Raw genomic sequence first — 1,139,723 nt, 5'->3', positions numbered from 1 at the left:
TCCTTGGCAAGCAGTCAGCTGAGTCGCATGTTGAGGGCTTGGCCCCTACCTTCTGCGCCTGCCTGAGCTCAGCCCACACATCCCCAAGCCACCTGTGAAGTGAGGACATCAGCTGGGAGCTGACAGGGCAGGTGGGCGGATGGAGGCCGCCCAGTTCCTGTCAGGCCTGCCAAGGTTAACTGTCCTGCCATTCCACTTAACTAGGCACCCTGTGCCCGCACAAGTGGACCCCTGGTCTCGTGACTGAATCGGCCTGGGCACAGAGTGGATGAATGAGGGCACACGGCATCCCTGAGCCCTTTCCTGGCTCCCTTATTTGGGCTTCCTGCAAACAGCAAGGATCAGCCCAAGCCTTCACCTCAATTAAACAGCCCCTCTTCAGCCCCCACGCCAGTGCACACGCTCCCGCAGCCCCAGCCCACACGTGCGTTTATTGTCTCTGCTGTCCACACTTCTCCTTTTATGGTTCCTCCAATCCCAGTCCTAAAGCTGGTCTGATTTTGTTCAGAGCCCGACGCACAGCACTGAAGCCCACGCCGGGCTTCCTGCCGCAGGTCAGTGGTGGTGAGGAGGGGCCATCCATCCCTGGGCGCCCTTGGGGGTACTTCTGGGTGCCCACCGTGCTGCGACCCCCTAGAAGGCCCAGAAAAGTCAAAGAGCCAGCAGTGGGAGGCAGGGGAAGGAGGCAGGGTGGGTGGTCCAGAGGTGGGCCATCTGGGCGCCATCCTTTCCCAGTGGCCTGAGCCCAGGCAGATACACAGGCCCTGCTGAGCTCAGGTGCCTCACCTGTAAACTGGGCTTGAGGAGCCTGCCGTGCTCTGAGGGGCCACTGGAGGGTGAAATGAGCTCCTAATGCATCAGTTACGTGTTTCTGAGAGTGGCGGGTGCATGTAGCCCCCAGGGCCACCATCCTCACGGTCTCCCGCCCCTCCTCCACTCACTGGCTGAGGGCTCCTGGGCAGGTGTCTCTCCCTCTCTGAGTGTCAGTGTTTTCATCTATAAAGATGGACATGAGGTTGTGTCCTGATCAGTGCCAGGCATTTAGTAAATGGATGCTCAGTGAATAGGTTTCCCCTTTCCTGAAGGTGCTGATGGTCTAGGGAGGACCAGTGTCCAGGGATGACCTCGTAAGTCAGACTGGGTCAGGAGAGGGTTGGAGAGGGTTTCATACGCCATTTCTGGCATCTCTGGGAAATTGCACCCCAGCTAGCATCAGTGGATACTCAACCCGCTTTCCATCTGTGCTCCCAAAACTAAGGTTGATTATTATGATCCCAATATGTTGCTTATACTTTTGAAAAGTTTGAATGCCCCATGGATGTAAGAGTTGAACCATAAAGAAGGCTGAGCACTGAAGAACTGATGCTTTTGAATGGTGGTGTTGGAGAAGACTCTTGAGAGTCCCTTGGACAGCAAGGAGATCAAACCAGTCAATCCTAAAGGAAATCAACCCTAAATATTCATTGGAAGGACTGATGCTCAAGCTCCAATACTGTGGCCTCCTGATGGGAAGAATCGACTCATCAGAAAAGACTCTGATGCGGGAGAAGATTGAAGACAGGAGGGAAAGGGGACGACAGAGGATGAGATGGTTGGATGGCATCACTGGCTCAATGGACAGGAGTTTGAGCAAACTCCAGGAGATGAAGAAAGACAAGGAAGCCTCAGTTTAGTTCAGTTCAGTCGCTCAGTCGTGTCTGACTCTTTGCGACCCTATGAATCACAGCACGCCAGGCCTCCCTGTCCATCACCAACTTCCGGAGTTCACCCAGACTCACGTCCATCGAGTCAGTGATGCCATCCAGCCATCTCATCCTCTGTTGTCCCCTTCTCCTCCTGCCCCCAATCCCTCCTAGCATCAGAGTCTTTTCCAATGAGTCCACTCTTCACATGAGGTGGCCAAAGTACTGGAGTTTCAGCTTCAGCATCATTCCTTCCAAAGAAATCCCGGGGCTGATCTCCTTCAGAATGGACTGGTTGGATCTCCTTGCAGTCCAAGGGACTCTGAAGTCTTCTCCAACACCACAGTTCAGAAGCATCAATTCTTCAGTGCTCAGCCTTCTTCACAGTCCAACTCTCACATCCATACATGACCACAGGAAAAACCATAGCCTTGACTAGACGAACCTTTGTTGGCAAAGTAATGTCTCTGCTTTTGAATATGCTATCTACATTGGTCATAACTTTCCTTCCAAGGAGTAAGTGTCTTTTAATTTCATGGCTGCAGTCACCATCTGCAGTGAAGCCTGGCATGCTACAATCCATGGGGTTGCAAAGAGTTGGACACAACTGAGCAACTGAACAACAATTCCTTAACTAACATGTTTGTAGTGGGATAATTAGAAACCACAGATACACAAAAAGATGGAAACCCCAAACCACCAAGCAACCAGAGATGAGCAGTTCACGTCTTGGTGATAGCCATCCGTATTTTCTTTTTTAAAATGCGGAAGAGGGATCACCTTTTCCCCCCACAATCACATTTTGATTAAACACCCTCCAGTCTGGCTTCTCACCACCTGCAGCCACTGACCCACCCTCGCCCAGGTCACCAGTAACCTCCGTGTGATCCATTTCTGTGGTCACGTGACTAATTCCTTGAGCCCCTATTTCAAATCTGTCCACTCTTCTAAGTAGCACTGCAGTAAACATCCTTACTGCTAACACTGGCCACGTATCTCATTTATACACAAACCAATTCTTACATTAGCCCCTCCCCAAATGTGCAGCACCCAAAAGAGACGGCAGTGGCAGAGATTACATCTACCCTCCCCCACTTAGGGGAGCCGTAGCTCAGGGAAGCCCCACCCAGGACCTGGTGTAACCCCCGGGCCCCCTAAAAATAAAGGGTGGGGGCAGCAGAGCACAGTGGGAAGCCCACCCCAAGAGATGGGATGCTCCTGGTCCTGAAGGGACCAGGAAAGTGGCCCCAGCCACACGTGGGGACTGAGCGCTTGAAACATGTCTGGTTGGAGCTGAAACACCCTATGAAGTACCCGCCGTATTCTGAATAATTCATAGCAGAAAGCATTAAATATCTTGATAATTTTATGTTAATTGCAGGATGATGTATTTTTGAATACAGTGGTTAAAATATTTGAAAAATCAATTCCACCTGTCCCCTCTTACGTCTTTTTGAATATGGCTACTAGAACATTTTAAATTACATATGTGGCTTGAATTCCATGTCTGTTGGACACCAGCCTAAACATCTCCCTTTTCACATACACAAAATATGTGTCTCCCCCAAGGAGCTCTGCCTTGCCCGTCTTGCTTCATTTGCTCTCACAGCCCTGGAAGGTGAAAATTCCTCCTCCTCATCTCACAGATAAAAACGTACCTCCTGGTGAGATGGGAGACTAGCCGGAGATCATGGCATCTGGGGCAGGGGCAAGCATGATCCAGAACCAGACCTCTGGCCACCGTCAGGGCGTGTCCCGTCCTCCCCAGGGAGTCTGCCTGCCTGGTCTCCAAACCCAGGTCTGCCAAGGCCTGCCATGACCCTGCCTGGAGTCCTGCTCAGCACGCCTCCCCTCCACCCCTGCCCTCCCCTCACTGCCCCAGGAGAGCAGGCTGGGGGAGGGCGGGCAGCTGCCCCTTGCCAGCCGGGTCCTGTCCCCATCAGGGTGACTGTTGACAGGACCACGTCCCAGCAGATGATGGATGCTTGTCCTCTCCCACAAGTCCTCAGACCTCAGAGCCAGAGGTGGCCCTGACAGGTCTTTTCTCAGTAAATCACTGCATTTATTTAGCCCTTAAGGGACTGTGTACAGAGCCCACTGGGCTGTGGAGGTGGCCACGTCCACACCCTCCTGGACAGCCATCCATGCAGGACAGACTGCCCCCTCCACCGGAGGTGACCTAAGAACAATCTGGTTCAAATCTCCACCTTTTGCCATTTCTTCAAGTTTCAGAAGCACCTTTTCCGTCTTAGTTAGTTACGGTTCCGACAGTACATTTTACATGACTTGTAGCTAATTAAGATAGTGAAGAGCACCAGCTGGGGCGGTGGGGGTGGGGGGGCGGTCCTCAAAGTCAGGATGCCTCTTATGGCTCCTGTCCCCCACTTTCTGGGTGTGAGCTAACAGCCACTCTTAACAGAATGCCACTGTGAGCTGGGCACTGGGCTTGCAATAGCCGTTCAACTAGGATTCGGATGCCTTGTTCTCTCAATAGGGAAACTGAGCCAGGAGGAGTGTCATGATGCCAGGAGATGGGGGAGGGGGCCGCTGCCTGCCAAGGGTCTTCCATAGAGAGCTGCCCGTGCAACAACGTGGGGGACACCCCAGCCCCACACAGTCCACACTGGGATCGTTATGCAGACCAAGAAGGCAGAACGGTGCCTCTGGAAAGATGCTGTTCATATAAGGCTGAGCTGTGTTTCCCAGGTGGTTCACTGGTGAAAGAATTTGCCTGCCAGAGACACAGGTTAGATCCCTGACCCAGGGGGATCCCACACGCCCTGGAGTACTGAGCCTGTGTTCTAGAGCCCGTGCTCCTCAACAAGAGAAGCCACTGCAAAGAGAAGCCTACACACCACAACCAGAGAGTAGCCTGCACTCGCTGCAACTAGAGAAAAGCCTGCAAGCAGCAGCGAAGACCCAGCACAGCCAAAATAAATAAGTTAAATTATGTACACATAAAATAAGGCTGAACTAGAGAAACTGGCAAAAAGTTGGGGGGAAAATGTAAATAGTGGCAGATTTTATTTTCTTGGGCTCCAAAATCACGGCGGACAATGACTACAGCCATGAAATTAAAAGACGCTTGCTCTTTGGACAACAAGCCATGACAAACCTAGACAGTGAGTTAAAAAGCAGAGACCAGACTTTGCCAACAAAAGTCCTCAAAGTCAGAGCTATGGTTTTTCCAGTAGTCCTGCACGGATGTGAGAGTTTGACCATAAAGAAGGCTGAGTGCTAAAGAATTGATGCTTTTGAACTGTGGTGTTGGAGAAGACTCTTGAGAGTCCCTTAGACTGCAAGGAGATCAAACCAGTCAATCCTCAAGGAAATCAACCCTGCATATTCATTGGAAGGACTGATGCTGAAGCTCCAATACTTTATCCACATCATGTGAAGAGCCAACTCACTGGACAAGACCCTGACACTGGGAAAGACTAAGGGCAAGAGGAGAAGGAGCAACAGAGGATGAGATGGTTTGATAACATCACCGACTCAATGGACATGAGTTTGAGCAAACTCCAGGAGATAGTGAAGGACAGGGAAGCCTGGTGTACTGCAGTCCATGGGGTCGCAAAGAGCTGGACATGACTGAGCAACTGAACAACAGCCACAAGAGAAACTGGAACACCCCTACACTTCTGGTGGATACACAAAATGGTGCTGCAGCTGTGGAAAACTGTCTGGCAACTCCTCAAAAAGTTAAACATGGAGTCACCATAGGACCCAGCACTCCACCCCTGGGTGTGTACCTGAAGGACTGATTACAGGCACTCCAGATGTTCACAGTAGGCAGCAGTGTCCAGAACAGGCAAAAGCTAGAAACAACCCCAGTGTCCAGCCACAGACAGACATGGTCTGTCCATTCAGTGGACTATTACTCAGCCATACAATGGAAGGCAGTGCTGATACGGGCTACAACGTGGATGACCCTTGAAAGGGTTATACTGAATGAAAGAAGCCAGACCCAGGAGAATCGTAATACATGTTGTGCAATTCCATTTAAATGGAATGTCCTCAGAAAAGGCAAATGTGTACAGACAGAGAGGAGATGAGGGGTTACCAGAGGTCTCTCTCCTTTTGCCTCTTCTGGGGACGTTCGGGGAGGGGGTTGGGGGTGAAGATGGTGACCAGTGGATCCGGGATTCCCTCTTGGGGTGATGAAGGTATTCTAGAATTAGATAGAGGCCGTGAGTTTGTAACATCACAAATGTACCAAATGCCATGGATGTGTATGCTTTAAGGGGTTCGTTTGATGGTATGTTAATTCCACCTCAGTATTAAAAACAATAAAAAATAAGCCTGGGCAAGGAGAGAAGCAGATAGCCAGGGCTGTGGAGCCACAGGATTTCTCTGTGCTGTGGAGCAGGGGCTCAGCAGCACCCACCAGGCACTCGCGTTGTTCATGTTTCAGGCAAGACTGAGTCCTCCAATGCCCCAAGCCCCATCAGGCCAAAGAATGCTGAGTGATGGGTGGGTTGGTCAGCCTTGGGGGCTGGGGGAGTGGGGAGGGGGCAGTGGGCAGGTCACCATCAGCTCCACATGTCCACCCCCTAAGGACAGACTCCAGAAGCCCTCTGGGGACCATTTGCTTTTTAAAAGGGACAGGCTTCTTATCAAAAGCTCCTTTCAACCCCAGGTGAGAGTTTGCAAGTCTGCTTGCCCTTCCACCCCACCCCCCACCCCTACTCCCCCATGGAGCAAATCCCCCCAGGCAGCGAAGATTGAAAACCAAACCGAGTTGGGGGTGGGGGTGTTGCAGCCTGAACTCCCCAGAACCTGAATGCCCCAGATGCTCTCCCTTGGAGGGACTCGTGGCTAATCCAGCTCCCTCCCTCGGGAGACCAGGCTCAGGAGGGTGTTTCAGAACCAAACTAGAGAAACCCTGGACAACAACAAAGAAAGAAAGTTAAAGGTGTCACTGCTCAGCGCCGTCCAAGGTGTTTGCACACACTGTCAGGAGACTTGGGTGAACAAACGTGCAGCCTTCTTCCTATGGGATGTTGGTTAGTTCACAGGGGCAGCTAGACGTGTCCACACGCTTTGGTCCATGACTCCTCTACTGGGAGATTATTGCAGGAGGTGAATGGGGAGGTTCACGAGGACTTACATCTAAGCATCTCTGTCCACAGCAGTGTTTATAAAGATGAGTACTCAGGAGCAGCCTCATTCCCCTGAGGAGGGGATGGGGTCAGTAAACACACAATGAGCTCCAAGGCTGACATTAACCCCACGTCCTCACCGTGTGTCTGTCCTGGCTTTTCCGTCCACTGGCAGAATCATTGTCCCCTCTGGACTTTGCCTTCTTCACAACACGGTTTGTTTTTCCGATTTTAAAATACGTGAGTTCCCAAGGATATTGAAAGAAATGAAAATATCTGATGATAAAATAGTAATGAGAGAACAACGGGATGTAAAATTATATAATAATTCAAGCTGTATTCTACAGACAGAAGGACAGAGACATAAAATACGGCAAAAGATACAAAGCAGTGAATCCCAGGATGGCAAGATTATAGTTAATAAATCACTCCTTAAGCACTTACATTTTTCATATAGTTTCTATAACAAATATTTTGTTTTATAACAAACATGTTATAATACTTAGTTTTCAAAAGAAATAAATGCGAGTTTGCTTTTGTTTTTTTAATGTTTTTTATTGTGGTAAAAATCACATAATATAAAACATACTAGTTTAGCCATATTTAACTGGACAGCTCTGTGGCACCAAGTACCTTCACTTTATTGTGAAACCCTCACCATCATCCATCTCCCAGATTTTTCACCTTCCTAAACTGAAACTCTGTCCCCATTAAACACTAACTCCCCAGCCCCCCAGCCCCAGCCCCAGCTCCACCCGGGCATCTACCAACCTACTTTCTTAACCCTGTGAATTTGTCTGCTCTAGGTATTTTGCATAAGTGGAATCAGACAGTATTTGTCTTCACCTAGTGCATGTTGGAATGCATCTTCAAGGTTTACATTCATACATGTCCTTGTACGTTCATTTTTAAGTCCCTGCCCACCGTGAACTAAAACGACTGTGGAGGAGCACGCAGGAGGGGCGTGTGTGTGTGCAGTCTCTGCCCTGGGACGCCCCGCTTGCAGGGCCATCCTCCCAGGAGGCAGGTATGGGCTGTGGAAACTCTGGTTCTGTGGGTCAGGAGTGCTAAGTGGCCCTGCCGTTTGCCAGACCTTCTCCGGAGCAGAGGCTCCCATGTGAGATAGAGGTCAACACCCACTCTCTAAGGAATCCTTTCAGGGTTCCCGGGGGAGGGCCCACTTGGTCCGCACCAGGCCCCAGAACAATGGAGGGTGTGAGGCTGTTTATTGTTCAAAGTCAGCGGAATTAGCAGAGACTTCAGCTCACTCAATACCTAAGATCCAGCCACCCTCCAGAAACCCAGCCTTCTCCAAGTGACACAAATTGTTCTCAAATCTCTTATTAGCGATGCTCTTAACTGTTGAAAGATCACAGGCCATGGGGCAGACAAAGCCCAGAGACTGCAGAGGGCAGCGGTGGCAGCTTCCAGAACAGGCAGCCTCACAGGCTGCGGCTGGGGGGTGGGGCGGGTGGTTCCCCGGGCGTCTGGGGAGGACGTACAGCTCGGCCAATTGTGCTGAGACGCACGGGACGCCGCAAGCTGGACAGCTGACCGGCCTTGCCTTCCCTTGCCCTACGGTGGGGAGCACTCAGCCCATTTTATAGACTTTTTAAAAAAAATTATTTTATTCAAGTATAGCTGATTTACAGTGTGTGAATTTCTGTGTATAGCAAAGGGATTCAGTTATATATATATATATATATATAATACTCTGTTTCATATTTCCCATTATGGTTTATCACAGAATATTGAATATAGTTCCCTGGGCTCTACAATAGGAACTTGTTGTTTATCCATCATGAAATAGTTTGCGTCTGCTAATCCCAAGCTTCCAGTCCTTCCCTCCTCTACCCTCTTCCCTCTTGGCAACCACAAGTCCCATTTTACAGATTTTTTTAAAGGGAGTTCAGAAAGATGACAAAGCTCTGAAAAAAGCATCACCCATTCATCCTTCAGCTTCTCAGGTGTCTCAGTGGTAAAGAATCCTTCTGCCAATGCAGGAGACGCGAGTTCAATCCTTGAGTGGAGAAGATCCCCTGGAGAAGGAAATGGCAGCCCACTCCAGTATTCTCGCCTGGAAAAATCCCATGGACAGAGGAGACTGGTAGGCTACAGTTCTTGGGGTCGCAAAGACCACTCGGCCACGACGTGACTGAATAACTGAGCACAATGCATTCATCCACCTATTTAAAGATACTTGCTGCAGTTGTATGCGTTGGGCACTATTCTAGGTGCTGAGGATATGATGTCAAACCCAATAGACAAAAATAGTTGACGTCAAGGAGCTTACATTTTCTGGGTGAGTGCAAACTCAAGACATGATGTCAGGCGGTGTTGAGTAAGAGGCAGGAAGGAGGTGAGGGTCAGAGGTGGAGAGCTGAGGGGACGGCTCAGCAGACATGGTGTGTGCGCCTCTCGCATCCCTCTTGTGTGTGAATTTTGTGGGTGGGCTGCATCGGTGTTGTTTTCTGGTGGTGACTCTCTATAGCTGTGCCGGCTGTCTAAGAAAAAATTATTTTTGACCAAAACCCAATAATAATAATAACTCCCACCTCTTAGGTACCTGGAGAAACTGGGGAAGCTGAGGGTTAACAGCCCTTCAGGCTGACCATCTGGGATCAGAGATCAGCTCCAAGTGTGACCTTATTTAAATTTCATAACTGCTCTGTGCCTCAGTATCTGCATCTGAAAAATGGGTTCACAGTGGTGCCTCTCTCCTCTGGTTGGTGTGAGAAGATGTTTATAGACAGGAGTCCCGCCTGTGCCTTTTGCTTTTTGTTGTGATGACTTTGGAAGGCTGTGGAAAGCTCTGGGCTGCTCTTTCATGAACATGGAGCGTTGCCTTATGTAATCCTCCCAGAGCTGAGATTTCCTGATTGACGGGACCCAGAAGGTGTGGGGGATTCCTCCTTTGGATTTGCAGAGAGGTGGGATCCAACTCTTGGACTCCAGGGCTGCTGGCAGCTCAGCTCCACAGGAACCACCGTGTGTCTGTCCCCCTGCCGTCTCGTAGAGAAACCAGAGCTCAGAGTCCTCCCTGTCCAGGGGTCAGAATGTCAGAGGTTCCCTGAGCCAGCCAGGGGTCCTGCTACATGTTCAAGCCTGCCCCACTTTCCTTGTGCCTCAGCCTCAAGGTTTGTTCCAGCAAAGACCGGCTTGGTATTTCCAGAAAACATTCTTCTCTTCCTTAAGAACAGAGCCCAGTTTATCACAAACCAGAAACTCAGGGGTCAGGCCCTGGAAAGTATGGAGGAGGGGATTGGTGGTCTTACTTTTGGTGGTGGAAGGGAGTGGAGGCAGCACACCCATAGGACCGCTCTTGCTTTATGGGAGAGAAAACTGGGCTTGAGAAAGGAAAAGTGACTCAGACTCAGACAGAGCGGCAGGGCTGGCTGGGGCTGCGTCTCAGAAATTCTCCTAAATAACAGAGTTCCATCTTGCAACTTGGTATTGCCCGCCTGGCTCCCCAGCCCTGCCCACCTGTGGAGCCAGACCACCTGGGTTCACATCTGACCTCGCTGCCTCACTTATCCAATCTGTAAAATGGACACAAAAGTGATGCCTGTATGGCAGGGTCATTGCCACAGCGAACTGAATGAAGCCACGTGAGGTTTCCCAAACAGTGCCTGACTTGCTAGATATTCTGTGTTAACGTTCATTAATGGTTGTTGTTCAGTCGCTAAGCCGTGTCTGATTCTTTGCAACCCTGTGGACTGCAACATGCCGGGCTCCCCTGTCCTTCACTATCTCCCTGAGTTTCTGCAAATTCATGTACATTGAGTCAGTAATGGACTGCAATTTACAAGGCAGTGAGGGGCAGTGAGACATCAGAATTACTTCAAACAAATAACTGGAACGTATGTTTCAAAGTCATCAAGACTTGATCATTTTTTTAAGAAGATTTTAGAAGTTTTGTCAGAACTGTTTTCAGAAGACATTTTTGTATTCTGTTTTCTCAATGCGTTTACTAAGAAAGAGAAAACTGTGTGCTGAGACCAGGGATTCTTGTGCAAGTCAGGGTCTCGGTTCAGAAACTGTTCAGAGCTGTCCAGTTCATTCTCTTGGTTTTGCCAGTGGGGTGGGGTGGACAGAGAGGCCGAGGGGTGGGGGTGGGGCACACAGGTTCACGAGGGAGGGGCTCCTTCACGGTCCTTCAGGCAGACTACCTCAGGGGACCGAGCAGAGCCAGAGCACGCAGAGCTCCCCTTGCATCTGCCCCACCAGGCCTCAACCCAAGTGTCTGACCGATGGAGGTGATGCTTCTGTATAGACGAGGTGGCCCCTGGACCACCGCAGGCTTTCACCCAATGCAGGTGCGGACTTAGGACAGACAAACCTCTGAAGTCCCCAGCATGCCAAGTGCATGAAGGAAGTTAAAGTGTATAAATTGAGGCTCAGATCAGGGGACCACCTGGGAGCAGGTAGAACGTGCTGAAGCCGGATTCCACGCCCGGCACAACCCCCTCCGAGTCTCTGGGGCGGGGTCGGGCATCTGTACCATTGGAGCTCTCGGGGACCAAAAAGGACAGGCAGGGCTGGGACCCGCCGGGCCGGGGGGATGGGAGGTAGAGGTGGGACGAGCAGGAGACAGAGTCTCTGGGGCAGACGTGAGCCAAATGGTGAAGGGGAGAAAGATGCGAGACCCCTGCCGCCTTCCCCCACCTCCGCTTCCCCCGGCCTCTCTCATCTCCACCTCCTGCCCACCCCACTTATCTCCTGATTCTCAGCTGCTGCTCCGCAGATCTCCGCGGCTTTCTCCTCCTGTCCATCTGTCCCCCCTCCCCCACCATTCTCCTCTCTCCTCCTGTGGAGCCGGTCCTGCGATATCACCTCCTTCCTGGCCTTCGGTCCAGGCTTTGATGCCGGAGGTGTAAGGTTGCTGCAGCCTCAGAGGGAATGGGAACTAGGCTCCTGAGGAGTTGCTCTTACTGGATCACCGAAGCAGCAGCAGCGTGGGAGGCTTTGCTAAAGCAGCAAGTGCCTGGAATCCCCCTCCTTAGGGCATGTGAGACACAGGCGGCCTTGCCTGCCCCACCGGGGCTTCCAGGCCATGCTGAGAACCTCCGTCCCAGGGCATGTTTGGCTGGACCCTCTGTCCAAGCTGGACAAGGACCTAGGAGGTTCAGTGCAGTCCCACTGGGCTGCAGGATGCACGGTGATTTGAAGAGTCTGCCAAGAAGTGGGGCAACAATGCCTGCCCAAGAGTGACGGAGGTGACATGGGGAGGCCCCCCGGGAGCTGCAGGGGCCATGGGTCTGTCCCCGTCCCCCCTAGTGCTTCCCGGGTCACACGCAGGACGCGGACACTTGCTGCCCGCACCGCTGGCCGGCACTGCTCCACAGGAAGGAACCAGGCTGGGTATTGAAGTGGGCACGAGCCGGAAGGCACACTGCTCATTGTCTGTGTTGGGAAAGGGGAGACAATTTCCCAGCAAGAGCCTGGGGTAGATGAGGTCTTAGGGGGGGAATCTGAGGAGCTTGGGTCACTTGGAGACGAGATGTGGCTGAAATGCAGGAGATAAAGCAGAGCGGGGCTGTTGGTCCCTGAGTCTGGGTGCTGAGTCAGTTGACAGCAAAAACAAAGTGAATAAAATTCCCGACCTGTATTTTCAAAGCACCTTTCAATCCCCTCTCCTGTGGGCTGGATGCTCTAAGCCCACTTTGTTTTCTTACTTATTTTCTTCTTATTATTATTTTACTTATTTGTGTTTCTCCACTGTGTCGAATGGCATGTGGGATCTTAGTCTGCCGATAAGGGATCAAACCCGAGTCCCCTGCAGTGAAATCAGAGTTTTAACCACTGCGCCACCAGGGAAGTCCCTCTGAGACCACATTTAGGGGTGAAGCAAGAAAAGCCCTTAGTGATTCCAGGACCCGAGTTCACATGCACGCTGTGCAGCCACTTTCTCACGTCTGCTCCGAGCTGCCTCTCACGGGTCCCTGGAAGGGCTTTAGGAGGACACGGTGACCCTTAAGCGGTGCAAAGAGTCGCAGTGCTGGGATATGCCCCAGCCTTTTCACAGAAGGAGAAAACGGGGCCCAGAAATAAAGACGGGCTCCTGGTCATGCAGATAGTGGGGGCACAGGCCCCATCGCCACCTCCCTGACCCCCCGAGAGACCCCCGAACCCCGGCTCCCAGGTGGCGGGCACACACACATACACACACACACACACACACACACACCTCTGGCAGTGGGAATGCACAAATGCCTGAGACACCACCGGGTGTGCGGAAGGGGTGGGATCTTATATTCCAAATGATTTTTTTTTCTTTTGAATGTAGACATCTGGCGTCCTATAAATAAAATTGAAAATGTAAATATTGTAAAACTCATTAGAGAGTGGTTTTCAGTTTGCTGAGAGCATGGGTCAGCTGCGACCCCACTGTGCCGTGGTGGGAAAGCCACCCCACACGCCGGCGTTCCAGCACCACACGTCGTCCCGGTATCCCCCGGCTGGCCAAGCGGAGCTGAGTCTGACGAATAAACATTAAAACGTGGGTCGGTTGTCTCCTATTTATTAACTCGCATTAACAGTTTTCAGGAACTACGTAAAAACCTTTCTGCTTTCATTTCATACACAGGGAAAAAAAAATACATCATGAAGGGAGAATATCACATTTTCTGTCGTAAGAACACGGGTTTCGGTGCGCACCGGTCGAGCCCCAAGACGTGCACTCAGCCAGATTCCTAATATCAGGTTTACAGCACTCTTCAAAAGACGTTTTCTGTCCGAGACACATTAAACAAGCTTTATTTAATAACGCTCGATTTGACTTATCCAATTTAAACATTTGCTCTGATCAGCGACCATTTGATCCTGCCTTCGTTTCAGGCAGCAGAATAATTTCTCTGGGTTATTTTTCTTTGGTGCAAGGTTGATCCTGGAGGCAGAATAACTTCTCTCAAATTCTCTGTGTTTCTCTAATTCGTGCTGCGAGTGGAAAGGGATAGAGCCATAAAAAGCCTGTGCTGAAGGCTGCTTTTATAATGTTTACGTTGCTCGTCCTCACGTCTGTCTGGCTAAAGACAGGCGATATCATTTAAAAGACCCCTCCTAGCCCGATAATTAGGAGAGACCTTTTTCTTAACTTAGAGCATCAGAACATGAAGAAATTCTCAACTTGGCGATCTTTGTGGGAATATATTTTGCCATCTGCCATCTACTTGCCCCTACTCAGGGATTTTTTTAACAGTGGAGTGTAGCAACCGAATGGTTATCCATTAAAAGTCAAAGAATTTAAGACAGTGAGGGGGGAGAGAGTTTAATATCTTAATTCACTCTGTTTTAAAAGAGGAAATGCTGCTTTGATTCTACTGTCTCAGGGGTTATTTCATATAGCTCTTTAGATTACTGCTATTACTCCTGTTATGATTTTACTATCATGATATTAAAGCACAAACCATCTTTTTTTAGGGTTCATCTTTGCATGCCGCCCTTTACAAATATCCAGCTGGAAGCCGGTAGCCCCGACTCCCGCCTGTAGGTATGGTAAAGTCATTCATAAGGACAGAAACCTCTGCCAGCTCCACTCCCCCAGAGCAGCGCAGGGTAAGTTGGCCAGCAGGGAGGGTGGGAGCCCCCCTGGCCGTTATCTGAGTGACCTCCGGGCAGGCATCTGCTCCTAGGCCGGGAGGGGGGTCTTTGTCGGTGAAAGGAGCGTTTGCAGGGCCGGCCAGCGCCTGGTTTATGGACCCGGCCGGTGGGAGGGTGCACCCCGCCCAGCCTGCATCCAGGCCTGAAGTGTTTACCCCTGGGGTGATTTACATCACCCAGGTGTTCTTTCGGGAAACATCTCAGCTCCGAGCTGACACGGTGATTGCCCTGGAGTTGCAGACTTCGGCATTCTTCTGTTCATAACGTCTGGGGGCCAAAGAGATTTTTAAAAACAGAAAGTCCTGGCCCAGAGTGGTTCGTGTCCTGGGGTGTTCACAGAGGAGGGCCGAGGGACGTCTGAGCCCGGTGCCCCTCGCCCTTCCCCAGGTAGAGGAAATTCCCGTCGCCCAAACTGCGGCCCTCCCCACCCTCCTGCAGACCCCTGTCCTCCGCAGGCTGCTCTGGCCTTTCTGTAGCTGCGGACACTCCGCGTCAGGCTTCCCCACTGCTGTTGGCATCCCGGGGCTCCCCAAACCAGAAGTGCTCTCCTCAGCCAAGATGCGGGAAGATGTGGGTCTCTGGGAACACAGACGTGTCCTGGAGAAAGACCGGGGCTGGTGTGCATTTGTTCCACGCGGATCCACCTCTGCTGGTGCTGACGTTTTGAAGACTCGTTCCGTAGGCACTCCTTTCACACCAGAAGCCTTTTCTGTGCTTGCTGCTCACATTTTGAGGCAGGTGGTGCCATCGCCGTTTTGACCTGTGTTTGCACTGAGGGTTCCTAACGCCTGTACCGGGGTAGCCTCGAGCCGTCCTAACACCAAATTAAAATAAGCCCCGAGGAATCAAGATTTTGTTTGTTTGTCAAAAGCACATATTTAAAATGTTGTTTTATCGAACCCATCCCACCCCTATTTTGAAAGAGTTGGGACATATATTACATGTCCGTTTTTACACTTGTATCCATTATTTCTCCAGCCATTGCTGATAACTGATGAGGAAGAAAATAAGTGCATTTCTGCCACATGGAAATACATATTTGCGTAGGAGACAGACAAGGACAATTATAGGGAAATTGAGAATGCTTCTTGTCTTTTTGTTTTCATTTTTACAAATACCTCTTTCACTGCTCTGGAGAATGCTCAGTTGATTGATTCTTAGAGCTGGTCTCAATTCAGCTATTTCTCTCTCTCCTTGACGACGTGTCTCCCAAACCCATCATTTTGCCTCTTTATACAACCTGCAGATAGAAAGCATTTGGTCAAATGCTGGGGGCCATCAGATCTGGGTTAGCAAGTGATAGAATTCCTTCTGCTCTGACCTCTGTGTTTAAAAGAGTCTTTTCAGCCAGTGATTTGAGTACTAACAAATTCATAGAAGCACTCACATTTCTATCTGTACCCCTTTCTTCCAAATTATAGATATGTAAACCTCCCCAACATAGAAAAAGATCACTGATTTGCTTTGCTAAACTGGGAGATATTTTCACCACCAGCAACTGTTTAAAATTCCCACCCCTGGAGTGAGGGGGAAAAAAAAAATCCATCAATAAAACGAACTTTGATTTCCAAATGTCAGGCTAAATGACCACGGACCCGCTTGGGAAAAGGTTGTTCTCTGTGACTGCTCACAGCCTAATATTGAGAACAGTAGAAAATATCACACTGATCATAAGAAAAAGAGCCAATGTGTAAAAGAACTAATTTTGCCGTCGCTATGGACCTCTTAATGGTGTGCATTTGTGAATCTCTGGTGTGAATCCAAGATGCCTCAACACACGCCTGTTTGTGAATGTGGGCACATGAAAAGACGCGTGTCCACAGTCTGTTTCAACAAACTGCCTGAGAATGCTGAATTCTACCCACTCTGCAGGGCACCAATGCCACGGGTCACTAAACTACCAAACTCATTTATTTTAAACTCCGCTGGAACAGCTCCCCCAAAGCAGGTGACTATCAAAAGATTTTTTTTTTTTAATTCTAAATAACAAGAGAGATAAAAGTGAATGTCATTCTATGAGGTCTGAACGTTAAAATGTTAAGAGAGAGTTAACCAGGGTCTGGTAAATGGCTAAACAGATTAGTAGCCTTACTTTTTAACATATAAACATCTGAAACCCGTTTCCTGTTTAAGAAGAAGGGGAAAAAAAAAAAAGTCTAGGTGGATGACCTCGGGCACTTTTTTTTGATTAACAAATGTGAATTGTACATCAGGGTGGAAAAAAAAAAATGGCCCACGCTTGGTGGTCTTTCTCCAGTCTGTATACGGCAGAGAGAGGAAAAATACAAAAATAAACGTTACCTTCTCACTTTCCGGGTGGGCAATGCCATTTCTGCAGTGGCGTCCAGGGCTCTGGCAAATGTTAAGGCTGTCACTGCGGACGGAATCCCTGTGGTCTGCGAGCCTCCGGAGAGTCCGAAGAAAAACATTCTCCGCATACTTGCTGGCGGGTCCTATCTCCAGGCCCTGGCCCGGCCCTGCAGGCTCGTGTCACCGGGCCCGCTGCTGGGACACACTCATCTGACCCCACGCCTCCCTCGCGGCCAGACCTGCAGCGGGGTGCCAGCCGGACCGGTTCACTGCCGCAACCCAGAGGACACACGAAGTGGAGTCAAGCCTCCGGGACCAAGCGCCAGCTGCAGTCTGTTCAGCCGAAAAGAGCTTAGCGGTTCTGACACATTCTGACAAGATACATTTTATAGGGTTTGTGCTAAAATTTGATATTGGAAGTGGGGATTCCAATTTTATGTCTCGGATAATAACAATAGCAGCTGGGACCTTTAAGAAATGTGTGTATTCCTCCCATTAAGAGTCACATAATAAAAACTATTTATGTCAAACACCTTATAAGGGAAAGATTTAGCCTGAATGTCAATATAACATATAATACGTTTTTATATTCAGATTAAAAAAAAATCTGGGAAAAAAAATCCATTATCAATGTTAACTATTAGTTTTGACCTAGACCTGTGGATATGTGGTGGTTTTAAAAATCTAAAGTTGGCATCTTCTTGCTTTAATTTGCAAAGTCATTGAAGCACCTCTTTTTGGTATTATTTCTGTATATATTAGAAGAAAAAAAAAAACAACAACAAATGCTGATACATCTTTTTTTCCTTCAAGTCCTTCTGATGAAAAGACACAAAAGAAGGACACAGTTTCATGTGGCTTGATTTGATTTTGATCATTTCCAAGCCTGCAATAAAAAGAGTCTCAGGCCCTTACTCATCGGTGCTGTTTTTCTTCTCGGAGAGCAGCCGTGGCTTCGGGTCCAGGCTTGGCGGCCCGAGCTCTCCTCATTCTACTGGACAAATGGGGCAGCAGCTCAGATGGACTTCTTCCTCGGGAAAGGAATCTTGACATCTCGGCTCAAGGCAACATCTGCAGCCAGATTTCAAAGGGACTTCCACTCGACTCTGGCCTCCCTGGGGTCATCACACCGACGTGCTCACAGGGGAATGAGCCTACTGCCAAACCGACCAGGATTCTCGCCGGGACCGGTCACTTAGAAATGGCTGCGCGGCCCTGCTAGGCCGGCTTGTTAGGAAACCCCAGCTTCCTTCTTATCTCGTCTGCTTAGACGAAGAGCAGAACCTGACTGGGATGAGAAGAGAACCCCAATTAGCAAAGCCAAGAGACGGCCATCTGTCCTGCACCCACATGCCTGGGTCAAGTCCGCGTGGTTTTTTTTGACTCATGGACTCGTGTGACCGCGGGTTAATGAGAAAAGCCCATGGCGGCGGGAACCATCATCCAGGCTCGCTGAGCCCCTACCCTGGCCCCCAGTGCCTCCTTGACAGGATGGCACCCCTGTCCATGGAAGGATGAAGAGCCCACGGGAACCAAGGCAGAACCCCCTGCTCCTCAGGTCCTGTTGGAACCAGCTGACACCAGCCTAAACTCGGCCAAATGCCAGCTGAATTTCTTTTGTTATTAAGTCACAATTTGAATGTAACAGCCCCTGAGTGAACACAATCTTAAAAAGTAATTTCCTACAAAGCCTTTCCCTTCTCTTTGTCAGAAAGTTGCTTCAGCCTAAATAGAAGCTATTTCCCTTTTCTTTTTAAAGGAGAGGGTCACCAGGTGTCCCCTGGGGTCCTCTGCCAGCTTCACCCTCCAGTACCAGCACTTATAAAGGCCATCGCCCCTGGGTCAGTGGCCATATTCCACGCGCTGATTTTATGTTGGCTTCACGGCTGCTATCAGAGAGAAGTGTGCTCCCAGCCAGGACTGCAAGGGCGTCTGAAGACACGGTGAACATTTGAAATTAAAAACGTGCAAGTCCAGAGGATGCTGCAGACACTCGGAACACCAGCTTCACCCACCTCGTCTCCCATCTTCTCAGTGACCCTCACGGTGGCCATCATCACCCACACGTGACACAGGGATGTGGAGAGGCAGGAAGATGGGTACCCAGGGAAGCTCGGCAGTGCTCAGGGATGCCTGGTCACAGCCAGCCTTTGTAGGGACCTGTTAGATGCTAAACATCTTCCCTGCAGTCTTTCGGCTTCAGGGAAAAGTTTACTTGACCCCCCTCTGTAACCCCAGGGGCTTCCCAGGTGGCACTGATGGAAAGAACCCAGGTGCCAATGCAGGTAACAGGAGACACGGGTTTGATCCCTGGGTGGGGAACATCCCCTGGTGGAGGGCATGGCAACCCACTCCAATATTCTGGAAAATCCCATGGACAGAGGAGCTTGGCGGGCTGCAGTCCATGGGGTCACAGAGTCGGACATGACTGAAGCAACTTAGCACCCATGCACGTCACTGCAGGAGGCAGGCTTTCTTATTGCCTGCATCTCCTAGAAGAGGAAACTGAGACAGAGAGGTCAGTCCATCTCTGAAGACCAGAGTGCTGGAAAGTGACAGAGGCATCCCGCAGAGCCCAGGCTGCAGCCCCTGAGCTGTCACATCAGGTCCAGTGTCAGCTGTGAAAGCCCAGGTCACAAGCTAGCCCGTCACCTGGGCAAGTGGCTTCACCAGCTGGAGCCTCAGTTTGCTCACCTGTGAAGTGGGGCTGGAATGGGCCCCACCTTGGGGAGCTGTTTCAGGCTCACACGAAACAGTCCAGGAAAAGTGCACAGCACGTCGGAGGCGCCGCACAGTCACCGCGTGCAGACCTGGGGGGTGGGGTCTCAGCCCAAGGCCTGTTCTATTTTCTCTGAGTGGCTGCGGGCTACACGGCTTGTGTCAGGGACCCATCTGGGAAGCTGGGCCACGTCCTCAAATACCAGGAGAGCAACGTGGCCGGGGGGCAGGCAGCATGGTTCCCACATCAGCCAGGCCTCAGCTGGGCAGTCCAGGTCTGCCCCATGGAAGAGCTGGCCGGCAGCAGGTGCCCTGGGGTACAAGGAAGGATGTGCAGGGCCCCGTCCTCACTGGGGGCAGCACATGACATTATCATGAGACAGCACGAGAGACCCACAGGCCCCCTGCCCGCTCACCAGCCTTTTGCTGCCCCGGCTACACTCTGGCTTCTATTGAATCTGTTTGGATGGTCAACCCTCCCCCCAGAGGCCCCTTCCTTCTCCACCCTCTTCAGACACATTAACGGCCGCACAGAGAGCCCCAGGAACAATAAACAGCCTCACATCCCGAAGCTGGCTGTGCTGGAGGCCTGGGGGCTTCCCAACACTGGCTGGGCAGCATGGCTCTCAGAGGCTTGGGGGGTCCAGCAGAGCCAGTTGAGAGCCCGCTTCTGCCTCTGACGAGCTGTGTTTGTTCAGGCAAGTAGCTTGCCCTCTCGGGATCCCACTTTCCCTGATTGCACGAGGGCAGCAGGGATGGGCAAAATGTTGGCTTGCAATAAATAATCAATTGCTGTTTTGCTGTTCAACTCAGACCATGAAAGGAAAACACCCGAATGGATTGAGAGCAGTAGATTTTTTTTTTAATGGGATGCCACCCCCTCACATGAGAGGCTAGAAAAAGAGTAGACCGTAAGACCCCAGGGACTGGCTCAGCAGTATACCAGGAAATCCCACCATCAGGAAACGTGGGTTTGGTTTTTTTTTTTTATTTGCTGCTTAGCTGCAGCACATGGAATCTTCCTTGCAGTGTCTGGGATCTTTCACTGTGGCACAGGGCTCAGAACTTGCAGCATACAGGTTTAGTTAAGCCCCTTGGCATGTGGTTTCTTAGTTCTCTGACCAGGGATTGAACCCACATCCCCTGCATTGGATGGAAGAGTCTTAACCACTGGACCACCAGGGAAGTCCCTGGTTTGCTTTTTGCCACTCAGCTTCTGTGCCACCCTGGGCATATTACTTACCAAGTCTGGTCTCCTTTCCCCATCTGTAAATGATGATCCATAAGGTTGCCTCCTACCTTCTTCCTTTAACTACCAACTTAAATCTTCCGCCTCCAAGAAATCACCTTAATAAACACACTATTCTTCAAGGAGCTAGAATGTTCTTAAAGTACCCACACACATATATGATTAAAATGATAGCAACATTTTCAAATACAAAAATCTTAAAATAATAGAGTGGTGGGGTTGTGCGTGGTTTGTTTTTCTGTAATTTGTTGTTGTTGTTCAGTCGCTCAGTCATGTCTGACTCTTTGCAACGCCATGGACTGTAGCCTGCCAGGTTCCTCTGTCCCTGGAATTCTCCAGGCAAGAATACTGGAGTGGGTTGCCATTTCCTCCTTCAGAGGATCTTCCCAGACCAGTGATCGAACCTGTGCCTCCTGCATTGGCAGGTGGATTCTTTATCACTGAGCCACCAAAGTCTTGTATCTTCTTAACTTTTTCTGTGGATTTCTTCCTAAATACATATAGCTGTGACCGACCCCCTCGACCCCCAAACATAGTCCTGTGGAAATGCCCCTGGACCTTTGCCTCCAAAGTGAAAGGGCCACAGACTTTTACTGTGGGAAGTGGACTTCATGGGAAAAGACTTTTTTTTTTTTAATTATCATGAGTTCTTCGGAGACATTAGCTTTCATATTAAGGGATTTATTTACAGAAACTATGGGGAGAACATTTCTGTTGATTAAGAACATATGTTAAAAAAAAAAGAGAGAGAAAGGAAGAAAAAAGAAAAAGCACAGATTGTCACATCAGTATAAGACAATCCTGGAAGCGTAGTATCTCTTAAACCCACACCTGTGAGTCGTGGAGGGAGGTGGGCTGAGCTAAACCACAGATGTCAGGGCCGCACCTGGGGACTCCTCTCATCCAGGGCCCTTGTGTGCAGTGCGCACACGAGCCTGGGGGTCTGGCTGAAGTGCAGGTTCAGATGAGCAGGTCTGGATGGTACTGAGCTGGTCCCTCATCAGCCAGCACCCAGGGATGCCCAAGTCACCTGGGTCAGTCTGTGAACCACTCAGGGTGGCCAGGTTTAGAGCAGACCGACCGTGGGCTTCACCTGCTTGGTGGGAGTCGCTACCCAAGCTCCTCCGTTGGGAGCAAGAGTTCTCGATCTGGACCACACTTTAGAGTCACCAGGGGAGAATCTGAAAAATCCAGTGCCTAGGCTGCACCCTAGACTAATTAACTCAGAATCCTTGGGGGTGTGGCCCAGGCATCAGGTTGCTTTCAAAGCACCCAAGCACCCCAATGTGCAGCTGGCTCTGAGGATGGCTAGTTTAGACACTGCCTCCCTCAAGGCTGGGGAGGAGGGAGTGGAAGATGGATTGGTGATGTCTGTCAGGGGGGCGGGAGCGGAGGGAGCGGAAGATCGATTGGTGGTATCTGCCAGGATGCCAGCATGGTGGAGGAGGATGAGGGACTTAGCATCCCTCAGGGCTAGGCGCCAGGTCTGCAGACTCTTGCCTACAGAGCCCAGCTTTTATTCCAGGATGACACACAGGCAGAGGTCCCTGTCCGAAGTACACTCCTCAGGACGTAGTGTTCAGGCTTCTGGTGCATTACTTGGCTATGATCGGTTAGGCAGGATTGAACATTGACCTTCTGGGTCAGCCATGGTGGAAGGGGGCAGGTTGCATGAGCAGGAGGCCATGAGAGGTTGAGCCATGACTTGAATGTCACCTCAAAGACAGGTTGGGGAATGGGGTACATTCACGTGATCCCCACTCTTAGGGATCCTGGAAGTTTGCCAGGAAGGATAAAGACCCCAGTGGGTTGCCCAGATCCCAGTCAGGCCATCCAGATCAAGAACGTGATTGAGGAATTTGGTGTTTCTCCATATGCACTGAGGGTAGGGTTGGAATAGAGGCCATCGCTGGGGAGGGTTTAGGCTGAGAAGGGGCAGGTCTTCTGGCTGGGGGCCCTGGGTGCTGGTGTATACCTTGTATTGAGGTGTACACTCATGTAAAACCATCAAGCTATAAATTTAAGACTTGTACACTTTCTGTACCTCCCTGGATATAAGTTAGTGAAAGTGGCTCATTCGTGTCTGACTCCTTGCGTCCCCATGGACTGAACAGTCCATGGAATTCTCTAGGCCAGAATACTGGAGTGGGTAGCCTTTCCCCTCTCCAGGGGATATTCCCAGCCCAGGCATCGAACCCAGGTCTCCCGCATTGCAGGTGGATTGTTTACCAGCTGAGCCACAGGGGAAGCCCAAGAATCCTGGAGTGGGGAGCCTATCCCTTCTCCAGCAGATCTTCTTGACCCAGGAATTGAACCAGGGTCTCCTGCATTGCAAGCGGATTCTTTACCAACTTATCAGGGAAGCCCTATGGATGTAAGTTAAACACCAAGAAAAAAGGAAAAGAAATTAAAGGCAAGAAATGTAAATCTATACAATAAGTAAAATGTTCCAAAAGAATGTAGAAACACACAAATAGAAGTGATTTTTTTTAAACTTTTTATTTTATATTGGAGTATAGCCAATTAACAGTGTTGTGAGAGTTTCAGGTAGACAACAAAGGGACTCAGCATAGGTACACATGTATCCATCTAGACTACTACATAACTTTGAGCAGATAAAAAAGACAATTACAAACAAGCCAGTAGATGGGGGAAGCAGGGAAACATGACAAAAAATTGTAACAAATCTGAGGCTCAATGAACAGAAAAGAAAATGAACCAGTTAACCAAATCACATTAAATATACTAATTGTAAATATAATCACAGCCCTTAGTTAGCACTTTGCTGAATTTCCTTACCTCCTTTTTCATGATTGAGTACTACTTTTTTGTTGAATTTCATAAAGGCATGGGGATAGCACCATAATCTTTTCAGGGTTTGTCTCAATCTGCTCTGGGCTGGATTCAAGTGTTGAAATTAATCAGGTGATCCTTGAGGACTTGGAGGGAATATTTTTAAGGATCTGAGATCTCAGAGGTCTTGAGCAAGGAGAATCCATGCAATAGCCAGGATGGATTAAGCCAAAGCCTGAACAAGGCTTACAAAGATGTAACTGAAAACAAAATCAATACTAAACTGTAAAGTGGAAGTGACATGGCAGCTTTTCCTCCTCCTTTCGATGTATCAAATATCAAATCCATCTTTGAAAAGATAAGAACTGTTTTTTGGAGAAGGGGACTGGAGGAGCCTGTTTTTCCAGGTGAGCTGAGTATGGTTTGCATGGGGATGTGGTGTGTGGGTGATGATGGGGCTGAGACGAGACCCTGGTTTTGGAGAAGTGAAGGAGTTTGGACACTATTGTTATAGGCCAGACACTCCAGTGCACATGTCTGTGATCAGAAAGAGACAGAGCAAAGGGGATGTGTCAGGTGTGGCAAGGAGTTGTGGGACACTCCCTAGAGAAGCAGGCACACTTACAGGGTCCTGGGAGTCTGGATAGTGGAGGGCAGAGAATTCAGGGTTCCTCAGAGAGGAGTCTGGAGAAGGAAATGGCAATCCACTCCAGTATTCTTGCCTGGGAAATCCCATGCACCAAGGAGTGTGGCAGGCTATAGTCCATGGGGTCACACGAGTTGGACACAACTGAGCAACTAAGCTACCACCACCACCAGAAAGGGGTGGCACAGGTAATGTGCCTGGCTCACCTGTTCTCACTGGCATGTTTTTCTGGGGAACATATCACTTTCATTCACCGTGAGTTGTGACTTACAAAATTCCCTCCCCAAGAGGGACAGAAAAGCAGTGACAGAAATTTATACCAAGGTGTAAATGACTACCTGCAGGCTCCCTTCCCCAAACCAGGATTGATGAAGAGATTTGGGAAACCCAAAGTGGGCTGGAGAGGGGACAGAGGAGGACTCTCCAAAGCAGGAAGGGTGGGGCCAGGTCACATCACCACTCACTTTGAAGGGACAGCCCTTATAAGGAGCACAAGGGAAACTCCAGGTCAGTGTTGGTTCTCACCATTAGCATGGAAGATGTGGGTGAATTTATGCATCACTATAGTTTCTGAGGGGCTTCCCTGGGGGCTCAGTGGTAAAGAATCTGCTTGCCAATGCAGGAAATGTGGGCTAGATCCCTGGATCAGGACGATCCCCTGGAGAAAGAAATAACAACCCACTCCAGTATTCTTGCCTGGGAAATCCCATGGACAGAGGAGCCATGGGGTTGCCAAAGAGTCAGACACAACTGAGCGACTAAACAGCAAATTTCTGAGTCCCATTCAGCTGCGTGCAGAGTCAGTGTCAGAAGACCGTGAGTCTCATGCATGTGGCCCACAGGGAGAAACGCTGCCCTGTGAGCACTGGTCCTGGGAGGGGGTGACCCAAGAGCCCAGCCCTGAGGGGAAAATCCTGAAAGGGAGAGGGGGCCCCTCCTCCAGCCGCATTTACTCCTGGGTCACCCAGGACAAGAGTAAATGAAATGAGCAAAGTGACAGGGGCTAGAATTGCTGTAACTGACTGTGGGAGCAGGAGCCCCACCAACAACCCAGGAATCCACTCTGACCTACCCCTTACCCCTCCCTGAAGCGGACAGCCAGGGTGTCTGCTCCAATTAAGCATTCCGGAGCAGAGGAAGTAACCACAGGACAGGTTTGGGGACCCACTGGACCCACTTGGGGACAGGACTGAGCTAAGACTCCACTGATGCCCTGAAAGGACCAGTAGACGCAGTGCCATGGCGAGCCTTGGCATCAGCATCTGTGCCCCGGACTCCCCAGGTATCTGATTGTCTCCTTCCTCCACGTGGTCACCTTGGCGGTCGGCTGTTCTTCCCCACCCACCCTCGCCCCTCCAAGATCTTCTCACATGGCAGCCAGTGTGGTGTGCCACTCCCCAGATGTTGGCAATCATCCTCTTGCTTAAAATCCTTCATGGAGGGGAGGTCACGCATATAGGGCTCCAGTTGTGGGGTCTTGGCCCCGCACTGACTTCAGTTGTCCCTTGGCTTGTGGCCGCCTCCCTCCAGCCTCTGCCTCCACACCACCTCTCCTCGTCTTTCTCTTCTGTCTCTTATAAGGACACCCATCCTTGGACTGAAGGCCCACCCAGGCCTGCTTCAGGATGAGCTCAGCGGGAGACCCTGAGCCTAATTACATGCACAGAGAGAAGAGTCAAGATGGCAGAATAGAAGGACATGGAGCCCAGCTCCTGCCAAAGATACAGCCAAAATACATCCCCACATGGAAGAGTTCCTGGAGAATACCTCACTGGACGCTGGCAGAGGATACCAGCCACCCCGAGGTGCAAGAAAGAGCTCCACGTAACCAGCTAGGATGAAAGCAAAAAGAGAAAAAGGAATCGGGATGGGACCTGCACCCCCAGGAGGAAGCTGGAAAGGAGAAAAGATCCCCCCACATGGGGAGCCCCTTCTCGGGCAGGGACCTTAGCGGGGACAGAGGGGGAGCCTAGGAGGCTCGGAGTTCGCAGCGGCCGGTTGGTGGCAGCCAGAACAGAGAGAGAGAGTCACGCCACCTCTCTGTGGTCCCCAGCCCAAGACTTGAGGCTGATGGTACCTGCGGGGATGGGCACTGAAACTCAGGCTTCCGAGGACTGACCTGCGGAGAGAACTGGGGTTAGAGACAGCCTGAAAAGGGCCAGACTGTGATGCTGAAACCATACAACTCAGACTGGGACTGGAACCCAGGGGCTGGGAGTCGAAACCACTGTCTTCATTGAAATTGCACACCTGATCTGAGGACTTCATGAAGCTCTGGTTCTATATGTGTCCCCACAGAAGGAATTCAGTGAGAAACTAAGTGATAGGTAAGAAGTAGATTTATTTAGAGAGATACACACTTCCCAGACAAAACGTGGGCCGTCTCAGAAGGTGAGGGAGTCCCTGAAATACAGGGAGGTTAGCTTCTATAGGCTGGGTGATTTCACAGGCTAGTGAGTGGGGGGACTATTCCAACTGTTTTGGGAAGTGCGTATGCTTGTGTGCTCAGTCATGTCCGACTCTTTGCAGCCCCATGGACTGTAGCCCACCAGGCTCCTCTGTCCATGGGATTTTCCAGGCAAGAATACTGGAGTGGGTTGAAAGGGGTGGGGATTTCCAGAAATTAGGCCACCAGCTACTCTTTGGTTTTTGCTGGTTGGCCTCGGAACTGTAGGTGTGTCATTTAGCCGATGTGTTACAAGGAATGTATAATGAGGCTCAGGGTCCCCTGGAAGGCAAATCTTCCCCCATCTTGGCCCTAGTAGGTTTCAGATTTTGTCATGCTCTCAATGACTGTCATTCTTTTGAAGGTTGTGCCCTGCCCCACTTCCCCCATGTCTCAGTACCAGCCACATCTAGGGGTGTTTGCAGAGGAAGCCTGGACACCATAGAAGCCAAGTGCCCTTACTAACCAGCTTGGCTTGCAAAGGGAGGGGCAGGACCACCATTAGCAGCCTAGCTTTTGGCATTCTCATGGCGGGTGGGCACCACCATTGAAACCCCACTGTTAACGTGCATACATGGGAAAGGAGTGATGGGGGTAACCTTCCAGTTTGGAAAAATAAAAAGTCTAAAGCCCTGTGCACGCCTGGCCTCTTTGCCCAGCCTCAAGCAGTACCGGGCCTCATCTGGTTCACAGTCCGGTATTGTGCTGTGTTAGTCGCTCAGTCATGTCCGACTCTTTGTGACTCCATGAACTGCAGCCCACCAGGCTCCTCTTGTCCATGTGATTCTCCAGGCAAGAATACTGGAGTGGGTTGCCATGCCCTGTTCCAGGGGATCTTCTCCACCCAGGGATAGAAGCCAGGTCTCCCACATTGCAGGTGGATTCTTTACCGTCTGAGCCACCGGAGGCAGGTGTGGAGGGAGAGACATGGGGACGGGGTCCTGGGGGCAAAAAGCATCTGTGGGAATAGGCACCAAGCATCTAGGGGTTAGACAGGGTGTCCAGAGCTAGTCTACACAGCGCCTCTGCAGGAATTCTCCAGATGGTGCCCGTCCTGGGCTGACCCAACCCTTGCCAGGGTGAGCAGCTGGGTGACTGTGTTGGGTGGAAGCGCCCCCTCTGCTGGGCAGGGAGCAGACCCCACAACTGCTCACAGCAGCCCCGAGATGTGGGGACAGGAAGTGCCAGGATCAGTGGGGCTGTCTCTGGGTGGGGTTCCACACAGAGCACCCACTTTCTTCTGTCCACCCCCAACCCAGAGTTTGGACCACAGTGGTCCTTTGCAAAAACAGCTGCGATAGTGAAGCCCCGTCTTTCCAGCGGGAGCGGCGGCTCCCCATTGCTTTATGTCATAGCAGTGCTATTTCCTTTTATTATAAATAGGAATTTCACTCAAAGGGGTGCAGCCTAATACCCCTGGCCGCTTTGTACTTTAATCAGAGCTTTCCTGCCGAAAAATGTTTATCTTCCAGCAAAGAGGTGCTAATTTTATCTTGCAAGAGTGGGTATCTGCTTACGTCCCTTCTACCTTCGAGAAAGATAACCCCAAACGCATTATGTCATCTAAATACAGCATCCTTGGAGATCAAAGGGTAATGTACACATCTGCCAAGGTTGATGGAGCGGCCATTGGCGGGCCCTTCCGCCCGGCTGCGTGTGCTCCATTGATAGACGCACTTTGCCATTTCTATGAAAGAAACTCCCAGGCGCTCTGTTTGTGCCAGTTGATTTCGGCGATATTGGGACGTTTTGAAATGAGACTCCAAAATAGATATGCCCTACTCACCCCTCTATGTAAGCCCGCGCCGCAGGAAATGGCACAAGTTCAAATTTTTGTGATGGAAGCAACTCAGGACCAGATAAGACATATGTCCCTGAGAGGGACATTTTCATGTTTAAAATAGAGTCAGAATGATCCATAGCCCAGATCCACCTGAGTGTGTTTGCCTTTCGACTCCAGTCCTCCTCCTGATCTCAGTTCAGTGTTTTTCATTTTCTTGGATCCCAGTGCATTATAAAAGAACACATCCCAACATACACACACACTTGAAATAAAAGCTCATAAGACAAGATGTAATCTTACGCTATGCACTGCACTGACATGTCTTGTCCATTCCCATCTACCTCTCATCCTTTGCTTCTCAAAGTGTGGTCCCTGGACCAGCAGCATGAGCATCATCTGGGTTAGAAATTCAGAATCAAGGGCCCTGCCCCCGGCTGCACAGTGACCATGTTTGAGAAGCACTGGTCTAGCCTATTCATTTTTTTGAAGCTTTAAATTTTTTAATAACTTCGTTGCAACTCACTAAAAGGACTCCCCACTCACCCGCACTTCCTAATCTGGGATTTGACAAACCTGCTTCGGGGCTCTGGAACCAGGGTACCGAGGGCTTCAGGCAGCTCTATTGTGAGGAGAAATCAATATGTCCTACACCTCTGCCCTGGCGGTCGCTTTCCGCAGACGCCCTCCCAGCCTCCAGACTAGAGGGGATGATCTCAAAGTCTATCCCCCCCTTCCACGCCCCCATTGCTGCCTCCTTCTCCGGCTTCTCCTGGGAGACCCTACCACCCTCGCACACCCCCAGAGGTCCCCCGTATGCTCAGAAAGACGAAGATTTCCCACTCAATGTGTTTCAGAGGCTTTGTCACAACTTGGAGTTTAAGCCCCTGTGTTCTGTGGAGTTTGCAAAGAGTTCTAAAGCTTAGGGGGAGCTGCATAGAGAGTGGCCTACCACAGGCAAGGAGCCTGGCCACTTGGGCCACTTACTATGACCTCGTCTCCCTGGATCCCTCATCGTTAAGGGTCCTCTCAGAGCCCTCAGACCCAGGAGGGCTTCTGGGGCAGGACTGCTGGTGGGTGACGTGGGATGAAGGAGGACGAGAGGGAAGGAAGCATCAGATATCGTGGGGAAAGGCTGAATCCCGCCTCCTGGATTTAGAGTTGAGAATAAAACCGAAAGTCCTGGAAGCTCCTCAGACACCCTCGCAGGGAAGGGTGATTGTCTCCCTCAGCTCAGGATGGCTTGCTGTTGTTGTTCAGTTGCTCAGTCGTGTCCGACTCTGCAACCCCATGGACTGCAGCACGCCAGGCTTCCCTGTCCATCACCAACTCCCCGAGCTTGCTCAAACTCATGTCCACTGAGTCGGTGATGCCATCCAACCGACTCATCCTCTACCATCACCTTTTCCTTCTGCCTTCAGTCTTTCCTAGCATCAGGGTCTTTCCAATGAGTTGGCTCTTTGCATCAGGTGGCCAAAGGACTGGAAGGATTAACAGGGTAGAATGACAGTATAAAGGCATACAGCGTCAGGATGTACAGAGCACCTTGACCTGGCCAGGCTGGGGCAGCAGGGCAGCTGGCTTCTCTTACAGAGTGGATCCATCCTCGTGCTGTAAAAATGCACTGCCTCACACAATTTTATCCTTTTTTAAAAAAAATTTTCAGGGCCTCACTCAGTGGTCCAGTGGTTAAGACTTTGACTTCCAGTGCAAGGGATGCGGGCTCAGTCCCTGGTCAGGGTGCTAAGATCCCACATGCCTGATGGCCAAAACCCAAAATACAGAACAGGGGCAATATTGTAAGAAGTTCAATAAAGACTTTTAAAATGGTCCATGTCAAAAACAAAAAAAAAATCTAAAAAAAAAAACCTTTTTTTTAATAAAATAAAATTTCAAAAATAACCTCCATCCTGGAAAATAGACAAAAGCCCAAAGAAACAACAAAACTCACCTGTATTTTCCTTATAGTGAGAAAACTTTGCTGGATATCCTAAAGACCTTCCAGCATCCTTGCCATCGAGAATCCCATGGACAGAGAAGCCTGGAGGGCTACAGTCCTTGGGGTCACACAGAGTCGGACCCGACTAAGAGACTAACACTTTCACTTTTTTTTCACACAGACATAAATCTGTGTACACAGAGGAGCTGCTGCCTTGCATGGTTTATAAACATAGATGGTGTAATACCAAACACATTCGGGAACCCCCCCTTTTCTCCCAACAATATCTTAGAAGTGCTTTTGTTTTTCAGATTTTTGCCCATATTGCACAGCGGCATGTGGGGTCTTAATTCCCTGACCAGGGGTTTAACCAGTGCCCACTGCATTGGAAGGCAGAGTCTTAAACACTGGATTGCCAAGGAAGTCCAAAATCTTTTTTTTTTAATTGCAGTATAGCTGATTTACAATATTATATTAATATCAGGTGTGCAGCAGAGCGATTTGATATTTTTTACAGATCATACTCCATTAACAGTTATTACAGGACAATGGCTGTAAGTCCTCACGCTGCACAGTCTGTCTTGGCTGTTCACCTCGTTTATACACAGTAGTTCGTGCCTCTTCATCCCCTGCCCCTCGTTTTCCCCTCCCCGCTTCCCTCTTCCCAGAGGTAACCATTGGTTTGTTCTATGCATCAGTGAGTCTGGTTCCCTTCTGCACGTACATTCACTTGTACTGTTTTTTAGGTTCCACATAGAAGTCTTTCCACGTCCTCTGTGTTTTGGCCTCGTTGTTTAAGCCAGTGCTCAGTCTTTCGTATGGTTTTCAAACGCCACAGTTTGCTTTGCCATGTCCATATCCATCGTCATTTCAGTTACTTTCCGTATCTTCTTATAACAAACATGTTTGCCTGAACATCCCCAGACCTACCCCTCTGTTCTTACGTGGGTATTTCTTCACCAAAACTGAGTTCTAAGAAGTGCAGTGTCTAGGTTGTCAGATGTGTGGGTTTGCAGTTTGAGTAGATCCTATCAATCACTTTTGTAAAAAACAGCAGTCTGTGGACCCGTGGTGGCTAAGCTTACTCCCCATCCTCTTCCCAGTGCTGGCCATGGCCAGTCTCTGCATTATGACTAACATGTGAACTAATAGCAATATCCTGTTATTTTAATTAGTTTTTTTATTAAAAAAAAAACTTATTTATGTGACCGTGCTGGGTCTTAGTCACAGAATGTGGCATCTTCTGGTCACGGCATGTGGGATCTACTTCCCTGACCAGGGATGGAACCCAGGCCTCTACACTGGGAGCTCGGAGTCTTAGCTGCTGGTCCACCAGAGAGATTGCTGTATCCTGTTAATGTAACTGGCGAGTTTCTGCTCCCTGGTGTGTTTGGACATCTTTTCACACCTGGCATTTGCGCTCTTCTTTCAGGGGCTGCCTCTCCTTGTCCTTTGAACGGTTCTTCTTGGACGTCCTGTAGGTGAGTGTTCATCTTCTTTTAACCTGATCTCTAAGAATGCGTTGAATATTTTGGATGTTAGTTGTTCTTTAGTTGTACTTTATATTTTGCAAGTATTTTTTCCCAGTGGTCGCTTGGATTTTCAGTTTGTTTATGGTGTTGATTGTTAAACAGATTTTTTTACTTGGTTTGCTTTTGCATTTATACTTTTAAGAAAACGTTCTCTATCTTCCGAGTCTTCTACATTTATTCCTAATAGTTTTATGGTGTAAGTTTTTGGTTTTGTTTTTTTGTTTGTTTTTTTGCTTTTGCACTTTTGCCAATTGTCCTGATGCCATTTATTGAGTGGTGGGTCCTTTTCACCATGTACTGAAATATCTTTGTTGTCATCGTGTGAGAAATGCCCATACATATGTATGGGCTGCTGAACACCCTGTTCTGTGGGTTGATCTTTTTTTTTTTTTTCCCATATGTTTTCATGGCAATAATTGCTAGGCTCCACTATGGTCAAAAAATATGTTTTGTATCGTTTCAACCTTTTTAACTTTACTGAGACTTGCTTTATGATCCAGAAGAGTGGAAGGGCAGATTTTTCTGTAAAGGGGGGGATTGCAAACAATTTAGGGTTTGCAAGGCAGGTAGCGTCTCTGTTGTGTATTCTTTGTGGTTTTGCTTAGTTTTATTTGGGACAGCCCTTTAAAAGTATAAAAACCATGCTTAGGTCATGGACTCTGCAAACACAAGCCATGAGCCACAGTGGCCCAGCAGGTGGTTGGCCAGCCTTGGTTGGCCCTCTGTGTGCTCAGGAGAAGCGGTGGGCTCTGCTGTTGTTGGGCAGCACGTTCTGTCAATGTCCCTCAGGTCGAGCTGGTTTATAGAGTGCAAGTCTTCTATACCTGTCATGATCGTTGTGTTTGCTTGTTTTTTTGACCATTGAGAGCATCTCCACTGTATTTGTGGATTGGACTCTCTCTCCCATTTGGTTTTTGTCTCCTGCATTTTGAAGGTTAAGTACTTACTCCATCGCTTGGCCTCATGAAGAATGGTTACATCGAACTGGTTTGTTGAATTAGTAACTAAAATGTAATCGATGTCTTTGCTGCTAGAAGTTTTACCAATAACTCTCTCAGATTCTAAGCTGTGAAACCCAGTTTTCAGTTTGCAATTCTTCCAGAATCCAATGGTGAGGATATTCTGATGGGTCCTCAGGTTTCTCATGTGTAAAATGTAAATAATAAGGCTCCTTGGTTGGTTGGGAAGATTAATTGGGATGATCCATGTGGAGGTTAGTAAAAGTAGGTGCTTGGTGCATTTTAGCTATTAGGATTAGAGGATTACTATTCTTTCCTAAGTACTAGAGGCAAACACAAGAAAGCTTTTGCCTGGCACATGGCTGTGGTTGACCAAGATAGATGGGGAGCAAGTTGGGAGCAGTCGCTGACCAGACTTCAATCACATGGCATGGATTGTATTCTGACTCCCAAGTTTGCAAATGGTATCCCTCCCATTCTCTCTGATAACCACAAAAGATAAAGCCCACTCACCCAATATCCACTCCTATAGTCTCCAAAATGTTAAATCCTAGACTTTGTCATGAATGCAAATAATTATGAGAACCACAGCGAAAACAGTGTTGTGGGGAGAGGTGCATGGATGGTAGAGTCAACAGACTTGAGCACAAATCCTGACTTCAGTGCTTACTGGGTGTATCAGTTAGCTTTTGACATGAGAGTGCTGCATAACAAACCACCACAGAACCTCAGCATCATGAGAATGCTAAGTATGTATTGCTTGTACATCTGGAATGAGCTGGGGTTCAGCTGGGCAGCTCTGCTGATCTTGGCTGGATTCACTCGTGTTCTGGGATCGGCAGTGGGGCTGATCTATGCTGACTGTTCCTGGGACAAAGAGGGCGGCCACTCAGCTGTACTTGTTTCTCATCTCCAGCAGGCCAGCTCGAGCATGTCCTTGTGGCCATGGCAACATCGCCAGAGAGCACGTCCCAGTGTGGGGCCACTTATTAAACCCCCTTCCCTCAGGGTGATCAACACTAGTCACGCAGCTGAGGCCAAAGTCCAGGGGTGGAGCCTGTTGCCCTGCCCATGGAGTCAGAGCTCTCCCCAGTTACAAGGCAAATGCAAAAATGTAGGCAGGGGTGAAGGACTGCCACGGGCCATCTGCCACCCCAGGTGTGTGATATCTCAGGCCCAGTTTGTTCATCTGTGACTGGGGGACCGTTCTCTATCTCACCTATCTGGTGAGAGGTTTAGATTAGAGAGAGTGTCAAGGGCAGATAGTATAGGACCTGATGCAAAAGAGATGTCCGACTGGGGGCAGCCCTTCCTTTATTAATGATAATGATTGATGAATAATGATGATTGTGGATTCACATTCCACAGCTGAGGACCTAGCTTTCCCTATTCTTCCTTCCTAAAGAGAACAGATCAGTCTCTGTGTTCTGTATGTCCTGCAGTGTGAAGCTTCGCCTTTTGTTTTTAATAGTACTTTTTAAAGAGCAAATGTTTTTAGGTTTGAATTTTATCCATTTCTTTGGTTAGTGCATCTTCTATCATGTCTAAGAAAACCTTACTTCATGAAGATATATTTCTTTTACTTTTTTTTTTAGAAGTTTTATAGTTTTAGCTCTTGTGTTTAGATCTTTGGTAGATTTAAAATTAATTTTTGTATATGGTGTGAGGTAGGGGTTGGAGTTCATTTTTTCCCTACATGACTATCTGGTTGCTCTGTGCATTCCTTATTGGCTAAGTGTTGAATTCTATCAAATGCTTCTTCCATACCACATCACACATTGAAATACTAACAAGCATGAATTGCAGAAATAGATTGATAATAACCACCAGGACTATGAACGGGAATGGAAAGAGGACTCATTCCTTTGGGTTGGTTTACTACCTCCATAGCTAGAGGCATGTGACAGACAGCCACATGCAAATCTTCCTCTCCTCCCAGATAATCACCTTTCCAGCCTCTTACTGCCAGAAGTGAGCACATGACCCAGTTTGGGCCAATGGCCCATGAGAGAAAGTATGCTGTGAGACTCCTGGAAAAGAGGTTTTCTCCCCAGTGAAAGGAGAGAGGTCACTAGTCCATCTCCCAGCCTTTGGAGGAAGTCCTATGAGGACGTGATGTTTAAGGAAACCCCTGCCGCCTTGCGACAATGCTGGGAAGGCCACGAGAACTTCAGAGATGCTGAGCATTTACTGGGAAACTCATTCCATCACAGGGCACTGAACCCAGACTTCCTATTTGGGGAGATAATTTACTTCTTTATGATGTGTGCCTCATTAGTTGATATTTTATTTTGTATAAACCATATAGGCTCCTCCCCCAACCCCCAATCCCAGTCCAGTCTAGAATGAATATTTTCTAGCAAGTCCACTAGGTATTTTCATCATCCAATTCTCTCCAAACATGGAAATGGAGGAGATGCTGATTCTATAAGGTGTAGAGTCCTGGGATGGGACCTATGGGCACAGAGGAGACAGCGCTAGGCCTGGAAGGTCCAAGGCTGGGTTCTCACACTGCTGGCCTCCCCAGCACCTCTGGGCTTCCTTCGTTCTCTCCTGTCCAAATCACCTTCTCTTGATATAGCCTTCCTTCCACCTGAAATACTCCCCTTGACCTCCGCCCTTCCCGTTGTCTGGCAGGCCTTCCTCATCCTTCAGGCTTCAGTTTAATGATTACTTTCTCAGGGGGTCCCTCCCAGACCCTCCCAGACTCTCTCTTAGCACTCTGAACGTTCACTTGTGGCAGTGATCCCAATTGAAATCAAGTGTGTGATTTGCTGTAATCTGTCTCTTTCACCTGTCTGTAAACTCCCTGAGGATGGGGGTCAGAGCTGCCCCTGGGGCCTCATGCTCAGCACCTACCTCGTACAGTGCCTGGCATCTTAGAAGCATTCAGCACACATCTCTGATTGATTGATGGGAGGGTGAATGGATGGGTGTATGGAAGGACTGATGGGTGGATGGATTTGTGAATGGATGATGGATGGATGGATTGGTGGATGGGTGGATGGATGGACTGGTGGTTAGATGAACTGAATGGCACTCCCACAACTTACCAGATCGAAAGCAAGTTACTTCCCCTTTCTTGGCTGTAGTTTTCTCATCTGTCGTATAATGAGCCTGGACTAGATGGAATCTAAGACTCTCTCCACTGCCAGTTCTTCATCAAATTGAATCCAGATGCTCGGATGTGGCTTTCCTTTCAGAATTGGCCCTCCCCCCATCTATCCATTTACTTTACCACTGCTGGTGACCCTGAAGTTGTCCCAGAAGCTCATTCCATGTAAGCATCCCACTGAGGGCAGCTGGAGCTGGTGACCTTAACCACCCCAAGATGCTGGTGTGGTGGTTTCCAGGCTTGGGAAGGCTTCAGTGTCTGGTGGTTTCTCCCAGATGCCAGGTCCCAGTTCCCTTGTCTAGTGGTGGGCAGGCAGACATTTCGGTGGGCTGGCAGCAGCTGGTGGAGATGTGCCTTCATTTCAGCCCATCTGTTCAGCGTCACACGCATGGAGAGTAAGAAGAGTCCTCTTTTCAGATTAAAGATCGGAACCAGCGCAGTGTCCTGCAGTGCCCACTCTGGGCTTTTACATCTGTGTAGTGGGTGCAGCAGGGGCTCCAGCCTGGGCACGTGGAAAGTTATCCTAGAAACCCATAGCATCCACACTGATGTCTTAAATCTCTTTATCACAACACACACTGGAATCAAGGCGACGACACGTCCCATCACTTGTACTTTTCTTTCCACCTACCTCCCCTGCTCCGGCAGGAATCATGGTCAGAGGGGATCGTTTATTGAGCCCCACAGTGCCAGGAGCAGTGCTGAGGCCATTTCCTGCTTTCTCTCAAATCCTCACAATAGTTCTCACTGTGCATTCTCACCCTCATTGGGTAGATGGGGTAACTGAGCATCAGAGGTGCCCCCAGACCTTCCCAGGGCCACAAGGCTTTACACGGTGGGTCTGAGATTCGAACCCAGCTCCAGACCTCTGAGGCTGTGTGTGTGCTCTGTCCAGGGGGCACCCATGGCGGCCCCACCCATAGGGGATCAGAAGGTGGAATCAGAGCCAACACCCCGGCTGCCTCCCCTCGCCTGTGCTGACGCCCTGCGGTGACGCGAGTGAGGCAGACAAGCCGTGAGACCGGCAGTGGGGATCCCTCTGGGCTCGTGGCTGCTCCACTGACCCACCACCTGTGGCCAGTTCTGTGGGATGGTCACACATCTCTTTCAAACGAAGATGATGACCTGTTGTTGGTGAGTTTTTTTAATATATTCATGCATTTATTTGGCTGTGTTGAGTCTTAGTTGCATAGCACGGGATCTTTCCTTGCAGTGCATCATGACCTTTCTAGCTGTGGCACACAGGCTTAGTTACCCTGTGGCGTGAAACATCCTAGTTCCCCAACCAGGGCTCGAACCCACGTCCCCTGTATCACAAGGCAGATTCTTAACCACTGGGCCATCAGGGGAGTCCCAGTGTTTTTAAGAAGTGAAAAGAGGGTGTTTCATAGGAAGGGATTCAGGGGCAGGGAATGTGTAAATAGAATGCTTAGAGCTGCTGCAATACCTTGGGCCGGAGACAGTCTCCAAGATGCTACCTTGGAGCATTGATGGAGATCAGCTACCTGCTACCTCCATCCCTCTTGACCTGTGAGAAGAGTCACCTCCCAGGTTTACCTTCTATTAGTCTTGAGTGAGTTACTTGCAGCTGACAGCATTCCAAACTAGTACACATTCTAAACCACAAACCACCTTTCAGACGCCCAATGCCTTCGAAGACTGTCCAGGGGAAGATCCAATTCCTTAGCCCCCATTACACAAACGTCTGAACTCTTCCCCCCACCCCTGCCAACCATCTCAGGCAAGCCACCCGGTGCACTCTGCCTCTCCATGACAAAGCCCCACAGCAAATTCCATCTCATCCATCGTCAAGGGCTCCTTAGCCACTGTCTGTTCTCTAGCCACATTCCAAATTACAAACAACAGAAAAAAAAAATCATAGAGAGAGCTGGCCTCCCCACATCTCCAACTCCACAAACACAATCAGATGATGGGAGGCAAAAATCAAACAGCCTGGCGTTCCATCTGCATCGCGAATCTGCAGTCCAGATTCTCCCGGGTAGCAGCGCATGCCTCCCGCCACCACATCATTACCCAACCCTGCCATTAGGGATGGCAAACCCGTACTTACAATCAAAATGAACGTAATATGGAACCAGGAGGCAGCTCAGTTCCAGGAACAGCGGCGGAGCCCGCCCGTCCCCTGCCGGCCCCTCCAGCTCCTGCCATCGGCAGCCCCGGTTCTGTGCTCAGCAGACATCCACCCTGACGTCAGGACCTACACTGCCATCCCTTCCATGTCCGCCTCCTGCCTCCTGCCCCAGGAGAAGCCATCTCTTCGCCATGCATTTTCCTCATCTCTCACTCTGATCTCTGCCTTTCTGATCAGACATCCTCTAACTTCGGTGGGACCGCAGTGCAGAGTCAAGATCCCTGGGGCCGAAGCTTTTATATTTTACAGCAGCAGTATGCGTTGTTGGGCCTGGTGCAGGGGAAGAGGGCAAGCATCTTCTATTTGGCTTGGCGGGGTGTAAATCAAGCCACCAGCCTAGAGGACAAGGTGGCCATGTGTAGCCAGCCCTTCATGATGTGTGTGTCCATTGGCCCAGCAAGTCCACCTTCAGTGATGTCCTTTAAGGAAAAATCAGAGCTTACACACAAATGTGTGTGCATGGACCCCAAAATAAAGCATTATTTTTATAGCAAAGCACTAGATATTCAATAACATGGAACTGTTAAAACATTAAATGATAAAGATAAGAAAGAGAGGCTAATACGACCGACATCATCTAAGCACCCATGGATGAACAACACAGTACACCTCTCACAAGAATGCCCTGGGTAATGAGCTCTTCTTTGCTGCTCACTACGTTCAGGGTGCCATTGTAAGTACCTTGGAACTTCCCTAGTGGTCCAGTGGTTGAGAATCTGCCTGCTAACCCAGTGGACACTGATTTGATCCCTGATCTGAGAAGATCCCACAGGAGCAGCCAAGCCCATACACAGCAACTACTGAAGCCCTCGCACCTAGAGCCTGTTCTCTGCAACAAGAGAAGCCACTGCAATGGGAAGTCTGTGCACCACAGTGAAGAGTAATTATTAATTAACTGATTTAAAAAATAAGTGCCTCAATATCCAAGTAACACATTCTAAGTACAAGCATTCATTCCCTCAGTTATCACAGCAGCCATGTGGGGTTGGAGGACAAGCGGGAATAAGCAAGCAGACCAACACGATGGGCCTTGCACAGCATGATAAAGCCCCCCTCTCCACAGGAGGCCCAAGGAAGGGCGGGAAGCAGGAAGCTGTGCATGGATGTGGGTGTGCGTTCATGTGGAGGTGTAGATACAGGCACGGGTCTGGAGTGCATGTGGGCGTGAAGTCTGCCAGGCCCCTGACTTCCAGGAGGGCGTATTGTACCTTGGGATCCCATCCCTCCCACCCACCCACCTCCTTACCCTGGCCATGGCGACTGCATCAGGGCTTACCACAGTCCATAGGAAAAGCAATTCACAAGCTGGCCAGCAGTCTCTAACCTCAAAAATGTTCAAAAGCTCTTTTGATTCTTTCAAAATCCAGGGAATTTGAACTTAAAAACATGGAAGGAGTTTTCTGGCAATGGTGGAGCTGGAACATAGAGGGACGATGGGGAAGGTGCTAAGGAGGCCACCGTGTCACTGTCCAGGGGCCAGGCATATACCTTCACAGATGCTGGGAGGCGGGCTGGCAGGGTTAGAAAGAACAAAGGCCATGGGGCTGTGCAGAATGAAACCTCAGAGATGCAAAAGAAAGTGGAGGAGAGAGACAGAAATACAGAGAGAAGAAACTAACTCCACTGAGACCTCCCTGGTTCAGGCATTCTGGATCTGAGCTCATTAAATCCTAACAATGGCTCTCTAAACAAACAAAACAAAAATGGCAAGTACCTTTCAGTGTCTATTTTATTAATTGTCCCATTATTTTGTGAACCACAGAAGCCCATTGCAAAGCAATTTGTAAGTTGCCATCCATTATACAATGCACCCTGATTTCAGAGATGCTAAAAAGTGGGGCAATGAGCATCTTAGAATAGATAGATTTTGAAGTTGGCTACTACTCTCCTCTTACTCTCTCTATGGCAGACATTACTAATCCATCATGGCACTGTTTCCCACCAGTTCTATATGTGGTCTCCACCAGTCATGCCAGGAGCCACCACTTGGTCTAAGTAGCAAGTTGAAACAAGACCAATTTGTTCACCCTGGTCAGGGCCTAGGTTTCTTAAGTGAGATAACAAGGGAACAATTCCCACAGTGTGGTGGGAAACCCTGGGACAAAGCACTACTTCCTGTCCTAGAAAAACAAGACGATGATTTAGACAGGCCACCTAGAAAATCATTTCTCAACTATGCCCATTTAAAATCGCCCTCCACTTAATCTGTCTCTTCCCTTCCCAGGGAGATCTTTCCAACAAGCTCTCATGGGTGACCATCCAACATCTTGGGTTTGCTTCTCAAATAGCACACAGAACTCAGATAATTTTAGCAAGAGCTCATGCTCTCCTAGCTGTTAGCAGTGGAGAATTAAGAATGCGCGCACACACACACACACACATACTCAGCCATCCGTCAGGCGGCGTCAGTCTTCTCTGAGGTTTTCCATTACAGCTCATTTCATCTTCTGCTGGCAAAGAGATACTGGCAGTAGCCTCCGGGCTCAGAAAAGCTTCTGGAAGAAAGACTTAAGAGACAGGGTGCTCGCTGAACATGGTCTCCCCTTCATGTTCCTGCCCCAAACGTCCACGTGGGGCAGGTGGTGGTCCACGGCACCACCATCACGGCAGGTCCACGTGATGGAGCTGGTGGTGGGTGGAAGGGGCACATCACTTCTGGAGTTAGGCTTGGGAGAACTGGCCCATGACCTTCCTAAGGACAGGACCAGCCACAGACTCCTTGTGAGTGAGAAATAAGTCTTGGTTGAGCAAAGCCAGTGAGATCTAGGGTTACTTGTTACACAGCACATCTGGCCTATCTTGACGAATACACAAGAGGAGATTCCTTTCTCTTGCTGAGACTTTTAGTAATGTGGGGCAATAGCAGCTTGGTTTTCCTCCTGGAAAATGGCCTGGCCTCTAATTGCATGGAGTGCCTTCTAGGAGGGAACACTCAAGTGTGAAGGCAGAAACTTCCAATGTCTGAAGACCCAGACTCAGAAGTTATATAGTGGCACTGGAACCACATTGTGTGGGTCAAAAGAAATCATGAAACCCCTATTTCCTTGCAGGACACCCGGCATTTTTTTTAATGTTTCATTTTATCTATTTACTTATTCTTGGCTGCACTGTTGCTGTGCACGGGCTTTCTCTCATTGCAGCAAGCAGGGGCTACTCTCTAATTGCATTGCATGAGCTCCTGAGTGCAGGCTCAGTAGTTGTGACACACAGGATTAGTTGGATCTCGGCATGTGGGATCTTCCCAGACCAGGGATGGAACCCATGTCCCCTGCATTGGCAGGTGGGTTCCTAACCACTGGACCACCAGGGAAGCCCCACACAAGCGTTTTTGACACTGGGAGTCTGGATGTGGGCTTCACTTCCTTTGTGCTGCTGCTCTGCTTCTGTCACACAGCTCCACCCTGGAGTCACCTGGACTGGTCCCTTCCCACTGTGAGAAGGGACGCGATTGTCCTGAGCCCCTCTCTGTTTTGCCTTCAGTCTGGCTCTTACCACCACAACTGACAAGTCTCCTAAAACTGGTCATTATGTAGACTCTGTACCCTGATAGGCCACTTTGGCTACATGTTTCACATGCTTCTTTCTCTTCCTTTTCTCTCTTTTATTCTTGAAAAAAAAAAGGAGAGCGCTTGACCTTGAAAATGCAAGACACTTCACCAGTACCGACAGTTTGTCTCCGTCAACCAGTTAGCACTGGGATGGCATTCCCGAGGGAATGTGAAATGGAGTGTGTGAAGTGGTTAAACTAAACCGTGAGCCTGGGAGCCAGCCCCTCAGGGCGTCTTCTCAGCTCGGTGCATCTGTGTGGTCCTTGGGCGGGGGGGGGGGGGGGGGGGGGGGGGGGGGCACTCTTTGCACCCCACCCCCGCCTCTATTTCCCAGCGGAAGTATAAATATCAATGTCCTCTCCTGCTTGAGGCTCTTCTCTCCCTGAAACTCAAATGTTGAACTAAAAATATGTGTTCAAATGTGAAGATGAAACCGCAGAAAGTCATATCGCATAGGATAACGGATCCTCTCTTCCTCTGTGTGCATGGTGTAGAGTCCCAGGAATCTACACTGAGAGCTGGACACCCAAGGTTCTAATCCAGCCTGGAGATGAGCTAGCGAGCACCAGGCTCTGCACAAGTAATGTCATCACACATGCACACACACACACACTCTCACCCCTGGGCCCCAGTTTTGCATGAGCAGAAAGAAGAATGCTGGCCCAGATGAGTGGCCCCCAGCCCTGGTGGCACAGTAAAGTCATTGGGGGAGTTTTTTTTTTTTAATGTTGATGCCCACACCTCACCACGGACCCATTACATCCGCATTTCTGGGTGTAGAGCCTGAGCCCTGGAATTTAAAAAATTCCTTAAGTGATTCCTAGTGTGCAGCCAGGATTAGGGAGCTCTGAATTGTGTTCATGGCTTCAAAACTATTTTTAATCAGAGACTTATTTTCCTTAAACAAAACTTACGCCAGAGGCCCCGTGTGTGGAGCAGGCACACATGGGGCTATTCAGCTGGAGCAGCAAAGAGGCCCCGAAGTTTTGCCCACTGGCCTCTCCTCCCTTCATCTTCTCTCCCTGAAACCAGCCCCTGGGACCCCCAGGACCTTCAGAAGACCTTCCGGGCCGTGGAGCCCAAGAGGGTTGGTAAACACAGTTTACAAACTGCTGGAGAGTACACAACCTCCAAGACTGTTTAAAGAACTGAAGTTCTGAAATCACGTGAGAACACTCAGCATCTGGAGCTCTATCTGGGTCATAAATATCCTCACAAATCTATGTGCTTGATGAAACCTAGTTTCCGCCCTATTTCGTGTCTGGTTGTGGAGCCAGGGACCACACCGGACAACGGTGAGGAAATTCCACCAGCTGCTGACTCCTCTGGTGCTGCTCCCGCCAGCCATAGGGCCGCCAGGTCCATTTCTCCCCACGACAGAGAGGAAAGGGTCCACAGTCTGCACGGTGCTTGGGTAAGGAATGGCTCCATCAGAAAGGTCCCCGGAACCATGCAGCTGGGGCTAAGGAGGGAAGTTTATTCCTGTTACACAGGAAGTGCGGGTAATGCATCCTCCAGACTCAATGGTAAGCACTGTTGTTGAAATCAGACCCCAACCAGGAAGCCCCAGTTCTAGCCCTGAAGTATTTAACTTCCCTTGGCTGTGCAAGATCAGAAAGTACAAAAGTGCCAATACAGTCTAAAGGAACAGGGTCAGATTGCCCTTCCACCCCCCATGGGTGTCAGGTGGCACCTGGAGGAATGAGAACATGGAGCCCTTCCTGGGGTCGCATGAAAAGTCAGACAAGGCTGAGGTGATGGAGGCATCTGCCCCACTGGCAACACTTCAGGGGCCACCAAAAAACTCAGTGAGCAAGATTAAAAATCTTTTAATGCAATTAAAAAAAAAAATCAGGGCTATTTTTAAAAATAGGGCTTCCTTGATAGCTCAGTTAGTACGGAATCTTCCTGCAATTCGGGAGACCTGGGTTCAATCCCTGGGTTGGGAAGATCCCCTGGAGAAAGGAAAGGCTACCCACTCCAGTATTCTGGCCTGGAGAATACCATGGACTATATAGCCCATGGGGTCACAAAGAGTCGGACACAGCTGAGTGACTTTCACTTCACTTTTTAAATCAAGATTAATGAAAACAATTCCATGATGAACTATGAAATTAAAATGGAAGATCAGTATTCCTGATTTTTCTTATTGCCACAGGCTCCAGTGGAGCTCAGCTTGGTCCTACAGTCCTTTGGAAGGAAGCAAAGAAAGCCTCATTTAGCCTGTTACTCATGATGATTCTTCTGAGAGTAAACCAAAGCAACAGCATCCTCTCCACCGGCACTTCCATCATCACCATCATCTCCGTCATCCAACAGTTAGGATGCTGAGAACCTGCCATGGTCTAGACATTTCATCACTGTCATCTGCATTTCATTTTCACAACCATCCTGAGAAGAGGTTTATTACCATTTTACAGATGAAGAAACTGAGGCCTCAAGTGGAGAGTAATTTATGCAAGTGTGAGAGAAGGGAATGTGGAGGCTATAGAAAACCATCTGCAGAACTCAGCCCAGGGGTAAGTCTCTGGGGAAAAGAGTCATCCTGGCCATAGTTTTCCCCAGGTCCTCAGCCAGGAGTAACATTTGTACCACCAAGGCTCACTGCACGGCATTGACAACAGTCATTTCTAATTGCGCTTATGTGACTTATAGGAAACAGGGTATAGCATCTACACTCGGTGATGCCCGGGGTCAGTCACTCTACTTTGCAAGTCAGTTTGCTCAGCTGTAAACTGGAGACAGGCCTGACTAACCTCCACGCGTCTCAAAACATTAAGGAGTCGATTCCCTAGTCGTCCACCCACTCTTTGGCTGCCCCTAGCCTTGTGGGCATGTCCCCTCCCTCTGACTGTGAGGTTGCATCTGGAATTACCTTGGACCTTGCCCCAGGAAGGGATGCGATGGCCACCACAGCTGTCGGTTTCATCTTTAGTCTCTTGTTGCTTTTAGGTGATCTTTAGGAAGCCCCGTGGTAGAGAAGACCTCCCTGCCTTGACCTTAGCAGTCTCTATTCTGGGGGGCTCACCAGGCAGACAGCTCCCATGAATGTTGATTCAAGAAGCCAAGTTTCTGACTCAAACTCCTGCCTGCTACATTTGTTTTAAGCTCAGCCTCAGAGCAATTCCACACACCTCCTCCTGTGGACCCCTGCAGAAGGGACCCTACCAGGTGGCGGAGGTCCAGGCATAGGAGTGACGGAGAGCAGAGTCCGGAGCTCAGCCAAGGGACCCTTGTCATCATAAGAGACAGGGGACAAAGACATAGAGAGGGAGAGGCCACTGCAGTGGCGGGGAGAGGGGTTCTCCCCGCTTGGATCCTCCCCAAACGCACTTTATTGTATTCTTTGAAGAATTTCCAGGAATCTGGTTAACAGTCCTATTGCCTTGTAGCTTGGATGTATACAAAAACAAGTGGTCTTAAAATGAACAGCATCAGTGACTGTTAACTCGGTGCAGAGCTGCAGTGCTGGGGAGCTGAGCCCTGTGCTCATGGAGAATGTTTCAGTTGCAGGTATCAGAACCCATCTGGAGAGTGTAGGGTGGGTGTGATAGGGTAGGTGGGTGGCAGTGCCCATTCTTACCAGTACCCGTGTTGTCCCCTCCTCCTGGGCACACAGCAGGACTGCGTTTTCTAGAAGTCTTTGCAGTTAGAAGCCATCCATGGCTTGCGGACAGGAGGGATTTTCCCCTCGCTCGAGGATCAACTGCGCCTCCATGCTACCCTTGCCTGCAGGGACCCAGCGGGGCCAGAGTCCCAGAAGCAGGTACTGTTCCCTCTGCCTGGGATCAGCCTTTCCTCCCAGTCTGCCCAGCAAATTCCTTGGCATCCTCAGGGCTCAGTTCAACTGTCATCTCCTCCTTGAAGTCCTCCCTGATCCCTCAGGGAGGAAAAGCCACTCCCACAAGTCTTCATGCAACCCGGACTGCTGCACCCTTGGCCACCTTAGCAATTTACCACACACTGGGCAGCTAAAGAGGGCTTCCGTGGTGGCTCAGACAGTAAAGAACTTGCCTGCAATGCAGGAGACCTAGGTTCGATCCCTGGGTTGGGAAGATCCCTTGGAGAAGGAAAGGGCAGCTAAAAGCAAGAGAAATGTATTCCCTCCTAGTTCAGGAGGGCAGAAGTCCAAAACCAAGGTTTTGGCCGGGGCAGGCAATACTGGAGGCTCAAGGGACAGTGTCTCCCACGCCCTTCTAGCGCCATGCTGCTGGCCACCCGTAATGTCCCCCGGCTGCGTCCTTCTGGTCTCTGCCTCCAGAGCCCCGGGGCCTCCCTGTGCATCTCTTTCTGTTTGTCCTTCTCTGCCTCTTAGGAAGGCTCTCTTACGGAACTTACAGCCCACCCTACTGCAGCACTAACGTGTATGGATGCTCACCTTAAACACATTGGCAAAGATGCTATTTCTTTTTTTAAAAAAATTATTTATATACTTATTATTTATTTTTGGCTGTGCTGGGTCTTTGCTGCTGCATATGGACTTTCTCTAGTTGCGCTGAGTAGGGGCTACTCTCTCGTGGTTTGTGGGCTTCTCACGGCAGCAGCTTCTCTTGTTGCAGAGCACGGGCTCTGTGCACTCGGGCTTCAGTAGTTGCGGCTCTTGCGGTCTAGAGCGCGGGCTCAGGAGTTGTGGCACATGGGCTTAGTTACTCCGTAGCACATGGAACCCTCCCAGATCAGGGGTCTAACCTGTGTCTCCTGCATTGGCAGGTGGATTCTTTACCACTGAGCCACCAGGGAAGCCCCACAGATGCTATTTCTGAGTAAATCACACCTTCTCTTGTTTGTTCACCCTCTGGAAGGGCGTGGGTTGGTAGGGGGCAGCTAACACAGCACACACACCTTATACTACCGTTCTCCCCTTGTGATCCTTGCATCTGCCTCAGGTGACTGCCAGGCTGTGCCAACTTCGCTCTGTAAACTCGGCCTCTTGCCTGGAGCCCCAGGAGAACATCTGTTAACTCAGTGATGGATGAACAATCAGAGCATCTCCCCTCTGTAGGCACCATCTGGAAAGCTTCCCAGCTGTGACCTCTCCCGTCTCAAACACCCTGCCGAGTTCCCCATCCCGAGGAGTCTAGGAGGAACAGAGAGAAAATTAAGTTGTTCCACGGCCGTGTGGTGTCCTTTACTTTTGTTGGGTTCCAGAAGCTCTCAAGGCCAGCAGCCAGGATGATTTAGGGAGTTCAGGGCCCTGCCGCAGAGGAGCGCGAGGGGGGCGCTGGGGTCTGCGCTCTTCTGTGTGGGTGGAGAGGCCTGCACTGAACCTCTTCCAGGATGCGGATGGAGGGCAGAAGCTGGGTGACTTTTTACGAGTGTTTGTTCCAGCTGTTGGTTGGCGAGTTGGTTTCTGGAGCAGCTGGAACCAGGCAGTGGGGCCTCCAATTCCAACCTGCTTTGCAGCCTGCTCTGTATTTACCAAGAAATGACATAGTCTAGGAGTTGGATCATCCCTCCCAAACCCCAAGGGCCCCTGGCACGATGATGCCCAGCCGGTTGGCTCTTAGCCCCCAGTGCCCCAAGGACCTCAGCTCACCCACCCCCTAAGGTCTGCAGGTTCTTTATGAGGGCCTGCAGGGATGACAGCCAGGCCTCTCTATTCTATTCTAGTTCCCTCTTGATCCAATTTGCTGCCCAGGACTGTCTCCAGGGTCACAAAGTTGAGAGGTAGGATATTCCCTTTGCTCTCCACTGTGCAGAAACCAGAGCCCCTTCCTTAGCATCCTGTGTCACCCAGGGATCTAGACCCATCCAACTCATTGGGCCACCAGTGTTTGGCCCCTGTCCCCAGATTGCTGGGGAAAAAAGGAAATGGCAGGAAGGCATTTTCCTTAGAAGAAAAAACACAGAAAGGGAAAAGCCGCTCTGTCGTGTCTGACTCTTTGCAACCCCATGGACTATACAATCCATGGAATTCTCTAGGCCAGAACACTGGAATGGGAAGCCTTTCCTGTCTCCAGGGGATCTTCCCAAACCAGGGATCGAACCCAGGTCTCCTGCATTGCAGGTGGAATCTTTACCAACTGAGCTACCAGGGAAGCCTAAAGATGCAGAAGCTGCACAGCTATTTCCACTCTTGTTCTGAAGGTGTGAACTTGGTCCCAGACCCACACCCAGCTGCGGGGGAGGATGCAGATGTGTGGTCAGGGGCCTGATTAAAACCCAGGGGGCTTTATTAACACAGGCAGACCTTGGTTTACTGCGCTTTGCTTTATTGTGCTTCCAAGACAGCTTTACAAATTGAAGGTTTGTGGCTACCCTGCTTCGAGCATGTCTATGGGTGCCGTTTTTCCAACAGAATTTGCTCACTTCGTGACTCTGTGTCATGTTCTGATAATTCTTGCAATATTTCTAACTTTTTCATTATTGTTATATTTGTTATGGTGATCCATGATCTGTGATCTTAGATGTTACTACTGTAATTGTCTGGGGCACCACAAACCACAGCCCTATAAGAGAACAAACTTAATCAACAGATCACATGTGTTCTGACTACTCCACGGACCAGCCGTTCCCCATCTCTCCCTCTCCTTGGGCCCCCCTAGTCCCTGAGACATAATATTGAAATTAGGCCAATTAATAACCTTGCAACAGCCTCTGTTCAAGTGAAAGGAAGAGTCGTACGTCTCTCATTTTAAATCCAAAGCTGGAGGTGATAAAGCTTCATGAGGAAGACGTATCAAAAGCCAAGACAGGTCAAAAGCTGGGCCTCTCACACCAAAACAAACCTCTCACACCAAGCCAAGTCGTGAGTGCAATGGAAAAGTTCCTGAAAGAAATTAAATGGCTGCTCCAGTGAACACATGGATGATAAGAAAGTGAACAGCCTTACTGCTGATACAGAGATAGTTTGAGTGGTCTGGATAGAAGATTAGACCAGCCATACTAATGCAGAGCAAGGCCCCTACTCTCTCCAATTCTGCAAAGGCTGAGAGAGGTGAAGAAACTGCAGAAGGAAAGTGTGAAGCAGCAGAGATGGTTCATGAGACTGAAAGAAAGAAGCTGCCTCCTGAGCAGATAGTGGTTCCTCTGATGGCAAAATGGATTGAAAACCATCTGGAAAGGAGTCACCAGTCTAGATGCCATTAAGAACAGTCATGATTCTTGGGGAAAGGTCAAAACATCAACATACGCAAGAGTTTGGAAGGTGATCCCAGCCCTCACGGATGACTTTGAAAGGTTCAAGAGTTCAGCAGAGGAAGTAACTGTAGGTGTGGGGGGGAAAGCAAGAGAACTACAGTTAGAATCGGAGTTTGAAGATGTGGCTGACTTGATGCAACATCGCGATAAGACTTTCACGGATAAGGAGGTGTTTCTTATGGATGAGCAAGAAAAGTGGTTTCCTGAGATAGGATCTACTCCTGGTGAAGATGCTATGAAGATTATTGAAATGACAGTGAAGGATTTAGAATATCACATAATCTTAGAGACTAAAGCAGAGACAGGCTTTGAGAGAACTGACTCCAGTTTTGAAAGAAGTTCTACAGTGGATCAAATGCTATCACACAGTATTGCCTGATACAGAGAAATCACTTGTGGAAGGAAAAGTCAATCCAAGAGTCAATCCATGTCTCATTTTAAGAAGCTGCACAGTCACCCCACCCTTTTAAGTATCCACCACTTTGATCAGTCATCAGCTATCAACATGCAGGCAAGACCTCCCACCAGCAAAAAAAATGTTATGACTTACTAAAGGCTCAGAGGATGGTTAGCATATTTTAGCAATAAAGTATTTTTTAATTGAGGTAAGCACATTTTTTAGATATAATGTTATTGCATCCTCAACAGTGCAATAGTGTAGCGTAAACATACTTTTACGTGCACTGGGAAACCAAAAAATGTGTGTGACTCACTTCATTGCCCTGTCACTTTATTGCCATGGTCTGGAATCAAACCTGCAGTATCTCGGAGGCACTCCTGTTGAGGAAGGCAGGAAGGAGGATTCAGAAGGGCAGTGAGTGTGGCCCACAGCAGACACTACAACACACCCACCTACCAGCAGGGAGTGCTTGTGGTGATGGGACCCAGGGCTGCCACGTGACATGGGACGATGGGTACTGTACACTGCAACCTTGGGCTCGCCTCTTGCTGGTTCTGGAAGGGGAAAGGACATCTGTATCCATCTTAAGGGTCGCTGAAGGAATGCCCCAAATTAGGTCAGAACAGGTGACCTCCTGCTGCAATAGAAGGTTATAGTTTGCAGCACACTATACAATTTGGAAAGAAGTATCAAGTTTTAAATATACAAGTTCTTTGATCTAGCATTTAAATTTCTAAGAATTTATTTGACAGCTCTATTCACAATAAAAGGCAAAGACCTACATAAAAACACATTCATTGCAACATTATTTGTAATAGCCAAATGCTAGGTATAACCCACACATCCAATAATAGGGGACTGGGTCTAATAAATTATGGTATATCCACAAAGGGGAATAGTATACAGCCATCAAAATGAATAAATGGTATTTATGTGTACTGATGTCAATCTTCAAGATTATATATGTAATATTGTAACAGTATTGTAAGTGTAATTAAGAGGCCAGACAGAGGCGAGGGCAAATAACCTATCTCCATGTGTGTGGTTGGGTGTGGGGGCAGAGGCCAGCATGTAGGAGGCATATGTGAATAGTGTGGCTGTCATGCAAGGAGCTGGCAATGCTGGTGGACTCCAGGTAGAGATACAGAGTCTGAAAGGGGAGGAAGAATTTCTCCCAATGTCTGCTCCTCTTTGCACACATTGATTTTTGTGGCTGTGTGAATAAATCATTTCTTTTCATTTAAAAAGACAGATGAGGGATTCCCTGGTGGTCCAGTGGTTTAGAATTCACCTGCCAATGCAGAGGTGTCACTGGGCTACTAAGCCCATGCAGCACAACTGCTGAGCCTGAGCTCCAGAGCCCATGCTCTTGGACAAGAGAAGCCACCGCAGTGAGAAGCCCGCACACCGCCACTGGAGAGTAGCCCCCTGCCTACCGCAACTAGAGAAAGCCATGTGCAGCAACAAAGAGCCCGTGAACCACAGCAAATGCCCATTGCAGCCCAAAATAAATAGAAATAAAAGACAAATAAATAAATAGTAAGTAACTGGGGTTTAAAGATTTATGGGGGCGAAACCTTCCATTTCAGCTGTGACCCTCCCTGCTAGGATTGACTTAACCCCTCACCCGCTGGTCTCACCCGAGCCCATCCCCGGCCAGGACAAGCGCTCGGCTCTGGAACCCATCATGGCGATTCTCCTGTTTACAGAACCTGAATCCAGCCGCCCGACAGAAACTTCCCAGATCGCCGGGCAGGTTTCCCTCCCGGCAGCAATTTTTACTGCTGTGCTGTCGTAATTGCAGTGTTTACTGGGTCTCCACAGTCAAATTAGATCTATTCTGTCCAGAAAACAGATATTTCAAAGACTTGTCAGGACATGAAACACTCTCTACACAGTGATCCCACGTGTGTTAAAGACAACAATATAGGCAACAAAAGCAAACCTAGAAACATAAACCAACTGAAACAAAATATGAAAACTGGTATATTTGGAATTACATGTGCCAAGGTGCCCCTATGGCTTATTTTTAAGTGGTAGGATGCTGTTTTCTGTTTTATTTGGGGGGTGGGGAGGGCTATCTGTCAGTCTTAATTTTTTTCAGTGTGATCAGATACCAATAAAATGTCGTATGAAGGGAGTTCCCTGGCAGTCCAGGGGTTAAGACTTCCTCTGATAATGCAGGAGGTGTGGGTTTGATCCCTGGTCAAGGAACTAAGATCCCACATGCCTTGGAGCCAAAAAACCAAACCATAAAACAGAAGCAATATTGTAACAAATTCAATAAAGACTTTTAAAATGGTCCACATTTTAAAAATCTTTAAAAACAATATGGAAAACAAGGTCTCATACTTGTTAACAGCTTTATTGAGATTAATTCACATATCAAAAATCCATGCATTTAAAATGTATAATTCAAATGTTTCTAATACATTCAGTGGTTTGTATAACCATCACCTGAGTTGATTTTGGAACATTTTCATCACCTCGGAAAGAAACCCCACACCCTCAGACATCACTGCCAATTTCCTCATAACCCTATGCAATCACTAATCTAATTTGCATCTAAGCATGTGCCTGTTCTGGACACTTCACATGATGGCTTTTTGTGACCAGCTTCCCTTAGCAAACTGTCTTCAAGTTTCACTGTGCTGTGGTATGAATCAGAACTCCAACCCTTTTTTATTATCATACAATATTCTATTTATTAGATATAACACTAATTTTTTTTAAATCTCCACATTTTAACCATTATGGTGAAAATAACCATTCACCATAATGTATTTGCCCAGAGCCTCTCAGTTTCCATAAAGATTGCACAACTACATGTGTATCACCAGATCCTCTACTTGGCGGAGGTGGGGAGGGGGTCACAGCCTGTCAGGACCCCCACCCCAGTGCTCCCCTCGCTGTGAGGTTTGCCACACAGCAGCTCATTTTCCCCTTTGGCTGTGACTTCTGGTCCAGGCAAGTCGAGGGACCAGACAGGAAAGGAATTCGAGCTGGGGAGAAAATATCTTTAATAAACATCAGACATTTGTGGGGGTCTCGCTCTCCACTGAACCCATCCCTATGCTGTAGCACTCCATCTTTGGGAGGGAAGATGGGAAGGAAGGAGGACCCCACGGAACATTTGTTTGTGGGCTCATAGAAACAGTCACAGCCAATGAGACAGGGCAGTCAGGCAACAGCACTCAGTTAGTATCTGATGAATGAATGGATGGGTGGATGGGTGAGTGACTTTGTCTTGCTGACTAGAAACACCAGGAAGGCAGAGATGAGACCCTGGTCATTCCCATGAGCCCAACCCAATCCCCTGCACGTAGTAGGTGTTCAAGTGCCTGCAGTCTGTGACATCATCGTAAGTCACAGTCATTTCTCTTAGAGTTTTGAACTTTTCCCCTCTTCGTTGGATTTCTCTCTCTCTCTCTCTTTTTTTTTTTTTTTTTTTTTTTTTGCTAAAACCCTTTACTTTGTAAAGGATCACATGGTGATGATACAAGCCAAGCCTGGACTATCTGTTTAATCTTCTTTCCCCTAAATATTAGCTCAGTGGGGAAAGGAGCCTAACCTCTCTGTATATTTTTCTCTGTATATACTTTTGGCCAGAAGGCTGGAAAAACCAGGACTCAAGCAGGATGCCTAGAGATTCTGAGAAAAGATGGGGAGAAGCCGCCTGCCAGAAGGAGGAAGAGGGGGTGTCAGGAGTGTGGGAACAGATGTGACATGTCTTTTCTGGACAGGCCCTGTCCGAGGACTTGCCTGTCTTACGTGTAAGCTCTTGTCAATGACAAGCCACTTGCACCTCCCTGACCCCGAGGGGAGGACAGTTTCCATCTGGGCAGCTGCTTGGGCCAACCCTGGGCAGGCTGGGGGTGCCCACCACAGAGCCTGAAAAAAGCAAGCTGGAGCCTGTGTTCCAGACCCTGCTGCAGTGAACATATGGGGCTGGACTGTGCTGCTCATTGCATGACTCACCCATTTACCAAAGATCACTGCATTATACTCTCAAACTGCATGGGTTTTATGGTGTGTCATTGACAAATCCATAAAGCTATTAAAAAAGTAACACATGCTCACTGGAAAAACCTACATATTTTAGTATACATATACATACATGCAGAGGTGTGTATTATATATCTACACATACACAGGTACTTATCTATCTATACATATGAAAAATGAACATGTTCATTGCTCATTCGTGTCTGACTCTTTGCAACCCCATGGACTATAGCCTGCCAGGTTCCTCTGTCTGTGGAATTCTCCAGACAAGAAGAGAGAAATGGTTAGCCATTTTTCTCTCCAGGGAATCTTCCTGACCTGAGGATCGAACCCAGTTCTCCAGAATTACAGGCAGATTCTTTGCTGTCTAAGTCACCAGGGAAGCCTGTACAGAAATACCCATGTGTATAACATGTGTACATATTTATGTAGACACACAAATGTGCCTGCATACATATGTGCACATAGATATATGTACATAAACAGCTGACCATATGAAGAAGAAATGTCCTCTCTAGTGGAGAGAGCCCAGTCTGAAAGGCAGGAGACCCCCTTGTATTAACATTATAGACATGGCTCTGCTAGCAACATGTGGAGTGACCCCGAGGAGAAGTCACTCTCTCTCTCTGGACCACACCAGTCTCTCTTTTCTTGTTCTCCCTAAAAATCACGGCTCAGCCGCCAGAGTGACCCTCTGAACACATCAGTCCTCCCATCAAAACCTGCTGACGGTTTCCCACCCCTCTCAGAGCAGAAGCCGCTGTTCCCATGACAATCCTTACAAGTCCTGCCAAGGTCCCGGAGGGCACAGGCCAGTGGAAACTTTCCTGGAACGGTGGAATGTTCTAGATATGCAACAGGGCAGCCACTGGCCACGTGTGGCTGCTGAGCACTTGGAATGCAGTTTGTGTGGCTGAGGGGTCAATCTCTAGCTCGATTTTACTGTCCCTGCGTCCTCTCTTCCCCAGTCACACTAGGTCCTCACTGCTCCACCAGCTCTCCAGCCCAGTCCTGCCCCAGGGCCTTTGCATCAGCCATCCGCTCTGGACACAGTCCTTGTTGATTTCATTTCTTGTTCATTCTCCATCTCCTCCCTCCAGAATCTTAGTTCCATGGGAGCAGGGACTCCATCTGTTCAGTGCATTCGTGCCTCCCAAGCTTCTAGAATAGCACTTGGCACACAGCAAGAGCTCAACGACATTTGTTGAATAAAGACTTGAATGATGACCCCTGATCTGAGTTTGCTTGTAGAGGAGGACAGTCTGGTCACTCCCTGTGCTATGTCCAACCTCCCTGGCGCTTCCGGGCTCCCAGGATCCAGAGCCCCTCACTCTCTCTCATCCAAGCAGATGGAAGGCTTTGGGCTAAAACAGCAACCACTGTTCCCAGGCAACCTGGCTTTGTTAGACGCACACGGACCACTTTTGAGCAGCAGTGATAAGCTGGCAGGTGGGGGCGGGGAGGGGCTCAGCCTAGAGAGGGCAAGCCAGCCAGCTCTGCTCGGGTGGGTGAGTCCCTGCAGGGGTCACCCCCGGCCTGCCCCCTTGCCCACGCTTTGTAGACACCCTTCCAAGTTGAGTGAGGAGCTGGGATGGGTAACATGGGTTGTTGGGGACCTTCCAGACAAATGTGCTCCCCCACCCGCCTTCCATGTGTCTCCTGAGTGGAAAGTCATGGGTTTGGATTCCCACAAACACTCAAAGCCAAGGTCCTGCAGACCGTGCCCTGTGGTGTGTGCTTCCTGGTCTGTATCACTGTTGTTTAGCCGCTCAGTCTTGTGTGACTCTTTGCGACGGCATTGACTGTAGCCCACCAGGCTCCTCTTGTCCATGAGATTTCCAGGCAAGAATACTGGAGTGGGTAGCCATTTCCTCCTCCAGGGGGTCTTCCCGGCCTGGGGATTGAGCCCGTGTCTCCTGCATGGGCAGGTGGATTCTTTACCGCCGAGCCACCCAGGAAGCCCTTCCTGGTCCAGAGGCTGTTCTTTGTTAATTTCACCCTTTGAAAGTCTCCGAGAACTGAATGCTCCCAGGATACAGATGTGTCCTGGACTCCGTCCCCTCTAGAAATTCCGTTTTGTTTTTCCTTTGCTCTGGAGCGTTTATCCACATAACGATACCCAGATCTCCCAAAGTCTGGGGAAGGCTGTTGGTTTCCTGGCTGCTATATCCCGTCATCCCAAGCTCACTGGTGCTCTGACGACGTGTAAACGCAAGGCCGCTCTGCTCGCTGGGGCAGCACTTTCGTCTTGGGGCCAAACTCACTCTGTAAATGGTAGAGAGGCGTTTCGATTTCTCTTCTGCCCAGCTGACAGTGGGTTTACAGTTTATAATCTGGCCTTTGTAAAAGCATTTGTCAGCCTGGATATTTCATTCTAAGCCCGACCACCCATGCAGAGGGACAGGCAGGAAGTGGCCCTTCATTTGCACCAACAGTCAACTTGGAGGTTGGCTGCAGAATCAGAGAACCCAGTCGCACGGGGGGACTTTTTTGGCATTATCTACCTCGCATCTCGGCGGCGAAAGCAGCCCTTGTTTATACGAAGCGATCCCCGCATGCTAAATTTGGAAATTCTACGTATTTCTCTAATCCTCCAGGCCCCAGGCAGGTCGGGGCCTCCTCTAAGAAACTGCCCCACTTACCCGCGTCCCTCGGTCTCCGGCCCAACCGCCCAGCGCGACAGGGAAGGCCTGGGGTGAGGAGGCTCGGGGCAGCCCGGCCCACTCCAGCACGGAACTGAACACTTCTCCCGCCAGCCAAGGAGGCGCTCCGAGGCCGGCTGGCAGTTTTATTTTTAAGTGTCTGTGTACACATGTATATAATACGGCTCCCTCCGGGCCGGCCCAGCCTGATCTTTGGCAGAATCTCAGGGCTCCAGTCCACGGGAGTGGACCAGGGACGAGGGGGAGGCCTGTGCAAAGGCAGCCTGAATCGATAAGGAGCCTCAGTAGCCCAGGCTGGCATGATAGCAGGGAAGGAATGCAATATAATAAGGAACACTCACATTTTATCTCTGTTCTTGAAGACGTTTGCGAGGGAGGAAATAACACCATTTTGGGCAACAGATAAAGGAGATGGAGCTGTGATGGTTCATCTGCAGAGCTCACAGCTCTCCCGCTCCACGCCCCGCTCCCCCACACCCAGCCCCCATCCTCTACCTGCTTGAAAATGCTGGAATTTGGCTTTGAGCCTTCTTGCTGCTGCTGCAACATCTTATCACATACCAGCCACCTCCCCAAGGCTCCAGCCTCCCTCTCAGCCTCCCTCTAAGGCTTCCTCCCATCACAGCTCACACCTCCAGCAGTCTGAGATCTGAGACTGCACCTTATCACCTGCAGAAAAGCAAGGACAAGCTGGCCGATGGGTACCCAGATGCAACAAGACCAAGGCAGAGCTCCAGGCGGCCTCCTGACCGTCACTCCTTGCTCTGAAACTGAGGCTACTTCTTTGCCAAAACAGGCATGTCCCAGGCCCTAGCGCCCACCCAGGGACAGAAGGAAGAAGTCACTCCTGTGTTTGGAGTGCAGGCTACGTGCCAGCGACTGACTGACGACGGGTCATCTCATCCCGTCTCAGGGTGGGTGTCTCCCAGGCAGAGCCTGAGACAAGGGTTCTCACACAAATGGATGAGCTGGGGACAACTCCAGGAGACAGCAGCAGGGAGGGAGGAGGAAGACAGGGAAGGGAAGGCGCCAGTGACTCAGTTTCAGGCCACCGGAGCATAAGCCCCTCTGGGGAGCTCCGTGGAGGAGTGTGGACACATACCCCAGGGTTACCCACTTCCCAGAGGGGACAGCGAGCTTGGGCAGCCACCCACTCGCTCCCAGCATCAAGAGCTGCTTCCATGTGGTGCCCTCCTCTGAGCCTGTGCCCACCCTGGATATGCGGGCACAGCCCATTCTCATAGCCAGACAGAGCCCTTGGGCCGAGCAGCACAGGGCAGGCAGTTAGAAGCCAGACTGGAATTTTCCAAAACAGCCAGAGTAAGGGATGCAGACAGGCAGAGAGAGCTTAAGGTCACTCACCTGAAAAGGAACAGAAATGAAGGCCACATCCTGGGGGTCTCACACTCTTAGCCAATGCCCCATGGCCCCAGCTCTCAGATGTGAAGCCTGGCTGGCTTGGCATAGAGCCCTCTCCCCAATCCAGCCTTGGTTTCTATTTGGGGCTTCCCTGGTGGCTCAGACGGGAAAGAATCTGCCTGCAATGCAGGAGACCCAGGTTTGACCCCCTGGGGAAGGGAATGGCAACCCACTCCAGTATTCTTGCCTGGAGAATCCCATGGGCAGACGAGACTGGCAGGCTACAGTCCATGGGGTTACAAAGAGTCGGACACGCCTTATTAATTCAGATGACTGTCCATGAAATCTTTCTGGCTTCTTATCAGGAACATATACTTTATTTGGATAGGTCTTTCATATGCTATGTTGCAAATACTCCAAAGGTTAATGTTACCCTTTAAGTGGCCGTAACCCAATTCTGTTGGGACTAGCTAAGCTATAACCAGATTCAACAGATGTTTATGGCAAAACATATTTTCTCCTCTAAGAAATAAAATTAAGAGTCTAAAAGATAGGAGAGTTGTGAAGACTAGTTTTTACTGAAAGGCTATGTGGATATTGGTTTGGCCTGAACATATACTCAGGTCGATGTGTGTGGAATGCCTCCTGATCCCCTAGAACACTGATGACCTAATGCAACCACTTATCTAAAAAAACAGTCCAACCCAGAGTGAAGTCTAGCGTCAGCAGTAACAGTATTACAGCCTGGGGTGAAGCTACTTGTAGAGAAGTGGATATAAAAGTGGTTCATGCTCATTTATCCAGCGGAACAGGATGGTCTTATACTATTGTTTGTTTTTACAGATATTTACAGATAATTTTAAGAGGCACAACATTCCTCTTATCTGAGGATCAATTTAGCTCACTGATTTTGCTGAAGGTCACGTAGAGGCGGCACGTGACCTAGAGATACCTGTGTAGTGGTTTGTCAATTTTTTTCATGTTACAGCAATTATTCATAAGAAGTCTTTTTTTAAGATTATTGGGTTTTTTTCATTTTTTTGGCTGTGCTGGGTCTTCATTGCTGCGAGGGCTCTTCTGTAGTTGCTGCGAGCAGGGGTTACTCTCCAGGTGCAGTTCGTAGGCTACTCATTGGGGTGGCTTCTCTTGTTGCGGAGCATAGGCTCTGGAGCACGGGCTCAGTAGCTGCAGCTCACATGCTTTGCTGCCTTGAGGCATGTGGGATCTTCCTGGACCGAGGATTGAAATGGCATCTCCTGCATTGGTGGACGGGTTCTTTACCTCTGAGCCGACAGGGAAACCCTGATTATTATTTTTAATATTTATGTATTTATTTGGCCGGGCCAGGTCTTAGTTGTGGCACATGGGATCTTCAGTTGTGGCATGTAAACTTAGTTGCAGCATGTGGGATCTAGTTCCCCAACCAGTGATCAGACCTGGGCCCCCTCCCTGCACTGGGAGCACAGAGTCCTAGTCACTGGACCCCTAGGGAGGTCCCCCTGTGAAGTCTTATGTAGAACTTCAAGATGTGAGATAGAGAAACATGAAGCTGTTTTGATAGAAATCGGGTAAGGGGTTCTAGTTGAAACCTCTATTTCCCATCCCCACCCCACCCGACCCAACCATGGTGCTTGCTCATATACATCCATGCAACCCCAAGGACTGGGGAAAAAAAAAAAAAAGCATGTAAAACACTAATTAAAGGCCAAATCCAACAATGAAATATGAGAAAAGTAAAGGACAAGCAAGGTTAACACATTAAAGCGGTAGTTTCTATAAAAATCCCCCAGTCAAGAATGTGTTAAGTCATTTGCGTAACACAACAAAGCAAGTCTGAAGACGGGCTCAAATCAGAATTCAGCTTTCTTGATTCTGGGCCGCCCTCTAGAGCCGCAGACAAACCAGAATACTCAGTAGAGATTCCAGAAGGGTCCTGCCGTAGCAGTCAGGCTGAAGGGACCCTAGAGTAAAGGCTAACAAAGATTAAAAACAAGCCTCAAAAGGATCAAGCTGGTTTTCAAGTAACTTAACCTCCTGCCAAAATAAATTTCAACCCTCTTTAGTGGAAGACAACCAAATCCAACAACTCAATAAATAACAAGCACTTGTAATGTTTGGTGTCCAATCAAAAATGACTAGACCCATGACAAGCAGTAAAATGTGACCTATAACTAGGATAAAAATCAGTCAAAAGAAACAGAGCCCAAAGTGACAGGAATGTCAGAATTAGCAGGGAAGAGCTATGAATAGATTTTACAGATATGCTCAAGGATTTAAAGAAAAACATAAACATAATGAAGAAAGAATTGGAAGATATGAAAAAGAACCAAGTGAGATATTACAAACTGAAAATACTGCATCTAAAATGAGTGTTTCACTGCAGAGAAGATTTATCATGGCAGAAATAATAGACGCTTTCAAACTGTGGTGCTGGAGAAGACTCTTGAGAGTCCCTTGGACTGCAAGGAGATCAAACCAGTCAATCCTAAAGGAAATCAACCCTAGATATTCACTGAAAGGACTTTTGCTGAAGCTCCAACCTTTGGCCACCTGATGTGAAGAGCCAACTCATTGGAAAACACCCTGATGCTGGGAAAGATGGAAGGCAAAAGGAGAAGGGGATGACAGAGGATGAGCTGGTTGGATGGCAACACTGAATCAATGGACGTGAGTTTGAGCAAACTCCAGGGGACAGTGGAGGACAGGGAAGCCTGGTATGCTGCAGTCCATGGGAAAAGAGTCAGAGATGACTTAGCCAACTGAACAGAAACAGCAATCCCTGTGGAAGAAGTCAATGAACTTGTAGGCACAGCAACGGGAGTCGTAGAAACCGAAACACGGTTGCTTGGGACAATATCAGCCTAAAGTGCATGTAATTGGAGTCTTAGAGGAGACAGAGAAAGGAGTGGAAAAATAATTGAAGAGATAATGGCCAAAATCTTTCCAAATTTGCTGCAAACTATAACCCGCTAATTCAAGAAGATCACTGGAATTCAAGCGGGATCAACACAAAGAAAAAACACCAAGGCTGATCATGATGAAATTGCTGGAAAACAGTGATAAAGAGTAAAATTTAAAAGCCAGAACAGAAAAAAAGACACACAATTCAAGGAACGAACGAACATAAAACTCCCCAGAGATGTCTCATTAGGAAAGGCAGCCATCGCAGCTGCGAAGCTGATGAATAAGGAGCCGGCTGAGTTAGGAAAGTTCCCTTAAGTGTCCGGCTGGAACGGCATTCATTCCACCCTGCAGTGATCTACTTTGGCACAGTATGTGCCCGGCAGCTGTCTCTCTACTCACCAGGTTGAATCCCCGCTGTAGACAAGATCATTTCTCACCAACCCAAACCTCCACGGAAAGACTGTATCTCTCCACTCCACCGCTTGACCCTGAGCTCTGCGCTGCAGCTTGCTCGGACTAAGGCATTCGTAGACAGCTTACTCACAGTCTCGATGAGACCTTGCACACCTGAGTTTTCCCCCTGACAGTCTTGTCTTTGACCTTGAGAAGGACGGGCCCCATGGCAGCTTGTGGAGCCTAGCTCAGCCAGCCCTCAGCCAGTCTCAGCCAGACCTCTTCATGCCTATTGCGTGGGCCCCTTTAACTCATTTTGAAATAGGTCTGAGCATTCACTCTGTTGGCCAGGTATGTGTAACCCCAAGCAAACCACTTAACTACTCTGGGTCTCAATTTTCCTCTTCTGTAAAACAGACATATCAGATGGGATCATTGGTTCCAATATTTTCTCCACAAAAGGCCTCTTTTATTGTTTTTCCATTCAAAACACATTTGGGGGAAGTTTTCTGTTACATGAAGAAAATGACTCTGTTGAATTATAATTGATTAATATAAATGAGAAAATCAAATTCATGTATAGCTAAGAGTAAAATGGGTGGAAAGACATGAAGTAGTATCCCATTTAGGGTATTTGATTAGCACAAGCAAAAATAATCACAAGGTAGGTTACCGTTTGCATCGTGTTGTTCAGTCTCTAAGTCGTGGCCTGCAGCACAGTATCCATGGAATCTTGTAAAATATTGAAATGATCCCCAGATCCCTTCAAGACCGCTTCCCAGGGACCTGTGTCAGGGATTCTCCCAGACTTTTACACCTACAACTTTTCTGCTCAATGGTGTTTGCAGAGAGGGTCATGCCTTCTCCAGAAGCAAAGGGGTGTTCTTAGCAGGCAGATCTTCCCATGACCACGTGGCTTCATTGCCTCTTTCTGGACCAGCACACACGCATTCCCCTGACACACTGACCATTCTCCACGCTCGGGACAACCAGCTAGTCCACGAGGTTGTATTTTCTTTGTTGTCATTAGTTTGCTTTTCAGATTTTGGCTGCCAGCTTTCCCTTGTCCTTGACTCTCTCAGTTCTTCTGATTCTCATTTCTCGGCCCAATGTTTGACCCACTGCCCCCCGCCACAGCTGTCTGTGTGGGTCCTGTTGAAGGCAGACCCTGAGCCTCAAGTGCCCCTGGTTTCTCTGAGAGGTGACCCCTGGCAGCACAGTGAGGGCACGGGAAAGTGAGTCAGGGCAGGGCGGCATTAGCGGGAGGGCTACTGTTGGATGTTGGAGAAGGCAATGGCACCCCACTCCAGTACTCTTGCCTGGAAAATCCCATGGACGGAGGAGCCTGGTAGGCTGCAGTCCATGGGGTTGCTAGGAGTTGGACACGACTGAGCGACTTCACTTTCACTTCTCACTTTAATGCACTGGAGAAGGAAATGGCAACCCATTCCAGTGTTCTTGCATGGCGAATCCCAGGGATGGAGGAGCCTGGTGGGCTGCCATCTCTGGGGTCGCACAGAGTCGGACACAACTGAAGCGACTTAGCAGCAGCCACTGTTGGATGTAACAGGGGTTCAGTGCTGCGGGGTCCTCTCTAATGAATGTGCTTCACGGTTGTCCCACTAAAGGATGGGGGATCTGGTTGTTTACCCACCAAATCCCACCCTTACTCACTCGAGGACTGCCCCTGGAGGCATTAAGTCGGGGCATGGCTAGGCTGCCATACGTGTGAGCTGACACAGTCCCCATGGCACTGGGGGACGCTGTCGGAGAGGAGAGGAGAGGAGAGGTGCGGAGGCACACGGCCCGGCCAGCAAGCTGGAGGTGGCCTTCAGGGTGAGCTGCGGACGGCACCCCAGCAACACTGCCACCAGGCCGTGGGCACTGCCAGAGCCTGAGCCCCGCGCTTCGTGGGCATCACGTGGCTGGCCTCCTTGCTGATTCTGTTTGGCAGGTTTTACTCTTGCTCCCATTTCACAGATGAAGACAGCAAGGCTTCGAGAGGTTGTATGGTCACCTGGCTTGTGACCAACACAAGCCGGATTAGACACCCACCTGACTCCAGCCTGGTGAGCAGCAGGCCACTCCTCCTTCCACTGACCCGTGACTCCAGAGATTCCACGAGCTCTGACCACTGGCACATCTCAGTCCCACTGCCCCTCTTGGCTCACGAGCGGACAGACGCCCACCACCCTCACCCCGCAGCTCTGGAGAGTTCCACAAGCCTACCCCCTCCAGGCCCCAGTGGAGGACAGACCCCTGCCATCCGTGGCCGTGTGGCCTTGCAGATGAGCACAATTAGAAGGCAGAGCACGGCAGTGTCGGGAAACACGGTTCTTTAGAGGTTGCCACAAGAGGTTTGTCGAGAATACCAGCCTCATGTGACCAGTGCCCGGGGAGCGAGGCAGGCGACCGCCATGCCTCCCGGGTCAGCGCCAGTTCCTCCTCCAACCGCATTTAAGAAAAGGCTTGCAGAAGAACAAAGAGCCGGCGGGCTGGACGACCGGCTGATCCTGGCCTGGCTGGTTAGGGTGATTCCAGGACAGACACTGATTAAGCTGCTTATGGTTTTGGCTCTGAACCCACAGAGCTCAAGGCAAAAGAAGAATGATCTGAGAGCCAGGCCCACGCGGAACCTTCAAACAGGGCTCAGAAGGCTGTGGCCAAGCCCGCCCAGCCCCCACGCCATCTGTCCCTGCCGCCCGGGAGCCTCCGGCTCAGTGATGCCGTGGGAGACGGGAGGACTCAGGGGGAGAGGGGCAGGCAGCAGGATCTGGGGTCACACTGCTGTCCTGTCACCAACTAGCCTGTTTCCCAGGGCTCCCATAGCAAAGTCCCCCGAACTGCCTGGCTTGAAAGATACAAAGCTCTGCTGCCACAGCTCTCGAGTCCACAGGTTCAAAATCGAGGTGTGGGCGGGGCAGAAGCCTCTTCAGCAGCCTCTGAAGGCTCCAGGGGACAGTCCCCCCTGCGTCTTCCCAGCTTCCGGGGATATGAGCCGTCCTTGTGTCCTTGGTGAGCTGCACCCCTCCAACCTTTGCCTCCATCTTCTCATGCCATTTATCTCTGTGCCCCAAATCCCCTCTTCTTATAAGCATGCTGATTATTGGATTAGGCCCCAGCCCAGCCCAGCAAGACCTCACCTCAACTGTGTCTTCTCACACCCTCTTTCCAAATAAAATCACCTTTCGGGGGTTAGGACTTGAGCGTGTATTTGGGGTTCGCTCAAAGACACACAGCGGCCCCTTAGCATAAGCCTCCTAACCATCTTTCCCAGCACAGGCCATTCAGAATGCGTTCAGAGGACCAGTGCCAGGCTGGGCAGAAACTTCACAGTGGTATGACATGGCTGTGGCATGTGCTATTACCGAACTATCTTTGGTGAAGGTCTAGGTCTTTATGTTTCCAATTTTTCAGGGTTGGAACCATAGCCATGCTGGGCTGGTGCTTGCTGTTCAGGGAGATGAATCTGCTGAATGTGTTGATGTGGTGCTGTGTGTGTCACTCATACACACACACGCAGACACACACAGACACACACAGACACACAAACACATATACACACACCCACAGACACACACACACATACACGGGGTGTCCCACTCTGAGACCAACCCTGGTGATCTTACACCAAGCCCCGTCCCTCTGATAGACAGGTCTTTGCCTCTTCAACCAGCAGTAACTCTTCAGAGCCCTGCATCCTGGTTCTGCCAACAGAACCCACCCCTTGGCTTAAGAACTAAAATTTACGGACACTACTATAGCTTCCCGGGTGGGCTTTGCTCTTGAATTGTCCTAAATAGGCTCACGCACGCCTGCCTGCTTTTACTGCACATGGTTGTCTCTATTAATAACGTACAGTTGAGTTTGACCCGTTTCTCAACTTCATATAAATAGCAGCGTCCCGGCGTCTCCTTCTTGTCTTGCTCTTCTCAGCGTCACCTGAAGGAAATTCGCCCGTGTGGATGTGTGCAGCTAAAAATTCATTCACATTTTACTGCTGTGCAATATTCTGTCCTGTGAGCAGATTACAGTTGATTTTTTTTCAGTCACGGGGCAGTGAGGTTGTGACCACTTGTTTGCCGTTACCAATTGCCCTGCTCTTGTGGCTCAGATGGTAAAAAATCTGCCTGCAATGCAGGAGATGCTAGTTCGATCCCTGGATCGGGAAGATCCCCTGGAGAAGGGAATGGCAACCCACTCCAGTACTCATGCCTGGAGAATTGCATGGACAGAGGAGCCTGGCGGACTACAGCCTATGGGGTTGCAGAGTCAGACACGACTGAGCAGCTTTCACTTTCACCATCCTTGGCAACTAGCTTCCTTGCACACATTTAGGGGATTTTCTCTAGGAAGTGGTCCTCAAACCAGTAGCAGCATCAGCTGCGAACTTATCAGAAATGCACGTTCCTGGGCTCCACCCCAGACCCACTGAGTCACTGCGAGTGGGAGGAGTGAGTGAGAGGATGACCCCTCCCCAAACATCAACTCAGCCTGAAAGGATTTCTGAACCTAGCGGGTGGTGCGGTGGGGTACATCAACAGAAACTCACCCAGGTGAACAAACCAGTTAAAAATGGGCGAATGATCTGATATTTCTCCCATGAAGATTCACAAATGGCCACTGTGCACATGGAAAGATGATGAACATCATCAGTCATTAGAGAAACACAAATCAAGACCACAATGAAGTATTAATAATGCTCAACACCCCCTAGAATGGCTCAGATCAAAAAGACAGATCATAAGTGTCGCAGAAGATGGGGAGAACTTGGAGCCCTCATACACTTCTGGTGGGAGAGCGAAGTGGTACAGCCACTTTAGACAACAGTCCGGCAGCCCCTCAAAAGCTTGAACATGGAGTCTCCCTATTACCTGACAATTCCACTCTTAAGGTACGTGCCCAGGAGAAGTGAAAACAGGTTCACACAGACACGTGTCAACAGATGTTCATGGCAGTGTTATTTAGAATCGCCAAAAGCAGAAACCACCCAGAGGTCCATCAGCCGACGCACTGGATAAAACAAATGGAATATTACTCAGTCATAAACAGGAATGGAGTTCTGACACACGCTACTGTGTAGACGAATCTTGGAATCCTTATGCTGAGTGAAAGAATCCCAGCACAAAAGACTGTCACACAGTGTTTGATACCATTTATATGAAATATCCAAAATAGTAAGTCCACAGAGACAGAAAGCCCATTGGTGGTTACCTGGGAACGGGAGGCAGGTAACCTCCCAACAAAGCAGGACTGCTAGTGAGTGTGGAATTTCTTTTTGAGGTGAGGAAAATATTCTAAAACTAATTGGAGAGGTGGCTGCAGAACTCGGTGTATATACTGAAAACCATTGAATTATACACGAGAGAGATGAATTATATGGTGTGTGAGTTATACCTTAGTAAAGACATTCACACATACAGAGCAAGCATATCAGAAATGTTCATGACCTGCCCTCTATGTGGGGGGAAGACTGGAGAACAGGAGAATTTTGTGGCATATTCAGGACACAGTCCCTAAGTCAGACACTGGACCCTAGTCTCCCCACCATGTAGGAGTCGTATCAACCCAGATGAGGGCCTCTGCTTCTCTGCCCTTGGTTTGTGCTCCTTTGCCAAATAGATGCTAACAGAGCCTCATTCCAAATGCGAGCACAGGTACCACAGGGCCCTTGCACGTTCTGGGTCTGCTTCTGTGCTACCATGCACCCTCTACTGTTGCCCGCCACAGGCCAAGGGCTGCTCAGGACCCAGGGAGAGCCACACCCCAGGGGTTACAGCCTGGAAAATCCCAAGTTGGAATGGAGTGGGCGGCAAACCCTGGCCATAAGGCATTTGAAATGAGGTTGAAAGAAGGCCCAGACCCTATGAATGGGTTTGTTCCTCATACAGACTGACTTCACACTTCAGATCAGAGACAGTGAGAGAGATCCTTCTAAGCTCAGAGACAATCTCCACAGAGAAAAGTGACAAAAGACAGGGGACACTTTGCTCCAACTTCAAAAGGCTGCATCTGAGCGGGGCCTGGTGCTACCAGGGTCTCCTCTCCATCCCCCACCTCTGCTTGGAGGAAAAAAAAAATCCTTGGACGGGATCCATCTTTAACTCACTTGCTGTGTCTGAGGTCCAGACACACGCTGTTTGGACAGCCTGTTTCGGTGGGTGGTCAGGCCAGGGGCCCCGCACACAGAGTTTACAGAGGGTCCTGGCACAAATGAACTGTTGACGACCAATTGGAAGGGCTCAGTGAAATCACAACATGTGAAATATGGAAAGGGGGGTGGAACGGGGAGAAAAAAGGAAAGAAAGGCCCATTTGGAAGGGATTCAAACAAGCACAATAAGGCAAGGCCCAGGAGTCTGGCCATCAGACACATGTGCCCCCCGCGAGAACCGGCCCCCCTCTTCCTGCCCCGCCAACACACACCGCCTTTTAAGAAAATTTCATAGATTTAAATAGTTTTTCTGCATCAAATACAAGAAACAGACCGACATTTTCTCATCCCCTGTTATGTGGCAGGCTAATATTTGGCCATTTACGCTCCATTGGAGACCATTTCTGGGAGAACGCGGCCCTCTCCAGGTTGGTGGCCGCCCGCCCGGCCACCCGCACCCACCTTGACCACCGGTGCCGGGCTGAGGTCTGAGCAAGGGGGCTGCCCCTCCGCTGGTTTGGGGAACAAAGGGCTGAAAGGGGGGTCGGCTTCCGACCTGTCGAATTGAGGCACCCCGGGCCAGCCCTGACGTCAGGGAGCGGGGAGATGTGGGAAGGTCCCCTTTGTGGACCCGAGTGCCGAGCAGCCATCAGGGTGGGCAGTTGATCAGAGTGTAAACTCTAGAATTTGCCCACAGTGGCCTCAGGCTCCTCTTGTTTCAAGAGCTGGAGCATCATGGGGGATCTGAAGACCCCAGGACTGCCTCCCCTGAAATCCCCTGGTGCCATGCCCTGCTGTTCTTGCAAGGGTTTTTGCTCTTTGCTCTTTATTCTTAGTTTCCCCTGGATCCAAAAACAATCTACTGCTTCGTTTTGCACTCTTAAAGAGGTTTTAAAAGCATCTTTATTGACGTCTCCTTCTGAAATGTTTCAGTGTTGCTCCACATCCGTTTTCAAAGTTTGTGGATGTGGGTACACAGCGTCCCTCAGACGGACGCCTCTGCCTTCCCTGCTGTGAACAGGGCACACGCCACCCACTCTGCTCTTATGAAAGCAGCTGCAATTTCTGGGATGGGTCTTCCATCCACACCAATGAATACAGACAGGCGTTTGCAAGAATTTCCCCAGAATATGGGATCCGTGCATCCTGGGGCTGCTTATCTTCAATTTCACCAGTGATTGCCAAACGCCGTCTAACGCAAGTGCCCTGAACTGTGTTCTGACCACAGCAGATGCCCTGCCGGCCACTCCTGATGAAACCTAGGCTCCACACGCCTCTAAGCTGAAGCGTTGTCATGCTGTTCGTTTTTTCCCAGCTACTGGTGGCGATCTGTGTATGTTTTGTTTCATCTTCTCTGAATCACCTGCTCACGTTGTGGCATGCTCTTCTCTTGGGTTGTCTTTTACTATTTATAGATATGTTTGTAAATAGTTCACCAGTTGGATAATTACAATACGGACAGACCCCAGTGCCTATGGTACGTGGAGTACTGTTTTAAGTACACCTGAGATGTCATTACTCATAACCCGTGACAATTCATAGATGAGGAAGTGGACGGGGTGTAGCCAACTGGGAGGTGAACGACTAGTTACCTAGAGTCCTTACTTCTGGTCTGTGGCTTCCCCTGACCACTTGAGGAGAATCTGGGTTTTAATTTTAATATGAGCAGATATGCTGAACTCCTTTGAGGTCTGTGGTATTTGTGTATCATTTGTGAAAGCTGTCCTATCTCCAAGGCCACAAAGATATCCCCCAATAGTTCCTGCTTAGAGTGGGAACATTTGCCTTCCACATTTAGATGTATGTCTAATTTTGTTTTCATAGACAGATAATTCTATTTATTTTATATTTATTTATATTTAATTTAAAATTTTTATTTATTTTATATTACTTTATGTTTATTTACTATTCTATTTTTAATCTTATTCATTTATGTCATATTTTGTTTTTAGGTTTTTTTTTTTTAGTTTAGCTTTATTTTTTATTTGATTTGATTTCTTAAATAAACACCTACCCTGACTTTGGGGACCCATTCATCAAATTTTGTGACTTGATAAGCCAGATGCCTGATACACTAGGACTCTGCTGAAGGGCTTGGAGGTGGTGTGGGAATGGCTGGAACAGTCATTAGATGGTGTTCTGGTCATAAAAACATTGAGAACCCCTGATCTGCAACCAAAGTTTATTGCCTTTGGGATTATCTGGAGGAAAGAAGGTTACAATCGCACAACATTTTTTAGGTGTCCTCTGGCCCTGTTTATAGATCAATCCTGCATCCACTTGGCAACTGCCTGGGTCTGTGGGACACCCGGGTCTGCAGGCCCAGGGTCTCCAACGTAGAACTCAGGCTGTGCAGGAGGGAGCCGTGTCAAGAACTGCTGGGTTACTCCCACTCACCCTTCATCCCCCCTCTGCCTAGAAGCAGCCTTTGCCCAGGGACCCCCCGCTGGAATGCAGAGGCAAAGTGGATTCCCAAGCTGGTGCTCCCTCTCTGCTCCAGAACTTCTCAGCATGACATGTCCCCACCCTGGGGACAAGTGAATGATTCATGAGGTGTGTAGACAGTACCTGATTGTCTCCATAGTTACCTATTTATTTCAGCCTGAACTGGGGAAAGTATACTCACACTTCAGCTCATCACACAGCTTAGGTGAAGCCGGTGGGCCGGGTATGGTCCGTTCCATGCACATGCATGGAGCCACCCTCCTGGGTCAAAGCCCAGGCTGGCTGTGTGGTCTCAGACCCTGGGCCACTTCCTTGCCCCCACCCCCAGAGTGACACGGGACCGTCCGGTCTCCATCTCAGCTGGCTGCTGCAGACTTTAAATGCCGAGAGCTGAAGAATGTCAGGAGCTGTGCGTGGTACCAAGCAGGCGTGCAGTTACATGTGAAGCATCGGTGAAGATGTCTAAAGTGACCACTTAAAGACACCGCTGTCTGAAACACTTTAAATAAGACTATTTTAAGTATTTTCTCTTTAAGGGAAAACAGCACTAGCTTTCTGTGGATGAGGAGATGACGGCCCTGTCATACCCTCCATCCCCCATGACACTCGGTGCTTTCAAAGCAGGGTTGTCCTGTCCTGGCTAGGCTTGAGTTCCAGGGGGAGCTCTCGGGGCGCCCAATGCCTGGGCCCCCCACCTCAGACCACTCAAAGCAAGGTGCGGCCTGGGCATCAGGAAGCTGCAGATCCCCCAAGACGGCAACTCACAGCACATCCGGGAATCACTGTGTCTGAGCACTTGCCCTCCCCGGGTCAGGAGGACCTGGGCGCCCAGGTAGCCAAGTGCAGCGTGGTGGGGAGGGCAAGGACGTCTTGTCGGGGGTGACTGTCACTGCAGATAGGACAGTGGGCCATGCCGAGCAGTAGGGTTAGAGGGCCAGCACCTCGGCAGTGGGCGGGGTGGGGGGGCACTCTGGGAGCCCAGAGGCCGTGGTGGACGCTGCACCAGCCTGAGGGGTGACCGGGAGCCATATATTTAAATTGAGGTAAAGTTCACAGAACCTAAAGTTAATCATTTAAAAACGAACGATTCAGTGGCCTTTAGTGCATTCATGACGCTATGTGACCATCCCCTCCATCGCATTCCAGAACCTTTTCTCACCCCAAAAGGACATCTTAGCAGCCCATCCCATGCCTTTCTGCTCCGCCCCCAGCCCCTGGCAGTGGGTAATCTAGCCTCCATGGATTATGTATTCTGGATATTTCACATAAATGAAGTCACATGATACCAGTCTTCTTCATCTGGCTTTGCTCACCCAACACAATGTTTTCAAGGTTCTCGTGTCGGGGCATGTGTCAGCCCTTCATTCCTCTTCATGGCTGAGTGGCCTCCCACCTTGTGGATGGACCACATTTTGTCTGTCTGTCGATCCAGAGGATGGACAGTTGGGTGGGTTCCACCTCTCGGCTCTTGTGAATGGTGTGCTCCTGTGAACACATGTGTACAGGTTCTGTGCAGACCTGTATTCACACTTCTCTTGGGCAGACGCTAGGAGTGGAATTGCCAGGTCACGTGGTCAGTCTAGGTTTACCCTTTGGAGGCCCGCACACCACTCCCCAGCCATCTGGAACAGTGGTGGGTGGGTGGCCATGTCCTTGCTTCCTTCTGGTGGGGGTGTCTGGGCAGGAAAATGGGGCCATCAGAAACTTCCCTCCCGGGAGCATCTTTGGGGAAGACAGCTGAGCCTAGAGCCTCCAACCCCCTGTGACTGAGAGAACTGGGGGAGCTCTCCCTCCCACTCACCGCCCTCCCCCCATCAGTTCTTTCAGAGGACCTCGGTGAGGCTGCTCCTCATTACGGACGCTGTGCTGGGTGCAGCACGGGACCCTCTGAGGAAAAGATCCTACTAGTCAAGGTGCTGAGGGGTGTGCAGAGCACCAGGGAGTAAGCAGGCACAGCTGGGTTGCCCGGGGAAGGCTGGAGCACTGGTGACTGGGGGAGCATCCCAGGAAGGCTTCCTGGAGGAAGGGGCTGTCCTCTGCCCTCTCCCTCCCCACTCCCAACACCCAGCACCAGCCTGGCATCTAGTCTTCCCAACTCTCCTCCACACACACATAAAGGCCTTTCTATCTCTTTTGTGTGGACTGGACTAGATCACCTATGAGCCTGAGCATCTTTCTTCTCTTCCTCAAGAGAATGTGGAAATCCCTCCAGCCAGATACACATCTAAGTATCCAAACCAGCACTATCCAAACCCAAGTGGGGGGGTGGAGGAGGGGACGGGGAGGAAGAGAGAGAAGAAGGCAGACAGGGTCGGGGAGAAGCTGGTTTCTAGTCTGTCTCAAACACCAGCTTTAATTACACATAGGGGCCGGCAAAGAAAAATATGAACCCCACAGGGGTCATGACCTCAGAGTATGTCCTTAAAAATACAGAGGGGCTTCCCAGTTTGCTGCTCCTGGAAGGGCAGTATTTTCATGCTCTCCCTTCACTAAAATCTGGTGATGGCTGTCAGCCAAAAAAGCCATGCCACCTTGACCCTTTGCTTTGAACATTAAAACAGGTTCCTGGCTGGAGTTTGTGGTTAGAGAGGAGATGCTCACCCCCTGTGAGTGGTCCAGCTCCACGCCCCCATCACCCCAGATGCCCCTTCTGTTCAGAGAAGAACTGAAGAGTCTCCTTTAAAAGGAGAGAGGCAGAGAGGTGAGCAGGCAGAGTGAAGCATACTGGCACTTTCCAACATTTAAAATGAGGGTGTTGTGTATTTTCTTATCAGGAAACACGGGCCAGGTTAGGGGTCTCACTCCCCGATGGGTGGTTTCCTTGGCAACAAAATTGTCCGTGACTGCCAGGCAGCTGAGCAACTTCATCAGGTCCCCACATTGTTTGCGCCTCTTTAATCAACCAATCTTTTTTCTTTTTTTTAATTTCAACCATTTTTTAATGGAAAATATTTTCCAAAACGACTTGCACATTTCTCAGAGGGTTTAGACATATTTTGAATTTCTCGGGATGCCTGGGGGCCACTGCTGTGGGCCTGGACCACTGGGCTGGGCTCCATTTATTTCACCCTCCTATGCCAGGGAGGCTGGGGTCACTGGGGATTCACCGGGAGATGAAACAGACAAGCTCCCCGCCCACCAGGCACCAACCTCCACAAGAGGACCAGCGAGAAGCACAAATCACGCAACGCTGGTGTCGGGAGGCGCTGAGTGCTCTGAAACCAGAGAAGATGCACGTGCTGAGAGGTGGGCCCCATTCCTCAGAGATACGGGGCATTTGCCTCTGTGCTCAGCTGTCCCTGCCGTCTAGTCCTTGCGTGATCATGGCGATGGTGGTCTGTCTGACTCTTTGTGACCCCATGGACTGTAGCCCGCCAGGCTCCTCTGTCATAGGATTTTCCAGGCAAGAATACTGGAGTGGGTGACCATTTCCATCTCTAGGGATCTTCCCCACCCAGGAGTTGAACCCTCATCTCCTGAATTCCTGGAGGTCTTCTGTCTACGGTGCAATGCATGATCACGTTGATTATTCGTTTATGCTATCTTTCTTTCTCCTACTGCTTTTGTCCTCGAATGGGAATTTCTGAACAAGCCAGAGAAACGGCAGGAAGTCTGGTTCACTAAAGCGCTCCCCCAGGCCGCTGCCCCATCACTGGTCACAGGCCGCAGACCTCCTTTGCTTATCTGGCTGCCATGTCAGTGAGCATTAGAGCTGAAAGGAGAGAGGACCTCTGAGTGGGAAGTAGCCAGTGCTAAAAGACGGCAGCTGCGCTCTTAACCCATCACGATGGCTCCAAAGTTCTTAAATTCACCTTCAGATACTTGCCTGAATTCAGAGGCAAACCTCCTGGCTGTTAAGGCTGTTTCTGCTGTGATCTCAGTCAGGTCTTTCTGGATTAACCAGGAACCATAAGAACTAGAAGAATGGTGGTGAGAGAGGAGTGCTTTCATGGCAAAAGCAACACAGTCCCTGAGGATCTACCCCACCCATGCTGGAACCACTGTCCCCACGGGGACAGGGCGGCCCTGTGACCACAGGGCCTGAGGCCCCACTGTGTGCTGGGCAAGGCCTGAGGCCCCACTGTGTGCTGGGCACTGGAGGCAGCTATCCTGCCACAACCAGGGGGCCTCTCGCCCGTGCCTGGAGCAGGGCAGCCTGGGCGGAGAGGCCAGTGGGTCTCCAGATCTCAGTGTGGACCAGCTATTAACCTGGCCTTCCATCCGCATGTTTCTGTCTCTGTGTACAAGTGCGTGCTCAGTCATGTCCGACTGTTGGTGATCCCATGGACTGTAGCCTGCCAGGCTGCTCTATCCACGGATCTCTCCAGGCAAGAATACTGGAGTGGGTTGCCATGCCCTTCTCCAGGGGGTCTTTTCAACCCAGGGATCAAACCCGAAGTCTCTTGCATCTCCTGCATTGGCAGGTGAATTCTTTTATCACTGCACCACCTGGACTTTCCTGGTTTTCTAAAGTGGAGGTTAAAATAGCCTTTGTTTCATCAAAACGTTGAGAGGAGTGAATGAGTTCATCCGTGTGAAATACTTGGGGGAATACAGTAACAGATGACTGTTGCTCCCGTTGTCACTGTTACTGCTCAGCTGGGGAGGTTTGTGATCTAGCATATGGTTACAACTCTAAGGGCCTGCAGCAGATGGCTCCATACAGTGCCTGGCGTATCAAGAAATATCCACAATGAATAAATCTCCAACGGGTGTCACTCTGCCACCCCTCAGAATCCCCTGGTGACCTTGAAAACTCCCGATCCTCCGGGTAAATGTTGATTGTTGTTATTCAGTGGCTAAGTCATGTCTGACTCTCTATAACTCCATGGACTGCAGCACGCCAGGCTTCCCTGTCCATCACCATCTCCTGGAGGTTGCTCAAAATCATGTCCATTGAGTCAGTGATGACATCCAACCATCTCATCCTTTGTCGCCCCCTTCTCCTCCCGCCTTCAATCTTTCCCAGCATCAGGGTCTTTTCCAATGAGTCAGTTATTTGCAACAGGTGGCCAAAGTATTGGAGTTTCAGCTTCAACATCAGTCCTTCCAATGAATATTCAGGACTGATTTCCTTTAGGATGGATTGGTTGGATCTCCTTGCAGTCCAAGGGATTCTCAAGAGCCTTCTCCAACTCCTTAGTTCAAAAGCATCAATTCTTTGGCACTCAGCCTTCTTTATGGTCCAACTCTCACATGACTACTTGAAAAACCATAGCTTTGACTATACAGACCTTTGTTGGCAAAGTGACGCCTCTGCTTTCAAACATGCTGTCTAGGTTTGTCATAGCTTTTCTTCCAAGGATCAAGCATCTTATAATTTCATGGCTGCAGTCACCGTCTGCAGTGATTAATGTTAAATATTCACCAGAATCTCACTTCACCAGAATCTCAGGGGTGAGATCCAGACAGCAGGAGATGGCACAGCTCCCAGGACATCTCATCATGCAGCCCAGAGGGGTCTCGTATTGACCTGAAGCCCAGGTTCTCAGTGAGGGTCCCCAAACTTGTAGCACTTCACCTGGGAGCTTGCTGGGAATGCAGCTTCTTTGGCCCCCACAGGCCTCCTGAATTAGACATGCTGGGAGTGGGGGTCCTTCACAATGTGGATTATTGATGAGAACACAGTGATCCCCTCCACCTCAGAAGCTCCTGGGTCACGGGAATTGCAGAGGGAGGTTCCCTCAGGGCTGTGGGCCTCACCAGCCCCTGAGGCAGCGGCTTCTCCTCCTACCCCCCCATATCTCTTGTTCCCCAGTCCCCAGCCCCAGGCACCTTCCCCCGACACTCCCCCGCACCCCAAGCCCGCAGCCTCTTCACAGCTCACCAGGAAGCGGCCTATCATGGCCATTTTTCTCCTGTCTGGGCTCTGCCATGTGGCTGATACAGGCGGCCTCCGCTTGTGGAGTCTCCACAGATAATTAGATCCAGATGCGGCCTCATTAGGCCGGCGGAGGCAGCAGGGCCTGGGCCCGGGGGCACTCCCCACTGTTCGGAGGCACGTCTGTCGGGGAGAGGGGCCCGAGGCCTCCCAGTCCCCGAGGCTGGAGGATGCGGGCAGACAGGAGCACCTGCTGAGGAGGAGGGCACAGGTGTGCAGGGCTGTCGTGGGGCCGGCGGGAGCACCTTCTTGGGAAGAGGTCTTCCCACCAGCCCTTCCTCCAAGCCCATGGACCCAACTGTCCCTAAAGTCACCAGGGGGACTGTCCCACAGGTCCCCAGAGGGCGTTAGGCTGAGAGGCTCCTCTGCTGGACTTGAAAGCCAGACTTGGACCTGCAAAGGTCGTGTTCCCTCCTGCAGGCCTTGTCAGAAATGAGAGGGTGTGTGTTTTTCTCTACCTTAGAACCTTCTAGATTAGTCGTTCTCAAACTGTATTGCTATCAAAATCACCTGGAGGGAGGGTGTGCTAATACACACATTGCCAGACCCCATGCCCAGCATCTCTGACGCAGGACTGGGCTGGGAACCACCAGCTACATTTCCAGCAGGTTCCCAGGTGATGCCGATATTGCTGGTGCAGAGACCTCACTGAGACTCTGATCTTTGTTAACACAGGGTCTCCAAGTCTGCTGACATAGAAATCCCCTGGGAAGGCTTCAGTCTCTCGCAACCATCCACCCTCTATCCCGGAAAGTAGGAGAGGGTGGATAGTGGGGTGCCTCATTGATCCCTCCCCTCAGAGGGGAGGCAGATGAGCAGCACTGAGGACAGAGGGAAACCCAATGGTCAGCAGCCTCCTGAGATGCCCTGGGACGCTCTCGGTGGGCCTTAGAAACCCCATTTTGCAGATGAGAACACTGAGGCTCAGCAAGTTCCAGGACTTATTTGGGGTCTCTGCTAGTCAGGCACTGCCCGATACCAAATTGATGCTGTTTCCATGAAGCCCTGTGGCCTCTCTAAGGGGTTAGGGTAAGGGATATATTTACCCCAAAAAAATATTTCTGCAATACACTTGGTCACAAAATGTTCATAACAACCTTAATCCTAAGAGCCCCAGACTGGAGACAACCCAGTGTCCATCTGCAGGTGAGAGGGGACCACATGTGGTTCTTTATGGCATGAAGAACTGCTCAGCAGTCACGTGGATGAAGTGCACGCACACAGATACACACACACCGACACACACACTCACACACACACACACACCTGTGGGTGAATCCCCACACACCACCCAGCAGAAGAACCCAGAAAGGAAGGGGCACTTTCAGAGCAGCAAAGCCACTTTGAAGTGACTGAAGGCAGACCATGGCCACCCAAGGCCAGCAGGTGGAGAGGGTGGATGGTAGGGAGCTGGAGCACTTTCTAGGAGGGTGATGCTCCATGTCTTATGGGGGTGGTTACAGGAGTGTGTTGTTTTTCTAGTCACTAAGTCGTGTCCAGCTGTTGCATCCCCATGGACTGTAGCTCACCAGGCTCCTCTGTCCACAGGATTTCCAGGCAAGAATACTGGAGTGGGTAGCCATTTCCTTCTCCAGGGGATCTTCCAGGCCCAGGGATCAAACCCACGTCACTTGCATTGCAAGCAGATTCTTTACTGGTGAGCCATCTAGAGAGCCCACAGGGGCTTGTACCTGCATCAAAATTCATCAGGCTGCACGCTTGTTCAGCTTGAGTCTTGAACAACACAGGTTGGAGACCCTCCACATAGTCAGAATCTAAAGTATAACTTCCAGTTGTTCCCCCGTATCCATGACCCCACTGTATCCAAAACTCTGCATCTGCAGATTCAACCAGCCCGGTTTGTGCAGGGCTGTGGTGTTCACAGTGGAAATGACCCGTGTCTCAGTGGACACTTGCAGCTGAACGTGTGAATGTGCAGGCAGCTACCCAGCTTCACGGACAATCGTTCGAGTTCTCTACTCCACACCCTGGGAGTTCCCTGGTAGACTTTTTGTCCCTCGTGGCCAATGCCACACCTTACACACAGCAGGCTTTGAGTAAAGACCAGTAGGATAAGATGGTCTGGATAAGATTTAGTGGATAAGATGGAGTCCCAAAGAGGTTAAAATTTCCTGGAAGTCGGCAAACCAGTAGATGGAAGGGATGGGGTTTGAACCCAGGAAGCCTGGCATCAGTGACCCTGATCTTCACAGTCACATGATTCTGCCTCTAGCTAGCCTTCCAACCAGCCATCTGTCCATCAGATGTCCTTCCAACCAGCCTGCTGCCTCCTGTCCATCCACTCACCCAACCCTCCAGCCATCTGTCCACTCAACCATCCTTCCATCCAAACATCCACCCACTGAGCCATTCAACCAGCTCAACCAGCCAGCCATCATCCATCCAAACAGAGAGTACTTGTTGGGCGCCAGCTGTGTGCCAAGTCCTGAGGACGTGACAGAGAGCAAGCAACACAAAGTCCTCACTCTCCCGGAAGCTCCAGTCCACAAGAGGACACCAACATGAAAGAAGACCGTGGAGGGTTGGGGAGTGGTGAGCCAGAGTGGGCGGGGACACAGCTGCTGGGCAGTGAGTGGAACTGACCCCACCTGGAGGGAGCTGTCCTTGCACATGGAAGCCAGAGCTTGGGCTGGAGGGCCTGAGAGTTTGCTCTGAAGTCCTGCCCCACGGGGGCTGCCCCAGGAGCAACATTGTGCAATCACGCAGCTTGTCCACAAACCTTTCTCTCTGTTTGGAAACATCCACACCCACACCAGGGGCTGTCACGCCATCCTCTGAATGTCAGAGCCTCCCACTCACTGAGGCTTCCTGGGCTGTGGAACTCTCCCCCTCCTGGCTCACTTGTCCCGGGCTCCAGACCTCAAGCCCCTCCCTGTGCTGATGACAACCGGTGTCAGTGACTTGTTCAGATAACCCCCCGTCCTGCTAATATGCTAGTGACCATCACCCCATTAGAGTAGCAGCAGGTTACAACCCAGGAAGAAGGCCCTGCTTCAGAAGGGCTCGATGGGGGTGTATCATTTCAGGCACCAGACTGGACAGTCACCCCTGTTCCAGGGACCAGCCTCTCCATGTCCTTCCAGGAACTATCCTTCCCATGCTCACTCTACGGGACTCGGGTGGTAGACGACACCCATCCCTGCCCCCATTTGAGGGGCAAACACAGGACCCGGACAACCCAAGTCACAGTGATTGGCTGAAGATGTCACATGACCAGCCAGTAAGCATCAACCCCAGGGTGTTGCCAGGACAACAGAATGGAGAACGATCTCCATGTTTATATCACTAAACTGGCAGAGTGTAATTGGAGCTGCAGGAGACCAGGAAATAAGCTCTGTAAATGAAAACAGGCTAGAGCAAAGGAGAACCTGGAGGACGGAGCAAGGCAGACGACCACAGCATTCAAGTGCCTGGATCCAGCTGTGCCTGAACCCCAGGGACCGGGTCCTTGTATCATGCAATGAGCCTTACAGACTTTTTTGTTTTAAACTGAAATGCGAAGTGAGTCTGTCACTTAAAACTGAGAAAGTCTTGACACAGGAAGAGTCAAACAGGAGCACACAGGGTCAGCCCCATAGAAACACAGCAAGCAGATAGAGTCTGGACACCCCTCCCTTTGAGAGCCTTCCCCAACTCCACCCTCTTCCCCCCCGGGTGCGTGCAAACTGCCTCCAGGAAGGTCTGGAGGCACCATTCCAGAGCCAGGTGTTTTGCCCCTGCCAGGCCCCGCATCCTCATCTGTCACGGCTGGGTGAGGGCAGCAACCTTGCCCCCGGGCCCTGCCCCGCTCTGGCCACCGCAGTGACTGTGCGGGTCTCTCTTCAGGCCTCGCACCTTCTCAATGAAGCTGGGTGTGTGTCATTATCATTTGAAACGAGTGAAATTAGGCAGTGGGTACACACAGATCAGCTTCTTCTTCCAACGTCAAGGAGAGGAGGGGCAGGGGCTGGGAGAGGGAGACCCTGGAAGGACATGACTAAAGTGTTAAAGGTGAATTATTTCTGAGTGACAGGGTTTCAGATGATTTTAATTCCTTATATCTTTTTAAAAGTTATTTGTTTATTTTTGGCTGTGCTGGGTCTCCGTTGCTGTGAGGGCTTTTCTCTAGTTGCGCCAAGCAGGGGCTATTCTAGTTGGTGTGCGCAGGCTTCTCATGGCAGAAGAGTCTCTTGTTGCGGAGCACCGGCTCTAGGCGTGCAGACTTCAGTAGCTGCGGCTCCCAGGCTCCAGAGCACAGGCTCAGTAGTTGGGCACACGGACTTAGTTGCTCTGTGACGCGTGGGATCTTCCTAGACCAGGGGTTGAACCCTGTCTCCTGTACTGGCAGGTGGATCCTTTACAACTGAGCCACCAGGGAAGCCCCTTCTTATGCCTTTTTGTTTAGCATTCTCTTTAGGGATATCACAAAGGTGTATCCCTCTTTTAATCAGAGCTAAAATAAATTTCATTTTAAAGGAATTAAACCCAGAAATATCCTAGACTTCAAAGTTGGCAGGAGGGAAGAAGTTGGCCGCTGACATAATAGAACCAAGGTGGAGGGGATTTTCCTCGAGAGGAACACTTAATTGTTGGCGTTCTCGTTGTCCTTTGGAATTTCGTTCTGCTGTACTTGATCTAAAATGGCAGTGAACAGGAGGTTTTCTTGCTAAGACTGTAAAAAAGTAGGCTGCTAAAGCCCGGTGCAGCCTGGGCGACAGAAATAGACAAGCCCCCTCTACCTGCACACCCCAAATAAGATGGTCAGAGTTTTCCAGTGATAAGCTCTTCTGATACGGAAGGAAAGTGTATGTTAGTGGCTCAGTCATGTCCAACTCTTTGCAACCCCATGAATTGGGGCCTGCCAGGCTCCTCTGTCCGTGGGATTTTTCCAGGCAAGAATGCTGGAGTGGATAGCCACTCCCTTCTCCAGGGGATCTTCCCAACCCCGGGACTGAACCCACATCTCCCGCATGGGCAGGCAGATTCTTTACCACTGAGCTGCCAGGGAAGCCTCCCGACCAGCTGGGAAGCTACCAAACAACTGAGTCTGGTCCCTCACCCCCAACTTCAAGTCCTTGTACCAGGGACCCTGTCCTGAGGGAAGGCTGCTATGTGTGGGTCCCCCTCTATCCTCACCTAGAAGGCTACCCACGTTCCAGGATGGCTGTGGGAACCCAAGGTGGGCAGAGATCCTCCTGGTGGGAGTGTGCCCTCCAGAGGAGGCAGGGGAGGGGCTGGCGAGGTCCAGAGCCCACCCCAAGGCCACACGTGATTGCCAGGCTATTTTTAACTGATACCAATCTGCACCAGGGCCTCGGCCTGGCAGGCCCCTCCTCCCGGGGGGCACTTCTGCAGGCCAGGGATGGGGATACTGCTCTGGCCCAATCACAGTTTCTGGGATTGAGTCGTCTTTCTCTAAATAAGTAAATTAGCTCTAATACCCTTATTTGCTATCAACCTTATAAACCTAATGCAAACCAGATGGGCCTCGCTTCCCGAGCCCCCACGCCGTGTGGCCCAGCCTCCTCGGGTCTGCCCGTGGCTAACCAGCTTCCTTGGCCCCCACACCCCTCCCTCCTCGTTCCCACGTTAACAGCCCCTCCCTAAGAAAAAAGCTTTTGAATTACTGCCGGTGTGAGAGGCTTCCTGGGGTCCTCCCAGAGCCCCCTGGGAAGCAGGCACAGGAACCAGAGATGACTCATTTTCAGGGTCAGCCCAGCGGCACCTTCTGTTCTTCTATCTCATACTTTATTATTTTGTAGTAAAAACGCATTGACGATTTTTCTTCCTTATTGCCAAAGAAGTGCTTTCATTTTTGAAAGAGGCACAAAAAGAAGAAAATCCAAAATCGCCTCTAATCTCTCCAAAGAGATAGTTAACATTCTGGGAGACAGCCATGAACGTCTGGAGACATTCATCCAGAGCAGAGGTCGGCATTTTTTTTTTTTTTCTATAAGAGGCCAGATAGTGAATATCCAGGGCTTTGTGGCTCTTTCTGGCTTCCCAGATAGCTCAGTTGGTGTGGTTCTTACTGTCCCTGCTGCAGCTGCTAAACTCTGCTGGTATAGTGCGAAAACAGCCATAGGCACCATGCCAAGGAATGGATGGGCTATGTACCAATAAAACTTTATTTACAAAAAGACCCCACAGGCAAGCAGGCTTTGGGCCACCTTGAGCCCAGGAGCCGTAACTAGCTGACTGACCCCTCATCCAAAGCAGTGCTGTAGAATAGAAACAAAGTGGGAACCACATGGTAACTTAGTGTTTCCCAGAAGTCCCTATTAGAAAGAGTAAGAAGCAGGTGAACTCTGTGTGCATAATATATTTTACTTAACCTAAAATAGACAGAACGGGCTTCCTGGCCAGCTCAGTGGTAAAGAATCCACCTGCCAGTGCAGGAGACACAGGTTTGATTCCTGGGTCAGGAAGATCCCCTGGAGAAGGCAGTGACTACCCACTCCGGTATTCTTACCTGGGAAATCCCGTGGACAGAAAAGCCTGGCGGGCTACAGTCCATGAGGTTACAAGAGTCAGATACAACTGAGTGACTAAACAGCAGCAGTATAGACAAAATACTATTTTGATGTGAAACATGATTCTGAAAACCTATCGATGAAATGTTTTACATTTTTGGGTACCAAGTCTTCAAAATCCAGACCTTATTTTATACTGATAGCACATTTCAATTTGGAATAGTCTCATTTCAGATGCCCAAGAGCCAGGTGCGGCCAGAAGCCACTGTTCTGGGGTGTGAGTCCTTACCACACTTCACCTCCCATGCTGTCTTACAAGGCAGCATCCTCCACCCTGCGTACCTGGTCACCATCAGCTACTTAACCTCTCTCTGTTCTAGTTCCCTCATCCATCAAGTGAATACCATACGTGCATATCTCATAATGTGGGTGTAAGGACTGAATGAAAAGATGCTTAAAAGTCTAGCCTTAGGTCTTGTGAACAATAGACGATCAATAAGTGTAAACTTCTAGGTTGGCTGTGGGCATGAAGGCAAAGCCAGAGAAAAAACTGGTTCTTGTTGGTATTCTCCTTGTCCTCAACACCAAGACTGCTTTAGAAAAGAGCCATTCGGGGCTTCCCTGCTGGCTCATTGGTAAAGAACCCATGTGCTAGTGAAGGAGACACAAGTTCAGTCCCTGATCCAGGAAGATCCCACATGCCATGCAGCAACTAAGTCCACACACCACAACTATTGAGCCCAGGAACCGCAACTGCTAGAGCTTGTGATACACACACACACACACACACACACACACACACACACACAAAGCCACCACAATGAGAAGTTTGAGCACCGCAATGAAGAGTGACCCCCCAACTGGACCACTCACCTAAATGGAAGACGTACAGCTATAAAGTTCCCAGGAAAAAACCCAGATGATAAAATCTACATCACCACGCATTTGGCAACGAGTGCTTAGATCTGGCACCAAAAGCACAACCTATCAAAGAAGAAAATGAACACATTGTCTCACATCAAAGTTAAAAGCATTTACTTTGTAAAAGTAAAGAAAACATTAACAGAATGAAAAGATAAGCAATAGACTTGGAGAAAATATTTGAAATCATGTATCTGGTAAAAAGGTGTCCGGAATATATAAAGAACTCTTAAAACTCAACAATAAGCAAACCAACCAACCAAATAAAAATAGGCCAAAGATCTAAACAGTCACTTAACTTCAGCAAAGAAGATATATGGATGGCAAATAAGCATATGGAAAAGTGTTCTGCATCATATGTCATTAAGGAAACACAAATAAAAACCTAAAGAGAGGGACTTGCCCAGTGGTCTGGTGGTTAAGACTTCACCTTCCAATGCAGAGTGTTCAGGTTCGATCCTTGGTCAGAGAGCTAAGATCCCACATGCCTCTTGGCCAAAAAAAAAAAAAACAAAAAACATAAAACAGAAGCAATATTGTAACAAATTCAATAAAGACTTTTTAAATGGGCCACATTAAAAAAAAAAACTTAAAAAAAAAAACCTACAGAGATATCATAACATGCCTCTCAGGACAACTAAAATCCCAGAAGCTGATGGGAATTCCCATTCCCTGATGGTGCCACAAAATGGCACAGTTGCCTTATAGACAGTTTGGTGTTTTTCTATACAGTTAAACATATACTCATTATTATTGCTCAGGCTCTAAGTTGTATCCAACTCTTTGCTACCCCATGGACTGCAGTACACCAGGCTCCTCTGTCCTCCATTATGTCCCGGAGTTTGGTCAAATTCATGTCCACTGAGTCAGTGATGCTATCTAACCCTCTCATCCTCTGCTGCCCCATTCTCCTTTTGCCTTCACTCTTTCCCAGTGTCTGGGTTTTTTCCAGTGAGTCGGTCAGCTCTTCGCATCAGGTGGCCAAAGTATCAGCACTTCAGCTTCAACATCAGTCCTTCCAATGAATATTCAGGGTTGATTTCCTTTAAGAACACTCATTATACACTCTAGCAGCCCTACTCCTGGGATTCATGCTTTTACCATGTGGGTTTGTCAACTAAATGCCAGGGCCATGAGGCAGGAGCCCCCAAGCAACGGGAGTTTGAGTTTCCTGAGCCCCTCGCCCACCTGCGTGGACCTCACACCTCGCCCCTGCAGCTCAGTCCTGTTCTCTTTGTGGAGTCCTCTTATCTGTACTCTTTCTCCTAGATTTATGACATGTAACCCACTCGTCCTTAGGCTTCCCTAGTGGCTCAGATGGTAAAGAATCTGCCTGCGATGCGGAAGACCTGGGTTTGATCCCTTGGTTGGAAAGCTTCCCCTGGAGGAGGGGATGGCAACCCATTCCAGTACTCTCGCCTGGAGAATCCCCATGGACAGAGGAGCCTGGCTGGCTCCTCTGGGGTTGCAAAAAGTCAGACACCATTGAGCAACTACGCACATACAGCACCCATCCTGAAACTTCCCACCCAGACACCCCTCTGGCGAGCGTTATCAGCGCCGCACACGGGCTTCAAAGTCATCTTGACCTGGGCTTCTCAGAACCTCGCTGCTCCAGACCTCACGTGACCCACGGGGAGGTGAGGAGAAAGCCGGCAATTTGCTCAGACTTATCAGACCACAAACTGGTTTTTTCCCACCGAGACTTTCATGGGATTTGAAGGTGGGGAGATGGGCCCTCACAGAGCTCCCCAGCAGTCTTCCAGACAGGTCTTGTTATCAGCCCCATTGTGCAGATAAGGAAGTCGAGACCTGCAGAAGTTAGAGCCTTTGTTTGCTCAAGGCCACAAGTGTGTAAAAATGTGCTGGATTCTGACCCAGGCAGCCAAGCTCCACAGCCCACCCAGGGTCTGGCCCACCTGCCCTTGGGGGTCCCGTCCCAGCCCTACAGGGAGCTTTCAGCCACCCGGACCCCTCCCACCCTTGGCTGCCCCATCCCCCCCGTCCCCATTGCTCTCAGACTGTACCCCCACTTTCCTGGATGCCAGCACCCCAGAACCCAAAGCTTGGCCTTCTGCCCCGACAGGGGCTACAATGGCCAATACCTGCCCTGCGGTCCTCAGGGGCCGGATGCTCCAAGAAGCTGACCTGATGTCAAGCTTGGTGGGGGCCTCTCTGGGAAAGTGAGTCAGAGTTGGGTCCCCCAGCAGAAGGGCCAGAGCTTCCACTCCCAGCAGCATCCCTGGAGGAAGGCCCAGGGCCACAGGCAGGCTCGGCGCAGGAGGCCAGCTTCCAGGCCATGGCCGGATTTATGCTTATCACGTCTGTGGGCAGCTTGGCCTCCAGGTTTGCTCCAGGCCTCAGAGCTTTCCTGAGCTCCTGGCAGCCTCTTGTGTCCTAGTAAGATGGGCCACCCAAGGCCATGCCCTTATCTGGGGCCCAGCCCTCTCCCTGGGCCTCAGGCTCCCCAGGGAGTCGCTTCTACCCAAACCCACAAGAACCCTTGGCAGCTCCCCTCTCGGGAGCCTGCCCACCTGGGAATTTAACGTTTGCCTCCCTCTGGGTAAAAAAAGACCCCCATCAAATTTATTCTAGAAATACACCATCCTGCGGGGGAACCAAAAGAGGGAGTGGGAACAGAGCTCCTGACGGAGATGGAATTCTCCAGACAGAGAAAAGGTGGAAGTGAGTAAGTAGTTATCAGCTTCCTCAACTGCGGAACGGGGCTAAGGTGGTTCTTATCTGGGAGGGTAACTTGTGAAGACAGACGAGGCCATAAACACACCGCTGCTAGAGGAAAAAGGGCACAGGGTTACTCTACACTGGTCATCGTGGTAACTGTTACTGCTTCAATAATGACCTTCATAACAACAGCAACTCTTGAGACTCCCTTGGACTGCAAGAAGATCCAACCAGTCAATCCTAAAGGCAATCAACCCTGAATATTCATTGGAAGGACTGATGCTGAAGCTCCAATCATTTGGCCACCTGATGCGAAGAGCCGACTCATTGGAAAAGACCCTGATGCTGGAAAAGACTGAGGGCAGGGGGAGAAGGGGACGACAGAGGATGAGATGGTTGGATGGCGTCATCGACTCAGTGGATGTGTTTGAGCAAATTGCGGGAGATGGTGAAGGACAGGGAAGCCTGGCGTGCTGCAGTCCATGGGTTTGCAAAGAGTCAGACACAACTGAGTGACTGAACAATGACAGCAGCAGCGTAATAACCACAACACACGGACATCACAGCCGCACTGTACACAGCGCTGGACCCTCTCCTGCTCCATCCCGCTCCTGCTCCATGGGGACGAATGAAGACCCGCAGTTTCCAGTGCGGAAACCAAGACTCCTGACCGTGAACTTGAGCCGCTGCCCACACACCCCTCCCACCCCAGCCCTCGGCTCCCATGGCTGCCTCTCGACTCTTACACAGTTTTGCCAGGTTGGGGAGGAGGAGTTCAGAAGAAGTCCAGACCTCCCCACCCAGACATCCATGTACATCCTATGGGAGGCAAGGAGGAACTCCAGTGGACTCAGTCAGTTTCCCCGCATGTGGCTCCTGCATGGGGTGCTGCCTGGCCCCAGGCGGTGGCCCAGATGCCCAGACTCAGCTACCTCCATCATGACGGACCAAGAGGGTTGTTGTGAGGGCTAAGAGTTTGGATAAAGAGCACTGAGCCCATGAGGTGGGTTCATAGCCTCTAACACTCTCTGTCCAACCCCCAGAACCTTGCAGGTGGGGCGTTTTTTGAAGAAAGGGTCTTTAAGGCAGTAATTAAGTCAAGGATCTCGAGGTGAGACCATCCTGGAGTGCCTGCCTGGATCCTGGATCCCATGACAGGTGTCCTGATAAGAGGGGAGGAGAGGGGGGTGTGGGACAGACCAGCAGGGAGAGATCACCTGAGGATGGAGGCAGAGACTGGAGTGATGCGGCCACAAGCCAAGGACACCCGGGGTCATGGGTGCTGGAAGGACCCTCCCCTGACTTCACACCTCTTCCTTCCAGAGCTGAGCAAGGACTCCTTTCTGTCGTCGTGAGCACCCCAGGCCTAAGCCCCCTGGTTTTGTTACAGCAGCTCAGGCTGCTCCAGCACGTGGCTCACATTTGGTAAGGGGCAGCTGTCCTCCCATCAGCAGGCACCTGCATGCCCCACCCCCGGCCTGGCACCCGGGATGCAGCAGTGATGGAGACATGTAAGATCACAGGGTCTCGAGATCCTCGTCAGCCAGGAAGAGACCAGAAGCACACCTGGGCTCCCATCACCCACCCCACTAAAAACCTGCAGTCCTCACACCCCCAGAAGCGAACCAGAACCAGGCTACCGGGGCCAGCGACGTTGCCTCTGGGGCCTCAGCTTCCTTGTCTGTAAAATGGGCTTATTAGGAGCTCTTCACCGGCAAACACCTGCACGTCGGATATTATTATATCATCTGCATTAAATCGTGGAGGTGGACACCACAGTCTATTCAAGTTAGGGACACCCTGATTCCAAGCGAAGAGTCCACTGGCTTCTTCCTTACAGAGAAAAACCATATCAGTCCTCATGCACGTGAACCCTGAGATCCCAGAGAAGTGAGTTCAGTCAGGGCTGGCCCAGGAGCAGCCGAGTCCTCCAGCGGCCACCTCCCCCAGGCCCGGTAGGGACTTAATCCATCCCACATGCAGCCCTGGCAGGCGCTGACCTTTGCCCATTAACCCCGAGCCCCGCTGCCCTGGCAGAGAACTACCGTCTGTCCCCGATAACCTCCCCAACATAATTCAGCCGGCCTCACGCAGGCTGCAGAGATGGGCCGATAACACCGCCCGTTCTGGGGTCAAATTAGCGGGGCACAGCTGACAGCCCTCACTGCCTGTAAAAAACAAGAGCCCGTATCGCCGGCTTTAGGAAGTTACTGCCATGCTTTCTTCTCCCTAGAAACCCAGAGGAAACAGTATCAGGCCAGCAAGGCTGGGAGGACATGCCGTCCCCACAGACAGCGGCCGGGCCACCCCAGAGAAGTCTTTCGCACACCCCTGAGCCGCCTTTGGCTAACAAAGAGCAGTGTGGTGCTGGCCTCGGTCAGTTTTCTCAAATAAAGCTGTAAAATGGGCCCAGGGTCCTAAGGGAGAGCCCCAGGGCCCAAGGCCACAGCCAGCTTCCCCAGGGAGAGTGTGAGGCCCTGATGCTCTCACATGAAGGCAGGTGGGCAGGCAGGTGGGCGCAACATTGCAGGGGTCCAGGAGCTCAGCTGGGCAGGGCCCCCTAGAAGGGGAGCAGGGCCCACCCCTGAGGGCTCAGAGTCAGCAGGCCTGGGTCCAAGCCCAGCCCCCACACCCACCTGAGCGTGAGCAGCCTTGGAGAAGTCACATGGCCTCTTGGCCTCAGTCTTCTCATCTGTCAAGTGGGGGTAATGGGTGCGGGTTGGAGACTGGTGCTCCTGGAAGATCTAAGTGCAGAAGCTAATGGTTCAGTCAAGAGCATCTCCTGCTCCTTCAGGCCTTGAGGTCGCGTCACCCCGATAGCTCCTCACTGGGCAGGCAGGTAAGCCAGGACATGGCCCCACAAGTCCAGCTGGCCCCCAGGCTTCAGGCCTGGATCCCTGCGGATGATGCTGCTGGAGCAAGTCCCCCACCCCATCCCTGCCCGACTCCCCTATCCGGGACCCCTTCTCACCTGTGAACTCGGAGGGGGAGGGCTATCCCAGTGTCCCCGCCACTACCCCAGGCAGGCTGCCAGGACTGCTACCCACACAGCAGGTGTGGTCCAGCACAGCGCCCACCTCCCATCCTGCGGGGCTCTGTGAGCGGAAGCCCCTATCCCGTGGCCGAGCCCTTGAAAAGCAGAGTCAGGACTTGATACCTAGATGTGGAGAGCACAGAATATATACCTGGAATTATCAACATGGCTTTGGACTGGGTAGCAGGTCACGTCTGGGAGAACTTGATGGGAAAAGCAAGATGGCCTTGAACCGCTAACTGAAACGTGGAAGTCGAGGGTGGCTGGCGAGGACTCGGGAGGGGGCAGGTGTGGGGGACCCAGGGGAGGCAGCAGTCTGAGAGAAGACCCGCGTCCCTGAGCAGGCTATGCCCACCCTGCCCCTCGTGCCCTCTGAGCCTGGGAAAGCAGCAGAGGGAAAAGGGAAGGAAGGAGGAAAGGGGTCGCAGGAGCCCAGGTGCTGTGCAGAACCACATCAGGGAGGTCTGGGCCACGGAACCGCAGTGGCAGGAGCTGCCGGAGGAAGCCATGCTGGGCTCAAAAACAGAGGGAAGAGGCCGCTTTCTCTGAGCCGCTTTGCCGGACTGGACTGATCAGTTTAGAGACTCTCAGAGCAGGGTCCCTGGACCAGCAGCTGCAGCATCACCAGAAAGCTCGCTGGAAATGTGGAGTCTCAGGCCCCACCCCAAGCCCTTCAAATCAGAGATTCTGAGAGGCGGCCAGCCTGCCAGCGTCAATAATGTGAGGGGTTTTCTGTTTCTATGGACATCTCCAGCTTGTTTGGAAACAGCAAAAAATACATGCTCTTATGCACACATAGTAATATATGCACATATATTGTATATACTTATACATAAATATAGACATGTATAGGAATATATATAGTTATAAATCCTGGGTTCGTAAGATTACTTGATAGAGATGTTCTCTTTTACAGCAGTTGAACTTGTGAGTGGCCTTTTTAAAAAATATTTATTTATGTGTTTATGTATTTAGTTGGCTGAGCGGGTCTTGGTTGTGGCACGTGGGATTTTCCGTCTTTGTTTCAGCATGCAGGATCTTTAGCTGTGGCACGTGGCCTCTAGTTCCCTGATCAGCGATGGAACCTGGGCTTCCTGTATTGGAAGTGCAGAGTCTTAGCCACTGGACCACCAGGGAAGTCCCGTGAGTGGTCCTTACAAAAATGCTGAGAAGCCATGTTATTTCTCAGCCTCTGCGTGTTCTTTTAGCCTTGATGTTAAGAATGTTTTTCTGAAATGTAAAATAATGTACAGAAAAGTTTGTTAACTATGAGTGCACGGATCAACGAATCCTCTTAAAGTGACCCCGTCGTGTACGCAGCCCCCCGGACCATGAGAAAGAAGGTGACCTGCCGACCCCCAATCCCCCCACAGCCCCTCCCCGTCACTGTTCCCTGCCCCAGGACCCATGATTCTTTAACAGCCTCGTTTTGGCCCTCCCACTGTATCTCATTCAAACAAGAAATGTATAATCAACACTCTGATTCTACCCATATGACTTGTTAGACGATGAGGCAACATCATCTACTTACATTTATTGGTAAAGACTCCAGCCCCTGCTTTGCTGGGCACCCTCCATCACTGTAACCTGGGGTCCCTGCTCTCACAGTCCCTCTCCCCCTCTGGCCTGTGCTCTCCACTCCCAGAGCCCCTACCTCGTTTGCTTGGGAGCCACCGTCGTGGGTGGAAGAGGACGAGAGTCAGGGTTCAGACCCCATCCCCACGCTCTGCAGCTGGGGGACTCAGTGTGTCACAACAGCCTCAGTCTCCTCATCTGTAAAATGGGCGTCTTGATAGGCCCTCCCTTGCAGGTGGCTGTGAAGGTCAACTCTGTGGGCAGCCCAGCCCCTGCGGAGAGGACGCTGGCGCCGGCCCTGGGGTTGGAGCTCCAGCTCCCTGACTGTACCATGGGCCTGGCAAGAACCCCTCTTACAGGGTCGGGGGAAGAATGACGTCTGTGAAAGGTCTGGCATGTAGGGAAAGACTCTTGCTGCCCCAATGTGTTATTTATGTTATTATTATCATCATCTACCTGGCTCAGGAGGGCCACCTCCTCGAGGCAGGTGGAGGTCACGCAGAGGGCAGCAGGGGAGGCCTGGACCCCCCCACGTCCCCCCTCCATGTGGGAGATAAAGTCTATCAGGGACCATCTGGGCTGGGATGTGTCAGTCGTAACCTGTAGGAGAGCAAATGTGTCATCAGCCAGAGGCCAGCTCCCCGGGGCTGCAGATAACCCAGAGACCCTCATGGACGGCGCTCACCCACAGAGAAGCAGGGAGGCACCCCCCGCTCGGGGCGCCCCATATAGAGCCCTGCCCTCCCCCACTCCCACCTACCCGCCTTCAGCTGGCCTCCGCCCGGCACCAGGAGACACACAAAGACACTCGTGTGATGAGTGAGCCGGAGAGGTGCTGGGTCCCCTTGGCCACTTGGCACACTATAAATCACCACCCTCTGATAAAGCCCAGCTTTCCTCCACCCAGGACCCCAGGCCTGGGAATTCCACCTGCCTTTTGAGATCCACTGAGTGTGTGACCCAGCAACCCCATACACTTTGGAGAGCGACTTGTTCTCCAAAGCCAGGAAGCAAGGGTGTGTGTCAAGTTACTTAAGAGGCAAAAATACAGGAGTCTTACAATAATGGTGATGATTATCATCTCTCCCGTTGTCTCAAAGGGCTAATCTGCCAACCTTCGGTTTAAAAAATGATATTGATTTGTTTTGTAATTCCAAACATCATCCGAGTCCGCAGAGGAGCTGGAAGCCGGGCAGCAGGAATGTTTATGTTGCCGGGCAGACAAGCACCGCCGCCACTGTGGACAACATAGCCTCGCCAAGGCCCGGAGGTGACCGGGCAGGTGAACCTGGGGACGGGCTCATGAGCAGGGGGCGGAGGGAGGAGCCGGGTCTCAGACCTGCTCTGAGGACAGCTGCTGCCCATGTGACTAATGGACCTACATGCAGGCTCCAGGCCAGATAAACGCATCCCCTGGCCAGGCCATTTTTCCTCCGCTATCTCCTGTTGAGGCCACGCTAACACCCCGTCAGCTGCCTCTGATGGATGGGCTCAGGGGGCCCAGCCCACCCCTCGTGCCGACCCTCGGGGAAGCTTGGCAGAAGCAGCCTGCTAATCTTCAAGACTGGTTCTCTTTGGGGGTAAACACCCCCAGACTAGAGATTCTCACAGTCTACAGACACCTATGCACACACACGTGTGCACGCACACATGTCCACACACACACACACACACACACACGCTGCTGTGCTCGGTCAGTCAACTTGTAAAGCTTGAAACTCAGCAAGCTCAGTTCCTAGGAACTTGTCTGAGTTCACAACCCCAGACACTCAGCTCCTTATTAACCCTCTGTGAGTCTATATAGGGGTTGCACTCAAGTTCCCAAGGGACTTCCCCTGTGGCTCAGACGGTTAAGAATCTGCTTGCAGTGCGACAGACCTAGGTTCGATCCCTGAGTCAGAAAGATCTCCTGGAGAAGGGAGTGGCAACCCACTCCAGTACTCTTGCCTGGAGAATCCCATGGACAGAGGAGCCTGGAGGGCTACAGTCCAGGGGGTCGCACAGAGTCAGACATGGCTGAACAACTCACACACTTTCAAGGTGCCCACAGAAGGAGTTGGGATGAGGAGGCTAGCTGACCACCACTTCCCAGGAAAGCCACACCAGCCTGTCCACTTGCCTGCCAACTCAGACCCCAGTGTTTCCTGGGAAAAGCCAGCCAACAGTCCCTGTGCCCCTTAATCCTCAGACAGCCAGAAACAGTACAGCGATCCTGAAGCCTCGTGCCAAACACTCCACCTTCAAGCCATAAACTTCCTGTCAAGCAAAATAGAATGAGCTGCATGGGCTCCAGTTACAAAATGGACGTGGAAGCATCACGTGGCCACTCCAGATAAACAGTGGGCTCCCCAACCGCCCCGGCCGCTCCGCGTTCCATCCATGCCCATTGCAAACCCCACCCCTCGCCCCAGCCGCCTCCGGGGAAATGACAAACACCGGATGGAACCAGTGGGACCCCGGAGGCCGGATGCCCACCATCCAGGACTGTTTATGCAGAGGCCGTCCTGGAAGAAAAATGTGAGAATGCCTTTTCAGAACATGGTGGTGAGCGAGGCCCATCCGGGTGCCAGGGAAGCCACACAATAGGGGCGAGTGCGTAGCGGAAGGACAGGGTTGGGCACGGCCGCCCTGGGGATGGAGTGGCCCCTGCCCTCCGCTTTCGGTCCAGGTTCTACAGAAGGCGCTGGGTCCCGTTCTCCAACTGGTACTCCGTGTTGACCTCCCTCGACCCGGCAATTCATGGGAGCCAAATCCATCATCCCGCTGATTGGCCAGGAAAACACTGAGTTCTGGGCAATGGACACTCAGGTGGACACGCGGTTCCCTTGTGAGAGTCATTTGTACAAGTCCTTGTACCAATACAAGGTACCAAAACAAGTCTGGAAGCAGGTTTTTTATTATTATTTCAGTTCAGAGACTACTTGTTCATTCACAGGCAGGTGAATTTCTCCAAAAAAAGCCCAGTTTGCCTGAGCTCTTGGCCACATCGGCTGCTCAGATGATGCTCCTCACCCTTTCGTAAGGAGGAATCTGGATACACACGGGTCCTCAGGGATCTGCAAGAGAACCAGGCTCCTCGGCAGCATCACCCTCATTAGTCTCCTATCTCACCAAGAACTGAATTTCTTGAGACAGCAGCCCAGAAAAAAAGCCAGTCAATCGATGCTTATGAAAGCTCCATGCACAAGGTGCTACTGGTTAAGACTGACCAATCCCAGAGGCAAGCGCTGGTTGCTCCTTGGACTGAGAAATCTCACCTTGGATTTCCAGAAGACTAGCTTTGGGGGCTCCTCAGATACCGTGTTTCAAGTAAGGGCTCTGCCTTCCTATTGATCGTAGCTCTGTGATTGTGGCCACATGAACTTGCCCCTCTCTGCCTGGGTCTTCTCTGCAAAATGGAGATAACAATCATGTTTACCCCTCGCCAGCGGCCGGTTGTGGGAGCCGAATGAGAAGATGCTCGTAAAACTCACAGCCTTGCTCTCGACCCCACAGATCCGCATTGGACAGAGGTGGGGTCGGGCTGCATCTCACAGACCCCAGCCTCACAAGTCTATCTCTCTCCCTCACAGGAGTCCAAGCTCTGCTCCGCAAAGCCCACAGCGGGCAGAGCTCCCTCCATCCTGCTCTCCCCCACCTCGCATGTCCTCATCCGCTGGGTCCACAAAGGGACACAGCACATCCAGAACCACACCATCCCATCTCAGCCCGCCGGCCAGCACCGTTCACATGACCACATCCACTGCAAGGCAGGTTAGAAAGGGGGGTCTCTATTTGGGACCATCATTTCCCTCGCTTGAATTTGGGAGTGCTATTCTTCAGGGAAAGGGAAGATGGATATCAGGGGCCTGCAGACAGTCTACTCAGTCTATGAGATAAGTATTGTTGTCCCCATTTTACAGATGAAGATGCCGAGGCTCAGAGAGATAAAGGGCACTGCCCCAAAACACACAGCTTCTTACATCCGAGCCTCACCCATGGGGCTGCACCGCCCCCTAAGCAGTGGTCACAAGGGGCCTGTTTTCTCCACACTAACTCATGAGTCTCGGTGAACAAACAGGGCGGTCATCTGGGAGCAAGGGGAGGTTTGCAGGCCGGCCTCCATATGTCACTAGGCCTCCCAGGAAGAGACCGCAACTGCCCAGGGTGGCAGGGCGGCCTCGGGAATGCGGCTGCTCCAAGGCGGCCCAGGAGGCCCTCTCCACACGGGCCGGTTGTTTTTGGAGTCTCCAGGGATTAAGAGAGCAGAGAGGGAGCCTTTCCTGAGGAGCTGAGGGTCCTCCACCCTACTCCAGCCCAAGCGCTGTCCTCCCCAAGCCTCGCTGGGCAGCGTCTGGTGGGGCAGCAGGGGCAGGGAAGGGGCAACCCTGGACCCCTGCTCCTCTCTGAGCTGACGTGGCCGGCGGCTCATCACTTCACCCACTGGGCCCATGGCCAGGCGCCCCGCGCGCATCATTAACTCTCGAGGACTGGCAGCAGCCCCACGTGGCTGCACCGCCACCATGCCTTCCCCAGCAAGAAATGACTCCGGTGGCCCTGGAGGGGCTTGGAAGCCAGGTCGCCAGGCACCTGTCTACCGGCCTCATCCCACACGGAGCCACCGTCTTCTTCATTGAGGGCAAGCTCAGTGGCCACACAGCTCCAGGCGCCCTTCCCTGTAAAGGCTTTTACACGGGTGTTCTGGAGCCACCCCGTGAACAGGTCTCAGGAAATTGAAGAGATTCATGTTCTGTGGCCACGCTGGGTGTTCAGCCCGGACAACCTGCGTGCAGACTGTGATCCTGGCCTTCCTGGCTGTGCTTCCCATTGAGACAGCCCCCCACCCCCACTCCACGGCCTCAGTCTTCTCGTCTGTGACCTGGGGATGTGAGTGACCATTGGGCGGGGCTGCTGGAAGAAAGCTGTCTCTTCAGTGCTGGCAGTGGTGGGCACTGGCATCTTTGTCTTTCTCTTGAGCTTTCCTTTACATTTGAAACGAGATCAAAGCTTAAAATAATTAAATGCACGGAAGGAGAGATGGAGGTAGATCTACAGATTAAGGAAACCTCAGTGTCACCCTTGACCCTTGAGATTTAAAGCCTGGTGCTTGCCCCCCGAGAAGCTGGTCTGGGACACAAATAGCCGCAACCCAGGGAGAGGGGGCGGGGGTGGCTCGGCACCAGCCCTGAGCCCAGACGGCCCTTGCGCGAGGCTGCAGAGGAGGCCTGGCTCCTTGAAACCAAACAGCGCCTGTTGCAAGAACATCACTTCCCCCCGTGAGGAGACCGAACCTCAGGGGGGCCAGGGTTATGGGTCACCCCCTCCTCGGTGGAGGCTAGGATCCACCCGCTGTGGGCTCAGTCCTGAGCCCCTGTTCCCAGGGGAATCAAGGGGCCAGGCGGTGGTGTCTGAGCTGCCTGCCGACACTCACGGAGACCGACGTAGCCGGGGCAGGTGGGGCGGGGGCCGCGGTGTGGGACTTGCCCAAGGCGTCCATCCCAGGGGAGACGGAGCAGAGGTCTGCATCCACCAGCCCCGACCTGTCCCAGGCTCGGGGCGCCCTTTCTGGTCTGCCTGTGGCCAGGCCTTCTCTGAAGCCTCAGGCTGACTCCAGGTACACGGGGAGGAGGCCAGAGGTTCATCAGGAGGCTGGAGGGCCAAGGGGTGGACACAGGGCAGCCCTGCGTGTGGCCGCGTGTCTGCTCCTGGCGCACTCGCCCTTTCTGTGTCCCTCCCTTCGCCACACTCTCCTAAGTCTTAGTATCTTTGATGATAAGAAAAGAGCAACAGAAGTCATTGTGAATTCTTACAAAAACACAAGAACTGTTTGCCTCAAATTTCTCCCCAGGAGAGTCGGCTCGCAGTGGGGGTGCTTGGGCACAGCTTCCTTCCAACCAGGTCCTGCCTCTGGCCTCCCGCCCCCCCGCCACCGCCCTGCCTCCCCAGACACCTGTGGCCCATCGGGTGACACGTCATTGTGTATTTGAACAAGCAGCGGTGTCCATCAGCAGCCTGAGGCCACCACTGCCCGGCTGTGATGACCCGGTCCTGACCAGGCCCCTTTTAGACAGAAATTCCTCACTTGCTGATGGTCAGGATTGGACTGACCCCCACATGGGAGTTTCCCTTTTCGATTCTGGGATGTTGAAATGATTAAACATCGCCTGGGGTGGGGTGTGGGGCATCCATGGTGAGTGAGGGTCTGTACCGCTTGGGGGCTGGGGGTCTCCACACAGAGAAACGAGTCCCTTCTCCTCCCAGGCCCCAGCCAACCTGGGGACAGGCGACAGAGAGAACAAGGCATCAGGCCAACCCAGAGAATTCCAAACCAGCTCATGGGAAACCACTTGTGCCTTTTCTCCCGACACAGAACCAGGGTCATCCCCTGATCAGAATAAATTGAGAGCCAGTTCCCTGGAACTCTGTGTCTCAGGGGATGGAGGCTGAACCCGAAACCCTGCAGGAACCAGTCATGCCACGTGACCTCGGGCAACTGACTTAAATTCTCTGCCTTCGTTTCATCCTCTGAAAAAAAAATGGAGACAATGAAATCGGCTACTGATACAAATTTTTAGAACAGCTGATCTTGTGACTGTCATCAAATAACAGGGCAAGGCCAGTAAGTGGGGCCATGGTGGCTGTGGTGGGGATTTGATGAGTTGCAGTGTTTGGAGAACTCAGAAGTTGGCTTGACACAGAGCTTGGCCCTCAAGTAGTTATTATTATTAGCGCCACGGTCACTGTGAGGCAGACTGTGGTGGAGGAGAAAGACTACTGGCTTTGGAGACTGAGAAATCTGTGGGCTCAGCCGCTTGCTGTGTCTTTAGGAGAATCGCCTAACCTCTCTGCTCTTAGTTCTTCATCCATACCTTTGTTTTGTTTTGGGGGCAGATATGAACTCCGGGAGTTGGTGATGGACAGGGAGGCCTGGTGTGCTGCGATTCATGGGGTCGCAAGGAGTCAGACACAACTGAGTGACTGAACTGAAGATAATGCAGCATTTTTAAAAATGTATAGCATGGATGTTTGGGTGGTAACATGATTTTAGGTGATGAGTGGGCAGACTTTTTTATTTTAATGGTAAATGTATTTCTTTTCATGCTTATTAGGAGAAAATGCAGAATTAAGTACCAAACCCATCCTTTTTCAGGAATCGTTACTGGGACCGAGACTCCTTTTACATATGCTTGAATGTCTTCTATACTGAATCTATTTATAGAAAACTATTAGTAAAAAGTACAGGGGGCACCAAACACACAGCAGGAGTGGGGGAGGCCGTGCCTGGGTGAAGGTAGGCTCGTGCTCTGCGTAGCCCCTGGAGCGCCAGCATCCCCGCGGCTGCGGCTGCACCTCTCCGCTTCTCACCCGCACGGGGCATTGCTCCACCCTGCTGCCGAGGGGCGCGTGGGAGCTCCTCACTTCCCATCCAGCACCTCGGGGGCACAGCACTGAGGGTCCCCAGGGGGCTGAGCCCCGGCTGCCCGCACACTTCCTAACGACCTTTTCAGCATCCCTTGGCCTGTGGCCCCTTCTCCATCTTTGCTCAGCAAGGTAACATCTTCAAGTCTCTCTTCTATCTTTCAAGGACCCTTATGATTGTACTGGACCTCCTCAGATAATCTAAGATAATCTCTCTATCTTCTTGTCTTTTTTGTTTAAATATTTTATTGAAGTGTGGTTGATTTACACTGTTGTGTTAACTTCTGTCCAGCAAAGTGACTCAGCTATACATATATATTCCTTTTCATATTCTTTTCCATTCTGGTTTATCACAGGGTATTGAGTACAGTCTCCTGTGCTCTATAGCAGTACCTTGTTTATCCATTCTATATGCAATAATTTACATCTACTAACCCCGAACTCTCACTCCATGCTTCCCCCAACTGCCTCCCCCATGGCAACCAGAAGTCTGTTGTCCGTCCGTGCGTCTGTTTCTGTTTCATAAATGTGTCTATTTGTGTTGTGTTTTGGATTCCATGTATAAGTGAGACTGTGTTTGTCTTTCTCTTTCTGACTTATTTCATTTAGTATGATAATGTCTGGGTCCATCCGTGTTGCTGCAAATGGCATTTTTTCACTTTTTATGGCTGAGTGGTACTCCGTCGTCTGTCTGTCCTACATCATCTCTATCCGTTCCTCCGGTAATAGACATTCAGGCGGTCTCCCTGTCTTAGCAACTATAAGTACTGCTGCTATGAACACAGTAGTGCATGTATGTCTTCCAATTATAGTTTTGTCTGGATGTATGCCCAGGAGTGGGATTGCTGGATCATATGGTAGTTCTAGTTTTTTAAGGAGCCTCCATACTGTTCTCCATAGTGGCTGCATCAATTTACATTCCCACCAAGAGTACAAGGGGGCTTCCCTTTTCTCCACACCTTTTCCAGCATTTGTTTTTTGTAGACTTTTTTTTTTAATTTTATTTTATTTTTAAACTTTACATAACTGTATTAGTTTTGCCAAATATCAAAATGATTTTAATGGTGGCCATTCTGACCAGTGTGAGATGGTACCTCATTGTAGTTTTGATTTGCATTTTTCTAATAATTAGCCATGTTGAGTATCTTCTCGTGTGCTTTTGGCCATCTGCATGTCTTTGGGGACCATTATCCTGCCAGCCACAGGATTCCTGGATCACACTCCCCCCAAAAGCTATCTGCTCCCAAATCCTTATCTCAGGCAATGCTTCTGGGGACCCAACCCCCACCCCGAGACAAAGCACACCACCACTCAGCCTCAAGGGTCCCCTGTCCTGTGCTCTTGGGAGACCATGTGAGACTTCTGCATGTGGAATTGACATCACACTCTATGACTCCCTCTCGGAGCCAAACACACCCACTGGAAGCCACTTTCCCAGAAACTCTTGAGTTTCAGCTGCAGGAATATGAAGTTTTATTTCAAAGTTACCCTGATGGCCTGTTTACCTAAAAGAAAGACCCTAAACAATATTGACTGCTTTCCCCCAAACTTCTCAGAGCCCCTGTCTCCAGTAGCAGCATTAAGTCCAGTAGGTCCCCGAGCCCTTGGCAGTCAGGCATGTATTTGGGACAGAACAGATTCCCTGCTCAGCTGAGGTGGGGAAACAATAGGAAACGGGGTCCTTGTTGTGAGAAGGGAAGATTTTTTTCCCCAAGCTCTGGACTTGGGAGTGGAGTCTGGTTGCCCCGGCTTTAAAACCCAGCTCTTCTCCTTCTTAGCAAAGAGAAACTTCATTTCCCCAAGCCTCCATTTTCCCACCTGTAAAATGGGGTGATAACATTCACCCAGCTCCAGGGGTGATATTCAGAGTGTCTAGCAGCTCACACAGAACAGGCATCAAAGATTCCAAGCAGGGCCAGGCATAAACAACCTATACGGGAAGCCAGCACCGTGAGCAGAGCACCCGCCTCGCCCATGCCAGGACCTTCTTGAGGACGTGATGAGAGCTCGGGCAATGCAGCGTGTCCTCCAGCAGCGGGGCCACAATGACCTGCCCTCATCCTACCAAGGCCATCAGGTCACATCGCTATGCTGAGGACAAGTTCCTCCACTGGAGGCAAATTAAGCCTTTCCTAAAGCAAGTCCTAGCAACCACAGGGAGGCCAGACCTTGCTGACCATGCCGGGACCAGGCAGCAGAGGCCGCTACGCTCGAGGGAAAGCAGAGTCAGGTCCCAGCTCCACCACGTCTGGACTTTATCTTGAAAATCAGGACACGTCTCACTTAGGCTTGCCCCAAATTGCTCAATGCACACATCAGATCTTGGCATCGGCTGTCTGGACAGAGGGCCATGTGGAGAGGAGTCTCTGAAGCCAGGGTCCGGGGTGGGGATGGGGTGTGCGTGCAGGGCAGTTGCTCCCCTACTCCTCAAAGGGCAGCTGGCTGGGCTCCAAAGGTGGGGGAGACTCGGGGACAGTGTGACCTGGAGCTCGGCGAGGCCAACATCTGCAGATCCTGTCCAAGCCGCAGCCAGAGCCCAGCTGTCCTATTCTGTCCTGTTACCTATTAGGGGACACAAACCCTGCAGAGACCCGGCCTGGCTTTGGAAACCCAATGTGGGTGATTCCTACACCCTGAGTCACGCCGGGAAGAAAGCCTTGGTGGGCCACGTTGCACAGGGCGGGTTCCTGTTTCCCATTTGTCTTTCCACATTCTCATCCTGTTTTGGGCCTGCGGTAAGGTGGGGTACGGAGACAGGGCAGGCCCTCACCTTGGGGATCCTGGCAGGGAAAATGACGGATGGGACACGTGCCACCCCTGCTGGCCTCATGGGAGTCATCCCCGGGGGATGGGGGAGGCAGGGAACCTCCCCTGCAGGCAGCTTGGGAGGAGGGGTTGGGGCTCAGAGCCCACCCTGCGGCTCCATCCCTAAGTTCCTCAGAGAGGTCAGCCACGGAGTCACACACAGCCACAAACAATTTGCGTGCAGAACCCTTTATATATATTATCACATATGATTTTATTCAGTCTTCACAGTACACCCGCAGCAGAAGCCAAGGCCCAGAGAGGTTATGTAACTCACCCAAGGACACACAGCCAGCAAGTAGTGGAGCCTGGACTTGCCATCTGGCCCAGGAGATGCTAAAGCCCCCAGGACACACAGAGGGGGTGGAGCTGTAGACACACCGTGCGTCCTCTTTGAGGAGCTCAGTGGACGATGTGTCTCAGGCAGAGGCACATCAGAAGTGCATCAGACAGAGAGACCAGAGTGTGGTCGTTCACAGGAGACGCTGTTTGCTCAAAAGCAAGGGCTTTTTGAGGGAAATGAGATCCTGGGACCAGGAGATCCCGACGCCAGGGCCAGGCCCTCTGACCACGGATCCCCCAGCTGAAAGCCCGTGCTCTGGTTCCCAGTCTAAGTGAATGCCGGCCGGCACCGTCCCTTTCAGGGCTCGAAACATCCAACTGCCGGCGCCAAGGTCTCCACACTGCGTGGTGCCGCCCCTCATCATGCTTGTCCGTTTGGAAATCAGGTCTCTGCTGAGGTGGTCAGTTACAATGAGGTTGTGCTAGGTGAGACTGAGCACTAAATGCATTGACTGCCATCCTGATGCGAAGGCCGCATGAAGACACCACGGTGGGGGCCTGGGGTGGGGGTGGTGGAGAAGCCACGTGAGGATGGAGGCAGAGGTCAGGGTGGTGCAGCCACAGCCAAGTGACGCCCGGGGGAGAGCTGGCAGCCTCGCAAAGCTGTGAGCCAGGCCAGGAGGGCCTCCTCCTAGAGCCATCAGAGCGACCCTGTGACACAGATTGCAGACTCCCGGCCTCCAGCTTGTGACAGCAGCCTGAGCACAGGTAAACTTGAGGCGTTAACAGCCCTCAGAGCAGCCCTCAGCCGACGACACGTGAGAGCCGATGAGTAGATATGGGCCCCTCACCCCATGGGTGGGACGGTCCACTTCCTAAAGCCGTAGTGGGAAGCATCTTTACCACTCACTCCTATTGGTGAGAGCTAGTCACGTGACCCCTGTGATGCAGAGAAGTCTGGGAAATGTAGTCCCTGGCCAGGCATGCCGCCTAAGGAGCTCTATGGAAAGGGGGGCAGTTTTTGGAAGAAGACGACTAGCCATGGATACATAATAAGTATTTGCTTGATTAATTAACTAGTGTATTAACTAATGAATGAGCAAACAAACCAGTTGGAAAGGCCCATTTCATAAATGGAGGCTGGACACTGAACTGCCTTGTGTGTGCGTGCTAAGTCACTGCAGTCGTGTCTGCCTCTTTGCAACCCCACGGACTATCGCCCTCCAGGCTCGTCTGTCCATGGGATCCTCCAAGCAAGGATACCTCAGAGGGGTGCCATGCCATGCTGAGCTGCCTCCCGACGGTTTGCAACCCCACAGACTACCACATGCCAGGCTCCTCTGTCCATGGGATTCTCCAAGCAAGGATACTGCAGTGGGGTGCCACGCCTTGCTGAGCTGCCTCAAGGACCCTCAGATCGAACATTCTGGGCCACAGATCTGGAAGAGAGCCTGACGTGGGCCCCGTCAGCCCCCTGCCTTCTTCCCTCCCTACACCAGGTGCTTCACCCACTGGCAGGGCCTTCCAGGGGTCCCGGAGGCCAGCCCGCCTGCCGCTGCCTTTCCCATGTGGAGAAGTAGGCCCAGGGTGGCGTGGGGACAGGCCAGGGTCACGAGGAGAGTTTGTCAGTGAGGAGCCAGGCCCCTGGCTGCCTGACCCCAGGCCAGTGCCTGGGCCACTCAATAGCCGCTGGACCCTCATTGTTCAGCTAATTACTGCAAGTCCAGGCCTGTGCAGCGTCTGTGTGGGGACGCTGTGTAAACATTTCCTCTTAGGCAGCGCAGGAAATGAAGGGATGATGAGGTCAAGTGACTTAACTGGGCCCCTGCCGCCCTGCCCATCATCTCAGCCCCCACCCGAGCATGCCTGCGGCCCTTCCCAGGGCTTCTGAGTCAGGTCAGAGGGACAGCCAAGGGGCTGTGGGCCCTCCATCACCTCCTGAGCCTGGACCGGGGAACCCTGGGGTTGAACCCTGCCCTGCACTTCCTGGCTGGGTGCTCTTGGGAAAGTTGCTCAACCTCTCTGAGCTCTCATTTCCTTCTCTGCCAAGTCCCTTCCTCCCTCATGGAGTTGTGAGGATCGAATGACACCATGTGGGCAAAGCATTTGGCACAGGCCCTGACAGTGGGTTCTCACTCTTTTCCTAATTTCTAAGCTCTTTTGAAAAGATTAGTCACTGAACTCTAGACTTTAAAATAGGTAATTGTGTGAATTTCACTATAAATGTGAAATTTATATTTATATTTCATTTCAAATAAATGTGACTTTCACCCCAATTTAAAAAGATTATGTTTTAGATTTTTTCTCCACTGTCCCACCATCACATACATACTTATACACACTCAAAACTCACACATCCACATACTCTCTCTCTCATTCAATTGTTATCACTTTGGGAACTCACAACACCCCTGTAGAGGTATACACCCATCCTGGGTAAACTGAGGCTCAGAGAAACAAGCCACTGGAGGTCACCGTCCAGTTAGTGGCAGGGCCAAGAGCCAGCCTCAGTTCCACTCCAGAGCTGGAAATAAACACTGACTGCAGATCCACCCAGGTCTGCCCCGAGTCTCACACAATCCAGGCATTTATGAAGTGCCTCCAAGGCCTGCCCTATCCCAGGCACTGGGCTTAGAGCCCTCCCCTCCCTACGGACCTTTGTGTTCAAAGGAACTTCAAGATGAGTCAATCTGGCACCCCATTTAAAGAAAAGGAAACAGACCAGAGAGGTTAAGTGACTAGCCCAAGGTCACACAGCTAATTAGTACCAGACCAGACACACAGCTGAGGCTTCCTGTTCCCCCACCCTCTCCCTGGCCAGGGCAGCCCATGGCCTTGCTGCAGACATCTCCTGGGGAATTCTGCTCCAAAGACAGAGCCCTGCGGCTGTGACGCAGACAGGCAGGCAGGCCGGCAATGATGGGCTGCAGCAGACCCGACGGACTTTGAGAAGTCTTGAGATAACAAGCTCCACTCCTGGCTCCTCAGAATCTGAGAGCCATGCCACAGGTCTCTGTGTGTCCTAAAAAGAGAAGAGTCACTTTGAAGCTTAGGAGGAGACAGTTTCCCAAGTGCCTGTGTATCAGATCAAGTCATTCTCCCCCTCATGTGGACTGTGGGATTTTTGAAAAAAATATTTCCCATTAAACTTAAAAATAAGTTCAAAGAGAAAAAAAGAAACAAGCCCTTCTGAGCAAGGCAAGGATCTCAAGCTGTCAGGAGTTGGCTGCCCTCTGCTGGACAAAAGGGGCACGGCCACTTCATAATCAGCCCTTCGACACCCCCGTTAGCCTGGATCTGACATGAGGGTAGCTGTGCTTGTCACACGTGGGCTTGCCTTCTCTCCGTAACTAACAGCGACTCAAGAGATCAGAAAGGCGTTCAGTGCATGATCTGTGCTGTTCACTCACTCATCCGTTCACCCGGCCACACATTTTGATTGACCGGCTACTGTCTGTTGAGCCACATCCTGGGATGCTCTACAGAGCCAACGCATTCCAGAGGGGACCACAGATGACAAGCATATTAAAAACTAACAGACAAAGCAAATTAACAACAGGAAAAAAAAAAAAGCCAAGTGGCTGTAAATGCTGTGACGTTAAATCACAGAAGCAAGTAAGGGGCCGTGGGGGCCTCACGGAGCACAGACTGAATGCAGTGAGGAGTGGAGTCACGTGGGGGGAGCAGCAGTCCCAGCAGAGGGCACAGCCAGAGCGAATGTGGGGCGGACAGAGCGCGTCTGCCTGGTCAGAGGAGAGTAAGGGGCTGGCTGGCTGGATGAGGGATGGAGAAGGCGGGGACACAGAGGATGGGGCCATTGCCCACAGCTCCCCTGACATCTGAATCAGAGTGGTGCAAACTTGTGTCCTCTGTCCAGACCATGGACAAAGGAAGCAGGGGCTCTTTGCACTAGGGAGACCCCCCAAGGACTGCTCCTTGGAGGAGCTTGGGGGTGAGAGCAGGCCTGCACATGTCTCCTTCAGCAGGGAGTCCCAGGGCCCCCCGCTCAGGAATGAGGCAAACCTGGAAAAGAACCTGATATGTAGCCTTCCCCCCACTCATGGGGAAGGGGTTGGGGGCACCACTCACGTCAGGAAGAGCCAGCTAGATTCTAAACCTCAGCACAGGATGGATTGGGGCTGGTTTCCCTGTGGTCTGCGTCCCGCCACACCCCCCCAGGGAGGGGGCCCCTGTGGCAGCCAGGGCACCCAGAGGCTGAGCGGTGGAGTGGGGATGAGCGGTGGAGTGGGGAGGGCCTCAGCAGGAGGCTACAGGCCCACTGCGCTGAGCACAGGCGCCTGTGTCCCACGCTCGGCTTCCTCTCAGGAAGGGGCCTGCCTCCCTCCAGCTCGGGTCACGATGATGAATGGAGGGCAGCTGACCCCTGGCCCCAGGGTCAGGCACCCACGTGTACCCACGGCCAGGCAGCACCTGAGCAGCCCGCAGGTGGGCACCTGGTCCCTGTGAGTGGTGGCGGGGAGGGCAGGGTTCCGCCCCATTCCTTCCTCCTCCCCAGAGCTGCCTTCCCTTGAGGCAAAGCAAAGAGTGGCCCCGGCCGGGGGTCATCCACATAGCCGAGGCCAGAGGGAAATTCAGAGTCTCAGGCCCACCCACCCTCTGAACGTGCTCACCCCCGTGGTCCCAGTGCACTGGGCAGGTGAGACCAGCCTGTGCCCTGCCAGCCTCTCCTGGCTCCTGTGTCATCCTCACTGAGGGCTCCAGGCAGCCCACGAGAGTCAGCTCTGGGCGATGCCAGGTGCCCATCCATCCACCCTGCCGAGGCCCGGATACTCCAGCGCCAGGGCCCACCCCACCCCCCGCCCTCTCCCTGCCACCAGCACCCAGGCCTTCCAGGCAGCCCCAGAAGGCAGCAGGGCTGCCACGCCAGCTCACAGCCGCCAGCGCTTCCCAGCAGGCCCGAGGTGAAAGCGCTCCTCAAGCACTGACATGTGAATGTCCGGAAGGAAGAGGTGCCAGCTATGCCGGGACACCCTGGCTCCACCGCCTCAGGGTCCAGGCAGCCCCAGGGCCAGCCCGGCACAAGGGCACTCACCAAGTGGCTGAAAGGTTGTGGGAACAAGGTGTGGCCATGACACGCAGGGTATGTGAGGGCCTGGCTGAAATCGTGTGCTGGCTTTGGGACCCCCGAGGTGCAGCCTGCGGACCCCAGGGCAAGAAGCGGGCAGTCAGCCCCCGGCCAGGCCTGTGGTCAGCCAGCAACTCAGCTGGAGACTGCTCCCACAGGCTGAGCCCTCAGCACGTGCAGGCACTTGCCTTGAGGGTTATCTGCCCTCAGATGAGTCTTTCAAACGTTGATTATGAAATTTTTCAAATTGAGAAAATGAATAATAAAAGTGAATGGTTCCCATATATCCACAACTTCGACTCAACAATTACAATCTTTTTGCCTAATCCTCTTCTCATCTGAGGGTTGGAGAGGTGTGTTGAGCGTTTTAGATTGTCTGGCGGACAGCAGGACCCTTTCACCCTAAATACCGCTGCATGCATCGCCAGAAAGCCATCCTTCCACATGCTCACCATGCCATCTGCTCACCTAGCAAAGTTAGCATCCATCTTCTAACACCGTCGGGTACCCAGCCCACTTCCAGATTTCGCCCAGTTGCCCCCAGCATGTCCTCCAGGGCTGGCTTTTTAACCAGGACCCAGTCGAGAATGACAAGCCATGATTGGTAGTTCCAACATCTTGTGACTCTGGATCAGTATCCCCCACTCACTCCAACATTACCCTGCCATGGACTGTCAAGCTCTGCCGTGTGACTCACCCTCTGGAGCCCCGGCGGGGTCAGGCAGAGGCTGGTTATCGCCAAAATTGCTGCTGTCCTGGCTTCTTCTTTCCTTCTGATTGCTTCACCCCTTCCTGGTTTCTCCCAGAGTCTGTTTCTAGCAAATCCAATATATGACAGTCAGTTGATTACCTTCCTGATTAGCATGCTTAGAAATCTTATAAATCAATGCAGCTGCTCCCCAGGGAGAAATAAGTTATATTTACATAAATGTGCATACAGTTCTGGGTCCCCCAGAAGTCTACTGCGCCTGCCTTGAGACCCTGAAACCCAGGTGAAGATCTGCTGCCCATGTGTGTGTTTGTGTGAGTGTGTGCATGTGTGTGTGTGTGTGTGTGTGTGTGTGTGTCCAGTGGAGGGGGATGGGCAGGACAGGAGCCTGCATCTGGATATCAGCCACCCACCAGCAGGCTGAGTGGCCTTGGGCAATTTTTTTCCCTTCTCTCTGCTCAGTTTCCTCGCTGCAGAAGTGGGTATGACACCACCACAGTCTCAGATTCTCACGGCAACCTGTTATAATAATCCATATAAAGCCCTTAGCACAGTGCCTGAACTCCTGGCAAGAACAGTATAAATGCTGACACCGTTATTGTTGTTATTCTACTGTTAGCTGCTCACATCGGTACTGACTTGCTTGTTATTAAGATAATTAAACGTACCAAACCATTTGGTGGCGGTTCAGTGGTGTCCAACTCTTGAGACCCCATGAACTGTAGCCTGCCAGGCTCCTCTGTCCCTGGGATTCTCCAGGCAAGAATACTGGAGTGGGTTGCCATTTCCTTCTCCAGGGGATCTTCCTGACCCAGGAATCGAACCCAAGTCTCCTGCATTGCAGGCAGATTCTTTACCTACCATCCGAGCTATTGAGGGAAGCCTAACCACTGAGAGGCCATTTAGAAAGGTCTGACTCACTCCCAGGATCCAGGTCTTTGAAATCGTATGTAGTAGCTACTTTCTGCCTTCGATCTCAATTAAATCTGAAGACAGGTCTGTGAGGGGTGATGCTCCCAGCCAAGGACACCCAGGTGCAGAGCGGGCGGCAGGGGCCCTGCCCCAGGTCGCGCACTAGCAGGACTGACGTGGGCTGGTTCGGGACCTGCCGTGACCAGGGAGACCCCCAGGTGTCACTTCCAGCGTGTGCTATTTCTCTGGAAAGACTCCTGGAGGACCGGAAATCTGGACCTGTTGTCTTAACCGCCACGTCTTCTGCTGTTCATCAACCTTGGAAAGCAGCTGCGAAAACTCCGTTTCCGCCTCGCGGGTCCCCATGAGCTGGGGAAAGTGCAGCGCTGTCAGTGGTTCACAGCCTTCACCCTTTCCTCTCCTTTCCAATTCAGGAACTGAGTCTAGTTCCTTTCTTCGCAAACGCGGGTGAGAGAGGAAGCAGTTTCTGCCCCCACCGCAGCCTGTGCAGGCAGAAACGTGGGTGGGCTGCTGGTTTCCTGCCTGCCCTTTGCCCCCTGATTCTCCCCTCAACCCCACCCGGCCCATCCTTCAGGAACCAACGGGCTGCCTCCAGCCACAAATTCCTGCCGTTCCTGCCAGGCAGCCCACCTGGATTTCAACCACTCACCAGACAAGAACTGTGGTGCTGGAGAAGACTCTTGACCGTCCCTTGGACTGCAGGGAGATCAAACCAGTCAATCCTAAAGGAAATCAGTGCTGAATATTCATTGGAAGGACTGATGCTGAAGCTGAAGCTCCAATATACTTTGGCCACCTAATTCGAAGAGCTGACTCATTGGGAAAAAAAAAAAAAAAAAAAACCTGTTGCTGGGAAAGATTGAGGGCAGGAGGAGAAGAGGATGACAGAGGGTGAGATGGTTGGATGGCATCACTGACTCAATGGGCATGAGTTTGAACAAACTCCAGGAGATGATGAAGGACAGGGAAGCCTGGTGTGCTGCAGTCCATGGGGTCGCAAAGAGTCAGACATGACTGAGTGACTAAGCAACAGCTAGACAAGAACAGGCAAGGATGGCCAAGGTTGGCAGAGGGATCTCCTTTGAGATAAAAGGACGAGCTTCCTTCACCAATGACACAGCCATCTGTCCATCCCCTCCAGGCAGCCACCAACCACACTGGGGTCCCCACTGCTCAGCGGGGAAATACCTGGAGCAGAACAAAGGAACTAAGCCACCCACAGTGGCATCAATAAAACCAGAACGACACTACTGTGATGGACTTACTGGACCAGGCTCTCCTCTTGTGTCCCACCACCTAGAATCTAGTCTAAGACCTTGCCTCGTCCAATGCTTGCATCGCCAAGAAGATGTCATCCGACTTGCCTGCTTCCAGGAGTGGGGAGCTCATTCCTTTCCAGGGATGGGAAGTTCATTCCCCATGATGAGATGAAGCTGGCCTCCTGCCTCCTCCTCCATGGAATCTTTAGAGCCAGCCCCACAATCGAGCCTCATTACAGCCCAAGAGACACCTGAATACAGCTGGCATCAGCTGAATACAGCTGAACACAACACCCTTTAGTTCCTTTACCCTTTCTCTGGTTTCATCCCCATCAGACCCCCTCTCCCTGGACGCAGACGCCAACACTGACTGAAGGCGTCCTTCATGCCGGGACATCCTCTGAGTCTGCACAACAAGACGGCCGCACTGACACTATTCTCATCCCTCTGTCACAGATGACTTAGGGATCTTCCAGAGCATCTATAAAAGAGCTGTGAGCGTGAAAAGGTGGAGTGAACGTCTTACGAACTGATGTGGAATGTTCTTCTGGACATGACGTACATGTGGCGTGTCTGCCTAGAGAGCTTTACAACTCATGTCCATTGAGTCAGCGATGCCATCCAACCATCTCATCCTCTGTCGTCCCCTTCTCCTCCTGCCTTCAATCTTTCCCAGCATCAGGGTCTTTTCCAATGAGTCGGCTCTTCCCATCAGGTGGCCAAAGTATTAGAGCTTCAGCTTAAGCATCAGTCCTTCCAATGAATATTCAGGGTTGAACTCCTTTAGAATAAGTTGTAAAGATCTTTAGGGAGGGGCTTAGGGAATGGAGGGGACAGGTCCTTTTCACCCTCTGTCCTTTTTCACTGTTCGAAATTATGTTTACCCTATGTAATTATCGCCTCCTTGAAATGGTTTTCCAAATAGAAAAATAGCAACCTCAGGAGTGGGGAAACCATGGAATAGTCTTCTGTCCCCTACAGGGAGACAGGGTTGGGGGTGGTCTAATATCTATTTGAAAGGAGAGGAGAGGAAAGAGGATCGCCTTTGGGAAAACTTTAGCCAAATTTGATCACATAGCAGGCATCACGTGTTGTGCAGGGAGAACACTGGGATGAGCTAGAAAAGGGCCAGAGATCCGTTGTGCAGATCTTCCCACTTGGCCAGTGCGGTAGAGTTCCGGTGGACACATGACTTACCAAAATCACACCCTTTCCTGCTGACCATGGCAGCCATCGCTCAGACACCAGCAGAAGATGAGGGAAGTTTCCCATTGGAGAGAGCGCTCTGGCCCTTGGCCACTAGCTCCACCCCGGCCAGGCGAGGTCCCTGGGCAGTGCCCCGACCAACACTGCAGGAATGACCTGGACCAGGTGGTGTTTGCTGGGGAGTGTGGCTCCAGGCCTGGCCTGCCTCCCAGCCCTGCCAGGCAGAGGGGCCTCACACCCGTGGGCCTCCCACCAGCTCAAATATTTCTCCCCGCGGGTGCCAGATCCCTCCCCCGCACACCTCCACTCACAGGCCCTCTAGAAGAGCAGACCCTGCAGGCTTTCACCACCTTGTCTCAGAGAGACCTCAGGTGGGGAGCCAAGAGGAAAAAGGCTGAGTGGGTCCTGAAATTCATCATCAAGGACATCTCACACACTGATAGGGTGTTGGGCTGCAGAACTGGCCCCCATCCACAGCCTTAACCTCCTGCTCTGAACTCAACCAGGGAAGCCATTTGATAAGCAAAAAGACAGCTCTGAGGATGTTTAGCTCAGCATGGTTATGTCAGCAAATAATGGGAAACAGCCTCAGTGTCCCCTAGGCAGGCCCAGGTGATATAAAGGAGGGTAGAGTCACAGGACACAGCGCTTCCACTGCCATTAAAGTGTGGGTATGGCAGTGCTTCTGTGGGTGTGGAAGTATGTTTTCCAGATGCTGTTAAACGGAAAAAGGAAGTTACAAAATAGTGAATGTCACATGACTCTGATTTTGTAAAGCACTACATACATATGCACGACCTATGTACAAGTGCCTGCAGGGTCATTTGGGCTATAGGCCAAAATACTCGCAGTATAATTTCCAAAGGGTGGGATTACAGGTCGTGTTTGTGTGTTTTAAATTTCAGCTAATCTGTGCATTCTATTTTTTTATGAAATGATAAGTGTTCTTGAACTTTTATATTTATTTATTACTATATTATGTTATTTATTTCTATATTATGTTATTTATTTTATATATATATATATATATTTTTTTTTTTTTTTAAATTTGGCTGCTCCAGATCGTAGTTGCAGCACACAGGATCTTTTGTAGTAGCCTGCGAACTCTTGGTTGCAGCATGTGGGATCTAGTTCCCTGACCAGGGGTGGAACCCAGGCCCCCCTGCATTGGGAGTACAGAGTCTTAACCGCTGGACCAGCAGGGAAGCCCCTTGAGCTCTTTAAAGGTATAATTTGTGTACAATGAAAAGCACCCATTTCAAGTCTATGTTTCAACAGATTTCAAAAAATTTATGCCACCCAGGTAAATACTGTCACAAACAAGGCATATTTACAGGACATCCCATCATCACCCCCAGAAAGTTCTCTCGAGCCCCTCTTCAGGCAGTCCTTGCCCCTCCCCCAATCCTGGCCCAAACAACCATTGATCCACTTTCTGTTACATTAGATTTGTTCTTTTCCAGAGTTTCGTGTTAGGGGAATCATACCGTATACCTTCTCTTCTGTATATGCCCTCTTTCACCAGCATCTTTTTAAAATTCACTTTACATGCATCAGTCGGGTTTTCCTCCCTTTTGAAACTGAGTAGTATTCCACTGCATGGATATGCCATCCTTTACTTATCCATTGACCTCTTCATGGGCATTTGAACTGTTTCCGGTTCAGGGTTACAATTACAGAGTTGTTGCGAGCATTGTTGTTCAAGTATTTCAGCGGTCCTGTGTTTTCATTTCTCTGGGGCAAAGGAATAGGAGTGGCATCACTGGGTCATGTGGGAAATGTATGTTTGGTTCTACAAGACATTAGGACATTGTTTTCCATAGTCATCATATAACTGCACATGCCTGTCAGCAACTGAAGTTCTAGTGGTTCCAGTCTTTGCCAGCAGTTGGTATTGTTAGCGACCCTAATGGATATGCATCCCGTTGTGATTTGCATTTGCATTTCTCTGATAATTGGTGGGGTTGAACATCTTTACTATGTTTACTGACTCTTCACATGTTTTTTTTGTGCAGCAGTTTCACACACCCCTAGCAATTCTTCCATTTTTTTCATGGTGTTGTTGGCTTCTTATTATTCAATGTAAGAGGTTCGGAGTTGGGCTCGTTTGTTTTTTTCCTTTATCAAGGACTGAATACAAGTCCTTCATCAAATATACTAATCATGAATACCTTCTCCCAGTCAGTGACTGGAATAGGCTTTTTTGTTTCCTAACTGGTATCTTTTTAAAAGATATTTATTTATTTATTTGGCAGTGCCAGATCTCAGTTGTGATACGCAGGATCTTTTTTTTTTTTAGTTGCAGCATGTGACCCCCTTAGTTGGGGGTTCAGGACCTTTACATGCCACACGTATCGGCATGTAGAATCTTTACTTGCACGTGCAGACTCTTAGGTGCAGCACATGTGATCTAGTTCCTTGACCAGGGATCGAACCCAGGCCCCCTGCATTGGGAGCAAGGAGTCTTAGCCACTGGACCACCAGGGAAGTCCCTTTAAATGGTATCTTTTGAGGAAGATAAGTTTAAATTTTTTATTAAGTTCAATTATCGCTTTTTCTTTTATGGTGTATGCTTTTTGTGCTTTATCTAAGGGATCTTTGACTATCCCACGGTTATAAAGATACTCTATGTTTTCTTCTTGAAGTTTTATAGTTGTGGCTTTTATATGTAGTTCTATGCTCTGTTTCAGCTTAATTTCATAAGTGGTGTGAGATATGTTCAAGGTGCATTTTTTTCCCTTAATTTACACTGTTCAGAATCACAGCTCGTGGCCACAAGTTGCTGCTGTGCACTTAAGATGTGGTTAATCTGAACTGAGATATGCTTTAAGCATAAAATATGCATCAGATTTCGAAGACTTGGGACGAAAAAAATTATGAGATGTCAGTGTCAAAGTGACAGTGTTTTGGATAGATTGGATTAAGTAAAATAACATTATTAATGCTAATTTCACTTGTTTCCTTTTACTTTTTTAATATGACTGCCAAGACCTTAAAATTAACGATGTAACTTGCATTATATTTTCTAAAAGAGTACAAACTCTCTGTGCGTGTATATATATATTTATATTAATTTATTTTATTTATTTGGCTGTGTTGGGTCTTAGCTGTGGCACACAGGATCTCCTATCTTCTTTGCAGCCTGCAGGATCTTTAATTGCAGCATGTGGGATCTAGTTCCCCGAATAGGGATTGAACCTGGGCTCACTCCATTGGGAGCACAGATTCTTAGCCACTGGGAAGTAGCTTAGCCACCAGGAAAACCCCTGCATTGGATTTCTAATGGGCAGCCCTGGTCCACGTGGTTATCCATTCAGTATAGTTTGTTGAAAAATCCATCCTTCCCTTGATGTCCACTGTTGTGGAGACTCAGCTGGCCACATGGGTGTGGATCAGTGAGAGGGCGCTTTTCTGCTCCCTTGGTCTACAGGAGTCCTCACGCCATTACCACGCTGTCCCAAATATTGTTGCTTTGTAGTGCGGTTTGAAATCAGGTCACACACTCCTTCCAATTTTATCCTTGTTCTCCAAAACTGTTTTTGATATCTTAAGCCCTTTCCATTTCTGTGTATAGGTTTTGGAGTCAACTTGTCAATTTCTTTTTTTTTTTTTTAAGGCTGTTGGGATTTTTTTTATTAAGATGGCATTAAATCTATAGATCAATTTGGGGGAAATTGTCTTCTAAATACAGTGACTCTTTTGATCCATAAACATGGTGTATTACTCCTTTTATATAGGTCTTCCTTAATTTCTCTCAGCAATACTTTATGGTGTAATTTTTCCTTAAATGTGTTATGATTTTGATATTATTTTAAATGGTATCTTAAATTTTTTCTCTTCTGATTATCAATGACTGCTATGTAAAAACACAACTAAACTAATTTTGGTAAATTGACATGGTAAATTGCTCCCTTACTGCATTCACTTAATACTTCCACAGTAGTCATTGTAGACACCCCAGGATTTTCTGTGTCTACAACGATGCCATCTCTAAAAACAGTCTGAATTCTTGAAGTGTTTTTCTTTTTTGGGTATATCAAAACAGCCATATGGTCTTTCTCTTTTCTTCTGTTAATGTGGTTATTTCATATGTTTAACCAACTTTGCTCTCCTGGAGTGAACTAGTTGATCACAGAAGTGCTGGGCTCAGCACAGACACTGAGCGCTCTTTCGTGGACTCATCAAGGCTGGGTCCCGGCCCTGATCCTTTCATCTTAGAGCCCAGGACCCTGGGCACCAGTGAAGGGCAGGACTCCCCAAGGCAGGGTGGAACTGAGATTGCTCTGCATGGGTCTCTTAACAGACCCCTTCTGCATGCTAGGCTGGGAACGCCCCAGGGCGATTCTCCACTGCGGGGAGAAAGACTGAGCACCTGTGCCTTCAATTGCTTGGTGGAGCTGCCCGGGTCAGACGTCACTTGGGTCAGAATGGCTGGCCTGTCCCCATTGCTTTACCCTCAGTTTCCAGCATTAGTTCAATGGGGGCTTCAGCTTCGTGGATACACACTCCCTCTACACGAGTGGGTGGTCCAACGCCGATTGGCCGAAAGCCTCACGCAGTTGAGTGTCTGATCAGTTATGCTTTGCGGTAATTCTTGGGCAGAGAGGCACCTTGATGCTTCAAGTCACTGCCAAGGTCACCCTCCCACAGCCCTGTGGGAAAGGGAGCCTGTGAAGGCCCGAGACCGTGAAGGGCCCACCGGTCCAGCCCGACCACAGGAGCTCCAGCCCTGTGCCTGTCATCGGGCCCATTTAATCCCCAGAAAACTCCACCCTCGGGAGCGCCCTCGGCAGCACGGAGGACGTAAAGCGTGATTAATTGCCGCGGAAGCGCGTCCTTGTGTATCCTACACCGCCTTGGGGAGCAATCCCTCAGTGTCAGCGCCGGCCCAGGAGAGGTGGCGGGGGCGGGGGGCATGGGAAGAGGGACGCGGACCGCCGTGTGCGCCCTGCCCGGGGACCCTCCCCAGGACCGCGGCCAACCTCCTCGGGCCAGGAAGATGTCTGGCCGCAGAGTCCTAGGAGGGAGCTCCGGGGACCCTGTGTGACCGGGCCCCTGGGCCCAGGGGAGCAGCGCTGGCCCTTCCTCACTTCCTGCCCTCTGGCCCGGCTGCCCCGGTTTTATTAGAACCAGTTGCAGATGAGTTTCCTAGAAACAAAGCGGCTGATCTCACCGGCCTCTCCCTGAGCAGAGGAAACGCGGAGCCCAGAGCCTCAGCCCTGGGCTCAGAGCCGGTCCAGACCACCTGTGGGCCCTCGCAGCCCCCCCAGGGGTCACCACCAAGGAGGGGAAACTGAGGCACAGAGAGGCTGAATGCCCGGCCCCAGGCCCCACAGCTGCATAGAGCCGGTGCCCCTCAGGCCCTCTGTGGCGTTGCTGTTGGCATCAGCGGGCCCGGGCCTGCCCCCAAGATCCGGCACCTTGGTGTCCTGTCCCACTGTCCTCCCAGAGGGAGGAAGGGGCCCAGGGATCCAGCAGCCCCAGCACCCATGCTCCTCTGGACTTGGGGTTCCCCTTCAAGGGGACAGGGAGAGGAAGAGCCAGCCCCTCACAGGGGTTCCTCGCTTTTCCAGTGAGGGGAAGGTGCCCCTGGGGCTCAGGGCTCGCTCCCCACTGGGCTCTGTGCTGCCCGCTCCCCGGGCTTTAGCTCCTGTGGTCCTAACAGCTTGCATTACCTTCGGGGCACAGACAGAGGACAGGGGCCTGAAAGGTCTGGGGATCCGAGCTGCAGGAGGCAGGGCCAGGACTGAGGCTGGTGGTCCGAGGCCTCACCCTGACCTCCCACGAGGAGTGCGGACACCTCCCCACAAACAGCACCCCGGCACCAAAAAATAGTGGGGTCTCGGTGAGGCCTCAGCACAGCCAGACTCGCCCACAGGGCTGAAGGCTCCAAAGCAAGCGTCCCCCCCAAAACTGGTAAGAAGTGCACAGCCTTTTCCAACCCTGACTCAGAGCCACCCCGAGTCACGTCCTCCGCAACCTCTGCTCCAAGGCCACCAAGCCGACTGCCCAGGTTCAAGGGAAGGAGACAGAGTCACCTCCAGGCGGGAGGCGGGCTGGAGGAGGCGTGGACATGTTGTGAATCCACTACAGACGAGCATGTGTATCATCTCCGTCCTGCAGATGACAGAGGCACAGAGATGTCAAGTGAGCGGCCCAGGGTCACACAGCTGCTTTGTTACAGGTTTTGAAACCAAGAGAGTCTGCCCTTGACTACCTCACTGTGCTCCAATGTCAGGGGTTCGTGTTTTACTGACATTCCTACCCAGAACCCAGGCCAAATTCCTAGTTCTAATTAGAGCTATATGTTGAATCCTCAATTTCCGGTCCACTAACATTTTCCAAGTCCCACCCCCACCCCCCGCCCCAGGCCCTGGGTTAACCCGTGGTGACGCTAATGAGGACATAGTCCCTGCACTCACGGAGCTCCTGGCCAGGCAGAGAGATGGACTCGTCCCCATCAAACTGCCACCACACACAGCTGGCTTCATGGGCCGGAGAGGAAAGGGACACTGATGCCGGGGACCTGACGTGACAGGCTTAGAGCAGGCTTCCTCAGCCTCAGCCTGGGGGGAGACATTTGGGGCTGTCTCGTGTCAGCTATCTCAGTGGTAGAGAATCCCCCTCCAGTGCAGGAGATGCAGGAGACATGGGTTCAACCCCTGGGTCGGAAAAATCCCCTGGAGGAGGAGATGGCAACCCACTCCGGTATTCTTGCCAGGAGAATCCCCTGGACAGAGGAGCCTGGCAGGCTACAGTCCACGGGGTCGCAAAGAACTGGACACAACTAAATGACCAATTTAGGATATTCAGCAGCGTTGTAGCTTTGACCAGTAACACACAGGCTGTCATCTTGTGACAGCCAGAGACAGCTCCGGTTAGTGCCAAAGGGTCCCTGGGATCAAAGCTACTTGTAGCCAAGAACCACTGGCTGAGGGGAAGGAGTGGGCTCTTTTCCAGGTGGAAAATAAACAAAGGGCATTCCGGGTGGAAGAAAGGAAGCAAAGTAAATACGGGCAGCTTCAAGGAAGGACCTGAAAAGTAAGGCTTCATCGCAAGATAGGAAGCCAGAAAGAGGAACTCAAAGTGAGACTGGGAGAGCCTTGGATGTCTTGTCAGGAAATTTGGACTTTATCTTGTAGGCAGTGGAAGATTATTAAGCACGGGAGTGACACGATACAGCTCACTATTTGAAAAGATCACACCTCCCTCATGGGCCACTGGCTAAGATTCTGAGCTCCCAGTGCAGGGGGTCTAAGTTCAATCCCTGGTCAAGGAACTAGAGCCCATGTGCCACAACTTAGAGTTTGCAGGCCGCAGTTAAGACCTGATGCAGCCAAATAAATAAATAAAAATTTAAAAAATAAAAAGATGACTTCACCAGAAATGTGGAGGCAAGGACTGATGTTAGGAGGCTTCTGCAATGGTCCAAGTCAGATAATACATGCACACGCACAGATAGGAGCGTCACCCTACAGCAATGTGTGCCCGGGGTCCTTCCTGTGGGCACAGTGCTCATTGTGTGGGTTCGATGGTCATTGTATGGGTTCGGTGGTCATTGCCATGGGCTAAGTGGTCATTGTGTGGGCTCGATCATCATTGTGTGGGCTCAGAGGTCATTGTTTGGGCTTGGTGGTCATTGTGTGGGCTCGGTGGTCATTGCCATTGGCTCAGGGGTCATCACATGGGCCAATAAGGTTTTGAGATTCATCTGCACCATTGCCCACTTTGATCCTGGCATCCATCTCTCCTGCTGCAGAGTAGCTTCCATCATCTGATGGTCCCACAGTTGGCACATCCATCCTTCACCCATGGACCCTTGGGTTATTCCCAGTGTGGGGCTGTGACCCATGAAGCCACCGTGGTCATCTCTGTAGGTGTCTCTTGGTGGCCGACATGCTCGGTCTCTTGGGGCTGCATCCAGGAGGGGACTAGGGAACCGATTCGCTGCACCCCTGTGTGACTCCGGGCCCCGCAGGCAGGCGTGTCGGCCTGGCCGCTCTGCACCTCCTCCAGTCCTCCATCCTCTGCGGTGGGAGCTGTGTGTCTCGTGACTTCGTCTCATTTCTCTGTGAGGGGTGATGCCCAGGAGGTGTTTCTTCTCTTCTCCAGCCATTCAGGGCCTGCACCTGGTTTTTACCCAGCTGTCTGTCTTTTTCTTATTGATTTGTGGGATGCTGAGAGTTCTTTATATCTAATGTGTTTTCTGGGTGTGAGTCCTTGATCAGATATGTGTATTTGGAATATTTTCTTCCAGTCTGTGACTTTCCAGTTTCTTAATGGCATCTTCTGATGAGCAGAGGCTTCCCTGGTGGCTCAGACGGTAAAGAACCCGCCTGCAATTCAGGAGAGGCAGGTTCAATCTCTGGGTTAGGAAGATCCCTTGGAGAAGGGAATGGCAACCAATTCCAGTATTCTTGCTTGGAGAATTCCATGGACAGAGGAGCCTGGCGGGCTACAGTCCATGGGGCCACAAAGAGTCAGACATGACTAAGCGACTACCACTTTCACTTTCTTTGATGAACAGAAGTCTTTAACCTTGACGAGGTCCATTGTCACAACCTTGTCTTGTAGGATCGCCTTGTCTGGGTCGAGTTTAAGAAAGCTTTGCCTGCTCCAAGGTCCTCAGTGCCCATGAGTGTGCATGTCTTGTGCCCTATTCCTTCAACCCCAGCCCTGAGGCCGCCCTTGTTGCACCCCGCCCTCAACACAGTGCCTGGCACACCATGGGGGCTCCCCCAGATGTGTGGCTGCGGGAGTTACTAGGTTCCCCCTCACCCCCGCCTCCTGCCTGCCTCTTGATAAGGAAGGACGTAGCCCTTTGATGGAGCTCTCAGTTCAGAAGGCGAGACGGCAGAGAGGCCCCAACTCCCTGTGATAACTGCCTGACAGCGTCCCCAGGGAGCCCGCCTGGCCACAGCCCCGGACTCAGCATCTTCTCAGCCTGGCCTGGACCCCAGGCTGTCCCCCGAAGGGAAGATGAAAGCTGGACTCCACTTCAGAGGCAGGGACTCCACTGGGTCCCAGGGTGAGTGAGCACAGAGATAACTGTGGGCTGACAGTCGGGTCACTTGAAGCCCTAGCTCCTCAGGCTTGTGGAAGACTTGCCAGACCCGCGCATCCTGGGATCCTGGTCGAATTAGAAGTCCCTAGTTTAGAGGACACAGCGTGCATAAAACTCACCCAGGCAGTCAGAAACCTGAAGAGGCACCGTGAGAGATTTCTAACCTCCCACATGGCAGGCGGGAGCTCGTGTTGGTGCAAGGACTTTGGAAATCCGGTTGACAGCATCTGCTGCAGCCGAGCCCAAGTGTGATTCCCATGTCGTGTCGTGTGTATCCACAGCCCTGCACCCACGTCTTCACCACAGTAACAGAGCCCCAAACCAGGACCCAAACCCTGTCCACAGTGGGACTGGGGACAATTTGGAGGAAATGAACTTGCTATTGGTACTCACAACAACACAGATGCCTCTCGCCAACACAGTGCTGAGAGAGGAAGTATTCTGTGAATCTGTCATAGGGTGAATTTCAAGATCAGATGATCTGTGCTGTTGAGGGCAGGGGGTGCAGAAGGGGGGTCTGGGGGCTTCGGAGGCTGCTCTGGTTCTGAGTTTTGACACGGGTGCTGCGCCTCAACTGTGCTCAGTTGGTGGGGACTCAGTGAGAGGTCCGTTATCGACTGTGAATTTCCCCACGTGTCTGTTACACAGCAGTGAGAGGGGCTCTTTTTTAAATTAAATTATAGTTGGTCTACAGGGATGTGTTAGTTTCAAGTGTACAGCAAAGTGACTCAGTTGTATATCCATACATATTCTATTCCACATCATTTCCCATTGGTTTTTATCACAGGACACTGAATAGAGTTCCCTGTGTTATACAATAGGACTTTGTTGTTTATCAGTTTCTATATTAGCAGTAGTTTGCATCTGCTAATCCCAAACTCCTAATTTATCTCTTCCCCCGTCCCTTTTCCCCTTTGGGAACCATACGTTTCCATCTCTATGGGTCTATTTCTGTTTGTAAATTAGTTCATTTGTATCATTCTTTTAGATTCCACATAGGAGTGATATGATATTTGTCTTTCTCCGTGTGACTTGTTTCACTTAGTATAATCGTCTCTAGTTACACCCGTGTTAGTGCGAGTGGCATTTGTTCGTTCTCTTTCGTGGTGAGTAGTGTTCCACGGTGTATACGTCCCACATCCTCTCCATCCGTCCCTCTGTCGATGGACATTTGGTCTGCTTCCCTGTCCTGGCTGTTGGGAATAGTCCTGCTGTGGACACTGGGGTGCATGCACCTTTCTCGAGTACGGTTTTCTCGGGATGCGTGCCCAGGAGTGGGCTTGCTGGAGCATATGGTGGTTTTCGTTTTTAAGGAACCTCCATATCGTTTTCCCTTGTGGCTGCACCGGTCCACATTTGGAAGGGGTGCTCTTTTTATAAGGGGAGGGTTGTCTTGGCATCAGAAGAACCTGGGCTTGCACCTGGAACCACGCCCCCTCCCTCGGCAGGTAACTGTGGCCCTCAGCCCTCGAGTCCTCCCCCATGAGACAGCGGGCAGCGCCGCCACCCCTTGCCTTGCAGTCAGTATACTGAGGAGGGAGATTGCCCTGCAGGTCTGGGCTGAACCACGGAAACTTCATCTGAACATGAGGAAGCCAGTGCCTGCCGAAAGGAATAAAAATGAAAGAAAAGTTACGTTATTTGACAGGGTCCCTGAGTTTTATTCAAGGACTGAGAAATACAGATTGAAACAAGGAGTCGCAGAACAAAGTCTTGCAGTACGAGGAACAGATTTGCCTTTCAAGCCAGAGACAGGCTATTTATTTGAACAAGAACTTGCACAGGTCTCTTTTCATCCCCATTGGAGCATATTTTATGTCGCCAAGAATTTCATGGCTATTAAAAGCTGCAAAGAAGAAAACCTTTTAAGACTGTCTGTAGCACAGGATGCCCAGGCTTCCCCAGCCCTGAGGATGGCAAGGCTTCAGAAGCACTTTGAAAGTCGATGGTCCTCAGAATCTACTGAGATTGTGCCTGCTCCCCGACCTGGGACCCAGAAACACCATTTCTGGGTGTCCTCTCACCACAGGGGGTTGTGTGCTCGCCAAAAGACATGTACTAGAATGTTCGAGACTGCCCTATCCAAATGTCCATCGAAGATAAATCAGACAAGTGAGTGAGGACACAGTCTCTCCATCAAATAGTATACGGCAGTGAACATGGAAAATCAACAGTGACATACTCACAAATGAAGCCAGACACAGAATTCGATTTGATCATGAAACCCAAAATGAAACAAAGTGCTCTGCGGCGGTGGAGGTTGATCCTGGAACAGGGTGGTCATGGGAATGGAGTCAAGGGGGCTTCAGGGTCGAATCACGTTCTGAGCCTTCACGTGGGTGCTGGCATCACAGGCGTGCACATGCGACCATCGCTCAGAGTTGTTCTCACGATGCTGTGCTTTTCTGCATGGGCATTCTACTTCAGTAAAGAATTAGTAAAAGTTTAAAGCACATTTTTAAAATATGGCCTGGCTACACCTTGGGTGCAGAGTTGGAAAATCACCCTGAGTATCTTCCTGAAGGACCCCTTGCCGGGGAGCAAGTGCAGCCAGGCTCACACCCGACCACACCCGGGGAAATGCATGCCCATGACTTCTACTCCCTGCTTCCCTGACCCCGACCCGGGTCCTCTGAATGCCAGCTCTGAGAAGGAGTGCTCCCGGAAGACTTCTGGGTCCAGGCTGAGACAGGAGGCTGAGTCTAGAGCCAGGAGCAAGTGCTCCTGCAAGACTGGAGGACAGGAGGAAGACAGTGGTCATTCCATAGCACGTCCTCCTGGTTGTTTGTCCGACGCTCATCTTGATGCTGCTGGAGGGAGATTTTGCAAGTATAAGTCCCTAGGAGTTTGCTTTAAATCAATCTAAAGGGAGCTCATCTTGAGTGGGCCTGGATTAATCAGCAGGAGGGTCTTTACAAAAGGAAGTCGACTTTCCCTGAAGGAGAGATTCCCAAGAGCCACAGGGTCATCAGTGTCCTCGCTTATCTCTGAATCCTCTTTCCACAAGTCTGCCGCCTGGGGGCAGCTTTGCCCGAGCCTGCCAGACCCAGCCTGCTCCCCATCTTCCCTTCCTGGTGCCTGCCCTGCGGACCTTGATCATGCTCATCCCCCACAGGGGTGTGGACCACAGCCCGTGCTCAATCTAGCCAGCCAGCCATCTCTGTCTGTCTGTCTCCCTGCCCCCATCCATCTAGATAACTACATCCATGGTGATCTGCCCCCATCTGTACAGCCAAGTCATATGTACATCTTTATATCTCCTCCTGCCTCTGCTCCTCTGGTCCAGCCCGGATGCAGGTGCCTCGGTTCCCCCACCCAGCAGATGCTTGCTGGAGTGTGAGGTTCGGCACACACAGTTCCCCCCACCACTGATTAGGTCGTGATTCTTGGCAGGTTGCTTCACCTCTGTGTCTCAGCCTTCTCATCTGTAAACTGGGGATAATGAGAAAGTACACTCCTCCCAGGGTTCCGGTGAGAATTAAGTACATTAGCACATTTAGAGTACATAGACAAATGCTTGCACTTAACAGGTACTGCACATAATAAGTATTAGCTGTTATTTCCCACAAAATTGAACTGAGAAGAGTATCCATTACCTGCTGTGTGTCGGAGTGGGGGCTGGGCTAGATCCGCATTCCCTAAGTTTAGGTCAACAATATTTTTACCGTTATCTGTATGCCGCTTGTATTTTTGTTTGTCTGTTTGTTTACTTAACATACTTATTTTAATCAACTTCTTTGTAACTTGCAATTTTATTGAGAAGGAAACCATGCATCACCGAGATAAAAGGGGAATCAGCCTCACTTTCCATAAATGGAGGGCACGATTCTCCATGAAAATCAGCACAGCTCCGCCACCCCATTCTACTAACCCCAAACCCTAAGGCTCTGAACAGCACATCATTATTTGGGGGGTTGTTTGGTTTCGTTTCGAAAATTTAGTGCCATACCTGACCTGATCTGACTTGCGGCTCTTCAGTCTATTTGTGCTATTCCACTTAGCACAAAAATCATGTTTCATTGGAGAAACAGAAATAGCAAAGAAATGGCCACTGAAGGTGATAAATAAGTCACCATATAAGCACCGTATTGCCCATCTGAAAAAAACCCAAGGGAGCAAGGATTTCAAGATACATCTGGCTAAAACTTTTGACGAAGAGGAGGCACTGAAGAACCGTGGGTTGTACAAATGCAGTTGCAAGGGAGTGGATGGTCCTGTGTCCACGCCGCTGTGATGGGAAGGTGCCGAGCCCCACTGTCTGGCCGAGCTTCAGATGCAGGTGTCGGCTGGCCTGGGCGTCCCAGCTGGCAGGTGACGGCGACCTCCCTCCAGTACGACAGCCGAACGGCCCACACGGTGGCACCAGGCCGAAGCTGCCTCTCTCCTGACCTCGCCCAGAAGCCACACGGCCTCGTTCCTGCAGACAGTCTCCGTCAACTGGACAGAGAGACTGCCCAGACTCCAGGGGTGGTAGATGGAGCCCATCCGACAATGGGCTGGGAATCAGAGAAGGTGGACCGTATTTTATAGGCGTTAGTGCTGCCTGAATTTCTACAAGCAGCTACCTGAATTTGTACTTCTTTCCTGATTGAAACAGAAGGCATCTGCTTTGTGTTTTCCCTGCAGCATGGGCAGAGAGTCCAGAGATTTCAGTTCTGTCATCTACTGAGGATCCCAGGCTGGTGACTCACTGGGCCTCAAGGGCGATGCTCCCCACTTTGACCAATGGGCAATGGAGCCCATTTCCTGTAACTTTGACAATTCCGTCACGTCTCCCCCCCGCCACCCCGCCCCCAGCGACAGTTATGCCTCCACTGGATGCTGGAGTGCCCGCAGGAGGCAGAGACCCCCACGGAACCCCCTACCATGCTACGCCGGCCTGGTGACCCTGGGCCCCGCCCAGGCCCCTTCCTTCCCCACTCCACCCCCAGGTCCCCGCAGACCCCTGCATGCTGGGAAGTCCAAAAGCCTCCAGCATCCTCATCCTTCCTCCCGGTGCCAAACAAGGGCCCAGGGGAAGAGAAGAGCCTCAAGGCCAGGGGAAGATGGTCATCCAGGCGAGTGGAGGCCAGTGGTCCCTCCGAGACTCTGTAAGGACCGTGCTGGGCAAAACATCGTCGGAGTTCTAGGTGGTTTCCATGGCTCGGAACTTATAACCTAATTTTCTGTTTTCCCATGTAGAGAAAACGCCCTGGCTCCCAGCCAGCCCCTGACCAGCAGCTTCTAATTATCCACGTGTGGAGGAGAAAGGCAGGGTGGAGACTGAGAAGAGTGTGCTGGATCGTGGGGATCGAGGGCAGGAAGCCCAGAAACTTCCCTCCTTTCCAGGCCACCGGGAAGCCTGGCCGGGGAGGGCGGGCCAGTGTGGGGAGGCCTGGACATTTTCACAGAGGTCTCAGCTCCCTGGTTCCTGTGACCCAGAAGTACAGCCCTTTAGGTCAGGGGGCCCCAGCACCCCGAAGGATGGTCTACTGGCCGATGCACCAGCTGCTATAAAAAATGGGCCCAGAAACTTCAGGGGCATCGCACACTTCTCACGCTGGACGTAATCCAGAGGCAAGTCTGCGCGGTGCACCACCCCACACCCGTGTTCAGGGACCCAGGCCTCTTCCACCTGTGGCTGTGGGTCCCCAGGCGGGTCGGTTTCTTCTCTTGGATCCTCCTTTTCCCACCGGCAAACGGGGAGGGGGAGAAGGGGGAGAAGGAAGATGGTTCTTGACCCTCCTCCTTCCCTGTGAATTTGTTCCTCATCCCGCAGACCTTCCTTCCAGACTCTTAGGTGGCTCCAGGAAACAGCAGGTGCTAACTCCATTAAGCATCGAGGCTACAGGCAAGTGCTCTTCAATATCAAATGCTCTGCACCTGTGTTCTCTTCCCGTTGAGAAATCTTGGCGTTCAACTTCAGGCAAATCAGGAAAGGTTCTGTTGTGCGGTCCACAACCGGCCCAGAGTGCCCAGCGACTCGTTTGTAAATTCCATCAGCCTCCTGGCCCTCAAGTGGGGATAACGTGAGCTAGTCCTCTGCCCAACCAGTGGGAAGGAATCGAGGTCATCGTATTTGGGAGTTTTGAAAGCCCCACCCTCTCAGTCTCCCTCCAGTAACCCAAATCCACTGGTGCAGCCCAACCTCCTCAATTTGGTATTGGGAACTTGAGGGTCTGATGGACCTGGGGCTTTCCCAAGGTCACAGAGCCCTGTTATTGATCAAAATCAAAGCAGCAGATAAGTTCAGACCTCCAGTTTGGCCATCTAGACCAGCACTGCCCCCACCCCCAAATGTAATGTAAGCCACATGTAGAATTTTAAACCTTCTAGTTGCCTTATTTTAAAAAGTAAAAAAAGGCGGGGAGGGAATAGGTATTAATTTTAATAAAATATATTCTTTAACCCAATATACAGTCCATGGAATTCTCAAAGCCAGAATACTGGAGTGGGTAGCCTTTCCCTTCTCCAGGGGATCTTCCCAACCCAGGGATCGAACCCAGGTCTCCCGCATTGCAGGCAGATTCTTTACCAGCTGAGCACATGGGAAGCCCAATAGTGTATATTCTTTACCCCAATATACCCAGAACACCAACATGTAGTGAGTGTACAAAGCATGACTGCATTCTGTATTGCACACTAAGTCTTCAGAGCCCAGTGAGTATTTTACACTGGTGTGTGCGTGCGTGCTCAGTCGTGTCTGACTCTTCACAACCCCTCAGCCAAGCTCCTCTGTCCTTGGAATGTCTCAGGCAAGAATACTGGAGCGGGTTGCCATTTCCTACTCCAGGGGATCTTCCAGAGCCAGGGACGGAACCCACGTCTCCTCCGGTGGCAGGCAGATTCGTGACCATAGGCACCACGTGGGAAGCCCCATGCTACAAAACCAAGTGCAGCTTCACACTTCCACATCTTAACTCAGAGGGTAAATTTTCACCGAGAATACTTGTTCCATGTTTACAGTTCATAAAACTTATCGTTGAAAAGGTAGATTCACACGCCAAGTGGATGCAAACAACCTTGAGAGTTTTCTTAATCCCTGGAGTATCCATTTTCAAGTTGAAATGAATGAAAATTAACCACAATTGAGAATGCAGCTCATGGGTCACCAGGGTCGCTTCCCCAGTGCCAAGAGGTCACACCAGGCTCGTAAAGACATATCCAAAGGCGCTCTGGAACTCCGGCCAGATCTGCGGTGACCCCAGGACCCTTCATTACAAGGAAATCTGTGAGAATGACTGTTTCCCCAGAAAGATGCCTTGGTGCTGGGAACGCAACAGAGGCTCTGAGACAACACATTACTCTTGTTTTTCTGAGGTCATGCCTCTGGTTTCCCAGGACTCCTGTCTGATCCACGGCAGCATTGCACCCACAGCGGGAGGGCAGCCTGAATCTCTGGCAGGAGGGGCCCAGCAGAGCCCGGGGCTGCCCTGGACGAGGCCCTGATGTGGGTGCCTGTGGATGGGGAGGACTGTGGGTGAGCCGCGTGGCTCTGGAGCAGAGCCGACATCCTGAGGCCCTGAAGGCCCACAGGCCACGTGAGCAGGGAAAGGCCGGATTCCGTGACAGGCGCTCAGAGGGCAGGCTTTGGGTCAGCCGCCATGTGAGTTTTCTGGGGCTGTGGCCCAGGTACCACTGTGGGGGGGCAGAAGTCTGAGATCAGGGTGTCCTCGGGGCTGGTTGCCTTCCAGAGGCTGCAGGAGGGTCCTTCCTGCCTCTTCCAGCTTCTGGAGTCATTGGGAATCCTCGGCTTGTAGACCTCTGCCTCTGTCGTGACATGGCTGTCTTCCCTGTGTGTGTCTGTGTCCAGATGTCCCTCTTCTTATAAGGACAATGGTTTTTCCAGTAGTCATGTATGGATGTCTGAGTTGGACCATAAAGAAGGCTGAGCGCCGTAGAACTGATGCTTTTGAACTGTGCTATTGGAGAAGACTCTTGAGAGTCCTTTGGACTATAAGGAGATTCAACCAGTCCATCCTAAAGGAAACCAACCCTGAATATTCACTGGAAGGACTGATGCTGAAGCTGAAACTCCAATACTTTGGCCACCTGATGCGAAGAGCTGACTCATTGGAAAAGACCCTGAGGCTAGTAAAGATTGAAGGCAGGAGGAGAAGGGGATGACAGAGGATAAGATGGTTGGATGGCATCACCGAGTCATTGGACATGGATTTGAGCAACCTCCGGGAGATGGTAAAGGACAGGGAAGCCTGGCATGCTGTAGTTCATGAGGTCACAAAGAGTCGGACACGACTTAGTGACTGAACAACTATAGCCTGGATTTAGGGCCACCTGAATTCTTCTGAGCTCATCCTTTCTAAAAATATTTGTTTACCGTGTATTAATTTGGCTGCCCGGGTCTTAGTAGCGGCACTCAGGATCTTTAGTTGCAGCCCCTGGGATCCTAGCTCCCTGACCAGGGATGGAACCCGAGCTCCCTGCACTGGGAGCAGAGAGTTTTAGCCACTGGAGCACCAGGCAAGTCCCCTGAACTCATCTTAACTTGATCACATCTCTGAAGACCACGGTCCCTGAGAGACTGCATTCACAGGCACCAGGGATTAAGACTTGAATATGTCTTCTGGGGGGACTCGAGCCACAACAGACCTTCACAATCATCTGTTCACTGACCATGATCTGCCCCAAGACATTGATGTCCTCAGGATCTCCATTTCACAGATGGGAAATGGAGTCCTAGGGCTGTGGGGACATTGCCCAGCTTGTCGCTGGCATCCTAGGACCTGCAGCTGGCCCTTCCCCAGAGCCCATGCTCGCAGGCACTTCCTGGGCCTCCGGCTCTTCCAGCTGAGAAACTAGGACACTTGTTTCGCAAAACAACTTGTAAAACCAGGGCAGGCTCCAGCCTCCCCCGCCAAATGACCCAGGAGGACAATTCTGATTGATTCCGAATGCTTGCCCAGGGACTGTCCAGGAGTCTGGAAAAGGCAACCCGATATTTCTCTGCTCCTTCCAGCTCGGCAAACTGGACCACAACATGGGAAACGCCAGACTCAACATGCGAGCGTGAAGTTTTCCTCTAACGAGCTGGCGCGGGCAGTCGAGGATGGCTTGGCTCCCTCCTGCCGAGGGACATTCCCCGCTCCGGGCCCCCTTCCCTGGCCTTAACTCGTGGCATCTAGCTAGCCCAAGTGGCACAGAGGACAGGCAGGCCTTGAGATTACCCTGAGGAACGAGCCATGCCGGGGCAGGCGAGTTGGAAACCACACAGGCACAGCACCGTCGAGGGAGGCAAGAGAAACGGGAGAGTTCTGGAAATGTCCATAGGGTCCCTCCTCAAACCTGGCCAGACAAGCTCTGGGGCTGGTGATGGTGCCAGCAGGGGCTGTCAGGAGAAACCCAGCTGCCAGCTCCTCCTCTCCCAGCAGAGAGGTTGGCCCAGGGCACAGGCTGCTCTGCCAGGATGGGTCCCCCACCCCCACCCCGCCAACCCTGGACGATTCCTCCCGGGAATCAGGAGAGCTTTGAAGCCTCTCCCCAGGTGTCAGCAGGAGGGAGGCTCCTCCAAGCGCACACAGAGCTCCAGTTTGGGGGAAGTCAAGGCTTTGATCCCAGGCCTGCGTCTGCTGCTGGAGCCTGACCGTCTCCCTGCCTCTCATTAGGGATCCCCATGCAGCCAGCGTGTAGGACAAGCCTGGCATTCTCCATCTGACCTAATAAAGCCTCGCTGAATTGCGTCGGCTCTCGTTCCTGAAGAAATGAGGCCTCTCCAATTACTCCCATAAGAAAAGGCCTCTTAGAAAAACACCAAGTGCAAGCAAGGCCGGCCCTTCTAACATCCCAGGTGCCTTCTGCAAACAGACCCAGAGTGTAGCCAGGTGGAGTGGAGGGAACCAGGAGGCGGGGGCCCTGGAGCCTCTCAGGGCAACACTTCCCTCCCTCAGGATAGGGGGCTCTTGTCTCGCAAATAGGCAGGTGAAATTGAGCATTAAGGGAAAATTGGCCTGGCCAGGTCAGGGTGGAGGCAGAAAGCACTTGGCTTTGGTAGGAAATGTAGCGAAGAACGAGAGAGAGAGAGAGAGAGAGAGAAAGGCTTTCACGAGGTATGGGTTTCCCTGAGTTAGTGGTGGATCGAAGCCCTGTGGGACTTGGCCTGAGGTTGTCCAGTCCGGGTTTGGAAAACAGGGTGGGGCTGATTTAGCTGCTCCTCAGAAACCTTCCCTTCCTTCCCCACCCCACCTCCCCACCACCACTTTCTTCCCGCCTCCCCTGCCCCTCTAAGGAGGGAGAAAGCTACGCCTTCCCACAAGGGGCTTTAGAAAGCACAGGGAAGCGTCCCCCCAGCCCCGGGAAGCTGACTCCTGGTCTGCAGGGGGTTTGAGGGGGTGGGGTGGGCAGCGCTCTAGGGAAAGGAGAAAAAGGGAAAGAGATGGGCCTGGGCAGTGTGGAAGCTGGGCTGGGATGCCATTTTAGAACAGGCATCAGTTGTCCCCCCAGAGAGTAGCATGGACTCAGTGACCCTTCAGAGCTGCCCCAACTGAGCAAAAGTCCCATGCCTTTAAACCCCCACATCGGTCAGCTGGATGGGAGTTGCCCCCACGCAGTCAGAAACTATAAAATTATGCAAAGCCAGTGTACGCACTGGTCTAAGAATTAGCTTAGGGATGCAATTACACATCAAATTTTATTAAGCAGCATATTTTATTTATTTAGTTTTGGCTGGGCTGGGTCTTTATTGCTGCACATGGGCTGTCTCTAGTTGTGGCAAGTAGGGGCTACTCTTCATTGCAGTGGCTTCTCTTGTTGCAGAGCAGAGACTCTAGGCACATGGGCTTCAGTAATTGTGGCACACGGGCTTAGTTGCCCCATAGCCTGTAGGAACTTCCCAGACTAGAAATTGAACCCATGTACCCTGCATTGGCAGATGGATTCTTAATCCACTGGACCATCAGGGAAACCTCAAACAGTATATGTTTTAATGAGTTTATTTTCATAATTTGGGGGTTTGTGTATATGTTTTAATATTTATTTATTTGGCTGCTCCAGGTCCTCTTGTGGCATGTGGGATCTAGGGATCAAACCCCAGCCCTCAGCACTGGGAGCATGGATCTTAGCCACTGGAACACCAGGGAAGTCCTGCGGCTTGTATTTTCAAGATGGAGGCTCAGTTGACTGAACTTTCAGTTCATCTTAAGCAGATTCACTTGTTCTGTATATAGCATACTTGCCACCACGCTGCATCCATAGCAGGCATCACTAATCAATCACCCACGGCAGGCATCACTAACCAATCATAGGGCACATCAGTCTCCCTCTAATTCATAAGCACACTTCCTGTCCCTTCCCCTGGCTGCGGTTGTTGTTCAGTTGCTAAGTCCTGCCTGACTCTTTGTGACTCCATGGACTGCAGCACGCCAGGCTTCCTTGTCCTCTACTGTCTCCTGGAATTTGCTCAAAGTCATATCCACTGAGTTAGTGATGCTATCCAACCCCCTCATCCTCTGTCGCCTCCTTCTCCTGCCCTCAATCTTTCCCAGCATCAAGGTCTTTTCCAGTGAGTCAGCTCTTCACATCAGGTGACCCAAGTATTGGAGTGTCAGCATCTGTCCTTCCAATGAATCCAGGAATGGGCACGAAATCCATTTGGAGTCTATGAGACATGACAGGGAGCTTGCTAGAGGCTTCTGGGAAAGAAGAAGCCTCCCCTAAAAATGAGCTCTTTCTCCTTGTAAATTGATAGTGTTTAGGTGTGATGCCTGGAACTCCTGCAACTCTTTTGCAACCTAGAGGGAGGTCAGCTTGAGCTACACTAATGAGCTAATACTGCAGAAATAAAGAAATTGGATCCTGGTAATACCATCCAGTGCTAAACCAAATGCTATCCCCATCTCCAGAACATTCCTTACATGAATCAACAAATCAAATCCTCTATTATGTCAGTCAATACTACTGAACTCAACTCCTGCTTCCCACTTCTCTGACTTGGCCCCTTGTTTGAGTCACTTAGCCTCATGGTCTTGGGATCCATAGGTTCCAGCAACAGCATCAGTGTTCCTCACTATGGGCCCTGTACAACTCACATCACCAACTTGAGCCTCCATTTCTTCAGACCAAGAATGTGGTTTTAAAGGAAAGATTCCTCTGGATCGGCTGTTAGCAGTTACTTCTCCTTTGACACAGGCGGAGCCTGCGCCCTGGCAGCTGACAGTCACAAGGAAAATGGATGTCCTTCAAACCCCAGACAAAGCATTGGACCAAGGGTCAGGGCCCCACATGGCTGGCTCTTTCTGGAACAGATGAGTATATTTTTTCAACAAATACCAATACAGCACTTACTCATTGCCAGATTCTTTTCTACACTCTTTGAAAATATTAACTTGTGCATCATCAGTGACTCTATGAAATGGGTGCTGTGACTATACCCATTTACAGGGGAGAACACCAAGGCCCAGGGAGGTTAAGTGACTTGCCTGAGGTCACAGACCCAGTGGGTGGGGGAGCCTGGGTTTGAACTTCAGAGCCTGGTGGCTCCAGAGTTGGAATGTTTAGTCACCCTTTCATGTCTGAATAATCACGTGTTTGCTGTGTGTAGGCGCCAATCATGAACTGTCTCATCTGATTTCCCCAGCAGCCCCATAAAATGTGTCATGACTTTGATATTGTAACGGCACTATCTCTATTTCGCAGAGAAATAAAATGGCACAGTCATGGGTGAATGAATGAGGGGGTGAGTGAACATCCATGAGCCGGACCTGCCAGTGACCTTGGCCTGAGCCCCGTGCTCCCGGCTGACAGTGGACTCAGGAAGTCCCCGTTACCCGGGGCATGCCCTGGGGACCCAGAGCTTCATTCTGTCTGCGATCCCTGAGAGCAGGCCTGGGCCCTGAGTTCCCAGTAGCTTCAAAGGGAGCCGAGCCATCGAGCTCCCAGGGGGGCCACAGGCAGCGGGAAAGCCGGCCTGGCCCCACCGCCAGATGTCAGAAGCGCAAGGCGGCTTTGGTCTCGGGCCCTGGGCTGATGGAACCAGGGCAGTGTGGAGCCAGGCCCTTCTGGGAACCCTGCGCTGGCATTTCCTTGTTGTGTCAACTCCACCGAAGGGCCCCGGAAACCACATGCAGAACAAAGTCTCCAGGCACTGTCTGGAAGGCGAGAGGATTAGAGAGGGGAAGGGGAAAGTGCCGCGGGGCCAGCCTTCCGGGGCCTGGGAACTTCTGCCTCCCGGGAGATGTCAGCTCCGCCAGGAAGTCCCAGGGACCTCGCCTGAGTCCCCGCCTCAGCTGCGGGAGCCACCCACCTGGGTGCCGAGCTCGGGTTTGTCGGCCAGGTGTGCTGGCCAGGTGTGTCTCAGCCATCCTCAGGCCCCGCCCCCGGGGTAAGGACCCTCACTGTCCCCGTTTTACAAATGGAATCAACAAGGCTGAGGACAGTGAGCAGCTGGCAGGTGATGAGGGTGGTTTGGAAAAGCCCGTTTCATTCCCAGGGCCAAGCCTGGGAAGTTTGTTTGTTCCTCTGTTTGCTTGTTTTCTTGGATTGAACTGAGTGAGATGAGTGTTAAGCCAGCTTTTTGACTCTCCTCTTAGAAAGAAAGTGAAGTCGCTCAGTCGTGTCCGACTCTTTGCAACCCCATGGACTGTAGCCCACCAGGCTCCTCCATCCATGGAATTTTCCAGGCAAGAGTACTAGAGTGGGTCGCCGTTTCCTTCTCCAGGGGATCTTCCTGATCCAGGTATTGACCCGGGTCTCCCGCATTGTAGGCAGACGCTTTATTGTCTGAGCCACCAGGGAATCCCCTGTTTTCACGGATGATACGGTTCAAAAATGAGGATGTGGAGATGGTACTGCCTGAGTGCCCGCATCCCTTATCCACGAGGAAGGGGAGGCTCCGCTCTGGAGCCCACCGGGACATGCCTGGAGGGCTGGGAGGAGGACTCGTGGGGACTGTGAAGCGAGGCCACACACAGGGCCACCCGGGGTTGGCATGCAGGAGGGCAGGTGGGAGTGACCAGAGCGAGTGACGGGGCACGTGGAGGTGGGGGTCCTGCAGGGCCAGCCCTCTGCTTGGGGTGCGACCCAGGTCCTGGACATCCTGCCCAGCCGGCGACCTGCTGGAGGCCCTGGGAGGGGGCCTGACCTTGGGATGAGGAGCGGGGTTCCTGCAGGGAAGGGACCCCCCCGGGCCAGCACACGCAGGCTTACACACGTGCACCCACCGCCCAGGATCCCCCCACGGTTCCAGGTAGGACAGGAGGGATTGAGAGGGTCCAGTCCCAACAAGGAGCCCCTCCCCACTCCCGGCACAGGGGGGGCTGTGTCCCCTGGTCTCTGCGCTCTCCCCACTCGTCCCCTTCTCCTCCACGTGTCCCCCTGACATTTCTGCGGGTGGGTTTCTTCACAGCCCTGTGCGTGCCTCTGTCTCCCCTCTGGCCTCTCATCCCCTCTGGCTCCACGGCCTCCTCCCTGAGTCTCCCTCCGCCTTGGCTCACTGTGTATTTATTTCTCTTTCTGTGTCTCTCTCCCTCCCCTCCCTCCCTCTCTCTCCTCCATCCCTCTCCCCATCCAGGAGTCTCTCCTGTGGACATTTCAGGGCCAATCCTCTAAAGAGGCCCACAGCTGAGCCCCCAGGAGTCCTGCTGAGGCCACATCCCTGGAACCAGGAGCAGCCAAGAGGCAGGAGTGGACCCCGGATGGGCAGCTTCTCTGGGCAGTGCCGGGAGGCAGGCCGTGGTGAACCCAGCTGGGCACCGCTCCAGCCGTCCTTCACAGCAGGGCTGGGGGCTCCTGTCTGGAGGGGTTTCCATCTTATCAGCAGCGCCTCCCCCATGCCGGGGGCTCCCGGGAGTGCCTTCTCTCGAGCTCCCCTGGAATGTGTGGAGGGACCCGCTAAGCTCTCCTGGAGATAAACCCTCTCAGGGGGTTGGGGGAACAGAGTTTTCAAAGGGAGACATCCCCAAGCCTGCTCCTCTTCGCCATGCGCGGCCCTGGTCCACTTACAAACCCTGAACCTCCTTGGGGGGAAGGGCTGAGACCTCCAGGTCTCTGGTGGGTGCTGGACGGGACCTCTGACAGGTCCGGTCTGCCCCCGGAGGTGGGGGTGGCAAAGCCTCCACCCAGCCTCAGGGTCCACCGTAAGAAAAGAGGTGAGCGGTTCCTGACCGAGGGCCAGGGGCCCAGGTGGGGAGAGAGACAGTGAGAGATGGTCAGAGAAGAGAGACACAGAGAGAACTCTGCCAGAGACCAGTGGTGAAGCAGAAAAGACAGAGATGGGGGAGGGCGGAGAGAGGCCCTAGGCAGCCCTCAAGAGCCTAGAAGGTAGAACGCGGGTGCAGGCGTGGGGGGCGGGGATGGGGCCACGCCCACTGCGCTTGGCCACGCCCACTGCGCTTGTTCGCCTGGGGAGCACACGGAGAGGCAAGGCAGTTGTGCCCACGCAGCCCAGCTTCAGACCCCCGCGTCAGCCCCTCACCGGCTGTGCGGCCTGCAGGAGGTGATTCAGCCTCTCTGAGCCTTTGTTTCCTTATTCCAGAAAACAGGGATAGTCGTCCACACCCTGGGGCTGTTGCGAGGGCTCTGTGAGTTCGTTTGTGCAAAGCGATGAAGAGCCTGCTTGGGGTACCCCCTGCCAGGCTGCCATGAGGTCCCTGGCATTCCTGCCTGAGCCGGGTCAGGAAACGTCAGGTCTTCCCTACTGACCATGGGTGAGGCATCGGCCTTCCAGTGTGGGGGACACGAGGCTTAGATCCCTGGTTGGGGAACTAAGATGCCACGTGCCGTGGAGCAGCTAAGCCCACGTTCCTCAACTACCGCGCCTAAGCGCTCTGGAGCCCGTGTGCCGCAGCTAAGACCCAGCGCAGCCCAAGAAATAAATAAATATTAGAAGAATTTGCCTCATCAGGAAACCGAATTGAGAGGCATTCTATAAAAGAAGTGGCCTGTGCTCTGTCAAGGGCAACTTATTGGGACGATTGGTGAGACCGGGATGGGGCCCGAGGCCCAGATGGCAGGGCTGGGTCGCTGTCGGCCTCTGCAGGTGTGGCTCTTCAGGGGGTCGTCCTGTGTGGGACACAAAGGCTGACAGACACAGAGCGTGGTGTGGGGGTGGGAGACAGCTGACAAAGGCCGGTTCTCCACACGGGCAGCTCTTCTGTAAGTCTGAGGTTACTTCGATTTTTTTTTTTTAATACATGGAGAAAGTAAAAATAATAAAATTGGATCTGAAACAAGGAACAATAACAGGAAAACCTCAAGAGAGATTAACAAATGGTCAGGACCTGTGGGCACTGCTTGTAAATGATCGGAAGGCCTGGAAGCAGCCTGTTCCCCCCAAGTTGGAGTCTGTATTTTAGGGCTCAGCCCCAGTCAGTCCCCCCACCCCTGCATTTGGGGAGTGTTGGTGTCCTAGGAAGAAATCAGGCTGTATTGTCAGATAGATGTGCCCAAAACCCAGCTCTGCTTTCTAGCTGGGCAGCCTTAGGCCACTGGCTCACCCTCTCTGAGCCTCAGATTCCTCATAAGTGACCACTGACGGCTCCCCTGCAGTGACTGTAATTAAATGAGACCAGCAGTCAAAACGCAATAGAAAGGTGGCTCCAGGGAAGGGTCTTTTCTCATCAGTTCTCCAAGACCAGGGCTCATGTCCCTCTTTTGCTGTCTCAGCCACAGATCTGGAGGCCAGCAGGCTCAGGGGCCAAACACAGGCCACCTCCTGGCCAGATCAGTTGCCTCTGGAGCCACTGAGCTCCATTCAAGGCCTGGGAGAAATGGAGCCATAAACGCCCCCGCCCGCCCTTCCTGTCACTGGAGATCAAACCGTTATCAGAATCAAAGCCGGCCCACTGATGGATGAGCCCGGGGACAGGGCCCAGGCCGCCAGCCCCCTCCTGGTCGTGGAGTTCAGAGCCCGCCAGCACCTTGCCAGGAGCCCCGGCATAGTTTAACTGGGGCCAGAACACCTTCTGCCCCTTGTCGCCCCTCAGGAAAGCTGCTTATCTCCCTCTGCGGGGAGGAGGGTGCGGAGGTGTTAGCAGGCCGGCCAGATGACGAGCCCGCGCCGACAGGGAGGCCTGGCTGGCGGCCGGCCCCTCTCCCCCGACAGGCCTGGAGCCCCAGGTGGCTCTCCAAACCTGGGGAGCCCTGAGATTAAGACACGGCCGCAGCCAACAGATCTGCCACAGCCCTTTATTTCGGGAGGCTTGGCAGGAGAGAGACCAGGGGCGGGGTCACCCTGGCACCCTCTGGACTCTTGGCCTCCCAGGGGAAAGGAAGACATAATACCCAGGGGTCAGAAGATTCCAGAAGGGCCTGGCCGAAGTGAGAGCTGACGCCAGCCCCCACCTCAGGGGACCCCAAAGGAATTCACGGAGCTGTCAGAGATGCAATCATGACCACGTCAGCACCCTGGAAGCTTCAGATAGAACCTTGAGAAGAAAGGAATGCAGTTGCTGCTGTTGGAAGCATCAGAAGAAGTCTGGGTTGCCCAGCTCATGGCCACCTGACTCCCGCTGGGTGACTCCAGCTGTAAAATAAGGAGGAGTGAGAGGTCATGCTTCCAGCTGTCCTGGTGTGGACGACGTGAGCCAGTGAGGTCGGTTTTAGCAGTGCCTGCCAGTCCCCAGTGTATTATTATTATTAGGAACTGGCTGTGACATAACATGGAATGAAAATTCAAGTGACAATGAGTGGGGCCTGGAAATACATCAGTATGTCGGCAGTGAACCTGAGTGTGCAACAGAAGCTTTAATGTCTTTTCCAAGGCCTCCTTAATAAACCTGTGTTCCCTTGTAACTGTGAAAGCTACAGCTGCTAAGTTCTGTAAGAGGCGCCCACATGGGCAGGGCCCACGCAGGGTGGCTGGCCCCTGCGTGCTCCTTCTTGGAGAAATCGCAAGCTGCCCAGGGTCACACTGGCCGGTCTCGCCGGGTGCTCCAGGTATCTACAGCCGGTGTAAACGCCTATCACTGTGCGCAGGGAATTAGATGATGGTAACCTTGCTGCCTCTGTGTATGAGCCATTTCCCAGCTTTACCTGTGGCATCTGGTCTGAAAAGCATGCTGTCCGTGTGCTCCAAGGCAGAGTTCTGCCTGGCAGGGCCACCAGCCTCGCCGGCCCTATCGGCCACAACTGGCCCCACCAACTCCACCAACCCCACCAAATCAGCCCCGCCGCCCTGCATGCCAGCTGTCTGCTCTGGGTCTGCATGGCTCCAAGTGAAAAATTTGCTTTCAGCTTCATCACCCCGCAGCTTAGCAATGAATGAATGAATGAGTGGGAACATTGTTAGGTAGGATGGCATGAGGAGGGCAAGCTCGGGCATGCAGGAAAGACTGATTTTCATCACTCTTAGAACTAGAAAGCCAGGAATTAGAGGCAGAACAGGCAAGTGAAGGGACCTTGGAGGCAGAGGGGCCTGGGTTCAAATCTGGCCTCCATCCCCCACTAACTGTGCAGCCCCCCGACAAAGTGTCTAATTCTGGGAGTCTTTGGGTTTTCCTATGGAAAACTGGTTAACAATTTATCCACATGGGTTTTTCATGAGGGTTAAATAAGATGATATATGAATCACTAAGACATAGTAAATGTTCGCTAGACGTAGTTGTGACGATAAGGTAAGGAATATCGACAGCCCCCTCCCCGACCCCACCAGGCCAGGCCAGCAGCTCTTGACACCAGCTCCCATCACAATCATCTGGGGAGGTTTTAACACCACAAGTGCCAGACCCTGAGCTCCTTGGATAAATGGCTGATTCCAAGCTGGGCAGGGAAGCCGGGGTGAGCCTGGAACTAACTAGTCCTTAGGGGAGTGTGTTCAGGGCCGAGCGCCTACAGGAGAAGTGTTTATGGGGCTCTCTGTGTGCATCACCTTCTCCATCCTTGCTCTAGCCCTACTGGTGGGAACTATTCCAATATCCATCTCATGAGGTTCAGAGTGAAACAGCTTACCCAGAGCCCACAGAAGAATGTGGCAGAACCAGGATTTGAATACAGAAATGCATAACTCAAAAGCCCAGTTTTTCTACTAACCCGGGGAGATTCCATCCTTGTTTTCCCTGGGGGGGTGGGGGAGTGTCTTTGCAGGAATCTTTAGCTGGAGCACCGTCATCCCTAAAATACCTTAGCATAAGTATCTGCTTCACAATTCCAAAATATCCACAATGTGTCTGTGTGTTTCAGGAGCCTGGTCCTCTTGGCTGTGTGTCGTTGGGGTGGTTGCATCCCCTCTCTGGCTGGGCTAGAAGCACCTCTAGACCCAGTCACCTCTGGTGCTGCACCTGGGAGAACCAAAGCTGAGCCCAGGAGTGTGGACTGCAAGAGCTGCCATCCCAGGCGTCCAAGGGTCCCACCTCCACGGAAGGCAAGGAGTCCCTCAGGCTGTGCGAGCCTGGTGTTCAACAGCGACACCCTGTGGCCAGCGCCGGAGCAGCAGCTCTAACGCGCGGGGCGTCAAGCCTGTCCACCTGCTGTCCACAGGCAGCCTGACCCCCACCTTGCACCAGGAACGCTCCAAAGCTCTTGGTCACCAGGGAGGCAGGGCCTGTAAGAGGTGATCCACCAGGCCTGGAGCAAATAAGGACAAGTTGAACATGAGCAATTACTTTTTTGAAGCATCATGTGCTCATATTTGACCTCCAAACTGGGAGAAGCCGGGGGAAGCTGAGGGCAAATGACTTCTATGTCATCACAGCCCCCATGATGGCTTTGTGGGAAGGCCAGCACGAGGTCTGTAATATCTAACATCTGTCAATGAGAAAAGGGTATTTGAATTGCAAACATTTGATGAACGCCAAAATTCCAAGGGTGGGCAGGGAGGTGGGTCGGCTTCTGGGGGCCACTTGCCCAGCACCAACTCTGACCGCTTCCTCTTACTCTTCTGTGTGCGTGAGTTCCCCAGAGGGTCTTTCCTCGCCTGACCCTGCCGTGTTCTCACATTGTTCTGTTTTTCTGACAACAGCTGGTCGCCAAGGAAACCACTGCGGAGACCATAGTCAGACCCGTGTCTTCCCTGCAGGGAAATTCAGCCCTTACTCATCTCTCCATCCACAGCCGCCTCTTGGCGTGACCTCGGAAGGCGCTGCCAAACCCCAAGCGAGGAGTCCCCTCCCTCCCGCCGGGACCTTTCCCCAGGGGGCTGAAAGAAGGAAGCAGGGCTGGGATGAGAAAGCCTGGGGCAGCAGAGCCAGCCTGGCCCTAGAACCCTGTCATCGGCCCATCCTTGTTTCAGTGTACACGAGTTACCGGAGTGTAACACACAGTATACAAAACAGGAAAAGCACCCTTCACATCTCCCGCTCCCTTCCCCCTGCGCCCCGAAAGGTGACCACTCTCCTGACTTCTAACAGCAGACCTTTGCTCCGCCTGCTGCTGCACTTGACATCTTAATACTTAGAATCACACAGTGTCTGCTGCTTGGAGTCGGGGCCGTGTCTTGAACACTGTGTGGCTGGAAGCCTCAGGCGGCCTGGCACACGCACACAGCCTAGGGCTTACGCTGTCACAGGCACCGGGGGCGGTCCCCAGCTCTGTCTGAAAGGAGCGGCGTTGCTGTGAGCTAGCCTGTCTGTGTCTTTGGGTGAACCTCTGTTTATGCATCTCTTGAGCATCCATCCAGGATGCGAGGTGCTGGGCACGGGAGGATGGCTGCAGTAGCCATGGCCAACAGCGTTCCCAAACGCCGGTCGCAAATGGCACTCCCACCACCGTTCCTATCCTTGCCAGCACTTGGCATCGCCTGCCCTTTGCTTTGTGGCCATTTTCCGCTTCTTTTGTGTTCGGGATAGGGATCCTGAGGCCAAGGAGATGGCCACTCTCAGGGTCCCAGGAGCAGAGGCGCTGGCCCCCACCTGGAGCTAGCTCTCCTGTCCTGCCAGAGGCACCCGTTCAGTTTCCATGTTGAGTCTCATCCAATGAAACCATCCTTGAAGTCAAGGCAGGCTTTCCACTGAGCAATAACAAGGAATACAATAATGACTTGCATTTGTTGGACCCTGACTGAGCGCCAGGACCCCGTCAGAGCTCTGCCTGCATCGCCTCTCATGGTCCACATGTGACCTCAGGACAGAGACACTTCTTTCTGTCCCTGTGGTAGAGGTGGGGAGCCCAGAGAGGCAGAATAACTCTCCTGAGAGCACACAGCTGGCGAATGGGAGAGCTGGGACTCAAAGCCTCGTCCTCTGCCTCTGGAGCCCAGTTCGTTGGCCCGTCTGGTGGGGCACTGGGAGCTGAGGCACTCTCCCAGGTTTCTTTCTTTCTGGGCTCAGCCTTAATAGGGAGTGTTTGTCTTTTCAGAATCTGCTAATCTGAAAAGTACATTTTTCCAAAGATTAGGTAGCCAAGTAAACCTTTCCAAAGCTGCGTGCTTTGCAGGTCTCTTGACTGACATGTTAAGTTCCACAGCGAATCCGCACGTGTTCGCCACATGTGCACATGTGTGTCCTCGCCTCTCGTTTCATCCCGGGTCTCTCTGCACCGCGTCCGAGTGTACAGGCCAAGGGTCGCCTGCCTGCAGGGGTCTGAGGCCACGCAGCCTGTCCCCTCCATCTACGAGGCCTTTCTCCCCCCATCCACTCATTCCTTCACTGACCCACATGTTGTGTTTCAGCCCCATACGCCCAGTCCCAGGACACAGTGTGAAGTTCTGGCACAGCCAGTCTCTGTTCTTACACAAGGCAGAGCCAGCACCGTGATGGGGACATTCGGGGCGCTGAGAGTGTGGCCACATCCGCTCACGGAAGACAGAGGCTTGGAGAAGGAAGCTGAGACCTACAGGGTGGGAAGGAGGAGCTGGGAAGGATGTCCCCAGCACAGGGAGGACAGGCGCAGAGGCAGCTGGTCAGGCAGCAGCTTGGAGCTGCCTCCAGGAGGCGTTGTTTCTAATACGCTTGTTTAATACACTAATGCGAGAGGTATGTGCGTCAACCAGGTCGTGTCCGACTCTTGGTGACCCCCTGGACTGTAGCCCACCAGGCTCCTCTGTCCATGGGATTCTCCAGGCAAGAATCCTGGAGTGGGTTGCCATTTCCTTCTGCAGGGGATCTTCCCGACCCAGGGATCAAACCCCAGGTCTCCTGCACTGGAGGTGGATTCTTTACCACCTGAGCCACCAGGGAAGCCCAGTACTCTAATTAGCATGCAAACTTAATATGCTAATTCACCGTGCTTAGTTTATGTGCTAATTTAGAGTGCCAGTCTGCACTCTGAGCCTCCACGAGCATTTCCCAAACTCTTCAGCCAAGGAAGACAATTCCCCAATGATAAAACCTTAAAATTCACAAAACACCCTTTTCCTGTACTGTATCCTTTGATCTTTTAACTCCTCTGGCCTCTGCACTGGCCTCCCCTGGGAGCCGATTAGAAGTACAAAGTCTCAGGCCCCAGCCCAGACCAACTCCATTAGGACTCTCATCTTATCAAGATCCTAAGTGACCCGTATGCGTATGAGAGTCCAGAAGCATGGCTGCCCTCAGAGTCCAGGAAGAAGTTTGTTGTACTCATTTCACAGAGAGGAGATGGAGGGCCGGAAGGACCGAGTCCACAGTTAATAAGTAACTGGTGGCTTCAAATCTTGTTCCTCCCTCTCCGATCCACCCTGCTACTCTTATGCAGTGAGAGCACAGAGGCCCAGAGAGGGCACATGCCTTGTCCAAGGCCACACAGCAAGGCTAGCAACCCAAGTTGTCAGACTCCACAGGCATCCTGGTGTTCTCCCTAACCTCAAATGACCCGGGAGCTGCGGTTCCCAGTGTGGTCAACGTCATCCTGCATGCTAGTTAGGATGCATATTTCTAGGCCCTCCCCAGAGCTGCTGAATCCAAACCCCTGAGGACAAGGCCCCGGAATCTGCATTTTAGCAAGCTCTTCTGTTTCTTAGGCTCACTTGGGAAATTGCTGAGGACCTTGAGGGAACACCATGCAATTCTCAGATTATCCACTAGAGGGAGCCCGCACCCCAGAGACACAGCCTTTCCGCGCCCTGAGCCCCCAAGGAGCAGTTTCCTGTGTTTTTCTCCTGGTGGATCCACTGTGGTTACTGTTTAGGGAAGAGCCTCAGGTCACACCAGTCAAGAGGTTCAGAGAAGGGAGCATTTTTGTTAACACAGGAGACAGGAACCCTGAGTTGATCTCATGCCATCCATCTGGACCCTCACATCTAAGCCTGTCGCAGGTGGATTCGTGGATGGCCTCAGCAGCGTCCTTCAACTTCTGAGTGTCAGCTTCCTCCTCTGCAGAGCAGGGCTGTCAGACCCAAATGTCCTGAGTCCTCAAATCGAGCCTCGATATTTTACAAGGCATCTGTTAATGTCTGCAGAAAGTTAGGAAACAGAAGGCATGTTGTCATACAGACATTCACAGGTTGTTTTTGGAAGGTTCTGACATGAATGCATGTGCTTTTCCACGCAGCTCCATGAATCACAGGCTCTCCAGTCACAGAATGTGATAGGAAGTTGTTGTGCTTGGATGTAAGGGCTGGAGCTGTGGCAGCCACCTTGGGCCGCTGCAGGGAGATGTTTGTCTGCCCTCCTGAGACCATGGTTGCTCATGACTGCAGCACAGATGCAGAACATTTTCAGCACAAGTGAGTTCTACTGAACAGCAGCTTGAATAATACATACAGGTTTTTTAATGGGGATAGTTAATTAACACTGCAGCTTTAAGTTCAGAAGCTTTTTTCCCCTGTCTGTCCTCACAAGAACCCTGTCAGATCTAGATCAATATATTGTTATTTTCCATTTTAATGAGGAAACTGGGGCTCAAAGAGAGCCTTGCCCAAGGATGTATGGTGTGTATGTGCGTGTGTTAGTCGCTCAGCCTGGACTGTATCCCACCGGGCTCCTCTGTCCATGGGATTCTCCAGGCAAGAATACTGGAGTGGGTAGCCATTCCCTTCTCCAGGGCATCTTCCCAGCCCAGGGATTGAACCCGGGTCTCCTGCATTGCAGGCAGATTCTTTTCCGTCTGAGCCACCAGGGCAGCTAGGATGCATGGTTGGAAACAGCAAAGCCAGGTTGGAAGCCTGATCTTCTGGCTTCTCATTTTAAGGTCATTTGCCACCGCTCCTCCAGCCTGAACCTTTCACAGTGACACTTTCCTCATCACCTCGATGAGGCACTCCTCAGAAGGAGTTTCAGAGTTTTACAATTGCTGCCCTTCCCGTGGATGAAGTAGAAAGTACTAGAATTCAGGGAGCAACTCTGCTTATTTCTGAGAACAACACCCAGCAAGTCCACGGCCCTGGAACCGTTTCTGAAGATGCCAGGACTGAGGTTCTCTCAAAAGAACAAGTATCTTATGGCAAAACTGTCATCAGATCTCCCCTGAAATACAGCTTTGCTCTCTCTGAGCAGAAGTGAAGGGCAATCGGGAATACGGTCAGAGGCCCGTGGTGCTCCCTACTGATCTAATCATCATCGGGGCTAGGAACTGGACTCCAAAAATGACTGTACCCCACCCACCCTCAAAAATGAGCATTCCTAAGAAGCTCATTACTTTTCCTCCTGCATGAACCCTGCCCCAACAGCCCCTGTAAACTCTTCATTTGAGACTGTACACAGCTGACCTGGAAAGGAAGAAAGCCAAAAAGCCAGGAACCCTGACCACGGCTTTGTGATGCTGCTGAGATTAGTGATGGTGGTGACGACGGTGGTGGTTAATGATAGAAATCACAGCCTTGCTGGTACTTGCAACATACCAGCCCCTGAACCGCCTGTTGGCCACCTTACTACTTTTTCCTCGCCCCGCCCCAGGCTCTGAGGAGCATCAGCTCGTAAACTCTGGTTGCTTCCATGAGCTGGGACTCACAGCATTCCCCACGAGTGTGTGTGGTGGAGAAAGCATGGGTTCAAATCCTTGTCTGCTGCTTCCTGGGCATGTGACCGTGGGAGTAACTTCCCCCCTCAGTTTCCGCATCAGTAAAATGGGGGCAGCACAGTCCCTACCTTAGCGGGCAACTGGAGCAGTTACACAGGGCCCTGGGCGCAAACAGCTGAGACAGGAGCACCGAGCAGGTGCCCCAGAGCCTGTTTCCCTGCCCACGCTGCACACAGGCTCTTGGGCGCTCGTGCTCGCCCTTGGGATTGTAGGGACGCCTACTATGGGAACTTGCCGACAACTTCCACGTGTCCCAAACTTTGATGACATAACAGTCACCCACCCCCAGAGCTTTGAAAACATCAACTACCTGGTCCACGCCCCAGGAGAGAGAGATGAGAGAAATTAATTTAATCAAATATTTTATTTAACCCAAATAAAAGCCAGATGCTATCACTTTTGCACGCAAATCCAGAATTGAAGAGTCGCCGGTGAGGGACATTCCGCTTGTTTCCGGTCCCAAATCTGTGACCTCTGCTGAGTGTTTCACATGCAAGTCCATCTCGATTCACACTCTTCTGTCTCCGGTGGCTCGCGGCTTCCACTCTGCACACCCACCTGGCAAGAAGGGATGTCCCCACTTTACAGATGAGGAAACTGAGACTCAGAGGGTGAAGGGACCAGCCCAGGCCACGCAGCTGTGGTGACTCAAAGCCCGGTGTCCTGGCCACAACCAGGTGCCCCCCACCACTGCACATGACCCCATCCAGGTGGTTCCTGGCTCCCCTGTCCCACCCCAGACCATGGGAGAGGAGCAGCAGAGAGCACACAGGGGCTAAACCCCCAGACTGGGCCTGCGGGGTCCACACACATCCTCGGATCCAACCCCTTTATGGGGGTGATTTCACCATTGTCCACACTCACCTTCCAGCTGCACTCTTTTGGCGGGGTGGGACTTGGGGCTCTTTGCATCTTGCTCAGCACAGTGCCCAGGGCCCCACAGGGCACAGGTGAGACCCCCAGAAACCAGAGTTTGTCATCAGGAACCCCTGAGGGTAGCCGATCCATAGGGAAGAAACGTCCAGGGGGCATGCCACACCAGAAACCCTCTCTGGTCCTGAGAGACCCTAAGAGGTGTGCTCAGCCCCCCTGCCCACTGCTTGGTTCTGCTCCCATCGAGGGTTTGGCGGGGGTCTGTCCCTGCTGCTGGAGTGGAGGCTGTGGAAGTGAGGCTCTGGGTCTATTTCACCTCCTGCTGCATCCCCACGCTGGGGGCCTGGCAATCCACAGCTCCCTCCGCAGACGTTTGTTGAAGGAACCCACTCATCACCTCCCAGTTCCAAGGGACCTGGAAAGCTTCCTGCAGCTTCTAAGGACTCCACGCTTAGAATGGGGAATAGAGGGGCCCTGGAAGAATCTGACCCCACAGCTCCAAGGGGAGACGCCCCCACATCTCTTCTGCCATCAGATGAACGGGGTTCGTTTCTATTTGTTCAGGCGAGGTGATGCAATGGGCTACCTGAGCCAACTCAGAGGGCCAGGGGACCTTTAGTGATGGCAACGCTTGGTCAGGGACTTCGCACAGTAACTAAGCATTGGGGAAATAGACCTAATTTCCCACCAGGGCGGATCCCGGCTAGAGGGAAGCACGCTGGAGCAAGCAGCATCTCAGCATGTCATAGACGCGTGGCCTCTGTAAGGGCTTCCCTGGTGGTTCAGCGGTAAAGAATCCGCCTGCAATGCAGGAGACCCGGGTTCAACCCCTTGTGGGGAAGATCCCCTGGAGATGGGAATGGCAACCCACTCCAATATTCTCACCTGGAGAATCCCATGGACAGAAGAGCCTGGAGGGCTACAGTCTATGGGGTTGCAGAGTTGGACACGACTGGCCTCCGTAAGCCTCTGGCTCTAAACTTCATCCCATCTTGGAGGACCTGCATTCCCTGGGTGGGTGGGTTTCCCTTTCCATCACCTCTGCAGCCTCCCATGTCACCCGAGAGCCAGGGTCCCACAGGCAGTTTCCTAAGAAAACCCTTTGAAGCCCTGGCATCACACTTAAAATCTCAGAAGTATGTTCAGAAATAGATGCTGGATAGAAAAAGAGGGAGCGGACTTGTGGTGTCAAGGGACGGGGGCGGGGGGAGGAGGGATGGACTGGGAATTTAAGGCTGGTAGATACAAACTATCGCAGACAGAATAGAGACACAAAAAGGTCCTACTGTAGAGCACAGGGGACTATATACAGTGTCCTGGGATAAACCAGAATGGAAAAGTAATATTCAAGAAAAAAGAATATATATGTGCGTATGACTGAGTCACTTTGCTGTACAGTAGAGATTGGCACATTGTAAACTAACTGCACTTCGATTTAAAAACTAAAATTAAAGAGAAATCGGTGCTGGAGAGTATTTGTGGCCCCGGGCAGAAGGGGAGCGGCCCAGGTGTTCTCCGAGAAAAGGACGTTTCGCAACCACTCGCCCAGCAGAGCCCACACCCCAAACCCAAGCACATTTAAACCAACTTCTTATATAACTCAGTTCACTCTTCCTCATCCTTGTGGTTGGAGTTTTCTAGAACCCACCACCAACCTTCTGGCTCATCTTCTGGTTTTGATGTGCTGCTCTCGGCCTCTGAAGGGGGAAATGGTCCGGAGACCTGAGGTCTTGTTCTGTTTTGCTCTTTTTGATCTTTAGTCATGATGGTGGGTGGCCGTGCTCCGTCCGAACGCTCCCTGGAGGGAGACCTGGGCCCAGCTGTTCCAGGGAGGGAGCGCAGACCCTGAGAAAAGGGAAGTAGGAGAAGCTCCAGGATGCGAATCGAGACTTCCGTGGAGTTTGGGGAAGCCAGAAGGCCCTCCTTGCACTGTTCTGATTCTCTCTGCCGTTCGCTGTGCTCAGCATGGCCCTTAAGTCTGAGCTCGATGCTCTCGTGTGTTTCAACACACTGATTCTTAAGGCTGCCTACTGTGCGACTCTGACTGTGATATTCTGGCAAACTAGGGAGACTGTAAAAAGATCAGCAGTTGCCAGGGGGCCAGGCCCACCCGGATAAGCCAGCATCATCTCGCTAGCTGGAGGTCCTTAACCCTGATTGCATCTGCAAAAACCCCTTTTGCCGCATTTGCTTTTGTTGTTCAGTAGCTAAGTCGTGTCCAACTCTTTGCAGCCACATGGACTGTAGCCCACCAGGCTCCTCTCTATCCGTGGGATTTCCCAGGCAAGAATACTGGAGTTGGTTGCCCTTTCCTTCTCCAGAGGAATCTTCCCGACCCAGGTTTCAAACCCGCGCCTCCTGCATTGCAGGCAGATTCTTTACCACTGAGCCACCTGGAGAGCCATAATGTAGCATATTTACCAATACTAGGGGAAATGGGTTGAACGCTTTGGGAAGGGGGTTCATCCTGCCTACCGCAGCATCTCTTCCTGTAAATAACTCGTACATAAACGTTCCCAGAAACCTTGTCATCTCCAGAAACTGGAACCAGCACCCACATGGAGGTAGATAAAGAGTGAGTAGTATATCTATACAATGCCATGCTCCTCTGCAAGCTACAGAATGAATTCTTGATACCTGCTGCAACGTAGCTGAACCTTAAAGTAATTATACTGCGTGGGAGAAGACAGCCTCCCCCTAAAAGCCATTCAAACTATGTCATTCCATTTGGATAAAATGCTAGAAAATGAAAACTCATCTCTAGCAGCAGGAAGTACCTGCCACGGGACCAGGGTGGGATGTGTCAGGGAAGAGCAGGTGGGAGGGACAGCAGAAGGGTCTGGCTAAACCTTGGGGTGATGGGTCTGTTCACTGTCTTGGGGGCGATGGTGGTGAAGCATCCATGTGCCAGATGTGAAAGCGCTGAAACCAGGTGGTAGCTATTCAGGTGATCACTGGATGTCAACTTCTCCAAACACTTGACAGTTCTCATTAAAAAAAAGAAAAAAAAGGTGGGTCGGGGTGAGAATCCAAGCTTTGGAGTCAAACCTGCAATCAAGTCTGATTCAAGTCGTATCCTAGCTGTGTGAGCTTGGGCAAGTGATGGGGTGAAATAGGCCTAATCACCCATGAGCGGGGGCTTCCCCGGTGGCTCAGCTGGTAAAGAATCTGCTTGCAGTGCAGGAGATGCAGGTTCGATCCCCAGGTCAGAAAGGTTCTCTGGAGAAGGGAATGCCTACCCACTCCAGTATTCTCACCTGGAGAATCCCAGGAAAGAGCAGCCTGCTGGGCTACAGTCCATGTAGTCACAGAAGAGTCGGACACGACTGAGCGACTAACACACACCCATTAGCAGAAGTCACTGGACTGTGAGCATGAAATCAGATCAGTGCACAGGCTTAGCAGGAACCTGGGATGCAGCGAAGGTTCCCTGAAGGTACCTGTCACTATTAATTCTTATCTGAGAGACATGGAAACCGATTTACAAAACTCGGGAGACTTAACTGAGGTCCCACGGCTCCTGCCAGGTCTGGGTCTGGCCGTGAAGAGCTACCTCTCTGGATGCCTACCACACTTCTTAGAACTCTGAAGTAAATAGTTTATGCAAATACGGCCAAGCCACCCCACCTGAGATGAGGTCCTCGGTCTGGCCAACAAAGGAAGCCAGGCCCAGCACCCAGAGGTATTTTTAACAGGGTGGAGATGTGCGCTTTGCATATTTTGCCTTCTTGGCAGCTTGTGGTTCAAGGTCCCAACCAAAACTAAATGTGTTTACTTGTTTGTTTAGACAGGTAAGATCTCACAGTCTCACATCCCACAGTCAGAACGCCTTCTCTAAACTGGAGACAAAGGCTTTCCTTAAAACACTCATTTGGTTACTCAGTTTGTGCTGAAGCCTTTATCCTCCAGGTCGCATGAGGGTTGGCCTGGAGTGTACTGCAAAGCCCCCATGTATAGGCCCTCGAGACGTGTGAGCCGGACAGAAGCCTGGTTCTGCCGGCTCGAAGTCTCTGAGTTTCTAAGTGAGAGGGCGTTCTGGGGAAGCAGGGATATACGGTGGGCGGTTCTAGCCCTCTCAATTTCTGGAGATGTTGCCGCTTGATTTGTTAAGCGGTTTTGTTAAAGGGAGCCTGAATGTAACTGCAGAGAGGAGGAAGTTGAAAGGTGATAGCTACAAAGAGGAAAACAGACTCTGGGGGATTGCGTTTCTCTTTTACTTGTCTCCTAACACTCTGACCTACCCACTTACCTAGAACGCTATTCCTATGGCTACGAACGCTGAGGGCTCTGAGCAGAGGACCTGCTGGGCTCAAAGCTGTGCTCCTGAGATCATAAGGAGCCATGTGGGCTGCTGTGGAGTTTGCAGAAGACAGAGCCAGGGAAGGGACGGGGTCTGAATGGAGACGTTGGATTGAAAGAAGGGGTGGGAAGCACAAGGTAGCCATCAGTTTGGGGAGCCAGGGAGAAGTTGGCAATGACTCTGGGTAATGGGGAAATGAGTTGGCACCACTAAGAACAGAAACAAAAAAATCCAGAGGGCGGGGATGCTGACTTCACCTTGGGGATGAAAGGTGACAGTTTTCATAATTTAAAAAAAGGGAAAAAAAGGTGGGTGGGGGTGAGAATCCAAGCTTTGGAGTCAAACCTGCAGGGGTGGTCAGTCTGATTCAAGTTGTATCTTAGCTGTGTGAGCTTGGGCAAGTGGTGGCGTGAAATGGGCCTAATCACCCATGAGCGGGGGCTTCCTGCTGGCTTAGACGGTAAAGAATCTGCTTGCAATGCAGGAGATGCAGGTTCGATCCCCAGGTCAGGAAGGTCCTCTGGAGAAGGGAATGGCTACCCACTCCAGTCTTCTTTTCCATTTATTTTGACTGCACTGTGCAGCATGCGAGATCTTAGTTGCCCAACCTGGGGTCGAACTGTCGCCCCCTGTATTGGGAGCACAGAGTCTTAACCACTGGCCTGCCAGGGAAGTCCCCACCCTGGGGGGATTTTCATTCTTGCAAACGGAAGAACACACAGGTGGAAATTTCCATCAGGCAGTAGAAACTATAAGCAGCCAAAGGAGAGGTCAAGCTGGGTGGAGCCAATGAGCCCAGGAGGTGAGGCCTATCAAGTCGATGTCACTGATGCCTGAGTTCAGGGATCAGCTCTGGGGGAGACGCCTGGCCTATGGTGTTCACCAGTCCCCGTGCGGTATCGCACCCAGCACAGCCTATTCCTCTCTGCCCGTGACGCCACGGACAGGAGCTGAGCTGATGCTCACAGCGGTTCTCTCCAGCCTGGCCGGCTCCCCGACACCTCCTCCAGCTCCCAGGGCTGGGGCAGAGCCGGCACACCGCCCCCCACCCACCCCCCACAGCCCACACTGGAGGACGACCTTCTGGTTTTCATCTGCCCAGATGGGAGGCAGGCTTGGTCTCTCTGAAGACAGGGGAGCTGGGCCTCACAGGAGGTGGTGTCTGCATCCCGATCTCTACCTGCCAGCCGCAGCACCAGTGGCCCCTGCGGTTTCACTCGGGAGGCCTGCAGCGGCCGGTGACTTCAAATGGGAGGGCTGGCGCTCATCCCATTCCCCCAGAGGCGCATCACACCTCCAGACCCACGGCGCTGGGAGTCGCTGCCCACAGACATTGGAGGCAGAGCTGAGATTCCTCACCAGGAGGCAGAGGAGTTCTGAAATGAGAACTCCAGGGAGAAGTGACATGCGAGGGCCCCACGGGGGCTCGAACCGATTCCCGTAATTTCCTTCTTCCCTCCTTCTTTCCCTTCTGTCTCTCCCCTCTCCCCTGCACATCCCTCTGATATGTATTCAACTCTTTCTGTGGACATTCACAACCGTGGCAAAGAGACCGGCATCTCTGCTCCCCGGGCAGAAGGCCCACTTTGGCGGGGGCAGGGGGGCACCACGCGCTCTTTTCACTGCGTTTTAAAGTAGGGACATCATTTACATGCCATGGTACTCGCCCTTTGCAGCAGCCGTCCTGCAGTCTTTAGCTCATTCACCGTCTTGGTGTGTTTTAAGATCTGGCAAGCCTTCTGTTGCGAGGTCCAGCCCTTCCTGGGGTCACTGCTGTGGAGAGTTCCTCCAAGTGTCAGAGGGAGATGGAGATCGCCCTGACCCCAGAGCTCGGACGCTGGACTCCGCAGACAGCTCACAGGAGATGCCCTCACGTGGCAGCTGTCATTACGCCTCACTCAGGGGCGGGCCCTGGGCGGCGTGGGGACCGCAGGAAGGGAGCAGCCAGACCCCGCCGTCCAGAGGCTCGCAGCCCTTGGGGTGCTCGCTAGTAACTGCTGGAGAGAAGGCAGGGAACAGCTTCCTAAGGACTGCGGGCCTTCAGGGGTGCCTGTCCCACACTCTGTGTTCATGGCTCTCACCCACCCTCTGTTTTTCGCACTTCTAAAGACAGGTGTTTACGTTACTGATCAGGGCAGGGTTGGGAATGCCGCCCCCTGCGTGGGAAGTTGAGGACAGGTGCTTGGTTGGGAGAGCTGCCTGGGGAGACGGGGTGATGTGGGGGTGTCGGGCAGTCAGGACTTCGTTCCAAAATCCCGGCCCTTCCTCCTGTGGCCTCTGCAGAATGGACAGTGCTGGTTTCTCGTCCCACCAGGACTCAGACGTCACCTGTCCTGGCTCTGCCATTCATTACAGGACACTGGACCAGGGCGTCTCTCCAAGTTCCCTGTCTCCCCATGCGATGTAGAGACAGCGGTCGCGGGCATCACATGGGTGGCTCACTGCCTCCCTCCCCAGCTGCACCTGGCTCCCAGGGAGAAGTCAGGGGGTCTGGATGTGATTGCAGCTGTTTCTGCACCGGGGAGCCACTGTGAGGTCGTGGGAGCGGTCCTCGGGTCGTTCTTTCTCACCATGGTGCTCCTCTCTCACCAAAGCCTTGTTTTCCTCCTCTGTAAAGTGGGGGCCATAAGAGTACCCGTCATGTAGGATTGGGGGAGAGTGAAGACATGCAGGGGATGTCTTAGCACCGTGCCTGAAGCCGGACCAGGTCTTTCCCCTTTCTGTGCTACGTGTCCTAGAACTCGCTCCAAACAGCTGCTCCCGTGCGTGCGTGTTCCAGACTTAAGGAGGGACCCCATCTCTCCTCACCCACATCCTGATATTATGCACATTGACCCACCCTCCGGCAGAAAGGCCTGGAAGCCGGCATCTCATGGAAAAGCAGTTTACAGGATTCAACAGTTAAACGCTTGCTCCCGAACAACCATCCAAGGCCAAGAGCCATTCACGAAATGATATTAATACATAACCCAGCCTTGAGTGACAAGGTGAAGGTCGGGAAAACACGGGCTGATGGAGCTGGTAGGTCTGAGCACAGACCTTCCTTGCAGGTGGTGCAGGGCACACACGCCCGTGAACACGAGGGCGGCGGGTGCTCCTGAGCGTGGACAGCCCCATGCCTGCCGTGACCTGCGGGGGCTGTGGTGACAGCGACGAAGCAGTTTTCCTGGGACGTTTCCCACACACGGGCCCGGGTTACGCAAGCCTCTGGCCTCCTGGACGCTTCCCTCGGTTCAGTGACCGTCTGGACACCCAGCGCATACACTCTCTGCTCACACGCTCTCTGCTCACTCTCTCTCCTCCTCCTGGGTCCATCTGTCCTTCAAAGTAAACTCCAAACCTACAGGGAAGACTTGTCTGATTTTCCCTTTTGTGTTTTTTGTTTCTCTTTTCCTTTCTCTATTTGGCTGCACTGGGTCCTAGTTGAGGCACATGGGATCTTTAGTTTTGGCGTGCAGCATCTTTAGTTGGGGCACGCGGGCTCTAGTTCCCTGACTGGGGATGGAACCTGGGCCCCTGCGTTGGGAGCATGGAGCCTTGGCCAATGGACCACCAGGGAAGTCCCTGCCCGTTTTTCCTTGGGAGAGAGTCGGTGATGGCCCCTCGCTGTCGTGGGGTCGGGAAGCTCCAAGCTGGGCTTCGTGTCCAGTGTCTTGACTTCCCCTGAGCTGCTTCTCCATTCTGCTTCAGGAACCCACAGCCCTCCTCTCTTCCCCCAGAATCCCTAACTCAGGCGTCCTCAGACCTCAGCTCACAATTTCTCCTTCTCACGTGCAGCTTCAAATGCTTGCACAACGCCTGCCCCTTGGCCCTGCTGGGGCCCCCGGTCCACTGGGCACCTCATTCCTCTCCGTCCACCCCTCCTGCCCTGCTCAATTCCATATCCAGGGGCCCATGATTCATAGCCACACTGTCAGAGTGCAGCCCCCAGGGCGCTGGAGAGAACTCTCATCTTGCAGGGTCATCGACGAGTTCTTGTTGATCCGGCATTTTTTCTAGTTTAACCACTGTCTGTGGTGGCGGGATAGAGGGGATGGGTGACATACAAGCCAACCCCACTTCCTCTGGAAAAATCAGATCAGAAATAACACTTTCTCTTTAAGAATGATGCACAGCTTCTGAGCAGTTCAGTGTGAGGCAGCGAGAATAAAGACCACAGAGAAGATTTTCAGAATTCACTTGTTTCCTTTTTGCCTTTATAGGTGTGAATCCCACCTAGAGAAGGAAGAATTCTGCTGGTGTGAATAAATGTGACCGGTTCCTTTGCTTACGGATGTTTTAAAAATCTTTTATGGCCTTTTGCTTGTCTAAGAGCCTTGGAAGCATGTTGGATGATTAGATGAGTCACAAATTAATTATGGTGAAATGCACTCTTTTCATATTTTTATTCAAATTTTATTTCTTTAATTAACTTTTATTGGAATACAGTTGCTTTACCACGCTGTGTTAGTTTCTACTGCACGCAAAAGATGGGGTATATATACAGACAGTGGAGTATTGTTGTTGTTGTTCAGTCGCCTGGTCACATCCGACTCTTTGCCACCCCATGGACTGCAGCACGCCAGGCTTCCCCATCCCTCACCATCTCCCAAAGTTGGCCCAAGTTCATGCGCATTGCATCGGTGATGGCATCCAACCATCTCATCGGTGGAATATTATTCGGCCATAAAAAGGGGAAACATTGGGTCACTTGTTAAGATGCAGATGGACCCAGAAATGAACTCTTTCAGATGGCATCATTTGATGTTCAGGACCTGGGGGTGAGCTCCAAGGCCTCCCACAGTGTGACATGCCCTCAGAGCCTGGGCCACCACCATGTAAGCTCCCGGTGTGAAGGGAGCTAATTAAGGTGTAATTAGCATGCTTTTCCAGAGAAGGCAATGGCACCCCACTCCAGTACTCTTGCCTGGAAAATCCCATGGACGGAGGGGCCTGGTAGGCTGCAGTCCATGGGGTCACTAGCAGTCGGACATGACTGAGCGACTTCACTTTCACTTTTCGCCTTCATGCATTGGAGAAGGAAATGGCAACCCACTCCAGTGTTCTTGCCTGGAGAATCCCAGGGACGGGGAGCCTGGTGGGCTGCCGTCTATGGGGTCGCACAGAGTCGGATACGACTGAAGCGACTTAGCAGCAGCAGCAGCATGCTTTTACACTTGATTTAGTTTTCCTAAAATCCAAACACAGTTTGACGTTTTCTGCTATTCGGAGGTGATCGGTCCCCTAAAGTAACAGAGGAAGACAAAGCAAAGACGAGACACGTTGCTGTCTGCTCTGGGGTCCTTAGGCATCATTTGACGACCCCCTCTGCCTAGAAATGAGAAAACTGAGGCCCACAGCACCCAGTGAATGACAGAGTCCCAAACACCCTCAGCAGTTCTTAATCCCAGTCTGAGGTATAACCTGAGATCCAGGTAATCCCCCTGTACAAACCCAGCTTCCCCTCGCCTTGCAGGCAGGCAGAGGACCCTTGTCTCCAGGCTCCAGCCTCATCCCAGCTGTTGAAGCAGACCCCTGAGCATCCGTTTCGTTTCTCCCTATAGCATCTCGCTCATGGTGTAAAATTAGCTCAGTCATGAGTTTCAGGAACAAATACCTGCAGCCCCTTCAGTGGCAAGAAAAAGAAACCAGTGGGGACTTTCCTCTCTCCTGCTGCCAGGGCTGGGCCCTGCGGTGCAGGGGTGCAGGGGAAGCTCAGGAAGGGGGGGCCCCCACTGTTCACCTTCGATGCCCAGAAGGCAGAGGAAAGGTCTGGGCCTTGTCCCGTCTCACTCCCTCCCGACCCTGGGCAGCTCCTCACCACCCTGAGCACAAAACCTAGTGTCTCTGGGTTTTCTTGTAAACCTGCTGTCACTTTACCAGGCCCATACTCCTGAGCATCTATGGAAGGGCGACTCACGTACAGAAAAGTGCACACACCGTACGCTCGATGCGTTTGCACACGCATGTAACAGCAGCACGGGAGAAAGTGGTCCATTATCATCCCCCAGCAGTAACCCCGTCCTAGCCTCCAATAACAGAGAACCGTCTTGCCTGGTTCTGAACCCTGCGACTTGAAATCACAGCATGCAAACTGCTACATTTCTGGTTTATTTTACTGAATATTCTGTCTGGGCAAAACTCCACACGGTGTCATGTGTGTAGATCATCCCTTCCCATCGCTCTATTCTCTTCTGTGTAAATGCACTGCAATTCTTAAGGTCACACGACAGGACATTCTCGTTTAGTAGGTTTTAAAAAAAAAAGCAGCCAAACCGTTGGCAGCTCCCTGTGATGCCCTTTAGTATTTATCTGCTCACTTATTTCTGGTAAATCCATGGCTTTGTAATGTGCTCTCATTCCGTTTTGTTTTGTTTTTTAAACTTGGCAGGGTTTTTGGTTTTGTTTTATTGGAGTATAGTTGCTTTACAATGTTGTGTTGGTTTCTGCTGTACAACAAAGTGCATCAGCCACACATACACACGTATCCCCTCTTTTCTGCATTTCCTTCCCATTTGGTCACCACAGGGCACTGAGTCCCCCCCGCTACACAGTAGGTAAGAACCTACTCGTTAGTTGCCGATTTTATCCGTAATGTCAATAGTGCATCTATGTCAATCCCGATCTCCCAATTCATTGGCGTTTTGTTTTTAAATTCCCCGGTGCTGCTGTCTGGGGTCCAGTCTGCCCTGCACGCACGCCCTCCATGTGGCCCACCCACCCCGATGGGCTTCGGGAGGCCCCCCGCCCCTGCATGTGCCGTGAACATCCTCACTCATGACACCTGATGGGCCCGGGTGGAAGTTCCTTGGGGACCTTGGAGTGGAACTGCAGGATCGTCGGTATATTCTCTGTAAGAATCTTCTATCCCGTGCACGTGCTGTAGCGGGCCCAGCAGCCCCAAAGGCAGAGTGTGGACCCAGCGGTGAGCGAACGTCCTCTGGTTCCAGGGAGGGGAAGGGCGCGAAGTGGGGACCAGCCAGCAGGGGGTGCTGCTTCCCTGGGGATCCCAGAGGCCCAGGGGTCCCGGGTATTGGGAGAGGTGGCCCCACGGCTGCTGGTCCAGCGGTCCCCGTGCTGGCTCAGTGACCCCAGGCACCATCTGCGGTGCCTGAATCTCAGGGGCATCCATCAGCAGGGCCGGGGCTGGGAGTTACAAGAGTGTGCTGGGCAGAAAGGGCCCCCGCATCTCACATACCAGGGGTCCTCCTCGGCTGTCACCTGCTCATCAGGGAGAGAGAGCAGAGGACAGGGAGAGACCCTGGGGACCCACCCCTGCGCCACAGGGGTCAAGACCCAAGCTCCCAGCCAGCAGCCTCCAGACCTTGTGCTGAGGCCTAGGCCTCTGTGGCCCAGCCCTATTGGACATCTGGACTTATGAATTGCAAAGGAAGACCAAAAATGAAAACAAAAGAGAAAGTTGAACAAATATTGCCAGCGGAGGCCAGCAGCTAAGTGTCTCCAGGCCCAGGGCACAGCTGACCCTTATCCAACATGATAAGCGTTGATAACACTTGAGCCTTGGGCTTCATCTCAAGCCCGAGCATATGCCCTGGAGACCGGAAAGCCTTCTTGTCTCTGCTCCTTCTCCCACAGAGACTAATCCCTTCATTCATCCGTCCTTTCCCCACTCAGAATCTTCTGGATACCTGCTGTGTGCTGGGCGGGGTGTCAGCCCGGAGACTGAACGGCCACATGGCTGGGCGGTGCCCCACTCGCGAGGCGTCTGCGTCTCAGACCCGTCCAGGTCTCCATGCCCACCGTCACAGCGTTTAGAGAAGACACCCACTGTAGAATGGTCAACTTCTGTCTGTTTCTGCAAAGCCATTTTGGCATTTCCGGGTTTTGTTTGTCTTGTCTTGTTGCCACTACATGCCATCTTCTATTTTTTTTTTTATTTTTAAAACTTTTGACTTGTATTGGGGTATAACTGATTAACAATGTTGTTATAATTTCAGGTGAACAGCAAATGGACTCGGCCATATATATACATGGATCCATTCTCCCCCAAACTCCCCTCCCATCCAGGCTGCCACATCGCTTTGAGCAGAGTTCCGTGTGCTGTGCAGTAGCTCCTTGTAGGTTATCCATTTTAAATACAGCAGTGTGTACATGTCAATCCCAAACTCCCTAACTATTCCTTCCCCCTCCCCCAGCAACCACGAGATTGTTCTCTAAGTCTGTGAGTCTCCTTCTGTTTTGTAAGTTCATTTGTACCAGTTCCTTTCACATTCCACATATGAGGGATATCATACGATATTTCTCCTTCTCTGTCTGACTTAGTTCACTCCGTGTGACAATTTCTAGGTCCCTGCATGTGGCTGCAAATGGCATTCTTGCATTCTTTTTAATGGCTGAGTAGTACTCCACTGTATATACTTACCACATCTTCTTTATCAATTCCTTTGTCGATAGGTCATTTCTGTGTCTCGGCCATTGTAAACAGTGCTGCGATGAACATTGGGGTGCGTGTATCCTTTTGGATCTTGTTTTGCTTTGGCATCTCTTTGGCATTTCTTTCAACGTGTCCCTGAACGAGACCAGCCGCAGGCCCTCCGGGGATAGGCCGCTTGCCTGCTTTCACAAACCTGCCCACACTGTGTTTCTAAAGCAACCGCTCGTTGGTATGTGAATCCTCGGGTGGATGTGAGCTCACCGTCTCCACGACCATGGGCAGAGCCCTTCTGTCCTGAACACAGCATGTTTATCCACTTAGAAGAATCCCCACGCCACAGATGAGGAAGGCAAGTCACAGGGGAGCCAGAATGCTCTTTCAAGGGCACCTCAGGAACCCATGCAGGAAGGGGAACAGCCCAGGGCATTGGGGCCTAAGCCCCTCGAACCCTGTACTCTGCTCCACGGGACTCGCACATCCCAGAGGTCAGACCAGAGCCCCCACCCACACCAGTCCGCCTCATAGGTGATGGGCATCTGGTGTGCGGGAGAAGGTTCTAGAAATGAGGACATCCTCCAGCCGACTCCAGGATGGCTCCCGGGAGGGCAATGTCCTTGGTCTCACGGCTGTTCAAGCTAGAGCAGGACAGTGTTCACCAGAAACATGGTGGTTTTATGACAGGGCCCTCTCTCGTAAAAGCGTTTGCTTGACTTTCCTTTTCACTTTCTTTTTCTTTGAGTTTTCTCTTTTTTTAATTCCTCATCTTGTGTTTGTTGGTTTGTTTTCTTTTCCCTCCAGCGTTGTGTTTTTCCTGTGCTTTCTAGGTTTTCTGCATCAAGCCTGCGTAATGTTTGAAAATAAAAGTTACTTTATGCCAGTAGAGAAATAAATGCTTGCTGCCTCTAAGCCACAGGTCAAAGGAAAAAGAAACTACTGGAGTGATTCAAGCCAACGGTCAAGGTCACTTGGTTGTGTCATCTTCTCTGCATACTTCCTAGGCAGACATGGCCCCAAACAAACTTCTTTGAAAACTTTTCTCCACGTCAGGGTGAAAATGAGACCCAGGGTGGGGATGCTGAGGGGCAGTCAGGGTGCTGGTGTTACAGCCGAGGAAGTGAGAACCAGAGAGGTTCAGAGCTGCTCCCGCGGCCACACAGCTGACTCCCGAGAAGCAGACCCTAAAGCAAACCTCTCTTTGTTCAGAGGAATGAGGGTCTGTCTCAGCTCCATCAGCCCTACTAAGACCAAGTGGCCTCAGAAAGACCATTTCCTCTGCCCAGATCTGTTTCCCCTTCAGCAAATGAGAGGGCCAGTCAAGAGAGAAACCACTGCTGAGTTGTGTTGCAGGCCGGGCATCTGCCTGTGCAAGAGCTTTGTCGTTGTTGTTGTTATTTAGTCGCTCTGTTGTGTCCGACTCTTTGCAACCCCCTGGACTGTAGCCCGCCAGGCTCCTCTGTCCATGGGATTCTCCAGGCAAGAATCCTGGAGGGGTTGCCATTTCCTTCTCCAGGGGATCTTCCCGACCCAGGGATCAAACTCGCATCTCCTGCATTGGCAGGCAGATTCTTTACCACTGAGCCACCAGGGAAGCCCATAAGAGCTTCACCTGTACCGTTCTCACTAGATCCCTGTGCAAACAGGTAAACTGAAGCAGAAGGCGATTAAATCCCACCAGAGACGATGTCTCAGCTATGAGCAAGATCGGGCTTTGAACCAACGCAGGGCTTCTGACACCAGAACCAGAGACCCGCTCTTCCCGCAGTCTGCTCCCGGCAGGTATTAGCCGCCCTGCTGGTTCCCTGTCCTGCTCCAGGATTCCCCTCAACAGAAAGAATTAGGTCCCAGGACGTGTCCAGTGTGAGTGGACATTCACGCGGCAGCTCCACCCACACCAGGGCAGGTATTTGCCCCGAGATGCTGCTCTTGACTTCCTATAAGTGAAGTGTTGGGGCAAACTGGCTTCCCTGATGTTCGAGAGGGCAGAAGAAGAGGACAAAGTGGGACCAGTACAGAAGCCTCAGATCTGAACATGTGAGCCTTTATTTGCCCATCTTCACAATGGGCTGACGGGGCTGATAACCGCCGTCAGTCCCCAGTCAGGGCACAGCTTGGAGCACCACTGCCTATCCTCTGAGGAGGTGATGGTCCCACCCCCCTGCAGGGATCACTTCCTATGTGCTGCTCGGCCCAAGCCTGGTGGGGCGGAAGCTGCCACTTTGCCCCCACATCACTAATGTGGACACCAAGGCGCTGAGACAACTGCTAGGTCCCATGGCTAGAAAGTTGGGGGGCTGGCAGATGAGCTCCACAGTGGAGTCCCCCTAGGCTTAGGGCTGCCACTCCGCAGACCTCCCCCAACAGCGGACACCATTATCCCCACCTGGATCCCCCCGAGCCAGGCCACACGTGGTCCTGTCCCCACCGCGCTGTGATGCAGGCGAAAGGCCCAGAAGGGGCAGTGGTGAGAGCTCAGGGAGCAAGGACTCCGTCCTTCATCCTGGGCCAGGAGGGGGCGGGGGCAGGGGCCCCGCGGGCGGCTGGGCCAGGCGCCCACGTGGCCAGCGCAGGCACAGCCCCACTCCGCGTGGGAGGAAGCATGGCTGGGCTGGGTTGGCTCCCGGGTGGCACAGCCAGACACCAGGAAGGAAAGCCGCGTGCCCTGCTGCCCTTCCGGCGGGCAGGAAGCCCTGGCCAGTGAGGAGCAGGGCTGCAAGGACAGGCGTCCCCCATGAGTCCTGGAGCTGGGGGCCTCAGCGAGACACCCTGGAGCAGAGACAGAGGGACCAGGCCCTAGAGACAGGGGACGACTATTTCATCCACACTCGCGCAGTTCCTAGCCGGGGGCCTCGGAGCCCAACAATGCCCACCACCGCAGCCATGCGGGCCTCCCTCGGGAACATCGGTGCAGTCACGGCCTGCTGAGGGCCCCCTGCAAGGTCGCCAGATGGCTTCCCAGCCTCCGGAGGGCCCGGGAGTAACGGAAGGGTGCCCTGCTGAGGCCACACTGCCCAGGCGGTTCGGGCTGGCACTCGAGGTCATGGAGTGGAGTTTTCAGGCGTCGGCCCTGGAACCAGCCTTCCTCCCACCCTGCGCCAATGCTGTGTGACCTCAGGAAAACGACTCCACCTCTCTGGGCTTCAGTTCTGCTCCACTCAATGGGACAAAAACTAGTTCTTATCTCATAGGCTTGTAATTTCTATGGACTGGTGCAATGATGTGCTTATTAGAACAGAGCCTGGCACCTAGTAAGGGCTCAGTCAGTTCCTTATCTACTACTACTATCTGTCCCCTGGCGGACCACAGCAGCCCAGGGTCTGTGCTGGGGCCCGGCAGACGGCTCTTCTGACTGTCTTTGAAGAAGAGGGCGCCAGGGCAGCCTGAGACCCCGGGGCCTCAAGGAGGGCTGTGGAGCCACTCGCTGGTGCACACACGGGCAAGCAAGGCCACGCAGGCCTACACATGCATGCACGCACACGCACAGAGGCAGGGTCACACATGCACCCCAGCAGCGGCCTCTCCTCACCCTCCGTGGGAGCCGGGCAGGGCGGGCAGAGGGCCCGGGGCCCAGGCAGAGCCCTATTGCTCAATGCCAGGACCACGCTGGGTCTCAACCGTCAGGGACCCGCCGTCAGCGCCCGAGGGGCCTTGCAGCCAGGCCTCTGTGGGCCACAGGCTTTTAATACTTTTAGAGAAGTTGGGTTTGTGCCGAGTTCCTCTGCCTCAGATTCTTCCTGGAGAGGGCGTGTTCCCGCCCCACTCAGGTCTCGGCCCAGAGCTGCAGGGGCTGAGGAGTCTCCGAGGCCACCACGCTGCCCGGTCACCCTCCTGCCTCCACGGGAGCAGCCGGGCCAGGCCCCCCAGCACCCCCGAGACCTCAAGCTCAGACCAAGCCCTCCAGAGTCACTGCATTTTCTTCCTGCCCTCCAACCCCAGCTTCTGGTTTTCTTTTCTTTTTTTTTTTTTGTCCCCTTTGCATTTTTTTTTTAATGCGAAAGATCCGGGTCTGACCAGCTGTGAGCCAAGAGGGACATTCATTTCACCCTTTGCGAGGAAGGCACCTCCCCCTCTGGTCAGGAAGAGGCAGTGGAGTTTGGGCACCTGGGGGCCATTTTCCTCTGTTCTGTCTGCTCAGACAGACATCTGGGCAAAAGTCACTTTTCCAGTCTCCCGCTCGGTCAGAGTTCAAAGCCAGCTCCCAGCCAGGCTGAGCACGGGGCCATTTCCAGCTCAGCGCGGCCAGAACACGGCCTCATGCAGCCGTCTCGGGGGTTGAGGGGTGCTGTGGGCTGGGGGTCGGTCGGCCCCATGGTGCCCCATGCCACACTGGCAGCTGGCATCATGGTGAGTCTGGCCCTGCTCCGAGGTGGCACTCAGTTACAAAGCAGGAGATTCGGCTTGTAAAGTCACTCATCGATTCGGCTGCTGTTGCTGCCATAACGTATGACCACAAATTTAGCAGCTCACAATAGCGCCGACCTGTTATCCGAGTTCTGGGAATCGGAAGTCTGGCGTAGGTCTCATGGGCTGAAGTCGAGGTATTGGCTGGGCTTTGCTCCTTCCAGAGGCTCCAGAGGGGAATCTGTTTCCTGGCCTTCTCCAGCTTCTAGAGGCACTGCTTCCCTTGGCTCATGTCCCCCTCCTCCACCTTCAAATCCAGCAGCATGGCAGCTGCCAGTCTTTTGACTCTTCTTCTGTCCTCACATCTTTCCATGACTCTGACCCTCCTGTCTCCCTCCTTGTGGTTACCTGGAGCCACCCGGATCGTCCAGAAGAATCTCACATCAAGGTTCTCACATCAAAGTCACATCATGTCTGCAAAGTCCCTTTTGCCATAGCAGGCAACACATTCTGGGGGTGTGAGGGGAGTCATTATTCTGCCAATCACACTAACTCTGGGCAACTTACTAGACACAACAATGATGACGAAGTTGATATTGATGATGGTGATGATAAAGATGGTGCTATGATGATGAAGATGGTGATGTTGATAAAGATGGTGCTATGATGATGAAGATGGTGATAATGGCGATGATGGTGGTGATGGTGGTGATATGGTAACTAGCCCTATGGAATTGTTGGGAGGATTAAATTGATTCATATTTACAGTTCACACAGAGATTAAGAATTTGCAGTTCAGTCTCCATCTTTCCCAGCAGGAGAGGTCTGTACGCAGAGCTGAGTGGAGGGCTGGGCTGGGGAAGAGGGATCGAACCCAGTAGAGGGCTGGGGGTGCAGATCTCTAGGACCAGCTTAAGACATCCAAGAGATAAGCTCTAAATTCAGGGGTGCACTCAAGCGTGGCCATCGGAGTCCTCGCTAAGTAACAAATCATGACTGTGTCTATTTTTACCTTATCTTCATCATTCCCAGTGGCGAAAGAGCTGTGAGAATTGAGGAAGTGGCGGTGGACCTCTTTTTTTCTTCTTAATCAAAGTGCAAAGCTTTCCTTTAAGATTCCAGCTTTCCAGCGGGTGTACTGAGCAGCCAGAAGGGCAGGCGGAGGTGTCAGCTGCTCAAGAGGGAATCCTCTGCCATCCCTCATAACTCAAGGCCTGGTCCCCCTGGGGCCGACATCGGGGTGGCCCTGGGAGCCGTGTGTTGTGACATCTCCAGGGTGGGTAGGGCCAGTGCCTCGGCGCCACGCTGGTTTTGAAGGTTGCCCTTGAAAAGTCTCTCTCAGGGTCCTTTCATAATGTGGCTCGGCACATTCCCACAAACCGTTACAAAGTATTTTAGGCGACACATTTCTATAACTGTAATGCTTTTTAAAACATTTTTTTTTCAGTTTTGCCCTTTTGCAAAATAACTGTGTTTATAGTGATTCGGAAGCTCTTTCTTCTCAGAATTATTCTCGGCCAGAATGGCTCTAGCATCTGACACGACAGGGAAGCCGAGATGGGGGCACATCTCCTCCACATCTAGCCAGGGTCCTGCTGTGGAGACTTGGCCCAGAGCAGCGAACGCCAGTGCCTGGGCCCCAGAATCTTCATGCTGAGTATCCAACAGGGAAACTCACGCGTGCTCTCCTCTGTAACAGGAAAAGCCATCCCCATTGAAAGCAACCAAGGAAACAAGACCTCACGGTGGTGTCTGGCCAACAGGAATCCCAGACGTAGGGCTGGGCCAACTGGCCACCTTCAGCTATACATCTTTGTGGGAAAAAAAAAAAAAAGCGAACATCCTCCACACACAATATCTGGACATCGCAGGGTGCAGGCAATGCATTCAGTATAATCCTATTATAAAAACCACACTTTAAAAAAAAAAAGAGGGGAGAGGGAACTTCCCTGGTGGTCCAGTGGTTAAGACTCCACACTTCCAATGCAGGGGGACATGCATTCCCACCCCTGGTTGGGCACTAAGATCTCATATGCCTGTCAGTGCCACTAAAAAGTAAAGTTAAAAAAAATAAAACCACACACATTCACATGTATACATGTGCACTGGCCTAGCAGAGCAATAGCATCACTTACCTCTCTTTGGAGATTTGGGGATAACGGATTGCTTCCATTTTTTGCTTTTCTACTTTTCTCCACTGTGTAAATTTTGGGGCAGAATGCATATATTCCTTGTGTGTGCCTCATACATTTGTATATATTTTCCCTTTTTTAAAAAAAGTGGTTAAAAAAAAAAAGTGGTTAAGGGAAAATACCATCATCCACCAAGTACACGCAAGACATGAAATTGGATGTTGAATGTCGGACAAAAGGGAGACGTGGCAATAAACGCCGTCATTACCATTTTACTTAATTGAGTGTTTACTACGTGCCCAGCACTGTTCTAACCACTTTGCACACAGGATCTCCTTTGATCCTGAAGCAGCTCTTTGAGGCAGAAGCTAGTATTCTTCCCTCTGCAGGGGAGAAATGAAAGTTAACTCAGAGTTAAGCCATTCAGCTGAAGTCCCCCATGTGGACCTCAGTCCGCTGGACCAGGTTTGAACAAACTCAGGAGCCTCCGGTCTGAACACGATGTCTCGGCACCGTGTGGCAGGGAAAGAAGCGAAGAACAGGGGGCACGGATGGGGGACGGGAGCTGAGATGCAGGAGACGAAGGTGTGAGGCTGGGGCCGTGCTGAGCCAGGAGGGGTCTTGTACTTGCAGACAGCTGGAGGGAAGGAAGCCCAGAGGAGGAGGAGCTGGTTTTGTTTTTGGCTGGGAGGCCTCTGTTGCTGCACGCAGGCTTTTCTCTAGTCGTGGTGAATGGGGCTCATCTCTAGTTTCCAAGCTCGGGCTGCTCCTTATGGTGGCTTCTCTTGTTGCAGCTCTAGAGCTCAGGCCAGTAATTGTGGAACATGGGTCTCGTTGTCCTGAGGCATGTGGATCTCCCTGGACCAGGAATTGAACCCTTGTCACCTGCTTTGGCAAACAGATTCTTAAGCCCTGGCCCACCAGGGAGGTCCGAGAAGCAGCTCTTAAGCTCTGCAAAACGTTTTGATGAAGCGGAAGTCGGGGTGGGGGTGAGTTGGATTGTTTATCCAGAGGTGCCTTTGACAACCTTGCTTTGAGATTCTTCAGTTTTTATGGCATATTCCCATTTTTCTTAAAAACACTGCTGTTGTTCATCTGTTTACACTTCACTGGTCCATCCGTGGATGCCAGACCGACGAGGCTCAGGAGAAAGCTCCTTAAGCCTCAGTACTTGGTGATACGGCCACACAGGAAAGCCAGACCCGGGAAAATGCACGCTGGACTCAGCATCATCCGGAAATTGGATCTCAAGCCACAGAGTGTTGGAAAGAGCGTTTTAAAGTGAAGTTTGCATAGCGTGCATCTCATGGGAGCATCGTTCCCAGAGTTATTTAGAGACAGTGAATGGGGGGAGGAGGACTTACAGGAGCAGGTTCTTAACACACAATCGGTTTGAGGACATTTCATTCCATGTCATTGGTTTTCTGCATGATTTTGTCTTTCCAACTGCAGTGGAGCAGTCAGGCTGCTTTTGAGGAACTTAACTGTATGGGCAGCAAGAGATTACACCACTGAGTTTTCAAGGGCAATAGATTGGGTGTTCAAGACTGGGCTGCCACATACAGTGGTGAGGTTTGTGGACTGCACAAAGCACCTGGCTTTCAAGTGGCACTAAAAGTAACAAGGTGTGTGCTACCCTGTCTGAAGCAAGGGGCTCCTTTTTCTTTGCACAAAAGGAATGGCAGTCTCTTTGCCAAGCCCTAGGCCTGCAGGTTTGCATCAGCCCAGAGGGCTGCCTGGCTTCCTTGATAGCTCAGTTGATAAAGAATCCACCTGCAATGCAGGAGCCCTGGTTCGATTCCTGGGTTGGGATCAAACTACTGCACAATTGCTAGCAAAGTAATGCTCAAAATTCTCCAAGCCAGGCTTCAACAGTACGTGAAATGTGAACTTCCAGATATTCAAGCTGGATTTAGAAAAAGCAGAGGAACCAGAGATCAAATTGCCAACATCCGTTGGATCATAGAAAAAGCAAGAGAGTTCCAGAAAAACATCTACTTCTGCTTTATTGACTACACTAAAGCCTTTGACTGTGTGGATCACAGCAAACTGTGAAAAATTCTTAAAGAGATGGGAATATCAGACCACCTGACCTGCCTCCTGAGAAATCTGTATGCAGGTAAAGAAGCAATAGTTAGAAATGGACATGGAACAACAGACTGGTTCCAAATAGGGAAAGGAGTACATCAAGGCTGTATATTGTCACCCTGCTTATTTAACTTATATGCAGAGTACATCATGAGAAACGCTGGGCTGGATGAAGCACAAGCTGGAATCAAGATTGCTGAGAGAAGTATCAATAACCTCAGATATGCAGATGGCACCACCCTTATGGCAGAAAGCAAAGAAAAACTAAAGAGCCTCTTGATGAAAGTAAAAGATAAGAGTGAAAAAGTTGGCTTAAAGCTCAACATTCAGAAAACTAAGATCATGGCATCTTGTCCCATTACTTCATGGCAAATAGATGGGGAAACAATGGAAACAATGAGAGACTTTATTTTGGGGGGCTCCATAATCACTGCTGGCTCAGGGCTTCCCTGGTGGCTCAGAGACCTGGGTTCGATCCTTGGGTTCGATCCCTGGGTCGGGAAGATTCCCTGGAGAAGGAAATGGCAACCCACTCCAGTATTCTTGCCTGGAGAATCCCATGGATGGAGGAGCCTGGTGGGCTACAGTCCATAGGGTTGCAAAGAATTGGCGGACACAACTGAGCGACTTCACTTTCATAATCACTGCGGATTGGGACTGCAGCCATGAAATTAAAAGACGCTTGCTCCTTGGAAGAAAAGTTATGACCAACCTAGACAGCATATTAAAGCAGAGACATTACTCTGCCAACAAAGGTCCGTCTAGTCAAAGCTATGGTTTTTCCAGTAGTCATGTATGGATGTGAGAGCTGAACTATAAAGAAAGCTGAGCACCAAAGAATTGATACTTTTGAACTATGGTGTTGGAGAAGACTCCCTTGGACTGCAAGGAGATCCAACCAGTCCATCCTAAAGGAAATCCATGAATATTCATTGGAAGGACCGATGCTGAAGCTGAAACTCCAATACTTTGGCCACCTGATGCAAAGAACTGACTCATTTGAGAAGACCCTAATGCTGGAAAAGATTGAAAGTGGGAGGAGAAGGGGACAACAGAGGATGAGATGGTTGGATGGCATCACTGATTCAATGGACATGAGTTTGAGTAATTCTGGGAGTTGGTGATGGACAGGGAGGCCTGGCATGCTGCAGTCCATGGGGTTGCAAAGAGTTAGACGTGACTAAGCGACTGAACTGAACTGAACTGAGCCCACAGGAAAGTGCCATATAGGCCAGCTGGCCTTGACTCTGGACTCGGGGAGCTCAGGGTGTGAGGCCAGGAGCAAGGCCGGCCTAGCTGGGCTCTTTTGTTTTGAAGTCAAAAGGAGGAAGAGAAGCCCCAGGTGTGGGCTGATGGAGGGAAAAAAGGAGGCACTTTCATGAGTTCAGCTCACAGGGGTATGAAACTTTCATGAGGTTTTCACCTTGAGGTTGGCCTCGAGCTCTCTGTTAAACGTTAACCAACACCATGGCAAAGGCAGGGGGAGCTTCACTTCAAACCACACCACAGTCTTCACTTGTCCAGGGCGTGGGGGTGGGGTTAGGGACCGTCCTGCATGGGCCAGACTTGTGGTCTCCCACTGGCAGGGTTGTATTTAAACAGCCCTCATGCCTGCCTGCCTGAAATCTTCTCATCAGGAACTGGTCAATCCTAAAACACCGGCCAGGAGCCCTCTGTAGTTGCTTTTTTTATTATTATTATTTATTTCTTTTGGCTGCACCGGGTCTTAGTTGCAGCATGCACAGTTTTTAGTTTCGACATGTGAACTCTTGGTTGTGGCACGTGGGAGCTAGTTTCCTGATCAGGGATGGAACGTGGGTGCCCCACATTGGGAGTGTGGAATCTTAGCCAATGGACTACGAGGGAAGTCCTCCTGCAATTGCTTTAAAGGTTTTGCTCTGTTGATTTAAATCCCATGAGGTTCAGTGGTGAGGCCAGACCCCTGAGGACAGCAGGGCATTCCGTGAGGGAGAGGAGGTCATGGTGGAAGGGATGGGGGGCCGGGAGAGCAGAGAGAGAGGAGGCTGTCCAGCCCTGTGATCTCAGCTCCACAGGTCTCCTTGGTTTATGGCATCTCCTTGCCCTGGCCGCTGCCCCATGCCAGGACCTAGCCAGGGCTGGAAAGGGGAATCGAAGGCAGGGTCCCTGTCCTCAAGGGGCTTCGTCTCTAACATCAGGATGCTGCGTCAACCACTCCACTCAGCACTGTAGCTGCGTCATCTCGTTAATTCTAACGTTAATCCCCAGAGGCAGGGGCCCATTTCACAAAGGAAGAAACAGAGGCTCCGAGAGGGGAAGCGACTTAGCTGAGCTCACACAACCGGGACCGTCTGGCTCCAATGCCAGAACGCTTCCCGACTCGATTAGGGTGTGGAGAGTGTCTACTGAAATGGACAGAATGATCGTAACCATAGCAACCACAGTAGCTAGAGTAGTCGTGGTGATAGTGATCATAATATAATCCTAGAACTAGGAGTCACAGTAGGGAGGAGGCACTTAGCACGCGCTGGGGGCCTTGCTACGTGTTTTCACATACTAATTCATTTAATCCTCATGACACTATGTGGTCGGCACCAGCCTTGTCCCCATTGTACAGATAAAGAAACTGAGGTCCGAGCACACTAAGTAATGCACCCAAGGTCACCCAAGCCTCAAAGCTCAGATGTGGACCCAGGAGGTAAAGGGTCCTGTCGACTTTTTTTTAAACACACGACACGAGAGCTGCAGGTCACATTTTATTTGGGGCAAAATGAGGACTGCAGCCGGGAGACAGTGCCTCAGAGAGCTCTGAGAGACCGCTCCCAAGAGGGCAGGGAGGAAGTTCCGTATATATGTGATTTTGGTGAAGCGTGAATACATGCAATCAAGCAAGCATTTTTCTAGAAGTTTTCTGCTTGTCACCAGAAACAGTCGTCATTATGAAGGACTTTAGTGCTTTTCTTGATATGAGGAGACTCAAGAAATGAGCTCGTAAAACCAGCTCCTGAGAATATCTAAGCATCTGAAGGCCTGTCCTGACAGTTTTCCTGGAGCACAGAGTGCTTCAATTCTGCTCTCCGCCCTGAACCCCTTTCAGCGGGTGTTCAAAGTCAGCAGCTGCAGCCGCACATGATTTAATTCTCAGAGAGGTAGATGGCAAGTGCCACTTTGTTGCTGACAGTCCTAACGATGCCCACGCCTATGGGAGGAACACAAGACCTGCTTTCTTGAGGCCTGTGGGTGGCAGTGCTGGTAGCCGTGTGGGGGATCAGACCGTCCATGTGGCCACCCGCCACTGGCTGGGCACCATTCAAGTCTAGAGCATCAGCCCTTGGGAAAGTGAGGAACCTCAAGGAGAGGAAAAGGCACTGGGAAGGAGATGCACGGGCCAAGGAGTGAAGAGAGTGCTGATGGGTGGATGTCTCAGGTGGGCAGGGGTCAGGGCAGTCTCCCCAGGAGGGACACCTCGGCAGAGATCTATAGCCCCAGGGATCCAGGAAAGGAGCGTCCCAGGCCAAGGAAAGAGCCTGAGCAAACATCTGAGAAGGAAGAAGCCCACAAAGTCCCTCCCTTGTCACAGCCCTGGACAGGGAAACTTTTTCTATTAAAACTTTTTGAAAGCTATTACAAAAACACACCAAAAATAAAAGCCTTGTTCATAATCTTGCCACTTCTAAGGCAGTGAAAATCCCCTCTTCTGTCCTGTTCCCCAGTCAAACTGGGAGGACTAATTGGCAGAGGAAGCATGCCCATCAAAGAGCACAAAACCATATGCATCAACTCAACATGTCCCAGTGGCCTCTGTTTTCGTCACCCTCTTGAAGGCATGTTGAAGGAAAGTTACATGGCTCAAAATAGCCTGGAGTTAAAACTCCCCTCCAGGTCTTCCCCACCATTCTGTGCAAAACAAAGAACTCTCTCACCCAAAGAAAAAAAAATGGACATTAAGGTTGATTTCACCCAGCTCCCAGCTGGTCCAGCCTATGGCTGATCTCCAGAATTCCTTGCCCCAGCCATTTAAGAGATAACTACTCCGAACAACCTTGGAGAAGAACAGGCCCCCTTAAGACAGTAGCTTTCCACATATATGCCTATATATACTTACTCTTTTCTTGGGTTAGTGCAGCAGCTCACTAATCTGACTGCTGCCCCTTCTCGCCTCATTAAAGGTGATCTGTTCCTGTAAAGTGCCGGTCTCATTCTTTTTCCGAACCTCGCCTTCTCTAACTCCCTTACCCTACACATGTGACTGTCTTTTCCTCAGAAGCTCTCAGCTAGCCCAGGTCTGGCAGCCCAACAAGCTGCCGTGGCCTGAGCACTCTTAAAGCAAGAACGTTAGAACTGTGCATAAACCCAGGTTAATAGGCTCTGAGCAAGCCTGGAGGTCCCTCATCTTGACCAGAGCCAGGACTGGAAAACCTGGTCTTTGGGTCACATATGTGGACCTGACGATTTCTGTCCTCATTCTGGTTCTCGCGGCCACTTTCTGAGGGCTGGAATTTTTTGACATCTGATTTCTAGATTCACAGATTGTGATAGTGACCAGTGAGCCCAATAAGAGAAAGAACACAGCTGCTGGAGCCAAAAGGAATCAGAGTAACTCAGACCCAACCTCTCAACAAATGGGGCAAAAGACCCCAAGTGACCCTCAGAAAGACTCAGGATGCCAGGACCCCCCTCCAGCCAGGGAGTCACAGCCTAAATTCACGGGAAACAGCCCCTGACATCTTTCAGAACAAGTGGAAACAGGGTGACCCTCCCAGGAAGAGAGTCAGTTCTCAGGCCTATTTTCAGCACATCAGGGGACCAGATTCCAACCACAAAGGTAAATGAAAAACCAAAAGCAATGAAGTGATCTAGCCAGAGAAAGCCACCTTTGGACTGCAGAAAGTTTCATATTTTAGGTAATTTCTTAAAAGAGCAAAACTAATTACGGGCCTTCCCCTCTCCCAGAAGTGTGAAGTGTGACATCTTTTCTCATATTGTTATCTTTAGTCCTCTCTCTCTCTCCTCTCTCTCTCCTCCCTCCTAAATAACCATTATGATACGCTTAACACCAAATGCTTTCTGGTACCTCTTTCTTGTTGTAAAACTCCATTAAATCTCGCTCATTCATTCTGCAAAAACTGTCTTGATACTTTATTCTGATTCCATCTACATCATATTGCAAACATCAACTCCCAATGGATTGCTGTTGAATATGTAATTGGAATTCAGACATAGCTTTTAAAGATGTTGTTTCTGAATCTTATTCTTTTTTCTTTTTTGCTTCTGTAAGGAAGGCATCTCCTTAAGAATCTTCCACAGTTTGTTGTGATCCATACAGTCAAGGCTTTGGTATAGTCAATAGAGCAAAAGTAGATGTTTTTCTGCAACTCTCTTGCTTTTTCGATGATGCAGCAGATGTTGGCAATTTGATCTCTGGTTCCTCTGCCTTTTCTAAATCCAGCTTGAACATCTGGAAGTTCATAGTTCATGTACTATTGAAGCCTGGCTTGGCGAATTTTGAGAATTACTTTGCTAGAGTGTGAGATGAGTGCAATTGTGCAGTAGTTTGACCATTCTTTGGCATTGCCTTTCTTTGGGATTGGAATGAAAACTGACCTTTTCCAGTCCTGTGGCCACTGCTGAGTTTTCCAAATTTGCTAGCATATAGAGTGCAGCACTTTCACAGCATCATCTCTCAGGATTTGAAATAGCTCAACTGGAATGGAATTCCATCACCTCCACTAGCTTTGTTCACAGTGATGCTTTCTAAGGCCCACTTGACTTCACATTCCAGGATGTCTGGCTCTAGGTCAGTGATCACACCATCGTGATTATCTGGGTCATGAAGATCTTTTTTGTACAGTTCTTCTGTGTATTCTTGCCACCTCTTCTTAATATCTTCTGCTTCTGTTAGGTCCATACCATTTCTGTCCTTTATCGAGCCCATCTTTGCATGAAATGTTCCTTTGGTATCTCTGATTTTCTTGAAGAGATCCCTAGTCTTTCCCAATCTATTGTTTTCCTCTATTTCTTTGTATTGATCACTGAGAAAGGCTTTCTTATCTTTCCTTTTATTCTTTGTAAGTCTGCATTCAAATGGGTATATCTTTCCTTTTCTCTTTTGCCTTTAGCTTCTCTTCTTTCCTCAGCTATTTGTAAGGCCTCCTCAGATGACCATTTTGCCTTTTTGCATTTTTTTTTCTTGGGGATGATCTTGATCCCTGTCTCCTGTACAATGTCACGAACCTCCGTCCATAGTTCTTCAGGCTCTCTATCAGATCTAGTCCCTTGAATCTATTTCTCACTTCCACTGTATAATCATAAGGGGTTTGATTTAGGTCATACCTGAATGGTCTGGTGGTTTTCCCTACTTTCTTCAACTTAAGTCTGAATTTGTGTGCATCACAACAAACTGTGGAAGATTCTTAATGAGATGGGAATACCAGACCACCTGACCTGCCTCTTGAGAAATCTGTATGCAGGTCAAAAAGCAACAGTTAGAAATGGACATGGAACAACAGACTGGTTCCAAATTGGGAAAGGAGTATATCAAAGCTGTATATTGCCACCCTGCTTATTTAACTTATATGCAGAGTACATCATGAGAAATGCTGGGCTGGATGAAGCACAAGCTGGAATCAAGATTGCCAGGAGAAATAGCAATAATCTCAGAGACGCAGATGACACCACCCTTATGGCAGAAAGTGAAGAACTGAAGAACCTCTTGATGAAAGTGAAAGAGGAGAGTGAAAAAGTTGGCTTAAAACTCAACATTCAGAAAACTAAGATCATGGCATCCGGTCCCATCACTTCATGGCAAATAGATGAGGAAACAATGGAAACAATGAGAGACTTTATTTTGGGGGGGGCCCAAAATCACTGCAGATGGTGACTGCAGCCATGAAATTAAAAGACGCTTGCTCCTTGGAAGAAAAGTTATGGCCAACCTAGACATTAAAAAACAGAGACATTACTTTGCCAACAAAGGTCCATATAGTCAAAGCTATGGTTTTTCCAGTAGTCATGTATGAATGTGAGAGTTGCACTATAAAGAAAGCCAAGCACCGGAGGATTGATGCTTTTGAACTTGGTGTTGGAGAAGACTCTTGAGAGTCCCTTGGACTGCAAGGAGATCCAACCAGTCCATCCTAAAGGAAATCAGTCCTGAGTGTTCATTGGAAGGACTGATGCTGAAGCTGAAACTCCAATACTTTGGCCACCTGATGCGAAGAACTGACTCATTGGAAAAGACCCTGATGCTGGGAAAGAGTGAAGGCAGGAGGAGAAGGGGACGACAGTGGATGAGATGGTTGGATGGCATCACTGACTCATGGACATGAGTTTGAGTAGGCGCCTGGAGTTGGTGATGGACCGGGAAGCCTGGTGTGCTGCAGTCCGTGTGGTCACAAAGATTCGGACACGACTGAGTGACTGAACTGATCTGCAGGGAGGCAGGCTTATTTATTTGTATTCACGCACAGGTACAGACTGGCTCTATAATCTAATTCAACTTGGATTTTATTTTTGTAATTTATTTATTTTTAATTGAAGGATAATTGCTTTACAACATGGAGTTGGTTTCTACCACACATCAACATGAATCAGCCGCAGGTGTAGGTAGGCCCCCTCCCTCTTGAACTTTCATCCCAGCCCTGTAGGTTGTCCCAGAACCCGGGTTTGAGTTCCCTGAGTCATACAGTGAATTCCCACTGGCTGGCTGTTTTACATACGGTAATGTGTATGTTTCCATGCTGCTCTCTCCATTCTCCATTGGCCCCACTCTCTCCTTCCCCCGCCCCTCCCCAGGCCCATAAGTCTGTTCTCATGTCTGCATCTCCACTGCTCCCCTGCAAATAGGTTCATCAGCGCCATCTTTCTAGATTCCATATATACATGTGTTAATGTATGATATTTGTCTTTCTCTTTTTGATTTACTTCAGTCTATACATGTTTGTAGAGCTGATATTGGCAGTGGCAGCATAACAGACCCTGCCCCAGGGTGAGATTAAGGCTATGATGAGTCTCGAGTCATCATGAGGTCCCTGGAACCACCTGCCTGTCACCCCAGTGTCTTTTTTCCCCTCTGACGTATCTGCTTTCAATCTTTCATGCATCATGGGAGCAGTCAACCTCAGGAACCATCTTTTTTTTTTCAAGACCCACTCAGAACTTCCCACATAATTCCCCATCAAGTACGCCTTTGCTGCTGCTCAAAGTGTGGTCTGCAACTGGTACTGTGGGGTCCCCAGGGGCTGGGGAAAAACGCAGCCTCAGGCCCCGCCCACCATCACTTCTTGCTGCTGTTCACTCATCCATTTGCCCCACATGGTGTTTTGAACCCTTGCAACTCTCAAAGTGCCTGCCTGCCTCCTGGAGAGAGTAAAAAGTGTAAGATGGGGTGCTTGCTTCAGGGGTGACTCCCCAGGGGAGGGCCGAGCACCCAGCCTTGAAACCAGTACTGGCTACCCCGCTAACACCCGGCTGCGTGCCACACGTCAGGAGCAAAGGTACGGTGTCTTTAGCTTCTGGACCTCTGTAACCCAGAGGTGTGATGCCTCTGGTTTTGATAGAAGAGAAGGCAGACACCTATGTGATGTGACGTCACCTCTTCGAGGAAGACTGTCAGTGTCCAGCCCCTCAAGACAAGATCTGGCCACGACGCCTGAAGTCCAACTGCACATTGGCATCATCTGCGGTAACTGTTTGAAACGTGGAGGCCCAGGCCCCTCCCCTCATAGCAGAATCAGGAAATCTGGGCTGGGGCCCCAGCAGTTCCCAGGGGGACCTCTGCACACACCACGCTCCCAGTGTCCCCAGGTTGCGTGTGCTCTGTCCCCTGCGGAGATGGCTCACCCCGCCCCCACCCCATCCACCGGGTCAGATAAAGCTCACTGATGTCCCGCAGCACCCGGCTCTCAGCTCTTGGCGTGATTTCCTACTTCTCCGCCTGCCCCACTGGACTGCAGGCTCCCGGAGGTGGGGAGCCATGTGTCTGCCGTGTGTCGCCAATGCCCGGCACACAGTCAGGTCTCACTAAGTGTGTGTGCCATCGACCCACCAGCCCAGGTGGGATTGTAAGAACTTTGTCCCCACCTACTGTTCTCCACAGCCTCGCCCAGCCCCAAGTCCTCCACGCCAGGGCCCTAGCCCCTTTGCTCCTGTCAGCCCACAGTTGGCACCACTGGACCCCTTTGCAGGGCCGGCCTCACCCGGGGCCTCCAGGGTCTCAGCAGCAGCACCTGGGCTGTCCTTCAGGTTGACCTTGGGCAGCTGAGCTTCCGTCTCCCTTGTTCTTGAGCCTTTTCTCCCCATCTCATGCTCCAGTTAATGGTGACCTGCATCTCTCTCTCTCTCGCTTTTTACCTCTCATCCCCTTGTCTGGGTCTGTGATTTCTTCTTCCTGATCCCCAAAGCACAACTGTTCTCTGATGACCTAGAATCCTACACCTGCTATCAGGGCCTCCTACACTGCCCAGAGCCACCTGCACAGATGTTGGGGCTCCCGTCTTCCCAGCCTCCTTCCAGCTTTGCTCTGACTGTCAGGACCCTCTTCCCTGCTCCTTTGCTGGCTGTATGTTGGCCTGTGATGACCACCCCCAACCTACCCCTCACAGACTCTGACCTCCAAGCCTAGGTTTCCCCTGCTCTTCACCATCACAGCTATGCCATGGTCCCCCACTCTTATACTTGATAAACCTATCCTTAATATTTTTTTTGGAAGAGACCCTAATTCTGGGAAAGATTGAAGGCAGGAGGAGAAGGGGGCAACAGAGGATGAGATGGTTGGATGGCATCACCAACTCAATGGACATGAATTTGAGCAAACTCGGGGAAGCCTGGCGTGCTTCAGTCCATGGAGTTGCAAAGAGCTGGACACGACTGAATGACGGAACAACAACAGTCCTTAATATCCCATTCTTTTTCATTGATTTTATTGATGTCTAGTTGATTTACAATATTGTGTTAATTTCTTCTGTATAGCAAAGTGACTCATATATACATATATACGTTCTTCTTCATATTCTTTTCCATTATGGGTAATCGCAAGATATTGAATACAGTTCCCTGTGCTCTACAGTGGGACCTTGTTGTTTATCCATTCTGCATGTAATAGTTTGCCTCTGCTAAACTCCATCCCTCCCCCTGCCTCCCACTTGGCAACCACAAGTCCTTCTCTATGCCTGTGAGTCTGTTTCTGTTTTATAGACAAGTTCATTTGTGTTGTGTTTAGATTTTACATATGTGTGATATCGTGTGACATTGGTCTTTGTCTGACTTCATGTAATAATCTCTAGGTCCATCCAAGTTGCTACAAATGGCATTATTTCACTGTTTTATGGCTGAGTAATATTCCACTGTATATATGTACCACATCTTCTTTATCCATTCCTCTGTTGGTGGACATCTAGGTTCTTTCCGTGTCTTGGCTGTCGTGAATAGCCCAGCTATGAACATAGGGGTGCATGTATCTTTTTTAATTTTGCTTTGTCTGGCTTACTATGGCATTCTTAAGTATCCTATTCTTAAATATCACACACTTTAGCTCAACAAATATTTGTCAATGGGTGAGAAGATGGATGGTTGAATGGAGGTGGGTTGGATGGATAGATGGATGCTTAAAAGAGAGGAGGAAGATGGAGGATGGATCAACAGACAGGTGCACTGACAGATGGATAGATGAATGGTTGGACAGATGGAGTAGTGGATGGATAGAGAGAGAAATACAGTAAGTCGGTTGAACTATCTCAAACCTGAATGTCCAACACGTGCAGCAGAGATGACTGGATCAGCTCAGAGAGACATCTAGAAAAGTCACCGGTGTGCTGAGACCACAGTCTACAAAGCAAGAGGGAGATGGCCCTGCTCGCATAGCCCTCTGAGTTCAGAGTGCTTGGCCCCAACCTTCAATGGGAGCCGGATGGACAGGCCACAGACAAACTGACCATACCCCTGGTCATAGCCAACGCTTCCCTTGCAGGTCAACCTCACTGCTGGGCTGGCTCCTTATCTATAAAATAGGATGTCATTCCCTGAACCTGTGTGTGGTACTTTCCTAGGGGCTGCTGTCACAAGATACCTCCAACCCACTGCCTTACACTAGCAGAAGTGTATTCCCTCCCAGTTCTGGAAACCAGGAGCCAGGAATCCGTGTCAAGGCCAAAATTCAGGGTCATCACAGCCGTGCTTCCTCTGGCGGCTCCAGGGAGAACCCATTTCCTCACCCTTTCCAGCGTCCCGTGGCTGCTGTCTTTTCTTGGCTTGTGGCCCTGTTACTCAATCTTTGACCACATGGCTTATACTCTTCTCTGTGTGAAATCTCCTGCTGCCTCTGTCTTAGGACACTCGTGATCACATTAGGGCCCGCCCAGCTCTTCCAGCATAATCCCCTCATCTCAAGATGCTTAGCTTGGCCACATCTGTAAAGTCCTGTTTGGACCAAGTAAGGGAACATTCGGAGGTTCCCAGGATTAGGAATTAGGACATGGTCTTCGGAGGCCATTGTCCAGGCTGCCATACCATCCCATAGGATACACACTCACTGCTCCATACGTATCAGCTGTCTCGATAGTAACAATTATCTAGCACCACACTGACCATCTGAGAAGTGGGAAAAAAAAATATTGTTCTCCTCTCTGAGTCTAGAAAAGAGAATCGTGACTGTCTCACGCGTTTGTTTGGAAAACACAAACATCTGCTGTTTGTCTGACTGAGGGCCACCCCCCACCGTTTTGTGGCCACAGTCACTGCGGTCACTTCCCCCAGAGGGTCAGTCAACAGAGAGTACTGAGAAAGCTGCTTGGGGGAACTGTTTGTTGCCCCAGAGCTTGAGGACCGGGCAAAGCAGAAGGCAGCCAGCCATGGCGGGATTATTCAGAGTCAAGAGAACCTGACCCAGCAAACGCTCAGGAGAAACGGAACCCACTTCCAAGTGAGCTGCTGGACGCCAGAGAGACCGCAGCTCGTGCCAAGACCCCGGAGCCTTCCCAGGACACGGCCCTTGAGATGCAGATTAGAATGCCATCTGGTTTCTGCCCTATGTCTGACCTGAAAAAAAAAAAAAAAAAAAAAAAAAAAAACCACTTTGAGAGATGGACGTGGGGGCAGAGAAAAGGATAAGGAACACTTCTGGGAAAATTGCATGTGTTTTTCCCTGTATTTTATTTGTCACTTTAGAGCAACTTCATTAACTCCTCCCAGGCTGGAAGAAATTCACTTCTTTTCAGATTCAAATTAATCCCAATGATGGATGCGTCACGCAAATTTTAATAGGGGCTGGATATTAAAGATGATATTGTCTTTTTAAATTTTTATTGAAATATAGTTGATTTACAATGTTGTGTTAGTTTCAGATGTACAGCAAAATGATTCAAAAATATATTCATTATATATTATATATATAATGTATATATATGTGTGTGTATATGTGCCCAGTCACTTCAGTCGTGTCTGATTCTTTGAAACCCCATGGACTGTAGACTGCCAGGTTCCTCTGTCCATGGGATTCTCCCAGCAAATATACTGGAGTGGGTTGCCATTTCCTTCTCCAGGGGATCAAACCCATGTCACCTGCATTGCAGGCGGATTCTTTAACGTCTGAGCCACCTGTGAAGCTCATATATATACATATGTACCTATAGGTATATATGTATGTGTATATATATAGGTACATATATACATATACATGTGATGGGCTTCCCTGGTGGCTCAGATGGTAAAGAATCCGCCTGCAATGCAGGAGACCTGGGTTCAACCCCTGGGTTGGGATCTCCTTCTGAAGGAGGGCATGGCAACCCACACCAGTGTTCTTGCCTAGAGAATCCCCACAGGCAGAGGAGCCTGGTGGGCTACAGTCCATAGGATCTCAAAGAGTTGTACATAACTGAGAGACTAAGCACACACACACACACACACACACGCACACACATATATTCTTTTTAAGATCCTTTTCCATTATACGTTATTACAAGATATTGAGTGTAGTTCCTTGCTCTGTACACTAGGTCCTTGTTGGTTATATGTTTTATATATACTGTAGTAATATGCTAATCCCAAACTCCTAGTTTATCCCTCCCCCCGTTTCCCTTAGGTTCATTTTCTATGCCTGTGAGTCTATTTCTGCTTGATAAGTAAGTTCATTTGTGTCATTTTCATATTCTACCTATAAGCAATATCATATTTGTCTTTCTCCGTCTGACTTCACTTAGTGTGACAATCTCTAGGCCCATCTGTTTGCTGCAAGTGGTGTTATTTCGTTCTCTTTTACGGCTGAGTAATATTTCATTGTGTGTGCACACCACATCCTCTTTATCCAGTCATCTGTCTGTGGACACTTAGCTTGCTTCCATGTCCTGGCTACTTTAAATAGTGCTGCAGTGAACATTGTGTGTGCATATATCTTTTTGAATTATAGTTTTCTCTGAATATATGCCCAGGAATGGGATTGCAGGAACATATGCTAGCTCTGTTTTCAGTTTTTTAAGGAATCTCCATACTGCACCAACTGACATTCCTATCAACAAAGTAAGAGGGGTCCTCTTTCTCCATATTGTCTTTGCCATTCATCATTTGCAGACTTTTTTGATGGTGGCCATTCTGGCCCATATGAAGTGGCACCTCATTGTAGGTTTGATTTGCATAAAGAATGTTTCTTTGGTGCGATGCTAGCACTGGGATTCTGGAGGGGAAGCCTAACATATTCGTGTGCGGTCTGTGAACACACCTTCAAGTTTTCTTTCAAACAGATCCACAGATACATAAACACAGCCCTCTGAAGCAAATATGGCACAAGGGTAACAGCTGTTGAGTGTGAGTGGTGGGGAAACACTGGTGTCCACCACTCTCAACTCCTCTGCATGTCTGAAAAGTCTTCATAACACCAAGTTGTGGGGTGGAGAAAGAAAAGACGGTTAAAGGAAACAAAGAGTTCCACTGAATATTGTTCAAGGCCCAGCTGGATGGGCTGGGGCACCATTTAAGGTTGAAAGGAAACCTTCAGAGACCGGAGGCTCCTAGGAACAAAGATATAAAATCTGGGCTTCTGGGGCAAGGAATAAAAGAAGGAGATGGGACAGGGAGAGGATGCAGTGGTGAGGCGCTTTCCTGGTGTAAGGACATTGGCGGAACCGAAGCCAGAGCACCAGTGGGGCCGTGGGGAACTGCGCAGCACTGTCAAATCCCTGGGTGTAGCTCAGGGCATCAGATGCCAGCCAAGGACTGTGGTAAAGGTCAGTCAGTAGCAGGAAACGGGGTGGGTTCTGAGAGTTTGAAATGCAGCTGCTCTGAGTCTGCTGTGTTGGGGGAGTTTGCTCTGTCCCTTTTAACACAGACGAAAAGGGAGACCTGGATTTCCAGGGGGAAAAGCTCCACCAGGATCCTGCAATCATGGGCTTTTAGTCTGTAGTAGACATCGAGGCTGACACACTCAGCCTTCCTCCACCCCGCCCCCCACTCTCCATCTTTACTACTACTACGTCGCTTCAGTCATGCCCAACTCTGTGCAACCCCATAGATGGCAGCCCACCAGGCTTCCCCGTCCCTGGGATTCTCCAGGCAAGAACACTGGAGTGGGTTGCCATTTCCTTCTCCAATGCAGGAAACTGAAAAGTGAAAGTGAAGTCATTCAGTCGTGTCTGACTCTAGCAACCCCATGGACTGCAGCCTACCAGACTCCTCCACCCATGGGATTTTCTAGGCAAAAGTACTGGAATGGGGTGCCATTGCCTTCTCCACTCTCCATCTTTAGTCTAACCCAATCATCAGTCCCTCCAGAGTGATTGGCTCAGGACGGGACATGTGACCAGTTCTGGCCAATGAACTGGAAGACAGTGACAGCCAGGGGCCTTCTGGGAGAATCTCCTGACTTCCAGGAGAGCACCACGGGAGAGATGGTCTCTCTTCTTCCGTGATGCCTGGAACCATGGCCGCCATCTTGTAACCAGCATGAGGACAAAGCCAACGTCATGGTGGGCAAGACAGGGTGACAGGAAGGACCTGGCTCCTTGAGGACACCTCTGGGCCATGGACCAGCCAAGCCTGAACCTCCCTGTAACTTCCTGTTACGTGACATCATACATATCCTTATTCTGGAATTCTGTCAACTTCCATGCCTGTTCCTGATACAAGACCAGGAAGCTGAAGCTGTGCTGGTGTGCATGGTGCTTTTGCCCGAGTCAGGGAAGCCATACCTTCCCCAGCCTGTGGGGTGGGCTACAGTTGGCTTTCAACCCAAACTGGCCCCCGACTCCAGGAACCCCCACACAGCGGACAGCCCACACAGTGGTCACAGAGAACATCTGGCAAAGTCCCCAGGCCCCCCCTGCCAGACTGGTACACCTGCAGAGACCGAGAGCTCCCTCCCTCCATTCCAGATAATTCTGGCCTCAGAGAAGTTCAGGTGGGGGCGGGGGTGCCAAGGGCTGAATGCAACCCCCCTCCACCCCAGCTCAGTCCGCCCTTCGTGTGTGCTTTGTTTTGAACAATTCACATTTCCTCGAGTCTTACAAAGTGCTATTTCAGTGCAACTTCAAGCCCCACCCCACTTCCTTTCCAACCAGAGTGACCCCTGCATAGCTCTAATGGAAACCCTGGAGCCAACGAGGCTCGGGCCTGAGCACCTCCGACCGTGCTCCCCCTCGCGTCTACCCCACCCGGCCTGGGGCCGCTGCCCGCTCTCGGCTCAGCTGTGGACCTGACAGTGGGTGGATACAAGTTTCCCATGAAAGGTCCTCAGCCCCATGCAGATGTTTCCAGGGAGGATCCAAGCCTGCTCTGCTGGCCTCCCCCGGGATTTGGGCCCCCTGACCCCGGAAGTGAGAAGGCACGGATGGGGCAGGACCAGGGGAGGTGAGGCCAGACGGAGTTCAAGGGCCAGGATAGTACTTTGGTCTTGACTCCTGGGGTTTCAAGCGAGAGGTGGCCAGGCCCTTGACTTCTGTTTCTCACTTGAAGAGGAGACGGTTCCGCCTCCTCTCTCGACACGAAGCGAATCCCCTGGTGGGGCACGCTGGTTGGGAAGATCCTGCCCAGGCTTCTGGAAGATGCGGGTGTGGCCGGGGCGGTGGAGATGGGGTGGGGAGCCAACCAGAACGATACAGCTGCTTTAGCAAGCACAGGCACCGGCCACCTTCTCCAACCATAAACCTTTGCTGTCCTTTAACCCATTCCAGGAGCCAGGACACCGTAAAGATGCAGCTTTGTGCAGTAGTCAAAGATAGGAGTTTGGAGTCAGTTGGGTACAAGCTCGGCTTGTTGTCAGCTGTGTGACTTTCGGCAAGTGACTTCACCTCTCTGGTCCTGTCTACGAAACAGGATAACAGTAGCTCCCTCCTGGGGCTTTTGGCAGAACTTATTATGCACAGAGCATTTGACACACTCCCTGGCACATAGGAAGCATCAGTAAACATGTCTGGTTATTGGTAAGAGTTCTCAGCACTTCACAGTTTGCAAAGCACTTTCATGACTGTTCTCTCATCAAGCTGAAGAACTGTTGCTTTGGCTTAAAAGGCAAAGTAGCCCGTCCTGAGCCAGGGGTTCAGATGACTCCCAGCCTCATTTCCCTCGCCCACCCGTTTCCTGCAGCCTCCACAGCCACTGACCCCACAACACAGCACCCCAGGCTGAGTTTCAGTGTTGATTCTAACTCGCCAGATGACTGGAAGCCAATCACTTCTTCCCCTTTCTGTTCCCAGTTTCTCCATCTGCAAAGTCAAAAGCTGGATCGACCCCAGAGTCCCGTTTCCTTCCACCTACTGAGATATCTGCTAGACATCTGCCCTAATTGTGTTTTGAATATTTATTATGTGCCCTTCTCTGTCCCAGACACTATTATTCCATCAACATATGATTTCTAACCTTCACAGCAAACCCTGGGAGGTGAGCCATTTTATCCCCATTGCACAGATGGGGAAACCGAGGCTTGAAGAGGGGAAAGGACTTGCCAGTGTGAGTGGGGTAGAGATGGGATTTGAACCTAGGTTGGTCAGATTGAAAACCCAACCTTTAGTCATAAGATTGCCTCCAGTTCAATCCCTCCACAGACCCATGAGGTTCTTGGTAAATGACCAGACTTCCCCTTGGTCGACCACCTTGGAACTCGGTGGTACTGGTGAGACCAGGAAGACCAGAATCCTGGATGGGGGAGCCCTCTGGGTACCCATCCTCTGATGTGGCATGAACATCCCCAGTGCACCTGTGCCGTGCCCGTCCTGGGCCAGGTGTGCAGTTATGAGCAGACCAGAGGTGCCGAAAGTCACCAGGCAGCGGCTGAGGCACGTAATCAGAACCTGGGAAAGTCCAGCAGGCTCTAGCCATGTCTTACTTTCCATCACACCCTCCGTGAGTCCCTCCTCAAGGCCGTGAGCACACCAGAGCCCCACCCCAAACACACATAACCCCCCAGGAGCATCCGCAAATGCCTCACTCACTCCCACGGTGCCTGGAGTAAACGGCAAGGAGTCTGTTCAGCAAATACTGTCTCTATTAGCTCGTGAATAAATGAGTCCGCAGAGGAGGGAATTCGTGGGTCTCGCGCTTGAATCTAGAGCTTGTTTCTTGTACATTGTGTAGTTGTAGAGTCCCTGGTGTCATTTTATTCACAACATCTGTATTCGCTGCTTAGATCCTGGGACTCTGTGTGGGGACAAAGAACTCACCTGCCTGCAGGATGGGAGCTGGGTTCTATTGGTGGCTTCATGACTAATTCCCCGAGGGATGTGTAAACAATTTTCCCATCTCTCCAGCCTCTCTAGACCTAAGATTTTAGTATTCCACAGAGAAATCTGGGTTCTGACCCTCAAGGTCTTTAGGGAGCCGCTCCCACCAGCAGCTCCCACCCTGCCCTTGAGTGCCAACTGTGTGTGTCTCTCCCCAGCTCCGTGCTTAGAGATATCACACCAGGAGCTTAAGGGTTACACCGTGGACATTGACAAAGGCCCTTTATGCTTCCCTGAAGAACCTGTTAAATCTCTACCAGCTTGTCACTTTAAAAGGCCCAGATATCTTATAAGCATTTGGTCTGATCTTTAAAATTACTGTGCGTTTTGCAATAACGTCACAAAACATTGTTTTTCATTTTAATGAATCACTTTTAAATGTTTTTTATTTGGCTGTGCGAGTCTTAGTTGCGGCACTGAGGTTCTTGGATCTTTGTTGCATCACGCGGGCTCTTTAGTCACTATGCAAACTTCAGTTGCAGCACACGGGATCTAGTTCTCTGACCTGGGAATGGAACCCAGGCCCCCTGCATTGGGAGCAGTCTTAGCCACTGGACCACCAGGAAGTCCCCATGAATCATTTTGAATGACCAGTTATATTCCTTTATCCCCTCCCCCTAATAGTCTATTGAAACACAGTCTGCCATGTGTGTCCTGGGTCTTGATACATCTGCCAGCCACTGGATTTTCCAGCTTAAAAAGCAGAGTACTGGGGAGGGGATGATGAGTGGGTGGGGCAGAGAGGATTTTTAGGGCAGTAAAACTGTATGTGATGCTCTGACGGTGGATACATGTCACTGTGTGTTTGACCAAGCCCATGGAATATACGAGATCAAGATTGAACCCAAACTTAGACCATAGGATTTGGATGCCAACCATGCGTCAGTGTAGGTTCATCAAGTGCACAGAATGCACCACCCCAGTGGGACATGGGGATGGCTGGGGGTCACTGTGGGGGCTGTGGTAAGGCAGGGGTATGTGGGAACCCTCTGTACTTTCCACTCAATCTTGCTCTGAACCCGCTCGAAAAATAAAGCCAATTTTCTAAAAAATCAAAATTCAAAAGGAAAAAGCCTCGGGGCATTGCCTGATTTCTAAGTGTCCTTCCAGATCTAAGAGTCCCTAGGGTCTTGTCTCCTTTAATGAGCACCAGTGAAAGTAGGATTTCCTCCTATCGGTTGTGGGGGATGCGCCACGGTGCTCACAGGTGCCGGCCCACCACCATCAGATGTCTTTCCCCGTGTGGTCAGAGTTTGGGGAAGATGAGCAAGGGGAGGCTCGCTTCTTCCAAGGCTGTGGTTTCTCCAAGTACCGTTAGCTGCCTGCCTGGGCATCACCTGCTGAGTTTATCAAAACGCAGATCCCCAGGCCCTGGTGGTGGTGGTGGTGGTGGTTGTTTAGTCGCTGAGTCATGTCTGACTCTTTGCAACTCCATGGACTGTATAGTCCACCAGACTCCTCTGTCCACAGAACTCTCCGGGCAAGAATACTGGAGTGGGTTGCCATTTCCTTCTCCAGATCTTCCCCACCCAGGGATCGAACCCACAACTCCTGCATTGGCAGGCGGGTTCTTTATCACTGAACCACCAGGGAAGCCTCCGCAGGCCCTACTGAGACCTGTTTTGAGGATAAGCCTGGGAATAAGCAGTTCTCTGCTTGCAGAGGACCAGTGCACAAGCTGGAGATCCAGGCAAGCCAGGCGGAGTCACCCCAGGCATGGCAGGACGGCCGGTGTGTGCACCTCAGCTAATGGAGAAGGGCCACCTCCTGACCCAGGCAGCCCCGGGGCCACACCCACCTCCACCACCTACCTTGTAAATGTCCCCCTCTCTGAGCCCCTGTGTCCTCAACTGAAAAGTGGGGCTGGGGGACTCCCTCCCCAGAGTCGTGGGGAGAATTAAACTGGACACCCATGATCAGAAAGCAACTTGGCACAGGTGAGCCCTTCAAATGCGGGTGTGCTCCTGGGGACACACCACCCGGCCCCCCAGGATGGAGATAGAGTGATGCCCCAGACACCACCCTCATGACACATGCCATCAGCAGGAGGGTGCCAGCCGAGGTCATGTCACATGGTGACAGGTGCCCCCAGGAAAATAAAGCCAGACCACGCCAGGGAAAGTGAGCCCTCTCTCAGAAGGTGACATCTGAGCAGACTCCAGGACAAAGGAAAGGAAAAGCCACATGAAGGACTTGGAGAAATGTCCAGGGAGCAGCCGTGCAAAGGTCCTGAGGCAGGACCACGAATAACACGTTTGAGGACAGCAAGGAGCCACGTGCGGCCACAGAGGGGTGGGGGCAGTGAGGGGGAGACTTGGAGAAGTGACCGGGGACTGGATCACATCGGCCACCCAGTAACGCCACTCCTGGACATCATCTAAGAGAACAATTAGCAAAACCACACACCCACGGGCATTTGCAGTATCCTCCCTAAGGATCACAAGCTTCCAAACTACCTGCCTGGCCACCTACATGGGGGCAGTTTCAGAGGGTGACATACCAGCCTGGTAGGTGCTCCCCAAACTCCCCAGACAGTTGTGAAGATTGTAGCAACGAGGACAGTGTGCATGATATAATATGCTTTAAAAAAAAAATCACATTTCAAAATACATACTTGCACCAGAATGAGACCGGGGGCTGAGAGGTTAGCGGTGGGCGTGCGGGGGTGGAGTGGAAAACAGTTCTGATTTCCTTTTTCAAATTTTATATAATGCGGTTGCTGTATTATTTTTATAAATAAGGGGAAAAATGTGTTCAAACCAAACCAGTGGTGGGGTGAGGAGAGGGAACGGAAAGGCTGGTTTCCCTTCCTCATGATACCAACCCCCCCCAACACCGATGTTTCGGGTTTTCTCATATCCATCATGTCTAGGACCCAGCCAGCCCAGGGAGTGCAGCGCTCAGCCCCCAAAGGGCCGCGTGGATTCTTAGGAGCAGGAGAATCCTGCCCTACACTCCAAGAAGCAAAGCATCCAAAATGATGTCCAAAGCACCACTAGGTGTTAGTCCAGAGCAGGCGTAGGCGGGCAGGGAGGGTGTTCTTACAGGACAGCTGGGAAAACCGCGCCCCCAAATACCCACTGGCTTCTGCCTTACGTCCTGCTGTCTGAGACACATGTGGTCACCACGTGATGGAGGCTGACCTCCTCTCCCTCACAGCCGCGTTCAAGGCAAGGCCAGCCCCAGCTCCGGCTGAGCTCCGGGCTCACTGCCTCTGGCCCAGGGAGTTAAACAGCCTGTCGGCCCTCTCGGGCCACCAGTCCCCAGGCTTGCAGGCAGACCAGAGGCTGCAATGCCCCATGTGCCTGCACGCCGCCCTCGCAAGAGCCGAGAGGCCCAGAAGGACTCAGAAAACCGAGCCCTGCTCCTGCTGCTGCTTCTGTCCCCTCTCCCAGGCTGCCCTCCCCCTCCTCCCCAGGGGAAAGCCAGCCTGCTGGTTGCTGTTTTTCAGATTCCCAAATCCAGGGAGGCAGTTGGGGCACTGTTAACAGCCCCCAGGGTGGATCAGTGTCTGGGAATCCTGAGCTTCCACCTTTAAGTATTTGCTTTCTGGCTCCTGACAGAATATTGCTTTGTGTTGCTTTTTATTTCTGGGTCTTTGTTGCCACGGGTGGACTTTCTCTAGTTGCGGTAAGCAGGACCTTCTCTAGCTGTGGTGCACGGGTTTCTCATGGCGGTGGCTTCTCTGGCTTCAGAGCACAGACTCTAGGGTACTCGGGCTTCCATAGTTGCCCGAGTACAGTGCTGTGCTCAGTAGCTGTGGCACGTTGGCTTAGTTGCTCCACGGCACATGGGATCTTTCTGGACCAGGGATCAAACTCATGTCCCCTGCATTGGCAGGTGGATTCTTAACCACTGGAACACCAAGGAGTGGGAACTCCTGCCAGAATCTCTAGAGGGGAGGCAGGGCCGCAGGAGAGGAGTCCAGGGGAGCAAGTAGAGGGGAGGCGGGAGTGGGAATCTGTGAGACGGGTTGGGAGCCTGTGCGGCCCCTGACGGGCAGCCCTGCCCCAGGAGTCGGGTCTCACTTCACCACTCCCTCTCCAGGTGGCCTGGGTGGGCAGGATTCCGGGGGACCCAGTGTCCTTACCAACACACACAGGTCCATCAGTCTGTCTTTAAAGGGCCTTCGGGCCCTGAGCTCCTGCCCCGCATGGTGTTGTCCCAATTCCTTCCACGTCAGGCCAACACATCACCTTTGGCAGAATCACCGCCTCACTGTGACCTTGTTTCTAATTCCAGCGGCTCCCTCCAGATCGCACCACCATCCCAATGACTATGGACTCCGTAGCTTTCACTCTCAAACCCACCCCAAGGGGACCCACAGACGGAAAACCCGTCATCAAATACGCTTCTACTGCGTGATTCTCCAGAACTAAACCTGCAGGGCTCCGAGGACCCCTCCAGGTGAGGTCCAGAGTCTGAATGGTTTCGTATTTTTATAACCCTCCCAGCTGCTCCCGACTCAACACGCGATGGGTCCGATTCGATGAACAGAAACTGTCTGGGAAGGGTGTGGCGGGGTGTCTGGTTGAAGCCCATCTGTGCGACGAGGAGCTGGGAGAGGGGTGGGGAGCGAGGGCCCCCCTCCATGTCGTGTGTGGCTTCTGCAGCTGCCCCGGCCGCAGGGGTGAGATGAGCCTCGGTGTCTAGGGGACAGTGATGCGGAAGTCCGTAGCCCAAGGCAGGCCTGCAGAGGCTGGAGAGAGGACGCCAGGCTCTGGCCTCCGCACGAGGGGCCCAGGGGTCCCGTGGGAGCCCTCACTTGCCATGTGGCCACGCAACCAATCTGAGCCTCCGGATCCCCATCTCTGTTATGAGGACCAGGTGAACAGGGAATGGCACCCAGTGGGTCCCCTAGGCGGGTCCCACCCCCGTTCCCAGGGCCTGCGGGTGCTTCAGATCACACGACAAAGGGGAATAACTGTTGACAACGAGTTAACACAAGTTAATCAGCTGATTTAAAGACAGAGAAATTATTCCAGAGTGACCAAGGGGGTGTCCATTGTCACCGTAAAGGTCCTTAGACGTGGAACAGGCAGGTCAAGGAGGGAGTCAAGGTGCGAGGAGAAGAACTCCACAGGTAGAGGGACCCGGGGCCTCTCGGATCTGGAACAGGCTAAAGGGGGCTACTCCCCAGCACCTCTTTACCCCAAGAGCGTGTCAGCCCTCACCTTGCTCGGCTTGGAGCTGTGGGGCGTGGCCACCCTCTGCATGGGAACACTAGGCCAGGAGGGTGCCAGGAAGAGCCTGCTGTGGGAGAGGGCTTTGGGCAGGCAGTTTGGGGAGGGTCTGAGGATGGAGGTTCACCCTGGACTGGCACTGTGGGAGAGGGGGCTGTAATGGATAGAGAAGCAGCAGCTCCTTGTTTGAGCCAAGCAGAGACAAGGTTTGCTGGTGCGGGGGTGACCTGCCTCACTTTATCAGGACCTTATGTGAGGCTGGGGTGCTCTCAGGTGGCTTATGCCCATCAGGAGGCAACACAGCCCGGCTGGGAGCCAGGCCAGGACCCGGGTGTCAGGGGGGCCTTTTGCTTCCTCCAGAGTACTCTGAGACACCATGATCTGTAGCCCGCCATGTTTCTCTGTCCATGGGATTTCCCAGGCAAGAATACTGGAGTGGGTTGCCATTCCCTTCTCCAGGAGAAATCTCCCTGACCCAGGGATCAAAGCCGGATCTCCTGCATTGCAGGCAGATTCTCTACCATATGAGCCACCAGGGAAGCCTCAACAAGAGTGAACCTTTTTCAAATACTCTATGATTCTTGCATTTCACATTGGCCTCCTCTCTGGGCATGGCTCCGGATGGGGTCTTGAACTCTTCCTGGCTCCACACCACAGCTGGTCCATCTGCAGAACTGAGCCCTGTTTCCCAGGGCATTTTCCATGTAACACTAGTTTCACCAGAGTGGTGGAATAAAAGGGTACCCTGGACTACTGAGTTTGGAAAGCACCAAGTTCCTTGCTGCAGGACTTCTCAGTGCCTTTAAGATGCACCTGTGTGTTGTGGGATGCCTGGAAAAAAACCAGGGTACTCTCAAAACTTGTTTGGATAGAAAACTCTTGGGGGTTTTGTTTGGGTTTTTTTCAAGGTGCAGTGACCTATGGAATAGAGTTTATAAAGTGCTGAAATAAAGGAGGTCTAAAAACTGATGTCCACCCAGGAGGCTGTGGGCTCCTGGGGAGCTGAGGACACCGACAAGGGGTCCCCATCCCGCTGTTTCTCACACACACATATGTGACCCCTGGTCAGATGGACTGGAAGCTGCTGTGATTAATTAAGGACAAATCTGTTGGCTGAAGCATGTATCAGAATTCAGCACCTCATTGGGTACTGGTGGGGGTTCCCAGTGTGTGGAGATGTAACGTGAAGCCCCCTAAGAGCCCCGGGTGGTCTGCTCTCACCCCGATGTCCTGGAGGCCTCGGGTGACTCTCCAGCCGAGCTGCTTCCCTGTGCAGGCTTCACCCTTGCCACTCCCTCCGTGGGGATGCCCCCAGCTCCACCTTGCCCATAGCAGCTGCCCTCCCTGCCTCTCGGCCAGGCCAGGGCCCTGCTGCATTCTCCAGCTTCCCTTCCCCCATTCTTCTCCAGCATCTTCCACACTGGGATCTGCATGGATTCCTCTGTCCTCTGGTGGTGTCTGTTTTGTTCTATCGCAGCCACCAGGCTTGGTCCACAGTAGATGCTCAGTAACCACGTGTTGAGTGGATAAATGAATGGCCTCTGCAAGGGGTTTTAACACTGAAAAGGCTCTCTGAGACTCAAAACCTGTGGATGCCACCGATCAAAAGGATTAATTCAAGTAGTAGCAGTTAAAAAATACATATGCGTGCATGCTCGGACACTTCAGTCGTGTCCAACTGTTTGCGACCCCACAGACTGTAGCCCACCAGGCTCCTCTGTCCATGGGATTTCCCAGGCAAGAATACTGGAGTGGGTTGCCATGCCCTTCTCCAGGGGATCTTCCTCACCCAGGGATCAAACCCGAGTCTCTTATGCCTCCCACATTGGCAGGCATATTCTTTACCACTAGCGCCACCTGGGCAGCCCTAAGTACATAGGTGAGGCGTGGCAGCCAAGGAGTGTGGGGCTGCCTGGGGGAGGGAGCAATGAACTCGTTCTAAAATGGACTGTGGCGACGGTTGCACAACCTGGGATACTCAAGGCCATGAAACGGCGCACTTGGCGGTGAGTGGATTGTACGCCAGTGACTCATATCTCAAAGCCGTTACAGAGAAGAGCTGAATCTGGGTGAGAAAGTAGTAGAGTGTTCTTTGTACTATACCTAAAGCTCTTCTGTACACTTCAGATTGTTCCCCCACCAAAAGATAATCTTCTGAATGGCTGTATCACGTTCCTCTGTCTGGAGAGAGCAGGGCTTTAGGGTGCCCCCCCCCACCTCCTTCAACAGGCACTGACTGCATCAGGCTGTGCCTCTCATGTCACTGTGAAGAGGACTCTAGGTGGGTTCATTTGCTCCATCCTCAGCACCTCCCTGGGACCTAGACCTTATTCGCTGACCCATCGTGCAGATGAGAAAACTGAGGCCCCTGAGGAGAATAGCTGGGGAAATTGCCAGCACCCAGTAATGAGAGGAGGAAGACCCTGACCCAGGACGTCTAACCAAAGAGTCTGGACTCCTGCCTCCTGGGCCGCTGAATGCAGGGTGGGTGTCAGTTACAGGCTGTGGGCCCAGAGACCAGCCCTGTGAAACATTAGGCGGGCTGCTGTTTTTTCCAAGAGGGTCTAATTTGGTCTCTGGCACATGTCTTGCCCACAGCACCTGGGCTGCCTCTGACCAGAGGGGCCACAGAAACCTCAGGAGCCCGTGTCGCAAGAGCGCAGCCCTGCCACACAGCCATGCCAGCAGCTGCCCAGGAAGACACCGCCGCGGGTGGCCGGGCACAGGTGTCGCCAGGGGTCAGGCCGCCCCAGCAATGCTTGGCGGGGATGCCAGACCTCCCCCGGGGACCCTCCATGACCCCCCACCAGCCGGGGGGTGAGGTCCTGAAACCAAGCCTCCCCGACCAGTTCCCCTTCCAAGGGCCTCGAAACATGGGACTTCCACCCAGGGCTCCTTTCGGGGAGTCGCTTGTTCCTTCGGGCAGGACGTGGAGCGCTGGATTCAGGAAGTCACAGGGCGCCTACTTCGCGTTTTCGCTTTTCTTATCAGAAAGGTGCGTGACTAATCCCAGGAGCCGGGCACCTTGGTGCTGTGGAACTACCGTGGTGTTTGGGGTCCTTGAAACTCCGTTTGTTTCTCACGTATGCACATCAAGGTAGGGGCCTGAGCCGAAACGAAATTCATAATGAGAAGAGCCGAAATAGAAAGGAGAAGAGTGGGAGACGCCCCGGGAGCCAGTCACACGCTCCAAGCCTAAGCCACCACCAGGGTCTCTGCACGGATGGGCACCCCACTTCCAGTGGCCTGGCTGAAAATCAGCATCATCCCAGCAATAGCCGGCTCCTGAGCCCCCAGAAATCTGGGCTCCACCAATGGGCCGCTGCCTGACACACATAATCACTCTTCTCCTCCAAGCCTCAGTTTCCACATCTGAAAAATGGGCGACAGTAACATCCACCCACTGGGTTGCAGAAGACCAAATCGACATGCCCATAAATTGGTACTATTAATTCTAACTGCTTATAATTGCGATTTATTCTATCCGACAGTGTGATCCAGCTCCAACTGTTCCACCCCCTCGTGCTCTAGACATCATGCTGAGAGTTGTCCCCTGTCCTTACACGACCATTAGAGCAATCTGGTGAGGAGGGCTCATTATTCCTAATTTTAGCAACTTACAACCAGAGGCATATTAATACGTCTTTCATTACCTGAACGTTATTGACCCAGAGTGTGTCAATATTCCCTTACATAACAAATTGCTGGCCACAGGCGTAAAGTTTCTACAAAATTTTCCTGGGCAAAAATGTGTGAAAGTGAGGAAACTGAGGTTATTAGCACTATGTGGCCTGTTCAGAGTGGATTGAGATTTGGGGCCTTAAACAACTTGTTGTTCAGTCACTCAGTTGTGTCCGACTCTTTGCAACCCCATGGGCTGCAGTATACCAGGCTTCCGTGTTCTTCACCATCTCCCGGAGCTTGCTCAAATTCCTGTCCATTGAGTCAGTGATGCCATCCAACCATCTCATCCTCTGTCGCCTCCTTCTCCTCCTGCCCTCAATCTTTCCCAGCATCAGGGCAATTTAGGATCCTCTTTAAGAGAAAGAAAACAATAAACGAACTGAATTTTTAAATTTTTAAATAAAAAGAATCCAAAATTCAGCACCCAGTCCAGTAAAGAACCCATGCAAAAAAAAAAAAAAAAAGGAGCACTAACATGTCAGCTTCATGAGCCCTGTGGCACCTTTGGCACTGAATCAGCATCCCCCAAGGCTGAACAAGCCCAGACCTGGGCCTCAACCTCCTCCTCGTGCAAGGAAAATGCATGTCACCCTGGGCCCTGCAGGAGGCATAAGGAAGGGGTGCTGATGGAAGGCCGGCATGGAGCCATGGAGGTGCTGAGGGAACCAGAGGGCAGGGAGAGGCTGAGAGCGAGACACGTGGGAGGGAGGCGGGGAGGAGGTGGCCAGACACGTGGATGAGGGGCAGCCAGGAGCGTGAGCCATAGAGTGTGCTGCTGCCACTGATGGTTAAGCAGGGTGGGACCCGGCCACTGGCCCCCTAAGAGCCCCTAGGTCATTCTCTGTAGCTTGTGTGTGGATGATGAAGCAGAGCAGGCAACCTGGAGACCAGTTGGGAGGCTGTCATGATTCAATTATAACTAATGTAAATAGCTGCCTGGACCAGGGGCCACCATACTGGACAGCACAGCACCAAGGCATCATGGGGTTCAGGCTAGGGACTTGAGATGGCATCAGATGTGTGTGGCTCATGGCCAGATGTTGGCAGGAAAAGTTACCCCACTAGGGTAGTAGTCCAAGCAAGAGATGGTGGGGGCCTAGAGGGAGCCAGGTGCGAAGGGTGGCACTCAGGTTTTTAGACTCTGCAGCTGTCCTTAACTGAGAAGCCAGGAGGGGAAGCAAGCTTTGGGGGTGAGAGCTGTGGTTGATGGGCTTCCCAGATGGCTCAGCAGTAAAGAACCTGCCTGCCAGTGCAGGAGATGCCAAGAGATGCAAGTTTGAGTCCTGGATTGGGAAAAGCCCCTGGAGGAGGAAATGGCGACGCAATCCAGTATTCTTGCCTGGGAAATCCCATGGACTGAGGAACTTGGCGGGCTATAGTCCATAGGTCACAAAGAGTCGGACACAACTGAGTGACTGAGCACACACAGCAGTGGTTGATATAAGGAACTCAGGTTAAGACAATTTGAGTTTGAGGTGATGGTGGGCCATCTTGGCAGAGAAATCAAGGAGGGGTTCATTAGACAGTTAGGGAATCGATCACACTGGTGCTGAAGATGTGGATTTGGAAGTCATCAGCCAAGGGTGGTGGATGTGAGCCGGTGATGGTACAACCCTAAGAGGTGGCAAATGAAGTAACGAATACCCACCAGGACACTTCAATTACAACAGCAGCCACCGGGCTTGCGTTTCCTTGACAGATGCCCATCAGGATAGCAACAGCCATGTGTGTCAAGCTCTGTCACTACCAAGCCGGCACTCTGTGTGAATTACACATCCCTGCTGCCCCACTGTGTGTTCAGGGCTGAGGTTGCCACTACATGGGAGGAAGCTTCTCTCTTCACACACTAGAATCAGGATTTAAAAATAAAGAAAAATAAACCTTGGTTCAAAATTAGCACAGGACTCGCTACAAAGAACACAAGACACGGCTTCCTGTATGTTTTTTTCTTCAGTTTTTTTTAAGACTTCCAGAAAAGTTTCCTCTGCAAAGCTGAGACCAAAAGGGTAAAAAATGCAAATGTGATGGTCCAACTTGAACCATCATCTGTATGCACCCGGCCCAGCACAGTCACATAGAGACTAAAGAGAGAGGTGTCTGAGTCCTAAAGTCTGCAAACAGGAGCTGCCTGGAATTATGTGGGGCTGTGGGAGGGCTTCCCTGGTCACTCACTGGTAAAGAATCTGCCTGCCAAAGCAGGTGACATGGATTCGATCCCTAGGTCAGGAAGGAGAAGGAAATGGCAACTCACTCCAGTATTCTTGCCTGGGAAATCCCTTGGACAGAGGAGCCTGATGTGCTACAGTCCACAGGGTCGCAAAGAGTCAGACACACGACTTGGCAACTAAACACCAATCAAGACTGTGGGCTCCTTTGGGGCAGAGGCAACTCCTTTAACTATGTGTCCCAAGTCTGTCCTCATGTTTGGCTTAGTAGATGGATAACGGATGGATGGAAGGTGGACAGGTCGGTGGTGGCCCATTGAATGAACAAACTGTAGTCCTAAAAACTCCATTACTTGATGGCCGACAAGCCCCAGTCAATCCCCTTCCACCCTCTCCACTCTGACACTAGTCATTGGCCCAGCTGAACCATCGTTTCCCTTTTCTCGTAGCCAGTCAACACAGATGCAATATGGAGGGGACACCCACCCACCAAGCTGAAGTGGATATTCATTCATCCCTGACTTGGGTCACTCTGCCTCCAGAGCCTGGCAGCTGCCAGAGAAGCAACGCTTTCTGCAGAGGTGAGGAGAAAATGCTAGTCCTCAGTTCCCAGCCTCTCTTGCAGCTGGGCAAAGCCACATGACCCAGGCTCACCAATCAAACGCTAGTCCTCACTTCCCAGCCTTCCTTGCAGGTGGAGGCAGTGGGTAGTGGTGGAAGACATGTGACCCAGGCTCACCAATCAGACACTAGTACCCACTTCCCAGCCTCCCTTGCCAGTGGGAAGCAGGTGGCAGACATGTGACCCAGGCTCACCAATCAGACACTATTACTCACTTCCCAACCTCCCTTGCAGGTGGGGGTGGTGGGGTGGTGGCAGACATGTGACCCAAGTTCACCAATCAGATGCTATCCCTCACTTCCCAGTCTCCCTTGATTGGGTAGCTCCACAGGCAGACGCTCCCACCAGGTGAGTCTTACTTGGCTACCTGGCTGTGAAAAGTGAAGCAGCGGATGGCTTCCTAGCCTCCTGCCACTTATTCCACCCTTCTGGTGTCCTGTCAGCAAACTCTTTTCTGGCATAACTAACCCTAACTTGACGGCAGTTGGCATCTGCTGTTTACAACTAACGTTTGCACCTGGTTCCCACCTGTAGGGACTCATACAAGGTGGCTCTACCCTCAGAGAGCCCGGGACCTGGACCCAAAGGGCTGCAATGTCATCCTTGGAGGAGGAGAGGAGCACCGCCGCCCCATGCGGCCTGCTCCAGCCACCCCCAGGAGGACGGGGAAAGGAGAGCCTTGCTATATTGCTGGCTGTAATCAGCCGCCATGAGACCCACCCCGAGCACCAGGGAGGACTGGAAAGGGAGGCCTGTCCGCAGAGGTGTGACTACCCAGGGGGTGAGCACGTGTGTCAGTGGCAGAGAAGGAGCTACAGGTAAGTGGAGTGAAGGCTCGCGGTGTTCTGTCATGACGAAGCTTCTGCCTGTGCCTTACTTTGCCAGTGAGGCTTCATTTATGTTGTGGTCCGTGCACAGGTCTGGCCCGGCTGATCACAAACTCAGTTCATCTCTGTTTTTATAGAAGGGGAACAAAGGGATGGGGTAGAAATCTCGCTGTCGTCTGCTGATTAGGTGTAGTGTGCCTACTTACTTAAACGGAGAAGGAAAAGAACAGGATAACCTTGTATAAGACATAAAGGGATAAGACATGCTGCCGCGGAAGGCTCGAAAATTCTGCAACATTTGCACCATGGCAGGAAGGGTGATAAGGGTCTGGTGTGATCTGCTCCTGCGTTCTGAGGCCCTTCAGGCTTATCTTGTTCTTTTGTCCTCTGGGCACCACAGCTTACACGCTGTGAAATGGGCAGCAGAATAGAGGCCATTCTTTCCACTGAGCAAGGGGAGGGAGGTCCAGAGCCGTGATTTCTGTGAATGACCAGGTGGCGCCAAGAGCAGGCCACCAGCAGAGTCCCTGTGCTTTTCTAACAGGTAAGGGAAGGGAGGTCATGAAGAGACGAGGAAGAGGAGCCAGAGCCGTCATTGAGGTCCTACAGTTTAGGAGGCTTTGGGCAGCACGGAGCTGAAAACTCCAGGTTCAAGGGACTATCTGCCCTTGAAAACAAAAAATAACTAGGCTGAGGCAGCCTGAGGCTGGCACTCCTCTGCCACACCCCCATCCAGGTGTCAGGGTCACCTGCAGGCTGGCAGTAAGGTGGCGGTGGCGGTTCCATACGTGCCCAGGAGAGAGGGACCTGCCCTCTCATAGGAGGAGACTGCCAAGAAGCCCCTGCAGGAATTGTGCTCATGGCCACCGCCGTCACTCAGCCCCCAGCTCCTTCCTGAACCCTCACTGTCAGAACCACTGTCTTAGGAGTCAGAAATTCCAGCTGGCTCTGAGAACGGGACCCCTCTCCCTGAATCAGGCAGAGGAGGAGATGCCTGGATAAAACCTGGGCTCAGTGAACAGGGAGGGCGTGGGGAGAGGGACATCAGCCCTCAGACAGCCATGTCCCATCGCTGACCACCCTCGAGGCACGCTCTGGTCTGTCAGCCAGACCTGGGCGGTTTCCTCGATCTGTTTCTTCATCTGGGTATTGGGAACGGTGCTCCCGTAAGGTTGCCGACGAGATGACAGATTCTCAGCGGCTGTGCGTTCCTTTCACTATTATGAAGATGCTTTGTTGTCTCCTGGTTTCCCTACACTCTAAATGCTCCTCTAGGCCTCTGGTCACTGGTGTCCTTCGTGAGCCAAAGCCTGGCAGGTTGTTTCCTCCAGACTCATGGAGCTCGCTCCCACCTGGGCCACAAGGAAGTGCACTTTGGTCCCCATTAAGCAAGACTCAGGAACATTGGCTCCACCTGATAAACAGTTCAAACAGAGGCAGAGCATGAGGGTCAACTCTGGAACATCTCAGTTGCTTCAGAACGTACTGCTCCTCAGCTCACACATTCATTCATTTGGTTGTTCATTCAACAGACATGCCCTGAGTGCTGACTACATGCTGGGGAGTAAATTGGACACCTTGAACACTCAGCTGCTAGGCTGTCTTTTTTCTTTAATTGGTAGAAAATTGTTTTACAAATGTCGTGTTGGTTTCTGCCATACAACAATATGAATCAGTTTTATATGTATCTCTTCCCTCTTGAGCCTCCTTGCTCCCACATCCCATCCCACCCCTTTAGGTCATCACAGAGAGCCAGGCTGGGCTCCCTGTGTTACATAACAACTTCCCACTATCCATCTGTTTTACACATGATAGTGTATATATGTTGATGCTGCTTTCTCCATTTGTCCCACTCTCCCCCTCCCACACTGTGTGCACAAGTCCATTCTCTATACTTGCATCTCCATTCCATTCCTGCAAATAGGTTCATCAGAACCATCTTTCTCAATTCATCCCACCCTCACCTTCCCCTGCTGAGTCCACAAGTTCCTTCTCTACTAGGTTCATCAGTACCATTGTTCTAGATTCCATATACATGTGCTGATGTACTTGTTTTTCTTTTTCTGATTTACTTCAGTCTGTATAACAGGCTCTAGGTTCATCCACTTCACTACAACTGACTCAAATTTGTTCCTTTTTATGGCTGAGTAGTACTCCATTGTATGTATGTACATCTTCTTTATACATTTGTCTGTCATTGGACATCGAGGTTGCTTCCACATCCTGGCTGTTGTAAATATTTCTGCAGTGAATGTTGGGCTACATGTTTCATGCGTCTTACAGTCTTGTGGTTTTCTCAGGGTATATACCCAGTAGTGGGATTGCTGGGCCATATGGTAGATTTACTCCTCGTATTTTAAGGAATCTCCATACTGTTGTCCATAGTGGCTGTATCCGTTTACATTCCCACCAAGAGTTCAGGAGTGTTTCCTTTTCTTCACGTCCTCTCAAGCATTTATTGTTTGTAGATTTTTTTGATGATGGACATTCTGACCCATGTGAGGTGACATCTCATTGCAGTTTTGATTGGTGTTTCTCTAATAATGAGCAGTGTTGAGCATCTTTTCATGTGTTTCTTGGCCATCTGGGTGTCCTCTTTGGAGAAATGTCTGTTCAGGTCTGCCCATTTTTTGATTTGGTTGTTTCTCTGATATTGTAGGTTGAGTCTTTGTGGGAAGAACAGGCTTTTTTTTTTTTTTTTTTTTTTAATACCTTTGGCATTTTTGAAGCATTCCTGTCTTGAAATGAAACAGAAATTGTCTCATTTAGAAAATAATTCCTTTCCTCCCACACACCCTGAGACAAGGTGTCAGATGATGTTCAGATTTTCCAAGTACAAATCACCTTTAGGTCAAAGCCCAGTAACTCAGTGGAAGTAAAGGGAAATTTCTTAGGGCTGTGCTCATAGTGGTTTTAAATGGAAACATCTTGACTGTGACAGCATCATGGTTTAATTTCACACTAGAGAAAGGAAGAGCCGCTGTTAACCTCAAAACGAGGAAGACCATAATAGTCACCAAAAGAGAAAACAACAACAGCAAAAAAACCCCCAATCCTCTAAACCAGAAGCCCCTGGTCGCAGGCTGGCCTGGAAACATGTCAGGAATTTTTCCAAGAACAGACACCTGGAGGCTGACCCACCTCTCCTCACCCCCGGATGGCTGAGAGCTCGGCTTTCGGAGAACATAGGCTGAGTGGGAATGGGGCACGGGGAAATGCCAGTGAAGACGCTGGCAGAAGCGAGTCAGGAGGAAGTGGCTTTGTGAGTTGTCAACCTCACAGCAGGCCGAGCAGCAGAAACTGAACCATGCCGCGTACAGAGCTATTTTCAACCTTGGGGTTTTCACCCCCTGTCCCCACCGTTCTGGGCAATGTAGCTCCCGTATGATACGGTCAGAGCCATGGACTCGGGACGGAAGACAAGGCAGGCCTGAGAAGCAGAGGCAGCAGGGTTCCCCCAGTGGCGCCTCCCCACCGTGGAACCTTGGGCACCTGAGACCCACACCCCAGGCCTCTGCTTCCTCCCCTGCTCACGAGGGACCTGAACCAGTGTCCTCCTGCTGTGACACATGACCCCAAACTTAGCAGCTTAAAACAATACACACTGGGACTGCCCTGGTGTTCCACTGGCTAAGACTCCAGACTTCCAATGCAGGGGGGTGGGTTCGATCCCTGGTCAGGGAACTAGATCCCACATGCCACAACTAAGACCTGGCACAGCCAAACAAGTAAGTAAATAAGTACAAACACACAAACACACACACACACACGCACACACATTCTCTCATAGTTCTGGAGGGCAAGAGTCTGACACGGGCTCACCAGGCTAAAATGAAGGTATCTGCTGGGCTGGCTCCTCTTGGAGGCTGCAGGGAGAGCTTGTCTCCCTCCCTTTTCCAGCTTCTAGAGGCGCCACTGTCTGTGGTTCCATCTTCTGAGCCAAAAGGTGGCATCTTCTAGTCTCTGACTCTGACCCTCCCACCTACCCCTTTGAAGGACCCTTGTGATGACATGGGGGACACCCGGGGAATCCATGACTATCTCCCCACCTGGAGGTCTGTAATGTGTTCACATCTGCAAAGTCTTTTTGGCCACGAAGGTCCCTAGGACATGGACATGTCACATCTTCCCTCCTACCATGGGTTCCTTCCCTCTTGAACTTTCTAAGGCCGGGTAAGAGCTGCATCCTCCATGAAACCTGCCGTCAGTTACAGCAGTGGCCGATGTTCACGCAGGCCCTCCTCCCCGCCCCCTGGTTCCCGAGATGCCCCATGTAGTCCACAGCAGCCCCCTAGAGTGAGGCCTGTCCGCATTCATGCAGAGATGAGCAGCAGAGCTGGGAACTGTGCCCCCTCCTGCCAGAGCGTGAGCTGTCGACCACGTCTGTGACTGTCGCCTCGTGTCACCTTGTTGAATCAACAGGAATCAGAGGTTCAGAGAACAAACTCAGCCCTGGGACTCATTGCTGGTGGGAATCAGAACACGCAGCCACTTTGGAAGACAGGTGGACGACTTTCACACAAAGCCAGTCATAGACTTGACCATGTGATCCCCCAGCTAGTCTTCTAGGTGTTCACCCAGAGAAGCTGAGAGTGGGTGTCTACACAGACACCTGTGTGAAGGTGCCGTAGCAGGTCTACTGATAACTGCCGGGCAGGACTAGAGCTGGCGCAGGCGGGAGACGGGGGCAGACAGGGGTCACTGAGGTGCCGCCATTGACATCACAGTGCCATCTGAGCTCCTGACTTAGGATGGAGTCCAGGGAGAGAGGCCCACACCTGTCACCTGGTGACGGACGCAGCCGCCTCTGACACCCTCTGGCTCAGCATCCCCACCCTTGCTGGTTCCCACACCCCACGCTCATGTGCCCTGACCTCTGGCCTTGACCATGCCCTCTCCCCACTCACCATCCTGACCCCTCTGTGTTCACTATGGCCGGGACAAAGCCCTCCATCCATCTCTCCTGTGCTCCAAGAGTGGATAAGCGGACCTCCTGGCGAGGGGCATCTCTCCATCTAGCTACTAGTCCACACCACTGTCAGGGTTTCCTTTTCCTAGACGGTGAGCTGGAGGTGTCGAGGTGGGGGTGAGGGGGCCAACCAGTGACGTTCCCAGCTGGCCCCAGGTCCTAGTGCCGAACCTGGGCTTCCAGGGCCCTCAGTGGACCGCTGGACAGCAGCTGGGTCCCTTCTCTGATCCAGCAGCCCCACACCATCTTAGGGCTTCCTGGACGCACCCCAGCTCCTGCACGCTTGGCCCGATGTAGTGACAGGCAGGTTCCCAAAAGCCCTGCTCTGAGAACCTGGGTGCGCCCTTCATCTCATCTCCACGGCAACCCTGGGAGAAGGGTGATTATGATCAAATCCACTCTGCAAGTGAGGCGCTGAGGCTCAGAAAAGCCTGTGACTCGCACACCCTTGGAGCCAGAAGGCATCAGGGCCGGGTCCATATTCACCTTGGTGCGTCCCGCGCCCTAGCCATTGGCCTCTGATGGCGCCCGTCGTCCGTCTGGGCAGTCCGTCTAACCCGCAAACCCGGCATGGGGCGCCGCACTGAGGCTCTGCCCCCCAGGCCTCGAGGCCCCGCCCTCAGCTCACCAGCCCCGCCCCTATCACCCACGCGCATGTCCCAGGCCCACCCCGCTGTTTTCCACCGTCCTTCCCTCGCTCCCCCTGACAGGCCCCTCTGCTTTGTTCAAACTCAAGGCGTGGTCTAGGAGTCATGTGTTTCTGTGGAAACTCAGCTGCCTCGCCTGATACAGGGGCCTGTGACGTGGGCAGCAGACGAATTGGGGCTGCGGTTAAAGCCAGAGAGGGGGATGGTGGGAGGCCGAGCTTGGAGCCAACTGGATCCCTCGGTCCAGGGGGCCGACAACGGGTAGATGTGCTGAGGGGCCTAGGGCTGGGGCCCGGAGCCATGAAGACCTGGGAGAGGAGCCAGGATAAAGGCTAGAGCGGGCAAGTGTCCCTGGCGGTGCCTCCACACCCCGCGTGGCACCTGCATCATTGGTGGCTTCAGACCTCCCGTTGGTGTCGCCACCGTTGGCATCTACCCAGGGCCCACCAGGGTGAGCAAGGGGCTGAGGAGATGTTTCGCATCCTTGATATCCCACCTGGCCCAGACACTCAGAGCCACTGCCAGGCCCACAGATCAGGTGCGGGTGCCCATGCAGAAACCGGGAGAAAAGACAGCTTGCAAAAATGGGCAAGAGCTCAGATTAACGGCCCCTCACAAAGCAGCTGCCTGATAGTAAGACGACGAGCAGCCCAGTGCCAGGAGCCTCAGAAAGGTGCCAGGTGACAGCAAGTGGAGATGTCAGGGCACCACCCAACTGTCCATGACATGAATGACTGGCAGTGCTAAGCTTTGGTGGGGACACAGCTTTGGGAACCCTCACACCCAGCAGGAGGGCGGCCAAGCACGCCCACATCACAGGAATCTGAGAGGGCCTGCGTACCACACCCGCGTGCAGGACCACCGAGGACGGCCCCAGACTGGGAACAGCCCAGTGCCCCGGCGGTGGGAGAAGGGCACAGTCATGACACCATCACTCACGGATGCAATGCCACCTCGGCAAGGAGCGCTCGACAGTGGGTGACACTCCCCATGTGATGCTGGGTGAGTGAAGCCAGGCCTGGAAGTTTGATCTCCGGGTCTATTGTGGAACATCCCCAAAGAGGCATATGTTGAGAGATGATGGGAGAAGAAGCATACGGAAAGGCAGGGATGCAGTTACCCTGGAAGTCAGGACCATGCTGTCGTTCCACCCCTGTCCCCACAGGGAGAGGAGGGTGCTGACCAGCACCAGGAAGGCCTGGCCCAGCCATGAGGGCACATCTCCCCACATGCTCTGCAGCCTCCAAGGCCCTTCGACAAGACACATCACTGTAGCTTTGCACCCATTTGCTAGATGAGAAAACTGAGGGTCAGACATGGCTGAGCACCCCTAGGCTGTCGCAGGGATCCTGGGGGCGGTCAGCAATGACCTCTGGTGCCAGCATGTCCTCAGGCCTGAAGAGGAGGGAAGTGATCCCAGCTTACTTCACAATCAGGAAATGAAAGGCACAATTGAGAGAATCACCTTGAGTTTCGGGCTGGCCAAATCCTACACCCTCGGTCAACACTTCCAGAAAGCAGACTCGTGTTGAGTAAAGCTTGCAGCTTGGCTGAGCCAGGCAGGAGCGCTGTCTGGAGTCCTCTGTTCCTCCCCTGGCCACACAAAGGCCCTGGTTTGCCTATAGAGACCCTCAAATGGGCCCCCATCCCCCCCCAACACTGAGCCCAGGCCCCAGCCAAGGTGCCAGTCCACAGGCCACCCTGTCCTCCTCCTCTGTCGGGGGTCCGCTGAGCCCCTGCAGTCACCCTCTGTCTCCATCCTCAGAGCCCAGGGCGGAGTCCCACCCTGCACGACACACAGTGCCTTAGGTCTAGGTGGTGCATGTCCATGTGAGGTCCTGCGGGGCCGTGTTTGCTCCTTCATCAGGAACTGTCTTCTGAGCACGTACTGTAGGCTGGAGATTTAATAGTGCACACGACAGCCGTGGTCCCTCCTTCCTGGACACTCATGCCATCTCCTTCTGGGGCCCCACGGGCTGAGCTCGGCTAGAGGACAGAGGGCAGGGAGCCTGTTAGTGTCCACGGCAGTCAGCCTTCCAGAGAGCAAGTGGGGTGGACACCGGGGCCCGTCCAGCACGACAAGCTCAGAACACTGTGTCCACGCGGGTCCTCACGCGGACCTGCACCACCTCCGTGGATGGGCCCTTTGGGAAGATCTCTCAGCTCCTCCTGTTCGATGCCACATCCACTAAGCAGTGTCCCCAGTTGCTGCCTACGCCATCTGCCCGTGAATCCTCACTTGGTGAATCCTCACAACAACCTCAACAATGAGATCAGGGCAATAAATCCTCACGCGTCTGAGTGAAGTAGGAACAGTAGGTAATTTATAGCCAAGGACACCAAAATTCAGAGAAGGGAAGCCATCACCCCAGTGTCTCACAGCTAGTTGGCAACAGAGTCAGGCTTTGAACCCGGGTCTAACTGACCTCCCGGCCATGTTAGAGCTCGGGAGGAATTCAGGCACCGTTCCCAGCCTGTTTCCCCCTTTCCCTTTCTCCTCTGTGAACTCCACCCCAACTCTCCTCAAGGAAGGGCTGCTTTTGGACAACTGAGCCTGCCGCCCAGCAGTCAGCCCCCAGGGCTCCCTGCTCTGTCCTGTGGCCCCGGCTGGCCCCATGATGCAACAGCCCCCACCAGCCTTGCAGTTGAAACATTCTGAAATGTACAGTAGACCCGGCCATCTGCTTCCTCCATGCACTGCCTTCTGCTCCGTCGGGACCCGGAGCAAACGTGCAGGGACGCCAAAGCAACAGTCACTTTATTTCTGGGCTCAGGATTTCTAACTGGCCTGATTGCTCAATGCGTGTTTTGGACGGAGGAGCAGGGAGGTCAGGAGGGAGGCCCTACAGACGCAGCAGGAGGGGAAATGCTGATGGAGAGATAGCATCTCGGTCTGCTAAGTGCACTGTGATTTTTTTCCCCCAAAAGCTCTTTCAGAAAACAGTCAGACTCCCTTCCTCTTGTGTTTCCCCGAGAGATTTTTATTTTCAAGATTCTCTGTTCTTTTTTTTTTTTTTTTTTTTTTTTTTTTAAATTTTATTTTATTTTTAAACTTTACATAACTGTATTAGATTTGCCAAATATCAAAATGAATCCGCCACAGGTATTCTTTTTAACACGCTTTTCGTGCATGCTCAGTTGCTCTGTCGTGTCCGATACTTTGTGACCCCATGGACTGCAGCCCACCAGGCTCCTCTGCCCGTAGAATTTCCCAGGCAAGAATACTGGAATGGGTTGCCATTTCCTTCTCCAGGGGATCATCCCCCACCCAGGAATCGAACCTATGTCTGTCGAGTCTCTTGTGTCTCCTGCTTTGGCAGGTGGATTCTTTACCACTGAGCCACCTGGGAAGACCCTAACACACCCTGGTCCTTACAGTGTAATACAAAGGTGAAGGAGGGGACACCTATAGGTACCGGACACTTCACATGTGTATATGTGACCCTTAAAGAGCCAGGAACAATAAGGCTCAGTCTCAGAAATGTCACTCCACATTAGCTCACCTGCCCTGGTTTCGTGGATTGAGAACCATGAGGTCGACCTGTGCCCTGAAAGGTGGCACCCTCATCATACAAGAAAGGGCTACATTCAAAAGAAGGTACACAAGCCTGTCATGCTCCCACATTGGAGTGAGGAAGAATCTACCTGCCTGGAATTCAAGGAGCCAGGGCTTCCAGGTCAAGGGCAGATTTAAAACAAAAACAAACAACAGGTGGGCGAGCAGCAAAGGAGAAGGTACTTCTGGGCTCCGAGTACAGTGGCCTGTTCCTTGACACTCCTGTCATCAGGAGGTGGAATTCTGCCCACTCCCCTGAATCCAGACAACCTCGTGACCACTTTAACCAAGAGAGGTGGCAGGAGTGATGCTAAAGGGTATCTGAGGCTGGGTCATAAGCAGCCCTTCAGCTTCCTCTGTGTCCCCTGGGCCCCCTGGGGCCGCCATGCTGTGAGGAAGCCCAAGCCACCCACGGAGACCACATTCAAGCGGCCAGTCCTGGCTGTGCCCAGCCTCCAGCGCTCCCCACCACACACAGAACGTGGGTGAAAAGCCTCCGAATGCTGCCCACAGCTTTCCAGCTCTTCCCAACTAAGACCCCAGATGCTACGGATACCATCATACCCTGTCTCAATCCTGACCCACAGAATCTGTGAGCGAAAGAAAATGTTCCTGGTACCAACAAGTCTGAGGGTCATCTGTTACACTTAGACACGTGGAGCCAGCCCCACCCTGGATAGATGCCATCTAGTCTGAAGGCAACCCAGCCAGAACAGGAAAGAAGACACGCTTTCCTCTCAGCGCCCGAGATCTTCAACCAGGGCAAGGCACTGCACCCCAGAGGCTCAGCCAGGTGTGACATCAGGGCAAATAAACAGAAGAAATACTGGATTGCGTGAGTTTCTCACCGCGAGAGTGAGCTTTTGAAACCCCAGCGTACAGTGCTCATGTCCCAGAGGAACATGCTGCCTGGGAGTGGGTCAAGGCACTTGCAGCTGCTCTCCCACTCTTGGAAAAAGAAGCAGACTTTCCACTGAGAAACCAGCTCCCCAACTCTCAGCCCACTGGGCTGTTAAAACTAGTCATTGGTTATGGATCAGTCTTTAGCGAGAATTTCTGGAGATCTCTGAGTAGTCAAGTTTGCAGAGGTCTCTGAGAGGTCAAGTGTCTAGAGGCCTCTGAGTAGTCGGCCTGTGACACTTTCTATCATGGAGAGTCTGAATCACTCACACAAACGGTGGCCTCCTGGTTCCCATAGTCATTTCCTGGTAGAGGGCAACTGTCCCCGGGGCACACAGCCATGCCTGCCCAGGCTGTGCCTTTCAGGAGGACTCTCCCAGGTGTCCCTGGGCCAGCTGACCCTGTGGACGCTCATCCCACAGGCCATTGTTTTAAACCATCTGGACGTTACAAAGGAAAATAAACATTTTGCATCCCAGAGGGATTTTGCAAGTTGGTATACTAAGTGGCAATCACAAAGCAGTTGTTGAAATGTCCTAATTCTGCTAATGTCTTTAAAACAAAAAGAGTGAAGGTTACCGGTTTTCCAGAACATCTCATCAGCTCTTTCCCACGAGCTGCCTTTCCAGATTCCAGAAGCTAACCATACAGAGGGGCCAACATCTCAAAACTTAGTTCACATAAAGGACCTTAGCAACATGGTCTCAAAGCTCTGGTTTATACTGAAGCACCTTGTCCTGGAGTCCTGGCTCCAGCTCCCCGCCTCACCCACTGAGGTTGCTGCAAGGCTTAGCAGGAAACGTTTGTCCGCTGCACCAGGGTCTTGAACTTGCAAGAGAAGCAGACCTTATATGTGTCCACATCTGGCCCTAAATCCACTGGACAAAAAAGGGCTCACTTGTAAAAACAATCTTGAGCTGCCACGTGTGGGGACCTTGCGGCCCACTTCTGACCAAGCCAGCAACTCTCCTACCCACTGCCTTTCCCCGCTGTCGGCCAGCTGAAGCAGTGCACGGCTGGCTGTCCCCCCAGGTCAGCCAGGCACGGCCCGTGCCCCCATCGCCTCATCTGTGAGCTGAGGGAAGAGCCATCGCATCCCACCGGGTCACCCATGCTGGAGGGTGAAGGCCCAGGACCTTGGCAGTGTCTCCCATAGCTTGTCTCAGCCCTGCAATCCGTCTATCTGTCCTGGGTGGTTCAGTGGGCATGCCCATGAAGCCATCTCCATGACAGCTGGACTGGGCCCCCCATGTCCCCTCTGTGTTCCAGGACCAGCATGGTGCACATCTGCGAATGGGATGAGGCACCCCCATCATGCGTGGTTCTCTGACAGATCATTTCCAGCAGCTTCTGGATGCTTCTCAGGCCAGCCTCCTCCCTTCTCCACACGCTGCCCACTTGCCAGTCAGCTCACAGAAAGCCAAGCATGAAAAAACTCTCAAGTTTTATAAAAACATCACATGCCTCCATATTTTCTCCAAGAAGTTCTATAGGATCTTCAGGTCTCCAGCTGTTGTTGCCATTTACTCAGTCATGTCTGACTCTGACCCCGTGGACTGTAGCCCACCAGACTCCTCTGTTCGTGTAATTTTCTAGGCAAGAATACTGGAGGAGGTTGCCACTTCCTTCTCCAGGGGATCTTCCCAACCCAGGGATCAAACCCACAGCCCCTGCCACATCTCCTGCATTGGCAGGCAGGTTCTTTACTGCTGAGCCACCAAGGAAGCCCACATGTCTCCAGACCTTTCTGCTATTGTTCTGAGGATGAGTAAAGAAAAAAAAGCAAAATATCCTTAAAATCACAGTGCAAAATCGTTTTGCAATTCCCCTTTAAAGAACCTAGAATCTGGTGAAAATGATAGAAGAGTTGACAATGACTTAAAAAAACAAAAACAGAACTCACATCAGCTTTAAAAAAAACAGCACTTTATTTTAATAAAGAGTAAGAGAGATCAGTCATGGGTCATGGTGGAGAGTTCTGACAAAACGTGGTCCAGTGGAGAAGGGAATGGCAAACTACTTTAGTATTCCTGCCTTGAGAACCCCTTGAACAGTATGAAAAGGAAAAAAGATAGGACACTGAAAGATGAACCCCCCAGGTCGGTAGGTGCCCAATATGCTACTGGAGATCAGTAGAGAAATAACTCCGGAAAAAATGAAGAGACAGAATCAAAGCAAAAACAACACCCAGTTGTGGATGGGACTGGTGATGGAAGTAAAGTCTGATGCTGTAAAGAGCAATATTGCATAGGAACCTGGAATGTTGGGTCCATGAATCAAGGCAAATTGAAAGTGATCAAACAGGAGATGGCAAGGGTGAACGTCGACATTCTAGGGATTAGCAAACTAAGATAGACTGAGATGGGTGAATTTAACTCAGATGACCATTATATCTACTACTGTGGGCAGGAATCCCTTAGAAGAAATGGAGTAGCCATTATAGTCAACAAAAGAGTCTGAAATGTATTACTTAGATGCAATCTCAAAAATGACAGAATGATCTCTGTTCATTTCCAAGGCAAACCATTCAATATCACAGTAATCCAAGTCTATGCTCCAACCAGTAAAGCTGAAGAAGCTGAAGTTGAACGGTTCTATGAAGACCTACAAGACCTTTTAGAACTAACACCCCAAAAAGTCCTTTTCATTATAGGGGACTGGAATGCAACAGTAGGGAGTCAAGAAATACCTGGAGTAACGGGAAAATTTGGCCTTGGAATACAGAATGAAGCAGGGCAAAGGCTAAGAGAGTTTTGCCAAGAGAACGCACTGGTCATAGCAAACACCCTCTTCCAACAACACAAGAGAAGACTCTACACATGGACATCACCATATGGTCGACACTGAAATCAGACTGATTATATTCTTTGCAGCCAAAGATGGAGAAGCTCTATACAGTCAGCAAGAACAAGACCAGGAGCTGACTGTGGCTCAGATCATAAACTCCATATTGCCAAATTCAGACTTAAATTGAAGAAAGTAGGGAAACCCACTAGACCATTCAGGTATGACCTAAATCAAATCCCTTACAACTATACAGTGGAAGTGACAAATAGATTCAAGGGATTAGATCTGATAGAGTGCCTGAAGAACTATGGACGGAGGTTTTTGTTCACGTCCTTCTTGTACAGGAGGCAGTGATCAAGACCATCCCCAATAAAAAGAAATGCAAAAAGGCAAAATGGTTGTCTGATGAGGCCTTAAAAATAGTTGAGAAAAGAAGAGAAGTTAAAGGCAAAGGAGAAAAGCAAAGATATACGCATTTGAATGCAGAGTTCCAAAGAAGAGCAAGGAGAGATAAGAAAGCCTTCCTCAGTGATCAATACAAAGAAATAGAGGAAAACAATAGAATGGGAAAGACTTGAGATCTCTTCAAGAAAATTAGAGACACCAAGGGAACATTTCATGCAAAGATGAGCACAATAAAAGACAGAAATGGTATGGACCTAACAGAAGCAGAAGATATTAAGAAGAAGTGGCAAGAATACACAGAAGAACTATACAAAAAAGATCTTCACGACTCAGATAACCACAATGGTGTGATCACTCACCTAGAGCCAGACATCCTGGAATGCGAAATCAAGTGGGCCTTAGGAAGCATCACTATGAACAAAGCTAGTGGAGGTGATGGAATTCCAGTTGAGCTATTTCAAATCCTAAAAGATGATGTTGTTAAATTGCTGCACTCAATATGCCAACAAATTTGGAAAACTCAGCAGTGGCCACAGGACTAGAAAAGGTCAGTTTTCATTCCAATCTCAAAGAAAGACAATGCCAAAGAATGTTTAAATTACTGCACAATTGCACTCATCTCACATGCTAGCAAAGTAATGCTCAAAATTCTCCAACCCAGACTTAAACAGTACGTGAACGTGAACTTCCAGATGTTCAAGCTGGATTCAGAAAAGGCAAAAAAACCAGAGATCAAATTGGATCATCGAAAAAGCAAGAGAGTTCCAGAAAAACATCTACTTCTGCTTTATTGACTATGCCAAAGCCTTTGTGTGGATCACAACAAACTCGGGAAAATTCTTAAACAGATGAGAATATCAGACCACCTGATCTGCCTCCTCAGAAATCTGTATGCAAGTCAAGAAGCAACAGTTAGAACTGGACATGGGACAACAGACTGGTTCCAAATATGGAAAGGAGTACGTCAAGGCTATATATTGTCACCCTGCTTATTTAACTTATATGCAGTGTGCATCATGAGAAATGCTGGGCTGGATGAAGCACAAGATGGAATCAAGATTGCTGGGAGAAATATCAATAACCTCAGATATGCAGATGACACCACCCTTATGGCAGAAAGTGAAGAGGAACTAAAAAGCCTCTTGATGAAAGTGAAAGAGGACAGTGAAAAAGTTGGCTTAAAACTCGGCATTCAGAAAACATAGATCATGGCATCCAGTCCCATCACTTCATGGGAAATAGATGGGGAAACAGTGACAGACTTTATTTAGGGGGGCTCCAAAAACACTGCAGATGGTGACTGCAGCCATGAAATTAAAAGACTCTACTCCTTGGAAGGAAAGTTATGACCAACCTAGATAGCGTATTGAAAAGCAGAGACATTACTTTGCCAACAAAGGTCCATCTAGTCAAGGCTATGGTTTTTCCAGTGGTCATGTATGGATGTGAGAGTTGGACTGTGAAGAAAGCTGAGCACCGAAGAATTGATGCTTTTGAACTGTGGTGTTGGAGAAGACTCTTGAGAGTCCCTTGAGACAGCAAGGAGATCCAACCAGTCCATCCTAAAGGAAATCAGTCCTGAATATTCATTGGAAGAACTGATGCTGAAGCTGAAACTCCAATACTTTGGCCACCTTATATGTAGAACTGACTCATTTGAAAAGACCCTGATGCTGGGAAAGATTGAAGGCGGAAGGAGAAGGGGACGACAGATGATGAGATGGTTGGATGGCATCACCGACTCAATGGACGTGAGTTTGAGTAAACTCTGAAAGTGGGTGATGGACAGAGAGGCCTGGCGTGCTGCAGTCCACGGGGTTGCAAGGAGTCGGACATGACTGAGTGACTGAAGTGAACTGAAAAGAGATTAGTAAACTTTTTAACGAAATCAAAAATAGTTTTTCAGCATATTAAAGATGTGTGCTTTGACAGTCATTGGAGCAAAGTCTAAAACCTATTTTTATCTGACTAAACTTCAGAAAACAGGTCTATTATCCTTAAAAATGGAGTTCTGGCTTTGTTGGCCCAACTAGAGAAGCCAGTCCTCCCAGGGTTGTTCTGTGGGCTCATGTGAATTTCAGCACATCCAGAACCTGCATTAAGTCTCGCTCACACCACACCTCCCTCACCCCCACACAATGGCCACAGGAAGGATTAACAGGCATTCCCTGGCTTTCAGATTTTAAATCAGAGACTCCTACAGTTGCAAGCCCACTAGGTTGGCTGAGCTGGAGCAGTCCTATCCCCCAGCCCCAGTTGCTCTCACTTCTCAAAGGCAGGGTTGCCTTTTCCTCCTGAGATTCTCACTCAGTGAGGGGACCCAGGCTGGGAGAAAAAGAGTAGAGAGAGTAGAGAGAAAATTCTCCTCCCCACCCAGGAGAGTGAATGAGAAGCCAAGACCCTCACCAGCGCCCCTCCCCAAACTGCCTGGTGTCTACCCCGACTGTGGGATTGACTCTGCCCTGGAGACCCATAGTACACACCGTGTCTGTCCAGTCCTGACTACACCAATCCAGCAAAATAGTGTTAGCTTTCTTAGGAAAATTGTTCACATGCTTATTTCTGTACATTTTATAATTATTATTAGAGCACAGTTGACTTACAATGGCATATTAGTGTCAGGAGTACAGCAAAATGCTTCAGGAATATAATATTCACTCTTTTCCAGATTTTTTTCTCACATGGGTTATCACACAATATTGAGTATAGCTCCCTGTGCTATAGAGTAGGTCCTTATTAGTTCTATATTTTATATGTATATTTTATAAGGTCTTCCCTGTAGCTCAAATGGTAAAGAATCTGCCTGCGGTGCAGCAGACCCGGGTTGGATTCCTGGGTCAGGAAGATCCCCTGGAGAAGGAAATGGCAACCCACTCCAGTATTCTGGCCTGGGAAATCCCATGGACAGAGGAGCCCGGCGGGCTACAGTCCATAGGGTTGCAACGAGTCAGACACGACTGAGCGATTAACACGCCACAGTGTGTATATGTTAATCCCAATCTCCTAATGTATCACTTTTCTGTTGTTTCTCCTTTGGTAACCAAATCTTTGATTTTTATATCTGTGAGTCTGATTGAATTTCATTGTTGCTGCTGTTCAGTCACTTAGTCACGTATAACTCTTTGAGACCCCATGGACGGCAGCACAGCAGGTTTCCTGTCCTTCACTATCTCCCAGAGTTTGCTTAAACTCATGTCCATTGAGTCAATTATGCAACCTTCGTGTCCTCTGTTGCCCCTTCTCTTCTTGCCCTCAATCTTGTCCAGCACCAGGGTCTTTTCCAATGAGTCAGTTCTTCGCATCAGGTGGCCAAAGTATTGGAGCTTCAGTTTCAGCATTGGAGCTTCCAGTGAATATTCAGGGTTGATTTTGCTTAGGATTGACTGGTTTGATCTCCTTGCACTCCAAGGGGCTCTCGAGTCTTCTCCAGAACAGTTTGAAGCATCAGTTCTTTGGCACTCAGTCTTCTTTATGGTCAAACTCTCACATCCATAGATGACTACTGGAAAAATCATTGCTTTGACTGGGCGGGCCTTTGTTGGCAAAGTAATGTCTCTGCTTTTTAATATGCTGTCTAGGTTTGTCAGAGCTTTTCTTCCAAGAAGCAAGCATCTTTTAGTTTCATTCATGGCTGCAGTCACCATCTGCAGTGTTATGGAGTCCAAGAAAAGAAAGTCTCTCACTGTTTCCATTGTTTCCCTGTCTATTTGCCATGAAGTGATGAGACTGGATGCCGTGATCTTAGTTTTTTGAATGTTGAGTTTTAAGCCAGCTTTTTGACTCTCCTCTTTCACTTTCATCAAGAGGCTCTTTAGTTCCTCTTCACTTTCTACCATAAGGGTGGTGTCATCTGCATATATCTGAGGTTATTGATATTTCTCCCAGCAATCTTGATTCCAGCTTGTGATTCATCCATCCTGGCATTTTACATGATGTACTCTGCATGTAAGTTAAATAAGCAGGATGAAAATATACAGCCTTGACATACTCCTTTCCCAATTTTGAACCAGTCCATTGTTCCATGTCCACTTACAACTGTTGCTTCTTGATCTGCATACAGGTTTCTCAGGAAGCAGGTAAGGTGGTCTGGTATTCCCATTTCTTTCAGAATTTCCCACAGTTTGTTGTGATCCACACAGTCAAAGGCTTTAGCGTAGTCAATGAAGCAGAAGTAGATGTTCTTTTGGAATTTCCTTGCTTTTTCTATCATCCAACAGATGTTGGCAATTTGATCTCTGATTTCTCTGCCTTTTCTAAATCCAGCTTGTACATATGAAAGCTCTTGGTTCACATATTGTTGAAGCCTAGCTTGAAGGATTTTGAGCGTTGCCTTGCTAGCATGTAAAATGAGCCCAATTGCACAGTAGTTTGAATGTTCTTTTGCATTGCCCTTCTTTGAAATTGAAATGAAAACTGATCTTTTTCAGTCCTGTGGCCACTGATGAGTTTTCCAAATTTACTGGCATATTGAGTGCAGCACTTCCACAGCATCATCTTTTAGAATTTGAAATGGCTCATCTGGAATTCCATCACCTCCACTAACTTTATTCATAGTAAGGCTTCCTAAGGCCCACTTGACTTCATATCCCACCATGTCTGGCTCTAGGTGAGTGACCACACCATTGTGGCTATCTGGTTCATTAAGACCTTTTTGTATAGTTCTTCTGTATATTCTGGCCACCTCTTCTTAATCTCTTCTCCTTCTGTTGACATTTCTATCCTTTATAGAATCTATTTTGTATTAAATGTTTCCTTGGTATCTCTAATTTCCTTGAAGGGATCTCTAGGCTTTCCTATTCTATTGTTTTCCTCTATTTATTTGCATTGTTCACTTAAGAAGGCTTTCTTATTTCTCCTTGCTATTATCTGGAACTCTAAATTCAGATGGGTATATCTTTGCTTTTCTCCTTTGCCTTTCACTTTTCTTCTTTTCTCAATTATTTGTAAGTGCTCCTCAGAAAACCATTTTGCCTTCTTGCATTTCTTTTTCTTGCAATGGTTTTGGTCACCAGCTCCTGTACAATAGTGCAAACCTCCATCCATAGTTCTTCAGGCACTCTGTCTACCAGATGTAGTCCCTTGAATCTATTCATCACCTCTACTGTATAATCAGAATGTGGTCCACTGGGGAAGAGAATGGCAAACCACTTCAGTATTCTTGCCTTGAGAACCCCATGAACAGTATGAAAAGGCAAAATGATAGGATACTGAAAGAGGAACTCCCCAGGTCAGTAGGTGCCCAGTATGCTACTGGAGATCCATGGAGAAATAACTCCAGAAAGAATGAAGAGCTAGAACCAAAGCAAAAATAATACCCAGCTGTGGATGTGACTGGTGATAGAAGCAAGGTCTGATGCTGTAAAGAGCAATATTGCATAGGAACCTGGAATGTTAGGTCCATGAATCAAGGCAAATTGGAAGTGGTCAAACAGGAGATGGCAAGAGTGAACATCGACATTCTAGGAATCAGTGAACTAAAATGGACTGGAATGGGTAAATTTAACTCAGATGACCATTATATCTACTACTGTGGGCAGGAATCCCTTAGAAGAAATGGAGTAGCCATCATGGTCAACAAAAGAGTCCGAAATGCAGTACTTGGATGCAATCTCAAAAATGACAGAATGATCTCTGTTTGTTTCCAAGGCAAACCATTCAATATCACAGTAATCCAAGTCTGTGCCCCAACCAGTAATGCTGAAGAAGCTGAAGTTGAATGGTTCTATGAAGACCTACAAGACCTTTTAGAACTAACACCCAAAAAAGATGTCCTTTTCATTATAGGGGACTGGAATGCAAAAGTAGGAAGTCAAGAAACACCTGGAGTAACAGGCAAATTTGGCCTTGGAGTACAGAATGAAGCAGGACAAAGGCTAAGAGAGTTTTGCCAAGAGAACACACTGGTCATAGCAAACACCCTCTTCCAACAACACAAGAGAAGACTCTACACATGGACATCACCAGATGGTCAACACTGAAATCAGACTGATTATATTCCTTGCAGCCAAAGATGGAGAAGCTCTCTACAGTCAGCAAAAACAAGACCAGGAGCTAACTGTAGCTCAGATCATGAGCTCCTTATTGCCAAATTCAGACAAATTGAAGAAAGTAGGGAAAACCACTAGACCATTCAGGTATGACCTAAATCAAATCCCTTATGATTATACAGTGGAAGTGAGAAATAGATTAAAGGGACTAGATCTAATAGATAGAGTGCCTGATAAACTATGGACTGAAGTTCATGACATTGTACAGGAGACAGGGATCAAGACCATCCCCATGGAAAAGAAATGCAAAAAAGCAAAATGTCTGTCTGGGGAGCCCTTACAAATAGCTATGAAAAGAAGAGAAGTGAAAAGCAAAGGAGAAAAGGAAAGATATAAGCATCTGAATGCAGAGTTCCAAAGAATAGCAAGAAGAGATAAGAAAGCCTTCCTCAGCAATCAATGCAAAGAAATAGAGGAAAACAACAGAGTGGGAAAGACTAGAGATCTCTTCAAGAAAATTAGAGATACCAAGGGAATATTTCATGCAAAGATGGGCTCGATAAAGGACAGAAATGGTATGGACCTAACAGAAGCAGAAGATATTAAGAAGAGGTGGCAAGAATAGACAGAAGAACTGTACAAAAAAGATCTTCATGACCAAGATAATCACGATGGTATGATCACTTATCTAGAGCCAGACATCCTGGAATGTGAAGTCAAGTGGACGTTAGAAAACATCACTACGAACAAAGCTAGTGGAGGTGATAGAATTCCAGTTAAGCTATTTCAATCCTGAAAGATGATGCTGTTAAAGGGCTGCACTCAATATGCCAACAAATTTGGAAAACTCAGCAGTGGCCACAGGACTAGAAAAGGTCAGTTTTCATTCCAATCCCAAAGAAAGGCAATGCCAAAGAATGGCAATGCAAAGAATGCACAGTTGCACTCATCTCACAGGCTAGTAAAGTAATGCTCAAAATTCTCCAAGCCAGGCTTCAGCAACACATGAACCGTGAACTTCTAGATGTTCAAGCTGGTTTTAGAAAAGGCAGGGGAACCAGAGATCAAATTGCCAACATCCGCTGGATCATGGAAAAAGCAAGAGAGTTCCAGAAAAACATCTATTTCTGCTTTATTGACTATGCCAAAGCCTTTGACTGTGTGGATCACAATAAACTGTGGAAAATGCTTCAACAGATGGGAATACCAGACCACCTGACCTGCCTCTTGAGAAACCTATGTGCAGCTCAGGAGGCAACAGTTAGAAATGGACATGGAACAACAGACTGGTTCCAAATAGGAAAAGGAGTACGTCAAGGCTGTATATTGTCACCCTGCTTATTTAACTTATATGCAGAGTACATCATGAGAAACGCTGGGCTGGAAGAAGCACAAGCTGGAATCAAGATTGCCAGGAGAAATATCAATAACCTCAGATATGCAGATGACACCACCCTTATGGCAGAAAGTGAAGAGGAACTAAAAAGCCTCTTGATGAAAGTGAAAGAAGAGAGTGGAAAAGTCGGCTTAAAGCTCAACATTCAGAAAACTAAGATCATAGCATCTGGTCCCATCACTTCATGGGAAATAGATGGGGAAACAGTGTCAGACTTTATTTTGGGGGGCTCCAAAATCACTGCAGATGGTGACTGCAGCCATGAAATTAAAAGACGCTTACTCCTTGGAAGGAAAGTTATCACCAACCTAGATAGCATATTCAAAAGCAGAGATACTACTTTGCCAACAAAGGTCCGTCTAGTCAAGGCTATGGTGTTTCCAGTGGTCATGTATGGATGTGAGAGTTGGACTGTGAAGAAAGCTGAGCACCAAAGAATTGATGCTTTTGAACTGTGGTGTTGGAGAAGACTCTTGAGAGTCCCTTGGACTGCAAGGAGATCCAACCAGTCCATCCTAAAGGAGATCAGCCCTGGGATTTCTTTGGAAGGAATGATGCTAAAGCTGAAACTCCAGTACTTTGGCCACCTCATGCGAAGAGTTGACTCATTGGAAAAGACTCTGATGCTGGGAGGGATTGGGGGCAGGAGGAAAACGGGATGACAGAGGATGAGATGGCTGGATGGCATCACTGACTTGATGGACATGAGTTTGAGTGAACTCCGGGAGTTGGTGAATGACAGGGAGGCCTGGCATGCTGCGATTCTTGGGGTCGCAAAGAGTCGGACATGACTGAGTGACGGAACTGAACTGAACTGAGTGGCCTAGTGGTTTTCCCTTTTTTCAATTTGAGCCTCAATTTTGTAATAAGGAGCTGATCATCTGAGCCACAGTCAGCTCCAAGTCTTGTTTTTCCTGACTCTTTAGAAGTTCTCCATCTTTGGCTGCAAAGAATACAGTCTGATCTCAGTATTGACCATCTGGTGATGTCCAAATGTAGAATTGTTTCTTGTGTTGTTGGAAGATGGTGTTTGCTATGACCAGTGCATTCTCTTGGCAAAACTCTGTTAGCCTTTGCCCTGCTTCATTTTGTACTCCCAGGCCAAACTTACCTGTTACTCCATTTATTTCTTGACTTTCTAATTTGTCATTCCAGTCCTTTATGATGAAAAGGACATCTTTTTTGGTTAGTTCTAGGAGGTCTTGTAGATCTTCATAGAACCATTCAACTTCAGTTTCTTTGGCATTAGTGGTTCAGGCACAGACTTGGATTACTGTGATATTGAATGGTTTGCCTTGGAAACAAACAGAATCATTCCGTCATTTTTGAGATTGCACCCAAGTACTGCATTTAGGATCACAACAAACTCTGTGGATCACAACAAACTGTGGAAAATTCTTAAAGAGATGGGAATACCAGACCACCTGACTTGCCTCCTCAATCTGTACGCAGGTCAGAAAGGAACAGTTAGAACTGGACATGGAACAACAGACTGGTTCCAAATATGCAAAGGAGTACATCAAGACTATATATTGTCACCCATATGCAGAGTACATCATGAGAAACACCGGGCTGGATGAATTGCAAGCTGAAATCAAGATTGCTGGGAGAAATATCAATAGCCTCAGATACATGGATGACACCACCCTTATGGCAGAAAGTGAAGAGGAACTAAAGAACCTCTTGATGCAAGTGAAAGAGGAGAGTGAAAAAGTTGGCCTAAAACTCAACATTCAGAAAACTAAGATCATGGCATCCAGTCCCATCACTTCATGGCAAATAGATGGGGAAACAATGGATACAGAGAGAAACTTTATTTTTGGGGGCTCCAAAATCACTGCAGATGGTGACTGCAGCCATGAAATTAAAAGATGCTTGCTCCTTGGAAGAAAAGTTATGACCAACCTAGACATCATATTAAAAAGAAAGATGTTACTTTGCCAACAAAGGTCCACCTAGTCAAAGCTATGGTTTTTCCATTAGTCATGTATGCATGTGACAGTTGGACTATAAAGAAAGTGGAGCACCAAAGAATTGATGCTTTTGAACTGTGGTGTTGGAGAAGACTCTTGAGAGTCTCTTGGACTGCAAGGAGATCCAACCAGTCCATCCTAAAGGAGATCAGTCCTGAATATTCATTGGAAGAACAGATGCTGAAGCTGAAACTCCAATACTTTGGCCACCTGATGTGAAGAACTGACTCATTTGAAAAGACCCTGATGCTGGGAAAGATTGAAGGCGGGAGGAGAAGGGGACAACAGACGATGAGATGGTTGGATGGCATCACCGACTCAATGGACATGAATTTGAGTAAACTCTGAGAGTTGGTGATGGACAGGGAGGCATGGCGTGCTGCAGTCCATGGGGTCGCAAAGAGTCGGACACGACTGAGTGACTGAACTGAACTGAACTGCATTTCAGACTCGTTTGTTGACTATTGGGCTACTCCATTCCTTCTAAGGGATTCTTTCCCACAGTAGTAGATACAATGGTCATCTGAATTAAATTCACCCATTCCAGTCCATTTTAGTTCACTGATTCCTAAAATGTCAATGTTCACTCTTGCCATCTCCTGTTTGACTACTTCCAATTTTCCTTGATTCGTGGACCTAACATTCCAGGTTCTTATGCAATATTGTTCTTTACAGCATCAGATTTTACTTCCTTCACCAGTCACACCCACAGCTGGGTGTCCTTTCCACTTTGGCTTATCCTCTTCATTCTTTCTGGAGCTATTTATCTGCTTTCCCCCTGTAGCATACTGGACACCTACCGACCTGGGGGGCTCATCTTTTTGTGTCATATCTTTTTGACCTTTCATACTGTTCATGGGGTTCTCAAGGCAAGAATACTGAAGTGGTTTGCCATTCCCTTCTCCAGTGGACCACGTTTTGTCAGGCCCTGACTAGCAGGGCATGCCCTTCAGCTGCTCCATGTAGCTGGATGACATGACCGGCACCCTGGTTGTCCCACTGCTGGTCCTCACTGAGTGTATACACCTTCATCAAGCTGTTGGATGTTGGTCAACATACTGCCCAGGGGTCAAGGCAGAGGCCCTGCTGGAGTTGCAGGGAAGGGGGTCTGGGGAAGGCTGGAGCCAATGTTGGAGGACGCCCAGGAGCAGAGGGCACCCCAGCCTCATGGCTGCTGCTGGCCACCCTGGGGCCAATCTGCCCAGTTTCTTAAGATAGGTTCATTTGTGCCATATTTTAGGCTCCAGATATAAGTGATATCATGATATTTGTTTTTCTCTGACTTACTTCACTTAGTATGATCATCTCTAGGTCTATTCATGTTGCCACAAATGGCATCATTTCATTCTTTCTTATGGCTGTAATATTCCACTGTGTGTGTATACCACGTCTTCTTTCTCCATTCCTCTGTCGATGGACACTTAGGTTGCTTCCATGTCTTGGCTGTTGTGAATAGTGCTGCAGTGAATATAGGGGTGCATGTTGCTTTTCAACTTATAGTTTTGTCTGGATATATGCCCAGGACTGAGATTGCTGGGTCACATGGTGACTCTATTTTTAGTATTTTAAGGAGCCTCCATACTGTTCTCCATAGTGGCTGCACCAACATACATGTCCATCAACAGTGTAGGAGGGTTCCCTTGTCTCCACAGCCTCTCCAGCATTTATTGTTTGCATACTTATTGTTGATGGCCTTTCTGACTGGTGTGAGGTGATACTTAATTGTGGCTTTGATTTGCACTTCTCTAATAATTAGTGATCCAGTGGATGTTGGCAATTTGATCTCTGGTTCCTCTGCCTTTTCTAAATCCAGCTTAAACATCTGGAAGTTCTCAGTTCATGTATTCTTGAAGCCTCGCTTGGAGAATTTTGAGCATTACTTTACTAGTGTGTGAGATGAGTGCAATTGTGCGGTAGTTTGAGCATTCTTTGGCATTGCCTTTCTTTGGGATTGGAATGAAAACTGACCTTTTCCAACATCCTCTGGATCATCAAAAAAGCAAGAGAGTTCCAGAAAAACATCTGTTTCTGCTTTATTGACTATGCCAAAGCCTTTGGCTGTGTGGATCACAATAAACTGTGGGAAATTCTGAAAGAGATGGGAATACCAGACCACCTGACATGCCTCTTGAGAAACCTATATGCAGGTCAGGAGGCAACAGTTAGAAATGGACATGGAACAACAGACTGGTTTCAAATAGGAAAAGGAGTACATCAAGGCTGTATATTGTCACCCTGCTTATTTAACTTATATGCAGAGTACATCATGAGAAACGCTGGGCTGGAAGAAGCACAAGCTGGAATCAAGATTGCCAGGAGAAATATCAATAACCTCAGATATGCAGATGACACCACCCTTATGGCAGAAAGTGAAGAGGAACTAAAAAGCCTCTTGATGAAAGTGAAAGAAGAGAGTGGAAAAGTTGGCTTAAAGCTCAACATTCAGAAAACTAAGATCATGGCATCTGGTCCCATCACTTCATGGGAAATAGATGGGGAAACAGTGTCAGACTTTATTTTGGGGGGCTCCAAAATCACTGCAGATGGTGACTGCAGCCATGAAATTAAAAGACGCTTACTCCTTGGAAGGAAAGTTATGACCAACCTAGATAGCATATTCAAAAGCAGAGATACTACTTTGCCAACAAAGGTCCGTCTAGTCAAGGCTATGGTTTTTCCAGTGGTCATGTAGGGATGTGAGAGTTGGACTGTGAAGAAAGCTGAGTGCCAAAGAAATTGATGCTTTTGAACTGTGGTGTTGGAGAAGACTTTTGAAGAGTCCCTTGGACTACAAGGAGATCCAACCAGTCCATGCTAAAGGAAATCAGTCCTGGGTGTTCACTGGAAGGACTGATGCTGAAGCTGAAACCAATACTTTGGCTACCTCATGCGAAGAGTTGACTCATTGGAAAAGACCCTGATGCTGGGAGGGGTTGGGGGCAGGAGGAGGAGGGGACGACAGAGGATAGATGGCTGGATGGCATCATCAGCTTGATGGACGTGAGTCTGAGTGAACTCCGGGAGTTGGTGATGGACAGGGAGGCCTGGCGTGCTGATTCATGGGGTCGCAGAGTCAGACACGACTGAGCGACTGAACTGAACTGAATAATTAGTGATGTTGAACACTTTTTCATGTGCTTTTTGGCCATATGTCTTTGGAGTAATGTCTATTTAGATCTTCTCTCCTTTTTCTGATTGGGGTTTTGTGGTTGTCGCTTTTCTGATACTGGGCTGCAAGAGCTCTTTGTAAATTTTGGAGATTAATCCCATGTCAGTCACTTCATTTGCAAACATTTTCTCCCACTTTGTGGGCTGTCCTTTCGCTGTTTATGGTTTCCTTCACTCTGCAAAAGCTTTTAAGTTTAATTAGGTCCCATTTATTTTTGTTTTTATTTTCATAAATCTAGGTGGATCAACAAAGATACTGCTGTGATTTATCTGAGTGTGTTACACCTGTTTTCCTCCAGTTTTATGGTGTGTGGTCTTACATGTAGGCCTTTGATCCATTTTGAGTTTTTGTGTATGCTGTTAGAGAGTACTCTGCTTTCACGCTCTTACATGGAGCCGTCCAGTTTCCCCAGCCCCAATTACTTGAAGAGACTGCCTTTTCTCCAGTGTATATTCTTGCCTCCTTTGCCACAGATTAGTTACCCTAAGTACCTGGGGGGCCTATCTCTGGACTGTCTATCCTGTTCCACCCTGTACTTCTTTTTGTACCAAGACCATATTGATTTCATTACCGTAGCTCTGTATCGATGGTACAGTCACAAGTGAGGGAGCCAGATTCCTCGGGCTGTTTTTCTCTGGGAGGTGGCAGGGAGGTTCAATAGGGAGGGGACATATGTGTACCTATGACTGATTCATGTTGATGGATGGCAGAAACCAATATTGATTTGGGTTTGGGGGATATTTTGTGTTTCCATACAAATTTTAAAATGTTTTGTTCTAGTTCTGTGAAGAGTGCCATTGGTTATCGAACGCTTTCGAATCACGAAGGTGACTAAGTGGTTGCAGAGGCGTGTGCCATCCTGTGCAGAGGAAGCCATGAGCCAAGCAGGCCGCTGTCCTCGGGCTTCTGCCTGGCTTCTCGTGAGTGTCACAATTGAGGGTGGACACACGGACACACTTCTGGGGAGTAGAGGCATGTTCTTTGCTAGCAATAGGGTAAGTTCTCCCAGGACTAAAACTGGGACGTCTCCACTGAAATTATACTGTGTTGAAGGGCAGAATTTGATGTGTAGTGGGGTTATCGTAAAAAGTTTCGTGTGTTTTACCACAATTTTTATTTTTTACTAGTATATAGTTTTCTTTTTTATAATGTATTTTTAACTGGAGGATAATTACAATGTTGTATTGGTTTCTGCCATCCAGCAACATGAATCAGCCCCAGGTATACATATGTCCCCACCCTCTTAAACCTCCGTCCCACCTCCCACCTCTCCAGCTGGTCACAGAGCAGGGGATTTGAGCTTTGTGTCGAAAAGCAAACTCCCATATGTAAAATAGATAGCTAGTGGGAATTTTTTTTAACTTATTAGCCAGTGGGACCTTTTCTTAAAATTTTGCTTGATTTTATTAAAAAGTATAGCTGACTGGCATGTTTTTAATTTTTGCTATACAACACAGCGATTCAGTTATATTTCTTCATGTTGAATATAGTTCGTGTTATACAGTGGGACCTCGTTTATATATTCTGTATCCAAGTTTCCGTCCGCTAACCCCAAACTCCATCCCTCCCTCATCACTGCCACCTTGGCAGCCACAAGTCAGTGTGTCTGAGTCTCTTTCTGCTTTGGTGACAAGTTCGTGTCATATTTTAGATTTCAATGTAAGTGGTATCATATGGTATTTATCTTTCTCTAACTGTACTTAGTGCAATAATCTCTAGGCCTATCCATGTTGCTGCAAATGGCCTTATTTCCTTCCTTTTCTATGACTCATGTCCCACTGTGTGTGCATATATAAATGCATACATATATATATCTCATCACAGCTTCTTGTCCACGCATCTCATGGTGGACACTTAGGTTGCTGCCATGTCCTGGCTGTTGTGAATACTGCGCTGAGTATAGGGGTACAGGGATCTTTGCAAAGTATAGCTTTGTTTGCATACGTGCCCAGGAGTGCGACTGCAGGATGCTGAAAGCCCTGTTTTTAGTGTTTTAAGGAACCTCTGCACTGTTCTCCACAGTGGCTGCCCCAGTGGACGTTCCCAACAGTGTAGGAGGGTTCCCTTCTCTCCACGCTGAGCAGGGTCATCTTTGACCCCCAAGGAGCACTAGGGCCAGAGGACCAGTGTCGTGGTGAAAAGCAGACACATCCCATCCAACGTCCCCGAGCCGCCCTCACACATCCCACACCCCCGGCCCATGAATGGCGTGACTGAATCAAAGGCACAATCAAAAAGTCTATTCCATCCAGTTATTTTTGAACCTGGGGTTTATATTCTTGCCCACTTTATATATAAAAGATTCAAGACAGTTTACAATAGGACCATTAATTTAAAAAAGATAATGAAAAGTACAAATATTTTAAAAATAGGTCAAACCATTGAAAAGGAAAGAGTTGTATGTTGGATGATTTAATTACAGAAATGAAAAATAAATTCAGCTCTAAGTTTCCTGGCAACAAGGGCCCAAGAGGGAAGTTTTCATCATCTGAAGATGGAGACACCAGCTCACCTGGCAGGGAGATACGTGCCTGACACCAAATTCTAGGACGAACACGCCTTCTTCCGAAGAGCCAGGAGTTCTGCTTTCACTTATGAAAGGCGGGCTGGTATCCAAGTGTTTTTAAATCTTATCAACATGCTTAAAGGTAAGGAGACACTTCACTGAATCAAGCCCGTGGAATCCTAACTCTAGCTCTAACCAAAGATAAAAACAAAAGTGGTCTTCTGCTTTTCCAGAATTGCTTTCCTGGAAACAGCTACCTGCTAGTAAAACTGAATGCCAGTCTCTGGAAACATCAGGTAGCCCCAAATGCTGAAAGAGTCATAGCAACTAACGATGATCAGAGAGAAACGCAGGAAAGAATGTCCTAACCGCAGGACACAGCTCAGCCTCCAGAGCATCTGCTTGAGTTTCGATGCTTCTACCTGAGTGACAGAAGTGGGCACGGTGCTGTTCCCCGTCGGGTCCTCAGGATGCCCTTACTGAACGAAGAGCAGGGTGAAGCCCTCCACCCCCGGCAGGGGCCTCCACATCTGATGGTAATTGTAATAATGAGATTCTAGCTGTTGGGGGTGGGTGGGTGGCAGTGCCCTGGAGACTTAAACTGTGATCTGTTGGTTTTCTCTGAAGAAAGGTCTCTGGTGGGAGGCACAGATCTCTGGAAACATCCGGAAGACCTGGTCTGGTGGGGGCTCCTCGGGGGCCTGCATCAAGGATCCGGGGCCGCAGCCCTTCCCCGCTTCTTCCACCAGCTGCCGGACATATAGCTGCTCCACCTGGGACATCAGCGGACAGGTCAGAGACGAAGCAGGGGAGGGGGGCTCTCTGTGCACCTGGTACAGAGCTGTCACCCAGAACCTTCGGGACCCCCAGAGAGCACGCCACACCCTCCCAGCAGTGTCCCAGGCTGGTGAGCCGGGGCCCACAATTCCACCCGTGGGGTTCACTTCTGACTAGAGCTCACCAGGGCTGGCAAAACCCTCATCTATCGCCTAGACCTTAAGAAAACTGAACTGGGAGACTTTCTGAAAAGGTGGTTTCGAGTTTTAAAAAAAACTGAGTGGAAACCATGTAGATTTTGAGAGTCCTAGAACCTGAGAATTTAGTTCAGAGGTGAAGAGGATCCTCTTGCCCACTTAGGGTCTCACCCATGCTTGCTCACACGTGAGTCCCTGTCCCTGTGGCCTGGGCCCACCCTGCTCTCACCTGGACAAGGATGAGCTTGGAGCGCAGTGGGGTTGTGTCCGGAAACTCCTCTCCGAAGCATAGCACCACTCTGCTGTCGGGCAGCCGGCTCTGGCTGTTGTAGAACTGCTGCAGCTCTGTGGATGGAGCAGGGGGTCGGGGGAGGTAAGGGGGTTTGGTGAAGCCCGGCCACCCACCCCCTTGGCTAGATGGAGTCAGGGCTCTTGCACCTACGCCCGCCCACCCTTCCAGGTCCCTTCTCTAGGAAGCCCCCTAGGAGGTGTCTGGCGGCGGCTGCTGCTGCTACAGAGAGAGGATCAGGGTTCTGGGAACTGGCAGGAGCCTCAGGACCAGAGTGAGTGATCCTCCGGCCTGAGCTTCCAGGGGGAGGTCCCGCAGTGGGAGCCTAACCACCCACCTCACAGGCAGCAGCAGCCCCAGGCAGCGCTCCCATGCTGCGTGTACAAGGTCAGCATGTCTCACAATGTGGACACAGCCCCTGGGGGCCTTGTTGCCAAGATGTGGATTCTGACCCCACTGGCCGGAGGTGGGGCCTGAGACTGTTCCTCCCAGCTCCCCGGCAAGGGGACAGCCCACAGCAGCGGGCGAGGCTCTCAGTGCTGTGACTCCCTCAGCGGTGCCCCCTCCAAACGGAGGGGTCAGGAAGGAGGGGCCCGGATGGCTCGGGGAGAACCGGCAGGGCTCAAAGGCAGGGGCACCCCAGCCCAGGCCCCTCAGCAGGCCACCCCTGGACGCAGACAGGAGGGAGGCGTGTGGGCACTGACCTCGGAAGAACTGGCTGGTGTCGAAGACCCTGACCACCTCGTCGCGCTCCAGCTTGTTGGGCCGGTCGCGGGCGGGCGCGGCGTTCCCGCTGTAGAACACACGGCCCTGGCACAGCCGCTTGACCAGCACGCCCTGCCTGCTGCTGTGCAGGAGGACACCGCGCTCCAGGTGCCCAAACAGCTTCCGCGTCACCTGCCGCTGCCGCTCGCTGGGGATGGCGTCGGCCGGTGGGAAGCGCACCAGCTCCAGGCCCTCGGGCCCATACAGCTTCCCGCCCAGCGGGCCAGGCTGACCCAGCGACAGGCGGCAGCCCTCGGAGCACGTGGTGGTGGTCTGGCCCACCAGCTTGCCCCCGTAGTAGAAGCTGATGACCATCTGGGAGAAGGCTGTGGGGAGACGGGGATGGTCAGGGGGCGGGGCGGGGCGGGGGGCACCATCCCTGCTGTGCCCACCTGTCCCGAGTCTGCCTTCCCAGGAGGATGGGAGGGGCTGGCCCTCTGCACCTGGGGCCTCCTCACTTTCTGGGGAACTTCATGCACCCCTTCTAAAAATAACATTTTTATAAGCGTGAATAAATACCAAGCATCACCAAGGAAGCCAGTGAGTCAAAGTAGTAATATTTACTGTGGTACCCCCCACCCCACTTCTGTCTCTCAACTGCTGTAATTTACAAGTCACAGCTGAGGGTCAACTGTGTTCATTTCTTAGGAAAACAGCTCCACCCCACAGGCACCGCTACAGCACTGATAAACCACAGCATGCAATGCTGGACTACAACGTGTGCACGTGTATATACATACATATAAATGTGCCTATGTACGTACACACACACAGTACTGCCCACATTCATAATGGAAGGAAACGCTGGATATGATTTCCAGGTTAGGGAAAGCAAAGATGTAATGTGTTTCCTGAAAAATTCCCAGTTGCTTTGGGGTTGCCTGAATTTCCAATTAAAAATCTCAAACCTTTCATCCAAACCTATTCTTGGGAAGAAGTCTGAAAAGTACTCAATTTAAGGCAATGTTTCCCAAAACGTGCCACACATAAGATTACCATGGGGGGAGGAGTGGAGACAGCATTTAATGAAAAGGTTATCCCACTTTCCACACACTCTCAGTGTCTAGTCACCTCAGGAAGAACACCCCAGTGCGATGCTGATGAGTCTTAACAATGCCGCCCACCTCCCTCAGACCAGACAGAGGCCGTGAGCCATGGGGGCGGACGGCGCAGGGTCTGGGCTCCCCTGAACCTGCTGTGGCCTCGCCTTCCTACTGAGAGCAAGCACAACTGGTTCTGTTTTACAGGCAACGATGGATGGTCTCCACTTAAGTTTAAATTGTAAAAGTGAGATTGACTGACAAAAAACGCAGGACATTGATAGTAGTCTAGGCAACACCCTGATGTGAGAACCGATGGCAAAGGTGGGGCCTCAAGTGACTAAGGTTGGGGCACCTCTGCGGTGGGAGTGAACAGAGCATCAGATCCTAGGGACCACCCCTTCCCCAGAGGGACCCGTATTGTAATAGGCCTCAGTAACTCCCAGCATCTGCTACAACCACACACACACTACCGATGGGCCTGGGGCCCCAGCCCCGCCAAGGGCCACCTGTGGAGCCACACCAGCCGTGGATGGCCCAACTCCACTGCGTCCCCGAATGTATGCGATGTTCCAACTACCTGCCCCACTGGCGGGGGTGGCCCCGCAGGCGGCCAGCTGCCAGGCCCGGGTGGACCCTCGCGCTGGGCTCTGCGCAAGGAACCTGCTCAGGTGGAGGCTGCCTGCTGCAGCCGCAGGCGCCATCTTCTCCCACAGTGCAGCTCAGCGGTCCCGGCGCACACACTGTTGGGGTCTTTGGGTGCCCTGGTCCACCTCATTTACTTGACTTTCGGGAAACTGAGCCCCTGGGGCTCTGCGCCTGTGTCCCCAGCCCACGTCTCATCCCCTCCCCCCGCGCCTCGTCTGCACACCCAACACTCCCTCCCCTCCAGAGCAGTGCCGACCTTTGTCCCAAGTGAACAGAACACTCCCGCTCAACTGTCACCACTCTGCCCCTTGGCCTTGTCATCACCGAGGCCTTATCTCTCACCAGCGCCTCTGACCGTGTGAACGTCTGCCGCACAGGTGCTCCGGAGAGGCCGGGGCAGGGGCGAGGGGGTGGGGAACCCAGGAGGGCCTGAGCAAGGACATGCACCCACCTCAGCCCTGCAGAAGGGGCCCCGAGGAGAAGCGCCTCAGCACGGCCCCCGAGGAGCCCACCACAGCCCTGCCCTGCTCCTGGAGGACGGCCCTGCTGGGGGACAGTCTGACCACGGCAGTGGCGCAAAGACGCCAGGAGCAAGGACCCTGGGACCCGGCCACCTGATGCGGGGGCCCAGCCAGGGGTTGGGGCAGGGGGTCCCCTGCTCCGTGCCTCAGTCTCCCCGTCAGCAAAGTGGAGACGACAGCCCCGCCAGGTGGCTGAGGGCCATGGGAGTGTGTCTGCCTGGCATGAGTGAGCACCGTGTCAGCGGTGGCTCCATGAACTGGGATGACACGGAGCTGAGAGCCGAATCCCGTCACAGCCCCACTCTCAGCTGTGCCAGGTGCCGTGCCCCGGCCTCGCTGAGTCCTTGCACCCACCCGAGGACGAGGCCATCACACCAGCCTCCAGGCGGGGGACGCGTGCACAAGGTGACGGGCTAGCCCTGACCACACAACTGCTAGGTGGGGACCTGGCCCCAGCCCTCCCCGGCAGGCTGCCCCACGTCCACGGCGCCGTCCGCTCCAGATGTCGCCGTGACCCCGGCCACCACACGGACATAGCGCACGCCAGCACACAGGCACATGTGGACCGCCGGCGGCAAGGGCCCTGAACACACATGCGCTGCCCACGTTTTGTATGGAAGGTTTCACACAGAAACCCAGATGCCGAGTCTCTAGAAAATGTGGGGGAGGTGAGCCCAGCTGTGTCTGTGTCCACAGGGCCGCCCAGAGATGGGGGCCCCCACTCCCCACTGCACCCTCCCGCCTCGCTCGCTGCCTCCTCCCTGCAGGGATGAGGACAGGGGACCCTTGACGACCTGTTTACCCAGCGGGGTGTGTGTGTGAACCGAGCAGAGGGACCGAAGTCCACCACCTCCGCAGGAGCGGCGGTCGACTTTCCTCGCTGGGCCATGGCCGCGGGTCTCCCCACGTGCTGGACGGCTCCGGCACCACCCAGGGCTCTTCGTCCCCAGGCTGTCTTCTCACCCCCAGGCCTCCAGCCCTGTGCCTGTGACTCCCTGGCCCAGAAAGCACCAGTTAGCAGGCTACCCTGGACGCTGCCTCTGGTGGGCACAGATGCCCAGGTCTGAACCCTGAACCCTGCTTCCCTGGCTGTGGGACCCCGGCAGAGGACTGAACCTCTAAGCCTAGTTCCTCTTGTGAGGCTGAGTCCTGACCACCCCCAGCTCACAGGCTGCTGGTAACAGCGATGAGCTCTAAGGCCGGGGTAGTTTCCCCTATCCTGCCTGGGGAGACCCAGCTCCACCTCCCCCCAGTACCCGTCTGGTGAGGGCCATGGTCGAGACATGGCCCACCGAGCCCCGTTCCCTCTGCTGCACCGGGAAGCCCAAGACCCACAGCCCTGATGTCCCGTGGTCCGTCTGGATGAGCCAGGCTGCTCGCTTCTCACAGAGCCGGGCAGCTGCTGGGGAAGACAGCGCCTTCCTCCGCCCTGAAGATGCCACCACCGAGCCTGAGTGTGAATCCAAGAGGCCACAGTCCACACCCCCAGCAAAACTAGACCACCACGCGGCACAAGCCACCTCTGCTGCGGGGATGGGAGCAGACAGGGCGGCCCGGGGCCGCAGCCCGCTGGGGGACCTGGGGTCTCCGAGCCTGTGCCAGGGTAGCAGCAGCGGCACCTGCCTAGAGGTGGCACAGTGATGAGCGGCGTGGATCCGGCACCCAGCTGGAAACGCGTGCAGTGACATCCGCCACCGCCATTACCAGAGTCATCGTCATAAGCTCAGGTGTGGAGACGGTATGGCAGTAAAGCAGGCTGACATCAGCGATGGGGCCCGCAAGCTGCAGTAACGCCACACCAGCCCTCACGGCACCGCTGGGGGGCTGTCACGGCTGTTCCTACTTCACGGAGGAGGAGCCTGAGGCGCCGACGCTTCGCTCCGTCCCCCTGGGCTCACCGAGTCCCCACACCCATCCTCCTGCAGGATCTCACCTGTCGGGAGCTCTGTGGCTCCGTCTGTGGGTCTAACCCAAGAACAGGCCCCGAGAGGCCAGTCGCTCACACCCCAACAGTGAGGAGGAGGAGGAGCTGGGCTCCCCACCTCCAACACCAGATCGCGCTCATTCACAACCCTCGGGGCACCCACTGATCCTGAGAGCTCTGTCTTAAAAGAACGCGCTGCTCCATCCCCCCAAGCCCCCACCCTGTCCTGAGCCCGAGCCCCCCTACCTGAGTGGTGGGCATCATAGGCGCTGTACCCTGGCACCAGTGGCAGGCCTGTCGAAAAAAGAAAGCAGCGTCAGAGGCAGCCCCGCGTTCCTCCCGATTTCTCTAAAGGCCCCGCGCGCTCCCCAGGCCCTGCCATAGGCCTCCACCATGCTGTGTTCTCCCCTCCGGCACAGCGACCATGTTTCAGAAAACCGGACCTCAACCTGACCGGCGTGGAGGAGACTTCCGCTGTCCTGTGGGACTGTGGACCGGTGACACTGTGGGGCCACACTTCCTTCCCACCCGGGGGGCTCTGCTCCTGAAACCACCGCTGGACTGTGGCCCCCACCCCAGCTTGATCTCTGAAGGGAGCCCAGGGCTCAAGGGTTCCCCGGGTGTGTTGCTGTGGCTCAGGGACTCAGGGCAACACCAGGCCCCGAAGCCTGGCTACCTCTGAGGCCGCTGGGCCAGCGGTCACTTCCTGGTCTACCACAGGGGACGGGGGACAGAAAGGTGAGGGAGGAAGCAGAGCAGCCCGTTCCCGGGTGAGGAGGGTCGTTTCAAGGAGCAGGACGGGGCATCAGGAGCTAATGAGAGGGCAGAGACCTCAGTCCATCCTCACGACCCCGGGAGCGGGTCCTGGTGTCTCCACTTTATATCCAGTAAAAGGGGGCTCGAGGCAGGCACGCAGCTTCTGGCACAGGCTTCAAATCCAGGCTCCGTGCTCCCTCCGTCTCAGACACGCTAGGTCATCCCTGACTCCGAGGCCTCAGTGTCACAGAGGCTGACCTACAGCCCCCGTGGCCTCCTGCCCCTCCGCCCACTCTCGCCAGGAGCCCAGTGGGGAGCGCCACCTCCAACACAAAGGACACACTGCCTTCAGGGGACAGTGGCAAGCGGGGCCTAGCTGTGGCCGGGCTCTGCCTGTGGGGTCAAAAGCCACCACAGTTCGCTGGGCGCAGTCACCCTCAGGAAAACAGGAATCAGGGCTGCCCTGCTGCCCGCCCACCCCCAGCAGCAAGGCATGAAGACCGACGGCCATCAGGGCACATCTGCCCCACAGTGCGGGGCTCCTGCCCTCACCTGCGCTGGGCTGCTGCACCCACCAGTCCGGGAGGAGCTGGCTCCGGCAGGCCTCGGGCGGCGAGGGGCTCCTCTTCACCATCCCCATGTAGTCATCCCCGGGAGGCTGCAAGAGGAGAGGGCGGCCGTCACTGGGCTTCCAGTCTTAACTAGACCCATTCCATCACCTCCGTCACACGAGAGGAAGGGGAGACCCAAGATGATAAACCCACCAGGCTGAGCGATCACAGCACGTGACCGAACCACCAGCCTCTGCGGGGCCCTCACCTGTTCTCTGGCCTTTTACAGGGAACTGCCTGCTGAAGCACCCATGAGCCCAGTCACCCGGCTGCCCTGACGCCCTGGGGGAGCCCGCAGCGATGCTGGGCGGTCTGCCACACTCCAGCCCCCCCCAGAGACGTGATGGCTGTCACCTCCAGGGAGGAGGGCAGCCCAGAGGAGGCTACACTCAGCTACCTGCATCCTCTGCCTTCAAGCTTCTCCAGAAGGTTCTGTCACTGCCCTGCGGATTCTGAGAACTGCTAGAGCACCTACACCACCTTCTACACAAGCTGCGTGGGATTACTTTAGCTAGGCAGTGTCAGCCTTGCAATGGCCACAGAAAGAGAGCTAAGGAGCTAAGGTAGCTATAATCAGTATTCAAAACCATGTGTTTTGCCTAAGGAGACCCTGGGAAGCCTTTCCTTACAGCCTGTGAACTGTGAGCTTACAGACGATTCTAATAAGCCTGGTTAGACAGCTCTCCAGCTCCTTGAGGACTAGGAGCGGCACCCACAGGACAGGCACCAAGCCGCGTGAGGGCTGGTGTGTAATCCGTGTCATGAACCCAGCCCCCAGCAGCAAGGGAAGTTTATGGGTTTTCTTCCACTGCAGCCTGCCTAAAAAAGGCCAGGTGATACATAGTGCCATCCAAAATGTTCAAAACCTGACAAGTCTAGGGCTGAGGGAACTCGATGGATGCAGAGGCAGCTGGGCCCCAGCCCTCGGGACAAGGGACGGAATGCGAGGTGCAGGCGCTGACAAGTGGGCGAGGCCAGGCCCTCCTGTCCCATCCTGGCAGGCGTGGCAGCCTGAGGCCCCCGGTGCCCCAGGCGAGGCACCGCTGTCCCCCCGACACCCTGGACACGCCGCACCGCTCACCTCCTTGATCAGCTCGTCGATCTCAGAGCGCCCACACTCCATCTCCATAGCCTCGCTCACACAGCCCGGGGCCGCCACACCTAATTTGCCTAGGGAAAAACGGACAAGCGCGTGACAGAGGGCGCCGAGGCGTCACAGCCACCACCAAGGCCACAGGCGGCGGTTTTCTAAGGCTAGGTTGAAGGAAACAGAAGTCAGTGTGTCTTCTCTGGTTTGGGAAAGGCCGCGCGCTGGTCTTCCCATGCTGCACCAGTCATCTAACCAGCAGGGTGGAGGAGCAGCTGGCCGCTGCTGTGCCCAGCGCCCCAAGGGCCGAGGCAGGGCTTCGGTCTCTTCCTTCTGTCTGCCGAGATCTCAAGTGAGCTCATATTCGCTTTGCTCCACACCCAGCAGGGCTCACAGTTACAAGCTTGGGCATCTGAAGACACGCAAAGATTTCCTGGCAAATGTGTGTGCAGGCTGGAGTCTTTTTTTAAAGTCAATGGGCAGGAAATCCCTTTCTGGCCTTTCCAAATATACACATGTGCATCTGTGTGCACACACGCTGAGCACCATAGGCTCAAGGGTGCCCAGGCTGGAACCCGCCCGCAGCAGGGACCGTCCACAGGCGCACCAGTGTTCCCATGACAACCACTCTGGACCGGGCTAGTTTCTCCCTCCATCACCAGGCCGCTTCCTGGGCCAGAAACTCGCCTCGTTATACCTGTCCAATGTATTATGACCAACAAACACTGGTTTGCTGGATTTCATCACTCCTCGTCATCTGGAGAATCAACCCACCGCTTCACCCAGGCTGAACTTTTTTGATTCCATTTTGACAGATTCGGGAATTCACTTGGAAGCTGCTGACAGGGGAAGCAGGGGGCAGGTGGGGCACCCCCAGGGCAGCCAGGAGAGTGCGCCCACCTGGACATTATGCAAATGCATGGCTCCCCGGCCCCTGAGAACCCTGCTTCTGTAACATCCACCCTGCAGGTGATGCTGGCTGCGCTCTGGGCTATAAACACACCAGGGTCACCTGCCCGGTCGAGCCTGGCTGACCCTGGGGGCGGGAGATTAGAGCAACTTCCCTATTCCTTCAAGTCACAGTTTGCTCCGTGCTGATGAGAAATGATACAAAAATGATAAGTAAGCTGGGAAGAGAGTCTCCCAGTCTTCGCTGAGAGGCGTCCCCCTGAGGGGAGGCCAGCAGATCCCCCAGGGGAAGGTCAGTCTGTCTGACTTACTGCTGATTATCGATCAGAGTTCAGACTCTGTAGAGCTGGGTGTTAATTTACAGACAACTAAGCTACAAATGATCAGCAGAAGAGATCCCCCCAACCACGCCCGGCAGGATAGGCCGCTTCGGCTCAGCCTCCTGCCACCGACCGTGGGCCACAGCAACACGTGTTGTCCCGCGAGACCTCTGACCACGCAGGCGCCCTCATTAACTGGCTCAGCACCTCTTTGACCCAGGCTCACCACATACTGGGTTGGCCAAAAAGTTCGTTTGGGCTTTTCCATAGGATCTTGTGGGGAAACCCAAAAAAACTTTTTGCTCAACCCGGTGTTTGTGACAGTCCCAATTTTTAACTTTGCAAAAACTACATGTCAACATCATTTTCAACCTCCCTGCAGTGCTAAGAGCTCCCTCAAAAATTCTGAATTTCTGCCCAGCCCTAGGCAGTTTGAAGGTTCAACTTCTTCCCAGCTGGCATGACTAGACAACTAAGTTAAGTGGCTAAGGACAAAAGGATGCTGTGCCAAGACTAACTGCAACATCAGAGGCTAAGAAAATCAGGATTAGAAGATTTTAAACCCGGGATGGTAATGAGGCTTCATCCCGCTGGGCCGGCTCTGACCTGGAGCGGCCACAGAGCACAGCACCGTGAAAACGACTGAGGCCAGACCAGAAAGCCACACCAGATGGATTAGTGATGTCTGCCCAGAGCAGTGCGTGGGAAGCAGGACCGTGTTCCGACGTGGCTTCGGTTATTCTGCTGTAATCGCCTCACAGTTGCTTTCCTGGGGATTTACAGCGGGAGGAGACTGTGGGAATTATCACATCCTGCAGTTCCCAATTGGCCATCAGGACCCAGCATCTAGAAGCCTATCCAGTCTCCAGCCCTGAAGCCAGCAGTGTGCCACATGCAAACTCACTCCAGAACCTTGCTGGAGTGAATCACATATCAGCCGTCCCTTCTCTGTCCACCTTCCTCTCTCCTAGACCGCTCTGCGGGCTGCTGGGAAACAGAAGGGATCCCTCATCCACACCATTGGGGGAGCCTAGCTCCCATCCAGGCTGGTTGCTGGGCCCCAGGGAGGCCCCAGCACATGCTCCTGGTCCTATGGTCAGCAGGCCCCTCACCAGCGGCTGCCCCATCTCCCCACCACCTCTCACCCACCATGAGGCTGCCCCATCTCCCCACCACCTCTCACCCACCATGAGGCTGCCCCACTCCCCACCGCCTCTCACCCACCATGAGGCTGCCCCATCTCCCCACCGCCTCTCACCCACCATGAGGCTGCCCCATCAGTCGGCAGATGGTGGGTGAGGTCAGTGGAAAGAGACCCTGGCCTCTGCTGACACAAGAGAGAGAGCTATTTGTTTAGCTGGAACCCGTGGGCGGCCACTCGGATCCCAGACCCAGGTGGTCTCTGTCGGGCTGAGTGCCCATAAAGAAAGCACACTTACATTTCTGCTCCTCCTCGGGGACGATGCGGTAAACTTTATATGGCTCAGAGATGTCCAGCTGGGACCGGTCTGTCACTTCCTCAAAATCTGGGCTCTTGTTCAAAGCACAGCGTAGCCTCGTCTTCCACGTGGCTGGCTCAGCCTTGTCCCCTTCCTTAAACTTCCCTTTAAAAACGGCCCAGGCCTGAAGGAAGACAAGAAACACATGAAACATGCAGCTGGCCCCGGGACGGCATACCCAGGACCACAGGCAGGACCTGCTCTGCCCAGCCCCCCAGAAGTCCTCCTGAGCCAGTCACGCTCAGCCGAGGAATTTCAGGGCTCAGAGACCCCCGTCGGACCACTCACTTTGACAGAAGTGAGAAGACACACACACACACACGCGCACACACACACGCAGTGTGGCTCTGCCTCCCGCACAGAAGTGAGCAGAGAGACACACACACACATGCACCACAGCTCTGCCTCCCGCACAGAAGTGAGGAGAGAGACACACACACACATACGCACACACAGCGTGGCTCTGCCTCCTGCACAGAAGTGAGGAGACACACACACGCACACACACGCAGCATGGCTCTGCTCCCGCACAGAAGTGAGGAGAGAGACACACACACACGCACACACGCACACGCAGCATGGCTCTGCCTCCTGCACAGAAGTGAGGAGAGAGAGACACACACACACACGCAGCGTGGCTCTGCCTCCCGCACAGAAGTGAGGAGAGAGACACACACACACATGCAGCGTGGCTCTGCCTCCTGCACAGAAGCAAGGAGACACACACACACACACGCAGCGTGGCTCTGCCTCCTGCACAGAAGTGAGGAGAGAGACATACACACACACACACGTAGCGTGGCTCTGCCTCCTGCACAGAAGTGAGGAGAGAGACACACACACACACAGCGTGGCTCTGCCTCCTGCACAGAAGTGAGGAGAGAGACACGCACACACGCAGCGTGGCTCTGCCTCCTGCACAGAAGCGAGGAGACACACGCACACGCACATACACGCAGCATGGCTCTGCCTCCTGCACAGAAGTGAGGAGAGAGAGACACACACACACACACGCAGCGTGGCTCTGCCTCCCGCACAGAAGTGAGGAGAGAGACACGCACACACGCAGCGTGGCTCTGCCTCCCGCACAGAAGTGAGGAGAGACACACACACACGCAGCGTGGCTCTGCCTCCCACACAGAAGTGAGGAGAGAGACACACACACACGCAGCGTGGCTCTGCCTCCTGCACAGAAGCAAGGAGAGAGACATACACACACACACACACACACACACAGCGTGGCTCTGCCTCCTGCACAGAAGTGAGGAGAGAGACATACACACACACACGCAGCCTGGCTCTGCCTCCTGCACAGAAGTGAGGAGACACACACACACACAGCATGGCTCTGCTCCCTCACAGAAGTGAGGAGACACACACACGCACACACACGCAGTGTGGCTCTGCCTCCCGCACAGAAGTGAGGAGAGAGGCACACGCACACGCACGCGCACACAGCGTGGCTCTGCCTCCTGCACAGAAGTGAGGAGACACACACACGCAGCATGGCTCTGCTCCCGCACAGAAGTGAGGAAAGACACACACGCACACACACACACGCACATACACACACGCAGCGTGGCTCTGCCTCCCGCACAGAAGTGAGGAGACACACATACATGCACACACAACGTGGCTCTGCCTCCTGCACAGAAGTGAGGAGACACACACACGCGCACACACGCAGCATGGCTCTGCTCCCGCACAGAAGTGAGGACAGAGACACACACACACGCGCGCATACACACACACACGCAGAGTGGCTCTGCCTCCTGCACAGAAGTGAGAAGAGAGACACACACGCACACACACGCACACGCAGCGTGGCTCTGCCTCCCGCATACCCTCTCCCAGACCCAAGGAACCCAAGGTTAAGGGCACAGAGAGGAAGCTGCAGCTGCCTGGAGTTCCACTAGAATGTTCAAAACAAAAAAGAATTTAGTTGCTTTTTCAAATCACCCTGGAGCTCAAACTGAGCCTGAAAAGGGAACATCTGCAAAAAGTCTGAATGTGCCCTGCTACTTGTGACAGAAATGCGGTTCTGCATTTTGGCCTTCGGTCTAAACCTCCCTGCCCCCTCTCCCCCTCCACTCCCCAGGGTACTGTTTAAGATGCAAAGAAGTGTTTTCCCTCTCTGTGGGTTTCTTCACAGCTCTGTCTTCTGACCTCTCCAAACCTCAGAATCTCAACTGAGACCAGAAAGTTGAAGCTGGAAACTTTAAGTCAAAATGTAAACTGGAGCAGTATTAAAAAAATAAAATAAATAACGTGGATGGGCAAGTTTTCAGATCTCAAAATTGGAATACAGACACAGACTGGGAGCTCACTACTGTCAGGTCAAAATAACACTTGCGTCAGGCCAAGTCAGACATCCTTCCCGCTGAAGGGACAGATCGAGGACTCTCAGCCCCAACTCAGGAGAAACGCAATCCTGAGAGCTCGCTCTCCCAAGGTGATCTGGTCTGGAAACCAGCTATTCTGACTTCCAAGGAATTTCAAGCCAGCAAGCAGCAGGTGTTTCCGACCTCAATGCACACCCAGTACCCGGGGAAACTCGTTCCCATGCGGATTCCAGGGCCTGCCCCTCCAGAGTCTCCCTGGCTGTGTGGGTTACCTCTGGGAACCTGCACCTTTAGCCAGCGTCCCAGGGATTCTGACTTAGGCTGCTAGGAGGCCACGCTTCTGGAAACCCCTTAACACCCCTGAGTCACATCCTCATTTAAAACAGTCTTAGATTTTTCCCTGGTGGTCAGCGCCTGCACTGTCTCCCTGCTGATGCCCTGAGGGCGGGGTCTGCAGCCCCGCCCCAGGGGGAGAGACCGAAGGAGCACCCCGCATCCTGCTAGAGAGCGTGAGTAGTCCCTCCCTCCTCTCAGAGACATAGGACTCCCCTCTAGAAGCCTCTGTGAAAGTAAACGGTTTCCAATCCTTTTAGTTTATTAACTGCATCACAATGCACTGATTTTTTTTTTTCATGGAAATTGAAGAGTAAACTCTGTACATGCTGAACAGTAACTTCAAATTCATACTATGTCACATCTGAGTTTCTCCACCTGGTACTCCTGACACTGGGTCACTCTTCATGGTGGCGTGTCCTGGGCTTGTGGGGCCGTCCCACAGCACCCCTGGCCTCCTCCATGACAGTAGCAGCCCTGCTCCCCGCTGTGACACCCAAACGTCTCCAGATACTGCCGAGTGTCCCCCAGGGAAATAACATCATGCCTCACAGACGGCCTCATTTGAGAACCACTGAGCCGGTTAATCCACATCACAAATGGGGCTGGAAAAGCGTGGATTTGGGGGCCATATCAGGACAGCAGCAGAGCCTGCCGGGCACTGCAGTGGGCGCTCACCCCCATGGAAAATCCAGGACACCCACGGAGCAAAGCAGGGGCCCCCGAGCCAGGACAAGCACTGGGCTGGCATCAGATGCCAGCCTGTCCTGAGCCCTCTCTGCCTGGAAAATGCCACCCACCTCAGCTGGGTGACCTCTCAGGACACAAGACAGAACAGTGATCTGAGGCCCGACAACAGCCACGCAGTGGCTCAGAACTGCGGTCTGTGGAGCCGAGGTCTCCTCCCTGTGCTGCTCTGTGCTCATCAGCAGCCAGCGCTAAACCCAGCACCACCAGTCCCCCCAGTTTAACACACTGTCTCAGAGAACAGATGTGTGGGTGCCAAGGGGGACCAGACAGAGCGGGTGACTGGAAGGCTGGGCTGAGCAGACGCGAACTACAACAGACAGGATGAATGAACAACAAGGTCCTCCCGTAGAGCACAGGGAACTCTACTCAACACCTGAGATAAGCCTTAACGGGAGAGAATATGAAGAAGAATTATATACACACATAACTTAGTCACTTTGCTGTACAGTAGAAAGGGACAGAACATTGTGAATCAACTACACTTCAGTAAGACTTAAAAGAAAAACAAGATCATTGTCTCGTCTCATCTTGTGCTTTAAAAATCAAATGTGATTTTTTTTTTTTTTCTCGAAGGCCTACTGAATTTGAAACACCTGCTACTACATAGGTTCTAACTTATTCAGGCCTGTCACAAAGCCTGGTCAATGGCAGAAGAATTAGTGAATCACAACCCTCAGTTCTGGACATGAGAATTTGAGCAAACTCCAGGAGATGGTAAAGGACATGGAAGCCTAGCATGCTGCAGTCCACAGGGTCACCAAGACTCAGACGTTACTGAGCGACTCAACAACAACAACCCCCAGTTAACCAGATCTTCCCTCTCAACTTTATGAAAAGGAGGCAAAAATACTTTCTTAAAAATAAGTATGACCTGCTACCAGGGCCTCATCGGTACAGTCAGGGATGGTGGAAAATGAGCTGATGTTGTTCACTCTCCTGTCTCTGGTCCACACCACGAGGCTGACCTCAGAACAACACCTGGAGACAATGAGGGATCCTCTGGTATAAGTGGCTTCTTATGACCTGTGACTAAGGCCAGAATGCAGGCTCATTTTTTCTCTTAACTCATAATAAATGTTTGAAACAAAGGGTTTTCTACTTAAGCAGAAAACTCCCAGGATGGCTCAAGGCCTGACTGTTGGCATCTTCCAACAGCAAAGTTCTGCTCGTGGACCTGGCAGAGAAGGCCCCTCAGAGGATGAACTGAACACAAGTCGGGGATGGGCCAGACAGGTCCCTCCACCGTCTTGCACCCACCAGCCTGGGCTATCACCCTCCAGGGGGCCACCCAACTCTGGGTGGGCATCCGGCTCCCTCCCGCCCCCATTCCTGCTGAGATTGTAGACTCATCTCAGATTGCCACACTGAGCGACTGCGTAATCAACGGAAACATTGGGAATCTTACACATTTTTCTCAACGCTGTTGAAACGGCCATGAAGAGCATTGCATAAGATGTATAAATCTGGGGCTCGATTTCATTACCCCCCAGAGCAGAGCTCACGCAGGGAGCAGGGGGAAGGCAGAGGCCTGCATCCCTGCAAGAAGCCACAAGCAGGACTATGCAGCCGCTGGTCCCAGCCCCACTGGCCTCCCGAGGTGGTCTGACTGATGGTCAGCCAGCAACTGTGCCCTCAGCGCCCCATGCCTTCACTTCAACCTGCTTGTCCTGGTCTCGGTCAGCTCCTAGCGGGGTTCTCAATGGAGAGGGAGAGTGTGCCCGCTGGGGGAGCACCTGGCAATGCCAGGGGCCTGTCTGGCTGTCATGGTGGGGAGGGGATGCCACTGGCATCTGGCCGGCAAAGGCCAGGGTGCTGCTGACACCCTTAGGTGCACAAGACAGACCCACACAAGCAACGAACTAGCCCCAGGTGCCCACAGTGCCAAAGCCCTGGCTCGTAGCCATCTGTGATTCAGAACTCCCACTGGACTGGCTGGACCAGGGACAGTGGGCAGTATTAAAATTCAGACAGAGCCATTCCCAAGGATGCTCACTGTGACACCGAAGCCAAAACCTTCTCTGAGAAAAGCGCCCACAACACGACCAAGAAGACTGGAGGCAGGAGCAGTGCCCAGGCTCCCAACCTGGGTCCCCTGGGAAGAACCGACAGAGGTCCACACCGCAAGGGGCCCTGAAGGTAGCGCAGAATGCCCACATGAGCCCACTTTTCTTGGAGAGACCAGCAACTGGCATCAGACCACCAAAGAGCTCTGAGCTGGAAGAGAACCGCTAAGACGCACAGCACCCCCCGCAGACACCAAGCGGAGCCGTGAAGGACTGAAATGCCTCCTGAGCCCGCGATGACCACTGGTGCTCTGCTCTGGGCCCGAGGCATGATCTCTTATTTTGGTTGTGTCGGGACACTCATTCCCGGGAAGAGTCCAGGGCTGCCCTGGGGTCCTACAGGCCCTTGCTCCCGTCACTCACGCCCATGGGGGTCTGGCTCTAGCCCTCCCCGCTCCTCTACACTCACTCACCCTCCCCTCCCAGACTGCCCCAAATGTCCACAATCACACATGGCAGCAGTCTGTAACCTGGATTTCGAGTTGGATCAGCTATAAGTCTGTTTGCAAACAGGGAGGCCTGGGCGCACCTTGGCCTGGGCTCCAAATCTCCTGGGGTTGGGGGAGAATGGAGCCCGCACTTCTGGAGCTTCAGAGAAGCCCACGGGTGACCCTGACAACCTGGCTGGGCTACAGAGCTGGGCAGCCCCGGCTCCCAGCTCCTCTGCCTGGGTCTAGTGACGGATACGGCCGGGGGTTGGGAGTCTGGATTCAAATGCTGGCTCCATCACCTAGGAGCAGGGAAGCCTTGGACAAGTCACTCCTCCTCGTGGAGCCTGCACAGAGCAAGGACAGGAACAGCACCCAGTGCACAGGAGTATGTGAGGGGAAACAGCACGTGAGCCACGCCCAGAGCTGGGCGGAGGCTCAGCGCGGTGCCGCCGTCACGACTCGCGCAATGGAACTGGCCAGCAGGTCGCTCCAGGCTCAGGGCAACAGACCATTCTCAAGGGAAGTGGGCTATTCTTAGATATTTGCTGCAGGTTCAGGACACCCACATGACCTGCCCCCGAAGTCATGACAGATGGTGTCTCTCATCTAAGCTGACCCTCCACTGCCAAGCAGAAGTAGAAACTATGAAACAACGAAGAATTAAACCTTTCCTAGAACTGTAAGTGGAATTTAGGTGGCAGACCACGGGGGAAAGGTCTTAGTCTGAAAGAAGTACGTTCCCTCTGAGTTTGCTAATCCTCATGCAAAAGTTTCCCTGGTGGCTCAATCAGTAAAGAACCCGCCTGCAGTTCAGGAGAGCCAGGTTCAATCCCCGGGTCAGGAAGCCCCTGGAGCGAGGAACAGCAACCCACTCCAGCATTCCTGCCTGGGAAATCTCACGGACGGAGAAGCCTGGTGGGCTACAGTCCATGGGGTCACAAGAGTCAGACAGGACTTGAGCGACTAAATCACCATGCAAAGGCAATGGCAGCGCAGAAGAAAGTGCCCTTGGTTTCTTATAGGAAAATGCCAGCTATAGAGAACTGACCTTGTAAGAGGTTAAATCATACAACAGACATGGAGGCACCTACTACTGTGTTTTTTCTGAGACATGTTCAGCACTCAATCAGTATTTGTTTTAAGAAACTGGAGCGGGACTTCCTTTGTGGTCCAATGGTTGAGAATCTGCCTTGCAATTAGAGGGACGTGGGTTCGATCCCTGGTCGGGGAACTAAGACCTAGCCTGCTGCAGGGGCAAAAAAGTCTGCAGGCCATGACCAGAGTCGGTGTGCCACAATCAAAGGCCTTGCCTGCCACAACTAAGACCTGATGCAGCCAAATAAATATCTTTAAAAAAAAAAAAAAACTGGATTCATTTTCAAGGGAAGAAGAGACATCAATCGCTCGACAGCTCTGCAGGGCCCCTGGGGACCGGGTCTCTACCTTGAAGATAGAGGCATCCACTTCCTGGTTGTAGTCCTGCTTGCCGGCATGTTTCCAGGGGATCCGGAACATGGTCTTCTCGTCGTTCTCCCAGATCAGCCCCGGGTACATGGTGCTGTCGATCTGCTCAATCAGCCACTGCCGCAGCCGTCGGCCGCCGTTCCGGTCACACATCCTTGGGAAGAGAAAACACATCCTGTGAAACTTACACAGTCTCATTATTCGCAGCACTCCAGGTACTCAACTGCCAGAAGCTGCTAACAGGAAAGTCAGAGGATCTCAACACAGGTGGGGCTCGGGGAAACCCAGGGATCCAGGAACTCGGGCCACGTGTGAGGAGAAGACAACGCACCTGCGTCCAGGACCTCCGACCCCAGCGGAAACCGAAAGCTCCCTGGGAAGTCTGCAGCCACGGAAGTCTGCAGCCACGCCTTGGCCAGACGTGGGCCCAAGCAAAGAGCTGGCTGAGCTCGCCCCAGCTCTCACCCTGCTCTGTTTCATGCAAACAGCTGCACCTGAGGGCATCACTCATCACTCCATTTTTAGCACACAGTGGGGGAAATCACTTTCACCTTTTCAGGCTCCCTCAGCGAGCAGTCCATCATTCTGAGAGCCAATTCTATTCCTTAATGCTCGGCTGGAACATCATATGTGAGCAAATGTGACATTTGTGCTCTTGGAGAAAGAGGAGAAGTCCACAAGGCTGTCTGTCCCATCTAGAATGCCCTTCACAGCTGCTCTGGGAATGGGACAGGGCTGGGGTCCCATTTGAGTCCCACCACCTGTCAGCTGGGTGACCCCGGATCGTCACCAACGCTGATGCACGAGGGTAACCTCAGGCACCTGGCGTCACTGTGGTGAGGACTCAGAGGACCTGTGGACAGCAGCCCACACAGCACCTGGACCTTAGAAGAGTGTCACTGAATAGGACATGTTGTATTACTGTCCCAACTTTCTTTCCTGGAACTCATGACCAACAGGAGCCTCGCAATCAGGGTGCCCAGAGACGTGGCGGGGGAGGAAGATTCCTGCAGAGTGGGCAGCTTCCTGATGGCACAGAGAGAGAGCAGCCCTGCTGTGCAGACTCACAGCCCACAGTTACAAGAACAGGCTGGAAATCCCCCAGGCTGTTGGACAGACGCCCACCCAAAAAAAAAAAAAAAGCCCAGCATTTCAATTCTTCCGATTAAAATGTGACCTCTTTGGGCCAAACAGTTTGAAACAATCAGCAGTGACAAGACATACTGTCCCTAAGAACATGGTCACATCCAGAGCCACTCCAGCCCATAAAGCAAGAAACGTGTGTTTTGGACACTCCAGCCACCCTGCAGGTGGCTCTGAGGTTGGAGACTGGGTCCCGGGCAGGAGGGGGTACAGGCCGGTGAGCGCCACCTGAAGTCTTTTCATCCAGTAACTCCAGCTTCCTGCTTGTGGATTTACAGGAGTGAAGCGAGCGACGTGGGAAGCGGACTTCAATTCTGAAACTCTAGACCCCAGAGAAGGCTCTTCTCTAACTAGACCTCAGGAAAGCCACTTGGCCACCTCTCTCTCTGAAGCTCTCCTCATCTGCAGAGACAATGGATCTCAAAGTCCCAGAATTTGAGTACAGCCCCTGGCACTTGTAAGCAAAAAGGGAGAGACTTGGGAGGGACACCTGGTGGGAGAAACAAAAGGCCACCACCGCGTACCCCAGAAAATAACCTAGCCAGGCAGAGGTTCCCCAGAGTTTTCCCAGAAGAGAGACAGAACAGCTCCCCTAACCATAGGAAGGAACTGGGTGAAGGGCGAGAGGGGCCCGAACATGAGAGAAGGCAGGGGTCTGTCTTAACTCGCTAATCTCTCGATTAAATGAGATGGTCCCGCTTGGCAGCATTTTGCTCACTTCCTTAGTACAAAGTTCAAAACTGGAGTCCATGCTCCAGGAGTCTCCTGAAATAAAACGCAAAGCTTTTGTTTGGGCAGGCATTTTTCTAGAGAGTGGCGCAACACCTTCCCATCAGGATTTCTAATGGATCCATAACCCCCAAAACTGTTAAGAACAAACTCGTGGTGATTTAGAAGAAAAAGAAAAAAGAAAGTAAAGAGAATGGCATTGAGAGGAAGAGTGAGTCATAGAACATCAAATACTCTAGAAATCATCTAATCCAGCTCCCCTTCCTTCAAAGGAGGAAAAACTGAGGCCCAGGCCCCCAGACACCCCAGCAGGGTCTGGTTTCACTCACCTGGAGGCAAAAAAACCACGGTTACAAGTGAGAGCCTCAGCACATGGACAGCTCATCTCAATCGTCACTGACATACCCCACCCCCGCCCCCAGATTAGAGCCCTGCATTCAAAGCCTCTTACAGTGTGATCCATAACGATTTACTGAACACGAACCAATTAATTCCACCAAATGCCGAGCGGGGAAACATTTATAGGCGCAGTCACATGTTGATGACTTCCTCTTCCTTGATTTTTAGGTAATAATTCTCTTTACGGGCCAAGTCCTATCTGAAGCTAATCTGCATCTCTGCAAATCAGCCAGAGGCCAGGCTTCCCAAGCGGGAGGTGATAAAAGGCTGCCCTCGGCCCACCCCACGTGGACTCCAGGAAGGGTCTGGAGGTGGGACAGGTGCAGAACACTCGCCTTCCCCATGCCTCTCAGGGCGCCTGGTCTTTGGCCCTGGATGCCAGGAAGACCAAAACCATGAAAGCCATTTCTCCTTCTAGCCCCAATCTTGCTGAAATGCCTGTGTGCGCGCGTGTGTAGTCACTCGGTTGTGTCCTACTCTTTGTGACCCCATGGACTGTTGTCCACCAGGTTCCTCTGTCCATGAGATTCTCCAGGCAAGAAAACTGGAGTGGCTTACCATCCCTTGTCCATGGGATCTTCCCCACCCAGGGATCGAACACTGCAGATCTCCAGCACTGCAGGCAGATTCTTTACCATCTGAGCCACCGGGAAAGCCCACTGAAATGCCTGTACTGGAGTGGGGTGCCATTGCCTTCTCCGACTGAAATGCCTACGCTCCTGCAGTTCAGGTGGGAACCTGACAAAATCCAAAAGAACTGTCTCCAAAAAGGCTGGCTCCTAATTTGGGTTTCAAAAAAAGTGTTACATCCCTCATAAATTTGGGAGATGGGGGGTAGCTGAAAACTCTGGAAAATTCAGTTTCTAGCTTCCATTCACGCTCTGAGCAAGGAGCACTCCTCACCTTAGAGAACCTGCCCTTTGCCCTGCAGCTCAAGTTACACCACAGAGCTCTCTCAGCTGTGACCCCTTAGCAGACTTTCTTGCTAGGAACGACTGGGATACGATGGAAGCAAAAGACCTCCAGCCGCACTCAGACATCTTAAGTGTCATCAATCAGAATTTAAAAACTCCTGTCCGCCCCGCTTCACACTCTAACCCCACTTGCGCGGCTGCTCGGGGCGGGGGGCAGTTTCACTGTCAGAACTCCAGCCCTGTTTCAAGAGCAGGATTTGAGCGGGAAAAGGAGCAAGTCTTATGATAATGGGTCAATATTCCCCCTCTCTGTATGCGCCATTCTAAAGTTTTCCAAATAAAACCAAATTTTAAGAAAAACGGGGTTATTTTAAAGCGCCGGCCAATCTCTGGAAGCAGCCGCACCTGGACGGTCAGTTTGTATTCGGGAGAAAACAGGCCGCGAGAGCACGGGCGCCGCCTCGCCGCCAGGTGCCGTCCGCGCCCCGTGCCCGCCATCCACCTGCGCCGCCGGCCATGCTCCAGACCTCTGGCCTCCCCGGCCGCCGTCCGCGCCCCGCGCCCGCCACCCACTTGCGCCGCCGGCCGCTCTCCCGCGCCTCCCGGCCGCCCGCTGCCGTCGATGCCCCGGGCCCCGCTCCCGACCCCCGGTCCCCGTGCCCGCCGCCCGCCCACGCCCCACGGCCGCCGGCCGCACCCCCAGCCCGGAGCCCGCCAGCCCCGGGCCCCCAGCAGGCAGCCCACCTGCTCCGCGGGCCGCAGCCCAGCCCGGAGTCCGCCAGCGGCGCCGACCCCGTCCGCGCCCCGGGTGCCCCTGCACGCAGCCCACCTGCGCCACGGGCTGCCGCCGCCGCCCGCGTTCCCACGTTCGCCGCTGAGCTCCGAAGATGCGCTTCTGCCCGCGGCGCCCGCGCAGATTTAAGGCCGGGGGCGGGCCCGGCGTGCGGAGCGACGGCCGCGACGGCCAACAGGCGCTGGAGGGCGGGACGGGCCGCCCCCGGGGCGCGGCGCGGCGCGGCGCGCCGGGCCCGCCTTCTTCGAAGCGCTCGGCTTTCCGAGAAATCACTTTGCGCGGAGGCGTCGGCGGCCCCTGGTCCTGTCGTCTTCCGCGGTTCGCTCCGGGGGTCCCGGCAGCGTCCGCAGAAATTCCCGAGGGCCGCGGGGGCGTCCGCCGGCCCAGGTCAAGGTCAGGGCGGGTGGTGGGTACCAGATGGCGGAAGTCAAGCCAGTTAGGACAGAGGCGGGAAGGCAGATGGCGGAGGTTAGGACTGTGGGGGGATGGAGGAAGGGTGTCAAACGGCGAGGTAGAGGCCGAAGTGGAGGTCAGATAGCGCAGGTCAAGGCTGGAGTGGCGGGGGTCAGAGGTCAGTGCTGCAGACGGCCAGTGGGCGCCCCAGAGCCCCCACCCTGGCCGGGTTATCTCAGCCAGTGTGGCCAGAGCGCCTGGGGCTGCGTGGGAGGATCGCCCCCATCCTGACGAAGCCCCTCGGAAGGTGTCCAGACAGTCATGACTGTCCACCTGAGATGTGGTTGAGGAAAGAACCAGCGACTTACAGATCCGGTCCTAGAGACCCAGTCACTTGCAATTCACTGGAGGTGTCAGAAAAGGAAAAAAAAAAAAAAAAAGCCAGCTGAAGGCATGTCTGAAACCACTGCCTTTGAACATCGGAAGTAAAAGCGGCAGTGTCTAGCTGTTAATGCTACAATGTCCGATTAGGGAAAAGTTTTCATCATAAATTCTTTCCCCCAGAAAAGATCGGTCAAGAAGGGTCCCTTGCATGTCTCTCCTGCGTGTCAGCTAGCACTTGTAAATATGGCGGGGGGGCGGGGGGGGGGGGACCGAAATAAGAAAGTTCTGGAAACAAAATGAAAAAAGAGGTATTTTTCAGTGTTCTGTCCTGGGGTAGCCTTAGAATAGAGAAAATGAGCTTTTCATTGACTTTTGCACCACATTGACCAGTGATACACAAGCAGCAGTGTTCACTGGGCTATTTTATTCATGAGGCTTTTTAAAAACCTATGAAAAGATTTGGGACTGAAAAAGAAATTTTATTAGCCCCAAAATGCAAGAAAAAAAAATACACTGCAAATTTGAAGTGAATAAATGTTCAAAGAAAGATTCCCGAAATATAACATGTCAACTTCATAATTTATCTGTTGATAAACATGTCATTATTATTTGAAAACCACGTGTAAGAATTTCCTAACACCATGATTCCCAGGAAGTCATAGCAATCATAAATTAAATGAGTTCCCCATTGCCAAACAATTTCCAGTGAAAACTATTTTAAAGCTTCAATTGTTTAACACTATTTACTGCTGCTAAGTCGCTTCAGTCGTGTCCGACTCTGTGCGACCCCATGGACTGAAGCCTACCAGGCTTCTCCGTCCATGGGATTCTCCACGCAAGAACACTGGAGTGGGTTGCCATTTCCTTCTCCATTAACACTATTTAATGTGGGAGTATTCTAATATGTTTGTTATGATGTGGGATGAGTGTCCAGAACTCAGAGCACCTAGGACCTTAGAAGTTCTTACAACATCCTGTATGTGTGTTTATACTCACATCTTTTCACAAATGTGTCCCTTAAGCCTACCCAGGCTTACTTACCTATAAATGCTGTTCACTGCACAATGACGTGTGATCAAATTTCAGCTGAACACTGCACTTAAAAAGAGTGACAAATATAGAGAAGTTGGTGGAAGGGTCCCAGCCTATATTATTGGCAGTAGGTGTCACTATATACATGACAGGAATTGTTCACAGTGCACAGGCTTGCATCAAAGCTGCTCCCGAAACCCCGTATTTTCAGTGTGGTAATTCCTCGCTGCTAGGAACAATTGCTGGGCTTCCCTAGTGTCTCAGACAGTAAAGACTCACCTGCAATGCGGGAGATCTGGGTTCGATCTCTGGGTTGGGAAGATCTCCTGGAGGAGGGCATGGCAACCCACTTCAGTCTTCTTGCCTGGAGAACCCCCGTTGTCAGAGGAGCCTGGCAGGCTACAGTCCATGGGGTGGCAAAGAGTCGGACATGACTGAGCAACTAAGCACCTGAACAATTACTAACCTTATCTGCTTAGTTCTGCTCTTATTTAATGAGCACTTATTGAGCAACTGTTATGCACTAGACGTGGTGCTAAGGAAGGAGACCCACAAAGCATTCCTTCACCGTAGATCACCTCCAGCGTCTCCCAGTCATGGTCAAGTTCACCCTGATCTCCATAGCAACCTACCTGCCTTCCTGCCTCCATCACGTGTCCCTGTTGATCCTACTCTCTGCTCCCCCAGCTTAAGCCTTTCTGTCTACACTGGCTTCCCCGTGGCTGCCATGGCAGGTCCAGACACTCATCCTGGCATCTAAAAACTGTGCTCTTCCAACCTTCTCTCTCCCCAGCATCCAGCAGGAGCCCCTTCGGGAGACAGCAGCCTGTCACTGCGCCTAGAAAGGCAGGATCTGGAGTCAAGCCCCTGTCAAGTCTGAGCTTGCTGACTCACTAAATGTGTGGCCTTGAGCAAATGACTTGACCTTCCTAAACCTTAGTTTCCTCATCCGTGTAGTGGTATTGATGATATTACTATGTTAAATGATATGAGATTGTCTACTGGACTATTTTTCGATCTAAGGAAAGGATAGTTTCCTAGGCTAGAACCTAATCATTCCTGCCTCTAGGATTAGTGGGATCCAGTGGGCTAGGGTGGGTCGGGGAGGTTGGCCAGATGAGGGAGAGAGCTGGGAGCTGGGAGAGAGGTTTTCCATTTGTGAGTGCCTGCCTTCCTTGCACATTTCCCAAGCCTAAGTGCAGGAAGGGGGTTCAGGAGAGCTCTGAAGTGTGTTTGCTGAGAGGACAGGTGTCAGTGCTCCTGAGAAAACCAAAGTCACCAAGAGCAGGGTTCTGACTGCCCTGGAAATCTTCAGGACAAGGGAGGTGCTTGGCGTGGCACCACAACCGTGCCCATGTGCCCTCTTCCACACTCAAGCCCCTGTGATTATACATCCCATCCGCACAGTCCAGCACCTGCTCCCCACATTAAGGTCAGCTGATTAGCAACCTTGATTTCATCAGCAACCGTGCTCCCCTTTGCCCTGCAAGGTGACATATTCCCAGGCCCCAAAGGTTAGGGTGTGGGTGTCTCTGGGGCCACTGTTCTGCCAGCCACCCTGCCCTTAAGATCCACGTCAGGTCATCTGTTTCCTACCTTAGCCTTCAGTGACTCTCATTTTAAAAACACGAGTCACCACTTTCTGACATAACTTGGGACTTAGTGCATACATTCCTGAATTATTTCATTTCACTGAATGCTGCTTTAGATAAAGGGTAAAATCTTATTCTGGTTCAGTATCCCTGCTTAGCACAGCACTGAATGAGGGGCACCTTAAGTAGGAAGGGTAAGTTCATTGCAAGATCTCAGGGGAACAGCAGGAAAGGAGCAAGAAGCATAGCCATAGTCTCTGTGCTCCTGGACGAGCTGGGGGTCTCCAAGAACACGTCTAGGATCAGTGATTCACTGGGAGGAGGTGGGCACTCAGCACGGAGCTGTCATCACAGCTGACCTATTACAGCAAGAGGATGCAGAGCAAGGTCAGCCCAGGGGCCGGGAGGTGGGTGGTGAAGTCCGGGGGACCAGCCGCCAGCGTCCTCTCCAGTAGAGTCGCACAGGACATGCTCAACTCCCCCAGAAGCGAGCCGAGGGGGCACGTGCACAGTGCTGCCCAGCAGGGACACATCAGAGTCAGCGCCCAGGGTTTTTACTGGGAGGCCAGTCCCACGAGCACCCTCTGCCCGACACCCACCCTCACCCCAGACTCGCAGGAGGACAGCAGGCACCCAGTACTGGCCCCGCTGTCTGTACACATGGTTTAGGACAGGGAGCCACTTGCCACTCGTGGGGGGTGGGGGGGACCCTCCCCAGGTCCAAGCTCCCAGATGCCAGCCGAGGGCCCACCTTGGAAGCAGGCTTTCTGGGGACCCCTGTCTTGGGCCTCTGTGTTAACTCTTCTGCACATACTCCTAATCCTGAGGAGGACTTGACATGCAAACCTGCCGCACACTCTCCGGAGGCGACGCACCCCTTGGCAGTGCCGCCGCAGCTGTTCCCTCCTCCACCAGCCCCTTCTCTCGCCAGCTCTGCAGCGCCTGCTGGCTCCCGGCTCTGTCAGCCACGTGGATCTCAACAGGTCTCAGGTTTTCCCCTCTTCAGTTTGTCTCCAGTGTCTTCCAAGTACAGCTCAACACAGGAAACACAGATTTGGGGTATTCTTCCTGACTGCATATTTCCACAAGACACTAACATTAAAAGATGACTCTAATGAACTTGATCCCCTTCGACATATCAGGTTGACTCTAAGTTGAATTTTCTGCTTTAGAACACAGTGGCACAACGCAACGATGGCCTTCCTACAAGAAGGGTGGCACCAAATCAGACAAATGATCGTTCACTACGAGAGATGGCATTACTGCTGGAACTGTGAACGGGCAGACCAAAGGACACCGGACGGACAGGTCCAAGACACAGGAAGTGTGAGAGGTCTATCAGGCAACAGATAAGAGAGGCTTTGGTAAATATCCGTGTGATGGTGTCAGGGCAGCTGGTAGGCTGGGAATTCAGAGCAGATGAAACAGGATGTTTGCAGAGAAATAAACTCACAGTCAAGAAAAGAGTTGGGCAGAGATTTCTAAACAGGACAGAGAATGTACTGACCAGAAAAGAATAGCTAGATAGATTGGACTTCATTATAATTAAGAGCTTGTGTTCAATGAAAGACAGCATGCAGATTAGCAGAGGCAAGCCAAGGCCGGGAGGAAAAGACACTAATATTTCCAAGAAAAAGCTTATACCCAGACATACAAAGAAATGCTATGAATCAATAAGAAGAAAGTTTCCATCCTGAATTCTCAGGCAGAGGCTGTTTACTGCGTGGATCTTTGCATATGATTTAACTTAGAAAATGCAATAGGGACCGTAGCTATTACAGGATTGCACTTTGCTCAGTCATATTTGAATAGCTGCAGTGTTTAATTATCCACTTGGTCGTTATGGAAGAATTCTCAGCTGTAATTGGTGGTTGCGCCAGAATAGTATATTGCCTGTACACTTCTCTCTCCAGTGGACTTTTTATGGACCAAGTTTTAATAGTTTTGAGCCTGGGCAAGCAATTACACTTTTTAAAAGACATGTGATTGAACTGCACAAAGTTGATCTGTTTTGAGAGATCCTTAATGTCCTTGAAGTGGTTTTCGTGGGTATAAAACAAATGGTAAATTTGAATTGGTCCCTCTTGTAAGAGTTTTGAAATCAAGTCTGCTGAACAAAGTTATGCCCTTGCTCTAATTTTATATACTTGTGTCTATCAATAAATATTGTGATACCTGAATTTATAAAGAAAATAGATTGAATAGCCACTACACTAACCAAATAGCCAAGAAGCACATGAAAATACGATCAAAAAGATTAGTCAGGAAAACGCAAATTAAAAATAACAAGATACCACTACGTAACCACCAAAATGGCTAAAATTTAAAAGATTAGAACTTTCCTACACAGGTGGTGGCTAGTGGTAAAGAATCCACCTGCCAGTGCAGGAGCCCTAAGAAACAATGGTTTGATCCCTGCATCAGGGAGACCCCTTGGAGAAGGGCATGGCAACCCACTCCAGTATTCTTGCTTGGAGAATCCCATGGACAGAGGAGCCTGGCGGGCTACAGTCCATGGGGTTGCAAAGAGTTGGACACGACTGCAGTGAATTAGCATGCATGCACACTGCTGGTGGGAATGAAAACTAGTACAATCACTTTGGAAAATGTCTATCCTAAGCCCAAGAGGAAGGAGGATGTGAGGTACACTAAAGACACATACATGGAACTTAATTTTAGCTTTATTCCTAGTAAGTCCAAATAGCAATCAGCTGGAGACCAGGTAAGCTGACCGTGGTATATTCTACAAAGAAAGGCTACATAACAATTAGAACAAAGCATTGATCACGACACTCGGCAGCAAAGATGAAACTCACAGACATTATGCTGGATGCAAGAAGCCAGGGCAAAAAATACTTTATACAAAGTTCAAAAACAGGCAAAACTAAGATGACAGAGGTCAGACAGGTCACTTCTGGGCGGGAGAGGAGGGTTGAATGGGAATTGACTGGGATGAGCCACCAGGGAGCCTTTCTGGGGCTGGAACATTCCACATGTTGCTCTGGGGGTGGGAGGTGGTGCACATATGGGAAATTCATCCCACTGTACAACTATGGTTTGTACAAAACACGAACACACTGGCAACTGACAACTTTAAGGCAAATGACGAAGATGTTGACTCGAGCAAAGATTCCTGATACACCTTCGCTAGGTCAGGAGCCAAGCCCCAATTCCACACATGGGCAGCCCTGGGCCCCCAGGTGCTAGAAGGTACATGATTCATCCAGGAAAACTAAGGCGTACTTGAAAGCTGGCAGTTTATCCCGGCAGATAAGGAAAAGAATCATTTGTTAGTTTATCCAACATAGAAAAATGGCTACTGTGTATTGGGCAATTAAACATACAGAGTGTGTGTGTGTGTGTAAACGCGCACATGCGCCCATGCATATATGGGTATGTGCACAAATGGTCCGATTTTTCATACAAGAGGCTATTCTCCAGTAAAAGTGGGATTTCTTCACGGTGGAGAATCAGAGCTGACTGAAGTGCCTTGGGAAGTGAAATACTCAGAAACTGGGTAAAACCTGCCTGCTCTGAAGATGAGACCTTTACTCCCACTTGCTTAGGTGTAGTTTCTCTTTTAACTGAGTCAGTCGCTTTATTTGTTCAAGGTGGATTTATGGTAATTCATAGTTGCTAGGGTTTCCCTGATAGCTCAGTTGGTAAAGAATTTGCCTGCAATGCAGAAGACTCCGGTTTGATTCCTGGGTTGGGAAGATCTGCTGGAGAAGGGATAGGCTACCCACTCCAGTATTCTTGGGCTTCCCTAGTGGCTCAGCTGGGTAAAGAATCTGCCTGCAACGTGGGAGACCTGGGTTCAATCCCTGGGTTAGGAAGATCCCTCAGAGAAAGGAAAGGCTACCCACTCCAGTATTCTGGCCTGGAGAATTCCATGGACTGTATAGACCATGGGGTTGCAAAGAGTCGGACACGACTGAGTGACTTTCTCATTCACTTTATAGCTGCTAATACTGCCCTGATCTATTTCTTTACTCTGAAAGCATAATCTGAGATAAGTCTATGTTTGTTTATATCCTGAAATTCATCACTTTAAAAGGCACTGTGCATTAATTTATTGAATGTTTTATCAAATTCCCACTATGTGTTATGTATCTAATTCATAACCAAACTCCAAGGTGGGAGGGGGATCAAAGCATATACAACTGTAATGTAAAAAGAATTATGTTAAGCCTTTGATAACTTTTTTGCCTCTCAAATGTAAATTTTATTCACATTAATTACTAGCAAAAGAGATTGAAACCATCATGGAAAATAACAGCTCTTCAAAGTAAAAAGATATTAAGCATAAGGAGTTTAAGCAAGTTCCAGGAGATGGTGAAGGACATGGAAGCCTGGCATGCTGCAGTCCATGGGCTCACAAAGAGATGGACATGACTGAACAACTGAACAACAAAGCATAGTTCAAAAGTATCTATTGTTGTGATGTATGTCGGAGGGTGTTTTGCCTATGTTCTCCTCTAGGAGTTTTATAGTTTCTGGTCTTACATTTAGATCTTTAATCCATTTTGAGTTTATTTTTGTGTATGGTGTTAGAAGTGTTCTAGTTTCATTCTTTTACAAGTGGTTGACCAGTTTTCCCAGCACCACTTGTTAAAGATATTGTCTTTAATCTATTGTATATTCTTGCCTCCTTTGTCAAAGACAAGGTGTCCATAGGTGCGTGGGTTTATCTCTGGGCTTTCTATTTTGTTCCATTGATCTATATTTCTGTCTTTGTGCCAGTACCATACTGTCTTGATGACTGTGGCTTTGTAGTAGAGCCTGAAGTCAGGCAGGTTGATTCCTCCAGTTCCATTCTTCTTTCTCAAGATTGCTTTGGCTATTTGAGGGTTTTTGTATTTCCATACAAATCGTGAAATTATTTGTTCTAGCTCTGTGAAAAATACTATTGGTAGCTTGATAGGGATTGCATTGAATCTATAGATTGCTTTGGGTAGTATACTCATTTTCACTATATTGATTCTTCTGATCCATGAACATGGTATATTTCTCCATCTATTAGTGTCCTCTTTGATTTCTTTCACCAGTGTTTTATAGTTTTCTATATATAGGTCTTTAGTTTCTTTAGGTAGATATATTCCTAAATATTTTATTCTTTTTGTTGCAATGGTGAACGGAATTGTTTCCTTAATTTTTCTTTCTATTTTCTCATTATTAGTGTATAGGAATGCAAGGGATTTCTATGTGTTGATTTTATATCCTGCAACTTTATTATATTCATTGATTAGCTCTAGTAATTTTCTGGTGGAGTCTTTAGGGTCTTCTATGTAGAGGATCATGTCATCTGCAAACAGTGAGAGTTTTACTTCTTCTTTTCCAATTTGGATTCCTTTTATTTCTTTTTCTGCTCTGATTGCTGTGGCCAAAGCTTCCAAAACTTTGTTGAATAGTAGTGGTGAGAGTGGGGCATACACACCGAGGAAACCAGAATTGAAAGAGACACGTGTACCCCAGTGTTCATTGCAGCACTGTTTATAATAGCCAGGACATGGAAGCAACCTGGATGTGCATCAGCAGATGAATGGATAAGAAAGCTGTGGTACATATACACAATGGAGTATTACTCAGCCATTAAAAAGAATACATTTGAATCAGTTCTAATGAGGTGGATGAAACTTGAGCCTATTATACAGAGTGAAGTAAGGCAGAAAGAAAAACACCAATACAGTATACTAACGCATATATATGGAATTTAGAAAGATGGTAAAGATAACCCTGTATGCGAGACAGCAAAAGAGACACACATGTATAGAACAGTCTTTTGGACTCTGTGGGAGAGGGAGAGGGTGGGATGATTTGGGAGAATGGCATTGAAACATGTATAATATCATTTAAGAAATGAATCGCCAGTCCAGGTTTGATGCAGGATACAGGATGCTTGGGGCTGGTGCACTGGGATGACCCAGAGGGATGGTATGGGGAGGGAGGTGGGAGGGGGGTTCAGGATGGGGAACACGTGTACACCCGTGGAGGATTCATGTTGATGTATGGCAAAACTAATACAATATTGTAAAGTAATTAGCCTCCAATTAAAATAAATAAATTTAAATTAAAAAAAAAAGAAAATGGAAAAAAAAAGGAAAAAAAAGTATCTATTGTTGTTTAGTCACTCATATGTGTCTGACTCTGAAATCCCATGGACTGTAGCCCACCAGGATGTATTAATCAAATTCGGGTTATTGCCAGGAGACACTAGTTTACAAAAAACATATTTTTTTTTTTTTGGCCGTACTTTGCACCTTGTGGAATCTTAGTTCCCCAACCAGGAATTCAACCCAGGCCCTTGGCAGTGAAAGTGTGAGTGCTAGCCACTGGATTGTAGGGAATTCTAAGATTACCAAAAATATAAATTCTGACTTGCAGCACGTTGTTGCTGTTTTAGTCACTAACTCGTGTCGGACCCTTTGCAATCCCATGGACAGGAGCCTGGTGGGCTACAGACTGTATGTATCCCATGATTAAAGCACAGCTTATTATTATTAAGTTGTTGTTGTGCTATTTTTACAGTCTGTAGCCCACCAGGCTCCTCTGTCCATGGAATTCTCCAGGCAAGAATACCAGAGTGGGTAGCCATTTCCTCCTTCATGGAATCTTCCCGACCCAGGGATCGAACCCACATTTCCTGCATTGACAGGCCGATTCTTTACTGTTGAGCCTACAGAAAAGCCCGACTTGCAGCATATATGAGTGTTTTTCAATTTTAATCTGCATATGTAACATGGGGCACTTAGTACATTTGGGGTAAATGTATAATTGTTAGTTGCTCAGTCATGTCCAACTTTGCAACCCCATGGACTGTAGCCCACCAGGCTCCTCAGTCCATGGGTATCTCCAGGCAAAAATACTGATGTGGGTTGCCATGCCCTCCTCCAGGGGATCTTCCCAACCCAGGGATTGAATCCACAACTCTTATGTCTCCTGCATTGGCAGGTGAGTTCTTTATCACTAGCCCCACCTGAGAACCCAAATAATCCGGATGAGCTAATCCATATCCATCTCCAGGTGAGCCTCCCACACACATAACAAATAGATCTCCAATAAATGTCTGGCTTAGTCACAGAGGAAAAAAAAAAACCAGCATAAAAACGATTTACCTCGAAACAAGAATCACAAATTCCGGGAATTCTAAGAAACTTTTAAAATAGTGCACTAGAACTCTATCCTATGCGGTTTCTAAGGGACGAGACTGAAGACTGTAATGGGCTTTATTTGTAAACAATCTTAACTTCAGACTTATGTGCCATGTGTGGCATTTCAGGCTTATGTGGCATGTGGCAATTGTGTGTTGGTGGGCAGAATTCCTCCCGTGTTCCCTTAGTCCACTTGATACTGAGCTGTGCTTTAGTCATCTTTCTAAAAATGGCACAAAGTGGAGAGGTGAGGACCCACTCTCCCTGGAAGCATGAAAGGCCAAGTGCTTGGTCACCTGCGAGTGATTTCTGCAAAACATGTTCCTGGGTTACTCGGGAGAGTGCACTGCTTAGCCCACACGGCCCAGTCCCTTTAAGATTCTGTGATTCCAGTTCCACTTCTCTGTCACCTACTGGGTCTTTGGTAAATAACTCTTGAACAGAGGCAGTTAAACTCATTCCAGGCCGTGATTTCTTTCACTGACATCACATGGTCAGCTGTGATGTTCCCATAACCCACTATGGAGGAAGGATGCAGAGAAGAGATCAACGGTGGCACCGGGTCTCCAGGCCAAGGCAAGAAGCGAGACCCTTTTGTTCTTAGAACTGTGTTGCAGAACTCAGCAGAGAAGGCGAGGGGGAAGGACTAGTTAGCTGTGCAGACCTGGGTGAGACTGGCCATAGCAACGTCGTCCTGCAGCTGCTGTCCCTTCTACAAAATACTTGATCTCAAATTGTCTCATCTGGCTCTCGTAACAACCTGGAGGCGGGACACGTACGACTGTCACCATTTGACAGATGGGGAAACCGAGGCCCAGGGAAGCTGAAGCCTCTCAACATCAGGCTTTCAAGCTGCTCTGCTCAGGGGATGGAGGTGCAGCTGAGGCAGAGGTGTCTCCTCTCACACCTGTCTCCTCCTCTGGAAAGTTAAAGGGCTAAGCTAGACAGGTGCTTTGGTTTCTTTTAGACCTAAACGCCTCATTTCTCCAGGCAGGACTGTGCCAAACCAGAAAATGAAACAACTGGGAAGTCTTGGTGGGAGAGGCACTGGGGAGAGGATGCCAACAGTCAAAATTTCTTTACAAGTTAGTCATTTCCTCCAGGACATCCTTCTTGTTCTGACCTCTTCATCTTCACCTCTGTCACCCACTCATGCCAAAGTATGCGTCATCACCTGCAAGTCCAGCTAGAGATGAGTGCAAATAACACTTCTTTCATGTCCTGGTCCCAGGACGAGGATAAAAGTCATATTCATATGAGGGTGAGTTTCCATGAGGGTCACGTATGTTCACACCAAGCCTTGGAGGTGTTCAGTTCTCTTTCCTCAGTCAGCTCCAGTTCTTTGGGGTGCCCTTAGGGCCGCCAAGAGTTTGGGACCCTCCTTTTGTAGAATAATAGCCAGAGACTCTCTTTCAGATTTGTCTGTTTCATCCCAAGATGCAGGATTCCAGATGCTGCTTCCAACCCCTGAAACCCCCCACAGTGAACAGGCAGAGTTACTCTTTCAAGCTACACAAGTCAGATTTCTTTTCCCTAAAGACTACTCTTATGCTGTTATTTCCTCATTTGTTACTTGCATTAGATTATTGTTTCTACATTTAAATTTCCCTGAACAATACTATGGTATGAATGCTTGTGTCCTCCCAAAATCCATACGTTGAAATCTAATGCCCAGTGCAATGGTTTTAGGAGGTGGGGACTTTGGGAGGTGATTAGGCAAGAGGGTGGAGCCCTTATGAATGGGATCGGCGCCCTCATACAGGGCAGACCATTTGCCCTCCCCACGATGTGGAGGTCACAGCTAGAAGGCACCATCTACGAACAAGAAATCACCCTGTTAACGGATGTTACGAAAGAAAACATGACTGAATAGAGACTATGCCATGTTTATGGATTAGAAAATACATACCATAGGCAAAAGCCAAGACAAGCTGGAAGGACAATATGGAGGACTTACCCTCCCAGATGTCCAGTCTTATCATAAATGTGTTGGAACTAAGAGAATATGATAGTGACACAGGTTAGAGCCTGAAACTAGTGAATCCTCAGGATCAATCCAGTAACTGTCTCCCTGTATATATAACTCGGTGTGTGATAAAGGGAGCCTTAGAAATCAATGGAGAAGGACGGAAAAAGAAAATGAAAGTGTCAGTTGCTCAGTCATGTCCAACTCTCTGCAACCCACCAGGCTCCTCTGTCCATGGGATTCTCTAAGCAAGAATACTGGAATGGGTTGCCATTCCCTTCTCCAGGGGATTTTCCCGACCCAGGGATAGAACCTGGGTCTCCCACATTGCAGGTAAATTCTTTACTATCTGAGCCAGCAAGGAAGCCCAAAGAAAGGCAGGCTTACTAATAAATGGTGGAAGGACACTGACTATCTGTAGGGAAGTAAAAGAAAATTAGTTTTCATGTTGCACAACAAATATCCAACAAAATTTAGGCAGGTTAAAGGTCTAATTATAAAAGGCAACCTATAAAAACCCTTAGAAGAAGATGTACGGAAATAACTTCATAGCCTCAGAGTAGGGAGGATTTTTCAGACCAGACACAAAGAAGCACAAACCATACAGGAAATAAATAATATATTTAGGTTTTCTACACCACCAAAAAAGAAAAAGTGAATAAGACCACAGCCTGGAAGATATGTGCAACAAAGAATACAGAGACTTTTAGCCAGAAAGTGTAAGAATTCCGATGAAATAGGTGGGGGAGAGGTGGGGGGGGGGGGTGGGCAAGCAAACACTAAAAGAAAAATATTCAAAAGCTATAAGTAAAATATAGAATTACCATGTGACTCAGCAATTCTACTCCTAGGTGTGACCCAGCAATTCCACTCCTAGAAATGAAAACATACGTCCATACAAGACCTTATACACAAAAGTTCACAGCAGCCATCACCCGTGATAACCAAAAAAGTAGAAACAAACAAACTAAACACCCATTACCTGATTACTAAACAAAATGTGTCACATCCTTACAGCGGACTATTATTGAATCTTGAAAGCATCATGCTAAGTAAAAGAATCAGCTACAGAGGACCACATACTATATGATTCCCTCTCTATGATATCTCCAGAACGAACACATCTATAGAGACAGGAAGTGGACTGGTGGCTGGCAGGGGAGTTTGGAGGAGCGAGGGTAAGGGTTTCCTTTTACTCATGCCGTAAACTGATTGAGGTGGTGTTTGCACAATTCTGTGAATACACTAAAAGCCACTGAATCGCACACTTTAAATGGGTGAATCGTATCTCAGAAAAGCTGTGAATTATATCTCAAAAAAGCTGTTCTTGGGGATCCCAGGTGGCTCAGTGGTAAAGAATCTGCTAGTCAATGCAGGAGTTGCAGGAGATGTGGGTTAGATTCCTGGGTGAGGAAGATCCCCTGGAGAAGGAAATGGCAACCTACTCCAATACTCTTGCTGGGATAATCCCGTGGACAGAGGAGCGAGCCATGCAGGCTACAGTCCATGGGGTCACAAAGAGTTGGACGCAACTGACGCAACTCAGCATGCATGCACACAAAGCTATTCTTAAATATTTCTTATCTAAATGGATAATTCACAGAAGAGAAAAATCCAATACACACTTGAAAGATGGTCATTTGCAACACTAATGAGGAAAAGGCAAGTGAAACAATGAGGCAGAATTTCATGCTCATCGTACCAGCAAAAATCTCAAAGACTAGCAGGGCCAAGCATGGACAAGAGAGTAGAGAAACATGGAGCTTCAAACACGCTGCTGGAGGGAAGTTGATGTCCCCTCATCAAAAAACTCTGGGGATGTCGAAAAAGGGTGAAGATGCTCACACTCTCCAAGGCAACAATCCCGCTTGCAGACCGAGACCCTGGAGAGAGCCTCACACGGAAGTTCCAGAAGACACAGCAAAAGGATCTGGGGCAAAGTCTGCTACCCTGAAACGTGGGGACACAGATGTCAGTTCAGCAGTGGGCAGGTAAGCTGTGGCGTGGGAATACGGGAGAGTATGACCCCACAGGTCCCATGACAAATCTCACAAATATAATCTTGAATTAAAACCACAAGTTGCAGACTAAGCATACCCACTATCATGTCATTTATATAAAGTTTGAAAGTATGCACAACAGAACTATGTGCTGTGTATGGAATCGTACATACATGAAAATAAAATTAATCTCCTCTAAATTCGTGTGAGTTGCTCCTTCTGAGAGGGAAGAAGTAAGATGAGCTCCTGAGTGTCCAGCCAGGCCAGGCTGGATCTATTACAGTTTGTGCAATAAAAACAGGCTGGTGTGGGTATCATGTCATGTGAAGACGAGTCAAATTGGGGGTGGGTGATTACTGAGTTGTTCTCTTCTATATCTTTCGAATCTTCAACATTTTTGATAAAAAGCATTGGTATCCATTGCCATCCTAAAGGAAATCAGTCCTGAATTTTCATTTGACGGACTGATGCTGAAGCTGAAACTCCAATACTTTGGCCACCTGATGTGAAGAACTGACTCTTTGAAAGAACAGGTCTTTGAAAAGACCCTGATGCTGGGAAAGATTGAAGGCGGGAGGAGAAGGGGGCAGCAGAGGATGAGATGGTTGGATGGCATCACCGACTCAATGGACACAAGTTTGAGTGAGCTCCAGGAGATGGTGATGATCAGGGAAGCCTGGAGTGCCGCAGTCCATGGGGTTGCAAGGAGTCAGACACGACTGAGCGACTGAACTGAACTGATCTATTGCTACCCTGCAATGTTCCCATGAATACATATGTGTTAATGTGGAGACCCCCAGGCAGCTCCCTGTGGTGGGTGGTGTCCAGAGAGACCAGAAGCCTGGCTGCCAAAGACCAGGGTCCTGATGTGGTGGGGTGAGGGGTCGGGAGAGTGGAAATCGGGAACTCAGCAGTCAGAACAATGGATACCGGGCGCCCCGGCAGGTAGACCTCAGGTAGGATTGGGTCTGGGAGCAACCACCAGTGGCCAGCAGGGCTTCAGCTAAAAGCAGAAATCAGAAAAAGGACACATCCAAAGATGAGCACCAGACAGAACAAGAGAGAGGCAGGCGAGAATCCGTGTGCTCACAGTGAAACACAGAGGATGAGGAGAGGGTTCTGGGCCTAGGACCACTGTTCGGAAAATGTACACACGCAGCGTATGCTGAGTAACCAGGAAGGATGGGCAAGAGGAACCACGTCTCCTCTCTCAGGAAGCCTGGGACCTCTGCCTGGGGAGGATGGGCCAGGTGCACAGATCACGGTAATTCAAAGCAAAGTGTTCATGTAGTCGGAGGGCTCTGCGTGGGGCGCGAGAGACAAAGAGAGAATGCTGCAGTGAGGTGGAGGCCACCATCACCCAGCAGGACCCGATGAGGCCTTCCCAGAACAGACACCTGCTGCATCCTCCGCTGCCTTTTGTCTGTAGAAAAACTTCAGTCAAGGCATAAATTTAATCAGAGAAGTGATAAAATGCGGGAAGAAAGGAAAACAGTCAAGCAAGATAAAAATACTTTAGCCATTAAACAAAGTTCAGTTCAGTTGCTCAGTCGTGTCCGACTCTTTGCGACCCCATGAATCGCAGCACACCAGGCCTCCCTGTCCATCACCAACTCCCAGAGTTTACCCAAACTCATGTCCATCGAGTTGGTGATGCCATCCAGCCATCTCATCCTCTGTCATCCCCTTCTCCTCCTGCCCTCAATCTCTCCCAGCATCAGGGTCTTTTCCAATGAGTCAGCTCTTTGCATGAGGTGGCCAAAGTACTGGAGTTTCAGCTTCAGCATCAGTCCTTCCAGTGAACACCCAAGACTGATCTCCTTTAGGATGGACTGGTTGGATCTCCTTGCAGTCCAAGGGACTCTCAAGAGTCTTCTCCAACACCACAGTTCAAAAGCATCAATTCTTTGGTGCTCAGCTTTCTTCACAGTCCAACTGTCACATCCATACATGACCACTGGAAAAACCATAACCTTGACTAGGTGGACCTTTGTTGGCAAAGTAATGTCTCTGCTTTTTAACATGCTGTCTAGGTTGGTCATAACTTTCCTTCCAAGGAGTAAGCGTCGTTTTAATTTCATGGCTGCAGTCACCATCTGCAGTGATTTTGGAGCCCAAAAAAATAAAGTCTGGGCGAGGGAGGTGGGAGGGGGATTCAGGATGGGGAACACGTGTACAACCTGTGACGGATTCATGCTGATGTATGGCGAAGCCAATACAATATTGTAAAGTAATTAGCCTCCAATTAAAATAAATAAATTTAAATTAAAAAAATAAATAAATAAATTTAGCATATGTTATTTGAAAGAAAAAAATAAATAAAGTCTGACACTGTTTCCCCATCTATTTCCCATGAAGTGATGGGACCAGATGCCATGATCTTAGTTTTCTGAATGTTGAGCTTTAAGCCAACTTTTTCAGTCTCCTCTTTCACTTTCATCAAGAGGCTTTTTAGTTCCTCTTCACTTTCTGCCATAAGGGTGGTGTCATCTGCATATCTGAGGTTATTGATATTTCTCCTGGCAATCTTGATTCTTCAGGGACAACAGATAATATTCCAAGCCATGTCCTTTGAGCTGTTGAGCAGGCACTGAAACCCCCACCAGGTGGGAGAAGTCAACTGCAAGCTGCCCACAAGCACCTCAGATGGGCAGGAAGCACCTTAGATGGGTTGAGAAGCATGTCAGATGGGTTGGAAGCAGAAGGCTGATGATGCTGACGCCCCATTACCTCACCACCAGCCAATCAGAAGCGTGTCCACGAGCTGACCATGCCCTGCTCCTTGACTCCGGGTGGGACACAGTCTTGAGGGCATTTGCCTGCTGTGGCCAGCTTTGCCTGGCAAATTTCTACTTCGCCCAACTCTGTCTCTGAGATTTCATCCAGCACAGGTGAACAAAGGCCAAATCTCAGCAACAATATCAACAAAGTTCCTCCCCAGGCTGCTTGCCCAGCTTCCTGACCATCAGGGAAGGCAGACAGCTGCCCAGCAGCATCCCGCCCTAATGAACACACGCAGAAACTAAGAAGCAGCGAGGCCCCAAGAATCAACCAACCGGGAGCAGAGAAGGAGGAAACCCAGATTCTCCAATGTGAAGGAAGGGGGCTTACTCCCTGAACGGAATTCACCCCTAGTTGGAACATTCAAGAAAGGCTTCCTGGGGGAAGCAGCATTTGGTGAAAAAGGCTTTTCACAGGTGGAGGAAGAGAAGACCAAAGCAGGAGAGATTCGTGCCAGGGACCCCTGGGGTGGGGGTGCGGAGATGGGATGGAAAGCCCAGTTTCATTCTTGGAACCAACGGTGCCTCCTGCGTGTAAGAGCAGTGTCATCACAAACACGCTGAGTGTGCCAGGGGCAGGTGTGTCCCCGTGGGTGGTGTCCAGGTGACGGCTTGGAGAGAAAGAGGCTCACTGGGGAGGGGTCGGAGGCTGTGCTGGGTCGACTCCTGAGCGGGTCTGGACATGGGCGAGGAGTCCCTTAGGAAGGTCCCCACAACGGATCACAGGGAGTCTCTGAGGTGTCTCCACGTCGGGTCATTGATAGGATGAAAGGGTGCCTTGTGTCACTGAGAAGAGTTTTCTGTGGGCGCTGGGTCTCCCTGATCATGACCCTGGGGCTTTCCAGGGTGGCAGTTCTCCTTCCTGGACTCCCTCCTCCCACCCTTGTCTTGTCCCAAACACAACACACTCCGTGCAGAAAACATTAATTTTTCATATCCTCAATTTTTTAAATGTGATTTTAATTCTGTGTCCCTTAATAAACACTACGCAAATCCCATATTCAGAAAAAGTTTACAACTATCTGCCTCTGCAATAGCCAAACGTCCCAACACCACTCCGGTCCACCTTGTGAATGTACTAAAATCCACTCAACTGCACACTTTGAAATGGTGTATTTTTATGACATGTGGAATCTAACTCAATAAAAAGAAATGAAGAGAAACTAGCATAAAACAGCTGTCGTGGGTCTGCGAATGGAAGCGTTTCAAGCTGAGTATAACGGTCGATTTTTAGCTACTGTGCTATTTCAAAAAAATTATAAGTGAACATTCAAACTAAAATCGCCAAAATTTTATTCTACCTAAGCTGTCGAGCGACATGGTTTTCACCCAAGATTTCCCACTTCTCTCTTCTGGTTTTGACTGGAGGAAATTTAAAAATTATGTCATCCCGAGGCATTGAGGTTGCCCGTCTGCTCTCTGTGTAGATATCATCAGGAAAGAGCGATGGAGGAAGAAGAGAAGGGCAAACACAAGAAGCCTCGGGGCAGAGGGGGTGGTCAGGCAGCCTTGAGGGGGTGACGCTTAAGGTGGGACCTGAGAGAAGTCAGGTGGCTTCTGAAGTCGGGCGGGTGAGAGTGGTCTGGAAACGACAAGGCTCCCAGTCACCTTGGATCCAGTGGATGGGGGCTGCCAGTGTCTCAGGAGAAGTGGCAGGGAATGTGGGTGTTGAACTTGAGACTGAACTACGTGAAACCAACCACTGTCCCAGGCCCCGCGGGAGTTTCCTCCTCCCAAAAGCATTCAGGAAGTTTCACGCCATCGGAAGGATGGGGGTTTTGACTCATGTCCACTCAGTGCTTTCCCGATTAGATAATTTGGGGGAGTTTAAAAAAAAAAGGTCAGTCCTCACCATAACTTAATCCTGTTCAGAAGCTCTTTAACGAAGGGGTTCGGGTGGAAGGAGGTGGTAAACGGAAAGAATTGTTATTTTCAAATTGCAAGACAAAAATGCAGACAAGCTACAGCAGCAAAAACCAGGAAACTGAAATTTTGTCAAGAAAAATTTGGAATCCTTTAGGAAGGTGGGGAGACCGCTTAGCCCTTCTTTGTGCCGGGGGCTCCCTTGTGAGTTCAATGGTGATTGCTCCAGATAGATGGCCACGTGCTAAGCCCTAGGGCCTGGGAATGTGACCTGACTGGAAAAGGGGCCTTTGCAAATAAAATTAAGTTAAGAATCTCGAGGTGAGGTCATCCTGGATTTAGGGTGTCCTTATAAAAAGAGAGGACTCGGCCACATGCAGAGGGAAGCAGAGATGGGAGTGAGGCAGCCACAAGACAAAGACCACCAGGGCGGCCAGTGGCCACCAGAAAGCAAGCACAGAAAGCACAGAGTACATTCCCCTTCACAGCCGGCCAACACCTTGACTTCTGTGAAAGTGAGCTGTGAAAAAACACACTCTGTTGTCTTAAACCTGCCCCCCCACCCCCGCAACCTTTTAGCAATTCAATACAGCATCCACAGGAATGGTGAGGCTTAATGTGCCCCTTGTCAAGAAGGTTTCTGAAATGTGAATATAATGAAATGCACAGGATTGGGGAAACAAAAACAAAAACAGTTGTACTGAAGTACACATCTCTCTCTGATAACGGAAGACACCCCGGGAACCCTGATAACTGGTGACTACCATGAATCAGAAACACTTCAGAATAGCCACTTGGCCAGGGGAGGGGTCACCTGTCACTGGCGGCTGTGTATGAATTCCGCCATAAACACAGCGGGGGCCCGAGGCTTCCTCCCCAGGACATTCAGACTAAAATGCAATGCCAAGCTTCAGTGCCAATGTGAAACACCGAACAATGGCTTTGAACAGGCATAAAGGGATACAAACCATTTCTGTCAAAAATCGTCTATTGAACTTCCTAGTGAACGCCACTAGAGCGCTGCACACCTTTACCTCTGGGAATGGGTGCACAGTTGACTCGTCAAGGGGCCCAGGTGGCCTCCAACACAGGATCTGCTCAAGTCCAGGCTGTGCCCAGAGCACATGTGCATGGCCTGCTGTGGATCAGGGTTCCTCACCCTGAAATGGGATCCAATATTCATAACCAGGTGGGAAAAAGGATTGTGATGACCAGCTTCTCAACAAATACTGTTTTGCATTCAAAATATTCAAGATACTCTTGCCCTAAAATCACCACCGCATTCAGAAACCCCAAAAGAGCAACAGTGTCAGCATCAAATCACAGTGTCCCCTGGTCTGTGTACTCAGCAGGAAGACTGATCACCAGTTGGCTGTGGTCAAACCCTTGGGAAGATGGTTAGCTTGGAGAAAAAGAGAGAACTCTCAGAAACAATCACCAGAATCAGCACGACATCAAACTACAGATGCCTCGGCCCCTGCAGCACTTCCCCTTCCCCTCCTCCAGGGAGCCGCAGCCTCAGAACACCCCGTAAACCTTACTGTGACATCCAGACAGGTAGTGGGAGGGCCTGCCACACACTGAGCCTCACTTGTAGTAACAGGGTGAACAGAACCCAAAACTAGCCCGCAAGGTTTCCCATCCCGATCCCTGGATTATGAAGGGATGAGACACCACACCCTGACTTTGTTCTTTTATGGGGCAGAAGGAGTTCGGCAGGTGTAATTAAGGTTACTCATCTGTTGACCTTGAGTGAATCGAAAGGGAGATGATCTGGGTGAGCCTAATCAAATCACACGCGCCCTTAAAAGGCAGAGAATTTTCTCCAGCTGGTGGCAAAAGGGGAAGTCAAAGGGTCAAAGCATGAAGGGGCCCTGTGGAAAGCATGAGAAGGGATGTACATGGCATCTGGGAGCAGAGACTGGTCCCGGATGACCTCCAGCAAGGAAACAGAGACCCTCAGTCCTACAGCCACAAGGACCCAAAGTCTGCCAACAAACTGGGTGAGCTTTCCCCAGCTGAGCCTCCAGATGAGAATGCAGCCCAATTGACACCTTGGCTGCAGCCCGTGAGACCCTGAGCAGAGAACACAGTTGGGTCCCTATGAACTTCCAACCTGCAGAATCAAGATGACAAATGGGTGTTGTTGAAAGTGACTAAGTTTGTGGCAACTTGTTATCCAGCAGTAGGAAACAGACACAAGTAACATTCCATCAGGAGCAGCCAGCTGCTTGACCAGCTGCTGCTGCTAAGTCGCTTCAGTCATGTCCGACTCTGTGTGACCCCAGAGATGGCAGCCCACCAGGCTTCCCTGTCCCTGGGACTCTCCAGGAAAGAACACTGGAGTGGGTTGCCATTTCCTTCTCCAAAACCAGCTAGAACAGCTCAATTCACATAGGGAGGATGCAGCAAGGAGTCCACACAACACCTGTTACTGATGGTCCCATCTACTCCTTCTCCATCCAACAGGGCAGCCACCAGCCACATGTGGACACCACATATTTGAAACATAACTGGTATACAATATACCAGATTTTGGAGACTCAGTATAAGAAAAAAGAATGTAAACTATCTCTTTAACACCTTTTATATTGATTACATGTAGCATTGATAATATTATGATTCTACTGGGATAAAGGAATCTCTATTATTAATGTTGCTGTTGTTTAGTCAATAAGTCATGTCCAGCTGTTTGCAACCTCATGGACTGCAGCATGCCAGGCTTCCCTGTCCTTCACTATTTCCCAGAGTTTGCTCAAACTTATGTCCATTGAATGGATGGTCCAGTGATGCCATCCAGCCATTTCATCCTCTGTTGATCCCCTTCTCCTCCTGTCTTCAATCTTTCCCAGCATCAGGGTCTTTTCAAATGAGTCAGTTCTTCGCATCAGGCAGCCAAAGTATTTGAGCTTCAGCTTCAGCATCAGTCTTTCCAATGAATATTCAGGGTTGATTTCCTTTAAGATTGACTGGTTTGATCTCCTTGCTGTCCAAGGACTCTCCAGAGTCTTCTCCAGCACCCTAGTTTGAAAGCATCAATTCTTCAGCACTCAGCCTTCTTTATGGTCCAACTCTAATATACATACATGACTACTGGAAAAACCATAGCCTTGACTAGATGGACTTTTGTTGGTGAAGTGAAGTGTCTGCTTTTTAAAACACTGTATAGGTTTGTCAGAGCTTCTCTTCAAAGGAGCAAGTGTCTTTTAATTTCATGGCTGCAGTCAAAATCCACAGTGATTTTGGAGCCCAGGAAAATAAAATCTGTCACTGTTTCCATTTTTCCCTCAGTATATGCCATGAAGTGATGGGACTGTATGCCATAGTTTTTTGAATGTTGAGTTTTAAGCCAGCTTTTTCCTTCTCCTCTTTCACCTTCATCAAGAGGCACTCTAGTTCCTCTTCACTTTCTGCCATTAGAGTAGTATCATCTGCATATCCAAGATTGTTGATATTTCTCTGAGCAATCTTGATTCCAGCTTGCAAATTATCCAACCTAGCATTTCGCATCATGTACTCTGCATATAAGTTAAATAAGCAGGGTGACAATATATAGCCTTGATGTTATATTAACATTGATTTCACCTATTTCTTTTTAGTTTTTAAATGTGACTTCTAGAAAATGTTAAATTAGGCCTATGGGCCACCTCATATTTCCACTGGACAGAGCTGATCTAGGTATTATCTCCTGTAATTTTCCTAGCTCCCCTGTGGGGTGGGTGCTACCCAGTGGTCCAGAGGAGAAAACTGAGACTTTACAGAGTAAATTGATCAACATCAGAGGGTGAGGGAGTGAACAAGAGATGGGAACCAGGTTCGCCAGAGCCCAAATCCCACTCTCTCCCAGGTTGGCAGATGACCCTCTCAAATGACTGCAAAGGCCTGCATTCTCAACAGAGGCTGCTTGTGCCTTAAATCAAACAAACGGCTGCAGATGGGGACAAAGCCACAAGCAGATCAGCTTAGGGAAGTATTTTGGGGTGGGGGGAGACTTTTCACCACCCTTCAAATTTTACTCTAAGAACTCACTCTGATAAGCCCAAGGAAAAAGATCTTAGAAATGAGAAATGAAGCAGTCATTAGGGAAATTTGGGGGTTCTTGGTCTCCTTTTCTGTGATATCCAAGGACATGTTATAAGAAAAAAAGGTTTAGGGAATTCCCTGGTGATCTGGTGATTAGGACTCCACAATTTCACTGCCAAGGGCACACGTTTGATCCTTAGTTGGGGAACTAAGATCCCACAGGCTGAGCAGCACAGCTAAAAATGACTTTTTAAATTAAAAACAAAAGTTAAGAAGGGTTATTAAATGTCCATTGCCAGATGAATAGATAATGAAGATGTAGTGCATATATACAATGGAATACTACTCAGCAATTAAAAAAAAAGAATGGAATAATGCCATTTGCAGCATGGATGCAACTAGAGATTATCATACTAAGTGAAGTAAGACAGAAAGACAAATATCATCTGATATCACTTTTACGTGGAATCTAAAATATGGCACAAACGAGCCTATCTACAAAAGAGAAACAGACTCACAGACATAAGAGAACAGACTTGTGGTTTTCAAAGGAGAGGGAGGTAGGAGACAGAAGGACTCGTAGTTTGGGACTAGCAAATACAAGCTCTTATATTGATATATAGGATGGATAAACAAAAAGCTCCTACTATAGAGCACTGCTGCTGCTGCTGCTGCTAAGTCGCTTCAGTCGTGTCCGACTCTGTGCGACCCCATAGACCAGAATGGAATAGAATGTATACGTATAACCGAATCACTTTGCTGTATAGCAGAAGCTAACACAGCACAGTAAATCAACCATTGTGGGTGTGTTAGTTGCTCAGTCTTGTCCAACTCTTGTCCATGCGATCTCATGGACAGTAGCCCCCTAGATTCCTCTGTTCATGGAGTTCTCCAGGCAAGAACACTGGAGTGGGTAGCCATTTCCTTCTCCAAGGGATCTTCCCGATCCAGGGATCAAACTGGGTCTTCTGCATTGCAGGCAGATTCTTTACCACCTGACCCACCAGGGAAGCCCAAGTCAACCACACTTCAATTGCACAGAAGAAAGAAAAGAGAGGTTATGGTCCATCTTTATAAATGCCTTTCATAAGCCCTAGCATTTCAATTACTAATACATGGGTAAATGTGTTGGTTATTTTGATGTAAGTTCCACCCAATATCCTTTCAATTACGCAAAACAAGTCTGCAGAGGAGCCAGCCCATTGGGCTCGTCCCGCTATGGACACAGTCTGGGAAAAGAACAGGCAGTGGTGGCCTGTGCCCAGCAGGACACAATCCCTCCACCTTCCTGAAGGCCAGCCCCTCAAGGGATCGGGGGCCAGGGTCACCCTTGACACCAGGAGAAACTGAGGGCTACTTTAGGAAGTGGCAGCTTACAGAGGTGGCTCAGTCCCTCATAATCACTCACTGTTTATCTGTTTTCAGTCTATCTGTTGATTTTAGTAATATTGTACGCTGCTAGTGTCCCATTTCAATTCATATTCAATTTGCGCTCCTTCGTAGCAAATGTTGATCACTTACAATTCAGTGATCATTGTATCAAGGATGCTGAGCTATAAATTCCTTTCTTAGAAAAGCTGTTACTGTAATTGCCATGCCTATCATCAAGGACTCAAAGATCTGCCAGGCATGCCACCTCCCAGGAGGCCTCCTGGAATTGTCCTTGGGGTGGAGGTCGGGGGAGGTGGGATGCTATTGGTAGGGGGATCTCCAGGGTCATGTTTTGAAATTTGCTGTAGACTTGTTTTTGCTAATAACATGTGATACTCTTGGTTACTTCTCAAAAAATCTTGCTTCAAAGATGCTGACCTTGCTCACATGGACTGTGGCTCCAGCAAGGAACTAGGGTCCTTCCTGCACATCCCAGGATAGGCTGAGCATGACCCGGGAGACTGTGCTTCCTTCTGAGTCACACGACCACGTCGGGGTGACTGTGGGTCGGGAAAGACAAACACCCAACTCAAGCCCCAAGAGCTCCACAAGCTGATCATCATTTACATTGGAGATGAACTGAAATTCTTTGTTTACAAAATTATGGCTCTGCCCTTGAGCCTTTGTATATTTTAATTTTTATCAAGGGTTTTAACCTGCTGGCATATGGGCTAACTTTGGGTGCATTAACCTGAGTCTATCCTCAGCTTAGAATTAGAAGGGGATGCTGGGATCCCCTAGATCCCCTCCTTCCCCCAGTGGTCCACTGATTACCTGATTTGTACACATATATTCCTAGCAGCAAGATTCCTAGTAACCAAAAGGCTGAAACAATCCAAATGTTCACTGACAGACAAAGGAATAAACAAACGCAGCCTGTCCATACAACTATTAGTCTTAAAAAGGAAGGAAATGCTGATACACGCTACATCATGGATGAGCCATAAGGACACTGTGCTAAATGAAAGGAAGCAGACACAGAAGGACAAATACTGTGGGATTTTGCTTACATGAGGTATAATCAATAGGCAAATGTATAGGGACCGAGAGCAGGGCCTGGGGGAGGAAGTAGGAGGAGTCGGTGTTTAATAGGTAGCGTTTCAGTTTGGGAAGATGAGAAAGTCCTGGAGGTAGATGGTGGTGATGGTTGTACAACAGCGTAAATGTACTTGATGCCACTCAACTGCACGCATAAAAGTAGCTAAAATGATATGCTGTATGTTATGTATATTTTACTACAATTTTCTAAATTTTAATACTTCAGCAACAAGAAAACAGATCAGATGTTATCTTCAACTGATAAACATTAACCTCATGAGAATGAAAACTTTCCAATTCTGAAATACTGAATCAGTAGCTAGCCAGGGAATGCAGCATTGTGGGAAAAAAAAATGAAATTGCTATTTTCTTGAACTTGAGTAGGAGAAAAACATGGGATACAAATACATATTTTGGATGTAAAAATATATTTTAAAATATGTGTAAAATTTTTTGAGGAGTTGAAAGAGAATATAAAGGTCAATTTCCATGTGAGTCTGTAAACTGCTTGTTTTCACTTTCTAGTTCTTTTGTTTGCCTGTTCTTCACTATGGATCTCACCTAGGGCTGCTGCTGCTAAGTCATTCAGTCGTGTCTGACTCTGTGACCCCAGAGATGGCAGCCCACCAGGCTCCCCCGTCCCTGGGATTCTCCAGGCAAGAACACTGGAGTGGGTTGCCATTTCCTTCTCCAATGCATGAAAGTGAAAAGTGAAAGTGAAGTCGCTCAGTTGTGTCTGACTCCTAGCGACCCCAGGGACTGCAGCCTACCAGGCTCCTCCGTCCATGGGATTTTCCAAGCAAGAATACTGGAGTGGGGTGCCATTTCCTTCTCTGGTGCATGAAAAGAGAAAAGTGAAAGTGAAGTCGCTCAGTCGTGCCCGGCTCTTAGCGACCCCATGGACTGCAGCCTACCAGGCTCCTCCGTCCATGGGATTTTCCAGGCAAGAGTACTGGAGTGGGGTGCCATTGCCTCTCCTTAGGGCAGTCCCCTACTAAAATGGTTTTATTTTTTTATAAAGATACTTCTAGGAAATGTCCACACTGTAGAAAAGCATAGGAAAAAAATTAAAATTCCCCCAAGTTAAATCACAAATCCCTAGCTATTCTAAAGGTTGGAGGTAGGTATTAGTTGGATAGATTAGTAGGATAGACAAATGATTGATAGATGGGTGGATAAATAGATAGATAATGGATAGATGATGGAGTGATGATGATAAACAGATAAAATTTACATAAATAGAATCATTACATTTATTTTCTCAGAAAAACACTGTATAGATCATTCCATGTTAAGGTATATATATCTATCTTCAGAATATATGATGATAAAATTCACCAAGAAGATGAAACAATCTAAATGTGTAGGCACCTAGCAACAGAGAATCAAAATAAGTGAAAAAATAAATTGAAATGAAAGGAGAAATAGTCAGATTCTACAATTATACTTTTAGGGAATTCCCTGGCAGTCCACTGGTTAGGACTTGGCATTCTCCCTGCCGGAGCCCAGGTTCGCCAATTCCTGCTTGGGGAACTAAGATCACAAAAGCTGTGTGGCACAACAAAAATAAATAAATTATATTTGGAGACAGGAATATAAAAGAGCTGAACAGCACAGTAACCAACTTAACCAACACTTACAGAACAGCCCATTCAACAAGAGAAAACTCTAAAGATGGACCATTGGCCTCAGCCACACAACAAACCTTAACAAATTTAGAATAACTGAAATCATACAAAGTAGGTTCTCTGACCACAGTAGAATTAAACTACAAATTAATGACAAAAAAAAAAAAAAATACTGAGAACCCTCCCCACAGAAAAAATATGTAGAAATTAAACACACACCTAAATAATCCCTGGGTCAAAAAGTAAGTCACAAGGGAAATTATAAAATGTTTGGAATGGAATAAAAATGAAAATACAAAATATCAAAATCTGCAGGATGCCAGTAAAGCAGTGCTTAGAGGAAAGAATAGAGACATCAGATGCTTATATTAGAAAAGAAGGTAGTTTTCAAATAAGTAATCTAAGCCTTTACCTTAAGAAATGAGGAAAAAAGAAGAGCAAATTAAACCCAAACCAAGCAAAATGAGAGAAGAAATAAATACAGGAACAAATGTGAATTAAATTAAAAAAGAAAAACAGAAGATGAAATCAATAAAACCAAAAGTTGGTTCTTTGAAAAGATCAAGAAAGTTGAGAAACCTCTAGCCAGACTGACCAAGAAAAAATTAGGAAAGACAAACATCCCCAAAATAAGGAATACCATATTATCTCAGTGATATCAGACAAAGAACAAAGTAATACTATAAACAACTCTATAAGCAATTTGACAACTTGGATGGACTTGACCAATTCCTTACAGACTATCAAAACTCACTCAAGAAGTAGATATTCTAACCAGTCCTGTATTTAAAGAAATCGAATTTGTATTTTTAAAAAAATCTTCCAAGAAAGAAATCCCAAGCCCTTTTCCAAACATTTAGTAAAGGAATAATACAAATTCTACAGTCTTTTCCAGAAAACCAAAAGATGGGAAAATTCCCAATTCATTCTGTGCAGCCCAAACCAGAGGAATAATACACAAGGAAGGTAAACAATAGCCCAATATCCCACATGAATGTAGGCACAAAAGCCTCATTGAAACAGTAGCAAATCTCAGCCATTCATGAGCAAAACACATCAATACCAATAGAATCTAGTCTGGAATTCTAGGCTAGATCAACATGAGAAAATCAAGCAATTAGCAGATTAAAGAATAAAAACCACAGCAGTATCTGGATAGATACACAAAATGCATTTGACTAAATTTAACATCCACTCATGACATTAAAAAAAAAACAAAAAAAAAAAAACCTCTCTCAGCAAATTAAGAATACAGGGAAACTTCTCTAACCTGATAAGGACAGCTAACATTATACTTAATGTTAAAAAAAACAGAATGCTTTCCCCCTAAATTCAGGAATAAATTCAAGCCAGTCCACCCTCTCCCTACAGAACTGAAAACATGTCTTTCCAAAAATCTGTACACAAAACGTACAGCTTTGGCTTTGCTCATAATTTCTCAAAAACAAAAATATAGAAATCCTTCAGTGGACGATTAGATAACGAAATTGTGATGTGTTTCCACATAGTGGTATAGTATACGGTACATTCCCACTTGACAGAATGTTGTTGCTTAGCTGCTAAGTTGTGTCCGACTCCTTTGAGACCCCATGGACAGAAGTCTGCCAGGCTCCTCTGTCCATGGAATTTCCCAGGTAAGAATGTTAGAGTGGGTTGTCCAACCAGAGGTCCATGGTTGCCTTGGATTAGGGACAGAGGGGGAGTTCAGACTATAAAGGGGCAACCTGAAGATTGTGGGGTGGGGGGCGCACTGTCTCCTGGTCTGGGGGTGGCTGCAGAGCCTCACATAGTTATTAAAACATAAAGACCTGTATCTCAAAAAAAGTGAAACTTACCATATGCGTGCGTGTGTGCCAAGTCGCTTTAGGCATGTCTGACTCTGTGATTCTATGGACTGTAGCCCCCTAGGTTCCTCTGTCCTTGGGATTCTCCATGCCCTCCTCCAGGGAATCTTCCCAGCCCAGGTCTCCTGAATCTCCTGCATTGGCAGGTGGGCTCTTTACCACTAGCGCCACCCGGGAAGCCTGAAACTTAGTATATGAAAACTTTTAAATACATCTTGTAGAAGCTAGAAACACACATACACATACACACACGCGTCTATTTTCTAGCCATCCTCCCAGCTGCATTCTTACAGATAAACTTTAGATTAATTGTGGGTTTTTTTTTTAAGCTCAAAAATAATTTGCTTTGAACTGTACTGAATTACAGCTAACTCATGAGAAACGGACATATTTTCAACAGTAGATCTTTCTATCCAAGAACATCTGTATCATTTTTTACACTCTTTCACAGAGTCTTCAATCTTTTTCACTTTGGAGCCTACACATTTTTATGACAATTTTCCTAGGTTTTTAATGCATTTTGTTGTTACTGTGAATGAAATGATTTTTTTACATGACGATCCCTAAATGATCATTATGGGTTTAAAAGGAAAATATAGGTTTCTGAATAGCTATTTTATAACTGGCCGCCTCAACTGACCTTCTAGTTGGTATTAATTTCAGTTATTAATTAATATGATGACACATATGCTTGCGTCACCCACAAACAGTGGCTGCTCTTGGCCACCATGTCTATGCCTGACTTCCCTTTTCTCACTGTGATGACTAACGCTTCGAAAACAATGTCAAGTAATTCCACTTTTATTTTCTAAGTTCCACCCGCAAGGAGGAGGCCAAGCAGCTCTCCAGCCTCTTGCGCTCCAGCATCACTTTTCTAAACTCAAAAACAAAAGAGCGGAGCCTGTATACACATCTCTGTCTTGCTCACAACGTTCCAGTCATTAAAAACTAACGACTTGGCAACACTGGAAGTGTTGAAGGAAGAAGGCAGGTCATTGCTCCCTCACCACCCCAGCCAGCCGCCGTCCGCTGTGTGCGCCCATCCTGTGTAACTGGCACTCAGTGGTCGTCAGAACATAGGAAGTGTCAGTTCAGAGGTTGAAAGCACTTCCTGGATTCTGCACACAGACTCCTAGACCCAGACGGGCATGTGTGCACATTCCCACCTCCCCATCAGAAACGGTGGTGAAAGAGTGGAGCGCGGAAAACACCAGGGTGGCAGCTCTTCTGAGGACCATGGTGAGATGACAGGAGGGGGAGGAGCCGGGCGTGGAGGCACCCAGAGGGAGACAGAGCTGGAGAGGAAGAGGGTAGCTGGCATGGCCGTGCCACCAGGCTGGACCGGCCCATCTAGAGACTGGAAAGCCTGAGAGAACTGTCCCTGCCCTGGTCACTGGCTGTCTGGGTGACGTGAACAACTCCCCTTAGTAAAGAGAGCAAACTGAATTTCCGAGGACACGTTCAGCTCCGAGTTCACGTATCTGTTCCCTAGGGGAAGCGAGGCACCCGGGATGAGGGCTGGGCTGTCAGCAAGCAATCCCAGGTGTTTCCAGACCATGAGGTCATCCACGCTTTGTGTTGGAAAGGACCGGATGACTGACCTAACATAATTCCCCCCACTTCAGGAATCCCCTCTTGAACACCCTTGACATCCCGAGACTGATTCTGACCCTGTGTCCTTCCCAGGGGTCTAAATGGCAGTTTTCAGATTCTGGTATAGGAACAATGCCAGTCTGAGACAGTCTTCATCATTGGCAGCTCAAATATCCTTTCTTTCATGAATGATAACACTGCCATATGGTAGGTAGTTTTTAAAGTACCTTATTACAAAATCAAGACATCAACTCCCCAACACACCCAGATTTTCCTTCCAACTAGTAAATTCCATGGACAGAGGAGCCTGGTGGGCTGCAGTCCATGGGGTCGCTAAGAGTCGGACACGACTGAGCGACTTCTCTTTCACTTTTCACTTTCATGTATTGAAGAAGGAAATGGCAACACACTCCAGTGTTCTTGCCTGGAGAATCCCAGGGATGGGGGAGCCTGGTGGGCTACTGTCTATGGGATCGCACAGAGTCGGACACGACTGAAGCGACTTAGCAACAGCAGCAGTAGTGTTTGAAAGAATCCACCTTCAATGTGGGAGACCTGGGTTTGATCCCTGGATTGGGAAGATGCCCTGGAGAAGGGAAAGGCTTCACTCCAGTATTCTGGCCTGGAGAATTCCAGGGGTCACAAAGAATCAGACTTGACTGAGCAACTTTCACTTTCATTTTCAGTGTTTGAAACACAAGAGAGTAAGAAGCCTTCAGTTCAGTTCAGTTCAGTTGCTCAGTCGTGTCTGACTCTTTGGGACCCCATGAATCGCAGCACGCCAGGCCTCCCTGTCCATCACCAACTCCCAGAGTTCACCCAGACTCACGTCCATCGAGTCAGTGATGCCATCCAGCCATCTCATCCTCTGTTGTCCCCTTCTCCTCCCGCCCCCAATCCCTCCCAGCATCAGAGTCTTTTCCAATAAGTCAACTCTTCGCATGAGGTGGCCAAAGTACTGGAATTTCAGCTTTAGCATCATTCCTTCCAAAGAACACCCAGGACTGATCTCCTTCAGAATGGACTGGTTGGATCTCCTTGCAGCTCAAGGGACTCTCAAGAGTCTTCTCCAACACCACAGTTCAAAAGCATCAATTCTTCGGCACTCAGCTTTCTTCACAGTTAGACGTGGCCAATTGATTTTCTACCAGTTAAAGGTAGAAAAGTGCCAAGGCAATTTAAAAAAGAAACAATAATCTCTTTAACTACTGGTAGTCCCAATAGCTGAACAACTGGGCACTCATATAAGAAAAAAAAAAAGAACAATGACTCATATCATATGCAAAAATGAACTCAAAATAAATCTGAGATATAAATGTAAGAGCTAAAACTATAAAACTTCTAGAAGAAAACATAAGGTCACATAAGTGACCTTGGGTTGGGCAAAGATTTCTTAAACAGGACACAAAAAAGTACAAACTAAAAAGGAAATATTTGATAAATTGGACTTAATCAAAAATTGTTAAGTTTTGCTCTTAAGTGACGCTGTTAAGAAAATGAAAAGCCAAACCATAAAAAACAGTTGCAAAACATATACCTGACAAAAGACTCGTATTTAGAATATAAAGAACTCTTGCAACTCAATAATAAGAAAACAAACAACTGAGTTTTAAAAAAAAACAGTCAAATGATCTCAACAGACGTTTCAACAAAGAAGATAAATAGATGGCAAATAAGCAAGCGAAAACATCATTGGTCATCGGGGAAATACAAATTAAAACCACAAATTAAAGTGATACCCCTATATGTTCATTCAGTTAGTTCAGTCACTCAGTCGTGTCCAACTCCTTGTGACCCCATGAACCGCAGCAGCCAGGCCTCCCTGCCCATCACCAACTCCCAGAATTTACCCAGACTCATGTCCATTGTGTCGGTGATGTCATCCAACCATCTCATCCTCCGTCATCCCCTTCTCCTCCTGCCCTCAATCTTTCCCAGCATCAGGGTCTTTTCCAATGAGTCAGTTCTTCACATCAGGTGGCCAAAGTATTGGAGTTTCAGCTTCAACATCAGTCCTTCTTCCAGTGAACACCCAAGAGTAATCTCCTTTAGGATGGACTGGTTGGATCTCCTTGCAGTCCAAGGGACTCTCAAGAGTCTTCTCCAACACCACAGTTCAAAAGCATCAATTCTTCAGTGCTCAGCTTTCTTTATAGTCCAACTCTCACATCCATACATGACCACTGGAAACACCATAGCCTTGACTAGATGGACGTTTGTTGGCAAAGTAATGTCTCTGCTTTTTAATATGCTGTCTAGGTTGATCATAACTTTCCTTCCAAGGAGGAAGTGTCTTTTAATTTCATGGCTGCAGTCACCATCTGCAGTGATTTTGGACCCAAAAAAAAATAAAGTCTGACACTGTTTCCCCATCTATTTCCCATGAAGTGATGGGACCAGATGCCACAATCTTTGTTTTCTGAATGTTGAGCTGTAAGGCAACTTTTTCACTCTCCTCTTTCACTTTCATTAAGAGGCTCTTTAGTTCTTCACTTAGGGCCATAAGGGTGATATCATCTGCATCTCTGAGGTTATTGATATTTCTCCCATAAATCTTGATTCCAGCTTGTGCTTCACCCAGCCCTGCATTTCTCATGATGTACTCTGCATATAAGTTAAATAAGCAGGGTAACAATATAGCCTTGACATACTCCTTTTCCTATTTGGAACCAGTCTGTTGTTCCATGTCCAGTTCTCACTGTTGCTTCCTGACCTGCATACAGATTTCTCAAGAGGCAGGCCAGGTGGTCTGGTATTTCCACCTCTTTCAGAATTTTCCACAGTTTATTGTGATCCACACAGTCAAAGTCTTTGGCGTAGTCAATAAAGCAGAAATAGATGTTTTTCTGGAACTCTCTTGCTTTTTCGATGATCCAATGGATGTTGGCAACTTGCTCACTGGGAGAGTTAAAATTAAAACACTAACAGCACCAAGTGCTGGCGCAGCTGTGGAGCAATGGGAGCTTTCTGCACTGCTGGAGGGATGTGAAATGGTACAGCCGCTTTGGCAAACATAAACCTATCACGTGACCCATAATTCCACTCATAGGTATTTGCCACAAACACAGAAAAACGTATGCTCACATTAATATCTGTAAACAAATGTGTGTAGTAGCATCACTCAAGGCTCCAGAAATTGGAAACAACCCAAGTGTCCATGAACTGGTGAATGGATAAACATACTGGGTGTGTCCGGGTCATGGGGTATCACACCCTGTTGCAGATGAATTGTAAGAGTGTGACATCAAGTTTAAAAAGCCAAATGTGAAGACTACCTACTGTAAGATTCCATGTACGTCCAATTATCTTAAAAGACCAAACCACAGCTCAGCCGGTAAAGAATCCGCCTGCAATTCAGAAGACCCCAGTTTGATTCTTGGGTTGGGAAGACCCACTGGACAAGGGATAAGCTACCCACTCCAGCGTTCTTGGGCTTCCCTGGTGGCTCAGCTGGTAGAGAATCCGCCTGTAATGTGGGAGCCCTGGGTTCTCTCCCTGGGTTGGGAAGGGAAGGGTACCCACTCCAGTCCTCTGGCCTGGAGAATCCCACGGACTGTATAGTCCATGGGGTCGCAAGGAGTCGGATGTGACCAAGCAACTTTCACTTTCACAGTGAGAGAGCAGGGAGAGGAAGGAGGAGACTGGCTACAGGAGATGAGGGAACTCCGGGGACGATGGGAATGTTTTATCTCGTCACTGCAGGGGTTACATGCCCGTACACATTTGTCAAAACTCATCAGATTGTACACTTAACACTGGTGAGTTGCACTGTACGTAAATTACACACCAGCAGAGCTGAACCCCCAGAGCGCCCCGAGTCCATGATCAAGAACAAGTCCAGAGCAGCAGTCACAACAGTGGGGAAGTAAGACTTCAGTTTCGTTCTGCCAGAGGATTCCTCTAAATCTAGGTGAGTGAAAGCAAAACACCGCAGACTTTCAGGCTTGCCCTGACGCCTCCCCACACTGGGCCCCTCGCCCAGCTGCATGGCTCTCCGGGCACGTGGCCCAAGACTCTTGGTTTCTCTTCTTTTTAGACAACTTTGACCTCGTGCCCAGAGGGGTTTTGGTTCTCAGCTGCCCTGTCAGCGTGGACTTTCCATGTTGCATTCCCCAGTCGACATCCCAGTCCGGGTCATCTGAAAGTGCTCATCCTCACCCTTGCCCTTCATTTTCTGCGACACTTGGGGAACATTTGCACCAAGGGCGATCCTGAAGAGAAGGTTCTGCAGGAGAGGATAGGCGGTCCTGGGATCCACCTGGAAAGGCATGAGTCAGACAAGGCAGAGAGGTCTTCTAGCCCTCTGGGCCCACCTCCAAGACAGCCTGTACAGGGCTGAGCCTTCAAAGGGAAGGTCCTGGCCATCCTGCATGGCAAGGGTCCCAAGGAGAGGACAGTGGCTTCTAGGATGACCAAGCATGGCCCCTCGAGCAGTGCTGGCCCCGCTGGGAGCAGCCTCAACCTGTCTGGTAGGCCATCACCCAAATTTCCTCACCCTGGTTAGGGGTAGGGGGGGACGCCTTTCAGCTTAAGGACACCGACCCCTGCCTGTCAGTGCCCAGGCCTGCGTGCAGTCTGAAGGGCAAAAGCCCACAGCACCAGAAATTCCTAGGAAGGGCTTTCCGTAACCCATCTTCAAGCATCAGAGTAACAGGATTCAAGAGAAACTGATGTGAAAGGAAACTGACTGGTCGGGCACCACTTCCCATCAGCGGGACGACCACAGCAGGAAGCGGGGGAGTCCCTGGGGCCGCCTGAGGTGCAGACGTGGCCTATAAAAGGCACCCAGAATACACCTGTCAGGAGTCGCCCACTGCAAAGACAGAAACCTGGCCTTCAACGCTCCTGGCCCCTGGGTTTTCTTCCCACTGCCTGGCTCAGGGGCAAATTCAAGCCAGGCTGGGTCATAATTCCCAGGCGTGAATGAGAAATAACTTGTGAGCTGGTTAAATGTCATCTATAACTGTGTTCTGGTGTCAGCTGATCTCTCACAACCAGCATGTGAGTTTCCTGAGGATTTACACTTCTGTGCCCCCCACCTGTTGGTCATGGTGGCCGCTCAAGTTTGAAAATGATGGTGACGGTTGAAGTTGGCCCTCCGGGTGACCTTTCCGTGGTAAGCTCTCTGTTCAGACAACAGTCCCTAGTAGGCGCATCAGGCCCGGGGCTCCCCTCCTGCCACGTGTTCATGAGATCAAAGTTAAGAGCTGGGATTTCCCTGATGGTCCAGTGGCTCAGACTCCAAGCTCCCAAAGCAGGGGGCCCGGGTTCAATCCCTGGTCAGAGAACTAGATTCCCCATCTCAAAACTAAGATCAAAGATTCCACTTTGCCACAACTAAGACCTGGCAGAGACAAATAAATAAAAATAAAATTTGTTTTTAAAATCACAGAATTAAGGGCATCCTTGGAGGGAAGTCCACCAGGTCTACCTGGCTCTGAAGTGTGCGTCCTGCTGCTCCAGGTGTCCGTGAGTGCCACTCCCACCTCTGGACCTGCCCTCCGTCTGCAGTGGGAGAGCCTGCCTCCTCTGTACACACAGAGTGTCACGCACTTGGCCAACACCAAGCCTGGCTAAACGCCACCCTTTCTCCACACCTGCGCCCCGTGGCGGGGCACGGCTGGAGGAGAGCACGCATCAGCTGGCCGCCTCCCTTTGGTCCCGACTTTTGTCCTCAGTGCGGCTTTCTACTGCTGGACCCGTCTCTCTCTCCTGCTCCCCCCAGAAACCATCGCATACTTTCTCCTCAGTCTCCAGCACCCCCTTGATCTCGCTCCTATTTCACTGAGAAAAAAATGTAAGCAACCAGAAGAGAAAGAGACAGGAGCCAACGTCTTCCTTTAATCAGGGTCTTTGTGGAGTGTTTACTCCCCAGAGCCCAGCTTCCCAGGTCTGGCACTGCCCACAGCCCCAGGCCACTTAAGGAGGCCGTGGTGCCTACCTATGTGTGCCCTGACACTGGCTGGAAGCCCTGGGGTTACAGTGCTGGTTTGGGGTTCATCCTCCCCTATTGCACAAACACATAGCTTGCAAGAGGACAGGAGCAGACCAAAGGAGGAAATTTCAATTCGAAGATCATTCAACCCGCATCCCTTTCTCAGTCCTGGGAACAGAACTGTGCACAAGACAGAGCTTCCAGAACAGTGGGAGAGACAGCGCTGAAACATACGCACACAGAAATCACCATGTGTGCAGATCCTGTGAAGGGAGTGGGGAGGGCGGGGTGCAGTGACGGCACAGAGAAGAGATGTGCTAAGAGTCTTGAAATGGGGGGTACCTGCCTCATCCAAGCGTGTCTAGTGTCAGCACGAGTGTCAGGACTGAGAGAGTCAGAGTCAGGGAAAGGGATGTGATGACCGAAACCGAGACAGAAAGGAAGAGAAATTTGAAGCTGCTATGCTGCCGACATTAAAGAGGAGGACAGGGTCCCCAAGCCAAGGAATGTGGGAGACTCTGGAAGGTGGAAAAGGCAAGGACACGGCCCTCCTCTGGAGCCCCAGGGAGGAGCACAGCCCTGCAACACCGGATGTCAGCCCAGGGAGACCCGCGCCAGACGGCTGACTCCAGGACTGTGGGGAAACAAGTCTGCATGCGTTTTAAAGTTGAGGCAGAGGAAACATACCACCTTATATTGGTTTCAAGGACGCAGTGCAAGGATTCAATATCTGTATATACTGCAGAATGATCACCACAGTAGGTCTAACATCTGTCACCAGATGGAATTACAGAGTTTTCTTCTTGTGATGAGAACCTTTAAGGTCTGCTCTCTTAGCAACTTTCAAACATGTGCGGTTTTGTTAACTAGAGTCACCGTACCATACGTCATATCCCCAGCACTTAAATTTGTCTTGTTTTAGGCCACTGAGTTGGTGGTGATTTGTTTTAGCAGTGAGAGGAAACTACATGATCTTCAATGTCTCCTGCTAATATCTATTCCTTGAATAATGAAAAAACAAAAACAGCAATTCAGGTAATATGACAAGGCAGCAGGCATCCATGACGGCTACGTCGCTTCAGCCGTGTCTGACTGCGTGCGGCAGTACTGGCTGCAGCCCTCCAGGCTTCTCCGCCCATGGGGTCCTCCAGGAAGGAACACTGGAGTGGCTTGCCCTGCCCTCCTCCAGGGGGTCTTCCTGACCCAGGGAACGAACCCACGTCTCTTACGTCTCCTGTACTGGCAGGCAGGTTCTTTACCACTAGCACTACCTAGGAAGCCCCAAGACAACGTGTCAGTTCAGTTCAGTCGCTTAGTCGTGCCCGACTGTTTGTGACCCCATGGACTGCAGCACACCACACCTCCCTGTCCATCACCAACTCCCAGAGTTCACCCAAACTCACGTCCATCGAGTCAGTGATGCCATCCAAACATCTCATCCTCTGTCGTCCCCTTCTCCTCCCGCCCTCAATCTTTCCCAGCATCAGGGTCTTTTCCAACGAGTCAGTTCTTCACATCAGGTGGCCAAAGTATTGGAGTTTCAGCTTCAGCATCAGTCCTTCCATTGAATATTCAGGATTGATTTCCTTTAGGATGGACTGGTTGGATCTCCTTGTAGTCCAAGGGACTCTCAAGAGTCTTCTCCAACACCACAGTTCAAAAGCATCAATTCTTCAGTGCTCAGCTTTCTTTATAGTGCAACTCTCACATCCATACATGACCACTGGAAACACCACAGCCTTGACTAGACGAACCTTTGTTGGCAAAGTAACGTCTCTGCTTTTTAATATACTGTCTAGATTGGCCATAACTTTCCTTCCAAGGAGGAAGCGTCTTTTAATTTCATGGCTGCAGTCACCATCTGCAGTGATTTTGGAGCCCCCAAAAATAAAGTCTGCCACTGTTACCACTGTTTTCCCATCTATTTCCCATGAAGTGATGGGACCAGATGCCATGATCTTAGTTTTCTGAATGTTGAGCTTTAAGCCACCTTTTCAGTCTCCTCTTTCACTTTCATTAAGAGGCTCTTTAGTTCTTCTTTGCTCTCTGCCATAACGGTGGTGTCATCTGCATATCTGAGGTTATTGATATTTCTCCCGGCAATCTTGATTCCAGCTTGTGCTTCATCCAGCCCAGCGTTTCTCATGATGTACTCTGCATATAAGTTAAATAAGCAGGGTGACAATATACAGCCTTGACGTACTCCTTTCCCTATTTGGAACCAGTCTGTTGTTCCATGTCCAGTTCTAACTGTTGCTTTCTGATTTCTCAAGAAGCAGGTCAGGTGGTCTGGTATTCCCATCTCTTTCAGAATTTTCCACAGTTTATTGTGATCCACACAGTCAAAGGCTTTGGCATAGTCAATAAAGGAGACATAGATGTTTTTCTGGAACTCTCTTGCTTTTTTGATGATCCAGCAGATGTTGGCAATTTGATCTCTGGTTCCTCTGCCTTTTCTAAATTCAGGTTGAACATCTGGAAGCTCACGGTTCAAGTATTGTTGAACCCTGGCTTGGAGAATTTTGAGCATTACTTTACTAGCGTGTGAGATGAGTGCAATTGTGTGGTAGTTTGAGCTTTCTCTGGGAATGGAATGAAAACTGACCTTTTCCAGTCCTGTGGCCACTGCTGAGTTTTCCAAATTTGCTGGCATATTGAGTGCAGCACTTTCACAGCATCATCTTTTAGGATTTGAAAGAGCTCAACTGGAATTCCATCACCTCCACTAGCTTTGTTTGTAGTGATGCTTTCTAAGACCCACTCAACTTCACATTCCAGGATGTTTGGCTCTAGGTGAGTGATCATACCAAGGCAACGTGTACTAGTCATCAAATCAAATGTATACCTGGTAAGCACATCAACAGTTGAGAGGCTTTCTAACTCCTGGAAAGAACTCAGCAAGAATTGTCTTGGGCTGCTGAGAACAGCTTCTCAAACAAAGACTCTCCTGCCCCCAAAGTGAGACACCTTGTGTTCATTATGTTCAATAGCCCCTCACAGAAAGATGGAGCCTGGGGGACAGTCAGGTGCTCGAGTGTAACAGCTCTGGTTTAGCAGGCATCACCCTTGACGTCTCCTGGAATTGTTACTTCATCACTGATTCTGCAGGCCACTCACCCTGAGGAGTGCTATGCACAGTCAACAGCAGGAAGCAAGTCAACTTAACCACGAAAGAGTTTGAGGTCCTATGACCTTCTAGCCAGGCCCTGCACAGATCCGAGTCTGTCACGCAGCACACTGAGCGCATAGCCTGCCTGCAGCACACCAGCTGTGTGCTCCTGCCCCAAAGTCCCTTTGAACTGCCCTGAGCCTGTGTCCTCCTTTGCAAATGGCAGAGAGACGTTTCCAACTCAAAGAGCTGTTGTGGGAGGCTTCCCTGGGGGTTCAGTGATTAAGAATCTGCCTTGCAGTGCAGGGGACGTGGGTTCAATCCCTGGTCAGGGAACTAAGATCCCACGTGCCACAACCAAGCCTCCGCATCACAGCTACAAAGTCTGTGCGCCTCAACTACAGCGTCTGCTCCCTGGAGCCCACGGGCCACAACTAGAGGGACCGCGCACTGCAACAAAAGGTCCTATGTGCTACAAATAGGGCCTGACACAGCAGAATAAATAAGTAAATTAAAAAGAGAGAGAGAGAAAGCTGCCGTGAAGATGAAATGAGACACGAGAAGCAGCTGACGCCCAGTAGGCAGTGAGGCTAGCAGTTGTCATCTGCATCCATACTTTGACACAGAAGAAGCGGAGGGGAGAGAAGGGTGGTCGGAAGTGAAGGAAAGAAAGGCAAAGGATTTCGGTCATGCCTATAACTTAAATCATTAGGACTTTTTTTGGGGTGGGGGCACACTGCATGGCTTGTGAGATCTTAGTTCCCCAACCAGAGATTGAACCAGGGCCCTCGGCAGTTAGAGTGGGGAGTCCTAACCACTGGACTGCCAGAGAATTCAGATAATTAGTCCTTTTAAGGGCAGCTGGGCTGGATGCAAACTCCACGAAGTTCAGAGGTCTGACTGATGGGGAAATTGGAGGAAGCCCTCACTTGATTTATATGGACAAGCACGAACACTGAAATGAGTGGCTAATACAAGATGTCAGCGGTGGCTGCACATTCCTCAGGCATAACCCAGGGACCCTGGGCTCCCCATTGTGTGAAAGGGTAGTTTTAAGAGCCGCAGCCCTCTCAGAACTGCTCCCCCAGGTGATTCTGAGATGCACTCGGGTTTGAGAACAACTGCTCCAGGTAAAGTATTTTATTGCTTCCATGAGAGCAGTGCTCCCCAAGATAGGATCCAAGATCTTTCAATTGCTAGTTCCATAAACATGCATCTGAACTTGTACAATTAACATTGATGAATTACAGGAGGTTGAATGAATTATAGGAGGTCAAATCAGTCAACCCTAAAGGAAATCAACCCTGAATATTCATTGGAAGGACTGGTGCTGAAGCTGAAACTCCAATACTTTGGCCACCTAATGTGAAGAACTGACTCATTGGAAAAGACCCTGATGCTGGGAAAGACTGAGGTCAGGAGGATTAGGGGGTGACAGAGGATAAGATGGTTGAATGGTATCACTGAGTCAATGCACATGAGTTTGAGCAAACTCCAGGAGATGGTGAAGGACAGAGAAACCTGGAGTGCTGCAGTCCAAAGGGTCACAAAGAGTCGAACACATTTAGGAACTGAACAACAAAGGAGATAGATGGAAAAGAAATTGACATTTGACAGAATTTTCCAAAATAATTTTGTGAACAAACAGAAATGGAGCAGCAGTCCGGGTCACTGGGACCTCCCAGTGGTTGGGTCATTCTATTTTTTCCTTGTCCTTCCCCAAACTCTTAACTTCCTCATTGCAGCCCTCATTGAGTTGACCTCTCACTCCAGGCTCATTTCCAGAAGTGTTTAGACTCTCTGCTCTGAAAGTCTCTTTCTCTAAAGGCAGTATTTCATGATCCCTCAGATCCTGACTTTCCCTGACTGCACAAGGGGATCCACAGAAACCCTAAGTGTCTTCTGATACCGTGTGACTACCAAATAGCAGCTGCCATTGACAGCGTGAAGCCCCCCTCACCCCACCTAAACTCATGCCTGTTGTGAAATCAAGGGTGTAGAGGGATGTTCAGAAAATAGCTTCTTCCTTCCTGTGGCCAATTTCATGTAGACATGTCAGAATTGCAGGGGGAAAATGAGAGGTTAAAAAAATACACTGGATTTGCTGAAAAAGTTATTTCTTGTAAAAGTTTCTCCCTTCCATTTAGGGACGACATGAACAAGCAGATTACTCTGTTTCCTTAATCTGCGAAGGTAGAGAAAAACCCAGTTCAGCAAGGGCTCTGTGCCTAAGCCAGCCACCGTCTCCAGCTGTAGGGTGAAAATAACATTGAGGGTCCATCAAACCAAACCCCAGTGGGTTCTGTTTGAACATTTCTGCAGTCAGTCAGTAAGTTCAGTCACTCAGTCATGTCTGACTCTTTGCAACCCCATGGCCTGCAGCACGGCAAGCCTCCCTGTCCATCACCAACTCCCAGAGTTTACCCAACTCATGTCCATTGAGTTGGTGATACCATCCAACCATCTCATCCTCTGTCGTCCTCTTTTCCTCCCACCCTCAATCTTTCCCAACATCAGGATCTTTTCAAATGGGTCAGCTCTTCGTATCAGGTGGCCAAAGTATTGGAGCCTCAGCTTCAACATAAGTCCTTCCAGGGAATATTCAGGGTTGATTTCCCTTAGGATGGACTGGTTGGATCTCCTTGCAGTCCAAGGGACTCTCAAGAGTCTTCTCCAACACCACAGTTCAAAAGCATCAATTCTTCAGCGCTCAGCTTTCTTTATAGTCCAACTCTCACATCCATACATGACCACTGGAAAAACCATAGCCTTGACTAGATGGACCTTTGTTGGCAACGTAATGTCTTGGGGAATTTTGAGCATTACTTTACTAGTGTGTGAGATGAGTGCAATTGTGTGGTAGTTTGAGCATGCTTTGGCATTTGAACATTTCTTATGACCTCAAAAATAAGTTATGGAATGGGGTCCCTGCAGAACCAGGCTGAGACGTGGGTAGATCTTGTATTCAGTTACTCCATTCCTGCCTACAGCCTTTAAAAGGTCTTTTATTTCAGGTCACTAGTGGTAACCCTCTGTGTCTTCACCTGAAATGTCTTTGTGTCACAATCCCTCCTGAGTGATGGCTTAGATTCTAGCTTGGCAGATATCCTTGCTCATCTCTTTGAAGATATTATTCTATTGTGTTCCACTTTATTTAAACATGCCAGGATAACTGGGCATCTATATGGGAAAAAAAGAAATTGGACCCTTACCTCACACCATACACAAAACTCAATTCTATGTGAATTATAGACCTACGTGTGAAGGCAATAATACAAAGTCTTTAAAATTAATATTAGAAATCTCTCTGCATGAATCTGGAATAGGTAAGTTTTCCTTAAGACAAAAACAAGTCATTAACCTCAAGGGAAAGATTGATAAATACAACTCTATTGAAATTTAATATCAAAAATGTCATTAAAAATCCACAGATGAGAGAAGATATTTATAATACACATACCAAACAGCTGGTTCTTATCCAGAATATATAAAGATCTTCTCAAAGCCATAAGAAAATGAAACACCATAACTGAAAAACTGGAGGAAACTTTTTACAAGAAAGCAAGAAGGCCAATAAATCACGAAATTATGCTCAACCTCATTAATAATAAGATAAATGCAAATTAAAATAACAACAAGTTACAACTATATACCCTATGACACACAATTCCACATTTAGTATATGCCCAGCAAAACGCAAACACCAGAATACATGTGAATATATATATATATATACACACACAGTGTGAGTGTCTGTGTGTATGTGTATGTATATATGTTAATTTCCAAAGCCTAGGGGGGAAAATGTCCATCAACTTTAGAATGGGGGAAAAAAAAACACATTAGAATGGATAAATAACGTGTGTATATTTGTGCCAATGAATAATATACAGCAATGAAGATAAATGGCCTAGGGCTGCACACCACATGGATGAACCTTAACATGGTATCGAGTGAAAGGAGCCAATCCCACCCCCCACAAAAAGATGCAAATGATATGGTTCCATTGATATCAATTTGGAAATAAACAAAAATGTAACACGTCAGGATGAATACATAAGCAGTGGGTGCAGAAGGCAAAGTAGGGGTCTGACGACCATGGGGACAGTGGGACCTCCGGGGAGAGAGGGCCTGCTGGGAATGCAGCTTCTCGGGAACGCGTCAGTGGCACATTTATATTTTATGCACTTTTCTGTGAAACATAACACAGCAAAAAGGGGACATTAAGGGTTCCTAAAATAATTGGAACACAATCCATATCTTCCAAACTAGTGAATTAGAAAACCTGGGAAGAGGGGAGCAGAGGGGAAAATGAAAAGATCAACAAAACTTAAAGCACAATGTTGGAGACAAGAATAAAACCAAAAGGAGACTAAATAGAAAGCACAACATAAATGCCACGGAGAGGAGGTTCAAACTTGTGCATGCTCACTCATGTCTGACTCTTTGCGACCCCATGGACTGTACCCTGACGGGCTCCTCTGTCCATGGGGTTCTCCAGGCAAGAATACTGGAATGAGTTGCTATTTCCTTCTCCATGGGATCTTCTTGACCCAGGGATCAAACCCATGTCTCCTGCATTGCAGGCGGATTCTTTACCGCTGCGCCACCTGGGAAGTAAATTAGGAGCATCTGCTCACTGGGTGACTGCCCCCTCAATGCCCACTGCATGCCACTGAGAGGAAATAGAGGTTCCCACACAGAGGCACCGTTACATTCTGTCTTTGTTTAAAATAAATGCACCTTAATACAGTTACACATACGCATCTACAAGTTCTAAGGGACCAGTCAGTAAAACATTAGTTAGCTCTGTGTGATGGAACTGTGGGTCATTTTTATTTCTATTTCTAATATTTCTATAATTAGGCTGTGTCTCTTAGATTGTTTTAAGACTTTATTTTTTTAAAGCAGTTGTAGGTTCACAGCAAAATTGAGAGGAAGGCAGAGAGAGTTCCAATATACCCCCAACCCTGTTCCTACACACACAGCCTCCCCCATATCAACATCCCCACCAGAGGGGTCCATTCATCATACCTTATGGATCTACACTGACGGGTCATCTCCCAAGTCTAGCGTCTACCCTGGGGCTCACTCTTGGCACTGCATACTCTGGTTGGACAAATCTATAAGGTCCTGTAGCCCCCATGACAGAGTCACACAGAGTATCTTCACTGCTCTAAAACTGTGTTCCATTTACTCATCCCTCCCTCCCCCTAACTTCTAGCATCCTCAGATCTTTTCATTCTCTCCATCGTTTTGCCTTTTACAGAATGTCACAGAGCTGGAATCATAGAGTATGTAGCTTTTTCAGATGGGCTTCCTTTACTTAGTATTAATAATATGCATTTAAGGTTCCACCTGGGGCTTCCCAGGTGGTGCCAGTGGTAAAGAACCCGCCTACCAATGCAGCAGACATAGAGACAAGGGTTCGATCCCTGGGTCAGGAAGATCCCCTGGAGGAGAGCATGGCAACCCACTGCAGTATTCTTGCCTGGAGAATCCCATGGACAGAGGAGCCTGGTGGGCTACAGTTCATAGGATTGCACAGAGTCAGACACTACTGAAGTGACTTAGCATGCACACAAGGTTCCTCCGTGTCTTTTCATGTTTTAACAGCTCCTTTCTTTTTAGTACTGATGCTGCTTGGAAGAAAAGCTATGACAAACCTAGACAGTGTATTAAAAAGCAGAGATACCACTTTGCCAACAAAGGTCTGTATAGTGAGAGGTTTTTCCAGTAGTCATGCACAGATATGAGAGTTGGACCATAAAGAAGGCTGAGCACCAAAGAATTGATGCTTTCAAATAAGGGTGCTGGAGAAGACTCTGGAGAGTTCCTTGGACTGCAAGAATATCAAATCAGTCAATCGTAAAGGAAATCAACCCTGAATATTCATTGGAAGGACTGGTGCTGAAGCTGAAACTCCAATACTTTGGCCACCTGATGCGAAGAGCCAACTCACTGGAAAAGACTCTGATGCTGGGAAAGATTAAGGGCAGGAAGAGAAGGGAGTGACAGAGGATGAGATGGTTGGATGGCATCACCAACTCAATGGATATGAGTTTGAGCAAACTCCGGGAGGTGGTGAAGGACAGGGAAGGCTGGCGTGCTGCAGTCCAAGGGGTCACAATTGGACACGACTTAGCAACTGAACGACAAGAAGTATTCCATTGTTTGGGCATACTACAGTTTAATCACTCACCTACTTAAAAGATATCTCGGTGCTTCCAAACTTTGGCACAATTGCTTTTTAAGTAATGGGAGTGACGTGGTAGCCAAGCTGAAGCCATGGTATGGAGATCCTCATGGGCCAGGCCAAGTTTAGACGTCATACATCACACAGGAGCGACTGAAGATTCTGGAGCAGACACTCAATGGGACAGGAACTGGGCCTGGGGAGGATCCATTCACTGAAGAATTGGGGGGTTGGGGGGGCAGTCAGAGGCAAGCGCTGAGCCACAAGGCGCTCCAATTGGTCCAAAGGAAAGTGGGAGGGCAGGGATGATGCACAAAGGCCGGGGAGGAGAAAGGGGAGTGGGGCTTTCAATTCTTTGAGGACATTTTGGAGGAAAGAAATAATAGAGCACAGTGGGTTTCAGGCGGCTGGGTGGGACCCCGGAAGAGGGAGTAGTCAGGAAGATGACGCCCAGCCTTGGAAACCAGGAGGGGAGGCTTTATTTAAGTCAGTTGGGGTTAACCTCAAGTGCTCCCCTAATGTGTAAGATGATGCCCCAGGAAAGCCAGGTGCAGTTAGAGCATCTCCGAGGGACAAAGAGAGGCCGATGAGGAAGCGCACTGGCCAGAGGGCAACTCGCCTGTCAGTTCTGGCGCCTCCCTCTGGCCCAACCGCAATCCTGCGAGGGGAGAAGTGTGAGCCTCCTTGTTCTGCAGATGAGGACAGCTCCTCCCAGAGAGATGAGCCCACGTGTCCAAGGCCATGAGCAGCGGAGGATGTGACTAAGGTGTGAACTTGCCCCTCCTGTGGGCAAATCCCACTCTGCTCTCCGATAAACCGCTCCCATAGAGACGGTCCCATCTGTGGGGCTGAGGAGCAGAGAAGGGGGCAAAGGATCCCATAAGTGTGTGACAGGCACAGCCTGCACCGTCTGGGGACCTGGCCTCCAGGTATGGTGATGAGTGGACAAAGACGCGCAGGTGGTCTCATAGAAGAGACCTCCATGTGTGAGCGACAGGGGCGGGGGCACCGCATCCCTGGTCCTGGGGGTGGGGGGCACTTCACACACACTGCTCTTCCCCTCCTCGTCAGAGCTGGCGCTCAGGACTTCGGTCTTTCCTCCCTGTTACAACTGAGGAGTCAGAGGCCCCAAGGGGCTCACAAGTCCCAAGACGTACTACGGCACAGGCTTTGAACACAGGCTTGGATCAAGGGCACAGGCTTTGGGCGTGGCTGTCTTGCTTCCCAGCCTCTGGCTCCCCATCTGTGAGATTGCAACCTCACAGACAGCTGTTACTCGCTAAAGCCTGTGAGCTATTATGATGACTGCGGCTAGGACCTCGTCATAAGAGAGCTAGCATTTGCACTGAAGTGATGGCTTGTATTGATCAAGCATTTTCCACATTTCATAGCTCTGAGCTCAGTCTGTGTTTTTTTTTTTAACTCTAGATCAAGCATGCTTTCTGGGATATTATGCCGTTTTGTTGGAAGAAACAGTCTGTGGAAAGAAAGAAAATGTAGATGCTTGAAAATAAGGTTCTGGCTGAGCAGGAAAGGCAGGAAGTCTCCCCTCGTAGTCTCCTGCGTTAGTTTCGGCCTTCCTGAGACCTTGGCTGGGGGATTGTGTCCTCCTTCCGCTGATACATCCAGAGGTCAGTGAGGGTGTCGTTTACTTCCGGTTGTTTTGTGAGCTCTAGGTAACTGGGTCCAGCGTGTCTCACCCATAGAAGGGTTTTGATAAATATTTGTGGAAGGAGGGGAAGACGAGGACAGGGAGAGCCAGAGAGCAGCCTGGATGCAAGACCTCTGAAGACCAAGACCTCCTGTGCAGAGTGTTTGTCTTGCCAATGTATAAATACGGGAGTTCCGAGATTATACAACTTTTTTTTTCCCCTCAGAACTGACACACTGCCTACGGGAATGAGTTCAGTGTGGATGGCCTGGGCAGACAGGCCTCCTTCAGATTGAAAAGCAGTGTCCTGTGCTAAAAATGACCCGAGACGTGGAGAACCTGGCCCGGCTGGGAGAAGCAATCCGTGCCTCCCCATCTGTCAGCAACACGGGCGTTCAAACAGCTGTTCTCGACTGCTGGCCGCGACCCTCTCTCGACCAATGAAGGGTCCTACGGGGCGCGTGGGATTTAGCTCCAGGGTCTGCCTTTTTCAGTGAGGTGAGACCCCTCCCCATCCTTCCGTCACACTCTGAAATTAAGAAGTGGGAACTTCTGGAAGCCACGGGACAAGGTGAACGTTCACCCTGCTGGACGAGGTCAGGGGCTAAACACGCGCCCGCTGCACATGCAGGGCCCAGCGCCCTTTGCAAGTGGACAACTTACACTGCGCTTGACCTTCACACACCCACAGACTCATAAACAGTGTGAGAGAAGATACAGCCGGGAGGGATCCGCTCTGCAGGGGGAAGTGGCCGTGTCACTGAAGGAGAGCACGTTAGTCACTAAGCTCGGCCTGGTTTCCTTCCAACAGCTGCCTTTTGCTACGTTATTAGATCTGGAAACATTCAAGCAAAGAGAGCATTGAAGGGGGTCAAAACAATAACACTCGGGAACAGACAGGCAGAGACCCCAGGAGACAGCGCTTCTGGGACAGGCTTGCACGACACTCACAGGTGAGTCTTACCACACCACTGTCAGAGCCCGAGGACCTAAAAACTGCAGAGGCTGAAATGCTACAGAGAAATCAACTGACTTCTAAACGATCTGGAGTCAGGAGTTCTATTTGTAAAAGCCCAAGTTGAAACGCTGATGTGGATGACAGAATCAATCCCGCACTGGCGGGTCTGGGAGATGCAAAGCTGCAACGGTTTTGCCACATAGGAGAAAAGAGCGGTGAAAACTCACAGACACAGAGGGCTTCCCTGGCGGTTCAGTGGCAAAGAACTCATCTGGGGATGCAGGAGGCACAGGTTCGATCCCTGGTCTGGGAAGATCCCACATGCCGCAGAGCAACTAAGCCCGTATGCCGCAGCTACTGAGGCCCCCAGGCCCCGGAGCCTGGGCTCCACAGCAAGAGAAGCCACCGCAGTGAGAAGCTTGCACAGCCCAACTAGAGATTAGACCCCCACTCACCACAACTAGAGAAAAGCCTGTGCAGCAGTGAAGACACAGCCCGGCCAGAAATAAATAACAAATAAAGTTTAAAAAGAAAACACAGAGTCACGGGGCGTGGGCGCTGGGAGGCGGGGGTGAGGCACAGGCATCTCTGTCACAAGGACTTTGGGGCCAAAAGCGGAGTGTGGGACGGGGTGGGGTGGGGGGGTGCTGGGATTCTGAGGAGGGGTCAGGGGGGTTCATATATCTATACCCTGAAAGGATGTGTCGTGAGGAGGCCAGGGGAGCAGTGGAGGGACTCGGGGCAATGTCAGTGTGTTAACACAGAGACTGAGATGGGGGTCTCCAGGAAGGACTGCTTCCAAGGTGGGCCCTCGGCTGGCATCTGGGAGCTCGGACCTGGGGAGGGTCCCCCCCACCCCCGAACCCCCACCCCCAGGAGTGGCAAGCGGCTCCCTGTGTACAGACAGCAGGGCCAGCACTGGGCGCCTGCTGTCCTCCTGCGAGTCTGGGGTGAGGGTGGGTGTCGGGCAGAGGGTGCTCGTGGGACCAGCCCCCCAGTAAAAACCCTGGGCGCTGACTCTCTGATGCGTCCCTGCTGGACAGCTCTGCGCACGTGCCGCCTGGGCCCGCTGCTGGGGGAGCTGAGCGCGTCCTGTGCGACTCCACTGGAGAGGGCGCTGGAGGCTGGTCCCCGGGACTTCACCACCCACTTCCCAGCCCCTTCGCAGTGGCAAAACCAGTCCCGGAACCCAGTCGGGCATCCTCAGTGTGGATGGTAAAGAAGAGAACCATGTTCTTAAGCGTCCAGTCACACGGAGGCTGACACGAGGCCACACACAGACAAACGACAGCTGAAGACCCAAAGCAGGTCATGAATTATCACAGGAATGGTTAAAACCAATTAAAGAGATAAAACAGGCCATGTTCTGCTTTTAGATGGGACTTCCGAAATCACTGCGTTCTGAATATAAGGCAGATTGATCATCAAACAAAACAGAACAGAAAACTCAGGATGCAATTTTCCTCGTCGTGGGTTGAACTGTCTCCCAAAAAAAGACACAAAGAAGCCCTAACCTCTGGTACCTGTGAGTGTGGCCTCATGTGGAGGTAGGCAGGGTCTCTGCAGGTGGGATCCAGTTAAGATGGAGTCAGACTGGGCTAAGGGCCCTGGCGCAGTGAGCGGTGCCCTAAGAAGAAGAGACACAGTTGGGGGTGGGGGAGAGTGTGGGGGAGGACCGTGCGATGCTGGAGCCACACCTCTACCTCCTCAAGTCACAGAAAGCCCAGGATGTCAGGGGCCACCAGTCAAGAGACCGGCAAGGAAGGAGACTTTCTGAGAGCCTTGAGGGGTTCGGTGGCAGGGCCCCACCCTCAATTTCAGGCTTCTGGCCCCCGCAACTGTAAGAGAACACACCTCTGCTGTTTTAAGTCATCCGGAGATCAGTATTTGGTTACTGCCGCCCCAGAAACTAACACTGCTATTGCTATTGCTAAGTCACTTCAGTCGTGTCCGACTCTGTGCGACCCCATAGACGGCAGCCCACCAGGCTCCCCCGTCTCTGGGATTCTCCAGGCAAGAACACTGGACTGGGTCGCCATTTCCTTCTCCAATGCATGAAAGTGAAAAGTGAAAAGTGACAGTGAAGTCGCTCAGTCGTGTCTGACTCTTAGCAACTCCATGGACTGCAGCCCACCAGGCTCCTCCGTCCACGGGATTTTCCAGGCAAGAGTACTAGACTGGGGTGCCATTGCCTTCTCCGAGAAGCTAACATAACCCCCAGCTAACTAAGTAGGGTGAGCGAGCGGAAGGCAACGTGTATGGTCCAATGTCAGAGCCACAGTTTGACCCGCCCCGGAGGCATTCCACACACACGTGACACGTTTTCGCCCTGTGTGACAGAGAACCCGCTGACCTCAGTAACCTGAAAGGTTGAGTCCCAGCTTTAAAATCAATCCATTGATCAGCCTCTTCTGCTCTGAAGAAGCGGCCTCTGCCACTCAGCTTCCCAACCAAAGGCACGCGACACACATCAGGTCCCAGTCGGCAGCGGAAGGACACCCTTCCCTCACAGAGGGCCTTGGCTCGCTCACCAGGGGCCGAGGGGAGCCCCTCAGGATGCAGGCTTGCTGTCACTGGGAGGATCAGCCCCCTGCGCCTTGAAAGGGGCTGATCACGCCTGGGGAAAAATGCTTTCAAATTCTATGTGCTCGAATTGAAAGATAAAAGTCTTCACCTTCAAAGCATTTGTCAAGCTCAAATTAAAAGTTCAAAGTTCAAAGACACACTGGAAAAGGAAACGGCTACTCCAGTGTTCTTGCCTGGAGAATCCCATGGACAGAGGAGCCTGGCGGGCTTCATAGCCTATGGGGTCACATGGAGTTGGACACAACTGAGCGACTGAACAACAAATTTAAAGTTCAAAGACACACTTAGGAATCATACCACAGAGTAATTTTTGGTTTTTTGGCTGCACTGGGCCTTGGTTCCTGCTCGCAGGCTTTCTCTATTGGGGAGAGTGGGGGCTACCCTCTGCTGGGGTGCGCAGGCTTCTCATTGTGGTGGCCTCTCTTGTTGCAGAGCACAGGCTCTAGGGCATGCGGCTCAGTAGCTGCGGTGCATAGGTTTAGTTGCCCCTCAGCATTCGGAATCTTCCCAGACCAGGGATTGAACCTGTGTCCTCTACATTGGCAGGCAGATTCTTAAGCACTGGACCACCAGGGAAGACCCCATAGAGTGGATTTTAAATCACATCTGTGCCAGGAATACCAAAAGGCCACGACACGGTCCCTGAGCTGGGGCCAGCCGGACGTGGACATGGACAGGTGGATGGAGGATTCATACCCCAGCAAATAGTCAACACCAAAGAGGTTGTAAGAAATACTTTACATGGTGTCAAAGCCCCACACAACACACCTGAGAGTCAAAAGCACCTTCCAGAAGGGACCTTCCAGTTTAGAGTCTCTAATTCCCACATTGGAAGGGCTAGGAAATGCCACGCCTGGGGAAACAGTCACTTTCCCAGTTATCCAGAGAGGGGGAACAGGCTGGGCCAGTTTGGGGGCTCTGACTTGTGCACTCCCAGCACTGCCCCACCCCTCTATTCTGGGGAGAAGAGGCTAATGGGGCTGATGGCAGGGGAGTGGTTGAGAAAAAGCTTTGTGAAAGGCTGTCCTTGAGCTCTGAGGGTGCAGAGTCTGTGTCTGGGCTGGGGGTGGAGGGTACCTGCTGAGCGGGAAAAGGGAAGGAAAGACAGGCAGGCCCAAGACTGAGCCCTGTCCTGTCCCCTGCGGAGCACAGCAAGTGGGGGTGGGGGCACATGTGGAGGCCTTCAACGCGGGGGCCCCCAACTGTCATCCTGGGGGAGAATGAGAACCCTGAGGCTACAAGGGGGCACCCATGTGAGGCATCTCTGGGACCCCTGTGAGGATTCGGGGAGGCTCCTTGAACTCCAAACGCCCGAGTAGAGGCTGCCTATTCCCACACCCTCCTGGGGACCCTGAGGGATCCTGACCAGCCTGTGCCTGTGGGAGGTCACCCCTGCCATGCCCCCTCTGCCCACGTGGGGTTGGGCTCCGGGTCTCTGGACTCCACACTACCAGGTGTCTGGACGTGCACACGCCGGCCTGGGCAGAGGGCTTCCGGAAGTGGATCTCAGGAGAACAGCGAGAGAGCCTTGTCCCTGGGATCCAGGACTGCTTCTTGCTCCCGGCTTGTGGGTAAAAGCAGTGGCCCAGAGTGCACACTGCAAGGTGCTTTGGGCTTTGAATCCCATGAGTTTGAGCATTCCCTGGTCACCCTGAGTTTTGGAGGTGGGCTGTGTGGCTGTGACTGATGCTTTGCAGGTGGGGGTGGGAAGGTGCAGAAAGACTCCACTGAAAGGTGTCCCCTCGCCCCAGGCCACCCCTCTCATGGGGACTCATCAGGAATCCCTTCATCCAGCAAATGTGGGGAGTGTGCCCTGCACCCTGGGTCTAGGGCTCTGTGTCTGCAGAGAGGAGGGTGGCCGGGCTAAGGGGACCTGCACCACTGATCTGTAGGAAAAAGGAGGGGCCGTCCTGGCCATGGGGAGAACAGTGCAGTATCCCACACAGGGAAGGAAGGAGCCAGGTTGGAGGCGCCAGAAGGTCCTGAGAGGGACGTCTGGAGGGAGGACGTCCACACGCTGCCTTCAATCCCCCTAGGGACCCTGTGCTGGTGATTTTATTGCCCGAGTTTATAGAGGGGCTTGGAGGGGTTGGTGCCTTGCCCAGTGACAACAGCACTGGGCTCAGGACAGGTAGCCGGGGACCCCGCTTTCCCCTGCACCCCGCAGGCCCCTGAGAGCCACACTCAGGACCAGACGGGTCACACCCATGTCTCCATCCAGGCCGAGACAGGCGGCGGCATGCAGAGTCCCCCTCATAGCTGCCGCGCCAGCCACAGGACAGGGACCACAGCCCCGTGGCCAGGCTTCCAGCTGCGCTGGGTGACACCAGCCCTGGGAACGAGGGCTGATGGGGAACCGAAAGAGCGCAGCCTGGCCCAGCTGGAGCGTGGAGTCCAGTTCCCAGGGACCTAGCGAGGACAAGGTCAAGACCACACTGGTGTTTGTGCATTGCTCATTACTGGAGCACCACGCCTTGCCGTACTGGTGCCCCTACCTGCCCCGTCCTCGGGAACCACCCAGAGCCTGGTCACAGCTAACAGCAGGCAGCCCTCATCCCCTGACCCTCCCTCTGGAGCTGGGGCAAGACGGCTCCAAGACGGAGATGGAGGTGCTGAAGGGGCCACTGCCTGAAGAAGGCAGGGTGGGCAGGGCCATGCGGGGCCCATCCGGAGACCCCCACTCGGGGACAGTCCAGCGACTCCCTCCTCCTTCCCCACCAAGTCTGCAGACACGCCCTGAGTGCCGGGAGCCCGGGCCCTCCAGGAGACCCTCAGCCTGCTCCCACCCAAGGCCCTGAGCGCACACCCAGCCTCCCGAGCCCTGCATCGCCTGGGCCCCTGCACCTGAGGTGTGCACTGAATCACACCTTCCCCTCTCTCCTGGGACGCGCATCAGTGAGGAACCCTCTGCCCCCGTCTCAGTGGCACACCTGGCTCCAGGCCACTGCTTTCTAAGGTCCCCAGCTCTGGCTGGGCCACCCCTGGGTGCACAGAATGGGGAAGGACAAGGTCTTCTGCTCAAATCAGGGGCAGCACTGGAGCCCCCGAGCAGCTGAAGGATCTCAGTCTGTCCCCCACCTGACTCTGGGTTTCATCTGTCCTGGCCTCTCTCCTCTAGCGAGCCACCCAGCTCCCTGCCTGAGAACACAGTTCAGTGGGCTCCGAGTGTCCAGAGCCTGGAAAGGCGGCCGCTGATCTCCGGGAGGGACCCCCGGGCCATGTTAGAAATGAAACATCTGCATCCAGCCCGTGGTTTGTTAGTGGTCACCCGGGAGTGGCTGAGTTGTGAGGCTGCAGCCTGAGGCCTCACCCTGGGGAGGGGAGGGAAGGCCTGGGAGCCTCTGGTGCAGACAGCGATGACGCTCACTCACGCAAGCTTGTGGCGTTTCCTTTCCAAGACTGAGGGCTCCTAAGGCCCTGAGGCACTTCCACCTCCAGAAGTTAAGGGTGTCTGAGTTAGGTGGGGTGGACCCACACCAGCTCCAGGACAGCCCCCGGAAGCCGAGTTTTCTTCGGTCATTTCTAACACCTAACAGCATCAACATTTCTTTTAAATTTTGCCTCTTTCTCTGAAAGATGGAATTTTTAAAAATTCCCTTATTCGACGCTTTACTTCATGACGAATTCTCAGAACAGCGTTCACTCCCACTTCTCAAAGTGACCTAGACTCCAAAGGCAGACACAGAAGCGCTATTGACTTTGTCACTATTGTACTCTGAGGTTTGGGCAAGAAACTCAACTGACCTCAAAAGGCAGAACCTGTTTTTGCATGTGACTTCACGGTGTAAGTCTCTGACTATTACTGGGGCAGCCGTCTGCCTACTTATAATAGCAACATTTTAAATCATCTGAAATGCTCAGCGTTTCACCGCCAGTTGATTCCATTTGATTCTCCCAACAGTTCCAAGCTGGGGGTTATGATCTTCATGACAACAGAGCTGGCTGAGACTCAGTGACCATGCCTTCCACGCCCTCTGCAGTGTCCTAGGGGTTGAACTCACATCATCACGTCCTGGGCCCTTTCCAGCCCCCCGTGCCCACTGGTGTGTCTAAAGCCCAGGTTTTGACAGCAAAGTGCCATTTGTAGTGGCTTCAAAGCCCCCGATCCACAGAGCTGTGGTTCTCTGCTCTTGGTGACCCACTTCTTATATTGAAGTCTTGCCCTGCTCACAGAAAACCTGAGAAGACTCCAAACTAGTCGACAAGATTGCAACCATGTAAGGAGGCTCCCAGGGCACAGCAGGTCCCCAGAGCTGCCCTGTTCCCCCATGGCTCCTGCACGGCACGCGCTGCCCTCACTGGGCTCCCCTGTGAGCCGTGTGTCCTCAGGCGAGGCGCCGCTGTTGGCTCCAAGAGACACCCTTGAAACTTTTCAGACGACTCTTGTTCACGGCTTCCCTGGAGCAGGGGGTAACTTTGGCATCCTCCTATACACAAAGGGCAATTGACCTTCACCCAAGCCGGTGAGGGTTCCGGGCCCACAGAGAGCACGGCTTTCCAACTCCATGCTGGGTGACTCCACGTGAGTCTCGAGCTCGGCCTCGTTGACAGCATTTCCATGGTGATGGGCAGGCACTAAGGAATCAGGGCTCTCCCCCAGGCCAGCTGGTTGCTAATCTACCAGCAGTCATGGAGGAAGGAACCGGAGTAAGTACGGGGCTGGTGTCCAGTGAGGGGCTGGACTGGGAGCTCTACCAGCCCTTCTGGCTTCAGAACCAATGTTCTCCAACACACGGCACAAAGGGACTCGGAGGCAGGGCCCAGAAGCCTGGAGCTGCCCCCAGGGCTTCTGTGAGAACCGCCCCGCCTCCTCGGCAGGCAGCACCAGAACCCATGCGTGCGCAGGAGCTCGGGCTGCTTGGTGGCTGTAGGGCTGCGGCCAGGCTCCCGAGACAGAGGGCCTCAGCCTGCCGCGACTCCCTGGCTGGGCTGAGCACTACAATACTTCCCGCTCATCTTCAGAAACCATGTCCTGCTTCCAGATGAGGCTTCCACCCCAGGACCCCAAGCCCTATCCTGATACCTCTGCCACCAAAGAGTAGGATCTGGAATGCGGACCTCAGGGTGGCTGGGGAGCCCAGGTGGCATCGTCCCCTTGTCCCATTAATCCTGCTGCTCCGGGGCCTGCCAGTCTCAGAGACGTGGAACAAGTGCAGACTCCAGCTCACCAGACTCGCTTGGGAAACCAGGAGGCTGCCGTGTTGATCGTCACTGCCACCCCAGTGCGTTGGGGGCCGGAAGGCGCCTGTCAGCATTACCTGCATAGCCTCTGCCTCTAGACACATCTGCACGGGAAGCCGGGCCGTAAACAGGCAGTGTCTCAGCAGGCTTGGGGCCAGACTGCAGGAGCTGCCTGGAACAGATGAACTGCAGCCCTGGATAAAAGGTCTGGGTCCTCCGTCCTGCAGAGGACGGGCACCCACAGCCAGCAGGCCCAGGATGCTGCGGGGCAGAATTGATCCAAACTGCCCTGGGCACCGCCTGGAAGGACAGTGGCCTCCGGGACCCTCCCTTCTCCAGATATTCACGGCGGTCCGAGTCCCTCCCTGCACCGGAGGAAGCTGGTATTCCTTCTGCTACGCTGACACCCTCCACAGGGCCAGTCGGTCTGCATGGAGTGGAGACCACGCCTGCCTGCCTCTCTGCTCAGTCTGGCCTGGCCCGGTGGATGTGCTGTCGTCTGTGGGCATGGGGAAGGTGGCAGATTGCCACCCGCCTCTGAGTGCTGGGCCGCGGACACAGAGGTGTGAGGCCTGGGCAAGCCTGGGGGCTCCTGTGATGGAGCCTGGCACGTGCGGCCACATGGCACGAGGGTTCCAGCTCCGGCTTCACTCCCCTCCCTTGCCAGCTTTCCGCACACAAATGTAATTCCGATGCTCAGGCCGACAGTTTCCATTTCATGAGTAAAGCAGATGAAGCGGGAAAATAAACCAAGTGGAGCGGCCCCTCCACCTGCTCTGTTGGCGAGCACCGACCATCAGAAGAGCAGCTCTTTCCGACAGGCCCTGTGCTGAGCAGCAGCAGAAACCAGCCCCGCAGGGCAGACACACTGCCCAGGCGGGTCTGGAGGACAGGTGGGCCTGGTGGCCCGGCTCAGCCAGGACTTCAGGCTCAGTGCCGGCCTCCCAGGACACTTGGTCACTGGCTGGCTCGTTGTGACAGAAGCGCAGCCCGCCTGGCAGGGAGCTGGGCGCCTCCATGACACAGGCAGCATGTGCTTGAGGGAGGGGGAGGAGAGAAGGGGCGAGTAGAGACCCCTGGTCTAGAGGCCACCTGCGAGCCGCCCCCTGGCTCCATCTCGGACCTCGGGCCACCCACTAGACCTCTGTGCCAGAATCTTCCACCCCCCTCCATCCTGTCCTCTCTGCCTGTGCGGCTCGGGGATGGGGTGGGGGTCAGCGAATGGGGAGCCCTCTGGCAGCCTGGAGGAGGGGGAAGGGCACTGTTGAGCATCTGCCTGCCGGGCACCCCCCACCCCCACCACTGGCTGTGTCCCTTCACCACAGGCCCCTGCTCCTCTCACAGAGACTGAGTCACAGCACTTTCTCCTTCTAGTTCCAGAAACTTCTCCCCCCACACCACTTCTGGCCTAGGGTTGGAGCAGCTCCTCCTCTACCACCAGCTTGGGGCCCAAAATCTCCCCTTCAGGTCTGCTCACAACTGCACAAAGGACCCCTGCACTCTAATCTGAGGAGGCCTCTGTGTCGGGGACTGGGTAACCCCCGCCCCGTAAACATGGATAGTCACGCCTATTTCCAGGGCTGCAGGGAGAATTCAGTTGAGGGTGCCCATAAAATGCTTGCATCACCTCACTCTACAGACCTGGCCACATCGATGTGGCTGGGTCAGCAGTAAGTTGTGGCACCAAATGCAGGTGGCAGCAACTAGCAGTCAGACCTGGAGTCTGAAAGAAAGGAGGCCTGGGGCCCCAGTGGTCAGGCCACGGGGAGGCCTGTGTTCACTGCGGACTCACTCCTGCAGACAGGCTGTGCTGAGAGCGGTGGTGGCACGGGCTCGGCGGCCAGGGCGGCAGGGGAAGGGAAGGGACACGGCCGGTACCTGCAGACGGGAAGCTGTGGGGGACCTGGAAGCTTCCTCACCGGTTTCTGTGACCCTTGGGGGGACAAGCATTTGGCTGTAGAGCCCCCGGCGCCTGCCAGCAAGACTGGGTGGATGGAAGCTGCAGTGAGGTGGGTTTGGTTCAAAAGGAAGAAGAAATTTCTAGTAACTGGAGCTTTCTAAAATAGAATGCTTCCCACAGGGAACAAGGTCCCTGCAGTGTTGTTGGGGGAAGTGGAGACAGACAAAGGGACCATCGATGAAACTGTCATGTCACGGAACAACAAGGCCATGCTCAGACAAAAGGAGCAGTTCGTAGGTCCTGCTGCAGGACAAGCCCTGTTGTAGACAGCTCAGTACAAAAGCGGCTTTCAGAAATGCATCGGTTTGACGTCCCTGGGGGCACAGTGGGCAAGAATCTGGCTGCCGAAGCGGAGGTCACGGTGCTGATCTCGGGTATGGGAAGAGCCCGCATGCCGAGGAGCAACTAAGCTCGAAGACCACACTCCTGAGCCTGTGCTCCTGGAGCCTGCGCTCCACGAGACCAGCTCCCGCTTGTCTCAGCTAGAGAAAGCTCACGCAGAGCAACAAAGACCCAGCACAGCCGGCGATAAATACAGAAGGAAAAGAGGTGCATGGGTAATGAGGATGAAAGTAAACATCAGGAGTAACAGGGTCTGGCTTTGAATAAACAGGAATCCAGGAATGCACATTGACGTCAGTGGAGAAACACGGACAGCTTTCCATTGTGCACCGTCCCACCCTTAAACACAGAATCCCTGAGAAGAACTTAGCATTGTTTCTGTGATTTTCCAGACAAAATGCATAAATTGCATCTCATTGTGAGGAAACATCAGACAAACCCAAATCGAGAGGCATCTGAGAAAAGACTGGACTATTCAAACATGTCCAGGTCATGAATGCCAAGGAAACACTCAGAACAGATCCAGGCAGACAACAGGTCATCCCGTGAACCTGAATGGGGTCCCGCTGCCAGAGCAGGCTGGAGCCCTGAGTCCTAGCTGTCGGGAAACCTGAGTAGGGTCTCAGGGCGAAGGGTACACAGGAATGCTCTGAGATACTCTTATGCGCCTGCAAGTCCAAAAACGTTTCAAAATAAAGAGTAACAATAAATGTAAAGGAGAAAAAACAAACAAAACATACAGTGACGGTGCTGACTGCCACCCCTCCTGCTCGGTGCAAGGTCACAGGAAGGACACGGTGCCCTCTGAGGCAGGTAAGCTCGGGCAGGACCCAGCCTGGGGGACACGGACACACGGAGACACACGATCCACGTCAGCCTGTGAGACATCACCCACACAACAGCCCAGTCTCCTCAGCGAACGAACGGCCGGACAAGGGAGGAATACAGGAGACTCACAAGGCACAGCAGCCTTTCCTGGATCCTAATTCAAGCAAACCGACTTCAGGGAGACGTTCACGAGAGAACCGGAGTGACGTGGACCCTGCCTGGCTGTCAGATGATACAAGCGAATCACTGCTAAGTTGCCTGCATGGAATCATGTTATGACTGCGATGCTTTAAAAAATAAAAAAAAAAGTCCTCATCTTTAAAAGCACTTTGACATATCCGTGGACAAAACACGACGATGTCTGGAGTTTGCTCAGACAATTGTGCAAATGTGTATTGACGGATGGACAGACAAAACGTGGGACACATGTATGAGAGTATTTATTATTCAGTCTTTGGAAGGAATGAAGCGCTGACACCTGCTACAACGCCAGTGAATTGTGAAAACATTACGTGCTAAGTGAAAGCCAGACACGAAAGACCAAATAATTTTATTCCACTTATATGAGGCACCTAGATAGTCAAATTCATAAACACAGAAAGCAGAAAAGAGGTTCCCAGAGCTGGGGGTGGGGGGAACAGCAGGAGTTAGTGTTTAATGGAGACAGAGTTTCAGTTCGGGATGATGGAAAATTTCTAGAGTTGGTGGCAGTGATGACTGCGGAAAAATGTGAATGTGCTTCATGACGGAAAATGGCAAACTTTATTATGTATATCGTACCACCTTAAAAAAAATACCAGAGCGGTGACGCACAAGCAGATAATTGCTGAAACTGGGTGATGAGTACCTGGAGATTCTTTTATAATTCACTCTCTTTTCATGCATGTCTCAAATGCTTCCACACTGAAATGCAGTCTTAAAACCTTACAGACAAAATGATGGTCCAAACACCCAGGGTTGATGAGCACAGCTATGAAAACCACTGCAGCTTGGAAAAATGTTCATGAGATTATGTTGGGTCAAAGGCTGGCTCTCCAATCCTGTCTATACTATGTGTGAATCACGTGCTAAAACATGAATTAAGGAAAAAAGTCTGGAAGGAAACACATCAAATTTACAACAGCCCGTAGTGTTCTGATGGTTCGATCGTGGGTAGATTTTCTTTTCTTCTAAACTTTCTCTAATAGAGCTACTTGTATAGGTTTTAGAAATAAGTTACATATCCCCCAGAGCAGTCACAGGAGAGAGGCTGTTAGCAAGCGATGAAAGACTTCTCTGGTGGCACAGTGGGTGGGAATCTACCTGCCAGTGCAGGGGCCACGAGTTCGATCCCTGGGCCAGGAAGATTCCACAAGCCGCGGAGCGACTAAGCCCGTGCACTGCTGAGCCTGTGCTCTAAAGCCCACTGGGAGCAGCTACTGAGCCCACATGACACAGCTACTGAAGCCTGTGTGCTCTACAGCCTGTGCTCCACAACAAGAGGAGCCCGGGCACCGCAATCAAGAGCAGTCTCTGCTCACCACGACCTCAGAAAGCTGGCTCGCAGCAATGAAGCCCCAGCACAGCCAGGTAAATGAATCTCCACTGTGTTGTACTCAGTCATGTCTGACTCCTCAATGGACTGTGGCCCACCAGGCTCCTCTGTCCATGGGATTCTCCAGGCAAGAATACTGGAGTGGGTTGCCATTTCCTTCTCCAGGGGATCTTTGCAACCCAGGAACTGAACCTGCATCTCCTGCGTTGGCAGACAGGTTCCTTACCACAGCGACACCTCGGAAGCCCTAAATAAATAAATAAAAATTTAGAAAACAACAACACATGAGCTATGAGAAAGCAGCAATCCATCTGGAGAGTTCCGGGCTGCCTGGCCTGAGGATTCGGGGAGAGCTGCCAGCCCAGGGCAAGGGGTGGGCAGCCTCTGCTCCTTCCTCTGGGGTGGGAAGGGGGTCTTCCCCAAGGCTGTCCCCTCCCTGGAGTGCAGTGGGTGCAGAAGAGTGCAGCCAGGCCTGACCCCAGGCCCACACACACAAAAGGGCCCCCAAGAGTAGGGCTGGGGGCGCTTCCTGTGCAAACGCCCGGCGGCTGCGGCATCCAGGGCTGTGGTCGGCTGGCCCCAATCTGGGCTCGCATTGCTCAACCCGCTCTGCTTTTCCTGTTCCCCTTTCCCGACGGCGCAGCCCGGGCTGCAGGTCCGGGGGCTCTGTGGGCTCACCACATGGTGGACCCCCCCCTGCCCAGGAGCTGTTTCCATGTCTCTGATTGTTTTCCCTCCCTGGGTTGCTAAACAGCTTATGAAGAAACCCCCTCTTTTGCTTTTGTATTCTGGGGAAGGAGCCCAGCACTGTTTGCCAAGAGGCTGTGCCGTCCGGCCGAGTTGGTAGGACGCGCCCAGCCCCCCACAGCCAGGTGGAACGGCTCCCCCAGAGATGGGCCCAAACCCACCCCCAGGTTGCAGAGTGGTAACAACAGCTGACGCTTACAGGGCGGGGGAGCTGTCCTCCTGACAGCCGTCCCGAGGGGGCCCGCCGTGACCCCGGTGTCTCGAGGAGGGGGCTGCAGTGTCACAGGGAGGTGACACGGTTGACCCAGGTCGGGTGGGGGGGGTTGACCAGAACCAGGACGGGGCCGCTCGCCCTCGCAGGTCCCCCTGCAGTGTCCCGCGTGCCCAAGTGCCCCCAGGGCCCCACAGAGGCTGCAGGTACAGGGGCCTCAGGGGTCCTTTGGAAGAATGAACACTCGCTCCTGAGGTCACTGCTTTGGGAAGGAAATTTCAAAGAGGTGGAGAAAAATGCCCATGGGGAGAAACATCTGTGTCAAGGAGAGTGTCACCTCTGGGGCACGACTGAGAAGGGGTCCCAGATAATGTTGTGTTTCATACATCACAGGACGGGTCCGTGGAGTTCACAGTGGTATCGTGCATACCGTTTTCTATGTCCAGAATATTTCACCATGATTTTAAAATGAAAACCAAACAAACAAACCCAACCGACTGCACAGGCCTCTTCTCTGACGCTGAGTCAGTACTCCGGAGAATATCAGCCAGTGGCTGACAGTCTCAGCAGGAGACGCTGGGCTCCACTGCTTATCCCAAGACACACCCTCAGGATTGGAGCCCCTAGCAGACAGAACGAGAGCAGAGCAAGGGCCCCCCCCACCAACTATGGAGTCGTGGCTTTGATGAGGGCCACCCACAGCCCCCTCTGGCTGTGAGGAAGGTGCCCTGACCTGGCCCCTGTGACAGGCCTGCCCGGGGCCATCTGTCCTCCCTTCACAAGAACCCCCAGGGAGACGACCAACCGCGCTAACACAGCAACCCAGCCTCCGAGGAACCTGCGGTATTTTTCAAGCCCAAGAAAAGAAAAATTCCGGCTGCTCAGACATCTGAAACAAACACTGGCTTTTCTGATTCTGAGACCCATGGGGATCTTTATTACGTAAACATCTGAAGGATTTGTTCTGTGCAGATGGACAAAAATACATAATTCACTTACAACATAAATAGCTTAGCGTTCCACTGCTCCAGGCCCTGGTTATATATTATCATTTCAAAAAACCTGTGGAGGGTTTTGTGGCCAGTGACCAAGGCTCAGTCACCATGAGCAGAAGTCTGGTGATGACAGGCTCTGTGTGGAGTAAACGTGGGAGAGCCTGCACATGGGTCCCCCAGGATTTGGCCGCGGGCTCCCTTTTGTGCCAATGGTGTGGGGGTGGGGCCACACTCTGAGGTTTTGTTTTTCGGGATTACTTCAAGATGAAGACACTTAAGGCATAACTGGGCATAACTGGGAGTTATTGTAGATTCAGTTCCAGTCCTCGAAATAGAGTGAGTCATGAATGCTTTGTTTCTCGTGGCCCATGAAGGTTCTCTTTACACTCTACTGAGCCTGTTCAGAGGGCAGTAGTATTATGGCTAAAAAATCTGCATGCTGTGCTGTGCTCAGTCGCTCAGTCGTGTCTGACTCTTTGAGACCCCAAGGACTTCAGCCCGCCAGGCTCTTCAGTCCATGGGATTCTCCAGGCAAGAACACTGGCTGCTGCTGCTAAGTCACTTCAGTCGTGTCCAGCTCTGTGCAACCCCATAGACGGCAGCCCACCAGGCTCCCCCGTCCCTGGGATTCTCCAGGCAAGAACACTAGAGTAGGTTGTCATTTCCTTCTCCAATGCATGAAAGTGAAAAGTGAAAGTGGAAGTCGCTCAGTCATGTCCAACTCTTCTCGACCCCATGGACTGCAGCCTACCAGGCTCCTCCGTCCATGGGATTTTCCAGGCAAGAGTACTGGAGTGGTGTGCCATTGCCTTCTCCGAAGAACACTGGAGTGAGCTGCTATACCAGGGGATCTTCCGACTCAGGGATCAAACCTAGGTCTCCAGCATTGCATATGGATTCTTTACCGTCTGAGCCACCAGGGAAGCTCAAAAAATGTGCGTACTTTAAAAAACGAAAACAATGACAACAGTAACTTCTAAGATCACTGATCACAAATAATAATGTAAAGGTTTGAAATATTGGGAGAATTATCAAAACATGACACACAGAAACAGAGTGAGCAAATATTTGCTGTTGGAAAGTGGCGACAATAAACGCAGGGTCACCCCAAACGTCCAACTTGTAAAAAAAGGAAAAAAAGGCACCGTCTGCGAGCCCAATAAAGCAAAGCACAATGAGACCAGGTACGCATGTGCAGGGGGCGGGCGAGGGTCTACACCTCCACAGTTTACCCCTCTGAATCTGAGCCTTCATCTATGGCCCGGGAGGGTGTGGGGCCCAGACCTACAGTTAAAATGTCTCATCTGATCTCAGATGCCTCGGGCAGGCTTCCAGGAACTTTTCAGCAACTTTTTCCAATCTGTCTCTTCCCAACTCTTGGTACCCAGAAGATCCATGAAAGACGTCCACTGAGCCTATGCGCTCGAACACAGGCTTGAGCATGTCTGTGTGCCTCCACATATTTCTGGGTAGAGGGTTCTTAGCTTTTGTTGGATTCTCAAACAGGGTGGTGAGTCCAAAAGTCTTTGAACCTGTGTGTCAAGCTCTTTCTGTTATGAATGGGAAACAACGACAAAAATCCAATGTAAACTGGCTGGAGTAAATAAAGAAGAAAAAGGAATTTATTGGCCCGTGCAAGCAAAAGGTCAGGGAGATGCCGAGCTCAAGTAAAGCTGGATCCAGGGGCTCAAATCACACCAGAAAACCCGAGACTCTCCATTTCTGGCTCCACTTTCCTCCCTGGTCACCTCAGTATCAGGTGGGCTACAACCAGGCCTTCCAGGGGTGCAGAAGCACACCCTCACTGCTCCAGATGCAGCAGGATTTTAGCATCCTGGGGGCCCACCGCAGGTCACGTTCACAAATCCTTCCGCAGAGGACTGGGATGCTTATCTAGGATGTGGGTCCTTGGTCTTCCCTGCAGTCCCAGAACAGGGGCTCTGCCAGGCTCATGCGGATACCAAGCTGGTGTTTTCCAGGGGGGCCTCGAGGAGGTTTGAGGAAGTGGTGGCCCTAATAGCTGGGAAAGTCCTCTGAGGCGGCCTTGTGACTTGCTTCGCAGGTGACCCCAGCAGGCTCCTGATCAAAGGGAAAACCCCAAGAGTCCCCCTCCAGCCCGGCATGGTCACAGCATGTACAGAAACGCCTGGGAAGCACCAAACGCCAACGTGGCCACAGGCCAGGAAGCCCCAAACATGGAAATGCTGCCTAAAGCCCCTGCCAGTCACACCTTCTGGATACATGTGTCACCTCCAGCTTGCCCTCTCTGATATCTGGACACTCACTGTCTCAGCACTCAGCGGAGAAACTAAATCAAAGCCAGCCCTGAGAGAGCCAGCCTCTGAGCTGGAGTCCCACCTGACAGCTGTGCCTGGAGCCTCGGCCACTGCAGAGCAAGGGGAAATGTGTGAGCGCTGCAGTGAGACACGCTGGGGCTTACACCCTGATCCTCCCATCTACCAGGTGGACCGCTTCTTTTGGGGTCCCCACCTGGAACGGGTAACTACACTTCCTGCCCCAGGACTGCAGTGAGCAGTGCCTGAGATGGAACACGACACAGACGTTAGCGTGATGCCAGGACAATGAAACGCTCACTCAGCAAACGTTTACTGAGTATCTAACATGTGCCAGGCACTCTCCCAGAAGCCAGGGTTACAGTGAGGAACAAAGCAGATACAGGTGTTTGGGGCTTATGAAGGTGAAGGAGGAGACAGTGGTGATGAGGATGGTGGTGATGGTGATGCAGGAGGGTGACGATGAAGCCAAGACTCCTCCCCAGACCATGAGACCCTCAGGAGCAGGAGCTCAGCTCCCACTTCCGGCCCCCTCAGTGTCTTGCACATAGTAGGTACTCAAGCAATGGGTGTTGTTGACAGACTTACTCTACAAGCCACTCCAGGCAGAGGAGAACCCTTCCACGATGGCTCAAACCAGCCTCCATGCGAATTTCTTTAAAGTTGTGTGTTTTATCTTTAAAACGGACTTGAGTCTCTTTCCACTCTGTGGTCCATCCATGTTTGTTTTACTTGTAAACAACAAGAACCTTTTTCAAAACTTTGAGTGAAAATGATGCCCCAAGAAAACATGCCCTGTTTACTCCTATGGCTTTTGAGACACTAACACACTCACACAGGCACGCACATACACACTCATCCCCCTCAGGCCACCCACACACACAGCAGGTCTCGGAGGCCAGGGCCAGAAGCACAAACCCAAACTGATAAGCCTCTGAGAACACCATCTCTCCTGGTGGTGCTGAGCCAGAGGAGGAAGGGCAGCTTAGCTCACCATGCTCCAGACAGGAGGCGGGAGCCAGCCACTCTGTGCTAAGAGCCAAAGGCTCTGAAAAGGTTGCTGGGAGCTTCGTTTTCCCCTTCAAACCTGGTGTTCCCATCACAGAGGCCACATCACCACCAGACGGACTCTGGAGGACGCCTGGGGTCTAGGACTCAAGGCAAACAGAAAGCAGCCACTCTGAGTGGCCCGTCTTAGAATCTGCTCAGGAGTTCTCCCAACTTCAGCAAGGAGATTAAACCAGTCAATTCTAAAGGAAGTCAATCCTGAATACTCCCTGGAAGGACTGATGCTGAAGCTGAAGCTCCAATACTTTGGCCACCTAATGGGAAGAGCCGACTCACTGGAAAAGACCCTGGTTCTGGGAAAGACTGAGGGCAGGAGGACAAGGGGGCAGCAGAGGATGAGATGGTTGCATGGTATCATCGACTCAATGGACATGAACTTGGGCAAACTCCAGGAGATGGTGAGGGACAGAGAAGCCTGGAGTGCTGCAGTCCATGGGGTCACAAAGAGTCAGACACTACTTGGCAACTCAACAATAACCACAACCACCTCCCAATTCCCGTGACAAATGTTCCGACCAGGAAAACAGGCAGGAAGAGGGCAAGACACTGCCCCGAGCTGCTGGGCTGGCCAGGACCTAGTCAGAGCCGGCTCCCTGAGTTTCTATTTCCTCCTTTCTGAAGTGAGCCTTCTAGACCATCTCTCAGATGGTTTTCAGTTCTGTTACACAATATCCATCCTCCACAGATGGAGGTGGAGAGCAGCTCAAGGGCAGTTTGACATCGACACACTAGAATTTATGGAGAGATGAAAATGCTTGTCACCTGATCCCTAAGGGTGGGGGTCCTGCCCGTCCCGCAGCAGTTGTTTAGCATCAACGTAGAAACGGCCGAGGAGGACACAGTCAATTCCTCCCGTACATGAGTCAGGAGGCAAATGTGAGGTGTGCAGTGCTGAGAAGCCTACATGGGCCAGTGCAACTTCCTGGGGGCGGGGGGAGGCCAGTGGTGTTACTTGCAATTTGTAGAAATAACTATTTCTATATTAAATACAGCAGTTCTGGAGTAAAATACAAAATTTCCATGGATTTTCACGATCAAACACAGGATTGTTGAAGACACATCACACACAGGGCAGGACAATTGAGGTCACTGCCCCACAATCCACACTGCACAAACTTCCCTGCCAACTTTTCAGTAGACAAGTATGACAAGGAAAAAAAATTTTTTTTTAATGCAGAGCCTGCCTCTGGGGTCTCCAGGACCAGCACGGAGCCCGGACGCCACCTGGTGTTCATTTGGGATATGACAGTCAGCATCCTGAAGGGGTTGGATTCAAATACCTGTGGAGCAGGGGAGCCGGTTCCCATATCACTGTGGGAACCTCCCCACCCCTCCCCCGCTGGCCTGCTCCAGCACCAGGGGCCCCCCTTTGTTAACACGCTCATTTGGGTGAGGTGGAGCCTCCCCAGCCTGGCCTCAAGAGCAGCACCGGCTTGTTAACCCCACCTCTGCTCTGCTCCCCTTGGAGACCCTGGTCCAGAAGCCCTGGGTTAGGCGGAGAGGGCTGTTTTCTGGCTTCTCAGGCAACCTGGGAATGAAGGCAGAGGTTTGAATTTGCCGTCACCGTGGGCAGATTTTAAACCCTGCAGAAGCACCTAATACTGATATAAGGCCCAGGCCTCAGTGCCTTTACACAATAGCCCAGGTGACCCTAACACCCACCCTGAGCTGAGAAACACTGTGATGAAGACTCGCATCACGTGAGTTTTCTGATTTCAGCATCCTGGTACTTACCTGGTGGTCCAGTTGTTAAGACTCCACGCTTCCAACGAAGGGGTTGCAGGTCCGGTCCCTGGCCAGGGAACTAGATCCCATATGGCCGAAAAATTAAATTAGTTTTTTAAAAGATTTCAGCATCCTTGGGAAGGACGCCAGCAGTGAACCTGGCTCCTCAATCAAGTGATGAGCACTTCCTGGGATGTCCTTTGGACCAAGAGGTTCAGAGAGGTGTAGGCTGCCTGCATGGACCTGTCCCGTGTTTGGGGTCACGTATATCCTGCTCCTGTAGGGACTCTGTCGGGACACCCTAAATGTCCTGTTCTCAGCTTTCTTCACTAAAACACAAAAGTTCCAGTTAGAGCTATTTTCCGGCACAGTAACTGGTGGGATCAATCAGGTAAACGGCCGCACTAAGGATGCAGAGCTTTGGCGCTAAACTGGGAAAACCAAGATAGGTTTGCCACCCTCAACCTCACACCCACCTCAGACCAGCAGTACCTGGGGCTGGGCCTCACTGTGCGCCCTGGAGTGGTGGGAGTCCACCTGACTCTCGAAGGGTCTGTAACCCCCAAGGACGACAATCCTGTGTTTCGTGCTTACCCACGCTGCAGCCCTACGGGTGCGCTGGAGTGAATCTGGCAATAGACTTGGGGAGGAATTGAGGTTCTAACATCCATCCCAAGACCAGGTGCTGCCTGCAGGGCAGGTCTCAGAAGGGGAGGCTCAGGAGGTCACTGGTCAGCAGAGAGCTGACATCTGAGTTCAGCTGGTTTTGTTGTTGACTTCTGGTTTGGTTGGGGGGAGGGGAGAAATCAGTTACAGGGCAAAAGATGAGGAAACCATTCAGAACATTTCTAATTTCACAGGGTTGTTTTTGCTTGGGGCTGACAGACATGGCAGCTGGCCTTCTGAGATGTGGGGGCTGCCTTCACTTCCCCACATACCTGGGGCTCACCTCTCTCACTCCTGCCATCCCTGCCCCAGTCAATCGGATCTCACTCAGCAGTTTCTCTGCAATGCCGGTCTGTCTCAGAGGCCAGGCCAGGAGGGTCAGTGTCAGGACTGAGTGCCCCAGCCCCCTGGACCTTTTTTTTTTTTTTACTCTTTTCTCTTTTATTTCTTTTGGCCGCACTGGGTCTTAGTTGCTGCATGTGGGACCTTCACCATGGTGTGCGGAATCTAGTTCCCCGACCAAGGAATGAAGCTGGGCCCCCTGCATTGGGAGCAGACTTAGCCCCTGGACCACCAGGGCAGCCTGCCCCTGCCCAGATCTTATCAAGGGCCCCCAGAGTTCACTTGCTGTTGGACTGGGTAACCTTCCCAGCCTCATCAGATGGTTCCACCGCACCTCCTTCCTGGTAAAACCCTTGGCTACCCTGGTCTCAGCTCTCGGGTCCCTGCTTCCCTCTGCTTCCTCTGGCACCAAAGCAGATACCATGCAGGGCTTGTGGCCGTGGTTGATCTGTCCCCACCCATTTAGCCTCTGGGGGATCACGGGGGTGGTTCACAGTAACATCTCACCTAATGGTTCAATGTGTGCGTGCTCAGTTGCTCAGTCGTTTGAGACCCCATGGACCATAGACTGTGAGGCTCCTCTGTCCGTGGGATTTTCCAGGCAAGAATACTGGAGCGGGCTGCCATTTCCCTCTCCAGGGGCTCTTCCTGACCCAGGGATCTTGCATCCCCTGTGTTAGCAGGAGGATTCTTTACCACTGTGCCACCTGGGTTGGATAGAAGTACCAGTGGGGTTTCTGGTTTTGCTGTCTAGTATCTGTTTCTACAATACGGAGGGAATCACAGAAATTCCAAACCCCTGCCGCCACAGCCTTCGCCTCTCTGGAAGCCCTCTCCATTGCTGTTAACCATCCAAATAGGCCGCCGTCATCTTTGCTGTTGTGGTCAACCAGTGTCTGAGGATCTGCCCTCAGGGTCTCCTATCCCTCTGCTCCCCATTCTTCCTGAATCTCACTCCTTCCTTCTGAATTATTTTCTCCTTCCTGGATTATGTCCTTTATTGCTTCTGTCAGTGAAGACCTGTGAGTAACACATGCTCTTCATGTTTGCCTGTGAGTATCTTTCTTTCCCTTGCATTTGGTTAACAAGTTGTGCCTGCATGCTCAGTCACTTCAGTTGTGTCTGATTCTTTTCGACCCCATGGACTGTAGAGCCCGCCAGGCTCCTCTGTCCACAGGATTCTCCAGGCACTAATACTGGAGTGAACTGCCATTTCCTCCTCCAGGGGGATCTTCCTGAATCAGGGATCGAACCCACATCTCCTGTGTCTCTTGCAGCATCAGCAGGCGGATTCTTTACCCACTGAGCCACGTGAAATACTGTGGACCTAACAAAAGCAGAAGACATTAAGAAGAGGTGGCAAGAATACACAGAACTATACAAAGATCTTCACCACCCAGATAATCACAATGGTATGATCACTCACCTAGACCCAAACATCCTGGAATGTGAAGTCAAGTGGGCCTTAGGAGGCATCACTACAAAGCTAGTGGAGGTGTTGGAATTCCAGTTGAGCTATTTCAAATCCTAAAAGATGATGCTGTGAAAGTGCTGCACTCAATATGCCAGCAAATTTGGAAAACTCAGTAATGGCCACAGGACTGGAAAAGGTCAGTTTTCATTCTAATCCCAAAAAAAGGCAATGCCAGAGAATGTTCAAACCACCACACAATTGCACTCATCTCACACACTAGTAAAGTAACGTTCAAAATTCTCCAAGCCAGGCTTCAACAGTATGTGAACCGTGAACTTCCAAGTGTTCAAGCTGGATTTAGAAAAGGCAGAGGAACCAGAGATCAAATTGCCAACATCTGCTGGATCATCAAAAAAGCAAGAGTTCCAGAAAAACATCTATTTCTGCTTTATTGACTATGCCAAAGCCTTTGACTGTGTGGATCATAACAAACTCTGAAAAATTCTAAAAGAGATGGGAATACCAGACCACCTGACCTACCTCTTGAAAAATCTGTATGCAGGTCAGAAAGCAAGTTAGAACCGGACATGGAACAACAGACTGGTTCCAAACTGGGAAAGGAGTATGTCAAGGCTGTATATTGTCAACCAGCTTATTTAACTTATATGCAGAGTACATCATGAGAAATGCTGGACTGGACAAAGCACAAGCTGGAATCAAAATTGCCAGAAGAAATACCAATAACCTCAGATATGCAGATGACACCACCCTAATGGCAAAAAGTGAAGAACTGAAGAGCCTCTTGATGCAAGTGAAAGGAGAATGAAAAAGCTGGCTTAAAACTTAACATTCAGAAAACTAAGATCATGGCCTCTGGTCCCATCACTTCATAGCAAATAGATGGGAAACAGTGGCAGACTTTATTTTTGGGGGCTCCAAAGTCACTGCAGATGGTGACTGCAGCCATGAAATTAAGATGCTTATTCCTTGGAAAAGTTATGACCAACCTAGACAGCATATTAAAAAGCAGAGACATTACTTTGCCAACAAAGGTCTTCTAGTCAAAGCTATGGTTTTTCCAGTGGTCATGTATGGAATGTGAGTTGGACTATAAAGAAAGCTGAGGACTGAAGAACTGATGCTTTTGAACTGTGGTGTTGGAGAAGACTCTTGAGAGTCCCTTGGACTGCAAGGAGATCCAACCAGTCCATTCTAAAGTAATTCACTCCTGAATAGTCATTGAAAGGACTGATGCTGAAGCTGAAACTCTGATACTTTGGCCACCTGATGGGAAGAGCAGACTCACTGGAAAAGACCCTGATGCTGGGAAAGATTGACAGCAGAAGGGGACGACAGAGGATGAGATGGTTGGATGGCATCACTGACCGAATGGGCAGGAGTTTGAGTCAGCTCCAGGAGTTGGTGATGGGCAAGGAAGCCTGGCGTGCTGCAGTCCCTGGGGTCGCAGAGTCGGACACAACTGAGTGACTGAACTGAACTGAACCACATGGGGTTAAACAGGTTAGCTAATTCTATCATTCTCGTTCAAATTACCGTTCCATTGCCTTCTGGCTTCCAGGGTTACATTTGATACATCTGCTGTTACCTGTATCTGATATTTGATGATTTGTATTTGATGATTTTTAAGTTCTACAGGGTAGAAAGCTGCCAGCTGGCCACAAGGTGAACTCCTGAGTGACAGGCAAGATAAAGACAGCAGGCTAGGACACAGCACACTCCAACTGGCAAGGAGCTCTCCACATGCCAAGTGAGGGCAGCAGCCCCGGCAGGGCCTGCAACGGTCCCCAGCAGACATGCAGCGCCTGGGCCGGTCGGGGACCCTCACTCAGCAATCTCCACTCCTGGAGGACAGGGGCCCCTCTGGCTAAGCCAGTGGCTGCTCCGTTGGCCTTCGCAGTGGTTCTCGAAGTCCTGCTCCGACCTCACGTTACACAAGGAGCCACAGCAGTCTCCCTGAACGCCCTGGGAGAGCTGTGTGGCCACACCTCCAAGGGCCCAGCCAGCTCCTCTCCACACCCTCCCGCTCACGGGGCTCAGAACCACAGGTCGTCTTTCAGGTCCTGGAACCCAGTGAGCCCTGTCCTCCTTGAGGCCTTTGTCCATGGTCCTTCAGGTGTGACCATCTCAAGTGTGGGTGACAGTCATCAAGCCCCAGCTCACACGCTGCCTCCTCGGGAAGGCCTCCCACCGCCGACCTCCTCCTGTTCCGTCACCCCCTCCCAAGACCTCGTGAGTAGTCTCAAGATGTTGCCCACTGTTTCACTTGTCCTCAGCGCTCCTGGGGGCCCCAAGAGTGAGCCCTGAGGGTTGTGTTCAAGGGTGGTGGTCACCATCACTCCCCTAGGACATGCAGACCATCTGGAAAGTGGTCAGCAGACCTCCAGCTTCAAGATGCAGGGCTAGGTCGAGCATTCATTTTGCTTCCTCTTGAATCCCTACTAAAATGGAAATAAAGGGATTTTTTTTTGAAGGACAGAGAGACCAGTCACGTCTTGGGAGTCTGACACCCAGGTGCAGGTGGTAATCCGCTAAGCAGGTGCAGGACTGCTTGCAACGTGTTTAGGGGAAGCCCCAGGCCCAGGGAGACTGCGTGGAGCCACCAGAGTGGAAAGGCCGAGTCTGGGGGTCAGCCTCCGCCACCCCCCATCCCCACTCGGACAGCACCCTCAGCCCCTAGCCAACTTCCAACCTGGGAAGATCCCCTTCCTCTTACCGTCATTCTGAGGAGACGGCGAGCGCCTGGGCAGGGCAGGTGCCCCCCCAGGGCCACTCAAGGGTCAGAAGAGCCACATGGTGGGCCAGGTCAGTCCTGTAACAGGAGCCCTCCCCGGAAAGGAGTTGAAAACTGCATCGCCGAGGGGGAGGCCCGAGCCACCCAGAGCCCCCTGGTCCTCACAGCCAGATTTGCACCCTGCCGCGCCAGCACTTCCTCTCCCACCAGAGGGCCTGGGGGAGATGGGGAAAGGGGGTCAGCTGGCCCTCTGAGAACAAGCCAGAAGACACCACGGTCGGGGGCTCCAGTTAAACCTGCTCCTACGAGCCTACCTATGGCCATCTTTCCATCTCACTCCCCCGTGTGAGTTCTAGGGCCCAATTCCCCTCCAGTTATAGCTCCTCCCCCACCCGCCTGCCTGCCCCTGCACCAATGCTGCTGGGAGGCCCCTCTGCACCGGCTATCCGGCAGCCCCCATCACGCAGCTTGTGTTCTGGGATCTGTTCTGCACCCCACCCCCTGCAGGGGCCCCAGGATCCAGGGAGGGGAATGGACTTTAGAGTGAGGGAGGGAGAACCACAGGACAGCAGGAGAACCACAGGACAGCAGGAGAACCACAGGACAGCAGGAGCCCCCACAGGGAGCCTGCCTGCCGGGGGCCAGGGCAGGGTGCCTGGCACTGGCGTCACTGTGGCTTCTTAGATAAAGAGGTGGAGAACAGTCAGGAAATCAGGCAGGAGACACAGAACTCAGCCTGCCCTTTCCAGCCTTGTGGTCACACACTCCAACCAACACCAACAATCTGAAGGGGACAGTTCCGGGAAAAAAGCGACCCCAGGGACACCTGTCAGCCTGGCTACTGTAATGGGATTTTACTCATAAAAACCTCTTGCCAAGGACTTGATATTTTTAGTTTTCACATGCTAGTCCTTATACAATTTGTTTTTGCCAGTTCACTTACACCCGAAAGGTACTGACTGCTGACAGACACTTGGGAGAAACCTCCTGCACGTCCAGTGCTGCTTCACTTCACTCAGTTACCGTCAAAGAACCACCCACGAGGCCGTCACGTAACCGCACGTTTATTAGCACTGGTGCTGCAGCACAGCGCTTCCAGTGGGCATGCGGAGCTGCATGGAGGCGACCGGACAGGCGAGGTGCAGACTCGGGAACCGCGGGTCCTTACTTCTTCCACTCATTCTTGTCGTAGTCCCACTTGGCCGAGAAGCCCTGGATGGGGGCCACCTTCATGTCGAGCATCCTCTTGGTCTGCTTGGCCACCCACTCCTCCTCAAAGGTGTGCGGGATGGGGCCGTACACTACAGTCCAAAACAACGGCGTGAGGTGACACTGTCTTGACAAGGTGTTTCTAAGCCAACACGTCACAGACGTGAGTCTGCCCCATCGCACTAGCAACTTGATCAGCACCGTCATCGGCCACTCAACACCCACACTCACACAAACGCGCTGGTTTTAAACTCGGCGCACTGACAACTTGGTACTCCCAAATTACACCCTGGTTTCTAACAGTGAGCACGAAAACACAGCGCTAGAGCAGAACGTCTCCTGTGCGGGACACAGACAGCAGGTGCACTGGCAAGCATGCAGCCCAAGCAGAACCAAAGGCGACTCATGGAAGAGCGACAGTCACAGGCCTGTCACCGCCCCACGTCCACACGCAGAACGGGCCGACCTACCCCACAGAACAGAGAACACAGGACAGGCAGCACCAGAACCAGCAGGCGGCCCCGCCGCCGGCCGAGCAGAAGCTGCTAGGTCTGAAGACCCAGACCTCTGGTGACTCGAGCTGCAGTCCCTGCAGCCCAAACAGCCCCCGATGGTAAGAGTGTCCTCCTCTTCAGTCTAACTTCCACCACACCTTCTCCTTGACACCTGACCGCCAAGTAGATGAGCCACTGGAAATGTGCTGGGCTGGACAACCAAGCGTGGCCCGTTCAGGATCAATCAGCCGCAGGGCACACCCCTTGAGTTCACACGAGCCAGCCTCCCAAAGCTGGTGAACACTCCAGGATGGAGCCCAGATGGCAGAGCCTGTCTGTGTGACGCACCGCCCCACTCACCATAGTGCTTCTCCCAGATGAGGAGGAGCGCGGTGAAGCCGATGAAGAACATGGCCGCGCCCACCACCGTCTTCCACTCGTTTGTGCTCCTATTCATCTCGGCAAAGCTCTCCTTGAACTTAAGGCGGTACACTGAGGAGAGAAAGGACCGTGCTGCGGGCAGACGCCCGCCTCGAGGTAGAGCTCCCCAGCACGGGGGGTGGGGGGGGAGTGCACAGAGTGAGGAGCACCACAGGCTTCAGGCCCCGACACCCCTCTCACACTCAGCAGGGGGCGGCGTGCAGTGGAGCATGGAGTGCCTCACACTGGGCGGGGGGCGGGGGGGGCGCGTTGTGTGGTGGAGCACGGAGTGATAACCACCACAGGCTTCAGGCCCCAACACAGTGTCCTCACACTCGGGGGGCGGGGGGGAGGAGATACATGGAGACCCTGAAATTCCTCCTCATTTAGAGGAAGGCACGGGGTCCGTGTGACGTGCCTTCTTCCTGATGGTGTGTCAGCGATCTTCCATCAGTACTTAGCACACCCAGCCCCAGCGAGCAGAGGCGGTGAGGAGCTGCTCGCACATGTAAACCATCCCGAGTTCCACTCGGTGGCTCTGCAACCCTGCTCCTGCTCCTCCTGGGGGCTGGAGCCCACGAGCATGGACAGCACCACCTGGGAGGGGGTTCAGCCAGCTGGCAGAGCTGAGGCCCTGGACAGCCCCACAGACGCACAGCACCCCCACCCTCCCCAGCACACTGGTCTCTGGGCCCAGTCCAGATCCAGGAGAATTCTCGCCCAACGCAGGCTGCCCGTGGTGCCGTCAATACCCACGTTCAACTTTCTCATCGATGGAGAGGCTGCTCCAGGAAGCCTTCTCCTTTTCCTTCAAGGCCTTCTGGCCGGCAGACAGGTTCTTGATATGGGCCACATCGGGCAAGGGGTAGTCACGCCGGTCCACGTAACCCGGGAGAGCATAATCTTCACTCTTTACAACACTTCCTAAAAAACATGTTGGACAAATATTTAAAACTCACGTAGGTTCCGTTACAAACAAGGTGGTACTTTTAAGAACTGAAGTCAGTCCAGGTATGTGCACCCTGAAAACCTCAGTCATCCCAGGGGCTGTGGCCCCCATTCCAGACAACCGCAGCACGGTCCTGTGACATGGGGAGCAGGCTCGCCCCATGTGGCCCTGAGAGCAGGTGAGGACGGAGGGCAGATGGTAACAGCAGCGCTCTTCATCACAGCAAAACAGAAACCTGCCTGGGAGAACGAGAGAGCATGTCCTGCAACTACCAGGGTTCATACAGAGGCTGGACAGCTACTCAGGTTCCCTGGACTAACTGAAGCCTGGAGTAAACGGAGGCCATTCCACAAGGAACTCCAACTAATGGGGAAGAACAATATAAAACTCATAAAAGAAACAAGGGTTCAAAGTTCAGAAAGAAAGACATGAAAAGATGGCTCCTGCGGCACTGCTTATTACAGCAAAGTAGCAAATAACCTTAGAAATGCGTATCATGGAGCCATTTGGCTTGTTCAACAAAGGTTTAGAGTGCCTACTGTATGCCAAGTACTGTTCCAGCTCAAAATGGGAAGAGAGTTGTGTACACACCAAGTCACAGAATACCATCGGGGTTATATTTTCTTTTTAAGAATCTGTTACGTGTAGATACTCACATGAATATGCCACTAAACACAAGTTAAACCCAAGTTGTCATCAGTGGGAAGCAAGGATGAAATGGAGACTTCTGCCCAAAAAGATAAAAATTCCAGCACCTTCAAATTGCTGTGTACCCAATAAATACATAGTACTCTAGTAAAAAGGGGAAAAGTTCAAAAAGCAGGGAAAAAAAAGAGTATCTTAAACTTTAAGGTTTTCCCTCAGCAAAAAGCTGTTTGATTCTACCCTGTATTTGCAAGGAAATTCTGTGTTCGGAATGAATCTGGAGGTATAAAGTCCTACAAAAATGCTTCATCTCCATTAGCTTAGTCTGAATGATTGAAATCTCCCAAACCGTATTAACAACAGTGAAAGAAAACCTTGGATCTTAAACAAAGCAGTAAAAATTCTCCAAATGCTCACCGGTGCCTTGCCTATGACTAGCACACTCATATATTCATACCCAACCTTATCCCAAAGAGACTGAGATGAAAATGGTTATAATTTTCATTTCTAAAGTTTTCATTTAAAACTTTCCAATTTTAAAACTCTAAGACGCTATTAAAATAATGAGTGGACTAAAAAGCACTCAGCTTACACGAGTTATTAAAAATAGATGTTAATTAGGGTGTTGAGAATGTTCTCAAGTTGATTACAGGACAATGGCGCAACTCAGCGAATGTACTGAAAACTGCTCAAGTGTAGCCTTTACTGTGTCAGGGTGTCATGGGAAATAGATCTAATAAAACTGTTTTCAAGATGCAAATGCTTATAACCTTGAAGCATCCTAAGCATAAAACTGCATTTTCTAGAACAAAAATGACTAATTCGTGACCTCACCGCTGCCAAGGGCTCTTCAGGACTTTTGGCCTGGTTCGCTAGTAAATGGGAAGGGTGGGGGAGGCCCCCACACAGACACATAGATGTTAACACACCAAACATTCCTTTTAAAAGGAGAGAAAAGCAAAGATTTTGCATCCTACTGAAGGTTATCATTTCTATCCTCGATCTGGATAGATATGGGGGCCTCTGCTGAGGAAATCCGGGGAATCTGAGCTCCCGTCTCAATCCGACATGTCGCCACACGAACACCTGAGCTGCCAGTGAGGGCTCCCAATGGCTATTCTATGTGCAGAACCACTTCATGTATGACTTACACGACCAGAAATCTAGAATGAAAGGATGAGACTCGTCCGAGAGACAGCAGCTTCCTCCACCCGCCTACCGTGTGCTCGAGAGGCGGCAGTGAGTAAGCCCTGCAGGTCCCTGCTTCCAAAAGCTTGCACTCAAAGAGGTAAACACCCCTCAAACTACCTGCAAACCCACAGCCTCTAAGGAAGCACACAGGGTGAGACAGGACCTATTTTCCTGTAAAATGACACCTGCGCAGAGGGTGACGACGCGAAGGAAGCACCATCTACACCTCTGGAGCTGAGGCAGGAGGAGGCAGCCTGGTACATCTGAGACACAAACCACCCGTGGGGCAGGGAGCGAGCCACCGTGGAGCGCTGGTCTGGGCTGCTCTCTGCCTGTGAGAGTCTGATGTGATGAGACCAGTGAGGCATGAGGAGCCAGCGGATGGCTGCAAGCAGGGACCAACTACATCTGACTTCCTCTGCCTAAAGCAGTACCTAAGAATAAGCCCTGGTCAGTGCCCCTGAAGGAGACAGAAGTTGCCTTCTCACAGAAGATCAGAACGACCAAAGGGACATGAAGGGACCTTGAGGGGTGATGGAAGTGTTGCATGTCCTGACTGGAGTCATTGTCACACAGTTGAGTGAGTTTATCAAAATCCATAGAACATAACATCTAGAAAAAATAAACTTTCCTTTCTGTAAATTATACTTCAAACTAAACAAACAAAGAGCTAAGGAAATACATTAGCAAAACCAAAATGGAAACAAAAGGTAATCTTTGACCTAAGTGACTTTCTAGCCTTTCAGTGAAGGAGTGTTTCTTTCTGTATGTATTAACAACTAAAATTTTTATTATCTAAATAATAAATATTATCATTTAAATAACATTTCAATAATGCTTTTACTAAAATTATCTCTTTTAGAGTCTGTTATCCTGAGCTATATAAAGGACATACAGAAATGTAACACCAAAGTATCACCAATTAAAGGACACAACATCAAGGGAAAAAAAATCACACATAAAGCAGGTCAGACAAAAGCTCCTGAGTCCCTGGATACATGAGTCTTGCTCTTGACTGCATCACCCATCACTCAAGCCTTGCACTTGACTCCCCAGTAACACAATCTGTCACAATGATTTCCATTTCCTCCTCCTGCTTGCTTTCCCTCTGCCTGGAATAACATTCCCCTCTTGAGTGTGAGGGAACCCCACCAGCCCTTCAGCAGAGCAAGGCCTCTCCTCCAGAAGCCCCTCCCCGTACCTCAGACCAGGCTAAATGCTTCTCCTCCGAGCCTGTCTCTCACTGAAACACTGCCTACCTGAATCTTTCCTCTCCAGATTGCTGGGACTCTGGACTAATTCCACGTCTCATATTCCTTTACTGTAAGTGTCTAACACTGACAGCTACAAAGAAGATGCTTGATAAACGCAAAACTCAACTTGCTATGTGCCAGGCTCTGAACTAGGTTCTTTAAGTACATTTCAGGTGAGAGAACAGATTCCTAAACGTGAGCAGCAAGTCCAAGGCAGAAATGAGATTAAACCCAGTCCAAGTTCCTTCCCTTCTGCTGTCCCAATAATTTAAACAATATTCAAGGTAAGTGGCTAGACAGTGGTGGTTGGTGGGGGGCATGGAACAGTAAAGTCAGGTATAGTGTGGATCTCTTAAAAGGTGTGGAACTTGAACCTGAAAACATGGAAAGGGAAGGAAAGAGGAGAAAATATCAGTATAAGCGAAGACTCAAACTAGGAGTCATTAAAACTCTTTAATCTAGAACTAGGCACCACTAAACTGCATGCATCTCCCTTCAAATTCCTCAACAAAATGGGATCAGGATCAAAGCTCTCCACATCTGAAACTAGCACAGGGCCTTACTAGCAGCAGAGCAAAAAGAAAGATTACACTTACCGTGGGCCCGAACACACACTGAGGTGGAAATTGCACGCCTGCCAATCAGGCTAAATACTCTGGTTGCCAACATTCTGAAAGATAAAAACATACCTTCACTATGAACAAGGGTAAGCACCTATTAGGAATGATTCTTTTTGCCCCAGTGCATTCTGGAAATCAATAAAATTCTTTTTTTTCTTTTTCTCCCCAACATAAGTGACCGGTTCTTCATTACTGATCGTAAACTTTTAAAATAACCTAGGATGAGGATTTTTTTTTTTTTTCCCTCAGCAGACAGCATGTTTTAATGGAGCGTCCTTATAAACCAACTGTCTCATATATATACACTTAAAGCAATTGGTAGAAAACTGGTTTGTTTGAGGGATTTTGCTTTTTTTTTTTTTTTGCCTTTGTTTTTTTAAAAATCAGCTTTCTTAAAAAGCAAAGAGGGAAAAGAATAGTTTAAGGAAGACTGGAAAAGCTAGAATGTGCTGCCAGTAATGGGCTCCACCGTCTAGAGGAAAAAGGTAAACAGTTTAAAGTAACTCAGAGACACGCACTGCATTCATTATTTGGTTACAGATCTAATATGTGCCCCGGCTTAGAAGGGGAAATGAAGGGGAATGGATGCAAAGGTGGCCTGATCCACTTTCAATCCCTGCAGGACAACAAATGACCGCGATGACACACCTCTCACGTGGGCCTTTTCAGGGTCAGGTCCAGCTCCCCTATTTGCCCCTCCCTTAAATCTGGACCTTTCAGGGGGCTGCTGATGATGGAAAAGATCCCGAACTCATTCAGGAAGCAGCCCACTAGAGGCAGAATCAACAAAAGCATGACGTCAGGGCCGAACTCGCCTCCGTTTCCCGTGTTTTCTCCCCGGCCTGGCCCGCGCCTGAGCGAGTGCCGAGCGTCTACCAGGCCAGGAAGCGGGGCGCCTCCCTGGGAGCCCCGTTACACCCCGGGCGGTGGCGCAGCACCTTCGGGAGGGGCGGCCGGCAGCCCGCGAGGCAACCTTCCCTCAGGCCCCCGCCCTCGACCAGCGGACACTCCAAGGTCAGAGCCGCAACCAGCCCGCGGCTGCGGAAGGACAGGTGGAGACCGGCCGGATGCTTCCAGGCGTCATATAAGCAGCGACCAGGCGGCTCCCGAGCCCGGAGTCCCCAAGGGCCGGCCTCAATGTCACCGGGACAGGAGGCCCAGTTGTCAGTTCCCTGTGGGCGCCCAGCCGTGGGCACGCAGGCCCGAGGGCTCCCAGGGCTCGACCCTCCTCAGCCTCGCGGCGCGGACCGGCCACCGCCCGCCTCACCTGATGCCACCGACCAGCCGCTGCCCACCGTGCCCGCCGCGACCGCCCTCTACGTCTCGGCTGCCAGCGACCGGAAGAGAGCGAGGCCGAGCCGCGGAGCACCACGGGATCGAGGAGGACTCCACCCCGCGCCCGACCGCGCGGGAGGTCACAGGACCGGAAGTAGGTCGAGCGGCGAACGTCGTAAAACGCCGGACTGGGCGGCTTTCCGGCGGCTACTGGACGTCCGCTTTCCGGCGGCGCCCGGCGAAAAGCGCGAGTGGAGTCTTAAGGTGGCCGCGTCGGCCTCTCCCGGGTGGTTAGCCGGCGTCCGAGGAGCGGAGCTCGAGCGGTTCTGGGCCCGTGAGGGGCCCTCGCCAGCCGCGGGGCCGCCCCAGGGAGCCGCCGCCTCGTCCTCCTTCTCCGCTGAGGCGCCGCGCGGCCAGGCAGCGGATCCAGGCCTCGGCCGGCGCCGGGCCTCCGGGGCCCTCCCGGGCTCAGCATGCCCGGGGTGAAGCTGACCACCCAGGCCTACTGCAAGATGGTGCTGCACGGCGCGAAGTACCCGCACTGCGCCGTCAACGGACTGCTCGTGGCCGAGAAGCAGAAGCCGCGCAAGGAGCACCTGCCCCTGGGCGGCCCGGGCGCCCACCACACCCTCTTCGTGGACTGTATCCCCCTCTTCCACGGCACCCTGGCCCTCGCCCCCATGCTGGAGGTGGCCCTCACCTTGGTAAGCGCGGGAAGGGGCTTGCCTCAGAGTTAGCGGGACAGGAGACGGGCTGACAGTCGGCTTCCAAGCCGTCCCGGCTAGGTCAGGGTGGTCCAGCCGGAGTCTCGGGACCCAGCACCGCCGAGTTCGCCGTGACCGTGAACGGACGACCCGCGAGAGCGCGTTGGTCTTTGCCCGCACGCACTTAGCAAGCGCCCCGCAGGTGGCAGGCAGCTCGTCGTTGCAGCGGCCGAAGGGGCGACCTTAGTCGTCCCGGGTATTTTTAGAACGCCTTAGGCGACGGAAAAGGCACCGATTTTCTCACACCGGTAGCCCTTATAGAGACAAACCGCTGTGAACCGAGCGTCTGTATTTGGAATTGTGAGTCGCGGGGAGTTTGGACGTTGCCGGCGGGCTCGCGCGCACCGTCGCGCGGCCGGATCCGTGTCTGCCATAGGTGTCAAAGCGCGGTTCTAACCACGTTACTGCCCCGGGACACCCAGGGTGGACCCACGGTTAGAAAGGCGGCGTCGAGCGCTCCGTGAACAAGAGCTTGTCTGTCTTCCTTAGTGACATCTGGAATGCACCCGTGATTTTAAAAGCTGAAGACTTTGTGTGGAATTTGAAAGCCAGAGCAGACTTGGCCTTCCAGCCCGCACACTTCTGTGGGTCTGCTCACGACTGATTTATTTAAAGTACAGTGGGAAAAGGTGTGACATAGGAACAGACCGACTGGTTATTGAATTCTAGGCCGTAGTTGTTGAGGTATGGTGACCAGTGAAGGAAAAACGACCACCTGTAAATTGGAGTTAAAACCTTAGGGAGGAGTAGGCTCAGACCTGCCTGGGTTGAGGTAGAATTTTTCGATTATGTATAAACTAAGATACTAAAAGAGAATTAGTTGATTCATGCAAAGAGTAGTTAAGTTTGAGAAGAGTAGTAGAAATCCTTTTTCTCTACATCCCAACAAGTAAAATGAATCCATTTTGTAAATACCTAATTATGACACCCATGTAAATTCTTAATAAGCAGGAAGTATCTTTAGACCAGCAGTCCTTGCCTAAGCTTACTGGGCACATCTTTGAGTACCTGTTAAACTGAGTCATATGTGAATTTTTCCTATCATCATGGGGCAGAACATAGATAGAAAGTAGATGATGTGTATAGAATCAACCGTTTTAGCTCCTGAAGAAATGTGCTGTTGGTATCAGTGTGTTCCTGGGGTATGTGTGTGTCTGTTTTAATGCAAGTCTTTTCAGCTCCCTGTCTTGATTATTCTATCAAGATAACTGTGTGGTGATTGGATATGTGCAATGCAGTCAGTCACTCGCAGGGAACTCTATTGACCAGGAGTATTAAGCAGGGTTATCCAGCTTTCCAGTAGAGCCAAGCCTATGCTAGGGGGAAGGATATTGCTATGGATCAAATACAGTACGTGTGTAGCGGTTGAACTTGTACCAGGCAGACAAGTACAGTACTGAAGAATAAGTGCCATATGGAGGGGTCAAGCAGAAAGTGGGGAGGGGTCCGCTGACCCAGGCTGGCAGAGTCAGGGAGGGCAGGCTGCCCAGAGAAAGGGACATGCAAGTGGTGGCCCAAGGGGCAAGGCTGGAGGAAGGGGACAGAGGGACCAGGTGAAAACCCGGGGGGGGACTTTTAGAGATGAGCTAGAAGGTAGAGTATAAAGGGACCAGACAGAGAGAGACGTGAGCAGTGGACAGATTTCATCGTAGAAATCATTCAGGGGCACTGCTCGCTCTGCACCACTGCATCTATACTCCAGACGCACCTTCCAGTGTTTCCCCAAATGTGCCCTTCAGTGTTGGAGTCTCCTGTCCAACAGAATTAAGTGCAAACTAGGTTTTCTGCACTTAGCCTCTTTTAAGACAGTAAAAACTGTCTGAATGTCTGTCCTGCCAAGCAATATGGTAATTTGTGCTCACTTTCCTTATATTGATCAAAACTTTGAATCATAGACTCAGCATTTAACAAGTAGGAGAACAATGTCAATTGAGTACAAATTAAATAACTTTGAAAATAAAGTCATAAAGAAAAAAATTGCCATTTGAAACCATCTACAAGTTTTTGTGTTACTGTTAAGATATTTAAGTTTATATCATGCAGCTTTTGTCTTAGCAACTTTATAACCTGAAGGCAATGAAAAATCTCAGCCATAGTTTATCAGCTGTAGAAAATGTTTTAATAAAGCATCTAAATCCATAAAACTATAAACGGCTAATTCTGATGGCTTGTTTCTATTCAGGGAGTTTTGTATTGGGTTATTTTTGATAAGTGGGAAAGACTGACTTGATATTCTGTCCATCAAAGGGCAGCATCAAATTCCTTTGCAAGGCTTTTCATTATAATTTTCCATTTTAAAAAAAATCCTTGCATTTCTGGGTGCTTTCTATTTTTTTTTAAGTACTTAGGCCTGTTATCTTAATTTATCCTTATAACCCTTTGACGTAAGTAGTGATGGAATTATTTCTAATAGCAAAAACCCATAAAATGTCAGTAGGGAAATTAGCATAAAGCTGCTGTTTGCCTAAGCCCTCTTTGTCCTCCCCACACACACACACACACACACCCCCCACTGTGATTTCCTAGTGCTGGGAGCTGCTTGTTGGTACCTTCTGCTCTGATGACTTCTCATTTGACTTGGGCCTGGGATTCCTTCTGCCGCCCCCATGTGTGCTTTCCCTGTGCTCATATGCACAGGCTACCGCCCCTCTGGCTCTCCGCTCAGCCCCCTACTTCCTCCTGGGAGAGGGAGCTGGCTGCTCTGGGCTCTCCTTTCAGTTCTTCCCGTGACCTTTGCTCTCTGTTCCCAGGCCCCTTATCTCCAACGCTGTCCTCCAAAGCCAGCTCCTCCTCATGGAAGAATCAGCTGCTGATTTAAGGATCTTTTTCTTCTCCGTGAAAATCGCCAACCCCTCTAGTTTTAGACTTCCGGGCCTGGGTGTTGCTGCAGACAGGGAGGCTCCCAGACACCTAGCTTGTAAGTGACCAGCCTGGGAGCAGCACCCTCCTTGGGGTGACTTAGTTAGCAGCTCCCTGCCTTGCCTGCTTTGTGGCTGTGGTCATGGAAGTGCATGCGGTGTTACTAGAACTCCAGGTGCCTCGCTCATGCGGACACTAGCAAGTTTGCCAAGAGAAGCTGCTTTCTTTGTCCAGCCTAGCTGGGAATGGACTAGTGGGCCCGAGCCTGTAGTAGTTCTCCTGCATGTCTGCGAGGGAGCAGGCCTGAAAGACGTGAACAGAGGGTGGCGGCTTGTGCCAAGGTGACAGTGTCCTTCTTTCCATCTGATAAGTAAAGGAAACCGCATAAGTGAAAGCAGGATTTGGACCTTGTATCAAAGTCACTTACCAGGTATCAGAGTGCCATTGTGAACGTTTTCATTTTGATTGTTCACAAGATGCATCACAGGAGGACACCATAGCAGCAGAAACGAATTCACTGAGAACAGAGTTCAGACAGCTTCTCAGCTCTTTTGCTTTGTCCTGCCCCACTTGGAGGGTGTGAGTTGCCTGCTGTATAATCTGCCACTTAAATCCACTTGGGCTTTTTGTTAACAAGCTCTTTGGGCTGACTGCAGGATTCTGAAACCCCTCAAGAGCCACCTGCCCCATCCCCACTCGGCCGACTGTCCATACTGCTTGCCTCCTCCAACACACCGACTCTGCTATGCTCTGTCACTCACTGATGATGTCTGGTTCCACTGAAGCTTGTGTTCGCTACTTCGGTGGACTCTGATGGCTGGTTCTCCAGTCATCAACTGGTGGCTACTGGTGTCTCTCTGGACAGTGGACAGGCTGTGCATGCCCATCACAGGCATCCAGACTTCATTTGGTGGTTCTTATTTGAATCATTTTGTGACCTGGTTCACTTTGGGAGCAGCCTCTTCAAAGAGTTCTGCTAGGAGTTCCCTGAGGTCCAGTAGTTAGGACTCGATGTTTTCCCTACTGGGGCCTCAGGTTCAATCCCTGGCTAGGGAACTAAGATTCTGCAAGCCATGTGATGCAGCCAGAAAAACAAACAAAAAGCAAAGAGTTCTACTAGAAGTTTAAGGTCATGACACTATTTTTCTGCTAGAATTTGGTTAGGCCTTTAGAGTGTTTTATATAGGAATCCACCCCTCTTTAGGTAAAGTGTCAGTTGAGTTATGCGTTCATTTGTCACAAGAATCCACCATCCTGTCAGATGCCTTCTCTGCTGTCTGAGCACAGGTACAGGGTGACCCTGTGTGTTTCCTGGGGACTGAATCCCAAACCATTCCCTTCAGCCCAGGAGCAAGATCGGGGAGCAGCTCAGGCTGCTCACCGAAGACTGCTGTGGGAGCTCCCGACGGCCTGGTGTCAGGGCTTGGGGCTCTCACCGCTGTGGCCTGAGTTCAGCGTCCGTCCAGGGAACTAATACCCTGCGCTCGTGGTGCAGCCTGCTGCGGGAGAGCAGCAGTGGGAAATGATCATCTTATCCTTGCATTAAAGGTTGCTGTGGCAGGCCCAAAAAAATGCCCCCCCAAGATGTCCACGTCCTAGTTCTTGGACCCTTGGACAGGTAACCTTACGTGGAACAAGAGACTGCAGATAAGATTGAGTTAAGGATCTTGAAATGCGATGATTATCCTGGATTATCTGATGGACCCAGTATAATCACAAGGGTCCACGTAAGAGGCAGCAGGGTAAGAGTCAGAGAAGAGAATTTTGACCACAGAAGCAGGGGTCAGAGTGAGACAGCCACCACCCGAGGAATGCGGTGACCTGTGACCTCTCCGTGTTGGAAAAGGCAGGGAGCAGATTCTCCCCTCAAGTCTCCACCAAGAGGCAGCCCCACAGACTTGTTTTCGACTTCCGACTTGTGAGACAGATCTGTGCTGTGTTAGGCCACTAAGTGTTCGTACCAGACTCAGGACACTCTCTGTAGTTGTGACCCTGGATGTAAGAGCAGCCCACAACGCGGAGCCAGGCGAGGGGCGCAGAGGTGGGCAGACGTGAGGATCACCTACATGAGGACGCCCTCAAGAGACCAGTCTTCGATCAGAAACAAAGGCTAAGAGGGCGACACCAAAGGGCGGGCCAGCAGGTAGGTGTGAGTTCAGGAAATGGGACCAAGTGCCAGATTTTAGAACTAGGCTATGCCCTTGGATACCACGTGGAGGTAAATTTAGAAAGAAATGAAAGAATTTTGCTGCTGTAAGCAGCAGTAGAGTTTCCAAGACTCATTCTTTTAAGAGGTGATAGAAATAAAATATAAGTAGTTGTGGAATAATTTGCCTCAAAGTTAGAGTGAAAGAGCCATTATAAATATTTTGGCGACATAGCCCTCATCTCTTGGGTGGATGACCAAAGCCTCTAATTGGTTCATTGAGCCTTGGTTTTGACCCAGTATGGTAATTTGTGAGCTCTTAGGAGGGCAGAATTACTATTCTAATCCTCGTGTGAGCCAGGGAACCTTGGACTGTGACCATTTTGTAATGTCTGCTTTTAGTCATAAAGGAGACTGTTGGAGTCCCAAACCAGAATTTGAGAAAAAGAACGAATAGAGCTATGTTTAAAAAGGGAAAAGAAAGAAAAGAAACCCTTTTTAACCAGTTAATTCACTTTGAAAAAAATTGAGGATCAGTTGTATCTCTTCTTTTGCAAGCCGAGAATAGAATTTCCTGCAGTGTATTATTAAAATTCCGTTACAGCAAAACAGGACGACCTTTTGTTGTTTTTAATAATCGCATTAGATCTGCAGGATGCTAAATCTGATGAGAGAAGAGTGGCATTGTAAAACAAAAAACTTTCAAAATCTGCGGCCATGCTCCCGTTTAAAAGCATGCCACAGGGAAGTGTGTGAGTGCATGCACGCGTGCTCCCCTGCACCCCACATCCCAGCACGAGGGTTTTCATAGTGTATTACAAGGAATACTGAAATAACAGTACTGAAGGACTTGACTTTGAAAGAGACTCAGATTCCCATGCTGCCTCTGTTTTCTGGCTGTGCAAGCTTAGACCCTCTCTGAGCTCTTTAGTTTGCTATCTGTGAAGGATTGATTTTAACGACCTGAAGGCTTGTTCAAGCCCCAGAAGGCCTCAGTGCTTCATCTTGTCAGAGAAAGTGGATAACACTGGTTCCCCCTCACCCACAGCACTGCACCCATTCATTATGTGTATGCGCTGGAGCCTTCTGCTGGGACTAGGGGAGGAGGTCATTCCTAGTGTCCAGCCTCACACCCCACCCCACCCCCGGCCATTGCAGGCTCCTCCTCTGTGGGAAGACACTCCACCTCCGAGAGAGGGGGAGCCTATGCTCTTTGCTTTCTCTGACCTCCTGCGGACTGTGGAAGAGCTAATTGCGGTGGCCTTCTTTCCCCTGAACACCCATACACCCATTTAGTGTGTGTTTGTTTTTTGGTGGCCATACCACCACCATAATTTGGTGGGATCTCAGTTGCCTAACCAAGGACTGAACCTGGGCCATAGCAGTGAAAGCCCAGAATCCTAGAAATCCCATGGACAGAAGAGCCTGGTGGGCTACAGTCCATGAGGGTTGCAAAGACTAGGACACAACTTAGCGACCGAACAACAGAGGCCACCAGGAAACTCCCCCATTTCATTCTCTTAGGGAGGAGGATACAGGAGTTCTGTTTGTCTTGTCCCAGCATTTGGTTGAGGGAGGGAGGTTCCTTTGTTTATTGAGACTTGATGTTTAAAGAAAAAGCATTCACCTTTTCTTCCAAAATTTTGTTCTCTTTTCAGATTGATTCGTGGTGCAAAGATAATAGCTACGTGATTGCTGGTTATTATCAAGCTAATGAACGAGTAAAGGATGCCAGGTATATCCATGTGAAACCCCTCGAAACCCCTCAGTGGGCTCCGGGTGCAGAATCTGTCAGAACAGAGTCCCTCCGTGCTTGTAGATAGTACTGCAGGGGTACTGGGGCGCAGTCTGTGGGAACAGTGCCCTTCCGTGCTGTTGATAGTATTCCAGGAGGGCTGGGGTACGGGTCATTCCAAACACCAGTTATTCTAAAGACTCAGATGAATGCTGGGATTCTGTCCTGTGTTGTCTTTATTTTGCTTAAAGGGAATTCTGGAAGCGAAAGCAACAGTCCAGCGCCTCCTGTTCAGTCCCCCCTCAGCTGTGCCTTGCTTCCCATTCCCAAACTGGGATTGATGTAGGGCAGAGCACCAGGCAAGAACTCCACTCTTTTTGGGGGTTAAAAAAAAAAGCAACTTTTAGGTTTGGTGTTCTTTGGGTCTGCTGCTTTGACGAAAGCATGGTGTTTGCTACTTTTCCCATATAATGGGTCTTGTTTTCTTCTTTTATCCAGCTAGTTGCCCCCATGGTGGTTCTCACTAACGAGCAAAGCTGAGATCTTTGCTTTGTTTTTGCATCAATGTCCTAGCAGAAAAACTGATGACATCCTAATGTTAGGGTAATTTGAGGTGGGCTTAATAAGCTGGTTATCTCCAGAGGTGTGAATCGTCTGTCAGAGAAAGGAGGGTGGTGCAATTACCCAGAGCTGGTAACAAAAGCTGGCACCTGCCCTGCCTGAAGGAATGAAGATGGGTCGGGTCAGGAAGTTGTGTCCACCCCGCCGCCCTGAGAAGAACAGTGTCCTTTGGTCAAGGGATGTGGCCAGCAGCCAGCCTGACATGACCTCACAGAGAGAGTCCCAGAGGAGTTGGCACCCTGAGCAGCCAGAGGCACGAGCTGGGTGACCCTGAAGCTTTGCTCATGTGGCCAGGCAGAGCTGACGGGCTCCGGTGTCCAGGCAGTCAGGGGGTACAGTGAAGGGCTCCAGACCAAATGCCTCCCGGATTCGTGTCCACTCGCCCAGCATAGGCAAGTGGTGGGACTCAGTAGCATTTGGGGAAATAATACAGTAAGCCAATGGAGCACTTCCAGAGATGTGAACTGTTCTATTCTAGAGGACTGGGCCCAGTCAGGACTGAGGGTGGCAGGGTCCCCAGCGCAGCGCAGACTCAGAGGGGCTTCTGTGCCAGCCTCTCTGTGGACGACATGCAGAGCTGCTCTCTGATCCCTGATTCTTCAGCTTTTCCCAAGACATCTCTGACTGTTTGGTCCCTGCATCCATGCATGCCTCTGGTTTCTCCTCAGTGCGTCTCTTACCAGCCCCTCCTTCGAGTCCACCTGCCTCCCTTTGTTGATGAGCTAGAGCCTGTTCACGGCCTGTGTCAGTCTTGGTCTTATTACACGAAAGAAGCTGCCAGAGTGTGAATCCCCTGCCCCAGGCTAAGCTCTGTGCTGAGCTGAGCCACGGACTCCTGGCCCTTGCCCTCAAGCTGCTGCACTGAACTTGAAAGACATTGGAACCCAGGCCTGTGGTGCAGGCCCCGGAGCAGGAGGCACTCCGCCCACAGCCGTGACAGAGGAGCCTCCGGGAGGGTCTGGACAGATGAGCTGGTGGCTGCGGGACCCCGGCCCTCAAGACACCTGTGCAGCGCTGCCTTCACTCTAAGGGCTTTCCAGGGTGACTGGGGGATGAGAATCCCTAGGGCCCTTTCTCTATTACATTGTTTTTTGTTTCATTTTTCTTAATACGATGCTGCAGATAATCACACACCTCTGTAAATTTTCAATTTTAAAGGTAAAAATAGAATACTGGCTAAATTTATTTTTATAAAGCATTAAGCCTGCTTTTTTCACCTCAATCACAACAACAGGGTCGTAACTGTATAGTGTGTTTCTTTCTGGTTCAGTCCCTGCTTCAGAAAGCTGAGACTGATTGTACAGAGGGAAAGATGCACAAAAAGACAAGGGCCCCTGCTCTGCCCTGAGCAGAGCAACAAGTCACTGCAGCGGGATCACAGTCCCCAAAAGCTACTTAAATGGGTGTAACCCCACACGGTGGGGTAGCTTACTGGTGCTGTTGGTCTTTGTGTCATTGCTGTTTACTCTGCCACAGGCAGACAGTGTTGCCCAGCGTCAGCTAAAACTTGGTAACCTCGCTGGTTCTTCCCTCTCAGTCCAAACCAGGTAGCAGAAAAGGTGGCCTCCAGAATCGCCGAGGGCTTCAGTGACACGGCTCTCATCATGGTGAGTCACTGCCGCTCGCTCCAGAGTCCTGTGTGTGGGGACAGCTGCTGAGCAGCCTCTTGCTGACGGGGAGCTTTGTCTGTGAGCGGTTTCCTTTCTGCAGGTACTTACTTCATCAGACCATGGCCTCTTTCGGCCGTCTTCTCCCAACTGCAGGCTTAAAGTTGCTGAGTCAGGGCCGCTGCAGTCATGGCACACGGGTGTCCAGAGGTGGGGGGTCTTTCAGCTACAGTGGGTCTCAAAGTGGGATCCCCATGCTGACAGTATCAGTACCACCCGGGAATCTATTGGAAATGCAGGTTCTGGGGGCCTAGGAATCTATGTCTCCATAAGCTTCCAGATGATTCCAACGTACACTCAAGTCTGAGACGCATTGAATTAGGTCAACCAGCACAGCAGAGGGAGCAGGGACGGACATAGCTCATGTCAGGAGCCCTGTTCTCTCAGTTCAGATGGAATTCTAACAGGGAAGGCAGTGTAACATTTGGAAGCTTCGAGTGTGTGAGAAAGCAGTCAAGCGCTCAGTGTTTCTCCCATGCGATACACCGTGAGCCTGCGCTGTGGTGGCGTGCACTCTGAGGCGGGGTGTCTGCCGTGGTGGGCAGTGAGAAGCCCGTCCCTGCCATCCCTGTGGGGTCCTCCCCCGTGGGAGAGCCCCAGGGAGGGACCCGCAGGCTGCCGCGGAGGTCCTGGCTCTGTTCGCGAGTGCGCCCTTCGTCTCGTTGCAGGTAGACAACACTAAGTTCACGATGGACTGTGTGGTCCCCACGATCCACGTGTATGAACACCACGAAAACAAATGGCGCTGCAGAGACCCGCACTAGTGAGTGCCCATTCCCGGGGGGGCCCGCGGGCCGCGTGCGCTGGGGCCAGTCCCGGCACGCTGCTTGCACGGGAGGCCTGACCCCCGCCTCCTGGGTTTTTAAGCTACATGTTCTCTAGAGAAGTGTGCACACCTCATACAGAAGTCACGGGTGTTCCTCAGCCCCCGGAGGACAGGCCTACAGGGTTTCCAAGCAGTGGAGACAGCCTGTCACTCACGGGTCTCCCCTCCCAATCCCAGGCCACCTTTGCCTAAGCCAGACCCTCTTCCCAGGCTTTTGTGGTTTATTTGCAATCAGTCATCTACCTCCAGCTTTTTCAGAATTTCATTTGAAGGTTATCTCTTGCATGTTTCATATCCTTTATATGCACCTTCATGTGTTTAGATGTGTTTGCTAGAGTTCACCCTTGGCTTCCTTTATACTACTCTGCGCGCGGCTGGTTTCCTGTTTACTCTATTGAAAAGCCACGCGTTTTGAGTAAGAGGCTGACTTCTCCTGTCTCACCTCATAGTGATTACTGTGAAGACTGGCCAGAGGCCCAGAGGATCTCAGCATCGCTCCTGGACAGCCGGTCCTACGAAACACTTGTGGATTTTGATAACCACCTGGATGACATTCGGAATGACTGGACAAATCCAGAGATCAATAAAGCTGTTCTGCACTTGTGTTAGGGAGGGGTTTCAGTGACTGGTCTCTGGGCGTTTCCACTACACTGAAGAAGAAAAGTTATTTTTAAATGTAAATAAAATATCATAGCCGGTGTGGAAAGCTGACAGTTTTCAGAAGTGGCGTGTGCCTTGAGAGAGGGCAGAATGTCCATCAGTCACCTGTCTAATGCAAAGTCTCTAGACCAGGTACAGACCGTCCCATCCGACCACCCTGTGGAGCCTTCCCAGTTGTACATGGCTATAGTTCTTCAAATCAAAGCTATTTCTGCTTGTCCAAGATTGTTCCTATTAAACAATTTTAACTAACCTTTTATAATCTGGAGAGAATACTTTTTAAGGCATATGAACTGTCTTTAAAAAAAAAAAAGCCCAGATCTTATACCTAAAATAGAGTGTTTGTGAGTTTTCATCCTGTTTGAGTTAATATCGTCCAGCCTGGGGATCAGGCCTGTGCCTGGTGTACCGGTGCCAAGCTGTGTCTGAGAGCCGTATGCTGGTGTCCACAGCCGGGAGGCTCCCCTAGCTGCCGCGCCTCTTCACATGGGAATAATGCTGCTGGTGCCTGGGAAACCTTCATCGTCAAAGGGTAAAAACAAACATGTTGGGAAGGCAGCTTGAGTGGGAGCACTGTATGATGCTGCTCAAGCAGACAGATGGGAAACCCACGGAACTGAAGCAAAAGGGGACCGGTGTGCTAAGATTGTCTTAAACAGGCAAGAGTTGGTCCTGACTCGACTGGCTTGCATGATTACCCAAATGGCTCTAATTTATTTCTTCACAACAATTATTTCTTTTCGTATATGAAGCCACACAAGCTGAACAAAACATAGGCTCCTGGAGTTTTACAGCACCCAGCCTGTAATCCTTAACGCTTGAAACAGTTAAGCTTTTTAACTCCATTGTAGGAAATTGATGGGGAAAGGACTCCGTCGCGTTTATTCTTTTTCATATGAATTATTCCAGAGTGCAGAGCCTGTACCTTTGCCGCTGTCATTTTTTGGACCATGTGAAGGAAGTCTATGACAATTGGGTTATCTGTTGAAAAGGCTTATGATGCAGCATTTCACTGTTTTATCAAGTAGGAAACCTTCCAGCATTGCTTACAATAGACATGCTTCCTTTGGTCCACCAGATTCTCTCTCCTTCCTTCAAATCCCGCTCAGCCTTGGCTTTGTAAGGTGACCGTATGTCGTGTGGGGAACACAAATGAAGGGCTGGCGTGCTGATGCACCACACCTCCTCGCCTCAGGCCATGACCGGCACAGGTGGAGTGCAGCGGGCAGTCTTGTTCCAGATGGGTCTCTATTTTATTTTGGAAAGGAGAAGAGTCCGTCTCTAGCATTTGCCACAGAAAAGGGTGTCTTTTCCTGAAATTAGAATGAGCATGTGCTACCTCCAGGTCAAGGTCAAAGGTAACTGGCAGAGCTATTTGAAGCCAAAGGTGTGGCCAAGTCGAGTTTGGAAGCATTGCACAGATGGTCTTATTGTCCCTCATTTTTACCTCTGTGAAGAAACAAAAACAAATTTCCAAAGTGCAGACGATTGCTTCTGGATGCTTGTGAAAACAGCAAAGCCCCTGGGTCCTGTGCCGGGCTCCCCTCCGTCTTCTCCCCAGGCCTGGCTGTGTGGCCTCTGAGCCTCCAGTCTCCCAGCCCTTAGAACAGTCGTTACCCACCCAGGATGAGAGTAAGGGCCCATCAGATAGCCACTGAAATGGAATCATACTGTGATTTCCCTAGAAAAGATTTAGAGAAGCAACACAAATTATATTGTATATTGAAGAGCTTCTTGTCAGTCAGAATGTTCCTAAATGAATCCTGCTTCGGTTCAAATGGGCTGGAGGGGAAGGGGTGGGGAATGTGTAGAGACATCCCCTTAGAACCAGCCATATGCTTAAAATTCTGGTGGACGTTTTTCTCTGTTCATACATCCATCCATCATGAAGAGAGTGGGACAAATGAATTACCGGTTTGCCTAAAAATGCCATCCAAATCTAATGGTTGCTTTTAAGAATTGGAAATACTGAATGTGAAAAGGTAGGCTGTGACTTCCTAAATGACAAAAAGCAAGGTGCACACTAAGGAAAAATTGACTTAAGCTTTCCAGGGATCTGGTATTTTTAAGATTCCTCAGTGTGAAAAGTTCTGTATAGTTAGCTTTGACTCAGTGGCTTATTTTTCTGATTGATGTGCTTGCAAAGCTGTTGTTCCCTCTTAGAGTAATTTTCAGATTTTCTGACTTACCGTCTTTGTTTTGCCTTCAAACGAAAAATATTGGCTTCCCAAACTGCCCCTTTTTAGTATAACATTTATCTTAACAAAGTAGCTACTTTATAACATCCTGGTAAGTGAAAGCAAGAAAAAGAGCCATGAGCATTAATCTCCATACCCTGCAGACATTTTTAGCAATTTTAATGAAGAGAACTGAATTTAAAAATAGACTTTGATTTTACTAATTGACATTTCTTTAGCCTTTCCATCAACTCAGTGCCTCTTAAGCACTGGATTCTTTTCTTCAATTCAGTAGAAAGCCTGGCGGCAAAGACTTGTTTGTGTTCCCCCTGCCAGCTTTCAGATAAAGTGGAAGTCTCTTGGCTGTGTCCAACTTTGTGACCCCATGGACTGTAGCCCACCAGGCTCCTCTGTTCATGGAACTCTCCAGGCAAGAATACTGAAGTGGGTAGCCATTCCTTTCTTCAGGGGATCTTCCCGACCCAGGAATCGAACCGGGGTCTCCTGCATTGCAGGCCGATTCTTTACCAGCTGAGCCACCAGGGACGCCTTTAGCTGTCGGATAGGTGGTATGTTAATCTGACTGTGTTCCCGTACACCTCAGAATCTGGGGGGTAACAGATATTTGTGTTCTCATAATGTTGACTTGTTGTTACTACTTAAAATGTTTAAGATCTTGAATAGGATGCAAAATCTGATCAAGTTTTGCCTTTCTCTGAAATGAATCCCCATTCTTCTAAGGAGCTTTTCTTTCCCCTTAAAGATTAACTTCTTGGGATCGAGTCCAGCTTTAGAACTGCCAAAAACTGCGTTCTCCTTGGTCTTTTGCTTCCACAGTGGTGTGTCAGGTGCCAGCGTGGAGGAAACCTTTGGCTTGAACTTGCATTGCCATATAAAGCAGAGTAGCATCCTATATTTAGTGCTGTCTGAAAAAAAGTTCCAGATCCCATCAGGAAGGCCATGATAAATAATCACATTTCAGGATGCAGGCACACTTCGGAGATATTCTGGGTTTGGATTCAGATCACTGAAATACAGCAGTGAAGCGAGTCACAGGAATGTTTTGGTTTCCTGGTACATAGAGCAGTTACGCTTACACTGTCCTGTAGTCTGTTAAGTGTGTGACAGCGTTGTGTCTGAGAAAACAGTATACACACCTTAATTTTTAAATAATTCTTAGCTCCAACATGCTGACCAGCATCTGGGCCTTCAGAGAGTCATCGTCTTTGCTGGTGGAGGGCCCGTGCCTCAGTGTTGGTGACCGCTGATTGATAGGGTAGTGGCTGCTGAAGGCTGGGGTGCCTGTGGCAATTTCTTAAAATGAGGCAGCAGTGAAGTTTGCTGTGTGGATTGACTTCTGTGAATGGTTTCTTTGTAGCATGCAGTGCTGTTTGATAGCATTTGACCCACAATAGAACGTCTTTCAAAAATTGGAGTCAGTTGTCCCAAATCTGCTTTGTCAACTAAGTTGATGTTGTAGTCTAAACCCTTTGTTGTCATTTCAGCAGTCTTAACATCTGTATAGGAGTAGATCCCATCTGACGAAACCATTTCCATGTCCTTCCATACGGAGCAGCTCCTCTTTCATTCAAGTTTGATCATGAAGTTGCAGCAATTCAGCCACATCTTCAGGTTCCACTTCTAGTTCTAGATCTCTTGCTCTTCTCCCCATATCTGCAGTTACTTCCTCTGCTGAACTCTTGAACCCTTCAGGGTCTTTCATGAGGCCTGGAATCACCTTCCAGACTCCTGTGTATGTTGATATTTTGACCTTTTCCCAAGAATCACAGATGTTTTTAATGGCATCTAGAATGGTGACTCCTTTCCCGAAGGTTTTCAATTCACTTTACCCAGATCCATCAGAGGAATCACTTACTACCTATGGCAGTTGGAGCCTTAGTGAATGTATTTCTTGAAGAAGACTTAAAAAGTCAAAATGACACTTGGATCCATGGGCTACAGAATGGATGCTGTGTTAGCAGGCGTGAAAACCATTAATCTCATTGTCCATCTGCATCAGAGCTGTTGGGTGACCAGGTGCATTGTCACTGAGCAGCAGTCTTTTGAAAAGAATGTTTCTGAGCCTCAGGTTACAACAATGGGATTAAAATATTCAGTAAACTGTGTTAACAGATGTGCCGTCATCCAGGCTTTGTTCTGTTTATAGCGCACAGGCAGAGTAGACTTAGCATCATTCTTCAGAGCCTGGGATTTTCGAAATGAGCACTGGCTTCAACTTAAAATCACTGTAACATTAGGTATTAGCCCCTAACAAGAGAGTTAGTCTGTCCTTTGAAGCTTTGAAACTGGTCATTGACTTCTCAATCCTAAAGATCAACCTTGATCCTGGAAGGACTGAATCTGAAGCTGAGGCTCCAGGACTTTGGCCACCTGATGCAAGGAACTGATTCATTGGAAAAGACACTGATGCTGGAAAAGATTGAGGGCAGGAGGAGAAGAGGGGGCAGCAGAGGATGAGATGGTTAGATTACATCACCAACTCAATGGGCATGAATTGAGCAAACTCCAGGAAACAGTGAAGGACAGGGGAGCCTGGCACACTGCAGTCCATGGGGTCGCAAACAATTGGACATAACTTCGCAACTGAACAACAGCAACAGCAAATCAACTTCTCTCTAGTTAAGAAAGTCCTAGATGGCATCTTCTCCCATTAGCAGGCTTCATCACCTACACTGAGCATCTGTTCACTGCAGCTGCCTTCACGTGCGATCTGAGCTGGAATTCTGGAGAACTCATTGCGGCTTCTCCATCAGCACTTGCTGCTTCAGCTGTCTCTTTCGTACTCTGGAGGCAGCTTCTTTCCTTCAGCCTCAGGAACCATCTCTGCTGCTTCACACTTTCCTTCTGCAGTTTCCTCACCTCTCAGCCTTCACAGAATTGAGGCGAGTAGGGGTCTTGTTCTGCATTAGGCTTTGGCTTCCCAGAATGTGGCTGGCCTGATCAAACTTTCTTTATCCAAACAAACTTTTTTATCCAGACTGCTCAAACTTTCTCCTTATCAGCAGTAAGACTGTTTCTTGGTCTTATCAATGTGTATACTGAAGCAGTGCTTTTAATTTCATTCAGGAACTTTTCCTTTGCATTCACAGCTCGGATAACAGATACAGCAGGCCTCTGGCTCTGCTTTAGGCATATCTTTCTCTCTAAGCCTGATCGTTTCCAGGTTTTGATTTAAAATGAGACGTGAGACTCTTCCTTTCCCTTGAACACTTAGAGCCTGTTGCAAGGTTATTAATTGGCCTAACTTCAGTATTACGTCTCAGGGAATACAGGGGCCCAAGGAGAGGGAGAGACGGGTCAGTGGAACAGTAAGAACACAGTTTATCCATTCCGTTTGCTGTCATAGGGCTGTGGTTTGTGGTGCCCCAAAACAATTAACGATAGTAAGATCACTGATCACAGATCACCATAACAAATGTAACAACAGTAGAAGTTTGAAATATTGTGAAATTAGCAACATGTAACACAAAGTGAGCAAATGCTATTTGGAAAATGGTGCCAAGAGACTTGCTCAACACAGGGGTGCCGCAAACCTGCAATTTTTTTGAAAATACCGTGTCTGCAGAGTGTGATAAAAGGGGATCTGCCTGTGCTCGTGAAGTTCTCTGGGCAAGGCTTCTGCCCAGCACAGCCACAGTAGTTGGGGAGTCTGCCCCAGCTGCAAGTCAGGACATGCGGGCGAGTTTGCCAAGACCCCCGGGTGCACCCTGCGCGCTGAGGGTCTCGTGACACATGTAGAGTGGACCTGGCTGTCATCCACCAGCTTCCTTCTCTGCTACGCTGACCATACTGCTGAAGAGGTGGTCATTCCTCAGACGTTTTAAAAAACTAACCTTCCTGTTGGCTCAGCTCTGCCGGGCGGCAGCAGCGTGGGTGGGTCCAGCCAGCCGCTCTCTAGCTCTCTGGTCATGGGCAGGTCACCCCTCAGGTCACCCCTCGTGTCTCATCAGACAAAGGAGGGTGACGGCGCCTCCTGCAGGGGCGCTGTGAGGACAGAGGGGCTGGCACATGTGCTCTCAGCAGAGTGTGTCTGGGCTGCAGTCCTGGAGCCTGCTGCTTCCCGGGCTGTCCCCCAAGGCAGAGGACTGCGTGTGTGCGTGTGCTTGTGTCTCCTGCTTTGGGATGTGGGTTCTTTACCACTGGAGCCACCTAGGAAGCAGAGGACTACTTAGTCCTTTGCTAAGAAAGATCTATTCATTAATAAGTGCTTATTCATAGTAGACACTCTGAGCATTTATTGAATGAATGAGTAAATAAAAGCATTTGTTCTCAGAAATGACAGCAGCTTACATTTCTTTAACCCTTTGTTTACACTCTCCTTTCTAGCCCCCCAGGATGCAGCAGGGTGACATGGTCTGCATTTTACGGGTGGGGAACCAAGGCCTGGACCAGAAGTGACTGCCTGAGGCCTCCCACGGCTGGGTCGGGGGGTGCAGGCCTGTCCTGGAGATGAGGAGCAGAGAAGCCATGTTCCTCTTCCTGCCACACTGCCCAGCCTCACTCCCGCTCCCGCCCCAGACTTAATGCATTTTCCTTCTTACTACAATGACAGTGTGCGTTCACAGTAGAAAATCAAAAAAAAGACTAGAAGAGACTCCCATTCTCCCATGCCCCTGTTCACAAAGACAGCTGGAAAGCTGTGACATCGTCAGGGTCCCCTGAGACCTTTGGTGTCCTGGATACTGAGATGCAAAGTAGTGGGAAGCACGGAAGGCCTACATGTGAGGAGCTTACACTGTAAATTAAGGGGTAAAAGGCATAATTATAAGTAAACATTAGAAAATTTATGGAGATTCCCAGGCTTAGGCCCTGAGAGTTCAAATTCACTGAGATTCTGGACCCAAAAGTCAGTGTTTAGCCAGTGATTCAGGTCATACTTTAAAAAAAAACCCTGGTCTCTGACCAAAACCCATGCATTATTATGAAGAATTTGAGACCTTCAGAACTGAAGTGACCACCCCAGTACACACACACAGCCAGTACCAGAACACTGGGACCACCAGGCCAACACCAGGAAGCTGGTAATTCTGTGGATCAGCAGCTCCAGCATCCTGATTCCGTAGGATTCGCCCTGGCAGAACTCAGGTCTCCTAGGTGAACTCTGCCTCAGCAAGAAGCTCTGTGATTTTTTTTTTCTTTTTAAAAATACTTTGCACAGAATGCATGTGTGTGCTGTAAACATCTGATCAGTGGGAAGCAAGCAGGTTGATGCCTAGCTCATAGCTTCTGAGCCATCTCACAGCCCTCACGGAGGACAGCAGGGCAAGAATAATGTCCCACAATTTCTCTGCTTCCCAAGGTGTTTTACACCTAGGAGGACCTATTGATTATTTTTAAGTTATATCTTGAACCCGTCAGTACTTCCCACTCTCAGGAGGTGGCCCTGTAGCAAGAGCCCTCCATGCAGCTGCCTCCTGTGTCCCCAGGGCCCTGACCTAGTCCCCATGTGTGCAGGGCCTGCCTCCAGAGACCTCTTGTAAAGTCAGACAGAGGTACGAACTGAAAAAAGCGGAGTCATCTGAAATCTCCCCATCTGCTGAGTATTCTTTCCTCCAAGTGTTGGGATTCCTTATTTTTGGATTCTGAAGTCTTATATTTAAATTTGCTGAAAGAAATGTGATTGATATTTTCTGGATTATGAAATCATTTCCAGAACCATTAAGTTCACCCTTTTATAATCACATCCGATGTTCTCTGTGTTCCCATTTCAGACATACTTGGCAAGAGGTTTTTGGTTTTTGTTATTTTTTAATAAAACTTACTTATTGAAGACTAACATACAGACCGAAAAGCAGACAAATCACAAATATGTAACTCAGTGATTTTTCACAAAGTGGTCAAGATGGGCAGGTTCAGGTTCTTGTAACCACCACCAAGCTCCAAACGCAGAATGTTAGAACACTGCCAGCACCCAGGAGCCCCTCACGCCTAAACCCAGGTTAACTCTGCCCCTGGTTTTCGGCCTTTATGTGACTGAAGGTGTGCAGCATGTGCACTGGCTGGCTGTGTGTGGAGTACTTTTTCATGCATCTTCCTTGCTGTGTGTCATTTCACTGTGTCATCGTACCCCAGTCTCTCCATTTTACTGTAGGTGGATATTTGGGGTTCTTCCAGACTTAGGCCGACAACAGATCTTGCTGCAGTAAGTGTCCTCATATGTGCCCTTTCGTGCACATACGTACATGTTTCAGGATCATGATCGAAGATGGGATGTGTATGTTCAGCTTCTTAGGGGACGTTGCCAGTTGAACACCTGCCCTCACTTCCTCTGTCTTTAACAACTCTGTGTCCTTTCAGTGGTAGATGTTTTGATGGTGAGTAGGGGCTTGCTTGGTGGTTCACACAGTGAAGAAGCTGCCTGCAATACAGGAGACACGGGTTTGATCCCTAGGTCCGGAAGACCCCCTGGAGAAGGGCATGCTACCCACTTCAGTATGTTGCCTGGAAAATTCCACGGAGAGAGGAGCCTGGTGGGCTACAGTCCATGGGGTCACAATGAGTTGGACACAACTGAGCAACTAACACTTTTCACTTTGAGCAGTATATCATGGATGATTGGTTTGAATATGAAAAGCAAAATAATAAGCTTTACAGAAAATAGAGGATATTCACATGTCCTCGGGCAGAGATTTTTAAACAGGACACATAAAGAAGCCATCAGTTATGCTATATTAAAATCAGGAACTTCTGTTCATTAAAAAAAAAAAAAAAATGTGAAAAGATCACAGCACCAGAGAAGATATTTATAATATGACCACCCGACAAAGACTTCGATATATCTATCCAAATATATTTTAAAAATTAGGCGAAAACAAAACAAAAATTTAGGCCAATTTTTGAAAAATGACAACCCAACTGATCAGGTGCTTCCCCAAATAAGATATCCAAGTGGCCAGTAAATGTTGAAAACATGCTCAATTAACGTCATCAAAGGAGAAGCGAATTGAAAACAGGAGAGTGTTCTCAAGGGAGGAAAACGTGAAGAAGCAGAACCCCTTCCCAGCCTCTAGCTCACTGTCCCCGCCCTCCCAGAATGGTCTCACGTGACTTGACGACATCCGGCACCCGAAGCAGCAGCTGGGCTGGGGTATTCTTGCGACTCAGCTTTCATACTTGGCCTCCGCGGGCAGGGAGCAGCAGTGCTTGACCTGAGGAGCTCAGCTGTGCTTCTCTCCCCGCCCGCTTAGGACGTGACCCTCGGGAGACTTCTAAGGAAGATGACCGTCTATCGACTGTCCTGTCACCTGCAGCCTCTAGGGCTCTGGCTTCCCACTTCGTCCAGCCCCACAGCTCAGAGCTCGTCCTTCCAGAACCGCATTGTTCTGTTAATCACCCCTAATGCCTGGAATTTACTCAGCAGGCCTCCGAGGAGCTCAAAGCCATTTGCAGATCCTGCTGGTAAAATGGCTGTCCCTGGGCAGCCAAGCTCTCTGCTAAATTACTTCTAGGCAAAGACGCCGTTCTCAAAACTCTAGGAGACTCAGGGTGCCTTGACAAGCAGGCCCTGTCCCCGCCGGAGCCCCAGGAGGAAAACACAGCACCTCCGGGCATTACGAGATCATCCAGGAGGGACAGTGGTCTCCATAATTATGGGAGTGGTTACCCAGGTGGGCTGACAGACCTGCAGACAGCCCCACGCCAGGCAGCACTCAGGCGTGAGGAGAGGGAAACTGAGGCAGCGAGGGGGGCAGGCTGGCAGCAGAGAAGAGGGGAGTGCGTTTTGGTTGGGGAACTGGAGGAGCAAAGCAGATGGGTAGAAACCTGGGATGCAGAGGAACTGAGAAGTCTTTCTCCATTTTCAGCAAGGGGTCCCCTGGTATTCTTCCCAATATGTCTTCCAAGCATCCCGCCTTTGAGACCAGCCCTGTGTGGGCACGGCCTCAGACACCCTGTGGACCCCACTGCTTCCCTGGGCCTACAGGAAGATGGGGGCTGGGTGCTCAGAGCTGCCTCTGCACCTGGCAGCCTCTAACCCAGCTGACCCCTGGTCCTTCCCTTACGTGGCCCTCTGGACGCCGTGTGGGGAGCAGAAGGCAGTGGCCTGCAGGCCCTGGCCACAGGCCCTTCAGTGCAGGTGCACAGACACAGGAGGAGCTTAGTTCCTAGGGAGGGCGGCCCCTCTGGGAAAACACGGGAGGTGGGAGACAGAGCAGGGCGGGGTAGGGCCGGGACATGGTGGCAGGGAGGGACCAGCCCCCCAGAGTGTGAGCAGGTTGGGACAGCTGTCCCCAGCCAATACCACCCCGTGGCTCAGCTATTCCCTACAATTCCACTCCCCCGTCCTTCTGGGTCCAGAGATTGGGTCGTGATCAGAGTCTAGCAGTAGGTGCGGGAACCCTCAGCCTGGGGGCCTGGGTGACAGCTGATTTATCTCATCTTTTCCCATTCATGCCTCTCATGTACCTGAGTATCCAGACCAGGCTGTGAGCCCCCTGTCCAGTATTGAGAAGGTATGGGTGCTGTCTGTACAGGCTCCACAGGGAGCAGTGTTCAGAAAGAGGAGGAATAGGGCCTCCCTGGTGGTCCGGTGGTGAAGAATCTGCCTGCCAGTGGGGGAGTATGGTTGGATCCCTGGGCTAGGAAGATCCCACATGTTGCAGAGCAGCAAAGCCTCGGCACCACAACCACTGAGCCTATGCTCTAGAGCCTGGGAGCCACAACTACAGAGCCCACGTGCTGCAACTGCTGAAACCCACATGCCCCAGAGCCTGTGCTCGGCAACAGGAGAAGCCACGGCAGTGAGAAGCCCGGGCACCGCAACAGGAGAAAGACCCACACAGCAGCGAAGACCCTGCACAGCCAAAACTAAATAGTTTTTAAAAAAAGAAAGAGGAAGAATATTCCAGTGAATCGTGGAAAGGGAGGTGTTCCTCTGTGCACACAGGTCTCTCTCCTCTGTGCCAAGTGAGCAAGGGACCCCTGTGATCAGAGAGAACGGGGATGTGAGTGCCCATGCCCACCCACTGCCCACCCTGCCTAGTTCTGTGAAAGGCCTCTGATGGCGCTAGCTTCCTGAACCACCTGGGAGCACCTGTCAGACCCCCAGAAACAGACGCTACTGGGAGAGACCTGGAGCCACGCATCTCTGACCCGCTGCTCTAGCAGAGCCTGTCTGTCTCAGCGTGCTTGGGCTGGAGACTGACGTTCGCTGGCTAAGCCTGTGTGTGTGCATGCTCAGTCGCTCAGTCGTGTACAATTCTTTGCAGCCCCATGGACTGTAGCCTGCCAGGCTCCTCTGTCCATGGGATTCTCCAGGCAAGAATACTGGAGTGGAATGGGTTGCCATTCCCTTCTGCAGGGGATCTTCCCAACCCAGGGATCAAACCCAGGTCTCCTGCCTGGCAGGCAGATTCTTTACCATCTGAGTCACCTGGCCTGGAGCTGAATAAATCTCGTCATTTATTGTCCCCGCCCCACAGGGAGCTGTCAGCTAGGACCAGACCTCTCAGCATCCCCAGTCCAGCTGTGACTCCTGTTTGCTGAGTCCTGGGGAAGGCATGCACAGGGCCGTGCCGGTCCCACTTCACCTCAGCTCGCCTCTCCAGCCCGCAGAGAGATGGCCTCTGCCCTCGCAGGGCCGGGAGGACCCTCTGTTTGTGATGACACACTCAGCTTTCATCAGCCTGATGGCTTGTCTGGGCCACAGGACAAGCAAAGCCTCCCCCATCAACCGAAGAGGGGGTGAGGTCGTGGGCCCTTCCCTGAGACCTGCCCTCCCCACCAAAGCACCTCGCCACCCAGGCTCTGGCCGGAGATAGAACCCCCAAACTGCAGGCTCCTTCTGTCAGATGTTGCCTGTGGCAGGAAGAACGCATGGCACCAGTTTGCCAGCTGGGGGCTTGGCCAGGCCTGCAGTGATGCCCAGCGCTCAGCCGGCTGCTGGCCCCAGGGACTTAGACCCCAGCATGGAAGAGCCTGGGCTTAGAGCTGCGGGTGTCCTCACCGGCCCCTGTGCCAGCTGCCTGGGCTGGGCTTCCCACCGCGAGCCCAGGGGCGAGAGGAGCAGCGGGGCTGGGCCGGGGCCCCGACCGCCTTTGATGTGTGTGGCAACAAAAGACCAGTGGGAGCCGGGACAAGTCTGGGAGCACGCCACCATGGTCATTTCCCTCTTGGCCTCCAGCTGCGCCTCGAGGCTCCCTCCTTCCCCAGGGGCCCCAGCTGCAGCTCCGCCTCCAGTCCGCCCCCCCCCCCCCCCCGACACACACACACACACCATGTGGTTTAGAGCAGCCCTGTTACAGTATTACAACGCGCTGTGGGGTGGGAAGGGCCAAGCCGAGCTGTCGACAGCGTGGCGGAGCCCTCCAGGCCTCACTGGGCCAAATCAGGGGCCTTGAGGCTCCCAGGAGACCCCCAGTTCCCCAGCCCGATCTGCCACAAAAGGCCTCTGGTGTTCCCATCGGGACGAGTGTTTGTCAGCATGGACACGGGTTTTCCCTGCGAACACACTGGTACCCCCTACACCCGACTCCCTTTCCTCTGCCTCCCAGGCACCCAGCTTTGCGTTCCAGGAACATTCCTCACCCCGGGCTAGGGGTAGGGAGGGGCAGATGTTGGAGTCGTTGTTTGGTGACACTTCCGTTTTCCAGAACTGAGCTGGGGAAGGTGCTGGCAGAAGAGAGGCCCGTCCTCCCTTCTCAGAACTGGGGTGAGTGGGTGGCTTCGGGTGGGCTTCTCAGGTCCTAGCAAACGTCCTCGCTGGGGACCCATCAGCTTCCCGGAAGGGCTTGGGCGCTCTGCTGGGCTGGTCTCACCCCAGCCACACTCTTGGCCACGTGTGAAGCACTCGCCACTCTCCACACGCAGGTCCGCTGTCACCTGCTCCGTCTGGCCTGCTGCGTCGTGAACCGGGCTCAGGGCTGCTCTCTTGTCCTGAGGCTGCTTGACTGCTGTCCCATGGGGGTGTCACTGGGGCCCCACACTCTCTCCCACCACCACCACGGTCGGGGGGCCCCCGCCTGCCGCGGGGGTGCACGGGGTGCTGCGTTCTGCTCGGTAGCCTGCTCACAATGGGGACTCGTGCACAGTGACAGTGGGCCTGGAGCCCCTTCCTCTCAGGCTCTCAGGTCATCAGGTCAGACGTCCCTGTAGAGCCAGTGCGGTGACGGCTGTGCCCAACACACCCAGACTCAGGCGGCTCACCCCAGGCCCGAATGCCAGACCTTGCCCTTCTGCTTTATGAACCACTTCTGTCATTCCCCCCGCTGTCACCCTCGGGTCACCCACTAGGACCCACGCTGCCTTCCCAGGAGAGCCTTCCAGAAAGCGTCCCGTCCTCCCCTTCCTTCCTCCTGCCGCGGTTCGGATCCTCCTCCACATGGGTTTCTGTCTGCTGCACGGGCTCCAGCTGGCCCATCTCTCTGTCCTCGAGGCCAGAAACTGGGGATGGGAGCCAGGGATTAATGGCACAGAGTAAGCTTCCGAAAGCCACGGGGGCTGTTGGAAGGCCTGAGCTTAGAGATAATTTCCCTTCTCTGCGAAGGCCAGGCATTTAGTCCAACGGGCAGAGTCAGGAGACAGTCAGCCTGCGGGGGACGGACAGCAGCCCCGGCCCGGATGGCCACCCGAGACAAGCGAGCGACAGTCCCCAGGCTAAGACGAGAGATGGCCACTGACCTCTCCTCCTAGAGGTAAGAGCTGGGGCCCAGGGAGCCTCACAGGGAGCCCCTGCAGATCCCCGGAAGGCTTGGGGGCCCCTCTCCATCCCTGCTGTGGAAATCTCCTGTCAAGTGCCCAGCAACATGCCACACGCTTTCCTGTCCTCTCCTCCTCAGTTGTAAGAACTCTCTTATCGCAGCATCCACTCCTGGCTTTTTTAATGTAAAGATTTCGGAAGTTTATACGAGTGAAAGACGTGACAAGGCTGCTGCTTCTCACTCCCACCCCTCACCAAACCAAAGCCCATCCTGGTTTTGGTCAAGTGAGGTATTTAAAATTGACACAGGAAAAGCAAGCCCACTTTCTTCTCACCGTCAATTGGCAGCGCCTGGGGGAAGGAGGACGTTTGCGGCACAAATTTTTCGTGGAGGAGAGCTTGCTGCCAGGAGAGCATTTCATTTCCGAGCATCTCAGGTTTTGTCTTCAGGCTGCGGGGAGGCTGTGACCCCCTCACTACCCTGCCCAGGTAGCCAGGGGTTCCAGGGAGGGGAACTGCTCTCTGGGGCCCCAGGGCAACTCAAAGAGGATTTGAACTCAAAACTTCCTGTCTGCTCGGACCCCATCCTGTTGAAGATTTTTGTAGCTGGGGGACGTACAGATGGGCCTGCTGGTGGCCAGGTCCTCAGTGTGTTTAATAAGCAAATGGAACATGGTGTGCCTAGAGGGTCCCCAAAAGTCAGTGGGGTCACTTTGGTCTTCCAGGTCCATGCTGGGGAGAGGGCTCAGTAACAGGGCTCCGCGGTGCGCCGTCCACAGCCAGGGACCTCCTGCCTCCCCAGGAATCTGCCTGGTTCCTGGGGGGTGATTTGGCACCTGCAGCCATGAAAAATAATTTTCAGTCTCTGGAGGAGGAAAGAGTCAGCACTGGTCAGGCACAGTGAACAAAAGGGGTCAAAGTGCCAGGTCTGAGCCCGGAATTCCAATCCCAGCTGTACCACGCACTAGCTGGGGACACTGGAACCTACTCCACTCCTCTGCCTCGGTGTCCTTGTCTGTCAAATGGGGGTGAGGACTCCTGCCCTCTGTACCTCGTGTCATTAAGTCGGTTCATTCGCGTCTGGCGAACTTTCACGACCATTCCTGATTAAGAGCTGCTATTATCAGACGCTGGTCATGAGAAAGTGGCCGCATTTTCACCCACATCAGCTCAGTGACATGGGTACTATTAGCCCATCTTTCAGGTGTGGGAACTGAAGCACAGAGAAGATGGGTGACTTTCTCAAGGCTGCTCATTCACTCATTCATTATTTTTAATTCAGGGAGATTTTAATATGAAATATGTCAAGTATAGAAAAGTACAGAGAATCCTTTAACATGCACTTATGTCCTAGCGTTTGCTGTATTTGCTGAATCTTTTAACAGATGAAGTGTTGAGCTAAGAGCCCTCTCTGTCATCCTCTCCTATTCCACCTTTTCCTCCCTGCTTCCCCAAACCAACCACTCGTCTGAAGCTGGTGCCCCCCGCCCCAGATAGACCTACAGCGTTACTGTGTACACTTAGGGACGGCTTTCTCTTTCCCAAAATGCTACAGTCGACTTCACGCCATACAGTCTTGCTTTCTGCCGCTCGGTATGCTTTTGAGTGTTTCCATGCAGTCATGTGCAGACCCGGCTCACTCACAAGAGCTGCTGCACGGCCTCCAGCGGACGAACAGGTCATGATGACACCCCCGGCACGTCTATGCCTTCTTCTGACCAGCCATCAGAACCTTTCCAAGTTCGCTGTTTACACAAGATACTACAGGGAACAACTCCTCCACCCTCCCGGTGCACCCTCATGCAGGCATCCCAGGACCCTTTCGTGGGGTAGCTGGCTAGCTTGGGTGAGCTTCCCTGGATGCTGCCCAGCTGCCCTCCAGTCATCCCACTCCAAGCCCCGAGCAGCTGTCTGTCCAGGACCAGCACTTTTCAAGTGTTCAGTGGGTGTGGAGTGGCACCTCCTTGTGGTTAATTCACTAACTACTCACCAACGGCCGGAGCTGGCCAGGCGCCGTGGTGCATGGTTACCAAGTGTCGCCACAGGGACCAGGAGCCCAGGGAGGGAACTCTAGACACAGCGTCCCTGGTCTCACGTCTGGCAGCTCTTACCAAGCTCTGACTCACAGAGTCAGTCGTTTGCATGTGCACACCCCCTCCCCACGAGCAGTAATCTCCTCCAGCCGAAGGTCTGGGTGTTCCTGTTTTGGCCTCTCTCGATCCCAGCTGTCCTATATGGCAGCGGGCAGCCAGGTATGGCTCCTGAGGACTTGAAACGGGCCTGGACCAAGTGGAGATGTGCTTCGGGTGTACGATACACACCGCCTTTGGGAGCATTAGCCCAGAAAGAAAGACCCTGTCTTATTAATAATTTTTATATTGACTGCATGTCAAAGTGATATTTTTGGATAAATCAGGTTAAATGAAATATGCTACTGAAATGAAATTCACCTGTTTCTTTTTACTTTTTTTTTAAAAAAAACAAGGCCACTAAGCAATCATAAATGGCACCTGTGGCTTGAAATAGATTTCTGTTGGATAAAAAGAGCCCTAGACTGTACCAGGCTGGAACCTTGTGGCAGGTGGCTGGGGAAGGTTTGATGGATGGATGAGAGAGCGACCTAACACTGTGAGAGCAGAACCATGGGACGTCTGGGCCCCTGTGGCCCAGTCCTGATGTCCTCAAGACAGTGCAGAGCAGCTGGTCCCCTGCTCCAGAGCCCTGACACCCTTCCTTCCTGCCTTCCTCTCCTGCCCCAGGGGAGTGAGCAAGAGGCCTCGAGAGCCGGCCGCCTGCGGAGAGGCTGCCTGAGCAGGCCCTCCCAGAAAGCCTCACACTGAGCAAGGAAACTGCCCTGCAGAGCAGCTCAGGCCACTTTAGGGTCAGCCCCCTCCCATCCGCTGCCCCCACCCTGCTGGCACTGCCCCCGAACGTTCCTCCAAAGCCCCCGGGAGGCCGGGACCACGCTGAGGGTTCCGGGCCAGCACTCTGGCTGCCCAAGGCCTCCTAGAAGAACACAGAGCTGCTCTTGGCCCCCGGGCACGGCGCCTGGGCCCTGCTCACCACGGCGCCTGCTTTGATGCCTTGAGAAAGGTTAACTTTGAAGCTGCCTATCTGGGCGGCCGAGCCGCCCAGGGCTTGATAAAAGAGCCCAAAGGCTCTGGCCTGCAGCATTCTGTGGAGTTACCCCAGCAGATGGAGAGCCTGGGCTGAACAGCCGGGGAATCCCACCCCACTTTCCAAAGACGTGCGGAAACCTGACCGATTTGGAATCTTTGGGAGGAAGTAGAGTTGACTTGAGCTAAGGTTTTGGGTAACCTAGTCTGACCCCGCAGGCACAACGCTTGGACGTGTTTTAGTGGTTGTAGGTGGGAAATATTGTAACAACAGTGTTGATTCTTTTCTCTGTGATGAATGGTGACCATTAGGTCTGAGGCTGGACAGTGACCGGCAGTGCCCTCAGGCTCTGTCAGGCAGGGAGGACTGTGTGACCCTCCACCGCCTGCCTGTCCCCAGCAGCCATGCCTCCTGGGCCTTCCTTCCCCTTCCTAGTCCCAGGCTCCTCACCAGCTCATGCTCTGGTGCCATCAGGGCACTGGCCTCCCACATCCTTTCCCTGACTCACTTCCCCCAGCCCATCTACATCCCCTTTGGAATGCTTCTCCTAAGCTGAGCCAGGAAGGCCCAGCTCATTCAAGTAAATAGAAGGGCAGCGCTTTGGACCAGGTCTTGCCTCTGGCCTCTGGATGGACTTGGGCACAGGGCTGTGGGGTGTGCACAGTTGAGGTCCCCAATGTGTGCACGTGCGTGCTTAGTCGCTTCGTCATGTGACTAAGAGACTGAGAGACCCTTGACTCTGAGACCCTGTGGACTGTAGCCTGCTAGGCTTCTCTGTCCATAGGGTTCTCCAGGCAAGAAAATTGCAGTGGGTTGCCATTGCCTCCTCCAGGAGATCTTCCTGACCCAGGGATCAAACCTGAGTCTCCTGTACTGCAGGCGGATTCTTTACCACTGCGCTACCTGGGAAGCCCGGTATCCCCAGACATGGCCTCAAATAAATGGTGCTGTTGTTCTTATAAGAACAAATAGGTTTACGAACAGGAATATCTCCCAAAAGCCACAAATTCCCTACCGGTCACAAAGTACCAATCTTTTTTATCTTCAAGATGGTTCCTAGGTCTGCCGTTTCCCTGAACCTGGCAAGATCAGAATTCATTCAACAAAGCAACTCATCCACAAGATTCCTTGACTCCTTCTGCCCTTACCACATCTCCCTGGTCTCAGATTGGTGCCTACTCCTCCCCCTCTTCTTAAAAACCACCCCATACCCATGACCTCAATCCTAGCCCAGCTTGGGACTCCACATCTGCCACGGGATGTCCCATCTCAGAGCCTGGAGGACTGATGAGAAATCCCACCCACACCCACTGTAAAACACCTCTGGTTCTGGAACATTTTTCAAATAATTCTTTCAGTTTGGCATTTGAAGTTGTTTGGCTATAAGTAACATATTAAATTTAACAAGCACCATCAAGCCCGCTCAGGAATGCTCCCGAAGCGAAACTTCAGTCTGCCTTCAAAGCACTGGAACTTTTGTGAAGACCAGATTTAGCACCAAAGAACATTCCCGTGTCTCAAACTTTCCTTAGCCTCTGCTTTGCAGATTTCCTTACACTTTAAAACCCATGGATTTTTTTCCCTTTAACTTTTGAACTGGGTAATCCATTCTCCTGATTCAGGTTTCAAAGGGGCTGAAGGGAAGGGAATAAAAAGCCCCCGGGCCTCTGCCCCGAGCCCACTCCCTCCCTCCAAGGCATCAAAGCGCTGGATTCTGTGGAACCCTCCAGAGTCCGTCCAGCACATGCGTGCATGCGAGCTCAGTACACGAAGTCGTTTCCGACTCTTTGCGACCCCAGTAGCCCTCCAGGCTCCTGTTTCCACATGAACAAACACAAGGCTGTATTCCCCTACACGAAGAGGAAATGTTTGTACACACTTCTGCCGCTTGCTGTCTTTCACTTGGGGATCTCTCCACATCAGGATTTGAAGGGCTTTGTCATTCTTGACACTGCAATCTTGCTTGTTTTCATTGATGGGTTTTTTTCTTCTCACTCTGGGACAATTTGGGGTATCATGGGAGCCCACCAGCCCCAGTGCCCCCGCCCCATTGCCCTGATTACACTCTCTCCCCTGCCCCCCAGCCACCCTCTCCCACCCTGCAGGAGGCTGGGGCCAGCTTTGCAGCCTCTCTGATCCACCCACCCACCAAGATGCCTCCATGACCAGCTGCTGCCAAACTCTGAGCCCTCCACAGCTGCTGGTCTGGCCGCCCCTGACCCCACCTTGGCTCCCAGGCCCTCACCCCTGGGCTCCTCTGGCCGGCCTCCCGAGGGACTCCAAGGCAGGGCTGCCCTGCTGTCAGCCCCACCCTGCCACACTGCCTCAGGGACAACTTGATACCTTGTCCCTGAACCCTGCCATCTGCCCCCGCACCCCTGAACTTTGCCCCCTGGCCCCCATCATGCTTGTCCCTACACACATTACCCACCTCCCTGCCCCTGTGCTGCTGTGTGCTCCCCAAGCTGCTGGCCCCCTTGTGAGATGCTCCATACGTGAGGAGCTGAAGGAAGGAAGGACTGCCCTTCTTCCAGTCCTTCTCCATCACTAGTGTGGGCTGGAAACCACAGGCTTGCTCCCTCACTGCCAGCCGCCGGCCTGTGAGGGCGAGGTGCTCTCCAAGGTGCCTCCCTCCTCCTCCACCTCCCTCTCCAGTCGCTCCTGATTTTTGTCTTCCCTCCTCTTCCCACACCCTCCTGCCCTTCATTTTTAGGGCATACCCTTTGCTCCTGCGTGCGGGTGCTCCAGCCCCCCCACCCCAAGAGGGTCCCAGGCTCCCCCTTCTCTCTCCTGGAGACCCAGCCCCAGGCTGGTGGTGCGGCTCATCCACCTCCACTCTTTCCAAAAGCCCCAGAGCCCAAGAAGCCTCTGCCCCTGCAGCGGGCTGCCATCCATCCAAACATCTGGTCATTCCAGGGCTCGGCCCCTGGGGACACCTGCCTCTTCCTCCCTCGATCTTGTGGCCACGCCTCCCGGGAGGTATAGGAGGTGTTAACAGCAACTGGGGTTGTTGTCATATTATAGCTTTCACGAGGTGTAACTCACATGCCATAAAACTCACCTGCTTTGCAGGCACAACTCCAGCAGCTTTAGTGAATTTACAGATCCCTCTGACTATTGCAGTCCCTCTTCAGCCCCAGCCCTGGCAACCAAATTTACTTTCTGTCTCTATCTAGACACTTCACATGCAAAGAATCATCCTCTGTGTGGCCTTTTGTGTCTGGCTTGCTGTGGATTGTTGCCACCTTTTGGTTTTCGTGACTAGTGCTGCTGCTGTGCACACATGTGCACAAGTCTTCATGTGGACATACACTGTCATTTCTCTTAGGCTGTTGTTCAGTCGCTCAGTTGTGTCCAACCCTTTGCGACCCCATGGACTGCAGCACGCCAGGCTTCCCTGTCCTTCACCATCTCCCGGAGTTTGCTCAAACTCATGTCCATTGAGTCAGTGATGCCATCCGACCATCTCATCCTCTGTCATCCCCTTCTCCTCCTGCCTTCAATGTTTCCCAGCATCAGGGTCTTTCCTAATGAGTCGGCTCTTCGCATTAGGTGGCCAAAGTATTGGAGCTTCAGCTTCAGCATCAGTCCTTCCAGGGAATATTCAGGGTTGATTCCTTCAGGATTGACTGGTTTTATCTCCTTGCTGTCCAAGGGACTCTCAAGAGTCTTCTCCAGCACCACAGTTTGAAAGCATCAATCCTTTGGCACTCAACCTTCCAGCTCTCACATCCATACATGACTTCTGGAAAAACCATAGCTTTGACTAGACAGACCTTTGTAGGCTAAGTAATGTCCCTGCTTTTTAATCCTCTGTCTAGGTTTGTCATTGCTTTTCTTCCAAGGAGCAAGTGTCTTTTAATTTCATGGCTGCAATTCTCTTGGGTAGATACCTCAAAGGGGAAGTGATGGGCTGGTGAATGAATGTTCAGCTTTCTAAGAATCTGCCAAGCTGGATTCCAAAGTGGCGGCATCACTTTACACTCCTGGCAATAATTTAAGAGTTTCTCCACATCCTTACCAACATTTGTTATTTTCTTTTTACCTTATTTTGTTTGATCAGAGCCATCTGAGTACATGAGAAGTGGTATTTCATTGTGGTTTTGACTTGCATTTCCCTTAAGACTAATGAGACTGAGCTTCTCATCATGTGTGTCTTGGCCATTTTTATATCTCCTTTGGCAAAATATCTAGTCTTTTTAAAACTTCTTAAAATTTCAATGTCAGTTGTTAATTAGGTTATTTGCCTTCTTGTTGATTTCTGAGAGTCCTTTGTGTATTCAGTCCCATGCAAATATGTTCTCCTCACATTTCATTTCCTTAAAGGTGTCTTTTGAAGTTTTTGATTTTGATGAAATGGCCATCGACTTTTGTGACTCTGTCTCTATTGGTGGACACTGCTCTGGCGCCCGGCACAGTGCAGAAACCAGGCTCTGTCCTCACTAGCCCGAGACCTGGGCGGGCGACAGCACCTCTCTGGGCATCAGTCACCTCATCTGCACAAAGGGGGCACTTTGGTACCCACCCCAGAAGCCCGCTCAAAGCTGTGCTTGAAACCGTGCCTGGTGCCCAGTTACCTTGAAACCAACCTCACTTACGGACTGTGGGTCTTTCGGGGATTTTACATTCATCCTCACGTTGGATCCTTATTGCAGCCCTCAGAGCAGGTGCTATTCACCCCATTTGAGGGTGAAAAACAGAGACTCAGGAAAGCTGAGTGGTTTGTTTAAGGTCCCACGGCCTGTGAGGGGCTCACAGAGGCATTGCCCCACTTGAGGGGTCCAGGATTGCTGCCTCACCACCCGACAGCTGCTCCCTGAGGCAGACTGAGGCTCTCTCCCCCGACCCGGCAAGTCCAGGCCACCTCTGTCCCCACGGTCACCAAACCAGCACAGGCCAGGCACTGGCCAGCAGGATGAGGGACTCATCACACTGCCCCAAAGCCAAGACCTCTGCCCTGGGGTGAGTCGAAGCTGCTAAGACACAGTGTGGCCAGCGGGACACTGGGGGACCCCAGGCATCGGGGAGCCCCGAGGAGGGCCAGGCTCAGCCTGGGGTGTGGACAGGGGTATCTCAGCCTCTTCCAGGTTGGGGTTAAGCCCCAGGCCCCTTCTGACGACCTCTGGAGCTACAAAGCAAGTCTGTGGGTCGGTGGTGATCTTCTTGGGCAGATAGGCCTGCAGACCAGAGTGTCCCCGCCTGCATGGCCCATGTCCTCCTTACCTGGGAGCTGTCTCCCCAGGGCCTGTGTTTCTTTTGTGACTTAGCGAATTTTGAAACACACATGGAGAGAGAATAACACAACCAGTCCCCACGTACCTGTCTCCCAGATCCAACAGTGGTCACTGCAGGGCCACACTCATCTATTCTCCCATCCATTGAGTACATTCCAGGCATCCTATCATGTCATTCCCAAATCCCACAGTACAAGTGTGGGCACACACATGTGCACAAAAGTTTCCCCAGAAAGAAAGGAACCACCCGCCACCCGCTTTGTACTGGGGCTCCTGGTGGGTCCTGGTGAGGAAGGCCCCTTGGCAGCCAGACATCCTCAGTCCAGGCCATTTCACCTCTCTGAGCCTCAGTTTCCTCATCTGTACAATGGGACTGCAGTACTTACTACCTGGCAAGATGGCCTTGGAGATTAACCAAGACTGCAGACCGTCTGTGGGCACATAGGGAGATAGCAGAACAGAAACAGCATGGTGGGGAGGGCCAATCCCAACATCAGGAGGTGGGGGAGAGAATGGGATGGAGGAGTTACAACCAGATCTTCCACTGTCTGAAACAACAAATTCTTAGGCGGGGGAGGGTGGTTAAAAGCCTCAACCAAATGTAGCAAGTTATAGATGTACATTTTCTCATTTCTCTGCTTTTTTGGACACTTGGAGTAGTTTATAAATCTAATTCAAGAAATTAAAGTTGCAATCAGATCGTGTCTGTGCTGACACTTACTAGGAGCCTGGCTCAGTTACCTACTGCCATGTGACAAACATCTCCAGACTTGAAACAGCAGCGGCTTAAGAGAGCCACCTTTGTATACTTTCTCCCAACTCTGTGGGCTGCCAGGGCTCGGCCAGGTGGCTCCTGGGCAGCTCATGACACCAGCTGGGGCTGCTGTCACCAGGTAGGGACTTGACTGGGCTGGATGTCTGGCCTGACCCACATGGCAGGTGTTGGGGGCTGGACACTGGCTGGGAGCTCAGCTGGAGCTCTTCCAGGCGTTCTACACCCAGGCAGTCTACACCCCGGCTGTCCCTGTGGCTTGGGTGTCTCAGCATGGTGGTGGGGTTCGGAGAGGGAGCCTTCCTGAGAGCAAGTCTTCCCAGATGGAGGAAGAAGCCACCCAGGCTGAGTCCCAGGACAGGTACTGCATCGCTTCTCTCATCCTCCTCTGGCCGTGCAATCTCAGGGCCACAGAGTTAAGGAGGGGGAATCAATGTCGCCCTTCAGTGTGTGTGTGTGGGGCGGGGGCAGCAGGGAGGAAGATCTTGCAGGCGTCTTTAACTTCCCATTGTGATCAACAAACGATTGTTGAAAACAAAACTGAATTCCACAGACAAGCTTCAAGTAGGGAATTAGCTCCTGGTGAGGACTGGAGGGCTGTGAATGGAACAGTCTCTCCCCTCCCCAAGCAGCACTGCTCCCCTGCTTCCTTGACAGCTTGTGGAGACCCTCTGGGCCCCAAACCCTCCAACAGAGCGTGTGACTTGTGATCTAGCGGTGAGGGGAGGTCACACCATGGTGACGAGGAAGGCCTGGCTTCTCAGACCTGCTCAGGGGCTGCTGGGAGGCCAGTCTGCAGGGTGCCCTCTCTCCCACCTGCTGCTCTGGCTGGAGGCTCCCAAGCACCCTGTCCACAGGTGTCCTGGGCTGAAGACCCCCGCTGAGCCCTGGGCTGCCCCAATGTCCTTCCAGGCACAGGAGGTGTCCGGGGCAACCACTGTCGTCTCACCCTGCCTCCTCTGGTCCTCTCCCTGGCACGGCCCCTGTGCTGCCTCCACCACCATTGTCGCCCACGCCACCCTTTGCTGACAGCTAGAAGGGGCATAGGCGGTGAGGCTGTGCAGACAGAACCACCCCCACCCTGCTCTGGCAACCTCTCCGAGTCACTCCCTCCCCAGCAGCTCCACGGGCTTGGCATTTGGGCAGATGGCTCCCTTTAGGAATGCGTATGGTCCCCCGTCCCCAGAAATTGTCTGAGGACTTGTGGTTCTTCATCGGTTCTCCCAACCCTGATGCGTTCCATGAGTGTGTCTGGAGCCCCCGCCCTGAGCTGGGCCCTGCCCCAGGCTGAGAAAGTGAGGCCAGCAGGGCAGACTGGTCCCTGCCCTCAGGAGCTTCCCTGCTAGGGATACCCGGTCCTTGCACCCACCAACCCACGGCAGCCTACAGTGTGCCTGGCAGACGGACACATGCTCAGAGCCATGGGAACCTGGAAGAGCTAACTGGACAAGGGAGGTGGAAGCTCATGAGGAGGAGCCACTCTACAGGGCTGGCCCCTTTTCCCTGGGCAGAAAACCAGACCAGCTTCCTTGGCACTTCACCTGGCTGCCAAGAAAATGATGTCCAAGTGGGTGCTCTCTCTTTTAAAAAAACAAAAGCTCACTTTATCTTGGAAAATTTCAAACACATACAAAAGTAGAATAGTATAATAAGCCTTCACGTATGTATCACTTAGCTTCAACAATTATCAACATTTTCCATTGTTTTCATCTCCACCAGCCCCTCCCGTCCTCACTCTTCCACCTTTTTATTTTCCTTGTCTTTGTCTTTTTTTGACCACACCACGAGCCTTGTGGTATCTTAGTGCCCTGACCAAGGATCAAACCCACGGTGCAAGAGCAGAGCCCTAACCACTGGACAGCCAGGGAATTCCCATTATTTCCCTTGTCTTTGAAAAACCTCATCTTCATACTAATTCACTCACAAATACTTTTTCACACGGATCACTAACAGATAAGGGCTTTAAAAACACAATGATACCATTATCACATCTCTTAATATTGGCAGCGAGTTTTTAATATTATCTAACACCCAGACTGTGTTCAATTTTCTATTATCTCGCAAATATCTTTTTCTAGTTGGTTTGTTCACATCAGGACCCATCCAGGCTTTGCACAGATTTGGAGTAGGTTCATCTCTATCTGAAGTGTCTGTCCTTCCAAGTGGGCTTGGATGCTCGAGTGGAGATTCTCTACCGCAGGGGCCCCCAACCTCTGGGATCTAATGCCTGATGATCTGAGGTGGGGCTGACATAATAATAATAATGGAAATAAAGTTGCACAATAAATATTGTGCCCTTGAATCATCCTGAAACCATCCCCACCCCCGTCCGTGGAAAAATTGCCTTCCACAAAACCAGTTCCTGATGCCAAAAAGGTTAGGGACAGCTGCTCTATGGTATCAGTCAATTACCATCACCTGGGAGTTTTTACAAACCACCCCTACCTGGGCCCTACCTGGACCAATTAGGTCAGGGTCCCTGGGGTGAACCAGGACCTGAGTGTTTGCTTCATTCATTTGTATTTATTTATGTATCAGTTAAGCTCCACCCACCCCACCCCACCTTGGGGATCCTGGCCTGCTGCCAGAGTTAGGAATCCCTGGAATACTCTTGGGGGTTCTCACTAGCAGTTGTGCCCCCGGGGTGTCCCCTGGCAATGTCTGGAGATGCTTTTGGTTATCACCACTTGGGCAGGGGGGCTATGCACTGGCATTTAGTGGATGGCGGCCAGGACATCCTGCAGCCCGCATGGCACAGAGTTAACCAGCCCCAAACATCAAAGTGCTGACATTGAGAAACTCTGATACTGGAGCACCAACCTCGCTGGTCTCAAGGGGCAGAGGCCTCCTGGGGGAGGAAGAAAATTAAACTGGATTCTTTCCATTCCTCATCTCAGCCCCTTACAGTTGATGAAATGCATCCCCCTGGGCCTCCTCTCATTAGCCCTGCATCCCCTCCCCCAGTGCTGCGTGGGGCTAAACTCTCCCGGGAGACTGGCCGCTCCCATCTCTGGTTGGGGCAGGAATGCATCTCTCTCCTGCTGGGCGACCTCTGTCCTTCCCTCTGCCTCAGGCCTCACTCCTGGGAAATGGAGAGAGCAGGGCTGTCCCGAACCAGTGGTGACCTTTAGCCACCTGCACAGTTACCCTGTTCACTGCAGTACCCAGTGCCCAACACAGAGCAGGTGCTCAAAAAGTGTTTGTAGAAATGAATGGATCCCCATTTCTCCTTGTGGAAACCGGGGCGCAGAGAAAGCGGGTCTCACAACCAGCTTTTGGCCTCAAGGCTTTTCAGCCTTGTCCTTGCTTCTATGTGAAGAATGTGTGTGCCTGCCTCCCCTAGGGGTTCCCCGCTCCTTTGTTGCCACTGTCTCAGGAGACGATGGGGAGCAAGGCTGTCCCACAGCTCCCCAGGGAGGAACAAGGGCACAGGACACTCGCAGCCCACCTTCCCTCCCAAGGCTGGGGTGGGGGCCATCCTCCCCCACCTTCCTCTGTTTGTGGGGAGGCATGATACATGTCCTATCATTTTGGACTGGATATGGTCCGGGCACCCAACATTTTGCAATATTTTTGGGAATGACTCAAAAGAGAACACAGCTAGAGAGCTGACTCAATGTCCTGCGTCCACTGAAGGCATGTCATTGTCCTGCTCGGAGGCTCAGTTCCCTTCCTCTGTTTCCAGAAGGACACAGACCACAGGGCGTGGAGACCTTTTGATCGTTAGACAGAGCCGGCCTGACAGGCTGGTGATAATGACGTGAAAAACACTTGGTGGGGGTGGCTTTGTTCCTCCTGGCACGGTAGGTGCCTGTGGAGGCCTCCTCTCTGTGGGAGGCCTCCGGAGAAACCCATCTGGGTACAAGGCCCCGTGCACCCACAGGCGGGGAACTGGGCAATTCCTATCAGCTGGGCGTCCTCAAAAAACCTGCCACCCCCAGCCGGCCACACCGCTAGCTCAGCCCCACAAGTGGGGTGCAAAAGCATGTGTGGAGAGCCAGAGGGCCAAACGTTAACAGCGGGGCAGCTGTCCCTATGATCACGCGGGTCATCCGAAGCCCCGGAGGCCAGCGACTAGATGGGTGGGAGTGGGGGAGGGGCGCGCGGCTAGCACATCTCCAGGGCCCGGGGCAGGCGGGGAGATGGTGGAGCCTCCCTTCTCCCCGTTCCCCTTCTCCGCGGCTCGGCGGTGGGGCTCATTCAAGCACGGCCATGCGGTGTGGGGGAACCCCAAGGTCCCACTTCCACCACCCAGGGCTGGGGATGCACAGCCGCAGGGGGCCTGGCACCCAGCCTCGGGGAGGGGCGCACGGTGGAGAGTCCCGCGGCCCGAACTTTCCCCGGGATCCCCCTTCAGCCTCCCCCACCGGCCGGGCGAGAGGAAGCTAAGGAGAGCGGAGTGAGCCCGCGAAGCCGGAGGCGCGGGTGCTGGGCGCGCCCCCAGCTCACTCCCCAGGGAGGCGGCGGGCGGCCCCGCTCCGCCCCAGCGCCCGGCCGGTGAGATCCGGCGCCCGCGGGCGGGGCGGGGCTGCAGTCGGCACCGCCCCCGGGGTCCGGGGAGAGGACGGGGGAGGCGTGCGCGCAGCGGCGGCGGCGGCGGCGGCGGCGGGTGCCGGGAGCGCCGGCCGGGGCGGAGCGGGGCCCCAGCGCACTGCCCGGCTCGGGCCATGACCCCCGCTGCTCTCTCTTGTAGACTCGTCGCCGCGGCCCCTCGAGCCCGGCCGTCGCCGCTACGGGCGCCCGGGCGGGCCCCACAGTGAGCCCATCAGGAAGTGGTAAGTGCCCCGCGCCGCGCGCCCCGGTGTGCCCGGCGCTGCCCACCCCACCCCACCCCACCCCTCCCTTCCCTTCTGGAAGACACAGCTCTTTCCCGAAGCCGCAGCCCCGCCAAGCAGCGTTCACGCCCCGCCAGTACCCGCCGCGGGAGGGCCGTCCCTGGGGAGGACGGGCCCCCACCCCGGGGTGGGGTGCGGTAGGGGACCCTCGCGGGCTCGGGCGTCCCCCCCCCCCCCACTTCTTGCAGACTTTTCTGCGGAGACGCAGGTTTGGGGAAAGTTGGGCCCCCTTTGGCCATGTTGCAACTTACACCGGGCGCGTGGGGAGGTGTGTCCCCGCCCGTGGAAGCCGCCGGCCCCCCAGTCTCCACCTGCCACCCCACGCGGTCACGAGTTCCTGGGGAATGGGCCAGACCGCCATTCCTGAAAGCTGGAGAGGAGCCCGGCCGGGGGGGTGGGGGCAGGAGGCCTGGAGAGGAACCATTTCCCCTCTATCGAGTATTTCAGAATGTATTATTTATGAACCGCCTCACTTAGGGGCCCCCTTCGCTCCCAGGGCATCAAAGCAGGTTTGCAACGGCAAAGGGCGACCACTATGAATGCGCTCGCCACTTGCCTGGCCCGCTGAGCTCAGCGGAACTGGAGGGAGGCACTCCTTAACTCAGGTGGACCTACACCCCGGCTCGGCGCCCCCCCCCCGGTGGGCGGGGTCAGGGCAGAGGGGGCCCTCTCTTAGACCTCCCCGGGCTGTTAGGCCGCGATGGAATCCGAAAAGTCTGTGCTAGCTGAGCCTTCTTAGCCTCGCTGAGAATGAGGAGGAAGAGGCAGGGAAGGCAGCCTGGTGAGGGCCCTCCTGTGATTGGTGCAGAAACAAACACCCCATCTTACAGATGAGGAAACTGAGGATCCCAGAGGCGCATCTGGATTGGCAGGCTGGGGGCGGGGGGTGGGGGGGTGGGGGGGGTGGGCTTCCTGCAGAGCCCCCAGGGGTGCTGGGGGCAGCCCCTGTCCCAGGCTGGGTCAACTCCAGAAAGCAGCCCCTTACCTGTGCAGGCCACACCCACCATGGGTTCCCTGTCCCCACCCTGGATGGGAGGGAGTCGGTGTATTTATGGAAAGACTTAATCCCTCTGCAGGCCCCAAGGAGGTGGAAAGCTCCGCCAGCCTAATCTCTCCCTGGAAGCCTTTCCCTTGGCAGGTGGGTTGCCCTGGGTGGGCCTTGAGCCCTGGGTTGAGATCACCTCTGGAACTTCCACTCAATGGCCACAGAAAGAGAGCAGTGCTACTTCATGTTGATTGAGCCCTGCATGCTGCTGCCCATCACCTGCGTTTTCCATTTTTCTTCTCTGACCTAATACTGTTGTTATCCCCACTTTACAGATGAGGACACAGAGGCTTATAAAGATCAAGTGACTGATCCAAGGTCACGCGCAGGGGCAGGCGGGTAAGTGGCGAGGCCTAGCCTTGAACCCCTAGCCCTCACAGTGTAGGACCAAACAGTGTAGGCAGACCCTCCCGGGTGAAAATAACGTGTTATATATTTACAATAATGTGTACACGCAGGAGCTGCTCAGAGCTGCCGCGGCCACAGCCTCCCCTCTGAGCCTGCGGGAGATTGTGTGTGTCCCACAGACAGTGCCACACTGTGGTTACTTTTTATTTGGGTGCAGAGAAAGCAGTAGTTTAGTTTTCTGTTTGCGCTGCAAACCTGGATGGGGTGAGCTGGCCAGCAGGAAAGCTAAGGGCTAATAGTTTGCGACTCCTAACTTCAAGGCTGCTGTGAAAAGGATGACATGTTTTCTAATTAGCCCCATGATTAGTTAACTGTTAGCCTAACTTCTAATAGAATACCCCTTATTTTTAAACATTTTTACTGATGTGTAACATATGGAAAGTTGCACAAATTATACATGTTGAATTTGATCTCAGGCTCAGAGGGCCAAGTATCATGCTCACATTTACATGGCCAGTCAGTGGAAGACCACAGCTTGACCCTGGGTAGCCCAAGACCCTGCCCCGTGACAGCAAGGCAGGTGCAGGCTTTAGTGGACACCTTGCCTTCCCCCCAAGCCCATGTCTTTCGCTTCCTGTGGGCGAGCAGCTGTGGGCCAGGCAAGTGCCCTCTGCGGGTCTGTGGCCTAAAGCTCAGGAGAGGCTCATGTTTGCATTCTGTGTACCAGAAAGGGAGGCATGTTAACGCTTGTAGCATCTGTTCCCAGTGCAGTCCCTTTGGCTGCTATTGTAGGAATTCTAATCCTGTTGCAAAAGGAAAGTACCATTTTTTTTTAAAAGAAGGAAACCAAGATGTGTCATAGGCCTGCTGGGAGCCCCTCTTGGCCAGTCTGTCAGTAGATCTTCCCTGTGTTTGCAGTAGGGGCACTGGCCCGAGAGCTGGTCCCGGGCTCCCCCAGCTGGGAGGGGAACCTGATTCTATCTGGTCTGGTGGGTCCACCCACCTAGGCAAACTGTCAGATTCTTCAGCTATGAGTCTCCACCCGTGCCCTCTCCTCCATCTTCCAGTGAGGTCTTGGTTAAGGGAGTGAGGCTCTGGGTCCCTGTCAAGTCACGAGCTCCACGGGGCTCTTCTGATTCCGTCTGGGAGGTGACTCCAGAGACTGTGATCAGGCTGTTAGCCCAACTCTGCCTTTCACTGACTCCCTCTCTAGGCCTCCATGGGCCACAGGCCTCATCTGGGAAGCCCAGGTGGCCACCTCCATGTAGGGTTGCTAGGTTTAGCAAATAAAAATAAAGGCTGCCCTGTTCCATGTGAACGGCAGAAAAATGATGGAGAATGTTTAGTAGGAGTCTGTCCCGTACAGGAGTTGGGCATCCTGTATTTTATTTGGCAGTTTATTTCTCTGACCGCTCCCAGTTCCAGAGATCTGATTCATCCCAGGAGGTGTTTACTTCATCTCCTACAGCCCAACCTCCATGATCCCCCAAAGCAGAAACCGAAGGGAAGCTAATAGCAGATCCCTTGTGCCCTGAGTGGTTCTGATGTGTTCCACGAGCAGTGCTACATCTTTATTACTTTACACTTTGTGCAGAGAACACATTAGTTTACTGTTCTCTTTGCATCAGGAACCTGCAGGGAGTGGGCTGGCGAGCACTACCCTGTTACGGGCTGATAGTTTGGGGCTCTTATCTGCAAGGCAGCTATAAAGATAGTAACAGACATCTTGGCCAAGGGTGTCCTCTGCCCTGGAGCTGCCCAGGCTTCAGAGGGGCTGTGAGGGGCCATTTGGTGTGCAGAGTGGCCGACATCCATCTCTCTGGCCACTGCTCAGGGGAGAGGCGGACCCCTGCAGGAGGAAGTAAGTTTTTATCTCTCACTGCCCATCCGTGTCACCAGAGAGGGTTCTGTCGCGGCCGTTTGGCGGTAGGAAGATTCTTATGCCCGAGTGCAAGAAAGGACCTGTTTTAACTCAAGCTGTTGTGCAAATAATTAACAGCCTGATATTTTGAAGGGAACATAAACAGAGCCCGATTTGATATGAAAGGGTGGTTTTTCACACTCCTGCGAATGTGTGAAAGAGAGAGTACATTTATACCTAAACGTGAAGTTCTCTTGGGCCTGACGGCTTGCCTACCTTCTTGCCAAGCTAGGGGGGCCCCTCCCATGGAATCTTTTCTTCCCACCCGTTAAACCTTTATTTTCTAATTGCACAAATGTGTGTCTTCCGGGTATAGACCTCAGCATGTAGAATGATAGACATAGAAGCCCTGGGGTGCAACTGACCTGGCTTTGAGCTCTGGCCTCCCAGAGCTGCTGTTGGACCGCCCAGAGCTCCACTCCGTCATCTGTAAGTCACAGATGCGATGATGTTATCTCGCTGGGTGTTGTCAGGTTTAGGAATTTTTGTAATGAACTCAGCCTCTTGAAAGCATTAGCTTGACATCTGTGTCAGTGGTGAGGATGAAGTTTAGGGGGACATAGCCTGCTCCCCACAGTCAAGCGTCTGTATGGCTCCATTTGGACAGATGAACATCCCATCTACCAGGACCGTCTCCTGCAAAGGCACCTGCCATCTCTGCTGGGGGCAGCCCCATCACAGAGGGAGTGGAGTGGACAGGGCGCTGTCCACGGTCCTACATAAACCACCCTGGGGAGCGCCTCCTCCTTCCGCTATAACTGGCTACACCTCGGACTCGGGGACTGCATGGCAGGCCGCCCCCCGGTTCTCTTCCCACACAGTGTCCCCACAGGCTACTGAAGGGTGACACCGTGACGTTGACAGATGAGGACGATGGTGACGACGGCTCCAGGCCCTGTCCTGGAGGCTGGGTCAGGATGCCTGTTCTGTAACTGAGGACTTGGAGCCGGAGGGGCGGGGGTTGGGGAGGAGGGCGGTGAAGCATCAGCATCTCAGGCTCAGAGAGGAAGAGGACTTGGCCGAAGGTCACACAGCCTGCACAGACTCCTGGTTCCTCTCAGCCCCTCCCAAGGCCACTTCATTCCTCCTGCCCTTGTGGGGCGTTGCAGCAACGTGCATGGGAATGAGAAAGGTCGGTTGGTGAAAACTGCGTTTGGAAGTTTTAGAAACCAGAAATAGAATCATTCCACCTAGCCCTGACCTCACCACGTGACGTTTGCTCGACCCTCGCACAGCTTCCCGTCCCACGGTGTCCACTGGATCCAGGCTGCCAGCTCCTACTCCTTCCTTAACTTCCTTCCTTTTTTCCCTGAATGTTTGGAGATAGGTATTTCTCAAGTCACAGGACAGCTTTAGCGACAAAACCTATCCATTCAGGACAGTTTTCTGGGAGGAGCAGGGAACCAGAGCGCCTTCCCCCAGCCAGCGCCGCGGCCCCTGGCCACCCCTCCAGCCACACCAGAGACGGGGTAGGGGAGTTGGATGTGATGCTCCCACTGCATTCTGGCTACCAGGGCGGGGCACGGAGGGTGTTCTGTGGAGTCAGGGTAAATAACTGCTCTCTGCTTTCCCTTGCTGAATGCTTCCCTTGAATAGTTTCAAGTTTCAGAAAAGTTACAAGAACAGTAGGAGCTAATGTATATCCTTCACCGGAAGTGAACATGTAGCCACAGTTACTTCATTGGCTTGGATTTCTGGCCAGACTCTGAGAGTGAAGCTGCAGAAATGATGGCCCGGGACCCTAAACACCCCAGTGCGTGTCCTCAGAGCAGGGCCTACCTCTTACAAAATGCAGCCCAGCGATCAGAATCACAAAACTTGACCACAGCCCCATGCTGTCACCTCCTGGACAGGTGTCTTTCTTTTGACCGTTTTACTACTTTTCAAACTAGAGACAAGCATGTCGTGAACGCCCGTGTCCCGGCGTCAGCAGCAGACAAGGCAGCGCCCCTCACCCTCCACGCCTCTGCGGCTGTTTCTCTGTTGGACTTTACAGCAGCGTCCCGCTCTCCCCTCGTCAGTGCGGACTTCAGTGTGAATCACAGTCGTGTGGCCCTAGGGTGGGATGTGTCGTGTAAGCTGTTGGGTGGGCGGTGGCCAGCGCGTACGCCAGACAGAACGGAGGAGCGTGGACTGTGAGATCAGAGTTCACTGTGTGGCTGTGATGCGGTGTGGCCCGCAAGGGCCCTGGGAGGTTGCTGTGGCCCTAACTCGGGGCCGCAGACCCCTGGGCAAGAGGCCCACGAGAGAGATGGGAGGGGAACTTTGGGGTTGAAAGCGTAGGCTTAGAATCCCTGCCCCACCACCTGCTCCCCATACAACCCTTCTGCAGGTTAACTAACTTCCCGGTGCCTCAGTTTCCCCATTAGCAAAGTGGGGATCGGAATGGCCCCAGTGTCACCAGGCTGTCGTGAGGCTTAGATGACCGTGAATGGAAGCGCTCCGGAGGGTGCTGGGCACAGAGTGGGTGCTCGAGAGAGGCACCCATCCCTACCCCACAGGCCTTCTCTGGGGCTCTCCCTTCCTCCAGCGCCGCACCCCCCCACCCAGGGAAGGGTACACACTCCTGGCAGCTCATCCCACCCATTAGAATCACCCCGCCCCTGCCTCCAGAGCTTTGGAAAAGCCCAGTCCAAACCACAGCACAGGCCAATGGGGAGCCTTTTGGGGAGGGACCCCTGCCAGGCTCTGATTCCCAGCTCTGGGAACTGCAGCTCCGGGCCTGCTCCAAGTAGGAAGCGCTTCCTTTACACGCAGCCATCCTGACTCTGTTCCCATCCGTGTCTGACCGTCCCTCTTGCCCTCTCCCTCCCTGGTCCATCTTCTACCCGCCCACAAGTCCAGCCTGGCTAAAATTGAAGTCTTTGCCCTGGCCGCTCCTCCAGACTGACCCTTCCTGGGGTCCCACCATCTCACCAGCCTGTACATCACCCCAGCTTCCAGCAGCTTCTCTCCTGCACCGTGGCTGCCTCGCCTTTTCCAGTGCTCAGACTCCACGGTTTCTGGCCCAGAGCTGAGCATCTGGGTCCCATGGGGCCTTGTTACAACATCGATTCCAGCTCAGTGCACCCAGGTGGGGCTGAGAGGCTGCACTGTTAATGAGCTTCTGGGGGTGCCAAGGCTGCTGGTAGCAAGGCCTGGAGGGGGGCTGGCCTGCACAGCCCACTAGAATGCGGAAGCTACTACATGTGCTCAGGATAACCCCTCCACTAGGTAACCAGCCTCCAGAGACCCCGCAGTGCGGCTCAGCCTGGGCCCTTCTGTGGCCTGTTCCTCCAGTGGGCCACGCCCCCGCATGTCCTCTGGGCCTTTGCACATTCTGTTCCTGCAGCCTGGGGTTTCCCGCTTGGCTGGCTCCTGTCTTTGGGGACATGGTCCCTGGCCTCCCAGGCTGGGACTGGAACCTTCCTCTGGCCTCCTGGCCTCAGATGGCACCACTGCACCCTTACTCAGGTTGAGGGTCCCGTTTGGCCTTGTATCCACCTGTGTCTGGTCTCCCAAGACCACATGCCAGGATGGGAAATGTGTAAGAAGTATATTGAGGAAAGTAGGGAAGGGGGCTGGGAGGCCTGGACCCAAGGAATGAGAGAGGAGGAGACAGGAGGATGGGTGGGGGGTACCCATGGACAGTTGGCCAAGCCAGAGTCAGCCTGACTGTCAGGGTGCCTATCTCAGATCCCAGCCTTCCATCCAGGCTTGCACCGCAAGGGTGGCAGAGACCTGTGGGGCGCTGCCCACGGCCACCCCCCGGCCCCTGGTGTCTCCCTGCGAGTGCAGGAGTCCCCATTCTCAGCCTCTCAGAGCCCCGAGCACCCCCCCTGCAGAGCTTCACAGACCCCTGTACGGGGGCCCTCACGGGGGTCAGGGCAGTCCTGGGTTGGAACCCCAACTCCACTCCTAGTAAGCTGTGTGGCCTCAGGTAGCCACCACCACCTCTCTGAGCCTTGATTTTTCTCATCCATAAAGTGGGGACAGTGATAGCACCTCCTAGGGTTGTAACAGAGTCAAATGTCAGGAGACTGTGAGCCGCTTCCTGTTTCTTCAGCAGCTTCTCAGAACTTACAGGGAGATGGTGGGAGATTTTAACCCCCATGGACTGGGGACTGGGCTTCTTTCAGCCGTTAGGATGCGAAAGAATTTGCATTTTAGGAGAGGAGGCCTTGTTTGAACAGAAGGCACACCACACCCATCATGGGGCTCAGGGCCACCCTGCGGCCCCACCTGGGGCCCTCTCATCCCCAAAACAGCCACACGGTGGCCCCTCAAAGGCAGGGCAGGTGCTGCGGGTTCCGCCCCATCACCCAGGCCAGACCTCTCCTGCACCTTCACCAGCTCAGCCGCCACACTGGGCCTCTCTCCAGCGTGTTCACCTTTGAGATGCCTGAAAGTTTTTTCCACCAGCACACAGCAAATTCAGCCCAGATGTAGCCAGCAGGCACCGTGACCTCGGCCGCGGTTTCTCTCCACCGCTGCTTCCTGTTGTGCACCCATCAGGCCGGGTGGGGGCCTGGCCACGCGTGGCCGATACAAACAAGCCTCTCCTCTCTCCCCAGGCTGCAGAGGTGCCGACATGGGGCTGAAGCTGACCTGCCTGAAAGGTAAGCGGGCAGCTGTCTCCCTCCAGCTCTTAAGGGGGGTGCCCGGGGGGAGGTGGAGTGAGGCCCCAGACAGGGCAAACCCTGAGACCCCGGCGGTGCTGCCCTGGACTGGGAGGGGACACCCCCACTAAAGGCAGCACCGGTACACAGCAGGCGCCGTGTAAGTGTGTGCTCTGACTCTGAGTGCTCCTCCAGGCCTGCCTTTCCCTGGAGCTGAGTGATGGGGGGACGTTGTAGTGCCCCCCATACCTCAGTTGCCCCCCTCAGAGGGATGCGCTCCAGGCTGTGCAGGGTCAGGGGCTCTGCAGGACAGTGCCGGGCATGCACGGGGTGGGGTGGGGGGGGTTTGCTCTCCACCCTGAGGGCCTGTTACCAGACACAGGTGGTGAGCTAGGTAGTCCCACATGCTAGGGGCTGGGCAGGGAGGGCTAGGAGAGGGGCAGGGCCAGCAGGGGGAAAGTTCCAGGATGCAGAATCATCGAGGGGCGTTGTACGTGTTGGTCGAGGCAGCCCAGACCTCTTTCTTCTGCTCTGGACCTTTCCGTTCAGCATCCAGATGACCAACGGGGTCCATAGGAAGCTCATTATTGGGGGACAAATGCTCCCTCCCATCTCCCCAGCCTAATATCTGGGAGTCACCCTGACGGCTTCTTGCCCATATACAGCATGCCCACCAGCCCTGACTCCCCTCCTGCCGGCTCCCACTCCATCCCTCTGTGACAGGAAGTCCTCGGGAGGTACAGACTTCAGGCCCTAGGCTGGGATGTGGCCCTCAGTGGGGGCAGGGTACGTCCATCTTGATGAACAGCTCTTCCAAGACCGCGGGCCAGTGGGGAGCAGCGGTCCCCATGGAGGAGTCAGGGGAGGTGCTTGCTGAGCGGGCATCCAGGAGAGTAGGATCTTGTGGTTGGGTCCAGAGACGGAAGCCTTGGGGCTCAAGAACACTCTTCCCTTAGACCGTGCTGGGCACAGAACAGGCGTTTGGGACAAGCTGTCTTTTCTGGTTGTTAGTTGTGGTAAAATAGACGTAACATAAAGTTTCCCCTGTTAACCATTGCTAAGCATACAACCCAGTGGCATTAAGTGCATTCATGTTGCGAAGCGTCAGCGCCGTCACCTCCAGGGCTCCTCCTTCTTTTCTAGTTGAAACTCTGTCCGCATTAAACACAAACCCTCCCTTCCTCTCTCCAGAGCCCTGACCCCCACCACCTACTTTCTGTCTCTCTGAAAGTGCCCACGGGGGTGCCTCCTGGAAGCGGAATTGTATGGCCTCTGCCGTTTTGTGTCTGGCTTCCTTCAATCTCAGCATGATGGTGAAGCTTCGTCCGTGTTGTGGCAGGCGTGTCGGGACCTCCTTCCTTTTCGAGGCCGAGTACTGTTCCGTGGTGTGTGGGCCACGTTTGGTTTGTTCCCCCCGATGGACGCTGGGCTGCCTGCAGGGTTGGCTGTTGCGCCGTCTTTGACAAAGCAAGATGCTGAAGGGGCCTCTGGGAACCAGCTGCCTCCCTGCCCAAGGCTGGGGGTCAGCCAGGGCAGGAGGTCCAGCAGCCTCAGGTGCTGAGAAGCCCTGGGAGGCGCCCCCCACCCCCCCCCCACCAGCAGGACTGAAGCCTGGGCGGCAGCCTGAGTGCTCCTGGGCCGGGAGCTTTTAGAAGGGCCCCGGAGGAGCTAAGTGCTGGCAGGAGTGTGGGAGCGAGGGGTGCTCATGCATTTTTCATTGCTGGCTCTCCGGGGCCCACCCATCACCCTCTCCCACCCCCAGCCGCATCTAGCCTTGGTCTCTGAAGATGACAAGGCCCACACAGGCTTGGGTGTGACTCAGTACATGGGATGGGGGTGGGGCAGGGCATAGAAGCCCTCTCCCTGGGCTTAATGAAGACCACCCAGGTCCTCCACCAGCCCAGGGGCCTGGACCCTCCCCCTGTCGGAGCCTCATTCTTACAGCAGACTGCCGAGGGCTGGGTCCCGCGCCCCTGACATCCGCACGTGGTCGTCCACGTGCGTCCTTTGCTGCCCACAGGTGCGGGTCCACCTGGTTGTCGGTACTGGGATATGTAGTCTGGGCACCGTCTTGTGTTTCAGTTCAGTTCAGTCCAGTTGCTCAGTCATGTCTGACTGTTTGGGACCCCAGGGACTGCAGCATGCCAGGCCTCCCTGTCCATTACCAACTCCCAGAGCTTACTCAAACTCATGTCCATTGAGTCAGTGATGCCATCCAACCATCTCATCCTCTGTCGTCCCCTTCTCCTCCCACCTTCAATCTTTCCCAGCATCTCGTGTTTATTTTTTATTTCACATCGAGTGTGAGGGCAGTGTTTCTCCAGGCCATGTCACTTTCACAGTGCTTGAATGCCTCTGTCCAGTTCTGCCGAGAATGGGTCTTTGGGTCGTTTCCGGCATGCGGCTTTTGTGGATAATGTCATTTTGAACATCTCTGCCCTAAGTACTAAGAGTCGGACACGACTGAAGCGACTTAGCAGCAGCAGCAGCCCTAAGTGCTGGTTTATTTGGCTGTCCCAGGTCTTTGCTGTGGCATGTGTGATCTTTCAGCTGCGGTTTGCATGATGTAGTTCCCTGACCAGGATTTGAACACAGGCCCCCTGCATTGGGAGTGCAGACCACCAGGGAAATTCCCGCTTTGTGAATTTTTTTTTTAAGTTATAATTTCTTTGGGATAAATTCCAGAAATCAAGATGATCCAGTCAAATAAGGGTAAATGGTGGCATCTTCCTGGGGGTTTGGCCCTGGACAAGGCCCTGGTCTGTGCATTCTGAGTGGAACCGTAGCTCATCCATCCCTCCTCCCACTGTGAAGTGGGCACTTCTGGGATCCCCAGTTTCCAGATGAGAAAGCTGAGAAACATGGAAGTCATGTACTTGCCTGGGGCCACACAGCACAGACCCAGGTGGGATTTGAACCCAGGCAGGCTATCCCAGAGGCTCAGCTTTAGCCACCACTGGCATGGCCTCTTCAGAGGAAAGCCTTTTAATTCAACACTTAAAGTGACCGTGGTCTCTTACATCTTCACATGAATCCTAAACTTAGTTCATCTTAACATTAACTCAGGTGGTGTCTTAAGTTTCCACTGTAACAGATTATCACAGATGTGCGGCGGGGGCTGGTGGGGAGCGGCGGTGGTTCAAACCACAGAAGTCTCTTCATGTTTTCTCCCAGTTCTGGAGGCCTGAAGTCTGAAACCAGACTTGGGCCATGTTCCCTCTGGGGGCTCCAGAGGTGGGGTCTTTCCTGCGTCTTCCAGCTCCTGGGGGCTCCAGGCGTCCTTGGCTTGTGGCCACCTCCCTCCAGCCTCCTCCCCTGTGTGTCCCTGGGCCCTTTCTCTTAGAAAGACATCCTTCTGCCTTTGTCTTATGAAAACACCAGTCTTTGGACTTAAAGTGAAAAGTGAAAGTGAAGTTGCTCAGTCATGTTCAACTCTTTGCAACTCCATGGACTATAGCCCACGGAATTTCCCAGGCAAGAGTACTGGAGTAGGTTGCCATTTCCTTCTCCAGGGGATCTTCCTGACCCAGGGATCAAACCCAGGTCTCCTGCATTGCAGGCAGAGGCTTTACCTCTGAGCCACCAGGGAAGCCAAGTCTTAAATGCAGGATGATTGCATCACAAGGTCCTTCACTAATTACGTCTGCAAAGAACTTATTTCCAAATAAGGTCAGAGTTTGCAGTTCTGGGTGGGCGTGGATTGGGGGGGACTCTCCTCAAACCCACCACATGTCACTTCACCTCTGAGCCTCCCACGTGGGGGACAAGAAGGCAGTTCTCTGTTTTAGTTTTAGAATTTGCTCATTGCCTGTCTGGCGATAAAGACGCAGCTCAAGGTGGGCGATCGCAAGAGTGTGACGTCTGAGGGCTGTGCCAAAGTCCTTGTGTTTCTGGTTCCAAAGGAGCGGGGGGACACTTTGAACGGGCTCCGTGTGCTCAAGGCTGAGCTGTAGAAGCCGTGACCCGTGGGAATGGTCCACTGTCCCGAGAGCACGTCCCTCGCTCCTTCTCATGTAAAAACTGGTGTGCCCTGGGCATCCCCCAGTCACTCACCTCGTCCTCACTATATCTGGACAGCGTAGCTAACTTTACAAATGGGAAGACTGAGGCACAGGGACCAGGGCTCAAGGCCCAGGGCGGGTCGTCAGGGCCTGGCCTGGCAGACAGCACATGAGGGTGGTGAGGGGTTTCCCTGATTAGTGAGCAGTTCTGTCCTGGTCAGCCTTGAGGGTGGGGCACCACCAGGAATCAGCATGGTGGGGCCCTGTGGTTTTCAGCGGGGATCCCCGACCTGCAGTCTCAGCATCACCTGGGAACCAGACAGAGGTGAGAATTCTCAGACCCACTCGGACCTGCCGCGTCAAGAGCTCCAGCATTTCTTGCACTCTCTCTGAGGGATGCCAGGACGTGCTCAAGGTGGAGAACCACTGGCAAGGTGACTCTGGAGTCAGAGAGATTAGGTTCAAATCCCAGTCCTGCCCCCAACCACTTCACATGCTCAAGCCTCAGTTTCCCCATCTGTGAAATGGAGTGATGAGTGGCAGCATCTCCTGGGCCAGGTGTCAAGAATGATGTGAGATGAGCGCTGGAGATGGTGCCCCCGGGGTTCTTGGCCCTTCACGCCTTCCCACTCTGGAGGAGCTCCAGCTCCAGCTGTGTGGGGACCTTGCCGGGGAAGAGGGCGGGGAGTGGGTAGGGTCAGGGGAGTTAACCTGCAGGTGTGGCTTTTCCCACTGGGGTCTCCTCGGGGGCCTGGTGCAGTCTCTGGGACTCCCCAGAGTTTGCTGGCTTCAGCCCCAGCCAACTCCATCATCACCATGGCGACGGGATCCAGAAGATGGGACTGTTCCCAGGGGACTGTCCTTCTGGAGCAAAAGGGCCAGGAGATGGAGACTTTGTCCAGGTTTGTTGTTTGGTTCATTTGTTATAATAGGCTTTATTTTTTAGAACAGTTTTAGATTTATATTAACAGAAAAGTTGTGAAGAGAGTACATGGTTGTCTACACCCCATGACCAGTTTTATGTGTAGTCAACATCTTACATGAGTGTGGTATGTTCTTTATGGCCAGTGAACTGGTACTGACCCATTATTTTAACTAATACTTTATTCTGAGTTCCCAGTTTCTACCTGGGTCTGTCCGTGGATCCGATCCGGGACCCACCTCACATTTAGTCCTCGTGTGTCCTTAGGCCCCTCTGGGCTGAGCCAGTTTCTCAGAAGCTCCTTCTGTTTGTGACCTTGACCATCCCAAGGAGTATGGTCAGGTGCTGTGTAGGTTGGGTTTGGCAGTCTCTTTTGTGGAGTATGTGGTGATGGTGAGGGTGGAGATGAGACACAGCTGCAGCCCCCAGGCCACTGGGACCCCTGACTGCCCAGGCGTCCTTCCTGGCTCCCTGTGGTGGCTCAGAACCTCTGCTCCCAGTAACCCAGGTTTGGGCGGCTGGGAGCTGGCAGTTACAATAATGTCCATTTTTCTGATTGGCGTTTAGAGGCCCAAGACTAGCCTCAGGTCACAGCAGAGAGGCACCCTACAGAGCCCCCTTCCAGTGTGAACATGTGGTTCCAGCTGTCCTGCAGTGGGGTCCAGAGTTGGTGGAGAGAGTGTTCACCTCACAGTGCAGGGAACAGCATTCTGGTCAGAGGGAACAGCAGATGCAAAGCCCCGGAGACAGGAAGAGACTTGGTGAACTGTCAAATATGGTTGGAGCTGGAGGTAGGGGCAGGGGCCAGGCGGAGAAGCTGAGGCCCTGGAGCAGGCAGGGCCGTGAGAGCAAAGGTGTTCATCAAGAATTTCTCTTCAGAGTCATAGGAGGCACTGGAATCACTCGAGAGTGGGGACCTCATCCTCTGTGTAACATCAGACTCACTCGAGAGGCTCACGGGAGGGGGTGGCCCTGGCCCGCTGATCAGGGCAGGGATTCTTTTTTTCTTTTTCCTTTAATAATTTTGTTTGTTTGTTTTTGGCTGTGCTGGGTCTTGATTGCTGCATGAGCTTTTTTCTAGTTGCGGAGAGCAGGGGCTACTCTCTAGTTGCGGTGCACGGGCTTCTCATCGCAGTGGCTTCTCTGGCTGCGGAACATGGGGCACACGGGTTCAGTAGTTACAGCACACGGCTCAGCAGCTGTGGTCCCCGGGCTCCAGAGCACAGGCTCAGTGGTTGTGGCACACAGGCCTAGTGGCCCCAAGGCATGTGGGATCTTCCCGGACCAGGGATCGAACCTGTGTCCCCTGCATTGGCAGGTGGATTCTTTACCACTGAGCTACCAGGGAAGCCCAGGGATTCAGTTTGGATGAAGCTGTGCAGCCTGGGGTGAGAACCACTGTCCGAGGCCCATGCCCTTGCTATTCAGGGGGCCCTGTGGTGTAGACTGACTACCCAGAGGTGACAAGGACCAAGTGAACTTGGCTGGGTTCAGGGAGGCAGGCTTCAACCCAGAGCTCCTCCTGGAACCTCCTGTACAGATCTCTGCCCAGGAGACAGGGGCTCGGGGGGCTCGGAGCCCCCCCAACCCGCTCAGAGTAGGGGTGGGCAGTCGCAGCCCATCGTGAATGCCGAGGCAGATGGGGCTTAGTCCGGCTCGGCCTCGTCCCAGGGGCGAGCTGGCAACCCTCTTGGCTCAGAGCAGGGATTTACCCCCGGTCAGGCTTAAGCTAAACCAAGCACCTGCTGTCCTCCCGAAGGAGGGGGCAGAACCCAAGTCTCACGGCAGGTGGGAGAGGAGAGTCGCTGTCTCTAACTGGGGCCCACACAGGATTAATCTGCATCTCCTCCTTGCTCCCGGGGCTCCACAGGGGCAGAAATCACGCTGCCTTCTTCATCCCTGGAGCCCTGTTCCTGGCTGTGGGGCAGCACACAGTAGGGACACAATTGATGTTGGTAGAAAGAGCACCCCTTTGAATTTAATTGAGATGCAGAGACCCTCCCAGGACCAGCCCTGACTGGCCAGGGCAGCTGTGCCATCTCATCCCCTCGCCCAGGTCAGCGGTCCACTCCTGTCCCCCACTACCCCACCTCTCCTGTCATCCACTCAGCGAGGCGTTGAGGAGACTCACTCATGATGCCCTGGTTATAGGTGGAGCTCCTGAGGCCTCGGGTAGGAAAGCCCCCTGGTCCGGGTCGCACAACAGCCACGCGGGGGCCCCGAGGGCCTCGGGATCCTGACCAGGCACCTGGACATGAACCCCCCACCCCAGGTCTGTGCCTGCAGCTCCTTCTGGGCCAGGCCTGGGCAAGGTGCTCCAGAAGTTCTTGTGGGCTGAAGGAGGCTGGAGAGGGCAGGCGGGAGGGCCTGGACTCGCTGCCTGGCGCCGGTGGCTCTCGGGGGCTGGGGGCCTCGTGCTGCCCCCAGGGAAGGGCGTGCTCACCAGCTGTCAGCTGCCGGCACGTGCCTGGCCTGGGAGGCTGACCTCTCTCCATCCTGGGCTGTGGTTCCCAAGCCTCCCATTAGGGGCATGGACGTGACCCTGGGCCACGTCCACCCCTAACCCATCCTTCCCCACCTCCCCCCATCCTTCTGCTTCTGCCTCACAGACCTCACGGTGCCCAAGGCAGGTGAGTGTGAAGCACAGAGATGGGTCAGTGGGTCCGAGTCTCACGTGACCTGGCTGAGGGTCTTCAATCCCCTGAATCAGTGCTTTTTGTTCTTAACTACAAAGCAGGCACAGGGTCTGCAGGTGGCACTGGCCAGTGCAGGAGACATAAGGGATGCGGGTTCCATCCCTGGGTCGGGAAGGTCCCCTGGAGGAGGGTATGGCAGCCCACTAGAGTATTCTTGCCTGGAGAATCCCCATGGACAGAGGAGCCTGGCAGGCTACAGTCCATGGGGTTGCAGTCAGACGTGACTGAAGCGACTTAGCACACGCACATGTAACAGGTACAGTTAGACCCTGGCCGGGGCGGGCTGTGGCCGGGATGGAAGGAGGCTTGCGGGGGTGCTGTGAGTGTACATAAGTGGCCGCTGGGGGCTGCTGTTATTACTGAGATGACCCCATGTGCTTTCTTCCCTTTCGAATGTCTTTGGAGTTTTCTCTATGACCGTGGGCCAGGCCCCCCATGGCCAGAGCAACAGTGAGTGGTCCTGGTGTCCGGAGCGGTCACTGACTTGCCCAGGAGTCCAGCACACAACAGGACAGCTGTGTTCTGTCTCTCCCAGGGGCCGGACAGACCTGTGCCCTAGGGAGTGCCTATGGTGTCGGTGCCCACCGTCAGCAGCAGGCAGCCGGGCCGGCCAAGGGCAGGTTGTGCTTTCCTGCATCCGTAGCTGAACCTCTGCCAGTTCTGTGGGAGGTCAGGAGCCGAGATGACCATGCGGAGTTGTCCTGGATGGAGGGGGGCAGGCCTTTTATATGGCCATCTACTGGGGGAGCTGGCCTAAGAGCAGGTGCCTCCCTTGCTTGCCTCCCCTCCAAATTCCACCCGACAGTTTTCTTAGGCTGTGGGTAGGTGCTGCATGGGGCTGGGCTGTGAGCCCTCAGTGGGCAGTGCTCTGGGCCACTGGGGACCAGCCTGGCCCGCAGGGTGGGTCGGGGCTGCACAGCCCAGCATGTGTACTCAGGCCGAAGGCTCAGACCCGGTGCTGTGGGACAGGCACTGACACCTGTCACAGCCACTGGCCACCACCAGCCTCTGCTCCTCTAGACATGCCCTGACGGCCCAGCCAAGGGCCACCTCCGGTGGGTCAGAGGGGTGAGCCGCGAGGGGAGCACTCTGCAGCTGGGAAGAAGGGCCTGCAGCTCTGTGTGAGTGGAGAGGGAGCCACGCCCAACATGAGCCTGAAGTGAAAAGAACAGGCTGTGAAAAGGCGGGTCCCGTGCCACTGCCTGCTCTGTGTGCTAGTCGCCCAGTCGTGTCCGACTCTTGCGGCCCCATAGACCGTCGCCGCCAGGCTTCTCTGTCCATGGAGTTCTCCAGGCAAGAATGCTGGAGTGGGTTGCCGTGAGGGAATATGCCTGTGAGCATATGATCTACAGATACATAGACTGTTCTGGAAGAAGACAGTAGTCATGGCTGTCCCCAGGTGAAGAGGTGACAGGGAGCTGGGTGGCGGGAGAGTGAGGTGGCAGCAGGACTCGGACAGACCTGAGTCCTCCCCAGGAGCCTGGGTCCCTGACCCAGGGACACCAGCTTGACCCCATCCCCTGGACGCTGTGCGGTTGACTCCTGGCCCCTGCAACCACACGCTGGGCCGTGCTCCTGAGTGGCTCAAGGAAAAAGGAGTGTTCCTCTTGGCGGTCCCATCCCCTTCTTACCTCTCCAGGCCTATACTCCTAATCCTCCCCCAGCTCCCTCACTGTCTTTTTACTGTCTTACCGCATCACCTTGATCAGACCTCTCCTGCAGCAGGAATGTCCCCCCACCTCCCATTCCACCTCCTAAATCTGTATCAGTCCCTCCTCAGAAATTGTTTTATTTCTCTTTTAATTATTTCATTTTTTTGGATATGTGAAACACCTGCATGGTACAGAATATAAAATGTGCAAAGGGATTAATGCAGTAAAAGCCAGCCTGCTCTCAGTGCTCTCCCAGCCACCCGCCGGAGGCAGCCTCCCAGTCTTCCGTGGGCTCTGCTCTCTGGCTGCCCATCTGCACTCATCTCAGGCCTCAGCTGCCCACAGCTGGGGGACACCTCCTTGTCCTCAGGACCCAGGCTTCCCCAGGGGCCCCTTAGTTTTCCCTGAGTAACACCAGTCACCTCTTTCCTCTGAGACTAACTGGGATTTTCTTGCCTAATTGCACAGTAGTGACCACAATATTCTATTAATAGCAGTGATGACTATTCATGGCAGCAGTAACAGTGTGGCCCCGCTAAGCACTGCTGTTGGCCAGGCTGCCCCAGACGTCTTCCGCCTAACCTCAAGTGTCCTGCAGGTTACGGGCTGGCATCTAGAGCACAAGTTCGAATCTTTATTCCGGCAGGGGGCCGACCACATATATATCTTTGCAGCTAAGGAAACACAGGCTCAGAGAGGTTAAGAAGCCTTGCTCAGCCCACACATCTGGCCAAGGGCGACTGGGGAGGCCAGTCCCTCTGGCTCAGGACATCCTTAAGCCGCTTCCCGTGGCTCCGGCCACACAGATGTGCAGCAGGGCCACTCGAGACAAAGGAAACCAGTCACCCTCGGGTGCCTACTCTGTCTGAAATGCCCAGATATTGTCTCAATCAGTAGTGGTGCTGACCGGGGTTCTCAGCTCTTGGGTAGAGCTGCCAGATTTAGGAAGGAAAAAACAAAAAAAGTGGGATGAATTTCAAATAAGGACTAGTTGTCTAGGATAAGTATATCCCTCATATAGCATGGGCCGTAACTTTGGAAAACTGGTTTGTCCTGAGTCTTATCTGGCAAGCCTATCCCCAGGGGACACTTGGCAGTGTCTGGAGACACCCTTTGTTGTCGCAAATTCGGGAGCTACAGCGTCTAGGGACCAGGGTGCTGCTCCACCCCGTCCAGTGCTCAGGACGGCCCCACCGCAGTGTAACCTGGCCCCAGATGCCAGCAGTGCTGAGTCTGGGGACCCCGAGCCGCGCTCGTCACATACCGCCCATGGCCCAGGCAGGGATCGAGGGCTTTGCAGATTTTCTTTGACCTCAAGTCTCCGTCACGCTCTGAGGGCAGGCCTACTCTTGAGTCCATTTTAGAGGCCAGTAGACCAAGGGCCAGGCTTCCCTGGTGGCCCAGCGGTAAAGAATCTGCCTGCAATGCAGGAGACGCAGATTCGATCCCTGGGTTGGAAAGATCTCCTGGAGAAGGAAATGGCAACTCGCTCCAGTATTCTTGCCTGGAGAATCCCCATGGACAGAGGAGCCTGGTGGGCTACAGTCCATGGGGTTGCAAAGAGACACAACTGAGCGGCTAAGCACAGCGCAGGGAAGCAAACACTCCCCACTTTGTGGCGCCTTTCTGGCTCCTCCTCCCGAGTTCTCTCTCCAGCAGCTCATCCCTGACGCAAGCTGGGGCTTTTTCCTTAATTAAAAAGAGATTTAAAGCATCCACTGCCATCTCCACTGGGCCTGAGCTGCCGAGAAAAGGTAAAACCCCACCCGCCTGCCCTGGCCTCATTTGTAATAATGCAAGGCTTTCCCCTTAATTGGAATTAAAAAAAAAAAAAAAGATTAAGTGCATCTGGAACCCTCAGAAGCATTTGTCCATTTGTTTTTTGAAAGATCGGCACTAAATCCAGACGCTGGTCATGTCTGAGGAATTAGTGCTAGCCCCAGCCTCTGCCTGGCCCCAGGGCCTTTGCGCATGCTGCTGCTGACCCACGAGCCCTCCCCACCATCTCTGTGGCCACCTTGGGGAAGCCTTTTCCGATTCCCACCGTCTCTTCCAATTCTGCTGCCCCCTCCACCCTGTTATCTGTTCTTTCCTCCTCCCATCACTGACCCAGACTCTGCCAAGGTGAACTCTGCTTCCCAGCCTCCAGGAGGACAGGCTCTGCATCAAGTCCCCTGTGACTTCTCTATGCCTCTGTGTGTCCATCTGGAAGGTGGACTTCGTCAGGAGGACCAAATCATGAATCCCTGCAAAGTGCTCACACAGCCCCCAGCCTCCTGTGAGCACCATCGTCAAAGCCCAGCCACCTGGGCCCCTCCCGACAATGGCCTGGATCAGAGGGCCCTCCCTGTTATTTTTTCCAGCCTCCTATGAAATCTTTGGGGTCCCAGTTTGCTGCCAGGGGCTGGAGCAAGAGGTGGAGGAAGGCAGTGGAGCAGGGGAGAGGAGCAGAGAAACATCTGTTGAGACTCTCTTGTTCTCTGCCATGTCCCCAGTGCCTGGAACGATGCCCAGCACACAGTAGGTGCACAGTAGCTCTGTGGACTGAGCTGGGAGGTTTATTCCTGAGCTGCAGGGGAGGAACATATCCCTTCCCTCTGCGGGTGAGCAGGTCAGACGTGGGGAGTCACAGTGGGAACTAGCATCAGACTAGAGTCAAACTAGAGTCAGGACCTAGAGTCAGACTGGGTTTCTTCTCCTTCCCCAGCCTGGGACCCTGCCAGCCCAATAGGAAAAAGGGTCTTGTTTGAGTGTTCAGCTAGAACCAGGAACATCTTGTCAGAGTCACTCCAAACCGCTGTGTGACTGCAGAGACGAGACCAGGGCCTTGGCCTGCACTCAGGGGGTGAGGGGTGCTCAGCATTGGCTGAATCAGTGTATAAGTGCAAAGGTTAGAATCTCATGCTGTTAATAACTGCTTGTGCTTATTGAGTGTGCACTGCAAAGCTGGCTTTGTGGTTTCCTCACCTGCCACATGCACCTTACCGACAGACCGCTTGGCTAGAGGGCAGGGCTTCCGTGTGGCTCGTCATCCTCTCAGTGCCCCCTGGAGGTGGGGACTGTGAAGTACCCCCATTTCTGCAGGTGGAGCTACTGCCAGGTAGGTTGAAGCCCAGCTGTACATTCTGGCTTCCAACTGCACTGTGCGTCCAGCAGGGCCACTGTGTGAGACAGTGCCTTGGGGAAGCGTGGGTGCGGTCCCAGGGATGTGGTCCCAGGCAGGGTCTGGGAGCTTTCTTTTACGGTGCTGATCAAGCGCCATTTAAAAAAAGAACCAGCAGAGGGCGCCCTTGAGCCACGATCCCTGCGTTGGGGCTGCACCTGCTCTTGGATCCTGCCCGGTCATTCTGTGGCCTCTGGGTGGCCTGGGGACCAGGAACAGTGCTGTGTCCCCTGTGCCTGGGGCATCCTGAACAGAGGATAGGCCTGGCTTAGGGCGTCTGAAGGATGAGAAGTGGCTGATGACAGAGTGAGTTGGGTCCTCAGGTCTGGAGCCACCTGGCCTCTGCATGCCCTCAGACATGCTGCCTCCCTTCTCCGAGCCTTGGTTTTCTCGCTGGAGAATGGCCATGGCCCTGGCATCCACAAGGGATGGTGTGAGGGTTAATGTGGACTCGGCCCAGAGCCTAACCTGGGGGACACTCAACGAGGGTTTGGGGGAGGCAGCAGCAGTGTGCCCCTCCCTCAGTGTTTGTCCCAGGCCACTGCTCCCGTGCTGGGCAGCCAAATGCCCCACACTCAGCCTTCTGTACCTACAAGATGGGTAGCATAGTTCCATTTTCCAGCCCTGGATTCTAGACTTGGAGAGAAAAACCATGTGTTCCCAGGCACCCTGGCTCAGGGGGGCCCTGCCCAGCTCTCAGACTCACACAGGAGCTTTTGAAAGTTCTGGTGGTCCCCCTGCCTTGGGTTATTTTTTAAACTTCCCAGGTGGCTTAGGAAGCCAAGATGGAAAACCACTGCCTAGGAGCGGGTCAGGGGCAAGGGTGGAACTGGTTTTCAGAGCTCACTCACAGAGCCCCAGCGTTTCCCCCGCGGGAGGCAGGCAGCTGCCACCAGGAGGCCAGGGAGGTCTGACCTGGCTTGCTCTGTGTCCAGCTTGACTCATGTCCTGGGAAAGCGTGTGCCCCAGAGCAGGGTCGGGTCATGGTGGGTGACAGCCACCAGCCAGGAAGGCTTCCTGAGCATGCTCCCTGTCACACTCCCCAAATCGAAATATCGGACAGCTCTGGGGCCCTGGGATTCCCTCTGCCTTTCCCTCTGGGGGCCTGGGCCCCTGGAATCCCAGCCAGGCCCTTCCCCTCAGGAAATGGGCTCTTAATGACCCGAGACGGGCACATAATTAACAAATAACCATTCTGGCTTTAGCACAAATGAGCTGCTTGTCTGAGGCAGGGTTGGCATTTGTGTTTAATCCCCAAAGTCGGCTTTATCTCCCCAGAGCTGCTCCCGAGAGCTCAGCCACTCCTGCTCTGGGCGGCCCAGAGGGCTGAAAGGGGCTGGAGTCCTGGCCCCCTCCCTCCTTGCCCTCCTCTCCCGCCTCCTCCTCCTCTCACTTTCCCCTCCCTCCTCCTCTCTCTCTCCTACTGCCCTCCTCCTCTCCTCCATCCTCTCCCCACTCTCATCCTCTTTGCCTTTCTTTCTTCTTTCTCCCCCTCTTCCTCCCCCTCCTTCCTCCCTTCCCTCCTCCTCCCCCTCCCCTCCTCCCCTCTCTCCTCCTTCCCCTCCTCCCCTCCCTCTTCTCTGCCTCCAGCATCTCTCCAGGGCCCACCAAGAGTGACCTGATGCTTCCTGATTAAGAATGTGGGCTTTGTCACTGTGCTCCCAGAACGTGTTAAAATGCAGATGTGGGCCCTGGGAGACTGTGGCTTTCCTCCATTAGCATTTTCTTTTAGAACTTTGGAATACTCACTGAGGAAGGGGCCTTGGAGGCTGATCAGGGAGCCTCCCTTCAGTTACAGACAACAGTAATCAGAGCTCGATTTTTGGCCATGCTCCCTGAGACACCCTTTGGGGATGATTCTGGAGGAAGGTAGCAGGGACCAGCACCCTCTTGGCCCCAGCTCAGTGGGCAAGGGCTTCCGAGGAATTCATTCATTCCGTTCATTTCCTCACGCCCACCACCTGTCACTTCCCAGCAGCAGCCAGATTTGGGATTTGGGTTTGGGTTTTGGCATTAATGAGCCTCGGGCTTTTGAGTTTCTGTTGTTGCCTATTAGGACGTCAGGCATGTCCCTGATCCAAACTTCCCAACTCCTGGATATTACAGAGCCGACAGAGGCAAACCACAGCCCTTGGACCAAAGCTGACTGCCCCTCGTGTTTTTCTAAATAAAAGTGTCTTGGCACACAGCCCTACCCACCCATTTACATATTGTCTGAGGCTGCACTTGCGTTCAATGGCAAACCTTAGAAGTTGGAACAGAGACTTTGTCGCCCCCAAAGTAAAACATATTTACCATCAGGTCCTTTTCAGATAGTTTTCCTGGCTCTGTTACAGGATCATGGTTACAAGGAGCAGCAGCTTTTGGAATCAGACTGACTCAGGTCTGGGTTCAGATCCTGCTCCTGCCACCCGCTAGCTGTTCATCACTGTGCAAGCTCCTACCGTTTCTGGTCCTCGGTCTCACATCCGAGCTCATCCCTCCCGGTGTGGCCTTGAAGACTGTAGGAGGAGGTGTCTGTCATGTGGCTGATGATCCCTAAATGCCAACTGCTGCAGAGATAACAGGAGGGCTTCCTGCAAGTGGCTTTTTTGTATCTGTTTTACATTCTGGGCTTCTGCATAAGATGGCAGGAAGAAACAGCTCTAAGGTTTTAAAAAGAGTTGGCAGCGGCCTTGGTGGGTGCTCCTGAGGGGCTCGTCGTCTGATGGAGGAGACGTGACCCCTTTCTACAAAACTAACCAGCCTGGTAGATTTAGCGGGGGGCCACAGGGACTCTCCAGGAAGGAAACAGGATTGGGATTTCAGGAACAGGCAAGCTGTGCTGACTGCTGTATGAGTTATCTACTGCTGCATAACCAATGGCCCCCTGAACCCAGTGGCTTAAGGATTTGTTATCTCACAGTTTCTGTGGGTCGGAGATTCGGGGACAGTTTAGCTGGGAGGCTGTGTCACAGAGGGTCTCAGAGGTTATGGTCAAGCTGTAGGCTGAGCCTTGATCTCGTCCGAAGGCTTGCCTGGGCTGGAGGACCCATGCCCTAGGTGGCGTCCTCCCGTGCCATTTGCCCACCAGCTGGGCTCCCCCTCAGGCCGCTTGAGTGTCCTCACACGTGGCAGCTGGCTCCCCGAGAGCGAGAGCAGGCAAGAGCAGTGTCCTGCATGACCTTGCCATGGAAATCACACGCCATCCCTTCTGTCTTCATCTCTGCGTTGGAATCCACCCTAGGGTCCGTCCCTCACTGGAGAGGAGGGGAATCAGACTCCACCCGTCAGGGACATCGTTGAGGACCCCCACACTGACCCGGCAGGGGTGACTGAGGAGCACTGTCCCAGTGGGGGTCGGGGAAGCCCAGCCCGCTGCTCGGCTCCTGCTGTTGGCTGGGGGCTCGGATACCTGAGCTAACGCCCTCCAGTCTGGGGCTGTTTGGGGAGGAAAAACAAAGAGGCAGGGCATGGCGACAAAGATCTGAATACTGAGTTCAGCGGTGCCTGAAATTGTTTTTGATTTGAAATTGAAAGCACCCCTGTGTGCTCTGTCCCAGGCAGGATGCCAGGTTCTAAGGATGCATGGGCCAGCAAGTAGGGGCTGTCCTTCACACACTCACGGTAAAGGCAGATGGGACTGATCATTTCGAGATTGGCACCGGAAGACTGAAGGAGCGGGGTCAGATACCTGGGGCAGCTCCCCCATAGGAGAGTCTGTTATGCTGGGGTTTGAAGGGTCAGGAGGAGCTCACCACTCTCCCAAAGCAACAGAGAGCACTCCAGGCAGGAGCAGCCCGTGTGACAGCGCAAAGGGCTGGGGAGCCCAGGGTGTTTGGGGAACTGTGAGCAGTTCAAGGGGTGTGGGCAGGTGGCAGGGAAAGTGAAAGTCTCTCAGTCGTGTCCAGCTCTTTGTGACCCCATGGACTATACGGCTATGACCAACATAGGAAGCATATTAAAAAACAGAGACATTAGTTTACCAACAGCGGTCCATCTAGTCAAAGCTATGGTTTCTCCAGTAGTCATGTATGGATGTGAGAGTTGGACTATAAAGAAAGCACTGAAGAATTGATGCTTTTGAATTGTAGCTTTGGAGAAGACTCTTGGGAGTCCCTTGGACTTCAAGGAGATCCAACCAGTCTATCCTAAAGGAAATCAGTCCTGAATATTCACTGGAAGGACTGATGCTGAAGCTGAAACTCCAATACTTTGGCCACCTGATGCGAAGAACTGACTCATTGGAAAAGACCCTGATGCTGGAAAAGATTGAAGGCGGGAGAAGGGGACGACAGAGGATGAGATGGTTGGATGGCATCACCAACTCGATGGACATGAGTTTGAGTAAGCTCCGGGAGTTGGTGATGGACAGGGAAGCCTGGTGTGCTGCAGTCCATGGGGTCAGAAAGAATCGGACATGACTGAGCAACTGAAGTAAACTGGATTATACAGTCCATGGAATTCTCTAGGCCAGAATACTGGAGTGGGTAACCATTCCCTTCTCCAGGGGATCTTCCCAACCCAGGGATCGAACCCAGGTCTCCCACATTGTAGGTGGAATCTTTATGAGCTGAGCTACCAGGGAAGTCCAGGTGGCAGGCTTCAAAACAAGCTTGGGGCAGACTGTGGAGGCTGACTTTAATTTACGATCAATCTTTCCCAGAAGGTATTTCATGACTCATGGTTTTGTGAGATGTTAACAGGTGTTCCTCCAAAAACAGAATCCAGGGTTATTTAAGTTCAGGAACCCCAGGATGAAGCACAATGACAGCAGCTTCCTCAGTGCAGGACTTCTCAGAGCCTTTAATGCTCCAACAGGCATGGGATCTCCACAAGAAGGATAGAGTAGATGGGATTCCCAGACTCACTGGATCGCGGACCCTCCCTCCTGAGGGAGTCTGTGGAGGCAGTGTTCCAGGAAATGGAACTCTTTGGGAAATGCTGTTTGTAGCTAATTGCTGAGAGCTAGTGAGTGTTCGGGTATGATCAGGTTTGCAGTTTCTGGCTGCTGTTTGGAGGGTGGGCTGCTGTTTGGAGGGATCAGCCAGAAGGTGGAGAGGCTTGCTAGGAGCATGAGGAGGGGGAGGAAGACTGTCACAGATGTGAGGTAAATGGATCTATGGACTCTTTCTGTTGTTCAGTCGCTCAGTTGTGTCCAACTCTTTGCAACGCCATGGACTGCAGCACGCCAGGCTTCCCTGTCCTTCACTATCTCCCAGAGTTTGCTCAAACTCTTGTCTATTGAGTTGGTGATGCCATCCAACCATCTCATCCTCTGTCACCCTCTTATCCTTTGCCTTCAGTCTCTTCCAGCATCAGGGTCTTTTCCAATGAGTCAGCCCTACGCATCAGATGGCCAAAATATTGGAGCTTCAGCATCAGTCCTTCCAATGAATATTCAGGGTTGATTTCCTTTAGGATTGACTGGTTTGATCTTCTTGCAGTCCAAGGGACTCTCAAGAATCTTCTCCAGCACCACAAAAGCATCAATTCTTTTGCACTCAGCCTTCTTTATGGTCCAACTCTCACATCCATACAGGACTACTGGAGAAACCATAACTTTGACTAAGCGGACTTTGTTGGCAAAGTGATATGTCTGTGGTTGGTTAAATTGGCCGGAGGGTTGGAGGGTGAGGAGATGGGAGGTAAGGGGTACTGCTGCTGAGGCCCTGGTTACTGGCGCAGGGCTGATGGCCTTGACTCAAGACGGGAAGAGTGAGGTGGGGATTTGGCAAGAGCACTTTCATGTCAGCTGGACATGAAGTCTGGGCCGGATTACCTGAGTTTATGGGAGAAAGAAGACAAGGCTTGCAACAGTTTAGAAGAAAGAGATTCCTTGACAAATGTAACTTACCCAAAGGGACAAAAGGAAACAAAGTCTGAATAGCCCACCTCTTACTAAAGAACCCCAATTTGTAATCAAACATGTTTGCACAAAGACAATTCCAGGTCCAGACAGTTTCTCCAGTGAATTCAGTCCAACGCTTTAGGAAGAAACAGCACTGAAGTCACAGACTCTCAGAAGATAATTTGTGGGGGACGTAACTCCATGCGTGGCGCTGCCTCGGCCTCGTGCAGGCGTGGCTTCCAGCTAAGCCTGTGGCTTTCCTCCACTCGGGGTTGTGTTTTGAGTACCTACTGTGTGCCATAGCCCCCAGCATTAACATGAGTGACCAAAGCAGAGAAAACTCGTACCCTGGCCAAGTCGCGCCAGCTCAGATGGGTCCTGATGTGGGCATGCAGAGCGGTCCCCTGGGCCCTGCACCACGGGGACCCATGGCAACGGAGGAGGGTGGCGGGCAGCCCCCAGCGGCCACTGACATCTGTCTCTCTGTCGTGTGTGTGCGTGTGTGTCCCATGGCCTGCCCTCAGGCTTAAAGATGTGTGTAAGCAGCAGTGGCAGCCACGACGAGGCCCCTGTGCTGAGCGACAAGCACCTGGACGTCCCCAACATCATCATCACGCCGCCGACCCCCACGGGCGTGGCCCTGCCCAGGGACACCCGGAGGGCAGGTGAGGCCGCTGCTGTCAGGCTGGGGGGCTGGGGTGGGTGTCTGCTCCTGCGCTTTATTAAAAATTTACACGTGGATCTGCACACACTCCACCATGGGCCTGTGTCCCTGGCACCAGCCTCAGCAAGTTGTGGTGTATGGAATAATTAGCTCCATAGCCTCTTCCGGCAGCTGGGTGAGTCATGGACGGGGCTGCATGGGCCTGCCAAGGTGGTAGACAGAGGTGCCTTCCCCTGTAGCTGAGGACCTGGGGCTCTGTCTTGCGGTTCAGTGGACAGGACAGGCTTGGGAACTTCCCCCTCCCACCCAGGCTGGGGCTGATCTCTGGGCCTTCCAGACACAACTCACTGCAAGGAGCAGAGAGGGGATGGGGTGGTTCCCAGAGAGATGGTGAGAGGGAGGGGCCCAAACTACTGCCCCCCGTCCCGCAACCCCCAGTCCCTCTGTAAATACCACTGGAGCTGGCGGGGGGGCCGTTTATTCATGAACAGGTTTATTGAGTCAGGCCTGTTGCTTGGTGCAGAGGCTGCTGTTGTGAACGGTCATCATAAGTGATGATGGTGGTTGTTTTTCCTTGAGGCCTCATAGTAACTCTGCATTAGGTCCAGTTCTCATCATCCCCATTCTACAGGTGGGTAAACTGAGGTTCTGAGAGGTTGAAACACTTGTACAGCTGATACGTCAGAGTTGGGACTCAGACCCAGGCCGTGAGATCTGGAGCTTGTTCTCTGCACGCCCTGACTTGACGCCCTCTCGGGGGCTACCATCGTGGACTACAGCTAGCGCCTGGCTCGTCTGGGGGACACAGGCCCACAGAGGCTGAGGAGGGGCTCATGAAAGAGGTGGGGGGGGGACTCAGGTAGACTTCTCCAGAAGTTCTCAGTCTGGGTGTCAGCTTGCCCGCCAGGGGAAATGACCTGGAGAGCCCATGAGGCTGGGGCCAGCCCCCACACTGGTACTAGCACTGGGTCAGGCACAGTAATGACGGCCATGGGTCACAGTCCCGTGCCACCTTCCCAGGTGCCTGGCACTGGGCTAAATGCTTTTCACGAATCTTAAGTGAATTCTCACTCCAACCCTCTGAGCTGTGAATACCGCCCTTATCTCTAATTTATAGTTGGGAAAACTGAGGTCCAGAGAGGGACAGTGACTCCCCCAAGGGCACACAGCAAGGTGAGAGAAGAGCTGGGTTTCTGCCTCTGTGTCTAGTCAGAGAGCTTTCCGTGGGTAACCGAGGCCCAGGCCCTGCCGTGACACCCCGTTCCCTCTCGGAGCCTCAGTGGCCTCATCTGTAAGATGGGATTATAACCGCCTTCCCTGCTCCCAGGGCTGGTGTAAGCACAGGGGAGACTCACAGTTCCTCCTCAAGGTCTGTGGGGTGCAGGCCTGGATCCCTGAGTGCCCACGGGGTCCCAGTGCAGAGGGACTGCACAAGAGGCCCCCTCGCATCCTGTCTGGTGGCAGAGGTGAGGCCTGGTCTCTGCCTTTCCCCATTTAGAGAGGGAGCTGGAGGAGGAAGGGCAGAGCCCTTGGAGTCACAGAACCCCGCATGTGGGAACGAGGCCCCAGCTCCCCTGTGTCACAGAGAGTGGTCATGCCTCGGAGGCTGTGAGAGTTGGTGACGAGGAAGGTCAGGGGCCCGAGCCCACAGCCCGCACGGTGCCTGTGTGGCCGGTCTCCTCACCAGTGACACGTTTAGGGCAGGGGGACAGCCTGGCAGGCCTGGGCAGCACATCCAACGGGGCTGCGGGCTCCCGGCGCTGAAAGATCCCTGGGGCTTCCCCCACAGCGAGGGATGGGCGAGAACCCCACCCTGCCCTGACCACCCTGCTGACTAGGGGGGCACGTCCCCTCTCGGGGCCTCACTTTCCCACCTGGAACTGGAGGGTGGGTGTGTTGACCTCCTGCCAAGCCTCAGGCATGCAGGCATCTCCAGGCAGGCGGTCTGAAGCAGCTGAGCCATAGGGTGTATGTGGTGGGGGAGGTTCAATCCCAGGGGCCTCAGCCTGAGATCTGGGGCAGCTCGGGGCTTGGGGTGGCCAGAGGAGAGGGGGAGAGCCCGTGAGACCCATGTCACTGGGGTTCCCTCTCTAAATCGGCTGACACCACCGCCCTGCATGCGCAGAGCTTGGAGGGATACGATGAAGCAACGTGCCCTGAGGCGCCGGCCCTGGAGCTTCTGGGGAAAGGGACCTGGTGTGGGGGGCCCATCCGGATGTGGACTCCACCTCTGTCTCCTAGTCTGGCTGGACGAGTCTGGGTCGTGCACAGAGGATGGAGACCTTGACCCTGAGGCCTGAGGCGGCGATGCAAGTCAGGGGTGTGCCTGCCCCGGCTCCTGCTCTGGCCGTCCCCCTCTCCGCGTGTCCGGGGCCCTGGGACGCTCTGCTGAGGACGCTGGCTGGGAGGACGCAGCGGTTCCAGCGCTGGACCAGAGGCGTGGGGAGAGGAGTGAGCAGTCAGCCCCGCCCACTTCCAGAGCGACACTTCCCAGGCCCCGTGGGGTGGACCGGACCTCCGACGCCTCCGCGTTCTCGTCAACCCCGGGCATGGTGACGGGCGCCGTCCAGGAGAGGCTCCCTTCTGGCCAGATGGACTCCCAGCGCCCAGGGCCATGCAGACGGGCACCCTGGAGGTGCACACACACACAAGGACTTCTTGCACAGGACTGGCTCCTTTTTTACACGTTGTCGTAAAGGCATCGAAACTGTCCAGAAAGTGATTTATAAGTTCTTTTTTGCATTGTAAATAAAGATCCCGTGTAACGAGCTGCGGACTCTGCTCCTTGTGCGGGCAGAGGAGATGGAGCACATTCAGTACAGAGGTAAGTTTAAGAGAATCGCTTATCATGGAGGGGCTGGTCTGGCTGGTTATGGGCTTTCGGGTGGTCTTGGCCCCTCAATTGGCCCTCCTCATTCTGTGGCCAGTAGCGCCCAGAGTGCGTTCTCACTGCAGACGCTCAGAGCACAAGCCAGGCCCGCAGGAGCGTTCTCAGCTTCCACACGTGGAGCAAGCAGGCCACACAGACACACCCCATGTGGCTGAGCTGGGCAGTCACATGGCACAGGAAGGGACAGACACGTCTATAAAGGGAGGGAGTGATGGGCTGGGAATAACCGTCTGGTCTTCTGGTGTAGACGCTGTGGTTACCCCCATTTTACAGGTGGGGCACCTGAGAAACTTAGAGCCCAAGGTCGTCAGAGAGTGAGAACTTGAACCCAGACCCCACATTCTTACCATCCACACAAAGCTGCCACTCAGCAATATTTCTTGTTTGTCCCTTTCTCCCTGGATACTTGGCGCCCCTTATATCCCCCTGGAGGTGACGTGGACACTTTGCCCCAGTCCCTTCCCTCTGGGACCCAGGGGATGCTGGTCTCAGGGCCGGGTGCTCGTCCTGAGAGCTGGCTGTGTGTGCAGGCCAGGGGAGCCCACCCCCCATCTTCTGGGTACTGCTCAGAGGCCTCCAGCCCACTGAGTAACCTGCGGCGGCTAACGGACACTTCACCCCAGGCTTTCAGTGCCCATGGCAACGGCAAGAGGACTGTGAGCTGGAGAGCAGGTGGAGGCTGGCCAGAGGCTTTGCAGCCCTGGGGGGCCAGTTTGGCTTTCTTGCAGGGCCAGTTGAGTCCCCTTGGTCTCCTGCAGAAAGGTCTTGCAGTCTAAGGCACCCACACCAGTCCTGGGCTCTGGGCCTCTTGAATCTGAAGGGCTCATTCCTGTTAGAGCCAGCATGGAGCATGCACCCCAGCTGAGTGAGGGGGACCCTTCCTGGTGACACCTGCCCCCCAAGTCAAGAAACCCTGTGCAATGCTTACTGCTCCTGAGGCTCTGCCATCAAGCTAGCTCTGTCTCCTCATGAGGAAGGGGCGAGGTGGGGGGCGTGATGGCAGGGGGCAGGGCACCCCACTGCAGCCCCCCAGCATTCCTTCTTAGGAGCATGAGAAAGAATAGGGGGAGTGGATGCCAGCAAGGGTGTTGGCCAGACCCTGGGCTGTGCTGTGTGACCTTGGAAAGCTGTTCAACCCCTCTGAATCTTGTCTTCACCTGTGAAGTGAGGAGAGCAGGACCTCCCACGAGGTGAGCCCACATGCGTTAAGGAAAACGATCTCTGTACAACACCCACATAGTACCTGGCATGGAGCAGACAGTCAGTAAATGGGGGTCATGATCACACAGGGCACACACCTCCCTGGGCCTCCGTTTGCTCATCTGGGGAATGGGCACAACGCAGTGGGGACCTGAGGAGTCTGGAGGGGTGAGTGTGGGGCAGGCGGTGGGAGCGGGCCACCTGGGACCACATCCCTGGGCGTGACAGAGCCCTGTGTGTGTGTGCGCGCGAGGGCAGGGCTCCCCTCCAGCGCCCGAGGGCTTCCTCTGCTGCAGGAGCCGCTGGTCTTGGGGCTCTCCAGGCCGCCTGGCGGTACCCCTCACCCACTAGGGATGGGATACATGCCCCACCTCCCTTGTTCCTCCTCCTGGTGCTGGTGAGGGGACTCTGAGACCTGGTGCTTTGTGACGGTGCTGTCAGCAGGGAGCCGGTTCAAAGGCAGATGCCCTTTGTTAGGGGAGGTCTGGGCTGGGTCTACTGTTGTGTCTCTAACCAGCTCCCTGGGGGCAGTGCTGGTACTGTGAGGAGCCAGGCTTCCCTGGGAGCCCCAGGTTGATGGGGAGCGGGGTGGGGTGGGGGTGGTCTGAGCCCCAAGGGGCCAGCAGTAGAAACCTGCTCCTTAACCTGAACTAGCCCTGGAGATCTCCCGCCTTCCTGGAGCATCCCTGGAGGGCCTTGTGAATAAATCGCTTCCACCTGAAGCCTTCCTCGGGGCCTAGGGCCCAGCCTGCCGCGTCCACCCCCATGCTTCCTTTGTCAGATGGGCAACCTGGAGCGAGTTACTTTGCCTCTCTGAGCCTCAGCATCGGACTTCCCTGGCGGTCCAGTGGTTACGACTCCCCCTTCCAATGCAGGGGAGGTGGGTTCGACCCCTGGTTGGGGAACTAGGTCCCACATGCTGTGGGGCACAGCCAAAAGTTAAAAAAAAATAAATTATTAACTGATTGACTCTGAGCCTCAGCTTCCTCCATCTTCAAAAGAAGGTAGTAACCAGGTTGTTGGGAAGATGAAACAGATGACCATACGTACGGAACCTAGAGTGTTACCGATTATGCTGATGTTTGCAAAGCTGTGTTTGAGGAGATCCACCAGGCGAAGTCTGTGGCCGCAAACTTGTGAGGGGGTTGTTGGGTTTTCCGTGGACTTGACCCTTCATGAAAGGTCAGGCATGCTGTATCAGTCAGGGAGGGGGGTTACATCTTTGCGGTTGGTCTAGAATGACAATTTTTTTCTGAGCCCAAGACATGGCTCCCTGATTCTTATTTCTTGAGTCTGTTCTTCCTTAAATACATTCCCAGGGGAAATGGTTACTAATGCTTGCAGTTTATTTTCCATTTATTTTTAATGCTAAAGCCACACATACTAATTAAAACCAGCAACCAAAAAAAGCTTTGTAAGTGGCTTCCCGCAAAGTGTGTGTGGAGGGGTTGGTGTGTGGAGGGCAGAGGTCATGGTCAGTGTCGACTTAGGAGGAATGAACAGCTCTGGTCGCCCATGAAGCCCATTGCCCCTAACCCCGTGTGTCCCAGCAATGTTCCTAGGCTCCAAGAGGCGAGGTAGTGATCGCGTCCTCGACGTGGGATTCATGCTGTATGCCTCCGGGAGGGGAGGCTGGGAGGGGAGAAAAGTGTGAAAACAGATGGAAATGTAATTTTTTAATGACAGCAGCAGATGGCAAAAAGACACAAGAGTGTATTCGCACCGTGTCGAAGGCATTTGAGAGCTCCCACCCGGCTCAGCCGTGATGTGCGCCCTGCGGCTCACGGGCTGGCTCCCCTGCCAGACTCTGGTGGCCTGCAAGCAGCAGGGAGGGACTCGCAGGCCCAGCAGTGGCGATTAGGGGGATGCTGCTGGGCTGTGCGGAGCCACAGGCAGCTGGGAAAGACCTGTGGCCACTGGGTGGGGTCCGGAGGCTTCCCCGGGCCAGGCTTGCCGGGACCCTGCAGGCAGTCCACGGACTCTGGTTTCAGACCGTCTCTCCTTTTGGCCGCTGGCTGTTGCCCTAGGTGCCACCGCTAGCGCTGAGCTAGACATCCGGTCCCAGCCTTCAGGTGATTCTCCTGCTGCTGGACTGGGTCCCATCCCCACTCCGCCCCCCAGAGCTCTATTTCTGTAAACTGCTCATCCATTCGCGTCACTCCCTGACCTGCAACTCTCACCCGGCCTGCTCAGGATCTGGTCAGGTTCTGGGGAGCAGCTTACACAGCGGCCCTGGAGAACCGGAGCTGTCTGTCTTTCCTGCTTCATTCACTACCGCACTCAGCAGGGAGAAGGACACCTTGAGGGCTGTCGTGAGCAGAGCCAGCCCTGCCGCCAGGTGCGGGAACCACGGCTGTCTGCACAGCTGGGCCAGACGCATCTGAGAACTTCACCTACATCAGTCGTTCCCTCCCAGCCTCCCGAGGGCTCTAGGAGGTGAAGATGGGAAGAGGTACCAGTTGGAGCGGCTGGGCCCCTCCAGTGGAATTCGCCAGTGGCCAGAAACAGCAGGGGAGCCAGGCCTGCAGGGGTCATGCTATCACCCCTGCCTCGAGACCTTAGAGGGGCCCAGGTAGTGAAGCAGTCTTTGTCCTTGGAGGGTACCATCCCAAGGGCCCCTTTCAGTTGTGGTGAGGGAAGAGAGAGTTTCAGGAGGAGGTGTTTTTCTGCTCTGCATGTCCCTTCTGCTTCCATGACTGTAATTCTAGCCACCGCCCTAGCTGGGAGACGCCACCCGCAGCAAGTCGCTGCTTCCCCACCATTCCCCGGGGACCACGGGAGAGCGGTGGACATCTGGGTGGTTTCCACCTTTTGGCTGTTGTGAATCCTGGTGCTTTAACAAGGTCCCCCTAAGGACCTTGGCCAATACCTTGTCCAATACTTGTTTGTCCAATATTTGTGCAATACATGTCCAATACTTTGGCCACCAGATGCGACTCATTTGAAAAGACCCTGATGCTGGGACAGATTGAAGGCGGGAGGAGAAGGGGATGACAGAGGATGAAATGGTTGGATGGCATCACTGACTCAATGGACATGAGTTTGAGTAAGCTCTGGGAGTTGGTGATGGACAGGGAGGCCTGGCGTGCTGCAGTCCATGGGGTCGCAAAGAGTCGGACACAACTGAGTGACTGAACTGAATTGAACTGAAGGACCTTGGTGTCTACTCCAGTTTGAGGCTCCAAGACGCCACCGTTTTGTAGTGTGGAAGGCCACACCCCCTTTGTCTCGTTCTGCCTACAGCTCTGTGAGGTAAGCAGCGGCAAGTCCCCACGTTCCCAGAAAGGACGCCAGGATACCGGGCTCTGCTAGCACTCATGATCCCACCAAGGCCTCTCTGAACCTCGGCTCTCCCACCAGCTCTTTTCCTTTGTGCTTTTACAGTCTGCGGAAATCAGGGAGGGAAGCCTCTCCAACTTTGAAACGCAAATATTTGCCAGTCAAGGAAACATTGCCCCATCAATCAAAACCCAGACAAGTTGGCACACACTCTCTGCAGATGCCTGAGGGAGCTTCTATTTTAGGAGGGGCCAGGTGGCCTGCCACCCCCCTCTTCCCCAAATACCCTGGGGACTCCTTCCCTTCCTACCTCTCTTGCAGATGAAAATACAGAGGTTCAGAGTGGTCACTTGCTCTCGGTTAGACAGCATTCCGGAGGGATCTTTTATTTTCTTGGAAAGTATTTGTCTTCGTAAATGATACAATGAAGGAAATCTCCAGGCTTGTCATGATCATTTCCAACGCAGATAAACAACAAACCACTTTCCAGGCCATGTGAATGGGCAGAACTGGATGATGGCTTTATTTCATCTTCCCAACAACCTGGCATGGGGCAGTTTTCTGGATTGTTAGACAGGAAAGTGTGTGGTTTTGTGGGGTGAGGGAGCTTTCCCGAAGGGATCTAGAACCCTGAAATACTGTCACATATGCTTTTTCTTGGAGCCTAAAGCTAATGCTGTCAAATTCAGCATCACCTTCCCCCCCACCCCAGTCCTCCTCTAGCTGCTTCACCTCGGGCGGAAGCTCTGCTGGCTTATCATCACCCCACTGGAATCCCCCTGACCCTGGTTAGAGGTCAGTCCTCTATCCTCACCCAGACCACTGAATCAGAAGTCTGCAGGAGCGTGCATGTCAACATGGGGCATCTCTGGGAGAAGGGTGAGGGAGGGTAGGGAAGGAATGCTGCCAGAGGAGGGCCTGAGAACCACTGCTGCAATGGTTCACGTGAACCCACTCTATAGAGGGCACCCGGACGACCAACAGTTAATAGCCGGACTCCCTGATCCATATTTGCAAACTCGCCCCTTCACAGGTTTTCACCTGCGGAGCCTGTAAAAGTGCAGGTTGTGAACCTTTTCTCCAGCAGTTTCTGAATTGGAATATGTGGGTGCGATGAAGGAATCTGCATTTTTATAGACGTTACCCCGCGTACAGGGAGGCCAGAAGATTGTGAACTTAAAGGAAACAACGCCTTCCCTCACTCTGCTTGGGTGGGTGGGTGGGGGGGTCCCGCGTTTGTGTAGCCAGGTTACACCGTTACCAATTACATGCTTTAACTCCTGGCTCCGAAGGGGGCGACAGAGGATGAGATGATTGGGTGGCATCACCGACTCGATGGACATGAGTTTGAGCAAGCTGGGGGAGATGGTGATGGACAGGGAGGGCTGGCGCGCTGCAGTCCAAGGGGTTGCAAAGAGTCGGACACGACTGAGCGAATGAACAACTCCCGGCCCCGAAGCCCACCCAGCCCCAGTTTGACTCGCGGTGTGGGAGGGCAGGCGCCCGGGGCTCGTGAAGGGCCACCGAGGGCGGTCCTAGGTGCAGGTGAGCCCGCGGCTCCAGGTTAGCAGCGCACGGGAGGGACGAGACCGCGACACGGGGACGGGCGGGGCCTGCTGTTAAAGGGGCGGGACCCGCTTCGCAGTCACGTTCAAGATGGCCAATCCGAGGGCTCGTAACAGTCACTCTCCCCGCCTTCCACCGCCTCACGTAAAGCGCCGTCTTCCTATAGGCCGGCCAGGGCTCCTTCCGGTCAGGGGGCGGGCTCTGCGCGGTGGCGGGAAAGCGGCGGACACAGTGGTGTTTTCTCGGAAGCTGAGGGACCTGAGGCGGCGGCGGCGAGTCCTCTGTCGGCCGGTGGCGACGCCATGGATGCAGCGGAGGTGGAGTTTCTGGCCGAGAAGGAGCTGGTCACCATCATCCCGAACTTCAGCCTGGACAAGATCTACCTCATCGGGGTGAGAACCGCCGGGCCCCCGGCTCGCTCTGGTGGGCTCCCGCTCCCGGCGGGCTGGGTTGTCGGGGCCCAGGGCCCGCAGGTGTAGTCGGGCGGGGCTGGGGAACCGGTGCAGGCGGGTGGCGGGGCGCGGGGCCGGCCGAGACCGCGCAGAGCGTCAGCTCTCGGACTGCGGAGGTCCAAGCCCTGCACTTGTGAGTGACGGGGTGTGCGTGTTTGCAGGGCGACCTGGGGCCTTTCAACCCCGGCCTACCGGTGCAGGTACCTCTGTGGCTGGCAGTCAACCTGAAGCAGAGACAGAAGTGTCGGCTGCTCCCGCCCGAATGGATGGACGTGGGTGAGGACGCGGAGGGGGCCCCGCGAGTGGTTGGGAGACGGGGTGCCGTTTGGGGCGTGTATACCAACTGTAGTTAAGGTTTTCACTGTAATATTATTTCCACTCGCTTTATTAAATTTTTTTTTTAATTTTAATTTTATTTGTTTAGCTGCGCCAAGTCCTAGTTGCAGGCATGCAGGGTCTTTTAGTTGTGATTTGGGGGATCTAGTTCCTTGACCAGGGATTGAACCTGGGCCCCTTTCAATGTTGGGGGGGGAGTCTTAGGCACTGGACCACCAGGGAGGTCCCTGATTTTTATTTTATATTGGAGTATTAGTTGAATAACAACGTTGTGTTAGTTCCTGGTGTGCAGCAAAGTGATTCAGGTATATGTGCACCTCAGGCGGAAAATCCCGTGGACGGAGGAGCCTGGTGGGCTGCAGTCCGTGGGGTGGGGTCGCTAAGAGTCAGACACGACTGAGCGAATTCACTTTCACTTTTCACTTTCATGCATTGGAGAAGGAAAGGGCAACCCACTCCAGTGTTCTTGCCTGCAGAATCCCAGGGACGGGGGAGCCTGGTGGGCTGCCGTCTATGGGGTCGCACAGAGTCGGACACGACTGAAGTGACTTAGCAGCAGCAGCACATGTCCACTCTGTTTTGAAATTCTACATCTTGGTTATTAGAGAATATTGAGCAGAGTTCCATGTACTATACAGTAGGTGCTTGTTGGTTATCCATTTTAAGTCTAGCAGGACACATTCCTGTAGCACACAGAACTGTGCTCAAGGTTATGTGGCATCCTGAATGGATATATGTATATGGATGGCTGAGTCCCTTTGCTGTTCACCTGAAACTGTCACAACATTGTTTGTTAATTGGCTATACCTCAATACAAAATGGGGCTTCCCAGGTGGCTCAGTAGATAAGAATCCACCTGCAGTGCAGGAGTTGCAGGGGGTGTGGGTTTGATCCCTGGGTGGGAAAGATCTCTGGAGGAGGGCATGGCCACCCACTCCAGTGTTCTTGCCTGGAGAATCCCCTTGGACAGAGGAGCCTGTCGGGCTATTGTCCATAGGGTCGCAAAGAGTTGGACACAACTGAAGCAACTGAGCACGCACACATGCCATACAAAATACAAAATAATAAATACATGTAATAGTGTGTAGATCTCAGTCCCAAACTCCCAGTGTATCCCTCCCCTCCACTTTTCCCCTTTCCTAACTCAAAGTTTATTTTCTAAGCCTGAGTCTGTTTCTGTTTTGTAAATAAGTTCATTTGTATTTTTTTTTTTTTTTGGATTCCCCATAGAAGGCATATCATATGGGGAATCTAAAAAATAAGTATCATCTATATGATACAGATATTTTCTCCTATATTATGTGGGTTGTTTTTTCACATTTTCCATAGTGTCCTTTGACACACAGTGTTTAAAAATTTTAATGAAGTGCTGTTTATCAGCTCTTTCTTTTGTTGCTTGTGCTTTTAGTATTTGTCTTTTTCTGTCTGGTTTACTTCACTTAGCATGATGATATCCAGGTCCACCCATGTTGCTGCAAGTGACATTATTTCATTCTTTTTAATGGCTGGGTGATACTCCAGTGTGTGTGTGTGTGTGTGTGTGTGTGTACACCACATCTTGTTTATTCATCTGTCGGTGGACATTTGCGTTGCTTCCATGTCCGGGCTGTTGTAAACAGGGCTGCAGTGAACATTGGGGTGCATGTGTTTGTTTATTTATTTTTGGCTGCACTCGCAGTATATGGGATCTTAGTTCCCTGACCAGGGATAGAACCCGAGCCCCCTGCACTGAAAGCTCTGAGTCTTAGCCACTGGACTTCCAGGGAAGTCCCACTTGTATCTTTTTTCTTTTTTTTTTAAACAATTTCAGAGAACTCTTTTTTTTTGTTTTTAACATATTTAGTTTTTTATGTATTTATTTTTGGCTTTCCTGATAGCTCAGATGTTAAAGAATCTGCCTTTATGCAGGAGACCCTGGTTTGATTCCCAGGTTAGGAAGATCCACTGGAGAAAGGAAAGGTTACCCACTCCAGTATTTTGGGGCTTCCCTTGTGGCTCAGCTGGTAAAGAATCAGCCTGCAATATGGGGGACCTGGGTTCTGTCCCTGGGTTGGGAAGGTCCCCTGGAGAACGGGAAGGCTAGCCACTGCAGTATTCTGGCCTGGAGAATTCCATGGGTAGTCCATGGGGTCGCGAAGAGGCAGAAGCAGCTGAGCGACTTGCACTCACTCACTCACTCTTTTGGCTGTGCTGGGTCCTCATTGCTGCACAGGCCTTTGTCTAGTCGTGGTGAGCGGGGGCTACTCTCTGGTTTCGGTGCACCGGCTTCTCACTGCCGTGGCTTCTCCCATTGCTGAGATCACCTGCTGTGCTTCACGAGCTCTAGAGCACAGGCTCAGTAGTTGTGGTGCACAGGCTTAGTTGCTCTGCAGCACGTGGGATATTCCCAGACCAGGGATTGAACCTGCCTTGGTTCTTGTCTCCTGCCTTGGCAGTCAGATTCTCTACCACTGAATCAACAGGGAAGCCCTCAGCTTGTACCTTTTTTTTTAGTTTGCGTTTTTTTCCTCTTATATTTTTAAATTAATAATTATATTTTTAATTGAAAGATAATTGCTTTACAATATTGGTTTGATTTCTGCCATACATCAGCATGATTTAGCCAGAGTGATTTAAGTCAGAGAGAGAAAAACAAATCTCTTAACCGCATGTATATGGAATCTAGAAAGATGGTACTGATAAACCGATTGCAGGGCAGCAGTGGAGATCCAGACATAGAAAACAGCTTGTATCTTTTTGAACTGGGTGTTTTTCCAGGTAGATGCCAAGTAGTGGGATTGCAGAATGATGGTAATTCTTTTTTTAGTTTTCTGAGGACCCTCTATACTGTGCTCCATAGTGGCTCCACCAGTTTACATTCCCACCAACCGTGTAGGAGGTTTCTGTTTTCTTCCCACCCTCAGCATTTATTCATTGTAGTTCTCTAAAAAAACATTTTATTGTAACTTCTGTTTAAGGAAAGTATATGAGTGGCTTCATGGCTAAGTCTTGTCTGCCTCTTGCAACCCCATGGCCTGTAGCCCGCCAGGTTCTTCTGTCCATGGGATTTCCCAGACAAGAATACTGGAGTGGGTTGCCATTTCCTTCTCCAGGGGATCTGCCTGACCTAGGGATGGAACTCAGGTCTCCTGCATTGCAGGCAGATTCTTTACTGACTGAGGCACCGGGAAGCCTCAGTCAGTAAAAAAAAAATTTGTAGATTTTTTTTGTTTTTAATGTATTTTCTTGTCCGTGCTGCATGTCATGTGGGATCTTAGTTCCCTGACCAACCAGGGATCTAACCCATTCCAGTTGCCTTGGAAACCTGGAGTCTTACTGGACCTCTAGGGAAGTTCTTATTTTTTGTAGAATTTTTGATGATCACCATTCTAATGGGTGTGGGGTGATATTGCATTGTAGGCTTTTTTTAAGAACTTTTTTTTTTCGTGTTATTTATTTTTGACCATCCCAGATCTTCTTTGCCACATGGGCTTTTCTCTAGTTTCGGCGAGCTGGGGCTGTTCGTTCACTCTGGTGTGCAGGCTTCTCTTGTTGCAGAGCACAGGCTATAGGGCACTCAGGCTTCAGTCGTTGAGTCTCGTGGGCTCAGTAGTAGTGATTTTCAGGCTCTAGAGCACAGGCTCAGTATCGTGAAGCACGGGCTTAGTTACTCCAAGGCATATGGGAATCTTCTTGGACCAGGAATCAAACTGGTGTCTCTTGCATTGGCAGACAGATTCTTTTCCGCTGAGCCACCAGGGAGGCCCTCATTGTAGTTTTGATTGCATTTCTCTAATAATTAGTGATATTAAGCATCTTTTCATGTACCTCTTAGTAGACATCTGTATGTCGGCTTTGGAGAAAAGTCTTTTTAGGTCTCCTGCCTGTGTTTTGATTGGGTGGTTTTTTGTTGGTTTTTTTTTTTTTAATTTTGAGATGCATGAGCTCTTGAAAAATTTGGAGATTGATCTTTTAACATCTCCCATTCTGTGGGTTGTCTTTTGTTTATGGTTTACTTTGCTGTGCAAAAGCTTTTGAGTTTAATGAGGTCCTTTTTGTTTTTGATTTTACGTTAGAGTATAGTTGATTAACAATGTTGTGTTAGTTCCAGGTGAACAGCAAAGTGATTCAGTTAAACATATATATGTATCTACCCTTTTTAAATTGCTTTTCTCATTTAGGCTATTAGACTATTGAGCAGAGTTCCGTGTGCTGTGCAGTAGGTCCTTGTTGGTTATCTATTTTATTTATTTTTAACTTTTTATTTTGTATTGGGGTATAATTGATTAATAATGTTGTGATGTTACAGGTGGACAGCAAAGTGACTTAGCCATCCGTATACATGTGCCCATTCTCCCCCAAATTCCCCTCTCATTCAGGGTACCACATAACATTGAGTGGAGTTCCATATACATTAGAGTAGGTTCTTGTTGGTTATCTGTTTTGAATGTAGCAGAGTGTACATGTCTATTCCAAACTCCCTAACTATTCTTTCCCCCTGGCAACCATAAGTTCTTTCTCTGTGAGTCTCTTTCTGTTTTGTAGGTTTGTTTGTATCATTTCTTTTTAGATTCCACATATATGGAATGTCATACGATATTTCTCTTCTGTCTGACTTCACTCACTATGACAGTTTCTAGGTCTGTCCATGTTGCTACAAATGGCACTATTTCATTCTTTTTAACGGCTGAGTAATGTTCCTAGTATATATGTGACATTTCTTTATCCATTCCTCTCTCTGGACATTTAGGTTGCTTCCGTGTCCTGGCTGCTGTAAACAACGCTGCAGTGAACAATGGGGTACGTGTATCCTTTAGGATCATGTTTTTCTCTGGATATATGCCCGGAGTGGGATCGCAGGGCCGTATATATGATAGCTCTGTTTTTTAAGGAACCTCCGTAGTGTTCTCCAGAGTGGCTGCACCAATTTACATTCCCACCAACAGCGTCGGAGAGTTCCCTTTTCTCCACACCCTCTACAGCATTTATTGTGTATGCATTTTTTGATGGTAGCTATTCTGGCTGCTGTGAGGCGATATCTCATTGTAGTTTTGATTTGCATTTCTCTAATAATCAGCAATGTTAAACATTTTTAAAGTGCCTTTTGGCCATCTGTCTTCTTTGGAGAAATGTCTATTTAGGTCTTCTGCCCATTAGTTGATTGGGTTGTTTTAATGCTGTTAAGCATCCTGAGCTTTTGTAAATTTTGGAGACTAATCCCTTGTTGGTCACATCATTTGCACACATCTCCCATTCTGTGGGTTGTCTTTTTTTGTTTTTATTTTACATTGGAGTGTAGTTGATTAACAATGTTGTATTATTTTCAGAGGTACAGAAAAGTAATTCAGTTATACATGTGTTTTCTCTTTTTCAAATTCTTTTTTCATTTAAGCTATTAGAGATTGTTGAGAGTTCCCTGTGCTGTACAGTAGGCCCTTATTGGTTATCTGTTTTAAACATTTCAGTGTGTATATGTCAATCCCAAGCTCTCAATTCATCCCTTCCCTCCACCTTTTTCCACTGGTAATCCTGTTTGTTTTTTTAGTCTGTGACTGTTTCTGTTTTGTAAATAAGTATGTTTGCACATTTTTCAGTTCTGCACATAAGTGACATTATGTGATATTTGCCTTTCTCTGTGTGGCTTACCTCACTTAGTATGATAATCTTCAGGTGTATCCATGTTACTGCAAGTGGCATTATTTCATTCTTTTTCATGGCTGAGTAATATTCCAGTGTATATATGCAGCATATCTTCTTTATGAATTTATCTGTTGATGGACATTTAGGTTTCTTTCTTGTCTCAGCTATTGTAAGCAGCGCTGCTGTGAACATAGCTGTGTGTGTATCTTTTTAAATTACAGCTTTGTCCAAATATATGCCCAGGAGTGGGATTGCTGGATCATATGGTAACTGTTTTTAGTTTTTTAAGGAAACTCCATACTGTTCTCCATAGTGACTGTTGTTCAGTAGCTAAGTTGTGTCTGACTCTTTGCGACCCATGGACTGCAGCACACCAGGCTACTCTGTCCTCCACTGTCTCCCAGAGTTTATTCAACTTTATGTCCACTGGGTTGATGATGCTATCTAACCGTCTTATCTCCTGCCCCTTCTTCTTTTGCCTTCAATCTTTCCCAGCATCAGGGTCTTTTCCAAGGAGTCAACTCTTGGCATCAGATGGCCAAAGTATTGGAAATTCAGCATCAGGACATTCAATGAATATTCAGGGTTGATTTCCTCTAGGATTGACTGGTCTGATCTTGCAGTCCAGTGAACTCTCAAGAGTCTTCAGCACCATGGTCTGTTCCCAGCAACGGTGTAGGAGGTTTCCCTTTTCTGCACACCCTCTCCAGCATTTACTGTTTGTAAACTTTTTGATGATGGCCATTCTGACCAGTGTGAGGTGATACCTCATTGTAGTTTTGGTTTGCATTTCTCTAATAATTAGTGATGTTGAGCATCTTCTCATGTGCCTGTGGTCATCTGTGTGTCTTCTTTGGACAGAAGTCTCTTTAGGCCTCCTTCCATTTTTTTGATGGGTTGTTTATTTTTTTGATATTGAGCTACATGAGCTCTTTGTCAGTTTTGGAGATTGATCCCTTATTGGTCTCATCATTTGCAAATATTTCTCCCATTTTGTGGATTGTCTTATTTTCCTTATGGTTTCCTCTGCTGTACAAAAGCTTTTCAGTTTCTTTTGGTACCATTTATTTTTGGTTTTAATTTTTATTTTCTATCAGAGTGTAGTTGAATAACAGTGTTCTTAGTTCCAAGTGTACAGCACAGTAACTCAGTGATACATATACATATGTCTCTTTCTCAAATTCTTTTCCTATTTGGTTATTAAAGAATAGTGAGCAGAGTTATGTTTGGTATACTGTAGATCCTTGTTGGTTATTTATTATAAATGTAGTGTGTTTATGTCAGTCCCAAACTCCCAATTTATTTTTCCCCTCCACTTTTCTGTGAGTCTGTTTCTGTCTCGTAAATAAGTTCATTTGTATCTTTGTCTGGCTTACTTCACTTATTTTGATAATCTCCAGGTCCATCCATGTGGCTGCAAATGGAATTATATCATTGTTTTTTTTTTTAATTGACGTATAGATGATTTATAATGTTGTGCCATCTCAGCTATACAGCAAACTGACTCAGTTACGTATTTTTTTTTAATATTCCTTTCCATTATGGTTTATCCCAGGAGGTTGGCTATAGTTCCAGTGTTAACCAGTAGGACCTTGTTGTTTATCCAGCCTAACAGTTTGCATCTGCCAACCCAGCACTCCCAGTCCACTCCCCCCACTCCCCCTTACCAATCACAGTCTGGTCTCTGTGTGAGTCTGTTTCTGCTTTGTAGATAGGTTCATTTGGGCCATGTTTTTTTTTTTTTTTTAGGTGTTCATAACTTTATTTGACATAGTTTCAAACTTACAGAAACATTGTAAGAGTACTGTAAATAAAATCCATATACCCTCTACACAGATTCACCAGTTTCCATCTGCCAGTCTGTGTATAGGCATATTAATTTTTTCCTGAATCACTGAGAATAAGTTGGAGACAATGTATGCCTTTAGCAGTACACAATGTGTACTTCCTAAGAGCAAGAGTATTTTCTTATAATACTTCAGTATAATTCTCCAAATTATGAAATTTAGCACTGATACAATATTACTATCTAATCCACAGTCCATATTCAGATTTTTAAATTGTCCACTAGTGTTCTCTACAGCTATTATTTCTCCATTTCAGGATCCAGTTCACAGTCCCGCAAGGGATTTAGTGCTCTTTTTCTATAGACTCCTTTAATCTGGAACATTTCCTCAATCTTTGTCTTTATTGATCTTAAAATTTTTAAGGGTACAGCAATTATTTTATAGACTGTCTGTCAGCTTGGATTTGCCTCACATTTCCTCAGAATTAGATTCAGGTTATACATTTTTAGCAGAGATGCCTGGGAAGTGATGTTGGGGCTTCCTCGTTGCATTATATCAAGAGGCACATAATGGGAAGGAAACCAAAAAAAAAAGAGGCGGTGTATATATATATATATATATAGCTGATTCAGGCTTCTCTGGTAGCTCAATTGGTAAAGAATCCGCTTGCAATGCAGCAAACCCCAGTTCGATTCCTGGGTCGGGAAGATCCCTAGAGAAGGGATAGGCTGTCCTCTCCAGTATTCTTGGGCTTCCCTGGTGGCTTAAATGGTAAAGAATCTGCCTGCAATGAGAGCTACCTGATTTCGATCCCTGGGCTGGGAAGATCCCCTGGAGGAGGGCATGGCAACCCACTCCAGTATTCTTGCCTGGAGAATCCCATGGACAGAAGAGCCTGGCGGGCTGCAGTCCACGGGGTGGCAAAGTGTTGGACATGACTGAGCGACTGAGCATAGCATAGCTGATTCACTTCGCTGTCCAGTAGAAACTAACACAGCATTGTAGAGCAACTGTCCTCCAAAAAGAAAGACAGAGGCACACAACAGCAGATTGCCCTGAAATCGATGAACTTAACTTTGATCCATTTTCTTATCATTTTCTAACCCAGCAGTTTTTGCATCCATTGATTTACTTCTATACTTATTTGCTGTCATTTTATTGTAAAAGAGAGCCCATCACATCTATTTATGTATGTATGCATGCATTTATTTATATTAAAAGAAACTCATGGATTTTTATTTTATGCAATTGGTTAAAACCAACTATTTTACTATATACTTTAATATTAAAGTTATTTCAAATTTGGCCAGTGGGAGCCCATTTGGGCTGGCTGCTCTGTCCTTTTATTATGTCACTATCATTCTTTGAGCACATTTTTATTTCTGGGACAAGATGTTTCAGGCTTAGTTAAGCTTTCCCTACCCCAAACTCAGATTGGTCTTCTCAGCTTGTTTTATCTTAATGGAGAACAGCATTGAGAAACCACATGCCATGGACTTCCCTGATGATGCAGTGGTTAATACTTTACCATCCGATGCAGAGGGTAGGAGTTCAGTCCCTGGTCAGGAAACTAAGATCCCACATGCTTTGCAGCCAAAAATCCAAAAGTAGTGTTACAAACACTATTGTAACAACTTCAATAAAGAGTTTAAAAAATTGGTACATATCAAAAAAAAATCTTGGAAAAAAAAAAAAAGAAGCCTTGTGCCAAGCATACCGTTGCTTCTACCCTCTCCTCAGACAAGCTAGGGAAAAATTTAAATATACAGTATATATGTACACGCACTGGATTTTTTTTTTTAATCATATATTTCAAGTTCTCACAATATAATTGGACTTGCAGGTTTAAAGGTATGGGTGATTATCACTAATACTTCCATCTCCTCTCCCACCTTTTTCTACGTTTTAATTGCATATAAATATGGAAAAATTAAGAATGATGCTGTGTCTGCTTTCTGTTCTGTAACGCTGTGTTTGTGTGTACACGTGTACGCTCAGTAGGTAAATTGTGTCAGACTCTTTGCGACCCCATGGACTGTAGCCCACCAGGCTCCTCTGCCCATGGGATTTTAGGCAAGAATACTGAGTGGGTTGCCATTTCCTGCTTCGGGATATGCCATATTTTAGATTCCACATATAACTGATATATGATTTGTCCTGACTTACCTCACTTAGTTTGGTGATTTCTAGTTCATCCATGTTGCTGCAAATGGCATCATACTATTCTCTTTTATGGATGAGTAGTATTTCATTGTGTGTATTTACCATATAAATATATATGAATTCATCTTTATGAATTTATCTGTTGATGGACATTTGGGTTTCTTCCATGTCTCAACTATTGTAAACAGTGCTGCTATGAACATAGGGTGCATTGTAACTTTCTGAATTATAGTTTTGTCCAAGAAAGGCAATGCCAAAGAATGCTCGAACTACCGCAGAATTGCAGTCATCTCACACTCTAGTAAAGTAATGCTCAAAATTCTCCAAGCCAGGCTTCAGCAATACGTGAACCGTGAACTTCCAGATGTTCAAGCTGGTTTTAGAAAAGGCAGAGGAGCCAGAGATCAAATTGCCAACCTCTGTTGGATCATGGAAAAAGCAAGAGAGTTCCAGAAAAACATCTATTTCTGCTTTATTGACTATGCCAAAGTCTATGACTGTGTGGATCACAATAAACTGTGGAAAATTCTTCAAGAGATGGAAATACCAGACCATCTGATCTGCCTCTTGAGAAACCTATATGCAGGTCAGGAAGCAACAGTTAGAACTGGACATGGAACAACAGACTGGTTCCAAATAGGAAAAGGAGTACATCAAGGCTGCATATTGTCACCCTGCTTATTTAACTTATATGCAGAGTACATCATAAGAAACACTGGGCTGGAAGATGCACAAGCCGGAATCAAGATTGCTGGGAGAAACATCAATAACCTCAGATAGCAGATGACACCACCCTTATGGCAGAAAGTGAAGAGGAACTCAAAAGCCTCTTGATGAAAGTGAAAGAGTGAAAAAGTTGGCTTAAAGCTCAACATTCAGAAAACGAAGATCATGGCATCTGGTCCCATCACTTCATGGGAAATAGATGGGGAAACAGTGGAAACAGTGTCAGACTTTATATTTTTGGGCTCCAAAATCAGTGCAGATGGTGATTGCAGCCGGTGATTGCAGCCATGAAATTAAAAGACACTTACTCCTTGGAAGGAAAGTTATGACCAACCTAGATAGCATATTCAAAAGCAGAGACATTACTTTGCCAACAAAGGTCCGTCTAGTCAAGGCTATGGTTTTTCCTGTGGTCATGTATGGATGTGGGAGTTGGACTGTGAAGAAAGCTGAGCACCGAAGAATTGATGCTTTTGAACTGTGGTGCTGGAGAAGACTCTTGAGAGTCCCTTGGACTGCAAGGAGATCTACCCAGTCCATTCTAAAGGAGATCAGCCCTGGGATTTCTTTGGAAGGAATGATGCTAAAGCTAAAACTCCAGTACTTTGGCCACCTCATGCGAAGAGTTGACTCATTGGAAAAGACTCTGATGCTGGGAAAGACTGAAGGCAGGAGAAGGGGACAACAGAGGATGAGATGGTTGGATGGCATCACCAACTTGATGGACACGAGTTTGAGTTAACTCTGGGAGTTGGTGGTGGACAGGGAGGCCTGGCGTGCTGCAATTCATGGGGTCGCAAAGAGTCGGACATGACTGAGCGACTGAACTGAACTGAACTGATGCCCAATAGTTGGATCATATGATAGGTCTAGTTTTGTTTTCTGAGGAACCTTCATACTGATCTCCACGGTGGCCGCACCAACTTTGCCACCAACAGTTTGGGAGGTTCTCTTCCCCACACCCACTCCAGTATTTATTGTTTGTACTCTTGCTGATGATGGCCTTTCTGACAGATGGGAGGTGATATCTCATTCTGGTTCTGCTTTGCATTCCTCTAATAATTATGTGATGTTGAGCTCTTCTCATGTGCTTCTTGCACAGCTGTATGTATTATTTGGGAAAAAGTCTATTGGAGTCTTCTTCTTTTAAGCGATTGGATTGTTTATTTTTATATCAAGCTGCATAAGCTCTTGTAATTTTGGAGATTGATATCTTGTGGGTCTAATCGTTTGCAAATACTTGTTTCCCATTCTGTGCGTTATCTTTTCATTTTGTTTATGGTTTCTGTTGCTGTGTGAAAGCTTTTGTTTAATTATGTCTCATTTGTTTACTTTGATTTTTAGTTTTTATCTTTTATTGCAGTTTAGTTGATTAATAAAGTTGTTAGTTTCAGGTATACAGCATAGTGATTCAGTTGTATATATACATGTATCTACACTTGTTCAAATTCTTTTCCCATTTCAGTTATTACAGAATAGTGAGTAGAGTTTCCTCTGTTATACAGTTGATCCTTGTTGGTTATTTATTTTAAATATAGTAGTGTGTGTGTATGTCATTTCCATATTCCCAATTTATCCCTCGCCTCCACTGTTCCTTTTTGCTAATAATAAGTTTGTTTTTTAAGTCTCTGAGTCTGTTTCTATTTTGTAAATAAATTCATTTGTATTTTTTTTAGACTTCACATATAAGCCATATCATATGGTATTTGTCTTTCTCTGTGTGGTTAGTTTACATAGTATGATAATCTCCAGGTTCATCCACGTTGCTGCAGATGTCATTGTTTTTTTTTGGCTGAGTAACACTCTGTTGTGTGTACGCACCACGTCTTCTTTATCCACTCAGCTGTCGAGGCACATCTGGGCTGCTTCCATGTCTTGGGTGCTGTAAGCAGTGCTGTGGTGAATGTTGGGGTGTATGTAATCCTTTGGAACCGTGGTTTTCTCCAGATACATGGCCAGGATTGGGATTCCTTGATCATATGCTAGCTCTTTTTTTAGCTTTTTAAGGACCTCCATACTGTTCTCCATAGTGGCTGCACTATTTTATGTTCCCACCAGCAGGGTAGGAGGGTAGTCTTTTCTCCAGACCCTCTCCAGCATTTATTGTTGGTAGACTTTTTGATGATGGCCATTCTGACTGGTGGGAGGTGATATCTCATTGTAGTTTTGATTTGCATTTCTCTAATAACAGAAGCAGAAGATACTAAGAAGAGGTGGGAAGAATACACAGAAGAACTGTACAAAAAAGATCTTCACGACCCAGATAGTCACGATGGTGTGATCACTCACCTAGAGCCAGACATCTTGGAATGTGAAGTCAAGTGGGCCTTAGAAAGCATCACTACGAACCAAGTTGGTGGAGGTGATGGAATTCCAGTTAGGCTATTTGAAATACTGAAAGGTGATACTGTGAAAGTGCCGCACTCAATATGCCAGCAAATTTGGAAAACTCAGCAGTGGCCACAGGACTGGAAAAGGTCAGTTTTCATTCCAGTCCCAAAGAAAGGCAGTGCCAAAGAATGCTCAAACTACCACACAATTGCACTTATCTCACACATTAGTACAGTAATGCTCAAAATTCTCCAAGCCAGACTTCAAGAATACATGAACCATGAACTTCCAGATGTTCAAGCTGGTTTTAGAAAAGGCAGAGGAGCCAGAGATCAAATTGCCAACATCTGCTGGATCATTGAAAAAGCAAGAGAGTTCCAGAAAAACATCTATTTCTGCTTTATTGACTATGCCAAAGCCTTTGACTGTGTGGATCACACCAAACTGTGGAAAATGCCTCAAGAAATGGGAATACCAGACCACCTGACATGCCTCTTGAGAAACCTATATGCAGGTTAGGAAGCAACAGTTAGAACTGGACATGGAACAACAGACTGGTTCCAAATAGAAAGAGGAGTTTGTCAAGGCTGTATATTGTCACTCTGCTTATTTAACTTATATGCAGAGTACATCATGAGAAATGCTGGGCTGGATGAAGCATAAGCTGGAATCAAGATTGCTGGGAGAAATATCAATAACCTCAGATATGCAGATGACACCACCCTTATGGCAGAAAGTGAAGAGGAACTAAAAAGCCTCTTGACGAAAGTGAAAAAGGAGAGTGAAAAAGTTGGCTTAAAGCTGAACATTCAGAAACGAAGATCATGGCATCTGGTCCCATCAGTTCATGGGAAATAGATGGGGAAACAGTGGAAACAGTGTCAGACTTTGTTTTTCTGGGCTCCAAAATCACTGCAGATGGTGACTGCAGCCATGAAATTAAAAGACACTTACTCCTTGGAAGGAAAGTTATGACCAACCTAGATAGCATATTCAAAAGCAGAGACATTACTTTGCCAACAAAGTCCGTCTAGTCAAGGCTATGGTTTTTCCAGTGGTCATGTATGGATGTGAGAGTTGGACACATCTTTCCTTATAGAAAGCTGAGCGCCGAATTGATGCTTTTGAACTCTGGTGTTGGAGAAGACTCTTTGAGAGTCCCTTGGACTACAAGATCCAACTAGTTAATCCTAAAGGAGATCAGTCCTGTGTGTTCATTGGAGGGACTGATGCTGAAGCTGAAACTCCAATACTTTGGCCACCTCATGCGAAGAGTTGACTCATTGGAAAAGACCCTGATGCTGGGAGGGATTGGGGGCAGGAGGAGGAGGGGACAACAGAGGATGAGATGGCTGGATGGCATCACCGACTCGATGGACATGAGTTTGGGTAAACTCCGGGAGTTGGTGGTGGACAGGGAGGCGTGGCGTGCTGCAATTCATGGGGTCGCAAAGAGTCAGACACGACTGAGCAACTGAACTGAATAATTAAAGAGTCGAGCATCTTTTTCACGTGCTTTTTGCCATCTGTCTGTGCCATCTTTGGAGAAATGTCTATTTATATCTTCTGCCCATTTTTTTAAGAAGTGATTGATTTATTCTGGCTGTGCTGGGTCTTCACTGCTGCCCAGGCCTCTGTCTGTCTGTGGGTAGCGGGGCTACTTTGCAGTTGTGGTTCACGGGCTTCTTGTTGCAGTGGCCACTCTGGTTGTGGAGTATAGGCTGCAGGGTGCTCGAGCTTCAGTGGTTGCAGTTCGTGGGCTCAGTCATTGCTGTTCCCAGGCTCTGGAGCACAGATGCGGTGCGCAGGCTTAGTTGCTATGCAGCAGGTGGCATCTTCCCGGATCAGGGATCGAACCCATGTCTCCTGCATTGGTAGGTGGGATTCTTTAGCACTGAGCTGCCAGAGAAACTGTCTGCCCATTTTTTGATTGGGTTGTTCAAGCTTTTTTGTTGTTGAATTGTATGAGTTGTTTGTAAATTTTAGAGATTAAGCCCTTGTAGATCACTTCATTTGCAAATATTTTCTCCCATTCTGTGGGTTGTCTTGTCATTTTCCGTATGGTTTTCTCTGCCGTGCAAAAACTTTTGAGTTTTATTTGGTCGTATTTGTTTATTTTTGGTTTTAGTTTTTATATTGAAATATATAGTTGAGCAACAGTGTTGTCTTAGTTTCAGATTTACAGCATAGCATTTCAGTTATACGTATACATATTAGGCTTCTTAGGTGGCTCTAATGGTAAAGGACCCACCTGCCAATGCAAGAGACGTGGGTTTAATTTCTGGTTGAGGAAGACCCCCTGGAGGACGACATGGTAACCCACCTCAGTGTTCTTGCCTGGGGAATCCCATGGACCAGGAGCCCGGTGGGCTACGATCCCTAGGGTTGCAAAGAGTTGGACACGATTGAAGCAACTTAGCATGCACATGCCTATGTGTATCTCTTTCTCAAATTCTTTTTCCATTACGGTTTTTACAGGATAGTGAGCGGAGTTCCCTGTGTTTTACTGTAGGTCCTTGTTGGTTATTTATGTTAAATATAGTAATGTGTATATATCAATCCCAAACTCCCAAATTATCTTTCCCCCACTTTTCCCCTTTGCTGACCATAAGTTCGTGAGTCTGTTTCTGCTTTGTAGATAAGTTCCTTTCTATAACTTTTTATAGAATCCACATATAAGCAATATCATTTGATATGTCTTTCTCTCTCTGGTTTACTGGACTTAGTATGATAATCTCTGTGTCCATGCCTGTTGCTGCAAGTGGAATTATTTCATTCATTTTTTTTTAATTGAAGTATAGATGATTTACAGTGCTGTGCTCATCTCTGCTGTACAGCAAAGTGACTTAATTATTCACGTGTGTGTGTGTTTACATTTTAAAAAATATTCTTTTCCATTATGGTTTCTCCCAGGAGGTTGGATATAGTTCCCAGTGTGAGACAGTTGGACCTTATTATTTATGCATTCTAAATTAATAGTTTGCATCAACCAATGCAGAATTCATGGTCCACCCCTGTAGCTGTCCACCCCCCTCCCCTGACAGCCGGAAGTCTGACTTCTGTGTTAGTCTGTTCCCGTCCTGTAGGCAGGTTCATTTGTGCCAAACTCTAGATTCCACGTGTAACTGATGCCACGTGCTGTGTGTCCTCTTCCTGATTGACTGACAGTACGGTTATCTCTAATTGCATCCAGGTTGCTGCAAATGGCGTTATTTCTTTTTTTAATGGCCAAATAGTATTTCATTGTATGTATTCCACTCGATGAATTCATCTGTTGGTGGAGATTTAGGTTTCTTCCATGTCTCAGCTATTGTAAGCAGTGCTGCTATGAGCATAGGGTACATGTGTCTTTTTGGATTAAGGCTGGGTGTATGCCCAGGAGTGGGGTTTTGGATCATAGGAAAGCTCTGTTTTTAGATTCCTGAGAAACCTCCATACTGCTCTCATAAGTTCGTCAGCGTGTATTAACACCTCAGTGCAGCAGGACTTCTTTTCTCCATGCCCTCTCCAGCATTCATTGTTTGTAGACTTCTTGATGATGGCCATTCTGACCAGTGTGAGATGATATCCCATTATAGTTTTGATGTGCCTGTCTCTAATTAGCAATATTAGGCATCTTTTCATACATCTCTTGGCCATGTGTATGTCTTCTTTAGAGAAAGTCTGTTTACGTTTCCTGACCGTTTTTTTGATTGGATTGTTTTTTTAGCTACATGAGCTCTTTGTCAAGTTTGGAGATGGGTCTCTTGTTAGTCTCATCATTTGCAAACATTTTCTCCCATTCTGTGGGTTGTCTTGTTTTGTTTATGGTTTCCTTTACTGTGCAAAACCTTTTGAATTTAATGAGGTTTCATTTGTTTATTTTTAGTTTTTATTTTTCATTGGAATGTAGTTGATTAACAATGTTGTGTTATTTTAGGTGTACAGCAAAGTGATCCAGTTATAAACACATCACATGTATTTTCTCTTTCTCAAATTCTTTTTTCATTTAAATAATCAGAGTATTAATCAGAGTTCCCTGTGCTGTACAGTAGGTCCTTGTTGGTTATCCATTTTAAATGTTTCAGTGCATATATGTCAATCCCAAACTACCAGTTTATCCCTTCACTCCGTGTTTTTCATTTGGTAATGGTAAGCTTTTGTCTAAGTCTGAGTCTGTTTCTGTTTTGTAAACAAGTTCATTTGTATATTTTTAGATTCTGCATATAAGCTGTATCATGGGATGTTTGCCTTTGTCTGTGTGGCTTACTTCACTTGCTCTGGTAATCTCCAGGCCTACTGATGTTACTGCAAGTGGCATTATTTCATTCTTTTTAATGACTGATTAACACTCCAGTGCATAGCTGTAGCACATCTTCTTTATTAATTTATCTGTTGAGGGACATTTAGATATCTTCCGTGTCTCAGCTATTGTAACCAGCACTGCTATGAACACAGGGGTGCATGTATCTTTTTGAAGTGTATATTTGCCCAGTTAGATGCCGGTGGGGGAGTGGGGGTTGCTGGATCATATGGTAGCTCTAATTTTAACTTCTGAGCACCTCTATACTGGTTTCCATAGTGGCTGCACCAACTTACATTGCCACTAACAGTTTAGGAGGGTTCTCTTTTCTCCACACCCTCTCCAGCATTTATTGTTTGTACACTTGTTGGCCTTTCTGACAGACGTGAGGTGATAGCTCATTGTAGTTTTGATTTGCATTCTTCTAATAATTAGCGATGTTGAGCTCTTCTCATGTGCTTCTTGCACAACTATATGTGTTCTTTGGAGAAAAGTCTTTTGGAGTCTTCTTCCCACTATGTGATTGGATTGGGTTTATATCAAGTTGCATGACTTTATAAATTTTGGAGATGGATCCCTTATAGTTCTAATTATTTGAAAATATTTTGTACCGTTCTGAGGGTTGTCTTTTCATTTTTTATAGTTTGCTATGCAAAAGCTTTTGAGTTTAATTATGTCCCCTTTGCTTATTTTTATTTTTGTTTTATATTGTAGTTTAGTTGATTAATAAGAAATGCACAGAGCAAAATGGCTGTCTGAGGAGGCCTTACAAATAGCTGTGAAAAGAAGTGAAAAGCAAAGGAGAAAAGGAAAGATATAAGCATCTGAATGCAGAGTTCTAAAGAATAACAAGGAGAGATAAGAAAGCCTTCCTCAGTGATTAGTGCAAAGAAGTAGAGGAAAACAATAGAATGGGAAAGACTACAGATCTCCTCAAGAAAATTAGAGATACCAAGGGAACATTTCATGCAAAGATGGGCTCAATAAAGGACAGAAATGGTATGGACCTAACAGAAGCAGAAGATATTAAGAGGTGGCAAGAATACACTGAAGAACTGTACAAAAAAGATCTTCACGACCCAGATAATCTCACAATGGTGTGATCACTCACCTAGAGCCAGACATCCTGGAATGTGAAGTCAAGTGGGCCTTTCTAGGAAGCATTACTACGAACAAAGCTAGTGGAGATGATGGAATTTCAGTTGAGCTATTTGAAATCCTAAAAGATGATGCCGTGAAAGTGCTGCATTCAATATGCCAGCAAATTTGGAAAACTCAGCAGTGGCCACAGGACTGGAAAAGGTCAGTTTTCATTCCAATCCCAAAGAAAGGCAATGCCATAAGAATGTTCAAACTACTGCAAAATTGCACTCATCTCACACATTAGTACAGTAATGTTCAAAATTCTCCAAGCCAGACTTGAAGAATACGTGAACCATGAACTTCCAGATGTTCAAGCTGGATTTAGAAAAGGCAGAGGAACCAGAGATCAAATTGCCAACATCCGCTGGATCATAGAAAATGCAAGAGAGTTCCAGAAAAACATCTATTTCTGCTTTATTGACTATGCCAAACCTTTTGACTGTGTGGATCACAACAAACTGTGGAAAATGCCTCAAAAGATGAGAATACCAGACCACCTGACCTGCCTCTTGAGAAATCTGTATGGAGGTCAGGAAGCAACAGTTAGAACTGGACATGAAAAAACAGACTGATTCCAAATAGGAAAAGGAGTACGTCAAGGCTGTATATTGTCACTCTGCTTATTTAACTTATATGCAGAGTACATCATGAGAAATGCTGGGCTGGATGAAGCACAAGCTGGAATCAAGATTGCCGGGGGAAATATCTATTACCTCAGATATGCAGATGACACCACCCTTATGGCAGAAAGTGAAGAAGAACTGAAGAGCCCCTTGATGAAAGTGAAAGAAGAGAGTGAAAAGTTGGCTTAAAGCTCAACACTCAGAAAACTAAGATCATGGCATCTGGTCCCATCACTTCATGGGAAATAGATGGGGAAACAGTGTCAGACTTTATTTTTTTGGGCCCCAAAATCACTGCAGATGGTGATTGCAGCCATGAAATCAAAAGACGCTTACTCCTTGGAAGGAAAGTTATGACCAACCTAGACAGCATATTCAAAAGCAGAGACATTACTTTGCCAAAAAAGGTTCGTCTAGTCAAGGCTATGGTTTTTCCAGTGGTCATGTATGGATGTCAGAGTTGGACTATAAAGAAAGCTATGTGCCGAAAAATTGATGCTTTTGAATTATGGTGTTGGAGAAGACTCTTGGGAGTCCCTTGGACTGCAAGGAGATCCAACCAGTCCATTCTAAAGGAAATCAGTCCTGAGTGTTCATTGGAAGGACCAATGTTGAAGCTGAAACTCCAGTACTTTGGCCACCTGATGTGAAGAACTGACTCATTGGAAAAGACCCTGATGCTGGGAAAGATTGAACGTGGGAGGAGAAGGGGATGACAGAGGATGAGATGGCTGGATGGCATCACCAACTTGATGGACGTGAGTTTGAGTGAACTTCGGGAGTTGGTGATGGACAGGGAGGCCTGGCGTGCTGCAGTCCATGGGGTCACAAAGAGTTGGACACGGCTGAGTGACTGAACTGAACTGAAAGTTGTGTTAGTTTCAGGTATATAGTGTAGTGATTCAGTTGTATATATACATGTATCCACTCTCTTCACATTCTTTTCCCTTTTCGGTCATTAAAGAATAGTGAGCAGAGAGTTCCGTTAGTGGAAAGAGTCTGGAGACCCTTCCTCCTGTGGACCTTGGTTCTCAGTAAGGACCCAAAAAAGAATCTAAGATCCTACCATTACAAGAAAGTTAATTAACAATAAAGAACAGGTAACCAGGAGTCGGACACAAGTGAGCGACTGAGAAAAGAAAAGAAAGAACAGAGAACACCTCAAGAGAGAGGTGGGCCACTCCAAGGGAGGCAAATGGCCCTAGAGGGCTGGGGTACAAGTTTTTAAGGCAAGGTCATTTGCATAATTGAGGAGGGTCACTGACTGACAACCTTGATTGACAGCAGCAGGTTATATAGCAAGAGGCTCTACTGCACATACCCTTCTCATTAATTAGACATATGTATTCATGGAGTGTTTATGAGCAGCTAATGAGCCCAGTGGCCACCACAGGTTAGTGGTGAGCGTGTGCACGTGCTGCAGTGGGGAAAGTCCCGCCAGCTGGCTGGTGGGTTTTTTCCCAGCCCCTTGACCATTTTGGAGTACTGGTAGGGGTGTATTGTGGGCGCCTAGTATATCGTTCGGTGCGATTAGGCAGTGTGGGCCGCTCAGCTGAAGGGGCCGCTCCTCCTTGCTCTCAGCACCCTGCTGTCAGTCCCTTGTGTTACACAGTTGGTCCCTGTGGGGTATTGATTTTAAGTATGGCAGTGTGTGCATGTCAATCCCAACCTCCAGTATCTCTCTCCCCTCCACTTTTCCTTTATGCCAAGGGTAAGATTGGTTTCTAAATCTGTGAGTCTGTTTCTATTTTGTAAATATATTCATTTGAATCATTTTGTTTTAGAATTTACATATAAGCCATTTCATATGATATTTGTGTTTCTCTGGTTTAGTTTACCTGGTATGATAATCTACATGTTAATCCCGGTTCATCCATGTAGCTGCAGATGGTAGTATTTTATTTGTTTCAATGGCTGAGTAATACTCCATTGTATGTACGTACCACATCTTCTTTATCCATGAATCTCTCCGTGAACATCTGGGTTGCTTGCATGTCTTGGGTGTGGTAAGCAGTGCTGCAGTGAACACTAGGGTGCATGTGTCCATTGGAACCACGGTTTTCTTTGTATCCATAGGAATACGAATGCTGGATCATATGGTGGCTCTATTTTTAGTTTTTTAAGGAATCTTCAAACTGTTCTCCAGAGTGACTGTTGTTGAATCGCTGAGTCGTGTCTGACTCTTTGCCACCCCATGGACTGCAGCACACCAGGCTCCTCTGTCTTCCACTATCTCCCAGAATTTGCTCAAATTCTTGTCCATTGAGTCCGTGATGCTATCTAACCATCTCATCCTCTGCCACCCCTTCTTCTCCTTCCCTCAATCTCTCCCAGCCTCAGGGTCTTTTCCAATGAGTTGGCTTTTCACATTGATTGGCCAAAGTATTGGAACTTCAGCATCAGCCCTTCCAATGAATATGTAGGGTTGATTTCATTTAGGATTGACTGGTTTGATCTTGCAGTCCATGGGACTCTCAAGTCATCTCCAGCACCGCTGTTCCTTAATAATAATAGTGTGGGAGTGTTCCCTTTTCTCTACACCCTCTCCAGCATTTATTTTTTGTAGACTTTTTGATAATGGCCATTCTGACCAGAGTGCAGTGGTATTTTTTGTAGTTTGATTTGTATTTCTCTAACAATTGAAAATGTTGAGCATGTTCTCAACAGGTTCTCAAGAGCCTGTTGCCATCTGTGTATCTGCTTTGGAGACACGTCGATGTAGGACTCTTATCCATTTTTTGATGGGGTTGGTTTTTTGATATTGAGCAGCCTGAGCTCTTTGTCAGTTTTGGATACTAATCCCTTGTCTGTCTCATCATTTGCATATATTTCCTCCTGGTCTGTTGGTTGTCTTGTCATTGTCTTTATGATTTCCTCTGCTGTGCAAAAGCTTTTGACTTTCATTTGCTCCTATTTGCTTTTTTTTAAAAAAAATTTATCTTATATTGAAGTATGCTGCTGCTAAGTCACTTCAGTGGTGTCTGACTCTGTGCAACCCCATAGATGGCAGCCCACCAGGCTCCTCTGTCCCTGGGATTCTCCAGGCAAGAACACTGGAGTGGGTTGCCATTTCCTTCTCCAGTGCATGGAAGTGAAAAGTGAAAGTGAAGTCGCTCAGTTGTGTCCGACTCCTAGCGACCCCATGGACTGCAGCCCACCAGGCTCCTCCATCCTTGGGATTTTCCAGGCAGGAGTACTGGAGTGGGGTGATGCCATTGCCTTCTCTGATATTGAAATATAGTTGCAGAACAGTGATTTTTAGTTTCACATGCACAGCATGATGACTCAGTGATACGTATTACATGTATCTTTCTCAAATTCTTTTTCCATCTTGGTTTACAGAATGGTGAGCAGAGTTACCTGTGTTATACTGTAGGTCCCTGTTGGTTATTTATTGTAAATATAGTAGTGTGTTTATGTCAGTTTCCCAAATTATCTTTCCTCTCCATGTTTTTCTTTTGCTAAGCATAAATTTGTTTACTGAGTCTGTTTCTGTTTTGTAAATACATTTAGTTGTATCATTTTTTTTTTTTTTTTTTAGAATGCACAAGTGATATCATATGATATTTGTCTTTGTTTTCTTTTTGTGTCTGGCTTACTTTACTTAGTATGATAATCTCAAGGTCTATGAATGTTGCTGCACATGGAAATTATCTCATCTTTTTTAAAAAAAATGGAAGTATAGATGATTTACAGTGTTGTGCCCATCTCTGCTGTACAGGGTAGTGACAGTTATATACATACATTCTTTTTTTTTTTAATATTCTTTTCCATTATGGTTTATCCCAGGAGGATGGATATAGTTCTCAGTGGTAAACAGTAGAAACTTATAGTTTATCCATTCTAAATAAAATGGCTTGCATCTGCTCTCTGGTTGCAGTGCTTTGGCCTCTCGTTTATACCTGCTTTTTTTGTTGCAGAGCATAGGCGCTAGGTGCTCAGGCTTCTAGTTGTGGTTGTGGGCTCAGTTGCTGCGTCTAGAGCACATGCTTATCGTTGTGGAGCACGGCTTAGTTGCTCTGCGGATGTGGGGATCAGAGATCATACCTGTGTCTCCTGCGTTGGCAGGCAGGCTCTTTACCACTGAGCCACTAGGGAAGCCCTGGATTTTGTTGATATTGAGCTCTGTGAGCTCTTTGTCAATTTTGGTGATGGATCCCTTCTTGGTCTTATTGTTTGCAGACATTTATTCTATAGGTTGTCTTGTTTTGTTCTTGGTTTCCATTGCTGTGTGAAAGCTTTTGAGTTTAATTAGGTACTGTGTGTTTGTTTTTAAGTTTTATTTCATATTGTAGTGTAGTGGGTCTGTATAGTCAAAGCTATGGTTTTTCCATTAGTCATGTATGGATGAGAGAGTTGGATCATAAAGAAGATTGAGCGCCGAAGAACTGATACTTTTGAACTGTGGTGTTGGAGAAGACTCTTGAGAGTCCCTTGGACTGTAAGGAGATCCATCCAGTCCATCCTAAAGGAAATCAGTCGTGAATATTCATTGGAAGGACTGATGCTGAAGCTGAAGCTCTAATACTTTGGCCAGTTCAGTTCAGTCACTCAGTTGTGTCCGACTCTTTGCGATCCCGTGGACTGCAGCACGCCAGGCCTCCCTGTCCATCACCAACTCCTGGAGTTTACTAAAACTCATGTCTGTTGAGTCCGTGATGCCATCCAACCATCTCATCCTCTGTCGTCCCCTTCTCCTCTCACCTTCAATCTTTCCCAGCATCAGGGTCTTTTCAGATGAATCAGTTCTTCACATCAGGTGGCATTGTTCTTCACATCACAAAGCATTGGAGTTTCAGCTTCAGCATGAGTCCTTCCAGTGAATATTCAGGACTGATCTCCTTTAGGATGGACTGGTTGGATCTCCTTGCTGTCCAAGGGACTCTCAAGAGTCTTCTCCAACACCACAGTTCAAAAGCATCAATTCTTCGGCACTCAGCTTTCTATAAGGAAAGATGTGTCCAACTCTCACATCCATACACAACCACTGGAAAAACAGTAGCTTTTACTAGACGGACCTTTGTTGGCAAAATAATGCCTCTGCTTTGTAATATGCTGTCTAGGTTGGTCATAACTTTCCTTCCAAGGAGTAAGCGTCTTTTAATTTCATGGCTGCAATCACCATCTGCAGTGATTTGGGAGCCCCCCAAAATAAAGTCTGACACTGTTTCCACTGTTTCCCCATCTATTTCCCATGAAGTGATAGGACCGGATGCCATAATCTTCGTTTTCTGAATGTTGAGCTTTAAGCCAACTTTTTCACTCTCCTCTTTCACTTTCATCAAGAGGCTTTTGAGTTCCTCTTCACTTTCTGCCATAAGGGTGGTGTCATCTGCATATCTGAGGTTATTGATATTTCTCCTGGCAATCTTGATTCCAGTTTGTGTTTCCTCCAGTCCAGCGTTTCTCATGATGTACTCTGCATATAAGTTAAATAAGCAGGGTGACAGTATACAGCCTTGATGTACTCCTTTTCCTATTTGGAACCAGTCTGTTGTTCCATGTCCAGTTCTAACTGTTGCTTCCTGAACTTCATACAGATTTATCAAGAGGCAGGTCAGGTGGTCTAGTATTCCCATCTCTTGAAGAATTTTCCACAGTTTATTATGATGCACACAGTCAAAGGACGTAGGATATCTTTTTGGTAGGTCCCAGCAGTTTTTTTGTCGATGGTTGTTCAGCACTTAGTTGTGATTTTGATGTCTTCATAAGAAGAGGTGAGCTCACGTCTCTCTGCCGTCTTGTGTCCACTGTCAGCTGCACAGACACGAAGACCAAATATTGAATTATTCTATTTATGTGATGAATTGTCCTGAGCAGGCAGATCCATAAAGACAAGGGAAATTAGTGGTTGCCTAGGGATGGAGGTTTGAGTGGGTGATAGAAAGATTATGGGTTCCTTTTAGGGTGGTGAAGATACTGTAAAGTCGATTGAAGTGATGGGTGTTCAACTCTGTGACTATATTAAAAACCATTGAGTGGGTGAATTGCATGATATGTCGATTATGCCTCAGTATAAAGGTGTTGGGGAAAAAAAAAAAAAGGAAAATACTGGGTCAAAGAGGCTGTCTGTCTTTATCCCAAACTTTTGCAGGCTTTTTTTCCTCACCTTGGTGATATGAATGGCTCATTACAGAGAAGAATCTCAAATTTATCTAGGGTTGGGTTTGGGGGAATATAGAATCTGAAAAGCCTCTGAATGAGTTTGACTGTCCCCTTCCCTTTGGGAACCACCCAGGGGCCCCTGCCTCCTAGAAGCTTGGACACTTGGAGCCAAGTATGACTCAAATATAGGTTAAGAAAGACTGCGTGAGCATTTTGTCTTTAGTCCGTATCCCAAAGGGGTGTGTGAAGCTGGTGGTCCAGAAACATGGCAGGAAACTCGAGTTCGTTAGGCTTTGAGGGCTTGTTGGTTTTTTTTTAAGCAGGGACACATACCCCCAGCACCCCCCACCCACCGCCCCCCGCCCTGCTGGCTCCCCACACACCAAGGTCCTGGTTCCATCAGCACTTCTTCCCTTTCCAGCCTATTCCAACCCCAGGTGATGTGGGGCAAAAACCTGTCTGGTGGGAGCCCCGAGTCAGCGGGAAGGCGTGGGAGAGTTTCTCTGGGCCTTCTCACGGGCCTGGGCCATCCTGGGGACAGGAGTGGGCATCGCTCATCAGTCCACGAGGGCCGCTGCTGCCGCTGCCACCGTGGATTAGCTCTGCCTGTTCTCAGATGGCGCACAAATGGAATCACCTAGCATGTCAGTTTTTGCTCTCGCTTCTTTTAAATGTTTATTTGGCTGCACGGGGTCTCCGCCGTGGTGTGTGAACTCTTGAGTTCTAGCATGTGGGATCTAACCTAGGACCCCGGCACCGGCAGTGTGGCATCTTTGTCACTGGACCACCAGGGAAGTCCTTGCTCTGACTTCTTTAATTCAGTGTAACGTTCTTGAGATTCGTTACCCCTGTTGTTGTATGTGTTGTTACCTTATTCTTTTATCCTGAATAATGTTTCACTCACTGTGTGAGTATTCCACAGCTTGTCCGCATTCTTCTGTTGGTGGATGTTTGGGTTGTTCCCCATTTTAGGCTATTGTGATCAAGGCTGCTTTGTGAACAGTCGTGTCTGAGTCTTTTTGTGGGTATTTGCTTTTATTTCTCTTGGGTAAATAAATGCCTAGAGCCCTGGAACTGCCAGCTCACAGGGCAGACTGCTCACTCTCGGAGGAGCCGCTCAGCAGCCCTGCAGCGTGGTTGAACCGCTCTTGTGACCCAGCAGAGATGTACGAGCTGCTGCTATTCCGCCCCAGGCCACACTGGGTGTTGTCGGTCTCTGCTGCAGAGATCAGACAGAGGTGTTTTATCCTCTGAGGTAGATGTAAAAAGGGAGAGTCGGTCTGTGGTGTGGGGAAGACGAGTATGGAGAGAGGGCAGGCGGGGGTCCCAACAGGAGCTCAGGGTGGCCCAACCACTGGGTTGATGGAGGTGGGCAGACGTGGTTGGGGTCCAGGTGTGTTTTGAAGACAGGATGGGCAGGGTTTGCTGCGGGACAGGCCGTGGGATCAGAGAGAAGTGAGGGTGCCCACTGGGGCTGCTGGCGGAGCTGGGGGTGCCGTTTCCCAAGACTGGGACCAGCCTGGGCTAGACTGGGAGAGGGGCGTTGACTGTGGGGAGTCAGAGGAGAGTTTTAAGACGGAAGGTGCTGCGTGGAGGCTGACGGACTGGAGAGTGAGGAGGGCGCACTCAGCAGTGAGGGCAGCTGACACGCCGCGTTCCGTGCAGTGAGAGGGGGTTCAGCACGCCCTCGGGGTGCAGGAGTGTGCGGGGAGAAGGCTGGAGAGGGTGAAGACCGGGGGCCCTGGGGGTGGGTGGGCAGTCAGAGGAGACCCCATGCAGAGTGGCCGGTGCGCGCCTTCGCCACAGCCGCAGCCTGGTTCAGGACCGGGGTTTCTCAGCCAGGGGGAAGGACGGGGGAGGCCCGTGTGCGACGTTCCTGCTGGTTGGGATCGGACTCAGCACTTTGGTTCCAGACTTGGGGCTTTCAAGCTCCTCTTAGTTGTAGGTTGTCTTGCTCTCTTCTGAGCAGTGTTTTTTGTCTGTTAATATCTTTGGTTGTGCGGATTCTTCGTTGCTGTGCAGGCTTCCTCTCTAGTGGCAGCCAGCAGGGACTCCTCTTGCTTGCAGTGCACGGGCTTCTCACTGTGGTGGCTTCTCTTGTTGCAGAGCACAGGCTCTAAGCTTAGCTCCAGGGCATGTGGAGTCTTCCGGGACTAGGGATCAAACCCACGTCCGCTGCATTGGCAGGTGGATTCTTATCCACTGTGCCAGCAGGGAAATCCTAAACAAGGTTTGGTATGAAGAAGAAAACTTCGCCAGTCACTAGTTACTATCATGTCCGCTTGCATCAAAGGTAGAATACTTCACTCTCCCCAAGAAAAGACCTGGCTCTGACTGTTCTTAGTCATGCATTCTGCAGGCCCAGCAACAGCTATAACCCAAATCTACCACCTTCTCTAAGAGAAGCTTAGAGGTTTGAAGAAATCAACCCTGTAATATCTAGTTAGTGATAAATAATGATAAAATGTTTTTTTTTGTTGTTTTTTTTTTTTTCTGTTAGTTGATTGACTAGGTAACATGAAGTACTTGGGCAGGTGTGTTCTTTACCACTGCGCCACCTGGGAAACCCACTTGGTAAATTTGGAAGGTTTTAAATATATATTTTGCTTATGGTCATAGTAAAATGTATTCACTTCTAAATTTCAGAAAAGTTGGAGAAGATTCGAGATCATGAACGAAAGGAAGAAACTTTTACACCTATGCCCAGCCCTTACTACATGGAGCTCACCAAACTGCTGTTAAATCAGTGAGTAGCTCCACAGAGCCCACAGCCCATGCTGCCTGCGTCGGTCTGGACCCCTCTCCGCCCCAGCCCTCAGCCTGGAGGCATCAGGCGCGCACACGCTGACTGGGCTCCAGCTCTCCCGCTTCCCCTTTTCCTTTCCTCTGTCCTTCCCTCTCCTGGTGAACCCCTTGTTCTTTTTTCTGTTCTGCATCCTAACCGCCGCTTGTTTCTGGACTCCCTCTCTAACAGTGGCTTTTCTTTCACAGCAGTCACTGTTGTTAGTCACCCTGCACCCCTTTTCTTCTTGGGGCCTGGGTGTCTGAGAGCTTCCATCTCCTGCACAGGGAAGGGCCGGGGCTCCTGTCTGCCTGTGACCCTGAGCTGGATGGGAAGGCCCCTGGTCAGGCTCCCTGTCGGCTTCTCCCTCAGCCAGAGGGCGCTTCTGTAGAGAAGGCTGCGTGGGCCTCCCCTGCCCTCTGGAGCCTCTCCAGGCTTGCAGTCCTGCTCCTGGTGTTCACACTGCATAGCCCGGCTCCCCTCTTCTTGGTCTCACAGCTCTGCAGGCCTTCCTCTCTCTCCAGGGTCCGGGGTCACGCTGGCCTCTCTCACTTCTGCACGTAAGTAGAAGGTCCAGGTCCTCAGAGCACACGTGTGCGTGTCCACTGCCCCGTCCCTCTGCCCAGCGAGTCCCCTGTCCCCGCCTCCTCCTGGGTTTAGCACAGGTCCTGCCCCCAGGTAAGCACGCCTGTCCTTATCCCTGTCTCCAGGGCAGCCCTCGTCAGCGCTCTGCTCTCACCGCTGTCTGCCTGGGCTGCTTCTCTGCCCCCGCCCCCGTTCTCACGGGCGGGGGCCGTCTCGTGCCCCAGCAGTGCCTGGTGCTCACATGTTTGTTGCTCACGTGTTTGTCAATAAATGAATGAATCAGCGGAGAAAGCAGGCAAGTATAGACAGCGTTGCCTAGAAGCAGCTTAGAATGTAGTCTGCACAATGCCAAGCCTTTCAAACGCTGAGCACCTTTTAATTGGTGAATTCAAGGGCAGGTCCAGAACGGAAGTTGGAAGCGGCTTGCTGCCTGCTGTAGAACAGCGAGGGCTGGGGCCCCGTGCATGGCACTGCGGATTCAAGTGGAGACTGCGGATTCAAGTGGAGACTTGCGTCGCGTGGGCTTGTCCTTGAGTTGACCTGAGGCAGCAGTTGGGCAGTTCACAACATTCCCCTTGTACAACCTGCTAAGTGTCCCACTAGGCAGTGGAATTGGTCCTGTAGGCCTAAGTTCTGGTTCTGTTACCGGTGTGGTGTGACAATCTGTTAGGAGAACAGCCTGATGCAGCCCTCACGCCTGGCACTGCCCGGGAGGGGCTCCGTGGCTCGGAGGATGGAGGGACATGTATTAGGGGAGAGGGTGTAGGCAGCACAGAAGGTGAAGAGCCCAGGGCTGTGGAGCGGGGCTGCTGGGACCCGCATGCCTGCTGAGGGCAGGGGAGCGGAAGCCGTGTCCCCAGGAGGGTGTTCAGGCATGGGTGGGAGGGGGTGTCATTCGGAGGACCCAGAGGCTGCCTTGGAGGGGAGTGACTTCAGAAAGAATACAGAAGCAGAGGGAAGGTCTGCACATCTGTAGGTTTTGAAGTTCAGAATATCATGTACACAGTTCCTATCAAACCCCCCATTTCCTTAGAGTCATTCATTCAGCGAAGGGGCCTTTGTTCTGCAGTGCAGTTCACAAGGAGCTGTGGGCCTTTGTTCCTTCACCTGCTGTTCAGACCGTAAGATCCACACGTTTGGGTCTTAAGTCTCCTACATCAGCTTTATACCACTGACTCTCCGTCTCCACCCGTGAGCTCGCTGTAGCCTGCGGAGGCTCATCCAGCCTGTCGTCCCTGGAGTTCATCCCAGGATGCCTGGTGAAGGATGTTGGCCTCTGCTTTTGTCTTAGTTTGTCCCTTCCTTTAGAGGTTAAGGTCAGTTTAAAATGTGTCACAGGAAAGCTGTCAGTGCCCTGCGCGGACTCCAGGCCCGACTTTTACCCCAAATTTGCTATGTATGGGTGGGCTACTTATGCTGATTTTTGTTTTGTAATTTTTGCAAACGTATCTTTGTGGTCTCTGTCCTTCACGGGCTTCTGAGAGGAGGGAAGTGCTGTGCTGTGTAGTGCAGAGGGCTGCGCCTGGCACACAGCCTCCGTCCGTTTTCCCTGGTGGGCTGTAGCCCTGGGGCATTAGCATCAGAGGCCATGACCTCTGAGCCGGCCTTTGAAAGATGTGTTCTAGCGGGAATTGTACAGAACACAGCACAGAGCACCCAGTTACCCCTAGACAGGAAGACCAGCTCAGAGCTGCTGCCCCGATACCTCAGTGTTTTTGGTGAATAAACAGAAGTCCTTGTACTGCAGGCTGCCCGGGACAGCTAATATGAGCACAGCTGACTCGGTGAGCATCCTGGCTGAATTTTCCTGGCACCAAGGTTAACATCCTGGCTGAATTTTCCTGGCACCAAGGTTAACTGCTAGAAATCCTTACATTTTAAAACTGAAAGGTGAAACAGACTTTGACCTTCAAACAGCTTGTGCATTTCTGTCTAAGCAGTGTTTAGGAAGAAGCCACTTTTCCCCGGATGCTGGCCTAATTTACTGCACGCTTCCCTGTGTGACTTAGCTCACATTTTCTTCCTTTAGTGCTTCGGACAACATCCCGAAAGCAGATGAGATCCGGACCCTGATCAAGGACGTGTGGGACACTCGCATAGCCAAGTTCCGGGTGTCTGCCGACAGCTTCGTGAGGCAGCAGGAGGCACACGCCAAGGTGCGCACGACGGGGGCGGGGGCTCAGGGGCCGACGCCCGAGCTGGCTTTCAGAAAACCATTGCTCACTGGTTCTTTATCCAGTAGATTTAACCTTTCTTGAAATCAAAAACTAAACCAGCTGTTTTCCCTCACGTTTAGCTGGATAACTTGACCCTGATGGAGATCAACACCAGTGGGGCTTTCCTCACACAAGCGCTCAACCACATGTACAAACTCCGCACAAACCTGCAGCCTTCGGACAGCGCCCAGTCTCAGGACTTCTAGGCAGGGACCGCTTTGTCCAGGCCCGCATCTGCCGGCAAGAGGCTCCCCAGGCGGCATGAGTGTTCGGGACATGACAGAGATACTCACGTTTCTGGAACTCTAGACCACTTCTGAATCTACGAAAAAAAGTGCAGTGAAGGAAGGAATGGGTTTATAATCTGGTTGGAAAGCAACAGGCTTATGCTCAGTTGAGACATTCTGTAATTCCTTATCTGTGTCTGGGAGCCAGCTGCCTTTTATGGGGGAAGAAAAAGCACTGGCAGAATGGGAGCGTTCTGCAGCAGAGCCCCGGTCTCCTGCACGGGACGGTCGTGTGCAGCTGAGTGTTCAGTGATGTCGGGTGTTGCTTTTGAGATAAGATACAGCAGGACGGTGATGTGGCCACAGCCTTTCTCTTGGGCTACATTCAGAGTCTTCCACAGAGACTGTTCACACTGTGCGGGACAGCCCATGAGCACTCGGCTAGTGACGGTGACCCGTGTTTCTCATTAAGCCCCAATGCACAATCAAGGTGGAATCACCCAATTCTCTTTGGGTTTTTTCCTGCATCACTCCCGCATGAAGGGAGCAGGCTCAGTGGCTTAAGGATCTGACAGAGCAGACTGAAAGGGTTAGCAGACAGCATGCCCTTCCGATCCCCACTCTTGGGTGTCTCTTGTTTGCTTGGCTGCTTCTGGGAAAGGGCTAAAAGGTTGTTTATCAGCAAGAAAGTAGGGGAAATTAATTCCATGTGTGTGTAAGTGAAGCTGAAGATGCGCTGCCAGGGGAAAACGGGGCTTGTGTGGTGATTCTTGGTGGACTGGGGACAGCCTGCTTGAGGCAGCCGTGGCTCGGGCCAGAGTCCTGATTTTCCCTGGAAGGAGAATCTTCAGCTGTAGCACCGCTTGATTCCTTACAGAAAGTACTTTCCCTCAAGTCAGGGGCGGGGGGCAATGACTGTCCAGTCCTGTAATGAGCGGGTTCAATCTCCAGGTGGTTCTTGAGGGTTTCTGAAGCGGGGGTATGTGTGTGATCATGTGACCAACTGGGCCCTGCTGGTGTTTTTACCCTTCAGTGTTTAAAACTCAACTGACTTCAAGTTACCTGGGCGCTATTTGTCCATCCCAGGTGGGTCCCCAGATGTCCCTCTAAACAGCGGCTCGTGTTTAAACACTGAAGGGCCACACACACAGGGACTATGACCCAGAACACTTGATCTCCATAGTTTCATCCCTTCTCCTAAAACCGGGCTGAGGTCCAGTTGAATCTGTCTTCACACTTGTAAAGCTGTAGAATCGTTGAGTTCTTATTTTTTTCCCCTTACTACAACATAAAAAAGATTTTTCTCTTAACATGATTTAGGAAGATTTTATTTTCTGGATGTTGTCAGAAATTACAGCAATATATTCATAAATACCTAATTACTACATTCAACAAATAATATTACAATACAGTTAATTCAAACAAGTACACTTAGAACAGGTTTAATTTCACAGCATCTAAACTGCCCCCAGAGTGACCGAGGCACCGCTCCTCCTCCCCGAGTCCTGGCTGGCTGTCCTGGCAGTTAGCAGCACCACGGGCGTAGCATGGGCCTCCTCAGCTCAGGCAGAGTTAAGGGGTCTAGTTCAGCACTGGATCGGAAGCTGGGGGACAGGCTACTGCAAGCAGTGACGTCGATAGCGTGGGTACTAGAAGAGTAGGGGGCTGCTGCTAAGTGGCTACTCTACACTGTAAGAGGAGCAACTTCCCGTGCTAGCCATCCCCATCTGGTGGTGGGTCCCCGGAACTGTCTACACTTTTAAACCGTGGCTCAGAGGGAAACGGGGTATGTGGCTTAGATTTAGAGATGGGGCAGCATCGTGAGCTACTCGATGGAATGCCACCCCACACACAGACTCAGATTACCTGTTGTTATTCTTTACTAGTTTGCTGAAGGGGGCTCCTTTTAATAGTCTTTGAATTTCCCTGAGGGTATAATCTTTTTTAGCACTTTGCATGCTGCCAATTGTTGCATTTCCTTTAGAATATAGACTAAACTATTGGTCACTTATGTGAGATAATAGATTATGATACTTTATGCCAGTTTGCCTGTTTCTATGAAACAAAGACTCATTTTCAAATGATCAGGTCGTGCAGTGCCAAGTGTGGGGGGGAAGCTCCAGTTACTACTGATCTGATTAAATGCACAGAGCCACACGACTCAGCTTTGGCAGGTACCCCTCAATTTAGCAAAACTCCTTCAGGTCACAAAAATGCTCACACAAAAGTTCCAGAATCACTTCTAGAGAAAATTTGCTATATTTCTGAACTTTGTCTTTCAAAAAACTCAATGTGAAATAGCTGAACAAAAAGCTTTAGGGATTCCATATTTGTCAGCTTTTAAGCCTAAACTGAAAAAAGACTGATGCTACTTACTCTTTCTTTTGGAAGAAGAGTTTTCAGGTTATAAACTGGTCAGTGGGGGGCACGACTGGATATGCGTCTCCCAGAGAGGCGCACTTGTGTTTTCACAAGACCCTCTGTTACCTTTTTCTTTCTTCATGTTGCCTTACTGGTCTGTATTTATATTCTGATTGTCATATTACTTCTTGAGCCCTAGGATATTCGGAGATCCTCACAGGTAGGTGGGGGAGGGGGTGCCACTCAGAAGGGGAAAGCTGTTAATACCCGCTCAGGGACAGAGCTGCCACCCCTGGTCAGCTGTCCTTTAACCTGTGTGCCATGAACTCCTCCCCAGCCAACACACAGCAGCCAAGGGCGCCCCCCGCCAGGTGGTGAGGGGTCGGGGCTGTGCTTTTCCCATCAGGTCTATTCTTCCCTTTGCTTCTAGCCAAGGCCCTTTACCAGCGCCCAGGAGCAAAGGCATCTAGACGTTTTCTATGATGGAGGAGGATGACTGGTGGGAAGTGCCAAGATGTAACCCTTAGGCCTTCAGAAACAGCAAGCAGGTTTTAAATAGAGAAATTCAGTGATGTTTTGCCCTGACTGTTGGCAGTGGGGCTCCCTCTAAACACCTGTCCCCACCTGTGGCACATGGTGCTCTCCATGTCTCTGCCGGGAAGAGGCCCCCAGAACAGCTCTCAGTTCTCAAGTCATTTCTGTAGAGAGGAAAGCACTTGCTGACTGCTGATAATACTGGCGGCACTTTTTGTCTGAGTTTGCTAATAACTGGAAGATTGTTGGCAGGCATACAAAGCAAACTGCGTGGGAACAGATAAAGTGACACAGTGCCATCTGCCAGCAAGCTGTTCTGCACAGCTAAGGTCTGGGCTGAGGGCGTGGCCACTGGTCACAGCGCCTGGCCTTCCTGAAGGTCAGCCAGCCTGTTCCCAGGCTGGGGCGGAGGGGCGGGGGGCAATGACTGATGTGTGGTCCCCTCCCCTCCCCCAGGCGCACCGACCACTGGCTGCCTTGGCCTCTGGTTTAGGCCCACTGGGGCAAGAGCTGCCTTTCTGATCTAGACGCAACCCAGCCTGAACCAGCAGCAACCGCGGCAAGGAGGGCGGGCTCCCCCAGCCCCGCGCTTCGCCCTGATACGATTATCCCCGTTTCCAGAGGCTCCTGCGCTCATCACAGTGAGCCCACGAGGAGAGGTTCTGGCGCACGTAGCTCACCCTGCCTTTAGGCTGTTTCGAAGCTCTGCATCTAAACCAGGCCCCTACCTCCTGCTCAGACTGCTGTAGACACCTTGGCACCCTGTCACAGAAACTGCGCCCACCTCAAAGGTTCTCCTCACGGAGCGCGTGTGTGAAGCTGCGCACACACGCCTGCCTGGTTCCCGCTGGAGACCAGCAGTGCTCGCTGGCTGGGGCAGCAGGGGAGGGCCCGGCGAGAGGGAAGGAGGAACCATGGCTTTCCACATCACTCTCCGGTGCAACTCAAAAATGAAGTGCTCGCGTAGGCGCCAGTGGTAAGCTCTTTTTACTTTTCTTCTTCTTTAATTTTTAAAAACACATCAATAACGTCCTGACCAGCAGCAGTACAAACACTAAAAGCAAGGCTTGGTTTTTTTTTTGCCCAGAAAAACAAAACAAAAACAAAACCCCCAAACAGGAAAACAAACAACAAAAAATCCCCCCAAACCACATATTAAAAATGGCAGGCTTTTTATAACAATAATTAAAGTAATAAAAACATACAAAACTTTGTTTTTTAATATATATACACAGTACAAGGCTGAAGCACCTTTGACTTTTCTCTCAAAATTGACATCTGTATGAAAACACCCCCGCCCCCCACCCGCAGTAACAATCGGGTGGGTGTGGATTAATGTACACATGGAGCTCTGGACACTTTCCCCCACGAAGGAATAACAAGGTACCTTCAGTCTGGCGATTCACTTTAGGTAAGAGCTTTTCCGGGGGAAAGCCTTTGGGTGAGGCTTCGGTTCTGTTGCTTTGTGTGCTCCTAGGACCTGTTGCTTTCAGGAAAATTTTGCGGAAAAATAACTGAAACAAATAAGCCCTTTACTTAGAATGCACCCCACCTTCCTTCTGCTGGAGCGGGTCTCAATCCCAGGGAGGAGTGAGACCAGCCACCCCACGGCCAGAGCAGCCCGGGTTCCTGAGGCCAAAGGACCTGGCAACACGTGACACGCACACCGACGGTCCGCGCCACTCACGCGCCCCAGGGCTGCGAAACAGTCAGATCTTAGTGTTGGTGACGGAGCCTTCATCTTGAGACTAAAAAATGACGACGTTGCAAAGGGTAAAACCGCCTTTAAAAAGGAAGAAACTATGGGCATCTTACACGGGTTGCTTGCCGAATTACAAAGGTGATTCAACTGCATTGAAGTCAAGGCGAGTTCGTTCTTTTTTTCTGGAGCCTGGAATCCTTTGCTTCATGCATGGCACATTCTCTTTTTTTTTTTTTTAAGCGTCAAACCTCCCAGTGAAAAATATTAAATATTCAAGGTAATAAAATAGATAATATTTCTATACTATAGGTTCGGCCTAGTGCAAGGGAAACCGTCACCTTGGGTAACCCTTGAAGTAGCCTCTAGGCCAATGCATTGCAGGCAACGCAAGGCACTTCCGTAAGTGGTCCAGTTCCGCCTGGAGCCGCTCCCGTTCTGAAACGATCTTCTGTTTCTGGCTCCTCAGCTCCTGGAGAGAGATTCGTGTCAGACCCGCAGTTGACACAGTAAGGAAGGCTGTGGGATGCACTCTAACTGCCCCCAGCGTCTCCCAGCGGCAGCTTCTGCCGCTTCAGGAGTGGCCAAGATGTTCAAGCCCCAAACAGGACAGCACTCCTCCCATGGGCGGGAGGAAGCCGGCAGGGCTCTCGCTGTCATGGCTGTGTGTAGGGGGTCCATCCTGTCCCTCCCGCAGGTGGGAGGAAGCTGGCGGGGTTCTCGCTGTCACGGCTGTGTGTATGGGGGGTCCATCCCATCCCAAGAGCTCTCCCCGCTCCCTCCATTCTCCTGAGCACGTCACGGGGGGAGACTGACGTGGGCAGTGCACCAGCCCCGACCCTTCCAGATCCATGTTCTGCAAACAGATGACACTCCCTCCTCAGGTGATTCCTGAATTTACCCCCTATCTCTCAAGAGCACAACTTCCCTTCAAAACTTGTCTGTATGGGTGCTCCTGAACCCAGACTCGAAAGGCTGAATAGGAATAACCACTGTGGAGTCAAGAAAGCCCCCCGGAGCCAGTCTGATCCCTGAGACTCACCGCCATGCTGTGGGAGAGCTGCTCGGCCGTGAGGCTGAGGCTGTAGTGCTGTGCCTCCAGCCGCCTGCACTGCGCCTGCAGCACCTGCCGCTCCAGATCTTGCTCTGAAAAGACAAGCCGGTGTGACGTCTCCTGTGCGCAGGGCCCCGGGCCCCGCGCGGCCTCCTTTCTCCAGAGCAGCTGGCCGAAGCGCTCCCCTTTGGACCACATGGCTCCCTGCCCTGTCGATCGAGCTGGCGACTAGATGTCACTCAAGTGACCCAGCCCGGCGGAGTAAAGACCAAGGACGCAGCGTCCAAGGGCAATGTAAGGGGTGCAGCTTAGGGAATAGTAACAACTTACAGCCTTAATTTGCATTTTTCAAGAAAGATAAAAGGGTTAGACACGAAAACTTTTAAGCTGTTAGAAATTTATAGTTTTAACAAGTAAAATAAAACCTCTCCGAAAGATACTGAGCTTCAAATCTTCAAGGATAAATCTCTGTTTTAACAGTCTCTTCAATAAGTGGTGCTGAGAAAACTAGACAACTGTGTATAATAATGAAGCAGAACACTAACACCATACGCAGAGGTACATTCAGAATGGACTGAAGACCTAAATGTGAGGCTGGTTATTATAAAAACCCTTGGAGAAAAACATAGGCAGGAGAATCTTTGACATAAATTGCAACAAGCTCTTTTGATCCACCTCCTGAAATAATGAAAACAAAAACAAACGGTGGGCCCAAATTAAACTTCAAGGCTTTTGCGGCAAAGGAAACCATAAAAAAAAAAAAAGATAACCCACCGTACAGGAGAACGTATTTATAAAAGATGCAACCAATAAGGAATTTAATCTCCAAAATATGCAAACAGCTCATGTAGCTCAGTATTTAAAAAAAAAAACAACCTAATCAAAAAATGGGTGAAGATTCCCCCCCGCCGCCCCGCCTTATTTTTCTTAATGAATCTTGGGTTCCCTGACCAGGGATTGAACCCACACTTTCCTCACTGGAAAGTGGATTCTTAACCACTGGACCACCACTTCACCATCTGGGTGAGCATCTAGATATTTTTCCAAAGAAGACATAAAGATGGCTGAAAAGATGCTCAACATCACTAATTATCAGAGATGAAAATCAAAACCACCACCTCACCCCATTCAGAATGACCATCATCAAAAAATGTACAGTAAATGCTGGAGAGGGTATGGAGAAAAGGAACCCTCCTACTTGTGGGTGTCTAAACTGGTGCAGCCACTATGAAGAGGACTGTGAAGGTTCCTTTAAAAACTAAAAAGACCTACCATACGATTCAGCAACCCTGGGGGCTATATATCTGGAGAAAACAATAATTTGAATAGATACATGCAATCTTATGTTCACAGCAGCACTGTTAAACAGCCAAAACATGGAAGCAACCTAAATGTCCATCAACAGAGGAATGGATAAAGAAAATGTGGTATATATGTACAGTGGAATACCGCTCAGCCACAGGAAAAATGAAATGCCATTCACAGCAACATGGATAGACCCACAGATGATCATACCGAGTGAAGTAAGAGGAAAACACGTATCACAAATATGATTCCACATATATGTGGAATCTAAAAAAAATGGTACAAATGAAGTTATTTACAACACAGAAATAAAATCAGAAATGCAGAGAACAGCCTTCTGATTATGGGGGTGGGGAATAAATTGGGAGATTGGTTTTAACACAGAACTCTGCTCAAAATTCTAATGGCCGATATGGGAAAAGAACGTAAGAAAGAGTGGATATGTGTATAACAGACTGATTTTTCTGTATACCTGGAACTAACGAATAACTATATATACTTCAATAAAAAGAATATAGGCGTTGATACTCTGTTATGGCTACGAGGGCATTCTTTTTGATTGTATTGAATACTTAGCTGGTTTTACGATGCTTATTTCAAAATATCTGAAATGATTGTGATATTCATGATAAAAACTTCTCTACAGTACGGTAATAAGTAGAATTTGGAAGTGGCGACGGCCAGGGTTCTGACGTTCTGGAGGCCGACAAGGGCTGGCCTCCTGTGCTGAGTGCTGCGCCAGGAGGATCGGAGCCTGTGGGCACGTCCTGAGACACACAGCCTGCAAGGCGCGCCAAAGAGGGAGACCAGGGCTCGGCTGGGTGAAACACTGCCTTTTCTCGGACCTGTGTGCGTAGCCACAGGGCGAGGACGGACAGAATGTTCAGAAGTGCAACAGGACTCGGCGGGGCAAGCAGGCCCAGGTCCACGCTGTCACACCGGGTGGGGCAGGCGCTCGGCGCCTAGGTTCCTCCAGGGAGGACGTCTGTCCCTGAGGAATGGCTGTTGCAAGCTAGCCCGGGCACCCCAGAAGCCCGAGGAGCGGTTCTGAGGCTCCTGTCTGCTTATGGCCCAGGAGCCCGGGGCCTTGTCACTCAAACAGTCCCCAGCCTGGCGATGGAAACCGGCACCCATCGTGAGCCCGCTGAGCCTCCTGGCACACCCTTCCCAGGCCCCCGGCCTGCCTCCCCAGCCCTCCGTACCTTCCACGTGTTCCTGGTAAGCTTCCAGAATGGCCTCGATCCCCTGCCACTTGCGCCTGGGGGGGTCCTCGTCGTCGTCCTCTCCATCGTCCTCCTCCTCCGAGTCCGGGTCCATCTCCTGCGCCAGGGTGCCCTTCCTGCTGGCGGGGGGCTCCTGCTGCCCGTTGTGCTGGGGCGGAGGCAGGCGGCTGGAGGACTGCAACTCGGGGAGGTTGTAGTGGACGGACGCGTCAACCTTGTGGTTCTGCTCCGCCGACAGCACAGCTGCGCTTCCTGAGGAGGGAGACGGCTGTCACAGGGCCCCCAGGGCGGTCACAGCACCCCCAGGGCTGTCACAGGGCCCCCGGGACACGCCCCGGGAGCAGGCAATGCCGTCAGCAGGTCCTGGCAGACCCAACGGAGCGGCGCGAGGCCTCTGCCCTTCGGAGACCAGAGGCGGCTCCATCAGAAAGGCTGGAGTGTGCCGCCGCAATGGTGGCGGAGCTGGCTCCAGGTCACCACACTGTGCCGATGCGCTCGGCTGGGTTAGGCTACGAGCCGCGCCGCCCTGGTCTGTAAAGCGTCTGCACCCTCTCCCAGGACACACAGGCGCTCCGGTCCCTGAGCACACCCCGTGCTACCAAGAATCTGAACAGGCTGGGCCTGTCCAGACTGGGTCTGCTCCGCCTCCCGGTGCAGACAGCAGCCTTGGGCAGTCAGTGGACCCGTAAGGCCCAAAGTGGCAGGGGCTGGATGATGCTCAAGTCCCGAGGAAACAGGCAAGTGTAAAGTCAGGGAAGGGGTGAGATCAGGCAGGAAAAGTTAAGTCCTTAAGCTGCCAGAAAACCTCTGTGGATGTGTCTTAGAGGGAGCATGGGGGTTTAATCTAGCCAAAACATTTCCCTTCTTGAAAAATACGACTCTGAACTCACAAGAAACATCCAACAGGAGAGTTTTGTTTTGCTTTTTTTTTTAAATCCACATCAAAAACCACTACCCTTCACTTTTTCATTTCATCCCTGCTGACAGCATTACTTTACCTGAAGGATACTGACACTGTCAGACCTGTTTATCTAAAAATGCTTCTCTGTCTATTCAGTTTTTTACAGGTCATAGGAGGAAAATTTTAAAAATAGTTTTGGCAAAATAATGTGAAAATAATCATATAATTTTCTCTCGGCTGTTGCTCCCTGAGCATTCTTTTCTAGTCAGTTTCAACCTTTGATTCAGTGGGAATCAAACATACTGACCCCTGTACTCTGAACTGTAGTGACTCCCACACGGAGATGTCCAAGGGGCATCTCGACTCCGGGGGCTCAGGCACAGACCAGAGCAACCAGAATGTCCCTCTAAGTGCCGCTGGGTCTGGTGCTCAAGGGACAGTGGTGTTCCCAGGTGAGTCTGCGGGCAGGCTGGGAGATCCTTGCACCGTGAAAGGCGTGGATCCTATTTTTGCTGAAAAGGCTCCTCCCTTGTCATTACTTTTTTTTTTTTTAACAAAAAAGTCAAATGACTTCTGCTGGGAGGCAGAGTCTGCCTCTAACACCAGATGCCGTGGCCCCAGTCCTAGCGGCCTCCTCACCTTTGTGCTTCTGCAAGGCCTTCTGGGTGGACTGCAGGACGGACTCGTGGAACTGGTGCGCGAACTCTTCCGCCACGAAGGGCTCCCACGGCTTGCTCTTTCCGTTGATGCTGTGCGACAGCGGCACGGGAATGTCCTTGGGCGCGGGGCCCCGGACGTAGTGGAGCATGCTCAGGCTCTTCTTGCCCCCAGGGGCCTCACTCGGCCTGGCCTTCTCACTGCCGGCGGGGGCTGGCTCCTGGATGCGCTCCGGAGGCCGGAGCTGTTCCAGCCTCCCAGGCTCTGTGGCCTTCGGGACGTCAGACAAGGAGGCGGCAATACCCACAGGCTTCTCCGTGTCCAGGGAGGCTTGCTGCGTGGTGGGTTCTTAAGAGACAGAAAGTGAGGAACATGGTCAGACCTACATGTGAACAGGCCGACCCTGATCTCTAACCTAGGACAGAGGACCCGGACTCCGGAGCCATTTAATTAAAGGTCAGCGTGCAATGTTTGGTCTGAGACAGGGTGTGTTTAAGCAGCAAGGCCATTCTTGAAAGGTGCCCCAGGAAGGCGTCTGGGAAGAAGAATGTGAAGGAAGGAGCAAGTCACTTCTGGTCATCCGAGAGGCAGGAAGTTACACAGCCAGATCCAGAGAGAAAGACTGAATTAGGAGCCAAGAACAGGGCCGGACCACCAACATTTCCTGCTTCGTCGGCAGGACAGCAGAGTCAGAGCCGTGAGAGACAGAGACAGAGAGAGAAAGCAGGTGTCACAGGGCCTGCGAGACACACGCCAGGAGCACAGAGCCCAAGCGGCAAGTGCTGAAACTGAAACCCGGGCCACGGCGGGGGGAACAGACGGCGGCTCAGACACACCCGCCACCAGGCCGAGTCCGCCGGAGGAGCCAGGACCCCCACACCCCTGAAAGCGTGACTGCTGACACCGTGCTCCGCTGAGATCTTCCCACGCGCAGGAAGCTTGAGAGAGAGAAGGGAGAGGAAGAAAGAAGCCCGCCGTGTCCGGGAGGAAGACGACCTAGGGTGGTCGGTGGCCTGCGGCCCTGGGCACCCCCGGGACAGTCCCGGGGGTGGCGGATGGGGCTGGCCTTACCGCTCAGGGACACGGCAGGACTGTCCCTCGGAGAGGTCCTGAGCGGGTCTGCCACCGCGGCGGACAGCGCCTTCTGCTTCATGGCCTGGAGCAGCTCAACAAGCCTCTCTTTGTCTGTGAGAAAAGCAGCCCGAGATTACCGGGGGGGATCGCGCCACTCCTGAGCGGGCAGAGGAGCAGGAGTGTGGCTCAGGCCGCGGCCGGCAGGCCTGAGTCCTTCGGAACGAGACACGAAGCCGCAGGCACAGGCTGGCTTTAGAGGAAGAACGTTCACTTTAGAGCCCGGACTCCTTGGCTGTCACCACCTGACGTTTCAGGTGTTCCAAGAACAACGGTGCGCGCATGTGGCGAGTCACAGGTACCTGCGAGCCTCTGTGGGTGAATTCTCATTTTTAAAAAGTTGGACTCAACACAGGAAGCAACCCTGAAAAGCCACACCACGCCTCGGGGCAGGCAGGCTCTCTCCTGGGGCGGTCCACTCCCCGCTGCTCCCGCTGCAAGCATGGCTCCCATGACAGCTGCCACCAGGGAAGAGGGACACACACACACCCCCTGTGACCCCACAGTTCAGGGGCCCCTCGCCGAACTTCCTTAGGACTTGAGTCAGGCCAAGAGACGCGCTTGTCAAAACCCATCACGTTCCCAGGGATGTGTCCTGGTCCCATCACTGCCTCTTTAACAGAGAGCAGGAATCCACGCCCACCGGTTCGGCCCAAAATGAACAAAATGAGCGAAAGCAACTAAAATGACCAATAAGCACTCTTGCTTTCCTGACTTCCTTCCAGAAAGAGGGGACCAGGCCTCAGCAAGGGGGGACAGTGTGGGCGTGCGGCCCAGAAAGGTCAAGTTTTCCCCTGCTGCTGAGCAAGGACAAAGTGTAGACCAAAGAAGGGGGTGCCCCAGAAGGCGAGTTCAGATTCCAGCCCAGTCGGCCCCTCGTGGCCAGACCGATCCGGAAGGGCGAGCTGTCCACACACGGTGGGTGTCGGCCCGGCCCTGCCCCGTGGCTGTGGACCACCCTCACCTCCTGCCATCAGAACGTGAAACGGCAGCCACGTGAGCTGCCCGCGAAGCGGAGACCCAGCAACCACAGGCACTGGAAGACCTGGCCGGGGCAAGAGCGGGTGGGAGTCCACGGCTGACTACACAGGACACCAGCCACCTTCAGTTTCATGGGACGACACAAGAGAAAACACGCTCTGGAGGGGCCGTGTGAGTTCCCGACGGAGAGGGGCGTGGTGGCGAAGAGACGGGGGGACGAGTCCGTGAGAGCCGAGGGGCAGCTTCAACCCCGAGAGCCCATGGCCCCTCTGCTTCCTCAGAGACCCCCAGCCGCCCTGGCGAGCCTGCCCCGAGGCCCGGCCCGGCCCCGCCCCATCTCACCTTTCCTCTTCTCGGCGCTGATGTGGGTCAGGTTGAAGATGGTCAGGAACTTTTTCTTCTCCTCGAAGTTGGGGCTGCTGTTCATGTCATCGGGGCTGTAGCGGGTGGACAGCGCTAGTCTGGGTGAAGGCGTCTGCCGCTTGCTCCGTGCCGTCGGGGGCGACGGGCTGCGCTCTCTCAGCATCCGCCGGCGCTTCCTCCGCTTCTGGGTCAGCAAGTCCTCCTTCTGCTGTTGGGTGGTCAAGCCAAAAAGTTGCAAAAACTCTAGCTTCTAGATTGGGAAAGAAAACAAATGAGGTTGAAACCATGGGCAGAGGCTCCCGCTGACCCCGGGGCCTCCTGGGCCTCGAAGGCTGCGCTGTGGACACTCCGGGCTGGCCCGGGGAGGGGGAAGAGGGCGCCCAGAAGGCGTCCCAGCCGGTGTGGGGAAGCTGAGAGGGGGTGCCCGCAGCCCAGCCCAGGGCCCGACAGCGGCGAGACCACAGATACCTCGGAGGACGTGTCCAGTTTGAGGGGCGGCTGCTCAGCTACGCAGCGGAGGTGGGCCCTGACCTCCTCTTCGTCGCTCTCGTCGTAGGAGTCATCCAGGTCATAGTAGTATCCTGGAGGCAGGAAAGGAGCTCTTCAGACAGGCAAGGGGGCTCGCCTCTCCAGGGGATGCACATGGGGCACCCCTCGGACCTGAGAGCCCACCCGCAGGCCAGGCCCCACTGCCCCTGACCACCCCCAACCCTGGGCCCTGCATCCATTAACCCCCTAGCCCCAGGCCTCTCAGGGCTGGCGGTGGGGGCACGAGGTGGGCACCAGGGCTGACAGAGCCCCGGCAGGGGACTGTCCTTCACTCTGGCCCGGGGACAGGGCAGCCCAGGTCTTTCTGCACGTCTGCTCCCCTCCTGCTCAGGAGGGCCAGGGCACTCGGGCCCCCCGTCAGCGCGAAGGCACAGTCCCATGCAGAACAGCAGAGCCTGAGGGCCCAGGGCCGACCCCGCCGCCTCACAGGTGAGTGGAGGGACAGCCCTTCCGGGACCAAACACGCGCTCCTCACGTGGCCTCGGGCCCCGCTTCTGGCTGCGAGGCTGGGCTCGGCACTTAGCAGAAGGAGCTGGGCTGGGACCCCTGGTCCCGCCCGGCTGTTGAGGGGCTGTGCAGGTGGGAGGTGCCACACTCGCCCTGGGCCTGCTCTCCCGTTCTCTGTGGCTTTCCGGGGAACCCCAGGGCGCTGCTGGCTGAGTCCCACGCCACCTGGCGCAGGAGCGAGGAAAGGAGACCAGACCTTTCTCCTGGGCCTCTCGCCGCCGGCGCTCCTCCAGGTCCAGCTTGCTGACCAGCCTCCGGCGCTGTTGTAGGAACTCGTCGTAGACGTAGGCAGGGTCGGGGCCCCGAGGCGGCGGGGGCCGGTAGGGCGAGCCTGGCTTCAGGGGTCCAGGGGGCTCCCCAAAGGCGGCCGGCGGGGCGAGTGAGGCCCGGGGCTGGCCCAAGACAGTCGGGGTGGCCGGCTCGAGCTCCGCCAGGAAGGGCCCGGGCCCCGGGGGGAAGGCCTGCGGCTCCAGGGCCCCTGGCTCCCGGGGCGGCGGCGGGTACTTGTCTAGGGGGGTGGCCTCGCGCTTGCGGGGCCCCTCCTCTGCCTTCTCCGGGCAGTAGACCCTCTCCACCTTCACCAGTGGGACAGCAGCCGGGCGGCTGGGCTCGAATGGGGCGGGGTGGCCGTGTGGGGGGTGGCCCTCGGGGGCGCGCCGCGGCTCCAGCGAGCTGTCCATCAGGGACACAGGGTTCCAGAGGGCCGTGGGCATCGAGTGGTGCTGGGGCTTGGGTGAGATGAGCGGCGGAGGCCCGCCAAAGTGCTGCGGGGGCTCACGGCTGCCCGGCTCGTGGCGGTTCGGTCCCGGCCTAGGGGGGTGGGGGCAGGAGCAGCTGTCAGCCAAGGGCCTGGGCTGGGAGCCCCCAGCCAGTACTGGGGGTGGTGAGAAGGCCTCCTGCAGGCCCCCTCCCCAGGACTGGAGGGAGAACGTGCCTTTCACCCTGGAGCCAAGGGACCCACATCCTCCGCAGGCTGATGCAGACCAGCTTCCCAGAGGACCCAAGGCCCAAGGCGTGCCACCCGTGGGAGATGGTGGGGGTGGGCCGACCTCCTCTCCCCACACTGTGCTCACAGACGGCGGCATGAGACCAGCCTGAGGGGTCTGCCCAGCCGAGTGGACTGGGGGAGACCCTCCGAGGAGACCCTCACGGCCAGCTGCTCCCCACTGGTGGTCCCCGTCAGGACCGAAGTGACCCCACATGCCCGGGGAGCAGCATCTACACCCAGAGGGTCTCTGAGGACCAGACCGGGGCCTGTCCCGAGAGCCAGGTCACCAGCAGAGCACACGACCCTCCCACTGGCCTCAGACCAACAGCTCTGCCTCAAGGCTGAACCAAGTGCCTCTCTCCCTGGTGCATTTAAAACAAAATTCAAATTCAACCTTCAGAAGACTACGTGGCTGCTGTTTTTGCCAAAGTTTACCTACTATTTTTTAAGGGAAGCCCCATGCTGCCAAGGTGACCGAGGGCAGGATCCGAGGGAACTGGAGGGGAAAGAGCAGAGGCCACGGCAGGCACACGAGGCAGGTGCCCAGGGCTCCTCCTGCCCGAGGAAGGGGCCGGCTCACCACAGCCCCCGAGGCTGCTGCACTGCTGCTGGGCAAATACCAAAGGGGACCAGCTACATCAAAAAGCTGTGAGTCTCTAAGTAAACGGCAAAGGCATAAAACCTGATACCAGAATAAATAACTTCCTGCACTGGAGCCAAGCACAGACTGGTTTTCTAGCTCTGATCACAGGGCCCCAAAGGAACGTCACGCTGCCATGGGGACCACCTGGCCAGGGGTCAGAGGCCACACCTGCTGGGGCAGCAGCCCACAGGCCCTGACAGCTGCACTGGGATCCTGGGGCCCCAGGCCGAGGGAGGCAGCGTGCCCTGGACTCATCAGGAGATGGTGAACGTGTACCATCGGCTCGCCCGGTCCCTTACGAGGTCACGGGAGCAGAGGGCAGCTCAGAAGTAGAGGAGACAGCCCTTGTGTGGCCCCAAGTGGGCCTAGAGCAGCAGAGGAACCATGTGCAGCAGATGGTCCAGCCTGGCCGAGCAGGACAGAGACCCAGCCAGGGGCCCCAGCATGATTCACTCCCGGCCACACCCAGCTAGCCAGGTGAATCCACCCCGGGCACCCTTATCAGTGGATGCCGAGGCAGGGGCTTGGATGGGTCAGCCACGCCCAGGATACAGAAACCCACTGGCCAGCAGGAGCTGGGACAAAGAGGGAGGGAGCCAAGTGGACACTCACACCTCCATCCCAGACACCTCGAGTATTTCTCATCCTGAGAAGGCAGCACCATGGACACTGAGGGCTGGGAAGAAGCTCAGAAGCCCTCCCGCCTGAACTCTGTGCACAGCGGAGGAGACCGGGGCAGGGCCCAGCGTGCCCCAGGCTTAGACCCGTTCCTGCCACCAACTCTGGCTGAGGGTCTCCACCTGGGCCTTCGGAAGGAGCCCTGGAGGGATAGTTGGGTGGGGTGGGGTGGGGGGGGACACGGGGTGACAGCCAGATCAGCAGGCGGGGGCAGCGAGGCCCCGGGTCAGCTCCGAGAAGGGGCCCAGCTCACAAGGTGAGTGTCGGCAGCCAGGGTCCCAGAGACAGGTTCAAAAGCCTCTTGGAAAAAATTTTTTTACAACAGGGCAGGAAAAAATGGGTTATTTTTTTTTAAATTATAAAATCAATAAAATTAACTTTTTGTATGACTAAAAATCAAAGGGAGTCCCCTTCTCATTCCAGTTTGGACAGAGAGAGATGCTAGGACAGAGATTAATGTCCATGGAAGCTTCTCGGTCGCCCCCCTCAGGCACCAAGCCTGCCCAGAGGGGCTGGGCCGGCTGTGAACACAGTTCCTGGCGGATGAAGCCCCTGAAGCGAGCAGCTTCCTCCTCCCCTGTCTCCCTCCTCTCGGCCCAGAAGGGGGTCTTAGAAGGTGACATGGAACCCAAGTAACAGCGCTCCACAGGCAGCCAGACCAGAGGGACTCGCTAAACGCAGGCTCCGCCCCCCTCCCCCCACCCGCCCCGGGCCCCAGCCCGCCCCCGGGGCCCACCTGGCGCTCTCCGGCCGGTGCTCCGGGTCCGCAGGTGCTGGCGGCCGGCCCAGGTCCAGCTGCTGCTCCAGCACCTGCTGCCGGAACTCGGACACCTGCGACTGTCGGTCCTCCTTCTCCTGCCGCAGGCGCCGCTGCCGCGCCAGCCACTTCTCCTCCTCGTTGGTGCGCTGCAGGAGCAGGGCTGTGGCCGCGCTGCTGCCCGGCAGAGAGAAGAGCCCGTGGCCGGCGAGGAGGCCGGGCGCCGCGTGGGGCGGGGCAGCCGCCGGGTGCAGGGGGTGCTGCACGGGCTTGGGCACCTGTAGGCCCGCGTCCTTCAGCTTCTCTGTGGGCAGGAGAGGCCGTCAGGGCGGGGCGGGGTCCTGGCGCCCGGCTCAGCCCCGCCCCCTCAGAGAAGGGCGCCCCCTTTCCATGGGTCCGGGCAGGACACGGCTGCTCCCCGGGGGTCCCGCCTGTCTGACGCAGCAGAGCTGACCTGAGCTCTGGGGGGAATCGCCCATGCCAGTGGTTAGACAACCGTGCAGACTAAGGTTGTACGTAAGTATAGTGAGATTCAAGTATGTTAAGAATGAAGGTTAGGCTGCTGTGCAAATTCACTGTTTTAGTAAAATAAAGTACGCTAAAAACTAAGGCTAAATACTCCAAGCTATCATCTCTAAGAATTTGGTTGTGCTATGGCGCACAATCTAAGTACAGTGCACAATCTCAGTTATCTACCGGCCTTCACACCAAGTCTAAATCCTGCCAGCGGACGTCCCTGTCCTCGGCTCCCGGTCCGGGGCCGCCCCCTGCCCCCATCCCCGCCCACCAGGCTTGATCACACGGCGTGCGGCTGCCCCGGGGCCCACCCCTCCCCGGGTACCTGCGCGGGTAGGGGTGAGCTGCTCCGAGGGCTTGGCCCGCTCCTCGGCGGCGTGGCTCCGCAGCGCGTGCAGCTCGGCCACGGGCAGGAAGGCCGGCTCCAGCGCCTTGGCGGCCAGTAGCTCCTTCTCGCGGGCGCGCTGCTCCCGCTGGCGCTCCAGCTCCCGCTCCTTCTCGCGCTCCAGCTCCTTTTCGCGCTCGCGCTCCTTCTCGCGTTCACGCTCCCGCTCCTTCTCGCGCTCGCGGTCAGCCTCCCGCTCGCGCTCGCGCTCCCTCTCCCGCCTTAGCTCCTCGTCCACCTGCAGCCTGGAGGTAAGAACGGGGATGTGACCTCCGTGGCCGGAAGAACCCCCAGGAGCGAGGCGCTCACACGTGAGCCCGGGGTTCTCCCCCTCCCAACGGGGAGGGGCCAGGGGCCAGGTTGTTTTTGCTAACACGCCAAGAAAAAACTCAGCGTCCACTGGAGACCGAAAGCGGTGGACAGAGACTCTCCAGGCGCCTGGAAGGCTCCCGGCCGTGGCCGGTGATTGTGAGGACGCGACCTCCACACAGCGGCAGGGAGCTCCCGGCAGCGCCCCTTCTGCAGGCAAGTGGGTGGAGGACAGGGGTGGCCCGTCCAAGCACAGCTGGCCTAGCTGGGCTCCGGGACGGGGCTGGCTTACCTCTCGGCGCTGAGGCTGGACATCCGCTCCGAGTGCAGCGCCGCCAGGGACGAGTGGGAGAGCTCCGGCGGGTAGCGGACACCCGAGAGGTGGAGATGCATGGCCGACGGGTGCAGCGGGGGCAGGGAGCCAGGGGCAGGGATGGGGTAGAAGGGGGACCGCAGGGCTGACAGGCAGTAGGAGTCGTCCATCCTGTAGGGGGCAGAGGGGGCCGGTGAGCAGCCAACGTGGAGAGGAAGGCAGGACCCAGCCCCCTCGCCAGGCACAGGTACTGATGCGGGAGCGGCGGACAGGGCCTCCACAAAGGTCCCGCGAGAGCCCCCTTCCACAGCCAGCTCCAAAGCCCTGCACTCCCAGAGGCCACAAGGCCACGCCGGCCACCCCTCAGCTCAGCCGGGGTGGGGCCCCTCCAGGTCTGACCGTCTGACCCGGGAAGCTCCTACACAGAGTGGAGGCACAGCGCCGTCTGCTCAGGGTACTAACAGTCACGCGCGCCTGGGAACCCTCGGTGGAGGCGGGAGACAGGGAGGCCAGCCGGCGAGAGGAGAGTCTCCCTCCAGGAGCAAGCTCTGGATGGCTCATCCAGAGGCTGGGGGAGCGGCCCGCCCCACAGTCCCCGCCTCAGGGAATCTGGTCTCAGACCAGCGTCTACCCGCAGGCGGCTGGGGACGTCGGATGCCTCACCTGAAGGCTGGGTGTGGAAAGGGGTGCGGGGCCAGGTAGCCGGGGTGGTAGTAGGCTGCGGCGGTGGCCGGGTCCAGGCCAAGCGGAGGCAGGGAGGACACGCGGAGGTCCTCGGCCGTGTGGTAGGGCCGGAAGCTCCTCAGGTAGTCCTCGGTCACCGTGCTGGGGGGTACCACATGGTGCACGGGCCGCTGCAGGCTGCAGGCAGGAGGGGGCGTGGAGGTGAGCTCCGGGCCCCTGGGCCCCTGCCCTGCACCCCGCCACCACCTCCCTCCTCGAAACAGCAGTCCCTGCCAGAGGCCCAGGGCCCAGAGGTGGGCAGCTGCCGATCCTTGGGCCGCCTTGGCCCCTCACCAAGGGGCATGGGTCTGTTATCTGCAGCCTGGGGAGACCACCCCCCGCCCCCGGCCCTAGGAGCCAGGCTGGGGGTTTAGGGTCAGGCAGGCAGTGAGCCCACTGTGGGCTCAAGTGGCAACGGCCAGCAGGGCTGCCAGCCCAGGGCGGGGCCACCATCTGGCAGCTCTTAGGCTCAGCTGGTGTAGACTCGTGGCAGCCAGAACCTCGGGGGTCCCACCCCACACCATGCCCACCCCCCGGCCCGCACTTACTTCAGCGGTGGGAAGCGGGAGTCCTGCACCACTGAGCTGGGCGAGATGCCGAAGGGGTAGGGGCTGCTGAGCAGGTGAGAGGGGATGGCCGGGCCCCCCGCCTTCTCCTGGGGCAGCGGGGGCTCCACGATGAGGCGCTCGCGGCCGCCGCCACTGCCCCGGGAGCCAGCGTCCTGCTGGAGAAGAGAGTGTGGGTCAGGGCCGGGGGGCAGCTCATAGCTCGGCCACCAGCAGCAGGCCAGGCCTTCCTCCGGACACACAGGAGCAGTCGAGCTTCAGGGGGACATTCTTGAAACAGTCTCCACGCCACGGCGGGGGTGACAGCCACTGAGCCCCTGCCCACCGCCCGCCTGATCACGCCGGCATCCCAGGGGCCCAGGCGGCAGCTGCCGGCCTGCCTCACAGATCACTGGGCCTCGGTGCCCCAGGAAGACGTGGCTGAGCAGCTGGCGCTGCCCCGGGCCAAACAGGCCAGCCTGTCCCCCCCAGACAGACCCTGGGCGGCCCTGGCTCTGGCCAGAGCAGGCAGCTGTGGGGCCAGACCTGTCGGGGGACCTCTGCTCACTGGTGGGGGCTGTGGGCCCGCCTGCTCAGACTTCTGCCCAAGAGAGGAACCTGGGGCCTGGAGGGTTCAGTGCGGGGGAGACCCCAGGAAACCAGAAGGGGCTCACGCAAGGCGGGAAGGGAAAGGCGGTGGCCCCCACCAGCCCCAGCCACACAGAGGAACATCCTGCAGGCCCACCCACAGGAATGTCCGGCTCTGGACTGGCAGGCCATGGAGAGGCTCTGTCACTCTGGTCACTGACACGGCCGGAAGGGAGCAAGCGGCAGGCGCGGAGCGTTAACAGCCACTGGCCCAGGGTCCCGTCGCCACGCGGCCAAGGAAGATGCGGCTGCCCAGCCTCCCCGACCCCAGAGCTCCACGTGCCAGGCCCTTCCTCACCAGGCCGCACGGTGCCCCCCTCACCTGGCGTCAGGCCTGGCCCGGCTACCCCGGTCAGCGACAGGAGAGCAGGACGCAGGCCCAGGTCCATCCACCCCAGACCCACGGGTCAGAGAGACACCCTCCCCTGTCTGCCTGGCATCTCCCCCATCGGAGTCAGGAGATGGGGGCAGCAGAGCCTCAGGTCACCTCATTCCCAAATGGGGCGCACAGGAGGGACCACACAGCCCCCGCAGAGAGGAGGGGCCCACCCGTCACCGTGTCTATGGAACACCCGGGCGGGTGGCCGCCTGTGCTCCCACCCCACGTGGCAGGCTGGCCCCTCCACTCAGGGCGGGGCCCTCAGAGGGCACGGACTCCGATTCCCCCTTTCCCAGGCGGGCTTCACCAGGCTGGGGGCTGTCGAGGGCGAGCCCCACACACAGGTCAGGGCAGGAAGCCAGCACTCCCCTCTGGTCCCCAAGGCCCTGGACGGGTCCCCATGACTGCCCCTGCGCCGGGGCCCCCGCCTGTCGGATGTGCACAGGAGGCGGGTCCTGCACGTGCAGCTGCACCCCCCTCATACCCCCTCTGCTGGCACGGGATGCGGCCAGCACAAGAAGGGTGAAGGCCTTGAACCCTGTGCCTGGGTCTGGGCTGGACTGACTGGGGACGGGGTGGGGGGGCGGTGCAGGCGGTGTTGCCTGGGTGGGGACGCAGCGGCTGGAGCCTGAGGCCCCCGAGGTACAGGGCGGCCCCCAGGAAATGCTGGGCCCCGCAGTGAGGGGACTTGGGCACTGCCTCCAGGCTGGCAGCCCCACACGGCGGAGGCCTCGCAGGGGACCTGTGCACACAGCCTGGAGAGGAGCTAAGACCACTCCCGGCCCCCTTTGCTGGACCAGACGCCAGAGCGAGGGCCCCGTGCACCATCCCCGGGTGGGGCCGCCCCCGTCCGCCTGCGGCAGGACAAAGCCCAGCTTGAAGGCAGCAGAGCCAGATGGCACCTTCCTGGGCGGGAAAGGCTGGGGGAGGGGCAGATGGCGGGCAGGGGGTTCCCGCCCACCTGCCTGGAGCCCCGAGCTCCGCCAAGCTCGTGACGGGTACCTGGGAACGAGGTCGGGGGCCGTGCCCGGGAGCCCCAGCTGCCGCCCCGGGAGCACCTGCAGGTTCTTTTTAGTGAGCGGCGGCCGCAGGCGCAGCTACAAACAGAGGGAGCATGGGGTGGGGGGACCCTCCGTTCTCTGGTGATTAGAGAGGCTTCTACCAGGCAGACGGGCAGACATGCCCTGTTAGCTCTGAAACAGACTATTTGTCATCTCATCTGTCCCCACGCTGCTCCCGCCACCTGGAAAATGCCGGTGACCCCCGCGCGGGGCGCCCCCCAAGCCTCCCCGCCGGGAAGCGACTCCCCCTCCTGTCCCCTGCCCCCCCAGGAGGATTATGAGCCTCTGTGCCAGCCGGCCATCCCTCGCTGCTCCCCAGCCCCCGGCCCGCCTCCCCTGGGCGCCTGTGTCCTGCTCACCAGCTGCTGCGCGCTAAGTGGCTGGAGCACCGCCCCTATGGCCCTTTCTCGGGGTCACTCAGTGCTTCCAAGGCCGTGAGGACCCTCGGAGGAGGGCCAAGCTCAGGGGAAGGGGCCCATGGCCAGGAGTGGGGGCGTTGAGGAGGCTTCTGGGCCTGGAAGGGCAGCAGCTGGGTACAGGGCAGGATGAGCAACCGCCAGGCCCCAGGGGTGAGGGGAGAGGCAGGTGGTTGGGCCCAGAGGTCAGGGCCGACTGTCAGGGGGCAACAGGCCCCTGGAGGCAGGAGACTGTGGTGCGGACGCTGGTCCTCTCTTAAACCGGGCCGGGGGACGGCTGGGTGTCCGCACCCTGCTCTGGCTGGGATCAGCCCCACCGGGCCCTGCCCGGCCCAGGGATGAGCCAGGAGGGTCCGGCACCTCGTGGATCAAGGTAGGGCTACCCCCAGCTGGGTCCTCGCCTTCTTCCAGGAATTCAGGGGCTCCCCCTACCGCTCTGTGGACGGAGGCTGCCCCCCCCCCCCCCCACCTCCAGGGCAGAGAACAGCGAGACCCTGAGTGACGCCTACCCCCACCTGACCCAGCAGGGCAGAGAGCTGGGGGCCAAGCAGAAGACCCACTGTCCCCCCACCCCCCTCCTGCTCTCTCTGGGTTTAATTAGTGCTTCCAAGTGGCGCTGGCCCTCTGGGGACTCGGCAGAAACATCCAGAGCTCGGCGCAGTGACCACGTTCTTAATTAGGAGGGCCCTCCAGGCTTGGGGTGTGGGGGCGGGTCCCCCGAGGAGCCACATCCCCTGGGTGCACACCCAGGGAGCCCCGCCAAGTGTGGGAAAGGCCTCCTGGGGCAGGCAGGCCTCGACAGTTAAGACAGGTATCAATAAAGGTGACCTGTGAAAACGTGGGTACAACAGACAGGAATAATAACAGCTCACGTTTACAAGAAGTGCTCACGATGTGCAAACACCATTCTATCCCCCCAGATTCCTCTGTGGGAGTCCCAACCCCACACGTGACCACGTGCAGGAGACAGGGGGTGTGTGCAGGGGTGACCGAGGCGACGTGTGGTCACTAGGGCGGGCCCTGGTATCCTTGGAGGAAGAGGAGACCAGGGCACAGGCACGCACAGAAGAGCCCGTGAGGATGCAGGGACAGGACGGCCGTCCACATGCCGAGGCACGAGGCCTCAGGAGGGCCTGGCCTTGCCCACAGCCGGGACACGGGCCCCCAGCCCTACAGCTAACCCGCCCTGAGCCCACTATGAGGGGCTCACTGGGGCAGCCCCAGACCACGAGCCCTGGGAGTGCTCTTGAGACACACACACCCTCCGGGCAGCTGCTGTCCCCCAGCTTCCTCGGGGAGAAGCGGATCTCAACACGAAATGAGCCCCCGTCAGCCCCCCACTCACCTGGCGGCTCTCACTCCTCCAGACGCCATTGACAGTCTTGGTGGGGGCGATGGTCACCACGGGGGGCGTGCTGGGGACGCTGTGTCCCCCTGGGGGGACGATGATGGGACCCATGGGCACGCGCTTGGGCGTGCTGGCTGGGGAGCTGTGGTTGGTGGCCGGAGAGGAGACAGGGGACGACTCGCTGCTCAGTGAAGACCCTGCGGGAGAAGGACACAGCGCCTGAGCAGGGGCCTGGGCTCTGGGGGGGAAGCGGGGACACAACTGACCGACCGACCAGGCAGGCGTGCCCGCCCCTCCCTGGGGCTGCTTACCCAACTGTACCCCGGGGGCGGGGGGAAGAGCCAGGGGAGTAAGCAGGTCCCCCCAACTTGGATGGGGACTGAGCCCCGGGAGAGCAAGTGCGGGGGCTTACAGGATGCTGTGGGGGGAAGGGGAAGTGGGCCTGCTGCTGGCCAGGCCTGGCTGGGGGTGGGGCTGAGAAAGGCCTATATTATCAGGACATCAAACGAGTTCATTTTATCTTGAGAACTGAACCATAATGTGGGGTTCACGGCAGACGGGTTGGTCAGCACGTTCACAGAGCTGTGCAACCATCACCGTGACCTGCTTTCCATCCGGCCCCCGGCCCTCAGCCTGCCCCCCTGGGCTTCTTCCCCAGAGAGGGTGGCAGGGACGGGGAGCTGGTATGGCCGGAGGCTTCCAGGCCTGCGGGGCCAGGGGGGCCACTTGGTGCCCTGACAGGAAGGTGCCCGCCTGCAGCAGCTGTCTCGAGGGGCGGCAGAGGGGGCGGCAGTGCGTCCAGTCCCCCCGTCCTCAGCCCCTGATGCCCCCGCTCCCAGGTGGGTCTCTAGTCTGAGGCCTATCCTGGCAGCGTGGCCCCAGGGGGGCTGGAGTCGGTGGTTTGGGGGTCCCCCAGAGGCACACCCAGGCCCTGTGCAGCCCGGCTGGGTGCACACCCACAGCCTGCACTGCTCTGGGCTGCAGTTGGTGGTCAGAGGCCCCTCAGATGCCCACATGGTGCCCCATCGCACACAGACCCCCCCAAATCTGTGAGCCATGAAGAACACCCAGGCACTGGGTCTAGGGCGGGAACGCCCAGGCACTGGGTCTAGGGCGGGCCCAGGAGGCCCCCCGATTCTGTCACAGGAGCACTGCAGCCGCGGCCCTGCTCGGGCACCCAGAGGCGGCAGACCTGGCCCAGGAGACACCCTGTCTCGCAAAGAGCCCCTTGAAGAGGCCTGAACCAGGGGGCCAGGGAAGCTGGGGCAGCACAGACTGCCCCCGCTGCAAGCAGGACCCCACGGCTTCCATACTTCCCCCCGGGTCCTCTGCGGAACCTGCCTGGTCCCGGGGGCCAAGACCCTGGTACTCTCTCATCTCTTCAAGAGACCACACTTCTACCAAGTGACACCTCTGCCCGACGGGGAGGAGGGCAGCCTACGGCCCAGGGCGCTTGGCTCGGAGCCCTTCTCTCTGCCCTGAGGACCCCGCAGCCAGGTGTGGGCTCAGCAGGGACTGGGAGACAGAGCGGCCGGACCCCGAGGCCCACAGATGCTGGCACAGGGCTCTGCCCCGAGAAGGTGCACCATGGTGGCTGACTTGGTGCACTTCCTAGGCTTGTGCACGACCTGCACAACTGTACAGGACAACCCACGGGAGACACCGGTCCACACAGAGCCTGGCCCATTCACCCCCGGAACAACTCCAGAGCCAGGCGGCCCCCTGAAGGCTGTTGCCCCTGAGGTATGACCGGATTCTCCAAATGGACCCACCAACCATGGCCCACACACCAGCAATTCTGTAACCCTGAGTCACCCAAGCCAACACCAAGCCCAGCCCAGATGTGCCACCCACTGGCCGGGCCAGCTCCAGCCTCCGCCAGCTGTCACAGCTGCTGGGTGGCCAATGCCAGGGGCCGTCAGTTGCCTTCCCACCCTCCGCAGGTCAGCCTCCCAGGTTCTGAAACTAGCTGCGTCTGTTGGGTTGGGGGTCTGCCTATGACACCAGCTTCAAGGTGGCAGTGGTGGGAGGCAGGCTGACCTGGCCGCCCCAGGGTGCGGAGAGCTGACGAAGGGAAGGCCTGCACCCCAAACCCCCACCAGGTGGGGCAGCTTGCGGAGGCCAGGAAGCAGCGTCCCCGCCCTGCCCCGGGGACCCGCACAGCGGGCAGTGGGCCCCGGTCCACCCAGACACAGGTCAGCAGTGCCGACCCGAACCTCCAGCCACGCCCGCTGCTGCTGGAAGGACATGGAGCCACAGGGTGGGGGGGGACCGCCTGTGCGCCCAGGGCCACCCTGTGGGTGGAGGGACATCGGGCCATGCTCTCTGGAGGCAAAAAGAAAGAAAACGGACGCACTGAGCACCCCGAGCAGTCATGGGAGAGGCTGCACTGCCCGGGGGGGAAGCGGGGTCAAGCCTCCAGGGCCGGGCAGATGTGGGGGAGCCGAGCCTCACACTGGGGAGGCCCGATGGCCCTGCCGCCTGCACACAGGGACTCAGGGCTGCCTGCTGCCCGGCCCCCTGCTCCGTCTCTGCACCCCACACCACCAGCAGATCTCTGTGGACTGGCATCATTTCCAAGCGCTGGGCAGTGAGTGAGGAGGCCCCATTTCCAAGGGGGCGGGTGGGACTTGGGGACGGGGTGACGGGATCCAGAGGCCATGGGCAGTTAGCAGCCTGGCCCCTGGGGGATGGGCCAGCCACCGCCACTCAGCAGCTGGATCAATGCCTGACCACGCACTGGCCAATTAGTGAGCGGTGCCCCCGACCCTGGGCTCAGGGCAGCCGTGATAAACCGCCGTGCGTGGCAGGCGTCGGTGGGCCGGGGGCGGCTGGGGTGGCAGCGTGCAGCGCTCCACGTCCCCTCCATCTCTGACCCGGCAGGTGAGCGCCCGGGGCTGCCCAGGCTCCCGTCATTAACAGCAGAGACCCCAGAGTCGCCTCCACGGGGGCAGGAGTGTGGCCTGAAAACACATCACAGCGGCAGCACAGAGGCCGTCAGCTCCCAGACGCACCCCCAACCCGCCACCGGGACAACAGCTAAGCACCAACTGGATGCCCCAAACCAGGGCTCCTGTGCCAGGGCCCGCCCTGAGCGGGGAGGCCAGGCCCGGCCTCAGCCTCACAGCCTGTCCCCCTCCCCTTCTCCCCGGGGGAGGGACAGCGACCCCTGATGCGTCCCTGAAACAGGACCCTCGGGCCGCCTTCTGGCGCCCTGAGCTTCTTGGGGCCGAGGGCAGCATCGCGGGGGCAGGGCAGGAGGCGCTGTGACGGATGAGGGATGAGGACCAGCATCCATGTGGAGGGCCCCCCACAGCTAAGCCCTGCCCAGACCTCACCCAGGACCGGCAGGGACCCCCGACCTGCAGCCGCGAGCACGTGTGAGCCCTGGAGGTGAAGTCCTCATCATAAGCACAGAAGCTGGGGACAGCGGGCACACGGCCAGCCCACGGTGGGTTCGGGGAGACCCTGCTGAGGGAGCCGCAGGGCTGCCGGCCCCTCCTCAGAGGGGACAGTTGAAGCCTAGCCCCCCACGCCCTCGAGGAGCCCTCTCCCCCTCACCAGGGGGCAACGCACGCCTGCTCCCAGGACCACCAGCCGCATCACCAAACCCCAACCAGCAAAGGTGTTTCTTCTCACAAGACACATTTCCTGGGGCTGAGCGGGAAGGCCGGTGTCCGTGCTGCTTCCCATGGGGGCTCAGAAGGGGTGTCGAGGGGGATTCTGGGGGTGACACTGTTGCCCTGTCACAGCCTGGGGAGGCCTCTGGTTCCAACGGCCCAGGGCCGGGCACCCCTCCAGAGCAGGCTCGGTCCCCTTCCCCTAGGCCTTGCTCTCCCTGGAATCGTGGCCCAGACACAGAGGAGGGGGCGAGGCGCTGAGGATGCCCCCCTCACACTCACACCTGTAAACGAGACAGACAGGGTTGCAGACCGAGCCCTGCCGGTCCCTGCACCCCCGCCCCATTTCGCTGTTTTCCTGAAAAGAGGCGGGTTTCAGGCGGCAGACCACAAGCGCCCGCCCCGCTCCTGGCTCAGGCGGCTGCACCGCTGGTGGGCAGAGTCCCACGTCCACCCTCGCCAGGAGGGTGCCCGCTCCCCCCACCTGTGCAAGGCGGCCCCTGCACGTCACTGCTAAGAGCCCCACGGGAACACGCAGACCAAGGTGACGGTCAGGCCCACGCCTGCAGCCCGAGGTTCCTTCCCAAACGTGCTGTGTGGGCCTGGTCACGCCCAGGTCCGTCGGCACACACAGGAGCAGCTCTCCCCGACAGGACAGGGTCTCCCCACAAAGGATGCGTGGGGGGCACCCACGCCAGCCCTCAGCCGTGCACGCACCCACCTCGCTCGGCCCCTTGAGCCCTGGCTGTGCGCGTTGGGGGTGGGGTGACAGCGTGGGTGGGCCTGCGCCGTCACCCGCAGGCACCGTGCCTAGAGCGAGCGTGGGTCTCCTGAACCCTCATGATCAACGCGGCAGGCGCCACCCTCGTCCCGAGAACAGGCAGCAGCTCAGAGAGATCGTGCGCCGGGCCCGGGTCACACAGCAAGGACACAGAACCCGCCGGCGTCCGTGTCCCCACACGGGGCGCCCCCCTCCGTAGTGGGTTACAGGGCCGAGCACGTCGGGACCCCCCCAGGGACAGATCCCTGGCCCCTCGCCGGCCGATGGGGACCAGGCAGGGCCCCAGGAAAGACACCTCCCGCGGGGCATGCTGTCTCCCGCTCGCGAGCTCTCTGGGGGCAGAGCAAACAAGGCAGGCGGATTACTTGCTCTGCACTGAATTTTTTAAACTGCACCTTGGAGGCACAACGTGAGCAAAGACATCAGCCCACGAGCAGATGGGAGAGTTGGGCCGCGGCTCTCAGAACGAGATGCTCTGGAGGGGCAGAGGAGAGGGTCTCAGGGAGTGGGGGTGCCCAGGGCCGCGGCCAGCACCCGGGGTGCACGAGGTGACCGGGACAGGCCAGGCGGCAAGCGGGGAGACCAAAGCCTCGACTGTCTTCTCTCAGCTGTCAGTCCTCCCTGTGCAGGGATTGCTGCACCCTCGAGGGCGGGACGGTCCTCCTGGGGGTACCCTGCGGGCACAGGGGGCCTTGAAGGGACAGCCGAAGTGGAGGCCGTGTCAGGCCATCTCTGGGAGGGCGGACTCGGATACGGCAGTTGGAGGAGGACTGTGGTTTCCATCTCTGCTCCACGGCTTGTGAGTCAGGACGCCAGCCAAGCCTGAAGCACAGCCAGGTCCTCCAGAGAGGTGGACGCAGAACAGAGGCCAGGGCTCTCGCAGCGAGAGTCCGCCGGCACAGAGCAGGTGCTTGACGAACAGTCACTGCCCCAGTTCAGGATGGGAGAGCCCTCACTGGCTGCACCCCTCACACCCAGGAGTGTGGTGCCAACCAGCCGCAGGAAGCCACGAGACCTGGGGGGATGCCCACGCGGAGAGCCAGCAGCGGGGCCATGTGTGCCCACAGGCAGCAGGCGGCCAGGCCGCAGATCGGGGCTGCCAGGGCTGGGGGAGGGCATGGGAGGGGGGCAGGCTTCTTTTGGGGAGACAAAACATTCTATAACTAAGAGTGATGGATGGGACTCCCCTGGTAGTCCAGGGTTAAGATTCTGCCTGCCAATGCAGGGGACACGGGCTCGATCCCTGGGCTGGGAAGACCCCACAAGCTGGGGAGCAACTAAGCCCGAGCGCCCCAGGGCCCGTGCTCTGCAGCTGGAGACATCACGGCAGTGAGGAGCCCGTGCATCGCAACCAAGAGTAGCTCCCGCTCGTCACAGCTAGAGAAATCCCGCACACAGCAACCAAGACCCAGGGCGGCCAGAAACTTGGACAAATTAATAAATTTTTAGAAAGTGATGGTTGCACAACTCTGAACGCGTGACAACCCGCTGAACTGTGTCCTTTTGGAAATAAATTTTATAAGAAATTTACAAAGAGAAAAATTGAGACCCCCTGCTCCAAATCACCAAGCCCAGCAAGTGTCCCCCTTGGCTGTTCCAATTTCCGGTGGAGAGACAGGGGAGCTGGGGCAGCCAGCCCTCCCCTCGTGCCCGCAGAGCCCTCCAAGCTCCCAGAAGCTGACAGCCAAGACCCCCGTGTGCTCCCCACACTGCTGCAGGGGGTGCTGGGGCGGGCAGGGGTGCAGGACGCCCGCCCCTCCCTGCCAGGGCCGTGCTCAGGCTTTTGCCATCCTAAGCCCGGCTCTTCCAGGTCCACGTGGAAAGGCCCAGGCAGCAGCAGCGAGGGACAGCTGGCGTGTCCTCAGCAGCTCTGTGATCCCAGGCTCCTTACATGACCTCGCGGGGCCTCAGCCTCCCGCCCCCCTGCACACTGGGCCACCGCCAGGCTGCCGGCCCATTCTACCGACAGGGGAACGGCACAGCAGAGCTGGGGTGACTCCATGAGAAAAAAAACGGGGACCAGGCCCAGGGATGTGGTGTGGAGGAGGCTCCAGAGAGTGACGGGGCTCAGCTCTTCAAAGCAAAAGCCCCACTGGGGGTTGCCCAGATGGAGCGTTCCATGTCGAGCTCATCACCATAGCTTTAAACGCACAGGCTTGGCTTGTGGCCCCACGAGCCAGAAACGAGGTCGTGGTGCCCAGCACGCACAGCAGAACTACACCGAGCATCAGGGCAGCCCGGGGTCCAGACCCCAAGCTCCCCAGGCCCCAGGATTCCTCATCTGGGTGATGGGGACGCCTCAGCCCAGCCAGCGGCAGACACCGTGCTCCGGAGACAGCCTGAGAGCGGACCCGCGTGGCCCACTCCACCTCATCTCTCCATCACAAAGTCCTCGGGCACCCTTCCCAGGGCGTCACGCAAACACCTGGACCACAGCCAAGGGCAGCAGGCCCCCTGCAGCACAGTGCTCCCGGCCAGCGAGGCCCAACAGCCTCTGGCACGTGGGCTGCCCACTGGCCCACCATCCAAGCTGGACGCTGGGGCCAGCGGAGAGGAGACAAAAGCCACCAAGGCCAGGCTCGCCCCACACCCAGGGCTCCCGTGGGAGCCTCGTCCTCTGTAGACGGCGGGGTGTGTGGGGAGGTGGTGTCACCCTGGGATGGGCTCAGCTGCCCAGGCGTGGACACGGATGTTGGCTTAAGCCCTGATACCCGGGTCGGGGGTGACTCAGCCAGAGGGACCTAGCGTCCCCGGCCTGCTGACAGCTGTCCGTGGAGGCCGTGCCGGCCCCGTCTCTCTGCCTCCTGGAACGTGACGGAAGATGATACCAGAGCAGGGAGCTGCCAGGCAATCTCTGCCTCGGGGGGGCCTCCTCGTCCACTCAGAAGAGATCCCAGTTCAGGGCTGGAGCCACTGTGCCCACTCCTCGCCCGGGTGGACACTAGCTGCAAGGCGACCCCCTGGCAACGCAGAAACCAGGCGCAAAGGCCTGGGCTCCTGGGCCCACAGCCACCTGCCCTGGGATCCAGTCTACCCTACTCCCTCCTCTGCCCAGCGACCACGTGAGCAGAAAAGGGGTGCGGACAAGTCAGAGTCAGACAGCAGCAGGCCCCCGCAGCACCCATCACAGCACGAGTCTGCTCTGCTGAGCTGGAGACCCCCAGAGTCGATACAGACAGATGTGTGTTCTCCGGGTGCCCGGAGGGCCCTGGAACACACACCACCAAGCCCTGGACATTCAGGGCGAGGCAGACCACTCAGGGTCCCTGCTTCCTCTGCCCGGGAGGTCGAATCCTTGCCACCCCCCCAACACAGCAGGGTACCTACAGGGTATCTGAGAGGCCCGCGCTGGAATCCGTAGCAGCCCAGGCCTCCCAGCAGCTCTGAGGCAAACTGCCTGCCACCCACTCGTGCAGCCGGTGGCCCCTGACCTGGACTAACACAGGCTGACAGTCATCCTGGAAGGGCCCGGAGCCAGGCTGTATGCACGGGAAGGCTGACATTCAGAGAGAGCCAGTGTTCGCCAAAAGCCACACAGCACATCGCTGCCCCAGTGACAGGAGGAGCCAGGGCTCCAGACCCCTGGGGGATGCTTGTCCACACCACAAGACCCCTGCCTGGGGACCGGGGGGGTTGGGGGGCGGATGGCACTGGTGGGTGTGCCGTGCCCCCAACTCGGGAACACGTCGGGACACACACCTCCTGGGAAGAGGCCCCAGAGCAGGCTGGGGGCTCTAAAAGCAGTATGGCGCCTGCAAACCCCAACCCCACACCCACTGCTGTCGGCGGAGGGCCCCCTCGGCGGCGGGCCCCCTCGGCGGCTCCTGAAGCAAAGAAGAAAGTCAGCAGACAGCGCAGAGAGTGGGGTTCAGCAGCCAGGAAAGCACATCCCCGCCGCAAAGCAGCAGCAGGAGGAAGACCAGCCAGTGTGGACACTTGGTGTGCGAGCCCGCCCTGCGCCCAGAGCCCCAGGAACCAGGCGGGACCGTGCTCTCCCCGCCCTCGGCCGGCTGCCCGGGGCGGGCGCGCCTCTTACCTCTGGGCTCCTCCGCCTGTTTGGCGAGCTTGCGCAGGGCGGCGGCAAAGCTGGAGGAAGGCGCGGCCTGGGCCGACAGCGCGCTGCTGGTGGCGGGGCTGCCGCTGGGCACCAGGGCGCCATTGAGCGGCGAGGGGGTGAGGGGGTTGACGGTGGCGGTGGTCCTGGTCGCGGTGGAGAGCATCCCTAGCGAAGGGGACTTGGGCTCATGGCTCATGCCTGAAACAGGAAGAGAAGAACCAGAGTCACCCGAGAGCACAGGGCCCAGCACCAGAGCGGGCACCGGCCGGGCATGTGGGGCGGGGGGGGGGGGAAGGGGGGGGCGGGCGAAGCAGGGCAGAGCCAGCTCTGTGGAGCGAGGGGGGCTGCCACCCCAGTGTCCCTCTGCACTCCATACCCAGAGGACTACGGGGCCCAGGACCCTGGCCCAGCGTTCTCACAAGAAAGAGAGGAAGGCCAGCGGAAAGAAGAGGGCCAGAGCGGGGACCCTCCGGAGGACAGGCAGGGCCTCCAGCACGTCCCGCAGATGGGCGCCGGCGCACAGCCTTCCTCCTCCCAGGGGAGACGGGCTCAGGCAGGCCGCGGGGACCCGTCCCGGGCGGGTCGGCCGGGCCCTCATGTGCGGCTGCTGTCGCCCTTTGAACCCCAAAGCCCCCGAGGGACAAAGTGGGCCTGCACCGAAAAGGCTCCCTGCAGTTGAGAACTGGGCAGGTGAGAAGTGCCACTGAGGCCCCTGTGGCAGTCCAGCCGGGCGCAGAGCCTACCGAGACACTGAAGACGCACGGCGGCAGGTCTAGATGGCTCCCCCAGGGGCGGGGGGGTCCAGGCTCGGCTACACTGGCCAAGGAGCTTACCAAGGGGACACCCCAAGCCTTCACTGACCCTCCAGGACACTCGCCCTCCTGCAGGCCCCATGGGCCCCATCAACAAAGGCCGCGCTCCTCACGGGCTGGCGGGTGTGTCTCCTGCCTTCTCGATGGACACCTTGCCTGTGCCCGCTCCCAACCTGTGGGTACATTCGAGGGGTGCAAACGAGGCCTACGGCCTCACAGGCAGCGGGCCATGGGCTGAGTGCAGGAGAGGCACAGAGAGCTGGGAGGACCGCTGCAGGGAACACCGGCCACCTGGGGCGCTCCGGGAGGGGTTGGAAAGTGCAGCCAGAGGGCGCCCATGAGGGCAGTGTGGCGGGGACGTGTGCCTCCCCCGGGGCCCCCGGCCCTCCGCGGGCAGCCAGGAGAGATAGCTGCGGGCCCCGACAACACAGCCTGCACCCTGAGTCCTGGAGAACTGGCCTGCGGTCCCCATCGCCCCCCCTGCAGGGCGGGTGGGCAAAGAGATCTCGGGGGCGCAAAGGGTAAATGGCCATGACTGTGAGAGAGGCGTTCAAGAGGCCAATGTGTGCTCGGAGGGACCCTTCTCTCAGGAGAGGGCTCACACCTTGGGGACATAGGACCCCACAAGAGCCCTGGCGCCCACGGCCAGCAGCCTGGCTGGCCTCCCAGCTGCCGGCGGGTGACAGGGCCCTGACCCTGTGCGTCCGCCTCTCTGGAGGAGCGGGGGAGAGGGCAGAGTACAGGCAACTCCATAGGCCTCGCAGCCCAGCAAAGGAACCTGGGGGTGGAGGGACAGGGTCCACAGCCCACAGGCTCTGGATTAGAGTGCTCTCTCAGCCACCCTGGCACTCGGCCAGCTGCTAGGGCAGTTGAGCAAGAGGCCCACCATGTCCCAGAAGCTCAGTCCCAGGCCCTCCCCAACACCCCATCCTCCCCAACCCCTCCTCCTCGGAATGAGCGAACAGGACCGTGTGGACCAGCCTTGGAGCAAGGAGGAAGGGGGCACCTGGAGGACAGGCTTTGCACAGACTACGCTGCCACACACGGTGGGCGCCTGGATCCCAGCTCTGGGGCCTCTAGCTGTGTGACCCTGGGCAAGTCCCTTTGCCTCTCTGGGCCTCAGTTGCATCTATAACGTGAGGACGAAGACAAAGTCCACCTCATGAAGTCAGTCCCGCGAGGGTGCCAGGAGGTGATTCACAGCAGGCCCGGCACATCTCAAGGACCCCTCCTGGTGTCGTCACGCTGACGGTCAGCGGACGGGGCAGAAACACAGGCCTGGATGGGCAGGAGCTAGGCCAAGGCCGCACGGGTCAGTCTGGGCAGACTGGACCTGAGCTGCCCGATATGTGCCGCCATCACCCCCGAAAGCCCTCCCCACCACCATCCCTCCCCGGGTGGGCCAGGCGCCCACAGACCAGCTTTGCCCACCCCTGGGCAGGACGGGCTGCTGAAAGTGAATACGGAGGATGCCGGGGACAGAGGGGCCCAGGGCTCTGGTCCTGCTGCCCGCAGGGAGGCCCAGGGATGGAGCCCACGCAGGACCCGACTGGGGCGGTCCAGAAGCCTGCTGGGTCCTGCTTTGGACCAAATCGCTCTCAGCACCCACTCTGTGAGCCAATGGTTTTTTTTTACGGGGGGTGGGGTGGGGGGGTGGGGGGGGGCGGGCATGGCATATGATGGAGCGCCATCCTTGCAGGGCCCCCAGCCCAGGCACAGCATGTGGGGTCCCCACACAGGGCCACACGGCTCAGCAGCACATCAGGACTGGAACCCCATTTCCTGGGCGTTCCCACCAGGAAGAACCAGGGTGGGGGGGAAGGGCAGGACGCCCTCCCATGACCCCACCTGCCCGGTCCAAGGCCAAACCGCCATGGAAGACCAAGAGGCACAGATGCACTCAGAGCTCAAGGTCACTTGGCCGCGGTGGTTCCAAAGTGGGTCCAAGTCTGTCCCTCGTTTGCTCAATGGGCGGGGACTAACCCTCTCCTCGTGCGTGGGCCAGGTTCACTCGCAGGGAACAGGAAACGGCAGAAGATTGGCGACTGCCAAGGTGAGGTCACCAAAGCGCCTGGCCACCCCCCTGCGCTCCCCGGACCACGTGGGCTGCAGGGAGTCTGCTGTCAGGCTGTGAAGATGCCAGAGGCGCCTGCGCGGGGATCCCACGTCCCAGGAATGGGGGCCTCCAGCCCACAGCCACGTGAGGCAGTGGCTCCTCCAGCCCCAGGGAGCCTTGTGATGGGACCACGGCCAGGCACCAGCTTCATTACATCAGGGGCGCTGGGCCAGAGCTACCCAGCGCAGCTGCTCCCGGAGCCCAGCACATCTGTATTCGGGATGGTTTGTTACGCAGCGCTAGTTAGCTAACTGGTACGGGGAGCGCCACCACATTCTCCACTGAACAGAACTCGCAACGTCCCTCTCCTTTTCTTTGTGCAGTTCAACCATCTGCAGACATGCTGTGTCTTCTTCACCCAGAGTCTCCAAAACAGAACCCTCTGGTGCTGTTCACATCACCTCCCTCCCCCTTCCCGGGGTTCCTTAAGAGAACTGGCCACAACCCTTTAAACCCTACAGCCTCTTAAAGAAACATGTTATTATGCCCACTTTACAGATGGGAGAGTCCAGACTTGGGCCTAAGGGCTGACAGAAGGTCACCAGCGGGGCTGGGATTACCTGAACACAGCACCCGTGTCCCACGGACCGGAAGCTGGTGGGGGCTCGGGTCCAGCCCTGCTCTGGGGACGTGAGGCAGGCGCAGAGGTCCCCTGTCTCCCAGGGACCTGTCCCCTTGGCCCAGGAGGCAGGTTTGAGGTCACCGCCCAGCGGCCACGTGACAGACTGGCCAGCTGGTGACCTGGGTGGACGTGCTGTGACCACCAGCTGCCAGCACTGGGCAGGATGGTACAGAGGTGCTAGGGAGCAGCCACTAGGCAAACCTGGGGTCAGATCCCAAAAACATCACACACCCCTTAAGGCCCTGGGTGGAGACCTTCGAGTGTCAGCAAGAGGAACAATTTTATTATTTTAGCTCTATGTTAAAAACGCTCTATGTTTTTAACGCAGAACTTCCTTGCCTGTGTTCCAGCTTTTCTGGAGTGAACCAGGTTTTTTAAAAATGGGGTGCCCTCAAAGAAAGAGAGACTTGGCTGCCTGAGTTTGGAATAACCCCTGGTGGGGATTCCCCCCAGACCAGGGCCTTCCGCTGGCCAGACATGGGAGCTGAGGGAACTGGGGTGCCCCTGCCAGAACCCCAACACTGACAGCCCCAGCCTTTCCCTGGCGACCAGGGTCCTGGGAGGCAGGTGCACCCCTGCCCCTTTCCCGTAAGAGCTGCCACTGAATGTCAGTGCCTGGCTCCTCCTGGCACCCAGCGACACCCCACCCCCGCAGCACCTCACGGACAGCCCCCCCGGGACTCCTGGGGGTCCCCCAGAGTGAGTGTCCCTGCTGTGGTCACTGTGGGCTCTGGAGCATCCTCCAGCCAGGATAGCCACTCTGCTGATGTCAGGCCACTTAAAATAGGATTCCAAATGAGCAGCTTCCTTAGGGCAGTCTAAAATTAGCTTTCCTCCTCAGCTTGTGTGCGCCGGGAGGGGCGGGGAGGGGAGGCAGTGGGCCCAAGGGACCACCGGCCGCTGGGGTGACAGCCCCCTTGCACCGAGGATGCAGGCAGGCAAAGGCCAAATGTGGGGGACCCTGCAAAGGGTCACCTTGAATTTGCTGGGGGTCGACGCGAGATCACAGTCCCCATCTCTGGGTCTCGCCCCCAGTTGCAGCCTTGGGGTCTCATCAGGACGGCTCTGCCCCCCAGCCCTGCCCAGGCAGGCACCACCCCGACCGTGGAAGCCACAGGGGCAAGGGGAAGTGGGAGGGGGCCTCAGGCAGCCCTGGCACCCTGGAAAAGCCCCGCAGAGCAGGGGCGCAGCCCTCACTCATTAGAGAGGTATTCATTAACTTCTGCGCTCCTGGCCATCAACTGGGTTCTTGTCTACATTATCAGCTCATGTAAATCCATCATTCTAACAGCTGGGAACAGGCTCCACAGCGTGGAGGCCAAGGATGGATGAGGGCTGGGGCGGGCTCCCTTCCTGCTCGACCGCCCTGACACGTGCGCACACACACACACACGCTCAGGGGGCCTCCTGGACATCTCAGCTGCATCACAGGCTGCTGTCTGACCCCCCCACCTGCCACCATCAGCTGCCCCCCCGGGACCCCAGAAAAAAGAGCTGCTACAGCAACACACCCAGAGAAGAGACCCCCGTGACTGAGGCGGTGCGGGGGACCGGAGAGGAAAAGCCACCCCCAGAATCAGCCGGGCCCCTCCCTCCTGGATGGCACTGGTGTTGAGAAGCAAGGCCCGCCAGGCCTGCACCTTCTACCAAAGTGAGGTGTCTTTAATCGATACTTTCTCCTCTCCTCCTCCCAGGTCTCTAATATGGCCAGAAGCAGCTCAAAGCTTCAAAAAGCAAAGCAAAAGGCAAAGAAGAAAAACCCAAGTGCCAAGGGGCAAGCCTGGCTGGCAGCTCCGCGGACATTCTCCAGAACCACCTCATCCCTGGTGTTTCAGAACACAGCCCGATCGATCGGGGAGCCTGCTGTCCAAAGGCGCGGCGACAGCAGGCACGACGGGGCGGGGGGTTGGGGGCAGGCCCCTGACGCTCCATTAAACGCGGCGGCGGCGGGCTCCCGCTCCGCGGGCGGAGGGCGTATTAATCAGCCCGCAGCCGCCCTCCGCCTCCCGCGGACCCGTAATTACCGCTTCCTTTCATCCCGCTCTTCCACGGCCCCAGACCTCGGGCCTGCTCCCTGCATGCTCTGTAATTACAAGCTAATAGCTGAGATGAATTTTCTGCTGGCTCCCGGTTCAAGCACCGATCCACCCCTTTCCCCTGACAGCGCCCCCCGCCCCAGGGTAATTACACCCCACAAGGCCGGGCCCAGCAGGGCCTCAGTCAGCTCTGCATGCGCAGTCCAGACCTGGGTTCTCTAATCACCCCTCTCGGTAATTCTTCATTACCGCAGACAGAAATGTTTGTGAACAAATATACAAGGTGTCCCCCAGCTCTGGGCCTCCACGCACCGCCCCCCACCCCGAAGGGGCGATGCTTGTGCAGCCCTAACGAACTGGGGTCACCTGAGCAGAGACCCGGCAGGCAGGCAGACGATGGCGGCGTGGGGCACCACGTGACCCCGGGAGCCTGAGCAGCTTCATAACACATTCATTATATTTGCCTTCCGGCGTGTTCTGAGCTCACTCGCACGCAGCAGTTTTTCTTGTGTGGGGGCGGGGGCAGCACCGGGGAGAGCCTGGGAAGGCGTCCTGGCCCCTGGATGCACAGAGGTGGCCTGCCTTAGACCCCCTTGTTCTTTTCCAAGGACAACCCCTTGGGTTGTGGATATCTAAGGGGACCGGGTGGCGGGGGACTTTTCTTGCCCGGAGTCCCAGACCTGGACATCCTCCCCAAAGCTCCAGTCCACCACTAACTGCTGGAGCAGAGGACGGCCTGCATCCTGACCCGGAACCGCCGAGAAGGACAGGGAGCAGGGGGCAGGCGAGGCCGGCCCGTGGGCCCGTGTGCCCAGCGCCAACCCTGGCTCAGGAGTAGAACGCTAACGAGGCAGCTCATCTGAGGACAAGCCCGCCGCCCTCCCCCGCAGTCCTCTCGCTCATGCGGCTGCGTAGTTACTAGGGGATTGGGAAGGCAGGAGCCACAGAGGGTCTGCCAGGACCCCAGTCAGTGACAATGGAAGCCCTCAGCACTCCCAGAACCAGCCCCACGGGCTGAGCCGTCTGCAGAGCTCATTTCTGGGGTCCCTGGGAAAGCTGCCACAAATGGGTTCAGGGAGGGCCCTGCAGTCAACAGGGTGGGGTGGGGGATGTGCAGCATTCTGGGTTCTCCCCGGCCTTGCCCACACACTGCCACGGCAGTGACAAGGGGCATGGGGGCTCTCGGGAGGCTGAAACTGGGTCCCAGGGAGAAGAGTGCTCAGGACAAACCCCCCACACAGGCCTGTCACTCAGGACAGGGGTGCCAGGGGAGCCGGGAGGTGTGGGTGGGACTAGGCCCCTAGGCTGGCTCCCGGGGTGGAGAGGAGAGCGCTGGGCAGGGCCTGGACCTGGGCGGCCTGCTGATGGAGGCCTCCCAGGACAGCCCAGTGAGCGGCTGAGGTTCAAGGCCGCAGACGTGAGGGATCCCGGAGGTTCTGGTGGAGGCGAAGGACGGAAGTCAGGCAGCAGATGGCAGCGACATTTGACGGTGATTATTCCAAGCGGGTGGTGTCTGGAGCAGCCTGGGATGGGCAGACGGAGGGCGGCCTGGGAGGGGCACGGAGTGGGTGGAGACAGCCCCGGGGAAGTGCATGATTAAGGCAAAAAAGGCTGTGGGACAGGGTCAAGGCTGGCACTGAGGGCCCCCCAGAGGCGGTTGGCGTCAGCACTGACAACCACAAGGCCTGGCTGTGCCCAGAGCATCGCCGCCACCCTTCAGAGTCACTCCAGGAACAGACCTCGCCCCTCATCAGCCAAGCAGCCTCCTAACGCGGCCCATCCTGGCCCCACTCTACAGATGGGTAAAGTGAGGCTGGAAGAGTCACATCCTTGTCGGGGGCTGCACGCTGAGGAGCCAGGGTGGGGACCCAGTTTTCCTTGCTGCTGTGCTGGCAATTTCCTTTTAAATCAGAAGACACTACAAAGACACCCCACCCCCAACCCTAGCTAGGGGTCACCTCCCATCCCGCAGGCTGCTGGAGCACCCACGTAGGCCCACCTACACGCATCGCCTTAAAGAGGGTATCAGGGAGGAAGAGCAGCTCTGCCTCTGGGCTACACCCCTGAACCCCACGTTGCAGCAGCTCGGGGCTGGAGGGCGCCAAGCTGACAACCCTGGAGTGAGTTCTTGGTGTCCCCGAGGGCCCCGAGGTAACCAGGCCACCTCCCCACAAAGGAGCCCTTTGAGTGACCTCACAGGTTTAGGGTGCAGGACTTGGCTGGGGGGAGGGGAGGGTCAGAGGTCCCAAAGGACAGGAACCAAACCTGGCCAGGAGGAGGCAGCGCGCTCCAAGCTTCCACGGAGCAGCTGGCCAGGGCGGGCAGGCGGGGCAACAGGCCAGCAGAGCAGGGGTCAAGGCCCTTTTCCCGAAGGGAGGACACCTGGCTGGGAGATGAGACGTGAGGCCGCTGCTGACGGGGCGTGCCCGGGCCCCGGGTGTCTAAACCCCTCAGGTGAGAGGGGGACACGAAGCAGAGCACCCATGCCCCTTCCGTACCGCAGGGGGGTCAGCAAAGCCGTCCATAGGGCGGGCCTGTGCACCTGCACCCCCAGCCTCAAAGGGCACTTGGGAGGTCCTCAGCCCACGGAACAGGCACGGCGGCCCCACCCTCACGTCCATCAGCTGAAGGCTGGTCCATCAGGAGAAGGAAGGCGCCTGGGTTATGCCCAGGCAGGCGGGCCACTCTGGGGTGTCACAGGGCAGGACCCCCAGGAGCTAAGTCGGGGCTTAGCTAGGAAGCCAGCCAGAAGATGGGGTCCGGGCCCGGCCCCCCAAACTTCCTAGCGGGGGCCTGTCCGGTCCCGATACGCTCCGAGCCTCAGTGTCCCCGTCGGCACCCCTGGGGGCGGGGACTAGGCAGGAGCGGGCAGAGGCGAAGGGGCCATCTTTCATCCAGCATCCTCGTTATTTGGCGCGAAGTCAAGACATCTTTAAATGTGAATCGATGGGCGGTAACTTAAAACTGGAGGTTTCTGGTCAAAATGAAGATTTCCAATTTCCCCTGGAAAATCAGGAGCCAGCAACCATATCCCGAGAGTGGGAACTCCCCCTCAGTCTATCCCACTCTCCCACTCTCTCAGGCTGGTGGGCTCACTCAAGGCCAGAGGGGTCGCCAGTTTAGAAGCCACGCGGCTTTGGGGGATGAACTGGGTCCATGAGAGCTTAACAAACGCGCACGCAGCCAGGACGCTCAGCTCCGACGCTGGCACCCTGTCCATCCAGACGCAGCAGAAAGAAGTCCAGCCCCACCCTCAGCTTCGGGGGGGAGCCTGGCATTTGTCAACAGAGGGTGGGTCCCACCTGAATCAAAGCCAGGACCTGGCCTCAACTTATGTTTTGTTGCTTTTGCAAAAGATCCATTTTCAATAGGGTTCAAAGGGGCAGACCAAGTCCTCTGCACCCCCAACCCCGAATCCTGCACGTAGTCAGTCTGACCAAGTCCAGAGAAGCTCATCTGTAAACCCACAGGGATGTGTGTGAGGAGGTGCGTGGCATCCCAGAACCCAGGGTACAGACATCTACAGCACAGAATCCTCTACTCCCCAAGTACCAACACTGTCCCTGACGTGTTCCACCCAGGCACAGGGTGTCAGAGGTAAGATACTAAGTTCTTAAGGTGGTCCTGTGGTCCAGACTCTAACAGTGTTTCCTCACCCGGAGGAAATACCATCTTCAAAGCCCCATGTACCATGCCCAGACGCCCGAAAATGCTCCACTGGGTGGCGAGGGGGGACAAAAACACTATCCTGCAGCCAAAATGCATTTCAAAGCGGGTCCACCGGGTAAAAGTTTGCAAAAACAGTCACAAGCCACCAGCCATGAGCTCCCCAGTCCCAACCGTGTCCTAAGCCAGGTCAAGCCGGCCACAGCCATCCTCCACCAACTTCCTGAGCCAACTGCTGAGGCCTAAGTAATCCTTCACTTTCTCAAAAAAAAACAAACAAAAACTCCCCCACGGCTCCAACCGGGAACGTGTAAGGTCCCAGTGCCTGAGGCAGGATGCTGGGGCCAGAACTGGCTCTCACGGGTACCACCTCCTAGGAGTCAAGGATCACAGGGCAAGAAGTGGTCCAGTCTACCCAAAACCTGCCAGGGGTGCAGCAACAGGCGAGGCTGGTCACAGGCTTTTTTTCCTCCCCTAGTGGGGAGAATGGACATCCTTAGAAACCAAGGGCTGAGGGGCGTGGAGGGAACCACTCACCAGAGTCAGGTAAACAAAGGTCTGGGTTGTGCTGGCGGGCAGAAAGGCGAGTCCCTGCCACGCTTTCTGGAGCAATCTGGCCAATGTCTTTTAAAGATGTCTCAAGCCCTCACACCCAGACCTTTCCCCTCTCAAAATCTATCCAACACTCAATCCTGAGGTGTCAACACACCCATGGGGGGCTCACTGCATGTGCCAGGGACACTGCTGGAGACTGCAGTGGTCAAATCCAAGGTCTGCTGAGCGCCCTGGCTGGGGCAGCCCAGCCCTGACACCCCACCGCACATGGTACGAGAAGGCAGGCAGGCAGGCAGGCAACGCGGACCTGCCAGCTTCAGCTAGGAAGCCAGCTGTTTGGTTAAAATGCACTCCCTGGCCCGGGTGACAGGCTCCCAGGACTGGCATGCCTCCTAAGGGAGCCCTCCGGAGTCTCAGAGTCTCACAAGACCTGTTTTTAGGTGAAATGCAGGCTGCAGAAAGCTACGTCAACGTGTTGGCAAAGGAGAGACCTGGCCGTCAAGCTGATGTAAAACCTACAATCTCAGCCCACAGGTCCGCTCCCCTTGGTGAGTCCAAGCAGGGCTGACCAGAAATCCTTCACACAAGGCCATCTGAACGCAACCCCGGGGGCCGACTCTGAGCCTCAGTGTTCTCATGCTGCTAAATGGGGGCAGCCCACCCTCCCCTACTCGCAAGGAGGCGGTGGACAGGGCCCCAGTGCCTCTGGGGTGCTCAAAGTCCCTCCAGCATCCCCACCTGCAGACCTTGAGCTCCACCTGCATCCACCTCTGATGTCTAGTCTAGCCCAGCCTCACCTGTAAGTCAACAGAGAGAGAGACCACACACCCTATGTAAAAGTTACAAAAACACAAAGATAAATGAATGCCAGGAATTCAGCAGGACGAATCCACTCACACCCTTTGGTTTTCCCGTTTCACACGGCTTACCAGCTGTCTGATGGCGGGCAGGAAGGCAGGCCCCATGGGACCCCCCTGTATCTCCCGGCTAACAGTCAGTGGGGGTAATCCCTACCCTGCAAGTCAGACCCTCCGGGGAAGATGAACAGCGGAGCAAGAAGCGACCCCATGTGACCCACGTCACACGAAGGCAGCCGGCCTGCCAGCCCCCTCAACCAGGCAGGGTGGCAGGACAGGCGGAGCCCTGGGCTCGGGCTCAGTTCAGGGGGAGAGGAGACTGCGGTTAGCACAAAGGAGGACCCCGCCCGCCCCGACCCGGCAGGCCCGGCCCTCCTCAGTTTGACACATGGATCTTCCTTCGGGAGGGCTTAACCTGACCGAAAGCCTGCTGATCGATTCCTTTTATTGCTGCCTGTGGCCACAGAAGCATCTGAGCTCGGGGAAGGGCGGGGCTGGGGCGGGGAGGGCATATCTCACCTCCCTCCTGCTGACCTGGGGTGCAATCCCACCGCCACAGGGCCGGCAACAAGCAGGCAAGCTGCTGCTGGGGAGGGGGCCAGTGTGTGAGCCTGGGATCAAGACCAGGGTGGGTGGGGGGGTGCGACCCCAGAAGCCCCAGTGGGGAGGGTCTGCAGGGGCTGGTGTGGTGTGAGCATGGGATGAAGACCCTGGGGTGGGTGCGGCCCCGGTGGGGAGCGTCCGTCCCCAGTGGGGAGGGTCCGCGGGGCTGGTGTGGACCTTGAGCCTGGAGGTCTCGGTTGGAGAAGCAGCCACCGCCGCCACCGCCCACACCAAACATGGCAGGACCAGAGGCCAGGGGCACAGAGCCTTCTGGGTTTCAGAAGTTACAAGTCCCGGGAATCCTAGAGCCAGAGACAGGGATGACCGCGTGCTTCTGACAAACCCGTACACAGGGGCCCTTGGTGCCAGGCGCTGCTCTGAGCTCTTTATAAGAAAGCACTTAACTCCCAACAGCCCGAGAACAAGAGGGCCGTGGCTGTTCCTACCGTAGAGGCCCACAGGAAAGCGCGCATGGTCGTACAGGCTGAGCCAGGGGTGATGGAACACCCTGGTCAGGGACTGACCAGCCACTTGACACAGACACTTGGGGGCTGACCCCAGGCCCCTGAGGTTTGCAGCCCGCGCCCTGCACAGACCCACGGGGGCAGGCAGGTGGCACGCATAACATCTGAGCCCTCACCTCTGACAAGGCCTCTGCAGGCCCATCCTACAGATAGGGAGCAGCTGGGGGCCGTGACGGTGCTGGGGAGGCCGGCGGCTCATCTGCCCATGGGACGCCCCCACCCTGGTCTGGCAGCCCCAAAGCCTCGCCAACGTGCAACTCCTCACACGCATCAAGGCCTCCAGCTGGAGGAACCGGTTCCAGAATTGGAGGCTTGGCTGGAGCTCCAGACACAGGAGCCACCGTCCAAACAGCTCAGCACCTGAAGGTCCCTTCAGGAGAAAGGCCTGCCGCTCGCCTGGGGCAGGCAGGAGGAGCAACGTCAGGATTTGACCCCGGGTTCGTACAAAGCCCAGGACCGCCATGACCCAGGGATGGGGCTGAGAGCATGGCCGGGAGAGGGTACCCAGCCCCAGGCCATTCTAGGGCAAACACCGCGGACTCTGGCTTCCCACGAGGGATCCCAGTTCTCCTTCAGAAGCATCAGGCCCCCACCTCCCCCAGAAAGAAGAATTCCTTCCCCACTGTGCCCCACCCCCCAGCAGAAGGCCCTTCTAGCTCAGCTGCGGGTTCATAAAATACAGATGTCTGGGCCCCACGCCTAGAGACGTGGGTATTAACCTGTCACAGGTCTGGCCCCGGGTTTTAAAGCTCCCCGGGTGAGTCTAAAGTGCAGCCAAGAATGAGCACCTGGTCTGGGGGCTTCCTGTTCCCCTAACACCTTCTTCCTCAGTTAAAAGTCACATCCCAGAGACACCCCCTCCAAGGTCCCACTGGGATCCCCCAAAGCCTCAGGTTCAGCCAGATGCCCTCTTTTCCACGGACCCTCGGAACTGCGGTCCCCTCCCCCACCAGCAGCCCACTGGCCTCCGTCCCAGTGCCTCTCCTGCCCAGGCTGCTCTCATTTGCCTTAGCTCTGCAGGGGTCACCCCCTCCCCCAAGCCAGCTCAAAGCCTCGGGAAGGGAGGGGCACAGGAAGCTGGTCTCAGGGACCGGGACTTGGAGCTGATCGCCCTGATCCGGGAATGGCAGGCAGAGGAGCAGCCCAGCAAAGATGGGGGGGAGGGGGGGCGGGGGGCGGGGCGGCGCGTGATCGCCCACGGTTCCACCCTGCTGGGGGCAGGGGCGCAAGTCAAGAGGACGGTGGGGAGAAGACGCTGCCGAGGCGAGATTAAAAGGCCCCCGGTGCGCGCCCTGGCAGGCGTGCAAAGGACCACTCTGGATGCGGTGTTATCGGTGTGCACACTTCCCAGCGGCGGGCAAGGGCTGAGTTCAGAGGAGGCGCTCAATAAATTCTCATTGACAGGAACACTCCCCAGCGCCACCTCCCGCCTGTGGCCTCAGCCGGGGAGGGAGGCCAGCCCGGGGAAGTGGAGCCAGTGGCTCGGCAGCCCACACCACTCTGGGCGAGAGAGGAGAGAAATTAAAGCGCGTGGCCAAGCTGAAATGTCACCTGGGACACGGATCCCTGCAGGTTAGAAAAACAGCTCCACCGGCACACCGAGGGGAGGGGGCGGGCCGCAGCTGGCAGCCCTGTGGTTTGGAGGCGGCCGTGTTGCCATAACAGAGGTAATGAACGTGCTACCACCAAGCCCAGCCCGCCTGGACTTCGAGTAACCCAGGCTGGGAATTCCAAGCCTTCCGACAGGGCCAGGAAAAACCTGCCTTGCTGGCTGACTCCACAAGCCCCTACGAGTTCCTGGGGCGAGAGGAGAGAGCTGGCAGCCAGGGTTGCTCACCTGCGCTCTCCTGGGAAAGCAGAAGCCGAGGGCAGCCCCCCCCTCCCGCCTTCAGGAAAGGGGCTTCGAGCCCAGGGGTCCTTCCTCTGTCGGAGCAGGGGAACGCCAGCTGCCAAAGGGTCAAGGGCCACGAGGGACTGAGCCGGCTGGGGAGGTGCTCAGCCTGGAGGTGCAGGACCCGAACCTGCCACAGAGCGGCGCTGTGCAGACTCTGCTTCGGCTCCTCAGGCCAGAAACCAGAGGTGCTGAACCCACAGGCGGGCGGCTTCTTCTGCTCAGAAACCCCAAGGCTCTCTGGGCTCTGCCGGCCCTAACCTTCCCCCAGAGACAGGGAAGTTAATGAAGGCCAAAGGTCTGCCTGCGCCTGCGGGCATGGCTGAATAAAGGCCATCGGCGCTTCCAAAGAGGTCTGCTGCTTGCTGCGGGCTCCTGCAGGCCCCCACCTCCTTATTCCCAGCCTCGGGTGGACAGGAGCCATGACCCAGGGAACTCTCAGCAAACTCAGACGGAGGGCTCAGTAAACCCTGCTCAACCCTGACAAGGCAGGATTTGGGAAGCTGTCCCTAGCAGGTCAGGGCCTGCGCCGTCAGGGGCAGCCTGCTGCCGGGGGCCCGCAGATCGCGGCGGGCCTCCCAGCCTCCCTTCCCAAGGCCGGGGCTGACCTCGGTCACCCGCTCACCAGCTCCAGATTTCCACCACCCCCGAGGTTCACGGAAAAGGAAAATCAAGAGTGCCAAAGGCCTGGCTGGCTCCTGCGGCCCCCTTCCCTCCTCTCTGCATGCAGTGAGACAAAGTAACCGAGGCCAGCCGGGCACCCTCTTTCACGGCAGCGGGGCAGGACTGCCCTGATAAGGGCCCGCTGGAAGTATCCCTGTAGCTGTTATCACAAAGCCAGGCCTGCCGAGCCCGGGGCAGGCGGGGCAGCGACTCCCTGCCCTGCCGGATGACACACGGCGGCCCAGCGGAGCCCGCGCCCCAGCCCCTCACCTGTGGCGTGGCCCGGCTGAGTCAGGCGGCAGGTTCTGCCATACCCGCGGGTGGAGGCGCCCATAAACACAGGCTGAGCAACGCTGACGTGCCCCGAGCAGAAGTAACACCCAGGGAGGCCCAGAGGCAGGCAGCCTGTTCACCTGGGGTTCCCCCCGACCCAACTTTCTACTATGCGGGGGAAGGGGGCACAATCCCAGGCGGGGAGAAGGTCCAGCAGGCCTACCTTCCGGAGACCCAAGTGCCCCACCGGAGACCTTCTGCCCTCCCATCCCATTCCGTCCCACCCCCACCCCCCGGCCTGGAAATCGGCTTAGGCAGGGAGGTTCCCACCCAGGATCCGCGGGGCCCTTTGTTCCAGCCTTTCACAAAAGAAGCCCTTTTTTGTTTCATCTGGTGGTCCCGCTTTTTGTTTCCAAACCACAGCCTGTGTGGGCCCCAGATAAGGCACTGCAGGGGTTAACAAGGATTTAATGTATTTTAGACGCACTTCCCAGACAAAGGCTAGTTTACAAAACAAGAGCCAAATCGACTCAACTCGGCCAGTATCCACCAACCAGCCGGCGGGCAGGTGCTTCCCCCGCCGCGCACACAGCCCTCCAAACTTAAGAGCCGTCGCTCCGGCAAGGGGACCCCGGTCCATCACGTGGGGGGTGTCGCGGCAACACTTCACCCAATCCGAACGACCCCTTCCCCCCACGACCCCGCGCCTCCATCTCCCCTGCGCACTTCTCAGGGGTCCCATTAATCCCCCACCCCAAACTCGGGAGGGGGAGTGGGAAGGGGGGAGGCGGGAGGACGAGCCCGACTCCCGCTCCGCCTCCACGGAGGGAATTTAATTAGCCTGCTGGAGAGGCGGGCGGGCGGCCGACGAGGTGTCTCTGCTGCTGCAATATAATTGAATCGGCTCCACTCGGTCGGGCCACTCGCCGCCCATCAGCGCGACCGCCGGGCTGGGGGCGGGGAGGCGCATCCAGGCGGAGCAGGAAAGGCCGAGGTGGGGGGGGGGGGAAGGGCAGCGCGGGTGGGGGGCGACGGATGCAATCACCTCCCACCTCGGAGGCCGGGGCAGCCATCTTCAGCGGGGGGAGGGGCAGGAGACCGGCTCCTACGGGGCGGGGGGAAGCAGAGAGGCGGGGGAGAAGCCGTGGAGCCCGGGGCGCGCCCTTGGGAAGCAGGGCGTGGGGGTCGGAGACCTGGAGGCTGCAGTCCCGCCCTCCCGGCGGTCTCCCTAGCTCCGAGGGAAGGGGGAGGGGAGCGAGACAAAAAAACCCAACCTCGCGGTCCCAGCGGGCGATGCCCCCCGCCCACCGCAGCCGCCGCCAGCACCTGCCGCGGGGGCGCAGCGCCGCCCCCCCCATCGCTCCCTCCCCCGCCGCCGCAAAGTTTTCACTCCGGCTCTGGAGCGTAGACAGCTCACCGAGAGCCCCCCAGCTCCCTTGCTCCCCACCCGCCGCACGCTCGTAAAGCACCACTCGCCTAACGCAGCCACCGAGCCCGAGCCCCGGGGCGGCCCGAACCCCCGCCTGGAGGCCGGACTCCCAGGCTGCGACCCGCCGCGGGGAGCGGGGCCTTGGGTCGCTGGCCTGCCCGCCCGGCTCTTATCGGCGCACACATTCCGGGGGAAGTTGCCCCGGAGCCGTTGGCGGCCGCCCCAGCGAAACCCACGAACTTGGAGGGGAGGGGGGCGCGCGCGGAGACCGCCGCCCGCCAGGCTAGACGCGCTCACCTTTCATGCCAGGGCCCCGCCGCTCCGCCTCGGCTGACACATGCTGGAGCCACCGTCGCCCAGTGTTTGTCTAAACTGCTTATCTCACCCGGGGCTGCTCGGCGGCGGCGGCGGCTCTGGCCCGCTGGGGAGGTGGAGCTTCCGGGGCCCCGGCCAAGAAACACCTGCTGCTGTCGCCGCCGCCGAGGACACACCCAAGCGCAACACCGCCCACTCTCGGGCCACTGGCTCGCTCCCGGCTCCCTGACCTCAGCCAGCGGGAGGTGTCGGGTTTCAGCCGCAAACACACGCGCTCGCGCGCGCGCACCTACCGGCGCCCGGGTACACCCGCGCGGGCACACGCCCCTCCCCAGACAGGCCGGCCAGGTGAGCCGAGGACACCAGCAGGTAGGGGAAGTGCCACCACAGGTTCCCGGGGACCCCGGGCTTCACTGCTCAGGGGTCCCACCTACACTGGTGTCCGAGACTAGCCACTGGATTCCAAAAGCTGGGAGCGGCCACTCTCAACACGCCCACCAGGCGAGCAGCGCCCCTGCACGTCTCCCGACCGCTTTCCGAGCGCCGAGAACAGCGTGTGCCACAAAGCAGACCCCCCGAGGAGTGAGCGGACAAACTCACGTGTGCTGGAGGCCTCCTGGAGGAAAACTTTTTCGGAGCTGATGTCTGTGTTGGGGGGTGGGGGCGGGAGGGGGCAGGCAAAGTAGGCTGTGTGCCTCTCTCCTCCCCAGCCCCTCTTAACTCGCCCAATTTGAAAGAGTTGAATGTTAAGGACTCGGGCCTACGCACCTTCTTCCCCACAAATTCCAAGAGCTCCGCTTTCTCGTTCTAAGTAACTTTGGGGAAGGCCACAGTGCGGGGGGCGGCGGGGTAGTTCTTTTAAAGAACTCACGTCCCAGCGGCTGGAGAGTCCACGCAGGCGCCGCTCCGCCAGGGGGGTCATTAAGTAGCTGGGGTTGCGGTCAGAGGCGAGGCCGCCCGCCTCCAGAAACTGGCACGACCCACTGGGCCTCCGGCCCTACAACAGCGCCTCCCCATTCCTGGCACCCCACCACCACCGCCGCCGCCACCACCACCTCACCCAGGCACTTGACGGACTGGAATGACTCAGGGAGCGTCCTGAAATTCCTGGGCACCCACAGGCGGCACGGCGAGAGCGGAGGGCCCTGGCCTCCCCGCCCCCACCGGCGGCGGGCGCAGAGGACCAGCCCGGCACCCCCCACCCGCCCCCAGCCCCGCGTCTCCGGGAAGCGCCGGGTCAATGGCGGCCCGCCTCGCCCGACGCCCCCTGGCCCTGGCGCGCCCCGCGCTCTGACCCCGCGCGTCCCAAGCTCCCAGTGTTGCTCGGATGCACCGGGGTCTCTGCCTGTACATCCTCTTTTTGAAAACCCTCTCCATCTACAGCCTTCCTACTTTGCAGCCCCGGAGGCAAACCAGTACCCACCCCTCAGCACCCCGCCGCAGCGCCGCGCTGCGGGTTTCAACTTTCGGCCGCCGGTGCCAGCCCGCGCTTCTGCCAGCCCCAAACCTGCCCCAGGACATGCCCGCGCCGCGCTTGGCAGGCGCGCACGCAGCCGTCCCCGCGGGCCTAGCCTCCCCCGCCTCTCCTCCTCCCTCTCCCGCCCTCCCTTCCCTCCCCGCGCCAGTCCGGATTGCGACGGGAGGGAGCGCTGGGCGCCTGCCACCCCCCATCCATCTGTTCCCGATGACGCTGGCGGGCCTGGAGCAGTCGGAGCCCGCGCCAGCGGAGAGCAGGACTCGCCTGGGTGCCCGCCCGCCCGGGGGGCGAGGGGCAGGGCGCGGACGGACGCCCCCGAGCCACCCACTCCCCTGCTCCGCCTTCCGCCGAGCGCACGCGGGTCGGCCCCTCGCCTTGCACAAGGCTCCTGGCCGACCACAAACGAAAAGGGAAACGGACCTGCGAGGCCGAGCCGGGGGCCGTTACTGGCTCCTACCTGTGGGGGCCGGCCGGCCGGCCCTGGCACCTCGTGGGAGGGGCGCTTCCCCTTCACCCCCCACCGCCTGGCTTCGGGCCGCGCCTCCCTCGTGCGGGCCTAGGCCTCCGCCGGACGCTTTCGTTTATGCACCACACGGTGTCTCCGCGGCGCGGCCTCCTGGAACTCACACTCAGCAGGGGACAGCAGACTCACCGCGGCCAGGGCGCGGAGGACGCGGTGCCTCCATCGCCGCCGGGAGTCTCTGGGAGGAGGAGGGGGGAGGGAGGAGTCAGGAGAATTCAACCAAGGGCCTAGGGCCTGAAAAACCAAATTAAAAAACCTCTGGGGGCGGGTCCCACATTTTCCCACCTGGACTACAGGCTGGGGCGGGGGGAGTAACTTACGCATGAAAACTCGCACCTGGATCGGACTCTCCTCCCAGCCCCGTCCCCAGGTCTGGACGCTGGGGCCCACCCTCCAACTCTCTCACCAGGACAGGGTGGGCCAGCTGATTTCCCTTCATCCTGGGGAGACCCTGATGTTGGTGGTAGCGAGGGGGAGGTCAAGTTCTTCCACATGTCTGAGGACCACCGTGGCAAAACACAGAATTTTGTGGGGTGGCCACGTGGGTTCATCCTTTGGCTACTTTATTCAGAGTTGGTAGATTCCCCCGCCCCCTCCCAGACATCTGGTTCCGCTGCATGGCGGGACGGGGAGCCTGATCCCGGTTCCCAGATGAGGAAGTCGAGGCCGCAGTTGCTCAAGGTCACGTGCACACACTGGTGCAATGGGAGCTGTGCTGGGAGCTGCTCACACCTGCAACCAGTCTCCCTTTCCCGGTACAGCCCGTCGAGGCCTCGGGGAGCTGCAGGGACCCCCCGCGGCCGCACGGGGGCAGCGGCGAGCTGGCTTGTCCGCCCCCGGCCAGAAAAATGCTGGCGGCCACCAGGCGGGCTGGCACGGTGGCGATGGGTGACACTGGCTGTCGGTGCGCCCGGCCCCGGGAAATCAGTAATCCGGAGCATGGCCTCCGGGTTGAAGGGTGAGAATTGCTCTCCCGCAGCCCGTGCGCTCCGCGCTAACGAGGTTGGTGGCTTGACTCCTCCACTTCCCGCCACTCAGGCTGGGGCTGGCAGCCCTCCATTTCTTCAGGGGCGTTTCTTCCCCTCCCGGAGGGGCCGGTTCCCACCCCGTAGCCGGTCCAGAGCCCTCCCTGGGCTCAGCCCTCCTCTCCTTCTTCCCCAGATGCTTGGGAATCGGACAGAAAAAGAAGGTTGGAGTAAAAGGGCAACTTTTACCGAAGGCCAGGGTCAGTCCCATGGCAGAGGCGGGGGGCAAATGGGGACCCTTCCCATAGTGGGGACACCCGCCCCAATGACCCAACTCACCAGGATCCTGTTTTCCCTGGTGCTAGGGGCAAGAGGATGCTGGTGAGTGCCCGCTCACACCCCCGACTGGGGTCAAATTAACTGGAGCAGGAAGCAGAGATCAGGAGGCCTTCTCCTGGCTGAGCACCTCCTCAGGAGGGTCCTTCAAAATCCAGCCCACCTCCAGCAGCTCATGCGCTCAGTCATCCTGTCCGACTCTCTGCGACCCGGTGGACTGGAGCCAGCCAGGCTCCTCTCTGTCCATGGGATTCTCCAGGCAAGAATACTAGAGTGGGTTGCCATGCTGTCCCTCCAGGGGATCTTGCTGACCCAGGGATTGAACCCGGGTCTCCCACATCACCCGTGGATGAGCCACCAGGGAAGCCCCACGAGCAGCCTGGAACTCGGGAAACCTATACGATGAAGCCCTCAGTGAAGTAAAGGCCCGTCCTTAAACTGACCCTCAGAGATACTGACGAGGGATCTGCAGGAAAGAAAGTGATGCCACTGACCAACATGGTGGGCATTCAGTCACTCAGCAAACACACTGGCCTTCCCAAATACAGAACTGAAAACACCAGGCCCGAGGTGAGAGGCGCTGACAGGGAGGGCACCTCAAGGTACCCAGGAGCTGGAAAGACAGGAGGGCGGGTGGGCAACTTACCCATTACCAGGACCGCCAGCCAGGCCCCCACCGGCCAGGTGAGGTTCCCTGGAGTGCAGGTGTCCCGGCCCGGGTCCAGCCCGGGCTGTGCTGGGCCCTTGATGCCGGGGGTAGGGATGGGGAGCCTGCATAGGTCCAGCTGTTTATCACCCTGCCTTCTCTGGGATCAGCAGGACTCAGTGCACTGTCCACCCTAAACTGCTGTTCCAGCACCCGAGGGCTGCATTTTCCATCACCCCGGCCACCCCATTCAGCACCTGATCGACAAACAAGCGTCAGGGACCTGGCCGTCAGTGCGGGGGGGAAGGGAGGTCCACTTCTGCCATTTACCAAACACCTAACATGTTCCAGAGCTGCTCAACTCCTGTCATTTAATCCCCTTGCGCCCTGCGAGGCGGCCTCCTGACCTCCATCACAAAGCCCGGTGAGGAGACCAGAGAAGGTTAATTAACTTGCCTAGGGCACACACATTCGCTCCAAGCCAGATCCAGACCCTGGCTGTTCTCCTGTACTCGGCAGCATTTCTCTGTAGCTACCGCTGCGGATACCTCGGGGCGAGGCAGGGTTGCAGCACACCAGCCAGCTGTCCTGGGGTCTGAAAACCACTCTCCCTTCCAGGAGGGTTGGGGGACCCATGGCCCAGAGCCCTGGGATCTGCAAGTCCCTCTGCATGACGGGTCCACCCACCCCAAGGCTACCAGTGGAGAGGGTGCCACTAGGGGCCTCAGGGATGACGGACAGGGGGTCTGCCCTGCCACCCCCTCCATCACCCCCTCATCCCATCTTGGCAGGAGGCCCTGCCGCCCAGCCTCCATCACTCACACTCCGAAGTCCCCTTTCTCTCTCCAGCCAGCTATCACTGGCCCAGAAATTCTCTCCATTCTTCAAAGCCCAGCTTAAACCTTATCTCTTCCAAGGAGGCTTTTCCCATCCCCGCCTCTGGAATTCATCTCTCCAGGCACCACATCCCACTCTAGATACAGATCGCACAGGGCTGCAGTCTCGGATACTGGGGGAAAGATGGGGAGGAGTGTGTGAAGTACTGATTGCTAGGCCACACCATGGAGCTCCTGGGGTCAGGGAAAGGAAGGAGGATCTTTAGCAAGAGCTGGGGGCAAATGCGGGGGTGGGGTGTCCGGACCTCTCCTGTTGACAGCTGGAGCCCCAGCCTCCCCTCCCACCCCCACCCCCCGCACTGACAGCGGGTGCCCAGAGGGGAAGGGACTGTCATGGGGTAGCTGTGATCCAGCCCCGACCTCTGCACGTTTGCATCTCACGCAGACCCGCAGAAGGGATAAAGGGAGGGAAAACCAGGGCAACCCTCTCCGGACGCCCTCCCCAACCACTGCCCACCTAGGGAGGAGCCAGGCTCTCCTGGGGACCCGTGGACAAGTCCAGGCCTGGCCTGGGATGCCCCCGCCGCCCCGCCATTCCAGTCGGCTGTCCGGTAGCCAAGGTCACCTCCGGGGAGCAGAAGGGGCGAGGGCCCCGAGTGACCCGGGGGAACGCGGTGGCAGAGGTCGGGCTCTTAACCCTGGGCTGCTCCAACACTTCCTGCCCTTTCAGCGCCGGCCGCGGGCTGCACCCGCGCACAGCTGCGCTCCTTTACAATCAGTTAACAGCTGTTTTGCATAGATTTTCAATTCTAATTGCCTCGCTTTGTGAGACTCCGAAGCCCCGGTGAATGGGGAAGCCTCCGCACGGCTAGAAAGCAGGCGGGGAGGGGGGACACTCCAGAGGGACTCAAAGGACGCCAGTGTGCGCGGGCCGGCTGCTTTTATTTTTATGTTTTAATAGAAGAATACCCACTGACGGCCCCCGCCCCCCCACCTCCTGCCGCTCCTCCCGGAGCCCAGAATCTGAAGGGTGCTCCCCAGCTGGGGGAGGGACGCCCTCCTCCACCCCCTGCCTCTGACCTGGGGCTCCTCAACCCACCCCAGACACAGGACCCAGGGTGGGGGGGCAGCTTCCAGCTCCACAGTGGCCGCAGGAGCCAGCGCTCCCTCCCCCCAAAGCCCCCCAGGCTCTCCAGTACCCAGATATGGGAAGCTAATTGGACAATAAAGTTGAGCAGCGAGGAAACGCGCTCTCTGGAGACAGCTGGCATCTATAAAAGAGAAATATTTGCATTTAAAACCTTTAAACTTTATATGGCAGGCCAGGCCAAGCCCAGGGGGAGGGTAGATGGAAGGGAGGTGCTTGGACCCTGGGGGGCAGAGGCTGGGGGTTGTTGGGGAGAGGCAGCACAGGCTGCTGGGGGTCCATGAAGGCCCTGAGGCTGGCAGTTTTGAATTTCTCTGCCACCGGTGGCAACCCCCACCCCCCAGTTCCTGCAAGTCACTAGCCACGGACAACAGAGGCCTGGGTGGCCTCGCCACGGGTCAAGTACAACCCCTCAGTTCCCAACCCATCCGGGAGCCCAGGCCTTCCGTGGGCGTCCCGAGGCCTTTCCAGGCCAAGCACACGGGGCTGGGGTCCACGCCTTTGTGCGGGGCTTGGCTGGGGTGCCGCCCTTCCCCCAGCCACCGGGGCAGAGCCCCAGGCCACTCTCCTCAAGCTGTCCCTTCCCCGGCTGCTGGCAGAGTCCCAGTGGGGAAGTGGCCCCCCAGGCACGGCTTCCGGCGAGAAGGCGGTTTGCAGGAAGGCCCGCCACTGCCCCAGGCCGCGTGTGCACCCCCAAATGGGCAGCTGTGGGAGCACCCTGAGCACCCCTGTGCTCGGAGCCCCTGAGCAGCGCCACCCCACTGCCCGGATGCAGAAGTCGGGGCTCAGAGAGACGAGGCTCGCGGGGGCTGGCAGGGCCCCACCGCCTCCACGCTGCTGTCTGGGGCGGCGGTGCAGGGGGAGGTTTCATTTCCTCGCAGGGCTACTTCCCATTTTTCATATTTGAGAGAAACCTGGCCACATGTTCCTACTGTCAACATTTAGAGCTAGGAGAGGCTGTGCTCCTGACTGGTCTTATTTTAGCAGGCTTTTAAATGAAATCGCCACGCACCGGGCTCCTCCACTCGGCGTCCCGTCTGTCTACCTGCGGTGAGGGGGCGGCCGGTATGGACACCCAGGCTTTTCAGGGCAGGAGCAGAAACTTCCAGGGACTCGGGGAGTGGGTGTGTGTGTGGGGTCAGGGGCGGCGGGGCAAAGAATGTGGCCCAAGTCAACAGCACACGTGTAATTTTCAACAATGTCAGTTTAGCAAAAACCACACCAAAGACATCCCCTTTGCCCAGGAACACTGTGTCCTCACCACCTCTGTTCCCGTCAGGACATCTCCAGTCCCAGCACAGCTCAGCGCCGGGGCCACCACATCCTGGCCTGGCGTCCAAGCCCCCGAACACCCCGGAGACTGGCCCCTCGGCCTCACCGTGCTCTCTCTCTCCAGCCTCCCAACCCCACAGCCTCGGCCGACCTTTCCACCATCCCTTCCTAAGCACGACTTCCTGGTCATCTGGGGGGCGAACCTCATTACATTCCAGCATCATCAAGGAGCAAACGTCACAATGTGACTCCCGAGAGGGCCCCTGGCCCTGTGGGAGGGAGGTGAGTGTGGCGGGGAGGGGGCTGTCAGAGGACAGACACCCGGGCTCCGTCCGCGGGACCCCCACCTGGCCGGGCGCGTTGCCACCTGGCACTGTGCACGGGTGTTGCCAGCTGGTGACAGGAAAGCCACACATCCCCTCCCCGGCTTTACACTGAGGGTGAGACGAGTAATAAGCTAGAAGGAGCCTCACGTGGCGCCTGGAACACAGCTGGAGCTCCGCAGGATGACTTACGTTTCGTGGGGGGGGGACAGGAGGGCGGCAAATAAACATGCTTTACGGGGAAGCAGGCGCGCGGGCACTGGGGCCTGCAACCAGGCAGCACCAGGCTGGACCGCTCTCTGGAGTGGCCTGGAAGGCACGTCCCTCCCCTTCCCCCCACGCAGGGAGGGGCCTTCGGGAATCCCGGACCCTCAGAGAATCAGGCCGGCCCGTCTCTGCGCACAGACAGCCCTGTGCTGGCTTCAGGGTCAGTGCTCCTGGCTGGTCACCTGCAGGGTCTGTGCAGCCAGGCGGAAGGGAGGACAGTCAGAGAGAAGGGGGCGACCCGGCGGGCCACCCAAGCTTCTTTAGCTTTTTTTTTTTTTTTAATATTGACAATACCCAGTCCTGGCTTCCTCCTCAGAGAGGTGTCTTAAAATTTACGCGCCCAACCCAACAGTCCTCCCATGGGCTACTGACCAGCCATAGAAAGGAGTGAAGTTCTGACATTCACTCTGACCTGGATGAACACAGTCAGGAAACGTATGTCCACACAAAACCTTAGACGTGACTGTTTGTGGCAGCAAATCCCTAATGGCCAGAAAATGGCAACAACCTGAATGTCCACTGATGGACCAGGGATTTAAAAGCCTGTGGTCTGTTCACACAGCGGAGTATTATACAGCCGTGAAAAGGAAGCAAGCACCAGCCGCGTGACAGCACGAATGACCCTCGCAAACCGTATGCTGAGTGAAAGCAGCCAGACACAGGGGCCCATCGGCGTGATTCCGTCCAGAGCAGAGTCCAGACACGTCAGTCCACGGGGACGGAGCAGCTGAGTGGCTGCCGAGGCGGGGTCAGGGGAGAGGAGAGTGGGTACTGATGGGCACAGGGCTTCCTCCCGGGGTGAAAGGGATGTCTGGTGTCAAGACAGACGTGGTGGTCTCAAAACTTTGCAGATGGACTAAATGCTGATGAATTGTTCTCTTTTAATAGGTTGATTTCACATGGTGTGATTTTTATCTCCATTTTTTAAAAGAAGTTCCGATCTGAAGCCCCTCCTCCAACTGATGCTGGGGGCCCACAGCTTCCAGAAAACCCTCGACGTGGACACCCCTGAGGACGAGCACCCCCTGGAAACCCTCTTCGCACTGTTCGTGACTCTTAGGTATGATGAGGGAAACCCATCAGGTCCCAGCGTTTCCTGTCTCCAGGGAGGTTTTCCACGCATGGGCCCCACCCTCGCGCGCACACACACACACACCCAGGACACAGCGCTGTCTCTGCAGGCAGGACTGCTGGGCCCTCGAGGTGGAGGGTTCAGCCACGTTTTCTGTCCTCATCAACAGTTCTCTGGCCTCAGGGAGGGTAGGCCCGGCCCCCATGAGCAGCTGGAGGTCACGACACAGACAGGCACATACCTGTCCCCGGCCACCTGGCTACTGGGCTGGAGAGCAGCCAGCAGTGACCTGGGCAGGCTAGCGGACAGGGAGGGGGCGATGGCAGGCGCATCGAAGGTCACAGGTGACAGGGGAACCTGCGGTCCCAGAACCCTGACCTCAGCCTGAGGTCAGCTTGGCTGCCTGGGGCAAGGCCAGAAGGCCCAGGCGGACACAGACATCTGGGTGGTTCCCGCATCAGTTTCTCAGGAACTACTCTCCTCTGTAAAGATTAACCAGCTGTCCTCTGCAAGCAAGGGGCTTTCCTCTCTTCCTGCTCTGTCAGCTTAGAGGACAGGGTCCCTGGACGCCCAGCCAGGTGGCCACGCGGATGGGCCATGGGCCCAGGCGAGCCCTGGGGTACTGAGTCACCCCAAGGTCCTGGGCCCATCTGGGAGGGACAAGGCTCAGGCCGAAACCACAGGACCCTGCTGAGTGCCGGGAGAAGGCCGTGTTCTAGAACCCAGGCTGCCAAGCTGTGGGGTCATTGCTGATATCAACTTGAAGTAGTCCTCAGAAACTTATTTGGGGGTGGGGTCCTCATCCCCAATTTTCCTTGTTCGTTTAAAAGCCTTCAAATTTCTTTCATGCAAAACCGCTCTGGAAAACCAACGTCTGTATAGGCCTGTGGATTTGCACACACGTATGCGGTGGGCTCCCACCCCCCTTCCTTGGGCCTCTTCCTCCCCACCTCACCCCCTCACACCATGGGCCCTGCTCTGCGGATGGCAGCCAGGGTTCTGGGAGTGAACATTTGTTGAGTACCTACTATGCGCCAGGCTTGCTTCTTGCCACAGGAGACTAAGGCCTGGGTTTGAGCCCAGTCCTCTTCGCCCCTCCTCTGCTACCCACCTCCCCCTGCCTCCTTTTTCAGGATGGCGGTGCTCCTGACAAATTTCTGGATTCGTTATCTACTGCCTGTCGAAGCCGCAAACCATCACCGGGACAATCAAATCCCAGATGCTTTTATCACTCGCCAACTGCACAAGTTCGATGTGGGCAGAGGACTGGCCCTCACCCGGCCTTTGCCCCCATGGCCAGCCCTGGGACCCCAGGGACGAGCGGTTAAGGCCAGGCCCCCGTCTCTCTGCCGGCTCACAGAGGCAGAGAGAGGAGCCACTTGCTCAACTCTTGTTGCATGTACGTTTTTATAACCTGGTCTCACAAATGGAAATAACCAAGGCAAAAGGACCTCGTTCAAAGGAGTGCCGTTTCACCACGGGAAGTTCTGGTGGTGGTGGCTGCTGGTAAGGTCCCCGGGCATCTGCAGGCCCCGCGTGGAAGGTCAAGGAGGGGACGAGCTACCCGGGGTGTCCCTCTCACTTTCCACCTGTTTGCTCTAAGAAGGGCCTTTGTTTTCCCTCCCGTGGGCTCCTCAGCCTCAGCTGTGAAGCCCCCACCCTGAAACACCTCCTCCCCGCTCTGACCCCCCCCCACCCCCATGAAGGCTGCTCCGCCCACCCAGCTGCCTGGCCCCCCACTCTCTGCAGCCCTGGCTTGGCCCAGTCCCACCGTGACATCGCCTGCGAGGGCGCCCAGAGCCTCCAGGTCCACTGTCTCCTCCTGGCAGGGCTGCCCACCTCCCATGCCCCTGCCCCCACCTCCCTGGGCTCCTCTCCCCTCCTAAGTCACCACATCTGCCCCTCAAGACCTCACTTCCCATCTCTCCAGTCTTGCCCTGCAAATGCGGGTGCCGGCCAGCTAAGGTCTACCCTCCTCTCACACACAGGCCTTCCTAGAAGTGTCTAGACAGGTCCCCAACACATTTTCCTGCTACCCTTCAACCTCCCCTCGAAGGCAGGGTAGTTTAGATTAAGAGCCCTCTCCCTTCCTCACCTTCCCCAGGCTCTACCTGTGCTGGGGGACCCCTCCCCGGCCCCTCATAAAGCTCCTTTGTTTGCCACCTACCTCTTGGCTCAGCCCCTGGCTTAAATTCCACCTCCTCCAGGTAGCCTTCCGGGATGTGTCTCTAACCTCCATTAGGGGAAGCTGATGTTCCCACTCCCATGGGGGGTTACTTTTGAATTCCTTATGTTGCGCCCCAGGCTTACCAAGTCGATGGTAGAGAGGAAACAGCTGTCCTTATTTCTGGACCTTCACAAGCCCTTAAATAGCTGTTTGTGAATTCATCTAAATGAATGTGAGAAGCCCCTTCCAGGACACAAGCCCTCATCAGCAACAAATGCTGTGTGCATCCCTCTTGCCCCCAAAATAAACTCATCTAAAAACAGGACGCAGGAACCTCCTGGAATATACATCTGTCCTCTGGTTCTAGAAAGCTGAGTGCCTTTCTAGAGCAGACAAGGGTGGGTTTTCCCCGTCAGCCCTTGTGGGATCCTACAATCTGCGAAGACAGGCCAGTCCCTCCCCCTAAGAGTGGTTGGAGTCTTCTGCAGAGAGGCACCAGGGGAATAGACGCTGGGGTTTTCTGCTGTTGCGGAAGGCTCCCAGGTGACCTGAGAAGAGGCAGGCAGGGAGGCCCCCACCAGCACCTTCCCACCTGCACGCTCACCAAGCCCTGCTCCCACCGCAGAACCGGCTCCTCTCCCAGGGATGACAGGGACTCCGGAGAGAGCTCTGGCCCTCCCCATCGCCGTTGAGTGGGGAGGACAGCTCCCAGCCCCTCCCCTTGGCCCACATATAGGGCTCCTGGCGGCTCCCTACCCTGCCCCCGCCCCCCCCAACCTCAAGCACCCAGCTCCGCGTGCAGACCTGCCTGGCTAGCAATTTGAGCCCGGAGTTAGCACAGCCCAGCTCAGGACTTCTATTCCTGGCTCAGCCGGCAAATTGCTTCATGACCTTGGGAAAGTCCCCACGCTCCCTGACCCCCTCTGTGTGCGCCGAGGCGGCGCGTGAGAAGCGGGCCCGCTGGACGCCGCGGTGTCTCGAGGTGACCCCGTGTCTCTCCAGCTGGCTGGTGGAGGAGCCGTGGGAGGGCTGCTTACGCAACACTTGGAAGCCCTCTGCGCGCGGGGAGCTGCACACGGTTGCGGCCTCGGATGCTCCAAGGGGCACCTGCCCTCGTGGGCCAGGCCTCCGTCTCAGCGGGGAGGGTGGCCACGCTTCCCTCGGGGCCAGGGCGACAGGCCCATCTGGCTTACAGGTGATGCTCCCAGGGGGTGCAGGGCTGGCCGGGCTCTTAGGAGGAGGGGCCAGCCTAAGTGGTCCTCCCAGCGCCTCCAGCTGCCTCCGCCTACTCCTGGCAATTGCACAGCCGCAAAGTCGGCCAGAGAGGTGAAATGCAAGAGGGTGGGTCACAGCTGGTCAGACCTGGACGGGAAGACAATTCTACAGACCAACCCCGCTGCCCTATTAACCCATGATCTCCAAACTTCACTTTCACAATGATCGAGCCTGTGTCACTCCCCCACTGTCCATCGCCTGCATGCTAATTTGGAAGTGGGGGGAGCCCAGGAATCTCCATTTTCAACAGGTGGCCCCTCCCTCTTCCCTCAGGGGTGCCCCTGGGCTCCCCTTTTGAGAACCACCCCATTACCCTGGCTTACTCTGGCATCTGATTTGTGGCGTGATCCTCTTTTAAAAAATTAATTTTAATTTATCTCTTCCCTGCCTCTCTCTCCCCCAAAAGGATTCGAAGCAGCATTACCAACCTCTGATATGGAGACGTGTTTATTATTTTTACAGTTTCTGCAGGAAGCTCCCCAGAACCCGAAAGGGAATTATATTCATAGAGAATTGGGTCCCCAGCGTAAGTCAACATTATTCATTTAACAACTTCTATTGGCGCATGGAGATGTGAGCGGGGCCTCACCCAGAGACGTCTCCTGTGGTTGCCAGAAGATTTAATTCACAACATCCAGGAAAAATAATTAGGAGGAGTCAGAGGAAGCAGGGCGTGGGGAGGGGCCCACGGGCAACCGTGGTTTCGGGGCCACCCACTGCCAGTTACCCCAAGTATCCCCCTGGCTTTGATCGGAAGCCGCAGGGCCCACTCTGGGCATGTCTCGTGGGGTACCCACAGGCACACGAGGTGGGCTGGCACTGCAGAGCCCATCTGGACAGAACTTTTGGGAGAAGGGAGCTCCTTTCAAGCTCACGTGGACCAGCCATGCCACCCCTCCCCAGCGCTCAGCTACTGGGGGAGCACCCCGCATGGGGGCTGGTCAGGAGCCTCTCCTCTGCCAGGCTGCCCAGGGCTGGGGGCGGGGGGGCACACTCCCCTGGCCTGAGGCCGGGCTCGCCAAGAAGGCTGAGCGAGCAGCCCCAGGTGAGGGGAAGCAGGATTAGGTGTCCCTGCTCAGCTCTTAGCAGCGCTGCTGCTTTCTTAAGCATGCTGTGAATTATACTGCAGTTCCTGAAAGATCAAAGTGGGCTTCTAACCTGTGTGGTTTGGAGGTGGGACACAGAAGGCCAGACCCCACTGGGGGCAGGGGTGCCCCTGTGAAAGCCGATGCCTTCTGGGGGGTGGCGGCACAGGCTCACCCCCACTCCAAGGGTGGCCCTGGCCGGCAGCCTAATGGTCGGGGCAATGGTTTACATAGGAGAGGGGACAAGAGGCAGGGCGGGGGCAGTTGGGAGTGACCGGCCCAGACCTGGTGCAGCCCACAGGACCCGGAAGGCAGGACCCTGCTACAAAGAACATTCCGGATCACTGGGCCCAGAGAGGTGAGATGTGAAGAAACAGGACATGGGGCACAGGCCAGGAGGAGGAGGACCAAGAGAGAAAGCAAAGCCTCTCTCCTGGCACACCACTTTGCCCCGAAACTGTCTAGAGTCAGGTCTGAGGAACCACCGCCATCTCTATGTTTTATGTTATGAACAACTGTGGTATCTTCAGGCCTGGAGAACACTACACATCTGTTTTGCCCCATGTCTCCCCTTCCTGTCTATCATTCCGAAAGACAGAAGGACACGCCCTCTTCCAAAGGTCCCCAAGTCTGATCTCTATAGCCCAGAGAGGTTAAGTGATTGAATCCATGTCACACAGCACCACAGACAAGATGAAATTCCAATCTGATTTCCTGTGCAGCCCTCAGGACAGGGCTGTGCAGCGTCTCAATAGTTCTCCCCTATTGAGAGAACCCAGGAAAATCTAACCCAAGACTGGTAATGGCTGAGGATGGCCCATCTTTTGGTTATTTAACTCTGCCCTAATCACCGCTCACAACAGCACCACAGTAGAACCATCCGTGACGGGGGAAGTGCTCTGCATCTGAGCTGTCCCACAGAGTTGTCCCCATCTACATGTGGCCACCGAGCACTTGAAACATGCCCAGTACAACCGAAGTACTAAATCTTTAATTTTGCTTACTTTTAATTAACCTAAAATTTATTAATAAAAATGAAGTTTAAATAGCCACCCGTGACCAGTGGCTACCATACTGGAAAACACAGAAAGTGAAAGTCACTCAGTTGTGTCTCTTTACAACCCCATGGACTATACAGTCCATGGAATCCTCTAGGCCAGAATACTGGAGTGGGTAGCCTTTCCCTTTTCCAGGGGATCTTCCCGACCCAGGGATCGAACCCAGGTCTCCCACATTGCAGGCGTATTCTTTACCAGCTGAGCCACCACGGAAGCCCAAAAATACTGGAGTGGGTAGCCTAGCCCTTCTCCAGGGGATCTCCCCAACCCAGGAATCAAACCAGGGTCTCCTGCTTTGCAGGCGGACTCTTTACCAACTAAGCTATCAGGGAAGCACAGATGTAGGCTATAAAAACAATCACATTTTTAAAGCCAAAAGTTGAGGTATTTGGTCTGAGAGGTGCACGTGGGCTCATGGACAAAATTCAGCAGAGTATGTGATTTGGGGAGAATCCAGAGCTCACAGCTAAGGTGAGTTCAGACCCCAGCTGCACCCCCCTGCCCCCAGGGGGAGGTCTCTTGGAAAGCTGTGGTGTAGAAACATTACAAGGGCCTGAAAATACTCCTCCCTGGGGAATTGTTCTGAGGCCTCATTTCTTGAGTTAGTGACAGGGGTCTGCAGCGAACGTTCACCAGGCGGGGGGACCATCACAGTGGTGTCAGAAGAGCAGAGGCACCCTTCCTGGGAGGTGTGGTGTGGCAGCGGTGAGGAGGAAGAGGCCTGCCTTTGGCCTCTGGATCAAGGATAGGCATCATAAATGGATGGGTGAATGGATGGATGGATGGTGGATGGATAATGGGTGGTGGATGGATGGATGGATGGTGGATGGATGGATGGAAGGAAGAAAGGAAAAAGAGTGGGAGAAGGTAGAAAATGGATAATGGATGGGTGGACAGATAGATGGAAAAACACAGAAAATGTCTGTTTTCCAAAGTCCCAGCCACATGGATCATATCCAGAATTTTCCCAACAGACCTCAGTGGGTTTTCAGGAAGATACAAGTATTTTCTGGTCAATAAGATCAAGATGCCACTAAGCCAGCAATCTACCCCAGGGGTCCTCAGCCGGAGGGGGCTCCTCCCTCCCGTTAGGTCTCCATCTAGAAAGGGGCCTGGTATTCTCAGGCTGCCTTTTGTCAGGTTGAAAAGGAGAAGCCGCGCTCCCACTGAGATAGAAGGCTTCCTGGGTTTCTGTAGATGTGAACTCCTGAAGACTAGACTCACGAAGCCTACAGAACAGCCTGCGAGGCCAGGGAAAGGCCTCCGGGGATAGTGCTGCCTGGCGTGGGGCCGCAGGGGCCTGAGCAGAAACACAGACGCCCTGCAGGCAGGGATGTCCAGGTCTGAGGGGCTCCCGCCTCTCCTCTCCTTCCCGTATCACCTGGGCTTCCTTTCCAAAGACCTGTCTTCCCTGGATGCTGCCCACCGCACTGGGTGCCTCTTCCATCAGGGCTGCCCCTCAATCGGCGGTCGTAATCGGCAGTCACAGACCCCAGCATCCACAGATCCTGAGCCTCTAGCTGGTGCAGGGGTCGCCTGACGGACTTTATCCCCATCATGTCCTTTGACATCCCTGGGCACAGACGGTTCTGATCCCCTGCCCAGACAAAGCTCCATTCGACCAGCTCTGAGAGGTCCCAGACCTTCCTCAAGTCGCAAAGGGAGGCCTGACTCACAGGGACCAACGCCTGAAACAGATGCGCATCACGCAGGGAGAAGCCTGCTGCGCATTTGCTGGAAGACTGCACGAGAGCGCGTGAAAGAAGGACAATGTGAAGCATCTCCTGGTGGGCTAGGGGACAGAGGCTAGTGAGAGAGAAGCATAAAGGCCGGCCAGCCCTGCAGAAGGCCCCCGGCCAGAGACCCCGCCGGCCCAGGATTGCCAGTTCCCCCGGAGACTCCTGGGCTCACAGATGGGGCCTGGAACTTGGAAGAGCAGATGGAGCAGCTGACCGCGCTGGGCAGGGACATCCTCGGGTTCTAACCTCTGCCCACCTCCCCCCGGCACCCCCCCGGGACGGGGCCCCGGCCCTCCACAGCGGGCCCCCAGCCCCGGCTGTCAGGGCCACTGGACAAACCACAGGCAGGCCAGGCCTGGGGCAGCCCCCGCGCACCCCTCCTCCCCCCAGGGTTCCTCTCCTCCCTCCCTTTTCTGCAAAGAAGTCAAATTTGCCACTCGATGCATTAACCAAGCCGGTAATGAATGGCGACTGTGCGGTGGTGCCCGCTTGGAGAGGGAGACGCAGGCCAGGCGCAGACCCCAGCAACCGGGCAACGTTCCAGGCCCGGCTTCCGAGCCCCTCCGTTTGGGCCCCCTCCCGCCCCGGTCCCCCACCCCCAGCTCCTCCCCCCCACCCCCCACACGAGAGAAGCAGCATGCTCTGTCATCAGAACCGCATTGTTCTGGCCAGAAGAAAAAACGGGTCCAGCAGATGGCAGGTGTAACAAAAGCAGCTTGCTGTGGCCAAACCAATTATTTATCTAATTATGATTTACCACTTAACCACACGATCTTTCTGCAGAGTTGTGGGCAATTAAAACCAGGGTGACTATGTGGATTATGCAAATAGGCTGGAGCCCGGCGAATAAAATTGGAGATTAGACATTCACACAGGCAGAAGCTGGCACAGGGCAGCCCCCCGGGGATGGGGGGGGGAGTGGAGGGGGGAGTCTGGGGGGAGGGGAGGCTAAGGGGCCGGGCTGGGGGTCAGGAAGGAGAGAGAATGGAGGGAAAGGGGATGAGGGAGCACGGTGGAGAGGATCAGCTGTGGGAACGGCACCTCCCTCTAGGCCTCCGGGCTGCCCCGGGGGTGACATCAGGCCCCTGGGAGGGGGGACATCAAGCCAGCCGGCATGACAGGAGCTGCAGGGAACATGTGCCTGGGGGAGGGGGGATCCCAGGGAGACCTGGAGGACAGACTGGACAGGGCAAGCTGAGGCTCCAAGAACAGGGCCATAGGCAACCACGCTGCAGGGCGGTGAGCCCCCAAGCCAGGGAAGGGGAGGGGAGGAGAGGAGACTTGGACCCTCCGATGGGACGCGGGTGGCTTCCCAAGGTCGCCCCAGACTCAGCGCATTGCAGCCAATTACTCTGTTTGCTCTTCATCACCACCTTGGAGACACGGCACCAGGGGCCTGGTTTACAGATTAAGAAACTGAGGCTTAATGAGACTCTTTGCCCAGGTGGCCTGCAGGGCCGGTGTGGATGGGGCCAGCCCTGGGCAGCCTCCAGACAGGCACTGAGCCCCCAGCCTGCCAGGGCAGTTTCCCAGCTGGAGGGGGCAGGGCGGGCTGCCCACGGGAGCAACTCTCGGCCGACGAGGACAGGTCTGTTCAGGTAGGTGAGCACCGACAGGGACCCACTAGCCGTCTGGGGACACCCAGGATCAGCCCCAGGCCCATGACTGACCAAGCAGCTGTGTGGCCCCTGACAGCTCACTTGTCTCTGGCTCAGTGTCCAAAAGGACTAGAGGCAATGACACGGCCTTTCCCTGCCCCTCTAAAAGCGGGGGTGACGCGCACCAACACCCTAATGTGATCCAGCTGTCCTTCGAGACCGCGGAGCAGAGGAAGAGACCCGGAGAGAGCGGCAGCCTGTGGGGCTGCCCAGGAATCACCACTGGTTTGTTCTGTTACTAACAGAAGCAGAAACGCCCAGAGCACCAGTCCCACGCCCTGCTCCAGAGGCCTTGGGGGTCTTACCCCATCAGCCTCACAACACACCTGTGAGGTGGTGCTGCTGATATTCCCATCAACTGAGGCACAGAGAGGGTAAGTAACTCGCCTAAGGTCACATAGCTGGCAAATGGCAGAGCTGGGGTTCTCACGCACTGATTCATTCCACAGATATTTGAGCAACCCCTGAAAAGCCAAGTTTGAGGCTAGACGTGTTTGCTCAGTCATGTCCAACTTTTTGTGACCCCACGAACTGTAGCCATGGACTGTGGCCAATCAGTTTTCTCTGTCCGTGGGGTTTTCTCAGCAAGGATACTGGAGTGGGTAACCATTTCCTACTCCCAGGGATCTTCCTGACCCAGGGATCAAACCCAGGTCTCCTGCATTGCAGGCAGATTCTTTACCATCTGAGCCAACAGGGAAGCACTTGAGGCTGGAGTTAAACATAAAAACCAACATAAGAGAAGGTCTCCATTCTCAAGGACTTGCATTCCGGTGCAGTGACATTTTAGGAACAGCTGTGATTAAGTGGAGCCGGGGGGCTAAGGCAGAAATGCTCCTCCCCTCCTACCCCTGTAGTACAAGATGGGGGGTGGTCCAAACCCTCCTCCCTCAGACACACTGTGAAGGGCCCTGAGACACAAGAAGAGGGGCAGAAAAGGAAAACCACGTAGAAACCCAGTTCCTACCAAGGGTTCTCTCTCTACTAGATCTGAACCTTCTCCAGGGTCATCATTGGCCAAGGTGCCACTTAAATTGAAACTAATTAAAATCAAATAAAAGCTTCAGTTTCTCAGTCTCACTAATCCTCGACAGCCATCCGTGACTGGTGGCTCCCAATCCTGGCATCACACGTCTAGAACGTTTCACCATCCTGAAACACCGCAGCAACGGTGCTGCTCCAGCGCAAGGCAGGGACAGGCAGGATTTTTATGTTTTGTTCACGGATGAACCCCCAGCACCCAGAGCCACGCCTAACTGTTCACTTGCAGAAGGAAAAGTGAGTGCAAGGCCTCCCTCGAGAAGGACGAGGGTGCTGGCATGGAAGATGAAGGAGCAGCTGGAATCCCGGTGCTGTCTGCAGGCTGGGCCGACAGCCCCCGAGCGCCGGGTCCACCAGCCCCGGGCCCGTATCAGTGCCCACTGGGGAAGCCCTTCCCACCACTGCCAATGTCCAGGGGACCTTCCCCAGGACCCCGGCCCAGCAAGGCCACGGGAAGAGGGACGGCTGTCAATTCTCTATGGAGAGTGGGGCACACCCTGGGGACCCCCACCCTTGGTACATCTCTGAACTGCCATCTGCCCTGAGTTAAGGCCCTGGGTTCCTTTGTGTGTTATGCGGGGAGAGCAAGTTCAGGGAAACTGGCTAACAATCCAATTCCAAGGATATCTCCAGGAGCCCTGGATTAAGTCGGAGGCCGCCCAGTGAGACCCTGCACTGTGGGGTCAGCTGGTCTCCTGAGGTCCAGTGGGAGCAAGGGGCCTTCTCTTGGAAGACAGTCAGGATGACCCCAGTTGTGCCAGAACACAGGGGGCCTGTTGTTCAGTCACTCAGTCGTGTCCAGCTGTTTCTGATCCCATGGACTACAGCACGCCAGTCTTCCTTGTCCATTACCATCTCCTGGAGCTTGCTTAAATTCATGTCTATCAAGTCAGTGATGCCATCGAACCATCTCACCCTCTGTGACCCTAGTATGTCTTTATACACTGGAAGAGCAGGCAGAGGTGAGACTAAGGAGGTGTCTGGCGCCCCGGAAGCTGGGCAGGAGGAAGAAGGTGGCCGGGGCCCCTTCTCCAGCCGGGCTTCAGGTGGCCCCAAGATACAGAGTGTGACCTGGCCCGACCTTACACGCCTGGGTGAAGGGCCTACTCCACAGGTCTGGCTGAGGCCCCCTCACTGCCCCCAGAAGGGTACCTGGCCACGTGCCAGCCCTGGGTCAGTTCTGTGAGCCTGCCCTGTCCCCCAAGAACGCGGGCCTAAGTCCCCTCTGCCCAGCTGCCTGCAGTATCCCTGCAGGACACGAGTGTCCCCACTTCACTGGCTGTAAAACGAGGCCCACAGAGCCGGCGGCTGCGGCCAGGGTGTGAGCCAGGCCTGAGTGCAAAGGGACGGCAGGCCCCTATGTTGGTGCTCTACACCTTCACACTCAGGCACACGTTTCCTCTGAAGTTCTTCCAGAAAAGCTCAGGCCCCGCCCACCCGGGCTCAGGCCCCGCCCACCAAAGCGTCCAGGCCCCGCCCTCCCGCTGCCCTGGATTGCAGCCCTTTCCGATGTCACCCAACGCAGCCTCAGAAGCTGGCCTGCGTTCGGTGGGGGTGGACATGCCTCCCAACCCCTGTCACTAAGAAACAGGGCCCCACCTGACCCAGACGCCACCCCAGCACGTCTGGGGTCTCGAGCCCTCGGGGCAGGCGCCAACACACTCCCAAGCCGAGATGAGAAATCTATTGCAAAACGCTCTCTTAGAGCTCGGGCCTGGAGACTAGGGGCACGGGGTGGGGGTCGGGGGTGGGCGAGAGGGACCTGGAGGTCAGGACGACCGCGCCCTCCCGGCGCGCCGGGGCGAGGGGCGGCCGCAGGGGCGCGGGCGCTGGCGTCCCCGCCTGCAGCCCCTGCCCCCTCCTGACAAAGGTCTGCCTTCCTCCGGGGAAGTGCTCCTCCGTATATTAATAAACGGCAGCGGCGGCGGATTCTGCCGCCTGCCTGGGTTGATAGGAGATTTATGCAGCCTGCAAAGTCGGGAAATACAGAAGTATTCCTGATAATACTTCTTGTCCTACCAAAGGTCACGGGCAGGGCCCATCAATCCCGGGAAATAAAGAAGGTCCCGGTTTTGCTTGTTCTCCAGCGAAGGAGGAGAAGAGCCTTTTAATCGCCTCATTTGGAGAGCTGGCTGGGGTTGTATGTCATCCGAATTACAGATTCAGCATTAATTGACCAGATGTGGGGGGCTCTCTCCGGGCCCCGGAGGACCATAAAGCCATTCCCACACTGGTAATTAGCAGACAGCGCGGCCCAGCCTGGGCCACTGGCCCCCAAGGCAGGCGGCAGGAGGGAGGCAGGGAGCACACCGGGTGTGGGGCGGGGGGGGCAGCGGTCAGACACTGAGCCTGTGCATGGTCCCCTCCATTCCAGGGGCCCCCAGGGGCTCAGAGGCCCACCCTCAGCGCAGCAGGACTGAAAGCCCGCTGGCCTATAGGAGACACTACATCATGGGAAATGGGTGGAAGGGGGTCGTTTCCCCCCAGAACTGCCCTGAGTGGGTGCATCCTGCCTAGGGCAGGCTCTGACCTCCTGTGGGAACCCAGCGGGAGGCGAACGGGTGAATTGAAGCTGGTGTGGACATGACCCCGCCACCAAAGGGGTGGCCTCAGCAGCTGAACTTCGGGCAACTGCGAAGGGCTGGATGGAGAGAGAAGGGGCCGGCTTCCTCTGGAGAGGACCCGGTGACCTCTGCGGAGGTGACAGGTGAGAGGGGAACATGTACAGGGATGACATTAAACTGTTTCACAATCGGTCCAGCTAGGCCAGAGGCTGAAGCAGGGGCCAAGGCTGCCTGTCCTCCAAGCCCAAACCAGTAACTCTCTACTGGCCCCAGTATGGGAAGGTCTGGGGGAGGGGACCAAGGGGGACCTCAGGAAAGCATGGGGTGGGGTGGCCATGGGGAGATGGACTCACCAGCCCTGCTGGGACTGGCTGCCTGGGCACAAGTGGGGCAGGAGTCAGTTCTCATGTGGAGACCTCCCTGGGGTCCTGAAACCACCCCCTCCCTGGGCCTCTGTTCTGCGACAGAGGAAAACCTACAAGGGGCCTGACCCAAGAAGTCCTACTGCACCAGGTGTGTCCCTGGACGTACCTGGGCTGAAGGTGGGAAGCACGCCAGCTCGTCCCCTGGATCCCAGCAGGTGCGTCCCCGTCCCCCACCCTCCCGCCTTGGAGCCCGACCACCCGGAGCCCCACATGCACACTGCCGCTCGATCAATTCTGCTGTAATGTGTTTTATGAACATGCAGATGGCATGGCTGGGCCAGGGGGAAGGTTTTACCTTGGGATAAGAAATTAACACTGGCAAATAGCAAATTTACTGCATGTATTTTCATTTTCCTAATACCAGCACCATCTGCTAGCAATTGGGGCTCCACGTCGCCGTTTTCCCCCTTTATTTCTCCCGCCCGCTCTTTTTTATTTATTTTTTTCATTTTCTGCAGCCGGGCCCTCCAGATGCCCCGGGGGTGGGGGCTTCATCCTCTCACCAGGGAATCCAGGCTGTGGCCAGCAGCCGGCAACCTGGTCTCCCAGCTCACCTCGGCCAAGGGCCCTCTCTATTTCTGTTTTTCCAGGCTGCAAGCCATGGAGGTACCCCCCACTTCTATGCCTCAGAGGGGTAACGTGAGCCCAACAAGAAAGACAGACTTTAACCAATCCACACACTGAACTGAGGCAGTTCAATAAAACCCAGCTACATCAGACCCCTGGCAGCTGCGGGCACTTATTTCTCCCTTGCTGCTTCCTGGAATTACTTAAAATTAAAAAGTTAGCTACTGTGCATTCTACATGGAGCTCCCACCAGGCAGGAGCAGTGATGTGGGGCTGGGGGTCTCGGGGGCTGCAGTGGGACTTGGGGACACAGATGACTTGTGTGCATGGCAGAGAGGGGGCAGGAGCTCACGGGGTCTTTGCAGCACAGGAAGAAAGCAGCCCCTCTGCACCCAGGGGTGGCCAGCTGTGTGTGCACCGGCCCTAGAGGTGGGGGGAGGGGATGCTCCCCCTACACGAGGCCACAGGGCACAACAGCGGGCACACCGGTGCAGCACCTATGAGTCTTGGCCATGCAGCCTGGCAGTGGGTCGGCTGGGGTGGCCAGGCTCCCAAAGGGCAGGGAGCCATCCACACGCCCCAGGGCCAGCTAGTGGACAGTCCACAGTGGGGCAGGACCAGAGAGAGGAGCAGGAGGAGAGAAGCCAGGTGGGATGGGGGGATGAGGCTCCTCTACCCCAGGAAGGTCAGGGCACCCTGTGTTTTGCAGCTGGAAGACCTCTGGGCCCGTAAATTCGTACGTTGAAGCTGCAACCCCTGGACCTCAGAATACGACCTCATCTGGGAACAGGGTCAGCGCAGGCTCAGTCATTCACTACTTGGGGGGAAGCCATGCAGGAGTGGGGTGGGCCCCTAATCCAGTGACTGGCGTCCCTATGAAAAGGGACAAGTCAGTCGCAGACCCACAGAGAGGGAAGACAGCCGCCTCCAGGCCAAGGGAAGAGGCCTGGAACGGACCCTGTCCCCACAGCCTCAGAGGGACCAACCCTGCTGAGAGCCACCGTTAAGTGCAGACTTCTGGCTCCTGGAGCTGAGACGCGTCTCTTGCTGAAGCCACTCAGTCTGTATTTAATGGTAGTTTTGCTGGGGCAGCCCTCGGACAGCTGACTTGAAACGAATGACCACTTGGGTTAGCCTCAGCCTCCTCATCTGTACAGTGGGAGTCATTTCTGTCTTCCCTCGTAGGTAAGAGATAGAAACCATATTATTGGTAATAATTGATGATAATAACATCCGAATAGTAGTCATCTTTCTAGGTGCTTCACATTGAATCCTTGCAAATCCCTGCCTCCCACCACGAAGTAGGTTCTTCTATTACCCTCATTTTATAAGCAAGGGAACTGAGGCACAGAGAAATTAATTAACCTGCCTAGGGTCACACAGCTAAGCAAGGAAGTAGCAGAGCTAGGAAGTGCACCCAGGTGGGCCAGCCCTGAGTCCTTACCACGCCATACCTCTGAGCAAGAAGAGCTGTGGCCCTGGGACCTGGCTCAGCACCTGGCTCGGAAAGATTAAGGAAAGACGACGGCTAGTGTCATCGCGGTCAGCTTTACACACGAGGAAACAGGCTGAGAGAGCAGAGGGGACGTACCCAAGGCCGTTTGGACAGCATCAGAACGGGGTGGATGGACATCTCCTGACACCAGACGGCGAGGGCAGGGAAGGGTGCTAGACCTGAGCTGGGACAGGCTGGAAACTCTCCCCACCCCCAAACCAGCAAGGGGCCAGCAGGAGCCTGGAGAAACCGTGGCCACGCGGGAGAGAATCCTGCTGTCCCTGGCGTCCCAGCTGGCGTCTCCTGGCACAGCTCCCCCAGCTCCGGGCTCCATTCCTGGGTGTCCTAAAAATGCCACTGTGGCTGCCACACAGGAGGGCCACTACTGGGGGGAGGGGGTGCAGGGAAGCCCCAGGTGGACGGATGGGGTCCTTTCAGTGGCAGGGCGGCGAGAGCAGGGTTCCGGATGGGCCTCTGGTCTCTATGGCCCCTGGGGACCAGGGTAGAGCAGGGCCCTCAGCGTGCCGGCGGTAAACGGGGCTTGGCAGGCAGGGCCCGGCGGCCAAGCACATCTGATCTCCCCGCCCTCCGGGCCGCAGAGACGGGAGCAGGTGGGGACCGCTAGCTCTACTCTTGAACCACTCACAGTTCATCATGTCTTTCCACGCCACCTTTCAGAAAATGCCCTGGCGACTTTTCCTTCCCATCAGCGAAGAGGAGGCAGGCTCCATCCCACACAGTAGGGTCTGGCCCTGGAGTGCCTCCCTGGCCCATCTTGGGTAGGTCTGTCCCTGTGACAGCTCGGGTCACCTGGACCCCAATATTTACTTCCACAAGGGTTCTGGATGCCTGGTGCACAGGAGTCAGCGGGAGGGAGTGGATCGGGCGGTTGTGGGTGGGGAGGCAGAGCCCTCAGCAGCCCCCATGTTGGCATACACTTCGTTCAAACAGACTGTCCCCTCGGCCAACCCTGGCTCAGCCAGCGGCCTGCCCACATCCGCACCCCCCAACACACACAACTTTTCCAGCCAAAGGGAAGCCGGAGCACAAGACTGGAGGATAAAATTTGATTTGAAAGAATTTTATCGCTCAGCCCAATGATGGCTTTAAATATTAAAAAGGCATAAAACGGAAGGGGAACGGAAAAGCTGTACCAAGTACCAGCCTCAGACAGCTTCTGCCAAATACGATGCCATCTGAGAAAAAAACGAGCGTTTGGAAAGGGAAAGTCTGCCGGGGAAGGGGGGGCCACTCTGCCTCCCTGATCCTCCTGCTTTGCAGACATTTTCAAAGCAGCATCCTGGATCTCCCAAACCTTACCCAGAGACAGGTAATACATTCATTATTGATGGATCAGTACCCGGAGAGTGTAAATTACTGAAACAAACACGGCATAATTAGGGCATTAGAGGGAGCGTGGAGGGAAGGCAGGGTATGCCACGCTTGGCTGTGGCTTTCATCTTTGCAGGTGTTCATCTCGTGGCAGCCAGCACCCCAGCCTGCTTACCATATGCACATCCCGGCTAGCCAGTTCTCAGCTGGGAGGTCCGCTGGGAACTCCCTCCTGCCCCAAAGAGGCGCCCACAACCAGCCAGACGCGTTTGGGGGAATGGGCAGAGGGGAAGAGAGCAGGTCTCTAGGCACGCGTGCATGCGCACACAGGCACAGAGGCACACACACACGCAGGCACGCACACAAAGACCCAAGGCCAGTCTGCGGGCTTGCAGCTGGCGGGCCTGTGTCCCCGTCCCCGTGTGTGCCCTCAGAATTTCATGACAAGAATGAAACTGATCAGGCAGCCTCCAGTTCCATAATTAGGGCCAATTGAAGGAGACAAAGAAATCTATGGAGATCACAGTGGGAAGTGGTAGTGATGAACGCTGGCTTTGAAACAGCATTTTGTACTCACTGGACCATCACTGTCTTTACATAAAAGCTGCCAGCCTCCTTCCTCCTGGCTCCCTCCCCTGGGGCAGGGCGGCCAGCAAGGCAGGCTCCAGACCTCCAGACGGCCCCCTCCACCAACTGCCTTTTCTGGGTCAGGCCTCATTTCTGGTGGCACACCTCAGAGGAGGCTGGGGGTGGTATTTTTTCGGTGTGCGTGCGTGTGTGTGTGTGTGTGCGTGTGCTGGAGGTGGGCAGAGACAAAAGGCAGACCTGAAAAGCATGCTCTCTCCCAGAAGCATCTGGAAGGTGACTAACTTACTGGCTTTCTGGGACGGGACCCTGTGTGTGTCTGTGTGTGTGCGTGCACATGTGTGTCACTGCACATGCACATGCATGTGCGGAAGCAGGTGCGCATGCAAGGGTGTGCATGAGCGCACATGTGACTGCATGCGTGCTGACCACATGCAGGATGGGAGATGTGTGGATGTGTGTGTACATGTGTGTGGGGTGGGGAACCCCAGGGGACTGACAGCCTTGGAATCTGAGCCCCTTTCTTGCTCTTGATTTCTTCATTCTTCCTAAAAAAGTTAGGACAACAAAAGCAACCCGGGCCCAGAACTGGTGGCCTCGGGCTCACCAGGACCCTTGAGGGAACAAGGACTGCTGGCAGAACCACAGAGCACAGGCGTCACCCCCCTGGCACCCTAGAAGCAGACCCTGGCTGAGAAGGGCAGCCTGTCTCCTCAGCAGCCTGCTGCCCCACTATGGGGCTCAGGTGCCGGACGACTGGGCCGGCCGTGCCAGCTGCCATGCAGAGTTCCAGCTGGGGACCCTGTGACACCACCCTGGGTGAGGTGGCCCCTGGGCAACGAGGGCACGCACCGCCCGGAGGTGTGAGGGGCTCCGGGAATTGTCCCCGGCTGGCGTCCCCACATCGGTGCCAACCTGTTCACGCACGCAAGTGTGGTTTCCTCCTCGTGCCCACAGTAATCCTCTGACTTTACAGCAAATTATTAAAACTCACTTATATTTAATCTGCCTTCTGGAATTAATTGAATTTTTACGCTCAGCAAATGCCACAGTTTGTGCTGCCTCCCGATCGCTGGCTTGGAACAGCTAAATGACAAGGCGGCAGACCAACCGCAGGCTCTGCAGACAGGCTCTCGGGGTAAAAAGGCATTAAGAGGTTGGGTGGCGGGGGGTGGCCTGGGACAGCCTATCCCCACCTGATGCCCTCAACCACGGAGTACAGAAGCTCCGTTTATCAACTCCCTCCATTTATGGAGCGGGGTGGGGGGGGCCTGCGCTCAGCACCTGGGGGGACTGTGCTCCTGGGGGACCCGGCTGGGAGGAGCAAGCCAGGAAGGACCCCTCCCCTCTCTGAGGGTGTTGCCCTGGTTGATCTCTGGCCAGGGGAGCTTTGCCCTCTCCCAAGTGACCGGGCCCTGGCCAGCCCCCAAAGAGGCCCAAAGAAGGCCATCTCCTTCCTCGAACTTGGCATTTGCTGCGCCCAACACACGGGGCTTCCGGCCCCTCTGAACCCCCGCCAACTCCACAGCAGAGTTCCACACCCCGAAGGCGCTGAGGATCCAAGGTCACGTGGAGTCCTGGCATGCTCCCTTCTTGCCGGGACACGTTAATCCGGGGGTGCTGACACCTCAGGGGGAGGAGGGGTGATGTTTGCAGAGCCCCGTTCGGAGTGCTAAGTGCATCCCCTTAAGTCTGCCAGGTTCAGGGTTCTAAGCGCGATGACACCAGGGCTGCTGCAGAAGCGGCTGTGTGTCTGACCCCCGCTCCCTCCTGATTTCCCCGCCAACACGTAACTGTCCACAAACCAAGGAGGAGGCTGCCCGCCGCTGGTTTAGAGATTCTGAGCAGAGCACCGCACCACCCCCCCCCCCCGCCCCCAGACATCCCCACGCTGATAGCATCTGCATCCTAGACATGACTGATCCATCCAGCTGGAGGGGAGGGGGAGCTTTGAAAAAATGCAGCCCCCTCCCCAACCCAGGGTCCACCTCAGGTCCCCGGAACTGGATGTGCTGGGTGGTAGAGGGCCTGGGGGGATGGGTCGGGAGGGGGAGCCTGTATTTTTTTTTTAAACTCCAAGAAATTCGGATTCAGCCTGGCAGGGCTGGGAACTAGGAACCTCAGCCTGAGAATTACGACACTGTAGGGGCAGGATTCCACTCCCATTGCTTGTGGGAAGGGCTCCCTGAATGAAGGCAGAGGTCAGCGGGATTTACCAGGTATGGAAAGTTCCCGGCAGCTGCGGGGGAGGGGCAGTCAAGACTCGTAGCGTTTTATGCCAGGAGGTCAAGCAGGGCTTGGTCCCCAAGGGATGGTCAAGTTTCCTGGCCCCGCCGTTCCCTGTTTCTCTCCATGCACGCGTGTACACACGCATTTCTATGAAGTCAGGGGGCAAGGACCCCAGAGGACCAGGTTCACCTGCCTCCCTGCCTGTGACCCTTCCCACAGCCGTGATACACAAACAGGAGAGGCCTACCAAGCCCGGCCTCCCCAGCTCCCCCAAACCCTAAGCCCAAGAGGCACGCCCCCAAGTTTATGCCAGCCTCCTCTTGTTGTGACTGTCCCGTTCAGGCTCAGCAGGGATCTCAGGGGCTCCTCAGTCTGCAGGCTCGGCGGGCACCTGGGACACCGGCCCGCGTGGCCCTGGCCCGTGGAGGCGGTGCTGGGGTCTGTTCTGCAGCATCCGTTATCAGATATGCTGACCATCCAGGGGCTCAGCAACTTGCCATCAATGCCAGGACCTCGGAAGTCTGCCCCCCTGTCTCCCTGTCTAGCTTCCACACTGCCACCTGTCTGATTCCCAGTTCTGGGGTGAGGGGGTGGGATCAAAGGGGCTTCATCTTTGCCTTTCGGGGAGCCTCCCTCTGCTGCCTACTCCAGCTCCCAATGCAGAAGGAGAGAGGGAGGCAGGAGGGGAGGAGGTGAGCCCCTTCCCAAACCAGGCCAGAGGCATTTCGGCAGGTCCTAATTAAAACCCTTCTCTGGGTCAGGCCCCGGGCCTGGCCTTGAGTGGAGATCACCAGCCAGTGATCCCACACTACCAGGCGGGACAAGGAGATGATGCTCAGGTACTGTATCTGGGGCTTCAGTTACTGTCTTGGTTAGCGTGGACTGCGGTAACAAAATGCCGTGGACCTGGGGGCTTCCACAAGTACTTATTTGCTCACAATTCTGGAGGCCGGGAGCGCTGGCAGGGCCCTCCTCTTGGGGGACAGACCACTGCCTTCTCTCTGGATGCGTATAAGGACACTAATCCTATGGGGTTAGGGCCCCACCATCGTGACCTCATTTACTCTGAATTACTTTCTTAGAGGTCCCATCTCCAAATACAGCCACACTGAGGGTCAGGTCTTCAACATACGAATTTGGTGGCGGGGGCGGGGGACACAAATATTCAGTCCATACAGCAACGCCCTGACAGGCATCAGCCACCACTGCCAGGCTGTGTGGACAGCAGAGCACTTGAGTCTCTGAGTGTCGGTCGTGGCGCGGGTGTTACATGGAGCTAACAGATCCCCGTCAGAGGGCAGAGGGGTGCAGATGAGGTCTGACAGGCTCTCCTGGGCCCCCACAGAGGACACACGGCCGGGAGGACCCAAGTTCAACAGCAGCTCAGAGAGACACCAGCCCTGCCCTCCTTCCCTGTGGCTCAGCCGCTGCCTGGCTTCCAAGGCTCACCACCTGCTCCCAGCTCCTTCTCGCATCTCCAGGATGGGTGCCTCCAAAGGTTCTGCATGTATTGCTTGCACTCACTCTCTCTCAGCTCATCTACTTCTCCCCTTCATCATACATTTTTCCACAGCAGGACCAGAGTATCTGCAACCAAAGCTGCCTCTTTCTACTCTTTGCTTTCCCCACGATTTGCAGGAGCTCAATACACATCTACGGAACCAACGATGGAGCTGGGGCACCTGGCAGTTTGGTCTAGGAGTTGACCCAGGTTCCAGCCACAGGGCCTTTGCACTTGCCACTCCCTTCACATGCCCAGCTCTATGGGGCTGCCTCCCTCACTCTCATCATATCTCTCACCTGAGGCTTCCCAGCCTTCTTGCCCTGGCTGTCTTATGGAAAGCCCCACCATCCTTCACTGGCCTTCCCCTTTTCCTGCTGTATCTTTTCTCTGTAATTCCATCTATCCCACATCTTACTGATTCTGTCTGTTGTCTACCTCCTCAACTACTGTTGGGGAGGAAGTAGTAGTATTCCAGGAAGTCAGGAATTTCCGTCTGCTTTTTTAGATGGAATTTCAGTCCCAGACCCTCAGTGCCCAGCTTACAGTCAGAGCTCAATACATGTTTGCCAACTGCATGGGGTGAGCTCCCCATCCTTGGAGGTATTTAAGTCAAGCACAGATGATCTTTCAGGGCTGCTTCTGATCTAAGACTTGGCAGCTCTGTGACTTCCTGAGATGGAGCTCCGTGGGGAACTCTGCTCCTAGGCGGGGGACAGGAGGCCACCCCAGGAAACCAGCCCTTAGTGGGTCTCCCACGCTCAGGTCTGGGGAAATCCCCCAGCCCCAGGTCCCTCAGGAGCAACGCAGCAGGACCCAGGCAGACCCCACTGTCCCCAGACCTCCAGGACATGTCGCTTTGACCCCAGCTGTCCTGCCCACAGCCGGCCCAGGCGTACAGCTGACACAGGCTGCCTGGCAACAGGGCCAGGCCGGATTATCATACATTAAGACATAATTACTCTGTGGAAATTTACAATACAAAGCACCCTCCCCAACAAGTTGGCTTCAGAAGGATTCCAAGGATACAAAGCACTGCTGTGTCTTTGCCTGAGCCCCCCCGACCGCCCCCTCCCCAGGCTAGCCCCGGCCAGAATTTCAAAAGAAGCGGGTGGGTTAGACTTTGCAGAAACCCCATTCTGCAGAAGCCCAGCCCAGGGATGGGCCTTCTGGCTCTCTAAGCCCCACCCCTAGGGACGGTCCACCTGGTCCCTTCAGCCCCACCCCCGAAGCCTCTCGGGGTTTCCCTAGTCCAGGAGGCTCTAAGCATCACTGGGACCTCTCTTTCTCACACCCAGCCTGCTCTGCTTAGGGTAGAGAGAACCACACATCTCAAGCCACATCCTGGCTGTGACCTGCAGTGAGGAGGAGCCTTGAACAGACATTGAGTGATAGTCGCTCAGCCGTGTTCAACTCTTTTGAGACTCCATGGACTGTAGCCTGCCAGGCTCCTTTGTCCATGGACTTCTTCCGGCAGGAATACTGGAGTGGGTTGCCGTTTCCTTCTCCAAACAGACATCACTGAGCACCTACTGTGTGCCAGGCACTGTTAGCGCCAGGATACGACTGTGAACGAGACAAATCAGACCTCTCCGGGTTGTGGCAGCGCCTGCAGTCTTGTGGGGAAGACAGATGAGAAAACACACAAATAGTGCACTTCCTGTGTGTCAAGTGTGCACGCAGGGTGGGAGATGCTTGGCTTGTGCAAAAGCCCAGGGGTGGGACCACAAGTGGTCAGGCTGGGGCGCAGCAGTGACAAGAAGATCGCTGGCTTTCACTCTAAGTAGGTTCTGAGCAGGGAGCCACCTGCTCTGATTTAAAGTGTCGGCTTGGCCTGGGTCTGAATCCTTCCTCCCCCTTCTTGGCCACAGGACCTTTGCACAGGTCTGTCACCCCCGGAAGCCCCAGGTTCCCTCCGCAAAACAAAAACAGCAACAGCTACCACAAACCCACTGTGCAGAGCTGCAGAGAGAACACAAAGAAGATGGGCTGGCACACGGGTGGCGGGAGGGCAGTGGGAGGGAGCTCTCGGGGCCTCAGTTGCCCCATCTGTAAAATGGGCACCAGCGGCCGGGTCACCTGTGCCTATCATCTGGGAGCCCAGTTGACCCCGAGTAGACTCTTCCCCCAACACACAATCTACACAGGCTTGGTGGCCATGCTCTCAGTGTGATCAACAGCATTCAGGGGAAAAAACTGATTAGGGGTTATTTATCCTCTGGCCATAAAACCCAGGGGCAGCCGAGCAGGAGCAGCTGCCCAGTCTCCACCCTCCCGGGTGTCAGCACAGAGTGTCTGGGGCCACTCTGGCCTCTGGGGAGAGGCCCCCGCAGAGCCAATCCGCCTGCTGGGCGCCGGTAGGAGGAGCTGGGAGGAGCCTGCACTTATCTTAAGGATCTCAGGGCCTTTCACCAGCCTCCAGGCTCGCTGGTTCCCGAGAACAAAGGCCAGCAGCCTCCCAGCACCAGGTGGCTGACAGTTCAGCAAGAGGCCCAGAGAGGGGCAGGGCCCTGCCTGCGGTCACACAGCCTGCGGTCACACAGCCCGCGGTCCCTCCGCGGTCGAGGCGCCTGCTGTGCAGAGGAGCGGGCCAGCTGTGGCGGGCTTGGCTGAAAATGACAAAGCGCTGGAGGCCCAGGGGGCTGTGCGAGGCCCCGCTTCTCCCGGAAACTCCCGGGTAAAGGTGGCCTTAGGCTTCTGAAGGTGTGTCTCCTGGGGTGGGCGACCTGAACCTCTGGGCCACGGGCACACCCTCCTCTAAGAGATGGGGAGGATGTGGGGGTGGGCAGAGGACTGGATGAGCTAATGCCTTGGCCACGGCCGAGACAGGCTGGGGGCAGGAGGGTGCGCCCTGAATTCCTTTCTTCACCACCCTGTGCGGGGCAGCGTGCTCGGGACGGCAGAGAACTGCGCCTTGGGTGCACTGCCCACGTCTCTGAAGGGTCGGCACCCCAGAGCCTCCGTCCCCGACTCCGCCCCCACTGTGTTCCGAGGCACCCATCAGGGCCCTCACTGAGTTCCTGGATGACGGTGGGGGCAGATCACCCCACCTCCAGGCCCTCAGCTTCCTGTCTGAGACATGGGGATGGGGCCTGCAGTCAGGGAGGGACAGGCCTACTCTTATAAGCCCTGCAGCATCGCCCAAAGCTTGTGGGGACTTCCAGGGTGGCCCAGTGACAACCCGGGGAGGTGGGGGAGGTCTGCTCATGTCCTTTGGGGTTTGCAGTGGCCAAGCGTGGGGCTCCAAAGGCACACCTGGCCTGGCCAAGGCGAGCTGGGGGCCTGAGCTGCAACCCCAGGATGACCTCTCAGGAAGGAAAGGGGCCAGAACACCCACAACACGCCCCAACTCTGGGAGGATAGAGTTTCTGGAAAGGAAGGGTCTGGAGGGACTGCCTGCTGGGAGTGGAACACCCCCACTGGAAGTAGGTGCTGGGAGTCCGAGGAAGTTTGCAGAAGGAAGCCGCTCACGCTCACAGGTCAGCCGGGGACTCTGCACACCCAGCTACCCCATCACTGGGCCACCCGAGCCTAGGAATACAGAGAGGAGGCAGCACTGGGTTCTGCTGGCTCTGAAAAGAAAAGCTTGCCTCTGGATTCAATTTCTTTCCAAGTTCTTTTTAGAAAGATAAACTCTTTCCTCCTGGATTCTGTAAACCTACTGATTTTCAAATTCCAGATACCTCTGAGACCAAGGCCCTTTAGATGTGCTTTTCTCCCCGGAATCTACACTTCTCAGAAGCATTTGGTAACATCATGTATTAAGGATGCGCCATAAAAATAAATTGCATTGTAAAAAGGGGCCTCTTAACAAACAACCTGGGCTCTAGGGTTAAACGTCCAATTTTGAACCATTATCAGCAGTGATGTCAGACACATCAAAGGGCACCAGGGTTTCTGCGCCCACTCCTGCAGGACACCTGCCTGGCGCTGAGCGGGTTAAACAGGGCCCCAGGTTCCTTAATGCTTCCAGGTAATGCTCCCCAATTACCACCTTAACACCAGAAGATTCCCTGGGACCAAATGCTCCTGAAGACAGCTGTCAGACACATTAGAAAACAGAAAGAAACACACACACACACACACAATGACGCAACATACCAAATGCCAAAATATCATGAAATTCAAACAGCTAAAACAAATATAACCATAAAAAGACTAGAACTCTAGAAAAGCAATCTCTGCAATTAAGCAGTTTTCTGCTATATAGTGATAATCACCTAATTATACTATTAATGGCAGTTCAACCTGCTTCCAAATAAAAGGACATTCCTCCATACCAGGATGCCAGCTGTTAGTTACAGATGTCAAACATCTTTAAAGCATGATTATTAAGGGGAAAAAACTCTATAAAATGAACACATCCATATTCGCACCCCCCATTAAAAAAAAAATCACAATTAGCCACGTCGGTTTTGCATTGCCCAAGTGAAAAATCACGAAAATAAAATAGCAAAGTCCAAGCGGAAGGCATTAGAAAGGGCAGGGGAAGGGCGGCCGTTCCCCCTCACCTGGGCTGTGCCCAGGTGTCTGCCCCACCAGGAGAGATCTAGGGCGGATGTGTGTGTATTTTCACGTCATCATCCTTCCAATGGAATCATCTTGAGACCAGGATGCTGACGCTGGATAACTGATCTCCGGATCATCCTGCCAGAGCTCTCCCCTAGGAAACACACGCCGTCAGACGCCCGGGGTGGGGGGCAGTGCGGAGCTGCAGCAGAATCCGAAAGAACTCGGGTCACTCAAGGTGGTGGCCGCGCACCCACCAGTCCCGGACCCCGCAGACATATGCTCAGGCTTATTTGCTGCCAGTATTTCTCCAAACTCTGTGCACCTTTGACATTCGGGAGCGCCAAGGTGTAATAAATACCCAACTTTGTCTTCTGACAATAGGCAGCCCCATTTAATTAACTGGAGCGTAAAGAGCTGGGAGGATGGGGGAGGGGACGCAGGAGCAGACACAGGACGAGGGGATTAACCTTTCGAGCAAGCGGCTGGCGGGCCACGGGGGCGAGGGTCGGAGTGGGGGTGGTGCGGGCATGCAGACAAGCTTGATAAATCGAAAGCAGGGGCCCTGGGAGTTACAGCCCCCACCCTCAAAGAGCAGATCCTGATAACCTTGTCGGGTTCCCTTGAGGGGCCCCGGAGGTCTCCAGGGTGGCAGGGACAAATGCCAGGCTGCCTTCTGCCCCGCGCTGATGGGTGAGGAGGAGGCCCTTAGGGGGCCTGGCCGAGGGGGCCTGCCATCTATGAAGCCACTCAACGCTCAGCTGAGCTGCAAAGAGGACGGGCTGGCGCTGTGCTTTCTGCCTGCTCCCGGGGGCTTGGGCGGTGGCCGAGGAGCCCTTCGGAAGCAGGGTGGAGATGCTGAAAGGGAGCTGTGTGGTCTGGGGACCTGGCCCATGAGGGAGAGCTGGTGGCCTCCTGACCCCAGGGCCCTGTGAGCAGAAGGAGAAGCAGCTTTGTTGAGTCCGGCTGCCGCTGACCTGCGGGGATTAAGCCTCAGATTTAATGGGATAGAAGAGGCTATGTCAGAGGGCAGGAGAGGATTTCAGAGCCGCTGAAAGGCACAGATCGGTGTCAGGAGGAGCCTGTCCTGCTCAGCTGCCAATCTGCTGTGTGACTTTAGGCAAGCCACTTTCCCTCTCTGGGCTGCAGCAGAATAAACGAACACAGGTTTTTTTTTTTTCCCCCAGGCTGAGTTCTCACTGCGGAGCCGAGGAAACACATCCTGGAGGGTCATTTATCCAGTTTACAACTTCCACAGCTGGCCTTCAATAGCTTCCTTTCACCCCCACAAGAGCACCAGGGCCAAGCCAGCTCTGCACCAGCTGGACTCCCTCCAAGAAAAACTCAGGCTCCAGGGGCCGCCTGTCAGAACCAGACGGGAGGCCGGGGCACCCCTGCTCCCACCGAGGGGGAACGAGGCTCTCCGAACCAGTCCTCCCAGCGGGGTGGGGGTCCCTGTTCTGTCCCAGCCAAGGAATAACACTGCCCAAGTTCTCCCCCAAATCCTCCCACCCAGAGGAGGGTGGCAGAGGTCACCCACAGGTCCCAGCCTTCATCCCTCTTTCTATGGAATTCAGCCTTTGGAGAAATTGCTCTAGAATTCCTAGGAAGTTCCCCAGAAACGCGTGCAGGACACTCAATCACAACAAGTCCATCCTGAGTGCTGTTGGCCAGAGGAGGGGAAATGCTTCCTGGGCAGAGGCTGGCAAGGGTGCTTGGCACCTGCTCTGGCCTCACCTGCCGGGTGGCCAAGGCGTCACTACCAGTGACCCCCTGTGCTAGCGTCACAACTAGTGACGGCTAGCTGCTCAGTCGTGTGACCCTCTGTGACCCCCAAGGTCCTCTGTCCATGGGATTCTCCACGCAAGAATACTGGAGCGGGTTGCCATATCCTTCTCCAGGGGATCCTTCCGACTCAGGGATCAAATCCGGGTCTCCTGCATAGCAGGCAGGTTCTTTACCAATGAGCCACCACGGAAGTCCATTGCAGTGATGAAAGTCATCGCTTTGCTTCTGAGTTTCCAAATGAAGACGTATCCCTCGATACTGAAAGACAGCGGATCCCCAGGACACTGCTCCATTTCCCAGCACTGAAAACTGAGACTCGGGCAAACAGTCTGGCAGCTCAGCACTTAACAAGCTTAAATGCGGGGCCACCATGAACAATCCAGCAATTCCACTCCAGGGTACACACTCGAGAAAAATAAAAACACGTCCGCACAAAAACCTGTACACAGACGTGCGCAGCACCATTATTTGTAACAGCCAGGAAGCAGAAACAGCCAAAACACCCATCGATGGGTGAACGGATAAGGCAAGCGTGTCCCATCCATACGACGGAAGGGTGCTGTGTGCTCAGTCCCTTCAGTTGTGTCCAACTGTGATAGAAGGGTGCTGTGTGCTCAGTCCCTTCAGTCATGGGACTTAGGGACTGTGCGACTCTGAGCACTGTGGTCCACCAGGCTCCTCTGTTCATGGGATTCTCCAGGCAAGAATACTGGATTGGCTTGCTGTGTCCTCCTCCTGAGGATCTTCCTGACAATAGTAGGGTATTTGGTCATAAAAAGGAATGAAGTCCTGACACCTGCTAAGACACGGATGAACCTTGAGGACATTATGCTAAATGAAGAGAAATCAGACACGGAAGGACACACACTGTGGGATTTCACATCTGTGAACCGTCCAGAACAGCCAAGTCCATGGAGAGGAGACGGAAAGTAGTGGTTGTCTAGGGCGTGGGCTTCCCTGGTGGCTCAGTCGGTAAAGAACCTGCCTGCAGTGCAGGAGACCCGGGTTCGATCCCTGGGTCGGGAAGATCCCCTGGAGAAGAAAACGGCAACCCAGTCCAGTATTCTTGCCTGGAAAATCCTACGGACAGAGGAGCCTGGTGGGCCACAGCCCGTGAGGTTGCAAGAGTCGGACACAACTTAGCGAATAAACCGCAAGGTTTGGGTGATTGGTTAAAATGGGGCACAGCTGCTAACACACAGGGTTTCTTTTGGAGTGAAAAATATTCTAGAACTAGATTACTGATGGTTGCAACACTCTGTATTATAATCACTGAAGTGCATGTTGTAAATTGCATGTTGAAGTGCATGGATTATATCTCAATGACTCAAAAAACCAGTTGAAACTCTGAGACAAACAAGCAAGCTGGCAAGGCCCGGGAGGTGACCACCAGGAGGCGCAGAACTCCCCGAGGGGCTCTTGACTCTACATTATGGCAAGTCTGTGCAAAGATCCTCAAGGCGGGAAGGGGGTAGTGGGCGGTAACCAAGGGGCTGGAAATCAGGGGCGGGGGGTGTTATTACTGCCTCCACAATCAAAACGTCAGGGTTCAACCTTGGCTCTACCATGTAGAGCTGTGTGACCTTGGGAAAGTGACTCCACCTCTCTGTGTTTCTGTTTCCACCTCTGGACGTGGTGCTGGTGGTAACAGGGAGTGTGAAGGATGGGAAGCCCTTAAACCCTCACCCAGGACTCCAGGCAGCCCCCTGAGCAGAGCCCACGGGGCCTCAGGAGCCCGACACCCACACAGCCTAAACCCCCTCTCTGCAGCCTGGGTCTCCCTGACGTTCAGCCTTTGGGATCCCTCTCATGCGGACTGCCCTGATGGCACGGACGTCAGCAAGCCCCCTGGATGCTGGGAGTCCTTTCCCTAGATACCCTCGAGCACCTAGAAGTCAGTGAGATCCCGTGGGTGTGGGAGAGGGGGGGGGCCTGGAAACCGAGGGAGGAGAGCCAGGTTCTAGAAAAGGCTCTATCAGGTTCAGGCTCCGGGCGCACACCTCACCTGCTCTGTCCTTCTGGACTCCCCGGGGTGTGGTGAGGATGGACTAAAGCGCGTGTATGCACGAGAGGGAGTGAATCCGTTTGGAGACTTTCCTTTTATTTATTTTTCTTCCCTCTGCACTGCAAAGGCTCACAGGATCTTAGCTCCCTGGCCAGGAATTGAACTGGGGCCCCCTGGCAGTGAAAGCGCCGAGTCCTGACCTCTGGACCACCAGGGGATTCCTGAGACCTTCTAAAGAGACATGCCCCTGCAGGAGATGATGCGAGCGTGCACACAGGCACACGCGTGGACACGCGCGTGACAGATCACTAGAGCTGCTGTCCTCCGGGGCCCACTGGCCCCCCACCCGGTGCCACTTGACCATGAAACCACGGCTTCCTCCATCGGACTGTCACGTGGAGGTTTAGACCCCCACCTCCATCCCGGCCCACTTCCCACTTCACTGATGGGCACCGCGCCGCCTTTCCCGCGCCCCTCCCTGCCATCCCTTGCCCACCCTTGGCAGCCGCACGGGATGCTGCCGGCCGAGCTCCACGGTGGCTCTGGCCCCCGCCTCCCCCACTTGGGCTCCTGTCACCCCTGAACTGCCCATCCTGTGTTTGATGTCAGGGGTAGGTCAACCCCTGTCCGGGGTTCCCCGTGTCATCCAATACACCAAAAAGCACCCCCAGCTTCTGAGAGCCCCCTGCCCCCCGCTGAAGACTGAAAAGGCTGCCCCAGGCCCCCATAGCATCCCCTACCCCACCCCAGGTCACAAGCCAGCCCCAGCCAATGGAACTTTCCACAAAGATGGAAACACTCTCTTCCTGCCCTATCCAATGGTGGCCACCAGCCCCACACGGCAATCCAGCAGTGGGGCCGGAGTGACTAAGGAACGGACGTTTTGATTTTGTTTCATTTTGAGCCATTTCATTTAACGCTTTACCTTTTGATGGTTAACATGCGGCTAGGTCTGGCCCCTGGAAACTCCAAGTGTGGCCTATGGGCCAGCCACATGGGAGCCACGTGGGCCTTGGGAAGGGGGACACAGATGACCTCAGAGCCTCGAGGGAGGGAAAGTCCCCATCTGCCTTGTCAGGTACCACCTCGACCCACTTGAATCAGAAGCTGCCCCTTAAGAGCCCGGGTGACTTGAGGGCATGGTATGGTCTGTGTCTCCTCCCTTCACACCTCCCCCATCTTCCGCTTTCAAAACCCCCTAATTCTTCAGAATCTGTTTCCAACACCACCTCCTCCAGGAAGCCCTCTCAGATGGCTCCAGCTGACTGGGAACTCACTGACCTCCAAGCCCCCGGAGTCATGTGCATCCCTCCATGGGCCCCATGGAGGGATGGGGCCCATGTGTGGCTTGCAGTCCATGTGTGGCTTAGCTCCTCCCCTGCGCAGGTGGCCAGGAGGGCCTCAGAGGCATGACCTATGACTTACTTTCCACCCTCTGCTCTGCCCCTCCTGGGCCTGGCACCCAGCAGGTGCTCGAGCACTGCGGAGGCAGCTGCAGCTACAAGAAGCCAAACATCTTGCCAAACCAGGGCAAGGAGAATAGACCAGTGCAAGGAGAACAGAGTTGGTTGCAGGCTATTTGCTTTATTATTCCTTCCACTCGGCTTGCCCCACCGGTCCAACCCGCTGACCGCCTCTCTCCGAGCCCTAGCGCCTGGGAGGTGACAGAGCCCTGAGTCAAAGGCATCAAAACCAGAAGGCAAGGCCAGGCAGGTGGAGTTATTGGTTTCAGTGAGCCAAATAAAGCCTCACATGCTTTTCATGAACCTTTCTCTCTGCAGGTCAGGAGCAGGGCCACAGCTCCGGCATGCAGCAGGTGTCAGCGCCCCGAGAGCTCGCCAGGAGCCCACCTCCGGGACCCCGGAGGCCCCTGAGCGTCGCGGGCAGAGGCAGGTCAAGGGCAGGGTCTTCCCTCCCCTAGCACATTCCCTCTCTCTGCCACACTTGGTAGCCTCCTGTGCATCCCGGGCTCTGAAGATCTTCCCTAACGCCAAGGCCTAGAAGGCCAATGCTGACCAAGGGCCCAGGCCCCCAGAAACTCCCCCGGGAGCCCGGGGCTCACACAGGCCACACTTCATCCCATCAGGCAGCTCAGCCTGCCCCCCAACAGCTGTTTCTACAAAAAGCTCAGTGCGAGGAGCCGCAGTTCAGCCTGGGAGCCTAGGGCCGCGGGTCATGTCTTGGCTCTAACCCCGGAAGCTGCCAGAAACATCGCTTTTGTGTGTCCTCCTCCGCCAGGCGGGGGATCGAAACCCCCACCTCCAACCCTGCGGCTCAGGCAGGAAGTGGCCTCAGCCCCACGCGGAGAGACGGTCTCCAGGGGCTGCAATATAAACATGCCTGTCCAGGCTGAGGGCAGGTGCAAAGCCCTGGAGAGACCCACCCAAACCCACACAGGCCTGACGTGGCTCCAAGGCCTCCCCACGGCACGCTAGGGCTACAGTGTCATCTTTAGTCATGGGTCCCCAAGAAGCAGGGGAAACACGGGTTAACAGGAGGCTGCCATCACCAGCTGAGGCCTGCCCCAGATCTCCAGGCCCAGTTGGAAACAAGACAGTGATAGCAATCACACTAAAGACAATGCTGATAACAGGTGACCATCCACCGAGGGCCGACAGGTGCTGTCCACCACGCTAGGCATTTTAAACGCACAGACCCTTTACTTCCCACAGCAAGCTCGGGAAATGCCACCCTCCACACATACACTCAATTAAACTGAGGCATGGGGCTTCCCAAGTGGTGCTGGTGGTAAAGAACCGGCCTGTCCATGCAGGAGACACAGGTTCAATCTCTAGGTCGGGAAGATCCCCTGGAGGAGGGCATGGCAACCCATGCCAGTGCTCTTGCCTGGAGAATCCCATGGACAGAGGAGCCTGGCGGGCTACAGTCCATGGGGTCGCACAGAGTCGGACATGACTGAAGCGACTTAGTGCACGCACAAACAGGGGCACAGAGCATCCAGGTAGCCTGCCCAAGGCCTCACCGGGAATAAATGGGAGAAGAAGGATTCAAATTCCGGCCACTTGGCTTCTGAGCCCATGAGTTCAACCGCCAGGCTATGCCCCTCATACATAATGGAGGCTGCTCCTGCCGTTTAACCTGGGAGCGGAGGAAGGAGTAACCGGTCCTAATGGGTGAGCTCAGAGAGGCTTCCAGACTTCTGACCCTGGCCTGCCAGGGAGTGGAAAGATCCCGTTCAGAGCACGGCAGATGGTTAGAGAAGGTCAGGCTAGACAGACAGGCAGGGGATTCACTTCCAGGGGCCTCACCTCCCATGCTAGGAAGCCGGGCTCTGCTGAGGAAGGCAGATCCCAGCAGAACCATCCTGGAAAATGCTAACCTACTACACAGAACAGTTCGAATATGGTGGAGACCTGTTACACCCCACCTTGGAGGGGACCTTAATAACACCAGCCACCATTGTATTCTAGATCCAAAGGGGATCTGATCCCTATGGGGGCCCCCAGCGTGACTCCCGGGGGCAGACGCAGAGCAGTGGGGGCGTCTGGTTTCTCCCCTACAGGCGTTACCCCTGCCGGTGACTCCACTGTTGTGAAACTCGGGGGCTCAGGAGCCCTCTGACTAATGCTCCCCACTCTCAAGCCAGGCCTGGGCCTGCTCCGGCTGTAACTCTGCTAATGAGATGTGAGTTATCAACCCCATCTCTGGATGGAGAAACTGAGGGAGGGAAGGCTGAGAGGGTTCCCAGAAGCCTCCTCACCTGGTGACTCGCCAGTTTCTGGGTCAAGGGTCTAGCTGGCTGCCCTAGACACGGATCAATCCCTGTGCGCTGAAGTCCAGGATGAATATTCATGAGCCTATCTGGTTCCACACTTTCATTTCTGGCCCAAATTAATAATTTACCACGGAGTTCCATAAAAATCAGACATAACTCATTAGCAGCTCCCCAAAAGGCACTCCAGGCTTCTCACTGATCCTGGGGAGGGGCTGGTCTTTCTTCTGTGACAAGTTAATGAGGCCCTTATTTTGAGCAACAACTCTTTATTTGTGCAGGGATAGTGAACTTGGAACTTGGGGATCCCACTGCCGTGGGAGGCCACCCAGGTGTGAGCCCCCTCTTCCCAGCTGCCCCACAGGGGTGCCAAGGCCTCTGCTCGAAGCCCCGCCCACGTACGACTCAGGACACTTATGGAGCTGTCCCTGTAGATGCATAGACTCTCTTCCCCTGGCAGAGAAGGCTGCCATCCACCTGGGCTTCCCTCAGATGGCAAAGAATCTGCCTGCAGTACAGAAGACCTGAGTTCAATCCCTGGGTCGGCAAGATCCCCTGGAGAAGGGAATGGCAACACATGTCAGTATTCTCGCCTGGAGAATCCCATCCACAGAGGGGCCTGGCATGCTACAGTCCTTGGGGTCACAAAGAGTCAGGCATGACTGAGCGACGAACACTTTCACTTTCTTTTCTTTCACCCTCTACCTGGATGGGGAACGGGCAGGTGAATGGGGTGTGTGCATGCCACAGGCTCTGTGTTCCAGAGAGGCACCCCCATCACCCACCCTACACGCTCTTGCCATTAATAGCACCTTGCTATGCCCCGCTTAACTCCCCTCCAACTGATCCCAGGCAGGTTCATCTCTCACTGTAATGAACAGGATGTGACACCATGTGACTTCTGAGGCTAGGTCCTCAAAGGCCATGCAGTTTCTCCCTTGTGAGCCGGGACCCCAGCCTTTGGAGCACTGAGCCCCCATACAGGAAACACGGCGTCCCCGAGGCAGCCATGGTTGAAGGAAGCCCAAGCCACACACAGGGGGCCACACAGAGATGCTGGACCCAGAGCCCCAGCTGGGGTTCTGGGCAGCAGCTAGCACCGCCTCCCAGGCAGGAGAGTGGGACAAGCCCTCAGATGACTCCAGAGTCTGGCCAGCAAGTGTCCTCCAGTCTCCCAGTCTTCCCAGCAGAGGCCACAGGCCTCACAGAGCAGAGACCAGCCGCACTCCACCATGCCCCTCCTGAAGGCCTGACCCGCAGCACTGGTGAGGACAATAAACGAAATCCTCCTCCATCCCAGGGGATCCTGACCCCCTGCAGGCCCCCCCACCAGCGACCCCGCTGCTGATGTGGCCCACCACGCCCCGGGCCAGCATCCTGTGGTGAGTGCGGAGGCAGAGCTGGCTGAAATCTGCCCGTGCGTGAAACCTCAAAAGAGCAATGGTGGGCAGAAAGGGACATCTTTACCCCTGGGCCCTTGAGAGCGAAGACAGAGGCGGATGATACCTGCGCCGCTCACTCCCAGGCCCGCCCCCCTCCACGCAGCTGCATGCCCTGCCTCACCGCACCCTATCCTTTCTCCACTGCTCCCCACCAGGCAGGCAGCCCCACCCCGCAGGCCCCTCCAGCGAGCTCAATTAAGACCCAGGCACCATCTCCTCCTCCCCTTCCTTTATGTTCCCGCCTGCCCCCTCTTCTCTTGTCAGATAATCACGGGAAACCGGCAAACGGTTGACACAGTTACCAAGACAACAGAAGTTAGGACTGGCGAGGAGGTCTGAAAGCTAATCCTAAATGAATTACAGGACAAGAGTGACAAGGGGGTGGGGACCTGCGTCAAGCAGCTTCAAAGAAGGCCCCAGCGTCTGAGGCAAGGTGCCGTCTGCCTTCCGCGTGGGCTCTGTTGCGGGCCTGGGGGGGTGACGCTCGAGTCCTCTGCGGGGTGGGGTGGTAGGAGAAGGGATTCATTCAAACGAAATTCTCCACTGGAGATGGTCTGGCAAGGCCACCCAGTTAAGACTCAGGGCCTGGGGTTCACCCAATTTTGCTTTCCTGATGTGGGGGGGGTGGGGGCCAGCAGGGAAGAGGCCAGGACGATCTAATCAAGGCAATTCCACGGTTTCTTTACTTATTTAGAACTTGCCATCTTGTGACCAGAGCAGCAGCATGGGCCCAGCTGTCTGACAGCAATTTCGAATCTGGGCAAAGGGGCCCACGGGCAATGTCCGCCCTGCCCTGGCCACTGCCCCTGGTCAAGCGTGACTCAGTCAGGCCCCTCGGGAACAATCCAAGACACGGGCAGCTCGAAGTCCAAACGTAGCTGCAGCGAATGGTTCCACAGCGCTTGGTCCGGGCCTCCTTCCGATTTACTCCCCGGACACTCACGAGACCCCGACGAGGGAGGCCCTACCGCTGGCCCACTTGACAAATGGGGAAATGGAGGCCCGGAGAAGGTGAGTAACCTGCCCAGAGTCACACAGCGTGTCATGAGCTGAGACCAGATCAACCCCAGGGCTCTCACCCCAGTCTTTGCTCCACCCGGCGCTGCAGCATCAGAAAACGTCGCTGACCTCGAGGCCTGCCAGGCAGACCCCCAAATGTCAGCTCCTGGCTGTCACCCACCTGAGGGGCAGGCCCACACCCCACTCGCACCCCAGGGCGGGTGCAGAGGCCCTCCCGGATTATCCCCACCCCCTGCTTGTTCACTGGCCAAGGACACCTCTGTACACGACAGCCCCGTGCTCAGATGTCCCGGGGACCGGCTACCCCGGCCTAGTTTCTGCACTCAGGACTGTGTCAGACCAGGTGTCACACTCCAGCGAGCCTGAGAATCCCCAGGAGGGCTCGAGGGCACACAGACCGCCAGAGCCCACCACAGACTTTCTGCCGCAGTAGGTCTTGTTCGGGGCGGGGGGAGCCGGTCCTGACAATCTACACCTTCTCAGCTCCCAGCTGGTGCTGACGCTGCGGGCCTGGGAGCCCTGCGTGGAGAACCGCTGGGGTGTCACTAGCCCACGCTCGAAGCCCCTCGCCCCACCCTCCTCCTGCCGGACCCTGTAGTTCTGAGAGGCACCCCCTGCCCGACCATTCGCCTCCACAAGGGAGGCTGTCCAAGTGGCCTTCCCCAAACAGACGGGATGGGGTGCACAGCCACCTGCCCCGGCCTGTACCTCCAGATGCCCTGCCTCGCGCTGCCTCCCCGCCTGTTCTCTCGCCTGGACCATGGCCGTCACCTCCATGCTGGTCTCCCTCCTGCGCCCCCCACCCCTGATCGCCAGGAACCTCCTCCCTGAGCCCCGCGGCCAGGAGGGGCTGCTCAAGGCATCCCGCCCCCAGCTCCCATCTCATCCCTTGCAGCCACGTGGACACCTTCGAGGCCTCAGGACCCTCACACGAGTGTGACCCTGTGCCCGGGCCTTTCCTCTCAGACCTCCCCAGGGCTAATCTCTCCCTTTCTCGGGGTCTTGGGGGACCCCCCCACCTCCCCCCACCACACACACACTCTGGCCACCTGCTCCATTCTCCAGATTCTCAGCCATATTTCTGTGCACCAGAGCCGGTGCCTGGCACGTGGTAAACATGTTTGGGGAGTAAACCAATAAATTTGGTACTTTAAAGCCCTGGATTCCCGCCCACTTACAGCAGGACTGGTGTCACGTGTCATTGGCCTTATGACCCTTGAGACCCTCCAAGTGTGGATCCGATCCACCCAGTGATTTTATTTCCCAGCACCCTGCTTTATCCCTCCTCACCAAGCCCTCCCATGCCCCTAAAACTCTCCTTCCTGCCCTTCCGGGGAGGCCCAGCCCCCCAGGGGAATGGCCTGCTTCCCACCAGCTGCCCCTGTCCCCACTCTCCGGTCCTCATGCCATTGCCGGGCCTCCAGAGGCGGATAGCGGCCCACTGGGCGGCCAGGGAAGCCCCTTCTGCGGGGGCTTCCATCCTGCCCACTCATTCTCTCCTTCTCATCCTCAGACCCAGGGCCTCGGAGTCTGGAAGGCAGGGCCAGCAGTCTGGACGCTCTCAGGGTGGAGGTCTCCACCCTCTTCAAGGACGCACAGGTTGCAGAGCCCGGCCACCAGTGGGCACCTCTAAGAACTGCCTTCTCAGCATACCTGGTATGAATGTCACATGCTGAATGTCTTAAGAGTGGTTTCCCTATTCTTTTTTAAGATTAGTGCACTTTATTTGTTTACTCATTCATTCATTCATTCATTTTTGGTTGTGCTGGGTCTTCATTGCTGCACGTCGGCTTTATCCAGCTGCAGCAAGGCTGCTCTTCATTGCGGCTCATGAGCTTCTCATTGCAGCAGCTTCTCTTGTTGCAGAGCACAGGCTCTAGGGCATGTAGGTTTCAGCAGTTGACCTGCGGCATGTGGGATCTTAGTTCCCAGACCAGGGATGGAAACCCCTGTCCCCTGCATTAAGCAGGTGGATTCTTAACCACTGGACCACCAGGGACATCCAGCTTCCCTATTCTTGTTCATCCCTCCCCACTGTATTAGCTTCCTTCTACCAATCCTCACCCCTTTGGCGCACACCACTTCAAAGGCCTGCCTCCAACACCCGTGTCCTCCACGGAGTCATTTCCTCCACGAGGGTAATGGATCCTGGGAGTTTCCAGAGCATTCTGTCCTCATTCATCTCACTCCCTGCTCATTCTAAAGCAACCTGAGGATGAGACACAGATTCCTTCGCTGTCCCTGTGGGGGCCACACCGGGCTCAGCTCAGATGGTGATCTTTAGGTGGGGACAGACTGGTTTCCAGGTGGCTCAGTGGTAAAGAACCTGCCTGCCAATGCAAGAGAAGCGAGTTTGATACCTGGGTTGGGAAGATCCCCTGGAGGAGGAAATGGCAACCCACTCTAGTATTCTTGCCTGGAGAATCCCATGGACAGAGGGGCCTGGTAGGTTACAGTCCATGGGGTGACAAAGAGTCGGACACGACTAAACAACAACAGACTGGTCCGGTGTCCCTGGAGGACAGAACTAGGTCAGACGCATGTGTGTGTTCCGTGTGAAAAGCAGCATTCTAACAACCCACGGTGGTATGGCGGGGCTGACCCCCAAAGACCACCAAATGGCAAGAAGGGAGGGGTTAGGCCATCTGACCTCTGAGGTCCCTTCTGAGTCCCCTCTGAAGTCCCTTCTGTGACTTCCCAACCCCACGGCCGTTAAGCAAGCAGACAGATGCCCACTGGGCGGCAGTCCAGGCCTGGTCAGAGGGCGCTTCCTGTCTGCCTCGGGAGGAGCAGGAGAAAGACAGAGGAGGCCCTGATTCTTCACGGTTGTGGGCTTCTGCTAGGGGCCTGGACTTGGGCGTTGGGGGCGAGACCTGGGCCCAGATTAACGCCCCAGGCAAGCACTGGCCTTAGCTGTAATTTGGCCTGAGGGCAACCATCAACCCAGCCTGAGTAGTGGAAGGCCTGGCATTGGTGGGAACAAGCCAGAAAAATGCATATCCCCCTAAAGACTTGTAAAAAAATTCTCACTGATTTTTTTCCTCTTACCCCAAGCTTTCACAGCTCTAAATATGCCACACTTAGTAATTTTACGAGCAAACTAAGCTATACATCACACAGTTTTATGTTCCTAAATTAACAAAAGGACTTTAAATCTATATGGAGCTCTTAAAAAAAAAAAAAAAAAGCACTGCATCTATTTTTATTCCCTCACCCCCAAATTCCCTCTTTCTTTCTAATATACGCTCCCCCCATCCGCCAAGTGGCTTCAAAATTTTTGATTGTGTAGCTAGACCATCAAGAAGCGACCATTCCAAGTATGGATGCAGATCTGCTTTGCTGAGGGCCCCGTAAGAGCTGAGGCCACTGTCCTTTGGGAAAGGGTATTGGAGGGGCTATTAATATGCTAAGACATTCCCGAGTAGATGAAGAGTTCATGTAGTCCATGTCTACCAATTCAATCTCACCAAAAATCTAAGAATTAGAAGTTAACAGGTCCCTTCAAGGTCTTCTGACATTCAGGTTCTTAGCTGCAAAGTACGGGGTAGACCAGATGACCAGAGGGGCCCATGTACATTTGACCTTGGAGAGAAAGCAGCACGGTGGGGCTGCTCCATTCACACAGGTCCGTATCCAAATGACATGGAGCTCTGGACTTGGAACAGAAGTCCGGGTCCAGACACTTCATCCCATGGCTGGCTGTGTCTCTGGGAGCTGGGTGGCCCTGGCCAGCTGCCCTCTGGCTCTCCTCTGCCTCCTGCACAGAAGGAAGCAAACCCTTCCAGCCTCTGCCCCTGCCCCATTCTAGGGCAGGGATCCAGGTATCATAATGACTGCCTGCTCCCAACGCATAAAAGGAACCTCTCCTGACTCCAAGAGCCAAGAAGATAAGAAGCAGAGGGTCTCCAAAGGGGCTATATCAGATTTCCACCCATGGAGTAAAAGTAACACGTTTAAGGCAAGAAAAAGGCTTAATGAGAACCAAATTGAGCAGGGGTGGGGGGGGGTGGGAACCAGACCAGGCCCCTCAGAGAAGGGCTGGGCCGCAGCTGGGACAAAAGGGCCCCCCACCCCGCCTGAAAGCCGACAGATGGAAATGTGGCGGCCCCTCCCCACTTCCCAGGGGTATCGGAAGATTAATTAGTGACTGCCTGGAAAGTGCTAGATGGGAGCCGAAACGCCTGTCCCTGCTGAGTTTCTGAGCTGTAAATAAGCAGCTTTCTCAATCACCACTGAAATAGCAATGTTGTCCTTTTATCTGACTCAGATCCCATTAGGCCCAACTTGCCCCCAGAACAGGCTTCGGGTGTTCCAGAGCTGCCCGAAAGCCCTGGGTTTGCTCATGACCCGGCAGCTTCCCAGGACTAGCTCTCGACAAGCCAGAGCTGGGCCTGAGCTCTGTCACAGCTGCCTACGGCGGATACCCCCACCCCCCAGTTTCAGCTCCTGAGGGGGTCCCCGGGATCGGGCAGCTGGCAGCTGGAGGCCCACAGCTCTGGCCGGCCCTCGCCCCCAGCCGCCTCCCCCAAACCAGGTGAGCAGACCTGGACCAGCCGAAGCCTGGGGCCTTCTGGAAGCAGGCCGGGGTTGGTGGGGGTGGGGGGCGGTGAAAAAGAAAACCAGGCAGCTTCCCACAGGCCACTTGGGCCAAGAGTCCCTTCTCTCGGGCACCGCTGCTCCCAGCAGGGGAAGCCCACCATTTGCAAGCCTCTCAAAGGAAGTGTAGACAGGGGCCCAGGACCGCTGACCCTCGGGGGGCCGCTCTGCTCAGTCCTCAGTTGTGTCCGACCCGTGGCAACCCCATGCCCACCAGTCTCCTCTGTTCATGGGATTTTTCAGGCAAGAATACTGGAGTTGGGTTGTCATTTCCTTCTCCAGGGGAGTGTCCTGACCCAGGGATCGAATGCACATCTCCTGGACCTCCTGCGTTGGCAGGCAGATTCTTTACCCACTGAGCCATCAGGGAATTTGGGGGTGGGGGGTCTCTGGGGTAAGGGAAAATGTTCTGGGGAGACCCGGATTCTCTGAGAGCAGGTTGTGTTGCTTTGGGCCAAACCCCAGGCCTCTCTGGGCCTCAGTTTCCTCACTGGAGAATCTGGAGTGTCCTTCCCAGGAGTGGACAGTAGGTCCCCAGGGGAAACCAGGGTCACCCAGAGTTCAGCACGGGGCCAGGGTGGGGTCAGCTGACAGCTGAAGAGTCCTCCCTCTGCGAACTCCAGGAACAAGATAAGGGGGCCGGCAGGGCGCCACCGCCAACACCAACGGCCAATTCCCTCCCTCGCTCGTTCAACAAATATTTATTAAGCAGGGACTCTGGAGCCAGGCTGCTCGGGGTCAAAGCCCGGCTGCACCATTTACTGCCCTCGCGGCCTCCACCTCCCATGCCTCAGTCTCTTCAGCTGGCAAATGGGAGTATGTTAACACCACAGCTGGTACGGAATGCACACCAGAGAAGCAGTGGCTGCTGCCACCCCTTCTTCCTGATTATTTTCATCCCTGTTATTATCACTCTGGCGCTGAGTCGAGCAGGAAAGAAACATACAGTCCCCACCTGCGTGGAGCTTGCAGTCTGATCACGCTCAGGAAAGGGGGTAACTGGGCACGCGTGCACACAGAAGGGAATCTCCAGTGGTATTAAGAGACCCCACCCACCCATCCACCAGCCCCAGCTCCCTTGACACACACCCGTGCCTCCTCCTCGTGGCATAGGAGGTATCCTCCTGGACACCAAACCCCCCAACATTGAATGAACACCAGAGGCCAGCAAGTGCGTCACGGGGTGCAAGGGGCCTGTCTGGTCCAAAGATCTGAATTCAAGTCCAGCTCAACTGCTAAGAGGCCCTTGTGATTTTCTGCAAATAATTCCACCTTAATAATAATTATTATCATAGCTGTCACTTCTCCGTGTGAACATCACCCCAGGCACTGTCCTCGGTGTCTCGCAAGGATTCCCTCACTTAATCCCTTACACCAGATGTCAGCACACTTCCCCTGCAAGGGCCAGATAATGCGTGTTAGGTTTGACCGGCCTTGTCCCAGCAAGTCCATTTTGCTGCTGGAGTGGGAAAGCTGCCACAGATAATACACGGAGAAACGGGCCTGGCCGAGTGCCAGGAAAATGTTACTCACCAAGTCAAGCGGTGGGCCACAGAGGGCTGACCCCTGCCTTACACTGACACTGAGGGAGACCCAAGTAGGGATCCCATTTCACAGATGGTAAAATCGAGGCCCAGAGAGCTCAAGTCACCTGCTGAAGTCACAGCTCGGGACAGGCAGAGCACTTCAAACGTATGCTGCTGCTTGGCCTCAGTCTTGGCAAACAGGAGGAGACTCGCCTAATGCCAGCCTGACTGGGAACAAACTGCCCCTCCACACCCGCCTCGAGCCCCAGGGAATGGCTGGATGGTAGGTTCTGGGTCCCGGCTCTCTGCAGTTGCGCTCTGTGATGGGATCTGGCCGCAGGGAAGAACGAGGTCCCAGAGGCTCTGGAGCACACGGGGCTGGCCCAGTCCAGGCCCCTCCACCCTGGGCCAGCGGGGTAGGCGGCGGTCAGCTTTGCAGCCCAGCTCCTCCATTTCCCAGCTGGGTGAGCTGCTAGCGCCTCTGAGTCTCACCTTCCTCATCTGTGAAATGGGCAGACAACAGCACTCATCTCAGGGGTTGGAGTCAGATTTACAGGACAAATTCTGGCAAAGCACTAAGGGAGCCTGAGGCCAATCACAAGAACCAGGTCACTCCTTTTACAACTCTATCTGCTACTCTAGGATGAGCTGACTGAAGTCCAGGGAAGCAAAGCCACTGGACCACGGTTCTTCTCAGTGAAGCCTCTACACTGTGACAGCGAAATTATAAAGTACAAACCATGGTGAGGAAACTGAAAAAAAAAAAAAAAAAGGAGGACACGCCTCCCTCCACAGACCCAGAGGACGTGTGCCCTGACCTCCCTAGGGTCCCGACCTGCAGACCTTACACTCTGCTTCTCAGAGCTTCACACCAGCCACGACTCATTTCTCTTAATTGCTCTGGATTTCCTAGCCTGACACTTCCTCCTTTTCTCTCAGAGGCTCCCAGTGTAAATAGAAAATCGGTCACCTGATGAATAAATATGTGCCAGCAGCCACCCAATGGCAGGTGAAGTGGGGTGTAGATTACAAACACCTGTGCTTTAAAGACGCCCTGTACTTAAGAAGATTCATTCTTGCTACAAACGTGTAGTGAATGTCTAAAAGGCGAGACACGGCTCTGGGGGTGGCGCAGGAGGTACAAAGGGGGTGGGGGAAGGTCACTGGGAGCCGCCAGCCAGATCTCAGGCTCAAAGGGCCTTGGCACCGCTCTCAGCCACCCGGGGGTCTTCCTATGGGGGAGCCTGGGGGGAGCCTTGGGGAGCTGGCTCTGAGCCCGAGGATTGGGCCCGGCACCCTTTTATAAACTGGGGATTCCGGTTCTAATTTGGAGCGGATCTGGGAAGTGCCGTGCAGAGGTAAGAGAAGTGCTGGGTTTGCATCTCAGGCTGTGAAGGAAAAGAGACAGAAGGCAGTGCAGATCCTGAGAAACATGCTTCCTGCAAAAGCGGTGGAGACATCAAGCGAGAGACACGGACCTTGTCAACTCCAGGGAAGGGACCCAAACCAGCCACAAAAAGACTCAGAAAGAGTAAACGGGCAGCTTTCACACAGAACTGAGAAGTCCTTCCCACTTTTTTTCCTCTTCCGGCCTCCTCCTACTCTACCAACTGGGTGAAGATGTTTGCCCTGGCTCACATCTCCAAGAGTTGGGTCCTGCCGGGGGCCCATCCCCTCCCCTCACGCCCCTCCCAGGGGGATCTGGGAGAGTTGCAGGAGCTACAGCCAAGGTGACGGGGGTGGTGGGGTGGTGGTGGGGCTTCTGAACAGAGGAATAACCTACCCCCCTAGCCGGCCACATGCACCTATTGCGAGCAAAGCAGTTCAGGAGTAAACCTCCACTGGCAGCCTCCTCTGCAGAACGTTAAAAGCCCTAAGGTGAGAAGCCCAGAAACAGGAGAAGTGTCCTCTTCTCCTTACACGCCCCCCATCCCCCCCAAATTCATGGATGCCCCAACTTCCATAGGAACTGTGTGACAACGCCCAGGGAAGATAAGACTCTCAAAGGAAGGAAGGGGAAATAAAAACAGCCCATTCCTAGAACCAGCCGTCACATGCAAACCAGCCTTCCTGACCTGCGGGTCACGTGGCCTGCCTGGGCAGGCTTGGTGAGTTGCTCCCGACCCCAGGGGACCCTGAAAGGGGGTGACAGTCTACCAGTGGGACCCCAGGAATCACCAAGGTTTCTGCCTCCTTCACCAGGAACCCTGGCTCCCCTGGCTTCCCTTTAGCCTACATGTAATTATTTTTAAGGTTTCAAAGTCCAAATAAGGTGAACACAAGAGGGGCTCCCCAAACCTCCTGCTGTCACCCCCTCCCCTCTCCTTTGGGCTGCAAGAGCGACTTGCCCCGAAACAGAAAGTTACAGGGCAGGCCGCTGTCAGCGCGCAGGAAGGTTAGGGAAACAGGAAGCCACGCCAGCCACCCTCCAGAGCTTCCCCGGGCCCCCTCCTTCGACCTCGGCAGGCACAAAACCTTCCAGGGAATCCCAGGCAGGAAGGGGGGTGTAGGGGTGGGGGCAGGCGCGCCACGCTCGCGCGGAGACCGTGCAAGGGGCTGGCTGGAGGCAGAGGAAAACAAGCCCCAGGACTAGGGGCTGGCGGGGGGCGGGGTGGGGTGGAACGCATGCTACCCGATCAGGGCGGCCTGCAGGAAAGTAACTTCACACCCGGTGCTTAATTCACCTTGGAAGGCTTGAGTGCCCCGGCCGCTCGCTGCGCGGCCACCACGGAGCCGGCTCCGGGCAGACAAAAGGAGCGAGACGCGCTACCCCCTGCGGCGGTGCGGCGGGGGCGGCGGGCCGGGTGGGCGCTCCCCGCCGCACGTAGCGCACACACCGCCGGCTGGACCGCAGCGGGAGCAGCCGGGGCCGCGCGCTCTCGCCGGTCTGCTGGGAGCTCGGCGGACCCATCGCCCCTACCCAGGCCGGGGTAGAGAGGCTGGGATCTGGAGGGGTAGGTTAGGGTGGGGGTCCGGGGCGCGCCGGCGCCGCGCGGGACCCGGGGAGGCGCACAGAGCTCGCTTACCTGGTAAGTAATACAGAGGCGGCTTCAATCCAAACATGATTCAGATTAGAATTCCATAGTGGCCAGAGAGGGGTGAAGAAGGAAAAAAAAAATTAAAACCCAGCGAAGAGACAAAAAGCGCCGTCCGAGCCACGGCGCTCAAAAATGTCCAAAACAATAAAATTAAGCCAGAAGAGCGATTCCGACGGCGGCGGGGAGGAAAAAATCTTTTTTTCTTTTCCTTCCTAAAATGATCAAAAGCCTCTCTCTCCGGCCAGCGACCGGGCAGTTTCGGCCACCTTGGCCCTGGCAGATCCACAATGAGGTAATTGACGACCAAGGACGGGCCGGAGCCTCCACGGCTGCCCGGTGTCTTCGCCGCGTGTGTATTTTCTGCCTTTTGGACTTGAGATGCAAATAAAAGAAGGAGGGGGGCGCACGGCGGAGGGAAGCAGGCGGGAGAGAGGAGAGGAGCGCGAGAAAAATAAAGGGGGGAGGTGAGGGTGAGGAAATTGGGGGGTTACGATCTTCAGGGATTACTCATTTGAAAGAAAAAAGAGAGAGAGAGAGAAGCAGCCCCCAAGACGTGCGAGTAGCAATCTCTCCTCCATTCAGCCATTTGAATGTCAAGGGCGAGGGTCAAGGGACCTGTTTCCAACAGGGTTTCACGTTCAGAACCAGAAGGAAAAAGGAAGGGGGGGGGGTGGCGGGAGGGGGGTATCTCTTGTTGCCAAGGAGAAATCGGCTTTGTTTTCGTTTCCCCTTAGCTACTGGGTGAGGAGGGGCGGGGGGTGGGGGGGGGGCGGGAGAGAAGAGGAGGGGGCGAACGGGGAGGAGAGAGGAGAAAATTAATACCCAAACAGCCAAGAAGTACCGAGGGGGAGATTTCTTCTCGTAAATAAAAGAGGCAGCGACTGCAAACAAGTCTCGGGCAGGAGAAAGCAGGCCGAGGAGCCGGTTCCCCTCCCCCCCTGCCACCCCCGCCCCCTTCTTCTTTTTTTTTGGGGGGGGTTATCTCCCTGGCCCGGCGTCCCACCACTGACTCAGAGAGCAGGGTTGGGGCAAGGAGGAGAAAGAACTCGCGGGGGCTCGGGCGCCCGGGCAGAAGGAACAGGAGGAAGGCGAGCGGGCAGGCGAGAGCGCGCGGCGGTGGAGAGCCCTCGATCAATTTTCATGCAAGAATCATTATCGGTAAATTGGAAAGCTGGCTGCCTGACAGCAGATTTGTCTCCCCTAATGAAAGCGAAAGGGTAGGGGCGCAGCGGCGGCGGCTCCTTCCGTCTCTACGCGGCATCTTCCGAGAGCTCCATGCTCCGCAGGGCGATAATAATAGTTTCACTTGCGAGCTTCCCCCCGCGCGGCGGCTGCCGCGCCGGGCAGCAGATCCATGAGAACCGGGATCGGGGCGCAGAGAACTGAGCTCCCCTCTCTAAACGCGGGGAGGGTGCTACTGCTGACGGCGAGGTGCTCCCCTCTGCCCCAAAGCGGGGGCCGCTTGCACACTGTGGGCGGCTGCGGGCGCCGCCGGTCCCCCCTCCGGCTGCCCAACTCCGCGCTCTGGCCGCCCGCCCGCCCGCCCGTCCTCCCCACCCACGTCTGACAGCTGCGGGAGCGGGGAGTTCACCCGCCGCTGGGGCCTGGGAGGAGGATCCCCAAATCGTGCCCTGGTAGCTCGGGCCCGCCTTTTGTGAAACCCACACGGGGCTGCGGCAATACGCCGGCCTGACCCGGGCTGAGCTCCTAAGGCCAGTGGCTCCTTTCTCTCCTTTACCTCTCACCCTTCACCCCCACCCCTTAAAAATCCCTGTTGGAAGTGTAATCAAATGCTTGATACCATCTCCCACACTCTCCCTGCACTGGTGCATTATCAGATCCGGGAAGGCATGCTTCCAGGCAAATAGACCTAATAAATGCTATTACTGGGATTCTGCAAGCCCCGGCTGCACCATAGTAACGAGAGCCCTGGCTAATTTGGTTTAAGAAAACGACCAACTGCACAGTGTGTGAGTGAGTGTGGAGCCTGTATCCCTCCTCCCCACCCGCCTCCCTTTCACACCAGCTCAAGAAGGCCCCATGTGATAATTCCCCAAATCGAAGGGGAAAAAACCCTGCCGCCAAACCACATCCTGTGCGCTCATTGTCCAGCCCAGCGCTTTTAAAGAGACAGGATCCATTTACCCACCGCCCCCCCTCCCCGCCCAACATACACACTTAAAACGCTTGCCGCAAAGCCGCCTCTTGATGTGACAATTTATTTTAAAGCCCTTTTACCTTCTGAAGGCCCCCCTTGGTGGCACTGTCAACCGGAATCGCGACTTGGTAACACTAAGGGGTCACCTTTTGACCCCAGATACAATCACCTTGGTTTGAGGAACGGACCTGAGCCTGCAGGTACGCACTGGCGGGCCACTGCGGGTCACGACAGGCTTGGGTTCCTGCCAACGCTTTCCAGCCGCTGCGTAAATCAAGGGTCCCCAGCGGCAGCACGCTCCCCCCAGCCCCCGACTCCCCGCTAAACGCGGTGGCTTAGTGTGACAATTGGACTCCCGGAATATGATCCTCTAGAGAAGGGCTCCTAAGGGCGAACTGGAGGAGGTGGGCGGACCCCGCGTGCCTTCTGACCCCTCTCTGCAACTCTCCCCCCTCACTACGCCCACCCCGCCAGAAAATCTTAAATGGGCTGGGCGGAGCGCCGGCGGCCAAGGGAGGGGTGGCGCTCCTCCCCGCCGCCAACGGCTGAGTGGGTGCAGCGCGCCGCGGCTGCCTTCTCCGCCAGCTGGGCCGCCGGGGCTGCGAGCAGCCTCTTTGAGCCCCCCCAGTCCCTGCGGCGCCCCCCAACCCCACCGCGGCGTCCCCCCGCGCTCCCCCGCCGGCGGCCGGGCTCGCGCGGGCGCCCGGGGGCACCCGGGAGGGCGCGAGGCTGCTGACCTGGAGGAAACCGGCCGCGCGGGGCCGCAGGCGCCCGCCGCCAGCATCTGACCGCTCCGCCCCGCGCTGACCCGAGAGGTCGCGCCCGGCCCTCGGCGGCGGCGGCCCTTTGTTTCCGGGGCTGCGTGGCGGCGCGCTCCGTGCTCCCCCGCGCCTCCCCCTGCGCCCGCCGCCGCCGGCGGCCCAGCGAGGGAGACAAGGCCTGGGCCCGGCGGGGTCGGGTCCAGCACCTGCCCGCCCGACCCCAGCCTGGCCTTCGCTTGAGTCCCCGCTTTGGCCTCCCACCCCTGTGTCACGCGCATACTTGATCATCTGCGCCCCTCTGGGAATGGGGGGCACCAAGGCGCACATGGAACAGCTCAGTCAAGCTGCTGCCCACCCCCATGACCCCTCATAAACTAGGAAAATTTCTGATTCTACTTGGGGTAGGGGGGAAGAAATAAAACTATTTTTCAAAGACCCTAAACTATCAGTTTCTGTTGTCATTCTTTTATTGGTTTTTAATTCTCCAGGATTACACGAACAACAGTAGTAATTAATACTAAACCTTCCTCTACTGTATATGCTAATGGCAGGAGCCATAAAAATTAATTTGCAAACATGTCATTACACAATAGCGGTACAGGCAATAAACGTGTAATTATGGGCCAATCACAGGCAGGGTACAGAGGCAGGGATGCTCCCCCAATCTGCTGGGCTCCCCCCTCCCCTGCTAAAGTGGAGAAGAGGGTGCCAGAGAGGAGCCTGCCTTCTGGGAGCCACCTGTGGAGAATGCTCCCGGACTGGGGGATGGCACTCTGAGTTTTAAGGGCCTGGCTTCTATACAAGACCCCTTGGAGACAGCCACCCAGGGCCAACAGAGACTGAGATGGTGGGAGGGAGGCATGCTGGAGACTTAAAGAGCTCCCTGGCCTGGCTCACTGGTGGTCGGTGAGCAGAAGAGGAGACCCCGACCCCCACCCCTACCCTGCGGGCCTGCACAGCTTATTTCTGCTTCCGGGTCAAAAGGCAAACATCTCCTCCCCCCACCCCCGCCCCCAATAAGTATTTGAATTCCTGCATCAGACTATCTCAAAATGCTGGGGCCAAGCCCTAATTACTCTTAGCCACTCCCTGGGGCAGGAGGTAAGCTGTAAGATTCTAGTGATACCCTCAGCCTCCCTTGGCCCTGGGCCTGGGTGGCTCAAAATGGGTGAGTGACATTTCCTGGTGACAGGGACATTTGTAAGGGAGGAAAATATGAGATCTACCATGGGAGGGTGGCTGCATCACAGCTCCCAACCTGATGCCAAAACAGCTGAAAAATATAAAGCAACCCCTGCCATGCCAAGCAGCCCGCTTAACGGGCGGCCTCTCCACTGAATGGCTCAGTTGTTTGCCATAATGGGGCTGAACGGGGAGCTGGAAGGCTCTTCCCTTTCCCACCGGCCCTTGTGGCTTGGCTGTCGTTTTTTGGAACCCATCACTAAGGCCATTCATCTCCAAGGGACTCACCCCTCCTTGGACGGTGCCTATGGCCTGGCTGGGCGGTGGGAGGGGCGGCCCGTCTGGGCCACACCTGCACCAGCTGCCAGGTGCCCAGGTGAGAAGGACCACCTTCTTCTGGGGACCTTAGCTCTGCGGGATTCTCTGCAAGGATGGGGGCCTATCTCTACCCCCTCTCCTCTCTTGGGGCCTCTCCTGCTACTATCCCAGCTCACCTCTGTGCAAGAGTCAGGTGTTTATAGAAAAGAGGCAGCAGTCGGTGCAGGCTGAGCCTCCAGGCTCCCCTTTTTACAGTTGGGGCCACCGCAGGGCAAACCCGTCCATGCAGCCAGCCCACCTGGGGTCAGAGGGAAGCTTCAGGCATGCCCTGGGCCCAGTGGAAAGAAAAGCGCTTCATCCCTCAAGGGGGCTGGCTGCTTCTTGGAGGGGGCGCCAAGTCCACCAGACACCACCCCCACCCCACCCCCCCGCCGCCTTCCGGCCACCAAAGACTCGAGGGTGCCCTCCTTACCACTCTCCCCTCCTGCACCTTCAAACAGAGGGACCCCAGACTCCCTCTAGCAGGGCGGCAGCTGCCACAGAGCAGAGACAGCCTCACTGGCCAACAGCATCAGCCGAATGCGGTAAAGATAGCTCCCAGAACGTGCTGAGAACAGTGAGGCCACAGAGGGGTCTGGGGCGCGCCACAGCTGGCGGGATGTCCGGCTCCCGGCCGCAGGGCTCACGGCCTCTGTGTGCCCACTGGCACTCTGGTGGCTGCCCAGGCCAGGCTGCGACCTCACCTTCTGGAGGGGGCACTGCTCCCCAGGGACTCCAGGGAAGGGAGGCGAGAGGAGGCCATGGTGCTCACCTGAAATGCCCTCTGGTCTGCCCCCTCCCCCCAATTCCCTCCCTGGAATAATCACGCCAGCTGATATTTCCTGAGCACTCGGTCAGTGCCAGTTGCTGTTCTAAGCGCTTTTCACGGATAATTCATTGGCTCCTCATGACAACCGTGTTCAAGGTCACCCTTAAGAGTTCCATTTTCTAGATGAGGCCCAGAGAGGTCAAGTGTCTCCTCAAAGGACACACAGCCAGGAAGTGGCAGAGCCGGGGTTTGAGGCTGAGCTGGTTCCAGAGTCCATGTCCATAACCTTGGAGTCGGACAGACCAGAGTTCAGATTCCAGCTGGGCCCCCCACTGTGTGCCCTCAGGCAGTGATGTCAGCCTTTGAGCCTCTGTTGCCTCACCTGGAAAATGGGATGAAATCAGCGCTGGAAATCTAGAAGATGCAGCTGGTAACCATTCAGGTGCCTGGCACAGAGTAAGGACTCCATAAAGAGAGCTGGAAATTACTGTGTTTTGAGTAATAGCAGTTAACCACAGACGGGCCTCAGGACACCCAGGACTGCCCTGCTGCGTGCTTTGCTAAGGGCGTTATGTAATCTGGGAGGGCAGACCCACAGTGACCATCACCCCAATCTGTACATGAGCACACTGAGGCCCCAAGAGGTGAAGTCACTCACCCGAGGGTACCCAGGGTGTGGGCACACCCGCTTTCTCCCTCCGTCCAGTTTGTTCCTTAGGTGAGTGTACAAGTGTGAAAGTTCGGTCTCAAGAAAAGCAAGGCCGAGGCTGGAAGAGAAAACGAGAACTTCCAGCCCATCAAGGTCACGTCTGCAAACCCAGGTTTTGCTTCCATCTCAGCCTGGCACGCTTACTTTTGCTTTCCCATGACTCCAGGCTCCCCACCCACGGAGTGCCATCCACTCTTAGGGGTCTAACCGGGTCCCCCACGGCCTCCTCCATCGGCTCCTGTGTGATGGGCTCAACGGTGTCCTGCCAAAATATACGTCCACCTGCAACCATGAATCTGACCTTAATTGAAAAAGGAGTCTGTGCGGGTGTCATTAAGTTCAGGATCCTGAGTTGAGATCGTTCTGAATCATCAGGGCTGGCCCTAAACCCAACGGCCAGTATCCAGAAAGACAAACAGACATGAGAGAAGACACACACAGCAAGAGTCCCCTTGAAGATAGTGGCAGAGGCCGGAGGGATGCAGCCACAGGCTGAGAAATGGCTGGAGCCACAGGAGCTGGAAGAGGCAGGGGGGGCCCTCCCTGAGAGCATATAGGGAGCACAGTGGCCCTCCTGACACTTCGATTTCAGATTTCTGGCTTCTGGAACTGGGTGATAACACATCTCTGAGGTTTCGAGCCACCCAGTTTGGGGTACTTTGTTACAGAAGCCGCAGGAAACTCACACATCTTGTCACTTCTGTGAAAATGGAATGCACTCTTGTCCTGCCAAGCAGGGGAGGCCCTGGGCCGTGTCCAACGCTGGACACTGCAGGCCTCGGGCCAGCTAGGTCACCCTCTCCTGCAGGCCTGCAGCAAGGGCTGGGAGGAAGATGAAATGTCTAGGGCCCGTGGGCAGGTGTGCGCTCCGGCCGCCTGTGCTCCGTGAAAGCGAAGTTCAGCCCCCGCTGGCTGGGGGCCTTCTCGGTGACCTGCCTGCCCTCCTACCTCTCCCGCACCGGCGACACACATTTGTCGGCTGGTGTTTGGGCAGCAGCCTGGCCTGCTGGAGATCGTCGAGGATGGCTATCTGCCCGGGAAGTGGTCAGCTGGCCAGCCTTGCCCGATCAGCCTGTAAACTGAGGGCTCTGCCAGCCCCGAGCATCCTGGCCGGCCCCACGAGGCTCGGGGTAACAACAGCAACGAACAACAGGGAGCCTGGCACCCGGTTTTTCACCAAACCCGCTTCCCTTTGCTCTTGGGCTCATACCCAGCCTACATCTCTCAGCCTGCCACGCAGATGTGTGGGTCAGGTGACCACTCTGGCAAAGAGAATGTGGTGGAAGTAGTGACTCCCCACCTCCAGGCCCAGCACAGAAAAGCCTCTGTGCTCCCCTTCTGAGTCTGCTCACCAGACGCCAGCTCCCAGGAGACAGAAGACAAGGCGCCTCCATCACACCCCTAAATGTTGTAGAGGCGGAGGTCCCAGCCTCCCCCCACTCCACCGCCCGCACCGATTATACGTTATGTTGGCACACGATGAAGAAATTTCTACTGTGGAACTTCTACTGGGGAGTGTGTATAGAGGCCATGATGCGAGGCGCCACTTAGCTCTCAGCGCCTCTTTGTTAGAGCAGCTAAGGTTAGCGATAAACACGTACAAAATAACTCAAAATCAAGAAGGCAATGGCACCCCACTCCAGTACTCTTGCCTGGAAAATCCCATGGACGGAGGAGCCTGGTGGGCCACAGTCCATGGGGTCGCTAAGAGTCGGACACGACTGAGCGACTTCACTCTCACTTTTCACTTTCATGCATTGGAGAAGGCAATGGCACCCCACTCCAGTGTTCTTGCCTGGAGAATCCCAGGGACGGGGGAGCCTGGTGGGCTGCCGTCTATGGGGTCGCACAGAGTCGGACACGACTGAAGCAACAGCAGCAGCAGCAGCAGCAGCATGCATGTCTCCTTTACGTGTATTTACTTGATGACCAGCACTGCACTGGATGCTTTAAATGCGTTCTCTCACGTCATCCTCACAGTAAAAGTAAATCTATCATTGCCCCTATTTTTCAGATGAACAAACTGAGGTCCAGAGAAATGTCCTGCCCAAGGTCACACGGCCAGTAAGAGGGAAATCTGCTTCAAACCCAGATCCTGTATGTTCAACTGCTGTCTCTGGCATCCCCCTCAACTTTCTTTAGCAGGATCTGGCAAAGGGGCTTAAATCCCCCCTTTTAATGAAAAGTGAAGCAAGCAGACAAACAGGATAACACTGCATGCGACTGTCTACACAGAACTGTGCACCTGACCTTCAGGCTGGGGCTGCCGGGCAAGCTCGCTTTGGGAGCTCTTTATAAGACGTCCGCCATGCTGGGATGTGGTGCCAAAGTGCTTCCTCCCCACGGGCCGCACGGAGGTGCCAGAGAAATCAGACAGACGCTGCGTCTGGGGCTGCGGGGGCCACACAGCACTCCTCTGAGGGGCGACCCTCACCTGTCCCCGTGTGCCCCCCTGCCCCAGACTACAGACGGGCCTCTTCTGGAGGTGGTCTATCATTAGTCTCAGACAGCTCTGGTTGTCAACGTCCAAATCCGTGCACAGCCAGCAAGCCCAGGGCTGGCAAGCGGCTGTTGAAAAGCAGGGAGGAAGGTCTCCGAGGTGGGGTGGGGGGAGGAGGGAACACGCGGGGGTCAGGCCTGGTGGCCCCTTCTGTGGACAGGGCGACAGCCATGTTACTGTCTGCTCAGATCCTGCTCCAGGCGCCGTGCCGCTCAGCTGCCCGGGGGCAGGCTGACAAGGCTTTCTTCTCCCCACCGGTGTCTGCCCACCAGGGACCAGGCGAGAGCCTGTTCGAGGGAAAAAGGCATTTGTGAACAGCCCTTCCCGCTGCCTGCTGCTGGCGTCTGCCGGGCAGGGAGTCACTGCCGGGACGTAATTACCCTTCTCCGGATGACACATGGATCTGCCTGTCTACCCCTGGGCCTGACTGCTGCGGGTTGGTGTAGCCCTCTAGCCGACACGATGTGGTTCTTAAGAGGCAGCTTTGTGCCTGCTTCTCCTCACGCTGGGCACAGCTCTCGGGGGGAACCTTGGCCCCTCTTTTATTCTTTTCTGCCTATACCTTGCAAAAACCCCCTGCCTCCAGTGTGTGTACGGGGGGGCCCTGCCACTTCCTTTCCCTTTGCAGCACCTCCCCTGCCCACAGTCTCTCTACTGTGTCCCCCAAGACCTGAGCTGTCCTTTTTTTATCCTCCAATGGGTCATGCTTGAGCTCAGGGGACTCCTGACTTGATCCCAACAAGAGAGTGTCTCCCTAGAGAACGGCTCTTCTATCGGTCCATTTTCAAAGCATGGATGTGACGTGACTGAGATTTGGGGCCAGATCATTCTTTCTTGTGGGGGCCACCCTGTGCATTGTAGGCTGTTTAGCAGCATCCCCCTGGATGCCAATGGCACACCCTGGTTGTGACAATGAAAACGTCCCCAGAAGTGGCCAAATCTGCACAAACACACACCCCTGGTGGGTACAAAAGTTGCCCTGACTGAGAGTCATTAATGTAGTATAAACCAGGAATTCCCTGGTTGTTCACGGGCTCCCACTGCTGGGCGCCCAGGTTCAATCTCTTGTCAGGGAACTAAGATCTTGAAAACTGCATAGCACGGCCAAAAAAAAAAAAATAAGGATCCAGCCATGACTCTGAGTGACCTGATTTTTAGAATTAGCACTACCACTGGCCTAGGGCAAACAAGTGCCCCCTTCTTGGCCCCAGTTTTAGCACACAAAATCAGAGGGCCTGAATGGGGGTACTGTGGTCTTTCAGCTGACATGATTCGCTGAGGATGCGTAGAACCAATGGTTCCAAAGTAGAGATGAGCTTGGGATTCAGGAAACAGGGTCATAAGGAAAGAAATCCAGTGATGTCACAGTGTTCAAACAGAGAAAAGGAGAGAGTAGCCAAAATGTCAGGTGGGCAACCCTGGAGCCTTGTGGTCTTTTCTCCACAGTCCTCTTTCTCTCTGACTTAATCAAATCCTGCCCTGAAATAAAAGGTACCTGCGATCAGTCATTTACACTCTAGTACGATTTAGTACCACCTCTACTATCATCAGAACCGAGACTGTGGCCCCAGCGGGAGCCATCTCATGGCTAACTGGAACAGCTGAAGCATGTATTTGGGAAAGGCAGGGCAAAAGAGCCATTGTGCCCACTTGGGTTGAAACTGTGGTTTCAATTTCATAACATCATGTGAGGAGGTGAACTTCCGGGTGCCCAGTCCGTTTCAACAGCTGCCGCGGGGGAGGAAACAGCATCAGTCAAGAGCTGGGCTCGGAAGAAGTTGTGTGGCTTGGATGAACCGTGATACAGAGGACGGTCCAGCAGAACCGCCAACAACCCAGGCGCTGAGTGGCCAGCCCCCTGGACTTCACAGGATCACCCTCCGGACAGCACCTGGCAGTCACCAGCTTGGGCTACGCTGAACAGAGCACCGAGGCCAGGACATTCTCAGTTGGTGACCACAATCCTGACCCATGTGTCTCAAAGACAGGATTTCCGGTTGTTTGTGGGGGTGGATGATCCCAGAAGCAGCTCTGCTTCAGCTTTGTGCTGGGAGGCAGGGTGACTGTTCCTGGTGTATGGGGCGGGGAGCATTACACCTGTTTCATCCCATAGAGTGGGAGCCACGTGGGTTCGGGAGAGGCTGCCGGGTCCGAGTGTAGCTCTACCCCCGTGGCAGGTACAGGATGGCTGTGGCCTTCTCTGGCCTTCAGTCTCCTCCTCGGACTAAGTGATCCCCCAGGCCTTCCAGCTCTGCGAGCCCATGATTAATAAAACTCAGACGCACCATCTGCTCACTCTGACATTTAAGAAACAGAACAGGTTTCCAAAGAGAAAGCTGCCCCGTGCAGCTTGCTTTTCCTCCTTCGCCTGCTGATCGAGCGCGGGTTCACACCCTCCCCGCATCCCCACCCCGACTTGAAAAAATCTCAGACACACACACACATGCATACAGGCACACACAGAGCTGTCTCTCCCGTTCCTCCCTGCAGGACTAGCTGATGCCCTGGTCAAACTCGGAGCTCCCCGGGCCCTGCGCCTGGTATAATGCCTTCTTTGGCTGGAGGGAGAGACGTGCATCTTGACTGCACGGCCCCAGACTTCACAACTAAGGTGGCGCTGACTCATTTTTCCTGCTGGTTCAGCTCCTCCTCGGCGCTGGGGAGTGAGAAGTGCTGACCCCCTTCACAGATGGGGAAACTGAGCTGGAGATGGCAGGGTCGCCCCAAGGGCACAAGGGTGACAGGCCGGGCAGCAGGGGTGTCACCTCGGCAGAGTCCATGCGTATCGAATGTCTGCGTCCCGACTCATCACATAGGACACCCCAAGACTCTGTCCTGAGAATGCCCATCACTGTCCAGGGAGGCCTGGTCTCTAAAGAAACAGGTCTCAGGCCCACTCTGCCGCCGGAGACATGGGACACGGACCCTTTGGCCAGGCCCGTGGCCCTGCCGTGTCCACCGAGTGGCCTACGACCGAAAGGCGTCTGAAGCCAGGCAGAGAGCAGGGGGCTCAGGGGGAGACACAGCCCAGCCAAGCTCAAGAGCCAAGCCCGTGTGGCTAACCTGAGGGCCTGGTCAGGCCGGGATGGCTGAGTGGCAGCCAGGTGTCCCGAAGGGCCTGCCCTGTGGCCTCCTCCCACTGCCCAGGCCCTCCGCTCTCAGCCGGCGGCTGCACTTGGTCGCCTGCTGCTGCCCTGACTGCCCTGGACACAGCGCCGGCTGCTCCCGGCCACCCCAGGCGGAGCACAGACTTCACTCCCGTCCTCTGTCCCCGCCACGTCCACCGCTCCCCCCATCCCCCTGCGCGGAGAAGTGGCCTGGACTTCCTGTTTCTCATAATGGCCAATAAAATCAACCCAAGGAGCCAGATAAAAATATCCCTCCAGCTTCTCAAGGGCACTGGGCCAAAAGGGACAGGGAAACTGGAGTCCCCAGAGCTGACCTGGCACAGACGCCCTGCTGACCCCAGGGGCATGTACGGATCCTGTGAAACCTGCATTTTGGTCTTTATGGCCTTGAAGGTCAAGGGGGACTGAATGCAAAGCCTGGGTTCTCTGGGCGAGTTGGGGGCCTAAGCCAGGGTCCCAGGTGGCACTAGTGGTAAAGAACCCGCCTGCCAATGCAGGAGACATGAGAGACGTGGGTTCAGTCCCTGAGTCAGGAAGATACCCTGAAGGAAGGCATGGCAACCCACTCCAGTATTCTTGCCTGGAGGACCCTATGGACAGAGGAGCCTGGTGGGCTACAGTCCATGGGGTCGCAAGGAGTCATGTGACTTAGCATGCATGCACTGGAGTACGACCCACTCAGCCTGAGAGTGAAGGGGGTGCCTGCCAGCCCTTGTGCAGAAGCACAGCCAGGCTGAAGTCAGGTGCTGCCCTGGGAACGTCAAGTCCTGGACTGGATTAAGAAGGTGCCAAAGAGGTCATGTCTCTTAAGCACCTGCCAGAAACAAATACACATCCTCCTGAAGGATAGTTCCTTCAACCTATACCTGCCAATTTAAAAAATATATTAATTTAAAAATATTTTTTTAATATATATTTTAAAAAATATAATGACCTGTACACTGTCGAAGATAACCAGGCACCCAGGAAGTACACTCTTCCTGGTTGAGAGTCAGCAGCTCCAACGGCTGACAGAAGCAGATCTGCAGTGACTCCAGAGGGCTGGGATTTTCACAGCCTAGACGGCTCTGCCGGCTCCGATCAAGAAAGAGAAGACAGGCCTGGAGGGACGCGCAGAGGACTGGAAACCGAAACAAGGGAGGCACCACAGCCTAGCATCGCGCCAGGACGCAGCCCTGAATGAGAGCAAGGATGCTCCCTGTCACTACCTCCTGGGAACCATGCCTGCCCCCCAGCAGGAGTTCAGTAGCGAGACCTGCAGGGAGGCGAGCATGGGGGCATCTGCCTCTTCCAGGTAAACCTGGTGAATCACTCTAGTCAGTGAGCAAATAGGCGAGAGGAGGTGATTAATCCTCACTTTCCCTCCACTCTGACATTTCTCTGTGTGAAGGTAGGCGCGCATGAAAAAAAAAAACAAACTCAGCCACAGAGCGGCCTCCACAGCGGAAAAAAAACAACCCAGAGGTGTAATGGCTGCTGCAAAAAAACTGAATCCTTTAGGCCAAAACAAGCAAGCCCCCACCGCTATAATTTCGAGTTATCCGTTCTTTATTACAATTCCTGGCCTTGGCTCTCAAAGCATCTACCAGGGAATCTTTCTGTGGGGGCAATTTTGGTGCCTGCAATTAGCTGAACAGGCATCTTTTGTCCCCGCTAAAGCACTCAATTGCAGGTGTAATTAGGTTCCCTCACCCCTGAAATCTGCAGAGAGCCGCCCGCCTTGACTAACTGCACCCACAATTAAGTGCTTACGGGCATGTGGCTGGAGCCGGCAAACATGTGCACGCAGCTAATAGCGGGGGCACCGAGCAGCCTTTCAAAAATAGACACTGTGTTGGAGAGATCCAGCCTCTTTCCATTTGTTGTTCAAACGGCTTTGTCCAGCTGGGAATAATGAGAAAAGACAAACACGCCAATTAGGCTAGGTCCATACATAAATAAACCACACAGCTCCTTAATTAAGCCACTTACAGGAGTGGGCAAGGCCGGGAGAGGAAAGGGGCAGGAGAGCCACGGCCCTGCGGGGCCAGCGCCCAGCCTGGGGCCTGGATGCCATTTGGGACAAGATGGCGGAGCCAAGCAGAAGGCCTCCATCCATCCATCATGGGAGGCTCCAGACCACTCCAGGCAAGGGATGCTGGTGGGAGTGAGGGCAGGCTTGGGGGCTGGAGGAGGGTTGTGGGGGTGGGGAGGGGTCTCCAGCCAGTCCTCAGGGCGAGAGGGAGGCAGGAGCCAGGGAAGGGACTAAAGGAGACTGGAATCCCCCCAGCAGGGGATGCCAGCATGGGACTGGCCTCCTTTGCCCTCTTCCACAAGCTGGCCTGGCCTGGCCTGGCACACGACCTCTTCCCTGAAAGCAGGCACACCTGCTCTCCGCCCCGCCGCCTCTTCCCTGGGCCCCGGAAGAGTGGTGAAGTCCAAAATCAAATCATCTGTCTGCTTCCCAAGGCCAGCTTGCTTGAGGCCTTCGGTGGACAACACCCAGGCCCTGGCCCAGCCTCTGCAGCCAGAAACTGGATGCCAGCTACGGTTCAAGACAAAGGAAGGACACTTGTGGCCAGGGCTGAGGCCTGCCGGGGGCGGTGCGGGGAGGGGGCCGGGAAATGGCTGTTGGTGGCGGTGGGTAATTCCGTATCTCAGGCCTCACCGCCAGTGCCAGCCCTGCTGCACACTTCTTCGCTCCCTGCCACGCTGCTGGATTGCTTCTCGACAATAAAACCTAGCAGATTACAGTCGCTGTAATCAGGCGAGGGAGCAAAGCTTCCCGCTCCCCCAGCAGTGTCACTGAAAGCCATTTGCCTTTTGCAGAGCTCAGCAGTCCCGGCTGGAAGCAAAGGGCAAAGGCAATATTTAGATAATTAAAAACCCATTGCTGATGGGCCAGCCGGGTGGCGACAGGTGGCTTTGGGGTGGACCAGCAATGGTTCAGAATGGCCAGCATGCCTTCTCGCCTCCCCTTGCAGCTATGGTTAAAGGAGACAAGAGGTCTGGGAGGCAGGCAGGTGACCACTGGGAAATTACACTCCAAGAAGAAGTGGGCTCATGCCTGGACTCTGTTCCAGAGTCCCTGCAAGACTGGGGCAGGGCCGCGCCTTCGCCTCACCTCTGCTCCAGCCACGCTGGCCGGCCTGGACTCTTCCTGCCTCGGGGCCTTTGCACTGGCTGTGCCAGCTGCCTGGAGCTCTCCTCCCCCAGCCAGACACATAGCTTCCCTGCCCCCTTCAAATATCACCTTCTCAGGAAGGCCCATCCTGGCTGCACACCGCCCTCCCCAGTCGCCCCGGGCTCTCACTCGACTCACACCTGACATTTCTGGCATCTTGTTCCGTCTTTTTTTTAACAGGACTCGGATCTGGCAACCCCACCACCACTTCAGCGGTGCCTGGTGTGGTGGCTGGGGCTTGGGACTCAGTTCTGAATAAGTGAATGAATGAACGACGCCCAGGTTGGATACAAAGCAACCTAGGGCGCTGCCTCGGAAGGAGGGCTGGGCTGGAGACCAGGTAGGGAATGTACTGTGGAGGCTTCCCAGCAGGGGACAGTGTCCCTTCCCATGTGAGCTGGAGTCAGAAGGCGTCACTGGCCTCAGCCCTCTCCCAAGTCTGCAGCCCCGGGCAGCAGAGGAGACCACAGGCCAATGTGGCCGGGGTCTCCTCATTTAGCTTTTGAATTTGTAAAGCTTGACTTGGCGCCAAGAATCACTGAGCTCCTAGGAGCGAGCCCTGTGCCTCTGACCCTCTCCTGCCCTTCAGCCCTCTCGGCCGATGCCTGTGAAAATCCCAATTGAGATCGCTGTTCTTCACAACAGCCAGGCCTCGATGATCTGTCGTCACGGGGACAGTGGGAGCAGGGACCACCGCAGCACACAGAGAGCCCACGACCCTGTTTCAGGCCCCGGCTCCTTTGCCCAGCAAACACCGCCCGCAGCTGCTGCTGGACCCCCTGAAGAGCAGGTTGGAGTTTCATCCCCTCTTTGTCCCCCACTCCACCTCGGCTTTAAGGGGTCTTCCCAGGACAGGTGATGGGCAGAGGCCCTCTTCTCGCCCCGCCTGCTGGGATGGGCCCTGCGGATGGTGTCGGAGGCACACTGGCTGCTTCGGGCCCCGTGGTCGCCCGCTTCTCCCAACTCCGAGAGTGTGTGCCCCAGGCACAGTGTAGTCCTTGCCTCACCACCCCCACCGCACCAGGTCTGGGAGTTTCTGGAGCCTTCATGATCGTGAGCAGTCTCGAGAGTCTGACAGGCGGCCGCGTCAGTCACGCCTGCTTCTCCCTGGAGGCCCCAGAGCCCCCACCTGTCCCCCCAGCCCCTGCTCAGTTGGGTTGGATCATGTCTTGAATGCAGGAAACAGGGGAGGGATAGCCAGGATGGGGCGGGGGTGGGAGTCCAGGGGCCAGGTGGCCTGGGTCTGCACCCACCTGTCACTCATGGCCCCTGACTTCTCTCCACGTCTGGCTCCTCGCACCACTGAGTACGGATGCAAGTGTGGAACACCCAGCCCCCACCCCACGCACCCTGTTATCTCTGAGATGTGATTAATGTCCCCACCCAAGCCAGAGCATATGTGCTTGCCAAGTGGCAGACACTGTGGGAAAGGAGGAGGCTTCAGGAAGGGCCCTCGCCTCTTCCCAGCCTTGGAGCCAGCTTCACTGTAAGTTCACCGAACGGGTTCTGCTTCCCCTTTCCGAAGGAGTCTTCATCTCAGCCTGAGCATCAGCCCACTTCCCTAAAGGAAACAAGCCCGAGGGGCCCTGCGGAGAACTCGGAGAGTCCTGGCCTTTGGCCAAACCCACAGAAGCTTGGCTGGTGACCTGGCCAGTTCTCCTAATCCCCAGGCAGTTGCCGGCCTCCCTGTTTGGGACTCTTCCCCTTACATGTCCCCTCCATGTTCCCCGCTGCGTCCCCTTCTCGGGGCCCTCGGGGCCTGCGTGCTTGTGGCCTCTCCAGCCACCTCTGTCCTGAGACGCCAGCCTCTGCCATCTCCAGCAGCACACAAACACCCAAGGCCTGCCTGGTGTACAGCAGGTGCCCCATGAGCGCAGGCCAGGAGGCAAAGGCAGAGGCCTTGGAGGCCCACCGTCTGAAGGAACTTGGGAAACTGATCCTCCTGGCCCTGTCCTCGCGCATGAGTTTCCAGCAACGTCGAGGGAGGGGGTGACAAAGTGGATCCCCGGGGCGCTGGGCTAGGGGCTGCTTTGTTTTGGCTTCTCGGGCCCTGGGTTTGGGTCTGGGGTCTTGACCACATGCAGCTCCAGATGAGGGTGGGGGTCCCACCCACTTCTGCTTTCACTGGGTGTCACCACAAACCACCCAGCCGGCCTTCCTCTTATCAGCAGCTGTCACGCCCAGAGGCTGCGGTGGCTTTGTTTTTTTGTCCCTCCCTCCAGGGAGCCCTGATAAGGAGGCCAGCCTTTACCCTCTGCTGCTACCCTTGGTGGCCTGGAAAAGCCTCCCCAGTAACGGAGCCTCCCGGGGTTTCTGGTGGTAACCCCAGTGACTCCACCCCTCGTCCCCAGGAGGGCAGGAGGAAGCTGGGAGGGTCGGGCTCCCCATTCGGGAGAAGCCCAGCTCCCGGGACACCTGGCAGTGGCTCCAGGAGGCCAAGATGGCAGCCTGGAAGGGGTGCGCCGGGCGGAGAGCCAGGCCTGACAGCTGGTGGGCCTCCGCGAGGAAGCCTGTTTGCAGGACTAGCTTGCTGGCTGGTTTATAATCTTGGCACCGTCGAGCAGGAAGTGAGGAGCCAGCCAGCAGCTCAGAGGGCAAGCCTTGCTTGCGACTCCCCCCACCCCCTGCATCTCAAGGCAGTCTCTTTTCCTTGTCTCCTTGCCCGGAGCCCCTCGGGTCAGGGGCCGGTCTCAGTTACAGTTGCATCCCGCACCAGGGAGAAGCCTGGTCCAGGGCGCTGCTCTGGGCGCTGTGGCCGGCTTGCAGAAGCCCGAGGCCTGTCCCGCCAGCCGGCAGGGAGCTGGCTCTGCGCCACGCACACCTGGCTCCCCAGGCCCTCACTCCCCATCCAGAACAGCCCCCTGGGGTGTCTGTCCATCAGCAGGAGGGCGGATGGACAACTGCGCTGACTCACACAAAGCAACCTGATGAGCATCACAGACAATGCGGGGTGCAGGCAGCCAGGCTGCCGAGGACTGGGCACACACAGGTCCACTTACACGGCGCTTCCCTGAGGACGTGTAAGAAGGGCCGAGGTGTGCGGACGCGGGCACACCCGTGTGCAAGGCACTGTTCACCACAGCCCAAACGTGGCTGCAACTCAAGGGTCTCCGAGAGCTGAACACATAAACAAACGTGATGCACACACGCGGGAATATTATTCAGCCTTAAAAAGGGCCCAAGCACTGACAGCTGCGACAACATGGATGACCTTGACATTGTGCTGAGAGAGAAGCCCGTCCCAGAAGGACGGGTCCCGCGCGAGTCCACTCCCTGCAGGAGTCGCGGTCATACACACAGAAGGCAGAAGGGCTGGGGCAGGGGTGGGGGGTCAGGGGACTAACGCGGACAGTGTCAGTGTTGGAAGATGGACCGTGGTGATGTGCATGTAACACTGGGCATGCACTTCATGCCACAGATCTGAATATTTGAAAATGGGTGAGACGCTAAAGCTTATGTTTTGTGTAATTTACCACAATTTGAAAAGAAGAAGGAGAAAGTCTAACCTCCAGTAATAGAACCCAGAGCAGGGGCTGGGATGGAGAGTGGACTGGACAGGCACACCTGGGAAGGAACTTTTTGGAGCGATGGCAATTTCTACACCTGGTCGGAGACGCTGGTTACACAGACGTGCACAGATGTGTCAATGGCGAAGGAACAAAACTCTTTAAATGGCTGCATTTTATTAAACACAAACTATACCTCAATAGGGCTTCCCTACTGGGGTTCAATCCCTGGGTCGGGAAGATCTCATAGAGGAGGGCAGGGCAACCCACTCTAGTATCCTTGCCTGGAGAAGCCCCACGTACAGAGGAGCCTGGCAGGCTATAGTCCATGGGGTCGCAGAGTCGGACACGACTGAGCAACTAAACACAAGATATCTCAATAAGCTAGAATCAAGACTGTGGGAAGAAATATCAGTAACCTCAGATATGCAGATGACACCATCCATATGGCAAAAGTAAAGAGGAAATTAAAGAGCCTCTTGATGAAGGTGAAAGAGGAGAGTGAAAAAGCTGGCTTAAAACTCAACATTCAAAACATGAAGATCATGGCATCCAGTCCCATCACTTCATGGCAAATAAATGGGGAAACAGTGGTAAGAGTGACAGACTTTATTTTCTTGGGCTCTAAAATCACTGCAGACGGTGACCGTAGCCATGAAATTAAAAGGCGCTTGCTCCTTGGGAGAAAAGCAATGACAAACCTAGACAGTGTATTAAAAAACAGAGACATTACTTTGCCTATAAAGGTTGGTACAGTCAAAGCTATGGTTTTTCCAATACTCAGTCACGTACGGATGTGAGACAATAAAAAAGGTTGTGCACCAAAGAATCAATGCCTTAGAACTGTTCCTGGGTTGGGAAGATCCCCTGGAGTAGGGAAGGCTACCCACTCTAATATTCTGGCCTAGAGAATTCCATGGACTGTATAGCCCATGGGGTGGTAAAGAGTCGGACATGACCGAGAGACTTTCACTCACTCAGAACTGTAGTGCTGGAGAAGACTCTTGCGAGTCCCTTGGACATCAAGGAGATCAAACAAGTCAATCCTAAAGGAAATCAACCCTGAATATTCATTGGAAGGACTGATGCTGAAGCTGAAGCTCCAAAACTCTGGCCACCTGATGAGAAGAGCCGACTCACTGGAAAAGACTCTGATGCTGGGAAAGATTGAGGGCAGGAGGAGAAGGGGACGACAGAGGTGAGATGGTGGGATGGCATCATTGACTCAATGGACATGAGTTTGAGCAAGCTCCAGGAGTTGATGATGGACAGGGAAGACAGGGGTGCTCCATTCCATGGGGTCGTAAAGAGTCGGACATGACCGAGCGACTGAACAACAACAAAAATAGTTCAATAAAACTGATTTTAAATGTTAAAAACAACTTCAAACTCTCATCTCAATACACATTTATTTACAAGTTATTTTTAGGTACTCTATATGAATAATCTCTCTGTTACAAAAATTCTTCCTGAGTGAAGTGTTGCTGGGCCCCACACCAGAAAGCAGGGGTCAAAGTTGTCTGAGGGCGAGGCCTGGTGGCTGCAGGAGGACGAGCTGGGGGTGGTTTAGGGGCGCGTGGGACAATCTCAAGGCCCTGCTGTCTGTTGACGCGGCCCTGAGACCAAGGCACCATGCCCCTTCTCTCTCAATAAGAGATATGATGCCCCACCCCACCCCCGCAAACTGGGCAGGTGTGCCAGAATTCTTGAGTCCAGAGTCCCACCTCTCCCGGGGGGGGGCTCAGCCTCTGCCTAGGGGCGTAGCTGGGGGCGATCCCAGACCTGAGATGGCGGGGGTGGGGGGTTGGGGGTGGTGGTTGGTGCTGAACTCAGCTTCCAGAGGAGGGCGGGGATCCTTCAGCCACTGTGGCCTTGGATGCACCCTCCCTGTGCTGCGGTGTCCCCGGATTTAAGGGGCACAATGATGCTCCCCATGGGGCAGTCCAGAGAATCACACTCAAGCCGGAAGCCCTGGAGCACACCAAGCTCTCAAGGCTCCCGGCTGTAACTTTCTCTCTGGACTCCTCAGGCCTCTGCCCACCACCCCCTCGGCTTCTCCCCTTCTCCCCCCAGGCTCCGTGGGCCACCTCTCTGCAGCCCAGAGTTCAAGCCCACGGGCGGGGCCGTGTTTATCTTTAAGTTGTCCTTTTCCTGCCCCGGGCGCAGCACCTGGCCCCTCCCTAGACCCATTGTCTCTGGACCCAGGGCCATCCGGTTGTCCTAGGGGGAAACAAGGGAGCCCCCCACCCCCATTTCCTCACAGTGGCTTGGACTCCAAGTCCCTGACCCAGCCCTTGACCAAATAAACACCAGCACACACAAAAGACATCCCGCACAGACCCTGGGCAGGCGGGGGGTGAGGGGGGGCCTGGGGGCAGCACCGGGCGGAAGAAGGTGGGGCCCAGCTTCTGGAGCCCGCTGCAGACGGTGCCACTGGGATCCTGGGGACCCCGGGAGCCCGAGCCCATCCAGAGAGCTCTGTTGGCAGAGCTGCCCGAGGACCCTACCTGGACGGCCAGGCTTCGCTCAGCAGGAGTCCCTGTGCAAGGGCTGCCCACCGCCCACTGCTGCTGCCGCCCACTCCTCACGCAGCCCCCGCTGGGTGACGTGGCACTTGGAGCTCTCTGCCCCAGGCCCCCAGGACAGCGGAGGAGCACTCCCCACCATCTCTCCGGGGGCCCCAGCAAAGCCAAGCTCCAGGGGCCTACACAGAGCCCCCTCTATCGGGCTCCTTCTGGCGCCCCTGGTGTCTCCTGGGATGACCTCCCAGATAGAGCTCCCGCACTAAGTCCTGAATCTAGGCAGCCAAATGCAGCCAGAGGCAGGTGTGTGCCCACAGCATCACCGCATGGAGGTCAATTGGGATAACAAAGCCAACAGGCCCTGGGTGGCTCCTGCCCTCCAGACAATGGGGGCGTGGGGGTCGGGGGTGGGGGGGGAAGAAGCCAGAACACCACAGCTCATAGGGGCTGTGCTGCGGCTTAGCCCTGGGACGGGGGACTCAGACAGGTTTGGATCTCCTCTTCTCCCATTAGACCTGACTGTCTCCAGAGGAACCACGGGGTGGGAGCTGTAATTGCTTCCTCGTGTTCCATCCATTAACGGGAACTCAGATCCACAGGCTGGCTGCTCGCTGAGGCTTCAGGTAGCAATTTTCCATTTGTGTTTCAAATTTTAATGAACACGCCTGTCCCCTGGGCCGGAGATGTGGGCTGTGAGCGGGTGGCAGGCATGCCACCCAAGGCGGGGGCTCCAAGGGGTTCCTGTCAGGGCTTGATTTCTCCAGGGAGCAGCTCCAAGCAAAGGGGTCCTCACCGCAGCCTCCCAGCTCCCACCAACCCTCCCCGCTGAGTCCGTGTGGCATGGCACGGGCCGCAAATTGTTAAGATTATTATTTCTTTCCGACAGCCCCAAAGTGTCCTATATCCCCAGATGGAGAGCAGAGTTCAGCTCTGATAAGATTGCATCACCGGGAGGAGATACATCCTCACCCTTGCTCCCGCGGCCTCCGGCTCACATAATTCCTCTCTGATCTTACCCAGGGCATCCAGTCAGGCTGGGAGGCAAACGGGATAATCCATTTTAGAGAGATTGATCAATATCGTTAGGAGCCTTTTAAATGGTTCCACAGGCTTCAAGGAGCCAGGGCAGACAGCTGAGCTGGAAATTGGGGGGCCGGGCGGGGGGAGGGGGGGCGGTGATGGGAGGCAGGCACTACCCATGGGGATTTTTGGTCCTCCCATTTCCTACCTTCGGGAGCTGGTTCCCATCAGGGCTGGAAGGCCGGGTACATGTGGGCAGGTCGTGCGCTGCAGAGGGAGCTGGGCTCAGGGGCCTCGCGGGCAGAAGTCTAGCGGCTCTGGACACCAGTGCCTGGAGAAAACTGGACACGTGTCTCTCGCGATGTGGGCTGGGCAGCTCAAATGTCCCAGCCAGGTGCCAGGAGGCAATGAGACCCAGTGGAGCCAGAGCTTCGGACTTTTTAAAGAAAGCCTAAAAATCCGTTTTTTTGTTTTTTTTTTTTTTAATCTCCCGGTTTTAAAATATTGGCAATACATTAAAAAAAAAAAAAAAAAACAAACGAAGAGCTGTGTGGGGACCAAGTGAAACACAGCTGCAGGCCAAGTACCCGAGGTCTTGCACAGGCCCCAGCGGGGAGACTCTGCCCGCGGCAGAATCTCCTCTCCACCTGCTCCTGCTGGCTCCCGCCACCTCCCTCGGGAAACTCGCCCACAGCCTGCCCCCTTTCCTCTCACATCCCCTAGCACGATCCACCAGGCAGCTCCTCCTTCAAAAGGCACCGGAGCTAGACGACCTCCCACCGGGTCCTGCCCCCAACCCGGGGGCTCCTGCAGCGCCTCCTTGCGACTCTCCTGCGGCCGCCGCGCCCCCTGCAGTCTGCTGTCGGTACAGCAGCCGAGGACACCTGTCCCACCGAGGGCGCCGCTGCACAGACCCCTCCGCGGCTCCCACCTCCTTCTAGTGAAAGCCGCGCCGGTGCGGCCCTCTCTGGGACTCGGCGCGATCCGCCCTCTGCCCCACTCTCCCCCTCTCGCTGGCCTTCGGGCTTCCTCTCCCGCCTCAGGGCCTTTGCACTTTGCCCTGCCCTTACTGTAACCCGGGTCTGACGTCCATGTGACCACGAAGGGGCTCCAGTAGCAGTCACGCTGGGGCAAGAGGCAGAAACCGGGACCGCCTGAGGCACACAGGACATGCCTGTCACCTGTTGTTTTTTTTCCCCCAGGCTCTTAAAGGGCATCAGAGAAGCCCTCCCTGGCCGCCCCAGGGAAAACACCCTGACCCCCTTATATTTTCTCCACATCGCTGGTCACCACGAAACCTTGTGCCTATTTATCGGGTTGCGTTTGTTTGTTATCCACGGTCTTGAGCAGACTGTAAACTCCATGAGGGCAGGACCTGTGACTGTGTTGCTCACTAACAGCGTGCTGAGAGCCAAGGGGAGAAAAGCACGGCATAAATGAATGTCTCGCTTCCTCCAGGGACCCCGCTCAGAACGACGCTGGAGACCGCTCACATCCCTACTCATCTCTCCAGCTATATCCCCGATTCTCCGTCTGCGATGAACTACCTGCAGTGAATTTAGTACAAGTCTACGCACGTGCTCTTTTCTTTCCTAAAATGCCCTTCTCCCCATCTACCAGGCAAACACCTATTCATCCTTTAAAACCCAGTGAGAAAATCCCCTACTTTAGGAAACACTCCCTGACTTTGTCCATACTCCCGACTATAGCTAACCCCTCCTTCCACTATCGCTCCCACGCGTGTCAACTTTGGCATCTTAGCCTTCCATGTCTGTCTTCCAAGACACAGTCTGCCGTGTCCCCCAGATTCCGCCCACTGCTGTCAATCAAAGATCTCCAGCACCCCCCAACCAGGGCAGCTGACGGTCCCAGGAAAACAGCATTGTTGCCATAATCCCTCCTCGGGGAGGCTTGATTTGGGGGTGGAAGGAAAAGAATTGCCTTCCGATCTGCGTGCTCTCCGGCCTCGAGTGACCCCCTGCTCTGACATGCCAGTGCTGCTGCTGGGTGTCATGAGGCCTGGCTGTAACCCCCCCAACTCTGCCCCCAACTCTGGGCACACCACCCTCATCCTCACCCCTCTCTCTGGCTTGTTCTCCCTCCGCCCTCCCTGGGAGGGTCCTCCCCAGAGCAGACCTCTCTTCACTGGGTCCTGTCTGCTTCCTGCCCCCGTGGCAAGGGTAACGCCTTCCCCCAAAACCCCCTGCCAAGAAGGCAGGCAGCCTGAGAGCCTCTTGCATGTGGGCACAAGTCAGGGGGCCGGGGCGGCGGGGGAAGCCAGCGGGAGCAGACAACTCCTTCAAGAAGCATGAGAGACATGGTCCTGGCTGCAACCAGGAAGCCTGCTGCTCCGGGAAGACAGGAGGCAAGAGCAGGTCAGGGAGGTGCCTGCTCACCTGGGAGACAGCCACTGGGGGCGGGGGGGTGCCCTCTCCCCAAATCCCTGCCCCCACCGGCAGCAATATTTATATAACACTGTTTTGGCACGTCCGCTGTGAACTTAATTTAACATCCATATTGCTGCTACTTAATTAAATAGATGAACTCATTCTACATTTACAAGTCTTAATTCATCCTGAACAAAATTGGCCATGTTTGGTTCTTTATACACACTAGCAGCTCCCTGGAACAAATGGTGGCCTTTCCGCGTTAACGGCGGGGACAGGTTAAAAGCTAATTATTGGCTCTGGTCGCCTGTGTGAGGGAGCGGACATCTTTATCCATCATCAGAAGGGAACAGAGGGGCCTTAGAGCTCTGCTCTCCCGGCCAGAGGGCGGCGGGGCTGGCAGGCCCTTCCCCTACCTGGGCCTGACCCCTCGATGGTGGGGGGGGCTCCTTCCATCCCCACTCACTGCCCCTCTCTCCTTGGGAGCGCTCACATGTCCCACCCCACAGCTCTGGCCACCTGCATCACTCCACAGGGGGCCGGTCAGGCTGGGCAGCGTGTGTGTGTGTGTGTGTGTGTGTGTGTCTCCCCAAAATCTGAGCATGGGATACACGGCCTACATTTCTGCAGCCCCCTGAGGGCGGGAGATAAGGGACATGGTGGGCCCAGCTGGGTCAGGCTGCCAGGGCACCCCTCTCTCATGGGGTCGGGACAAGGATCCCCGGGCTGACCCTGAGGAGTGCCCAGACCAGGCCCTGGCACACAGTAGGTGCTCAGTACATGCAGCAGGTACTTGAGTGTCTCCAAGCTTGCTGCCGGGGACACTAGGCCAGGCTCAGAAAGAGAGAGACCCAGGGACAGCGTGGCTCTGGCCCGTCTCAAGGCAACCCTACCTGGTCTGGACCATCTATGCCTTGGAGCCAGGGACTGGAGGGGAGCCTGGGGGTCCTCACCTCCCACCGCATGACAGCCCCTGGGTTGTAGGCCCGTGGAACGCACAGTCTATGGTGAGCTGAAGGGGCACGCAGCCTGCATTCCCCCAGGCGCTGTTTGAATGTGCTTTCCAGGTACTCTGCATGTCAGCCTCATGGCAACCCTGTGCAGGGGCGACTACTCCGACCCACACCTGACGGGAAGAAATGAAGCCCAGGGAGGTTCAATAGCTTGCCCGGGATCACACAGCCAGCTGCTCTGGAGAAGTCACTGCAAACCAGACACTGGGGGGGCGGGCAGAGCCCACATCTCAGTGCCCCTGGAGGAGTGGCTTGGGGCTCCCGCTGAGACTGACCTCCGGGCACATGCGCAGTGGCCCCCGCACCCTGAAGACCAGATCACCAAAGGAAAGCCTGCTGATCTATCACAGGGGGCACCTGCCCCCACTGAATAAGAAAGCCCGGTGTTGGTCTGGCCTCCTCCCACTTGGCAGCTCTTTAGACCCTGCTGACTACCAGGCAGGCAGCTAGGCCTCGGTTCGCCTGCAAAACCGTCCTTTCCCCCAGCCAGGCCAGTTACCACTCTGCCGCCACCTTTGGGGCCTCTGCCAGAGAGAGCTCGGGGATGTGAGATGGGAGCGATTCTCGGCAGAGGGGTCATCTGTGTTCCTAAGGTGGTCTCAGCACCAGCCTAGGCTGCAGACGAGTGGGACGGGGAGGTGCGGGGGTGGGGGGGCGTCGAGCTGCCAACAGTTCCCTCGGTCCAGATGAGGCCCCACCCACTGGGCCAGGGCTGCAAGCAGAGGCTGGGAGGCCGCAAGGCCGTGAAACAAGCAAAGCCAGCAGGCGCTGACATAACCTCCCGGGCCAGCTGCCCAGCCAACGTCCCGATCACCCGGGGAGCGGGCAATTGTTTGTTTGGGAGAGGGGAGCTGATCGGGGGGTGGGGGGTCCACTCACTAGCTCTAATCCTGCTGTGGATGCACTAATGGCAGCCTGCATGGCCCCTGCACAGCCCCCAGGGGGTGGTGAGAGAGCCCAGAGATGCCTGGACGAAGCCCCCCATGCCCTGGACCAGCCCCAAGGTGTGGGCTGGCCTCCCTGGTCTCCCCGAGGTGTGGGCGCCCTGCCTACCTCCCGCACACACAGGCTGTGGAGAGGCCAGCAGACGCCCCCCACGGCCACCCTCCCAGCCCGGAGAAGCCGGTGCCATCTCCCCCTCGCCATTACAGGCCTGGCCCCCAGCTCCCCAGCCCAGGAAAGCGAGCAGGTCACAGTGATACAGACGTGCCTCCTAGCCCTTTGGAGGGGCCCAGTTCCGCTCGTCTTGCTGGGTGTTCGCCCCAGACCATGGCCTCCGGCCCCGCCACAGTGCACACTCACCTCATACCCGGGCCTCAGGCTGTCTCTGCCAGGTGTCCCATGGGTGGTCTCAAGCACCCTTGGGGGGCTCCTCCTGGGCCCCCCATCTGTCAACCCCCCCAAACAGCGGCGGCCCTGCCAGCGTTGCTGAGAGCCTCCAATGGACCAGAAGCATCTTTATATTCAGGCCATCTCGTTCTGCATTTTACAAGCAGCCCCTGTTTCTAAATGAGCAAACAGAGGCCCAGAGAGGCTGAGTTCCTTACCCTAAGCCACGCAGCCAGCAGGAGCTGTGACCGGGATCAGATTCCAGGCAGATCAGGTCTCCGGAGCTCCAACCACGCCCCCTCCCCCACCTACTATGGCCAACCAAACCCACCTACTCACCGGCCAGAGAGGGCAGATCACTGGCAGGCAGCCGCCAGCACTGATGTTCGAGGGCTGGGGAGGCTGGGGAATGGGGGCACTCCACCCCTCGGGGAGCCAGCCCTTTTTGCAGGCCTCCACCCCAGGTACTCAGCATCACTCCCAAAAGCCCTGGCCTTGGACAGGCGGCGCCTCTGCAGCCAGATGCAACCCCCCCCCGCCACACCCCCCCCCCCCCGCCCCCGCAACCGCTCCCGCTGCTGCCTCAGCCCATTCACACCCAGCCCTTCCTCCCAGAGGCCTGTCCATTAGCCAGAACTGTGGGGTAAGCAGGGGGCAGGCCTTTCCCCCAGGGGTTAGAACAATGCCGAGAAGGGACCTTTGGGACTCTCTGACCTCCCAATGTCCAGGGAGCCTGAGAGGGGTGACAGCTGGGACCCACGGGAGGGTCTGGGGTGCAAGCAGCCAAGACCCTGGGGCACCACGCCTTGCTCTGTTGCCTAGAATTGCGTCAGCTCCACCCCTAGGGCTGGGGGTCTTGGTGGAGGGGTGGGAGGCAGCCCCTAGGGTCTTCCAGCCCTGCTTCCTTCCCCAGCCCCGACTTGGGCTCCTTAATCAGTCCCCAGAGAGCCCTTCCTCCCAATTCCTCCCTATCTAGAAATGATTTCATCAGACAGTCAATCAACAAATATTCACCCAGCACCTCCCAGAGTACTCAGAGGGCAGAGGTGGGACTTCAACAAGAGCCAAAGATGGAGCCAGGCTAGAAGGTGGGGTGGCCACCAGGTCATGCTCTCATAACACACTCATATACACGCGCACACCAACACACCCCACACACAGTCAGCACACACACAGGGGGTTCACACCTCCCTTCTCTGCGGCCTTGTACTCCTGGGCGACCCAGCTCACCGCTGATGCCTCAGTTTACAAATCTGTAGGAGGAGCCCTGCTGTGAATGTGACGTCATCTCACACACATGCATGCAAGGGGTTCAGGTCGGAGCCTGCCCCGAGCAAGTGCTCCCGGACGCCCCTACTCACGCCTGAACCGCTCCCTCCAAGATGCACAGTTTCAGGGCCCCTGCAGGGGGAGTGAGCCCCAAGGACCTGCTGAGGGAGACTTGCTGACCCAGGAAGCAAGATGGCTGGAGCTGGTGCTGCGTGGGGAGAGGAGGGCTGCCCCCTCGGGGTGCCGGGCCTCGGGCCACGCTAACCTTTCACACCCGTTGACCCCCTGAGCCTTCCTGATCATGGCCCTCGGGCAGGTGTGGTGAAGGGCACAGGAGGGCACGTCTGGGGGGGGGGGCCTCTGGGTGGGGGGGTCGCCCTGCTGCGTTCTCATTTGTGGCTGCGCGTAACGTTGTGGGCGAGAGAGATAATGGACGAGCCACTTCCTGGCAGATCCCACAGTTCACCCGGGGCCTGCGGAGGGGAGGACGCGCTGCTCCTTAAGGTCCCCCCACCAGTGTGGGGGCTGCCCACTGCCTCATCCACCCTTGCAGGTTCCCCGTCCTGGACTGGGCTCGGGGAGCCCTGGCTGAGGGTGGGGAGAGGGAGGCTTGAGAGGGCAGGGCATGCCCAGCCTGCCTGCCCAGTGCCCTCTGCCCACGAGGGCTCCCAGAATTGGGAAGAGGCCTCAGTGGGCACCCGTGGGGAGGTGGACGTGGGGCTGCACCCCAGCCACTGTTACCCACCGGCTCCCGTGAGCAGTGCCCGGTTTCTGGCTGGCACACACAGACACGGGAACACTTGGCACTGCCAGGGCCCTCATTAGCAGAGGATCTTAAAACAGTATGTGGAAACCCTTCAAGACCCCCTGGGCTGAGTGCCAGCATGCTCTGGATTTTACAGGGCCAGAACACTGAGACGGAAAGGCTGGCCTCTCTCCGGTGGGCGGGCAACTCCAGCACAGCCAGGCCCCCTGCCCTCAAGGCCGGCGTCCCCTCCTCCTGCAGGGGTGGGGCTGGAAACCCTCTGCAGCCCACTCGCGCAGATGCTGTGGACAGGATGGCTGCAAACACATATCATCAACGCAAGGGAAGGACGCTGGAGGAGGAAGGGGGTGTGGGGGCCATGACTGCACAGAAGAAGAAACCGAGGTCCACAGAGGTCCCAAACACGCCCAGAGTTTGTAGCAGGTAAAGCTGTGCTGGGAACTCAGGCTTCTTGATGCCCACAGGCCAGTCCTGGGTGGGCTTCTGCACAGGCAAGAGGGAGGGCTGCGGCGCCTGGGGAGGATGGGCAAGGAGGAGAGCGCTGGGCCCAGAGGCAGGAGGCCTGGGACTCGATCCTGGCCCCGAGTCTGCGTCACAGACTCGCTTTGGGCAAGTCCAGATCCTCATCCTAGAAGGTGAGCCTTGGATGTCTCACTCTGGACAGAGAACCAGCTGCCAGCCCTGAGCCTGGCGCCCTGTGCCCTGCTCTGGGCCCTCAGGCAGCATCCCTGGGCTGCAGTCAGTGGGTGGGGAGGCCTCCCGGCACTGGTCAGGGCAGAGGCGCGGCCCCAAGGTCAGAGCTTCCGCTGCAAACGTGTTAGTCTTGGAGGCCTGGCTGAAGACCCCAGACTCACTCCCCGACCCTACCCACCTCGAAGCGAAGACATCTCTCTGCCCAGCCCAAGACTGACAGAAAGACCAACAGACTGATGGATGGGGCGAGAGAGACCCTCTGGGCTGCTGGGGGGCAGGGTGGGCATTTCCTTGGTGTCCCCCGCTTGAGCAGCCAGGGGCAAGTCTTGCACTCAGGACAATGTGCCCTAAACACACACCTACTGCTGGGTCTACACCCGAGATGACGCGCTGCACACTGCATGCTGGCCTCCGGACCGACTCTGAACCTCCCCCGGAGAGCTGCCCTGTCCCCGTTCTACAGCGGGGGGAGTTGGCTCGAGGCAGAGCTGGACCCCGAATGTGGCCACCTGGGGCTCTCCACGGCTGTGTGGCCTTGGCCAAACCACTTCCCTCTCCGTGCCTGTTCCCCCCCTACCGCCCCCGCCGGCGGAAAACATTGACGTCACATCCCTGGCTCAGCCAACGAGATGATTCAGACACGCACCCAGCGCAGTCCCCGCGGCGCCCCTGTATCGTGGCCGTTCTCCTGTGGCCGGCCTCCCCCCATCCATGTGGGCATCCTTGTTGCCTGGAGACCCTCACGCTCTCTCCTGGACCCTCACACCCTGGGAGATCACCGCCACCCCCCGCCCCTGCCCCCGGGCGCTCCCAAAGCCCCCTGCTGCATGAGCACCTCGGGGTCATCATGCAGCGGAAGCGCAGCTGTCCGGGCGACCAGGGACACGGGGCCCCACGGGCAGGGCTGCAGGAGAGAGATAACCCACTGGCCCCGGCTCCTAGGCACCTGATGCAGTCCCGCGAGCGGGAGCCGGGCCCTGGCACCGGGCTGGGGATGGCGGCGGGGAAGTGACAGGGCGGTGGAGCGGGAGACGGGCCCTCACAAAGAGCATGTCCCCTGTAAGTGGAGATAAACCCTGGGAGGCAGCGGGCGCGGGATCGGTTGTTGAGCCGATGTACCACATGCTGACAGGGCAGACGCGAGGCCTTTCACGGCCACGCGGCTTTCATTTGTCGTTATTCATGGAGAAGCCAGGCGCTTTATCTCCCTCACATTATGTGAGGCCACGAGGCAGACACTTGCTCCGCGCACGGGGCTCCCTCGGAAAATATTAATATGTAAATGTCACTCTCCCAAGACCAGAAATGAAATGGAATGACCAGCTGGGAGATGCTCTGCTGGCAAGATGAAAAAAAAAAAATAAGAAAAGAGAAAGAGAAAAAGCTGCTGGGGCTGGAGGCGAGGCACCCGGCTTAGAGAGGGAGGGCGGGCTCACGGGGAGCCTGGGATTTGCAGGGGGGGGCAGGGGGAGGAGGCAAGTGGGGAGCGGTTCAACTATCTTCTCTCCCCAGACAAACGCTTCAGGGCGAAAACCTTAGAGCAGGGCGGGGGAAGCTTCCGGCATCAGCTCGAGGGTAGGCAGATAACACAGAAGCTAACGTGGATCAGGCGGCAACTCTGCACCCAGGGACTCTCTGCAAGCACCTGCATGCCGGGCTCTTCGGTCACTGCCAGCCCTGTGGCCCCATTTCCCGGATGACAAAGTCCTGGCACAGGGAGGCTGAGCCAGTGGGCCAAGGCGTGCCCTGCCCCTACGACTCCTTCTGTCAGACCCCTGAGCTAGACCAGCAGGGACCCCATCTGATGCCCCTTGTGTGCAGAGCAGCCTGACCCTGGGCTGCCTCTGCACTTCCAGGCTGGGACACAGCCTGCCCTGCCCCACCTGCCAGGAGCAGCAGGAAGTAGGCGACACACCACACCCTCCCTACGGTGAAGGGACCTCCAGGATTCCACGCCAGCTCCTCAAATCACAGCAGGAAAAGGGCAAAGGGGACTTACAGCACCTCGCCGCCCCCCGCCCCCCAGACCCTGCTCAATTTACAGCCAGGGAAACGGAGTCTAGGGGACACCTGACTATCCTAGGACCGTCCGCCAGCCCCAAGTCCGGCTGACTCTTCCCAGCCATCGCCCCATTGAAGTCCTGGGGGTGGGACCCCACCGCCTCCTTGTCACAGGAAATGCAGAACCTGCCCGAGGTCCCATAGGGGTCAGAGGGGCTGGCTGGTGACCTCCGCTTTGAGGGTGCTCTGGCCAGAGGAGGGACCTGAGTGAAGACGTGGGATGCCCACAGGGCACCTGCCTGCAGGGCTGGCACTCTGCTCGAAGCCCCTCTCCAGCCTTGCCTGCGGCTGGGAGCTAGAGTTTCCTTCCCCCCACCCACCTTCTCTGTCTCCAGTCCCTGCAGGCCACCATCCTGTGTCCCCAGTGGTGAGAAAGCTGGGCGGGGAGTGGCGTATTGTGAGTGAGGGGTGGGAGGGCGCCCACCAGCCGTGGAGCTAGCGGGGCAGGAAGCTGACATAAAGTCTTAGCACAAGAGACGGGAACTCTCGCCTTTCACTGCATTTTTGGGGTGGTCCAGGGGCCCCACCAGAGAGCAATGCTGTGGTTCGTGTGTCCCCTGCCCTGAACCACTGGATCCTCAGAGCCCAGCCCCATACTGCCGTCCACAGGGCACCCTGGGAGGAGGTGGGGGCACGTTCGGCCCTCCACCTGCTCAAGTGACCTCCCCAGACACACAAGATACCAGCCCTCAGCCCCGAGAAAACACAGGCATGAGCTGGCGGCTGCTTCTGGCCCTTCTCTCTGAGGCGGCTGCCCTCCTCCATGCCCCCACCCCGCCTGCCTGCTGCCAGATCTCATCAGTGGACTCCAGGGTGACCTGAGGCCACAGAGCTCGCAGGAGTGGTTGTGTTTCTTCCCAGCAATGCCAGCTCGCTACTTAACCCTGTCAAGCAGGGAGCCCTCGGGAGGCCTGCGCGAGGGACTGGGAGAGAGTGGGCTGGGCGTGAGGGGCCAAGGCCAGGAAGCCCTGTTTCCTGGGCACCCCCAGGCTGGAGAGCAGGCCCCGGGGGACAGGGACAGGGGCCAAGCAGAGGAGGGGCGGGCCCGCAGATGGAAACTGTGACTTCAGAAAGCTGGAATGCTGCCTGGGAAACACCAGAGCTCATCCATCACCCAGAGGCACCCTGGGAGCGGGGGGCGGGCTCCTGGGACCCCCAGGAGGGGCACATGCACACACCTCCCAACCCTCACACACACACCCACACACGTGAACACAAACATGGGTACACATGTGTGTACCAGGCCACACACGTGTACTCATGTGCACACACAGGCACATGCAAACACAGCACACCACCCATACCCACACACACGCACAGATGTACATGTGTAAAAAACACAAGCACACAGATGTACATGTGTACAACACATGTGTGCACAGATGTAAATGCGTACATGTGTGCACACAGGTGTGTGTACAACACATGTACACACAGATACACACACGCACACACAGATGCACACACACATAGATGCGCACACATACACACAGCCCTGCCGAGTCTCTGACTCACCAGCCCTGACCTCCGCCCCGGGATCCCTGCCGGCCTGCGGGCAGCCCCGGGCAGAGGGCCGGGGGAGGTAGGGAGAGCAGCGGCTTGGCAGGGCTGCCTGGGGGCTCCGGAACAGAACACTGAGGAGGCAGCGGCACTCACAGCCAGGCCTTGCGGTCTGGACTTGAGAAATCTCCATCCCGTAATAAGAGATTCTGGCACAAGGGGCCCTTCCCCAAACAATGGGCTGAGTGGCTCTGAGCACGGCGGGCGCCTGAGTGTGAGGCGTCTGGGCGAGCTGATTGTGTGCCCTGAGGGGGGTCGCTGGGCAGGCTCCCGGGGCTGCTCCCCCAGGGCTGGGCCTGCCCCCTCCTCCAGGAGCTGCCCTGCGGGGCGGGGGCAGAACTCCTGCAATGCCAGAAAGGGGACGGGGCTCCAAGGAGGCTGAAGCCTGTTTCCTGGGAGGCCCTGGGGGCTCCTAGTCAGAGGGGCCCTGATCCTTGGGCCTCCTCTGAGACTGAACTGGAGGGCAAGGGAGGGGAGAGAAGGCAGGCGGGGGAGAGGAGGAGCAGGGGAGAACAGCCGAGGAGGAGGGAAGATAGGGAGAGGGCTGTCCGCCAACCGCACCCTGGAACCACTCAGGGAAGCCTGGTTTCTCAAGGGCTGCTAGGGAGTCCACCCTGTGTTGGTTCTCAAAGTGGGGTTCCCACAGGGAAGCAGCGTCACCTGGGAGCAGAAATGCAGGTTCTCAGGCTCTCGCAGAGCAGTGTTTATCACGCCACATGTCCAGGGGATGCCGATGCTGAGTGGGGGTGGGGAAACCCCTAAGAGCAACCTGCTCTCAAGAGGGGGCAACTTGTCAGGACGCGCGAGCCATGGGGGTGCAAGCAGGGAGGGTCCTGCTTCCTGGGGCGGGAGCTGAAGCCTGAGGCTGGAGGTGCTCCAAGTCCTAGGAGTCTGATTGTTAGGACAAGGGGACGCCTGGGATGTGCTCAGGCTGAGGCGCAGGAGCCGGGGGTGGGGAGAGAAAAGTGGCTCCTGTGGGGGGAGGTCCGGGGGCTTCAGCACTGGTGGGCGGCCAGGAAGAGCCCCAGCGGGCTGCGGCCTGTGACAACGGCAGGGGCGGGCACAGCTGGCGTGTCTGCGCGCTTCACCAACGCCGCCCTCCTCACACCGCATGCTTATGCGCCAAAGGCTTCCCAGGAGGCGCCGATGGCAAGGAACTAGCCTGCCCACGCAGGAGACATGAGATGCGGGTTCAATTCCCTGAGTCGGGAAGATTCCCCTGGAGAAGGGAATGGCAGCCCGCTCCAGTATTCTTGCCTGGAGAATCCCATGGACAGAGGAGCCTAGTGGGCTACAGTCCATGGGGTCGCACAGAGTCAGAAACGACTGAAGCGACCTTCCACTCTACATAGGAGCAAATGGGGCACAGAGAGGGTAAGTGGCCCAAGGACCCCCAGCTGCAAAGGGGCTGAGCGGGGACGGCAGTGAAACCGCACCCAGAGTCAGGGTCTTCACTTTCAACCACTCTCTGTGCAGACGGGGAGAGGGGGGTACAGATCCCAAGGAGACAGGAGTCAGGGTGGGGCAGAGTCCCAGCTGGGCGATGCCCAGGAGCTCCCCACAATGGGCCAGTGGACCAGATGGCAGAGCGATGGACAAAGCAGACAGAGGTCAAAGTGGAGGAGGGTTTCAAAGGCTTGCAGAGGTCCCCAAGGTGACCTGAATGCCACATGCTGGGGTCTGGGGTCTGGGGTCTGGAAGAGTGCAGGATAGACTTACAAAAGCCCTGACCAGTGACCTGCCTGACTGCCCCCTTGCTTGCCAGGCTGGGGACAAGCACGTGAGGCTCGGGTCCCTCCACCTGCGACCCTCTTGCAGATCTGCAATTAAACCAGCATCTCCACCAGCGTCGTGCGGCTCATCAGCCCCCGCTCTCCCGTTGCTGGGTGATGGGGGCGCTTTGATATCGGGCCGGACTCTAATGCGTGCGGTGCGAGGGACCCTTAATTTATTACGTGCCGGTAATTGATGTTTATATAAAGTAGCTCTTACAGCTACTCAAAGTAGGAGATGAAAGGCAATCAATCAGCCATTTGCCTCAAAAGAAAGGGAGAAACACCACACGTTTCAAAAGCAGGCCCCTGAAAAAATGCTGGAAGGGGGCTGGATGAGCACGCCGGCACTTTGAAGCTTGAGGTTCCAACCACAGACAAACGGCAGTTGCCAGGACGTGGGAACCATCCCCGGGCTGCCTGCGGCTTTTGGAGCGGGGAGGGTCTGGGGGCCCTCCCGGAGGACACAGGCCATGGTGCTGAATGCTGCCCTGTGGCCCTGGAGCCTTCCCTCGGCTATCTGGCCCATCACCTGCTCCACCCTGGTCACTTGTTCTGTTCGCTGGGGTCACAGCTCCAAGAAATGTGGCTTGAGGCCCAGGTGGAGTTTTGAGGGGACCCTCCTGCACCCCAGGGGGACCCCAAGGCTGAGGTGTAACGCTTCCTACATGGGCTGAGCCAGTCTGTGGACACAAGGGACGGGGCTCCCCAGAGTCACCTCATGTTGGGCTCCTCTTTCTCCTCTGCCACATACCCTTGCCCTGACTCCCACCCTCAAAACCAGCCTGAGCCAGCAGGTCTGGCACGAAACCCCAGACTCAGGGCCCTGGAGGGACTCTGGCCCTTCCAGATCCTGGGGGCAGCCGGCGTGCCCCGGCTCCAGGGGGCTCTCTGTAGTCACGTGGCCCCCTCTGCATCAGATCCTCTCTCAGGACCACACTGCCCGTGCACCTGGGGAATCCCGCTAACCACAGTGCACACGCCTTAACCTAACTGCACCTGCAAACGCCTCTTTCCCGCATCAGGTCACATGCACAGTTTCAGGCGTTGGACACAATGTCTTTGGAGGGGCACTGCAATCTATCGCAGACACGAAGGGGAAGTCAAGCCAGGTTCCCCCTCTTTTCTGTCCAGATCAAATGGCCACGAAAGTCAGGCCCTCGTCCAGGGGCTTGTCACCCGCCTACTCACTACTTACCAAGGGTCAGGCGCTGTCCTGGGCGTTGGGGTTACAGTGGTAAAGGAAACGAAGAGCAGGCACAAAGGCCCTGAGGCTCCATGTTTGGGGAACAGCGAGGCAGAGGGTGTGGCTGGAGCGAAGCAAAGCTGGACACAGGAGCAAGGGACCGAGGTTGGGGGTCAAGAAAGGCTTTCTGGTTCTAGCTGTGACGTTGACTTTTGTGGGGGGGTGCTCCAACGACAAGGCCAAAGCCGTGTGCATCCACAATTGGGGTCAGCGAGGTCCTGCTTTCCTAACCAAGGCTGGGTACCTGATCCCTTCCAGTGGGGACCAGCAGAAGCAGCCCCCAGACCTTGCTGAGCATTGGTCCAGAAGCCTGTGCTCAGGCACACAGCGGAGGATACAAGGCACAGCTGCCAGCTGTGCTGTGCGTGCCCTGGTCCAGGCGGGGTGTGCCAGCTGCACCCACACTCACACACACACACACACACACACACATGCGCACACACCACACATGCGCACGCATGTACACACACACGCACATAGGTACCACACACATAGGCACACACGCACCACACACACAGGCACACATGCAAACACACACCACACACGTGCACGTGCACGCACACACACACACATGCACACAGGTACCACACACACAGGCACACATGCAAACACACACTGTGCATGTGCACGCACATACACACATGCAGGCACACACACACACACACCACACACATACACACATACACACCACATGCAAGCATGCGCACACTCTCACACACACACACACACACACACTCGAGGCCTGGTCCCAGGCTGGGGGTGAGCTGGGGGCAGCGCTGTGCCTTCTGGAGCCGCAGCCTCCATTAAGAATTTATTAGCCCAGAGGGAAGAAGTCTTTAGCTCTGGGTTTCCTGCGGTGGGGTCCTCGGCAGCAGCAAAACTTTGCTTCTGGGAATAAAATGGAAATGCGGCCCCTGGGGTACACGCGAGCCAGGCTCACGAGGCATTTCCCTCTGAGCTTGGCCGAGTGGCCCCCAATGATGGGAGGGCAGGGAGGGGCAGGTGGGGGCCCCGGGGCACCCCAGGGCAAGCGCACAGGATGCTGCTGGCGCCCGCCCCCCGGGCCTCACCTGCTCGGCGCCGCCTGGCCTAATAAACCCTCTCTCTTTGGAGTCACATTCGATGCGGTTCCAACAGGGAGCCATACGTCACCAAATCCAGCAAAAATTTGTGCTAAATTGAATCAATCCATCTTGGAAATGGCTCTTGTCAGGTTCTGTCAGGGAGACCGTCTGCAGGGGACGCAGAGATCAGGAGGGGCGATGGGACGCGGGGGCCGGTGGGGGGGGGGTGCAATCCAAACACCTCTGAGCCTCCCGCAGCCTCTGGTTGGGGGAGGAAGGGGCGCGCCCGCACTCCTGTGAGCAAGCTCCCGCACACTGTTGGGGCTGAGTAGTGGGCCCCTCCCCCGCGGCCTGGCCAGCCTGCCGCAGCTCCACCTTCTACAGAGCTTCCTGTGTCTCGATTTCACAGGGCTCTACAGCGATCAGACGCCCACCCATGGCCAGGGGAGCCGAGGGCAGGTGGTGGCCTGGGCAAGCCAGGCCAGGGAGTCCAGACCTGCAGCTGCAGGACTTATGGATCCGGAACCAAGGTGCCCTCCGGGTGGACAGCCGGGGAGGCAGCCTCTCCCAGTGGGAGTCGGCCTGGAGAGGTCCTTGGGCAGCAGACACTGTGTCTGGAGCACTGAGCTCCTCAGATGAACAAGACACAGAGTCCCCTGGCCAGCCACCACCCTGCAGCTCTGAGCGAGGCCCATGCAACCTCAGGAGCCGGCTCGGAAAGGGGGCTCAGAGCCTTCAGAGCCCACCACCAACATGACCTCCCCAAGACCAGAATGCCTGCTGTGCGTGCTTAGCCCTGTCCGACTCTGTGTGACCCCGTGGACTGTAGCCCGCCAGGCTCCTCTGTCCATGGGGCTTTTCCAGGCAAGGGTACTGGAGTGGGTTGCCATTTCCTTCTCCAGGGGATGTTCTCCATCCAGGGATCTAACTTGCGTCTCTTGCATCTCCCGCATTAGCAGGCAGATTCTTTACCACTGTGCCACCTGGGAAGGCCAGAACGCCAGCTACCTCTTCCTGAAGTCTGGCTCTCGTCCCCAGCCCAGATCTAACCCTCCTAGCTGCCTTCCTCTCCATGTGCACTTGTGCAAACCTGGGAACCTGGCTCCCATCCCCTGGACAGGCCTCATTCTTCTCCACGCGTGGTCCAGCCTGTGTCTGCGCTGCACCCTCCCCAGGCCAGCCTCCTCTGCTCAGGTCACTCCACCCCCGCCTCGGATAGCGGTTCAAGTCTCTCCTCTGCCACCCCCACTGTCGTCCACCTCCAGGAACTCCAATCCCTATGGTCGTATCTAAAGTGTCCCAGCCTAGCCAGCACTCGGTTGCCCGGGGAACTGCCGTCAGCTGTCAGCCACACAGTCAGAGGGCACAGAGCCGCCGCGCACCCGATACAGCCCAGAGGACGTGATGTGAGATGTTTACAAGCTGCTCCTCCTAATGTCAAGTTCAGGGGCACGGGGACGCAGGTGAAAAAAAGTGCTATAAAGTTCCTGTGGATTCCACTGTGGGGAAAACAAATCAAGCCACCAACTCTCACCAGCACTTCTAGTTCACAAGGCGATCCCCTTCCCTCTGGCCGAAGTTTCTGGACAACTGTTGTCCCACGTCCGTGAAACAGCGGCTGGGTGCCTCGGCAGCTGACCAGTCCCACCCCGAGGCCCACGATCATGGTGACAGGTGGACCAAGCCTGCTCCCTTAGGAGGCCCACCTGCAAAGCCCCTGGAGGCCTGTCCCTGCCTCTAGGCACCATTTCTGCTTCTCCTTCATTTCCCCCACCCTCTGTGGTACAGAAGCCACTCAAAATATGTCACTTTGGAGCATCATCTGATCTAAAGAATGACTCCATGGGCTTAGATGTCAGGGCAGTGGCTTCCCCAGGAGGACAGTGGCTGACTTGGGCTGGGGGGGATGCTGAGGGGGGCTTCTGGGACTGCTCACACCCCATTTCTTTCCTGGGGGCTGGTCACCTGGTGAGTTCAGTGGTAAACACACGTGACTGGGCACTTACATGCACTTTCTGACGACCAGCATACTTTACAGATAACTGAAAAGGAGAAATTTCACGTGTCACGGGCTGAATGGTGGCCCCTAAAATCCCTGTACTGCAGTCCTAGCCCCCAGCACCACAGAACATGACTCTTTGGACAGACAGGGTCTTTCAAGAGGTGGTCAGGTTAAAATGAGGTCATGGAACGGGGGCAGGAGGGACTCGTTCAATATGACTGGTGTCCTTATACGAACAGGAGGTTAGAACTAGACATACACAGAGGGACGGCCACTCGAGGATATGGGGAGAAGGCGGCTGTCCACACGCCAAACTGCTAACACCTGCATCTGGACTTCCAGCCTCCATAACCATAAGAAAATACAGTCTGTCTGAGCGGCTGTGCCTGATGCTGAGCACCCGAGCACACCTCTGGTAAGCCGGGGAGCCCTGTGGTCAGTCCAGTCCACTCCAAGGCAGGGGGTCCTGTGGGGAGAGAAGCGGCCAGGTTTGGCTTCATGGGGTCATTTTCCCTCAGAGTCATCACACCCCTCAACTCGATTTCCAAACCGGACACCTAGGGAACCGAGTGCCGAGGCTGAGACCTATGGAGGGATTTATTAGCAGGCAGAGGAGGACAAAGGCAATCTTGCCTGACACAAATATAGATGAATATGTGTACAGGAGCCCACAGACTGGCAAATTAAAAGAGGGCTGGGGCAGGCGAGCGTCGAGGACGCCGGTTGATGGATTCTCCCAGCCAGGCGGCCGGGCCCACCAAACATGTCACCACGACACGCTCCTGAGAAACTGCAGCCTCTACACACACCCGGGGGGTGGGGGCGGGGGACAGAAGAAGGGGCTGCGGGCCAGCAGAGCTGGGGACTCCAGGTGTGAGGACGGCGCGCATGCAGATCTGATCTGGGATTCGGAAGGAAAGGGGGTGTTGGCTTGGGAAACGTGGGTACATGGGGAGGACAGGAAGCAGGAGAGGGGCTTTCGCTGCCACCCTGCACCCCCAAGCTGCCAGACCCCACGGAGCAAAGGCAAGCTACCCCAAGGCAGCTGTCTGTGCTGCCTCCCCCAGCAAGGAGCAGGAACTGCCTGAGCAGCTGACAAGGGAAGGAAAGGGAGGACAGATGAATGAATGGCTGGCTGGCTGAATGAGTGACGCTGGATGACGCCACGCGGGGTGCTCAGCACAGTGCTCAGCACACGGCTGATACAGCCAGCTGTCGCCATCAGCGGCACTACATTGCCACCACCCCCACCCCCAGGGTCAAGCCCGCATCGACGTGGATTACCTCCACCGCAAGAAACACGTGACCCCATAGAAGGGCTCCAGGCTTTTCCCATCTGGGCCATCCTCACGCCACACTGGCCACTCCAGTCTCCCGAAGCCCCACGGCCCTGCCCTTTCCAGCTCCTCCCCGTGCTGGTCTTGTCCCCCTTTCCTGGAATAGCCCTCCTTCCTTCCCCTGCTGGGTCCCACATCCCTCCTGGGCCCCAGGGACAAGTGACACGAAGGCCCAGGTGACACGAACACGAGGGGGCAGAGACGCCTGTCCTCGGTCTGCCCGTCACCCTGTGCTCAGGCACCAGCCCTGCCTCTGGGTGCCCCTCACCAGGTGATGCACACGCCCACTCTGCTCAGCGCAGGCCGGGGCTCCAACAGCGAGTGCCCGGTGAGCCCTTCCAGACACAGCCACGGGGGCAGAGGGGGTGCAGAGCAAACTTTTAAAAAACCAGGGTCCAACCTGGAGAAGGCATGGGGAGGGCCCATGTTGTTTGGGTGCCCGTGTGTGTGTGTTCACACATGTAAGTGCATGTGGATACGGGTGTAAACAGGTGCATGTGGGGGGTGCGTGTGTACAAGTGTGTAAGTGGGGCACTTCTGTGTGCATGGGGTGTGTGTGCACGCATACACAGGGGAGTGGGCATGTGTGTGCTGTAGGAGGTACACACGGGAGCTCCTGTGTATGTGACTGCGTGCGAGCGTGTGTGCTGGTGGTGGATGGCTGGGCAAGACAGGATTCTCTGTCCGGCAACTGTATAGCTGTAACTTCTTTTCAGACCTTTGTTCTAAATCTGTTCATCCGACAAATAGGCCAAGCACAATGTCCACCCAGGGGCAGAGCCCACCTCCTTCTCTGCACCCTTTGTTCTGGGACATTAGGGTCCCTGGAGATTTAAGCCGGTCGAGTCAGGCCTTCGGACACCTGCAGCCCTGGGCGGCTCGCAGAGCCATCTACCTAACACGATGTCTAAACAGAATCACTCGCAGATTCAGCCAGACACCCGCAACACCGCAGGCTCCACAGGTAGCTCCGCCCGCTAAACACACCGGAGAACGGAAGTTTGCAGCTGGGAATCCACGCGCTGCCCGTGACTGCTCTGTGGTCGGGGCTGGTCCTCACTCCACACTCTGGGAAACCAGGCCTCAGAAGGCCTTTCCAGATCCACCGTAGAGCGTGAGGGGAGAAGGCGGAGGATCGCGAGGCTTGAGTGTGCCCGGGCTGAGCAGCCTTCTCAAACTGTAGAGTGCGGTTCTCAGTGTGCAGATCAATCCCAGCTCCCCGGGACGGTTCACCTCCCCACCCCCGCTCGGATGGCCTCTGCCCAGCGGGGGGTCCGCACCACCATCACCCTTCAGCCCAGGGGTGTGCATGGGTCAGGTCTGCGTCCTCCCACCCCATGGGATCAGTGTCCACCTCGGTCTGGAAGAGTGGGGAGGGCAGGGCAGCGGCAGGCAGAGGCGGCGTGGATGAGGGAAGCGGCCCTTTCTGCACGGTCAGCAGCCTGGGATCCCTCCCGCGACCACCGCCACACCTGACCCTCCCTCCTAACGAAGGGGAGTGAGAAGGTGACCATCCGTCTCCAGCACGGCCGGCCCTAATTAAGCGTCAGCGAGCTCCCCAACCTGCCTGCTTTCTGTCCCCGGCATAATATGTTATTTACCTGCAGCTAATAGGTTCACGGGTAATGATAGTCTTGTATCAAATGACGGCCGTTTGGCTTCTGACAGTTTTAAAGACCGGTCTCGGGGACACTACAGTTTCTAATTACAGGGTCTGTCACCGGCGAGGTTCAGTTCAACACCACTCCTTCTCCCGCGGGTGACACGTCTGTCCAGATAGGAAATTTAAGCTCAGCCGCGACAGTTAAGGTTAAAAATACTGCTCGGTACGAGGCGAGGGATCATAATTTGGGTCGCTGCCGTGTTTAATTAATTGGACTGCGGCAATCAGCGCTCCGAGGTCCGTAATTACAGGCAGGGCGAGGGCCCGCTCCCCCCGCCGTGTCTTACAGCTGTAATTTCGCAGGGGCTCTGACCCGGCTTAGAGCAAGGGGCCCTGGAGTTCTTTCAAGGAGCGAGGTACTTCATTAGGCAGCCGTGATTTGTGAGCAGGAGAGGCGGAGGCCGGGTGGCGAGGCAGGAGGGGCCGCACCTGCCCTCGCCCTTCCCCGCTGTGGGCTGCCACCCCCTCCCCCGGGGCAATCCTGGCAGGCAGTGTGATGACAAATACAAGGGAGAGACCCCCGGACGCCACAGGAAGCGGCGAGGAGGACAGGGTCCTGGCCCCGGGAACCCGGCTCCGTGTCTCACTGTTCTGCTCGGGCCAGGTGAACTCAGATCACGGGGCCTTTGCACTTGCGGCCCCCTCCCCCCAGATGCCAACACGGTTTCCCTTCCTGTCCCTTTGTTCAGGGACCGGCTCAGTCCCCTCCTTGGAGGGGAGGAGCTTCCCCTGACCTCCTTGCCCCATCACCCAGCCCTGCATCCTGCCTGTCCCCTTGGAGGACCCGTCCCCATCTGAGGTCACCCTGTGGGGGTGTGCCCTGGCTTGTGCTCTGTCCTCCATGAGGACTCAGTCCTGCCTGGCATGGGAATGAATGGCTCTTTATCACAACGCTTCCCGTTCCTCCGAGGCCACCACGTGTCTCTGTCCCAGGCTGATCTCGCTTAAGCTTCAAGGAAGGGCCCGTGAACGACTCCAGTGGGATGCGGGCCCTCCCTGATCCACGAACACCTGCCCAGCCCACGCTCCTGGACCTCCTCCGCCTGGAGCCGAGGTCTGGGAGGTCCACCATCCTGACTGTGCCATCTATGCTCGAGGTCACCCCTGAACCTGAGATGCCACAGAAGCTGGAGGAGGAATGCCCGACGCTCAGGGGGAAGCTGTCTGTGACCCACGGGCAGTAAGACAGCCATTAAAGGAGAAGATGAGGCAGGCAGGGCCCCATGTGGGGGACAGACACCCATTCCAAACCACATGTAGAGGGGACAGCATCCGTCAGCGGGCAGCCCGCCCCCCCAGCCCCTCAACCAGAAGCGGGTGTGTACACTGAGTTGTGTCCCTGCCCAAAGATACAATGAAACCCTGGTTCCAGTACCTCTGAATGGCTCCCTATTGGAACAAGTCTGAGGATGTAATGAAAATGGATGCTAAGAGGAGGTCACACTGGAGAAGGGTGGGCTCTCCACCAGGACGACCGGGGGTCCTTACAGGAAGAGAAGAGACTCAGAGATACATACAGGGAGGAAGCCAGCTGACGACAGAGACGGCCATGGGAGGGATGCGGCCGCAAGCCACGAGCACTGAGGATGGCCAGCAAGGCCAGAGGCTGAGAGAGACGAGGGAGGGTCCCCCCGGCACCATCAGAAGGAGCGCAGCCCTGTGGACAGCTTGGTTTCAGACCCCTGTCCCCCAGAACGCGAGGGAATAGAGATCACTGTTGGTTCGGACGCTCCCGCAGGCACCCCGCAGAGGCGCACGCCGGGCTCGGTGACCCCTGCGGGGTGGCCAAATCCATCACTGTCGCGCGTGCCCCTCCTCCCGGGCCCTCAGCGTGCGGTTCCCATGGAGCTCAGGGACCCGGGGGAGGGGGGGGACAAGCACGCCTGTTTATTAAGAATCGAAGGCTGGGCTGCTGCATCTCAGTGGAGAGCTGCTTTTGAAGTGCCGAGTGATTTATTTTAGCCAATTACTGGTGCACTTCCCCTTCCTGAGGACCCCACGTAATTGATTGAAACCTATTGAAAACAAATTAGCCAGCACCAGGATGCAAAGATCTGTTTATCACTTCTCCGGAGGTTTTCAGGGAATCCACGGGAACTACAGAACACATCCGCATTTGTTTTTCCCGTTTCCAGAAGAACAGGAGGAGAAAAAGAACAAACTGCTTCTAGACCCCTCTGAGCACCTGGCAGCCTGTTGTTTATTATCTGGGCTCTAGGATTATCACCCTGAGGACGCCCTAATACTCTGCATGCTGATGTCCGAGCCCACTGTGGGGGATACTGAGGGTGGTCCCAGTTTTTCACGGAAGGGTGAGTTATCTTCACATTTCTTGCTTTGTTGCTTGTCTATTACAACTGATTTCCTTAGAACAAATCCCAGCATGGGACTTCTGGGATCCGTAAAGAAGCATCTCTGTGGATCTCGCTACGGCCTGCCCTTCTGCTTTTCCAAAAGGGCTCTCCCCGTCCACATGCTGCCAGGCCCCAGCCATCTGTCCGTTTCACCACAACAGTGCCAGCAACGCATGTTATCATTTTTTAACGTTTGGGAGCTGACTTAGCAAGTATAAAATGGCATGGGGGTGAGGTGGCTTCAAACATACGTATAGGTGAACTTTTTAAAAATCAGTTTTAATTGTGGCAAAACACACAACATAAAAATTTACCACCTTAACCACTTTTAAGTGCACTGTGCTCATTCGCTTCAGTTGTGTCCAACTCTTTGTGACACCATGAACTGTAGCCCGCCAGGCTCCTCTGTCCATGGGATTCTCCAGGCAAGAATACTGGAGTGGGTTGCACTGCCTTTCTGGAGGGGATCTTCCCAACTCAGGGACAGAACCCATATCTCCGGTGTCTGCTGTAAAGTAGGCAGGTTCTTTACCCACTGAGCCACCCGGGAAGCCCTTTAAGTGCACAGTTCAGTGATATTAAGTACATTCACATTAAGTCACATTTTTAAAAAGTTATTTCCTCACCTATGTGAAGATCGCTCTGAGATGTCAGCTGATGCTCTATGCTCGGCTTACCCTACCTTTGCCCTGCCCACCTCACATGGCCAGGCCCACCTCTCAGGAGCTGCAGTCCAGCATTTCCCTGCCTCACTGGTATGCTAGGCTTGCACAGGGGCTTCCTACGCTGCTCAAAGCCTTGCAGGGCCTCCTCTGGCCCAGCGCATGGGGCCTCAGCTCCTTTCAGAAAAGCCGTGCCTTCCATGCCCCTCCAACCAGGTGCACGTCACTCCACGGCACCAGACTGTCCACCTTCTCCCGACATCAGGCTTCCGATCGCTCAAGCCACTGTTTGCTTTCTCCTGCTCTTTTGCAAGCAAGGCAGGCGCACAGACCACACTGACCCTGCTGCCCCACACACGCAAGATCCCAATCAGGTCCTCCTGCACCCCAGCTAGCAGCAGGGCCCCCTCGCCTCGGCTGCCCCAGCCCAAGCAGACCGAAGTCGCAGGCTCTGTGGGGCTCTGGCCGCCACCACCGCTGTCACTGCTGCCGAGTCCTGCTGCTATTTCCGCCACACCTCACCGCTGTCGGGGGAACAGCCGGGATGAAAGGACAAGGTGGAAGCGTCCTGCAGAGCACCTCGCCCGTGGGGCCGGCCTCCCTGCCATGGGCCTCCTCCTTGTCATGAACAGGCGGAGGGGTGGGGAGGGCGCCTCCCGCCCGTGGAGCCTGGGAACCTGGCACAGCCATGCCCTGGCCCTTGGGGCCCATGTGCATGTGTATACACACGTCACATCCGTGTGTGATACGTGTTTGTGTGTGTAGTGTGTATGTGCACAGGTATAGTATGTGTGTCACACTGTGTGTGATATGTGTATGTGCGTGTAGTGTGCACACGTGTGTCCATGCAGGTGTAATACATGGGTCACATTTATGTGATACGTGTGTGGATGTAGTGTGCATGTATGCGCATGTGCGGGTGCATGTGTTACATGTGTGATGCATGCACGTGCAAATAGTGTGTGGGGGGTGTAGTACATGCGTCACACGTGTGATGTATGTGCATGTAGTGTGTTATGTGTGTGCGCGTGTGGGTATAGTACATGTGTCACATCTGCATGTGATAACGTGCACGTGCATGTAGTGTGTATGTGTGTAGGTGCGTCACATCTGTGTGATATGTGTATGTGTGTGTAGTGCATACGTATGTGTGCACAGGTGTAGAACATGTGGCACATGTGGATGATATGTGTATGTGTGTGTAGTGTGTATGTGTGCGGGAAAAGTACGTGTGTCACATCTGTGTGACACGTGTATGTGTGTGTAGTGTGCATGTGTCTACACAGATATAGCACGTGTGTCACATCTGTGTATGATATATGTGTATGTATGTGTGTATGCACAGGTGTATGCATGTGTCATATATCTGTGTGACACGTGTATGTGCATGTAGTGTGTGTGTGTCCACACAGGTGTAGTACGTGTGTCACATCTGTGTATGATATGTGCATGTGGGTATGTATGTGTATGTGCACGGGTGTAGTACACGTGTCATATCTCTGTGTGATATGTGTGTGTACACGTTGTGTGTGTGTGCATGCAGGCACATGTCACATCTGTGTGATACACGCCTGCGAGTGTGGTGTGTATGTGCATGCGCTTGGGTGTAGTATGTGCATCACAGCTGTGTGATGTATGTATGCATGTGTAGTGTGCATGCGTACGAATGTGTCACATCTGTGTGATACACATATGTGCATGTGCTGTGTATATGTGCGTGGGTGTAGCACGTGTCACATCTGTGTGATATGTGTATGCGTGTGTAGTGTGCATGTGTGTGTGCACGTGGGTGTAGTGTGTGCGTCACATCTGTGTTATACACACATGTGCATGTAGTGTGTGCACATGCAGGTGTAATACGCGTGTCACATCTGCATGTGATACATGTATGTGCAGGTAGCATGTGTGCGGGTGTATTACATGTGTATACGTCTGTGAGCACACGTTTGCATGTGTATATGCCTACGCAGGCATGTATGTGTGTGTGTGTGAATGCATGTTTCTTTGTGCATGTGTGTCTCTGGGTGCATGCATGCACGCTAGTGACGGGAATGAGGAAACCGTCGGCACCCCAGCAGGTCAGGGCACTGATGTGCAAGGCTGGGGCACCCCAGAATGGGCAGCACTGTGTGATTCCAGCTCCCACTGTCTACCCACCAGCGCTGCCCCTTCTCCATCAGTCCTTGGATTCTGGGCCCAGGTACCCCCGCCCTGCCCCCGAAGGTGGACAGCAGAGGCAGAGCAGACGGGGCATGAGTCCCAGAGCCTGGATCACCCACCCCCCAGCAGGGAGACTTCCAGCAAAGCCACAGCAGCTCCCCGGGCCTCCATTTCCCCACCTGCAAAATGGGGATAACCAGAGCACTACCCTCACAGGGAGGCCATGAGGACCAAAAACACCCGTGCTGGGTGCTGAGACCACGGGGCACTGGGCCGACATTGAGGATGGCAGTGTGTCCAATCCTGGGGTTCCCCAGCCCTAAGACCCTGAGTCAGCTGTGGGCAGTGATCTTGCGCAAACCCCCGGAGCTTGCTACTGGGACCCTACTTGGAGGGCGGGTCTCTGCAGCTGGGATTCAGATGTAAGCAAGCCGAGGAGGCGTTACCCACCGCCCCACACTGCTGCCCAGCCATGTGAGTCCAGGCTCACAGTTCCTGGACTCTCGCATCAGGAGAAGAACACATTCACATGAGAGACGGTGACTGAAAGTAACACCCAGGTGCCTTCTAGGGAGCAGGGCCCCCACACTGGATGGAAGAACTCGCGCACGTGAGCTCATGTGTCCTGACCGTCCACGACCCTACGGCTGGATCCACAGCTCCACTTTACAGAGGAGGAAACCAAGGCCCCAGGGTGGAAGCCTCTGACTCAGGGCACATGGCTTCTGACACACACGTGTGGGGACCCCAAGTCCCCGCTGCCATCTGCTTGCTGATGTAAAGGAAAGGTTGAAGAGGAAAGGGGTTAAGACGAGCCCCAAGCTCAGCAGAGCACCCAGGTCCTCAAGGGGCAATGCTAAGTGACAGCTCAGTGGGACTAGAAAAAGCAGACACAAAGAGGACCATGAAACCCTCCCCTGGAGGGCCTCCGGGGACAGCCAGTGGCAGGGGTGAGGGGGGTGGGCAGGACATTTGGCGAAGCCCCTCTGCGCTCCGGCCCCGCCCTCTCCCGCAGCCAGCCTCACCTGCACTCCAGGGAACCTGCCTTGGAATTACAGGCTTTGAATCTTTCAGTCTTGCTGCTGCTATTTGCCACTGACAACACGGTTCCAGCTCCCAATCACAAATGAGTCAATTTCTCCCCAATTCCATTTCTGCCTTCGACCAGCAAAAATCGCCAGCTCTTCATCAGCTGTGGGGCTGGCCTGGCTGACGACTCACAGACACATCCCAGGGCCTGGCCTTCCTGTCCCCACTGCCTCCCGAGCGTGCCCTTCGGTGGTCTCTCAGGAGACACGACCCTTCCCTCTTTGGAAGCTTTGCGCGGTATTCCTTCTCCTGCTTTTGGTGAAGTCTCGGCCCTGGCCCTGTTGGTCCTGGCGGCCCCCGGGTGGCAGTGATGCAAACACCATCACTCATGCGGCTTAGACCTGTTGTAGCAATTCCTCCCCCCTCCGTCCCTGGGCCCGCGAGAGAGACGCCCATCGCTCATCTCGACGACAATGGCACCCGGAGGCGCAGGGTGCCGGGAGATGGATGGTTCTGGGAATTGGCGCCGGCTGCAAAGTGGGGACCTTTCACCTCTGGAGAGCAGGGTCAAGTCACTGCCACCGCGGGCCCGGCCCCCAGGGAAATGAAGCAGGAGACCCCTGCCCCGGGCAGTGCCCTGACTCCCCCACACGTACAAGCATCTGGCCCCACCGTGAGCCAGGGGAGCCAATTCCAGTCTTGAGGACGATCGATTCGCTGGGGCCGCCTGCTGATGCTCAGAGGCAGGTGCTGGCTGTGGCTTCTGACAAATGAGGAATCAGAGACTCAGGGACATTGGACGAATTACCCCCAGGTCTCCTGGCTCCAATGTCCTTTCCAGCGGGGCCAGCTGTCCCCTGGGGTGACAGACTCGGCCTCTCTTCTTCTCCCAGCCTCCCGGAGGCTATGATGAGGTCTTAACATCCCTCACCAGTTTACAGATTTCAAAGCACTTTCTCATTTGAGTCTCAAAACCCAGGGAGACCGGGATGTCTTTTGTCAGCCCTTGTCTGAGAGCAAAGGGCCCAGAAGCCCCGAGGGTCTGAGCAACTTGCCCGGGGGGCCTGGGCTCCAGGTCCAAGGCCCTTCCTCTCCTGATGGAATTCCCCTGCCTCGGGACATGTGGGAGAGGATTTCCCAAGAACTCTGTGGGATGGGCCACTGCCATTCCAGGCCTTCCCTCCTCTCCCTCCTCGCCCCAGTAGGGCCACAGAACACCGGCACTGCCCTCGTTCTAAATAATGTAGTGCCAGAAAGAGCCTGGCGTGCTCACAGCCAGGGGAGGGCTGCTGGCCTGACCTAGAAACTTCGGAAGCCAGGCCAAGGTTGGGCCCACTCACCCTGTGGTCACTTCCCTGCCGTCCAGCCCTGTTTTCAGGCAGCACAATGGACTGGGCACAGGGCCCACATGCCAGCCACCTCCCCACTGCGGGCAGGGCCGCCCTTGAGTCACAGGGCTCTTGGGCTCATCGGATGTGACGGTCTTGCCTGGTCAGCCCCAAAGCTCCTTCTAGCAATCTGAATCTGTAGTTGGGGCAAAGAGTGTCCCCTGCAACATCATGACCACCCAGAACCTCAGGATGTGACCCTACTTGGAAACAGGGTCTTTGGAGACGTCATTAGTTAGGATGAGGTCATCCTGGAAGGGGGAGGCCCCGGATCCAACATGCCCGGTGTCCTTGTAAGAAGATGGCCGTGTGACAGCAGAGACAGGAGGGATGTGTTGACATCCGAGAGACACGGAGAAGCTAGGAGAGGCGGGCAAGGACCCGCCCCTAGAGCCTTTGGAGGAGCACGGCCCGGCCGTCACCTTGATCTCAAACTTCTGGCCTCCAGAACTGAGACAGAACAAAACTTCTGCTGTTTGAAGACACCTGTGTGCGCTCAGTCCCTTCAGTCGTGTCCGACTCTGTCCAGCACTATGGACTGCAGCCTGCCAGGCTCCTCTGCTCCTCTGTCCATGGGGTTCTCCAGGCAGGAATACTGGAGTGGGCTGCCATGCCCTCCTCCAGGGGATCTTCCCGTCCCAGGGATCAAACCCACGTCTTGTGTCACACCTGCATTGCAGGCGGATTCTTTACCATGAGGGCCACCTGGGAAGCCCCCTTAAGACACCTAGTTTGACGTAATTTGCTACGGCAGCCCTAGGAAAGTGAAAATTTGAAATGTGAAACCCGGTTTACTGGGAAGGCGCTGAGGGAAGGGCTTGCCCCGCAACCTTGGCACACGCCGCCCCAGCTCACTGGGGCACCCTCCCCGGGTGGGTATCACAGACCTGCTCACTGACTTCCTGCTGGCCTCTGCTCAAGGTCATGGCCACTTCTGGTCTCCTTCGGTCCCTCCCCTGCCTGCCCCACTGACATCAGCACTATGGACGGCAGCCCGCCAGGCTCTCTATCCTCTGTCCTGGCTGCCTTTGCCTTCTTACTATGCATCACCACTGCGCTGACCCCCCACACCCCCCATCACCTGTGCACTGTTGTCAGACACACGGCCCGTCCTTCCACCACAGGCGGGCACAGGTGCCTACCTGGCTCCTCGTTGTGTCCTGCTCCCGGCACAGAGCCCGGAGGAGGCACCGGCGTGACCTGAGTCCAGCGTCAGTACAGGCCCTCAGGTCCTATGTCACTGCTGGCCCGGGACAGAGTCCTCCGAGGAGAAGCCCAAGTGCGCGTCACCACCGGGAGGAAGCGGGCACAGCATTTACGGCTTGATACCTGGAAACCGCCTGGGCTCGAATCCCGGCCCTGCCACTTCCAGGCTGGGCAACCTCAAGCAAGTTACCGAACGTCTCTGGGCCTCCATTTTATAAACAGGATATAAAAATATCTTGCTTCATGTACTTTTTGAATGTACTAAATGAGTTAATAGGGCTGGGGCCCTGAGAACAGAGGTGGCGTTTCCTAAGGACGAGGTCAGCTGTTACTGATGACGCTGCTGTTGTGGGAACTCTTGGAAAATACCAGTGAGGTGAGATGGGCAAGGCTCCACCTGAGAGACAGAAATTGAAGAGCAGGCATCCACTAGGTTCATGGGATGGGATGAGGGACCCCCTCGGGCAGGACAGAGGAGACCCCTGCACAAGCCTGTCTGGGCAGCGGCAAACCCTTTAAAGGGTTACACAGCTTATTTTCAGATCAAACACAAAGATCCTGGCATCCCCAGCGAGAAGCTGCTTTTGAGGAGCAGGAGCAAGGCAAGTCGGTGCTCTGATGAAGCCCACTTGGCACCTGCAGGCTCTGCGGGGCGGGTGCAGCCCTCAAGGTCAGAGGCAGCCAGCTCTCTCTGGGCCTGGCTGCCACCCAGGGGTCAGCTCCCCACATGTCAGGGGGGCCGGGCAAGCAGAAAGATTCCCCAGATGTCCCGGGGAGCCCTGAGCCAACCGGCAACCCATGTGGGGTCCAGGACATGGGAGAGAGAGGGCCCCTGTGTACCCACGGGCCACAGCCGCCACCGAGCTGCTAGACATGGCCGGGGACTGTGCCCCCAAGGGAGGGGCACTGGGCTGTAGGCAGCCAGGCCCCAGTGTGCCCCCCATTCCCAATTCTCTGGCCCTGCTCAGCTCACCCCATCCTAGGAGAAGGGGACCCCCTCGGCCTTTCTCTCCTCTCCTCCCTTGCTAGGCCCCTCTGCTCCTGGTCCCCACCCCAAGCACCACGGCCAGAGGGGCATGCCTGCCCCTGCCCAACCCTCCAAGGATGCCCATGCACCCCCTCGAAGCCCTCCCCAGCCTCAGCTCTGCCTGCTCCCTCTGCCCAGGGCCTGCCTCAGACACCGCCCTCCCCATCCACTCGCTCCTCCCCGGAGCACCTGCGTCTCCCCCACCCCAGCTCCCGCGTGGCTGTACCAGGGTCATCATCTGTCTCTGCAGGCATGGCCCACTATGGGTGCAGCTCTAGCGTGTCCCAGGTGCTCCACAAATATCAGGCAGGCAGCAGATGGATCCCGGGTCCCTCCTCCTGGGCCCAGGGGTGCACCCAGAGGAGGGCTCAATCAGCGCCTGCTGCCCGCATGATCAGGGGTGGGGGGGGGCAGGCCCCCCTGAGGCTCAGCGGGGGCGGGGCTGCACAGATGCTGCTCATGGGCTGGGGGCGGCACATGGCACCCACAGGAAGCAGAGCTGAGGGACCAGGTGGCCGGAGGGAGGGGAAGAGACGCCTGCCCTGCGGCCCCCCCGCCCCCGCGAGAGCGGGCAGGCCCAGGCAGGAGCTGACGGCCCTGCACTATCCAGCAGACTTGGCCGGCATTAATTTGACCATATATACACACGCTAATCAGCTGTAACCGTGGCACCCAGCTCAATTCAAATTGATTTACTGAGCCTGGAAATGGATACAAATGTGATTAAAGGCTTTTTATTTTACATAGGTTCTCTATAAAATGATTTAAATCAATTGCCCGGCAGGCCCCACGCTATTACTGCACTGAGCCTCCTCTTATATTGATGGATATGGTGCTCTGAGCTGCAGCTGGGGTGTCAGCAACGCTGCCGCCCGGCCCTGGGATCGAGGTCGGGCACCCCAGCCCCTGACAGTGTGTGGCCGCCTCCGCTCAGGGTGCCCCTCTGTGGCCAATGGGGCTGGGCTGGCACCTTCAAGAGGGTGGCGAGGGCTGGAGGGTGAGGGGGGCAGGTCTGGGAGTGGGCTGGCAGTGCCATGGCAACAGCCTTGAGAGCCATCTCCTAGACCACGTGCCTCTTGTCAGCAACTCCTGCTTCTGGACATCTCAGGGGGCTGGACCTGAGCCTGGAAGGTCAAGTTCATAATCTGGACCTCCAAGGACACTGCTGGGATGGACGCTCTGCAAACACCACCTGCCCCAACCTGTGGCCCCTTTTCAGATGAAGAAACTGAAGTCAACGGGTGCAAATCAGTGAGCAGACTCTTGGACAGATGGGTGTCCTGGGTCTCAGGTAACCCCCTTCTTCCGTTAGAGGCTTCCCACCCCAGGTAGCGCAGAGGTAAAGAACCTGCCTGCCCTGCAGGAGACGCAAGAGATGCGGGTTTGATCCCTGGGTCGGGAAGATCCCCAGGAGAAGGAAATAGCCAACTGCTCCAGTATTCTTGCCTGGAGAACCCCATGGACAGAGGAGCCTCGTGGGCTTAGGTCCATAGGGTCTCAAGGAGCTGGACTGAGTGACCGAGCACGCACCCTGAGTGAATGAGGACTGGCAGCCATGCTGGTCTCCTCCAGCTGAGATGGACGATACGAGGTGTTTCTGGAAGCCCCAGCCTGTGGGGGGCGCTCAGGCGGAGCCAATGGCACAGCTGGCCACCCAGCAGGCCAAGGCCAGGGGCGCGCCCCACACCCTTTGTGTGCTGCCTGGGCCACAGACAGGGCCTCAAACAACAGAAATGCATTCTTTCACGTTCTGGAGGCCAGAGGTCTGAAACAGGGTTTGGGCAGGACCTTGGGAGCCTCCCTCCTGCGTCTTCCAGCTCCTGGTGGCTCCAGGCACCCTTGGCTTCTGGCTGCACCAATCAATCTTCTCCCGTCACACACAGTCTTCTCCTGGCAGTGAAAGCGTCGAGTCCTAACAACGGCCCGCCAGGGAACTCCCCCAGTTCTTTTCTAAAGGGGGCCCTTGGCTGGTTAGTAACTGAACCAGGGAGGCCAGGCTCACGGAAGGGTGATGGACCCACGTGCCTGGGTCTGTGGGCTGCACCTGCTCCCACAGAGGGTGTGTGTCAGCCGCCTCTCTTCCCTGGGGGTTTCTGCAGCCTGTTCTGAACACCTGCAGAGGCCAGACGGGTGCCTGAGCCACAAGCCACCTGGCTCCCTGGCAGGCTTCTTTGGCGGCTGGGTTAAGCCCACAGCACCTACCGAGAAGCGAGAACAGTGTGGGGAACACCTCAAGCACCTTCCTGCAGGGTCGTCGTTCAGAACAATCCATCAGCCCTGCTCCAGAACTCATCGAGACGGAGAGTGGGGTAGCTGGGGACAGGAAGGTGGCTTCACTTGCCCTCCAGAGCTCTGCTGTCCAGTATAGCACCCCCTAGCCACGGGCAGTGACTGGAATTCAAATTCAAGCTTATTGACATTAAATAAAATTTGAAATTCCATTCTTCAGTCTCAAGAAGCACACGTAGCTAGGACAGGACACCACAGACGCAGAACGTTTCCCACCATCAGAAGCTCTGCTGGAAAGCTGTGGTACAGTCATCTTTCCATGTGGCATCTTGTACCATGGCAAAAGGAATCAACACCAAAAAAAAGGTAAGAATGAACAAATGAAAGCAGACAGAACTGCTGATTTCCCATCACACCAAATCCAGCCCCTGGGAGGCTTTTGGCGTAAGCATTCTTACCTTTCCTCCCATCACTGACCAAACATGACACATTTTCCAGGCCCAGCCCCTGCCTCAAGTCCAAGAGATCACTCACCTCTCCCCAACCTTCCCTCATTCTTGCCCTTGCCTAATTCCCTGATCTGCTCAAATTTTTCCACAAGAGCCTCCTCCACCGTTTTGAACACTGCATTCTATGTTTTCAGCCTCAGGAACTCCTAGGCATCCTTCAAAACCCCAGTTCAAATTCATGGCTTCTAGAAAGCCTGTTCTTACAGCATCCTATACTTTGCTCTCTTGTGGCATTTCCCACCATGAACTTGAGTCATTTGTACATCTGTCCTCTCCTTAGCTGTGAGCATTTTGCAACCAAACTCATTAGCTTAACACTACGCTGTGAGAACTGGAATAACTCAGAAAATTCTCTCTCAACTAGACCCTGAGTTACCTAGAGGTTATCGCTGCCTAGAGCCCTGGATCTGGGGCACGAATGAGTGAATGAGTCACAGAGACCAGAGGTCAGGTCCTACACCCTCCCTCCAGACGCTGAGCATAAGTGTAAGCACACAGTAGGAGTTTAATAAATGGAGGGGAGCGGAGAAGCTGAATGGAGCAGAGAAAAGACTCAGATGAGGCTACTGGTGTGGAAACACCAGCCAGAAGGACCAATGGGACAGTGAGGTGGGCGGGGCCTGGCCCTCCAGGAGGACAGACTTGGCCGGAAGCATGCTCTGGCTCCAGCTCCGTTTACCCTCTGCCTCCATCCTCACTCAGACGGCAGGGGGCCACCTGTGAGGGCGCTGTGAGGCTGGGTACTGGCTGGATGATCTGAGCCCATTCTCCCAGGCTCACCTTTCCTCTCCTGATGGAAGCCTCTGGGGCTGGGCAGAGGGGCCGCCTCTGCTTCCTGACCCCATTGCCGATGCCACTGTCCTGCAGAGGGCCGAGGGGAGTGACGAGGAGACGCAGAGGGCATCGGTGATAGGTCCCTGAGGCCTCAACAGCCCTTTAGAGGCCGGGAACCCCGGCCTCAGGGACCGGGCACCCTGGTCTCAGGGACCAGGCTGGCTGAGAGTCAGAGGACAAGTTGACTGTCCAAGGTCAGACAGGTTCCCTGCCTCCCTGGGGCTACCTGGCCGGCCCCCTGCCAGAGTGCGCACAGCCCCCACTTCCTAAATGGAGATCGTCTCTGCTCACAACACCTCTGCCATCACATCCGTGCTCTACCAGCTATAAATCCGAGGCTCCCACGATCCTTGCTCGGGGGTCCGTCGTTTGCCAGCAGGGCTCACGGGCCTCAAGGAGACGCTTTACTTTTCTAGCTATCGTACAGGATGCCATTCAGGACAGCAGATGAAGAGAGACCTTAGGTGAGGCCTGGGGGTGCGCATGGAGCAGCCACGTCACCTCCTGAACAGGACATGTCCACCAATCTGGAGGCTCTTGAACGCTGTAGATCAGGGATATTTACGAAGGCTTCGTCCCAGAGCCACGACCGACCAGTACTCACTCTCTGGAGGGTGAGGGTAGGGGGCTTGAAAGCTCCATCTTCCCAACCTGGTGCTGGGGACCATCCCCACCCTGAGGCCACTCAGAGTTACCTCGTTAGAACAAAGGATGCTCCTCTCAGGAAATTCCAAGGAGTCAGGAACCAGGGCAGACCTCAAGGATACATCCGATTACATCACGTCCCTTGTCTCCCAAGGGCATGGCCCTGCCCCCTGAGTGCCTGGCCCCCACTTCTGCTCTGCTCAAGGCTGCACAGGGATCCCCAAGTGGGCCAGAAAGCTCGCATCTGAATCCTGGCCCACTGTCCCCAGCTGTGAGACCTGGGCAAGTCGCCTGGCCTCTCTGGGCCCTGTATCCCTGTAACACGGAGATGAGATGGGAGGAACTGGGAGGCTGCTGTGGGCTGCAGCCAGCTCAGCTTTGCCCGGTTCACGCAAACCCTCCGTAAGCATTTATGAAGTCAATTCACCCAGGAAAAAGACACAACCCCATCACAACCGGGGCAACTCCCACAATCCCTGGAACCCAGGCCCACAAGGGCAGCGCTCAACCCACTGCTCTCCAGCCGCGTGTGACCAGCTTACTGGACAAGCAGGAAGGTGCAGCTCCCAGGGCCAGGTAAACGCACCCCTTCTGCGTTGAAAACTAGATCTGAGTTAATGGGAACTCTCCCGGGGGTGGGGCTGATGGTCGTTGTAGTGATGGGAGCCAGGCTCGCTCAGAGAGTTCTGTCTGGTCCTAGCAGATCCACAACCCTCCCTGTACTGGGGTCCCCCCGCCCCCTGGCGTTCAGTCAGCTCAGGCAGACCCCCACCCCCACCTCCGATCAGCGCCTTGCGCAGCCACAGGGAGCCACAGAGGGTTCTACACAGAGGGAGGCCACATCCGTTTAGGATCGTGAATCCTCTGAGAGGAGAAACACCACCTCGAGCTGAGCTACCCTGAGGGCAGGGGTGACTCTGGGGAAGCTGGGGGAGGGGCCGTGCACCCCTGGGTGAGGGTGAGCTCGTGCGTACACAGGTGCCAACAGGTGACTGTGAGTGTGTGCACGTGTGAGACTGTGCACGTGTGTCAGTGTGTAGGGAGTGTTACGAGCGTGTGTTATGTGCGTGTGTGAGAGGGGGCTGAGGCGTGGGTGCAGTTCACCACCCTCTCATCTGTAAACAGGGCCACGACCCACCCCCCAGGGGCTTCAGCCAAGACTCACCCCCACGGAGGGGAGGCGGCCCCCCATCCAGGCCGAGGGTGGGGGGTTCACAAGAGGGGCTCTTCCCATTCTCAGTTGATATTTGGGGGGCAGGAGGGCTGCCAGCAGCAGCTCCTGGGACCCTCAACCCTCAGGGACGAGCCGGGCAGCGGTGGGGCGGGTCCCCGCGAGGGGGGCCCCGAGGCTTCAGTTACAGGAACAATTAGGGCGCCCTGCTGCACCGCCAGCCGCCGCGGCGCCATCGCGAGAGTGACAAGCAGGCCCTGGCGGGCTGCGAGCGGTAATCCCGGCAAGGCTCCCCGGTGTTAATGGTGCGAGCAGGCTCATTAGCCGTCATCCGTCTGTCCTTAATGCGGCGGAGGCGGCGCAGGGCTGCGGGTGAAGGATGCCCTCCCAGGTGCGGCGGGCGGGCGCCTCGGCCCTCCCCTCCCCTCCCCCGCGCTGCAAGAAGCTGTGAAGGCGGGGTGAAGGCCCGGGGAGAGGGGAGGACAGAGACCCACTCCTCTGATGTGAGAGCCGCTGCGCAAAGGCCAGACCTGCAGCCCGGCTGCACCCCGCTGTGTGACTGCAGGCCCCTCCGCCTCCCTCTCTGGGCCTACGCCCTCCTGGGCGGGGAAAGCGAGGGCTAGAACAGGTGCCCCCAGGGCACGGGTAACTGTGGGTGGGCGGCCCTGGGGTGCCCTTCTCTGGGCTCAGCTATCCCTCACGTGTCCGGGGAGGTGTGGGGGCGTGAATGTCACCCAGAATGTTCCAGATGGTTTCCTGACAACCATAAATCCTGCCTTTGTGTGCAGTGGCAGAAGGGCCCGACCGCACCATCTGGGGTGGGTGCCCTGGCAAGGGGCCTAGGACAGGTGCTGAGGAATCAAGCTTGAGTGAGCAGGTACATGCCTCGGGCCTGACTCAGGTGCAGCCTTGCCCAGGCAGCTGCAGGTGAGCTGGGCCTGGGGAGGAGGGGGCAGGGGAGGGAGCGCCCCCATCGGCTGTCCCGGCAGAGACCACGAGCTGGAAAGGTGGCCCAGAGAGGCAGGGCCGGGCAGGAGGGCTGGCTGCAGGGGAAGGGGCCCTGGGGGCACAAGCTGGGTTCCAGTTCAGGCTGCCAGGCTCACGTCCTGTCTCTGCTGCGTGAGGAGGGGGATCATGTACCCTCTGTGGCCTCCCATCTGTAACATGGCAGGTAGTAGCGCCCCCTCCCCTGACAGTATGAGGAGGTGAGTGGACGTGTCTAAAGTCAGATGGGGCCATGTCAGCTGTCAGCACCCCAGCTGTGGCATCGCCCCTCCAGGACATGCCTGCACACCCCGAACTACACACTAGTTACTCTTTCAGCTCAAACGGCTGTTTGGTTTCTGGAGGGATAATTTACAACTAATTTAAAAAAAAAAACAAAACAGTTTACATCCAGAAGGAAGCCGTGGATCACCAGCAGGAGGGGAAGGGCAGCACCCCGGCCTCGAACCCTCCTGAGACCAGTTGGCCGAGCCCAGCTTGCTCAGAGGGTGTTCAGCCAGGGGCTGGAGTGTGTAGGGCCCATGGGCACCTGCTGGCCCTTCTCACCACAGGATCGGGAGCAAACAGCAGAGCAGGGAGCCCACGAGGCGGCTTTACTTGAAATTCTGTTCCAGCATGGTGCAAAACACTCTCCAGCGCCCCATGACGTTGCCACTGCCTGCGGATATGTGGGCCTCCGTGGGTGCAATGTCACATCCGTGAGAGGCTTTGAAAGCGGGGCCACCGCTTTCAGGAAAGCAAGACCAGCCCCAGGCCCAGGACACCGGATCCCAGGCCCAGGCTCTGCCCTTTAACCTCCCTGGCCTCAGTTTCCCAACCTGGAAAATGGGGGCACTCAATCGATTCCCTCTCCTGCTGGCCGCTGGGGGGCTTCAACCAGCACCCAGGTCTGCAAGCCCCTCTGTCTGTGGGCTGAGGGGCCGCTGGCAGTCAAGAGCCAGCTGGCCACGGCTGGGAGGATGGTGAGCTGTGGGTGGCTGTCTCCCCGACGTTCTTCAATTATTCAAACAATAGCCGCACCCTTATTTAAAGTCTAGTCTTGCATCCGCGCGTCGGGTGGCGGCGAGCACCAGGGCCTGCTGGTAGATTTACTCGGGGACAGGCTCCTTCTCACAAAGTCAATTAATTAAGCAAACATTCCTGCCAGAGGGTTCTCAGGTGTGTGGCCGGGAGGCCTGGCGGTCTCAGCCTGCCGCCTCTGGGACACCTGATCCCACAGGGCCTGCCAAGTGGGTGGGGACAGTGGCCCAGAGCCGGGCGCTGGCTGGTGGAAGGGGAAGGGCACAGGGACAGGTTTCCAGGGCGCTCCTGTGCACCAGGCCTGGGCAGACCCTCGGCCCCGGGGGCTCTCCCAGCCCTCACTGCCAGCCCCTCAGCACACCAGGGCTCAGGGGGGAAACTGAGGCGCAGAGTGGTGGAGGGGCCCACTCAAGTTCACCCATGGGGCCAGTGCTGCAGGTGGGGGCTGGAGACCAGGCTGTTGGGATACCCACGTGCTTGGCACCCGCCAGGCCCAGCTCCATACCTGCCCCTCCCCCGGGACAAACCATCACACCCCTCCTGCCTCTCACCCAGCAGAGACAAGCACCTCCCAGGGCACCCCCCACAGAGTAAACGCAGCCCACGGGTGGAGCATTCTGGCATGTTGGGGCCCCGGGCCACTCCCACCTCCTCTCTGCTGCTCTCCTGTGGACAAGGGCAGCAGCCAGCGGGCACTCATTAATAGCTTACAAAGCCCTTTTGCCACCATCAGAGCCTCTGAAAGGATGTAATCTCCAGAAAGGTCGTCAGCAACAGCAGCTCCGCTGTTGAGGTGAGGATGTGAAATCCAGAGGTGAGATGACCCCAGGGGTCACAGTCAGGGACCAGACACCAGGCCACTGGGCCCTGAAGTGGAGGGCTGGCCTGTCCTGCAGCGGCTGCTAAGCACAGTGGCCAAGGGTGTGGACACTGCTGGAGTGGGGGACCAGCTCACACCCCAGCTGTTGACCTCGGGCAAGTCACACGTTACAGCTCTGGACCTCAGTTTCCTCCCCCGTGAAATGGGGGTGAGAGCAGAAGCACCTCCTCATTTTGGCCACTGTGAGAATAGTGAAGTCAGTGCAGATGAAGCACGGGGCACAGGCTGTCCTCATCCCACCTTTCCTGTGCTTCTCGTTCCGTCTCCCAAAGTGCCAACGCAGAGCGGAGGCCCTCCAAGAGGCATTACTGGCTCCAGCCGCAGAATTGGCGGCATCAAGGTGAAGAGAGGTTGTCAGGCCCTGTCTTCACCAGCTCATCTCAGCTCCTGGAAACTGACCACACCACGCACTTCCAGCACACAGGCACTGATTGCGCAAACGTTGGCCTGTGCACGGGACAGGATTTCAGCTCAGCTGAAAGCCTCTTATCCACGCCCCCTTGGGAAGGAGGAGGAGCCCATCCACACAGATGTAACTTCAGTTCCTTGGTCCGAGTTCCTTTGGTCCCCTCCTCATCCACCAAAATGAATACTCTGGCCACCTGAAGCGAAGAGCTGACTCACTGGAAAAGACCCTGATGCTGGGAAAGACTGAAGGCAAAAGGAGAAGAGGGCAGCAAAGGGTGAAATGGTTAGATGGCATCACCGACTCAATGGACATGAATCTGAGCAAACTCTGGGAGGTAGTGGAGAACAGGGAAGCCTGGAGTCACAAACATGCAATCCATGGGGTCACAAAGAGTCGGCCACAACTTAGCAACTGAACAACATCCCTCAAGAAAACTCCTATGCACCCCTTGGAAGCCTTCTCAAGCACCCCATCCCTCTGTCCCCCACCTGTGTAACACGACCTCTTTCCGGCCATCTCAGAGTCTGAGCTATGCCTCTCCCATCAACAGAACGGCTGACCATGAGCCAGATGCTGCAGTGTGACTTTCTGTGGTTTATCTCAGTTAATCTTTCAAAATGAGAGGTACCATTTTTCTTCATTTGACAGATAAGGAAACTGACTACACAGAGCGGTTGAGCTACACTCTGAGGCTGACAGCTGGCCAGCAAGAGAGCCTGGACTTGAACCCAGCAAGTCTGGCTCTGATCTCAGCGGGGCTGAGCCAGGGTCGGGACTGGCGGGAGTTGGTGGAACGGCGAAGGGGAAAATTGCCGGGAACGAGGCAGGAGGCCCTTCGACCCAGGGAGGAAGCAAGAGCGAGCCAAAGAGCAAGACTGAAATCCGATCGGAGGCAAGCACACGCTGTCCAGGGAGGGGGGTGACAGAGACCCGTGGTTTCTGCACGTGCCACTCCCTGGGGGACCCGCCAGTGCTCGCTCAGCTCGGAACCCAGCTGCTCCGGGCGATTATTATTTCAGCAGTTGAGGGAGGCGGGTGGAAGGCTCTAGGCCTCAAGCTGAAACCTCGGGGAGGGGCTGCTGGGGGGTGCCAAGCAGAAAATCAGTCTGGGGGGGCCCAGGCCCTGATGCTGCTTGCCACCCAATCTGGCCCCCACTCTTCTGGGGGACCCTCGGCCGCCCCCACTGTCTGCCACACCTGCTGTGAAAATGACACCCCTCGGCGGATGGCCCCTGCTCTCCCTCCTGGGAGGGCAATCAGACACCACACAGAGCAGGAACAGGCAGTGGGCGCTGATCAGCTGGGGGGCAGCTGGGATTGGGGGGGCCCTCCTGGGCCCCAGGAACAGCAGAGCCTGAGAGGGTGGGCCGAGGAATGGGGGCAGCAGTAGGGACCCTCCCCCCCCCCAGTAAAAAAATCAACACACAGAGGCCCTGAAAGGCAGGGCCTCAACTAGTCCGGTAGGGCCCTGGGACGTCCCTCCCTCCCCGTCCACACATCTACCTCTCACCCCAGCAGCACAATGTTGGGGATCAGGCAGCAGTGTTTGGAGCCAAACCACTGTCAGCTCCAGTCCTGACATGAAGACCTGTGGCTGGCATTTACTTGGTCTTTCTTTGCCTCGGTTTCCTCATCTGTCAAGTGGGAGCAGTACCAGTCTGCACACTGGTGAAGGGTTGTGAGAGGTGAAAGATTTCAACTGAGGGCTTGGGACGGGCCAGGAACACAGGAGATGCTACAAAGGGACCACCCACTGCCGCCGTTTCTGCCGCGCCATCCCCAGCCCCTGCCGCCGTCTGATCAGGAAAGGGGGCCTGGAGAACTGCGAGCAGAGAACAGACCTTGGGACCGGGTCTCAGTTTCCCCACCACATACAGGGCATGATCTCTGCCCAGCCCGGAGCTACCGAGGCCTCTGAGAATAGGCTGGAGCCAGCACAGGGTACACGGCCACACTCGAGAAATGTCCTCTCTGCCATGATGCTGGGCACCCCCAGCTGTCCCCCTGGACTCAACACCACAAGGAGGTGGTGTTGACCTCAAGACAGGAGGCAGCAAGCGAGTTACACACAGGGGGCCAGAGATCTGAACACATACGCCTGCACAGAAACACGTCCACATGTGTCCATACAGCACTGGTCACAAGAGACAAGTGGCGATTACCCAAACGCCCACCGACGGATGGATGGGCACACAAAATGCGGTCTATCCCCACACTGGAATATTACTCGGCTGTGAAAAGGAGTGAGGCACTGGCCCCCGCTACAGTACGGAGGAACCTTGAGGACACGATGCTTGGTGAAAGAAGTCACACAAAAAGCTCTAAATTTTATGATTCCATTAACAGGAAATGTCCAGACTAGGTAAATCCACAGAGATAGAAAGTAGGTTGCTCCTTGTGAGGGGCTGGGGAGGGGGGTGACAGCGGGGTTTCTTCGTGGGGTGATGCAAATGTTCAGGAATGAGATGGTGGCGGTGGTTGCATGATTGTGCCAAAAATCACTGGCTTGTACACTTTAAAATGGTGGTTTTCATGGTATGCAAACCATATCTCAATAAAACCGCGAAAAAACCCAAATCCCTGAAGCCTATCCTGTGCCTCGCAAGTGACTGCCGAGGGCCTGGGAGGCTCTCTGCAGGCATAAGGACAGGGTGGGGGTGGCGGGTAGAGGGGCCCACTCGGCGAATGGCCTGGCCCGGGAGGAAGGTGGGCTTTGGCCGGGAGGGCAGAGTTCACAAGCAGGCAGCTCTCAGGGGAGGATCTCAGTTTGGCTCTTGACGCAAGTGAAAGAGGAGAGTGGAAAAGGTGGCTTAAAGCTCAACATTCAGAAAACGAAGATCATGGCATCCGGTCCCATCACTTCATGGCAAATAGATGGGAAAACAGTGGAAACAGTGGCTGACTTTATTTTTTGGGGCTCCAAAATCACTGCAGATGGTGACTGCAGCCATGAAATTAAAAGACGCTTATTCCTTGGAAGGAAAGTTATGACCAATCTAGACAGCATATTAAAAAGCAGAGACATTACTTTGTCAACAAAGGTCCATCTAGTCAAGGCTATGATTTTTCCAGTAGTCGTGTATGGATGTGAGAGTTGGACATTAAAGAAAGCTGAGCGCAAAAGAATTGATGCTTTTGAAGTCTGGTGTTGGAGAAGACTCTTGAGAGTCCCTTGGACTGCAAGGAGATCCAACCAGTCCATCCTAAAGGAAATCAGTCCTGGGTGTTCATTGGAAGGACTGATGTTGACACTGAAACTCCAATATTTTAGCCACCTGATACGAAGAGCTGACTCATTTGAAAAGACCCTGATGTTGGGAAAGATTGAAGGCAGGAGGAGAAGGGGACGACAGAGAATGAGATGGTTAGATAGCATCACTGACTCAGTGGGCATGAATTTGGGTAAACTCCAGGAGTTGGTGATGGACAGGGAGGCCTGGCATGCTGCAGTTCATGGGGTCACAAAGAGCCGGACATGACTGAGCGACTGAACTGAACTGAAAGAGTGGGAAGCATATAAAACAGAACACTTCTCCAGAATCATTGTTGAGCACTTCCTGCATACATGTTCCTGGACTCCAGAGCCAGAGAACCCACCTAGTCCTCGCCCTGGTACAGGCCAGTTCAGCAGGACACCTGGAACCATGAAGTCACGTGAACACATCCACACCAAGGAGACCCAGGAAATGGGCCAAGAAACCCTCCACCCAAAGGAAAAGCTGCAGTCAGCAAGGAATAGAGAAGGTGGGAACAGCATGTGCGGAGGCTGTGAGGCAAACGGGAACATAAAGGGCTAAAAACGCCTGGTGAAGCCAGACCCAGGAACGGGAGGCAAGACTGGGAGCTCTAGGACCAACGTCTGGAATGACGGAAATCCCCCTGCTCCATCCTGCACCCCAAACACGTACAATGTCCCCACCAGGCTGTGACGGGGTAGGGATGAGGGCGCAGCTCACCTTATCTGGGACAGTCAGATGTGTGTGTGAGGATGGAAGGTGAGGAGGAGCGGAAGACCAGGCCAGCCCCTAAGCGGCTGCAGTCTTTGAACATCACCCCAACCCTGATGGATCCTCCAGACTGCCAAGGACCCCTTCCAGGCACTCCAGGCCCCGGGAAGCCTGTCATGTTGCCTTTGTATAAGAAATATCTATTTATTTATTTGCCTGTGCTAAGGCTTAGTTGTGGCACACAGGCATGAGGGTCTGGTTTCTCAACCAGGGATTGAACCCCAGCCCCCTGCATTGGGAGGGTGGAGTTTTAACCACTGGACCCCCTCAGGAAATTCCTAGCCCTTCGTATTCTCAGGAACAGTCACAGGCCTCAAGAGCTATACTTCCCACTGGGCTCCTGTCTCCTCTCCATTCCCAGCAGAGGCAGGATGCCCTGTTCCCTCCTGAGCAAGCTTCCCGCTGGGGAAACCACAGGTCCGGACACCCAGACACAGGCTCCTGAAGTCACAGAGGACTTCAGGACCCGCAGCCCCAGCAGCAAAGATTACTGAGGCCCCAAATTGCCCGTCTCTGCACACAGACCACAGCAGGCTACAGATAAACCAGCTCTGAAGGCTGGGCTGGTATTATTACAAGTAATCACTCCTCAGCGTAATTACGGGTTCTCAGACAGAAGTCTGTCTCCCTCAGCTCGGCAGGCTGAAAGACCAGCACCCCGGGCTCTGGCCCCCGCCCACTTCAGGACACCGTCTTGAGTCCCACGGGGCAGCAGGTGGCCTGGCCTGCGGGAGTTCAGATGTGGCCAGAAACAGCTCATTCCCGGGAAGGAAGAGCCCCCCTGAAAGCGGTCGGAGCCTGGCCGCGGATGGCCTGGTGGCCACGCTCCCCCCGTGCAGGCCCATGGGGCTCTCAGCACTGACTAAAGGCTCAGCAGCTCTCCCCGCTACATTCCCACTTCCCATGGCCCCAGGCTGCAGGCCTGGCAGGTGGGGGCAGGGATGAAGAAGGGTCAGGCAGAAAAGCTGAAACTTGTCCGTGAGGGGCAGAGCAGACAGGGGTCAGTGCGTCCCCCTGAGCAGGTCAACGAGCCCACCGGGAACGTGGGAATGTTATGACTAGTTAAAACTGATCATCCCTGGACCATATCATCTGTGGCACGGGGGGATGTGGGGTCGCCCCGGCTGAATCAGGAGATAAAGAAGAACCGTCTGTAGAAAGAGCCAAGCAGGAGACTACCATGAAATTCGGACTCAAGGTCCGAGCTGGGAGTCCGTGGGCGCCAAGGGTGTGCCTAGCACCTTCTAGAAGGAAGGATGGGAGGATGGAGTGGCAGAGGTGGCTTTCATTTAGGAAACTGACACGTGGACCTCACAGCACCCTGCTCCCGCAGCCCTGGGGGCTGGAGGCTCAGCTTCCAGGCAGGAGAGGAAGGGAGAGAGCGGGTAAGGGCCGCGGAGGGAGGTGGGGGAGCGACGGCGAGGCAGGGTCATGCCATCGGCACCAGGCACTCGGGTCTAATGGTGGGAAACCCTGCAGACAGAGATGACCGGTTCTAGGAGCTGGCACGGCCTCACAGCATCCCTGCTGCCGGGGTCCCCCACCAGCCTCCCTCCTCGCAGCTCCAGCTGTTCTCCTCCCTGTGCCCGCGAACAACAGCTGCCAACGTGGTGGGGAGGGCAGAGGGCGGAGGTGGGAGGGCTGTTTGGGAAGACAACCAATGCACTGAGGCCAGCTCTTTCGCAGACTCGGCTGGACCCCACCTCTTGTCTGCCTGGTGCAGCCACCAACGAACTCGTACTCGCTGGCCCCGGCTTCTCCCTGCCCTGTGCTCCACCCTCCAGAGGACCCCAGGAGAAGGGACGCTGGCTCATGCCCTGCTCTGCCCGAACCCTCGCAGGCTCCCACCTCACTCCCAGGAAAGGCCAGTTTCTAGCACCCCTGCACGCGCACCCCACTCTCCCCACCCCTTGTTTTCCTGGACACCTCAGGCAGGTTCCCCGCTCAGGTGCCTCCGTGTCCTGCCCGGGGCTCCCCGCAGCCTCGGTGTAACAAGCTCTGGCACCCAAGATACAACCACACCCTGACTCCTGGGCACCTGTGAACGTGGACTTATTTGGAAAAAAGGGTTTTTGCAGATGTAATTAATGATCTTGAAGTAAGACCATTCTGGATTATCTGAGTGGGCCCTATGTCCTAGAATGAGTGTAAGAGACGAGGGAGGCCTGTGAAGACGGAGCAGGGCTGAGGCCACAAGCCAAGGAGAGCAGGGGGCCGCCGGAAGCCAGGAGGGGAGACGCCGGAAGCCAGGAGGGGAGACGCCGGAAGCCAGGAGGGGTGGCGCCGGAAGTTGGGAGAGGAGGGACAGGTTCTTCCTGGGAGCCCCGAAGGGAGAAGGCCTGAGGCGGGATCTGAACTGAGAGAATACACATCTGGTTTAGGACCTAGTTCGTGGAGCTTTATCACAGCTGCCCCAGGACAGTTAATGATCTTCCAGCTTACCCCGGCAGGGCCCCCCCAACCCGCACTGCGTCATAACCGGGTCCTCGCCCGCGCCTTTGCACAGCTCCACAGCGTGACCTGCGCTGTTTCCATCACTCGCTGCCTGGAACACAAGCTCCTGACCGGGGACCACTGGGTCCCTCGTGACCTGCAACCAGGCTGGGCCTCCGGCGTGGCCGGCCCCTCCCCGGGCCACACGCCCCTCACCTCTCAGACGCCAACTGAGCGCAGGGTGAGCTGAGCGCAGGGTGAGCTGGCCCCAGGGTGCTAGTGACTCGCAGCTATGGCCATCATTTTGCCCCTGCGTTCTGCCCAGGGGACCCTGGCAGAGTCTGGAGACCTCCTTGGTCGTCACAACTGGGGGCTGTTACTGGCCCACAGCCAGCAGAGGCCAGCAACGCACAGAACGGCCCCCACGACAAGCATCCGGCCCCAAACGTCAACAGCGCCCCAGCACCTTAGGGTGTAACCACTCGGGAAGATTTCTCCCCAACCTGAAGTGACAGGGACACGCTTTTCACCCCTGAGCCATCAAGGCCCATCCCGGGTCCAGCACAAGCAGACATCTAACATGCGGTGGGCCAAAGAACTGACCCGAGAGGCCAGTGGGTGGCACAAAATAAGAACGAACCCCACAATCGGCTGAGATGCTGGGACCCCAGCCCCTCCATTCGGGTCAGCCCAGAGTGGGGGTCTCTGAGATGAGGGGGCCAGGCTGAGAAAGCCCAGTGTGGGCAGGCGAGTCCCTCCAACGTGGCCCGGCTCACCGAGGTGCCACAGGGGCCATCACAGAGGGAGCGCTTTGCTCTGGGCCTTGGGCAGGAACCCTATGCCTCCCCCCGCCTCCTGCCACCCTCTCCCCGCTCCCCAGCCTCAAGCTTCAATGGGCTTGTGTGTCTGCCAGATGGCAACGCGCTATGTGTCAGGAGATAATCGCTATTAAAAATTCACTCGGTTTTATTTTATTTTTTTAGGTTCCGTTTGGGCTCTCTGCTTTCTCCTAAAAAAGCTACCAAACTGCCACCGTCACACTGTTTTAATTGTCTCTAATTAAGAGAAACATTGACTGGGTCACCAGGGTTTCTCCACACTGGTGGTTGGCGGTGCAGCTTGGGGGCCAAAGGCCCTGCTCACTCGTCCACCCCCGAGGAACGAGGCAGGGTCCTCCCCAAGGAGGCCCGGCGGTCCTCCCAGGCCCCCATTGCTGCTGAGACTGGGCAGGACTGCTCTTCTGCCCTGAGAGACTCTGGCTCTGTCGGGTGTGGGTCACCAGTATAATGAGCTCAGCATCCCAACAAGAGGCGACGAGTATCCAGGGCACTGCCAGATGCAGGGGCTGGGTGGACAGGGCTGTGCTGTGGTTCAGGCCCCAGGTGGAAACTTCCCCTGGGAAGGAGGCTCAGATCCCGGTTCTGTCCCCATTCGCCTGCCTGGGCAAGTCCTGACCTGCTCGGGGCTCAGTTTCCATGTCTGCCCCGGGGGGCCGCACACGGTTGGTTGGATGGCTGCTGGGACAGGCATGAGCTAGATGCCGCGGGCTGAGTGTGCAGGGGGTGAGGTCAGGTCAGGGGAGGCAGGCAGGCAGGCACCCGCCGGCCACATAGGGCCTTTCAAGGCAGCCAAGGATTCGGGCACCTATGGGTTCCAGCATGTTCTGGGTGCTGGGAACACACCGGCGTACAGACCGGCTAGCTTACACTGCTGACCTTCTAGAAGAAGGCGGGAGGTGGTCAACAACTGAACTTGATAGTGGACGGGGGGTTCCTGTGGACCCTGGGAGCCTCGCCCTGGAGTGAGTCCGAGGGGGGACCCGGGGGCAGAGGAGGTGGCGGCATCTCAGGCCCAGGCCGGGATGAGCAAGAGTGACCGAGACGGCCCGGCTCCTCTCCCAGTCTTGCCTGCCCTTGGGCGTCCCTGCCTCCTGCAGACAAGTGATGCAGGGCGGCTGCTGGGCCAAGCCTGGTCGTCTGCTGCACCCATTTCAGACTGGAGGCCTTTCTTCCCAGCAGAGCAGCTCATTTCTCCCACCTGACCTGGAGGCCAGGGAGGTCCAGGGCACTGGGAAACAGGCCCCACAAGTCAGGTTTAGTATCCTTTCAGCCATCCCACAACACTGGAGGGTCTTCAGAGAAGCATTAGATGGTATTTTTAATATATTTAAAGAATACATAAGGGGAGTTGTGATGGTGTATTAGTGTTCTGGCGCTGCAATAACAAATGACCATAATCTGGGGGGCTAGAAACTACAGAAATGTTTGTCATAGTACTGGAGACCGGAAGTCTGAACTCTAGGTACTGGCTGGTCCCCGTCCCTCCAAAGGCTCTGGGAGGATCTCCCCTCAGCTCTTCCAGCTTCTGGGTGCTTCAGGTGTCCTTGGCTTGTGGCCTAATTTCCCCAGTGTCTGCCTCCACCTTCTCACAGCCTATGTGTCTCTTGTTTTTTCTTACAAGGACACCACCAGTCATTGGACTTCAGACTCTATCCTAATCCAGGAAGATTTCACCTCGAGGTCCTTAACTACATGCATGTTTCCAAATAAGGTCACGCTCCAAGCTCCCAGGTGGACACGAACCTTGGGAGACACCATTCACCCTAGCACACGTGACTCACAATGTCACCAGCACACTAAGACGGGCATCACCCTTTCTGGAGCGCACGCCCTGTTTTTGTATTTATTTTTGGCTGTGCTGGGTCTTTGTTGCTGTGTGCAGGCTTTCTCTAGTTGTGGCCAGCAAGGGCTGCTCTCTAGTTGCTATCTGCAGGCTTCTCGTTGTGGTGGCTTCTCTTGTGGAGCACAGGCTCTAGGGTCGACAGGCTTCAGGAGTTGCAGCATGTGGATTCTAGTTGTGACGCATGGGCTCAGTTGCTCCATGGCGTGTGGGGTTTCCCTGGACCAGAGATTGGACCTGTGTCCCGTGCATTGGCAGGCAGATTCTTAACCACTGGACCCCCAGGGAAGTCTGCAGCGCTGACACTCTTTGATGTCAGTAGATGGGAAAACACAGTTACTATTCTCGAGGCCAGCATGGCCAGCGGGGGGCAATGGGAGCAGAGATGGAGAGAGCTGTTCCTTGGCTGGAAGCTCTGAGGCCAGGCTGTGGATAAGGTCCTCCTATGGGCTCAGAAGGGCTGCTGGCCTTGATGTGGCTCAACCCACCTGCCCCCAGACATGAGTGGGTCCCTGAGCTCATGACACAGGTGTGGCGGCCCAGGGAGGAGCTGTCTAGTCCATCCTCATAGAGCTGGGAGACAGAGGCCTCAATAAGGGAAGTGCCTGTCCAAGGGCACATGTTTGCTCTTGGGTTCCTCCTGTTCCTCCAGACATCCCTCTGGCCTGTGCCCATTCCTGTGGCCCCAGGACCCCTGAACACAGACACATGGAGCCTGGGTAGTGAGAGGCACCCTCCCAAGATGACCTCTATCAAAGGGGGAGATGGGGTCAGGAAGTCAGGACGCAGGCAGAAAGGGGGAGAGCGGACATCAAAGGTCAGGGGTCACTGTGAAAACCAGAGGCTGGGCAGACAGGGAATGATAACCCAGCAGCAGGTGGGCTTGCGACCCCAAACCCTCCCACACCTGGTACCACATGCTCTCCTCCGGCACCCAGAGTCATGCTATTTTTTAAATTTATTTGGCTGCACAGGGTCTTAGTTGCAACATGTGGGATCTAGCTTCCTGACCAGGGATCAAACCCAGGCCCTCTGCACTGGGAGTGTGGAGTCTTAGCCACTGGACCACCAGAGAGGTCCCCCTGTGTCACTTTAGATGTGAAGGATCTCTCTGGACCCAGCTGTGGGGAGTGCTAACGTTTACTAGGCAAATTCCATGTTCTTAGTCCAACTTAGTCCAACACCCTTAAGAGATATGGAGGGGGGAGATTTGAGGCTTGTCTGAAAGCCATCATCTTGGGGCAGTTTGTTACACAGCAATAGCTGTCTAGAACAAGTGCTTTATAACCCCCTTTCATAGAGGAGGAAATCGAAGCACACAGAGGTTAAGTGTCTTGTTCAAAGGCACACGGCCAGTAAGAGGCAGTTGCTATTCAGTTGCAAAATTGTGTCCAACTGTTTGCGACCCCATGGACTGCAGCACACCAGGCTTCCCTGTCCTTTACCATCTCCCAGAGCTTGCTCAAACTCATGTCCATTAAGTCAGCAATGCCATCCAACCATCTCATCCTCTTCCCTTCTTCCCTTCAGTCTTTCCCAGCATCAGGCTCTTTTCCAATGACTTGTCTCTTTGCATCAAGTGGCCAAAGTATTGGAGCTTCAGCATCAGAGTCCTTCCAGTGAATATTCAGGATTGATTTCCTTTAGGATTGACTGGTTTGATCTCTCTGCAGTCCAAGGGACTCTCAAGAGTCTTCTCCAACACCACAGTTCAAAAACATGAATTCTTTGATACTCAGCCTTTACGGTCCAAAGCTAACTAGCAAGAGCCGGCATTCCCACCTGGCTACTGAAGCTGTGCTGAAATCAGAAATGGCAGAATTGAGCCACCTGCTCAGTCCCACTTCTTTCTTTCTTTCTTTTGGCTGCATCACATGGCATGTGGGATCTTAGTTCTCCGATCAGGGATCAAACCCATGCCCCCTACAGTGGGAGCTCGGAGTCTTAACCACTGGACCAACAAGGAATTCCCGGACCCGCTTCTTTTTATTTTTTAATTTATTTTTATTTTAAAATATTTGTTTGGCTGCACCAGGCCTTAAATTGTGGCACATGGGATCTTAACCTTCGTGGCAGCACGCAGGAACTTTAGTTTCAGCATGTGCAATCTAGTTTCCTGACTAGGGATTGAACCTGGGTCCCCTGCATTAGGAGCTCAGAGTCTTAGCCACTGGACCCCAGGGAGGTCCTCCAGCCCCACTTCTTAATCTGCCTCTTCCTCTCAGCTGAGGGTCTCCAGCAATGTTTTTTCCAAACAGAGCAAGACGTACATGCAAATCTGGAGATGGTTTGTCTGGTTTCCTTGCTGACTGGCAAAAGCACGAGTGATGATGCCCGCAGCGCCACCCCAGAGGTCTGCACCGCTGGCAGAGGTGTTGCCCCTGCCTCTCTCTCAAGGTTTACAAGGGCCATCCCCACCTCTCACAGCAGCTGACCCGAGGACAGACAGGCTCAGCTGCCAGAGTAGACCATCAGGACCCTTTCAAGGTCTTGGAATCTCCTGAGAGAAGCCTGATCTGGGTCCCTGGGTGCTGGCATTGGTGGCAAGGGGCCATGGGGTTCAGACAGCCCCTGTCCACCCTGCTTGGGGAATAATCCAAAGAGGCTGCTCCCAAAGACACAGCTGGGGCGCCCGAGACTGCTACAGAGCAGAGGGACCACGTGCGGTGGGAGGAAGAGGCGCCCAGCACCCAGAGATGGCTCACCAGGCACGCAGCCCAGGATGGGACAGCCCAGGCTCCAGCTGCCCTCCCTCACCGCCTCACTAGCCGTGTGACCCTGAGGAGCGAGCCGGACCTCTCGGACCCTACTTCCTCACCTGCCTAAACAAGACACCATCAAAACGGGCCTCCTCCTGAAGCTGCTGTGAGGCCTGGGACTTCACGTCCACGCTCTGCGGGCCAGGGACAGAGTGCGCTGGGCAGAGGGGGCTCACATCCGAGTGGCCACCACCCCCATACATCCCGGGGAAACTGAGGTCTGAGGGGACAGCGTGGCCTGGCCAAGGGCACACAGTCGGCCAGGGGCCTCCTGGGGCTGCAAGGGTCCCATAGGGCAGGGCCTCTACCGCCCCACATCCACCAGCCCCAGGAGGAAGGGCGATCAGAGGAAGCCAGCAGACAGGACTGATGATCAAACACCTGAATGAGACGGGAGTTTTGTAGGTTCATTTAACTGAAAGGAAAGAGCCTCCCCCTTCCTCTAAGCTGCTGCCCCGCACCTGGCCCCCCAGGAGAGCTCGGGAAACCGCCTAAGCCAACATCTGACAGCCGAGGATTTGTTTTAAGCTCTTTCTACCCACTGCACTGTAATCATCAGCTGTTCACGACCTCTCCACAAGCCACTCTTCCCCTCCCCGAGTTCTCAAAAGGCAAAAAGCTTTAAAAGCCTCCGTTCAAACAGGCGGAGATGCATGCACACAGAGATGCAGGGCTGGAAGAGAGGTGAGGTGGCGAGAAGGGGCCTGGGGGACCCCAGCAGTGAGGACAATGGGGTGGGGTGGGGAGCAGGAGGGCACCCTAGGGTCACCTGGGAGGAAAGGCCTGCAGGTCAGGATGCCCAGCCTCACACAGGAGGGGGGAGCTGTGTGGAAGCCACCATTACCGTCCCCCCTCCCAGCCTCTGTCACTAACATCCCCATGAAGGGACTTGGCAACCAGAGTAACTGTCCACGGCTACCTTCTCCCCACCCTTCCCCCAACACCTCCTTGCCCTCCAGCCAAGGACCTCGGGGCCCCCGCCCCACCCACTCCACCATCACAGGCTCAGCTTGCAGGGGGCCCTGGACTCAGACAGGGACTGTTGACAACACTGCCCACAGCGGCTCTGTGACCTGTTCATCCTCTCACAACTTGTCAGGTCCCAACCTTGACACCACCAGCAAGTCCCCCCGCCAGGAGAGCTGGTGGGGGGCCCAGGGACATGCTAGCATGGTCTGGGGAGGGGAGCAAGGTGGGTGAAAGATCCTTTAAATCCACCCTTGCTCCCCACCTGCATGCAAGAGGGGGAGAACCCCCCATTTCTTATTCCTGGATCTCACCCCCCTGGTTTCCTGTTGGCACAAAGGGGCCAGGCGTGGGTTGACACTCCCATCCTAGGCTGCTAACTGGCCAGGAGGGCAAGACCCCTGCCAGGCTGCTACAGGCCGGCCACCTCCACACACCGAATCTGCAGGGGAGGCCCTGGCCTCTGGGCTGGACCATGGATATGCCACAGGCGAGCCAGACAGCCGGGCTGGACTGGGCTTTTCTACTTAAAAATAAATCAGTTGGCTTGAAGAGGAACTGGCAGGCCGCGGCCTAGGGGCACGTGCACGACCTGGGGGTGATCCGAGGTCTGCAAGCCAGGCGGGGTGGGCGGCGCCCCAGAAAGTTCCATCCCAGGCCCTCCCAGTCTCCCTCTCCGCAGGCGGCAGTTGGCACTTACTGAGGTTCTGGAGCAGGGCCGACCAGGTCTTCAAGCCGAGCATGCTGTACCTTCCCAGGGGGCCGCGGGGACCCCCGGGGGCTCTACGAGGGGCTCTAGGAGGGGCTTTCCCGCATAGCCCGCGGCGTGGGCGCGGGGTCACCTAGCGGCGAGGCGTCCACGCGCCCCGTGCGATCCTGCAGCCCGCTGAGCGCTGGGGGCTGGGGTCCCAGGGAGGTGGAAAGGGAGGGCGGGGGGAGTAGTAGGGTGAGGGGCGTCACGGGACAGCGGGATGCCCCAGAGGGGCCGGGGACCTGGGGGTCAGGAGCCGCCGGGGGCGTCCGCCTGCCTGATGCAGGGACCTGGGGAGGAAGGCCAGGGGACTCGGGGGGCTACCCGGAGCAGCTTCTCACTCCGCCCCAGGGAGCACCCCGTGCCCCCTCGCCCGCGGCTTCACGCACCGCCGGCCGTGGCTACGCGGCCGCCTGGCAGCAACCATTTTATTCCCTTCCCGCTTTGCTGGGGCCGCGCGCCTCCTCCCCGCCACCTCCAGCGCGCAGCGGCGCCTCCACCGTCCGCCTCGCCTACGCTCCCCGCGCCCCGCCCGCTCCCTGGGCAGCCCCCGCTCCCCTGCACTTGATAACGCGCTTGTCAAGACTGCTGAGTTGTTCCTGACCTCTCCCCCGCCGCTGCTAATTAAGGCTCCGCCGTGACAGTTCAAGTGCCGAGCATCAAGTTTGCAGAACCAAAGCCTCTAATTGGGGCCGCTTTTCATTTCTCCATCCCGCAGGCTGGGGCTCCCCGGACCTGGGCACCGGCGCATTTTCCTTTTGTATGTTTCATCAGGGAGGAGGAGAACCGGGAGCGAGGGAGGCGGGGTGGGACCGGCTCCGAAGAGGAGGGCAGAGAACAACGGAAAGGCCGGAGGGGGAGCAGAGGGGCCAGGCAGGGGGCCCTCCTCTGCCCCCCAGCAGTCAGTCAGCAGCGAGGAGATACCTCCCGCTAAGCCTCTAAGCCCACCTGACATCTCTTCTAACCCAGGGGTCGCTTATCTCCTGGACTGAGCATTGCCAGGAGCTGAGCCCCACCAGCAGGAGGCAGCTGCAGGGGCAGCCCCTGCCCTTCCCCTGGCGTCCGCTCCACCCTTGGGTGGTGTGGCAAGGAGGGGGTGCAGCTCCCACACTGTGTGCTGGGGGGTGTCATGTAGCCCAGGAGCTAACAACCCGGCAGAGGCTGGCTTGCCAGGCCCCCCCACCCCGGGCTGAGCAGTGCGCCCCTCCTCACCCCCAGCTCCCTCCTGGCCTCTCCTTTCCAGATAAGTGCTGGCGAGCATCAGGCTCTTAGTGACTCTTCAGGCTGCCTCTTTCCTCCAACGCCTACTAAATCAAGCCGGCGCTGAGAGCCACCGGCTGGGAGGAGAGGAGGAGGAGGGGGGCTGCTGGCTGGCTCTCAGGAGTGGCTGGAGGGGTGGGGGCTGAGAAGTCTCTGCGAGGAGGGGGTGTGGGGGCAGCAAGAGGCCCAGACTCAGCTGGAAGAGGAGGGCTAGGGGGGTCGGGGTGGGGGGCACTGGGAGGCAGGCTGGGGGGAAACTGAGGCACAAGTGGTCCGTTGCTGGCTGGACAGGGCCTTTCAGCTCTGAACCCTCCTAAAGGGGCCTATGGATACTCAGGGCTGTGAGTCCCACACTGGCCTGAGCATTCCAGGTGGTTCTAATTAAGTTGAGGCCATTATTCGGAGCCACCATCCAGGTAATTGGTAAGATGCAGTCTACACCATGGAGTCTCAAACGCTGCTGTGAACCACCTAGGGGAATCTGAACCATCTCTCCCACCCCCAGGTTGTCTGGGCAGGACCCAGCCAATGACATCAGGCCCCTAGGCGTGGACCCAGGCATCAGCATTTCTTAAAGCATCTAAGACATTCCTACTTGTAGCCGTGGTGGGTAGCCGTGGTAGAGAGCCGTGGTTCCAAGACAGCGGTTCTTAGTGAGCCGGGGGCGGGGGCGGGGTGGGGGTGGTTCTGCCTGCCCGCTCCCAGGTCAGAGCATATTGGAAAAGATCAGCAGACATCTTTGGTGGTCGCAGTGCAGGGGGCAGGGGCCGCTAGCATCTTGCGGGTGAAGGGACACTGTTCAGCGCCCTGCCACACACAGGACGGCCCACACGGAGGGTGACCCGTCCCCATGTCTGCAGCGCTGCTGTCTGGTTGAGGAACCTGGGCTAGGCCAGTCCGTCCCGGGGGCAGGCAAGTGCCCTTGCGAACGCTATTCCCAGGGAGCCCAGCTCCACGCTTGCCCCAAGGGTGCTCCTGAAGAATCTCCTTCCTCTCGGGAACCCATCCCAGGGTGAGGACAGCTCTGCAGCTGAGCTGAAGTCTGGGAACTCCCACCCCACAGGCCAAGCCCCCCCATCTGTCATCTGAGCCCAGACACTCACTAGCAGCCCACTAGCAGAGCAGTCTCCTCTGCTCCCACAGACTCTCACCCCATCCCCGCGCCACCCCTGGTTTCCTTAGTTCATTCCCCATCACAGTTTGGGGTTCTGGAATGCTCCTCAGTTTATCAACATCCTCCTGAGAGTTCATCCTCCTGAGACAGCAGGACCATGACCACGCGTGTGCGCTCCACCTCTGCCAGCCCCCCTCCCACTCTCAGCGCCTCCAAAGTCGACAGCAGGAGAGGTCACTGCTGGTTCCTGCCCACCCCCACCCCCCCCCACCCCCGGGATGGCCAAGGCCGCCTCCACCTCCCACCAAGTTCCCCATCCTCTGCTCATCAGTTTGCTTTTTGAAACTAAGCCCTGGACTTTATGTGACTTTACAGAGAATGGACACTGCATTTTACCCAGGGCTTTCTTCCCATTGTCCAGCAGATTAGCAAACGCCTGGGTTCCACATCTGACTAGTCCAGTGGCCCTCCCATGGGCGTGGGTATCCACGTGAGGGTGGTTCTCATGTCTGGAGAACAATCACCTGGGGAGTTTTTACAATACCGGCCTGGGGCCCCGCCTTGGTCCAGACATATCAGAATCTCTGGGGCTGGCTCAGAAGTAGCAATATTTCTAGAATACAGGTGGTCCCAGGGTGCAGCCAGAGCTGGGAGCAGCTGCAGTAAGGATTGGGGCCACTAGCTCCCCCCAAGCCAGCACATTTGACCTTGAATGCACTTGGCATTTCAGGCGAGAGTGGCGTGGGGGAAGAGCTTCCAGGTCCAGGGGTGTGCTCTGGGAGGGAGCCGGGGTTGGGCAGGCACCCCGTGGGGGCAGCAGCACCCCACTGCCCTCGTGCTGCTGATGGCAGGAGGGCTGCCCGTGCTTATCCCTGGCGGGGCCAGCCTGGGCACAACCAGCCCCCAGGCCAGGAACCAGGTGAAGCTGTGCCCTGTGTGTGTCCCACAGGGAAGAGAACCAGATCCCAGGGAGCTGTGGGGTCTGCTGCCTGGTGGGAACTCCTTGAGAAGCTGCTGGGAGAGACCAGAGTATAGACTTGGATCCAGCAGGGCTACCAACTCCCTGTGTGAGCGCCCTGGGCTTCAGCACCATCCTAACAGACAGGTGAATGCTGGCTCAGCCCTGTGCATGGCCAGGGCTCAAGACAAAAGAGGAAGAAAAACAACCAACTCACTCAACGTCACACTAACGTGCAGGGCCTCGGTTTTCTCATCTGTACAACGGGCACACTGGGCTAAATGTGCTCTTAGAATGCACCGTCTCTAAACCACCCCTTGGCAGATCCCAGAGAAGCCCACTAAGTACATGGGCACAAAGACACAAAGCAGGGCAGTGGAGACGAGCACTCTGGTGCCCCCAGGGTGAAAGAATGCTGGGTGGGGTGGGGGGGGGGTTGTGCTCTGAGCCACCAGCAGCCAAATGGGTGTCGGGGGTGGTGATGGGAGCCAACAGGAACCCGGGAGAAGGGCACCCAGTATAGTGCTCGAGTCATTTGCTGCGCTTGGATGAAATGGCACACGGTTGCTGAAACGGAGCCCTTGCTCTGCTCATGAAACACACCTGGAGCGGGTCCTGCCTGCCTGGAGGAAGAGGCACCTTCTGATTTGCACAAAAGTCCCGAATGGGCTGGTGGTGGCTCTCCTAGGGAAGGCTGCTGCCTCCCAAATTCTGCCCTCCCAGTTCCAAATTCCTTTCCTGGGGACAGTCCTCCCTTCCCTTCCCCTCCAAGGGCACAGACTGGAGCACAACCTCCCAGGAAGGACAGGGACTCCAGTCGTTCAAAGGGGTAAATGACTGATACTCAGCATTCACAGACGGACAAAGGAGAGCCCGGGGCAGTGCTGGGATAGGCAGGGTCATCACCTGGCTGTAACTTGCCCACCTCCAGACTTGCCCTGACGCCATACTTTCAGGGTCTGTTAGTTACAGGCATGACTAGAAACCACCAAGCCAGCAGGAGACAGTCATGGTGTCACATACAGGGGCAAAAAGGAAGTCTCCAAACCCCCCTGGGGCCTTGGAACAAAGGACCGAAAATGACACAAGCAAATCTGAATACCACCTTGCTCTGGAGACAGGAGCCAGAGGGTATGGCCTCAGCCTTCTCATCTGTAAATGGGGCCCTGTCACAGGCTAGAGGAGGCAAGGCACAGGAGGGGTGCAGGGCAGGGTCCGCTCAGTCCTTTATAAACGTTCGTTGCTATTATCGTTGTTCTTGGGAAACCAGGGAAAGCATCAAGTCTCAGGTCCTACGTTCTGGGCTCAGGGGACTCAGGGAAGCTCCCTGGGCCCCCATATCTGTCCCCTTTGGGGTTAAGGCAGAACCCCCCAAGTCTTGTTCCTGGGGTGTCAGGACCTCGCTGGCCGGCTCACAAGTGCTGGTGGCCTGGGTCCCTGGGTGAGGATCCCACCTCCTACATGCCCAGAGCGCAGGGACTGCCAGGCCAGGGGTGATGACACGTTTCATCCCCAGGAGGGAGATGATGAGGTCTGCGGTGCTGACCCTCCAGGGGATGGGAGGGAAACCCAAGACGGACTGTGTCCTCAGCCCAGGTCAGAGAGGCCTCACCCTGGCCATGCCAAATTCCTGGAGTTCGCAAAGAGCAGCTGTGGCATCTCCGCCCTGCTTCCTGCCTCAGGAGGGGGGATGTACCTCCCCACTCCCAGTCCTGCCCAGTCTGGGGTCCTGACCTTTTCCAGATAAACCCCACAGGGCCTTGCCCCCTCCCCACCCCTATCTGGCTGTGGGCACCACACTCCCGGGGCCCAGGGGCAAACCAAGGGGACTTTTCTTTGGGATCAGAGAAAAGACGGGGGTGCAGGGGCCGCCGGCTCCCCTCTGCAGCGGTCCTGGGCGGGCGGGCAGCCTGGGACCCCCGCTGCTGAGGCTTGTTTCCCAGAGACTTCTGGGAGGAGGCCCCAGGAGCCCCGTTTAGCCTCTAACCCTGCGGCACAGCAGAGAATGGGCTGCTCCATTCTCAGGCAGGGAAGGTGGGGTGGCGTCCTCTTCGCCAGCGGTCTGCCCCATGCTCTCCCCTGGAGAGGGGCACCGACGGCCAGGTCTTCCCTCCAGGGCCGGGCTTCCTACGACAGTCTCCCGCAGGCTGCTGCTCCCAGCAGTTTCCCCAAGGACAGATGCTGGATGGATCTGCCTTGAATGCCGCTGAGCCACCTCAAGGCTCCCAGACACACACACAAGGCAGAACACCCCTGCCCACCCCCGTCTCCAGGGTCCCTGGGGATGTTCGGGGGGTCCCCACCGCGCTGGCCTGTACTTCATGCCATGTGGACTGCTGAAGTTTGGGGATTCTGGGGCATACAATGGGAAGCGCTCACGCTCTCCGTGGGTCCTTGCCTCCGGGAATGCCCCCTCCTCCCTGGACGGCTCCTCACTGGTTGGTCACGATGCCACGTCCATCAGCTCCAAGCCAGACGCAGAGGGGGCGGACTCCCTCTGCCCGCCACACTGTGGGGCTGGCGCACGGCGTCTCCCAAGGCACCGTCCTGCCTTTCAGGGACCCCCCCTGGAAGCCACGCCTGAGTTAAGTCAAGAGACGCCGGCCTCCACTGGACCTGACCAGGGTAAGCTGAGTCCAGATGGAAAGCCGGATACCTAGGTTCAAATCATAGCTCTGTCCCCTAACAACCATGTATATCCCCAGGCAAGACATCAGCCTCTGTCTGTTTCCTCATCTGAAAAAATGAGGATGCTTCAAGCATCTCCTTGCAGGGTTAGTGACAATAACACGACTTCAAACAGGTTTGTAAGGCGCACAGAGCAAGGCCTGACCCATGAAGTCACCTGCATCTGGGCTGGGGGATGAGCATTTCAGCCCAGGATGAGGAGTGGGTGGCAAGCTTTGACTCCTGCCATGCAAGAGCCGACCGTGAGAGCTTCCGGGCTCTAGGCGAGGGTCCTTGGGCAGCTATGGAGAGGCTCTGAGGGGCAGTGGACTTCGGAGAGGGCACCAAGCAGGTGGGACTGTCCCTAAGGCCTCCCTCAAATAGATTTGCATCTTCCAGATCAGGTAGGTGGGCGTGACCTCACTTTGCATGTGAGAACAACGAGGTGTCAAGAGGGAGAAGGACTTGGGCAGAGTCACTCACAGGAAAGGCAAGAGCCTCCCCCGCCTTCCCTGGCCCCAGACCCCAGGCTCGGAATTGCCTTGTCTGAGCCTAGCCCTGGGGGCCGCCTTGAGGACTGAGGGACACAGGGAACCCCAGCAGTGAGAGCTGGGGCTCCAGGACTCACCCTGATGAGACTGGCCCCATGGCCACCCACCGACTTCACCCCTAATTAAAGGGGCCAGGCTTCAGGGAGCAGCTTCCACCCCCACTGCTCGCTCTAGAGCCGGCCCGCCCTACCTGCAGCCTCCCCTGCCTTCCGGATCATCGTAATTAACAAACACCTGGGGCACAGCCGGAGCTCAGGGCCCAGGCTTCCCGCACAGGTGATGGTTCAGTGCAGTGAACGTGGCCTCTGGGGGTGAGGGGCTTGCGGGAAGGAAGGGACGCAGGGGGCAGGAGAGCTGCCCAGAGTCCCCCACCCCGTGATTTAACTGCAGAGCTCCCCAAACAGCTTCTCTTCACCCCGTCAGCCGTGCCGATGCCCAAATCCACAGCATTCACCCAGCGTGGGGACCGGAGCAGCTGCCTTGCAGTTGGCAACCCACTGCCTCCACTTAACAGAGGGGGCCCAGGAGTTTGTGCCTTGTCTGAGATTCTGAGCCAAGGTCTGTGCCCAGAATCACCAGCAGCGTTGGGGCACCTCTTGGGGGGCCCCGAAGCCTGAAACACACAGGCAAGGGAGGGAATTACAGCCAAAACACGCTCCCAGAAAAAAGTTAAAGGTCTCCAGCCAAGACCCTGGTGCCCACCGGTGGGTGGAGGCACCGAGCGGCCCCCAGCCCCCACAAAGGGGTCTCCACCCGCCTGGCACCACAGAGCACCTGGAGCAAAGAGGGCACCCGGTGTAAACTGGAGAGAAAAGGCGAGCCCCATGCCTGGGAGACACCCAGCGTCCTGCCCACCAGACGTTTCTCTCCAGCAATGTCTACACTGAGGGTCCCTGTGCTCAAACCCTTCTCCAGGATTCCACAAGGCCGCGAGGAGGAGGCGACCACAGCCTGCACGTGGGGACCGCCTGCATCCACTGGAGCCCAGCGGGTCCAGGGAGGGTGGCAGCTCCAGAAGGATCTGTCTGTTTAGGTTGGGGGCTGCCAGCCACACTCACCTGGGGGACTCTGAAAAACTCCTGATGGCCTGGCCACAGCCCAAACTAACCCCATCACGACCCTGGGGAAGCGGTGGGGGCGTGCATCAGTATTTTAGTCTCCCAGGGGTTCCCTCAGCCACCAGGACCCAGACGCTGTGGATGGAGGGAGAGGTGGGTGGCCGGAGTGGGAACACACAGAGCCCGGATCCCGGCTCACCACCCCACGTTAATTACCCCGGCCCCCCGGCACGTCCCAGCTCGCGAAAGTTGGGTAAATAAATAAACAACCGTGCTGGCAGGGCCAGCCAGCACCGCCAAATTAGGGATGCGGAGTCAGACAGCTTGACTCTCAAGACATAATCGGTTTAATTGCAGGGCCTCGGCGCAGGCCAGGGTGGTGAACTGCTCCCGCACCCCCATCCGTTTCATTAAAATCCAATTACTCGAGCTGGCCATGGGGCTCCGGCAGGGACAAAGGCACATCTCCAGCCAAGGTCAGCCCTGACGCTGAGACAGGTCTGCAGGGCCCAGACACTTCTTCCTCAGGGCACGCGGGCCCGGTCTCTCGGGGAGCCAGAGAGGGGAGAGAGGCGGGCAGGGAGAGCCCACTCTGTTGCCCCCTGGGCTGCGGGAGGAAGGGGGGAGTTGACGGCACAGCCCTGGGCATCCACTCACCCCCCAGGACTTCACAGGGGCATCCTGAGTTGCTGCTGCCGATGGAACATCTCTGTCCCCCTCATGTTCAACCCACTGAAGCCCTGATCCCCGGGGCAGCGGTGTGTATGAAGGTGGGGCCTGTGGGAGGTGATGTGGGTTCAATGAAGTCACGAGGGTGGGGCACCCACGATGGGATTCGTGCCCTTATGAGAGGTGAGACTCGAGTGTACAAAGAAGGAGGCACCAGAGGGCACGGCAAGGAGGCAGCCCCACCAGGAGGCCGGTCGGCGGCACCTGCTCTCATGTTTCCAGCCTCCAGGTGGAAAGGAATGGACGTCTGTTGTCTAAACCTCCAGGGGAGGGAGCGCTCTGTTACAGAAGCCTGGGAGGACGAAGACACAGAGTAAATGCCCAGATGTCCACTGACGGGTGAGCAGACACACGAGTGCTGGCGCATCCCGACCACAGGACCCCACTCTCGACCACGACACGGCACCAACAGCAGCGTGCTGAGAGAAGAACGCCAGACGCGGGGCCTTCCCGCTGAGCGCTTCCTCCAGAGCGCTTCCCCCAGGTGAAGCCAGGGGGCCAGAAAACAGGCCTACGGTGCAGGGGCCGGAGGAGCGAATGACGGGGTTTCCTGGGTTATGGGGGGAATGTTTACATCTGGACTGTGCTGTGGTCTTGCCACAATATACATTTTGGTGGAACTAGTGGTAAAGAGCTTCCCTGGTGGCTCAGACAGTAGAGCGTCTGCCTGCAATGTGGGAGACCTGGGTTCCATCCCTGGGTCAGGAAGACCCCCTGGAGAAGGAAATGGCAACCCACTCCAGTACTCTTGCCTGGAAAATTCCATGGCTGGAGGAGCCTGGTGGGCTACAGTCCATGGGGTCGCAAAGAGTCGGACGACTGAGCAACTTCACTTCACTTCACTTCAGTGGTAAAGAACCTGCCTGCCAAGGCAGGAGACATAAGAGACATGGGTTCGATCCCTGCGTCAGCAAGATCCCTTGGAGGAGGGCACAACAACCCACTCCAGCATTCCTGCCTGGAGAATCCCATGGACAGAGGAGTCTGGTGGGCTACAGTCCACGAGGTCACAAAGAGTCAGACACGACAGAAGAGGCAGCACACAGGCACCCCGAAGAGTATGCTTAAAAGCACGAACGGTGTTGCATGTGAGTTGTGTCTTGATAACCCTGATTTAAAACAAACATGAGGAGCCTGCAAAGAGCGGGCCACAAAGTGAAGCCGTGCAAGGGTGCCTGGGTACAGCCTGGTAGCTCAGACCTTATCCAAAGGGGCTGGAGGGGGAGGCCGCGGGTGCTGAGGCCCTGTTTCCCCGGGGGCTGAGCTGGGGGCCCTGGGGGAGGGCGCAGGAAGGGGGCAGCTGGTCTTCCGCACACTTTGTGTCTTTCCACAGTGTTGTTATCACTGTTGTCATCAGACCCTCAAAGCGGCTCTTCAAATCCAGCCCCGACGTTCTGCAGGAGCGGGGATCAGAGCAGTCAAGCCCTCCCCTCAAAGTTGCACAGCGGCAGTGCAGGGAGAGCCCCGCCCACGGCAGCGGGCTCAGGAGCTCAGTGTTCAGTGAGTGACTCTTAGCGGCGCAGAAAACCAGGCAGTGGGGCTTCAAAAGTCGTGTTCCCAAGAGAGGAAGGAGTCAAGGCAGCGCTCACGTTCCCAATCAATGCTACTTGGCGGATGTGTCTCCTGTCACCCTGGCCTTAATGGAAACTGGCTTCTCGGGTGACCCCGCCATGGAGGTGGAATGGCAGGGCCGATCAGGGGGCCAGGGCTCTCCCCCGCCCCCACGCCCCTGCCACCGCTGCCCCAGCCACCCCGGCTTTGCTTGCCCAGGCCCTTCCAGGCCCAGCACCACCAGGAACATGGTGGGCGAGGCTGGGGACAAGCTGCCTGCCGCCTCCCGAGAGCCTCAGCCATGGTGTGCGGGCGGGACCCCCGGCCAGCACGCTGCCATGAGGTGAATTGGGCACCGTGAGAGTCACAAAGACCAATTAAAACGAGAGGAAAAACAGCCTGGCACTCCCCAGGGCTCCCTGGCCAGCTGCGTCCTGCTCCCACCTCGCCCCACGGGGCCGCCCCCTCCACGCCTGGCCACCTGCCCCCAACGGCGGGGACACTGATGCTGCTGTCTGGCCTGGGCTCTGGCCGCCGGGGCTGAGGGGGCAGGGGCACTGCCGAGGCCAACAGCTCCCAGATTCTAAACTCAATTGCTGCGAGGAGAGCTGAGAAATTGCCTTTCTGACCCAAAACCGGAGTTCACAGCTGCACTTCATTACGGATTTCTCCAGGAGGCCCTGGGAGAGCCGGCTCACGAGGGCTCACCTGTTAACAGCAGCTGCGCCCGCCTCTTTCCTAAGCACGTTGGTGGTTTCCTGCCCGGGGCTGCGGGGGCAGGGGCCGGCTGCCAGCAGGGCTCCAAAGCCCCCCTCCCCAACACCCTGCCAGTCTGCATTAACTCAGCGGATGGAGGGAGGCCGAGGCGCCAGATAAGCGAGGGAGACGGACAGGAAAAGGCCACAGGTCTGGACCTTGCTCTCCTTAGAAGGTACCAGGAGGCAGGGGGCACCGCTCTGCCTCCCCTGGGGCCCCACCCCCTTCCTCGGGGTCTCACGGCCGCTTCACTGGGCTAACGTGTGCCTGCGTGGGGCCTGGGGCATCTCTGGGCACGCGGCAGCTGCTCCATGAAGGGCCCCCGCCCCCGCCCTGGCAGTAGCCTCTGCGTGCGTTTGAAACGCCACTGTTCAACACCCAACGGTTAAAGGGCACAGGAACCAGGGCCGCTCCACTCTGGTCACACGGTAGAATCGTCCAGAGGGCCTGTGGAGCCCAGAGCCAGCCACCAGGCTGCCCTGCCCTGCCCCTCCTTAACACATGAATGCGTGTCCCCCAACACTGAGGCAGAGCAGGCCCTGAGGGATAGGAGGCCACCCCTGAGTCCGCCCCACCGCATGCCAGCCTGGCAGCGAGAAGCTGTGTGACACCAGGCAAGTAGCTTAACGTCTCTGGACCTTTGCTGAAAGGCTGGGTACTGCCTGGGTACTGGCTAGGTGCTGACACCCTCAGACCTGTGTCTGGAAGGCACCCTGGGGTCCAGCCCGACGCCTAAAATCCTGTCTCGTTTCTTCTTCTGTGCACTTGCGTGCTTTTGGCAGCCTAGGGGAAAGGGGGTTTCAGTTTAGTCTCTGCCACTCGATACCTACACGACGCTAACCGAGCTGAACCCTGTGAAGCCTCACTGGGGAACCAGGGGATGGACCAGCCTCGCAGGCCATCCGTCATGAAGGGGACACAGGCACCGAGCAAGAGCCTGGCCCTGTGATGGGACAGCGGGCACATCCTGAGACCTCACGGCACACCAGGGGGCAGGTTCTTTCAGATAAGACAGCCAAGGTCTGGGGAGAGGTCGCTTGCCCAAGCTTAACTGGTGAGGCTGGGATATGAACCCTGAATTTTGAGTCCAAGGCCTTGGCCTCTGCGTGCTCCTGTGGCCTCCTGTGGGTGCCTCCTCTTGTCCCGGGCTCTCCCACCAGAGCCACCAGGACCTTGCTGTGGCCAGAGTCAATGTGTGGAAGGATCAGGACACACACACGGGGCCTGGGCCATGAAGCCCGTGGGAGGTGGTGGTGCTGTGCCCCCTGCAGATGTCCAGGAACAGAGGGGCATGGGGGCCCAGGGTGAGCGTCCCTGTACACAGGGCAGCTGGCTCAAGTCGCAGATGAACAGAGAGGCCCAGTCTGGGGCTGCAGCACACACAGCACCCGACATTATAGGGGGTGGGGGGCAGGGTGGAGGAGGGGAGAAGGAAGGAGCGGGGAACAACAAAGAAAGCTGAGTGCCTGCAGAGGGATGGAGGCCAGGCGGGGAGGGAGCAAGGCGGCCGGGCCAGGGGCGCCAGGCGGGTACAGACAAGGACACAGGGCCTCCGAGGGCTCACCCCCACGCCTGTGCACAGGAAGCTGGGTGAGACAGGCCGTGCCCTCCCACGTTATTCCTCGGGCTGAGCTTCAGGCTCACCAGGGTAGGCGGGCACACAGGGGGCTCCCACCAAGACACAGGCCGAGAACTGAGGGCAGGCCGTCTGCTGAGGACCCCAGAGCACCACCTGCGCCTCTCTCTCTCCGTCCTGACTCCTTGCCTCCTTACATTCACCCAGGGGACCTCCCACAACACTGGGAGCAGACGATCCCTTGTGCCTACTGCACAAGGAACCGGAGGTCAGAGCAGATCAGCTCGTTTCAGCCTCTTGGCTGTGCTGCCAGGCAAGTGCGGTTCCTATTCGGTGCAGACAGAGCCTGAGGCGCTGGGCCCGCCCATGCAGCTCTCGAGCCCCCGCCTTGACCCAACGGGTGGAAGGACGAACAGGGGCCTGGTGTCCCGCGAGAGCCCTGGTCCTCCAGGTCCAGCCCCACACGGCTCCCCACCCAGCAGGACGCCAGCCCAGGCCTCCCAGGAGCACCAGCGCTGACACTCACTGTATGGGTGGTGGTGAGTACATCACGCTCCCCGAACGCACACCAGGCACTCTTCCAAACGCTGCGGACCCCACGGTTACTCACGGAGGTGCCAGGCCTGCGTGGGCGGGGAACACCATTACCTGCCCATTTTACAGATGGAGCGCCCACGGCACAGAGAGGTTAGATAGCCTGCCGGAGGCACAGCCAGCGGGTGTCAGAGCCAGGATGTGAGCCCCTGGGCCTGACCCCGGGGCGGCGAGGTGGGCCTGGGCAGAGCCCCACAGGCTGGCGTGCGGTGGGGCTGGGGTGGGGGTGGGGGAGCAGGCCAGCCGCCCGGGGCCGGGGCCAGGGGATGCTCTCCCTCCTGCCAGGAGAGGGCCACGGCTGGCACCCTCCCCGAGAGGGCAGGCCTTGCAAGGGAAGCAGAAATCTGTCGTTAGCACGGTGCCAAACCCAAAGTGGCTGCGCCCGAGCTGCAATCCAATAAAAGTGCGACTTGTCTATTTATCATCCTCGGGGCTTTTTATCACAGTGCAGATGGCTGCTACCTTGGGAGGCTCAGCAGCTCCCTGCCAGCCGCCCGCCGCGCAGAGCTGAGCTCCACAGAATCTGGGCCCGCACCTGCGAGGGGCCGCGGAGGTGGCCACCAGCCCGCGTCCCGCCCCCTCTCCGCCCCGCCCCCCTCCTCTCAGCCCCGCCCCCCCCCCCCCCCCCCCCCCGCTCAGGGAGCAGGGAGCCCCGCCCCCTCCGCCGTGTCAGCCCGGGGCAGGTGCACCTGGAGCCGAGCCCCTCATTACCCTGCGTGGCAGGTGCTCCCGGTGCGGGTGGGGCGGGAGAGAGAAGGCGGCAGGAGCCCTGTTGGGGGCAGGGATGGGTGCTGGCGGCGGAGCTCGAGGCGCCCCAAGCCCTTCACCAGGAGGCTCAGAACCATGGGGCCCCGTGAGGGCGCCGCTGGCGATTCAGGCTGGAAGATAAAGCCTGAGAAGATCAAGGGAGAGGCGTGCGGAAAGGATGGCGACCATGCAGCCTCGTGGCGTGCGTGTGGCGCGGGGGGTAGGGGGCCGAGGAGTTAGACTCTGCCTCGAGGTCATGGAGGCTGAGACTCAGAGGCCCACTGGGGCCTCCCAGAGACACGACAAGGTCGGGGGTCACCGGACCCTTTCAAGCCTGGTGTCCACATCTGAACCCACCTGACTCCCATTAGTGGGAGGGTGAGGAGGGTCTTGGAGATCAGGCCTGAAGTGGGTGCTGGTTCCTGCCCCTCCCAGTATCACATGTTTGTGTCCAGAGGAGGCAGTTTTCCCCACCAACACAGAGCCCCAGATGGAGTGAGTGTGTGTGTGCGTGGACGTGTGTGCATGCACACATGTCAGGATGTGGGGGCGGGCGGGGGAGGCTGAAGGATTTGCCCCATCTAGCCTATGAGGCACAGGGGACACAAGGCACCAGGGCACTGCCTTTGCCCTCTAGACTGTAGCCCAGGAAACAAAACCACCACTTCTGCCCCACCCCCCACCCCCCAAGGTTTCCCAGGTCGTTTGGGGTGTCCGCTCTCCAAATAAACCAGGCTCAGCAGCTGTAAAAACCAGCAGCCTTCTGCATCACGCACCCCAGGGAGCCGGCTAGACGCAGGGCTGCTGATCTGGAAGAGGCGCCGAGCATCCTTCTAGACAGCTCTCTGGTCTTCCCCACGAACCCGAGTCTCTGCCTCCCCGACGACGACGAGCTCCTCTCCCGCTCCCAAGCTGTGGTTCCTGTCCCCAGGGCAGGGGCGGGGGTCCTGCAGCTCAGGCCCTTCCTGTTGCCTGGAGAGCCCCCTCCCACCCCCCAGAATCTGCCTGTTGTCCTTCAAGGCCTCACTCAATTGCAGGAGCTCTGGGCTTCCGAAAACATTATTTCTGGCCATCACACAGGTACAAACACCCCGTCATCAAAGGAGGAAGCTGAAGCTCAGAGAGGTCGGGACCGGGGCGGGGTGACGCAGCCCGCCACCTTCCCCTCAGGGCGGGGTCCTCTGTCTTCCGATGCCAGTGCTCCTGCTGTCCCAGCCGCTCCTGTGAGGAGGGCCGGGGGGCTGGGAATACACCCACTGTCTGCATTTGCCTCTAGGTTTCTGTTTTTCCTTAGCTCAGTTAGTTGCTCAGTTGTGTCTGACTCTTTGCAACCCCTTGCACTGGAGCACACCAGGCCTCCCTGTCCATCACCATCTCCCGGAGTTTACTCAAACTCACGTCCATTGAGTCGGTGATGCCATCCAACCATCTCATCCTCTGTCGTCCCCTTCTCCTCCCACCTTCAATCTGTCCCAGCATCAGGGTCTTTTCCAATGAGCCAGCTTTCTGCATCAGGTAGCCAAACTATTAGAGCTCCAGCTTCAGTATCAGTCCTTCCAATGAATATTCAGGACTGATTTGCTTTAGGATGGACTGGTTTGATCTTGCAGTCCAAGGGACTCTCAAGAGTCTTCTCCAATACAGCGGTTCAAAAGCATCAATTCTTCTATTTTCCCTAATGATACTTAAGTTCTGGCCTGTAACAATAGCTAACACTTACATAAATATTAACAACAGCACAGGCCAGATCCAGATCTAAGCACTTCACACACATTTCCTTATTTGATCCCGTCAACGACACAAGGAGGAAGGCTTTGCCGTCTCTATTCTACTGACGGAAAGCAGCACAGAGAGGTGAAGAAACTGGCCCAAGGTAACACAGCTGGAGGCAGGATTCTAGTCTGTGTTCAAGCAGCCGCAGTCACACTCTGGCCTGGGTGCTGTACTGCAGGACCCCGATGCGCCCATCTCCAGGAGCACCGAGTCACAGCTGCTTAGACCAAATCTTTGTCCCAGACAACAGGGACCTGAGATTTCTGTGCTCAGACTGTAGCTCTCACGGTGAAGGCGCAGCATGGGAAACATCAAGCCACTTGCCATCTGAGAATTCAAGGTGGCCAGCCTGCTGGGGAACATGCCAGGAGACCAGTCCTGGGCCCCAGAGATGGAAGCTGTATCTCCCCTGGACAGAGAGGAAACTGACCGGAAGATGTCAGGGGTCAGGGTGGCCACAGAGAGAGCCCATGTGAGGATGGAGGCAGAGGCTGGAGTGCTGCGGCCACAAGCCAAGGACACCTGGGGCCACCAAGGAGCTGGGGTGGCAGGAACAACCCCCCCAAACCCAGAGTTTTGAAAGGAACTAACCCTGCCAACACCTTGATTCTGGACTTCTGGCCTCCAGAACTGCGAGAGAGTAGATTTCTGTTGTCTCACGTGATAATGGGTCATGTCGGCCCTGGGACACTAATACAGGGGCTACCAGGCTGGTCGCTGCTGACGAAGACACCCCACCTGATGGGCCACCCGCCTGGGACTCCTGGGACCCTCTGCATTCTGGGTCTGAGATCTAGATCCGTCATATCGTGCCTGTCTCCAGACTGAGAAATCCTGCATGACCGCTTGGCGCTCACTACTGTGCATCACCAGCCTCAATTTACCTTGGCAACGGGGTCCAACTTCCTGCTTCCCAACCCGTCCGCCACTCTGAACGGGCTCCCATCACACCCACCCTCCATTCGTTTATTCAACAAACACGTGTCAACCACCAGCTGAGCCCCCACGCTGTTCCAGCCACTGGGACGTGGCAGGGAAGGTGATAAAGGTCCTGCCTGCAAGAGGCTGATGCCGGGGGTGGGGTGGCCAGACCATAAAGAAGCAGACACCACCATCTGGGCCACCGAGGACTGCCAGAGGGGAAATGAAGCCAGGCATGCAGCCACGGGTGGCTGTACTAAGGAGGGGTGGTCAGCAAAGACTTTTCCGGAGCAGTGATGCTTGAGCTGAGGCCTGATCAAGGTGGGCCCTGAATCCTACAAGTATCTGCATGAAGAGGGCACCACGCCCCTGGGACAGCCAGTGTGAAGGCTCTGAGGCAGGAATGAGGGGCCCAGAGAGGCGCTCCGTGCGGCCGCCTCTAAACTCCAACAGCCGGCGGCATCTCGCCAACCCAAACTTGCCCCAAGTCATCCCTCCATTCACTCACTCAGCACACGTTTCCTGCGCCAGCCACTGGACGGGGCTTCGGGATACGCTGGTGAACAAGACCCAGGAAGTATGTTTGCTGGGGGTTTACGTGCTCAGGAGTCAGAGAAGGCGGTTCAGATAAACATGGTGAAATGAGAGGACAGGACAGCGGGGAGAGGCTGGCTCTCTGGGAAAGACTCTGCTGGGGGAGAGAGCAGGTGGGCCGGCGGGAGCTGATGGTCCAGCAGGAGAGAAGAGCTGCTCTGGAGCCAGGAGGGGCCGACCCCCCTCCCTGAACGGAGGGCCTGGCAGTGAGCAAGGGTGTGTACTTCTGGGCCTCTGTGTCTTTGCACAAGGGTCTCTGCACGTGTGTGTGTCTGGGGAATCTCCATGCATGTGTGTGCGCACGTGTCTGAGCTCGTGTCTTAAGGAGAGGCTTCAGTGGGAAAGCCTAGACCCCGAGGCGCATCAGAAGCCCCCACCCCCACCCCGACACATGCCTGGAATTACAAAGTGCCTCAGCACGGTGCCTGGTGCGTGCGTGCATGTGTGTGAGACACAGACGTGTGCTCTCCCCCAGCGAGCCCCTCGGAACAAAGTCCACCCTCTACCTCTCAGGGCCACCGCCATCTGTCTCTCTGCCCCTCCTGCCGGGCTCGGCCATTAGAGCCAGTCGGGGGGGGCACCCCCCTCCAGGCCGGGAGAGGCCAGATGGCAGGAATCAGGGCCTCCTCTCCCCCAAGGGAGGTCGAGCCTGGGCTGCTGCCCCCTCCTCTCAGCCCCCAGCCACCTGGGTCATGGGGCAGGCCACCACCCTCCTCCTCGGCGCCTCCTAGCTGTCCTGACCCTGTCCCCGGAGCCCCACCGCCAGAGGCCAGTTGCGGCTGCCCCATGAATCACAGTCCAGGTCACAGCCCTCGGGGGCCCGCAGATAGAGAGGCTGCCAAAGAGCCTGACAGCCCTGGCCGGGGACCTCCAGGGGCCAGTGGGAAGGTCAGGGGGGCCCAGCGCCGCCCTGGGCCTCTGGGTGATGGTGGTAGCTGGCCCCACCACACAGGGAGGGAGCCTTGGATCACAGGCCCCAGGTCAGGGGTTCAGGCCAGGCCTTACCCTGGCATCCCCCAGACAACAAGCAGGAGGCTGCACTTGGGTGGCCCTCTGCAGCTGCTTGTGCCAGCCGACCCCCAGACCCGAACCTCTGCACGCTGTGGTCAGTGAAGGGGCAGCCCGGGCATGGCCTGCCGGCCTGCGTGCAGCTGAGTGATGTCGCCTTTCAGTCCACACGCTGAAATCCCCCCCGGGGATGGTCGCTGTGGCTAACCGTCCTTCTCACAGACATTCAACAAACGGAGGGAGGGGACTGAGGCTGGGTTGGACACTCAAGCTCTGGAACCAACTGCTTGGGTTAATTCTGGTGTCTTCCTTCCAGACCTGCTGAGCTTGAGCAAGTGAGGCAGCTGCTCCAGGCCTCAGGTTCCCCATCTGTAACGGGGTGTGACTGAACTTAACCTTGCTAGGCTCCTGCTAGGATTAAATGAGGCAGTGCTTAAAACAGGGTCTGAGCTAATGTGATCCTAACCATAACCCTAGGTGTAAACCGACAGGAACAGGGGCAAAGGCACATGCTCCCCACTCCTGCCCCCCCTCCAGACCACTCTAACTGCGGTCTGTTCATTCAGTCACACATTCTACACACTTTACAGGGTGCACAGGGGAGGGTTGGGGGCTCACAGCCTGGTGGGGCTGGCAGAGGCAAAAACACAGCATCCTATTCAGGAGGGGCACACGCAGAGAGAGGGGAGCAGCCCCCAGGATGCCCGGGACAGATGCCTTCCTGGCAGCCTGGGACCGCTACCCCGGGGGCGTAGACTGTAAAGCTAGGTAATAAGAGTCCTAAGGGTAGCTTTTATTGATTGCATGCTGTGTTGCAGCCTTTTACACCCAGAACTGATTTAATCCCACAAAATCCTACCCTGTGAGGGAGGTCCTAGCGTGGTCTAGGAAACTGGCGGCTCAGAGAGGTTCAGCGACTTGCCACACACACGGGAAGGGTGAGAGGAGGATTTGAACCCAGAGACAGTCCAGTCACTGACCAGCAGGCTCTAGGGGGGTGGCATCCAGTCTTCACAACAGCTCTCCCCTTTAACTACTGGATTCTCAGAGACTGAAACAAGGAAAACAGCAAGCACCTTCACAGGTGCGGACACGCAGCCCGCAGAGGGTCAGCGACAGCTCCCGAACCTGGGCTCTGATCGCCAGCGGCCCGCGCCTTCCTCTCCGGGCCCCCTTCCTCGGAGGGGCCCACCGGGCCGTGCAGACCTGCAGCCCGCCCCTCCACAGGGCGGGGGGCGTGGGTGCTGACTCCCTGGAGGACCTTACTTCCTTATTTCAATCCTGGCACCGCGTAGCGGCCTCCAGGGCCCGCAGGAGGGCCGGGCCACAGCGGACTTTCTGGAAATAAAAATGAGGGGGAAACGCCTTTCCAGGCGCCCAGTTCTCCTATTTACATGTAAAAGGGTCTCCGCGGCGCCTCCCGACCCTCCCCCCTCCTCCCCCAGCTTCCTTTCAGGGCGGGGAGGGGGGGTGTGGTTTCGAGGGCGCGCAGGGGGCTTCGGTGACCCCCCGGCGCCTCCCCTGGGAGTCCGGCGGGGGCGTCCGCGGGGAGGGACATCAGATGGCCGCGAGGGGGAGGGGCTGCAGAGGAGGAGAAGGGGGGCGCTTCCGCCGCCTCGTCCCCGCCCCCCACAATGGGAAATTTCATGGGTGTGGTAACGCGTGAGACCCGCCGGCTGCGCCCGTACCCCACCTCCCCGCCCCCGCCCGCCCCTGCCATCTGCTGCGAGGCCAGAAGTCACTGGGGGAGGTGGGGGGCGCTGCTGCGGGCTCCGATGCTCCGACCCCGGCGTTTACCTCCTCTCTCCACCCCTACTTGTCCAGCAGATGTCTTGCCAAGGATGAGCGGGAGCTTCGCTCTGGCTGCCCCCACCGTCCCTGGCCGCGCGCCTCGGAGGGAGCCGGGGGTCGCAGGGGGCCCAAGGCCCGCCCACTCTCTGGCCTGCGGGCTCTGCACCCCCCACCAGCCCCGCGAAGGCCGCAGCGTGGGGTCTCAGCCCGGGAACCGGGCGCCTAGCCAGCGGGGAACCTGCCAGGCAGCCGTCCCGCCCCTTGGGCGGGAGACCGGCGCCCACGGGCCTTCTGGGGTTTGGGCCGCCGCCCAGCTAGCCAGGCCTGGGGCTGGAGCTGGCTCCGGGGGACTCCCCGGGAGGTCAAGTCTTCCCTCACCGGGCTGGGCTGCCGAGGTCCACGTCTTAACCCTCTGGGGCGGGTTTGAATTCTCGCCCCACTGAAGAAGGAAGTTTTCCCTCTGAAGCGGACGTTCTGGGTCTGCACTCTAGATGGGGAACTGCCCCAGCACAGGAAAGGTCCATCCCCCACTCCTGCCCCAGGGGAGGCTTGGATGCCACCAGTGAACAGCCAGCCAGAGCTGTCCAGACTGCAGGGACCGGCTCAGGCTGGCCGCCACTGCACCAGAGTGACGAGTGACCAAGCTGATGCCCAGTAAGGGTCAGGGCTCTGATAACAGGCTGAGCCAGCTGTTGGCTGTGTGGCCCACGGCCACTGTCTTGAGTACTCTGAGCACTTTCCCTATTTGCAAAATCAGGGTAAGAAGAAACTACCTTGCCCGGAGGGCTTTCCTAGTGGAGACACTGGTTCGATCCCTGGGTCTGGAACCTCCTCTGGAGAAGAAAATGGCAACTCACTCCAGTATTCTTGCCTGGAGAATCCCATGGACAGAGGAGCCTGGCAGGCTATATAGTCCGTGGAGTCGGACATGACTGAGTGACTAACACTTTCGCTACACTTTCACCTTGCCCAGAACTGATGTATGCAGCTACCTCCTTGGGATGTTCTCCCAAGTACACAGGAGGGGAGAGGAGTTCTAACAGTCCCCCATTTCCAGGGCCCCTGACCCAGGCTCCGTGCCCCTCCCTGGAGGAACCAGTGAAGCCTAATTGAATTTCCAAAGCACATGGCTGAGATTCTGGACCTGGGGGCCCACAGCCTGGGGATGGAACGTGGCCCACTGGCTGATGTTTGAGCACACACATACGTGACCCCCCATCCCCCCGCCCTGGCCTCAGCTTCCTGCCTGGGGAAATGGGGCCCACAACACCCACTTTGCAGTGAGACGGCTCACCAGTTCCCTGGCCCCTGGCCAAACCCCAGCCCAGACCTCACTGCACAGATGAGCAAACAGTGCATTGGCAGCGACAGCTGAGAGGCCACTGCATCCGGAAGGGCTTCCACGCTCCTCCCCTTATGGGACCCTTTGACACACAGGCTCGCTCCCTCACTCCCCCTCTCTCCCCCTCTCTCAGATACGCTATCAAGCCCAGATGACCCTCCAAGACCACCTAAGGTGGAGGGCTTGGGGGTGACGGAAAGGGGGAACCCACAGCCCCAGTCCCAGCTCCTCCCACAACACCCACCCAGAAGTCGGCTGCTGAGCACCTGGTGGGGTGGCTTGGACAGATCAGGACACACATCCTGGCACACACAGGGCTCTGAGGAATCTCCGCTGCAGGGGCGGGGCAGGGACGTGGGGGCACAGGGTCGCAGCTCCAGATCTCCAGGGCTGGGGGTGAGGGAGGACCCAGACCACGCCCACCCTTGGGAGGCCGCCGGCTAGAGTGGCTAGAGCGTGCCTCTGTGTGCAGCCTCTCAGCAGGGTCCCGCCCTGGTCCTCAGGGATGGGGGGTGGGGGGGTGGCCCCGAGGCAGAACTGGCCACAAAATCTGTGGAGTCTAGGGCAGAATGAAAATGCAGGGCCCCCGGTTCAAAAAGAGCTGAGTGTCAAGATGGCAACACAGGCGTGAGACCAAGTACGGGCTCGTGTGACCATTCCGGGTCACGTGTCCACGAAGCCCCCCATGCTGTGGGGTCAGGGAGGAAAGGACCCGCCCTCGTGGGGCAGGGCAGAAACGGGCAAGCACAGACCTCAGCCAGTCTGACATCCTGGCTCTGGCACTTCCCAACTGTGTGGCCTCGGGCAAACAACCCAGCCTTTCTGTGTTTCAGTTTCCTCTCCCACACAGAAAGCAGCCCCTTCCCACGCAATTGCTGGGGAATTTAAAGGCGTTACAGACACATGAAAAGAGCTGGCACAGAGTCATTATGACGTGAGTGCTCTTAATTATTAATACAACCTCTGTTGTTACCACCACCCTGGTGCCCCCTGCGTCGAGAGCTAGAAGCGGCTCATGGAGGAAAGAGGACCGTGGGGTGTCCTGTGGGAGCTGTGCTGTGTTACGGGAGTGAGGCCCGGGTTCCGACCTGCTGTGAATAAATCCTGTGACTGTGGCAGGCCCCTTCCCGGCCCCAAGTCGCGGTTCCTTCCCTGGTGCCATGAGGGGTTGGGCCACAGTCCTGCAAACTGGTGCTGCAGGATTCCTGCTCACGGTCATCCCTTTCAGCAGGGATACGAGGAATTACAGCTCTTCCTTCCCCTCACAGAGCCTTCTGTTCAGTCATCTAACCTTCCATTCCATCTTTCCTTCCACTTAGTCACTTAACCGATAGCCATCCATTGAACCAACATTCATTCATCCATGCAACCACCTACCATCCGTCATCCAACACCCACTATATCCATCCAACCATCCACCCATCCATTCATCTAATTCCACGCAAGTATCCGTCCATCCAACATCTACCCAATCATCTGTTCATCCATCCATCCATCATCTATGAGCCATCCACACAACCTGTCTAGAGTGGGCAGCAGAGGGCTCTGGGAGTGGCCAGCAGTCATGGTCCATGACGTACATTGACTGGGCTTCTCTCTTGAAGGCTGACAGAGGGCAAGACAAGTGACTTGTGGGGGTCAGAAGAAAAAAAAGGCATTTCTGGACCTAGGTCAGACAGAGCTGAACTCAATCAAATCACGGTTCTGCTTTTACGTCTGGTGACCTGACCCAGGTGACTTAATGTCCCAGAGTCTCAGTTTCTTTGTCAGCAAGATGGACATAAGAACTACGTCATTTGGGTGGTGTCCAGGCTAAATGATAAGAAAATGACAACATAAACCAAGCCGGAGAATGCATTTGTCTCACAGCGGGCTGGGTGAGTTGCTCACGTCTCATGCAGCCAGTCAATAACAGCCCCTGCCAGGGTCAGTGTCTGCATCCCCGCCAAGCCCCTGAGTCCCCCAGAACCTCCATGCCCCTCCCAACTTCCCCAGAAGAGTCTCGGGGGGATTTATCACCATCTGGGCTCCACAGCGGAACTGAAAAAGCAGAGTCCTTCCAGCCCCGTCCAGTGTAGCACTCTTGTCCTCGGGAACACCAGGTCCATCAGCAGCGCCAGAGAGACTTGGGTTCGAACCCGGCTCTGAAACCAGTGGTGTCTCTGGGGCCAGACTGCTTGAAGGTCCCACCCTCGGTCTCGTCACGTGGAAACCAGAGGCACTTTGAGCTTGTTGGAAGCATTACGGAGAACGACTGGGAAACACCCAACATGTGACTGTTCTTCCATAAACACCTGTTACCACTGCAAACAGGGCAGAACAGGGATGCAAAGAATCTCAGAAATGCACAAAGGGTGTGACGGCAGAGGTGGTGCAGGGGCGGGCAAGTGAGAGCTGCCCCATGTGCAGGGATGCACACGACACATGACACACGGGCAACACGTGCACACAGGTGTGACACGGACGCGGGGAGCACGCGAACACGAAAACAGCTTCGTGGAGACGCGTGCTCGGAGCCGTCGGCACACAGGTGCTCAGGCGCCTGGTAGGGCGGAAGGGTACAATCGGGATGCCAACGCAGGGTCTCAGCTTCACGGTTCCTGTCGCCTTTCTCCTACCTGGCCCCTACCTGCCTGTGAGGCGCATGCTCCAGACAGTCCTACTTCGAGGGCGCAAGGTCTCAGTTCGCAGTGGACTTGACTTTTGAGGGCGGGTGCCACCCCAGTTCCGCACAAGCATTTGATGGGGGTGTGGCTGTGTGCAGGCTGCCAGCTCTGGCCTCCCCCACCTGGGCATGCCCACGTCGGCGAGTGGTGGTGGAGTGTTCTGGAAGCCCTGCAATCCATTCCGCATGCCTAGAACCTCATCTTATGACCCTCTAAGGGCTTTATTAATAGCCTATTAGTGGGTAATTCATGCATTTTGATGAGAAATCATCTAGTGGCAGCTTATGGGGGAGGAGGGTTTCGGGGCAAGTGGGGAGGCGTGGAGCGAGGGTTTTGCCTCCCGTTCACTTGTAGCACCTGTGCGGGCGACAACGGCTCTGCTGCGTCCCGCCGCGGCGGCATGGCGGTGGTGCTCCCCCCGTCCCCCCCCACCCCGACGGCCCCGCCACTCATTAATCTTGATGAGATTTCTGCTGAGTATTCTTCCAGGGCTTTCAAACCGCTCGCTAATTGCAATTAATCACTTACCGAAACAGATGTCAGGAACAATGGGATTGGGAAGGCTGGAGGCTTGATAAAGCTGTCAGGAGAGGGTGCGTGGGTGGCGGGGGCCCAAGGGGGCCCCCAACACCCTCTGTGTCAGGCTGCCAGGGACCCGCTCCTGCCCAGGTGGGCTTGGAGGGGACGGGAAGGCAGGGCTGCTCTGGGGTGGAAGGAGGTGGGTTGGCCGAGTAGGGGGGGAGCCAGGAGAATGATGCCACCCCCACCCCCGGAGGCCAGTTTCCAGCCCTGATCCCCCAAAGGCTGTGACCAGGGGCCAGCGGGGGCTGGGACCCGAGAAGCAGGCTCCACAGACGGGGCCTCAGCGCGGCTGTGGTTTTGTGTGGTTTGTGTGCCCTGCGGTAACAGAAGAATTGTATATTCGCATTAGTTGCCAGCATTTAAAAATCAGATTTGACAGAAAAATCTGGACTTCTGGCTTCTCTTGAAAAAATACAATGATTTTGCTATACGCCACGGGGCAACAATCAGCCGCGGCTGAGTGAAGCCCCCAGTCCTGAAAAGACCCCTGCAAGCATCCCCAGGCAGCCTTCTACGCCTGCTTCACTCAGCCGCCCCTGTTGGGTGGATGCAGAGGCTTTGCACGCGAATGCTCCCGAGGCTCGGGACTCTGAGCCCAGCTTGCAGGTTTTGCACACTGGACAGAAGGACTCTGGCCCGAGGGGCCGGGGCTTCTGCCCTTAACTGCACAGGACACTCTCGGGGGTGGGGATAAGGCCCTCATGCCCAGGGCCCTGTGCCCTCCTGGAGCAGCTTCTGCCTGCCTCCCTCTGGGATTTGCCGAGCTGGGTGACCTCGAGTAGACTGCTTGACCCCTCTGTGTGGGCTTTTCCCCTCATCCGCGATCTGGGGATCTGGACCATGCAGGAGGCATGCCCTGGGTTCCAGTCATCATCATTGATTATCACAGGTCATCTTTGCACTGTGTGTCTTATTGCTCCAAACTGCTGTCAGGGGCTGGATTTTATCCTGCCTTGTCAGTCTGAGCTTCATGTGCCATGAGGCTGCGACGTTAAACGAGTTAACAGGTCATGCTCTTAACTCAGCACCTGGCGGGCTGTGAGTGCTCAGAGAGCACTAGGAGTTGTTAGGATCCTGCCTTGCAGCTGGCATGGAGCTGGGCTCACACTAAGCCCCTAATCTATTCGTGGGGGGCTGGGGAGAGAAGAGACGGATGAAGGAATGAAATCGGCCAAGACTTGCTCGCTCCACAGCTTACACTGTGTGCTGCTGTGTGTCGGCCCCGCTCGCAGCCCTGGGGACAGCGCCCTGTGCGGAACAAGCCCCCGGTGGAGTTGGCAGGCCAGCAGGGAGACAGATAATAAGTAAATACACACATCCATGTGTGTGTCAGCTGTGATGCTGAGCTCTGGAGAAGAACAGCAGAGTAGGTGGATAGAGGGCCCCGAGGGAGGGATCAGGTGGGGGGTGCTGAGGGGAGGAAGGGAAGTCTCATCCAGGCTCTGCGGTGAAAAGAAGAGTGGCTGCGGATCATGCAGATTCGCATGAGTGAGAAGAGTGGGAAGAGGCAGTGGAAGCAGCACACGCAAAGGCCCTGGGGCCTGTCTGAGAGCCAGGGAGGAGGAGGCTGTGTCTGGAGATTAGAAGACAGGACGACGGGACCGATCACCCCAGGCCTGGAGCCAGAGCAAGACACTGGCTTTGCTCCAGTGACGGGAGCCATGGCAGGTTCTGAGCAAGGAGGGGCCTGATGACACTTGAATAGCAGACCCCCACTTGTCACATGGAGCAAGCGGCCCCCTGCCTGCCCACTGCCTCTGAAGCCCCCGAGGTGAACACAGGGTCCCTGGTGCCCTGGGCATGCAGCCCCCTGCCCACCGCCCCTGAAGCCCCCCAGGTGAACACAGGGTCCCTGGTGCCCTGCGCATGCAGTGCCCTGCCCACTGCCCCTGGAGCCCCCAGGGTGAACACAGGGTCCCTGGTGCCCTGCACATTCAGCGCCCTGCCCACTGCCCCTGGAGCCCCCGGGGTGAACACGGGGTCCCTGGTGCCCTGTGCATGCAGTGCCCTGCCCATTGTCCCTGGAGCTCCTGGGGTGAACACAGGGTCCCTGGTGCCCTGGGCACACAGCTTCCGGGGAGGGCTATTTCCGGGCAGCAGTTTGGTGCCACCCCTTCAGGAGCTCCCTGTGCTCTCCCTGTGCTCTGGGTGCATGCACACACACCCGTGCTGCCAGGAGAGGGTGGTGTCTGGCTCTGGGGGTGCCCTGCGTGCGTGTTCCAGGCGGGAGTGTGTCTCCAGGCGTGTGGATCTGCGGCGTTCCGTTCGAGCGTGTGTGTTGCAGGGACGTGGGGGCCCACAAGTGTCTGCTGCTCCCAGAAGTGTTTTCAGAAGTTACACAGCATGGCGGGGTGGGGGGTGTGTGTGCTTGGGTCTGTGTGTGTGTCCCGTGTGGGCGTGGGCTTAGAGCTCTGGGTATTCTGTGTGTACACAGAGACAGCACACGCAAGCTGTTCCCATGTGGGGTCGTAGGTGGGGGGAGATGGGATCGACGGCCCCAGGGCTCCATTTCTCAGGGGAGCAAACTGAGGCTCCAAGGTCACTCAGTAGTAAGGGGAGCAGTTGGGATTCAAACCAAAGTCTGTGGGATACACCATAGCCCATGTTCTGTCCCCTCAACCCATCTCCTCCTCAAGTGCTTCTCACCAGAAAATAAAGATAAGGATCTCTGAGCCAGCAGAAGGGGCTAAAGCCAGGGTTAATTCAGCACATTTCTAGTGGCTGCAAATGCCTCCAGCCTAGGGATGTTTCTGTTGCTTGTCCTTCCCTCCCCCGCAACCTCTACAATCCATCCACTCATCCCTCTACCTGTCCACCTGCTTCCAACAAGTTCTTAAGAGTGGTGATGAAAAGTGCAGATTCTCTCTGAAGTTTGAATCCTGGCCCTGCCACTGACCACTGAGCGACTGGGCAGGTAACCCTGTCTCTCCGTGCCTCAGTTTCCCTAGCTGTAAGAAGGGATGTATCTATAAGATATCACCTACGAGACACTCGCCTGTGGAGGTTGCAGCCTAAGAAGTTCAGATTCCCACCCGCCTGTGACTTGCTGTGGATTCCTAGCCACGGTTAAAGTTCCTTCATGCTCAGCCTCAATCTCCCCATCTGTAACTTGGGAACAAGTTGTGCGTCCCTAGTGCTGAGAGGCCAAGGAGATAAGGTTGCCCTGCGTGGCTTGATGGATGGGGGGCTGGCGTGATGTGAGGAAGGTGGGGAGGGGAGGCTGACCTGGCTGGCCTGGAGGGGGGGGCGGGGCAGCGTAGGGTGGCATCCTTTCCCTGTGCCTGTCCCCAACGCTCTGTCTCCTGGCAGGAAGATCCCACACCCCTTTGCCGCCAAGAGATCTGCTTTGTCTCATGAGTGTCGGCCCAGTGATTCCGCTCTCCAGCTTCCGTCTTCTCCCCACACTCCCTGCACCAGCCCTGCCTCCCCGACTCCTCCGAGATCTGGCTCCCAGCTCTGTGGGCCTCTCATCTGCCAAGCCTCTGCTGTTCAGCAGCCCCGACCGACCTTCCTTGGCCCCGGGGGTGTGTAGTGCTCCACGCAGGCATGACCTCTCTGTTACCCGCGTGTCCTCCTTTCGCCTTTTCAGTCCTCCAACACCTGTGTCACCAATGCCCTGGATTAAATTCTCTCTGTTGAGATACCTCGTGTGGTGTGGTTTCTACGTTCTGGCTGGCCCCCAACTGAGACCACAGAACAGGCAGCTGCTCCACAGCTGTGACGACGTGGGAGCATCCAGGGACATGGGGGCACTGCCTGCTGATTCCCCAACCACCCACAGCTCCAAGGGAGGGCCGACCAGGGCCCCCGAGCTCGAGAATGGGGCCCCCAGCTCAGCCCTGTGCCCCCTGGTCTCTGCTGTCCTCTGGGAAGAAAGCCCCATGCCAGCTGCCTGCGTGTGAGGCAGAGGCTCTGCCTACAACCCGCGGAGGCCCTGACACGTGTTAAAATAAATATTCTGCAAATATGATGTTCCATATGTATGACTTCGTGGGGTGATGATTTTCCTACTGATCGCCGTAAGTGACAGCTGTGTGGGGAGCTCTGGAAACACGGGCTGGGCGGCCTCTCCGCGCTGCGCGGTGGGGTGGGGAGGGGGGTGCCCTGGCACAGGAGCATCTGGCGATTCGGGACACGGGAGGAGCCCAGCGCCTGTCAGCGCTCCGAGCGGGCACATTAGCTATTCCGAGGGACGCGTGGAGCAGGTGTTCCCAAGCAGCCTGTTCGTGATAATTACTTTTAGATTGTTTTAAAGTATTTAAGCGAGATCCTGGAGGCTGGGAGTTGGGGGGAGCCTGGATGGTGGGCCAGGCCGCCCCCCCACCCCCAGGGTCCAGCCAAGGGGATCTGCAGAGATGGGATGGGACGGGACCATGTGACACTGGATCCCGTTGGCCACCGGGTCCCTGTGCAGCTTGCAGCAGCTAGGCCATCTGGGCCAGTTGTTAGAATATTGACGTACATCCATCCTGAGGCCCCAGGTCCCAGCAAGCGGCTTCCAGGAGGCTTGGCCTCATGCCAGGAAGTTGCCAGTCTCCCTGGGACCCATAAGGAAGGTGGGGCCGTGGGCAGAGCAGGTGAAATACCTTGAAAGTTGGCCCTGATGTTGCCCGTCAAGCTCCGCTTCCCACAGGAATGCCTGGCCCTGACACAGGGAGGGCAGGGGTCTCGGGTCTGCTGTTCCCGTGCTGAGAACACACGGAGGAGCTCAGTGAGTTCTCCGTGCACTAGTGAGCGAGTGAGTGAGCAAGTGGATGAATGGGGACGTAGTCACTAGTGAGAGCTGCCTTTCTGGCCCCTTCAGGAGACCCCAGATATTCTTTGTCTGAACAAATAATGTGCCCGAGCTATGGGGCGCTGGGGAGGGGCTGCATTCTCTCAGCCTAGAAGGTGAGTGGAGGCAGGAAGCCTGGCTCTGGGAGTGTCTTCAGTCAGCCCCCTGGCACGGGGAGCAGAGCCGGAACTGACACCCCAACTAAGGGCTCAGGGGCTCCCTTAAAGAAACCTGATGATGCTGGCGCCACAGGCGCCCTGTCCTGGGAGCTGGGGCCACAAGCAGGCACCTGGCTGGGGAGCTCTGCAGGCAGAGGGAAGGGCTGGGGCAGTTGGGGGCGGGGGAGGACAGACAGACAGACACACGGTCACCACGGCTCAATGGAGGCAGGACAGGGCCCCAGCGCTCCATGACCCCCTGCCTGCCTAGACCTACCTTCCCTTTGGTCCAAGCCCCTCTCAACCCCCAGCCCCTCATAGAATCCACTCAGGGAGCCGCAGAGCTCAGGGCACAGCCACCCCCAAGAACATGTGCGAAGGCCCGGCCACTCCAGACCGATGAGTGGGAACCCCCAGCAGGTGGGACTCTGCCCAGGAGTGGTTTCAGAAAAGCCCCAGGAGTTTGAGGCTCAGCAGAAGGTGCCCGCACTCCAGGAGCAGCGGCCCAGGTCTGGATCCCCTGCGCAGGGGTGCAGGCTGGCCGGGCATCCCCCAGGTAGCCCAACCCCAACACTGGGCCTGTGGGATCAGGGACTTCAGGAGGATGGAGCCTGGCTTTGCATGAGGGATGATGTCCATGGAGGGTTGGAGATGGCTCTCAAGACAGGCTGGGACCTTTGTCCCTTTCTGCAGAGGAGAGTCCCTTCTGGTCACTTCCAGCTCCTACGGACATGGACCCTCAGGCGCGGGTCAGATGATTAGGATTCTGGTTCCTGGTAACCGACTCCACCCTGCTGTCTTCTGTGTGTTTGCCCAGGCAGTGCCTGGGGCCAGCCGCACCTGAATGCCCGCCTCGGGCAGGGATCACAGGGCCAGGGGCTGGGAGCAGTGGTGTTTACAGCTGCTATTTAAAATCCTGGCAAGTTCAATATTAGCTCGGGGGTTTGTGCAATCTGTTGCCAAGATAAAGCCACCGAGCGGGTGAGCACAGCGCCCTGTCCTGCCCCGCCCCGATGGAGCCCAGAGCAGCCAGACCTGGTTAACGAGCAGCCTGCAGGCTCCAGCAGCCCCTCCTCCAAAGCCCATTTGCCAGAGTTCACCAAGCGCGACCCCAGGGCCGCAGTGCTCCAACCTTGAGGGGACTCAGGAGCTCCCTGCTGCCCTGCTCAGTAGAGGAGCTGGAACTCTGAGTGGCAGCCGCCGAGGCCCTGCGTGACCAGCCCCACTCCCCTCAACCCCAGCTCCGGCCTTGAGCGCCCAAGCGTGCACCACCTTAGGGCGTTTGCACCTGCCTGGGACACTTCCTCCTCACCCCCTTCAGGCTGGAAGGTCACCTCTTGCAACCAGGGCTCCGCCTGTCCCTTCCCTCCCCTCCCCCTGCTTGACTGTGTTCAAGAGCTTATCACACCCGGCCTGGGATCACGTATTCACTGGAGCACATGTTTACTTCTATCCACTGCACTTCATGACACAGGGGTAAAAAATCCTCCTGCCAAGGCAGGAGATGTGGGTTTGATTCCTGGGTTGGGAAGATTCCCTGGAGGAGGAAATGGCAACCCCCTCCAGTATTCTTGCCTGGAGAATCCCATGGACAGAGGAGCCTGGCGGCCAGGCTACAGTCCCTGGGGTCACAAAGGGTCAGACATGACTGAGTGACTGAGCACACACACCCCTCGTGAGGGCAGGTACCTTGTGTGCCCCGTTTCTGGCCAGGACAGTGCCAGGCACTGTGTGCGCCACGGCCAGGACCCCCAGACAAGCGCTCCCTGCTCCACCCTCCCACCCTGGCCCAGGGACCCTCTCCCCACCCCGCCCAGGGAGGAAGCTGACATCCCTCATTTAGCGACTCTGCGGGGGCACCCCCGGCTCCTTCCTGAGAAGCCTCTTACTGTCAGTCTTGCCTGGAGCCTGCGTGCCTGTGGGAGGACCCTGCCAGCCACCCTGGCGGAATTCATCTTTTATTCATGCTGATAATGTAAACGGGACTGTGTCTGGAGCAGAGTCACTTAACCCATTAGAGAAGCTGCTGCTGCGTCACAGGCCTGGAGGCGGGGGATGGGGGGGCACGTGGGGGGTGGCCTGGGCCTCAGACGCGCCCCGGGGACAGCTAGGCTTACGGGTCCACAGATGGGCCCGCCTGGGTTCCAGCTTCCTCAGTAGGTCATCCTCGTAGAAATGAACGGTCAGTTCTGTGCATTTACCAAGGCCGCTCCGGGAAGGCTGTCCCTGGAGGGGTTCAGGAAGGAGGTCCCGGGATGACGATAAATGCCTGCCTGGTGGGGTGGTCGCGGACTGAGCGAATAACACGCGGAAAGAAACAGAGCAGGGCCTGGCCCAGAGGACGCGTCAACGAATGTCAACTAGTATCCGTTCCTCTAGGAAGAAAGCCCTGGAGTCAGGGCCTCTGGGAGGCCACTCCTAAAGGAAATGTTAAGGATGGAAATACAGCTACTGCCACAGCTCTGCCTCTGGTGAAGCGGGTGGGATAAGAACACACACACACACACACACACACACACACACACACCCCACCCCCCCGGATGGAGGCGGTTCACAAGGACAGGCCTGCAGAAACAGCGGCAGTTAGGAAACCTGCCTTCTCTCTGCCTGTCAGAAAGTAGTTGGCCAGCCGTATGTCAAATGAATAAGTGACGAGCTGGCTGGGGTCCGGCTGCTGGAGACCCGGCTTGACACCCTGCTATCTTTGAGAGCTGGGCCCAGAAGTGCCCGTGGGCTCAGGGTCACCGGCTGTACGGTGGGGAGAGTCATGCATACCCCGCGTCACAGGTGAGGACTAAATGAGATACCATACAGGGTGCCCCGCCGGGCCAGCCAGGCGTCCTCAGCCCCTCTCCGCCTCAGCTCGCTCAGCAGGGTGTGCAGTCAATACCCTGTTCGCTGAGCTCTTTTGCGGGAGGGGTGAGACGGAGAGAGATATGGGGAACCAGGGCGGGGGCCGGAAAGAGGTTACCCGGCAGGATGTCCTGGCCCCCATCCTCCCATGCTCTGGGCCCCGGGCCAGAGAGACCCCTGGACATCTCCATCCTGAGTCCAGGCCACCGGTGGACCTGGTTCAGGAGAGACCAGGGCCTCCGCCTGCACCCCCGTGGCCTGGCTTTCCGTCTACGGGGCTCATTGCCTGCTGGGCGCTGCTCTAAATGCTGCAGATGCCACTCCAGTCCTACCTCCCTTGGGTAGGTCCTGTTCTTGTTCCTATTTCATAGGGGAGGAGACTGAAGCCCCAGGGGTCAGGTGACACGGCCTGAGCAGGACGGGCAGCATCCAGGTGGTGCCCCTTAGGGAAGCCCCTGGCATTGCAGTTGGTGCGCCCCCCCACCACGCGCCCCACCTACCCCCGCCCCGGGGCCCAGGAGGCCCTTCACCCTCCTCTCATGCCTTCAGGAAGCCACCTGCTTCAGCCCACTCATCCCAGGGCCAGCATGGGCTGATCACAGGCAGATAGACCCCTGAGCCTCAGGGGACTGGCAGGTGTACCCAGTCTGTACCAGGGGCCCGCCTGCTTCTGTCACTGTCACTGGGGGTCCACTTGGCCAGCGAGGGGAGGCATGACCGGGTGGGACCCAGAGAGCAGGGTGCAGAGCCTCAGCCCCGGAGCCACCTGGGCCTCTCAGGGCCTCCCCTGCTTTCCTTCCGGAGGATGCGAGGTGAGAATCAAAACCTGTATGGTCCCCTAGGAGTGTCCTGCGGCTGCTGGAACAAAGAACCCTTACAAAACCCAGAATTCACTCCCTCACGGTTCTGAGTTCACCTCTCCGGAGGCCCTGGGCCAGGGGCGGGGGGGCGATCCTTCCTGCCTCTTCCAGCTTCCTGTGGCTGCTGGACACCCTGGTCCCTTCCCAAAACCTTCCTATAGGCACCCTGGTCTTGGATTGAAGGTCGAACCTAGTCCTGTATCACCGCATCTTAACTGCTGGCAAAGACCCTCTTTCTGGTGAAGGTCACAGGCTGAGGTTCCAGGCAGACAATGCGTTTGGGGGGCCACTACCAAACCCAGCACAGCCCCGCATTCAGCAGGGACTCAGGCTCCAGGCCAGTCTGCACACTTTAGCACTCAAGCTGAGCTGGCCCCAGAGGCCCCTGCCGCCCTGCCACTGGCCCCTTATCTTCTGCCCAAGCCACAGGGAGCTCTGCCCGCACAGCCCCACGTCCACACTGTTTCAGTCTCCAAGCCCACCCCACTGTTCCCTCTGTCTGGAAGGCCCTTCTCCCATTTTCCATGGAGGGAACTTCTGCCTTCAAAGCCCAGCTCAAGCATCACCACCCTCAGGAAGCCCTCCTTGATTTCAGGCAGGGCTCTGTGCTCCCTGTGCTTATTCCAGCCACTGTGATGAGCATGCTGTTTAGTGTCTGCCGAGGTACCCACCAGACTCCTCGAGACACCAGGAGGGCAGGGGGCTTGTCTTGTTCAGGTCAGCATCCCAGCCCCTAACACAGACCTGGGCACTTCACAGACTCATGATACCTGGTGGCAGAAGGAGTGATCAGACAGTCCCAGCTGGGTCTCAGAGGGGCCTTCTGGGGGCTAAGATGCTGGACCAGCACTCCACGTCTCTGGCTCTCCCAGAACAGCGGCTCTCTGCCCCTGGCTACGCGTCGCAATCACCTGCGCGTGTGTGCTCAGTCACTCAGTCGTGTCCGACTCTGTGGGACCCCTATGGACCGCAGCCCGCCAGGCTCCTCTGTCCATGGGATTCTCCAGGCAAGAATACTGGAGTGGGTTGCCATGCCCTCCTCCAGGGGATCCTCCCGACCCAGAGACAGAACCCGCACCTCTCTTAAATCTCCTGCACTGGCAAGCGGGTCCTTTACCACTAGCGCCCCCTGGGAAGCCCTGCACGAGCCCCATCCGGCTGCCTGCATCAGGATCTCTGGGGGTGGGGCCGGGCATCGGAGGTGTTTCAGAGTCCCCGATGATGTGAACAAGTATGCAGGGCTGGGAAGCACTGCACCAAGCCAAGGGAAAGGCTGGTGGACTCCTAAACTCTGCCCCCCAACTCTAGATGGGGGTCCCTGGTGGTCTCAGCACCCACCCTTAGGGCAGTGCCCTGCACCCTTGCCGCGGTCCCTGCAGTGACCAAGCCAGCACCCCTCAGCTGTCAGCAAGCTCCAGACCCAGGGCTCCCCACCACCGCTCCCTCCCAAGGTGCCTCCCCCAGGCTCCCGGCTTCACACACCATCTGTGCACCAAGGGCGCTGTGTGCGTAGCTGCAGACTCAAATACCCAACTGCCAACTGGATCTCCACTTGGTGCCTAACAGCATCTCTCAACGTGGCCAGAACGGAGCTCCGGCTCCTCTCCCCAGACCCGTTCCTCCTGGCAACGCCAGCCTCCCAGTCCCTCAAGTCACAGACTTGGAGATGTTCTTGAGTCCTCTGTCTCTCCCTCCTCTGAGCCACCAGCAAATCCCGACAGCTCTGCCTTCCAAGTGTACGTGGAAGCCGAGCACCCCCTCCAAGCACCACCCTGTGCCCAGGAGCCGTCACGTCTTTGCCTCGACTGTTGCGACAACCACCCAGTGCCCCTGCTTCTGTCTTGGTTCCCTTTGTTCCCCACACAGAGGCCCGGCGGGTCCTGGGGTGGAGCCTGGAAGGGATGACAGAGGGGGCCGTGTACCCTTTCAGCTCTGGACCGCCTCTTGACGGTGCCTGTCACCACACCCCACAGACGGCAGTGGCTTCTCTGTGCTGGGAAGCTGGAGCAATCAAGAGAGGGCTTCCTGGAGGAGGTGGGGTTTGTGCTAAGTGCTGATTTGGATGGGCAGCCAGGAGGGAGATGGGCAGTCCATCGTGTCCAGAGACTGCGAGATGAGATGAGCAGCGTGCGGGAAAGGCAGCCGGGAGCTGGATCATGACCTCTGAGGGAGCTGGTGGTCAAGGGTGCCCCTGGGCTGGCCCTGGGGCCCCAGGTCCTGTAGCCATCAGCCTTTTAGCCCCACCTCTGTGACTCTGCACCAAACCTGCTTCCCAGCAGCCCCAGAGTAACCCCCACACCCCTTCTTGCCTTCATCGAGCCCAGTGATTCTATCTGCGGGCCCTAGACCTGCAGCATCAAGGTCACCAAGGAACTTGCCGGAAATGCAGTCTTGGCCCCACCCAGCCTCACTGAGTCAGAAGTGCTGAGACAGCCCAGCATTGCAGATGTTACACACCCTCCAGGGGTACTGATGCGGCTGGAGTCAGAGAACCGTGGTCCAGCCATGCTGGACGCTGATGAACATCTGGGACCCGGAGGCTTGTCCCTTCCCAGTGCACTCAGAATCCAGCCTTCTGTCCAAGGAATGCCCCCTGACTGTAGGACAGCTGCAGCGGCCAGGGCCATTGGGGGTGGCGGGCGGAGAAGAGGGCTGCAGATCCCAACGCAGAGACACCAAACCAGCAGCAACGGGGGATGCCTGCAGCTGTCCACGCACACCCGTGCCAGCCCTTCTAGAACCACACAGGAAGGTAAGTAGAGCAAGTCAGAAATCCACTGCTCTGACTCCATCCTCCTGCTGGTGAAAACACAGAGGCCAGGAAAGTCAAAATAAACCACCGGGGTGGCCAGTGGCTGAGCTGGAGCGTGACCTCAGGGTTCCTGATGTGGGGCGCCTGACAGCTTCCACCAGGGGCCGTTTCACCACCGGGGACGGCTGGCGAGGCCTGGAGACGTTTTGGGGTTGTCACACCTGGGGGAGCAGATGCTGAGAGCAGCTCGTGGGTCATGGCTTGAGAATGTGGTTCAAGGTCCTACCATGCTCAGGATGGCCCCACCACAGAGAATGGTCCAGCCCCGAACGTCAGTGGCAGTGATGCTGAAGAGCGCTGAGCGGCCTCCACGTCAACGCAAGACCAGGAAATTAGTGATCTCCTAGGAGTCTATGTACCGGGCCCTCAAATTCCTGCCACACTCTGTATGGCGGTGGGAAAACACCCAGCAAGGGTTTGCTGGGTGTCCTGCAGGTTGGCCAAGGACCCTCCATCACCACTGTCCCCGGGACCACCCCTCCACACCCCGCCAGGGAGTGAGTGGGCGTGTCTGGCCAGGCAGCTGACTGAGCCCTCTTTGCTGGGGGGAGCCGGACTGTACGGGCACCCCTGGACCTCACCCTGCTCAGAGGCGGGTCCGACTGAGCCCGCTGCCCACACTCCATCACGCCACTTGCTCCCACTTGGGGCTCTGAACAGAGCGGAATCACACATTCAACCTTGAGAAATTAGGCGGCCCCTCCCAGCTCCCGGATCAGAGCACCGCCCCCCACCGACTCCTCTTGCTGGCGAGCACTGGTTCCAAGAGCGGTTCATATTTAATAATGCAATTTATATTCCACTCTCAACATAAACTATTGTAAAGGCGCTCTAATGTAAAAATACATCTGGCTTGTCAATAGTTTATCTTCTGGATCGGCATCTAAATCCCTGGGCCTTTTTGACTTATGGCTGCACCACTGTCTAATGAATAAAAAGGTGCAAATTATAGGCCCGGCTTTAATGCTCATCATAAAATTAGACGATAGTTGCAAAAGCTGCATTCTCCTGCCCACAGTGCCGCGATGGTGAGCCATAAATAAAGTGTATTTAATGTATCCCAGGGCTGTGCAAACCCGGGAAACAGTGTGTTATCGCTCGGCCTTCGATGGGTCCGCCAGAAGTTCAATGAAGTGATAACGGATCCATCATGTGAATTTATGTTAACTGTCTCCGTGCAAAGCCATGGCCTCAACACTGTAAATAGCCTACAATCCTTCTAGCAGGCCCGCCTGCCAATAAAACTGTCAGTGCCGGGCTGGCAGCAAGCACCTTCAGGACAGGGGGACAAGCCGTTGAGTTCTGGAGGCCGGCGGGGGCCTCGCTCCCCACCCCCCACCCCCGGGCTCTTCTGCAGGCTTGTCAACCGCAAAGGGAATGAACCTTCTTTCAATCAGCAGATCCCACTCACAGGGGTCAACAGAGGCTGGCTGTGGTAGACGGGTCTGCTAGGGATGTGGGTGGCGGGGAGGTGGCTGTCGGCCTGCGAGGGGGCTGGGGGTGGGAAGGGGACCCAGTTACTTCCTGGCCCGGGTTACAGGCTCTTCAGCTCTAGGATGTGGGTCTGTAGCATCAGGACACCTCTGGCACCTGGAGCCTGCTAGCGTCATGATGGGTTCATTATGTAGCCATCCGTCCATCTATCCATCCGTCGTTAATACTGCACTCAGCCCTTCTATGTTCCAGGTCCTGTGAGGACACGGAGAGGACACAGGAAGACCACCAGCTGAGAAGCCAGGATCCCCAAGTATAAAATCCACCCCTGCTAACATCGTCTATCTGTGTCTCTAATCTATGATCATCTATTCCCTTCTCGGAAGCTCCGTGGCACCGACTCTCACACCTTTCTTGTTCAGACTGCGAGCTGAGACCCAAGAAGGAGTCATGAACGCATTCTATGGAGGGGGTGAGAATCTTTCTTCTCTGGCACTCAACGGGACAGGGAACACCAGAGTCGCCCAAACACCGTTTCGAGGGTGCGCATGTGCACGTAGGGTCTGGGTAATGAGGTAAAACGGAAAATTCATCCCGTGAGCTGCAGACACACGGGAGTCTGAGAAACGTGCGTCTGTACCGCTCACTGGCAAGTGATGTGGTTCCTGAAATGCTTCTTGCCATGTGGAAGGGCCTGCTTGTCCTACGTGAGTCCCATAAACGCCCCGCACCCTGCCCTGCTTCTAACTGATCCCCTCCTCCATACCACAGTGGTTTCGAATGTGAGGGCCCGCCACGGATATGCAAATGCCTGCAGCCTCCACGGAGCTCTGCGAGTAACTCCTAGGGTTCTCTGAACCCTTTCAGAATTGCAATTCTGGAGTCAATTTTGTAAGGTGCACAGCTTGCTAGGACAGTGGTGCATGGATGTAACACGTAAGTACACATGTTCTGAGAAACATGGGCTAAAAACGATTGGACTGACACGGGCTCGTGAAGTTTGCAGATGCCTGGGACCCGAGGTGGCCCACACCACCCTGGCGTCCCTGATGCTCGTGATTAAAGATGGTGCTCTCAGCTCAATGGGGCTGAAGGCCCCTGTCCCTGGGAGCAATAGCTGGGGAAGAGGCGGCATCGATCACGGTATCCTCAGCAACATCTCAGGGCGCCGGCCTTTCTCCTGGGGACTCACCACCCCGCTTCCACAGCCCTCTTTGGGTGCCTTGATTCCCAAACCCCAGCTGCTACCAGCAACATGCTCTCTTTGGGAACATGGGAGGCAGTCTGTCTCTCTGCTGCAGCTTCACCTTTATGGGGCTCTCATCTGGGTGGAGCGGCGTCTCTGCAATGCTTGCCACAATGAAGGTTCCCAGGCCTGGCTGTGCACTCCTGGGTCAGCACTCCTGGGGGGCCGGGGACCCAGCGACTCCATGGATCCCACTGACGTGTGACAGCCGCCAACTGTCAGGCTGGGTTGGCAGGGCACGTTAGAAACACACAGGCTTTGAAATGAGAATAAGCGCTCTGACCCCATGGGTCAGCCATGAGGCGAGCAGAACAGCTGGGGCTTGGAGAGGAGTTCCCTGTGGGTTCCTGGCGGCAGCATGGAACCTTCCAGAAGCCAGGCCCTCCACGAGCAGAATCTGACATCATACTTGTGGATCAAAGGCTCGGCTTTATGGGCTGTCACCGAACAAGCAGCAGGGTGGCATCGGGAGCGTGTGTGGCCTGGGGAGTGGCACAGGGCTGGGGCAGGGCTGGCCCCCAAAGATGTGCCTGCCCTCATGTTACTGCGTAACACACACAGAGCAAACCAGAAGGAGGCGTCTCTGCTGGTGGGATGAGGGTGAGGCTCTGAGTGCGGGGGAGCCTGGGTTACCCAGGTGGGCCCTGAGTGCAACCGCAGGCATTCTCCCAGGCAGGGGGCAGACGGAGCTTGCCATCCACAGAGCGGAGGGCCATGCAGAGCCATAGCAGAGCGTGCTGTGGAGAGGCTGGCCCTCAAGGTGGGCGCGACACGGCCACAGCCCAAGGCCGCCGGCCGCCGCGGAGGCCGGCAGAGACCACAACAGATCCCCCTCTGGCCTCCAGAGGGGGCGCGGCGCTGCCCACACCTTGATTTCAGCCCCCAATACCAATTCTGGACTTTCAGGACGACAACAGGAGAATAAACGCCCTGTTTGAACTGCAGAGTTTGTGATCATTTGTTTCAGTGGCCCTTGGGCACTCATAGAAGGCCCCGTGTTCCAGAGGGCGAGTGCTTGGAATTCAGTGCCCTCTCCTTGCTGCCTTTAAACCCTTCATCATTCCGTCTTTTTTTTTTTTCTTAAACCTCGCTGCTGCTCAGCTAGTGGGATCTCACCTCCCTGACCAAGGATGCAACCTGTGCTCCCTGCGGTGGAAGTGTAGCGTCCTAACCACACGGGGAATTCTCTCATCTTTCAACTTGTGTCTTATACATGAGGTCTGATGAGACAACAGTATGCATGGTTTCGGGCAGCGGGGGTGGTGGTGCCTGAAGCTTTGGCTAAGCAATGGTCCTGCCCCAGAGCAGCAGCCAGCTGTGTGTGGGGAGCGGGAGTCTCCGGTTCTGGTATCCCCTCCATGCCTGCGGGGTGGGGCGTGGGGGGGGCACAAACCCAGGTATGGGTCAGGACACAGCCCCCAGGGTCTGCGGGTTGGGCCAGCTCTATCTTTCTCAGTCCCACTACAAGGTGAAGTTCAACCTTGCCTTCCTGTGGCTGCCCCTTAATTTAGGGCAGAGGGCCCCCGAGGGATCAGCGCCTCCACTCCAGGACGCACTAGTGCTCGGGGTGGGTAAGAGGGGCGCTGCCCAGCACCACTGTCCTCCAACCAGCGGAATACGGCAGAAGACATGCCATGTCACTCGTGAGATTTGTTTAGAAGATGCTGGTTCCCTCCCTCCCCGGCACTTTCTTGCCTTCTTGCTTTACTCACTTTGACAAAGCATGTTGTGAGCAGCCACGTGGGAGAGGGCCATATGGCAAGGAACTGAGGGAGGCGTCCAGCCAACCACCGTCCAGGGATTGAGGCCCTTCGTCAATGGTCCTCAAAGACCTGAATCCTGCCAGTGCCTGTGAGTGGGTCCTTCCCCAGTGAGCCCTCAGATGAGATGGCAGCCCTGGCCCACCCCGGATCACAGCCTGTGAGGGCCCCTGAAGCAGGAGATCCAGCTGGGCTGCACCCAGATTCCTGACCACCGGCACTGGGAGATAATAGACGCTGCTGGGAGCCACCAGGTTTGGGGGTAATTTTTTACGCGGCCGTGGATAGCTGATGCACCCAGCCAGACAGGCCTGGGGCACCTCCTCTGGGAAGCACTGGCTTGTGCTTTCACAGCCCACACTCAGCTGAGCTGGCAGAGCCCTGCTTCTTACCCAAGATCCTTCCTCCAACCTCAGCTCTTGTAGCTCAGCCTGGCCCTGACTCTCCATCACACCATGACGGGCCCTGTGAGCTCATTCTCAGCTGCGAGGTTGCTCTCTGTCACCTAAACGAGGCTCCACTCCTCCTAGGTCCACTCCAGTCTCCCCTTCATGGCCAGCTTCTCTGATCGACTCCATCCCATCCAAGTCTATGCTCCCCTGGGCCTCCCCGGCATCACTGGGTTCAGTTCAGAGAACGCCATGGCCCCAAGGATAGATCAAATGCCAGGCTCAGCGTCCGCTGGCTCATTCTGCTTCCTCCATGGGCAGCAAGGTTCCTAAGGATGGATAACTCTTAACCCACTCAATGCCAGACACCACAGGGCACTTACCGTGTGCTGCAGGCTAGGCTTCCAGACAAATGGCACAGGATTCTTGCCCTCTCTGGGCCAACAGTCCTCAAATCTGGGGACTGCAGGGCTTGTGAGAAAGTGGTTCCCTCAGTGGATGCTCTTAATGCACCCAGGCTCCAGTTTGAGAGGCCTGGCGGGTGGCACTCACCGCTGGCTGTCCCCAGGGGAGTTCTATGCAGACGTGACTGCACTCAGATGTGTGCCCCGAGTCCCTGGAAATGCTCAGTTAAAGGGTGGTCATCCGGTAACCAGAATGTGCTCAGTTACATGTAGACCGCCATCCAGGTGGAGAGTGCAAAGTTAAAGTATCCTGGTAGGGAGCTGGTAGCGCCCAGGCTGAGAATTATGTTTTTGTTGGGAGGGCAGCTGCCAGGTAGCCCCACACACTTGCTAAAGGCTAAAGCCTAGAATAGGAGGTACGGACGCCCCTGGGGAAGCACCCCAGGCAGGGCAGGGCAAGACGTGGCGTCCACAAGGGGACCAGGCAGTGTGGGGCATTAGACCAGGACGTGCATGCTCAGTTGGCCTGAACCGTCTGCAACGCCATTTCCCAACCTGACTGGACTCATGGCCTGTTGGTTTGAGGACAAAGGATCAGGCTAAATGCTGTACATCCCCAGGAAGCACACCCAGGCCTCAACACTCCGCAGCCCCTTGCGTACACAGTAGGTGCTCCATAAACACTCTGTAATGAGAGCCTCTTGCACACTCCCAGCGTCTCACTCAGCACCAGCCTCCAGGTGCCCCCACCACACCACCCCTTCTCTCATCCTACCTGGGTGGTCCCCTGCCACCGCCTCGTGGCCGCAGCCGGCTGCCCAGCGCGAGGCCAGCCCTGGAGGGGCCACAGCTGGCCAGGCTGGCCACAGCCTCCCCCAGGGATCCTGGGCCAGCTGGGGAGGCGCCGCCTGCCCCTGGGCCAGCTCACTCGCCTGGCATGGCTCTGCGGAGGCGCCCCAGTGATGGCAGCCGCAGGCCCCCTGGGGGCCAACCAACCAAACCAGGCCCCCTGGGGTCTGGGCAGCAGCCTCTCCACCCGCCCTGCCTCGTTCTGATGGTCCCAAGGACTCCCTAATAATAGCACTCCTAAATCCTCATGGCCAATTCGGCTCCATTTCTATAAATAATGTAGAATCTTTTTATTTACTGACAGGTTGTAAAAGTATCAGGGAGAATAATGTGAAATCAGGAGCTGCTGAATAATGCATGCCATCCGCCTCACTCCCTCTCCTGCCTGGGCGGGGTCCCCTGGCCCCCAGAGACTGCACCCCCTGCGGGGGGCCACGGGAGGGCTGCTCAGAGCTGACGCTGGGATCCTGGGCGCCACTTCCTCCATTCAGTCCTTCAAGGTTTGGACTTGATCTTCGGGCAGATTTCTGGGGTCACTCAGGGTGCAGGGTCAAGGGTCCACACCCATGTGCTCTGCATATTCAAACCAAACCTCAGGCTCAGCCGCTCATACAAACATATATTTGCATGGTCAGAGCCAGGTCTCTGCCGCACCCCCTTCCCAGACACACACAGACATGCACCCACAATCACACACAGACATACACATAATCATACAAAATGCAAAGGTACAGACACATGCACATCACATACACACACCACATGGAATACATACATACATACATACCCAGACATATGCAATCAGACACACGTGCACAATCACACACTAAGACACACAAACACATAAACACAGAGACAAACAGATATACGCAATCATGCACACACAGACGAAAGACAGACAACCACAGACACATGAAGATACACCTACGCACACACACACACACACAACCACATACAAAGACGTAACCACACAGACACATGTAGATATACCTAACACACACACACACACAACCACACATAAAGATGTAACCACACAGACACACGTAGATACACCTAATGCACACACACACACAATCACATACAAAGACGTAACCACACAGACACACATAGATACACCTAACACACACACACAACCACATACAAAGACGTAACCACATAGACACACATAGATACACCTAACACACACACACACACACACAACCACATACAAAGATGTAACCACACACATACATGTAGATACACCTAACACACACGCATACACACACACAACCACATACAAAGATGTAACCACACAGACACATGTCGATATACCTAACACGCACACACACACACACACAACCACATACAAAGATATAACCACACAGACACATGTCGATATACCTAACATGCACACACACACACACACAAACACATACAAAGATGTAACCACACAGACACATGTCGATATACCTAACACGCACACACACACACACACAACCACATACAAAGATATAACCACACAGACACATGTCGATATACCTAACATGCACACACACACACACACACAAACACATACAAAGATGTAACCACACAGACACATGTCGATATACCTAACACGCACACACACACACACACAACCACATACAAAGATATAACCACACAGACACGTCGATATACCTAACACGCACACACACACACACACAAAGATGTAACCACACAGATACATGTAGATACACCTAACACACACACACACACAACCACATACAAAGATGTAACCACACACATACATGTAGATACACCTAACACACACGCATACACACACACAACCACATACAAAGATGTAACCACACAGACACATGTAGATATACCTAACACGCACACACACCCACACACAACCGCATACAAAGATGTAACCACACAGACAAGACACACAGCCACACACACCTTGTTTTCCTTTATCTTTGGTGATCTCAAAATCTCATCAGAGTTGGGAGGGCTGGCTGAAGCTTTGGTGAATAATTCGTATTTTTTCTTGACTTTTGAAGAATGTGCATTAATTATTCAAGATGCTGGCTTGGCTGTGAGGGTGCAGGTGTTAGAGTGGCCACAGGGAGGGCGTGACTCGGCATGCCCCGCGTCCAGCTGCACTGTCCAGGCAGAGCCCCTGGGACTGGGTGGGGTGGGGGTGGTCTGTCCCTGGCCGGAAATGACCTCTAGCCATCAGCAAGGGGGGCAGTGGTAGGGGCTGAGCCTGGAAACTGCACCCATGAGGGTGTGGCCCCGGCTCTCTGCTGACAGGGGTAGCCCCTGCGCCCAGGGGCTCAGCACACAGCAGGTGCTCAGCAAACACGCAGGAGTAAAAAGCTCCGTGCTGCTGTTACCTCCGCTTTACGCCTAAACACACCTCCACACATGCACATACGTCTCCCTGAGCAGGGCCAAATGGCCAGAAAGGGACACTGTCCATTGGCTCAGGAACCCGGCACGGGCTGTGAGCTTTGGGTCCCCCGTGAGCTCTGACATCTGAACCGCAGGCCCCTCACTTCTAGCCCATGGTGCCATTTTACAGCTGGAGACACTGAGGCACCAGGTCGCACAGCAATTTGCCTGAGATCTGGAATTTAGTGCCCGTGGCCTGGCAGTGGTCACACAGGTCACCCCTATTCCTGCCACAGCCACAGGGGGCAGACAGGTCCCCACACTGCAGACACGCCAAGGGGAACAGCCGCTTCCCCGAAGACAGACAGTGATGCATCTGGGATGGGGTACAGGCCGGCTACCTCCAAGCCCCTGCCTCCTGACCGAGCTCTTGGGTCTGCCTGGGTCCCTCCATCTGTTACAGAATGGTATTCCTAACACCCCACCCCGCTTTCGCAGCAGGCACCCCAGTTCTTCACATGCCTTAACTCGTTCAATCCCCAAGCCCGTCCATGGAGTTAGCACTATTATCAGGCCCACTTCGCAGATGTGAACACCGAGGTAGAGAACGAGATCAGCACTTATTGGGGTCTGAACCCCACAGACTCCAGAAGGCAGAGCGAGGTACCTCTACAAGGGGCTTCTCGGAACCCTGGGGGCACACAGGGTCACCGGAAGTCTTAAAAACACATGGATACCTGGACCCTCCCACCCTGAGATTCTGAATGAGCGGGTCTGCAGGGTGGAATGTGGGCTGCAGGGTTTTGGAACAGTGATGAGAAGGGGTGGCCCCAGCTTCCTGGGGCTCCTTTGCTCCTGGAAGCCACAAGCCTCCTTCTGAGAGCTGCCGGCAGAGGGTCTCAGGGGAGATGCCCAAATTAAAATCAGACCTCAGGAGGGGAGCCCCTTCCCATGTCATTTCAGGCCCGAAGCCTGAGGCCAGCAGGTCCCCAGAGAAGCAGCAGCAAAGAGAACCGAGGTGGAGGCTGCCGGGTGTTCTTGGGCGGCCAGATGGCGGCTCGGCCAGCAGGCGGGGCCACCCGCGCCGCCTGGGGCTCTGGGGAGGCCGGGCTGAGTCAGAAACCCAGGCTTTCTGCCCGGAAGGTGACTTTGGAAGCTTGAGAATTTGGCCGTGATGGCTTCAGAACCAGCCTGTTCCCAAGCCTCAGTCATCAGAAACCACACGCTCCAGGCTGGGACAGTGCAAGGGGACCCCAGAGCCAGGCACCTGCCTGGAGGGTGAGGGCAGCACAGGGCTCACAGCAGAGGGTGGACACAGGCGAGACAGAGAGAGAGAGAGAGTGTGTGTGCGCAGAGGGCCACGTGTCTAGGGCCGGTGAGCTTTGCTGTGTGGCTCTGGGTCCAGCACTTTGCCTCTCTGAGCCTGAAAGGGGGCAAAAACCTGCCCTTTGCCAAGGGCCTGAGCAAAGGCATTTGGACCCAGCCCTGGGCGGGGGAAACCAAGGCTCACCTCTTCCCTTGCTCCCTGCTGGACTTCATGGAGGACCACGAGTTGGGGGGCGGTGTCGGTTTCTCCCCTCTCCCGTCCACTCCGTATCTCCCTTGCACCCTCCCTCTCCCAGCCTCGCTGGCGGGACAGAGCCACCCCCTTCGCCCCTTCTCCCACCCACCCCCACTCCGTCCCTCTCGGGGTCTCCCTTGTCCCATGGCCCCAAGCCTCATGAGGTCTCAGGCTCCCTGGAGGGGGCAGCCCGTCTCCCACACAGACAGGAAGCAGGGCCTGCTCGCAGGGCCCTGCCGCCCTCAGCACTAAGGCCTTCCAGATGTGACCTCCTCTGACACACCCTGGGTCCCAGTCCCACCAGGCCTGTGACCTCCAAGGGGCCCGGTCCACTTGGGCAGCCCCCAGATGTTCATTCCCAGCTCTAGAGAGGACTCGGACACGCCCTGGGTGCCCTGAAGGGTGCACAGCCGAGCGCCCTGTACCCCCACATCAAGGAGAGGAGGGACCCGCCGGGCCCTGAGCCAACAGATTTCCTCCGCTGGCGCCTGGCGGTGGGCAGCCCGCCTCTGGCAGCGGCCTGGCATCGGAAGGCGTTGGCAGACCGCGGCCAGCTCTGCCAGGCACCCCGGGGTGGCGGCTCCTCCCACGGGGAACTGGGAGAGGGTGCTGGGTGGCGGAGGGGAGCTTTTGCATCACAGGGGCAGATAACAGGCTCTGTTCTAGAGTTCAAGCCGGGACCTGTCTGCGTTAGGGCCTGTGGCCGGATATTTCCTGTCTCTTGAGACAAGATACGCCGCCCACTCTCAAGCCCTCCCCTCCCCTCCCCACCCCGCAGCCCAGGGCCTGAGCTGGCCCAGAAGAAGCTGCACTTTGTCACTCTTATCTACTCCCCCACCCCAGGCCCGCAGGCGCTCGGGGGTGGCTGGGGAACAGGAGGGACGGAGGTTCACACCCCACCTTCCTCCTGCGGGATCTGAGTGGGTTTTCCGATGAGGACCATGAGCTGTTGAATGAGCGAGGCAGACTGAGGCTGGGGGCGGCTGCCTCGGGCTGAGAGGATGTGTTCAATGGCCCTACTGGCACCCGAGCGAACATTCTAGAGGAAGGAAGCCGGGGCAAAAAAGGAGGAAAACCCCAGAGCCCCTGGGGGGAGCTCAGTGGACAAAAAGAAGCCTGGGGACAGCCCACCAGCACCCCCGAGGCCCCAGGCCGGGGGTCCTGGGTCTGGTCTGGGGCGGCCCTGAGTCCTGAAGGACTCCCCAAGCGCCTCTTCTGCAGGGCCTGGATTTTTGCGGTTTTCCCCTCCCTCCTGATCTATTCTGGGCGCGCTCTGCTTGCAGTCAGGCTGGCGAGGGGCTGAAGCTGCTTGGGGGGGAGCACGGGGGGAGGGCAGCGGGGGGCCAGGCGGAGGCAGGCTGGATGATTTAGGAGCTGCTCTGGGCAGGCCCTGGGAGAGTGTGGGCAGGGAGGGCGGAGGTGACAGATGGAAGGCGCATTTATTAAGGGTGAGTCAAAACATGTGAAGGGTTTTCTTGGGAGCCCTGGTGGGAAGGGATGCTGGGAGCTGCTGTGGTGAGGGCTGGGCAGCGTGCCCGGCCCAAAGCCGGAGCCACAAGAGCTCGGCACTGGCCTCTGGGAGGTGTCTCCGGCTGGTGGATGTGCCAACCCGTGTCCAGCCAGGCCGGACCTGTAGGCTCCGAGATGCCCCTCTGCATCTTCCTGCTCCACCCTTGGGCTGACCGGGCCCCGGAGCTGCCTCAGTTTGCACACCTGTAAAATGGGAGACTCATGCTGCCCCTCGCGCAGGGAGAGCCTGGTGCACAGTAGGGACGCAGTGATCTTGGTTTCTTCCCTTCGTTCCTCTGTAAGACACTCCTCAGTCCACACTGCCCTGAAGCCCTGGCTGCCACAGGCTTTAGCTTTTTCTGGGCCTGCTCCACTCCCTTCTTGGATCAGGGGTTCAGGGCGGGGTCCACACTCTTCGCCTGGCATGGGCCCTGCCCTTCTCAGGCCCTGTCCCACTTTGCCCCACACCCTCCCTCCTGCTCACCTCCCACCTAGCCAGGGCCTGACATCAGCCTCCCTTTTGCAAGGTGCCCAAGCCCCCGCCCTTCCTACAAGCTCACGCTCCCCAACTGAGAATGGCCAGCTGCTTCCTTACACAGGTCTAATTCTCATATACGTCCTCCCAGGACTTTAGCGCCACCTTCTCCAGGGAGTCTTCCAGGGATGCTTCCAGTCGGGCCCCTTGTTGAGTTTCTAGAGCACTTGGCCCGGCCCATGCTGAGAACAGAAACCGTGTGCCCAGGGAGCTGGGGCTGGCATGGAGGGTGTTCACGGTGCCGAGGAAGACATGCTTCCTGGAGGCATGCTTCCAATGGGACAGGGAAGGTTCACTTGGCTGCAGGAAAAGATGGTCTGGGGGAAGGAGGAGGGGACGCCTTTCCAAGGAAGACAAATGAACTAATGCCAACTCCCCCATAGACCTTCGGAGGGGAAGCCCATGCCTGGCTCCCCCTGGCAGGGCCTGGAAGCTTGGGGTGAACCGCAGAGGGGAGGAGGGGCAGAGACCTTCCAGGACAACACCAGCCACAATATAAGAACAGATGCAGGGGACTCAATCGCCCAGGGACCCACCAAACCACTGGCTTGAAGGTGAAGCTCAAAGCCAGCCCATTCTCTCCACGTTAACATGAGGAAAGCAAGTCCCCAGCCTCCACGATTATTTGAGAATTCTCCCTCTCCACCCATCATTAGAGCAGTGTCCAACAGGGCCGCGGAGCACAGACAGGTATTAAATTTTAATGAGCGCTAATGGCTCTGCCCTACTTTGTGAGCACGGGCCCACGTTGATGAACATTTAATTTCTCGGGCCTTGACCTCTTTCCTCTCCTCTCCCGCAGCCCCCTCGCTGGCTTCCACCCTCACAGATGTTTGTGAGCAGCAGGTAGGGCGGGAACCTTCCTGGGCCACCTGAGAGCACACTCAACAATCAGAACCCCACAGCCAGCAGCAACGGCGCGGCCCTGTGACACAGACTTTCATTCATTCCTTCACTCCCAGGTAGGTAAGGAGAGGCATCGGGGGTTGAGGGACTGTGCCCTGGGGGAGGGGCCCATTACACTGTCGCCAGCAGACCAGCACCCACCGCCCCCCAAGACCGGAGTTCCCCAAGCCCAGCTCTGTCCCGGGGGACCCGGGTATGGACTGCAGGGCTGGAGTGGTGGCCAGGCCCCTGCTGCCCTCTGGCGGCGATGAGGCCCACCTGCCCAGGCTGGCAGGGTGGGGTGGGGGTGAGGGGCTGACCACAAACCCTTGCACTCAGGCTGGGCCACCAGACTGGGGGACGGCCTGGTTCTGAACCAGGACTCCTAGAAAGCTCAGAGCGCTGGAGCCGGCTGCTATCTTCTGGGCATGGATGCCATGGTCCCATACTCATTAGCATCCCTTCCATTCCTCGTAGCCCGCCAGGCTCCTCTGTCCACGGGATTTCCCAGGCAAGAATACTGGAGTGGGTTGCCATTTCCTTCTCCAGGGATCTTCCTGACCCAGGGATCGAACCCACTTCTCCTGCAAAAGCAGGTGGATTCTTTACCACTGAGCCACCTGGGAGACCCATGACATGGGATCGGTCAGTTCAGTCACTCAGTTGTCCTGTCTGACTCTTTGCGACCCCCGCTGCAGCACATCAGGCCTCCCTGTCCATCATCAACTCCCGGAGCTTGCTCACACTCATGTCCATCGGGTCAGTGATGCCATCCAAACATCTCATCCTCTGCCGTCCCCTTCTCCTCCTGCCTTCAATCTTTCCCAGCATCAGGGTCTCTTACATTGAGTCGCCTCTTCGCATCAGGTGGCCAAAGTATTGGAGCTTCAGCATCAGCATCAGTCCTTCCAATGAATATTCAGGATTGATTTCCTTTAGGATGGACTGGTTTGATCTCCTTGCAGTCCAAGGGACTCTGGGATATACTTATACAAAAATGTAATTCTTTATCTCAAGTTGAAATTTAACCCAGCGCCCTGTTTTGCTTTCCTTTCTGAATCGGGCAGCCCCACCCGGGGGCCTGCTGTAGGCATCAGATGTATTAACTAATTGCCTCAGACAGAGTCAACGATACTCACGTTGGCTATTCTGTTATTTTAACTATTTGTATTGTCTTCATTTGTGTTCCCCGAAGCAGAGCCTGAGACAAGGATTGATTCACGGGCAAGGGGTTTATTTGTGAGGGGCTTCGGGAAGTTGGGGCAGAGAGACTGGGAAGCAGGGGAGGGACCACGCTGAGTGGGCCTCTGGGGACTCGGGGAGAGAAGGGTCCCCGGGAAGGACAGGAGGAGGGGGGTTTTATCAGTGACACATCTGTTCTTTGGTGGGATGCCAACCCCCTGCTTGGAGTGGCAGCTAAGACTTTAAATCATTACAGGGGCTCCGTCTCTGCCGGGGAGCACCAGGGCAGGCGGGAGAGGTGCGGGCAGGGCCCCGGCAGCACCCACTATGGGCATCCCGGGCAAGAGTACTGGGGTGAACATTTCCCCCACGGTCACGTCCACCTGGAGACTATGAGTGTGAGTCCTTATGGAAAGAGGGTCTCTGCAGGTATGACCACGTTAAAATGAGCCTCGTATGGGCCCTCATCTAGTGCCTGGTGTGCTCATGTGAGAAGGAGCATGTGGACACGGAGGGGGAGACGGCCACGTGAAAGGAGCGACAGGGAGAGAGTGATGTGGCTGTGAGCCACGGGGTGCCAGGGGTGGCCGGAACCCCCTGAAGCTGGAAGAAACACGGAGGGACCCGCCCCAGGGGACCACGGCCCTGCCTATGCCTCAATCTTGGATGTCTGGCCTCCCGGACTGCAGGAGGATCCGTTTCTGGTGTTTTAAGTTGCCCAGTTTGTGGTCCTTTGTGATGACTGCCCCGGGGACGTGAGTACAGTGAGAAGTCACTTTATCTCTGAGCCTCAGTCTCTTCCACTGACAAAAGGGATAAAACGGCCTGTCTCCTCGGGTGGCCGTGTGTGCATGGCACATTCACAAACCCAAGGCACTCAGCACGCCGCCCAGAACCACTAAATCCCGGGCAGCGCGGCGGCGGGTTTGTCTGCTCGGTCTTGGCCCCTTCTGGAGGGCGCAGGGCTGACAGCCGCGGGGACCTGGAGGGCTGACAGCATCAGACCCTTTACGCAGCCCGAGCCGGGGAGGCTGGCGCCCTTGTTCTGTCAACTCCGGGGGCACCCGCGGTGAGGCCAGGCTATCAATCCCCACCCGCCTTATCGTTCTGCCGCATCATGGGAGCGCAGACACAGGGTGTAATGTCGTAACACCCGCCATCCAATCACCTTTGCTTCCAGAGACAGTTCAGGCTGTCAGAGGAGCCGGGAGGTAAATATTTCAGCAGGCGGAGGCCAGCCACCCAACCCCCGCCCCATGGTGGGCGGGAGGGGACAGGCACCGCCAGGAACGCGGGCATCAAATCTCAACCCGTTTAAAATATTCGCACAGTAAATCCAAGGCGAGTAAGCAGGAGAGGCTAAAGCAAGGATGAAATATGAGCAGATATAAAGCCAGACACCTTTATTGTTCTGAAACGTCTTCCAACAAGTTATGGGACCAAAGCTTGACCCTAAGCTATCATACTGTTATACGGTGGGACACAAAGCGGACTCTTGGAATTAAGGCTCAAAGGGGGCTCCTGGGCCCGCCCGTCCACCTGGCCCCAGGTTCCCCCCGCTTGGTGGGAATCTGACCCTGACGTTGCTGTAAAGAGACGCCTGTCCTGCTGGGCGCCTCCCCTTGGTCACTTGAGTGCATCCTCCTGCCTCGGCAGGGTTGTACCTGAGACCTCACAAAGCTACAAGCACTAAGAATTTACTGAGCACCTACTAGGCTCCAGCAGCAGTCCTGGGCCCTGGGGACACGCAAGAACAGGGGCTCCCCCAGCCTGATCTGAGGACGCACCTGAGCTCATCCCAAGTGCAGCTGGTGATTTATTCTCTGTCCCTCCTTAGGGCCTCTGCCCTGCCCCCATGGCCTCTTGGATAAAAGGGGTAAGGGGCTCGGCTCTCTGGGCGGGGTCTGTGAGCCTCAGCACCCTGGCCACACAGAGCGCTAAGCTCGGGGCTACCCACCACGCGGCTGCTCAAGAGTGACGCCACAGTCTGGGACTCAGTTGGCGCCTCTCGAGGCGGGGGCCACAGCCACGCCTCCCCCATGGTGTGGCGAGGGCTCAGGGGCTCACACAGTAGTGGCTTCAGCAGGAAGAGCTCCGTGCTTTGTCAGGATTCTTCTTAGGGGCGCAGAAGGGAAGACCCTGGAGGCTCAGCCAGCAGAGCAGGGCACCCCCTCCCCAGTTCAGGGCCCACAGGACAGTGACAAAGAGTGAGTGGGACGCAGAAGGGGACCAGAGACAGCACCCCTCAAGGAGCTCTGAGCGGCCATGCAAATCTGATGCAGGGTCTTCCTGCTCCACTCTGCAGCCCCAACTGCCCACCCTGGGATAAGCCCAGCCGCTTCTCAGAGAGGCTCCGCTCAGTCGCACAGCTACAGGCGGGCTCCTCTCTCCCCAGCGTGGGGGCTCAGACCTGGCTGGCCTCAGGACCGAAGTCCCCGTCTTGATCAGATGGCCAATTCCTAAATCCCGAGAGGACCCTCGACATCAGGGAGACTTTCTCCACCGTTCAGAATCCATCACACACCTGTGCCATTGCCTGGAGACGCTCCCTCTAACCCACCTTCCCACTCACCTTGTCACAGCCCAGCCACTAAAACGGAGCCGCTAACAGAGCCACCAGCCACTCCCTGCTGTCCCCCGTCCGCGGGCAGACCTGGGTCAGAGGAACGAAGAAGCCTGCCTTCCTCTCTGCTTTCCTTCCTCCCACCTGCGGCCTGTCCATCCACCCGAACACCCTCCCTGCCTGCCTCCTATCCGCTCATCCACCCATCTGTCCTTCCATCCACGCATTTGTGCAACTCGTTATTTTAGCTGAGCATGTACTACACACCAAGCACTCTCCCCCCATTCTGGGGACACATGGAGGAACAAAAGAGATGCACAAGCTCTCGCGATAGCCAAGGCAGACACTAAAAACCATGGAAATCAATGAATAAGACAGTTGGGGTGGTTAGTGCCAAGGATGAGGAAGAAAGACCATCAACGTCTATGAGAATGAGGGGTTAAGGTGATCAGGTTGGATGATCCAGAAGGGCCTCATGGAGGAGGTGACAGTGAAGCCGATGCCTGAAGGGCAAGGGAAGCCAGTCCCACAGAGCGTGGGGCCTAGGCAGCGGGGCTGGGAGGGAAGCAAGGGCAAAGGCCCCCTCCAGGCCCAGGAAAGAAGGGGCCGCAGGAAGGCAGGGGCAGTGATGGGGCTCGCCTGCGCTGGGTTCGGGGAGGAGGCCAAGAGCTGGGAAGGGGTGATTCTAAACCTGCAGGGGTGGGACTCAGCGGGGCCTGGAGGCAGGGCCCTCGGATGCTAGGGGAGCCAACACCCTCCTCCCTGAAGGTCCGGGCAGCTTGCATGTTGAACCTGCCGAGTCCTGGACTGGAAAGGGCGCCCCCAGAGACCACAGCTGTCAGGCAGGATTGGGGACAGCCCCAGCAGGCCTCCTGCATCCTCAAGGGGCTCAGAGCATCCCCTCTCAAACTGTCTGGAGCTCGGACAGTGGAGGGGCTGGGCGAGGACCCTGCTCGTGATGGCCTGGGGGTTGCCAAACCTTGGTTCGTCGGTTTCCCTTCCTGGTGTGATGAGAGTCCGGCTCACGTGTACTGGAGCCTCACCATCAGGCCCGCTCACCACAGTCCCTCCTTTCTGCCTCCCCAGTGCGCTACGGAACATCCCAGGAGGGCAGCCAGGGTGCCCGCTGCTGTTCTTAGTCTCCATGGGCCACACTGCTCAACTGGACAAGGGCGAGGAGGTGTGTGGAGGGTTCCACCTGCAGTCACCCTGTCTGAACAGAGCAGGGGATGCAGGTGGTCTCCACGCAGGCATCCTGTCAACCCGGACCTGTCCCAGAGGACTTGAGTGAAGGGACCGCTATCACACAGCCACAGGGCGCCCTGGACAGGCCTGCAAAGTGACCCCCTTCTGGGTGTCCTCGGGGCCGGGGGGGTCTGCTCCTTCAGTTGGGAAGACCTGCCCTCCCCTGATGCTCCCCACTCCCAGGGGGCAAGCGCCAACCCCGGAGCTGCTGCTCCGCCCTCTCCCACCCTCGGCCGCATTCAGGGCGCGACAGGCCCCATCTGCAGCTGGAGCCAGAGCTGGAGCCAGCCCGGCCCGGGGTCACTGGTGGTCATCCTTAATGGCTCCACTCTCCTGTCCAGCTCCAGCTCCGCGAGGGAGTGATCTATGACCCCATTACTGCCGAGGCCTCTGAAGGGCTCCAGGATGGATTACTGGCTGCCGTGGGAGAGCAAGGAGGCGAAAACACGGGCAGGTGAAAAATGAACTTCATCAGACTCCCTGGGTCTCATTACCATCCATCAGTGGCCAGCCCGACCCTGGAGCAGGGTGGGGGGAAGCTGTGGACACCCCTCCCCTGCTGTCGGGACTCCACCTAGGCCGGGAGCTCAGCTCAGCTGTGTCCCCCACCTCGCTCCCCAGAGACCCCAAGAAGGGGCCCAGCCCCGCCGTGACATGGGGGCCGGAAGCAAGCATCTCCCCTCAAGTCCTGACTCTGCAGCTGTAAGTCTGTCCAGGCATCTGGCCAGCGGGCTCTGACAGTGGGGGCCGCCCTTCTCTGCCCCTAACCCTTGGCACAAATAAGCTCCTCCCGGCCAGCACCAACCCCTAGACACCTGCTGAGGTGGCCCTACCCGGCTGGGCCCCACGTGGGACAGGGGACCTCCTTGGTGAGAACGGGTTCATCTCCCAGCTGGCGGAGCACCCGGGGCCAAGGGCAGGGGCCAGGGAGACGGAGCCCTGAATGAGAAGAGGCTGCGCTGGGGGCCAGGCGCCCAGCTCCCTCCCCCGGCTCAAAAGGCTCTGAGCAGGCCTGCTCAAGAGGTGGGTCTTCACCTCCCCTGGTTTCCCCCCATTACTCACCAAAGAGCCCCCTGGGAGGGTTCAGGAAAAGCCCACGAGACTTGGACAGGCCTATTCCAGGCCTCCCCCCAAACCCCTCCACTGCGGGACCAGCTTCAAATCAGTCCACGCCTCCACCCACGGCTGTCCCTCAGGAGGGTCGGGGCCTAATTTAGCCAGAGCTCGTCGAGGTTCCCAGAGATGAGGGCCACCCAGCACGTGTAACCCTCCACCCCTCTGCCCGGCTGGGAGCTCACGGCCTTTCTGTGGGCTGAGCGGCCCCCTGCACAGGCCCCGGCTTGTCTGAGAAGCCAGAGCAAGACCAGGGGACAGGCGGACAGACAAATGGAAGCTCTTCTGATATCACTGGAGACCGCTGGTTCGGTGCCAACTCTGCAGGCCCTGTGCTGAACAACTGGGACCGGCCCTTGCTGATGAGGCTGCTGATACGGAAAAGTTCAGAGAGGTTGAGATAGTGGTCTGAGGTCACACAGCAAGCAAGCAGCAGGGCATGGGAGGGGAGCCAGCACTCCGTTTGGGGGCCAGAAAGAGGTTCTGCAAGCCGAGCCTGGCCCTTTCAGGGTGAAGGCCCCCCTGAAACCCCCACTATGTCCTCAGAGGCGGCTCAGCTGGTGTGCGGAGGTGTGTTCCCCATTCTCCCGGGGAGGGGGCGCTCTGGGGCCCCGGAACAGGATCCTGGGCTGGCACACGGCTACGCTCCCTCCTCCGAGCCTGTCCTCATCTGGAGGGAACTGACACTGACTGCTTCTCAGCGCGGAGTGAGTTCTGGGCGGGGACACGCTGTGAAGCGGTTTTGGCAGGCGGGGTGGTTAGCATTGCCTGGATTCTGAAGGGAAAACCAACCAGGATCTGAACCAAGGCTGGGGGCGCTGCCAAGCCCCAGAGGGGACAGCCAGGGACAGAGGACAAGCAGCCTCTGGGCCAAAGGCACAATCCTGCGGCCCAGAGACCAGTGGTCCACTCTGACCCCGGGCTCTGTAGGTAGGAAGCACGCGGGGTCCTCCCAAGGGCCCTGCCATCCCTGATCTGAGGATTTCCTGCCCTGGGCGGGGGGCCCTTTATGGCAGATACTGCTTATCCCAGTCTGGCCTTCAAGACCCTGAGGCTCAAAACCCCCCTGGCCTTGGCTCCCTTCCCCAGGCAGACAAACACCCACGAGGCAATTAGAGGGAAGCATGAATAGTCAATTGTGGGCAGCTTCTGAGGAAACTCACAGTCACCCAGGCTGGCCCTGGGGGAGGAGTGTGAGTGTGTGTGTGTGTGTGAGAGAGAGAGAGAGAGGGAGAGGGAGAGAGAGCCCACGAATGAGTGTGTGTGCGTGTGCGCACTGGGAGCACTGAGTGTGTGCTTGAGTGTGAGACAGACTGAGTGTCTGAGTGTTCATATGTATGAATACATGTGTGATCATGCATTGAGGCTGTGTATGTGTGTGTGTGTGAGAGAGATGGCATGTACACATGTTGGGAACTGTGTGTACGTGTGTGCACGGAGCTCTGGGTGCCCAGGGCCAGCCTGCTAGGCTATGGTGGGCGCCCCGCAGCAGCTCCAGGCTGGAGGGTGCTGGAGTCCGTCCCTGCCCCAAGACAAGCCTACAGGGAGGAGGAAGGCTTCTAGAACTTCTCCTACTCGGAAGCACTTTGACCAGCTCTGTCCCAGGCCCACTCCATCCTTCCAGCTCACTCAGGGTCCACCATGGGCTTCCCCACCAGGGCACCAGTGGAAAGCCCCTGAGCAGGGGCCCCAGGTGTCCAGGCCTCTGTCACCAGGGATAAAGGGGCTGACCGTCTGGCCCGGGGTCCCTCCAGGCTGTGAGACTGGGAGAGGTTTTACTCAGTTACCCACACTGCAGAGACGGGGTCTGAGTGTCCGGAAGATTTCGGGGTCACCACATGTCCTGTAGGATACCAGTGCTCCCGGCAGGGGCCAGTCCCGAGGGTCCAGGACCACAAGGCTCCAGCCCCCATCCTTCCAGCTTGTGGGTAAAGGAAAGGCCCGGAACTGCGAGATAAAGCCAGACTTGGAGAGACTGGGAGGGACTGCGGGCTGGGAGATAAGCCATTGGGGCCACCATGTGCCCCGGCCCCGCAGGGTGTGTGGCTGGGAGATAACCATGCTTCCGGGGGTGGCCGCCGGGGCCGGGGCTGTGTGATTGATGCCCAGGGGAGGGACGAGCCCACCGCTCGCAGGAGCGGGCACGGGAAGCAGCAGGGGCTCCACGGAGGCCCAGGGGGCCGGGGGCCGGGCGGACTGAGGGCCTGCACTGCTGGCGTGGGTACCTTAGCCGCCGATGGGGCTCTCGGCACCCCGTGACTGGCGGGGAGACGGGGGGGTCACAAGGGGCCGGCCCCCGGGTCAGCACAGTGATCCCAGGCTGCCGTCAGGAGGGGGAGCCAATCTGGAGAGGCGCCCGGTTCTCATTCTCGGTGACACTTCTCTCCACGGACAGACACGCCCACCTCCAGTTCACCCAGAAGCCCCTTGAGAGGGTGAGCAGGGAGAGCTGTCCCAGACGGGCCAGCGTTCTGGGTGACCCTGAGAAAAGGTCACCCCAGCAAGGGCCAGAGGGAGCTGCCAGCCTCGGTTCTGGGCCAGTGGGAACTTCCAGGGTCCGACTGCCTGGTTCCAGTCCTGGCTTACTGCCGAGCCCCAGCTTCCTCATCTGTAAATGGGGCTGACACCGCCTTCCTCTTGGGGGCGTTGTGAATATGAAGCTGCACCTAGTCAGAGCACTATACACATTTATGAAATAAAATTAAATTCACAGTGTGACCTAGCAGATTCCACTCCTAGGTATACACCTGACTCTTGACCAGCATGGGTTTGAATGGCACGGGTCTGCTTATGCACGGGTTTTTTTTAAACAGTAGATAGGACAGTACTGTAGGATCTGTGGTTGGTGAATCCTTGGATGGGGGGAACTGTGGGTGCAGAGGGCTGACTATAACTTACAAGAGGATTTTCAACTGCTTGAAGTGTTGGCGCCCCAACCCCTGCGCTTTTCAAGGGCCGACTGTATACCCCAAAGAACGGAAAACAAGTGTTCCAAGTCAGGCCTGTGAACGAATGTTCACAACAGCGTTCATCACAACAACCCAAATGTGGAGACTACCCAAGTGTCCGTCAGTAGAAGAATGAACACGTAAAATGGGGCACAGCCAGGCACTGGAGTATTACTCAGCCGCGAAAAGGAACAGGATCCTCTGATACAGCTACAACATGGACGGACCTTGAAAACAAGCTCAGTGAGGGAGACCAGACACAAAGGACCGCACATCGTCTGAGTCATGTACGTGAAAAGCCCAAAGAGGCAAATCCGTAGCAGCAGAAAGCAGGCTGGTGGCTGCCAGGGGTGGGGGCAGGAGGAGCGAGGACCAGTACACGGCACAGGGGTCCCTTTGGGGGTGATGAACTGGGAAGAGGCGATGGCCGTGTAACATCATGAGTGGACCAAACGCGTTAGTCACTATAAAGCGGCCCGTTTTATGTAATGTGAATTCTAGCTCAATGCAAAAAGTTTAAATTAACATGCATTGGCAAGACTTTACCAGCAGGCTCCCACGCCCACCCAGAAACTAATGAAATGCAAAGGCTGGGGAAGGAGTACCTCTCACCTGGGCAGGACGGCACGTGCCCTGGGGAGGAGCCGCCGGGAGGGCTGGTTGTGAGGGTGGATGACGGATGCCCACCCACCCAGTGAGTGCTAGTTGGATCCAATCAGATTTGGGGCTGCACCAAATGGAGCCAATTTGTAAAACGGGTCTATGTCACGATTTCAAGCCACCACCGTCCAACACAGAGCACAGACCAAAGGTCTGAGACTCAGAGTAAACCCAATCGTGGTGTGGGGTGCTGGGAGGTGGGGAACCTGGGCAGGAGAGAGGGGGATTCCTCACCTCACTTCGCCCCCACCTCTGTCTTGCTTGTGACCTTGACCAGTAGCTACCCAGGCTTCACTTTCCTCGTCTGCAGAAACAAGGTCCTGACTCTGGGATTCCGGGAGGAGATGGGGGAGGATTCAACCTCTGCCCAGTACAGATGAGGCCCTGGAGCTCCACCCCTTCCTGAGGGAACAGTCTCCCTCTGTCTCCAGTAGGACCCCCACCACCCTCCTTGGAATCCTGGAATCCTTCAAGTCATGGTGCTGTCTCTCCTCCTCCAGGAAGCCCTCCCGGACTTCTCCGATGTGTGCCCTTAACCTTTGGGGGGCCCGGCTGGACTCTAAGACCCCTGAAGACAAGGTCTCTACCTCTGATTTCCTGCTACCATTTAGGGAGATAGCGACTATCCATGTTAGAATTTCCTGGCCAGTCCTGCAGTTCTTATAATCCACAGGAATATTCTACAAATCACATTTTGCCTTCGCAAGGCCAGATACCTGCCTGAGGGCCTATCTTTGGGTTTGGAAAATAAGCCTCTCTGCCACCAAGGCTGGCAGGGCTGGGGCGCCCAGGAGGCGTGGACTGGGCGGGAAGGCCCGGCGCAGTAAGTGCCCAACGCTTGTGAGTTGTTGCTTGTACAAGGGGGAGAACCGGGTCCCCCTGCCGTAAGCGGGGCATCAAGGAGGCTGGGTGGCTCCCCACGGCTCATTGCCCTGAAATGGGCTTCCCAACTTCGACCCTCCCACACATACCCACTCTCCAGATGAGCCCTGGGAGGCCAGCCCAAGTGGACGGTGTCCCCGTGGAGGGTGCTGGGTCGGCAGGTTGGGGAAGGGGCTGGTGGGTCCTGAGTGTCATGGAGCCTAGTAAGGAAGCCTGGGGCCGTGGTCCTTCCTAAGACGCCCAGAGCGCCCGTGGAGGGAGGAGGGGGCTGCATAAGACCAGTGTGGGTGCGGCCCCTGCCCCACTCTGAGCTCCCTACTGCCTGACCACGTGTTCCCAGTCGGCTGGGGCACAGATGACCAGGCCGATAAACCCCTTTCCTGGGGACAGGGCTGTCTGCAGAAGGCCTTGAGATAAGGCTGAGAGGCAGCGCCGAACCTGTGGTTTCCTTGTGTTGGGGAGGCGGGGCCAGCATGGGCAGAGGAGCTGGGGTGACAGGGGGCTCAGGCCTGCACCCACTTGGCTCCCAGAGAGGGAGAGAGGGAGGCCGCCCCCTGCAGCCCTGCAGCTGTTTACGAATCCAGGGCTCGCCCCATGCCAAGTCTGGTGCCAGCCACCCCTGGGGGACAACGGAGGTGAACCCCAGCCTCCTAACTGCCAGGACCTCCAGGTGTCAGAGCAGAGAACAAAGCTGGCAGCTTCTACCCAGGGCGCATGGAGTGAGGAAGCAACTGGCATTTTCTACATGCCGTCCCGTCCTTAAGTGCTTTTCACCTCATTTAATCTATCCACAACCCTACAATCCAGCCTATGAGCTCTGCTTCTGAGATGAGGAAACAAAGGCACAGAGAGGTTAGGTGACTTGCCCGAAGCTCATGAGTCTCTCTTCGGTCGGTGTCTCTTTTTCCAGGTTCTGTTTGGCCAGCAGCCCGCAGTGAGCCCTCAAATTGAGACGTTATATATTGGCAAGGCAGGCTAGGAGGGAGAGGGGCAGGGCAAGGTGGGGGCAGGAGCCGTGGAACCCATGGGGTGCTGACGCCACACGGATGCCCCTGGGGAATGGGATGCGTGGGACACTCGGAACACGCAGACGTCACTCTGACCTCTGAAGGACAGACATGGTTCTTGCAACACCCCCAAACCACATGCCGCCCACTAGAGGTGGGTGCCCTGTCACCCACGGTCATTCACATGCCCCCCACCACAACCAGCACGCCAGGCTTCTGATCAAAGACGACCAGAGCTCCAGAACCGAAGACAAAGACCTGGTTGGTGGAGAAGAGGGTGGGAGGCCCTAGGCCACAGCGCACTGAGCAAGTCTGCCCAGGGGACCCTCTGAGATTGTGCAGTGCGCAGCCTGAGCAACGGCGGGAGCAGTTCAGAAGCCCCGCGGGGCCCGCAGTTCTGGTGACAGTCGCCATGCTGACCAACCTTTGTCGCCCTGGACACCTCTCTCGTTAGAAGATCCCCCTCCCCACCTCACCCAGCCCCAGTCCTCCCCGCCAAGCCGAGGGGGCACCTGTGGCTTGGCAGGGCCAGGCGCTGAGGGTGAAGGAAGGCGCAGACATCCGCCACCCTCCCCCACTCCCGGGCGCACCTCCAGCTCCTGGCTCCCGCGGTGACAGCCTGCCTCCCACAGCTCCGAGAACAGAGCCAGGCTGTGTTCACGTGTCCCCCTCCGGGACCACATGGCGGCGGGCAAGAGGGCAGGCGGGCGGGGGAGCACAACCGCTGTCCCACACCGCCAGGCCACAGGCTCTGTCTGTGCCCAAGCCTGCCATCAGGGAGCCGCGAGGCGGCCAGGCCAGCCCACCCAGCGCTGCACTCACCCCGGACCAGCCCCTGGGGGCCAGGGCAGGCCTCAGCAGCCCGGCCTCCCCCTCGCTAGGGAAGACGGATGTCCTTGGCTGTGCCCACTGCACGGACGGGGAGACGGGCTCAGACCGGCCTGCGGGGTCTGGCTCCTGAGACTGTGCGGTCAGCCATTGCCTGGGGGAGGAGGAGATGCAGGGAAGGGGCCGGAGCCACGTGCGGGGATCTGACCCCGGGCCAGCCTGGTCCAGAGCCCCACTTGTCACCCCACGTCTGGGGAGAGGGGATGCCTGGGGTGGTCTCCCGGCCCCCTCGGGGAGGGTGAGGAGCCACTGTCGCTGGAGAAGGGGCAGGGAGGCTGGCCTCAGTCACTCGTCTGTCCCCACCCCACAGAGGCTGGGGCAGCAGTGGGTGCCCCCGAAGGAGGCGGCTGGGGTCCCAGAAGCCGGCCTCAGGGACGCTCTCCTCCACGGTCCCCACCAAACCAGCAGGTCAGGCACACGTCACGTCCAGGCCCCTTGCCACCTCCAGGGACAGTGGGCCTGGCTGGCTGCCCAAGCCACCGTCTGCACACTAATTCCCTCAGCCCGCTGAAACCTCTGGCTGTGCGCACACGAACCACGCATGTCAACCCCCCCCACACACACCAACACACACAGACATAGACACGTGTACTCAGACACACAGACAGACAGACACACACAGCCCCCAGGGAGAAGGGGTAGGGAGCAACTGATCTGAAATCCACTTGGCCTGTCCGTCTGTCCTGATGGAAATCAAAGGGAAGGAGGGAAGCCTGGTGGGCAGCCAGGGCCTGTGTTTTATGAAGGAGAGGCAGAGAGTGTGTGGTCCTGCCATGGTGACGGGTGACCACAGAGGACTGGGGGAACAAAAGCAGTCATTCCTGCCCGGGGCTGTCTGCTTCCTGTGGGCTGGGGTCTCCATGCTGCCTGGGAAGAGAGGAGACCCGGCATTCATTCATTCTTCATTCAGTCAAGCATCCACCCACCCATCCATCCTTCCATCCACCCACCCTCCACTTCCTATGCATCCTTCCATCCTCCACCCTCTATCCATCCATCCATCCATCCATTCATTCTCCACTCTCCATCCATCCATCCTTCTAGAAATGTTACTGAGCACCTACTGTGCATAGACCCTCTGCTAGGCAGCAAGCAGGACGTCAGAGGCCCTGTCTGACATGGTGCGGTGCTGGAACAAGGACAGCATGACTGAACACGTGCTGTGCGCGCGGCCTCATTTAACCCCACAGTGACCCTGTGTGGCAGACGCCACCAGCATGCCCACTTCGCAGATGAGAAAGCTGAGGGTCAGCTGAAAAGCAGCAACACAAGAACCTGTGCTTTTGACTCTTTCCCTTCCCTCCTGTCCCCTTTCCATTTCTGTCTGTCTTATTTGACAAGAAAGAGAACCAGAGAAGTCAGGACCCCAAATGGCCAACAATCATGGTATAAGCTAGGCTACTCTATGTCCCTGCTTGCCTGGGACAGTCCTGGTTTTCAGCTAATGTCCCCACATAAGAGGTAACAGTGCCACCTGTGTTCTCACACATGCCCTGGTTTAGACCTGGGTGAAGTAAGAGTTCCCTTCCCACTATGGAGCTGAGAAAAAGACATAATATTGAGGGAAAAGTGAGGGTCTGAGGACAGAGCAATCCCTGAAGGCTTCCTGCAGGAGGTGGAGCAGAGCTGCACCTGGAGGAAGGAGCACACTGCCCTCCAAGACCCCACACCCACCACAGGCCAGGGCACAGCTCCGCTCCTTTGTTTAGGGATGTTCTGGTCCAGGAATCCCAGGAAATGCAGATGCTGGGTACCGGGCAGTGTCACGGGCAAGGCCTGAGGCAAATGTGGTCCCTCTGGCTGCCAAGGGTATGAAGAAGGGGCTGGAGTCTGGGCAGGCTGATGGGATCAAAGCCCCCAGTGGCCCCTGGCTGCTCTCCCAGCACCCATGAGGCAGGCTGGGCCAGGGCCTGCTCCAGGCACCCAGCATCCTGCCCCCTGGGAGGACAAGCTGTCCTGCCAGCCATCACCACGTGTGGCCTGGCACCTGCCTGTCCAGACAGGACTGGGGCTGTCCCCAGCCTGGCAGAGGACCTGGGGCCTCCCAGCAAGGTCTTCCCAGCCAAAGCCCTGCAGCGACCCCGGCGAACCTTCTGGACTTCTCAAAGCTCAGGGAGCGTTTTCCTAAATGGGGGTGGGCCGCCTGTGACTGAGGACACGCCTTACCCCGTGTGGTGGCCCAGGACCCGAGCTCTGCGCCTCACTTTCATTCCAGCTCTGCCACGCAGCTGACCGGCCCAGGGACCACCGGCTGCTCGCCTGGAACACGGGGGAGGAAGGGCCCTGGCACGCAGGACGCGGGGGGTTTGCTGAATGGGCGCCTGCCACGGGTGCCAAAGGGCCTCAGTATAAAGGAGGTCCTTGCTGCACAGACGGGCACGTGGAGGAGGTGGGCCCTGGAACTGAGGCGTGGTAGGAAGACCCTCCCATCTGGCCTCTGCTCCTCCGTGACCTGCCCAGTAGGTGGGAGGCTCCTGCTTGCACACCGCCGAGGCTGGGGCGCCCGCTGCCTCGCAGTCACCCAGCCTACGGGCGGGCAGCGGGGGCATGCCCTCTTTGTCAGTGCGCTTACTGTGGTCAGACTCAATCCAAGGTGGGAGGTGGGAGTCATGACTAAAGTCCATGCCCCCACCTCCCATCCCGGGGCCCTGCCTGCTGTCCTAGGAGCCAAGAGGCGGTCATGATGGAGGAGGGAGGGGAGGGGCCTGTGCGTCCCCCCTGGTGTGGGACGGGGAGCTCCGAGCACTCCTGTGGTCCCGCCGGCGCCTCCTCAGACGCTGCCCTGGCCCCCTCCACCCGCTCCTCCGCTCCTGGGTCTGCCTGGCCCCTCTTCCGGTCCTCCTGCCATATCTTCCTCTCATTTCCAGAAGCAGGAAGGGACTTGGCAGATGAGTCACCGAGTTCTAGACCCTCCGCTAGGCTGGGGACAGCCCTAGTCCTGCCAGGACAAGCAGGTGCCAGGCCACGGGGCATCTGCGGCACTGGGAGGCGGGGCAGCTTGTCCTACGGGGAGGGGGCCCTGGGTGCCCAGAGAAGGCCCAGAGGAGCCGCCCGGCAGGGATGTGCCCTCCTGTGAGCCTCGGTTTCCCCTCTGCAGGAAGGGGCGGTAGGAGTCGGTGCCTCTCTGAGCCACCCAGCTCTGCGCTTCGCCTCCAACAGCTGGGAGGACCACAGGCTCACCTGTGCACACCCTTGGGCGCCCAGCGCCAGGCCCCGCGCCAGCCTGGGCCCCGTGATGGCACGCTGGGCAGAGAAGCCGCCGCGATGGGGGCAGAGGGGACGCACCAGGGGGACCCTGGGCTGCAGTGCTTGCTGCCACGCCGCGGAGCTCCGCTGCACCTCGTTATGATCCCAACTCCTGCCCCTGGGCCCCAGCTCAGACTGGGGCCACTGGGCCAGCCCCTGGGGACTCTCTGTCTCTCCCCTGGGTCACGCTGTGTTCCACACACACCGCTGTGTCCCTGCAGCCAGGACGCACACCCCTCACCGAGTCCCAGCTCAGCGTCGGCTCCCCCATCTCGGCCTTCCACCCTGTGAGTCTGGGCACCGACCCAGAAACCCCCTTCCCAGATGGGGCCGTCCCAAGGACTCACCCGGCAGCAGCGCCGGCCACGTGGGGCTCTTCGGGTCCATGGGAGCGGGCTCTCCCTGCCCCTGGGCCCCCGGCCTGACCCTCAAGGGGCAGCTCCCTTCAGCCTGCAGGGAGGGGGGCCGAGGGGGCGGGGTGACAAGGCGGCAGCAGCAGCAGAGGAAGCCTACCCAGCGTCTGCAGACCGGCTCCGACCGGACCAGAGTCCTGAGACGCCAGCGAAGAGGTCAAGGGCGGCAAGCCAGGGCTGCCCAGCGAGACACAGATCAACCACGCGGCCGCCCTCCCCCGGCCCCCAACCTCCCCCCCGCCGGCTCATGCCCCAGCTGCTGCAGACGGGAGCCGTGCTCTAGAGGGTGGAAGGTGGCGGCCACTTCCTGCCTGCCCCTCGCGGTTCAACTCCCGCAGGACCTAGGGGTCGAGGGATTCCTGGCACATGGAGACCTCTGCCCTGGGCAGCGGGGCCGCCCCCAGACTCCAAGGGGTCACAGCCCCACCGAGGCAGCCCTCGCTTATTCACACCCTCACTCGGCCATCTCCCACGAGCACCTGCCCCGTGCCAGGCCCTGCACTGGTTCCCGGTCCCCGGACCTCTGTGGTGTCCTCCAGGCAGCAGGAGCCGCCCCTGTCCCTGGGCATTCCTGGAGAGAAAGGGCCAAGGACGGCCCAGCTCGGGTGGGAGGAAGGGCAGAGGCTATGGTCTCGGGGACCCACAGAGACGCTGTGGCGGGAGACTCGTGGGGGCAGGAAGGAAGGATGGAGGGGAAGGGGAGGAGCTTACTGTCATCGGGGTCTCAGCTCCCAGGGTCTCCTCCCTACAAGGTCCAGATGCCCAGTTCAAGCGCTGCCTCCTCCCGAGAGCCCTTCCGGGTGCTCTGTGCTGGCTTTGTTAGGGCCCATCTTGGTGCGTTTGGAAAAAGAAGGGTTGGACATCTGTTGGGGGTGAGGCCATGACTCTGCTGCCTTAGGGGGCCAGCTGGGCCCAGAGGGTCACCCATGACATGCCCAGAGGGTGTGCCACAAGTTGCTTGCTGGGGGTGGGTGAGGGTGGGAGGCTGAGGGGCAGAGCCTTGTCAGGTCTCTGGGTCAGTCCCTTCCCTGTGCCTGCGGTGGGCAGAAGGCCGGGGGACTGTGGCTGCAGACGCCCTGAGGAGTATGGCTTAGGCCATGTTCACAGTCACCTCTTGGGCAAACACTAAGCTGCACCCAGAACCTCCTGGTACAGGTGACAATCCAGCCCCTCCCAGGCAGCGTGGGAACACCCCCGTCCGCATCCTAAACACAGTGGTTAGTAACTGAGGTCACCTTCATGCCACATCCCTGGGAGAAAGGTCCTAGCATTGCACTTCTGTTCCAAGGAGGGAACTGCCGCAGGGTGACCTACCCAGGGTGACTTAGCACACACCTGCTGGGTCAGGCACCCCCCGTAGCACAGCTACCAGGCCGGAGGGGCCAGCCCCAGCCAAGTGGTGCAGAGTTAGCACTACATCCCCATGCAGTCCTCACCAGCCAGCCTGTTCTTCAGTTGTGGGCATGGCCCCCACGCCCCATGGGCAGCACGTGGCCAGCTCAACCAGCAACAGGGACGGGTGTGGGGGTCAAAGAGTGGTCCCCAAAGACAGCCAAAGCCTCGTCCCCAACACCTGATGCTTCACTTTACAAGACAAAAGTAACATGTCACTTTACAGGACAAAAGGGACCTGGGAGATTGAGAAGCCTGCCAACCCTGAGACGGGAGCTCAATCTCGATGTCCCAGGCAGGCCCAGTGTGATCACAAGGATCCCTGTGAGAGGGAGGCAGGGCGGGAGATCTGACGACAGAAGTAAGAGGTTGGAGGGACGTGGGGCCGCAAGCCAAGGAATGCAGGCACCTCCAGAAGCAGAAACAGAAGGACACATTCTTCCCCGGAGCCTCTGGAAGGAACCAGGCCTGTGACATCTTGATTTTAGCCCAGTGAGACCTGGGTCAGGCCTCTGATCTCTGACCTCCAGACTGTAAGGTGATAGAACTGCCAAGTTCATGGATATCTGTTACAGCAGCCACGGGAAAGTAACACAGCTAGGAAGACAACTGTTCCCAGCCTCACAGCACCTGACATTCAATGGCTGCTCAATTAACGCTCTTCTCTGTGTGGGAAAGATTGAAGGCAGGAGCAGAAGGGGATGACAGAGGACAAGATGGTTGGATGGCATCACCAACTTAATGGACATGAGTTTGAGCAAGCTCCGGGAGATGGTGAAGGACAGGGAAGCCTGGCGTGCTGCAGCCCATGGGGTCTCAAAGACTCAGGCACGACTGAGCAACTGAACAACAGCTGCATGTTTGATCCAGAGGGCTCACAGCCCCTGCCTAGAGTCAGCCGAGTCCAGGGAGGAGAAAGGACCAATCTCTCACAGGTGACTGTGAGGTATCCTTGTCCCCCATGTGGCTGCACTGGGAGACCTCAGGGAAAAGCAAACAGCCTGTGGTCTCTGGAATTTTGTATTTCAGAGCAAAGCCCTGGAGAGGGAAGAAAAGTCCTGGAATGGAATGAGGATCTGCTTGGAACATCGACCCTGGGGCCAGGAAGCTTGGGTAAACGCACGCTCTCGATGTCTATGAAAATCTGACTTCCTCTTCACCTTCCCCTCATCAGGTCCCCAGCATCAGCCGACTTGAAACTTGTGTTCACTCAACAAACATCGACTGAGCACCTCCTGTGCAGTGGGCCAGGTGCTGGAGCCATAAAGAGGACAGTAAGACGTGTCCCCGTCTTCATGGAGCGGGCGAGCGGGCAGCCTCGGGGCTGCGCACTTGGGCTTCCTGTGGCTGGGACTCTGCCCAGGGTCTTCTCCTCGGCAGGGCCTTCTGGGACCAGCCCGCCTCCAGTCACAAGCTTCATCTCTGTGTTCTTCTGCCCTATTTTGCTTCATGGAACCTGTCCCCGCCTGGCATCACACATGCTACCTGGCACAGTCTTTGACACACAGTAGGTGCTCAACAAACACTTGTGAACAAATGCACTCACAGGAACGGCAGCCTAGAGGTGGAGACAGATGTGAGAACAGGCAACCACGGTTAGACACACGAGCAAAGGTCTGTTGGAGAGATGTCTGTTTTTCAAACGGCTTTTGCGTCTAAATTAGAAGGTTGTGGGTGAGAGCTGGTATGGACGCAGGGGGAGTCTTACACACAGCGCTCTTGTAGCCTGTTACATCGATACGGTGAGCCAAGGTCCCCCGAGTGCCGGCTTACCTACCAGCTTAATCCCAGTCTTGGCAAAAGCAGGGTGGTGAGTGGGTGGAGGACACGGCCAGGACGGCAGACAGGCGGGCCCCAAGCGCAGGAGCCCTGGAGAGGTGGTCTGTGCTGTTTTTAGCTCCTTGGGGTCCCCAACACTGCCCCCGTGATACCCCACCTGGGTCTCAGAATGGCCATGTCTACGGCTCAGCTGGATCTCCTTTATTCTACCCTGAAATCTTGATCACAGACTTACTTGGAAGGAAAATAGATATCAGGGCAAACAGACCCACTTGACAGCAATTTTGCCAGGTCAAAAGAGTTGCTTTTATCTTTGTGCCGTTTTGAACTTTGGTGAAGGCAACGCTTAGTTCATCATTTCATGAAATTGCCCAAGTTCTCCTTTCTTTTCCATGTCACAGAAATCTGAATCAGTGACAAGGACCCACCAAGTCGCACCCTGGCCAAGGGACCAGCTGAAAGCAAGCAGAGCCTGGCGAGCGGGGAGAGGCCCGGGGCCCAGCCCCGCGAGCCCCCTCTAAACACTCAGAGGCTCCTGGGGAGGGGTTACCAAAAAGCCCAGAGCCTCTGGGCTGCCTGGGCTTCTCTGCCTCCTGCCTCGACTTGCAAGCTCCGTGCTCCCCAGGGAACAGTAAGTTCCTGAGAAGATAAACAGTCTCTGGTTGGAGAGAAAACAGACTTTGGATCCCAGCTCAGCTGGAGATGAACAAAGGAAGAGAGCGGTCGGCAGGAGCAGGGACATACTGCTGCGGCGCAGAGCGTCTCCCTGTGGAGCCGGCGCGGGGGCTGGGGGCTGCAGCCAAGCCCGGCCCCCCTGCCCTCCAAGCAGCTGCCGCTTGGCTGCAGAGAACAGGATCCACCCAGTGCCTCCCGCCAGAGCACTCAGCACCAGCACCCGCTCCAGGCGAGGCCTGCCAAGGACGTCTTGGGGCCCGAGCCAAGTACCCAAGCCGAGGCCCTGCCTTCCTGGCTGCGGAGGCCTAACCTCGCTGGCCGGGAGTCCATCCGCCCAACGAAGGAGCGACAAGAGCCGCAGCAGGGCCAGGACCCCGGCGGGCACCAGCTGGCCCTCCTCGCAGGGCCCCGCCAGCCCCCGCATCCCTGAGCGTCAGGCATGGTGCTTGGCGACGGATGTGGGTCACCTAGGGTCTCACGGCACTCGCGGGGGAGCCGGGGCACGGAGAAGTTGTGCCTGGAACCAGGGGCTCGGAAGGGGCAGAGGCAGGATGCGGATCTAGGATGTGCCAGGCCGGACCCGAACGCTTAAGAGAGGCCCACACCCAACAAATACTGATTGTATTTAAACCCAGGGCTTCCCTGGTGGCTCAGATGGTAAAGAATCCACCGGCAATGCGGGAGAACGGGGTTCCATTCCTAGGTTGGGAAGATTCCCCTGGAGGAGGGCATGGCAATCCACTCCAGTATTCTTGCCTGGAAAATCCCCAGGGACAGAGAAGGCTGGTGGGCTACAGTCCACGGGGTCGCAAAGAGTCGGATGCGACTGGAGCAGAGCACAACATGTATTTTTTTAAGCCACTAAGCAGCAGTAGACACCAACCCCAAACTCTTCCCAGACTCCCGTCATGGGACCAGAGTAGGTGAATGGAGGGGTCCTGGGCTGGCCCAGGTTGGAGACAGAGGATGCACTGCATCTCCCACATACGCTCCTACTCCGCTGGCCAGACCTGCTCCTGCCCACCCCTCTCTACCGGGCCAGGGGTCCCCCAAAGCCAGGGGCAAGCACACATGAGGATGGAGGCTTTCTGGGTGGGAGTAGGGTGGCAGGGGTCTGATAGGACAGAAGCCTGCAGACCACCCCTCAGGGCTGGCGGACCCCAGCACCCTGATGTGACTGGAGGAAAGGCAGGAGCCCAGGGGACAAACCTAGACAGCATTTTAAAAAGCAGAGACCTCGCTTTGCCAACAAAGGTCCGTAGAGTCAAAACTACGGTTTTTCCAGTAGTCATATACAGATGTGAGAGCTGGACCATAAAGAAGGCTGAGCGCCAAAGAACTGATGGTTTTTGAATTCAGGTGCTGGAGAAGACTCTTGAGAGTTCCTTGGACTGCAAGAAGATCAAACCAGTCAATCCTAAGAGAAATCAACCCTGAATATTCACCAGAAAGACTGATGTGGAAGTTTAAGCTCCAATACTTTGGCTACCTTATGCGAAGAGCTGATTCACTGGAAAAAGACTCTGATGCTGGGAAAGATTGAAGGCAGGAGGAGAAGGGGAGGCAGAGGGTGAGATGGTTGGATGGCATCACTAACTCGATGGACATGAGTTTGAACAAACTACAGGAGATAGTTCATTGGGAAGTCCAGTTGGCTGAGTGACTGAACGACAGCAGGAGCAGAGCCATGATGGCGGAGTCCACCTTGCTCCGGCTTTTGGTGACTGCCACCCCCCCCCCACAAATCCATCAGTTGGGTCTGCAGCTTCAACCACGTCTACCAATGAAGACGATATCTGCCACTTTAGATGCCACTCCAGAGCTCAGAGAGGATGTCCAAGGGCCCACGGGGCAGAACACAGGGCCACCGCTCAGCTGGGCGGCAAGGCAGCCCTGAGGCCACGCGGGGAGCCTGCGCCCAGAGGGGCGGCCCTGGAGCCGTGTGGCAGGCAGCCTGTGGAGCCTTGCCCGGCAGCCCTGGGGGCCCCTGGGGGCTCCTCCTAGGCCCCTGACTCTACCTTGAACTGTAGCCAGGGAGGTTTCGCTGCTACAACCTCACGCCTGCTCAGCAGCTCTGGAAGGTTCTGAGCCTGGCGGAAGCTCTGTGGAGGGATGCTGGGCCTAGACTCCAGTTACTCCCTCACCTGTCACCAGACAGTGCTGCCCCTCGCCCACACAGAGACCACTGCTCAGGAACGCCGTCCCCGTGGCTGCTGATGGATTCCGAGTGACCTCTGGCTGGATTCTGTGCTGCCTGCGAGTGGTGCGTGAGAGATGGACTTTGCTTTGACTAAAGGCTTAAGAATACTGGAAGGAGCTGGGGCTGGTGGGGGGTCGCCACCTTCAAGGACAGCCACCTCGCTGTGAGGTTGGGACAGCGCCCTTCTCCCCCCAGCTTGGTCCACCCAAGGTCCGTGCCTTGCCTGCCAGGAAGAAGCCCAGCCCCGGGGGTCCCCGCTGCCCCTGCAGCCCCAGAGCTGTTCTCCAGCAGCCAGCCAGCGAGCACCCCCCAGGCGGGCCTTCCAGATGCAGTGCCTGACAACGACACAGCTCCCCCTGAATCTGGGAGGGACGCAGGCGGCTGGGCCATGCCTGTCCCCGGGGCGCGCGGCCTCCAGCCCCCCAGCCCAGCACCAGGGCGGCGGCGGTGTAACGGCTTCCCGTCCCGGCAAGGGCCGCTGTCCCCACACGTGCAGGGAACTGGGGCTCAGAGAGCGACAGTGGACAGTTGCCCCCCAAGGCAAGGGACACAGCTCCCCAACCTGCCCACAGCCACCCGGCCCGCTGAGAAAGGCCCCTGCCCCGGCCAGCACAGGGGAGGGGGCTGGAGCCCACCACCACGGAGGGAGCCGGAGGGACAGTGGGGAGACGGGAGGGGCGAGGAGCTCTGGGGAGGGGGCGCAACGGGGCCGTGTGTGCGTGTGCCTGTGTGTATTGCACACGCACCCTCGTGCCTGGTGCGCCTGCCAGGTCTGTGCGTGTCCCCCGCGCGTCCCCACGCAGCGTGTCCATGTGTCTGTAGGCGCACGCCCCTGCTCCCGCCCCGCCGGCCAGCTGGCGGTGCACAGCTGGACCCGGGGGCCGTGCGCGCGGCCCGATGCGAGGTGGCAGGTGTGTAATAAACCATTAGTCACTGTCACGTTTCCAAGCAGCGGCCTCCCCGGGAGGGGCTGCCTGCGGGCGGGCGCTGCCTGGCGGGTCTCCAGCTGTGAGCTGCGTGTCCCCTATCCCCCCGGCCGCCGGCAGGGCTGCCGCCTGACAGGGGAGCAGCTGGCCGGCGTGGGTCTTGTGCTCCTGCCCTGCCCCAGGGGCCCCAGGGCAGGGGGGCAGGGCCTCGTGTGTGCCCAGCGGGGCAGGGAGGTCCTTGAGGGTCATGGCTGTGCAGCTTATCACCCAGAGCTCAGGGCGGGCTGGGACAGCATCCTCAGGGATGCTCTGGGCTGCCTGGAGGAGGCGCCAGCGGGGCGAATAGGAGTTACAAGCAACAGCTCTGACACCAGCCAGGACGCCGGGCTCTCAGGGGAGGGGGCGCCAGGACCGCACTGGACCTGCCATTCTCACACCGGCTGGTGAGCCGGGCACTCCCACTGGCCTTCCCGCCCATTCCTCAGATGAGGAAACCGAGGCACAGTGCAAGGAGACGCTTGTCCCAGGCGTCCCTGCCCACCACCTGCAGTCCCCTTTGCTGCCAGACACCCCGTCCCCCTCTGCCAAGGGCTGGACGCCCCCCGGAGGGCTGGTGGCCCATCAGCCCGTCGGCCAGCTCCTTCCCTTGCTGAGTCCACACTGCAGAAAGCAAGAGGTGGTTGCCTGGGGGCATCCTGGAGATGGAGTCCCAGGACCCCAGCACCACGAGCTGGCTGCCCCACTCGCTGACAAGCAGCATTTTCCACCAGCTGCCCCCGCAGTGGCCCAGCAACAGGGAAGGCTGGGCTGGGGGCTGTTAAGTGTTGGTCCTCTTAGGGGCACAACACACCCAGGGAGCCACCCCGCGGGGTCTTGGCCTAAGGGGCTGCTGCACGGCCCTCCCTAGGTAAGAACACAGGTGTCCACTCACCATTCCCATTCCAGGGCCCACGGGCCACACAACAAATGCCTCAGGACTCCACGCTCACAGGCCCAACAACCAACTTGGGGCCAGCCTCTCCATCACTGGGGAAAGCAACGCGTCCAACAGAGTAGGGATGGCGGGGACAGGGTCTTGGTGGCTGGAGGGGGTGGGAGTGAACGCCCATGCCGGAAAACGCCAGGCAGCACCTCCCACGGCCGGACCCCCTCGTTCCCTCTGCCCCAAATGAGGCTACACTGGGAGCCACGTGCCTGGACGTGAGCGGCGTGCCCCCGCGGCAGGAGGGTGGGCGAGCCGCCACACCGGGCAGCTGGACATCACGCGGCACACGACGTGAAATGGAGCGGGACGGCAGCTGTGACAACAGGCGGCCTTGCAGGGCCGCGCAGGCCCCGAGACAAGGCTCACGCCCCAGACACCCGGCCACGGGCTGCCAGGCAAACACAGGTGCGGCGGAAGAGCAGACGCGATCCTGGCAGGTTGCTCTGGGGCGACGGGGCATCCAGGTAGATGGAGAGTTCTAGGGCAGGGTCTGGTGGCTCATGGAGATAGATCCATTATGCTATTTTTTAAATGAATGAGTGAACACAATGGAATGCAGAGATAAAAAAAGAAACCAACAAAGGCTGTTTGTGAATTGACAACGAGAGAGAGGGAAACGATCAAACTCGAGTCAGAGAGACCCAGCCTCCTGGCTCCCCACTAAAATGTGGCGACCCTGGGGTGGGAGTCTGCACCCCAACTTCTGGGGAGGCTTCTGGCTTCCAGGAGCTGCCGGATCCACTCCAGTAGACAGAGATGGTGAAATGCTGGCACCTACCTGTGCCTGCGAGGTCCGGTCCGGCCCCGTCCAGGCTGCTCTGCTGACACCGGGCTGGCCCCTGCTCCTGGCCGGCCCTGGGGCCCCTGGGCAGGCTCTCTGCTGGGGCACCTGGCCGAGGCTCAGGCTCCCGGGCGGGAGCGTGGGTAGCTGTCGACGTCTCGAGAGATGCAGATGTGACCTGGAAGAACAGGAGGGGGACGTGGTGAGTCTTGGGCACGTCTGCTTGGAGATGCCCCAGGGTGCTGGGTATCGCCTCTCGCCCACAGTGGCCTGGCGTCGCTGTCAGAGACCTGGTGTGGCTGGATCTGGGAGCCAGAGTGTCTTCCTCATCCAGCAAATGCTGCCCAGGGACACCAGGCTGACCCCCAGGCGCTGGGGGTCCACCCCCAGGACCCACTGCCTCCTGGGCACCTCCGCTCTGCACAGGCCTCTGTGACAACTACCAGCTGGTCACACGTGTAATGACCACTCTAGCTAATCTTCAGTTCTCCCCGCAGGGTGGTCATCCTATCCCCCACCCTTGCCCTGTGTTTTTAAAAAATATTGTATAGTAAAATATGTCGCTGTTGCTTGCTGATTACTCGCTAAGTCGGGTGCAACTCTGCGACGCCAGGGACTGTAGCCCACCAGGCTCCTCTGTCCGTGGGATTTCCCAGGCAAGAACACTGGAGTGGGTTACATAACAAAAAATTTACCATCTAGGCCATTTTAAGGATGCAACTCAGTGGCGGGAAGTCCAAACATGTGTGCAACCATCCCCCAGATCCATTTCCAGAACTTTCTCATCAGCCCAAATGGAAACTCCATACTCATTAGACACTACCTCTCTACCCCCTGCCCCACCCCGGCACCCACCGTCCCGGCCAGTCACTCTGCCCCCGGTCCACAGGGGCGCAGGGGACTGGGGCTCAGAGAGGGGTGGTGGGAGCCTGAGGTCACAGAGCTGCCGAGGCAGGGCTGACACAGGTTCACATCCTGGGCTCCTAGGCCTGAAACCCTGGCAGCTCCCTGGGGGCTGGTCCCGGGGCCTGGCGACCCCCCACTCCCCGATTACAAGCTCTGGGACTGCATGGCTGTCAGAGAACAACTTCGCGTTGATCCCGTTTTTCCAAGGATTAGGGCTATAAAAGCAAAGTGCCTGAGAGAGATGGATGGTGCTCCATCCAGGCTCCGCCAGCCCCACACGCGAGAGACGGGTACATTTACCATTTGTTTCCGGGAGTGCTTTAATTTATGGGATCCATATGGTGACGCTGCCCTGACCACGGCCCCCACAAATCCCACAGGGGTGCTGGCAGCTTAGGCTGGAGCCAGGAGGGGGTGGCGCCTGGCCCCGGCACACTTCATCCACTCCTGGCCTGCTTAGGGCTGGGGGCCCACCGCACGGCGGGGAGCCTGGAGCCCCTGTAGACCCCACTCCGTAGGGTTTTCACTGCTCTGGCAAACCCTGCCATCACCACTCGGGGAAACTCTTGCCAGACGCAGGGCTGCTGTGTCCCCATTAGTCACAGGATGACTCGCCAAGCCAACCCCGGGGACTGTCTGCGGGGTGGCACCAGGTCAAAGTGGGCAGTGTTCTCCAAACCCCTGGGGGCAGGCTGGCATTGCCCTGGCCTTGACCCTGCTGTGCGCTGGTGCAAAGGAGAAAGGGGTGTGGCCCACCCCCGCCCTGCTCCTCCTCCCGGAGCACGGGGAGGTGGCTGGCGATGCCTCCCGGCTCCCCGGATGGGACATGAGGATGCCGTGACTGAGCACCTACTATGCGCTACAGTTAATCTTCCAGGGAAGAAAGCACGGAGACGCAAGGGGACAAGTGGCTGCAGTAATTGGAGGTGCCTGGATTTGAACCCTAGCAGTTGGGAGAAGACTTGGCTGTTCCAAAACAACCAGGGACATAGCCTTTAAGCAGAGAGCAGCGGATGGCAGAAGAGAATACTTTCGGGTGGGAGTGGGTGCAGATGACAAAGACTGCAGGAGCTGGAGAATAGAACTCCCCAAGGACTGGGAAAATCCAGGCAGGCTTCCTGGAGCAGGTAGAACTGTCCTGAACTAGACCTTCAAAGAGAGCAGGTTTGGAAAGGGAGGGGGGACAGGAAGGAGGTACAGGGTAGGTGAGACTGGGGGTTGGGGAGGGGAGGCGGGCAGCACCAGTCCACCCGGCGCCGTGTGGAGGGAAGCTGGCTCCATCCCACCAGGCCTGATCTTTCAAGAGGAAGTGGGGAATCCATCTTTAAAAGCGACACCCGCGTGATTATTAAGTGTTGAAATACTACACGAACCCTTACATGCTGCTGGTGGGGCTGCAAACTCGTGCAGCTGCTTTGGAGACGGCCTGGCAGTTCGTCAAGATCCAGAGACACAGAGTCGTCACAGGACCCAGCGACTCCACTCCTAGGCAGGTATCCCAGAGAGACAAAAGCAGACGTCCACACGAAAGCTTGCCTCTAAATGTTCATAGCAACTCTCAGTTCACAGACAAATGAATTCAGTGATGAACTTGGAGGCAGGTTCTTCCCCCGTCGAGTCCTGCCAACATCCTGACCTGCAGTGGGGGCCCCTGCTGAGCATGCAATGGTAGGCGTGCAAGCTGCTTACGCGTAATCCTCTGTTACACAGCAGTGGATAACTAAGACAACCCTAGAACAGGGCCAGGCCCAGAAACACACGCTCCCCGGCACCATCATGTGCCAGACACCCTCCCTCCTCGGGTCCAGCTGTCCCCACCACAAGGATTTCACCCCCTCTCTGGGGTCTGTCAGCAGCTGCCCCAGACGCCAAGGAGGCTCAGTCACTGTTAATTGCTGGGCGAGGCTGCAGACACACGTGGGCGGGAGTATGCGTTATCTCATGCTAGCATCATCAGAGGTGGGAGGCGAAGGTTCGCTAAGGTTCTTGGCCAGACCATCGCAGGGAGCCAGAGAGCAGCCTTTCCTCACCCTTCAAGGCCAAATTTACAACAGTTCCCGGCTAATAAAAAGCAGACCCTTGAACCAATACATCCACTGTGTCTTCTCGCTACCAGAGCCCAGAGCTCCAAGCTCACGGCCGGACTTACTGTGCTATTGGGAGGGGGGCCTGGGACATACATTGCTCCCTGCCCTGGGGACCCTGGAAATTGGCAGCACCCCAGAGAGTCCATGGGGCCCTGTGAAGCGAGCAGGATAAACTTTATTGTCCCCTTTATTTCCCTGGACCGGGGCCACCACATTTAAAGCATTAGTTAACAGGGAAAGGAAAAAAAAGGGGGGGGGTGGAAATTTCCAGGGTTCTTTACCATAAAAGGGATCTGCAGCCCACCACTGAATATCCTAATGAGATCTTGCCTTGTTACACTTTCTCTGGGGAGCTAAGTGATTTCTGCAGAGCGCCGATTCCAGGTAAATTTGCAGGTAGGGATGATGGTGGCTGGGGGCGTGGGGGGCGGTGTGCCGGGAGAGAGGAGCATCATGGCTACAGAAAGGAGAATCATGTATCAGCCTTGTCAGCACCAGGGTATTTGATGGATCGTATCAGTCCTCGGGCTCCTCAGGTCTGGGAACTCCTGCTCTATTGTTCTGTAGAATTGTTTTATTGAGATAAAATCCATATACCATACTATTCACCCATGGAAAGTATACAATTCGGGGGCTTTGAGTATAAGCACAGACTTGCGTGACCACCAACAGCATTCATCTAGGACATCCCCATCACCCTGTCCCCCCCAGCCCTGGCAGCTGCTTGTCTCCCTCCGTCTTCACAGGCGTGCCTCCTCTGGACACTGCATATAGACGGAACCCTCCACCATGTAGCCCTCTGAGTATGGCTTCTTTCGCTTGGCATAATGTTTCTCAGACTTGCCCACGTGGTAGATTGTAAATCATGTATTTTTAAAAACAAAGGCAGTTCCAGTTTGAGGGCCCACAGCAGCCCAGAGGCCACTGGACGAGATGCCAGGACTTCCTTCTCCGGCAACCCTGCCAACTGACTGTTGCCCGGGCCCACTTCCCTTTCCGCACCCCACCCCCCACCCCAGCACCCAGCCAGACTCCACCTCTCCAGCTTCCTGCAGAGCAACAGGGTCAGGTACTGGGTTCTGGGTTCTCTCCACTGGTTTCCAGCTGGGAGATCTTGGCAAAGTGACTTAACCTCTCTGGGCCTCAGTTTCCCCTTCTGTAGAATGGATTAACAACCCAGCGAAGTCTGACTCCCAGAGGCAAATGGAGGGGATGAGTTCTTTCTGCTAAAACACATAGTAGGTGCTCAAGAAACGGTTGCTTATCTCACGACCTAACCACATAAGCATCGGGAACAAGAGCCAAAGGGGTGCCGGGGCCAGGGGACCCCACAGAGCCTGGAAGGGTGTGTGCTGGAGAAGGTGTCACAGTCTTGGCCTTGGGGCCCCAGCGGGCCCCTGGGCACTTTTGGCCTCAGTTGGCAGGGCCACCTTCTATGTCCCCTCGACCACTGCGGGCACAGAGCCTGAGGCAGTTCTGGAGTCCCTGAAGTCATGGGGTAGGATCTGGGGTGTGAGACTCCCATTTTTCCTGATCACCCCAAATCTTCTCTTTCCTCCAAATCGGCTCAACATACACTTCAGGAAGCCAGCCTTGCCAATCCCGAATAAAGCAAACACGGGCTTGAATCCTGAGTGCCGCCTGCCTGCAGCCATAACTAAGAGTAACAGACGAGTCATTACTGCTCGGACTTCAGCTTACGTCTCGGGGAAATGGGCCAGTGATGCCCTAGCCTAGCTTCACAGAGCGCTTGCCCTGTGCCAGGAGTCCACTGAGCACTTGCTGTCGGTAGCCAGCGTCATTCTTCCAACAGCCCTCCCTTAATGCCTGCTTTGTAGAGGAGGAAACCGAGGCACAGAGAAGTCGAGTCAGCTGCCCAAGCTCACCCAGCTGGTCAGGGTCAGAGCGCCCACAGTGCCGGCACCAGGGGGTCCTCACTGCACACCGGCAGGGCCTGACTCACGCTGGCTCAGCAGACACACGGCAGCCTGGATTGCGGGTGAGCAGGTGGGCTGTGGAGGGTCTATCTCAAGAGCAAGGCTGGGAGGGGAGGCAGAACTGAGCTGCTGGAGAGGGATGAGGAGACACCAGCATGCAACGGCGCCCATGGACAGAGCATCACCAGCCCTTGGCCCCGAGGAGTGATCAGACACGGACGGGAGGCTTGGGCCAGGGGAGAAGAGCCACCACCCCCGCAAACAGGAGTGGCTGGGGGCCTGCCTTGGCTTGAGGGTGGGTGGGCACAGCCCGGCTGGTGGGAGACCCTGCCACCGGCCGGGGACCTGTGGGTCAGAGGCCTGGAGCTGTCTATCTGGGAGGGAATAAGGACACATGGGCCAGCCCTACCATGAGGACCCTCCCCCCCATTTTCTGGCACCCCCCACGAGAGCCCACCCACAAAGATGCGCTCAAGCCTCTCTGGGGGGGGCTTCTTGTCCTGTGCTACAAGCTGGGGCATCAGAGGCCTAAGACCAGTATTTTATGCCCCTTAGTTCCCTGTAATAGCTCCATAATGGTGAGCAGAGAACTCCAAATGCTTCAGGAAAAGGGACGATCAAGCTCCGGGTCAGGGGGAGACAGAGCTGCTGAATGCACAGTCCCCGACAAGCAGACAACGAGCGGGTTATTAAACGTGCGGGGCAGACCGGGCGTAATTGGAAAGTTATTAGATATGGAATACACACAGCACCCAGTAAATGAGTAATCAGGGGCTAATTAAGCTCACGCGACACGGCAGATCGCGCCGGAGAGGCTGGTGGCTGCCACATCTGTGGCAGCAATTAGGGGCGCTCCGGCTGCGGCGCCCGCGGGGAGGGGGGTCGCCTGCTCGGGCGGAGTCCCAGCCGGGGGTCTCGATCCCACTGTTCCCCCAGCCGAGTCCCACCAGGTGTTCCCACGTCTCAGGGGCGGGAGGCGGGGTGGGGAGGCTCATCCAGCCTTGAAGACACAAGGTCCTGGACTCAGGGAAAAAAAAAAAAAAGAAGGTTTTTGTCCCTGCCTGCACATCTGGCCAGGAGAGGACTCGCTGCAGCCCCCTGAGGGGACAGACACAGTCATAAGGGTCCCCCCAAATAACCTGCAAAGTGTGTGCACAGAGTCACCTCTGAGAGCTTCGCTGGAGTTCTGCCAGGCAGGCCAGCCAAGGGGCATGACCAGCCCATTTTATAGATGGGGAAACGGAGGCTAATAGGACCAGAAGGGGACGGAACTCACCCAGCCTGGGTCCTCTGCAGCAGGCACAGACACCGCCTCCCAAGTGTCTGGGAAAGACGGAGGCACTGCTGTTTCTCAGGAGACTGGAGCAGTTACATGGACAAAGGGAGCAACCGTCTGGATTCCTCCAAACTGGGTGACCTTGTGCGTGCTTCTGAACGCCTCTGAGCCTCAGCGTTTTCATCTGCAAAGGGGGTGCTGAGAGTCACACCCACGGCACACGGCAGTCATGAGGATTCCAAAGTTAGCATTCGCGCAGTCCAGCCCAAGCCTGACACATGGACGTCATGGACGCATTTGCTAAAGCCAGAAAGAGAAGAAAGCCCACTCCCAATGCCACAAAGAGAACCAGAAAGCCCCTAGTTCAAGTCCCGGGGGCTGCCGGAGCTGAAGAGAATCCAAATTCAGCCGAAACTAGGCACTGTTTCCGAGCCAGGAGCCAGTCTGTCCCTGAAGGGTCCCAGCAGAAGGGCAGGAGACTTGGGACAAAAATGTCTTTCACTGGTCACAGGTATACGTTGACCGCACCTACAGAGAGCCAGCCCCCACACCCGTGACACCCAGTGGGTGTCAGCCCATTACGCCTTAGCTCTGGGCAGGGGCAGGAACTGTTGGGCCCCATTACACAGATGGGGAAACAGACCCAGAAAGGTTGGCTCGTGGCTGTGTCTGGACGGCGCAGGTGGGGCATGATGTCTCTGGAAAAAAGAAAAGCCAGAGTCTGGGACTTCCTGGTGGGCCAGTGGTTAAGAATCTGCCTTGCAGTGCAGGGGAAGTGGGTTCGATCCCTGGTTCAGGGAACTAAGATCCCACGTGCTGTGGAGCAACGGAGCCCGTGAGTCACAGCTAGAAAAGCCGTGTGCCACAATGAAAGACACAGCAGGACGCCACAAAGATCCTGCATGCCACAGCTAAGAACAGATGCGGCCAAATAAGTCAATAAATATTAAGAAAAGAAAGCAGGAAAGCAAACCGGAGACTGTTGCTAACAGCACTCAGAGCATCGAGAGGCACACCTGGGTGGGGCAGGTGCAGCTGGACACACAGGACCCCAGGGAGACTGGAGCTGGCCAGAGGCAGGCAAGCCCAACTTATGCTGCTTCTGTGGCTGAATGGCACCTTCGGAAGGTGTGAGCCTGGCCCCTCGCTCAAGGGAGGCCTCTGGGCCAGTTGAGTCCCTTGTCTGGCCAGGGGCAGAGGCAGGGGTCTGCAGGGAGGAATGCACTGTTTCCAGAGGCGAGCTTGCTGCCCCCTGACTGCCAGGCTGCAGGCCGTGCGGGTGGTGATGCTGGGGGAATCCAGTTCAGGCCCAGGGTTAGGGACAAGGCCCTCCGGAGTCTGGGGGCCCCTGGAAGCCAGCAGGGAGAGCAGGCTGATCTCAGACCAATGACTGCCTGACCCCCGGCTCTCCGGGGCTCCCCCTCCTATTCCTATGGTGCTCTCTCACCTCCTCCTGCTCCCAGGGAAAGTCTCCCCCCAGTTTCTGGGCACACAGCCCTCCTCACTTCAGCCCAACCACGCCTGAGCCGGAGCCAACTTTCCAGAATATCACATTCAACCAGCCTGCACAAAATCCTTCCTGACCCCTCCGCGGGACATCAGAGAGCCATGTGATTTGGGCCAGCCTAGCTTCTCACATGTTATGCCTCACATCCACCTAACCACCTGACCAACCCTGCCTCCATCCACCCATCCTTCCACCTGTCTATCTGACTGTCCATCCATCTGTCCATCCATCTTTCCATCCAACCGTCCATCAACCCTTCCATCTAACTATCCAATCGTCCAGTCAACCATCCATCCATCTAATAAACACTTATTAGGCACCTACTATTGCCAGGCATTGCACCTGAGATACAACCGCCAACAGAGCAGGTAAACACCCCTGCCCTTAGGAAGGTGACGTTCCGGGGACTTCCCCAGTGGCCCAGCCTTGCGATGCTGGGGGCGTGGGTTTGATCCCTGGATCAGGGAACTAAGATCACACATGCTGCGGGCCAACTAAGCCTGTGTGCTGCAACGATGAGCCCGTCGCCCTGGAGGCTCCACAGAGCTCTGGGCTAGTGCCACGGCTAGAGGGCCCATGTACTGCAACTAGAAAGATCCCGCAGGGCACAACCAGGATCCCATGTGCTGCAACGAAGACCTACAGCCAAATAAATACATTAAAAAAAAAAGAGTACGGGAAGGTTTATTACAATATTCTCCCCCCTTCTGTAGGTGACATTCTGGTTGGGGAAGACAGACTCAGTAAATCCATACTGACGTGTCAGTTGGTAGGAGGTGCCAGAGGACGAACAGGAGAAGGGGACAGGGAGGGGGAGCGTGGCCAGAGTTAGAACTCTCCATAGGCTGGCCCCATTGAGAAGGGACATTGTGCAAAGACTTGAAGGAAACAAGAAAGCTAGCCATGGATATCTGCAGGAAGAGTGTTCCAGGAAGTCAGTCAGTTCAGTCGCTCAGTCGTGTCCGACTCTTTGTGGCTCCATGGATTGCAGCCCGCCAGGCCTTCCTGTCCATCACCAACTCCCAGAGCTTACTCAAACTCACGTCCATCGAGTCAGTGATGCCATCCAGCCATCTCATCCTCTGTTGTCCCCTTCTCCTCCTGCCTTCAATCTTTCCCAGCATCAGGGTCTTTTCAAATAAGTCAGTTCTTTGCATGAGGTGGCCAAAGTATTGGAGTTTCAGCTTCACCATCAGTCCTTCCGATGAACATTCAGGACTGATCTCCTTTAGGATGGACTGGTTGGATCTCCTTGCAGTCCAAGGGACTCTCAAGAGTCTTTTCCAGCACCACAGTTCAAAAGCATCAATTCTTCAGGACATCAACGTCCCAAGAAGAAGGAACAGCAAACAAGACGCCCCGAGGCGGGAAGCACGTGTGCAGACCTTTCGTGAAAAGGCCAGACAGTATGGGCTCGCTCCCTTCTGCTCCCCCGCAGGTGTTCTGCAGGGCCTGGGAGCTGTGTGCCTTCGTGCACCCACTCTACCTCTCTGGGGTTTGGCTTCCTCATTTGTAAAATGGCAAGGGCTCCCTAGGTTCAAGGTTCAGGGCGAGCACAACACAGGGGTCTGCTCACGAGCCACTGTCATGTCCATGAGTCCCCCTCTTATCCCAAAATGCCCTCTGCTTCTCCCCAAGTCCCTGCCTCCTTTCCAGCCAAGAGCCTGCCCCCCTCCCCCGGACTCTCCCCAGTCCCCTTCCCAGGCAAAGGCAGACCCTCCCCTGGACCACCTCCAGTAGAGCCCTCATCTGAGTACCACTGATTCAGGGGTTATGCTTCTGGCCCCCCAAGACTGTCCCCGCCCTGAACAGCACCTGGTAACTCCAAGGCCTGGCAGTGTCCCCAACACAACACAAAGAGGAGACATCTAAGTTGTGGAAGGAGCCACGTGGTGGTGTGGGGAACCGCGTTTCAGGCACAGGGAACAGCCCTGCAAAGGCCCTGAGGCAGGAGAGTGCCTGGTGTGGCTGAGGGTCAGCAATGTCAGCCCCTGACAGACTCGGGCTCTCATTCAGAGTAAGAGGGAAGCTGGGAGGGTTCCAAGTTAAGGACAGATGTGATCTGACTTTTGCTTTAACTTTTAATGATGAGATGCTTCCAGATTCACACGCAGTACGCAGGAGAGCCTGCGTACCCTTGGCTCAGTTTCCCCAAAGGTAACATCTTACAAAACCAGAGCCAAGGTCACAGGAAGGAACTATCAGGACAACTTGCCTCTGTTGTGCACGCGTTCCCAGTGGGACCTGGACTTGCACGGGCGTGTGCATTCTGTTCTCCTGAGTGTTATCTCCAGCATCGGCTCCTACAAACACCTCCACCCAGGGACAGGCAGCAGGCCCACCCTCAGCATCCCCTGGGATGCTCCCTGACAAGCACACCCCCCACTCCTGCCCCAGACACCCAGCCCCGCCAGCCGCTGATCTGTTCTCCATTTCTACGTTCTGCCATTCCAGGCATGTTATGCAAATGCAATCACAGTCTGAAACCCTTTGGGACTGTTCCTGCTCAGCACGGCTCCCTGGAGGTTCACCAGGTTGGCGGGAATTTTGGTGGTTTGTTCCTTTTTATTACGGAAGTCGTCATCCACGGCGTGGCTGTCCCTCGTCTTGGGGGCCTGTCGCCTGGTTTCAGCAGAGGGAAGCTGGTCCCTGCAGGTTGAGGGGCTTCTTCTGTCCCATCCCAGGCTCATGTCCCACCACGGCCCTGCCCCTCCTCCTGTCTTCAGAATCTGCGCCTGGTTTACCTGCCAGCTCCCTGTCCGGGGCCTGCCCCCTCCATCTGGGAACCAGCACCCTGCTCATCAGGCATGATGCGCCGCTACACCACCCCACACAGCCTCTTTAGATGCCCCAAACTGTGGAGTCAGGGGGCTTGTCAACCCAAGGCTTCTGGAGCGCTCCTGGTTCAGATGCAGATCAGAGATGTTTAACAACCTGCCAAAAGCCGCACAGCTGGAAGAGGGGCCGACGCCCACCCTGGCATGCTTCAGTTGCGTCAGAGATGGGTTCTGAGGACAGGGTGAGAGAGCGGGCTGGTGCGAGGGCTGCCCTGGACTCTGTGGGGGCTCAGCTTGACCCCGTGCCTCCACCAGGGGGGCCTCGGCGGCTGCAGGTAAACATGACATAATTACTGCGGAGGGAACTGTGCTGTCTCACCCGGGGCAGTCAGTTTATCAAGCGCTGACAGTGCATTAGCTAAGTGATCACTAGACTATTAATTTTTTTTCCCCAGCCCTTGCCAGGGGTATTACAGTGAAAAATGGCAGCTTAACCGCAGGGAAATTCTTCAGGGTGACAAAAATAAAAATAGCTCTAATTGAAGTTGATAGAAATTATACCCTTTAAAAACAAACGTCGGGGTGCGCTGGCTGTATTGTAAATTAACGCGGGGGCAGGGTTTCTGCCACAGGATGGTGGGAGCACAGTGACAGCCACAGCAGCCTCCCAGGGCCTCCCATCTGCAGGGCCGCGGCTCAGCGGCCTTGGGGGGCGGCGGGCCTGGCTGGAGGCTGGCGCCCGGGTGGGGGTAGGGTAGGGGCTGGCAGTCGTGGCCTCGCTCGCCACCCAGCCCCTGCCGAGGGGCAGCTGGCAGGATGAGGCCAGGGCCACTTCGGGGAGCCCTGGGTGTCCTGGGGTGCTGCAGGCCCTCCTGGGAGCAGAGGGGGCCGGGCCCTCAGCAAGCCAGGCCGGCGCTCCAGCACCATGGCCACCGCGGGGCCCGGCTCGCAACGCTGGAGGCCAGCGTGAAACTCGCCCATGAGAACGTGTTCTTCACGGAGGCCCCGACCCATCATACGGAGCCTGCGTGCTCTGGTCTTGGCGGTGAAGCGTAAGCATCCCCCGGCAGCCGAGGGGCTTCAGCGCGGCGCGTGAAAGAATGATAAATATAATGGTGATAAAATACTAATAATCACAGGCAGAGCATCTGCCCGGCGCACCACACTGTTTCAAGTACTTTCCACATGTTTTAATTCACTTAGTCCTCGACACAACCGGTGAGGCAAACACGGTCATTATCATCATCGCGTTCCGGACGAGGAAGCACGTCTGGAGGCCCAGACAGGCTGTGTAGCCCGCCTGCAGGGACAGTCACTCGGCCCCCTCTAGGCTGGCCTCCGAAGCCCCCTGCCTAGGGCCCCTGAGCCCAGCAGAGGATGGGCCCCCGGCCGGCAGGCAGGTCTCTGGAGGAGCTGCCCTCGGAACGTGGCACCGGCAGCGGCCTCAGTGCGGGCCCTGCACACGCACGAAACAGGAAAACCAGACTCCATATCACGTCTGCTTACTCGGCTTTTACCTTCATAGTTTATCACTCTTGCTTCCAGTTAAGAATGTTGCCGGTAGTCTGAAATAGACAGGCTAGCCCATTCTCAAAGCTCTGGCCTCTAAGGGTCAAACACTCTTCCTTTCCTATAGAGATGAGCAGCTGGAGAACAGAGAACAGCACTTGCCCTGTTGGAGGTTCACAGGAACATCACGAGCTGATGCAAGAACAAAGGATTCCGACACCAAGAGGCTTGCAACAACAAGCCACGCCCTTCCCTCATCTTGACTTTACTTATTCATTTATTTTATTCTCATTAATTTTTTTGGCCACACTGAGTGGCATGCAGGGTCCCGGCTCCCTGACTAGGGCTGGAACTCGTACAGCCTGCAGTGAAAGCCAAGTCTGAACCACTGAACTGCCGGGGAATTTCCCACCTTGACTTGAAAAGGACTTTGCTGAGACCCTTCGGGGAATTTGGGGTTTGGAGGGCATGAGCCACCCATCTCCTTGCACGGCCCTGCAATAAGCCTTTTTCTGCTCCAAACTCGGATGGTTCGGTATTGTTTGGTCTCACTGCGTGCTGCACACAAAAACCCGCGTGTGGTAACATACACTTATTTTCACACGACTTGTACAATTTACTTCTATTTTGGCTTCACCTTTACTGATGTTGAGAATTCACTTAAGCTTCCTTTAGCTTCCAACAACTTAAAACTGTGCTAGGTATTATGCATCGGTCAGGGGTTGGGGGTGGGTAAAGAAAAAACAGACCTAAGAATTAATTTTGGAATACTTATCGGGCCCTTGCCCCAATAAATGCCAGGCACTGTTCTAGGCACTGGAGATTCACAGCACGACGAGGAAAGTTCCAGGCCTCTTGCCGCTGACATTTGAAAAGGTTGGAAGAAATAATTACAGAGCCACTCATTTCAGGTCCACAGGCAAAGACAGAAGTCACCAAAAATGAAAATCCAAATACCATCTTATGATGGAAAGACACAAGTCAAAAATCTAAGAATCTGACCTGCAAAGGATTCTAAGCTTACTCTTTTAAAAAGAATAAAGGGAAAGATTAGAAGGAATCTCTCATTTTCTCTCTCTCTCCCTGAGCATGTGCGTGTACACACACACACACACAATCACACACACACACACACACCATTTCCAGGGAGAGAAATCTAATAATGGGAGAAACCTCAAGAACAGCGCTTTTCGTGGCTTTGCATTGCTGTCTTCCCTGAAAAGATCTGGAGGGAATAATTGACTGGAGTGAGTCCTGATTGAGGTGGAAAAGGGGAAAAGTAAACGTGGGAAATGCAGACAGGAGCTTCTAGAAAGGGCACGGCACACGCGCAAGTCCTGCAGGGCCGGGTCCACTCTGCCCACAGTTGGTCCAAAGAAGTCTCGGGAGACACGGGAGCAGACCCCGGGCCGGCACAGACATGCACGCCCCTCTCCCAGGAGAGAACGAAGCCCCAGGATGGAAGTGACGGGACTGCTCGCCTGGCATCACACCCAGGTCAACCCCAGAACACATCATCGGGGGGGCGGGGAGTGGCTCCGCAACCAAGGTGAAGAGCACCAGACGACTCCCGGCTGCCGGCCGGTCTGCGGGAGGGGACGTGACGCCCGAGCCGGGAGAGGAAGCGGCTGCAAGCGACCTCCGTGACCCCGCATGACATTCACTCGGGCCACAGAAGCCACCTGGGTTAGCCCCAGTCACCTGGGGGCACAGGCACCCCCGTGCTGACCTCACGGGGCCTCTGCCTGAAGGATCAGAGTAGGATGCCAGTGGGAAGAGCTGTGACCCAGCCCACCACATGCCTGGCCGCACTCTGCACGTCACCTTATTTCATTCTTAAGCCACCATATCAGTAACGATCGACAGTAGCCTCTACCTATTAAAACGTGCCTGGAGTCAGGCGGTGACTCCTTCCCTGGGGGCTGTGTGGCCCAGGGAAGTTACTAAACCTCTCTGGGTCCCAGCTTCCTCACCTGTAAAATGGTCATAATGACAGTACCTTCACAAGAAAGGAAAAAAAAAAAAAAAAGACTCAGGTACTCAGAACACCACCTGGCCCTCAGGAGCTGCTCAGGAAAGCCCGGAGGATTTTATTTTCCTTGAGATAACTATTTAATGTCATTTGACTTACGTACCAAGCGCTGTTCAAACACTTGAAACATCTTGACTGGCTTGATCTTCCTAACACGCCTATGAGGCAGGTTCTACTGCATCACATGCCCACTTTATGGATGAGAAGACCAAGGCACAGAGCTGGGGAGTCAGCTGCCCCAGGTCACACAGCACCAGCTCTGCACCCAGATGCTGTCACGCTTGCTGTCATCCTTGGTCTGTACCATTCTCACAACACCGTCCCCCAGAACACCCTGGGAAGTTCAGAGGGCGCTCAGGGACCCCCACAGTACAAACGACATTAAGCAACTTAATACAAACAGCTGGTTAGAGGTGAGGCAAGAAGATGAAGGCAAGTCTGGAGACGCAGAGGGGTGAAGATCTAATAGTGTGATGATCAGAAGGAGAATAAAGCGAGCATACGGTGGGCTGGGGTTGGGGGGTGAGAGTGCGTCACCCCTTCTGTGGAAGGCAAATGGCCCTGACTCCCGGGACGGGGAGCCTGGGTGCGGGAGGCTCTGGGAACAGGAGGGGCCCTTCTTCAGTCCCGCACCGCTTTCCAGATCTTTATTTTGATGCTACGTTCTTTTTGATCATCATGAAAAAGGAAAACCACCACCGGCACCTCTCGAGCGGAGGGGCTGGCGTGATCGGGAAGGGCTGGGAAGGCGAGGAGGAGCCGGCTTTGTTTGCGTAATCTCTGTCTCACTGCAGAGATGAATGGGAGCTCGGGGAAGTCTCCAGCACCCCCAAATCTCCGAGGGGAGAGGGACCTGAAATGTCGTCTACCTCCTGCTTCTCAAACTCAGGATGTGTCCCACATAAGAGCAATTTTTTAAAAAAAGGGAATGGAATAGGAAAAAAAAAATATTGGCATGCACCATATGTAGTAAAAATACCATTTTGTGAAACAGGTTTCAGGCACTGATGTATGTCCGCGTCACCTGGGACCCAGGCACCGAAGACCCCCACACCCTGTATGCAGAGCCCACCCGTCTTCTGGCCCTGCCCCCAGGAGGCTCCACGGGCCACACCCCACTACCACTCTGCCCTCAGACCCTGCCCCCCATTCCAGGACCCCGGGGTCCCTGCTTGCGCGCCCGAGTCCACGCTCAGAGCTGTGCAGGCCTCCCTCCAGTGCACCTCCTGAGAGGACCACCCTGTGAGAGAGCCCCCCAGAAGGGCCGTCAAAGGGCAGCGGGGCTGGAACTTGGGCCAGCAGGCTGGGTGTCCACGTGTGGGAGCTTCGTGTCCTGCGGGCCACAGTACCGGACAGAAGACGGGATGGGCACGAGTCTCTGTCCACTGTCCCCAACCCCCAGATGCTGGGGGCAGACCTGGTGCGTGTGTGCATGCGTGTGTACACGTGTGGGTGTGCACACGGAGGCATGCCTCTCTGTGTGCATGCCTGAGTGTGCACGCACATGCCTGTGTCTATGTGGGCATGTATGTGTGCACACGTGTGCACGCATGCACCACTAAGCATGTGCATACACATGAACTGCATTGTGTAAGCATGCAGGTGTGCACACATGCATGTGTGCATATATGTATGTGTGTACACATGAACCAAATGTGTGGCTCTGGCGTGGGGTTGTGTGCACCCATGTACCTGGTATGCGAGCATGTGGTGTGCTCCTGTGCACACCTGTGGGCGTGTGTGGGCGTGCACGTGTGATGCACTGCCCATGTTAAGTAGCGCACAGTCCAGCAGCTGGAGGGGGCTGCCTGGTCCACCCCGATTCACCAAGCGGGTGGGCACACTGACCCTGCCCCACACGTCTGTCCTCCCGGGGGGACTCCCTTACCACCGGCACCTTGAATGTTCCATCTTTGAAGTCAGACACTCAATCTGGAAGTGCCCCGAGCGAACCCTTGTCAACCTCCCAGCTCCAGAGCCAGGCTTCGTCAACTCTGGTTGAATGAGAACGTGAAGAAACACAGGCTCAAAACCCAGCGGCCCAGCCCCAGGCACCATGGAGTGCCACAGAGCGGGAAAAGGGTTCATGGACGACTCCAAACACCCCAGTGGCTCCCCAAGGCCCGAGGCACAGCCCAGAGGCTTCTAGAAGGACCCCAGGCCACACATGAGTCAGGAGCAGTCCTGGTGCCCCAATCCGTCACAGCCCCGAGACACTGGGGTCCCAGGAAGACCTCGGTCTTGCCTTGTCCAGGCCGTGGGCCCCACCCCGGCCGTCCTCCCAGTGCAGCCTAGTGGGGGGCGAAGCCAGCCCCAGAATCCCCCCATGCTGGCCGGGGAGCAGGTGGGGGCTCTTGACAGGAGCCCTGAAGGGAGCAGAGAACTCCACCCAAGCACTCCCTGGCCATGGGGGTGGAAGGAAGTGCCCACCGGTCCCCAGCGCGGCCTGAGGCTCACACTCAGCCTGTCTTCCATGGGCCTCAGGGTTTCTGACCCTAAGCTGGGGGTGGTCCTTTCTCCCCTTCCTCCCCATCTCTGGCAGGCTGTCATTACTGTGGCTGTCCTTCAGAACGGACAGCCACCAGGCAGCTGGGGGCTCCACGCGTCCCTAAGGGGGGACCTGTCCACTGAGAGGGTGCCGCCTGAAAGTTGAGCTTTTAAACTTCATACTCAGATTATTTAGGATGCCTGGTGGGGCTGATGGAGAAGAAGGCAAACTAGAGCCCCAGAGCCTTCCCTTGACTCTGTAGCTCACTAAGAGGGGGCGCCTGAGGATGGATAAGCCGCCCTTGGAAACAAGGCCTGGCCAGCAGGGGGAGGCTCCCAGGTGTCCTGGAATGGACTGTGCGGGCAGCTCTGGACAGTATGGAGCAGGGGACGTGCTGCCCAGGGGCCGCCTTCTCCTGCAGCCGCAAGGTCAGCCCATTGACGAGTGGGGCCCTGGGTGAGCATCTGGAGCAAGCGTGGGGACCAGAGTGACTTCATCTTGCTCTGTTCACCCCACAGGCCGCATCTCACACCAGCCTCCTGAGTGAAGGGCAAATACACCCACTCTACAGATGGGGAAGTTGAGGCTGGAGAGGAAGGTGGCTTCCAAGGTCTGGCTCCAGGTGGGGGCAGAGGAGCCTGGGGCTCGTGGTTCCCTGTCCCTGGTGACACACACCCCCCCAAAAAAACAGGCACCCCAGCATCTTCAGGAGCCTGGTCTGCATGGGAGCTGCCCCTGGAGAGGCCCTGCTTACTGTGCTCAGCCAGCCCACGGCTGCCAAGGTGCCAACTCACTGGCTCCCTGCTAATTACTCATTTTTGCAGATCAAAGGCCTTGTTTATTAAAAAAGTGGATTGAACTTGTCTGCTTCCCTCCCTCAGAAACAAAGCTAAGACAGCCTGGCCTCCGCCTACCAGCCCTCCCTCCGCCCACCTGGGCTTTTGCAGAGTGAGTCCCTGTCAATGCCGCCTGTGCCTCGGTGGGCTTGGGGCCCCCTGGAGGGCCCATGAGCTTGGGGCAGGGGCTCCCCGGCACCTGGTGCCTGGGAGTTAAGGGCTCCTACCTGAGGGGCCCACCCCACTCCACCCCACACCTCTGCCCATCGACGCTCACCCTCCAGCTCAGCCTCCTGGGACGAGCAGGACTCGGAGGAGCGGAGACAGGAGGAAGGGACCCCCAGGGAGGGAGGCTGAGAAGAAGGGTCGCGCTCACAGGCAGGGATCCACCGAGCCAGGGGTGGGGGAGGCAGTGACAGGGAGGAGAATAGAGACTAGCCCTTCAGGAGGGGCTGAAGGCAGCAGGGCAGTGACTCCTGTGGCCCCCAGGCAGCTCCGCCCAGGCCCCCAGGAGAAGATGGTGGGGGAGTGGAGGGGAGGCATGCCAAGAGCTCTGGCTTCCGAACCCAACAGAGCTGCTGAGAATCCTCCTGTGAGACCTGCGGCAAGTCTCTCCACCTCTCCGAGTCTCTGCTGCCCCATCTGGAAAGTGGGGCCAAGGGTCGCCCTTGTTTTGCAGAGACGCTGGAGGATTCCGTGAGTTAGGTATAAAGTACACGGCTTCCCAGGTGGCGCAGTAGTAAAGAATCTGCCTGCCCATACAGGAGCCACAGGAGATGCGGGTTCCATCCCTGGGTTGGGAAGATCCCCTGGAGAAGGGAATGGCAACCCACTCCAGTATTCTTGCCCAAGAATCCCGTGGACAGAGGAGCCTGGCGGGCTACAGTCCGTGGGGTCGCAGAGTCAGACATGACTGAGTGACTGAGCACACGGCGTGTACTCATCACACACTCGGGCTAGTTTTAACATTATTTGGAAGTTGGAGAAGGAGTTACACACGCGGGTCCATAAACCCGAACGTGGGCACACAGACCCAGGGGTGCACAGAGCAGCAGCTCCATCTCGTGGCCCGTGGAGACGCGGCCCCAGAAGACGGCGTGCGGCGGTGTTGCATTTTCCCACCTCTAGGTCAATGTCCTGTCTGCCACCTGCCCCGCCAGCCAATGTGACTGAGAGTCTGGATCCCCCCCCGACCAGGTCCACGAGTCCAGGAAAGGGGTTGTAGTGGTCCTTGCCCAACCCCCAGGACCCAGGGCAGAGCAGCTGAGAGACTGCAGAGGCAGCCAAACTGGTCCAGCCTTGAGGCTCCACGTCAAGGCAGGAGGAATTCACTGTAAAGGTGACTCAAGTGGCCACACCCCTTTCATCCAGAGGTCCCAGGGCCTGACACACACACTCATTAAATCCCAGGTGTCTACCTGACAGGGAGACCCCGAGTCCGTACTTCCTGCACCTCACAACTTCAAGAGATGCAAATACCAGAAGCCTGTCCTTGTTTTCTACAGGAGAAGCCTGAGCTCAGAAAGGTTAGGTGCTCGGTCAAAGGTCACACAGCAGGCTGGGAACTTGGTCTCTCCGACTGCCATCTGGTTGGCTGCCCTGATCCCTGCTCTGCAGCCAGGCTGGGAAATGTGAGTGGTTGATGGCTCCCTGGTGCCCTGGGCAATCCATCTCCCTGCCCTGGCTCAGCCTCCCTAAGGGCCTGATCCAAGCAAGGGAAGGGGTGGCCCCGGGCCCCTAGGGGTCACACACTGCAGCTGAGACTTGCCAAAGAGGGACAGGAGGAGTCTGAGAAAGAGTGCAGAGTTCGGGACCAGGGATATGTACCTTACAAACATTTTAAATAATGAAACATCTCAGACACAGAAAATAATGTAGCAAGCACACAGGCACCCACATGTAACCCCTCCCCAGTCCAGCAGAGATGGACGCCACTGTGCAGCAAGCATCCCTGCCCGAGAGCTTCGAGAGCCCTGACCGGACCTGCCCATCAGCAGTGCTGGCCAGGCCTCCCTCAAGGACTGGAGGGGTGGGACCTCCCGAGCAGGGTGCTGGCCACTCGACAGAGGCTTCGGCGACAGTGACCACAAACTTCGTCCTTCCAACATCGCCACTTCATTCGCTTATAGCCTGGAGGGCGGACATCTGACACGGGTCTTCTGGGGCTACACTCAGGTGTGGGCAGGCCTGGCTCCTCCTGGGGAGACTCCAGGGGCAACTCCATCTTCTTGTTTCTGGTTTCTACCTGCTCCTGCATCCTTTGGCTCAGGGCCCCTTCCTTATGTCACCCCAGCTCTGCCTTCTGCAGTCACATGTCCTACTTCCTTCTCTGTGAAATCCTCCCCACCTCCTCTCACAAGGACCCCAGGATGACACTGGTCCCAGCTGGATAAGCCAGGATCCCCACTGCCAGGTCCTTAACTGAATCACACCCAGGATGTCCCTTGTGCCCTGTCAGATCACATACACGGGCTCTGTGGATGGGAGCATGGACGTCGTGGGGCTGTCGTTCTGCCTGGCACAGCAGGCATTTGATGGAAAAAAAAAAGACCTGGGACTTCCCTGGTGGTCCAGTGGTTAGGACTCCATGCTTCCACTCCAGGGGGCATGAGTTTGACCCCTGATCAGGGAGCCAGGATCCTGTATGCTCCACAGTGTGGCCAAAAAAACCAAGCCACCCCCCAAAACCCCCCCAATCCCCAAATGTGGCTTTGCCCGTTATTTTCCACCCCTCACTGTCACAGGAAGAACACGTGGACTCCCAGGAGACAGCAGAGCTCCAGTAGGTGGGGGGCAAAAGCGAAGGAATGATAGCTGGGGGTCCAGGGGCCAGGCTTGGGCTCTTGAGTGAAGCCCCTTGGAGAAGGGGGTCTGGCACCTGCGTTTTGAGCCTACGATGGAGGGGGGCGTCTGTCCCCCTTCCCGGGGAAGGATGCTATGCCCTGGGTCCTGCCCACACACCGCCCAGCCTCCCCTCCCCTAGCCCTTCTTCCCAGGCAGCCCCGAGTTACAGTTTTAATGAGTTCCTTGCCCTCTAATTAGCAGGTGCGGCTTTGAAAGGAAGCGCCTGGTGTTTACCTTGCAAGGAGCCTTTAATAACCAAACCCAAGGAATCGAGGGCTGGCTCCCGCCTAATCCCCATCTGAACGGCAGGCTTAATGAGCCTTGGCACCAGTGAACTGGGGCCTGCCCTCTCCCAGGCGCCCTGCAGCGCCCCTGGGGCTCGTTACGGAGCGGCTTCTGCCCTGTCAAGAGATGCCCCGGCAGCCCAGGGGGACTGAGGCCCGGGGGCCAGCTCGTGCCCGGACTGGGCAGCCCCTCCCACGGACCACTCTGTGTCCCCAGGCCGGGGGGCCCCTGCCTCAGCACCGACCAGGAGCCCAGGCTGAGGCCCGACCCGTGCGGTGGCGACACCCTGACCCCATCCCTACTGTCGTCCTGTGTCATCCGTGGGCCCTGGGGACGCCCGGGGAGCTGAGACCTGCATTCCCAGGGACCCGGCAGACACCTCCTGCATTAATCTCACTCACTGGCCCTGGAGGCTGGCAGGGTTGACCTCCACTCTACAGATGAGCAAACCACAGTGCAGAACAGCCTTTGCTGGCAACCGAAGGGACACGCTGGGACTTCCACTAGGGTTGGTCTGATTCCCAGGCGGCAGCTCTTTCCAGGGATCCAGGGAGCTGGGTGGGGGCGGTGAGCAGGGGCAGAGGGCAGGGTTCAATTGTTAAAACAGCAGTGCCGCCCGAGCCTCTGGCCCCCATGAGGGGCTGGGACAACGACACCCCTCCACCCGGCTTAGCCCATCACCGAATGCCTGTCCCATGTGGAGGTCAGGGTCCTGGAGGCCCAGCATCTCCTCTGTGCAGCTGGGGGCAGGGGCGGGGGTGGGCAGCAGGGGACATTCTCCTTGGTGTCCATCCTTCCGGTCAGGTCAGTAGCAGGAGGCCTGGGACGGGGCTGGATCCCCAGAAGGAAGAGGCAGCTGTGCGCCTGGAGGGGCAGCCTCATAAATCACAGGAGAGGTGGGAGGGGCCCACGGGACCCCCGGGGTGGGGTGGGGGGGCTGGCATGGGCAAGGCTGGCGGGGAGCCCCATCACCTCTCTCTGGTCCCCTCCCCAGCGCACACCCTGCAGGGCCTAGAAAGGGCCCCCCCACCCCACTCTCTGAGCAGGAATATTCTAGAACGCGGGGGTTTTTGTTTAGTTCTCCTAAAGTGAATGGAGTGCCTCGGGGTTGCTGGAAGAAAGCGGAGGCACCTCCCACCCCATTCCGTGCGGTGGTTACCTCCTCCCTCGCCTCTGAATAGCCTGCCGTCTGCCGGGAGCTTGAAAGGCGTTTGGAGTGTTTGGGCGGGAGAGGAGAGGCCTCCGCGGGCATCCTTTGTGGGGAAAGGGCCCCCGCTGGGCCTTTATCCGGCTCTTCCCCGGAGCCGCGGAGCCACCTCCAGAGGGTGGGGGCGCTCAGGAAGGCAGCCCTCCGGGCCTCTTGTCCCCTCTGGGGTGGGGTGGGGCCCAGGCCGCCGGCACCCCAGGCCTTTCCACTCCTGCAGGGCCGGGGCTGGGCTGGGAAGAGGAGGCACTGCTGAGCCCCGGTCCCTGGCCTGGCAGGCGTGGGTCAGGCATGGGCAGCCTGTCAAGCAGTGACTGAGCGCTCACTGTAAGGCCAGCAGGGGAGAGAGACACCGGAGGCCGAGCGGCCCTCTAGGTCCTGGCCTGGGGGTCAGGGGAGGCAGCTGGCCAGGAATCTGATCTGGGGGTCGGGGTGGGGGGCACAGCACGGGGGATGGTGACAAAGGTGATGCAGCCCCTCCTCCCCAGGAGGGGACTATCGGGTCTCAGCAGGGGGAGTCTGTGACCTTGAACTTCTTCCTCTCTCAGAGCCTCTGTTTTCCCATCTGTGAAGGCGGCTGTGCGGTGGGGCCCAGTGACCTGCAGGAACCCGTCCAGCCCTGACCCTTCATGTCACAAGAACAGGTTCTGTTTTCCAAAAGGGCCACAGTGGTTCTCCCCACCCCACAACTCTTCCAGAACCTTCCAGTTCTGCTCCCTTCCCTTGGACTGGACGGGCAGGGGCCTGGGGACAGCTGCCACTGATGGAGTCTGGTGTGGGTGGTGCCTAATGACCGGGGGGGCCCGGCAAGGGTGCTGTGGCTCCTGCCCGGCTCTCTCCCCCAGACGCTTGGTGTTGGGGCACAACCACGGTGCTGAGCGGAGCCCAAGCCACGCGGGGAGCCAACACCAACTCCAACACCTGCCCTGGGGGTAGGGGTGGGGGAAGAAACCAGTCCTCCCCATCAGACATCATCAAACTGTAGATTTGTGAGCATCAGCAACCTGGGGGTTCTTTTCTGCTCTGAATTCGGGAGCTGTTGGTCACACAGCAACAGATGACTATTGGGAGAAGCATCTCCAGGCAGGGGCTGAAGCCGCGCCGCCTCCCAACTGGGACCCCATAGCAGTTAGTACGTACCAGGCCCCCATAAGGTCTTGACAATCAGCTCTAAAACATGAGATAAATCTAGACGCTAAGGACTTTCCAAGGGCCTGGCAGGCACTGTTCTAAGCATCAAACTCATTTCATCCAAACAGCATTCATTTGCATGTTACACTGGAGGAAACCAAAACACAGAGAGAATAAGGAACTCTTCTGAGGTCACACAGCCAGGAAGTGGTAGAGCTGGGATTCAAACTGGGCCAGAGGTTCCAGAGTCCTCCCCACTAACCTTTCAGTTTTACTGCCCCTTCCCATGGGTTGTGAAGGTCCTGAAAAAACCAGGAGGGACCTGATTCCAAACACTGCGTCTTTTCCAATGAAATGATGTTGTTAAGTACAAACTCTCAAGCCACTTTTCTGTCCTTGTAAATTTTTTCATGCGAAAATATTTAAAAATCAATTAAAAAATATCCTTTATCAGATCAGAGGGCTTCCCAGGTGGTGGCTCAGTGGTAAAGAATCTGCCTGCTGATGCAGGAGGCCCGGGTTTGATCTCTGGGTCGGGAAAATCCCTTAGAGGAGGAAACGGCAACCCATTCCAGTGTTCTCGCCTGGAGAATCCCATGTACGGAGGAGCCTGGCAGGCTACAGTCCACGGGGTTGCAGAGTCAGACACACCTGGAGCAACTTGGCACGCACGTACGCATCAGATCCTAGGACCCAGGTTTTGCTTGAATATCATGATTGTGATAGAGTGACCTCTCAAGAGGCGCAATAATAAGGCCCAGGGGTCAAAGTGATCTGGGATGCAAAGAAATAAAATGTGCAGCCCAGGCCCAAAGCACGCTCTGGCCACTAAGCCTTCCTGAAAAACAGAGATGTAATTCACATGCCGTGCAAGGCGCCATTCAAAGCGCAGAACCCAGTGGCTGCCAGCACGCTCACACATCAGCACTACTTCATCCAGGACAGTGCCGCTGCCCCAGACAAAACCTCGTCCCCTCCAGAGTCCTCTTCCCCTCCCTCCCTGCTCATCGCCCCCCACGGCTCCCGGACACTCATCTGCTTTCTGGCTCTGCGATGTCTCTCTCCTGGACGTTTCACTCAATGGCGTCGTAGGGCATGCAGCCTTTTGTGTCTGGCTGCGAGTTTTCAAGGTTTATCATCCGTATGGTAGTGCAGATCAGCACTTTGTTCCTTTTGAGAGTCAAATAATATTCCATTGTCTACATGGACCAAGTTTTTGTTTATCCACTCTCCGGTGGAGGGACGTTTGGCTTGTTTCCGCTTTTTGTTTATTGTGCCTGCTGCTGTCAGGAGCATTTGCGACAAGTGTGTGTTGTGGCTGTGTGTTTTCAATTTGTGTGGGAGTGGGCCTGCAGGGCTGTGCAGTGCCTCGGTGTCCAATTGTCTGAGGAGCCCCCACTGCCGCCCCAGCAGTGACCCATCTCACACTCCCGCCAGCCGTGTTCGAGGGTTCCGATCTCCCCACATCCCCACCGACGCCTGTTATCGTCTGTCTGTGATTCTAGCCGTGCTAGTGGGGTGAGGTGCCGTCTCACGGTGGTGGAGTTTTCATGCAAAAAAGAGATCGGGGGACACAGGCAGTTCACAGAAAATTCTCCTGGGCTCAGGACAGATTTGGGGTGAAGGCATTACTGGACATGGAAGCTGTGGGCCCCAAGCCAAGGAACCAGCCTCACTATGTCAGGACCTCATAATGCGAACGAGAGGCAAGCGTGTGACAGACACACAGGCCCACATCACTGGTGGGGCCCAGCACGAAATGAAAACGGGGAGAGGGGTTTTTGATCAACAGCGATTAAGAACGTCAAGACGGCAACCGCATTACACTGGGTGGGGGGCCCTGGACACGTGGTCGGCCCACTTCAGCAAGGGCTCCCCTCCAGGCGTCTGCCCTCTGCTCAGCCTGGCAGGACCCGGGATGGCTGTGGACCCACAGGGCAGCGCCTCCGGGAGCTCTGGCAGGTGCTACTCACGAAGGCCCGGGGACTGCCCCTCCATCCATTCCAGGTCTCATGTACCCACCCCTCCTCTCCACAAGGGGCCAGCCCGACTCCAAGCATCACCCTCCCGCCCAGATTCCTTGCTTCTAGAAAGTTCTCCTCCTCTTTCAGAATGGGCTCAATTTGAGAGCCTCCTAGGAATTTCACTCGCACAGCTCTGGCTGATCAGTGCCCCCGGTCCCCAACCTTTCAACCTTTCTAAGGGGTCTCATCCCACTACTGTGTGGTCACTACCCACCCACAGAAGGTTCCAGAAAATGCTGAGCCTCTGGCACCAAACGCTGTCCCTGGGACATCTCCGGCTCAGCGATGGCTCAGAGAAGGCTCAGAAACACCCGTGGGTGCACGTGAGCCCATGTGTGGTATGGAGACTGCGGCCTTGGGGCCCAGGCCTACCTGAAACAGGCTTTCAGGCCATCTCCCAAGATCTGTCTCCTTCAGGAGCCGCAAATGCTCAGAAACAATAGGCCACAGTGCCTGGGGCGATTCAGGGGGCTGGAGGCCACAGGAAGTGTGACTTTGGCCCTAGACCAGGGCCCCACTGGACCCTGGGGCCATCAGAGCCTTGGCTGCCTCGAGGGTAACCTGGAGATGGCAGCCCTTGCCCACAGAGCCGTCCCAGCTGGAGCCCTGTCCTCAGGATCCAGGCCAGCAGACCCCACGGGTGGCAGCGGCTGGCACAGCGGCAGGGTAAACAGTCCCTGGTCATCGCATGCGGCAAATTCACCTCTGATTAGGTTTATGTGTTTATTTTTCTTTGCAATAGGGTGTGGAAACGCCAACAGTGCGGCCAGTTAGTGTTTCCAGAAGGCTCCGGGAGTTCTCTCGGCTCTGGGTGGGCTGTCCCCACCTGCCCCCATACCCCCGGCTTTCAGGACGCTGACCCACCCATCAGGCGCTATCAGAGCAGGACTGGCCACCGGGCATGGCAGAGGACGCGCTGTTTCCTGGAACATGCGTCTTGTGACTCTGGCGGCCGGCAATGTTGAACTTGGAAAGCGACCCGGTGCTCTGTCTGAACGGCGCGTTGCTGGGTGAGGAGACCCAGGCGCCTCCCACGAAAGCCCAGGGCCGACCCAGAGCAACGGGTCCCCGCGGCTGCCTGGAGAGGGAGCGGGGGCCCTCAGGGCCGGGGTGGGGACACCACACTGGGTCAGAGAGCAGATTCTGGGGCTCGCTCTACCCTAGAGGGCTCAGGAGCCTGGCCTCTGCCCGGGCCACTGCATCCGCATCTGTACAGGGGCTGTCAGTCTGGCCTGAGGCTCGATCGGCTGCAGGCCACAGGATTCCCCCCACTCTCCTTCTGAACGAGGAATGGGTAGAACAGGTGAGAGCAGAGCAGCCCAGGCTTGGCAGGACAGGGGGTGCGCATGGACCCTCTTTGTCACCCCCGCTTTTCTTCTCCGTCCTGAGGCCTCTGCGGCCCCACTGCTGAATACATCATTATCTTAAGGACACCATGGTATCCTTAAAACCCATGAGCACTCAGGCCACAGATGGCTGAGCACCTACTATGTGACACAGACTATTCAAGGGGCCAGGGACCCAGCTGTGAAGAAGAGAGACGAGGCCCCTCGTCTTCCAGGCTCCTGGAGGCAGCGAGACAGAAACCCAAAACACGCAATGTGCAGAGGGCGAGTGGAATGAAGGGAACTAGAACCCCAGAAGGAGGCCTGAGGATGAAGGAGGCCCTCACAGGGGCACCCACAGGGAAGCAAGGCGGGGAGCTCTCTGCGTCTCCAGGTGGGAGGGGCGGCAGGTGCAAAGGCCCTGAGGCAGGAGCTCCTGCGGGGCTTTGGAGGAAGAGCAGGAAGGCCCGAGTGCCGGAGGCAGCCAAGGAGAGTGGGAAGAAAGGAGGTGGGAAAGCCGGCTAAGGGGTCAGATCCCACCCTGGCTGGCCAAGCGCACAGCACCGATTCATATCCCCCAGGGACCTCAGCACCACACCGCATCTGCAGATACAGTCTTTGCAGACGCACGTGCCTTAACATGAGGTCACGCTGCGCTGGGGCAGGCCTAAAATCCAGAAAAGGTGTTTTTATAAAAAGAGGAGAGGACACTGATGCAGAGGGGAAAGCCAGGCAGAGGCTGGAGAGATTTGGCCACAGGTGAAGGAACTCTGGGAGCCCCTGGAGCCCTCGGCAGGGAGCCCGGCCCTGCCCACATCTTCATTTTGGGCTTCCGGCTTCCGGACCGTAAGAGAACGCATTCCCATTGCTCAGGCCCCCGGTGTGTGGTCACGTGGCATGGCAGCCCCCAGACACCAAACACCCAGGGAGGGACTTTGGTTTCATTTGGGGTGAGATGGGGGTCAACACGGACATGAGGAGCATGGCATGAACTGCCTGGCATTTAAAAGGTTGAGGTGACATCACATGGCCCCCCGTACCAGGCTCCTAGCCTCAGAGGAAGCTAAGGGGCCCAGCATTCTGGGGAAGAAAAAGAAAAACCCCGCATGGCCTGTGGTTACCTGAGCAGAAGGGTGACCAGGGCCCTGCCTTCCAGAGGGCCGCACAATGAAATGGACTCACCGGCCCCACTTGATTCTCCCCATTGCCTTATTTAAAGATTCCCAGACAGAGTTTCCCCTCTGAAAAGCTAGAACCTTTCATTATGCATCTGAGAACCTGTAATTTTTTTTTTTTTAAGAGAACACAGCCCCAGAGGAGAAGTGAGTCAGCCGGGTCTGTCAGCCACACGGTCTGCCGGCCGTGAGCCCCAGGACGAGGTGATGGAGCCGGGGATGCAGGGGAGGCCACCCGCTGCCCTCGTGCCTGCCAGGCGCTGCATGCCCCCATGGCGCAGCCTCGACTCAGAGCTTGACTGAGTGTGTCCCATCTGTGCAAAGAAGGTCTTCCAGGAAGGTGAGGCAAGAGTACACTCTGAGGCCGGCCAGGCGCTGGGGTACCAGGCCAGAGCGCGCACCTCTGGGGGAGATGGGCCTCTGAGAGGTCACGGGGCGCTGCGCGCGAACGCGGAGTGAAATTAACACCATGCCTGGCGCTGGAGGCCCCTGGGCCCTGGCTCACGAGTGCTGCGCATTGGGAGCGGAGGCGCCGCTGGCTCCGGTGAGACGGCTGTGAGGATGCCGCCCCGCCCTTGCTTGACCGCAGAGCTCCCCTGGGACGTGCAGCTCGTCCCAGGACGCGCCCCACCCCACCCCACCCCGCCTGGCCGGACCTAGGGGAGCCGGACGCTCCCTGAGACGAAGCCCAGGAGAGGCACTCCCGCACACCACTGCTGCGGCCCGTGACGAAGTCATTCGACCTAGAAGCTTTCGGAAGGAGTCCGGCGACCCTGCCACCGGCTCTCCAACACTGACCATAGGCCTCGGTCACGTGCCTGCTTCTTCAGCACGTTCTGCACACATTTCCAGCCCCTGGGTGGAAGGGAGCTGCTGTCTTCATTGGCTTTGAGACCCCAGCCAGCCCTGGGCATTTGTCTCCATGTTGGGGCGGAAGAGGAGGAAGGGAGACATGGGATGCTTTGAGTACTACTACGCGCCAGGCCTCAGGGTTCCATGTCGGACATTGCCCTGGCTCCGTCCTTCTGAGCTGCCCTGGAAACTTTTCCAGCCAAGAACTTGGCGCCCAGATACCGGGCCACAGGCCATCTGAGCACTGGGGCCTGGCCCGGCTGGACCCCTAAGAACGCCGCCCTACTTACAAGCCACTCATCAGTCATGTTGATGAAGCGGAGGGGCCGCTTCAGAGGTGAGGGCATTCAGGTCCAAGGCCACTTAATGACAGTTCAGCACGATGGCTTCAGCCAGCAGCTAAGGAGGCTCAAGGACCCACAGTTCCAGGGGTCTCCCGCCCCGCCCTGTGTCTCCGGCACCAGCTGGGGGCAGGCAGAATGGGTGTTGGGGAGGGAGGAGCCCGAAGCCACATCCTTTTTAAAAAATTTTAATTGGAGGCTAATTACTTTACATTATTGTAGTGGTTTTTGCCATACATTGACATGAATCAGCCATGGGTGTGCATATGTTCCCCATCCTGAACTCCCCTCCCACCTCCCTCCCATCCCACCCTCAGGGTCATCCCAGTGCACCAGCCCAGAGCACCCTGTCTCATGCATGGAACCTGGACTGGCGATCTGTTTCACATATGATAATATTTGTGTTTCAATGCTATTCTCTCAAATCATCCCACCCTTGCCTTCTCCCACAAAGTCCAAAAGTCTATTCTTTACATCTGTGTCTCTTTTGCTGTCTCGCATATAGGGTCATCGTTACCATCTTTCTAAAGTCCATACATATGTGTTAATATACCATATTGGTGTTTTTCTTTCTGACTTACTTCGCTCTGTATAATAGGCTCCAGTTTCATCCACCTCATTAGAACTGATTCAAACGCATTCTTTTTAATAGCTGAGTAATATTCCACTGTGTATATGTATCACAGCTTTCTTATCCATTCGTCTGCCGATGGGCATCTAGGTTATGAAGCCACATCCTTGCTGGCGGTTTGCTCCAGCACCCGCCCTACGGCCTCCGCCACCCAGCAGCGTGGACCCTGACAGCGGCCCTGGTTCTCCGGTGTGCCCTGTGCCCGCCCCTGCTGTGCCTGCTTCCACTGGACACCATGCCATCAGCCCCCCAGGCACTGCCCATTCTGCAGATAAGAAAACGGAGGCACAGGGTGCCTGTCAGCCCCCAGTCTCCTGGGGTGGCCAAAACCCAGACAGAAAAAGGCCCCTGTTCTGCTTGCAGAGTGCGGGCTCTGGGCCTGGCAGGGTGCCCTGTCTTGCGGCGTCCTGCCCGTGCAGACACCGGTCCCCGGCCCGCTGCAAACCTTGCCGGTGCCTCTGCCAGGACTCTGCAGGTGCTGGCCTCCTCGCCACGCAGCCAGCCCCTCCACCCTTCCCAGCTTTCTAGAGCCTCCCGGTTTTCCTGCAGCCTCAGGTTGATACTCAAATACCTGGCAACTGGTAAAGCAGGCTTTTCGTCTTATCGATAGTGTGGGGTCCCCAGAAGCGGATCCTGAGGCGGGGACTGGAGTGGAAACTGACTGGGGGGGCGGGCGGGAGGGAGGCCGGGTGGGGTGAGATGAGAAGGGAGGAGTCGGCGGGCGCCTACTCTTACGGGGCGACATCACAGCAACAGGGGGTGCTGTGTGGGCTGGCTGGGAGCAGCTCCTGGGACCCTGGTCCCCAGCAATGCAAGCCAGAGAACCTGCCCACTGCACACAGCAGGCGCTCAATAAATGCTCCTGGCTAAGTAAACATACAGCAGATGGAGCCAGAGGCCTTTCCACAGGGGCAGGGAATAACTGTCCCTGCCTTTGGCCCAATGGGAGATGGAAAGCCCCCGGGGCAGGGGAGCGTGGTGTGCCCCGTGGGGCCTGCCCCTCACCCCCACCCCACCCCTGCCTGTGGTCTGTGGCCGCTGCTCCCGACGAGCACCAGGGCGCTACTCCTGGGGTGCTTGCCCCGAGGACCACTGACTCCATGACAGCTCATTCCATACTCAGACTCCGTGAAGCCCTCCCCCCATCCCCCGCCGGGCCGCAGCCCAGCCGGCTTGGGGGCCCCGAGTAGGGCGGCACTCACATGCCCAGGTCCAGCTCCGCGCACTCGGGATGAGAGAATGGGTCCTCCTGCCAGCTCCCAAGGCACGCGGGGAAACACGCGATGGAGCCGGCAGGGACCCGAGCCCTGCAGAGTGCCACGGGGATGGCGGGGTCCCCGACCGGCTCCCTCTGCGGCGAGACCACTGGTCATTTCCGTGGCCCCTCTGCTGAGGACGCTGGTGATCCTGCACCCTGGGCTGTGGGGAGACCCGGGCACTGGCCCAGCACTGCCCCCTACTGGCCGATGGTCATGAGCTCATCTTCCCCTTCTGGAGTCGGGGATGAGACCCCAATCAACACGAAGTTTCCCGCTCCCCCAGGAGAAAGAGTCTGGGCCAGGATTTGGCGGTGTGGGTCCCAGACACGCTTGTCCAAAGCCGCGGCCACAGGCCACGTCAAGCTATGGAGCCCTTGAAAAGCGTGTGGTGTGATGGAGAAGTGGACACACCGGGTTCTGAAGAGTTGCTACAAGAAAAAGAAAATCGCACTAACCGTTCAATACAGATTGCATATTCAAACAATAGTGTTTGGATATATTGGGTTAAAGAAAACATACATCAAAATGAATTTCACCTCTTTCCACCCCCATTTTATTGAGATACAAATGACATATAACATGGTAAAGTAAACAGCATAATGATTTGACAAAGTAAGTTTAAAGTAAGCAGCATAATGATTTGATAAATACAAATATCATATTTACTGATTACTACAATAAGTTTGGAGATCAGTCCTGGGATTTCTTTGGAAGGAATGATGCTAAAGCTGAAACTCCAGTACTTTGGCCACCTCATGCGAAGAGTTGACTCACTGGAAAAGACCCTGATGCTGGGAGGGATTAGAGGCAGGAGGAGAAGGGGACGACAGAGGATGAGATGGCTGGATGGTATCACCGACTCGATGGACGTGAGTTTGAGTGAACTCCAGGAGTTGGTGATGGACAGGGAGGCCTGGCGTGCTGCGGTTCATGGGGTCGCAAAGAGTTGGACACGACTGAGCGACTGAACTGAACAATAAGTTTAGTTAACAGCCACCACCTCAGGTAGTTACAGATTTTCTTCCTTGGGATGAAGTGTTTTTACTGTTTTCTTAACGCGGTGACTAGGAAATCTAAGATTCCATAGCTGGCTGGCATTGTCCTTTTTACTGGACAGCGGCTGGAGTTTCCAGTAAGCCACTTGGCCCTTTGGAAACCAGCAGGCAGACCCGCCAGCCAGGCGGCCGTCTGTCCAGGACACTTTGGGGCCCTGAGCACCACCTCTGGAAGAGTCAGAGCACAACTTGGCAGGGACCACAGGCCCCCAGGATGCAGCCGATCCCCTCTGGCCTTAACCCCAGAGGTCCCTTCTCTGCAGACTCTCCTTGGCACCCCACTTAACACTGCAGCTCTGCATGATGACCAGCTCTTGCCCTTCCCTGCGGGCAAGGCTCCACATTCTTCATGCTCCCCACTTAGGGTTGCCGGATGCAGCAAGTAAAAATCCAGGGTGCTCAGTTAAGTCTGTCTTTCAGATCAACAACAAATACTTTTTCTAGTATAAGTATAGCCCATGCACTATTTGGGATATACTTATACCAAAAATTTGTCATTGATGGAAATAGATTTAACCGGGCTCCTTGGATTGTGCCTGGCACCCCCACCACTACTGGGTCTGAAGTCTTATTTTGCAGGTTGACTGGAGTCCCCCAAGCCAGGGTGACAGCTCCCCATGGACAGGGGCATTGGTTTGTTACTCTCGGACCCTTGGCATTAAGTTCCATCAGGCACGCAATCCATGCTCGACGAGTATTTGTGGAACGAATGGGGGAAACCAGCATTTCCACAGAAGACACAGCTGACCTAAGATCCCCCTGACCCTTTCCTGACCCTGACACACTTAGGGTGGGCGTCATGCTCCCAGAAAGCCTGACTGCTTGCAAACATCCTCCAGTCCTGAAATACCCACAGGACAGGCCTCAGCAGAAATGAGATGGCGAGAGACACAGAGAGTGGGCCTGATGGCCGCAGGTGCCGCTACGCTCATGCCTGGCTCCTGCCTGGCTCCTGCTTTACAGACACAGCTGGGCTGTGTGGCCCTCGGTCTGGGCAGTGGGAGAGGGTGCTCACCGGCTTTCCGTCCCCTTCCGTCAGCCAGTCCCTCTGTGTTCTTCTCAGCTGTCAAAAGCTAACCCTGGGAGTTCTTGGGGGGAGATGCTAAAGACAGGGTCACTGGGCACCTTGGCTGCCTCTGTCCAGAGCAGGCAGGGCTGGGCGCCCACAGATCAGCTGGGCCTCTGCTCTGGCCCAGGACACACACAGCAGATTTTCTGAGCCAGGCTTCATGCGAAGCACTGCTACCAGGTGTCCCTCCAAACCATCCAAATGTCCTCGATGTTCTGCTACATCAGCAAACGGCAGAGGCAGGGGCTGTTGCCAGTTTGCATCTTGATCAAGATACAAAGGACCCAGAACTCCTGGCTGGGATGCAGGGGCCCCGAGCTGCTCTCTCTCTCCCACCAGATGCCCTGGCAGATAAGCAAGAAACAGAGTCCACACTGCTGCCTGCCCTTGGGGAATCTCGTCTGGGGAGATAAGACTCTGGGAACAGCAGAAAAATGCAAGCTGGAGAACACCGAGGGCCAAGTGGCGGGCCAGACAGCTCAACGCGGCAGGCTTGTTAAGAAGCGACGACCCAGGCTGGTGGGGCCACGAGAACACACCGGAGGAGGGGGAAGAGGACCCAGGGAGCCCATGTGCTTACATGCACGTGTGTGCGTGCACATGGGGAGCGCACGCACACACATATAGCTATTCTCAGGCAGGGGGCAGCCAGCCTGACTCCACTGTGCCTGCCACTGCCCACCTGACCCCCAGCTGACCTTCCCCAGTGCTGGGCCAGGTCCTGGCACACCGTGAGCCTCACCTCCATCAAGCTGTAAGCCTAAAAATGAACTCCTGAGTAGTCTCAAGACTTTCCAAAGGGCTCCTGGCTGGTGGCAGGACTTATGTCCCCTACTGTGGCGAGCTGTGTGTGGTGAGCCTTGGGCTCTGGGCTGCTCTGTGGCCCCAGCTAGTGGGATGCCTTCTTTTCCTTTCTCTTCCTTCCCCAGATCCATGAGGCACAGCTTGGGAGGATGGGGTGGGAAAGAGGGGCCCCTCCCTGAGCCAAGGTCTCTCTCTCTCTCTCTCTCTCACACACACACACACACACACACACACACACACACTTGTTGGCTGGGACTAGTGCAGCATCACATCGCCCAGGACCTGCTCTCACCTCTTGGGTCTCCCAGCCTCCCAGCCCTCCAAGTGAGCAGGCAGGGGGTGGACCCCAGGGCGATGCTGCCAGTCCAGCCCAGCTAGGGGGCGGCAGAAACTGGGTCTTGACCAGGAGAGCAGCTCAGCGATCCCACCCCCAGACCGTGGAGCCCTCGGTGCCTGCTGAGCCAGCCCTTGAACCCTGCTTTGGGTCAAGGCCTCGCTGCCCCCAGCCCGAGGCCCCCTCAGCTGTTCTGGGGTGACTGACAGGGCAGGAAACCCTCTCACGGCAAAGGGCAGGACACGGGGGTGGAGGAAGGAGAACTGGGGGAGGGGGGATTATCTGCTTGGCTTCCTCAGCGCGGACGTGAAAAGGCCCGTTGTCCACCAGAGAGGGAGAGACGGCCAAGAGGGCCTGGCCCCGGCCCAAGCAGGCAGGCTGTCCCGGGACGTCCACCAGGGTGGTCTTAGTGCAGGGGCAGCCCCCCAAACACAGAACCTCAGGACGAGAGTCGAGCAAGGGAGAGACACGGGGAACAGGGGTGTCAGCCAAGCGGAAGCAGGGCGGGGGGCAGGGGCTCTCTGGTCCCTCCCCTGCACGCGACGCTGGACCAGCTCACTCACAGGCGGCCCTCGTGTGGCTGCGCCCGGGGTGTCTGCTCCCTGGACCAATGACAGGGTGGCCCAGCAAGGTGCAGAGCAGGGCCTGGAACCCAGAGCCCAGCGGTCTTGGGACAAGAGCACCGGTGGGCCTTCAGCAGCTTCAGGGCTTCGTCCTGTTGGGATGGTGGCAGGGGCTTGGCCCTGGCCCCCGCTCCCCATGGTTGGGGATCCAGCGGGCTGGCCGCACACCCAGGCATCGGTCCTTGGGGCTTCTGTGCGCCTCCGTGGACAGCAGCTCCTGCTTCTCCAGAGGGTCCCAGGGACCCACAGCCCCCACTGGCCAGATGCCTGCTTCACCCCTTGCTGGGTGGCCCAGCACCTTGGGACGCGCTATAGCCCAGCCCAGCCTGGACAGTGATGGGGAGGGGGCTATGGCCCGCCCTCTGAAGCCAGCTTTGGTCTAGAAGGACTAGACCTCCCCTCCTACTCCTGCCTGTACTGGAGAGAACAGTGGTCCCCCAAAATGCGTGTCCTCCTGGAACCCGTGAATGAGACCTTATTTGGAAAGAAGTCTTTGCAGATGGAATCATGTTACGGTGATATCAGGCTGGAGCAGGGTGGCCCTACAACAACGGCAGCGACCCAGCAGATAGGCGCAGGAGGGGCCGTGTGACCACAGAGGCAGAGGGTGGAGGGCTGCGGCCGCAAGCCTGGGACGCCAGGAGCCAGAGAGAGACCTGCCTGGGGAGCCCAGGGCCCCAGGTCCCAGGAGGGGCACCTGCTCCGCCCTGGGCCCACCCATCTTGTCCCAGCATCGCTGGGACTTAGGTGTCCGCCCACCTGCTGGGGGAGACTGGGACGCTGAGAAAGGAGGCTCTGCTGGGGCCTGGAATCTGGTGCAGAAGCAGCCGTGCCGCCCCTCCCAGCTGTCCTCCGCGCTGTCAGAACCCCCGCCTGCGGGCAGACCAGCTAATCGGTCTTGACAGCCCACCACCATTCCTGGACCGCCGAGGAGAGGCTGGCGTGGCTATATTTAGCCTCCAATTGCTCTGCCTGGGGAGCTGTGAAGTACCAGGGGCGTGGGGGTGCGGGGCTGAAGGATACAGGGTCGGGGCAAGGAGCGGGGCCCTGGCCCCTCTGTGTGCGACCTGGGCAAGTGCCCCGGCCCCCAGAGAAGACTTTCCAATTCACGGCTTTGGCTGCAAACAGTGGGAGTGGGGGCTCCCCGCGTGGGGGACCACAGCCCACCTGGGCCAGCTGACCAGCTGCCTAGCAGGGCAGGCAGGCCAGAGTCGGCTGAGCACCCTCCCTGGGTGCCCTTTCCAGACAGGGCTGGAGGCCCCCCTCCTTGGCCTGGCCTGCTCCTCCAGGGCCCCCACCTCACCTGGCGTGCCTGGGCAGTCACACCCTGGACTCTGTAGAGGGGCTGGGGAGCGATGCCTGGCGCCTGGGAGCAGGGAGGAGGGAGACAGAAGGAGCAGGAGCCAGGAGGGGGAGCAGGTGAGAGGGCGGGGAGGGGGTGTGTAGTGGGGGGTGCAGGGGCAGGCAGAGAGAGACAGGAGGGAGAAAGGGGTGGGGGGAGAGGAGGGCAGGCCCATCCCAGTCACTATGGAAACGAAGGGTGGGATGATGCAATAGTAACCCGAACGATGATTTAGGGACTTCCCTGGGGGTCCAGTGGCTAAGACTCCACACTCCCAACAGCAGGGGCCCAGGTTCGATCCCTGGGGGTGGGGTGGGGGGCGGTGAACTAGACCCCCCGTGCCACAACAAAGACCCTGCACAGCCAAATAGATCAAACACAGACCTGTTGAAAAGAGAATGGGGGTTGGACAAACACAGCTACCACTTCTTGAGCGCTGCCACCCAGGGGGGTGGCCATGGCTCGTATTCCCGCCTCCCTGATGGAGGAGACAGAGGCCCCTGGTAGTGAGGGGCGTCTGACAGACGGACGGCGCGGCAGCCCGGTCCTCCTCGGACACCGTCGTCAGCGCAGCTCCATGTGGGCCGCCCCGCTGGGGGGGCAGCTGGTGGGGGAGATGGCAGGAGGCACCGGCCAAAGCCAGCACGCGCCCCCCCCACCCGCCCCCCCGGCCCCCGCCCCCCCGCCGGGCCCAGCTGAGCGCCCGATGGAGGGTCAGGGGTGAGGCCGCGCTAAGTGGCTTATGCCTCTGTGCAGAGGCCGACTGACAGACGGTTGGATTAACAAAGACGCACTCTGTTCCCCGGCAGGTCATGTGGAAAGCACAGCCACGACCCCTGTCACTTCTCCTTTTTTATTTTTTTGTAAGAAGAGATGTTTGTTCCCGAGCCCGGGCGGAGGAGGAGGAGGCGGGGGGCGGGGGGGGGGGGCGCCAGCTGTAAGCACATCAGCTGCTGCGGGCACAATGGGGGGCTTCTCTGCTGCGGCCACCTCTCAGCCAGGGACGCCAGCCGGCCCGGCACACGGGGGACCAGCCTGCTGCCCAGCTCTGCGGCAGAGCCACGCTCCCGAGTGCCAGTGTGCAGGCCAGCCATGGAAAAGGGACCATTAGCCCCAAATGGAGCCTGCAGAGCAGGGGGGTGGTGGGCAGGCAGCCGTGGCAGCTGCGGACACGGTTCCCCGCCTGGAGGACCACAGAAGGACACGCTGCCTCCTGCCCGGCCCAGCCAATCACCTCCTGTGACCATGCTGTTTCAGACAGACCAAGGGAAATAAAGCCTACCCTTAAGACTAACCTCACCTTTCCTTTTCACCTCTAAAACGTGACTACTCGACGCTGTGATGCTCCACGCATGGCTGGCAGCCCACTTCTGTTGGGCAATGGGTCTGGGCCCACAGAGTCAGTGTCCCCTGAAGCAGGCTAGACACGCAGGCTCCCAGGCCCCACGCAGGCTCGCAGTCACATCCTCGTCCCCACGCCAGCTCCGGAGCCCCACCCGCTGTGCTTGTGACCTGTCTCCAGACCGAGTCCGGCCTCCCACACCACCACATGGCTTTAAGGGCTCTTGCAAAGCACCCCCTCAAGTCAGCAGAAAGGTCCAGCCCTCCATCTGAGGCAGCATGGATCCTAACTGGGGAGAATTCCTCCGGTGGGTCACGGTGGCAGAAAATACGATCTTAGAATTCTGAACTTGCCCTGGTTCCTCCAAAGGGCTTCTGGTCAAAACCTCTCTGATTTAAACTGAATGGAGAGGAACTGTCTAGTTTCCAGACTTGCACTGTTTACCGAGAGCCTTCCACAGGCAAGATGTTTAAAATACATGTACCTCAGGCTCTGTGGACATACACAGCAATGCAAGCTGAGCTTGCCTCTTGAGCATCTTTTGGGGGGGGGCTAGCTTTACTAAACAGATAAGAAAGATTTCCCAACCCAAGTTCCCTCCAAGCTGCCCCCATGTGGCCTCACCCAGGGCCAGAGGGAGCCCCCTTTCTGGTTGGCCTCAGATGACTAGAAAGCTCCTTCCCCTACTGAATCACAAAGTCTTCTGGAACCCCGCCTCCAGTCTGTGGGAGCCTCTGGCTCCATCCCAAGTAAACCTACTTGCCCTTGACACCTCCCATTCGCAGGAACCACCACCAGGCAGCCCGTGATTAAGCGTGTCCAACCCCCTCACCTCATCCTGGGGCAGTGCGGCTCCCAGAGCCTGCCATGCTGGCCGCCTCCCTCCCCAGACCTGCTCGGCTGGGTCAGCGCTCCAGTGTATCACCACCTGCCCTCCTGTTCCCTGCCCTGACGCCCCGCGGAGAGGGGAGGATTGAGAAGCCACGCTGTGCAGGAACAAAGCCAGAGCTGGGGGTGGGGCGGGGGCACTGGTAGCCAGTAAATTACCAGAGAAGGTTCTTGCTCTTTTCCTGCAGCAGAAATTCCTGCCTTGGGTGACAGAGGATGAGTTGGTTGGATGGCATCATCGAGTCAATGGACAGGAGTCTGAGCAAACTCCAGGAGATGGTGAAGGACAGGGAAGCCTGGCGTGCTGCAGTCCGTGGGGTTGCAAAGAGTTGGACACGACTGAGCGAATGAACAACAACAGCTGGCCGCACAGCAGCATCATCAGGGCTTCACCAAATACTGACGCCTGAGGCCTCTGTCAGGTTTGGGTTCAGCTGACCGGGGGGGGGGGGGGGGGGCCCAGGCATCAAAATTTTGTTAAAAGCTCCCAGGTTTGTAAGGCGCTGGGGAGTCTAGGGTCACTGCTGGCCCTCAGCCTGCACTGGGGGTAGGAGGAGAACCCGGGACCCCCAGGGAGGAGTGTTGCCAGGGCAGGGCCCACACCTGCATCTCTGATGCATCTGCAACGAGGGTCATGCGCCCCGAGGAATGCGGGGTGCCCCACGACAGGGGCCAGGCTGGGGGAAGGCGCAGGTTTCTAACAGGACCTGGGCTGTGCAGCTCAGCCTCTGGCAGGCTGTAAGGAAGTGAGTCCCAATCTGGGTGCAGCCCTAAAGCAGGGGGTGTTTAGTGATGGGGAAGCTTAGTTTCTTTCTAGGAGGCTAGCATTGTCCCTGATAAGAGCACTGCATGGCAGTCGTGATGCTGGCAGAAGTGGGGACATTCAGCCTCCCTGGGGTGGGACAGTGGCTGCCTGTGTCCAGCGAGGCCCTGTCTGTAGCCTGTGAGCCTGTGGCCTCGGTGGCTGTTCATTTCAATCCTGAAATCCCTCTTTCCATTTCCGTTCTGAAGACACAAGCGTGGGGCTTCTCCTGACGTGGAACCGAGCTGCCCCTGGCAGGAACTCTGCCTCATAAGTGAGGCCCTGTGGCCTCCACCTCACCTGAGTGCCCATCCTCTCCTGGCCATGGCCGTGCAAGACACCCGGCCTGGGCATCAGCCCGGGGCCACCCTGAGCTCCAAACGGAACAGCGGAGGGGTCGGCGCCACCCTCCTCCCGTGACTCAGTGTCCCCACATGGAACAGGAAGGCTGCTGCTGAGGTCCCTCTGTGCTGCCCAAGTCCATGATTTGGGGCGTCTGGTGCAGAGAGGTCACACAGCAGCCGCCTTGTCCCCTAAGCTTGGACAGTCAGCCACCCTGGGGCCTCCAGAAGAAACTCCTGCCATCTGCCTCTGTCCAGGCCTCAACTGTGGGATCTACTTCTGCCCTCCAGGACCACTCTGGTCCTGTTCTCCTTGCATGGGTCACTGCCTTTGCCCAGAGCAAGGAAGCAGGACCCACCTGTGGTCGATCAGCTAGGATGCCCTCGGCCAGGTCCCAAAGAGCGCATGGAGCTTCCAAGGGCCTTGGGCCTAAGAAAGCAGGAGCTGCAGCAGCCCACACACTGTGCCGCTGGACACTTGCCCTGGCCGGGACTTCAAGCATGTTCTCTCACTTCATCCTTGCCATCACCCCAAAGGGTGCATGCTGTTCTCACCCTCGTTTTACCCATGGGGACACTGAGGCAAGATCAGGTTAAAGTCACTTCTCCCAGGTCCCCAGAGCACAGGAGGCAGGGCCAGCTGTGAACCCGGGCAGCCAGGCTCCACAGCCTGGCCATCTGTAACCTGGTCTGCGGCTTGTGAGCTGGGTGGTCTTGGGTAGGCCAATTTACCTCTCTGGGCCTCAGTCTGTCTGTCTGATAAAATGGAGTCAACAGTAGACCCCACCGGCCCCCAGTCTGTTGTGAGGGTCAGATGAATGAGTCCAGGAAGAACCCTGGGCCCACAGCCAGAGCTCAGGAAGGGCCACTTTCTAGGATTGCCGTGAGTTCAGAGGACGGGGCGCCTTCGCGCCCTCTGGTGACAGGGAGGTCTCCTGCAGGAGGAGGTGGGCAGCAGGATCAGATGACAGGCAGGGCAGGGCCACAGCCACCACACACCGACCAGAGGTGACGGTGGCATCAGGGTGGGCCCTGCTCTGGGGACATCTGGCTGTGGCCAGCACTGATTTGGCACATGGGTCTCAGACCCAAGGCATCTCACTTTTTGGGTGCTCCTGATCTCAGCATGGCTGGAGCATGTCCTGGAGCCCCAGAAACAAGCTAAATCAGAGTGAGCACCACAGGGCAAGCCTCCAGTCACTTGGCCACCTCACCTAAATGCCAGGCATGTGCTGAGAACCCTGCCAGGCCTTGCGTGAGGCAGAGACCAGCCAGTGCTCACCAAACAGGACCCACAGCTCTGGATACACAGCTAAGCAACATTTTCCACCTCTCAGGACTCGCAGGTTAACATTGAGGGCTCTGAGGTCCCAAGAGACGGCAGTTCCTGGAACCCTGAACCACCTCCGGGAAGACCTACTGAACGCCCTGTTGGACTTCGACGCAGACGAGACTCAGCTTCCCTGCATTCACCGTGAATGGCTGGGGGCTGCTTATCACAGCGGGTAGCGTCACCCACCCCGTCTAATACACCAAACCTTAACAATGACTCAGGCAAGATCCCACCTCAAGGAACTCACAGGGCTCTCAGGGAAAGACACACGGGCCTTCCGCCTCAGCGTTATTAGGCGTTTGTTAAGACACAGATACCAGGGCCCAGCTCACGCCGTCTGAACCAGGAGCCCTGAGGAGGAACTGTCACCCACGTTTTAAACCAGCACCCCTGGCGGCTCTGATGCACAATGCACGAGAGAGCAGCTGGCACTGTAGCAGAACATCACGACTCTCATTTGGTGCTAGAGAAGGGGGCAGGCTGGGTGCTCCCGCCTGAGCCCCGCCTGGCCCCCCGTGTTGTCCACGAGCAGCCTGGACTGCAGCTCCGCATGGAGGTGGGGGGGCCATGAGTCACTCGAGGCTGATGGTCCTTCAGTACACTGGGCAGACAAGAGATTCATTAGGGTCCTTGCTTAACGCGATGACGAATTCATTGAATTCTGATAAGGTCGTCTCTAGGCAGGTGGGATAAATCGCAGCTGATCTCTTGTCACGACGACTCTGAGTCATCCCGGATTAAATTAATAATGATTAATTGGGGCTCCTGAAAGCTGAGCTGCCAAGCGAAGATTAGAGTGTGCGTTCGAGCTGGCTCTCTCTCCCTTTTATTTCCTCTCTCCCTTCCTGGGCTGCGCCTCCTCCCCCAGGTGACATTCTGAGACGTGAAACTGGAAGTGGAGGATTTGGAGATGCGGAGCAGCCATTAGCAGCTGCTCAGAGGGCTGCGGGCAGGGCGGGGGGGAGGGGGGGGCGGCTGCCTGGAGAGCTCTGCTGTTTCTGGAGGCTCTTCACACACCCAGGAGGTCAGCCATCCCCCTAGTCACGGACCCCAGATGGGCTTACTCCTCTGCCCCACCCACTGCACCCGGATCTCCCAGTGAGGCTTGGCTCTGGGGCCTGGGGGTGATAGGCTGGTGGGGGGCAAGGTCGCAGCGTGTGATTTGTGAGACAAACAGCAGGTCTGACACCCAGGGCCTCTGGGCCACGTGGAGGGAGGGTAGGCCCGTGTGGACTGCTGCCGGTGGGGGGACCCCTCCGCCCTGCCCTGGGAGAGGACCCAGGGGTGTGTGGCCCGGCTCCAAGGTCACAGAGAGATGAGACACAGCCACGGAGCTGAACGCAGGACAGACAGGGTTCAGGAAGCAGTCCCCACGGAGGATCCACAAAGCGCACAGGTCCGAGATCAGCGCCCTGACATTACTTCGGTGAACTCCCTTCCGGGCGCCTACTGAGGGCAGCTGGGGCTACCCCAATCTCCCCCCACCCCCACCCGTGTGGGGCTTGTACAGGTGAGTGCAGACAGGCCTGTGTGTTCCAGGACAGACTTTTAGGAGGTGACTATATTCTCTGGAAAGCGCTCATCATCTGCGGGATCCTTCTCCCAGGGGCCGCCCCATTCCAGGGGCTTCTCCAAGCGCCCCCAGGAATTCCACGCATCCCCCAAGCAAAGGCTGCTGCTGCCAACTGCCTGGGTTGTCAGCACACATTCACAGAGGGCACCGCTCTGCTGGGCCCACACAGCTCATAAAGTCAACACGGTCTCTCGACTTGGGAGGTTTAACCATAAACATTCCTGCAGCGGGCCTGGCGCCATGTGAGGTGAGAGGGAAGTGGGGAGGGGTCCCCGCCAGCTCTCTGGGTTTGGGAAGGTTCTGTGCCACTTCAGAGAGCTGGCAGCTGGAACTGCAGGAATTCTGAGTGGTGGGAGGGTGCAGGGGAAGGAAACCCCCCTGAAGGGTTGGGGGGAGGGCAGCTGGACCCTTTCCCCGAAACCTTCCGTCCCACTCCCAAGGGGGCCAGAGAGGTGACTGAGCCCTGCGGCGCCAGCTCATGGGACCAGCTGTCACATTGCCACCCTGCCCGAGTCTCCTCCAGGCCCTCAGCACCCCCAAACACCAGGAAGGAGGCCAGCTTGTGGGCTCAGGGTGCAGGGCAAGGCGTGCAAGCCCTCTCCAGGCATCCCAGCTCAGGGGGACGCTAGGTGGGTGGTCAGGGCTGAGCTGGTCACCTTTGTAAACCCTGTGAGGCTGGGATCTAAAGTCCAGGCTTGTTGTGAGAACCGAGGTGGGAGCCAGAAGCACCGTGACGGCTCTAAAAATACTGTTCTTAACCACTGAGTGGATGAACGAACTGTGGTCTCTCCACACAGCGGAGCAGTACTCAGCCACGAAAAGGAGCTAAGCGCCAACAGAGCTATAGCAGGTGCGAGCCCATAAAACATCACGGTGAGCCAGACACCAGACAACCGGCAAGCAGGGGATGTTTCCATCTATAGGACCCACCCAGAGCAGGCCTGCTCAAAAGACAGGAGACGGACAAGAGGTACCAGGGCTGGCTGGAGGGGGGTGCAGTTTCTGTCTGGAAAGATGAAAGAGTTCTGGAAGGACACAGTAGTGATGCTTGTACAATGCTGTGAATGTACACGATGCCACTGAACTGTCCACTTAACAATTAAAATGGCAGGTTTTTTTTATTGTATCTATTGTAACACAGTAACTAAACATGATCGTCAAGTCTACAGTTAATTTCTGCAGAGGAAGGGATGGGGCAGAGGCCTCAAATGGGACTTGCTGCCCTTGAATCCTAAAACAAGAGCAAGCTCACTGGAGGCCCAGAGGTAGGTCCACTTGAGGACACGCTCCCTGCACCCGTGGGCAAGTCACAGCTTCCCCTATCTGCACGGTGGACCCAGAAGCCTGGATCCTGCCTCCAGCGCGGTCACCCACCAGCCTGCTTTCCTGAAAACTGGGCACTTCGCAAACGGACACAGGAATTCTGCCGGACTCAGCGCCTAGGACATTCAGAACCGAACCCATCAACAAGGTACTACTGGGCCAGCATATTTCCGAGACTTGTCAAGTAAAGTGAAGTGAAAATCGCTCAGTCGTGTCTGACTCTTTGCGACCCCGTGGAATTCTCCAGGCCAGAATACTGGAGTGGGTAGCCTTTCCCTTCTCCAAGGGATCTTCCTAACCCAGGGATCGAACTCAGGTCTCCTTCATTGCAGGGGAACTCTTTACCAGTTGGGTCAAAATGGAAGCCCAGACTTACCAGGTCAACCCCAAATGCATTTTCTCCCTGAAGATGAGACAGTACAAGGTTTGACTGGAATTGTGATATACGATGTTTACTGAACAAATTTGCTGCCCAGAAGACCATGCCCCATGGCAGGCTGGGAAACAGGGCTGCAGAATGTCAGAAAGACAGACAGACAGACAGAGGAGGGGTGTCCACAACCATAGGTGGCTGGAGCGACGGGCTTTGCTGGCCAAGAAGGAAAACTGTCCAACACCATGTACACAAATACGTAGACCCCCTCTGAACCACTCCACAAATTCTATGCCATCGACAACCAAGCGTCCGTGTCCTAGCCATGACAGTAACTGGGCTTGCGCCTGTTTAATTAATATGAGAGCTCTTCTGTCAGGGCTAGACAAAGAGAGGTCCCTCCCAGAGGCCATTCTCATGGACCAAGGACATCAACCAGCCAAAGGGGGTGTTCTTGACCCCAAGGGCAACACTGGAAAGAGGCTCCCCAACAAAGTTACTTCCTGAAGTTTGGGGGGGGCCTTCATTCACAGAGGGGTCCCACTGCCCAGGCTGGCTGCAAAGGGCTGCAAAGAAAGACTGTCTTTGGGCTGGCTGACCTTGAGAAGTGGAAACATGCTCGCCCAGGGCTGGGTCCCTGGGCTCTGCTGTCTCTCCTGCCCCCCTGTTGCTGGCCTCCACCTGCTGGCCAACTGGTCACCCAGGGTGTGGCAGGCACAGCAGTAGCCCTCAAAGACGAGTCCACCCTAATCACCAGAACCTGTAAATACATGACCTGATGTAACTCAAGGGACTTCACGGGGGTGACGAAGTTAAGGGTCTTGAGCTGGGAGAGGATCCTCGGTTATCCAAGTGGTCCCCAGTCATGATGAGTGGAAGCAGGTCAAAGCCACGCAATGCTGCTGCTGTGAAGAAGGAAGGGACCACAGACAAGGAGCGTGGGCTCCTCCCAAGGCTGGAAAAGACCAGGAAACAGACTCTCCCTCCAGAAAGGAACTGGCTGTGCCAACACTTTGGTTTTAGCCCCACAAGACCCGTGTCAGACTTACAGGCTGTAAGAGAATAAACGTGCACGCGTGGTTTTAGCCACCGGTCATTTTTTAAGCAGCCACAGAAGATAGTGCCCGGGTTGGGGGCTCATCTTGAGCTACTGAGATAGAACGTCGTCGCTGGTCGGCTGAGCGCAAGGGTGGGGGTGCCCCGAGGAGGCCCCTCTTCCCAAAGGGCAGGCAGGGACCAAGGCACACATGGCCCTGGAATCGGCCACCCTGATCCAGATTCCGCCGCTCCCAGCCTCTCCCCTGCATCCCGGCAGGTCTGCAAGGTGGAGGGACAGAGCAGAGGTGGAGGCTGCCTGTTAAATACCAGCCCGGGGCTGGACCCCTGCAAGCCACCGAGAAGCGTCCTAGGGAAGAATTTCCCTGGTGTCACTTGCCTGTCAAAAGCGGTCACTGCTGCCTGCCACCTACAGAATCAACGCCAACCACCAGGATGCTTCCAGTCCAACAGGGCCTCTGCTCCTCCCATGGGGGCTGCTGCTTTATGTCACTGTGTCCTGGCCCCACTGTGGGGCCAGGTCCCACTCAAGTCCAACCTTGAACCCCCCACTCCCACAGCCTCACCTCCTGGGACCACAGGGGCCACATTCCACCCCCAGGGGCTCCCAGGGCCAGCCTTGTATCCCAGACCCTCCAGCCCATCCTCTGAGCACCAGGAGCCCTCAGGTCCATGAGAGCAGCAGGCCCGGCCCGGCAGATGCTGGGGCACTGCTGAGGTCTGACCCAGCCACAGTGCAACGATCAAACCACACAAGTCTTGTGGGCCAGGGAGGCCTTTCTTCTTAGACTTCTGAGAAGCGACGTGGATCGCAGGAACTAGAGAGCACTATGTGAAACTCATTAAGAACAAGAGAGACTTCCCCAGCAGTCCAGCGGTTAAGAACCCCATACTTCCATGGCCAAGGGCGCAGGTTCAACCCCTTGTCTGGGAACTAAGATTCCATAAGCTGTGCGGTACTGCCTAAAAGAGAAAACAGCAGGGATAGAAGCTTCCCTCCCTTGCGGCTTAAGGGATGTTGACGTCGTTGTGCTAAAGCAAGGAGCTGGGCGCCTGCTCACCCCTTTCCATACCCACGTGAGGGGAACATGGGAAGACTTGGCCGAGCTCTGGGAGCCCCCATGTGGGACCTGCAGTGGCAGCACCTCCAGAAGCCCCCCGGGGACCTGTGGGCTCAAGCTGGGGACACTTGGGCAGGTGGAGCCTCACCCCCTTCCCCTCCCCCTTGGCAACAGCCAGGTGAAAATGCAGGGGGCCAGTCCGCCGGCCTCCCCGTCCTTGGGCACACCTGCCCACCTTCAGCAGGGATGGGGCACCCCAGAACACCCAGGGGCTGCTGCTCGCGGCCCCCCCACCCGAAGGACAGTCTGTCTGGGGTGGAAATGGGCCTCCTCCTCCTGCCTGGCTGGAAATATCAGGCCATCTTGGGTGACATCTTGCCTGCAAGTGTTCTGGCCGAGATTCGGCCGTCTCCCCTGAGTCCGTCCGCAGGTACAGCCGAAACCGCAGCTGTGTGGAGGTGGGGCGTGGAGGATGGAGCCAGGAAGAATCTGGAATCACCCCAGCAGGCTGGTGAGGGGCTGGTCGTGGGGCAGGGTGAGTGGCCAGGAAACAGGACATGCCGGGGAGGGTCACTGGGTGGGTGATGCCCTTGCCAGGCTGGAGAGGGCTGAAGATCAAGTTTCTTCTTGAAGGTGTCGTGTCTGCCTCTTGTAGTCATCTGGCAGAGGAGGCGGCTGGCTGGACGGGTCTGGGGGCCTCAGAGGGCTCTCCACAAACCAGCGGAGCTCCGTGGGCGTACAGGGTCTCAGGCCCTCCCTGGCCCGTGGAGTCGGAACCTGCTCTTTCCAACAGGATCCTGGTGGCTGGAGGGGAGTAGGGCAGCCTCGGAACTGGACCAGTAGAGCCAAGCTTTCACAGCAGTGACCTGGCCCGACCCGTCCTCTGAGAAGGCGGGCCTTCCACTGAGCTCCGCATAAGCACGCCCGTTTCCCGTCTTCGTCCTCACATTTCGGGGTGGAGTCAGTCCACTTAGCTCCCGAGTTCACAGGGTCCCCCACAATGAGCCCGGCAGGTGATGAGGGAGCCCCGTGACAGAGGGGCTAGAGGGAATGTAAACGCCAAAGGTGACGGGCCAATTTGTGACTGGGGCAACCCGTTAGGTAGTAAGGAATGAATGGAATGCAAACTATCACGGCAGCCCGGCTGGAATGAAATTTTAAGGAATTTACAAACACATGAACAGGGGTTCACCCCAAGCCTACTACAGCAGGACCCAGCCCCGTCGACACCCCGACCTCAGACCTCTGCCTCTGGAACTTGAGAGAAGACATCTCTGTTGATTGAAGCCACCGAGTCCGTAGGCATTTGTTCCACCCGTCCCAGGACACTAATGCAGGTCTGTAAGTTGCCCAATAGCTAAGAGAAAAGGCCCAGCTGATGCAAGTGAACAGACTAGCGGCTGCGAGGGGTAGGGTAGGGACAGGGGACTGAGCGCGAAGGGGCACACAGAACTGCCCGGTGTGATGGCGACAGTCTGTGTGATGGGTATTACAGTGACTGCGTGACTACACATTGGTCAGGACTCACTGTATTTGGCATTTAAAACTCACAGGTTTTATTGTATATAAATTATATCTCAGTAAAACTGATCAAAAATGAAACAGCTTAACCTGCACACACACCCACACATAATCATTCTTCAGAAAAGAAGTGACATCTGTTATTAGCCCCGTTCCACAGATAAGACGTCACAGCACAGACAGGTTAAGCGATTCACCCAAAGATGCACAGCGAGTAGCCGCAGATGTGGGATGTGGTCCCTCCCAGGCTGACGCTGGTTCTTCTGTTTAGCCGTCTGCCTCCTACTGGGCGCCGAGGGTCAAGGGCAGGGCTGCACTATTTCTGTCTGAGCCTGACCCAGTCAGTGCAAAGCCAACACTAATAAAATGCGGAGGGAAGGAGGGCCTTTTGTGGTAGGAGTGACAAGGGCAGTGTTCCGTGCTTAGAAGGGAGGAGGACACAGCCCGGCCAGGGGCTGGCGACCCCACAGAGAGGCCCGGGAGGCGGCCTCTCGCCACTGGACGACTTGGCCAGGCCGGACCTGCGCCCCTCGCCTCCTGCAGAGTGAGGACGGTGTGCGGAGGGTCTCCCTGTGGTCAGAAGCTGGGGCTGGCAGGGGAAGAGGGGCTGGGGTAAGGCCCGCCTGCCTGCTGGGCAGAGGCCACACACTGTGTCCACGCCAAGGCCCTGAGCCTCGTGGGCATGTCCACCCTGCCAGGGCAGACAGACCTCCATTCAACACCCCAGAACGCCCAGGAGCACAGGGCAGAGGAGGAGGAGGAGGCGGCGGGAAGTGTGGCCACCTCCCCCAGGGCAGGGAAGGAAGGGAATAATCCAGAACACGTCGCTTCATTGCCTCGGGAAGGAAAAAAAAATACAGCCAGAACCAGACAGGCACAAAGGCGCTCTTCTGCAGAGTGGCTGCCGCGCTGGGCTTGTGCTGTCTCGGGATCCCAGACCCCGTGCCGTCAGAGCCCTGTCAGGGTCTGCTGCTGCTCTGTGACTGTCGGGGGCCAGCAGCCCCGCTCCGGGACGGCACATGTGGCTTTGATGGTGGAGAAACGCCTCCCTGCTCATCTGCCCCGGAGCACTAGGCAGACCCTGTGAGCGGCCGCTCCTGGGGGACTGTGTGAGTGGGCAGTGGCTGTGGGAGGGGCAAAGCAGTACAGGACCTGGGCCCTGTCAGTCTCTGGGCAAAACCAAGTAACAGAAACTAAAGGATGGTCTGCAGACTCCTTCTTCTCTGTCTGTCTCAACCCCCACAAGGCTGTTTGCAGAGCTGGTTAACGTCACAGATCACTACCAAAAGAGGAGCAAGGTGTAAATTAGAGGTTTACTTTAGGAAAAGGTTTCCTCTTGCTCCAGGACTCATGACTCAGTGAGTGATGTGCAGGCTGGGTTTCCTTGTGCAGTGTGGAACCTGCACAACTGCACATGGGAGCCCCAGGGATGACGAACAGAAAGCCACGGGAGTGACAGATCTCTCGAGGCCTAACATCGAGGAAACAGACCCACTTGTGTTTCAGCTAACAATGTAAAGCAGCGTGCAATCATGCTGAAGCCTCAGGGCAGGATCCCTGAAGGCCTGCACGTTCCTGGTGGAGGGGCCAGGCCAGGGGAGCGATATGGACAAGGCTGAATGATCAGAGGACAGCCCTGGGAGCACAGGAGGCCAGCTGGCCAGGACGAACTGGGCCCAAGGGCAGGACAGGTGCCTCAGGTGTGACATGACTGACCTTCTCTCTAGGGAAAGATTCAGCTGTCCAGCAGCTGGCATCCAAACCACTTCTCTTCTGACTCAAGGGAAAGGTTAAGCAGCCAGCCCTTCAGGGAGGGAAAGGAATGCCTCCTTCCCCACAAGAGGCCGTCTGGACCCAGACCCACCCTCAGCTGGCGGCAGGGGTTTCAGGCTTCTGGAATTCTGCACCTTGGATCCCGCTCCTGGCCCTGTCCCCAAAACCTCCGCCTGTGAGGACACGCACGAGGGAGCTGAAACGCCAGCAAAGGAGGAAGAGGAAGGGGGGTTGCTCAGCCACGTCACTGAAAATCTTTGCTGGAGGGAGAGTCCAGGCGGCCTGCGCTGGGGTTGTGGGGCCCAGCCTTCAGGGAGGAGGGGTCTCAGCTGGGAGCAGGGGGTCTACACTCCCTCCACAGCCCCCTGGGATGCAGTGCCAGAGACCTGGATGGCTCTCAATGACGACTCAGCCCCCGTCCCCAGGGAGGACCAGCAGGCCCTGGCTTGGAGGTGCCCCTCACCCCAAACCCACAGAGGCTCCCTGCTGCCCACGGTTACTTTCCACTTGGCAACAAGGCTCTCGGGCTCCTCCCTGGAGACCAGAGATCTTTGCCTGCAAACAGCCCCTAGCCGTCCAGGCCCCTGGGGTCTCCAGTTGCCTCTCCCTCTCCCAAACCCCCTTTCTCCAGCCCCTGAAACATGGGAGCTGCACAGGTGTGGTTCTAGCTGGGTCAGGGGACAGAGCCTGTGAGGCTGAGCAGTTTTTCTTCTCACTCACAGCCTTTTGGGGCTAGAATCAATCAGTCCAGAAGACAACGGCCCCTGCCCGTAGTCTGAATGTCACCAGGCCACCCGTCTGGGCAGCCCCTGCAGACAGACGTCAGCTGGCCTCCCGACTAGCACACAAGGCTCGACCACGTAATTTAGTCCTTTGTAAATACCCACCATGTCAGCATCAGCGTCATGGTGGCATTTTGATAACATCAGGCCAAGTGCTCAGCACTTTCACAAAGACCAAGAAACCTCCCATTTTACAGATGAGGAAACCAAGGTGCAAGAATAGCTAAACCTTACCCCAGTGACACCGTGGCCTGACCCCCATCTCCTGGGTGAGGCAGCAGCCTGGCAGGGGCACCAGGCAATGCCGGTTCTCGCTGAGCACCCAGGGTCCCCACAGCTTGCCCAGCCCCTGGGCCCATGTGGATGGAGGGCAGGCCAGGAGAGGTGGCCCCTCACGCCCCCAGGCCCACTGCCAACCCTGCACGGCACCTCTTCCGCTTCCCGCCTCCCGGGTCTCAGCCGGCAGCTTGCGCTCACCTCCTTCCTGCCCACGCCCCGCCAGTGAAGGGTCATGGAGGGCTGCAGCTGCCTGACAGGAGCCCAGGGCCCAGGCTGGCTTCAGTTTTGAATGTTCAGAGGCACAGTTATTTGCCCGTGAGGTCTTGGGAGGGCAATGAAAGAGGGGTCTGCTCAGGCCTCGCCTGCCAAGTGACCCTTTGGGGATAGGAATGAGCTGCCCTGAGCTTCATGCGTGCACACGCACGCACGTATGTAGGAGGGCCCATCTGATGGACAGGCACCCTGGGGACCTGCTCAGTGCACCTAACCCCTCTGGCCCTTACCCATGCAAATCCCCCAGCAGCTGTCACGGCTTGTCCTGCGGGGCCAGCTGGGCCAGCTGGGCAGCGGGGCGGAGTAGGGGGGCTGGGCTCCCTCCCAGGGCCCCTCCCACACTGCTGGCTTTGTTTTGCACAGGGGCTGCTGAGCGGCCAGGAGCAGACTCCAAAGACGCTTTGAGCGAGGCCTTGTGGGCCTGTCGGCGGAAAGCCTGCCCTGCCCTCCCGACACTGGTCCGGAAGTGGCAGCAGGTGCTAGGCGGCCCTGTGGGTGCATTTAGCCCTCGTGGTTAGACGTGTCCTGGGGGTCAGGCTGCCGTGGTTTGAATCCTGGTTTATCACTTCCTAGCTGAGTGACTTTGGGCAAATTACCTGCCCTCTCTGAGCCTCAATCACCCTTCTGCATCCCGGCAACCGTAATAGTCTCTACCTCCAACAATGCATGAGGAACTAGATATCAGACAATCCTCGCAAGTTATTAGTAACAGTGCTAACTGACCCTGACCCAGTGCTCAGAAAATGCCAGCCAGCAGCAGGGCTAACCTTGGGTGCCCATTTCTGAGTTCTCCCATTGCCAGGATCAGACAAGAGACCTAACACGAGGGCTGGAAAGGTGAGGCTTCCACAACTAACAGGGACGACACAGCCACTCTCCGTAGCACCCTACAGGGCCCCTGGCTACTGCAGCGCACGTGGACTCGAACCCAGCATGACCGCAGGCAAATTCGCAGCCTCTCGGGGCCTTGCAGAGATGAGAAAGCCCTTCGGAGGAGATGGTGTCTGGGAGACTCGGGAAGAAGCTCTCAGAGTCTGTCCTCTGGGTGCCTCACCCAAACCCTTTCTGCACTTCCTCCTGGGGGTCCTGCCCTGGGGGCTGGGTTTGGGGTCACATCCGAGAAGGAGCCTCATTACATGACACTTGTCTCTTGGCTTTGCCACACATGGCATCACAACCGCATTTACGCCAGGTTCACTGGCAGACTGAATCCCGACTTCCTCTGTTCTAAGTGGTACCAGGTGTCCGCCTCCAGACAATGGGCCCCTTAGGATCAGAACCTGCTGGAACCGTGTCGGGTTCCCAGGCCGAGGTTGATGTGCTGCAGATGCTGAGGCTGGCCGTGTCCTTGCCCAGTGGCTGAGGCGGCGAGCTGGGTCACGGGTGCTGGCCGTGGCCCCAGGCGGGTCACCCCTGCGCTCTGGGCCTACCCACCTGCCCACTTGTCTCTGTCGTCTGTGAGGTTCCTGCCCTGAGCCCTGGCTCTGACATTCTCCAGTGAGTGCAGAGTCAGTGTTTCATTATTATTATTTTTTTTAACGTCAAGAAGTGGAGAGACACGGTTAGTAGTGATTCTTTCTCACTGATCTTCATTTCTTCCGTCCACAAGTATTCACAAGTATTTATTAAGTACCTACTGTGTGCCAGGCACTGACCTTGGCAGCACGCACACAGCCATGCATGAGCAAACCAGGCCATTTCGGGGCCAACAGAGCTTAGTTCTTCAGGTTTAGGTGGCACTGGGGGACACAGACACCAAGTAAGTACGACAGTATGTTAGGGACACACGTGGAAGAGAATAAAGCTGAGGAGGTGGGAGAGAAGTTGTGGGGCTGGGGCTAGAATTTAGATCGGTGGCTGCTGGAAGTAACAACAGAAGGGGCCCCAGGAGGAGGTGAAAGCGCCAGGCACGCATCTGCCAGGACGAACGGGATTTCGGGCAGAAGGAACCGCACACGCAAAGGCCCTGGGGCAGCGACCCGGCTGGCTCCACGAGCGACAGCAAGCAGGGGAGCCGGGCCGGACAGGAGTGAGTAAGAAGAGGCAAGGAGGCTGGGGCTGGGGTGTGGGCTGATCAGGGATGGCCCGGGGGTCACTGTGAGGTCGCAGTGGTCGGTCAGCTCCCTGGCCCTCCAACAGGTCCTCCTGTAACACTGGCGTGGGTGGCACGGAGTGGGGGGTGGTGGGCCACATGGAGCCGGCACTGAGGCCACCCTGGAGCCCAGGCCTCTGCAGGCCCGCCAAGTGCAGCGTGTCTTGCACAATTTCCGGGAGCCAAATCTGACAGAGCCATCTGTCTCGAACAGACCCCAGCGCCTGCCTCCAGCTGGTCCCTCGCACGAGCCAGCGTTCTCGGTGACACTGCCGAACCCTCATCTGCTGTCCCGGCCCCCTGAGACGCCGGGCGGCAGGGGGGGTGGACAGAGGCGGCATTGAGAGCTGTGCGTGCAGCCAAGGCAAGGAAGGGGCCGCCCCCGATGGCACCCGGGTGACCTCCTGGAGCCCACAGACCCTTGCCCTTCCCAGGGAGGACGCACGTTTCATGATAGCTTGTCTTGAAGTAGAGCCGGTTCCTATAAAGCCCCAGGCCCCAGGAGACCCCAGGCTCCAGGACAGGGGACAAGGAAATCACCCGTGTGCTGCTCTGACCTTTTTCTGTTTCTCCTTTTTGAATTCCCTGCGCAGGGAATAAAATGTCCCACTCTGGCTAATAATACAAACTCGCCTGACTTGAAACTTCCCAAGTGATGGCAGAACAGATGTTCCAATAGCCCCCAATCTTTCATCTTTCCACAAAAAAAAAAAGAAAAGAAAGCCCACACACAATCCAATCTGAAGCTGTCGGGGCCTGGACTAATAGATGCGTCCACTGCAGCGCCAAACAGTTTTTGGCGAGCAGGAGAACTCCTCGTGGTGATGATTATAGCTCAGACGTGCCTGCTCCTAATTTATTCTAACAGGACCCAGCCTTCCGGGCCAGGCTCTCGACAATGATCTATTGTCAGGATGGACGTCTCCCAGCGTGAGAGCACTTGGAAGCCCACCTCGTGAATGGCCACCCTGGCACGCCGAGTCCCGGATTCACCCAGGTGGCGACGGCAGCAATGTTCGGGGCAGACCACCAGGCACAGACACCCCCGTTTGATTTTCCAGAGCTGTGTGGTCACACATTCCCTCAAATAGACGTTCCCGTTTCCAGTGAGTCACTTGGCTGAGACGCCGGTGCTGGAGCCAGCACGTGGACTGACCCTCCTGAACTCTCCCTCGGAAACAGCGAGTGGCCACGGCATCCCCGCGACCGGAGTGGGGGATGGGCCCCTGGCCATGCGCAATCTCCAAGGCAGGGTCCACTGACCCCCTCCTGCTCAAGAGGGACGTCAGTTCAGCAGCTCAGCACAAGCGGGCACAGGAGAGGAGGGGCCGTCTCCGGCCTCACGTGCCAGGACCCCACCTCTTCTGTGCCAACATCCAGGGTACCAGCGGCTCCCAGGTCACCCGCCTCAACATCCCCACTGGCTCCCTCCTGTCTGCCAGGGTCCTGCTGCCAAGTTCTGGCTTCCTTCAGGGCTCCTTGGGATGCCGAAACTGACTGGATGGAAACCGTACCCTCTCAGAGCTGGGAGGTGCATTCGAGCTCTTGAGGGAGCCGTCTGCAGCCTTCACGGTGCACTTGGAGCGCCTGGCAGGGAGCGGGGGGTCCCACCAAAGTGCAGGTTCTGCTCCAAGTTGGGGGCAGGGCTTGAGACTCTGCCTTCCTTGCATGCTCTGCAGAGGGGGCTGCCCCTGGTGCACAGACCACGTTGAGCATTACTGACTGTGGAGGTGCTGGTCCAAGCCCCAAGAAACACCCACCTCCTTACTTTACCAAACAGGCCATTTTTAGCAGGAACAGCTCAGCAGGGATGCTGTGTCCTTCTCGGCATCTGATATCCAGAGGCCCCTGAGGTCATCTGTCCCACCCCTGTGACGGTAGCACGGACCACCCTCATCTTCCTAATCACGACAGATCTCGGTCAGAGATACATTAAAACGAGGCACACCTCTTGTTGTCCATCACCATCCTGCCCACTGATTTCCGCATCTGTTGAGGATTTCTGCCTGAAACAATGGCGACTGTGCTATCTGCAAATGGCCTTTTGCTGTTTCCATCACCCCCTCTACAGCCGCTGATTTTCTGATTCAAATTCTGGCCTGTTGTAGCCCATCTGATACAAAGAGGAGCCCGGATACGGGGGAGGTGCAGCCTTCCTGATGTCGGCTTGTGGCCAGCGAGCAGTCCACATCCAGTTACAAGCAGGTACCTCTCTTCATGGTGGTGGCACGGGCCAGCCCCCGCCCCACCCACCACGCCCCAGGTATCAGCCAGCCTGCCCTTTATTAGTCCTGGGCCACCAGGTTCCAATGATCCTGACAGGCCTTGGGCCACAGCTCCCCAGCAGCAGGCAATTAATACCCAGTGAGTGGCTCTCACCACCCCCTCGCTGGCTCCAACACAACGGAGTTCCTGAGAAGCCTCAACCCAGCAAATCCCTTAATTGGTGGACATGAAAAAACCCAGGGCCGTGTGCTGGAATCACAGAGTCCTGGGGGCCGGAGAGGCTGTGCTGCTTGGAGGTCGGACGTCAGGGCGGGAACAGAGGGAAGGGCCAGGGGGGCAGGTCTCACGGGCCACCTCCCCCACGAGCTCGGCGAGTGGATGTAAGCGACGCTGCCCGCCTCCTCCCTGTCTGATCACTCTCTGTGTCACGTTCTTTGTCCCCGCGCCGCACACGCTGTGATCACACGCCCAGGCTCATCCCGCAGTGACAGCGGAAGCACACCCCCGTCGGGCGAACTCTCAATTCTCCCGGCCTCCTGACCTTCTCCGGGGCTGGGGGCATCTTGAAAGCAGAACCGCGTGTTTCTGAGGGCCGGCGGGCAGCCGTGCGCCAGGGAGGGAGCCGCGGCCGCAGGCACGCATGGAGCGGTGGGGGGGGGGGGGGCCTGGAGCCCGTGCGGTCCTGCCCCGCCCCCAACTCCATGCCACTCACACTGGGAAACCGAGGCTCAGACAGGCAGAGGCACAGGCCCAGGGGCGCCCAGGCAGCAGGAAGCACCCGGGTAGCAGGAATCAGGGTAGGAGCTCTGGGGCCAGATTATGGTGGTTTAGTCATTAAGTCATGTCCAACTCTTTGCAACCTCATGGACTGAAGCCCACCAGTCTGTCTCCAGGGCAGAACTCTGGAGTGGGTTGCCATTTCCTTCTCCAAGGGATCTTCCCGACCCAGGAATCGAACCCAGGTTTCCTGCACTGCAGGCGGATTCTTTACCAACTAAGCCAGGGAAAGAAGCCCAGATTCAGTTCAGTTCAGTCGCTCAGTCGTGTCCGACTCTTTGTGACCCCACGAATTGCAGCACGCCAGGCCTCCCTGTCCATCACCAACTCCCGGAGTTCACCCAAACTCATGTCCATCGAGTCGGTGATGCCATCCAGCCATCTCATCCTCTGTCATCCTCTTCTCCTCCTGCCCCCAATTCCTCCCAGCATCAGGGTCTTTTCCAATGAGTCAACTCTTCGTATGAGGTGGCCAAAGTACTGGAGTTTCAGCTTTAGCATCAGTCCTTCCAAAGAACACTGAAGCCCAGATTGCTCAGGTTCAAATGCCAGCTCCACCCTGTCCCAGTTGTGTGGCCTTAGGCAAGGGACTTCCCTTCTCTGGGCCTCGGTTTCCTTATCTCTACAAGGGGGATAACAGCAGTCCAACTCCCCAGGGCTTGTTTGAGGGTTACATGAGCTGATACACTTGGGAGGCCCTGCGAACAGGCCCAGAGGCAGGAAAATAGCTGCAAGGGTTCTTTTCTTTCTCGGTCCAGCGTCCTCCTGGGGCCCACCCCCGGGCCTGACCGTGCAGTGGAAGCCTTCCTGCTGCAGTTCTGCGGTTCACCTGGGGAGGGCGCTTGCGGACTCACACCGGCTCTCTCCCGGCGTGTGTAGTCCGGATCCCTCTGGGCCCCCGGCTGCCGGCTCGGCCCAGTCTGAGCACGTGAGGGCCGCGGGCCTCTCGAGGCCCCTGGGCTCCAGAGAAGAGTGTGCACGACCGGGCTGCTGCCGCAGACCCCGATGCGAGCCCGCGAGGCCAGGCGGCTCTGGGCGCCCCGGGCTGGCACCCACTCTTCTCCAGCTTCCACAGCCCCACCCAATCCCCGCAGGCTATTTCCAGCTTCTGCCAATTCAGCACTTGGTGAGGACAGAGTACGGATGGGGCTGTTGGAGGGCAGTGAACCAAGGGCAGTGACCTGAGTGGCCAGTGAAATAACGGTGCAAGGGACAGGGCATGACTCCTGGGCTAGGACAGCCAAGGTTTTAGCCCTTCCACCCGACTGGGGGTCCAGCTGCCAGGTTGCAAGGTCCCTCACCCAGGCCCGTGGAGAGACACCCCACACAGACAGGGCCCAGCTCCTGCCATGCGAGGGCTCCCCTTGGAAGAGAAGCCTCCCACCCTGGGCCAGTTCTGCCCGCTGATTCCAGCCTCTGCCAATGTCTTGAGAAACCCCCGAGCTAGAACCACTGGGTCAAGCCAATGCCGAAGTGGCTCCCCAGTCCACAAAAAACAGGAGAGACAGTCAACGCTCATTGTGGATTTAGGCCACTAGGTTTAGGGGTGACTGGTTATGCAGCATTAGGAACTAGTAATAAAGCACTGAATTCCACAAGTTAACCAGGAAACAAAACCGCGCAGTAGGCAATAAAGGTGAATCTGGACTCAAGAAACCTGGTTATAGAAAACATACAAAATCATGGACAGAAAGAAGGGAAGTCATATTCACGATAAAATCCTCCTGGGAAAAACAAAGAGCCTTTGGGGTCCCCCCAACGCCCTTGAGCAAATCCCATTCTTTTGCGGGCTCAGCATCCTCATCACCAAACTTTCCCCTCCCCGCAGTCTGGAATATGCAGCCCTCACTGATTCCGTACCCACCCCTGGGGTCTCCCCCAAAGATCTGAGAACTCTGGAACAGGCTTTTGGTAAAAGCAACTTTCACAAGTCTGGAGGAAGGAAGGCTCTAAAATGAGTCAACCCCTGCAGGAGGCAGGTTGCTGGGAATGAAAAGGCATGAGCCAGAGGATGGCCCTGGAAGTCCCTCCCAGCACCGTGGGGGCCCCCCAAGACCTCGGTCGGGCAAATGTCAGCCCTGAGGTCCCAAAGGAAGCCAGCGATCTGCAGGTAGGGCGGCTGAACCCAGGGCCCTGAGCCTTCTGGTCGATTAACCCTACACGTCATGGGGGCTGTGCCCTGCAGACGCCTGAATCTCCAGCACTGCTTCTAGATCTTCTGAAAGCAGGAGCATGGCAGCAAGGCTTAGAAGGAATTCTAATCTCTTGCCGCCCTCCCCACCTATCCCATAAAGACATCACCCATCAGCTGGGAAGGGCCGATTCACCTAAGAAGCAGAGCCTTCGGGGTAGAACTACCCCGGCCCCCACATCCATTCCCCTCAGCTCTGCCCACAGAGACCAAGTTGGACACAGTTTGAGATTTATGTTCTTCTGGGGTTTTCTTTTTCTGGAGCATTGCATATGGTTTTTAGAAGAAGAAGAAGAAGGAAAAAAAAAATAAAAACTGGAGTCTTTGAAAGTAGCTGGAAACTAATCGCCCCGACTAATTAAGAGGCAGGTTAGATTAAGCTCTGATGCAGAGTAACTTCTCTATGGGGCATTTAATACACTCGCTCAACCCCTATGGGCCTGGGTTTAACCACCTACGGAGGGGATATGAGTAATAATTATCTCCTTTGGAGAGGTGCTGGGAGGGTTAATTAACTCGTGGCTGGGAATGCTTTGAGCTGCTCTGTGGCCTGCTTGGGGGTGAGTGTTGTCCCAAGTGCTGTTCCAGAAAGAAGCCATCACTTGCCTTCTGTCAAGAATTCGTGGCCTGGCTGCGTCTCCAGGCCCCGGAGGCCCCCCTCGAGGCCCAGCACCGACCCCCGCAGCTCTAAAGCTCAGTGGCGCTTGGGTGGGAAGAGGGGCCGCCTGCTGCCTCACCTTGTCCTGGATGTGTCCTTAAGGAACGTTAGGGCAGGAAGGCCCATTTTCCCCAAACTTCCCCATGGCAACCAGAGCCGCGAGCACAGCAAGGGCACCGAGCCCGGCTCTTCCACCCGGTTTGGCCCTTCCCAGATAAGCGCTCACCTGGCCGGCTGCTGGAGCACACCCAGCCAGGGTGGGCTGGGCGGACGGCCCCAGGAACTGGCGCTGGTTCCACCCCCGGACATCAACCTCGGCCACACCAGCTCGGCCGTGGGATAGCGCCTTGTCCCAGGCTTTCTGCCTCTCTCTGCCTTGTTTTTCTATGAAACCATATATGATAACACAAAACAGTGTCCTCAGAGGGCTTTGAAAAAGGAAAGGCATTTATGCAAATACACAGAAGGAAGGGTGATGTTTTGGAGAATGATAATAATAGTTTGCAGGAATGATGTGGGGCAGAGGCCTCCAAATAAAAGAGGTCATGGGCCCCAGCGATCTCAGCCGGGAGACGACCACCATGGCTGGAATCAGAGACTATGGTGCTGGGAGGCGTCTTGGGCAGAGAATTCACATCCAGGACCAGTGAGGGACTTTTTCAAGGTCACTGGCAGACAGAAGCAGGACTTGGGGGCATGCTCCCCACACCCGCCTCACTCCTGGCCCCAAGCTCCCCGCCCTACACACCTCAGGCTCCACCTGCAGAGAAACTGGGTCCCCAAGGGCCAGCTCGTCTGCTCCTAAATGACACAAGCTCTGGAATGAGAGCTGCAGACCTTCCAGTTCTGGGAAAACTGCCAACAAAAGTGCTGACTTCAGCAGCCCTGGGTGAAAGGGAACACTTTCTGGGGCCCCAAGTGGGGTTCAATTTTCCTCCCTCAACTCTGGGGTTGCAAAGAATTAAGTATCCCACCGGGAATTCCTGGAGTCACTCACTTTAACTCAATGAACGGCTGTCTCCCTGGCTAGTGATGCACCAGATTAAAGGCCCCTGTGTGCTCTGAGATGACGTTCCTTCCATTGAGAGATGGGCTTCTCCCAAAATTCAGACCCTAACTCTGGGGAGAGTCAGAGTCTCAGGGATCTGAGTGAAGACAAGAGAAGCTGGGGTTTGGAATCTGCAGCCCCGGCCCAGCTCCTGGGGGACTCACAGGTGATCAGATACCGGGGCCCATCTGCTCCCCACCCACCCCAAGGAGCAGGAAGGGAGAGGGGTGTGACGCCGGTTACAGGGGGGAGGCAGAGGCACCAAGGTTGGGAGCTTCCTCCTGAGGGATTCACGGCAGGCTTGGCAGACGAGTTCATGCCTGGGAATGGGAAAACACGGGTACCGCTCACCCCAGGGCCTCAGATCTGGAGCTTCCTCCCTCCCGGCTTGTCTCCCATTCTCCCAGCGTGAGCCAGGACGCTCCACACCTGAGCTGGAGGAACAAACCAGACCCCCAAAGCCTCTCTTCCACACCACAGAACCTCATCTCATTTGCACTTTAAAAAACTGGGCGTAAACATATATGCCCAAAACATTTGAGGTGAAGAGACAATAACAAGAGACTTCCCTGGAGGTCCAGTGGTCAGGAATCCACCTTCCGAGGCCGGGGCACAGGTTCGATCTCTGGTCCGGGAACTAAGATCCCACATAGCGTGGGGGCAACCAAGCCCATGTGCCACAACAGCTGAGCCCGGCTCGCTGCAGAGCCCAAGAGCCACATCTAGAGCGAAGCCCGCGCGCCGTCACGAAAGGTCCCTCGTGACGCAACCAAGACCCGGCGTGCCCAACCAAGACCTGATGCAGCCAGCCAAACAGACAAACGTTGAAACAGCTCGAGCAGCCTCCAGGGATGCACGCTCACGGGGGAAGCACAGGTCAGCCCAGGATCACGTGAGCTTGTTTTTTTTAAATGAATCTGCATTTTTAAGTGTCATGTCACCTTTCACAAACAACAACAACAAAAACCCTAATGAGAAATGAGCAAATAAAAACAGAAAAGGTGCTGCTGGGTAACCGGCACAGAGCCCCTGCCTCAGGCAGAAGGTGCCCTGCAGACTCAGGTCCCCGGCTCCACGGTCAGGAGACAGGGTCTCAGGCTGAGACCTGCAGCGCCTAGGTCAGGCAGGGGGTCCCCCCCTCCACGAGGGGAGGGTGAGTCCAAGGGAGCCCCTCACCCGCTTGGGATCAAATCCTGCACTTTGGCCCAGAGAACTGGGCACCTCTCTCCTCAGTTTCGTCATCTGTAAAATGGGACCTACTGAGGACTTTCTTTGTGGAGCAGCTGTACGGTTTAAATGGGACCACGTAGTTAGGGCAAGAGTGGCCACCACTCTGCCTCCCGGGAGTGGAGCCAGGAAAGCCCCCAGGGCCTGTCTTACTGCCCACAGCCCCTGCCCGCAGAGACGGCACAGATCTGAGGTTCCTTGGGCAGGAGGGAGCCCTGCCATGGCAGCTCAAAGAAACCACACACCGCCCCAGTCAAGGGCCTGGCGTCCATGTCCTGGGGTCACTCGGGGTCTCCTCTAGGCACCCGTGGCTCAGGGGAACTGTTAGAAATGCAGAGGGTCAGGCCCTGCCCTGGACTCACCGGATCCCCGGTGGCTCATCTGAACAGCCTGACCCTGGGGCCGGGCCTAGGTGGGGCCCGAGAGTGCGTTCCTGAGGCTGCTGGGTGACGCCTGTGCTGCTGCCTGGGCCCCCCGCCCCCCGCCCTGGACCACATCTGCAGGAAGGCCACTCTCCACCCTCCTCTGCACCTCCTGGGCCAACTGCCTCTGGTCGCCATGCTCCAGAGGCCTTCCTGATCCCACCAGCCTTTCTGGATCAAACATCTTTAACGCTGCCCCAAGGCACTGGGCAGTCTCCTCCCTGGTCCTGCTGGGGCTGTAACTGCTCAGTGACTGGCAGCTGATTTCATTCACATCTTTCTCCTCAAGCAGACTGCAGGGGCACACAGGAGGTGCTGAGAAAACTGTGGGTAACTGGATGATTCTGACCTGGCCGAGGTCTGAGCTGGACTTCCTGGGCCACCGAGGACCAGCTCTGAGGCCCGTGGCCCACTTCCGTAGGTCCCCCTGCCTCAGTTTCCTCCTCGGGATTAAGTGAGGTGATTTGTGTGAAGTGCCCCCGCGGTGCATACAAGCACTTGGCTACAGCAGAAGGTCTTTCCAGCTTCCCTGTAAGGTGCACACACCGGGCTGGTCGAGTCCTGCCGGCTGTGTGACCTTGGGCAAGTAACGCACCGCACCCTCTTTGGTCCTCAGTTTCCTCATCTGCAAAGCAGAGGTGAGAACCCTGCCAACTCGACCTAAGGCTTGAGCTCTCCTCCTCCGCGGCTCTGGCTGCCGGGCTTGCACATGGCTAAATCACCTCCGGGCTCCCCACCCTCCGAGGCAGGAAACACACCCACTGTTTGTATGGGGACCCTGGGTGCTGGCTTTGTCCACAGTCCTGCGAGAGCTGAGACTGGGCCTGTGTGTGGCCTGGTACCCACATGTGCAGAAACACACGGGGTCAGAGGGCAGCGTTCAGGCCTGCAGCCCAGCCATCTGCCTCTTCCCTTCCTGGGCCAAGGGCGCCATCTGCTGGGGGCATGGGGCTTGGCACCCTGGTGCGCCTCTGCTGGGCTGGTGGGGTCATGACCTTAACATAGCCACGCTGGGCCCCTACAGTCCCTGCACCCCAACTGCTCCCCACCCCAGGACAGACCCTCGGCACTGGGCCTTGACGCCCACAGACCTGGGGGTGGAATACTGGGTGCTGGCTCCAGAACCTTCTCTCCTTTTGTTGGCGTGGTTCAAATTCAGTAGCTCTTTATGAGGCTGATGAGGCAGCTGAGACTCACACCAAGGCCCGAGTGTGTGAGATGCAGGCCCCTCCATCAAGACGCTCCTGCTGGTCTGAGGGCCTAGGCCCCTCCCCAGGCCCCTGGGCCCCAGTTTCCTCTCTGTCCCCCTGAGCCTGCAGGGCCTTCATGTCCCACGCTGAGGGGCTGGGGCTCTGGCTGTTCTAGCAAGAACTGCCCAACCTCCTCCCAACTCCTGGATCTCTGGCTCTGGAACCCTCCTGTGCCTGTGGGGGTCAAGAGGGCACCTCAGGTCCCCCTGCCACCATGCCATGCCGCGCTCTGCAGGCGGCCCCAGTAGAACCCCACACGGACTCTCAGTCCTGACAACCTCCCAGCGCTAGACACGGGCTGCCAGCGAACTATAATTAGGGACACTTTGATCCTCAAGTCTGCTGGCAGATAAACCACAGAATATGCCTCGTCTTCCCCACGAACTGCAGGAGCAGGGCTGGTCCCCCAGGGAGCCCACAGGGCTTGGCTTCCTGCACTGAGGAGCTGGCGGGTGACCTGCTCCAGGGGGCAGGAGCCAGGGACTCCATCAGCCCAGACCCTGACTCTGGGTTCTGCTCCTCCTGCTAGGGAGAAGGGAAAGGGTACTCGGGCCCCATCAGCACTGCAGAGACTAAGCCGCCCATCACCCCTGCTCGCAGAGCATTCCGAAATGCCCCAGAGAGCAGAGCACACAGCCGCTGGGACCCATTCCGAGCCATCACTGACGGATGTCCCCCAAAACACCCCAACCCCTCCCCTCCTTCTGTCATGGTGGCAAAACACACACACGATACCGTTGAACATGTTAACCACTTTTAGAACAAAAACTCAGTGGCATTTCACACCATCACTCCAGTGTGCAGCCGTGACCTCTGCCTGATGCCAAGACATTCTCATCGCCCCACACAGAGACGCTGTGCCCACTGGCAGTCACTCCCCTCGCAACGGCTCCTCCACTTTCTCCCCACCTCCAGGGGCGAGCTAGCTCCACACACTTCACACCCGTGGAGTCATCTACGTGCAGCCTTCTGGCCTCCTTCACTCTGCAGGCTGTCGTCCAGGTTCACCACATCATAGCCGTTGTCTGCGCTTCATCCCTCTTTATGGCTAAGTAATACTGTGTGGATGGACCCTGTTGGTTTGTGTTTTTTTAATCATCTGTTGATAGACTTTTCGACCATCTCCACCTTTTGGCTCTTGTGAATTACGCTACGGGGAATACACCTGTATAAGCTCCTTTACGGTATTCCAAGGTCAGGCGCGTGGAGGTGGAACTATAAGCAGAGAAGTCCACCCTTCTCAAGTAGACATTTCGCTGAGCTTTCATGGCCCCATGTCTCCCCTTCCAACCCTCACACCCCTCGGGGCAGTGGGGGACATTCACCCCATGAGGGAGATAAGGACACCGGGGCCTGAAGAGGCTGTTCCTGGGGTCCCCCGGCTCCGGGGAGCAGGCCCATGTGGCCCCAGGGCTGGCGCCACCTGCCTCCAGGCTGTCATCATGTCATCTCCCAGCTAGCCCTGGCTTCTGTTCCTGCCTGAGAAGACGCGGGGTGCTTGGCACAGGCAGCCCTGCAGGCTTCTCTTCTGCTCTGCCTGTCCCTACATCAGGCCCCCGAGTGTGGCCACAGGGCCTTACCTCCCTGGCGCCCGGCTCGCCGCCTGCAGTGTGAGGCCAGCCAGTGGCTTCTCAGAGGGCCCGGGAGCCCGGGGCCGGGGCTCAGGGCTGGGGGCGCTGAACCATCGGGTGGCTGCTCCGAGGGGTGAAGGAATGCCGCGTGCAGCTGAACGGTGCACGTGGGAAAATCGCACCAAACCCGAACAGTTTTCCAGGAGAGTAGAAACTGCCAAAATTCATCCGAGAGGCAGCAACAGAAACATGAACAGACCTCAAACCCGGGGAGAAACAGCAAAAGTTGTCAAAGGATTAACTCCAAGGATGGTGAAGGCCAGACACGCTGCCTTGGAGCGTGGAGGGATGGATCGTTCTCGAGCTGGTAGCTGGCGGGGACACAGCGCTGCTCCCGGACGGACACGCGGCTGACGGCACGGGAGGAGCTGCCATGTCAGAACCCAGACCTGTGCAGGAGAGGAGGGTGGGGGCCCGCCTGCCCCGCAGCTCCCGGAGTGGACGGTGGTGATGACGGGAGCGCTGGACGTGGGCCTGGGGACCCCAGGGTACCCGGCACCCACAGGGCTGATGCACCTGTGCCCCTGGGTGCAGGGTGCCCTCCCAGAGGGAAGCGCCAAGGCAGGAGGGTGCTTGGAAGGAGCGTCCGTAAGAGAAGGTGCCCTGCAGACCCCGGCCTGGCCCCGAGGCCCCTGCAGTTTCCGCCAGGCGCCCCCACCCCAGCCCTGGGGCCTCCAGCTGCTCCCTCAGAACCAGGCACATCTCAGCCAGAATGTGACCCAGAGGCTGCCCCCTGCCCTCCCCTCCCCCAGCTGAGCTGCTCTTACCGCTCAGCACCCAGGATGGTAGGAAAGGGGAGCATGGGGCCAGAAGGCCCCTGCAGGCCTGTGACCCCAGAGACACCTCAGCCCCCTCTGGCCTGGTTTGAGGGTTCCAGCGGCCCCGACTGCCTCTCGGGACGGGGCAACATCCTGACGCTGTTCATGACAGGCAAGCCAGTCCATAAACCTTAAACGCTCGGTGTGGCTGCCCTCCCTGACCTGGAGGGGCTTCTCAGGCTTTGGGGTGCCTCTCCAACGCACCCCTCAGAGACTGCTGACACCAATAACCACAGCTCGCCACTGCCTCCAGGCCTTGCGTCCCTGAGATGCTCTGCACCCCACCCAGCCCCAGGAGAGCAGACGAAGACCCGGCACATGCCTCCACGTGACGTCACGTGGGCAGGAGGGGAGGGAGAAGGGAAGGGAAGCACTCTGCTAGGCAGGTCACCCAGCCCTCAACCCCATCGATCCTGCCCAGAGCTCAGGGGTCTCCCCGACGACGTAAGGACACCCGGCTGTTGATTCACTGGTTCCCTGCAGGCACCAGGAAGGGCACAGCTCCTAACACCTGTCTGGCCACAGGCCAGGGGTACACCTCGGGCCGCAGAAGCACCTGGAAATGAGAGCCACTCAAGGGCAGGCAGTTGGAAGCCGGGCCCACAGGATGAAAGGGGTGGGCGGCACAGGCCGGCCTGACAGCCTCTGCTTTGCCCCCAGACAAGCCATGAAGATGAGGACGCCGGCCGCAGTCACGAAGTGGAGAACCGCAGGCCTTCGTGAGTACAGGCAGACCCCTGAAGCCAGGTGCGTCTGCCCCAAGGCCGCCTGCCTCCCACTCCTCCTGCTCCGTCTAGCTGGGGATGGATGGGCTGTCGGAAGCTGCAGACAGGAACATTTAGAAACCGCTCTTTCCTAGGTGGATGGCAGGACCTCACACAGAACTGCTCCCACCCCGGAAACACCCAGGACGACATCCTCTGCGGCTCTGGGGAGCCGGGGCTGCAGAGGATGACTAAATGGATTTTTCCTCCCTCTGGTGCGTGTTCCCTTCAAGGCCACACGCAGGACGGAGCGTTAACAAAGCGGCCAGCCCAGGGCAGCATCAGTCCAACAAGCACAACAGCCTGCGAGTTTTGATTTAATAAAAGCGGCCCCCACTGGGCCACTTTAATTGTTTCCAGATTCTGAAAATATTTGAAAAGAGGATGCAAATGGAAAACTCCACCTCTGGCTACCGCGGCTTCCCAAGCTCACTGTGCTGGACGTCCATGCGGGCTGTGTCCTCGGAGAGTCACCTGGTCAGAGGGAGCAAGCCCCTGATGTCACCCAGACGGATGGCCTAAGCGGGGAAAGACACGGCGAGGGGAGGACCTCTTCACCCAGCCAGACAAGGGTGGATGTGGGTGGGAGAGCAGCTGGTCAGCACGTCATGACCCTGCCAGCGAGCCCTGGAGGGGCAGGGCTTAGGCAGTGTTCCATCGCCTGGAGACCGGGGGGCAGTGCTGCGGCAGGCAGGACGCAGGGCTGGAGCCCCGGAGTCCGCGCGGGGAGCTGGCGGCCCAGGGAGGTCGCTCAAAGCACCTCTCCAGCCCCTTCTGGCCAGACTGATGCCAAAGGAGCAAAGTCTCCCAGGCGCTCCCTGGGCGGGAGGCAGAGCAGCAGCACCGCAGGAAGGACACGGGGGTGGAGTCCAGTGAGCTTGAGCTCAGCTGTGCAGCCTCAGGAAAGTCACCGGCCTTCTCTGGGCCTCAGTATTCAAGCCTGCAAAATGGGCTGGCTGTGCAAATCCCGAAGTGCTCAACAGAGTCCACTGGCAGGTCAGTGGCGCAGCACGTGCGTGGACCACAGGTGCCCCACCTACAGGCCCATCTGTTGTCTGCAGGCCCTGGGCAGACCTGTGGTCAAAGGCTGGGGTGCAGGGGCCACTCTGGCTACCTTCCGGGGGCTCTGGAGCCCCTTCCCACGACTAGGGTTTGAGGGGGGCCAGGGAGGCTGCAGAGAGGTTCTCTGGGGCCAGGAAAGGGGCTGGCAGGCAGAGCTGGGAGGATGGTGTGGGAGTCTGGAGTCCCTTGGCCTGTCTGCGTCCCCAGCCCTGTTCACCACCTGCACTGTGCTTGTAAAGATCTCCCTAATCAGGAAAGATGGTTTGTTATCTCCATAAAACACGAGGCGAGAACACAGCACACGCGCGCGTGAGCGCGCGCGCACACACACACACACACACACACTGACAGGTGCTCTCCCACCCCGAGCCTGACACAGATGACAGCCTGTCACGGTCTGAATGTTACAAGTCAATTACGCCCACCTCCCTGCCAGCCTCAGATGCCGCCGGGGGCAACCATCGCCCCGTATCAGGGCACCAAGGAAGGACGTGGGACGCTCTCCCGGGAGAGGCCCGCCCGCCCTCGGGAGGCCGCCGCCTGTCAATCAGGAGGAAAATCGGAGGTGGGGGTGCCTCATTTATTCTCATCCCTCGACCTCCGTATTAAACACCAGGGCAACGAGAAAGGGAGACACGGCGTGGTTCCAGCATGGCCTCGGGCGAGTTTCTGAACGTCCCTGCCCTTGGCTTCCCCTCTGTACAGAGCAGCCCACGTCCACCCCAGGGCTCCCCTATGGGAAGCAATGTCGGGGTCAGTCTCTTCCTCTCCTGAGCTTTCCCCGGCCTCCGCTCCCCTCCCCTCCCCACCTACCCTATCTGGACCTTGGTCTTATGTTAAGAGTCTGCTGGGGGCCAGGAGAAAGTGGGCCCAGACACCGGGGGCAGAAATGGATCTCCTGCTTCAGACCCCAGGCAGGGTTCTGTCTGGGCAGCTCTGAGCATGGAGAGACCCCCATCCCCCGAACGGTGAGACCCACTGCCCACTCTGCTCCCCGCCGAGGACCATGGCGGGAGGCGAGGAGGGGTCCTGGGTGGAGGGGAGTGGGGCTCGCCGTGAAGAGCCTGTCTGGCGGCTGGCACCAGTACTCTACGATCATGTCACCACCAAGAAGAGGACCCGGGCCCCCGCCGGCCCAGGCCTGTGCGGCCCCCTCCCCCAGCCCGGAGAGCACAGCTGCTCCTGGGTCCAGGCACGGACAATGCACTGGGGAAGCAAGGAGGGACAGCGCTGTGGGGATGCGGAGGCAGGGGAGACGGCTGCCGGGGGGCGGGGCGCTGAGAAAACCACCCCTCCTCACCACCAGCGACAAACCCTGACACGCCAGACCCGGGCTGTGGCAAGCAGGGACTCCAGCTCAGCACACTTACGGCTCACTGAATCTTGATGCCCGCACGATTATCCCCACTTCACAGATGACGAAACCGAGGCTCAGAGAAGCAGCCTGGCCAAGGCTGCCGGTGAGTTTGTGGTAGAGCAGGCTTTGAACCAGGCCTCTGGCCCCACCATCCTGTTTTTAATCAGCACCACTCTGGCCCCTCGTGTACTGGCAGCAACGCGGTATGTGGCTGCCTGAGGAGGGGCAGCCCACAGAGGGTTCTGCAGGTGAATAGGAGTTGGCTGGCAGTGGAAACAACTCCTCACGGGTTGGGGAAATCGTGGATGTGTGCTCTAGAACAGACAGGAGCACAGGCGGACAGAAAACGGGCGCATGCCTGACGCACAGCAGGTGCTCAGAAAGTAAATATGGCACAAGGCGCCGGCGGGGACAGCGTGAGACGCAGGCTGGGGGCGCAGGCTGAGGCACACTCCTGCATGCACACAGCCACTCCCCTCCCCCCCACCCCCACCACCCCGACACATTCTCTGCTCTCACTTCCGTCCTGCCAACCCCCAGTGGTGCCTCTGCATCGCCCAGGGCTGCACCCCCAATGCTGAGCGTCCTTGGGGAGCTGCCGGGGGTGGGGGGGTGGGTGACTGAGAAGAGAGGACTGGGTGACCGGGAAGCGGCGGCAGCTGGGGAAGCCGGTCCACCCCGAGCTCTGGATATTTAAGGGGCGGGCACTCCACTGCAGGGAAGCTGCTACCCCTTAGCTCTGGGTGGGGAGGGGGCCTCAGATGCGCTCTGCCTCCAGCAGGGGCCAGAGTCTCAGGGGAAGCTGGCCGAGCAGCCACACCGCTACTGCTCTGATAACCTTCAGCCCTGACCTCATTTCCCACTGAGGCTCATGCAATTTCTTCCAATTTTCCACATAATTAGCTGAGCAGGAGACACATCCTCTCCTCCGAGGCAAGAAGGAGCCGGCTGCTCCAGGGCCCCAGGGCTGTGGCCGAGGGCAGAGCCAGCCTGGCAAGTGCTGGACAGCAGGCAGCAGGGGGGACAAGCTGGGGACAGGGCGAGGGTTCAAATCCCTGCTCCCCGACCTGTTGGCTGTGCGACTTTGGGTCAGATGTCAGGCCTCTGAAAGATACAGGTCACACAGTCTCTCCCGGATGCAACCTCATGGCACTCAAGAGTGGCCACTAGATCCTTGTCTCTACCCCACCCCCATTGGCCCCCGAAACACCCCCAGAAAACATTCCCCTCCTTTTTTCTCACTCTTTATTCCAGGCCTCAAACCACCCCCTCCAGTTAGGAGGGTAGGTCTGCATGGCTGCACTATGGACCCACTGGCCTGGGTCTTGCCCTCTGTGAAGTGGGCACAACAGAAGACATCTTGAAGGTGAGACAAAAACAGGCCCACATGTGGGGGCCCTGGGCACAGGCCACCCAGGCCCTCAGAGCCACTCAGGGGCCGTGACCGAGTGGGGGCAGTGCCAGCTGGGCTGGGACCACGGGCTTCCTTTCCGGGGATGCTGTTGTCCCTGCCCAGTTCCAGGGGGGCCCCGAACAGCTCTGAGGTGCTGTCAGTAACCCCCAGTTAGGCTGAAGTGAAGGGGTAAAGGCCTTCCTGGTGGGCCCTGACCAGGACCAACTTGCTCCTTGGGCCTCGGTTTCCCTAACTGGGCAATAAGCAAGGCCTCGGTTTCCTTAACTGGGGTGATAAGCAAGGCCACTTCTTCCCGACTGCAGAAGGCACACCAGAGAGAGAAGACGTACCTCCCGGCAGCCTCGCCCTGGGGCAGGAAGGGATCCCCACGGCCCCCAAGGTGCCCCACAGCCTAGGAGGAGGCTGGCAGGGGTGGGGTGCCCAAGCTTCGTGAGAGGAGGACGGCTGGGATGAGGTGCCCCCGCCTCCCCAAGAAGCTCAGGCTCCTTGGAACGGCCTTCCCCTGACAGCATGAGCGATTCCCTTCCTCCCTCCGGAGCCGGCGCCAAGGCCTGGAATCCATCACTCCGTGGCGTCTGTCTAGGGTGCTGCCGGCCGCCGGGGCCATGCTCGCGGGGAGCGCAGCGAACGTCTCCGGGCAGCACAGGGCCTGGAGCACGTCAAGGCTGAGTACAGACACCTGCCCTGACACCTGCCCCATGACCGTGGGCGTGTGGCCTCACCTCCTGGCCCGGGGATGCTCACGGAGAAATGCCCTCACCGAGGGCCCACGAGCCCTGAACACCTGGGGTGCAGGCAGGAACCGTGCACCCCTGTTTCTTGTGCCTATCAGCAAGTCCTCAATGGCTTAATCGAGAAAGCATTTCCCTCAGGAAAAGCAGCAGCAGCAACCAGGGGAGTGGGGGCCTGGAGCCAGGCTGCATGCCCAGGGTACGAGGCTGCTGCAGCTCCCTTGCTGCGGGGCCCTTGTATCACCAGGCCACTTTCCGTACCCTTGGGACAAAGGGCTTGAGGATGGGGTCTGCAGCTACGGACGGGCTGTGAACCCTCAAAGGGCCTTTGGGGACTTACTGCACAGGACCAAGGGAAGGCCACCAAGGGGAGGCGCAGGGCTGAGAAATAAAGGAGAAGTCGGGGAGGCCTTCCTGGGGTGGGTAGAGTGGGTGGTGAGGCTGACCTTGGAAAAAGATAGACATCGAGAGAAGGTGGCCCCAGGCAAGGGAGCCGAGGTGTGATGGCGTCTGTGATCTAGAATTCTCCGTACACAGAAATGGGTTCAGGCAGGTCTGGGTTGGGTCTGCTGGCGATGCCCCCCACCTCGGGGATCTGCAGAAGGCCTTGCACCCTGTCTCTGAATGGACTCCTGCCCCGCAAGGGAGCTCCTGGTAGGGCAACGACTGTGTTCCCGTGCTCAGGCCAGCCTGGGGTCCTATCCTAGTCAGGGTTGTGCCAGAGGAGACGAGAGCAACCTACAGTGAGGGATACAAAGATGCCTTGCTGGGGTCCACGTGTCCCAGGAGGACCTGGGGCAGAGAATAACATCATTCATTCATCAAACGTAAGGCCCCTGGCCCTCTTGGTGCGGACCACGAGGAAGAAACCAGAGACACAGGCCTTGACCTGAGGAGCTCATGTTTCAAGGGGGAGACAGGTGTGAAACCAGTTCCCAGAAAGCTGATTTGGAGGGGCCTATTATAGAAGACTTCCTGGAGGAGGTGACACTGGGGGGTGAGTTTTCCCATAGGAGAAAGGTGGGGTGGGGGATCCCAGTTACAAGAGACAGTCCAAGCATACTCAGGTGGAGGCCAGAAGGGGGCCTGAGCTGGGAGGTGGTGTGGGGAGGAGGATTCCGGAGAGCTGAGACCAGGTCCTAGGAGGTCAGACTCGGCGGGGAAAGCAGCATTCTGAGCAGTCAGCTCCCATTAGCAGCAGAGTCGTGACTTGCCTCCCCCCACTGGAGGGTGGCCGCAAGCTCCCTTCTATGTTGTTGAAAACAGCGTGCCAGGCTGCCAAAATCAGGGATAAGCTTTTCTTGCTGCAAATAAGCTGGTTTCAGCCCCGTTTACACTCCCTGCATCTGCCCGCAGGACCCTGTTCCTGTAACTCCGTTGCTCATTTCCTCATAAGAATTAACAGAATGATATTTCTCCTCCCTCCCCATCACTCCCAATTTGGCGACACAGGGAAGGGCCCCCCCCAACCTGGAAAATTCACCATGCACTTACAACACGCCACCCACCACTCCAAGCACTCACTCCAGAGGCTCCTGTCCGCTCCTCACCACGACCTCATGCAGCCACTGTGCTGTTACCGTCCTATTTCTCAGAGGCGAAAGTAGAGGCTCAGAGAGGCCAGGTAACCAGACCGGCATCACACAGCAACCCAAGTCAGGACGCAGAATGTCTGATCTCGAAATGCAAGGACTTGACCCCACTGCCCTGGCCTTCCCAGCCCCGGGTGCCTGCATGCTGCCCACACATCCCGCAGCCCAGGTTCTCAGCAGAGGGAGGGTCTGGCTGGAACATCTGTTGCTGGGGAACTGGCAGGGAGAGCGAGGGCTCCAGTCCCCTGGAGCACTGCGCATGGAGTGAAGGCCCCCAGGCCACCCCTGCCCATCCCGCACCCCCTCCTCCTGCCCTGGGATGCTCTGAAGGAGGTTCTCAGGTCTCCGAGAGGGCTTGGGAGTCGAGGATAGAAAGTAGAAGGCACTCTGACCACCACTAAGTCAGAAATAAAAAATAAGGAGATGGTGAGGACGGAGCAACCAAAGTAAAATAAAGATGCCCTGGACACCCAGCGTGCCGGGTGTGACACCCCAGCAAGGACCAGCTCGGGGTGCGGCCAAGGCCCCCGCTCTACCTGGACCAGCTCCTGGCCAGCAGCGCCAGGTTCCCCCCTAGGGGGTGGGGGCCTGGTCCACAGGGCTGCACGGGACCAGTCTGAGTTGCCCCCCGCCAGGGCTTCCCTGGGCTCCAGAAAGGACCTGCGGCAGGGGTAGGGGGCCGGGGAGCAGAATCATACTCTGCTTCTACAATGTGTGTCCACACAACGGTGTCACGCCTCAACCATCGGGGGCTCCTCTGCCTTCAGGAAGGAACTCCAGGGTGAGCTGTCCCTGACAGATGACATCTGAAGCCCTTGGAGAGGGTCCTCCATCCCTAACCTCACTGCCCCCACCCTCCCCCAGCAGGCTGTGTCCCAAGGTCACTCACTCCTAATCTCTGAGCAAGAGGTCCTCTCCACGCGGAGCACCCGCCCCACCTTCACCGCCGGGGGCACTGAGAGGCCATGGAAGTGTCTCTCGGGCAGCGCCTCCTCCTGGAAGCCCTCCCTGATGCCCAGCGGGCCGGGAACTCAGGGCTGAGCTCTGCGCCCTCACACGCTGTCCATGTTTGGCCTCCCTGCTAGTCAGCAGCTCCAGGAGGCCGGGACGGCTCTTCAGACTCAGCATACACGAAGCCGAACAAAATGTGGTGTTAAAGGCGGCAGCTTCATGCAGTTGGATCCGATCCTCGGGGCCTTAGAAGTATCTATCACAGAATCAGTGGCTCTCGGCCACATCCACTGACGAAGAAATTCAAGCTTTCACACATGAGCCAAGTTTATTCCGGGCCCAGGACCGCACCCCGCCCCCCGCCACCGCCTGAGCCAGCAGCATCGGCATCACCTGGGAACTCGTCAGAAACGTATATTCTGCACGCGGAGCTCAGGTGGCCGGGCGACGTGTTTAACAAATCCCCCAGCGGATCCCAATGCTGCTCAAATGGGAGAACCCTGCCCTAAAACATATAGAGGGACACTGTTTTTCTAACGAGCCAAAAAGGAAAAGGAGTGGTGGTGGGGAGAAGTGATCTTTGTTATTCATCCTCATAAATACACACGATAGCAGTAATCATCTGTGATGTCACCGCGGCCTTTCCTGACCACGCTGTTTGAAATTGCACCCTTCTGCCCTCCCCGCCTCTCCGCCCGCCCCAGCTTCCCTCTCCTCCCTGCCTCTAATCACCTCTAATTAGCTGTCAGGAGGATGCAAGCTAGCCCGGCCCCCTCCCTGACAACAGCAGGGATTACATATGTGATCTCTCCGTTTTTTCTCCTTCCCTTTTGGAAGGTCAGCAGCCTTTCTGTTCACTGCTCAGCACCCAGCGCCTACTGCAGGGTCTGGCATACAGTAGGTGCCCAATACATGTTGGATCCACGGGACCCAGATGTGTGTTACTGCTTTCAGCTCGCTGCAACACATGCCCCTACTGCATGCTTTGCAGCATGTCTGAGGACGAGTATCATTTTATACCCAATCTGCGGATGAACAAACGGAGCCTCAGGCGGCGCAGACTTGCCTGACAGCAAACGGAGCCTCAGACTCCCACTCGGGTCTGAGTCCTAACCCAGAGCCTTGCGCCTGTAGGCACATTCGGGCCCCAGGGACCCTCCATCCTGGCTCTTTCCTCCTACTGCTGCCAACAGGCAGGCCTGGAGGGACCACGGTCCACGGGCACCACCAAAACACAAACTGCTGGTCTGGGCATCTCAGATCCAGGGTTGGAGGGAGGGAGGCCATGGCGGGCCTCCTCTGAAGCCTCGGCGCGCAGCTTCAGGGCCGCGGTGATGATGCCTGCCATATGAGAGGCCCCCCGGTGTAAAGACACACAGCTAATTAGCTGTCAGGAGCGATGCAAACTCTAGCCTGGCCCCTCCCCGACAGCCTCTCCCGGAATCGCCCTCTGCCACCGCGTGTCACCACATGATAAAAGGAAATATGTTCAAAGCCGAGCCACTAACAAGAGATGAGGAGGCGCACAGAGGCAGAGAGAAGCAGATTGCCTCTGACACTCTCTGAGGAAAGGGGGATAAATTAAAACCATTAAAAAAATAATTTGTCATCGTCAGGTTTCCCAAAGAAGTTCTTGAAGGGCAGACTTCCTGTTCCGGGCCTTCTGAGCATCGGCTGGGAGGGGTCCGTGAAGTGGTGGAGGGCCTGGGCTCCGGCCTCTAAACAGGCTCTGCCCCTGCCACCTGGTGTGAGTGGGCCTCACGGAGTGGGGGTGCTCGGAGGCCCCGCACGATCAGGTTTATGGTAGATGCTAGGAGACAAATGCACGTAAGCGCTCCTATGTCCGGGCTGCTCGCTGGCCCCACTGAGCTAGGGAAACAGGCTCGAGCCCGTGATTGCTCTCTACAACAGCAAGGACAACAGCTTGAACCTCAGAGTTCTCAGAACTCAATGAGTGCATGAGTGCCTGGAACACACCTGGGTAGATGGTTGCTGCTCTGGTCACAGTTCAGGGGCATTTGCTGGGCTCTGTGGACCTTTGAAGGTGTAAAGGGAGACCAATAAATGCCATGCCCCCTCCTACCAGCAGCCAGGACTGCTGCAGATGGGGCTCGGCCTGCCCCTCACCCCGAGCTTGCCCTTCCCTCTCCCGTGTGGCCCCCATGGAGCCTGCTAGAAGTGCTGCCCGGGAGTCAGGACCAGCTGTGCCCCCGTGAAGACATGCACACCCTCTCTGTGCCCCCCTCTCAGGGAGATGCACATGAATTGCTGACCCTCCTTGAGCCCTCACCAGAAGTCAGGCACAGTTCTAAACAGTCCATCCATGAATTCACTCTCAAGAGATCTGGCAACAGTCCATTGTACAGAGGGAACACTGAGGCACCAGGAGGCAAAGTGGTTTCCCCAAAGTCACACACTTAGTGAGTGGTGACACCGGGAGTCCTGTCCCCCAAGAGCCCTCGTGGGGTGTTGCAAAGATTAAGTCAAGCACCCGGCACACGGCAAGCACTCGGTGAACGCTGGTTGGTGATGGGACTACAGAGGAGGTGCCATCAGCAGGAACATGTGGGCTCCGGGCCTGGGCTACAGAAACACAAACAAAGGAGGGCTTTTCCAGGACAGACGGGCAGCACGCAGATCACAGGGTGGCCTTGGCCCTCCAGGCCCTGCGGGGTGGGAGGTGAGATGAGGGCTGGGAGCTGGCAAGTCAGGCGAAGCACTCAACTTCCAGGTGGCCTGAGCTCCTGTGACAGGGGACACAGCCCAGCTGAAACTGGGCATCTTGGTGGAATTCCTGCCGACAGGCGGAACCCACACCCCTCCCCCTTTCTCTGCAGCTGGGGTGGGTCAGCAGATGTCCTCACGGAAAAACAAGAGCTGTGTCAACAGAAGACCGAGGTCACACATGGACTCCCTGTGTCCTTCTGTGCGAGGACTCACGTGCTCATGTTACAGGACGTGGATGTGGGGGTAGGGGCCCTGCTAGACACAATCCTGGTCTTTGCACAGGACAGTCTGGGGAGCGATGGGCGAGCCCACAGCAGTGACCACCCGGGGGGGCGGGGCAGCTCCTGTGGGTCAGCCCCCGTTGCCATGGAAACCCGCTCCTGCTGGATGAGTCCACTGAGTTGAAATATTTGACCTGACAAGCGTCAAGGTCACTGAAATTAAAGCCATGGCGTAACCCCCTGAGACCAGAGGTGACCTCAGGGCTAGGAGGCTGGGAGGGCTTGCTGGAGAGGGCGGGGCTGGAGCTCCCCCCTCCCCTCACAGTTCCCCCCTCTGGGCCCATGCCGCTAGAAGGACAGGTGGGTGGCCATGGGGCCCCTCCTGTGGGCCACTTGAGTCTGGGACCACCCTCCAGGGTCCTTTCGGGAGCTTGTGCCCGGAGGGGTGTGGCTCTGCCCACTGCCTCACTAGGCCCTCACATCCACCGGGCCCCCCCACCCTGCCCCTCCATTCCTTCAGCTCCAGCCAGACCAACTCCCTGTTTGGGGGGTGTGGTGGACTCCATCTGCAGGAAGCCAAGTCAGGGCCCCACTGCCTCTGAGCTGCTCCAGTGCTCCCACCGTCAGAGTCCTCCCTTCTCCCAGGGGCCCCCTGCCTTCCGTACTGATGCTCTGTACCTACAGCCCTGTGTTGCTCTGGGCTGGTGGCTCACCCTCTCTGTCCCTCTGGGAGGGCTGCCCATCTCCCCCACCTGAGGACGGCCGGCACTGCGTCTCTGTCACATGGGGAGGCATCTCCTGGGGCCTGGCACCCAGTGGAGCGGGCCGGAGCACACAGTGGGGGCACAAGCAGTGGGGGCGGCACATGGGGGCGGGGTCCCTCAGTGGGGCTGGGGCGAGCCTCCCAGTGCGGGTGACGGGCTGGGAGGCGTCAGCCGGGCCCTTGGGGACCCGGGGCAGCTGCCCCCTCCTGGGGCTGTTTTATTTCTGTCCTCACAGTACACCCCTGCCCCCCGCCAGGTTCCCACCGTCTCCCTGGCCACCCAGGGACGCCCTCGTCATCCTTTGCCCTCTGCTGGCAGGGGTCAAGGCCTGGCTTAGGCCCAGGACCTGAAGGGGCCTTTGGGAATCTCCCTTGTGCCTGGCAGCCCCCAGGGCCTCCCTTAAGTGGCTCTGGCCCCAGAGAGAGACGAAGCAGGAGCAGCAGGCCCTGCTGACATGCGGCAGGATTTCCATGGCAACCATGCAGGGCGGGCCAGCTGGCAGGAGTGGAGTCTGGCAGAGCAGCGGGTCCGGCCTCCTACTAGGGCGAGGTCAGGCTGGGGCGCGGGGGCTGTGTGGAGCGGGGGACCAACATGACAAGGCCGTGGCCTCTCTGAGGGCGTGGGGACCCCCCCACGCTGTCACAGGCCAGGACTGATGTTGAGGGAAGCCCACTTCCTCTCTGGTCACACACAGGGTAGGGGTTCTTGCTGGAATTCTCTGATTCCTTCTGAGGCAATGGGCACCCCCGCCTCCTCACACCTCTAACTCAGCAGGGAAGGGCCACGAGGCTGTGTGGTCCAGGAGGTGGCGCTCCACTGGCTGTGGTCCTCATTTCTGCAGCATGTAGTAGGGACCCAGTGCAATGGGCTGAATGAAAGGAAGAACAGGCAGGCATGTTCACAACCGCTCAGGCTGAGGGGCAGAGGGGAGGCTGCTGAGGGTGGGGAGGGACAAAAGACCCACTGAGATCAACCCCGCCCGTCTGCCCCTCCGTCCCCCGCCCTGAGGACAAGGGCAGCGGCACTCACCCCTGCTGAACCCTTCCTGCTCTCACCTGCACCCTGGAAGAACTCAGAGCCCTGCTCCGGGGACAGGAGGCCAGGAAGACGCCCGTTCCCAGGGAGCTGCAGGCCCCTTTCCCTCCCTCCATCACAGGACAGGGGGCCAGGCTCTTCCCGGCTGTGTGATGGGCCTGCAGGAAAACGGCCTCGCTGGGCCAGGTTTGGGTGGCACTGGGTGTCAAGTGAGGGGCCTCTGTGCCCAGCTCTGACTATTCTGCCCCTTCCCCTGCTCCCGCCAGGCCTCCCTCAGGTGCTGAACATGCACCCCCAACGCCCGTCGCGATTCCCCACTTCAGCCAGGGCTCTTCTGCCCATTTTAGGGGTGAAGGAACCCAGGCCCCAAAAGCAGGCTAAGCTCGCTGGACAAAGCGGGGCTCTGAGTCCAGGCCTTGTGCGCCCCACCATTCCCCACGCCAGCATCCCAGGACCTCCGAGCCAGGGCCCAGGAGATCACCCCTCGTGCAGATGCGTAAACTGAGGCCAGGAGGAAGGATGATCAACATCCCAGACGTTCAGAGACTAGACGTTACTTTCCTCTTCTTTTCAGCAAAGGCAATCTGTAAAGTGCTTACCTAGACATGGTTCCATTTTCCATGTCTTTTAAGACTTCTACAAATTAATTTACAAATATATATAAGAACGATCCTTGCCTGGCCCATGTGCTCGAGGTTTGGTGAAACAGAACAGACTGAGTTCCTGGGGAAACATGGCATAAGATGCAGAGAGCGGTTCCAACATGTCCCACCTGCCTCTCAGACGAGGACCGCCAATGCAGCCCGCCCTGCGTCTCTACCGCCTCCCCAAGCCTCCCCAGGAGGCATCAGCGGAATGTTCTAGATCTGTGTTGCTTAAGGCGACAGCCGCCAGGCAGCCATGTATGTTTTTTGAGCACTTGGAAGTCGGTCAGTGAGACTAGGATTGGGATTTCTAACTGTGTGCTGCTGAGTGGCCGCCCGCCCCATGCAGGACACGCCCCCTCTGGAATAAACGTCTGTTTAGGGCAAGTGCAGCGGAGGTTAGGGTGTAGGTAGGGGAGAGGACAGATCCCAAGGCTGACGGCATGGCAGGACCAGAGCCACCCCGGGCACTGGAACAGACTGCGGATGGCTGGCTGAGTGGCGGGCGGGAGCGGGGAGAGGTGACAGGACCTGGGACCTCGGCCACAAGTGTGGCATCTGCAGGTGCTGAGAGGCAGGCGGAGCAGAGGAGGGCTTGCAGAGGGAAACACGGCAGTGACTCTAAGCCAGCGCCCTCACTGCTCTGGGCCTGGGTCTGTCTGTAAACTGAATCAGTAACGGTGCCAAACCCAAGGACGCCATGAGGTTAAGCGAGCTCCGTGTGGGAGGCACTTGGGCACACCAGCGTGCAGGCGATGGCCGCTCTTGCGTGTTTGGCTGTGCTTCTCCTCTCGACCTAAGGCCTCTGCTCGGTGCCATCTGAATCTCCCTGCTGAGGGCAGAGCTCGTGGCTCCTGGTGTCCCTTGGCCCCTTCATGCTTTTTCCAGAGTGAACCCTTTCAGTCCACAATACTACAAGTCAGGTATTATAGCTTTCCCCATTTTACAGATGGGAAAGCCAAGGCACAGAGAGGTTAGGGAACCTTCCCAAGGTCACACAGCTCCATGCAGTAGAGTCAGGATTCAAAAGTAGAAACTGACATCACCCCATTGTACAGATTGGGAAACCAAGGCTGGGATGGGTGTCTTCATGGCCCTGGGTCAGAGCCAGGAAGAGACTGAGCTGGGCAGGCTGGAAGCTGGGACTTCCACCTCTTCAGATCAGGCTCTGACACCTGGGCTCTCAGGCCTCCCTGGCAGGCTCCAGGCAGGGTATTTGGGGAGAAGCCTCTTGAAGGGCTGAGGAAGGCTGGGGGGCCGGGGGAGGTGGCGACAGCAGGCTGGGCTTCTGCCACTCGCTCCCGTCGCCGCCTCTCACACCCGCCGCCGCGGGGGAGCCGGAAGCTGGCGGCACCAACTGCTGCCGCCTCCGCCCCTCTCCCTGGCCATCTGCTCTCGCAGGATCGCAGTGAGCGCCAGGTCCTCGCAGAGACCATCCTGCGCCGTCTTGAGGGGCTGTGCCCCAGCCTCCCCTTCTCCAGGGGGGGCTGTAAGGGGCACAGTGGGCTGGGTGCCCCCTCACCTCCCTGCACCCCACTGTCACGGGCACAGCACACACCATCGTGTGGCTCAGAACTCTGAACCCACCCCTACCCGTGAGCGGGACCCCTGCCTGCGTCCCTCCCGCTGGGGGTTTTTCTGACCACAGGATCCCTCCCCTGCAAAGGTTTGCTGCTTCCCCAGAAACATCGTCATCCCTGTCTCCTGGGGTGTGACCTGACTCAGAGCAAGCAAGGGGAGGAGCCCCTGTAGGTGGGGACCGTGACAGCTTCCCAGCTGGTGACAGAGGCCCCTAGAAGCTGAGAGCTCAGAGCCATCTGTCTCAAGCTGTGACCCCTTTGCCAGAGCTCCTGGGGGCTCAGCGGACCCCTCCCCTCAGTACAGCCACACCAAGGGGCCACTGAACAAGAGCAGAGCATGTACTGGATGCCTGAAGGTTCACCACATGTCCCAGCCTAGGCAGCCCAGAGGACAAGGCCTTCAGGGCACATGGGCCAAAGGGGACACAGGAGGAACCCAGGGAAGCCTCCACAGGCAGAAAAGTTCAACCCTGAGGGCCAGGGAGGGCTTAGTGGGCAGCCAGGACCTTCCCCTTTGCTCTCCTCACCTCTGACACCACACCGTGAAAGGACTCCATACTGGTTCTGCCACTTCCTGGCTCTGTGACCGCAGGCCAGTGACTTGACCTCTCTGAGTGCCAAGGGGAAATTGCAAGGGCCGTCTCCCTGAGAGGGACCCCACCCCATTTCCAGGTCCGGTTAGGCTGTGGGTCCACTGGATCTTGCAGAGGACAGCGACATCTAGTGGACTGAAGGCACATTGCCCATCACCCCAGGAGGTCCCCCATGGTACCCCAAGTTTCCAGGGCACGGAGGCTCACCCTCCAGGGAAGACCAGGGCGCAAGCAGGTGACACGAATCGCTGGCACCAGTGCCTGCTCAGCTCCGTCTCCCCAGGACTCCCGCACCTCCTCCCGTGGGCAGCCGCATTCCCACGTGGCATATGCCCGCCATATGCTGTCCCTGTCACAGCATCCTCACGGGTCTGCGAGCAGCCTGCTGGCGGGGGCGGGGTGCCTCAGAGCTGGAGCTCGCCCCAACTGCAATGTGGAGCAAGCTGCACAGGGAGCCGCTCCGAGGAGGGCCAGCCCTGCTGTGAGCGAGGTGGGCCTGTGATCCCATATCACAGGCTACTCAACTGAGGCTCAGAGAGGCTGAGTGCCTTGCTTGAGGCCATAGCGCTTGCAAGGGCAGAGCTGTCCTGGGCCCCACAGCCTCTGGCTGTACATCTGCAACTTGAGGGGGGCTGGGCTGGACACAGCCCCATAGAATTCTCTGGTTGCCGGAGGCTTAGCTTGCTCAAGCTCTGGTCCTGTGAGTCCCCCATGACCTCCTCCCCATGGGGACATCAGGGTCCCCTCGGAGACCTTGGCCTCGCTGAACTCCTGTTCTGACAACCTGAGAAGCAGAGTCTCCACGGCACTCTGTGCTAGAAGCCTGAACCTGATCAGTGTTCCTGGAGCTCTACTGTCCTGTAGGTGGGCTTGGGGTCTGCCTGAGGAGCTGGGGGAAATCGAGAGGTTGGGGAGTGGTCTCCTTAAACCACAGTGTCAAGAGGTGATTTCCATAGTAAGTACAGGGGAGCACAGTCCAAAGTGAGAGGCAGAAAGTTCCAGAGCCCGGCACAGTTCAGGAAGCATTGCTGGGCATGTGAGGACAGGCCCAGCGTCCGCAGGCACCAAGTCCCCTGCAGGAGCCTGGCCGAGGCGGCTCCACGGGGCAGCGTCAGCAGCACTCAGAGTGCCTCCTGAAGGCCAGGCAGGGTCCCTGAGCCCCATATACAGGGGTGGCCTTGGGGGGCTCAGGAATCACAATCCTGGGGCTCCCAGGTCCAGCCTCTGTCATCTGTCGGCTTGTGCAGCTCAGGTGAGGGACCCCATCTGGGTGCCTCAGTCTCTTCATCTCTGAGACGGAGTCAGGAACAGTTCCTACCTATGACAATGGATTAGACAAGTTCATGGACCGAATAGCACAGAAATGTGTCCTCCCACAGCTCTAGAGGTCAGCAGTCCGGGGTCAAGGGGTGGGGCCCTCCTGCCTCCTTCTGCTTCTGGGACGGCCAGTGGTCCTCAGCTCGGCCTGTGGCAGCGTACCTTCCATCTTGGCCCCGGTCCTCATGTGGCTGTCCTCTGTGTCTCTGTCCCCACATGCCACTGTGTCCAGACTCCCCTCTTCTCATAAGGACACCAGTCATTGGACTTAGGGCCCTAATCCAGTGTGACGCCACTTTAATAAACTACCTGTGAGGACCCTCCTTCCTAACAAGGTCACATTCTGAGGCTCTGGGTGGACAGGCATTTGGGGGGATGCTATCCAATCATTGACCTCTGCCTCCCAGTTAAGAAAAATGAGTGGCACACACATGGGTTTACTGATCCTCACTGAACACCCAGAGGGTGACTCAGGCCCACTCTTAGGCGCCAGGAAACCAAGGCTGAGAATGGTGAACCGTCCGCCTGGACTCAGCCCCACAGTGTGGGGCTCGGATCCGATCCGTCTTCGCGCCTCCACCGCCTGGGCGCTTCCTGGCCCGATGCCCCCAGCCAGCTGTGTGGCAGCACGGCTATCACCCCCATGGGCACTGCTCACTGTCCTGGAGGCGGCCATCTGCGCAGACTTGCTGCTCACCCGGCTACCACACCAGCTTCTCTAATCTTCTGGGTCCCTGCTGTAAATGGGGAGACGACCCCAACCTCAGAGTGGGAGGGCGGGACCCCATGGGGCGGAGGGTAGAGGGATGTGTGTGTGTGACCGGGAGGGCGTGGCCTCGCGGGAGGGCGTGGCCTCGCGGGAGGGCGTGGCCTCGCGGGAGGGCGTGGCCTCGCGGGAGGGCGCAGTTCACGGGAGTCGGCATTGCTGTTATTCCCATTCACTTCGATGCACACAGTAGCATCATCTTGGTACAGAACAAACGCTGGATAAACGCTGGCTCTGATGGAGGAAGGAAAGGGCACGAAGCTCAACCTGACTGCTAGGTTCCCATCTGGCAAACCACCATGGAGCCCTCTCTGCGCTAGGCAGGTGACTGTGCCAATCCCAGACCAGGCGGTACCCCTGCCAGGGAGATGCAAGTGGGGAGCCCTGAGCATCTCGGAGTCTGAGTACCTGGTGGGGCCTGGTCACCCAGAGGACCAGTGGGGTGAGAGGAAGCCCCTAACCCAGTCATGCAGCCATGAATGAGCTGCCTCTGACGGGGAGGCGGGCAGGGCTGAGGAGAGAGCCGGGTGCCAGGCCACTGGGCAGCTGCTGCATTACGGGGGCCTCTGCACACAGAATTACTGAGGAAACAAGAAAAGCCTTCTTTCTGGGTTTAGAAAGAGCCTTGTCTGCAACCTGGGAAGCTGGGGGTCTGGCCACAGTAGGCAAGGTCAGATGGCCCAGGAATGCCCAGTAGGCATCTCATGGGCAGGCGGGCAAGCCACAGGCCTCCTCCAGGGCTACCCTTGACTCTGGCCTTGTCTGGCTTCCAAGTGAGGCTGAGCAGGGCTCAATGACCTTGGGCCCTGTCACCTCTGCTGAGCCCAGTGAAACAGGGAGTTCAGAAGTGTCTGCTCTACTGACCGCTGACACGTCCTGAGCAAGGCACCAAAGGGAAGTTGCTGCCCCCTGGGCAGAGGGGTGACCAGGCTGGCAGAAGCTCCAGGTCTCATGGTTCAGTCTCCCGTCCTGAGTTAGCTGAACACCTTCTTTGTGCCTGCTGGGCTCAGGACTAGCACACAGTGGCAGACAAGACCCAAGTCCTTCCTGGGAGGAACAGGTGATGCTGCCCTCAGGACGTCTGTGAGAGGACCAGACCGGGTAACACCGGGGTAGGACCCTGAAGAGCTGGGGGAGGTGGTACTGTGCAAGGGGGCCCGAGCCTGCAGTCACCCAGCAACTCCACTCCCGGGACTGTGAACCCAAGACAAACACGTCCACACACAACCTGTCCACAGGCATTCACAGCAGCCCAGACACCTATCAGTGGTGAAAGGATAGACCAAATGTGGCATGGCCGTCCCGTGGAATGTTACTCAGCCACACAAAGGAGTGAGGCACTGACACGCTACCACATGGGTGAACCTAGAGGACATTCATCCAAGTGAAAGAAGTCAGACTCACAAGGACACCTACCAAATGATCCCATTTACAGGAAATCTCCAGAAGAGGTAAATCCACAGAGACTGAAAGTAAAATAGATTTGTGGTTGCTAAGGCAAGGGCAGGGAAGAACAGATAGTGACTGCTAAGCGTTAAGGGATTTTTTTGAGGCGTGAGGCAGGTCAGGTGGTCTGATATTCCCATCTCTTTCAGAATTTTCCACAGTTTATTGTGATCCACACAGTCAAAGGTTTTGGCATAGTCAATAAAGCAGAAATAGATGTTTTTCTGGAACTCTCTTGCTTTTTTGATGATCCAGCAGATGTTGGCAATTTGATCTCTGGTTCCTCTACCCTTTCTAAAACCAGCTTGAACATCAGGAAGTTCACGGTTCACGTATTGCTGAAGCCTGGCTTGGAGAATTTTGAGCATTACTTTACTAGCATGTGAGATGAGTGCAATTGTGTGGTAGTTTCAGCATTCTTTGGCATTGCCTTTCTTTGGGATTGGAATAAAAACTGACCTTTTCCAGTCCTGTGGCCATTGCTGAGTTTTCCAAATTTGTTGGCATATTGAGTGCAGCACTTTCACAGCATCATCTTTCAGGATTTGAAATAGTTCAACTGGAATTCCATCACCTCCACTAGCTTTGTTCGTAGTGATGCTTTCTAAGGCCCACTTGACTTCACATTCCAGGATGTCTGGCTCTAGGTTAGTGATCACACCATCGTGATTATCTGGGTCATGAAGATCTTTTTTGTATAGTTCTGTGTATTCTTGCCACCTCTTCTTAATATCTTCTGCTTCTGTTAGGTCCATACCATTTCTGTCCTATATTGAGCCCATCTTTGTATGAATCCCTTGGTATCTCTAATTTTCTTGAAGAGATCTCTAGTCTTTCCCATTCTGTTGTTTTCCTCTATTTCTTTGCACTGATTGCTGAGGAAGGCTTCCGTATCTCTCCCTGCTATTCTTTGGAACTCTGCATTCAAATGGGAATATCTTTCCTTTTCTCCTTTGCTTCTTGCTTCTCTTCTTTTCACAGCTATTTATAAGGCCTCCTCAGACAGCCATTTTGCTTTTTTGCATTTCTTTTCCATGGGGATGGTCTTGATCCCTGTCTCCTGTACAATGTCACGAACCTCAGTCCATAGTTCATCAGGCACTCTGTCTATCAGATCTAGTCCCTTAAATCTATTTCTCACTTCCACTGTATAATCATAAGGGATTTGATTAGGTCATACCTGAATGGTCTAGTGGTTTTCCCTACTTTCTTCGATTTAAGTCTGAATTTGGCAATAAGGAGAATTCTGAAAGAGATGGGAATACCAGACCACCTGACCTGCCTCTTGAGAAACCTGTATGCAGGCCAGGAAGCAACAGTTAGAACTGGACATGGAACAGCAGACTGGTTCCAAATAGGAAAAGGAGTACGTCAAGGCTGTATATTGTCACCCTGTTTATTTAACTTATATGCAGAGTACATCATGAGAAACACTGGGCTGGAAGAAGCACAAGCTGGAATCAAGATTGCCAGGAGAAATATCAATAACCTCAGATACGCAGATGACACCACCCTTATGGCAGAAAGTGAAGAGGAACTAAAAAGCCTCTTGATGAAAGTGAAAGAGGAGAGTGAAAAAGTTGGCTTAAAGCTCAACATTCAGAAAACGAAGATCATGGCATCTGGTCCCATCACTTCATGGCAAATAGATGGGGAAACAGTGGAAACAGTGTCAGACTTTATTTTTTGGGGCTCCAAAATCACTGCAGATGGTGATTGCAGCCATGAAATTAAAAGACACTTACTCCTTGGAAGGAAAGTTATGACCAACCTAGATAGCATATTAAAAAGCAGAGATATTACTTTGCCAACAAAGGTCCGTCTAGTCAAAGCTATGGTTTTTCCAGTGGTTATGTGGTCATGAGAGTTGGTTTTCAGTGGTCATGAGAGTTGGACTGTGAAGAAAGCTGAGCGCCAAAGAATTGATGCTTTTGAACTGTGGTGTTGGAGAAGACTCTTGAGAGTTTCTTGGACTGCAAGGAGATCCAACCAGTCCATCCTAAAGGAGATCAGTCCTGGGTGTTCATTGGAAGGACTGATGCTGAGGCTGAAACTCCAATACTTTGGCCACCTCATGCGAAGAGTTGACTCGTTGGTAAAGACCCTGATGCTGGGAGGGATCGGGGGCAGGAGGAGAAGGGGATGACAGAAGATGAGATTGCTGGATGGCATCACCGACTCGATGCATATGAGTTTGGGTGAACTCCGGGAGTTGGTGATGGACAGGGAGGCCTGGCGTGCTGCGGTTCATGGGGTCGCGGAGAGTCAGACGCAACTGAGCGACTGAACTGAACTGAACTGATGCGATATTCCAGAATTTGACGCTGGTGATGGCTGCACACATCTGTGACTACTCTAAAATTCATTAAACTCTACACTTAAATGGGTGAAGCATTACAAAACTCTTACTTTAAAAACCAGTGTTAACACTTACCAAATGCTACTTTTCATAAGGTGGGGTGTTCTCAAAATTATAAAAATTAAAAGGAATGAGCCCCATATTATTCTGTGGTCAGAGATATAACAGGCACTTGCAAGGGCTTCTGTGACAAAGGGCTTTTCAGGCAGGGCTGTGGCGGTTCAGGGAGGGGAGGCCTCGTCTGGGTTCCCGGGAGGCGGCCGCCCTGTCTCTGAAAGCCCAGCTCGCCCTGGAGGGAGCTCAGTCTGTAAACTGTCAGTGGGTGCTCAAGGGCCTAGCCTTGGGGGCACACGCCCGGAGCTGGCAGGGGTTTTTGCCAGAGACCAAGTAGTGTATGCGTGACCACCGGCCACCTTGAACAGGGACCTGTGGCAAGGGATCCAAGTACCTTCAGAAAGCAAGGGCACTGTCTTCTCTCTCTGCTGTGGGGAGGGAGAGAGGATCTCTCCAGGGACAGCCAAGGGCTCGGCCTGGTGCAGGGTAGTGGACAGAACTAGAGAGGGTTGGCAAGGAGCTGCCCAAGGTCATGGCCAACATGATAAACACAGAGCACACAGCATGGGGCTCTCGGGTGCTGTTCTTCAGGCAACCCACGAGAGCCAGAGAAGAGGACCCAGTGTCCTGCCTGCTGCCAAGATGCGAGAACGAGGCACTGGGCGGCCCTGTCACATGGCTCTTGGACCCAGGACATCGCGGCTGCTGTGATAACAGTGGAAACACTGGCTGTCCTCCGGGGCGTCTGGGCGTTGGGCCCCTGCCTCCCGCCTCATTGCAGGGCGAGCCTGGCACTCACCCCTCAGAGCCAGGCCCTCAGGATCCCAGAATAACATGCCTCCCCACGATGACCATCCATTTCTACCCACAGAACTAGGGCTCCTACAATTTAAGTCAAGTCTTAATGCTAACCAGCAGAGTTAAGCAGGATGGGCCGGTGAGCAACAGCTGAGGCCATGAGGCCCACCCCCTCTGTCACCGGCGTCCATGCCCACTGCCAGCCTGGGGCGCCTTCACCTTCAGCTGAGCAGCTCTAAACTGGGGGAACTACCACAACCCCGTCCTCGGGTTTGATGATTTGCTGGAAAGGCTCATACAACTCAGGGAAACACGACTTACAAGAAGGGGTTTACTATAGAGGCCACAGCCCCAGAACAGCCCCGTGGAAGGCCTGCAGCATCCTGCTGGGCAGACAGCTGGGGAGCGGGAGCCCCGGCCAGCCCCCTGGCCCCGAGGCCTGGCCTGGATGCCCGCCTGCCCCGTGTGGTGGCACAGAGCCCAGAGCTCTGCTCCGAGGAGCTGTCGTTTCCACTGAGTGACTTCCAATGTGTGAGGCCCCCACACCCCAGGCCAGCGGCGACCTTAGCCAGAGATGTTCCCCGGCTCCAGAGCTGGGGGTCCTGGCTCACCTCCCAGCTGTGCCGTGAGCTTGCTGGGCTGACATCGTCATCCCAGGGGTTGCTATCTCCATGAGGCGCTCCTCGGAACTGCCCCTTCCTGGGCCCCACTCCTCCTGCTGGGAAGCCAGGGGAGGGGCCTGCCACCAGCGTCCCCCACTGTGCCCTGGGACCAACAGAAAGAGTCAGGCGGGGGGTAGGCTCTGGCCCAGCTTTGTTCCTCCTGACTGGGTATATTGGGCTACTGGGTACAATAAAATCTGAACAAACACCATGGCTGCTTAAAAAACCTTTCATGCCTGGGTAAGGCAGGATTTCTCAGCTGTGCCTCAAAAGCAAATCGAGCAAAAGATGGACTTGACTTGGTAAGGTGAGCAGTCCCGGGCAGAAGGATTTCAGGCACAGCTGGATCCAGAGTTTCACATACATCGCCTGGAAGCTGCCGCCTGTCTGTCTCTGCCCCCGCCTGTCTGTCCCTCCCACTCCGCCTAGCCACCCCAGCCCTAAGCTCTCCCACCTTGGCCTCACTTTTAGGGGACTCCTGCCTTGTGATGTCCCCTGGAGAACCAACTGGAGGGGGTGCTGAGTGCTCAGCACCCACCCCCGCTGCTCCAGTCAGATCACCTCCCCAACTGAGCCCACACGTCCCAGGCCCTGGCATCCCCACCCAAGGGGAGCAGGTCCCACCGACCAAAGACCTTCTAAGCAGGTGCAGATGGGGGAGATAGTACCAGCCAGAACCACCTCTCCCAGCTTGGCTCCAGCCAAGATAAGGCTCCCAAAGGACTAATGCTGGTGTGTAAATATTAGATACTTCTGTCTCCGTCGAGACCAATTACACAGATCATGGCAGCTCCCGCAGGACTCTGCCTTCCACTTACTGTATCATCATTAACAGCCTATTAGGTAACAGCTGCTCAGAGAGCGCGCAGGCAGGGGGAGAGGAGGCCGCGGGGAAGAGGAGGGAGAGGAAAAGAGAGGTGAGGGAGAGGAGAGACAGAAAAGGGGGAAGAGACCAAAGGAGAGAAAGAGACAAAGGTGGCAAGGATGACAGAGATAGTCACAGAGAGTCAAGAAGCAGGGAGAGATGGGTAGACAGAGTCAGGCACAAAGACACACGGGAGAGAGCCAAGGGAGAGGGGGCTGTGAGCTCTGCGAGGGGGTGTGATGCTCCTGAGGCCCCAGGCCCACTTCCCCACCAGGGTCCCCTGCAACCCTTACAGCCAGAGGCCTGCCTGTCCTTGGCCCCACAGGTAGACGGGCAGGGCTGCAAGGCCCCAAGAAAGCCCTTCTAAGGCCAGGGCTGCCCGCAGCAGGCCCTAACCACATGCCATTGGCTGATTTATCCCCCAGGGATTCCTATGGCCAAAAGATGAGAGTCACCACCACAGCACGGACTCCAGACCCTTCTACAGAAAGGCCCTCGAGTTCGAATGCATGTCCAGCCTGGCTGCACACCACACTCTGGGTTTCTGACACTGCTCGGAAAAGAAAGGCAGGAATCAGCCATCTCCTGCAGCCATCACAGACCAGCCCCTCCCTACCTCCCCTCTTCAGGTCCCCGGGACAGGGACAGCCCACATACCAACCTACGCAGAGGTGTGAAGGGACACACAGAGGCTGAGTGACCGGCCTGCCCAAAGCCACCAGGGAGCCCCTGGTGCTCAAGGCCAGGGACCCCAGGAGGTCAGAGCTGAGCTCCGCAGTCCTGGTGCACCTCTTCTGGGAGCAGCAAATTCCCTGCTGGAGGCTTAGGGACAAAACACAGCCCCCTGGGGCCAAGGGCTTGAGCCAGGCTCCCAGAGGAGGAGAGACAGGGGACCTGTGTGTCCAGCTGCGACCAGCACCCCTCCGAGGATGAGGCCTCTCCAGACCCTGAGCAGTCTCCAAGGCCACTCCTCCCCACCACCCACGGGGCCCCATAGCTTCTGAGCCCTGAGATCCTCTGCCCTGAGCCTGGGCCTCTCGGCAAGGCTGCAGGCTTACCATCTGTCTGTCCTCCACCAAACCACAAATATTTACTGAGCACTCCCCACCCACAAGTGCAGGTCCAGGCACTGGGGACGGCGTGACAGGGGGATGTGGACCCTGCCCACATGATGCCAAGGGTCCCTGTGCTCAGAGATGAATGCCAAAGGGCAGTGGCCAAGGAAGGCTGCAGTGACAGCGTGAAGGGGCAGCAGCCCCGAGGGGACGCCAAAGCCCCGGGAGAACGAGCTTATACATCTGAGAAGTGGGCGGAGGCCTCGGTGCAGGGCATGTGGGGGTGGCTACAAGATGAAGTCAGACAGGAGGCGGGGCTCAGATCTGGAGGCACCTCTCGGGCCCTAAGGCAAGGGCTGGAACCTCCTTCTAAGAGCACCGGGATGCTGCCTCGGGGCACGCAGTCTGGCCCTTCTACTAGGCTGCTGGTGCCAAGGGCAGGGGACGCACCACTGTGGGCCTGCATCCCCCCTTCAGCACTCAGAAGAGATGACAGACGTGCCCCACCCAGGTCTGCTCTCTACAGAGCCCCCCTTTCATCACTTCCAGGCACAGTACCCTTGGCTGCCCCCCCACAGCCTCCTCTCCAGGCTGCGAGAGGTCTGGGGCCTTTAGGGGTGGGGGTGGGGTAGCCCCCGCTGGGATTTCAGGTTCCCAGCCCTGCAAAGCATTTTATTTCTCCTCCTTCAGGGCTGGGAATAATTAGGCGACCAGGAACATAAATCATGGCCTGGCCCTGTACATCTGCTAATCACATCTCCTGAGGATGGGCCAGGCAGGGGCGGACAGGGGCCCTGCAGCTGGGGCCTCGGGCAGGGGGGTCCATGCACCCCACATCCACCATGCTCCCAGCATGGGTGTGGAGCGCCGGTGGAGAAGGTGTTCCAGGTTCCCTCAAACTCACAACCACACACACACACACACAGATACACAAAGGCACACATGCCCACATATACACACACCCTGACCCACTACTGACAGCACATCAAGAGACAAAACTCACATACACACATTCACATATACAGACGTGCCCCACACACACACACACACACCACGCACATGGGTGCGCGCACGCACACACACTCAGGATCCCTGGTGAGGAACTCCTGGAGAGGGATACTGCACCTTGGGGTTCTGGCGCCACCTAGGGTCCATCACTGGAACTGCCAGCCTGCACAAGGCTGACACCAAGGCAGGGCCCCAGTCCCTCCTTCTCCCTCCAGCCAGAGGAGGAAACTTCTTTCTATTAAAGGCCCCTAATCTGTACCAATTCTGGCATATATGCATATAAAAAACTCCCAACTAACTGGCAATGGGCGTGTGGGGTAAGGACTATTTTAAGAATTAGATACATAACAAATTTAAGGTAACTTGCTTAAAACACTAAGGAATATAACTTTATCTCAACAATCCAAACAAAAGGGGCCCAAAAGGAGTTTTTATCACAGTCAGCAAGCTCCTTCTCCAAAAACAACAATAACATTAGCATCCAGCCAGGGCCACAGCTGCTTACCACAGTTTTGATGAAAAGACCCTGATGCTGGGAAACGAAGATTGAAGGCAGGAGGAGAAGGGGATGACAGAGGATGAGATGGCTGGATGGCATCACCAACTCGATGGGCATGAGTTTGAGCAAACTCCGGGAGTTAGTGATGGACAGGGCAGCCTAGCAGGCTGCAGTCCATGGGATCGCAAAGAGTTGGACACGACTGAGTGACTGAACTGATTCTTTTAAAACAAATTTACTTAAGGAAAAAGGGGTCTTATTTAAATAAAATAATGATACAAATACTGGTGTGTCACATGAGGTGAACATGTCCAGCTGGAGACTTCCTCACGAAAGGGTCGCCTTTGGCATCCATCTTTCAGGAAAAAACAGCAGCCAGGGAAGGTTCATTGACCATCCAGGTCACTCAGCACTGTGGTGGAGCTGGACATCTGGACCAGAGCAGTGTTCTGGACACAAAGTGGTCCCCTGGTCTTCATCTCATCCCCTCCTGCTTCCAGGCAGTGTGATGGGGTCTGGGAGGTGCACCCACCAGGATGACCATCCCCAGGTGCACGTCTCAGGGTCAGCAGCCCATGGTCGGGGGGGGCCTCTTGAGTCAGTGTGCCTGTGATTCAGTTTACCCTTTAATCCACACTTCAGCCTTTCACACGGCTCCAGGTGTGCAGCACTATTCTTACTAGCTAACACAAAGAAACAACCTCAATGTCCATCAACAGATGGGGGATAAGGAACATGTGGTATATACACACAATGGAGTATTACTTGGCCATGATAAAGAACGAAATCTTGCAACTAGAGATGATCATCCTCAGTGTAGGAAGTCAGAAAAACAAATTTCACATGATATGACCTACATGTTGAAGAAGGAATTCATAGGGCCTGGACTCCATCTTAGGCCTGTTCATGCTGATCATGCTCAGCCACCTTTCCAATGGACTCTGAACTCTGTGTTTAGTGCCTATGAAGACAACAACAAAAGGATAAGACCCCCTCCAGACAGGGGAACCTTGAAGATCATATCTAGGTTACTCATCGCCTAAGAGAAAACATACACTAATCACCCCTTCCTCCAGACAGGCCATAAATTTTTCTGTATCTATCGGAGTGTAATCAATTATTGATTATTGGCTAATTGTTTAACTGAGCACATAGCACATGAATGATGGGGTTATTGGGATTGTATTTTCCTTGGTTTATGTAAGTCTCAAGGATTTGGAGTGGTGGGTTCAGACACGTACACATGGGGTATAAAAGAGTTTCACAGATGCTGGTCGGGGTCCTTGGCTAAGAGGAGACTGCCTTGGGCCGCCGGTGTAATAAACTGCACGCCACTATCTGCACTGTCCTTCTGAGTGAGTTTGTTTCCCAGAACACGTGGCTACAACAATGTGGAAACTAAAATACGACCCAAATGAACCTATCGATGAAACAGAAACAGATTCACAGACAGAGCAAGTTTGTGGCTGCCGAGGGGGAGGGATGGAGAGGGAGCTCGGAGTTAGCAGATGCAAACTATTACACATAGAATGGAGTGAGGACAAAGCCCTGCTGTACAGCACAAGGAACTATACTCAGTATCCTGTGGTAAACCCTCATGGAAAAGAATATAGATGTATAACTGAGTCACTCTGCTATACAAAAGAAATTAACACAACATTGCAAATCAACTATACTCAGTTAAGAAAAAACAATTTTTTTAAGGCACCTAAACAACTTAAAAAAAAAAAAATCACAGACCCTGGTGATGCCCCAACTGCGTTCAGGGGACGGAGTGGCCCAGCAGGGGCCCTTCCAGCTACACCCCTACCCCCTCTCCCAGCCCCAGTGCGCTGGAGAGCTGCAGCCCGAGTTCAAGGGCAAGACGTCTGGCCCTGAAGGAGCCTGGAGCCGCTGAGAGGCTTCAGGAGAGGGGAGGCTCAGTGGGAATTCTCAGCTAGGGGTGCGTGCATCCACGTGCCTCCTCATGGCTCTCCCAGCTCCTGCCTCTCCCCGCCCCCTCCAAACCCCTACCCAAATCCCCAGGAGAATGGCAGGGGGCACTGATGCCCACCCTGCTCACACCTCGCTCAATATTCATCTGTCCTCATGTAGGCAGATCAGACACCTCGCCCCCTTCTCCACACGAGTAACAGTGGTCTGTCAGGAGCCCACTCTGGTCCCGGCACCCTCCTACGGCCCTACTTCGGTAGGTCTGGCCAAGCCAGCACACAGTAAGAGTCTTCATTAGGGGTCAGATGAATGACTAAAAGAAAGTAACAAATGGGAAGAAGGGGTGGAGCCAGCATGGGGGAGGGCAGCAGACGCCAGCAGGCTGCAGCAACTGCTCCAAACAGGCCCGGGTCGGGGGCCACCTAGAGAACCCGGCAGAGCCCCGCCCCCGCCTCCCGCCGAGCCCTCCCCCCACCGGATCTCCACCCAATCCCTGCACGGGGAGGGGCGAAGAGGGGCAGGCAGAGGGGCCAAGACAAGCAGAGGGCCTTCCAGAGCCCCCTTCCAGGACGCGCGCCCGGGATTCCACCGACAGAACTGGGAGCCAAGGCTGACGAAATCCCGGCATCTGAGGATGCCGCCTGCCCGCCCCGGGTCCAGCTTCCCACAGCATCCTCTCCAGGGCTGCGAGGCATGGTGGGGCTGTGCAGGGCAGAGGGACAGAACAGCACCTCCCTTGGATGACTGCCTCCGTGGGAGGTGATAGTTCTGGAAGAAAAACAAACAGGCTCTGGGGGAGGGAGGAAGCAGGCAGCAGATGCTGGAGGGAGAGCCCTGGTGTCTGGGGGAGTCAGGGCAGACTGGCGGGTGACTGGGCTGGGGGTGGCCCCCCAGGGGCCCTATGGCACCAGGCCAGGGTCGGGCCCCTAGGCTCTTCCTGCTGGGCCTTGCAGGGAACTCAGGCAGAGAAAGTGTCCCTGGCAGGATGCCACCCCCCGGGGGTCCCTATGCGCACGGCCAATGCTCCCCCATTGTGGGTCTGACAGCACAGCTGGCTGGGTGGCCCAGCCAGGAGCCCAGGCCCCAGCGCTCCCCCGTCCACTCCTACCCACCACCCTGTCTGCAGCCAAGCCCTTGCCTTTGCTCCCCAATACCCCTTCTTCATTCACTTGAGCAGTGACTAGGGGGTCCTAGGATGTATCTTGCCCACTCAAGACGCTGGGGGTCAGTGCAGCAGACAAGCTCATCCTGTCCCAAGGAGCTTCACTCACCCACCTTCATTGGCTCCCCATGACTTCCAGGATAAGGCAAATCCTGAAGGGTGGAGCCCGTTGTCACCTTCAAATCTGGACTCCCGTCTCAGGATTCCAGTCAATGGGACAGGCCCCCAGAGTAGGCAGCTACTCAAGCTCACCGCTTCTCCAAGCCTCTGTCCATGCTAGGCCCTCGGCCTATGGCCCCTGTCCACCAGTCTTTGCAGAAGTCCCCCTCACCCCATCCATGAGCGTCTAGTTTTACACTGGAGACCCCTGGTGTGAGGCTGAGGTGACAAACACACTCAGAGTACACGAGACGCACAGGAGGCCTTGCAGGAGGAGAAGGGTGTGGGGCTGGGGAGGCGCTGGCAGGGGCAGCTGGGCAGAGGTCCTGGGGTACCTGGTAGGCGCCAGAAAGTCAGAGTGAAGCAGAGGGACGCTCCACCCGAAGTGGAGAGGGGACTGCTGCTGCAGGGCCCAGCTCACTCTCCTGCTCATGAACCTTCAAGGGCTCCCACTGCCTGGCCACAGAGTTCAAGACATGCACCCGAGAGTGGGCATTCCGAGCCTTCACACTGGCTACAAGCTGCCCACCCACCTTTCCTCTGGATTCAGACACACGTACCTGCTGCTCTCTTGTACGTCTGACTGTGTGTGTTTCACAGCATCTGCCCCGGCCCTGCTCATGGAAGCCCTCAGCTCCATCCCGCCCCCACTGTTCTCAGGCTACCTGTCACCTACAGTGCCACACTCCTGTGTGAGGCACCACAGCCCATTCTACAGCCAAGGCTGAGGCACAGAGAGGTGAAGTCACACACCCAGATCACACAGCCTGAAAATGATGAGGCTGGGTGAGGAACCAGAGAGGCATTACACGGCTCTGTCTGCCCGCAGCCATAGCCTTGGGCTGCCTGCTTTGCCTTTCAGTGGTTACTGTACCCCCAGCCGGGTCTCAGGCCCTGGAGCTTCTACCCAGCCAGCCAGCCAGAGGTGAACACCCGGCCAGGACGGTCACACAGCGGGTTGATAATGAACCTATCACACCTGTATGGTGTCAGGTTAACACCGAAATCAGCACCATACGGGAGCCACAGGGCCCCACACGAGGCCTCGGACTCCTCCAGACCTCAGTTTCCCCTCTCGGCAAGTGGGGGCCGAGCAGCTGGTCCTTAGGCCTCGCACTCCTCCCAGGAAGAAAGCCACATCACATCCGCTGCCCTTTCTGCCTCGGGCCCAGTGGCGGGCCTACCCTGGGAGCCACACCGGCAGCGGAGGAGGGAGGAGCCAGGAAATCCGGGCGGGCGGCGCCCACCCCCAGCCCCGGGCCCGGCGCCGGAGGGGGCGCCGGCTGCCCCAGAAACGCGCTCCAGATGGAGAGACGCTGCCAGCATTCCTGGAAGGTAACGCCAGGCTGGGGGGCGGGGGCAGTCCGCGGGATACAGCCGCAGCCCGCTGCCAGATGTGCTTCACGAACAGCTGCCCCCGGCTAATAAGGTCAGCTCCTGGCTCCGGCGAGCCGCGCACCCACCGGCCACCTCCGCCAGCCTGGCACCCACGCCCTCCTGCTTCCCGGGGTGGGCAGGCGGTGCACCCCCCACCCCAGCCCTGGGGCCGTGGAGGGGGAGCCAGGCCCAACACCACCCCTGAGGCGGTGAGGAGGAGCTCAAGCCCCCGCTCCTAAGGTGACGGGGAGGCGTCAGAACACCTCCACACCCGCGAGCAGTCGGTGGGGGGAGAGCTAAGAACTCACCCCTCCGGGGGCCAGAACCCCCTTGGGGTCAGGGAGGCATAAATAACCAGCACACCCCCCCAAGCCAACACGTCCCTGCTGCTGGAGGAGGGGTGCGGTTCCGGGCTCGCTCTGATTTTCTGTTTTATTGGCTGTTTCCCTTCTATGACTGAAAGGGGAGAGCTAGGGCTAAGTTTGGGGCCACAGCCTGAGGGGGAAGTGCTCACATTCCGCGTGCCCCTAGGGTGGGGACCCCCACTCCAGGCTGGGCAGGCTGCCTGGGAAGGGCAGCTGCAGGGAACCGGGGCTCCGAGGACTCCCTGCCCCCCTACCCCGCAGCCTGGCCCCTCTACTTCACCCCAGGAACACTCTGTCCTTCATCCAGAGAAGTGAGGTCACCTCCCTGTGGGTCACAGGGCAGGTAGGGGAGCTAGTGTCGGGATCAGGGCCCAGATTCCGCTCCTCCCTTCCACCCAGGTCCCCCACAGGGCTGAGGGCAGCTCCCCCCGCCCAACCCTCCCTACCAGATAAAGGCGCCGGCAGCCGCCTTTGTTTCTCTGGTGTAAACCGAGCCAGATGCGGTCTAATCCCCCAGCTGGGCTGGATTTGCTGGCGGCTGTGGCTCCAACGCCTCCCAACCCCTCCAGCCCCGCCCGCCCGCTGTGCCCGCGGCCGGCGTTCCCAGGGTTGCTGGGGGAAGGGGGGGGTTAATGACTTTGGGGCCTCAACCTCACCCACCTCCCCAACCTGAAGGCCAAGGGCAGAAATAAGATCCCAAGGGTCTGGGGATCAAGCCCTCCTGGGCCGACTCACCTCAGGTGAGTCACGTGATTTCTCTGAGCCTCAGTTTTCTTGTCTGTAAAATGGGGGTAAGGAGGTCGCAAGCCACAGGTGGTAGGAAGCTCAGTAAGCTCAGATGCTATTACTAGGACTTAGAAAGATATTCACTTCCCTGAAAACCCACTGTGTGCCACACGGCCCTAACCACATACCCCAGCTCCAGGGCATGAACAGCAGTGACAGCCACTTAGATGCCCACGGGAATGACTCATTCACTCCTCCCAAGAACCTGAGAACCCAAGGAGGCTCGGGCTAGTATACCCACATGGCACAGATGAAGAAGCTGAGGCCCAGAAAGATCCCCAGATGAGTGAGAGGCAGGATTATTATTAAAAAGTGAGGCAGTGGCCTAGAGAGGTAAAGTGACTTGCCTAGGGTCACACAGCCAACGAAAGGGAGGCAGAATGGATGCACGAGGGACAAATACAGAAGGGGGAGGGCACCTTCCCTTGTAGCACTAGTGGGTTCTTCAGAGTGTGGTCTGCAGCCCTCCAGAATCAGACCCCCGTGACACTTGTTAAAAACGCAGGTTCCTGGGCCCTGGGCTGATCCTGCTGAACAATAGTCCCTGGGGGGTGGGCGCCCTAGGGGTGGGGGTCAAAGCAGCATTCCGCGTTGCTGATCGGGTGGTCCACACTGCGCACGGGGGGCAAGGGCAGAAAGGACCTGGGGCAGGCCAAGCTGAAAGCAAGCAGCCCTGGAGGGGGCTCTGTTCCCTCAGGGACCTGGCCCGCCAGCCCTGGGCCACTGGCTGGGAACACAGCCTCACCTGGGCTGGTTCAGCCAGGAGGCAGGCGGGGAGCCGAGCTCAGAACCTGCTAGGAGTGTCTGATGGACGCGGCGCCTCCTTCCAAAGGCCATTAATCATCCAGAGAAACTCCTTGTCAGTCTGTGTGTTCCCCCTGCCTCCATCCATGCACACTGTGCACACACACCACATGCACAGACACACCCACAAGAACACACACTACGCATACAGGCTCTGTGCGTACATATCACACACCCACAGCCCCCACATGACACACAAGAACACACACTATGCACCCAGGCTCTGTGTGTACACATGTCACACACCCACAACCCCCACATACCACACATGCAAGCACACACACTATGCACACAGGCTCTGCGTGTACACACGTCACACACCCACAGCCTCCACATAGCACACACACTATGCACACAGGCTCTGTGTGTACCCACATCACACACCCACATCCCCCACATACCACACACACACCCCCCACGTACCACACACACAAGCACACACACTATGCACACAGGCTGTATGTACACACGTCACACACCCAGACCCCCCACATACCATACACACAAGAACACACAGTATGCACACAGGCTCTGTGTGTACACATCACACACCCACACCCCCCACACTATGCACACAGGCTGTGTGTACACATCACACACACACAGCCCCCACATACCACACACACAAGAACACACACTATGCACACAGGCTCTGTGTGTACCCACATCACACACCCACATCCCCCCACACAAGCACACACACTATGCACACAGGCTCTGTGTGTACACATGTCACACACCCATGTCTCCCAGATGCACCACATAACACACTACACCGTCAACCCACACGCATGCACGCAGCAATACAAACATGCAAACATACAGACGTGTGCGCACAGGCTGTCAGAGCAGTTCCCCCTGATGAAAGGAGACAAGCAGGGCCCCTGGAGCTGTTCTAAATGCCCCCAAAGGAGGAGCAGCCCCCACTGGAGGGCCCCAGCCGGGCTCCAGCTCCCCGTTCCCTTGGTTGGGGTGGCAATTCTGCTAACCTGGTGCCTCCCCAGTGCTTTTCATCCCCATCTGAAGCTCTGGCTGGTGGGCAGTGATTAATAAAAAATGAGGAAATGAATTAATGATTGGCTGATAAATGTGGCTTGGCAGACGCCTCATCTTTGCAAGCAGCTTTGCAAGGGAGGGAGGTGACTACTCGGATTCTTGGGGCGAGAAGGCTGGTACACTATTTCCCCATGCGTTGCACCAGTGAGGACAAGGCCAGGCGTCAGCCCTCAAGAGACCCCTGGGACCAGAGGCACGTCCCCTGCCTCTGCCTGCCCACCACCCGCTCTGACCCATGGCCACATGCCCGGAAGCCCAGCCGTGGGAGTCCTGCTCAAATGCGTCACACGCTGGAACCCAGAGTCACTCATACGTCCATCCACATCAGAAAGGACACAGACACAGGGCTGATATCCTGGAGAGGCAACCAGGGTACACAGAAGCTTTCTTCAACTGGAGTAGTCATGGAGGCCTCCTGGAGGAGGCGACACTAGCATGTTTGATGAAAAGCAGCAGATATTCTGGGCAGAAGGGCAGGTACCTGAGAGCAGGGCGCTGCTGTTTCTGCGGGGCCTAAGAAGGAAAACCCAGGACATGGGGAGAGGGCCGCCTTCTCCCTGCCTTGCGCCTCACACAGGAACATAGCCAGACCTTGTGAGGGCCTGAGTGGCAGCAGACCCAACTGAGGACCCATGTACTCTGCTCCCAAGCCCACACCCTAAGCAGCACCAGGGAGCAACCCTGTCCCTCTTTGCTCTGGACACTCATAGCCCATCCAGCGCCTGAGACCCCATCTGCCTGCCCCTCTGAGGGTGTCTGACAGGGTGGCCTGAGCTGCCTGCCCGAGGGGAGCAGGCTGGTATGAAAATGGGCAGAACATTCACGTTCAGGTGAGGGCTGGCCGTTCAGAGCGTGTCCCCAAGGAGGCAGCTCGTGGCCTCCTGCGATGTGCATGTTCCTCTGAGTTGAGAAGGCAGCTCCCAGGGGAGCAGCCGTGAAAGCGCCCGCCTCCCTGCGGCCTTGCAGCAACAGACACACCTCCAAAGAGAGGTAGGAACAGCCCACACCTTGGTTCTGGTTCGCCTGCCAAAAAGGTCACCACCGTTCATCTCCCCACTGGGAGGAAGCAAGTCTGGCTGGGACCAGGCCCCATGAGGCTGGCACTCCCTAAACCAAAGCACAGGGGCTGCCAAGCGCCGGCACCTGCAGCTGTCAGAGAAGAGCCACAGACGGACACCCACCAGCTGGCAGAGTCAAGGGGTCCACAGGCCAGGACCATGATGACTCCCCATGTGCTTTTGCAAGTTGTTCTAAATCTTTCAAGTTTTCTAAGGCATCATTTTGTGCTGTGGGAAGAGTAAGTGTTATTAAAGACACTCATGGGGGAAGGAGCAGAAATGACCTTGCTACAAAAATGAAACTGAAGGTTTAGACGGGCTTTGGGGGCTAAGCAGTTAGCTGCCTCAGTGGAAGACCCAGTGGAGCCTGCATTATCACTCACACAGGCAGCTCTGCCCAGGGAGCTTCTAGGGAAGGAGGGGGAGCTACAGCCAGCCAGCTGTCTGCCATTCCAATCACACATCCAGCTATTGGTCCATCTGTCTGTCCATCTAAGCACCTATCTGTTTAACCATCAGCACATTCATGCCTCCATTCATCTGTCCATCTATCCATCCTTCACCTTTCCATCACTCATCTGGAGTAAGCAACTTTTTCACTGTATCTAACCAGCATCTGTCCCTCCCTGACCCAGTGGCCCTGTCCACCAACAGACTCCTTTCCCCTCTACAAGGGTAGGCCAGTCAGAATCTTCCTTGGCACATTTCCCAGGAATTCCTCTCTGTGCCCTCTTTGGAGTCACTAGATGCTAGCCTAGAACTGACCTTAGCCATCTCTGACCCGTGAGGAGAACATGCCCAAGGATGCATTCCACACAGGGGAAAGCAAAGCTGAGGATGGAGACCGGCGGAAGGACTGATGTGTCTGGATCCAAGGGTGCCTGGGCTCAGCTGCAGTGTCACTGGTTACAGGAGTCCACAAACACACTTTTGGAATTGGGTTTGTGGCATTTGCCAACAGAGAGGAGTGTGCGTAACACGAGCTCTTCCAGTACAGTACAGGGTGATTTAGAACCTTCTAGATGTTCATTCTTGAGTCACACAAGGACGCCCAAAAGACAAACACCCCCTGTTGCAGCCTGCCAGAGGCTGACCCCCAGCTCGAGGTGCAGTTCTAAAACGAACGCGGAGGAAGCACCCCGCCCAGATGCTCGATGCCAGCACCGGGTCCACAGACCCAGGCCAGGCTCCTGCCACTGAGCCTCATTCCTCATCTGTAAAATGGAGGTGGCAGCCCCTGCTTGAAGATCAGGCCAATTGGGCTGCTCCTCACCAGCCATTCCTATCTGCTTCTTTTTCTGATGGCAGAGCCTGCCGTGCGTGAAGTCTGGAAAGGTCAGATACTTGTATTCCCAGCACCTTGCAATTACAGATGGGCATGTGACCCAACTTGGACAGATGGACCCAAATTTGCTAAGATCTTCTGGAAAGCACCCTTGCCCCAAAGAGAAAATGGCAAAGGAGACCCCATCCCTTCCCATTCTGCTTTTGGATGCTATCCTCCTGTAAGAATGCGATGCTTGGAGCTGTGGCAGCCAGCTTGTGACCAAGAGGAAAGGGCTGAGACTATTATACTTGGATTCACTTTAATTTAAGGGAAAGGTTGCCTCTTGCACACGGGGGGCTAGGGGCTGCAGCTGGCACTGTCATTATTGGCTGTAGGAGGTGATTTCGTGAAGAAGCTAAAAGCATGGATTCTGGAATCAGCTCTATCTACTACTTGCTGGCTGTGGGACCTTTGGTAATTTACTTAACTCCTCTGTGCCTCCATCACCTTCTCCATAAAATGCGAACAGTATTTTGCGAGTGTTAAACAACTTAGTATACATGAAAACATTTTGCACAGTGCCTGGCACATAGAAAATGCCCCCAGAACACATCAGCTCTAATTAGCCATCACTGTCAGAGACTGTGGGGGTGCAGGAGGGCCAGGCCCCGGGGAAGCCAGGTGGGCACAAAGGCCCCGCCCACAGAAGCGGAACGGGAGCTGCAAGCCTGCTCCCGGCCTTGGCACTGCGGAGGCTGTGCTGACTTGCTCTGTGTTCGCCCTGCCAAGGCCAGAGCAGCTGGCTCCAGCCTGCCGATGCCCGCAGGGAGAGACACCCCTCCATGCAGCCGCCCACCTCCCTCCACCCCTGCCGACCCAGAGCCAGCGTGGCAGCCCCGAAGTGGGCACCCTGTCGGCCTGGGGCAGACCTCAGCCCAGGTCCAGAGAGGCCCCCCACCCCCACTCTGCAAGCTGCGCTCCTGACTCCAGCCAAGTAGCCTCCCCTTCAAGGAGGAGGTGGTGTCCCTCCACCCCTCCCGTCAGAGCCGACCATGGAAGCAGTTCCATTTGGCTGCCATACTGCAGTGACTCAAAAACAGTTGTTTGGCTTGTCGGACGCCCAGGCCCTGCACAGCTTGGAACAGACTGCGGGGCTGGGGGCCGTGTAACTTGGGTGTGTTCTCTCCCCAGGGAGGGTGGGAGGCCCCAGGCCCCTTTGCAGCATGGTACACTGAGACACATCTCTGCATCTTCTTTTCATTAGAAACGATAGAGCTGCCCTCCTGCCAGACTGCATCCATCCATGACACATGCGGTTCTCACCGGCCTGGGAAGCTGCCAGAATCAATGTGAGCAAGGTTCCTACTCAGGTGGCTCAGTGGTAAAGAATCCACCTGCAATGCACGAGACGTAGGTTTGATCCCTGGGTCAAAAAGATCCCCTGGAGGAAGAAATGGCAACCCGCCCCAGTATTCTTGCCCAGAGGACCCCAAGGACAGAGGAGCCTGGTGGGTTACAGTCCATGGGGTTGCAGAGTTGGACATGACTGAGCAGGCACAAGGTTCCTACGCAGTCAGGGGAGGGGCTGCTCACACCGGACATCTGGTATCTCCATGACAACCCCAGACATAGGCGCCGTGGTTAGGCCTGTTCTGTACGTGAGGACATGGAGGCTTAGAGGCAGAAGTACCTCGCCTGGGTCACAGCGCTGGTTTGCGGCAGGGGAGGACTTGGTCCCAGGCTCAGGTGACCTTAAAGCCTGGGCATTAACTGCATGACTCAGCGCCCCCAGAAGCTTCTGGCCCAAGAGCTTCGCCCTCCCCATCCTGGCCATCCTGCATGTTGCTGCCCAAGAACGATGCTCACAAACCTCCCCTGCTCATCCACCTTCAGATGCTCCCCAGCATCCACAGAAAAAAAACACAAACCCTCTGTACAGGCCTCTCCATCTCTGATTTCCAACATCACGCCTACAGTCCATTCACTCCTCACAAGCTGAGTGCTAGGGTCCGTAGAGACTGGATCACACATCTGCCCCAGCAGGCCAGCTGCACCCACCGCAGGGCCTCTGTCCGCTGCCCCTCTGTCTGGAAGCTGTTCTCCCCCCATGCCCCGTGGCATGCCTGCCCTCCATCCGGGGAGAGGCCAGCCTGTTCATCCCAGGCAGTGCTCCCCACCGCCACCCCACCCCAGTGTCTTCTCTACTACACTCTTCTCACTACTGGCAGGGCATCCTGTGGCATCGATTTAGGCTTAACATTTGAGGCCTCCGATCAGATGGTGAGGCAGGACCTGGCCTGTCTTGTTTCCTGCTGCACCCCCTGTGCCCGCACACGGCCAGCATGCAGGACATGCTGAGTGAATTAGTGAATGAGTTCCCTTCTCCCAGGGCTCCTCACGGAGCCAGCAATGTATCCGGAGTCCTGACTGGCCTGAAATAACCTCCCTGCTATGTTCTCTGCCTACGCTTATCCTCTGCGACTCCCAGAGTTTCCTTCAAATTGGCCCAACAACCCCCGACTCTGGCCCCAACCTGCAAGTTCTCCTCCAGGACAGGATGCCGTCCAGAGGCTCCTCAGTCATGCAAACATCCCCAAACTTGCCTGTGTGGTTCCTGCCACCTCAATCACCCTTTCTGGCCACCTCCTGCACATCGCACAGGAGCCCTTCAGGTATTCCCTCCCTTGCAAGGTAGAGCTGATCACATCCCCTTTTGACACTTCTGTCCTGTGGACACACACCCACTATGAGGGCCTCATGCATTTGCCTTCACTGATCATGAGGCTGCATGCATACAGCAGGTGCTCACTACACCATTAGAGCATAACCCACCATCTCTTCTCATCCTTCACAATGTACAGGCCTCCCTGACTGGACAGGAGTGCTCTGCTGGCAGGGGCTCTTTTGTTCATGGCTACATCCTCAGTACAAAATCCAGAGAAGGCGATGGCACCCCACTCCAGCACTCTTGCCTGGAAAATCACACGGGCAGAGGAGCCTGGTGGGCTGCAGTCCATGGGGTTGCGAAGAGTCGGACCCGACTGAGCGACTTCACTTTCACTTTTCACTTTCATGCATTGGAGAAGGAAATGGCAACCCACTCCAGTGTTCTTGCCTGGAGAATCCCAGGGACGGGGGAGCCTGGTGGGCTGCCGTCTATGGGGTCGCACAGAGTCGGACACAACTGAAGCGACTTAGAAGCAGCAGCAGCAGTACAAAATCAGATGCCTGTTAAATGGATGGATGGACCAATGCACTGATGGATGGACAGGTGGATGCACGGAAGGACGAAAGGAAGGAGGGATGGATGGATGGACTGGTGGGTGGATGCCCTGAAGGAAAACAAGATACATGGACAGGTAGATGCCACGCAAGGCCAGACAAGACAGAACTATGAAGGGACGGGGGAGGACAGGCAGGTGCATGGCGGACAGATGGGCGATGGACACACGTGTGGACAGTGCAAAGGAAATCGGTGGATGGATGGGTAGATGGAAGGACGGATGGAAGGCAGGCAGACCAGACGCATACGCACATGGGATGGATAAAAGGACAGAGAAGATACACGCACGGGGGATGGCTGGGCAGGCAGACAAGTGGGTGAGGAGGATGGCCGCTATTCGGGCCACTGATTTCTTATGGGCAATCTCAGTGTTCTGACCAGATGAAGAGCCCCCCAAAGGAGCCTCCCCACCTCACCAACAGGTGCTACCACTGCTCTGAGTGAACAGAGGGGGTGGGTATCTCCTCAGTTCTCCAGCTACACACACACACACACACACAACACACACCCCAGGAGCATCTCAAGGAGCCTGAAGACTATGTGGAGAGGCTGCCATCCTAGCAGTGGACACTCATGGGCCCTTACATCCTACCCGGCCCTGTGCCGAGCCCTTCCCTGGATACCTCACAACGCCCAGGCAGCAGGCGGCTCACTAACTTTATCAACAGGGAAACAGGTCCAAAGGGGCTAGATTACCACCCACAGTCACACAGTTGCAGGAGGCTGAGCCAGGGGTCAAACCCAGAGCCTGAACTCTCAGCTACTCTGCTGCCAGCAGGCCCCAGCCGCGGCCACCACATTCCACCTCCTACTTTATGGCATTTTCACTCTCTCTGTCCTTCCTCTGAAATCTACTTAGTGTTTCTTACTTCATAATCTCCCTTAAGTCAACTCATTTTTTTAAGCTTAAATATATTTATAATGTACATGACTACCCTAAAAGGAAAATCAGTATTAAGCAACATAAGTGGAAAATAACCCTAAAAATACATACTGTGAAAACGATGCAATGCTATTCAATTTTAGCCAAATAAAATTCCCAATGAAGGTTCAGGACCCAAGACCTAGTCTCTCTCTATTAAAGATGGAGATCAGCGAGTGTAGTGGTTTAAAAACATATCCATGGATGCTCTGACATGCCTCCCCCTGAAGAGGCAGAGCCCTTGAGTGTGGGCCAGACTTAGGGATTCGCATCCCGTGAAGAGAACAGGGCAGAAGTGACCATGTGTGGCTTCTGAGACCAGGTCATTTGAGGCACTGAGGCTCCCCACTGGCTCTTTCTTGGGTCACTGACTCTGGGCAAAGCCAGCTGCTCTAGGGAGCCACCCACACGGCAAGGAGCTGAGGCTCCAGTCAAGGCTGTGTGAGGCGCCATCTTGGAGCTGACCGCCCAGCCCCAGTCAAACCTTGTTTTAAGCTACAACATTTGGGGGCATTTGTTACACAGCAGTAGGTAAGCTGTACAGCAAGCAATAAGGGGCACTGAAGAGAGCCCGAGACTCTCCACGAAGCAGTCAGAGTGGTCAAAGGCCAACTGAAAGGGTGGCTGGTGGACCCTGATGGGACTCAACGTATTCTTTGATGCCACGTCCATGCCTGCCCTCTCCACTCTGCTCCCCACCCAGCGCCAGAGGGATGGGGTTCCACCCACCAGGTTACATCTCCCCAGGGAACCACCCCAACAAATCCCCTTCCCACTTGGAACTCTCAGGGCTCGACATCCTCCAGCCCTCCTGGGCTCGCCTTCCTCCCTATTCACCCACCGGCCGAGCCAACCACCTGCTTTACCTACACAGTCCCAAGCGCGTCCCCACCAGGACTTTTGCAGTGATTGCTCCTCTTCCCTTCTGCCAGGACCACTCTTCGCCTGACCAGCCCCTCCTGCCAGTCAAAGCTGTGCCTCCCACCCGCTCCCAAGCATGCCAGTCAATCCCCATACAGCCCCTGCTCACCAGCTCCCTCCAGGCTTCCCCGCCTCTCCAGTGATACCTGGCTGCAGTTTATCTGACAGCACGGTTTGTACCTGTTCCCTCCTTTCTTCTCTGTCAGGGCCGCCTGCAGAAGATGAACTGAATGAGGGAAGGTGTGGGGAGCGGAGGGAGGTCTGTCCTGTTCAGAGCTGGGTCTCCTGTCCTCGGAACATGCTCAGCAGACCTCCACGGAATGAATGATGGAGCTTCTGGATCCCGCCAAGGACTGGGCATCCAGGAAACCAGGGAGTCTGACTCAAACTAAGCTATAAACTGGAACTGGAACAGCTCTCGCTAATCTGTAGAGCCTCCAGCTCCACTCAAATATAACAATGTTCTGCAGCTGCCAACCAGACCCAGGGTGCTTTTTTTTTAAGTTTGGCTTCTGGAACCTCTCCTCTGTTCCTCAACCCCCTTCTTCCTTTGCTTCTTCCCTGGTCCCTCTCTGTGTCCACTCCTGTCATCGACATACAATTTTCTGCCACTGTTTTCTGCTCCTTGGTCTGTTCTCTCCACCGCATCCAGGGATTTTGGCCCCTACACGGGAAACCTCTGTGTGTGCTCTGTGCTGCCCAGGCAGCGTCTCTGCCTCCATAGCATCTTGAAAATAGCACTGGAAGTGGGTATGGAGTTTCAGTTTTGGGTGATAAGAAAGTTCTGGAACTACATGGTGGTGATGGTCACACAACAGCACACACATACTTAACGCCACTAGGCCGGACCCTTTAAGATGGGTATAATGGTAAATTTTACATGATGTTTATTTTTTTATACAGTAAAGAACGGTAAGAAAAATGGTGCTGGCCCCATTTGGCCATCATCAAGCTTAGCAGTTTGAAGACTTTATAATTCGTAACACTGGTAAGTCTAAAGGCACTTTTCTGGGTTTTCCTGAGGTAGAATACACAGGTGTGATTGCTTTGATGCCTGCCTGCCCATAAGCCATATTCTCCTTCATACAACTAATCAGTAAATGAACAAAAACATCAATCTGGTAAAACCACCTAGAAAATGAAATTTCAAAAAGTTTTACAGCTTTGGGGATATGCAGCTTTAAAATTTTTGTTTTCCTCTTTCTTACACAAAAATTAAACTAGAAAGAGAAGAGAAGTCACAGTATTAATGAAGCCCTGTGGTGGATCCAGGCCTCTGTGCAGTGAAGGCCAGCCCAGGCAGGTGACCAGAGAGACAGAAAATAAATCAACAAAAACTTCCCCACCTCCCAGGGTGCATTTTCAACAGGAATGACCCCCACCCATCCAATCCACGAAGCGAACTGGGATGCATTTTTTAATTGGGCCATGCTTTCAGCTTCCTGGGCTGTTCTAGGAAATGCCAAAATCATTACAATTTTCAAATTATTTGATCTGACAGAGATGCTGGTACATGGCCATGGGAGATGGGAATGGGCTGTTTTGAAAAACAGATACAAAGATTTTTAAAGCTGTTGGCGGGCTGGTTTCCACCATCCACGATGCCCTGGAGAACTAATGCAATTGTGCTGGGATGTGAAACTATCCCCCCCGGGGATGTGTAGAGGCCATGGTCCTGCACCCAAGGGCGCTGCCTCCAGCATATCCTGTGGTCCTGTGACCACTTGACCAACTGGCCCTCAGGCAAGGGGTGCAGGAGTTCTGCTCTGGACCCAGCTGAGGGCTGGGCTCCGCACGCTGCCGTTCTGGACAAGTCTGTCCCTGAGGTCTCCTTGGATCCATTCAGGGCAGAGTCTGATGGAGAAAGCTGGGGCCTCTACCCTGAAGCATGTCATTCCACTGAGGACCCTGGGGCGGGGCAGAGGGGCACTGGGGGCCAGGCTAGGTCCCTGCCAGCGTGGACGCGGCCGAAAGGAAGAGAGGTGTGGAGCCAGCGTCCTGCCCTGTCCTCTCCCCAGCGCCCCTGCTGGACCCTCAGCTGCCCTGTGGCCAGGCTAGTGCAGGCCTCTCCCGCCCTCCCTGAGGTGGGTCACTGAGTTGGGGTGACTCTAGGGGCTGGGATGGGCAGCTGAGTCAGAACCCACCACATCAACCAGAGATGGCCATCCCATCCAGAAACAGGAAAACACCCTGGACCCAACCAGGGCTGCCGTGGGGCCTGAGTGCCATCAGCCCTCCACCCCTCTCCTTGGTGAAGGGTTGGCTGGAGGCCGTGTCCCACCTGTCTAGAGAGCGCCCCTCGTGGATCTGGGGTTATTTACAGAGCTGGCAGCTATTTAAAGCCTTGGTTTGTTTAGGAAGTGGCAGCGGGTGCTGGGTCCCTTAGGGGATGGGTCTGGGGTTGCAGAGCCTGCTGCCATTTGAGCAGGGGACCAGTCAATTCTTCTGGGGGCCTGGGGGATACGTCCTGGTCTGTCCACCAGCAGTGTTGGGGGAGGTGTGTGAGTGTCTGTGCATGAGCGTGTGGGGGCGTGTGAATCCCGCTGGCGGCCCCTGGCCGGCCTCCCCAGATACACAGCCACACAGTGGGCTCCTTATGGGTGCCCAGGCCACCTGCCCCACCCCCAGCAGGGACAGCTGCAGGCCACCCGGCCTCCCTGCCCCGGGCGGGAGCTGAGCCGCTTGCCCTCAGAGGGCTGGTCTACTCCAGGATTTTACGGCCGAGGCCTGGTTTTCCCAGCCACAGTGTCTCGGAGAGGGGACAGCCCAGGGGACGCTGCATGGCCACAAAGCTTGGCTGTTCTCCCACACGCGAATGGCTGGAGTGGTGCTGCTGGGGGTGGGTGAGGGCAGGGCAGAGGGGTGCAGAGGAAGCCAGGGAGCCCGGTGGAGAGCTGGCAAGTTTTCCTGGGAAAGGGAGTAGTGAGGAGACCCAGAAACCAGGAGACACACAGACTCAGAGACAGAGGCAGAGACAGACAGATACGGGAGGACAAAGAGGTGGACGCGGCAAGACAAAGCGGGGACCGGAGAGCTGGGCGCAGCCGGGCCGCATGGAGATGGCGCGAGCGGCCGACATGTGTGTGGTGAGGCTGAAGTTCAAAAGGGAGGGAAGAGGTGGTTAGACGACCAAAGTCATTGAAAAATTTTTGGCGCAGCTGCCCCGAGGCTCCTGGCCGTGGGCCCGGCTCGGAGCTGAACTTAAACAAACCCCTGCAGCAGCCATCTGCTTGATTTTAAAATAAATCAAACAGTCTGCTGAGCCGGGATCGAGTTTCCATCTGCGCCGCCGCCCGCTCGCCGGCTTGGAGCCACGCTTGCCTCTCCCAGCCAAGGCTCCTGGCAACATGTGGGCCGGTAATTCCTCCAGGAGCAGGGAAACCGGACCCCCGCCGCCCCCAGCTCCTAACTGAAAGCAAGTGCTATTTTTATAGCCACCCACTGGAGAGGGGGCCCCAACAGGGCGAGGGAAACCCAGGCACGGGGTTACACTGGGTTGCCTCCAGCACAGAGGGGTGGGGGACACGCCACAGAATGCTCCCCACCCTCTGCCTCCAGGAAAGGGGTGAGTGGCTGAGTGTGGGGGTGCCGGCCCTGGGGGCCAGGAGGATGCTCCGACACCATGTGAGGCCCACGAGCCCGCCTGGGCAGCGAAGGACCCCTGTGGGTGGCAGCAGCCCAGGGCTCCCCAGAGCAGCTGAAAGCTGCAGCAGAGTCCCCCCTCCCTCAGGCTGGGGCCACCCTGGGAAGTGCCACCCACCTGTCCCCTGCAGAGCTGGGTGACCAGGGGAGCCCACCTTCCCTGACACAGGCCAGAAACAGAAACACCAGCCTGGCAGGGCTCAGTGAGCCCCATCTGTGCAGTGGGCATAACGCAGCACTTTGGTGGTCTTGGGGAAACAAGGATGGGGTCCTGTGATCTTGGGGCTGTAGCTAGCATAGAGGGGCTTTTATGCCATCCTGGAAAACATAGGAAGGAAAGAAGTGATGACAAGAAACGATGCCTTCCTGGGGAGCTGCCCATTCCCAGCCCAAGGGGTCCACGGTGATGAGACAGGCCTCCGTGCCCAGGACACCACACCTCAGCACTGCAGACCGCCCACTGACCCCTGCCAGATGCTTCCTGCTGCATGAGCCAGGTCCCAGTGGGGGAGAGACATGGGTGTGGGACCCCAGTTTTATGTAAAGTTCTCACTGTACAAACCAGAGTGGGCCAGGAGCAGAGCGAGCGGGTCTGGACAGCACCATCTCTCCCACATATCAGGGTCCCTCTGAGCATGGGTCCCTCTGACATGGGTTCCCCCAACTCAAAAGCACAGAGGGGAGGAATGGATGGCTCAGGGACCTTTAGACGCCCACTGTGTCACATTCTCCACTGCTCTTTCAAGGGATGACCAACCTTCAGATGCAAAGGCTTCTGCACCTAGAAGCTTCCTTTGGTTTGACCAGCCAGCACTTTGCTCCTTAGCCCCAAACACAGCCCAGAAATAAAGACAAGCCGACTCCACAGGCACGGCAAGTCTCGTACGTGTCAGGCTCGATCTCCCACCCTCTTATCTGTCACCGGAGGTACAGGCTTTGAGAGTCCACGGGAGGCTCCTTGTGGGGCTGGTGTGCTCACCTCGCCCATTTCCCATGTGGAGACACTGAGGCAGAGTCAGTTACCCCAGGACAGCACTGGTACAGCTGGGGCCCCACGTGGGACCTGCCCCCTCAACAGCACACCCTCAGCCACTGTGCCCTCCTCCTCCTCATGGGCATCCCCCACCCCGCCGCCCTCCCTCGGCAGGCCCAGCTGCTCCCCAACCAAGTCAGGCTTTGTCAAGGCCCACGCAAATGTCGAGCACACTGCCTTCCATGGGCCAGCTTGCTTGTTTCCCCAAGAGGGCCTAAAAAAAGGGTGCTACGAACCCATCTTACAGTGAGGGAAACTGAGGCCTGAGAGGGACAGGCACACTGGGCACTCTGGATGGCCCTGGCCCTGGCACAGCACCACTCCTCACTCCCACCCTAGAAGCCGAGACTGGACAAAGAGGCCAGGGCAAGTGCAGGAGGGGGGCACCCCCTGCCCACAGGGTCAGCTCTGAGAGTCACCCCTTCCCTTCCCCTCCTGCTCTGGCCCCTGCTCCTCTATTCTGCAAAACTTTACTGCACACCTGCAGTGCCCCATCCCACGGCCAGCCCTACCCAGGGGACAAGGCGTGTAACGGCCACTATCGTGGCTTTGTAAGAGGGCACACGCAGGGCCAGAGGGAGGAAAAGGAAGGCCCACTGGTGGTGGGGGTGTGCGCACGCACGTGCAGGTGTCCCAGGGCTGCCGTAACTAGTCACCACAAACCAGGTGCTTGAACGACAGAAACTCGTTTGCTCAGTCTGCAGAAGTTTGAAACCAAGGTGTGGGCAGGGCCACAGGCCTCCTGAAGGGATCAGGGAGGAGCCCTTGGGGCTTCTCCAGCCTCTGGCAGCTGCCAGCCACTCCGCGTCCTTTGGCTTGTAGCCGCGTTCCCATCCCTGCCTCCCTCTTCACGTGGCCTCTGTGTGCGTGTCCGTCTCCACCCATCACTGTCTCTGCCAGGGTCCAAATTCCCCTCTTCTTATAAGGACACCAGGCAGTGGATTCAGGGCCACCCTTATCCAGCCTGACCTCATCGTCACTGGATCACATCTGCAAAGACCTTATTTCCAAATAAGGGCACGTTCACAGGTTCAGGTGGCCATGAACCTGGGGGGACACTGGCCCCAGCACCGGCCCCCGAGGTGCTGGCCCCTGAGCAGACCTCTCCAGGTGGACAGAAGCCACTAACACGGCAATGGGGCCAGAGGGACTCCTTCACCGAACCCAATACTTGCATGATGTCAATCTCTTCTTTCTGCCTCTGGACTCCTAACAGCCAGAGCCTATTACGGGATATTTTGTACCCGGAGGGAGGGAGGGAGGGCGCCAGGGCTGGCTCCCAGCCTGGCAGAGATGCCTGGTGATGGCTCCACCCACTTGCAGCTCGCTCTCTCCCTCTCTCTGTCACAGAACCAGCCACAGAAAATCTCTGTGAGGATGACCAGGGCCTCCGTTCCCACACGACTGACGCAGCCCAGCTGCCAACAGGCCTCTGACCTCCGCCCCGGGAGCCTGTGAGCCTGAGCTGCCTGTGGACACTGGTCTTCCCACTCCCAGCCAAGGGGCTCCTCTGATGTTCCCCGCTCCTGTGAGAACCCTAGCTCAGACTCAGAGCCCAGAAGATGACTTTCAAGGTTGTGTGGCCCCCTGGAGGGCGCTCCGCATGGCTGAGGGCCCAGGCCCTGGGCTCCCCAGGCCGGAGGGGTGTTTTCCTCACACGGCAGGACCTGCTGCGCTGACCAATGCACTCGGGGTGGGTGGAGAGCCATGCGCAGCAGCCGCAGCCCCAGGACTCTTCTGGAAACGCACCCTACAGGCGTAAGAGCAGTTAACATGCAGGAAGACGTTATCTGCAACAGTGGGGGAAACAGTGTAAATGTCCAATGTGAAGCCCAGACGCACCCTTCACACACTGCTGAGCACCCTCCGCCACCACCCATGGGTGCTGCACACCTCTCATGGACATGGGGGGGGCAGTGTGTAACCAGGGATCAGGCATGGACCCAAACAGCAGACGCGTTTTTCTCAGGGTTCTGGAGGCTAGAAGCTGGAGACCACGGTGGTCGGCAGGCTTGGCTCCTTCCCAGGCCTCTCTCCGTGGCGTGTAGACGGCCGTCCTCTCCCTGCATCTGCGCGTGGTCTTCCTTCTGTGTGTCTGTGTCCTGATTCCCTCTTCGTACAAGGACACCAGACCTACTCGATCAGGCCCCACCCGAATGACCTCATTCTACCTTAATCGCCTCTCTAAAGACCCTGTCTGCAAGCATGGCCACAGTCTAAGGCGCTAGGGTTAGCACGTCAACATAGGAACTGGAGGTGTGTGTGCGTGCGCGTGTATGTACACAATTCAGCCCATGACAGGCATCCTCACCAAATGAAAGCCGTTGGAGAGGCCGTGTTTCAAGTGACACCAGCATCATGGTGACACAGAAGCTTTCAGCCCCTGTTGCATGAGACTCAAGAGTTCCAAGATTTCACTGGCTCCCAGGATGGAAGCCCTGACTGAAACACCCCATGTGACGGCAGGAAAGCAGAGAAAAAGGGCCTGGGGCAGCACCCAGCTCCAAGTCTCCGGAGCTGAGTGCCCTGGACAGGCCACCTTGCAGGCGGCTCAGGGGCAGAGGCCGAGCTCCTCGGGGCAGCCGGCAGGGGGGCCTGGTCTACGCCCCTCCACCCTCACAGCCATCCTCAGGCTAGATGGTGACGATCCCGCTTCACACTGGATAGCGAGTTATCACCCATAAAGGCCTTGTAAGGCAGGCCCCTCCAGGTCCCACAGCCCCAGGGAACTGTGGAGGTTTCACAGACGGCAGAAATGAGGCTCAGATACAGCCAGTGGCCTGTCCAAGGTCACACGACACGGAAGTGGCAAAAGCGTCTGCCTGACATTTAGCACTGAGACCAATGGAGACAGCATTAAAGTGTGCTTCCGTTGGAGGGGGTCCTATCACCCTGTGAACAGTCGCACCAGCGATTCAAGGCCTCTTCCAGTCTGGACTTACATGGACATATTTCTTTAAGGCTGTAATCAAGACATGTTTACAATTCTGTGTTCTGCTTATTTTGATTCAGCATTAGATCATCAGCTTCTCTGTGCTCAAATGGGCTCCATGGACCTCATTTTAAAGCCACAGAATATTCCACCCCCAGGGATACGTAACAGTGTACCTAACTGTATCTTGCTGTTGGATGTTCAGAATTCCCCCATTATAAATAACAGTGCAAAGAACATCTTTGTGTGTCTTATCATTTTCATTCTTCCAAGCGCATTCCTTAGGATACATTTCTAGCAATGTGATTATTGGGCAGCAGCATGGAGCGTTTTTAAAACCCTGGATAGAGACTGACAAGTGGTTTGGGGAACAGACAATATGATACAGATCTATGCTGCCAGCAGCAGTACTAATCAGCCGAATTTCTGCAACTTCACCAGCACCGAGTCTTATTAATTTTTCCTGGTATTTTAATAGCTTTCATGTAACTATATCCCCATGTATTTACTTGTCTTCTCTCCCATTTGAACCACGTGTCCAAAACTCCCTGTCTTTTTAACAGCAACCAGGGAGGCCAGAAAGTTCAGAACCAGTCTGTCTGGTGGCCCATAGCTTCAGGACACCAAGGGATCACGTTCTGTGCCTGGCTGATGGCAGGGGACAGTCTCTCCCAGTGAGCCTTCAGCCACAGCTGCCCCTACCGCCAGGGTAAGTCCAGCAGGCAATGCTGGGTTGACCGCTTGGGGCTTCTACTCCCCGCCTCGGTCATGTGCTATGGCCAAGCCCACGTGGCTTAGATATTAAGTTGCAGAATGTGGGCCAAGTGGCTGAAGGGACACTGCTTTGCCTGGTGTGACCTGAGGGCTGGCCACAGAGGAGCAGGTGCTGCTGAAGCTCTTTCTGGAACCCTGAGTTGCTCCAGAGGGTGTCTCCCTAGTGTGGGGCATGCAAAAGTGATGGGGCAGGATGGGAGGAGGCAAATGTCAATGGGGACGCAGGCCAGCTAGGGGCACGAGAACCAGCAAAGGCCAGGAATAGAATCCGGCTTCCTTTATATCCAAAATTATCAGGGAAGGGGCAGAAAGCAGAGAAGCCAGGCGCCAAAGCCATGTGGTGAGGCTCCATGGTTAAGACAGACCCTGCTGGTCTGGGTTCAAATCCCAGTGCTGCCCTGACCAACTGTGAGACGACAGGCTGGTCCTCTCATCTCCTTGTGCCTCAGTTTGCTCATCTGTGAAGTGGGTTCACAGTGTCACTCACAGGGTTGTTGTCCGAGTTAATGGAGCCAACATGTATACAGCTCAGCAGGCTTGGGGCACAGCTGGTGCTTAGGAAACAAAAACTTCACGCGGTGGGTGTCACAGCCAGCCCACACCCCACGCGGCTGGTCCAGAGGAGGCTGCAGCAAACCGCAACCCCCCAGCCAGCCAACTAAGCACGGCTTTTAAGTTTTCAAAGAATTCTAAAGAGTAAGCAAATAACAGAGAAGAATATGCAGCAGACACCAGAGGCCAGCCCACAAAGCCTGAAATATCTAACACCTGGTCCTTTAAGAACAAGTTCGCCAAGCTAGGTCTAGAGACATGGAAATTTCTGGTGGAATAATGGAGAGGGGATGGGCGGTGGGGGCAAAGAGCCAGGAGAGGAAGTAGCAAGGATGTCAGTGTCCAAGTGGAGGGCTGCACGGAGGGACCTGCAGATCAGAAATAGTCCATGCCCAGGGGCGGGCACTCACTCGTGTCCACTGGGGAACCCGATTGATTCTGCTGTCTCCGCAGGGTGGACAGAAGCAGCCACTGAGATGGGGCCCAGCCACATGGTGTGGCCCCTCCAACAGCTCAGAACCCAGATCTGCAAGGAATGCTGAGACATCACAAGGCCAGACCCCAGGGAAACAAGAGAGCCAGCCTGGCTCCAAAGTCACCAGCCAATCGACACTCCACACCATACGTGCGCCCAGGCACCTAGGACCCTCCTGAACACCCTCTGTGCCCAAAGTGGCTACTTGAAACTTCTCTCATGGGGCTACCCTGGCCTGGCAAGGGTGCTCCTCAAGTGAGGCCCCAAGATAGGGACCCAGGGACACCAACCCCATCCCAAGATAGACAGAATCACATCTGTCCTTTCCCAGCCTGGTCCCTCAGGAAAGCTGCCTCTAAACTCCAGTCTTCATCTGCTACTGCATGCCTGGCAAGGCATCTGGGGATCCTGAGTGGATGTTTGACTGATCAGCCCTGGAGGTCAGCTGTAAAGGGCCACCCTCTTCCTCCCATCTTACAGATGAGAGAGCAGAGGCTGTGAGAGGAGCAGGGACTCAGAGATGGGATCCAAGCCAGCATCAAAGTCCAGCTCCAAAGCCCGGCTTCCTCGCCACAGCATCTCAGGGGCTGACAGGGATGCCCAGGCGCTGTGGGTAAGAAGGGGCTTTGTGGTGGGGAGAAGAGGGCATCTCTGAAGGAGCCTAGTTCTCCCCAGCCACGGATGGTCAGTCCCGCCCAGCTGGGCCGCCAGCCCCCGGGGACGGGGCCCCATCTGTCTTGCTCACGGCTGTCACCCAGGGCCTAGCCCAGGCCAGGTGTTCTGCTGAGTGACTCAGTGACTGAGGCTGGCCTGGAGGGCAGGTAGAGGGGGCCCCCACGACCTTCCCAGTACAACTCTGGACAGGGTCTCCCCTGGGAGCCCAAACAGGGAGCCAGGGTGAAGCTCCTGAAGGTGCTGTGGTGGGGACAGCGCCCTTGGAGAAGGCAGAGGGCCCTTGAGCCTCAGCTCCACATCTCCCCTCTTGAGTGTAAAGCAGGAGGGAGTGAGAGAGCAGGCAGCACAGACACAAACAGCCCCCAGCCGCCAGCCCGTCCCCATCAGCAAGAGCCCTCCACTCGGCCCTGCCAAGTGCCGGGCCGGCAGTGGGCCTGGAGAATAAACATGTCACTGCAAGGCCAGCCCGCCGGACCGCTGGAGCCAAGAACCGCCGGAGGCTGTAAACAGTCTCTCTTGGCCGCAGACTCTGGCCCACCTCTCTGCACTGGGAATTAGCACTTTGCCTGCCATAAAGAAAGGGCAGGCCAGGCTGGGGGTGTTTGGGGAGGGGGTGGTGGGCAGGGAAGCAGGGCTGGACTGCAGCCAGCACCTCCATCCTCGAGGTCTGGAAGCCCCTCCTTTCTCAAGGAGGCAGGGGGAGGCTGTGAATGAATGGGCCGCGGGAGGCTGCCCAGAGGCCCAGCCGGGCAGTGCCGGCCACAGGCTGGAGAAGGGACAGGGCAGGGCTCCTTTTCTAGGGGCCCTGGTCACGGCCAAGGGAGGCAGTTGCTTTTTACAGCACCCCAAACCCCACCCAGGGCTTCCAGCTGGGTCTTGGGGAGGCAGAGAGTCCCTGGGCAGCAAAGGCCCAGGTCACACTGAGGAGCCTTCCAGCCATCTTGCAAACCCTGCCTTACTAGTCCTGGGAAGCAGTCACCTCTCACTCTGCCCTGGACATGCCCTACCGCAAGTTCACACCAGGCTTAAGAACCGCTGCCTTCGTTCTGGTTCTACCCTCCAGAGCCAAATATCGTCTCAAAAGGCAAGGTGAGGCATGCCACCCCCAGTTGGAACCCTTCAATAGGGCCCCTGCCCTTCACATCATGGTGCTTCCAGCCCTGCCTGCCTCCTCAGCCTCCGCTACAGACAGCCTCCCCACCATGCACCTTTCTCCTGCCTCTGGGCCTTTGCACATGCTGTCCCCTGTACCATGAATGCCCTTCCCCCTATCTTATGCCTTCTATACTTCCTCTTATTGTTTGGACCTTAGACCAACAGTCATCTCCTCCGGAAGTCTCCGGTCACTGAGACACCACCACACCCCCACTGAGGCTGCTGGAATCAAAGAGACAAGTGTTGGTGAGGATGTCGGAAAACACTGCGGGTGGAAACGGAAAACAGTCCTGCAGTTCCCCACATGACCCAGCAATTCCACTCCCAGGTATCTGCCCAAGAGAATGAAAGCATTAACATCCACACAAAGCCTTGTCCATGGATACTCACAGCTGCTCTATTCACAACAGCCAAAGGCAGAAACACAGAAATGTCCATCACTGATGAAGGGATACATAAAGTGCTACATCCAGACAGTGAGAGTCACTCAGCCATAAAAAGGGGGTGGGGGTGGTGGAGATGGAGTGACTGCTCACAGGCATGGGGCTTCCTTTCAGGGTGATGAACATGCTCTAAAACAGACAGGTGTGATGGCTGACTGATCCGTGAAAATGCTAACCTCCACCAGGCTGTACACACTAGATGGCTGAACTGTGTGATGTGTGCATTCTGTCTCAACAAAGCTGTTATAGGGACTTCCCTGGTGGTCCAGTAGCTAGGACTCTGCTCCCAAGGCAGGAGGCCCAGGTTCAATCCCTGGTCAGGGAACTAGATCCCACACACCACAGCCAAGAGCTGGCACAGGCACATTTTAACCAAACAAATCACTATTTAAAAAAGCAGCAGCTGCCATAGAAACAGTCGGCCCAGCCCCTGGCCCCGGCCCTCATCTGTGGCTGGGCCCCAGGCCCCTGCTGCCCTCGCTCTGTCCTGCCAGGCAGATCTGGGCGGCATGTGTCCGGGGCCCAAGCCGCTAGCTTCCAGTCGGAAGGGCGGCAGAGGAGAGGAGAGCAGGGCTCGGCTGTGTCCACTACCCAGGCTTCTCTGCAGGGTGGAGTGGACCAGCTGTGTCCCATGCCCCCACTTACTGATGGCCCCCCTCCTGCCCAAGGACCCTGGTGCTCCCCCTTCTGCCCTCACCAGCTAAGGGAGCAGCCCCCTGCTCTCCCGACACCTGCCTACACCTGGGCACACAGGCCCTCTGCTAAGCTCTTCTTGGCCATGCACACAAGCATGCCCGTGGCGCCAGGACCCCCCCCGAGCAGGTCTGATGCTCACCCCTTGCAGAGGGGTTGCAGATCTAGAAGGCTCACAGGTCAAGGCTGGCCCTGGAGAGAACGTCTGGGCGCCAAGAAGAACAGGGGTTGGGGAGGCGGTGGGGGCAGGTCCTTGGGGGAGAGGCCCCAGAGCCAGGAGTGAATTCACAGCTCAGGTGCCCGGGCTCTGGCTCCTGGAGAAGACTGGAGCCAAGGGAGCCAGAGCATCCGGGGAGAACTGGCCTGTGGGGCGGGTGGGGCTGGGAGCCTCTCTCCCACGAGCACAGATGTTCTGGAGGTGGTGGGGAGGGGGGGTGGGGGGGCGGCGCCCTGGGCTGGCCAGCCTCCCTGAGGGCCTGGGGAGCGGCCAGGAGGCCTGCAGCCTGTCGCCAGGGCGGCGGCGGGGTGAGCCCGAGCCCTTGGCTCCCCGTCCCGCCTGGAAGCCAGGCCTCACTCCACCCTGGGCCTGGGGAGACCACATCTGGGCTCTGAGGAGGGCGCTCAGGCAAGAGCAGACACAGGGAACTGGGTGTGATTTCTGCCCAGCTCCAAATGGAGGTTTCTGGGCCATCAGCAAAGTTATCTCCACATACACTGGGCCCCCAGGACCCCAGGGGCCTTTCCAAGGGGCAGGTGGGTCCCAAGGAGGGCACCCCTGGTACCCTGGGAGACAGTTCCCTCTCTGGGTCCATCCTAAGGATCACAGGGCACCAGGAGTGCTGGCAGCCCCGTGACCGTGAGAACCGAAAACTCACATATTCACCCCTGCCTGGACCCGGGGCTGGTTTGGAGCCTGGTGTGTTCTCCAGGGCCCACTCTGGAGTGGCAGCCAGCCTCCTCCATCAGCATCTGCCGCTGCCCCCTAGGGCTCTGCTCTGTTTACCCCCAGATTCCTGGGAGCCCAGGGAGCAACCTTCTGGCTTCGGCGAGACAGGCCAGGCCTCAAGCAGGCGCCTGGTGCCCATGCCCTACACTGACGCTATGCAATCTTACCTGGCTTCATTGGGAACAGGGCTTGTGGGAAACTCCTTGAGACCCTGGCACTCACACTCCTTCCTGGGAAGGTGCTGGATTCCCCAAGACAAGTGGGGACAGGGGAGGAGAGGGTCAGGGATGACAGCAGCCTGCCCTGGCCCTCACCGCCCAAGCTGACAACTGCCGGACAGGCGGGCGCAGCTCTAGACCCCAGTTCTTCCCCAGTTCTTCCATGCCTGTCTCCTCCCCGATGGGCATCCACAGGGCCTGGATGGGGTGTCTCCCCACCTCACCTCCCTAAGTTTGGTTAAGGCCCTGGACCACCTACCAGGCTCTCATTTATCTGAAGTTTTCCTTTTCAATGCACTTTTCTCACCTTCGAAAGACTGAAGAAACCAGCATCATTCACCATCCGCAGATGTTAGTAAGGAAACTATACCCAGGAATTCTGTCTGAAAACACTGCTTTCTTCACCCTCAATTCTGAAATATACAGAGCTTTAAAAATGTTGAAAAATTTCACAAGTTTATGGCAAATTTTATGATATGTCCATATGACTACAGTAATGTAGATAGAGAAAGAGAGGTGGGGTGAGGGGAGGGGTTTGATTAAGACCCCAGCCCTGAGGGTTTCCCTGCCACAAGATCAGAAGTGGAACCCGAAGGACAGCTTTCTCACGTGTGATGCACACAGTTGGTTAAACCCAAAACTCTGGGCCCCTTACAAGATGTCAGCCTGTGTAAGAGCACCAACCACACCAGGAAATGCTGGCCCAGGGAGAGGGCACAGGACCCAGAGTTCAGGCCTGACCTCTGCAATGCAGCTACGTGACACGGGGGAAGTTAGGTCACCTGAGTGAAGTTTCCTTGTCTCCCTGCTCCTGAAGCAGACGGTCTGTACAGCCACTGAGACCAAAGCCCTCAAGAGACACTCCACAAATATTAATTATCTCTATTATGACACACGGGCCATAGCAATCAGTGATGCTGGTCTGGGCACCCAAGACTGGAGATAGGGACAACATCCAAGGATTCTTCCAAGAGGTCCCTGTCCGGAGGGAACTCAGAGCCTGGATAGAGAGATAAAATTGGCCCCAGAGGACAAGCACCGCTAGTGACAAAACTGAGACCCAAGTATATCTGAAGGCAGAAGGAAGCGAGAAGAGAGTGACAGCGTCAGGGAGCAGGTGAGGGAGAAGGCGGGGCCGTCCGCAGACAGCAGAGGGGAGGGCGACAGTCCTAGCTATTTTCGTTTGGGGAAAGCAGAGCAGGGCAAAGTCAGGTAGACCTGGTGACCATGCTCTCCAGCCTAGAAGTCTGTCTGTGGGCCTGGCTTGACCCTTCCCACTGTGGCCATCCACGCTGCCCCTTATCTGTGCTTGGACCATCGCACTAGCCTCCTCCCTGCTCTCCCGGCCACCAGCCTTGGGACGTCACCTGGACCTCCATGTAGGGGCTGGCTTTGTCTCTGGTCATATCAGGCCCCTGCTCAAAATCCTTCCCCTACTGCCCCTGACTGAGGCCCTCTGCAGGGACAAAGTGTACCCTCTAGACGGAATGTCCCCATTTAATCCTTTTCAAATCCTGAACTCCCAAAGTTAGAATTCAGAGAAGGGAAAAAAAAAAAGGGCAGAGGTGCAAACTCTGAGTTCCCACCCAAAACACTTTTGACAGACAAGAAAAAAACTGCATATTTACACAGAAATAAAGGAGGAGGGGATCTTGGTGAAGAAACTAGCCTCTTTTCGCAGTTAAAGCCAGTACGCCTCTGACAAAATAAACACTGCAGGACCTCTGTTGTATATTCTTGGAGAGGGTGATTACGCTTCAGAATAAATACATCTCCCTCCCTTGAGTCTGGTCAAAAGGACCGGTGTCCGTGCCTGGCTCCATGTGAGCCACACCGGGGGACAGAGGAGCCCCACGCCTAGCACACGTGCTGCCAGCACAGAGGAGGCCTGGCCCAAGGCAGCGCTGGGACCCGAGCCCGGAGGCCAGGAGCCCAAGTGTGTGTGAGGGGTGGGGGCGTCTCCGTGCTGCTCATCAAAATCAGATGGTGGCGTCTAGGCTTGTCTGCGGGCAGTTTGGAGCATCTCTGAAGCCACCTGGGCCTCCCCGGGGGGCGCGGCTTCCCTGCCCAGGCCCAGCCTCCAGCCTCCAGCCAGCAGGACTGTGGCCACCTCTTCCCACCCAGCACCGCCCCCCCTCTCCCCCCAGGCCACCGTCAGACAGGCCGCCTGCCCTGCTCATCCACTTCTTCACCACCCGTCTCCTCGGCGCGGGGTCAGCTCCGGGCGCGCAGGGACTCCGTGTTGTTCATGGCTTTGCGCCCCCTCAGCCCAGCCCGGGACAGGGCTTGGCCAGCAGCTGGCACTTAGGAAATGTCTGCTCAGGGAATGCGCTGGGCTGGCCTCTCTCATGCATGCCTCCAGCTGACCAGCAGAGGAAGACTCCTTTCCCGTTCACATCTAGGGATACCTGAGTTCTTTTCTCTGTGACCCCTGACCCCATGGCTGGGGGCTGGGATGACCTGTGCCATGACCCTGAGGGCTCCCAAGGCTATGGGACGGCCTGGAGCTGGAGGGCAAGGCCCAGAGGCAGCCAGGGTTTCGGTCTGCTCCCCTCCTCCCGTCTCCAAACAGGCTCAGGGAGTGGGGACCCTGAGGGTCACCATTCAGCAGCCCAACACCTCCAACACGGGAGGATTCGCCCGACTACATATATATGTGTCACAGAATCACTTTGCTGTACAGCAGAAATCTTCACAATGTACATCAATCATACTTAAATATTTTTTAGAAGGCATCCTTGGCCAGAAGAAAGAACTGTTGCCTCCTTGGACAGAACACGCTCAGTTTGTCACTGAATCCAGAAATTGCCCTCTACACCCATCACACACTGAAGGTGAGTGAGAACACACTAAGCCATCGTGCTGACTTTGCTCCATCAGACCAGCTCCGCTCCAGCTGCGAGGCTGAGGGCTGGCCCTGGGCCGGCCGCGCTGCCTGGATACACCATGCTTTCCCTCTGGGGCTCAGCTTTGCGGCTGTTACTGGAGGACTCGGGACCGCCAGCCCAGGACCTCACAGAACTTTCCCATGTTGCCAGCTGGGTGACAGAGGTCCTGGATTCAGGCGCTGTGCTCCAGGATGACAGAGCAGGGACACCAGGCCCAAGATTCCTGACCTGGGTGACACGTGGCCTCGATCTTGGGGGAGAAGGCCATGCGCCCAGGCCTATGGAGGTGCCCTTGCTGAGGGGCTGCTGCCCTCAGGGGGAAGCACAGCTCCCGTTATCCATCCTCATGAACTGCGATTTAATGAGCAGACTTCTTTGGGAAACTAAGACAGCGATTTAAGATTTTAAAGCTGGAAGGGCCCCAGGGGTCATAAGCCGACCTGCCCTTCCCCAGGTGAGTGAGGGCTTCCCTGTGTTCCCTGTCTGTCCCCCGGGGCTGACTCCAGCTTGCCCTACTTTCCTGGGATTGTCTGTCCATCAGCCCAGCTTCCCACCAGGCTCTGAGCTCCTCGGGACAGGTTCTCTCCACTATGTCTGGTACAGAGAAGGTGCTCACAGTAAACGGTTGATCAATAAATGAATCATATCTGGCTCCTCTTCTGACCCCAAGAAAACAGACGTTCAAACTGCTGGTCCAAGATGAACAGAGAGTCGACGGGTCCGGGCTAGGATCTAGAGACTCCCTGGGCAGAGCTTGGTCCCCCACACAGCAAGATCTCCCAGACATGCTGCCAGTGCCCAAATGCCATGGACACCCGGCCACTCCAGCATCTTCAGGAGAAACCCAAGCACGGAGTGACCTTTAAATTCAGTTAGAAATGGACTATGCTGACCTTAATAAAAGATCCATTTAGCTTCTGAATGAGGGACCACGAATTCCAGCAGGTCCCACCCCATCTAAATGTGCGGTGTCTGGGACTCCCCCAGTGCCAGGGGAGTGCTTGTGTAGGATGGTAGCACGCTGCTGGAGGATTTATGGGGCTGCTCAGGGTCCCGGCTGGCCCAGCTGCCCGCAACGGGTGGAGAGCAGGCTGGGACCCCCTCATGGAGGAGACAAGCTGAGTTTATGAAAGATCCCCAGTGCCCCCAACACCAGGAGAGCACCAGGCACACCAGGGGCCATTTCTCCCTTTTCTCCTAACACTGAAAATGTGACTCACACACACTGCACCAGTGAAACAGGGCAGGAGCATGTGGGTCAAGAGTCAGCTGTCCCCCTCTCTACATGGTCAGATGTAACTCCTTCCCCACCCTTCTCCATCTTCAAATGAACACAAAAGCTCAGAGGGGAGAGCGGCCTTCTCTCCTATCACCCAGGCTCTCTTATACCCGGGACTCGGCATCACACAGCATCACTCCACTGGAGGCAGTTGTAACGCTGATCCCCAAATCCTTACCCACAAGCCCCAAATCCAAAAGTTCTGGAAACCAAAACACTTTCTGCACTCGTTTGTCAGCAAAACCGGCCCTGCCTGGAGGCTATTTATAGTCCCGGGCTTTTCCCCCATGGGATATTCACATCTTACTGCAGGAAGAGGGTGGAGTTTGACTCCAGGGTGCTGCCCCCAGCCCCGCAGAGATGTTATGTAAAATATAGCATCACACTAAAGAATCTGACTAAGGGCCAGAAAAATCTGGAAATGTTTCTGGCCTGAAAGGCATCCAACAAGGGATGTGGACCAGCAGTGACACGAACGGCAGCTGTTAAGTTTCACAATGACAGGCTCTCCTTCTTTCTAACCTTCCCATGATATTCACAGTGGCGCAGTGCCTGGGACATCCTGAATCTTCTCCGTCACAGAGAAATTCACAGGGTTAATTTTTGCTACTGCACGCGATGCTGCAGTGGACATCCTCCACACACACACACACACACACACACACACACACACACACACACTCTGGAGTCCTGTTTTCTACAGGGTAAATCAGCAGTACGCACCCCAAATGGTAGTGAAAACACACTGCAGATGAAGACAGCGATGTGCCACATGGCAAGGTTCCAAGACACTGAAATCCTGGGTCTGCAGATGGGCAGCTGTGTGACTTAGGGCAAGTGACTTAACCTCTCTGGGCCTCAGGGAAAATAGGAAGCTGTGAGACTGCGTCCAGCTCCGCCTTCTCAGCTCCTGTCCAGGCCTGGGTTACCACAGCTGCCTCCCGAGTGGTTTATACCTGTTTCCTTTTCTCCTTCTCCCAGCTTGCCTGCCTAACACCACTCAGAAAAATCCTTCTTTTAAAACCACTTCTCTTAGGTTGTTCTCAACCCTCACTCCAAACACACAATGGCTTTTTATTGACTCAGTGAATGGAACCCAACCGTCTCTGTTGGTTTAAGGAAGGGGAAAAAAAAAACCCTATATTAAAAATAATAAATCACCTGAAATTCTGTCAGCCTGGCTGGCTTCATCTGTGTCTATTTCTCCCCCATCTACATATGTCCACACACACAAGGCACATGGCTTGATCACAGTGGCTGGACAGTCCTGCTCCCAGTGTCTGCCCTTGACATCATCTCCTCAGTGCCTCCTGTGCTGGGAAGGAGGCTTCATGTTGATCTGAGAGCTGGTGGTCCTACGTTCATTCAGACCCAGCAGAGCTACAGCTGCCTTGAATGTTCTATTCAGCCTCTTCTTTAAAAAAAAAAAAAAAAGTGCTCCCTGTGCACGTCTGCCCACCCCAGCCCTGGCAGAAGAACCTCATCATCTCACACGGGAGAGTCTTGTTAAACATTTCCTGAGATATACTGTGCAGAACACAGGTCCTTCCTCTACCTGGAGGGTCACAGTACACATCAGCACATTAAAGGCACTGATAAGTCCTGCAGCACTCAACCCTGTTTAGCTTTCGCTAATCTACTGTTTCCCAAACAGTAGAAGCAAAAAAGAGCTTGTGAGCGAGGAAAAAAAATCACCCCAACACCCTATCGTTAGTATTCCTTGGCACACACTTGGGGGCATGCTAAGTGCCTGAGGTCGCCTCACACACTTCCGGAGTCATCTCCTGCTCAGACATCTTCCCGAAGGGCCCCACCGTCGCCCTGGTAACCAATCTGAATCCTGAGCCTGTTGTTTGCATTCAACAATGTCCTCTGTCCTTTTACCTCTTGGAAAAAGCAGCTCATTGTGGTCACTGCCATGTGCAGACCCGGAAGAAACAGACCCGGACCAGCCCCTGATCAGCCGGGTGATGTTAGGCAAACCCGTTAAGATTTCTGAGCCTCAGTTTTCTCATCTGTGAAATGGAGGAGCCAGCAGCTCAGCACCAACGTCGTGGATTCTAGTCTGCCGAGGTCTCAGTTCACAGCTCCAGCAGAGACCGGTGAGGCTACCAAGTCCAAGAACAGCAGCAGAGGGAAGGGTGATTTTCTTCCAAAAGTAACTCAGGAACGTGGAGCCAGGATGTCTGGCCGTGAGGCCCAGCTCTGCTGCGCCCTGGCTGCCTGGCTGTGTGTAAGGCCTTGACCCCTGAGCTTCACTTCCTCCCTGTAAACTGAAACAGGCCCCACAGACACAAATATACTCAGAGACACAGACACACACATAGGTACACGTAAAACTGGTGAAATCGGAATGAGATGGGCCCATTGTGTCAAAGTCAACTTGCGGCTCGGACATTGCACTAGTTACATAAGATGTTATCACTGAGGAAAACTGGGTGATTTTATATGTAAAATCACTTTTATCTCAAAATGACAGTTTTTTAGGCTAACACCTATACCATGGAGACACTGCAAGAGTTCAACAAGATGGTATATTTATCATTCCCTCTGCGATGCCTAACCACATGGTGGGTGTTCAGTAAACAGGCACCAAAGAACTGAATGAAAGGAGGAATACGAGGAGCACATAGTAGGTACTCAGTATTTTCCCTTATTCTTCCAATAATGTCTTCTCAGCCCAGCAAAGTGAACTCATCCGAAGCCCGCTTGCTGGGAACGCTGTCACCAGAGGCTCCTGTGGTCTCCCCACAGCAGAGGCTTTGTCAAGACCTGCCAGCTGCCGGGGGTTGGGGGAGAGCAGGCACTGCCGGCAGAGCCAAGAACAGGCTTCATGCTTGTTTGGGAAGGCGCGCGTTCGAATCCTACCTCTCTCCCATAAGGGCCGAGGTGGTTTCCAACAGAGGCCCAGGCCTGAGACGGGCTGCCCCACCCCCCGGCCTCAGTACATCCAAGGAAGCCACTCAGAGGCTGCCAAAGAAAACTTCCCCCTCCTGGTCTCCCAGCCCTCTGGCAACTTGTTGCATGGCTAGCAATGCAGCCGGGAGGCCCCCAGGCTCCCCACCACCTGACAGGCCAGGCCAGGCAGCTCCTGAGGTCACCAGTTAGAGCCAAGGGGAGGGAGTGGGGGGCAGGCCCAGAGTGGGGGCAGCTGAGGTTCAAGAAGGCTTACTGCAGAGCCGCCACATCTGCACAAACCCAGAAACAAGCTGGGTGTCCAGCAACAGGTGACCCGGGGTCACTACAGAGCCCATACCATCCCTATTCTCAGAGGATGCTAAGCAATGTGGGAACCGAGGATAACAGCCGGCCCTCCGCTCTCACCCATTCTAGCTCGCCCAAGCTGCAGAACAGCTTCAATAAAGACGGCTGTCACCCTGCTTTACAGCTGGGGCAACCACAGCACACAGCGGTTAAGGAACTGGTCCAAGGACACACAGCTAGTGAGGGAGGCAGCCCTGAGGAGAACCAGGCATCTCGGTCCACAGTCTACAGTTTGAGCTGCTCTGGAAACACCTGTGATGTCCAAGGTAGAAGAGACTGGAGAACACAGCATAGGGTATGACTCCACCCACAGCAGTGTGTGTACACACGTGCGTAGGGCAAACGGCTGGAAGCTCTGGGTCACGGGAATATGGGTCATTTTTATGACTTCCCTTGTATCTCTACCGTCTGCATTGTCAACACAGAACATATCAGACTCCAGGAAAAGATCCAAAAATGTCAAGTCAGCTGCCCTTGGTCCCTCCTTTCTCTTTCCCAGTGCCCTCCCTCTGCATGTCCCCACCCAGGCCCAGGAGCTCTGGAAACTGTGCTCACAGCCTGAGTCCTTTTTGGCACCACACCATACCCGCCCTGAGGCCTGTCATGAGGTCAGGGAAATCTTCTCAAGCCAAAAAGCTTACACAGCTTTGCCTGAAATACATTTTATAGTGGCAAAAATGGTTTTGAGCTCCCTAAATGCTCATTTTGGGACGGGGCAGTAGAGGTGGGTGATGGCCTTTTTATTTGGGAGCCTACCGCACTGACATGAAAACTGTGTTTACCACAACACGGGGGCCTGCTTATGCTGGGACGCCAAGAGCAAGATCCGCAACTACACAAGAGAGTTTCATTTTAACTTAGAAAAAAAAACACACTGAAAATGCCCAGGAGGAAACATGTAATGATGTTAACAGTAGCTGCCTCTGAGCAAAGTGGGGAGCAAGTACTGAGGCTGGGCTGGGGGCAGTTTATTCCTCATGTACTTTCCCAAATCCCTACAATAATAATGGAATCATAATAAAAACAATAGCTGGCACTTCTTTGGGGCTTTCTAACTGCCAGATACCAAGCACTTCATATGCATTAACTCTTTTAATCCCTTCTTTGAAGCAGGTACAATCACAAATGTTTCACAGAAGAAGAAACCAAGGCACAGAGAGGTGAATTTACTTGCCCAAGACTACACAGCTGACATTTGTCACCTTTTTAAAAAATTAAATATTAAAACCCTCTTTTGATACGATGGCTCAAGGACAGAAAAGAGTTTTAATATTTTTTGAATGCACACGGCTGCTGCTGCTAAGTCGCTTCAGTCGTGTCCGACTCTGTGCGACCCCATAGACGGCAGCCCACCAGGCTCCCCCGTCCCTGGGATTCTCCAGGCCAGAACACTGGAGTGGGTTGCCATTTCCTTCTCCAATGCATGAAAGTGGAAAGTGAAAGTGAAGTCACTCAGTCGTGTCTGACTCTTAGCAACCCCATGGACTGCAGCCCACCAGGCTCCTCCAACCATGGGATTTTCCAGGCAACATTACTGGAGTGGGGTGCCACTGCCTTCTCCCATGCATACTGTTACTGATACATAAATAAACATAACATGCCCACCTGCTTTGCTCCTCTTTTAAAAAGCAAATTGAAAATGAGAATCCTCATTCATTGCTGGTGGGCATATAAACCAGAATAACCTCTGAAAACAATCCGACAACTTTCTCAAATAGTTAAACCTAGAGTTATGCTACAACCAGCAATTCCACTCTATGCATATCACAGAGAGAGAAAAAAAAATACATCCACACAAAAACCTGTACACTAATGTTCAAAGCAGCACTATTCACAATAGCTGAGAGGTGAAAACTCAAATATCCATCAGTGAGTGAGTGGATAAACAAATGTAGCCTATACATACAAGGAGGACTATTATTCAGTCATGAAAAGGAGCACAGTGCTGACACGTGCTACAGCAGGGACGAGCCCTGACAACACTATGCTGACTGAAAGGCAGACACAAAAGACCACATACTGCATGATTCCATTTACATAAAATGTCTAGGAGAGGTAAACCCATAGAGACTGAAAGGAGATTAGCGGTTGCCAGGGGCTAGGGGGAGGGGAGAATAGGGATTCTTTTAGGGGTGATGAAAATGTTCTAAAATTAGACAGTGAGGATGGTCACACAATTTTGTGAATATAATAAAAAAACTGAATTCTATTTACCCTTTAAAAGGGTAAATTATCTCATAAAGCTACTGAAAAATTTTTTCCAGTTATTTTTAAATTATACAGCACATGAACAGACTCATATTTTAAAACTCAGCAGTGCTTCACACAAACCCTCCTAGTTCCAGCCCCTCCCCAAAGGCAGTCGCTCTCAGCAGTTTGGAATATATCCTTCTAGACTCTGTTCTTTGCACTTACATACATATTAATACACAGCACACATATTCTAAGTGATACAATAGTCTACTTTTCACAAAGATGGTAGCAAGGCACACCTGCCAGCAATAAATGAGAGGGTCAAGCCTTCGCCAAGTCTGGAATCAATCTTTCTAAAGTTTTCCCGATCTGACAAGTAAAGATCACTTGATGGTTTACGTCGGTACTTCAGTAATACACAGGCCTCAAAGCCATGAGTCTTCTTCTCAGCAGTATTCCAGACTCTAGCAGGCCTCCCTTCCCACATTGTTGCTGTTTAGTCACTCTGTAGTGTCTGACTGTTTGTGACCCCATGGACTATAGCCCGCCAGGGTCCTCCGTCCATGGGATTTCCCAGGCAAGAACAGTGGAGTGGATTGCCATTTCCTTCTCTGAAAAAAAAAGATTTTTTAAAGAATGCAACTCACCCAGAAATAATTGCCATGGTTCTGAGAGGACACCAGGTGGCTGTGGTGATGGAGGAGCATGGGTTCACAGAAGGATGCTTTGCACCATCCAGCCACACCCTCGTGAGCCCCCTGCGTGTGCCTTGGGTGGGGATTCCACATGGGCTCAGCAGCTGGCACTGGCCTCCCACAGCCCCTCAAACTGCTAATGCAAAAATATCAAGACATCTGTGATGGGAGGGAGAGCCTTGACTGATGAATTGGAAATATCCCAGGGCACTGGCACTCTGCCTCAGCCTCTCACATGCTCTGTGTTCATGGGCAAGTCCCTTCCCCTCTCCACGCCTCTTTGATGAAGTGAATAAAGAGACATTCTGAGATTTGTCATAAATGCAAAGACAAGAGAAACAAAAGTTTCAAACAGGCTATAGATAAAATATACTTTGTAGCAAAAGCATCAATGAACATGTAACATTTTAAAGAGTGGATACTATAAAAAAAGTGAAACACTGCACTATTGAACAGTATATTCTAAATAACAGAGCTGCCAATATACAAAAGGACATCAATCCTTCACAATCTGTGGCTCTGAGATAGTCTTTTTTTCTCATCTAGATTAAAAAATTTATAATTCTTTCTTACCTATCTGAGGTTTGATAAAATCCCCTAAAGCAAAAGAACATCCCCTTTTGACGTCACTTGTGGAAGTCACAAGGGCAGGTTGACAGAAATCATTTTAACATCCACTGACTCAACAGAGAGAGAGATCAGGCTTGGAAAACGTGCTCTTAAGCATAAAAAACTTGGAAAAGGCCTGGTGGTTTCAAAACATTTTGTCCACACTTGCAAAAATAGAGCAAGAGAGGATATAAGTGCAAAAGATGTTACATTTCAAGCCCAAAAGGACTGGTTCAAAACATTAGAGAGGTACCATCTCTAAATAAAAACTTTTTGTGAAAGACTAATAAAATTGATAAAAACCTCTAGCCAGCTTGATCAACAGGGGAAAAAAAAAAAGGAGAGAGAAGATACCAACAATCTATATCAGGAATGCAGGAGGGTACATCATTACAGAACCTATAGACATTAAAAGGAGATTGCCGGGAGAAATCTCAACCTCAAATATGCAGATGACACCACCCTTATGGCAGAAAGTGAAGAGGAACTAAAAAGCCTCTTGATGAAGGTGAAAGTGGGGAGTGAAAAAGTTGGCTCAAAGCTCAACATTCAGAAAACAAAGATCATGGCATCCGGTCCCATCACTTCATGGCAAATAGATGGGGAAACAGTGGAAACAGTGTCAGACTTTATTTTTGGGGGCTCCAAAATCACTGCAGATGGTGACTGCAGCCATGAAATTAAAAGACGATTACTCCTTGGAAGGAAAGTTATGACCAACCTAGATAGCATATAAAGCAGAGACATTACTTTGCCAACAAAGGTCTGTCTAGTCAAGGCTATGGTTTTTCCTGTGGTCATGTATGGATGTGAGAGTTGGACTGTGAAGAAGGCTGAGCGCGAAGAATTGATGCCTTTGAACTGTGGTGTTGGAGAAGACTCTTGAGAATCCCTTGGACTGCAAGGAGATCCAACCAGTCCATTCTGAAGGAGATCAGCCCTGGGATTTCTTTGGAGGGAATGATGCTGAAGCTGAAACTCCAGTACTTTGGCCACCTCATGCGAAGAGCTGACTCACTGGAAAAGACTCTGATGCTGGGAGGGATTGGGGGCAAGAGGAGAAGGGGACGACAGAGGATGAGATGGCTGGATGGCATCACTGACTCGATGGATGTGAGTCTGAGTGAACTCCGGGAGTTGGTGATGGACAGGGAGGCCTGGCGTGCTGTGATTCATGGCGTCGTGAAGGGTCAGACATGACTGAGTGACTGAACTGAACTGATGAAGGAGTTATGCCAACTAATTCTGACTACCTAGATGAAATGGATAAGTTTCCTGAAAAACCATAAATTACCAAAACTGACTCAAGAAGAAATAAACCTTATAGGAGAATTCTCCCTCAGCACCTCAAGATGACAGCAAAGTGAAGAAAGAAACCATCTACTGAAGAAAGAAACTCAGGAAAAGCCTACCTCGTGGAACAGGGCTTTAAAAGTGGACGAAGTTAGTGTGTTTTGACTTGCTGTCTCCTAGAAATTTATTATGATTTTTAAAAACAGATACTTAATGTTATCTTTACTGTTTTCTCCCTAACCTATTTTCTCTGAGACTTTGTTTTGCCGACTGTGGTTCTGCCAATTACGGAGCTCTTTAGGAATGCCATTCTCCCAGCTGGCAAGGATCTGCCGTGTGCAATGCACAATAGAAAAACCAATGGAGACTTCAAGGATAAAAATTCCAATTTTAGCTATTCCATCTAGTTGGAGAGACAGGGCTTACAGATGTGAAGCAACCAGAAGACAACATGAAGCCGCACATAATGAAGTGATTAATTATTACCAAGTAGGGGAAAGTTGCATACAGACAAGGGCCTAGGCCCTTAGGGGAGCGCAGGAAGGCTTCAGCTGGTAGAAGTCAGCAAGGAAGGCTTCCGGGAGTGGGAAAAGATGCAAAAAAGTGAAAGAAAGAGCATATATCAAGATACGATAGTGGGAACAAGTCAGATGGTTTCAAGAACACTGAGGAGTCAGCCCACACGCATCACGCTGTGAGTGTGTGCAGATGCCAACAGTGGCCCTTTACCTTTGGGGGGTCACGCACCCTTTTGAGAGTCTAATAAAAGCCACTGATGTCCTCTCCCCGGAAAAATGCATGTGTGCCCCAGATTCTGCTTTTGAGGTTAAGAACTCTTGTCTGTAGGAGTGGGGATGCAGCGTTGAGAACGAGGGGTCTCTGTGAGTTCCCCAAACTCCTGCCTCTAAAGCGTCCCTCTTCCTCATGGCCTGATCCAAAAGGTGCCCCTCCTGGTTCATTTCATCTCACTAATGGGCTTCAGATCTCTCTGTTTTTGAGATCTATGGGTCAGCTCTCCAGAATGATGAGAACTAGAGAGGAAACTAAATGACAAACAGCAAAAATATTAAGAGCCTAGGCAAATATCCAGACAAAACTATTATTTGAAAAGATACATGTGCCCCAATGTTCATAGCAGCATGATTCACAACAAACAAGACACGGAAACAACCTAAACGTCCACCGCGAGAGGAATGGGTAAAGAAGATGTGGTCCATACACACAGTGGAATGCTTCTCAGTCAGAAAAAGAGCTAAAATACATTTGCAGCAACACAGATACAACCAGAGATTATCATTACTAAGCAAGTCAGAAAGAGAAAGACAAACACCACATAATATCACTTACATGCGGAATCTAAAATGCAGCACAAATGAACTTATCTATGAAACAGAAACAGACCCACAGAGAAAAGGCTTGTGGGTGCCAAGGGGAGAGGGGTGGGGGCGGGGTGGAGTGTGGGTGAGCGGATGCAAACCATTACACGAAGGATGGATGGACAAGGCTCCACCGTGCAGCACGGGGAGCGATGTTCAGCATCCTGTGACGGGGCTTCCCCGGCGGCGCAGCAGGTTAAGATTCTACCTCCAGCGTGGGGCTGGGGCAGGTGGGGTTTCGACTGGTTCTCGGTTGGGGAGCTAAAATCCCACAAGCCTTATGGCCAAAAAAAAGCAGAATACAAACAACAAAAGCAGTGTTGTACCAAACTCAATAAAGACTTTAAAAATGGTACACACACACATCTTAAAAAACATACCCTGTGATAAATCATAAGGAAAAGAATATGAAAAAAGAAAGTATGTAAAACTGAATCACTTTGCTGTATAGCAGGAACGAATATAACATTGTAAATCAACTATACTTCAATAGCATTTTTTAAAAACAATAAGAGCCAATATTATTGAACATGTACTGTGTACTGAGCTCTATGACACACACACACTACAATAATTCCCATATACAGATGAGGAAACAGGCCCCCAGACAAGCAGTCAGGTGACACACACCTGCTGACTGCCACCAAGTATCAGCATGGCTCTTCTCAGGGACAGAGGCCCCGTGAGGGATAATCACCTAAATGCTCCCTTCACTTCTCAGATGAGTCCTGGGAGCCCAGGGAGGGGATGACGGGAGCTCAGACCCCAGATGCCTTGGGCTACTTCCAAGCTTTCTAACCCCCTCCAAGTGGAGTTTCAGATTCTTCAAACCCCCTTCCTTCCTCTGCCCCCAGTAACCACAGCAAACACTTCTGGGGTCTTGATGGCTTGCCAGGCTCTCACTTAGGGCTTCAACTGCCTCATACCCCCGTAAGGGAGGACATAAGATTGTCCTTGTGTATGGATGAGAAGCCTGGGGCTCAGAGCTGTGAAGTGAGGCTGAGGACGACATGGGTGGCAGGGGTGGGTAGCGAGGTCTGACTTCAGAATACCCTTGGCCAAACCACACCATCTGCCCTTGGAGAGCAACCAACACGGCCTTGCCTAGAGCCACGATTCCATCCCCCCTTTTATGGACAGCTGGGAGAGCTAAGTGACACTGCGCAGAGGCGGGCATCCTAACAGGAAAAGTCTGGAACCAAGTTCCTGGTGTCCTGTATCTCTCCCCAAAGCAGAAAGGCTTCTATGCTTGCAGGGTCCTGACAGGGACCCTGAACCCTCCCTAGGACCTTGGTCTGGCCTGAAGCTGCCCCCAGTAGGTGGGGGAGTGGGGGGGTCAGTGGCAGCCCTGTTCCTGCCGCTCCCACCAGCCGGGGCCCCTGAGCGCAGCTGCCAGTTTCTGCTGAGGCTGTTCCACCTAATTAAGGCCCCAGCGCCAGTGCAGACAGAATCACAAGGGAGCCCGTCATTCCCCCGGGGCACAGAGCCCTGGGCACCAGGACGCTGCAGGGCCAGCCTGCCAGCTGGGCCGCTCCCTGTTGCCTGGCCTGGACCTGGAGGTGACAGAGGCGAGGGGCCTTTCAAGGCTGACTGCTCCTCCGTGGTGCCCAGTGTAGCCATTTCGCTGTGGCAACTCCAACCACGGCCCTATCCGGGCTCAGCGGGACCTTAAGCAGTCTCTGCAAAGTCACCCCAAGGGGCCCAGCCAGAAAGACAGGTGCCAACTTCCCTCATTCACCCCCAAGAGTCCTAGTCACTAGGGCCAGTAAGACAATGTCTTACGAGCATCTAACACGTGGCAGCTGCCGCTGCTGTTTCCTCATCACCACCATCCTCATTCACTTCACTGCATCTCACTGATTTGAGGACCCAGACTATTTTACATTTTAAACTTCTGAAATCAGGATGAACCTTATCATGGATAGGGTGTCAGTTTCGTGACCAGCACTCTTCTTGCCCAGTGGTATGTAAAACAAGCCTGTGTTTTACAAGAACAGACCACGTCTAGCATTAGATAATGACAGCATTCACCACCTCGCCTGGCACAGTCATGGTCCTCAACTCTGCGCGTAGCATCTAAGGCCTTGTGGGGGCTCAGTGAAATGCTGCTGAGGGAACCAACCCATCACCTCACTTACGCTCCCTTATTTACAGCTTTAAGGCAAACATGTCCCCTTACTGCATCAATTCTCCCCACAAAATCTCCTAAGCAACACCCCCCCCAAGCCCCCTGCAGGTCCCAGGGTTTCCCAGGATGCCCGAGGGAGGTGGAGGCGGCTCTCCTCCAGGACACAGGAGCAGGCCTGGCTGGGCTGACTTGGCCCAACTGGCGGGCGGCCTGAGTTTCAGATGGAGCACACAGAGCCCCCGAGGAGCTCCAGACTGTGGGCCTGGCTGGGGTCAAGCCACCCGGAAGTGGATTTGGCACAAGCTCCAAAAGGCCTACACAGACCAGAGAAGCCAGCAAGGGGGGACGTTCTCCTGCCACCTGGAAAAATTCTACATGTGAGTCCTGGGAAGCCCCGCCCAACACGCTCGGAACAATCTCACCAAACGGAGTAGGGAGGGTCAGGAGCTGCAGAGCAGAGTTTGGCCAGAAATTTCCAGAGGGTGTTCCAAGCATGCTCAGCTGAGCTCCGCAGGCTGCAAGCCAGATGCTCGGCTCCAGTGGAGGCCGACCTCTGGGGCTCCTGGGGGGTCCTCTACTGAGGGCGGGCAGGGACACAGTTCTGGCCACTTGACAATCATGACAACAAAATGCAGGCACCCAGAAAGTTATCAGAATGGGGCTCCTTTCAGACCCAATGCCTCAAAGCTGCCATTGGGGTGGAGAAACCTTAGGAGCTGCAGAGAGAGAAGTGAATCCTGCCCTCAACACTGACAGCGATGTGGCCATGGGCAAGTCCCTTTCCCTCTCTGGATTTCACAGGCCTTGATTTTCAGATGGAGATGATTCCAGACTTCAAGACACAGATCTTTCCAGAGACAGAGGGACACGTATCTGTGACAAGAAGGCCAATTCATCAGAAAGACGAAAAAAACCATAAACGTGCAGGAGCCTCAAAATACATGAAGCAAAATTTGACAAAACTAAAGGGAAAAAAAGACATTAAAAATTGCGACAGATATTAAGACCTCTCAGAGAATGTGATATGGGAGTGTGTATGTGTTGTTCATACAAGACAGCATGCACTTGTGTGAATGTATGTGTGCAAAAAGAGTGAGTGTGAGAGGTGAGTGTGTCAGGGTGTGCCCAGTCAGTGGGCCGGGGGCTGTGGGGGGAAAGGGTCTATCCTCTCATGCCCCCACAACTGGCCATCCTCCAGTTCAGGGTCTCCAGGCTCCTTACCGTGCCCACCCTTCTCAGGACCTGCCCCTAAGCCAGGTCTCACCTCAGAGAAAGCCTGGTGCTTCCCCATCACCTCGTGAGCGACAGGTAAGTGAGGTCCAGGTTTTGCCTGCTAACCGAAAGGACTCCGGCCACTCCATGGCAGGAGTCACTGGAGCCAGAGCCCACTTTCCTCACAGTTTTGAAAAGCAAAGAAAGTGCAGTTTCAAGCATATGTACAAAACTTTTAAAATTTTATATTATTTTGGAACGTTGCTTCTTTGGGGTTGAGGCACACTGGTCACCCCTCTGCCTGTGAGAGCTCTCTACAGTCTGTGGGCCAGCAGTGTGCTGATCTTTTAAAGTTTCTTTCCCTACCCAATCCCCCTTTTTTGATGAGGTTTCAGTGAGGTCTGTTAGGTGTGCATCCTGCAGCTTAATTGGCTTAAAATGTTCTCTCCTTTGGTGTGGTCTTCTTTGGGGACCAACTGGGAGAAAAAAAAAAAACAATAGTGTAACTGTTTTGATACTGAAAATTGATAAATGTCTTTTTGAAATAAAGAACCAGTCCCTCCAAAAAAAAAAAAAAGAAAGAAAGAAAGTGCAGTTTCACAAAAGGAAGAAGGTGAGGAGCAAGAGAAGCAGTCTTTCCCTTTGCAAGAGGGGGGCTGGGTGACTACAGTCAGACCAGGCTGTGCCCAGGCCAGGATGGAGGGCTGCCCTACTCTGGACCGGGGTGTGTGTGTGCCCAAGGAGCCTCAGCTCTGGCACAAGATGGAAGCCTTGTTTCCAGTATGGCACTGCCCCCACCATCGCCCCTCCCCACCAAGACCCAGGGGGCAGTGCATGGTGAGGCTGCCCAACCCCGTCTTTCCTTCCTCGCACTGGGGCCCTCAGCATCCAAGGTGCTGGGTGTGGAGGGCCAGTGATGCATACTGCTCAAAACATTTCAGGCCTCCTCATCCGATGGCCCTGGGGCATCGCACAATCACACAAAAGAAAGAACAGCACACATCGGAGCAAGACACTCCAGAACGAAAAGGGTCTGGGGAGAGACCCTGCCGTCAAAGGATTCAGGATTAAAAGAGCTGGCACCTACGCCCATGCAAGGCCACCCTCTCAGGCCATCTAAGCCTCACAGGCCTGAAAGGCTCCTCCAGGTCTCCCGCGTCTTGGACCGATGGCTGTGAACACAGGACCCTTGAGCCTTCTGACCAGGGGCTGCAGCGTCTGGGAGTCTGCAAAGCCATGCCTGCCTCCCACCTGTCTCCGTCCCTCCCAGCGGCAGAACCCACACAAACCTCTTAATCCCCATCTGTGAACCCTCGTCTGAAAGCAGGGTGAGGTTTATGGGTCTGGGAAGGCTTATAAAACACGGCTGCAGTGTGCCAATGCTCCGACCCCTCCCCCGCTGTCCCCCTCAGGGAGCTGGTGCAGGAGTCCAAGGGCAGCCTCTCCTGTGGCTCCATCAGGGTGGGCTCCTTCCAGCCCCATACTCTCTCCCATGAGTGCCACTCACGCCTGGGCATGGGCAGAGCCCATTTGTTAGACCACCCATTCTCTCACATCCTGGCTCTGCCATGTAATCCAAAACTCTCAGGATCAGGAGTCCTGGTCTCCCCCTTTGAGAAAAGGGACTCATGCCACCTTTCCAGGGGCCAGTGCACGCCACCCTCTGTGGTCACAGGAGGAATAGGGAGTCTGTGGAGGAGGGCAGTGGCTGGCACAGAGTGGGCGCCATCAGATCAGCATCATCTGCTACAGCTTCATCGTCACCATCACCACGTCCTGAGACCTCACGATGCCTGTGTCAGGAGCGGGGGTGGACAGAACCCCCTCAATGATCTTCCTTGGCATTGGCTCTGCCAACAATTGATACTAATAGGTGGGCAGGACAAAGTGACCTTGGTGGGCTCTGACCTTCGAGGGGTCCTCCTTGGACCCTGGACTGCCTCCTCTCCCCACTTCACTCACACTCTGCAGGTAGACACAGCTTCAAGAGGTGGCTGCTCCTGCCCAGGGCCCCAGCATGCCTGCCTAGCTCAGCTGAGCCAAATACCAACTGTGACCTTTGTGTCATCCATTCAAGGTTGCTGGCACCTCTGGAAGGAAATCCAATCCAGCAATCAATTTCATTCAGGGTTCCACACCAAATAGATCGGGCAGCAAGTGGCTGGGGCAGCCAGTGAGGGGGCAGAGACCTTCAGAGCCGCTGGACTCACAGGCCAAGCTAAAGCTCAGCCTCGAGGATCTTCTCTCCCCACTGCCCAGCACCACTCCTGCAAACAGGTGCAGAAAGATGAGAGCCTGGCAGCTGCACAGGAGCCAAGGGCTCAGCTTCTAGTCTTTACCATCTGCTCCCATTTCACAGAGGGGAAAACTGAGACCCAGACAGGTGGAGGGTCTGAGCGAAGGCCACTGAGTTCTGGGGCCAGAATCTGGGCTTCTAATTTTCAGGGGTATAGCTGGAGCAAGTAAAAAATCCCCACGAGCAAGTGCAACATGTTCTCAAGAAAACTCCTCTTATTCCAGGGAGAAGACCAACTCCCAGCTCCAAACAAACCCCATGGTGGAGACCACCTATGGAGGTGTGACAGTGGTCAGTGAGTTGACAGAACACAGCTTTAAGGAGTCATAAATGTGCCTTTCTCAAACCTAAGTCATATCATGTAATTTGGCTGCCTAAAACCCCTAAAGGAAGAGAGAACTGAAAGAGTCAATGTGGAATTACCAGGAGATCCAGCAATTCCACTCTGGGTTACCTGCCCAAGAGAAAACAGATCCATACAAAAACCTGTACACAAATGTTCACAGTGTACAGTCAAAGGCAGAAACAGCCCAAATGTTCATCCACTGATAAACAAAATGTGCTTTATCCATATAGTGGAATATTATTCAGCCATTAAAAGGGCTGCAGTACTGATCCATGCTACAGTGTGGGTGAATCTTGAAAACATGCAAAATGACAGAAGCCAAGCACAAATGATACACACCGTGCGGCTCCATTTCTACAAAACGTTGAAGACGTACATCCACAGACAGGAGACGTGTGGCTGCCAGGGCTGGGGGCGGGAGGGGACCACTAAGAAGGAAGGGGTTTCTTTTGGGCAGTGGCAGGAATGCTCTAGACTAGACAGTGGAGACAGCTGCACAACCCTGTAAAAACACTAAAAACCACTGAACTGTATACTTTAGAAGAGCGAGTCTTCAGTGTGTGAATTAGATCTCAATGTAGAAACACAACAAAAACACGAGCCAGCCCACAGTCCGACTCCCAGCGAGGCCCACCCGACTGGCCCCTGCCGATCTCTGAGACGAACCCCACCTCGCCCTCAGGCACTGCGGCCTCCTCACTGGAAAAAATAAACCCATTAAAGCGGCCTTGGGCTGTGGGCTTGCTGGTCCTCCTGATATAATGCTGCCTGAAAACTGATGACCCATGAGGGTTTTCTGACCCTAACACGTTATCCTCCCCAGCATAGAACATCATGGTGTTTTGGGGCCACAGAATGACATACCAAATTTAAAACCTAGATCCCATGAAACAGGGAAACACTGCACTTCCAGCCACAGGTTAACAAGTCTGGGGATCTAACTGAGGATTACAGCTTACAACGCTGTATCACATACTCAAATGCTGTTAGAGAACAGATCTTAAATGGTTTCACCACAAAAAAGAAATGGCAACTATGGGGTGGAACGGAGGTCATTTTGCAATAGATACACGTATCTAATCAATACTCTGCATATACCTTAAAACTGTATCACTCTGCAAGTCATTTATAGCTTGATAAAGCTGGAGGAAAAAGAAAAAAAATTAACTTAATAAATACCAGAGGTCAGATTCCACGTGTGCCAGGCAAACTACCTGTGACCCCTGAGGACCAGCCGGGGAAACGAGCACAGGTCACATGGTGTGCACAAGCTCCTTCCACCACCACCCTGGCGGGGCTCCCTCTGGGGCCGAGTGGCAAATGGAAGCCAAGGTCCTAAATGCTCTTCCCAGAGGGCAGAAGTACCATCCCTCTCCACAGTCCCTGCAGGGACACGGACCTGGGACAGAAGATGGACCTGAAATCCAGATGTGGGCTCTTCCTCAGCCAAGAAAATGTGCCAATGAGGCCAGAACCTTCAATTGCTCAGAAGACAGTCATAGCAGAGTTAACCTCCCAGGGGTTAGATCCAGAGAGATCTAGGCAGAGAAGGGGCCAAAAAGCTCTGGGCAAGCTTTCCCTCCAGCCCTGCCCTGGCCCCTTCCCTGTCTCCAGGGAGGCTGAGTTTTGAAGACCTTTGGCCATCCGAGTTGTCTCCAATCACCTCCAGGGTTAAGACGAGGCGCATCTGGAAAGTTTACTCGACTGAGCAGATGGCTCCCAACTCGCCAAGAAAAGCAGAGACCTCCCCTCGGAGGAGGTGGTCAGAGCTTGGGAAAGGCCCAAAGCCCAGTCACTTAGCAGCAGCTGCCAGGGACAGGGTGCCAGTGTCAGCCCAGCTGGCAGCCTCTCCTGGCACCTTCTGGAAGGCTCCTCTGTCCAATCACCTTGTCCAGGTGCCCCTCAAGCCTGGCCCTGGGAGGAGGGGCTGCCAGGCCCTCCCTGAAGAGCTAGGAGCCGAGTGGGCGCAGAGAGCAGGGAACACGGGAAACAGATGTGTGCGCGGTCCTGACAAGCGAGTGATGACAGACCTCTCTGCAGGCCTCAGATGTCAGCGCGGAGAAAAGAAAGGCGGCCCAGCGGCAACACCTGTTCCAGGCCGGGAGGCCGGGCTCGGGGGGCTGGGCGGGCGTCCCCTCGGAGAAGGCTGGGGTGTGGTTAGGTAAACAGCTGCACGCTCCATTGCCCAGAACGCTCCCCAGACAGAGGGAAGAGGCAAGGGTGGCCTGGCCAGCAACTGGCTCACAAGGAAAGTGCTCGATCACGCGGCAAACCCATCCTTGACCGGAGTAGGCTTCTCCTGGCAGCAGGAGGAGGTCCCAGCTGACATCTTAACACCTGGGCAATGCTGGGGGCAGCAAAGAGAAAGGGCACCACTTCTCAGTGGGTGGGAAAATGTGCGGGGTCAGGGGGGCTGGCAGCAGAGCCAGCTGGTGGGGGCTTCTCAGGACCTCTGGCCCAGGCAAGCGGGCTCCTGCCTCCCAGCTGCTCTTCTGGCTCGAGTTGGGGGCGGGGAGGGGCACGCACAAGGACTATTACGACCTGCCCACCCAGGGCACTGCCACCCCTACAGCTGGAGCCCCAGAGGGGACAGGAGTCAAGAGCACAGACTCCAAAGCCAGGCTCCTAGTCCAGTGCTGACCTCAATGTCATTAGCTGAATGACCTTGGGCAAACTCCTTGACCTCTATGGACTGGCTTTTTCCTCTATGACATGAGGATAGCGGTACCTCCCTAAACGGGGTTGCTGTGAGGACCCAGTGAGTGTGAGTACAGTAAAGTCTGGCACGGGCCGGAACTCGGGAAGCGTTCTAGACCCTCGTGGTTATTACATCCTCAGATACCATCTCTGCAGCCTGGCCAGCCGTGCCTCCTAGCTCTCAAGAGGGATGATCATTCCCTGCCTCAGCAGAAAAGTGGGGGCAGAGGCTGTGACCCTGGAGCCCGTGGGTGCCAGTGAGAGACCCACCCTGAGCTAGGAGCAGCTCAGGGACGAGAAGGGAATGAATGGGACCCATACCTCTGCTGCCCGCCAGCACCTGTCACATCACAAACTCTTCAGAGGAAAGAGCATCGCCATTTCTCAGAGGCAGCAACTGAGGCCCAGAGAGGGCAAGAGTCTTACCCTAGGTCACACAGCCAGCTCCCAGCAGAATGAAGATTGAAGCCAGATCTATCTTAAGGCCAACCCAGGGTCTTCCCAAGGTCCCAGTGCTGAGGCCCCTCCTAGGACAAGCTCCCTCAAAAAGGTGGGCTGCAGCCTCCCCAGCCCATCCCCAACACAGCCCTATCCAAGCAGCCAGCTCAGAGATAGTGGCTACAGAGCACGGTGCTCTGCAGGGCGAGGGGGCCAGCTGGTGAGAAAAGCCACGATCTAAACAGAGGGTACCAGTAACACCCCTCCTTTCTTCCTTCCATGTCTTCTTTCTAGTTGATTTAGTCATAGATAAACACTTACAGGAAACAACTGAGGCATCGTAGCAGGTGGTATAGACCAGGTTCTGGAACACACTGTCCCAGTTAAGCGGCTTCCCTGCGGTCACCTTCCAATGCCCCAGCCACTTGCCCCACCCCAGATTCTCAAACTGTCCCCAAGAGAGACACGGAATACAGACGCGAGCACCAGAGTCTCCAGAGTGGAATCGGAAAAGGAGCGTGGGGGCCTCCACACCTCCCCTGGGCTTGCCTGCAGCCCCCGGGACCCTGAGTGCTCATCCCGTGCCCGCCCTGGCCCTTGGCAGCCTCGTCCTGCTGTGCTCGCAGCCCTGCAGGAAGCTGTCCTCCCTGTGGACACTTCGTGCCCCTCCCCTGACACCACCAGAGCCCAGGGCCTGGAACAGTGGCTGGCTCAGAGGAGGCGCTCCATAAATATCTGCTGCGTGAATGCGGGGAGAGGAGGCTGTGTTTCCTGCAGTCTGCTGACCGTCAGTCAGGCTCTCCTGGGGGCAGAGTGGTGGCTTCTCTTTCCCTCTGTTTGGAAGAGCCTAAGCCCCATACTGCTGCCCCATCTCACATGGGCCCGGTGGCCTCCCCTGCCACCTGGGATGCTGCCACGGTCCAGCCCCAGGCGGAGCTCTCCCCAGCCCATTCCGAACCTGCTTTCACTTTTGATCGCCCCTTTGCATCTTCAACTCTAAACCCTTTCTTCTTTTCCTGATTTCAAGGCTTCTAGTTCATTCCTATCTTATTTCCCTTTCTCCTGAATCCTCCCCCACCAACAAATCCCACCCATCTTCCAAGGCTCTTCCTCCACCAGACAGATGGATGGAGCAGGACATTGGGGTAGAAAGACCTAGGTTCAAGACCCACCTCGGCCACCTACCGGCTGTGTGATAGTCACAAGGCCATCTGATTTCTCTGAGTCTCCATTTACTTATCTCTAAAAAGGGAATAATAAGGTTTCATACAGACATGGCAAGAAGCAAATGAGGTAAGTTTTTTAGAAATCGTGCAAAAATTAGTGTGATGTTTTAGCCTTCCCATATTCACACTGGCCCCTTCTGGGCAGACTGCAGCTAGCGTCTTCATCCATACCTGGCCTCCCTCCACGCCCCACGTCCCAGCTGGACTGGGAACTGCAGCTTCTTTGCTTCCTTAAGTTCTATCAGCTAAGGCCCCCAGCTAGCATTTCAGTAACTCCCAACAGGTGAGCAAACCAACATGGGAAAACTCATCGCAGTTAGACGGTCTGCAGCAAACAGTCTGAGAGGCCTCATGGGGAGAGCTCTGATGACCCCATGCCCCCCAGTGCCAAGATGAAAATCTGTACCCATCCTACAGAAGCCACCTGCATCCTGGAAGAATCTGTCCCAACACACTGGGAGAACATGAAGGGTCCCACTGTATGCCAAGCACTTGATTTTGCAGAGGCAATCAAATGCCCCGATTTATTTAATTCTCAGTACTCATGGGCTGCCGTCTATGGGGTCATACAAAGTCGGACACGACTGAAGCAACTTAGCAGCAGCAGCAGCAGCAGCATGGCCCCATAAGGCAGGTAATGCTTATTTCCACTCCTTAGTTTAAAGACATGTACTCAGGGAGGACGAGAGGCGTCCTCTCTGGCACTCAGTTAACAAGAGAAAGGGCAGGACTGGAAGCCAATCCTGTCCTGCTCCAAAGCTGGGCTGGGCTCTTCTCGGTCCAACCCTTCCAGGAACTGCAGGTCAGATTCCCAGCAGCAGACCCCGGGCAGGGCTGCCCCACACTGCCAGGAGAGTTCAGCATCTACAGTGGGGGTGAGAAGCCATCCCCAAACGTTCTAAAGACAGAAGCTCCCAAACCAGACCAAAGCCCCCAAAGAAAGCACTAAGCCCAAAGAGGATGCTGACGCTGAAGGAACCTTCGGCAGAGCACAAAGGCATCAGGGCCAGGCACCTACTTTATAGACTCAGCCACCACGTGTGAACATGCAACCCAGGAGCCCACACACGTGCGCACACAGTCTGTGTGGCAGGCAGACTCGGGAAGCTTTCAAGCAGATGGACATCCACCCCTGAACAAGCGAAGGCACCCTTCCCTGTTCACGTGTCCTCCGCCAGCCCCTCGCCAATGGCCACCACTCCAGGCATGGGATTAGACAAGCCAGCACCACTGGCTTCAGTGGGAACTAGGATTCCTGGCCCCGGTAGCCATGACGGTGATCATAACTCACAGATGTCTGCTTCCCCAGACCCACCGGGGGCAGTTCCTGCTTTGGCCTCTGCAAAGCCGGATCCAAAATTAACTGAACCCCGTCTGGCTCCTCCCGGGCAGGCAGCGTGAAGGCAGGCGCCTTATAAACAGGGTGCACGCCAGGCTTCCCACCCTCCCCCGGCACAGCTGACTTGCAGAGAAGAAAGACTCTCTTCCCACCGGGAGAAAGGCCTGTCTAGGCCACTGTCTCCCGGGCCCCAAACCTCCATGTCTGGAAATCTCTCTTCATAGGCTGTTAAGCAACCAGAGAGCCTCAAAGGAAAAGTGTGAACTTGGGTGGAAAATTCTGGAAAAACTAAGCCTAGTGGGAACGAGAGAGAGAGAGGAACTTCTGATGTGTTTCAAACCGGGTAAGTACGAGACCTCTCAGTGACCCGCGTGGCTGGACTAATTACCAATGTTATCAAGCGGATGACAGACGTGCCCCGAACTTCCTCTGTTTGATAGATTCCGCTGCACACACACTCAAGTTCAGGCCCATGCCTGCTGCTTTCAGCAATGCCCTATTCTTCCACAGGACCACTTGGCCCCCCAGCTCCTCTGGCCTGCCCCAGGCCTCCAAGCTCGGCTAGCACAGTAGGGTGACCCAAGAGAGCCCCTCCTGCTGGAACACAGCACACAAAATCAGTGCAAACTGCTCCCTGGCAGAATAGAAAACATCTCTTCTTTCCCTGCTGGGGTTTCAGAGGATGACTGAGGACGGCTGCTTACCTTCCTCGCAGCTGCCACTGGGGAGCTCCAGCCCACGGGTGCCTGGCGGGGGAGCCCCTGGCCAGCGCACACCAGGGTCCCGCACTCTATGCAGGCGCCGATGACCAGCTGCCGCCCGTCATCCACTAGCAGGCTGTGGCTCGCTCGCAGGGTGTAGAGAAACAAGGGCAGCCGGGCCACCCGCACGGCCTTCAGCCCGAGACACCGCTTCTTCTCCTGCTGGCAGAAGAAGCACACGAATGTCTCCACGCGGTACTGCCGAGACCAGGGGCTGACGGCATGGTGGGCACCGCGCGCCTCGTGCTGCAGCCACTGGCCCAGCAGGTCGTGGTAGCAGAGCACACAGGTGGCCACCAGGCCGGTGGCGTCAGCGGGCCTGGCGCGCGGGGCGGGCGGATAGACAGTGAGGAAGGGAAAGAAGGGCTCCTTCTCGCCCAAGCGGCTGGACGGGTTCACGTTGAGCTGGAACTCCTTCCCGGGGCCCAGCTCAGTCCCACAGATGTAACAGATCGATGCTGGGCTGCCCTGGGCCGACAAGGGCGGCTCGGAGAGAGTAGGGTCCGAGGCAGAGAAGGCCTGGTGGTACCTGCCCAGGAAGCCCTGCACTGAGGTGATGAGCTCCTCATTCTGGCAGGCCCGGTACAGGGCCCAGACATCCTCCAGGACGCTGAAGCACTTGGGGCAGCTGCGGACCTCACAGCGCTTGTTGGGGCCCTGGGCGTTGGGCGGGCAGGGCAGGAGGCTGAGGAAGGGGAAATGCATGGAGGCCCTGGCATTGCCGTTGAGGCTCCTGGAGGCCACGGCCCGGGCATCCTGGGTGCAGTCCTCCCCACAGAGGTAGCAGGCCTCCGGCAGGGACCCACTGGGTGGGCCTTCTTCCCTCAGGAGCCGTCTGCCCTTGGAGGCCATGCCTGGGGCATGGCTGTTCAGGGGCACCACGTAGAGCCGCTGCAGGACAGGCACATTGGCCAGTTCAAAGCTCTGCCATTGCTGCATGAGGGATGAGAAGCAGCAGGGGCACACCAGGGTGCTACCGCCCTCGCTGATGGGCTGTGCCCCTGGGGGCGGGCTGTGCAGCCACAGGAAGGGGAAGAAGGGAGCCTGGGCCAGCTTCTCCTGCTTCTGCACGTGGATCTGGTGCTGCGAGGCCGGGGACAGCGCTGACCCGCAGATGTAGCAGCAAAGGCCCTCTGGTGGTGCTGCCCGGCTCTCCGGGGGAACCCGGGGTGCACGGCCACTACCATTTTCCTTGTCTTTGGGGCCTCGGGGGCCTGGGAGAGGTTGCTCCTTGCGGTCCTCCTCCTCGCTGGTGATGTTGATGTCACTGTCCTCAGACATGCAGTAGCCCCCACGGCTCTCCCGCAGTGGCCTGCTCTCGGGAGTCTTGGCGACCCTGCCCAAAGGAGCTCCTTTCGTGCCCTCTGCAGGGGCCACCTGGACTGAAGGCCCTTGCCAAGAGTCCTGAACTCCCCTCAGGACGCTGGCCCGGGCCTCTGGGACCCAGTGCCTCCCGGGGCCCTTCCGCCGGCGCCGGATGCCGGCCTTGGGCTCCCCATCCAGGCGGAGCTTCGAGGGGACTCCCTCCTCTTCCACATCCCCAGACGCCAGAGTCTCCGCACCCTGTCCTGGAGAGGGTCCCAGCGCCGGCCTCCACTCCAGGCAGCGGCCACCGCGAGGCCCGGGCCCCGGGGCGGAGCGCGCAGCTGGCGCCCCATCCTGGTGGGGACTGGGGGCGTCGCGCGCCGCCGGGTCGGGCTCAGAGAGGGGGTCGGTGTCAGACAGCTCCGACAGCTCCGAGTCTCGAGGCTCCTCGGCAGCCGCGCGGGGCCCGGGTCCGCCGCCTTCGTCTTCGTCGTCCGCGCCGCCCAGCGCATAGGCGACGTTCCACTCGCGAGGGGCCGCGGCGCCCCCGCGGCGCCCGCCCGCGCCCGCGTCGCACTGGTGGGGACGCTTGAGCCAGTACATGCGCTTGTCCACGGGCGTGCGGGCGCGCTCGAAGGCGGCCCACTGCTCGCCCAGGAAGCAGCGGCAAACGGCGCACACCAGCACGCAGCCGTCGGCCGGGGACAGCTCGCGCGCGCCGGGCGCGGGCTCCTGCTGCTGCAGGAACGGGAAGAAGGGCTGTGCCGGGGCCCCCGCGCCCGCCGCCGCCGCCGGCTGCTTCACCTGCAGCTTCAGCTCCTTGCCGCGCCCGATGCCGCCGCCGCAGATGAAGCAGGAGAGCGGCGCGCCGCCGCCGCCCGCCGTCCGCTCGCCCACGGCTGCCATAAGCCGCTGCTTGCGGGAGACCGGCGCCGGCCGCCCGCTCATGGCCGCGCCGCGCCGCCCTCCCGCCCCGGCCCCCGCGCGCCCGGGGCGGCCCTCACCGCCCGCCGCCGCGCCCAACTTGGAGCATGTGTGCGCGCCGCAAAGTTTGGCGGCGGGCACGGGCGCTTCGCCGCTCGCAGAGGCGCCCCCCCGGCCAGCCGAGCCCCCGGCGGCGCCGCGGCGAGCGCGCCCGGAACGTAGCAGCGGCGGCGGCGGGCTCCGGGCGGCTGGAGCGGCAGCCGCATGTGCGAGCTCCGGCGCCTGCCAAAGCGTTGGGTCATTTAATTGGGGAGGAGGGAGGCGGGGCGGCGGGCGGTGCGCAGGGAGGAGGGGAGGAGGAGGGGAGGAGGAAGGGGAGGAGGAGGGGGAGGAGGGCGGGAGGGCGGGAGCGCGGCGGGCGGGGGAATCCCTCCCTCGAGCTCCCTCCCCTCTGCCCGCCCTCCTCTCCTCCTCCCGCCCTCCTCCCCCTACTCCTCCGCCCTCCCCCACCCCCCGCCCCCACCCTACCCCCACCCCACCCCACCCCCCGCGTCCCAAACTGCGCACAATAGCTAGCCGGCTCCTCTATCTATTTTGTGTCCAGCCGGAGCCGCACTCGATGATTCATTGCCCCAATTAGGGGCTCTCTCCAGCGTGCCTGGCTCGAGCCGTCTGAAGGGTCTCCTCGGGGACCCGCAGAAACCCATCAGCCGCTAGAGCTGGTCTTTAAGTAAAGGTCAAGCAGGACGCAGCCTGAGCCAGGTAAGGACGCGACCAGCGTCCCAGGAGACAAGGGAGGGCTGCTCCCTCAGCCCTGAAGTAGGCAAGCTGCCGAGTAAACTGGGGGGCCCCTGCCCCCTCCCCATTCTAACGGACCCTTTACAGCCTTGAGGAGCCCCGGGTTGGGGACACCTTTCAGGGCCCAGTGTTCTAATTCTGGTGACAGAGGTAAGAGGAGCTGTCCCCTGTCTCCTGGGACATATTAGAGAATGCACCATCCTAGGGACAGACTCCTTAGCCTGCCACACCCCAGCCCACCGCTGGGCAGGGGCAGAAAGGGTCCTGTGTGTAAGGGCTGTGTGTTCCAGGACACATGACTCAACAACTCTGGGCCCATTTTTCCTCTTGTTAGGCAGAAGCTCTGACAGGGGGTTAACTGTTTCCATGTATTTACTGTACCTATGTATGCTGCTGCTGCTGCTGCTGCTGCTGCTGCTAAGTCGCTTCAGTCATGTCCGACTCTGCGACCCCATAGACGGCAGCCCACCAGGCTCCCCCGTCCCTGGGATTCTCCAGGCAAGAACACTGGAGTGGGTTGCCATTTCCTCCTCCAATGCATGAAAGTGAAAAGTGAAAGTGAAGTCACTCAGTCGTATCGGACTCTTAGCGACCCCATGGACTGCAGCCTACCAGGCTCCTCCGTCCATGGGATTTTCCAGGCAAGAGTACTGGAGTGGGGTGCCATTGTATTTATTAAACACAGAAAGAGAGACCTTAGTACCTGCCAGGGGCAGAATCTAAGTACTTTATACACATCCGCTCAGTCGCTCCTCCCAATAATTCTGCATTAAGTGCCATGATCAGCCCATTTTACAGATGAGAAAGAGGAGGCACTGAGTGCTAAGGTACACTTCGTGAATGGCGGAGCTGGCATTCAGACCCAGGCAGTCAGTTCCAGGCCCCTGTTCTCAACTCCCTGGCTGCACAGTCACTAGGCAAACATCTGGGTCCCGTCATCCAGCTGCTGATGGAGACTGTCCACAGCAGGGGACACAGCCAAGACTGTTCCATCCTCCCTGCTGCTCTGGCACTGGCTGGGAGGCCTTGGGCAAATCCAGGCCTCTCTGGGTTCACATTTCATCTGCAAAATGCCCATCCCTTCCAGCTTCAAAAATCTGAGTCTCTGATTTCTGAGCAGTTAACAGCTGTCCCAACCCGCCAGCTGGAACCCAGAGTCAGCCTGGGGACAAAGGTGCCAGGTTGGCCCCTCTGCCCTCTGGGACACTGACATGTAAATAAAACGAGGCTTCCTCTTGGCATGGAGGAAGGTCATGCATTATAAATAAAAGGGAACAAGAGAAAGGGCCACATCTTTGGAATCCCTGGTGGATATTCCAGGGCTCACAGTTCAGGGGTCAACAGGAAGCGCATCACCATCACCATGGCCAGAAGTGCAGGACTGCGGGCTCTCACCCAGGCCAGGAAAAAGCCCTGTCAGCAGGACTGTCCTGAGGGAGTGCTGGGGGCAGGGCCAAGGGGCTTCCCTGCTTCTGGCATCTTTAATACCTGCTGAGAAGAGGAAGCCTGATGAGGAGAACGTTAAAGGGTGAGGTCTGCATAACTGTGTCCCAGCATAACTCTCAAGCCCCACATAGACCAAGAGCTTGCTGGTAACACAGTCCCTGGCTCGGGAAAGAGAGGTCCGCTGGGGGTTACATATGGGTCCCCTAAGGCTTGGCTCATGCTGTTCCTTGTTTCAAACACTTCTCCAGGCTCTCTTTGTGAAGCCAGCTGCTCTCCTCTTTATGGTCTTGGTCTTCCCCCAGAGGACTTCCTCCTTCTCCAACTGAAGTAGCTTGCCCTGTCATTCTCAGTCTCAGCTCACTGGCATAGGAATTTGCCAACGATTTTATTTATTTTTCTGTTGACTGTTCTCTGACTGATTCCCCCAGGAGCCCGGGTGCTCCCTCCTGCGGGAAGCAGGTCTGTGTTGCTCACTGTGTAGATCCAAAGCCTGGCTCACTGCCGGACCCCACCCTCCTGGGTCCCAATCCTGCCCCATCGCTCTCAAGCTGTGTGAGCCTTGGGCAAACCCCTTAGCTCCCTAAGCCTCAGTTTTCTGCCTTGTGCAATGGGGTCGTGACCCTCGACAGACAGGGGCCTGGCACGTGGTGGGTGACTGTGTGGGTATCCTTCCTGGTCCTGTCCAGTGGTTGAGGAGGTTCTGCGACTGCCTGTCTGCACTCCCAGGTGAGTGGGCCACGGTAGTGAAGTCACACACACAGTCAGGGGGAGAAGCGCCTCGGAGGTTGACAGGAGGAGAGGGAGTGGTTTTCTTGGCTAAGCTAGTCATCCAGAGAGCACCCTGAGTGTGTGCAACATGTGTGAAAGTGTGTGTGTGCAAGTGTTGGAGTGTGCATGTGTGTATGTATGCCTGCATTCATGTGTGTGCATGTGTCAGTGTGTACACGTGTGTGCATCCCTATGCGTATGTATGCATGTATTCACGCTTGTACCTATGTGTGTGTACAAAGGGGGCCAGGAGTGGAGGGAAGAACTACTCACTGGATGTCTCTATTTCCTTCTATGACCCCGTGGCTCAGGAAGGTCCCCAGGCACACATCGTGGAGCCAGGGAACAGGTGAGAACAGAGCAGAGCAGGAGGAAGGCAGGTGATGACGGTTGGTCATTTGTGGGTAGGTGACCAGGGTGCAGACGCTGGTACAGTTTGACATACCAGATGGACATCACAGCTCTGCTGTTTACTAGCTGTGCAATCTTTGGCCTGCTAGTTAGCCTCTCTGAGTCTCGGGCTCCTCATCTGTAAAACAAGGATAACAAAGCAACTCACCCCACAGGGCTGCGAGCAAGGTGAAGTGAGACCGTCCAGGCGGAGCACTCTCTCTGGATGCAGACGTCACAGGAGCGCTTGTGCACATGGGTTGAGTGTGAAGCACACACAGGTCCCTGACCCACACGTTTTGCAACAAGCTAGTGAGGTAGATAGATTCTGCTATGTCCTCAGTTTCCAGGTGAGGAGACAAAGAGACATAAAGGCTGGAGGTCATGCAGCAGGCGGAGCTAGAGCCAAAGCCCAGGAGGTGTGTCTCTGTCACTCCCTGGCTATGTTGGCCATTAGCTTTGCCCTGAGCCCTGCGATGCCAGCTTGTTCTCACATATGTCCCCAGTTTCACACCTAAGGAGACTCAGACACAAGACAGGCTGAGTCTGTGCCAGCGATGAGGCCAAGTCTCAAGGTTCATTCATAATAACTTCACATTGGAGCCACAGCCTCCAGGTGCCAGTAGAGTCAGCTCCTCGCTTCCCTCTGAGCCCCCCAGCCCTCCCTGCAGCTGCGGAGAGGGGGCCAGGCACCCACAGACCACGTGGACCGCCACCCAGTGCTCTCCATCTTCATTCTTGGGACTCACAAGCATGATGGGATTGTGAAGCACCAACAGATGCTCACAAGCACCCCAGTGTTAGGGACAGGGAGAAAACGCCCACCTTGGGTCTGCAGGAGACCAGAAGGCTGTCAGCGTGAAACATCTGGGCACATCGCAAATTTGCAGCTTCCTGTAGGGTCGCCTTGGCCCAGAAACCGCAGGAATCTGCCCTCGCACTGCGGGGGAGAGCAAGTTTCCAGGCTCCAAGCACTTATCACACGTCGTATTGTGTGTCTGTCTCTGGGTGGCTTCCCTCGCGAGGTCCCACAGTGTCACAAGGCAGGGGACTCAGTTGGGGCCCAATCCATGCTTAAACATGGGATGCCAGACTCTATCCAAAACCTCGCAGTGCCTTCCAAGTTCCAGAATTGCCTGGCTGCTTCTACCGGCTTCCAGTCTTTCATTCTTTCAAGTGCCAGCAATCCAGACCAAATCCTTCCCTGTGGCCCCAGCTCCCCCCGACCCTGCAACCCGTCTGCCCCCCTCATGGCACCCTTGCCTGCTTCCTCCTCTCTCTATGCTGTGCAGGGCCTTAAGCACCCCTCCCAGAACCCCGTCCCCTTCGGAGGCTGGCCCTCCATTCCTCTTTTAGAGGCAACGTGTGCTATGTGTTTGGCCTCTGGCTCACTGGGGACCAGAAAAACAAAATTTATCATCTGACTGTCCTATTTTTTTTATTTCTTTCCATTTGTTTCCTCCTAAGAATGAAGTAAGTACTTTTAAGCTGTGCTCAGAAAGAGTTTCAAACATGGCAGGCCACAGGCAAAAGCATATCCTTCTTCTCAGAGGGAAGGAATGCAACGTTAACAATAAAAAAAAAAAAAAAAGAATCCCTGGGATTTATGAAGGCCGTCTTATGAGCCGTCTCACATCCGTTAGCTCGTATGACACAGCAATCCAGGGGGTGAAGAAGGATTCACCCAGCTCCACCTGAGAGATGGAGAGACTGAGGTTCTAGGGGATATCTCCTGGGCCTGGGGTAAGCGCCCAGCTGCTGGGGCTGGTGAAATTTCCTAGTGTTTGTATGTGTAAACTGGGTTGATCTGTTCAATGTAAACATTAAAAATATATAGCATGTTTGGTGACCCTAGCTTAGCATCCCTTCTGTTTTTGAATATAGGGGTGTCAGAGGGTGGAAGTGGGAGGACCACTTTCCATCTCTGGGGCCTGAGAAAAGTGCTCCAGAGAAGTATTTTGTAAGCTGCTTGCATTACACAATTAAGGGCAAGAGCATGGGATAAAGAGTCTAAGAGCAGAATCACGTATCCCTGAAATCTTGCCTTGCTCCCATGAACCCGAAAAAAAAAATACAGACACAAACAGCCCAGGCACCCGCCTCTGGTGACACTATTCCCCCAACCTCCTCCTCCATCGCAAAACCCGAGGTTATTCCTGTGAACTTCAGGGCCTCATAAAGCTCCTTTGATAGATGATCACCTGGGTGGATCTGCACCGGAGATGCGGGGACAAACGCCGCAAGAATCTTGTGTGTCCTCAAAGACTCCCTTGCCACTGGTTTCTCAACAGACCCCTGACTTGCGGCACAAAACCCACAGTAATCATTCATGTGGATAGGGAATAGGTGGGTGGGGGAGGAGAGGGGGAGAAAGTAGACCACTGACTTCATACTATCTGAAGAGTGTCTGGTATGCAGTAGGTGCTCAATATTGCCCCCCAGTGTGTACTGATAGTAAGTAGCTCAGGTTCACAGCATGCTGACTAGATACCAGGTGCTATGTTCAGAGCTTACATCATCATCTAGTTTAGAGCTCACAACAGCCTGAAAAATAGGCATTATTATTTACCCTGTTTTACTGATGGGGACCCTGAGGCTCTGACTGGTGAACACATGTCCCCAAGGTCACAGAGCAGAACTGGGGGAGCTGGGTTCAAACCCAGGGAGTCTAGCCAGAGAGCCTTTCTCTAACCTACCCCACTGCTGCGTGCCCAGCTCCTGGCCTGCTGGGCCAGCCTCCCGATTCTTGTCCTTAGATGGGTCCTGCCAGGGAGGCAGACTTACCAGACACCTTCAAATCCTGCCTGTGGCTCCACCAGCAGCCACAGCTTAGCCCAGGTTCCCCAACCCTCAGCAGCCCAGGCTCTCAGGCCCTGGACTACTTGGTGGGCTGCAGGTACCTCAGCTCAGGCTAATGGTGGTGGGGGAGGGGGGGAGCCAGCAGCCACAGATTCCTTCCAGCTGTTCCTCTGAGTCACCAAAGGATGTTCCAAAGCCCATGGCCAGCCCGCCTAACCTGGTCTTTCATTTCTGCGGTTGGTTGGTACTGGACTCATTGATGGGGATGTAAAACAGGATTGAAGTGTGTGTCCAATGCTAAACCAGGGTGCAGTAATTTCTAAAAGCTTTCATTGGGCTTTACATATAGAAAAGTGTGCCCACGTACATACAGAACCATGGGCATCATCATGTGGGTCCAGCTTGTGGAATTCTCACAAGCTGAGCATGTCTGTGTCATCAGCACCCAGAAATAAGGCACGGCTAGCCTCCTGAACTGAGCTTCCTCCCAGCAGCTCCCCTTGCATCTCATCCAGGCCTTACCCCCATCAAGGGTAACAAGTCCCAGCTGGAACGCCAGGTGTCCCGGCTTCTAATGCCAAACTGCTTTTTATTTTTTAGCAGCTTTACTGAGATATAATTCACATGCCACACCGTCCACCAATTCAATGGGGAATAGTTCAGTGGCTTTTAATCTCTGATGGTTGTGCAACCATCATCAGAGTCAATTGGAGAACATTTTCACTGCTCCCAAGAAAAACCCCATGTTCATTAGCTGTCACCTCCCAACCCTCCAGCCCTAGGCAATACTCATCTACTTTCTGTCTCTGTGGATCTGCCCATTCTGGAGATTTCACTGAAATGGCATCATGCGATATGTGGTCTTTTGTGACTAGCGTCTTTCACTGAGCATGATGTTTTCAGGGTTCAACTGCATGTCAGTACAGACTGCATATTATATAAATAGAAGGATATCATATGTAGTCTCTGAGTCTGCCTTGTGGCTCTATGTTATGTCTGTGAAATTCTCCCATTTCTGCGCCTGGGAGTACCCAATTCTTTTCCATTGCTGCATAGTATTCCACTGGTGAGCTTACCACAATTTTTCCAGCCATTCCACCACTGCTTGGCTTTGGGGCCATTCCCATCTTACGCAAACACCAATACTGTTTTTCTGAACATTGTCGTCCATGTCTTTTGTTGAAAACACATGAAGTATTTCTACTGGAGTTGCTCCTATGGGGTAGGTATGTTAGACACAATGCATACTAAGACATTTGAAACCATATTCGTGGTGGCTTGTGGAATTCCTAGGATTCCCTGGCTCCTAAGACTGCCTTTCAGCTGCCCGACGCTGTGGGCCATCTCCCTGCAGGGCACCCACCGCCTGGCCACCCCAGCAGCCCCCATGCAGCCCACACGGGCCGCAGAGGAAAAGGGCTTGGTGGCTGGTATTTTCGTTGGGTTGTGTGAGCACGCATGGTTTCCCTGTCCTGGCTCTGAAACTGTGTTCCTTTCACAGGCCAGAAATACTTAGGCATGGCTCGCTCTAAAAGGGGAAACATATTTTAAAATTCCAATCTGCCCATGTCTTAGAATGATTTAGAACATTCCAGCTGTCCAGAGGACAGCGCTCACCAGGAACAGTGACTTACAGTCCCCAGTGCCCACTTTGGGTCCTGACTCCACTCCCTCCTGGGTTCAGAATGCATTTCCTGAGCGCCTGCCCATCCAGAGGTCTGGGTCAGATGCTGCACAGGGTCCAAGCTGATGGACAGCGGGATGCTGCAGTGGCAGGGACACGGGTCTTAGGAAGAGCGGGTCCCAGGCCCTAAGTCAGCCACGCTCAGTTCTGAATCTGTGTTCTGAATCTGTGTACATCCTCTCATTTAATCCTTCCAATGGCCCCATGAGATAGAGGCACAAGTACTATTTCCACCTTATGGATGAGGAGACAGATGCTCAGAAAGGCTATGCTACTGCCCAAGACCACACAGCTTCTAAGTGACAGAGCTGGAATTCAAACCCAGGTTGTCTGGCTCCAGAGCCCATACTTCAGACTGCAGTAAGTTGCCTCTGGCTTTCACTGTCTGGATGGAAATCCCAGCCCTGTTGTTTACTCTCTGCACGGCCCTGGGCAAGTGGTTGGGACTTCTCAGCCATACTTCCTTAGTCCACAACCATGCCCATCACCCCTTGTTGCCTCAGGAAGATTGAAACACTCCTGAATGCAGAAGTGCCGAGAACTCAGCATGGGGAGCCATTTCTGCCCCCTACCTCTGGAGTCCCCCAGAAGGGTTTCTGCCTCCAAGAAATGTATATTTTGGAGAGAGTTTTGAGGTTGTGGCCCCTCTCTGACCACCCTGTTTACTTGGCAGGTGAGGACCCACAGCCCAGGGAGTTATACATTGTCCAAGGTCACATGCAGAGCTGGAAGGGGAATTCCCAAACTCGAGCTCTCTCACCTTTGAAAACTGGGGGTTCTGGTTTTGAGGCCAAGGTGCCTCACCCAACCATTCAAGAACATCTTGGTGACCCTGTCTCTCCCTTGGGACCCCAAAGCTCAGGCCCCTGGTGACCAGCTCCAGACTTCTGAGAAAACTAGAACAAGTGTGACGTTCTGGGTGGCTGCCAGGGGCTTCAGGCTTGAACCCGACCCCCAACCCTGAGTAGGCTAGGGTGAGGTGGGGTGGGGGCAGGCACGGAGGCCGGGAGTCAGGCCCGGGTGTCCCGTTGCAACTCCAGCCAGACACCCTGACTCGTCTTCCAGAAAGATTATCTCCCAGCAGGGCCACCCGGGACCCTGCTCGGCCATCAATATTTATCAGACCTGAAAACAGAGCTGTGAAAAATAGCCGAGAACAGGTGCCACGGTGGTGGGCACTCCAGCTCAGGCTGTGGGCAGCTGGGTGGGGGTGGTGCTTAGAGGAGGGTACCGGGGTGGACAAGGCCAGCTTAACAGGGGACCTCATCTGGGGGCAGCAGAAGATCAAGGACGTGGCCGCCTCACTAGAAGAAGCTGGAGCTTCCCTCCTGCTGTGGATGCGGGGGCCAGAGTGGGGATGGGGAGAGTAGGGGAGTGCTGCCAGGCCTGGGTGGAAGCTGGGGGCTTGGGAGGTTTGGCAGGGCAGCAGTGACCCCACCTGCTTCCCCTTGGGGTGCTTCACATCCACTCTCTACCCAGGAGCTGCACAGTGTGATCTGTTCAAAGCACAAGTCTGGTTATGGTCTCCCTGCTGCTTAAAATCCTCAGGCTTCACAGCTCTCAGGTGACAGGTTAAGCTTCCTATTTCTGGCCCTGCCATGTCTCCAGGAGACTCCAGGACCTCTGGGCCCCTGGCCTTGACCTTCCAAGACACCGCACACACACTGCATCTCAGGGCCTTTGCATGTACCGTCTGGATTGACTGCATTTGATTCCTTCCCCTCTGTGCCTATTTCATTCCTGCCTGTGCCAGATATAAGCCATTTTCCACCCTTCTACTCTGCAGGCCGACCCTGCAAATCATATTCTGCAGGTCCCCTGGCCTCTGCTTCTCCCCTCCACTCAGGGTCAGCCTATGGAGGCACTGGGGAGACCCCAGGGCAAGAGGAGGGAGAAGCCAGGGTATTTCTTTCTTTCTCTTCCTCTCTCCCTTTCCCCTTCTCCATCTCCCCTCCCGCTTTGGGCCGAGTCTCCAGAAATGGCTGCATTTCCTCTGTGCTCCAGCTGCAGCCCCAGTAACTGTCTCCTCTTTGTCCCTCAGGAAGAGGTGACAGCAGCTTCCTGCAGTTCCTAATCGCCCCTATTTGCTCTTTCAACTGCATTACCACTTTTGTAACCAGGTCCCTTTATTTAATTCCTCTCTGGAGTTACCTGATGCAGTGGCTCTTTCCTGGAGGCTGGTTCATCCTGTGGTTCCTGCATGAAGATCCAGACCCCACAGGAGCCTCCCTGGCCCCCCAGGCCTGGCTCAGGAACCTCTGGGGTATGCTGGGTGATTTCTTTTCCTTCTGGGCACTTATTGCTGTTTGCAATTATGAATTCATGAGTGTGGTTATTCTATTAACATCTGTCTCCCCCCAAATCTGCAAGTTCCATGAGGGTAAGGGCCAGACATCTGTTTTTGCTCAACACTGTATCTCCAGCACCACAACCTGGTCTCGGCCTGGCACCTAGGTGCACGCAATAAACATTTGCTGAATGAATGAATGAACGAGGAGAGTGTGAGGAACTCATTCAGCCACAACCATTTACTCTAAATGAATCTTTTTCTTGTCTTTCATGAGGTTACTGGATAGGCTGGTTGGAGAAACTCTTCATTCATTCATTCATTCAACTACAAGTTATTGAGCACTCACTGGGTGGGTGCCAGGGTGGACGGATGGATACACAGATGGATGAATACATGGGTAGATGAAAGGAAGGAAAGAGGGAGAACGGACAGATGGGTAAGGAGATGAGTGGGAGGAGAGAAGGATTCACTCCTGGGAAAGAAAAGGAAGGCAGGGAGGGAAGACAGGCTGGATTAAGATAAAAGGTGTCACCATTCTTTTGAGAAAAAGCAGAGGGGCCAGAAATGGCAGTGCTCACGCAGGAACCTTATTCTGAGTCCCTCAAAGATCCAGGAAGGTAAGGCTCTGAGAAGGGAGTGGGTGGGGAACCTAGTTTCTGAACAGAGCTACAACTCCCTCTGGTCACCAAGATTAACAACTTTGATTTGGAGAGCCCATTTCCAGTCATGACTTTGAGGCCAAGAGGATGTGCCTAGTAGCCCTTGGGCTACCCAGGAGACAAGGGGCTCCTGAGTTGACAGCTCGGGTTGACATGTCCCTGGCAGCAGGAGGTAGTGGCAAAACTGAGCCCCCTGAACCCCGCAAGCACATGTCTAGTAGGAGATGGACAGTATTTAATCTCTTCACTCAAGTCCCTGGGACCCAGACAAGCTCAAACATGACAAGCCCCAGAATCACCCTGAGCCCATCTGGCAAGCTCCTGCTTGCAGTACTCTCAGGTCCAGGTCCCAAGGCCGGTGTGGTGGTGGTGGGGAGGTGGGGGAGTCTGGAAATCTGCATTATTTTAGTGGCCATTCAAGGATTCAGACGCAGGCGGTTCATAAGAGACAGCCTGAAAAACACTGATAATGGTGCCATCTCAAATTGTATCAGGGAGGCACAGGGGAGGAGGCAGGGAGGCAGCATGTGCTTGAACTTGGCAGTCAAGGTTCTGACTTCCACCCTGATCCGTCCCAGGGGACCCTCTGAGCCTTGTGTCTCCATCCACCAACTGCATACAACACCAGAGTTCTCTCTCTCCCTGGTGACATAAGGATTATGCACAAAACACTCGCAGAGAGCGTTACACCCAGCAAATGTAAGCGCTGAACTCGTCCACTCAGTTAAAATCTAGTTCCTCTCCGTGCCTCATAAGAGTTCCAGGATTCACAGTTCTGTGGGTTTTAGAAATATAAAATGCTACCTAGGCTCAACATTACCTTATAACTCAGTGGGGTTGGGGGCAGCCCCCTTAAACAAAACCACTGATATTTCTGTACCAAAATACATGAATCTTCATGCTGAAGAGCAGCCATGGAGGCTATAAATAGCCTTATGTCCATTCAAGGCAGATTTCTGAGACCAAATGAGTTACAGACAAACTTGGTTTTTCCAGCTTTTATGATTTTGGCATTATGGATAGGAGATTGAGCCCTGTATAAAGATGCAGCCATCCAGAATGACGATATTAAAAAAAAAAAAATCACACTCTGGCCACCTCTGTATGAACTGAGAAGGAAATTAGCACCATATTGTAAAAGTAAGAGAATTTTTTTTTTTTAAAGTAATACACGTGTCCAAGGCAAAGAGACTAGAAAAATGGGTATGCCTGACACCTGGAGCAACAGATGGTGGGGTTTTTGCTTTTTTGCTTATGAGTATTTTCAAAAGTTTCTACCTTGAACCATGAACATATATTGCTTTGTGATTTTTTTTTTAATAATACAAATTTCAAAATCTTTAAATGCACAAAGACTTGGTGAGATGACCCCTTTGAGGGGGAGTGGTAGGCCAGGGGAGTCAGAGACGCAGGGGCAGCATGGCCACAGCCCCTCTCCGGTCTTCTCAGAGGGTGGACAAAGCCCCTTGCCTGCACGCTCAGGTCCTGCCTTCCCCAGCCCAGAGAACCAGGCTCTAGAGGGAACCAGCCCCCGCGGTCCCCCTGTGTGCGGGTCCTCAGCCCAGAACCCCACCTTGGATGCCCCAGGGGCCCAGGTCAACTGGGGAGGGTGGGCAGGAGGCAAAGGCAGGCAGGAAGGGAGGGTACTCAGGAGGCAGGGGGCCACTGGAGGAGCAGGAGCGCTGATTTGCAGCCACCCCTCAACAGGTGGCCTGCCATCTGCTCCGGCTCCCCGCCCAGGCCACGTGTCCAGCCCTCTTGAATTTAACTTTGGCTGCACACACGGCCTGAGTTCATGCAGCCAGAAAAAGAACTACCAAGAGCGGGCCCGGCCGAGGACAGCGCGCGGGTCACTTGTCGCCTGAGAGCAAGTCTAAAAATGACCACGGACCTTGGAAAGTCCCTCTGCTCAGGCCCTGCCCTGCATTTCTCTTCACTGGGTTCCTGGAGTTTGGCCTAAACGCTCTTTAGAGTGCTCATCCTTTACTTGACAAATATTGCAATGTAGGCCCAGAGAGGCGAAGGAGCTGGCCGGGGGTCACACAGCTTGACATTTACCAATTCACTCACTGATTCTTAACTGTTTATTGCACAGGCTCCCTCCCTGCCAGCTGCAGAAACAAGGCCTCAGAGAGCCTATAAACCTAGCAAGGAGAAGCCAAAACTTAAAAATGCAAGAGTTTTCCAGCTCTGCAGCTGACAACCTGAGAGAATTCTTGAAGTTCTCTGAGCCTCGACTCCCTTATCTGTGAAACGGGAGTAATAACAACAGTGCCAACCTCTTAAGAGCTGACAGGTGAATCCTTTTATTCGACTTTAGCCTCACGCACTTTTATCTTATTTTCAAAATGACCTTGGGTGGTCAATATCATGAGCGTTTTGCTGATGAGAGAAGAGAAGTGTCAAGTCATTTACCAGCGTGCCCAGGGCAAGCCCAGACTTGGAGCAGGTCACTCAGATCCCCAGCTGCTCCCCCACTGGTTCTCCTAGCCACCCCTCTCCTTCCTCCTCCCTGCATCTGCCTCCACCCTGGAAGAGAACATGCTGGAACCCATCCCCAGGGTGGGGCCCAGCTTTCACCCTCCTAGCAGCTGGGACCCCGGGGTGCGGTGTCCAGTGCTGGCCTGCAAGCTGAGGCTGGGGAGGCACATACAGCTTCTAACCCACTGGGGGAAGGAGGAGGGCCACCGTTACAGTGCGTGCTCCCCTGCGCAAGCCCCTCCTCTGTAACAGGCCCCCTCCTCCAGGCAGCCAGCTCTGCCTGGTGCCTTTCCTCCCCTTGGGACCCCAGGGCACGCAGGCTGGGGGTGCTTGCATGGGGGCAGGTCCCTCCCCCCAGTGCTCAGGGCCCCGGAGACCCAGGGAGTGGGAGTTGATTCTAAGGCAAGGAAGAAGAAAGCCAGCCAGCTGCAGGGGGTGGGGAGTGCGGTCCCATCCCGGGAAAGGCCTGCCTGCCAGGCCCTGGCCTCCCTGGGCTGTATGCCTCTTCCCGCCGGCCCAGAGGCGCCAGAGCCGGCCTGGGAAGGAGCCGCGCCAGGTCAGGGCGGGCCTGTCCCCCTCTCAAGTCCCCGCCCTGAGTAGGGTTTTCTTCTTACTCGAGCCAGAAGTAGGAGGGGACACAGTGATTCTGACCATGCAGAGATGGAAACATGAGAGAGAGATACAGAGATGGGAAGAGACAGAGACACAGAAAGAGAGAGGGAGAGTCAGAGAGACACAAACAGAGGCAAAGATAGAAATACAGAGAAACAGAGTCAGAAAGACAGAGATAAAGTCAGGGAGAGAGAGACAGTCAGAGAGAGGGAGACACAGAGTCAGAGAAGGAGAGAGAGACAGAGACAAAGTCAGAGAGAGAGAGACAGAGATATAAAGTCAGAGAGACAGATATATACAGATAGAGACCGAAATACAGACAGACAGACAAAGATAGATACGGAGATAGAGGGAGACAGACACCGAGAGAGGTGCACAGAGTTATACACACACAGACACAAGACGTCACACATGGAGAAACGCAAAGATAGAGTCTGAAAAACAGAGACAGAAACGGAGAGACACAGGCCTGCACAGGGCCTCTCCACCCCGCTGCCTTCATCACCCTGAATCAGCCCATTTCTGGGAGAGCAGCTGGAGGGGACTCTGGGGCCATCCTTCAGGCAGTGACCCAGGGCTGCCGGTGCCAGCCAGACACCCAGCACCTCACAAGCCAACATCAGTGTCCTAAGCCCTGACCCCACCAAATCTCCCTCCTACCCCTCTCCAGCCGACCCTCCACTCACACCCTGAAAACCTGTGGCAGTAGAGTTGTCTTTTCTAGAATTTCATATAAACAGAGTCACACAGTGTGCCTGGCAGCTCTCACTCAGCGGGTTTTCGAGGGTCTCCCAAAGAGCCTGCAGGGGTCTCGTCTCCCTTTTTGCCGATGGATGATGTTCCACTGTATGGGGACACCAGCTTGGTATCCACCCCCTGCTGATGGACATGTGGGTGGTTTCCAATGTGGGGTTACTGTGAACACGGCTGCTGTGGATGTGAATTCAGCTTGTGGTGTGCACATGGGTTCTTCTTCCCCTCAGGAACGGTCTTTGCTGGGTCACAGTCAGGTGCTGACCTTCAGCCAGTAGCTGGTTTGGCCCGTTTCCCTTGTCTTTAAAAACAGGGATTTTAAAAAAGTGGAAACAACCTGTATGTCCATCAACGATGACTGAATTAACAAAATGGGGCCCATCCACACAGTGAAGGACTACTCAACTATGAGGGAATGAGGCTCTGGCACAGGCTACCACAGCGATGCAAACACCATGCAGAGGAAAAGAAGCCAGACAGAAGCGGAAACGAGCGGGACCCGACGGGGGTCCTGAGTGCAGAAGTCTTTCTGTGTCCTGCATTTCTTGTTTGTAGAGAATAGACTTCAGCCTCCATGATTCTGAGCTCCAAAAGTCAAAATCAAACAGCTGCTCATCAGGGAAGGGAGGGCGGCCAAGAAACAACAGTGTGGCCTGGGGGCAGGGCCCTGGTTCCCCCCCAGGGATGCATGCAGCAGTATCTCTGAGCTCTTCTGCAGAACTAAAACCCCCAACAAATGGAAGATGTCAGCATTCTCCACTTCAGAGAAACTCATCAGACCACCTGAGACAAGATTAAAGGCCTGCAGGCCTGCACACACTGGGACCCACCCTGAAGCCCTGAAATAAAACTCCCCACCAAATCCCCCCGGGTTGGGACACAGTTTTTGAGGTACAAACCCACTCTGGTCCCCTTTGCCTGGTGAAACAATACAACTATTCTTTTCTACTTTACCCAAAGCTCTGTCTCTGAGATTCAGTCTGGTACCAGTGCACCAAAGCCTAGTTTTTGGCATCACAAAGGGCCACAAAAAGTAGAATTCCATTTCATTTATATGAAATGTCCAGAACAAGTAAATCCACAAGGACACAAAGGAGATTAATGGTTGCTTAGGGCTGGGGAGGGGGGATCAGGAGTGACTGCAAATGGGTAAGGGTCTCCTTTTGGGGGTAATGAAAATGTTTTGAAATCAGATAGAGGTGAGGGTTGAACAGCCTTGTTGCTGTTTAGTCGTTAAGTCATGTCTGACTCTTTTGCAATCCCCCAGACTATAGCTTGCAAGGCTCCTCTATCCATGGGATTTCCCAGACAAGAATACTGAAGTGGGTTGCCACTTCCTCCTCCAGGGGATCTTCCTGACCCAGGGATCAAACACAAGTCTCTTGCATCTCCTGCACTGGCAGGCAGATTCTTTACAATGAGCCACCAGAAAAGTTCTTGGGAATATACTAAATGCCACTGAATCATACACTTTAACGTGAAGAATGTTAAATTGGTGAACTTTATGGGATGTGTGTTTCCCAGGTGGTGCGAGTGGTAAATAACCTGCCTGACAATGTAGGAGACGTAAGAGGTGTGGGTTCAATCCTTGCGTCAGGAAGACCCCCCGGAGGAGGGCATGACATCCCACTCCAGTGTTCTTGCCTGGAGAATCCCATGGACAGAGCAGCCTGGTGGGCTACTTGGGGTCCATGGGGTCACAAAGAGTCAGATATACCTGAAGCAACTTAGCATGCATGCATGGGATATGAATTTTGCCTCAATTTTTTAAAGTTGGAGATAATCTGATAATAACAGTGTGTCTTTATAGGATTCCTGTGACGAATAATGAGATGATACACAGAAGCACTTAGCACAGGGCCGGAACACTGCCTGGCACATAGTAGGTGCTCAACAAACATTCGCCAATCTCCCCAGTCCCTCAGGCAATGCCCTGCCAGGAAAACATGGTAATGAGCATGTCTGCAGCTACTCTGACCTTCATGTTCATTATCTTCAAGAAATCTTCAAAACAATCTCATCAGATGGGAATCTTTTAACATTTATTATTATTAATCTCCCCATGTTTACAGAGAAGGAAATCAAGATAAGGAACCCTCCCAAGGTCAGCCACCAGCCTGGGCTGGCTGACTTCGGAGCCCATGGGGCCAGGTGAGCACACAGCACAGCCAGCCAGCCCTGAGCCTCAGGACACACGTCATGGAGTTTGGATGCATGGGCAGAGGTGCCCTTGGCCATCTTCACAGAATGAGGGCCTCTCCCCGCCTCTCAGGCTGGATTTTAACAGATCTGAGGGGAATGGAGGCCAATTGTATCCCTGTGACCCTGCCCTGAGAGCCTGGGCTCCCAGCAGGGTGGGGGATGTGGCTGCCTAGGGGTCCTGGGCAAGCCAGGTAGAAGGCCCCCACAGAGGCCAGGCCAGCAGGCTGCTCCCAGGGACTCTGCTGGGGCTCACGAGAAAAGAGGCAGTGAGCAAAAGGCAGCAGAAACAAGCCAGGGGAGACCCGCTCACAGGGCCTGGGCTGCTCTCTGTCTGCAGGCAGTCTCAGCCCCTAGCCTCCTGTGGCTGTGGGCACATCCCCTGTCTTGAAATTCTCCTGAGCTAGTCTCAGCCTCACTGAGCCCTCCCCCAGGCCATCACATCACTTCCTGCCTGACTGCAGAACAGTCTCTCCTAGAGCCGCTCCCCCCTCTTCCCCAGCCCACACCAGACCACTGGAACTCTGCTCTACATCCAGCCTTCCAAAACTCCACTTTGCTCACGTGACTTCCCTGCCCTCAAACCATCTGCAGCTCTTTAGTGCCCCCAGAGAGGCAGTTTGGAAACCAGCAAAAAGGAAGGACTCTGGTCAGGGTATCTCGGTTCAAATCCTGGCTCCACCACAGACAAAGCGAGTGACGTCACCAAGTCCCTTTGCCACACCTCGCCTCACTTTCTCCATCTGCAAAGTGGAGTAAGGATGGCACGTAGTAGTGCCAAGTACACTACCTCACACCAAGTAGTGGGCAGAGTCCATGAGCTGACACTATGTGGAGAGTGTTCAGAGCAGTGCCAGCCGGTTATTTCTGAGTATTACAAATACTGGGGAGAGAGGCGGTCCACCTTCTTCATGTGGCTGAGGCCAGTGTCCTGAGTCCACCCCAACCAACATGCACAGCCCCCACCTGGCTGTTCCCAGCCAGCTCTGAGGACAGCTGTCCCCATCACTACAATGTCGCCTCCCGTCTTCTGCCCCACGCTCTGCACATTACAGTGGGGCCTCCACATTTTGACAACGGAACAAGAACAGTGGACACCAAGACCTTGCCAGGCCCCAGGACAGGCCCTCTAGGGCATTCCATATGTCAACTCATTTCATCAACACCACAACCCTGTAAGATTGGTACTGCTCTATCTCTACCTGATAGATGGGGAAATTGAGGCACAAAGAGGTAAGGGCCACCCTGCTGGGACATGAAGAGGCGGGACTGAAACCCAGGCATTGAGGTTCTGGGGCCTGTGGTCCTAACCAGCAGGCTGCATGGCATCTCTGCGGACTTAGCACAGGCCTGGCACATAGTAGGTGCTATCAATGCGAACATCCCTCAGGTGTGAGCCATGGCTTGTGCGGGTACACAGGTGCACCCAGCAAGAGTCGGGCCTGTGGCGACTCCAGGTGGCGGGTGAATGGCCCTCAGGGGCTGCCCTGTGGGGCTCCAAGGGTCCTGAGCAGAAGGGCAGCGCCCTCCCCGCGTGCCAGCTCTCGCCAAGGTCACTGTCCTGCCCTCAATCCCCTGCGTATTGCCATCGTCCTGCACACTGTCTCCTGGTGATTCAGGGCTTCGGTGGCCCTGGGCGTGTGGCCCCCTAGGAGCGCCAGCCCGTCCACATCAGGGCCAGTCCCTGAGACAGCGGCCTCTGGGTGGCCGCACAGATCTGGCCCTCCCCAGAGCAGGGCCGGGCTGGTGCACAGCCAGCCCCAGGCCACCCATCAGATGAAAGGACCTTTACAGAGAAAGGGGCACTTCTTGGAGGGCAGGGGCTCAGCTGAGCTCCAGGACTCTGTCCACCCCAATCCTGTCCATGGGCAGAGCTCAGCGGCCACCACTTCTCCCCTCGGAGGCCCCCTCCCCTGCACAAACCCAGGTCCCCCACTGCTTCCCCCGCCTCACTTGTTCATTCTACACACATCCATCAGGCACCTCTGTGTGCCACAACGTGGCCCCTGGTGTCTTTGCTGTCATCAGAGTTCTTGGGACACCCTTTGCTTTCTCAGCTTGTGAGACAGTCCTGCGATAGATCGTATCACCCAGGTGCGGCCTGGCCCACACACACTCCCATGGCACTGTTTCCCCAGGCCCAGTGTAGGCTGCCATCATAGGGTGATCATCTCTTGGGTGCCAGACACTGTGTTTCACAATTTATAAATGCTTCTCAGGCCCCCCGCCCATTCACCTGCAGAGAGTAAAGCTAAGAAACGTAGAGTGAATCGTCCCAGGTCACACTGCTGGCAAGAGGCCACGCCAGGGTTCCCCCTCCCCACTCAATGGCATGTGTCTGTGGAGGCTGCCATGTGACAGTCTCAGCCTATGGTGATTCTCTGTGGCACCTCAGCCCCCACCAGCCCCTTACTAAGCAGCTCAGTCCTGTCACCCACCCTCACCCTTGGGGTTCTGGATTCTCAGCCCCAAAATGCCTCTTGATATCAACCTGCAGTCCGCTGAATAACAGCTCCCCAAAGTGTCCATTGGACTGCAAGGAGATCCAACCAGTCCATTCTGAAGGAGATCAGCCCTGGGATTTCTTTGGAAGGAATGATGCTAAAGCTGAAACTCCAGTAGTTTGGCCACCTCATGCGAAGAGTTGACTCATTGGAAAAGACTCTGATGCTGGGAGGGATTGGGGGCAGGAGGAGAAGGGGATGACAGAGAATGAGATGGCTGGATGGCATCACTGACTCGATGGACGTGAGTCTGAGTGAACTCCGGGAGTTGGTGATGGATGGGGAGGCCTGGCGTGCTGCGATTCATAGGGTCACAAAGAGTCGGACACGACTGAGCGACTGAAATGAACTGAACTAAACTGAAAGTGTCCGTGTCCTGATCTTTGGAATCTGTGAATAACTGACCTAAGATGGCAAAGGGGACTTGGCAGATGGACTCAGTGAAGGATCTTGAGATGGGGAGACTGTCTGAGATCATCTGGGTGACCCCAGTGTAAGCACAAGGTCCTCAGCAGAGGGAGGCAAGAGAGTCAAATTCAGAGATTCAAAGATGCTGAGCCACTGGCTCTGAAGATGGAGGAAGGAGCTACAAGCCAAGGAATGCAGCAGCCTTTAGAAGCTGGAAAAGGTAAGGAAACAGATTCCGCTTGGAGTCCCCAGGAGGAACCAGCTCTGCTGAAACCTTGATTTTGGTCCAAGAAGATCCGTGTCAGACTTCTGACTTGCAGCACAGTAACAGAATAAATCTGTGATACTTTAAGCCAACACATTTGTGGTCACTAGTTACAGCGGCCATAGGAAACCCCTACAATCTCCCCTCCTGTTGTGAGGGTCCTGGCTATGCCTGTCCTACCCTGACCCAGCCCAGGGCTCGCTTGCCTCGGAGCTATTGCACCCTCACCCCCAGGTCCTGCTCACTTTCTTCCCCACCCTGCTACTGTGGGTCACTCATTGTGCCTCTGCATCTCACCTACCACCTAACTGGAATTTCCTCAAAGGCAGGAAACCTGACTGAGGTGTCTCTGTCTGTCCCGTAGCATGCAGCTCAGCAGGAGCACACACAGCCTAACCAGGCCCACGGGCCTGGGGTCCACCCTCCCCTTGCGCATCTTGCACTTCACGGGGGCAGCCCATTTCAACCCCTCAGCTGAGCCTCTGACTAAGCAGTTCCTGGACGGCTACTCCCTTCTCAACGCAAAGCTGTCTGTTCTCAGGGCTCAACAAGATGTAAATGAGAAAGTTGCCTTTTGAGAGAAGTACTCTCCCACTACCTATCAGAGGTCTCCCATGTGGCATGCCTTGAAAGTGGAAATCCTCTCATTTACTGCTTAACATTTTTTTCTTTCCCCCTAGAATCTTCTTGAGGGCAGCACCGTGCCTACACCAAGGAGGGGGACCCATAGAGCCCTCAGAGGCAGCTTAAACAGACTCCTTGCTTCTATCACAGGCCCCCCGATCACTGGGTGACCTCCAGTGAGCTGCGACTCCTCTCTCAGTCTTGGTGTTTCACCTGAAATGTGGCAATAACAGTACCTGCCTCCAAGGACAGAGACAGCCAAACAAGACACCCAGTGTGGCGGTCCAGCACAAGCCAGCACATAGTAAATGCTCAGTTATTAATAGTATCAGCTCTCATCTCCCTCCACTGCCCCATATGGCCACTAAGGTAACCCCTGACCCACAAGCTGGGGAGGTGGTCAACTTCCCTGGTAGTGGAAAGCTCGGCCCCTAGAAGTCCTGTGCTCCTTCCAGCCCAACTGAGGGTGAGAGGAGACCCACAGCCATGTGGCGTCAGCCCTGGGGGAAGGGACACTTTCTAGATGAGGCCATATAACTCAGGATTACACAGCCAAGCTTCCCACCTGCTCCAGCATGTCTCCCCCACGGCGTTCCACTGTGGTCCACAGGAAGACAGTGGAGTTCAGAAGCACTTTGCAGGGGGATAGAAATATCCAACTGTATCCTTGGCTCCTCATACTCCCAAGATCAGCTGTGTCAGTTTCCTGGTCAGGCTGGGTGTGGATGGGCACAGTGGGGACAAGGTGTTCTAGGTGGGGGCTCAGAGGACAAACCCTCCAGCCACCCTGGAGCAGAAATCAGGTCCTGACCCACACCAGGCCAGGCCCTGCTCCAACTCCCTAGCCAGCTTCTCATGAGAACAATTGGGGGCCGGATCCAGGCCACAGAGACACACACTGGTCTCGGAAGTTTGGTGACAGGAAACGTGATGTGGCCTTGGCTGGGTCTGGAGGCTGCAGTGGCCAGGCTGTGCCCGGTACTGCAGCCTTGGGCTGCAGAGCCCTCAGAGGTGGCAGGCCCTGGTGGCAGGAGAGCCCTTCACCCCTGGCTGGGCAGGGCAGCGGGGTGTCCTACAGCCCCCGCCGTCCTCTCTGACACCCATTTACCCAGCCCCTTCTGTCTGCTTGGCATTGGGTGGACTGTTTGTATAAGTAAAATTCCGTTTTGGCCAGTGTGTGTCCCTGCCTCAGCCAAAAGCCGGTTAGAGCCCAGGAGTGACGAGATCTGGTTGTCCCCAGAGAGGGTGCAGGAGGGGAGTCAAGGGTGACCTTTCATGTCCTCAGTGCAGGGATCGTGCCCCCTGCCCATGGGAGGTGGGCATCAGGCTCCACTGAGGTTCCTGACATCCCAGATTCATTTCTGCTGAACGCAAAGTACAGGGAAGCTGATGCCAGCCAGCTGGGGTCAGGAGCTGGCAGCCTACCCTACTGGGCCCACTGCAGAGGGTGCTGGGAGGTGACCCCCACCCAGAGCCAGGAGGCTGGTGGATGGGGCTCCGGAGGGCCTCTCAGCCCAAAAAGCAGGCAGCATTCATTTCTTGTAAGGCCCTCTCCTCAAGGCCCCAGAGCAAATATCCCTCCTGGGTCTGACCCTGGCCAGGCAGCAGGGGCTCTCTGGGGAGGGTTTTCACAAAGACCCGTTCAGCCCCTAGGCCGCTGCAGGAAATCCTGGAGGCCAGAATTACAATGCATTGCTTCCGGCCACCCAGGGGTCCCCGTGCACAGGAAAGAGGTGCCGATGGCCCTGGTGGTTTCCAAAGGGACTGGCCAGGTGGCCCCCTGGTGGGGGATAGAAAGGCTGTCCTGGGCGAGGGTGGCACGCATTTAAGCTGGAGAGGGACAGCCTTCCTAGCACCCCTGTCTCATGTTACTCCTCTGCTCCCACACCTGTGGCTCCCCCTTACAGGATCAACTCCAGACGCCGAAGCTCTAAGCTCGGCAGTCAAGGCTCCCTCAAGCCTCTCCACCAATGGCAGCCTCCATCCCAGCCAGGCTCCTCTCTTGACTCCAAACATTCCCGGCCCGACTGAAGTCTTTCTGGGCAACCATCACTGCGCTCACTGTCTCAGCTCCAATGGTCAGCCCAGTGTATTTAGCGCTAATTGTGACAGAATCTGACAGCTCCTCCAATTCTGATCACTTATATCCAGAAAGTGAAAAGACAACTCACAGAATGGGAGAAATTATGTGCAAATCACAAATCTGATATGGGATCTGTACCCAGAACGTATAAAGAATGCTTCAAGTTAAGTTCAAGTTCAGTCACTCAGTCGCGTCCGACTCTTTGCGACCCCATGAACCACAGCACGCCAGGCCTCCCCGTCCATCACCAACTCCCGGAGTTCACTCAGACTCACGTGCATCGAGTCAGTGATGCCATCCAGCCATCTCATCCTCTGTCGTCCCCTTCTCCTCCTGCCCCCAAATCCCTCCCAGCATCAGAGTCTTTTCTAATGAGTCAACTCTTCGCATGACAATCCAACAATAAAAAGACAAGCTAGTTTTTAAGTGGGTAAAGTATTCGAATGGACAGTTCTTCAGAGAAGACATACAAATGGCCAACAAGCACATGAAAAGATGCTCAACACCTTTAGTCTTTAGGGGAATGTAAGCCAAAACCACAGTGAAATAGCACTTCACATCCACTAGGATGGCTAGAGTCAAAAAGAGGGTAGTGAGTGTTGATGAGGATGCAGAGAACCTGGAGAGCTCATACATTGCTGATGGGAATATAAAATGAGGCAGCTGCTTTGGAAAACAGCCTGGCAGCTTCTCAAAATGTGAAATGTATTGTCACCATGACCTGGCAATTCCACCCTAGTAGGTATAGGAAAAGTGAAAACATTCACCCACATTATATCGCATCCACAAATGTTCTGAGCAGCATTATTCATAACAGCCCCAAGTGAATGCAACTCAAATGTCCATCCATGGGTGAATGGATCAATGTATATGGTTTATCCATGCACGGGAATATTATTCAGCCTCAAAAAGAATGACAAACAACATGCATGAACCTTAGCAGTATGACGTCGAGTAAGAGAAGCCAATCACAAAAGACCACATAGTGTAAGTTCTCTCTACGTGGAATGTCCAAAGCAGGCAAATGGCTTGAGACAGAAAGTAAATCAGCGGTAGCTTAGGGCTGTGTGTTGAGCAAAATGGGTAGTTGGAGGGAATGGAGTTTCTTTTCGGGGTTGATGAAAATGTTCTGGGTTTGAAAGTCTTGGTGGTTGCAGAATCTCTGAATATATTACAAACGCATACACTTTACAGGGGTCAACTGTATGGTATATGGATTATACATCAATGACGCAGTTACACGTTAAAAAGCAGATGGACCTTTAGCTGCTTTGTTAAGTTGTCTGCAGATGACATGCCTCACTCCTGCCCCACTGCCTGCAGGCCCCCACGGCCTTGCTCTCAGTCACTCCACAGTGGCGTCTGGTGAGGCCTAGCGTGCGGTAGGTGCTCAGAGAGAGAGACGCGGCTGCTGTCCTGCTGTTCCTCCCCAGGCAGCAGTCCTGGCCCTGCCATCTGCCTGCCAGGACCCCTGACACACACCCATCATTCGCACATGTCCTTTCACTCCAGTGACCTGTGCAGCCACCCAGATCCTCTCAAAGGGGATCCGTCCTGACCCCTGGTGGGGCAGTAAGCCCTTCCCAGGTCAGGCCCTTCCCAGGCAGCCGGGCTCAGAGACCCAGTAACACTGGTGCATCAAGTTCAACCATCTCAGCCCAGCTGGATATAGCACCGAGGGCCACGTCAGCCCAGGAGCTCCTGGGGGGACCAGCCAAGATGCCTTCCTCCCCATGGTGCTGACCCAGGCCCCCCAGACTCCTGCAGGTCAGCTCCCTCGCAGAGCTGGCTTCATGCTACTGGTGTCTGTGGGTGGACATCGGGGATGCTGCTGGACCCCCCACAGTGCACAGGACAGCCCTGTCCAAGAGGATGGGCCAGCCCTAACGTCCACGGCCCTTAGCCTGAGAACCTCTGACAGTGCAGGAGGGTTACACTTTTATATACGTGTGTCTGTGTATGCACACTTAACAATAGACTCCTATGACTGTGGAAGACAAATAACCCTGTTTCTTCAACAAATAGACTGTAATGAAACAGAAAGGGAAAGGGAGAGACAGGACAGCGGCAGACAGAGAGATGGGGAGGAGGGAGAGAGAGGCAGAGAAAAAACAGAAAGAAATGGAGAAACCGATATATTCAATTAGGAGTTTGGGGGACTTCCCTGGTGGTCTAGTGGTTAAGAATCCACCAGGCAATGCAGGGAATACGGGTTTGATCCCTGGTGGGGGAACTAAGACCCACGTGCCATGGAGCATCTAAGCTTGTGTGCTGCAGCTACTGAGCCCATGCAGCACACTGCACACTGCAACAAAAGAGCCCACACGATGCAGCAAAGATCCCGCATGCCACAGCTGAGCCCGAGAGAGCTGAATAAATAAACGGTATTTTAAAAATTAGGGGGCTTTGGGATTAACATATACAAGCTACTATATATAAAACAGATAATCAGCAAGGACCTATGTATAGCATAGGAAACTCTATTCAATATTCTGTAATCACCTATAAGGAAAAATAATCTGAAAAAGAAGGGCCGAATGTATACATATGACTGAATCACTTGGTTGTGTATCTGAAACCAACACGACATCATAAACCAACTATCTGCCAATATAAGACAAGAAGCATCAAAGGCTCTGTATGTAATTCCTTACAGTGCGGACCTTATTTGGGTCCTGATGCAAATCCACCCTGGGGTCAGGCAGCCAGGGGACAGTGTTCAGAATGGAACTAAACCGTGCACTTCTTCATCCCCCAAATAGAGAGTCTAAGCAGCATTTGCTCTGCTTTCCCTGGGAAAGGCCCACGGCAGATGACAGGCTGGTGCTGAGCTAAATGGACTCATTAATGCGCACGTTATAGTTATGGGGTGAGAACGATGAGCCTCGTAAATACCGGTGGGCCTAATTCCTGTAATCTGTGTTTCTCCTTCCATTTCGTCCACTTCTCCAAACACTGCCTTTTATGACCAAGGGGCCACATCATCAACCAGCCTCAACTGCTGTTCTGAAAGCCTCCTCTGCAGCGAGGAACTCAACTGCTTTAAATACTTTAGTTATTGTTTTTCAGCTAGGTTGTTCATGCAATAGCTTTAATAGTCAAACATATCATGCATTTTCTCTTTTAATTAAAAAAGATCCTGTTCCTAGGGACTTCCCTGGTGGTTCAGTGGTTAAGAATCCACCTGCCAATCAAGGGACACGGGTCTGGGAAGATCCCACATGCTGTGGGGCAGCTAAACCCGCACATCACAAGCACTGAAGCCTGTGCGCCCTGGAGAAGCCGCTGCGGTAAGAAGCCCACTCACTGCACCTAGAGTAGCCCTGCTCGCTTCAGCTAGAGAAAGCCTGCACAGCAACGAAGACCCAGCGCGGACATAAATAAATACTTTTTTAAAAAAAGATCCTGTTCCTAGTACACACCAAAAGAGAACATGATGCCAACACCTGGGTCTGGGTGATACTCCTTGCAGAGGTGGGAGATGGGGCGAGGTTAGACCGATACCGGTGGACAGCCCCGGCTACCATAAAGCACCAGCGCAGGAGGGACAAACGACCATGGGAACGCCAGGACCCATAACATGGAACTATCTCCCAGAGCCTGATTTGACCTCTCTCAGCCAACTCATCTGTCACACAGCCAGACGAGAGCAGGGCTGGGACCTGAACTTGGATCTCTAACTCCTGAGCCCACCACACCATGCGTGCCATATGCCACCTCCCAGGTGAGGCCTGTTAGACTCGGCTGCTCGATGACTGATTCTCACAGGACAAAGCAGCTGAGTTAGAACTAACTCTTCTGGACCTGTCTCCCCAACACCAGCACTACCAGTAGCCACTGGGATTACTCAAAACCACAGAATTGATGATGACACTGAGGCTTAAACCCTTCCTTGGCCCTGGGTCCTCAAAACAGAGTCTTCTGCCCTCTGTGACCTCAAGACTGGTCACAGCCGAGCCCTGATTGGCTCCTCATCCTCATCTCACTCTGGAGAACCCTGACCTGCTGGAGTCCTCAAATGTGCCTGCTTCCTCTCATCTCCAGCCCTCTGCACAGGCTGCTCCCACTGCCCGGAACAGTACTTTCCTCCTGTCCACCCCCCTTTCCCCTAGCTTTTACTCCTCTTTCCATTTTCAGCTTAAATGTCTCCTCCTCCAGGAAGCCCTCCTGATTGTTCCAAGGCTGGTTTGAATGCCCCTCATGAACAACTCCTGCAGCCCTCAGAGCTGCCTCTATATTTTATGTTTTTTACTCTGTTGTGTAAATGCTTGTTTAACTGTTCCCCTTTCTAACTAGGCCCTTATGGGGGGACCCTTTGACTTCTCCAGGTTTACCCTGTTATTTTCTACCTTCACTTCACTATCACCTCTGCCTAAATGATTACAATGGACTCCTCCTTGCTCTCTGCCTCCTGCTGTAAGCTCCTCCACCTTAAAAGTGGTCTTCCTTTCCTGAAACATAAGCTAGACCATGACACTCCCCTGCTGAAGCTCATGGAATGACTCAGAACAAAGCCCAAAGTCCTAGCCAGTCTTCAGGGACCCAGTTATCAGGCCCCATACCCCCAATGTCCTCTTATTCCTCTCTCCTTCCTTCTCCCTTCCTCCCTCTGTTCAAGCCCTGCCAGCTTCCATTCAGATCCTAGAACCAAGCTGTTGCTGCCCCAGGGCCTTTGCATGTGTTGCTCCTGATGCCTGAAGCATTCTTCCCTCTCCTCACAAGAGTGGACCCTCTCTTTCTGCCCAGCCCAGGTTGCAGGAGCCCCAGCTCTGAAGCAGGTCAACCTAGGATCCATGGGCTTCAGTGCCTTTATAGATCCACCTTCTTAATTGTAATTATTTGCATTGGTTTTATTTCTAACATTCCACTAAAATAAAAGAGGCAGGAACATTCTATCTTGCACACTCTTATAATCTAGATACCTGGCACATGCCTTGATGCCCAGATGGATTCTGTCAATATTTGTGAAATAAATGAACAATAAGAGGGACAAAAGGAACATTCCCGGCCAAGCCATGGGGATGTTGAGAGCCTCAGCAACACCTCAGGGATTCTCCGAGCTTAGAGGAGACCAGGGACTAGTATCCCCTGGCCCCTAAAGACACTCAACCTCCCCTGATGAGGTTTTTCATTAGAGAAGAGTTGGACACTTTCAAACAAAATAAACATGTCATAGTAAATAAATTAAATGGCCAGGTATTGGTACGGGTTTGAGCAGGTGGCTGTTGGAAGGAGCCACAGATAGAGGGATAGATGCACAGACTGAGGGCCAGGAAAGCAAGGGGCTGCCTGATGCCCAGCCAGGCAGGCTGGTGGGTTCATGGCTGCCTCTGAAAGGGCTCCTTAAGACCTTGGTCTAGTTCACAAGCTGCCAAGCTCTGTGCAGTCCTTTCTGCACCTGAGTTCACCTCAGAAGCAAGCATCTGTGATCCATGAGCACCAGGGAAGCTCTGGGCCTGCAGTTGGAGGCTGAAGGGTCATTTCTCTCTTTTAAAGGCTGGAGGGGAAGGAGACGCAGCATGTGACAGAGAGAGGCAGGCAAGAGCACAACAGCTCCTCCCCGGATCCCATTATCTTTAAGCAGAAAGACTAGGTTTGTCCAAAATGATGTTATTCAGTCTCTTGCTTGCTTCCTGCTGTTTCAAAGGTGCTTCTTGAGGATGTGCTCTTGGAGTGGGAAGTGGAAAAAGTCATTTCAAGGGGAGGAGAGAAGAAAAAAGGAAGAAAGGAAGGAAAGGTGAAGAAGAAAGGAAGGGAGGGTGGGACAGGGGGAAGAAAGAAAAAGAAAAACAGAAAAGAAAAAAAAAAGAAAGGGGAGAATTAACACCTCAACCCCTAACCAGAGAAGCCCCACTGCCCTGGCACCTGAAGCTACCCACCCCCAGAGGCCCTTTGCTGGACCTGGCAGGCCAGGCTTGCTGGTGGGACCCCACCCTGGGCCCAGGCCATCCCCTCCCTCCTGGACAAGGCTGGTTACACAACCCCTCTGTGGAAGCGGTCCAGGAGGCCAGTCACGTGGGGTAGCTTCACAGGAGGGGCTGGGGAGGAAGGCGCTTCCCAGACCCAGGCTGTCGCCACTGCTGCCTGCCCTGCCCCCTCAGCTTGGCCTGGGAGCCAGCTCTTCAGCCCACTGGCTCAGCCAGACTGATCCAAGAGTGTTCCCAGATGTGCGCTGCGGGTAATAAAAAGGCAAACGGTTCCTGTCAGCAGCAGGAAACTCCAGGGGGGCGACCCCCAGCAGCCAGCAGGGCAGATGTCTGCAACGTGTGCTCTGGCGGCAGGGAAGGGAGGCCTGAGGCACCAGGACAGCCACCCAAGGCCCACACAGTGGGTGTCACTGTACCCCTTCTCCTTGGACACACAGCAGAAGGGGTCCCCTGCATTCCCCTTGCTGGCCCTGCCCACCTAGCTCCATCTCACCCTGCTTCACCCCACCTTGGACTTAGCCTGAGTGTAGACATCTGGGGTTTGGGTTTTCCCCATAGCCCCACACCCTGCCCCATGAAACTGCAGAACTGCGTCCCTGACTTAGGGGAGTGGATTCTCCCGCACCAGTCCTGAGGTTCTGGGGGAAGGTGTCAATCACAGTATTCTGCTCTTGTCCCTTGGCAACATGCACGAGTAAGTGACCCAGTCCAGGCCAATCACAGCTTCACATTCTCCTAGCCTCTGTGACTGGTGCAAGGGTGGGCATGTGACCTAACCAGAACCAATCAAAGTCCTTCCTGAGACTTTTCTAGGAGGATGAGGTGTAGGGAAACACCACTCTGAGCGTGGACCTTGTGGGGAGTGGAGCTAGAAGGATGTTCAGGTGGTCTGAACATCCACCATCCAGACAAGGAGATGAGATCCAGGCTGACAGGGACAGAAGGCGAGGACTGACCATACTTGATGACCCCCTGACCTTGAGCTCTAGAGCAACAGGAAATCGGAGTCACTGGAGGGGTCAGCTGTGCTGCAGCTGGGCAGGGTGGGGAGACCATGCCCAGAGAGGCCACTTCTGCCTTCAGATGCAGGTTGAGACCAATTAAACCACGGGGCCAGGTCAGACCCCGGCCAAGTGGCTGAGATGACTCTGGGCAAGGGAGGGGTTATATTAGGGCAAGCCTGATTGGCCAGAGTGGGACAGGAAGTAGGGCCAAACCAAAGCCAGGTCCTGGAGGAAATGGCAAATTATTTCCCTCAACCTACAAACTGAACTTTGGGGATAGTCTGAGCCTTCTTCCTTTTTCCTAATATGTATGAGCACCAAGAAGCACACTAATTTCGTCTTGATAGCTCAACTACTCCTCACAACCACCCATGACACAGGAATTATGTTGTGCTTGCTTTCCAGATGAAGAGACTAAGGGTCAGAGTGGCAATGTCCAAGTCACGTCCAAGAACGTGACTGCTCACAAGGGCCAGGGGTCTCTCTCTGGCAGCACAGGGCTTTCCTGGTGATCTGAGGGACATATCCACACCTGAGGAGCCCACCTCTCTCATAACTGCCCACCCTCCCACCCCAGCCTTGTGGCTTGAGTGTGTTCCCTGCCACCATCTGCCTCCATCTTTCTTCTGAAAGCCAGGTTCTGAGGAGACATCTGTCCTCCAGGCGTAGGAGGACACCCATACAAACCCCCACCACAGTCTGTCCTGGAGAAACCTCAGAAGGAAGAAACACGACCCCTTCTGGTCTCCCCCTGCAAGAATTGCTGTTTGAGCAAAGTCCATTCAGCTTTCTTGTCTATTCAGGGTGTTCTGCTGGATGTTACTGGAGCCAGGAATGCGGGGGTGGCATGAGGGGGAACGTTCCCTCTGATTCCAACATAGTCCTGGGTATCTTCACCAGTGTGAGAATTTCAGATGCAGCCTGAGTGAGCAGGCTGAAGTCCTGGGGTCTGTAGAGCCTCTGCAGGGCAGACCAGCAGAGTGGTTGGACACTCCCCATTTGGAAGCAGACATGCCTGAACTCAAACCTCAACCATCTCTCACAAACTTAACTGTATGACCTTGTCAAGTCCCTCAACTCCTGAGAGCATCGTGTCCCCACCTGTGAGTTGAGGTAATGACCCACTACACAGGTGAGCACTGCGGTCTCAAGACCCATCCTCAGCGAGCGTGACGCATGAGTCCCCCACACACAGCCGGAGCTGACACACCCACACCTCTGTCACCTGCTTGGGGCTGAGGACTCCAGCTCCATGCCCCAAGGGAACAGCCTGGAAAGGTTGGGGGTGGTGGCAGGGAGAAACTGGAGCAGCATGGCCAGCAGGGTGGGGGCCGGGAAGAGAAGAGGCAGCCACAGGAAAGGTGTGGCCGGAACCCCTGGAGCCAGCAGCTGGAAGGAAGGAGTCGCCAGGTGGGCCCCACCCTCGGCAGTCAGTGCCGGGTGGGCAGAAGGCCAGGGCCCTTGGCAGGACCAGTCCAGCCTCCGGAGACCCCGGGATGTCCTTCGAGACTGAGGGCCAAGCATTGTCCCTGATTATAAGAGGCTCTGGCTGGCGGCTTTCACACGGCTCACTGTGTCCCAGGGCCTGTGGGAACTGGCTTCTTTCCCTTGGTTCAGTGGGGTTTCAGACTGGCCCCTCCGTCTGCCACCATCCCTGAGCTCAGCACTGTGCAGGATCCAGACAAGGAGGGAGGGGAGAGGCTTGGACTTAGCTTTCATTCACACGGACATTCATTCAGGCCACCTTAAGTAGCCCACTGCGTGCCAGGCCTTGTGCTAGGAACGGGGAGAGAGTGGTACAAACTTGGACTGAATCCCTATACCTCTCTCCCTTCTATTCCTTCCTTTCTGATTCATCAGAGTTCTTTGTCATTAGCGGTTAGAAGCTGGGATGAGGCCAAATTGCAAGCCAACTAAGCCACGGGATGAGCCGGAATACCCAGGCTGTGAAGAGGCAGACTCAAGTTCAAGTCTGCTTGCTCATCAGGGCTGCTGTGTTCGGATATTTAGTATGTGCACTGCATAAGGTGTCGTACACAAGGGGATGCTATTCACACTGTAAACATCTTGATTATTTAAAAACATTTTTTAATTTTTATTATAGCTTTATTGATATGAAAGATGGGCTATTTGCACATAATTATGCCTATTTTTTTGTCAGATGGCAACAAATGGACACATGATAACAAAATTGACCCCTTCCCTTATTTATTCCTAATTATAAATAAGGACCCCTTCCCTTATTTATTCCTAATGATTGTTATGAAAAAAATGAATTCCTATTTTTCTTATGTTAAACAGTTTATAGAGAATGCCTTTATATTTGGCATCCTGTTGTTAAACAGAGAAGAGCAAAACTTAAAATTATCTATTGGGGAAGAGGTGGTTCTTCCTAATGAGCCTGGGCTAGATCATTTGCCTCTCTGAGCTTCAGTTTCCACATCTGTCTTATGGGCCTGACGGCCAGTTCCTTGCAAGGATGTATGCAGGGAAGCCTGTGGAACACAGTGGGTGCTCAGCAAGCTGTATTTGTGGTCATTCTCCCCCAACATGCAGCCCTCCTGGAAACTCACTCTGAAAAGTGAAGGCACCTTGATGCCTCAGTTTACCCTCCTTCCAGCCCCAAGAAGCAAAGGCAGCTGGCCCCAGGACCAGCGCCGGGGGAGGGTGTTCTGCCTTTACAGACAGTCTCGTTCCCTCCTGGGCTGAAACGCTTGCCCCTGAGTTTCTCCAAATTTGGTCCTGCCCAGACTCTCGACCCTGTTTCCCGCCCCCACCCCCGCCACCGCCCCTCTGTGCTGGCCGCCACTGCTGGGGGCCCTCCCTTGAGCCCCCAGAAGCCGCCCACAGAGGAAATCCTCTTCCTTCTTACAGGCTGGAAACTACAGAATGTTTCTTTTGGAATTTTTTGGCTTTCACATAGCAGAATGTTCTAGCCTCATCAGCCACAGGCTCCCTTTCCCTGCTGGCCGGCAATTCTTCTGCCAAAGACGTGCTTGGATCTTACCTCCCCTTACACCACCCCCTTCGCCTATGTTTGCTGCAAGCCAAACAAAATATGCCAAGGAGCCCAGAAGAACCAACCGGAAATGACCCAAACACGCCTACGACTGATCCTTTCCAAAACTAGAGAGGCCGGGGTAGCAGGAACATGACAGCTGGGGCCCCCGACATGACACAGGGCGGGAGGACAGGGGGAAATCAGAAGGGCCAGATCGGATTCTGCCGTGGCCTTTGAAAAGAAAAATCCAGTTCTTTATTCATTTAGCTTCCAACCCTCCCCTCTTGGCAGCAGAATAATTAAATATTCATGCATTTTCTCCTTCCCCTAAGAAAGTGATAAGTCAGATTTCTGCACACACATAGAAAAAGTGCCCCAAGGCAAGGGGCTGGAGCCAAATTTCAGTTGAAGACAAAGCCTCCACTTCAATTTACGAATGAAAACACCCTTCACCTTTGCTGCTGTGAATTTCTTAGATACACATGGTCAAGACAATCTGAGAATTATGAGGCTCCAGGACCAATTAGGGCTGTTTGTGTTGACGTAAAGTCTGGGGGAGTTTTTTTTCTTCCCTTTGCAAGTATTTAATGTACTGACAGATGCAACAGGAAAAAAAAAAAAAATTCCCGAATGAGAATAAGCTTTGTGGGACAACGAGGATAAGGATTCAAGGTGAAGAGCAGCCCAGGGTTTTGTTTAAGCCGCCAGACCTGTGCGCGCTGCCACGTGAAGTGAGGGTGGGGACAGAGCCACAGCCACGGGTACCGACACCCCCCAGGCGCACTGCAGAGGGGGTGGTTGAAGCTGCACAGCAAACCTGCAGGTAAGGTGTTCCTACCATTTCGCAGGTGAGGAAACTGAGGTCCTAAGCAGCCATGCGTTTTCTGAAGGTGGCAACGCCAGGGGTGGGGTTTGAACACTGGCTCTCCCAGCGGCAGAGATGACCATGCAGTCTGGAATTCAGTCCATTTAGGTCCTACTGTGTGCAAAGCGCTCTGGGGTGAGGGGAGATGCAGTTGTGGGTCCTGCTCCAGAGGGGCCAGTGGGAGGCAAAGGCTGGCGATCTTGGGACTCTGTCCCAAAACAAACCTCTTCTGGGTACCAGCAAAGTCGGAAAAAGAGGGTGAAGGGGTGAAGGCTCCCATCAGACTTCGTGACTGACTTGGCCTCCCAGGGAATGCTGTCTCCCCACCGCCTCTCACAAAACTGCCTGGAGAGGAGCGCACAGGCACAACCCAGCACCTACTCTGTGCATGGGCACAGTGCAGTGGCATAATAGGGTCTCCTCCTTTCCTGGACAAGCAAGCCATTGAACCCTCTGACCTCAGTGCACAAGGAGAAAAGCCCCGGGGAGGGGGATCTGAAGGACTCCCTGAGATGAGGCAGCACAGGATCCCATGGGTTTATGCACCCAGAAGCTTGGGTTCAGATCCAGCCTCTCTCATTCACTGTGTGACCTCAGGCCTGCAACTATTCCTAGCTAACCCTCTGCATCTCAGTTTCTTCATCTGGAAAATGGGATAGTAACAGTGCCCACTTTGTGGGGCTGCTGTGAAGGTTAAAGGTTTCTAGTTTGTTAGTACATACATGTTCGTGCAGTTTTCTGTATCGCGCTTCGTAATGTAAAGACGGCATGTGACAGGGGAAGAGGCATTGCACACAAACTCCTTAAGCACAGTCTGGGCATACAGTAAATGGTTAGGAAATGTAAGGGCTATTCTTGTTGTTATTCTATCTTGTAGGTCAGTGGGAGCCATGGAGAGTCTCAGAGTTGTGGCAGGGTGGTCCTCACTTAGCAAAGTTCTGCTTTAGGCATATAAGAAGTAAAGATACAGGAGCCAGGACTGTGGGTCCAGGTGGTCCTTGGTGTGTGTGAGGAAAAGCTGCCCGCTGAGTGGCAGAGCCCTGTGCCAGGGCACTCGGCGTGCAGGACACAGCCAGGTCCTCTCCAGAGTGAACCTGCCCAACAGCCCCCAGCAGCGAGGAAAGAAAGGGATGGTTAGTGGAGGGGGTCCACCTCTGAGTGTCTTTGCCTCTTGGGCCAGCACCCGCCCCCTCCGCAGCGCAGGCAGTCCACACAGCAGATGGAAAGGCTCCCCAGCTGGCATGTGTGTGGGTGGGTGGAAAGGGGGCGGAGCAGCCACTTCCTGTGCCCCAATCCCAGCTTACTCGCTCCCTGACCACATTTTTCCACCTCACTTTTTTCCTACTAAGATCTAGATTGTTTTTTGTGAATGGAATGTAACTGGAGAGCTGGAGAGGAAAGTCCCGGGAGGCCCTGCAGATGGAGAAGGTCCCCTCACTGTGAAAGGCTCCCTGGTGGCCCGGGCAGCCGGTGAGATGGACGGGGCCAGGTGGGGAAGGTCACGGCGCCAGCAAGGCCGAAACAGGAGAGGCCAGGACTTGCCCCCGCCCCCCTGCTCCCCTACAAGGCCAGAGGCCCCTCTAGCCCTGTTTTCTGGGTTTTGTGCTGATCAGACCCCAGTGGAGGACCACCCATGGAGAATCTGACCTCTGCTAGGATGGGGCACCTGGGGGCTGTGGCCTCTTCTATGAGGGGTCTGGTGACTTCTAGGGGCCCATCTTGCAGTCTCGGCCCAGCCTCCAGCACTGAGTAGCACTCATTCATTTATTCACTCATTCTTCCAGAAATATGAATTACATGCTTAGTACATGCCAGGCATTGCACTAGGCGCTGGGTACTGCTCTGAAGAGGACAGCTAGGCCCCTGCCGGCATGCACTGAGAGGGATACAACCAGCACAGGACTGTGAACCACAGAGCTTCAACAATTTGCACAAGAACAGAAACAGCAAGGTTGGACATAGGTCCCGTTGACCCCTGGCGCAAGCATCTAACCACTGTGCTGCCCCAGGCTAAGGCCCCTCTACGCCCGGGGAGGCTTGGGGTGGTGGAGAACCCCCCGCTCCACCCAGCAGTCAGGCAGGGCCTGCTCTACAACAAGGCCGGGCTCCTGCCAGAGTTATACCGCTTCCAGCAGAGCTGTGAAAGGAGCGGAGTTCTCTGGAATCATGAAACTTCCCAAGGCCCTTGCCTTTATACAGTGAGGCAAACAACTCTCACCCAAGGGTGAGTGTGAAGATTGAACAAAGTTTATCATAGAAAATGAGCTCAGTACAGTTTCTGGTATATTGCAAATGTTCAATAAATGCTGCTTACACAGTGAACAACCTGCCCAATAGTACCTGGCAGTACCCTCGCTATTACCTTTCACTAAAAGACTATATATACATTTAGGAGAGGGTCCAACAAGAGCTGGCTTTGAGGGGCAGAAAGATTTGAATAGTATTTTGACCTCCGAAGAAAAGCAAAGATGTGACTGCCTCAGACACCTCCACAGCTTCTGATATGACTTTTGACTTCTGACTTTTCTGAGCACTTACTGTGCTCAAAATGTTCCGGCAACTTCTATGGACCACCCAGGCCACAGAGATAACCCCTAGCAAGAAGCAGGGGGCCACAACTCTGTGGGCTGCAACATCCTGGAAAGCTAAAAAGGGATGATGACTATCTTACATACTTTCCAGGACTTACAAGGGGGGAGATCCTTGAAAGATTGAAAGCCCTCACTTCCCAGCCCTTCTCTCTGCTTTTTTTTTTAATGTTGAGATATAATTCATATACCATAAAATTCACAATTTTAAAGTGTGCAATTCAGCAGTTTTTTTTTTTTTTTTAACATGCTCACGAGGGCATATAATCATCAGCACTGTGTAACTGCAGAACACCTTCCAAAGAAACAGTATACCCTTTAGTGCCACCCCCTCTGACCTCCCTCCCCCCAGCCCTGGCAACTGTTGATCTACTTTCTGTCTCTGTGAATGTCTCTGTTCTTGACATTTCATACAAGAGGACTCATACAATATGTTTGACACATATTTTGTGACCTGGCTTCTTTCACGTAGTAGGATGTTTTCAAAGTTTACCCGTGTCATAGCCTGTGCTTCATCCCTTTTCACGGGAGAGTAACATCCCAGTGCCCAGACAGACCAGGTTTTGTTTACTCATTCATCCACTGATGGATATTTGAGTTGCTTCCACTGTGGGGCTATTGTGAAAGTGCTGCTGTGAACATTCGTGGACACATTTTTGTGTGGGCTTTTCCATTTGTCTTGGGTAGATACCTAGGAGTGGAATGCCTGGGTCACATGGTCACTCTATGTTTAACCTTTGGAGGAGCTGCCAGGCCATCTTTCCAAGCAGCTGCACCAGCAATGCGTGCGAGTTCTGATTTCTCTGCATCCTCATCAACACTTGTGACTGTCCATCTTTTTGACTGCAGCCATCCGGGGTGGGGGGGGGGGGCGGGCAGGTGATGTGGGTTCTTTCTGCTCTTAACTCTCTCTCCTGCCAGATATTCTGAACATAGTCTTTACCACCCACAAAAGTGCCAAGTAAGTCGCTCAGCTGTGCCCAACTCTTTGCAACCCCATGGACTGTAGCACACCAGGCTCCTCTGTCCATGAGATTTTCCAGGCAAGGATACTGGAGTGGGTTGCCATTTCCTTCTCCAGGGAATCTTCCCAACCCAGGGATCAAACCCAGGTCTCCTGCACTGCAGACAGATTCTTTACCGACTGAGCTACAAAGGAAGCCCCCCAAAGTGCCAAGCTCTTGTTAAATGGAGGCTCCGTCTAGACTGAGATACTAGGAACCTGGGGCGCACACCTGTCCTGTCCACCATGGTCCTCCAGGGTCTAGTCCAGAACAGCTGCTGAATAAGAATCGTCTTGAATGAACAGATGGCTTTATGACCATCCTAAGCACCCACATGGGAACATGGATCCTAATCGCATACTTCTCTGAGTTCTAAAGACCTTTGATCATTCAGAAGTCCAAGGAACCAAACCCAAACTGGTGTTCTATGGAAATTTCCAAGTTCTCATCAGGTTCTCCTCTGACATCGTATGGTCACTGAAGGCCCCACTGGAGTAGATGGCATCCTCAAAGTGACTGCCCTGGGAGGAACCTGGTCTCAGGCCACATTCCCCGCCCCACCTCCAATCTGAAGTTCTGCTCCTGAGAAGCACCCATCCCCCGAGTCTTGGCCTCTGCAGTGTTCATCCCAGCCAAACGTGGCAGATGTGCAATGCTGCCTTGGGAGGGAGGAAGCACAGGAACTCAGCACTTATTGTTCAGAGAAAAATGTTCTACAGAGGCAAGGAGGACACTGAGTTGTCCTTGTGGAATCAGGGCACCCAAAGAGAACTCACCCTCCAGTGCCTTGTACAGAGGTGGTACAGCTTCACTGAAGCCTCAAGACAGTAGAGTTGATCTTGGCTGTCCTCCCACTTTGCTGGCTCATGTTCCCCCTTCTCCCCGTCCCAAGCCCAGCCAGGTCCCTGCTCCAGGTCTGAGAACAAAAGTGGCCATCACGTCCTGGGAAGTCACCCCCACCACACCCTTTCAAAGGGCTATCTTACTGTTCCTATTTTACAGATGAGGAAAATTTTACAGATGTGGGGTAGGTCAGACCTGGGCCACAGTCTCAGGACTGGGAGGTGGAGGGGCTGGGATTCAGACCAAGCAGTTTGGCTGAGGTCATCCCCAAAAGGTAGACCTAGGCCATAGGGAGCTCAAAACAGAAACAAAACAGGGATCTGAGCACTTAGCACCTGTAAGTGTGAAGGGGCAGCTGGCACCTCACCTGAGGCCATCCGTGTGTATATATGCAATGTACATCCGTGTGTATACACGCAATGTACATCCGCGTGTGTATACGCAATGTACATCCGCGTGTGTATACGCAATGTACATCCGCGTGTGTATACGCAATGTACATCCGCGTGTGTATACGCAATGTACATCCGTGTGTGTATACACGCAATGTACATCCGTGTGTGTATACACGCAATGTACATACGTGTGCATGTGTGCTGTAGTATTCTTTCCTTGAACAAAATGCTATGAAAGGGAGATCTCAGTTTTCTGGGCTTTTGATAAATGTTTCTGGCTGTGCCGAATAAAAAGGTGTCTTATCTGCATTCATTTACCCTAGATTATTATTTTTTAATTGTCCCGATTGGTGAAATCAGGATGCTATATGGACAGAAGGCACAGACTTTGGCACCCAACTCTGATTTCCCTGGGCACAGAACACAAGCCCTTCTATGCCTCAGTTTCCTCATTTGGAGAGCTGGAATAAAGGTGCCCACATCACATGTCCTAGAAAACTGTATCCCTGCAGCCACAAACATCGTTTCCCCTTCTCCCTCACTGACCGTGATGGCTCACCTGCCTCCCAGGTGACACTGCCCTTCCCCTTCAAAGCCTGGGGCCTGTGGACACTGGGACAGGCTGGACAGGAAGAAATTCAAGCTGCACACTATTCACAATCGCTAAGACGTGAAAACAACGTTAAGTGTCCATCAACAGAGGAATGGATAAAGAAGATGTGATACCTATATACAGTAGAGTATTACTCAGCCATAAAAAGAACAAGATAACGCCATTTGCAGTAACATGGATGGACCTAGAGATGGTCACACTAAGTGAACTAAGTCAGAAAAAGAAAGACGAATACCATATGATATCGTTCACATGCGGGCTCTAAAATATGGCACAAATGAACTCATCTATGAAACAGAACGACAACAACACGAAACAGAAACCGTCTCACAGACACAAGAGACCAGACTCGTAGCTGCCAAGGGAGAGGAAGGTGAAGGAGAGATGGACTGGGAGTTGGGGTTAGTTCCTGTGAAAGTCGCTCAGTCGTGTCCGACTCTTTGCGACCCCATGGACTATCCAGCCCATGGAATCTCCAGGCCAGAATGCTGGAATGGGTAGCCTTTCCCGTCTCCAGGGGATCATCCCAACCCAGGGATCGAACCCAGGTCTCCTGCATTGCATGCGGATTCTTTACCAGCTGAGCCTCACAGGAAGCCCTTGGGGTTAGTAGATGCAAACTATTATATATGCGATGGGTAAACAACAAGGTCCTGCTGTAAGCACAGGGAACTCTATTCAGTGTCTTGTGATAAACCATAATGGAAAAGAATATGAAAAAGAATGTATACAGATATATATATATATATGTATGTATATATGTAACTGAGTGTGCCGTACAGTAGAAATTAACACAACATTGTAAATCAACCATACTTTCACAAATAAAGGGAAAAAAGGATTCAAATTACAGATCAGGAAGCAGGAAAGGGTCATCATGCCTTACTGTCCCCATCCTCTGTGAGTGTATGAGATAGACCAGATGGCGGTTTTCAGCTCTTACACATCATAGATTGATAATTCTTCCTTTTCCCTAATTTTAGGAACCAGCAGAGGACTGCCAACTCTTTGTTTTGTCAAGAAAGGACAAATTTTAAAGTACCACTTACAACCACTGCCATTTTGTACCAAACAAGACACATGTTGGCACCAAAAGCAAAGGAAATCAACAGTCTTGGAAGTTTTTTAAAATGGGACCATCCCCACTTTGTAAGTATGTTTCTGCATCTCCCATGTCCCTTCCTATTTGCTTTGGACTCCAAATGCTAACCAGGCCTGCTTTGGCATGTGTTCAGCCTTCGGGGACCACTGGCTGGACCCCACAGTGGTGGTGTCCTACACACAGCTGGTGGCTGTTGTGGAGATGTGGCTGAAAAAATTTGGGGACCATTTGGCACTCACTTCCCACTGGCTGGAGCATGCCGTGGTGATATCATCCTACTGAGGAAATCAGCCTCAAACTGATGGGCTGAAAGTCCCTGAAAAATATATAAAATAGATAACAAGGACCTACTGTACCGCACAGTGAAATCTACTCAATATTCTATAATAACCTATATGGGGAAAAAATATGAAAAAGACTGAACATGTATATATTATAACTGGATTTATAACTGAATAACTGTACACTATGATGTACACCTGAAACTAACAAAACTATATTGTAAATCAACTATATTCTGATAAAATTAAATACACACACATACACACACATGAAAACCAAAAGTCCCTGTAGAGAGCTCCATCCATCCTGAGGGTGCTCTGAGCTCCCAGGAGGCTGGGCTGCATGTCAGAAATCCTACTTCACCTGCTGGCTATTGGTTCCCTGACCTGGCTGTGCTCCGCCTGGAATGTCCACTCGGCAAACGCAGGGCTACTGCTCCTTGACGTGGCTCCAGTGCCTAAGAGATCACTGGGCACAGAGTAGCCACTTAATAAACATTTGTTCATTCGCTGACTGAGTTCAGTACACATACTCTCATGAAATAGTATACAGCCATTAAAACAAGGTCAGTCACTGGCAAACAGTAACAGAGTCTGAACCTGGATGGCGGGGACACAAACTGTACTGTCCTATTTTTTTCCACTGCTGTGTATATTTGAAATCTTTCCTAATAAAAAGCTGGAACAAATAACCCAAAAATTATACCCATGCAGAGTTTATAAGAAACAACATGGGCAGGCCTGTGATATGTAGAAATTATGAAATCATACAAATTATTTACCAAAGAGATTATAAGGAAACATACCCCAATGCAACTAATGGAAATTTCTGGATGTGGGTTACTGCCTTTTCCTCCACACTTTCTACCTATGTTTCAGAATTTTGTATAATTAAAGAGGAAAAGCTTTGCAAGAAATATAAATAAGATGCATCTCAGGGTTTTCTTTTCCCACCACTCTTCCCTTTCTCTCTTCTCCTGGGGAGTTGCTAATTGCTCCCAAATTGTCTTCTCTTTGCCTAGGAGGGAACAAGGCTTTCCTGTTCTGGAAATGTTTGTGCTGCCAGGAGTCCAGAAGATTAAAGAAAATGGAGAGAGGCCCCTTTACATGGAGCTGGGGCTGGGCTCCCAGGAACCATGGGTTCCCAGGACAGTGCCGAGCTGTGGGCTGAAGGCATCTCAGAAAGCTACACAGGTCAGAGGGCAGGCTGTTCTGGCATACGGAACTGATGACAAGGCAGAAGAGTTAGGGGGACGCTGGGTCCTACCCTCCAATTATACAGATAGGAACACAAGAGCTAGAGAGGGGAAGTGACCTGTCCAAGGTCACACAGCATCCAGCAGCCAAGGCAGGACTTGATCCCACAACTTCTGAGTTCTCCTCCCAGACCCCTCTCCCCATCCTCCAGGGCCCTCTCCCAGGAGTGCTCCTGAATTTTTCTGTTTGGTGGACCCACACAACAACTACTCCAACCCCTCCCAACATCCTGCATCACCAGGTTTCAAAATCAGTCCTGGCTTTCCAAGGGAAACATAGTTTGGTTTTGGTTCTTTCTTTTCTTCCACTCATATAAGGAAATCTGAGAGCCCTTTCTAATTGTTTGGTCAAGACTGCAGACAGGCAACGAGGCATGCCACAAATAATATCCTGAGCCTGGGGAATCCAAGGCCACCACTGGCCTGGGGAAAGATGGGACACCAGGCCTGTCCCTGGTGCTTGCTCAGCACATGAGTCCCGAGTTCTTGGAACACAGTGGGGGGTGTTTGCCAAGCTTCCCAGATCCCTGACGTTGGGGCCCTGTCAGGGAAGACTGAGGGAGTCTATATCAAGCCCCTGGAGGCTGAGGCTTTAGTGGCTGCAAGTGCAGACTGAGTCTATGCAGACTTGGCACCTGCGGGCCCTCCCAGAAGTGGGGCCCTGCAGTCTAGCCTCTCTTGCAGCTAGGTGTGGTCATGTGACTAAGTTCTGGTCAGTGGGATATGATCACAAAGTGATGTGTTCAACTTAAGTAAAGACAGGGGCATGGCCTTCTTTGCTCCTCCCTTCTTGCAGATTAGATAGTAGTTGTGATGACCAGAGTTCCAGCAGCCATTTTGGAGCCTGAGGTGGCTCTAGGAATAGCAAGAACAAGATAGGAGAAATCTAGGCCCTGACATTGTGGAGTATCCCACAGTGGGAAATGAATCTCCATCTTTTTTTTTTTCTTTTGCCACACTGTATGGCTTGTGGCCCTCAGCACTGAAAGCTTGGAGTCCTAACCACTGGACCACCAGGAAATTCCCAATTTCCATATTCCTAAAGCCACAATTATTTGGCGTTTCCTTTGATTTGTGGACAATACTATTCTTAAGTAATGTACCATTTTTTGGCTGGGAGGTAAGTTGCGGTCATTTGCAGAGGGTCTATGTGTAAGAGGCTCAAGGAAGCTCTGTGATGAGACTGATAATTATTGTGCGTAAGAATAATCACTGACATTTATCAGTGTGTGTGTGTGTGTGTGTGTGTGTGTGTGTGTGTAAAACACTCAGCCCAGTGCCTGGCTCACAGGAAGGACCCAATAAACGTTAGCAACTGTATTGTCACTGTAGGTGATGAAACCATGTATCCTGGTGCACAGGACACAGCGCTGTCCGGGGAGGAGGCATCTGAACTGGGCTGTATAGATGGGACTCAGGAAAGCAGAGACTGGTGAGCAGCGATGTTACCAGGCGCTGGGGCCATGGCACGACTTGGATTGTATTACAGATATAATTTCACATAATGCCTACAGAGGGCTTCCCTGGTGGCTCAGCGGTAAAGAATCTGCCTACAATGCAGAAGCCACAGGAGACGTGGGTTTGATCCCTAGGTCGGGAAGCTCCCCTGGAGGAGGACGCGGCAACCACTCCAGTATTCTTGCCTGGAGAATCCCACAGGCAGAGGAACCTGGCAGGCTACAGTCCATAGGGTCGCAAAGAATTGGACACGACTGAAGCAACTTAGCACAGCATGGCACGGCAATGCCCACAGAACCAAGTGGAGTAGGTGCGTGCCACCCTCATTACATGGTGAGGTAGCTGAGCCTGGGGACGACAGGTGGCCCCCACTGAGGTTACCCGGCAGAGCCAAGTTGGGCTCTGCATTCTGGTGCTGTCTGTGGTTGTCCCCACTGAGGGTCTGTAGGCTGAGAACCAAGGCTCAGGCAATGGGAAGGACAGGAACAGAGGCTGCCCAGGAGAGTGCTGGGGTCTAGTCCAGAGCTTAGGCCCTGCGCCCAGGAGAGGGAAGTGTGAGAAAGGCCAGTGTGTATGGAAGGCGGGGTCAGTCAGCACCCTCATGAGTCCTCTGGTCCCCCAGGGTTCACACTGGCTCTGTGTCCTCTGTGATCAGCCCCAGAGGGCGGATGAAAGGCCAGGATTTGAATTAAAAAGGAGTTTCCTGGGACTGCTGTAACCAAATGACCCCAAACAGCACACGTTTATTATCTCATGTTTCGGAGGCCAGGAGTCGGATCGGGAGCAGAATCTGGGGGGTGAGGGGTGAGCAGGATGAGTCCCGCCCTGCCCCCGACGCCTCCCATTGTGTGAACTTGGGACGCTGTTTGGCTCTTGACTGCTCTCTGCCATTCTGAGGCCTGGCATGGTTCAGGAACCTTTCCCATCTCCCCGTCTAGCTGTAGCCCTCCCAGCTGGCCTGATGCCCCCAGTGCCAGCCTGTACAGGATGGAGCCATTTTCAGGGCAGGGGTCATCCCACTGCTTTCACCAAGCAGGACCCAGTGGGTCCCTCCCTGATCCCAGTCCCCCTGGGGCCTCCAGGCACATCCCCCAAGCTGGGCTCAGAGTCAGGAGAAACGCCAGTCTGGCTGGGCTACAAAGTCACTGCCACTGTGGGGTCTGCAGCAGCCCTGACTGAGCACTCCTTTCTAAGTTTACATACCCACCTGCTGGCTTCGTGAACCCTGTGAAACGCCAGCTTGGTGTGATACGTCGGCTAAGAAAAAATTATTATTCAATCTTGAGCAGCACTAAAAATGTCAGGGATTAGATCTGGGAAGGCAGAGCTCCCTGGAGGCAGGCGTAGTCAGACCTTGCATGGGAATGGGGCACTGGCAGCCACCCCCATCCCACCCAGGGCTACTGTGGCCAGACACCAAAGATCCCTCCCCAGCACCATCTCATGTCCTCCCTGAGGTTACCCTGTGAGGCTGGATGACCACTCACCCCATTGCCCAGATGAGGCTCAGCAGAGTCCTGGCCTGCCTGGGGCCCAGCTCAGAGGAAAGGGCCTGGACTTGGCCCCTGGTCACAAGCTCCAGGAGACAGGGACCCATCTGCCCGTGTAGAGATGTGTCTCTACCCAGCCACCCAGGGCCAGGGGTGGCAGAGACACTAAGCAAATGCCCGATGAGGGATGGAAGATGACTGAACCCAGATCCTGGGCTCACCAGGCCCTAAAGAGGCACAGATGGTGAGAGCCGGCGTCATGTGGGGAAACAGCAGAGGGAAAAGAGTCAGCTATGAAGACAATCTCATAAAATGGGGCAGGGCTGTCTCTCAGTCCTCATGTCCAGGTGTGAGACCTGCATCCAACCCCACAGAGCTATGTGCCCCAAAGTAACTGCCCCGCGCATCCAAAAGAAACATCAGAATTGTGCCAGCTAAGGACAGAGAGTGACCCTGGACTGGACCCTGGAGCAAGAGAAAATGATCTGTTTGCTTACGTACCAAAATGACATTTCAGGGACAAGTATGAAATCTGAATACAGTCTGCAGATTAGATAATAGAAGGAAAGAACATGTAACAGTGCAAATGGTCTGGTTTCAAGATTTGTCTGTGGCTGTGTGTGAGGCTGGTCCTGCTCTTAGGAAACATATAGCGAGTATTTGGGTAAAGGGGCATCGGGTCTGCAACTTGCTCTCAAGTGGTTCAGAAAATAAAACAGAGAGAGGGAGGGAGGGATGGAGGAAGAGAGGAGAATGATAAGGCAAACTCAGTAAAATGTTAACAACTGGAGAAATTAGGTGAAGGAATTCTTGTACTATTTTTGTACATCAGGAATTATTTCTGTTACAAACAGAAAGTCCATATCCTAAAAGGAAAACGCCTGGGGTGCCATTCTCAACTCAACGAGAGCAAACAGACTCAGCAGGAATTGCAACACACCCCGAATCAGCAGGAAAACCAGCCACCGGTGACTTTGGTGGGACAGCTGGGGAAACATGATGATGCAGAGTGTTGGATGCCAGCGCCGCATCCCACTTTCCTGGGTGTGAAGGTCACACGAGCTCTTGCAAGACGGCGTATTTGCTCTCTGGAGGTGCACACTGCATTTGGGGGCAAAGGGTCAGGATGTCTAGAACCAGCTCTCGTGTGGCTGAGGATACAGCAGAGAGAGTGAGAGCGTCGTGGGCTCTAAGCGAGGGGCACACAGGGTTCGTGCCATTTTTCTCAAGGACACAGATATGCTTGCCCCTGCAGCCAAAGGCAATGAAGGAGTCTGTGCCCCAGCCTCTGCCACCCAGTCTCTTAGCTTTTCTCTCTCTGGCCACAAGATGTCTCTGTTTGGCCCTTTCTAGAAGGCAGTTTCCGTTCTTTAAAGTTCTTAAAGTTCATAAATGACCCGTTGCCCTTTCTCTCTGACCTGCGGCTCCTTCTCCCATCCTGCCTCAAGGCATGTTCTTCCTCTGCTGCCTTTCCAGAGGTCACAGCCCACTCTGCCCACCACGTGGGAATTCCTCATTAGGGGGTCTCTGCTGCCCTCTGGTGGTGTTGCTGAAAACATTGATTCCCCCCCATCTTCCAGGAGCCCCAGAAACCTGAAATGGCTTTGTAGCCGGTCCTGCTCTCCTGGTCCTAAAAGAGCTGGGGGCTCCACAGAAACAGAACCAATCGAATGTATGAGGAGACTTATTTTCAGGAACTGGTTCACATGATGTGGGGGCTGGCAAGTCTGAAAACCACAGGGCAGGTTGGAAACTCAGGCAGAAGCTAATGCTGCCAGTTTGAGGCAGATTTCTCCATCTCCAAGAAAGCTCGCTTTCGCTCTTAGGGTCATCCAGTGACTGGGTGAAGCCTCCTCTCCGCCCCCTAGTCTCCTAGGGTCAGGTCATTTACTTAAGGACTATGATGCCCACCACATACGCCAAGGCCTTCCCAGCAACCCATGCATGTGTGCTGGAGGAAACCACAGGACACTAGGGCCCAGTCAAGAAGACACAGAAGCCCGGCCATCGCAGTCAGCTAACTGAAAAGGCTGCATTTTAAAGTGAAATGTCATGCCTCAAGTATGTTGTCCTGCTGATTCCCAACTCCCACTTTAAAAAACAAAAAAAACAAAAACCCCACCCTTTTGAGTGTGTGAGTCAGTCAGTGCAGAGCTCAGAGCAGGACGGGCCCAGGGCTGCCCCACAGGTTATTGGTGTTATTGTTGTGACAGGAATTACCTCCACGAGTTGTTCATGAAGCTGGAAACAGACGAGCAGAGGGAAGGAGGGAGGGAGAGGAAGGGGTAGAGACAGCGTACCTCAGGGAGAGAAAGAGGCCCAGGGATGGAAATGAGGCTCTTCTCTAAACGTGCAGGGAGCGAGGGATGCCAGGCCTGGCTTGTGGCCACACCCCTCCAGCTCGGCTCGCTGTCCCAGGGCTGTCTTCCCTGTGTGCCTCTGCTTCCTCTTCTTCTAAGACCCCAGTCATGGGACCACAGCCATCTTGCTTTGCTCCAGGAGGACTCACTCAGCTAACAACAGCTACAAAGACCCTTCTTCCTAATAAGGTCACTCTCTGAGGTTCTGGGTAGACATGCATTTGGGGGGACATTATTCAGTACCATGCAGCCCCCACAAGAGATGGAGCCGACAGCGTGTCAGCACAAGGAGGATGTGACCCCCCACATACACCCCAGCAGGATACAGGCAAGACTCGCACAGTGACCAGCAGAGCCTCAGGGCAGCGCTGGTCAGAGGCACCACCTGGGGAAGTCGGGGAGGTGACTTGCTCCAGACAGGAATAAGCCGAGGTACGTGAATGCATCGCTCAGGACCCATGGGGAGCTCTCGGCTCCCATGCAGAGAGACAGCTGGAGTGATAAAGGGGCCGTACAGAGATGCGGGGAGGGCAGGTGCCAGCGCAGGGCCAGCCACCACAGCGCTGTCACTACCAGGGCCGGCAGACTCGGAATCGCCCTGGGGGCCGCCTGCCCTGTTCCGTTACTGCTGCGCCGGGGACTTAGTTCTCCTAACAGCAAGGCAAGGAAAGAGGGCCGTGATCCAGTTTTACAGGGGAGAAGACTGCTGCCCAGTGAGGTCAGGTGACTTGCCCCAGGCCACACAGCAGGGCTGGGGGCTGGGATCTGAATCTGTGTTTACCTGACTCTAAAGTCCTCGCTTTCAAGGTGTGGAGAAAAGGGAACCCTTGTACACTGCTGAGAGGAATGTAAACTGGTGCAGATACCATGGAGAATAGTATAGAGGTTTCTTAAAAACTAAAAACAGAGCTACCATATGACCCTGCAATCCCACTCCTGGGCATATATCTGGAGAAAACCACGATTCAAACACATACATGCACCACACTGTTCATAGCAGCACTATTAACAATAACCAAGACATGGAAGCAACATTAGTGTCCATCAACAGATGGATGGATAAAGATGATGTGGTACACACACACACACACACACACACACACACAGGAATATTACTCAGCCATAAAAAAGAATGAAATCATGCCACTTGCAGCAACATGAATGGATCTAAAGACTATCATACTAAGTGAAGTAAACCAGACAGAGAAAGACAAATACCATATGATGTCACTTATATGTGAACTCTAAAATATGGCACAAAAGAACTTATTTACAAAACAGAAACAGAGTCATAGGCATAGAAAACAAACTTATGGTGACTGAAAGGGAAAAGAGGGGAGGGGTAAATTAGGAGTTTGGGATTAACATATACACATCACTTTATTTCTGAGTGCCAAAGAATTGATGGCTTTTGAACTGTAGTGTTGGAGAAGACTCTTGAGAGTCTCTTGGACAGATCCAACTAGTCCATCCTAAAGGAAATCAGTCCTGAATGTTCATTGGAAGGACTGATGCTGAAGCTGAAACTTCAATACTTTGGCCAACTGATGCAAAGAACTGACTCATTGGAAAAGACCCTGATGCTGGGAAATATTGAAGGCGGGAGAAGGGGATGACAGAGGATGAAACGGTTGGATGGCATCACCGACTTGTGGACATGAATTTCAGTAAGCTCCAGGAGTTGGTGATGGACAGGGAAGCCTGGCGTGCTGCAGTCCATGGGGTCACCAAGAGTCAGACACGACTAAGCAACTGAACTGAAAGCTGAATCACTCTGCAATACACCAGAAACTAACATACCATTGTAAATCTACTATGTTTCAATAAAAATAAAGTCCTTACTTTCATATACATTTTTAAAAAGATCGCTCTTCATTATGAAGACCTCCAGGCATATACAAGTGAAGACTTGGGCAGTGGGTCCCCCATGATAACAGTTACCAACATTCTGCTTTTCTGCCTTCACCTCTTCCCATCCAATCTCTTATCATTGTTGTGGTTGTTAGCTTCATAATTCTTTAGGAAAGAATGGCAACCCACTCCAGTACTCTTGCCTGGAAAATCCCATGGACGGAGGAGCCTGGTGGGCTGCAGTCCATGGGGTCGCTAAGAGTCAGACACGACTAAGCAACTTCCCTGTCACTTTTCACTTCCATGCATTGGAGAAGGAAATGGCAACCCACTCCAGTGTTCTTGCCTGGAGAATCCCAGAGACTGGGGAGCCTGGTGGGCTGCCGTCTATGGGGTCGCACAGAGTCGGACACGACTGAAGCGACTTAGCAGCAGCAGCAGCAGCAGCAGCAGCAGATGTACTGAAATGCACAAATCTAACAATTAGCAAAATGTATTTTACTTAGTACAACTTAATGTGTGCTGCTGTATCTGTTTCCTTTTGTGTTATGTTTGTTTTCTTACTTTTCTAAAAGTAAGTTCTTATAAAACTAAAAAGTAAGTTGATAACAAGGGGGAAACAAGCAGCAAAAATGAGGATTAACATATTTAAGACCTATTTGTACCTCCCCTCCATTCAGCAACAAGTCCTCAGGACCCCCACATTCCCTCTGCTTTTTCACACACCTCTCCTGAGTAGCCAGGTCTCTCAGGATCCTGGGAGGGCTGGGTGGCCTTCTCGTGGGAGGAGTCCCAGCAACAGGACCCATGAACACAGCTAGGCCCAGGGCTGCATCCCAGGCCAGCAGCCCTAAACCCAGTCCCTGCACCTCTGGAGGAGCCCTCACACTGCCAGGTCCATAAGAACCTCTGTCTTCACCACAGCAGGGGCCTCTCTGGGACCCTACCTGGACCAGTGCACGGCAGGGTGAGGCCTCCTAACCCCGCCTGGGGAGGCTGGCCCCAGGAGAGGTTGCCCTGGTGACCAGCAGAGGCTCCTCCCAGGGTTACTGTGGGCAGCCACGTTGCCCAGCAACCAAGTGGCAGCGTCCCTTGAGCCAGGACCACAGCTGTGCCCAGCCCTGTGCGACTTCTCCCAGGCCTGGGGGACCCCTGGGGCCCTGCCCTTATTCCCCAAGACCAGGACAGCTGCTGCCTCTGATCACAATGAACATCATTCTCTCCAGGTAAGCAGCTCCACTCTGGCCCCAGCTGAGAGGGAGGGGGGCAGCCAGGTTCTCAGGGCCAAATTAACTGAGACAGAGGAGGCTGCCTGGACTGCTGAGGGGTGGTGGTAAGGATGCTCTCCTGCCCGCACCACATCCCCCTCAAGGTTAAGGGACCATGGGGGCTTCCAGACTCTGGCCTCCATCTACTTCTCCAGCATTTTTGCCCACAGACCTGGGGTAGCTAAATTTACACGGTCCACTCCAACTTCTCTAGCTCATCTCTACCTAGGAAACCCCTTTATGCTTCAAAACCCCACCAGGCATCATCCCTTCTGTGGAACTGTTCCCATCCCCACTGCCTGCAGCCTGATTTGATCACTGCTTTCTCAACTGCCTGTCCCTTAGCCAGCTGTTCCCACACCTGGATCCTCTGGGGATTGCAAACTCTGGACCACCTGATGTGTTTATTTACAAATGTAACCCCTGGGCCCCACTCACAGGGAGTCTAGGTCACAAGCCTGGGGGAGGGTGGGCTGGGATTCTGCAGGCTTAACTTGTGCCCTAGGTGATTCTGATTGAGGGGGTTGAAGGACTCCACCTGAAGGGACAGAGAATGCAGCTGGCTGTGTGACCTGGAGCAAGGTGCTTCACCTCTCTGGCCTCCATTTACCTTGCTTGCAGGGTCATGCACATGATGGGCACTGCACCAAATAGGGTTTCTGGGGAGGACAAAAAGCCCTCCTCCCAGCTTCCAGCCTTAGAGATACCATTAGAGGAATGCTCGGCTGGGAGGTTTGGTCAGAGACGGCTAGGGCAGCAACCACCTGGGATGAGGGATGAGGAGAGGGTGCAGTGGGGTAAGAGGGAGGCGAGTGTCTGAGGCTGTGCCACTCAGCTGTCTCAGGAAGACAAAATCCAGCAGGTCCTCACTCACTCCGCACTTCTTCATGGAACACCTTTGATGGGCAGGCTGCTGGCTAGCAGCACATAAAAAATGAGTCAGCAAGCCCTCGCCCCCCACCCCTCTGCATAACAGGAAGTGATAAGTACTGAAAAATGGTGCGCCACAAGGACAAACAAGGTCCAGGGCTGGGAGAGGCAGGAGGGACACAAGGGCAGAGCACAGGGTCTTTAGGGCAGTGAAACTTCTCTATGATGCTGTGATAGTTGGAGACAGGGCATCGAACATTTGTCAAAACCTATGACATGTACCACACCAAGAGGGAACCTTCAGGTAAATGAGGGACTTTAGTTAATACGGATGTATCGCCATGGGTTCGTCTTTTGTAACAAAGATCCTGCAGAAAGGAAGGCTGTTAATAATAGGGGAAACCACGTGCTAGGGAACGGTTTGTGGGAATACTCTGTACTTTCCACTGTTTTTCTGTAAACCTAAAACTATTTCCCCCCCAAAAAAGTTTATTAATTCCAAAAATAAAAAGCTTTATGATGCAGAGAAGGCAGAGAATTTCAACAGCTCAGGAAAAGACAGAATCAGGGAATTTCATAGAAAAGAGGTCACTGCCCCTCAGGATGGCTGGAATACAGACCAACTCTACTGGGAAGATAAACCCCCTCTAAAGGATCTCACGGTGCGAAAGACCAAGTTAGGAGACAAACCCACGCTTGCATGCCTGCCTGGCCACTGACCAGTCCCATGACCCCTCTGGCCTCCGGCATCTGCCTTGCTGGCCTGACCCAGAGACTGTGGGTATTATCTTGGGGAGCAGGCACCTGGGCCAGGCCTGCCACTGAGGAGGAGGGCCGTGGGTGGGCGATCCCTGTGTCACTGAGTGACCTGGCTGGGTATCACTGCCCAGAATGGCCCCTCAGGCCCCTGCCTCCCCAGGGACAGCCAGGTGCGGGTGATGGAGGACACAGTGACCAATGCTGAGAAGTCTTTCGGTCAGTTCTGCTCACTGCTGGCCGCCTACACCCGCAAGACAGCCCGGCTGCGTGACAAGGCCGACCAGCTGGTCAAACAGCTCATCGACTTCGCCAATACAGAGAACCCAGAGATGCGGGCCACCCTGAGGAACTTCGCTGAGGACTTGGCCAAAGTGCAAGATTACAGGCAAGCTGAGGTGAGCAGGTAGCTCCAGAGGACCCACTGCCCAGGGTGGGGGGCAGTCTGAGGGTTGGTGCAGCCTGGTGGGGTCCATAGTTAGTGGATGCATCTCCTGCAAAGACAGCCCCAGAGGAGCCAGGGTGAAATCTTAGTTTATAGAACTGAGAGCCTGGAGGCTTGTGCAAGACAAGAAAGATGCAGGGAGTCAGGAAAAGAATTAACCATGGAAACTCCATGTGGTGTATATACAACGGAACACTACTCATCCATAAAAAACACCAGTAACACCATCTGCAGTAACATGGATGGACCTTGAGATTATCATACTAAGTGAAATCAGAAAGATAAAGGTAAGTGTCATAAGATATCACTTATATGTGGAATCTAATATATGACACAAATAAACATCTATGATAAAGAAACAGACTCACAGATACAGAGGACAGACTTGTGATTGCCAAGGGGGAAGACGTGGGAGAGGCATGGATTGGGAATTTGGGATTAGCAGAGGCAAACTATTACATATAGGATAGATAAACAACAAGGTCCTACTGTAGAGCACAGGGACCTATACTCGATATCTTAGGATAAACCATAATGGAAAAGAATGTGTAACTGAGTCACTCTGCTGTAGAGCAAAAATGAACAATATTGTAAATCAATGTTTAGGGATGGACTAGGAGTTTGGGTGGAGAAGGCAATGACATCCCACTCCAGTACTCTTGTCTGGAAAATCCCATGGGCGGAGGAGCCTGGAAGGCTGCAGTCCATGGGGTCGCGAAGAGTCGGACACGACTGAGCGACTTCACTTTCGCTTTTCACTTTCATGCATTGGAGAAGGAAATGGCAACCCACTCCAGTGTTCTTGCCTGGAGAATCCCAGGGATGGGGGAGCCTGGTGGGCTGCCGTCTATGGGGTCACACAGAGTTGGACACGACTGAACTGACTTAGCAGCAGCAGTAGCAGGAGTTTGGGATTAAAATAAAATGAAATAAAATAAAAATAATAATCTCCAGCCAGCCCAAAAAATCCCCTCTGCTATGGTAGAGAAGACTGAAACAGCTTTTCTATTGAATAAGCATTAAACCAGAAGACAATGCATGTTGCAGGTGATCAGATAAGTGATGGCAAAAACAGAGAAACCTTACTCCCCGCCAAGTGCACTCTCTGGAGATAGGAGATGACGGTTCTCAGGGAGGGGATGCCCTGAGAACAGGGAAGGGGACAGTGCCTCTGTCACAGAGGACTTCCTAATTCTACCCAGTGATTAGGGGGCCAACTGGGCTGCCCAATCATCTTTATCCAGAGAAAACTAAAACCTCTTTCTAACAAACAGGTAGGTACAGCCTGGAGCCAGGTGCCTGGCAAACTTCCTGGAGACACTGTCCTCCTGATGTTTACAGTTCAGAGATGACTGGCCTGGCCTGGTTATAAAACCAGCCAGAGGCTTCTTCAGCTTTTAAAAGGTTTACATCCATCTCAAAGGGACAGAGAAAGGATCTATAACTGCCAAGTTTTTCCAAAGAAATGCTGTACAGAAAGGGAGGGGAAAATGTTCCTTTCCCTTTTGGCATTTGGGGAAAGTATTATTTTTTTTTAGATTTGCATTTAGAAGAGCCACAAGCCTTGATGGAGGAGAAGGAAGGGGTTGGGTAGGGATTCCAGATCCCCTGGCCCATCTGTCAAGCCAGACTCAGATCTTATTAGAAAAGCATATTTTGGGGCAATGCCCTGGACATGCTGAGTCAGAACCTCTGGAGAGGGGGTGGCTGGCGATCAGGGTTATAAGAAAAGCCCTTGGAGGGACCCCTACGCCTGCTTAGTGTGACATCCACAGGGTAAGCCCTTAATCCACACCAGCTTTAACTGGACTGTTACTATTACCGATAATGTTTACTAAAGTGTCTAGCATTGGGCTCGCACACAGACACTGACCCAGGGGCGTGAAGTGTCCCCCTCACCAACCCTGCCAGTCCCTGGGGCTTCCCAGCGTGGTCCACTCTGGATTCTCTGCTAGTTTGTATTTCAGGTGACTCTGTCAGCCTCCCTGGTGACAACTTAAGGCAGTCTGGAGAAATAAAATGCACTGGGTCCCACCCAGTTGCTAAGAAACCCTGGGCGGGTACACTCCTTATACCCATTTTACAGGCCAGGAAACGGGGCTCATCGAGAGGAAATGTGTGACTGTGCTCTTGGGAGGCACAGCTCTGAGCCCAGGCTGGTGCTCGCAACCCCAAGGCTGGGGGATGGCCCAATGTACAGTCCTGGGTATGCAGTCAGAGCACTATAAATGCAGGCCAGGGATCGCACAGCCTCTCAGCATCTCTCTGGCTCCACCTGTTCTGACTGTGTGTGTGTTTATGTGCCCCCAGGTAGAGAGGCTGGAGACCAAGGTCGTCAACCCCCTGAAGCTCTACGGGGTGCAAATAAAGCAGACCCGGGTGAGCAAGGGCAAGGCGCTGCGGGGTGGGCCCCCACTCCCTGCGGGGTGGGCCACAGGGAGGGAGACACTGGCTGGGCTTGGGCCTCGGGAAACCACCCTCCTCTTCCTTAGGCTGAGATCAAGAAATTCAAAAGTGTCCGGAACAATGAAATCAAACAACTGGAAAAACTGGAGAAACTGAGGCAGAAATCCGCTTCGGATAGACAGACCATCGTATCCCTCCCGAGGCAGGGGCCGGGGGTGGGGGCCGGGCCAGTGTGTCCCTGCACCCTCTGGGTGGGGGCTGCGTGGGCCACCCCAGGGGATGCTGGGTAACCTGGATCCCTAACAAAACCGTTCTCAGTCTCAGGTGAGCGTCACAAATCTGTGTGAGGAAGGCAAGCTCACATGCAGGTAATGAATAGACTCACAAAATGGCAAGGTGAGCTCTACCCAGGCAGGTGTGTGCAGGGCCCTGGGCTCAGGATGGGAGGATCAGAGGTCTTGGGAAAGCCATTGGTTGGGACTTGGGAGACCTGGGTTCTGTCCCATCAGCAATGCTACTCAGGCAAGTCGACGAGTCACTCCTCACCACAGCCTGCTTCCTTGGGGTTACCTACTTACTGCTTGTAGAAGGCAGGCACTTGTAGATGAGAAAATGGAGAAAAGTGACTTGCCCAAGGTCACAGAGAGCTAAGGGGCCAACCCCAACTCACCTCTGTGTGCTCCTTCACGTGCCAGGCCTGCCATGGAGTCAGGCCATAGAGATTAAATCAAAGCAACCAATAAAGTAATCAACTAAAATCGTTCCACATGTAGGAATTAATTATCAGCAAATGTGGAGTACCTACGGAGAAGGCAATGGCACCCCACTCCAGTACTCTTGCCTGGAGAGTCCCATGGACGGAGGAGCCTGGTAGGCTGCAGTCCATGGGGTCTCGAAGAGTCGGACACGACTGAGCGACTTCACTTCCACTTTTCACTTTCATGCATTGGAGAAGGAAATGGCAACCCACTCCAGTGTTCTTGCCTGGAGAATCCCAGGGACGGGGGCGCCTGGTGGGCTGCCGTCTATGGGGTCGCACAGAGTCGGACACGACTGAAGTGACTTAGCAGCAGCAGCAGCAGTGGAGTACATAACTGGTTATAGTTAGAGTAATAGCTCAGCTGCACCCACTCTTTCATTCTTGGAACAATCCTGCAAAGCAAGCCTTATTACTGACCCATGTTTGCAGGCAAGTACATTGAGACTCTGAGAGGTTAAGCCACTTGCCTGAGGTCACACAGCTAAGCGGGTCTGTCCAAGTGGCAGCTGCCCCTTTTGCTGTGGTCCTACTTGGCCATTCCTTCGATGACCAAATTGGCAAGAGGTGCCCATTACACAGGACAGCTGGCCCAAAAGTAGGGCAAAGGAACAGAGAATGATCCAGAATGGAGTCCCCATGACACTTTCTATCTCTGGGGCCAGGCAGAGACCAGCGTGCAGAGGGCCTCAGTGGATGCCAGCCGCACCTCCCACCAGCTGGAGGAGACAGTGGACACCTTCCAGAAGCAGAAGCTAAAGGACATTCAGGTAGGGGTGATCGGTCCCTGGTCAGAAGTACTCGGGCTGTTTCATGTGTGAACTTTGGTGTGTTTGCTCATGTATGTCTGTGTATTTGTGTTTGCACCTGTATGAGTACACATGTGTTCCCTGTGACAGTGTGTGTGTGACCTTGTGCCCGCCCAATTCTCGGGGCCCTGACTCCCAGAACAGTAAATCCTGGCTTCATCCTGCCGTGGGCGGTGAGAGGCCGGCTGCTTGGGCAGCTGTCCTGCACAGCTGTCTGCCCGGAAGCCAGCACTGGCAGCCCTGCCTCTCACACCCGGCTGGCTCCCTGCCTGCCAGGAGAATTGGGCAGTCTGTCTCTCCCAGGCCCCTGCCTTTCCACACAGGTCCCTCAGGGCTCACCCTGACTGCCTCCTTTCCTCCGTAAACCCCCAGTCACACATAGCCTTCCTCCTTCCACCCAGACCCCACCCAGAAAGGCCCAGCGCCCCAGCTCTTACCAGAGGCCCCAGGGAGTCAGGATCTTTAAGGGCAAGATGGTCACAGAGGCCCCTGCACCCACTCTTGACCCCTTCTTTAATCCATTTTCCAAATTGCAGCCATAGGAATCCCAAAGGCAGCTCTGATTTGTCACTGGTACGGGTTTAACACTGTTCTGTGCTTCCCTTGTTCCAAGAAGAAAAGCTGAAATCTTCCCAAGGTCCCAAAAACCCCAGTCCAGACGTCCAGCCTCATCTTGGACACACCACTCCAAGCCCACCTGCACCACGGCCTTTCATAACTCAGGGCCTTTGCACAGGCTGTGTCCTCCACCGAGGAGCTCTGGCATTACTCTGCATCGAGCCCACACCTCCTTGTCCTTCAGAGAAACTCGCTTGCACCCTAGACCTGGTCCGATCAACTGTTAACACACACCGATCCCCCCCTGGCCTGGGCAGGGGGTAGGCACAGTTATCCCTGAGGGTGCGTTCATTGTATCTTTAATTCACTGGTGAATCTAACACATGTTGAATACGCACTATGTGCCAGGCACTATGCTTGAGGCTGGGGACACCACAGCCAGCCAAGAGGGGCCCTGTCCTGACAGGGATGACACCTTGGGGGAGACAGATCATGAGGAGCCCTGATGGGGTGGTGGAAAGTCTGGGAGAACTTGCCGTTCCATGCCTGCCTCCCATACAGTCAGGGGCCCTGCCTGCCAGGGCCCCTTCTGGGTCCCGGGCACGGCACTCGGCGAGTACTCGTAAACGTTGGGGAAGTGAATGAAAGAAGGAGCGAATGAAGCGAGTGAAGGACTAATGAGGACTGCTCAAGCATGCGCGTTGCAGGCAGAACCTAACTCCACCAGCACGCCCCTATTCAACACCTGATGCGGCCGCGGCCGGCGCCCGCGCACACGATTCTCCACGGTCAGAGGCCAGCAAAGCGCGCGGGCGACGCGGGCGTCCTTCACATCTGGGGGATTCCGTCTGTAAGAGACACTTCCCCGAACCAACAAATTTTCCAGAACTGGAAATAATCATACCGTTCTGTCGGTTTTACGTCACACTTCTAATGAAATATTTACAAATGAACTCTGACGCCGAGAGAACAGAAGCCCCGTTTCCAAGCAAGGGGGTTCGTTTACCCGAGCGGGCGTCAGGAATCTCCTGGAGGGCTCCTTAAAACGCTGCCGAACGGGCCCGCCTCAGGGTCGCAGCCAGTGGGCCCCGGTGGACCGGGAATCTGCATCCCTGACAGGCCCCCAGGTGGGGCCGGCGTCGACGAGGTGCCCACAGGGCGAGGGCCGCGGCCCTGATGGAACCTCTCACAGGTCTCTGTGACTGGGACCACTCCTGTCCCTCCCGTGCTGACGAAGAAACTGAGGTTTGAGAGGGAACGTCATTCCCTCGGGGCCAAGCGCCAGTGAAGGGCAGGAGGAGGCCTCACCTGACCGCCCGCACTGCCTCCGGCAGGGCACGAGGGAAGGAGGCGGGAAGCAGGGATTTCCAGCCCGCTCTTTGCCTCCCCAGGCCCTTCTCCCAGGTGGCTTTGTGGCCCCTGCTGGTCCTCCGCCTTCTCCCAGGTGGCTTTGCGGCTTTCTCTGGTCCGCCTGCCCCAGGTGCTTCCCATGTGACCGGAAGAGGAGAGTTCCCAAACTGCAGAGTTCCTGCCTCAATACCAAGCATGTGCCCTGATGATGCTTCCCTCACAGTGGGAACTTGTACTGAACACAGCATGTAGGAGGGGCCTGACACACAGTAGGTGCCTCCTCTTGGGTCTGGTCCACAGTAGGCGCTTGTGCTGGGTTCACGGCACAGCAGAAAACCCCAGTGGGGCCTGAGACACAATAAGAGACTGTATTGGACATGACATGTAGTAGGAGCTTATCTGGGCCCTGCACAGAGGAGGAGCCCCCACCAGAGCCAGCAACGCAGCAGGAGCTCTGTGCGAGTTTACTGAGCCAAGCAGAACCATCTGATCTAGAGAAGCAAAACTCTTTATCACTAATAACATGTTGACAAAGTGGTGCATCAGGTTGTGGGGCCAGTGGGCCTGGCAGTGTCTTACCAGCAGCACCCCCCCATCCTGTAAGGCCCACTTCCAGTCTGTGGGTGACAGACGCTGCAAGTTTGTAGCTGTCAATTTGCAAACACCAATCCTTGGAGTGAGAGAAACAAGGGCCGAGTGAGGAAGCCCAGCTGGACAAGAACTGAGAAAATGACACCCTTCAGAAAGTCCACAAGACCTCACACATTTCTTGAACAACCCCTGTGCAATTTTTGAACCATGGGAATGCATTAACAGTTCAAACAAAAATAATTAGAAATAATATATTGAAATTCCCCACCTAGGACTTGCCCCCTGGTTGATCCACATCTGAGGTGAGCCCAGAACAGTCCTTCTGACAGTGTTACTTACGTGATCTGGGTTTCTCTCCCCACAGAAAATTTTTTCTGACTTTGTGACCATTGAGATGGTCTTCCATGCCAAAGCAGTGGAGGTGTATTCCAGTGCCTTCCAGACTCTGGAGAGCTATGACCTGGAGAAAGATCTGGAGGTGGGTCACAGACACCCCATCTCCTATTTATGGGGTGGGGCTGAATTTGGGGGCATTTTTGTCTTTTTTTTATTGAAGTATAGTTGATTTACAATGTTGTGCCAATCTCTGCTGTACAGCAAAGTGACTCAGATTTACACACACATACGTTCTTTTTTAAAAATACTCTTTTCCCTTTTGGTTTATCCCAGGAGATTGGATACAGTTCCCAGTGCTATCTAGTAGGGCCTTGTTGTTTATCTATGCTATATATAATAATCTGCCTCTGCTAACCCCACACTCCCCATTCATCCCTCCCCCCTCCCACTCTCCCTTGGCAACCAGTCTGATCTCTATGTCTGTGAGTCTGTTTCTGTTTTGTGGATAGGTTCATTTGTGCCATATTTTAGATTCCACAAAGAAGTGATATCATATGGTATTTGTCTTTCTCTTTCTGGTTTACTTCACTTGGTATGATAATCTCTAGTTGCATCCATGTTGCTGCAAATGGCATTATTTAGTTCTTTTGTGGCCGAGTAGTTGGTTTTGTCTTGATAGAATCAGTTTTTGTTGGCAACATTTTGTAATTTCTCGAACTTTGAAGGCTTGTTTTAATGAACTCTTTTAAATATCTGCCCCTGGGCACAGAACCAGAGGTGGAAAATTTCCCCAACACCATCTTTATGGACTGTTCGTATCACCATCACCTGGGTGCTTAAAAACAAATGAAACAACAACAGCAAAAAGCATCTCCAGGCTGATGCCTGCTGTACTTTGCATGTAGACTAAGTGCTTATGGTCCTTATCTGATGTAATTAAGATCTAACATTAGCCTTCTGAGTTATCTACAATGTCCCGTGCCATACCTCGTGGTCAAAGCAGCGCAGCGATTGTCTTCCATGATTATCTTCTGTGGTTCTAGGGTTGGCGGGTTCAGCTGGGTCATCATCACTTGGGTCTTTCAGCCACTCTGTAGCTGGGGCTGGAGTGGTTTCAAAGGATTTCTGTGTGGCTGTCATCTGGGTCCAGGACATGATTCACAAAGTTCAGGGCAAAATGAAGACACTGGCCCTTTGTTCAGTAATCATTAAGACTTCCAAGATAGCAGAGTCCTTCCGAGCTGGGAACCTTGGAATAGTGCATGAGCTGTACCCCTACAAGGCCCACCCTGTGTGGTCTGCAGTGGGGTCTGCGACCAAATAACTGCCCATGGCCCCTCCACAGGGTGTAGGCTTCCTCACATCATGGTGGCTGATCCAAGGGTGAGCATCAGAGACAGAGCCAAGTGGATACTGTGTCACTTTTATGACAGGTCTGCCACATTCTGTTTCTTGAAGTGTGTCACTAAGGCCATATTCAAGGGGAGGAAAATTGTAGTCCAGTTCCTGATGGGAGAAGTCAAAGAATTTGCGGATGAGCTTTAAAACCATCATAGGAGGGTCAGTGAAGATTGGTCTGGCTCTGATGCCTTCACTCATCTCTATTCTTGTGATGGGGGGAGTGTGATCTCTAATCTTCCTGTGGGACTATGGACTTGTTACCTAGCCTCTCTGAGCCTCAGTTTTCCCATCTGTAAAATGTGATGATAATACCCACTAATACCAGTCTGCTGCAGATCATATGGCTCCAAGATGGACCTGGTGCAGGTGGACGTCCTAGCAGTGACCTCTGCACCAGCCTTTTGGTTCTGCCATCTTTCCTTCCCGCTCCCACCACTTTGTTTCCTGAGTAGATCCAACCCTCCTGACAGGATTTTAGAGCCAAGATGCATGGAGTTTATGGGCGTTACGATGCTCGGCCACCACTCATGGATACCACCCTGTCCCCAGCTCTCCCATGGTCTCTTGCCCAGGTGAGTACTGGGTGGGGCGTGAAACCTGTGACAAGGTGAAGTGACCAGAGACCAGAGGCTGGCTGAGAATTCAGGTCTGAGAAGGAGGTGCTGCTTGCGGGGGTGGGAGGGTGGCCCTGAGTCTGACCTGGACCATCCTGAAGCAAACTCAGGGAACCACAGTGCGGGAACGAAGGGTGTCTCATGCTTTCTGAATAATTCTCTCCAAAGGCAGTGGAGGAAGTATGGTCCCAAGCCAGACTGCCTGGGTCCAAACGCACTGCTCCCAAGCTGTGTGACCCTGGGAAAGTTCCTTAACCTCTCTGTGCCTTAGATTCCTCACTTGCAAAGTGGGGCTAATGACAGTAACCCCTCAGAGGGTTGTGGTATTAGGTGAACACATCTACCTGAAGCACTTAGTAAATAATACTTGTCACCATTATTATTATTACTGCTATTGTTGCTGTGATGATGATTTTAGTATTATTGTTACTGTTATTCTTATTTAGAGTGCTCAGAGCACCATACGGAGCCAGAGAAAAGAAGCAGTGAGTGAGGATGACTCTGCTGAGGAGGACCCCATGGAGAACCTCAGGGGACAGGCACAGAGGCTCCATCAATAGAACAAGAACTCCCCAGTCGGGATTTGGGGCTCACACTGGACCCTCACAGGCTCTGCCGTGTGCAAGTCACGTGTTTTCTGAGTCCCGGTTTCCTCATCTGTACGACAGGGATCATATCCCTTGGCTCACAGGCTGCCCTGGGGACCAAGGTGCCCAGCAGGTGCTCAGTAAACATGGGTGCCTCTCACCCTAACTTGTACTAGGTCTCATTTCCTGTCTTATGACCAGGGCTCCAGCGTGTTTAAGCCTATGTTAATGTTGAGAGTTTGATGTTACTGAACCAAACTCAGGTTCACTTGCCTGTGTGTGGTAAAGTCACTTTACTGACACCAGGCGGTGGTGAAGGAAAGTGAAGTACTTACTGCAGGTGCTTGGCAGAGTCCTGGGCAGCTGGTGCTCAAAAGGCCTGAACTCCCCATGGCTTTCAGAGGAGGGTTTTTAAAGACAAAGGAGGGAGGGTGGCTGTGGGCTGTGTAACCTTGGGACCAGGGACATATCACCAAAGTAGAGGGTGGGGTGGGGTCCACAGACTCGGCTGGCTACCTGCCAGAGCCCTCCAGGTATGCACATTTGGGGAGAAGACCCCTCATAGTGCAGTGGGGTCATCTGAGCGCTGGATCACTCAGGGCTTAGCATACCTCCCGCTGCCTCCTGGAGACCTCTGCTGCGGAGAGGATGTCGTGCAGCCTCTCGGGAGAGATGCTTGGCTCTGCTGATTCGATTCCCCATAGGGGTACTACAAGCGCCTCGTCAGCAAAGTGGGAAAAATAAACCTTCCTTGTGGGTGTGAAGAAAAGGGTGGGAATGTAAGCTGGTGCACCCGCTGTGGCAAACAATTTGGAGTGCCTCAAAAAACTAAAAGTAGAGCTACCATAAGATCCAGCAATCCCACTCCTGGGCATATACCCAGACAAAACTCTAATTCAAAAAGATGTATGTGGGGACCCCCTGGTGGTACAGGGGTTAAGAATCCACCTGCCAATGCAAGGGACATGGGTTCAATCCCTGGAATATTCCAGATGCCACGAAGCAAATAAGCCTGTGTTCCACAACTACGGAGCTGGCGCTCGAGCATCCAAGCCCCACAACAGGAGAACCACTGCAGTAAGAAGCCCACACACCTCAGTGAAGAGCAGCCCCCTCACTGCAGCTAGAGAAAGGCTGCGCGCAGCAACTAAGACCCAGCATGACCAAAAAACGCAGAAGGTACATGCATCCCTACTCCTAGCAGGACTGCTCACAACAGCCAAGTCAAGGAAACACTCTAAAGGTCCGTCGACAGAGAAATGGATAAAGATGTGGTACACATATCATTGATTGTATTATATATTATATATCATCACATTTTACACAGTGGAATATTACTCAGCCATAACAAGGAATGAAATGCCATTTATATGGCAATATGGATGGAACTAGAAGTTATCATACTATGTGAAGTGAAGTCAGACAAAGACAAATATCACATGATATCACATATGTGGGATCTAAAATATAATACAGATGAACTTATTTTATACACATATATATAACTGACTTACCTTGCTATATGCCTGAAACACATTGCAAATTAACTATATTTCAATTAAAGTTTAATTAAAAAAAAAAAACTAAAACCCTCCTCATGAGATCACCACAAGATTAACATCCTCACTACAGTGACTTTTATTACCCAAAATCCAGCTTCAGGACACCTCCTTGGGGAAGCCCACCTTGATTCTACCAGGAAGGACACTCACTCCAAAAATAACCAAAACATTCTGTATTTCCTGCATTATGTAATTTATAAAATATCTTATCAGTTGTATATAACATCACACTTTACATGTTATCTCATACTTTTATACTGTGTGTGTGCACGTGCACACACACACATAGACACACACACACACAGAAATGCACCTTTTTTAACCTCAACTGTCTCAACCCCACTGAGAGTTCCTGAAGGAAAATGACTTTGCTTGTTCATCTTGTGGTCCTGGAGCCTGGTGGTACCTGGCACATGGTGTGAGCTCATTAAAGGTTAAGTTGATGGCATAAGGGGCCTCTCCCCTCCCCTTCTGGCCCCAGTATGCCCGGAAAAGACCAATCGTTCCTAATTCCAGAGTTGGGCATTGGACAAGCTTCATGGGCTCTCTCCTATGAGAATAAAATTCCTAGCTTCCCTCCTTTGGGCCCAGGAGGTGGGAGGAGGGGTGAGCAAGGGCAGGAGCATAACTTTCAGGGTCTCTTATAATCAGAGAGAAAGTTGACCACTTCACCAAACATGCCTGTTGAACCGAGCTGTAAGAACTGACACGAAGGTGTCCTGCTGCTGGCAGGCAGGAGCGGTACCCACAGCCCTTCAGCCCTCAGAGGCAAACAGTGCGGCAGCTGGGGCTCAAAGGCAAGACCAGTGCCAGCTGGAAGCGGGTGCAGGCATCCCGGGGGCCGAGGCTCCTCTATTCACTCACACACGCCGGGCGGCAACGCAGTGGACACTGCTTCTGCCCATTAGCCTTCCCACGAGACACACACACGTCTGCATAATACTCAGCTGCTCGACCTAAGTGGGGATAACAACTATTTGACCCCAGAAAAAAGTGTTTTCTTCTGAAAACCCACTGCTGTCAGTGACAAGATTGCAAATTCCATTTTTAAAAGGTGCTCATGGGTATGTGAGAACAAAAATTCAACATCAACAGACTGACTTCCTTTTTAGAGATAATTTATTTCAGTTTCCACCTTTTGACAATCTGAGGTGCAATATATGGACTTTTTTTTGTTTTCTTCACAGGAAACAGCTTTGATTTTAGCGCTGTTTTGAGAGCTCAATCTTGAAACTTTCTCCACCTGAAAACACAGTTTGTAGAACACAACCTCATGGGATATAAGACTGCGAAACCATACATATAACACACTCAAATCACTGACCCTGATTTCTGGGTCACTAAGGGCAATGTGTGGAAGTGGCCAATGGGATGTTTGGGTCCAAGACCAATGGGCGGGAGAGAAACAGGGAAAGCACGTGGGAGACCCTTCTGCAGCCCAGAGGCCATGGTTAGGGCCACGAAGCTCTCTCACCTACACATTTTAAGGCGAAGGGCCTGCCATCTGAGTGTGAGCATCTCCTTTGGTTGACCTGTCCTTCTCAAGGTGTGCATGGGACTCCAAGCCTCCAGCACAGGGACAGACCAGGGCCCTCATGTGGGGCCGTGCGTTGGAACAAAGCCCACTGAGCACTTCTGTTTCCACAAGCGTATCATCCTGGACCAAGGAGAGGACAGATGTAGCCCCACTAAGGCTCCAGGGGGCATCACCAGGAGCCCTCCTCCGAGCTCAGCACACCACTCAGGAGGGTAATGGGAGACAGCACCCTGGTCTGACCCTGCAGGACATGTCAGGATGCAGGTCACCCCACCTGCACAGAGATCCTGCGAGAAGTGATGGGAACACAGAAAACCCAGACCATTCTAACTGAGAACTCTACAGCAGGAGCAGGGCCCCCTTGAATCCTGGGGACACAGCCAAGGGGAGCGTCCTCTCCCCAGCTCTCCGCTCGTCTCAAGCTCAGACCAATCAGCCGACTTGGGGACACAGGCCAGAGCCAGGCCACCTAGGGACAAGGCAGACCGTGTCTGAGGCGCTTGCTTGGGGAGGGACAGCAGGGAGACAGCAGCAGAACAGGCCTGGGGAGCCATGAGGAGCATCTTGACGCTCCTGGATGGGTACCCCTGGATGGGAACCATCTGGAAATGCTCCCCCTGTCTGCTCTCTGGATAACCCTCACAGCCCTGCTCCTGGCCACATGGCCACAGGGAGGTACTGTGGCACGTGGCTTGAGCAAGGCCCGGCTCCAGCCCAGGTCTGAGCGTCACACACCAGCCGATGAGGGGAACCGTCGCCAACACCATTCCCCTGCAGGGGGGCAGTGGGGAGCGGGGAAAGTTGAAAGCTTGTCAAGCAGCTCTCACCCTTGACAGTCATAAAAAGGAATAAACGATTTACAGGAAGATGGGGGAGACCTCTGAGTGGTAGGAGCCGCGGCTCAAGGGAATTAAAAGGCTGTGGGTGGGGGAACAAGAACAACCCTGGGGCAATGGACCCCCAAACCCGCAGCTCTGTCCCTGGCTGAAGAAGTGAGTAGCCAATGGGGTGACCAGCCTGGGATGGCCCAGCTGCTGCCCCCTCCCCCGAGGCTGCAGCAGGGCCCTTCCCCTTCCCCTTCCTTCCCAGTCTCCCCACTCCTCTGGCAAATGACTGCGCCCCCTGGCTTCCCAGCTGTCTCAAGTTGTAGGTAATTTGGCCACACAGCTTATCTGACCACACACACGGGCCTGCCGGATGCTCCCTAACTGAAAAGCCAACCAGTCAGGGTGCAGTGAAACCCAGGAAGGTCAGGCTCAAAGCTGCGGCCCTGACTTCTGGTTGTGGTCACCTGGGTTCAACAAAACCCCTGACAGACTCCTTTGTGGTGTGAACACATCTTTTTCTCACATCAGGAGGCTGGGATACAGTGCTCTGGCTGATAAATTAACCCACTTAAAACAGCCTGCAGAAAAACACACCTCAAGGCTGCCACCTTCTCTCCACAGCAGTGGACGTCACCATCTAACTGGGGAGGGACAGGTGAGCACGGGCTCCGGGAAGGAGAAAGAGGTCAGGCGGCATCTCAAACTCCATCCTTGGGTCTCCATCCTTGACCCAGCATGGGCTCACCTGTGACCTTGACCCTCCGAGGTTTCACTGGAGCACAAATCTCAGAAATTGAACTCTCTTTCTAGTCCTTCTTTTGGTAATTTAAGAGCTCCTTGGCCTGGTTGGTTTTTTTCTTTTTTTTTTGCAATAGGAAAATCACGGTCTACTTCATTTCACTGTACAAATAACTTACATTATCAGAACTTGGTTCTCCTGCCTTTGGTTAAACATGCACACACAGCAGATACAATCTGAATGTTAGCATGTCCCTCTTAAACACCTATCAATATTGCTAGAACTCTTAACAAAGGCTGAAGACACAACAAAGCCACATCTCAACAGCATCCTGTTTGCAAAGCAGGGTACTTTTCACTTGGGAGAATCAGCTGTTTGGGCTCATTACGTTCACAGAGCCCTGAAGGGCAGACAGCAGGAGACCCGCCATGTCATTGCTAACGCAGGCCTTTGAAGCTCTGGCTTGGAACACTGAACATGCTGGGATGGGAAACTCTCCTGTGGATGCGACCCGATGCTTCCTGCCCTGAGCCTAAGTTTACAGGAAGTCCCTGAGTGTACAGGAAGGGCCAGGAGAGCGCTTTCTGCAGAGCCTCCTGGGCATGCGGCGGGTGAGACTTCTGCACACGCTGGCACCTCTGAGCACCCGCCTGGGGCTATCTGTTCTGGCCGGGCCTCACAGGGAAGATCAAGACAAAGACAGGAAGTGTCAGCGAGGCCAGCAGCCGGCTTCTGCTAGGGACACTGTGCCTCCTCCGGGTGATACTGGCCAGACACCCTGAGGTGACATGCTCAGACAAAGACAGTCACCAAGAGGAGACAGCAGAGCAGCCTCCCAGTCACCCTGACGTCAGCCACTCCGTGAGGCCCGTGGTCTCTGGTGGTATCCCCTCATGGGGCTCAGTGTTTCGGGCAGCAGTTTTGGGGTCAGACTTACTCTCAGGAGTGAGATCTATTAATATATGAAGGGGAGGGGAAAAGACCCAAAGCCACCCTTGTTTCTACCTTCAACTGCTATTGCAAGAGACCTATACGGAAAAAAGAAAAAGGTCTCAGGATCATCTTGAAGTGAAAGTGCTTGGAAAAGCCTGGAGAAGTCAAAGCTGCATTTCCTTCCCGGTTTGCGAGGGTCCTCCTGCCCCACCCAGGGGGAAAGAGCCCTCCACTCCCCAGAACCCCTGGAAAGACCCAGAAGCTACTGTCTTCCTCCAGAAATCAGAGTGAATCACACTTCCACACAAATCTTATATATACAAGGATAAGTCTTTTGGGCACCTTAGAATAAAATGTTTATGTATTTCAACTAACCACTAAGAAAAAACTAAGAAAGCCAATGACACGCAGTGGAGAGATGGCCCTTCGAGGGCCTCAGACAAGCTGCTCACTGGGCATGGCCCTGACTTCAATGGGGGGTGGCACAGAGCATCAGGGGATTGTTGAATGTCTTAGGAGGGGCAGCATCACCCCAGGAGGCATTGGAGGAGGGCCTGCACACTCATGAGCTGGACGTTATTTCTCTGAACTGCATTCAGGAGAGACATATCCGATCACTGGGCCGGTTTCCAGCTGGCGTGACCTACCCCCACACAGGACAGGCAAACCAGCCACATGACTGTGCTTTGTTTAGTGATGTGGCCAGAGAGACTGCCAGCATACACACACACACACACTCACACACGGGTGTGCATGCCATCATGAACACAGCAGGGCTCCTGGAGCCCAAGCCCCCACTCCCTGACTCCTGGCAGGACATCTCACACCAGTGCACTCGAGTCCCGCGTGTTTCCCATCGCCTCTCTTAAGATCACCAGGACGTGCGTTGCTCAGCTCAACCAACACTCACTCTTCTCTGGAACATTCCAGGGAGGCATCCCCCATGAGGGAACCTGTGATGTGCTGCCTGGAAGGTGGAGTCTCAGACATTGTTTGTCGTGCTGCAGGAGGTGGAGTGAGAATGCGGGATGGACAGCCAGGGCAGGAAGGACAGAGCCCCGCCGGCCTTGCAAGGCCAGCGCCTGGAGCCGGGCTGGCCAGGGCAGCCAGCATGCTGGAGGCTTGCCGCCAGACTGCAGTCCCTCAGGCTGGGTGGCTGTGCCTGGACAGACCTGCAGGGAGGACCCCTGGTTCCCAGCACCTGCGGCGGTGAGGGGGGTGTCTGCAGAGTCCTCGGGAAAGCAGCCTGAGGGCTCAGGCAGCGGAAGGTGCAGACTTCCCAGGCGGCCGGGGTGGAGGGCCTGACCCTGCGAATCACACAGTCCCCAACAGAAGCCACCTGAGCCACGATGCCTGTAACTGACACAGAATTTTCTGTCTTTTAAAAATAAAGAGCAGCACTGTTTGCTTTTAGAAAGGGCAGATGTCTTGAAGCTGCTGAAGAAAATTCTCTTTTCTGGGCTTCATCATGGAAGATGGCCCCAGGGAGTGAGTGGTGAAGTCTCTCTGCCCCAGAAGCAAGCGGTCAACTGACCAAGAACATCTCAGACGCTCCACATAGACAACTGAGGGCCGCGTAGGTCCAACACAGCCACTTGGAGCCATAACGTCCCGGAAGCCCACACCCCTGACTGTGGCTGGGCCTTCTGCAGCCAAGAAAGCCGTCCGCTGCCTCAGTCTCTCTCCCGCCCTGAAACAGAGGGTGTCTCTCTCCTCCTGGAGCTTCCTGTCACACGGAAAGGGGACCCAGTACCAGCCCAGACTGACACTGAGAGGCCGTCCCCGCTCTGCTTGGCTGTGGAAGGAACCCAGTCCCGCCCTGCAGGGAGGGGCCCAGATCCTCACTCCCAATTGCCCCGTGTTACTGGCGTGGGACTGACATGTGCCAGCTCACATCTGCCTTTCCCTACCTTCCCACACTCCCCGTCTTCTCAGCAGGAGGCTGTGATGGACACGTGCCCGCCCGGGACCCACTATCCTTCCTTCTGTGCCCCCTCAGTCCCAGGTCGCAGGCCTGCCACTCGAGGGTACGGACAGTCATCTCAGTTTTAGCTGTGTAATCCCAGGGGCACTTTGGCACGCAGGTGGGGAGCAGACACAGGCAGAGGGAAGTGGGGAGGACAGGCAACCAGATTCTTCTAACCGCTAGTTCTAGGGCGGCATAGGTGCTGCCGATGTCATGCAGGGGGGGTGACAGCCAGCTGCAGTCCTCTGGGGGAGTCTCGGGCCACCTCCTGTGGGCTACTCGGCAGCCATCTGCTCGATGTGGTCGCTCAGCAGCTTGTACTGCTCTGCAAGAGAAAACAACGTTATTCCTTATGAGGGAGAGGGCGACACAGACAGGCAGGGTCTTCTCACAGGCACGGTGAGTGCGAGCTTCCGCAGGTGTGCCCGCGGCCTGGAGGTGGGCTCCTGGGAACCAGGCTGCATCTTCCCACAGAAATTATGCTACAGAGGGCGGGCCAGTAGGCCCAGCAGCCTGGTGTGGGCGGAGGAACGTGTCACAGGAGCCAGGCTTGGGTCCTGGGGGGCCACGTGGTAGGGGCACGGTGCTCTGCCCTGTGCTGGGTGACAGGGCTGGCGACAGCACCGTGAGGCTGTCCAGGGTACCTCCTGAGGCCGCCTGTCCTTGGCCCTCTTTGACTTGGTGCGGGGTGGAGTTTTGGACAGTACTGGTCTAGCCAAATCCATGTCTAAGTGGAAGGCTTTTCGGGGGACAAGGAAGAGGCATTTGGTACCATCATGTGGGATGATGCAGAAAGGCCAGCTGTTTATTAGGGAAGTTGGCATCAGCAATGCATCTCCTTTCATTACAGAAGTCAGAGATTCTAGAAAAACCAACCTCAGGACCTCCGCCCCTCCCCGCCCCCAGACCTCCCAGGGCAGTGTGGTTCAAGAAATCAAGGTAGGCCATACGCTGGTCACTTATAAGGAGGGCAACTCAGGGCCAGAGTCTGTCCATTTTCAAGGTCAGAGTCTGAGTGCCAAGTTACATCTTTACTTGGACCCTATCATTAAGCACTGACCGGGCAGAACCCTCCCCCTCCCCCACCAACTCCTACCTAGCAGAACTGGGTTTCCAAATGGAAGGACAAGTGTCCCACGCACTTAGGCAGGCAAGAACATTTAACGTCCCATTTCTAAGTAAAATAGGGATAATTCTCTGATTGGGACAGGGATCCCACGTGCAGCCCACTTCGGTCCTGAACCCCAGGCCCCGCCGGCCTGGCCGGCACTCACCCTCGTCCAGGTTGCCGATCACCGCCTGCTTCTTCAGAAAGTCATTGCACAGCTTCTTGTTCAGCCCAAACGCCAGCATGTTGTGCGTAAACGTGCTGGGGGGACACGGCCGTGAGCTGGCACCCCTCCCACCTCCCGGGGCGGCGGGGGGCGGCAGGGATGGAAGGGAGCCGGGGCCCAATAAGCAGCCTGCCAGGAATCATTAGAAAGAAGTAAAAACTAAATCGCCTCCTCAGCCAGCCAGCTTCGCTCACCGTGAAACGGTGTGGAGGCCAAATGGAGTGAATCGTGTGCTTCTGAGACATTTAAGAACTCACGGTGGTAACAACCCTGAGTCAGGGGCGTGTGACATCATAAGGGTGGCTCTCCCCCAGTGGAGCCCCCGCCAGGAGCATCTTACCCGGCGGCCCCTCCTTACTGAGTCTGGGCCTCAGTATCAGCACCCAGCCCTGCCTGCCCCGCTTTCTTGTCCCGGGGTGCCCCGGGGTGGTAGCACTCACCCCAGCTGCCCAAAGGTGATGTTCTCGTTGAACCGCAGGCTGTCGTCCCGCTCCTCCTGGGTCATGTGGCACCACCGCTCCCTGCAAGCACAGGAGGAGCAGCGGGGGCTTCAGGCCCGCGTCCCCGCCGCTAGGCCCTCCCCTGCTCTGACCTACAGGTGCTGGTCTCCCTGACACAGAGGGGACTCCTGGGCCAAAGAGCTGTTGGTGCTGCTTCTAGGAAGCCTACCCGAGAGGTGGGGAGCGATACATACACACTCATCACCTTGTCCTGGCGGAGATGAGGCCCAGGGCCCTGAGACAGTGTGCGCTTAGCGGTCGCCTAGAACATTTGCTAGGAAATGAGAATCCTGTCCCCCACATGTTTGAAGTTCAAGGACAAAGGAGGCCACAGCTCATGTTACAGGCGGGGACAACTGCAGAGGCCAGGGCCCCACCAGTGTCTGAGAAAAGTGGGAGTCAAGAACCCAGCAAGGAGGCCCTGGGGCTCCCCTCCCACTGTCTCCAGGCCTCCAGCTCTCCAGCGGGGTCCACAGCCTCTGACCACATGTCGCCGGCCAGGCTGGCCCAGCTCTGCCACTCACTCTGCTCCTGGCTTCCTCATGGCCAAGGCCCGCCCTGCATGGCCGCCCCAGGGCCGGTGGCTGCTATCCTGTGACCACAGTGAAGATGGCGCAAAGTCTCTATGCAAAGATGGGAAACTCTACAAGGAGGGACCATGGTGCAGGAGCATAGGGTCAGGGGTCAGGGCTCAGTCAGGGAGGGTGCTCTTCTGAGCCTAAGGAGTGTGTCCACGAGAGACAGCCCAGGCCACCCGACCCCGCAGAGCATCGGGCCTCCCCTTACAGCAGGGCGTCGCCAGTCTCCATGGGAAGTCAGCCCCTCAACCACCCACCGCCATCCCCAGGCATGACAGCCCCATGGCCGTCTGGGAAATGAGTAGATGCCTACTTCCCCTTAAGAATTACACTCTGGACAAGGAGTCTGATTAAAACAGGGTTGAGAGAAAAAAAGATAAAAGGGAGAGAAGAGGGAGTATGAGGGGGGTCAGGGTGATGGAAAAGCCAAAGGAAGTGGAACAGAACCAAGAACATCAACTCTTGACTCCTCTCCCTCTTCAGGCCGAGGGAGGCCACTGATGCTGCTGCAGCTGAGTGGGAACCACAGGACACCAAGGCGCAGCAGAGGCAGGAGGAGGTGTCACTCCAGTCTCCTCGGGCTAGCAGAACAGCCACGAAGATACCTGGAAGGCGCTTCCAGGCACTATACTAATCCCATTCCACGCTCCTTCCCATCCCCTTTCCCCTGGTAGACACCCTTAGGACTGTCCAGGCATTAAATCCCCAAACCACCACCCGGCTCGCTGGGTACAGTTGCACAGGTCGTGCACTGTACAACCCCATCCCATGTGGAAGTGGCTCCCTTGCAGTTGTGCAGCACAGTAGTCCTGACAGTAGATGCAGAGGTGACTTTTTTTGCTGTGGTGAGGACTAGAGTTGGGACATTTAATCTGATCTCTGACGAAATAGGCAGAAGGTCAATCAGGGGATGCCTACAATCAAATCAATTCTTTAAAACTGAGTCCAATGTCCAATATTGGTGGAAGTCTAATACCACAAGAGAGCAGGTCATGTGTCTAAAAATGCCACAGTGAGAATCTGGATGTGACGAGCAGGTTACAGAACAGGAGGCCTCCTGAGAACAGAGAGGATGCTGATGGCATTGTCAGCTGACTTTGCCAGAGAGAAATCACGCTGGAGACACAAGGTTGCCCAAGGACCCAGAGCTGAACTCTGGTCCTCCAGTCTCAGGGTGTCCCGGGGGGCAGGTCTAGGAGGTGCATGGCCAGACCACACCTGCCGCGGGTGAGGAGGCCTGTGAGGCTGAGACTCACTTGCCCTCACGAGGCTCAGAGGCTATGATGCTCTGACCCTCTCAGACCTCGGCCACGGTGCTGGGAAGCCTTGCTCCGGGAGGGCTGGCTAATCACCCTATCCCTTAGAGAGACTGTGGGAACTCGGGGGCTTTTTATGAACGGAGGTAGCTGCTGTGCTTAAGTGCTCCTATTAAAGCCAAAATAAGGCTGTGTTGGAAAAAAAAAAAAAAAGACAAGATTTCACATAGAACAATAAGCACTAAAAATACATCACTGATTAAAGGAAGCATGCTTTGGGAAATTTCCACCAAATTTTAAAAAAGCACTGTTATCAGAAATTATATTTTGAATAGGCAGGCCTTTAACTCTAAAAATATCTTAGGAAGAAATCTAACACATATCAAGTTCAAACAAAGTCAGAGCCCATCATGGGCTCGCAGGAAGCAGCCAGTCCTCGACATTTGCCTTCAGAGGCCCCTTGACATGCACAGGCCCCACATCACTCAGTGGCCGGGGGCACAGAGCAGCTGTCCTTTCTCTGGGACCCTCAGACTCGTCTGAGTGGGCGAGGGTCTGCCAGAGCCCGCACGCCTCTGGACATGACTATAGAGACAGGTCCTCTGGCCGCACTGGCAGCTCCAGCCAGGATCAATAACCAAGTGGGCAACAAGTGACCCTGAGGGTGTGGTTTCAGGGTCTGCTTGGAGGGCCAGAGCGGCCCGTGGAGGCTGGCTCACTCACGGTCAGAGCTGACCTTCTAGACCTCACTGTCCTCTCCTCTCGGGACACACACCAGGCCTTGCAGGGTTCTTGGGGGTTGTGTCTGCTTCCTGTCCATTTCAAGGTCTCTATCGTGGGCAAGCTCCCCACCATCACCAGCCTGTCCCAGCGCTGGGCCCGCCAGCTGCGAGTCCCAGCTGCACCTGGGTGCCCTCCCCCAGCGGCCCTAGAAGGGGCCCCGCACTGTCCAGGGACAGGCACGTGGACACACACCTCTTCTTCTCCTCCTCTCCAGCATCCCCTCTGGAGCGGCAGCAGAAACAGGTAAACAGAGGAACATGTCAAACTCATGCAAGATATGTGGATGGAAAAAGAGAGCAAGCGCGGAAGGAGGGTTATCACAGCAGAGACGGAGATGGAGACGGGGTTCCGGGCAGGTGGGGGGTGCTGGCCGAGATGTCGGAGAGCAAAGCAACATGAGATCCCCCTCGCCTACAGGCGTTTCCTGCGTCTGCGTCTCCCAGCAGAGAATTCTGTCTAGAATCCTAAGGAACGGTCCAGGACCTCTCCCCCCACGTGCTTCCCTGCTTACCAGGATACACAGCCACAGCAGGCCATCCCGCCCCCATGGAGGTTTACTGACTCTCCCCCCAAAAGACAGATTTCACTTAAGATCCCCTAAGTGCCAGTGGACTGAAGTATTAACCAGCAGGCTCTGCCCTCTCTCCTGCCAGGAGAAAGGTTCTGAGGTCTCCCCAGTGTTCGAGAAGAAAGGGGTTCATCTCATTAATGAAAAGAGATGCAGAGACTTCAAAGTCCCATGACTGGAGGGGCAGATAACGTGACCCACGCCTGGGAGGCTGCTACCCCTTCCCTACCATATTGCTGCACACAGCAGGCGCCAACCTTGGCTCGCTGAGCCCTAATGTACACTCCTCGCTGCTGATGGTTTACAAAGTGGGGACTCCAAAGGGGCCCCTGGGAAGCTGCAGCCCAGAGGAGGCAGCTGAAAGTAGCGACTGCTTCCCCAGACATGAATCCTGCAGCCAGGGTCCCAGCTCAGGAGCCTGGGTTCTTACAGAGACAATCAGAGTGGGTCCAAGGGAGCCCCAGGGGCTTCGTTCAGTGGGAGTTCACATTTCTGAGGAGGGTCAGGCCAAGTCATGCCAGAGCCCCAGGGGGAGAAGCGCTCATGCAAGCTGGGCCCCCCACCCGGAAGCTGTACGCCCAGGACCCTTCAGGCAGCTTGCAGGGCACCAGAGCCAGAAGGGTTCAAGGAAGAAACACAAGACGCGAGGACTCAGCCATTCCGTCCTTCTGCTCTCCTCTTCAGAAACGGGACAAAAAAGCCTCTCCCTGGTCCTCTTCCCTGAGGCAAGGCAGGCCTGGACTTGGCTCCTACCTGGTCGTGGGAGACCGCTTTCTCCTCTCACAGTGGACGGCATCGAAAAAAGCTGCATTCCAGAACCTCAGCGTGTGCCTGCAAGACAGACAAGATGGGAACGCAGTCAGTCTCAGGCCCACGTTGTTGTTCAGTGGCTAAGTCATGTCTGAGTCTCTGCGACCATGGACTGCACACGCCAGGCTCCTTTGTCCTCCACTATCCCCTGGAGTTTGCTCACATTCATGTCCATTGAGTCACTGATGCTTTCTAAGCATCTCATCCTCTGTCGCCCCTTCTCCTTCTGCCTTTAGTCTTTCCCAGCATCAGGGCCTTTTCCAATGAGTCGGCTCTTAGCATCACATGGCCAAAGTATTGGAGATTCAGCTTCAGCATCAGTCCTTCCAATGAATATTCAGTGTTGATTTTCTTTAGGATGGACTGGTTGGATCTCCTTGCAGTCTGAGGGACTCTCAAGAATCTTCTCCAGCACCACAATTTGAAAGCATCAATTCTTCAGTGCTCAGCCTTCTTTATGGTCCAACTCTCACATCCATACATGACTACTGGAAAAACCATAGCTCTGACTATATGAATCTTTGTCAGCAGATCAATGTCTCTGCTTTTTAGCATGCTGTCTAGGTTTGTCATAGCTTTCCTTCCAAGGAACAAGCGTCTTTTATTTTCATGGCTGCAGTTACCATCCGCTGTGATTTTGGAGCCCAGGAAAATAAAATCTGTCACTGTTTCCACTTTTTCCCCTTCTATTAGCCATGAAGTGATGGGACTGGATGCCATGATCTTAGGTTTTTTAACATTGAGTTTTAAGCTAGCTTTTTCACTCTCCTCTTTCACCCTCATCAAAAGGTTCTGTAGTTTCCTCTTTAGTTCCACATGGACCATAAAGGTGTATGTGCCTTCATCCTCAATGGAGCTGGTTTCCTGGGCCTCGGCAGTGTGTTCTGGGGTCATCTGCATGTCTCTCAGGACCTATAATCTGGGAAGGCAGAACCTTCACCTGTAGGACACGGATGAAACCACTTCCCCTTCTCAGTCTCCCATGAGGCTCCCAACAGGAAGCAGAGGCCTCATGGAGACGTGCTTTTCTAGAGCAGCGTCTATTAACAGAAATGGGAACCTGGCAGGGACAGGCCATGCGCAGAGAGCAGACACGCTTATAGGGTCGCACAAGACAGAACCATTCTTCCCAAAGATCAGAGTCAGCAAACCTATGGCACATGGGCCAAACCCAGGCCTCTGTGTTTGTGTAAATCAAGTTTTAAGGGCTCACAGCCACGATCACCCACTTACATCCTGTCCATGGCAGCTTTTGCACTATAGAGGCAGAGTGGAGTGGTTGCTGGTAAAGCCTAAAAGATTTATCACCCAGCCCTCCACAGAAAAGTGTGCTGAGCCCTGAAGCAGAAGGTAAGACAGTAGCCCAGCTGAGCCCAAAGGGGCCCGAGTTAAATCATGGACGTGGGCCCCAGGCTGGTGGGCTTCTCCCTGCTGCCACCCGAGCCTGGCCCTGCAGCCCGGGGCCACAGGCTTCCGGATAGCTGCAGCCCAGCTCTGGCCGGCCACATGTCTCCCACGCCCTGTCCTGTTGTGCCAAGCTCTCACGCCGCTAGACTGTAATCCTCACGGGAAGGGAGCGTCTGACACCCTTTGGGTTCCAGATGCTAACCTGCCTCCAACTTGTGAGTAAATAAAATAAAACACGTGGACGGAGAGGCTTTGGAGGGACGAGGGTGTGCTCACAGCAGAGGGTGGGGTGTCCCCTGACCACGGGTCTCCCACTCCATGGCCTTGGTGTGCGTACGGTATTTATATACGTAAAACAGCTGGCTGCTGCTGCTGCTAAGTCGCTTCAGTAGTATCCGACTCTGTGTGACCCCAGAGATGGCAGCCCACCAGGCTCCTCCATCCCTGGGATTCTCCAGGCAAGAATACTGGAGTGGGTTGCCATTTCCTTCTCCAATGCATGCATGCAACCCCACAGATGGCAGCCCACCAGGCTCCTCTGTCCCTGGGATTCTCCAGGAGAAAATACTGGAGTGGGTTTCCATTTCCCTCTCCTAAAACAGCTGGACTAGGACATAATTCACATACCAGAAAACCCACACTTTTAAAGTCTACAACTCAGAGGGTTGGGCTGTGGTCTATTCATGGACTTGTGCAACTGTGCAACTATTACCACTATCTGTTTCTGGGACATTTTCATCATCTCATTCCCTGCTTCCCCCGGATCCTGGCAACCACCAATCCACTCTGTCTCCAGGCCTTGGCCTCCTGGACACTTTATGTAAATACACTGCGTGGTCCTTTGGGTCTGGCTTTGGTCATTTGGCAGAATGTTTTCCAGGTCCACCCACGCTGTGGTGGGTGTGGGTGCCCCATTCCTTTACGTGGCTGAGTAACAGCCCACAGTTTGTGCATCTGCATGGACGGACATCAGGTTGTTCCCACCTCTGGGCTCCTATGAACAGCGTGTCATGAACGTATGTGCACAGATTTTGCCTGAGTACCTGTTTTCAATTCTTTTGCTCATCTACCCAGGAGTAGAATTGCTGGGTCATGGGGTAGAACTCTGTTTAACCTCTGAGGAACTGCCAGGTCGTCTTCCACAGTGGCTGCTGCCTTGGACAGTCCCACCAGCAGTGTATGAGGTTCTAATTTCCCCGCATCCCCGCCAATACTCGCTATTGTCATTTCTAATGGGGACGCAGGCACTGGCAGCTGCTGCCCTCCAGGTGGAGGGTGGCCTTACCAGATGGGCTGCTGCTTCAGGTGTGTGTACAGGTAGATCTTCTCTCCTTTCCTCTCCTCCTCCGGGCTGCACACAGTCACTGTGGGACGGGGATGGAGACTTGAGCAGGGCAAACCGCCCCAGCAGCCCTCCCGGCAGGCCCCATGTGCCCCCAGAGTCACACAGACACGCAGTGGAAATTCCAGGGCCCACACTGAGGCGCACATCAGTAACGGCATGCCCAGGCCCGGCCCTGAGGACTCAGTCCAGGGAGGGTCCCAGGAACGGCTACCCCACCCTGGAAACGTTCCTTGACGTCCCTGGGATGAGGAGTTGGTCCCTAGAGAAGTGGTTTTTCTGTGGAAATTCAGTAAGAAATTACAGGCTGGAGCAGGAGCAACTGGAGAATCACACAGGACAGTGTCTCCTGCCATGGGGAGCTGGAGCCCCAGATGTGTGGTCACCTGCCTGGGGGGCTGCTGGCTCGCTGTGGACTGAACTAAGGCCCCGAGCGGCTGCAGTGGCGCCACCCGGGCGCCCACAGCCCTGGGGCCCAGGGAGGCACTCACCGGTCTTCCGCGGCTTCTCCTGGGGTCTGCCCTCTTCCTCCCTTGGGGAGAGAAACCACAGAAGTGACAAAACAACCCCCCACCCCCGGTTTCCCAAAGAACCCTTGACGATTGCTTAAACAGGATTATGTCTCATGACCCCTGTGTACATTTGGGTGGTTTTCTGAAAGCATGTGCATGAAATCAATGCCACGTTTACCAATCGCCAGTCTTTTAGAACTGAGATGTGGAAAACTCTGGACGGTGGGGAAGCAGCTGCGCTTCCCAGAGCAGCTCTCAGGCCCCAACGACAGCCGAGGAGGCTGAGGTGCTTCTATCACCAGGCCAGGGAGCAGCCTCCTGGTCACATTCGTGGTCGGGCAGGGGCGCACACGGGGCACACTCACTCGCTCCTCCTGGCTGGGGGCCCCTTGGGCTTGGTCTCCAGCCCAAAGAAGCCCTTGACATTCTCTGTCTTGGCCGACGTGTTCTTCAGCAGCCGCTCGGCAATGTCCTTCTTTTCTGCCAACCAGCTGTTGGCTGACTTCAGGTAGGAGTCGATGCTCCCAGTCGGCTTCTCCTTGGACTCTGTGGGGAGCAGGTGTGGTTTACCTGGAGGTGGGAGAGCGGGGATGAGAACCGACTGGAACCACGGAGGCTGGGGTCGCCGCCTCCGCCATCGCTGGACATGCAGATGGGAAGCGAGGAGCTCAGGGATGCCCTCGAGAAGGCACAGGGCACTCTCAGGTGGCTCCTAAGCACCCTACTGTGTCCAGGTCAGCCAGGTGTCACCAGGGATGGAAGAGGAAACAGGCAGGGACCCAGCCCTGAAGAAGCACTGAGTCCAGAAGGCGGGTGCGCAGCGCACATAGGCAGAGGGTAGCACACAGAGTGTGCTGCGTGGCCAGGCTGGGCCTGAAACAGGAGGGTGTTGGGCACGGGAGATGGTGGAGGAGGGCAGCCAGGAGAAAGGAGGAATGTCCCTCTCCAAGGCCACATACCGACCAAGGTCCAGGCAGCCCCGTAGGCCCAGGCTGCTCTCCCAGGCCAAAGGGCCCCAAGCTGAGGAGTCAAGCCAGCAGCTACAGCAGCGCAGAGGGGTGGGGAGAGGGTGGGCAGTGCACAGCTGTCAAGGGGAGGACGGAGTTGAGACACAGAGGAAGGGGATGCTAGAGTGAACCCACGGTGCCAGTGCTGCCCTGACCCAGCTCCAGCCCCTGGGTGGGCTCCCAGAAGCCCTCTCCTTGAGGAGGCCTGAACAAGTGTCTGTGGTTGCAGCTCAAGGAGCTCAACAGGGGAGCCCTCCAGCTGCGATGCACCGGGAGGCCCCAGGGCCACGAGCCAGCACAGGTCAATCTGCCCTCTGCTCAGAGGCAGCTCCAGCCCACAGCCCAGCTGCTCCTCTTTACCCTTGTCCACAGCTGACCCTGCATTCACATTCACCCAGAACACGAGACCTGCACATCCTCACACCAGCCATCCGGCATCCACCCTGAAACATCCTGCCCCGTGTGTCCACCTTCTCGTTTCCTCACAGCTGGACCCTCAGCCTCCCAACCCATGCTGTGGGCCCTTCTTCTCCTGTTCCAGGAGCCTCCCTCTTCCTCGTCCCTATCCTAACACCAGCTCCCTTTGTTTTCTGGACACCCCGCAGCTTTGCCTTAAGAAATCCCCACCTGGGGACTTCCCTGGAGTTCCAGTGAAAAAGATTGTGTGCTTCCACTGCAGGGGCTGCAGGTTCGATCCCTGGTCAGGGAAGTAAGATCCCACATGCTACGCAGTGCAGCCAAAAAGTAAAAACTAAGTAAAAAAGAAATCTCCACTCGATGGGTGTTGGAAGGTGAGGGTCTGCCCTCCCCGTGAGCCGCGCCGGGCCCTCACCGATGTGGTAGTAGGTGAAGCACATGGTCATGAGGTTCTTGGCGGGCCCGAAGTCGTCCATCTGGTGACACCTGAAATGGGAAGAGCGGTAACTGGCTAACGGGTCCCCCCACCCGCTTCCCTCTGCACCTTCCTGAGAGGACCAGCATACTCACAGGCACGTCTGTTACCTCACCCACCTGATGCTCTGGAGGAGGAGACACAAAAAGAGCTCCCTGGGTCCAGGCACACGGCCTGGGAGAAGGTCTGATTCTGGGTAGGAAGGCCCTCGCCATCCAGCTACCAGGCCTCTTTCACTGTCAAGGTGGGACAGCCAGGGCCCAGGAAGCTCGACCCCACCCCAAAGGGCAGCCCCAGAACTGGAGGCTGGGCCTCGCATCTCAGGCCTATATCTGCGTCTGGCCCTACTTCTCGGGAAGGAGCATGGGCTTGGGTGATACGCAGACGTGGGCAGCACCAGGGTCACCTGGAGAGCATGTTAAGATGTGGATTGCTGGGTCCACCCTGCAGTCTTTGGGTCATCAGGTTTCAGGCAGGGCCCAAGAACATGCATTTCTAACAAACTGCATTGGGAAGCTGATGTTCTGAGGCTCCTGGCACTCAGAGAATGACTAGGAATATGAATACCTACCTACCCTATACCACTTGCTGAAAATCAAAGTAATCAATTACATACCAGAGCCTGCACTAGGCTAGAAGATGTCCTACAGATGTAAAGGACTGTACTTACTATATTGAGAGTATGAGATACACATGGATCCATTCAACTTAGCAAACAAAAAAAGGGGAAAAAACTTCAAAAACAGGACCTGCCTGCCCCTGGCAATCTGTAGTTGCAAAGCTATAAGAATGTCCACTGCTGCTGCTGCTGCTGCTAAGTCGCTTCAGTCGTGTCCAACTCTGTGCGACCCCGTAGACGGCAGCCCACCAGGCTCCCCCGTCCCTGGGATTCTCCAGGCAAGAACACTGGAGTGGGTTGCCATTTCCTTCTCCAATGCATGAAAGGGAAAAGTGAAAGTGAAGTCGCTCAGTCGTGTCCAACTCTTTGCGACCCCATGGACTGCAGCCTACCAGGCTCCTCTGTCCATGGGATTTTCCAGGCAAGAGTACTGGAGTGGGTTGCCGTTGCCTTCTCCGAAACAGTAGGATGAGGGCCACTTTATCATTTAACATAAAAATAATCCAATAAATCTAAAAAGCTACATTTCTATAAATTTTTTTTGCAACCATAAAAAAATATATGCTCACAAACAAAGTCATGGAAGGAGTCTGTGTTTAAAATTTAACTCCCCCAACCACCCAGTGTACTTATTTAAGGAATAACTGAAAGAAAAATGGAGAATCAGATAAGCATGTTATCATACGGGGCATACCATATGTGACACCATCTATAAAAAGTATACATTCATGAAAGTTCCTATAGATACAAATGTCTGGAGGTCGAAGTGTCCTCAGGGCAGGAGAGCGTGCTGACCCCTGACCTCCTGGGGCTGCTCTGTGCAGCTCCCGACACACCCCCAGAGAGTGTGGGCCCTCGACTCCCTCCACAAGGTCTCTCCACCCAGGCCAGCTCCCAGACCTGGATTCCTCCTGAGCACACCCGGGACATTCCGAGCAAGTGTAAGAAAAACAGGGGCTCCTTTCTTTTGGCAATTTTCCTCCAGTCCATGCCCTGTGTTCATGGGGAAGAGAAAAAGGTGGGGAGACACGGGAAAGTGGCTACAGCCTAAGCCACAGACCAGGACCTGCTCCAAGGCCACACTGAGTTGATGGGGGCAAGTGGGTTTAAATGACGGTCAGATCAGAGTCAGGGCTTCCCTCTGTCCCCAGCTTCCCATGCACCCACCCCATGATTAAAGTCACTGCTTAGTTACCCCCAGGCATACACGGCTCCTCCCGTTCACACTGTAGAGGACATGTCCAGGGCGTCTGAATCAGGTCAAGAGTCCTAGAGCCCCAGGCCTCAGGAGCAGGAGCCCCATGAGTCATTGGCCAGCCTCCACAGCCACACGTTGGCAGGGGGCTTCCTCCCCAGCCCACACGGTTCAGGACACCCTCTGAGACAAAAGGCCCCAGCAGTGCCTCACTAGGACTCCGGGCAGGTGACATCATCCAGCCATCTCTTTAGTGGGTGGTGAGAGTGTGGAGCACGTCACTACAGGAAGCCCAGAGAACCCCGATCTGGGCCAGAGGAGGGCAGAGAGGGCCGTGGAATCACAGCCTGTCTCCAGACAGGCAGGGGGTACTGACTCACACCCAGCTGTGGCCCTCTCCCCTCCTGCCGGTGGGGGGGACTGTGCACTCTCCCGTGAGATGCTGGTCACGACTCCTAGCAGAGGCCGGGGAGCGCCAGAGCAATTGAGCTCACGACGCATGTGTGGGGCCAGTACTCATGACTGGGGTCTCTTGGGTGGGGAGAGAGGAAAGATGAGCAGTTAGGATGGAGGCTCTGAGCCGCGGCATCACTTACTCAAATAGGACCACCGCGAAGGACTGCACCAGGCGGTAGAAGGTGGGCTCCGAGACGCACTTGGAGTTGCAGCGCTGTCCAGGAAGAGGGCAGACGGTCAGGCAGCCGCTGGCAGGGCTGTACTCGGCTCAGAGGGGCTGCAGGCTCACCACAGCATCTCTAAGTGCCGAGCATCTCTAAACGCAGCCCCACTCAAGCCCAGCACGAGCCCTGCTCCACAGAAACCTGGACTCAGCGAAGGGCTGCCCTGCCCCCAGACCGCCCCACATCATTCCCTGTGTATCTTTGTGAGATTTTAAAAGCTAGGAACTTCACCCGCTCACCCACACATGGGGAAGTATGGAAGGATGCGACCCCAAGGTGGCAAGGCTGGCTATTTTTTGGATGGGGGATTTATGGGCAGTTTTTCTACTTCTGCTTACCAGCATTTTCTAATTTTTATTGTAAGAATAAATTAGTTGTGATAAAAAAATACTTTTTAAAAAATTTTATTATCAGAGCATAATTGCTTTGCAAAGTTATGTTAGTAAAAAGTACTTTAAAAACTAAGAACTTCATCCATTTTACAGGAAAAACAAAAAAAGAACCTATTGGCTATTTATAAAACTTCTCATCTGAGCTTACACGGCTGTCATTGTCTTGAATACTTTATCTTTATGAAAACTGACTGTTGTGGGTTCTTTAATAAAAACACGCAGGGACACAGCCCACGTGCTTGTCTTTAAAAAGACGAACATATCTGGAATTTCATGTGGCTGAGAGGCCAGGCTGCATCTTCCACTATTCTAAAAAGGCCTTTTCGAAACATCTCTAGATGAGCTTCACATGTTTTTCCTGTGGGGTCGTTTCTTCTGAGCAGGTGGGCTGCCCCACCCCACAGCCCTGTCACCCCCTTACCTGGGCGCTCACATACCGGGCAAACCATTCCCGGCCTTTCCCATTCTCACTGCTGCAGTACTCGCCAAACTTGGCTTTCTCCTCCTGGTCCAAGTCCTCCCTGGAGAAGAGGGCAGAGGGGAAAGACAGGAAAGCTTTAATCCTCTGGAACTAAAAGGACTACAGTCGGGGAAGAGGAAGGACAGGAACTCCTAAGTGCAGGCGACGCTGGACCCCGGATCCCCATCCTCGCCTCGGCTCCCTGATGTTACCGCACTCCACCAAGTGCAGAGGCACATCCCAGCCTCTGGGCAACCCCGAGAGGAAATGGGGTTATTGCTGTTTCCAGGATGAGGAGCCTGGCTCGAGGATCAGACACAACTGGGAACAGCAAGCAGAGCCCCATCTAGACTTCCTGGCTCCAAAGCCCATGAGACTGCCCGTCTCAGTGAGGTTTGGGCACTCACAAGGTCCACAAGCCTCTGACAGCTGGGCTTTCCAACTCACCCGACTTCCCCTCATCTTTAGAGCTGATGAGGTATGGAGATACCCACTGGAGTTAAGAATTCCTAATCTGCTCAGTTTCAGTATGACATATGGAGCCCATGGTCTGATGCTCCTCCAGCTATCAGAGGGCCTCGTTGCTTATTCCACTCACTTCTGAAGGGCCAGTCTGCTCTCTGATGCTCCCCAGCTCTGTGTGTGAGGGGTGAAGATCGGGGAGGGGGCCCCAGGCCTGCGGGTCACCACCACCAGGGTGGACAACATGCTCACCTGATCTAAACCACTTCTAATCACCTTCGTGGAGGGGGAGGTGCAGTACTCTACCTCCAATCTAATGACTAAAATAGGGTAGCAGAAGGCTGAAGGTCAATTGGCTTTTGCAATTTCGTTTATTTAAGGTTTCATAGAAAACATCTTGGCTTCATTGATCCCAAAATACCAACACCAGATGAAATATAAGAATTTGCCAGGCATGTGCATGGAGCTTTGGAATGAATGCTCTTGACAAGGCATCTGACTCAGTTGTCCAGGTTCCATACTGCTGACAGACAGGTTGCCACAAATCGAACTGGCCTTCCTGGCAAGTCAGTGAGCTTCTGAGCTTTCTCCCCTTTTCATTAACTGGGTGTACTTGGAGAAAGCTGACTAATTTCAGTGTGAGTCAAACAAAATAAGTAGGAAGCCATCCACTGCTCTCCCAGAATGCACTCAAAATCACACATAAAAGCATTTGGGGGATGGACAATTATTAGGATGCTAATAAACTCTTTCCCTCTCAACCGCAGAGAAAACTGAGTCACATCTGCAAAAGGTGGAAATCACCCTGCCAGTCAACCATTGAGGGGCTAAAGCACACAGGAAACAACATCCTCGCTGTGTGCGGTCAACAGGCAGAAATCCTTCTTACGCTTTAACGAAGCTGGAAAACGGGCCCTTTGGCCAGAGCTCCTCAGGCCACAACATGTGCCCATCTCAGAGGCCTTGTTAAAATGCAGATTCTTACTCAGTGGGTCAGCTGGGGCCCAGGACTCTGCGTTTCTAACAATCCCATGGTGCTGATGCTGCAGGTCCTGAGGAAGGACCTTCAGCATTTCATGTGCTGCTGTGCAAAGATGCAAGACCAGCATCGAGACCTGAGGCCTGAACTGAACCCGTGTTTCCCTTTCCCCTGCTGAGCTGGTAACAGCTGTGAAACAGATTCCCAGGTCCAGCCTCTACTTCTGTGCAGCTATCAATGCTCCTGGTTCAAACCGTCAGGAGCCACCAAAACGAGGCCGGGGAAAGGTGCGAGGGCAAGTCCCCATCCTAGCAGCTCTGTCAGGGTACCAAGAGGATTGGTACCTGAAACCTTCTGGCCTTGCAGCACCCCTAATTCACTGTCAGCTACAACACCTTGGAAGGCATGCCCATGGGGGCTCACCTCACATGCAGAGGAAGCAAAGCCCAGCCCTGAGTGGGGGGATCTTCCCAAGGGGGTCTGCAGGCAGCGGGTGGGGCTGAGCCCAGGAGGTGCCAGTGGAGGGTGAGGGCTGGGGCTTACCCTCCAGAGAAGATCTTCTCCACGTAGCTGCGCATGAACTCGCGGAGCTCCAGCGGCTCCTCGTCCTTGGCCGAGTCGGCGCTCTGGTTGGAGGAGAAGGACTCGTTGGAGGAGGAGCGGCGGTACTGGCCCCAGGACGGGTGAGAGGGAGACTCGCCCATGTCGTTCTCGCTGTCCGCGGACTCCGTGGTCTCGCTCTCCGAGGCGCCCTCTCCCGGGGAGCTATCCCCATCCTGCAGCTTCGGGGGCGGCGCCTCCAGCGGCGAGGAGGATGACGGCTCGGCCCCAAAGTCAATCAGCGAGCCCACGGGGACCTCGGGGGCCTCCATGGCTCAGGCGGGGGGCTGCGGACCAGGACGTCGGGTGGGGAGGCTGGGGCACGGGGCTCCCAGGGGCGTCAGCAGGAGCCCGAGGCTGCGCGGGAGCCCGCCAGGCGCATGTGCGCTGCTTGGGAGGTGCTGGCCGCTGGGACCGACTCCTCCGGATGGCCCAGGGGGCCCTAAGGCATCTGTAATGGAAGCAGAGACACATCATCGTTCTCACCATGAGAGCTTCCCAACTTGGATGAAGGAATTAGGGCACTCCTGCCCCATCAGAAGCAGCTCCCAACTTCCAGAATTTGGGCCAGCTCTCTGCTGATATCCTCTGCCGCTCCCTCACCATTAAACATCCGCCATAGGATGGGCGCGAACAAACACACCAATCAGGCTCTCTCCAGACTAAGCAAGCAGACCTCAAGGAGGGCTGCTCCTGCTGGCCTGCTCCCCACTCCAGCTGACCAGGCCGAGGCCGATAAAACCGGAAATCACCCGCCACCCGCTGTCGCTGGATCAGCAGCCATGGAAGACGGTGTCCTCAGGCGCAGGCTACGCACATGGGCTCCTCACCTCCAAGGCCAGAGGCTCACCCTTCCCGGTTCCCTTCTCAGCTTTTGCCGACTTAAGACCCAGGGCCTCCCCGGCTGTCACACGTGGGGTCATGATGACCCCTCAAACCCTTCCATGGTTCTAAGTGGCATTTACCAACCAGACCCACCTCCTCCTCCCTGCCCGCTCCCTGCACCAGGGCCACCCTGGGCAACAGTATCCCCCTCCTGCTGCCCGTCCTTCTGACCCTTAGGCTGAGTGGTCCTCTCCCTTCTCCTCCATCTTCCTCGCCCCACCCGGAATTCTATTCATCCCTCTAGACTTGGCTGAGTACCACCTCTTCACAGACACTTTGCTCAAACCCTGTGCAATCTATTTACTGATTCCTGTGTGGCCACACTGGAACTTTACTGACACTCATTTAATAAGTCTGCTTGTTTGACAGATAGATATTAGTATTCCTGCTTACCCCACTAAAGTATAATCCCCTGAGGGGCGGACCATGCCTCAGCCACCTTTGTAGCAATATGCGAGCGCCCGGCACAGTTCAGTCCAGTTCAGTCCCTCAGTCATGTCCAACTCTGTGACCCCATGAACCGCACCACGCCAGGCCTCCCTGTCTACCACCAACTCCCGGAGTTTACCCAAACACATGTCCATTGAGTCTGTGATGCCATCCAACCATCTCATCCTCTGTCATCCCCTTTTCCTCCCGCCCTCAATCTTTCCCAGCATCAAGGTCTTTTCAAAAGAGTCAGCTCTTTGCATCAGGTGGCCAAAGTACTGGAGTTTCAGCTTCAACATCAGTCCTTCCAATGAACACCCAGGACTAATCTCCTTTAGGATGGACTGGTTGGATCTCCTTGTAGTCCACGGGACTCTCACGAGTCTTCTCCAACACCACAGTTCAAAAGCATCAGTTCTTCATTGCTCAGCTTTCTTTATAGTCCAACTCTCACATCCATACATGACCACTGGAAAAACCATAGCCTTGACTAGACAGGCCTTTGTGGACAAAGTAATGTCTCTGCTTTTTACTATGCTGCCCGGGACAGAGTCCTAACTAAGTGTCCACTGTATGTTTGCTGGATGGATGACCAGACCTGACTGTCAACATGCGCCGGGAGTCGGGAAGCTGATGATGCGGGCAGAACTGGGATTAGGATCTCTGCTTCTAACCAGGTCTCCACCAGTCAGTTCAGGGGTCACCTGCCAGTTCTGGGGTGCCTCCCCAGTGACAAGAGAGGAGCCCTCCTGATATGAGTCCACCTTGATCCTGGGCCCCTGTCCCTGTCCTCTGCCTCTACAGATCCCAAATATCTAAGACAACACCTGGCAGAGAGGTGGCTTCCCGTACCGTACAACTAACGCATCTTGTGAGGCAATTCAGCATCAAAACTGCATTTACTGCCTCTTAAGAGCTTAACGTCCACGGATCGACAACGGGCTCCTCCAAATTCCCCAGCCCAGGATATTTTCAGATGTCCTGAGTCAGAAGGATGGGATGGCTGCCTCCCTGTCACTACAGAGGCAACGGCCCCCTTCAGGAGAGTCCTACAAAGACTGCCTTGGTCCAAAAAAGAGATCCAGCATGAATCTCAGCTCAAAAGAACTTTCTGGGCCAGAAGAGCAACACAAAGTGTGCAGAGAGTCTGAGACTATGGAGTAGTGGGCTGGGGTCGGGCCAGCCCCAGGCACTTCGTGCCAGCAGGACGGGTGAGCTGTGGCCTCTGCTCCCTGAGCCGGGGCCCGGTCAGAGACATCAAGGGCAGGGGAGGGCTCTAAGGTCCTTTGGACAACCATGCTCTCAGCTCTCCAAAGAAGAGAAGATCACGCCTATAACGACTCAACAGATATTAAAAATGGAAAATCACACACTAGGGAAAATGTGTGCAGCTACTACGATAGGAAAAATTGAGTTAATTATACTTATGTGAGAAATTCACCCAAATCCAATTTTTAAAAAATCTATAACACTACTCAGTTAGGCAAGGCATACAAAAGGAAGTTATTAAATTCTTAGACAATTCTTCCACCCATACTAATAACCACACATATAGACAGGCAAATCAAAACAATTAGGTACCAGTTTACACTACACCGTAAGCAAAAATTTGAAAACTATAAATTTTCAAAGCAGATGAGATTATGATAAAACTAATATTTTCAAACAATTCCAGCAACAGGGATAAAATTAATAAGACTTTAGAAAGCAATTTCCATAATTTTTAATTTTCTTTCCTCTGATCCAAGAATTCAAATGCTTGAAATTTATTCTAGGAAAGTAATTCCAAACAGTCAAAAACAGTTATGTGGTCTGTAACAGTATTTATAATCCTCATAAATTAGGGGGGAAATCTAAATACAGTAAAGTGGCAAATAAAATCTAACAACTTGGTGCAATGGTAATCAGTGTATGATGCAATTAGAATTCACTTTATACTTACATAAACAAATATTCTACAATCAACAAACATTTACTAAATCCTATTGCATGCCAACCTCTGTTCTGGGTGCTAGAAATACTGAAGTGAATGAGTTTTAATTGTGGTGTAATTACAATCACGTGCACGTATGGAGAAGGACTGGAAAAGCAGACAGAAACGTATAATATGACAGCGCTGGCACTGAGCGCTCCCTTCTTATTTTGCTATCATTAACCATGTAGTTTACAATGAATAAAAATTCAGAGGAAAAGGAAACAAATATCTTGACACATTTCAGGATTCAGTCTGAAGGCTGCATCTGTTTACCAAAGCAGAACCCGACAGTACAGAAGGGCGAGATCAGACCCTACTGTCACGGCTATTTCTGGTCAGGCCCGAGGCGCTTTCAGAGGCTGGTGGGGAGCTCTCCTAGCGCCTTTCTAGCTTGGAAATTCGGGGTGTGCATGAGTCATTTTTTCCCAGAAGCCTCCTCGGTGGGCTCAGGAAGGAGGGGACAGGGTGAGGGGCCTGGCCCTGCAGGAGAAGAAGCAGAGGTGCAGGAGGGTCCTGGGTGCCATGCGGGCACCACGGGCTGCAGGGTGCAGGCCCTTCTGCCTGGGAATCTCTTCTCTCAACCAAACCTGCTCCTGGGGCTGAGATGCAGATGAAGCAGCCGCTTATGCTGAGGGCCTTGGAAGAACCCCACCCGCTTCCTTCAGGAAGGGAACAGAATTATGGGCCCCCATCCAGGACAAGGTGACGGTCACTCTCAACACACCAGAATCACACACCTCACTCGACTCCTGTGATCTCCAGCCAGAGAATGCAGAGGAAGTGGGCCCAGGGGTACCGACCACACTGTCCCCAGGTAGGGTCAGCCAGGGGCTACCGCTAAGGTTTATGGGCCCAGTGGGATCAGACCTAAAGAACTTTCTCTCTCAAAGTGATGAAATCCACTTCATGAAATCTATTTTATTTCAAAATACCTCTGGGCTAAAGAAGACATGTCCTCAGGTTGTATTCAATCCCTCTGCTTTGTCCTGCCTACAAGAAGGACCCCAGACCCACTCCAGGGCCACAGCTCTGGGTTTTAAATCAGAGTGGAATCTCTGCAAATAACATTGATACTAAAAATGCCTTCTACAGACTTGCAGCCAAATGGACCTTCCTGCAACTGCATCCTCACAATTCACCTCCTAGGCCCTAGAGCAGAAGCCTCTACCAACCAAGTGAGTGAACCAAACTAGACTAAAATCCTAAGTCAGCCTATGGCTCTAAGAGGAGCCTTCTTCAGACTTGGGGTCAGAGAAGTGGATATCTGAGCCGAGATGGAAGACTCATAAGAACCCATAAGACTCTAGGGTCTTCTGAGCAGAAGACAGTGTCTTAGGGGAAGGAAGAGCCCACACAGGGGACCTAGGCAGCCATGACTTTGGAAAGTTCCAGACAAGGGAAGGCTAAGGAGGGAAGAGGTTGGTAGGGTGGAGGGGGCTGCAGATACCAGGACCCTGGGTTGGGTGCTCAGGGTGACTGGCAGGTAGCCATGGCAGCAGTGTGGAACAAGAGCAAGGGGGCCAGGGGAGGTGGGTGCGGTGGGCGCGTTCTTCCAGGAGCTTTCCTGACCTCATGCGCCCCCCCCACCCCTGCGCCCCACTGTGGCAGAACTCGGAAGGAGATTGCCTTCTGTGGCTGCAGACCACATCTCCTGGGGCTTTGCTCAAACCCTGATTTCCCCAGCACCCAGAGCACCTGGAGCGAGCACTTCTCCAACCGGCTGGCCCTGGGCAAGCACACAGGCTCCCGGGGGCAGGGGAGACTCCAGAACCTTCTGTAGCTCCCCCCTGCCATCCGTCTCAGGCAGCTCCCTCTCCTCCAGTGCCCCTGAGCCACCAGAGGTGTGGCATCTCCCACCAGAAGAGGCAGCAAGCCTTGCTGGACCGGCACCGAGGACACACTGGCTCCTGCTCCCTCCATGCCGCCCACCCCGCCTCTCACAGCATCAGAGACGCAAGGCTGGGAGGCGGGGAAGCAGTGGGCCCCCTGCACGTGGTTAGGGAGTGACCAGGCACGGAGTTCAAGCTCGGGTCAGTGTCGAGCCCAGGCTCTCTATCACTACATGGTCCCTACAGGGGCCTCTCCGATGCTCTCCTGTGGGTCAGTCACCCTCCCAAATCTACACCATGGCCTAGAAGGTAGGCCCAGGGCCACTCTTGTCAAATGCCCTCCCTGCCCCAGAGCAGAGAACCATGCAGGTCTTCACTGCACTTGCTAGATGGCTTTTCCTCTGCAGTCAGTCAAGCTTGCTTGAGGAGATTATTTCAGGGTTTCCCCTTTATCATAAAGATAAATTAGAGAAAGATCTGGAAACACAAGAGGAGGAAGAAAAAGCTGATCCCACCATGCCAACAAAACCCCACCTCCATCTGCATGGCTGCCCTCCTTGGTCTTGGTCAACAGGAAAACTCCTTTCCTACCACTGCAAAGCCGAGAGAAATCGGATGTGCATCCTGCACCCAGCAGGGGCAATCCCTCCCATGACAGCTGCAAACCTGCAGGTGACCCCAGTGAAGATGGTCTTGTCCAGTCCCCTGAGGGGTGTCTTATTTCAAACAGACCTCACGGAAGGTCAACTGACAGTCTGGGTTTGGCTGTAGGGATAAGGGGAGGGCAGACAGGCCCCTCCCTGAGGTTTCTGGTCTCTGGGGCTGTCTTGAGACAAGTGAGCTTGATCCGTGATTAGACTACTGTTATCTCTTTTGGTTCAGCCATCAAGAGACTCAGTAATGAACGGTTTCCAGGAAAACTGCACCTCACTGGAATAGCTGGAGGAGAGGAGAGGGAGAAGAAATAGGGGACAACTTTCCCACGTGCTGCTGCATCCATCGCCCAGTAGAGGCTGCTGCAGCCACGATGGATGGTTCCACAGAGGCCCACTCCCCTCCCCGGGCACCCGTCTGTGCCCTGGCAGGGTCCCAGCAGCATGGAGCGTGGCAACCACTTCCACACCTGCCCAGCCTGCCACAAACAAGTCAGCCTCACAGCGCAGAGGTTCTTCCTGCGCTCCATCAGCATCTGTTCCGCGAGCGCCCTTCCCCCTCTACAGTCCCAGGTCACAGAGAGCCCCCTGGGCTGGCCTGGGGCTGCGGGGGTGAGGAGGAGCCTCAGCCTAGCTGCAGAAGCCAGCCCCCCAAGCCCCAACCAGACCTCAGCCACTACTGAGGCTTGTGAAAACCTGCTCCATGTTGCTCAGAACCTCTCCCTCAGCAAGATGACAGCAGAGACCTTCGTCTGCCTCTGCAGGGGCTGACCAACTCAGCCCCCAGCTCCTGACAGATAAATCCGCTCAGAGATTTCTGGCTGGGTGATAACTGACATTGTCCTGGAATCAGGAAGAAATGTGGAGCCATTGGGGGCTTTGAAGCAACAGTCATTCCAATGAATGAATACATGTCAAATAAAAAGTGTCAGGGCTGTCCTTTTAGATGTCAGCTGTTCAGACAAATTTATGCCCAGTCGATGCGGATCGAAGATGACGTCAGGCCAGGGGGATCAAAGGAAACCATTACTGCAATTGGGCAATTAATGTAGTGGAGCTTCCTGGCAGCCAAAGCAAAAGAGGGAATTATGCTCAGTCATAAGATTCTTTCCATTCTGACAAATTCATTTGTAGATGAACCTTATCGAGATATGGAATTTAAAAATCAACTTGACAAGAAAATCCTCATATGAAGAGTGCTGATTATTACAGTGAAAGTCTCTAATAAGTTTCTGCAAAAGATACATGCCAAAGAGATGCCAAAACACATGTTTTTAAAATGACTCTCCAGGACTCCCCCGGTAGTCCAGTGGTTAGAACTCTGTGCTTCCAACGTAGGGGATGGCGCAGGCTAGACCCCTGGACAGAAAAGTAAGATCCTGCATGCCGCACGCATGGCCAAAAATAAATGAAATGACCTTCTAAAACCCAAAAGGTGTATGTTACATCCATTGGGAGCAGGTACCTGTCTGGCTGGAGCACGCTATGGGGTCAAGGTGAGCTCTCGGTGGTGGTGCCGGGATGGAGCATCACGAACCTGGAGACGTCAGTTAATATGCCTGCGAGGGTCCCTCTCCCTCAAGTCCACTGTCACTTCAGGGTTTCTGGCCAGCCCCAGTCACCAACCATTCACGGCTGAACTCTCTGAAGAGCACTCGCACCAACATTCTGACTTGGTGATCAAAATAGGGCAAAGAGAGCTGGAGGGGGGCAGGGCAAGGGCACCCCCAAGGCCCTGCTCGAGGCACCAGCTCAGGGTTTCCTATCGGGATGGGAGCCCACGCTGGTTACGGAGATGGGAGCTGAGCACCTGGTGATGACTCACAACCCACAGTGGGGAGTCTCCGAATCACATCTCTCACTGCTGAGGAAGCGGAGAAGATGGGTGGGGAGTGGGGAGGGGGACAAATATCACCGGGTTTCAAAAGGGAAGGCGGTAGACGCTGGGACAGAGTAAGAGCTGCATCAGGGAACACCCACAGGTCTAAGCAGGGTGGGTCTGTGAGCACAGGACCGTGAAGCAGCGAGGACGAGGTCAGAGCTGATGCCAAATGAGCTCGCGCCGTGTGTGTGTGTGTGTGTGTGTGTGTGTGTGTGTGTGTATGCGCGTTTCTTGCAGATTCATACACCAAGGCAATGCTGTGGGATCAGTACATGGGCTCTAGCAAGGACTAGACAAATGCATTACGGCTTTGAGGACAAAACAGAAAAAGGTGGCCCGAACATTGTTTAAGTAGGTGGATTCACAGTTCTTTGCATTTTAAGATCTCTGAGATCAGAGGTGTCTTAGCACTGCTTCCAGGTAGGCCCATCAAGATACATTTGTCTCTGCTCGGAGATAAAATTGGTACCTCTTTTATTTTTTAAAATAGTTGAATTATTTATTTTTTTGGCCCCGCACCATGCGGCATGCAGGATCTTAGTTCCCCGACCCCGAATTGAACATGCACCCCTTGCATTGGCAGCTTGGAGACTTAACCACTGGACTGTGAGGGAAACCCCAGCCTCTGTCTTCGAATAACTCATAAATTATTAGTGAGGGAACCTGACATTCCAACCCAGAGTTTCACAAGTCCACGGTACGCGTGCCACGAGTCAATGGGTTTGATGCTGATGAGAACAACAAACTCAAAACTGACCTTCGGCTGCACTGTCAGGAGCACCCGATCCAAAACCCAAGAGATGGTTTCAGTCAACTCTGCCTCTGCTGGTCAGGCAGCTCCTGGAACATTCCATCCAATCCCACACCCCAGAAGGAGTTGGCAGCTCCTCTTGGGGCAGCAGATCAGAGTAAACATGTCTGGAGACCCAGGCCTCATGCTCCCCAGTCATAGGGCCCAGAGCAGCCCAGCAGGATACATCAGTTTGGAAAAAGTAATAAACTGGCAAAGTATTTTAATGTGATAAATGCTTTTAAGACTTGTGGAAAAGGAGAAAGCTATTGAGAATCTGGAGTGTGCTTAGTCGCTCAGTTGTGTCCGACTCTATGCGACCCCGTGGACCGTAGCCCACCAGGTTCCTCTGTCCATAGGGATTCTCCAGGCAAGAATACTGGAGTGGGTTGCCATGCCCTCCTTCAGGGGAATCTTCCCAACCCAGGGATCGAACCCAGGTCTACCTGCATTGCAGGCGGATTCTTTACCATCTGAGCCACTAGGGAAGCCCAAGAATCTGGAGGGCGACCCAAAAATGATAATAAAAACAAAATCCTAAAAAAAAACAAACAACAAAATCCTACCTGATAACCGTGTCACGTGAGCAATGGTGAGAAATTCAAGGGGGATTTACTGAGGGGGAGAGTAACTTGGGAGAAGAGACAGCGGATTCAAATCTGGGAGGCGCGGCCGTGTGACCAAGCGATCAGATTGTCCTCTGTGGTTCCAGCAGGAAGAGCAGATTCCCAGCAAGGCAGCTGTCTCCACCCCCAGAATGGACCCTCCAGAGTCTCCTTCTTGAAAAGGAAGTCGGAAGCAGAAGGTGTTAGTGGGAGAGGCCACGGGACCGTTAGGGTTTTGTGCCATTTCCAACCCGAGATAACACTTTATGACACTGAACGCAGGTTTTTCTCCATTGTAGCTGTTGTAATGGTTACATCCGAAAACAGTTCCTATTTTATGAGCTCCAGGAAGAAGCAAAGGTCTAAAATATTCACAGTTCCCAGGAAAAAGAGATAAGGGGCCATCTGCTGGCTCCCTCACACCTGACCTTGGTGGGTCAATATTAAAACTGCCAGGATGGGCTGGGCACTGTGCTAAGGTGGGGAATAGGGTGGTAGAGGAGACAAGTTTCCTATAGTCTGGTGCAGGCTGCCTCCCTTGGTTCAGCAACACTGCAGAAGGCTCCAGGAATTCAACCAGCCGCAAGTGGATCAGGGAGGGAGAAAAAGGTACACGACGATTACAAACCAATGGCTCCTCCCCAGTCTAAGTCTTTGAAATTTCTTAGTTTTTCCAAAGTTGCTCTAAGTCTCAACTCAAAAATCATCTCTCATCAGTGCTTGGAAATACCTTTTGTACTTTACTGATGTCTAATTCATCCCAGGTAAGTCCTCAATGAATTGGCGTTTACTAACAATTCCCACCACTAACTTACCGGGTTGACTGCACTACAACCAAATGTTAGAGGTACACCCCATCCTTCCATGATCACCTGCCCTTCTTCTTTTTTTTTGGCCGCACCTCGAGGCAGTTGGGATTTTAGTTCCCTGACCAGGGATCAAACCCAGACCTCTGCAAGTGGAGTCCTAACCACTGGACCACCAGGGATGTCCCAGCTGCACTTCTTTAGTTAAAGGACACAGCTGACAATTCAGTGACAGCTGCGTTCCATCTGGATACAGATGGACTTGGTTTTCCATCCTTCTGGGCAATTTGGCAAAATAACTGCCTCCTACCCGAGCCCCTGGCACAGAGACAGCCGCACTTTTTTGAACCGAAATAGGCTCCCTAAAAAGATCTGATCCTTGGTCCTTCTAGAGCCCAAGGCAGGCAAGGGATGGAACTCAACAAACGTCCATCCTCTTTAAGCTTGGTGCTTGGCCCCGGCAGCCCAACACAGGGCCAAGATAAAGAGCCGTGTGCACCGGCCACCTGTGCCTCCTCAGGAGGGTCAGCTCTGGGCGAGTCCTCCTGGACGCGGGCTCACTGGGAGGCCTTGGGGAGCCCTCGGCTTGATACCGCGAGTGACTGTCACCGGTTGGCCATGACATCGTCATCTCTGGCTGGTGGTCAAGGTGCTCTGCCATCTGGAGCTGGTCAAGGCTGCTCATGCAGCTCTCCAATGGCCACATGCAGAGGGGACGCTGCTCTCATTCAAAAGCAACCCCACACAAGCATGAGGTTGTTGGTTTCTTCAAGACAGAACTTTCCCATAATCAGTCTATTTCCCTCTCTCTCTCTCTCCCCTCATCCCTCCCTGTCTCCCTCTCTTTCTGACACACACGGCCTTTGCTAACACTTTCTTCATTTCCTTATACACACCACCCACCTTCCTCTGGCTAAATCTCTTGGCACATCCAACCCCTGCTCTGCAACGTGGAGAAATCTGAAAATTGTGGTTGTGTCACGCTGGTGTTCTCTCTAGGTCATCTGTGGTCTTTTGAAATCCTCCCTGGTGTTGAAATACATTTAACAATATTTTTAAAGCTTATCTAATTTATCCAAAGAAAATAGCCCCCAAAACCTCTATGCAGCAAGCTTTACAACAGCAAAAGGAAAGTGAAAATAAACTAAACGATCAACAAGAAAGTCGTGTCAATTTTGCTATTAATTCTGGCACTTCACTGAAATATGACAGAGAAAATAATGACAACATGGCACTGTGAAAATGCTTATGTTAAATGAAAATGAAGCAGAAAATGAAAAACCAAGATGTAATATTCAATTATATAAAAATAATACAGAACAATGCCACAGCTATCCTGTCTGCCTCACACTGTTCTTATAAGGATCAAATGAACTAATAAAGGAAGCCAGAAAAAAAAGAAAAAAGTCAAATGGCTAAAGTACCGTATGAATTCTGAATGGTATTTGTATTGGGCATGTGAAGAGTGTTCAGTACATGACTGACAGGGCAATGGGGACTTTAAAGATCTGATCAGTATCAGAGACCCTGGAGAAAACGGCCACTTCCAAAGTTCTGCCTTATGATTTTCAAATGCTCTTTGCTTTCATTTGTGTCAACAAGTGTAGACAGAAATTCAGTAACAGTCATTGGTATTAATGGTCCTCTCATTCAGAAAATCTTTTAAGAAAGCAAGAGTTATTCTTGCAATAAAGGCTTTGCTTTACTTGAGTGAGACAGGGAGGAAGGGAGAGGGGGATGGGGGTAGGGAGAGAGAGAAGAATCTACTTTAAGAGATTAATTCTTTATCAAGCCCAGATCAGATTCTGTAGCACGAGGCTATACACATTGGTGACCACCTGGATACAAATATTTCAATATGCTACAGATTCTTGACTCTCAGAGAGATCTTTCCCAGCTTCTCTGTGTACACGTTTCCTAATACCCCAAACGGAGAGGAATACAGCTCAGGTGCCTGTAGTCAAACCATCCCTTCAACCAGCAACCTGATGAGTGTGCAAGGCCAGATGTGTGACGATGGGGCGAGGGGAGCTCAAGGGTTCCTTCCGCCCGTCCTCTATGTGATGCTGCACATCAGGTTTTCCAAATCCTTCAACTTCTATCCTTTCATTTTCCTCCTTCCCCACATGAACCACAGTTCTCCTGTACCAGCTTCATCCTGACTTCCTGTCTTTGTTTAACCCAGATTTCTTCACTGAATGCCTCTCAAACAGCCGTCTTCCAGCTTCCTTATGGTTCTGAGTGAGCAGAGTAATTAAGCACACACTCCATCCCATCTCACCCACTGAATGTGGCTATAAAACCTGGGCAGGATGGACAGGGCAGCTATATGAGGGCTCTGAAAAGCAAACAGTAGCAGGCTGAGGAGGGAAGATGACCAGAATTTGAAGTCCCGCCAAAGAGGGGGTGATTCTGCCTCCTCCCAACTCCAGGACCCCAGCCTGGACTGCATACAACCCAGTACCCAGAAAGAGGCCTCAGCAGAGCTCCAGAAGCTGGGTGCTGGTGTGGGGAGCAGGGAAGGGGTTGTCTAATTCTCAGATGCAGTGGGCCCAAACCCAGAGCTTTTCCTCTCCTGCGCTTCTGTCTTCTTGCTGTTCTCATGTCCCGGTCCCCAGCAACCCCCCAGCTGCAGAGGGGTCCACAGGTGCCTAAAGCTTTGAGGCAGGAAGCTTCCTTTCCAACTAGAGGAGTTGAAGGAGGTGAAAACCCCATTGGACTTTTCTCTCTTGGTCATCCTCTTGCTTAGTTATGGATGTGAGATAAGTCCCAGGAAGAGCGTAGCAGAGCAGGAGAAATAAGGTCCCTCCTTCCAGGATGAAAAGCCAAAGAAAGAGGCCTCTGGAACTGGAAAGGGCCGAGGAGACAATGGAGCGGGAGAGGCTCAGGAGAACAACCCCATAAAGCGGGGTAGGCACGCTCCCGGGATCAGCCCTGAGCTCAGCATGTGCAGATACAGGCCTGAGCGGCACACTGTGGCCTCAGAGCACCGAGCCTCGGGAGAGAACGCGGAGCCATGCTGGGGACACACGGCAGAGCTGAAGAGCATCATGAAGGCTTGGAAAACACAACTGATGCGGAGACCCGCAGAGGGCTGGCAGGGGTCCAGAATCTGAGCTCAAATGGGTCTAGCGCTTGCTACAGCAAGATGGCAGCATTCTCCACAGGATTTAAATAAGACCCAGAGTCTCATAACGCAATATTCATATATTCAGGATCAACCCAGAATTGCTCAGTATACAAAGAACCAGGAAAATCCTCAGCTCACATGGGAAAGGATCAGTTGATACCAGTGCCAAGATGACAAAGTATTAGAATTAATTAAGACTTCAAAGTCATTATTATAAAGCATACTCAAAGGAGTAAGGAGGAACGTTCTTGAAATAAAGGTAAAGACAAAAAGTCTCAGCGAAGAAAGAGAAGTGAAGTGGAATCAAATGAAAATTTTAGAAGTATGAAATACTGTAACTGAAGAATTTTAAACCACTAGAAAGGCACAATAGTAGGCTGAATATGATAAAGGAAAGAGACAGTGACCATGAAGACAGGTCAATAAAAATGATCTAATCTGAACAACAGAGAGGGAAAAAAAAAGGTTTTTTTAAAAGTGAGTAGAGCCTTGGGGACTTGTGGAGCAAAACTGAAGGGTCTAACATCTGTGTCATTAGAGTCCCAGAAGAAGAGGAGAAAGAAGACAGTGCAAAAAATATACCTGTTGGCCGTGCCCTCTGCAGTGTGACGTTGCTGGGTGATAGACACACAGACAGTGAATCAGGACAGAGTCCAGAAACAGCCCCACATAAGGAGAGCCAACTGAGCTTTGACAAAGATCCAGAAGCAACTCCATGGAGCGAGGACAGCCATTTCAACAACAAATGGTGTTGGAACAACTGGACATCCATGAGCGAAGAAATAAGTAAACAGATAAACCTTGACCTGAAACCTTCACACCTTATTAAAATTATCTCAAATGGATCACAAACCAAATGTAAAACTTTAAAAAGTTTTCAACTAAAACAATGTGAAGAGTTCCAAGATATGACATTTGAAAGCACGGTCCACAAAAGGAAAAGTTTATATACTAGACTCCATAAAAATTAAAAATTTTTCTCTGTTAAAAACACTGTTAAAAGAAAAGACAAGCTAGAGACTAGGAGAAAATATTTGCAAATCACATATCCAATGAGGGACTTATATACAGAAAACAGAAAGAACTCTCAAAACCTAACAGTAAGAAAACAAGCCAACCTAACAAGGAGCAAAAGAACAGACATTTCACCAGAGGGGATACAGAAGGTAAGTAAGTATATGAAAAGGTATGTGACATCATTAGTCATGAGGGAAAGGCAGATTAAAACCATAGTGAGCCACCAATTGGGGTTTCCCTGGTAGCTCAGCTGGTAAAGAATCCACCTGCAATGCAAGAAACTCCAGTTCAATCCCTGGGTCGGGAAGATCCCCTGGAAAAGGGATAGGCTACCCACTCCAGTATTCTTGCCTGGAGAATCCCATGAGGGATCCCTCCTGGGGAGGAGGGATTCCTCCTCCCCAGAGGAGCCTGGAGGGCTACAGTCCATGGGGTTGCAAAGAGTCAGACATGACTGAAGCAACTTAGCACACAGCAACCAATTACATACCTGCTAAAATGGCTAAAATAAAAAATATTAGTCATATCAAGTGTTGACAAGAATGCTGAGCAACTGGAACTCTAATATACATTGTTGGTAGGAATGCAAAAACATTTGCCAGCTGTTTTGGTTTTGCTTTTTAGGTAAACTTTGAAATTTTAGGGTAGTTTTAGATTTACAAAAAAGCTTCCTCAGTGGCTCAGATGTAAAGAATCAGTCTGCAATGCAGGAGATGTGGATTCGACCCCTGGGTTGGGACGATCCCCTGGAGAAGGGAATGGCAACTTACTCCGGTATTCTTGCCGGGAGAATTCCACAGACAGAGGAGCCTGGTGGGCTACAGTCCGTGGGGTCGCACAGAGACAGGCATGACCGAGCAACTAGCACTTTCCCTTTTCTCACTTTACTGTAGACCTACCATATACCCCACATCGCTTTCCCTATTGTTAGCATCTTGTATTAGTTAGGTATATTTGTTATTATTCATGAATCAGTATTAATCCATTCTCATTAACTGAAATATGTACTTTATTCATATTTGCTCAATCTCTTCCTAATGCCCTTTTCCTGTTCCAGGATCCCACATGACACTGTCATCCTGTCTCCTCAGGCTACAACAGTTTCTCAGATTCTCCTTGTTTTTGAAAACCACAATTCTGAGGTGTATTTGTGTGTATTTTGCAGAATGTGCCTAGTGGAGATCTGGCTGGTATTTTTCTCGTGGTTAGACTGGGGTTATGGGTGTTGGGGAGGAAGACCCCAGAGAGAAGGCACCATTTCTATCATATCATTTCAAAGGCACATACTATCAACATGACTCCTCCCAGGTGACCTTGATCATCAGGCTGAGGTCACACTTACCAGGCTTCTCCACTGAGAGTGCTCTTTTGTTTATCTCCCTTTCTAAACTGTGCTCTTTGGAAGGCTGTTGCTGTGGCCAGGACCCCTTTAAGGAACGGAGAGTTATGCTCCAAGCCCTTCAGGGTGGAGAATATACAGACATCATTTGGAATTCTTCAGGATGGGAGATTTGGGAAGTTTCTTATAAACATATACTTGTCACACACACCCACTCCTAGATACGTACTTAAGAGAAATGAAAACTCAGGGTCACACAAAAATCTGTACACAAATGTTTCTAGCAACTCTATTCATAACTGTCCCAAACTGAAAATACCCCAGATGTCCTCTCCGGGTGCATGACTAAACAAACTGTGGGGTACGTACGAGAGTCGACCTCTCAGCAATAAAACCCCACCACACGCAACAGCTTGGTGAACCTCAAATGCGTGATGCTGAGCGGAAAACACTGTCCTTGGAATTTCACCTACACCCTGACTCCACTTATAAGACGTGCTCCAAAAGATGGGGGTCGGGGCTGCCAGGAGTTAGGGATGGGGTGCAACAAACAACAAAAGGAAACGTGGGTGTGACGGAGAAGGTGTTTTGTCTCTTAACTGAATTCGTGGTTACACAAATCTGTACGTATTTTAAAATACACAGAACTGTACTCCAAAAAAGTCAGTTTTACTATTTGTTGTTTAGTCGGTCAGTCACGTCCAACTCTTTGCAGACCCATGCGCTGCAGCACGCCAGACTTCCCTATCTTCCACTCTCTCCTAGAGTCAGCCCAAACTAAATTTTACTATATGTTAATTTTAAAAAAAGAGGTGGAAGCAGCGAGCCAAGTGCCTAGAACAGGGGCTAATAAGTAAATAGTAGTTCCCTTCTCTTTTAAAAGTGGGGCCCTAGAGACCCCAGACCCCACAGCTCGGTGGCTGACGTTCATCCAGCCTAGTGCATGACCTAGATTTCTTGGTTTGACCGCTACCTGTGTCCACATTTCTCCCAGGTGTCCATTTGGAACCACACACCCTTCCTGACAAACAGGTCTGGACCTGAATCCTTGGAGAACAGGGTCAAACAAATCAGTCCTTTCCATCCCCGTGCCAGCCAAGCTTACGGGACACCACCTGCCTACACGTGGGCCACACTTCCTCTGCAGGCAGACAGGGTCAGACACATGAGACAAGAGGTGGAGAACTGGGCGGGGCCTCGATCCCAGAGTCCCTCATTTTTCCGTGATTTCTCATCCTTTGTCTACATGGAGGAAGGAGCCAAGTAGGAAGAAAGCACTCCAGATCAAGTCCGTTTAGTTTTAAAACAAAACAGGTAGGGCAATGCTAGTAGAATGGCCACACATCACAGGTGTGGGTACACAGAGGAGACACACAGAAGAAAGGGTTAGTGAGAGAAACACTCACAGAGACCACCTTCCCTAGGTTCTCTACAGGAAGCGCAAATAGCCAAAGGCCAAAGTAATGACAGTCAAGTTAAGAGCAACTCGCGGCGGCACTGCGAGCGCCCGGCCCACTGGCCTCCCCAGGGCTGCGCAAGGCTCCCCACCACCGGGCAGCGTCTCCTTTCCAACCCCCTCCCTCGGCCGCCGGCCACTGGAGGATAAGCCTCACCCAAGGCGGGTCCAGTCACGGGCCTGAGACAAGTACAAAAGCCCAAGCTGGATATAAGGATCAGGGTCAGCCACCTGGAGGAGCTCCATTAAGCCTAGTGAGCTGACCACTTGTCTGAGAAGGTCAATAGAGCCTGCAGAGGCTGGAAAACAGGCCCCCTGTGCCCCCAACACATGGGGCAGGGCTCAGTCCCCTCCTCTGCAGTAACAGTGACTTGAGATCACTGAATCTTTGAAATGGGACTCAATTTCAAGAGCCCCCTGCAACTGTCTTAAAATAGTCACGGGCCCTCTGCTTAAGAACCAAATGAAAGGATCCGCTCCCCACAGAGAACTCTCACTTTACTTTAAGAGCCCGAGAAGCTCTGGGAGGACCCCAGCCCCTCTCTACCCACCCTTTCCTGCTGAGGAAACATCAGGGAACACATCTGTCTGTCAGAGATCATGCCCGTGGCTAGGGATTGACCCCCCTCTCAGTGGAAGGAGCTGCTGGGAGAGTTGGGGGTCTCATGCTTCTGCACACAGAAAATGCAGTCAAAGCTCCCCTCTGGGACCAGAGGGAAAGCCTGGGCTGGGTGACACAGGAGACCCTCCCTGGGGACTCAGGGCTCCTGACTTGCACCCCAGGCTCCGGGTCACCTCCTCCCTTCAAGTTCACACTATGGACCCAGCTTCCTCACGACTGACTGGACAAAGGCTGAGCTGCAGAGGCTGCACCAAGTGTCCATGCGGAGAAAAGACAAGACTTCTTTCTGAGCTGCTGTGGTTTTCAGGAAACAAGAGATGGGGAAATGCTCATGCCTTTCTAAAAACATGAAGGTCCACGGAAGGCATCTGAGGCAATTGAAGTCAGTCACACAGGGCAGAACCACCCAAGAAAGAAAAGACCAGCTCTGTAGGGCAGCATCTGCTCCTGGAAGCAATGTGGCCGCCAGGGAGCGGGCCATGCTCTCTGGGCTCGGCCATGCCTGGAGCTCTGCCAGCCATCAGCCCATCCCTCCAACCAAGGCCCAGAGTTCAAGAGAACTGGGGCAATGCCTCTGGGTCCCCTGCCAAGATGAGACAGGAGACCTGCCTCCAGGCCGCCACCTCCACAGCTGGTTTTGCTCACTCCTTCCTGGAGTGACTGGCCCGTTTCCCTATTCCGTGTGTGTGTGTTGGGGGGGCAGGTGTTAGTCGTTCAATCATGTCCAGCCATGGACTGTCAGTCCACCAGGCTCCTCTGTCCATGGGATCTCCCCAGCAAGAATACTGGAATAGGTAGCCATTCCCTTCTCCAGGGGACTTCCCAACCCAGGGATCCAACCTGGGTCTCCTTCATTACAAGCGGATTCCTTGTACTGTCTGAACCACCACCCACTGCTGCCCCCTTACTGAGCAAATGTGTCTTCCTAAAACTCCACTCCAGACTCTCGTGTTAACAGAAGAGATCCCTTGTGCTCTTTAGACCGAGTATTCCTGAAAACATGACATGGAGGAGACTGTCATCCCATCAAGAAGACCAGACCTACGCTGGTTGTTTCAGTGACCAGACAGACAGAGAGAAACAATGATAGAGACAGACAGATGGACACAGAGAGGGAGACAATGGGGTGAGACAACGGTCCAGCGCTGCAGGACCTAATGACAGAGCATCATGGATTCTACAAAGAAGTCTGAGATGTGAAACCAGAGTCTTTTATCAAACCTTTTCAAGATTCTTATACCACTCATGATAGAAGCTACACACAATTACATTTTTCTAAAAATTTTCTCCCCTTGCAAATTTGAATTTGCATAAAAGGATGGCATTTGCAGACATCGCAAAACAGATACCGCTCCCACCTCTCAGCAAGCACCGGAGACCTCTGGCCACACCTGAGCACTGCCGTGGCTGCTGGTGTGACATGCCCTCCAGAAGGACTGTTGCTTCGGCCAGCGACAATGGCACGAGAAAGCCAAGGTGGCTTGGATTGTCCTTTTCCATGATGCTGACTATTATTTAGCACTTTTTAATAATTAACTAACTGATAATTACAATCAACACTCAGTGTATGCTCATCACACACCAGGCCCTGAGCTAGCGCTCTATGTGGAGAACCTGCTTTAATTCTCCTGTAATACAGGAGCTAGGTTATTACTATTCCCATTTTATGGCTGAAGAAACTTCAAGGCTTAGAGAAGGCTGCCTAAAGAGCTTTTTAGATAAGTATTTTAAACTAACTGCCTAAGGCCACAGAGCTAAGTAAGAAAGTCTAGATAAGGCCCAGCAGAGTCTGGGCCCACGACCTTGCTGTGAGGCAGGAGGTAGCTGCTCACTGGGAGACAGCTAAGCATGCTCCAGGGAACTGTCAGCAACTGGAGTGGATTACTGTTCCCTCGACAAGCTATAGGTCTTCCTGTTTGGAAGTGATGCAGGCAATGTCAGATTTAGCAGTGTGACATTTCTTACAAAGCATTTAAAGATGTTGTTTAATTCCTACTTTAGTAGAGACTGGCAAACACACAGGGCTTAGAGCTCTTCACCCACAAATGCTAGGTTTTCCTATTAGTTACTCAGGGCCTTAATCGAAAAAAAAAAAAAAAAAAAAACAACTGGACGATTTTAAAATAATAATAAAAGAACAAAAGGAGATGTTGGGCTTCCTTGGTGGCTCAGATGGTAAAGAATCTGCCTGCAATGTACAAGACCCTGGTTTGATCTCTGGGTCAGGAAGACCCCCTGGAGAAGGGCATGGCAACCCACTCCAGTATTCTTTCCTGGGAAATCCCATTGACAGAGGAGCCTGGTGGGCAACAGTCCACGGGGTCGAAAAGAGTTGGACAAGATTAAGCAACTAACACTTGCAAAGGAGCAAGAACAAAACAATTATGCATAAGTGACTCCAGATTTTATTTTACTCGAATAAAACCCCAAAGCGTTAGTGTCAGATGAGACTTGAGATTTCTAGAAGACAGTGGGGGCTGGCAGACAGATGGGATGGGGAGGGGCTTCTCTCCATCTCCAGTGGTTAAAGCAACATGCTTCCAAAGCAGGGGTCCTGGGTTCAATCCCTGGTTGGTGAACTAAGATCCCACATGCCGCTCAGCACGGGCAAAAGATTAAAAAAAAATTTTTTTTTAATTAAAAAAAAAAGGGATGGGGAGGCTGACAGAAAGCTCAGGGGAAAGGTGCAGACTCACGGAAGCAGCTCTAAGATGGGAAATGGTGACACAGGGAAGGGACAGGGTGTCAACAAAGCCGCACAGTGGTGCACACGCAGCTGCGTCTGGAGCCCACACTTCTGCCCACAACAGCGCCAACCGAGTGAAACAGAGAACTAGGGCGTGGAGGGAGCACTCCCGCCCTGGGGCTGGTTTGACATCTCTCTGCTCAGTGCCGAGTCCTGCGACTTTCATCGTCGAAGGCCAAGGACACAGCCGCTGCCTCTCATCTCGGATGGAGGCAGTGCTAGTGTGACGGATGAAACGTGTTATCCCGTAGCGTTCAGGTCATGTGTGTGACCATTTATTAAGTCCTTACCAAGTCGTGGGAATTGCGATTAAGTTCTAGAGACACAAAGATGAATAGTATACGGGCCTTCCTTTCCCAGACACCATCTAAGAAGAGACAGACCTAAGTGAATGATTATAGCAAGGGGGACCAGCACTGTCATTCCAGGACGCAGGCGTGAATGGGAGACCGGAAGCAGAAGCAGGCGATACTGCCTGGGCAAGACCTGGACTGCACTGTTCGGGTGAAATCTGGTGGGAGCCTGCCAGCCAGGCAAGGGGAGACACTGCAGAGAAAACAGCACAGGGGACTTCCGACAGTCTAGTGGTCAGCGGGTGTGGTTCTATCCCTGGTCAGGGAACTGAGATCCTGCATACTGTGAAGTGTGGCCAAAAAGAAAAAAGAAAACAGCAAGCAGCAGCAGGTGAGAGACAGTAATAATCCCCCCCACACACGCATGTGCACACATACACGCGTGCACACACACACAGATGTTCAGACTTAATCAGACCTAGTCAGAGGACTGAGGATGAGAAAGATCATCAAGTGTAGCACAACGCCACTTAATGTTTGCAAGTATTCTCTAAAAGTGTAAACCTGAAACTTATCATCAATCCCTTTTCTACCCACAATAATATGTGAGCTGAACTCTTGATTTTGGAGGGCATTCATATTTAACAAGAATTGAAACAGGTGTGATTCTGCAGTGCAGTCCTGCTTATGAGTGTAAGTACATGTCTGTTTGTTTGCTTGAAAATATAGATGGCAGATGTTGACTTCAAGGTAGGTGGCAAGAAATGGGCTTCCGCTCTGCTTTGCTGCAAAGGTTTCCAAACAGCTTCCACGGGTGTAAAGCACACGGATCCACAGTTCTCAGCACGGGCTTCTCTAGACGTCTGCCCTGCAGAATTCTAATTCGTGGCGCAAACGTGGAGCGGCATTTTTTTTCATCTCAAAGGCTTTAGCTGGAGGCAGTGCCTGTTTGGTCTGCCCTTTTAGGAAAAGAAATGCTAAGCAGGGGTGGGTTTACATGAAAGGGAGACGAGGGAATGAAAAGATGGGGCCGGCACAGAACCTGTCAAGTTTCTGGAGACTAATAACCTCCTTGACGTTACCAGAGGCAACTCAGAAACGCAGCCAACAGGAAGCCACGCTGATAGACAGCAGGGCTCCAGCAGCACGCATGCTCGATAATTCTCAGCAGTGGGGGCTGTTCTGTGGGCTCGGCAGCATCCCTGGCCTCCACCCACGGATGCCTGAAGCACCATCCAGCTGTGATGAGAAGGTCCCTAGATGTTGTCCCCAGTTGAAACGCCTGATCTAGATTAACTCTGAGCACTAACACCACCACAGAGCCTCAATCCTGTTCACTGCTTCCTTTTGAAAATCTTTTTCTTGGTAGTATCACCGCCACCCCGCAAATAAGCTCAGTAAAGAACTATTGCGATGGGCCTGTGACATACCCAAGTCCTGATATGAGGCAGTTTGGGACCTACGAGAAACAGGAAGCCTTGTGCATGAAGTTCCCCTGATTAAAGGAGGCTCTAAATGGCAGTGATGACTATTCAGTTGCCTCTGGGATGTGAAGAGGAAGGAGAAGTGGTTCGTTTGTTCGGTCATGTGTGTGTTTGATCACTCAGCAAACATTCTTGAGCATCACAGGGTGCCAGGTGCTATGCCAAGTGGACAAAGCAAACAAGCCCAGGCCTCCAGGAGCATGTGCTCAAATCAGAGAACAGAGGTAAATAGGAGGCAGCACGCTCCCCATCGCAAGTGCAGTGATGAATGAAACAAAATGAAACAAAAGCGCAAGCAGGATAGGGCTGCAGCCACTGTCCCTGCGTGGTCACTGAGCCAGGGAACGCGATTCACTCAAACTGAGATGTGCCAACCACGCAGACCCCAGACTTAGTGCTGGACGAGAATGTAATTGTCTTGCTAACAATTTTTATATTGATTAGATATGTCAATGATCATGTCCTGGGCATACTGGATTAAATAAAATCTACTATTAAAGTTAACTGGGACTGTTTCATTGACTTGTTTGTTCAGCTGCTAGAAACTGAAGCCCACATGTGTGGCTCACCCTGCCCTTCTATTCCTTCAGCCTGAGGAATCCCCACTGCCCACCAGCAGCCCGGCCCCAGCAAACGGCAAGTTCTCAGGCTCTGTGGTGGGAATGAACTTGGCCTGGTTGAGGCTGGTGGGGTTGCCACCTGCTAGGCAGGGGCTTGGGAGCCAAGTTAAGGAGTCGGGGTTTCACCCCAGGAGCACTGGGAGAGGCCTGGAAGGTTTGCCTCAGGAGAATGCCACGATCTGATTTTAATTGTGCCAAGATGCTGCGCTCTGGTGACTGTGCAGAGATGGGACAGGTGAGGACAGAGGAGCGCCACTGGGCGGGAGGGGTCAATCCCTGGGACCCCTCAGGCTTTGGCCCCTTGGGGTGACCCGAGAGATGGAAGTCCGAGATGCTGCTTCCTTCATGGGGCACAAGGGTCTTACTAATTCCCTGTACGTTACATTTGATTATGTGGACAACCTTTACTCCACGACAACAGGAAAATGAAATTTTTTCATCATCCAGAGCAGGCCTCGGGCTCCTGAGAGTGATCCTGCTGCTTCTCGAAGTCCAGCATAACCTGCTTCTCTCCAGAGAGGGAAGTGGACCAGCTTCCCTCTGTGAACTGGTTTCCTATTTCCTGTGCGTTGCCACACGAATTAAGCTTTTCACTGTCCGATCTCACTGAATTCTCTGACTTCATTCTTGGCATTTACTATGAACTTACAATTCCGTTTAGCTTTCTTCTCTTGTGAGGGTTTCCCCCCGACACACTTTTCTTGGGCTCTATTTTTGCATCTTAGCTTCCCTGTTTCACCCGCAAAGCCCCTCACTCAAGGATGTCAGCTGAACAGTAACCCTCCAAGCTCACTAACTCTGGCATTTTCCATTGGTGCTGCTCTTTCTAGATTCTCCTCTTCCCTTGCCTGTCGGTCATCACTGCCAGCAGTGAGTCATCGGCTCTGAGTCATGCCTGGCTGGGAGGCAAAGGCTCGGAGCACACCTGTCTGTGCAAGGCTGGCCCTTGGGAACACGGCCCGCACCCAGCACGGGCTTCCATACATGGATTCAGTAACAAGGGGAAAAAACAATCGCCTGGACTCTTTTTTTCCCTTCCAGATTTACCATTTCTTTCAGCTTTTGGTGGAGATGATTCCCACAGTGCAATGCGTCTTGATCATTCACTTTGCATCTTCAGAGGCAGAAGGAAGTTTCCAGAATGAGCCCAGAAGGCCCCAAGGATGAGAGGCTTTTCTTCCATGACGTCCCTCCTCTGTCACGGGACATGAAGTGTCACCCCATGTGCCACACTGGGACCACACCGCCTTTTGAGAGCTATGAAGGTACCACCAAACTGTGCGTAAAACACGGAGGATGGGCCCCACGCCAGACCAGGAAACGGGAGAGATGAGCTGCGAACACAGCGTGGTACTCGGACCGGACCTGCGTGAACCTGAGAGCCAGCGCTGCCCACAGGCTGTGACGGGAGGCACACAGGCCTCCTCGCCAGGGCTAACCCTGAAGTTCAAGGCACCGGATCCGAACCCACAAATACAAGCTCTGCTCCCACACTCCTCCCTGAAGGCCCCACGCTCTACCATTACAGATTCCTATTTTTCTAAGCATCTCCCTTCTAAATATAAAACTCTTGGCAGAGGTGTTGCCATCAGCTCTCAGCACCTGGGAACAGACCAGCCTAACAGGTCCCCAGAGCAAGGGTTCTGAAAAGGCAAGAGGCATTAAAAGTCAGGATGGGAGTGCAGTGTGTGGGATGACATGGGGTGGGGTGGGGGTGGCACTTGGGGACATTAAAGGACTTCCAGTCTCTGCAAAGAGACACAGAAATGGGCAGAGATGGTGCCCCTGGGAAGGAGACGGGAAGCCAGGGGAGGAGAGATAGAGACAGAAATCACTTTTCCCTGGACATCCTCCCGTATCATTTGAGTTTTGTACCACCTGCATGAATTACCCAGCCAACAAAAAATTAAATAGGGAAGAGGTGGGTATTGGGTATCTGGGTGAGATGAAGCCAACAATAAAAAGACCTCTGAAGGCGAAGGGACAGGTTACATTGGCTGCTCTGCTCACAGGCTGCCCTGGTCTCACGACCCCCAACCCCACTCTCCACCTACCAGGCCCAAATCACAAGTTTTTCTAGCAACTCCTGCATGGCCCTTTTTCTGAACCTTTTTCAGGGTCAAAATCTGAGACACTGAAACTCAGAATTCTCAAAAGCCTTATTTAAAAGCCCCTCAGAATCACTAGGAAAGTCCCACAAAGGAAAAATGTGACTGCTCTGATGTTGTGGCCTCCGGCTCCGACTGGCTGTGCGAGGCCTGACACGGGAACATCATGTCCAGCGGCACCGTTTATCTCGCCATCAGGGAGCCAACCCTTCGTCACAAGGACGGGGACAGAAGCGTGTCCCCAAGGGAGCAGTCATCCCCCCAGGGCCTCTGGAGCTGTCAGGGAAACTCCGCATCCTGCCCCAGGCTGGAGCCACCAGGGAGACCTGGCCACCAGCGGTTATGGGGAGAGGCCACCGGCTCTGCAGTCAGTCGGGAGGTTCGTGCGGTCCTGGATGACCCTGCGCAAGTCACTCTATGAGTCAGACCCTCCCTCTCCTCGCCCAGGACCCACCTAGAGTACAAGCTGTAAGTTGTAAGGATCACAAATACTTTAGGCATAAACATCCAAATCCATGTCATTAGCCCAAAAAATAACCCGGCCCCCTCCTACCAGTTTTACCCCTTAAAATGTTACTGGATCTCGAAGTTAGAAGGTGTTATGCTTTGAGCATTCCATGAACTGAACCATGGAAAGAGATGCTGAGGGACCTCCCTGGTGGTCCAGTGGCTAAGACTCTGTGTTCCCAATGCAGAGGACCTGGGTTCTAGATCCCACATGCCACAACTAAATATCCTGCATGCCGAAACTAAGACCTGGTGTGGCCAACTAAATCAACATTTTTTTTTAAATCATAAAGTCATAATGGAATAGGTTGGGCCCCAAATCCAATTTGACTGGTGTCCTTATAAGAAGAGACAGGGAGACACACACAGAGGGAAGATATTGTGAAAACACATATACATACACACAGACACACAGAAAGAAGTTCATGTGACCACAGAGGCAGGGATGGGGGTCATGCAGCTGCAAGACAAGGAACAGAAAGGGTGGCTGGAAACCCCCAGAGGCTGAGAGGAGGGCAGGAACAGACTCTGCCTCTGAGACCCCAAGAAGGAACCAGCTCTGCTGACACCTTGATTTTGCACGTCTTGTCTCCTGATCTGTAAGAGAATAATTATCTCTTCCCTAAAATCCCCCAGTTTGTGGTACTTTGGTACAGCAGCCCTAGGAGACTCATAAACTGATCTGGTTTTACTTTCTGTCTAAAGCTTAAAATTCTCTGGCCTGACAGTCAGCTCACCAGCCTACTATGGCTGTCTCTAGTAAGAGAAGACTAATTTATTATCTACCAATGCAGCAATCCCTCTTATCTTTGACAAGGTCTGTTATAAAAATCATTCATTTAGCAAATATTTATTGAGCACCTACTACGTGTCAGGCACTCTTTGGGGCTCTGTTGATGCGATGTTAAACGGGGAGCCAACACTAAAAGCACGTACACGTATGGCCATTTCTGATACGATGATGCAAGGAAAACAATACGACATGAGCAAAGTGGGTTGGGGACCAGGATGAAATTATTTAAATTGTTAGGGGAGCTCCCACTAAGCTTGTGACACTGGACCAGTGACCTGAATGACAAGGAGTCAGCCACAGGAGAATCTGGCTGGAGGAACAGCCAGTGCAGAGGCCCTGAGACAGAGCAAGTTAGACCCAGTCAAGGCCCAGAAAGAAGGAGGGACTTTTGTTGAGGGAGGGAGTGGCAACTAATGAAGCTGGAGCAACAAGGAAGGTCAGTCAGTCCTTGCATAGTGGGGCCAGGTAAGAAGCTTGCATCTGATCCCAAGACTACTGAGATGTCACTGGGGAGAGACATGATTTGATGCAAAGTTGTTTTTGTTTTAAATCACTCTGGGACTTCCCTGGTGGTACAGTGGCTAAGAATCTGCCTGCCAACATAGGGGACACAGGTTCAATCCTTGGTCTAGGAAGATTCCATATGTTGCTCTGCAACGGAGCCTGCAAGCCACGACTACTGAGCCCGTGCTCCTCAACACGAGAACTTTCACCTTTGTCATTCCAGATCTACACGGCCACTGATGCACCCCAGACTGCCTTGACTTTTTAAAAATTGTTTTGCACCAGTGACCTGCTGAAACACACTCAGATAACCTCCTCTGGTGTCCTTTTTCAGATCTAGATGCTCAGAGCTAGAAAATGGGATTCAAGCTTATTCTTCCCTAATGAGAACAGCTGTGCCCTCTTTAAAGAGGAAAGGGGAAAAAAAAAAAAAAAAACATCGCCATAATGCAAACAATGCCATGTATTAAAAAAACTGGATAAAACAAACAAAAGTACTGGGTCAACTCCTCAGGTTTCACAACCACTGCATTTTTCTTCAGGGTGGAGGACAAGGAAAACGATTATGGCAAGTGTCCCTAGAATTGCCCTGGTCTGTTGCATCACGTGGCTGAAGACACCTAGACTATTAGGAAACTCTGAGCGCTTGAGCAAAACACACTCCCTGCAATCATACTTCCCCACTAGGTTTCTCAAGGACCTATAAACAAATCTGAGTACATGCAGACGCTCAAGCCTGGGGTAGAAGGAAGTGGTGGAGAGCGTCTGTGCTCGAGAGCCATGCTGCCTTAGCAAGCAGGGAAAGCGGTGGGGGACAGGGATGCTGGGAATCCCTCAGGCCCTGGGATGTGTGTGTCACTGGCCCCGCATCCTGCATCCTGCTCAGCGGAGCGGTGATGGGCCACTGAATCTTGGTGTCAGACAGCTAGGCTTAACACTGATTTGCTCCTACTAGCTAAGTGACCATGGGCAAGCCATTTAGCCTTAGTTTCCTCATCTGTGACATTTATGAAGATCAGTTAAGATTCTGCGTGTGAGAGCCCTTTGCAAATTACTCTGTGGTGTAAAAGTGAGGGGTTATCATTGGCAATAAGGATTTTTACTCCTCCCTTTGCATGTCATATGGGTTGACTTTCCCTGACTTTCTCTCTTCCTAGGCTGCTTTTGATGTTTCTTTTCACTTGATTATTTCCTTTTGAGAGAAGGGAAGAGAGACAAAGGCAGGTAGCATGATGACTCATTTCACCTTAAACCCTTCCGAAAAACTGTCCTAAAAAATGTGCTCTCAGAGCCATTTTGTTGCTGCTCAGTCGTGTCTGACTCTTTGCAACCCCATGGGTACTCTGCCAGGCTCCTCTGTCCATGAGGTTCTCCAGGCAAGAATACTGGAGTGGGTTGCCATTTCCTTCTCCAGGGGATCTTCCTGGACCAAGGATCAAACCTATGTCTTCTGCATTGGCAGGCAGATTCCTTACCAATGAGCCACCTGAGAAGCCCCTCAAAGCCATTTGGGGCCATCCTAAAGCAATTTACCTCCAAAGAATCAAAGCTATTGTCATGCAAAAAGGACCATGTCTAATATCTGTGGATATTCTGCACTGTCTGGAAATCTGTAGCAAATAATTCAAGGTTTGTGATTTACTCAGGTCGCTGAGTAGTTTTTCATTGGCCTTAATTGCTGTGTTCTCAAATAATACAAACTATCTTCACATTAACCCACACAAGCCATACAAAAGACAAAGACGGAAGAAAATCACAGGAATGTATTCCAGAACCAAATGAGAAGTTAGAGATAATCTGCTCAGTAAAGTGCATATCCCTGAGTCCTCAGCCATCTTTATCTCTTTAATGGAAAAAGAACCTCATGAGTCAACTTTCTCATTGTGAGCTGATCTCAATAGCCAGCCGATCGCCCTGTGCTTCAAATGCATAAGCAGTCCTATTTCTGCACCAAGTGGAAATAAAAGCCAGTGACAGCCCAAGGGAGAGAAGGAACAAGGGGAAAACACACACTTCCAAACAGAACCACGGAAAGATGGAAAAAAGCGCTCACGCGTAATACAACTGAATTTTTTTTCTTTGCTTAGTTCGGTGTTAAGCATCTTGGTTGTCCTGGTTTAGGTTGAGGGAGGGGGTGCCTTGAATCAAATGAGCTCCAAACCTCAGCTTTAGGTGACAATGGTCTGGAGGGTCGCCTGCTCCCTGACAGCTGTCAGCTTGCCTCTTATCATTTACTCACCCCAGCGAGTCAAGCTGCACGTCAAGCTCCTCACCTGTGCCAGCTCAGAGGTGAGTTCTTGCCCAGTCTGCAGGCTGGCACCCTGGCCTCACACTTAACCGGAGTCACAAGAGCTGGTCAGTCCCTACTGACATGTCCTCTTCCTCCTCCCAAACTCAATCAACCTACAACCCAGAGAAGCCCAGACCCCACGCAACGCGAAACTCCCACCCAGCTCCAGAAAATCCCCCATCCTGTCCTTTCCAAGACCCTGGTCCCTGGGCCAGGCCACCCTGAACCAGCTGCTCTACACGGCCCCACGGCAAAGCTCCTATTGCTCCCGACCACCGCGGGGACGAGGGGGCCCCGGGGAGGCGGGCCGAGCCCTTCTCCTGTGCCCCTACACCGCCCCCGCTGCCACCTCAGAAGCAGAGGGGCAGCAAACTTAAAGCCCAGCACGCAGCACAACTCACCGAGTCTTCCCCATCCCGGTTCGAAGAAGCCCCTCCCCAGCACGCTCGTCCAGGAGGGGAGGGGGTTCCTCCCCCAAAACTGGGGAGCCGGCTCCATTCCTAAGCCACCTGGCGACACCGTCAGCCGCCAGGGATGGGGACACATTTTCCAGCACCCCCCCACCCCCCAGGGAGCGCCCTGCTCCCCATAAGGTGGGCTCTTGGCCCCCTCCTCCCGTTTCCTCACCTCAGCTTGAGCCGAGGCCGACCCCGCAGAGCCCCGGTCCCCAACCGACCACCCCTCACCCGCCGGTCCCCGGGCGCTCCGGCTGTCGCCCCTCGGAGAGCGAGTCCCCGCGCCGCCCACAGAGCCCGGCACGCCGTCCCCCTCACGGGCGCCAACGGGCCCCCCGCCCCTCTCACCGCGGCGGGGGTTGGCCGGCCGGGCGGGCCCGGGAGCTAGCGCGCGGGCGGGCGCCTTTGGGCTCGGCGGTGCGGCCACTGCGCCGGCCCCGGAGCCGTGTCCTTCTGAGGCCGGCCCGCGCGAGCTGTCAGTCAGCAGCCCGGGCCCGCCCCCCCCCCCCCCCCTCGCCCGGACTGCGCAGCCGCGGTGCAGCCCGGAAGCGGCGTCACGTGCTGGGGTGGGGCCGCTACCCGCGCCCGAAGCTCCGAGGCTCTCGGGCCCCTCCGGCCCCGGCTCGCCCCGGACTGGAGCCGCCTTTCGGATGCAGGCGTCGTCCCCCGCCCCTGGGAGCACTCTTGGGGACTTCTAACAGAAGGTCGTCGCAACCCCGTTTCCTGGATCTGCTCAAAAAACTAGGCTGTTCTCCCGGGCCGAGCAGAGCTGTGGGGTGGGGGGTGGGTGCAGGCCGTTCTGTGGACAGATGAGTGAATTATTTGGTGATTCTGGAGGTGGGGGAGCCCGGGAAGGGAGTATAACCTGATTCGGGTTGCTACCCTGCCCTGATGTCCGCACCTTTAAGACAAGGATCCCCTTATGCCATTTCCTTCTCGTCTGTTTCAGTTAGGCTGAAGCCTTGACTTTAAGGAACGTACTTGTGAAACGAGTCAGGCAAGGATGTATGGAACGGAAGGGCACTGTGAGGCCGACTGATTTTTTTTGAAAGGGGGCATCTTAAAAAGCTGATGGATTCCACTTTCTTGAACTCCTACGCGCATCAGCATCTTTTCACCAGATACAGTAAACACAATTTTCGAGCTGTCTGGCTTGGGTTTCTTCCACATCTCTTCAAAAGAACAAACCAAAACCGTTACAAAAGGTAAAAAATATGTGTGCTTCGGACACTTTTTTTTTTTTAAAGCTTTTTATTTTATATTGAAGAATAGCTGTTTAACAATGTTGTAACAGTTTCGGGTGGACAGCAAAGCGACTCAGTCATACATATACATGTATCTGGAAGATTTTTCAGTTCAAGAGCAAGCATAGGAATGTAAATGGACACCCCCCTCCCAAAAATCTTGGGGTTATGGCAAGCTTGGTTCTAACACCTAGTGAAACAGACTGTGAATTCTGACACTGCAAATTCTCTGAAGACAGTTCCAGAGCTACACTGCAGGGCTATAGAGCGCCTTTGGGTGGGTAACTAAGCTGTGTCCAACTCTTTTCAACCCCGTGGACTGCAGCCCTCCAGGCTCCTCTGTCCATGGGATTTCCCTGGCAAGAATACTCGAATGGGTCACCATTTCCTTCTCCAGGGTATCTTTCTGACCCAGGGATCGAACCTGCATCTCCTGCATTGGCAGGCAGATTCTTTACCACTGAGCCACCAGGGAAGCCCTAATAAAGCTCTACCTTTAAATAAATGCCCTGGCATCTGAACTAGGGCAGAATGTCAACCTCAGAAAACTGGGGCAGGGGTTGTTCTCTGAAGTCTTAGGAGTTAGGCAGGAGGAACTGGAGTTCTGCCACTTAGAAGGAAAGACACCTGTGGATTGACGATCAAGTGTCTTTCTTGTGCCCCACACATGGAGCTGCTGGTCCCTGGGAAAGTGGACTGTTCAGACTTGCTTGGGAAAGTTTAAGGGAGCAACAGGAAGGAAAGAGCTGGGAGCTGCGATTCTACAAGAGGCGTGGGGCCTTCAGCACCTCAGCTGCTTCTGGTCCATTTCTGATTTGCATGACCAGCTCCGTGTAGTCATCAATTGTGATAAACCAGATCTCTGGGTATTTTAAGCTTCATGTGAATCCAGAGAAGTGTAAGACAGCGTTCATTTTCTTATGTGGGCACTACAGATGGGGGGGGCATCCCGCAGGCTACAAGAGCATCATGAAGACTGTATGGAATGGAGGAGGATTGTATCTGTGGCTGGAGGAAGTCCTCCCTTGGTTCAGTGAGTGAACCCAGCACCAGGAGTACACTCTTGCAGCCTTGTTCTCACTCTGGTGATACCAACTGTTCAGGAAAATTGGAAAATGAGGGTTCATTCAGGGTTAGACTCCATTTTGGGGAAATATCATTTGTCTTCAAGAAGATTAACCTGTCTCTCCAAACTAAATAAAAGATCTTCTGAACTTGCCGGAAGGTTGGAGAGAAGCACATGACATGGCCATTTTACTTAAAAAGGGGAAGAAAGTAAATTCTGCAAACCACAGACCAGTGAACTAGACATTGGGCCTGGGAAACATTCAGGACAGATGACTCATGAAAAACATCTGTGACCCCGCAGAAGAGGAAGCACCAGTGGCAAAGATCAAGTCATGCTGGGTTAACCATGAGATTTCAAGATATGAAATCTATACTGGTAATTCGAGGAAATATGATAGAACTAGTGTATTTGGACCTGGAACGTGTATTTACCAGAATGTAAATGTGTAAGTGACAAAAGTCCAGGCAAACTGGTTTTTCAAAAAAAAGAGGGAATATAGGGACTTCCCTGGTGGTCCAGTGGTTAAGACAGCTTCCACTGCAGGGGGTGCGGGTTTGACTCCAGGTAGGGGAACTGGGGTCCTGCATCCCTCAAGGCACAACCAAAAAAAAGAGTGGTGATAATAGGAATACAGTGGCTTACATGACTGAAAAGTTCTGGGGTTGGCCCAGCAGGATCCAGGGGCCAAGTGACATCATCAGAACTTGATCTCATCTCTCTCGCCTTCTTGACTGCTTCCCTTTGAGGTGGGCTTCATTCTCAGATCAGGTTCTTTTTTTTCAGGTTTTTTTCCTTAGTATCTTCTTTTTTTTTTTTTTAGTATCATTGCTTTACAATGCTGTGTTAGTTTCTGCTGCATAACAAAATGAATCAGCCATGTGTATACACGTTTCTTCCAGTAGAGGGTGCTTCAGGAGTAGGAGGCTATGAGCTCCTCTCCCAGTTGTATGACCCTCACCACACTCCTTAAACTCAGTGGGCCTGTTTCTTCATCTGAACAAGGGGCCAGCCGTAACACGTTCGTTCATTCATTTGCTGCGTATTGCACTGTCGCAGGAATGGGAGAGGAGGAGGAATTTTTGATAATGTGCCGGGGAGGAAGACATGCTGAAGGGCAGGAGAGGGCCAGCTTGGGATTCCAGGGAACACAGAGCCCAAGGCACAGGCCTGCTGCCCCCGAGGGCTCTACCTGCAGCTGGAGGTGAGGTGACCCAGTGAAAAGGAATTCAGGAATGTGTCACACCACTTTAGGTTTAGACTTCATGGGCCTTGTTCAACACCTTGGGTTGGAGAGCTTCAGCCTTCTGGCTTCCCTGATCTGGCTGATGCATTCAACATCACAATCTCAGTGGAAAAAATAAGAAACCACCCAAACTCCCTTCTGAAGAAATTTCTGATTTTTCCACCGTACAGCCCTTGGAAGTCTCTTTCTCTCCCACTGTTAAAATACCAGCATACAAATCATAAATGTACAAGGCTGAATTTTTACCAAGTGAGCACTCATACAACCAGCACCCAGCTCAAGAAATAGAATATTACTAGGCCCCAGCATCCCCACTACCGTGGTAATCACAGCCCTGCCCTGTCTTCCTATACCAAAGGTCAGTTTTGCCCGATTTTGAACTTTTACTCAACATTCTATTTTGTGAGATTTACTTGTGTGTAGTGTGCACTTTCATTCTGTAGAGTCTTGTATTTCACTGTATAGGTAGACTACTATCTGTTCATTCTGGCTCCACACTGCAAACAACCTGAATATCTGTGAACAATGCTGTACTGTGGATTGTGGGAACATTCTATCACAAGTCTTCCGATCTGTCTTCAGCAGATACTCGTAACGGTCCTGCGGGCTGGTTTAACAATCGCATTCCTGCCCCCAGCAGTGAAGTGGATGGAAGCCCCAGTTTCTCTGCATGCTCACCAGCACCTGGTGTTTTTTCACGTTAGCCATTCTAGTGGGTGTGTAAATAGTATTTCATTGTGGTTGAAGTTTGCATTTCCCTGATGACTAATGAAAATGAGCATTTTTTCATGTTTGGATTTTCTTCTGTGAAGTACCTGTTCAAGTGTTTTGCCAATTGTTCCATTGGGTTGTCTCATTTATTTTAAATTTTTATGTATTTAAAAATGGATACCTGGTTTACAAACCTAACAAGTTACAAACCTATTCCTTATACATTTTCCCAGGGATTGTATATACAAACATATATATGCCCCAGATCTTCTTTTTCAAATACAGTTTTACACCATAGTTAGCTGGTGATGGACAGGGAAGCCTGGCGTGCTGCAGTCCATGGGATCGCAAAGAGTCGGACACGACTGAGCAACTGAACTGAACTGACACCATAGAGTTAATATACCTCAGATATCACTGCACAGTATTCCATTCGTATGTATAACATACTCTACTTCATATACCGACAGCATATAGGGCGGTGCATTTTTATGCTTCTACAGACATTCTACTATAAATACTGACGTGCAAACATCTTTGTGTGCATGAGGGACTCTATCTGGAGGATAAATTGCTAAGTTGGGTCAAAGGGTAAATACAATTAAATTTTTGCGATTCATACCTCTATCTTGCTCTGCAAAGAGCTGAATAAAATGACAATTGCACCAATCTGGTCTTCCTGCCAACACTCAGGATCGCCAAACTTGAACGTTCATCAACTGACTAGGTGAAAATGGGATCTCTTAATACTCTTACATCTGGATTCATTCCTTTTACTTTGAATGAGGCTGAGCATCTTTTCATGTGGTTGAACGGAGGCTCCACTTTAAAAGAACTATTTCGTGGGATGAGTGGTTAGCTGCACACTAGCTCCTGATGGATACACAGAACTGATCCTGGAGCTGAGATGTCCTCATGCCTGTGAGGACGTCCAAGGGTAGGTGTTTGGTTCCGTGGGCCTTATGAAATAAAAGAGAGACCCAAAAAAAGTGTGTTGAACCACAGTCTCAAAATAGGAAGAAACCTTGGAAATCAAGTCTAATCTTGTATTTTTTTAGAGAGTAAAAAAAAGCCAAGGCTTAGAGAAGGGAAATGACTTGCAGAAGACCACATATCAAGTCTGCTGAGAAAGATGAAAATCCTTGATAAGAGTTGAATTGTTTTTGTCAACTGCTGTCATCCTGTTAGATATTTTAATGAATGATTTCATCATGCTACTTCCTTTAGCAACAGGGCAATTTTCAAGTAACAGTAAACAAGCCCATACAGGTGTAGGGGCTGAGGAGAATTACAAGTCTTTTTGTGAAAGACTTTGAAATGGGTCACAAAGTCATCGTGTGTCTTCAACGGGCAACTAGGTGTTGCCCTGCACACCCTTGGATTATCTGGGTCTATGGATCTTTTTCTTTGCTTTAAGCTATTTCTAACTCCATAGGTTTTTTTTTTTTTTTGGCAGCATCAGGTCTTAGCTGCAGCCCTAAGGGACTCAGTAGCTGTGGCATGTGCAGGCTTAACTGCCTCCCAGCACACGGGATCTTAGTTCCCAGGCCAAGGATCGAACCCATGTCCCCTGCACTGGAAGGCGGATTCTTAACCACTGGACCATGAGGAAAGTTCCATTCTATAGGTTTAAAATTTATTTATTTGGCTGTACTGGGTATTAGTTGGCTACACTTGGGATCTTTAGTTGCAGTGTGTGGGATCTAGTTCCTTGACCAGGGATCAAACCCGGGTATCCTGCACTGGAAGTGTGCACTCCCAGCCACTGGAGCCAACAGGGGTGTCCCAGCGCTATAGGTTCTGGAGAATAGACAGCAAGGCCAGTGATTCTGTTACCAAGGCTGTTGCCCCAGAATCTTACCCTTGCCCCTCCTTCAAATGAAATGTGTGTTTTTTTTAATTTACTTAGTTTAAATTTTTGGCTGTACCATGTAGCATACAGGATCTCAGTGCCCGACTAGGGATCAAATCTGTGCCTCCTACAGTGAAAGCTCAGAGCCCTAACCACTGGGACCACCACAGAACTCCAAAACCAATTATTCTTATCTAAGGAAATCCCGTGGACAGAGGAGTCTGGTGGGTTACAGTCCATGGGGTTGCAAAGAGTTGGACATGACTGAGCGAATGAGCACCCACAAGCATGCAAGTTTCAGGAGGAAGATGCAAAGAGAAAAAGTAACAAGAACTGATTAGAACAAATTAGGCCAAAGACTGGGGAAGATGTGGCTTCCAGTGGACCTTTATCAGCTCACTGTAATATATTAGCACACGCTAAATGACACACTCATCAGCACAGGATGGCTGACAACTGCCAGGACAGCAACTGCAAAAGTCCATACAAGCACTGCAAAGGAGGGGCGCAACAGTTCCAGGTCCAAACCGCGCCCCAGTTCTCCAGTAAGTCGTGAATATTCTTTCCCCTCCTGCCAATTCCTTCCTTTTAACCTTGACCTTCTAATATATTTGGTGGCTCCACCAGAATTGGGTTGAGAGCTGATTTGCAAACTAGGTTCCCCCTTTCCATTCTTTGGCTATTGAATATAGCTTGTGTGATTCCACTCTCAGCACCAGTTTCAGGAAAGACAAGAGGTCTCCATGCAAGTCCAGCTGACCTGCTTGGTAACAATTCCTGCCCACCGATATCTGACATTTAAATGAACCTTGTCTGGCAGAAGATCAACTGATTTCCCTACTGTAGAAGCCAGTTTTGATTTGTTCAATTAAGCAAATTCTTTTTTATTTTAATTTTTTGGCCACACTGGGATGTGGGATCTTAGTTCCCCAACCAGGGACCGAACTCGTGCCCCCTGCATTGGGATGTAGAGTCTTAACCACTGGCAGCATTCCTGACTGCCCACAGGTACCTGTCTTTTGGATTCATCTTTGAACCACTTGTATCATTCATCTTACCTACTTTTCTCCTCATAAATTAGTGAGTTAAATCTTTGACATGTGTATGAGACATAAATCTTTGACATATTTGTATGAGAGTCATGATTTAACTTTTAAAATTTCTCAGATCTGTTTTGTTGTGTTTATTAACTTTTTTTTAAAGATACTTTTGTGGGGAAGGATAAATTAGGTTGGGATTAACATATACACACTGCTATATATAAAACAAATAACCAACAAGGACATACTGTATAGGACAAGGAACTATACTCAATATTTTATAATAACCTATAAGGTGAAAGAGTCTGAAAAAGAACATATACACATATATGTATAATTCAATCACTGGGCTGTATACCTGAAACTATATTGTAAATCAACCATCAGATCAGATCAGATCAGTCGCTCAGTCGTGTCCGACTCTTTGCGACCCCATGAATCACAGCACGCCAGGCCTCCCTGTCCATCACCAACTCCCGGAGTTCACTCAGACTCATGTCCATCGAGTCAGTGAAGCCATCCAGCCATCTCATCCTCTGTCGTCCCCTTCTCCTGCCCCCAATCCCTCCCAGCATCAGTCTTTTCCAATGAGTCAACTCTTCGCATGAGGTGGCCAAAGTACTGGAGTTTCAGCTTTAGCATCATTCCTTCCAAAGAAATCCCAGGGCTGATCTCCTTCAGAATGGACTGGTTGGATCTCCTTGCAGTTAAGGGACTCTCAAGAGTCTTCTCCAACACCACAGTTCAAAAGCATCAATTCTTCGGCGCTCAGCCTTCTTCACAGTCCAACTCTCACATCCATAAATGACCACAGGAAAAACCATAGCCTTGACTAGACGAACCTTTGTTGGCAAAGTAATGTCTCTGCTTTTGAACATGCTATCTAGGTTGGTCATAACTTTCCTTCCAAGGAGTAAGCGTCTTTTAATTTCTTTAATATAAAAGAAGATATCTTTTAACGTTGTTCATAGCAAGTGTATCTTAAGCATAGCAGCCACTTGCAGTCTCGACGTTATCCAAAGACAATCATCCTTTCTTTCAGCCAATACAAAAGGAATTGCGCACAGATTGGAAGCCTACCTCTCTTTTCTTCCTTGTGGAAATAAATAAGCCAGGAGATTAGGAGGGCTTCCCTGATATCTCATCGGTAAAGAATCTGCCTGCAATACAAAAGACTCCGGTTCAATCCCTGGGTCAGAAAGATCCCTGGAGGAGGAAATGGCAACCCACTCCAGTATCCTTGCCTGAAAAACCCCATTGACAGAGGGTTGACAGTCCCAAGGGTCACAGAGTCGGATACAACTAAGTGAAGAAGCACAGGAGACTCAATGAGGATTGACTGAATGTATGAAAGTGAAAGTCGCTTAGTCGTGTCCGACTCTTTGCGACCCCATGGACTATACAGTCCATGGAATTCTCCAGGCCGGAATACTGGAGTGGGTAGCTCTTCCCTTCTCCAGGGGATCTTCCCAACCCAGGGATCGAACCCAGATCTCCTGCATTGCAGGCGGATTCTTTACCAGCTGAGCCACAAGGAATGTATAGCACCATATTAAATGCACAGGCACAGTAACAAAAATCTTAAACTTTTAAAAGCTGGAATTCAATGACTAATGCACCTTTTACTTCCAAAAGCTTAGCTATATAAGCATATCTGGGAGCAAGAATGGTCAACTGTGAGAAGGTGGCTTGCAGACAGTGAGATTTCTATCCTTCATCCTCAATTAGTTTTTATCAATCTTACAAGTTAGTGGGTACTTAAAGAATTTAACAACAAACACTAACTGAGCGCCTACTCCCCAGCCCTGAGGAAATTGTTCCCAGTATAGGAAATACCCGTCCCCCGCGCCGCCCCCGCCCCCCCACCCCCGCCAACCATCACACACACAAACAAAGCTAACCACGTTTCTACCTTCGACAAACTTAGGACTCAGCGTCAGGAAGGGGTCGCTGGGACGCTGTGGTGTCCACGCCCCCTAGGGGCCGTTAATCAGGAATCACGCATACAGCGGCGCTTCCCCTTCCCCCAACGCGCTTTCCGGCCCAGGCGTCCCCCTGGCGCTTCTCCACTAACCCGTGATCGGATTTCTCATCCCCGCGCGCCGCACGCACAGCTCGCACCTCTCGCTGGCTTCACCCGCGCCGCCGCGGGCCCCTGGACAGGCGGGTCCGAAAGCCTGTGGCAGCCCGTAACCCCCATCCTTTCTCTTCCCCAGACCTCAGCTTGCACGGATCGCTTTATTTTAGAAAGCGGACCTTGAGACTAAGGAGGGCTACGTTTCCCTGGGAACAGCCAGTTTTTAGGACCCGCGGTCCCAGAATCACAGAAACCCCGCCCCCGCCCCCGCCGCGGCGCGGCCGGATCTGCGCAAGCGCGGCGCCGCCAACCCCGCGCGGTTCACTTCCGGGAGCCGAGCCTCCGCGCTTCCCGGGCCGGCCTCCGGGTCTCGTGTGCCCCTGGGCGGCTGACCCCCTCCGACCGGCCCGGCGGGACCGGGCCGCGCCGCGGGGCCCGCCGTGGCCCGGCCATGAGCGCAGCCGCATGATGCGTCCCTGCCTCGGCCGCTGCAGTCGCCGCCGCCGCCGTCGCCGCCGCCGATCGGGAGGAGCCGCAGCGCCGGGCGACCCCGCCCGGGCCTCGGGTGAGCGCGGCGGTCCGGGTCGGGCGGGCTGCTGGCACCTGGCTCTCCCGGCCGCTCCGGGGCCCCCCGTCCGCCAGTCTCGGGCCCGTTGCTCAGTCCTGCTCCACCGCGCCGCGCCGCACCTGCGACCTTCCCGAGTGCCTCTCGGGGGCACCTCTGTGCCGGCGCTTGACTCCTTCATCTGCCAGGTGTCTCCTTGTCACTCCTTGGTGCACCTCTCGGGGTAGGGCCCGAATTGCAGCCCCAGCTTGTTGCCTGACCTTGGGCGTGACACTCAGCTCTCCCAGGCACAGTTCCCTCCTCTTGATAGCTAATAAGGGGGTTGTTGTTAGGGCCTGAAGACATAGTAGCTATAAACCCTTTGTAAGCTGTAAAGAGTAGTTTATAGGCAAGCATTACAATGGGCTTTCTTAAACATCGCCTATGGCTTCTCAAATGCGCCGGTTCTTCACTCCTTTATACGTTTTTAGCTTTTCTTGTTCTTTGCCCAGCTCCCTCCTCTTCTCTTTCTCTGCCCAGGATCTTTTCGGGGGTTACCTACCAGGCCACCTGGGACAGTCAGGTCAGCCTTCAGGGCAATGTTGAATCTTGCTGCAGCCAGAATCATCTCTCCTGAGGAGTCATTGCTGCTGGAACTAAGTCTGTCTTCGCTGTTGGATGGAGACACTATTGGCTTGTGGGTAACTGGTTTTGTGAGTGTAAAAACTGTCCATATAGCTGCTCTGTAGCTTCTTTGGCTGACCAGGTCCTGTAAAGTGCAGTCCAATCAATGCTACAGTGTTTAACATTTGCAGTCTGCTTAGCATTTGTACTTAATGCACATAGATTTATCTATTTTACTGCTACTGTCTCAAATCTTGGTCTAGAAAGCTATAACCCGGTCCGCCAGTCTCAGGCCCCTTGCTCGAGGGTCTAGAAATCTCGGTCAACATATATTCCTTCTTAGACTATTCACCTCAAAGACGGTGAATTGAATCTTCTGATACTTTTATAATTTTTTTCAAAATCAGACCTAGTTTTTTGATACTGTCTTACAACTTTTACGAAACTGAAGGCAACTTTTAAAAGTCACCTTGTTAAATTTGCTTGTTAGTAAGTTGGGATCGGAGAAGGCAATGGCACCCCACTCCAGTACTCTTGCCTGGAAAATCCCATGGATGGAGGAGCCTGGAAGGCTGCAGTCCATGGGGTCGCTGAGGGTCGGACATGACTGAGCGACTTCACTTTGACTTTTCACTTTCCTGCATTGGAGAAGGAAATGGCCACCCACTCCAGTGTTCTTGCCTGGAGAATCCCAGGGACAGGGGAGCCTGGTGGGCTCCCGTCTATGGGGTTGCACAGAGTTGGACATGACTGAAGTGACTTAGCAGAAGTTGGGATACTTGATTAAAGAGAAAGTCTGTGGGGGTATTTGAAAAATGGGATGGAACACACGTGTTAAATCACATCTCTTGAACATTCTGGTAAAATGTAAGGGTCGGAGTGATGGTCACTATTTGGATTGTGTACTTTCCCGAGTGAAGCTGGTAGGTTGACTTTTGAGTTGTGAGGTGGAGGAGAATGAGACTAAATGAAGGTAATTTGCTAAAGAATTCATAAAACAACAGCTGGAACTCTGTGCACACATCTCATGTCAAAGTCAAGTGAGTAGACATGTATACAGAAATTTTTGTTTTGTTTTTTTTTTAAACCAGTGACTCAGAGCCTGCCTTGATTACAGTGAATAAATTGGGAAATACTGGCATGACTAGAATGACCTCAGTGAGAGAGAAAGTACTGAAAGGAACTCTCTATAAGAACTGTCTTGAGCCAGTCAAACGTCTGGATGTGTCTTTCCACTTTTACTGAAACTGTTCCCTGCAGGCTTGGACCCTTTGGTGACATAGTAATATCATCTTTGTTAATTTGAGGAACTGGACCGAACAGTAAGTTCACATATGAAGTTAATGCTTGAGATGAATTGAGTAGTAGTTTTCCTGACGATTCCAGACCTTCCCTGCTCCAGACCATGCTGAACAGCTCTAAGGATAGTTTTCTTGAAGCAGCTTTTTGGGGGTCAGTCAGTTCAGTCGCTCAGTCGTGTCTGACTCTTTGCAGCCCCATGGACTGCAGCACATCGGGCTTCCCTGTCCATCACCAACTCCTGGAGCCTACTCAAACTCATGTCCATTGAGTCCGTGATGCTATCTTACCAGCTCATCCTCTGTCGTCCCCTTCTCTTCCCGCCCTCAATCTTTGCCAGCATCAGTGTCTTTTTGGGGGGTATGTTTCTTTAAAGTAATATTTTATTTAATTTTTTGGCCACACCATGAGGCTTGTGAGAATGTAGTTCCCTGAATCAGGAATTGAACCCATGCTCTAAGCAGTGAAAGCACAGTCCTGACCACTGAACTGCCAGTGAATTCCCTAAAGTAATGGTTTAATTATAAAATTAATACATACTTGTTTTGTTAAAAAAAAAAAATCAAACACTAGAGCAGAGCATGAAACACAGATTCCCAAACACTTACTCTTGCTCCCTTTTGTCCCCAAAGCCAGTGTCACGTTAACAACTTGTGTGTGACCCTTCAGCTGTAGCACCCAACCAGAGAGCCACCTGCAGAGCTGGCCAGCTACAAAGTCGAGAGGGAACGGTTTCACGTGTCTGTACTTTGCTCTGCCTGTTCTGGGATGGCATTTCATCAGTCACTTGCCTCTGATTTTTTTTCTCTTTCACCCACTTCTTTGCCTCTGTCTATAGACATGTTCTTGTCTCGATTACTGCTTGATTCCATTCTTGAAAAAGCGCCAGTAGAATTTTATTAATTGTCTGATAAAATCCAGACTCCTCATGGAGCCATAATGCCGTATATTGGTACAGCACCTCATAGTTTTGAAAACAACTTTGTTATCCTGCAGTGTTTTGTGTCTTGGGTGCTTGGTAAATGTTTGGTGAATGAATGATCTTGCTGGGCAGAGTGGGAGTCTTCTACACGGAGGAGACAGCAGGAGCAGAAGCACAGGGCTGGGGGTGGGGGGTGTCCACGGACACAGCAGGGAAACAGTGGGAAGGCTGGGCGAAGAGCCGGGAGAGGCCCGGGAGCCCGAGTCAGTGCAGCCCTGAATGCCATGGCCCCAAGGTTTGGCCCCTGTGTCGGTTAGGATTCTGCAGAGGGACAGCCAAAGGTGAGGGAGCCTAAGCTTGGGTTGTGGGAAGGTGGGCAGGGAAAGGGCCGAGTGGTAACGGAAGTGTCAGCAGCTCCTAGGAGGAGTGAAGGGGAGGAGGACTTGGGTCTCGAGGGGAAGGTGCATAGTAAACCCTGGGTGTGCAGGGAGCATTATCAGTTAATGGGAGGAGAGGCCCGCTCTGTTAGGCCGGCGGTTTAGGTCATTGTGGGAGAGGGCACAGGGCGTGTGCAGCCCCGGTAATTAGCAGGAGCAGTCAGGATAGAGAGGCTTCCAGCTTCTCTTGAGACAGGCTTTTACAGCGTTATCTTGGTTGAAATGCTTTTAATTCTTAGCGTTCTGTATTTCCAAAACTCACTCTGTTACAGAAGGTATTTTCTAAAACCAAGTGCTCTGGGAGGCTGTGTGTTTTAATGGAAGAACATGGGCTTTGGAGTCAAAACTCTGAAGTTTTTTTTTTCTTAAACAGACCCCCACTTGACTGACAGGCTGTGGCTGTGGTACGGGATAAAGGTGGGAGCTTTGGTCTTTTGTCCATGTGGCTTCGAGGCTGCTTCGTGCAGCCTGTGCACTCCTGGTGACACACCCAGAATAAACCCTGTTACCGGGGGTCTCTCCCTCTGCCCGCCCCCCCACTTTCTAAGCTGTCCACATTACCCGCACCCCCCCCACCATCTGACCCCACCCCAGGCTCCCACTTTTGACCCTTTTCCCTATTCCTTTCATGTTTCTGTGGGCTTCATTTTTGCTTTCTCATCTCACTCAACGGGTATTTGCAGAGTTCAGGGTGTGCCGGGGGTATGAGTAGAACATTCCATTGAGGTGATGACAGCTGAACAAGACAGCCGGGGTGGGAGGGAGGTGCGAGGTGAGGTCCGCAGGCCCCGCAGGCCCCGCAGGCCCCGGGCGGTAAGGCTGTGCAGCCACACGGGAGGCCTGGGGGTTTTGTTCTAACTGTAGAGGCAGCTGCTGGCTGGTTTTCATAGACCCAGGAGTGGCAGGGTCTGACTTCTCTCTGTTAAAACTGGCTTCAGATGCTGATTGGGGAATGGGTTGGGGGCTAGGGAGTAGGTTGGGGGGTGCGCAGAGGCCACGAGTATATAACAGTGCTGGATCATGCAGCCCAGGTGAGGGCTCCTGAGCCTTGATCGAGCTAGGCAGGCTGGTGGAGGGTGGCTCACATCTAGGCAAGTTTTGAAAGTCAAGCCCACAGGACCTGCTCATGGGTGAAGTGTGGGGAGCTGGGGGAGGAAAGTGAAGTGAAGGGTGTGTCCTGATTTTTGACTTTGGCAACTAGACGGTGGGGCAGGTGCTGTTTATCAAGATGACAAGGTGGGATCCCAACAGTCTGGTGGGTGGAGGGGTTTCTGCTTTGACCTGACTGTGGTCTTGTTGAGTAACCAGTCAGAGACACTCAACAGCACATTCTTCGTTTGCGGGTTTCCCACACGCGTCTTCCCTAACTTCACGGAACTGAGCTCTTGGAGATCATCTGGAGAGCACACAGCCAACGAGGAAACCCCAAGACCCCGCCTGAGCACCCCAACGCTGAGGCGTCTGTGGAGAAGGGCCTGCCGGGAGTCTGGGAGTGGCTGGCAGGGAAGGGAGGGAGCAGAGTCGCCCCCACCTCCACTGAGAGCCTTGGCTCCCTCTGTGTTTCTCAGTTTGTCCTCTTTTGTTTTAGAATAAAAGGCCTTTCGAGAGAGGTTGTGTGAGTTTACTGTTCACAGGATGGCTGATGTGGCAGCATACCTCTGAGACTTGGCTTCGGTCCGTTGTTTTTTTTCCCTCAAACGTTAATATTCCGTTCTTCAGCTTCAGTAATTTGAGAAGAAAATAGCGGTTCATATGGCATATATTACTGGTCTGGTTTGAAAGCCGGAACTAAATCTTTCATGACTGCAAGTGGATGGGAAGAACACTTAGGAGCAAGATTGCAGTTGCAGTGAACGCACGGGGCTGGGTGATCTGCACGCTCCCTCCTCACCAGCTCCCGCCAGCAGCCTGTGTCTGTCGTGTCCCGCCTCGCCCGGGCCTGTGCTGGTTCCCTCACACCGGGCTGCAGGCGTGCTGCCCTTCTCCTAAGCCTCCCCTGCCTCGGAGCAGCCCATTTGCGGGGCTACGTGTGACATATTCCCATTATCCCCAGTGACGGCACCTCCTTGGAGTTCTTAAAATTCTCCCTGGAAGCTTATTTTTTGGTCATAATTATTTCTCTTACATCATAGTAAGTTGAGAAAATAACAGGAAATCCAGAGAATGAATTTTAGACCAAATGATGGAAAATGTGCCAGGGCGGATCATGAAAGAGGATAAATCACACACACACGTGCCCCTGCTGAGCCAGCCTCAGGCCCACCTGGCTCCCGAGCCCACCCTCCAGGCCTGTGTGTGCTCACTGCTCCAGCCATCGTGCACCTGCCCCCATCTGCTCCCTCCTGGCCCTGCTCTGGGTCCTGGCAGTCCCTCCTGGTTGCTTGCCTTCCTCCTTCCATCCAGTCATACTTTGTCAGAGATGGCTCTAAAACATCTGTTTACCAAAGCCCGTGTCTCCATTTGCAGCAGAACAAAGTGTGGAATCCCAGATGCCCTAGCCTGGCCTTTGGGTGCTTCACAGGCAGCCCTAGCCTCCTTCCCTGCCTCCCATATGCTGGGGGTCGGTGGGGGGGTGGTGGTGCTGCAGCCCATGGGTTCCCTTTCCTGCCTCCGTGCCTCTTGCACCGTTGCCTTCCTAGTGGACACCTTTCTGTTCTCTGGACAGGATGAGCTGTTGTCAGCTCTTTCCGTCATCACCCTCTGCCTGTCACTGGGGGGAAACACCGAGACACCACTTAGCAGGCTGGTTCTCATCTCTGATGTGTGAGCCCTCGTGGACTGGGGACCTGTCTGTGGTCGAGCATCCTGCAGGCCTTGCATGGAGTCCGCAGCTTGGGGGCCCGCCCCCACGTCTGAATGCTGCAGATCTCAGGGCGCCGCGTCTGTGCCTGAGGCAGAGATTTGCTTACTGCTCTTGTTTATAGGTCAGCAGTGGGTGTCTGAGGAGTAGAACAATGCTGAGTGTAAAAGCAGCGCGTTAATGTAAACATGAACACCAGACTCTAGGGTAGACATTCCTGTACCGCAGTAGCAACCGATCACCAAAGAATACTGATGTGTTTTGCTTACTTGTTTTCAGTTTGTTTATGAGACGCATTTTCTGTCTATAGGCATGAGAAAACATTAGGGGAAGAGATTAATAAGACACCTGCCCACAGATACTGTTCAGGGTAAAATGAGACAGGGCCTGGCTCAGAAGGTGGTGTCTGCAGGGAGAGCGCCTAGAACGCGCTGTTTCCACACCCTTCACACCTGCACACGCACCTATGCTGGGCATTTGTCTCTTCATTTTTTAGTTGAGGAATAATTCATGTAAAATGAAACTGACAATTTTAAGTGTATAATTTTCTATTTTAAAATATGTATTCGGCTGTGCTGAGTCTTCGTTGCGGCATGCAGGACCTAGTTCCCTGACCAGGGACTGAACCCGGGCCCCCTATCTTAGGAGTGGCATCCTAGCCACTGGACCACCAGGGAAGCCCCTTAACTGTCCTTTAACAGTTTGTTGAGTTTTGTCCTGACACCGCGTGTGTCTGTGTAGCCTGCTGCCCTGTCCACGTAGGGGACTTTGCGTCAAATCAGAAAGCTGCCTTGGGGTCTCCGTCCTTCCCGCTTGTGGTCCAGCCCCATTCTGCGTTCTTTCAAAGTACATTAGCTTGGCTTGGTTAGAGGGCCATGAAGATTGACTCCTACTGAATACATTCTTCTGTGTCTGGCTTCTTTGACTTAGCCACATTGTTGCATGTATCTAACCTCCCCCCATTTTCTAGAATGAGTTGTATGAATAACCATGGTTTGTTTGTTCATCTCCTGGTGAGGGATTTGGGTTTTCTGGTTTGGTGGGTGTGATGAACGGAGCAGCTGTGAACAGTTCTGTACATGTTTTGTGTTCACACTCGTGCGTGTATGCTCAGCCACTCAGTCGTGTCTGACTCTGCAAACCCATGGACTGTGGCCCCCCAGGCTCCTCTCTCTCTGGGATTTCCCAGGCAAGAATACTGGAGTGGGTTGCCATTTTCTTCTCCAGGCGATTGTCCTGAACCAGGAATCAAACCGGCATCTCCTGCATTGGCAGGCAGATTCTTTACCGCTGAGCCACCTGGGAAGCCCGGGTCCCATTCACCTTGAGGTGAATGCCTAGAAGTGGAATTTCCGAGTCATAGGGCGGTTGTTGGTTTAACTCGGAGAAAGTGCCAGACCACTGTCCAAAGTGGTTGCTGTGTTGGTTACTTTTTAAAATTTATGAAAGTAACTGGGGATTTGGCCTCATTGTAGAGATTCTGCTTAAGCCCGAGGCCTGGGATGCGTTGACCTGTGTTCTGCAGAGTCAGTTTTCTCTTACAACAGTGCTAACATAAGCTCATTTGAAGATACTCAGAATGAATGTGAATGAAAAGTGGAAAATATTACTAAGCATAATTAGGCATTACTGGTTCAGCATGTTATTCAGCATTTAAAGTTGCTGGCTACTGCATAGATATTTGAATAAAGTTATTATACATAAATGCCATATTTTAAAAGTCACCTCTGGACTTCCCTGGTGACTCAGTGGTTAAAGAATCCGTCTGCCAATGCAGGAGACATGGGTTCGATCCCTGATCTGGGAAGATCCCTCATGCCGTGCAGCAGCTAAGCCTGAGCACCACCACTCCTGAGCCTGTGCTCTGGAGCTGGGGAGCCACAACTGCCGAGGCCCACATGCAGTAGAGCCCTTGTCCCGCAACTAGAGAAGCCGCAGCAATGGGAATCCCATGCACCCCAACTGGAGAGTACCCCCCGCTCTCTGCAACCAGAGAAAGCCTGCACAGCGATGAAGACCCAGCCCAGCGAGAAATAAAGGCTTAAAATTACAACATAAATGCAGTTTTCAAAAAGAAAGTCACCTACTTTAGTTTAAGCAGCTTGTGGTTCACGGCTGCATTTGTTACTAAAAGAGTTCCGAAGGGACTCAGTCACAGGTGCACCAGAGAACCTTGGTGTGCGGGCCAGCGCTGGCCGTGGGCAGGAGGTTGTCCAGCTCAGCGTGGAGGGCGAGCAGGGGAGCCTGACCTCAGAGCCGGCGCAGCAGAAGGGGGCACACATGGCCAGGAAGCGGCGAGCAGCCCCCGGTTCCTGGGGGCCCAGAGCCCGTCCCGTGGAAACCACCAGGGGAGCTTAGCCTGCCTGGTCCCCAGTCCCACCAGTGCCCCGTCGCCTCACCGCCCTCCTCGCCAGCCCTCTGGCACCTCTGTTGTCTTGGTTTCAGACAGCAGACACCAGCCGAGGGTTTGCCCAGCAGAGCGGCGTTTCGTTGGTAGGACACTGGATGCAAACGGAGTGGACCGGCCCTGAGGCGCCGGGCCAGTGCAGCGGTGGAGCTGTGCTGGGGAAGGATGCCTCGGTTGGGGGCTGCTTACGCCAGACATCCCGTTGTTTGGAAGTTGGTCCTCTGATTCCTGTTCTCTCCTGTGGTCTTTCTTTTTTTTTTCCAGTTTGTTTTTTAGTTGATCTACAGTTCTGTGTCAGTTTCAGGTGTACAGCAAAGTGAGTCAATTATTATATATATATGTATGCGTGCATGTGTGTGCATTCTTTTCCAGATTCTTTGCCATTATCATTCTTAGAAGGTATCAAATGCAGCTCCCTGTGCTATAAAGCAGGTCCTTGTTGCTTATCTAGTTTCTATACGGTAGCATGTATCTGTTAATCTCAAACTCCTATTTTCCTTGGCTCTTTTTTGTTTAGTTCTCCTTTCTGGAAGGCTTCCCACTCTCTCTTCCAATCCTGTTTTTAAGATTTTAAAATTCTATCATATTTTTATTTTTCAGTAAGTAGGAAGTTCTCAGAATGTTCCTCTTTGTCTCACAAATGCAGTCTCTTATTTCTTTGGTTGTCTTCCCTGTGCATTATACCTGCTCTCAACTCCTGTTTCCCTCTGGTTTCTTTCTGGGGCTCTGTCTCTCATGAGACCTGGTTGGGGCTTCCTCCAAAGTATCTGACTGTCGGCTGTTCGCTCACATTTAAGCCCAAGACCTGCCAGGCGCATGGCGGGGGCCATGCCCGTGGTCAGCCGTCCTCTGGCGGCCCTGCTCCTGGGGAAGCCTGGCAGCAGTCTGGCCTCTCTGGGGGAACGCCCCTACCTCGTGCTGTCAGCCGGCTTTTCTTCTCGCGCCAGAAGAGTGCTTCCCAGAAGGTTGTGTCTCCTCGCCCACCTGCCGCTGCCCAGTGGGAGACGCCCCCAGGATGCTCCTCCCGCCCCACCTGCCCCTCGCATACTGTGTCCCCTCCCCCGGGGGCCCTAGTGCACCCCTCACTTCTCACTCCAGTCTTCGCTGCAGTTCCTTGGCTGTGCCTGGTAAAACGGTTACCTGTTGAAATGCAGGTTGACTAGCTTTGGTCTGGATTATCCCCAGGGCTCTTTCTCAAGGGATTTTGGCTTACAGGTTTTATTTAAAACCGGGGCTAAAGTAACAGGGGGGTAAAATGGACAGGTTTATAATTTTCAGGATTCTGTCAATTTACTAGTAATGAAAACCTACAGGAGTCATGATTTCATAGTTAAAGATAGTTCTGAATGCCAGAACAAGCAACTTTTCTAATTAGATTGTATCTTTCAGATCCTGTCACATAGGACAGTATGCACCTTAAGATCCTGAAGAAAAGGCACAAGATGTTCAAGTAATGTCTAGTAATAATTTGTGAGGTAAGTGTCTCCTTAGGTATATAATCACTGTTTCCTTTCTAATTGCTCACACTAACTTGTACCCTGTTGATGGTTAATGGTCACCTCCTGTCAGTGGTTTGATGACCACCTACTCTTAAGAGGGGAGTGTGTCCCGGAGCAAGATCCTGATTATTAGCAGGAGTTACAAGACGAGGGGGAGAAGGCAACGGCACCCCACTCCGGTACTCTTGCCTGGCAAATCCCATGGACGGAGGAGCCTGGTAGGCTGCAGTCCATAGGGTCTCGAAGAGTCGGACACAACTGAGCGACTTCACTTTCACTTTTCACTTCCATGCATTGGAGAAGGAAATGGCAACCCACTCCAGTGTTCTTGCCTGGAGAATCCCAGGGACGGGGGAGCCTGGTGGGCTGCCGTCTATGGGGTCGCACAGAGTCGGACACGACTGAAGTGACTTAGCAGCACAAGACGAGGGTAGGTCTCCTGTCTACATGACTGGAAAGGTTTTGCTTGGATGGCTGTCCCTTAAACAACGGAGATCTGCAGTGTTGCTCCTGGTGTTCTGGGAAGCGAGGCTCAATTTAACACGAGGAGAAACAGGTTCAGGGGTGTAAACAAAATCCCATTAAACTAGCCATGGAAGTAGAAAACCGACGATGTGACATCTGCTTGACTGTCGGTCAGCACACTGCTTTCGGGTCTCTCTCAGGCAACCTGAATACAGAGCATCCCGCGGAAGACGGTGTAGAGTGAGGCCGCGCCCTCGCCCTGGGGTCGTGGCGCCAGTTGCTGCTCCGTTTGCTCTCACGTTCCCAGTGCCTGTAGCTGAGTGAGCGTGAGGGAGCAGTTTCTTCACTTCCTCCCCTCCTTTCCTGCACTGATGCGGCGTAGGTGCTGTGACTCAGCAGAAGTCGCCTGCGCTTGGTCACAGAGAGCCCAGTGTGTGCAGCCCAGCCCCCCACGTTCGTGGACTGCTTTCTTGAAAATCTTGAAGTAACTGTGGGCTATCAGACTATCTGATGGGTGGGTTTTACACACCTGGCTCTGAGGCGCACAGCAGGACCCTAACGTGCTTCTGTGACGATCCCAGCCCACGCCTCCAGCTCCCCTGGGTTGTGTGCACGCTCTTCCTCAAAGTCAGAGCTGCCATCTGTGCCCCTATTTCTGGACCAGACCACCGGGCTCTGACAGAAGGCTCCTCCATCTCTGGACGCACAGCCCTGCGCCCTGCCCAGCACCCAGGTGCTACTTCTCACAGCCTGCGTCCTGCCTGAGGAGCAGCCATGCAGCAGAGGGAGTCTGGCCAGAGGGCTTTCTCAGCCTTGGTGGACTGGAATGGCCCACTAGGAAGCTGTGTGGAGATCACCAGGCCACTCAGCAGATCTGAGAGAGGGACCAGCTTCATGCTGTTGCATCTGGTTGTAAGTGAGATGAGAGGAGGCTATGGGGTAAAGCAGCAGCAGAATGCTTAAGAGGAAAAGTGCAAGTTTGTCTTTAGTCTCTGACCCTACATGTTCTCACCTCTCAGGGAATTTCCCAGTTAACGGGGGAGGGTTGTCAAAAGAACAGACCAGTGAGTGAGGGAAACGGTCGAAAGAATGAGAGAGGAAGGGCATTCTAGGAACAGCATAAAGGAAAGATGGAAATTAAAATGGGAGCCTGCCTCGGAAACATGCTCACCCGTCGTCAAAGAGTTAGAATGCGGGGGAGGGGAGAGCACATGCAGAGCGAGATGGAGAACCATCAGCGAGAGCCCTGAGCCGCGTCGGGGGCCAGCGTGGACGCCAGCAGCAGGAGTCGCCTGTCCGCCAGCCTCTCCGCCGCTGACCCGCGCGGGCAGCGGGGTGGCCCAGGCCTCGTCCCCTCGGGCTCAGGGCCTGGCCCCGCCCTGCGTTGTCCCGCTGAGGCGTGGCTGGGCAGCCTCGGTCACCGTGTGTCCCCTCGCCCCTTCCCGCAGGGAAACCATGCCATCCTCAGGACACCGGCTGCGGGACGTCGAGCACCAGCCTCTGCTGACCGAGAATGACAGCCACGACTCCGTGGCCTCCTCTCCCGCCGAGGCCGGCGCGGCCGCCAGGGTGTGGTTCATCCGCGACGGCTGTGGCATGATCTGCGCCGTGCTGACCTGGCTACTGGTTGTGTACGCAGACTTCGTGGTCACGTTCGTCATGCTGCTGCCCTCCAAGGACTTCTGGTACTCCGTGGTCAACGGCGTGGTCTTCAACTGCCTGGCGGTGCTTGCCCTGTCGTCTCACCTGCGGACCATGCTCACCGACCCCGTGAGTGCCCGCCCTCGCAGGGCTCTCCTGCCAGTCCGGGCTGGGGAGACACCAGCAGCTGTGGCTGGAGGGCCTCGCACTCCGTGGCCTTGGGGTTCAAGTTCCTGGGCACAGGCCAGCGGTCTGGTCTGTAGCGTCCCTGGAGCACACACAGCACCCAGATGGAAGTGCTGTCGGGGTCTATTCAGGGAGCACAGGTTAGAGGTCGGGCGCCAGGAGAGGCTGCAGGGAAGCTGTCAGGAGGACTGTGCCCCGGAGAGCGCCCAGGCTGCACTGGGGTAGGACGCAGGGCTGGGGCCACGGTTCTGGGGAGATAGCGACAAAAAAACATGCCCTGAAAATGGCTGGAATGCGAACGTGAGCTTGAGGAACGTGCCTCAGGTATCCAGGAGGTTTCTTTGGTGGGGTGACGAGGGGCCCAACCGGCGCGGAGGAAGCAGGCACTCCTGCTGTGTGTCTTGGCAAGACCCAGGCCTAGGGGACCCAGGCTGGCCCTTCTGCTTCACGCTGGGCCTGGGAGACATGTCTCTGGCAACAGAATCAAGCGTAGGTCACCAGTTGCAGGGACCTGGGGGAGTCATCGGGCAGCCCCAAGGGGGACCAAGGCAGCTGCCCAGGGCTCTGAGCCACAAAAAGGACCAGAAAATGCGTTCATTTCCTCGCCGTCTGGTCACCATGTGTCACCTGATGCATCCCCCCCTCGGGTTGCACATCTGTCCTCTGAGCACGTAGGAGTGCTCTTAAGTGGGTGGGGGGTGGGGGTCGCACGCTTACTGTGGGGCAGTGAGTGCGTGTCCGTGAGAACTAAGGTGCGGCGCTCCTAAACCTGGTCCCTTTCTTCTTACGGGACCTGGGACCCTCCCCCATCACTTCCAGCGATAGGGTGGCCTGCCTGGCTCCTGGGCGCCTTGGAGCCCAGTGGCCCTCGGTCTTCACATGTGCGTGCTGGGCTTTGCAGATGTGGTGTCGGCCCAGCTGCGCAGAGCTGGGCTCGGCCCCTGCGTCCCGGCGGCTTTCTCTGACTGTCTTTACTCCTGCTGACAGCGGTGCCCTGCCGTCTCCGCCGCCCTTCCTGTCCCCACACGCCTGCTCTCCCCTCCCTAGTGGGGCTGCTTCTCCAGAAACGTATTTCTGTGTGAAGGACAAGCCCCATGGGGCACAGAAACAAGACCCAAGCTTGTTCCCAGTCCACACAGCCATGGCATCCAGAATGATCTCCCAGACATGATCTTCTCTGCCTGTGTCCAGTGCCCAGAGAGCAAACCCTCCGCCCTGCAGCCTGTGGCCCATGGCCACCCAACACACAGGCCCTCTGCAGCTCCCCGTGCTGGGGGCTCGCGTGGACACCCTGTGAGAGCCCCGCTGCCACTCCCACCCCTGGGGCCGGACACCTGGGGGCCAGGGGCCCAGGGCCACACTCCCCAGGCTCGTCTGTGATAGGTCTGCAGGGAAGCATTCATTATGTAACTTTAAAACACGAGATAAAGTCCTTTTTCAGACTGTTTTGTTCAGCCACCCCCTGTGCAGCTGATAGGAAACCTGTGGGTGCTTATCAGGGACACCCTGCCTAGGAGTGTGGGCAGAGCCTGCCCAGGGTGGAGGGGGAGTGGCTGAGCAAACACAGCCAGCCTCTGGCATGTCCTGCATGAAGTTGGAAAAGTCCAGGTGACTTGCCAAATTATGAAGGATAATGTGCTATTTGAGTTCATTTTATAGCTTGTTTTATTTTCATGAAAACAAAACTTCTGGTCCTATGTTATGTGAGTAATAGCTGTTTTTCACAGTGATACAAGTGGCAAGGACAGCATTATAAATAACACCGAAGTCTAATTCCTAAATTTACTGGGGTTTTTTTCTTTCTAAAACTTCCTTCCTCCCAGCTAAAATACGTTGTTATTAAACCTTAGGGGGCAGTACCCAAAGGAAACGCTACTAAAGAGTACATGGAGAGCCTGCAGCTGAAGCCCGGAGAGGTGATCTACAAGTGCCCCAAGTGCTGCTGCATCAAGCCCGAGCGCGCCCACCACTGCAGGCACGGCGGCTCTGCCCGGGCGCCGCGGGCCCGGGGCGGGGGGGGGCCTGGGCGCCCACCACTGCAGGCACGGCGGCTCTGCCCAGGCGCCGCGGGCCCGGGGCGGGGGGGGGCCTGGGCGCCCACCACTGCAGGCACGGCGGCTCTGCCCGGGCGCCCACCACTGCAGGCACGGCGGCTCTGCCCGGGCGCCACGGGCCCGGGGCGGGGGGGGCCTGGGCGCCCACCGCGGACAGCAGAGAACCCGTTTCCAGGCAGCCTGAATACCCTCCACTGGAGGGACCCCCATCCTTAGGGCAGCCTGAGCAACCCCCCGCCAGGGCCTCTTCGAAAGGACATCCTGAGCACCCACCTTCCCTGGGGCAGGATCTCCCGGGTGGCCTCTTAGCAGAGCTGTTTTCAATGGGTGGGGTTTCCTCAGAGCACAGAATAGTGAAAAGCTAACTTCTGCTTTTCAGCATTTGCAAAAGATGTATTCGGAAAATGGACCATCACTGCCCGTGGGTGAACAACTGTGTCGGAGAAAAGAATCAGAGATTTTTTGTGCTCTTCACTGTGAGTAAAGACACTACTCCTGTAGCGACTTGTGTTGAGTCTTCATTCTTTATATGCTGTCTTAACCTGGGGCGAGGGTGCGTTTATTCTGGCATCAGACCTGCAGTCTCTTCTCTGGGGTTCAGATTACCACTGTGTTGTCGCTGGTGGGGAGGCACCCCGCAGATGAGTGTGGGTTGCCCGTTGCTGCAAGCGCTCGCTGATTTAACTCTCTCCTGGATACCTTGACCCACCGTTGTCACTAAAACGTGTTTCCCTGTGGTCGATTAGTCTGCGAGATTACGGCCCTTGGTCCCGAGTGACCCCAGGGAGGCATGTCACCTGCTCCCCCTTACTGCTACTGCCCACCTCGCACACCCTCACTGCACCTGAGACGGAGCAGTGGACGCACGGGTCCTGGCACCGTGCTGACCAGTGTCTCCCTGCAGATGTACATCGCTCTGGCATCCGTGCACGCGCTGGTCCTCTGTGGGCTGCAGTTCATCGCCTGCGTCCGAGGACAGTGGACAGGTAGGCCTGGGGGGGCGGCTTCTCTTGCTCGTGCCGCGGTGGGTGGAGAGGGAGGAGGGGGCCTCCGGTTTCAGAGGAAATCCTCAGTTCCATTTGTATCCTGCAGACCTTTGAGACTGGGTCAAAATTCGTATTGTCCCCGCAGGCCTGGTGTGTGCTCTGGCCACTGGACAGGCATCATTCAGGGCCATCTGATGAGGCAGGACAAGCCGTGAAGCATGGACTCGTGTGTGCGTCCTGCTCACAAGTGTAGGCGCAGGCAACTCCCATCTTTTCTGGCTTTAGTTGTGTTTTAATGCACAGTTCTGTACACGAATACAGTCTCAACAGAAACCTGGGGAAATACGGGCTATTTCAGATCTGCTGACCAGGCCGTGGTGGTGTGACTGCTGGCCTGATAGGCCACCCTCTGCCCCGGGTGGACAGCAGGTGCGCCTGTGAATGAAACGAGCTCGCTTTTCTGTGGACAGTGGTGCAGAGGGGCCCTTTCGCAAGCTGGACCCGTGCCTGAGGCTCGGGACGCTGGGGGTGCTCCGCCATGCCGTCACACGCCCCTCTTGTTCGCAGAGTGCAGTGACTTCTCCCCTCCCGTCACTGTCATCCTGCTAATCTTCCTGTGCCTTGAGGGTCTGCTGTTTTTCACTTTCACCGCGGTGATGTTCGGCACCCAGATCCACTCCATATGCAATGACGAGACGGTACGCCCCTCCTCCGCTGGGTGTTTTTGGCCTCAGTGCACCTGCGTGGGTGGGCAGTGGACGCAAGGCCTGGTGTTCCCCGGGAGGGGGGCAGGGTGCCCCGGTGGACCGTGACAGCATCACTGCCTGTGTCCTTCTCCCCGGGCACAGCTCGGGGCTCAAAGGTCCCTTTGATTTGAAAGTCAACAGAGCCAGGCAGGTGGAGCCAGCAAACGCCCCATTTCTCGGAGACCCTGCCCTTGGCAGCTGAGTGAGTTGCAGGGACTGGATCGCCTTCATGCCTTTCAGCTGAAGGCCTTGAGCAGGCACTTGACACGTATTTGTAAGTCCCAGAAAGAAGATTGGTGCCTGGCCTGGAGGACCGGCCCCCTTCGCGGCCCTGGGGCTGCCTGAGCTTTGCACCCGCCTGGAGGCTGCTGCCCAGCCGTGTCTGACGCGGTCTGGCCGGCGGCTGCAGCCCGGCCGTGTGCACAGGGGCCCGCAGGACTGGCACCAGGACGTGTGGTTCGGGTGGTGCCTCCCCCGTGGCGACCACTCACCTGCCCTTCCTGCTCATACCTGCCCAGGGTTTTCCCAGTGCTGCCGCCCACTTGCTTTTCTTCCTCCCAGGAGATCGAGAGGCTGAAGAGCGAGAAGCCGACGTGGGAGCGGCGGCTGCGGTGGGAAGGGATGAAGTCCGTCTTCGGAGGCCCCCCCTCGCTGCTCTGGATGAACCCCTTCGTCGGCTTCCGGTTCAGGCGACTGCAGACGAGACCCAGGAAAGGGACCCCAGAGTTCTCAGTGTGAGGCCCTCTCGTCACTCCAAAACTTGTCCACGGACTTACTTTATCTGGGGTTGGAAAGGGTATCAACAGTTCCCCTGTGACCCCGAGGGCGAGTGGCCCAGCGGCCTGCAGCGAGCGGGGCTTCACACGTTCACGGTCACAGACGGCAGGTTCCCCACGAGTGACGTCACTGTCTAGTAATGGAGGGATGTGGCCGCATGGAGAAGCCAGCTGTCATTCCCTCCCTGCAGTCAGGAGTCTGTCACACGCTCAGCATTTTCTAGGAAGCTGTGTGGGCCGTCACACGGGTTGTTGGAATCCTACGTGCCGAGCTGCTTTCCTCAGTCATGAAGAAAAGCCAGTCCAGTGGACAGAACGCTACGGTCGGTGGCCCTGGGACTCTTCAGGCCCCCTCGGTCCAGGAGGGGTCTGGACGCAGAAGCCCGTGGGGGCTACGGGAGCAGCAGGGCCATACGCTCGCTCCTGGCCTGGGGCCAGTGGGCCCTGACCCCATGAGCAAGTCCTCGCGTGTCAGTGTGTGTGCGTGCACGTGTGTTTTAAAGTGGGCCGTGTTGTTCAGGCAACGTATCATGGGGGTGTGCTGCAAACAAGCTATTTTTTAGAAACCAATGTTTCAGGGAAGAGGGGCGAGCTGTGCGGGGTCCCCTCCCGTGGGGTTTACATGAATGTATTGCATACTGGAGAGTATCGAGATCCAAAGAACAGTCATTCCTGTGTGGTCCTCTGTTGCCCTCCTTCCTGTTTTCAGTTTATTTTAACAATCTGGAGTGTGTTGACAGGGCTTTGGAACCACACTGTGTGCTTCCGGCCGGATCAGCGACGCGTACCGGCCCCTCTGTGGCCCCAGGCTTGCGCAGCTGACCCTGCGGGAGGTGGGTAAGGCCCTGAAAAGGGAAGGGGACCTGGAGGCAGGAGCCCTGTGGACCTGGCCTGCAGACAGTATTCAAGATGGCAACAACTGGTTTGATTTTTTAAATTCGTACCTTTTTTGGGTATCATTTTGTTTGTTTCTCTACCCACGTCACAAGTGATAAAATAGGACCCTTGGTGCAGAGCTTAAAATTATGCCAGAAAGCAAACAGCTCCCCGCCCTGGGGATTCGCCTTAAACTTGCCTGGTCTGTCCATGTTTAATGGGATTCCACCATCTCTGACACAGTCTGGGGTCCTGAGCCCCCTTCCACGCTGAGAAGAGTGGGCGTCTCCCGCCTGGTCTCCACGCCTCTCTGCTCACCCATGAGCCATTTTGCTTTTGTTTGAATTAACCCATCCTCTATCCTGATCAGGGCTGGCGCAGAACCACAGAGGGCCTACCCTGACAACAGACGTAGCCGAGGGGCACGGGCTGCAGGGTGGAGGCGAGGTGGCTCGGTCACTGCAGAAAAGGGGAGTCGGGGGGGCTGAGTCACAGCCGAGGACAAACAGGAGACAGGAGTTCCCGGGATTGTTCTGCACACTCATTTGCACATCTGTCATTGGGGTTGGATGTGTGTACTGAGCTTCAGTGTGAGGCTTTTAATATGTATATCCTGGTTATCAATAAAAATTATCGAAGTGGTTGAATCCTGTGAGACTTGGCAAATATGTGCAAATCAAGTATACTTGACTTTTCAACCTCTTCTTTCAATGTAACTTTTGTAAGAAATAAAGTCACCAACTGACGTTGTCCAGCAGTCTGTCCAGTGGCCGGTTCTTGGTGGGCTGTAGGTATGTTTCCATGTTCAGCTTCAGCGCCTGAGACACGTGACTCAGCACCGAGGTCGCGCTCACACAGGTTGCCGTTTCCACATTTTTCATTTTACTCTCAGTCAATGCACCTCGTCTCACTTAGCTTTGCCCTAGAGCTTCCTTAATTTTTTAGTGTACTTGGAAATAAAAACAGTTTTAAAAATCCCTTAAGTGCTTGCTGGGATTCACCAGTGAAGCCATCTATTCCTGGACTTTTACTTGTTGGGAGGCTTTTGATCACTGACTCCAGTCTCCACATTAGTTATAGCTCTGTGCAGATTTGGTAAAACTAGAAAGACTATACATTATAACCGACGCCAGAGGAAGACCACAAGAGACCACTGTGAGCAACTATGGCCAGCAAGAGGGGTAAGATTCCCAGGATCAGAAACCTACTGAGACTAAGGCACGAAGAAACAGCAGCCACTGGAAGACGCCAGCTGAGGTGAGCGCCACGGTGTTCGGGGACGCGTGGCCAGTCATCACTCGGGTCATCACCGCTCTGGGGGACGCAGAGCCAAGTGTCAGCGGCACATACTTTGTTTTGAGTAATTTGTGGGGGCAACTTGAGACCTCAAATCGCTGAAGAAGCAATGTTGAAATCAAATGAAGCATCTGGGTTTAATTTTGCTTCTTCCGTTGCATCTCCTCGTTCTATCACCCTTGAGGATGCCGTGTGGAACAAGTCAGGAAAGGAGATGAGGGGGCCCCTTCAGAGCTGGTGCCTGGCTGTGTGGGCTCTGGTGAGGCCGCACAGGGCAGGTGGCCCTTGCGGGTCTGCCATCTCGGAACAGCTCTGCTACTTCCCCCACCCCGGCCAGCCCAAAGAGGGGTCACCCTGCCCGGAGGCCAGCAGCAGGTCTCTCTGAAGGCCTGGAGGCATCATCGGATCACCAGGTGCTGCTGGGCCCACTCTGAAGGGGACGTGGCCCTCCAGGTGCAGAAGCTCTGACTTTCGCAATACAGGTGCAGCAGCCCTGAAGGCCTCTCTCCCTGACAGGCCCGGCATGGGATGGCCAAGCTCCACACGCCATCCAGCCACAGGTCCACCAGGAAACTCAGACTCAGGCAGCAACCAGTCCTTCAACACACCAGCACCATCCCCAGGCTGGGAGAACTTAATTGAGTTCCAAGAAAAGCCCCAAGTACATAGACAAATAATGGTGATGATCGCCAAGATGTGATTTTGACATTTCCAGTTTCCAAAGTGCCTTCCTCTGTGACCAGATCACATGTTCCCTATGATCTTCCAGGCTGGTAACAGTGCACCCATTTTATAGACCAACAGACTTCCCAAGGTTCTCACAGGGAGGAAGAAAGGAATGAGTCCACATGGACGTTTAGAATAAAAGCACTTTTTTCTAACCTAGATCCGTCTCTGTTTTTACTTTTTAAAATACTGAGTTCAGGGACTTTCCAGTGGCTAAGACTCCGCACTCCCAATGCAGGGGCTCAGGTTCGATCCCTGGTCAGGGAACTGATCCCATATGCCACATCCACATGTGCCACATAAAGATTTCCATGTGCCACGGCTAAGATCTGGCGCAAATACATACAGGTATTTTAAAGATTTTAAAAAGCACTGAGTTTAAAAACAGTAATAACTTCTTGAATAACAAGGAACTGAAAACAATAAATTAAACCTTCACTGATCCGAGGTAGCACAGGGCTGGGGACAATGCTGAAAGCGAAGAAAGGGTCAGTCCTCAGCCTGGCGTCGTCATTGCGTCCACCAGAGGGCGCCATTGGACAGCAAATGCACCCACACTGCACGCTGCTGAGGCCACAAAAATCCCTGCACCATCGTCTCATCCAGCCAGCTAGTCCCACAAGTATTTACTGAATACCTACTAGGTGCCGGCAAGGCCTCTGCCCTCAGTAAACACAAACACAAGAAACTGAATGTGTAATTATATCCTGTGATTCATGCTAAAAAACAGAGCAGCAGGGAGAGGGAGCGTTAGTGTCAGAGTGATGGAGAGAGAGCATTCGGGGAAGGGCTGGGGCCGGGAAAGGTGTGGTGCTCAACTCTGAACTGGAGCTGGTTAAAATCGGAGAATTCGGGGTGGAAGAGCTGGTGAAAGTCACGTGTCAGCCTGCTGGGCTCAGGGAAGAGGCTGAGGGGTTAACACGTGCGTAGACGCCGAGGTCATCCCCCGGGTGGAGCGGAGGTTCGTCTGAAGCAGATTTCTTAGACACGGGCCAACCACCTTCCCCAAAGTCCAGGAGCGAAGCTCTGAAGACAGGGTCTTCAGAGACATTTCCATCCTGGGTGGATTGTTAGGGGGCCTCAGCGGGAGCAGGGTTGGCCTCTGCTGTGGGAAGCTGGCCCAGCGTGGTGCAGGGGCGGGGGTTTAAGTGGCTGGGAGGGGTCTGTACATGGCCTTTCTCTGGCCTCGGCCTAGGTGATAGTCTGCCATCTGGTACCAGAGGAGAGTTGCTCACTGGGTGGCTTCGCAGGCTGGCTGGCACACATGGGGTTCTGTGTCCCAGAAAGCTCAGTGACCAAGCAGCCTCCGTGAGGGTTACTTTGCGGGCAGATCTGGCTTCAGCCTGCATGGCTGTGAGACATGGTTGAAAGACATCCCTGCCACCTCCCAACTATGTGACCTGGGCCCAGTGCCTTCACCTTTCTGGCCTCAGTTTCCTCATCTTTAAAACGATGCAACATTTCCTGCCTCGTGCAGCCTTTGGGAGGATTAGAAAGGAGGGACCATAGAGGGCTGACCAGGAGGGCTGGTGCATAGTAGGCACTCCAGAAACGGGGGTAACTGTGACGGCCTATCCACTGAAGGGCTCTGCAGCCAAGCAGGACCTCAAGCCAGACCTGCTGTGCGGGGGCAGGCAGACCTGACGTGCGGGGCAGGCAGGTTCTTCGTCCATCGTGTCTGCCCTTTCTTGGTTTGTTTGGACTAACATGGAGTCCTCAGTTAAGATCTTGCAAGATTTTTTTTTTTAACCAAATAAAAACATAACCAACTAAACAAAACCAAGTCCATTTATAACAAAGTCCCACCAGGGCAAACATTTGCAATCTCCCCAGAAAGCATTTTATCCATGGCAGGGAGGCCTGCGGAATTTTAAGAGGCTGCAGCTCGTGTCTTTGAAAACCACCAGCGTCTTCGTGTTTGTCTAGGACTCTCTCCCCGCCGGGGTACTTTTCCATCTGCCCTCATTTCCCAGCAGAGCCTGAGGCCTGTGGGCAGCCAGCAAGGCGCTCTGCAGTTGATGCTCTGGAGCAGAGGCTGCAGGCTGGTGGCCATGACCTGGATCCAGCCCCCACGGGTGGCTCAGATACCACGGTCAGTTGCTAATATCTGCAAATCAGGAGATTTCACCTAGAAATGCAGATTCATGGCCGCCTGGGCCCCATTCTTCCTGGCCAGGTGCCTGGTGCCAGGGCAGCTGTCCCCACACGCACAATCGTCAGGACACCATTTGAATTCTTTTCAAAGGATTTATGGGGGCAAAATTCACATAACATAAAACTGACTATTTTAGGGCATAACCCTCCCAGACTTCAGACAATCCTACAAAGCTACAGTCATCAAAATAGCATGGTATTGGCACAAAAACAGACATATGGATCAATGGAGCACAACAGAGAGCCCATAAATAAACCCACACACCTAAGGTCAATTAATCTTTGACAAAGGAGGCAAGAATATACAATAGGAACGACAGTCTCTTCAGCAAGTGGTGGTGCTGGGAAGGCTGGACAGCTGCATGTAAAGCAATGAAGCTGGAACACACCCTCTCAACCATGCACAAAAATAAACTCCAAGTGGCTTAAAGACTTAACATGAGATGGGACACAAAACTCCTAGGAGAAAACATAGGCAGAACACACTCTACTGTAAACTGTACAAATGTTTTACTAGGTCAGTCTCCCAAGGCAATAGAAATAAAATAAAAAATAAATAGGACCGAATCAAACTGACAAGCTTTGGCACAGCAGAGGAAACCATAAACAACCTACACAACCTACAGAAGGGAGACGGTATCCGCAAACAACGCGACTGGTAAGGACGTAATCACCAAAATACACAAACAGCTCGCACGACTCAGTAACAAAGAAACAAAAAATTCAATTGAAAAATGGGCAGAAGACCTAAATAGATATTTCTGCAAAGAAGAAATACAAATGGCCACAAAACACACGAAAGATGCTCAACACTGCTAGTTATCAGAAAAATGCAAATCAAATCTACACGAAAGCACCACACTTCACACCAGTCAGGACAGCCATGATTCAAAAGATGACAAAGAACAAGAGCTAGAGAGGCTGTGGAGATGAGGGACCCTCCTGCACTGTTCGTGGACGTGTAAGTTGGTGCAGCCGCTATGGAAAGCGTATGGAGGTTCCTCAAAAAACTAAAAACAGGATTACCAAATGATCCAGCAGTCCAATTCTGGGCATATATCCAGACAAAACTATAATTCAAACAGATACAGGCACCCAAAGTTCACAGCAGCACTATTCACAATAGACAAATCACGGAAACAACCCAAAGGCCCACTGACAGAGGAAGGGATAAAGAAGAGGTCGCACAGAAGATACGATGGAAGATTGCAGAGTCATGAAAAAGAACAAAACAATGCCATCTGCAGCAACGTGGATGCAACTAGAGATTATCATACAAGTGAAGAAAGCCAGACAGAGACAAGCAGCCATGTAATATATGTGGAATCTAAAACAGGATATATAAATGAACCTATGAAACAGAAACAGGCTCACAAACATAGAGGAGACTTGTGGTTGCCAAGGGGTTGGGGCCGGGGGTGGTGGAGCGGGAATTTGGGATTAGTGGAAACACTCTATTATGTACGGAATGGATGGATGAAAAGATCCTATTGTATAGCACAGGGAACTATATTCAGTGTCCTGTGATAAACCATCATGGGAAAGAACATAAAAAAAGAATGTGTATGTTCGTACAACTGAATCACTTTGATGTACAGCAGAAATTAATACAACATTGTAAATCAATACTTCAGTAAAAGAAAAGAAAAACAGCTGACCACGTTCAAATGAACAATTCAGTGGCATTGGGCACACTCCCACTGCTGTGTGACCACTGCCTCTTCCTAGCTCCAAAGCGTTTCCATCATCCCCCAAGACACCCAGCATCACCCACCCGCCTTCCCCAGCCCCTGGCGACCACTCATCTCCGTCTACAGACTTGCCTATTCTAGATGCTTCCTGCGGATGGAACCACACACTACCTGGCTTCTTTCACTCGGTGCATCTTTGAGGTTCACACATGGGTCAGCACATGCTTGTATGCAAATTGCAAGCGTCCACTTCCATGTCACATGGCAGCCCCGAGGTGGGGCAGGACGGGCATTCACTCCTGCCTTGCGTGTCTGCTCTGGGCCTGTCCCCTCTTCCTCCTGCCCTGCTGGCTTCTACAACCCGTGGGCCACTCAGATTAGCAGCTACATGCTCCCAGGAGCAGGGTCTCAGGTGGGCAGCTGCTGAGTGACTTGGCAGTCCCTGGCCTGGGTGTTGCCTATGTGTACTCACACACCAACACACACACACACGCAGCGTAACAGCCCATCCTGCGGCTTGGCGCTTTGCTGCTTCTCACTTAATATATCCTGGAGGGTGCTCCATCTCCTCTTGCTCTCGGCTGCATACTACTCCACTGCGTGGTTCTGGTTCCGCACAGAGCGAGGACCCACGCCTCTGAGCCCACATAGGGACAGCCCTGCCAACACTCAGACGCCCAGCCTGGCCCCTGCAGCCTGGCAAGGGAAGTCTGAGATGCCCTCTCTGCTTTCTTGGTCTCAAATTTCCTTGGGCCAACACTTCATGTACCTTTATTTTTCCAACACCTGACATAGCATTTGTACTCCATAGATGTGTCACAGATGCTTGCTAATCACACAAATGAAAAAAGAAACTACTTTTCATGCATTGTTTAAGGTCTGGCTCAGATACCACTTCTTCCAGGAAGCCTTCCCTAGTCACCCCTCTCTGAGCCCACAGGCCCTGTACTCCCATCACAGTCCTTACGCCTACCATCTGTGATTGTCAGCATCTACCCCATCAGCTATGATTTCTCTGCGTATTGCCAGGAGTTGGACGGACACCCAGCACAGAGCAGTGAATGGGCACCAGTGCTCTCAGCGTCGGGCCTCAAGCACGCCTAGTGGGTTCAGGTTCCTCCAGGCCCAGGGAGGTGGGAGGCAGGTGCAAGGCAGGTGCAATCACACCCACTTGACAGATGAGGAAGGTGAGGCTTGGAGAGCATCACATCTTACCTGAGGCCACCCAGTTTCCCACTGGGGGAGGGGCTGGTGACCCCACCTCTCCAGCTCTCCCCCACCCCAAACTTTGCTCCCACCCTCCTTAGAGCTGAAGGGGACCCACAGAGCAGAGCATGCTCTGGATCTTGGGGAGCAGGAGGAGGTTCAGGGGAAGTCTGGGGGGGCAGGAGGTGGGCAGTGTCTCCAGCACCCTGGTGCTCTCAGGACCCCAGCAGGGAGGTAAGGATGGCAGGGGAGGGAGAGGTGATCCGCGGGGGAGTTCCACGTGAGCACACATGTGTCAGCCCCAGGGCCCCTTGACAATGCTGGGAAAGAGGCAGTCACGGAAGACGATGCCTATCAGCGCCCCTTCCCCGCCGCACCCCAGAGCAAAGGGGTGGCCTGCCTCCGGTGGCTGGGACCACCGTGCTGGTTGGGCCACAAAGTTCACAGTAGACTCTGCCCTCTCTCACCTCTGCTGTGGGAGAGTAGGAGGGAGAAAAGAACACATTTGCTGAGGGGAAAGCACAGAAGATATTAGGAAGCTTCAGCCCAGGGAGACGTGATGGAGGTCGGGGAGCTCGCGGCAGTGAGGTGCACGCACGGCCACATCTCCGCCGGGTCCCCACCAGGTAAACAGCACTTTGTCTTTGCCCATTCAGCTCCCTCCTGCCCTGCTTCCTGATGAGAGCTGTGCCTTTCTCAGGTGGGTTCCACGCTGCAAGCAGAGTTGGGGAATAGGGAGAAGGAAACAGGCCCCACAGAGGCTGGATCCCCCTTTACTGTGGAGACTTGAGATCTGGACAAGACCATGAGAAAACAAGCAGAACTGGGCACTTCCCTGGCAGTCCAGTGGTTGAGAATCCACCATTCAACGCAGGGATGTCTCTCCAGGCAAGGGTTCCCTGGCCAGGGAACTAAGATCCCACAGGCCGTGGGGCAACTGAACCCACATGTCACAACCAGAGGAGCCCATGCACACAACAAGAGCTCCTGCCTGCCTCAACTAAGACCAGACGCAGCCAAAAATAAGTAAATATGTGCATATATTAAAAAAAAACAAGCGAAACTGCAGATGAAGCTCATTTCCATGACAAAAGCCAAGCGGAGGGAGTGAGTGGCAACTCTGAGATCTGAGGTCGGCAGCAGGGCTGCGGCGGATGGCAGGGGAGGGGTTCTGGATGGAGTCACTGCAGGATGCAAAAGACACAGGGAGGAGAGAGAATTTTGAGAAATCGTGGGCTCCCCTGGTGGCTCAGCGGTAAAGAGTCTGCCTGCCAATGCAGTAGACACGGGTTTGATTCCTGGATCCGGAAGATCCCCTGGAAAAGGAAATGGCAATCCACACCTTACCTGGAAGGTAAGGAAAACCTTATCTGGAAAACCCCATGACAGAGGAGGCTGGTGGGCTACGCTAAGGAGTGGATTCCTCCTGACGTTTGAGAGAAATGCAAGTGAAGATGTGGGTTCCTTCCGAATCCTTTTTGGTGGCTGGACCACACCCCTCTATGATGTTCTCTGGACTGGGCCACCTGGAACCTCAGTTCTTATTAGGGTTCCATCCACAAAGCCCTTTTCACAACAAGGAAATGATCTAATCCCCATCGAGAGAGAGGCAGGGGCTGTCGTCACCCCACATCAAAGATGAGGAAACTGAGGCACTAAAAGGTCATGTGAATTGCCCAAGGTCACAGCACTAAAAAGGGGCCGAGTCAGGACAAATCCTCAACGTCTTCCTGACTCTGAATCCTTAACCTCTTCTCTCTCCAGCTCTGCCCCAGGAGAAGGATCCTATGACACTGAATCGTCTCTTTTTCAGAGTTTAATATTTCGGGCCAGATCTGAGTGAGGTTTGCTGTTTCCTCCAAAATTTGGCCTGACCTCAGGGCACCGCTGCCCGGACACTGGCAGGAGTGCCCTGTTGGCAGCTGTGGGCTGGTGGGCAAGCTGCTCTTGGCACAACACAGTGGAAACTCAGACAACTCAAAAACTCTATTTATCTTTGTGGTCAAAACACACAGGGCAATTTTATAGATGTCAAATAGGATGACGGCCAGCATGGGCACAGATGGAGAGTGGGCACTGCCGCTCTATCAGTGGAGCTTTAAACCCGTACGACCTTCGGGCGAGCAGTCTGGCACCATGAATCCCATGTCTTAAAAAAGCGAAGCCTTTGACCCAGCAAGTCCACTTCTAGGAACACAGCCCAAGGAAACAGTCTACTGGACACTACAGTGTTCTCACTGCCACCGGGCCCGACCTCAGACCGGGCTCCTACGGGGTCAGGAGCTCACGCCGACAGCCTGACTGGAGCTGGCTCACTAGAGCAGTTGCTCCTCCCCGGCTTGCTCTGCTTTTCCTATAAATGCAAGAGCATTTTGACTATATTGAAAATGAGTGTCTAATCGGGCATACATATTTCTATGTATTTCATGGCTTGGCTTCAATTCTGAAAGCAACACAGCTTTCAGTCCAGAGGGGACATCAGGGGTCTTCTAGTCCAACATCGCCCGAAGTGGGAGGTGAAAGGTGGGTGGAGTGGGTGCCTGTGTGCTTGGATAAGCTTGGGGAGATGGGCACGTGCTTCCTCGCGGGCTTCTCAGAGCCTTTTGCTTGATGGTGGGCACTGCAGTTTGCACGAGACAGAGGCGGTGGCCGCAGACTCCTGGAACAAGCGGCTACACCCTGGTGATGGCGAACGACGCCAGTACCCTGCCTCGCACCTCTGGAGGCCAGAAGTCTGAAGCCGAGGTGTCAGCGGGGCCGGGCTCTCTCTGAAGGCTCCCAGGGGGAGCGCTTCCTGCCTCTTCCGCCTTTGGGTGGACACAGGTGTCCTTGGCTTGTGGCTGCATCTTTCCCACCCCTGCCTTCATCTTCACATGTGTCTTCACTCAGAGTGTATCAGTTCAGTTCAGTAGCTCAGTCGTGTCCAACTCTTTGCGACCCCATGGACTGCAGCACGCCAGACTTCCCTTTCCTTCACCAACTCCCGGAGTTTCCTCAAATTCATGTCCATTGAATCAGTGATGCCATCCAACTATCTCATCCTCTGTCGTCCCCTTCTCCTCCTGCCCTCAATCCTTCCCAGCATCAGGATCTTTTCCAGTGAGTCAGCTCTTCGCAACAGGTGGCCAAAATATTAGAGTTTCAACTTCAGTATCAGTCCTTCCAATGAATATTCAGGACTGATTTCCTTTAGGATGGACTGGTTGGATCTCCTTGCAGTCCAAGGGACTTTCAAGAGTCTTCTCCAACACCACAGTTCAAAAGCATCAATTCTTCGGCGCTCAGCTTTCTTTATAGTCCGGCTCTCGCATCTATACATGACCACTGGAAAAACCCTGACTAGACCATGTGTCTCACTGGGCCTAAATTCCCCTTTTCTTCGAAGGACCCAGCCACCTGACTCCAGTCTGACTTCATTCTAACTTCATGATGTCTGCAAAGACCCTAATACGGTCACACTCACAGGTCCACGTGGATATGAATCTGGGGGGGTGCTCTTCTCCACAACATTGATGGAAGCTTCGGGGAGGGGGGTGCGGAGGAGCCGACTGATGTCAAGATCTCCCAGCGTCGCTCAACGTGCTGTGCTGGGAGAGTGGGGGTGAGGGTGGGCTCGGGGGGAGAGCAAGTACAGTGAGACCACTGTGCCATCCAGACAAGAGGAGAGGCAGCTCGGACCAGGCGGAGCTGGTGCAGGTGCTGAAGCGGGTGGCCTGGGTGTCCCTCTGAAGACGGAGTAAAAGGTAACTCTGCATTTGGACGTGAAATGGGAGAACACGAGGCATCAAGGGGGAGCTCCAGGTTTTAGCCGGAGACACCAGGACAGCGGAGTTGCCATCAGTGCAAAGCAAAGAGCCAACTGGTTTCCGGCACACTCGGGCAGACTGACGTGGACTAGGACGGAGGTGCAGAGCCGCCCCTGCCCCGCCCCATGACCGTTAGTCCTCTCTGTGTTTCCAGGAGCAAGTCCACGCCCACCATGTGTGCACTGGCCTCAGCACCTCCCGCCAGTCACCTCCTGACGCTCCGGCCCCACTCCCTCTCCCACTTTCTGTGCACCCACCGCCTCCCTGTCAACACGGGAGGCTGCAGACCTTGGGGCCTTGGTGTCCTCTGCCAAGGCTCACAGGTGGTCTTGTGGTTCTGGGGGAGGGGACCCTGCCCATACCCACCAGCCCCAAGGGGCCTTCCCGGCAGCTGGGGTGCGCCCAGGGTGTCCTAGGGAGGGGTGGGCTGGCCCTTCCCTGGAGGGGGCACCGCTGTGGGCACTGCCAGCAGACAACAGGGGCTGCCCAGTGCAGGAGAGGTCCCTTAGGTGGGGACTCTTGTGGCTTTCGGTGACTGTGTGTCTCAGGCTGGGCTGACCAGCTGGCCTCGGCGAATCCTGCGGGCACAACCTCAGAACTGGAGTCCGCTTCTGTTTCATCGGGGCCGAGGGTGGTTCACACTCATGAAAAAGGGTCTTGCTGCCCAGGCTGAAGGCACTCGCCAGCCGGCCGCACCACAGAGTCACTTCTCAGGTTCGCCACAAAGCAGGTTAGGGAGCCACAGTCCACTGTCCTAATTTGAGCTCTGAAATGTCTGTGGACCTCTCCCTTTTGCCGGGAATTCTAAGGACCTGGTCCAACATCTGGGCAAAAAGGAGGCTGGCCCAAATTCCAGGCAACCGCCTGGCCTGGGCAGCAGAAGACGTGGCGATGAACTGTGACAAATTCCTCAGGCAAGGGGTAGAGCCCTCGGAGCCCTCTGTTTTCCCGTCTGTAAAGTGGGATGTCGCTCCCGTATGTTCCGAGGGCGGGATGTCCCCACGGCCTCCAGGCCTGGCTCGGTGGAGAAGCCTGGGCGAGGGTGGAGGCCCTCCTGCCTCCACTGTAGCCCTTCCTGCCTCAGCCAAAACAATTCTGGTCACTCTTCCAAGTAAAAGCTCCCCACCAGGATGTGCAAAACCCACTGGCCAGTGGTTCAGGATCTCATGGCTCTGATTCCGGTCTAGGGACCTTTGGGTTGTGGTAAGAGTCAGCTAGGACCTAACTGTCCACCTTTCTTTCTAGCTGTGCTTCTCTCCTATCAGTCATGTGCGGCTGGGTAAGCCGCCCGTCACAGGGCCCCACCACCGAGCATACATGTGATTCAGGCCTGGCCAATCAAAGAACTCCTGCCCTCTAGCCACAGGGATAGGACTAAGCCTTAGTCATGTGACTAAGGCTGGCCAATCAAGATTCTTCCCTGGACTACCAATATTCTGAAACAGGAAAAGAGATGCAATCCCTTCTCTTTTTTCATCAAGCTGGAGGACCTAAGCATGAGTTCACATCAGCACCCTGTTTCTCACTGCTGAGAGAAAACCTGTTTACTCTCAGAGAAAATGAGGTCCTCATTTTCAATGGGGAAAGTCAAGAAAGCTCATTTGGCAGCAAAGTTTCCGGAGAGGATCTTTAAGTTTCTCAGGGGTTAATGTAAGTAAGAACTTTGCTTTTATTTATTTATTTAGTGGTGTCCTTTCCTGAAAAACCAAAGAGTTTGCAGCATCCAGACAGCACTTGAAACAGTTCAAGGGATACAGAGAAGGCAGGCAGGAAGAGCGAGCACAGGGCTGAGCCAGTTTTAAAGGGACTTGGCAACTGGCCAAAAAATAGCCACGCTCTAACCCTCTTGACGGAAAAGGCAATGGCAACCCACTCTAGTACTATTGCCTGGAAAATCCCATGGACGGAGGAGCCTGGTGGGCTGCAGTCCATGGGGTCGCTAAGAATCGGACACGACTGAGCAACTTCCCTTTCACTTTTCACTTTCATGCATTGGAGAAGGAAATGGCAACCCACTCCAGTGTTCTTGCCTGGAGAATCCCAGGGACGGGGGAGCCTGGTGGGCTGCCGTCTATGGGGTCGCACAGAGTCGGACATGACCGAAGCGACTTAGCAGCAGCAGCAACCCTCTTGATGGCAGGGAAGACTCTGAGGGTTTAGGTGCCCCTCCAAAATCACACACAGGGTGTTTGAAGCACTCTTTTAACTCCAGAGCCCATGTCCCCAGATTTTTGAATTTCATAGAAATTTAGAAAAAATTTTTGAGAACTAAAAAGGATCAATAAAGTTCCACAGCCATCTCTGACCAGCATCCCTTCATAAAATAACTTAACCCCCAGCAATGGAGGAAGGACATGAGCTGTAAGAAAAGGTCAGTCCTCTTGGTTGAATTTTGTTCAGTTTGGAGGGACACTTGGTGATTTTCTCACGTTTCCTCAAAGCACCGACTACTGGGAAACGGACGTGAGCAGGCAGTGGGTGTGCACGTATCCTGGGGCTGCTTTAACAGCACCACAAACTAGAGGACTGTGAAACAGCAGAAATGGGGCTTCCCTGGTGGCTCGGTGATAAGGAATCTGACTGCCAAAGCAGGAGGCACAGGTTCCATCCCTGATCCAGGAAGATCCCACGTGCCTCGGAGCAACTAAGCCTGTGCGCAGCAACTGCTGAGCCTGTGCTCTCGAGCCTGGAGCTGCGACTGTGGAGACCACACGCCGCAGCCGCTGCAGCCCAAGTGCCCCAGAGCCGGCGCTCCACAGCGAGAGAAGCCCCTGCAGTGAGAAGCCTGTGCACCGCAACTGGAGAGTGGCCCCTTCTCCCTGCAACCAGAGAAAAGCCTGCCCAGCAATGATGACCCAGCACAGCCAAAAGGAAGTAGAACTAGTAAAAAACAAACAAAAAACTCAGCAGAAACGTATAGTCCAGAGCCCTCAAGTCGAAAGTCCAGATGGCAGAGACTTCCCTGGTGGTCCAGTGACAAAGATTCTGAGCTCCCAACCAGTGAAGAGGCCCTAGGTTTGATTCCTGATCAAGGAACTAGATCCCACATGCCACAACTAAGACCCAGCACAGTCAAACAACAAATAAACAAAGATTTTTAATTTAAAAAAGTTTAAAAATATCAAATCAAATCAAGGTGTCCACAGGGCCAAGGGCTCTCTGAGAGAGCTCCAGGGAGGATTCTGTGGCTTGTAGAAGAGCCACTCCCATCTCTGCCTCCATCTTACATGGCCTCTCCCAGGTGGTCTGTGTCTAAATTTCCTTCTTCTGACTGGATAATGGGGTGAAGCACTGGCTTAAGATGAGAATAAACTTATATTCTGAGTCATTAACAACAGTAGGGAAGAAAGTGTTTGAGCCAGCTTCAAGTGGGGTTGTAAAGATGAGTTTTGCTTTGGATATGTTATGTTTGCAATGACTGTGATACAAGCGCTTGTGATTATATCCTGTAAACAATCATGAATGTTAAGCCTGGACATACTTGCTCTTAAGGGCTGTAGAGATATTTGAAGAAAATAATAAAAATGAACTGCTTTAAAAATAAAGAAGTCAATAAATTCCCCTCTTCTTATAAGGACACCAGACATTAGATTGCTGCTGCTGCTGCTAAGTCGCTTCAGTCGTGTCCGACTCTGTGCGACCCCATAGATGGCAGCCCACCAGGCTCCCCCATCCCTGGGATTCTCCAGGCAAGAACACTGGAGTGGGTTGCCATTTCCTTCTCCAACGCATGAAAGTGAAAAGTGAAAGGGAAGTCGCTTAGTCGTGTCCGACTCTTCGCGACCCCATGGACTGCAGCCCACCAGGCTCCTCCATCCATGGGATTTTCCAAGCAAGAGTACTGGAGTGGGGTGCCATTGCCTTCTCCGAGGCATTAGATTAGGGCCATCCTAATCCAGTAAGAACCCGTCTTAACTTGATGATATCTGCAAAGACCCTATTTCTAAATGTAAGGTCACATTCACAGGTTCTGAGGGGCAGGACTGGCATAGATCTTTCTAAGGGACATCATTCAAGCTGGCTGAGCAGGCAAGCATTACAGGGCGCCTCCACCCCTGAGGCCCTTCCCATGCTGACAGCAAAGTGTAAGAAAGATAGATCTGAGGGACGGTGCCCCCCCAGCTTGGGGAGAAGGGTTGGACCTCCAGGGACAGCTGGGGACCCCTGGGGGGACCCAGCTTCCCTCACATGTTTCCATTCCAAGGAGTAACTGTCTGGAGGGCAGCCAGTTGGCAGCTGGCAAAGCCAGGCTAAGACACGGACCTTCAGTGCTGGGCCAGGGCTGGACTGTGACCTGGGCACCTTCCTAGGGAAGAAGCTCAAAGCCTCAGCCCCAGGCCAGGAAACCAGCCCCGCCAAGGGGCAGATTCACAGCAGAGGGATCTACGCCTTGGCCTTTCGGATGGCAGGAGGGCTTGACTCTGCCGCGAGGGCCCCCAGGATGCATGCAGAGACATGGCAGCAGCCACCAACCTGGCCTGACCTCGGTCCTCTGGATGCGGACCAGAGTTTGCTCACAGGCTCCCTGGAGGCCGACGCTGCAGGGGGGACTTGAGTCAACCGGAACTACACGCTTCCGAGAGAGGGGTGGTAACCAGCCTGAGGTCACACAGAGATCATTCAGTGCCAGCGTGAGAGACCTGCCTCCCAGTTCTGCCAATGCGAGCCTTTTACCCACTGAGGTGGTTCTATCAGGGGAGGCTTTCGCCCCTGGGAACCAGGGTTGATTTTATAATGGTTTTACAGTATCGTCAGGAGGAAAGTGTCACCCACGTCAAAGCCAGGCCTGCTGGACACCTGGTCTTTGGGAAAAGGAGAGAGAGAGAAGCAGCTCTAACTAAACACCTACTGTGCACCAGGAGCTCACGCTCCCATCCCCCATCTTGCCTCTGAGCAGCAGGAGGCGTGGGGTGGCTGGAGCCATCCGGGGGCTCCTGTCCCCTCTCGCACCATCTCAGCATGCCAGTTGACCTCGCTGAGGCTCAGTTTGCTCATCTGTAAAGCGAGATCACAAGCTCAGCATCACAGGTGCTCACAAGGATTAGGGATCCCATCCCAGGAACGGGCACATAGTAGGTGCCCAAGAAAGGTGATGTTCGCTAATTATTAGCGAATGTGGATCCAAATGACCGTGATTTCTCACACTGGTCAGAATAGCCATCATTAAAAAGTCTACAAAGAGGACTTGCCCTGGTGGTGCAGTGGATAAGGATCTGTCTGCCAACGCAGGGAACATGGGTTTGATCCTGGGGCTAGGAAGACTTCATATGCCGAGGAGCAACTAACCCACGCTCTAGAGCCTGTGCCCCACAACAAGAGAAGCCACCGCCATGAGACGCCCGAGCACTGGAGCCAAGAGTAGCCCCTGTTTGCTGCAACTAGAGAAAAGCCCGCACACAGCAACAAAGACCCAGAACAACTAAAAAAGTCTACAAACAAGAAATGCTGGAGAGGGAGTGGAGGAAAGGGAACCCTCCTACACTGCAGGTGAGAATGTGGACTGGTGCAGCCACTATGGGAAACAGCTGGAGGTTTCTCAAAAAACCAAAAGCAGAGCCGCCATGTTATCCAGCAGTCCCCTCCTGGGCGTATGTCTGGGGAAACTGTAACTGGGAAAGACACAGGCACCCCTATGTTCACTATTTGCATTAGCCAAGACATGAAAGCAGTCTACGTGTCCATCACCAGACGAACGGATAAAGAAGGCGTGGTACAAGTATACGATGGAAACATCTCTCAGCCGTAAGTAACATTCACGACGAAACAACGCCGCTGCAGTAACACGTATGGACACAGAGACTATCACAGAAAGTGAAGCAAGCCAGAGACAAATATCACACGGTATCACTTACATGCGGAATTGAAAATATGACACAACTGATCTTATCTACAAAACAGACACAGACAGAGAAAACAGACACAGACAGAGAGAACAGACTTGCATTTGCCAAGGGGAAGGGGAGGCGGGAAAAGGGTGGCGTGGGAGTGTGGGGCTAACAGATGCAAACCGTTACACAGAGAATGGATAAACAGGTCCCACTGTATAGCATAGGGAACTACATTCACTATCCTGTGATAAAGCTTAATGGAAAAGAGCATGAACAAGAATGTATGCAGATGTGTAACGGAAGCCCTTTGCTATACAGTAGAAATTAACACGACACTAAATCAACTATACTTCAATAACTTACAAAAAACACACAAAGAAAGGTGGTGTTTTAACTTTCCATTGCTAATGAAATACTTTTCTGCAAACTTTACCACTTCAACAGCACATGCTCAGTATCTGCTGTCTGGGGTCAGAAACTTTTAACCCGGTCTCACTGGGTCAAACCGAGGTGGGGCCCCTGAGGTTCTAGGGACAAACTGTTCTCGCCCCTTCCAGCATCCAGCAGCCGCCCCTCTTTCTTGGCTCATGGCACTGTCTCCATCACCAAAGCCAGAGACCCTGCGTCTCGGACCCACCTCCATTGCCTCCTCTTTCTCTGACCACAGCTGGGAAAGGGACTCTGATTTCAAGGACTTGTGATTCCACGGGGCCCACTGGGATCACCCCAGGATCATCCCTCATGACAAGGCCCTTCACTCAATCACGCCTGCCAAGTCCCTTCTGCCACGTCAGGTCACACACACGCAGGTTCCAGGAACCAGGGTGAGGGCGTTTTGGCTGGGGTCAGGGCAGGCAGGGGGCGAGCGGTATTCTGCTGACCACAGGTCAGCCGAGTTGAACTCCATCGAGCAAGGGAAACCTGGGCCGGTCCTGGCAGTTCTTCCTGAAAGAAGAGGATCCCACTACACCCGGCTCCCTCAAGGGCCATTTCCCACCCCTGCTGTTTTTGACTCTCTTCAAAGAAGCTCTGTCTAGCCAAGGAGACGGGGTCAGGGCTGCCAAACCTTTGCTTCAAAATAAACCTACTTGGAAATTTCCACCGGATCAGGCCCTTTCCCCCTCCCAGACCTGCCCAAAATCCCAGACCAAGCAGGGCATCTTATAGAAGGACCATCAGACTCCAAGTTCTCCTGAGAAGGTTTCTGTTGTTGTTTGGATGTTTTCTTTGGTTTGTTTGTTTCCCCTGTCAAACTAAACAGCACCCGGCACACTGTTACGCAGGAATAATGAACTGGTTAGGACATTACCCTTGACTTCGGAGAGGGTTTTACAGTTCTAATCGTCACAAGGATCTTATCTGTTTCCCCACCCAGCTTGTATCCTCCAGGGTCCCTCCTTGCAGCCTTCAAAGAGCACGCAGCTATTTCACAAGCTCCGCACATTTACAGGGAGCATATTTTATGCCGACACAGAGGCAGGCACATATGTCCCACTTGTCTAACACCCAGCATCTTTTGGTTTGAATGGATTCGTGCAGGAAGTCACTCTCAGCATTAGATGTTTCGCATGAAGACGCACACTTGTTTTGGATTTCCAACAGGTTCACATGTCATCTCATGGATTCCCACCCCAACAATTCTGGGGTCCCTGATTTCCTGACGAGGAAACAGGGTGGGAGAGAGAGGGGACATGGGCCCTGTCACTTAGCTGGTAAGTGGCAGGGCTGGGTTTGAGGCTGGGTCCTCGGACTTCAGATCATCCCAGCTGACTGTGGCCACACTCACTTCTCTTGTGATACTGTGACAGAATAAGAAATACGTGCATGGTCTTTGTCCTGGTTCCTGGGACAAGAGCTCCTAGAACCCGTGTAATCTGCCGACGGAGAGATAGCAGTGTCCTTGGCTACTCCTAACAAAACCCTCTCAACCGTGCCTGAGTTTATGCTAATGAGATGACTCTTGGTGCCCCCAGAGAGCTTCGCATGGGGGCTGGTTGTGGGGGGAACCAACCATCTGATTAGAGGGCTGGAACTTGCAGCCCCATCCCCAACCTCCAGGGAGGTGACTGGGGAAAGACCGGTGGCGAATGATTTACTCAGCCACGTCTATATAATGGAACCTCCATGAAAACCCTGCTGGGTGGGTGAACACATCCATGTGTCGAGAGGGTGTGCAACAAAGATCAACAAAGATCAGGCCTGAAACTCCATGGGGACAGAAGGTCTGAGCCCATTCCAGACCTTCCACTATGTACACTTTTCCATCAGTATCCTTTACAGTAAATGTAAAGGATTCATATTTACAATAATAATAAATAAGGAGGGAATTCCCTGGTAGTCCAGTCATTAAGACTCCATGCTTTCACTGCTGAGGGCTCAGGTTCAATCCCAGATCAGGGAACTAAGATCCCAGAAGCCACGTGGTTTGGCTAAAAAAAAGTAAACATAAGGAAAGTATTTTCCTGAGTTCTAAGAGCCATCATAGCAAGCTATTGAATGGAGGAGGGGACTTACTGATTTGTAGCCAAACCAGAAAGAAGTGGGTGTCACCTGGGGACTCACCACTTGTGACTGGCATTTGAAGTGGAGGCAGTCTTCTGGGACTGAGCCCTTCACCTGTGGGGTGAAGCCCTTCACCTGTGGGGTCTGCTCTGACTCCAGGCAGTTAAGTGTTAGAACTGAATTAAGTTGTAGGACACCCACTTGATGTCCGTAGAGAATGAGAAAATTGCTTGTTGTGAAAAATCTACATATTTGGTGTCAGGAGTGTTACACATGAAAAACAGACCTTCAGTTCAGTTCAGTTCAGTTCAGTCGCTCAGTCATGTCCGACTCTTTGTAACCCCATGAATCACAGCACGCCAGGCCTCCCTGTCCATCACCAACTCCCGGAGTTCACTCAGACTCATGTCCATCGAGTCAGTGATGCCATCCAGCCATCTCATCCTCTGTCATCCCCTTCTCCTCCTGCCCCCAATCCCTCCCAGCATCAGAGTCTTTTCCAATGAGTCAACTCTTTGCATCAGGTGGCCAAAGTATTGGAGTTTCAGCTTTAGTATCAGTCCTTCCAAAGAACACCCAGGACTGATCTCCTTTAGGATGGACTGGGTGGATCTCCTTGCAGTCCAAGGGACTCTCAAGAGTCTTCTCAAACACCACACCTTAGCAGTAACTATATTCATTCACGCATTAACTCATTCAATGTTTAACAAGTTGCTTAAGTCAACTCTGCACTGTGATAAGTGATGAGCAAGAAAGGCGCATCCTGAACTCACAGAGACAGGATGCACAACCTCCAGATCACGGTCTCTCCACCCACTGAGCCCAGGGCTGCGTGATTTACTGACAGAAACAGCAGAGTCTGATTCAAGTGTGTAGGGTGGGGTCATCGCACTGATAACTTAAAATTTCCCTTTCAAATTTAGTTATATAACAGGCTGAATAATGACCCCCCCATCGTATCAGGTCCTGATCCATGGAACCTATAAATGTTACCTTCTATGGTAAAGACCTGCAAATGTAACTAAGGATCCCGAGATGAGAAAAGTATCCTGAGTTATCCGGTGGATTTAAATGCACACTGGTGGTCCAGTGGCTAAGACTCCATTCTCGCAATGCTGGGGGTGGGGATGGGGGTGGGGGCTGGGTTCGACTCCTAGTCAGGGAACTAGATCCCACAGGCCACAATTAAGAGGTCGAGTTCACATGCCGAAATTAAAGATCTCGCACGCGGCAACAAAGATCAGAGATCCCGAGTGCTGCAACTAAGACTTGGCACAGCCAAATAAATAAATAAGTATTTGAAAAAACAACGAAAACGAAAAGCAAACGCTATCACATGTATCCTTATAAGCGAGGCCAAGGAGGATCTGACACCCACAAAGCATAGGGCAGAGTGCGGGAGGAGCAGAGACACGGGTGTGGCCACGAGGCTGCCAGAAGCTAGGGGAGACAGGGGCCCTCCCGGAAGCCTCCTGGGGGCACACAGTCCTGAAGCACCTGAGCTTGAGCTTCTGGCTCCCAGAACTGTGAGAGGATACAGTCCTGATTTGTTTTTTGCTTTGTTTTTTAATCACCAAGTCTATGGTAATTCCTTACAGCTGTCACAGGAAATGAGCTCAAGGCATAACCTTCACAAATCCAAAGTGCACAGCACGATGAACTGCCGCACCCACACAGCACGCGTCACCCTGCCGACCAAAACAGACGTTCCCAGCACCCCAGGGCTCGGGCACTACCCTCCACCCTCCCCAGGAGCAAGCCCTCTGCCCGCCTCTACCAGGAAAGGCTGGTCTTCCCCGCTCTCGAACTTCACATACAAGGGATCGTACGGCACAGACTCTTGTGTGAGGTGTCCTTTGCACAACTTAGTATCAGTGCAGTGCATGCATGCTGATGGCTTTTTCTTTCTTCCTTTTCCTACTATAGGACTCTAACCTGTCTGTCTAGTATCCTATGGATGGACACCTCGGCTGTCCCCGCCTTCAGCTATCTATAAGCTGATGGGAGTGTAGTTCCACAGTTTTTGTGGACGTGCCTCCTCTGTCTCATTCCTGTACCTAGGAGTGGCCCTGTAGGGTTTGGTTTAGTCGTTTTCTGCCGGGAGCCGGCGAGAGACATTCCACTCGTGACAAAGGTCATGAGGAAGGAGGCTCGGCATACGCAAAGGCGGGATCGAGCCTCGGGAGTGCCCCCGGATATTCTTGAGCATCTACCCCCCAAAAAAAAACCAGAGTCTGCCTACTTTATTGCTTTGTGCTCTCACCTCTGACTTTACTGGGGGCTGTCCCCCACCACCATCTCACTCTCTCTGTCAAAGAGTTAACTTACAGCTCCAATTAATAAAGTTCCTGGGCAATTAGGAGTGTTTAAATCCAAACCCCTCAGATGGCTCTCTAACTCGCCTGACAAGTTTACCCGGACACCTACAGCTATGCATACGATTGTTTACAGTCTCCCAGCCTCGAGAGGCACGGGAAGCCTAAGGTATTCAAATAGCTTAGAGCCTCTCAGAGAGTTAGAAACTGTCAGAATAAAACTAGTAAAAGATTTCATTGATGAGCCAATGTTTGTTGCCAAGTTTTCACATCCCCTGTATTGTATCCTTGAATGTGTATTAATTAATATAGTTGGTATGTAGAAAAAATAAGTAGTGGCCTTGGTGTTAGTAACTTTAGACCTTAAGGTAATAAATTCTTTCCTTTGTAAACCCATTACACATCCGCCCTATAGGAATGCAATTTTATCTTCGGAAGATGGCGCCAAACCTTAAAATAATTACTCTTAGAGAAAATAAGTCTTTGTTGATAAGTCCTTGTCAAGAGTCATAAAATGTTAATAGGCCTTCTGGCCAGAAGATGATGTAAATCACCTAAACCATTTGTATACGATAAATTTGCAGGAAAGAAACCCTGGTTTTTGATAAGCATCAAAGACTGCTGACTTTGCATCCCCTATTATCCTCTATGTGTAACTTAGGGTATAAACGCCCCTGTTGAAAATAAAGCTATGGGCCTTGCTCACCAACGCTTGGTCTCCCCATGTCATTCTTCCCTTTAACTTCCAGCTGAGTCTCCATCTGGAGCGCGGAACCCACCATGCTTACTAATTATGCCTGGGCTTCTAAGATCCGACCGGGGAGGCCTCAGTGTCTCCTCTCCTTCGGGAGAACGGAAGGACGCCTGCGGCCTACGTAAGTGGTGCAAACTTCTTGTCTTGAAGTTTTATTGGTCTCCCGCGTAAACCAAGCTACTCAGCTTCTTTTCTCCACTGAATTTTCCTACTGAGCTATCCTCATTCTATTATTCTTTATATCTCTGAATAAATAAATAGGTCGCCTACTCCGTCTCCCCTTCGAATACCCTGGATCAGCTGGGGCTGGACCTCGGCAGTTTTCTGTAGTTTCCAGGTGATTCAAATGTGTAAATCAGGTGTGAGAACCACTCTCCAGGCCAGTGGTTCTTGACCAGGAAGAGTTTTGCCCCCAAGGGACATCTGGCAAATCGGAACATCTCGGCTGGTCACAACTCAGAGCTATGCTAATGGTATCTCGTAGAGCGAGGCTGGGCTGCTGGTCAACCCCCTGCAGTACATAGGGCACACCCTACCCACCCACCCACACACACAACAGGGATTATCCAGAGCCCATGGTCAAGAGACCTGAGGGTGAGAAATTCGACTGTAGTCATTCACTCAGGACCACACGTATGAATAACCTACCCGCAGGCCACGGGCAGCTCCCAGAGCCTGGCCCTGCTCAGAGGATGGGAAGGGTGATGATGGTGAGACCCAGAGGTCTGAGCCCTCCAGAGAGGCAGGCTGCCTGGCTGAGAATGTGGGCCTTTAGCAGAAGCTCCCAGGTGCCCTCCTGCCCCACGGACAGTAGTGTGGACTTCCGCTCAGTCCGCCCTTCCTGGGTCTGTCAACTCCATGGACACAGAAAGCCCCTAGAGGGTGGGGACCATGTCTTAGCCGGTCCTCCATTCCCAGGCGGCCCTGTGGCGGGGGGTGGGCACTGAAGTGAGGCTGTCCCATGGGACCCAGGACATGGGAACCAAGTTCCTACAGGAAGGCTCCCCCCGCTCCATCTGTGCTCCTTCCAGAGGCGACCCCACGTCCCTTCATGAGCTTCTCAACCTGCCCCCTCAGCCCTAGTCCACACTCCCCACTGGGGCACATGGCATTCCTCAAGCCCTCACACGCCACACATGAGCCACGAGAAGGCGGGCTCTTTTCTCAAGCCCCAGTCTCCACCATTTCTAGTCTATCATTTGGGGCCATTTTGGAGGTGGCGCTGCGCTGTGGTGTCCTTCAAATCCCCTCCAGCTCTCCCTTTGCTCTGTCTGGCTTCTCCGCTCTTCCATCACCTGTATCATCAATTCCCTGCATTCAGTACCCTCTGCTGAAAGGCCCAGCAGGGTGTCGGTTTCCTGGGCTGGACCTCGATTGCCCCGTGGGCCCACAGTGAGGCTGCCTGCTGCGGTCACACTTCTGGGCCCACCAGGGAAGGCAGGGAAAGGCCGAGTGGGGTCTTTACCCGGGTCTTCACCTCCCCAGGGTTGGGCTGCGGCCAGGCTCCGTCTCTCCCACCTACCCTGTCCCCCGGCTCTCCTCCCCCTCAGCTGCATCTCACATCCCCCTGCTGTGATCTGATTCACGCCGAGGTGCGTCCTCGTTGTGCGACTCTTCATGGGAGACGGCCCAGAAGTGGGAATTCCAGGAACGGTTACTCATGCTCAAAAGCCCGGCTTTCGAGACCACTATTTCACCAAGGATTAAGAAGACAACTCAAAAAAGTTATTTTCCTGCTCAGAGCTGTGTTTAGTCCTCTGCAGTCATTCTCCTCTGCCCTGAGCAACAAGCCACATCTGTGGCCTGGTTGGGATAACAGAAGGGGTGCCAATGGGGGCACCTCAAAAAAGGCACTGGGCTATTTCAAAATCTTCTTCCCCTAGAGAAGTAAAGCCAGTTTAGCCAGCAAAAAACAGGCTGTTTTTACGGGAGCAAAACCTCTGTAGAAACTGGTGGACCCTTGGTTGCTGCTCTGTATCTGGTGTTTCTGGAAGGGCAGATACTGGTGATGAGAAGGGAAGTGGGACTCCAGGGTGAGAGGGAGACTCGAGTGCCCTTTAGCACAGTCGCACTTCCCAAGAATGAAGGGGGAAAAACACCTCCCCTCCCTTTCCACAAAGTTCAGTTGGCTCAACCCGTCCTGTCTGAAAATAAAGAAGAAAAGCAGCTGATCAACGTCTCCTGCTTGAGGCCGTCCTTTGAGGAAGAACCCAAGCCATGACTCATCACTTGCCTGCGATAAGCATTTGCAGTTTCAGGCAGAAACAGGCCACAAGCATGCCAGGGAGGGGGGGCAGCCGCCGCGGGGTCCCACGCTTCTGGCTGGCTGGGGCTTATCTGCCTTTGGTAATGCAGGGGGATCTAAGTTGCCATTCCATCGCCCCTCACTGGAGGGGTGTCTGTCTGTTCGAACACTCACGAGCACACACCCATGTGAGGTACAAGATTCCCCAGGATGGGGGTGGGAAGGTAATCAGGCTCCCTTTCATCCTGTCTGAAGTTAGACCCAGACCAGGCACCCCGCCGGAGAAAACCCAGGCCGGCCAGACCTTTCACTGTCTGGGTCTGCTCCACGAAGTGCTGGCATGTCCGGCTGGTGTCTCCTGGACAGCATGCCTTGGTGGCATGCCATTTTGGAGGCCGGCCCCTGTGAGCCGTGTCCACCAGCGTTAATGGGGCAGGCAGTCTCAGAAGGACTGCATCTCCAGGTCCGCAGCAGAGGATTAGAACCAAGCCCAGGAAAGGTCCTGGCCAAGCGCACCGAAGCTGCGGCTCCTCACACAGCCACCAGAGGGTGCCGTCCAGCACCGCCCCTCCACTCCCCTTCTGAAAACCTTCCGAGGCTCCCCGCAGTTCCCAGGACACAGGCCAGCTTCGTAAACCCACTGACACGGCCGTGCATGATCTGGCCACTGACCTTTCCAGCTTCACCTTGCTCTCCCTGCCCTGTGCTCCAGCACGAATGGCTTTCTCCCCATTCCTCGAGAGGACACGTCCTGCATCCATGGGCTTTTGCGATCACTGCCCACTTCTCAGAGGCTCTCCCATTCATCTGCACCAAGAGAACCCCGGTGGTCTCTCAGGTTTAATAAGCATCTGCTCAGGTGCTGAGGGAAGCCTTCCAACACCGCGATGAGGTTATGTGGCCCTTCGGCGCCCTGGTGTCCTGCACTTCTCGACAGCACTTACCACGGATGCAATTAGACCATTAATTCTGCCGTGGCTTGTCCACTGTGTCCCCAGCTAGACCACCAGCATCTGAGGTGCCATGTTCACTGCTGACCCCCAGGCCCACCCAAGGCCCCACTGCAGTCCAGTCTCTGGACATCACTCTTGGCACCTGGGAGGGTCACACTTTCTGCTCCCCTGTTGTGGAGACATGTCATGGCACCGGTGAGAGCCTTTAATTGTCAATGTGACCTGAGCCTCACAGCCCAGATGGCAGCTGCTGCCTTACCTGGGCTCCCCTGTGAGGGACACAGGGAGGGAGCAGTCCTGCCACCTATCATCTGTGTGACCGTCACCCGCTCCTCAAATGCCCCCAAACGCCTCGACACACGCAGAAAAACACAGGGACACGCAAACACACATGCGCGGACATTCCTACCACCTAGAATAGTGCCTGGCACGCAACTGGTACTCAGTAAATATCTATTTAGTAAAATAATAAATCATTAAATGAAAAAAGTGACTAAGTCAATGATGTGCTCACTATGTTGGGTGCTGGAGGAAACCCCCAAACACACAAGTGTCTTGGCTTAAGAGTCGTCACCTCGTACCTCCGAGGGGAGGCTTTGCAGGCAGGCGATACGGGAGGTCCTGGGAGTTGAGGAGCAGGACGGGACGGAATGAAGCCTGAGAGCATGTGATTTCATGCCCAGTCTTGGCCTCAGCCTGACCCAGCTTTGTGTGTCACATGTACGACTCACACGTGATACACACGAAGTACTTTAGAAGAGAAAAACACCTTAACAAGTCTGCCCTGCATATGGAAATCGAAGGGAGGGGAAATTACGTGGCCAGCTCTGTTAGCATTGGCCAGATTCTGCGGGCCTCAGTTTCCCCTTTACAGATGCACAATGACCCAGGGCCTGGCCCGCGAGGCCTGCTGTGAGCCTCAAGCAGGGGACTCACGCCATCAGTCATGACCATCAGCCACCACGCTGCGGGCACGCAAGGCTGCCCTGGTACAGCTTCTTTCTGGTTGCTGTGGGGGCCTGTTCATGGCATGAAATTAACCACATACCTTTCTGACTGAGGCAAGTGGCATTAAAGTACAATCGAGACGAAGAGCCACCCTCTGGCCAAGGCCATCCACCACGCTTACTCTGCCAGTCCCACCCAGCACTTGCCCCACAGCGAGGCCTCACTGCTCCACTTCTGGTAAATGAGAGCCGAGTGCCCACTGCGGGCGGGAAATGGCTTGCAGATGGCAGGTGGGCCAGAGATAGCTAAAAATGGGCCACATTAGGGTCATTGAAAAGGCTCAGTACGTTGAAAGCCTTGAGCTGGCCAAGCCCAGGCCACAGCTGAGAAAGCAAGAGGCCGGAAGTGTGCACTGGGCTTTAGGGGCTGGACAGCGTCTTTTTAAGTGGAAATGTCAATTGGCTTCGAAAAGAAGACTCGGTTCTTGGAGGGAAGCCGGGACTGACCAACAGTCTCAGGGTATGAGCTAGCCCAACTGGGAGACCTGCTCCTATGTGGAGTAGGGACTCGGGGGCCTAAATGGGGTGGAAGAGGCGCGATTCCCCCTTGCCTCCCTCCATCCACTCACCCTCTCTCACCTTGGTTTTTCCTTCTTTCTTGACGCCTCATTTTTCTTCCCTCCCTGCTCCGCCTCCCTCTCTTCCTGAGTTTTCTCTTCCACCAAATATTTATCAAATGCCTACCACGTCCCAGAGACTCTCCTGGGCACTGGGATTCAGCAGCAAATGAAAAGAACAGGACAATCCTGCCTTTGTGGAGTTTACAGTATAGTGAGAGATGCACAAGAAAATGAGTAAAAACACGTTTTTAAACAGCGATCTGGGAAACCAGTAAGGAAGAAAGGGGGATGTGGTCTGGGGGGTGGGGTGGGGTGGGCGGGGAAGGTGGCGAGGAAGATCGCTGGAGAGGGCATGCCAGGCAGAGGGCGCAGCAGCTGCAAAGGCCCGGGGCAGCAGCGCGCCTGGTGTCTGAAGAACAGCAAGGCAGGGTCTTCCCTGGTGGTTCAGCAGCTAAGAATCTGCGCGTCCTCTGTAGGGGGTGGGGGTTCGATCCCTGGTCGGGCACTAGAGCCCACCTGCCACAACTGAAGGCTCCAGAAGTGACGACGACAAGCCAGCAAGGGGAAGACAAGTAAAAAGAACAGCAAGGCGGCTCGCGCTCACCGTTCCATCCTCTGGACGGCCACAGAACACTCCTTTTTGTCCTACTTGCCTCCTGGTTCTCTCTGGGGGCCTCAGGGATGAATTCTGGGCATCTACTTCACGTACAAGTCTCTGCTCCATGCTGGGCATTCAAGTGGGAAACTCACGCAGGGTCTGCCCTCAAAGAAGGCGTCGACAGATGTGGGTGCCTGAAAAAGTTAACACAGAGCCACCTTACGACCAGGTGTGTGCCCCCACACACACGTTCGGAAGAACTGAAAGCAGGGACGCAAACAAACCCTCATACACGCGTGTTCACAGCATCACAATTCCCAACAGCAACAGGTGGAAACAGCTCGAGCCAGTGAACAGATAAACCGAGGGTGGTCTGTCCTGACAGGGGGGTATGATTTGGTCATAAAAGAGAAGGAAGCATTGACAGCAGCAGCAACACAGATGAGCCTGGAAAGCCTCGTGCCAGGTGAGAGGAGCCAGACACCCAAAGTCACAGATCGCGTGGCTCCCTTTATGTGGAATGTCCAGAAGACAGAAGCCCACAAAAGCGGAAAGTAGGTGGGTGGCTGCCAGGAGCAGGGGGAATGGAAAGAGGGAGAAACAGCTTCCTGCGTGCGGGTTTCCTCTGGAGTGAGGGGAACATTCTGGAACTGTGTAGAGGTGGTGGTTTATAATGCTGTGGACGTGCTAAAGGCTGCTAAAGTGATCACTTTAAAAGCGTTAATTTTATGTGATACTACCTCAATAAATTAAACAAAACCTACCAAAGTGCGCAAGGCTGAACTCTGGAGAGACCAGCTGGAGGTGCTGCTCAGAGGCGGCGGCAGAGGGGTGCAGGCGGGGCGGGGGTGGGGGAACTTGGGATGTTCTGGGATTTCAGAAGGATGCTCCACCCCCAACAAACGGAAAAGGAGGAGTAGCCCCGGCTTCTGCAGGCCTGGGTGGATAGCGGGGTTCATCAGCGTCTAGGGCACAAAGCCCCCGGAAGCTTTGGGAGGAAAAGTGATGAGCCATCTGTGTGTTGGGTTTGTGGTGCCTGGGCGCCTCCCAGGGTGGAGGTGTGGGGTACCACTCACGTGAGCATCTCCCACCCAGTGAGTCGGTGGGAGGTCTGCTAACATCTTTCTGGAAAGACAGGCTGTGGGCCCTGTTTTCTGGAGCCGGCTTTCCCCACCCCACCTTCTGGGCTGAGCCCCGAGATCAGAATGGCTGCTCTCAGCTCAGTGGGCATCAGATGGGGAGTGTGTCTGGGCTGGGTGTGGCCCTGGAGGTTGGGCTTCTCAGGGTGACAGGGGGCTATGCTCACGTCAGGGGCATGGCTGGAGTCCTCCCAGCTCCACCAACCTGATGAGCCCCTTCCCTGGGGCTTGTGGAATTTTCCTTCATCCATTTCTCTTTGGGGGCAGAATCCAGGTGCTTGGCCTTCCTTAGCTGGATCGGAGCAGAAACGCTGGGAGGACCCACATGAGGACCCCAGGGGACTGCCCTGATCCACCGACCAGGCAGGGGCCCCTGCCTCACAAGGGTCAGCAGGGAACTGGTCCTGCCCTTTGTAAACCTCAGAAGGCCAAGTGGCCCCTCTAGAAGCCAGGCCGGGTCCACAGACATCTGGAAGCTGTCAGCCTACTTCCCAGTCTACACTGATGCCCTTGGCATTGGGAATGCTGCCCTCGGGATGCAGACGCAGGTCTGGGGGTGCAGAAGACAGCATGTCCCTACAGGAGCAGGGACAGGGGCCAGGGTGTGGCAGAAATGCCATGCTCAGTGGCCAAGGGCCAGCTGAGAAGGCAGCTTTCACTTGGGCACTCTGAGGACAGGCAGGCAGCTGGTTCAGGACCTTCCACATGGTGCACCAGGCCTCATCTCGGGCTTCATTTCCTCACACAGGAGGCAGGGGGCGCTTCCCTGTGCTTGGCCTTTGTCTGGATGTTCCCCGCACCCCTCAGAGCTCACAGAAACACTGCCTGCCTCCCACTATAAGCTCTCACATAGCCCATTAAACAATAAATCTCAGGGTCTGTCTCCCGGTTGCCAGCCCAGGTGGGTAGGGTGTGTCTGGCTGCTCACGGCTGTCTGTGCCTTGTGCATGGTGGAAACTCAGGCAAGGACTCGCTGTATAACCGGATGGATCACTAGAAACCCGAGAAATGGTTTTTCCATTGTTTCTCCTGTTATAAATGCATTCAGTGACACGTGGATGACAGAGCTCCTACCTCTGCTTATATTTTTGATGTTTTGAGGGAAAAGGAAGTAGATACAAGCAGAAGCTTCTTGTCAACATTGAAGCAACCGAGAGTTGCAGGGGAATGAACGCTCGTCACAGCTCTTCAGCTCTTAAACCTTCCGAGGCTTGTACCCTGGGTGGGCAGAGTTGCCCACTGGACTGGGTTTGGGGTGGGGACTGTGGGATCCTGAATCTTCCAGAGAACCAGCTGTGCTCCCAGAACTGTGGTACAGGAGTCTAAGCTTCCTTCAAGAGAGCAGGGCTCAAAAGCAGAGCTGTGCATCAAAATGCATTTTCCTGGGCTTTGCCACTTCGGGTGTGAGGTCTGGTCTGGGACCCCAGTGTGGAGAGGCTTGAAGGGCTCTGGCTGATGGGATGGCTTGCAGTCTCTCGAGGGACGACCCCTAAACCTGGAGTCTAGGGCTGGGCAACCTCCACGACCCCCAACTCGTGTGGACACCACCCCCTCCCCACCATGGTGACTTTGTGGGAATGAAGATAACTGGGGACAGGGTGGCCCTGATTAGCACTGAGACAAGCAGAATGGTCTGACTCATCAACAGCCTCTCTGAAAGCCAGATCTGGAAAATTTATGCAAGGGGAAAAAAAAATGAAGCAAACAAACATGAAGAGAGAGGGGGAAATGTTTTTTAAAAGGACTGGAACTAATTTGGGGGTTAAACCCAGCTGCCCACACAGATTCATTTCAGCTTTTCCAGTGTTATCCCATATGATTTATTTCCTGCTAAAGCATCTGACAACTATTGTGTAAACAGTTTCCATTTATCCTGGAAAGGCATCTTCTCCAGCTCTGGGGAGGTCCAACCAGGCCCCAACTTAATCAGAACAATAACAACAACCGCTTTTGATTTGGAAAGACAAAACCCACAGAAAAACAGAAGAGTAAGACAAATGAGTCCCGAAGGGACCTTGAGTCAGCCTGGAATGAGGCACTCAGGGCGCCGCTGGCTCTTGGAAAGATCCAGGTTTGAGTCCTGCTGTGTGTCCTGGGCAAGTGACTTAGCCTTTCTGAGCCCTGCTCTCCCCATCTATAAAATGGGAGAGTACTTGGACCACCTCACAGGGAGGCCGTGAGCACAGCACGCTGTGAACACTTACAAACAGTATTACTTATTATTCTTATAAAGTGAAAACGTGGCGAACAGTGAAGGACTTTTTCTCCCTACGCTTAATACATGGGCTTATTCTGCAAAGGCTCCAGAAAGAAGGAGAGCGTCAGGATTTTGGTCTTGGATATGAGGTCACTTACTATGAAGGAAACAGGTAAAGATCAAGAAAGGTTGGGGGTTTTGTTTGTTCAAGGCTCAGTCAGCTAAAGGCATGACTGTCTTCTGAATCTAGGAGTCCTTTAGGGGACTTCTCTGGCAATCCAGTGGTTAAGACTTGGTGCTTCCAAGGCAAAGGACACGAGTTCAATCCCTGGCCAGGGAACTAGGATCCCACATGTTGCACGGCACAGCCAGAAAAAACAGTCCTTTAATCCGAAAGAAAAGGGACCCTCCTTTTGAAAAAAGCGGTCTGCCAACCTCACCACTGAGTCATTCTTTCAATGCCATGACCGAAAGAGACTCTTAAAGCCTGTGCTGTGAAGCTAGCTGGAGGAAAAGAAACTTCCCATGAGCTGATATGGGGGCAGGACAGAAAGCAGGCACGGGGGAAGGGGCTTCTGGAAGTGAGTGAGGGGGGCTTTGTGTGCATGCCGGGGTCCGGGGCAGCCTGGCAGGGGGCTGCAGAAGGGCAGTGTGGCCCCCGCCTGGCACAGCTCCTGAGCAGCCACTGTTCTGTGGGATGTGATGCAAGAGGAAGCCCCTGGCTTCGGCCCAGGGCAGCCGGGGCTACCAGGTTGGCCTAGGAAGTCCACTCTGGCCATGTCTGTGGCTCAGCCCAGGCCCTTGCAGGTCAGGGCACAGGGAAGGGCCACTGCCACCTGGGAAGTTCATCAGCAGAGCTGGGCACCACGTGGCAAGAGGAAGTGAGAGGCCAAGGTCTGGAGGCCAGGAGAGCAACTCAAGGTCAGCATTGGCAGTGCCCAGCGAGGGCGAGAGGGGGCAAGGGCAGGGCAGGCCGGCAGCCCCACGCAGCCCCGAACTCCAGCCACGCAGGCGGCAGCCAGGGTCAGCACTGTGGGGCCGGCCGGGCAAGGAGAGCCCAGGGTTCCCGGCAGCAACCCCGGCTGTGGCCTGAGGACAGGTCGCTCACTCTCGGCTGTGACCTCGGCTGCCTCCTGTTGGGGAGGGGTGGGTGAAGGGTCAGCGGAAGAGGCGGTGAGGACAGGGAAGCTGGGATGACCTCAGTGTCTGGGGAGGCACCTGCGTTCCGGCCTCTTAGCTGTGACGTCCACTCTGACTCAAAGCCAGGCTTAGCACAGGCCTGGAGAGGCCTTGGGATGGGGACACCCCTCAAATTCCAAAAGCATTCCATGCAAGGGGGACTCAAAGGGGTAGCTTGGCTCCTCCCCCCATGTTCATTAGCCCCTTTGCCCTGGGCTGTAGGTTGGGGCCTCCAGGCAGAGAGCCTGAGACAAGGATTTGGGACAAACAGAATATAGCAGAGGTGCTCCTGGAAGGCAGGTGAGGGGTGCAGAAGGGAGCAGGCAGGGGAAAGATGAGGGAGAGAGTGGTCCCGAGCGGGTGGCCTGCTGGGGAACCCATGACTAGGGGCGAGCCTCTGGGCTGTTCCACGAGAGGGGCAGGACCCAGGCTCCCCACACCATGCTCGTCCTTCCCTGCCTCAGGGCAGCTCCCCAAACATCAACTCCTCCACGAGGTAACACCCATCCTCGTCTGCCTGGGACTGAGGGCTTTCTGGGCTCTGGGACTTTCAGCCAGATGCAAGTGGGTCAGCCTACTCTCTGGCTCTTCTGGGGAACCCTGCTGCACCCCAGGCTTGCTCCTGTGACCAGAGAAAACCTCAGATGGGACACGGCAGGTAAGAAGCCGTTGGCATGCATCACACCGGGGAGCTGAGAAGCGACATGGGCAAGGGCATCCAGTAGCATCTGCCCCACCAGCCCTGTCACCCCACAAACCTCTAATCGCCCCACCTCCTCCCTGCTGCCTTCCCTTATCCACCAGCTGCAGCATGCCAGCCAGCCATGACACTGCCCTAAACATTCCCAACACCAGTGACCTCAGGGCCTTTGCACCGGCTGCTCCCTTTGCCTGGAAATCTTTCCCCAGAACAACCACAGTCAACTGGAACCTCCATGAGGGAAGCCTGTGTGCGATCGGCGCAGTGTTCCCAATCGCAGAACAGTGCCTGGCACTTACTGAACGCTTATCCACTCATAAATGAATGAAAACGACGTAAAACAACAGGAAGGAGAATGAATGATCTCAGTGCACCTGGAGACGAGTTTCCAGGCCCTTCCACCCAAGGAGACTGCCTCCCACAAAGGAAACTGAGGGAGAGTCCTCTAGATGACTGAGAGAAGGTGGGGGTTCCTGACGCTCACCCTGGGGTGCTGCCCCTGCTGCCTCATGCCCTGTGCGGCCCCAGCGAGGTGGTCATCAGAGGAGGCGTGGCCCAGAACCAGGACTTCTATACTTCTCCACTTCAGAAAATCAGCCTATGCAGAACCCCAGCAAATAAACCCCCAAATGTGGTTTTGCCTTACTTAAGCAGGGGTGAGGCATCTAGGCCCGTGGACAACCCCAGGGACTGGGGTACAGCATGAAGTCCACTGACTCGGAGAGCAAGGGGTTTCAGCACAGAGACATGGAATGCTAAGATCAGAGCTTCTCAAGTGGCTGCACACCCCCAGCTGCGGGTCGTATTCAATGCAGAATCTGAGGCGCAAGGTCTGAATGAGAGCCAGAGCCTCTGCGTTTCCAACCAAACTCCCAGGTGATGCTGAGGCTACTGGCTTCAAGCCCGCACATTTGGGAAAAAGCCTCGCCTCTGCCCGAGTCAGGGAGGATTTGATCCTCTTGCCTGCAGCTGCGACCAGCTCAGCAGAGGGAAGATCTAGGAGAGAGGCGGCAGAGACCTTGGAGTCATCGGCAGTGGGAAGAACAAGGCAGCCTCTCAGACACACAAGCCCATGTGCCTGAGTCAGGGTACAAGGTCCGCTGCTGTGACAGAGAGGCACCCGAATACATTTGCTTAAACAATACAAGATATTATTTCTCTCACAATCCAGAGGGAGGTGACTACTAGCAGGGCGATTTTGTAAGCTTCAACACATGGTTTTTCTCTCTGGATCCAAAGTGGTTGCTGCAGCCCCTGCCGTGGTGTCCACAAGCCCGACACTGGGAAGAGGGGAGAGACGAAGGCAGCCCAGGCCCGTGCTTTTTAAGGGCACACATAAGGACACGCGATGCGTCTGCTCACACTCTGGTGGCCAGACATAGTCATGCGATCATTTCTAGCTGCAAAGTAGGCTGGCGAGTGAGCAGTCTTAAGCCCAGTGAAAACTGAAGCATTCTATCATTAAAGGAAGAAAGGCGGTGAGTACTGGTGACATCTGCAGGAAGAGAAGTTGTTATTTTAAAACTCGAAGTTATATGAATGATATTCCAACAGCCTTATTAGGCAGAGGCTGCCACCCCAACTATGTGGATACAGAGTGTGTGGTCAGTGGAACAGTGACCTCTCGCCAAAGACGGGCATGTTTCAACCTCCAGAACCTGTGACTGTGTGACTTCACACGACAAAAGGGACTTTGCGGATGTCATTAAGGACCTGGAGGTAGGGAGAGGATCCTGGCTTGTCTCATGGGCTCCGTGTCATCATGAGGGTCCTGGCAAGAGAGAAGCAGGAGGATCAGAGAAAGGAGACATGAGGATCAAACAGAGGGCGGAGGGACAAGCACTGAAGACCAGGCTGTGAGCCAAGGGACGTGGGTGCCTCTAGAAGCTGGAGAAGGCCCGGAAATAAGTTCTCCCCTGGGGCCTCCAGAAGGAGCAGCCCTGCCCACACCTTGACTGTTGCCTGAAAGACTCATTTCAGACTTCCAGCTTCCAGGGCAGTAAGAAAACACACGCGTGCGGTTTTAAGGTGTTGGGTATGTGCAGTGTGCTAACAGGAGCCATGGGAGGCTGTGCGGGGAGAAACAGCCTGCTGCTCAGCGGGGCCCTCCGGTTTGCGTCCATAGGGCCCTGGGCTCTTTGCTGCTCCCACAGACCCTGCTCTGACTCAGATCAGACCTTCAGCGGCCTCAAAAGACCCCTTTTGGGAGCCATCGTCACCAAGCCCAGCTTAGCTTTTGCTAACTGATGACGATCATAAATAACCCGGATGAAGCCAGGCCCCAGGGGCTCAGCAAGTCCTCAAAGTTTCCGTCAGTCTCCGCCCTGCAGCCACCAGGGAACTTCTGAGAGAATACGTGAGTGCAGCCAGTCCAGAGTGGCTCTAGACACCACCTCCCTCTGCTCCTGTTCCCTAAGACTGGCTGGCCTCACTGTGTCCCCAGGCCGGGCTCCATCTCTCAAGCCCCAGCGTCTGCTGTCACCTCAGCGCCCACGGCACCTCGTGGATCACAGCTCCTGCCGCCCCCTGACCCCCACAGAGGGGCCCACAATCCTCTCTTGACTCTGAAAGCGCAGTTTTCTCTCCCTTGGCCTCTATCTAGAGGATTCCTGATGAATTCTACAAATAAGTAATCTTTTCACAAATATGTGATCTTCACCAAGGGTTTCTTATGCACAAGGTGCTTTGCCCAACACGAGCTGACCTCCACGACCTCTAGACCTCACGGCCACCCTTCACAACAAGAATGTCATTACGCACCCCTCGCCCCTGTGGCAGGAAGGAAATGAGTGGAGAGGTCCGGTGTTCCGACAAGGTCACCTTGCCGGGAGGCAGAGGAGGAGGCTGGACCCCGGGCTGGGGGGGCACAGCCTCCTGCGGCTCCACTACTCTGGTCTGTGGCCAGAGCTGCCTGCAGAGAACACGTCCTCCCGCCAACCCGAACAGCCTGTTCACATCTGCTCCCAGAAGGGTGGCCCTCAGGGTCCCCTAAGGCCACTGCCCCCTTTCCTGATGGGGAGATAAACGGAGCTGGCGTTGTGTGTTGGTGGCTGGGCAGGAGGCAGAGAACTCAGGGGCCAGGAGTGATGAATCAGCAAGCATGAGCACGGCCCAGCCTGAGGGTCAGGTTCTTCTTTGCCAAAGGACACGTGACCTCTCTCCTTGGCTGGGCCGGGAGGCTCTGCTTAAACAGCATCCTTTCAAGAAGCCCACGGAGGGGCCATGAGAGCCCCACTTTCACCCGAGGTGACAAGGCTCTCTCCTGCTGTCTCGGAAACCTGAGAAACACTGAGGAGGAGGGGCAGGCTGGCCAGGAGCCCAGCGCTCAGAGACTTAGCTTCTCATCTGTAAAATGGAGCAAGAGCCTGTTTCCTGTGTCCAGGTGCTGGAGAGGACCGATGAGATCCTGAAAGAGGAAGTATTTTGGAAACTCAGCTGTGCTTCTTTAAACACTTTGGTAGAGAGCCTGTGAGACCAGGCTGGGGAGGGGACTTGCTAGGGGGACCACCCCGCCCTCCAGGAGTTTTCAGCGTGGACAAGAAGGCCCCCACACCTTCACAGATAGGCCCAGGAACCCAAAAGTGCCAGGACATTCTGGAAGGCCCCAGGGATAGGAGGGGAGCCGATGCTGGAAGGATGAGTGGGCAGAGAGCAGTCTGACTCTGCAGAAAGAGCAGCCCTGGAGGCAGTCAGAACACAGACTCAGCCCCAGAGTCCCGGCCTTCAGATCCCCACTGGTCACTGAGGAAGCTCCTCAAATAACCAACAGGGATCTGAGGCCCAGGAGGGAGTGACCTGTCCAAGGGCGCACGGCTGGGACCTGGTGGAAGCTTCCCATGACAGTCTGTGCAAAGGCCCTGGGGTGTGAGGGAGTGGGGAGAAGTGACAAGTGTGTCTCAGGGGCCAAGTCAGGTTGTGAGACCTTAGGGCTGCCCCCACCCTTGAAGTTGAACCCATCAATGGTGACAGCACCATGTAAGCGGGTCCCAGCCAGAGAAGAGGCTGGGGACAGAACTGCTCGGTCCCCGTGGGAAGCACACGTGCCGGGAACCCCATCCATCCCCCAGTGGCTCTCCTCCTCCGCCAGGGCTGGGGCGGGCAGGGACGGAAGACTTTCTCTCTGGTTGGGGATATGGGGCTGCCTCGCCCCTTGGGACTCTGCTTGGCCCCATCCCTCTGGACAAGCATTTGGAACAGGGTGGGGTGACTTCCTCCTGGAGATAAGGCCCAGGCAGGCGTCCATGGCAGCTGCTGCAAGGACAGCTGTGGACACAGAGCCTGGCTCCCTGAGCCTGGAGATGCTGCCATTTTCTGATGATAATTGAGCCTGAAGCCCCCAAAGATCCTAGGGGCTTAACCCACCTCAAAGACTGTGTGATGTTTTCAGACGAAATGCAGCTGGAAAGCCTGAAGCCTTTAAAAACAGCCCACAGTTCAGCAGGCTGCCCTGCTTTGCTGTGTTATGAGGCCTGACCTTGAGGGCGGCCAGGGCAGAGCCTTTGCTTGCAGATGGAATGTAGCTCATGTTTCTAACCTGTTTTGCTTTTTCGGGAAAAAATTAAAACGTGCACAGGTCACTCTTTCCCTCCCTGCCCTCATTAACAGTAAAAAGTAGCTTTAGGGCATCTGATGGGGAAAACATAGCTTTTTTAAGGAGCTCTTCTGGGATATAACTCGCAGGCCACACAATTCACTCTTCTAAAGCACACAGTTGCATGGGTTTCAGCATATTCAGTCATACAACCATCAATACAATGACTTTTAGAGCATTCCACCCACTCCTAAAAGAAACCCTGGATTCTTAGCCATCACCTCCAACCCCTCCACCCCTGGCAACTACTGATCTGCCCTTAGTCTCTCTGCATTTCCTTTTGGACATTTCATATACATAGCATCACACTAGCTGCGGTCTTTTGTGTCTGGATTGGGCTTCCCTGGTGGCACAGACAGTAAAGAATCTGCCTTGCCATGCAGGAGACCCGGGTTCAATCCTTGGGTTGGGCAGATCACTGGAGGAGGGAGTGGCTACCCACTCCAGTACTCTTGCCTGGAGAATTCCAAGGACAGAGGGGCCTGGCGGGCTACAGTCTGTGGGTGGCAAACAGCGCAACACGACTAAGAGATTAATTTCCTCTCCTTTTTTTTTGACCTGAACGTGATGCTTCCAAGGCTCATCCACGTTGCAGGCAGAGTCAGTGCTTCGTCCCTTTTTACGGGCAATAGATCCTATTCCATTCTGTGGACAGACTATGTTTGGCTTATCCATACATCTGCTGATAGAAATTTCGTTTTTTTCCACTTTCTAGAGCCTGTGAATAGTGCTGCTACGAACATTTGTGTACAGGTTTTTGTGTGAACCTAACTCTTTATTTCTCTTGGGTACATAAACAGAATTGCTGGATCATATAGTTACTCTACATCTAACTTTCTGGGTAACAGCCAGACTGGGAAACCATAAAGTATTATAACTTAAATGAAGCATTTATTAAAAACTCACTAACACTTGCAGAGCATTTACTCTGGTCAGGCTGTCAGAATGTGGCCGTTACTTCAGCCCCACGACAAGCTCGCTTGGCGCGTACTGCTTCTGTCCCCACTGTGCAGGGCAGGAAGCCATGAATCAGAGACGCTGAGTCACTGAGTAGGGGGCGCAGCTGCTAAGTGTGGAGCAGGGATATGAACCCAGGTTGTGGTCCCTTCCCTCCTGAAGACCTGGGACAGGCAGTCTGCTTCCAGTGTCAGGAGGACTGGGCTTCTTTTTTAGCCAGAGATGTTCTCATTTTGAAGAACTAACAACCCAAAGACCACTTTCTAATTCCTCCTCCTGGGAACTGATTAGAGGCCGGGTCACGATGCTGTGTGGCCGTAACTGACTCATTCGTCCTTCACGATAAAGGTTCACCTGGCCCAGCTCCGGGAAAGGCCTGCGGGCTCAAATCCCTGCTCCAAACCAGCATCCCTGCAGAGAACAGAACCCAACCAGGCCTTTTTCCTCACAGCAGCCCCGACACATGACGGCACGTGAACCAACGTTCCCAGCTTGCCTGCTGAACTGAAAGCAGTCATTCTCGGCCCTGAGCTGAGCAGAATCCCGAGGGCCATAAAACCCCAAGTGACTAAACAACCTAAGTGTCCACCAACACATGAATGGATAAAGAAGATACAATACATATACGTACAATGGAATACTACTTGGCCATAAAAAAGAAGGAAATAATGCCATTTGCAGCAACATGGATGGACCTAGAGATTATCATACTGAGTGAAGTAAGTCAGACAGAGAAACACCATATGATATCACTTATATGTGGACTCTAAAATATGATACAAATGAACTTATCTATGAAACAGAAACATAGAGAAGAGACAAGGGGGACAAGGGAGGGATGAATTGGGAGTCTGGGGTTAGCAGATGCAAACTACTGTATATAGTTTGGATAAACAACAAGGTCCTACTATAGCACAAGAAACTATATTCAGCATTTGCGTGTCGCCCTTCAGCCTGAGTAGACCAAGACAATGCTACGTGGGCTGGGTGCACGGCTGGGGGATTGGGCTGGAGAGGAAACACAGTAAATTGGGAAGAGGACAGACGGGACAGCCTGGGCGCTTGAACCAGCGTAGGGAGGGCTGATGACTGCAAGACCCGAGCAGCGTCATCCTTTATACCAGAAAGCTGGCGAGCACTATGGGGAAAAACAAATCAAGAAGAAAGTGGAGGAGGTGCTAGAAGAAGAGGAAGAATATGTGGTGGAAACAGTTCTAGACCGTCGAGTGGTAAAGGGCAAAGTGGAGTATCTCCTAAAGTGGAAGGGGTTCTCAGATGAGGATAACACACGGGATCCAGAAGAGAACCTGGATTGCCCTGACCTCATTGCTGAGTTTCTGCAGTCACAGAAAACAGCACACGAGACAGATAAATCAGAGGGAGGCAAGCGTAAAGCTGATTCTGATTCGGAAGATAAGGAGGAGGAGAGCAAACCAAAGAAGAAGAAAGAATAGTCAGAAAAGCCACGAGGCTTTGCCCGGGGTTTGAAACCAGAGCGGATTATTGGAGCTATGGACTCCAGTGGAGAACTCATGTTCCTAATGAAATGGAAGAACTCTGATGAGGCTGATCTGGCCCCTGCCAAGGAAGCCAATGTCAAGTGCCCGCAGGCTGTCATATCCTTCTATGAGGAAAGGCCGACGTGGCATTCTTACCCCTCAGAGGATGATGACAAAGAAGATGGTAAGAATTAACTTTCTTGAATACCAGCCCCTGTCACATCTGACTGTGGGTTTCAAATGGGGAAAGAAGGAGTTCTCCTTGTCTTGACACCATAAAGGTGGCTCGAGAAGATGTCCTTTGAAGAGCCAGGATAGTTTCTGTGCCCTACAGCAGCCCAAGGGCTTCAAAGCTGCACACCCATCCCGGTGGAGGGGAAGGAGGGTCAGTGTTTCAAGGCAACCCATTCTGAACTTTGCTTAAAAAAAAAAAAGCAAAGGGCCTTCTATGAAGGACAAAAAGTAGAACAGGATGTGGGAGAGCAAGAGATAGTGTAGATCTTCAAAGAGCATCTCCACAACCCACACAGCCTTCTTCCCAATGGTATTAACTCTGCATTTTTACAGCGTAGCATGTGTGTAAGCTAAGCTAAGTCACTTCAGTCGTGTCCGACTCTTTGTGACCCCATAGATGGCAGTCCACCAAGCTGCGTCGTCCCTGGGATTCTCCAGGCAAGAACACTGGAGTGGGTTGCCATTTCCTTGTCCAATGCATGAAAGGGAAAAGTGAAAGTGAAGTCGCTCAGTCGTATCAGACTCTTAGCGACCCCATGGATTGCAGCCTACCAGGCTCCTCCATCCATGGGGTTTTCCAGGCAAGAGTACTGGAGTGGGTGCCATCGCCTTCTCCAAGCATGTGTGTAGTTTTGGGCTATTACTGGTGTATTATTTGGGGTGGGTGGGGTGGGGTGGGAAAGAAGGGAGATGGGTTAGGATCCTTTTTGTTACAATTTGGGGAAACCGTGAAACAAAGGAAAGAACAACTAATGATGATTGGGTTCTGTGTCCAGAATATTGTATCCTTTCAAAAATATCATTGGCAACCTAAATGAGGACTGTGAGAGGCTGTTTAAAAGCTGTGAATGCCTGAAACTTAGAAGCCAAGGTATTCCCTGCCTGAGCGTAATGCTGTTCCCAACAAAGGAATAAGAAGCTACCAAAGGTGCCATTTGGGGGATGGAAACTGGTTGAGGAGGACAAGTCTTATTGGAGTGTGTACACAGGCAGATCATTCTGTCTTAGAGGTGCTACTCATGAAACTGACAAGACGACCCTTTCTTTTCCTATTGTGAAGTTACAAATATCAGCTTCTCCATCCAAGCCACTGGGGAAGTATTTAGGGAAGGGCAGAGAGTGGTATAGGAGGTGAGTGAGTAGGGAAAGACAAGGGCCGGTGCTCATAGGGTGGAAAACTCTTGCAGCCTCTGCTTTTTGAACTCTGAAACCATCGGTGGCAGGGTTCAGGCACTGACAGTACAAGTTCAAGAGCTGAATGATTTCAAAAGCCCTGTTCTCAGGAGAAGATAAATTTTCATACTGGGGCAGTGGTTCACTTTAAAACAAATTTTTAATCCTAAGAATTAACTAAAATCCAAAACGCTGTCTTGAGTCATGAGATCCATCAGTTGTTGACATCGTCTTGATCTGCATCTAGAACTCTATTGTAATTTTTAGGCGTGTGTTAGGTTTTTGTGAAAACTTTCATTTAAATGTAAACTTCATATCAACACTGTCAGTTTTTTGTCTTAATAAAACTATATACATTTATAAAAAAAAAAAAAGAAACTGTATTCAACATCCTGTGATAAACCAGAATGCAAAGGAAAATGAAAAAGAATATGTATGTGTAACTGAGTCACTCTACTGTGCAGCAGAAATTAACACAACATTGTAAATCAAGCATATTTCAATAAAATAAACTGGAAAAAACCTGCTGGGCCTAACCTCTGAGAGTCTGAGCCTATGGGTCTGGGGTAGGGCTGAGAGTCGGCAAGATCCCAGGCGAGGCTGACGCTCCAGGTCACTAAGAAGCCAGGTGTATCAGGGCTGGGCCACATGGCCTGCACAAGGTGTGAAGCGCTTCTGTCTCTACTTGGGCAAGCCTGCCCATGAGGCATGAGGCCCCTGCTGCACTTGGGACCTTTGTATCCTTGGGCGTTGTTCCTTCAGTTGGAAGGAAGAAGGGCTGTCTAGACAGGTGGGTAGTAGTTTCACAACTTATCAAGGTACCTACTCGGACCCCTGCCTTTGTATTTGTAAACTGATCCCTGGTGCTCTGCTGCCCCCCAGTGGCGGGCAATTCTGCACCATCTCCTTTGGGAGGTGCCCCTCGATTGCTGACTATAGGCGGGGGTGCCTGCTCCCTGACCCAGAACCAGGGTCCTCATACTTGGTTTTCCTCGGGAACTGATCTTTGTCAGTCATTTACACTTCAGTAAGAGTAAGTTCAAGTCCTCGCACTTCGTTCCAGCAGAGAGTGCCACCTGAACTCCAAAGCTCATACTGGAGGATAGGAATGCTTTGCCGCTGGCTTTAAGTTTTATGTACCCGAGAAGGGCAGGTAGGGTCCTTCCGAGAACAGAGGGCAGCTGTCTCCTCTGACCCTGGAAGGTAGGAGAAGCTGGCTGAGGCCCTGCTCCCAGCTCTGGGAGCTCCAAGCTGGAGGGGCGGGTATGCACTTCGCATCTGCCTTGCGAGACAGACACCAGCCAAGGCCACAGACACCAGCGGGGGCTCAGATAGGCTACAAGCTTTCCTACCTTCATAACTGGCCAGTGAGGAATCTGGAAGACATTTGAGTGGTTGGCCCTGGAACTCTATGGACCCAGAACTCAGGGAGGCAAGAGCTAAAGGGGGTGTGAGGTGACCCGCACATCGATGACACTTAAAACTCTTAGAAGGTGCATCGAAGGGGAGGGAAGAGGCCCAGGGCTGGGCATAAACGGAGAAGGACGGGAGCTGGCAGGAGAGGCCAGGGAGGGTGGGGAACCGCGAGGGGCGAGGACTGTAGGTGTTGACAGACAGATGCCAGATGGAAGTGTGCGGTCTCAGAAAAACGCGCCGTGTGATCAGCCACTTTGCTGGCTGTGGGGCCAAGCCTGACTGCTTGGAGACAGGGCCAGGGATCCAGCCTGCGGCTCCGTCCTGGGGGTGGACTTGAACTCGGGCATCTTCCCTATCCTTCTGCTTGAAGGCCAATTTGGAAGGATGTGGCCACAAGTAAAAGAATGTCTGGGGCCACCAGGAGCTGGAAGGATCCTCCCCTGGATCCTCCCGAGAGAGCTGACCCTGCCCACACCTTGATTTTGGACTTTTGGCCTCCAGACTGTGGGAGAATATATGTTTGCTGATTTAAGTCACCCAGTTTGGGTAATTTGCTATGGCAGCCCTAGGAAACTAATATGACATGATATCAATGCATCCATATGTGTGTGGGTGCTAAATTGCTCCAGGCTTGTCCATCTCTTTGGGACCCTATGGATTGTAGCCCGCCAGGCTCCTCTGTCCACAGAATTCTCCAGGTAAGAACACTGGAGTGGGTTGCCATGCCCTCCTCAGGGGATCCCCTCAACCCAGGGGTCTAACCCACAACTCTTCCATTTCCTGCATTCTTTACCAATAGAGCCACCTGGGAAGCCCTTTTATCTCTATAAGTACATAGATACAAAATAGCCTCCCGTGTGTGTGTGTGTGTGTGTGTGTGTGTGTGTGTGTGTGTGTGTATAAAACGTATCAGAGTTTACTATCTCCACCAGCGCTTTTCAAAGTGTGGTCCAAGGAATCCCTGTACGGTCTGGATACCTCATCAAACATGAAGATCCCTCCCAGACCTCCAGGATCAGGCTCTCGGGCGTGGCCCCCAGCTGGCTATTTTATGACAGCTTCCAGGTAATTCGGAAGGACCTGGAGGCCTGGGACCCCAGTGGCCCCTGGATGTGGTCATGAGGGTGGCCTGAGGGCAGTGGGAGGAGATTCCTCACCGAGGGCCCGGGAACGCATCCAAGGAGAGCAGGAGGGACAAGGACAGGCTGTTCTGTGGACGGGAGGTGGCCCGTGTCCCTGCCTCGAGGCTGGTGTGTGTTGTGGGCCCAGAGGTTTGGGGTCACGAGGACCCAGCCCCTCCCCCACTGCAGCTGCCTGCAGGAGGAGCCAGGAGCACAAAGGCTGTTTGACGTGGCCTCCTGATGTTTCGGCAGCTGCTCTGTGTCAGGCTGCTCCAGGAATTCCAGGGCCCAGGAAAGAGGTCAGGGCTGACATCCCAGGAGCAGCTGGTGGGATGGCCACAGGCCCATCTGGAAGGTTCGAGGCCTCAGGGAACACTTATGTGACGGGCTTAAAGGGAAAGTTTGGAAGAAAGTTAGCTTAGGGGCTGAGGACAAAGGAGCTCCCCATACAATGGGCTGAGGGTCCAGGAAGCCCCTTCAGTCCAGTGCCTGCCACGAGGACCCTCTCTCACCCCTCAGGCCCCCCACATCCCCCACGGGCTCCACGCTGTCCGGGAAGGAAGGACAGAGGGGTGTGTGTAACCTCCCCTTTTGCCCTGTCACTCACAGCTTGGCAGAGGGCTGCACACAGTAGGCGCTCACGAGAGTCTGCTGAGTGAATGCGTGCATACATGGACAGTTTCTGCTCTGGGGAGGGGGCGGTTTCTCGGGGGGGGGTGGTCTCTGACCAACAGCTCAGCACCCCCTGAGAGATTAGTAGAAATGCAGTTTCCTGGGCCCCCCAGATCTCTTAAATCAGAAACTCGGAGGGTGGGTGACAAGCTGTGTAATCTTCGGGGTCCTGCTGCCCCCAGGCGTGAGAACTACCGTGCAGTGTGGTGATGGTCACCCCGGCTGAGTGCTAGGTCACCCTCAGAGCTCACCACACAAAACCAAGGCCAAGCTCTCCGCAGACCGGCTGAGCAGAGTCCCTGGAGGGGCCAGGCACGAGCTGCGTCCAGTGATCCTCTGGGGCAGCCAGGCTGTGACCCACACGGAGCCTGCGAAGTGACACGGATCCAAATTTGGATTCAAATCCTGGCCCTGCCTCTTGACAGCTGAGAGACTTGGGGCAACCAAGTGAACGGCCCCTGCCTCAATGTCTTCGCAAGAACACAGGGGACGGTAAGGACAGGACCTTTCTCACAGGCGTCAGGCAGGTGGCTGTGTTTGCTTCTGCCGTGTTCCCAGCGGCACTGGGCACACGGTGACCAGGAAGCGGCAGGACAGCAGTACTGCCCCCACCGTCACTGCTGCCGCAGCCACGCGCTCCGGGAAACAAACTCACTCAGAAGCACGATGCAGATGGTGGGGTGCAGTTTATTACACCGGCGGCCCAAGGCAGAGTGTCCTCTTAGCCAAGGACCCTGACCAGTTTTTCTGAAAACCTTATATACCCTAAGTGTATGTGCCAAACCCACCTCCCCACATTCCCTGAAACTAGTCTGAACAAAGGAAAACAAAGATGCAATCAAAGCCTAGGTAGTTAACAGGGAACAATTATCAGTAGGCCTGTGGTCATACCCCAATAAGCATAATAGAATTTATGATTCTATTCAGTTACACAGATAATTAGGGTATTCTTTTAGGCAACACAGAGTCTAGGTGCGAGCCCTGGGGCTCTTCCATCCAGGGGGCCTGGTTTTCCAGTTGGTATGTCGTTTCCATAGATACTGGGCATAGAGCTCAAAGTCCACCGTCCGGCCCAAGGTAGAGTCCTGCTTTCAAGATGGAGCCTGTTCTGTCTCTTTCCTCCTTCATTCCCCCCTCCTGATGCTCTTAACTCATAGTATGAGCATCATTCATAGGGATATATTGCACCCTGACTCTCCGACCTCTAATTTGGGAGAACGACATCAACCTTTGGGTTACAAAGTTCATAATACATTGTAAAATAAAGGGTCCACAAAGCAGAACTATCAAGGCAGCTATAACAATGGTAAATATAGTTTTCCACCAATCACCCTTCATCCAAAATAGGACTGAAGTCCAAAAAGGAAGATTATCATCAGACATAAATTTTACCTGACCTTTCGTGACAGCTAGGGTGGCTGATATATAGCCAGATAAATCAGGACTATAGACACAACATTCAACTTTAATCATAGCACAGGTCCCTCTTTGTACTGAAACTCTGGTTAGTCTCAAGATGATACCAGCAAGTCCTTGTAGCAGCAGTTGGTTGCAGAGCTTCCCCTCTGTTTCTTCTTTAAGATGATCTTGGTTTCACGGGGCTCAGTGGGGGCCTGTTGTGTAGTCCACTCGGCGTCCTCCAGGTCTGCGTGGTATGCTCTCCTCACCCTCATGTGGTGGACCCACACCTGCAACTTTAACTGCAGTCGGGCTGGTCAGAACAACAGTATATGGACCCTTCCAATGTGGGGCCAAGGAGTCATGTTTCCAGGCTTTGACCACACCTGATCCCCGGGCACAAATTTGTGAATCTGTTCCCCAAGGGGGGATGGCACCCTTTCTTGTACAAACTTAGTTACCTGACTTATCACCTGGTAAGGTGTTCCTTACCCAATTGTTCCATCTGCTGTGAAATCTCATCTCCCCTTACCTGAGGCAGATTTGTTGGCACCTGTTTTATGATGGGAGGGGGCCTCCCATACACAATTTTGTATGGAGAAGAGCCTTGGGACTGTGGGGTCATCCTGAGTCTGAGCAGAGCCATTGGAAACAAGTCCACCCAGGAAGAGTCAGTCTCTTATGATCCACTTGGAGAGTGTCACTTTAAGTGTCCGGCTGGTTCCTTCCACCATCCCAGGACTCTGGGACCTATGTGTTGTGTGTAATTTCCACTTGATGTTTAAAGTGCTGCTTACTTGCTATACTAAATCAGTTACGAAAGCTGGGCCATTGTCCGATCCAATGTTGGTAGGAAATCCAAATCTGGGAACTATCTCCCTAAGCAGGCACCAGGCTACTTCTGATGCTCTTTCAGTCCGGGTAGGAAAAGCTTCTACCCATCCCGAGAACGTACATATTATGACCAGCAGGTAATGGTAGTGTCGGTTTCATTTCAGTGAAGTCCACTTCCAGGTGTTCAAAGGGCAGCGTGCCTTTTACCTGAGTCCCTGGAGGTTTCTGTCTGTGCCGAGAGGCAGCATTGACCTGTGAGCAGGCAGTGTAGGCTCTTCCGTCCAGGGGGCCTGGTTTTCCAGTTGGTATGTCGTTTCCATAGACACTGGGCATAGAGCTCAAAGTCCACCGTCCGGCCCAAGGTGCAGTCCTGCTTTCAAGGTGGAGCCTGTTCTGTCTGTTTCCTCCTTCACTGCCACCGTGATGATGATCACTACTCTTACTACTGCTACCACTACCTCCTACCATCACTATCACCTCCACAACTACCACTATCACTGCTATTAATCCCTGGGTCAGGAAGATCCCCTGGAGGAGGAAACGGCACCCCACTCCAGTATTCTTGCCTGGAGAATCTCTTGGACAGAGGAGCCTGGTGGGCTACAGTCCATGGGGTCGCAAAGAGTCCGAGACACTGAAGCAACTTAGCACGCATTGTTACTATTCCTATTATTGTCACTGTTATGATAACCATTGCGTCACTACCATCACTGGTCTTTTTATCATCGCTAGTGTCAATGGCAATACCGTAACTATTACCGCTACATTGCTACCACAATCCCTATTCTGACTACGGTTAGTGCTACCGCTGTTAGTGCTCCAGCTGCTATGACGGTTGCCCCGCTACTATTCTGTCAAGGCAGAAGCACTCTGTCCTCCAAACTTCTTCAAGAGGGACAACCACCTCTCGCGCAGGCTGAGATTTGGACTTTTGGAACAGGAACCTGACTAAAAACCCGACACTCTGCAGAACCAAAGGGGTCAGGGTCTTCCCAGGTCTCCAGTGCTGCAGTGCCAGGCCGTGCCCGGCGGGGAGGGAAGCCCTTTGGAAATCAATGGCTGGAGGCTGCAGAGACCTGGAGCGCAGCCCCCTCCCCCACATCTGCATCTGGGGGTTAATCTCCAGGAATGGAGCCACGATCTTCCCCAGACAGTCAGGGGTCCCCCTGCGCCAGACTCAATCCTGCAGGCTCATGTTTTAAAGCGTTTCAACCTTTTGTCGTTCCTGAGCAAACAGACTGGATTTACTGGGAAGGCTGCTTCCAAGGAGCTCTTCCTGACCCAAATCCTATCTTCCTGGGGCCAGACGTGAAACAAAACAGAGCAGCTGTCCGGCCTTTTGAAGCCAGGGAAGGGAACGCTTCATTTTTTTTTTTTAATATAAATTTACTTATTTATTTAATTGGAGGCTAATTACTTTACAATATTGTATTGGTTTTCCCATACATCAACATGAATCTGCCACGGGTGTACACGTGCTCCCCATCCTGAACCCCCCTCCCACGTCCCTCCCCGTACCATCCCTCTGGGTCATCCCAGTGCACCAGCCCCAAGCATCCTGTATCCTGCATCGAGCCTGGACTGGCATTTCGTTTCACATATGATATTATACATGTTTCAATGCCATTCTCCCAAATCATCCCACCCTCTCCTTCTCCCACAGAGTCCAAAAGACTGTTCTAGACAACTGTGTCTCTTTTGCTGTCTCGCATACAGGGTTATCGTTACCATCTTTCTAAATTCCATATGTATGTGTTAGTACAGTACTCTTGCCTGGAAAATCCATGGATGGAGGAGCCTGGTGGGCTGCAGTCCATGGGGTCGCTAAGAGTCAGACACGACTGAGAGACTTCACTTTAGCTTTTTACTTTCATGCATTGGAGAAGGAAATGGCAACCCACTCCAGTGTTCTTGCCTGGAGAATCCCAGGGACGGGGGAGCCTGGCGGGCTGCCGTCTATGGTGTCGCACAGAGTTGGACACGACTGAAGCGACTTAGCAGCAGCAGCAGCATACTGTATTGGTGTTTTTCTTTCTGGCTTACTTCACTCTGAAGATAGGCTCCAGTTTCCTCCACCTTATTAGAACTGATTCAAATGTATTCTTTTTAATGGCTGAGTAATACTCAACTGCGGGAAGATGTCGAGCGCGTGCAGCTCCAGTTTGCTTTGCAAGTCTTCTTTGGGAGAACAGGAGAAAACATGACATTGAACTTACAGAAGAAAACGGCAACGAGCTTCTAACATTCGGAGTGCCACACACCTGGATTCAACAAATGGAGCAAGAACTGCTTTCAGAGGAGATGGGGGCTGAGCCTGGCTGGCAGATCCTGATGGAAACGGAGAGGTTAAGCTACGGAGTGCCAGCTATGGGAACTTTCCTGCTCTGACCAGCTAGACTTATTCTCTGGGAAAAAATGAAACACTACCTCCATCAGAGGCTGGACTATCCTAGAACTGATGAAATACACATCCCTTTTCACGTGTGGTTTTCCCTAATTATTGTATTAGTACATGGTCATTAACAATTATTTGGGAAACAGAAAAGCAGAAAGTCGAGAATCCTGTGTGCAGAGAGAACCTCTGTTAATCTTCAGTGAATTTCCTTGCAGTCTTTTTTTCCGTACATTTTAAAACAAGGGCAATATTGTACTGTAAGCTACGTTTTGTACTTTTTAAGTTTACGATGACAAAGAGTTTTATTTCCCCCTCTCACATGAGTTACCTGGACGAGCAGACACCGCCTGGCCCAATTCTCTGAGCCAGACACCTGGAGGCAACTGTGACTCTGACTTCTCCCTCTGCCCAAAACCTGTGAACCCCCGAGTCCTGTCAGGATGGTCCATTCAGTATCTCTCAACCCATCCACCTTTCTCCATCCCCTCAGCCCAGAGAGTGGGAAGCACTTTAGAAATATTTGGCTGAGGCCTCTCACCAGGGGTGGGCGACAGCCTCCTCCCTGGCTCCCACCCTCAACTCCAACAAGCCATTCTCCACAATGTTGGCAGAACACACTTTCAAAATGCAAATCTGATCACCATCACCCCCTGATTAAAACCCCAACTGCTGTAGCCAATTGCTCTTAGGATAAACACCGGACTCCTTCTCCAGGAAGCCTCCCTGACTGCACACACAAGCACTCCCACTTCATAGCACCACATAACCCCGCCACCGACTGCCATTCTCATGGGTGTCAATGGGCCCACCATCCAGCCTCCCTGAATCATGGCGTCCTGGGAAGCTCTCTATCATCAGTGCTCAGCCAAGAGCAAGCACTCTGAGAACACATCTGCGTTAGATGAGTGAAAGCAATCCATAAACACAGTACTGGAGCAGCCTTATCATTCACGTCGTGTTTTAGGTTATGTGATCACCCAGTGTAGCACATACCTGTAAGGCCACAAAATTTTGGCATGGCAATCTTAAATGCTGAGGATGCCATGACCACTCCAATGTCATTATTCAGGCGAGAGATCTGGTTCTCAGTCTACAGAATTTCTAGGGAAATAGCCCAGCAAAAATAACTCAGTCTGTCTCAGGGACTGGTCTCCAGTCCCTGAAAATCCTGTTATCTGCATCCTTGCCTCCTGGGCATGGAAGGAGGGATGTCCCCTCTCCTGGAGTCAGGAGATGCAGTGGTCCTTTGACCATGCTAATCACTGAGGACCATTATCAGTGACGGAGCCTCCTGGGGCCGTTTTGAAAGGCAGCTGCCCAGGTGAGCTGAGGCCACAGGTCCAGCCTAAACACAGAAGCTGCTGGAATCTTTCCAGGTGCCAGCCTCTTAAATCCCTCTCCCCAAATGTACTTTGGGGTTAGGTCCCTGAAGCCCCTGCAGCACACACACCAAGAGGCCACCGTGGGGTGAATGTGGAGTCTGAGATCCATCCCTGCTGACACCTTAGGAGTTTCCTACTGTTTCCTAAGGTTTGCCATCCCTGTCTTCTTGGTTAAAATAATGATTTTCTTCCGAAGGGCAGGTGGTGAGGTTTGTGACTCACTTTTGGCAAAGCAAAGAGGGGAAAAACCACCACACAGTCTGGAAGGAGTGGAGCCGGCCAGAGAAGGAGACTGGACCTCATTCCTCGGTATCTGGGCCACAGAGGGAGAAAATGAGGTGTTTTAGTCTCAAAACGACCGTCATTCTGATCAACACCGCCGCCGTCCTTATAAAGCCGTCCAACCCTGAGCCAAGGCTGCGGCACCACTGCTGCCTGCGTTTTAGGGACAAGACGGAGGCCCAGACTCGAGACGTCAGGCTGCTAAGCGGCAGGCTATGCATCTGGTTCCTTACCTGGGCGTCTCGTCTGCGGTGCTCTCCCACCCCCTGGATATCCCGGCAGCTCTGGCAGGTAGAAGGCTGAGAAGTTGAGAGGGCAGGTTGAGTGGCCCGATTTTCCCCTTGGAGTGATCTCTCCAATTTCATTATCAGGGGAGAAACCTGGCTCTTAAGACTATGGAATTATGGGGAAAGAGCTCCGCAATAAGTGAGATTGGAGACAGTGGTGCCTGAAAATCCTGCTGGTTATCTGCATCCTGGCCTCCTGGGAATGGAAGAGGCAGCCCCTACCCCAGATGTCCCCCCTCCTAGAGCTGTCTCCAGTTCCCATAGATGTCACCCTTCTCACTTACAGGAAGGTGGGGCAGTGAGGATCCCAGGGCCATCATGTCCCAGCCATGGCACCTGTTTTTGGGCAAATTAATTACACACCTGGGAGCCTCAGTTTTCCCACCTGTAAAATGGGCTCAGGACACCTAACTCACAGACTTGCTGGGAAGCATTTTGCCCCTTCTCCTCTCCTAGCTTTTTTCCTCTTCCTTTGGATCTTGGTGTAAACTATCTCCACCTAGAAGCCTTCCTGTTCCCACCCTGCTCCAGACTACTGGGTCCCTGAGCCCCTCTCCTCCCACCCTCCTCCCCTTGTAATTCCTGTCCTGTGTCTGTTGCTTCCCTGAGGGTGGGGGCAGGGTCTCTCTCACTGACCCTGGGACCACCAGGGTCAGCGCCAGAGCCCAGCATGTAGTGAGTGGATGCTTCTGGCATCTCTCGAGCTAGGAGGAGGAGGATAAGGACATCTAAACCATCCGAGGAATGGTCCACACACTTGAGCACGACAGTCTCCAGTGCCCCGGGGAGGGGGGGGACCAAGCCGGCATGAGCGTGTTTCAGGGTTGGAGGAAATCAAGAACCTGAAAGAGCAGTGCTGGGATACAGCGTGACATCACAGGTTTGGGGCTGCTTACTCATTTTTTAGTTATTATTTTTTGTAACTTTTTATTTTGGTATAAATTCAACAGACAGGGTGCAAGAATATAAGGGATTCCTGTGTACCCTTCACCCAAATTCACCATCACTGACATTTCGCCCTATGCTTTCTCTCTCTATGTGTTTTCATGTAAATACCATACATATATAAGTTGCAGACATCGGCCCCCTTTCTCCCTAAACACTCTGATGTGTATTTCCCAAGAACATGACTTTCTATCACCCAAATACAATAAAATGTTCAAAATCAGGAAATTTAACATCTTACCGGACTATAATACAGGGGAACCTCCAAGATGTTTCTGGCTTGACTCCAGGCCACTGCAATAAAGCAAATATTGCAACAAATCATACAAATGTTTTGGTTTCCTGCTGCTTATGAAAGTTATATTTCCACTATGCTGTAGTCTGTTGAGCATGCAATAACATTATGTCTGAAAACACAATGTACGTGCCTTAATGTAAACATATTTCATTGTTTTAACATTCTAACCATCACCTGGGCCTTCGGAGAGCCCTCCTCTTTTTGCTGGTGGAGGGTCTTGCCTCAGCACTGATCTACTGACTGACAGGGCGGCGGCTGCAGCGGTTTCCTAATACGAGACGCCAGTGAGGCTGGCTGTAGCGACTGACTTTGGTGAACAGCTTCTCTGGAGCGTGCAGTGCTGCTGGACAGCATCTGGCCCACAACAGAACTTCTTTCAAAATTGGAGTCAGTCCTCTCAAACCTGTTTTATCAACTAGTTGAGGTCGTAGTCTAAATCCTTTGTTGTCATTTCAGCAGTCTTAACAACATCTTCACAGGAATGGATTCCATCTCAGGAAACCACTTCCATGTCGATCCATAAGGAGAATCTCCTCTTCAAGTTTGATCATGAAGTTGCGGCAATTCAGCCACATCTTCAGGCCCCACTGCTAGTTCTCTTGCTGTTCCCACATCTGCAGATAATCCCGCCACTGTATTTTGAACCCCCCAAAGTTGTCCATGAGGGCTGTGTATTTTGATACTTGAACCTCTTCCCAAGAATCATGAATGTTCTTAATGGCTGTCTCATTGCCTGCACTGAACATCTGCTGTTCACCGCAGGGCCGTCACGCATGAACTGAGCTAGCGCTTCTGCATGGTGCACTTGTCGCCAGGCACTGTTATGTTACAGAGATGCCGTCTTTCCTTCAACCTCACGAACCACTTCAGCAGCTTCCTCACCTCTCAGCCTTCGCAGACCTGGAGAGAGTAAGGGGTCTTGCTCTGCATTAGGCTTTGGCTTCAGGGCACATGGCTGGTCTGATCTTCTATCCAGACTGCTCAAACTTCCTCCGTATCAGCAGTAAGGCTGTTTCACTTTCTCATCATCCATGTGTTCACTGAAGCACCCATTTAATTTCCTTCAGGAACTTTCCCTTTGCATTCACAACTTGGCTAACGGTTTGGTGTGAGAAGACTAGCTTGCCTGCCTTGGCTTTCACTAAGCTTGTTTCCAGCTTTTGATTTAAAGTGAAAGACGTTTGACTCTTCCTTCCACTTGAACACCAAGAGATTACTTCAGGGTTATTAACTGGCCTAATTTCAATATTGTATCTCAGGAACAGGGAGGCCCAAGGAGAGGGAGAGACAGTAGAACACCTGGTCACGGAGCAGTCAGAATACACACGACATTCATGAATCAAATCTGCCTTCTAGTATGGGTGTGGTTCGTGGTGCCCAAAACAACTCCAATAGTCACATCTAAGACCACTGATCACCATAACAAATATAACAATAATGAAAAAGTTGGAAATACTGAGAGAATTACCAAAATATGACACAGAAACAGGAAGTGAGCAAATGCAGTTGGAAAAATGGCACGTGACAGATGTAGGGTGGGCTTCCCTGGTAGCTTGGCTGGCAGACAATCTGCCTGCAAAGCAGGAGACCCTGGGTCAACTCCTGAGTCGAGAAGATCCCCTGGAGAAGGGCAGGCCACACACGCCAGTATTCTTGGGCTTCCCTGGTAGCTCAGATGGTAAAGAATCCGCCTGCAATGTGGGAGACCTGGGTTCGATCACTGGGTTGGGAAGATCCCCTGGAGAATGGCATGGCAACCCACTCCAGTATTCTTGCCTGGAGAATCCCACGGACAGAGGAGCCTGGCGGGCTACAGTCCATGGGGTCGCAGAGAGTCTGACACAACTGAGCCACTAAGGGCAGCACACAGACGCAGGGTCACTGCAAATCAGCAATTTGTAAAAAACGGAAGATTCTCGAGGCGCAATCAAGTGAAGAGCAATAGACCAAGGCTGGCCTGTACTACTTGGGTCTCACAGTATGAACGCATTCTGTGTGCTCTAGTATACCTCATTACTCCTATCTAACCCACCGCTCACTCTCAAGGTCATCTCAGCGACACCTCTAAGAAGCCTTTATTTCCTGGGTCCAGGACTCTCCAGAGACCTATCCCCCTTCACTTTTCCCCTATTTTAGTCAGAATCACTGAAGGAGGTAGGCGGGGTGAACATGGGGAAGGAGGCCTTACAGAAACAAATCCTCTTCTCTGGGCTGAGGAAGCAGCCTGCAGCTCCGGCTTGCAGGTTTCCCCCAAAGGGAACTCAAATTCTCCCCCTTCCATCTGTGTGGGCTCAGTTTACAACCACATGTCTTCACCTGCAGCCCAGGGCTCCTGAAACTGGAAAAAGGGGCCAGGCTTGCATGGACTTCTCCTAAACTAGTCTGGTCAGTTTCGCATTCATTCATTCACTCACTCACTCATTTATCCACCTGTTCCTGGTATGATCACTTCTTGTTGCTCAGTTATTTTTATAACCTTTCACTTGTTATTGTGATGTTATCAACACACTTACAGGGTTTTCTTGGCTATTATCCATCAGCCTTTATTAAATAGTCCAGTCCTTTATTAAAAATTGTTTCAAACATGTTACACACACTATCTCACTGATTCCTCATGATCACTCTGAGACAAGAACTTATGTCTCTTGTACAGTTAAGGAAATGGAAGCACAGAGAGGTTAAGGAACTTGCTCAAAGTCACACAACTGCAAGAGGCCCCACCAGGACTCCACCCCAGGAGCTCCTCATTCTTCAGTTATACTCCCTTGTCTGATGATATAGATGGGGGCGGGGGTGAAAAAATAGACTTTCGAGATGGTGAGAGGCTGATGCTCATGCAGTTGGGGGATGAAGACCAGCACAGGCGCATGTGAGGTGTGTGATGAGTCTCTAAGGCAGGTGGGTCTCCCACTGGAGCTCAGAGAGGGTTCTGCAAGGCCAACTATACTCAGCAGGTGGAGTGGAGCTGGGATCCAGCCTAGGTCCAGGGTTCTGGTGCGTATTTGGCTGCTGTGTGTCCCAAGTCAGCAGTCGAGGTCACAGAGTGGCAGCTGGGTTCTACGGGAAGGTCTGGCCAGAACCTGGTTCTGCCTCTTGTCAGCATGACTTTGGCCAAACGATTTAAGTCAGGCCTCAGTTTCTTCATCTGACAAGTGGGCCTGATAATAATTCTTAAGTCTTGGTGGTGTTGTGAAGACAACCCACAGCATCTTAGCAGGCTCAGCTCAACAAGGAGTAGCAAATGGGGCCCTTCATTTTGACGCTGCGCCGTGTCTGTTACCTTCCTGAAGTGAGCCGGGGGAAGGCTCAGGAAAGGAGGGAGGGGAGGGGGTGGCAGTATGGTTTGAATTAAGCTGTTTATATGCACCCCAGTTCAGTGACAAATGGCTGTAGTGACGGAAGAGCGTGGTTTCAATTTTCCATCTGGGAGCAGACGTCTCGTGGCTCTGCCAGCCTCGTCCACAAGTAGGCAGGTCATCCCAGCGGCCTTGGGAGCCAGGGACAGTGGCTCTCTATCCGCATGCTCACTCCCAGCCAGGCTGCCCTGCCACCAGGCTGGTGGGGGAGGAAAACTGTCCTTGCCAACCCCACTCGGGCCTCCCCTGGACAAGGTGCTGGGCTATGCTGGGCCTGTTTCCTCATCTGTAAATGGGGTATTGTGGGGTTGTGGTGAGGAATAAACAGGGGATGCCCATGAGGTGTGAGGAGTTTTCCAGCCACTCACTCCTATAAGTAACTTGACCTTTCGATCTCAAGTCCTGCCCCATGTCTAGTGAACTTGGTAGAATAAAATCAGTCATTCAGGGAAAAGCATCCTGGTTTTTGCTGTCGTTTCAAGTTTAAATTGGTTCATTCAGAAGGCCCTGCTTCTCCTTGAGGTGGCGTTTAATGGCCTTTAAAACTGGAATCAGAGCCCAAACCTCCTTGGCTCAGGTCCCACTTGCAGCCCCGGTTTCTCTGAGCTGAATCCCAGCCCTTCCCACAGCCTCAGGGCTGTCCTGACCGCTCTGGACTCTGGCCTCCCCTGCCCCTGCCCCTGCCTTCCCTCCCTCCAGCTTCAGTGGGGTCCCTCAGACCAGGTGCTCTGACTCCCCAGCACTCTGGGGCTCGCTGCTGCCTCCACCTGGGACGCGCTGCCCCTTTTCAAGGTGCCTTCCTGACCACTCAGGGTAGAACACCGACAGCCCCTGCCTCAGTGCTCCCCGCCCCCTTCACGGTTCATCTTGATAGCACTTCTCACCAGCTGACATACGTGTGTAACTTGTCTTAATGCCTGCCTTCCCTACAGGAAGGCAAGCTCCACCTGGGAACAGACACATTTGTATCTGCTGTGTCTTCATCGGTGGTGTCTCCAGGACCCAGACAGTGCCTAGCACAGAGCAGGTGTTCAATTCTGAATGTCAGGTGGATGGAGGGATGGACAGACAGTGAATAAACAGATGGTAGATGATGGATGGACAGATAGTAGATGATGGATGACAGATGGAGGGTGGGTGGGTGGATGAATGGATGGGAAGATGAGTAGATGGTAGATGATGAATGGACGCATAGGTGACTGTCTTCAGTCTGCAGGCTGGGGAATTCTGCAAATTCTGGAAGGAAGTGGGGAACAAGGCCCTTCTCCGCTCCAGTTTCCAGAACTGATCTGGGGGTTTCCTCTCTTTTTCCCCACCTGACTCCAGCACAATGAGAGGCAGGCACAGATGGCCCTTCACAGCACTCACAACTTATTTAAGCAAAAAAGGGACCATTACAATAATGCTGTGGATCCCCCAGAATCTCAAGGAGAGCTGGAGGGACAGGCGGGAGCATTCTGCAGCCAGAGATCACCCCACAGAAAGGCCTGGTGGGGGTGGGACCTACCTGCTGGGTGACTGCCATGCGGCCCGATGGGACTGGAGTCCAGACGCTCCTGTTAGGCCCCGAAACACAGGCAACCCAGTCCACTATAAACTGCAAATAAACAATAGCATTTTAATAAAGGTATGCTGCATGCAATAGTTTAATGTTCTTATTCTGTCTAAATCTGGCACCCCCACCTGCTGTCCCTGAAGCCCCTATAGCTCCCCGAGAAAAGTCTCTAGACACCAGCTCCCTCGCATCAGAGGCTCCCAGTCTGAAGTCATACAGACACATCCTAGGTCTGCACCTAGCTGCAAGGCATTCTGGGAAAGCAACTGTCTCCAAGCTCCTACAGCAGGAGGGGGCTCCGCCTCCTGGGGTCGGGGACTTGCTTAGACCACGGTCAACAGCTGGGTCTGGGCTCCCACTCACCCGTTGTGTGGAGAGCCTGGGCAGGGTGAAGAACCAGATCCTGCCCAGATCTGCTGTGTGGTCCCTGAGATTTGGCTTTTGAGATCTGAACATTTTTTTTCCTCAACCCATTTTCTCAACTAAATATGTCTATTTAGATACAATCTCCACTAAAAGGAAGTAGGGTTCCTTGGAGAAATGGCTGATTCCAGGACTAGGGCAAATTAAGTACAAGGCAAGCCAGGAACACCATGTGCCAGAAGGCTGAGCCAAAACTGATGGGGCTGTGTCAGAAGGACATAGGGCCAGCTGGAAGGGGCTCCTGCTGCTCAAATCTGGGATGACCTGAGCATGAAAATACAGAAAAAAAATGTAATCCACCACATGAAATAAGAATGAGTCCGTAACAATAAACGTGAGTCTATGTTTGTATATAACATAATACACATGGAATATACATTTATAAAATACACTGTGTGAATAAATGAATGAACGGAGGAGAAGGGAAACGTTTTCCTGAGATGAAATTGCCAACTGACAGATGTGGAAGGCACAACGTAATGCGAAGAAGTAACATCCGATAACCATCACAAAATGCTTGTTTCAGGGAAGAATCATCACCAGATATTAAAATTGGGGACTGAAGGTTTTATGGGGGTAGGATATTTACACAGTTCCAATACATCTCGCTACAAGATAATTAAAATATTTACCACCAAAAAATATAGGCTCTTCTCAGTGGAGAAACCTGGCAGATATCATCTTAACCAAGATATCAAATTGACATGAGAGCCCCACAGCGAACAGGCACATGGCCCCTGGTATGAGGCACTAACACTTACAATATCCCTTCTGTGAGATTCCTTCCAAAAACATGTCATCTGAATTTCATAAGGAAGAAACGTAAGACAAACTTGATGTGAGGAACATTCCACAAAACACTTGGTCAGTCATCTTTTTTAAAATGTCAGCATCATAAAAGAAGAGCATAAAGTGAAGAGCTTATCCAGATTCAAGGATACTAACGAGATGAGAAAACTGAATGTGATTCATGATCTGAGATCTTTTGCTGTAACAGACATTCCTGGACAATCGGCAAAATCTGAATAAGGTCTGCGGATTAGATTACATAATGCATCCATGTTCATTTCCCTGATTCAGATAATTACACCAGGGTTATGGAAGAAAATGCCTCCTTCCTCCAAAGAGAACATCTGTGTTCTTAGGAAACACATACTAAGGTATTTAGAGATAAAGGGGGTTTCATGTCTGTAACTCTCTCTTAAATAATTTAGAGGAGAGAGAAAGAAGATGGTCAAGGAATGGCAGTAAGTGTTCCTATCTGGGGAAGCTGAATGAAGGGCAGAGGACAATCCTCTGGAGTATTTCTGTGGCTTTTCTGCAAGTCTGAAATAATGTCAAAAGAAAAAGAAGAAACAAAAAATCTGTCTAGTAAATCAAAAGCTAAATAAAAGTCACGTCTTTGTTCCTGCTCTTCTGCTATGGCCTCCCTTCCCGGAGAAAAACAGGGGCTGCTGCCTGAAGGCTTAGGGCAGAACTTTGAGGGGAAAAAAAACGAGGAATGCAAAACACATTTGTTAAAATGATGATATAAACTAACATGTATATAGCGCTTATTATGTGCCAGGCTTCCAAATGCTTTAAGAAAAATATTAACTTGTTTGAACCTCATAACAACTATACAAAGCAGCTGCTATTACAGCTCTATTCACAACAGCCAAGACACGAAACAATCTGAATGTAAACAGACGAATGGATACCGAAGATGTGGTACATACACAGAATGGAATATTATTCAGCCATAAAAAGAGCAAAGTAATGCCATCTGCAGCAACTTGGATGGACCTCGAGATTATCATACTAAGTGAAGTAAACCAGAGAGAAAAAGACAAATATCACATGTAGACTCTAAATTACAATACAAATGAACTTATCTATGAAACAGAAACAAACTCACAGACATAGCAGATTTGTGGTTGCCAGGGTGGAGAGGGTGAGCGAGGGATGGAGTTTGGGATTAGCCTACGCAAACTATTATATATAGAACGGATAAACAGCAAGATCCTACTGTATAGCATAAGTGAAAGTGAAAGTGAAGTCGCTCAGTCGTGTCCAACTCTTTGCAACCCCATGGACTGTAGTCTACCAGGCTCCTCCCTCCATGGGATTCTCCAGGCAAGAGTACTGGAGTGGGTTGCCATTTCCTTCTCCAGGGGATCTTCCCAATCCAGGGATCGAACCCGGATCTCCTGCATTCCAGGCAGACGCTTTAACCTCTGAGCCACCAGGGAAGCCCGTATGTATAGCATAGGGAACTATATCAACATCCTGTGATAAACCATCATAGGAAAGAATATGAAAAAGGACATATATATATATATATATATATATGAGTCACTTAGCTATACAGCAGAAATTAACACACTGTAAATCAACTACACTTCTACAAAACAAACTTTTAAAAAAGCCAAAGTAGCTGCTATTATTGTTCCCATTTCATATATGAGGAAACTGAGGCTGCTGCTGCTGCTGTCGCTTCAGTCGAGGCCGACTCTGTGCGATCCCGTAGACGGCAGCCCACCAGGCTCCGCCGTCCCTGGGATTCTCCAGGCAAGAACACTGGAGCGGGTCGCCACCTCCTTCTCCAATGCAAGAAAGTGAAAGTGAAAGTGAAGTCTCTCAGTCGTGTCTGACTCTTAGCGACCCCATGGACTGCAGCCCACCAGGCTCCTCCATCCATGGGATTTTCCAGGCAAGAATACTGGAGTGGGGTGCCATTGCCTTCTCCGCAGACTGGGTTGAATAGTATCCCTCCCAAATTCATGTCTCCCTGCAACCTCAGAATGTGACCTTACTTTGAATTGGGATCTTTGCAAAGGTAATTAGTTAAGGAGCTTGAGGTGGCCACGTGACCTGGGGCAGACATTGGAGTGACGTGGGAGAAGCCAAGAGATGCCTGGGGCCCCCAGAGCTGGAAGAGGCAGGAAGGATCCTCCCCTAGAATCTTCAAATTCTAGGACGTTTCAGACTTCTGATCTCCAGAACTGTGAGTAAGTGTCTGCTGTTTAAGCTACTGGATTTATGGTCATTTGTTACGGCAGTTCTAAGAAGCAACACCTGCAGTTCTCACCTGTTCACAGGTGAGCCAGACCTGACCTACCCGAGGTCCCTTCTCCCATTCGTCCTCACAGGACCCACTTGACAGCTGGATCTCAACGTGGAAAAAAGACGCATCTCTCCAAACTTCCTTGCAGCAAGGAGTGGCTGTGGGACCCAAGTCTGACCAAGAAGGTATCAGTGGAAATTACAGGCTGAGACCTCTGGGAAAGCTATGCTTCCGTTGTTTTTCTGGTTGAGACAGACTCGGGTTCTCGCTCAGAATTCCAGAATTGAAAAATACACTACCTGGAAGAAAAGAGGCAGAATCAAACCGCCATGTGGCTTCTGCCCTTCATGGTGTCACTTCCTTCCTGGAAGGTCTGCTACGGGGTAGAGGTGAAGAGTCATAACCACAAGGACACACGCCACTCTCTGAGGATGGCAGAGCAGTAAGTGGGAAGGAACCTAGAGGACTCCGCAAGCGTGCATCCCCGGGACCTCCCTGCCACTGTGGTTGGGTCTCCGTTACATGCAACTCAATGCATTCCCAGCTGACATTTTGACAAAGAAAATCTAATTAGGATTTGAATTATATTTGACATGTATATTGAATTAGCAAACTGTTGATGGAGACGGGTGCTTATTAAACGAGACAGCACAAGCTTGGTGCCCAGTTAATCCTGGCATGTAGTGGCACTTGGCACAGGTGGGTTCCTTTGCTGCCTTCCTGGGTCAGACAGGGGCAGGGGGACAGTGGGTCTGGATTGGTGCCAGTGGGATGGAGTGGAAATATCCTTGGACCACAGCCATGAGAAGGTGAGAGCCCACGAGCTGGTAGCCTGCTGGCTGACAGGCCAGCCCATCCCCATTCAGGTGGCGGCAGGGCCCAGAGGGCAGCCTTCTGCCCACGTGGGATCCAGGCCAGGCACTGACAGAAGAACTGGTTTAATGGTCTGTCTCCTGGTCCTTGGATGAAGGCTGCTACCGGTTTAGTTGGCCAGGATGAGTCAAAGGAACACCATGAAGGTTTCGAAACCTGGGCCTTCGGCACCAAATTTATTTTTTTAAGGGGCTAAAAGATTTTTAAAGTCCCAGTGGTAGTCTAGGACAGGTCTTCGTGTGAAAAACTGGAAGGAAAATGGGCAAGACAAACAAACAAATCAACCCCATAAAACATGTAAGGGTTTCAGGACCACCCACCAAGCTGCAGGGTTTTTACTTTTCCTTTTTAGAATGAAGTGGCCATGGTTTGAGGAGCCAGGATTTCACAATTCCTGCCATCCCTTCCGTGGGTCCCCAGGGCCCTAGGGGCAGGGCAGGGGAAAGAGGGAAGGCAGGTCTCTGCTGGAAGCCAAAATCAGGGAAAAGGCTCTGCGGTCAATCTAGTTCAAGGATCTTCCAGCTTCCGTTCATATTCTTCCAGGGAAGAGGAGTCACTCCCTCTTCATAAGGCCCATTTCACTTTTGGAAGTCCTGCAATCTGAATCTTCCTCATTGTACTTGGTAGAAACCTGTCTCCCTGTGGCATGTACCCACTGGTATTAGTTTCATGCTGCAAAGCAATGTAGTGATACATACGGCAGCCGCGGGCACCCACCAAGGGCTGAGCACGCCTCAAGTATGACCTCACTGAATCCACATAAGCACCCCGTGAGCGCTTCATTATTGCCCCTTTACAGAGGAGGCCACCGACGCTCAGAGAGGTTCAGGGACTGGCCCAGTGTCACAGCGCTGGTGAAGAGCTGATGTGGGATTCAAACTCAGGCATGTCTGCATCCTGGCTCCTAACTCTTAGACCACGTGACCCCTTCGTGGCCCCCGGTCTGCCTCTTCACTCTAAACCTTTTTCTGTCACAGTTGCTCACAATAAACCTCGGACTGGGCATGCGACCCACTGGTGATGAAAGGAATGCAAAAACAGGCCTGCTGGGGAATCCCAGGAATGATTTTCTTCCCCAATAAAAGAATATTGTGGGAAAGAGGACTCACTCCCTCGTCCCTTCTTCCCATCTCAGACTCAGTGTGGGGACAGTCTGTGACCGGCGGCCATCCTGCCCACAGAGGAGGGGGGGAGGTTTGCATGGATGCTGACCAGCTGTCCCAGCATCCCTGAGCCTCTGCCCCCAGATCACCTCTCTTCTGACTTCTCATGTGAGATATCTGGATGTTTTCAGAGTGATGATTCTCCAACGGACCCAGCACCAGAATCATCCTGAGAGCTTGTGAACTCCAGCAGGTTCTGATTCACAGGATCTGGGCTGGGACCCGAAAATCTGCTCTTCTGACAAGTCCTGGGGCTACCGCATGGGTTCGTGTTAGCTGCCGCCCCAAAGCGTGTCACCCGGCACAGTGGCCATGATTACTAGAGCACCTTTCAGCCCGCAGCTCCCCTGGAATCACTGTTCTGCGGTGAGTTCACTGTGAGAAATTCCTAAATGAGCAGAGGCCCAAACAGGCAGAAGTGGCTTCTCTGGCAGGCCAGTGGTTAAACCTCCCCCATTTCAATCAAAAGGCATGGGTGTGATCCCTGGCTGGGGAACTAAGATCCTACATACCACACAGTGCAGCTGGGGGGAAAAAAAAAAACAAAACTGTCCAAGCTTCCTCAGTTGGTAAGGGGGTGGGAGGCAGGCCAGGGACCCTCAGGTCAGTGCTCAGCCCCTGGGTCAGTGCTCAGCCCCTGGGTCACCTTGTGCGGCGCCTTCTCTGTTGGTGTCCCCAAGCAGCATGCTGGCATTCAGCCTGCTCACACCACTCCCGCACACCTTTGCTGCATCTCAGACTGACTCTGCCAGAAGGGAGCGCCAGCTGCCTCCAAGTTGCCATTGTCTCCTCAGCCAGTGCATCTTTTCTGTGTTGGACATTTGGGGGCAAAAACTTCAGGACCCAGGGTTGCGGCATCCTGGGGGTTCAGAAGAACTTCCTGAAGAAGGAGAAAGAGGTGTGGGCACCAAGGAAAGCTGCAGGCTCTGTAGGAGAAAGTCTGGAAGGGCCGCTCCCAGTGCCCGGAGGTTGCTGTTGATTTGGGAGGGGGGGGCATGTCTATGGCCTTGACAAAGCATTTGTCAGAAACCTGCATTTCCCAAACATCAGTAGTCATCATCTCATCTTTGTGATTTCTGTGACCCACCCACAGACCTGCTTATGCAGTATTTTTAAATCAACATTTAAAAAGCCTTAAATGGGAACTTCCTTGGTGGTCCAGTGGTTAAGAATCCACCTGCCAATGCAGGGGACACAGGTTTGAACCCTGGTCCTGGAACTAGGGCCCTACTTGCCACAGAGCAACAGAGCCCGTGTGCCACAACTACTGAGCCTGAGCTCCAGTACAGGAGCCACAACTACGGAAGCCCACGCGCCCTACAGCCGGCGCTCCACAAGAAAACTCACTGCAATGTGAGCCCAGGCCCCACAATCAAGAGTAACCCCGCTCGATGCAACTTCATTGCCTGCAGCAATGAAGACCCAGCGCAGCCACAAATAAACTCTTAAATTAAAAAACTGCAAGTGCATTTATTAAAAAGGAACGCTGAAAATTCCCTGGTGGTCCAGCGGTTAGTACTCTTCAGCTTTCCCTTAGGAGGCAAAGGTTTAAGTAAGATTTCGCATGCCACTGCCAAAAAAAGAACAAAGGACCACTAATCCCACCATCCATGGGAATGAGAAGCACCTCTTAAGAACAGATGGCCGGTGAAGGCAAAGGCAGAGCGTGGATGGGGAGATGAAAAAGGTCGGCCAGGAACCCCCAAAATGGTTTGTGGATGCTGGCGGTCGAAACACACAGAGACACACGACTCAACTGGACAAAAACGGACTGACGCCGGGGAAGATGACGTCTATTCAGGGCTGAGCGGGGTTTCCCCCTCCCCAAATTCATGTGTTGAAGCCGTAATGCCTGATATGTCTGTATGTGGAGATGTGGCCTCTGAAGATGAGCGTGCTCATTCGTTTCTGACTCTTTGGGACCCACTGGACTACAGCCCTCCAGGCAAGAATGCTGGAGTGGGCTGCCATCTCCTCCTCCACGGGATCTTCCCAACCCAGGGACTGAACCCGCATCTGCCCGCACTGCAGGCGGATTCTTTACCACAGGGCCACCAAGGAAGCCCTTCTGGGGATAACTAAGGTTAAACGGGAGTCTACATGGCAGGAACTGACCCTACAGAACCCGTCCTCATTAAGACGAAAAAGAAACACCAGGAATGCTCCAACAGAGAAGACTCAGTGAGAAGGGGGCGCCTGCAGGGCCAGAAGAGAGGCCTGAGGAGAGCGGCCTTCTGAGCCTTCATCTTGGACTTCCGGCCTCCAGAGCTGTGGGGTCGACAGGCTCTGCGGTGGGAGCCCCGGGGGCAGCCGACGGACTAACACGCTGATGGAGTGAGGGTAAGGCTGTCGTACTCACCACGCCGTGCGACTAGGTGGTCAGGAGGCAGCCCCTCAGGCCGCAGCCCAGCCTGGCCGGCCGGAACACACAAGCACGCACATACCCATGTCCTCACGCACACATGCCTCCGCGCCCCCACGCACACACGTCCTCACGCACACACATCCTCGCGTCCCCACGTCCGCAGGCCTCCACGCACACACGTCCTCACGCACACACGTCCTTGCGCCCACATCCTCGCGTCCCCACGTCCTTACGCACACAGGTCCTCACGCACACACGTCCTTGCGCCCAAATCCTCACGCCCCACTTGACTTAACGCTTTACGCACATGGGAGATGGAAATCCTTCCACGATTAGCGTCTCCACGCCCGTGCGCCGCGTTCCCGGGAGGATGTCATGGAAAAGACCAACCAGCCTGCTGCTGCTGCTAAGTCGCTTCAGTCGTGTCCGACTCTGTGTGACCCCATAGACTGCAGCCCACCAGGCTCCCCTGTCCCTGGGATTCTCCAGGCAAGAACACTGGAGTAGGTTGCCATATCTTTCTCCAACCAGCCTGGAAGGAGCTTTTAAACTTTTTATTACACAGACGGATGAGGTGTGCCCTTAAAAGATAAGTCCCAGAAACGTTTTAGAAATCAAATCAGTTTTATTGAAACGACAGCAACGTGGTCCCTGTTCAAGCGAAGCACACATAAATTTACAATAAATTTTTGTACATAGGAAGTAGTAAAATACATCATTTTTCATAGAAAAAAGCATACATGTAAGCTGCGGGCTGAGTGAGCCTACAGACAGTATGAAAAATCAGAACATGATGGGAAAAACCGGAAGGAAACCAAAACTTTATTTTGGGGGTCCCAGTAACACTGTCGGCCAGATTTATCATCTTATGGGTGAGGTGCTGAAGGCGCTGTAGGCACTGTTAAACATTAAATGAGAAGGAGGTCCCTGATTAGTAGGAGAGCTTCTCCTTTGAAGCCCTGTGTTCATTTCTGGAAGATAAACGGTTCCAGTTTCAAAATGTTTGTGAGAGTGAAAGAGATAGCAAGACCTGGTTCTGGGCAAGGAGTTTCTAGTCCATTATACGGGCCAGTTAATGAAGGAACTGGGAATTTTACTTTTAAATGGTAGAGTTCACTCCTATTGGATGTTTCAGACTCCCTCGGGCAGAAAGCTTCAAAAGCAAACCTACTGAAATTCCCCTGGACTGTCACTAATTCTGAAAACCCCAACTCAGAGTTTGGACGTGGTCACAGCCACCAAAGCCTGGTGACAAGCAGAAGTCCAACAGTGTAATACTTAGCTAGCATCTGATCCAAGGACTCAAATCTTTGGCAGGGACAAGACGAGTATCTGACAGTCTGACCAAATTCTTCCACTCTGACATTTGGAGTCGGACAGTCAGTACTTATGAATTATAACAAGCCCATAGTGTGCAAAGCAAAAACAGTCCTGCTCATTTCAGCTCTGTCAAGGTTAACAGTTTCATTCCTTCTACAAACTCCCTCTAGCTGGGAATAGTATTTACCTTCTGTTTCTGCTCTAATTAGGGATACTCTGATGGAAGCAACCAGCTTGGTTCCTCAGGTAGAGTTCCTCGTCCGGACTATCTTAGTTTTTTCTTTTTAACTTTTTGCTAGCTCTTTTGCCTTCGAAATATGCTGATTGAGGGTGAAATCAACTTTGAAACTGGCATTCACGAAAGTGATCTTTTGGCCAGTCTGGTGGTGGAAGGTGGAATTTTACCTTCTGCAAAGAAACACTATTTACAGAAGGGTTTTTATTTCACTGTGGGTTCGGGTCGAGGCTTATGAAGTTTTATATGGCGATGGGAGCCAGAGAGCACCACGCTCCTCGGAGCCTCAGGAACATTTGGCAAGAACCGTTCCACAAAAACAGGAAGAGAAATCTCCCGCGCGTGTTACCATCTCTTGTTATTATGCCGCAAGATGGTTTCATAACCACAGGCTGTGTCTCCTTCCAGAGCTGCTAACCTCGGCGAGGAATGTACTAAAGAATGAAGCCATTCCTCCCACTGCAGAAAAATAGGTCATCTGATGGATGGGGAATCTGCACACTTCAGTGCCATTTTTAAAGGCAGCAACTAAACAGCCCTTCTTTGGCTGTTTTTAGACATCTTGGTGGGACCCACAGAGAACGAGGGGTTGAAATTAAAAGGTGGGCTTCATACAGAATCACTTGCTAAGCAAAGACCCTGGTGGGAGACAAAAAAACTAGTCTGGGTGGGGTGTGAGCCGCAGCGAGGAGGGGATCAAAGAAGGGTCCTGGTTTGTTAGTCCTCAATGAGACCAAAGGTCGAGGCAGCAGACAGACAGGCCACGTGGACGTAGGGAAGGACCAAGACAAGACACATCTGTGGAATTAGGGCTGAACTCGAAGTCAACCAGCACTGCTGTGTGTAGAACCAGCCCGCATGCAGCAGGACGGGAGCAGGACAGGTGCCAGGGCAGAGTCCCCCAGACCAGCCCGTTTGTCTGACCAGCAAACATTAATCCCATTTTCACCATTGGTAGGGACAGATTGTGTTTCTGAATGTTTTAAATAGCTACCTCTACTCCATCCCTGAAACTCCCCCGCCCCCAAGTGTTCTCCGTGCGCCTCTTCCCATGGCCCCAGTGCCTCGTGGTGTCAGCTCCAAATCCTTCATTCTCTCCTCCGGTAGGAATCCTCTCTCCGTCCATAGAAGGACATCTCCTCGGGGAGACCCCCGGGCCTCGGCAAGATGATCACCAGCTGTCTGCTCAGGACCCCAGGGATGCTCTCTCTTCCCGGTGTGAGGAGCTGAGCCCAAGGCATGGCAGACGGGACGCTGGACGCCAATCAAAGGAAGCTTCCTGACTCCCCACATCCCCGGCCCACCCACCCCCCCATGACAAAATAAAAATAAAAAGAGAACCCCTGAAGCCGCCTTGAGGACATGCCCTTCTCCCCAGCCCTGCAAGTTCACTGCCTGACGGCAAAGATGCGGAAGGCCTTTCCGTCTCTAAGGGTCCTCAAGCTGAAAAAGAAGGAAGAGCGCATGTTACCGAAAGTTCTGCAGGGATCGAGCTGGGGTGGGGGAGCTGGGTGTCCCCAGGTCCCCTCAGTGGAAGCAGTGTGGCCAAGAGATGCTTCCTAAAGCTACAGGAACAGGGCTCGCCCCGGCCAGCAGCAGCTGGCAAAGCCCTCTGCCTCTGCAGACACACATGGGTCTGAATCGAGGTCTGGGTTGTTAAGGTATTTCTGTTAACTTGGAATCGGCTGGCCCCCGTCTGTCTGAACGCAACTCAGCCTTTAGGACTTCTGCCTGGTTTTTGCTACCACCTGTCAACCCAAAGAGAAACCACCCGCTTGACTGATTAATAGAGTGGTGTTAAAACAGTAGTGCATGTGTTCCAGTTACTAAAAGAGGCACCACAGTTGGGCTCGGATATTGTATAGGAGTGTAGAGAAAGTTGCTCAGTAGTGTCCAACTCTTTGCGACCCCATGGACTATACAGTCCATGGAATTCTCCAGGCCAGAATACTGGAGTGTGTAGCCTTTCCCTTCTCCAGGGGATCTTCCCAACCCAGGGATTGAAACCAGGTCTCCCGCATTGCAGGAAGATTCTTTACCAGCTGAGCCACAAGGGAAGCCCTGATGTGAAGAAATGACTCACTGGAAAAGACCCTGATGCTGGGAAAGATTGAAGGCGGGAGGAGAAGGGGATGACAGAATATGAGATGGTTGGATGGCATCACCAACTCGATGGACATGAGTTTGAGCAAGCTCTGGGAGTTGGTGATGGACAGGGAAGCCTGGCATGCTGCAGTCCATGGGGTCGCACGGAGTCAGACATGACTGAGCAATTGAACTGAACTGAGCTGTAAAGGAAGCATCTTCTATCCGCCTTTACCTCCCTCCCACAGTGGAGCCAGTCGTATCCCTATTTTGCAGGCAAGAGTATGAAGGCAAGGAGAAAGTCAGTTTCTACAAGTCACACAGCCAGAAAAAACCACCCTCTCAAGATGGGAGCTAAATCCTTTTTTAAAAAGAAAAAAAAAAAAAAAAACCCACCACCACCCAGCTTCATTGAGATACAACATGCCATGAAATTCATACTTTTGAAGTGGACAATTCGGGGACTTTTAGTGACTGGGGTCTATGCAGTCATCTCCACGGTCCAAGTCATCACAGTCACCCCCGGAGGGTCTCTGGTGCCCATTTACAGTTAGTTCCCCTGGCCAGTTCTGTTCCTATGGCCCTGCCTCTTCTGGACCTCTCATGTCAATGGAATCACACAGTGTGTGACATTCTGATTGGCTTCTGTTCTGGGCATGGTGTTTTGACGTTCACCCATGTTGTGGCCTCAAAACATCATGCTCAGAACAGAAGCCAATCACAGAAAGCCAATCATCCCTAAAGGAGAACAAGTCCATCCTAAAGGAACTCAACCCTGAATATTCACTGGAAGGGCTGATGCTGAAGCTGAAGCTCCAGTACTTTGGCCACCTGATGTGAAGAGATGACTTGTGGAAAAGACCCTGACACGGGAGAAATTGAGGGCATGAAGAGAAGGGGAGGGCATGAGGAGAAGGAGACAGCAGAGGATGAGGTGGTTGGATGGCATCACTGACTCAATGGACATGAGTTTGAGCAAACTCCGGAAGTCAGTGAAGGACAGGGAAGCTGCAGTCCATGGGGTCGAAAAGAGTCGGACACGACTTAGTGACTAAACAGCAAAACAGCAACATGTTGTAGTGTGTTCAGCACTTCATTACTTTTCTTACCAAGTGATATTCCATCACCTGGGTAGATCACACACCATTAATCCCTTCCTCAGTCGATGGACTTTAGATTTATTCAATTTTTGGCAAATATAAATGATGCTGCAATGAATATTTGCATACAGGTTCTTGTGTGAATGTATGCTTTCAACTCCTTGTGGGTATATACCTGGGAGTGGAATTACTAGGTCGTGTGTTAAATGTATGCTCAACTTCTTAAAAACCCGCCAGACTATTTTCCAAAGCAGCTGCACTGTTTTCCATCCCCACCAGTGACACACAAGCATCTTCCAGCTTCTTCACATCCTGTCAACATTTGTTTTTGTCCCTTTTACAGCCATTGGCTCCCTGTACAAAAACAGCTTCCTCGTGCTTTTGATCCAACTGCATAGTATTCTCTCGTAGGAAGCTATCGTGTACTCACTCGCTAAGTCATGTCCGACTCTTTGCGACCCCGTGGACTGTAGCCCACCAGGCTCCCTTGTCCATGGGATTTTCCAGGTAAGAATACTGGAGTGGGTTGCCATGCCCTCCTCCAGGGGATCTTCCCGACCCAGAAGTCAAACCCGTGTCTCCTCTGGCTCCGGCACTGGCACTGTGCCACGCTATTATCATATAGTTAACTGGGTCCCTGAGGATGGATATTTAGCCATTTCTAATGTTTTGCTTTTGCAAACAATGCTACAGAGAACAACCTGGTCCATGGGGCTGCCTATATCTATAGGAGGGCACCCAGGGATAAGCTCCTAGGAGTGGAATTACTGCATCAGAGGAATGCCCACTGGTGATGTGGGCAGCCTGCTGAATTGTGTTTCAGGAAGGTTACCATGATTCACAACCTCCTCAACTATGCACGGGGTGGCCTGTTAACCCACGTGCCTCCAGCACAGCCCCTCATGTGGCTTTTTATTACCATTCATATTTTTTTGGTTGAGCTGGGTCTTCTGGAAATGTGTATCAGATGGGAGTCCTTGGCAAGAGGGGGCAGTGGAGAAAGTCCAGAACCCAGAAACAATGGAATGTTGGTGCCAGAAGCCCCCATGGGCCCGCAGAGGCAGAGGGTGGACACTGTGGTGGGGGCTGCAGCGACCCTGGCTGCCCTGCAGGTTTCTCAGAAGCTCAGGGCCCTCCTTGGGCCTCTGGGCTGCAAGACTATCCTGGATTCTCTGCCCAAATGAATCGTCTGGGAGAATCACTCAGAGCCACACGCCCTCGGCTATTACACGTGCTGGGGACAATTACCAGGGTTTGTGATTCTGAAACTCTACGGATGGGGCAGTGGGTGCCCCCATCCATAGGACCCCCAACAAGCAGGGACAGGGGCCACTCAGGCTGTCATCCAGACGGGAACCCTAAGGTTCCTGCCAGACATCCCCACTGAACAACCACCCCACCCGGAAGGCACAAGCAAGCTCTGCTGAACGGGCTGTTTATTTCTCAGCACATCAGACAGTGGGCCAACTGGATCTCATGTGCCATCAGGTGGGTCCCTCCTGCTGCCTCAGGCAAGGTCCATGCTTCAAACATTTACCAAGCTCCAGTTCTGCTAGCAAAGTGGACAACTGTGTGTGTCTGATGAAAACCAAGTGTGACCTGATAAATTATAAGACACCCTCCTTTTCTAAATCTCGCCCTCTGACTCTTTCTAGGTTAGTTTGTAGCTCCCACGAGGGAATGTAAACCAGCACATTTCTGAACAATTTTCACGAAAGGTGTTGGACGATGTTCCCAAAATTATTGAACAATTTTCATAAAGGGTATTAAAAATCCTACAACTGGTTCTGAACAAATAGCTGAACTCATCATTTTGTCAGTCACTCAACCAGTATTTACTGAACACCTACTATGTATGGGCATTGGGGTGGGTGTCGGGGACACAGGGTTAACCACACCTGTGAAGGGGTTCTTACCTTCATGGAGCTTACGGTCTGGGAGTGAGAGATCAACTGCTAAATAGGTGTAAGGAGTAATTGCAGACAGTGGTGGGTCCTGAGGATCTGATTAGATCGGGGGCACAGTCAGGGGGGAGGGTGAATGGAGACCCCACAGCAGGAGGGTGCCTCCTTGGGGAGCTGGCATTTTTGTGTAGATGTACACAACATGAGGTCCAGCCATGGGAGGTATAGGAGCTGGGAGGGCCCAGGGTTGGGTACCAGCAGGTGCAAAGGCCCTGAGGTATCCAGGAAAGAGAGCAGGCCAGTTAGGGGCACTGCTGTGACGAGGCAGATGCTGTACCAGGAGGGTGGGGAAGTGGGTGGGGTGACCTGCCTGGTAAGAGTCGGAGATTTTTTTCTCAACAGGACTTGAACAGGAGAGAGACATGCCGTGCATCACAGAAAGAGGTCAATTGGTGGCTGTGGCTATGCTGCTAACAGGAAGTTACCTAAGCAAAGTGTAGGGAAAGCACACAGGTTGTGCAAAGACGTTCTTTGCTGTGTTGTTTACAAAAACAAAAAAAGGAACCAACCCAGATGTCAGTCAACTGGGTAAAGAAACAGTCTGTCCATGCAGCAGAATATCATGGAGCCATGGAAATGATGGTGTGGCTATGTCAGGCATGGGAAATACTGGGAAGACACGCACAACTGTTGTTGACTGAAAAAAAATTAACAGAACAATGTGGGCAGTCTGATTCCTTTTTCTGTAGGAAAAAAACCAAAATCACAAGGGAGTTCCCTGATGGCACAGTGGATAAGAATCTTCCTGCCAACACAGGGGACACGGGTTTGATCCCTGGTCTGGGAAGATTCCACGTTACACGGAGCAACTAAGCCTGTGCTCCACTGCTGAGCCTGCGCTCTAGAGCCCTGGAGCTGCAACTCCTGAAGCCCATGTGCTCTCGAGTCTGTGCTCTGCAACCAGAGAAAACACTGCAAAGACAAGCCCGTGTACCACAACTAGAGAGTGACCACTACTCGCCACAGCTAGAGAAAGCCCTCGGAGACGCAGCGCAACCAAAAGTAAAATTAATTAAGAAAACTAAGAAATAAACTGTTACTGTGCAAATAGAAAAAAAATCTGGAAGGAAACCGCTAGAGTGTTTACAGTGGGATTTTCTGTGATAGTAGTTTCTTAAAACTATTTGCACTATTTCTTGAAATTTCTCTAATCTTACTATGAAAAGTTAGGGGGTGAGGAGGAAGAGACAAAGAGAAAAAAAGGAAGGAAGGAAGGAAGGGAGAAAGAAAGAGAGAGAAAGGGAGGGGGAAGGGAGGGAAAACCAGCACAAAAACCCCCTCTGAGAACTGGGGAAGAACCGGAGCTGGCCTGGGAAGCCTCTGGGGCATCCCCAGGGTCACTGATCTACTTGACACGCTGGGATGGGAGCTCCGGGAAAGGTTGAGGCACTGTGGCCTCGGGTGGTGTCACGGCCCAGCCCTGGGGAGCGAGTCCAGGCTTCCAACAGCCCCTCGCCTGCCCTGGGCACCAGTGTTCAGCTCTCCCAGCCAGCGGCTGTGTCTGGCACACACACCGCCGCACCCCAATGCCGCCTCCGTTCATTATGTAATCTTACCCCATCCAGTCCCCAAAGCCCCCGGAGAGATCTCCAGGCTTCCTCCCACTTATAGAAAGGGAAGCAAGGCTCTGAGAGGTGACGTGATTTGCCCCAAACAGAACACCTGTTCCAGGTGCAGCTGGGACACGGATGCAGCTCTGTGGATGCTCTGGGACCCTTTCCCGACCCTCATCCTAAATGGATGGGCTGTGGCCATACCACTGCTGAGGACCACACTGGCCAACCCCACATGGCAGTCAGGGCTCAAACTCCGGGAGCCCCTTGGGAGGGGGGAGGTTGCAGGTCCGCCAGGAGCCAAAAGCATAAGGCTTCGTCCTGGAAGCTCACTCCTGCGGGCGAAAATTACTCAGGGAGGAAGTGGTTGGCGTTTGGCAGCACACGACAGAGACTGGATTAAAGAAAGAGGACAGTGTACCTCTGTCCTGGGATGGATGGTCCACTAGTTGGCAGCTAACCCCAGGGGGTATGGAACCCAGCAACAAAAGGATGGGAGAGGATTGCTATCGTGGCTTTAAATGTGCGACATCTTTTTCAGTACTAAGCAATATCACTTATATGCATACATGAACATATATGTATTTATATGTATAGTGTGTTATACATACATAAACATTTTTTTTTAATATTCTAATCTGTTCTCCCCGATTCTCACCCTCTACTGATCTTCCAGGAAACTCCAAGAGTCAGACAGAAATAGTCCCAGATCTTATCTATCGGACCTTGGGGTGGTTAATCCATTTCTCTGAGCCTCAGTTTCTGCTTCTGAGGACAGAATTCGCAAAAGCACCCCTTCCTCAGGGGCCCTGTAGGAGGTGAATGAGCTCATCCAGGGAAGGTTCTGGGTCAGTGCTGTGCACTTGACCGGAGCTCAAGCTCTGGGCCATGGACAGCGTCACCCCACGAGACTGAAACCACATTCTCCCATCAGAGGAATGGTGGGCAGGTGCACAGCAGCGAGTGAATTATCCGTGCATAAGCCCAATCCCCAAGGAATCGTCAAACCTCTTCATCTCATTTCATGAAATAGAAAATATTTTTTAGGAGAAAACAATTTTAGAAAATATTTTTTTAGGAAAAAAATACAATGTCCATTTTCATTTTTATGTGTATTGCCCGGGGTGGGGTAGGGGAAGCCTGGAAAAGTTATTAAAAAAGCAGTTAACAGAGATTAACAGAATGCTTATAGGAACTCTTCTTTTCTAATCCCTAGACATATTATTTAAATAGAAAGTGAAAGTGTCAGTCGACCAGTCATGTCTGACTCTTTGCCGACCCCGTGGACTATACAGCCCGCCAGGCTCCTCTGTCCATGGTATTCTTCAGGCAAGAACTCTGCAGTGCATTGCCATCCCCTTCAGGGGCTCTTCCTGACCCAGGGATCAAACCTGAGTCTCCTGCATTGTAAGGACACACCGACAGAGGCAGGGGAGACTGCCGGCCGAGGACGCCCAGCTGGCAAGCAGTACAGAGGGGTCCCAGGTGCCATTCTTTACACGTCTGAGTTACCAGGGAAGCCCTATTATTTAAATAAGTATTTCTCTTCTAATTAATATTTGTAAAGTTTACAAACAAGAGTACCTTAGGAGTGTTAAGGCTCACCCCAGACCCTTCTTTGGTCAACAACTTGTCTGCAGTAAGAAGTCACGTGTGCTGGTTACCAGCCTGAGTTCAAGTATGGGCCCTGCCGCTTATTGGTGGGGTGCCCTTGGGCAAGTCCTTTAACCTCTCTGTTAAGCCTCCCTTTCCTTATTGATAAATGTGGGTAACTGTGGTCTCTGCCTCATGGGACTGTTGGGAGGTGAGCTGAGCTAACGATAGTACAGATCTGAGAGTGCTGGGAAACAGGAGCAGGGAGGGAGGGAGACCAGCCCAGCTTGGTCCAGCCAGCCTGGGGGAGAGTGCAAAGCTCATTCCATCTGGAAATAATGGCCCAGTGGTTTCTGCTTCCCAGAGTTTCTGCTCAAGTTGAGAGAGTTTCAGACACCTGACCCTCGAGACTCCCAGAGCTCACGGTGGTTACCGAGGGCTTGAAATGTAGCTCACCCAAACTGAGACGTGTTCTGTGTGTGAAACACCCACTGGGCTTCCCAGCTCTTATGAGAAAAGAGGAGTGCAAGTTTCCCACCAACACTTCTTCTGTTCATACACATTGAAACAATAATAGTGTTGATTCATTGGATGAAATGAATGTACTCTAAATTCTCCCTTCTGTTTCTTTTTCACTATGATTACTAGAAACCTTAAAATCCCCATGTGGTGGGGCAAGAATCTAAAAAAGAGTGGATATATGTACACGGAGAACTGACTCACTGCCCTGTACACCTAAGACCAACACAACACTGTAGACCAACTGCGCTCTAATGCTTTGCTTCTAATCCCCTCTGTGGCTCACGGTATGTATCTGGGACATGCCCCAGTCGACAGAGGCCTCTGTGGGCAAGAATTTTGGCTTCTTCTGTCCCTGCTGTGGCCCCAGCCCCAGGGACAGTGCCCAGCACACAGGAGCTGCCCCATAAATGCTAGTCCAGGTGGCCTACTGTTCGGGTAAACATCAATCCACGTATATACCATCAACCTCTGTAAACAGGTCACTGTGACCAAGAGTATTATCTGTCATTGTTTGGTATATTTCCCAATCTCATTGTGAAATCTGTCTTTAAAAATCAGTCCTGGCCTCAGGAAAAAAAAAAAAATCCTGAACTGATATTCTTCCAGATGTCACTTCTTTCTGAGAATATCTGGACAAACCCAGGTCCCAACATCTAAAGTTCTCCCGGATTCCTTTTCCTTCCATGCTTTCATGGGCATGTGTGTGAGAGAGAGAAAGTGCCTGTCGTCTTACGTGGTTCCGGTTCTGCATGGTCATCTTTCAAAACTTTCAGGAAATCCTCTTCTAGAAAAAGACAATTGCTAAACTAAAGACACTTTGACGCAGAACCAACTTTTGGTCTGTGTACTGAGAATTCTGTTCAGGAGGTTTGTTTGTTTGACTGATTGAAGGATTCCCTAAATTTAGAAGGTGGCTTTCTGTGAACGGGTGCTGTATGTCCAGTGTCCACATCTCCCTTGGGACAGCCATGACCACTCCAGGGGCCCTGCAGACACTGAGGACAGAGTCACCAGCCTCAGGCTGGGTTCCCACAGTCCCTAATGGGAACAGGCTCCAGGGAAATTCCTCAGCACTGGTCCATATGCAGAGGGGCTCTGAGGTCCCATCTAAAGAAGGGGAGGAGGGGGCTGCCCTGCCTGGGGCAGCCAGACATCTCTGCAGGAGCCACGTCACCACAGAGGCCCCTCCTGACAGTAAGATGGGCCCCTGCTGGGTGTGCTCAGCTCCCGGCACCACCCTCCGCAGCAGAGACGCCTGTGCCCTGCTACTAAAGTTGTTATTTCTGCGCTGTCTGTCCTGCAACTAGGTGACAAGTCCCGGGGGGCGCAGATCGGGACTATGTGCTCCCCACTGGGTCCCAGCGCCTGGGACACTGTAAGGGTTCACCTCGAGTGTGACACCTGATAGGTGAGAGCACGCGGAACGGACGGATATCAGGACGAAAGAGTAATTCCTGCACGATGCTTTCTCCCTTGTCCTGGAATAATCCACGTAGGCTACTTCCTACAGTCGCGTTACCTGACCCTACATGAAAAGAACCAAAGCGTCCTGAGGTTCAAAACTGGCCTTGAGGTGTCATAACGGCCAGACCAGCGGGTCTATTAGACACTTGCTCTAAGCCGCTGGTGAGTGCTTTGCACATACTTTCTCATTTAATCCTCACAGCAGACACTGACGGAGGCCTGGGGAGACTGCCTGCCCCAGGACACCCAGCTGACGAGCAGTGCAGAGGGCTCCCAGCTGCCCTCAGACCCCATGTTCCCTCTGGCCTGGCCTCTCCCCCTGCACACGCAGGGCAGACTACCACCTGGCACCCACCCATCCCGGCATGGGTCTGGGCCCCCGCAGATACACAGTACCTCACAAACTATCAGAATCACGAACAGTGCAACTGTGTGTGCCGGGACGTGGCCACCCTGCATCACCCCCTCTGGCAGCAGCAGTCACCCTCCAGCAGGCATCAGGGCCTCCAAGAGGAGGCTGCGCTCCCCAAGTGTCTGTCCTGGGTAGGCCAGAGAATGTGCTTCTCTAGCAAACTCCCCGTCAATTTGGATGCTGCTCTGGGGAGCCTATTTGGAGACCCACTGTCTTCCCCAACACTGGAGGTGGCTGCTATCATTTTCCCTCTACAGGTCGGGAAGCTCACCACAGACTTCAGCTGATCACAGATTTCAGCCTGCACAACCTACTCAGGGGGAAAAGAGCCCAAGAAGGAAGGCAAGCAAATTGTCTGCTCAGTAGAACCTGTCTGAGTAGTGCAGTGGGCATCAACCACTCCGGGGCCTGGGGAAGGCTGTCCGCAAGACACAGTCAGCCCTCTGTATCCACTCCACGTCCACCCGTGGCTGTGGAGTCCGTGGATGTGGACAGCCTCCTGTTCTTTGTCATTGTATATAAGGACTTGGGGGCTTCCCTGGTGGCTCAGAGGTAAAGAATCTGCCTGCCAATGTGGGAGACGTGGGTTCGATCCCTGAGTCGGGAAGATCCCCTGGAGAGGGAAATGGCAACCCACTCCAGTATTCTTGCCTGGGAGATCCCATGGACAGGGGAGCCTGGCGCGCTATAGTTGATGGGGTCACAAGAGTCAGGCATGCCTGAACGACTAAACGACCACAACAACAATGACTTGAGCATCCTCGGGCTGGGGATCCTGGAACCAAGGCACCGTGAGCGTCAAGGGCAGGTATAATGACAGCATTTCAGGCGGGTCCTTTGGGCAGAGAGAACTACAGATGGAGGGGGCAGTGAACAGTGGGGAAGAAGGCACTTTGGGGGCCCCTCTGTTGGTCCCCAGTCCTCCCTAGAGACCCCCCTGTGTCCCAGCCTAGGGCGGGGGTGGAGCTGCTGGGGCCCTCTCAAGGATAAGAAGGCCAGCCTATCAGCTTCTCACCAAGGCGTTTTCCCTTTCAAAGGGACACAGTGAACTCAAGAGATGGGTGTCCTGGGATTTCTTTCCAGCCCCACCAGGAAATTCCACCTAATCAGCTGCTTCATTTCCCTCCCATTAAATCAATGGAATTTCCCTTCATTAAGCTTTTCCCACACAGAGGTTGCAGGCTTTGAAGGAGAAAATGCAGAAGCCACTAACTCCAGGTGTTCGTGGCTGATGGCTGTGACCGAGCACACCCCGTGCGCTCCTACCCTCTGCCAGGATCCCTGTCATTTGATTCTGCAGGGTCCGCCCTTGCAGCGCCCCAGGAGGCTGGGAGGGTACGGACAGCGGCAGAGTGCCAGGGAGCCACGACAGCCTGGGCTTCAAGGGGCCCGGCACAGTCTGTACCCTTGACTCTATATGCCTTTTCCAAAGCGGTCCCCCAAGTATAACATCTTCATTATTTCCCCTGGTGTGGGCTGGCTGGCTTGTGCGCCCCAACCCCAAGTTCACATGTGGACCTCCTAATCCCTGCTGCCCTCGGAACGTGATTGTAGTTGGAGAAGGGGACTTCAAAGAGGTGATTAAAGTAAATGCGGTCATCAGCGTGGGCCCCAGTCCAATGTGGCTGGTGTCCTGGACAGAAAAGCTGGGCAACAGCCCCGTCAGCCTTGCAACACCCCTCAGAGGTGGGGATTGTAGTTCTCCCCATGTTCCAGGCCAGAAAGCGGACGCTCAAGAAACCAGGCGACTGGCTCTGGGTCACAAAGTTGGGAAGGAGCAGAGCCTAGGTCTGCTGCACTCCAGACTCGACTCTTAGCTGGGTAACGGAATGCAGCTATATTCTGACGCAGCTAGAGAACCGCCGTGTGACTATAACTTGATCCCTTTGTCTTTTGAGGGGAGGGGCGGGGGGGCATGCACACATACATTCCGAAAAAAGGACCATAGGGACACACACCAAAGATCTCTAACTCCCCCAGATGAGAGGTAACGGGTGATGGTTTCCCTGGGGCTTTTGTGACACCTCTAAATGGTCTACAAAAACCTGCGCTGGGCAGGAAACAAGCTCTTATTTTGAAAAAAGAAAGGAGGAGAAGGACAGGCTTGTCCTGGGTGTTCTACTGAGAACACGCGCCAAGTCTGCCCAAGCTTTATCTTAAAGGGCACTGACTGTGGCCCTTCTCCAACGGCCCCCACAGGCCTTGGGTGTTGAGTGTCCAAGAAAGCAGCCCTACCTTTCAGACTGGACTCCATTCCTGAGCGAGCCCACATAGGTCTTCTTTTTATCCACGGGCATCACGTCCACATAGCCCCCACTCTCGTTCCGGATGACCCCCGCGTGCACGGCAGTCTTACAGATGCTGGAAGTCTGAAAGTGCAGGAGGGCTGTGATTAGTGTCAAGGTCAGGCCTTCAGTCACGCCCTGATGGGGTCAACCGTGCCTTGGCTTGCTGGTTGGTAGGATGTTGACCCCACCAAGCCTTAGGAAGTAACCATCACTACCTCGATTACTCCACGGCCTCTCCAGCGAGACCTGGCCTCATCCCTCATTCATTTGCTCATTTTTTGACAAATATTTTCTGAACACCTACTATGTGCCGGGCACTGTACTAGATGCAAGAGGATGTGGGTGGAACAAAATAAAGGTTCTGCCTTCACGGAGTCAAGAGAGACAGACAAACAAATACACAAATGAGGAACTCACCCACAAAGAAAACAAAACCTGATCATGAAATAAGATTAAGGGGCTCTTCTAGAACAGTTAATACGGGAAGACTCCCACAGACTTGGGAACGTCTCTGGGAGGAGTGTCCCAGGAAGAGGGAGCAGCCCGTGCAAAGGCCCTGGAGCGCAGTGAACTTGTCATATCCAAAGAATAGAAAAAGGGGCCAGGGTGGCTGGAACACAGTGAGTCAGACAGCAAGCGGCAGGAGAGGGGGGAGGAGGTGAGCAGGGGCCAGTCACTCGGGGCCGTGAGAGCCGTGGGGCATCTGGGTTCACTCCAGGTGCCACACAAGCCCCTGTTTCAAGCAAGGGCAGGAGACGCTGTTTTCTAAAGTCGTCAAGTCATCCAATCCCTGGGTAAGACAATCGTCGGGTTCAACTTCCATTAGGGTCTTGACTTATCCAGTAGAAAAACGCTCTTCAGACTGGGTTGTCTGAGAGTAATTAATCAACGTTCCTCAAAGCTGGGGAGACTCATTCAGGGCTGGGGAGGCCAGTGCTTGTGAAAGATGCAGGCTCCTGGAGCTCACCCTGACGTACCTACAGACTCAGAACCATCCCCTCAGGTGAGGGCCAGGTGATGCTGAGGCCGACTCAAGGTAACACCCTTCTGCAGTCCTTCATCCGGCCTGTGCTGGACTCTGACGCTGGCCTTAGCAGCGAGCCTCCACCCTCACTGCAGCTGCAGTCTTTACCTGGTGATGCCCTTCCTATGCCCCCCGACCCCACAGATTCGGCTGCTCTGGGGTGAAGCCTGAGGCTGTGTTTGCCAGGTACAGCCAGGGCTGCAGGCACGAGGGGAGCCAGCCCACCTGTGGAGTCGACAGGCTCCGTCATGGTGAGCAGAGCTGATGGCGACTGAACTTATTGAATACCAGCCCTGGGCTGCTTTTGCTTGTCATCTCATTTCATCTTCCAGTGAGATGGGTGACTATGTTACTCCAATTTTATAGTCCAGAAACACAGGCTCAGTGAGACTGGACAACATTGCCAAGGCCCTGAAGACACTTCATGGTTTAGTAGCGATTCCATACAAGATCGGGCGAAGGGTCAAGTCTGAGCCTCTGTGGTCAGCAGAATAACGGAAATGCCCACTGAAGATGCCCACCCTCATTCCCGAAACATGTGGGCACGTGACCTGACACAGCACAAAGACTCTGAAGACGTGACAAAGCTAGGGACCTTGAGACGAGAGGGTCCTAAATTACCCCAGTGGGTCCAGGGGAATTCCAAGGGTCCTTGCAAGAGGTAGACTGGAGGGTCAGAGGCAGAGAGAAAGACCCAACATCCCTGCAGACTGCCAGCTCCTGCCACATCCCTTCCAAATCCAGGCCATTCCAAACAAGCTTCTGGTTTTGCAGAAGAAGGAAAAAACACTCACAGTAGAAGGCCCTGCCCGGCCCGCTCCCTGGGAAGTTAATATTGCTGTTAAAAGCTGGAGTCTCAGAGCCGACTGGCACCCTCACACTAAAGATGAGAGAACTGGATTTCTTGCTTCCCACCACTGATTGACCTGAGGCACTGAAGGCCAGTTTTTCTAATCCCGCATGAACATATCTTGTCTTCAGTTCATACATTAAACAGATAAGGGCCGGATTCCTTAGCCTGAAGCAGGCTCCGGGACATCTGCGAGGCCCTGAGGCTGCAGGCAGAACTCTGTGGGCCTAGAGGGTTGGCAAGAACTTTCGAGGTTTTAGCACTGAGCCTGGGAAACCCAGCATCCCAGGCAAACTGGGATGGTTGGTCAACTTTATCAATACAAAGAAGCCTTCTCCACCCCCCACCTCCTCGGAGGAAGGATCCACAGCTTTCCAGTTCTCAGAAGGGCTTGTGTCCCTAGAAGATTAACAAGCAGTAAGTCTGCTCCGTCTCAAAGAGAGGCAGGGAGACTACGAAGGAAATGATCGTTGTGGAATCCTCCTACATTCGCTGTTTGCAGGGCTGAGCTGGGGCTCACTGTCCGCTGGTGGGCAGGACTGGGGGTTCTTCCGTCTCCCTCTCTGTATTGCTCACACTCTATGAGTGACCAGACCCAGGGCCTGCCCAGGAGGCATATCCTCTGACCACAGCTGCCAAGAGGCCGGGGGCTCCGGTGCTGGGGCCTCTGGGACGGTCCTCTGCCCCGGCCCCCGAGGGTGTCGGGGCACCAGCGGTACAGCAGTTCCCACGATGACAGCAGGCATGGGACCCTCACACCCAGGACCTCATCCTCCTCGCTGCATGGGCTGGTGATCACCGCACACGCCGTCCACTGCTGATGGCGGACAAACACTCTCCTCCCGCTTCCTCCTCCCACACGTCTCCTCTCACCTCTGCTTCCCCAAAGGTACAAGGTATCTGCTTTCTCTCCTCAAGACCCGAGGCAACACCTACTTCGTTGTTGTTCAGTCACTCAGTTGTGTCCGACTCTGCGACCCCACGGACTGCAGCATGCCAGGCTTCCCTGTCCTTCATCATCCCCCAGAGTTTGCTCAAACTCATGTCCTTTGAGCCAGTGATGCATCCAACCATCCCATCCTCTGTTGTCCCCTTCTCCTCCTGCCCTCAACCTTTCCCAACATCAGGGTCTTTTCCAATGAGTTGACTCTTCACATCAGATGGCCAAAATATTGGAGCTTCAGCTTCAGCATCAGTCCTTCCAATGAATATTCAGGGTTGATTTCCTTTAGGATTGAGTGGTTTGATCTCCTTGCTGTCCAAGGGACACTCAAGAGTCTTCTCCAACACCAACATATTGGCAACACCGGTATCTGGATACTTATTCACAAGCACTATCAACAGAGATCTGGTCTCAGCACCCCTGCCCCCACCACTGGTTGGCTGGGTGGCCTTGGATGACCTATTTTAACCCTCAGAGGCTCTATCTTCTCAACATAAAGCAGGGATCATCATAGGTAATCTTTTCGAGCATTTATCACTACAGGCCAAGTTCTGAGTGTTTCAAGTGATTGATACAGTAACTCCCAGTAACCTACACAGTATTATCATCATCATCATTATTATTATGGTCATCATCATCACCACCACTATTATTCCCGCTTAACAGAGGTTTAAAGACTTGCCGGAAATCACTGGGCTGGCAAACAGCAGAGCCAGGACTGCTGCTCAGAGCCAGCAAGCTGCACACTATTCCACAGGGGTCAATAAGACCCCGAGAGGGGCTAGGGAGGCGATTATGTAAAGATCACAGGCTAAATGCAGGCCTGCACACAGCAAGTGCTCAACAGATGTCAGGTAACAAAACAAACACCACCATAATCATTGCTCTCACCATCACCATTATCGAAAATTCCCACAGGACTGTCATCTCCAACCAAGGGGTCTTTGAAGTGCCGTCTCAGACCAGCAGCATCAGCCCCACCAGGGAACTTGCTAGAAATGCAGATTCCCTGGCTCTGCCCCAGACCCCCGAGTCTGAAACATGGTGGGGGTAGGACCCGGAACTCTGTCCGAACAAGCCCTCCGGGGATTCTGGTGCACACACGAGTGTGAGAACTCAAGGAGCCACAGAGGGAGATGAGACAGATCAGAAAACTGAGGTTCAGAACAGGGCAAGGCTCGTCCACCATCCCAGGCCTGTTTAATGTCACAGCCAGGGCTTGAGTTTTTGCATCTTCTGACCCAGACGTGGTTCACAGGCTGCACCCTGGTGCTCCTCCTGCCTGCAGCTCACCACAAAGTGCGGGGTCTGCCAAGGAGCGCTCGCCGAGGGAGGCACTGTTGGGCCCTTTGAAGGCCTGGAGACAACTCTCCCAAAATAAATCTCTTAGCTAAACAGACATTTTCCAGGGGCATCATCATTTCCCAGAATACAGAGTGACCTAGAAACCGAAGCCAGAAAAGAGCCTCTGAAACGGGGTTAGTTTTCTCTTTCTTTCTCCCTTCCTTCCTTCCTTTTTTAAAAAATTTTCTCAAGAGATGTTTAGGCATTGACTACTGCAGTATTTTTATCTACTTATTCTTTTAACAAACATGAATTGAACAATTATTATACGCCAAGCCCTGTCATGGGCACTGGCGCAGTGATGTCAAAAGCTCAAAATCCTAGTGAATAACTTAGAGACTGAATACAGGCTTTCACACAGGCCTGTTCACACCTGTGTATTCAGAAGTGCAGCAACATTCATGCAGGCAGAACAGACCCAAAGACAAGACACGCCCTCATCTGCATCTCGCCTCTGCCACTGCCGGTGGCGTGGTCTGGGGCAGGTTATTCTGAGCCTCCCTGTCCGTCTTTGTGAGATGGGAGTAACAATACCTAGTGATGATGTTTTTAAGAACCTATAACAAAGTAAAATGTAGCCTTATATTATTATTAAAATTTCATCAAGTTTTCCTTGCATTTCTAAACTTTTTTTTTTTTTTTGCTTTATATGTTTAGCTGCTACACTGTTTGGAGCATATGGACTTGAATTTCACATCTCCATAAATTGTACCTTTTGTGCCATTGCATAATGAATTGTCTCGTCCCATTCAGTATGTTTAAATTCCACTTTATCAGATAGCAATATTGCCACTCCTGCTTTATCTATTTGTCTTTTTGTACTTTACTAGAATCATCTTGCTCATCCTTTTATATTTAAAGCACTTGACAATCAAAGACTTTGTCTTTCAGTAGCAGGTTTTGGCTTAAATATTTGGTATAACAATTGATTTACATTGTTTTATTCCTTCATTAAACTTTTAGAGCTCCATTTTGGCTAAGCACCTTTCAAGGAGGAAAAAAAAAAAAAAGGCTCATTTAAAGAGGAGAGGAAAAAAAGATGAGGGGTGGGGGGAGGTCAGTCATGAAGTTTGCTTTGACTTTATAGAACTCAGTGAGCTCACACTACGGGAGTCCAGAATAAATGAAGGCAGATGGAGGCAAAGGTGGGGGTGGCGATAGTGGATGCAGGGGAACTACAGAAATGAAGATGAGGAAAGCTGAGCAAAAACATTAGCTGGGGTTGAGTGAAGCTGATCTACTCATGGACTTTCAGATCTGGAGGATTCCCCGAACTAGAAAACCCCAGCCCTGGCTCATTCTACAGAGAGGTGAATGGCTTGGTCAAGAAGATCACAGAGCCTGCCGGGCAGAGCTGTGACCGTATTCACATCTCCTGGGTCACCGTGTCTCTAAACCCTGGATCACAGGAGGGAGAGACCTTGTTCTGTAGGGATAAACAACAAGGGCCTACTCTGGAGCACAGAGAACCATATTCACCATCCTGTGACAAACCAGAATAGAAAAGAGTATGAAAAAGAATATGTATGTGTAACTGAGTCACTTTTCTCTACAGTAGAAATTAACACAACTCTGTAAATCAACTATATTTCAATAAAACTTAAAAAACAACCAAGTTAAGTTTCCTTGCTAAAGTTAGGATGGAAAAGTGGAATCTAATAAGACTGGTTATCACAGGGGGCAAATTTGTGGGAGTCTGCATTTTCTTCCGTGTGCTTTTAGTTCAGTGTATGTACATAGCCAAAAGGAAATGCAATGAGTAGAGAAGACCAACAGCTGCACAAGCATCAGGAGAGCCAGGTAGGTTATCAAGTATCTGGGGGAGTGCAGTATGTGATGCACGGCAGCCTTCACATGAGAAGAGCTTGTCAGTGAGGGAGCAGGAGTCAGTTCACCAAACTCTGAAGCTGTCTGGGTAAGAGGAGGCACACCCATGTCTGCGTTCATCAGCACACATTGGTGGAAGCACAAACACTTCTGAAAACGCAGAAACTAGAGCACTGGTAGCAGAAATGGATGGCATAAATTTATCTATAGGCACAGGAATGAGATTTTAAGTTTCTGATGTCCAGACCCTGGGACGTGGTTTCTGTGGGGCGGTCACTGATAAGGCCAGAATACTCACGTCTGCATAGATGTTGCTTCCAAACACGGGAGCCCAATAGGATGGCTCATCTTTGCAGTGCGCTGGACAGCGAACTCTGGAAAACAAGAAGCGTTTAGGGAATGGTTATCATCGGCAGAAAACAAAACTTCTTGAGAAGAGCAGCTGGCCCTCTTTATTTGCTCATCAAGATTTACTACTTAGATGAAAGGCAATTATTACCACAGTCTACTCTTTAAGAAAAAATACATATATACCTCTCTCGCCCTAGCAGTGATAAAAGATATTTTTCCTTTTCTTAAAAGTACATGTAGAATTTTATTGACATACACACACTACTATATATAAAATAGACTTTCTGTAAGATCCCAGTCTATACTACTGTATAGCATGAGGAACTATACTCAGTACTGTGTAATGACTAACGAAAGAGAATCTCAAAGAGTAGGTATAGATGGAAAGATCGAGGCCAGGAGGAGAAGGGGCTGACAGGATGAGGTGGCTGGATGGCATCACCGACTCAATGGACATGAGTTGGAGCAAATTCCAGAAAACGGTGAAGGGCAGGGAAGCTTGGCATGCTGCAGCCCATGGAGTCACAGAGCCTAACACTACTGAGCAACAGCAATAGCTGATTACATAACGGATTCACTTTGCTGTACACCTGAAACTAACCCGACATTGTAAATCAACTATACTGCAATAAAATTTTTTTTAAAAAAAGCTCTTCATATTAAAAGACATGCACAAACAATGAGGTGAAATGAAACAAAAATCTAGCAGAGGTGAGTATGCAATTGTAAGGGGTTGTATCTCCCATTCTTGGGTGTTGGCCATTTCACACTGCAGGTACCTTATAGAGATTGTAATCAATAGATTTTTTTTTTAAGGCCACTGCCCTGTTTTGGATGAGGAAAGGGTGGGGGTGCTCACCTCTGTGAGTCACAGAATATTCCAGGGAGGGAACACTGATAACCTGGGGCAGGAAGGGTTTGCTCACTGCTGTGTCAGTCACCACATCCCTGCCACAGGGGATGAGGAGAGTGCCTCAAACTGGAGCCTCTCAAACCAAGAAAGAACACAAGCTTGACTTAAGAAAAGGTCTTTTGTCTTCATCTGGAACAGGCACACATGGGCTGGAGCCCAGGGACCAAGAAACCAAAAAGGCAGCCGGAAGCCCTCTGGCCCAGAGACAGGCAGGATGCCGAAGGGGAAGAGAGCCAGGCAGAGCGACTGGGAAGTGGAAAGGGTCCTTTGGGGCGAAGGGGCAGAGTGGGCAGAGAGAACGAGGATGTGTCTGAGATTTAAACAGAAAAAAAAAAAAAAGGGAATCTGGGTAAGAATGTTCTTTCCTGCTTCTAGAATGAGAGGTCAGAAACATTTTGGATACTTGTAGTACGTCAAGTTTTTCTTTTTGTTTGTACTTTCTGAAATTACTTCCTTCTGCTTCTCTTTAACATGCGGGGAAATATTAAAGGGATGTTTTCCCTTGAACATTCAAGGCAGGTCAGCGTGGTGGTGGAGGTGGCAGTAGACAGTGAGAAAGCCCCAAGTGGAACGTGAGTAGCCAAGGGGAGGAGTCTGGGGCCCAGTCCAGTCCCCTCTCCCTCATCAGCACCCTCCCGGGGTTCCTCCTGCTCATCCTTGGGGGTCTCCGCCTGTTACGTTTTGGGGGGTCCGCTGCACCCAGCATGCAAGATCTTGGTTCTCCAACAAGGGATCAAACCTGTGCTCCTTGCCGTGGAAGCAGGAGTCCTAACCACTGGGCCACCAGGGAAGTCCCTCACCTGTTGGTTTTAAGGTCAGTCTTCCCCTTGGAGAACCCACAGGCCTCCAGGCCAGGAGAAGGGCTCAGGGGGTGCTACATCCCCCATCTTCTAAGAGGGTCTAATAGGTACTTCAGAGGCACCTCTTCTTTAGTTATGACACACCATCTTCCAAAAACCAGCCAAGTAAGGTTTAGGCAGATGTGTATAAAACTCACTCCTTAGACAAACTGAGGTACATCCACAGAGTGGACCACCACTAGGCAACGTGAAAGAAGAAACAAATCACCCGTTGGCTCTAGGACACAGATGAATTGCAAAGCATCGTGTGGAGTGAAAGAAGCCAGACACCCAAGTCTCTTCTGTGATGGCTTCATGTACATGAGATTCCAGAAAAGGCACGACTGTAGGGACAGGAAGCGGATCAGGGGCTGGAAGAGATACAGGAGAGAGCGGAGGGAGGGGAACGGACTACAAGGGAACCTGCTGCGATGATGAAAACGTCCTCTATCGGGACTGTGGTGTACACTGTTTAAAACACACCCAACTGTATACTTATTACTGGTGGATTTCACTGTGTGTAAGTTTTACCTCCAAAAAGCTGGATTTTAACAAGCTTGTTCTAAAGTGACCCACAGTAAACATCACAGATCAAATATAAGAATCAAAGAGCAGATTTCAAGGGGACCAGTGTCAACCAGCTTCCAGAGTTCTCAGCTGATCTAAGGGGTCAAGAATGACAGGTCCTGAGGTCTGTCTTGGGGCCTGGGAAGAGCTTGGCGGCAAATGAAGTCAAATACTCTCTTCTGCTTCCCTGGTGGCTCAGATGGTAAAGAATCCGCCTGCAAAGCGGGAGACCTGGGTTTGATCCCTGGGTTGGGAAGAATCCCCTGGAGGAGGACACGGCAACCCACTCCAATATTCTTGCCTGGAGAATCCCATGGACAGAAGAGCCTGGCAGGCTACAGTCTATGGGTAGACTCGCAAGAGTCAGATATGGCTGAGCAACTAAGCACATGCTCTCTCCTGCTAGTGGATGCGACAGTGAGCGGGGCGAAATCATCTTCTCAGTTAAGTTCCTCATGGCGGGCCGCAGGCACTTGGCTGCACAAGGGACTCATGGAGAAGCTTCCAAAGATGCGATGCCCTCCTGGGCCACCCTTGGAGATTGGGATTCGTCCTTTTAATGCCTCTGCGGCAAGTCCAGTGTGCAGCCAGGGCGAAGAATGAGCGGTCTCAGGGAGAAGTTGGATGGGTCCTTGACTCAGACCACAAAGCAAATGACTTCCTAGGTGGACACACGCCAGGGCAGCGGCTAGAACTCAGCCGTGCGTGGCTGCATGCGGTGACCACCCTACCCGCCCCGCAGCCCAGACCCCATGTTTGCCAATCCAGATGCCAGGGAGCCTTACCTTGGGCAGTGCGTCCCCGGCTTCTCATACGGGCAGAGCTGGGCCACAGTGGTGTAGCAGTCCAGGTCTTGCACTGTGAATGGGAACAACAGGTCATGGGCGGGCCTGAGCCTCAGGCTTCCAGACTGTGAAAGGGGCTGCTGGTCCTGGGGGCTACTTGGGCCTCTGAACTCGGAGGAGAGCCAGGGTGAGCACCCAGCAGGCACCAGGCCCCAGTGCTCCCAACTCCTCCCCCACAGCCACTCAAGGAATGAGACAAAACTCACAGCCCAAGTGTGTCTACAGGTCAAAGGTCATCACACTTACCAGTTTCTCTGTGGGGCCAGCATTGTGCTTTTCTACTTTGAAGTCTTTCCCTCTACCTTATCACGCTGGATCCTCATGGAAGGTATTGTTCTAATTATGTATATGGGGAAACTGAGGTCCAAAAGAGCTAAGAGACCCCCTGAGGCTGCACAGGACACGCTGAAGGTCTGGTTTTTGATTTCCAGCCTCAGCTCATTGCTCAAACCCTTCCTGAGGGGTAGGTGACTCCTTCAAGGTCAAATGCTGTGTCTAAGGAAGCACTTCTAATACTGAATACCTGTGGTCTCTAACAGCCTGTCCTTGTTCAGTCCAGGCCTCAGCAAACTCTTTCTTAAAGAGTCAGAGTAAATATTTCCAGCTCCCTGAGCCCTATGGTCTGTGTTATAACCACCCTACTCTGCTGTTGTAACAGAAACCAGCCTTCAGTTCAGTTCAGTTGCTCAGTTGTGTCCGACTCTTTGCAACCCCATGAATCGCAGCATGCCAGGCCTCCCCGTCCATCACCAACTCCCAGAGTTTACTCAAACTCATGTCCATTGAGTCAGTGATGTCATCCTCTGTCGTCCCCTTCTCCTCCCGCCTTCAATCTTTCCCAGCATCAGGGTCTTTTCCAATGAGTTGGTTCTTCGCAACAGGTATTGGAGTTTCAGCTTCAGCATCATTCCTTCCAATGAATATTCAGGACTGATTTCCTTTAGGATGGACTGGTTGGATCTCCTTGCAGTCCAAGGGACTCTCAAGAGTCTTCTCCAACACCACAGTTCAAAAGCATCAATTCTTCGGCCCTCAGCTTCCTTCATAGTCCAACTCTCACATCCATACATGACTACTGGAAAAACCATAGCTTTGACTAGATGGACCTTTGTTGGCAACGTAATGTCTCTGCTTTTTAATATGCTGTCTAGGTTGGTCATAGCTTTTCTTCCAAGGAGTAAGCGTCTTTTAATTTCATGGCTGCAATCACCATCTGCAGTGATTTTGGAGCCCAAAAAAATAAAGTCTAACACTGTTTCCATTGTTTCTCCATCTATTTGCCATGAAGTGATTGATGGGACTAGATGTCATGATCTTAGTTTTCTGAATGTTGAGCTTTAAGCCAACTTTTTCACTCTCCTCTTTCACTTTCATCAAGAGGCTCTTTAGTTCTTCTTCACTAAATGCAGGGTAGTGTCATCTGCATATCTGAGGTTATTGATATTTCTCCCAGCAATCTTGATTCCAGCTTGTGCTTCTTCCAGCCCCGCATTTCTCACGATGTAAGCAGGGTGACAATATACAGCCTTGACGTACTCCTTTCCCTATTTGGAACCAGACTGTTGTTCCATGTCCAGTTCTAACTGTTGCTTCCTGACCTGCATACAGATTTCTCAAGAGGCAGGTCAGGTGGTCTGGGATTCCCATCTCTTTCAGAATTTTCCACAGTTTGTGGTGATTCACACAGTCAAAGGCTTTGGCATAGTCAATAAAGCAGAAATAGATGTTTTTCTGGAACTCTCTTGCTTTTTTGATAATCCAACAGATGTTGGCAATTTGATCTCTGGTTCCTCTGCCTTTTCTAAAACCAGCTTGAACATCTGGAAGTTCACAGTTCACATACTGTTGAAAAACCATTCTTAGGCAACACAGAAATGAATAGGCATGGCTCCGTGCCAATAAAACTTTATTTACAAGACAGATGGCAGGCAGGGTTTGGCCTTGAAGGTTGTAGTTTGCCTGCCTCTAGCAGAGCCTATCATCTAGATGGGCAGGGGTCTGTGCAGAGGTCCAACAAGGGTCTGTTACACAATGGGATGCTGGGGAGACCATTAAAATTAGGTTCAGAAGTCCACTTAAAGGTATAGAAGTATATTCTTGGTATATTATTATTCAAAAAATAAATCAGGCTACCAATTTCAATTTTTAAAAACATATCAATGTACATATTACCAATGTATATACTCAATGCAGAGGGAAAATAAACTCTATAGAAATCCACCAAAATGTTCAGAGTAGTTATCTCTGAGTGGTGGAATTTAGGTCTTTTTTTTCCTTTTTTCCCTACTGATTCTACATATTTTTAAATTATCTGGAATAAATAGGTATTAATTTTGTAATACGGTAAAATGCTGCTACATATTTTTATAAAGATATCTAACCAGGTAGTCAGGTATCCAGGAGGAGAAGGGGATGAGAGAGCATGAAATGGCTGGATGGCATCACCAACTCAGTGGATATGAGTTTGAGTAAACTCCAGGAGACAGTGGAGGCCAAGACGGCCTAGCGTGCTGCAGTCCATGGGGTCACAAAGAGTTGGACACGACGACTGAACGACTGAACGTGTCTGGCATCCAGGCCAAATGACAAGCATGGCTTTCCCAAAGGAAGAGAGGGTAGGGGGGCAGTTTCCCAGCGGGGAGGGGAGGGTTGGTGGTGCCTATGCACCCCTGCCTGCTTGAGCCCCTCCAGGCAAGTGCCCGGTCTGGGCAACTACAAACCCAACCCCAGTTCTGATTACAGCCTGCTCTCCCATGGTCACATGCCGCCCTGCCGCCCTGCCAAAGGAACAAGCCACAGGTCAGGTACAAAGCTGGACGAGATACAGCAAATATAGGCCACGTCCTTCCCCAGGTTTCACTCTCTCCTCTGTGGCAGACATGACTAACCTCTCCAGCTCCGTTTTCTGCTGAGCACAGAATTGGACCTCAGAATCCTTCTCAACACAATGTTCCAGGTAGCCAATACCACTCAGTAGAAATCAATACTGCCTATGAAGCCTGTTAGCTACTCTAGACCCAGGCAATAGTCTTTCTGTGATAGTCAGCTGGGAACTCGGGCCTGTGTTTCAGCCTTAGCCATCTAGGGCCAATGCCAAGTTCAGATATGTTTAGAAACTAGCTAAGGAATCCTTCTCAGGAACCTCTTCAATATTGTGGCAATGCTGAGAAAAGCAGTACCAACAGTTATGATATCCATTAAATCAGTAACTAAGGGGAACAAAATTCCAGGGTAACCTGCGGATTGTGGTCATATAAGAGAAGACTGTCCAGCTTACCTTTTACTTTTGACACCGTGAATGAGCTGGAAGCCTTGTATTTGCTGTAAAAGGAAACATTAGGTGAATACAAAACAGAACTGCTTCTAAATATGCAACCTTGTTACTGTACTTAGTTTATTTCAGCCTCAATTTCATATCTTCCTACTTGTTTCCCATCACCCTGAAAGCCCTTAGGACATTCCAGAGCAAGGTCTAGACTGAGAACATTCTAGAACAGGGCTCATTAACCTTCTTTGTGCCAAGGATCCCTCTAGAGGCCTGGTAAAGCCTTTGGACGCCTCCTCAGAACAATGCTTTTTAAATGCATATGATACATTCAAAAGATTAAAAGGAAGTCATGTATTATTAATATCATTATCAAAGTATGAAAACAAATTTGTGTTAGCCTAATGGCTGTGCATCTTTATTAATGCATTAAAACCAGAATCAAGAGGCAGGTTTTCTAACTTCTGTCACTGAGGGACCATGATGGCAGAGAATGTTTCAAGATGTCTCCAGCAAGTGGACTTCTAGCAGTGCTAGCTAGATGTGGGGCTAAATATCCATAAAGGAAGACAATACTACATTTCAATTAGAGGTCAGTGAAACTAAAGCTTTCATCTGCCTTGCGTTCACAGACTCCCTGAATTCTAAGACGTGAAGAGCCTCACTCTAGATGCAAAGCTGGCCACTGGAAGAGACCAGAAGCGGCTTCAGGACAGGCATCCTGGACAACACAGACCTGAACCCTCAGCCAAGCCCACAGCTCCACCAGGGCTGAGGTTGAGCTTCATCAAGGCTGATGTTGAGGTCACCCAATCGATCTCTCTGAATATTTTCTTAGTTTTCATTTAAACTTCCTTGTTCTTTTTTGTTTTGTTTACATAACCCCCAAATCCCCAGCTAAGACAGAACAAGGAATATTGCAACACTGCCTGAAGATGAAGAACCAGGCCTTTCCAAGCAGAATGACTCACATCGTTTCTGGAGTGTTCTGAGTGGCCTCACTGTTAGAACGGATATGGACATGCCACCTTGTACCAACCACAGAAGTGTCTGCTGAGCGCCTTCTTGCCAGACCCTGGGGGGCACTGAAAGGGTCCCTGACACGCTGCTCTGTGGTGGGAAAGCTGGGTGTCAGCCTCAGGTCCTACCATGGCACTGCCAGCCAGAAGGGATGAAGAAGCCAGCCCAGGTCACAGACGGGGAGGAGGCAGAGCTGGGTCCGTTTGACCCCAGAGCCTGCAGTGGGTTCCACCATCTCCTGGTCACCTTATGCCTCAGGTGCCATGGACAGATCAAGACACGGCCTCCTGCTGGTCTCCATACCCCCTCCATCCTCCAAAAGTCAGGACGGCAAGGATGGTCTGCCTTGTGACCCATCCACATACCTTATGTGAAAAGCACCTTGCAAACACAAGTAGGTATTTTTAAAAAATGAAAAGCTTCATTCTCAGGGGTAGGGGGGTATGTAGGGAATGCCAGTGAACAACTAGCCTGCAAACTCAAAGATACTATCAGTCATTACTGAGGTGTCGGAAAAGGTCTCAGTGACAGCAAGGGAGAAAAAGCAGGATTCAGAACTCACGTCAGACTGCAAGACTGTACACTCTCGAAGGCTGTGTACCCAGACTATCTCAAGCAAGTGGGAAAGAAGGGGTCAATATTTCCTTATTTGTTTTTCTATATCTTAATGGCTATATGTACATTTCATAATTGAGAGCAGTATTAACTTTCAAATATGGAATAAACTTTCCTAAAAGCTACAAAAACAAGCAAACAGACAAACAAAAAGCTCAACACATTAAACACACACACAGAAACCCAGTGGAATAAAATATGCTAAACAGCCTATGGGGTGATTTCTGAGTTATAGCATTGCCATCTGTATTATTTCCCACTTCTTTATATGGTCCAGAACTTCCCAAGGTTTCAACAATACTCTCACAATCAGAAAAGAAGTTTTCAGGAGCCCTGATCACAGAATATTTACCTCAGAGACTGCACGCCGTTTCTCTCTGACTTGACAAAAAAGGGAACCTTCCCGTTCCTAGTGACGTCCACCAAGCCTCCCCTGTCGTCCAGGATCCCATAGTGAATGGCGGCCCGGCAGATGCTGGACGCCTGCAGGGCGGGGCCGGAATGTAAGTACATCTGAATTCACCTTTGTCAGCAATCATTTCCAGGAACACACAAGATGTTTGTCCTCAACCCACAAAAAGCCAAAAAGCCGGGCCAAGGCTCACCCCACTGCTGACTCCGACCTCGCTCTATAACACGTCTTTGTTTCTGGGGTTGCTTATCTTTAAGAACTCATCTGCGTTGTTTTACAAACTAAGAACAGTGACAAACAGCCCTTTCTCCCCCTCCAGTGGAGCATATTAACGCTGGGGCTAACATAGAGACTGATTGGCTCAGGGGTCAGCCCCATTTCCGAAAGTGGCTTCACAAATCTGTGACCCCAGAAATAGGCATGGATCAGTTATGCCTATTAGCCTCAGCTAAGAGGGGGGTTTGACTACTGAGCAAAAAGAAAATCTGTTCACCTGAAAACCAGCCACCTGCTTTTAACACAGAGACAGGAGTCCACGCCAGCCATTTAAAGAAGCTCTGGCCATACTTACGCTTTCATAAAAGAGAGTCCCAAAGATCTTTGCTCCACTGTGCAGGCAGCCTGCGGGGCACTGGTACCTGATGGGGAAGAAAGAAGATGATTTTCATAAGTTGAATAAAATACGTTGCTAAAACCTCACCATGAATTTATTGTTTTTATTCCCTTCAATAGCTATTATTACATATAGAAAAGTGTCAGTGATCTAGCATACACTGTTTGGGAGCAAGTCACAATTTACCCAGGCGGAAGTGTATAGACACATGGACACAATTACAGATTCAACTTGGCCTCTTTAAAGACCATTTTCATGTGCTTCAGATTCAAGTCAAATAGATGGACGTCTCTATGAACAGATGGACAAATGGCTTGTCCAGAAGAAAGACAAGTGGCTTCAAAGGCACCAAAAAAGTCCTCAGATACCAATCATCAAAGATGTGCAGACTACAAGTTCCAGGTGTCAAACTACAAGGGTGCTGTAATAGAATAAAATTCGATGATGGTGATCATGCTCACAAACAAGTATCAATTAATCTTTCCAGAAAGCCTTAACAATTCATGTCCCTTAAAGCATAAACAAAATGAAGAAAAACAACCTACAAACTGGGAGGAAACATTTGCAAATGAAGTGACCCACGAGCGATTAATTTCCAAAATATATAAACTCATACAGCTTAATATAAAAAAAAGAACAAATAATCCAATCAGAAAGCCCCCCAAATGAGCAGAAGATCTAAATAGACATTTCTACAAAGAAGACAGCCAGATGGCCAACAGGGACATGAAAAGATTCTCAATGTTGCTAATAGAAAAAATGTACATTAAAACCACAGTGAAGTACCACCCATCACTAAAAAGTTTACAAATAACAAATGGTATAGACGTGTGGAGAAAAGGGAAGCCTCCTTCACTCTTGGTGGGAATGCAAGTTGGTGCAGCCACTATGGAGAATAGGATGGCAGTTCCCTAAAAAACTAAAAACAGAACCACCGAGTGATCCAGCAATCCCACTCCTGGGCATATATCCCGAAAAGATGAAAAATTCTAATTCGAAAAGATACAGGTACCCCAGTGGTCACGCCGGCAATAGTCACAATATTCGCACGGAAGTAACCTAAGGGTCCATCAACAGACAGATGGATAACAAAGATGGTACATGTATACCACGGAATATTACTCAGCCATAAAACTAAAATAATTCCATTTGCAGCAACATGGGTAGATCTAGAGATTATCATTCTAAGTGAAGTCAGAGAAAGACAAATAGATGCTATCGTTTGTGTGTGGAATCTAAAAAAAGATATAAATGAACTTATTTATAAAACAGAAACAGACTCACAGACATAGAAAATTTAGGAATACAAAAGGGGGAAATTGGGGAAGGGATAAATTATGACTTTGGGATTAATATATACACACTACTATATATAAAATAAATAACCAACAAAGACCTACTGTATATTGTATATAGGGACTATATGCAGTATCTTATAATAACCTATAATGGAAAAGAATCTGAAAAAGAATATATATATGTATAACTGAATCACTTTGCTATATACCTGAAACTAACACAACATTGTAAATTAACTATGCTTCCATTAAAAAAATTTTTTAAATTTATATCCCTTGATTCTTGACTCTCCCAAGAAAAAAGTCAGAAAGTCGGACCTCCATGTTATTCCAACCGTTTATAACTGGGGAAAACTGGAAGTAAGTCAGCAGGTGTCAAAGGAATAGCCAAATGTATTTCTGTGCGGCCAAATGTCAGCGTATTTTACGGCCACTAGAAATGAAGTTTTTGAGGAATAGTTATTGACTTTGGAAATCGTAAATGAAACCAGTAACATACAAAATTGTACAATAGAATAGGCCTAATCAGAGCACAGAACAAAGGTTGGAAGGAACGACATCAAATTATTACTGACACTAACGAGATTCTAGGCCACTTATTTTATTTATACTTGTTTTGGTGGTTGTTTTTCTGAATTACAATGAACAAGGATGTACTTTAAAGTAAAAAAAAAAAATCCCAGTAAACATTATTCTTGCAGAAGTGCCATGTACAGAAAACTGACGTGCCAGGTGGTGGGACGACATCCAGGAAGGGCACCGTGGGAGTTCAGGGGGTTACACGTGGGCTGAGCTCTATTTCTTGACAGGAGGCGTCTAAGAGGCTTCATGTGCACAGACCCCTGCCTTCTTCGTGCTTGGGGAGGGCTCCGTCTACCTCCAATCCTGAAACTCTTTTGATGCTGTCTGACAACGAATGTTTTCCAAACCTTGTCATCTTCCCCACTGACTATTCAGGCGTGATGCTCTCATTACGAGTCAGCGGTTCGGAAGACACGGCACCACCACGGGGCAGCTCGGGAGCCTTCCGGGCATCCCAGACCTGGGAGTCTGCGGGTGGAGACCCCTCTGGGACGACGTTCAGGGTGGGGGCAGATGGTTACTCCACCACCCTCGCTGCCACCTCTTGCTCGTCTCACCACCAAACTGCCTGGTTCTACTTTCGTGGTGTTTGCTGGCCCATCACCAAGGCTGATGGGACAACGTGTGAGCCCCTTGAACATCTGATCCCAGCTTCTCTCTGTCCCAGGACTTTCCTGCCAAAGGCGAGTGGAGCGTTCTCCTGACAAACTTGACTCCACGTCCCCATGTGTAAAATAGGACCCTCTCTTTCAGGTAATACAATACACCTTCTCTTTTGAGCATGTGCTTTATTTTTTTTAATATAAATTTATTTAATTGGAGGCTAATTACTTTACAATATTGTATTGGTTTTGCCATACATCAACCTAGATAGCATATTGAAAAGCAGAGACATTACTCTGCCAACAAAGGTCCGTCTAGTCAAGGCTATGGTTTTTCCTGTGGTCATGTATGGATGTGAGAGTTGGACTGTGAAGAAGGCTGAGCACTGAAGAATTGATGCTTTTGAACTGTGGTGTTGGAGAAGACTCTTGAGAGTCTCTTGGACTGCAAGGAGATCCAACCAGTCCATTCTGAAGGAGATCAGCCCTGGGATTTCTTTGGAAGGAATGATGCTAAAGCTGAAACTCCAGTACTTTGGCCACCTCATGTGAAGAATTGACTCATTGGAAAAGTCTCTGATGCTGGGAGGAATTGGGGGCAGGAGGAGAAGGGGACAACAGAGGATGAGATAGCTGGATGGCATCACTGACTCAATGGACGTGAGTCTGAGTGAACTCCGGGAGTTGGTGATGGACAGGGAGGCCTGGTGTGCTGCGATTCATGGGGTCGCAAAGAGTCGGACACGACTGAGCGACTGAACTGAACTGAACATGAATCTGCCACGAGTGTACACATATTTCCCATCCTGAACCCCCCTCCTACCTCCCTCCCCGTACCATCCCTCTGGGTCATCCCAGTGTACAGCCCCAAGTGTCCTGTATCCTGCATCGAACCTGGACTGACAATTCGTTTCATATATGATATTATACCTGTTTCAATGCCATTCTCCCAAATCATCCCACCCTCTCCCTCTCCCACAGAGTCCAAAAGAATGTTCTATACATCTGTGTCTCTTTGGCTATCTCGCATACAGGGTTATCGTTACCATCTTTCTAAATTCCATATATATGCGTTAGTATACTGTATTGGTGTTTTTCTTTCTGGCTTACTTCACTCTGTATAATAGGCTCCAGTTTCAACCACCTCATTAGAACTGATTCAAATATATTCTTTTTAATGGCTGAGTAATACTCCACTGTGTATATGTACCACAGCTTTCTTATCCATTCATCTGCTGATGGATATCTAGGTTGCTTCCATGTCCTGACTATTATAAACAGTGCTGCAATGAAAATTGGGGTACACGTGTCTCTTTCAATTCTGCATTCCTATACACTAATAATGAGAAAATAGAGAAATTAAGGAAACAATTCCATTCACCATTGCAACGAAAAGAATTAAATACTTAGGAATATATCTACCTAAAGAAACTAAAGACCTATATATAGGAAACTATAAAACGCTGGTGAAAGAAATCAAAGAGAACACTAACAGATGGAGAAATATACCATGTTCATGGATCGGAAGAATCAACATAGTGAAAATGAGTATACTACCCAAAGCAATCTATAAATTCAATGCAATCCCTATCAAGCTACCAGTGGCATTTTTCGCAGAGCTAGAACAAATAATTTCATGATTTGTACAGAAATACAAAAAACCTCGAATAGCCAAAGCAATCTTGAGAAAGAAGAATGGAACTGGAGGAATCAACCTGCCTGATTTCAGGCTCTACTACAAAGCCACAGTCATCAAGACAGTATGGTACTGGCACAAAGACAGAAATATAGATCAATGGAACAAAATAGAAAGCCCAGAGATAAATCCACGCACCTATGGACACCTTATCTTTGACAAAGGAGGCAAGAATATACAATGGAGAAAAGACAATGTATTAAACAAGTGGTGTTGGGAAAACTGGTCACCACTTGTAAAAGAATGAAACTAGAACACTTTCTAATACCATACACAAAAATAAACTCAAAATGGATTAAAGATCTAAACATAAGACCAGAAACTATAAAACTCCTAAAGGAGAACATAGGCAAAACACTATCCGACATAAATCACAGCAGGATCCTCTATGACCCACCTCCCAGAATATTGGAAATAAAAGCAAAAATAAACAAATGGGATCTAATTAAACTTAAAAGCTTCTGCACAATGAAGGAAACTATAAGCAAGGTGAAAAGACAGCGTTCAGAATGGGAGAAAATAATAGCAAATGAAGCAACTGACAAAGAACTAATCTCAAAAATATACAAGCAACTTCTGCAGCTCAATTCCAGAAAAATAAACGACCCAATCAAAAAATGGGCCAAAGAACTAAACAGACATTTCTCCAAAGAAGACATACAGATGGCTAACAAACACATGAAAAGATGCTCAACATCACTCATTACCAGAGAAATGCAAATCAAAACCACAATGAGGAACCATTTCACGCCAGTCAGAATGGCTGCTATTCAAAAGTCTACAAGCAATAAATGCTGGAGAGGGTGTGGAGAAAAGGGAACCCTCTTACACTGTTGGTGGGAATGCAAACTAGTACAGCCACTATGGAGAACAGTGTGGAGATTCCTTAAAAAACTGGAAATAGAACTGTGTTATGACCCAGCAATCCCAGTACTGGGCATACACAATGAGCATGTGCTTTAAATAATACGATTCAGCTTTAGATGAACAGACGCCAGGACCTATAGGAAGAAGAGCAAGGGCCCCTCCACCAATGACACGGTTTTCCTGCCGTGAACCTGAGGGCGTGCACGAGGCCACTGCACCTGTTGGCCATTCGCTGCCAGAAGGAGCAGCTCAGCGGCTATGTTGCCAAAACCAAGCTTGTTCTTCTTGGCAGATGTTTTTCAACATCCGAAATGGATGATACTAAGTGACTCCATTGGCTAGATTAATTCATTCCACTCTGGGGGAGATGCTTGCTGCTCCTCATCTGGTGGGGCCCTGGGGAAGCAGGCTGACTGGGACTCCACAGCAGCCGTGCTGGACCCGGCCATGGCCACACCTGCCCTGACGCTGCTGCAGCCCAGAGCTCTGGATCACTCTGGGACCCCTTCATGCAGAGGGTGGAAAGGAGCATCCACCTGCACCAAAACATTGTTCAGGATCTCCCTGTCTACAGCACACCTGGCATTTCCACAGCAGATCAGCCGACAGGCCACGAAGGGACCCCTGACCCAGAGCAGGTGTATCTAAGGGCTGCAGGAGGTGGGAGAGGGAGGGGCCAGCCCTTACCTGTTGCACGTGGACCCTTTACACTTGTCCTTCATCTTGGTGTCACACTTGACGACTTGGGCTAGGAGAGAAATGCAGAAACCCTTGTCACGGCAAGAAACGGGAAGATGAGTCTGAGTTAGCAGATCCCATCCCCACCCTGAGGAACTTTCTGGAATATTCTGGAAGCCTCATCATAATGAGAGCAGGAGCGTCGCCCACTGGCTGCAGGCACAGGGTGGAGGTTTGAGTCCCGGCTCCTTTTTCTAGTAGCGCTATCACCTTGGACACTTACTTCCCCTCTCTGAGGTTCAAATTCCACTTATTACTGGGGATGGGTACAGTATCCACCTCCAGGGGTTTCTCTGAGCCTTGAAGAGAAAGTGAACCAACCCTGGAAGGCAGCCTGGTACACTGAGTTCCCCTCAGCCTCACAGGGCCCTGGAGGGTGAGCCTTGTGCAGCCCAGGAAGCGGGGACCCAGCCATTCTCCCCAGTGTCATCTCCCCTACAGCCAAGAGGACTTTGCCAAGTTTTCATTTTGGTTTAGTTTATAGGGACATATCAGAATCTTGGAGTAGTATTATAGTTTGACAGAAAGACACATATTACTTTGTAATTTTACATTATGGAAAAATAAAATAATAATGAAAGAGTTTAGAACCTCTGGACAGACTAGGACATCAGGGTATTTCCTGGTCACAGAGAGCTACAGGCTGACTAAACAGGCAGGAAGCCCAGGGGAGAGATAACTGAAGGCCCACGAGAACACTGGCTGGGTGTGGGTGGCGGGAGGGCAACTGACAAAATAGCCAAGGCTTTCTGAGAAAGATGGGCGTGAGCCGGCCCCCTGCTCAGAGCCGAGTCGAGTTGTGTGCTGTGTGATGGTGTGGAGGGAAAACAGAGACACTGGCGGGCAGAGGAGCCATACCTGGTGACTTGTCTGTAAGAAAATGCCCTCTAGAGCCCCCAAACTTCAGTAAAGGTGCCGCATACACAGGTGACCAGGGCCGGGGAGGGAGGAATCAGAGCCGAGCAAGGAAAGGCAGAGAGAAGCGAGCCCCAGGAGGGGAAGGGTCTTGGGAGACCAGAGGTGAGCGTGAGAACATGGCATCTGGGGACCTCCGAAAGTCTCTGGGGAAACAGCCAACTTCCCATCTTAACGGAGCTGTTGGAGGCAACGCTGAGGACCTCACAGTACAGCTGACACTGGGGGACCCATGTGACTGTAAAGAATCCTCACAGCAACCTGACTGAGCTGCAGCCGCTCCAGCAAGGAGATGGGTGAGGAGGGACAGATGAGAACATGCAGCCCAGGTCTAGAATTCATAGCCTAGCTCCTTAGTGACTGCTTCAGTTCTTCTCTGTCAAGAACACAATGCCTCTCCTAAAATACGGACACAGGAAATGCACACACCCATGTCTCTAAACTAAAACAGTGCTAACAAGAGGCATCAGGGCTCCTACTTTACAGATGAGCACGTGGAGTGTCAAAGAGGCAGGTCCGAGTCACAGGACCCGTGTGCGTGGTGGCCCTGGGAGCTGGGCCCCACGCTGCCTGTTCACTCATCCTATGGGAGGTGGGCACCCCAACTGGAACCCGATCTCAGCCCCGGTCCTCTCTGAAAGGACAAGAGAAGGTCTAACCTTAAAATAACTGCGTGGGGCGGGGAGGGGGGAAGGCCACCCAAGCACAGCTCCTGTAATGCTTCTTTTGAAATGACTTCAAAATATCATTTTTTAGAAACGTGTTTGGGTGGTGCTTTTGCAAGCTACACCCCACCCTGATCCCCGCTGTTTGTCGACTTGAAGACCTCTCAACTCACTGGTTCCCCTACTCCGTCCACCCCAGAGAAAACTGCCCCCTCCAGAGGCGGCCAGCAAGGCAGAGCCCCACTCACTCATGTAGTTCACAGGAGAGTCTTTCTTGGGCTTCTTGGGTTTGATCACCCTCGGGGTGACCCAGACGTGCTTCTCATCCGGACTAGGGGCTGCTTCCACCTCGTTCATGTCGTCCGTTTCAGGTTCCTGGCCGTAAGTCTCTTAATAGTGAAGGGGGGAGAGAAAAGCAACATGCTGGGATCCAAATGAAATGCACTTGGGAAGAAGTAAAAAAGCCATCTGGAGATGAAACTAGTTTGAGGTTTGCTTTCACAAAGGGTCATTTCAGCAGCAAAGAGAAAGTCCCACTTCAGGGCCAACTGGTCAGGTGGGATTCTCCCCCCCAAAGGCGATGGATGGCTCTCTGCTCGCTGTGCTTGATTTGGAACCCAAGAGCAGCTGGGCTGACCGGAGGCTAGAAGGCCCCGGCACCCACCCCTGGATGGTCAGAATGACTTCTTGTCACATCTCTGCCTACTCACCACTGCCTACCCAAGGAAGCAGCTTCAGGAAGCCACCTCATCCTCTGACCCCAAACCGCAGCTGTCTCCCCGAGGTCCCTCTGCCCTGGGTTCTCACTGAGGGAGGGGTCCTCCTAGATACATGCCATCGGGGTGCAAGAATACCCGTGTCAATGGTCTTAGACACATTGCCCTTTACCACCCTCACGTTCTGCTCCCTTCCCCACCCCCGAAGGTCAAGATCCCTTAACCTTTCTCTGCACTGAAGTTCTGAAACCCAGTAACATTGGAACCATCACCTACAAAGAGCCAAAGACCCAACTCTTGGTTAAAAAAACTTAGTTCACTGGCTCCCAATCTTTTCCCCACCCAAATATGGTTATTTCTCCAAACATGATTGCAACCTTCATGTTTCAAAACATTCTAATTCACCAAACAAATTGCATTTATTAAGCATCAGTTCTCATCATGAAAGTCACTGGGATCTGTAATAGGCCACTTGGATACCAAGCCCTACACTCCAGCCAAAGCAAAGCAAAGTATTGCTTGCGTGCCCTTATCAAACATGAGCTGGTGCACATCTGCTGGGGTACTCGCCAAGGATGCCGTGGACCAGAGTTGGAAACCCTTGCCTTCTAAGCTTCTCCAGTGAGAAAAGACAACAAATGTGCTTTGATAAGAAGGAGTTCAAGGAGCAGGTATGGGGCCCTCGCAGGCTTCTTTGTGTCAATGGATTAAGACTCAAGTCCCATCAAATGTCCACCAATTCTAGCCTTATCTCCATTTCTCCTTAAGGGTGACAACATTTCTTCTCTGAAGGGCAGACCAACCGTTTTGTGTTGACACAAGCCATTCAATTGAAGGGCGACTTCAAGATTTCTTCAAGAGATCTTCTCTGGATGCCTTTTGATAGGATACTCTGCAGCCATTTCACTGGCTGACTCATCACCGTACAACCACCGCCCCAGGGGAACCCTGGGGATGGGACGGGAGGAGGAGGACGGACGGGATTGAAGCCAGAGAAGAACATCAATCCTGAGTCCCAAGTTCATCACCAGAGCTCGTGGGCCTTCATGTCTGGCTCCTGGACGGCACGCTCACCACCACCTGCCTCCCCTACCAGCTGAAAACTCCCTGAGGCAGCAGCCAGCCTGCTTCACACCCACTCTACAATGAGCTCTAGCACACAGCAGTTGCTCAACAAAATTGGCTGCATGAAGGACCGTCAACCCCTTCCAACCCCTACACTGAATTCTGTCTTTGAACTCTTTGGAGAGGGAAAAAATAGTCCCAGCAAAATTTAAAGATATTCAGGAAGGGGAATGCAGGAAACATCATCTGTAGCTAAACTCTATAGGCAAAATCTTTACGAAGATGCTGGGTTTGCAAACAGCACTTGGAACCCAGCAGCGGTCTCTGGTCTGTCTTCCCGTCAATGTGGCTATTCAGGCTTGCCCTTCACTGAAAGCCAGAGCTGTCTCTGGAATAAGCTGGGTTTTCTTCCACTGGCCTTTAGGATTTTTATACCTCATAATCGCAGCTTTATTTAGCCGAATATAGTTGGGTAGAGCAGCCTAAAGCATTTGAGGGCTCACTATTTAAGAAAATGGGCAGACAGTCCTCACCCTCGGACACACACATGAAAAGTGGAATGCTTACCCAGAGGATGGGCTGTATTTGAGCACATCCTAATTAAGATCCCCTGAGTGGACCAGCACAGGCCTGGGGAAATTCCGTGCCCAAGTTCACGCCAAGGTTACCCTGTGCACCGTCCAGCTCCGGACCAGGGGTCCCAGGGCACCGAGCATTTCTACATCATTCTGCAGAGTCCATCTGGTTCTGTAAGTGTGGACAAAGCTCATAGCTAATGTCAAGTTCTCGTGTCATCCTCTCATTGCCCTGGGAGGCGTGAACAGCCCCATTTCACAGATGGGAAAACTGAGGCTTGGAGAGGCTATGTGACCTGCCCAAGCTCACACAGCTGAGAGTCAAACTCCTTTCCCTGAATCCCACACCCTTCATCACCACACAGGGACAGGCTAGAGGGGTGGGAATGCCTCTTATGGTCTATCCTTATCCCTGCTCCATCTCCATTAAGAAGTCAAGGCTTTGCCAGGCACCTCAATAAACGCTTATTAAGTAGCTTATGCAGATAAGCCGCTTTAGAGGAGACTTTCTGCATGGTTAGCTAAGGAAATCAGGATGCCCTCCAAGTGAAGTTGGGTGTTTTCCACCAAAAATAAATAAGCAAGTCCAGGAGGCTTCGTTGGGTGGGTTAACCTGTATCTAGGCTGTCTTTGTGTACATTTGTTCTCTGACAAGGCCCCTCTGTGGACTTTGGGGGTGTATTTATTCAGACAACATGCAGAACACACCTGCCAGGTGCCCCTGGAGGCCCTGGCGTGAACCAGCGGTTGTAACTACAGGTGATTCAAGTTCATGGAGAGTCTGGGTGCAGTAAGGGCGTGGAGGCAAGTGAGCAGCCTGGCTGTGAAATCAGGGAAGTCTTCCTAGAGGAGGTATGACACCACAATTGTGTTTTCCAAGAAAAGAAGGCATGTGCCAGGATCCTGAGATGGATGGGGCCCCCAGTAACCCCTAAGGTGAAGAACTCCAGGCCAAGTGACAAGTGAGGTCATACCTCCTCACCTGCTTCTCCAAGAAAGTAATAGGCTGGGTCCATAAAGTGCTGACTATGTACAGGCTGCTGTCCTAGTAACTTGTACCTTCCTCACCACATCCTCCCAGCAAACCATCTTCAGGAGATGATGGCATTACTCTTACAGATGGGGAAACTGAGGCTCAGAGAAGGCAAGCAGTTTGCCTGGCACACCCGGCCCCTCTGCCCGCCCTGCATCGCAACAGCCTGCCTCGTGCACACATGGAGTCCCCCAATGGGAGACCTGAGGGGGCGCCCCCAGGGGTCTGCCCTCCCTCACAGTCCCCTAACCAGCCCTCAGGATCTGAGAGGCGACTTGTCCCTCTGGGCAACCAGATATCAGCCACAGGACCCGCCTGAATGGGAACTTGGAGCCTGACATGGCTCGAGTGTCGGCCTGCCTTCTCAGCCCTCCCGTTACCCCCAGGGGCTGACACGTCACCCCATGCTCACACAGGAAGACTCAGGCTCAGACTGATGAAGTGACCTGCCGGGGTCCCCCTGCTGCAACGTGCAGGGTTGACAGCCCCCAAGCACGTGTCCTAGACTCTAAAACCCACGCTTGTTCCAGGAATCCAGGTATCAGAGTGGGACTGCGTGGAAATATTTCACTAAGGATGGGCGTGGGGACCCTGTCTCGAAGACGGTGGAGAGGGGGAGCAGGAGGAACTCCACCTAACAAACGCCTGTAGCCCCTTACTGCACAGCGGGCACTGCCAGGACCTGTGCGCCGTGCCACGGCACAGCGGCTCCCTGCCGGGCGTGCCCTTCCCTTCCCTCATCACCAGGCTCAGTCTTCCTCGACAGCTGCCTGTGCAGGAAGCCCTCCCTGACCCGGCCCACGCGGAGGCTCGTGCTACAGCCCTGAGGCACCTGTATCATGCCCTGAAAGGGGCAACGGCCCCGCTGGATGTCAGGTTCCCCGGGGCAGGGCCGGGACTGGTCCCCATAGTTACCCCACCCCATCACCTACCAACATCCTGGCACACAGCAGGCACTCAGGATGTTCACATCAAATGCACTGACTCTCTCATCTGAGTCTGAGATGCGTCACGGACAGATGCATCACCAGGCGCATTTTGCCGCTGGGCAGAGAGACCAAGGGGTTTGAGCAAAGAGCCTCAAATCACTAAGATCCAGAGCCGGAAGTCTCATGTCTGGACTCTGCGTTGAGCCCCTGCTTCCCCCGGAGACTCAGCTCCCCGCATGTAAGTCATAACCCAGGGGCCCACATGGACTGGGCCACACTGCCGCACCATCAGACCCTTGCTTCTCCCCTCAGAGGACTCCCCCCAGCCACCGCCCCGCTGCAGCGGGCAGAATCATCAGGGAATAACTGGCCCAAGAGGGCTGGAATCCACTCTTTACCCTGGAGCCCACTGGGCTGACCCCACGCACCCCCAGCAGGGAAGGGCCGCTGCCTCCTGCCCGTGCCAACCCTCCTGAAAGGCCCCTCTCAGCTGTCACAGGACCTGTTGATGCAGCCACGTGAAAAAAACACACCTCAACCGCAGACACATGGTCAGTGCCTCAGCCAGGATGGAGTTGGAGGAAATAGTCAGAAATATGAGGAGCACTTCAGGCATGAAAAATGTGCATTATTTACAGAAGTGGGGTAAATGGAAACGCCCTGTTGCTGGAAAATACACGGCCTGAAAGCTCTAGCTGGGCCTGAGCTGAGGGGGAGGGGAACGTAGATGTTTATGATGAGTAAGGGCCGGGTGAGCCACACACGTGGGTTGGTGGGGGGCTGGTGGGGACAAGGACAAGCAGGAGGGGCTCCGACAGCCCACCCGGCCCACAGCTGGCCTGGACCATCCATCACACGGCTGCTTTAAATTCCTCGTTTGTTGTCTGTTTTATACCAAAGTCTGAGCACCAAGAGGGCAGGATGCCTCTGGTCAGTGCCGCCCGTGGGAGACGCCCACTGGGGGATGTCCCAGGGGGAGCTGGGGCTCAACCCCGAGTCTGGAGATGGGGAGGGGAGCAGGGGAGGGTGGGCTGGAGTCTGGAGATGGAGGAGGGGAGCAGAGGCCAAGGGTGGAAGGGACCAATTTCTCCCCCTAGCTGTCCAACGTCCCAGTTTCACATTGGCGGCTCTATGACTCAGGGGTGGGAGCGGAAGCCTGCTCCCAAGGGCTCTGAAGTGGATTCCTACCTTGGTAACAGAGGTTGTTCTTGCAGCCACCGCGGTACTTGCCCGGGCACTCGGAGCAAGGCTGGCCGGTTTTGTAGGGGGCTTCTCCGATCCAGTTGCCCCTGAGGACAGACCAGAAACACCATCACAGGGCTGCCATGCCAGAGCCCGGGGACCCCTCTTTCTGTTCTAGACCCTCTTGGGGCCCTGACACGGTCAGGGAAGAAGGAAAGTATGAGGGGGACAGGCGCTTGCCCTGAGCCCCTCTGTGCACAGCGTCTAGAGAATTACAGAATAATCTAGCCAGGAGCCATGAAGCGTCCTTCTCCTTCTCATCCTTTGTCCTGTGGCCCCCACCTACCCATGCTGCTCCCTCGAACAACTCTGAACGCCGGCGGCACCGCCCCCCTCCCCCAGCCCCAACACCAACGCCGGGAAGCTGCTGGGACTCTCCCTTTTAAGCCATTTCTCAAATGAGTGATGGGCAGCCTGTTCCAGGGAGGGCCTCGAGGTTACTGGCTTCTCACTGCATACCACCCACTCACTCCATCCTTCCAGCACCCTAGGAAGGACATGCTGGAGTTCAGTCCTTTATCAGGAGAGGAAACAGGCTCAGAGATGTTAAGTGACTTGCCCAAAGTCACACAGCGAGTGAGTGTGAGGGCTGGGATTTGACCTCAGCCTGTGCGGTTCAGAGCTTTGACCATACTCTGCTCGCGGGGCTGGGACCAAGGTCCCTCTGGGCATCACAGGCACTGATCTGCCTCCCTCTAAGCTTCCAGGGCAGGAAAACCAGAGGCCGCTCGATGGGATTTCTCCAGGGCCTGGGTAGTGGGTGGTGAGCAGGACTCCAAGGCCCTTCTAGTGGTGACTTTGGCAGCACAGGCTGGAGCAGTGAGTGACTGGGGGCCGGTCTCTGCGATCTGTTCTAGGAACCTCCTTCAGGGTTGCCCCAGTCAACTAGCTATCCTCTCAGGAAATAGATGCAGGGCCCCACTCTTGGGCCAAGGGTAGCCGAGCCATGAGGAGCAGGCTCCGGGGCTAGACCTGGCCCTGCCAGCCAGAACCTCTGCCCCCTTCTCTGTACAGGGCAGCCTCGGGGGCTGGTCGTGAGATGAAGGAGGTGGCTGTATGTACGCCTCACGTCGGGGCTGGCCTCTGGTTATGGTGACAGTCTCTGAGCACTTGCTAAATCAGCAACCTCATGGGGTGATGGGCTGACGGCTGTCCAGGGTGGCCAGGGAGGGAGGGGTCCCATTAGTGCTGGCCAAGGGACAAACTGCAGAAAACATACTGTTTGCTCCTGGTCAGCACAAAATAGCAGAATGGAACCACCCAGGGCCACGTGGGTGTCCGGCTGGGGATGGTGGGCAGGGGCTGTCATAATCTGCGCCCAGAGAGGGCAAAATAACATCCTCCAGCAGGCTGCAGACACTGCTTTGTTGAGCACATCTGCCTCACGTGCAAGCTGGCTGGGACTCACAGAGGGCTTCAGGTTGACCCCCACAAATGGGCCATCACCAGGTGGACCCTGGGTACCCCAGCACCTGCCCTGTCACTGGGTGGGGCTCAGTAGGTTCTTCAGACCATTTGGGCCCCCAGATGGGCTCTTCCCCTCCCCCAGCTGAGTTTGCCAGCATATGTAGGCTCCACGTTTCCTCAGTGACAAACCATGCCTCCCACAGGACTGGATAAGTAACTCTCAGAGTTAGCAGTTGTGGATGTGGGCTGGGTGCCAGGCGTCCTGGGAGCCTGTCTTCCAACCTGGGTGCTATGTCATATATACATGATACATGGGCTGAACGTATGTGCACACCCCCCAACTCATATGTTAAAACCCTAACCCCCAGGGTAGCTGCATTTGGAGATGAGGCCTCAGAGGAGGTGACTGAAGTTAAATGAGGTCACAAGGGTGGGGACCCTGATCCAATAGGATTAGCGTCCTTATAGGAAGAGATATAGGGAGCTCAACTTCCCCTCCATCTCTCTCCTCCACCCCCTGCACACACTGAGGAAACACCATGTGGAGACATGGAGAGAACATGGGCATCTGTGAGCTGGGAAGAGAATCCTCACCAGAAACCAGCCCTGCTGGACCCTGATCTGGACTTCTGGCCTCCAGGGCTGTGAGAGAGAAATCTGCTGCTGAAGCCACTTTGTTACAGCAGCCTGTGCTGACTAATACATGTATATACATGTGAAAATTTACCAGCTGTACTTTCAGGATTAGTGTATTACTATACATAGGATATTAATTTTTTTAAGAAAGGGATAGGCGCTAAATAAGGGGGAAGTGGTATTTCTAGTAGGATCTTCTAGTGTTTGGGGTTTTTTTAATACACAGTCAAATTGAATGATTCCTCACTCCCCACCTGCCACTCTTCCAGGAGCTCTGACCAGCTTACTGCCCTTCCGTGGGGCTTGGTCCCTCCCATTGATGACACAACCCCTAACCTCATCCCCGTGGCTGTGGAGACACTGCTACCGCTAGAGTGCCGGATGGTTTATGCAGAGTTTCTATTTTCCTCCCAACCTCAGCGATTCCCTCTTCATCCCACCTTCTCACGGCCACTCCTGACCCAACCCAGTAAATGAGGTCATTCCTGCTTCATGCAGTCACTGAGAAAATATGCCTTAAGGGCCCCTGTGTGCAGGGCCCAGTGCTAGGATGGCAGCCAGCCCCACGGCCAGTGCGCAAACCACAGGCTGTAAACTGGGTGAGCTGCTCTCCGAGAATCAGCACATAGTTGTCCCATGAGCAACAGAGGCGAATGAGTAAAGGGATAAGAGACACACCGATGACATCAGGACGCCGTGAGGACGAAGAGGGGCTGTGACCACAAAGCCTGACGAGGCCCCTTCTGGGAGGGGAAATACAAAGACGCAAAATACCTCTTTACTAGAGTGCTCTTTGCTGCATATTTTCAGAAAAAAAGAATCTTTATGGTAGACTCCACTAGTTGCCCAGCCAACAGCTATTCCTGCTTCTGACTTATTCAAGTAGTCCCAGAGGATGATTTGCCAAGCCAACTGGGACAAGTTCATTGGTCAAAGCCAACTGGGGCAGTCTTGTTCCCCCTTGTCCATGAGTAGTCCGGTTCTGGCAAATGACTTAAGGAGAAAGTGGGCCAGGCAAGAGAAAAGCCGAAGGAGAGAACTCTTTTCTACCATTCTCTTCCCTTCTGTTTGGGAAGACTTGGTGCCTGATGTTTTTGCAGCCCTCTTATGACCATGAGGAGAGGATAGTACTGCAAGAAGACAGAAAGTTCTCATTGACACTGCTGGGCTACTAAGCTAACCTCGACACACTAATATCTGAATGCCTTGTTATGTGAAGTAATGAAGAGATTTTACCACTTAAGCCAGTTCTAGTTGGGTCTTCCACTGCAAGCAAACACACCCCAACCCATAAAACCATGTCACTTGTTCTTACTTTGGAAAATAATTGCAGACGAGGTAGACCGCATTCTCCCAAACATCTCCCCAGACATTCATCCTCGGGCAGGTGTTCACGGCACAGCCGATCCTGTTGGTTGTGGCCCAAACTATCTGAAAAGATGACATCCATACATCAAAGTTTAAGGGGAAAATGGCCAGGGTGACATAATCTGGCCTGAATCCATAAGGTGCCCACAGTAAACGGGTGTGTGGTAAAGCGGTGAGGCCCAAATTCTTCCCCTCGCCCATGAACGATCCAGACATTTGTTTAAATCAAAAACAGAAAAGTGAACAAAACAAAACAAGGAAAATGCCCCAGCAATGTAAAACTGCCATAGAAGTTTCTAGTGCTCATTCTCAGCTTCCATATTTGTGAACCAGCCACAAACAGCTCAACCCACCTGTTATACTTTGAGTAGGACTGAATTAAAGGGAAAAAATTAAGGCAATGATAGAACAGAGGTCCTCTGATTGGGGGAGAGCCCCACAGCTCTGGGGGGTGCCAGGCTGAGGCCACACCTGATCTTCTAGCCTTACCTGGGTGTAGTGGGTGCACATGGGCCCAGAGCACCTCTCCGGACACCAAGGGTTGCATTCGTGGGGGTAGGGGTAGGTGTAGTCCTTCACCTCATCATACCAGGACTGCACATGGGAGCCAGGGGAACGATGCCTGCAGGGACAGAGGAACAGATCAGCTTGTTAAGTTCTGGCCACCACTGCACACAACAGAGACGCCTTCTGGCAGCACCACCACCCACGGTGGAGCTGGGGCGGGGGACGCGGTGGGGGCGCGCTCCTTCAGGCCAACAGCCCCACATCCCACCTGGCACCTGTTAGAAGTGCTTAAAACCTGAATTGGCCTCCTTCAGAGTCCAGGAGTATGCCTGGGTGACCCAGACACCACCTGTGTGTATGGGAAACATGTATCTGGCCCTAGTGAATCCTTTTTTATACTAATAATTATGTATTTTTTATATACATTTGGGGAAATACATGCAGCCCCTGAATCCCGTGTTTCACAGATACTACTGCATAAGAAAAGACCGAAGGGGGGCAAACCTTGCTCCAAGCTCCCATTTGGGATCCTATCACCTGAGCCCTCCCTCGCCGCCAGCACTTGGAAGACCCTCCCCACCTCTTGTTGGTGACCGTTGGCCCTCTCTTCAGCCCCAGGCTGGCACTGGGAAAGAAAATAAGCCAGATGCAAGCCCCGGCTGCTGTCACCAGCAAGTGTAGACAAAGTGGTTTGAATAGGCAGAACAGATGCGGGGGGAACTGGGCACTTCTGAGGGCACCGTGGGGAGCAGGGCAGTCAGCGGTCTTGTAATGATTACCGTCAGGACTCAGGTAATGGTGGCGTCAGTGCCCTGGCCAGGGAAAGAGCCTCTCTGCTTGGGGCCAGCTCAGAGAAGGACACACAGGCAGCGACAGAGCTCCAGGGCCACAGGGCACCCACCACCCATCTATCCATGTCCCACAAGCTTGCTGCCAGGCTGGGCCAGTTTTAGAAAGAAAACACTCAGCTGCTGAGGGGCTTTCAGATGAGGGGCTCCTCTGGAAAGTGAGTCAGCAATATTGATACAGAAAGGGAACAGCCTTTTTGCCATGGACCCATCAATCCTACTCCTCAGAGTTTTCCTAATGAAATCATTCAAATGAGCCAAAAGGGAAAAAGAAAAAAACAAAACCCAACTACGAGAATGGAATGCCTAAATTCTGGTCTGTCAACCTGATGGCTCACAGGCAGCCTTTAAAATGTGATAACCATGACAAGTACGTACTAAACACTGTTTGATGTCGTATGAGAAGGAAAAAAAAATCAATAGCTGTCCTGGCCACAGTTACAGCTATGCGAAAATATGTCGGCCAGATGCAGCCCAGGAGCGCAGAAACACAGAAAGAGCTGACCAGGTCAGCAGGCCTGCGGGCTGGGCTCCTCCTAGACGCTTCCTGGTGATGCTGTCACAAGGCTGACTGGATGAAAACGGAAAACAACACCGGGTTGCTATGCCTCCACGCAGTCAAGCCTCTAGCCCCGGGATGACCCCTTGCCCAGGTCCTGCCCAGAACAACCCTGGCTAAAGCAGAGTGCAGGGGCTTGGGGTCCCGTTAAAATCCGAGCTCACAAACTGGATATGGTACGTCTGAAGGCCAGCAAACCTTGCCCTGTGTTTTCAGGGGTTCTGTCCAATCCATATCAATTTTTCAATGAATGGGGCAAAATGGAAGCAGACCCTGGAACCCTAGCAATTCCTGGGCCTCTACTCATAGAACTCGTGTGCCTTGCACATGGTCAGCGAGTCTTAATCAGTCAGAAGACATCTTCCCCGCTTCCTCTAAGGAAACCGGCCCAGTTGACCTGGGCGAAGGTCGGTGGGTGACATTTAACAGATGCTCAGAGGTCGGGCAGTGTGAGAGAGACCCCAGGTCACAAGTAGGGGGCCACGGCGGCTCTCACCTGCCCCAGTGCACAGCCAGGTTCTGCCCGATGGACACCAGCAGGCTGGTGGGCCCATGCTCCCAGATGCATTCCTGGGCCCAGGCCACTGCCGACTTCTCCAGCTCTTCATCCCAGGTCTGCAGGGGACGAGAAACGGGCACCAGGAGGTAGGGTCAGGAGTGTGTGGAAGAACTCAAACCGCACAGACGCCCCCAGCTCGGGCCCCAGGACGACCCTAAGGAGCAGGCTCAGCTTCTGCGACACTGGACTCAAGGACTCCTAGAGCATTTCGATGGTCTCTGGTCAGCAAAGAACCTGGAGGAGCCTGGATGCTCAGAGCTCCTGCTCGTCCTGTAACTTGTTGGGAACCCTGGCAAGTCCCTCCTCTCAGCCTCAGTCTCCTCATATGTGAAACAGGAGGATGAATAGCCTGGAGATGTATGGTGGTCATGGCTGTACAATGGTGTGAAGGTACCTGATGCCACTGAACAGTGCGTTTTAAAATTGTTGAAATGGTAAGTTTTATATTATGTATATTTTACCATTTTATATATACATATATATTTCTTTATACACACATGTGTTAAATTGCTTCAGTTATGTCCAACTCTTTGTGACCCTATGGGCTATAGCCCGCCAGGCTCCTCTGTCCATGGGGATTTTCCAGGCAAGAATAATGGAATGGGTTGCCATGTCCTCCTCCGGGAGATCTTCCTGACCCAGGGATCAAACTCACATCTCTTATATCTCCTGCATTGACAGGCAGGTTCTTTACCTCCAGTGCCACCTGGGAAGCCTACATATAACCCTATATATATATATATATACACACACGTACATATAGATTTTTTTTTTCTAAGTAGCAAGAAATGCCTTCAACTCACCCAGTCCTGCTCCCCTCCGGCAAAGCCCACCCTGCCACCTGCAGGACAAAGAATCTGCCACCTGCTCCCCTCCCAGCCAGCACAGGGCCCATACATAACTCCCCAGAAGAGAAAACGGTGAACCAAGTGAGGGAGACCACTTCTCTCTTTCGAGAAACTGATGCCCAGCGCCCTCAGGCTGTGAGCCAGCGGCTGCCCCGCCCCCTCCCAGAGTCACCAGGCAGGCAGGAGGCCCAGCCCCGCGCACAATAGGTGCTCACTGACAGCCTGCATGGGGAGGGCCCTGGGACGTTCCAGGAGACTGGTTCACCAACCATGGGACCCCAGCATAGAGCCACCCCTTGCCCCCATCTCCAGTCCTGCGTCTCCTTCTGGCCAAGATAACTGCACTCCTGAACATCAAGGGGCAAGTTCTAAACCCAGACAGGCTGGCTCCAGAGCCTGTCCACTCGTAAAACCTCAAAACAGGATGTCTTAACTCCATGGGGTTTTATAGTCCACCTCTTGGGATGAGCCTGTTTCAGAGGGCTGTGGCTCAAAGCCCCAGGAAGCGGGGCTGAGCAGGAAGCCATGGATCTGAGACACTCTCTTCCAGTCAGTGCCGCCTGTTATTGGGTGGATGCATGTTGGCAGGCGAGGATCCTGGCAGGGGGCAGGAGGAGCCTAAAAAGAAACCTACCCTAATTCTCTCCATCTTTAACCCTAAAGAGCTCTGCATGGCTGCCCTGCACACTAACATTTTGAAAGGGTGCCCACTCTGCCTCCTAAAATTAGCACAGCCCCTTCAGAACAAACCCCTGGACTATTTTCTTGAGGGGAAAAAAAGAAATGATTTCATAAGGAGTCCCTAGGGGACAGCCTTTCTCAGGCTCTTCCCAGGCGGGCATCCACTCATCCCTGGTGACGGGCCACCTCATCAGGCACAGCAATGCCTAGGGGCCCACAGCCACACGGGCAGGTGCCCGACCATGAGGGTGACCAAGGTCAGAGCATGATCAACACAGAGAGCGGCAGCTGAGTCCAGAGGAAGGAGAGGGGCCAGGGCCTGGGCTGCACGGAGCTGGATACAGGAGTGACAGGGTGCAGATGCCTGGGGTGCAGAGGGGGCTGTATGCACAGCACCCTGAGACCTCTCTGGCCACAGAGGAGGAAGGGAAACAAGCTAACCAGACAGACCAGGGCTCCTGACAGGAGGCCTCGGGTGCCAGGCAAGAAGCACAGAGGGCCCTCGAGGCTCCTGCCAGGAGAAAGGCTGGAAGAATAAAGATTGAGGAATTACAACATGATGCCAGGATTCAGAGGGCAAGATGGGAGGTGAGTCCCCCTCCAGGGCTGAGGCTGCCCCGCTAATCAAGGCGAGAACAGCATGGGCAGGGAAGATGGAAACAGCTGGAGAAAGAGCCCCGGGTACCTAGCGGGGCAGCAGGGTGGGGTAGAGTTCAGACTGAGCATGGACAGGCGAACGAGAGTGTGGGTCCTGGATTCAGCCAGACCCAGGTCGGAATCCACCTCTGCCTCTGCCAGCTGTGTGATCCCGGGCCAGTCTGTAAAGCTGGGGGGAACCACGGTGCCCACTTCATGGGGCCGAGAAAACCGGACATGGAGACACGTGAGCGAGGGTGGGGCTGGGGACGGGCACCTGGAGCTGGTCGCTCCTTCTGTTCCTAAGTGCTGGGGCTTCTCTTGATTTACAGGGGACCCTCCACCATCCCTTTTCGGCCTCCTCCTCCCAGAACACCCCACTGCTCACAGACTCAGCTGCCCCTCACTGTTTGGACAGAGGGAGCACCTGGAGAGTGGGGTGGAGACCACGCTGCACGGAGGCCATGGCACCAGCACAGCCCCAGGGCTGAGCGTCTGTGCTGGGCACGCGATGGGCGTGCCCGCCAGCTACCAAATGAGCACTAAGGCCCAGCCCAGCGAAGGAGACACTGAGGCCAGAGCCCAGCCCGTGACCCTCACCGCCCCCGCTCCAGGAGGGCCTGGGGGGAGAGCCGAGGGCACAGAGCTGGGGCTGAGCTCAGAGAGGTGCAGCCAGGGGAGCCTCTCTGGCCAGGAGCCCTGGGGCCTGGGCCCCGCCCCCCGCCCCGGGCCCGGGGCTCACCATGTACTCCATGTTGGAGGCGGGCGGCGACACCTGGCCCCGCAGCTTGTTGTGAAGTGCGAGGATCTCCTCCCGGTCCACCCTGGAGATGGCCCTCCGCGTCCGCGAGTGGGGCTGGTCCCCCTGGTATTTGCTGAGCAGCTTCTCTAACTGTGTGACATTAGGCAGGAAAAAGCCTTGGGCTCCGCAGAACAGCAGCACCAGCCCCAAGGGCACGACGCCAGTCAGGACACAGCTCATGGCTCCACGCCAGCAGCGAGGGCAGGAGTGATGGGTGGCCTGGGCGCCTGAGGCAGAGCTGGGCGATCTCGTGCTCTGAAAGGAAGCAGAGGGCGGCCAGAGAAGTCCGTCAGTGCCAAACCCACCACGGCAGAGAGTGGACCGGGCACCCCTCTCTCCCCACTGTGCAGATGTGGAGACTGAGGCTCACAGAAGCTACACTAGCAAGGTCCAGCAGGCAGGAAGTGGTGGAGCTGGGATTTAAGCCAACGGCCTCCAGCACGGCAAGCGGCCTGATGCCACATGGACATCCTGGCTCGGTCTCTCCCAGACTCAGCTTCTCGTGGCGCCTCCTTTTCCTCACTCTGAGTCAGCATCTGGACTCATTCAGGCTCCAGTGAGTCTATGGCCTGAATTAAACTCCATCTCCTGCCCCCAAAAGAGAGTGCTAAAGCCATTTCACGTCAGCAAAGGATGTGCCGTGAACCAACAGGGGTAGCAAACTTCCTAGTTCCCTGTGAAGTAGGACTCAGTTCCCAAACTGGCCGTCAGGCACCCCCAGACCCATCCCCGCACAGGCTCCTCCTGTCACGGCCCTTCCACGGGGTGTATAACCATCACACCCTACAACATAGCCTCCCAGGGCCCAGCCACATGCTCTGCTGGCTTGATCCTCAGAGAAAGAGACGGGCCTCCCAGGGGCACCTGTGTACCCACTCTCACCTTGTCCCCTGCCTGGAAACCCCCCAAACAGTCCAGCGCGCAGCCTCCCTCAGCCAGCTTCTGTCTGACAGTGGGCCCGTTACAGGCACTGCCGGGTGTGACCCCCTTGGCTGCTGAGTGAATGGTTCATATGGGTGATTAGCACCCAACAGCTACATCAGCGGGGTCAAGGAAGGGATGGAAGACTTTCGGACCTCCCAGCCCCTCTTGGGGCTGTGCTTCCCAAGGAGTGTTTCTGGAACCCTAGCTCCTGACACGTGCCAGGCCAGGGGCCGTGGTGCACGCCTCGTGGTCACATCAGTTGGGATTCACCCCCTCTGAGATCCACAGTGCCTGACGCTGTCATTTTATGACCCGTCAAGGATCTTCATGATCCATCCTTGCCTTTGGGCTCTGGGCCCTTTTCCCAAACACCGCCTCTCACTAACCTTTCTTCCTTGGCAGGCATCTTAGGAAAAGCTGTCTTAGTCTTGGAACACACTTACTAATTCTAAAATTCCCTGGCCCGAAGATAATTTATTAGGTTGAGTTTCCGCTGTGCCTGTGCTCCTTCCCAGAGCCCTTCCTGAGCCTCTGCGGGGGCCAGTCGCCTCATCCATGTCATCTCCAGCCCTCATGACAACCTAGGAGGTAGGTGTGCCCTTGCAACCACTTTACAGATGGGGAGGCTGAGGTTCAGAGAGTTGATCCCAAGGCTGCTTACTGGTAAGACTCAAACCCAGGTGTGATGTCCCTGAGAGCCTGGGGTTTTCCACCATGCTGCCCTGGTTCCTCTCACCCTGGGGGGCCAGGGGTCACACTACAGGTCACGAAGTGTGGTCCTCCTGATGGCTTGTTGTCTGGTCCAAGAAGACAGGACAGGGCTTGTTGTTCACCCTTGTTTGTTCACCCTCTCGCCTCTGTTTCACCCCCAGGGAGAGTCAGTCAGTTACCCAGTGACCTTTATTGGCACCTATTTTGTGCTGCACACTGGGAGAGGAGGACAACAAGGCACTGTCCCTGGCCTCAAGGGGCTCCCAGTTAGGCTGGGGAGACGGGCAGGGAAGCCCCCAATCCCTGACCAGTGGGATAGGTCTGGCTGAAGACAGCACGGAGAGCTGGAGGGAGGGCTCCAGAGACCCCTGGGTGAGCAGGGAGGGAGGCAGCCTGGAGGCTGGCCCACCCAGAACCCCAGGAGGCCTCCCTGTCATCTCCCACGTGAGCAACAGCCAGGGTTTCACTGGTTGCGTTGGCGTGGGGGTGCAAGATGGCAGCGGAAGGCAGGGATCCTCTGGGGCTTGCCCAGGGCACCTGAGAGGCCGAGCACAGAGCCTGGAGCAATGGGAACGTGGCAGTTCCCATCTCCATCCCTGGAAACTCTCCAGGGTCCTGACCAGGCTTATGCTTCAGATAAAAGCAGCCGACATCCAGGCGGAGGCCCAGCTCCGTGGCCTCTCTGCCGAGGAGTTCCCTCTGGAGCAGAGCTGCAGGGACCACGGGAGGGCTTCTGTGTGCTCACTCGCCCCGTGGGAATCAAGCCAGTAACGCAGACGCTCCCAGGGTCCCTGCCGCCTCCCCGCTTAGTCACACCACCATATATGACCATTTCCCAGCTGCAGAGGCCAGGCTGAAAAGGATGCCAAAAACTACTGACACTGGGTTAAGATTTGGGACAAAGCGGGAGCAAGACTGACATCATAAAATGACCACTCGGTCGTCAGAGAAACATCCAATTTGCTTTACTCTGTGCTTCAGCATCCTGAGGGGCAGGGCACCCCAAAAGGCATGAAACAGGAATTGTTTACATGACTCAACTGGACCAAAACCTGGGTTTGGTTTAAATTACCAATGGGTGCAATTCAAATAACTCTCAGTAGGGGGAAGGGTAAAATAACTGTGGGTCAGTGTGGGCGGAATATTATAAAGCAGGTAAAAGAAAGACCTGGAGTTCTGGGATTGTCAGCAGCAACAAAGCTCTAATCCAATGTTGGGCTAAGAAAGTTGTAGAATATTATGCTAATGGTACTATTTATGTACATTTTAAGGCATATAAACTGTATTTTGGACAAGTTTGTGGATATTATAGGTGGACATGCATATATATGTATGTGTATATTACACAGACATGTATTATATGTGTTTGTACATGTATCATATGGTGTGTGTGCACGTGTTGGTACAGTGAAACCAGTTCATGGTGGTGGTTGACTCTAGGAGGGAAATTGAACCAGGAATGAGAATATGAGGGGACTCATCTTTATCTTTAATATATTGTTTCTGCTTTAAAATCTCAAGCACATGTGGTAAGCTCTGTTCATGCAAGGTGGACCAGGTGAGTGAGCTGTGATGCGGTAGCCAGAGCAGGGCGTCCTTGGGGGCCGGACCTCACTGGTGAGTGCCCTCTATCCTTTGGACTTGTCTACTTCAAATTTTTAAAAAATATTAATGACTAGAAGAAAGCAAAATGCTAAAGCATGAAAGGACAATGAAACCACCGCTGGTTCCAAGTGCACCCTCCTGGCATGTTCTCCTCAACAAGGGCGACCTTATTCCAGAAGACTTGGTGAGCTGCCTTCACTCTGAACATTCAACGGCCTCACACGGTCCATGGCCCACAGATGGGGCCTTCTCTCCAAGGTTCAGGAGGGAGCTGATGAAGCCTCGGGTGGAGCTTCAAAGTTGGGAGAACCACGGGGTTTAGTCAAACCTTCCCCTTGGGAGAAACACAAGTGAAAAGAGGCATTTCTCCAAGTGGTTCCTCCACCTCGAGACAGTCGCTGGCACAGACATGCCGACTTGTCTTGGGTTGGGCCATTCATAGCATCATGTCGGGTAGGACTGTTGGGTCTGAAAGTGGCCTGGCGTGTCTGCAGCTTGGGGCGGGGATGGGGAGGGGCAGGCTGGGGGGCTGGGGGGCCATGCTGGGGAGGGGGCAATGCTTGGATCCTGATGGCTTCTAAGTCTGGGCCAAGGAGAACATGGAAGATTCAAGCAAAGCTGTAGCAGTAACAGGCCTGGTGTCCCACAACTTTATTCCAGACCACGGCACAGGGCTGGCATACAGAGGGAAACACAGAATCGTGGACTGAGCTATGCCTTCTGCAAATTCCGTCATTGGAGTCCCAACCCCAGCTCCTCAGACCATGGCTGGGTTTGCATACAGGGTCTTAGAAGAGGTGATTAAGTTAAAATGAGATCATACGAGTGGGCCCTGCTCCAGTATGGCTGGTGTCCTTGTAAGAAGGAGGGATTAGGATACAGGCACGCACAGAGGGATGAGCGTGTGAGATACAGGGAGGGGACCACTGTCTACACACCGAGGAGCAATGCCTGAAAGACACCAGCCCTGCCAGCACCTTGATCTTGGACTTCCAGCCTCCATGAGGGTGAAAGAATGAATTTCTGTTGTTTGAACTGATCGGTCTGGGATGTTTGGTCCTGGCAGCCCTAGCAGACTAATATTAATACAAGCATCAGATAGTAAATGAGAATTAGGTTCTAAACATCCCACTGGTGGCTGTATGGAAGGGGGTGAGGGGGGAACAGAGAGGCAAATCGGGCAGCCAAGACTGAGATTGCAGCTGGAACCTGGGCAGAGGCGACTGGTGCTGTGTCTCAGCACAAGGCCATCGGCCGAGGAGACTTCGCCAGGCCCCGCCAGCCCCCTGGTCTGGGAAGACTATTCAACTTCTGCTGCCCAAACAGCTCGATCAGAACTTACGCACAAAGCACTTCAGCCCCCTTTCCATCTATAATTTAAAAGAAACTGACTCACAGACATAAGAGCAGACTTGTGGTTGCCAAGGGGGATCGGTGTGGGGGAGGGACAGAGCAGGAGGCTGGGGTTAGCAGAAACAAACTATCTACAGAATGGATCAACAACAAGGTCCTCCAGCAGAGCACAGGGAGTCAACATCCTGTGATAAACCCAGAATGGAAAAGAATATGAAAAAGAATATATACAATGGCACCCCACTCCAGTACTCTTGCCTGGAGAATCCCATGGATGGAGGAGCCTGGTAGGCTGCAGACCATGGGGTCGTTAAGAGTTGGACACGACTGAGCGATTTCACTTTCACTTTTCACTTTCATGCATTGGAGAAAGAAATGGCAACCCACTCCAGTGTTCTTGCCTGGAGAATCCCAGGGATGGCGGAGCCTGGTGGGCTGCCGTCTACGGGGTCGCACAGAGTCGGACACAACTGAAGCGACGCAGCAGCAGCAGCAGCATATGCATAACTGAGTCACTTTGCTGTACAACAGAAATAAACACAACATTGTAAACCAACTATACTTCAATAAAATACATTTTTTTCTAAGTTTTCCAACAGAGACCCACACACTGCCACCTGGGGCTTTCCAATGACAAGTACAGGCTCCTACCAGGGAGGCCAGTGGGGGCTTACCGGGAGGGAGACCCACCGCATGCCCGTGGCTGCATTTCTCACTCCACCCTCCTGATGATCCAGGGGTTTGTGTTCTACTGCTCCCATCTAACAGATGAGGAGACTAAGGCCCCTGGGTCTTTGGGAACCCACCCAAGGTCACACAACTGCAAGCAGAAAACCTGGGGCTGGAACGCAGCTCTGTCTGGCCTCTGAGCCCCCTCCTCAGTGCCACCACGCCTTCCCCGGGGTGAGCTTCCCTGGGGATTTCCCATCACCACCCACACAGGGGCAGGACCCCCGAAAACAACCCAGCTCACACTGTGACCCTCCCCGCCCTTCCCTGCTTCCTGAGCAGATGGCTGGGCTCAGCGGAGACAGGCCCCACCCCCACTCCAGGTCAGCCAGTGACTCTGTCAAGAAGAAGGCACCCATGTGTCATCCCCAGGGGAGTGAAACATTTACGTCATGGTGACGTTGCACCACGACGTGCCCTGTCACCGAGCCTAGCACCCACCCAGCCTCCATCTGCCTCTGACTCAAATATGACGCCCGCTCTGACTCTCTCTGCAACCCTCCAGCCCTCCTGACATCCCGAGGGGCTCACACTTCAGGCAAGCGGGTTATCTGAGCTCCCTTTGGGGCCTGGAGATGGAGGCCAACACTCATTGGCTCTTTTGCCCCCTGCTTCTCCCAGGGTAGCCAAATGCAGGCCTCGTTTCCAGAGAAGCCCTCTCCACTCTCTGTCCCTGGCCTGCAACCAACAGCATCAAACACCCGAGTGAATGCCGCACAGTTGACAGAAATGCAGTCTCGGAGAGGTCTCCTTGGCAGCAGTTGAAACTCCCAGCTTGAGAGACCACAAACAAGATAAGGGCACCAGGGGTGGGGGGCAGGGGTGAGGAGACACCAACAAAGCTTTCAAACCCCTCGGTCGACAGCCACTCAATCTGGGGTCGGATTCCTGCAGCATCGCCCCAACTTGAGGCATACATTTGGACTCTGGCTGTTTTCCACTCCATTTTCTGGAAAACAAAACTGAGCCCGGGTGATCTTCCATGGTATGAGTGATGTCCGGGGCTGGACTGAGGTGGAACCAAGACTTGAGATCCCACTTCCTGGAAGCATGGAGGGCTTTGTACACTTGGCTGCTGCCACAAAGCTCTGCCATCACCCTCCGCCCCACCTAAGAGTCTGTGGACGTCAAGGGCACCCACAGCCTCACATGCCCCCAATCCACCTCAGGGTCTCCTGCCACTCAACTCAACTCTCAGGAGCAAAATGAAGAAAGAGAATGTGGATGAACCTGGAGGCGTCACTCTGCCCAGGCTGCTTTCGCCTGTGTTTAGGAAAGTCTGCCAGAAAGATGAATCTTCATAGGACCCACCAGCCGGCAGCCCTGAGGCCGTGCCAAGCTCTCTGCTCCTGCACACGCTGTTCCCGTGGCTCAGCCTGTGACCCCAACCTGCTGCGCCCCCGCCGGGGCCCAGCGGATGAATTCCTGCCCGTGGGTTAGGACTCAACTTTGGGGTCGCAGCTTAATCATGGCCCCAGACCTTGTTCACCACTGAATCACCAAAGTCTGACCTCGTCGGGACGAGGAGGTCTGTACATTCACCTCGTAAATATTTATAGAACACCGTTGGCGTCTTCATCGGTGAACAAGATCGACAGGTCTGCAGGTGTGATTCAGCTCCCGGAGGTTTCCGGAAAGTGGTGACCCTTTGACTCCTCCACTGAGTCTTCCTGTGGAACAGAGACTGATCTGCCTGTGAGGGGAGGAGGCAGGCTGGGATCAAGGGATGAGCCGTGGGACAAGGAATTACAGGGTCACAACATTACAGGGTTCATTGTGTGGTTAATGGCTAATCGTATTGGCTATGACAATAATAATGATGCTAAATGCTCCTCAGATCCATTGTTTGGAGAGATCTGAGGAAGACTGGGATTAATAATGGTGAATGAAGTTAAAAAGGCTATTCTCTCTTATTTCAAAGCCTCTTCTTGGAGACAAATCTAATTTTTACAACTCCTATTAGATGTCTAATGCTGGTGGGGATGATAAAAAAAATAAAAAGGCCTCCCTTAAATCTGAAATACGCTTCAGTTCCCTACATGCCTGGGGCCTTAGCCACTTTCTCTCAGCTTTCTGGGGAAGTGATGACTCGAGATGTAACAGACAGGGTCTGCAACACGAATATGATCAGCTGGCCAGGAACCGGATTCACAATGACAGTTATCCGGCTCAGTGGCCGTTGCTGCCCTGAGGCTGGGTCTCCTTCCAGGGCTCAGCTGAGCCCTGGGTGTCAAGGAGCCAGCAGCCTGCCCAAGTCTGCTCACGCTGGCTGCCTTGCCAGCTAGACTTGGCGCTTCTCGAGGGGCTGGCACCAGTGCTAGAATGGCAAATGTTTAGTAACGGACATTTGGAAAACCCTGAAATACTCACCCTAATCTGTAGTGTCTACCCATTCCCTTGGTGTAAATATCCCCACCACGGCAATTTCAAGCCATTGATGTAGGGTCACTGAGTGTGGAGTTTCTGGAAAGAGTCCCACGATAACACACTGTGATGCAACTTTTCCACCATACACATGGAGTAGACAGCAACCACCCCAAGAACAGAGAGAACAGTGAAGCAGGGTAAAAGATTAGGATGCAATAAGTTTGGACTAGTTACTACTTTTATTTTAAGTAAGACTTATTTCATTGTAAGTTTATATAACATATAATGGTGGTTGTGTGTACAGGGAACTATACCCATTGTTTTATAATAAACTATAAGAGCAAAAATCTGAAAATATGTATATGTAGGGCTTCCTAGGTGGCACAGTGGTAAAGAATCCATCTGCCAATGCCACAGACCCAGGAGACAGATCCCTGGGTGGGAAAGATCTCCTGGAGAAGGGCATGGCAACCCACTCCAGGATTCTTGCCTGGAGAATCCCATGGACAGAGGAGCTTGGCGGGCTACAGTCCAAGGGATTATAAAGAGTAGGACATGACTGAGTAATTGGGCGCACATGTGCACACACACACACACACACACACACACACATATAGACACACACACACGTGTATAACTGAATCGCTGTATTGTACACCTGAGACTTACACGACACTGGGAATCAACTATATTTCAATAAAAAAAAAAATGATGGTGGGACTGAACTGGCCCATAGCTTTTCTGGAAACTTAACCATCAGCTCCCACAAGCCGGTATGAGCCAGCTCCAGCACGGCACTGGCCAACTGGGTCTTACTCAACCCGAAACTTCGGGGTGTATTAACTGCTCAACAAACATTTCTCACCAATCACCCAGCCAACACGTGATGAGTGAGGACAAAGTGGCTGACCTTGTTTTGGGTCCTCTACTCCCAGAATCTTGTCTTTTACCCTCTCTGCAGACTGCTGGGGTCACTATGACTATGATCCCTATTTTACAGATGAGGAAACTAAGGCTCAACGCAGACGAGCAACTTGCTCACAGTTGTGCAGAATGCCTGCGGACAACGGCAAGGAGCCTGCCACGCTCTGACTCCCTGCCTGCCTTGCCCTCCAAAATATCAGGGCAGTTCTGACTTGCACCCCCATGTCAGCAAGAGCCCCCACAGCTAGCCCCAAAGGCAGGGGCATCAGGGCTCCAAGCTCCCTCAGGAGCACAAAGGAGAACTCAGAATGTGAGCAAGGCTGAAGGCAGAGCAGAGTCAGACCCACAAACCACCCAGAAATTCCAGGAATGAAGTGGCGGCTGGGAGAAAGGGGGCGGGACACCCCAGCCTGTCTCGGGCAGATCCCAGGGCTGGGAAGAGCGGCTGGGTAAGTACCAGACACGCCGAGGGCGGGGAGCTCCCTCCTCCATGGGAGCCAGTTTTCCTTAAACCCTTCTCGACAGAATTAGGGAAAGACCATGGAGGACTGTCCCTTCCTTGTCAACTGCTCTGCCCCCAACCCCACAAAGATGGACATTAGGCTTAACAAAAAAGGCCACCCCCACGGGCACCTTCTTTCCTCCTGTCCCCTCAGCAAAAGATATGTCCTTATGGGATACATGGGGCAACAACTCGGTATGTTTAACTGAATATAATATATAAAACCCATTCAGTTTTTTAAATACTATGCAGAGAACATACACAATTCTGAACAAAAAGAGCACACTTACTCAACAAACATTCACTTAATCTACTCTGTGCAGGAAAAAAAAAAAACACAGGTTTGTTCAATGCAAGCCAAGATAATATATAAGAAGCCACTTTAAAGTGACTGGATAATAAATTAATATACTCTTCAAATACCCAGTACATGACGCCTGGGGCCCTTTGCCCCCTTCTTGCAGACATGTGGATGTTTCCTTGGAAACAATGCTCCCAGAAAGCTTTAGATAAATGGCAGGAAACCTCCAGCTCCCAAAAACAAGAAATCGAGGACTCTCAGGAGACATCAAAGAAAATTGTGGACAGTGGGTCAAACCTGGTTTGAATCCTGACTCTATGACGTAGACCTGGGGCTGCCCAGAAGGTCCCTCAATCCCTCGGAGTCTCCAGTTCCTCCCGGGCAAAGCAAAGTACTGAGTTTCTCCCAGGACTGAGGGAGAATTTGCCAATTATGGAAATAGTGGTTCTAAGGAGCCCAGCGGCAGAGTCCCAAGACTCACTGGTGTTCAATTAGTGTTTCTTTCCCGCTCCTTGAGAGTGAAACCAGCCATCCCAGACACCTCTGCTCCAGGCTACGGTGCCGGCAGCACCGGGACTAGCCTCCCACCTGCAGTGCACGATTCACTGGTGTCCGGTGGTACCTGCAAGCATGAGTCACAGCCTTGAACCGAACTCAAGCATTCTATATAGCACCAGACTATGGAATCTGCACGTGGCCTCTCGGGAGAAATCCCCAGGGCAAGCCCTCAGGTGGCCAGGGAGTCCCTGGGGTATGCAGTGAGCAAGACTCTGTCCCCAGGAGTGGGGCCCAGTGGGGGGGCGGGCATCGCAGCAAGCAGAGGAGACCATACCGAGGCTGAAGGAAGACAGCCTGGGACACCGGACGGTGAGTGTGGACAGAGGTAGGGGCAGTGACCACTCTGGCTGGGGTGAACTCCAGGCAGCGGGAACTGCAAGGACGAACGCTCTGAGATGGTCACTGTCTTTGGCCTGGACAAGAAGGTCAGAGCAGTGTGACCAGGGAGAAATGGGGTCACAGAGGCAAACAGGGCCAGGCAGCCTGGGGCCCCGAGGGCCTTGACAAAGAGTGTTGATTTTACTCTAAATGCAAAGCGGAGTGGGGGGTGGGGTGTGTGTTTGTGTGAGTGTGAGTGTGTGTGTGTGTGCGCGCGCGCACACGCACGGGCGCACACTTCAGGTGCAGAGCAGATGAAGCCAATGGTGACAGGGTCTGATTTACACTCTGAGAACCCGGCAGATGCAGCTCCGCAGATGGGGCTCACAGACCTAATGCTGAGCTGGAGAGGCCAGACTCCAGTGATGAAACATCCATGCTGCCCTTGATGTAAAGTTCAAAACCAGGCAAAACCAACCTACCCCAACAGAGGCACAGAAATGGTTCCCCTCAGGGGTGGGGCTGTGGGAGGGGCCTGGGGGGAGTCAGGCTCTGTCACCTTGGGGCCCGAGCCTGCACGTGCGCACTGGGAGAAAACGCCATCCCCCTGTGCATGAATGCATGTGCTTCCTTCTCTAGCATGTTGAACTTTAATAAAAAGTTTAAGAGAAGAGTTACAGAGGCTCTGGCTTCTGTTGGAAGAATGCCTCCACAGAAGCAGGAGAAGAGCACTGTGCAAGAGAAAACCCTCTGGGGTTTTCTTCCCTGAGTATCAGCGCTGAGACAAGTCCGGGGCCTGGACTCCGACAGCCCTTCGAAGTGAACCTGAAGGTGCTGGAGCCCAGAGCAAGCTCTGTGCGGCCGGGGCCTCCCAGCTGGGCCAGACAGCGACTCTGCCAGACAGGGCCCGGTTCATCCTGGTCTGAGAGGGCACTTTGTCCAGCGATGCCAAAGCTGAAAATATCTCAGTCCCCGGGAAGCCCGGCCTTGACGGTTCCTGGGAATAAACAGTGTTTTTAAAGCAGCCAGTGCTTCCCCCCATGAGAACAGACTGGCTGTGTTGGGAGCCGGCTGGGGGCGGGATGGAGAGATGCAGCAGACATGTACAGACACACAGATGTATTTTGAATGCTGGAGAGGAAACAGCCCATTCTTTCAGAGGGGCCGCTTAGGGGTCACCAACAGACGGACTTCACAAGGTCCTGGGCACACGGGCTCTAAACGCAGCTGAAGGAAAAGGCTGGAACCCTCAGGACACTTGCTCAAGCCCTAGAGCAATGGGTGCCAGCAAACCTGGCGTCATCCCGGAAGAAAGGCCTAGGAACACGCCAGCAACTTGCTCTCAGGGCCTCGACTCTGGACAGAAGAGGTCATTCTAGCTCCCAAGCCACTGGCTCCATCCCTGCCACGTGACTTCTCTGTGCTCACACCAGGTCCTGTAAACAGAACTGTCCGCCCCAATCAGCCGCCCAGCCCACCCCATTCTGGGCCCCTGCCCAGGGAAAGTCTTCCAGGCTTTCCCGGGCAGTGGGTCCCACCCTGGAGCCTGCACCAGAAAGTGCTGGAAGTCGAGCTAAAGCACAGATTGCCGGCCCCACCCCCCGAGCTTTTGGAGGTCTGCAGTGGAGCTGAGAATCGGCATCCTGACAGCTCCCCTGGGTGCCACTGCTGGCCCTGGGACCTCACTTTGAGAACCGCTGCTCTAGGTGGCACCAGCCTCTCAAATCTCCCCATGCTGCACCTTAGTCCGGTGTTTCGCAAACTCTAGCCCTTGGCACACCCGCTACCCCAAGCTTTGCCCACCTTCCTACCATCTCCCTGTTCTAGTTCATATTTCTTATTTTTATTTGTTGGTTCGCTTTGGGAGTTCAAAGAAATTTATGTTAAAAAGGAAACCTTCAGAACTTCATGGTGGTCCAATGGTTGAGACTCTGAACTTCCAAGGCAGGGAACACAGACTGATCCCTGGTTGAGAACTAAGCCCAAATGCTGTGCGGGGCAGCCAAAAATTAAAAAAAAAAAAAAAAAATGGGGAGGAGGGGCCTTCTATGATCAGCATGTGCAGAGAACCTGATCCCTCCTGCTGTGACCGGAAGGCAGGAGTGAGATGAGCCTGGGTGAACATGGAGCAGAGCTAGGACCAGAGGCCTCATTGTAGAAGGTGCTCTGTTTTTGTTGTAAAGGGAGGTCAATCTTGTAAAGGGTGGGTTGCTGCTGGGTCAGCACACAGGCTCAGTCACCTTGGGGATGGGCCGGGATGGGCTTCACACACTGCGGGGGACACCAAACATCCCACCGTGACCTGCTCTCAGGGATGAAGGCCACACCATGACTGCCCTGTGCCCTGCAGCTCAGAGCAGGAGATCCAAATTCAGCACAGCTGACCCCATCACAGGGCAGGCTCCTCCACCCTGAGCCTGACCTCCAGACCCTTAGACCCCAGACAGATGAGCTTCCTGTCACTCTCAGGGTACCAGGGGAGCCCTCCTCCAGGCCTCTGCACAAACATGGTTCCTCTCCCAGCATACCCCTCAACGTCCCACCCACCGTCACCTTCCCTGCCAGGAACACTGCCTCTTTGCTCTAAAACAACTTCTGTGTGTGCATGCTAAGTCACTTTAGTCCTGTCTGACTCCTTGCGACCCTGTGGACTGTAGCCCACCAGGCTCCTCTGTCCATGGGATTCTCCAGGCAAGAATACTGGAGTGGGTTGCCATGCTCTCTTCCAGGAGATCTTTTCAATACAGGGATCGAACCCAAGTCTCCTGCGTCTCCTTTTACCACTGAACCACCAGTAAAAGAACTTCTAGGATCTTATCAAATCAGCCACAGCAGTTGCCAGCTGGATGCCAGTCCCTAGTTCTAGAGAGATCCAGAAGTTTTCAATCCAAAAGAACGTCAGGGAAGGGTCCATTCTCGGACCACTTGACTACAAACAAAATGGAAGCTGGATTCTTTTCCTTCCAGGATTTTACCATTCTGCACTCACAGTGGGAAATGATCCAGAAACTTGGACTGAAAATGTGGGATTTCATAATTTATAATATTTTTTTAAAATGATGGTCCAAAAGTTGCATAATCCTCATTAGGACTTTTCTTTTTTCCCCTGAATTTGTGGTTTTTTCCTAAGCTGACGCAGCACTTGGGGCAATCAGAGAAGATAAATTTCCCTGGGGCTGGACCACAAGAAACTGTCTGTCCCCACAATCTTGGGTGGGGGGGTTGTCTATCACCATGTACCCACAAATGCACAGCCTGGGGTACAAGATGTTCCCCAGGACAACATCTCTGACAGGAATCTCTGCCACTTGCTCTCCAGGGTGAGGGGTGGGGAGATACTGTGAACACTTCCCCCAAAACACCCAGGCACCCCATTCTCTATGCTCATGGCAGAGGGCCTTGATTCCTTCTGGAAGGAGATGATCTCAGTTGATGCCTCTTCAAGACGAAACTCTAGAACAAGGGACACAGGATCCTTAATAAGGTAAAAATAAGGTTACCATGGGACCCACCTATTCTACTCATAGGGGAAGAACCAAAACAACTGAAAATGGGTGTACAAAAAAAAGTGTACACAGATGTCAACAGCAGCACTATGCGCAACAGCCCCAAGGGGAAATGGCCCAAACTTCCAGCAGTGGATGAGAGGATCAACCAAGGATGGTCTGTCCTGCCCGTACCGTGGAAGAGTATTCGGCCGCAAAAAAGGGCGCAGCACTAACACAGGCTCCAACATGAATGAACCTTGACCACGTCATGCTCAGTGAGAGACGCCAGACACGGAGAGTCACATACCGGATGGTTTCTTTTACACAAAACGTCCAGAATTAAGCAAATCCAGAGAGACAGAAAGCAGATGAGCAGTTGCCAGGGGCTGAGGAGGACAGAATGGGGAGTGACTGTTAATACTGGTTGTAAGGTTTCCTTTCAGAGTGGTGAAAATGTCCTGGAATTAGACAGCGTTGATAGTTTCACAACACAGCTAATGTACTAGATGCCACCAAACTATGTACTTTAAAATGATAAATCTCATGTTATTAGTATTTTACAATACTAAAATCATTTTTTTCCAAGGGAAAGAAAAAAAAAAAAACAAGAGCGGCCTGTCCCTCCCTGTTCCAGAACGGAGTGTGCTCCCCTTAGGACTTTGTGAGGGGCTCCAGATCCCTATCGTAGTCAGCTCAGTGAACTGAAGATGAAATGATGCCTGTGTTCCATTTTCCTTTCTTGACAAGCCATCAGCCCCTTTGAGTGATTCTGGGTTTGCACATCTGGGACTGATCAAAAACCAGTGAGTCTGCAAAAAAAAAGGGGGGGGAGTCTTCCTAGGTCGGGAGTAAGCAGACACAGAGGCACCTCCCATACATAGTAAATTACTCTGGTGACAGAGAAAAGAAATGTTCCAGCTCCCATGAGGCCAAAGAGGTCAGCATTCAGAAGTCCTGCCTTTAAAAGCTGGTTTTCAAATGCGACCTACAGAAAAACCCAGGTATCCGATGTGGGGTTGCTGAGGGAAAGATGAAGTGTGGGGTTCTTCAGAGGCCCATGCTCCACTCCTGAGGCTCCAGCCCCTCCCCATCCAGCCAGCTCCCCTTGGCAGTCCAGAAGCAGGGCTGTGGGAGCAGCTGGCATTGCTCTGGGTTCCCCAGCAGGGCCCCTGCTTACTGATGCAGGTACCTGTCGGCAGAGTGGATCCCAAGCCCCCATGTCAGTGTCTCCTCTCCAGCCCCACCCCTAATCAGGGCTGGGGAATTCAGACCCCACACAGCAGAAGCCTTGCCCAGAAGCAAGCTCTGAGCTGACAGTCATGTGGCCAGTCATTGGACCAGCATCTTTTTCCAGGATCTGAGGGAGGACCCAGCTAGGATGGCAGCTCTCCCCAACCCTGCCCATGTCATGTTGGGTACATGCCTTCATCACTCGGAGCCTCAATTTCCTCCTCGTAAGAAGGAGGACAGTCCAGCTCACAAATAAGTCAGTGGTCATCCATGTAAAACCCCAGGCATGTCTGGCCCACGGTAAGTGCCAGATGAATGTCAGCTGCTGATAGGATTACAAACGCAATCATTACTATTCCTACTCCTATTTTTTAAGAGGCTGTAAAAATCAAGACCACTCTCTTCATTCTCTTCCCTGACTGCATCGTCGGAACGGGCTGGCCCCAACTCTGCTAACTGTGTTTTACCTGGAGCCCCTCTCAAACAAAATGATCCCTCAGGTTTGAAGGTCAGGTTCAGAGGTGGAGTTAGCAATTGGACAGAGAAGTGTCTTAAAGGAGGCAGGACTCAGCCCTTGAATGTGAAGGCTAAGTGCAGACAGATAGACCTGAGGTGACAGCATCACACACAGCCATCAAGCGCACAGAACAAATAGGCCCAAGAGTTCCCCTCTGGATCTGTTTGGAGAAGGGGGCACGCCTTTCATCCTGTCCTTCACATCCTGGCCTCTCATCTGTCAGGTTCTAGACCCTAGATGCCCTGACCCTTCTGGGGAAGGCAGGCTCACCCTAATCTGCCAGGGCAAGGAGCCCAAAGGCTCAAAGTGGAAACTCACAAGCCGCTCTTGGTTGGCAGGTGAGCTAAGCATCTGTCAATTCCCAGCTGCTCCCCTTGACCAGAGCGGTAACTCACCTTCCAGCCAACAGATGCCCGGTTCAAACTGGACTTCCGTGAGCTGGCATTAGCCAGCTGGCCTGTCCACCAGCCCAGCCCTTTCGAGGGAGGCTCTGGGTCTCCACTGCCCAGGGGGCTGGCCCTGGCTCTTCCACTGGGGGTCGCAGATCTCCCAGACCCCAGAGCTGAGCCCTCAGCTGCCAGCGGTTCCCCCCACCAGAAGTTTATACAGATATCTACTCTAGCTGAAGAAACCCGGGAACTCTTCCCAAACCTGTAGAAACTGGACATGCGCCACGCCCGGACACATCCACAGCCTTATGGGGCTTTGGAGGCAGACGGAACTGGGTCCCAGCCTCCGCTCTGCCCGGACACATCACCTCCCTGACCCTTCAATGCCTTCCTCTGAAATAGAAGAGGAAAACTACCTGGAAGGTTTGTCGCCAACACTACCGTAAAGGGGCGTGGCTCTGTAAACTGCCCAGCAGAATACACACGCCGCTAGGATCACCGTAGCCTCCACACGTGGGCAGAACACATTCAAACTCCTGCCACACGCTCTCCACTTATTGACGCCCGCAGTGTACACAGGGATGCAATAGATGCTGGCGAATTGCACCGGGAAGGCAAGAGTACACACAGCCTCAGGGAGCAAGATTCTGCGGTCAGACCTGCTTTGAGTCCCAGGCTCCCTAGCTTCTAGTATGTGAGGTCTCAGACAACTTGCTCTCGCTGAGACTCAGTTTCTCCATCTGCAGAAGGGCATGCCTCCGAGTATGGTTCTGAAATGCAGAAGGCATGCACAGCTAACTTGCCTGCGCACAGTAAACCCTAAGAAATGGCATCGGCTCTGGTTATTCCAGCTCCTAGGAGATTGAGGGGGTGGAGAGCACGGTGCAGACAGAGGAATCTAAGGCACACTCACCTCCCTCCGCCCGGCTCAACCACCTCCTCGCCGGCGTCTCCTGCGCAGAGTGGCGGCGACAGCAGGGCAAGCACAGCGGACACAGCGGGCAGGTCGCGGGATGAGGAACTCTCGGGCCGCCGAAGGATGCAGTGGGTCAGAGGACCGTACGCGCCGCCTCTTGTAGGCTGCCCGGACCCAGGAGCCACGCCCCTGGCGGCCCTAATAGGGTCGCGCTGCCTTGGCCCAGCCCCTGCACGCCTTCGGCCCCGCCCCACCCCACCCACCGGCCCCGCCCCACCCGGCCTCTCCCCACTTAGGAGCCTGGCGGCCTCCGGGAGGCGCTGGCGCCTCGGGTCCGGGGCATCGCAGGGAGGGCGGGACCACCCGCGTCCTAAAAACTCGGCTTGAGAAAAGGAGGACGCGCTCAGTTTCCTCATCATGACCATAAAAATAGCGTTTCCATTGAGAAATTAACGGTGCACCCAGCGCGGTGCCAAGCACTTTCCACCAGGGGTTTGCAAATTTACCAAATTCCACTTCTGTGCGCCTCAACTGGAAACTGGAAAATGGGAAAAGAGAAGCTACCTCCTTGGGACTTGTGTGGGCCCTATCAACTAGGGTGTAGAATACACTTGCTAAATTTATCCCCATCCTCTACACCTGGATAGAAAACTTCACTCTTGCCATCCAGACACACATATACACATAGACACACACATTCCCAAAGTGCAAATGAAGACAGGAAGATGTTACTGGATGAACGCAGTAAAGCTGAGGCCCAGGCTAATCCTTAATCGTCATTATTTCAGTGTAGGTTCACAGGAATCCATTGAGATGGAAATGATCCCATTTCACAGATCAGGCAGCTGAGGCTTGGAGAAGAGAGTGCCCCAAGTCCCTAGCTGGCAGTGCAGGTAAACACTTCAATGAATTTAGAGCCAGAAGAAATCACCTTTGAGAGATGTAGCCAAGGCCCTGGTCGGCAGGGGAAGAAAGCAAGGCCACAGGAGCTAAAGGACTCCCTGGTGCTCCCCACTCTTAATGTGGACCTACTGTATGCGGGCTGGAAGAAGCACAAGCTGGAATCAAGATTGCCGGGAGAAATATCAATAACCTCAGATATGCAGATGGCACCACCCTTATGGCAGAAAGTGAAGAGGAACTAAAAAGCCTCTTGAAGAAAGTGAAAGAGGAGAGTGAAAAAGTTGGCTTAAAGCTCAACATTCAGAAAACTAAGATCATGGCATCCGGTCCCATCACTTCATGGGAAATAGATGGAAACAGTGTCAGACTTTATTTTTGGGGGCTCCAAAATCACTGCAGATGGTGATTGCAGCCATGAAATTAAAAGACGCTTGGAAGGAAAGTTATGACCAACCTAGATAGCATACTGAAAAGCAGAGACATTACTTTGCCAACAAAGGTCCGTCTAGTCGAGGCCATGGTTTTTCCAGTAGTCATGTATGGATGTGAGAGTTGGACTGTGAAGAAAGCTGAGTGCCGAAGAATTGATGCTTTTGAACTGTGGTGTTGGAGAAGACTCTTGAGAGTCTCCTTGGACTGCAAGGAGATCCAACCAGTCCATTCTGAAGGAGATCAGTCCTGCGTGTTCTTTGGAAGGAATGATGCTGAAGCTGAAACTCCAATACTTTGGCCACCTCATGTGAAGAGTTGACTCAATGGAAAAGATCCTGATGCTGGGAGGGATTGGGGCAGGAGGGGAAGGGGACAAAAGAGGATGAGATGGCTGGATGGCATCACCGACTTGATGGACATGAATTTGGGTGAACTCCGGGAGTTGGTGATGGACAGGGAGGCCTGGCGTGCTGCAATTCATGGGGTAGCAAAGAGTCGGACACGACTGAGCGACTGAACTGAACTGAACTGTATGCGGGCAGTGCTGGTGCCTGAGGGAGCCTGTCCTCACCACGCTGCTTATTCCTGAGTGAAGACACCGAATCACTCAGTATCAGCTTTTCCCTAACAGCCCCATCCAGTCACTCTGCACCGGCCCCTGCGCTGTACAGCAGTGAGCAGGCACAGACATGCCCCTCTGGGCCTGGGATCTGAGTCTGGAGTGTCAATGGTTCAGGGCACTTGGCTGGTGGGGGGAGGGGGGTGGGCAGGGAGGATGGGGTAAATATAAGGGAAGAATCTCAGTGATTGGCCAGACATGTGTGACTAGGATTCAGAAAGCTGGAAACTCTTGAAGATTTAGGTGCAGCTCAAATGCAATAATAAAAAAAAAAAAGTTATCTTTTTAACTCATTTTATTTTCATCTTTTACTTTTCTTCCTCTTCTCAGTTTTTGAAGCATCGTTCTCAGCGCAACACTTATTCATTCAATACTTATTAAGCTCCCACTATGTGTCAAGCTCTGTCCCAAGCACTGGGCATTCAGTGGTAAGCAAAACAGACTGCTTCATAACCAGCGTCCTCGGTGTGACAAAGGGCAGATCCAAGGGGAGGAGTGAGCTGTATTCCTGACAGATGCCTCTCAGGTACCCAGCCTCATACCCGTCATCCTGGCAAACCCCCCTGCTCCCAACAGCCCTCCGAAGCTGGTGCTACCACCATCAAGAAACTGAGTACAGAGAATGTAAGTAGCTTTCCCAAGGTTGAACAGCTCCCCAGTGGAGGTACTGGGATTTGTTTGTTTGTTTTTTCACTAGAGGAGAAATTTTATTTCACATTTACAATTTCAATTAAACTTTGGTTGAACAGTGACACTGCCTCGGGAACACAGGGCGGCTTTCTGAAGGCCTCACTTCTCCCCTTCCCTCGCTGGTTCCCTGCTCGCAGGCACGCTCCCACCTACCACAAGGAACTGGGATTTCAACTCCTGCTCACACCACTCACCGGCTGCCGCCTTGTGCACCACTAACCCTGGGGCTCAGGGGGAGCGGGATGAAGCGGCTCCTGCCCCAGCAGAGGGGAAGAGAAGCGACTCAGACTGATTTCTCACGGGCCCAGCATGCAGGTGGGGGTGCGGATGGAGGTGATCAACAACAAAACATCTCCAGTTTGGCTGAGTCGGGCCTCCCCTCCTTTGGCAGCCGCCCTGTGGGCTCCTCGCTAGTTCTGGAAGGCTCTGGGGACACCATCCCCAGTTCAAGTGTTCTGGGGCGCCGTTGGCAGAGCTGCAACCTGAGGGCACCTCTCTATAATGTCACCCCCAAGCCGAGGTGCCAACTCCTATCCAGACTGGCTGCCGCTGCCCCACCCCCTGCACCAAGGAACTGCCAACACCTCACCTCCTCCACTCCCTGCTTCTCCTTTCCTCTCCCTCTGTGGGCTCCTCTGCATTTGTGCACCTGCTTCTTGTCTGTCCAGAGCTGCCTGCTGACTTCCAGCAAGCACTCACGTCCAAGACCTTGGCCCCTAAACCAAGTGGCCTGAGGGAAGAGGGAGCTGGATGTGCCACAGTGTGAACCCACTAGACGTTTCTCAGCAACCTCATTTCTCTTTAACATCTCAATGGGGTTAATATTTCTCAAACGGGATGTTAGGGTCACTGCTGCTCTGTAACAAACCATCCCAAAAGGTAGTGGCTTAAAACAACCATTTTCCTTGATACAAATGAACTTACTTACAAAACAAAAACAGACTCACAGACTTAAGAGAACAAGCTTATGATTGCCAGGGGGAAGGATGGAGAGAAGGGATACTTAGGGAGTTTGTGGCTGACATGTACACACTGCTGTATTTAAAATGGATAACCAACAAGGACCTACTGTACAGCACACTAACTCTGCCTAATGTTCTGTGGCAGTCTGAATGGGGGGGAGCTTGGAGGAGAATGTATACTTGGACGTGCATGCCTGAGTCCCTTCACTGTTCACCTGAAACTATCACAGCATCGTTTGTTAATCAGCTATGCTCCAATACAGAAGTAAAAGTTAAAAAAAAAAAAAAAGTTTAACCTAAAGAAAAAAGAAAGAAACATCACTCTGTTCACGGTTTTACAGGTCAGGAATGTGGGATGGGCTCTGCTGGATGGTTCTTCCTTGCCTCATCGAGTGCCTGCAGTCAGATGCTGGCTAGGCTGCAGACATTGGAAGGTCCCCCCTGGCCGGATACCCAAGCTGTCATTCTCGTGGTAGGAGCTCCATGCGGCCTTTCCAGGCAGTCAGACTTTTTACTTCCCCCAGAGCAAGCCTCCCAAGAGAACCACGCAAAAGATGCAGGACCTTTGATGGCCTGGCGGTGGAAGAACGTCACTGCTCCCACACCCTTGGTCAAAGCACAGGAGAGAGGGCACAGACCACACTTTTCAACAGGTACAGATCAGAGAATCTGCAGGCTTGTTTTAAATCCTCCCCAAGTTTTAAAACAGATACAACAGGGAATTCCCTGGCGGTCCAGGGATTAAGACTCTGTGCTCTCACTACGTTAGGCCCCAGTTTGATCCCTGGTTGGGGAACCAAGATCCCAAAAGCCATGTAGTATGGCCAAATCAATTAATTAGAAGAACAGACACAATATGTGAAAACACATAAACAGTACCTGGCACCAAGCAGACATTCAGTGAAAGATAACCAATCCTTCTTAGGGGAAGGAGGGTCTAGATGAACGACTTTGAATCCTGGTTCCACCAGCTCTGTGTCTTTGTTCAAGTCACCTGACCTCTCTGAGCTGCAATCGCCTCCCAGGCTGGCTAACCCAAGGGTCAGTTTGAGCCCAGGTCTGTAGCTTTCCGGAACCAGCGGGGCTGAGTTCAAATCCTGGCTCCTCCACCTCCAGGCCTGGCCTTTGTTCAGCTTCCCGTGTGTAAAATGAGGTGATCATAACAGCATCTTTCTCTTCCATGGCTGCCATGAGCATTAAATGGTTAATATAAGGAAACTAGTCAGACAGGGTCTGGCGCTTAGCAAGTATTAGTTAATATTACTGTTATTAGGGCCAACAGAGTACAAAGGGAGAGGTTTGATTTCCATCGACTTTTCCATCATTGTGCAATCTTAGGCTTTGATTTCCAAAAAACTGCATTTCAATTTGAATAAAACGGTGTGTCATGGGCAATGTGGACTCCTGGGAGGTCCTGGATGGAAAAGAACTGAGAGGCACCCAAGGGTCCTCTTGGGAAGGGACTGGCTACATACATCCGTGGGAATCCCAGCAAAGGAGCCTATGTGCCACCCAGGCAGCAGTTAAGTCATGGAGACTTTGAGACCAGGGAAAAGGCCGTCTGGTCATAATGAAGCCCAGGTTGGGAAAAAGAATGCTTGGGCCTGGAGAGGTTCCATCCTCTTGTCTGCTTGCTCTCTCAGAACCAAGGTGGGCTGATGCGAGGACCACACATGTCTACAGAATAGAGGGGTCTTCAGACAGCCATGAAAGTTTAATCATCCACAGCAAAGATCAAAGTCTCTCCTTCCTGTCTCTCGAGGTGGCTGCCATAGAACTGATGGGTCTAGAACTCACACCAATGTCTTCTTACCAGCTGTTTTCACTGGAGTCTCCTTGAGCTGGACACCAAGCGCCAGGGTTGGGGAATTCCAGCTTCTCATTTGTTCCTGCCACACCCATTTAGCAGCTGCACAAAGCCACTGAGCCGCAATTCAGCATCAAAGACCTCTAACAACTTGAGTCAAGGAGACATGGGGTACCATTTTGTGATGGGTATTAGCTTAGAAAGACGAACCAAAAAAGTGGGAAAGATGGTGACCCCTCTGTGTTGACAGGTGCCAGTTGTGTGGTCCTCTGGGATCTCGGTGGGATGGGTTTGCTTGACTTGTTGAAGAGGAAGGCCCAAGGGTGATTTCCACATCTTATATTGGCAGGTGACTCTTGGTGGGGGATGTAAATCTAGGGGAAGATCTTGATCAATTGAAGCGGCATGTAACAGAAACCCACTTGAGGTAGCTTGAGCACAGAAGGGGGTTTCTTGGTAGGATACTGGGTTACTGTAGAATTCAAGGACAGCCAAGACCCTCAAAGAACGAGAATTAGTCCTGGAAGCGCACCAAGCATGCTGTCAGTACTTTCTGTGTGGTTCTCACCTCTCACAGTAGGGGTCCCTTCCTTCTCCCTCTGCAGCCTGGCCTTGCTCATCGCCTGTGGACATGGCCATCCCACCAGCATGGGAGCTCACATCTCCCTTGTTCCAGGGACCAGCTCAGGGTGTACCCAGTTGTCTCCCAGTTCCAACTTCCTAGAGAGAGAATCTGACTGGCCCTGTTGGGAATAGATGTCACTCCACAGTCAAGGCCCCAAAGTGCCTGGGATTTAATGCCCCTGAGACATTGGCCAACCGTGGCTAACAGGGCTGGGGGTGTAAATACCCCAGACCCTGCACTCTTGGCTGGGATGACTCAGAGGTGGATGTTTCCCAGATTCTCTAGCTGGTCACACAGTAGTCATCAGCTTAATGCTATATACATTACATTCCTGCCCTTCCTGCATCACTAGACTTATCTCCTTCTTGTATTCCTTGTGAGTGCACGCATTCAGCCATGTCTGACTCCTTGAGATCCCATGGACTGCAGGACTCCAGGCTCCTCTGTCCGTGGGATTTTCAGGCAAGAATAATGGAGTGGGTTAGCCATTTGCTCCTCCAGGGGATCTTCCTGACCCAGGGATCGAACCCAGGTTTTCCTGCACTGGCAGGCAGATCCTTTACCAATTGCGCCACCTGGGAAGCTCCTGTATTCCTTCTACATCTCAAATAAGCTGCCTGCCCTCAAATCTTCAGCTCAGCATCTGCTTCTGGAAACCCTAACTACTACAAGGACCTGAAGTTTAGGAAGGCAAGCCCAGAATCTGTTTGCTGAGGATATCTGTGCATTCATTCTTCTAGCCACTGAGTATTAGTTGAGCACCTACTGCGTGCCAACATGTGGGCCAGTATAGGAGAAGACCAGGAAAGAGCCAAGAAAGTCCAGCCATATAAAGAGAGGAGGGCTTTTTACAAGAAGAAATTGGGAAGCCAAAGGCTGAGCTGTGGCATTATTTAACTACATAAAAACGATGACTCACGTCGGAAAAGTGAACACCAAGTCCCAGAATACGATGGGCACCCCCTTAAAGTTCGAGAGAGGCAGTTTTGAGCAAATGAAAGGAATTCTTCAGCCAACAGTGAAGAGCAAATTTATCCACCTTGAGTTACCCCACAAGAAGTAATACAAGCAGAAAATGTAAATAGATTTTTAAAAATAAATGAATGCCAGAGTTCATTTTTCATTCTATTTGATGACATTTACTGAGGACTTTCTTTGGACCAGGCATTCTGGAAAAAAAAAAAGAGATGAATAAAGCAGACATGAGACAAGCCATTTGACGGAGGGACCCCGGGTGGATGGTCAATGCATCCTCTGTGCTGAGGGCAGTAACAGGGATCTAGAGGCTTCCAAGGAGCCCAGAGGGGGCGGGTGTCTGGACGGAGGAGTGAACGGAGGCTTCACAAACAGACGTGATGCAGGGCCAGCTGCAGGTTATGGAAAGGTAATTAGGACAGACTGAGCATGAGGAAGAAAAATAGGTGGTGTGTCAGCTCCTATGAGTGCAAAGCCCAGGAAGAGACAGGTTCAGATACACCTGGGACCAGGACCTCAGAGAAGATGGTCACCACCCCTCCCCTCCACTCCCCTGACCTCCTCCTCCTCTCTGGGCTCTGCCTGGCACCTCTGGTCAGTCCATGAGGCAGAGTAGGTGGCCACTGGTAGCTATGATTGAACAGGTCACACTTCCCGCCTGGTTTCAAATTGAGAAGCAAAATCCCAGGGAAGAACATGATTAGCTGGGCTCAGGCCACATGTCCACCTTGGCAAATGCTGCCATGCCCTGTCCTGTCAGCTGCCGGCATAGACACTCCTTTGCCCTGGGCATGGCACAATATCACATGGAATCACACCAATAACTTAATAGGAACTAGAGTGTAAATACCCCAGCTCCTGCGCCCCTCAGGGTGATGACACTGGCCCCCAGAGGCCCCCAGGGCTCCACTCCAGGTGCTGAGGTGGTAGCTGGTGTGATGCCCACCCTCTGCTGGCCCTTTCCCTCCTCTCCCTCCTCCTGGTATTTCCTGGGATCATCTCCTCAATAAACTACTTGCACTCACATCCTGTTGTGGAGTCTGTTTAGGGGGAACACAAACCAGGACACCCAGACATCACCGCAACCCTGTGACCAGGGGACAGGACCTGGTACGTGGTGTTCACCCAGCGGCCAGGGCAGCCAGAGTCAGTGATCCGAGCAGGGGAGGAACAGCTGCCCCAAGGAAGCAGACAGATGGGCAAGAGAGATAGGCAGAGAGATGGCCAAGACAGACAGGTCTGGAAGGATGAATAGGAGACAAGGGACCATGGTAGAGAGGCGAGGTTGTGGGGTGGGGATCTGAGTGAGCCTTCTGAGCAGTGTAGACTTGAACCTAGGGGGAGAGAATGAGGAGCCCCCAAAAGGCAAGACTTGCATTTGGGGCAGATCCTGGGGCATCCTTGGGGAGACAGCCTGGGGCCAGGGGAGCTGGGATGGAGGTTTTTGGGGAACTCCTGGCACCAAAGAGGATGGTGGGCCACAGCCCCCCACAGCTCCCTTCCACTCTGGGTGCCTGGGTGCTGGGTGAGCCCTGAGCTCACAGGAGAGAACTAGGTACCCAAGCTCGTTTTCTATTGAGTGCTCTCCATGAGTCCTGTCTCCCATCCCTCATGCCAGTGCTCTGAGGTGGGACCTGGGGCATCTCCGTCAAGTGAGAGGAAAACTGAGAGTCACACACACAAATAAGTGGCCCAGGATAACACAGTAAGAGATACAGAGGCCGGGAGCCAGTGGTTTCCAAAACCTGACCTTTTAACAAATCAGTGATGTGGTAATTTATCATCAATAGGTCCAATGCAGCATCTCTCTCCCCCTCCCTCCCTCCCTTTCTGTCTCTTCCTGAATCTATTCAGGTCCTGAGTCCCAACTGTGAGCTTCCTGCTAGCAAGGGATACCTCCTGAAGCAAGGAGGTAGTCAGACAAGAGTCAGTTTAGTCAGTTCAGTCGCGTCCGACTCTTTGCAACCCCATGGACTGCAGCACGCCAGGCCTCCCTGTCCATCACCAACTCCCGGAGTTTACTCAAACTCAAGTCCACTGAGTCGGTGATGCCATCTAACCATCTCATCCTCTGTCGTCCCCTTCTTCTCCCACCTTCAATCTTTCCCCACCTCAGGGTCTTTTCCAATGAGTCAGTTCTTCGCATCAGGTGGCCAGAGTATTGGAGTTTCAGCGTCAGCATCAGTCCTTCCAATGAATATTCAGGACTGATTTCCTCTAGGATGGACAAGAGTAGCCCATGAAATCCTTTGGTTAAAAAGTGCTGGACCCTTCAGGGAGCTTTTTGTTACAGAATTTGGGATGGAAATGCTTTCATGGTCTTGAAGTATAAACAACTACCCTGGAACGGTCATGAACTCTTCCTCCTCAACCAAGGAAAAGTTTATAAGAAGTGATAAGGTTGCCAAAATCACTGCTCAGATGACACAGTGTGTGGCCATCCTGGGGCTGTAATGCCAGCTTCCCAAGGCTCAGTCTCAATGCTAGATCCCTTGAACCACAAAATTCCCTAGTAGCAACAGAATGCTCAAGTTGCCTCCAGAAAGCTCATCTCTCTTCTTCCTTAAAAATAGGAAGATTTTTTTATTGTCACTTAGCTAAAGGATGATACTTCCCAGCCAGCATCACACCTTCTCTTGTCTGTAGAACTACATCTAAGTGTGGCTTCAAGTCTCCCTCAAGGGAGACTTCACTGTTCTTCTTCATTCCTGCCTGGAATATGCATATGATGGCTGGAGTGCAGCAACCACTTTAGACCACGAGGTATGGTGGGAACAGAAGCCTTAAGTAGTGGCACTTGGCCACCTATGACTAACATAGGTGTCTATATCAATCCCACTACATACCTCAGATTTCTTTTACATAAAAAGATAAATTTTTATCCTGATTTAGGTGAAGAGGAGGGGCAGGATTTTTATTCCTCCCCAGTACTTACTTTGGATAACATCTTTAGTTTAAACCTGATAACAGATCTAATGTTCAAACAGGGGAGTTTATTTTTTGTTATTCTTTCTTTGTTTTTGCTCTTTGGGATTATCCATCTGGAACCTCTTCATGCTTGGAGGCAAACAACAAAATGGAAGTATGCTAATATCTTTACAAAAAGGGGGAGACTATGTTTCACAATTTTGTGAGACTTGTTGCTCATGCTGTTTTTGAAATCATTAACCTGGAACAGGCCAAACCCATATCCAAAATACGCCTAGGCTGCCACCGTCACCAAGGTTCCTGCCTGCTTCTCTCCTCTCTGATATTCCAGGAGCAGAGCCAGGGAACCCCGACGACCGTGGCTGAGGATGCCTCGGAAGCACAGCTCTTCTGGCGACTGCTGCATTGGTGATTGCTTTCTCTCCGGTGACAATCAGGCTTTTCCAGAGCAGGCTGGGCCCTGGGTATCACACCCAGGGTGTGGCATTTCCAGAAGATTCTAAATCTTCCTGTCAGCCTGCAGATGGAGCCAAGCATCCCGATGCTGCCTATTTGCTCATGAACAGCATCCCCTAGTGTTTGCTATACCCTCCATGCCAGCCCGGGGGACTGACGGATGAAAAGAATGGAAACCTGCTCCCCTCCAGACCCCAGCAAGGGAACCCCTCCTGCTGGGGAGGGCCTGAGCCTCCAGATCTCCTACTGGACACTGAAGCCAAGCTCTGCCCTTCTTGTCCTGAGACTCTGGGCCAGTGCCTTGATTTCCCCATCCCTCGTCTCTCCATCTGTGAGATGAGAACAGTAACAGACCCTCTTGACAAAGCCATTGTAGTGTGGTTTTTTTCTTTTTTTGGCTGCACAGCTCAGGACGCAGGATCATAGTTTCCCGATCAGGGACTGAACCAACATCCCCTGCAATGAAAGCTTGGAGCCTTAACCACTGGACCGCCAGGGAATTCCCCAGAGCGGCTGCAGTAAATGAGTTAACTGTTGGCGTCACCCCTTTCCTCCGTGTCCTCTGAGTTGTCAACACTACCATTTTTATAAATATCGTCCGAGTCGAGCACTACTGCCTGCGGGACGCCTCCCTTAGTCTCCCCCACCCTGCTGCTGCTGCTGCTGAGTCGCCTCAGTCGTGTCCGACTCTGTGCGACCCCAGAGACGGCAGCCCACCAGGCTCCCCCGTCCCTGGGATCCTCCAGGCAAGAACACTGGAGTGGGGTGCCATTTCCTTCTCCAATGTATGAAAGTGAAAAGTGAAAGTGAAGTTGCTCAGCCGTGTCCGACTCTTAGCAACCCCATGGACTGCAGCCTTCCAGGCTCCTCCATCCATGGGATTTTCCAGACAAGAGTGCTGGAGTGGGATACCATTGCCTTCTCCGCCCGCACCCTAGGAAACTGTCAAATAAGTGGAGTTTCTGGTCAAAGTTGGAAAACCAGGGTAAATCAGTGTATCTGCATCCTGGGGTGTGCCAGAACAAATGACCACAAACTGGGTGCCTCAAAATAACAGAAATGTGTTCTCTCACAGTGTCCGAGGCCAGAGTCTGAAATCAAGGGGTCGGCAGGGCCGGACTCCCTCTGAGCCCCAAGGGGAGGATCCTTGCTCTTCCCCTCCAGCTTCTCATCTGCCCACTGTGTCCCCTGCTCTCCGCACACAGACACCAAGTCACAGTGCATTAGGGCCACACTGATCCAGTAAGAACTTCACCTTATTACATCTACAAATCCCTTTTTCCCATAAGTCTTGGATGGATGCTGTTCCTTTGACTCTAAACTGTGAGACCACAAATATGGCAGAAGGATGCTGGGCCAGGCCTTAAGGATCCGGCAGCTTCCACTTCTTCCTTGTGGGACACTTGTTCTTGGGAGCCCACCACCATGCCAGGAGGAAGCCCAAGCTGCCCCCAGGGAGCGGAGCTGGCAGGCAGCACCAACGTGCAGTCATGAATGTGGGTCCTTCAGACCCAGCAAAATGATTGACTGGTGATGCTCTGAGTCATTAAGTTTAGGAGGTGCTTTCTTGTTCCGCAATAGGTGACAGGAACAAGGAGGGGTGATCCACTCCTTCCTGTTACAGCATGGGGCTGGGCACACAGTGGGCACGCACCACATGTTCAGGGACTGAAATACAATCATCTCTGACTCCAAGAAACTACTCAACAATGGCAACAACTGGAGGCATTCATACCCTGTGATCTATTATTATACAAAACATGCCCAGGTTCTGTGCTCCTTCTTGCCTAAACCAAGACAAATTGAGATTATTTCCAAATGATGGGGTGGCTTCTGTGTTCCTGTTAAATAATGGCCCTCGTGGAAGACAGACTTCCGGAGCCCCTGGCAGGCCCTGGCTGGTGAGTCAGCGAGACCTGCAGATGCGCAAGTCCCGGCGGGTCTCTGACCCAGGGACGACTGCGAGGACGGCCTCACCCTGCACACACGTGTTCCAGGTCGGTGTCGTCAGCTGGATGACTCGGGTCTGTTGCTGACTGGGCCCCGCTTTCCACTCAAGCCAAAGCTGGAGAGGTGTCCTCCAGGGAGTCACGGCCACGTGCTCAGTCATTATGGTGGTGGCACTTGGGGACCCCGCATCCTCGCCCCCTGTGTCTCCAGCCCTCAGCTCATCACCAGGCGGAGTTTAATGCTCCTCCCTTGGGCCTGGCCTGGCCGTGTGGTCTTACTCTGGACAATAGGCTGTGGGGGAAGGGATGGGGCACCCGCTCCAAGCCTGGGACCCACGGGGCCTGTAGTTTCTGCTCTTGGTCTCTTGGACCCGAGACAGGTATGCTATGGAGAAGCCCGGTCTAGCCCCCAGGAGGACGAGAGGATGGGGTGGAGGTGGCCAAGGATCCCAGACTGTGCCTGAGCTGCCAGCCAAACCCCACTGCCAGGCACCTGGGCAAGTGGCCTTGGACCCCTATCCCTAGCCAAGTTGTCAGTCGTCTGCAGTGAGAGCACAAAAGGACCACCCCACAGAGCATGAGAATGCACTGCGCTGTTCGAGGTCCCGACAAACTGGGATGCTCTGTTACATGGCAAAGGCTGACCGAAGCAGAGCACACCACGTGGTGACAAACCTGGTCCAGGAGAGAGCGAACGGAAGCCACATTCCCCTCCCAACAGCCAGCTGTCTGGTGGAAATCCCAGGGAGTATTTTGTACTTCTCTTATGGGCTGAACAGGGTCCTCTCCCAAAATGCGTACCTTGAAATCGGTTAAAAAGAAAACCACAGGCCCAAAGTGGTGTCGCCTGTGCTGAAGCCTGTGGCAGCAAACCTAGACTCCGTCTTCCGTGTTGAGTTCGGGCTGCGCTGGGTGTCTGCTGTGACGCGCAGACTTTTCTCTAGCTGCGGTGTGCGCTGGCGCCACGTCACGATGCCTGCGCTTCTCCTGCTGTGGAGCAAGGCTCCAGGGTATGGGCTTAGTAGCTGTGGTGCACAGGCTTAGTTGTCTCGCAGCATGTGGGACCTTCCAGACCAGGGATCCCACCCACGTCCCCTGCACGGGAAAGCAGATTCTTAACCACTGGACCACCAGGGAGTCCCACACCTAGACTTCACTTCTGGCTTGACTGCCATCTCTGGCTCCTTCCTGGCATGGACGTTCCCTTCCCCTCGAAGGCTCTGTGATGAGCTGAGTAACACCCCCAAGAGGAGCACAGGCTGATCACTGAAGCCTGGAATGCATCGATGAGACGGGTGGGTGGCATCACCAACTTGATGCGCGTGAGTCTGAACAAACTCTGGGAGATGGTGAAGGACAGGGAAGCCTGGCGTGCTGCAGTAAATGGGGTCGCAAAGAGCTGGACACAACTGAGCGAAAAACCACTGACGCATCAGTCTCCTAGGGCTGCTACAAACGACCAAAACGGGGGTGGGGCGTGAAACAACAAAAACTCGTGCTCTCAAAGCTCCGGAGGCCAGAAGTTCAAAATCCAGGCATCGGCAGGGCCATGCTTGCTCCAAAACCCTCAGGGAGGATGAATTCCATGCCTCCTCAGCTTCCAACAGTCTTGACGATCCTCGGGCTTCCTGGGTTCTACATCCCTCCCATCCCTGACTCCAAAGTCACAAGGCTGTCTTCCCTGGGTGTCTCTGTCCAACTTCCCTCTTTTTACAAGATACCAGTGATTGGATGGAAGCTATCCCACTCAGATAGGACCCCGACTTGATTACATCTACAAAGACCCCATTTCCAAATAAGGTCACGTTCTGAGAGCTGAGTGCAGATGAAATTTGGGGGAACACTAGTCCAGTCACCACACTTTGTAGGAGGGGCTTTATTAAGGTGATTAGGACCTGGGAATGAAGAACTACCCTGAATTATCCTGTGGGTGCAGTGTGATCACAAGGGTCCTTTTGAGAGGCAGGGAGGCAGGGGCAGAGTCAGAGGAGAAGGAGGTGTGAGGCAGAATCAGAGGGACGCAGTCTGAGGATGGAGGAGGGGGCCATGAGCCAAGGGATTCAGGAAACAGATTCTCTCCTGGAGTCTCCAGAAGGAACCCTGACTAGTCCAGTGAGACCCTTTCAGGCTTCTGACCTCCAGCCCAGCAGGACAGTAGGTTTATGCTGATTTATGTGGCTGAGTGGTAAAGAACCTGCCTGCCGATGCAGGAGATACAACAGATGTGGGCTTGATCCCTGGGTCAGGAAGATCCCCTGGAGGAAGGTAAGGTGACCCACTCCAGCACTCTTGCCTGGAGAATATCATGGACAGAGCAGCCTGGAGTCCACAGGGTCACAAGAGTTGGACATGACTGAGCATGCACATTTCATTTCACATGCTGTTTTAAGTCTCTAAGGTTAGGGTCACTTACTACAGCAGCCACAGAACACTAATGCAGATCCCATGATTTACTGTGATTGCAAAAGGGTATCGGGGCGGCCACGGAGCTAGGCCACAGCCTTCTGCGATGCCCCTTGCAGGGTGAATCAACCAGGGCGCAGGGAATGGCTTCCAGGCAGTGTGGCTCGCAGACCACACAGCCCTCAGCACAGCCTGAGTCATCTGCTCCAAGAGCTGCTTCCTCGGAGCCTCTTTACCAGAAATGTCCTGGGTTCGTCTGGTTATTTTTCTAGCAATCGTGTAACATGTTCCAGATGCAGGAATTGGGTGGGGGCCAGCCTTAGGCTTTGTCCTGGTGGGCAGCAGCCGCCTTCCACCATCGGGGAAGCCGTGGACAGCCTGCAGAAGCTGGGACCAGACTGGATGTGACCATGGCCAAGGCATCTTCATGCTATCCTCCTCCTCCACGTGCTTCTCATCCCTGTGGGATAGGCAGCTATGCTCACCCCACTTCTGCTCACTTCACTTCCACTCAGAGGTGTGTGCTTATCTTCTAGAACAGGGCGGGTGGGGTGGTGTGGGGAGTGGTAACTATTAAACTTGACAATAAGCAGTGCCCCAGTCTCTGTCCCTTGACAGCATCTCTGCTCATTTGCAGAGTCTCAGGTCACTTGTCTGAGATGTGCCATCCAGAGCTTTTCATGGGTGCATCTTCCTCGACTCTCTCCTTCCTACGATGATACTTCATGGAGCAGGAGCTGTTTCGGATCTTTGTTGTTTTGCTGGGGCACGGGTAATCCACTCAACCCCCAGATCCTTTTACAAGACACTGGAGCCAAGATTAGGGTCCTGTGGCTGCCAAAACAAATGACCACAGACTGGAGGGGGTGCGGAGGGGATGCTTAAGACAACAGGAATTCATGTTCTCGCAGTTCTGGTGGCCAGGAGTCTGAAAACAAGGTTTGGATGAGGTATGTCTCCCTCCTAAGGTTCTGGAGAAACCTCTCCTGTCCTTTCCAGTCTCTGGTGGCTCAGGTGTACCTGTGGCCGCTTCTCCCCAGCCTCTGCCTCCGCCCTCACCTGGCCCCTCCTCTTCTCAGAGGGACACTGGTCACTGCACGTAGAGCCCATCTGGGTGATCTCCTCTTGAGATGGGCCACTTGATCACATCTACAGACTCTTTTTCCAAACAAGCTCACATTTGCCAGTCTGGGGGTCGGCGCGTGGACACAGCTTTTTACCAGCCCCCCATCAACACTACAGCAACGCTACTTGGGCTCAGCTCTGGCTACTCCCTCCTAACCAGGCCGCCCCACAGCAGCCTGGACACACAGCGCTGCCACATGCTGGAGCTGGGCCTGCACGTGGTTATTAGGGGCGGCACACTGAGCCCACCCACAGGCCATGCCCTGTAGTAAGCATCTGCGCGAGATGTTTTACAACAGGAGATCCTAGTAAGGAACGTGGAACTAATAAGCCACCACCAATGGAAAGAGTTTGGAAAAGGTCAAAAGGAAACGCCACGTGTCCTACCACCTTTCAGAATCCTTGCTGGCATCCTTCTTGGCTGAGCAATGCGTGCACCACCAGGAAGGACCGAGCCAGAATGACCAGCCAGAGACAACCTGGAAACTAATCCCATCACTATAAAACCCAAGACTGAGCCACGTGGCAGAGCAGTTCTCCAGGGTCCCTTTCCCTCCTGCTCTCCGCCCAGGTGTCCCTTCCCAATAAATTCTCTTGCTTTGTCAGCACACGTGTCTCCTCTGACAGTTCATTTCCTAGTGTCAGACAAGTGCTCAAAAAGGGGTCCCCCATCCTGCAACATGGTAGTCTCCCTTCCGTGTGGCACTGGGGGTAGCTCCGAGTCCTTCTGTTTTCTGCCTCCCCCTTAATCTACCTTCCTCCATCAACTTTGGAGGGACCCAAGGGGGCAGCTCAGGACATGCCCCCCCACTTCTTTCTCATCCCTCCCCTCACCCAGCTGAAGCTGGGAAGGAAGGCTGCCCCTTTGGCGGACCCTGAATTTTATTCCCCTCTTGAAGGTCAAGTTCAATGGGCCTCTTCCGTTGTCATCGTCGTCGTTGTTAACTGAAGCGTGGCTGACTTGCAACACCGTGTTAGTTTCAGGTGCACAGCAAAGTGCTTCAGTTATACATGTGGATACACTGCTTTTCAGATTCTTCTCCATTACAGATTATTAAAAAATGCTGAGTATAGTTTCTCAATAAAGGACAGAAATGGTACGGACCTAACAGAAGCAGAAGATTTTAAGAAAAGGTGGTAAGAATACACAGAAGAACTGTACAAAAAAGATCTTGACTCAGATAACAACAATGGTGTGATCACTCACCTAGAGCCAGACATCCTGGAATGTGAAGTCAAGTGGGCCTTAGGAAGCATCACTACGAACAAAGCTAGTGGAGGTGATGGAATTCCAGTTGAGCTATTTCAAATCCTGAAAGATGATGCTGTGAAAGTGCTGCACTCAATATGCCAGCAAATTTGGAAAACTCAGCAGTGGCCACAGGACTGGAAAAGGTCAGGTTTCATTCCAATCCCAAAGAAAGGCAATGCCAAAGAATGCTCAAACTAACGCACAATTGCACTCATCTCACACGATAGTAAAGTAATGCTCAAAATTCTCCAAGCCAGGCTTCAACAATACATGAACCATAAACTTCCAGATGTTCAAGCTGGTTTTAGAAAAGGCAGAGGAACCAGAGATCAAATTGCCAACATCCACTGGATCATGGAAAAAGCAAGAGAGTTCCAGAAAAACATCTATTTCTGCTTTATTGACTATGCCAAAGCCCTTGACTGTGAGGATCACCACTAACTGTGGAAAATTCTGAAAGAGATGGGAATACCAGACCACCTGACCTGCCTCTTGAGAAATCTGTATGCAGGTCAGGAAGCAACAGTTAGAACTGGACATGGAACAACACACTGGTTCCAAATAGAAAAAGGAGTCCGTCAAGGCTGTATATTATCACCCTGCTTATTTAACTTATATGCAGAGTACATCATGAGAAATGCTGGGCTGGAAGAAGCACAAGCTGGAATCAAGATTGCCGGGAGAAATATCAATAACCTCAGATATGCAGATGATACCACCCTTATGGCAGAAAGCAAAGAAGAACTAAAGAGCCTGTTGACGAAAGTGAAAGTGGAGAATGAAAAAGTTGGCCTAAAACTCAACATTCAGAAAACAAAGATCATGGCATCTGTGTCCATCACTTCATGGGAAATAGATGGGAAAACAGTGGAAACAGTGTCAGATTTTATTTTGGGGGGCTCCAAAATCACTGCAGATGGTGAGTGCAGCCATGAAATTAAAAGACACTTGTTCTTTGGAAGAAAAGTTAGACAGCATATTAACCTAGACAGCATATTAAAAAACAGAGACGTTACTTTGCCAACAAAGGTCCGTCTAGTTAAGACTATGGTTTTTTCCAGTAGTCATGTATGGATGTGAGAATTGGACTATAAAGAAAGCTGAATGCCAAAGAATTGATGCTTTTGAATTGTGGTGTTGGAGATGACTCTTGAGAGTCCCTTGGACTGCAAGGAGATCCAACCAGTCCATCCTAAAGGAAATCAGTCCTGAATATTCATTGGAAGGACTGATGCTGAAGCTGAAACTCCAATACTTTGGCCACCTGATGCGAAGAGCTGACTCCTTGGAAAAGACCCTGATGCTGGGAAAGATTGAAGGTGGGAGGAGAAGGGGACAACAGATGAGGTGGCTGGATGGCATCACCTACTCAATGGACATGAGTTTGAGTAAACTCTGGGAGTTGGTGATGGACAGGGAGGCCTTGTGTGCTGCAGTCCATGGGGTCGCAAAGAGTTGGACACGACTGAGCTGAACTGAATAGTTTCTTGTGCTATACAGTAGGCCCTTCTTGTGTATCATCTTCAGGAGTGAAATTGCAGCGTCATAGGGCAGTTCTGTTTTTCTGTTTTTAAGGGACCTCCTGACTGGTCTCCATAGTGGCTGCACCAGCTCACATTCCCGCCAACGGTGGAGGAGGGTTCCCTTCTCTCCACATTGCCACACCATCTTCAGCATTCACTGTGTGTAGACTTTCTGGTGATAACTGGCTCTTAATGCATAAGTGGGAGCTAAAGGGAATTAGAAGACCCTTTGTCTTTATCCGAGTCCACTTTCAGGCCTCTGATATCTGATTCCAGGCAAGACTCGGACTCCTCTCTCCTGCTGAGCTCCTGAAGCACTCCTGGTCCCCCAGAGGCAGACAGGAGCCTCAGCTGAGAAAGGGAAGCGTCAGGCACCCTGAAACACAAAAGAGGAAGGTTCATCCCCAAGTTCTCATTTGATCCCCTTCCACTACTAGCAGGGCCTGCACTTACCCAACCTCACCAGTAGGGGGCTGCAGAGGCGTTTTGAAATCAACCCTATTGGAGATCAACTTCAAATCTGATAAAGCACACAGCTGACCAGGTTCCAACTACAATCACAAGTAGAATGTTTCCACCACTGCTGGAAGGGCTGGAGCCTCAGTTCACTAGCCACAAAGTGGGGCTGATAACAGCGGGGACTTCACAGGGGACCTCCTCATCTGGAAAGAGCAGATGAACCAATGCAGGTAAAGCCTATGCTCTAAAATTTGTACACTGTACAGACGTCAGCTAACCCAAGAGGTGGACTTAAGAATGATAAGAACTGGAAAACACTAGTTAGAAGTGTGCTTTGGCTGAGGAAGTTTTGGAGCATGGGACACACAGCTCTGGAGAGAAGCTTAGCACGAGGGGAGGGAGGATAAGCATGGTGGGGGGAAGGTGAGCCAAGGGGAGCTCGTTGTTCCCGGGGACTGGGCTTTCAGCAGTCAACTCATTTCTGCCAAATTTCTAGAACTCTCCATCCTGCCCCTCTGAGAATTAGAACCATAGACACCACACTTGTGAGCTGAGGGAATAAAATGCTCTTGGCTTCCAGTGTGGGATTATTCTGTTTCCTAACTGGTAACCAGAGACAAATCCAAATATGCATTATTATTATTATTGACCTTTTCCTTAACCAATTATCTCATGATTGGGCTCATTATTTTAGGGAAAACGGCTACTCTCTTTGTGTGTGTGTGTCATAACCTCTTTTTTTTTTTTTTTCAAAAGAAGACTTTTTTATTGTAAAAACTGATTAAAGTAGGTATTCCTAACTAAAAAAGTCACTACTTCCTATACATCTCTAATAAAACTTCAACTTTTAAATTATCTACAATGAGAGATGAATCAGAATCAGACAATCTATGCAACTAATCCGAAAGAAGAGAAGAAAAAATGAGAAAAAAGTAACAAAGAGGAGGTAGAACAAATGGAAAACCAACAGCAAGATGGCAGGTTTTAACTCAACAATGTTATTTATATTAAATGTAAATGTAAATTTATATTAAATGTAAATGTAAATTAATATATTAAATGTAAAATTTACATTTACATTTATATTAAATGCAAATGATCTCAACACTCCAATTAAAATGCAGAGATTGTCAGACTATACAAAAAAGACACAATTATATGCTGTCTATAAGAAACTAACTTTATGTACGGACATACAGAGAGGTTAAAAACAAGGAGAGGGAGAAATGTACACCAATCAACACGCTTATGCTCATGAAAGGAAAGCTGCAGGGCTGATACTGCAGCACACTGGACTTCAGAACAAGGAATATTTCCAGGGATAAAGAGGACCTACTACAGTGATAATAGACCTACATGCAGAACCTAAAATCATAAAACTCCCAGAAGAAAAGACAGGAGAAACTCTCAGCTAGGCACTGATTTCTCAGATACAACATCGAAAGCACACCCTGTAAAAGAACAAGTTAGTAAATGGGATTGTTTAAAGCAAATGTTATGACCCTGAGTTGTTGGTTTACAATGTGTATAGAAATGATAATGTGGTTATAAAAGCATTTAGTATGGGGAGGGTACATGAAAATGTACTGTCTGAAGAAGAGTCCTGTATTCTCCTGGAGTAATTCAATATTAACTCAAGTTAAGCTGTGGTCAAAGATGCATACTAAAATTCCTAGAATAACATTAAAAATTGTGTGGGGGAATGCTTCTAAAACATATTAAGCAAAAGAGAGGGAAAGAGCATTGTGTCAAGGGTACAAGCTATATTCATATATATACACACATATATATGAATATAGAAAGGCCAAAGGGAATTATGCAATGAGATTATAGAGGTCTGGGTTTACTTCCTTACTGCTGAATGTCTAACAAAGATGTTTCCAGTGAGCATGTATTACCTTAGGGGGAATGTGCAAAATAGGATGATGAAAGAAATATGAGGAGGAAGGAAGAGAAAGGGAAAACACCAAAACGAAACAAGAAGGGAGACGGGGGCAAGAGAGGCAGCAAAAGGACAACTCTGCAGGGAACCTGGAGGGGAGAGAGCAGGGCCCCGCCCCCACCGCACCGTCACAAGTGGGAGCACGACCCGCCGGGCACTGTAGCGCGGGGCTGCACCGTCACACGTGGGAGCACGACCCGCCGGGCACCGTAGCGCAGGGCATCCTAGACCTGGAGCGGGTGTGCCTGTGAAGCAGTCCACGCTGGAGCCGCCCGGTCAGCGCTCTCTATGGACCGAGGGCAGCTGGAAGCATGGTCTAACTTTCTATTAACTGAGGACAGCAACCAAATCCACATCCTGCCTCCGTGAAGCACTTCTGGTGCCTGGATGGGATCCAGGGGCCGTTCCCCCGCCCTCGTGGCCGGTCTCTGAGATTGATTGAAATGATCAGGAGTTGGGGGAAATCACTGGTCCCACCTCCTGAAAAACCCTAGGGGAGGGCGGGGGTCTGGCCCATTCTGAGTCAGTCTTGCTGACCGGGACAGGGACGGGTCAGCCGAAGGGAAGGTTCTAAAGTTCCTGTGAGTGACGGGGTCTTGCTCCATCTGTGTAAGGTGCCAACCCTGGCGGGGAAACAGCGGCTCTGGGCGCAGGAAGGCCACTCAGGCTTCCCAGAATTCTTAATCAAAACACCATCAGCGTACAAATGTTTCAAGGGTAACTCTTCTTTTACTAATATTTCCTGCCAGTAAATGGAAGTCATCTGAGAGGTTAACGACCTAGCCGCTTTACGACGTCTCTGAGACATGGGCTGACTCCCTGGTTATGCACCAGAAAGGCTTTGATTGGCAGAAAGAACACTGAAATTCCAAAAGTCCATCCTTAAAAGATAAGTCGGCCAGCACCCAGTGTTCACTGGGAGAACGTGTCTTCAGGATTTGATTTTTCAGTTTATCCCGACTAAGAGGCACCATCCAAATGGGCCTGGGTTTGAATCCCTGCCATAGCTCTCCCTTGCTGTGTGCCCTTGGGAAAGCCAGTTGCCTTCTCTGGGCTTCAGGCCCCACTGTAAATGAGGGTCCTAAGCACAATCCATCTCCTGGGGCTGCTGTGGAGGTGAATGACAGGATTATAAATGAGTAATGGTCAGGATGTGCTAAGGACTTAGTAACTAGCAGTACTTATGATTAGTACTTAAGATGTAGACTTGACCCAAGCGCTTTCACTCCAGAGACAAGTTGTGCTCTGTTAGCAGAGACCCTGAGCGCCCTCCAGTGGCATTACAGCCGGGCCGTGGTGGACCCCTCACGTTGGCCCTCTTCCTGCCTCAGTTTCTCCCTCTGTGACATGATGGGTTTGGCCAGCTCCCTCAGGACTATGTCCACTCTGACCTCCTCCAGTTTTCCAGTGAAAACCAGCTCAGCACGCACAACTAGGATGGAGGTGGACACACACGCCCAGGAAAGCTGAGTTCAGGCTGGGCCTTATGCTATTGTAGAGGAAAACAGCTTTTAAGCTTAAACCCAAATGACTTCCTGGATCGGTCCCTGTGATGCCAGGACGCACCGAGTTCCTTGACACACTCAGCTGTCATGGGCTCCCACAGTGATTACCGTTATTAAAAATAAAATCAAGGTGGTTTGATTCCATCAAGATGGACCAGCACTGTCCTTGCTGGCTCTCTCACTGGGATCGACTCATAAGTAGATGGAGGCAGACAGACTGGGGAAGCAGCCAGAACACAAAGCATCCTGGGGTGGTGGTGAGCTGACACCCTTCTCCTGGAACCTCCTGGCCTGAGCTCACAGGCAGCAGAAAGGGAACCATGTACCAGGTGGGGCAGAGACAGAGCAGAGAGAACCCATTTCTGGACTGAGCAACACCAAAGGGAGTCTCGGAAGAGTCAGAGAATGTGGGGGCACGCCCCGAGTTGTTTTCCCTCTATTCTGCTTTTCCTATTGTTTATCCCAGCCCCCAGGGAGTCTGCAGCAGGGATGTGGTCGGGCAGGCACCTAGAACCTCCAAGTCTGAAAAGTGTCTCATCAGAAAAGCTGTGGTCCCAACAATGTGGGGTCAACCCTATTTTTTTTACATTTATTTCTGGCTGGGTCTTCCCTGCTGTGCACAAGGTTTCTCTAGTTGCGGCGAGAATGGGGCTACTTTTAGTTGGGGAGCTTGGGCTTCTCATTAGGGTGGCTTCTCTTGCTGCAGAGCATGGGCTCTAAGGGTGCGTGGGCTTCAGTGGTTGGGGCACAAGGGCTCAGTAGTTGTGGCGCATGGGCTTAGTTGCCCTGTGGCATGTGGAATTTCCCCAGATCAGGGATCAAACCTATGTCCCCATCCATCGGAGGGAGGATTCTTAACCACTGAACCAACCAGGGAAGTCCCAAGCCCCCTCCCCACTAGCAGGGCGGGAAGAGCATGGCAGAGCCGGGAACTAAGGTTCAGGCTCTCTGGCCATCGGAGGGGGAAGGGAGACCTCGATAAGGGGAGAAGGAAAGAGGAGGGAACCCAAGAAAGCGACCCCATGCAGTGGGAGAGGAACTCCTGGGCTCACCTCTGGGCCACACATGCATCAAAGTCTCAAGAGACAGTAGAAAATGTTTTGAATTGAAAATTAAAATGTAAAGTATCCAAATTGGTTGGATGCAGCTAAAGCTATCTTTAGAGGGAAATTTATAGCATTAGAAAATGTTAGAAAAAAATAATAAAGATCTCAAATCCATAATTTAAGCTTCCACACTAAGAAACCAGGAAAACATGGAGAAGGAAATGGCAACCCACTCCAGTAATCTTGCCTGGAAAACACCTTGGACAGAGGAGCCTGGCAGGCTACAGTCCGTGGGATCACAAGAGTCAGACACGACTTAGCGACTAAACCATCCACCACTACAAAGTGAATATATGCCTAAAGATAATATGTGAAAAGGATATTTGCCATATACTAGCTAGTTTTTTGGTGGGAGGGTGGGAGTCAAGGAAGACTTGGGGTTATTTTTTCATCAACTTCCATTTTATACTTATTTATAATGGCCATTATTTTTACCAATACTGTAAAACTATGAAAATGAATAAAATACTAAAAGTTTCATAAAAAAAAAAAAAGAAACCAGGAAAACAAAAGTAAAATAAACTCAAAGCAAGCAAAAGAAAGGAATCAAGATGAAAAGCAAAAGTCAATGACACTGAAATCAGTGACAGAAAACCAAGAGAGAAAAATCAACGAAATCAAAAGCTGGTACTTTTAAAAGGCCAATAAAATTTGACAAATCTCAAACAAGGCTGACAACAGGTAGAGACAGACACAAAGAGCCAACATGTGGGATATAAATGAGTTAACACCACAGACCCCAGAGACACTAGAAGGACCATGGGAGAATACCTTGAGCATCTCTTTGCACTTGAACTGAATAACTGAGGTGAATTTGAACAATTTCTAAACAGCCACAGATGACCAAAGCTCACCCAAGATGAAACAGATTATTACCCAGGATTCCTATATCTATTATTAAACTTGTCTACAACTTTTCAAAAACAATCTTTAGGCCCAGATGGTGTTACTAGCGAAAACTACCAAATGTTTACAGACAAAGTAACACGAGTCCCACACAAGTAAGGAATACTTACCAAACTTACCAATTCAGTTTTAGACACCAGATTTTTGCTTTGCTATTGTTCTTGTCATTTTGTTTTTGCTTTTTCTGCACTATGACGCATGTGGAACTTCGCCAACCAGGGAATGGACCTGCACAGCCCACAGTGGACGCTTAACCCCTGGACCACCAGGAACATCCAAGAGGCCAGTATTATTCTGACACCCAAACCGCACGAAGACAATGCAAGAAATATGTATGGACCGGTATGAATCATGGATGCAGGCCCAAAAATTTTTGATGAATATTAGCAAATAGAATCCAGCAACCTGTGAAAGATATACTACCCTATGATCAAATAGTGCTTATCTCAGGAATGCAGGCTATAGAGTATTAAAAAAAAAAAAAAGAAACAATCAACCCAGTCCATCACATTAATAGACTAAAGAAGAAAAAACAGTATCATATTAATTCATGCATGAAAGAAAAACATTTGACAAATTCAATATCCTTTTGTGATATATATATATATATATATATAACTCTTGAAAAACTGAGAGTAGAAAGTAACTTCCTTAATCCAGTAAAAGATATATCTACAATAATCCCATAGCTAGCATATTTAATGGTGAAAGAACTGCCTTCTCTAAGGACCAGAAATAAGACAAGTATATATATTCTTAACATTCTTAGACCTCATTTTACTGGAAGGTCCAGGCAATGAAACCTGGCAAGAAAAAAGAAATCATAGGCATACAGACTGGAAACAAAGAAACAGAACCGTCCCCACATGCGCATATCTTTGTCTATGAAGAAAATTTTACAGCATGAGTAAAAGCTTCTGTGAGTTTACCATGATCTCAGGATACAAGGTCAACATACAAAAATCAACCCTATTTTCATTCACCACCAATAAACAAATGGTAACTGAAAATTTTAAAATAATAGCATTTACAATTGCTCCCCCAGAATGAAATAATTGTTAAGTCTAACAAAATTTGTCCGTTATTTGTATGTTTCATCTAAATGTTGATGAAAGAAATCAAAGAAGTCCTTAAAAAGGAAATCAGACAAGACCTAAATAAATGGAGAGACATACCATGTTTGGGGGTTGGAAGACAAGACATAATTCAGTTGTAAATTCTCCCCAAATGCATCTCTAGGGCTTAATGTATTTCCAATCAAAATTCCAGCATAAGTTTTTGTAGAGAGAGACAAGCAGATGCTAAAAATCAATGTAGGAAGGCAAAGGACATAGAATAAAGACTAGAACTGAACTCCAGCTGAGCTATTTCAAATCCTGAAAGATGATGCTGTGAAAGTGCTGCACTCAATATGCCAGCAAATTTGGAAAACTCAGCAGTGGCCACAGGACTGGAAAAGGTCAGTTTTCATTCCAATCCCAAAGAAAGGCAATGCCAAAGAATGCTCAAACTAACGCACAATTGCACTCATCTCACACGCTAGTAAAGTAATGCTCAAAATTCTCCAAGCCAGGCTTCAGCAATATGTGAACCATGAACTGCCAGATGTTCAAGTTGGTTTTAGAAAAGGCAGAGGAACCAGAGATCAAATTGCCAACATCCACTGGATCATGGAAAAAGGAAGAGAATTCCAGAAAAACATCTATTTCTGCTTTATTGACTATGCCAAAGCCATTGACTGTGTGGATCACAATAAACTGTGGAAAATTCTTCAAGAGATGGGAATCCCAGACCACTTGACCTGCCTCTTGAGAAACCTATATGCAGGTCAGGAAGCAACAGTTAGAACTGGACATGGAACAACAGACTGGTTCCAAATAGGAAAAGGAGTACGTCAAGGCTGTATACTGTCACTCTGCTTATTTAACTTATATGCAGAGTATATCATGAGAAACGCTGGGCTGGAAGAAACACAAGCTGGAATCAAGACTGCCGGGAGAAATATCAATAACCTCAGATATGCAGATGACACCACCCTTATGGCAGAAAGTGAAGAGTGCCGGGAGCCGGCGAGAGGCATTCCACTCGTGACAAAGGTCATGAGGAAGGAGGCTCGGCATACGCAAAGGCGGGATTGAGCCTCGGGAGTGCCCCCGGATATTCTCGAGCATCTACCCCCAAAAAACCAGAGTCTGCCTATTTTATTGCTTTGTACTCTCACCTCTGACTTTGCTGGGGGCTGTCCCCCACCACCATCTCACTCTCTCTGTCAAAGAGTTAACTTACAGCTCCAATTAATAAAGTTCCTGGGCAATTAGGAGTGTTTAAATCCAAACCCCTCAGATGGCTCTCTAACTCGCCTGACAAGTTTACCCAGACACCTACAGCTATGCATACGATTGTTTACAGTCTCCCAGCCTCGAGAGGCACGGGAAGCCTAAGGTATTCAAATAGCTTAGAGCCTCTCAGAGAGTTAGAAACTGTCAGAATAAAACTAGTAAAAGATTTCATTGATGAGCCAATGCTTGCTGCCAAGTTTCCACATCCCCTGTATTGTGTCCTTGAATGTGTATTAATTAATATAGTTGGTATGTAGAAAAAATAAGTAGTAGGCTTGGTGTTAGTAACTTTAGACCCTTAAGGTAATAAATTCTTTCCTTTGTAAACCCATTACACATCCACCCTATAGGAATGTAATTTTATCTTCGGAAGATGGCGCCAAACCTTAAAATAATTACTCTTAGAGAAAATAAGTCTTTGTTGATAAGTCCTTGTCAAGAGTCATAAAATGTTAATAGGCCTTCTGGCCAGAAGATGATGTAAATCACCTAAACCATTTGTATACGATAAATTTGCAGGAAAGAAACCCTGGTTTTTAATAAGCATCAAAGACTGCTGACTTTGCATCCCCTATTAACCTCTATGTGTAACTTAGGGTATAAAAGCCCCTGTTGAAAATAAAGCTATGGGCCTTGCTCACCAACGCTTGGGCTCCCCATGTCATTCTTCCCTTTAACTTCCAGCTGAGTGTCCATCTGGAGCGTGGATATCCTCTGCGACCATTTATTTGCCTGGGCTTCTAAGACCCACTCGAGAAGGTGTCTAAGGTGGGGCACCTTCCGCTATTCAAGAGGGCGCCTGCGGCCTCCGTGGTCAGAGCTAACCTGGTGTCACGGGTTATATTGATTTTCCTCGTAAACCAAGCCACTCAGCTTCTTTTCTCCACTGAATTTTCCTACTGAGCTATCCTCATTCTATTACTCTTTATTATCTCTAATTAACATTTGAATATGTCGCCTAGCCCTCTCTCCTTCGAATACCCTGGATCAGCCGGGGCTGGACCTCGACAGAAGAGGAACTAAAAAGCCTCTTGATGAAAGTAAAAGAGGAGAGTGAAAAAGTTGGCCTAAAGCTCAACATTCAGAAAACTAAGATCATGGCAGCTGGTCCCATCACTTCATGGGAAATAGATGGGGAAACAGTGGAAACAGTGTTAGACTTTATTTTTAGGGGCTCCAAAATCACTGCAGATGGTGAATGCAGCCATGAAATTAAAAGACGCTTACTCCTTGGAAGGAAAGTTATGACCAACCTAGATAGCATATTCAAAAGCAGAGACATTACTTTGCCAACAAAGGTCCACCTAGTCAAGGCTATGGTTTTTCCAGTGGTCATGTATGGATGTGCGAGTTGGACTGTGAAGAAAGCTGAGCGCCTAAGAATTGATGCTTTTGAACTGTGGTGTTGGAGAAGACTCTTGAGAGTCCCTCGGACTGCAAGGAGATCCAACCAGTCCATTCTAAAGGATATCAGCCCTGGGTGTTCTTTGGAAGGAATGATGCTAAAGCTGAAACTCCAATATTTTGGCCATCTCATGGGGAGAGCTGACTCACTGGAAAAGACTCTGATGCTGGGAGGGATTGGGGGCAGGAGGAAAAGGGGACAACAGAGGATGAGATGGCTGCATGGCATCACCAACTTGATGGACCTGAGTTTGAGTGAAGTCTAGGAATTGGTGATGGACAGGGAGGCCTGGCATGCTGCGATTCATGGGGTTGCAAAGAGTCAGACATGACTGAGCGACTGAACTGAACTGAAGTTTGTACAAGAAAGGGTGCCATTCCCCCTTGGGGAACAGATTCACAAATTTGTGCCCGGGGATCAGGTGTGGTCAAAGCCTGGAAACACGACTCCTTGGCCCCACATTGGAACGGTCCATATACTGTTGTTCTGACCAGCCCGACTGCAGTAAAGTTGCAGGTGTGGGTCCACCACATGACGGTGAGGAGAGCATACCACGCAGACCTGGAGGATGCCGAGCGGACTACACAACAGGCCCCCACTGAGCCCCGTGAAACCAAGATCATCTTAAAGAAGAAACAGAGGGGAAGCTCTGCAATCAACTGCTGCTACAAGGACTTGCTGGTATCATCTTGAGACTAACCAGAGTTTCAGTACAAAGAGGGACCTGTGCTATGATTAAAGTTGAATGTTGTGTCTCTAGTCCTGATTTATCTGGCTATATATCAGCCACCCTAGCTGTCACGAAAGGTCAGGTAAAATTTATGTCTGATGATAATCTTCCTTTTTGGACTTCGGTCCTATCTTGGATGAAGGGTGATTGGTGGAAAACTGTATTTACCATTGTTATAGCTGCCTTGATAGTTCTGCTTTGTGGACCCTTTATTTTACAATGTATTATGAACTTTGTAACCCAAAGGTTGATGTCGTTCTCCCAAATTAGAGGTCGGAGAGTCAGGGTGCAATATAACCCTATGAATGATGCTCATACTATGAGTTAAGAGCATCAGGAGGGGGGAATGAAGGAGGAAACAGACAGAACAGGCTCCATCTTGAAAGCAGGACTCCACCTTGGGCCGGACGGTGGACTTTGAGCACTATGCCCAGTATCTATGGAAACGACATACCAATTGGAAAACCAGGCCCCCTGGATGGAAGAGCCCCAGGGCTCGTACCTAGACTCTGTGTTGCCTAAAAGAATACCCTAATTATCTGTGTAACCGAATAGAATCATAAATTCTATTATGCTTATTGGGGTATGACCACCAGCCTACTGATAATTGTCCCCTGTTAACTACCTAGGCTTAAGGCATATGAATCATGGGTTAACTTTGATTGTATCTTTCTTTTCCTTTGTTTAGACTAGTTTCAGGGAATGTGGGGAGCTGGGTTTGGCACATACCCTTAGGGTATATAAGGTTTTCAAAAAAACTGGTCAGGGTCCTTGGCTAAGAGGAGACTCTGCCTTGGGCCACCTATGTAATAAACTGCACTCCACTATCCGCATTGTCCTTCTGAGTGAGTTTGTTTCCCAGAACACGTGGCTACAACATTGGGTGCATGGGCCGGGGAACTCCTCACTTTGAGGAGACAAGTCCCATTTGGGACTACTCCGAAGCCTTGTGGCTTGAATCTTCTAGATGGGGGAAGGTGCCTCACCCTTCTGGAAGGATTCTGGTTCTCAATGCCCATACCTTTCACATTAGCAGGTAGTAGACGGCAGCAGGGGAACTGAGCACTCAGGCGAGGAGGATTCAACCTCCTCGGGTGGAAGAGGGGGCCTGATCACCCCCCTGGGAGGGATTAGAAGGGGCACAGACCCACAGGAGCCTGGAATAGGCAGGTGGCAATGATTGCTTGGTACACAGGTTGACGAATGTGTTAGGGCTTAGAAAGGAAATTTGTGAAGGTCATTTAGGAGGTGGTGTCCACGACATCTTGGGGAAAATTATTACCAAGCAATTGCCAGGGGACTTTTAGGAGAAGAAACTTGGTTTTTGTGTGCTCGTATTCTGCCCTCCCCAAGGAGGTATCCCGTCTGTTATGAAATTCTTGACGCCCTTGGAATTGTCAGGTTAGAAGGAGGGGGATACATAAGTGAGTACGAATTGGCTTTTCCAGAGCCAGCCTGGGATGTGGGATATTTAACCCATCTGTATTTTCATCCGCACCTGATCAAGCCCACCAAGACAGAATGGACTTTAAAAGTTAAGGGAGAAACAGTCTTGGACCACGTGGTGTTCTGGTTCGGCTGTGCTGACCGGCAGGTGAAGATACGCTGATCCCCCTTCTCCCTCTGGGATCTGGCAGGAAGGCTCTTCTCACCCTAATTAAGGAGGCAAAATGGCAATTTAAGTGTCATTGAGTGAAAATATCAGAAGTACATAGGGTACTAAGAACTTCATGGACAGAACAAAAAGTAGAAGGTCCGAGAAGGTAAACAAGATGGGGAGAAGTGAATCTAAGGCAACTGTATTGGAGTGCATGATTAAAAATTTTAAGAAGGGATTAGGAGGAGACTATGGGGTGAAGATGAAGCCTAACCGCCTCCACCTACTCTGTGAGGTCGAATGGCCCCCTATGGGAGTAGGATGGCCACCAGAGAACACCATGAACTTAAAAATAGTGGAAGCAGTCTATACAGTAGTCACAGGAGAGCCAGGACACCTGCATCAATATCCATATATTGACTCATGGCTAGGGTTAGCCAAGACCCTCCTACTTGGACAAGCACCTGTATCAGGAAGGGAAAGGGAAAAATATTAATGGCACAAAAATTGACTGATGATAAAAAAGGAAATTCTACAGGATTTGGATGGGGATGACCTGACCCCTTGAGAACCCCATGAACAATATGAAAAGGCAAAATGATAGGATACTGAAAGAGGAACTCCCCAGGTTGGTAAGTGCCCAATATGCTACTGGAGATCAGTGGAGAAATAACTCCAGAAAGAATGAAGAGATGGACCCAAAGCAAAAACAATACCCAGTTGTGGATGTGACTGGTGATAGAAGCAAGGTCCGATGCTGTAAAGAGCAATATTGCCTAGGAACCTGGAATGTTAGGTCCATGAATCAAGGCAAATTGGAAGTGGTCAAATAGGAGATGGCAAGAGTGAATGAACACATTCTAGGAATCAGCGAACTAAAATGGACTGGAATGGATGAATTTAACTCAGATCACCATTATAGCTACTACTGTGGGCAGGAATCCCTTAGAAGAAATGGAGTAGCCATCATACTCAACAAAAGAGTCTGAAATGCAGTACTTGGATGCAATCTCAAAAACGACAGAATGATCTCTGTTCGTTTCCAAGGCAAGCCATTCAATATCACGGTAATCCAAGCCTATGCCCCAACCAGTAACGCTGAAGAAGCTGAAGTTGAACGGTTCTATGAAGACCTACAAGACCTTTTAGAACTAACACCCAAAAAAGATGTCCTTTTCATTATAGGGGACTGGAATGCAAAAGTAGGAAGTCAAGAAACACCTGGAGTAACAGGCAAATTTGGCCTTGGAATACAGAATGAAGTAGGGCAAAGGCTAATAATAGAGTTTTGCCAAGAGAACGCAGTAGTCATAGCAAACACCCTCTTCCAACAACACAAGAGAAGACTCTACACATGGACATCACCAGATGCTCAACACCGAAATCAGATTGGTTATATTCTTTGCAGCCAAAGATGGAGAAGCTCTATACAGTCAGCAAAAACAATGCCGGGAGCTGACTGTGGCTCAGATTGTGAACTCCTCATTGCCAAATTCAGAATGAAATTGAAGAAAGTAGGGAAAACCACTAGACCATTCAGGTATGACCTAAATCAAATCCCTTATGATTATACAGTGGAAGTGAGAAATAGATTTAAGGGACTAGATCTGATAGAGTGCCTGATGAACTATGGATGGAGGTTCATAACATTGTACAGGAGACAGGAAGCAAGACCATCCCCATGGAAAAGAAATGCAAAAAAGCAAAATGGCTGTCTGAGAGGCCTTACAGATAGCTGTGAAAAGAAGAGAAGTGAAAGGCAAAGGAGCGAAGGAAAGATATAAGCATCTGAACGCAGAGTTCCAAAGAACACCAAGGAGAGATAAGAAAGCCTTCCTCAGCGATCAATGCAAAGAAATAGAGGAAAACAACAGAATGGGAAAGACTAGAGATCTCTTCAAGAAAATCAGAGATACCAAGGGAACATTGCATGCAAAGATGGGCTCGATAAAGGACAGAAATGGTATGGACCTAACAGAAGCAGAAGATATTAAGAAGAGGTGGCAAGAATACACAGAAGAACTGTACAAAAAAGAGCTTCACGACACAAATAATCACGATGGTGTGATCACTCACCTAGAGCCAGACATCCTGGAATGTGAAGTCAAGTGGGCCTTAGGAAGCATCACTACGAACAAAGCTAGTGGAGGTGATGGAATTCCAGTTGAGCTATTTCAAATCCTGAAAGATGATGCTGTGAAAGTGCTGCACTCAATATGCCAGCAAATTTGGAAAACTCAGCAGTGGCCACAGGACTGGAAAAGGTCAGGTTTCATTCCAATCCCAAAGAAAGGCAATGCCAAAGAATGCTCAAACTAACGCACAATTGCACTCATCTCACACGCTAGTAAAGTAATGCTCAAAATTCTCCAAGCCAGGCTTCAGCAATATGTGAACCGTGAACTTCCAGATGTTCAAGCTGGTTTTAGAAAAGGCAGAGGAACCAGAGATCAAATTGCCAATATCCGCTGAATCAGAAAAAAGCGAGAGAGTTCCAGAAAAGCATCTATTTCTGCTTTATTGACTATGCCAAAGCCATTGACTGTGTGGATCACAATAAACTGTGGAAAATTCTTCAAGAGATGGGAATCCCTGACCACCTGACCTGCCTCTTGAGAAACCTATATGCAGGTCAGGAAGCAACAGTTAGAACTGAACATGGAACAACAGACTAGTTCCAAATAGGAAAAGGAGTACATCAAGGCTGTATATTATCACCCTGCTTATTTAACTCATACGCAGAGTACATCATGAGAAACACTGGGCTGGAAGAAGCACAAGCTGGAATCAAGATTGCCAGGAGAAATATCAATAACC

General features: G+C 53.7%; 10 protein-coding genes, 6 long non-coding RNA genes, 1 other non-coding gene and 1 pseudogene across 31 annotated transcripts; 8 read left to right on the top strand and 10 right to left on the bottom strand.

Moving 5' to 3' along the window:
• Positions 1 to 102,817: 102,817 nt before the first annotated feature.
• LOC129632062 (uncharacterized) lies at positions 102,818 to 105,301 on the bottom strand. Its single transcript, XR_008704292.1, has 2 exons — positions 105,137 to 105,301; positions 102,818 to 103,105 (listed from the first exon to the last, which is right to left on the bottom strand). It is a non-coding gene; the product is annotated as an uncharacterized LOC129632062 (long non-coding RNA).
• Positions 105,302 to 146,802: 41,501 nt separating this feature from the next.
• Positions 146,803 to 147,540, bottom strand: LOC129631588 (uncharacterized). The gene is made up of 2 exons (XR_008704127.1): positions 147,269 to 147,540; positions 146,803 to 146,998 (listed from the first exon to the last, which is right to left on the bottom strand). It is a non-coding gene; the product is annotated as an uncharacterized LOC129631588 (long non-coding RNA).
• A 75,903-nt stretch (positions 147,541 to 223,443) lies between these two features.
• On the bottom strand, positions 223,444 to 781,751 carry IRF8 (interferon regulatory factor 8). 3 transcript variants are annotated; one of them, XM_055553938.1, is made up of 10 exons: positions 781,745 to 781,751; positions 246,438 to 246,503; positions 242,403 to 242,577; positions 234,981 to 235,164; positions 232,307 to 232,395; positions 231,167 to 231,272; positions 230,105 to 230,152; positions 225,665 to 226,051; positions 224,901 to 225,016; positions 223,444 to 224,470 (listed from the first exon to the last, which is right to left on the bottom strand). In XM_055553938.1, exons 3-10 carry the CDS (start codon positions 242,574 to 242,576, stop codon positions 224,294 to 224,296), a joined length of 1,281 nt encoding a protein of 426 aa, XP_055409913.1. In that variant the 5' UTR covers position 242,577; positions 246,438 to 246,503; positions 781,745 to 781,751; the 3' UTR covers positions 223,444 to 224,293. The 3 variants fall into 3 exon arrangements, with proteins under 3 accessions (XP_055409913.1, XP_055409912.1, XP_055409914.1); XM_055553937.1 differs by having other exon boundaries at positions 246,438 to 246,500; XM_055553939.1 differs by lacking the exon at positions 781,745 to 781,751 and having other exon boundaries at positions 246,353 to 246,458.
• On the bottom strand, positions 320,664 to 328,391 carry LOC129632379 (cytochrome c oxidase subunit 4 isoform 1, mitochondrial). 3 transcript variants are annotated; one of them, XM_055553949.1, is made up of 5 exons: positions 328,370 to 328,391; positions 326,371 to 326,444; positions 322,493 to 322,660; positions 321,677 to 321,808; positions 320,664 to 320,914 (listed from the first exon to the last, which is right to left on the bottom strand). In XM_055553949.1, exons 2-5 carry the CDS (start codon positions 326,441 to 326,443, stop codon positions 320,778 to 320,780), a joined length of 510 nt encoding a protein of 169 aa, XP_055409924.1. In that variant the 5' UTR covers position 326,444; positions 328,370 to 328,391; the 3' UTR covers positions 320,664 to 320,777. The 3 variants fall into 3 exon arrangements, with proteins under 3 accessions (XP_055409924.1, XP_055409922.1, XP_055409923.1); XM_055553947.1 differs by lacking the exon at positions 328,370 to 328,391 and adding an exon at positions 327,662 to 327,795; XM_055553948.1 differs by lacking the exon at positions 328,370 to 328,391 and adding an exon at positions 327,043 to 327,063.
• On the top strand, positions 327,818 to 339,202 carry EMC8 (ER membrane protein complex subunit 8). 2 transcript variants are annotated; one of them, XR_008704482.1, is made up of 5 exons: positions 327,818 to 328,373; positions 335,097 to 335,173; positions 337,332 to 337,504; positions 338,130 to 338,224; positions 338,737 to 338,766. XR_008704482.1 is itself a non-coding variant. In XM_055553945.1 (5 exons), the coding sequence occupies exons 1-5, from the start codon at positions 328,143 to 328,145 to the stop codon at positions 338,894 to 338,896; spliced, it is 633 nt and encodes a 210-aa protein (XP_055409920.1). In that variant the 5' UTR covers positions 327,858 to 328,142; the 3' UTR covers positions 338,897 to 339,202. The 2 variants fall into 2 exon arrangements, 1 of the variants encoding a protein (XP_055409920.1); XM_055553945.1 differs by having other exon boundaries at positions 327,858 to 328,373; positions 337,332 to 337,401; positions 338,737 to 339,202.
• Positions 366,488 to 396,346, top strand: C17H16orf74 (chromosome 17 C16orf74 homolog). 2 transcript variants are annotated; one of them, XM_055553951.1, is made up of 5 exons: positions 366,488 to 366,678; positions 368,059 to 368,122; positions 374,606 to 374,650; positions 393,439 to 393,579; positions 395,820 to 396,346. In XM_055553951.1, exons 3-5 carry the CDS (start codon positions 374,623 to 374,625, stop codon positions 395,876 to 395,878), a joined length of 228 nt encoding a protein of 75 aa, XP_055409926.1. In that variant the 5' UTR covers positions 366,488 to 366,678; positions 368,059 to 368,122; positions 374,606 to 374,622; the 3' UTR covers positions 395,879 to 396,346. The 2 variants fall into 2 exon arrangements, with proteins under 2 accessions (XP_055409926.1, XP_055409925.1); XM_055553950.1 differs by lacking the exon at positions 368,059 to 368,122 and having other exon boundaries at positions 366,489 to 366,678.
• On the top strand, positions 402,687 to 435,471 carry GINS2 (GINS complex subunit 2). Its single transcript, XM_055553946.1, has 5 exons — positions 402,687 to 402,905; positions 403,127 to 403,241; positions 430,727 to 430,826; positions 433,477 to 433,603; positions 433,744 to 435,471. Exons 1-5 carry the CDS (start codon positions 402,816 to 402,818, stop codon positions 433,867 to 433,869), a joined length of 558 nt encoding a protein of 185 aa, XP_055409921.1. The 5' UTR covers positions 402,687 to 402,815; the 3' UTR covers positions 433,870 to 435,471.
• Positions 437,755 to 830,585, bottom strand: GSE1 (Gse1 coiled-coil protein). Of its 4 annotated transcripts, none has more exons than XM_055553933.1 (17): positions 828,087 to 830,585; positions 682,494 to 682,674; positions 465,302 to 465,520; positions 456,862 to 457,061; positions 453,016 to 453,191; positions 452,408 to 452,605; positions 451,724 to 451,915; positions 451,063 to 451,367; positions 450,201 to 450,525; positions 447,352 to 447,965; positions 446,568 to 446,680; positions 446,079 to 446,349; positions 444,696 to 444,809; positions 443,607 to 443,972; positions 442,046 to 442,318; positions 439,527 to 439,630; positions 437,755 to 438,956 (listed from the first exon to the last, which is right to left on the bottom strand). In XM_055553933.1, the coding sequence occupies exons 1-17, from the start codon at positions 830,394 to 830,396 to the stop codon at positions 438,822 to 438,824; spliced, it is 6,096 nt and encodes a 2,031-aa protein (XP_055409908.1). In that variant the 5' UTR covers positions 830,397 to 830,585; the 3' UTR covers positions 437,755 to 438,821. The 4 variants fall into 4 exon arrangements, with proteins under 4 accessions (XP_055409908.1, XP_055409910.1, XP_055409909.1 ...); XM_055553935.1 differs by having other exon boundaries at positions 446,079 to 446,307; XM_055553934.1 differs by having other exon boundaries at positions 453,016 to 453,188.
• On the top strand, positions 487,335 to 492,203 carry LOC129632382 (uncharacterized). 3 transcript variants are annotated; one of them, XR_008704485.1, is made up of 6 exons: positions 487,335 to 487,389; positions 488,602 to 488,664; positions 489,011 to 489,168; positions 490,039 to 490,180; positions 490,365 to 490,536; positions 491,682 to 492,203. It is a non-coding gene; the product is annotated as an uncharacterized LOC129632382 (long non-coding RNA). The 3 variants fall into 3 exon arrangements; XR_008704484.1 differs by having other exon boundaries at positions 487,363 to 487,389; positions 488,602 to 488,679; XR_008704483.1 differs by lacking the exon at positions 487,335 to 487,389 and having other exon boundaries at positions 488,460 to 488,679.
• Positions 777,810 to 788,908, top strand: LOC129632383 (uncharacterized). 2 transcript variants are annotated; one of them, XR_008704487.1, is made up of 3 exons: positions 777,810 to 778,155; positions 784,704 to 784,788; positions 788,772 to 788,908. It is a non-coding gene; the product is annotated as an uncharacterized LOC129632383 (long non-coding RNA). The 2 variants fall into 2 exon arrangements; XR_008704486.1 differs by having other exon boundaries at positions 777,811 to 778,061.
• A 1,886-nt stretch (positions 830,586 to 832,471) lies between the features above and the next one.
• On the bottom strand, positions 832,472 to 834,708 carry LOC129632384 (uncharacterized). The gene is made up of 3 exons (XR_008704488.1): positions 834,600 to 834,708; positions 833,658 to 833,913; positions 832,472 to 832,658 (listed from the first exon to the last, which is right to left on the bottom strand). It is a non-coding gene; the product is annotated as an uncharacterized LOC129632384 (long non-coding RNA).
• Positions 834,709 to 880,379: 45,671 nt separating this feature from the next.
• On the top strand, positions 880,380 to 891,940 carry CIBAR2 (CBY1 interacting BAR domain containing 2). The gene is made up of 9 exons (XM_055553944.1): positions 880,380 to 880,399; positions 882,231 to 882,465; positions 884,823 to 884,891; positions 885,005 to 885,106; positions 885,237 to 885,242; positions 886,341 to 886,445; positions 889,348 to 889,461; positions 891,191 to 891,292; positions 891,781 to 891,940. Exons 1-9 carry the CDS (start codon positions 880,380 to 880,382, stop codon positions 891,892 to 891,894), a joined length of 867 nt encoding a protein of 288 aa, XP_055409919.1. The 3' UTR covers positions 891,895 to 891,940.
• Positions 891,941 to 894,584: 2,644 nt separating this feature from the next.
• On the bottom strand, positions 894,585 to 954,598 carry KIAA0513 (KIAA0513 ortholog). 3 transcript variants are annotated; one of them, XM_055553942.1, is made up of 13 exons: positions 954,313 to 954,598; positions 915,805 to 916,312; positions 913,782 to 913,881; positions 912,885 to 912,958; positions 910,415 to 910,485; positions 908,941 to 909,145; positions 908,555 to 908,595; positions 908,007 to 908,085; positions 905,258 to 905,335; positions 904,129 to 904,158; positions 901,260 to 901,340; positions 900,760 to 900,854; positions 894,585 to 899,810 (listed from the first exon to the last, which is right to left on the bottom strand). In XM_055553942.1, exons 2-13 carry the CDS (start codon positions 916,131 to 916,133, stop codon positions 899,761 to 899,763), a joined length of 1,233 nt encoding a protein of 410 aa, XP_055409917.1. In that variant the 5' UTR covers positions 916,134 to 916,312; positions 954,313 to 954,598; the 3' UTR covers positions 894,585 to 899,760. The 3 variants fall into 3 exon arrangements, with proteins under 3 accessions (XP_055409917.1, XP_055409916.1, XP_055409918.1); XM_055553941.1 differs by lacking the exon at positions 954,313 to 954,598 and adding an exon at positions 945,428 to 945,578; XM_055553943.1 differs by lacking the exons at positions 904,129 to 904,158; positions 954,313 to 954,598 and adding an exon at positions 945,428 to 945,578.
• A 41-nt stretch (positions 954,599 to 954,639) lies between these two features.
• Positions 954,640 to 973,334, top strand: ZDHHC7 (zinc finger DHHC-type palmitoyltransferase 7). Its single transcript, XM_055552506.1, has 8 exons — positions 954,640 to 954,880; positions 964,738 to 964,823; positions 966,761 to 967,082; positions 968,990 to 969,114; positions 969,573 to 969,669; positions 970,098 to 970,179; positions 970,747 to 970,877; positions 971,487 to 973,334. Exons 3-8 carry the CDS (start codon positions 966,768 to 966,770, stop codon positions 971,661 to 971,663), a joined length of 927 nt encoding a protein of 308 aa, XP_055408481.1. The 5' UTR covers positions 954,640 to 954,880; positions 964,738 to 964,823; positions 966,761 to 966,767; the 3' UTR covers positions 971,664 to 973,334.
• A 38,732-nt stretch (positions 973,335 to 1,012,066) lies between these two features.
• LOC129632112 (chromobox protein homolog 1-like) lies at positions 1,012,067 to 1,012,675 on the top strand (annotated as a pseudogene).
• An 8,344-nt stretch (positions 1,012,676 to 1,021,019) lies between these two features.
• LOC129631949 (uncharacterized) lies at positions 1,021,020 to 1,037,880 on the bottom strand. Its single transcript, XR_008704241.1, has 6 exons — positions 1,037,693 to 1,037,880; positions 1,029,781 to 1,029,870; positions 1,024,861 to 1,024,913; positions 1,023,621 to 1,023,686; positions 1,023,328 to 1,023,418; positions 1,021,020 to 1,021,589 (listed from the first exon to the last, which is right to left on the bottom strand). It is a non-coding gene; the product is annotated as an uncharacterized LOC129631949 (long non-coding RNA).
• On the bottom strand, positions 1,032,411 to 1,032,482 carry TRNAS-GGA (transfer RNA serine (anticodon GGA)). Its single transcript has one exon. It is a non-coding gene; the product is annotated as a tRNA-Ser (tRNA).
• A 242-nt stretch (positions 1,037,881 to 1,038,122) lies between the features above and the next one.
• Positions 1,038,123 to 1,106,440, bottom strand: CRISPLD2 (cysteine rich secretory protein LCCL domain containing 2). The gene is made up of 15 exons (XM_055551317.1): positions 1,106,266 to 1,106,440; positions 1,089,377 to 1,089,691; positions 1,086,407 to 1,086,525; positions 1,084,486 to 1,084,618; positions 1,083,944 to 1,084,059; positions 1,080,532 to 1,080,632; positions 1,075,274 to 1,075,414; positions 1,073,395 to 1,073,455; positions 1,067,621 to 1,067,687; positions 1,066,990 to 1,067,120; positions 1,065,015 to 1,065,058; positions 1,061,678 to 1,061,750; positions 1,058,521 to 1,058,596; positions 1,052,182 to 1,052,315; positions 1,038,123 to 1,040,696 (listed from the first exon to the last, which is right to left on the bottom strand). The coding sequence occupies exons 2-15, from the start codon at positions 1,089,614 to 1,089,616 to the stop codon at positions 1,040,642 to 1,040,644; spliced, it is 1,491 nt and encodes a 496-aa protein (XP_055407292.1). The 5' UTR covers positions 1,089,617 to 1,089,691; positions 1,106,266 to 1,106,440; the 3' UTR covers positions 1,038,123 to 1,040,641.
• Positions 1,106,441 to 1,139,723: the final 33,283 nt, after the last annotated feature.

This window comes from Bubalus kerabau, chromosome 17, assembly GCF_029407905.1.
Source record: "Bubalus kerabau isolate K-KA32 ecotype Philippines breed swamp buffalo chromosome 17, PCC_UOA_SB_1v2, whole genome shotgun sequence".
In the NCBI taxonomy this organism is placed as follows: Eukaryota; Metazoa; Chordata; class Mammalia; order Artiodactyla; family Bovidae; genus Bubalus; species Bubalus kerabau.
The sequence above is the reverse complement of the archived record's forward strand: the minus strand, read 5'-3'. Positions and strand labels throughout refer to the sequence as shown.

Excerpts from the sequence above, each read along its gene's own strand:
- CRISPLD2 (XM_055551317.1), bottom strand. The coding sequence starts at position 1,089,616 with ATGAGCTGTGTCCTGACTGGCGTCGTGCCCTTGGGGCTGGTGCTGCTG. Across the intron at positions 1,073,456-1,075,273 it reads CTCTCCTGTGAACTACATGA|CCCAAGTCGTCAAGTGTGAC; the intron begins GTGAGTGGGGCT and ends TTTCTCTCCTAG. Across the intron at positions 1,058,597-1,061,677 it reads CCGGGGACGCACTGCCCAAG|AGTTCGCTGTCCAGCGCACT; the intron begins GTAAGGCTCCCT and ends CTTGTTTTCCAG.
- GINS2 (XM_055553946.1), top strand. The coding sequence starts at position 402,816 with ATGGATGCAGCGGAGGTGGAGTTTCTGGCCGAGAAGGAGCTGGTCACC. Across the intron at positions 403,242-430,726 it reads GCCCGAATGGATGGACGTGG|AAAAGTTGGAGAAGATTCGA; the intron begins GTGAGGACGCGG and ends TCTAAATTTCAG. Across the intron at positions 433,604-433,743 it reads AGCAGGAGGCACACGCCAAG|CTGGATAACTTGACCCTGAT; the intron begins GTGCGCACGACG and ends CCTCACGTTTAG.
- C17H16orf74 (XM_055553951.1), top strand. The coding sequence starts at position 374,623 with ATGGGGCTGAAGCTGACCTGCCTGAAAG. Across the intron at positions 374,651-393,438 it reads GAAGCTGACCTGCCTGAAAG|GCTTAAAGATGTGTGTAAGC; the intron begins GTAAGCGGGCAG and ends GCCTGCCCTCAG. Across the intron at positions 393,580-395,819 it reads CAGGGACACCCGGAGGGCAG|TCTGGCTGGACGAGTCTGGG; the intron begins GTGAGGCCGCTG and ends TCTGTCTCCTAG.
- ZDHHC7 (XM_055552506.1), top strand. The coding sequence starts at position 966,768 with ATGCCATCCTCAGGACACCGGCTGCGGGACGTCGAGCACCAGCCTCTG. Across the intron at positions 969,115-969,572 it reads GAGCGCGCCCACCACTGCAG|CATTTGCAAAAGATGTATTC; the intron begins GCACGGCGGCTC and ends TCTGCTTTTCAG. Across the intron at positions 970,180-970,746 it reads CGTCCGAGGACAGTGGACAG|AGTGCAGTGACTTCTCCCCT; the intron begins GTAGGCCTGGGG and ends TCTTGTTCGCAG.
- LOC129632379 (XM_055553949.1), bottom strand. The coding sequence starts at position 326,443 with ATGTTGGCAACCAGAGTATTTAGCCTGATTGGCAGGCGTGCAATTTCC. Across the intron at positions 321,809-322,492 it reads CATCGATGAGAAAGTTGAAC|TGTACCGCCTTAAGTTCAAG; the intron begins GTGGGTATTGAC and ends TTCTCTCCTCAG. Across the intron at positions 320,915-321,676 it reads CATCTGGGAGAAGCACTATG|TGTACGGCCCCATCCCGCAC; the intron begins GTGAGTGGGGCG and ends TTTGGACTGTAG.
- KIAA0513 (XM_055553942.1), bottom strand. The coding sequence starts at position 916,133 with ATGGAGGCCCCCGAGGTCCCCGTGGGCTCGCTGATTGACTTTGGGGCC. Across the intron at positions 909,146-910,414 it reads CTTCACCTACTACCACATCG|GTAAACCACACCTGCTCCCC; the intron begins GTGAGGGCCCGG and ends TCCCACCTCCAG. Across the intron at positions 901,341-904,128 it reads GGAGAGGAGGAGAAGAAGAG|GGAGCGGTGGTGCCACATGA; the intron begins GTGTGTGTCCAC and ends CTGTGCTTGCAG.
- CIBAR2 (XM_055553944.1), top strand. The coding sequence starts at position 880,380 with ATGAACATCATTCTCTCCAG. Across the intron at positions 882,466-884,822 it reads AAGATTACAGGCAAGCTGAG|GTAGAGAGGCTGGAGACCAA; the intron begins GTGAGCAGGTAG and ends ATGTGCCCCCAG. Across the intron at positions 884,892-885,004 it reads TGCAAATAAAGCAGACCCGG|GCTGAGATCAAGAAATTCAA; the intron begins GTGAGCAAGGGC and ends CCTCTTCCTTAG.
- EMC8 (XM_055553945.1), top strand. The coding sequence starts at position 328,143 with ATGCCCGGGGTGAAGCTGACCACCCAGGCCTACTGCAAGATGGTGCTG. Across the intron at positions 328,374-335,096 it reads TGGAGGTGGCCCTCACCTTG|ATTGATTCGTGGTGCAAAGA; the intron begins GTAAGCGCGGGA and ends TTCTCTTTTCAG. Across the intron at positions 338,225-338,736 it reads CGCTGCAGAGACCCGCACTA|TGATTACTGTGAAGACTGGC; the intron begins GTGAGTGCCCAT and ends CTCACCTCATAG.
- GSE1 (XM_055553933.1), bottom strand. The coding sequence starts at position 830,396 with ATGAGCGGGCGGCCGGCGCCGGTCTCCCGCAAGCAGCGGCTTATGGCA. Across the intron at positions 453,192-456,861 it reads GGAGGAGTGAGAGCCGCCAG|CAGGACGCTGGCTCCCGGGG; the intron begins GTGAGTGGGGGG and ends TCTCTTCTCCAG. Across the intron at positions 443,973-444,695 it reads TCCTGCCGTGTCCCTGAGCG|AACCCACCACGCAGCAAGCC; the intron begins GTAAGGCCAGCC and ends CTGTCTCTTAAG.
- IRF8 (XM_055553938.1), bottom strand. The coding sequence starts at position 242,576 with ATGTGTGACCGGAACGGCGGCCGACGGCTGCGGCAGTGGCTGATTGAG. Across the intron at positions 235,165-242,402 it reads TGGATGCCTCTATCTTCAAG|GCCTGGGCCGTTTTTAAAGG; the intron begins GTAGAGACCCGG and ends GTCTTCCTTCAG. Across the intron at positions 231,273-232,306 it reads TCGACGAGCTGATCAAGGAG|CCTCCCGGGGATGACTACAT; the intron begins GTGAGCGGTGCG and ends CTCCTCTTGCAG.